Source organism: Diabrotica virgifera, chromosome 10 (genome assembly GCF_917563875.1).
Source record: "Diabrotica virgifera virgifera chromosome 10, PGI_DIABVI_V3a".
In the NCBI taxonomy this organism is placed as follows: Eukaryota; Metazoa; Arthropoda; class Insecta; order Coleoptera; family Chrysomelidae; genus Diabrotica; species Diabrotica virgifera.
The window spans coordinates 134,689,222-135,792,923 of NC_065452.1; the positions used below are offsets into that span (position 1 = coordinate 134,689,222).

The 1,103,702-nt window shown below is 33.3% G+C and overlaps 8 protein-coding genes and 2 long non-coding RNA genes across 33 annotated transcripts in view; 5 read left to right on the forward strand and 5 right to left on the reverse strand.

Annotated features, from left to right (window-relative positions):
* The window catches only part of LOC114342206 (twitchin), a 159,817-nt gene extending 102,443 nt beyond the window's left edge, over positions 1-57,374 (reverse strand). For 14 of the 20 annotated variants that reach the window (XM_050663418.1, XM_050663417.1, XM_050663420.1 and 11 more), the window contains exons 1-9: positions 57,161-57,374; positions 31,463-31,818; positions 28,018-28,039; positions 18,145-18,307; positions 3,177-3,318; positions 1,305-1,443; positions 979-1,182; positions 618-919; positions 171-394 (exon numbers count right to left, since the gene is read on the reverse strand). In XM_050663418.1, the coding sequence (XP_050519375.1) occupies positions 171-394; positions 618-919; positions 979-1,182; positions 1,305-1,443; positions 3,177-3,318; positions 18,145-18,307; positions 28,018-28,039; positions 31,463-31,775 (1,509 nt within the window). In that variant the 5' untranslated portion in view covers positions 31,776-31,818; positions 57,161-57,374. Of the gene's footprint in view, positions 1-170; positions 395-617; positions 920-978; positions 1,183-1,304; positions 1,444-3,176; positions 3,319-18,144; positions 18,308-28,017; positions 28,040-31,462; positions 31,819-55,965; positions 56,116-57,160 lie in introns of those variants that run through there. The other 6 variants (XM_050663424.1, XM_050663425.1, XM_050663413.1 and 3 more) reach the window with 3 other exon arrangements.
* A 136,013-nt stretch (positions 57,375-193,387) lies between these two features.
* Positions 193,388-409,788, forward strand: LOC114339289 (calcium/calmodulin-dependent protein kinase type 1). The gene is made up of 9 exons (XM_050663381.1): positions 193,388-193,774; positions 232,234-232,368; positions 356,468-356,542; positions 356,806-356,944; positions 367,895-368,018; positions 373,735-373,875; positions 385,876-386,002; positions 386,058-386,145; positions 389,761-409,788. Exons 1-9 carry the CDS (start codon positions 193,668-193,670, stop codon positions 389,911-389,913), a joined length of 1,089 nt encoding a protein of 362 aa, XP_050519338.1. The 5' UTR covers positions 193,388-193,667; the 3' UTR covers positions 389,914-409,788.
* An 8,882-nt stretch (positions 409,789-418,670) lies between these two features.
* On the reverse strand, positions 418,671-461,368 carry LOC114339286 (protein masquerade). The gene is made up of 9 exons (XM_028289912.2): positions 461,040-461,368; positions 451,402-451,661; positions 450,326-450,371; positions 449,550-449,935; positions 439,861-440,209; positions 439,588-439,770; positions 434,723-434,954; positions 434,389-434,666; positions 418,671-421,053 (listed from the first exon to the last, which is right to left on the reverse strand). The coding sequence occupies exons 1-9, from the start codon at positions 461,128-461,130 to the stop codon at positions 420,731-420,733; spliced, it is 2,148 nt and encodes a 715-aa protein (XP_028145713.2). The 5' UTR covers positions 461,131-461,368; the 3' UTR covers positions 418,671-420,730.
* Positions 421,652-422,975, reverse strand: LOC114339288 (uncharacterized). Its single transcript, XM_050663385.1, has 2 exons — positions 422,874-422,975; positions 421,652-422,558 (listed from the first exon to the last, which is right to left on the reverse strand). Exon 2 carries the CDS (start codon positions 422,446-422,448, stop codon positions 422,014-422,016), a length of 435 nt encoding a protein of 144 aa, XP_050519342.1. The 5' UTR covers positions 422,449-422,558; positions 422,874-422,975; the 3' UTR covers positions 421,652-422,013.
* Positions 461,369-490,919: 29,551 nt separating the features above from the next.
* On the forward strand, positions 490,920-508,828 carry LOC126893331 (uncharacterized). Its single transcript, XR_007701139.1, has 2 exons — positions 490,920-491,577; positions 508,494-508,828. It is a non-coding gene; the product is annotated as an uncharacterized LOC126893331 (long non-coding RNA).
* Positions 508,816-691,063, reverse strand: LOC114339285 (galactosylgalactosylxylosylprotein 3-beta-glucuronosyltransferase P). Of its 5 annotated transcripts, none has more exons than XM_050663384.1 (7): positions 690,874-691,059; positions 599,889-599,959; positions 556,351-556,524; positions 550,370-550,592; positions 527,911-528,071; positions 517,942-518,232; positions 508,816-513,917 (listed from the first exon to the last, which is right to left on the reverse strand). In XM_050663384.1, the coding sequence occupies exons 3-7, from the start codon at positions 556,501-556,503 to the stop codon at positions 513,810-513,812; spliced, it is 936 nt and encodes a 311-aa protein (XP_050519341.1). In that variant the 5' UTR covers positions 556,504-556,524; positions 599,889-599,959; positions 690,874-691,059; the 3' UTR covers positions 508,816-513,809. The 5 variants fall into 5 exon arrangements, with proteins under 5 accessions (XP_050519341.1, XP_050519339.1, XP_050519340.1 ...); XM_050663382.1 differs by lacking the exon at positions 690,874-691,059 and adding an exon at positions 640,225-640,383; XM_050663383.1 differs by lacking the exon at positions 599,889-599,959 and having other exon boundaries at positions 690,874-691,063.
* LOC126893330 (uncharacterized) lies at positions 528,958-531,674 on the forward strand. The gene is made up of 3 exons (XR_007701138.1): positions 528,958-529,479; positions 529,538-529,732; positions 531,493-531,674. It is a non-coding gene; the product is annotated as an uncharacterized LOC126893330 (long non-coding RNA).
* On the forward strand, positions 603,316-630,333 carry LOC126893153 (uncharacterized). Its single transcript, XM_050663104.1, has 3 exons — positions 603,316-604,752; positions 604,879-605,442; positions 630,322-630,333. The coding sequence occupies exons 1-3, from the start codon at positions 603,316-603,318 to the stop codon at positions 630,331-630,333; spliced, it is 2,013 nt and encodes a 670-aa protein (XP_050519061.1).
* Positions 691,064-816,019: 124,956 nt separating the features above from the next.
* On the reverse strand, positions 816,020-996,803 carry LOC126893328 (fez family zinc finger protein 2-like). Its single transcript, XM_050663380.1, has 2 exons — positions 996,544-996,803; positions 816,020-818,467 (listed from the first exon to the last, which is right to left on the reverse strand). Exon 2 carries the CDS (start codon positions 818,444-818,446, stop codon positions 817,337-817,339), a length of 1,110 nt encoding a protein of 369 aa, XP_050519337.1. The 5' UTR covers positions 818,447-818,467; positions 996,544-996,803; the 3' UTR covers positions 816,020-817,336.
* On the forward strand, positions 975,274-977,704 carry LOC126893154 (uncharacterized). The gene is made up of 2 exons (XM_050663106.1): positions 975,274-975,715; positions 977,688-977,704. Exons 1-2 carry the CDS (start codon positions 975,274-975,276, stop codon positions 977,702-977,704), a joined length of 459 nt encoding a protein of 152 aa, XP_050519063.1.
* Positions 996,804-1,103,702: the final 106,899 nt, after the last annotated feature.

Genomic DNA, 1,103,702 nt, shown 5'->3' on the forward strand with positions numbered 1-1,103,702 from the left:
ATTATTACCTAATAAATATTTTTTCTTTCGTTTTAAAAAAATTAAAAACTATTTTTAATGGCACCAAATAAGTATAACTTCTTACGTGCGTATATAAGTACACACACTCTTTTTTATTTAAAATTCCTTTCGTATTTGTTGTAAGTGTTAAAAATTAGTTTAGAACAAACCTTGATTTCTAAGGACAGTTCGAATTTGTCTTCTTCGAGATCAACGATCTGGATTTTAATTTTGGAAGATTCCTTGACGGCTGTGGTTCCGCGGAACCACGTGACGTCAGGTTTAGGTTTAGCTTTGCATTTACATTTCATAGTAATAAGAGTGCCACTCTCATTAGGTATGATTTTGGGTTTCTCAAGGAAAGAAGGCGCAAAGCCATCAGCGCTATCTCCACCTGTAACACAAATAAGTTAGGGAAGTTCTAAAACTAAGTGATGATATCAAAGGCCATGCTCATGCAAAATGACAGTAACACAGGTTCGAAGACAGAGTGTTGGTTGTGGCAAGACGGCACTGGAACAAAGTGGAAATGAGTAACGGAATTGGACGTTTCACAGACACATAATACAGATACATAGTAATTGTACAGATTGACCAGTCCTGGACTTGCAGCATACCTTGGAAATTCAATGCAATATTTGCATTGCTTTCACCAAATTCATTGAAAGCGTTACATCTATAATGTCCGCCATCTTCGCGAGTGGGATTTGCGATTTCTAAAGTGAGAAGATACGTGTCTTTACACGTGGTCTTTCGGAGCATGCGTACTCGCGTGCTGTCGGCGATGCTTTTCTCGCTCTGAAACCACGTTATGTCAGGGTCGGGGTGTGCCTCAAGAAGACACTCCATGATGAGGACATCGCCTTCTTGTCTGATGGTTGGCTTTTTGGGAAACCTCGGAGCCTTTCCGTCGGGTATTCTATAAGAGAGACAGAAATAATCGTATCTACGTATGAAATATGTAGGTGTTTGTCTTACTTGGGTTTTTCTATACCCTCGAAATTCAAGTTGATGGTAGCGACGCCTTGACCAAATCGATTTTTCGCAACGGCGCGGTACTCTCCACGATCATTCCTTTTGACGTTGGCAATTTGCAGTTGTGCCATGTAGTAGATCTTCTCATCCACCTCCATAGACATCGAATACCGACTATTCTGTTTGATCTCTTCCTTTCCGTGGAACCTAATGAAGTGTGGAACAAGAACATTTATGTAATGACGTAATTATAAGCGAATTCGTATTCGTATTATAATGGAAACTATTACTTAAAGGATTAGATGTTTAATTTGTTTTGATATACATACCATTGTATTTCTGGTTTAGGTTCACCGACGCAGCGGCACAGGAAGGTGATGGTGGACCCGTCTTCCGTCTGTCTGATGAGTGGTCTCTCCGTGAAGGTCGGCCTGATGCCCTCCTTTTCCGGCACAGGTGCCTCATCGCCTAGTGAGCAGAAACTCTCCTAAACTGGCTGTATCAAGACACAGGACAGCCAGCAACACTCGCGCAACTAACAATGCTTACCGAAAAATAAAAAGCTCAGCTTTTAATCATTCAATCGTGTTAAAGAGTGAAAGAGATATTTATTGATTTTTTTGTATTACAACTCTGAAAGAAAAGTGTCACATTTGCAAGAACATGGCCTTAGACTTAGTATTAAATGTTGTTAACGTTAACAAAACAAAAGTGTTGATGATGCGGGTGGTAGGTTCCTCATAGTTCTTAGTTTGGCCTAAAAAAACTGAAACGTTCAATCCAGCCACACTGTGTCTGCCAGGTACTTATTATTAGAGGGTAGCCAGTTCGCAAAAGTAGATTGCGAACAGTTACACTCATCTATTCTAAGCTTTAAGTCACACAAAACGAGATCCATATTTTTAATGTACATATTAATTAGAAATGATTTGTTAAAACTGCATATTAAAAGCTGAGCTGAGATTAAGCATCGGTTAGTCCATTGTACTGTGCACGAGTGGCTGACTTACTTGTCCGTAACTTGCTGCTTTTCGAGAGTTTAGTAGGGAAGAAATTGCTTGGGACTGTGTGTATTTATTAAAAAGATAGTGTAGGTGTTGTATGTGTATCTGTTGGATGCTTGTGAGGATTGTATGTTTTGCAAGCCGAAGAAGCTTTTACTATATCAAGATTAGACAAAATTAGGAAGAAAGGAACTACAACAACTATCAATTAGCTACTGCGGCTGTTGCTATAAATGCTGGTATCACATGTGTCTCTTATACTCATCATACTTTAGTGTAGAAACAGACGGGTCACTCTGTAGCGCCACACTGTAACTTTCACTGATTAGCCGTAAAGTCTTATGTATATTAAAAGTGCCAATCCAGACGAGCGACAGTGGCCCGTCACGGTCGCGATCAGTCGCCGGTTCCCGCTACTAGTGGCGTCCACAAGTCGCATGAACCTTTTTAGATGGGCCACTTTTGTAACTGTCGCAGTTTTTTACGAGAGTTTACACGGTGAGCACGTAAAATATCTTTTGATTTCAAAAGGTTTTTAATCGAGATCCGAAATATATGGGATACAAGAACCCAGGACTACAGCTCATGTTTGTATCGATTCTATCAATATGTTATTTAAAATAACTTTAAAGCTCTTCGAAGTATTTTTGGACATTCTACAGTAATTGAAGTCCTTTTTAGCGTCTGTTTTTAATTCATTCATTATTGATGTATGGTATTGTCCTGTTAATAATCTGTTCGATATAATCGGATGCATCCATAGTGATCGTTGTCTACGACGTTTACTTCGACACCGTGATAGAAGCACTAGAAGGATACATTCCTCGTCTGAATTCATCGTTGAACTGAACAAACTGACTTTTTTTCTAGCTGATTACATTAAACGCCAAACCCTTTCAGATGAGCCACTTCTCAACGTCAGTCGTCGGAGCTACAAAATCGCCTTCTAATCCACTTTGTGGCGCCACTCAGTAGCGCTGTAGGGTGGCTCGTGTGTTTCTACACTTAGTCTCTAAATTTAGATCTGACTACTTGATAGAATCCAATTGATCTGATCATGACTATGATTGTTAATTCTATGGTTATTCGCTTATTGCTATTGCTTATGGCTTCCAATTCTCAAAATCAGTACTGGACGGCTGAGGCTGACAAAAGGACACACAAAGCAGATACAAGAAGCGGAACAAAAACACTTACTGTCAAAGTTAAGGCTGATTGTGGCGTTACTTTCTCCCAAGTCATTTTTTGCGGTCACCTTGTATTTGCCAGCATCCTCTACCGTGACATCGATTATTTCAAGGGTCGCAAAATATGAATGGCCATCTTTATCTATCCTCAACTGAAATTCAATAACATATCTTTAGCCTTTTTACATTATAAAGATAAATATTTAGTTTCATATCAACAATTAATGTAAATATTAAAAAATTTTAAATGTGCATACTCATTTTATCTTTTTTAGTTATTAAAAACATTTAAAATATCATAAATTCGAATTTCTCAAGCACTTTCATCCAACCTATAGTTCATCGAATTTGTGTAGTTTGTTTGTGTTTGTAAAATTTGTTTGTAAATATTCTTGAATTTTTTCTTGTATACCCTATTATATTAATTATACAAAGCTAACTGATAAAGAAGTTAGAAGCCTTTAAACTCTGGCTAGAAGGATCTTGAAAATACCTTGGACAACCCACACCACCAACGAAAATGTCATGAGGAGAATAGGTACCGATAGGGAGCTGCTAAAGATCATCAAAGGTAGAACAGTTAGCTACCTAGGACACATAATGATAAACGAAAAGTACCGGGGGTGGAGGATTGAAGGAAAACGGGGCCCCCGTAGGCGCCAGATTTCATGGCTTAAAAATATCAAAGACTGAACCAGCTTTGATTCGACATCTTTGTTTGGATCCGCATTAGACAGAGAGAGATTTGCCAGCGTAGTTGATAACCTCCACTAAAGAAGACAGAACAACAAGAAGAAGAAGGTATAAAAGCTAAGTAAATCCCCTGGGACTGATAAGTGATAACATGACTCGACACACTCGAACGAGAGCAGCTGTATGCAGCATACAATCTATACCGAATAAGATATGTGAATCATATGGTTGCTAAATATAACTTACAATGTTCTATCAAATATCATGACAAGTGAAAACCCTTACCTATGCAAAAGAAAACATCGAAGACTATTATGTGTGTGGCTTTCGATCGAGAAGATCGATAGTAGATCAGATTTTTACTATTAGAAAACAGTCTTTAGTAAAATACTCCCAGAAATCGAAAGACTAGGCACATATACAGAGTGTGCCAGATAAAAGTGTCCACCTCGATATTTGGCAGTATTCATTAGATTTTAAGAACATGACGCAACAGGTCGATTTTTCATCTAAGGGGGACACATTTTTACGGTACACACATCTGTCATTTGTCAACCCCCTCCCTTCCACTTCCATCACCTCTTATTTTTAAATAGGGAATAGGGGTCGTGTGCTAGCTCATTTGAAAGGTTATTCAATTCTTTATTCAGTAATATTAACATTGGCATAATTATTTGTACAGGGTGTCCAAGAAAAATAATTTTAAATTAAATTAATTAACACAAAAAGAAGTATGAATGTAATTTATTTAACTCAAAATACATTCTACTGCTGACAGAAAACAGAAAAAATGTTTATTTGATAAATAAATATTGTTTGTTGCTTAAATTCAATAATCAACCTACCAAGAGGCAGATGGGTGGCAGCTTAAACATTGAAATTAAGCAAAAAGCAATGTTTATTTATCAAAAAACATTTTTTTCTGTTTTGTGATAGCAGTAGAATGTATTTTGAATGAAATAAATTACATACATTCTTCTTTTTGTATCAATTAATTTAATTAAAAAAAATTTTCTTGGACACCCTGTATAAAAAATTATGTTAATGTTTATATTACTGAATAGAGAATTGAATAATCTTTCAAAAGAGCTAGCACACATCCCCCATTCCCTATTGAAAAATAAGGGATGGGGGATGTGGAAAGGAGGGGGTTGACAAATGACAGATGTATGTACCTTAAAAATGTGTCCCCCTTAGATCAAAAATCGACCTGTTTCGTAATTTTCTTAAAATCTAATAAATACTGCCAAATATCGAGGTGGACACTTTTATTTGGCCCACTCTGTATAATAACAGTATAATACAGATATAATAAAGTACAAGAGATAAATATGCCAGATCCTCTACAAGATATACAAGCCAGACAGGCAAAGACTCATAAAGAGTTATGATGCCAAAAGTCGAAGAAGAATATTCCCTATTGATCTTCCTATTGTTCTTAACGTTTCTTGATGAGAAAGACGATTTTGTGTCCTTTGGAGGCAGAGAATATTTACCTATATAGAATATTGTAAGAAAGTATAACGAACAATTCTTATTTCAGATTCGCGGCAAAAACGTGCCAAAAAGTCCCTAGAAACACTCAAACAATCACGTATTTGCTATGACGTAAAGTTGATTACATTTTCATTCCTAATTTTTTATTAAAACGCTGATGACACATTCGCCATTTTATTTCATTATATATCACATATCAAATATTTATATCGTCTAATTAGTGGACTCTAAAATTGTATTACAGCATTCAACATTGTACTCATATTAAAATCTTATGAAATATCTTCTGTAATACATTTTAGACTTGGCAATGACAACTATTTTCTAATTTTGTGATAGCAACATGTGTGTCAGCTGTTGTTTTTTTAAACTAATATCTAGCTCGTGAAAATTCACTCTCCAACAAAAATAAAAATAAATGCCACACCTGTATTACCTTCAAAACACTACTCCCAAAAATTTGATATTGGAAAAGCAGACGAGACTATATACATTAGCAAATAAAAAAAGTTGCAGTACTATACATTCATTACTTAAAGAAGACTTTGAAAATGAGGTAAAACTTAGAGACCATAACATTACATAATAAATACAGAAGATAAAGTGACAAAGATAAGACTGTTTTGTTTTTCTTCGGCTTTTTCCATTATGAGTTCACCGTTTTCCTCCTTCACAACATTCTATTTTCACAGTTACCTTCTCTAAGGTCCTCTACCTATCAAAGCATTTCCTATGAACTTTTTCTATCTCATAGCAGGTTTTCATATACATATGTGTTATTCCCGGGGAGTCTCAGTCCAATATTTTGTTCGACCCCCTTTGCTCTGGCATTCTTTGTACGTGTCCGTAGCACTGCAGGGCTTTGTTTTTCAACTTTTTGTAATTGAGCATTCTACTTCCATTCTGTTTCATATTTCCCCTGTCCTTATTCTATCCTCTCTGGTAATCTGGTGTATCTGCTGCAGACATCTTCCCATAAAGTCCAAAATTCAACTGTGCCTTATTTTATTTTGTATTCTTGTTGCCGTTGAAAAATTCTCCCTTTTTCCTTATGATCGCATACTCATTCATTGCATATACTCCATTTGTTATTCTTCTTTTTTGTTCTTCTACAACCTCTGATATAAACACAGTTTTATCCCTTCTAGTATTATCTCTAAAATGAATCAATCCAAAAGACAACCGCACCTGCACGAGTGGTAATCTAAAATTATCCGGTGCCTCCTGCTACATAACAGACGAGGCTATGGCGACTGAGTATGAGCGGGATAACCATACAACATTTACAGGGAATCAAGGAAATGTGATCCCTACAACTCACCAACCCGCCTGGCCAGCGTGGTGTTTTAAGGCTATTTTCCCCAAACTAACAATGTCGAAATTACAAAAAAGCGGAAATGGACCCCAGGTGGGTAGGAGAAATCCGGAGTCCCACATCGGGAAACCGATCAGCCTCATGGATTCTGGGGGAGGCAAAAGCTCGACAAGAACGAATCAGAGAAAACGGAAAAAGAAGGAATGCAACAGAATACATATAGCGACATATAATATCAGATCCATGGCTCAAGATGAAAAGCTGTACGAACTCGAAGAGGAATTAATTAAAATCAAATGGGACATTGTAGGATTGTCAGAGGTCAAAAGAAGAGGAGTAATGTGTATAGACCTAGAATCAGGAAATCGCCTCTATTACAAAGGAAAGGAGGACGAAACATATGGAGGAATAGGATTTCTGATCAAACATTCTTAAACAAAACGTAATCGAGTATAAGAGCATATCAGATAGAGTAGGATATATCATACTAGAAATTAACAGGAAGACAAGAATGAAACTAATACAAGTATATGCTCCAACAACAACACATGAGGAGGAAGAAATTGATAACTTTTATAATGACATTACCACAGCAATGGAAGACAAAAATATAAAAACAACAATCGTTATGGGAGATTTTAACGCAAAAATCGGAAAGAAAATGGAAGATTCAGAAAACAACATAGGAAACTACGGACTTGGATCAAGGAATATTAGGGGTGAAAGACTACTAGAATATTTGGAACAACAAAACCTTCATGCAATAAATACATACTTCAATAAGAAGCCAAACCGAAAATGGACATAGGTCTCCCCAAATGGGGTGACCAAAAATGCAATAGACTACTTCCTCTGCCAAAATAAACAAATCTTCGAAGACGTAACTTCACTTTTAATAAATTCTCAACTGGGAGCGACCACCGCATACTACGAGCCAAAATAGAAATAAGCAAACTAGAGACGCAGAAATCTAGAAGAAAACCAACGGCTATTGACCATAGCAGAATAAGACAAAACGCAGAAGAATATAGACAGACTATAAACTAAAATATAAAATTTTAAGGGAAAACTATAAACAACAAGTAGCAAACGAAGAGTCAGAAATTAATAAGATTAATGAAGAAATGAAAGAAAAACTCTTGGAAGCGGGAATGAAAACTGCCAAAAAAACTAAGAACAAAAGAAAATAGATTAAGTAGCGGGACAGTTAAATTAATGGAAAGTAGACGAAAACTAATAAGCGAAAACAAAAGAAACACAGTAGAATACGTAGAACTAAACAAACTTATTAGGAGAAAAACCAGAGAGGATCTAAGAAAACACACTGAAAATTAAATCGAGAAAGTAATTGAGAGAAATAAGGGTCTAAAATGCTTACGACCAAATTTATGGAAACCACTACTCATTTCAATAAAGGATGAAACAGGACGGAAAGAGAGGAGAAAAGATAAGATATCAGAAGTAGAAAGGTTTTATAAAGAACTATACACCTCAAAGAAAGATGCAAACTTCAACACTCAGGAATATATCAAGAAAACAATCACGAATGTAAACTCAGAAACATTACCAAAAATAGAAAATTAAGAAATAGAAGCAGCACTATGACAATTAAAGAACTACAAAGCACCAGGACCAGATGGAATCTTTACTGAAATGTTGAAAGAAGGGAAAGAAGAAATCTTACAAACATTAAGAAATCTATTTAATCAGTGTCTACATAAAGGAGAAATACCCGACGAATGGAACGAAAGTCTTACAATCCTGCTATTTAAGAAAGGCGACAGAAAAGACATAAAAAAATTACAGACCCATCTCACTGCTGTCGCAAACGTATAAACTATTCATGAGGTTTATCAACAACAGGCTAACACACAAATTGGACTCGTATCAACCAGTAGAGCAGGCAGGATTCCGAAAGGGATATTGCACCGCTGACCATCTTCTAACAATTAGGACACTAATAGAAAAAGCTAACGAATACCATATAGATCTGCACTTAGCGTTCGTTGACTACGAAAAAGCATTTGACAGCGTGGAAATGTGGGCAATAGAAAAAGCTATAAACAACTGTAGAATAGATTCCAGATAAAGAATGCTAATACATAATATATATAAGAAAGCAACAATGACAGTACAATTGGAAGAAACCACAAAACCCATACCAATTAACAGAGCAGTGCGACAGGGAGATGTTATTTCTCCTAAACTATTTACATTAGCACTGGAAGATGTTTTCAAAACACTGGAATTTACAAACATGGGAATAAACATAAATGGAAAGAAACTAAACCACCTAAGATATGCAGACGATGTAGTAGTCATAGCATCAAGTTTTGAAGAACTACATACCATGATAACCGAACTAGCAAATGAATCCGAACAAATAGGTCTAAAAATGAATTTTGCCAAAACAAAAACAATGACAAACACACAAGATAATAGAAACGTAATACTAAACGACACCACAATAGAAGCGGTTAATGATTATATATATTTGGGACAGATGATAAAAATAAATAAGGAAAACCAAACAGCGGAGGTAAAAATAAGGGTCAGATTAGTCTGGGCAGGATTTGGAAAATTAAAATGGGTCCTAAAGAATAAAAAAATACAAAATACTTAAAAACAAGAGTGTTTGACCAGTGCATACTCCCAATTCTCACATACGCATGCCAAACATAGACCTTGACCAAGGCAAACATGGATAAAATAATGAAGACACAAAGAGCCATGGAGAGAGCAATGTTAGGAGTAAAATTGACAGACAAAAAGCAAAACAACTGGGTAAGAAATAAAACAAAAGTCAAAGACGCAGGACAACATATAGCCAGACTAAAATGGAGCTTCGCAGGTCATAACGCTAGACAAACGGACAATAGGTGGAATAGCACGATACAACAATGGAGACCATGGACAGGAAAGGGAGCAAGAGGACGACCCCAGATGAGATGGGGAGACGACATTAAAAAGATAGGAGGAACGCACTGGAAACAGAAATCACTAAACAGAAGCGAATGGAGGAAACTGGGGGAAGCCTATGTTCAAAATTGGACGAATTAAAGGGCAAAAAAAGAAGAAGAAGAAGAAGTATTATCTCTAGGAGTTTTTCGGAGAAGTGATGGGATCAGTTTTTCAGCTTTTTCTTCTTCTTCATGTGCCATCTCCTCTAAGAAGGTTGGCAACCATCATGGCAATTCGCACTTTAGATACCGCTGCTCTAAAGATATCAGAAGAAGTGCAGTTAAACCAAGCTCTCAAATTGTTTAACCAGGAGATGCGTCTTCTTGGAGATGCGATTCCAGGAGATGCGATTTTTTTAATATGTTATAGATTTATTCTTGAAGAATATCGATATAATAATATTGTTGCTAAACAGATAAGTGTAATTGTATACCGGGTGTAAAAAAGATAGTGTGTTTTTTCCTCAAAGTTTAGAAAACCCTGTGGAATATTCTAGCGTATATAAAATATTGAAATTAAAACTTAACTGTAGCCTTAGGATTTCTTAACTTTCTGATTTTTGATTCATTCGCTTACGTTGGATAATAAAAAAGTTAGATACTTTAACAACTAGCAACGTTTTTCATCAATACAGGGTGTTTCTAAATAAGTGCGACAAACTTTAAGGGGTAATTCTGCATGAAAAATAATGAATGTTTGCTTTATAAATATATATCCGAAAATGCTTCATTTTCGAGATACGGGATGTTTAAGGGGTAATTCTGCATGAAAAAATAATGACAATTTGCTTTATAAACATATGTCCGCAAATGCGTCGTTTCCGAGATAAAGGATGTTGAATTTTTTCTTACAAACTGACGATTTATTTATTGCTCTAAAACCGGTTGAGATATGCAAATGAAATTTGGTAGGTTTTAAAAGGTAGTTATTGCGCATTTTTTTACATACAATTAAGAAATTTATATTCACCATTGGCGTGAATACGGGTCTTATTACCCGGTCATATTTCCCGTATGCACACCAATGGTGAATATAGGATTCTTAATTTTATGCTAAAAAATGCGCAATAACTACCTCTTAAAACTTAGAAAATTTCATCTGCATATCTCAACCGGTATTAAAGAAATAAATAAATCGTCAGTTTGTAAGAAAAAATTCAACATCCCGTATCTCGGAATCGAAGCATTTGCGTTTGTTTATAAAGCAAACGGTCATTATGCTTTCATGCAGAATTACTGCTTAAAGTTTGTCGCACTTATTTAGAAACACCCTGTATTGATGAAGAACGTTGCTAGTTGTTAAAGTACCTAACTTTTTTGTTATCCAACATAAGCGAATGAATCAAAAAGCAAAATGTTAAGAAAGCCTAAGGCTACAATTGAGTTTTAATTTCAATATTTTTCAAAACACACTATCATTGTTACACCCGGTATACAATGACACTTATCTGTTTAGCAACAATATTATAACATCGATATTCTTGAATAAAGCTATAACATATTAAAAAAATTACTAAAATCGGACAACAGGAGTAGGAAATAGGAGACATCAAAAATGTCCCATTTTTAAGGTGGTGCGTTAATTTTGATGCTTGTGTATAAAACCATAAAAGACAATTGTGTATGGGTGATTTTATAGCTGTAGAAAAAAAAAACGAAAAATGAAGTAATCTGGACTAACACACGTGATTCCCAATATAACGTGAAAAATGATTCAAATGTTTCACATTTATCTATTTAGAGAGCATCCAAATTATTTATAGGAACTTTTGAAACAACAAAATGCCTCCATTGGATCCAGAGCCAAGTCAAAAAAAGCTGAGAATGTAAATAGGTTACATAACGAGTGGTCAAGTTCTGAAATCGTTTAAATTATATATGCTTTAAAAACACATTATACAGGGTGTAACAGAAAGGTAGGTCATACATTAAATCAACTGTTCTGGGACCAAAAATAGTTCGATTGAACCTAACTTACCTTAGTACAAATGTGCACATAAAAATAGTTACAGCCCTTTGAAGTTACAAAAAGATAATCGATTTGTCTAATACATCGAAAACTGTTAGATATTTTTTATGGAAAATGGACATGTGGCTTTCTCATGACAGGGACATTTAAAAAAATAACAGAAATTTGTGCACCCCATAAAAATTTTATGGGGGTTTTTGTTCCCTTAAACCCCCCAAATATTTGTATACGTTCCGATTAAATTATTATTGTGGTACTATTAGTAACACAATGTTTTTAAAATTGTTTGCCTCTTAGTACGTTTTCGATAAGCCAGTTTTTATCGAGATAGTTTGAACATTGTAATCCAACACATATTGTAAATGGTTAAGTGAGATTATACAGGGTGTCCAGAAACTCTAGCGACAAACGAATACAGGAGATTGCTCAGGTAATTTAAGACAATTTAGCCCAATTCATCTAGTCCGAAAATGCTTCCTAAAGGAGCTAGAGCTATTTGAAGATGGCGTCTGGTAATTGGTTTTTCTTAAATATCTCCAGAACGCTTATATTTATAAAAACGAAAATTGGTACACATACTTATCTTCAAGAGGTAAATCGATTCCATGCATTGCAAATTTCTAGTACCGGTCACAGGCGTCCGTTTTGGGTAGGGGAACAGTTATATTATCGCATAACTTTTTTCTTTTTAATTTTGAAGCATTTTTGAGTCTAGATTATTAAAATGTGAGGTATTATGGTACTAAAAGGTACTCTTAGTTTAAGTCGATAGAATACACCGTTTTCTAGAAAAATCGATTTAAAAATTTTTCATTGTTTTAATATCAATAAAAAATTTGAAAAAAAACTATTTAGAAAAAAAACTGGTAATTTTATTTAAATTCTACAGATGAATCGATTTCATTAATTGCGAATTGCTAGTACCGGTAATATGCGTCCGTTTTGGGTAGGTCAACGGTTATTTTATCGCATAACTTTTTTGTCTTCAATTTTTAAGAATTTTTGACACTAGACTATTAAATTATGAGGTATTCTAGTACTAAAAGTTACTCTCGGTTTAAGTTGGTAAAATACACCTTTTTTTTTTGAAAATTTGTTTCTATTTTTTTTTTAAGTTCAGGAAACCAAAAATTTTCAAATCGATTTTTCTAGAAAACGGTGTGTCCTATCGACTTAAAGCAAGAGCACCTTTTAGTACTAGAATACCTCACAATTTAATAATCTAGTATCAAAAATGCTTCAAAGTTAAAGACAAAAAAGTTATGCGATAAAATAAACGCTGCCCCACCCAAAACGGACGCCTATGACTGGTACTAGAAATTTACAATGGATCGAATCGATTTACCTCTGGAAGATAAATATGTTTACCAATTTTCGTTTTTCTAACTGGAAGCCTTCTGGAGGTATTCAAGAACAACTAATGACAAGACGCCATCTTCAAAGAGCTCTAGCTCCCGTAGGAAGCATTTTCGGACTAGGTGAATTTGTAAATTGTCTTAAAATTAGCTGAGGAATCTCCTGTCTTCGTTTATCGGTAGAGTTTCTGGACACCCTGGAGAGACTTGGTAATAATATGAAAACATATTACATTTTTATTATAATTTAAATTTTGTTAGGTGCTCAGAAATTTTGAAACATATTAAAAAAGAATCCGCATCTCGATAAAAACTGGCTTATCGAAAACGTACTAAGTGGCAAAATTTTTTAAAAATAGTGTGTTTAACTAATGGTGCACAATAATATTTTATTGGAACGGGCAAAAATATTTGGGGGTATAGATTTTGACAGGGGTAGAATTGTTGCCTATAGAGATACGGGTTTGTCGTATCGCGAAATTGGCCGTGTCATGTTAATTGTACGGCAATGACGCTTATGCGTGTGTGAGTAAACGAAGGTAGAGGAACACTAAGAAGACCAACTGGCCAACCGAGGCGTACCACTTTAGACTACTGGCTCTGCAAGACCGTTTTACTACTACGCGTCAAATCGCTGACCAATGGTTTGGAATAGCAGGTAGTCCTGTTACTATGCGTACACTTTACCGTCGCATTCGAGCCTTTGGACTGGTTTCATTCAACTCATGACTAGTGCTTCCTTTGACTACGGACCATAATCATCAACGTTTGAATTGGTGCAGAGAACGACAGCATTGGGTGGCAGAATGGCATAATGTAGGATTCATCGATTAATTGCGATTTTGCTTAGGAATGCATGATGGTCGCAGGATGGTAAGACGCCGCCGTGGAGAACGACGAGATATCGGGTTTGCTCTTGAGAAGCATATACACAGGACAGTTGGAGTACTGGTTTGGGAGGCAATTGCCTATACTATAGTATCCGATCACCAGTTGTATTTATTCGAGGCAGTATGACAGCTCTACGTTATGTTAATGACATCTTACAAACCACTTTACTGCATTATCTAGACGGTCGTTGACACGTCTGTTTTTCAGCAGGACAACACGTGTCCCCATATTGCTCGTCGAATTATGGACTTTCTCAAAGAAGCTGGCGTTAATGTTTTGCCGTGACCACTCCGTTCACCGGATTTAAATCCTATCGAACATGCATGGGATATGATGGGAAGGCGACTGTCCACTTTGCACAATCCTCCACAGATGCTGACACAGTTCATCCATGAAATTCAAGTTGCTTGGAACGAGGTGCCACAAGGAGACATCGATCATCTTATTTTGTCAATGCCTAGACGTTTACAGGAATGGATTCAGCTACGGGGTCGCCAAACACATTATTATTTTTTTTATTGCATGTTAATAAAAATTCTTTCCAACGTTGTCGTGTCATTCTTGATGTAAAGGATGTAAATGTTGTAATTCTTGACAAAATATACAGGATGTTCATTTAAAAAATTGTATATTTGCTGTAGCACGTAGTCATAGAATAAGGCATATTATCCAAGCCTGGAGAATATCATTGCTTACATTTTTTCTAAATATTTTTTTTGAGATTCTATACCATAATGCAGCAGAATTATTGACCAATGGTGTACTAAAAACTCACCCTGTATGTATAATTATTAGTTATTTTTTGGCTTTTTCAAAAACTCTCTATTTATTTACCTAGGATGCGTGCTGACGTACACATTGATGATATTAAAATAGACTATACACTGTTCTTAATAAAAATTTTATTTTTACATTTTTGAAATGACCTACTTCAAATCTACCTTTCAAGTTAGAAATGCGATCCACATGCTGGAATTTCTAAAAATAATTTTCTTTAAAAGAAAGCTTCTACATAAATATACAACACTATCTGGTTTAATTATAGCACATTTATTAAGACGTTGTATACAGTAGCAAGATAATTTAAGAGTTCCCAATGTTCACATTACTTGTCCCAATAAATTTGTAATATTGAAAACTTAGTTTCATAAAATATTGAAGAATATTACAGTTTACTAGAAACTACACAAAAATCTAAACAGACCACATTCACGTCTTTCGGTCCAGTCTCTGGTCAAAAACTATCTCTAAACAGAAATTAAAAGCAGGATGCGAAACGTGGCAACACACAAACAGTATGGAACAAAAACTCCTTGTTCTGCCAATGGATTTTTGGCGCAGATCAGCAGGTATATCCAGAATAATGCCGATAACAAATGGGAGAATAAGATAAATCATGGACAGAACAACCACCATCAAAGAAGAAATGCAGTAAAAACAGCTTATCTGGTACGGACATGTACCGGGTGTCCCAATAAGAATGGCTCTCGGCCATATCTCAGGAACCGTTTATAGTAGAGCTTTGAAATAAAAATTTTTATAACAAAAGTTGCCTCAGGAAAAGCCTGGAAATTATTTTCATAATTGTGGGTCCACCGCTAGAGGGCGTAATTGAATATCAAAAATAAAAAAATCTAAATTTTACAAAATTTTCCTAATGAAGGGGCACTAGAAATCCTATTATTGTATTCTTCATCAAATTCTGCGCATATTTGATTTAACAAGTTTAACTCTACCTTTGCAAAGAAGAGGTGGGGGTGAGTGGGAACCTTGTTATGAAAAAATGGCTCTAAGTCCGGTTCTGCTAAATCAAATTTTGAAAACTGGGTCTTGTTGAAGACAGATCTTTTTCTTCAATGTAAGCGTGATAATTTTGAACTATCCTAATAAGTAATAAGCCAGCTGGGAGGTTTTATTTAATTTTTTTCAGAAATCTAGTTTTCTTTGGAAAATATTAAATACAAGTATGCATTTTTAATCATACTTTATAAAATTAGATTAAATTAGCAATAGAATAGCGAAAACCGCATGTCGATACCTTTTTTCTATCTCAAGATATCTCGAGAAACGTGTAAATTTTATACATAACTGTTACTATCACCGGTAAACTAAGTTAATGAAAACTAGTGTGCTGTGGAAAAAAACAAAATAACATTTTCCAGATTGAGAAAAACATTTTTATAACAAAAGTTGTCTCGGGAAAAATCCTGGAAATTATTTTCATAATTGTAGGTTCACCGCTAGAGGGCGTAATTGAATATCAAAAATTAAAAAATCTTAATTTTACAAAATTTGCCTAATGAAAGTGCACTGGGAATCCGATCATCGTATTTTTTATAAAATTCTACGCATATTTGATTTCACAAGTTTAAGTCTACCTTTGCAAATAAGAGGTAGGGGTGAGTGGGAACCTTGTTATGAAAAAAATGGCTGTAAGTCCGGTTTTGCTAAATCAAATTTTGCAAACTTGGTCTTGTTGAAAACAAATCTTTTTCGTCAATGTAAGAGTTATAATTTCGAACCAGCCCAATAAGTAATATGCCAGCTAGGAGGCGTTATTTAATTTTTTTCAGAAATTTAGTTTTCTTTGGAAAATATTAATATGCATTTTTAATCCTGTATTATAAAAGTAGATTAAATTAGCAATAAAATAGCGAAAACCGCATGTCGATACCTTTTTTCTATCTCAAGATATCTCGAGAAACGTGTAAATTTTATACATAACTGTTACTATCACCGGTAAACTAAGTTAATGAAAACTAGTGTGCTGTGGAAAAAAACAAAATAACATTTTCCAGATGTCAACGTATAAAAATATAATTAATTAAAACAACAATATAAAGAGAAACAATACTATTAAAATTAAATAAAACACAGAACAAAAAGAACTACTTAGTGACGACATAAATATTCAAATTGTTACCCATCATACACTACTCTAGAATACATTATCCAGAGAATACTAAACGCCATTCAAAGCATATCGAGAGCACAAATTGAGACTGCTGTTCAATCTACTCTTGAAAGAGTAAATGTTTGCAACGAAAATGATGGGCAAAAATTTGAACGTTTATGTCATCACTAAATAGTTGTTTTTATTTCTTTGTAATAGGGCTTTTCAACGCTTTTCATTTGTTTCGAGCCTCTGTCATATGCCGTATAATCCGTGTATAATATTAATATACGAGGTATGAACGAGGCTCGAAACAAATGACAGCTGGAAAATGTTTCTTTGTTGTTTCCATAGCACACTACTTTTAATGAATTATTTCGTTTACCGGTGACAGTAACAGTTATGTTTTTAAATTTACACGTTTTGTAAGATATCTCGAGATAGAAAAAAGGTATTAACATGCGGTTTTCGCTATTCTGTTGCTAATTTTGTATAATTTTGTAATATGGTATTAAAAATGCATGTTTGTATTTAATATTTTCCAAGGAACACTAGATTTCTGAAAAAAATTAAATAACGCCTTCTAGCTGGCATATTACTCAGTAAGTTGGTTCGAAATCATAACTTTTACATTGACGAAAAAGATCTGTCTTCAACAAGACCAAGTTTGCAAAATTTGATTAAGCAGAACCGGACTCACAGCCAGTTTTTCATAACAAGGTTCCCACTCACCCCCACCTCTTATTTCCAAAGGTAGACCTAAAATTGTCAAATCAAATATGCGTAGAATTTTATGAAGAATACGATGATCGGATTTCCAGTGCCCCTTCATTAGGAAAATTTTGTAAAATTTAAATTTTTTAATTTTTGATATTCAATTACGCCCTCTAGCGGTGGTCCCACAATTATAAAAATAATTTCCAGGCTTTTTCTGAGGCAACTTTTGTTATAAAATTTTTTATTTCAAAGCTCTACTATAAACGGTTCCTGAGATATGGCCGAGAGCCATTCTTATTGGGACACCCGGTACAGAGAATGACAGACCATCGCCAACCAAAGTTAATATTAAATTGGCAGTCACCTGAGCGAAAAAAAAATGAGGAAGACAGAAAACAACATGGCTTGAAGGAGTCTAAAAGGCAGTGTCAGAAAGAGATTTATGACCAGGAGACTTGGCTAGACGTGAGTGGAGACTGGGAACCGAAACGCGCAGGACAGTATAAATCGGACTATAGACTTTCTCCAAGATGCTGGCTTTAATGTTTTGCCGTGGCCACCCCGTTCACCGGATTTAGATCCTACCGAAAATGTGTGGGATCTTAATTTTTTGTATATCCTATACCTCAACACACGTATAAGTTGTTTTGTTAAAACGTTAGATAAAAAAAAGTTTAATTTGTCATACCTTGTGACGTGGACCTTCGCTAACAGCGTTGCCATTGTGGGACCAACTGACGGTTGGACGGGGATCGGCCTGTATCCTACATTCGAATAATAATTTTTTGCCATCATCTTCTTGGCGAATAGCTGGTTTCTTCGCAAAAGTGGGTGCTAGGCCGTCTATTTGTCTATGTAAAAAATAATGAATTTTACACGAAAAAAATTTAAAATCCTGGAGAAATAGTAACACAACTGCTACAAAAGATTTAGTAAAAACTACAAATCTAATAAATGTTTAATAAAGGTGTAGATAAAGCCAGAGCCTATTTTACTTCAAATCAGGCCTGAGGCACTACATAATTTTCGGGCCTCTAAATATAATAATTTAATATTAACAATAATAACTTTCAAAATAAATGTATTCATTATTTAACAGAAATACCTATAGCTGCACCAGAAATTTAAATTTTTTAAACATGAGTAAAAATTGAATAAAGGAAAGTCAAACAAAAAGGAATGCACGAATTTCCCCCTTGTTGCCATATTCTAAATTTGAAAAAATATATAGGGAATAATCAGATTTTTTTGACATGCCATTCCTATTACAGCGAGCATTTCATTGGCTATAATTAGTGCCTAGTTTATATGACGTCATTATTACATTTGACGAGATTGGAAATTATAACTGATGTCTGTCATAATATTGGAGGTTAAGTAAAATGTCAAATTATTGTTGTCAAATTATAATCTGGGAAGACGAAATACAGATATATTATTGTTATAATACAATTCAATTAAAATATCCAACAATTTGAATCAAAATCAAATCGAGAAACTAAAGTAACAGGAGTGTGCAGACAGTTCCATAGGACAGTTTATGTTTTAACCAACTTCACATCTAAAAACAAAAATCTTACATAACCTTCTATAGGACAACATGAGTTTGACACTTAGTACAGAGTTATGTTTGTTTCATACTCTTAAATACAAAGAGAAACAGTATAGCCGGTAGATGCTGTGGTAAATAAATTATATGTTTATTATTTGGCAACAGCGCTATCCTGCTAAACTTGACAGTAGCGAAAAACTAATATACGAGGAAAATGTGTTGAATTTGTTTGTCGTCAAGTTTGTACCAGTGGGTTATGATGTCATTAAATCTATGACGTGTACGCCAAATTGTTTGAATTTGACTTTAGGTAACAAACTCAAATTACTCGTTTGTTGTCAGAGATACGAAAAAAAATTATTTAGGTAAAAGTTGGAGCACAGATAAGACAATAATTTAAAAGTATTTTCAAATATACAGGGCCACCCGTATTGACAGGGTGACAAACTTGTGTTTTTTTAATGGAACACCCTGTATATTTTTACAATTTTGGATTCTTCTCGATGTCTTCTTTCTTAAAATATAGGGTTTTGTAATATTATACGAGGTGGTATAAAAGATAATTACGTTTTTTTAATTTCGTAGCAACTTTCACACCCTGTAAAATTGTAGTGACGTGACATCAAAATTTATATTGATGTTCGGAATGATTTGTTTCGTAATTCGAAATGAGTATTTTCTGAGTTTTCTTAAATGGAACACCCTGCATTTTAGTATTGTATTGAAATTATATTTTATGGTACTTTTTTATTTCTTAAGCATTCCCTATACCTAACTGCTTTAGTTTTTGAGTTATTCGTGATTTTTTAAGCCAAACATTAATTGCAACAAAATTACGTGAAATTTTATTAGGTGGCCGTGAAAATATTAAATCAAAAATAATTCTTGGAAAAAAAACACATGCTAATCTAGACTGATCCTTAATTTATTAATATTGGATGAGATATCCAAATACCTACGTAGGTAGTTAAGATTGTTGGTGCGTAAAATATTAATAAAAACATACAATATCCTACCTAGTTGGCTATGACACCAAATTTGCTCAAACATTTGACATTATACTATTTTTTTATTAGTTCCAATTGCTTTGTTATTACTTATGTGAATTTTTCTAATAAAGAACTGATTAAAATGGTTTTTGTGATATGAGAGTATAAAAAAATGTGCTACTAGCAATAAGAATTTTTCATTAGCAATTCCCTGATAGACGAGAACCAAGAAGAGAAACTTTTGAAAGTATAATACAACAGACTAGACACCTAGGTTTCAACAGACTAGGACTAGACACTTAGATTATCACTCACTGTCACTGAGTGTCACACATTAGTGTCACTCAGTGACACTAATGATTACATTTAATCCATTTTATTCATTTACAATAGTTTTTGTTCGATCAGGTTTCTCGTAATTTAAGTATCCAGTCCGTTGAAAACATTCTCGTTTACTTTCAAAAGTTTCTTTCTCTTTTTGATTGTCGTCTATCAGGGAATTGCTGATGAAAAAATCTTATTGCTTGTAGCAAATTTTTGTTATACGCTCCTAGCACAGAAACCATTTTAATCAATTCCTCATTAGAAAAATTTATATAAGTAATGGTAACAAAGCAACTGAAACTATAAAAATAGTATATTGTCAAATGTTTTAGCAAAATTGTCATAGCCAACTAGGTATGTATGTTTTTATTAATATTTTACGCACCATCAATCTTAACTACGTAGGTTTTTGGATATCTCATCCAATATTAATAAACTAAGGATGAGTCTAGATTAATATTCTTTTTTTCGAACAATTATTTTTGTTTTTATATTTTCACGGCATGCCGCGGCACCCTAATACAATTTCGCGTAATTTTTGTTGCGATTAATGTTTGGCTTAATAAGTCACGAATAACTCAAAAACTAAAGCAGTTATGTATGCTTAAGAAATAAAAAAGTACCATAAAATATCATTTCATTACAATACTAAAATACAGGTTATTCCATTTAAGAAAACTCATAAAATACTTATTCCGAGTTTCGACCAACCCTGTATATTAAAATTAAACATTTGGCTATATTAATAATTTTTAACAAGAGTAAAATATATTAAAAATCCTTTGAGCATAAATAGAAACTTTTATGTTATATCACTACAATTCTACAGGGTGTGAATGTTGGTACGAAATTAACAAAAAACGTAATTATCTCTTAAACTACCTCGTATAATATTAGAAAACCTTATATTTTATGAAAGAAGACCTCGAGGAAAACCTAAAAATGTAAAAATATATAGGGTGTTCCATTTAAAAAAACATATGTTTGTGTCACCCTGTCTATACGGGTGACCATGTATATTTAAAAATATTTTTAAATTATGGTACTCCCTCTGTTCCAACTTTTACCTAAATACCTTTTTTTCGCATCTCTTACGACAAACGAGTAATTGGACTTTGTCACACTAATGCCCCACCCTGTATATAGTATAGTATTGGTATATACATTATAGATAATAATTAAAAAAATTTAAATTGTATAATATTATATCATTTTTCTATATATAGCCAAAGATGACAGACTTTGTTGATTTAGAGAATTTCCTAAATACAACTTTACTCTTTTCAGTAGGTACCGAGAAAGATCTTTCATCTGAAGCGTAGATATATACTGTACGTTGTCAAAATACTTCGCATCTTCTAAACAAGTTTCTGAAGCACTAATACCTACTAAATTTAAAGAATGACTGACGCAAAGTACATAATGAGCGTTTTTGGATTTTTTTTAATATTCGTCTGTACGTCATGATATTTTCCTGACATTTTGCATAATTTTTTGCTGATCTTTCCTTTCCCCATTAAAATGCGGGCCCGAGACAGGTGCCTCACGGGCCTAGTGGTAAAATAGGCCCTGGATAAAGCCATATACATCACAAATGAAGTTTCTTCCTACATGTCAATGTAATTGGGCAACCTATGTACCTATAATATTAAAGAGAAGAGTGAGATAGGGCTGTGTACTTTCACCCTTACTATTTAATATATACTCCGAAGAGTTATTTACACAAGCACTGTACAGAAGGGATCAAGACAACTGGTGAAAATATAAATAACATTCGTTATGCTAACGATACAGTCAATATCGCTGATACTGAGAAAGACCTGCAGACGCTACTAAACACAATTTGTGATACTAGGGAACAGTTTGGTTTAACAATAAACATAAGAAAAACAAAAACCATGGTTATGAGTAAGAGGGGTAAAGTAATAACAAGGATACAGATAAAAAATAAAGATATTGAATGAGTGGAAAAACTGAAATACTTAGGAGTCTAGATTACGAAAGATCTAAATCCGGAATCAGACATTCAACCAAGCAGCCTTTTTGAAGACGAGAAAATTTCTGAGTAAACAAAGACTCAATCTGCAAATCCGATATCTTATGGTAGCATATTATATCCACTCTATTTTTCTTTATGGTACCGAAGTTTAGACTGTTAATGTTGACTTAATGAGAACGCTGAAAGCTTTTGAGATATGGCTTTTTCGAAAAATGTTGAAAATGCCCTGGACCGATCATATAACCAACGAAATAATGTTGCACAGAATGGGAAGAGACAGAGAACTGTTGACCACCATTAAAAGGAGAAAGACAGCATATTTGGGACACATACTTAGAAATGATAAGTACGAGTTGTTGCAGCTGATTATGAAGGGTAAAATAAAATAAATTTGTCTCATATTGAAAAGCTCAGAAGAATAATAATTGAGTACAAAGTGAATCTGAACATTCTACTTTTGGCTCAGACAAATTGGTAGTTTTAGTTTAAGCCACTTTAGCGCTATGACGAATTTTCATTATAGTTTGTAGTAGTAAAAAAACAACAGGTTATTTTTAAATGTATAGTATTTTTGAGCCAATTATACATAATGAGTCGTTAGTTACACTCGTATGAGTAACTAATAATCGTCGCAATGTTTTGGCACTCTCGCCTGTTTTCTATGCATGGGTAAAAAATGTAGGGGCAAGGTTTTGGGACGTGCATCAATATCCGAAATGTGTCACCAACATCCCAAAATATAGAAATGAGTCGTTTAGGAATGTATTGGGAATATTTCTGTTGGCATGACTCAGAAAGTACTGATTACTTAACGAATGTCTATTCGCTTACTAATACTAGCTTAGTAATATTAGAAAATATATACAGAGAAGCTACATGTATTATTAAAATACATGTAAACCCAAAATCTCAAATGGGTATGAGTATGGATAAGAAATAGGCAGTGACCACTACCTACTGGAAACTATATTTAACAGCAAAGGAATAGAAATAAAAATCAGAGAAGATAAGAATAAGAAATACAAAGAAATAATTAAAATATAGAAACTAAGGGAAGAAGTAACAAAAATCTGATATAAGAAATTAGAGAAAGAAATGGACAAAGAAAGAGAAATGAGAGAAATAGTAGAAAAAGAATGGGTAAAATTTAAAAATGCTATGATAAATCTTGTAAAGCTTCTGTTTCATCCGTGTTCTCCTCTGATCTGCCAATTGCATTGTTTTCATTTTTCTTTGCTTTTACTTGCTCTCCTTTCAACAGTTGTTCGAAATGTTCTCTCCATTTTCACAAGATATAACAGGAAAGAGAAACGGACACCATAGTAGAATAGAGAGGTAAAAACCGAAATAACAGAAACGAAGAAATTGTTAAAAGAATACCTACAAGACAAACCGGAACAAAATATGAAAAATATAAAACACAGATAATAAAAGTTAAAAAAGCCAAAAATGAGAAAAAGAAAAGATAAGACAAAATCGGAGAAAAAATGGAAAGAAAATGTAAAATTGCTTTATAGAACACTGAAAAACCAATAAAGTAAAATAAATAAATAAAGTTTAAAGAAATAATGACCAAAAACGGACCAATATGAACCGATGATAATGAAAAGATGGAGAGAAAGAACATTTCAAACAGCTGTTAAACGGCGAACAATGAAAAGCAAAGGACAATGAAAACAACGTAATTGGCGGATCAGAGGAAAATACTGAGGAAACAGAAGCTATACAGGAAGAAGAACTAGAGGTAGCAATAGGAGAGATAAAGACCGGGAAAGCTCCTGAGGACAATGAAGTTAGTCCAGAAATATTGAAATATATAGGAGAAAAAGCAAAGAAAAGATTATTATTATACATTCTAAATCTAATATGGAAGAAAAAACTATTGCCTATAAAATGGTCAAATGCAATAAGTGTACTAGTGAACAAGAAAGGAAGCACAAGAGACTGTCAGAACTATAGAGGAACTAGAAAGAAAAATCAGCGTAGAAATAGAAGATAAACTAGAGGACGTACAAAGCGGATTCAGAAAAGGACATAACACGCAATACCATATATTCACTATGCAACAGGCAATAGAGAAAACCTTAAAGAAAATTAGAGGATACATAAATTTTATAGACATGGAAAAAAATTTGACTCAATCGAAAAGAAAACTATATGGGAGACCCTGTAAAAGAAACATACAGTGCGTCCATAAAGTAACGCATAAATTCATTATTTCGTAAACCGGCGATATTAAGGAAAAATCCCGAGACCGGTCGATTTTTATTTTTAAATTCCGATTTTTTGGCATATATATCATACTAGTGACGTCATCCATCTGGGCATGATGACGTAATCGATGATTTTTTTAAATGAGAATAGGGGTCATGTGATAGCTCATTTGAAAGGGTATTCAATTCTCTATTCACTAATATAAACATTAACATATTTATTTATACAAGGTGCTCAAAAAACATTTTTTTCATTAAAATAGTTAATACAAAAAGAAGAATGTATGTAATTTATTTCATTCAAAATACGTTTTACTGTTGTCAGAAAACAGGAAAAAAAATGTTTATTTGACAAATAAATATTGTTTTTCGCTTAAATTCAATGTTAAAGCTGCCACCCACCTGTCTCTTAGCAGTTTGAACATTTCGTTTAAACGAAAATCAATGTTTATTTGCCAAATAACATTTTTTTCTCTTTACTGACAGTAGTAAAATGCATTTTGATTTAAAATAAATTACATATATTCTTCTTTTTGTCTCACTTATTTTAATTAAAAAAATGTTTTTTGAACACCCTGTATAAATAATTATGTTAATGTTTATATTATTGGATAGAGAATTAAATACCCTTTCAAATGAGGTATTACATGACCCCTGTTCCATTTAAAAAATCATCGATTACGTCATCACGCCCAGATGGATGACGTCACGAGGATGACATATATGCCAAAAAATCGTCATTTAAAAATAAAAATCGACCTGTTTCGGGATTTTTCCTTAAAGTCGCCGGTTTACGAAATAACGAATTTATGCGTTACTTTATGGACGCACTGTATAAGAAAAGTTAATTTATTATAAAAACAATAAATATCTACAATAAGAACACAAAACATGAAATCGCAACCATTTGAAACAATGCAAGGTGTTAGGTAAAAAGGTAGTTTAAGCCCAGTACTTTATATAAATGTAATAGGTAAGTTAGTGAAATAATGTATAGGCGAAGCAATAAAGCACTAAATTCGGCCTTACCTCCGAAAAAAAAAAATGACAAGACGGATCTTAATAATTCTTTTTGCATTCGATTCGTGAATGCGCCAGGAAACTTTGTGACCCCAAGCCATGATATAATATTGAAAAACTGCATATAAAAAATGCATTTTTAAAGTGCATCTCAAACATACAATAAAAAAAAATTCAGAACTCGTCAATTATCGGCGGAAATGAGTTTAATTTTGTTACTCTGGGGTTCTTGGGGTCGCTGAAAACGAATATGACGTCGAAAGTGATTTCCGTAGTACCTGGTGCTCAGGGTACCTACTGTTTACCTAGTCTTGTGGAGTTTTCGTAAATTCATTAAAAAATTAGTCAAAAATCATTACTCGGGGGGTTTTTGGGGTCGCTAACGACGAATATGACATCGAAAGTGATTTCCGGAGTACCTGGTGCGCAGGGTACCTATTGTTTACATCGTCTTGTGGAGTTTTCGGCAAACAATTTATTAAAAAATTAGTCAAAAATAATTACTCCGGTGTTTTTGGGGTCACTAACGACGAATATGACATTAGAAGTGATCTAAGGAGTACCTGGTATCCAGGGTACCTACTGTTTACCTCGTTTTGTGGAGTTTTCGGCAAATTCATTAAAAAATGAGTCAAAAGTCAATAGTCACGAGATAAACATAGGTACCCTGGGCACCAGGTACTCCGGAGATAACTTCCGATGACATATTCATCGTCAGAGACACCAAAAACCCCCGAGTAATGAATTTTGACTAATTTTTTAATGAATTTGCCGAAAACTCCAGAAAACTAGGTAAACAGTAGGTATCCTGGGTACCAGGTACTCCGTAGATCACTTCCGATGTCATATTCGTCGTCAGCGACCCAACAACCCGCAAATAATGATTTGTTTCTAATTTTTTAATGTATTTTCCGAAAATTCCAGAAGTAGGTACCCTGGGCACCAGGTATGCTGGAGATCACTTCCGACGTCATTATCGTCGTTAGCCACCCCAAAAACCCCCCAAGTAATGATTTTTGACTAATTTTTTAATGAATTTGTCGAAAACTCCACAAGTCGAGGTAAACAGTAGGTACCCTGGGCACCAGGTACTCCGGATATCACTTTCGACGTCATATTCGTTTTCAGCGACCCCAAAATCCCCCGAGTAACAAAATTGAACTCATTTCCGCAGATACTTGACGAGCTTTGAGTTTTTTATTGCATGTTTGAGATGCACTTTAAGAATGCATTTTTTGTATGCAGTTTTTTAATGCTATATCATGGCTCGGGGTCACAAAGTTTCCTGTCGTATTCACGAATCGAGTGCAAAAAGAATTATTAAGATCCGTCTTGTCGTTTTCTTTTCGGAAGTTCCGTGCTTTATTGATTCGACTAGTAAGAAAACCTATAAAAAATACTCTATCTATAGGATGCAATAGAATGCAAATGATAAATGCAGAGATATGCGTATTTGCAGATGACATAGTATTATTCGCCAAAACAGCAGGAACACTGAAGCACAATTTAGAAAAATGGAAATCAGAAGCAAAAAAGTAGAACCTAAATGTAAATAAAGAGAATACATAGATAATGAAAATAACAAGGTAAAAGACACGGATGACCTAATCGAAGTGGTGATAGATCAGCAAAAAATAAAGCAAAGATATACAAATACCTGGGATTATTTTGTTGTTACAAGGGCCAGTATAAAAATAACTGCCTTTGTCAGTTAATGAGCCAAGATACACTATTTATACAGATTTTATGATGCTTATCATGTATGTCTTAAGATTAATCAAATGTCACACAACTGAAGTGTAAAATTCCTCCATTGAATTGGACCATAATGTTTGTAGCGTCAGTCTGTTCAGTCAGACTGATATGCCTCATAAACTTTAGATGTAGGCCCAATGCCAGATGAGTTTCTCAGTTGTATGTTACTATTTCTCTTACTAATAGAATATTTTGTGGACGAGGGTTATAGGTCTTGGGCCCACCATTTAAAAAAAGTATTACCCATGAGACTTTTTTTATTCAGTTATTCATGTCGAGTCGGACAATTTTTCTATTTCGGAAAATTTTCGAGAGGGGGGCTTTTCGTAAGTATTAAGGTGTCTACACTTTGGTGCGTCTGACAACTGGAGTACCCTTAAACATTTGTCGGACAATATTACTAGTTAAGTAGTTAATTGTAAATATGTTTATCAAACAATCCTGCAAAAATCAGCTGTAAGGGTATTAATTTTATGAATCTTTATGATACGTGCGCCCCCCTATGAGGAGCGCAATATAAAGTCATAAATAATGATTCTTTTGCAGGATTGTTTGATAAAAATACTTACAATTTACTGGTAATATTGTCCGACAAATTTTTAAGATGCTAATTTTTTTTAATGGTGGGCCCAATGACTATATATTTTAGGGTAAGAAGTAAGGTATTTCACACTAATGTAGATTATATTAGTCAAAAAGGAGCACTTACTTTTCTTTTGGTTCGTCCATGGCTGAAAAGAAAATTAATATTTAATCATTAATAAATGTTTCAAATTTAAAAAATATGGATAACAAAGAGGATAGAACTAAGAAAGGGGGACAACCGTCTCCAAGAAATGCAAAAGGTGTGTCCTTTATTCATAAGGGTTGATTAAAACTAAATATGAGGGACTATTAAACATTTTGTAAAAACACCAATTAATTGCCCAAAGTTAAATAATCCTGTGAAACAGAAACACTGGATAACAGATGAAGAAATCTTTGTAAAATATACGTACATAGTGAAAGGAAAGAGTTAGCTTGAGAAACCTCAACAAAGAAATAAAATGAAGACACAAGGCTGACAAACAGGAATACTATCACAATAATGTACTTGAAAGCCACTATCAACAAAATCAGTCGAAAGATCTATTTAGAAACATGTGATACTCAACAGGATACTTTAATGTCACAACTTAGGCCGCTGAAGAGCAAACAGGAATCCTAAGAACCAACAGAGAAGATTTAGGAGAGGCATGGAGATTATATTAATGGGATCTATACAAAGATCTATCAATATCAGGAACTTATCCACCAAAGCCCTGAAAAAATGGAAGAAGAATCTAATATACTCAAGAATGAAATAAGGCCAACTATCATTAACTCAAGTATAAAAATATGATAATATGATAACAGCAGAAATTCTTAAAGCCACAGAAAAAACCGAAATAAAATTGCTTCATGTGCTCTGTAGCAAAATATGGCATTTCGAGTTATGGTCTAACGACTGGACAAAATCTACAATAACGACAATACATAAAAAACAGCATCCATAAATACGACAACTCTAGAACCATTTCCATTATCTCACATGCCAGTAAAATAATGCTACACATAATCAATGAGAGGTTGAAAATATTCTTACAAAGAACTACCCTAAGAAAAAACTGGATTTACAAAAGGTAGAGGTACTCGAGAACACCTTCTGAATTTCGGTTAAACTGCTTGACACACTAAACGAATTCCATCCAGAACAAGGTATCAGGCAAGGATATGTACTGTCCCTCACAATTATTTAACATATATAGGGAGAATATTATGAAAAGAACGCTTGAAGGATGAGAAGGAGGCACCTCAATAAATGGCCGAAAAACAAACAACCTACGTTTTGCAGATGCCACAGCCCACAACCCTTCTTGCAAATAGTCATGAAGAGTTAATTGATGGTTAGAAATAGAACTGCACTCGTACGACTTGTTAAAAACTAAAGCCAAATAATTTGGTCTACAATTAAACGTATCAAAGACAACGATCACGGTAGTGGATATGTTACCGGCCAAACCCGATTTCAGGATAAACTAGTTTGGCCTAGGCGAAACTAGTTTGTCCTGAACGCGATAGGATAAACCAGTTTGGCCTAGGCCAAACTAGTTTGTCCTAAACGCGATAGGATAAACTAGTTTAGCCTAGGCCACATTAGTTTATCCTGATATTAATACGGACACTGCAGGATAAACTAGTACGGCCTAGTATAAACATTATAGTATACCTACAAAGCATAAATAAACAGATATTTAAACTAAATAAAACACTATGTAATACAAACAATCATGTTATTAAAAATAATCAGTATGTTTTTATAAAAGCAATAGTAGTTATTATACCTCAGTTATAAAAATTCTTATTATTTACTTTTCGATCGAATGCTTTGCTGTCACTTAGAATTGCGAAGTACCATTGCCTTCTTGCACTTGCATCTGTGGAATACTTTTTGTTGCAGCGCATTTGATAATTTTTTTTTCAGATCAGAATTCGACATTTGCCAAGAAACTTTTTGAGAGGAAGCAGATACATATATGTATAAACTAAGACTCTAAAATATCGTTAAAGTTTGAAGCTACGAGATATTCAGTTGGATCAGGAGAAGATTTTGTCAAATGCAGCTGGAACAAAAACTGTTCCACAAACGGATGCAAGTGCAAGACAATGATACTCCGCAATTCTAGAATTGCGGAGTATCATTGTCGAGGAAACCAGTGTCACCAAAGCATTACATGGGAAAATAAATCATAATTTTTATAATTGAGATATAATAATTGTTGCTTGTATAAATAAAAACATTGATTATTTTTTATAAAATTTGATTATATATTTGATTTGAGTATATTTGATTTTTTGTATTACCAACTGTCCATTAGTTTTAACGACGAATCATTATTATTTTAATAAAAAACATTATTTTCAAATTACAGAGTATTTTATCTATTTATTTTGGCTTTGTAGGTATATTATAATGTTTATACTAGGCCGTACTAGTTTATCCTGTATTAATATCAGGATAAACTAGTTTGTCCTAGGCCAAACTAGTTTGTCCTATCGCGTTCAGGAAAAACTAGTTTGTCCTAGGCCAAACTAGTCTACGCGTTCGGGACAGACTAGTTTGGCCTAGGCCAAGTGTATCTTGTATCTTGTGTTATATAGACTAGTTTATCCTGTATTAATATCAGGATAAACTAGTTTGTACTAGGCCAAAGTAGTTTATCCTATAACATTCAGGAAAAACTAGTTTGGCCTAGGCCACACTAGTTTATCCTAACGCGTTCAGGACAGACTAGTTTATCTAGACTAGTTTATCCTGAAATCGGGTTTGGCCGGTAACAGATAGACTACACATACTCTGTGTAGTCATAGGACTATATAAAATCCATAGGCGTAACCAGGATGATCCTAAGAGGGGGTTACAACTACTGGAAGGTCTCTGAGGGGTATGGTGTTAAGCGTATAGAGCTCAAAGTACATCCCAATGGGGGGGGGTTATAACCACCAAAACCCCCTGGTTACGCCTATGATAAAATCATCCACACATAACCTCGATTGACCGGTTTGAAGTTGTGAGCTCATGCTTATATCTGGGATTATTGATCACAAACACAGGGTCACTACAGAAATTAATAAATAGACGTGATCCAGCAAAAGTTGCCGTAAAAAGATAGCCAAAATATATAGTACCTTGGAGTAATACTAGCCCTGTAAGCCATGAGGCTTACTTAGAATCAGCAGATAGAAGGAATTAAAAATTTTAAAGAATATAATAGGTTGTAGTCAAAGAAAATTCTTGGTAAACGGTTTCTGGATATGAAATAATATGTTGTGTCGATCGGATATCCAAGAGGGCAGAAAGTCGTCCACGCATCACTTCGCTGTGATGTATGTGAGTTCAAATCCTGGCCCGGTAAACGGTAAACAAAAAGGCTAAAGAAGCAGTTTAAAATTCTACGTGTAATATATATGAATCTGAGGCTGACTGGAATACGCTGGTGTCTGATCGGCCTATGGGGGAGCATTACAAGGGATAAGGTCTCGCGGCTCAGTGATACTCGTCCATAGATCCCTACCGGAAGGGCATTGACGCCTAAATACGGGTGTGTATATATAAATAATATTTTGTTACTTACGGCTGAAGTTGAGATTGATGGAGGCTGCTATTTCCCCCATGGTATTTTTCGCTTTGACCTTGTAAAGGCCAGCGTCGGTTTCAATAACATCATCTAATTCGAGTACTACTAAAAATTTGTTGGTGCCTATGGATTGAATTTTAAAATTAGTTCTACTGTCTTCTGAAAGTGGTATATCGCTTCGAAACCATTCGATTTCCGGTTTCGGAGCAGCCAGTAACTGGCATTCGAAAATGAGTTTGTTTCCATCGTCCTCCTGCCTCAATTGAGGCTTTTGCGTGAAGCTGGGAGCGAAATCCTCTGCCACTCCCATGCTATTGCTCTTTTACTTCGATATAGAACACATGAAATCGGCCCTGGAACAAGAATACTAACTTTAATTTCCTATATCAACACTAGATCATATAAAAATAATAATAAACTTGAAGCTAAAATCAATTCAGGCCTCGGAAGCGTTGAAGATGACGTCAGAAAGGACGTCGAAAGGTCGGCTATGTGAATATTGACGTGGTTCAACCCGGAAGCCTGGCGAGTTTAGCTATTATTGGTTTTAGCTTCAAATTTAATTGTATTAACCACGGAAACCTTTGCAAACATATATATTTAAAAGGAGAAACTTCTGTTTTCATTTTGAAGCTAAAATTTATAAATATTTGATTAAAATTTCGAAAAAAAGCAGCACATTTTGTTTATTCGCAATTTTTTATTTAGTATTTTATTTTGCATAATGTGCAGAATGGCAAAATAATTCTTAAATAAATTAGTTTTTCTAATATAGCTAGTTTGTTTAATAGAATTATGGAATTAAGATAAAACAGTGGCGTATCTAGACATATGCCTTGAAGGGAGAACTTCCAATGGAACACCAACGTATGGTTAGGGTGCTTATGGCGCTCTCTGAACGAACTGAAATATAAGACGGCTCTTGTTTCGTTTTACAACGAAATGATTATTTATTTATATTAGTTTTGCTCCTAACTGAATATGCTTGACCATTATTTGTTGGAATTTTACCGCGCTGGACAGACGAGAAGTGAGATGCAACTTTTAGATCTCCCTTAGCCTTCTTTGCTCCAGCAATTCGTTGGATTGTAAATTTTAGAAACCACGAAAGTGTTACTAGAAAACTTGGTCCCAATAAAGTTTTATTTTTGATATTATTTTAATTTCATTAAAAGTAAAACTTTCGCTTTTTTTTAAGCAGATGTCGTCACGACATCCATATCATCATGTTATTTCGTTGTGAATCGATACTGGCAGCCCGAATTTTAGTTTGTTCAGAGATTACTATATACAGTGTGTCAATTTGAAAAGTTGCCACCCCCTATAATTTGGTCCCTATAGAAAATCTAAAAATATGCAAAAACACTTCAAATTTATTTGTGAGGGGGACATTTTGTAGACCAGTTTTCAACTAAATTACATCAACCCTATAGCGGGGACGGACACAACCTCCAAAATCTTTAATGGAAAGGGGGTTGAGTGATACCTCATTTTGAAGGTCATTAAATTACCTTTTAAAAAATACCACATGCCTTAAATTTATTTTCAGTACTTTTTAAAAAATCTTGGACTCAATTTTGGAGTTCTGAATTCTATACTTAATATCTTTACGGTTTTACTTGATTTTTTAAAAATTACTTCAAAAAAATACTCTAAACACTTCAACACCACCAAAAAAAATTCAATTTGGAGTTCAATACTCCAAAAAAATTTTTAGAGTTCTGAACTCGATATTTAATTAATAAAATTAATTATAAAAAAATTAAAATCACTGAAAATAAATATAATGTATGTGGTATTTTTGAAAAGGTAATCGAACGACCTTTAAAATGAGGTATCACTCAACCCCCCTTTCCATTAAAGATTTTGGGGGTTGTGTCCGCCCCCGCTAGAGGGTTAGTGTAATTTAGTTGAAAACTGGTCTATAAAATGTCCTCCTCACAAATAAATTTGACGTGCTTTTGTATATTTTTAGATTTTCTATAGGGACCAAATTATAGGGGTGGCAACTTTTTAAATTGACACCCTATATGTACTCTCTGATGATAACTTAATAAGGTTTGAAACCGGTTATGGTGCTTAGGGCGCTCTCTGAACGAACTAAAATATAAGACGGTTCTTGTTTCCTTTTACAACGAAATGATTAATTACTATAGATTGGTATGAAGTTACTATTCTCATATCAAGAATCTCATATAGGATTTTAATGATGTCGCGAATCATTGCATGCCATTTTACTTAAATCTGACAGTTGACGGAATATTTATATTAATATTTAACACCTTCAGTGCCACGGGTAGTTCACAAAATTTTCATTCTGGGCCAAAATGTTCTTTTGGACGAATAGAGTTTTTTTATGTTATTTTAGGGTGACTCAAGTAATTTTTTTTATTTATTTGCAGTTTATTTTCGTATTTTTCTATTTTTGTATGTTTACATGAATTTTTAGTTAAATACAACCTATCTTTTCATGTCTACGTGTCTAAGACCAAACCCAGTTATACCAGGAAATTGACTCAGGCCATAACATTATTCTCTACATATAAAAACTTAAGAAAGTGTGTACTTTTAGGAGACACAACCGATCGAACACAACGAGTCATGTGTATCTTTTTCGGTACACAGCGTTGAGGATAGTGTGTATTTAAAGGGATACACTGGCGCTGAGGATGTTAAGTATGCACGCCAATAAAAAGAGAAAGAAGAAGATATTTATATAAATATTTGCACGAATATTAATATTTAAAATATTTTAATGAAAAAACAAATCAATACAAAATAAAATTTTTACTATACAATGTAGAAAAACACTAATTTAGAATGGCAATTTTCATTTTAACCGTTGACATTGTGAAAGTATGCAACTACCCGTCAACGAATACATAATTTTCTGAGTTCTATGTATAGTAATAACGGACGTACCTTTTTTCTGTCACTTTCAACTTAATGCGTTAGAGAGAATTCGATAAACTATGACGCGCTTAAACTGAAACATGGAAGAGCGAAGGGGAGGCCTATGTCCAATATTGGATGCTGCAAGGCTGATAGATAGGTAACACACTCTGAAATAAGAATTTGGTTTGAACTATAACACCCTTTATGACCTACCCTAAGCGGCGGGGATATTAAACATTAGTTTTAAGATTTGTCCAGTTTATAATGTTGCTTAGAAATAACAATATAGCTAAAATTGAACGTTTTAGCTTAGTTATTTTGTTTAGTCTACCACATCTCCGAATAAAACATAAGCATACTGATTCAGTCTCCCGATTCTCGACAAATTATATCTCACCAGGTATATCAATAAACAATATGAGAAAATTTAGCAGACCGTCTCTGTGCCGTTTATTTTTAAAGTAAAAATGAACGGCTCTTGGTAATGCTAAATTTAGGCTTCACAAATATACAGTGAGTAGTTCATCCCAGGCAAACATGTTTATTTTATCTGTATATTTGATCACGTCAACAATTAGATCTGAGAAATATTTCAGATTAATAAATACTGTGAAGTGAAGAATTCAGAATTTTAAAAGGTTAAAACAACCAACAAAAATGATATTTAAGTACCAAATAAATCAATATCTTAATATATAAAACTTTAAAATAGCATTGATAGTACTTTTAAGATGAGTATTATAGACAAGCTATGCCACTATGTGTTAGGTTTTTATTCATACCACACATTCCATCATGTGTATCTGTAGAGTATATGGAGAGGGAATTAAGTCCTACAGCACTTAGGCTACATTTGACCCATTGTATATCCCCCAGGGAGCTGTCGGCTTTAGCTCATTGTCCATCCAGCCATCTCCAGGAAGGTGGATAAATCTCTAGGGGACATCTTCCTTATGTCGCCAGGTGTAGGTCAGGGCTCACCGAACGCTTACTCTCATATTGATGATCACTCCGGACATTCACATAGGACATGCTCGACAGTTTCGTCTTCTAGCTTACACTTCCTGCATAGAGGTCTGTCTACTAGCCCCCGTGTGTATTTGTTTAGTTGACAATGACCAGTTAAAAAACCAACTGTTACCAGAGGTTTGGCCTGGTTATTCCTAAGCATTTCTTTAATGCTGACTTTTTTAAGGTTCCCTAGTGTTACCCTGTCAAATCTACATCCTTGCCCTTCTTTCTACCTTTTCACGGCTTGCTTGTGCAAGTGATATTTGTATTTCACCAACCAAAAAGATCACCATGTCCTAAGAGTCTTAGGCCAACTATTTTACTAGCTAGTTGGTCAGAAATGCGATTGCCTTTATTCCCATTGTGTCTTTTAACCCACCTCAGGCTGATGCTATTACCATCCAAAGCTTGAGTTAGTCATCCATGGCACTCCATTGCTAATCCTGATATGGCACGTGGGCTATTCAAGGTCAGTAGAGTTTGTCTGCTGTCCGTGCAGATTATTATGGTTTTCCCGGCTAGACCTTTCGGAGTTATCTTTTTTGCGCCCATGGAGATACCAGCCAGTTCTGTCTGAACTGCGCTGGTATTTTGGTCCATACTCCACTTTAATCTTAGGCTCAATCATGTGGAGTATATCTCGCATACTGAGCCTGTTTCCATTTTGGAGCCACATTTAACACCCTATGTTATTTTGTTTCCATTTTGAATGGTTTGTCCAAAATAAGATTAGTTTTATTTAAGTCGCAGCTTGTCTGTAGTAGGGGTAGCGCATCAAGCTCTCCCAGCCAGAAACGACATTTCAATTCTTCTTTCAGACAAAATCTTCCCTATCAATCCTGTAGGCGGTTTACTTTTGCTTTTATGTCTACCTTTTTCTCCTGATTTAACCTTGATTGATCGAGTCATTGCATGACGCTTATAGAAGCCTGACCATGTATCTGTTTGTATGTAAGTATCCTGAGACAGTAAGCATTTAATTTAACATTTAGTTTTTCTTAAGACAGAAGGTAAAGATAGACAGACAAGTCTTAATAAATTTTACACTTAATTTTTGTCTCTGTCAAGATAAAAACTGACAGTAAGATAATTGCTGAAAAGTTATTAGTAATTACACGAAAAGAGGAATCATAATCTAATATCAATCTATTTGTACATCTATAGAAACTAATTTTGATATTTTTGATCATCTTTTTTTCATATTTTACTGGCCAGTTATATGTATTTTTGCTTAAGAGTTTCCTAAAAAAAAAAACAAATCTTAATAGAGCGGTTCAAACAATGAATGTACATTTTATTACTTTCAATTTCATTACTACGGGCTATAAAACAGAGAATAATAAAATTTTTATGAGTATTTCTTGCACATTAGAATACAATCAAAATGCAACGAGAAGTATATGAGACTTTTATCAGATTTATTGCTTCAGGTGCTAAAAATACGCTATAATGTAGGTACTGGCATGTGCTGTGCTATTTTTAGACCCTTTCAAACGGCTGTATGTTCTCAAATTATGTAGAGTATAAACGGTAACATTTTTGGGTGAAAAGTAAAAGCGAAATCGAAAAAGAAATTATAACCACCAATTATCACTCATTCACTACAATTATTGTGTTTTTACAGGCTAGATCAAGGAGTAAGACAGGGAGACAATATTTCACCAAAATTGTTCACGGCAGCTCTAGAGCCAATACTTAAGAACACTCAATGGCAAGATATGGGTATCAGTATAGATGGAGAAAGATTAAATCATCTGAGGTTTGCAGATGATTTAATCTTCACGTAATCAGGTTGCATTTTTCTTCTTCCTTACGTGCCATCTCCGCGACGAAGTTTGGCAATCATCCTTGCTATTCTAACTTTTGACACTACAGCCCGAAAGAGTTCAGTTGAGCTGCATCCAAACCATTCTCTGAGATTTCTCATCCAGGACATTTTTCTTCTACCTATGCTGCGCCTTCCTTGAATCTTTCCCTGCATAATTAATTTTAGGAGTTCATATCTGCCACCACGTTTTATATGCTCAAATATTGTAGTTTTCTTATTTTGATGGAATCCAGTACCTCCCTGCTGTTCTCTATTCTTCTTAGTAACTCTTCATTCGTTATTATGTCTGTCCAGGAGATTTGGACATTTGGATGTTGCATTAAACGCAGACAACTTACAAGATACAGTTTCTATGATGCATTTGCTTAAAACTCTGGTCTGAAAGAGCAGGATTAAAAATAAACTTTGAGAAAACTAAACATGACTAATCTCGTAATGAGTCGAAATAAAACTATTGACAATACTACCATAAAGCAAACAGACCCTTACAAATATCTCAAACACGAGATTAAAATAAGCAGATACAATCAAACACATGAAATACAGAGACCAATAATAGCCCTGACATGTGCAGCATTTGGCAAACTAAGCGTGATCCGTCAAAATAGCCCGGTCAAAACAGCTCCGTCAAAAAAGCCCCGTCAAAATAGCCCGAACACAAAATAGCCTCGACAAAATAGCCCGCAAACAAAATAGCCCCGACAAAATAGATCGCACACAAAATAGCCCCGGTCAAAACAGCCCCGGCTAAAATAGCCCCGGCTAAAACAGCCTCTTATAAACAATTACAGAATTATTTACACAAGGTGTCCAAAAACTTTTTTTTTAATTTAAATTATTTGACAAAAAGGAAGAATGTATTTAATTTATTTAATTTATAATGCATTTTACTGTTGCCCGAAAACAGAAAAAAATATTATATGATAAATAAACATTGATTTTCGCTTAACTTAAATGTGCAAACTTCCAAGAGGCAGGGAAGACAGAACTCGAGATCTCTGAAAAGACCATTTTTATTTAATGTGGTTAAGTTAAACATCTGAATAGAGGATAATTACCATTTCCGAAAAAATGTATTTTTAAGAAATTATTTCATGATGAATTCTGAAGGGAGCTTTTTTGTCGGGGCTATTTTGTCGGCGGACTATTATTCCGCGGCTATTTTGCCTGCAGGCTATTTTGTCGGAGCTATTTTGAGTGCGGGATATTATGTCGGGGCTATTTTGTCGGAGCTTTTTTGACGGGACTGTTTTGACGGAGTACCCAAACTAAGCCATATTCTAAGAAGTTCAATTCCCATGTGTTTCAAGAGAAAGGTTTTGAAAAGTTTTGCCCGTACAAACTTGAAACTACTCTAGTACTACTCTTAGTAGTATTTTGTATTTTGACAACGAAACCCGATTTGGGCTTCGAAACGTTAATAAAATCATTTTTTTGGTAAAATTGTGGCTTATTCCCATTAAAAATAGTTGATTATAAAAATGCCACAAGGAAATAGCTTCAGAACAACATACTAAATTTTCTTTCGTTTTCACCCCTGTAAATAAACATTCTAGAAGTTTTTAGGGACTTACGGCCCTCGATAATAATGTAATATTTTATTCTGCGTTTAAATTTTTCAAAAATTCCTATTAGTTTTCTCAGGATTAAAAAAATGCATTTAAAAAGCATCGGACCGAAATTTTGCGCAGGTGTTATACATTTTTGTAATCAGTATTTCAAATGATTTTAAAAGAGGTGTCACATGATGTACCGACTTTCCCATTTAAAAAAATCAAAGTTATGACTGTCACCTGAAGAGGGATCGCGTAAAATTCGAAACATTGATGCTATAATATACTATGATTATTTTAAAAATCAACCTGTCCGACCGTTTTGATTATGTGCTAAAAATAAATAAGTTAAGAGGGGGGGTCTCAGCTGAGCTCATCGTAATTTTTTTTTTACGTTTTATCCGTTTTTTTTTTTAATTTTGGTGTAATACCCCACTATTCTGCTATTCCTACTGCTTTTGCTAAAGTTTAGGAAAACGGATTTCTCATTTCTCGAAAATTATCAAGAGGTTTTTGAAAAAGTTGACGGGCGACCGTTAACTCTGCCATTTCAGATTGCAAAAGTCTTGGTGTTAGATCAATAAAGTTAAGTATTTTAGATTGAATAGTAATATTAACGATAAATTCAAAATTATTCATATGCTCTAATAATGCATTAGCCTCTAATTTTTCATCGTTTTTTAGATAGCAATGTTTTCGTTAAAGATTTCATTACTTGTCGGAAAGCTCGACGCAAAGCCATAACAGCATCATGTCTGGATGGCCACCGAGTTTCACCTTTTAAGTGTTGGCAAACGCGATGAATCCAAAGTTATATATATCCAATACATAGTACATACCATCTTTTAATACTTGCACTAAAAAAAACATAATCGTTTAATTATATCCTAAAAAAAACTCCTGTACACCATCAAAGGCATCATTCAACACTATGTAGGTTCAGATTATGGGATGCACAATGAACATAGGAAGCTGTTTTTTCAATGTCAGTTATGCACATTTGTATGCCTGAATATACACCACTCATAACGTCCCATCATAACCCTTTCCTCTACAGTTGTGTACGGAAAGGTGCTTTGATTGTTTAAATTTTAAAATTTAATTTACAAGACTTTCTGCAATTTGGTCTAATATGCGAATAAATCAAAAAACACTTTCAACAACTTCTGCTTTGGAAGGTAAATTATTTTCATCGCAACTTATTTTTACATACCGAAAAATAAACCTCAGCTGATCGTGTTTTGAAATATCTTGAGTGGTATCAAGAATTATTGAATAAAAACAACAAAATATGTTTTGGTTCCCAATTTAAAGAAAGTAGAAGTATTAAGCTTGAAGGCTTTAAGGGGCCCCTCCTCACGTCGGGGCCCCCCGCCTTGCGGGCCCTGCGGTCCTGTCAGCTACGCCACGTGTGCTATTATTGAGGAGTTCGTATAACTGGAAGATTTTTTTTTATTTTATGTTACAACTAAGTCACTAAATATCTTTCTGGGAGTCACAAGGCCTTGTAATGGAGGAAGAACTCTCCTTGCTTAGTCGTGGTTGCTAAGGATACCTTAACTCCAAATTTCAGGAGACATCCAGAGTGCATTCATTTTCCCCGACATACTGGGCTCTCTTTAGCTTCTAACAAGAATGGACTATGAAAAAGAAACAAAGTAGACAAGGAAGAAAACTACACAGCCTTAGTCATCTAAAAACTACGAAACTGGATTCAGGCTATACTTCCACAGATAAATATAAACTTCTACAAAGTGATCAGGAAAAACACGGATGAAGCTCATATTATATTAATACAGTTTCAATAATTTATTTTTTCCTTTTTGTTTAGCTCCCATTTTTCAGAGCCACAAGTGGTGATGCTTTGAAGAATTGCTTTGTGTCGGCTATATAGCTACTCAGCAATTTTGCATAGCAGTTTTGTTTTTCTAGAACAACAAGATCCAAAAGAAAACGTATTTAAAAAACTGATACAGAAGTAAAAACTTCAATTTGTATCTTGGTATAAAAATGTTTATTAAAACTTTTTAAAATGTCGTTAAAATGGATTAGGCAAAACGTTTTCGATCTGATTCAGATCATCCTCAGTGCATTCTGTTACGTACATGAAACTAGCATACTAATGAAAGTGGTGACATCGAAATATATGGTTTACATGTTATAATAAAATTGTATAAAGTAAAGCGACTCTAAGTCGATGTTAATGGATTTTATCCTAGTACTTAAAGAGCAACATGGTTCCCTGCTCTATTGGAACGCGTGGTTCTTGCTAGTTCAATAGACACAGACCAACTGAGTTTGTTGGTTAGAGTCGCTTTACTTTATACAATCATTATAACATGTAAACCATATATTTCAATGTCACCACTTTCATTAGTGTGCTAGTTTCATGTATATACGTAACAGAATGCGCTGAGGATGATCTGAATCAGATCGAAAACGTTTTGCTTAATCCATTTGGACGACATTTTAAAAAGATTTAATAAACGTGTTTATACCAAGATACAATTTTTTTTAATACAAAGATACAAAGAAGTTTTTACTTCTGCCCAAGTATAGCAGTCTCAATTATTATATTTAAAAAAAAGGCATTTAAATTTTTTGGTCACTTTGAGTTAATTGATATACTCAAAACGAAGTTTTTATTAGCGTCTTTTTGACAGTATTTACTCATTACATACTTTCTTATAATATGTTACAAAAATAACTATTTTGTTTTGGCTTCGAAAACATTTTTGACAACTTTATATTTGATTTTTGATGATTTTCTCCAAGTTGAACACCTTTAAGTAATGTGTCATGTTGATGTCAGAGTATTTGATGGCTTATTAGCTATTTTAAGTACCATTTATAATTTTAAACCTAGTTATACAACCAATATTTATTTTTGTTCTAAATTTTGATAGTAAACTGGAAATTTGACTCTGGTTGACCGTTTGCAGCGATTGATCGCACAAATCTCAATGATAGCAATAGAGATCTCATCAAAAAACCGATGGATATAATATAAATAAGCTTAGATTCTGTAAAAACAAACATTAGCAAATTCCAAATATCTGCGAATATTTTTGGAATATCGATTGACGTGATGCAAATATCGTTAAACACGAAAAGGAAGCAATCATTCCATTCAAAATTTCACGAAAAATCAAAGAGAGTTTATATTACGCAGATGTGAACTGTGGGCACTAAACGATTAATAAAAAAACTTGACATTACCTTAGTTTTACTCATCAGGAATCAAAATTTGTTGGATTTTTACCTAGATAAATTTACCTAAATAAATAAAATGCCGGGTTGTGGAATGCATATTTTAGATTCCTCCAGGTATATTTATTTATCGTGCGTTTGCCCTGTAAATTGTAGAAGGCTCGGATTCAGGTTGTCACCAGAATTTTGGTTTCAACGTTAGAAGTTTTAGATCTTCCGGTCATTAGACTTCTCGTTGTTTTAAAACTTGATATATTTGGGAGAATATACCAACCATGGACTAAAAGGTCCAAAAATTCTAATAGCTAGGAGTAATAAGTAAGTGGAAGAAATGTGAAAAATGTAAAAATAATGGAAAATGAGAGATAAGTGAGAAAACTAAGTATTGCTTAACGACGAGATAAGCCACAGAATGGAGCTAGAAGATATCATCAGATTCATATAAGCATGGTGATTTGGATAGATGGGGCACATAGAGCGAAAAAAACTTGCCTGATTGATTAAGAAAGATATCAAATCGAATTAAAAAACAGAAATACCTAAAGAGACAAGGGTCGTATTATCTATTATAAACATCAAAATCTTGAACATGAAAAACTGGAGATGTATAATAAAATAGAAATGAATAGAAAAATTTAACTAAAACTAGGGTACACAACATGTCAAAAAGAAAGAATTCAATTCGTTCAGAGGCGACCATCATCCTGTTACATACGTGCCGCCCTCTTTACTATAGAGCCTCTAGAGCCTCATAGAGCCTACAGAGCCTCATAGAGCCTCTCCGATGATCCCTAAATACGGTGTAATGTATGTAAGAGGCTTTACTCAGTACAGGGAACCAAACTGCACCGATTAAAATCCAAAGAGGTGAGACCAAGAGGCAATAGCTAACTTAAACTACTAGCTTTACAATGCTGAAAAAACTACCAGTTTTACGAATAATTATGAGTGCCTTTTAAAACATTTCTAAAGGTCATATACAAAGACAATCTATAGAAAAGAGTGTCTTTAAGAATAAAATCATACTTGTTGGCTGGAAGACAATACGGATTCTGCAAGAACACGTATTTTTTATAAATGTCCAAATAAGATCTATAACCCTGTCAAATCTTTGAAACTATGCCGAATTTGGAACAGGCCTAACAACTTTTCAAGCCAAAGCCAAAACAAAAAGAACTTACACAGTGGGGTATAGAAACTTTTATGAGGTGAATGCCCAAAATATTTTTTATAGATGTCCAAAATCCATTAAAAGTTTTATCAAATTAAAAAAGTTAGTACCTAAACATCACCAGAAAGATCTATAAACCTGTAAAAATCTTTGAAACTATGCCGAATTTGGAACAGGCTTTACAAATTTTCAAAGTTCAGAAACTTTTTTAAACATAAATTCTTATAGCCAATGACTTACTTCTAGTTAATTGATGAGACTCTGTTAGCAGGTTTATATAAACTATCTTCACAAAAGCTTTCTTGCTTATTGGAGCTTGGATCACCGACTAACTTTTGTAAAAGCAAGATTCTAGAATGACGACAGATCCAATTAGACGAATCTGACATGCTGGGTTGACGACGATGTTGTTTACTGCAATTTTGACATTTTTATAACTGCTTAAGAGCCTAGCTTAAATTAATTACACTGCAGAAACTTTTCTGGGTTAAATAATTAGCTAAAATAAACTGAAATATTACCAATCTGTGGCCAACAATGTCAACTCAAAATTTGCTCACAAACCATAAATTCTCCATGAATTATTGAGTAGTAAAGTCACTCATGCGTGACGCTGCGAGCTATTTTTTAATTTTGGAATCACTTCAACGACATTAGTGCCTGCCTGCAATTTGACATGGTTGTTTTGGCAATTTTCTAATAAAATTATTAGCAACATTTTTATCTACTACTGATAACTTTTTTCTGATTTTTCTAATGTTGACTTAATGAGAAAGCTGGAAGCTTTTGAGATGCGGCTTTTTAGGAGAATTTTGAAAATACCATGGACCGATCCAAACGAACGAAATGGTGTTGATTAGAATGGAAAAAACAGAGAACTTTTGAACAGCATTAAAAGGAGAAAGACAGCATATTCGGGGCACAATCTTAAAAATAATAAGTACGAGTTGTTACAGCTGATTTGAACAGTAAAATCGAAAGAAAATGGGACCTGGTTACACACACAGACGCTTTTTAAGAAAAGCAGAAGATAGAGTCGCAATTGCAATGGTTATAGCCAACCTTCATTAGTGGAGTAGGAACTAGAAGAATAAGAAGACTCATGATTTTGAGCTTCATATCTGGATTTAAATTTTTGAACGAGCAATTAGCAATGACTTGACTTGATTTATTGTTGTGTAGCTATTTTCTTGTGAAATGTTAATACAATTTACTATTTTTACTAGAAATAGGCCACAATTTCACTATAAGATAAGTTTATTTTGACGTTTCGGTCTCTACTTTGGATTTTGATTTTCGAAATGAAAATCTAAATGTTATTGGGGAACCGCAAAGTGGGCGACGTCTGGTGGCGAATTTGAAAAGCATCAACTCTAGGAGAACATTGACTTTGTCATTAATTTTTGTACATATTTGTTTTCAGTTTATGTTGTAATTAACAATGATTTCGACTTAAAAAAACTATTGCAGTGTTCCTCAGTATTCATTCCTATTATACTCTACGTAATGACGTAAACTAACCAATGCCAAATCACACTTTTTGTTAATTTAACGTTTGTATTAAACGTAGTATTTTTAAATGTTTAAGCGACAGCAAAATTAAATAAATAAATAAAATGTAGTATATATTCTGTACATAGAATGTACATTCTTATGCAAAATATTCCGACCACCTCATAATTTCCAAAACACAATTGAAGACATCAGTGGATAAAGGTCATATGTCACAAAATAATGTTATTGAGTAATGAGCATTTTAATGTCTTTTGTTCCAAGTTAATTATTTGTTTTATAAATTTGCATTACTATACTTTTTTAAGCCAAATTTAAATTTTGTGGACATATTACCTTTATCCAAATAGCAAATAGTAGAAAATTCTCCATATCTTCACATTTCACGTGGATAACGGTAATATGTCCAAACGTAATTTTGGACATAATACCTTTATCCACTACAATTCGAAATTCATAGTGTGACATATTGCTTTAATACCTTTCTGTTATTTTTATTTTGTTAAAAATAGGTAATTTTAAAATTTTAAAAGGTTAACAGCACATTAGAAGAACAAAAACCTAATAAAACAATTTTCTTAAAAAATGTGCCATATGACCTTTATCCACTTATCTCTTCAATTATTATAAAATAAATTCACCTACTTAGTTTGCAGTTTTTATTTAATTAAAAATTGTCATCTGTTAGTGTAAAATAAATTGTACTGTACCTATTAACTAAATTAAAAGAAAATTAGAAATTTTAAGATAGATTAATAATTTTTAAAACGGTGTGTGATTATCGGGGGGTCAGATTTTTTTATGAAAAAAAGTAAAAACAAATAAGTTAAGCATCAAATTTTAATGAATGTATACAGAAAAATTATAATTTTGAGTCGTCTTTAACCTGTAAGATGTCTTAGTGGCAAAACTTAGTGGTTACTTTGGCAAAACACTCGTGTAAATGATTTTAATTTAACGTGTTAGAACTGTGGGGTCAAATGACAAAATGAATTGTTTTCCTAGAGTTATCGACCATCTTTGAAATTTTGAGCGCCCTCTATCGGAATTTATTTTGCGAATATTAAACGTACCCAGTAAAAATTGTACTTGGCATTTGACATGCAATTGACATGACTTTGACAAAAGTGTTCGCTGAATCAATATATATATATATATATATATATATATATATATATATATATATATATATATATATATATGTATAGTAAAATGTGTTCAGAATTTACCATTGGCTTAAATTTCACAGCTATAAAATCCTAAGCAATAATGATTTTGAGATTATCCCGAAAAACTAATAGATTCTTCCAAATAAGTTCTCTGTTACAAAATCTAGTAATATTCCAACAAGCACATAGTACCAGGCTACCAGGGTTTGAATTCTTCTTTAATAATAACATTCGGTCGATTGATAGAAAAGCTATAAAATGTTCACCTTGATCCCCCGATTTAACCTATCTGGATGTAATATAATGTGCTGGAAGGAATTATCAGGTGCTTTATGCCAAAAATCTATGTGATTTTTCAAAAAGTTCTAGATTTTATTAGAGAACTGAAAGACTTTTCAAAAAGAGAATTTTTTCTACTATTTTCATACTAATTCTAGATATATATTTCTTGATATTATATATTTATGAGAATATCTTAGAATAAAGGACGCAGAAAGAGACCCACAGCTCTCGATTAGAGGTATAAAAAAATGTGAAGAATTTAAAAACCTAAGGACACACACAGCACACAATACAACAGGACCGAAATGTTGTTCTGAAGCTATTTCCTTGTGGCATTTTTATAATTAACTATTTAGATGGGAAATAAGCCACAATTAAATTGAAAAATAGTTATTTATGTACCAAGTCAGTAAAGTTACTCTTTATCGAACGAGTCTTGATATTACGAGCAGAGCGAGCATAGCGAGCGAGGCGAATAACAGACGAGTTCGATAAAGAATCTTTACTGACGTGGTGCATACAAAATTTTATCGCATTTGATATTGGTTTTAACATTTACTTACAATTTACAATTTAAGAACTTTTTAAATTTTAAACGTCATAATAATTTCATGACAGTGATGACAGATAACTTTTGCAAGATGGCTGCTTTCGATTTTTAATCGATAGTTATCAATATTGAATAATTACTAAATCGGTAAAATTTTAATTTATTTTATATGAATATAATTGCCAAATACTACATAATTTTAAAATCAATGGGAAAATCCCAATAGTTGGCTGTATACCATAGTTTAAAAAAACCTATACAGAAGTAAAAACTTCAAATTGTATTTTGGTATAAAATCGTTTATTTAAAAACTATCTAAAAGTCATCCACATGGATTGCAAAACGTTTTCGTTCTGAACAGAACATCTTCAGTGCATTCCGCAAAGTAGTTACTAGCACACCAATGAAGGTGGTAACTTCATAATATATGGCTTACATTATAAATTTTGATAAAATATTGTGACTACAAGTCGATGTTACAAGATTAAATTATGTATGTGCCTAAAGAGCAACATGCTTCCCTGCTCGAAAAAACTAGGTACTTGCCATTTTAATTACCACAGACCAACCAAGGTTGGTTTTTTAAACTTTTTTAAATGTATTATTTAATAGAAATATAGTTGCACAAGAAAATAAAATTTTTATTAACAATAAATAAAATTTATATTTAAACAATTAAACATTGTTTAAGGAGATAGGCGCAAACTTTCGACTTCAATGCTATTTAAATGCATTCGTTTTTTTCGAAGCATGAGAAAACTAATAAATATTTTTGAAAAATTAAGATTACGTTACTACCGAGGGCCGAAAGTCCCTGAACTTTTCAAAAATGTTTATTTTAATAAGTTACAGGAGCGAAAAAAAGAGAAAATTGAGTGTGATTTTTAATTTTTAATACATATCTTATTAAAAAAAAAACTTTTTATTTATTCTAAGGGACATTCGGCCCTCGGTAATAATGTAATCTTTCATTCTGCGTCTAAATTTTTTTAAAATATTTATTAGTTTTTTGAGGATTCGAAAAAATGAATGCATTTAAACAGCATTGAAGCCGAAAGCTTGTGCCTATCCACTTAATTATAACTCTTATGGTTATCATATTTATCATTGCCTGTTCGTAAAATGAAAGAATTTTGAAAATTTGTTTTGTTATTGTAACAAACATGTTTTGTTTGGTGATCTTTCCGGGCCCCATTCAAATACGGGCCCGAGGCAGGTGCCTCACGTGCCTAGTGGTAAAATAGGCCCTGTAGACATAGGGAATCTACAATAAGCATCCATATACAATAGGAATCCTCGGAACAGCCCATGGTGGGCTCTGAATCGCAACCAAATCTAACTGTCTAACTTATTAAGAAATAATTTGCAGAAGACAAATTTCTTTCTAAACAAACCTTTCTAAACAAACTCTGGCTACACGTAAATCTGAGCTTTCTTCAATTTAAAAGGCATACGGACGATAAATGGATAGACATGGGGAATCTATAATATGCATTCCACGACACGTCAATAGGGATGTTCACTAATTTTTAAATATAGTTAAATTCAATAGATTACAAAGTATATAAAAACGTAACAATCATAAAACTGTTTAAAAATGTATATTTTTTAAGATAAATGAGTTCATAACGTTGATTTTCTTGGAGGCTAGAAAAACGGTACCCTGCAGCGAGGCTACGGTCTGTGACGTCAGCAGTCGTAACGTCTTTGATCGACGACTAGTTTTGTATACTTATTTACGAAGTGTATTTGAATGTGCGCAGTTTTTTACGTATTTGATTATTAAAAATGAAGCCAAATAAGTGGTGTTTTGTTTCTGGGTGTGTAAATACATCAAAAAACAGTTCTGACAAGATGTTTATGACCGTTCCAGCCAATTTAAAAGAGAAAAAGAAATGGTTTGTTGCAGCTAGAACTTAAAATAACTAACTTAAAGAACTAACTTAATAAAATAAACATTATAGAAGTTTTCGGCCCTTGGTAATAATGTAATTGTTCTTTCTGCATTTACATTTTTCAAAAATACCTATTAGTTTTCTCAGAATTCGAAAAAAATTAATGAATTAAAATAGCATTAGACCAAGATTTTGCACCTACCCCCTTAAGGAGTAAATGAAAAAGTTTCGGGACCTCAAATTTGTATTCCTTAAACTGGGATATTCCTAAAAACGGGATTCTAATAATACATACAGTAAAAGTAAACCTTGAAATAACTACATGTGGATGTAGGTATGACTTTATATTACATTAAAATCATTAATAATTTAGTGAAAAGATTGGTTGAAATGAAAATGTATAATACCCAAGTTCAAAAATATTTTTACCGTGGATCTAGAGTTGAAAAGGACAGAGCAACATTTAACAACATGCATCAGAAATATTTTCACCCATTGCGACATAATATCTCTCTCACTAAAAATGCGGCTGCTAAAATGTTATTATTTCCGGTCTTGCTATATGGCGCAGAGGCCTGGACAATAATGGAAACATTAATGAAAAAGCTAGAGGCATTCGAGATGTGGGTGTACCCAAGTATCCTCAGAATATCCTGGCGACCCACACCAACGTACAGGTATTGCGTCGAATGGGAAAACAAAAAGAAATCTCTTTTACAATTAAGAAACGAAATCTTAAATATTTCGGTCATCTCATGGGGTATGATAAATATCGTATACTCCAACAGATAACGCAAAGTAAAATAGAGAGCAAACACGGACCCGGAAGAAAAGACACTCATGACTTAAAAACTTACGCCAATGATTTGGACAAAAATCGATCGCGTTATTCAGAAACGCCGCAATGAAATTAAAATTGCCATGATGATAGCCAACGTCCACAACGGACAAGGCACATGAAGAAGAATAAAAATATTTTTAATACACCTAACCAAGGTAAGGTAATAACCAGCCAATGTATGTATACAATATGCATGCATACAATGCATGCATACAACTTTCTCTATTTTTTTTGTGGAGTATTAAGCATCTATTTTTTAGCTTAAAGAAGACATGGAAAATTATATGGAATATACACTCAGTAAAGCTGTGGTAGATTTATTTTTTTACAAGATGCCAATAAATCATACACCATTGTTACACCTACACTACAGTCGGTAGTTGATACGAATCGGCTTTCTGAAAACCTTCTTCCATTTTATTTGTTTATTTTTGTACCACCCAAAACATGTCCTTACAAACAGTCTATCCACTTTAAACTAAACAAATTCACTATAAAACTCCACTTTAACCCTGATAAAACAAGAAGAGAACAAAATAAATTGACCAGAAACGTCAAACAGGTAAACAGTAACACTATGAGAATGGCGCGCGCTTGGGGTATGCAACTAGTGACGTCAGGCCAATAGAGAAGCGTTCTTGAAATTTAAAATAATGCTAGATTTCTAATAAAGATTTTTTATAGAAAGGCTTTTTCAATTTTGTTGAAATTTTGGACAATTATTCCTAGGGTGTTTCTTAATCGTTTTACATGTTTGAAATGACTTTTTAATTTTTTGTGAACATCCCTATTCATCTACGTAAAAATCCAACAAATCAAATAAAGTTATAAAAGATTGGCATGTCATTTAGAAGTTTTATAACACTATAAAACCAAGTAATTCAAGACGCTCTATTTCTCACCGCCCACAATTTTTGTCAAAAGATAAAAAACAGGTTGGCGCTCATGCTTTCAACCTCCCACAATTTCAGAAGTTAATTTTGTTTCGGTAAAAATAAGGTCACTGCTGTACCACTGTCACCAAAATGACACTGTGCATAACGCTTGGCACATGATGCGCGCAAAATTAGATCACCTATTTTACGTTAGGCGATCTTTTGCAAACATTAAAATTTTCAGCAGGTCATCAATACATTCTGAATTAACACACTTCTCCAAAAAATTAACGCACCACCTTAAAAATTGCTCATTTTTGATGTCTCGAATTTCCTAAACCTGTTGTAGCCTTATTTCTTAAGAATATCGCTGTAGTAACATTGATGCTAGACAGGTAAATTGTCATTGTATACCGGGTGTACCAATAAAAGTGTGTTTTTTTCTCAAAGTTCTCAACACCCTGTGGAATATTGTAGCGTTTACAAAAAACTGAAATTAAAACCCTACTATAGCCTCAGGTTTTCTTATCATTTTGTTTTTCGATTCATTCGCTTATGTTGTATAATAAAACAGTTAGGTACTTTAACAACTAGTCATGTTTTTCATCAATATATCCTCAATTTCTGCTTAGTTTAATAAACAAGCCTAAAGTTCTGAGGCAATGAGAAATTAACAATTTGATAAATGTCAAATTGGTAACAGTCAAAAAGTGTCTGGTTTGTTGTGAAAATTAGTAGATTTATTATGTAAAATTTCAATTATGTTCGTAACTTTTATTGTTGTTTGGTGGAAATGGAACGCGCTACAAGGAATTTGACCCGCGACGAGTGTGTTCAAGCATTGAACTTACATAGCGAAGTACCTAACTACCATGCTATCGGCTCCTTGTATTGGTAACAATGTTTTGTTAATGTACGATAATGCAAGACCTCACGTTGCAAGAACTGTAACTGAATATTCTCTTCGGTAAATCTTCGGACTTTAAATTGGCCATCGCATAGTACAGATCTTAACCCGATCGAACATTTGTGTGACATAATTGGCAGAAGACTACGACAGCGTTTGCCATCTTCTAGAATCTTACAAGAGATAGAAATAGTAGCTCTTGAGATTTGGAATGATCAAGACCAAATAGCAAACATCATTTGTAATATAAAAGTACATATATCTTATTATCGAACATAAGCGAATGCGAATTTAAGAAAGCCTAAGGCTATAATTAAACTTTGGGAAAAACACAGTATGATTGTTACACCCGGTATACAATGATATTTAACTCACTCACATATTAAACTGTCACATATTCAACTCACATTTAAAAAATCACTCAAATAGGATAACAGGTTTAGGAAATTCGAGACATCAAAAATGTCCCAATTTTAAGAGGGTGCGTTAATTTCTTGGAGAAGTGTAAGATTGATACTAGATAACTTTGAACTAAATGTGTGATGATTGCTGAGTTATGTTTGATGGTAATTGTTTTTTTAACTAACAATCATAATTTCTTTGATAGCTACCTTTTTATTAAACGCTTTTCTTTACTTCAATAGTTTGCACCAAATCTTTAGACGTTAATTTGACTGACTTTTCTTCAATGCAAATTAATGAAAATTTGCAGACATATGCATTCGCGGGAACAACACACGAATAGTCAATAAAAAAAATTTTTGTTTATTAATTGTTTTAAAAAAAACAATTTTAACGGAAAATGCTTAAATTCTCTTGTTTTTTACAATGAAGAAACTTGAAACTTTTACAGATTGTAGCTAATTATATGAACTATACATAATTTCACTGTTTACGTTAATTGTTTACGTTATGCTTCATAAATAAACAAAATGTTTCAATTTTTTTGCCGATTCCGACTACTTTTCATGTTTGTACATCATATTTTTTATACATATTTTAATAAACATGACGATATATTTTAATGTTTGAAAAGTGTAAGACTAAAAAGTAAAAAATAAAAAAAATTGAAAAAATCTAACACATTCGTTAAAGAAAAGCGTGGTGCGAAAACCGTTTATTCAATGAAGACGCGCTACGCTTTTCTTTAAAGAATCTGTTAAATTTTTTCAATTTTTTTTATTTTTTTGCTTTTTAGTTGATTTTTGTATAATATGTTTAATTTTAGTCACTCGTAACTAAAGAAAAGCGTTTCTTAAAAGTATTTTTTTCATATTTTTTTATTTCCTTTTCTCATCTAGTTGTTAACTAAAGTTTTTCTTTTTCTGTTCATCCTAAGAAATTTTTAGATCCCAGGCTCTTTGGATTTCGTTTTGCTTATTAAAACAAAATGATGATAAATCAACCACAATCCACAATAGTATACAAAAAGAGACATATATGAGAGCACATAGCATTATAGAGGAAGAGTGAATGAAGAGAAAATAATAACAAGACATAAACAAATAGAAAAATCACGTTTTTCCAAATATATTCTTTATTTGATGAAAAGGCCAAATTGTGCCAGAACGAACAGCAAAACTATTCCATGAAAGGGTGGCTCTGAGGAGTCCAAAACGATGAAACGTGCATAAGCGAATGGTGGTGGTATCTGTATCGAAACTAAATCTTAAACTGTTTTTTTTTACCTTCGTTTACTCACAAATTGAGCACTAGGAATAAAATTCGTTGGAGTTTTACTTAGATAAATTAACGTGTTCTGGAATGCAAGTTGTAGATTCCCAACGTCTATTCATTTATCGTCCGTTTGCTCTACAAAGTATATAATTCGCTGATTTAAGCTGTGACCAGTATTTGTTTTTCAACGTAAGAAATAATTATATTCGAACATATTATGAAATGATTAAAAACTTGAAGTATTTAAAATAATAACCACTTGTTTTTTTTTTCATTCATTCAACAGGCCAAATAATGTTGACAATGTCAAAAAGCACCGGATTCCTTCTGTAAGGTGATCCAGTTGCTAACAAGTAATAAAAGGGCCTTTACACGAGGTGCTAACAAGCCATAAAAGTATTTATTTCTGGTTGAAACAATCAGTAAAAATGAGTTATGGCTTTCAAATAAAAATTCACACCTTTTTGTTCAGACCTTTTTAACTCTTGGGCAAACAAATACATCTTGCATTTTAACTTCTGAATTTATGCACTGCTTAGTCATAAATCTTCTGGTAGTAGTCTTGTTTTAGTCAAGTCAAAGAAGGAAAATAATTTACCAATGTTAAAACATTTAGTAAATATTTTCATTTATTTGTTTGATTTGTTCAACCAAATTTGACTGCAGTTAAAGGACACCATACAGAAGATAATAAGAATGAATAATGATGGGACGTGGGCCAGTAGGAAGACAAAGGAGGAGGTGGATAGACGAACTGAGAACCGATGTTAAAGAGATAGAGGGTGAATAACTGGAGGAGAGCAGCCATGGACAGAGATTCTTGGAGGCGGATGCTGGAGGAGGGCGGGGTCTCACTTGAGCTGTAGAAGCGCCATATGAGAGAGGTACAAAAGATAATAAAAAGAAAGAGGTGAATAATTACCAATGTTAGGTTCAGGTTCAATACCAGTGGGTGCTTAACACTCTTCCTTGACCTCAGAGGTCTATTGTGGCCATGTTTTGTCAAACCAAAATGAGTTTTGTTTCTTTTTAAAAGATAGGTATTGAAGATTTTATAAACAGTTATTTTTGGCCTCTTTAAGTGGGTAAATGTATAATTAATATTATTATAAATTTTATAATATTTATTATAAAAGTTTTAAAAGTTAAAAGAAAAAAATACTGGGACCTTGGAAGAAGATCGTACTATCTCAAAAAAAGTAAAAAATGGCTGTTAGTGAGCAGATTTAAAATACTCTATGTTTTTTTGTGATAACATCATAAAGTTAGTTTATGTCTATAGCCGTCAGATGGAAGAAGTTATTCTAAAAGTTAATTCAACATTTGGCACAATATTGTCATTATTTCCAACCCAATAAGCTAATACAATACTTTCTGTGAAGAATAATGCATTATTTTGAGTTGTGTCAGTCTCGTAATGAAATTGAAGTTATGTTTAAAATGCGTTATAGTATTTTTTTGAGTTGTGTCAGTATTTTATAAAATATATTAGAACTTTTTTAATTTTTGAACCCAATTATCTACAAATTATTTCAACTTAGGACCTTCTTAAAAAAACCTAATTGTAGTTATTTCAGATGGTAAAAATATCTCAAAGATTTAGGGATAGACTCATGCTAAAGTTGACTTCTACCAAACAAAAAAAATCTGCAAAAGAATAATCCAAAAAAGGTTATAACAAGCATGTGTATATATTTATATTCAATGTCATATTCAGTGTATTTTCCTTTAAAGTATGTATGAAAATGTTTATTTATATATTTAAAAATATATTATCTTTATGATAAAGTAAGGTTATTTTGAATCTGACGTTGTCAAAAATATTTAAAAGACAATATATTTGAGCAAAAAGTGACATTTTGGAAAAATACGATTATAATGTACAAATATTTTATATAAAAATTGATTATCTCAAGCATACATATTTGCCAATTTATGTAATTGAACATGTTATCTAAATTTTAAATCTAAAATGAATTTTAAAATGTCTCAAAAAAACTAGTACATATTAAAAATGATTACTAATGTTTTGTATTTTGAGAACCATTTCCAAAATGGCAATCGAAACGTCAAATAAACTGAATTTAAAATAAAATTGTGGCTTATTCCAAATAAAAATATTAAAAACGTTTTGACAATAAATAATGGGTAAATGACAATGGTTTTTGTTTAGTTATATGGAGCTTCGATTTTTTTAATGGGATCCTAATAGTAGTGATATACATATTTGACGTTGTATAAAATAGTAAGAAACAAATTTTCATTTCTTGAACTCCGAAATATAAGACCATCCTATATATAAAATAATAAGATTACTAAGCTAAATCTTAAGTAAATCGAGTAAATCTCTTTTTGCTTTTTTCTTTAATATTTGTAAATTATTTCAAAAACTTATTTATGTTGTTCATATTATGTTGTTCATATGGACGTGGTCCAATAATTTTGACAGCTAAAACCCACTCTTACCTAAACATGGAAATTGTGGGTTATGTTATTGTAATTTAAGATATATTACTAATAATAAGATGCATATATTTCAAAATAAAAGCCAGAATGTAATTATTTAGTGCTTGCCTTTTTTAAATATAAAGGGTGTAACAAAAACGGGAATCATAAACTAAATCACATATTCTGGGACCAAAAATAGTTCGATTGATCCTAACTTATCCTAAATTTTTATGTAAACATATTAAAAAAGAAGCCGCATCTCGATAAAACTGGCTTATCGAAAAAGTACTAAGAGACAAAAAAGTTTATTGTGTTTTTAACTAATGGTACCACAATAATAATTTAATTGGCACGTACACAAACATTTGGGGCAATTTAAGGGAACAAAACCCTCATAAATATTTTACGGGTGTTTTTTAAAGATGTTTCTGCCATAAGAGAGCTACTTGTCCATTATATAAAATTTCTAACAGTTTTCGTTATATGTATTGGAAAAAATCGATTTTCATTTTGTAACTTCAAAGGGGTGTAACTTTTTTATGTGTACATTTGTACTAAGGTAAGTTAGGTTCAATCGAACTATTTTTGGTCCCAGAATATGCGATTTAATTTATGACCTACCTTTCTGTTACACCCTGTATAGAGCTGTGGTTAAAACAATGGAAAACAGAAATACCTCTCAGTTGTTCACTTTGTGATGGTTAGTATCAAACCAATAGCAGTTAATCGGACTGTTTTTCGTACTATTAGTAGAGTTATACGAAATCCATTGACCGCGTCAAAAGCGCTAAAGAGGTTAATGTAACATACGTCAGTTCACTTTTAGAACGTACTGGATGTCCTACAAAAACCGTTCAGTTGATTGGTTCAAGTTGATGCTACAGGCTTAAATGCGCATGTCTATATTATCAATTGCATATCAAATTTCCACAGTTTTCAAAATTAAAATTCCCCAAGTTTACTTCAAGCGCCATTGTCACTGCCAGCAAGTTTAACACTCTGCTTAATGATTTTATTACTAATAAATGTCCACAAATTTGGATCAGAGTATAATTCTAAATTTAGATTTGATCATTTTCACGATAATTTGAAAGAAAATGCAATACTTAGTTTTGAAAGTAAAATTCTTATTTAAAAAGTGACACAAAAGCACAACAGTATTATTTTGAATGAAAACTGAAAAGATTAAAAAATGAGGACTAGTAAACCATGACTGAAATCATTTTTTTATTGACTCAAGACTTGCAAGGACTTAAATGAAATACATACTTAGCTTTCAAACTAAAATTATTATTTAAAAAATGACACAAAAGCATAGTAGTTATATTTTAAATGAAAACTGAAACTATTTAAAAAATGAGAACTAGTAGACCATGACCGAAATAATTTTTTTTATTGACTTAAGACTTGCAAGGACTTAAATGAAATTCTTAGTTTTCAAACTAAAATTATTATTTAAAAAATGACACAATAGCGTAGCAGTTATATTTTGAATGAAAACTGAAACTACTAAAAAAATGAGAACTAGTAAACTGCGACTGAAATAATTTTTTTCTTGACTTAAGACTTGCAAGGACTTTATAACCTTTCATGCAACTTAAAAATGTTACTAAATGATAAATCATCGGAACGCAGGTCCATCAGCTGTAGACAATATTTCAATATTGGTTAACTGATGGCCAAAATGTTAGTTCTTACTTTGGAAAAATGTTGCATGAAGTTTTATAAGTCAATTGTAGGGTAAAAGTAAAAATCCAGATACGTCAGATCGGTGGTTTTAGTAGGACATCCTCAGTCCGCTGGTATCCAGGGGGTAGTTTCGCGAGAGCACAAGTGAACTGCACTTAAGGCACAAGTGAACACGCACTTACTTCTTAGAAGGGTTGAATTTTGAAGATTTTAGTAGCACTTCACTTCACTGCACACACAGAAAATGGCAAAATGGCGCGTGGTGTCGTATTGTGTATTTTTTTGTCGTGTGCGTCGCAGCGCGTCGTCGCGAGCGTCGTTCGTCTATCCTAGAAATTGCTTCGTGGCCTCTAAAGCACTGACTAAAGATGCCCCAGGTGCACTCTTCAATCTAATCTAGTGTGTGACGCATACCCCGCCATCCCGAGTGATCCCCACTCTTTATCAATTCGTATATTTTAAAAAAATTGTTATTCATATGTTCGGAAAAAATTCCACCCCCACCCATGTGCGCAATCTAAAGTCGGCGTCTACTCCTGTCATTATGACTAATAGGAAGAAAATTTTTGAGGTGGTTGTGGGATGTGGACATTTGAACGAGTTCTATTTCTAGTCATTTAAATACTCATTATTTTGTATATATCCCTAGCTCATTCTCGTCTTAATTATAACTAACCGTATCAGTCATTACCAGCGTTCGGCGCATCAACAAATAAAACAATGCATAAATGTATGAGCTCTTGGCCTAAAGCTATGCATTATTTTATAAAATATGCATAAAACAATGTATCATGACCATTATTGTTCTTAAAATATTGGCAAAAATATATATTTATTACAATTTCCGTATTAAATTCTATGTAATCTATAAACTATAACAATATTAACAGCGATAACAATATTAATCCCCTTCATAGGCCTGTCAGCAAAACATTACATGGTTCTACACAGAAATGAGGGAAAAATGTATATAACAGGTCTATTATTTCGTGCGAATTTAAAAAAACAAACACACGAAGTCAAACAATATTTATTTTAAATCAGTTTAGTAACAAATACATAACAATTAAATAAAACAATAAAGTATTTAAAAAACAAATTGAAACTAGTTCTTTAAAAGTCAATAGCATAAAAAATTTCAATGTAAAACGAAGAATGATTAAATTGTTTTTATTTTTTTTTTGTTTTTTTGGTAGGTAGTGTTATCACCTCTAATCCTTATGCAAGCTTCAGTTTGCGTGAGCACGCTCCTAATCAAATTATCAACATTTTGTTGTGGTAGGTTGCTTCATTCTTCTAGAGCAGCTTATACTAGCCGTGCGAGGTTTTGTGGATTTTCTCGGCGAGCTCTAATTTTTCTTTTAAGCATATCCCACAAATACTCTATAGGGTTAAGCTCGGGTGGGCAAGCAGGCCACTCCAAACAATGGATACCTTCTGCTTCAATTATGCCTCTAGTCACTCTAATGGTATGTGGAGGTCCATTATCATGCATGCAGATTAAATTTGTCTCCTGTTACACCTCTCCAGAGCCTAACTACAGGTTATAAACATACCTGTGAGCAGTTAAAGTTGATTGGATGAAAATTAATTGAGTTTTTTTTATGGATCACAATTCCTCTCCAGGACATTACACTTTCCCTTTTATATTGGTGAACAGATCTGACAGTTTTCGTTCTTGCTTGTCTTCCTCGACCTCTAAGTACACGATTTCGTGGGTCATCTGATTTTACACAAATCCTGACTTTTTCTGAAAATAGCACATTTTGTCAATTCCCAATGTTCCAGTTTTGGTGGTGAAGACACCAATTTAGGCGATCAATTTTGTACTGCCTGGATAACTCTGGAACCCATAACTGTCTCCTGCTGTATACTTCTCGGCACGAAGTCTTCTTCTTATCGTTTCAACTGAAGCAGTTATACCTGTAGCTTCCAAAAGCTGCCTTTGGAGCTGCTGGTGAGAAATGGTTGGGTGTCTTCCAGCTGATTGGACAATTAAACGATTGTGGCCAGCCGTTATTACCTTTTGGCGACTTTCCCTTGCTTTATTTTTGAGTTTTCATAGTTTCTGTTACTTAGCATAGGCTTTGGACACAACGCCCTGTGTTACGCCTGGCTCTACAGCTATGTCCCTCTGAGAACATTACTTGGTCCACAAGACCAATAATATTTTCTCGTCGTAAGTTCTATAACCCTACATGAGGCATATTTTCGATTTTGGACGCAAAAGTTAGTTTATTTATTTTCATTCAATTTGCAACTCAAGCAAATAACCCATACCGCACCGAGCTGTACTATCTGATCGTCTTATCGATATGTTTATTTTCAATAAAAACCTTCATTCTTCGCAACAGTGACAAGTTTATTCAAAAGAAATAAATATTGTTTTGAAATACATGGTGATTCCATATAAGTTTGGGTGTGTGTATAATATATTTGGGACAGATAATAAAAATAAATAAGGAAAACCAAAGAGCGGAGGTAAAAATAAGGGTCCGATTAGTCTGGGCAGGATTTGGGAAATTAAAATGGGTCTTAAAGAATAAAACAATACTTAAAAACAAGAGCGTTTAACCAGTGCATACTCCCAATTCTCACAAACGCATGCCAAACATGGACCTTGAACGAAGCAAACATGGATAAAATAATGAAGACACAAAGAGCCATGGAGAGAGAAATGTTAGGAGTAAAATTAACAGACAAAAAGCAAAACAACTGGGTAAGAAATAAAACAAAAGTCAAAGACGTAGGACAACATATAGCCAGGCTAAAATGGAGCTTCGCACTTCGCAGATCATAACGCCAGAAAAACGGACAATAGGTGGAATACCACGATACAACAATGGGGACCATGGACAGGAAAGAGAGCAAGAGTACCACCTCAGATGAGATGAGGAGACGACGTTAAAAAGATAGGAGGAACGCATTGGAAATAGAAATCACTAAACAGAAGCGAATGGAGGAAACTGGGGGAAGCCTATGTACAAAATTGGACGAATTAAAGGACAAAAAGAAGAAGAAATAAAAATAAAAAGAATTTTGTATGAAGAATAAAAAATCTTTCAGTCAAATTTGGACTTCAAAACACGCTTTGAAGTGGTCATAAAAAACCACCAAAGGGGTGAAGCAGTTGAACCGAAACTGGAAGAAGGTTCACTCGTATGTTATACCGATGGATCTAAGATAGATAAAAGGGTAGGAGTGGGAGTTACTGGCTCAATTTCAGGCTATCCAAATGTCCTGGAAACGCTCCAACTATCTTTCAGGCAGAAATACATGCCATAGGCATTAGTATCCAAGAATGTCTCAACCGAGACACTCGTGGGGCAAAAGTCTTTATTTTATTATACAGTAAAGCTGCCTTAAAGGCACTACAGTTATTAACTTGTGAGTCAAAGTTGGTTTGGGACTGTAAACAATTCTTTAAGAAGCTGGCGGAATGCAACAAAGTAACTTTGATGTGGGTGCCAGGTCACAAGGGAATTGCAGAAAATGAGGAAACTGATAGCCTCGTACAAGAAAGGACTAATTGCCCATTCCCAGGCACAGAACCCTTCTGTGGACTATTAAAAGCCACATCAGAGAGGAACTCCGGACCTGGGAACTCAATGAATTACAACTATACTGGCCTAACACACCAGTACAAAAGCAAGAAAAGGCTCATAAAAGGGTCGTCTACTGCTAAAGGCTTGCATGCACAAAAGATCTCTATAGTCGAAGTGCGGAGAGGCTGCATAGCCTTTTTGCTCTAATTCAATTTTTACTGTTTCAATGTTTGTTTAAAGACCAAAGTATTCCATATCAAATTATTTTCCCATAACTTGCCTTATTTGTATCTTCTTCTTCTTGATGTGCTGTCTCTATTAATGAAGATTAGCGACTACACTGGCAAATCTGTCTCTGTTGTCCAATGCGGTTCTAAACAAAGATATTTTTAAACCATGAAATCTGGTGCCTTTCGGGACCCCGTTTTCCTTCAATTTTCCCCTAGATGATCAGTTGCCTAAGGCGGTACTTTTCGTTTATCGTTATTGTGTCCCAGGTAGCCAACTTTTCTAATTTTGACAATCTTGAGCAGCTCCCTATCTGTACTTATTCTTCTCAGAACATTTTTGTTGGTAGTCTGGGTTGTCCAAGGTATTTTCAAGATTCTTCTATAAAGCCAGAGTTCAAAGGCTGCTTACTTATTCATCCGTGGCATGTTGAGCAACTAAGTTTCATACAAAAGTATTGACCATATTATAGCAATGCAGAAAACGACATCTAAGGCTGACATTAATGCTGCTGTTTGGTGTTTCACATATTATGTTTGAAGGGGCAAGCTGTTGGTGTCTCACATATTATATTATTCTTCTTCTTTTTGTATAAACATGACTCTGTCTGTTTTCTCAATGTGCCTCTAGTAAGTTGTCGTTCCATCGTTTTCGTGTTCTTCCCACTGATCGTCTTCCTATTGGGGAACCGTCTTTCGCTGTCCTGACTACTCTATTTGTTGTCATTCGGCTTATGTGGTCATTCCATTCTATTCTTCTGTTTCTTACCCAGTTATTAATGTTAAACACCTTGCATTTCCGTCGTATATCTGCACTTATAGCTATGTCCCATAAAGTCTTACCATCGATTTTTTGAAGGGTTTTCATCTCCGCTGTTTCGAGCAATCTTTTTGTCCTCTCTGTGTCGGGTTGTGTTTCTGCCGCGTATGTCATTATTGGTCTGATTACTGTTTTGTAAATTCTGCCTTTAATTTCTTTTCCTATATTTTTATTTCTCCATATTGTGTCATTCAGGCAGCCTGCCGTTCTGCTCTATTCACTTGATCTTCCACGTCTGTTTCGAGCCTTAGTGTGATGCCTAGGTATTTAAACTCCATCACTTGTTCTATTATCTGAACATATTATATTGGAAGGGGTACATTTTTTTTCTTTGATATTTTCACAACTGGATTTCACAGTATTGGTCTTCATCCCCATTTTTTCATAACTCTCAGTGACCCCATTTAACAGTATCTGGAGACTATGGTCCGAATCAGTCATTAAAACAGTGTCATCTGCATAGCGGATGTTATTTACTCTTTGTCCTTTATCCTGATATCATCTGAAGAGTGCGATAAAGCGTCCGCAAACATTACTTCCGAGTAGACGTTAAACATTATCGGTGATAGCACGCAACCCTGTCTGACACCTCGTTGTATTTCAATTGGCCTTGACGTGTTACCATTGGTATTTATGATTGCTGTCTGATTCTAATAAATAGCTTTTATAATTTTAGAATCTCTTTTGTCGACTTCGATGTCTTCAATCTTTCCATCAAGGTCCTGTGCTGCACCCGGCAAGGGCGGATCCAGGACCGATTTCCAGGAGGGGCCATAAACTTTTTTGGGGAGGGGTACTGGAGGGGTAATTTTTGAAAATTATGATTACACTAGTGAGTTTTAAGACACTTTTCTCACACTTTTGAGTACCATAGAGACAGACATTCAAACCTTATAGTAATTAAAGTATTATTAAAGTACCGATTCCTACACATTTATTCGGATCCATGTGCAGTTCTTTCAAGTTTAATACTATTTTTCCCAATGCTTCTACTGTCAGGCCTTGTTCTTCCCCTCTTTATAGATGATTTTCACTAATTATTTTTATATTCTCATAAGCGTCAATAAACTTGACAAAGTCCTCATGAATGTTGTTATTGTGTATGTATCTCAAATTTAGAGAAAGCTGTTCCACGTGTGATACGTCGGTCATTTCGTTAAATATGACAGAGTAATAATTTGCACTTTGAACCTGATTCATTATTTGTTCAATTATTTATTCACCACAACATGGTATCAACTGAATTTGCTACTAATGTATGTTGCTTGGAAAGATACTGTGTATAGGTGTTGTTTAAGAGTCTTATCTTCTGATACGAGTTTAAACATTAACAATTCCCCTCATTGCTAGGTCCAGCATCTTTGTCTAGAAGCAGAAGGCTATCATCACGATGACCTCTTAGAGAAATATTTTGTCGACCTAAGAACTCTATAGATTCTACTATTGGTCATAGTCTTTCTCTATTTTCTTGTATCTGTTTAGACCTCTGAGAGTCTATATGGTTAATCAAAACGGGAACTGGTGTGCCTATGTTTTCAAAAAAACTGATAGTGTGTAAATAAATTTATTAAACCAGCTCAGTACTTTCAGCATTTTAAATGCCATCATCAAAGCTATCGTCTCATAGTTGTAATACCTCAAACGAAGAGAAATCATTGAACAAACACATTCCAATTTTAAAAAGTGACCCAGGGATCAAACCACTGGTCAGGGTAAAAACCCTTAAAATATATATAAAATAATCACATTTAATGTGTTTTAAAAATGGCTACCATTTTACAATTAACAGCTGTTACTCTCTGGTTAATGACTGACTTTTGTTGCTTGCGATAACTTTGTAGAAAATCCAGCCCAACCTGAACGCACTCCTTGTGGTATGATGTTTTTATTGGTCTGTATGGCTCCGTCTTTGACCATGAGTTTGGTCAACATTTTAAAGGTTTCGTGATAAGGCTTTTGGCTATCATCCTTTTATTGTGACCATATTTTTCGTTAGAAAAATAGAACGCAATACTTGTCAAACAATCCCGTTTGACTGTGCGAAAGCACCAACCAACTCCTTTATTCTTGGAGTGCTGGTGACCCAAGTAATGCTTCATTTCTATAATATTCTTTATGTGTACAGAATATGGAAATTGATACGATTTTGATGGCTGCCAAGGTAGTTCTAAAAATTGGCACTTTGTAAAATTATCAACATTTTGATTTGCAAAACATCCTATGTCATCCTTGAAGCTTTCCTTACTGCTTTTGTTCAATTCTAGTCCAGAAATAGCTATTTGTATAACAAGGGAGGAAAGTGCTACTTTTCCTCCCGACAATGAAGTTTACTGCCCGACGCGTAGCGGAGGGCAGTAAACTAACTAAACTAAAACTAACAAGTAGGTACAATATAACTGTCAACTGTCAAATATAAGTCAAATTATTAATGTAAACATTGTTAAATCAGAATACCAATTTACTGTTTTTTACAATTCTGTAAAATAGAGAGTGTTTTTAAATAAACGTTAAAATGTATAGATACTTACGCAATAGTAAATAGATATTGTACAGGGCGTCAATAAGTTATATTTCATGAATGAAATACCATGAAGTCACTTTTACTTTTTCTCCCTAGGGAGGAAAAGTACAACTTTGCTCCCTACAATCAGGTCCGGAAAAGTATACTTTCGGCAGAGGTAGGTGGAAATAGCTATATGTATAACAAGGGAGGAAAGTGCTACTTTTCCTCCCGAGAATGAAGTTTACTGCCCGACGTGTAGCGGAGGGCAGTAATCATTCAAGGGAGGAAAAGGCACTTTACTCCCATGTTATACATATGGTTTTTCCGCCTTCCTCAAATTAATATCAAGTCATTTTTCATTTTTACTTAATTTATTTATGTAACTAACCAACAAACTTTATTAAAACTAAAACTAACAAGTAGGTACAATATAACTGTCAACTGTCAAATACAAGTCAAATTATTAATGTAAACATTGTTAAATCAAAATAACAATTTACTGTTTTTTACCATTCTGCAAAATACAGGGTGTTTTATAAATAAACGTTAAAATGTATAGATACTTACGTAATAGAAAATAGATATTGTACAGGGCGTCAATAAGTTATATTTCATGAATGAAATACCATGACGTCACTTTTACTTTTCCTCCTTAGGGAGGAAAAGTACAACTTTGCTCCCTACAATCAGGTCAGGAAAAGTATACTTTCGGTAGTGGTAGGTGGAAAACACATTTATCTCCTGTTTTATACATATATATTATGTGTTTGAAACTAAAAACATTTGAACTGCAAATTTTTAAATTCTCGGAGGGGGCCATGGCCCCCATAGCCCCCTCCCTGGATCCGCCATTGGCACCCGGTCGAACGCCTTTTCGAAATCTATAAAGCAGACAAAAAGGTCTGCTTATTTGTATAAAAACCAATTTTATTGACCATCTCTATGTTTATTCAAACGGTTAAACATATTTTATAAACTCAATATCTTAACTTTTGCCTCTTGTATAAATTCATTTAACTTATAATCAAAAATCAGAACTCGTTCATAAAGAAATTTTTATTGCAAATAAAAACACTAAGTACAATTTACTTTGTAGTAAACTTTATTACATTTTATGGTTTCACGCTTTAACAATGTTCGCAGAACTCATTGTTTTGACTCATAAAATTCTCAATGCGAACATTCGCGAGAATTAGGAAGTATAAATAGGCTATTATTTTAAATAAATCTATATTTATATTGTACGATACTGTTAAAAATTAATGAAAGGATGAATTTTTTTCAATGAATCAATCAATTCCTTTCACTTTTTTCCGTGCTTTGTTCGTTTTCCCTTTGTTAGTTACATCTTCTTCTTCTTCTTCTTCTTCTTCTTATTCTTCTTCTTCTTCTTCTTCTTCCTTACCTTCTTCCTTTTGAGGGGTCGCAGTTCCGTACTCACCACGCACTTCTTTCCAACGTATCTTCTTAACTGAACCTTTCTCCCCCTGTCACTCAGTCCTTCGATCTTCTCCTCAGTTCTCTTCTACCTCTCCTTCCATCAGCTTCTAACAACATCCTTCGTCCCACATAGTTTTTATTTCTACGTGTAAAACTTAAAAATAATGAAGCGATGGTATACCCACAGAGTGCTTAAAACATGGAGGAGAAGCGTTGTACAGTTCTATATACAAGCTAATTCAAGACATTTGGCGAGAAGAGACAATGCCAGATGAATGGAAAAAGGGGTTATTATACCAATCCACCAAAAAGGGAAACCAAAAACAATCTACTAACTACCGGAGAATAACACTCCTAAACACCACCTACAAAATCCTTGCAAACATCCTGCTAGAAAGAACCAAAACATACACAGAAGAAATAGTTGGCGATTTATCAATGCGGATTTAGAACGGGCCGCTCTACTATTGACCAGATATTCACAATAAAACAGATAATGGAAAAATGCTGGGAGTTTGATGGTGAACTTCATCAGATGTTCATAGATTTTAAACAAGCATTTGATAGAGTATGCAGGGCTAGACTGTGGACAGCGATGCAGGAACTTGGCTTTCCAAAAAAACTAGTCAGGTTGATACGGATGTGTATGGAACGGTTACGATGTAAGGTGAGAGTTGGACAACAATACTCGGATACACTTGAAATAAACAATGGACTAAAACAGGGAGATGCACTTTCACCACAACACTTCAACGTAACTCTGGAACACATAATCAGAAGTGCAAGAATCGAAAAACCGAATACAGTATTTCATCGAGAAGCACTAAACTTACTACTGGTATTTGCAGACGATATCGATCTAATAGGAAACGCACGATTAAGGACGAAGGAGACTTTCGTGAGGTTCGAGAAGGAAGCAGAGAAGATGGGGCTCCAAACATCACTATCGACGACTTTAACTTTGAGCGCGTTATAGAATTTAAGTATCTTGGAACAACACAAACTAAAGACAATAACGGATCACAAGAAATAAACAATAGGATACAGGCTGGCAACCGATGTCTTTTTGCCCTCCAAAACCTTATAAAATCGAAACAACTAACAAAACGTACGAAGATACAAGTGTATAAAACAATCATATGACTCGTTGTGATGTATTGAAGATAAACGTGGACGATAACAAAGGCAAACGAAGAGAGACTACGTGTTTGGAAAAGAAAAATGCTAAGGAAGATCTTTGGGCCTGTGCTGGACGAAGTAATAGGACAATATAGGATAAGAACTAACAAGGAGCTCAAAGAAATTTACCCAGACGCCAACATCATAAAAAAAAATAAAGTCCAGAAGACTCCAATAGGCAGGACACCTCAGAAGACATTCTGACCAAAAAACAGTAAGACTCGTGTGGAAGGAAGTCCCAACTGGAAGAAGACAACGCGGACGCCCTCGACTCCGGTGGCGAGATAAAACAGCAGAAGACCTGAACACTTTGGGCGTGGAAAATTGGATGGAAGTTGCTCAGGACAGAGAACAGTGGAGACATGTTGTCGAGTCGGCTAAAAATGGCAGTCTTTGCCCTTGAATCTTTTCTGAGGCTGTAGTAATCTTTCCCTAATCAAGTTGTTCCTAATCATGTCCCTTCTAGTCTTATCCAGCTTCCACCCTAAAATTTTCATTTCAGCTACCTCTATCTTCTTTTCCTGAATCTTCTTTATAGGCCAGACTTAACCGCAGTATACCAACGCAGGTCTCACCACACTCTTGTATATCTTTCCTTTTAGCCCTTCCTTGATTTTTCGATCACAGAATACCCTGCTCATTCACTTCTAGTTAACCAAACCAGCCTCTATCCTGTCGGAAATTTCTCGATCTAGTATCCTATTTTCCATTATGTAGCCAAGGTATTTAAATTTTCCCACTCGTCCTAATTTTTCTCCAAGCAATTCTGTCTTCAACGATTCCTGTTCCTCCTAACCATATATATTCCGTTCTGACCTGATAACCTTAAGTCCTCCCTTTTTAATAGTCCTTATGCAACCCTCTAACTGCTCCTCCAAAGTATCCTTGCTCTCCTCTGCTTTAACACGATATCATCAGCAAAGATACCAAGGAGACTCCTCCCTTGCTTTCTCTGTCAGTACGTCCTTAACAAGATTAAACAGATAAGGACTCAATGAAGAGTCTTGATGCAAACCAACAGTCACTGGAAAAGTTTCGGTGAATCCGACACAAGTGCTTACTTTGCTGTACGCTCCTTCATAAATATTCTTCACGAGTATTAGTTATGTCTACTTGACTCAAATTACTTTCGACTTTTTTTTACCCATCTTGTCTTTAGTCAAATCCTCCATCTTCTAATGGGCTTCCCATGCAATACTATCTTGGACATTATCGCCCCTGACATTTATTGAATACACCCTATTATTTCCGAACAGAAAAAATTTAAACTATCTTAGATTCGCAGATGATATACTTCTTTCCAGCCCTACTACAGCAGAGCATCGTCCTGTTACATCATAATCATTATGATCACCACCATTATCATCGAAATCATCAACATTATTATCAGATAGCACTATAATCCCTCGGGAGCCTCACTCAAAACGTCATTCCCTGTCAAATTCCTGTCTTCTTCATCCCCTCACTCCAATCTCTTTTAAATGTTACCCCCCATCTTCCAGATATTTAAACTAGGTTGTCCGCTTCGTCTCCAGGTAGTTTAATTTGTTGGTTAATGTCGTCTGCAGCACCACAAAGTGAATGGAATTCAAAATTATATCATCTTCTCCATAGATAACTCCACCATATATTATCATGCTGCTCCTCATTTATTGAACCCTTATCAGGGCGTGATGATACTCTAAATATTGTTAGCTTGCTGTCACCATTTGCGGCGATTCTGTGCCAGATGGACGGCTTCATGTAGGGATTTTCCCACCAGAGTCTTTATTTGGTCTACCCATCGTAGTGGAGATCTTCTTCTTGGACTTGGTCTTCTATATTTCCTTCTACTACCAATAATTCCGTGGTTCCCATTCTTCCCCAAGGCTTCGATATGTAGCAGGATTTTGCTTGCATGAAGAATAAGGTTAATGGTTCTGCATACGGTTAGTGATCCATGTTTATTGATAGGGAAAAAGATTGATTCGCACCACTCATCATCCCATTCACCGGTGACCTGTGATTCTTTGGTCTATATCATGTTTCACATATCCAGTATTACATCTATGCCAATCTGGCTCATTGCTTTTAGAGGCTGGTACGCCACCTATCTCTGGTTTTTTTGTTTCTTAATTGGTTGAGAACCGTCTCTACATCTGCTCGTAAAATAATTGGTTCTGCCTCTCTGATTAAACGTTTTTTGTGTTCTGAAACTGATGCATATTTTGAAGTGTCTTTGTATAATTCTGAGCAGTAATTTTTTAAGGTCTCTGCAATGCTCACTTACAAAAAAGTTGGAGAGTAGAGTCCTGCAGTGACACAAGCATGTACAAAGAATGTCAGGACATCTTGGATATTAGTGCACCCTAAGGCAAGCCGCACATCAAAGAAACATGAAACGTAAATTACGTTTCATGGAAATAAACCAATGCTAAACAAATATATGTGCGGCCATTTATTAAACTCTCCGAAAATAAAAATGTGTCATGAGCATGATTCACACTCGTTTCATTGGTAGGCGGACTTTGAGATTTGTTTAGCAGTGTTTTCTTTTCATGAAACATGTTTTTCGTTTCATGTTTCATGTTTTTCGCTTCATGTTTCTTTGGTGTGCGGCTTGGCTTATATGTCTGTGTAGATTTTGTCATTGGATCCGACCATCACTTGTAACACCGTTGCCGTATCCTCTATTTTTTCATACTATCACGTTACAATTTTTTGTGATATTATATTATACGAGCGGGACACCATCAAAAAAGCACTTAGTTTTCGAGATACTGACCACGGAGATGTGAATGGCTAATTTTATTCATACTTTATATTTTCGAGGGCGCTGAAAACGAAAATGAGGTTTATTTTGAATTTTATGTGGGGGAACATTGTCAAAATCGCAATTTAAACCTAAAAATAAAAAAAAATTAAATCACGTTTTTTGCGTTTACCTCGCTACAACTCTGTTCCATTTTAATATTTTTTCTGAAATTTTTACAGTACATAGCTCTAACATTTCTGAAGACAGAGGTACCTGCTTCAAGTTTTTATTCTTATTATGATAAAGTTTATAAATTTTTCAAAGAAAAAGGTGCGAATTTGTGCATTGCAAAGTTTAATCGCAAAAGTTGTGTGACGAAGTTTAAAATTTAGCTTCTTAATCACGTTTATTTGAAAGTAGAGAGTACAAAGAAGTTTTCTGGTAAGTTTTAGAAAAAAATAGTGCAACTTTTAATGTCGACATTAGAAATCCCCAAGATAACGCTTATTTTTTAAGGGACAGACAATCTAGGTCTAATTTCTCACCTTTAGTACTATCTTTGGACTATAAGCTTTCATTTGACACCTCATTTGTCATTCTACCTATTGTTTGTTTTTTAACCAAAAGGAGTGATTTAAATTTACCGCGCCGTAATGCTTGTTTCTAATTGGTCCAACCGCAGGCAAGTTTACTCCACTGTTATTAAATTTTGACACTAATGACATTTATGAAATTTTGGCACTTCTGTCATTTTATAGGTTAATTAAGTATATGGGTGATTTTTTGTATTTTCTGCATTATTCCTTTAATCTTTAGATTCTTAGTCTACTTTTATATAAAAACAGTTGTTTTTAGAACTCTTTAGCGATGTGTTAGTATAATATAATATGTATGAATTATCATCGAAAGCTGATATGATCAACGAAAAAAGAAGATAAATTTGGTGACTTTTCTAGTCTTGGGTGTGAATCTGTCTTTTTAGTTTACTCCTCTTGGTAAAAAAATCAACTATAGTATAATGACAGAGAAGTAAACGTTCTTATTCTATTATTCTTGCAGGTACATTTAACATTGATTGAAATTATGAAAGAAATGGCATGGCAACACTGTGACGCACAATCATAAGATTCAGCTGTGCGTTACATAGGGTGCACTAATATCCAAGATGTCCGAATGTCAGGGAGCGTAGGTGGCCGGTAAGAAAACTGGTCTGAGACTCGCCTGGAAGAAGATGGAGAGAAAGACCTGCTAAAAATGAAAATCGTAAATAGGAAATGCTATGATAGATGCAGACCTCAGAGCAGGTGACTGGGAGAATAGAGTACTGTGGAAGACGAAAACGGCGAACTCATAATGGGAAAAAACCGAAGAAGAAGAAGAAGGTTCTCTTTCAATATACAGCACCAAACACTTTTACGTATCGACTTGTATAAATTCCGGAGAAATAATCAATCATTAAGGTAGCTTTGATCTGTTACCAAAATAAATTTAACTACCATGGCACGTGCTTTGATATTAGATTCAATTTTTATTTGATACCTGTTGATGTAGAGTGTTACCCGAAATATTTCAAAGAGATTTATTACCACGTGCAATTCACCTCTGGATTTGTCACATCTAAATTCAATTATATTTAGGTTATAACTGTTATTACAGCGATAAAAAACTTTTTTGATGGTATGACTTTATGGTTTTGCGTGCGCTGCTTCCGATATACACTTCTACAAGAAATTAACGCACCACATTAAAAATGGGTAATTTTTGGTGTCTCGAATTTCCTAAACCTGTTGTCCCATTTAAGTGATTTTTTTTAACATGTTATAGCCCTATTATTTAACAATATCGCTGTAATAATATTGTTGCTGGACAGGTAAACTGTCATTGTATACCGGGTGTACCAATCAAACTGTGATTTTTTCTCAAAATTCGCGTCACCCTGTGGAATATTCTAGCATATAAAATACTGAAATGAAAACCAAACTATAGCCTCATGTTTTCTTAACATTCTCTTTTTTGATTCATTCGCTTATGTTGAATAATAAATAAAAAAGTAGGTATTTTAACCACTAGCATTGTTTTTCATCAATACAGGATGTTTTTAAATAAGTATGGCAAACTTTAAAGGGTGATTCTTCATGAAAAAATAATGACAGGTTGCTTTATAAAAGTATGTCCGCAAACGCTTCGTTTACAAAATAGAAGGTGTTGAAATTTTTCTTCCAAACTGACGAATTATTTATTGCTCTAAAACCGGTTAAGATATGCAAATAAAATTTATTGGGTTTTAAGAGGTAGTTATTCCGCATTTTTTGATATACAATTAGGAATATGACTCTTATGTGCGCCAATGGTAAACATAAAATTCTTAATTGTATGTCAAAAAATGCACAATAACTACTTCTTAAAACCCACCAAATTTCATTTGCATATCTCAACCGGTTTTAGAGCAATAAATAAATCGTCAGTGTGTAAGAAAAATTTCAACACCCCTATCTCGGAAACGAAGCATTTGCGGGCATACATTTATAAAGCAAACTGTAATTATTATTTTTTCATGCAGAATTACCCATTAAAATTTGCTATCCTTATTAAAAAATACCCTGTATTTATGAAAAACAAGGCTAGTTGTTATAGTACCTAATTTTTTTATTATCCAACATAAGCGAATCAATCAAAAAACAGAATGTTAAGGAAACATGAGGCTATAGTTGGGCTTTAATTTTATTATTTTATAAAATGCTTGCATATTCCACAGGGTCACGCGCACTTTGACTGGTATACAATGACAATTTACCTGACTAGCAACAATATTATTACAGCGATATTGTTAAAGAATAAGGCTATAACATGTTAAAAAAAATCACTTAAATCGGACATCAGATTTAGGACTGGGAGATGTGTATTTAGGTTATAACTGTTATTACAGCGATAAACAAACTTTTTTAATGGTATGACTTAATTTATATGGTTTTGGGCGCGCTGATTCCGAAATATAAAAGAAAAAGTCGCAGCACCCATTCAGTCGTTCAAATTTGGCTTTAAACTGATCCTTAAAAATTATTTCTTAACACATAATAATAATAATAATAATAATAATAATAATAAAATTACTTAATAATTAATAAAATTAATTATATATTAAAATAAATAATAATAAAAACGCCTGTGGGAGTTTTTTGTCAGTTCTTCTATCAGGCGCGGCCCCCTGCGAATGGGGGATGCTTTCTGGGTATTCGTAGCGCCAATACCCAGAGAGTAGCAGGGATACTTGCCGTGGAACAAAAACTGACACCTGGCAGTAGGTATAAAATGCACACCCATTAATATGGAGAATTATGGTTTATGTTTAGGATCGCTGCCTGGGGATCGCCAGGGCACGTCTGGAGCCGGCGCTGGACGTGACAGCATGCGGGACGTCGGTGGCAGGGTGTTGAGGAGGCGGGCCCCTGTCATACAATCAGCTACAGCCCAACTACAACCACAACCACAAGCGAGCCAAACAACAACAAGAGCTCCACCCGCTGAAGGTGCTGCGCTGGATCATCAGCCGGCGCTCACTCAAGCGGGACGACCGAGGCAGCGCATGAAATGGACTGTGTCCATCAATGAGAACATTTTGCGCTTCTACTACAAGGTGACAAACCTCGGTCAAGAAACAATCGGGTACCGACAACAGCTGTATGCCGAATTTTGCAGGACGTACCCAGATATTCAAGTATCGGAGCAACGAGTATCAGACCAATACCGGGTAATTATAAGAAACAACCTTATCCCAGAGACTAGACGCAGTATCATCAGAAGCGAAGTCGAACGGGAGATTCATAACGATGTTGTAATTGAAGATCAAGTCCCAAATGAAGTGCATGAGCAGATTCCTGAGCTTGCCATACAAGAAACTCAACCTGACAATACAGAGCAGGAAAATAACGAGCTACATGATAACCTAGTAAGCGAAATGGCACGTGCTGTACAAGAGTTTAATGGAACAAATCCACTTAGCAGACCACCGCTACCACGAATAAACTCTTGTAAGAGACTAGGTGTGCTGTTACAAATTGTGAACACTGAAATCCTACCCAATTATGTCGTAGAAGCCCACACATTAGAGTATCTGCACATGCTAATCTACTGTGCAGCAACAGCAATTGCTAATGTAATGGGCATTAAGATCAAAACACGACAGGGTACTAATAACGGAAGGACTGGTAGCAGAATTGCACCCTGGGAAAAAAGACTGCTCGGAAAGATTGAATTGCTGCGTAGGGATATTGGTCAAGTCACAGAATATATACGAGGTGTAAGAAGTACAAGAGTCATCAGGAGAGCTGAAGAAATAATACGGAATACTGCAAGACACTCAAGATACGATCCAGAAAACAACACAGCCCAACAGTGCCTAGATACATTAAAACAAAGACTCTCAGTTTATTCAGGACGACTAAGAAGGTACAAAGTGAGTAACAACCGAAAATCCGACAATGCCCTTTTTGAGACTGCTGAGAAGGCGTTCTATCGAAAACTCAATTCCACCGTAGAAAATCTCGATAAGTCTTATCCAAGCCAAGAAGAAATTCATGAGTTTTGGGGAAATCAACTAACCACACCAGCTGCTCTTAACAACAATGCTGGATGGATAGAAGATACGGCACAGAACTGCCAACACTACACCACTACTCTCTACGAACCCTTCACCACTGAAGAAGTCTCAAATATCATCAAAGAGCTTCATAACTGGAAATCTCCTGGACCAGACGGAGTTCAAAACTTTTGGCTCAAGAAGTTTTGGAGTGCTCATGAATGCTTATCGACACTAATTAATTATGTTATTTCTAATCCGCAGGATATACCATCATTCCTAACTCAGGGAACCACTTATTTAATACCGAAGGATCAAAATAACACCCAAGATCCAGCAAAATACCGCCCAATTACTTGTCTTCCAACTTTGTATAAATTGGTCACATCCTGTGTAGCCCGGCGTATCTACCAACACTGTGCTCTGAACAATATCATAGAGCCTCAACAGAAAGGATGCGCTAAGGGTTCCATGGGTTGCAAAGAACAACTTATCATCGACTCAGTCATTTCTAATCAAGCATATTCCAAAAAGAGGAACCTATTTACTGCTTTTATTGATTACAAGAAGGCCTTTGATTCAGTGCCGCATGAATGGCTTATAGATATATTGAGAATATATAAAGTCGATGATAATATAGTGACCTTTTTACAACATATAATGACAGAGTGGAAAACTAGAATTCACCTTCAAATACCTGGTGAAAATAACATCGAAACTGAAAATATCGCAATCAGCCGGGGCCTGTTTCAAGGAGATTCGTTGAGTCCTCTGTGGTTCTGTCTAGCTATGAACCCACTATCTCAGCTATTGAACTCCACAGATGCAGGTTTTAGCATTAAAAATAACAACAATGTGGTGGCGAAGCTTAATCATTTATTGTACATGGATGATTTGAAATTAATGGCTTCCACTCGAAACCAACTCGATGAGATGCTAAAAACTGTAGAAACTTTTTCTAATGATATTAGTATGCACTTCGGACTAGACAAGTGCCGTATTTTAAATATAGTCAGAGGAAAAGTACAGCCCGGAGGATTCGATATGCAAAATGGCCAGAACATCGAGGCCATGGGTGAAAACGATATGTATAAATATCTTGGAGTAAAGCAAGCGCGGAAAATTGACCATAAACAAATGAAAACAGAGATAACTACTGAGTTTATACGAAGGGTAAAACAGCTGCTTCGTTCACACCTTAACAGTAGAAATTTGTTTAAGGCACTAAACACCTACGCATGTTCCGCGCTTAGCTACTCATTTGGTATTGTTAAGTGGACAAAAACAGATATAGAAGCTCTACAGCGAAAAGTACGAACACACCTCACAAAAGCACAAAAACACCATCCTAAAAGTGCAGTAGAAAGAACAACATTACCACGGAATCTAGGAGGAAGAGGCCTTATGGATATAGGTGAGCAATTAGATAAACAAATTGCTAATTTAAGAACTTATTTTCAGATGCAGGCTGAGACATCTACTCTACATCGCGCTATCTGCGCAGTAGATGACACAACACCGATCAAACTGAGGGAACCAGAAATGCGCATAAATCACCTTACTAAGGACGAAAAAGTGCGCGCCTGGATGGGTAAACCTCTGCACGGGCGACATCCCAATGAGGTCAGCCAAGATTATGTCGACAATATAGCGTCGAACTACTGGTTGACATCAGGAAAGATGTTCCCTGAAACGGAGGGGTCATTACTGGCCATTCAGGATCAGGTTATACCAACCAGAAATTACCTGAAATATATCATCAAAGACCCTCAGGTTCAAAACGACAGATGCCGATATGGATGTCAAGCCCAAGAAACCATCCAACATCTTACAGGGGGCTGCCAGGCATTTGCTGCAACTGAATACAAGGAACGGCATGATGCAGTGGGAAAAATCCTTCATCAAGAGATAGCTATCAAGCTGGGACTTCTCCAAACAGACCATCTCCCGTATTATCAATACGTTCCTGAGAGTATGCTTGAGGATGGCAACTACAAGCTATACTGGGACCGCACTGTGCTCACAGACCAAACAGTGGCACATAATAGACCAGATCTCGTACTAGTTAATAAATTAACAAGACAAACAACACTAATTGATGTGGCGATACCTAACAACAATAATCTACGTAGTAAATTTACTGAAAAGATCGCCAAATACAGAGATCTAGAAATTCAAATACGAAGGCAATGGAGAATGCAAAGTACCCAGACGATACCGATTATTATTTCTACTACTGGAGTCATTCCGAAGACCCTCCTCGAAAGCATAAAAAAGCTGGGTCTGAATGAACATCTTTATAAGACCATGCAGAAAGCTGTACTACTCGCGACGGCCAGATGCGTACGAAAATTTCTGGGAGATACACCTGCATTCCAAGTCACCTAGGGCTCGATAACACGGAAAGAGTCCCACCAGAGCTCAATCCTTTTGATACCGTAGGTATCTGGGATGAGTCAATTTTCCCCTTAGAGGGAGTGTGAGCCGTATGGCTAAATCTGGGGATAATAATAATAATAACACTACCTACTATTTACTAGAAAAGATCGCCAAGTACAGAGATCTGGAAATTCAAATACGAAGACAATGGAGAATGCAAAGTACCCAGACGATACCTATTATTATGTCTACCACTGGAGTCGTTCCGAAGAACCTTCTCGAAAACATAAAAAAGCTGGGTCTAAATGAACATCTTTACAAGACCATACAGAAAGCTGTACTACTCGCAACGGCCAGATGTGTACGAAAATTTTTGAGAGATACACCTGCATACCAAGTCACCTAGTAGAGGGCTCGATAACACGGAAAGAGTCCCACTAGAGCTCAATCCTTTTGATACCGTAGGTATCTGGGATGAGTCAATTTTCCCCTTAGAAGGAGTGGGAACCATATCGCTAAATCAGAATAATAATAATAAGCTGAGGGCGCTAAGTGCTCCATGGGTTGCAAAGAACAACTTATTATCGACTCAGTCATAATCAGACATGACATACAGCATAAAAGGAACCTTTTTACTGCCTTCGGCAACAATGTGGTGGCGAAGCTTAATCATCTGTTCTGTATCGATGATTTGAAATTAATGGCTTCCACTTGGAACCAACTAGATCAGATGATAAAAACTGTAGAATGCTTTTCTAATGATATTAGTAGGCACTTCGGACTAGACAAGCCGTGACTTCAGCCATGTTTAATATATAGTCAGTGAAAGGTACAGTCCGGAGGATTCGATATGTAAAATTGTCAGAACATCGAAGCCATGGGTAAAAACGATATGTATAAACATCTCGGAGTAAAACAAACGCGGAAAATTGACCATAAGCAAATGAAAACTGAGATAACTAAAGAGTTTATACGAAGGGTAAAACAACTGATTCGTTGTTTAAGGCACTATTTAACACCTACGCATATTCCGCGCTTAGGCATTCATTTGGCATTGTTAAGTGGACAAAAACAGATACAGAAAATGTTTAAGCGAAAAGTACGAACACACCTCAAAAAGGCACAAAAACACCATCCGCTAAGCTAAGTGTAGTAGAAACAACGACATTCCCGCAGAATTTAGGAGGAACTGGTCTTATGGGTATATAGGTGAGCAATTAGATAAACAGATTTTTGCACTATTTGCGCAGTAGATGACACAACACCGATCAAACTGAGGGAACAAGAAATGCGCATAAACCATCTTGCAAAGGAGGAAAAAATACGCGCCTGGATGGGTAAACCTCTGCACGAGCGATATCCCAATGAGGTCAGCCAAGAATATCTCGACAATACAGCGTTGAACTATTGGTTGACATCAGGAAAGATGTTCTCTGAAACGTAAGGTTCATTACCCGCCATTCGGGATAAGATTATATCAACCAAAATTGCCTGAAGTCAAAGACCCTCAAGTCCAAAACGACAAATTCCAATATGGATGTTAAGCACAAGAAACCATGAAACATCTTACTGGGGGCTGCCAGGTATTTGCTGCAACTGAATACAAGGAACCGCATGACTCAGTAGGAAAGATCCTACATCAAGATATAGCTATCAAACTGGGACTTCTCCAAACGGACCATCTCCCATATTATCAATACGTTCCTGAGAGTACGCTTGAGAATGACAACTACAAGCTATACTGTGCTCACAGACCAAACAGCAGCACATAATATACCAGTTTTCGTATTGGTTAATAAATTAACTAGTCAAACAACATTCATTGATGTGGCGATACCTAACAACAAAAGATCGCTAAGTACAGAGATTTGGAAATTCAAATACGAAGACAATGGAGAATACAAAGTACCCAAACAATACCTATTATTCTCTCTACTACTGGAGTCATTCCGAAGAACCTCCTAGAAAGCATAAAAAAGCTGGATTTGAATGAACATCTCTATAAGACCATGCCAAACTGTACTAATCTCGAAGGCCAGATGTGTACGAAAATTTTTGGGAGATACTCCAGCATACCAAGTCACCTAGGGCTCGGTAACATGGAAAGAGTCCCACCAGAGCTCAATCCTTTTGATACCGTGGGTATCTGGGATGAGTAAATTTTTCCCTTAGAGAGAGTGAGAGTCGTATGGCTAAATCTGGATACTTAACAACAATAATCTGCGTGTTAAATACAACGAAAAGATCGCCATATACACAGATCTAGAAATGGAGACAATGGAGAAATCCGTGAGCAGAATGTAGTAGGCTTTAGTTGCCAATTCTAAAAGAAGTTAACAAGAATATACAGGCCATGGATTTTGCCGCGCTGGGCGAGATCCACGACCGCCCCCCCTCTTCCATCACTTGGTTGACAAAAGTTGGCTGTCCTCTAAATTTTGCCGCCTCTAAAACATTGTCACTCTGGTCCGCCGCCCGGTTCGCCCACCCCTGGGGCCGGCCTAGAATACACCAAAAATAGCTGAGTAAAGGAAGTCGGAGAATGAGTCTGCTACAAACTCATACACAATACATATGCAACACAATACACAAACACAAATCTATTAAAAAACTTAAGCTACAGAATCACATCTACGATACAGATTACATAAACAAATGAACAGAAAATAACACACAAAAACAATCAAAATTTAGTATCTCTCGATAATATGATCTCTGTATTTGATTATCTCCCTTTTTAGTTGACTGTTTATGTCTCTTCTTGCTCTTAATTCTTTTTTTTTATTGCATTTTAAGCTCCTTATGCGAGTCCAGAATTGTACGTTACTTATTGTATATCATTCGTTCAAGCTACCTAGAGTCTTTCTCAGCTTTTTCCTTTTGCCATTTTGACTGCTCAGTTTGCGAGGTTTCTCTTTGTAATATATTCCTTATTATCACTTTCTATGGATGTTTGATTGTATTTCGTCCAGACATTATTCTTTTCCTTTATTAATATTTTGATTTATTCCATCTGCCACCATGCTACCATTCTTCATCATACTGCCCTCTTAAAATGTTTATTAAATTTTCTTATTCCCCATACTTCTTCCGCATTATGGGTTATTATTCTTTTGAATATTTTCTACTTTTCTTCAGATTTCTTTGGATTTCGTCACTTTCTAATCTTTGGAGCACTTCGTCTGTTTTAAGTTTGTATTTTTCGTGTATTTTTCTCTACTTTAGTTTGTATATTGCAATTTTTCTGTACTTAGTTTTATCATCTTTTCCTTCCTGCTTTTACAAATGCATTCTGCTACGATCTTATAGTAGCCTATGATATGATCCTATTTCTAATTATCTTCTTGTTTCTCAATTTTTTGTATTACCTTTGTTAACCCCTTCTTATGTACTATATAATCTATTAAACTTTTAGCATTTCTTTCTTCTGCCACAAACATGTACTTATCTTCTATTCGTTGGTTCCAACTGCAGAATTTGATCTGCTGGTTGCAGAATTTGATAATCCTTAATTCATCTCTTTTTATGGTTTCTTCTCCATATATTCACATACAGCCCATCACTCTGTTATGATCTCTGCCCACTCTAACGTTCCAATCACCCATTATCAGTGCTTCGTATTCTTCTCTAGCTTCATCTAGTTCATTTTGTAATCCGTTGTAAAATTCTATTACTTTTTCTTCTGTTCTTCCTTGCACTGGGCCCCCTATATTTTTATTATATAACTTTTTTCAACTAATTGTAGTCCCGGCGTAGTTACTATGTATTGAATTAACTGTTTTTACTTTTGTTATTCTTTCTCTTATGCTTTCTGTTATTATTTTCCCCACTCCTTCTTTTACCCCATTTCACGATTTTACTATTGAAAAGGCTCAAGGTCGATTTTAGTGTTAACCGCTAGAAGAAAACCAGCAATTACAGCATCTGAATTGGTTATGGTTAGCGACTTGCAGCGGACACATCAGTCAACTGTAGGCCGTGATACTGTATATAAGAAATCGTCTCCATGAAGCCAATATCTACATACAATCGAAAGCCATTGAGATGTCCACCTATCTTTAGAGGTAATCGAGCTGTAAGATTAGAGTGGTGTCAAGAATATCAAAACAGGGATGCAAATGATTGGGCTTCAGTGTTATTCTCCGACGAATTTAGATTTGGATTTCATCCAGATTCTCGTTAAGTAAGAGTGTGGTGATGATCTGAAAATGTAGAACGCTTAAAACATGCCCAGGACGTTTACACATACAGAGGTAGTATAGTAATGGTATGGAGTGGAATAATACTCGTTGGCAGAACGGACCTTGTTTTTCCAAACCGCTTCCTTACAGCTCAGCAGAACCTCGACACCATTCTACAACCTATCGTTCGTCCGTTTGCTGGTGCGGTTGGTAAAAACTTCCACCTCATGCATGATAATGCTCGTCCACATGTCTCACAACCAGTGACAGACTGGCTTACCAACGAAGGTATTGATACTTCAACGAAGAAGTACTCCACATATGAGTAACATATACATGCCGTTTCGTTTCCGAGAGTGTCTCCTAGAAGAATGGGCAAACGTACCTCAACAGGGTATCGACAATCTAATTTTATCTATGAATGACAGATGTAGAGCTGTTATAAACCAGGATGGACGCCATACCTTGTATTAATTTTGCTTTTGGTTTTATTACTACCATATGTTGTGATGACCTATTTTTTTTTAATTGTACTTCTCAATCCAGAAGAAACAGAAATCCAGTTAAGGCTGACCAAGATTAATAGATGCGCTGGGACTATGAACAAAATAATTAAGGCTAAAGAAATATCAGGAGATACTCCAGACAATATACGGAGATGAAAACTACATTAAACCAAACAGAATACGATGGGCGGGTCACGTACTAAGATCAAGTGACGAAAGAGATCTAAAGGCCACATTCTGGGAAAGGCCCGATGGAAAAAGGTCAGTTGGTCGCCCATGAAAGAGATGGAAGGACGCAGTAGCCAGTGATCTACGCAAAATGGGAGTACAGCAATGGGAAATAGCTGCCCAGGACCGACAACAATGGAGGGAAATAGTAAACGCGGCCAAGACTCACATAGAGTTGTAGAGCCAAATGATGATGATGATGATGAAAGAAATATCACGTAATACAAAAATAACGGTGTCGGAAAGTTGGTCAAGAACACTTCGTCGACAACATTTGGTCGACAAACAGTTGGTCGAATGCACAATTCATCGAATGTACAATTCGTCGACGAACAATTGATCGAATGGATTTTTCGTCGACAAAGACCCAAAGGGAATAATACATGGCGGAAACAAGCCAATATATAAAGTTAGTTTCTTTGTACCATACCTATCAAAAAAAATTATTTTATAGATTGCTAGTCCTAAGCCTTGGAAAAAGTGTGAAGGGAAGTTTATTCTCACGATTTCTTTACTTTTTTATTGATATTGACAGATTATTGCAGTCGAAAACGTTGTACGGAAATGCCTCGATTCCTTAACAATTTATTTACCACAGTATCTCGCATATTTCGTCTTGTCCGCAAGTGACCCAAGATTTGACTTGTCTGGAAATGCTCCGTTCGCAAGTGCGCCGACACCAAAAAGAAGAACGGTCTTCTTCTTCTTCTTATGCCACTCCTATCGGAGATTGGAAATCATCAAGGCTACCCTGACCTTGTTTACAGCTGACCTAAAAAGTTCATTAGTGGGGCAGCCAAACCACTCTCTCAAATTCCGCAACCATGACATTCTTCTACGGCCTGGATTCCGTTTTCCTTCTATTTTTCCTTGCATTATATTTTGAAGTAATGCGTATTTATGACCTCTCATCAGGTGACCCAAATACTTGAGTTTTCTTCGTTTTATCGTTAACAAAATTTCTGGGTCTCTTCCTATCCTTCGTATTACTCAAAGATTTGTGATTCTGTCATCCCAACTCATCTTCAGCATTCGACGGTAGCACCACATCTCGAAACTTTCAATATTTTTTATGTTGTTCTGTTTGAGAGTCCAGGCCTCTACACCGTATAATAGCGTGTTAAATACGTAGCCTCTTAGCATTCTTAATCGTAGAGGGATGCTTATATCTCTGTTGCAGAAGAATTTTCTCATCTTTATGAAGGTGGCCCTGGCAATTTCACGGAATGTCCTAAGAAGAACGGTACAACATCACTAATTAAAATATGTATCGGTTTATATTTGCTGTCTACTCTCCCACCGCAGCCAATTTTTTCATTAAATTTAAAAATAAAGATTTAGAAAAAAAATTAACAAAACCCAAAAAAAAAATAAATTCAGATATTAATACAATATTCTAGTTACAAATTAAAAACCAATAATCCGTCGTTTGTCACCATTAATCACTTTATCCTAAAGATAAATCGCAGTTTGTCGACGAAAAATACATTCGAACAAAAAATGTTCGTCGACGAATTCTACATTCGATGAATTGTGCATTCGACCAACTAACTGTTTGTCGACCAAATGTTGTCGACTAATTTTCCGTCGACGAAGTGTTCTCGACCAACTTTCCTAGACCCCAAAAATAAGAGTACCTATACAAAACGATAATTAGACCTCCAATGCTATACGAGCCGAGACGTGGATTATGAATAAAACCATGTACCCCAGGCTGTGGGTGAAAAATAGGTCGATTTCAGGATATATTTCAGGAATTTTTGAAACCTATCAGGTGTTGTAAAGGACGATGCCAGGAATAACTTTACTAAAATGTAACCAAAAATATTGTGCGCTTTTTTTATTGCGGTTTTCATTTGTAAAATTTGAAATTTTTAATGATTTAATTTTGCAGCTTAGGATATTGAGTTTAGAGAAAAACTTTTTAATAGAAAGTTGTAGTAAATTAAAAAATCTACTATTTGGGGTACGGTAAGTTTAATTTGGTTAATTGGTTATTGCAAAACAGCCTGCGAAAGGTCCAAAATGGCCGTTTTTTACAATTGCATTATTTATTGTACAAATATTTTTTTAAAGCTTTAAAATAAAGATCTTTTAATTCCAAACATAAAAAAAATTGTAAAGCCAGATTAACGAATTTGTTGCTTAGATATTATAAATTGTTTATCCCAAGAGGTCAAATGTCGAAGGCTATAACTTTTTGAAAAAAAATCGTAGAAAGTTGGTGAAACATCTAATCTCCTTCTAAAGAGTTATATTTTGATAGTCTGATGTAAATAAATGCGTAAAACATTTTTACACCTCTAATTTTTGGGTTTGAAAATAAGGGGGCAAATTTCGTTATAAACATTTAGAGCTGAAGCGGCCCTGTACATCCTATGAGTTTTTAACTTACAGATTTTTGTTGCTGAAGATGAAACGAAGATTTATAAAAAAAAATTAAAAATTTCTACGACCAACTGAAGCCGAGATAATTTTTGGGTTTGAAAATAAGGGGTCTATTTCGTTATAAACATTTAGAGCTGAAGCGGCCCTGTACATCCTATGAGTTTCTAATTTACAGATTATTGTTGCTGAAGACAAACCGAAGATTTATAAAAAAATAAAAATTTTCTACAACCAACGTAAGCCGAGATAATTGTTTTTTTTTTCTTAAGTCGTAGTGCCTTTATTTATAAAAATTAAGAAAATATTTTACAGTCATTGACTAAAGAAAGACTTATATTATCTTAAAATAAAAATTATTATAAGATATAATTACATTTAATTATTAAAAATTATTTTTAAATTCGGTGCTTTTGCGAGCGCCCGAATTTTGCGAATCGCCCGGCTCGCTTCAAATCCGCGCGGTCGGAAAATTTTTACGTAACTTGTATTAAATTTTGACAGAAAACAATTTAATAATATTACCATTATAATATACAGTCTATTTACCACTGTATTTGTTTTTCTTGATAAACTTTTATATGTATGTGAAATTTAATTTCTGAAGAAATAATATTAGAAAAATGATACATATATATGAAATATATAACTATATTTTTAATTTTTTCATTGTTATATAAATATAATAATAATAATGTTACTTCTTACTATAATATACAATATAAAACTTTTTCTTCTTGTAGTGACCATTCTTTTTGGATTTCACATATAAAAGTTTATCAAGAAAAACAAATACAGTGGTAAATAGACTGTATATTATAATGGTAATATTATTAAATTGTTTTCTGTCAAAATTTAATACAAGTTACGTAAAAATTTTCCGAGCGCGCGGATTTGAAGCGAGCCGGACGATTTGCCAAATTCGGCCGCTTGCAAAAGCACCGATTTAAAAAATAATTTTTAATAATTAAATGTAATTATATTTAATAATAATTTTTATTTTAAGCTAATATAAGTCTTTCTTTAGTCAATGACTGTAAAATAATTTCTTAATTGTTATAAATAAAGGCGCTACGATTTAAGAAAAAAAAAACAATTATCTCGGCTTCAGTTGGTTGTAGAAAATTTTAATTTTTTTATAAATATTCGTTTCGTCTTCAGCAACAATAATCTGTAAGTTAGAAACTCATAGGATATACAGGGCCGCTTCAGATCTAAATGTTTATAACGAAATTTGCCCCCTTATTTCCAAACCCAAAAATTATCTCAGCTTCAGTTGGTCGTAGAAATTTTTAATGTTTTTATAAATCTTCGTTTCATCTTCAGCAACAATAATCTGTAAGTTAAAAACTCATAGGATGTACAGGCCGCTTCAGCTCTAAATGTTTATAACGAAATTTGCCCCCTTATTTTCAAACCCAAAAATTAGAGGTTTAAAAATGTTTTACGCATTTATTTACATCATAATATGAAAATATAACTCTTTAGAAGGAGATTGGATGTTTCATCAACTCTCTACGATTTTTTTTTCAAAAAGTTATAGCCTTCGACATTTGACCTCTTGGGATAAACAATTTATAATATCTAAGCAACAAATTCGTTAATCTGGCTTTACAATTTTTTTATGTTTGGAATTGAAAGGTCTTCATTTTAAAGCTTTAAAAAATAAAAAAAAATATTTGTACAATAAATAATGCAATTGAAAAAAACGGCAATTTTGGACTTTTCGCAGGCTGTTTTGCAATAACCAATTAACGAAATTAAACTTACCATAGCTGAAATTGTAGGTTTTTTAATTTACTACAACTTTGTATTAAAAAGTTTTTCTCTAAAATCAATATCCTAAGCTACAAAAATAAAAATCATTAAAAATTGCAAATTTAACAAATGAAAATCGCAATAAAAAAAGCGCACAATATTTTTGGTTACATTTTAGTAGAAGTTATTCCTGGCATCGTCCTTTTCAACACCTGATAGGTTTCAAAAATTCCTGAATTATATCACGTTTTTTCACCCACAGCCTGGGGTAATGGGAAATGGTAGAAGCCTGGGAAAGAAAGATACTTCGCAGAATTTTTGGCGGAAAAGTAGTTGAGGGAAAATGGAGACGAACTAACGAAGAAGTGTACCGACTCTATGCTAACCCGCTGATATCAAAAATAGTGAGAAAACGCAGACTAGGATGGCTCGGTCATCTAGAAAGAATGCAGGAAGGCAGACAAGTCAAGAATATTGGGTGGAGAGCACCGGAGGGCAAAAAAGAGAGGAAGACCAAGAAGGAAATGGAGAGATGCAGTAATGTAAGATGTCAGTGAGTTGGGAATCAGAGATTGAAAGCAGACAGAACAGAAAACGATAGAAATTATCCATCCAGCAATGGGCCTAAAAGGACTGTTAACGCTATACCTACATATTCTCGATATTTTTGACATTTCTGGAAGGCATTCTCGTTTTTTGGCCTTTGGGTTTTGGTTGTATTCAGATATCCCTACTAGACCAGGACGCATCTGTAAAAATATTAGTAGGTACATTTGGACGTTGAGAGGTGACTCAAACTTTTTGCAGAAATTGCTTGAAAATAACTCAAATAATAATATTTGAGTTATCCTCCCTCTCAAAAAGGTCCGAAACATTGTTTAAATAATCAAAATGTCAAAAAATGAAGAAAACATTCGATTTTTTTCTTCGTTTTTTGCTTATAACTTTAAAAGTATTCATTTTCGAGAAAAGTTGTACTAACATAAAAGTTGCGTAATTAAATTTCCTATAATATAGAATTAGACATAAATTTAAAAAGTAGTCAACCTTGTTGCAAAATAGCAATAATTGCTAAAAAAACTATACAAAAACAAGTATTCGCATTTTACGTTTTTCAACTATTTAAGCTAAACGTAGGACCTTCATATTTTACCCAGAAAAACTATATGATATAGTAAAACAACACTGTAAATTTCATTAAGATCGATTTAATAGATTTTGCAAAATAAATTTTTCAATTCAGCTTTTGCAAAAAAAATTTATTTTTTCAAAATGTTACAGGACTGAAAATAAAGCAGATAGCAAGTTGAAATTCTTTTTGCGTATATAATTGTACTGTACCTTTCATTTGCAATTTGCAAAATTAAAATCGATTAACTACCACGGCGTCAGGAATTTTTTTAAATAAACATTAATTATTGGTGCTACGCGCAGGACAGCGGATAGTTTGCTCTGATTGGGCATTCCAATGACCTTTGATAATGATTGATACATTTTAATTTTTATTACATTTCGATATAAATAAATAAATTTGTTTATTGCAAAATAAAAGCACATACTCTATCCTTTGAAATAACACTTTTTTTAGCAAAAACTTTCTTTGTTCATATATTTTAACTTAGAGAATAAAAGTTTAATATTTTTAAACATATTCAATTGTTTAAACAATATTTCACAAACAATAATAAAATTAGTTTAATTTTTGTAGAATTAAAATATTAAAATACAACAAAATATAGAGTAAGAAAATAGTATATTAGATAAAGATTGGAAGAAATTTTGGTGGAAATCAACTTGTGTGAATCGAACACGGCTGTCCTGCGCGTAGCACCAAAAATGAATGTTTATTTAAAAAATTTCTTGACGCCGTGGTAATTAATCGATTTTAATTTTGCAAATTGCAAATGTAAGGTACAGTACACTTCTATAAGCAAAAAAGAATTCAACTTACTATCTGCTTTATTTTCCGTCCTGCAACATTTTTAAAAAATGAATTTTTTTTGCCAAAGCTGAATTGCAAAATTTATTTTACAAAATCTATTAAACCGATCTTAATGAAATTTACAGTGTTGTTTTACTATTTCATAAAGTTTTTCTGGGTAAAATATGAAGGTCCAAAGTTTAGCTTAAATAGTTGAAAAACGTAAAATGCCAATACTTGTTTTTGTATGGTTTTTTCGCAATTATTTCTATTTTGCAACAAGGGTGACTATTTTTTAAATTTTCAACCAACTCTATATTGTAGAAAATTTAATTACACAACTTTTATGTTAGTACAACTTTTCTCAGAAATGAAGAGTTTTAAAGTTATAATCAAAAAACCAAAAAAAAAATCGAATTTTTCCTTCATATTTTGACATTTTGATGATTTAAACAATGTTCCGGACCATTTTGAGTGGGAGGATAACTCAAATATTATTATTTGAGTTATTTTCAAGCAATTTCTGCAAAAAAAATTGAATCACCTCTCAACGTCCATCTCAAAACAGATGCGCCCTGGACTATTTATACCTGATCATTTTTAATAAGAATAAAATGCATAAGTGCGGTTCTGTTTACAATTTAAAATACAAAGGCTGACAAATCGTGCTCCTGTGACATATACTATCATAAATACATATAGGTATATTGGTTATTGGGTCAGTATGATTAATTGATTAATCACTTCATGGCTAAACAAGAAAATGTCGCCTTTTAGAAGTTTTACAGGAAAATCATTTCTTGTTTAAAAATATTATCGATGACATATTGTATGGTCATCTTAAATGATACATAAAAACTGGCACCAAATACGGATTCATCTCACAAAAATTCATTATGACTAAGATGTATTTGTTTAAAAAGTTCTTACAAACAACTTTTTGTTGGCCTGTGTTATGAATAGGTATTGGTATCGTTGATCTGTTTGTTTTTGTATTTGTATTGTGTCATTCATCTATTTCTACTTACTTATACTCTATTATTAGTTGCCAATTATTTGCCCAATTTAAAATAGGCTTTCAAATTATTTATTTCGGTTTTTCTAAAACCAATCAGTTGAAACAGAATCATATACTAAGTTTAAACATTAGTGTACAAATCCAATAAACAGTTTATAAATTTAATTATTATTATTTTTACATTAAACATATTTTTGGTTTTTTATAAAAAAATAGTATTCCCTCCAAAAAAGTATATAAAAAATAATAATTATCCATAAAAAATAAAAATTATATTTTGCATAAATAGAAATTGTGCCCTAATAAGTCGTATAACCACCATTGGCATCAATTATCGCTTGACTTCCACATGGCATACTAAATTATCAAGAGATTCTTGAGCAATCTCTCCCCTTATAGTTTAGTCGCAACATAGGGCCTCCCGTGGACACTTTTAGTTCGCCGCGATTTGATGGAGGTATTATAGGTTTTTTGGGTCGCTGAATCCAATGGAAGTGGTCTGGAAGCCCAAATGTGGTGCGTTTAATTGTTATTAACAAATTATGGTAAAATTAGGTGTTTTTCAGGAATTATTAGAAGCCCTGTAAATAAATTGATATTGTTCAGGTCTTTTCTGGTGTATTTTGGTCACTGAATCGAATGCGACTAGTCGCAATTACTCAAAATGTGTTCTTATTTTGTTAATAACAAAATAATTGTTTATTCTCCGAAAAGCTCGAAATGCGTTATCTACAGCAAGTTTGTAGTCTTTTTCATAGTATTTTTACACGCTAAATCGATTATCACTAGTCGTTTATAGTACGTTTACTCACGGTTTTTGCTCTAAATTTTAAAAAACCACTTGGAATGACATGAAATTTGGTATACACGTAGCTAACATGTCAAACAAAACAAGTGATATTGTGCCGATGTCTGCTTTTATCCTGGGGGTGAGTTTCACCCCGTTTCGGGGGAGAAAAAAGAAACCTTTAAAATAAGTCCGGAAGTGGATAAATTGATTAATTCTAAGCAACGTTTGTTCTATACAGTTTTTTCACTAAGTCAATACTTTTCGAGTTATTTGGTTTTTTTGTTGAAAAATGAACATATTCACCATTGGCATCAATTATCGCTTGACTTCCACATGGCATACTAAATTATCAAGAGATTCTTGAGCAATCTCTTCCTTATAGTCTAGTCGCAACATACGGGGTCCCGTGGACACTTTTAGTTCGCCGCGATTTGATGGAGGTATTATAGGTTTTTTGGGTCGCTGAATCCAATGGAAGTAGTCTGGAAGCCCAAATGTGGTGCGTTTAATTGTTATTAACAAATTATGGTAAAATTAGGTGTTTTTCAGGAATTATTAGAAGCCCTGTAAACAAATTGATAGTGTTAAGGTCTTTTCTGGTGTATTTTTGCGAGTTATTTGCGAGTGAATATGTTCATTTTTCAACAAAAAAACCAAATAACTAGAAAAGTTTTGACTTAGTGAAAAAACTGTATAGAACAAAAGTTGCTTAGAATTAATCAGTTTATCCACTTCCGGACTTATTTTAAAGGTTTCTTTTTTCTCCCCCGAAACGGGGTGAAACTCACCCCCAGGGAAAAAGCAGACATCGGCACAATATCACCTGTTTTGTTTGACATGTTAGCTACGTGTATACCAAATTTCATGTCATTCCAAGTGGTTTTTTAAAATTTAGAGCAAAAACAGTGAGTAAACGTACTATAAACCGTTATTTTTGCAATAATTTATTAATAACAAAGTCGGAACTTGGTTTAAGCTATCACGACTAGTGATAATCGATTTAGCGTGTAAAAATACTATGAAAAAGACTACAAACTTGCTGTAGATAACGCATTTCGAGCTTTTCGGAGAATAAACAATTATTTTGTTATTAACAAAATAAGAACACATTTTGAGTAATCGCGACTAGTCGTATTCGATTCAGCGACCAAAAATACTCCAGATAAGACCTTAACACTATCAATTTATTTACAGGGCTTCTAATAATTCCCGAAAAACACCTAATTTTACCATAATTTGTTAATAACAATTAAACGCACCACATTTGGGCTTCTAGACCACTTTCATTGGATTTAGCGACCCAAAAAACCTATAATACCACCATCAAATCGAGGCGAAGTAAAAGGGTCCACGGGACCCTCTATGTTGCGACTAGACTATTAACCGTGTGTCTGACTCCCTGAAGTGTCTGCGGAGGGGGTACGTGATCTGTAAGCCTTCTTTGTAGAATGTCCAAGCATGTTCAAAGGGATTGAGGTCTGGAGAGCGCGGGGGTAATGCCAAATAAGGAATTACGTGCAAATCTCTACTTTCTTCGACAACCTGAGATGTATGTAGTCTCAGTCCATAAACTGGTCGTCAATGGCTGTATGAAAATTAACAATATTATACTCAATAATGTTCCGTCTGTACATCTCACCATTCATAGTGTCCTGGCAAAGGTAGAGATCTGTTCTTCCACTGAAACAGATTCCAGCCCAAACCATAATATCACCATCTCCAAATGGATGAACTATCTGGAAATGTCTTTGATTTATTGGTAATCTTGGTCGTGACCATACATGTACTCGACGGCTATCTAAAAATCGGCAACATCTGGACTCATCTCATTGAGTCAATGTGATTCATGTCTCCAATTTAAATATGATTTAGCATTCTAGCTCAATCTATTCTTTGACGTTAATATCGTAAGGTCAATGGTACACGCCTCAAAGGACGCTTAGATACCAAACCAAATGTTTTTAAACGTCTTCGAATAGTTCAAGTGGAAACAAGGATACCAGTGGTAACTTAAAGGCTCTGTGACAGTGTTCATGTAGTAAAATCGGCTCCCTTTGCGCAGTTAGTGTAACATATCGGTCATCACGAGCCGTGTTAGGTTCTAGGCCGACCTGTTCTTTGTCATTCAGCAAAATTTCCGGTGTTCCAAAATCTAGGCGCCAGAGGGACAGTAGAACCACTCTCCAAAAAATTGGAAGTAAAATCTGTAGTCGCGCATGGCGACCGCGCAATGTTATTAGTCGCTTTTGCCCCACTCTCGCATTGCTAGTCGCATAGAAACGTACGGATTTTAACAGGGAAAACCCGCATCCACCACTGGTGAATTACCAATTGCGTACTGCCGGCTGCCGGTATTACTTCTTGAGATTAAAGCGCCGACAGAGGAGTGGTTTTAGTGTGGAACCTCTATATACTGTGGCGCCAGTCTAGAAGTAACACTATACTTAACCTTGAAAATATTGGCAACTTCGACTTGTACGTAGGGCACGATGTTGAAGTATCCCCACAGCTCTGTTGGCTTCATCTTAAGTTCAGCTTAAATCAGTTTTAAAAATTCTCTTAATATGAATAATAAATTCCCTTATTAAATCTACATGATCTCAAGACTATTGTGTCATATAAAGCTTATAAAAACAAAATCAGAAATTCTCCGCCGTGGTGGAATACAAATTGTGATAACATTATCAAGGAAAGAGAAGAAGCACTTTCAAATTATAAACAAAACCGTAACTTGGAAAATTACTTAAAATGCCAAGAGAGCATGGCTAAAAGTAAAAAAAAATTAAAAACAATAGCTAAAGAAATTTGGAAAAACTTTGTCTCAGACTTAAACAAAAACACTTCTTCCTCAGCATTATGGAATCAAGCTAGAAAGATCAATAGAAAACCAATCACTAATCCAAGATTTCTTAATGATACATTAGTCGACGAAATTTTTGATCAAGTTGCTTCTCCATCAGTCCAATTACCAAAAAACTACAGCTATGCTTCAAATGAACAAAATATTTTTTTGCTAGGACCGTTCAACATTACAGAATTAGAATATGCTCTTAAAAATCGGAATAACCCAAGTCCAGGTTTGGATAATATTAAATATCCCATGATACAATACCTTCCAAAAATAGCTAAACTCTTGCTGTTGGAAATATTCAATGAGATGGTCAAGAATGGAAGTTTAGTTCTTCAATTTCAAGATGTCCAATACTGAAACCAGGTAAAAATCGCACCTTGGCACAATCATATAGACCTATATCTCTTATGCCATGCCTTCTTAAAACAGTCGAATGAATGATAAAACAGAGATTGGAATGGTGGTTAGAACAAAAGAAATTACTCTCCAACTTTCAATTTGGGTACAGAAAAGGAAGAAGTACGTTAGACGCCTTTTCAACATTAGTGGTAGATATACAAAACACATTTACAGACAACAATTATTTACCTGAAATATGTATGGACATCATAGAGGGTGCATATGATAGAGTCTGTGTAGATATTTTAGTTGAAAAATTAGTCAAAAATTTTCAAATACCAGCCCAACTAGCAGAAACAATATATAATTTTTACTCATGTAGAAAGATATTATATTTCAGAGCACATAACAGTGGTCTCATAGGTCCACGATACAATAACTTGGGGCTGCCCCAAGGATCAGTATTAAGCCCTTTGTTATTTAATCTGTACACTGCTGATCTCCATAATAGCAATAGCCAAATTGAAAACTGCACTTTAAAGATTATACAATATGCTGACGATTTTCTTGTATACTCTTTTTCAAAAAAATATGACAATTGTATACAAACATTAGGTAAAATGCACAACTTGTCAAACAATTGGTTCCAACAAAATAGATTTGAAATTTCCACCAACAAATCGAGTGTTTGTATTTTCCCACGACACAACTTACTAAATATTAATAAATTACAATTACACGACACAACATACTAAATATTGATAAATTACAATTAACCAATCACGAGTATAGTTTCCAAACTTCTATAAAATATTTGGGGATGATACTTGACCGAAAACTAACATGGAAATCACATATTGAGTTTATGCTAAACAAATGTAATCAAGGAATAAATTTTTTAAAAGCAATTTCAAAAACGTGGTGGCGAGCAGATGTTGATACATTACTTTTCTACAAAGCTTATATACGATCAATCATAGATTATGGTTGTATACTATATGGTTCTGCATCTGATCGGGTCCTAAGCAGAATCGACGTAATACAAAATACAGTTCTAAGGATGTGTTTCGGTGCTATGAAATCAACTCTAATTAATGCGTTACATGTCGAAGCTTTAGAAATGCCACTGAAATATAGAAGAGAATATCTAAGTAAAAAATTATTATGAAATAACAACATAAAAATCCTTCCCTTCATATAAAAATAAGCAAATTGAATGAAGCGGATTTGACGAATAAATATTGGAAACAAGAATTCACCTCCACTTTGTGAAGCTTTTCGCAGTATGTTAAACTTTGATGTTAGTTTAAATCCAGACGAAATCTTAGAGTTTGAAGATTTTCCTTCTTTATTAGATTTGGCAAAAGTAATTATGCCAAGTTATCATGAAAATGCAGCTATCAGTCATAACATCTTAAGAAGTATCTTGGACGTTTTTCCGGAGTCTATAATTATCTTACAGATGCGTCAAAGTCAACGTTTGGCACTGGATGTTCCTTTTATGTTCCATCAAACAATACAGAAAAAATGTATGAAATAAATAATGCTTTCTCAATATTCAGCGCTGAAGCAATTGCAATTCATGTAGCCTTATTATATTTTATGAATACAGAAAATAAGTCTGCAGTAATTGAATCTGACTCACTTTCCATATTGACAGCTATTCAAACAATAATATTTCAAGTCATAATTATTTAAACAACAATATCTTTCAAATTAAAAAAAATACTTTATGAAATCTATAAAAAACGAAGAGGAAGTGCATTTTCTATGGGTTAAAGCACACATAGGTATCACCTGTAATGAACATGTTGATTTATTAGCAAAAAAAGCCATCACACATGGATCGTTAACCGAACATAAACCTTCTAATCCAGACATATGTGCAATCGTTAAAAATGATGTTAATGAGCAATGGAGACGAGCTTGGAACGAATCTAGCAAACATAGTTCCTCTCAATATGCGATGATTCCACCTAAAGTGCCTACTAAGTACTGGTTTAAAAATTATTCTGTTCCCCGTAGATATATAACTTCCATTATTAGAATAAAATTTGGGCACGCCTGTTATCCTTTTCATTTGGCAAAAATTAACATTTTATCTACAAATCTATGTTCAGACTGTCAAAAGGAGGGAGACTTAAATCATATATTTTTTGAGTGCTTAAAGTTTACTCAACAAACTAATAAACTAATCGAAAATGTATTAAAATATAATATATTTTCACCTTATAATTTATGTTACCTACTTTCTCTAAATGGGAAAAAATATGACTGCTTAATATAATTTATTTGTAAAAGTAAAATCAACCTTTAAGCATTATCCACAAATAATTATTTACCTTTGTTTTATCCCATTTGTATTTACCTCCTATCCGCGACCTAGTCTAGTTATGTCTAAACGAAATGTCTTGAAGGGTCCCTAGACGAGAAGAAGCAAGTGACCCTGTCTTTTCCTACCTTAACTCCTGAATACAATAATTGCAATATTAACAACCACCTTTATGGTAACGTTTCCTTATTTACTGTACAGGTTTTACTGTAGATATTAAAATAACAAATATCTTACTTTTTTCATTGCTTGTTATTGCTTGTTATCGAATCCGTTGCAATGTTCCGTGCAAAACTGTTGTAACTCTGTTACATTAGAGTTACCACAGTTTTGCACGGAACTTATGTTCAAAAACGCAAAATAGTTAAACTGTTGTTGTTGTAATATTTAGCCCATTAACCATTTGAAAGTTACTAAAGTTTTACAGGGGATAGATATGCATGTTTACAATCGAATTCCATGATTACTTCATTTTCATAAAATTTTGAGTTACTGCAGTCTTGCACTGAGGGTGCGATATATCAATATAACAACTGAGGTAAGTAAAAATATAACTAGTACATTTTTTATTAATAATACCGGTTTTAATACCGGTATCCCGATATTACAAATTTCAAAAACCAAATACCGGTATTCAGATTTTAGTTCGGTATTGTAAGCCCTAGGCCTATAGGCATTTAAAAATGTCTATAATAGATGGTCTCACCGGCGCTGGGTTTCGAATCCCAGTCTACCTGCGTGGAAGTCAGGCATACTACCGCCTGAGCTATTCGGGCTCTAACTTAAAGGCATAAATATGATTTATTTTAACAAACAGAACATCAAAATTAACAACTAGTTTCTTACAGTTTCCAATCACACCTGAGCAGTGTGGAATTGTCAACCGGTTGGAAATTTGTGTGTACGAACAAACCTATTATTTGTTCTTAAATAGCAGCTCTTCATTTTTTGCAATCAAGAATATGAAATATTCTTTATCGCCAGCCGTCACTAAAGTCATTCATTATTGTACTCATTTGCCCTCATTTGCGGCAGTAAAGTAACACTTTATTGTACCGAAAGAAGAATTTTACTTTACCTGCCGCGATTAATCAAATTAACCCAGATTGAATGTAAGTGGTTGATGGCAGTAATCGAATGGCGAGAATTTGAGTGAACTTAAAATGTATTTACTTTAATTATTAAAAATATTGTACACAATTTGCGTTATTATCAATTAAATTTATGCCAAAAAGTGAAATTCTGTAGTATGTATTTTGTAAATATATTCATATAAAATAAATTAAAACTGTACCGATTTAGTAGTTACTCAATATTGATAACCATCGATTAAAAATCGACAGCGGCCATCTTGCAAAAGTTATCTGTCATCACTGTCATGAAATTATGACGTCTAAAATTTAAAAAGTTCTTAAATTGTAAATTGCAAGTAGGTAAGTGTTAAAACCAATATCACATTATTGTAGAAAGTGAAATTGTAGATAAAATATATTTTGGCATTATCCAAGCTGTCAGGCTTTCAGTACATACTTCATTTTCCAGTTTTTCATTCAGGGAATATTAAAATTAAAGATGATTAATTTTATGAAATAATGGACATAATCAAATTAAAAAAAATGTGTAATAAGGAGATTTTAAAGAAGTTAAATAAACGACAGATTTTTATTCAATTTATTTTATAAATTTTATATTATTTTTAAATAATTACAGAGCCCAAACTCGTACGTAGACAACTTTAAGGTGCGAATCATTGGAATGCAAATTCAAAGTTGATTTCCAATCAAATTATGTTGGCGATAAAATTTTGTATGCACCGCGTCAGTAAAGACTCTTTATCGAACTCGTCTGTTACTCGCTTCGCTCGCTACGCTCGCTCTTCTCGTAATATCAAGACTCGTTCGATAAAGAGTCACTTTACTGACTTGGTACATAAATACCTATTATCTTTTGGAGTTTCGAGTACTCTGTTTGAATCAATTTAATGTCGTAAAGCCTCGAAATTACAGAAGGTGGCGTGCCTTAGCAGTAATCTGTACACCAGGTGCTCCAGGGTCGGTTCTAATGATTTTTTCCTGTTCGGCTACCCCAAAAATCCCTGAGCAACAATATCTGTCGCTAACATACCGATTTTTGCTATGATGTTTTTGGGTCATTCCATTTCAAATCACTAAATTTTTGGAGCAAAAAAAATTTTGGACCTCCGATTTGCCTGAAAATTGGTATATAGCTTCTGCGGGACGTAAAAATAAGATATTTAAGGTCAAAAAATCTTCTTCTTCTTTTTTTTCTCAAAATGTTATTTTATGCGATTTTACAGTGATTTGGTGTTTATTTATACAAATTTGCATTTTCTATCGTAAAGTATCAATGGAAAACATAATATTTTAATAGAGGGGGCTCAAAAATGTCATTAAATGGCATTATAACAAGTTACTTTGATTCAAAACAAGCTTTTGATTAAATTTTATAGTGTAGAAAACGTTAAAATACCGTTTTTTACATTTTCTCCATTCCCAAAATACATCATAATCGATTTGCCTGAAAATTTCCCCACAGATAGACAAAACAAAGGACTTTAAGTGGTGAGAAGGATTTGAATTATATTACAATACCAAAAAAGTTACATGCAATATTATAGTCAAAAATATAGGCGTCTACTGTAAGTAAAATTAACTCGAAAATATCGACCTCACGACAAAAATTGTTAAAAAAAATTGTAATAATTGTAAATACGATTTATTTGGAACAATTTCAGTTCCTACCATTTTTGTCGAAAAGTTAAAAATGGAGGAGATATTGAGCAAAAAAGGTTCTCCTTTAAAATCAAGATGGCGGCTAACGTAACGGAGGAATTCATTCGTGATTTTAAATTTAGGCTACTATTGACTCCCCTAAAGATCAAAAAAATAAAATTTTGGGCAGCTCGGCATTTAAGGTCAAATGCTATCCCGACTGGACTAATATATACTTTTGAGTCTGATATTACTGCATGTAACTTTTTTGGTATTGAAATATAATTTAAATCCTTCTAACCACTTAAAGTCCTATCTTTTGGCTCTCTGTGGGCAAATTTTCAGCCAAATCGATGATAATGTATTTTGGGAATGGAGGAAAATGTAAAAAACGGTATTTTAACGTTTTTTACACTATAAAATTTGATCAAAAACTTGTTTTGATTCAAAATAACTTGTTATAATGCCATATAATGGCATTTTTGAGTTCTTTCTATTAAAATATTATGTTTTTCATTGATACTTTACGACAGAAAATGCAAATTTGTTTAAATAAACACCAAATCACTGTAAAATCGCATAAAATAACATTTCGAGAAAAAAAGAAGAAGAAGATTTTTTGACTTTAAATATCTTATTTTTACGTCCCGCAGAAGCTATATACCAATTTTCAGACAAATCGGAGATCCAAAATTTTTTGCCTGAGTGATTTGACATGGAATGTACCTTTTACTTTTGGGTGCATTTTATGCACTGTAAATGCAATTTTGCATTTCCACCCATTTTTCTGTTGTAGACTTTTTTCCTGACGTCATCCCGAACACAATGCAAAAAATTGCAAGTCGATACCTAGGTGATGTATTTAAAAATCGATTTATTCCGGTGTTTGTTCTAAATTCCATGGTCAAAAAGAACAATCATATGATTCCGAGTTTTCTAGTGATTTATTAATCATCCATTCAAAAATACCGTTACTCCATTAACCAAAGTACGAGGTGGTGGCTTTATGTTATACTCAACCTTCTTTCGTGAACATTAAGTTGAAAATAACGTAACTAACCTATTTTCGGTTATTTCAAGGTGGCACTGAAATGCAGCAAATATACACCATCAAAAACCCAAACGGTGTATAGAGCCCATAAAACAGCTACCGATTAGATAAATAGAGGAAATTATTATAAATATCTAATTAAAAAACTGTATACAATTGTACAAAAATAACCGTGGGTTGGGCTATATTTAGCAGACACCAAAGCAAAAGCGATGTAATTTTATCCACGGGATAGAATCATGCCAAGCCTTATAGGGCGGCACAGCACTGGCATCGTTCGGCGCTGGCCTCACTTTTCCCGTTGGAGAAACGACGACGAACAGCAAGCCACGTACGTTGCTCCTGAACCTGCATCGCTATCCTTTACATAAGTCCAAATTTTTGGAAAACTACATTTTTTTAAAATTTTTCTCTTTAAAAATTTCAGGAAAATAACACTGATCTTTGAAACACAGTCGAATCATGTGAATCTATAATATATGACCATACACAGGGTGGCCCAACAAAAACGAAAGCGAGACATTATCAGGAACTACAACATTTTTGAAAAACCTAGCGATAGGAGGTAAATTTTTGATTAAAGGATAGGGCATTTTCCGGTATTTTCGATTCACATTTTACATTCACCCCTAAGCGAGTGTAAGAATCACCCCAATATTTTGTCATATGAAAAAACATATGAGTATGGAATTGATACTCACCATTTGTGGATTTTAGATGTGCGTACGACAGTGTTGACAGAAACGCACTATACAAAGCCATGGTAGAATTTAATATCCCAATACACTTAGCGAAATTGGTGAAAGCAACTCTCTCTCAACAAACGAGTGTAAGGTTAGAGTTCAGAACGGAGTATCAAGAATTTTCCAGACACAAACAAGACTTCGACAGGGAAATAGCCCATTGTGCCTTCTACTCAACATTGCCCTAGAAAAAGCTGTTAGAGAATCTGTAATAGCAACAAGAAGGACCATTATTAATATGAGTGTACAAATACTAACGTATGCAGACGACATTGATATCACAGCAAGAAGAAAGACGGACCTGATTCAATTGTTCACAGCATTGGAAGCAGCAGCAAAGAGAATGCGGTTACACGTTAATACTAATAAAACTAAGTATATGAAGGTTACAAATAATAATCAAGTGGCAAATCCCAAATATCTGGCGGTTGGAACATTATACTCTCGAAGGAGTACGAGAGTTTGTATATCTAGGCTCACAAATCAACCAAAGTAATACAATAACTGCAGAAATTCACAGACGTATATAAGATATAGCAGAGAGAGCGAACTATGGATTAAACAAACTTTTAACGTCAAGCATAGTCGCACCGACCACTGCACCATAAGCCTGATGTTTAATGTTTTTAAAGTTCATTAAGAACACTTAAAATGTTTTTAAAGATCATTCATAAACGCATTTACCAAACACTTATGGATATTGAAGAAACCCAATTTGGATTTCGTAGAGGCGTAGGTACCCGTGAAGCTCTCTTTGCATTCAACGTACTAATCCAGAGATGCTTGGACGCGAACCAGGATATGTACGTCTGTTTCATAGATTACAATAAGGCTGTCGATAAAGTCCGCCACAAACAGCTAATGGACGTCCTCAAAGCAAAACAATTACAATACAATGACCTTCGAAATATAACAAATCTATATTATAAACAGCAAGCACACATACGCATTAACGAACACACATCAGAAGAGTTCGAAATTAAAAGAGTAGTGCGACAGGGGTGTGTATTGTCACCACTACTATTCAATGCATACTCTGAAGAAATTATGAAAAGAGCTCTTGAGGGAGAAACAGCAGGAATAAAGGTAAATGGAACGCCAATTAACAACATTAGATATGCGGACGACACTATCATAATAGCAGACAACCTCAAAGACCTCCAAAAACTAATGAACAAGATAGTTGAGTATGGAGAAGAATATGGATTATCAATAAACATCAAGAAAACTAAATTTATGATGATATCAAAAACCCAAAATAATGATGACAGCCTGTCAATTAAAGGTAAAACTTTAGAAAAAGTAGAAAACTACAACTGTCTTGGCACAATAATTAATCACACAAACGATTACTCCAAAGAAATCAAAGTTCGAATAGAGAAAGCAAGAACAAACTTCAATAAAATGAGAAAGGTACTTTGTGCAAGAGAACTGAAATTAGACTTGAGAGTTAGGCTGGCAAGGCATTATATTTTCTCAACTCCGATTTACGGGATAGTTGGAAGCATTTGAACTGTGTATGACAGCCCTGGGCACTAAGGCTATCTTCTCCCGGTGAGGGTGGTTATCCCTTATCCGAGGGGTGGAATAATTGATACGCTTTTACTTGTTGAGTTGTTATATTTACACTCGCATTAGTATAAGCTGGTAGCACCGCACCCAAAGAACATCTCGTGTAGAAAGAGACACTATCTTTAATGTGGAAATATTACGTCTGATCACCAAAATAGAATGACGAATGTCTGATATAATAATAAAGAATTCCCTTGTTATAGTTTAACTGTTTATATATTTAGAAATGCCTATTCAGCATCGACCATGAAAAGTGTTTATAATTGACTCTGCAATTATTAGTGAATCGTGATCTTGGCTAACAATATTTATATAATCGAATGAAGGTTGTAATATTGTTATGATGACATAAATAACTGAAAGTAATTATCGTAGATAATTACAGGGTGTTTTTAAGATATATCTACTGAGTACAGATGAATTCTTGTACACCTTCCCTTTTTAGGAATTTTCCGACTACGGGGAGGGAAATTTGCAAGTCGTGCTACCAACCCATACTGTGTTGTAATCAATACAAAAATTTATTTTATATACAAACTTCCTAAGCCTACGCAAATACATAAATAATATAAAATGTTCGTTTAACAACATTGTTTCGTAACACTTGTCACTCACTGTGTTTTCGGATTGTAAGCATATAATCTATTCTTATGTATTTCCTTGATTTTATTGTTTTCTATTCTGATTTTACAATTAACGTTATTTACTTCTGTTATCGTGAAAGGACCTACATAAAGACTATCAAACTTACCATTCTCTTCCCTTTTTACAAGGACTAGGTCTCCTATTTTAAAGTGTTGTGGTGTTGCTGTGAGCTTATTCTTTTCTTGCCGCTCTTTTTTGTGTTTTAATAAGAAGGTTCTGGCTCTCTCGTGTGCGCTTTGTAGTTTGTATCGTAACTCATTGTAGTAGGCATCTATATTGTAACATGGTTGAATCTCCTGTGTAAGGTCTTCCGGTAGGTTAACCTTCCTGCCATATAACAGTTCGAACGGTGTGTATCCATGATACGCGTTAGGGGTTGTATTGTAGCAGTATGTGAACATTCTGCAACACACATCCCAATTTTCTCTGTCTTCGTCTATGAATGCTCTTACGTACTCGTTCAACGTTCTGTGTAGTTTTTCACAACTTCCAATGGACTGTGGGTGGTATGCCGTTGGAAAGTTGTGTTCTATTTTTAATAGCTTTGTTAATTCCTGCATTACTTCGTTCTTATACTCTGTGCCTTGGTCTGTTCTTATTTGCTTCATGAGTCCGTATGTTGGTATGAAATGATCAAAGATTCCTCTTGCTATTGTCTCTGCTTCTTTATTGCACACTGGTATGCTGACCGCGTATTTTGTCAGTTCGCACAACATTGTGATACAGTATTTATTACCTTCATTACTTCTCGTGAATGGACCTATTGTATCTATGTACACTATGTCCCATGGTTTGGAAGATGTGTCCGATATCACGAACTCTTCGACATGTGTTCTTTTCGGTTTGTTAATTTGATATTTGTGGCATTGTTTTACGTATTTTCTTACGTCTTTTTCCAAATTTTTCCATCGGAATCTTGCCTTTAGCTTCTTAATTAGTCTGTTATTCCCTACGTGTCCTCCGAACATCGGGTGATTATGGTATTCTTCTATTAATCTGTGTTTTTCTTTGTCATCTTTTATTGTTTCTGGTACTTCACATATGTATATTTCTATATTCTTCAATTTTTTATTTCCTTCTTTAATAAATTCATCAATTGTGCACATTTTAAAAATAATATCATTTACGTATATTTTTACTTTACGTACTGCATTCTCTACCGCCAGCTTATCAAGCTGTACCAACGCTTGGTTTAAATCGAAATGATTCAATCCTGTGGCTATGCTTTTGCTGCATTTTATTTTGTTTTTGGCCCTAATGCTCAGTCTTGGTGAGATTAGTTCTGCTCCAAAGGACAAAATTGGTAGTCTATGCGCCTCTAAATTATTTAGTACCTTCCTTACTGTCTGTTTGGTGGCTTCTGGCTGTAGTGCGAGTTCACTTTCAGCCTTTGTTTGTCTTGCTTCTTTCTCCTTTTCTTTTGCTTGAGCTCTTGTTATGGCTAGTATATGGGCGTTGTCTATGTATAGGTTTTTTAGTTGATGCAATGTTATTCTTGAAAGGCTGTCTGCGTAGTTACTTTTCCCTGTTATATACTCTATTTCGAAGTCATATTCTTCTAGGTCTAATCTGATCCTCGTGAGTTTTGAGGTTGGTTCTTTCATTGCAAATAGGTGTGTCAAAGGTTTATGGTCTGTTTTTACTTTGAATGTTGGTGCTCCATATAGATAACATTTAAAATAATTAATTCCCCAATGAATCGCTAGTAATTCCTTAACGATTATAGGTTTATTACATTCCCCTTTACTAAAACTTCTTGATGCATATGCTATAGGTAGGTCAATTCCGTTATAATCTTGACTTAGGATTGCTGAACAACTCTCATTGGATGCGTCTGTTGTTAAGATAAACTGTTTGTTGAAATCAGGATATTTTAAAATTGGTGGTTTCGTCAGAGATGCTTTAAGCTTTTTGAATGCTTTTTCACACTCCTCGGTGCACGAAAATTCTACTCCTTTCCTCGATAATTTGTTGAGTGGTCTGCATATTTCCGCAAAATTTTTAATAAAACGTCTGTAATAGTTGCAAAATGCTACAAATCTCTTTGTTTCTTCCGCTGTCTTAGGTGTCGGATATTGTTCAATTACTGCATACTTCGCTTTGTCCGGTGATACTCCCTCTTGAGAAAGATCATGTCCTAAATATGTTACTTCCCTTCTAAAGAATTGACATTTTCCTGGGTTAAGTTTCAAATTGAATTTTCGACATGTCTCAAATGTCTTTTTCAGGTTGTCTAAGTGATGTTTTTCGGATATTCCAATTACTACGATATCGTCCATGTAAAGAAATGCTTTGTCTGGTGTTAATCCTGAAAATGCTATTGACATCATTCTTGAAAAGCTATTTGGGCTTACATTTAATCCAAAAGGTAATCTGGTAAATTGAAATGCTCCATTTTCTGTGCTGAACGATGTGTATTTTCTCGATGATTTTTCTAATGGTATCTGGTGAAAGCCTGACATTAAGTTTATAACTGAAAACCATTTTGCTCTTCCTAGTTGATCTAATATCGAATCTATTCTTGGTAATGGAAATTTGTCTGTAACTATCTTCTTGTTCAGTTGTCTAAAATCTATGCATAATCTCCATGCTTTTCCTCCATCTATAGCTTTTTTCGGTACCAGTACTACTGGACTGTTGTACTCGGATGTAGATGGTTCTATGATTCCTTGGTCTCTTAGGTTTTGTACTTGTCGATTTAATTCCTCTGTTTGCGCATGAGGTGTCCTATAATTCTTGATATATACCGGAGTTTGGTCTTTAACTCTTAGTTTTTGTTCGTAGAAATTGTTACAGGTTAACATATCATGCCTTAGGGCGAATATGTCCGAATATTCCTCGCATAACGATACTAAGTTGTCTCGTATGTATTCTGGTATGTCTAATTTCAGTGATTCTCGTAATTCTTTTTTTCTGTCCTTGCTGTCGTTGACTAGCCTATATATATTGAATAGTTTAATATCCAACGTCCTGATTGTGCTTGCGTCTACATTTACTGTTTCGTACGTTGTGTTCAAAATTTTGATGTATGGATTATTACTTGAAATGATGGTACAATGATCTCAGGTACAATTCGACCAACACCGAACTATTGGCTTCCCATTCTGAGTCACATTCCACCGCCTAAACTAAGAAGAAGTCATTCTCTTCTCAGAGAATATCGAAAAATCGAGGCTAACCATCAACTACCCATCCACCATGATAAGCTTGATATCGAAATGAAAAGACTGCGCTCCAGATATCCCCCATTGTTAAGGGCCACCTCCCTACATCAGGAACATTTCGACCTCACCAACGCTTGGAGAAGACAATGGGAGAGCGACTCACCACAGGAATCACACCAAATGGCCTGTATCGATCAGAAACCGCCAGGCTTTGAACTGCCCCGCAATACATGGACGGCGCTGAACAGAATAAGGACAGGGACCGGTAGATGTGCTGACAGCTTGCATAGATGGGGAAAGGCCCTTACTCCTGAGTGTGATTGTGGTGCGCAACGGCAGACCATCCGCCACATTATTGAGGAATGCCCCCGAAGGCGATACCCTGGAGTTTTCGATGAGTTCCTGAATGCGACCGAAAATGTTTTACAGTATATTAATACATTAGATGTTCGTTTGTGATACTTCATGTAGTGTTTTATATACTTTTTTTTAAAATTATGTGTTCTTGTTGTATCTATGCCATACGATAAATAAATAAATAAATAAATACTTGAAATAATTGCTCTTGCTATGAATATTCCTGGTTGTATTTCTTGCTGTTCCACTATCCTGTCTTTCTTTAACGTTTGAAAAATTTTTACGATTCTGTAAATTTCACATCTAGGCGGTATTATTATGGTGTCATTGTCTATATTATCCAGAATTTTCGTACTAATGTAACAATCGTTGTCCTCTTTAATGTGCATTTTAAGGTTTGCGTAATCTAGTATACATTGAAAGTTAGAAATAAAGTCTCTCCCAATGATTCCGTCTGTTGGAATTGGAAAGTTAGGTTCTACCAATTGAAAGATGTGTTCGAATCGAGTTCCTTTTACTTCGAGTGTTGTCTCAACTTCTCCCATTGTTTGCAACTCTCCTTTAGTGACTCCTTTTATTTTCGCCTTTGTGTTTGGTTTTACCTGTTCCTTCATAAAATCTTGTGAACATTTTAGTATTGAAATGTCAGCTCCTGTGTCTATGATAAAATTGCTTGTTTTTTCAAGAATTCCTGTTTTCATTCGTACAAAGTTCGTTAGGTTTAGGTCGAAGTTGTAAATGTTATATTTTATTTCTGCCTGTGTGCTTCCAACTTCTTGTTCATTCAAAACCCCAACTGCTGGTTTTCTTGCTCTTCTTGACTGTCCTCTATTTCTAGTAACCTTACGTTCCTGTTACGTCCGCCTCTCTGGTTTCCTCTGTATGTTTGATTGTTAAATTGTCTGTATCCTCTGTTCGAATAATTTCGTTGATTGTCCGTTGCTTCTCCTTCGTTCCGTTGTCCGAAGTTATTTCTTCTTCCTCTGTCATATTTGTTATGGTATCCTCTTCTGTATTGCTGCTGTCCTCTCCTATTCTCGTAGTTTGTCCTATAATTTAAGACTCTTCCTTGTGCATTTTCTTCAGTCGTACCGATCGACAAAAATTTAGATACTACTTCCTGCGGTGATGTAAAGTTACCTGCTTCCAGTATTATCTTAGCTTTCTCTGCATTAGCGTTTCGTTTCATTGTTGTTACTACTGCTTCCGTCGTATATTTCTTTGCTAAGTCAAGTGGCATTCCTTCCGCTATGTATGCTACTTTTAATTGTTCTGCTAACTCTTCCACTTCAGATGCGTACACTGCTGCATCTCTATGCCCTTGCCTTTTTTTTGCTAATTTGGCTATTAAATTCTTCGGATTATCACCTTTTAATTCTTTCTTTAGTGCTTCAGCTATCCGTGGAATTGTATCTTCTGTGGTTATTAGGTTCCTAGCCTTATTGGTGAGTCGCGTTTTTATTAGCGTTACAGCTGTGTCTTCATGACCTTCTGCCAATTTTCCAAGTAGTTCTAATGCGTCTAAAAATGGTTGTAATTTCCCTGCGCTTCCATCGAACTCGTTGGGCAATATCTTGCTTGCGATATTCAAAAATTCATTGATTGTCAAAGCCATGTTTAATATTGTTATATCTTGTTTTATGTCACCTTTTTCCTCTTTTATTTCGTCGTTAATTATTTCTTCTTCTACTTCCTCGTCGCTTTTTCCTTCTTCTGCTTCCTCGTCGCTTTGTTCCTCTTCAACTTCCTCGTCGATTGGTTGATGTATTGAATTTGGAACCACTGTTCTTACATTTACTGCTTGAAATGAGCGTATAACTTTGTCTCTGATTTTTCCAAAATATTTGTTGCACGATTCCCTTTGTTTGTCCGAAAGTGCTTCCCAGTTTTTCCTAGTCAATTGTGTGAACTTGTTATAAGCTTTAATTAGCTGTGTCGTCACTTCTTCCTTTATGTCCTTAGATTTCGGAACTTTTTCTTTAAGACTCTTCTGCTTTGCCTGTCTATTTCTTGTGCAATTTCCTCAACTATTTTGACAAAATCTTCCCAAGTAACTTTGTTGCTACTCATTTATACATAATTTTTTTTCTTTTTTTCAGCTTCTGCACTTCTTAGCGAAAATATAAATTCGATAGTCTTACGGTGTATATAGATATGTAGTATATAGATATATAGTAAAAAAATATAGAGATAAAATAATACGTCAATATATGGTAAAAATATGTAAAAATTGCAGTGGTAATAAAAATTCAAAAATAAATAACGTTATATTAACCCTTGTAAATAATTAGTTAGAATAATAATTTAAATGTATTATGCATATAGCGTATATTTGTTATATCGTATATTTATTTTGATAGGTATATTTACGATAGCAAATATTAAGATCATAAAAAATTGCAAAAATGTACTAAAAATCAGTAGTCAAATAATAAATGAATAAAAGTCAGCAATGATAAGGTATACGTTGATAAATATGTAAAAATCATATAAAATTGTATCATTGCGTCCTATAATAACTTAATATGAGGGTAAAAAAAATCTTTTTATATTGATAAATATTGGTAATAGAATAGAATAATTAAGTAAAAATAGGTAAACTTGAAACATATATTAATGTAATTAAGGTAGCACATAATGTTTATACTTTATACTTTATATTAATCAGGAAATACCATAAAAATAGCTAATATGGACTTACCACTTTTACGCGTCTTTGTTCGTATCACAAGTCCTCGCTGCACGTTCCATAGCATTGTCCATTTTCCATTGTCCCACGATGTTCCATCTCCATACTATTCCATTTTCAGCTCCGCGTCGGCCTGATGTCTCCATCCATTTTACATATACCACACTGTTGTCTAAGGTGGTCTAGGTGCCTGAACATTGACGTGTTTCTTCATACCTGTCCTGTTTACCAGTCCTGAGTTCTTCCCTGGTTCTGGATCGCCATATGGCAGCCCTGGGCACTAAGGCTATCTTCTCCCGGTGAGGGTGGTTATCCCTTATCCGAGGGGTGGAATAATTGATACGCTTTTACTTGTTGAGTTGTTATATTTACACTCGCATTAGTATAAGCTGGTAGCACCGCACCCAAAGAACATCTCGTGTAGAAAGAGACACTATCTTTAATGTGGAAATATTACGTCTGATCACCAAAATAGAATGACGAATGTCTGATATAATAATAAAGAATTCCCTTGTTATAGTTTAACTGTTTATATATTTAGAAATGCCTATTCAGCATCGACCATGAAAAGTGTTTATAATTGACTCTGCAATTATTAGTGAATCGTGATCTTGGCTAACAATATTTATATAATCGAATGAAGGTTGTAATATTGTTATGATGACATAAATAACTGAAAGTAATTATCGTAGATAATTACAGGGTGTTTTTAAGATATATCTACTGAGTACAGATGAATTCTTGTACATTTGAACTGTCGGTGTATAGAAGAATCCTGAAGATATCATGGACCGAGCATATAACAAACAACGAAGTCATGAGAAGAGTCAATAAAAGACTGGAAATATTGGAAACCATCAAGACACGAAAGCTGTAGTACCTGAGGCATGTTATGCGTAATGACAGATACAACATACTTCAGTTGATTATACAGGGGAAAATCCAGGGCAAGAAAAGTGTAGGAAGGAGACGAATCTCGTGGTTGCGTAACTTGAGGGAATGGTACGAATTCACATTAACCGAACTATTCAGAGCAGCAGCATCTAAGATCAGAATAGCCATGATGATTGCCAACCTCCGTCGCGGAGATGGCACGTGAAGAAGAAGAAGATAGTCTCAAAGGGAACAAAAATATTGATATATAGAACTCTAACCAAGCCTGTCCTCACTTACGCTTCAGAAACGTGAACGATAACAAAAAGTGATGAAGAACGGTTAGGCTGTTTTGAACGTAAAATCTTCAGACATATGTATAAAGGCGTGCAGGCAAACGGATTATGGCGTAGATACTATAATTTTGAGCTTTACCGCCCTTATAGTGAACCTAGTGTTGGTAGGTCTATCAAAATAAGCAGGCTGCGGTGGCCAGGCCACTTGGAGACAATGAATGAGATGGAACTGTCGAAACACATTTATAATCGGATGGAGTGAGAAGAAGAGGCAGGAGGCAGGCCCAGAGCACGAGTTAAGAAACAGATGGAAGATGACTTACGAGTAAAAAAAATTGTACGAAATTGTAAAACCAATCATGTAACAATAAAACACTGAAAACTTTTGTTGTCAATACTTCCACAAAATTTATTATAAATTAACGTTACTACAGCTGTTTCTACAGAGTGAGTTTCTCAAGTGATCTGTTTTAATATGTGTGTCTGCACTTTAAAGCAGTAGCGTAACTAGTCTGGCTACGCCTCAATGCAAGTATTCCCCGTGTGCCCCTATTCGAATTTATATTTTCCAGAATAGCAATTTTTTGTGCCCCTTTAAGGGCTGCGCCCCAGTGCACCGCATTGGTTGCATTGGCGTTAGTTACGCTACTGCTTTAAATTCTCTAACTGAATAGGTTGAGGAGTGAGGAGCTGTTTGTCTCAAGTTGATAAGGCAGAAATGTATCAGACTTTTTAAATTTATTAATTCCCATATTTTTTTAATCCTAATAATACTAATCTCTCAAAGTTAAAATAATTTACAACGTATGTTGCACTAATTTAATATAACCGCCAGAAAATTTAACATGTTAATTACCCCTAAAAAGAAAAAGTCAAACAGCAAATCCATTAAGATGTAAATAAGAGCTGGAAGGTCAGATAGTAGAACAAGTGATGGAGTTTAAATATCTACGCATCACACTACCTAGTTACGGAAAGCTGAATAGAGCAAGTGAATAAAGCAAACAGAGCCGCATGTTGCCTGAATGACACAATATAGAGAAATAAAAATATCAGAAAAGAAATGAAAGGCAGAATTTGCAAAACAGACAGGACAAAAATAATGCTAGAAACAGCAGAGATGAAAGTCCTTCGAAAAATCCATGATAACACGCTATAGGATAGAGCTTGTACAGATATACGAAGGAAATGCAAGGTGAAGGACATTAATAACTCTATTCGCGCAGGACACCCTGAACGTACCCAGAGGGAGAATGCCTGCGCATTACAAAATTGAGTGTTCGCGGAGGTCGAATTTTTCCCTCGGAACACCGTCCGGATTTTTAATTCGGTGTTCGCGCAGTACAGAAAAAAGATCCTGAACGTGTCCGGGATACCCTCTCTACGTACGAGGATTTTTTTTCGGATTTTAAGTTCACACATGCGCACAAAATATTTTGGGAAGAATTTCTTGACATTCTCATTCTGTTCTTATTCCGTCCAATTCTTAACCTAAAATATTGTTAAACAATGAGTTGATGAGTAGATGTAGATTCTGGTTTTTAAAGTTTTGAAATTATGTAAAGTATTGTATCATGTAAATATTCTTCAAACACATTTTAATATTTTTTGTATTAAATCTTTTTTAGTTGTTTTTGTCAGTGTTTTCCATGTATGTTTATAAATAAGTAGGTACCTATTCTAATATTTTTATCTTATTACTTTTCATTCAATATTCGATAATTATCTATTGCGTACTCTGTTTTTACTTAATTTCTTCTACCTAGATGAGCTTATAAGTAGGTAACCTACATCCCACATAACAATGATGTTCGCATCATGTTCAAAGCATATACTACCAACATTCGTCGGAGTATATTCTTTTTAGTATATGCGTAGTACATGCATAGCATTTACCTTAAAAAACATTCTAAATTTCATGTTCTTTGCATATACTTCAAAGAATATTCTCGTATCGAATATACTGAGCATATTCGTGTACGTAGTATCTCGGAATATTCGTAAAAGTTTATTCTTAGAATATACCTTTATGGAATATTCTTTAAAAGTATATTTGAGGATATTCTTAACACATACTTATAAGTACTTTTAAAATAACTTAAACATATTATATAATTATGTTAGCTTTATCGATTATTAACTTCCTTATTTCTCGAATAATTGATAAAATTTATGTATGTAATTATATTGAACGAATTAATTTTTAAAAATTGTTTTAATTGTGTGGTAAAAAAGTTTAAACATGAATTGTATTAACGAAACAAAAATGTTCGTTTTCATAATTGAAATGAATTTATATTATTACTAATGAAATAAAAAATTTTAGTAGTTCCAAAATGACACAAAATCTAGGCATCGGATAAAAAAGTTTATTTGAAGAAAGTGTATTTTTTTGTTCTTCTTAATGGCGGTACAGGCTCGTTTTTTAATATTGTATTTAATTGCAGAGTAATTTCCACATATTAATATATTTTTCAAATTGGGCTCTGCACCGCCATTCTTTATTATATTACGAATACGTGTGCCAAATATCTCGAAAAAATATTCAAAATTACAGCGGCAATCTTGGAACGCGTTTTCGCTACCTGTTGATCGCTACTGTTTCCTCTTAATGTTTTCAATGTAAATTTAGATATAATATTGCAACAACTTACTAATAGGTGTGTCGGATTAAGATACAGGTATAATAGGTTTTCATGCCTATTCCCAAAAATCTATTAACACTAACTAATGAAGACTTATTAAAGAAAGGCCAAATATTGTCATTTACACATATTTTAGTAATTATACTGTTATTAGTTGTCGTTATGTTTATAATACTGGGGCCCACAAAAATTGTCGCGGGGGGCCCCGCAATCTTCAGCTACGCCACTGGTCTGAACCGAAATGAAACAAGCTGCTTTTTTTAATTTTTAATAAAACATCTATTTTAATTGATTACCTTGAAAAAGGTAAACTATCAATAACCAATATTATTGTGTGTTATTAGCTTAGCTGAAGAAGGAACTCAGAAGTGAGAAATGGCTCCATATGCAGAAGAAAAGAGTGTTTTTCCTGCAAGACAATGTACAAGAGCGTTTTGACAATGGCAAAAATTCATGAGTTGGGCTTCATGTTGCTTTGTCATGCAGCTTATTCTCCTGATTTGGTCCCCTCCGATTATTATGTGTTCCCATATCTAAAAACATGATACGTAAATCAAAAATTCAGCTCGAATGAAGAGATAATTGACGAAACAAACATCTATTTTGCAGAGCATCCAGAATCGTATTATTAGGACAGCATAAAGAAGTTGGAAAATCGCAGTTTTCCATCAACACCTGATGACGTTCGCTCTATAGTTTCCCACTTCGCAAATCAATCTGCAATCAAACACTATTTCAATCAAAGAGGGGAAAGGATTGGATACGATTGGCTAAAATTAATTTTGTCCAGAAATACTGATTTGTCACTGAGAAAATAGGAAGGCGTTTCACTTAATCCCGTTGACCCAATGAATCGCGACGAGGAAAACAAGTATTTCGAATTGTTATCAAAATATTTGGAATATTAATGAATTCCATATTCATAACAAGCGGTTTTAACATGGAGAAATCAGGGCTACAACTAAATACTTTTCCAGGAATTGTGTTAACTGTGAAAGGTTCAAAAATGTGTCCAACACATTAGATATTACACTCATCTTCTTCTTGACGTGCCTATCCGTGACGAATGTTTCGAACATCGTAGCAGCACATAATAATATTTGTGCTAAACCAGGTTCTGCGATTCTTTAACCAGGATTTTCTTCTTCCTGGACCCCGCTTTCCAAATATTTTTTCTTGCTGCATGCTTGTAGGTACACTCATAGCTTGTTGTAATGTGGAAAGAAATTTTTGTAACCAGCCTGCGCTCTACATGCTCCGATAAAATCAGCATACAAGAATAACATCATTTTTCTGGATTGGCTAAAAGATCATTTTCTTCCAAGGAAACCTGATGGCAAACTCCTTTTTGCTATTGGACGGCCACGCTTCCCATTCAAGGTCAATTAAAATGCCTGAATTGGAGAGTCAACATGAAATTATTTTGCGGAGCCTTCTGAATAGCACAACCCATTACCTCCATACCTTCTATATAGCCAACAATAATGCAAAAATGTATGGGGATATATAGTGATTTTGTCCAATGTTCAAGGCATTTACCTATCTCCCACACTCTTTGACAAATTTGATGTATTATATCCACTCTAACCTTATCTAGGCCATGTAGTTGGGATCTAGGCCATGTAGTTCTGGTCAGGCCATGTAGTTAAGGTGTTCCCATTGTTAAAATGGCGTGCACGCTATACTCCATGCTATGGCATGCTGGACGAGTCATACAGTCTGTAGTCAACACCCCGAAGTATGAGTGGGAATACAAGGTGTATCAATACTCATACGATTATGAAACGCACCTGGCGGATCATAAGGGCCTTCACATTTTGCTCTTTTTCAACTTGTCTTGAGTGAAATGTCTTTAATCTTTCCTATCAGCCTCTCTTGGCTAACACTTGTTTCTTCCGATCCCGAATGGCGATTAGGTTTCCGAAGGCAGACGGGTCACTATATTTCTTTCTACTACATACTCTGCACCTAAAGATTACCTGTATAAGCAATCCCCCACTTATTGACCAACAGCTTCGAGCGGATGAGTTGGTATGTGGTAGGGCACCCTTTTGTCCTGAGGTTGTGAAATCTGCCCCGAAGGCGGATGAACCAAATATTTGGTCAACGGTATAAGGATGGGGAAGCACAAGTAGGGCAAACACCCCATTAATGATCCAGAGCGATACGCCCTAGTCAATCAATCATGGTAATGCTCAACACTAAAATAAATTTCGGAGTAAGTCCTCCGATCGGGTCTCCGGGAAGGACAGTTTTGAGTTCACCACAAGATAATAAATTGAAGTGCAGAAAGAATATCATGGAATTTGACATGGAATGTCAAAACCTTATATAAAGCAGGAAAAATCCACAATGCAATACAAGAGATGAAGAGAATGCATATTAAAATCATGGGAATAGCAGAAATGAGATGGCCAGATTCTGGGGAAATACAAGTGGAAAATCACAAGGTATACGACTCGGGAAAAGTGATGGATCAAATGAATATGGAGTCGGATTTATCGTATCACCCAAAGTTGCCAAATGCGTTACTAACTTTACGCCAATATCAGAGAGAGTGATGTTACTACAAGTACAAGCCAACCCCGTCAATATAAACATTATCCAAGTTTATGATCCCACGGCAGACAAAGAAGAGGAAGAAGCTATTGAGTTTTATGAGAACATTAACAGAATTATAGACAAAATTCCACGACAGGAAGTTCTTATCATTATGGGAGACTTTAATGCCAAGATTGGATCTGGAAATAAGACGCAGTACATCGGCGCACATGGACTTGGAGTCAGAAACGACAGAGGAGACCTCCTAGAAACATTCGCAGAAGACTCAGAACTCGTTGTCGCCAACACATTTTTCCAATTACCACCTCGAAAGCTGTACACATGGAAATCCCCTCAAGACAAACCCGGGAGAATTATTAGAAATCGAATAGATTACATTTTAGTAAACAAAAGATTCCGAAACAGCTTTACATCTGTCAAGACTTATCCTGGAGCAGAGTTAGAGTCGGACCACGCTCCACTGGTGGGAGTATTTCGCGTCAAACTCAAAATAGTGCAGAAAAAGAAATCACAATCATACGACCTACGTATGCTAAAAGACCCTGACATGAAAATGAGGGTCCAAGCCACGTTAAACGAGCAAGTGACTGCAATTAGAGACGAATCGAACGAAGAACAAATGATCAAACAGATGACCGAAATAGTTCAAAATGTAAAGGATAAACACTTAAAGGCAGATAAATTAACCAAGAAGAAATCATGGATGACAGATGAGATCCTGAAACTAATGGACGAAAGAAGAAATGCCAAAAATGACCCCGACACATATAAAACAATCAATATATCAATAAGAAGGAAAATTAGAGAAGCGCAAGAAGAAGAAGCAATGGAGAGATGCCAAGAAATTGAGACTCTACAGTCAAAGTACGATAGTCACAATGTACATAAGAATGTTAAAGAACTCACAGGTGGACTAAGACGGAGACAGAGAGGAAATCTAACTGATTCTGACGGAAACATCATCTTAAACAAACAGAGTAAAATTAGAACGTGGAAAGAATATCTATAAAAACTATTTGAAGACCAAAGAGATAACACCTTTGAGTTAGAAGAAGAGGTAAATGATGAACCAAGAATATTACAGCAGGAAGTTTATTCTGCTATAACACAGCTAAAGGATGGCAAAGCAGCAGATCCCGATAATATACAAGCAGAACTACTTAAACTGATGGACAACGAATTAATAGAAATAATCACAAAGATATTCAACAACATATACAACTCTGGAGAAATACCAACAGAATGGCTGAAGTCTGAGTTTATTGCACTTCCAAAAAAACCAGGAGCCAAAAAATGCGAAGAATACCATACGATAAGCCTGATGAGTCATCTCCTAAAACTGTTCCTAAAGGTAATCCATACGAGAATTTACAAGCTATGTGAAAGTCAAATTTAGCCCAACCAGTTCAGGTTCATAAATGCTGTTGGTACGAGAGAGGCTTTGTTTTCAATACAAGTCTTATTCCAGAGATGCAGAGACGTCAATTGCGACGTATACGCGTGTCTAGTTGATTACGAGAAGGCGTTTGATCGAGTACAACACGCCAAGATGATGCAAATACTAAAAGAAGCAGGAATTAACAACCAAGATCTGAAAATAATTAGAAACCTTTACTGGAATCAGAGTGCATACCTCAGAGTTGACACACCGAATATGTGAAAATCATGCATGGAGTGAGGCAGGGCTGCATTTTGTCCCCCCTAATTTTCAATCTTTACTCTGAAAGAATATTTATCGAAGCTTTGCACGAAACTGAAAAAGGTATTCTACTAAACGGGTACCGGCTAAATAACATCAGGTATGCAGATGACACCATAGTATTTGCGGACAACCTAAAAGTCCTACAAGTCCTCATGAACAAAATCACGTATTATAGTCAACAATATGGACTCAATATAAACGTAAAGAAAACAAAGCCTATGATCGTCAGCAAGAAAAAGATAACAGAAGGTCAACTCTATATCAACCAAACCCCTGTAGAAAAAATTAGGCACTACAACTACCTCGGCACCATAATAAATGAAGAATGGACCAACAACCAAGAGATAAGAGCGCGCATCGGAAAAGCTAGATCAATCTTCAACCGTATGGGCGCGTTTTTCAAGAGCCATAACCTTTCTCTTGATATAAAAGTAAGAATGTTGAGATGTTACGTCTTCTCTGTCCTTTTTTATGGTGTTGAATCATGGAACTTGAACGAGGATATGTGCCGGAAGTTGGAAGCATTTGAGATGTGACTATATGGGAGAATTCTTAAAATCCCATGGACTGATCGGGTCACAAATGAGGAGGTCCTTAGAAAAATGGGGAAGAACCGAGAAGTACTGACCACCATCAAATCTCGAAAGTTGGAATACTTTGGACACATTATGCCAAATGAATCCAGATATGCCCTTCTACAAGCCATCCTGCAAGGAAAAATATTTGGAAAGCGAGGTCCAGGAAGAAGAAGAACATCCTGGTTAAAGAACCTCAGAACCTGGTTCAACACAGCATCTGTGCAGCTTTTCCGCGTTGCTGCAGATAAAGTGAAGATTGCCATGATGATCGCCAACATTCGTCACTGAGGCACATCAAGAAGAAGAACCTCATCTAGGGCCCAAATCATTTTAATAGGTATGTTATCTGGACCAGCAGCTTTATGACTTTTAATGTCTCAATTTCCCTTTTGAGTACGCCTGGTTCCGTCTCAAAACTGGTACCTTCTTGTTGTGATGGATCTCCATTATCTTTTTCTTCATTGCGGAGGTCGGCAATCATCATAGCTATTCGGACTTTAGAGACTGTTTCTCTGAAAAGTTTATTGATGTAAATTCATACCATTCTCTCAGGTTGCGCAGCCATGATATTTGACGTCTCCCTATGCTTCTTTTTCCTTTGATCTTTCCCTGCATAATGGGTTGGAGCAAGTTTTATCTCTCTCCACGGATTATATTTTCAGAATTTTTGATTCCAGTTTTTTCCAGAAACAAAGTCGAGAAATCTCAAGTACAGAGCTCCCTTCTCTCGCTGTTTCTCATGCTATGACCGACGTATTCGATTTTGGCTGTCTTTATTGCGATTAACAGATCTGATTAGTAAAGTGGTCGGTATATATCTTCAGGATTCGACGATAAAGCCACATTTTGAAAGCCTCAATTTTCTTGCAGATGGCGTCTGTGAGTGTCCACGACTCAACTCCGTACAACAGTATAGAAAATATATAACATCGTAGTAGCCTGATTTTTATGGGTATTGATTAATCATGATATTTGAATAGCTTAGCCATTTTTTTAAATGCAGATCTTGCTTTCTCTATCCTACATTTGATTTCGAGGGAATGGTTCCAATTTTCAATGTCGTTCGTATCAAGGTAGGTCTATGTTTTTATTCTTTCTATTTATTGAAGATTTACAATTATTCGTCCAAATTTAGACGAGTATATATTAGTTTAAGCAAAGTATTTTCCTTTTTTTATTAATAATAAACCTATTGTGTTACTAGTACAATAACATCATCCTCTTCAGAGAATTTATCATGCATGCTTTCGAATATTTATTCAGAAATATTTTTAAATTGACGAAAGCCAACTGTTAAACAAACAACAATTTTCTAGAAATAACAAATGCATTCAAGAGAAAATATTTTTAGGATATATCTTTAGGTCAATCTGGCTTGGCAGCCAAAATTTGTAATCGGCGATACACACAACAGGAGAACAGTACCGGCGTTAACGCTAAAACATTAGCGGCTTTGTAACGAAAATAGAAAAAGATTTTTTTTATATGTTCGAAAATATTAAGTGTTAATAGAGGCTGGGCTATGTAGGCGAGCGTATTCAATGAATATGTAACAGCTGATAAAATTATGAGCAAGTCTCAGTTAATTTGGCAATACTTCTTTTTAAATTATATATGAACGTTTTATATTATGTTGTATCCAAGATTATATACACACTATAATCACTATTTATTATCTAACTTTATAAACTTAAAAATGTTAGTTTCCAGTTGCTGTTAATTTATTTTGAGGCAATAATATATGCTTTGAGAAAAACAACAAAGTGTTAAAGTGCAGTTTCTATGCTCTATCAAAAATTACTTCAGAATTTATAAGACTGTCATCAGACGTACAGTAACATACGCATGCGAAACATGGATGCTGAAAAAGTCAGAAACGGACCTTTTAGAAAGATGGGAGAGAAAAATGTAAAGAGCAATATATGGAGGTGTGAAAATAGAAGGTCAGTGGAGAAAAAGCACCAATAAAGAATTGGAAGAACTATATAAAGATCCGACGATCACGACGACGATCAAAGCACAGAGATTACGATATTTGGGGCACATCGAGACAATCGAAGTAAAAGAATGCCAAAAATGGTACTCTCGCGAAGACCAATACAAAAGAGAAGGAAAGGCATGCCAAGAAAAAGATGGAAGGACAGTGTGTACGAAGATCTGAAAAAAGTAACATTGAGAGATGGAAAGAACTAGCATTAGACAGAAGGAGATGGAGGGAGATGGTGAATGAGTGTATAAAAAGACTGAAGTGTAATTAAATAAAATTTATAAGGCTGAAATAAAATGTAATCAGAAATGTAAATATTTTAGCCCTAGGCGCCTACATGGCCTGTTGAGTTTAATAAATAAATAAAAATTATTTGAAAATTTATAGATATAAGCAGAAATTGTAGAAGATAAAGTAGAGGAATGTATAAGAGGATATGGTCTGGAAAACAAAAACGAAAGAGGCTTATCGAATTTTGCCAAAGCAATAATTTTGTTATGGCGAATACATTGTTTAAACTGCCAAAAAAAGATTATACACGTGGAAGTCACCAGCAGATCAAGAAGAGAAAATTGTTAGAAATGAAAAATAAACTATGTACTTCATTATACTATGTATACATTACTATGTACTAAGTATACATTAGACAAAGATATAGGAACGCAATTATATCACATATCAGCAAAAATATATCCATGTGCCGACATAGGATCAGATTACAAACCAGTAGTGATCAAAATTGCGCTCAAAATTAAAATAATAAAACGAATAACAACAGATGTATAAATCGATACAATGACCCCACTTATAAGACAACGTCTGACAGATGAAATCAACAAACGATTAATGAATGTTAAAGAAAAAATTCTGCAAAATACTGAAACGTATATAACATGGTTACTCATTATCAAGGCTTTTCATTCCGGATGAAATGTTTGCAGAGTTTAAGCATGCATTTTCTTTCACAAAAATTTAAATATTTGATCTTTAATAACTCAAAAAGTATTGATTTATTTTAATAACATTATATAACAAATTTTGCTTAGAATTTGTCCCACTATCGATTTGTGGAGTTATTTTTTATAACTTTTTCACCCCCGAAAAGGGGTGACATATACCCCAGGCTAAAACCGCAAATTGTTATTGTTAATTTTGTTTCTTGAGGTATCTTCTATCCGCTCACCAATTTTCGTGAAAATGAATGGAGATTTACCGAAATCGAAGGTCATAGTTGATTTTTACCTTTAGTAACTGCACTATAGAAAGAAAATTGTAATTCAATAATTGAGATACGTATATTTTGCGAGCTCATGAATTATTAAACGATATGTAGCCGCCAAATAATTAATTTAAATTATTTTAAGTACAACTCTCTCTTAAGCCGGAAATATGGGATGGTTTTCTTGCGAAGGGGTTGTAGCTCAATAATCGAAATGCGCACGATTTAAGAGTTTACTCTTAGAATATATATATATATATATATATATATATATATATATATATATATATATATATATATATATATATATGTTATATTTCTATTTGATATGAAAATTAAATTTTAATAATTATAAACAAAATTCAATTTAATATAAAATATTTTCAATTTTCTCAACCACGGGCATATAAATTTAGAACTACCTGTATACAACAAATTGTTATATTTAATTTTAAGAAGTGATTAAACGAAACTCGGGAAAATGCGCTTAGAATAAACAAAGTGAATGGCGTACCATTATCGTTGTTCGCGGAAGGTTCGATCATTAGCCTATGCTAAATAAAACTCAAGTGAAATCGATAATAGGTCATTATCGTAGTTCGTGGAAGGTTCGATCATTAGCTTATGCTAAATAAGACTAATTTGAAGTAGATAATAGATCATTAAATTTTGTAATTAGTAGAAAGTAATTTTAGAATGGGAATTAACTATTTTTCTTTTGAAATCCATTAAGCATATTTAGAAAGATTAAAAATTGGTTTTGAGGAATACTGCGAATGAGAGTTGGTGGTGGAAGTTTGATGTGTGAATCTGGAAGGGATATTTAGAAAGTAGGGGAATGAATGACAAATAGAGATCAGAATGTTTTGAGCTGTCGAGAAGTGAAGTCGAGTAGTAGACGGTAGTGTACGGAGAGTGAGAAAGCCGGTGTAGTTCCGTGAGTGTGGAGTATCTATCGTGGAACGAGAGGTAGGCCAGGTTGAGAGTAAAAGAACCTTCTTGAGCCAAGAGTTCCCGGTAGCTGATTGCAGTTTCGAAAAAGGTAGAACACAGCATCACGACAGAAGCAGGAAACGAGAGCTATACGAGCTAGTTTCAAAGGAGAGCATTACTGGAAGCCAGGACGAGGTTTTGATTGCAGCCAAGGATAGCAGGAAACGGGTCTTGTGTGAAGACATTCTCAGTTCACCAGAAAAAGGTCAGTCTCATTTGTTTGGACATGAATGTATGGGTTTTTCGTATTAAATACCACATTTAAAATTGAAGAAACATAATCAATAATATCAGAAAAGCTTCATCAAACTTAAATAGAATTGTTGCTAATAAATCATAATAGTTAAATGTTAATAAAAACTTTCAATTGGAAACCAAAAGGAAATAAGATTCCCATGTGTAAATGTTATGTATAAGAATAATAAGATATAGCAAATATTAAGCAGTGATTGCAATTTAAATAAAATAAACAATATTTTGATTACAATTGTAACCTATATGTGTTATTATTTTACTTTTTTCTTTCCTATCCCGATTAGGAACCATTGAGAAATACTTAGAAGCCACGTAAGTAAGTAATTAATTTTATAAAAAGCCCTGAGATTGAAAACATATTGATATGTGATCTGGTAAATTAATTAGATTATTATTAATGCATTGATTAAATTAAATGACATATAAAAATATTATCTCATATCAATAATCAAGATCACAACAACTGTCGTCCAACGTGGAAAGCATTGTAAAGTATTTCTAGTGGCAAATTTGAAGGATAGAAAGAGTAAAGCCGGTATTTGAAAATTTATATGCCTGTGGTAAAAAGTGAGATACTTACATTTGATAACATAAAATTTTAGATCCTTTTAGGTACAAATTTTACATAACTGATTTAATATTTTATTTTTACGATATTTACATTTGATATATTTATTGACAATTTATAATATTTGGGTGAGAAAAAGTCGTCTTGGTAACATACTAGTAAAATTTCATATTTGGCGGGGACAGTACTTCTTGAAAACAAATGTCTGTGACAAGAAGCCAAAGCAAAGACAACAAAAAACAAAAAGAACATTCAAATCAAGAGAATAATTCAGACCAAGAAGATATTTTAGACACGACAATCATGGCATCAGAACAGCAAGAATTATCAGGTATAGATAAATTATTACAAATGATGCAACTCCAGGCACAAAGAATGGAACAGAAAATGGATGAAACACAACAAAAATGGATGAAACACAACAAAAAATGGATGAAACACAACAAAAAGTGGATCAAAAAATGGATGAAACACAACAAAAATTGGATCAAAAAATGGATGAAACACAACAAAAAATTAAACAAGCAATAGAAGAGAACAACAAGAAAATGGAGGAACGCATAGGAAAGTATGAAAAGGAAGTAAAAGGATGTTTGACAATGATCAAGAACGATATGGGACAACAAGAGACAGAGATTAAAGAAATCAAAAGCAAAATAAAGGAAATAACGAATTGCCAGAAAAAGGAAATAGAAAATTTGGAAAATAAGTTGGAAAATGCTATTCAAGTAGACAGAGAAGAAGTGGAAAAAAGAATTACAGAAATAGAAAAACAAGTCACCGAAAACCGGACGCAACAAAATGTAGGAGAAAGAAGAGAAATGGTTATACATAGCACAGATGACGTGAAGATAAGGTTTGGCGGGGATGTAAGAAGATTACACCCAGTGCCGTTTATAAATAGCCTGAAAAAGAAAATACAACACATCGGAAATTTCGAAACAGCAAAAGAAACTATCAGAAACCATCTCAAATATGAAGCAAGCCTATGGTTCGATAGTAAAGAAGAAGAATTCGGCAATTGGCAACAATTTGAACAAAAATTTTTGAATTATTTCTGGGGAAAGGTCCAACAATTGGAAATTAACAAGGAATTGCAAAATGGGAAATACAATGATAGGATGGGTGTATCAGAAAGGACATATGCTTTGCAGATTTACAATAATGCAAAACATTTACAATATAATTACTCATCGGAACAATTAGTCGAACTGATTGCAAGACATTTCGAGGAAACGCTGGAAGACCATATCACATTGCAAAATTACAAAGACATAGATAGTTTATGCCAATTCCTACAAATAAGAGAATCACGTCTAAGAGAAAGAAAATCAAGAAGGTCGCGAGAAGATTACAGGCCCCGAGAAACACAAGATTACAGAGATAGAAATCAAAACAGGAGGAAGCTTTCGAAACATTAAAACGAGAATTCGCAAAAGGAACGAAAATATACCACCCTATTTACAATTTACCTTTTATACTCCGAACTGATGCGTCCATACAAAAATTTGCAGGAGTTCTGTCTCAAATACAAAACGACCAAGAAGTGCCGATATGTTTTATATCTCGAGTGACTAAAACACATGAGAGAAAATATAGTGTTACAGAATTGGAGTTTGCCAGTGTACTATATTGCGTAAACAAATTGAGGTTTACTTATTGGGAGCAAAATTCACAATCGAAACAGACCATGCAGCTTTAGTACATATCATGAAGAATAGATTAGTAAATAATAGAATACATAGAGGCATTCTATTATTACAGGAGTATGATTTTGAGTTCAGATATATAAAAGGAAAAGACAACATAATAGCCGACGCTCTAACACGGGATGAGGACACCGGAAAAAAGGAAACAATTACTCTACAGGTGGGACTAAATAGATTAATACAAGAAGAAGGGATATATTCATTAAATGAGATAAGGACAAACCAGGAAGACCTAGAGGAAAGAGAGAAAAGAAGAGCGGAGGTAGAAAATAACATATATTTTAAGAGAATAGACGGAAAGGAACTATATTTAGTGACACAGACATTGGCCGAAAAGATAATAAAGAAATTACATGAGGACAATGGGCATATCGGTAGCAGAAAAGTTTGGCTCGTTTTTAGGGAAAATTACATCAGCCGACAGGATTACCGCATTGCAAAGGAAATTACCCAGAAGTGCGATGTATGTCAAAAATATAAGAGTCGGAATTTCAAAAACGAAAATGTTGCCAAAAATATTGAAGCCCGAAACAAACTAGACATTGTAGCAATAGATATGTTAAGCGATCTAATTATGACCACTAAAAGGAACAAACATATTCTGGTAATGGTGGATGTGTTTTCAAAATACGTAAAATTATATAGTTGCCGCACCACAAAGGGGGAAGAAATATTAAGAAAAATCGACAATTTTATAGCCTTAGTAGGAACACCAAAAAAGATTCTACTGGACAATGCAACGTATTTCCGAAATGATCGTTTCAAGGGACAACTTCGAGAACGAGGAATAGAGACAAATTTTGTCAGCATCAGGCATCCACAGAGTAATCCGTCGGAACGATTCATACAGGAAGTGACGAAACTTCTTCGCATTGCAACAGATGGTCAACATCGCCACTGGGACAGGAAAATGGCGGAAATAGAAAGGTATCTAAATACAATTCCGAGCACAGTAACAAAAGAGACCCCAGAATACATCATGAAGGGTGTACTGCCGATAAGGCCATGGGAAGACCAAGAGCCAAAAGAATATCAACAGGTGATTGAAACCGTACAGAGAAGGTTACGGCGAAGCAACGAAAAATATATCCAAAGACAGGAACAAAATAGAAAAAGAAGACCAGTGACTTTCCAAAAGGGTGAAAAAGTACTCGTGAGGGCATTACGAGTATCAAATCTTCCTGGGGGCATTTGCGCAAAGTTGATGCCTGTTTTAGAAGGCCCGTACATCGTAAATAATGAAAATGGGATAAATAGTTATGAGTTGAGGCACAGGAACTCGGAAAAGACCCGAGGAATTTATAATATTCACGATATATACAAATATCACGAATAAAAGACAGAATTACATGAAGTAGATAGTAAGTTAGGATATAAGACGTAGATTAAAGTAAGGAAATATACAGGGAGTTGGTTTTGCCTCGAGAAAATTTATTTAAAAATGCAGATAAATTTTATCGAATACAAGGCGGGGATTTGTTATATTTCTATTTGATATGAAAATTAAATTTTAATAATTATAAACAAAATTCAATTTAATATAAAATATTTTCAATTTTCTCAACCACGGGCATATAAATTTAGAACAACCTGTATACAACAAATTGTTATATTTAATTTAAAGAAGTGATTAAACGAAACTCGGGAAAATGCGCTTAGAATAAACAAAGTGAATGGCGTACCATTATCGTTGTTCGCGGAAGGTTCGATCATTAGCCTATGCTAAATAAAACTCAAGTGAAATCGATAATAGGTCATTATCGTAGGTCGTGGTAGGTTCGATCATTAGCTTATGCTAAATAAGACTCATTTGAAGTAGATAATAGATCATTAAATTTTGTAATTAGTAGAAAGTAATTTTAGAATGGGAATTAACTATTTTTCTTTTGAAATCCATTAAGCATATTTAGAAAGATTAAAAATTGGTTTTGAGGAATACTGCGAATGAGAGTTGGTGGTGGAAGTTTGATGTGTGAATCTGGAAGGGATATTTAGAAAGTAGGGGAATGAATCACAAATAGAGATCAGAATGTTTTGAGCTGTCGAGAAGTGAAGTCGAGTAGTAGACGGTAGTGTACGGAGAGTGAGAAAGCCGGTGTAGTTCCGTGAGTGTGGAGTATCTATCGTGGAACGAGAGGTAGGCCAGGTTGAGAGTAAAAGAACCTTCTTGAGCCAAGAGTTCCCGGTAGCTGATTGCAGTTTCGAAAAAGGTAGAACACAGCATCACGACAGAAGCAGGAAACGAGAGCTATACGAGCTAGTTTCAAAGGAGAGCATTACTGGAAGCCAGGACGAGGTTTTGATTGCAGCCAAGGATAGCAGGAAACGGGTCTTGTGTGAAGACATTCTCAGTTCACCAGAAAAAGGTCAGTCTCATTTGTTTGGACATGAATGTATGGGTTTTTCGTATTAAATACCACATTTAAAATTGAAGAAACATAATCAATAATATCAGAAAAGCTTCATCAAACTTAAATAGAATTGTTGCTAATAAATCATAATAGTTAAATGTTAATAAAAACTTTCAATTGGAAACCAAAAGGAAATAAGATTCCCATGTGTAAATGTTATGTATAAGAATAATAAGATATAGCAAATATTAAGCAGTGATTGCAATTTAAATAAAATAAACAATATTTTGATTACAATTGTAACCTATATGTGTTATTATTTTACTTTTTTCTTTCCTATCCCGATTAGGAACCATTGAGAAATACTTAGAAGCCACGTAAGTAAGTAATTAATTTTATAAAAAGCCCTGAGATTGAAAACATATTGATATGTGATCTGGTAAATTAATTAGATTATTATTAATGCATTGATTAAATTAAATGACATATAAAAATATTATCTCATATCAATAATCAAGATCACAACAATATATATATATATATATATATATATATATATATATATATATATATATATATATATATATATTGTTATATTTCTATTTGATATGAAAATTAAATTTTGATAATTAAAAACAGAATTCAATTTAATATAAAATATTTTCAATTTTCTCAACCACGGGCATATAAATTTAGAACAACCTGTATACAACAAATTGTTATATTTAATTTTAAGAAGTGATTAAACGAAACTCGGGACAATGCGTTTAGAACAAACAAAGTGAATGGAGCGTACCATTATCGTTGTTCGCGGAAGGTTCGATCATTAGCCTATGCTAAATAAAACTCAAGTGAAATCGATAATAGGACATTATCGTTGTTCGCGGAAGGTTCGATCATTAGCCTATGCTAAATAAAACTCAAGTGAAATCGATAATAGGTCATTATCGTTGTTCGCGGAAGGTTCGATCATTAGCTTATGCTAAATAAGACTCAGTTGAAGTAGATAATAGATCATTAAATTTTGTAATTAGTAGAAAGTAATTTTAGAATGGGAATTAACTATTTTTCTTTTGAAATCCATTAAGCATATTTAGAAAGATTAAAAATTGGTTTTGAGGAATACTGCGAATGAGAGTTGGTGGTGGAAGTTTGATTTGTGAATCTGGAAGGGATATTTAGAAAGTAGGGGAATGAATGACAAATAGAGATCAGAATGTTTTGAGCTGTCGAGAAGTGAAGTCCAGTGGTAGACGGTAGTGTCCGGAGAGTGAGAAAGCCGGTGTAGTTCCGTGAGTGTGGAGTATCTATCGTGGAACGAGAGGTAGGCCAGGTTGAGAGTAAAAGAACCTCCTTGAGCCAAGAGTTCCCGGTAGCTGATTGCAGTTTCGAAAAAGGTAGAACACAGCATCACGACAGAAGCAGGAAACGAGAGCTATACGAGCTAGTTTCAGAGGAGAACATTACTGGAAGCCAGGACGAGGTTTTGAGTGCAGCCAAGGATAGCAGGAAACGGGTTTTGTGTGAAGACATTCTCAGTTCACCAGAAAAAGGTCAGTCTCATTTGTTTGGACATGAATGTATGGGTTTTTCGTATTAAATACCACATTTAAAATAGAATTGTTGCTAATAAATCATAATAGTTAAATGTTAATAAAAACTTTCAATTGGAAACCAAAAGGAAATAAGATTCCCATGTGTAAATGTTATGTTTAAGAATAATAAGATATAGCAAATATTAAGCAGTGATTGCCATTTAAAAAATAAACAATATTTTGATTACAAGTGTAACCCATATGTGTTATTATTTTACTCTTTTCTTTCCTATCCCGATTAGGAACCATTGAGAAATACTTAGAAGCCACGTAAGTAAGTAATTAATTTTATAAAAAGCCCTGAGATTGAAAACATATTGATATGTGATCTGGTAAATTATTTAGATTATTATTAATGCATTGATTAAATTAAATGACATATAAAAATATTATCTCATATCAATAATCAAGATCACATCAATATATATATATATATATATATATATATATATATATATATATATATATATATATAATCAGATTGCGCTAGTCCCATAAGGACTGCATGGCTGTCTTACGGCCTCGGGTATACGGAAGAAATATTCTGCATCTTCGTCTGTTCTGAGAGCTTGGCTGATGAGCTGTAGACAGCGAAAACGTTCCCAAGATGGCAGCACAAACGAAGGTAGAATATTTATTTCCCGTGTAATATTTTACATATATATATATATATATATAATATGTATAATGTATATATATATTGTTATATTTCTATTTGATATGAAAATTAAATTTTGATAATTATAAACAGAATTCAATTTAATATAAAATATTTTCAATTTTCTCAACCACGGGCATATAAATTTAGAACAACCTGTATACAACAAATTGTTATATTTAATTTTAAGAAGTGATTAGAAAAAGCTTACGGAACTCGGGAAAATGCGCCGAGAATAAACAAAGTGAATGGCGCGTACCATTATCGTTGTTCGCGGAAGGTTCGATCATTAGCCTATGCTAAATAAGACTCAGTTGAAAGAGATAATAGGTCATTATCGTTGTTCGCGGAAGGTTCGATCATTAGCCTACGCTAAATAAGACTCAGTTGAAGTAGATAATAGGTCATTAAATTTTGTAAATAGTAGAAAGTAATTTTAGAATGGGAATTAACTATATTTTTTTGAAATCCATTAAGCATATTTAGAAAGATTAAAAATTGGTTTTTGAGGAATACTGCGAATGAGAGTTGGTGGTGGAAGGTTGATTTGTGAATCTGGAAGGGATATTTAGAAAGTAGGTGAATGACTGAAAAGAGAGATCAGAATGTTTTGAGCTGTCGAGAAGTGAAGTCCAGTAGTAGACGGTAGTGTACGGAGAGTGAGAAAGCCGGTGTAGTTCCGTGAGTGTGGAGATCTATCGTGGAACGAGAGGTAGGCCAGGTTGAGAGTAAAGAACCTCCTTGAGCCAAGAGTGTCCCGGTAGCTGATTGCAGTTTCGAAAAAGGTAGAACACAGCATCACGACAGAAGCAGGAACGAGAGCTATACGAGCTAATCTTCAAAGGAGAACATTACTGAAAGCCAGGACGAGGTTTTGATCGCAGCCAAGGATAGCAGGAAACGGGTCGTGTGTGAAGACATTCTCAGTTCACCAGAAAAAGGTCAGTCTCATTTGTTTGGACATGAATCTATGGGTTTTTCGTATTAAATACCACATTATAAATTGAAGAACATAATCAATAATATCAGAAAAGCTTCATCAAACTTAAATAGAATTGTTGCTAATAAATCCTAATAGTTAAATGTTAATAAAAACTTTCAATTGGAAACCAAAAGGAAATAAGATTCCCATTTGTAAATGTTATGTTTAAGAATAATAAGATCTAGCACATATTAAGCAGTGATTGCCATTTAAATAAAATAAACAATATTTTGATTATAATTGTAACCCATATGTGTTATTATTTTACTCTTTTCTTTCCTATCCCGATTAGGAACCATTGAGAAATACTGAGAAGCCACGTAAGTAAGTAATTAATTTTATAATTCGCCCTGAGATTGAAAACATATTGATATGTGATCTGGTTAATTAATGAAATTATTATTAATGCATTGATTAAATTAAATAACAAATAAGAATATCATCTCTTATCAATAATAAGAAGATCACATCAACTGTCGTCCAACGTGGAAAGCATGGAAAAGTATTTCTAGTGGCAAATTTGAAGGATAGAAAGAGTAAAGCCGGTATTTGAAAATTTATATGCCTGTGGTAAAAAGTGAGATACTTACATTTGATAACATAAAATTTTAGATCTCTTTAGGTACAAATTTTACATAACTGATTTAATATTTTATTTTTACGATATTTACATTTGATATATTTATTGACAATTTATAATATTTGGGTGAGAAAAAGTCGTCTTGGTAACATACTAGTAAAATTTCATATTTGGCGGGGACAGTACTTCTTGAAAACAAATGTCTGTGACAAGAAGCCAAAGCAAAGACAATAAAAAACAAAAAGAACATTCAAATCAAGAGGATAATTCAGACAAAGAAGATATTTTAGACACAACAATCATGGAAACAGGAAAAAAAGAATTGTCAGAATTAGAAAAGATATTACAACTTATGCAACTCCAATCACAAAAAATGGATGAAGCAAAAAGGACAATGGATAAAAATCAGGAGGAAACAAAACAAGCAATGGATAAAAATCAGGAAGAAACATCAAAGAAAATGGATAAAGTGGATCAAAAAATGGATGAAACACAACAAAAAATGGATGAAACACAACAAAAATTGGATCAAAAAATGGATGAAACAAAAAGAATAATGCAAGAAAATCAGAAGGAAACAAAACAAGCCATAGAAGAGAACAACAAGAAAATGGAGGAACGCATAGAAAAGTATGAAATGAAAATTCAAGATAAAATAAAGGAGTTAACGAATGGCCAGAAAAAGGAACTAGAAAATTTGGAAAATAAGTTGGAAAATGCTATTCAAGTAGATAGAGAAGAAGTGGAAAAAAGAATCACAGAAATAGAAAAACAAGTCACCGAAAACCGGACGCAACAAAATGTAGGAGAAAGAAGAGAAATGGTTATACATAGCACAGATGACGTGAAGATAAGGTTTGGCGGGGATGTAAGAAGATTACACCCAGTGCCGTTCATAAATAGCCTGAAAAAGAAAATACAACACATCGGAAATTTCGAAACAGCAAAAGAAACTATAAGAATTCGGCAATTGGCAACAATTTGAACAAAAATTTTTGAATTATTTCTGGGGAAAGGTCCAACAATGGGAAATTAACAAGGAATTGCAAAATGGGAAATACAATGATAGGATGGGTGTATCAGAAAGGACATATGCTTTGCAAATTTACAATAATGCAAAACATTTGCAATATAATTACTCATCGGAACAATTAGTCGAACTGATTGCAAGACATTTCGAGGAAACACTGGAAGACCATATCACATTGCAAAATTACAAAGACATAGATAGTTTATGCCAATTCCTACAAATAAGAGAATCACGTCTAAGAGAAAGAAAATCAAGAAGGTCGCGAGAAGATTACAGGCCCCGAGAAACACAAGATTACAGAGATAGAAATCAAAATAGGAGGGACTATACAAGACGAGATTTTAATCCCAGAAGGGAAAACGAAAATAGAGACAACGGAAGAGGAAATTATGAACAAAGAAATAGGCAATGGAATGAGGACAGAAATCGAGAATACCAGAATAGAAACACCACACGCTCAAATCAAGAAAACAGAAATAATGGTAGACAAAATGAACAGGGATATCGAGAAAACCGAAACAGATCCGACAGACCAAGAGAAAATAGAAGAGAAGTAAATAATACCCAGACAGATGAATATGACGGAGAGAGACATTATGACGAAAATATAAACAACGATGAGCAACCGGCGTCTTTTCACGACGGTGCTCACTAAAAACCAAAAATCAAACAGGAATCTTTTGTCACCCCAAGGAGTTTATTAAATTGGCAGGAAACAACGAAAAGAAAAATGGAGTTAATTTAAAATTTGTGGATGGATTTATCAACGAGAAACCAATTAAAATTATGATAGACACTGGATCTGAAATAACATTGGTCAACAGAAAACTAATAGAAGAAGTTAACTTAACAAATTTAATTTACAAAATACCTAGGGTAAATTTAGTGGGCGCAAACAAACGGACATTGGCAACTATAAATGAAGGCATACGAGTAATGGTACGACTGGGTAAGAAAATGTATGCACTACAATGTGTAATAATGCCAAACATGTCACATGACATGATAGTAGGAGTTGACGAATTGGCAGAAAAACATGTAGTGATAGATTTTAAAAATAATACGATGAAACTAACAGAAGAAAAAGAACAGGACAAGGAACATGAGAAACAAAATACGGACGAATCAGGTAAAGAACAAACAGTGGAAATGAATTTGGCAGCGAAGCAAGGACAAAGAAAAAAAAGGAGAAAAGGTCAGAAAAAGATAAAAGAAAATGAAACCTGTGGCGCCTCAAAAGAAGAGTTGAGCCCAGAAGAAGAAAAATTGAGAGTATCAGAAACAACGGAAACCTGGGATTCCTCAAAAGAAGAGACGAGCTCAGGAGAAGAAGAAATAAAGCTAAAAAATGAAAGTGAAAAGAATATGATTGAAACAGTAGTATTTGAAGAGGAGGTATATGCAAACGAGGATGCAGAATGCACGGTAAACATGTGTGAAGAGTCTGAGAAAAAAGACAGAAAATTGATATGTGGAGAAGGGAAAGAAAAAGAATTGCGGTTGATGTTAAGAAACTACGAAAATTTGATCAATGAGGAAAACAGAGTGGCTAAAAAGTACGAACATTCATTTGAGGTGAAAAACTTGGGAAATTTTCGATCAAAGACTTACCCGATTCCATACAAGTATCGACAAGAGGTGAAAGAAGAAATAAATAAAATGTTAGAAGATCAAATCATCGAAAGATGTGATTCACCGTATGTTAACCCGATTGTGATAGTAAAGAAAAGCAATGGAGAATTGAGATTATGTTTAGATGCCAGGAATATCAACCAGCACACTGTATCACAATATGAATCACCTCTAAACATCGAGGCCATTTTTGGAAGAATCACCGGGTCACACATATTTTCGAAAATTGACTTAAAACACAGTTTTTGGTTGATACCGTTAGCTGAAAAGTGTAGAAACTACACCGCTTTTTCTATTGATGGTATTGTCTACCGGTTTAAGGTAGTGCCATTTGGATTGCAGAGTGCTTGTGCTGCACTCGTCCGAGCTCTACATACCATTTTGAATCGCCATGAAGATTTCATAGTTCATTATATCGATGATTTATTAATTTTTTCACAAGATACTCAGAGTCATCTGGAACACATAGAAATAATTCTGGAAGAATTGGACACAGCGGGATTGAAATTAAACATTGAAAAATGTCAATTTTTTCAAAAAGAAGTCATTTATTTGGGTTTTCAATTGGACACCAAAACAGTAAGATTAGCCGAAGACAGAATCAAGCTCATAGATGAATACCCAAGACCAACGAATTTGAAAACATTGAGAGGTTTTCTTGGCACGATTAATTATTTTAAAAAACTGATTCCCGATTTGAGCCAAAAGGAAATCCCTCTGATAAAATTGCTTAAAAAAGGAATAAAATGGAATTGGAAAGAAGAACAGGAGGAAGCTTTCGAAACATTAAAACGAGAATTCGCAAAAGGAACGAAAATATACCACCCCATTTACAATTTACCTTTTATACTCCGAACTGATGCGTCCATACAAAAATTTGCAGGAGTTCTGTCTCAAATACAAAACGACCAAGAAGTGCCGATATGTTTTATATCTCGAGTGACTAAAACACATGAGAGAAAATATAGTGTTACAGAATTGGAGTTTGCCAGTGTACTATATTGCGTAAACAAATTGAGGTTTTACTTATTGGGAGCAAAATTCACAATCGAAACAGACCATGCAGCTTTAGTACATATCATGAAGAATAGATTAGTAAATAATAGAATACATAGAGGCATTCTATTATTACAGGAGTATGATTTTGAGTTCCGATATATAAAAGGAAAAGACAACATAATAGCCGACGCTCTAACACGGGATGAGGACACCGGAAAAAAGGAAACAATTACTCTACAGGTGGGACTAAATAGATTAATACAAGAAGAAGGGATATATTCGTTAAATGAGATAAGAACAAACCAAGAAGACCTAGAGGAAAGAGAGAAAAGAAGAGCGGAAGTAGAAAATAACATATATTTTAAGAGAATAGACGGAAAGGAACTATATTTAGTGACACAGACATTGGCTGAAAAGATAATAAAGAAATTACATGAGGACAATGGGCATATCGGTAGCAGAAAAGTTTGGCTCGTTTTTAGGGAAAATTACATCAGCCGACAGGATTACCGCATTGCAAAGGAAATTACCCAGAAGTGCGATGTATGTCAAAAATATAAGAGTCGGAATTTCAAAAACGAAAATGTTGCCAAAAATATTGAAGCCCGAAACAAACTAGACATTGTAGCAATAGATATGTTAAGCGAGCTAATTATGACCACTAAAAGGAACAAACATATTCTGGTAATGGTGGATGTGTTTTCAAAATACGTAAGATTATATAGTTGCCGCACCACAAAGGGGGAAGAAATATTAAGAAAAATCGACAATTTTATAGCCATAGTAGGAACACCAAAAAAGATTCTATTGGACAATGCAACGTATTTCCGAAATGATCGTTTCAAGGGACAACTTCGAGAACGAGGAATAGAGACAAATTTTGTCAGCATCAGGCATCCACAGAGTAATCCGTCGGAACGATTCATACAGGAAGTGACGAAATTTCTTCGCATTGCAACAGATGGTCAACATCGCCACTGGGACAGGAAAATGGCGGAAATAGAAAGGTATCTAAATACAATTCCGAGCACAGTAACAAAAGAGACCCCAGAATACATCATGAAGGGTGTACTGCCGATAAGGCCATGGGAAGACCAAGAGCCAAAAGAATATCAACAGGTGATTGAAACCGTACAGAGAAGATTACGGCGAAGCAACGAAAAATATATCCAAAGACAGGAACAAAATAGAAAAAGAAGACCAGTGACTTTCCAAAAGGGTGAAAAAGTACTCGTGAGGGCATTACGAGTATCAAATCTTCCTGGGGGCATTTGCGCAAGGTTGATGCCTGTTTTCGAAGGCCCGTACATCGTGAATAATGAAAATGGGATAAATAGTTATGAGTTGAGGCACAGGAACTCGGAAAAGATCCGAGGAATTTATAATATTCACGATGTATACAAATATCACCAATAAAAGACAGATACATGAAGTAGATAGTAAGTTAGGATATAAGACGTAGATTAAAGTAAGGAAATATACAGGGAGTTGGTTTTGCCTCGAGAAAATTTATTTAAAAATGCAGATAAATTTTATCGAATACAAGGCGGGGATTTGTTATATTTCTATTTGATATGAAAATTAAATTTTGATAATTATAAACAGAATTCAATTTAATATAAAATATTTTAAATTTTCTCAACCACGGGCATATAAATTTAGGTCAAACCGGCAAACAGGTGTATGTTCTCAAAGAAATTGAAAGTGTGTAAAAAAAAACTTTTAATAATCAGCTAAGTACTTTCAGCACATAACGTGCCATCATCAGAGCTTCCTAAAAGGACATTTAAGATAAGAGATTTTTTATAAACAAAAGATTGAAAAAACTTACGTCCTCTTATAAATCCTTCATAGAAGAGTAATTGTTAAAACTCACATGATAAATCATGGATACTGGGCAAAAGCCACAGATATTGGGTATAAAACCCTTAAAATTAAAAGTTATCACATCTAAATTCTTTTTTTATTTTAAAATTACAACATGGCTGCGTCAAACCGTTGTGAGTTCACGTGAACAGCTGAGCGCTGTCATTCATTCAAATGATAAAGAAGGAACCACTAATTTATGCGCCCTCTATATTGGTATGTAAATAAAAATTAATTAAATTGAAAATGGCTAAAAGGCCATGTGTTGGTTAAATTAATTCTAAGTGAAGATACTAAATTTTTTTTATAAAGTTAAATTTTCAAAATTACAAATATTAATATTGAAGTGAAATGTTAACGTGTACGTAAGTTATCAAAAATTCTTTTAAAAAACAAACCGTTATGGTTTGACCAAGTGTAGAAAAGAAGTTAGATGAAAACAAACCAAGGAGAAGTCTCATTTGTCAAGTTCAGAGTTCAAAAGCTGTTATTTTATAAAATTAACAAATTTACCAAAAGATTAAGTCAAATCTCAAATATTCTACTTATATGTAATCAATGAAAGAAAACTCAAGAATACCGAAAAAGTAATGTTCAAAATACCTACAGCAATTGTTGGGTATACTGTATACTAAACCAAAATTATTATTATTAAAGAAATTTCTTAAGTTTAGTATACAGTATACCCAACAATTGCTGTAGGTATTTTGAACATTACTTTTTCGGTATTCTTGAGTTTTCTTTCATTGATTACATATAAGTAGAATATTTGAGATTTGACTTAATCTTTTGGTAAATTTGTTAATTTTATAAAATAACAGCTTTTGAACTCTGAACTTGACAAATGAGACTTCTCCTTGGTTTGTTTTCATCTAACTTCTTTTCTACACTTGGTCAAACCATAACGGTTTGTTTTTTAAAAGAATTTTTGATAACTTACGTACACGTTAACATTTCACTTCAATATTAATATTTGTAATTTTGAAAATTTAACTTTATAAAAAAAATTTAGTATCTTCACTTAGAATTAATTTAACCAACACATGGCCTTTTAGCCATTTTCAATTTAATTAATTTTTATTTACATACCAATATAGAGGGCGCATAAATTAGTGGTTCCTTCTTTATCATTTGAATGAATGACAGCGCTCAGCTGTTCACGTGAACTCACAACGGTTTGACGCAGCCATGTTGTAATTTTAAAATAAAAAAAAAGAATTTAGATGTGATAACTTTTAATTTTAAGGGTTTTATACCCAATATCTGTGGCTTTTGCCCAGTATCCATGATTTATCATGTGAGTTTTAACAATTACTCTTCTATGAAGGATTTATAAGAGGGCGTAAGTTTTTTCAATCTTTTGTTTATAAAAAATCTCTTATCTTAAATGTCCTTTTAGGAAGCTCTGATGATGGCACGTTATGTGCTGAAAGTACTTAGCTGATTATTAAAAGTTTTTTTTTTTTACACACTTTCAATTTCTTTGAGAACATACACCTGTTTGCCGGTTTGACCTTTTTTAGAAGTGTGTACAAGTCATACAGTCTGTTTCAATTAATATAAATTTAGAACAACCTGTATACAACAAATTGTTATATTTAATTTTAAGAAGTGATTAGAAAAAGCTTACGGGACTCGGGACAATGCGCCGAGAATAAACAAAGTGAATGGCGCGTACCATTATCGTTGTTCGCGGAAGGTTCGATCATTAGCCTATGCTAAATAAGACTCAGTTGAAAGAGATAATAGGTCATTATCGTTGTTCGCGGAAGGTTCGATCATTAGCCTATGCTAAATAAGACTCAGTTGAAGTAGATAATAGGTCATTAAATTTTGTAAATAGTAGAAAGTAATTTTAGAATGGGAATTAACTATATTTTTTTGAAATCCATTAAGCATATTTAGAAAGATTAAAAATTGGTTTTTGAGGAATACTGCGAATGAGAGTTGGTGCTGGAAGGTTGATTTGTGAATCTGGAAGGGATATTTAGAAAGTAGGTGAATGACTGAAAAGAGAGATCAGAATATTTTGAGCTGTCGAGAAGTGAAGTCCAGTAGTAGACGGTAGTGTACGGAGAGTGAGAAAGCCGGTGTAGTTCCGTGAGTGTGGAGATCTATCGTGGAACGAGAGGTAGGCCAGGTTGAGAGTAAAGAACCTCCTTGAGCCAAGAGTGTCCCGGTAGCTGATTGCAGTTTCCAAAAAGGTAGAACACAGCATCACGACAGAAGCAGGAACGAGAGCTATACGAGCTAATCTTCAAAGGAGAACATTACTGAAAGCCAGGACGAGGTTTTGATCGCAGCCAAGGATAGCAGGAAACGGGTCGTGTGTGAAGACATTCTCAGTTCACCAGAAAAAGGTCAGTCTCATTTGTTTGGACATGAATGTATGGGTTTTTCGTATTAAATACCACATTATAAATTGAAGAACATAATCAATAATATCAGAAAAGCTTCATCAAACTTAAATAGAATTGTTGCTAATAAATCCTAATAGTTAAATGTTAATAAAAACTTTCAATTGGAAACCAAAAGGAAATAAGATTCCCATTTGTAAATGTTATGTTTAAGAATAATAAGATCTAGCACATATTAAGCAGTGATTGCCATTTAAATAAAATAAACAATATTTTGATTATAATTGTAACCCATATGTGTGTATTATTTTACTCTTTTCTTTCCTATCCCGATTAGGAACCATTGAGAAATACTGAGAAGCCACGTAAGTAAGTAATTAATTTTATAATTCGCCCTGAGATTGAAAACATATTGATATGTGATCTGGTTAATTAATTAAATTATTATTAATGCATTGATTAAATTAAATAACAAATAAGAATATCATCTCATATCAATAATAAGAAGATCACATCAATATATATATATATATATATATATATATATATATATATATATATATATACAAGAAATACTGGATATTAGTGACTGTCGATATAAACAAACAACTAGTTTATTAGGGTTGCAGTCAGAACGGGTTACGTTTTAGTAATTAGGGTTATTACGGGTAATTACGTAGTATTAGGGTAATTACGTTATTAGGGTTACGTTTAGTAACTTCATCAACAATGTTAAAGTTCCGAATAATTATATATTGATTAGTTTAGATGTTGTGTCACTGTTTACAAACTTACCACTAGATGCTATCCTTAACAGCATCAAAAACAACTGGAACAGCATTTCTCTGCATACCAAGATCAGTTTAGAGGATTTCATAAGAATCTTAACGTTCATATTTGACTCCAACATCTTTTTGTTCAATGGTAATTTTTTTAAACAAATCTTTGGCACTCCAATGGGTAGCAAAATATCCCCCATCCTATGTAACTTTGTTTTGGATGAACTTATAACAACTTGTAAAGAAAAGATACCGTTTCACATACCTTTTATTAAGCGATATGTAGATGATTTGATTTTGTCGGTCCCTGAAAACAAAGTATCTGATGTTTTAAACACCTTCAATGCCCAATGTGAACACCTAAAGTTTACAGTTGAGAGGGAGGCTGATAATATGATTCCTTTTTTGGACATGCTTATTCATCGTGGCAGTGATGGCATTCTGAGGACGGAGTGGTATCGTAAGCCTTGTTTTAGTAACCGTTTCATAAATTTTCATTCTCAACATCCATCTAGGATGAAAACAAACTTGGTTTTGGCCTTAAAAAGTAGGGTTACAAACTTGTCGCACATTGATTTCAGGGACAAGGGACTAAAAAAGTTGAGATCTATACTACTAGAGAACTCATATCCCATAGGGCTTTTAAATAAACTCATTTTCGGTTCTCCTTTTCCTTCTCAATTTTCTGGTAAACAAAATTTTCATAATAATGAGGTCCGACAATTGACATTGACAGACAGCGACAACACATCAGTAATACCACCTAAAATAACTTTTGGTTCCTTGCCCTACATTCCAGTTCTGACACCTAAGCTAATTAACATTTTCAGAAATGTTAATGGCTTAAAAATTTCAACTAGGAACGTGAAAACGGTATCTAAGTTATACTCAAAAACAAAGGATCCCTTCACAAGACAAGAGTCTTCGAATGTTGTTTATTCCATACCGTGTTCCAATTGTAACAACGTATACATCGGGGAAACATCTCGCAATTTCCACAGTAGGGTGATCTCACATCGTAGTGATATAAAAACCAATAAAATAAATGCATGTGCACTTACAGAACATGCATTAACTTTGAAACATGAGTTTAATTTCGAAGATTCATGTATTTTGGCCAAAGAAACAAACCATTCAAAACGTGTTTTCTTGGAAATGTGTTTGATAAAATCCAGGAAGTCTTGCATAAATAAAAAGTCTGACATAGATAAACTGAGCAATATTTATTGTTACTTACTGGAAAAACATCAAAAATAAAATAAATATTTCTTATACATATGCACTACACAATACATCTGTGTGCATAACAGGTTGCATACCATTAAGACAGATTTAAAAATAAAAATTACCCAGTATGGGCCTATTGGTTTTTTGAAAATAAATACAATATTAAAAACACCTAATTACATTTGAATCTGACTGTTTTTTCTTTCTGTTCTCTATGTATCAGAGTTAAAACACACCATCAAAAGATGTCATAGAATAAATATAAAAATTTACCATCCTTACCAAATTTTAGAATGTATTTTGTCCATTATTTTCTGTATTCTATGTTTGTGTTAGTATTGTTGAGGGTCATAAAGCTTTTAAATAATCTCAACGACTAGTAAGTTGAACTGACGAATTGTGATATTTTATAAAAATTTACATATTTCTTTTTATCTATATTACAGAGTCTTGAAAAAGGAATAAAACCATTCCGAAAGCTAGACAAAAAGTCAAAAGAGTGTTTCTTTAACATCCTGGCCAACCTTCTGACTGCAACCCTAATAAACTAGTTGTTTGTATATATATATATATATATATATATATAATATGTATATATATATATATATAATATGTATATATATATATATATATATAATATGTATATATATATATATGCTTTCTGTTGTTTTCCGGGTTTGACTCCGCGTTGAATAAGTTTGGTTTTGAGAAAAACCATTATTTTGACGACGTTTCGGCAAGATCTCACTTGCCATTGTCAAGTCAGGTAGTTCCGCTTCTCGCTGTTGCTTGAAGTAGACTGAATTTTTATTCACGATACCGTAACTTATATAGTTGATCCTGATGTGTTTGTTTGACCTGCGCGTCTCTTGAATCTTGTGATTGGTCCAGTATATGTTGGGGGGTCTGGAAGGGTGACACGCGTAGATGTCGCTGCTTGATTTATTTTGGTCTTTTTCTTCAGTACCGTTTTCCATGTTGTAGGAAGCCGTTGCGCATCATCTCTTTGGTTTAGACCGTTGGGATTTCTTTCGATTTATATCGATTCTCTGATTTCACGTTTTCTTTTTATTTCTATGTTAGCTAACATCGTTGTTTGATTCAGGTTTATTGTATGTCCTGTATTTGCGACATGTTGTGCAAGGGATGACGTGATTTCTCCCCTTTCGATGGCATTTCGGTGTTCTTCTCGTCTTACATGGATTCTTCGGTTGGTCTGTCCAATGTACGACTTTCCACAATCCCCACACGGAATCTCGTATACTCCTTGACTTTCTAACGATATTTTGGTTTTTGGTGTTGGTAGAATAGTTGAGATCTTTCTGTCGGTGTTAAATATCGTTTCTATGTTATGTTTTCTCAGCACTCTACCTATTTTCTCTGTTGTACCCTTAACATATGGCAGAATGGTTTTGCCGATCGGTTTCTCGTCTTCTGTTGGGTCCTTTATTCTTCTTCGAGCATTTTGAGCCTTTTCGATGGTGTATGTTGAGAACCCGTTTTCTCTTAACGCTGTTTTCACATTATGCATTTCTTCATTTTGATGTTCTTGGTCTGTCAGTCTTTCAGATCTTGTAATCAAGGTTTTGATGACTGAATCTAATTGTGCAGGATAGTGGTGTGAAGCAGCATTTATATATCTATCGGTATGTGTCGGTTTCCGATACACTGTATGGCCTATGTGTCCGTCTTGTTTCTTTATTATTAACACATCTAGGAATGGTATTTGATCGTTTTCTTCCAGTTCCATAGTAAACTGAATTTTATGGTGGATATTGTTGATGTGTTCTAAAAATGCCTTTAGTTTTTCTTCTCCGTGCGTCCAGATGATAAAAGTGTCATCCACGTATCTAAGCCAAAGTTTAGGTTTGTATTCAGCTGTTTCTATTGCCCGCTGTTCTATCCTTCATAAACAAGTTCGCTATTACTGGTGACAGTGGGGAACCCATCGGTGCTCCCTCAACTTGTTTATATCTTTGCTCCTTATAGATGAAATATGTGTTATTTAAACAGTGTTTGGTTAGGTTTAGAGTATCCGGTGATATTGGGTACTTTTTGCTTATGATGTCCAGTGATTCATCTATAGGAACATTCGTGAAAAGTGAGACTACATCGAAGCTGACTAGTAAATGTCCCGGCTCAAGAGTCACACCTTTTATACGCTCAATGAAGTGGCTTAAAATTGAAAGCCGCCCCCTTCCCAGCGCAAACTACACTCGCCCGCTGTCTACCAAACACAGAATTGCGTCTTGAAAACCATAACGACCCGGAGCACTTATCGTCAGACATTGTCCTAAGGAAAGCCGCCCTAGAGACAATACACACCAATTACCCAGCGCATGAGTAGCTCCACATCTACTGCGATGGCTCCTCGATGCCGGACTCGGGAAGAACAGGAGCTGGATATGTCTCAACGTTCTCCAAAGGCTCCATAGCTGTGGGTGCCCCTCTCACCAACTATGATGGCGAAATTGCTGCTATACACGAAGCCGCTAAAAGTCTCGAGAATTTCCAACATCCCCAAAAAGTTGCCTTCTTCATCGACTGCCAAGCCGCAATCCTCGCCCTGTCGACAAATCGATATACCGACTGTGCCCAAACAATATCTTGCCGCGTCCAACTATCGAACTTGCTGGAAAAAGGGTGGCTGATTACTTTACAATGGATCCCTAGTCATGTCGGTGTTGAAGGGAATGAAGCGGCGGATGAACTTGCAAAAAAGGCACTACTCTTCCACAGCCCCCTAGCCTCCAATCGTACACATCAGCAAAGTCCACCATTAAAAGAGGAATCAAAGCGAAGATAAAAGACCAGCAAATACAAGCCGGTGCTGGAAAATCTTGGGCCCACCTAATAGAGTCACCAATCCCTCACAACTTGCCGAGACCCATCAGTGTAGCCGCGTTTAGAACAACTACGGGGCATGACTACCTGGCCTCCCATCTACATCGCATCGGCGTCCGTGAAAATGACAACTGTCCACTATGTAATCAGCCCCAGATGGATGCTGCTCACCTCCCAGAGTGCCCAGCCCTGATAACAGACATGAAGATCGCCTACGAGAAACGGCTCGTCTATACTGGTCAGCGCGCCGCCAAATGGCTAACATGCCAAGGGTGGGCGTTGGCTAGTAAGTAAGTAAGTAAGTAAGGTATGTAAGAATTAAACAATAACAAGTTCTTTTAAAATCCGCAAAAATATACAGGGTGTCCCATTTAAATTAAATAAGTTAAGGGCATTTCCGGTGAAACCGGAAATTTAATAGTAACAAAAAATATGGCAACGGATGCTTTTTGCGTCACTGTACTTGCATGCAAAGTTTTATAAATATTGTTCTTTTCGAAATAGGTTTCAATCCTAATAGTAAATTATTAATATTGAAAATATTAAAAATATTACTAAAAGATTTTTAAATTGAAAACTTATTGGTACACTTTCCTGGTGACACCTCCAAGACTTCTACAATTTGCAAGTCAAATGGATGCTGCAGTGAAGACGAGAGGGAATGAATTCTAAACTATGCAATTCACATCCCCCGTCTGCAACTGGTAAAGTTCCAACGGAAAAATGCACCTAGTTACTCTACGGAGTAATACGACTATAAAATCAAAATGTATACCATTTTTATTCAGTTGCAATGCGAAGGCAAAACAATCTTACTTTTCAATTAGAATACGGAGTGCAGTCCAGTCCCATGAATCGCGATTTTGGGCTCTTATTGGAGCCTTCATCGGAAAGAACGTAGGCACTGTTCTCCATATTTTAACTGATTCGTATCGAGAGGTTTTTCCACCCATTGCATCTGAAGTGATGATAGTAGGTGGCTAGCGCCATCTGGCATTGAAAGACGAAATAGTTTTCAATCCTAATAGTAAATTATTAATATTGAAAATATTAAATGGAGAACAGTGCCTACGTTCTTTCCGATGAAGGCTCCAATAAGAGCCGAAAATCGCGATTCAAGGGACTGGACTGCACTCCGTATTCTAATTGAAAAGTAAGATTGTTTTGCCTTCGCATTGCAACTGAATAAAAATGGTATACATTTTTATGGTTCTTTTCGTTTCGAAGATATTTGCTTGGTTCCATACGTTATCCCAACCCAGTATATTCCTCTTCTAGTTTTCTCATCATAAAAATGAGGTCATCTTCGTCTTGTGCGATCACTATTTGATCGTCAGCAAAACTTAGTGTATAAAGGTATTCGTTTCGTACTGGTATACTCATTGTTTCGCATTTTCTGTTACAGGGTTTTTTCCGTGAATATTTTGAACAAACAGGGTAGGAGATGTGGAGCAGCTCTGTATAGTAGACCCTTTGGCATCTTAACTGGACTGCATATTCTACTGCCCGTTTTGATGGCTACTTTGTTATTCTTGTAGAGTACTTGTAATGCTTTTATTAATATAACTTCGATGCCTTCCATTGCTTCCCATAGCTTGGTTCTAGATATTGAGGCATATTCTTTCTTAAGATCTACAAAAACCAGATGGACGGATCTATTTTTGGTCATTATTTTTTCTATTAGTTGTTCGACCGTGTAAATGTGATCTAAGCATTGTTTCCTCGTTGTGAAACCTGCCTAGTCTTCTCCGATTTTCTCTTTTATATAGATTTCTAATTTTTCCTTTATGGTCTTTCCATACAATCTGCATATAGACGATATAATGCTGATTCCTCGATAGTTTTCGTAGTCGAGGAAATGAAGCATTTTGGCTCTCAATTTTTTCGTCCAGCATGGATTTACTTGAAATTTTTACAGAAGGTAGGGAATAGTCCAAAGATCATTTTCTATACCATGCCTCTGTACGCTAAAACCTTGGGGGTGGTTGCCACCCCATCTCGGGGGTGGGAATATTTTATTACATTTTAACCATGAATATCGATGTAAAATGTAATTCTAAGAAAAAAATGTATTTTACATTTTCTTCGTAAAACTAATATTTTTCGAGTTATTCGCGCTTGAAGTAACAGTTTTTCGTCGAAAAAATCGACTTTTTTAGAGGGTTTTTTGAGAATAACTCGAAAAATATGCATTTAATCAAAAATACTGTAGATAACCAAATTGTATCTTTTAGTAAGACAAACTAAATTCTTTTCCTATAATATCTTTAATACCAATACAAACCGAGAGACGGCATGTTAAATGTTAGCTTTTCTCGTCAAATGCATAATTTGAAATATTCAAAGCCAAATAACGGGAAAACTGTACATTTTTCGGTGAAACTTAAATCATCTTTTTTAAGTATTTAATGAAACCTTTCAAATAATAATAATAAAAGATTTCTAACATGAAAATAGAGCCACTTATGATCAAAAAAAGGTCGGTACTTGCTTTTCCCTACGAAAAAATCAGTGAAAATAACACCCTAACTACCCTTCTAATTAAAAATTGGTCTTATTTTTTCTGTTATTCCTTGTATATTTGTATTGTCAATACATCCAAGAAGTTTGACCTATTTAAAAGGCCTAATTTTAGAAAAATTTGAGTTTAAAGGAAAAAAGATTTTTTGCAATTTGGTATTTTTCACCTTTACTTCAAAATATCTCCGAAAATACTCGAGATGCGAAAAAATGATAAACTACTAAATTGTAGCTTTTTTAATAACTAAAATTATATTGTGCATATATTTTCATTACAGTGAACCATTAGTGAGATATAGCTATTTAAAGCCTTTATTTACGAGCAAACACCCCCTTGTTCGAGTCCTTTAAACCCACTTCAATTAAAAACTAAGGGATTTAACGGAATTTAATTTACACAGTCTTATAGCCCTTTAAAAATCCTACAAAATTATTTTTGAAAAACTTTTTATCGTCAAAAATAAAGGAACTATGTTTATAAAACGAATTTTTTTTCGAAATATTCGAATAATTCGCTTATGGAACATTTTCAATGCATGTATAATACCACAGAACTGGTTCGTATACTGGAAGACGACTTAAGAACTATTTATATTTGTAATTCTACATATTCGTAAATTCGTATTTTTGTGTAAATAAATGTTTTTGTAATTTTTTAATTCTACGTTTTTTCTCTATAGATCTATTAAATTATCTACTTATAAAAATTGTAATGTTCTTAAGGTTGGTTTTTAAAGGTCGAAATATTATGATATTATATACTAAAGCATAAAACAATAATTATTTTTAGCCAATCAAAACCAAATTTTACCCATATTGTCTACAATGTTTTTATATAATTTTTGACAATAAGGGGTATTGTACACCCCTAAAAATAATCGACGCCAGTGAGCATGTTATAGAATATGAAGTACAGCGTGAGATGATTCTAATCCCAAATTTTTATGTAAATCCATGCAAGCCGAAATTATTCTTTTAGGATAAGTAATTTTTTATATCTAGCTCCAACAAGGGTGGTTTCAAGGGTTGAAATATTATGATAGTATATCTTAAAGCATAAAACAATCATTATGTAACTAATAAGAACCAAATGTTGACAATATTAAAGTTTAAAATGTTACTTTATAATTTTTTACTATTAGGGGTAGTTTCCACCCTTAAAAAACCAAAAGCGTACAACGGCTCAATATAGAAAATGAACTAGAGGGTGACGTGAGACTAATCCCAAATTTTTGTTTGTGTATCATGCGGAATAGCTTTTCCGATCCGTTTTTTATCAATTTATTTGGTATTCCGCCGGGGCCTTCTGCTTTTTTGTTCTTTAGAGCTTTGATCGTTCTTTTTACTTCAGCTAGGCTTAATTCGATTTCATCATGTGTATAGATTTTTATTTGATTTTTATTTGGTCGATAATAATTTAATAAAATCCTTTTAGTTTGAAAGTTACATGAGTTGTAATAAAGTTACGTGATTTCGAATAATTCCTCGGTATATCATAACTTAAACTTGGCAGTGACACAAGTGACGTCAAACATACCTTTTCACACAATGATAAAAAATAGAATCCCAACTTTATTATAGAAGATCTGTTCATTTTTTAGTTCTGCTAACAGTCATATGATATCTTATATGTACTTTCAAAATTTGTTTTCTTAATTGCACAAACCTTTAAATATTTCATAAAAATCGAAAGAGTTTAGGGGTTCTAAGTTGAAGATGCAAACGATAACTACAAATCATAAAAATAATAAATTATACTAAATGTAACATCATCGTGTGTCCTTGTTCTATTTTCTGAGATAAATTATAAAGGCCATCTCAAAGTATTTGGCGCTGGTGTCAAGCTTTTTGATTTTAATCTTTTAGTTTCAAACATAACCATACGTTTTATTTATTTATTTATCCATTTTCATATTTTTAATTGCACAATTATAATTTCAATAAATCTTTAGTCGATGTCTTATAGATCCATTCTACATTTCTCGAAGAAATTAACATACCCCTTAAAAGTTTGTCATATTTAATGTCTCGAATATCCTAAACCTGTTGTCCGATTTAAGTGATTTTTGAGCATGTTATAGCCTTATGCTTTAACATTATCGCTGTAATAATATTGTTGCTAGACAGGTAAATTGTCATTGCATATATCGGGTGTAAAAAATTTAAAGAATTTAAAATTTGATGAAGTTAGTTTTCAATCCTAATAGCAAAATTAATAATATTGAAAATATTAAAAATATTACTAAAAGATTTTTAAATTGAAAACTTATTGGTACATTTCCCTGGTGACACCTCCAAGGCTTCTACAATTTGCAAGCCAAATGGATGCTGCAGTGAAGACAAAGGGAAGGAATTCTACACTATGCAATTCACAACCCCCGTCTGCAGTTTGGTAAAGTTCCAACGGAAAATGCACCTGGTTACTCTACGGAGTAATACGACTATAAAATAAAAATGTATACCATTTTTATTCAGTTGCAATGCGAAGGCAAAACAATCTTACTTTTCAATTAGAATACGGAGCGCAGTCCAGTCCTCTGAATCGCGATTTTCGGCTCTTATTGGAGCCTCATCGGAAAGAACATAGGCACTGTTCTCCATACCCTAATTGACTAGCGTCGAGAGGTTTTCCCACCCATTGCAACCGAAGTGAAGGTATTAGGTGACTAGCGCCATCTGGCAATTGAAAGATGAAGTTAGTTTTCAATCCTAATAGCAAAATTAATGATATTGAAAATATTAAAAATATTACTAAAAGATTTTTAAATTGAAAACTTATTGGTACATTTCCCTGGTGACATCTCCAAGGCTTCTACAATTTGCAAGCCAAATGGATGCTGCAGTGAAGACAAAGGGAAGGAATTCTACACTATGCAATTCACAACCCCCGTCTGCAGTTTGGTAAAGTTCCAACGGAAAATGCACCTGGTTACTCTACGGAGTAATACGACTATAAAATAAAAATGTATACCATTTTTATTCAGTTGCAATGCGAAGGCAGAACAATCTTACTTTTCAATTAGAATACGGAGCGCAGTCCAGTCCTCTGAATCGCGATTTTCGGCTCTTATTGGAGCCTCATCGGAAAGAACGTAGGCACTGTTCTCCATACCCTAATTGACTAGCGTCGGTTGCAATGGGTGGGAAAACCTCTCGACGCTAGTCAATTAGGGTATGGAGAACAGTGCCTACGTGCTTTCCGATGAGGCTCCAATAAGAGTCGAAAATCGCGATTCAGAGGACTGGACTGCGCTCCGTATTCTAATTTAAAAGTAAGATTGTTTTGCCTTCGCATTGCAACTGAATAAAAATCGTATACATTTTTATTTTATAGTCGTATTACTCCGTAGAGTAACCAGGTGCATTTTCCGTTGGAACTTTACCGAGCTGCAGACGGGGGTTGTGAATTGCATAGTGTAGAATTCCTTCCCTTTGTCTTCACTGCAGCATCCATTTGGCTTGCAAATTGTAGAAGCCTTGGAGGTGTCACCAGGGAAATGTATCAATAAGTTTGCAATTTAAAAATCTTTTAGTAACAATATTTTCAATATTATTAATTTTGTTATTAGGATTGAGAACTAACTTCATCTTTCAATTGCCAGATGACGCTAGTCACCTAATACCTTCATTTCGGTTGCAATGGGTGGGAAAACCTCTCGACGCTAGTCAATTAGGTTATGGAGAACAGTGCCTACGTTCTTTCCGATGAGGCTCCAATAAGAGCCGAAAATCGCGATTCAGAGGACTGGACTGCGCTCCGTATTCTAATTGAAAAGTAAGATTGTTTTGCCTTCGCATTGCAACTGAATAAAAATGGTATACATTTTTATTTTTTAATTTAAAATTTAGTGGCTACGACTACGCATTAAAACTCTTCCATTAAATATTTGGGAATGATTTTGGATCGTAAATTGACTTGGAAATTACATATTGACTTTATGATAAATCGATGTAATAAGGGTCTAAATGTTCTTAAAGCAATTTCAAGGACTTGGTGGGGAGCTGATGTTGAAACTTCCTTGCTTGTCTATCGATCATATTTATATTAGATCTATAATTGATTATGGATGTATTCTATATGGCTCAGCTTCTAAACATATTTTAAACAAAGTAGACGTTGTACAGAACTTAGGACTCCGTATCTGTTTGGGAGCTATGAAATCAACTCCAAATAAAGCTTTACATGTAGAAGCTTTAAAAATTCCACTCAATTATAGACGGAAATATCTCAGCCAGAAACTTTTAATGAAAATTCGTTACCTAAATATCGGTCTTTACCAAAATGTTAACAAGCTGAATGTAGTGGATTTAACTAATAAATACTGGAACCTAAGGCTACGGCTCCACGGGCGAGAAATTGACGCTAGCAGTAGCAGTAAAATGAACTTAAAGTTCCGCAGAACGGAATGGGAATAGCCGAACTGAACCGACTACGCACAAGTCCTGTAGTCGGTACAGTTCGGCTACTCCTGTTCCGTTCCGCAGAACCTTAAGTTCATTTTACTGCTACTGCTAGCGTCAATTTCTCGCCCGTGGAGCCGTAGCCTAAAGAACTCGCCTCCACTTTGCGAAGCATTTCGAGACCTGTCAAATTTTGACTGTGATTATAACGTGATTGATGGCTTTGGACTTGAAGATTTTCACTCTTTGTTACATACAGTTAAATTAGTAAAACCAAGTTACCATGAAAACAGTGATATTAGCTCTAACATCTTAAGAACATTCTTAGAGAATTGGCCAGACCCTGTAAATATATATACACATGCATCTAAGACGTTAGTTGGCACTGGATGTGCCTTTTATATACCTGCTACTAAAACAGAAAACATGTTTAAGTTAGGCCACGATTTTTCTATCTTCAGTGCTGAAGCCATAGCAATTTATGAAGCCCTGCAATATTTTAAAGAATCAGAAGATATATCTGCAAAATTATTTTCGATTCACTCTCTGTTCTTCTTGCTATTCAAACTATAGATTTTCGCAATAACACTTCAAATATTTATATCTTACTAATTAAGAAAATCCTTTTTGGAATTCATAAAAATAAAAGAAGAGTGAACTTTGTATGGGTTAAGGCTCATATAGGACTAACGCATAATGAATATGTTGATAGTTTGGCTATAAAAGCTATTGAGTATGGTACTTCAAATAATCGTTTTGCATATCGGATTTAGTTAACACTATTAAGCATCGAGTTAAAAATCAGTGGAGTCAATCATGGCGAGATCTTTGTAAACAATCCAAATCTCAGTATTCACTGATTCAACATTCTGTTCCAAATATAATATATATTGGTTTAAAAATTATGTAGTACCTCGAAGATATATAACAACATTAATCAGAATGAAGTTTGGACATGCATGTTTCCCTCTACATCTAGCAAGAATTAAAATTTTTGATTCTAATCTTTGTACTGAATGTCAGAAGGTGGGTGATTTGAATCACACTTTCTTTGAGTGCACAAAATACATTCCATACACCTATAATTTAATCGAAGATTTAATAAAATGTAATGTTTTTCCACCTTTCAATATAACCTATCTATTGTCTCTGAACAGCAAAAATATATATGATTGTTTAATGAAATTCATCTGTGAAACTAAAATGAACCTCTAAATTTATTAATCCTGATAATTTGATATATTATGTATATATGAAAAAATAAGAAGAATAAAATGTATAATGGAAAAATGTGGTGAGCAACTTGGATAGTCCATAGCGGCCAGCTGCAGCTTTTGAACTGAGTAGAGAGCTGTGGAAGAGTTTGCTATGGAACTCTAAGGACCTAATTGCCTTCTTTATGTATGAATAGAAAACAAAAAGACTGGCTAATTGACACCCAAGTCTATGCCATAAAACAAAAAAATACCCGGTGTACCAATCAAACTGTGATTTTTCTCAAAGTTCGCGTCACCCTGTGGAATGTTCTAGCATTTATAAAATACTGAAATTAAAATCCAACTATAGCCTCATGTTTTCTTAACATTCTGTTTTTTGCTTTATTCGCTTATGTTGGATAATAAAAAAGTTAGGTACTTTAACAACTAGCCTTGTTTTTCATCAATACGGGGTGTTTTTAAATAAGTATGAAAAACTTTAAGGGGTAATTATACATGAAAAAATAATGACAGTTTGCTTTATAAACGTATGCTGGCAAATGCTTTTTTCCAAGATAGGGGGTGTTGAAATTTCTCTTGAAATGCTAGAATATTCCACAGGGTGTGGTGAACTTTGAGAAAAAAAAAACACAGTTTTATTGGTACACCCGGTATAGAATGAAAATTTACCGGTCTCGCAACAATATTATTACAGTGATATTGTCAAAGAATAAGGCTATAACATGTTAAAAAAATCACGTAAATTGGACAACAGGTTAAGGAAATTCGAGATATTAAAAATGACCAATTTTTAAGGTAGTGCGTTAATTTCTTGGAGAAGTGTATATACAAAAAAAATTAAAATTCATTAAATCCGTTTCATCCACTTGAATTAGGGGGAGTCCATTTATATTTTAGGGGTTTTTCTGATAAATTATCAATTTTATAGGTCCATCATCTAATTGCAGCTTTAAAATCATTTTTCATCACGTGCGAGAATATCTTTAAGGAAATTAATCATGAAATAAACTTTACCGTCGACTAAAAGGGTGAATATAAAACTACCACAGTAATATTGCCAATAAAGTTAAATTAGCTTTTCCAATTACTAGATGGCTATTGCTAACGCCAGTTAAAAGATTCAGAGTTTTCTTTCTTGTGTTGAGTTTATTAGGCCACTAGACAATTTGTTTGAGTGTGATTTGACTCATTTCTAGATTTATTTTCTTTCTTCCGTCTACCAGACAGTTATAGCTTGGCGGTCTTTAAAAGCTTCATCGTCTGCATCTTTTACTGCATTTTCTTTCTTGTCAGTTTATTAGGCTACTTGATAGGTTTGCTTGGGTGTGATTTTATTCGTTTTCGATAAAAACATCGATCAATAAAATCTTAATAAATTAATCTTCTTGATAATATATTATGTAATAGTAGAGGATCCGATAAGAACAACCTTCACCGATATGTTTAATGGATAACCATTATTTGATATGTAATTTGATATGTTAAAAATTATAAAAAACAAGGGGTGCCCGATATAATTTTTATATAAATTCTACTAAATTTTTTTCAGCCCAGGCAGATATTATTTTAGATTTTTTGGACCATTCGAAACAAAAAGAGTCTTTCAAACTGAAAAAAGAACGAAAAACAAGGCTTAAAAACACAAGTAAAAAAATATTTTTTTTGTAATCATCCAGTACCTAAATTCAAGTTCAAACCTTCTTCTACCAGGTCTCGATAATAATTTTTGCCATATTTTATTCTAAAATATATTTATTTAATTGTTAATGAGGAAGGTTCCTTATGGGAAGACGGGCGATCGGCATTAACAACTAAAAAACAATGTTTTAAAATTAAATAAGCCCGAAATACTCATCAAAAACTGATAGAATAAGGTTTGAACTTCATACTTCGTAATTTTAAAAATTATTTTTTTTTACTTATGAAGATCTGTCCTATATGCTCCAAAAATTGGAAGAGAAATACACAAAAAATGGACTGGAAATAAACCTAGAAAAGACCGAATACTTAACAACACAACAAGAACCAGTGAGAAACTTGAAAATGGACGATGATAGGGAAATTACCGGCACTGAAAAATTCAAATATATATATATATATATATATATATATATATATATATATATATATATATATATATATATATATATATATATATATATAATGGATTTCTACGGCTGCCGCCGCCTCTCCATACCCAGCTTCCAATTTTTTCTATCGTAACACGTATCTTCATCTAATTGCCTCGAATCCATTGCGTCCTGAATATTGTCCCTCCAGCTTCTCCGTGGTCGTCCCCTTCTTCTTCTCTCCGGTGGGACCCACTCTAATATTTTTCTCGGCCAGCGAGTCTCATTCATTCTTTTAACGTGCCCGAACCATGTCAGCTGTCTCTTTTCAATATCGTCCATTATAGTTTTTTCCACCTTCATACGTTCTCTAATTGTTTCATTTCTTACATGTTCTAATCTGGAAACCTGACAACTTCTCCTCAAGAAGTCCATTTCTGTACTAAGTAGCTTCTTTTTATTTCTTGCACTTATGTCCCAAACTTCTGCACCGTAGATTGTAGCGCTCTTCATTATACTTTCATATATTCTTTTCTTTGTTTACTTCCTGATATCTTTGTCCCATAAAATTGAATTGAGGGATCTAGTGATGCTTCTACCTTTATTGATCCTGTGTTGTATTTCATCTACACTATTTCCTTGTTTGTTAAATATAGCTCCCAAATATTTGCATTGTTTCACACCAACAATATGTCCTTGTTCCAATGGTAGGTTTTCAATGTCTTCGTTTCCCACTATGAAGTATTCTGACTTATCCATATTTATTACTAATCCTGCCTGTTGGTAATGCTCATTTAGCTTCCGTATCATATAGCTTAAGTCATCTTGATCTTGGGCTATTACAACTTGGTCGTCCGCAAACTATAATGTAAATAGGGAGTCATCTCCCACTTTCAGTCCCATCGGTTTTACTGCTTTTGTCCACCTCTGTAAGGATTGGTCAAGGTATATTTTAAAGAGAGTGGGAGATAGACAACATCCTTGTCGGATGCCTTTTGAAGTATTAAATGCCTCAGTGAAATTTTTGCCGTTTTTGATTCTGGTGTTAGTGGTCTCATACAACATTCTAGTTGCTTGTATGAGTTTTCCATCGATACCGATGTCTTTCATTGAATTCCATAGTTCTATAATGGGGACACTATCATAGGCTTTTTCTAGGTCGATAAGAGCAATGTGGGTTTCCTGATTTCTTTGTATTCTTTTTTCTAGTGCTATTTTTAAAGTGAAGAGATTGTCTACCGTTGAACGTCCCGCACGAAAACCAGCTTGTTCTTCAGCTTGCTTTCCTTGAATTTCTTGTTCTATTTCATTTCTTAATAGCCTGGAGTATAATCTTCCAATGGTGCTGATGACTGCAATTCCCCTATAGTTTTTGGGGTTATTTTTAGGTCCCTCCTTATGTATGGGAGTAATATGTGATGTTAGCCATTCATCTGGTACTTTTTCTCCATTCAGGCATCTTTCGAAAAGATTTTTAAGCATATCCCATAGTTTGGGTGGTCCATATTTTATTAATTCAGGATTAATTCCTCCAGCTCCAGGTGCTTTCCGGGATTTCATATTTTTAATAGCTTCTTCCACTTTGGTTTTATCTAGTTGTATTTCGTGTTCACTCTGTATATCATTCTCTTTTTCTTGTATTCTTGTTATGTATTGTGGTCGTTTTTCTACCAATAATTCCTTAAAATGTTGTTCCCATTCGGCATCAGATATACTCTTAATTGTGTGTCCACCTTTATGTGATGTTCTGACATTCTTTATCATCTTCCATGCTTCTGAACTCCTAGTTCCTCCTAATTGTTGATCTATGTATTCACATTTTTTGATCCAGGTTGCGTTTTTTCTTTTAATCACTTCTCTTTTTACTTCTCTATTTAGGTCCGTGTATTGTTGTTGAATCTCAACGTTTTCCTGATTTTGTAGACGTTGTAGGTGAAGTTGTTTTTTCTTCTCTATTTTCTCTTCGATATCTTTATCCCACCATTCTGGTTTCTTTCCGTCTTCTAAGTTTCCTAGTGCTTCTTGTGCTGCTTGTTTTATGCATGCTTTTATGTGATTATATTCTTCTTCGGTTGTTCTTTGTTCTTGACTTAGTTTCTGTTCAAGTCTGTTACGGTACAGATATTGTGTACTTTCATGTTGTAAGCTATTAATATTATATTTTTCTATTTCTGGATCATATGAATTCCTTTTGTGTTCTTTTTCTTCGGAGTTATTTTGTTTTGGTATAAATGGAACATAAATTTTACCGATTACTAAGCAGTGGTCTGATCCGCAATCAGCCCCTCTGAAAGCTCTAACATCCTGGATTCTAAATTTTGCATTTTGTCTCGAGATTAGATAGTCAATGATTGACTTAAGTCCACGTGTATGTTGGTACCAAGTAAATTTATGGATGTCCTTATGTTCAAAGAATGTGTTGTATATTTTAAGTTCATACTCCGTGCATAGATTGATCAACCTTATCCCATTGTCGTTAATTCTTTCTTCTCCATATTTTCTTACTACATTACTGTGGTCTTGTTTGCCTACTCTGGAATTTAAATCTCCTGCTATAATCATGATATAATCATGCCATAATGGTGAATATAAAATTCTTAATTGTATGTCAAAAAATGCTCAATAACTACCTCTTAAAACCTAATAAATTTTATTTGCATATCTCAACCGGTTTTAGAGCAATAAATAAATCGCCAGTTTGTAAGAAAAAATTCAACATCCCGTATCTCGGAAACGAAACATTTGCGGAAATATGTTTATAAAGCAAATAGTCATTATTTTTTCATGCAGAATTGCCCCTTAAAGTTTGTCGCACTTATATGGAAACACCCCGTATTGATGAATAACAGGGATAGTTGTTAAAGTACCTAATTTATTTATTATCTCACATAAGCGAATTAATCGAAAAGCAAAATATTAAGAAAGCCTAAAGCTACAGTTAAGTTTTTCTTTCAATATTTTATATACTCTAGAATATTCCACAGGGTGTTCCAAACTTTGGGGAAAAACACACTATCATTGTTACACCCGGTATACAATGACACTTACCTGTTTAGCAATAATATTATTACATCGATATTCTTGAACAAAGCTATACTATACTAAAAAAATCACTCAAATCGGACAACAGGTTTAGGAAATACGAGACATCAAAAATGTCCCATTTTTAAGGTGGTGCGTTAATTTTGATGCTTAGTGTAGATAAGAAATTGCTTATAACTCGAAAACGATCAACTTAAGAGAAAAGTTACAAAAGTCCTTTTTTGTTTCCAATGATCCAAAAAATTTGAAATAATATCTGCCTGGCAGATATTATTATTAAAAGAAAAAGTAACTACAAAGTGGTATATATAAACTGACAAGGTGACTGTCTAAAAACTTACATCGGTCAAACTGGCAGAACCTTTGACAAACACATAGCAGAACACAAAAGGGCTTTCAATAATAGAAAAACAGATTCTACGTACGCACTTCGGCTTCTAGATCATAATAATTCTTTTAATGAACACTATCAAATTCTTCATATTCAAAATAAAGGCCTTAAGCTATCTTTATTCGAATCTACGGAGATTAATAAATTAAAAAATACAGATATATTCTGACCAACTGACATATTCGTTTCTGATTTCTTCGTTTCTGATTTTGTCTCGCAGAGTTATTCCTAATCAGAAACGAAGAAATCAGAAGAACAAAGGTGACTGACGTCATCGAGAGGATAGCCAGGTTGAAGTGGATATGGGCAGGACACATAACCAGAATGACAGATGGGCGATGGACGAAGAGGTTATTAGAATGGAGGCCAAGAGAAGCGTCGGTCGACCGCCTACAAGCTGGACTGACGACTTAAGAAAGGTAAATAAAAACTGGATGAGAGCGGCGCAGGATAGATGGGGTTGGAAACGAGGGGAGGAGGCCTATGTTCAGCAGTGGATTTTTGAGGCTGGATGATGAACTTGAGACAAACAGCTCCTCACTGCTCAACCTCTTCAATTAGGGACTTTAAAAGTGTAGACGCATGGTAAAAACACATCACTGGAGAAAGTCACTCTGCCGAAACCGCTGTAAAGACATTAATTTATAATTAATTTTGTGGAAGTATTGAAAAACAAAAGTTTTCAGTGCTTTATTGTTAGAATTGTCTTATCAATTAAGTTCGTCCTAAACTTTAATATTTCCATAAATTAATGATTTTCAAAGATCTTTTGAGTTAATTTGACCTTTATCTGTAAATATGTTCTTTATTTTACTAAAAACTCTTCGAAAAAAAGGATACAACGGCGCCAAAAGGCGTGGGTTATGTTGTTTGAGACATTTTTTGTGAAAAAGTGGATCATGAAAATAGAATATCTGCTTTACGAAAGTCTTGCAAACTGGGCGAATGTCGAAATATATCTCGCAAATATCTGTGTGAAATGAGATCGAAAAATTCCCGGTCCTTGGCATAAGAATATACTGTTAGTCCAGTTAAAATAGATATTTTAGTTAAGTCAAAAATTTATATATTATGTGTTAAACAAACTACACTTCTCCAAGAAATTAACGCACCACCTTAAAAATTGTTCATTTTTAATGTCTCGAATTTCCTAAACTTGATATCCGATTTAAGTGATTTTTTAACATGTTATAGCCTTATTATTTAACAATATCGCTGTAATAATATTGTTGCTAAACAGGTAAATTGTCATTTTATACCGGGTTGTACCAATCAAACTGATCTTTTCTCAAAGTTCGCGTCACCCTGTGGAATATTCTACCATATATAAAATACTGAAATTAAAACCCAACTATAGTCTCACGTTTTCTTAAGTTTCTGTTTGTTAATTAATTCGCTTATGTTGGATAATAAAAAAGTTAGGTACTTTAACAACTAGAGTTGTTTTTCATCAATACAGGGTGTTTTTAAATAAGTATGGCAAACTTTAAAGGGTAATTCTGCAAATGACAGTTTGTTTTATAACGTATGCCCACAAATGCTTCGTTTCTGAGATAAAGGATGTTGAAATTTTTCTTACAAACTCACGATTTATTTATTGCTCTCAAACCGGTTGAGATATGCAAATTAAATTTGGTGGATTGTAAGAGGTGCATTAGGTTATTGTGCATTTTTTGACAATTAAAAATTTTATGTTCACCATTGGCACACATAAGGGTCACATTACCCATCAAGTGGGACTTGACTCGCCCTGCGTACTCAACAGATAGAGATACCCCTTAAAGTTTGCCACACTTATTTAAAAACACCCTGTATTGACGAAAAACAAGGCTTGTTGTTAAAATACCTAATTTTTTTATTATCCAACATAAGCTCATGAATCAAAAAAACTGATTGTTAAGAAAACATGAGGCTATAGTTGGGTTTTAATCTCAATATTTTATAAATACTAGAATAATCCACAGGGCCACGCGAACTTTGAAAAAAATCACAGTTTGATTGGTACACCCGGTATACAATGACAATTTACCTGTCTAGCAACCATATTATTACAGCGATATTCTTAAAGAATAAGGCTATAACATATTAAAAAATCACTTAAATCGGACCACAGGTTTGGGAAATTCGAGACATCAAAATGACTAATTTTTAAGATGTTGCGTTAATTTCTTAGAGAAGTGTAATTAAATGTTAAAAATTTTAATCCTTCCTCCTTCATTTTAAAATAGTTATTTTTCTACAACCACTATTCAAAGTGCACTTTTCTGCACGGTTTTATGTTAGCAAACTTGATATTTTCTCACAGTATAAGATATTTGACATTAGTGTGCAGAAAAGTGACGTTTCTGTGCCGCAAAGTGACGTTTCTGTGCCGCAAAGTTCTTTTCTGCACAGTTGACTACCTCATTCTGAGTAACGTTATATTCTGTTTACATCCGTGGACTACCGCATTCTGAGTAACGTTATATTCTGTTTACATCCGTGGTTAAATTTTAGACAAATATATAACCTATAAGACAATTATTATATTTAACTATAGCATAGAAACTAAATTATGGATGTTACAACTGTTTTATTTTACAATTTTATTCTTATTAAACATTTTATAATTATCAAATAACCAATAAGGATTTAGCAACCTGTGCAAGAGACGTCGAATGAAGTAGGTTTTGTGTAAATCCGTGACTGCATAAATATAATGTCAATAATGTGTAATAATTGTTTAAATTTAAACAAATTAAGGCAGTGCATTAATTTTTTAACTGATTTCTGTGCAATTTATATGGTATAAGGAATTTAAATTGATTAGTAGGTATTAATTAAATACAGTTTAAAATTTATCACATAGGTACCTATTATAATTAATCGTCGTTTGGAAATTGTGATTTTTATTTTTAGGAAAAACTGTGCTTGTAGAAAAAGTATAGTGTGAAACACGTGCAGAAAGGTAATTTCTCACTCGTTTGAATTGCGGCACTCGCTTGCGCTCGTACCGCAACTTTTCAAACTCGTGAGAAATTAGTACCTTTCTGCACTTGTTGCACAATATACTATTTCCTAACAAGTGCAGAAAGTCATACTTTTCCGCACGCGACTGAAGTTTGCCGAACGACACGAAGCGGGAGTTCGGCAAGCAGTCGAGTGCGGAAAAGAGACTTTCTTCAAGCGTTAGGGACAATATTTTTTCTACAAATCTTTAAAAAATGACCAAATCTTAATCAATTAATTAAGTTAATATAAAAATAAATACACAAAATAATTCTTTGACAAGGTTTTCAAAACCAAATTTTTAGCATAATTGGTTAGCATGACGACGATTTTGGTTTCCATGACGACGATTCAAAACCACTGTTATTGTCTAGTGATTTGACTTTCGAATATTATGTCAAAATTATTTTATTTCATCGAATTCTCGCGTTAATTTCATTAAAACATGAACACAATAAGATATATTTGAAATAAATTAGTAAATAATATCTAAATATTAGTTTATTGCATGTATTATAATTACTTTAAGGCCATATTAACATATCTAAATTAACACGCGTGCGGAAAAGTAAAACGCGCGCGGAAAAGTAAAACGCGTGCGGAAAAGTAACACGCGTGCGGAAAAGCCAAACTTTCTAAACTAAAACGCGTGCGCGAAAGTAGACATTTTTGCACGCTCGTAGAAAAATTATATTATCAGTTTTTTTATTATTTTTCTTTTAAACGGTAAAAGGTATAAAAATAGGCCAGATAACATTGTAAATCTTGTCGTTGTTTACTTAATATTCAGAGTGATCAAACGTTGTGACAAAGTCTCTTATTATAGGAGGTACCTATATGCTATATATGTTATTATAGAAGTAGACCAGGACATTTAGCACAAAATCAATCGATTTTTAAATACAGCTCCTAGAGACTTGCAACTTTTTGCATTATGTACAGCAGAGGTTCTCAAAGTGGGTCACGCGGCACCCTGGGGTGGCTCAAGCATTTGCCAAAGGTGACGTGGAACATTTAAGAAAAGTCGAACAACTGGCCGCTGCACCACTGTGTAGTGCAAAGATATTTGAATATCAAATGCACTGTATTTTATTGATCTGAAATAAAGTTTATATTGAAATCAAATGAGCCTCAAAATTGTATTTTTTTCATCTTTTGTCGTTTTCCAAATCGCTTCAAGGTTTGGTGTGCCTCGAAATATTTTTAGCCCTACAAGGGTGCCGCGACTAAAAAAATTTGAGAACCGCTGATGTACAGGACGATATCAGGAAAATAGTCTACTATAGAAAAATAAGTGTAAATGCACAGTTGCATTTTAAAGAGCACAAAATGCATCCAAAAGTGCATAAATATGTGAAAATAAGTGTATTAAGGGCCAGATTTTGTTACTCCGGAATTCTTGGGGGCGCTGAAGAGGAATACGTCATCAGAACCGACCACCGGAGTACCCGGTGCCCAAGTTTACCACTAAGACACGTCATCGGAAGTTTCGCGGGTTCTCGGCATTAAATTGATGCAAACAGATTACTCGGATGTTTTTGGGGTCGCTGAATAAGAACACGCCATCAGAACCGACCCTCGATGCACCAGGTGCCCAAAAATCCTCCCAACTCCAGAAGATAACATGCCTTAGCAATGACCTTGGGCACCAAGTGGTCCAGGGGTCTGTTCTGATGGCGTATTCGTATTCAGCCACCCCAAAAACCTTTTAATAATCTATTTGCATGCATTCAGTGCCAAAAACCTTCGAAACTTCAGAAGATGACGTGCCTTAGCAGTGACCGTAGGCACCAGGTGCTCCAAAGGACAGTTATGATAGCGTATTCGTATTCAGTAACCCCAAAAACCCCTCGTGTAATCTGTCTGCATCAATTTAGTGCCGAAATCCCTCAAAACTCCAGTAGATGACGTGACCCTAGACACCAGGTGCTCCGGATGTCGGTTCTGATGGCGTATTCGATAACAGCAACCCCAAAAACCTCCCGAGTAATCGATTTATATCAATTTAGTTCCGATAGCCCTCGAACCTCCAGAGGACGTGCCTTAAAAGAGACCCTGGGTACCACGTGCTCCGGGGGGTTGATTCTGATGAATCAGCGACCGGTGCACCGGGGTCGTGTTCAGCGACCCCACAAACCCCCAAGTAATAAAATCTGTCTCTTAATACACTTATTTTGACATGTTTATGCACTTTTGGATGCTTTTTATGCACTTTAAAATGCAACTATGCATTTCCACACATTTTTCTATAGTAGACTTTTTTCCTGATATCATCCTGAACACAATGTAAAAAGTTGTAAGTCGTTAGGTGCTGTATTTAAGACTCGATTTATTTCGGTGTTTTTAGTGCTAAATACCCTGGTCTAAAGATATCTATGCAAAAACTGAAAGAAGCAGGAATTAAAAACCAAAATCTGAAAATAATTAGAAACCTTTACTGGAATCAGACTGCAAACCTCAGAGTTGAAAGTGAACACTCCGAATATGTAAAAATCATGCATAGATTGAGGCAAGGCTGTACTTTGTCTCCTATAATCTGTAACCTCTGCTCTAAAAGAATATTTATCGAAGCTTTGCATGAAACTAAAAAAGGTATTCTACTAAACAGGTAACGGCTAAACAACATCAGGTATGCAGATGACACCACAGTATTTGCGAACAACCTAGAAGACCTACAAGTCCTTATGAATAAAATCACGAATTAGGTACAGTCAACAACATGGACTCAATATAAATGTAAAGGAGACAAAGCTTATAAACATTAGCAAGAAAAACTCTATATCAACCAAATCCTGGAAAAAGAGTGACCAATTGCAACTACCTCGGCACCACAATAAATGAAAAATGGACCAGCCAAGAGATAATAGCGCGCATCGAAAAAGCTAGATCCACCTTCTTCTTCTTATTATTATTTTTGTATAGACATGACTCTGTCTGTTTTTTCAATGTGCCTCTAGAAGTTGTCGTTCCATCATTTTCGTGGTCTTCCCACTGATCGTCTTCCTATTGGGAACCGACTTTCGCTGTCCTGACTACCTTATTTGTTGCCATTCGGCTTAGGTGGTCATTCCATTCTATTCTTCTTTTTCTTACCCAGTTATTAATGTTATCCACTTTGCATCTCCGTCGTATATCTGTACTTCTAGCTCTGTCCCATAGAGTCTTACCATCGATTTTTCGAAGGGTTTTCATCTCCGCTGTTTTGAGCAATCTTTTTGTCCTCTCTGTGTCGGGTCGTGTTTCTGCCGCGTATGTCATTATTGGTCTGATGACTTTTTTGTAAATTCTGCCTTTCATTTCTTTTCCGATATTTTGTTTCTCCATATTGTGTCATTCAGGCAACCTGCGGCTCTGTTTGCTCTATTCACTTGATCTTCCACTTCTGTTTCGAGCCTTCCGTAGCTAGATAGTGTGATGCCTAGGTATTTAAACTCCATCACTTGTTCTATTATCTGACCTTCCAGCTCCAATTTACATCTTATTGAATCTGCGGTTATAACCATGCATTTTGTCTTTTTTGAGGAAATTAACATGTTAAATTTTCTGTGATGCAATACGTTGTAAATCATTTTCACTTTGAGAGATTAGTATTGCATCGTCCGCATAGCAGATTATTTTAAGTTGTTTTTCTCCCATTTGGTATCCTTTTTTAGTTCTTACTTTTTTTTTATTTCGTCCATGATCAGGTTGAACAATAAAGGACTCAAGGAATCCCCCTGTCTTATCCCATTGCCGGCTTTAATTGGGTCAGTTAGATCATCTTCCACTTTTACTTTTATTCTGTTGTTCTGGTAGATGCTTTCTATCATTTTAATTATTCCCAGAGGTACCTCTCTCGAGTATAACAAGTGGATAACGTCTTTTAATGTGACCCTGTCAAATGCTTTCTTAAGGTCCACGAAACATAAATATGCCGGTTTGTTGTATTCCAACGATTTCTCTTGAACTTGCCTCATTATAAATATAGCGTAAGTGCATGACCTTCCCGACCTAAGACCTTGTTGTTCTTCTGCTAATGTTATAATTTCATTCAATTTGTTTGTTATCACTTTCGTTGTTAATTTTAATGTTGTGTTTAATAAGTTCATCCCTCTGTAATTCGCCGGGTCTGATTTGTCTCCTTTTTGGAAGAGGGGTATTAGGATGCTTGATCTCCATTCCTGTGGTAATCTGTTTTGTTCTATTACTTTTTGTATTAGCATTAATAGTTGTTTAGTTAGATCTTGTCCTCCGTACTTTAGGAGTTCGTTCGATATTCTGTCCTCTCCTGGAGATTTTCTATTTTTTAATTTTCTTAATGCTTCCTTTACCTCTCCCTCCTCGATGTTTATTTCTTCGTTTGTGGTAACTTCAGGTGTTGGTGGTTCATTATCGTTGCCTTTAGCAAATAGAGATCGGAAGTAGTCTGCCCATGTTTCCTTCTGAATGTGTTTCGCTTTTATTAATTCGTTTATCTCCTTTCTTTGCCTTCTGATCATTCTCCATACTTCTTTTTGTGTTCCGTAGAAGTCGTGTTCCAACTGTTTTGAGAAACTCTGCCAGTGCTCCCTTTTTATTTGCCTCACTAAAGTATTTGTTTCGTTTCTGATTCGTTTGTAGTGGTTGTATGCCTGTTGTGTTTGTTTTGTTCTGTATTGTAAAAAGGCTTTCTTCTTTTCTTCGCATTTTATCTTAACCTCCTCTCTAAACCACGGGGTTTTCTTCTTTAATATGTGAGTATTCGTTACTTTGCTCTCTCCAAGTAATTCTGTTGCAGCGTCGATTATGTTATCTTTGAGCTTTTGCCAGCTTTCATCGATGTTATCGTTTTCTAATATTCCATTCTCAGCAATCTTCTCTGATATTCCACCTAGTGTAACAATATGGAACAAAGCTTTAAACAAATTGGGGATAAACATGAAGAAGGAGAAATAAAAAATGTTGTTGGTCATAACAAAATACAGAGAGGATATTAGAGTCCAGATTCATCATCATCATCATCAACCCGTGCGCGTCCACTGCTGGACATAGGTCTCCCTCAGCTCCTTCCATCTGCCTCTGTATTGTGCGGCTTGCATCCAGTTACCAATAACCCGCTTCAGATCGTCGGCCCATCTGGTCAGTGGGCGTGCTCCGTAGTGCTTCTTCCGTGGCCTCCACTCAACAATACGTTTTGTCCATCGGTTGTCTGACAATCTGGCGACGTGTCCTGTCCAATTCTGCTTTAGCGAAGCTATTTTTTCGATAGCGTCTTTTGTTTTTGTTCTACGACATATTTCTTCGTTTGGGACTCGGTCCCTTAAGGCGCGTTTTCACGGGTCGATCTGGATTGAATGATTTAGATCGATTATTAAATCGAAAGCAAATTGAATATGTAAACCATAAATCGACTTGGCCGTTCGGCGGAGTTAGTCGATTCGACGGAAGTAGAAAGACTGTCTACTTTTGATAGGCGATTGTCGCCGAATCGATGTCGAACGACTGGAATCGAATGTGTAAACACCTCGTCGAACAGAAACACAACGTGCCGAAAGCTGAGTAGAGTACTTCTAGCGTGCAATTTTTTCTAAAAGTTCTTTAAAATGTGCATTATCCATTCTTAGATGATTTCTATTAGCCTCTGGATCTTCCACAACCATTTCTTGGAGCAGGCTTTGTGATGCACCATGAGTATTTCGTCTTAAAATCCACGGTCGCGGGTCCACCACCTTCGTTTATTTTTCTTTTTGTTTGATTTGGCGATTTCTTCTCGAATTGCATAACAAATTAATTGCACACCTACATTAAGAATTTCACGTGACGCCATTTTGTACTACAATTAATTCAACATTCATCGCCTGTCGTGTAAACTTTTTTGCTTCCGGCACAGATCGAATTAAGGTCGAACGATCCAAATCGTTCAACCCAGATCGACCCGTGAAAACGCGCCCCAACATCTGGCGCTCCTAGCGCTCTATCCATAGCCCTCTGAGTGATGCGAATCTTGTTCACTAGCTTTTTGTGAGTGTTAATGTTTCCGCTCCATAAGTCAGTACGAGTACAGGCAACACACACTGGTCAAAGATTTTCCTTTTCAGGCATATGGGTAAGTCCGATGTAAATAAATGGTTCTGTTTACCAAACGCTGCCCAGGCTAATCCTATGCGACGTGGGAGCTCGCACGTCTGGTTATCTCTTCCCAACCGAATTTCATGTCCCAAGTACTTATAAGATGCAGTCTGTTCAATGTCCATTCCATGGAAAAGTCCAGATTAAAGGAACAGAAATTAAATAGGTGAAAAAGAAAGTAAAAGTAAACAAACTAAAGATAGAACGTGTGCGAGAACTTTACAAGAAGGAAAGCAATAAAAGATTGAGGCAGATTGAGAGTACCAAAAAGAAACATGGACAATGGAAGAAAGATGGAAAACTTACAGGGAAGTATTAAAGAAGCAGCTGAGTCAAAAAATGTAATAATCAATTGAAAAGGACAAGGTGGTGGAATAAAGAAGTGAAAACAGAAAAAAAAAGAAAATGGCATGGAAAGAATACATCGAAACGGGATTAGAAGAAGATAAAGAAGAATATTACAGGCATAGACGATTGGTAAAAAAGACAGTCACACAAGCAAAAGCAAAATCATGGAAAGAATTTGGAGAAGAACTACAAGAAGGGTATATAACAAATAATATAGACTTTTGGACGAAAATACGACACATGAAGGGGGGAAACCGAAAGGAGATAAATGCAGAAGAGATATCTCAATGCAAATTCAAATAAACCCAGAACAAATAGCTAGGGTATGGAAAGAATATTATGAGGAAAATTTTGATACCGAAGTAATACAGGTAGACAATGTAATAAATGAAGGCCAAGAAAACACAGAGATAAACCAAATAAGTAGAGAAGAAGTAATAGAAGGAATATCAAACATAAAAATAGGCAAGGCAAGAGGAGATGATGAAATTGAACCAGAAATGGTAAAATGCATGGGAGAAGAGGGAATAAACTGGCTATGGACAATATATAAAGGGGCGTGTGAAAAACAAGCAATCCCTAGAGACTGGCAGAATAACATCATCGTACCAATATACCAAAAAGGAGAACATATAAACTGCGAAAACTACAGAGCTATATGTCTGTCATCGGTATGCTTTAAAATGTATACGAAAATAATAGAGAAGAGACTAAGGCAAGAAGTAGAAATGAAATTTGGAGATGAACAAGCGGTCTTTGGACCAGGAAGTCAAACAAATGACAATATATTATATCATCAGGAACCTAATCGAAAGATGCTTAGATACGGGGGAAAACTGGTATTAGCATTCATAGACCTAAGAGCAGCATTTGACACGATAGAAAGACAAATTATAGGGGGATGCTTGAGGAAAATAAATGTACCACACAGATTGATAAAAATTATAGAAAGTACTTACAAAGAGGTAAAAGGAAGAGTACAAATAACAGGGGAACGATCAGAAGAATTTAATTGGAATAGAGGTACATATTAAACAAGGAGATAGTCTCAGCCCTTATTCATAATCGTAATGAACGAATTAATAAGAAAAACTAGAGCAAGAACCAACCAACTACAGACAATAATAGGATACCATAGATTACAACCGGTAACAATAGAGTCCTTAATATATGCGGACGACATAGTACTAGTAGCAGATTCCGAGAACAAAATGCAGAAACTAATGGATAAATGGGTAGAGGAAATAGAAGAGCTAAAAATGGAAATAAACGAGGAAAAAAAAGTAAGATAATGATAATCAACGGCAAAGAAGATAATGAAATAAAGATAAAATGCAAAAACTCAGAACTGGGATAGATTACAACCGGTAACAATAGAGTCCTTAATATATGCGGACGACATAGTACTAGTAGCAGATTCCGAGAACAAAATGCAGAAACTAATGGATAAATGGGTAGAGGAAATAGAAGAGCTAAAAATGGAAATAAACGAGGAAAAAAAAGTAAGATAATGATAATCAACGGCAAAGAAGATAATGAAATAAAGATAAAATGCAAAAACTCAGAACTGGAAACAGTTAAAACTTACGAATACCTGGGAAGTATCATTACTAACGACGGAAAGATAGACTGGGAAATAACAAATAGAGCAAAGAAATCAAACAAGTTATACTATGCCTTAGCCCCAATACTGGGAAAAAGAAAACTTGCAAGAGAGACAAAAATAAACATATAACACAATAGTGATATCGACTGTGCTCTATGCAAGTGAAAACTGGACCATTCTGAAAAAACATAAGAGCAGAATAAATGCAATGGAGATGAGACATTTAAGAAGGATAGTTGGAAAGACAAAATGAAACAACCAATAATGAATAAACTAAAAAAGAGACAAATGAATTGGTATGGGCATTTGATGAGGATGCAACCCAACAGAATTACGAGAAAAGTCCACGAAGCAAAGAACATTGTAAAAAGAAGAAGAGGCAGACCAAGAAAAAATGGATAGAGCAAATAGTAGAGGCGGGAAAAGTTAAAGGAAAATCACTCGAGGAATTAAAAATAATGGCAGAAAACAGAAAAGAATGGAACAGATGGATGAATGTAAATTAAAATAGCGATCCCAAATCCGACACCCTGATAGGGTACAAGGAAGGGGAGAAAGAAAGAAAGAAAGAAAGAAAACTTTTGATTACTTAAGAGTGAAAATTGAGAAAACTGTAAAGTAAAATGCAGGTGGCAGAGATGAGATATTTATGAAGGGTACAGTGAATGACTAGAAGAGATCTGGTAAGAAACAATGTTATCAGAGATGACTTAGAAATAGAGTTGATGGTAGAGTATGTTCAAAAAAGTCCGTTAAGTTGGTGGGGTCATCTGCAATGATTAAAAAATTAAATACCGGTCAAAAAGTTACGGTAAATGAAACCACAAGGGAAAAAGACGGGAGGAAGACCTAGGGAAATCAACTTAACAAAAAAAAAATTACATGGAGAGAAGCAAAGGTGATGGCACAAGATAGGAAGATCGGTCAGTAAGAACAAGATTGAAAACGAAACAATCTACGTTAAAGGAAAAGCTTTAGAGAAAGTACCCAGATACAATTATTTGGGGTGTGAGCTAAATAAACTAAGGGACCGCAGCCTTGAAAATAAATCGACGCAATGAGATGACCAAAAGCGCTTTCAATAAGATGAAAGCAGTAATATGCAATGGAAGACTAGGAATAGAAATTAGAACTAGGGTAATGAGATGCTACGTTTTCTATGTCCTTTTATATGGAGTTGAAGCCTTGCTACTTACGGACGCAACTGAAAAAACACTTACCAGCTTTGAGATGTGGTTTTATCGAAGCATGTGGAAAATATCATAGACACAACACGTAACAAACACGAAAATATGAAAAAAAGAGAAATACTGAACACTATGAAGGAAATAACAATGAGCTACTTTTGTCTCTTACTAAGAAATGAAAAATATGGTTCGATGCCATTGGTTACACAAGCGAAAGTGAAAGGAAAAAGTGGACTATGGAGACAACGCATGTCCTGGTTGAAAATGTAAAGCAGTGGAGTAGAAAAACAACAATAGAAATTATCAAAATCGCTGCAAAGGGAGTAAAATGGGCAGTGATTAATTATCGCCAAATGTCAGAAGAAATAGAAACTCTTCGGGTCGTAAGACAGGGCTGTGTATTGTAACCACTGCTGTTTAATATATACAGGGTGTTTCATTAATAATTGTCCATATAGTAACTGGAGAAACCTTAGTACAAAATACGAAGATTTAACCTAAAACACTTAAATGTGGTTCCTTACTGAGTTGCAGGATGTTTTATCTAAAAATTTAAAAATTATTTTTGCTCAGCATTTTAAAACTATTCGACGTAGCCCTTTCATACTTGGCAGGAAGTATAGGTACTGTACAAACTACTAAATTATGTTAAACAAACGTTTCTGACTATTACCAGAGGCGTACGACGGGGGAAAGTGAATGGTTGACCCTTTCCAAATTCTACGCCACTGGCGGAATTGCTATTTTAGTCCAATATTTGGACACCGGTATTAGACACCGTCATATTTACTTCAACTATACAAAGTCTGACAAACATACTGGAACGGCTGAACGAAAAGTGTACCATGTATGATATTAAAATGAACTTAAAGAAAACAAAATTCATGGTCATTACAAAACATTGAAAAGACAACGAGGCACTCCATATTAATAATATCCAGATAAAAACGGTAGACAAATGCAAATATCTAGGAACATTGGTTAGTGAAAACGTAGAACACACACAAGAGATTGACCTTTATTTTGCAATAAGATAAGACAGAAAATAATAAAGACTCTATAAATAATAAAGAATAGGGCAATTCTGAGTATACCATGTGAAAGCAGAAGAGTGATCGTATCAAAATGTATTAAAAAAAGATAAAAAATAATTAATATATGTAGTCAAAAATCCTAATGCCAAATTTTTGTAATTCTGTAGTTTAAAAACATTTAGAATAACTTTAAAAATGTTGTCCGTAGAAATAATATTTTTATATATTCGAAAAGATAGTATTTTAACAAGAATTTTCAAAAAAAAAATTAGCCTGGGTTGATTTGGGACAAAGTTAGCCATATGTTTTTTTTTTAAATCACAGCTAATTTGTTTACACTAATTAAGGAATCTCATTAATACCATTTTAAAGAATGGGATTTTTATTTTTTCTTAAAAAAATTACACAAACATTGTATTTTCACAGCACCCTGTAAGATTTTTCAAAAATATAGTTCAAACGATTAGCTAGGGGGAATCTACAAATCCACCGAGTTAAAATACCGAAAAAGCAATTTCAAACGAATATAATTTTCTGTATCTTCGGATCAACTCAATGGATTTTGATCTTTCTTTTTTAATTTGTATGTAATTTCTACGTACATTACAAATATGCAATTTGTTTATAAATTTATTAATTAATAAACAGTCTAATTTGTTTAAACAATTCTTGAACAATATTTTTTTACAAAAATCTATTTTTTTAATCATAGTACCTATTATTAATGATCATAGAAAAAGTTAAAATACACTTTAATAAATAAATGATTTTTATTAGATAATTATTTATTGAAGATAATTTTTATTTATTAAAGTATACCTTAACTTTTTCTATGATTAATAACGATAGTATGATTAAAATCATGGATTTTTGGGAAAACATTATTTTTTCAAAAATTGTTTAAACAAATTAGACTGTTTATTAATTAATAAATGTCTAGACAAATTGTATATTTATAATGTACAGAAAAAATACATACAAATTAAAAAAAGAAGGATTAAAATATATTCAGTAGATCCCGGGATATAGAAAATGATAGTAGTTTTAAGTTGCCTTTTTTAGTTTTTGAACTCGTGCATTTGTCGGCTCCCAGCTCCCCCTTCACTTACCACGACTAATAGTCACCAATTGAACTACATTTTTAAAAATTCGTGTAAAATACCAGCTTTTCTAATATGAAAATGATTTTTTCTACGGACAATATTTTTAAAGTTATTCTAAGTGTTTATAAACTACAAAATTTCACAAATTTGGCATTAGGATTTTTGACTATATTAGATAATTTTTTTATCTCTTATTAGTACATTTTGATAGCATCAGTTTTCTACTTTCATTTGGCATACGCAGAATTGCCCCATCTTCATTATTTTCTGTCTTCTGTTATTGCAAAATAAAGGTCTCTAGGATAAACAATTAAAATAACTCTTCAACTAATTAATAGATCGGTCTCAAATTTTGAGGGTTTGTTAAGTACCCCAATACCCAACTATGGGTGAAACACTAAAGTTCTAATGTAGTTTTAGTAAAAGTTATTAAGAAATAACGATTTTCGCTTATTTTGCAGTTCGCGTAGCAACAAATTAACTTTTTAACTTTCAAAAATCGGCAATTTGAAGGTTTTTTAATGTTCTAAAAAAATTAAATTTTGTAATTTTATGTCAACTAATTAGCTTTTGAATGGGGTGCAAAAAATCGAAAAAATCGCGATTTTTTGCACTAAATTGTTAATAATTAAAAAACGGACGCGGCGAACTCTAGGCAGGAACCAGGTAGGTTTTCTTCCTATAGGTCTACAATAACTAAAAAAGTAGTCCGCTCGCTACCTGGATCTTTGAGTGTCCCGAACATGGTCTATTTCTATCTTATTACCCTGGAGTATTAGAGCTGATGTAAGTAAAATAGGAATTATCATGTTGATATCCAACCTTAGATAGAACATGGAACCTTAAGAAGATATCTGATAAAATAAGAAGAAAGCTTTTGAAGACGGTCCTGATCTTTTTTATTATCATTTTTCTATTTTTGAGTTAGATACACTAAGTAGAGATTGCTTATTTTTATGTCATGTTTAACCAAAATTAGAGAATGACAGATGGGTGTTATACAAAGTAAAACCATCGATAAAAAGTGTAGGGGAAGGTATTATGTCTGCCAAAAACAATTTGCGGGCCGCTACGGTGTTATGACCAATTCTAATTATACATTTTTATCATATGACAAGTGTAGGATGTATTTATTGCAGTTTTTTTGGCACAATCCGAAATATTTTTCAGTAGGTATAATAATTTATTATTCAGTACAATCATAAGCAAATCTCCACAATAAATCTATCGAAACTAATACATTAACGCAAAGTTAATCAGCCATGAAGGTATCGGGTTACTTTTGAGATATTTTTGCGTTTTGCTGGAATAGTTGTAGCAAATTTGTATACGAGAATCTTGCCAAAAACAAGATTCCCACAAAAATCTGGAACATCTACGAACACTTAAAATTATTTGTTTCAGCGGTGTCAAAGGCAATCTCGATAAATTTCTAATGCCAAAATAAACGTATTACATATTATTTTGCACAGTTTGACAAACTAAACACATACGCACAATGAATGTTTTAAAAATGTAGATAGAGATGAAAGAGTAGATGTTTTATGTATTCTATTGATTACTTGAATATGTTTGATCGTGTACCTCAGCGTTTCCCAAAGTTTTTTGGTCGAGGAGCACTATTCAGGACAGAAATTCTGTAGGGAGCACTTATCATATTGCACTTGTATATTTGCCATTAATCGCAAACATAAGAAACTTAATTTCATATAACGAATAACAAAAATAAAATGAACACACAGATCCTATTTCTAAAATCTTAAAAAACGTAATGTCTTTATTTTAATGTGAGGAATGAGGCTGCCTTGAGTTGCACAGGTTAGTAATATCCGGTTGAATTTGGGATAACTGCAATCGAATGTCAGGTTCTGCTTTCAGTCTAGATCTATATTTTGTTTTAGTGGCCGCATAGTCTAGAGAAGAATAATTTTCGCTTTATCTGACAGAATTTTAAATTCGTCTTTGAGTTGACACCAAAAATCTACTAGCGATTTACTTTCAAAATGTTTTTTTATCGCAGAATCCGATGTCAAATCCGATGTCAAACCCAGAAGTTTTCTTTAATTTTGTCGTGGAATTCCTCAGGAAAATAATTATAGAAGTTTTCAAGTAAATTTAGCAGATGCGTGTGGAACTCGTTAAAGACAGCTTCAGGTATGTCTGATTCCAGTTCTTCTCTCAATTCTCTGATTAGTGGAAAGCACAAATTTTTATTTTTCACCGATTCTGCCCAAAAAATTAATTTTCTTCTATATGCTTGTATTTTATCATTGGCGTTAAAGACAGTTATTGTCTTTCCCTAAAGTGAGAGACTAACTTCATTGACCTTGTTAAAATTATCTGTTAAATATGCCAATTTAATTAACCAATGCCATGTCAAACCAGTATTTTAATTTTGAAACTCTTATCTATTTTTTTTCTAATGTTTAACCGTTTATTATCGCCATATAGCGGTGCACCTGTGGATGCTTCGTGGAGCACTCGGTGCTCCGCGGAACACAGTTTGGGAAACGCTGGTATACCTAATACACTCACTGGCACAATTAACCGCCAACCTTGTATTTCTTTCAATTTGCAGAAATTCTCAATCTTAGATCACATTTTATAAAAACTACCTTTGACAAAAAAAAAAACAATAAAATTATTGAAAAAAGGTTGTTTATCAAGGGATGCTTAGCAAAAATCCAATGTTTAAAAATCTTCAACAAAAATTCAGACCAACATATTTTTGAAAATCATAGTCTGATTTAAAAAATATGAGTATTAATAATAATAGATGTTACCGCCTCTGGCCCTTAGGATTTCTTTGAGCCGGTTCGGCGATCCATTCATGATATCCTGGATATCCGATTTGGTACCTCAATGCCTCAATGATATGTGTACCTCATTAAATTACTCAAGGGTGAACCTTGTGGTATGACAATGTGGAATGTCATACATTAATCTAAAGTTTTCACCAATTAACGGTGCGAAAGGCGATGGTCTTGGAGAACTTCTTCCAGGTTTCTTTGAGCATTCACACTGCCTTTATCGAACACAACAAGATCAGTACGAGCTTCGTAAGAGATTCCTCCCCAAAGCATTAATGATCCTCTATCCTCCTCGGTAAGCCACTGTTTCGGTTATAGTGCATGGAGCAAACGTTTCATTTTGACACCAGTAGACACGCTGACGTCCATCTGAACCTCTTAGGCCTATTCTGTTCTCATCTAAGAACAGTATGTTCTTCCAATCCGCCAATGCCGGATTTAGAGTACTTGGGCCCTAGGCCAAATTACCCCGAGCGGCCTCAGATAACTTCACGATTATTATAATATAATAATGATAATTAAAATGTTTATTTTAATTTTACTTTTTAAAATTCGTAATATAAAGTATAACATAAATGAATAGACATGCCTCTAATCTTCTATTTGAATACGGACATAAATAGGTTAAGTTAAAATGTATTCACTAATTAAATAATCTTGGTTTGCAAATTTGGCTAAAACCCCAAAACAGCTCTAGCAGTAATTTCTATATTTATAGAAATTTCGAAAAAGAAAATTTATAGAAAGAATTCTATATTTATAGAAGCCTTTGAGATGTTGGTTTTTCGAAGGATGCTGAAGATCTCTTGGATAAATCACGTGACCAACAACGAAGTACTGAGAAGAATGGTGACTGAGAAGGAACTCCTAAATATTGTAAAAAACAGAAAAACGAGTTATCTAGAACATAATTTACAGAGGAGAAAGATACAACTTTTTACGACTCATAATGGAAGGGTAAGTGTAAGGAAGAAGAGATTCAGGAAGCAGAAAATGCTCCTGGCTGAAGAACGTAAGAGACTTAACAGGCATGGACACACATTCGATACTAAGAACCGCTCGAGATAGAGAGCAATTTGCTGTAGTTATAGCCAACCTTCAGTAATGGAGAAGGCACCTGGCACCTTAAGAAGAAGATTGAAAATATATTATTCAAAATGTTAGCAAACAGCAGTTATTTGTAAAATTATTAATATTGCTAAAATTATTATATTATAAATTAGTATTGTAGTTAATTGTTAAAATTAAATACCATTTTGTTTCATTCGTAGGGAAAAGTACAGATGACAACAAAAGACTAAAAAAGCCGAGTTGAAAAGACATAAGTGAAAGAACAAGCAAAATAATACGAACTATACTAGTAAAAGGCTACGGTACTGAAAAATCAAAATATTTAATAATACAGCAAATAAACTTCTAGATCGTTCAATTCATTATTCATTATTCTCTTATACTGAAAAACGTCAATGTCATGTTCTTAATTTGGATAAAGTTGGATTAATGATTAACATTGAAAATCACTCCACTCCATACTCATAATAAATATCATATCTAAACTCTAAACACTAACTTTTCTAGCTTTTTTGACTGCAAAATCTTTAATCAAATTTTTAAAGTCTAAGGCTCGAAAAAGCTCAGCATTTGAAACAAAACTAGCAAAACTAGACAATCTAGAATCTTCGTCAGAAGTCGAGTTCCTCAAGTACAGTAGAGTCCGCGAGTCTTTACCCGTGCGTCATCATTTAAAGCATACGAAATAAGTCGGAAATGTACTAAACGCAATAGCAAGTGACAGAAAGTGGGTATTATTCCGATCACGGGTTATAGTATAAAATTTGATTTTATCAAATAAATGGAATGTTAACTTTAAGTTTTGCTTTAAAATTTTGGTGCATAATTACAGCTACATTCGAAGTAGCTTAATAAATTATTTTATTATTATTGATTAATAAATAAATAAACAATTTATAAAAAAATTCAATAACATATTTTCTTTTTGTTATTTTATTCACTTTGGCGGAACATTAAACACAAGCATTTCTTGTACGTTGTCAAAATTTATCGTAAAAAAAAATATGAAAAAAAAAATTTTTAGGAAACGCTTTTCTTTAGTTCCGAGTGACTAAAATTATGAGTATTAAAAAATCAACTAAAAAGCAAAAAATAAAAAAAATTGAAAATATCCAACACATTCGTCAAAAAAAAGCGTGGCGTGTCTTCATCGAATAAACGGTTTTCGCCCCACGCTTTTTTTTAACGAATGTGTTCGATTTTTTCAATTTTTTTTATTTTTTGCTTTTTAGTTGATTTTTTAATACTTATAATTTTAGTCACTCGGAACTAAAGAAAAGCGTTTCCTAAAAAAAATTTTTTTAATATTTTTTTATTTTTTACTTTTTAGTCTTACACTTTTCAAACATTAAAATATATCAAACATAAAAACATGAAAAGTAGTCGGAATCGGCTAAAAAATTGAAACTTTATAAATTTATTTATGAAGCATAACGTAAACAGTGAAATTATGTATAGTTTATATAATTAGCTACAATCTGTAAAAGTTTCAAGTTTCTTCATTGAAAAAGCAAGAGAATTTAAGCATTTTTCGTTAAAATCGTTTTTTTATTTAAACAATTAATAAACATAAAAAAATGTTATTGACTCTTCGTGTATTGTTCCCGCGAATGCATATGTCTGCAAATTTTTAGTAATTTGCATTAAATAAAAGGTAGTCAAATTAACGTCCAAAGATTTGACCCAAACGATTGAACTAAAGAAAAGCATTTAATTAATACGCCAAAACGAATTCTAATGTTAATTATAGCACAACACGTCTTTACCGGTGGTTTTTCTAAGACTACGATAAAAACACGAATTTTTTGAATTCGAGTTTTGGTTGAAGTTTTGTTTCGTATCGTATTGAAATTTGACACGAATAAGCGCCGATTTTTATTAAACAAATATATGAGCGTTTAAAATTTGAAACTTTATTGTTTATTTATGAAGCATAACGTAAACAATTAACGTAAAAAGTGAAATTATGTATAGTTCATATCATTAGCTACAATCCGTAAAAATTTCAAGTTTCTACATTGTAAAAAACAAGAGAATTTAAGCATTTTCCATTAAAATCGTTTTTTTTATTTAAATAATAAACATAAACAAATTTTTTTATTGACTATTCGTGTATTGTTCCCGCTAATGCATATGTCTGCAAATTTTCATTCATTTGCATTGAAGAAAAGGCAGTCAAATTAACCTCTAAAGATTTGACGCAAACTATTGAACTAAAGACAAGCGTTTAATAACATAAACGTAATTATCATAAAATTTCTAACTCCAATATAAAATTAGTTGTGAAAACAACTGATTCTATATTATAAAAAACTTCAAAATGCAAAAATTCGACAAAATAACAGCAAAAAATTCAACAAACTGACAGCCACAAAAGTAAACAAACCAAAACGTCAGAAATTGTACTTAAAAATGTGAAAACATCCCCAGTCGTCTTTCTTTGTATCTATCTATTTTCAATGCACTGAGTCTAAATCGTTCATAAAAATAACATGTGTTTTTACTTAATAACATGCGGCAGCTGGTTTGTCATTAGATTCATGCGTGGAAGAGAATGATGCTAGATAAAAAGTATGTGTTTTATCTCGCCAGGTATTAATGACGCACGGGTAAAGACTCGCGGACTCAACTGTAGTTTTTGATTCTTTTCAACACGCCGAATGAATGATCTTTCTCCAGATGCATTAGATATCATCATGCATAGTAGAATGCGCAAAGCCATGTCCATATTCGGAAATAATGTTGTTAATTATTTTTCATGAAGGATTTTCAGATACTCCAAAAGTGTATTTCTTGGAGGCTTGGTAATCTTGTTGTCATGAGGTTCTCTTTCTTCATCAAATATACCTTCAACAATACCTTTGAACTGTACACACTCTTCTCCAAGGTCACCATCTATGTCGATTCGATACTTTTAGTCAAAATAGATACTTTTAGTCAAAATAGAAACTTTTACCCTGATTTCTTCATTGGAAATTGACGATAAGTTGTTTAAAAATTTAAATTCCTCATTAAGAGTGAAATAAACTTAGGACCGGCATGTGTTATGAAACAGCAAACAAAAATCAACTAAAAAAACTGGATATCATTCAAACCACATCTCTACGACTAATCTTTGGAGCCTTTAGAACTACTCCAATAAGAAGCCTTCAAGTTCTAGCAGGAGAAATACCATTATACCTCAGAAGACAATACCTGTCACTATGCTACTTTCTCGCAAGTTTAGTATCGGAAGAACCACCAGAACAATACACAAATTACACCACCAAGGCAATACCATTTTACGAACGCATTAAACGATTACCGTATAGCATCAATCAAAACACCTTAGCATCCATAAAAAAATATCAGACACCTCCCTGGACAGTTTCTTTACCAACAGTAGACCTCTCCTTACATAATTCTAACAAACATTCACACACCACTGCTGAGAGCAGGCTTCAATATCATACAAATTTACTCAAATACTCTTCTTACAAACTTTTCTTTACCGATGCCTCCAAAAGTTGCAACGGAATAGCTGCTGCTACTGTATCAGAAAACGTAATTTCCGCCACTAGATTATCTGATGGCTGCAGTATTTATACCGCAGAACTTCAAGGAATACTTGACGCACTAAATCATTGTAAAAATACAAATGAAAATCAAATACTAATATTATCAGATTCACTAAGTTCTTTACAAGCCATCAAACATGTTTATCCTACCCACATCAATCTATTTCTAATTAAAGAAGCGTTGCATCAGCTCCAATTTTCTGGGAAAACCATCTCATTTATGTGGGTCCCATCCCATGTAGGAATAACTGGTAATGAGTTAGCAGACAAAACAGCGTTCGAAGCGATAAACAATGTGAGCATTCCGACTACAGCAGGCATACCAATCTCTGACACTAAACCTTTATTTAAGACTCATGTAAACAAAATCTGGCAAGAAATATGGGATCAAACAAACACAAATCTGAAAACCATTAAACCAGGCGTATCTTTAAAAAATCTTCATATGCCACCAAAAAGAAAAGACCAGGTAATTATCAGCAGACTCCGGCTTGGACACACACGACTTACCCACTGCTACGTAATCTCCAAGGAACCGCCACCAATGTGCCAAAGATGCCAAACACCTCTCACAGTTAACCATATAATAATAGAATGTCCAGAGTATACTTCAGCGAAAACGATATTCAAGATACCCAACAGCCTGAAAGAAGCACTGGTCACAAAATTCAATGAAGTTATATCTTTTGTAAATCATTGTAAACTGTATAACAAATTATGATTCATTTTTTTTTCTTTGTAAACTCTAAATAATTTCCATATTTTTGTCATCCATATATTCTAAAAATGTATCTTTTGCTCTATCTATTTGGTATTATAAATGTACCGCTAATAACCCGAGTGGTTGATGCGGATAAATAAAAATAAAAAAAAACTTAGGACCTTTCATTTATTTCTGAATGAAGCGTGTCAATTACAACATTGAATGTATTAATCTTTAAGCGCCGGACTTCACTTGCGATTTGTAGGCGCGCGATTGTTTTGTCGCGAAGATTGAACACATTGTTTCAAATACGAGTCAATCCATTTGCGACTAAATAATCGTGGATTGACTTGTATTTGAAACAATGTATTCAATCTTGGTGACAAAATAATCGCGCGACTAGAAAATCGCAAGTGGAGTCCGGCGCTAAGTCTTCTTTGACATTAAAGTGGAGTTCAGTTGATTCATCTTCTTTGTCTTAGCCTGGGAGAGCTTTTCTTTTCGGGCGTCTTTTTATTTCAAGAATATAGGTTTCAATTTTAGACAACTCTTTTCCTCTTTTTCATAGGAATCAAAGTTGTCTCTCAGACTCAATGCGTACTCCTTTAGAGATTTGTATGTTCAAGTTCAAGTCACATTCAAGTCTGTAGCAGTTTTTGCAATGTTTTGCTACTCTTGTCAAAACGTTGTAAAATGTCGTAAGTACCACGGAGTTAGTAGAATGGCAATTCTCTTAATTGAAATTTTTTTTAATGATTTCATTTCAAGTAGTAAAAGACCTTTTACCAAAGAAGTTTTTATTAACAAAACGCTGCGGCCCCTTTTTGCTTGCGACCCTAGGCCGTGGCCCTAGTCGGCCTAGTGGTAAATCCCTTAGAATATAAAATAAACCAGGAAGGAGTACAATGCGAAATGACTTCGAGCCAGGAAGGAGGTTGCAAATGGCGATCAGCTGTCAGATTTGCTTTCTATCTCCAGTGACGTACCTTTGAAAGAGGGAAGAAAAGAAATTCTTAACGATTTTATTACATCTTTGATGTTAAACAAACAGCTATAGATCAAGAGAAAATACGTATTAATATAATATTTTGTTGAAAAGTCAGTTAAATAACATTTTATTATACTAATAACTTCAGTTAATTGATTGCATATACAGGAGATTTACCAGATGGTACGCCTATGCACACAGCTGATCCAATACACAAACACCTTCTACCTCGTTGACAAAAACTTATGAGTCATCCACAGACGTTCAAGATGGCCAGTTCCGCTAGAAATTTAAGGTGTTGTTGATATATGACAGACTCCTTCCTGTTTATTTTATATTCTAAGGTAAATCCGGCACTGCAATCCGCCACAGTCCAGTCAGAATATTCTCGCACAAAACCAAGTCTAGCTTTACGGTGTTGTGGGAGCAGTTGTGTGGCGCGATCTAGACGGAAAACCCCCAAATTTCTTTCTGCTAGTGTTCTAATACTACGTTCAATTACACTAACATTTTTCACCTCAAAAAGACGCGTACGAGCTTCAGGACGCTGCAAAAGCGATTTCTCAACACGTTGCTGACAATGAAGTGGTCATCTCGAATTGTAGTGCATCGATGTCGGCCTTGATCTGGCCTGCGGGTGTATGAATCTGTCTCCCAAAATCGTCTGATAGCATTCTGTAGCATAGTTCATCTCCTACATCCTTCGGAGAGCGCAGAATATCATGAATGGATTGCCGAACCGCCTCCAAGAAGTCCTACAGGTCAAAGGCGGCAACACCCATTATTAATACTCCTATTTTTTTAAGTAATTAAACTAAGTATGATTTTGAAAATTATTTTTGTTTGAATTTTTTTCGAAGATTTTTAAAGAATGGATTTTTGCTGCGAATCCCTTGATAAACAACTTTTTTTTCAAAGTAAGTTATCAATCGAAGTAGCACAGAAAATGACAATAAATATCGTTTCCATATCACCAGATTGACAACAGGTGGAATACTTTCTTTGGTTACACCTCCTGAGATTTTCAAAATTTATAAATCATACAGGATGCCGAGGAAATTAAGATGAGAGAATTTTAAATAATTCACAACTCATCTGCTCAGCGTGGTAAAAGCTCCAACAAGAAAGATTCCTTAATACTCAAACAAAAGAGTAAATGAATTAAAAATGTATAAACATTCTCAATTTCTTTGCAACACGAAAATGCAGCAGCTGCATAATACTATGATCAAATCTGAGAGTGCAGGAAGAGTCTATACCAGTTTCGGGGGTTGTTTCCGCCTCATCTGGGACTACTGATGAGGGGGAAACAGAAACAACCCTCGAAACCGGTATAGACTCTTCCTGAACTCTCAATTTGACCATAGTATTATGCAGCTGCTGCATTTTCGTGTTGCAAAGAAATTGAGAATGTCTATACATTTTTAATTCATTTACTCTTTTGTTTGAGTATTAAGGAATCTTTCTTGTTGGAGCTTTTACCACGCTGAGCAGATGAGTTGTGAATTACAGTCGAACCCGCTTATTAGAATACCGGTTATAGGAATATCCAGGTTTAATAGCAATTTGAGGTCCCGAAACATTTCTACTGACCACAAATGATCGGTTGTAGAATATCCCGGTTATAGGAATAATTTTGATTGGTACGAAGGCTATTCCAATAATCGGGTTCGACTGTATTTAAAATTCTCTCATCTTAATTTCCTCGGCATCCTGAATGATTTATAAATTTTGAAAATCTCAGGAGGTGTAACCAAAGAAAGTATTCCAGACAACAGAGAAAAGTGTCCACCAAAAATAGCCGAGATTAGAACAGCAGTAGACAAATTAAAGAACAATAAATCACCGGGATCGGATCAAATAGCATCGGAATTACTGAAGGAAGGAGGAGACGCACTACAGAAAACAATACATGTATTGATAACAAAGGATATGGTCAAATAAACAGCTACCAGCGGAGTGGAATAGTGGTATTATTGTACCATTACATAAAAAAGGGAATCAGTTAGAATGTGGAAACTACCGTGGAATCACGCTGCTGAATGCAGCATACAAAATAATGTCCAACGTTATTTATGAAAGACTTAGACCACACGCTGAAAAAATAGTTGGCAGGTACCAAAGTGGCTTCTGTAGACAGAAGTCAACAATAGACCAGATATTTGTTCTGCGACAGATCCTTGAAAAAACAAGTGAACATAACATCGACACACATCATCTCTTCATAGACTTCGAAAGCGCATATGACAATATAAACCGAGAATTCTTAATAAAAGCAATGAAAGAATTTAATATACCAACACAACTAATAGAACTGATAAAACTGATAAAAGAAGAAGAAGATAAAAAGAATAAAAGAAAGAAGGGACTACGCCAGGGAGACGCTCTATCATGCATCTTGTTCAACATTGTACTCGAGAAAATAATGAGGGACACAACAGTCAATACTCGAGGAACAATATAATTAATAAAAGCGTGCAAATACTAGCATTTGCAGATGATGTTGACATAATCGCAAGATCAAGAAGAGAAATGATAGAGGCATTCAATCAAATAGAACGAGCTGCACAAAATAGTGGCCTGAAAATCAACCAGAACAAAACAAAATATATGCAGGTAAGTAAAAACACAGAAGGCAGCCACAAAATATAACAATAGGAGAATACAACATTGAGGGGGTAAAAAACTTTACATACTTGGGATCCCTAGTCACATCTGATAATAACGTAGCAGAGGAAGTGAAGAGGCGAATATTTATTGCCAATAAAAGTTATCATGGCTTAATTCGGCAACTAAGATCAGACAACGTCGCAAGGAAAACAAAATGCCAAATATACAAAACCCTAATAAGACCGGTACTCACATACGGCTCAGAAACCTGGACACTCACTAAAAGAGAGGAAACATTGCTAGCCACCTTTGAAAGAAAAATCTTGCGACACATATATAAGGGCACAAAAGAAAATGGAATTTGGCGAAGAAGGTACAACTTTGAACTATACGAAATATACCAGGATCCAGATATCATAACATTCATTAAAATAGGACGGCTGCGTTGGATGGGACATGTAGAAAGAATGGAAGAAGGCGAAATACCAAACAAAATATTCAAACAGATGCCAGTAGGAAAAAGAACAAGAGGAAGACCGAAGCTGAGATATTTAGAACAAATAGAAAATGATATAAAAACCTTAAAAATAAAAAACTGGAGAAAAAAAGCACGAAACAGATCAGAGTGGAGAAGAATCCTGGAACAGGCCAAGACCCAGAAAGGGCTGTCGAGCCAATGATGATGATGATGATGATGATGATGATTTTGAAAATTATTTTTGTTTGAATTTTTTTCGAAGATTTTTAAAGAATGGATTTTTGCTGCGAATCCCTTGATAAACAACTTTTTTTTTCAAACTAAGCTATCAATCGAAGTAGCGCAGAAAACGACAATAAATATCGCCTCCGCACCACCAGATTGACAACAGGTGGAATACTTTCTTTGGTTACACCTCCTGAGATTTTCAAAATGTATAAATCATACAGGATGCCGAGGAAATTAAGATGAGAGAATTTTAAATAGTTCACAACTCATCTGCTCAGCGTGGTAAAAGCTCCAACAAGAAAGATTCCTTAATACTCAAACAAAAGAGTAAATGAATTAAAAATGTATAAACATTCTCAATTTCTTTGCAACACGAAAATGCAGCAGCTGCATAATACTATGGTCAAATCTGAGAGTGCAGGAAGAGTCTATACCGGTTTCGGGGGTTGTTTCCGCCTCATCTGGGACTACTGATGAGGGGGAAAGAGAAACAACCCCCGAAACCGGTATAGACTCTTCCTGAACTCTCAGATTTGACCATAGTATTATGTAGCTGCTGCATTTTCGTGTTGCAAAGAAATTGAGAATGTTTATACATTTTTAATTCATTTACTCTTTTGATTGAGTATTAAGGAATCTTTCTTGTTGGAGCTTTTACCACGCTGAGCAGATGAGTTGTGAATTACAGTCGAACCCGCTTATTAGAATACCGGTTATAGGAATATCCAGGTTTAATAGCAATTTGAGGTCCCGAAACATTTCTACTGGCCGCAAATGATCGGTTGTTAGAATATCCCGGTTATAGGAATAATTTTGATTGGTACGAAGGCTCTTCCAATAAGCGGGTTCGACTGTATTTAAAATTCTCTCATCTTAATTTCCTCGGCATCCTGTATGATTGATAAATTTTGAAAATCTCAGGAGGTGTAACCAAAGAAAGTATTCCACCTGTTGTCAATCTGGTGGTATGGAGACGATATTTATTGTCGTTTTCTGTGGTACTTCGATTGATAACTTACTTTGTTTTTCGGTAAATGGCCCTAGTTCATCCGTGACATTTCTTTCTTTGCAATTCGGAAAGGCCTAAAATGTGGTACGTGGAAGAATCTGAGAGAAGAGGATATGGGACTACTGATGAGGGGGAAACAACCCCCGAAACCGGTAGAGACTCTTCCTGCACTCTCAGATTTGACCATCGTATTATGCAGCTGCTGCATTTTCGTGTTGCAAAGAAATTGAGAATGTTTATACATTTTTAACTTTTTTTTCTTTGCCTCGATCGAAGGTAGTTTTCACCGCATCTTTCATAAAATGTAGTCCAAGATTGACAATTTCTGCAAATTGAAAGAAATACAAGATGGGCGGTTCGTTGTGTCAGTGGGTCCATAGGTATATCATAAAGTCATAAACTAAAGGAATCATTAATGACAACAATTCAATAACGGGCATAAAATTGAAAATTTTCAAATCAGGTCGCTAGAAAACGCTAAATAACAATATAAGTATTATAAAATACTATCAATTAAAAAAATTACTATCAATTTGAGGAAATACTTCAAGAAAATAAACATATTTCTTTAAAACTTTTGCGATACCATAGATTGTACAGAATTGTACAGAACGATCGAAAGGAGTTAATATTCTAGAGAAATTAAGGTTTTTCTCAGGACACTAAATTATCCAGGTAGCCAAAAACTTTTTTAGTTATTGTAAACCTATAGAAAGAAAACCTACCTGTTTCCTGCCTAGAGTTCGCGTCCGTTTTTTAATTATTAACAATTTAGTGCAAATAACGCGATTTTTTTCGATTTTTTGCACTCCATTAAAAAGCTAAATAGTTGACATAAAATTACAAAATTTGAATGTTTAGAATATTGGTAAGCTTCAAAGTGTTTTTTTGAAAACACTTTGAAGCGATTTTTGAAAGTTAAAAAGTCAATTTGTTGCTTCGAAAATTGCAAGATAAGTGAAAATCGTTATTTATTAATAGCTTTTACTAAAACTAACGCGAACTTTGATGTTTCACCCAAAGTTGTGCATTGGGGTATTTAACAAACCCTCAAAATTTGAGACCGATCCATTAATTCGTTTAAAAGTTATTTTGTTTATCCCAGAGACCTATTTTTTGAGGATGTCAAGTGAAATTAGAAATCTTATATACTATCAATACCTATGTATCTATTAAAAAAGATAAAAAAGTTATTTATTATAGTAAAAAATCCTAATACCAAATTTTTAAAATTTCCTAGTTTATAAACATTTAGAATAACTTTAAAAATATTGTTCATGGAAAAAATCTTTTTACATTAGCACTAACAAAAGAAAGATTAAAATCCATTGAGTAGATCCCCAGATATAGAAAATTATAATATATTAGTTTTTAAGTTGTGTGTTTAGTTTTTGAATTCGTGGATTGTGCAAAAGAAACACGAATCAATGATAAACGCGACCGAGATGAAATACATGAGAAGAATAGCTGGAGGTACGCAGTTTGATAGATTCAGAAATGAAGGTATAAGAAGAGAGCTGGAACAAGAACCGATAATGAGGAAGATCGAAAACAAACAATTAAGCTGGTTTAGATACATACAACGAATGGAGCAAAAGAGACTAACATAGAAGGTACATGAAGCCAAAATGGGAAACAACAGAAAAAAGGGAAGGCCGAGGAAGACATGGATGGACCAGATCCAGGATATAGATGAAAGCAGACACAGACATGAGTATGAGGGATATGAAGAACCTGGCTCCCAATAGAAGCGCTTGGAAGGAATGGATAAAAGGCGGAACCCGACATCCGACGCCTTAAATGGCACTAAGGATTATGAGAAAGAAGAAGAAGAATTCGTGGATTTGTAGGCTCCCGGCTCCCCCTTCACTTACCACGACTAGTCACTATTTGAACTAATTTTTGAAAATTGATGTAAAATACCAGCTTTTCGAATATGTAAAAAGATTTTTTCTACGGACAATATTTTTAAAGTTATTCTAAATGTTTATAAACTAAAAAGTTCTAAAATTTTGCATTAAGATTCTTGACTATAATAAATAATTTTTTATCTTTTTTTAATACATTTTGATAATACAACTCTTCTACTTTCATTTGGCATACGCAAAATTGCCCTATCTTCATTATTCTCTGTCTTATGTAATTGCAAAATAAAGGTCTCTGAAATAAACAAATATAATAACTTTTAAACTACTTAATGGATGGGTCTCAAATTTTGAGAGTTTGTTAAGTACCCCAATACCCAACTTTAGATGAAGCACCATAGTTCTAAGTTAGTTTTAATAAAAGTTGTTAACAAATAACGATTTTCACTTATTTTGCAGTTTGCCAAGCAACGAATTGTCTTTTTTCCTTTCAAAAATGCCCGTCAAAACAATTGAAAGTAGAAACAAACGCATGCATATGTCAAAATTAGATAGCGCAAAGCCCTTTGCACTATGCCAAACCTATATTTGGTTTGATGAAAATAAAAACAAATGGAATAGAATTTTTGAGAAAACTAAACCCAGAATTTTAGTAGGTAGGTTCATGATTTCTTCGCGATTTCTTAAAATTGAAATATAACAAAAGATTTCAGTTCTTAGCAAGGGCGGATCCAGGGAGGGGGCCATGAGGGCCATGGCCCCCTCCGAGAATTTAAAAAAATATAAATTTAAATATTTGCAGTTCAAATTTTAGATTCAAACACATGTATTTGTACAAAACAGGAGGTAAATGTAAATATGTTGTCTAGAATAGAATCGAACAAAAGCATTAACAAAATTCTTGAAGAATGACACAGGATGTTTTGCAAATCAAAATGTTAATAATTTTACAAAGTGCTAATTTTTAGAACGACCTTGGCAGCCATCAAAATCGTATCAATTTCCATATTGTGTACACACAAAGAAAAGAAAAGAAAAGAAATGAAGCATTACTTGGGTCACCAGCACTTAGAACAGAGAAGTTGGTTGGTACAGTCTTTCGCACAGTCAAAAGGGATTGTTTATCAAGTATTGCGTTTTATTTTTCTAACGAAAAATATGGTCACAATAAAGGGATGATAGCCCAAAGTCTTGTCACGAAACATTTAACATCTTTCGCCAAAGTCATGGTCAAAGACAAAGCCATACAAACCCATGAAAAAACATCATACCACAAGGAGTGAGTTCAGGTTGGGCTGGATTATCTACAAAGTTATCGCAACCCGCAAAAGTCAGTCATTAACCAGATATACTCTCAGAGGTTTAAATATGTACAAGAAAATAGAGAAAGACTACAACTAATAGTAGAACCTATAGTGTTCTTAAGTCGACAAAATACCCTTTAAGAAGCCACCGTGATGATAGCTTTCTGCTTCTGGATGAAGATGCTGGACCTAACAATGAGGGGAATTGTTAAGGTTCAAAATCGCATCAGGAGATAAGACTCTTAAACAACACCTATCCATAGCATCTTCCCGAGCAACATACATTAGTAGCACCAGTCAAAATCAATTGATAACATGTTGTGATGAAGACATAATTGAACAAATAATGGAACAGCTTTCTCTAAATTTAAGATACATACTTACACAATAACAACATTCGTGAAAACTTTGTTAAGGTCATTGACGCTTATGGGAACATAAAAATAATTACTGAAAATCAGAAAGAGGGAAAGAACAAGGCCTGACAGCATTGGGGAAGCATTGAGAAAAATAGTATTAAATTTGTTGAAAGAACTGCACTTGGATGCGAAGAAATATGTAGGAATCTTTACTGACTTTAATACTTTAATAACCATAAGTTTTGAATGTCTTTATGGCACTCAAAAGTGTGTGAAAAGTGCCTTAAATCTCATCATTGAAACCCAAATTTTTTAAAAAATTATCCCAAGACCGTCCGGTAAGCCTCTCCAAAAAAAAAGTTCATGGCCCCTCCCGAAAATCGGTCCTGGATCCGCCCTTGGTTCTTAGAATATTATTTGTTACAATCACACCGCTTTATTAAATTATTCTTCTTTTAAATGTTACTATTGACGAATTTGATTATTTATCATATCAAGTTCTCAGTTTGCTGAATATATAAAATTCTCTTCTCTTTTGTTTTTTGGTACGAATAGACCAGGGCATTTAGCATTAAAAACGTTGGAATAAATCGATATTTAAATAGAGCACCAAGTAGAGACTTACAACTTTTTGCATTGTGTTCAGGATGATGTCAGGAAAAAAGTCTGCTATAAAAAATGGGTGGAAATGCATAATTTCATTTTAAACTGCATAATATGCATCCAAAAGTGCATAAACATATTAAAATAAGCATATCAAGCGCCAGATTTTGTTAATCGAGGGTTTTTGGACCCTCTGAACACGACTACGCAATCAGAACCGACCCCCGGAGCACCTTGTGCCCGCGGTGACTTCAAGGCACGTCATCTGGAGGTAGTAGCGTACTGATAGATCCGCGGGCTCTGGTTCCAGTTGGGATGCGGGCCCTCCGCCCAATAAAAACACACATTGTATATTAAACGTTTTTAATAAACATTAAAAATAAATCATCATATATTTATAAAAACTCAAGCTAATTTAAAACAGTAAATTAATATTAATCCTATCGTTTTTCATACTGACATAATTGATGACTTTACTCCAACCGTTTTTATAAATAAATAATGAAAATCAAAAATTCTCTACATATAAATCTCCAATCATAATTAAAAACCTTAATATCGAAAAACTAAAACAGCTTTTAAAAAATGAATATTAGAATGCAAATTACATCAACAAAATAAATATATTCTCAAATTGCATATACATATTTACATTGCATACCTATATCTTTATAAATAAGTTAAATAATTACATACAAACCTCTAGGAGGGAGATAAAACGCTTAAATAAAAAAATAGCAAAAATAAAACCTTGGATAACTGTGGGGTTTAAATCTAATCAAACGACGAGATTCTCTAAAAAAAAATGAATAAAGCAACTTTCGCCAACACCTAAACGAATAGGCGCAAATTTGGGCTCCAATGCATTTTAAAATCATTCATTTTTTTTAATCCTGAGAAAATTAGGAAGTATTTTTTAAAAATTTAAACATGGATATTCCTAAAATATTTGCGCCTTCTTGCGCCTACGCTCTTAATGTTGATTACAAAAACTATAGAAATAAGCTTAATAGTTTGTTAAAAAAACAAGAATGTGTGTGTACTTTGTACGCACGTAAGAAGTTATACTTCTATTATATGATTATATGATTATAAACGAAATTAATATACTTTTTATTTATATTTTACTTAAATATTAAACTAATTTTACTTACTACTTCTCACACATTTTTATTAAAACAGTGCCAAAAATTAAAATAATAAAAGAATAAAACACACACAAACACATTAAAAATGCCACAAATGATTTCTGAACATTAATTGTCGGAAAAATTTTTAACTAAATACGTATTTTCTGAAAATAAAATTATATAATAAATATACTTACAATCATAAAATGTATAAAAAAAATAAAAAAATAAAAGTTTCTATTGGGATTCGAACCAACTTACCACGCGGCTGGTATTTGCGTTGTATTGGGGTTCACTCGCATTAAAAGCTTCGCCATAGAGACAGTTTGTCATTATGTGCAAAGATCGACTAACTAAACGGATTAAACTTTTGACATTTTTAACTTATGTAAATCAAATTATTTTGATTTTGAATTGAAATGATTTAGAATTGAAAAAATACAACAAAACATAGAGTAAGAAAACAATATATTCGGTGAATATTGATAGAAATTTTGATGGTAATCAAATTATGTAAATAAAAGTATTACATACTACTTATGTATTTTGGTAGGTTCAAATAGGTAGGTATCGGAGCCCGTATAACGACTAATAAATTTCGCAATCACTTGCATCGTGCAAAGTGGCTATGTTCAAAAATCATAACAAAATTTGATCAACTATTTATAAAACACTTACCAGTGTAAGATTCTTTAGCTTTGAATAAGCGAGATCTGCGGCACTCATACTCATACTAGTCACAGTTTGATGGGCTTTCACATTGGCATGCAACAATCATCTCTTCTATGTAAATAAGTCCAAAAATATAATATGAAAACTATTTAAAAAGGCAGTATAACCATTAACTAACTTTTTGTTTGTTGTTTCTCTTCCTACAAATTTTAAAACGCAACAACCATACATTAGGTATAACCAAACCACAGTCCCACAGCTGTGCCACAGCTGTCATATTGGATAATTTTTGTCATGTCATTTGAACATCCAATCAGAACAAAGTTATAATGCGCATGCGCCCGGTCGCTAGGTTTCACCATATAAAAATTCACCGTCATTACGCCCGTAAAGAAGTATAACTTCAAAAACAAAAACGACTTATATCAAAATAAAATCCATGAAGCTGGTACAAACACAAAAAAAATGTGGAATGGTATAGATAATATCTCTGGTCGGAAGCAAACGTCTAAAATATTGAACATTATATCAATGATCAGAGTAAAGTTTAAATAAATATTGGTATTATAATTTTACTATCAAGGTATTTAAATCCAAAGTGGTTACCGTATAACGTCGGTTGTGAGTTTATTGTCCTGGGATTACTTTTATAACAGACATATTTTCAAATTTTTACAACTTTCTAGTTTACAACTAATCCATGAAACGTGCTGATATATATAAGTTTTTGAGTTAGAAGGTACAGGCGGTAATTTTTTACATGTGTTGAAACCAGGGCTTCGGTTTTAGCAGGTAGCTAGTAAATCAAGTACAGAACCTTACAAAAGTTTTCAATGTGTCTATTAATAAATTTTGTTTTTAAATTTTTTGATAAATAGGTATTCTTCGTTTTTATTTATAAGTACCTACCTACACAAAAATAAAAATTTATTAAGAAGTTACATTTCCTATTGTGTACTTGTGTAGTGCAAAATGTCCCCATTAAATTAGAAAAAAAGCAAAGAGCGCGCAAGAAGGGGCCCCGCAGGGGCGGTTCCGCGGAACCATGCTCAGTACGCCACTGTCTGGAGGTGCGAAGGTTTTTGGCACTGAATACATGCAAGTAGATTACTAGGCGGTTTTGGGGTCACTGAATACGAATACGCCATCCGAATTGGCCCCCAACCACCTGGTGCCCAAGGTGACCGCTAAGGCATGTTATCTTCTGGAGTTTGGAGGGTTTTTGGGCATCAGGTGCACCGGGGGGTCGGTTTTGATGGCGTATTCTTGTTCAGCGACTCCAAGAACCACCCGAGTAATCTGTTTGCATCAATTTAGTGCCGAAAACCCTCGAAACTCCAGATGACTACTTAAGTCGTTTTCTAACACTGCTTTGTCTGATATACATATTTAGCATCTCATTTATATAGTTTATTTTATCTTTTTTGGCTTGTTTTTTTACTTCTGCCTTTTTTGCTTTGTATTTCCTTTAACCCTTATCCGGACAACACATTTTACTTACGTAACCGGGCAACTCCGTTGGGCCCACCACTGTGCTTTAATGTACTATTCATATTTACCCATTTATTATATCTAATATTCATTTTTGATTTTATATTAAAGTTAAATTTAAATTCTCTAGATTAAAAAAAGTGCTACTATAGTACCTATGCGGTCTACCTAGAGGATGCGATCTACCTGAAAGATTTGGACAAAATAATTAAATGCAAAAAAACTTTTGTAGAAAAAATATTTATTTACAAGTAATAAAGATTTGGAGCCAAAGAAGACTTAATTAATAAATAAATAAAATCTTTTGTAAATCTAATAGGCCATTTTATTTGAAAAGAGGGATTGGTATTTACGCATACCCTGGAAAAAGATTACGGTGTTGTTGCCTTTCATTATTGTGTGAAAACCCTTCTTAGAAAAGAGTATAAAAGAGAAAATATAGTAGGGCCATAAAACTTACTCCAAAGTATATCTACATTATGATTGTTGACACTCAGGTGCCCTGCAGTTAGTAGGAGTCCAATAAAGGCATATATCTCTGTAGAGTCGCAATATGTCCAGTTCTCTATCCCCAGGACTTTTTCGGCTTCTTTATTTATACGCTTCACTATTTCGTTCACATTTTTTTCGTCCACAAACAAACAAAAGTAATCAACAGGATCATCCACACTTTGACCAGGGGCTATTACTTTGTGCACTTTGCTTTTTATTATGTCGCAGGATCGCATACGTCCTGTCGGTTGTGGTTGACTCTTCCAGTTAGTTCCATCCTTAGTTTCAAAAATTACACACTCTGAAATCTGGGAACTGGTAGCTACACATTCTTCTTTATTATCACTCAATACTACTTGCTGATCATCCTCTTCACTTGCTTCCGAAAGTTCATCTTCAATTTAAGAGCAACTTTCAATGCCAACTACTTCAGGAGATTCTTCATCATCGGAATCCCATAAATTATTAGCAATATCTTGAAGTTCTACAGCTGATAATGGTTTTCGGGACATTTTATTCGCACTATCTACTTTCACTGTAATTAAATATAATTTTACTGGCTTAGTAGTTGTCGACACTAACATCGGTATCAAACGACTGATAGCAGATGCATTATTTATTTCAAAATATGTATAGGTACCTACCTAAAAATACTATTACATTCCAACAATAATTATCAGTTTTTACAATTCATTTAGAATGGATATAACACCTATTGTAAGCATCTCTTTGATGTTCACATCAAAGAGATGTTTAAATTGTTTGTTGTACGTTTTGACTTTATTATTAGATTTCTGGAATCATAAAAGTCTTTTACATAATCCACAAAAACATTACCTGACTGCCAGTTTAACTTCTGTAACAAAGATTTAGACTTTAGGTATAAATACAAGTAGTGCCCGACAGGCCCGTATTGCCCCTTTACGTGACAAAATTCTTTCGACGCAATAAATTTCAAAAATGATAATGAATATTTTGAATAGCTCATGACTATGTTGAAGGAAACACATTTCTAAACAAATTCAGTGATGCATAAAATTCAATAAAATTTTTTTTATCAGTTTATGATAAAAGAATTGGCTCGGGCCCGCCGGGCCCACCTTGCCCGGATAAGGGTTAAAGTGCCCTCTCTTCTTCTGATCCTTCCTTTTGCAAAATTTCTTCTTTGATGTTCCTCCTTTCTTCAGTTGATCAGTTGTAGAGTACTTAACTTTAGTTGTCCATATTTTATTTTCTCTTCTTTTCAATTTATTTTTTACACTTTCTTGTTTTAGAGCATGGACGTTGTATTTTTCTGGTTTTTATCTCTGGCTATTGGCTAAATCAGCGGTCCCAACCTTTTTGGGGGCACACTAACTTAAAAACTCGTTCAGCCACGGCACACTTGTGTAAATAATCTATATAATGAATATAATCATAATGTATTGTTGTGTGAATTTCGCGGCACACCTACAGGAACTTCAGCAGAGCACACCAGTGTGCCGCGGCACACTGGTTGGGAACCTCTGGGCTAAATTGATTCTTAGACACAGTAGCGACACCTATTGTGATTGAATCTATCTACTTCAAAATAGGATAGCCGTTCTAAATTTGCTATATACGTTGCATGTAGATGGCGCTACCCGCTTGAAATTTGACGAATATTATCAAAAATATTCAATTGAATTAATTTTGAAATAACTATATTTTAAAATATAAAATAATTCTAAGAATCTATTATTTTAGTATTATGTTTATATGGGATTGAGCTACAATTATTGATGGAACGAAAATTACATTTTTAATTAACTACTCGTTTGACATTTCCTTCCACTTCATGGTGTATTGTGTGTTGCATATGTATTGGGTATGAGATTTCCGAGTGGAGGTCGGAACGTCAAACAGTAGTTAATTACACAATAATTGTGGCTCAATCCATACTAAATTAAACATGTCATTAAAACAATTTCAGACCCAATCTATGTTTAAAAATTAAAAGTTTTCTCACAGTTTTGAGGCCTGTCAATCCTGACATATTCAATATTTTATTTTGTTCCGTGTCAACGGCTGTCAACTGCTGCATAGCTGTCAGTCTGGAGTCTGGAGGTCGTTTTCAGTTCAGTATTTCAATATTTCAACTTCAACTTAGAACAATATTTGGCGACTGGCGGAGTGGAAGAACAAGCTGTCGAGTTTATGTCGATCGCTAGTAAACGTGAAAAGTGTTAAAATATATTATATGGGTTAAAACATAATATACTTTTGTTTTGCTGTATTTCGTGAAAAGTTTAAATCACAATCATCAACTCCTAGTAATGTTATGCTTGCAAATAAGTGTTTAGATTAGTAGTGCATATATGTTAGGAAGTAACAAATTGAGAAAAACATAAAGAAAATGCCTTTATTTGGTGGTAAGGAAAAGAAACAGAAGAAAGATGGGCGAGATAGCGACAAGCAGCCGTCTTTGGAAGACAAATATTACTTGAAGGAACTCCTTGGGACGTAAGTAACATAAAATGTTTTCTTCTCAGTTAGACTTTTGTAATTCTTGTATGTATATTTCACATTTCCTCTCAATCTCGGTCATGTCTCTTCTGTTGTAACCTGGTTCTATCTATGCATTTTAAGGATATTCCCTGCTTCTGCTTCCCATGTTTCTAAGATATAATATATATATAACATATTATGTTCATTATGAGTCCCTTTCTTACATAGTTTAATTTGTGGAAATATATTTATTATTTATAAAATGAGAAAAGTATTTTTATAATTGTGGTGAATACTTTCACCACAATAACTGATAAAAGTTGTGCATTATTTTTTTAACCATTCCTAATGAGAAGACCAGATTATATATTGTAATAGATAAGGAACCCAGTCCAGAAAGTAAAATCAGGAGAAGAGTTAGGCAGGGATACATTATGTCTCTGTTTTACTATTTAATATATCGAGTGGTTCGAGCGAAAACCCGATAAATGCCAAAATTATGAATTCCGGTATTTTTATTTCTGCGGTATTAAAAACACGTCTCCTACCACTGATAAATGTTATTATTTGATATTAACATTTTTAAGCACAATAACTTATAAAAATCAAACATGGTAAAAACCCTTAACTGGTATTTTTAAATATCAGTAAACCGATATATAACTTTACTAATATAAATACTTTGTTGTAAACATATTTATAATATGATATTCCAGTAATAGCCATTTGTATAACAAGGGAGGAAAGTGCTACTTTTCCTCCCGAGAATGAAGTTTACTGCCCGACGTGTAGTGGAGGGCAGTAATCATTCAAGGGAGGAAAAGGCACTTTACTCCCATGTTATACATATGGTTTTTCCATCTTCCTCAAATAACAAGTCATTTTTTCATTTTTACTGAATTTATTTATGTAACTACCCAACAAAATGTATAAACACTAAAACTAACAAGTAGGTACAATATAACTGTCAACTGTCAAATATAAGTCAAATTATTAATGTAAACATTGTTAAATCAAAATAAAAATTTACTGTTTTTTACCATTCTGCAAAATAAAGGGTGTTTTATAAATAAATGTTAAACTGTATAGTAGTAGATACTTACGTAATAGAAAATAGATATTGTACAGGGCGTCAATAAGTTATATTTCATGAATGAAATACCATGACGTCACTTTTACTTTTCCTCTCTAGGGAGGAAAAGTACAACTTTGCTCCCTACAATCAGGTCCGGAAAAGTATACTTTCGGTAGAGGTAGGTGGAAAAATAATTTATTTTCTTTTTCCTGTGTAAAGTTACTAATTTTATTAGAAATATTTCTGAGTTAAAAACTGATAATTAATTTTATCGGAGGTAATGATTACAAAATTGTCAATTTTGAAAAACTATATTCATGCGAAAACCCAATAAATAATTTTAGACTATGATAGTTTATTAAATTTCAGTACACATTTTTCCTGCGAAAACCCAATAAAACATGGCGTAAATTGGAAATTTATTATTAAGAACAAAAAGACGGTTAGAATGGGGCCCATATTTATAACGAAAAACAAAATCAGAGCTTCCAAGGTACCACAGCAAATCAATAGTAGTAAATTTAAATTTAATTGTACTAAAAAGTTGTCTGAAGACTATAGACACAAACTCTGAAGAAATTACTGGAGTCTAGAAATAGTATACGCTAGAAAATGTTTTATTTTGTACAATATAACTGTCAATATGAGAAGATATTGGTTTGAAATAAAAATGTGTGTGTACCATTTTTATTTATTCGGCTGCAATACGAAGGAAAAACAATCTTACTTTTTAATTAGAATAAGGAGTGCAGCCAGTCCCTTTAACTGCAGTTTTCTGCTCTTATTGGAGCGTCATCAGAAGGAACGTAGGCACTGTTCTCCTTTTACATGGGGATGTACCAGTAAGTTTTCAATTTAAAAATCTTTTAGTAATTTTTGATATTTTTCAATATTAATTATTTGCTATTAGGATTGAAAACTTGCTTCGTCTCTATATTGGTTTGAATTAAAAAAAACTACTCTGCGCCATAAAAGAAAAAAACAAATCAAATTTATTGGATATCAAATTTAAAAACCAGTAATAAGATCGTAGATCGAATTCCAGACTTAGTGATGGGAGAACAATTGGAAGAAGAAGACATTTTACCTTTTTATTTTCTAAAAAGAATGTAGATTCATTTTTTTTGTTGGAGTAACATACAGTTAAATCTTATTTTATAATTAAAAAAATTAAAAATAAAAACCAATAAAACCAAATACAGTGGAACCTCGATTATCCGTCTCTCCATTAACCGTCACCTCTGTTAAATGTCAGGGTACATACAGAAGTAGTATTGACCACATAAGCAAAAATTTTAATCTAAAAAAATAAAAAAAAGTTAATTTGATTTGTGATGAAAACACAAACGGCTATCCATTGCTGACAGATAAAGAAATCGTTGAAATGGCAACAAAGGCGGACCAGACAAATTCAGAAGCTGACACAGACTTGGAATTTGACTGTAGCTGTGTTGATGGACCTATGAGAGTTGTACTATGAGTTTTTAATTTTTTTAATGTTCTGTTAACCGTCTTTTCGATTATCCCTTGGTCCGGTGCCCTGACGGATAATCGAGGTTCTACTGTATTATACTCATTCAACGAGGTAAAACCCGATAAATATCACGTTTTATTATTTTTTGTAAATACGTTTTTATAAATTAAACTTACAATAAATTATTCTAACTAAACATTAAATTCTCTACCATTTGGCTATAACAAATGTTTGATTAAACTTCCTATGATGATTTGAAATATTCTTCAAACTTCCTAAAATCTTTAATCGCGATTATCTCAAAACAATGTTTTTGTTAGTTATCGGGTTTTCGCTCGAACCCCTCGATATATAGTGAAGTCGTTTTTGAAGAAGCATTACTATCTCAAAGTGAAGTGAAGGAATAATAATTAACCGAAGATCTATTAACAACATAAGATTATGCAGATGACACCATTATTATGGCAAGCTCTGCTGAACAACTCCAATTACTACTAAACAAAGCAAACAGTTTCTGTGAAAAATATGAACTAAAAATGAATATATAAAAGACCAAATACATGATAATAGGTAACTAAGAAAACAAATACACAAACAAATATCCATTTGGGAAATGTAGAGATAGAAAGGGTTAATAAATACAAATATGGTCGAAGTGGAAATCGGTGGGAATGCACATTTTATCAACGAAATTAGATATGTGTAAGACATTGCAGAAGCCGCTAACGATAATATAATTTAACATCTCATTAATCATTGTAAATTAGTAGATAGATATTAGTACAGTGAAAATAATTAACACGAGAACTGGATGATAATGATCATAAAGAGTAAATTTAAAGTTTTTTCTACGTTAATGACAAAAAAGCAAGCTCATAATCAGAAACCAATTCAAAATTATTTTGCACATCATATTTGAAACATTATTTGGTTGAAACATCTAATTTTTATTGGCAAAAAAATATTTTAATTTGTCTGGACTAAATTACAGTTCTGTTTATCTTCTGTTACTATCAACATTCACACAGTGTTGCCAAACTGAATTTTGTTATTTTCGGCATACATTTTCCCACCAATCTCCGAGGGTACAATACCTAGGAACCTGGATGTCGGACAGTAATGATCAAACAACAGAATTAATAGCGAAAAATGTGTTGTAAAAAGGAAACAGTTCTCTGCAACAAAAACCTTAGATTAGAACTGAGAGTAAGAGCTCTGAGATGCTACGTGTTTTCTATACTGCAATATGGACTTGAAAGCTGGACATTGAAGCAAGAAGCAAGAACACATAAATAAGCTACAGTCATTTGAAATGTGGTGTTACAGGAGGATGCTTAGAATAGCATAGAAACAGAAGAAAACAAACATAGAAGTATTGCAAGTGGGCAAAGATAGCGATGTAAGAAAAGAATATTCTCGAGAAAATTCTCGGTCAGAATATTCTCGTTCTCGAGAATATTCTCTTGAGAGTTGCTGCGTTCTTAATCGTGCTAAGACGATACATAAAAAAGAGAAATGAAAAACGAAAAATGTGGATATGGCTTTTCTAAGTAAACGTGAAACAATGAGTAATTTAACTACAGTAGAACCCCGATCAACCAAAATTGGGTTAACCAGAACCTGGGTCAACCGGAACGTCTACTGACGTCCTTCTAATTAAAAGATGGCGGAACATCGCCGCTCGAAAACGATGTGAAGGACTTACGAAAAAACCAACAAAAATTACTGACTTCTGTATTAAGTAATGTACAATGCTGTAGTAACTTAAGTTGTTCAGTTTATACACTACATACTCTAGTAGCCTACTAGGTATTTACCAATCCATTATTGTATTTTAAATATTTTGTATAGCTGTAATAAAATACTGTATTACTGTACTGTACATACTACAGTATAGACATTGTTTGTAAATTCATTTTCCCTATAAGCCGTGTTATTAGGCTATTTTTAGCATATGCCGGCTAAACCGAAAAATTGGTTATCTGAAACGGCTCTCCCCCCTTTATTTCGGTTAACCGGGGTTCTACTGTATGGGAATAATGCTAGAAAATTATTTGTTTAAGAATTTTACAAGAATGTCAAAAAGTGATTTCGATATGATAGGGCCAAGAATAGAGAAGAAAGATCAAACATGAGAAACACAATACCAATCTCAACAAGATTAGCAATTGTTATTTATATATACTAAAAGTTTTAGTTTAATGTATTTATTCAGGGTGCACTACTCTTCCATTTGTCTCATAGTTCCAGAAGTATGCCAAGTTCCACAACTCTGGACGTAAATGTACTGCATTAATAAACCTTATTGTGATTTCATTTCACCACGTATTCATCTTTTCTTTGTATGTTTTGACATAACCAAATTAAATTTCAACAGAGTACAGGAAATAAAGAGGAAATACAGAGCAACATGCAAAATTTTCCACAGCAGTTCGACTTTATTGGCAACGCATCAGGCACTGCAATAGTGTTCAAATACCAGTAAGATTTCGGCACTGCGATATTTTCATTAGAAGGCTGCAGGGTTGGCAAAAACCAAGATTTTTTCGAAAAAACCAGGTTTTTTGGTTTAAACCAGGTTTATTTGGTTTAAACCAGGTTTTTTTGATACAAAGTATAATGAGTCTAAAAACTTTAAAAATGAATAAATTATTTTATAAAACTAACTAATAAACAATGAAAAAAATGATTAAGACAACTTTTATTTTTATTTACACACACAAAAAATTAATATAACAAAAAAAACATCATCAAACGTTATAATATTCAAAATAACTAAGTTCAAAAGTAAAAAAATAGAAATTATTTATCTTAATTTTCTTCATTTGCGGCAGCTGTAGTAAAAACTTCAAATAAAAACGCCAGTTTGGAGGCTCAGTAAAAAAATAAAAATAAAAAAACCAGATTTAAACTAACTCGTTTTTTAAGAAAAAACCAGTTGGTTTAAACCAAGATTTTAAGCATGTTGGCTTAAACCTGCCAACCCTGGATGGCTGTAATGTTGCCAGAAACATACCAAATATATATTTTCGGCAACATATTGCTTCAAAAACTAGCCCGTCTAAATGCCCCTTTAAAAGTAGACCAATCCAAGACTGAGCTGATGACTCGGTAAAAATAAAATCCTACAACTTCTCATCAGCACATTGAAAAAATGCAGAATGTAGATGACCAGGTTGAGCTAATGATAGAAATAGATTCTGAACCTGAGGCCTCTTGTTTTTCTGATTAAATCACCACCGCATTATTTGTTGTTAAGAAGAAACTTTCATTTTGTTATCAAATAAATTTTGTGTTCTCTGTTGTTTTTATATTTTGTTTACATATAAAGAACACTGTTGTTTAGTCTCATAATTTTGTATATAATTTCATGATTTTTAATACCCTCTTTCATCTTCAACAATATCCCAAGTGCGTTATAGGGTTCATTCTCAGAAAATTCTCCATATCGAGAATATTCTCGAGAATATTCTCTGATTTTTCATTCTCGAGAATTTTCCAACACTAGGCAAAGAATACGAAATAATTAACACATTAAAAATAAGAAAGTTTCAATATCTGAGACACGTAATGAGGGGACAGCGATATGAAATGCTAAGACTGATAATACAGGGGAATATAAGAGCAGGAAGGAGTATAGGAAGAAGGAGAGTGTCATGGTTGAAGAATTTAAGGGACTGGTTTAAATGCAGTTCTGTAGAACTCTTCAGAACAGCAGTAGATAGATAGTTGAGGATAGTGACCATGATGTCCAACCTCCGATTTGGAGACAGCACTTAAAGAAGAAGAATGAGAAGACCACAAGCAGACAGTTAAAACAGCAACCGAACATCCAAATTCAATTAGGTACCTTATGTATTATTAGTTGCTTTCTAGTTAAAATATAGATGATATATTTTATGCAGGGGTGGCCAAGCTCCTTGATAGCCAGAGCCACTTTTCACAAGTTAAAATTTTTCGCGAGCCGCAATTAAAAACGTATTCAAAAAGTATGTAAAGAAGGTATGTACAATGTTTTATAACAGAACTTTTATTTATTGAAAACAGAAATAAAATTACGAAATATTAAAACTTAATTACATTTGTTTTCCTTATTCTTCTCGTTGCCCTTATTCCCAATAAGAGAGTCAAACTTTGCTACCACCTATCCATCTTTTACCCATATCTTCCACGCCTTCGGGTCTTCTTCCCATTTCCTTTATCTGTTGCGCTGTTTTCCGTCTCTTGGTTCCGATTTCCTGGATTTGTTCCATGCACCCCTTTCTTTCTAGGTCTGCCCCTTCTTTTTTTCCCTGTCTCTTGGCATCTGTCACCCTCTTTACTAGTCTGTTCTCGTTCATTCTAGTTATATGTATGTCCAAACCAGTTCAGGTTTCTTTTTTCAATTTTTTTCTCTATTGGTCCCTGTCTTAGCATGTTTCCAATGTTTTCGTTCCTTTCCCTGTCCAACACTTGTTTTCCTTCTTTTGGTAATTTTTTAAAATTTGGTGAATAATTTGTGGTAGCACTTCTCAGTAATTCTTTCAGATGCTGCGCTGGTTAGTTAATACTGATAGGTATGTGTTAGGATTTCACGAATTTTAAAATGGAATGAAATGGTCCATATACAAGTACGTTGTTTCTAATATGGAAATAATTCGACAAGCATCCTTTTTTAATTTAGAGCATGTACTTCGATTTTGGTACAGATGTACAAAATTCGATAATCGGCGTCGACTTATAGTTTTATTTTCGAGCTTGATCTTCTTGCGTCTCTATTAATTTTAATTCTCCAGATGTTGTTTGGGTCATATTATGATAATAAAAAATTCACCTTATGAACCATGTTTATTTCAAAATAATTCAGAAAAAAATGAAGAGATGATTTAAAATATTTTAAGTCTTAAAATAAATTTTGGACTTCGGTCAATACTCCTTCTGGCTTTTTTATTTACTCGTTAAGTTTTTCTAGTTTAATATTGTAACAAATTTTTTTAAGTCGAGTAAAATGACTAAATATACAAATCGGTCTGGAGTGGGCTGATTACTGACTTTTTTGTGTCGCGCCACTCTTAATATTCTTATGACTGTAGTCATATCACTCTTAGCTTGGATGGAAAGGGAATCTGTTATAAAGTTCCATTTGGTCTTTCATATTTGTTGTCAGTAATTTAAAAAACATTCTGAAACACACATGTAACGATAATAATTTTTTAAATAATAACACAAAATTGAAAAGGATCTCCGGTACATTTATTGAGAGCCACAAGGAATTCTTCAAAGAGCCGCATGTGGCTCGCGAGCCACAGTTTGGCCACCCCTGTATTTTATGTATAAGATCAACTTGCTAATCTGCCAGATGATTTTAATGCATATGCCAATGTAAGAGGGAATCTAAAACGGGATGTTAACAATTGAGTTAACCAAGTGTCCAAAAATCTTGAAAAGATCTTGGAGTAGAGATGTACAAGCACAGTTGCAAGATCGTAAATAGAAGAGCTCTTGCTTTAATATCGAAATATCAATATTATGCCTTAAATGAAATACTGTAGATGGCAAAGGTACTAGGAGAAAAATGAGCTGATATATAATTCCACTAAAGCTAAAGATAAATGAAAAAGAACGTATAATTAGGACAATTGTATATTGTAAATGAGAAAAACAAAATAATAGTAAACAAGAGTACAAAAAAATAAACTGCGCGTCATAGAAAACGGGCACCCTAAAAAATGGGTCATTTTTGATGTCGCGTATCTCCTAAACCTGTTGTCCGATTTAAATTATTTTTTGAATATGTTATAGCCCTATTCTTTGTCAATATCCCTGTAATAATATTTTTGCTAAACAGGTAAATTTTCATTGTATACCGGGTGTACGAATCAAACTGTGTTTTTTTCTCAAAGTTCGCAACACCCTGTGGAATATTCTAGCATTTGTAAAATACTGAAATTAAAACCCAACTATAGCCTCAGGTTTTCTTAACATTCTGTTTTTTGATTCATTCGCTTATGTTGGATAATACAAAAGTTATGTACTTTAACAACTAGCCATGTTCTTCATCAGTACAGGGTGTTTTAGGGACTAAAGTCTAAAGGGTTTTAGGGACTAAATAAGTTCGACAAACTTTAAGGGGTTAAGGGGTAATTCTGCATTAAAAATAATGACAGTTTGCTTTATAATCATATATCCGCAAAAACTTCGTTTCCGAGATACGGGATGTTAAATTTTTTCTTACAAACTGATGATTTATTTATTGCTTTAAAACCGGTTGAGATATGCAAATGAAATTTGGTAGGTTTTAAGAGATGGTTATTGGGCATTTTTTGACTAACTAAGAATTTTATATTCACTATTGGAGCGCATACGGGTAATATGACCGATCATATTATTCGTATGCACGCCAATGGTGAATAAAAAATTCTTAATTGTATGTCAAAAAATGTTCAAAAATTACGTCTTAAAACCCACCACATTTCATTTGCATATCTCAACCGGTTTTAGGGCAATAAATAAATCGTCAGTTTGTAAGAAAAAATTCAACATCCTGTATGTCGGAAACGAAGCATTTGCGGACATATGTTTGTAAAGCAACCGGTCATTATGTTTTCATGCAGAATTACTCCTTAAAGTTTGTCGTACTTCTTTAGAAACACCCTGTACTGATAAAGAGCATGCCTAGTTGTTAAAGTACATAACTTTTGTATTATCCAACATAAGCGAATGAATAAAAAACAGAATGTTCAGAAAATCTGAGGCTATAGTTGGGTTTTAATTTCAGTATTTTATAAATGCTAGAATATTCCACAGGGTGTTGCGAACTTTGAGAAAAAAACACAGTTTGATTCGTACACCCGGTATACAATGAAAATTTACCTGTTTTGCAAAAATATTATTACAGGGATATTGACAAAGAATAGGGCTATAATATATTCAAAAAATCACTTAAATCGGACAACAGGTTTAGGAGATACGCGACATCAAAAATGACCCATTTTTTAGGGTGCCCGTTTTCTATGACGCGCAGTGTATATAGTTAAATGAAAAACCTGAAAATCCTATTCTAGCTGAACTTTAGAAATAAATGTAACAATAAATTAACTTACAAACTTACAGATATGTTGACTAGTCCGTGACATAAACTTACTAAAATAAAACGGAAAAAAAGTTCGTCTTTAAATCACAAAGGGTGTGGAGGGTGAGGTTGTCCAATCTGAGAATTTTCAGTATAATTCTTGGAGTATCTGGAGTCAGGTGGTTCCTTTCCGTATTGTGTTATCTTGAGAACAAAAAACTTGAAGAAACGAAGTATTGCTTCTTATCAGTAAAGAACTATTATTTTACATAAAGTACTATGTAAAACTTGGAGAGAAACAAAGTATTGTTTCTTGTGAGTGAAAACTTTTAGAAACAACGTATTTCTTCAAGAGAAAAAATTCATCTAACTTTTTTCTGATTTTCTGACTTTTCTTGCTTGAAGTTTTTTGTGACAGTTGAACAGCACGGTGAATTGTTTTCATTTTCTTACACATTGTCACTTATTGCTAATCTTAAAATCTACATACAAATATATTATAGTGACAAATTGACATTAAGGAAAATGGAACTTGACGAAATATGTTAAATTATTTCGTATGTTTAAATGAAATTTAAACACGGGATATGAAGCTATACATAGAGGACTAGGTTTTGGAAGTATAACTAAGTATGAAGATGATAAACTTAAACTAGTATTAGTACTTAGTCTGGTGATTGTTGTCCCAAAAAGAGTAAACTGACCAAAAGAGAAAAAACTTACCATTTACAAATAAAATCTGATAAAATACATCTGAACTGTAGTACAGCAATGTAGTTACTTGTAGTAAACTGACAGTAATTCTACTAGGCTTCAAACTAAGAGATGCCGTCAAAAATAAATTAAAAGATAAAGACAAAGATTATGATCAAAGGATTCCAGGGACCTTCTTTGTCATGCATGATTGAAAAATGTTTCATAATTACTCATAAAGAATGCTAAAAGGTCCTTTTGTTTGTTTTCTCATTTTGTGAATAAAATCTGCTCCTTCAAAATTATTTTGCTCTGCTTACAATATTTTTCTCTAAATTTTGTTTAATATATTATTTAATATTGTTTTTTATTCTCCTCTTTTTAGTATGTTTTATATGAATTCTTTTAAGATCTTGTAATCTAAATGAGTGATGGATTCGACTGTTACTTGAAGGAAGTTTACTTATGTAACAATAAAACATTGAAAACTTTTGTTTTCATCACAAAATTTTTAACAATTTATTATCACTACTAACTGCTGTTTCAACCGGAGTAACCTAGTTGAGTCCCAGAATCTATAATCCGTATTTCTAATAGCCGAGTTGAGTCCCGAAGATGGGTAAAATGAGTCCCGTGTCTACGTGGGGCTTAGTCGGTGTACGTAATGATTTCTAGGAATTTAAAAACAATAATTTATTTTAGAGCATATAATTTTATTACAAAAATGTATACCTACAATATTTACAAAAAGCAATATAAGCTAGAATTACATGCTAATTCATTTATTTAACTATTCTAAATTTTTCACCTACACTTTTGAGGTAATCAAATTTTGATATTAATCTATTATTTAATTTTAAAATTTGTTCATCTACAAATTTTTTTGATGTAAGGGTTTGTGCAGAATAAATTTTTTTTACTTTTTTTTTGTACACTTCTAATTTTAACACTTTGAAAGTCTATTAAAACTGTTAAAAATTGAAAAATATGAGGATGAGCAAAATAAAATGACGAGTTAAACCTGGAATGAAAACTCTCACATGCGTTCGTTGTCCGTTGTAAACTGCTTGACATCTCCGCCCATATTTCTGGCGGAAACTTAGCCGATTCTGAGACATAATTATCGACCAGATAGTCCGAAAATTCTACTATACTATGATTTTGTGGCTGTATTGATGATAAAGCTTCAACAAAACAATCTCCTACATCTTCTGGGTTGAGAAATGGCATTCCAAAGCAGTATGTTAAATATTTTCCTACATCACTCTCTTTGTCTTTATATAAGGATGTTAAACCTAGTGCCTGAATTTTGCGCCACCTGAAAAAAGAAAAAAAACATCATTAGAATTACAACAGTATGACATATGGAAAATAAGTAAAAAACACCGGAAAACAAAAAGCATATATACACATCATCATCATCAAAAATACAATTCAAATACTCGTATGTTAAATATGACTACTTATCAGAACCAGGAAAATTACAACAACGTGGCATATGGGAAATCAGTAAAAAACACCAAAAACGAAAAAGTTTACATACACATCATTATCATAATCATCAAAAAAAAGATTCAAATATGTCAAATATGACTACTTATCAGGACCAGGAAAATTACAACAGCGTGGCATATGGGAAATCAGTACAAAAAAAAACCAAAAAACAAAAAGCACACATACACATCATCATCATTCAAAAAAGGATTCAAATATGACTACTTACCAGGATTGTCCTAAATAGAATCGGCAGCCCTTCAATGAAACATTAGTCCAAACTTCAGTGACACTTTGCTGAATTGCTTCTTCAAAATCTGCAAATACCGTTCTTAAAGCGAGTTTTTTATTGCATTTCTCAACTTGTTCTGTTAGGTATTTAAGTGCCAGTGTATATGTATGTTTTTGTTTATTTGGCAATAAGAAGAAAACCAAAGGTATATAATGATCTTCTTTTAGACCATGGATGGAAAACATTTGCTTAAAAAACTTTGGGCAATATTCAAAAGTTCCATCTATATAAATGGTGTCCAAATCTGCTAAAAATTCTAAATTGCTGCTACAGGAAAACATAATAATTTGGTTTTCTATGTCGTTCACCATTAGAAAATCCTCGTTTTTGTTGGTTTTCACTGGAAATGTTTTTAATATATCATGAGTTTCCTCCATACTTTTTGGTAATTTAGGCAGAAGAGATCGTCGGGCGTTATACATATTTTTTCGAACCAATGCCACGTCTTTGGTAGTCAAGGTACTAATATCTCCATTTTGTAATTCCTTTTGCAAAATTTTCATAGGTCTTTCACCGATGTCTTCTACGGCCTTTCGTTTTAAGGAGCTACTTAACATTTGACGGTTAAGTGCATCTTCGTTTAATTCGCTATGGTTCTGTTCATCCCGAATTTCCGTCACTTGGGTTTTTAAAAATGCTTTACATTTTTCTCTCGTCTGCGCACAACACATCCAACGCTTGTCGTTATTCTTTAAAGATTTGTGAAAAGGATATTTGAAGCCATTTAACACAATCAATTGTTTTCCTTTTTCACTAAGAACAATTTTCACTGAACTCTTTTTGGCAATCAACTTAACACCGTATCGTATACAGATAGATCGCACCATACTAAATATTTTGTAGGATATTGCTTTTTTATATTTGATTACCATAAATGCATAACCAATAAAATCATTTCATTCCTAATAGAAAGCTATTAAAAGGTAATTAGAAGGATTACGATGCCCGGGACTCAATTCGACCATCTAAATATTTTGACCCTTCTTAATTCAGGTATATGGGACTCAATTTACCTATGCCCGTTTCAACAGAGTGACTTTCTCAAGTGATGTATTTTTACCATGCATCTATACTTTATAGTCTTTAATTGATTAAGTTGAGGAGATAAGAGCTGTTTGTGTCAATAAACATTCTTCTAATGACCAATTTCAAATTCTCTATATTCAAAATAAAGGTATCTTTAGTAAAATCTACGGAAATTAATAAATTAAAAAATACAGAATACTTCTAAATGACCAACTTGAGACAAACAGCTCTCCCTCCCTCAACCTATTCAGTTAAAGACTATAAAGCAGGGGTGGGCCAAAGCCGGCCCGCGGGCCGGATCCGGCCCTTTTGCTTACTTTATCCGGCCCCTTGAGAAATCCCGCAAGCATTTTTTATAGAGCGTAATGCATTAATTTTTTTCGAATCCTGAGAAAACTAAGTATTTTTGAAAAATTTAAACGCGGAATAAAATATTATATTATTACCGAGGGCCGAAAGTCCCCTGAAAACTTCTATGAGGTGAAACAAAAATAGAAAATTTAGTGTGATTTTTAATTTCAAATTATGTCTTTCTCCTTTTAATGATGGTCAAAAGGTCTATGTTCCTTTTCTATTCTATGCAACACCATTTCGTTCGTAATATGATCGGTCCATGGTATTTTCATAATTCCCCTAAAAAGCCACATATCAAAACCTTGCAGGTTTTTCATTAAGTCAGTATTAACAATCCAATAAAGAAGAAGATAGTGGACATAACATTTTTATTATTATCCCGGTTTTTTATAGTGTTCTCCGTCTTCCAGTTGCTAGTTTCCAGCTTCGTCCGTCGTTGCATTCGTCAGGGTGAAGGTTCCTTTCCGAAATTGCCTTCTGAATGCCGCCTATAGCCAGGACTGTTTCGGTGTTCCTCTCTTCCTTCTTTCCCTTGGCGTCCATTTTAAAATTTGTTTAGGCAGCCTGTCGTCGTCCATGGACGTCGTACATGACCATACCAGATCAGTCATCTCCTTTGAATTTCGTCTCTCATGGTTGACTTGACATAACATTTTACCATCCGATATTACATTTTCAGATTGAATCTTTGGTTACTCAGAAATTTCCTCATCTTCAAAAAGGCTGCTCTTAGATCAGACCGTATTAAAAATTTCGTAATTTTACTGGGAACAAATTGTTCGCATGTACACACCAGAAAGACAGTTGATTATTATTAACAGTCAAATGTCTTTCTCCAAATGCTTTAAAATGATACTTGTAGTATTTTTTTCAAAAAAATTTCTTGGTCAGAGAAAAGCCTCCACCAAACATTAGCGTACATACTGGGTATAGTCCTCCGGCCCGGGAGACATTTTGAAAATTTCATTTTGGCCCGCGCTTAAAAGTATTTGCCCATCCCTGCTATAAAGTATACATTCGTAGTAAAAATACATCACTTGAGAAAAGCACTCTGCTAAAACAGCTATAGTGATAATAAATTTTATGGAAGTGTTGGAAACAAAAGTTTGCAGTATTTTATTGTTAGCTATCTAAATTAACAGTGTATGTGCTACTGCCTCTTTCTTTTGGCCTTTTTCCAGGGTTGCAAAAAACGTGTTTTTTAATTTTACACAAAACACATGTTTTTTTTGTTTCAAACGTTTTTTTTTCTCGTTTTAAACATGTTTTATTTTGTTTTTAAATATTATGTTTTAAACAAATAAAACATGTTTAAAACACGTGTTTTTTTAAACATTTTTTTTTGTTTTAAACATGGGTTTTTTGATTTTAAATTTTATGTTTTAAACAAATAAAATGTAGAAAAAACACTGTTTAAATCATATTTTCCTAAACATAATACAGTGAAACTTGGATAATTCGAATCTCAGGGGACCGTTAAAAAATTCGAATTATCCAAAAATTCGAATTAAAAAATAAATTTACAAAAACAAGGATTACCTACAAAAACATCTGCAAATGATAAATATTAGTAGTTGATCAGCAAAAAAACAGTAGTTGATCATTTTTATCGCTTGGAGATGTTTTTGTTCCTAATCTTGCCCGAGTTTTGTCAACCTAAAAAAATTGGCTAACAAAATTCGGCAAAAAATACCAATTAAAACATTTGCAAGCTATAAAAAAGACCGACTTTATTTTTTTTTCCAAAGAGATCTGAAATTTTTAGCTGCTTTTTAGAATTTAGCTTCTCAGTAATTACAAAAGATTTTAAGATATTCAGAAAATATAGCAGAAAAGTTCAAATGATCCAAAATATAATTCGAATTATTCACGACTTTTTACCATTACTTATATAGGAAATGCTAAGGACCAGAATAAAAATTCGAATTAAAGAAGATTTCGAATTATGGAAGTTCGAATTAAGCTGGTTCCACTGTATTAATAACTTTGATTTTAGCTTTTCTTTAACCTAATAGAGATAGAAAACCAATTGCAATTAGGAGCTATTGCCTGGGGAACTCCAGACTATTTATTATTTATAAATTATCATTGCAAGTTGTCTATTGTAATAACGCCTACTGTAAGTTATTTTATGGTGTTGAGTGTTTTTTTAAAACATGCAAATGGCAAATTTGCTTGATAAGCGCTTTAGTGGAAATAAACCTAAAATCCATCTATTTATAAATTATCATCCAGGAGCATTGCCAATTATTATTAATTACCAGGCAAAGTGTGTACTGTTTAAACCATATACGTTTTCTAAACATTTAATTTAGAATATAATACCACAGACATGGTGGCGTTCTATGAAAAATATAAATGCTACAGCATTGAAACTTGCTCAACAGCTCTCCACAGCTTATAATTCATCGTCAGCCAACATAGAAAGACTCTTCTCAACACACGGTTTACCATTCCAAACTACGTAATCGGCTAGGCAATGTCAAAGCTACTAAGTTGGTTTTAATTTTTAAAGAGCTTAATTGCATCAGTGATGACGTGATATCAGATTGATAATTTTAGATTACAAGATTACTATGAGACTGGAACAGTTTTGAGAAATTTATTAACTCTTGTATGCAAAATGTTTTAAGTTTTTTAATCTTTGTCAAGTTTCCGTTATTAATAAATAAATAATATGTATGTATGTTAAAAAGTTTTTATAATGTATTTGAATTTTTTTCATATTTATTTATTATTTTAACCTGGGAGCAGTCCCGCCGTTAGAAAAAATCTCACATTTTATTCTTTTCTGTGATAACTCGATGAAAAATTTTGCAACATAATTTTCCACTCGTAAGTGTCTCGAGAAAGATTGTACTAATGCGTGGGAATTTTTTTTAATTTCTTTTTATTTTTTTTGTGCTGAATTTATGGTTTTGACGAAAACCAATTAGCTTTAAAATTGTTAGAAATAGACATTTTTAACATAACAAGTAAATAAAAATAGTATAAAATAGAAATTTGTTTTAAATTCGTATTTGAGATTTTTTCTCTACGTGCGAATACTTACGTGACAGAACTGAGCGCGACTGCTCCCGGGTTAATGAAGAAAATGAAAAAAAAACGCTTGTTTAACTTAAACGTTTTAAACGTGTTTTAAACAAAAACTGTTTTAAACATAGAGATATGTTTAAAACAGTTGTTTAAAACAAAATGTTTAAAACGAAACAACCCTGCCTTTTTCCATCTAGTTCTTTATATATAGTACTTTTTAGAGCATGTAGTAAAACATAAGATATTTTTTGATATAGAGAATATACGTTTTTTCCAAATATACTTTTAATACTCTGTATTTACTGCTTCTTTTGCTAATCTTATTTTCTTCTTCTAATGCCTCATTCTTGCATTTGTCTTGTAGCTCACAATCTGATATCAGATTTTGTAGATCTGTTGCTATTTTATTCTCTTCTTTTCCATATTTTTCCTTTTGGTTTTCTCTCCTGTGTTTTGTGGTTATCCATGCTCACAACATGACCAGTCCATCAAAATCTCTATACTCTAGCATGTTTTGAGATAGGTGTTTATTTGAACAGTTATTAATACAGATCATGGTGTATCTGGATTTTTAGGACATCTTGGATTTTAAAGCACCCTAAAATATGTCTGTGTAGATATTGGCATTGAATCCGACCCGGGCCGACCGTCACATGTAACACCGTTGCCGTATCCTCTATTTTTTCATACTATCACGTTACAATTTTTTGTGATATTATATTTGTGTGTGAAATGTATCATTTTTGTGTATTTTAGGTATGTTCTAATATGTTATGTATATATATATATAGGTTTTTACTTGATTATTTTAAATCATTGTGACGTTTAACTTGCTGGAAACCTTGTAATATTGTGTACCTAATGTGTTAAAAGTAAGTAGTTTTGAAACACCAATTAAGTAAAGTTTATTATGTTGTTGTTTTCACCAATTTTGAAAAAATGTGAAAACATTGAATTGTCCACGTCCGTCTGTCCGTCCGTCCGTCTTGTCTGTATGTTTGCAAACTCAACTCCTTCGTCATTATACCAGGTAGAATGACAAATGAGGTGTCAAATGAAAGCTTATCCAAGGAAGGTACTAAAGGTGAGAAATTTAACCTAGGCTGTCTGTCCGTCTGTCTGTCCGACCGCGTATATGATTCCTCCGTCACTGTACCAGGTAGAATGACAAATGAGATGTCAAATGAAAGCCTATAATCCAAGGATGGTACTAAAGATGAGAAGTTTGACATATGCTGTCTGTCCGCCTGTCCGTCCGACCTGGTATAGTGACGGAGGAGTTATATTCGCGGACAGACAGACAGACGGACAGACAACCTAGGTCTAATTTCTCACCTTTAGTGCCATCCTTGGATAAGCTTTCATTTGACACCTCATTTGTCATTCTACCTGGTATAGTGACGAAGGAGTTATATTCGCGGTCGGACGGACAGACAGCCTATGTCAAATTTCTCACCTTTAGTACGATCCTTGTATTATAAGCATTTGACACCTCATTTGTCATTCTAGCTGCTATAGTGACGGATGAGTTATATTCGTGGTTGGACGGACAGGCGGACAGACAGTTTATGTCAAATTTCTCACCTTTAGTACCATCCTTGTATTATAAGCTTTCATTTGACACCTCATTTGTCATTCTACCTGCTATAGTGACGGATGAGTTATATTCGTGGTTGGACGGACAGGCGGACAGACAGCCTATGTCAAATTTCTAACCTTTAGTACGATCCTTGTATTTTCAGCTTTCATTTGACACCTCATTTGTCATTCTACCTGCTATAGTGACGGATGAGTTATATTCGTGGTTGGACGGACAGGCGGACAGACAGCCTATGTCAAATTTCTCACCTTTAGTACCATCCTTGTATTATAAGCTTTCATTTGACACCTCATTTGTCATTCTACCTGCTATAGTGACGGATGAGTTATATTCGTGGTTAGACAGACAGACGGACAGACAACCTAGGTCTAATTTCTTACCTTTAGTATTATCCTTGGATTATAAGCTTTAATTTTACACCTCATTTATCATTATACCTAGTATAATGACGGAGAAGTAAATGTTGTTATTCTATTATTCTTGTAGGTATATTTAACATTGAAATTATGAAAGAAATATATAGAAAACAGCATGGCAACACTGTGATGCACAAACATAAAAATGCAGCCACATTCAGCTGTGCCAGCTGTGCGTTACATAGGGTGCTTTAAAATCCAAGATGTCCGATTTTTATATCTAATTTGTGTGTGTGTTTTTTTTGGAAGCTGTGTATTATAACTTGGTTGTAGTTCAGAGTTTCCTTACTGCACATCTTCCATTAATTTGTGATACTCATTCCAGCATTCTCGAACCCTGTAACAGCTTGTAGAGGTCTGAATGATGGATACCATGCTTTGAATTCACCTGGTAGTCTCCAGCAAAAAGTGCTTCGCAGTCATGTACAAGATGATTGGCTGTTTTAGGCTTTCTGCTACGTAGTGTGCAGCTTCAGTTTCAATGAAACAGTCCCATTGTATGCAGGTGTCATTGTGTTCAGCATGTCCAATAAGGAAACCCTGGTTTTGTACTCATTTTGTTTGTTTGACCTCTCAAGAAGCTAAGGTACCATATTCCTTCAAATTTACTTCTTTGGTTACCTGGTTATCTCACCTTCTTGGGGCCTGGTCCTACGGCCCAGTTTTTCAGTGACAGGTTAAAATTTTGGTTAGCTAACCTAGTTTAAATTTTAATCGGTTCGGAATCTGTATTTAGTTCGTAATGTCTACCTCGGTTTCATAACAGAATATATCATTACAATTACTGGAACGATTTAGACTTTTTTTGCCGATTTCGTTTGTCAAAGACCACGGTGTTATCACTATTAGAACGGACACGCGCCAACTCGTAACTCTTAATGACAAACTTTTTTAAATCAAAATGTACACCGGCCAATTCGTAACTTTTCTACCTGACCAACTCGCAACTTTATACAGGTGAATTCGAAACCATTGTTTAATAGTTGTTAGGTTAAAAGGTAAGAAATAAATTTGAACAGTAACGGATTAAGCCAACACGGGGCATATAGAATATTATTATGTAAGCCAATGGTTCTTGGTTTGCTTAAACACATGTTGTGTATTATATGTACCTACCTATAAAAAAATAATAATAATTGACTTATGCTCCTTCTCAAATATGCCCGGAACATTAATAAAAAAATTAAAATATTTAAAAATTTCGAAAAACAATATTTTTTTTTCTACATTATTTTCTTATAACTTTAAAACGATTCATTTTGGAGCAAAGTCGTAGCAAATTAAAATAAAGATAATTGAATTTTTTCTGATATACGTATAGTTAAAAATGTCTTAAATTATTACCCTTTCTGCAAAATAGCAATAAATACAAAATAAGGGGGCAAAATAAGCCTCTTTTTATTCAGTGTTTTTCATCAACTTTGGTTGCACTTAGAACCTTCGTAATTTGCATAGAAAATCCTTATAACATACTTAAATCGTCCACCAAATTTCATTAAAATCGACCTGATAAATTTTGCATAATAATTTTGCAATCTAAATTTTTTTAAAAAAGTTCAAATTTTTTAAAAACTTTCTGAACAGAAAGTAGACCATTTAGAGGTTTGCTAATTTTTTCCAATATAAAGAGGCTCTCTGCCTATCTAATACACTTTACAGAATTAAAATTGGATTATCTAAGAGGCCTCAGGACTGTTTTAAAGTTATAAACAATTTTTTGGCTTATAAACAAATACAGTGAGGACGTTTGAGTTGGAATAAATTCATTTTCTCGAGAATGGGCGTCTCTGGAGATAAATCCCGAAATAAGTCGATTTTTATTTTTAAATTCTAATTTTTTGGTATACATATCATACCAGTGACGTCATCCATCTGGGCGTGATGACTCAATCGATGATTTTTTAAAATGAAAATAGAGGCCGTGTGATAGCAGGCCGTATGATTCCGTCAGTATAACAGGTTGCCTTGCAACCAGATGCAGAACAGTACCATAAATGTTTTCCACTTTTTAGCACTTTCTTTAATTGAAATTTAAAATTATTTACCACCGATAACTTACACCCACGTGCACTCATTACGAAATCTGTTATCTGTTACAAGAATTTCAGTCATTTTCACAAAATGTATTTGGATTTTCTCTAGTAACTGTTCCAAGAGACAATACATAAATGATGGATACCTTTTACACCACCTTCAAAGAGAGTAATTTTTACAGGTACATACCTGGAATACCGGTATTCAATTATCAACATTACTTAAAAATGAAAGTTACTAATTCACCGGTAGTTAGTGGGTTATCGAAGAATTACCTGCGCGCCAGAGTTACGAGTTGGCCTGTAATTAGGATGGGGGGTTAAAATAGTTACGAATTCACCGAGACCCATTAGAACAGATTGACCAGAATAAGAAGTCAAACTGTTATAATGGTTTTGCCGTGTAGACAAATATATAATTATTATCTGTTTAAAATATTACTAGGAATCATGCATTGAATCCTGTTACTGTATGTGTAAACATAGGTACCCGTTACAGTTGTTATAATATATTTAAATATATTTCCTTATAATTCCTTCCTAACGATAATAATATATAATAATTTCTTTATAATAATAAGGAGGTACATATTTTAGAATACTTCCCGGGATATAAACAAAATAAAAATAACATAACCCAACTAATCTCTTCTGTCAGGCAATATTCAAAATAAACATAATTTGACTTTGATGCATTCACTGCACCCATGCGCAAGCGTTAACCACAAAATTCGGAGTTAAACCATCTAACGAGAATCGGTTAAAATCTTGGTTAACTTAAACGGGTTTAAGCTCTAACCCAGTGGCGGCTCGTGGCCTTAGAGACAGGGTCGGCAAGGTTTTTTTGTCTCCTCATATAGCTATACCATCAAACTAAAAGGCTTAAATCATCATAAGAGATTTTGTTGCTCTTTGTTTTTTTTTTATTTGATGTACTTGACATTCTCTCTTGTTTCATGGTGTTACGACAATACGTGTTGATTCTTTTGAGACAAGATAAATTCTGTTTATTTGAGGCAGAAATTGGTGATAATAAGAAAATTGATGAACAATTTGTTGTAATGAATTGCAGTACTTACTACATAGAATTATACATACATATTTTGTAACTTATCCCACTTTCTGAAAATATTTGGATCGGCATAATTTTTAAGCAGGTACTTAACTTGTAATAATAAGTAAATATCTTGGAAATTCTTTGGCGAAGGTAACTTTTAAATTTTGAATCGTCAAAGAAGTCAAAAATTTGCAAATCTTCAAAATTCGAAAAACGAGTATATATTTGCATATAATAGTAGGTATCCAAAATGTCAAGATATACCTACTCGTTTTTCGACATATGTATCATGTCATTGTCTTTTTGGGATGATTCGGAAATATCAAGAGAATCCAAAACGTCACTGCGTACCTATATATTGGAAACTACTATCATTACGAAAATCTCTGAGATTTTGCACCAGCTTTCTTATTCTATTTTTGGAATAAATAATGTCAGTTGACTGATTTTGAACAACAATGAATATTTTGGGCAAACTCTGTCTTAAAAATATTTAAAAGAATAATAAAAGAGTAATTATTTAATAAAGTTCTCAAACCGATTGCTTCACGGATCGAGGTATCGCCACTTTCAAAATCGTCGCCTTCGATAATAAAATCAAAAACTTCCAAAAGCTGTTCACGAAAATCTGCTACAAATACTAAAACTAAAAGAGATAATCTGCTTAGATAAAACTAACCGAGATTTAAAATTTCATCGCGTCTGACAAACTGTTTGCTTTTTTTCGAAACAAATTTGTTCTAAAGCAGTAGTCGTTTAGGTGAGCTAAACTGGCAAGAAAAGACCATATTCTTTATTTTTTTACACGTATCATGCAAAACTAAATTCATTATATGCGCATAATAGTGAGTAAATAAAGCTTGTGATGCAATAGTTTTAACTTATGCCTGGAGACCATTCAATTCGCCACATATCACAGCAACGCCGTCATAAGATTTCCCCAGTTTGCCGTACCAATTTATTTTTGATATCAAACAATTTTAATCTGTTCTTTAAAACACCAAAAATATATTCTGCCTTATTGCTTTTACTCACGTCTCTAAAACCTAAAAACGTCTCATAAATATTACCACGTAACGTGTATCGAACAACAATAATTGATAATTATTGTGAATGACATGATAATTAGAAGTTTCATCTACTTCCAGCAAAAGGCAAATAGTTTTCTAAATCTCAGATTCAATAACGTTATTCAAAATGAAACTAGGTACCTATTTGATTATATGTATTAGTTCATTCTGTATTACGAATACACTTCGAATCAGAAAGTAAATATTTCTAAAACAATTTTATTAATTCACTATAATTACCTACTTTGATTTTTATCAAATGCTTCGATCCATCGTGTCCACTAAATGATAATTCCTGACAACCTAAAAAAATTACAATATCAATTAAACGACGTAAAACGGCGTGATTATTTTTGACAATTTCTGCCGATGCGCGATGCTTCCAAATGAAACACCGACCGGCAGATTTAAATATGCCGTACCTGCCGCTTATGCCTACGGAGAGAATGTATGTTCGCTTGCTCATCGACTTGTTATTTCGTTGAGTTTTACGTGTAAGGCCGATGTCAGATTATGCGTTTCCGCCGCATCCGGTGAAAACGCATAGTGTGACAGATCGGTCCGGTTGCGTTGGAAACGGATGCGTTTTGAGTCATCGGTACGCGCTTACTAACTGCACCAGACTAAACGCATAGTGTGACAGGTCGGTCCGGTTGCGTTGGAAACGGATGCGTTTTCACCGCATCCGGTCAAAACGCTTAATGTGGCATCGGCCTAAATCGTCAAGCTACGGATGAGTTGCTAGCCGAAAAGTCAGATGAATGGCTCGGATCATTCATTTTTTGAGAAGTCTGTTATGCGCAGGGATCACTTAACGCTCGGATTGATCAACTCCTTTTAAAAACCATGAATAAAATTTAGTCTGTATTATCTGACAGATTTTTTTTACTTCACGGATACAAATATTAAAAAAATCTATATGTATAAATGTGTGGGTCGGCACTGCCGACCCTGACCGGCCGCCACTGCTCTAACCTAGTACTAAAAAACTGATTAACCATGAATATTTCGGTGACCTAAAAATAAATAGGTTAACCCAGCACTGAAAAACCGGCCCTTAGTTTCTTCACAGTGTAATGCTAAAGAATCAGTTAATTCACTCTCGAATTTGGATGGTTCCAATTTTGTCCTGAGACAAAATTTTGAATGCGTGATGATAACTACCAATCACAGCAAACGTCGCTGTCATTCATCTGCGCGAAGGATTAAAATATTTGATGCGCTGTCACCAAAATGGAACATAGAAAACAAAGGATTTTCGCAGAATGACTACTGATTCTTTAGCATTATGCTGTGGTTTTTATATGAATGTGTTTGTTTAGGCAATACGTAAAGTATCCTTAACAATAGTAACCTATACTTATTGTACGGTTATAGAGTATATTCCCATAGGTAAGCTGGTTAAGAGTAGATAACGATTTTTCATATGTAATTTAAAGTATTATCTGCATAAATGGCACAAAGAATATTTGCTACGAGAGGTATATGGTTCAAAATGCATACAGTATCACGACTAATAAGTTATGTTCACATACATGTAGAGTACTTACAGTTTTATTCCTTGATGACGTGTCACATCAGAGCTCTGATTGAATTCCATAATCCATTTGGTTCATTTGTAAGGCACTCACTAATACGCTAAATAAATCATCGTCGATAATACTGAGCAGATTGAATTATCTGAGCGGTATAAAACGATAGCAAAAAAAGCCGGTAAAATGCGGCCTTTTTACGAATAGCGGGAGCGTCGATAGATTAGAGATGATTCTCGTTAGGAAGCTTTTGACGATCTGCCCCGGCGAGGGGTTCAAATGCGAGTCTCAACAATAACCTGGAGTTTCCAGAAAGGTTACATAAATACTACTTGAATTTTAAGTAATCAGTAGTACAGGGGCGTAACTAATTATTTTAGTGAGCCGTGTATAATATATTTATTGTACATATTGCCGGGGGCGACAGGCGAGAGAGATGGCCTATATCACCTCGAAGAGAGGGGATTGGCAAAGATGTGCACAACGATAAGAAATGTTTGAAGAAATTAGAGTTTATATACACAAGGGGTAACAACGATAAAATGGAGGAAAACGATAAGTTTTCCCCCTAGGGATAGATTTTAATCTTCCAGGGGAATCACAGCGATTTTCGTAATACCACGAAGAAAATCACCGTGAGTAGTGTGAATCTTGACAGTACGAACTAGACCATCCTTACCAGGCAATACATCTATTACCCTGGCAGTTGGCCATAAGAGTGGAGGAGTACCATCCTCCTTCAACAGAACCAAATCCCCGATCTTGACAGGGTCAGTAGGGTCGGTCCATTTATTTCTTTGCTGCAGGAGGCAAAGATAGTCTTTTTTCCACAATTTCCAAAATTGCTGTTGAATTTTACTAATACGCTGAAAAAGATTCAACCTATTTTCAGGTATCTCTGAAACACTTGGTTCAGGGGGCGCGGTTAAACTTCTTTGAACTAAGAAGTGAGCTGGAGATAGGAAAGCGAAGTCATTGGCGTCAGACGACATCCTAGTGATGGGTCTCGAATTTAGAATAGCCTCGATTTGGCATAATACTGTGTTAAACACTTCAAAGGTGAAGTGGGAATTTCCTATAATTCGATAGAGGTGATACTTCACACTCTTTATTCCTACCTCATGGAGGCCGAATTGATGGGGGTTGCGGGGAACACCCATCTTGAAAGTTATGGAGTTTTGAGTACAGAATTCCTTAATCTGTTCCGAATTATTTTGATTTAAGAAAAAATCATAGAATTCGCGCATTTCATTTTTTGCCCCATGGAAATTTGTGGCATTGTCGCTCCAAATAATACTGGGCGTGGATCTTCTGGCAATAAACCTTTTCAGAGTAAGAATATAGGCTTCTGCGCTTAATCCTGTGACGAGTTCGATATGAACACATTTAGTGCTCATGCAAATGAAATAGGCTACGTATGCTTTGTAAAGCGGTGCCTTCCTCAAATGTGAGGACTTAATTAAGAAGAACCCCCCATAGTCCACTGAGACGACTTGGAAGGGTCTAGTGGGGAGTACACGATCGGGATGCATATCTGCCATCTGTTGAACAGAATTGGGTGTCATGAATCGGAAACAGTTTACACACTTACGAATTAAGCGTTTAATCTGTCTTAATCCGTCAATTGGCCAGTACTTCATTTTGACATACGAAAGTACTGTTTGCGCGCCTGAATGTAATAACTTATGATGAGCTTGAGTCAAGATTAGTTCTACAACTCGACATTTAGAAGGAAGTAGAATGGGGTGTTTTTGATTATACGATATGGGGGCGTGTCGGAGACGTCCTCCCACACGAATCAGCCCATCATTATGTTGTAGGAAGGGGTTGAGTTTACGAATGGCTTTATTGGTCACGAGTTTAGCATTTTTCAATTCAAGAATCTCTTTTTTAAAGTAGATACTTTGGATATACCTGATGATCGCGTGATCAGCGATCTCCATTTCGGGTGGCGTCAATATATCCGTATCTCGTGGAGAGTTATTTATTTTCTTTTTAATATTACTGATGAATCTAAAAAGATAAGCGACAATTCTTTGAATTTTACGAAAAGAAGAAGATTTAGCGAATAGATTTTCAAAGGTGTCGTTGAGTTCGTGATTTGTTGCTATGTTTGAGACAACTAACTTCCTTAATTCAGGAAGATTATCCTGAAAATGAGGAATTTGATGAAGAGAAAAATCGATGGGATTGTCTCTAATAAAGCTAGGTCCGCATAACCAGTCTTCGGTGGTCTGGGGATTATCAAAGACATTTATCCCTCTGGAAGCGGGGTCAGCGATGTTTTCGTGACTTCTGACGAAATGGAAATCACAAGGAAAAGTTTCCAACAAGGAATTGACCTTTTGAATTCTGTTTTGTACAAAAATGTTCCAAATGTGTTTTTTAGAAAGTATCCAAGACAAGGCAATTGTAGAGTCAGCAAAGAGATGAGATGAAGATATACTCAAATTTTTCTTGAAGATGTGAAAAAGTCTATGAGCCAGAGTGACTCCCAACACTATTCCACAAAGTTCCAATTTGGGGATGGTGAGTTTATTTTTTAGCGGAGAAATTTTGTTTTTAGAAGCGATAAGCCGCGACGATACAGAAAAGTCTGAGTATGTCGCTTTGAGATACACACAAGTGCTGTATATTTTTTCCGATGCGTCGGTGAAAATAATTAATTGAACATCAACAACTTTCTTTTGTAAAAGTAAGCATCGAGGTACCTTGACCTCTTCTATAGTTTTGAATGTCGATAAGAGGTTTTGCCAATTTTTCATAATGATGGGTGAGTCAATGGGTTGATCCCAGTCCAATTTCTGGGACCATATTTCCTGTATCAAGAGCTTAGCGTTCACAAGGACAGGGGATAACCATCCTAGCGGGTCATACAAAGTAGCAATGTAGGAGAGAATAGTACGTTTAGTAACAACATTAGCCAATTTGAAGATAGGAGTTTTAAACGAAAAGTGGTCGTGTTCTGAATCCCAGAATATGCCTAAGACTTTATCAGATCCCGTGAAGTTAAGACTGACTTCAGAGACGGGATTTAAATTGTGTTGAGACAGAAATTCTGAAGAACTGCAGTTCCACTTGTGGAGGAGGAAACCATGGGTTTCTAGCAAAGAAGTTAATTGTTCGAAAAGACAATTTAATTCATGAAGACTGTCAGCACCGCTGATCAGGTCATCCATATAGATAGATTCTTGCAGAACACTAGTAGCAAGTTCGTGGGTATGTTTGTTGTTGTCAGCGATGTGCTTGATAACTCTTTGAGCGATAAATGGGCTACTTGGGAGCCCGAAGGGTAATCTTTGAAATTGATAGCACCGTAAAGACTGCTGAACTTTGTCCCTAAAGAGAAAATTTAACAGAAATGTTTCAGTGGGACAAATGGCGGTTTGTAGGAACATAGCCTTGATGTCGCCTACTAGTGCGAATTTAAACTGACGAAACTTAGCGAGAATGTCAAAAAGTTCATGTTGGACGATATAACCTTTGTCTATCACGTCACTGAGGGAGATTCCCGTAGACGATTTATTGTTTGGATCGAAAACTATACGAGTGGAAGTAGTAGAGTTGGATTTGAAAACGGGAAAGTGAGGGAGAAAGTAATTAGGTTTACCTGAGTCATTTAGCATTTTTAACGGCACTTGAATTATTTGTCCGTTATTGAGATATTCCGATATAATGTCCTGATACTTTTCCAATAAATCAGGGTTGAGTTGAAAACGTTTCTCGAGACTTAGAAAACGTCTTTTTGCCGAGAGAAACGAATTTCCCATGTCTATATCTTCGATAGGGAGTTTGAGATTGAGTGTGGACTCATATCGTCCATTGGGGAGAACATTAACATGTTTTACAAAATTAATTTCAGCGGGGTGATCATTAATGAGATCGGTGTTCTGAGGAGCGGCTTCTTCCAGTTCCCAGAATTTTTGTAAATGATCGGATAGTTCCTCGTTGGACACTACCGGCTCATTTAAGGCGGAAGGAGTGTTATGAGAACAACAAGTAACGAGAGAGTTTGAATAAAATTCCAAAGCCTTTTTAGTATTTTTCGACTTGAGAGCAAAGTCTGGAACTGACCCTGATATCGTGTACCCGAGTAGAGTGCGTTGAAGAACGGGAAGACCTTTTCCCAAACGAATTATTTCAGGTTGAATGATATCGTTATACAGGTCTGCACCGAGCAGGATACCAATTGGGGATGTTACATGGAACATCGGATCACCTAATGGTATCTCTGAGGGTATGTTTAGTTTGCTCGCCGAAATAGAAATTTGAGGAAGCGGATTTGTTATCTTTGGGAGTATAGAGCACGAGATGTCAAAAGGAACGTCGTTAGCGACAGCGAAAATTGTTGTATCTACAATAGATTGAGACGAGGATGAGGTGGAGTTAATTGCGTTGATCCGTAATTTTCCATCTCTAGCGGTGAGTGACAGTTCCTTTACGAGGTCAGCACTGATAAATGAAACCTGTGAGGCCGAGTCTAAAAGTGCCTTTGCGAAGACCCTCTTGCCGCTAGGAGCGACAAGATAGACCTGGAGTGTGCTTAGTAACACCAAATGATTATCAAGCGAGGCTGCAGATAGAGCCATTGAATGTGGAGTCGAATTTTGAAGATTAACTTCCGTTTCAGGAGCTCTAACATGTGAGGGCCCCTGTTGTGAATTACCCTGTATATGGGAGTTATTTGAGATAGCGGTTTTATTATGATTATTTGAGTTGTGTTGGCCAACAGCCGCGGAAGGGTTACTATGACCCGTTTTGTCGAAATGGAGCAACGTGTGATGACGAGATTTACAAACTATGCAAGAGAATTTGGATTTACACTGATCGAGCATGTGAGACCCAAGACAATTAATACAAAATTTATTTTGTTTGACAAAACTAAAACGTTCTTTAGAATTCAACTGCTTGAACTGAGGACAAGAGTAGATCGAGTGAGAGTCGTTGCAATAGGAACATTTCTTAGGACCTAAGCGAGGCGAAAGGTTACTGGTAGAAGTGTCTGAGGCTAGGTGTAAAGAGTGTCTGGAAGTAGTAGTCGATTTTGGTTTCGATTGAGAGTGAATATTCTCAAGATGAACAACGCGTGTCTCGATTTCCCCTAGAAAATGGACAAAATCAGGGGTAGCTTGGCTACCACCGGATTGGAACTCAAGAGCCCTAATGGTAGGTGCGTCGAGCTTCTGAGTAGCGATATGTATGAGAAGTAAATGCAAGAGATCTGAAGGGGGCCTATTCAAGTTCAATAGGGCCTTGAAATTATTTGACATGACCGTATGAAAATTTCTTAATTGTGAGTGATTTGCGTTTCCAGAAATAGGAGGCGCATCAAGAATTTGAGAGATGAGAGTTTTGATAAGCGATTTAGAGTTGGCGTACCTTTGTGTCAGGTTATCCCGGGCTATTTTGTAATTGTCACCTATGAGTGGGATATGCTCGAGAAGCGTCAAAGGCTCGGAAGTTAGAAAACTTTTGAGGTAAATGAGTTTTTCCAGATCACTTAATGTAGTATCAGATCCTATTATTGTATCAAAAGTCTCAATGAATGAATTGTATTCAGTAACTAAGCCACTAAATGGTTTTAACTGAATACGAGGGAGGTTTACTGTTCGTTGCCTAGCCATAGACTGTGAGGTTAGAGAAGAATTAGGGTCAACTTGGAGGGAGGGGGTAGCAGTCACATTAGAACTTTCAATGACCTCTAATCTTTCTTCCAATAGAGAAATTGTATCCAAATATTTATCAAAAATCACAGAGGAATCAGTAGAGGGGGTAGGTTCCTCGGGGATCGTCTCCAGCACATTTTGAGCATCGCGGAAAAGTCCGTAAGAATGTTTGAGTTGTGAAATTATTTCACGAATTTTATATTTGTTTAGAGAATTAAGAGTTGTGGGAACCGAATCAGCCAACTTGGTTATATCAAGTTTTGCGGTGAGCCTCTGTCGGTTATATTTTGATCGGTCAGCCATGTTGCGAGAATGTGAGATTAGATAGATTATTTGCAAATTTCTAAACCTATAAATCGATGCGAAAATGAGAGAATATGTACAATATATTATATATTACACGTTTAATAGTGTGAGATTGGCTTAATAGTATCACCCTGTATGAGTGCAGATTAGTATATGTAATGCAAAACTATAAAATTTCAAAATATATGCAATTTTTCAAAATGGGTATTTTTCAGCAAGTGTGAGACACCCTTAACAAGTATTTAAATTAATTAAATTGAAGGAAAAAACAATTATTTATTTTCTATAGTTTTCTAGAAGTGTAAAATGAGCTTAAGCGAAGCTAAATGTAGCAAAAACTTACAATTTATGCAAGAAAACAAAATTATTTTTAATAATTTTTGTAACCTGTGAACCAGGCTTAATCGGATTCAAAATTATAAATTTAATTTAAATCAAAAGGTTGAACAAACAATGTTAAAATTATAACACCCGTACTATCAGCCAAGAAATGAGTACACTTTTTGTATACTATAAACAGAAAAATATATTTACGAAAATAAAATAATGTAATATATGCAAATATTTTTTCATACAAACAAAACGACTCCTTTATTTGAACAAAGCAAGTAGTTTCTGAAATTGCACGTGTAGACCGGGCTTAACAACCTACCAGCTATTGTAGAGACGTGCTGGGTTAAATACTGAGAATTTGAGTGCAGAAAGAGAGGAATATTTTATTTTTGTGCCGGGGCGGCGTGGCTTGGAAATTTCCAAATGCAACAGAAAGACACTATAAATGAAAAACCGTTATTCTCAGAATAGAGATTATCAAAATATGCAAATACGAAGGACCTTGAGGATTTAATTAATAAATAATTAATATGATACGGCTCGATGGAACAGAAATGTTTAGGCAATACGTAAAGTATCCTTAACAATAGTAACCTATACTTATTGTACGGTTATAGAGTATATTCCCATAGGTAAGCTGGTTAAGAGTAGATAACGATTTTTCATATGTAATTTAAAGTATTATCTGCATAAATGGCACAAAGAATATTTGCTACGAGAGGTATATGGTTCAAAATGCATACAGTATCACGACTAATAAGTTATGTTCACATACATGTAGAGTACTTACAGTTTTATTCCTTGATGACGTGTCACATCAGAGCTCTGATTGAATTCCATAATCCATTTGGTTCATTTGTAAGGCACTCACTAATACGCTAAATAAATCATCGTCGATAATACTGAGCAGATTGAATTATCTGAGCGGTATAAAACGATAGCAAAAAAAGCCGGTAAAATGCGGCCTTTTTACGAATAGCGGGAGCGTCGATAGATTAGAGATGATTCTCGTTAGGAAGCTTTTGACGATCTGCCCCGGCGAGGGGTTCAAATGCGAGTCTCAACAATAACCTGGAGTTTCCAGAAAGGTTACATAAATACTACTTGAATTTTAAGTAATCAGTAGTACAGGGGCGTAACTAATTATTTTAGTGAGCCGTGTATAATATATTTATTGTACAGTGTTCCCGGTTTGCATCCTTTTTCTATTTGAGATGCTTCTGTGTTTCTCTGAGATAATAAAATTACTTAAAGATTATTAGTGCAGTCATTGAAGCTTTTTAGCTCAGAAATTTTTTACTATGAACCGATCTACATGAAATTTTGGAATTAGGCTTATCCTACCCTTAACTTCAAAAGTGATATTGACAGGAACTCCGTTTTCACCCTGGGGCGGTTGCCACCTCTTTTCGGTGGTGGAATTTTTTTTTTCAAAATAACCTCGGATATAGATAGAAGACCTAATTTTAAGCAACAAATGTTGTATAAAGTTAATGTTGTTCTGAAGCTATTTCCTTGTGGCATTTTTATAATGAACTATTTTAAATGGGAAATAAGCCACAATTTTATCAAAAAAATGAATTTATTAACGTTTCGACGCCCAAGTCGGGTGTCGTTGTCAAAATACATTGACAACTAGGACAATACTAAATATATCAGCTATAATGGAGTTATTGACATTATGTACTAATAATACCTATTTTCAACTAAATAATGAATTCTATAAACAAAATTTTGGTCTAGCAATGGGCTCTTCTTTATCTCCATTATTGGCTAATATATTTATGGAGGATTTCGAAACTAACATCATTTCTAAACAAAATTTAAAACCCATAATATGGTGGAGACATGTAGATGATGTGTTTTCAATATGGCCTCATAGATCAGAATTGCTGGATACATTCCTAAATATTATAAACGATCAAGAAGAGACAATAAAATTTACAATGGAAAAGGAATATAATAACAATCTGCCTTTCCTCGATGTTTTAGTCTCAAAGAAGGATACTGGATATGAGACTCAAGTGTATAGGAAACCAACACACACCAACAGATATCTAAATTACAAATCAAATCACAACATCAACGTTAAAAAGGGAATCATTAAATCCTTATACAAAATTACTTGTTCTAACGAAAATTCATTTTTAGAAGAAAAACATTTGTTAACATCTGTTTTATTAAAAAATGATTATCCTTTATCGTTTATAAATAAGGAATTGTCAAGATTGGATCGAATGGAACAGAACAACGTAGAACGGGATCCTATAACATCCACAAGAAATAATACGAGGAAAATATCAATACCATATATAAAAGGACTATCCGAGAAACTTAAAACAATAGGAAATAAATTCAACATTTCAACAACATTCAAAACAACAAACACATTGAGATCTATTCTATCTAAAACTAAACCTAACAATGAACAAGAAAGAACAAATAATTGTATTTATAAAATACCTTGTGAATGCGAACAATTTTATTTAGGTGAAACATCAAGACCATTAGACGTTAGAATAAGTGAACATCAGTCTTATATTAAAAATAGAGAATTTGATAGATCTCAAATATGTCAACACGCATGGGATAATGAACATAGAGTCCAGTGGAGAGATTCAAGTATAATCCTGAAAGAAACAGATAGTAAAAAGAGAAAAATCAAAGAATCGGCTCTAATTATGCTAAATGAAAACAATTGTGTCGCAAATTCCTCGGTAGAATGCAGTAGGATGTGGTTACCCATACTAAAAGAGAGTACTATTTTGTATTTTGACAACGACACCCGATTTGGGCGTCGAAACGTTAATAAATTCATTTTTTTGATAAATTTGTGGCTTATTTCCCATTTAAAATAGTTCATTGTATAAAGTTTTTTCAAAAACCCAATACTTTTCAAGTTATTGGCAATTGAAAATTCGGAATTTTCTCACGATTTTCAACAGTTTTTTGCAAATATCTCCAAAAATATGCATTTTAACGATATTATTATAATGAACAAAATTGTAGCAGGTAAAAAAATGAATAAATTGGTTTTTTAAAGAGTGTTCCAAGTGCAATATTAAGCGAGATATTAAAGATCAAAGCCGTTTTTTATTTTGTGTGAAATTTAATCGATGTATTCCATGCCATCTAGCGGAGAGCGAATAGATTTTATGCATGCTAATGAGAAAGGATTTTATAGTGCTTAAAATAAACTTTAAAAAGAGCACTGTTAAAAGTCTTGTACGTAAAATGAGTAAGCTGTAATGAAAAAAAGAAGAACATCTAATGGTTCTTTTTTAAATCAATGGATTTCATAAGTGTCATTTCCACCAAAATTAAAATTAATGGTATTCCGTCTAGAATCAACTTTAATATAAAGAGTTTGATGGATTCTAGCAGTTTCGCTGCTGTGGAACACATGTTTTTTGAAAAAATCACGATTTTAAGAAAAAAAAATTTCGAATTTAAAAAAACTACCTTCTTTTCATAATATCTCAAAAATAATGAAAGATACGTAAAAAAGTGTAATAATAAAAAAATAGTTTTTTTTTGACAAAATTTTGGTTTGTTTGTTTTTCCTCTCACACAAAAATTGACGAAGATATGATTGATTAAGGAGCTCGCGGTAGCGCAACCACAGTCTCTCTCGAGCCCTTTAACCCTTCACCGTTTCAAAATAAAAGGTTTTTCACTACATATTATACAGAAAAAAGTTGTAGCTCTTTTAATTACCTTCAAAATGGTTTTTTATATATAATATATGACAGTGTTTCCCAAACTTATCTAAAGCGCGACCCCTTTTTGTTAAAAAAATTGTTCACGACCCCCTACTCATCACCCAAACCAAAATAGCGACAAAAATAGCGTGCCTAATTTACAACTGATGGTTTCTCAAATTTTATTTTACTTTACTGTTTAAATTCAAACTAAATACATTTAAAAAATTCAACAATTATTTTAATAATTGCGATCTGTCCCACTAGTACACTAGTAGTACTTCTGCCAGACTAGCATTTACAATAAAAATAAATAATAAAAAGTCGACTGCACATTGTACACCGCGACATCTTTGTGTCTACATCGCAATACTTTTCCATGATATTCGCGAAGGCTCTACTCCTTACTTCGCTACTAGATGGCACTATGGAACGTTCTCGTAGCCTCTTTTTGGCTTTATATAAGCGGCGATGTGCAATGAGACCTCAGTTCGAAACAGCACGTTGTGGCGAATGCAGCGGTATTAAGTAATGAGTAAATATTTTGCGACTTACGTATTCCCGTTTACGTATTTACGTCTACGATAAATTACAAATTATGGATCAGTTTTTAAAAAGAAGTGCAGAACCATCTACGTCTGAAAGTGGCAGTAATAAAAAGAAAAACAGACTTTACAGTGATGAATATCTTAAATATGGTTTTACCATTATTTCCAATAAAACACAATGTGTTATTTGTGGAGAATTATTGTCAAACGAAAGCATGAAGCCATCAAAGTTACTTCGACATTTAAATAGCAAACATCCAGATAAAAAAGACAAACCCGTAGAATTCTTTGAAAGAAAGCTGAAACGTCCTTCACAAACAGCAAGATACTTTTCAATTGGCAACCACTACTAACGAAAAAGCATTATTAGCAAGTTATAAAGTTGCTTATCGCGTTGCCAAAACTAGTAATCCGCACACAATTGCTGAAAATCTGATTTTGCCAACAGCTGTTGAAATGGTACATATAATGATTGGTGAAAAAGAGTCTGCAAAGTTAAAAACAATACCTCTGTCAAATAATACTATCCAAAGAAGAATTAGTGATATGGCAGAAGATATTCAAGCGCAAGTTGTGGAAAATCTTAATAAATGCACGTACTTCTCTCTTCAAATGGACGAATCCACGGATATATCTAACTGTGCCCAATTTATTACGTTTGTAAGATATGATACAAATAATGGCATTCAAGAAGATATTTTATTTTGTTCCCCATTGGAGACCAATACCACTGGAAAATGTTTATTCGACAGTTTTGTGAAACGCACAAGTAAATATGTTATTGACTGGGGAAAATGTATTGCTATATGCACAGATGGCGCTAAAGCTATGACAGGACATCAATCTGGTCTTGTCGTCAGATTACAAGAAATAATGCCTAATGCCACATGGAGACATTGTTTTTTACATCGAGAAGCTCTGGCGTCAAAAGCTTTACCTCCTGAAATGGACTGTGTTATGAAATCCATCATTAAAGTTGTAAATTCCATTAAAGGAAAAGCTTTACAGACCCGTATTTTTCGAAAAATCTGCGAAGACATGGGTGCTATATTTCAAAATCTTCTTTATCACACCGAAGTAAGGTGGCTTTCAAGGGGCAACGTCTTAAAAAGAGTATTTGACTTAAGAGCAGAGCTTTTAATGTATTTGAAAGATGAGAAGTCCCCATATGAAAATCAATTTTCCGATCCTATTTGGCTTTTGAAACTAGGTTTCCTTGCTGATATATTCGAACAATTAAATATTTTGAACAGTAATTTGCAAGGTCGCGACATTAATATAATTACAGCCACAGATAAAATTAAGGGGTTTATAAGAATAATCGATTTATGGTCAACTTCACTTGGCAAAAAGCAGCTCGATTCATTCCAGTGCGTTCAGGAAATTATAGAAAATGTATGTTACAGTGCTACAAATTTTGAACAAGTTTATGCAGGCCTGCAAGTTACTTTGCTTAATTTAAAACAACAGCTCTGTGATTATTTCCCCGAAGAAATTCAAAACAGTTACGACAGTTGCAGATGGATACTGAATCCGTTTTTAACCGATTCCTTTCAACATGCTGAAATACCAATAAACATGAAAGAACAACTTATTGAAATATCAAGTGATGGAATGTTGAAGCTCCAATTTTTTTCCCAGAACCCGGACGAATTTTGGACCAAAAAGATGCAGGAATACCCTCAGTTGGCGAATGAAGCTGTAAAATGTTTGGTTCCATTTGTAACATCATATTTATGTGAGTTAAGTTTCTCGTCTATGATTGCCATTAAAACAAAAGTGAGAAATCGTCTCGTACTTGAAAACGATATAATTGTGTGTGTCTCAAATACACAGCCTAGATTTGAAAGACTAGTTTCAAAAAAACAGGCGCATGGGTCTCATTAACATTGTAATATTTGACTTTATTTTTTTCTTTTACTTTTAAGGACTTTTAATATTTAGTTTTATGTTTCGTTTGATAATTAATTGTTAATTTTTATTTACGGCTTTATTAAAATAAAAATACATGATTTAACAAAGTAGTGTTTTTGTCTTATTTTGGAAATTTCCGGCGACCCCCTAGTACCTCATTGCGACCCCCCAGGGGGTCGCGACCCACACTTTGGGAAACACTTATATATGATATTGAATATATAATATTGAAGTAGTTAGAGCCCAAATTGGTTTTTTGGTTTATCATACATATTCAATGTTTTAATTTAGGGGTAGTTTTAAGGGTTAAAGAACTTGAACATATGATTTTTCAGCATAGTTTTTTCGATAACGTGGACGATATTTAAATCCTTTTTAGTTTATCAAAAGAAATTTTTTATACAATTTTTAATCGAGGGGTTGATTTTAAGGGTTGAAAGGGGTTAACAATTAAATAATTAAGATAGAGAACGTAAAATATTATTTACTCTATATTTAAGTCTTCTTGTCAAACCAAATTAATTTTTTGTAAATTTTTTCTATTTAGGGGTTTTTTAAGGGTTGAAAGGAGGTTGACAATATGATAAATAAGATAGAGAACGTAAAATATCATTTTTACTATATATTTAAATCTTTTTATGTCGTACTGAATTAATTTTTTGTAAATTTTTTCAATTTAGGGGTTGTTTGCAAGGGTTGTACGGTTTTCAAGGGGATGAAAATGAGTTTAACATGAGGTTATTGTGTTAGAAAATACTTCACAATGTCACTCGTTATTACTAAACACGTTTTCTAGCGATAAAATGGCTCAATGTCAGTTTTTCCATTAAGGGGTTGTTTTCATCCCTTAAAAATAAAAACGGAGTTCGGGTCAATATCACTGAAGTTAAGGGTAAGATAAGCCTAATTCCAAAATCTCATGTAAATCGGTTCATAGTAAAAAATTTCGGAGGTAAAAACCTATTTTTCCACCTACCTCTACCGAAAGTATACTTTTCCGGACCTGATTGTAGGGAGCAAAGTTGTACTTTTCCTCCCTAGGGAGGAAAAGTAAAAGTGACGTCATGGTATTTCATTCATGAAATGTAACTTATTGACGCCTTGTACAATATCTATTTTCTATTACGTAAGTTTCTATACATTTTAACGTTTATTTATAAAACACTCTGTATTTTGCAGAATGGTAAAAAACAGTAAATTGTTATTTTGATTTAACAATGTTTACATTCTTAATTTGACTTATATTTGACAGTTGACAGTTATATTGTACGTACTTGTTAGTTTTAGTTCTAATACATTTTGTTGGTTAGTTACATAAATAAATTAAGTAAAAATGAAAAAATGACTTGTTATTTGAGGAAGGTGGAAAAACCATATGTATAACATGGGAGTAAAGTGCCTTTTCCTCCCTTGAATGATTACTGCCCTCCGCTACGCGTCGGGCAGTAAACTTCATTCTCAGGAGGAAAAGTAGCACTTTCCTCCCTTGTTATACAAATAGCTATTACGCTTCAATGACTGCACTGTATGTTTCCTCTTCTGTTTCTTATCATTTTTTTTTGCATTCAACCCATTTTACCTGGATTATGTCGTGTTTGTTTAAAATCTGTGATCAATATCTTATTCTATTTTCCATATATTTCATGTATGTTTCTTTTCTCTCTTTTATGGTCCCTCTATTTTTGTTTTTTCTTGTCTATTGTCCTTTGTTGTTGCGTTTAGTACTTTTGTCTTTAATTATTGTTCTGCTTATCAGTGTTTTGGTTATGTTCCATCTCTTTATCATAATTTAAATATTTCCAGGGGAGCTTTCTCTGTCGTCAGACTTGCTGAAAGTAAGGATAATCCTGGTATTATGCACGCTGTGAAAATTATTGACAAAAAGGCGCTGAAGGGCAAGGAAGACTCACTGGAAAATGAAATAAAGGTGCTTCGCCGGTAAGTTTTTCTTCTACTTACACTTAAGTTTATTTTTTAACATTATAATTATTGTTTTAATTTGCAAAAACATTTATTCACTTTTTAAAAATTTGAAGTGTCTCCAAAATTTGGAAAGTATTTAGATAATAACAAGGCAGATATTGGTTGATTCAGGAGAACCTTTATTTTTTATATCTGGTTAATAGACAATTTTCTTAAATGGGGAGGGGGTATGGTTTAAAATTTTTTAAATTTCCGGTTTTTTGTTTATTATATATTATTCTATATTATTTTAAATGAAAGTATCTAACTTTAAGAATACTTTCTGAAAATTTCAAATTGATCGAAGCAAAATTACCGTAAATACAGCATGTTGAATATCACTATTTTCGACTCAGGTTGCAGAAGCTTCGCGCCAACCCGGTTGAGCGTAGTGAGAACAATCAAGAACTGTTCTCCGTCTTTTTTGTAAATTACTCCGCGATTCAAAAATATATTTCGGTGTGCATCACTTTACGATTTGACATACAAAAAGAAATTGAAAATAAAAGTTGTCAAAACTTTAGACGCGTTTTTCTCAAAACTGCTTTTGCCAAAGGCGGTGGACATTGTAACTCAAAAACTACTTGACCGATTCCTGAAATTCTGCATAGAGTTTCTTTAGACATTTGGTGAGGTAACGCTGTCGAGATATTTTTTGTTTTATCATTATTACCGCCCTGAACTTGGCACCCTTAATGATAGCACCCTTCCAAATTCTGAGCTCTTTTTGAAGAGTTCTATAGTTCTCGCCGGGGTGCAGAAAGAGTTCTGCAGTTTAAATGCCGTTTTTTTTTAAAACAAATTTTGGGGTGCCAATTTCAGGCCGCACCCCTTTTGTGCGGAAAGGTAGTTCCAGGTGCACAATTTGGAAGAAAATAAAGAGTTCTAGAATTCTCAATAGTTTTTTTAAGAGTTCCGTCATAGTACGCGAGTTAGGGGCATTTGAAAAAAAAGCGAGGATTTGCCGCCGCATGCGTATTGAACGATACTTGAGAATTATTATAGTTTAATATTATTATAGTATAATATTATTATAGACTAAAAATAGCTTTTCATGGAGCAAATCGAATCAAAAGGAGCAAAAAAATTTGTAAGACAATATTAACATTTAAACAATCGATGCATATTCCCTTTTTTTATCAAAGTGTACTAAACATTTAATGTATATTGAATCTCGAATTAGTAATTATTTACATAAGAATTTTTGTCTTTAATTATACAAGTTTATGAATAATTTATTCATAATTCATAAACAATAAATTAGAGTTTTTATATTTTTGTTAACCGCCCTGAGCTTGGCACCCTTAATGATAGCACCCTTCATGAATCAAAGGATTATTATTAACCATTAAACTATATCTGCATATGTGGTTCATCTTTCTTAAAGAAATTAAACTATATCTGCATATGTGGTTCATCTTTCTTAAAGAAAAAATATTTTTTGCCTCCTTTTTATCTTTCTTAAAGAAAAAATATTTTTTGCCTCCTTTTTATTTATTAAATAAAAAGGAGGCAAAAAATATTTTTTCTTTAAGAAAGATGAACCACATATGCAGATATAGTTTAATGGTTAATAATAATCCTTTGATTCATGAAGGGTGCTATCATTAAGGGTGCCAAGCTCAGGGCGGTTAACAAAAATATAACAACTCTAATTTATTGTTTATGAATTATGAATAAATTATTCATAAACTTGTATAATTAAAGACAAAAATTCTTATGTAAATAATTACTAATTCGAGATTCAATATACATTAAATTTTTAGTACACTTTGATAAAAAAAGGGAATATGCATCGATTGTTTAAATGTTAATATTGTCTTACAAATTTTTTTGCTCCTTTTGATTCGATTTGCTCCATGAAAAGCTATTTTTAGTCTATAATAATATTATACTATAATAATATTAAACTATAATAATTCTCAAGTATCGTTCAATACGCATGCGGCGGCAAATCCTCGCTTTTTTTTTCAAATGCCCCTAACTCGCGTACTATGACGGAACTCTTAAAAAAAAACTATTGAGAACTCTAGAACTCTTTATTTTCTTCCAAATTGTGCACCTGGAACTACCCTTCCGCACAAAAGGGGTGCGGCCTGAAATTGGCACCCCAAAATTTGTTTTAAAAAAAACGGCATTTAAACTGCAGAACTCTTTCTGCACCCCGGCGAGAACTATAGAACTCTTCAAAAAGAGCTCAGAACTCTAAAAATTTGGAAGGGTGCTATCATTAAGGGTGCCAAGTTCAGGGCGGTATCATTATTTCTTTATTTAACAATAAGTAATAAATATGTTGATTTTCACCCTTGTTTTACAGAAAATTTCGTTATATTAACTGCTGAAGCGTCATTTAGACACAGCGATAAGTCACAGCAACTAGTTGTGATGACAAGTTGCTGTGATTTGTTGATGATTGAAACGCTGTTTAGACACTGCGATAAGTTGATGTGATTTATCGCGATGTGGTTGACCACAACAAGTTGAAGAGGGGAGTATTGTGTACACTTTACACCCTTCAATAAATGATAACGAGTTTTCATGCTAACAAATAGATCCTCTTACCTTCTTCATAACAAAAATATAAAGGTTGGGTATGTTATACAGGGTATTTACAAAGTTATAACCAATTTTATATGAAAATCGTAAAGTTCAACTCACTGTATAAATAAAAATAAGCACAACGGCAATGGTTTATTGGTGCCATATTTTTTTATTTATTGTCAAAATTTTTAAAAATGATTGATATTGCTAATTTACTTTATATCTAATACAGGGTGAGTTAAAACTCAAGTACATTATTTTCTCAGTAAAATTTAAATGGGATACCTTGTATTTTATATCACTATTGAAAAGTACCATTACCGTACTTTAATTTGTATACAACATTCCCTATGTCTAAATTTATTAGTTTTCAAGATATTTTCATTTTTCAATGGACCAGTAGCGTGGCTACCCAGATCACCAGAATTTAATAAACTGGACTGATTTTTTGGGGTTACTTTTAGAATAGAATGAAGGTTATAAAATGCCTCCATCAACAAGAGATGATATGAAAAATAGAATAAATAGTCTATTTCGAAGTGTTAATTTACAAATGCTCCGTAGTGTAAGTAACTCGTTCAATGACCGTTTTTAGACATGTATAAAATGTGTTAGGCGGTCATTTTGAACAAGTTACATAAATATTTAAAATATTTTAATTTTTTCAAAAATGTTGTGTTTTGTGTTCATGTCTTTTTTGTAAAATTTTTTACTGATAAATTATTTTTCGTTCTTTATTTGTTACATTGGTACATTTACATACAAAAGTAGTTTTTATTTGCTTTCACAGAATGTTTGTTTTGTGTTTGTTTTTTTTTGCAAAATTTATAATTAATACATTATTTTTCTTCTTGTTTATTACACTTACACACAAAAGTAGTTTTTAATTGTTTCAAAAATTGTGTATGTTGTGGTTGTATTTTTTTTGTAAAATTTCTTTATTTCTACATTGTTACATTTATTACCAGATTGATAATCAGTACTTAATCGTAAATTGTCAGTTTTAGACAATTTAGTCATGGCTTACTCAAAATTTGGAACGTTTTAGACCCATAATTAATAATCTCTGAAAATGAAAACATCTCGAAACCTAATAAATTTAGACATAGGGAATGTTTTATAAAAATTAAAGTACGGTAATGATACTTTTCGATAGAGATATAAAATACAGGGTGTTCCATTTAAAATTACTGAGAAAATAATGTAGGTACTTGCGTTTTGACTCACCCTGTATTCAATATAAAGAAAATTAGCAATATCAATAATTTATGATATTGATATACGAACGAACTCCTAAAGTACGGAGAACAAGATCTAACTAAACAACTATTAAAACTAATACAAAACATAATAGAACAAAACAGAAGAATAGAGATCAAGCATCCACAAGAATGGAGATCAAGCATTCTAATACCTCCCTTCAAAAAAGGAGACAAATCGGACCCGGAGAATTATAGAGGAATTAACTTATTAAACACAACATTAAAATTAACAACCAAAGTGATAACAAACAAATTGACTGAAATTATACCATTAGCAGAACAACAAGGTTTTAGGTCGGGAAGGTCATGCACTGACGCTGTATTTATAATGAGGTAAGTCCAAGAGAAATCGTTGGAATACAACAAACCGGCATATTTATGTTTCGTGGACCTTAAGAAAGCATTTGACATGGTCAAATTAAAGGATGTTATCCATTTGTTATACTCGAGAGAGGTACCTCTAGGAATCATTAAAACGATCGAAAAAATCATCTACCAGAACCACACAATAAAAGTAAAAGTGGAAGATGAACTAACCGACCTAATTGAAGCCGCCAATGGGATAAGACAGGTGGATTCATTGAGTCCTTTATTGTTCAACCTGATCATGGACGAAATAATAAAAAAAGTAAGAACTAAAAAAGGATACCAAATGGGAGACAAACAACTCAAAATAATCTTCTATGCATACGGTGCAATACTAATCTCTCAAAATGAAGATGATTTACAACATATTCTGCACCAATTTAACATAACCGCCAGAAAATTTAACATGTTAATTTCCCAAAAAAAAAACAAAACGCATGGTTATAACAGCAGATAAAATAAGATTTAAATTGGAGCTGGAAGGTCAGGTAATAGAAGAAGTGATGGAGTTTAAATACCTAGACATCACACTATCTAGCTACGGAAGGCTCGAAACAGAAGTGGAAGATCTAGTTAATAGAGCAAACAGAGCCGCAGGTTGCCTGAATGACACAATATGGAGAAATAAAAATATCGGAAAAGATATGAAAGGCAGAATTTACAAAACAGTCATCAGAACAATAATGACATACGCGGCAGAAACACGACCCGACACAGAGAGGACAAAAAGATTGCTCGAAACAGCGGAGATGAAAACCCTTGAAAAATCGATGGTATGACTCTATGGGACAGAGCTAGAAGTGCAGATATACCAGAGAAGACAGGGTAAGAAACAGAAGAATAGAATGGAATGACCACATAAGCCGAATAACAACAAATAGGGTGGTCAGGACAGCCATAGACGGTTTCCCAATAGGAAGACGATCAGTGGTAAGACCACGAAAACGATGGAACGACAACTTACTAGAGGCACATTGAAAAAACAGACAGTCATGTTTATACACAAAGAAGAAGAAGAATAATAATTTATGAAAATTTTGATAATAAATAAAAAAATATGGCATGAATGATCCATTGCTTTTGTGCTTATTTTTATTTATACAATGAGTTAACTTGTTACAATTTGTCATATAAAATTGGTTATAACTTTGTAAAATACCCTGTATAACATAACAATCCTTTTAGGCCAGGGTAATAAGGCAAAAATATACCCTGTTCGTGACACTCGAGCAGCCAGGGCACTGAAGCGTTTTTTCGACAGGTAATACCTATGAGAACAAATTGTAACTATTTCCTGCGTAGGGATCTGGCGGCCAATTTTATTTATAAACAATTTAATGTCGAAAAACGGCATTTTTTCCGTTTTTTCTCAAATCGATGGAAAACAGTGTACCTTGTGGTTACATTAGTACAAACATCTTCGTGAGCATGGAAAAAGCTTTAAAATCACGTATTACACAGATTGATATATTTATTTATTGTTAATATAATTGAGAAAAAAGGTCTAAATTGCAAAAAAATTAATTTTGCAATAACTATTGTAAAAATTTGTGTACAGCTTTGAAATTTTTGTCAAATGAGGGTTCTGTAGTGCGTAATATGTGAAAAAAATTTCAAAGCGATTTATTCAATTATTTATATTTTATTCAAATTGTTTATCCCAGAGAGCTTTTTTTGCAATAAAATAAGTCAGAAAAACAGAATGTTAGAACCATTCTGCAGATGTCAAATAAAAGAGGATAAGCTAAACTTTCAAACTTGTTTAAAAAAAGTTAATAAAAAGGCATTTATTAGTAATAAATAATTATGCAAAAGTCTCGTCAATTTTTCCTTATAAACAATTTGAATAGCTTTTTTATTATGGCCAGTAAAATCATATTTTTACATATTCTACAAGGTGGTATTTTTACACGAACTTAAAAAAAATAATTTAGCCTAGGTCAATTAGGGCCAAAGTTAGCAACATTTTTTAAAAAATTTACAGCTAATTTGTTTATAATAAATAAGTATCGAAAATAACGCTTTTTCACTTTTAAAGACACGAAGTATTCATAAAAAATTTTTGGCTCTATTTGCTTTTCAAGGGAGTGAAGTGAGTCGTCAATAAAGCTTCAGAAATGAAGTATGTAAATCCATGCGACCTAAAATTGAAATATTAACTTCAAAATCCTACAGTTTTTTGTATCTTGGGAACCAACCAATGGATTTTAATGTTTTTTTAATTTGTATGTACTTTTAGCGTACTTTACAAGTATGGAGTCAGTTGATTCATAAATTATAATAACCAATTTAATTTATTTAAACAAAAAAAAAACAGTTTATTGACTTTATTACCGTGTTTTAGGTGCACAACTACCAAGTAATGTTATGTTTATAATAATTGATAAAAAATTGTTATGAATATAATATATACAGGGAGGGGCTAAATTATGGAAAATATTAATTTTCTCTAAAATGGAGGATTGTGGAGAAATCCCGAAACAGGTCGATTTTTATTTTTAAATTACAATGTTTTGGCATATATTTCATATTAGTGACGTCATCCACCAGAGCGTGATGACGTAATCGATGATTTTTTAAATAGGAATAGGGGTCGAGTGACACCCCATTTTAAAGGGTGTTCAATTCTCTATTCAGTAATATAAACATTAATATCATTATTTATACAGGGTGGCCAAAAAAATAATTTTTGGATTAAATTAATTGACGAAAAAAGTAGAATGTATACAGTTTATTTATCTCAAAATACTTTCTATCGCTGTCAGAAAATTGAAAACAATGTTTATTTGGCAAATAAACTTTGATTTTCGCTCAAATTAAATGTTAAAACTGCAAAGAGGTTGTTTGTGATTTAATTTAAGCGAAAAGAAATGTTTATTTGTGAAATATATTTTTTTATTTATTTACTGACAGCAGTACAATGTATTTTGAGTTAAATAAATTACATACATTCTTCTTTTTGCGTCAATTAATTTAATTCAAAAATTATTACTTTGGTCACCCTGTATAAATAAGGATATTATTGTTTATATTACTGAATAGACAATTGAACACCCTTTCAAATGAGGTGCCACATGACCCCTATTCCCATTTAAAAAATCATCGATTACGTCATCACGCTCAGATGGATGACGACACTAGTATAAAATATATGCCAAAAAAATTGTAATTTAAAAATAAAAATCGACCTGTTTCGGGATTTTTCTTCAAAGTCGTCGATTTTAGAGAAAATGAATTTATTCCATAATTTAGCCCCTCTCTGTATATATGATATAATAAAAGAAAAATTTCTATAAAAGTGCGACTTTTACTCTACAAGTTTGCTTACAGTTGCAGTAATTTGAATTTTGTGATTCATTGTTTATCAAATCATTTTTATGTCTCAGATTTTATATTTATATGAATAAAAAATATAAAGTTTTTTTCAATTACAAATCTAAGAAGATTTTTTAAAATGTACCTATAGAGTAACTATTTATACGAATTTTCTATTAAAAAACAATCCATGTGAGAAGAACTCATTTGGAAAGTATGTACAACAGATACTATTAAGTGGAGACATTTTTTACTATTTTGTAAAAAGTACATCTATTTGTAAGCTAATTTTTGAAGTATCCGAAATCTCTTTTCTTGTAAGAGCTGTAAATAAAAACACTGCTTTGAAGGTTTATTTAATTAAAAATATCAAGCGCACTAAAATTAAAAAAAAAACAAAACAAAATTAAGAACAAAACGAAACAATTCAATTGTGAGTATGTCCATCTCTTGCAGCAACGACTTCTCGCAATCTGTTTGGCATCGAATAAAGGTGTGTTAATATTGCCTGGGGAATAGTCCGATATTCCTCTACCAAGGCCATAACTGTACCAAATTTTCTGGAGGCCTGGGATAACGGCGAATAGATCTTTTTAATTCATCCCATAAATGCTTAACAGGATTGAGATCTGGGCTGCATGGGGGCCATTCTAATCTTATCAATCCAACCTCTATTTTATGAGTCAATCAGTGTTTTATTTACAAAAAATGATACAGCTCTTATAATAGACTAAGAGCCGCTATAGGTGAAATTTCTTAATCATTTTAGGCACGATGGGACCCTATAACTTAAATAGTAGAACCTAAAAGAAAACGTTTGAGCACTGTGCCGTCACTTTTCAGTGGCACATGCGTCTACAGTGGCGCATCAAACTTTCCACTTATGGACGGGATACATAAATTAAAAAATACCCTCACTCATTACCAGAATTTGATTTTTTTCATTTTTTTAAGTTCTATGATTAAGACATAAGATTGTAATTTTAGCCCACCACCCCCTTCTCCCTGCCCCCACCATTAAAAACTTTATTTTTCGATTTTATTTTTTTTTGGTGGGATGCAATCAATTTTAAAATTTCAAAAAATTCACACGCATAGTTAAGACTTTTATAAAACACGTCTATTTTTTATAGCCCTGTAGGTTGAGTGTACATAACCTCAAAAAATTTAAAAAAAATTTTTTTTGAAAAAAGTATGTAACTTTTTTTTGGGGATATCTGCAGATCTAATTTTTTCTCAGTCTTGTGTATTTTATCAAACACTATATTTCTAATTTTTTTCAGATTTTTCTGTAACGCTGGTCACCTTCAAAAATCCAAAAAACTGTTTTTTAAGGGGGTTTTGGGGGTTTTGAACGTGTTTTCTGATTTTTAAATATTCTAAAGGACTCAGTTACTTCAAGTTACATATAACCTATAAAAACAAAATTGATTTGATATATTATGAAGAATATAAAATGGGAAAATCCCCAAAACCCCCCAAAAAACAGTTTTTCGGATTTTTGAAGGTGGGGAGACTTACAGAAAAATCTGAAAAAATTTAAAAATATAGTGTTTGATAAAACACACAAGATTAAGAAAAAATTAGACCTGCAGCTATTCCTAAAAAAAAGTTATACGCTTTTTTGAAAAAAAAAAATTCTTTTAATTTTTTGAGGTTATGTACACTCTACCTATGGGTCTATAAAAATAGGCATATTTTATAAAAGCCTCAGCTATGCCTGTGATTTTTTTGAAATTTTAAAATTGATTGCATCCCACCAAAAAAAAATTAAAAACCAAAAATGAAGTTTTTGATGGTGGGGGCAGGGGGAAGGGGGTGGTGGGTTAAAATCACGCTGAATCCTATGTGTTAATCACATAGAACTAAAAAAAATTAAAAAAATTAATTCTGTTAGTAAGTTCTGTTAACTTTTAATTTATTTATCCCGTCCATAAGTGGAAAGTTTGATGCGCCACTGTCGACGCATGTGCCACTGAAATGTGACGGCACAGTGTTCAAACGTTTTCTTTTAGGTTCTACTATTTAAGTTATAGGGTCCCATCGTGCCTAAAATGATTAAGAAATTTCACCTATAGCGGCTGTTAGTCTATTACAAGAAAAGAGATATTCGGATAATTAAAAAAAAAAAAAACAAAATTTTAGTGATGTCTCTGGGATAATATGACAGGACTATGACACAAAATGTGCCCTTCCGTTTTTCCACAGATTTTTTTAATGTTAATAGAAAATATAACGCTTCCATTCACCCATGTATAATGCCATGCAAGCAAAGTTTTTTTTGTTACCGGAAAAATACGAAACGATATCAATATATGTATCTACAAATTGGTGTAAGAATCTTAAAAATCGGAGCACAAATAATAAAGTTATAAACTATTAAACTTAATCAAAAATTTTGGGTGGCCGAATTTTGTGCCGGTGAGTGTAGTAATAATATATTTATTACAATTTTTTATCAATTATTACATACATAACATTGTAGTTGTTCACCTAAAATACGGTAAAAAAATTTTTTTTTGAAAAAAATTAAATTGTTTATTAAATAATTTATAAATCAACAGACACCATATTTGTAAAGTACGCTAAAAGTACATACAAATTAAAAAAAAACATTAAAATCCATTGGTTGGTTCCCAAGTTACAAAAAATTGTAGGATTTTGAAGTTGATATTTCAATTTTAGGTCGCACGGATTTTATGCTTCTACTTCGTCGGTAGCAAGCGGGTCGCGTTTGTACTTCATTTTATTGAAGCTTTATTGACGACTCCCTTAAAGAGCAAATAAATCCAAAAATTTTTCTGAATACTTCGTGTCTTTGAAAGTGGAAGAGCGCTATTTTCGATTCTTATTTATCATAAACAAATTAGCTGTGGATTTTAAAAAAAATGTTGCTAACTTTGGCCCTAATTGACCTAGGCTAACTTATTTTTTCCTAAGTTCGTATAAAAATGCCATCTTTTAGAATGTGCAAAAAAATGCTTGTACCGGCCATAACAACAAAGTTATTCAAATTGTTTATAAGAAAAAATTGACGAGACTTTTGCATAATTATTTATTACTAATAAATGCACTCTTTATTAACATTTTTTAAACAGGGTTGAAAGTTTAGCTTATGCTCCTACATTTGACACCTGGAGAATGGTTCTAACATTCTGTTTCTCTGACTTATGTTATTGCAAAAAAAAGCTCTCTGGGATAAACAATTTGAATAAAATATAAACAATTAAATGAATCGCTGCGAAATTTTTGTCACGTGTTAAGCACTAATGAACCCTCATTTAACAAAAATTTCAAAGTTGTACACTAATTTTTACAATGCTTATTGCAAAATTAATTTTTTTGAAATTTAGACCTTTTTTCTCAATTATATTAACAATAAATAAGTGTATCAACCTTTTTAATACGTCATTTTAAAGGTTTTTACATGCTCTCGAAGATTTTTGTACTAATGTAACCACAAGGTACACTGTTTTCCATTGATTTGAAAAAAAAAAAACGAAAAAAATGCCGTTTTTCGACAATAAATTGTTTATAAATAAAAATGGCCGCCAGATCCTACGCAGGAAATAGTTACAATTTGTTCTCATAGGTATTACCTGTCGAAAAAACGCTTCAGTACCCTGGCTGCTCGAGTGTCATGGAAAAAACCTTATTACCCTGGACTATTTATACTTTTGTAATGGCAAAGTTAAGAAGATTTTGAATATAAAATAAAATACAGGGTGTTCCATTTAAAAAAACATGTTTGGTCTGCCACTATGTTATCGAACACCCTATAACATTCTAATTAATTTTGAAATGTGAATCTCAAAGTTGGCTACAATTTTTGTTAACTTTTATTGCTATCTTTTATTATAACGGATCTACGGAGCTTAACCCCACTAATCAATCACCCTGTACATATTATAATTCTTATAGTTGATAAATTATATTATTAAAAATGAATAACCATTTTTAATTTCGTTGCAAAGCCAAAATACAGCCGCATCATATTCTAGTCCAATCAGAGAGTGCAGCAAGCACCTCTACCGGTTTCGAAACTTATTAGTCTCTCATCAGGAGGCACATATGCTGCTCTCTCTGATCCAACCAAAACAAACCCCGGCATGCAGTCACGGATTGCAACGAACGAAATGGCATAAATGCCCTAGCGGCAACTGCTAGCAAAAGACTAAGTTTTCAAACTAATGGCGTATAAAACAACATAATGCTATTCTACATCCCACCAGACTAAAAACAATGGGAACCTTCTCTGGTTACACCTCGGAGGCTTCTACAATTTGCAAGCCATAACGGATGCTGAGACTAAGGAAGATGAGGGAATTTTACAATTTATAATTCACGTCCCATCTGCTCAGCGCGGCATCCGTTATGGCTTGCAAATTGTAGAAGCCTCAGAGGTGTTACCAGAGAAGGTTCCCATTGTTTTCAGTCTGGTGGGATGTAGAATAGCATTATGTTGTTTTATATGCCATTGGATTGAAAACTTAGTCTCTTGCTAGCAGTTGCCGCTAGGGCATCTATGCCATTTCGTTCGTTGTAATCCGTGACTGCACGCCGGGGTTTGTTTTGGTTGGATCAGAGAGAGCAGCATATGTGCCTCCTGATGAGAGACTAATAAGTTTCGAAACCGGTAGAGGTGCTTGCTGTACTCTCTGATTGGACTAGAATATGATGCGGCTGTATTTTCGCTTTGCAACGAAATTAAAAATGGTTATTCATTTTTGATTTACATGTTTACTCTGATTGAAGTACGAAGGGAACCATTCTCGTTGGAACTTTACCGCGCTGAGCAGATGGGACGTGAATTATAAATTGTAAAATTCCCTCATCTTCCTTAGTCTCAGCATCCGTTATGGCTTGCAAATTTTAGAAGCCTCGGAGGTGTAACCAGAGAAGGTTCCCATTGTTTGCAGTCTGGTGGGGTGTAGAGTAACATTATGTTGTTTTATATGCCATTAGATTGAAAACTTAGTCTTTTTTTTTATATATTTATATGTTTATTATGGAATAAATTAATTTTTTCGAGAATAGGCGACTCTGGACGCAAAATAGGTCGATTTTTATTTGTAAATTATGATTTTTTGGCATAGCGACGTTATCCATTTGGGCGTGACGACGTAATCGATGATTTTTTTAAATGAGAATAGGGGTCGTGTGCTATCTCATTTGAAAAATTAGTTTTGACTCTTTTGAAATCATGTACGTGTTAAAAACCCAGTATCTATTATATCATATGCATCGTCAGTCTATGTTTTTAAAACCGCTTTATGTCGTTCTCTGAATTTACGTACAGTGCACATCAAAATTGTCTCCAATTAGTATTATATTATTAATTTATGGTTATATCAAAAGAATTAATGGCTTGAAAAAAATGTTATTATAAACACTATAATATTATAATACCCATTATATCACATTATATTATATTATATCATATATTATTATCGCATTATAACAATCCAGTAATAACAAAACATTAAACACTCAATTTACCGCAATAAACGCTGGAGTTTTTTCCAAGCTATTTTTGTTTTGTATATTTCGTGTTAATTGAGTAATAGTTTTTAAAAAAAATAGGGGCAACGGTTTTAATTAATTCATGTTTTTTAACAGGTGATTCATTATATCGCAAAGGAAGCATGTTTGATTTCTTATGAAAGTATATATTTAAATTATCATCAGTTTCTAGGTCAGTGGATACGTAGTTTTTTATTAAAATATTTCGGACAGTGTCGTAGAAAATATGATTTATAAATTGTTGCAAAATGTTGACCAATAGTCCAGGGAACTAAGATTTTTCTCAGGACTTATTCAGATATCTGACAGCTTTTTTTAATTATTGTAGACCTATAGAAAGAAAACCTACCTATTCCTGCCAAGAGTTCTGAGCCGTTTTTTGATTATTAACAATTTAGTGCAAAAAACGCGATTTTTTAGATTTTTTAAAAAGCTAAATAGTTGACATAAAATTACAAAATTTGATTGTTTAGATATAATATTTAAAAAGCTTTTAAGTGCCGATTTTTGAAAGTTAAAAAGTCGATTTGTTGATTAGCAAATAGCAAAATAAGTGATTTTTATTTCAATTTTTGCACCTCAAAAAAGCTAAATACATAGTTGACAAACATTTACAATACATATTTGATTTTTTATAACATTGAAAAAGTTTCAAAATGGCGATTTTTGAAAGTAAAGTCAATTTGTTGCTTCGCAAACTGGAAAATAAAGAAAATGGTTATTTGTTAATAACTATTATTAAAATTAACCTAGAACTTTGGTATTTCACCCGAAGTTGGGTGTTGGGATAGTTAACAAACCATCAAAATTTAAGACCGATCCATCAAGTTTTTAGAATAGAATTTATTTAATCAAATATACAAAATTTCTTTTGTTTTTGACAAGTCAAAAGAATACATACATTACAAAATTTTGACAAAATTTAAAATTTTAAATAGGTACTTGTTATAAATTATAATGAAGAGATATACAAACAGGTACTAGCAAATTAAGACAATTTAATACACTATGTAAAAACGCAAAGACGTGAAATAAACATAAAAACATGAAATATCGCCATAATCGGCAAAAACCCTGACCAACTAGTACTATTACAGGGTGTTTAGTAAAGAATGGGCCATAGAATGGGACCTTAGATTCGTGAGGTTAAAATAGGTCGATTTAAGCTAACTTAGCTTAGTACAAAAGTTGATAATCACCGAAATACAGGGTGTCAAAGTTAAACTTTTATTTTATTTATTTTTGAATACTTCCTGACCGGCATGGGGCAACAACACGAAATTTGGTAAGTGGTGCTGGTATTGTACAATCTACTAAATTATGTTAAACAAACGTTTCTGGCTATTACCACGTACGAAGGGGGGTCGTGAAAGGTTGACTCTTCCCAAATTCTACGCCACTAACGGAATTGCCATTTTAGTGCAAGTTTTTGATTGTCCAATACTTACAAATAATGTAAAAAACATAATCTTCATTCGTAACGATAAAGCCATTAGTTTTCGAGATATTTGAAGCTAAAACCGAAGGAGCGTAATACATTAATCAAAATAAGTGTGCCTTTTCATTTTTAACTTCAAGTATCTCGAAAACTAATGACTTTATCGTTACGAACGAAGAGTATATTATTTGCATAGAAAGTATGGGAGAATCTAAAAATGATGCTAAATAGCAGTTTCATCAGTGGCGTAGAATTTGGGAAGGGTCAACCATTCACTTTCCCCTGTCGTACGCCTCTGGTAGTAGCCAGAAACGATTATTATTTAACATAATTTAGTAGGGTGTACAGTGCCTACACTTCCTGCCAAGTATCACACGGATATGTCCAATTATTTTAAAGTATTATTTTTTTTAAATAATTTATTCTTTATTTAAAACTGTAAGAACTATGTGTGTCCGGTACTATAAAACTATTTGACATATCCTTATGGTACGTGGCAGAAAGTGTAGGTACTGTACACCCTACTAAATTATGTTAAATAATCGTTTGTCGTTAATACCAGAGGCGTATGACAGGGGAAAGTGAATGGTTGACCCTTCCCAAATTCTACGCCACTGATGAAACTGCTATTTTATCATAATTTTTAGATTCTCCATTACTTTCTATGCAAATAATATACTCTTCATTCGTAACGATAAAGTCGTTAGTTTTCGAGATATTTGAAGTTAAAAATGAAAAGACACACTTATTTTGATTAATGCATTATGCTCTCCTTCGTTTTTAGCTTCAGATATCTCGAAAACTAATGGCTTTTTCGTTACGAATGAAGAGTATGTTTTTTACATAGAAAGTATTGGAGTATCAAAAAATTGCACTAAAATAGCAATTCCTCCAGTGGCGCAGAATTTGGGAAGGGTCAACCATTCACGTTCCCCCGTCGTACGCCTCTGTTAGTAGCCAGAAACGTATGTTTAACATAATTAAGTAGATTGTACAATACCAGCGCCACTTACCAAATTTCGTGTTGTTGCCCCATGTCTGTCAGGAAATATTCAATAATAAATAAAATAAAAGTTTAACTTTGACACCCTATATTTCGGTTATTATCAACTTTCGTACTAAGGTAAGTTAGCTTAAATCGACCTATTTTAACCTCAGGAATCTAAAGGTAAGCTATGGCCCATTCTTTACCAAACACCCTGTATATACAAGTATCTAATAAGTACTCTGTTTTTGTGTAAAAACAATATCTTAAAAAGTCTGATTTTATTTTAACCTTAAACGACTGTAAATTAATACTTTTTACTTCATCTGGCAAAAAATTGTACAAACCATCAGTTGAATTTTTTATACTTTTTGTCAACCTACAGCGTTGTGCTCTAATAGTATCTCTAGATCTTGTATGGTGATCATAGAAGTTGGAGTTTATGTTACACTTACTTTTGTTGGAATGAATTTCAATCTGCGTCTCATACAATATAAAGTGATGGTAGTGACATAATAGGGCTTTTCATCGATTGTCATTTGTTTCGAGCTTCTGTCATATGTTATATAATCTGTGTATAATATTAATATACACGGATTATACGACATATGACAGAAGCTCGAAACAAATGACTGTGAATGAAAAGCCCTATACCTAACTCCTGAAATAAAGGTTTACAGTGTTCCCCATATTCTGCTCCTGCAAGTATCCTCACTAATTTCTTTCGTAGTTTAAAAATTTTGTCTGCGCGACAAGAGCCACCCCAAACAGTTATTCCGTACTTTAAATGGCTATGGAACAGTGCAAAGTAGATCACTCTAAGGGTACTTTTAGGAATCATAAAAACTAAGTTGCGTATCAGAAATATGGCTGTAGAAAGTTTAGAACTTAAGTAGTCGGTATGAGCACTCCAGTCCAAATTATCATCTAGAAAAATTTCTAAGAGTTTAACACTATTTCCTAAGACATACTTCCGATGGGAACTAAACATCAAATTCTGATTTTTGTCTTCATTTAGCTTCAGACCATTATGCAAAAACAAGTTGTTTGCTTTCTGTGTATCACTATCTATTTTAGTTTTCAAATTATCTTGATTAATGTCAGTAGTTATGAGAGTGGCATCATCTGCAAAGTCCACACATTTTATGGGAAAAGTGTAGTGAAATAGATCTTTCAGTTAAATAAGAAACTGAGTGGGTCCTAGTATCGAACCTTGATGAACCCCATATTCGACCGTGTTCAAATCAGAATAGCTATTATTAAGAAAAACTGCCTGTTTTCTATTTGTTAAATCAGATCTAAATAGATTGAGAGTGGTTCCGATACCATATTTATGCATTTTTTCCAACAGTAATTTATGCGAAACACAGTTAAAAGCTTTGGATAAATCAGACAATGTCAAAGACACGAAATGACCTTCCTCCAAGCCGTCGACTATATCTCTCACAATTTTCTGTATAGCTTGTGTAGTGCTGCACTTTTTTCTAAAGCCATATTGATTACAGTGAAGCATTTTGTGTTTATCTAGATATTCTATCAAACGAATATCAAGAATGCTTTCAAAAATTTTAGCGAAAATGGGAATGATAGAGATGGGACGATAATTTCCAAAATTTCATCTAAAGACCCCTTTTTGAATAGTGGTAACACCTTTGTTACTTTTAGTCTAGTTTAGTCTTTTAGTTTAAAGGTTATTCTCTTTATTTATCCCAGAGACCCGCAGGTGCCAAATGAAAGTAGAAAACGTATACATCATTCTCTTTGCCTTATCCCTATGCGGGGTCGGCTTCCCTAATTGCATTTCTCCACACAATTCTATCTTGGGTCATATCAATGTTATTACCCTTTACCAACATGTCCTGCCTTATCGCCTCCCCCAGGTCTTCTTTGGTCTTCCTCTCCTACTCCTTCCAGGAACCTGCACTTCAGCTATTCTTCGTATTGGGTTATTAACGTCTCGACGTTGAACATGACCAAACCATCTTAACCTATGCTCTCTCATTTTGGCATCAATTGGTGCCACACCTAGACTTCCCCTAATATACTCATTTTTAATTTTATCCTTCTTTGTCACTCCACTCATCCATCTAAGCATTCTCATTTCCGCCACATGCATTCGTTGTTCCTCTTTCTTTTTCACTGCCCAACATTCAGTTCCGTACATCATAGCCGGTCTTATGGCTGTTTTATAGAATTTTCCCTTCAGCTTCATTGGAATTTTTCTGTCACACAACACACCACTCGCTTCTTTCCACTTCATCATCCAGCCCTAATTCTACTGCATGGATCTCCATATATTTCTCCATTACTCTGTAATACCGATCCTAGGTACTTAAAACTATTGCTTTTCACAATCATTTCACCATCCAAAGATACCATTTTATTTGTAGTAGCTCCATCTTTAAATGAACATTCCAAATACTCTGTTTTTGTCCTACTAAGTTTTAAACCTTTTTCCTCCAGAGCTTGTCTCCACTGTTCCAGTTTTTGTTCTAAGTCTCTTTCACTATTTCCTACTAACACGACATCATCAGCATACATTAAGCACCATGGAATGTTACCCTGTAGTTTCGCTGTTATCTCGTCCAAAACTAATGAGAATAAATACGGACTAAGCACAGAGCCTTGGTGCAATCCTACTTTCACATGAAATTTATCAGTCTCTCCCACACCTGTCCTAACACTAGTTGTTACTCCCTCATACATATCCCTCACAATCTTTACATATTCACCAGGGACTCCTTTCTTATTGAGTGCCCACCACAGAATCTCTCGAGGAACTCTATCATATGCTTTCTCAAGATCAATGAATACCATATGAGCGTTTGTTTCTTTACTCCTGTATTTTTCCATCAACTGCCTTATAATGAAAATTGCATCTGTTGTTGATCTACCCTGCATAAAGCCAAATTGATTCTCGGATATTTCGGTCTCTTCACGTATCCGTCTGTCAATTACTCTTTGCCATATTTTCATGGTGTGGCTAAGCAGTTTTATAGCCCTGTAGTTTGTACATTGTTGTATATCTCCCTTGTTTTTGTAAAACAGGTACCAGTATACTGCTTCTCCATTCGTCTGGCATTTGTCCGAAAGTAGAAAACGTATACATACTATCAATATACAATACATACAAAAAAAGTACATAAATCATTTTAGTCGAAAATCCTAAGGCATTATTGACATGACTTTCAATTCTTTATTTTCTTTATTTCTATCTTCATTATTTTCTGTCTTATATTATTGCAAAAAAAATGTGTCTGAGATAAGAAACATTTTAAAATAGAACTTTTAAACTAATGTATGAATTTTTCTGAAATTGTGAGGGTTTGTTAAGTACCCCAATACCCAACTTTGGATGAGACACCAAAGTTCTACGTTAGTTTTAATTAAAGTTATTAACAAATAACGATTTTGCCTTATTTTGCAGTTTGCCAGGCAACAAATTGACTTTTTAAGTTTCAAAAATCGCTATTTTGATGCTTTTTCAATGTTCCCAAAAATCAAATATTGTAACTGTATGTCAACGATTTAGCTTCCTAATGGGGTGCAAAAAATTGAGAAAAATCGAGTATTTTGCACTAAATTGTTAATTAAAAAACGGCTCCGAACTACTGGTAGGAAACCGGTAGGTTTTCTTCCTATAAGTGTACAATAACTAAAAAAGTCACGTCAGATACCTGGATTATTTAAATTCTCGAACAGGGTCTTTTTTGCTTGTTTCCGTGGATTATAATATCATTATTATTTATCAATGTCGTTTCGATTTACATATTTTTAACGATTTTTTTTAAGCAATAACGTGTATTTTTTACCGACTTAACGACGATTGTACTGCTCAGTGAGGAACAGTAGATTATGGACGAACAGAAGAGTATAAAGAAAATATCATGGAGGACCTAAATAAAATGAAAAAATAGGAAAATAACTGGATCTGCAGACAAACGGGAAGAGGATCAGTAAATATGCAAATAATACTAAAAATTTACATCAAATTCAGAATTTTTTTGAGAATTTGTACGTCGGTAAAAATCGAAAAGTGTATAGATCAAAACTTTAAAAATTACTAAAACACAGCCCACAAGTATTCCGGGATTTAATGCTATATTTTGTATTCTATAAAGGACATGACTGGACCACCGGAGTAGACACATGCACACATTAGTAACATTACAAAAAAGGAGGTAGAAAAAATTGTTCAAACTACAGGGTGTACTCGATAGTATAAGTACCACTTTCAATGCTCTAAGTAGCAAAATGGAAAAAAATGACTAAAAAACATAATATATACACCGTTATTAGGCGTTAACGCCCTTCGGTAGGGATCTATAGAGGAGTATCATCAAGCCGCAAGCCCTTATCCCTTGCCGTACCTCTCCTCCATAGGCCGATCAGACACCAGTTTATTCCAGGCATAAAAAAACATACATTGACAAAATAACCGGACACTAACATACACTTCTCCAAGAAATTAACGCAAATTTCCCTTAATCTTCGGACGACCAAGGGGGGTAAATTTTGACCCCAATGTATGTTTTTATTTAATAAATTCAGAAATATTTTCAATTTTAGACTCATTATTTTTTTATTTAACTTTAATATCATTCTAGATACCCTCATATAAAACATAAATACAGCTTACTGAAGGTAATCCTTCAAGGTAAAGTATTCGGAAAGCGAGGAATTGGGAGAAGAAGAATATCATGGTTAAAGAACCTGAGGAAATGGTTCTCCACAACAACTAATCTATTTAAAGCATCAGTTAATAAAATAATTATAGCCAGAATGATCGCCAATATTCGAAACGAATAGGCACTAAAAGAAGAAGAAGAAGATACCCTCATCTTCTTCTTCTTTAAGTACCGTGCCCAAATTTTTAGGCGTGGGTAACTTCCATAACAATTTGCCGATATCGTTCTCGATCTTGTGCGGCATGTAACAATTGATCTGCTGATAAGCCAGTCCATTGACGAAGGTTTCGGAGCCATGAATATTTCTTTCGACCAATTCCTCTTTTTCCGTCGATCTTTCCATTGAGTATTAACTGCAGCATCCTGTATCTGCTACCTCTCATTATATGCCCCAGATATTCAAGTTTTCTCTTTTTTATCATCTTCATTAAGTCACCTTCGCCTTGACCTACTCTGTTTAAGACTTCTCTGCTTGAAATGCGTTGAACCCAAGATATTCTGAGCATTCTACGATACGACCACATTTCAGAGGCTTCTAATTTGTTCATCATGTTAACCTTCATGATCCAGGTTTCACATCCATATAGTAATAAAGGATACACATAACATTTTAGGAACTTGATTCTTAGCTGTAAGTTCAGCTGAGAGTTGCTCAGAATAGATCTAAGTTTCATAAATGCTCCTCTTGCAATTTCTATACGAGTTTTAATTTCTTCATCCGGATTTAGTGTCTCGTTTATCCAACATCCTAGGTATTTAAAATGGTTAACTTTTGTTATTGATTCATCATTGACAATTAGTTGCATAGGGCCGACGTCTTGTTTACTAACCACAAGTAACTTTGTCTTTGTTGCATTTATGTTAAGTCCGTTATTGGAGCATTCTCTAGTGACTCGATCTATAAGGAATTGAAGATCTTCGATATTTTCAGCCATGATCGCGGTGTCGTCTGCATATCTGATGTTGTTAATAGTTTCTCCCCCGATTCGAACTCCACATTGTCCTTCCAAGGCTTCATTAAAAATTATTTCTGAGTATACGTTAAACATAGTTGGGGATAACACACAACCCTGTCTGACACCTCTTTGAATGCAAATTTTGTCTGTTTCTTTGCCGTCTACCAGAATAGAAGCTTCTTGATTCCAATATAGATGTTGTAAAAGTCTCAGATCTTTATCGTCTATTCCAATCATTTCTAGATATTCAAACAACCTATTATGTTGAACTCTATCAAACGCCTTCTCAAAATCTATAAAGCAGACGTAAATTGGTTTCTGTACTTCCCAATCCTTCTCTGAAACCGAATTGTTTGTTTCCCATTGTCTCTTCACATTTCTGCTTGATTCTATTAAGAATTATCTTAAGAAGTAGCTTGAGAGAGTGGCTCATGAGACTAATTAGTCTAAAGTCTTTATATGATGATGTATTAGACTTTTTTGGGAGTGGAATAAATGTAGACTCTAACCATATCTGTGGCATCATGCCAGTCTCGTATATATGGTTATAAATGTTTGTTAGTTGTGAGACATTGTCGTCATCCAGAAGTTTGAGCCAGTCTGATGGTATTTGGTCAGGGCCTGGAGATTTCCCATTTTTGCTCTGTTTGATGGCTTTCTCTACTTCCGCTTTTAAAATACTAGGACCAGTATTCGTATACTTTGTGGTGTTAGTGGTGGCCTCGTATCCAGGAAGAGCTCTTTTATATAGTTAGTCCATTCTTCCTTTTTTTCATCCAAGTCGAGAATTATTTTACCTTTGGAGTTTCTCATAAAGTGAGGAGTTCTTTTTCTCTGAGTGTAGGTAATTTCTTTAAGCTTTTTATGTATATTAAACTCGTCATGTTTTCTTTGTAGTTCTTCCATTTCACGACATCTTTGTTCCATCCAGTCCTCTTTTGCTCGCTTAACCTCGTATCTTATTTGTCGATATATCTCTCTATACCGAATCTCGTCTTTGTTTTTCCAATTTCTTCTTTGTTGAATAAGGTCTAGTATTTTATCGGTCATCCAATCCTTTTACCCTCATATTTTGTAATAAAAAAAATTCACTATATTTTACGAAAATTTTTTTTTTCTGAATTTGGGGTCAAAGACGAACTCCCTTGGCCTTCCATGTTCCAATTTTATATTAAGTAAATACCGTCTATTATGTGGAATTGTTTGTAAGAAACATTCCAATATTGAAAAAAAGTTGTTTGTTAAACCTGTAGCGATGTAAATTAGTGTATATTTCAAAATTTCTTTAGTTCTATGTTCAGAATGATGACTCATGTTTTGGTTCAGTTGTGATTGAAATATGTTTTACTTCTTTTTCTTCTTGCAGTACCGTCTCCTATCGGAGGTTGGCTACCATCACAGCAATGTTAACTTTGTTGGCTGCAGCTCTGAACAACTGTATTGAACTGCACCCATACCACTCCCTTAAATTTCGCAAACAGGAAATCCTCCTACGTCCCACATTTCTCTTTCCCGAGATTTTTCCTTGGATTATGAGTCTTAACAGAGAGTACTTTTCTCCTCTCATTATGTGGCCTAGATACCAGTTTTTTCGTTTGTATGGTTTTTCTTCGCATTCCTTCCCCATCTTCAGCAAAACATCTTGATTTGTTACTCTTTCTGTCCATGATATTTTCCGCATTCTCCTGTAAAACCACATCTCGAATGCCTCAATGTTTTTGAGGTTTATCTTTTTCAGTGTCCAAGCTTCCATGCCGTACAGCAGAACGGAGAAAACATAGCATCTTAACATTCTCGTTCTTAAGTTTATATTTATGTCCCGGCTGCATAGGAACTTTTTCATTTTGACAAACGATTGTCTCGCTATCTCAATTCGCCTCTTCATTCGCCTCTTGTTTTACTAATGTTTATTTATCATCTATTGATACAATACTAATATTAAAATTACAAATACATTATTTTTTTTAAACAACTTATTTCTTTTGTCAATTGTCATTTTTGACGTGGGGTCATTTTTTACCCCCGTTGGTCATCCGTGTATCAAAAAAAGGTTGGTCATCGGAAGGTTAATATGTTATAGCCTTATTCTTTAAGAATGTCGCGGTAATAATGTTGTTGCTAGACAGGTAAATTGTCATTGTATACTGGGTGTACCAATAAAACTTTTTTTTCTTAAAATGTTCGCAACAGTCGGTGGAATATTCTAGCATTTATAAAATACTGATATTAAAACCCAACTATAGCCTCATGCCTTCTCGACATTTTTTTTATTCATTCGCTTATGTTGGATAATAAAAAAGTTAGGCACTTTAACAACTAACCATGTTTTTCATCAATATGTCCTCGTTTTCTGCTTAGTTTAATAAACAAGCCTAAAGCAGGCTATGAGAAATTAACGATTTGATAAATGTCAAATTGTTAACTGTCAAAAAATGTCTGTTCTGTTGTGAAAATTAGTAGATTAAATTTATTATTTTTTAAAGTTTCAATTAAGTCCGTAATTTTTTTTGTTAGGTGGAAATGAAACCGGTCCGTAAAAATGGGTCCGTAATTTGTACAGAATTCCTAAAACTTATCGATGAATAGGGAATAAAATGGATAACAACTGTATTTAACAAAATATAATATTGCATTTTATGTAACTATACATATTATGTAACTGGAAAAATACCTCAAAGCTGTTTAAAGTCGACCAGAAGTTAAAGTTCGTAACTATATCAAAAAAAAAATGAAATGCAAAAACATGAGAGGACTACAGAACAATTTAGCCTAATGAGCCACTTGCTTAAAACGTTTTTAAAAGTGATCTTCTTCCAGTGGCGTGCTGGAACTTTTCAAGCGGCCCGGTGATTTTATAGAAAAGCGGCCTCCCATCCTCATTTTACCTTCTATTATCAGGATGTTTTATTCGGTATTTAAAAAAAACAAAAAATATAAATTATTTTTGAGTCAAACATAAAAATTTGAATTCAATGATTTTTTTCTTAATTTGCTATATTTTTCATTTAAGAATAATAAATCTTACAAATAATAATTGGCATGTATGACAATATTGTATGCAGTAAGGGAGAAACCATAATTTCCTAAATCAATATAACATGAATTTGATGTAATTAAGGCAAAATAAAATTGAGAATTTTTCAATTATGTAATATGTAATAAGTTGCATTTTAGTAAATAAATTATACAAGAGAGTACAAATACAAGTACAGTGCAAACACTTTAATTTAACAATATTTAAAATGTTAATACAACGCAATAATCTAAAAATTCTTTTGCAATTATTTTATAAAATAATTACTTAACTCTCGATCAATAATTTCCGCATTAAAATAGATTTTTGAGCAAATTCGTCGATTATTTCATTATTTTTAAGCTCATACAAAGCTTCTTTTTCTATAGCCATTAGCATAAAAGTGATCTTGTGTTAAAGTACTTCTTAACCGATTTTTTATGTATTTCAATGTTGAAAAGCTTTTTTCGCAAGATACTTGTGTCACTGAAAGAGTTAATAAATGCTTTATATTATACTATTTAAATTTGGATAAGCATGCACTGATATAAGTTGTACTTATGCAAAACAAACAGCGTAACAGCAAGCTATACAATCTTTACACTTTTTAGTACCACACGGAGGTGAGGTTTTCACGATATCAACATTGTCATTTGTTACTTCATGTTCATTATCACTTGGATTAATAATATCATCCTTCATATTTTCTGTAGGCTGAACATATTCATCATTAACTCCATCTTATATAATCTCAGTATTTTGCAAAATCCTATTTTAATAGGTACAATCCATTTATCAGCAAAATCCATGAGTTCTTCTCTAATTGCAATCGCAGATATGGTAGGATAAAACTTTCTTAATTGGTCAGTAAATGATTTAAATGCCATCAAACGTATACCATTTTTTTATTGTATCAAAATTTCTAGGATGTAGAGTGCTTATATCATCATAAAACGATTTGATTTGGCTTGATCAAATTGTTTTTAGATACTTTCAATAATTCGGTCAAAAATGAGCAAGACGTTTTTCCATTTTTTAATTCTGCAGAGTACATACATGTTTGAAGAAAATTGGAAAACCATAAATATGCTTGTATGTATGAAAATAAATAATATTATCTGTAGCAATCTATTTATGTATATAGACTATCGAGTCTTACTCATTTACTTAAACTGTATTTCACAATCAAAAGAAATTTGATTTTTTTAAATGTTTTATTAATATTATTAGCAAAATTAACATCCGATTAGAAATTAAAATAATATTTTTAGTAGATAAGTAAGGCCGGTTCCCGCTCACCGTGGGAAAAAAGTGAGCCAGAATCGGTATGCCGGTTCCCGCTCACCGTGGGAAAAAAGTGAGCCAGAATCGGTATGCCGGTTCCCGCTCACCGTGGGAAAAAAGTGAGCCAGAATCGGTATGCCGGTTCCCGCTCACCGTGGGAAAAAGTGAGCCAGAATCGGTATGCCGATTCCCGCTCACCGTGGGAAAAGTGAGCCAGAATCGGTATGCCGATTCCCGCTCACCGTGGGAGAAGTGAGCCAGAATCGGTATGCCGATTCCCGCTCACCGTGGGAAAAAAGTGAGCCAGAATCGGTATGCCGATTCCCGCTCACCGTATGCAATATAATCATTATCATCATCATGACAATGGATCATTCTAGGGGGGTAACAATGGGCCATGCTTAACATATATAAAAATGCAATATAATCATCATCATGACAATGAACCATTCTAGGGGGGGTAACAATGGACCATGCTTAACATGTATAAAAATGCAATATAATCATCATCATCATCATCATGACAATGGACCATTCTGGGATGAAGAGCATGACAATGGACCATTCTGGGGGGGTGACAATGGGCCATTCTTGGATGAAGAGCATGACAATGGGTCATTCTGAACATGTATAAAAATGCGAAATGCTATACGATTATCATATATAGGGCTGAAAATATAATATTTGTACAAATTATGAAAAATCGAATAATTTGAAATATTTACAAAAATATTTTAAGTTGTTTATCAACATTCCGGATGTGGATGGTTGATAAGGAAAGAGTGCAGACGTTATTTTTGCAACAACAGGAATCCGTTAAAGATATGACAAACCACAATGCTAAAAGGCCGGATGGAGTCGGATGATAACATGTAACCACAGTTGTTATTTGTGTAAATGTTATCGCATATTTTTAAACCCACAAGGTCTTGTTTTTGCAAAACATGGAAATCTTATCTCTGAAATGAACAACGTAACCGTGAGAATGTAAACATGTGATCACGTTCGTGTTGCGTGGGGGTAACGAGCTGCGGAATCCTTTAAAAAACAAATCATTGACATTGCCAAAACGGCATTACAACATATCTTCTTTGCTAATGATCCGATTTTGACGTATGAGGTATCAAATGAAAGCGGTGGCGACACAGATGGCAACTATCAATTCTTCTTCTGTCAACGTTCAACATTAATTGCCAATTCTTCTTCTTCTTTTCCGTATAGTGCCTAACAGAACGTGACAGTGCCTAACAGAACGTGATGTGCATAACGTCACGTGAATCACGCGACGTAAATAACGTGACGAGAATAACGTGACCTGATGGTTTCTAATGGCCTCTAATGGTCTCTGCTACACTCTATTCCCTAATGGCATAGACTATTTATCTTTAAACCATCCTAACAGTGTACCTCTTTAACGTGACATTTTACCGTGAATAACGTAACGTGAACGACGTTCGACGCAGGAGATGTGCTCCAAAGTTGGAATTTATTGAGACATTTCACGCAGAACATGATCAGTACTAGTATGAATCCCATCGAGTACATACATAGGGTAATGGAGTTTCAAAGTAAACTCAGCCTGTTAAATAAAGATATTAAATCATATGAGGATTTAAAACAAATTAATAGCCAATTCAATAGTCTGCATATTGAGGGGCAAACGTGGAGGTCTGAAGAGCAGCAGCAGCAAGGTCTTTACGCCTTTAGAAAACTACCACAAGCTACATATCCGTTAAGACGTATTCAGCCTACACCATGGGAGCCACCAACAGCGAGAATATGAAAAGTGAAATAGACAATGTCTTGTGTAATATTAGCATCTGTATTTATTTTATTTTTGAAATTGTAAAAAGAAAATTTCAATCTTCATGTAATATAAGACTTGATCAATAAATAAGGTGTTTAAATAAAAAAACCAACATAATCTCCAACATATTTATTAATACATAGAAAAAAATTACAACGGTATTACAGTAGAAGAAAACCAGTGTCGTAGACGATCCACATTTCTTTCGGTGCATGAAAATAGACCAACAGCGTGGCAGGGGTTTGTAGCAGGACCAACGTTTCCAGTAGCAAGAGGCGTACCATCAAACTTGCAAACATCAATAAGAAGGGGAAAAACTCCAAAAATGTGGCATTTCTTGCTTAAAAATTCGGCCTTTTGTTCTCCTCGGACATATATGTAATCAGCGGCATACAACAACTTGGTTTCAAGTATTTCATTTAGTTTGGACAATTCTACATCTCCATCAGAATATCGAATACCAAGCAGTTTTTTCTCCACGTATGATGCCGTCTTCTTATCCTCATTACTTAGCGCATTGAATGGTTTCGGAGGTAAAAATATGTAATGGCTTCGTTTAAAACCTATTTCGATGGTAAGTTCTTTGGGAACAAACCACCCGTCCACATCGAATCCCTGAATATCTATGAATGCTACTCTCATGATGACTGCTCGTGTACTACTGACACCTCATGCGTCTAAGTTAGACTTTTTACAATTTCGGTGAGAGGGAAGTACTCCATTACACAGTCGTGAATAATAATACAATAGACCTTGGTGTTGGCGGGAAAGCCAGTAGACGCTTCAATATCGAGTTTTACGTCAACGGTGGATGCTTTCATGCTTTCTTCTTGTTTCGAGCAATCGATAACGAACAACGCATGATGCTGGAAAGCTAAGAAATCAAGTAGAGGTCGTTTTTGTTGGGAATGTATGTAGCTTGGGTAAAATTCGGTATAGTTGAAATAGGCCTCGTTGTAGTCAGTTTTGTTAAAATCCAACTGCATTCTCTCGTTTGGCCAGTATTCTCCATTTAACGATAATCTAATACTTTGGATGCTGACATTGTCAAATAATGTGGGATCAGATGTGATTGTGTTACGTTTGCCTGTTTGAAAGAAAACAATGACATAACGTGGTCTTTCAACGGATGTGCTAGTTTTAACAGCCCAAACTTCACGCCTAGCACCTTTGGTAATGGCAGGCAATTCGTGCAATTCCCACTTTCTAAATGGAATAACTATAGGCTGATCTTGTTGAATGGATTTCATGAGTTCCAATTTAATTTCATCATTTGGAAATATGTGCTTCACTCTGAGTTCAATGTTGGTAATTTTAATCTTGGCGGTTGTAACAGTTGTAGTTTTGTCAGCGTTTTGTTTTTCTTTAATGACAATGCAATCGTTGTCGTTTCGAGCTCGAACTAGTCTTATTGTTTGACGACCACACGTAATCATTGGATAATCGTTGAAAATGTTAAAAATGTGCTTAAGAGGCATCTGTATGTTGAATGAAGTATCGTTAAGAATTGGGTCCTTAGGGTAATTCCATCCAGCCATAACCATATAATTAGAATCTTCTTGAGTATAACATGTCATGGCACGTACAGCACTTACGATGCCAGGATCCCGCACTGTTTCCATCTCCCTTGCGCTTTCGCTGTACGTACACGAATCGAAAAGGAAGGCACCCACATTATTTGCTAGTTTGACATCGCCATTTCCAGTTATTTCAAGTGATCCTTTAATGCATAACAGGGTTTCGCTCATGGCAAAAAACGAGTCAACTTGATTAATGCTAAATTCAACAATATCATTGCAGTTGAATGATTTGATGAATGGTGCATAAGTTCGGTATTCAGCCTTTCGAATTGATTCATCAAAGATTGGCTTACGATAAATATCAAATATTGGAGGCATTACTACGCTGTCTGAACGTGCTCGTTTTCCATACATTGTTGTCATTTTTGTAGTTTAAAACCAAGTGATTGTAAAAACAATTTGTTTGCGAACGTAAGATGTTGCCGCTTAGACTGCTGCACAACTAATGACGTTCTTGGAGCAGTAGATGGCCTTATTACTAGGCCCATTTCCCTCGTGATCTAAGTTCCAAAACCAACGTGCTCTCTTCTCCTCTAAAGTTTACAGGTCGTCCTTCTTGATCGAGAGCCAAGACAGTGATATTGGTAAGTTCACGCTGTGGCACAACGGGTAAATACAACAAATTGTGAGGAGTTTCGTCAATTGCGTACCCAGGATTCGATTGTATGACAAATTCATAGATCGTGTGACCAGGTCTGTTACCGTCGAAGGCTCCGGTACTAATGTTGCATTCAAAGCGTATGCTAGATACTTTAATAATCCTAACAGGTAGATCCGAAGAATATGTTTTGCCGGGAGGAAGTATTGCCGGAGAAAATCCCAATACTGTACCAAGACTATCTGGTTGCTTAAACGAAATCTTATATTTGCTAAATATTTGGCACTGTAACGTGTTGTGGTTAGGTTTTAGACTAAATATCGTTTCCGGTCGAAGCTCATTGCCAGCACCCAGTTTCTTTTGTATGTATTCTTCAATATCGACAATTTCATAACATCCATCGGGAAAATCAAATTTTGTCAATTGGTTTTTGTCATTGTAGTAATAAAACTTGTTATTTTCAATGTTTGGTATACTGTTGTAGGAATGAAAGGCACGAAGAGCTATTTCATAATCTTTGTTCGGATCCAACACGATTGGTGTGAAAGGTTGAAATGAAAATGTATAATTGGTACTAACTACTCTCAACAACTGCGACATGATGACTGATTCATACCAATAGATTAATAGGTTATATAGCGGAATAAAAATCAATTTTATGTTCGCATATTTTTTATTTGTTCCAAAGCAAGTTTACATAAATGGCAAGATGCTTGAGAATTGGCTGGTCCATCCCAGTGAGTCCTCCAATCTGGCCTGTTGTAATGTACGAAGCACGGAAGTAGTATCTGCAAGTTCCATTCTCCTCGATATTCTCCCGGCAATTTATGCCATATATATAACAATTCTATAGGTTCTACAGTTCGTATAATATAATCTAGCGGTATTAATTGTAGTTCTTCTTTACTGAATTCCTCAAAACGTTTTTTGTGAAACATGTGATCCATAAGCAGTTCCATGCCTTTAATATGCTCCATTATATAAAAACTTTAAGCATAAATGTCCACAAATGATTTGATTATAAGTTTGATACTGATGATTATTGTAGAAAATTCTGGCACGTGCACCCAAATATTTCACAAGTTCTTTGGTCGGCTTCAGATTACCAAATGAATCGAAATACTCTACGTCATCGTTTGTCTTTCTATATGCTACCCAATGTGTTCCGTTATGTGTGGACACATCCAAGTTAACTATTGCACATTCTCGCTGTCGAGGACCGTCTCTAGGCAGAGTGTCATTCATGAAAACTCCTCGAAAATGCGGTATTTTAAGCATTTTTGCGTAATGTGCAATGTCCAAGTCGTACAGCGGACGATTGGGTAGCTTTATTGGAAGTTTTTTTTCAAATACAAGCCAAATCCACCTCTGGGTTTCTTACGCAGGTACAGACCTGATCCGATGTGTTCCATCGCCTTGTTATGACGTATGTCTTCATCCAATTTCTTTTGGGCATTCTTTGCGTCAACCACAGTCTTCGCCACCCCTGCTGCACCGCCGGCTAAAGCCCCCAAAGCAGAAAGACCTGCAAATAGAGGTATGAGGGGTAGGAAACCTCCAGATTTTAGTGGCAATACTCGTGGGACATCAATTTCTTTGCGACCGCCAAGTCTTTTAATTACCGATTTTGCTATTCGTACAGCCGTCAAAGCAGTATCTTGTAACGATGCTCCTCTCTTCATGGACTTTGTGATTTGTGAGACAACATCTCGATTGAAAGAATAACGTCCCTTTCTTCCACGACGAAGTCCCATTCCCAACTTTCTTTTGGTTTTCATTCCACCGGTTACAATTAAAGCAGCACTTTTTTCACCAAAGCTAGCGTCCTTAGACTTGAATCGCTCCCAGGCTCTATTTTCCAATTCTTTATCGGCCTTGTGGCGTTCTTCGAGAGATGTATGATGCGAATAAGCGATATCGTGCTGTTTACACGCTGCGTCTAATGGATTAATTCCTGGATCTCCGCGTGCAAGACGTTTTTTTAGTTTTGTTCCAGGTCCACAATACTGATAACCACCAGGAATATGAAGCTCAATCGGCAGTTTATTAATGAGAGTGTTCACGAGACCGCCTCCTTCGAAGACCAACATTGGACTGATGACATGCAAGTGGCGACATCTATAATATATTGCCGTACTTATTTACTACACATGTCACACGATGAAGGTCGTTCAACAAGAGCAGACGCTGCCAATTGATAATCTAGACATTGTCCAGAAAGTGACAACCAGTAAACATGGAAAATTATTACCAAACTCATTCAGGGCCATTATTTGCGGTCCAAGTGGATGCGGAAAAACTAATGTCATGCTATCACTTTTATTTAATCCAAATGGCGCCAAATTCAAAAATGTATATGTTTATTCGAAATCCCTCTTTCAACCGAAATACCAACTACTGCAAGATGTAATAGCGCAAGTTAAAGGTGTTGGGTATTTTCCATTCAAAGACAATGAAGAAATTATCGGTCCAGACGAAGCTCAAGCAAACTCAGTGTTCTTATTTGACGATGTTGCATGTGATGGACAGCAGAAGATTCGCGAGTATTATTCCATGTGCAGACATAAAGATATCGATGCCGCTTATTTATGCCAAACATATTCAAAAATACCGAAGCAGCTAATAAGAGACAATTGTAACATGATTGTATTATTCAAGCAAGACGAGATAAATTTAAAACATATATTTGATGAACACGTATCACCAGACGTGTCATTTGATCAATTTAAAAAAATGTGTTCAGAATGTTGGCGTGACAGGTATGGCACGCTGGTAATTATGAAAGATTTTGCCCTCAACAATGGTCGATACCGCAAAGGATTTGATAAATATATAAAATTGTAAGCTAATTGTTTAGTCGTCAACAAAATGTCAGATGATACGGTTGCCATTGCCATGCGCAAGAAGAAAGTCGCCGAGTTGGCTAGAGCAATTCGCAAGAAATATTTGGCATTGAAATTAGGCAAGACTGAACGAGATGAGTCACTAAATAAACTTTTTAAACCAATCTCGACACCTCTCAAGGATATTGCTCAATCATCAAAAACGTTACATCATGCTATCGATAACAAGTTTAGACAAGTTAAAAAAGAAGAGGTGAAAAAGGAGGAGCAGGATGAGGAGGATGTATTTCTTGATGCACCCGATATAGCGACACCTGATGAAAACATTATTCAAGAGCCACTCTCCGGTTCTAACGAGATTCCGATGGATGCCACAGAAGAATTTATCGGCCGCTATCCTCCACTAAGTCACAAGCACATAAAAGAATATTTGAGAAAAGATGACAAAATCGATAGAAACTATGGTCCATTTTATGATACTATTAGTGGATGGATATTGGGAAAACGTCGAATAAACTTTGACAAAACCAATGGAGACATAGTAATAATTGGAGAACGTGATTTTGAAGAACGTAGGTTAGGTGGTACGCCAGGCCTATACCACCTGTTATTTTATGCCAGCCCAGAACAGTATAATGAAGACGATTTACAAAAGTATAAAACACTGTTGATTAACACAGAAATTCATCTGGATGCCTTAGGACGTCTTAAAGGGTCCAGCGGAGAAAAATACCATGCAATTATTAAACCTCTATTCAAACCATCTGAGACAACAATGAAAAAGCATGCAACTCGATCACAAAAAGAACTTGAACCCAGAACGAAAACAGCTCGGTCAGCATCTTCATCTACGGTCACAGGAACGGGGTTGGATGACTCTCGTTTAACATACAACGCTGCACCCTTAGAGTATATTTATTGGGATGATGTCAATGAGTTAGTTGATCGGCTGAAACTCTTGGTGGCTTCAAAAGACGCCGGCAACACATCTCACGACAACGAAATCGTGGCTATCATCAATGAACTAAAAGAAGCTAATATAATAGAGTAACTGGGAATGACAACATCATTTCCATTATGAGCGTCGACAAATTCGGTCATCATTCTCGTGGTGGTGGTGGTAGCGCCCAAAAGGTGATGCGAGTTACATTTCCACATACTTCTGACGGTAATATTAATGCCGAACATGTAAAAATTTGTAATGTTAAGGACCCATCGGAAAATGGTGATGCTGCAACGAAAAAATACGTTGATGCTCAAATAATGGAGTTGCGTAACGTACACCTGCCATTAATTCAAGCACATGGTGTGATATTGGAGCAAAAAACTGATGATATACATAATTTAGCTATCGGCCTTAATGAAGTAAGAAAAGAGCTTCATAAAACCACAGTCCCACTTCTCGAGCAAAAGCTGCAAAAAATAATCAAAGATGATTTAAATACAGTAAAAAAGGATACGGAGAATAATGTAAATAAGTTGTTGCAGCAAAAAACTAATGATATACAGGATTTAACCATCGGCCTTAATGAAGTAAGAAAAGAGCTTCATAAAACTACAATTCCCATTCTACAGACACATGACGCTTCGATGCAAATTAAAATAAACGAAATTAATGGTACTCTTGCTACAATTAAACAAGACATCATCAACAATTCGGATGACATAGATAAAAACGTTAGCATGGCTGCAGATAAAGTTGCAAAAAATTCGTTGAAAGTAGACCGGATGGAGAAGACGATAAAAGAAATGAACGCAGCATTACAGGGTGTAGTAGACAATCTTCATTCGATGAATATAGATACTCGCCTAAAAGCAATTGAAAGTCGTATATAAGAATGTCTAAAGAACAGGTGGTGAACGAATTGCATAAACATGCACGCAAAAACTATCCTCGTCGACGAACAATAATCAAAGGACTCGATGACTTGTGGCAAATGGATTTGGCTGAAATGCGTCCTTATGCGCACCAGAATAAAAATTATAAATTAATACTAGTTGTAATTGATTGTTTTTCAAAATTTGTATGGACACGTCCTCTAAAGACTAAGGCAGGTGAGGAAATTACTCGGGCATTTTCGGACATTCTCGCCCATACTCAACGAGTGCCGAAGAACCTACAATCCGATCAGGGAACGGAATTTTACAACAAAAAATTTCAAAATTTAATGAAAAAACACGAAATTAATCATTACAGCACCTACACGATTAAAAAGGCTGCCATTTGTGAAAGAGTTATTAGAACGTTGAAAGCAAAGTTGTACAAGTATTTCAGTTTACATGGATCATACAAATGGTTAGACGCCCTACCTGTAATCACCGAGGAATACAATAATACGAAACATAGTAAAACAGGATACAAACCTTCTCAGGTCAACAAATCCAACGAAAAAGCTATTTTGCACAAAAGTTATAGTCACTTAAAGATTGCCGGCCCGCGAAAATTTAAAGTTGGCGACATTGTACGTGTATCAAAGGCAAAACATTTCTTTGAAAAGGCCTTCACGCCCAATTGGACTACAGAATTATTTAGAATTGTACAAGTAAAGATAACAAATCCCATAACGTATTTGCTAGAAGACATGCAAGGTGCGCCGATTAGCGGTGGGTTTTACGAAGAAGAATTGCAGAAAACGAAAAATCCCGACATTTACTTGGTTGAAAAAGTACTTAGACGAAAAGGCACCAAGATGTATGTTAAATGGCTAGGACTGGATAGCAAACACAACAGTTGGATCAATAGTTCAGATGTAGTTTAAGGATCTACCTTTTAATCCGCCGCGTAGCAATACATTTTTTGGAAAAGGATTGCCCGCAAGAGTGGGGGAAGGGAACAGTATAAATTCTCTCAACAACGAACCGGCATACGTAGTTCCAACAGACCTGATGAGTTCTCCTGACAGTGGCATATTCAGTTACAACACCATGTGTTCTCAAGATAGCGGCTACGATAGTCAATCATTTAGTGTAGAATATGATGATGATGATGATGACAGTCAGCCACCCAGTCCTGACGCCGAATTAGATCGAGTATTGGCAAAATTTGAAGAAGCTGCCACAAATGAACCATATTATTTATTAGAATCTACCTATCCAATGAGCTCTTTCAACATCAAAATTGGATTATCTCCAGCTCGAGATTTTTCACCATCCATCATGCTGTATCGTCATGGTACTTGTAACAAAATCAGTTTACACACAAACGAGTGGGCAACCATAATTGAGTGGCTTAAAGAAAGACTGGTTGATTTTTTCCAAGCAGACCTACCTACTTTTGCCGATGAGTATGACCCCATCGAATTAAAGTGCGGTGATTTCTACACACTACGACAATTGGTGATGGAGAATGTAAAGTTAGTAACCATTGAGAAATTTGGAGTCGAATATTATTTATGGGAAGGAGAGGTCAATCAAATTCTAGAAGCAGACCAGAGCATGATGTCCCATAAAGTGATGCTGTTGAAGAGTTTACAATTTCGCGAATACTATATAAACCTTTCAACTTTCATTAAGAAAAATTTGTATGTCAAAGACTCTTTGTATGGACCAGTTGAAGCCTTTAACGCATATTGCGCTATTTGTCCAGATACTTTGTTAAGTTTAGCTTTAAGAGAATATGTATTTTATTATAAAATTAGACTTGTAAATGATTTAACAGATTGTATGTAAAAAATAAATGGTATTATTAAATATGTTGTCTTTTATTTTTATTAAATACAACCAAAACCTGGAAAAACATAATTTTTGCGGTTAACGAATACTGATAACAGTTTATAATACTAATATCTGTGGTTACATGTTATCATCTGACTACATCCGGTGCTGGTAACAAACACTTTGTTTAAACATATTTTTATTTAAAATATTTATATAAAAATAATTCCAAGTCTTTGATTATTAGTTTTGTACAAATATGATATATTTTTTTAAAACATTCATTTTATGTTGGTGACGTTCGGCCTAGGATATACGAAGAAGCATTTACAGTTCAACCAAGTTATCCCTTAGGCCGTTATGGCAATGTACCATGTATCTTTGGAATGGATAATCAGAAATCAATGTGTGACCCATCAAATTAAAGGATTTTGAATGATGAATTACGTTGTGGTGTCTGCTTTAACACCATGTCATGTATAACGCCCTTTTGACACATTATCGTTTATTATTAGCATTGTAAGGTGACTCTCATCGTATGGCACCTCAAATTACAGGATTTTGAATGACAAATTACGTTGTGATGTTTGTTTTAACAACATGTCACGTATAACGCCTCTTTGACCCTCTATCTTATATTATTCGCATTATATGTCAAATCTTATCATGTAGCACCTCACATTACAGGATTTTGAATGGCAAATTACGTTATGATGTCTGTTTTAACAGCATGTTATGTATAAGGTCTCTTTGGCACTCTATCATATGTTTTATGGGATTATATATAAATTGATGCTTACACAAATATAGGTTAGTCTATTTTTGTATGTAAACAATGATGGAGGTGTTTTTCATGTGTATGCTACTCCTGCGTTTTATAGCAGCAACCGACGCCTTTTCCGAAGACGATGCTATGAGGTTTTTTCATCAGTATGGGTATATAGAAAATGGTTCTCTAGCAGATTTCAATACAACGCTCCTACATTTCCAAGAACGATATAATTTATATGTTGATGGTACATTAAACGATGAAACCATAGCATTAATGCAAAAACCTCGATGCCAAACTGGTGAAAACGATTACTCTCTTACTGGAAAATGGTATAAACATAATCTACGATGGTATTTTCCTCAGGCTGATCGAGCGCACCATATAATTCAAATAGTTGAACGAGCCTTTAAAATGTGGGAAGATGTTTCAAATTTGCATTTTAGCAGAGTAACTCTTCCTGTTCCGACACCAGATATCACTATAACAGCCGTTAAAGGAAAGCATTATTTTCGCTCCAACTGTATGGGTAACCGAGAGTGTGGACAGCAGTTTGATGGTCGTGGTGGAAAATTAGCACATGCATATTTTCCCCTCATTAATGATACTTGCGTAGAAATACATATAGACTTGGATGAAAAATGGAGTTATAATGTGAACGATACAGATTATGATTCTGCCAATCTCTTTATGGTTATTCTTCACGAAATTGGTCACAGTTTAGGTTTATCGCATAGTAACGATAAGAATGATGTAATGTATCCCTGGTATTCACATAAATTACTCACTATTACTCAGGATGATATTAACGGTATGGAGGCTTTATACGGACGCAAAAGTACATATATTACTACGCAGCAAACTAGTGCATCAACCCAGGCAACACCGAGAAAAAGTACATCTTATATTCCTACACAGGCTAGTACATCAACTCGATCGCATAAATCGAGGGTGCATACTACAAGACCCCGTCCTATACCAACCGAGATTATACCTCACCAAACAACGAAAACTGCACCGCCTTTTTGTGCTATTGAATATCCTAATATTCTCTTTCTGGCATATGATCCTCAGTTTAAGAACCATCATATGTATATAATACATGATGGATTTGTATGGAAGAATGATCTAAATGGTCACATGGTACCGAATAATCCCGACCATTTGAGTACTTATTTACCTAAACAAATAAGAAATATTTCGTATGTGTTTCAGAATACGGCTGGTAACTTAATTGTTACATCAAATAATACTATGTACTCAGTATCATTTCCCAGCATAACTATTTCAAGAGATATACCTCTGTTTATATTACCACCCCATGCCGAGATAAACGTTGTATTTCAGACTCATACAGGAAAGACGTATATATGGTATGACAATACAGCATTCATTGAATATGACGACATAATAGACCTAGTCATTAGCAGAGGACTTATAAAGGACATATTCCCTGGAGTACCGACCACCGTTAAATCGGTATTTAAATATATAGATGGACATTTATACTTTCTAGATGGCAGCACGTATTACAAATATAATGAATTTACAAAGAAGATCATCGAAATTGGCAGATTTAATTGGAACTTATTCGGAATTCCTTGTCCAGATGACAGCCTGATTACACAGTTGAAATATTTACTGAATAAAGTTGGCTCTTTTTATACATAACTTTGTAATATATAACATGAAATAAAAACTTATGGAGATGTAGAATTGTCCAAACTAAATGAAATACTTGAAACCAAGTTGTTGTATGCCGCTGATTACATATATGTCCGAGGAGAACAAAAGGCCGAATTTTTAAGCAAGAAATGCCACATTTTTGGAGTTTTTCCCCTTCTTATTGATGTTTGCAAGTTTGATGGTACGCCTCTTGCTACTGGAAACGTTGGTCCTGCTACAAACCCCTGCCACGCTGTTGGTCTATTTTCATGCACCGAAAGAAATGTGGATCGTCTACGACACTGGTTTTCTTCTACTGTAATACCGTTGTAATTTTTTTCTATGTATTAATAAATATGTTGGAGATTATGTTGGTTTTTTTATTTAAACACCTTATTTATTGATCAAGTCTTATATTACATGAAGATTGAAATTTTCTTTTTACAATTTCAAAAATAAAATAAATACAGATGCTAATATTACACAAGACATTGTCTATTTCACTTTTCATATTCTCGCTGTTGGTGGCTCCCATGGTGTAGGCTGAATACGTCTTAACGGATATGTAGCTTGTGGTAGTTTTCTAAAGGCGTAAAGACCTTGCTGCTGCTGCTCTTCAGACCTCCACGTTTGCCCCTCAATATGCAGACTATTGAATTGGCTATTAATTTGTTTTAAATCCTCATATGATTTAATATCTTTATTTAACAGGCTGAGTTTACTTTGAAACTCCATTACCCTATGTATGTACTCGATGGGATTCATACTAGTACTGATCATGTTCTGCGTGAAATGTCTCAATAAATTCCAACTTTGGAGCACATCTCCTGCGTCGAACGTCGTTCACGTTACGTTATTCACGGTAAAATGTCACGTTAAAGAGGTACACTGTTAGGATGGTTTAAAGATAAATAGTCTATGCCATTAGGGAATAGAGTGTAGCAGAGACCATTAGAGGCCATTAGAAACCATCAGGTCACGTTATTCTCGTCACGTTATTTACGTCGCGTGATTCACGTGACGTTATGCACATCACGTTCTGTTAGGCACTGTCACGTTCTGTTAGGCACTATACGGAAAAGAAGAAGAAGAATTGGCAATTAATGTTGAACGTTGACAGAAGAAGAATTGATAGTTGCCATCTGTGTCGCCACCGCTTTCATTTGATACCTCATACGTCAAAATCGGATCATTAGCAAAGAAGATATGTTGTAATGCCGTTTTGGCAATGTCAATGATTTGTTTTTTAAAGGATTCCGCAGCTCGTTACCCCCACGCAACACGAACGTGATCACATGTTTACATTCTCACGGTTACGTTGTTCATTTCAGAGATAAGATTTCCATGTTTTGCAAAAACAAGACCTTGTGGGTTTAAAAATATGCGATAACATTTACACAAATAACAACTGTGGTTACATGTTATCATCCGACTCCATCCGGCCTTTTAGCATTGTGGTTTGTCATATCTTTAACGGATTCCTGTTGTTGCAAAAATAACGTCTGCACTCTTTCCTTATCAACCATCCACATCCGGAATGTTGATAAACAACTTAAAATATTTTTGTAAATATTTCAAATTATTCGATTTTTCATAATTTGTACAAATATTATATTTTCAGCCCTATATATGATAATCGTATAGCATTTCGCATTTTTATACATGTTCAGAATGACCCATTGTCATGCTCTTCATCCAAGAATGGCCCATTGTCACCCCCCCAGAATGGTCCATTGTCATGCTCTTCATCCCAGAATGGTCCATTGTCATGATGATGATGATGATGATTATATTGCATTTTTATACATGTTAAGCATGGTCCATTGTTACCCCCCCTAGAATGGTTCATTGTCATGATGATGATTATATTGCATTTTTATATATGTTAAGCATGGCCCATTGTTACCCCCCTAGAATGATCCATTGTCATGATGATGATAATGATTATATTGCATACGGTGAGCGGGAATCGGCATACCGATTCTGGCTCACTTTTTTCCCACGGTGAGCGGGAATCGGCATACCGATTCTGGCTCACTTTTCCCACGGTGAGCGGGAATCGGCATACCGATTCTGGCTCACTTTTCCCACGGTGAGCGGGAATCGGCATACCGATTCTGGCTCACTTTTTCCCACGGTGAGCGGGAACCGGCATACCGATTCTGGCTCACTTTTTTCCCACGGTGAGCGGGAACCGGCATACCGATTCTGGCTCACTTTTTTCCCACGGTGAGCGGGAACCGGCATACCGATTCTGGCTCACTTTTTTCCCACGGTGAGCGGGAACCGGCCTTACTTATCTACTATTTTTTTGTTACATCTAAAATTTTTTGTGAAAACCTATTTGACCGGCCTCAAGAGGCTGCGGCCTCTCGGTGATTGCACCAATTCATTTATATGGCCAGCACGCCCCTGCCTTCTTCTTCACGTGCCATTAAATTATAAATTATCCTGCATTTGATATCTGAGTCCATTCACGAATGTTTTTTAACCAAGAAACCTGTTTTATTCCTAGACCTCTACTGCCCTCTATTTGGCCTTTAAGGATCAGTTGTAATATTTTATATCGACTTCCCGTGACTATATGTCCCAGATAAGACATTTTTCGATGTTTAACAGTCTTTAGCAGTTCTCTGTTGTCAAACTTAAAGGAGATGAAGAAAAACGAATAGGTACCTGGAATGTGCGTAGCATGTTTGAAGCAGGAAAGGTACACAATACCATCAAGGAAATGAAGAGGCTAAAAATTTCAATCTTAGGCATCAGCGAAATGCGTTGGCCTCGACAGGGTGAATGCGCAATAGATGAACATCGTGTTTACTACTCTGGAGAAGACAGCAACAATCATAGGCACGGAGTAGGGATCATTATTACTAAAGATGTTAGCAAATCACTCATGGATTGGATACCAATATCAGAGAGAATTATAGTGATGCGATTCCATTCGACACCAATAAAAATCAATTTAATTCAAGTGTATGCGCCAACATCGATGTGTGATGAAGAAGAGATAGAGACATTCTACACAGACTTAGACAAGGCTATAAAACAGATAAAGAACAATGAGATCACTATCCTAATGGGAGACTTAAATGCCAAAGTAGGCAGTGGAGAAGAAGAAGACACTGTAGGGAAGTATGGTCTAGGCAACAGGAATGATAGAGGAGAGCGTTTCGTAGAGTTCTGTACCGAAAACAAGTTATGTATAATGAATACTTTCTTCAAATTACCTAAGCGTCGCCTATATACGTGGAAAGCGCCAGCAGATGCAGTTGGTAATATTGTCCGTAACCAGATAGACTACATAGCGGTCAATCAACGATTCAGAAATACTATAACGTCAGTCAAAACCTATCCAGGCGCGGATGTGCCATCAGATCACAATTTACTCTTGGCTAAGATGACTGTAAGATTAAAACACATATTTAGGAAAAAGCCAAAACCTAAAATGAATGTAGAAGCGCTTAAAGAGCCAAACGTTAAGCATATATTTGCAACAGACTTGGAAAGAGAAATGGAAAACATCGAAAGTATCACTGAAGTATCACCGGAAGATCGAATCGAAAAAATATGGACAAATATAAGAGATACCATTCAGACTCATATAAAAGGGAAATTGGAGACGGTGAAAGCTGAACCAAAACAAAGATGGATGACGCAGGAAATTCTCGATTTGATGGAAAGAAGAAGACTACACAGAAATCGCAATGAAGACCAATATAAGTTATTGTACACTGAAATAAGAAGGAAAATAAGGAGTGCTAAAGCGCAATGGTTCTCCCAAGAATGTAGCGAAATCGAGGAGTATGAAAGAAAATATGATTCTTTCAACATGCATAAGAAGGTAAAAGAATTAGCAAAGTGTGAAAATATAAGTAGTCGTGCGATAGCTGATTCAAATGGAAATTTATTGTTTGACACCAAACAAAAACTGCACCGATGGAGGAAATACATTGGGGATCTTTTTCAGGATGATCGACCAATACAACATAACATAACGGACGCGAATAGTGGACCACCTATAACTAAAAGCGAAGTGGAAGATGCTATACGCTTGTCAAAATCAAAGAAGGCCATGGGACCTGATGAAATACCCACAGAGGTTCTAAAACTACTAGGAGATTGCGGAAGTAAAGTATTGGTTGACTTGTTTAATGCTATATATAATCATTGTTACTTACCACATGATTGGCTGAAATCTACTTTTATACCAATTCCCAAGAAAGCGAAGGCAAAAGAATGTCATGATCATCGAACCATTAGCCTAATGAGCCACGTACTTAAGGTCTTTCTGCGTGTGATTCATGCGAGAATATATAAAAGAATCGAAGAACATTTGGGCGAAACTCAATTTGGCTTTAGAAATGGACTAGGTACACGAGAGGCCCTGTTTGGGTTGCAGGTATTAGTACAAAGGAGTAGAGATGTAAATGCTGATGTGTACCTATGCTTTCTTGATTTCGAAAAAGCATTTGACAAAGTATCACATACTAAGATGTTAGATGTTCTAAGGTCAACTAATATTGACGATAAAGATCTAAAAATCATTGCTAACTTGTACTGAAATTAAAAAGCCACAGTTAGAGTAGACGGTGATCACTGATCACACAGAAGATTCAAATTCAACGTGGAGTAAGACAGGGATGTATTCTTTCACCATTAATTTTTAACATTTATTCAGAAAAGATGTTTGAAGAGGCACTCAGTACTACACAAGGTAGAGTTGTGATAAACGGGAAACTGATAAATAATCTCCGATATGCAGACGACACTGTACTGATTGCCAGTAGTGATACCGAATTACAATATCTATTGGATTCTGTGGTAGCACAGTGCAGTAATTATGGTCTCCACCTTAACATAAAAAAAAACAAAATATATGGTCGTCAGTAAGGATAATGTCATCGATGCTGGAATTCACGTTAATGATGTACAACTTAAGAGAGTTGAAGCTATAACATACTTGGGAAGCAGAATCACTGATAATTGGGATCCATCCACCGAAATACGTTGCAGAATTGCTCAAGCCAAATCAGCATTTTTCCGTTACAAGAAAATTCTATGCGGTCATGACATAAATTTGAGTCTTAGGACAAGAATTTTAAAGTGTTACGTGTTTTCCGTTCTTCTCTACGGAGTTGAGTCATGGACCTTAACAGGAAGAATGCTTAAGATCGTTGAATCCTTTGAATTATGGTGCTATCGAAGAATGCTGAGAGTAAGCTGGATGGACAGGGTGCGTAATGATATTATTCTGAGCAGGATGAAGAAAGGCAGAGAACTGGTAAAAATGATAAAGTCTAGAAAACTCGAGTATTTTGCGCATGTTTGTAGACATCCGGAAAAATATAGTATTCTACATCTAAAGTTATGCAGGGTAAAATATTAGGCAGAAGAAGTCGAGGAAGAAAAAGAACATCTTGGTTAAGAAATTTGAGGCAATGGTTTGGTCACACTTCGGAATCGCTCTTCAGATCTGCTGTGAATAAAGTTATGATAGCCAACATGATCGCTACCGTGCGATAAACGGACATAGCAACCGAAGAAGAGGCAGTTCTCTATCTTTGTTGACCTTCCTTAGTACTTCTTCATTAGTTTTTCTTGCTGTCCAGGGTATCTTCAGCATCCTTCTATGAATCCACATTTCTAATGCTTCAATTCTGTTCATGATCGATACTTTTAGCGTCCACACTTCTGCACTATACAAAAGTACGGACCAAACATAGCACTTAACCATTCTTTGTCTTAGTTCTAAACTGAGACGATTATTGCAAATAAATGACTTCATTTTCATAAAAGTAGTTTTAGTCATTGCTATTCTACGTTTTATTTCTATGTCTGGATCTAGTTGGTCCGTTATCACAGTTCCCAGATATGTCATTTTGTGAACTTTCTCAACTTAGACTCCGTTTAATTGAAGCTTTGCATCGGGATGTGGGTCACGACTAAACACTAAAAATTTGGTTTTGTTTGAGTTTATTTTAATGCCCATTTCCTCTCCTACTTCGTGAATACGATCAAGCAGAATTTGGAGACCTTCAATATTATCTGACAGAATTACTGTATCGTCTTCATATCTAATCACATTAAAAGTGATACATAGTGGAATATATAAAAAATGTGAAGAACAAGTATCATGGACACAGTTTGGATTCTTCGATTCCTAGGCACCCGAGAGGCTCTATTCGCTGTCCAAGTGCTTATGCCGAGGTGCAGGGATGTCAACTGTGACGTATATATTTGTTTTATCTAGAAAATCTGAAAGTTGAATCTAGAATTAGATATGGAATACTTGGGTGGGGCGGTGTACAAAAAACTTATTTAAAGAAAGTCAACATCTTACAAAAAAAAAATATTGAAAATAATAATTAACAAAAAAATGACATACCCGTCTCATTTATTATTCTGTGATACTAACGTAATGGATACGAGGCAACTTTATATGTATTCCCTGGTATTATACACATTTACACATACAACCATAAACATATCCTGCATACATTACCTCATCACTATGAGACTCGCACTAAAACCAACCAACACGTGCAATTGGGAAATATTAAAAAATCAATAGGACAGAGATCTGCCATGTATCTTGCTCCAAAAGTATTTAATCACTTGCCGAACATATTATACAAGATATATATCAATACTCTTAATTCATTAAGTATGGTAAAATCTATATTCAAAAAGTTTGTGTTGAACCTTGATCGTAATATTGTACATAAGTTATTTGATTGACTTAACAAGTGAATGAAATTAAAAAAAAAATAAAAAAAAAAAATAAAAAAAAGAATGTTTGCAATACAGTGGTTTGTTAAATTTACCCAGTTCCTTTATTTATAATATAAAAAAATAAAAGAAAATAAATAAATAGATGTAAGATAATAGAATGTTTGTACCTTGACATTTAGTATACACATACTATATTCAATAACTAAACATTGTCACACACTATCCCCGTCTTCGACCAATAGGTTTTAACGGGTAGTGAGTAAATGTTTCTTTATTTTCCAGGATTAACATGTAAAATCAAAAAGTAGAATGTAATAATGTAAAACGTAGAATATAAAGTTAAAATGTATGTATTTAATTCTTGTACTGTGAAATTAATAAACATTATCCAGATTTAGCCATACGGCTCACACTCCCTCTAAGGGGAAAATTGACTCATCCCAGATACCTACGGTATCAAAAGGATTGAGCTCTGGTGGGACTCTTTCCGTGTTATCGAGCCCTAGGTGACTTGGTATGCAGGTGTATCTCCCAAAAATTTTCGTACACATCTGGCCGTTGCGAGTAGTACTGCTTTCTGCATGGTCTTATAAAGATGTTCATTAAGACCCAGCTTTTCGAGGAGGGTCTTCGGAATGACTCCAGTAGTAGACATAATAATCGGTATCGTCTGGGTACTTTGCATTCTCCATTGTCTCCGTATTTGAATTTCCAGATCTCTGTACTTGGCGATCTTTTCAGTAAATTTAGTACGTAGATTATTGTTGTTAGGAATCGCCACATCAATGAGGGTTGTTTGTCTCGTTAATTTATTGACTAATACGAGATCTGGTCTATTATGCGCCACTGTTTGGTCTGTGAGCACAGTGCGGTCCCAGTATAGCTTGTAGTTGCCATCCTCAAGCATACTCTCAGGGACGTATTGATAATATGGGAGATGGTCGGTTTGGGGAAGTCCCCCAGTTTAAGCAAATGCCTGGAAGCCCCCTGTAAGATGTTGGATGGTTTCTTGGGCTTGACATCCATATCGGCATCTGTCGTTTTGAACATGAGGGTCTTTGATGATATATTTCAGGTAATTTCTGGTTGGTATAACCTGATCCTGAATGGCCAGTAATGAACCCTCCGTTTCAGGGAACATCTTTCCTGATGTCAACCAGTAGTTCGACGCTATATTGTCGACATAATCTTGGCTGACCTCATTGGGATGTCGCCCGTGCAGAGGTTTACCCATCCAGGCGCGCACTTTTTCGTCTTTAGTAAGGTGGTTTATGCGCAGTTCTGCTTCCCTCAGTTTTATCGGTGTTGAGTCATCTACTGCGCAGATAGCGCGATGTAGAGTAGATGTTTCAGCCTGCATCTGAAAATAAGATCTTAAATTAGCAATTTGTTTGTCTAATTGCTCACCTATATCCATAAGTCCTCTTCCTCCTAAATTCCGTGGTAATGTCGTTCTTTCTACTGCACTTTTTGGATGGTGTTTTTGTGCCTTTGTGAGGTGCGTTCTTACTTTTCGCTGAAGATTTTCTATGTCCGTTTTTGTCCACTTAACAATGCCAAATGAATAGCTAAGCGCGGAACATGCGTAGGTGTTTAGTGCCTTAAACAAATTTCTACTATTAAGGTGTGAGCGAAGCAGCTGTTTTACTCTTCGTATAAACTCAGTAGTTATCTCTGTTTTCATTTGTTTATGGTCAATTCTCCGCGCTTGCTTTACTCCAAGATATTTATACATATCGTTTTCACCCATGGCCTCGATGTTCTGGCCATTTTGCATATCGAATCCTCCGGGCTGTACTTTTCCTCTGACTATATTTAAAATACGGCACTTGTCTAGTCCGAAGTGCATGCTAATATCATTGGAAAAAGTTTCTACAGTTTTTAGCATCTCATCGAGTTGGTTTCGAGTGGAAGCCATTAATTTCAAATCATCCATATACAATAAATGATTAAGCTTCGCCACCACATTGTTGTTATTTTTGATGCTAAAACCTGCGTCTGTGGAGTTCAATAGCTGAGATAGTGGGTTCATAGCTAGACAGAACCACAGTGGACTCAACGAATCTCCTTGAAACAGGCCCCGGCTGATTGCGATATTTTCAGTTTCGATGTTATTTTCACCAGGTATTTGAAGGTGAATTCTAGTCTTCCACTCCGTCATTATATGCTCTGAAAAGGTCATTATTATTATTATTACACATTATTATTATACACATTATTATTACATCCAGATTTAGCCATACGGCTCACACTCCCTCTAAGGGGAAAATTGACTCATCCCAGATACCTACGGTATCAAAAGGATTGAGCTCTGGTGGGACTCTTTCCGTGTTATCGAGCCCTAGGTGACTTGGTATGCAGGTGTATCTCCCAAAAATTTTCGTATACATCTGGCCGTTGCGAGTAGTACTGCTTTCTGCATGGTCTTATAAAGATGTTCATTAAGACCCAGCTTTTTTATGCTTTCGAGGAGGGTCTTCGGAATGACTCCAGTAGTAGACAATAATCGGTATCGTCTGGGTACTTTGCATTCTCCATTGTCTCCGTATTTGAATTTCCAGATCTCTGTACTTTGCGATCTTTTCATTAAATTTAGTACGTAGATTATTGTTGTTAGGAATCGCCACATCAATGAGGGTTGTTTGTCTCGTTAATTTATTGACTAATACGAGATCTGGTCTATTATGCGCCACTGTTTGGTCTGTGAGCACAGTGCGGCCCCAGTATAGCTTGTAGTTGCCATCCTCAAGCATACTCTCAGGGACGTATTGATAATATGGGAGATGGTCGGTTTGGAGAAGTCCCAGCTTGATAGCTATCTCCTGATGAAGGATTTTTCCCACTGCGTCATGCCGTTCCTTGTACTTAGTTGCAGCAAATGCCTGGCAGCCCCCTGTAGGATGTTGGATGGTTTCTTGGGCTTGACATCCATATCGGCATCTGTCGTTTTGAACATGAGGGTCTTTGATGATAATATATTATTCTCAATATATCTATAAGCTATTATTATTATTATCAGATTTAGCCATACGGCTCACACTCCCTCTAAGGGGAAAATTGACTCATCCCAGATACCTACGGTATCAAAAGGATTGAGCTCTGGTTTATTATTATTATTATTATTATTATTATTTATCGACTACAAAAAGGCATTTGGTAGAGTAAAACATGATAAGCTCATAGCCTTCTTGAAAGAAGCGGGATAAATATAATTTATACTACAACCAAACTGCCCACATTAATGTAAATAAAATTAATAGAGGCAGTGTCCATAGATAGAGGAGTGAGACAAGGATGCATTGTGTCCCCGGTGTTATTTACTCTGAACATATCGTTGAGCAAGCACTGGGAGAATATTCCTCCGATATTTGATTAAAATACGTTAATATATTCGTTTCTTACCACTCTATCCCTCCTCCAACCATTATAACTTCGGTCGAACTTATACACAATTCAGTGTATAGTATATAAATTACTAATATATCGCCGTAGCGACGAACGGTCGCAAATTCAATGTTTCTTCCCCACCCAAAAAGAATTGCTATACCTGTATTATATAGGGTGAGGCAGATAACTGGCCTATTAGAAATATTTAGAGAACTAAAGGCAACAGAATCATGAAAATTGGAATGAAGGGGTTTTGAAGGGTGATCTATTTAATGAAAATATTTTCATCAATTTGCCACTTCCGGTTATACCGGAAGTTGCTTATAACTTCGTTTTTTTTAATGGGACACCCTGTATATTTTTACATTTTTAGATTCTACTCGATGTCTTCTTTCTTAAAATATGCGGTTTTGTAATATTATACAGGGTAGTTTAAAAGCTAATTACGTTTTTTTTATTAATTTGGTAGCAACTTTCACACCCTGTAGAATTGTAGTAGTTGGATATCAAAAACTCTATTTATCTTAAAATGATTTTTAATATAGTCTACTATTATTAAAAATTATTAGTATAGCTAAATGTTAAATTTTAGTATACAGGGTTGGTCGAAACTCGGAATGAGGATTTTCTGAATTTTCTTAAATGGAACACCCTGTATTTTAGTATTGCAATGAAAAGACATTTATGGTACTTTTTTATTTCTTAAGCATTCCCTATACCTAAATGCTTTAATTTGTGCTTAATTGTTAATCGCGCCAAGAATGTTAACTACGTAGGTATTTTGATAGCTCAACCATTATTGGCAATTTTAAAGATCAGTCTAGATTAATATGTATTTATTTCCGAAAAATTATTTGGGATTGAATATTTTCACGGCCAACCTAATAAAAATTCACGTATTTTTTGTTGAAATTAATGTTTGGCTTGAATCACGAATAACTCGCAAATTAAAGCAGTTAGGTATAGGGAATACTTAAGAAAAAAAAAGTAGCATAAAATATCATTTCATTACAATAATAAAATATAGGGTGTTACATTTAAGAAAACTAAGAAAATACTCTTTCTGAGTTTCGACCAACCCTGTATAGTACAATTCAACATTTAGCTATACTAACAATTTTTAACAATAGTAGACTATATTAAAAATCATTTGAACATAAATAGAGTTTTTGATGTCAAACTACTACAATTCTACAGGGTGTGAATGTTGCTAGGAAATTAAGAAAAAAAACGTGATTGTCTTTTAAACTACCCTGTATAAAATTACAAAACCTTATATTTTAAGAAAGAAGACATCCAGGAGAATCCATAAATGTAAAAATATATAGGATGTTCCATTAAAAAAAAAACGAAGTTATAAGCCACTTCCGGTATAACCGGAAGTAGCAAATCGATGAAAATATTTTCATTAAAGAGATGACTCTTCAAAACCCCTTCATTCCAATTTTCATGTTTCTGTTTCCTTTAGTTCTCGAGATATTTCTAATAGGACTTTTATCTGCCTCACCCTGTATACATACCTACACATAATATATTTATATACGTACAGACTTTATTTCGGCGATGCGATGACGGTCGCTAATGCAATGCTTTTTTCCCATCCAAAAAGTGTACAACGTCGCTAAAGAAGTTTTCACTTCAAAAATCTTGATTATTTTACAGCCGGTACTATACAGTGATGAACGAGCTAATAACCGGCAAAATAGCACAAAAGATGGAAAACGTGTATTAAGTTGTGAGATAAAAAGAAATGAAACTAATCGAGTTGGGAAATTTAGCGACATTAACCTATAAATTTACATTATATTGATTGTTTCCCACCTTTAGACGTATCGCACGAGTTTAGCAACTACCACTGTCATAGTGACAGTTTTAGTTGACATACTCCTCTGATATGGGTAAAGGTGGGAAACAATCAATATAATGTAAATTTGTTGGTTAATATTGCTAGATTTCCCAAGTCGACTAGTTTCATTTCTTTTTATCTCACAACTTAATACACGTTTTCCATCTTTTGTGCTATTTTGCCGGTTATTAGTGCGCTCATCACTGTATATTGTCACATTTATATACCAAAGCTTGTTAAAACGACTGTAAAAATAATCAAGTAGCATGAGAAAACTCAAGTAATAAAACTTTGACCTCTTCATTGCTGCGATTATTTTACGAGAGTTAAATGAAAGACTTTGGTTGGACATAAAAGTTTCTTTACGATTATATATGATGTTTGTTTAATGAGTGCTATTAAAATAATTAAACAGATTAAGAAACGAAATCACTAAATAGTGGGAACACTTTATAATAGATGACCAAAAAAACGCAATATTATCTGTAAGTACTTTACTAGTTTAATACTTTAATAATAATTTTATTAGCCTAAAGTAAGACTTAAATTTTTATTTTTATTAAAGTTAAAGAACATTGAATATATTGAAATAAATATTGAAATACAGCGAGGTTTCAGACAGGGTTGTGTGCTAGCACCGATACTTTTTAACGTCTACTCGGAGGTAATATTAGCGAACGGTTTATCGCACTCTTCAGGAGGTATCAGAATAAACGGACAAAGAGTAAAAAACATCCGCTATGCAGATGACTCTGTTTTAAAGACTGATTCGGACCATAGTCTCCAGTTACTGTTAAATAGAGTCATTGAGAGTTGTGAAAAAATGGGGATGAAGATCAATACTGCGAAACCCACAATTATGAAAATATCAAAGAACAAAAAATTAACCCTTCCAGTATATAGGTTTCAGACAGGGTTGTGTGCTATCACCGATACTTTTTAACGTCTACTCGGAGGTAATATTTCGAACCGTTTATCGCATTCTTCAGAAGGTATCAGAATAAACGGACAAAGAGTAAATAACATCCGCTATGCAGATGACACTGTTTTAATGACTAATTCGGACCATAGTCTCCAGTTAATGTTAAATAGAGTCACGGAGAGTTATGAAAAAAATGGGGATGAAGATCAATACTCGAAAACCAAAGTTATGAAAATATCAAAGAACAAAAAATTAACCTTTCCAATATATGTGAACGACCAATAACTTAAATACGTAGACAAATACAAATATCTTGGATGCTGGTTCAACAATCAACTTGGTTATAAACAAGAAGTAAGAGCGAGAATAGAGGTAGTCCGACAAGGCTTTATCAAAATGAAAAGCTTATTTTGTGACAGTAGCATTAATTCATGGTGAGATGTCGTTTTCTGCACTGTTATGTATGGTCAATACTACTGTATGGAACGGAGGCCTGGACGCTCAACATAATGCTGATGAACAAGTTAGAAGCCTTTGAACTCTAGCTTTAGAGAAGAATTTTGAAAATACTTTGAACAACCCACACCACCAACGAAAATGTTCTGAGGAGAATAGGTACAGATAGGGGGCTGCTGAAGATCATCAAAGTTAGAAAAGATAGCTACTTGGGACTAGTGTTGCCCAAATGCAAGACCAAGACGAGACTTAGACAGTCTTGGTCTTGCAAAAGTACACCTGGTCTTGGTATTGCACTCCCGGTCTTGGTCTTGGTCTTGCAGCAAGAGTCTTGCAAGTCTCGCGGTTGCCCATTAGCCTATTGCATATCTTAGAACGACGTAACAAATAGGTACATTTTAAGCTTGAATATCATAGCCATAGTAAAGACTAGCCAAAATAATAAAATTTTTAACAACTGACACCGGGTGGGGTTTGAACCCACGATCTAAGTCGTCCCTGCCTATGTTCTAACTAACTAAAGCCTCTTAAAACCCACAAAATTTCATTTGCATATCTCGACCGGTTTTAGAGCAATAAATAAATCGTCAGTTTGTAAGAAAAATTTCAACTCCCCCTATTTGGTAAACAAAGCATTTATAAAGTAAACGTTTATCAAGCAAACTGTCATTAGTTTTTCATGCAGAATTACCCATTAAAGTTTGCCATACTTATTTAAAAACATTCTGTATTGATGAAAAACATGGCTAGTTAAAAAAGTACCTAACTTTTTTATTATCCAATATAAGTGAATGAATAAAAAAACATAATGTTAAGAAAATGTGAGGCTATAGTTGGGCTTTAATTTCAGTATGCTATTGCATGCTAGAATATTCCACAGAGTGAGAAAAAACACAGTTTGATTGGTACACCCGGTATACATTGACAATAATTGACCTGTCTAGCAACAATATCTATTATTACATACTGCGATATTTATAAAGAATAAGACGAAATATTAAAAAAATCACTTAAATTGGACAACAGGTTTAGGAAATTTGAGACATTAAAAATTACCCGTTTTTAAGATGGTGCGTTAATTTCTTGGAGAAATGTATATCGTTGAAATAATATTTCGGTATTGTGTTTACACGATATCCGGCATTATCTCTATACTTTTGTCTGGTTATGATACTTAATATAGCCGCACTGTTCCGGCAAATTTTGTTTAGGCGAGTGACCTCATAATAGGACACAGTCAGCAAAAACAATACATAGTAGTCTTACTATAATAATGTATACTGATAAAATTTCTGGTGTTTAAATTCTTAGAAAACTAATAATAAAAAAAAAATTATGTAAATTTATATAAGTGCTAAGGTGACATATTTTTAAAATTTTGGAAACGATATTCGATATTACTGTAGGCGTCGCAACGCAGGAATGTTGTGTTATATGAATATGATTAGAAGACCAAGGATCAAGAGTTTGATATGAAGATATCAAAACAAGGATAATTAATTTCAGAGCAAAGAAGTCGGCTGCTGAGAAAAATGTACTAAAAAATTTTGTTTTTACATTATAATAATGACCTCTGAGTACATGTCAAATGTGTCGAGTGCTCATTTAATCGATATTTTGATTCGCTATGTATGTTTATCGTATTGTTAGCAATGCGCATAAGTCAAATTTTCAAAATTTTTGTTACAATTGTTTTGTTTCTCATAGAGTATCTAAGAATATAGCCGAACTTATATACTCCCTAAAACGACCCTCAGTTCTAACTGCAAGACGCAAGAGTCTCGCAGGCTTAGTCTTGTTCTTGCTCAAGTCTTGCACGGTAAGTCTTGGTCTTGGTCTTGCTAAAATTAGGCGGTCTTGGTCTTGGTCTTGCGAAAACGCAAGAACAAGACCAAGACCGATTTTGGGCAACACTACTTGGGACACATAATGAGAAACTAAAAGTACCACTTGGCGCAACTGATCATCCAGGGGAAGATTGAAGGAAAACGGGGTGCATTTTTACAGATGCTAGCGTGTTTAGACACCAAGGTGTTGAAATCAGTTAGGGTTTGGAAAAACAGTACATTTACAAATATTAACAGATTTGTCACCTGGCGCAACTGATCATCCAGGGGAAGATTGAAGGAAAACGGGGTGCATATTTACAGATGCTAGCGTGTTTAGACACCAAGGTGTTGAAATCAGTTAGGGTTTGGAAAAACAGTACATTTACAAATATTAACAGATTTGGACACCAGAGTGTTGAAACTTTTTTAGTGGCTATACATGCATACAGTCCGTCTAATTTACTTACCGTTGCACGTCATATCTACTCCAGAGATCTAACTTGACATAGTTGCCAAAGTATAAAAAAATCCTGAATCCATTTTAAATCAAATATATCACATAATTATTGTAAACGTGGATTATACAACAAAACAAATTAATATTCAATGTAAATAAATAAAAACTTTAGAAATCAAGAATTAAGAATCTTACGTTAAAGTTTTTTTTTATTTAAACAATATAAATACACCTAATCTACAAGATTAATCAGTATTTTTTCTTTAACCTAATTTCCCTAAAAATGTTTGTAAACTAGATGTCACCTGGTCCATCCTACCCTTTTTTTTACATGAAATGTCCACTTCTTTGTTGTGGCTACACAGCACAGCACTGACTCTGCTTTTCACTAATTGCTCACGTCTTTGTTGTGGCTACAATACAATGCACAACACTAACTAAGCCCGGCACAACTTCACACATTACACGAGCTCGAACGGTTTAGTCCTATTGAGCCTTCGCATCTGGGGTTCGTTGACAAGATAAGAAGCTGAAGTGCTTCATGGTTGGGATGCTTATGGAGCCTCTCTTCATGTCTCCTGGCGACTTTCTTAATTTCATTTGGAATAGATTCGATTTTAAGATCTCCACGCAAATCGTCATTCCGAACATACCAAGGAGAACATACAATATTCCTTAATATTCGATTCTGGAGCGTTTCTAAATTTCGATAATTACTTTTTTTGGTACAGCCTCATAATTGTAGGCCATAGGTCCACACCGGTTTCAATATCTGTTGGTAAATTAGTACTTTGTTCTGGATGGAAAGTTGAGAGTACCTACCTATTAGCCAATACATATTTTTGTACTTTATCTTCAACTGTTCAGTTTTCTTTTTAACGTGCTCCTTCCATTTTAGTTTGACGTCGAGCTTTAAACCCAGGTATTTCGCTGTTTTTTTATTAGGAACAAACGTTGTTGTTTAGGATAATTGGAAGATTATTGATTTTCTTGTTAGTGAAGTTAATATGAACTGATTTCTGTTCATTAAACTTTATACGCCATTTTTTGGACCAGCCTTCTATGCCATTAATTGCATTTTGTAAGTTAATCATAGATTCCTCTATAGTTGCTCCTATTGTCATGACTGCTGTATCATCAGCAAATGTAGCCAGTTGGATGTTTTCCCTCTCCGGAATGTCAGATGTGTACAAAAGGTATAGTATTGGTCCAAGAACGCTACCTTGTGGAACCCCTGCATTTATTTGCTTTAACTCAGAGTACTCGTTTTTCATTTTAACTCTAAATGTTCGCTGGTGTAGGTATGACTGCAATATTTCAACGAGTTGCATAGGAAATGTTTTCTTTAGCTACATTAACAGACCGTCGTGCCATACTTTGTCAAATGCTTTTGGGATATCCAGGAATACTGCTGAACAAATTTTGTCCCCTTCCAGTGCTTTCTCTATTTCAGTTACTATTCGATGGATCTGGTCAATTGTGGAGTGTTTATCACGAAATCCAAATTGGTGTGTTGGAATAATATTTTTTTGTTCAATTATATGGTTCATTCTTCGTAGTAGTAATTTTTCAAACACCTTTGAGATTATGGATAGTAAGGAGATTGGCCTATATGATGTTAATTCATGGACATCTTGTCCTACTTTGGGTATCATTATAACCTCTGCAGTTTTCCAAAGGATGGGAATATATCTAAGCCTAAAGGATGCAGTTATTAGTGTAGTAAGCTTTACTATGGCTTTTCTAGGTAATTTTTTTAGTATCTCACCATTGATCAGGTCAAACCCAGGCGCTTTTTTTGTATTGATGTTCTTGATTAATTTTTGAACTTCTTTTGTAGTAGTCAGTTGTATGTTAACAGAATCAGTAGCTACTCGTTCATCGTCTACATGAGTTTCCCCAGGGTTTGGTTGAAATATGTTTTCTAAATAATCAGCGAACGCATCCACTTTCTCTTTGGGATTTCTTGCCCATGTTATGTTTTCTTTTCGTAAAGGAGGTATATGCTGAACTGGCTTATTTATCTTTTTGGCTGCATTCCAAAGGGAGTAATCGGTGCATTCATCATCAGTTAGTTCTCTCAGGTACTTATTGATTGATTCGTTTTTAATTTTCGAGATTTCCCTTTGCAGCTGTTGTGTGAGCCTATTTAGCTTATTTTTATTTTCTGTAATTCGAGTTCTTTGCCATATCTTCCGAGCCTTTCTTTTTTCCTGTATCAAGTCTCTAATTTCTTTGGGGTAATTGTTTCCTACTGTTTTTCTTTGGATTATAGGTGTGTTGTTCCACGCTGCCTGCTGGATGTTTATCATAAATAGCTCGGTTTCTTGTTCCAGTTGTTCTATCGTTTGAATAAATCCATTGAACTCAATTTTCTCATTCATTTCTGATTGGAAGTTTACCCAGTCCGTAAACTTATTGGTCAACGCGGGTTTCATTTCAGTGGTAACAGTTTGCTCACTAATTGTTAGTAGAATTGGAGAGTGGTCAGATATAAGCGCCTCTACATCCTCTACTTTTATAAAATTTGTTGCTACACCTCTGGATATGAAAAAATCTAGGAGGTCTGGCATTCTGTTTGCATCACTTGGCCAGTAAGTGGGTTTTCCAGTAGAGTGCCATCTACAATTGTGTCCGGTCACAACATGCTGCAATTCTTTACCTTTAGGTGTTGAGAGTCTGGAGCCATAACAGGTATTTTTTGCATTAAAGTCTGCGCCAATTATGTATTTTTCACCCAAGGTTGACAAGAAGTTAGCATAGTCTTCTCTTTTGAGGTTATGTCTAGGAGGGAAATATGCAGCTGCAATGTTAAGTGTGTATTTCTTAGTTTTAACACTGATAGAGGCACATTGTATTTCTTCAGCAATTTTTTCACGCTCCCAGTAGAGAATACTATTTTTAACAGCGAGAGCAGCTCCGCCTCTGGCTGAATTTTGTGGATGTATGGCATGATAGATTTGATAACCTTGCAGCTTAATAAATTATTGTCTAGTTAGATGTGTTTCTGCAATTAGGCATATGTCTACTTTTTGTGTTTGTAGGGTTACTAATAACTCTTGCTGGTGTTGTAAGAGTCCATTTGTATTCCATTGGAGTATCTTAAGGTCCGGGGGCATTATAGTCTTATTATGATCGGCTTCTGATATTTTCAAGTCTGTCCAGCCTTGCAAGTACTTTTTTGTTAAATTCTTCGTGTTTGCTAATTTTCTCCATTATTTTTGCAGCATTTCAGTTACTGTGTCTGTATTATTTTCTGTTTCTGGTTGTGCTACTTGAGTAGCTACGTTAAAGTAAATAATAAAAACAGTAAATATAATAAAACAAATAATACTTACAGTAAAGAATATAAACAAATATGAAGTGTCATCACCGCAACTGTCAAATAAATGTTACCAATTTATTCTAAAATGTCACCTTCGTTCGATTACAGTTACAGTGTGATCCGAGCAAATGTGCTTCATAAAAACGCTTTATAATCCATTTATACAAATTAAATGAAACATATTATTGTGTATTTCTTTAGGTTAACATTAATAGAAATCTTCAAATATTATTTCTACGCGTATATAATAAAATATGTCTAGTGGCTGTAATCCCAGTGTACTAGGCAAAATGATTCTAAAAAAGAACACACCTTCTGCCTAAATATTTCGTGGTGGTATCATGTGACGTCACAGGCTATGACGCGGATGACGTGCAACGGTAAGTAGATTAGACGAAGTATAGATGCTAACAGCTATTGACATTGATTTTAAACAGTATGGTGCAAATGTCTGGAATAAATTTATTATTTCGGAAGCTAGCGACTTTAAGGAAAAATCCTGAAACAGGTCGATTTTTAATTTTAAATTATGACTTTTTGACATATATATCAAACTAGTGACGTCATCCATCTGAGAGTGATGACGTAAGCGATGATTTTTTTTAGATAAGAATAGGGGTCGTGTGCTAGCCCATTTGAAATGTTATTCAGTTCTCTATTCAGTAATATAAATGTTAACCTAATTATTTATACAGAGTGTCCAAGAAAAAATTTTTTGAATTAAATTAATTGACACAAAAAGAAGAATGTATGTAATTTATTTAATTCAAAATACACTCTACTGCTGTCAGAAAACAGAAAAAAAATCCACAAGGAAAAATTCCTGTAGCTGGCTGCATACCATTAATTACAAGTAAAATTTAATAAAAAATGTTTGTCCTGGTAAAAGGTATATTAGTTTAAAAAGCCTCTATAGGGCTCCAAACATATAAACAAAACGTTTTCGCTCTGTAACAAGATCATCATCAGTGTTACCTAAAATAAGTATAACCGTATTAATTAAAGCAAAATGTTAAAGTTAAAATGATGACCAAGGTAAAAGCAAAGTTTGGTTATACTTACAAGCACATGGTGAGCCACCCAAAAATACAAAGGTTGAAACCTTTTACAAATATACTAAAAGTCTTATATAAATATAAACATCCTAAAATCCAAAGGATGGATAAAATTCCTATGGATGTGGCTTTAGGGCAACATATGACTCCCACAGGTGGTAAGTGGGTTAATAATGAGGGTATTACGTGATAAGAGGTGACAGGCAACTAATAGCAGATGAGATTTCAAAGCGAATCTGTCTGATGTCAGGACGACAATTGTCAATGAAACTTATAGTTCTATGAAATGTTCTAGAAAAAAAAGTTTTTGATAAATAAACATTGCTTTTTGTTTAATTTTAATGTTCAAGCTGCCACCCATCTGTCTATTGGAAGTTTGAACATTGAATTTAAGCGAAAAGCAATGTTTATTTATAAAATAAACATTTTTTCTGTTTTCTGACAGCAATAATAATAATAATAATAACACTGTTTATTTACTTCTCATTATGGCTGACATATAACAAATAAATAGTTAGTAAATAAACAAAAAAGCAGAAATTCCCTGATGAACCAGAGGTTGTGCTCAGGGATTACATTATTCAAAATATCAAATATTAGCAATACATAACGCATTATTTTTTAATGTTAGGTTATCTGGCTTGTTCATAAATTTTGTATATAGTTAATTTTTTTATTAATCGATTTTACTAAAACATCAGTCATCCAGATATTCCTCTTAATCTCACATCTTCTTTTCTTTATTTCTTTTATATTTTTATTGATTATTGAAATGTGTCTAAAAACTGCCTCACAAAAATTTAGGATTTTCTCTTTTGCTTCCGAGTATTAGCTCTTTCTTTAGTACCTGAAAAAGAATTTTGTCTTGATTTTGTCTTTTTTCCTTGTTCGTGTTCATCTTCGTTTTTGTTCTTTTCCACTCCTCTTAGTAATTCTTTATGTTCTGTGATATTTTTCTTTTCCGATATCTTATTTTTTGATTTACCGTTATCAGTATTTGATTCGTTCGTTAGTTTTTCAGTCAGTTTTATCATGTTAAGTTTTTGTTGTTGGGTAGCCTCTTTTTCCTGTAATAAATTTTTGGGCGTAATTAAGGCAAATTGTGAGAGGCTGTCTTCGAAAAATGTTATAGAACTTAGTGTTGTTGATGTTTCTAGTACACTGTGTTTAGGTTTTTCTGATTGAAGATCATCTTTATTTTCATCCTTTTCTATATTTCTCAAGTCTTTGGCCGAATATTTTTTATTATTGATGAGTAAATGTCTGCCACTAATTTTAGCATACATTTTCTTTTCTCTTGCTAGTTTAAGATGTGTATTAAGAAGTTTCTGATCTTGTCTATCCTCGTAGCATAGGTCGTGATTTATATAAATACTGGTATTGCGTAATTTACTACAGTTTTTTAGTATTATATTTTTCTTAAGATAAGATACAAATTCAACTTTTACTGCATTTTTAGTCCCTATTTTTGTTTGATAAATATTGCTTATTTCATAAATTGACACTTCAACTTTAAGCACCTCATTAAACAAGTTAAGTATTTCCGCAATTACGTCTCCGTTTTCAGTTTTTTCTATTCCATATATCAATATATTATTTTTTCTAATTTGCCTGTCTAACTGTATACATCTATTTAGCACTTTATTATGTTTTTCTTCAAGATTTTTTATTTCGTTGTTTATGTTGTTTGCCAGTGTTCGTGTTTCATCTCTGATTTCTTTTAATATAGATTTTTTTAAGTCTGCAGATTGTTTACTGATTTCTTCTCTAAGTTTATCTAATAAGACTATGTTTGAAATGTCACTGTCGGAAGTACCTATTAATTTGGATTTTTGATTACTGAAAGTTTTTGCTGGTTTTTAAAGTATTTATTTTCGTTAAAATCGCTTTATCTACTCGGAATTCACTAATAACAACCTAATACGACATGGCAGTTGATCGATGAAAATCCTTATTTCACTTTATTTTACTGGGTTTTAGTTCGATTTTAATTTTTCATATTTGATCGGTTAGTTTAATAAATAATTAGTTATCCAATTCACTTAATTGTTTTACAATTTTAACATAATCGAACACTTTTGTTACTTTCTAAAATCGTTAATATTCAATATTTTTTGAGAGAATGTTTTAAATTTCTGCTTTTCAATTTTGAAGCAATTTTTATAATTTTAAAGCAATAGAATGTATTTTGAATTAAATACATAAAATACAATAAATTACATATTATATTGTTCTTCTTTTTGTGTAAATTAGTTTAATTCAAAATAATTTTTCTAGGACATCCTGTATAAATAATTATGTCAATGTTTATATTACTGAATAGAGAATTGAATAACTTTTCAAATGAGCTAGCACACGACCCCTATTCTCATTTAAAAAAACATCGATTGCGTCATCACTCCCAGATGGATGACGTCACTAGTATGATATATATGTCAAAAAGTCATAATTTAAAATTAAAAATGAACCTGTTTCAGGATTTTTCCTTAAAAGTCAGTGGCTTCCGAAATAATGAATTTATTCCAGACATATGCAGTGTACTGTATAAAATCAATGTCAATAATAGCCGTTAGCATCAATGCATGTATAGCCACTAAAAAAGCTAGCTGGTTTCAACACTCTGGTGTCCAAATCTGTTAGTATTTGTAAATGTACTGTTTTTCCAAACCGTAACTCATTTCAACACCCTGGTGTCAACACACGCTAGCATCTGTAAATGTACTGTTTTTCAAAACCCTAACCGATTTCAACACCCTGGTGTCTACACACGCTAGCATCTGTAAATGTACTGTTTTTCCAAACCCTAACTGATTTCAACACCCTGGCGTCTACACGCGCTAGCATCTGTAAATGTACTGTTTTCCAAACCCTAACTGATTTCAACACCCTGGTTTCTACACACGCTAGCATCTGTAAATATGCAAACGGGGTTCCGGTAGGCGCCAGATTTCATGGCTAGAAATATCAGACTGGACCGGCCTTGATTCAATATATTTGTTTAGAGCCGCATTGGACAGAGACAGATTTGTCAGTGTAGTCACTATACATATGTTATAGTCAAAGCCCGAATTTCAGGCACTCCTAGGTTTGACTAGGCAATCCTCAGGTCTGACTGACGGTCTTAGTCAAAGCCCGAAATAAATTACAGTTTCGGCCTTTGACTAGTCAAACCTAGGAGAGACTACGTTGTTTAGGCAAAGGTCGAAATTTAATTTTATGAAATCGGGGTTTGACTAGTCAAACCCCGATCAGCTATTAAAATGTCGTAATTTGTTAGATTAGGTTTAATAGAACGTCATTTTTTAATTGTAATGTTTATTATTCTTATATTGTCGTAATTAAAATAAAAAAAAATAGTGTTTATTCTCGTATGTTGAGGCATTATGGCATTTAGAGTTGCACAATACGTTAGACCTTTTACACTTACATGGTTTTGAAGAGCACTTCTTATTGCAGTGGTATTTTATAAATCCTTGTCCTCCAAATTTAGAATCTTTTGTATTAATTTTTCTTAGAGACAGCTTAACGTCTGGAACATCTTCGAAATTAGGAAAATTATCTTTGCATTCTCTAATTTGATTTCTTGAAAAAAGTGTGTTTATTGTTGCGTATTTTGTATTAACTCTATATAAACCGTTAATTATTGTTTTATCTTGTATGATACCCAAAATATTTCGATCATTTCCTTTCATGCGTTCGAGCATGCGTTGTGCTCAGACAGAAAAGATTAAAATAAATAAAGGAAATGCGATTGAAGTTCTTCATGCCCAGGCTAATGCTATGAAACAATTAGGTGCAAAAAAATGTCCTCCAATTTCGACCGGAAAAACTGTAACAATCCCTATCCCCAGCTTTGATAGAGCCAAAGAGGATGTTCGAAATATTTTGAGTAGCATAAAAAAGATAAACAATTGACGGTTTATATAGAGTTGGTACGAAATACGGACCAATAAACAGACTTTTTTCAAGAAATCGAATAAGAGAATGCAAAGAGAAATTTCCTAATTTCGAAGATGTTCCAGACGTTAATCTGTCTCTGTCTCTAAGAGAAATTAGTACAAAATATTCTAAATTTGGAGGACAAAGATTTATAAAATGCTACTGCAATAAGAAATGCTCTTTCAAATTACGTATGTGTAAAAGGTCTAACGTATTGTGCAACTCTAAATTCCATAATCAATGCCTCAACATGGTAGAATAAACACAATTTTTTTTATTTTCATTACGACAATATAAAAATAATAAACATTAAAATCAAAAAATGACGTTTTATTAAACCTAATCTAACAAATTACGACATTTTAATAGCTGATCGGGGTTTGACTAGTCAAACCCCGATTTCATAAAATTAAATTTCGACCTTTGCCTGACCAACTTAGTCTCTCCTAGGTTTGACTAGTCAAAGGCCGAAACTTTAAATTATTTCGGGCTTTGACTAAGACCGTCAGTCAGACCTGAGGATTGCCTAGTCAAACCTAGGAGTGCCTGAAATTCGGGCTTTGACTATAACACATACACTATATGGTGTATTCCACGAATATACGACTGTTTTGGATTATCGCGACAACGAATATTTTAGTCTGAAACATAAGAAGTACGAAAGTATTTCGCTCTAATAATTACTCCAATAAACAACAATATAATTTGCAATTTACTTTCGTTCTTCATATTTTGCGCAGTAAAATATTCGTTGTCGCGATAATCCAAGAGGGTCATATATTCGTGGAATGGGGTATACGTAGTGAGACCAACTTCAATTTAGTCGAATTCGGGACAAGACTGAAAAAACTACCTAAAATCCGGGACTTTTCAGTGAAAATCGGGCCATTTTTTTTATGTTGACAAAAAATTTTTTGGTGGAATGGGTTGTAATGATAATTACATTTTTGTTTTTTGACTTTTTTTGTTTTTGACGTTTCGACTTTCAACCCGGATATCGTTCTCAAAAAACGGAAAATTAGAAAATCAACTAATTTTGGATTTCCATGTAAATTGAACCTTGGGTTAAAATATAATTATCATTATTTGATATTCATGTTTTTAAATCGTCTTTTCAGAAGACGATAATTAAAATACAGAATCCGGAAAACCTCCAGGATTAGAGTTTTGTAGAACTATAATACGACGATATAAAATACATGCGTTTTGGATGTGGTATTAGTATAACAGTGTAGAAATTGTCGACTTTTTTTCGTCCCACCAATTCAATTTTATGTGAATTCTTAGAAGAATGATGTATTAAAAATTTCAATATGGAATTTTACCAAAACGTTGAAAATTCGGATGGCCCGGAAGCCTTGTCCGGGACGCCGGGACACGACTTCGTAATTCGGGCCATGTCCCGGATTTTTCGGGCTAGTTGGTCACACTAGGTATACGGTATACTTGACTATTTATACTCTACTAAAGGAGACAGTACCACAAGAAGAAGAAAGTTACAACAGGTACAAATGCTAAGCTCTGGAATGAAGAATGTTTTGAAAAAACCGTTGTATTTTGTCTCAATTTACGTAAAGATAAGATTACACACTGTAGTGTATTTAAACGTTTTTTGTTAATTTATTTCCTTGTTAGAAATTATGGATAAACGTTGTGCTAAACAAGTAGTGATTTAGCAATATTGAATATCTTGAAAACAGTTATTATTGTGAAGGTCACACAATTATTTTAACTTTTTAAAAAATGATAAGACTTTACATATAAAACATGCATATTATAAATTAATGAGTGACAAAACATTTGTATGTAGCTGATTTCTTCCGTGATATACAGGGTGTCCCGGAAAATAGTGCGTTCCTTAAAGGTATAGGTAGAAGGCACCATGTAGAACAAAAAACTCTTATAACATTTTTTTCTAAATGCAACCGTTTGACCAAAAAATTAAAATGTATTTTGGTATCCAAATTTAAATCTGACAACTATGTGCGGTACGCAAATTTAAGCATAGACAGTCCCATGTAAATAGATAGATGATAGTAACAGATAGTTTTAAAGAATCCTGTTTAGTGTCAATGCCGAAAATGTTTTCGAATAGTGAGTGTATTACCTATTATGTTATTACCTATGAATGGTGTTTGTGAAAGGTTACTTGAAACATCTATTCGGTATATTAATTATTTTCAAGTAAGTACAACTTAGTTATTTCAGTTCACAAGTAAACAAATTACTGAGACATTATCTGGTGTATTTAAGTTCCACTGTAAACTATTAAAACTATGTAATTCAGTTTAAAGCCCTCAGCAATACTCAGCATTCAATTCAACCCATTTAAACCTTACTAAATACATAATAGTAGTTTAGTTAAAAGATGTGTTTTTATGTTAAAAGATGTGTAATTCGTTTAAAATTATGCAATAGGTATTTCAATACATTTCAAAAGAAAATAATTTTAGTAAACAAATAGTAAATACATAAGTATTACCTACTATTAGGTTGGATTATTTTAAATACTGTTAATCACAATCACAAACGAGTTCTTATTATGTTATTATGCAGTAGTGCGTACGATGTTGCCAGTTTATTAAAATTTCCAAACATTAAAATACAGGTATATGGAAAACAATGTTAACTTTTTTTTGGAAACGGTTAAATTTAGAAAAAAATGGTATAGGACTTTTTTGTTCCAAATTGTGTATTCTCTCCATACCTTAAAGGAACGCACTATTTTCCGGGACACCCTGTATATGTCATATGTGACGATATCTAGAAGGAAGTTTTCTTATATTATATAAAAATGTTATTCTAGTCTGTCTTCTTCTGCTGTTTTCCAATGGGAGGTTGGATATCATCATCACTATCTTTCTATTTCACTAGTTCACATTCAACTACAGCAGAAGCTATATCCTACACTAAGAGAGAAAAGAATCATGCAACCACATATCCAAACAAATAATACTCAACAAATACAACCTGATTTAACCTATGCTCAAATAGTCAACAAAAATCAACCACAGTGTACCTATAACAACCAAACAATAACAGGACCTAATCAAACTAACAACTTAGCCAAGCTGGAAGAAATGATGCAAAAACTCATGGAGCAAATGGGCGCAATGCTCAATTTGCTTACTACTGTCATCAATAAGATCGCTTAATGGCTTCACAACCAAAATATAAAATAGTAGTCTGGAACGCAAATGTCCTTTATCAACGGGCCAAAGAACTCAAAACATTCATACTTAATCAAAATATTGATATAATATTAATTTCTGAACTCACTTTACAGAAAAACACTATATGCGGATTCCCAGCTACAAATTGTATCATACAAAACACCCAGACGGTAGAGCTCACGGTGGAAGCGCCATGATTATACGTGATTCTATTAAACACTCCGAAATGGAAAAATATAACAAAGACTACCTGCACCTGCAAGCAACCAGCTTAACAATTGAGGAAGCACACGGCCCAATAATAATATCTGCCTTATACTGCCCACCTAAACATGTCGTTAAAAAAGAACAATTCCTAGAATATTTCAACACTCTAGGGAACAGATTCATTGCAGGTGGAGATTATAATTCAAAACATCCGATGTGGGGTTCTAGACTAACAACACCAAGTGGCACAGAATTAGCTAAAGCAATGGTAGAAAATAACCTGCAACAAATCTACTGGCGAATTAACTTATTGGCCGTCTGACTTAAACAAAATACCTGATGCCGTTGATTTCTGCATCACAACAGGCATCGATACCAAAAAATGTAAAGCTGAATCATGCTTCGATTTATCATCAGACCACTCACCGTTTATAATAACAATCTTCGAAAAAATCTTAAACAAAGTACATCAACCAACTTTGCATAACACCAAGACTAACTGGTCCCAACTTAGAGAAAAACTAGACAGCCTGATCTCACTAAATCTGTCCTTGAAAAATGAACTCCAACTAGAGTCAGCTGTAGATAACCCAACAAAAAGCATCCAGTTGCTGCATGGTACGCGACTCCCGGCTACGAACCATCTCCAAACAGAACTAATGTGTCTCCCACAATTAAACAAAAATTTTTAGAAAAGCGACAATTACAACAGCGACAAATTGGCAACAGTCAAGAAATGCAGAAAATAAGAAAAAACTTAACAAAGGAATTAATCCATGAAGAAGAAAACCATGCAATACAAGAATATTTAGAAAATTTAACACCAACTCAAGCTACAGATTACTCACTCTGGAAAGCCACGAAAAACTCAAACGGCCCCAACAGCATAACCCACCAATCAAAGATGAGGCAAACACCTGGAACGACAAAGAAAAAGCTGATCTTTTTGGCAAGCACCTTCAAAAAGTATTCACGCCATACCCTTCTACAGTATCTACAGAGGAAGAAACAGAACTAACCAGATTGCTAACAGCACCGTTTCAAATGGATCTGCCCCATAGGAAATTTACAGTCAACCAAGTAAAACAAACAATAATAAATGAAATCAACATCAAAAAAGCCCCTGGATTTGACCTAATATCTGGCAAGATTCTAAAAGAAGTCTCGGATAAGTGCATAAAACTAATCACCTTTATATTGAATGCAATTCTGCGCCTAAACTACTTCCCTAGTTTATGGAAAGTGGCACAAATCCTAATGATACTTAAACACGGAAAAAGACCGGAAAATGCATCTTCATACCGGCCTATAAGCCTTTTGTCTATGATTAGCAAAGTCTTTGAAAAAATGTACGTAAAAAGGTTGAAAACGATAATAGACGAACATAAAATAATTCCAGAACATCAGTTCGGTTTCCGAGACAAACACGAAATCATAGAACAAGTGCATAGGCTAGTAAACCAAATAAACAAGGATTTTAACGCCAAAAGATACTGTTCTGTTGCTTTCCTTGACATATCTCAGGCTTTTGACAAGGTATGGCACATAGGACTACAAATAAAATTAAAGAAGCTCCTACCCTATCCTCACTTCCAGCTCTTAAAATCCTACATAGAAAATAGACACTTTCTTGTGAAGCACGGTACCGAGCACACTAAGATATATCCTATTCACTCAGGCATCCCACAAGGCAGCGTTCTGGGCCCAATTCTATATCTTATATACACAGCGGACATTCCAACATCTAGTACAACTACAGTTGCAACGTATGCAGATGACACTGCTATCCTGCCATCCCACACAGATCCATCAACAGCATCAAGGAATCTTCAATCAAATCTAAATAGAATTCAGCAATGGATGAAAGTATGGCGCATCAAATCCAATGGAACTAAATCATTACATATAACATTTATGCTGCGTAGAGAAACATGCCCCCCTGTATATATTGATAATTGTCTAATTCCTCAATCCGAGGACGCTAAATATCTTGGCATGCACTTGGACCGCCATCTAACTTGGAAAAAACATATTTTTACCAAACGAAAACAGCTTGGACTTAAATTGAGAAATATGTATTGGCTCATTGGACGCAATTCCAAACTATCTCTGGATAACAAAATTTTACTCTACAAGTCCATCCTCAAGCCCATATGGACTTATGGGATTCAGCTATGGGGCACTGCTAGCGTCTCCAATACAAACTAGGGATGGCGGTTTTTGACAAAACACCGGTTTTCGGTTATACCGTTTTTTTTTCTTACGGTTTAACCTGGCAGTTATAACCGGCCAAAAAACCGGTTTTTTTCAAAAACCGGTTTTTGGTTTTTTTAATCCAATAGGTTACAATGTTACATTTACAATGCACTTTAGTTTGCGATACTCCACTCGACTCGATACTCGATATCAATATGATCAAAGGACTCGATATCAATATGATCATTAGTACTATCGAAAGAACATCAATATCAATATAAATAAAACACAATTTTTAATAAAACCATTTTATTCTATTAATTATTATATTTATTTATTATTTTATTATTATTATATTATATTTAATGATTATTTTAAATATAATATAGCGTAAGATTAATATATACATATTGCAATAATATACAATTTAACCCAACCATTTCAACTTATAAAAAATTTCCCAGACTCTTTCAAATGGGATTTAAAAAGAATAATATCAACATAAATATTTAAATAAAAATAAATTGGATAAATGCAATTTATCTCTTATTTTTACTACCATCAAAAAAAATGTATCATGTATTTCTTTTAACACGTTTGTATATTTGTATAATAGGTACATTTTAACTCATTTAATACTTCCTGTATGGGTGTATCGTTTTGAAAACGTAGGGAAATCCTTGGAGATTCGTATTCGTAATCGATAATTCGATATTCATAGTCAGAACATTATTTTTGGTAATCAGAAAAAGTCACTCGCCCACTTTCAATGTCACGAGTCAAGTGTGAAAAATAGATGATGTTTGGGTCTAATTCAACCAGATCACTTCTTATGTAAATATTATGATTACAAATACCTTTTCAACGAAATATAATAAAACTTAATTGTTTCTGGCAGATGTGAGTTTGCACTTTCAGTTTGCTTCTGTATTTATAAAATAAAATTTGAATTATGGTTTTGTTTGGAATAATTACTTGAGAATAATAATTATAATTGGAATCCAAAATAATACCTAACCTAATCCTAATCACCGTAAAAACCGAATAACCGGTTTTTACTGTAAAAAGAAAAAACCGGTTATACCGGGACAAAAAAACAACCGGTAAAACCGGTTATTGCGAATTAAAAAACCGGTTTTAGGTTAAAACCGGTAGGTGTTTCCCATCCCTAATACAAACATTTTACAGAGATTTCAAAACAAGGTGCTGCGTGCCATAGTCAATGCGCCATACTATGTATCCAACGAGGTGATTCAACACGACATCCCCCTAGAATCCGTGAAAGAAGCCATACAATGTTTTAGTGTTAAATACTGTGAACGAGTGTTATGCATCCTAATGCGTTTGCCAGACAACTAAATGTGCGGGACGTCTTTTAAGTGTGTAGACTAAAACGGCAACTGCCGTCCGACTTGACCAACTGAATGTAATTTAGACTGATAAAATTTTAATTTTAGAATTGTATAGGTTACTCACTGGAGTAACTATCTACATGTCTGTATTTTTTTTACCATAACAAATGCTTAATGCCCAATGGGCAGATTGTTGTACTCAATGGAGTTAATAAAACAAATCTTTCTATTTACCCCTGCTCTGAGGAGTTCTATAGAACTGCATTTAAACCAGTCCCTTAAATTATTCAACTATGACACTCTCCTTCTTCCTATACTCCTTCCTCCTCTTATCTTTCCCTGTATTATCACTCTTTCCCTGTATTATCGCTGTCCCCTTATTAGATATATGTACCCATCCCAGATATACCTAAATTCAAGTTCAAACCTAATTTTATCAGTTCGCGATGAGTATTTTGGGCATATGTATTTCATTTTAAAACATTGTTTTTTGATTATTAATGCAGCCCGATCGCCCGTCTTCCCATAAGGAACCTTCTTGATTAACAATTAAAAAAATATATTTTAGAATGAAACATGGCAAAAATTCTCATCTAGACCTGATTGGTAGAAGAAGGTTTGAACTTTAAGTACTTAATGATTACAAAAATAATAGTTTTTACTTGTGTTTTTGAGTCTTGAAAATCGTCATTTTTCGTTCTTTTTTCAGTTTTAAATGGTTTATAACTCGAAAACGATCATCTTAAGAGGAAAATTACTACAACCTTTTTGATTCGAATGATCCAAAAAATCTAAAATAATATCTGCCCGGCCGAAAAATTTTTAGTAGAATTTATAAAAAAGTCATTTTTTAATTATTAATTAATTATAGTTATGGACAAAATTATATCGGGCACCCCTTGTTTTTTTATAATTTTTAACATCCTAAATTACATATCAAATAATTTTTATCCATTAAACAGGTCGGTGAAGGTCGTTCTTATATAGGATCTTAGACTATAGTATGATATATAAGTATGTACATAATATCGCTCACGGAGTTCTATAGTGGCACATTTTCAGAAAATGGTGTTTTGTGATAACCACTACCTAAAAATCACGAAATTTCACCTTATAATTGAAAGAAACCGGCATAAAGGTAGCTTGCATAGAATCCCCTAGATAGAGTTGTACCACGTGCATATTTCCCTCCATTTCGCTCGAGCGGCAGCACTATACCGTCACATATTTAATATGACGTTGACTTTAGGTGTGTTTGTGTTGCTTCTACGTGGAATACCGGCACATTTTCATAAAACTAATGTTATGCCACTTTTTAATTTTTATAACCTTCAATAAAAATATCTTATTTTTTAGTCTATACCAGCACATTAAAAGTTGTGCTAGTATGGAATGAATTTTTTGGCAAAAACATACTCTTTGTGTCACCAAAATATAAGGTTGTGTCGGTATAGAATTTACTTTAATTTAAATACTTTACTTTATGCCATGAAAAAACAAAGTTGTGTCAGTATAGGTCTACTTTTTCTTATATTTCACTCAGAATGTAACAAGAAGAAGAATGTAAGAAGTGGATACAAAACAGAATTAAAGGGCTCTGAAACTCTTATCAAATGTAGAATGTACAACAGGAAGATAGACGTTCCAGCCAGACCAGTTAAAGATCCGTGTGACATCACAAAATGTAGGCAAACATGTACCGGATATGCACAGAAGAAGAGAGACGAGCGTTTTTAAGTTATACTGGGATTTGGGAGACATTTCCAATCAGCTAAACATTATAATTGCATTGATGGAACAGGTTAATGTAGCAAAGAGTGGTGGAAGAACCAATAACAATGCTATTTATTTTGTTAAACAAGGCCCAAAAGTAAGGGTGTGCAAAGTGTTTTTCATTTCGACTTTATGTATTAGATACTTTAGGTCTTTAGGGAAAAGTCTTTGTTAAGTGATGTTTCAATACTGGAAATCGAAAAGGATAATCATAGCATTTTCCTGTATAAAACTTCCTTTAACCTTTAACTACACGCGCTGGCGTATTTTGTACGCCAGATATAAGAATTCTACTGCAAATATATTTAAAAATTTAATTTTTGACCTTGTTTATCTCTCTAACCTATCACTGGAATGTGCTTTACAATTTGGTTTTAGTTTCGTTATAATCGGCGTTCTGGGAAGATCGGAATTTACAGTTTATTATTTGTTGTTTCCGGTGGTGGACAATATACGCCACGATTATATTAACATAAGTAGTAATATAAGTACATATTTCAATTGTTTTTTAGTCATTATGTCACAAAATATATTTTTCTTTATAAACAATACTTTTTGACCTGTAGAAAATCATATTTCAAAAAAATTTTAATAGTAATTTTATTTATCATGGAATCCAGTTATTCCATGATTCCAGTTATAAATCCCAATTGGCTTACTGAGAATGAACTCCAAGTATTCACTGACGCCGAATAAGGTTTATAACAAACAGCTAAGTATATTTTTTCAAAAAAAAAAAAAATAAACAGATCCGCTGTTTTTAAGTGTATTTTCTTGTGGCGTATAAAGTACGCCACGCGTGTAGTTATGTAATAACTTGATGCGCGGGTAGTTAAAGGTTAATGAATTTTATTTTAAAATGGTCAACTTATTCAAAGAAATACGAACCATAAATCCTAACAAAATATTCTCTTTTAAAGACATTGAAATTAATAGGGTCTATCAAAATAAAATTCCAATTTCCAGAAAAAAGTATGAAGATCTAAAGTATCTTATTCGATATAATGCAATAATTAATAAAAGTCAACGTGAATTTTACATCAACTTACATTCCACGTTTTTATTCTTGTTTTTATAGACAAAGTTTTTCTATAACTGATAATCATTTTAAAAATTTGTTTATAATTATTAGTAAGAAAAATATTGTTGTGTTCATATAGTATATCTTTATTTCGAATAAAAACATGATTAACAAATTAAAAAATAAAAACGTTTATTTTATGAACTTTTTATGCCACTACTTACGACCGACCATCTTTGCCAAAACACTATAAAACTTGAATTCAATACTGGCATATGTATATCAAAGTTCTCGAAATTCATACAATGGAAAAAACAGTAATATGTAAACCATTCATTGACAAGTATTTGGTTTCTTCTGTCGACCTCTTATCCATAAATTATAATTTTGAATGGTATTTTATGATGTCACGAAACTTCATGGTAAATTATCTCAGAACTTCATTTTTGCGGTTGTGCCACTATAGAAATCAGTGAGCGATATGTCAAAAAATCATAATAAAAAAATTTACATTTTTCGGAATTTGTGTTCAAAATCGCTTATTCTCAAAAAAAAATGAATATATTCCAGAATTTTGCCTCTCTCTGTATATCTAGCTTTATCAAAAATACCACTTTTAAACTGGTATGACAAAAATATTTGATTTCAAATTAAAAATATATTTTATTGACTAATTTTAACACCACGTCGATCAGACAGAATTTTTTTTCTGACGTACAGCTTTAATTTGTCCCGTTGATTGTAAAGAAATAAATAGCTTTTGATGAATCACGATCTTAATTATGTAGTGACCGTAAGTCCGTAGAAAAATGTGCCGATGTGCATTAAACATATGGCAAATCAAATATCGATTATGCTTTGGCTTTGCAGCGAAACCTTCATAAAAAATTCATTTTTTTAATTGAACCACTCATAAGACCCTGTTCGCACGACAAGCACTTAACGCGCGTTTTGATAACGCGCAATTACAACTACATACATTTTACATGCATTTGATATAGATCGCGCGTTAGCATGTAAACGGCCTCAAAAAATATATGTAGTTATAACCGCGCGTTATTAAAACGCGCGTTAAGCGGTTGTCATGTGAACCTGGCCTAAAGCATTTTTCAATAGACTTTCTGTTACAGTCGACTCGCGTTAATTCAAACCTGCGATAATTCGAATCTCTCTAGTCTATAATTCAAAGTTATCACGAGTTCCCTACAAAATCTCTTTATATTTCGAACTAAATCAATATATTTTTATACACTTGGTAATTCTAACTAAAAATATCATTGCTACAAACAAAACGACGCGTTAATTCGAACTGATCGGCGTCCAACACTCGACAATTCAAAGTTACAGAGATTGTCACAAGTAGCTAACTGCAAATATCACGGTTCTGACAGCTATTTTATTGATTGATAAAGCATGAAGAGGTGTTAACACTCGATAACTATTCTCAACTGCTTAAAAAAATCCGGTTTCTTAAAAGAAGATCAAGAAGATCTTCCACTACTTATGGATGATGAAGAACCAGCAATAGAACCATTAGTTGACATCAGCGGTGTGAGTTTTTCTGACTTTGTTCAAGTGGATGAAGATAATAATAATAATGTTTATTTAGATGTTCTTCATGTACCATGTCCTTTCAGAACGTTGGTTACCATCATAGCTATCTTAATTTTATTCACTGCCACCCTAAATAGCATGCTTGTATCAACACCATACCAATCTCGCAAGTTCTTCAACCATGAGGTTCGTCTTCGTCCTGGACTGCGTTTGCCTGCTATTTTTCCTTGCATAATATTTTGTAGCAACCTATATTTGGGACCTCTCATTACATGTCCGAAGTACTCCAGCTTTCTCTGCTTGATGCTTTTTATTATCTCAGTAGTCTTGCTGAGACGTTCTAGTATTGTGGAGTTTCGAATCTTCTCCATCCAGGAAACTTTGAAAATTATTCTATAGCACCACATTTCGAAAGCCTCAAGGCGATTTAGATCGATTTTATTCACAGTCCAGGACTTGACACCATAAAGTAAGACCGAGAACACGTAGCAGCGAAGTAGGCGGATCCTCAATGCCAATTTTAGGTCTCTGTTACATAACACCTTGGACATCCTTCTAAAAGCGGCTCTAGCCTGCTCTATCCTAGATGTAATTTCGCCGTGACTTTCTGCGTTACAATTTAGTTGCTGTCCAAGGTACACGATTTTATCAACTTGCTCAAGTTTGGTATTATTTACATATATAGACGGTTTTATATGAAGCTGTTTACTTATTACGAGTATTTTGGTTTTCCGTATGTTCAGATCCAGACCTGCCTCCCTACAACTCTCAACGACACTATCGAGTAGTGTTTGCAGATCTTCTTGACTAGAAGCTAGGAGTACTGTTCCGCATATCGCAAATTATTGATGACTTCACCGTTCACAAGTATTCCTTCTTGTTTTTCAGAAAGAGCTTTTTTGAAAATTCTTTCTGAGTAAACGTTAAAAAGCAGTGGTGACAAGAGGCATCCCTGCCGTACTCCTCTTTTAATATTAAGAGCCTGTGATTCCACACCATCTACTAAAACTGATGTTGTTTGATTCCAATATAAATTTGCAATTATTCGAACATCTCAGCAGTCCAATCCTATGTCTTTTAGAGCTTCGATCAATATAGAGTGCTTAACACGATCAAATGCCTTTTGGAAGTCAATAAAACAACAGTATATGTCTACAGATATATCTCGACATCTTTGAGCAAGTACGTTCATTCCAAACAATGCCTCTCTCGTTCCAAACCCGTTACGGAAACCAAACTGTGTCATCCAGGTATTCCTCGCATTTATTGTAGATACGACCATGTATTACCTAAGATGTTGCTGTCTCAGTTTCACTAACCGATGGCGAAATTTTATGTGCGACAGATACGAATGGAAAAAGTAACGATGAAGATGAGTGCGATACATCAGAACCTTTGGCAGAGGTGTCAGTTAAGAAAGCAAGATCCTCATTCGATACCTTACAAACCTTCTGTCTACAAAACGAAAGTGATGAAAAAACATTTCAGGCACTTTTTCTCTTAAAAAAAATTATTGAGCAGTCTGAGCAGCAGCAATGTGCTTTGAAGCAAACCAGTGTAATACAGTTCTTTCCAAAGATTGATTAATTCACATTAGGAATACATACATGTATGTATGTACACGAATGTACCTCTAAACTTTTGTCATCGTCATAGAATATGTAGCAGTTAATAAATAATCAACACTTAATAATTCGAAGTTTTATTTCGAACACATTTCGAACCATTTGATATTTCAAACACTCAATAATTCGTAATATTTTAAGAGCCCCTGGAGTTTCGAATTAACGAGAGTCGACTGTATATACTTTCCCGATAATATTCTAGAGTGTCACTGGTTTATTAATGAGAAGATGTATAATAGCTGCAATTTAACAGCCAAGGCCAAAGCGAAAAACTCCATGGTTTTGTACAGAAGTGGAAGGAAAAATGTAAAGAAATGAAAAAAGCTTATCTAAAATACATGTAAACCAAGACACAAGAGGCATACATACGATAATTATAGGAGAATAAGAAACGAAACACATTCACTCGTAGGAAGAATGAAAAATGATCACTGGGAACGTTTTTCGAAAGAAATTGAACATTATTTTTATGGTCGCCAAAAGATATGGCGCTTTATAAGAGGTCAAAGAACGGAGGTAAAAGAACTAATAGAACCAAAACACATAGAAAAGTATACATGGATTGACTATCTAAAAAAGTTCTATGCGGAGGAAGAGCAAATGAAGCTAGAACCGGAAACACCAGAAATTCCCACAAATTAAGAAGTTAATATAAGCACACAGAAAGTTCGAAAAATACTTAAAAAGTCGAAGAATAGAAAAGCTGCAGATAAAGACGGAATACCAAACGAATTACTGAAATATTGTGGAGCAGCAATGACAGAACAATTAACAACACAAATTACTGAGAAATATAGAGTATAATAGATCAGGATTTCTATGTCTGATTGACTTGAAGAAAGCATTTGACAGAGTAAGACTCAAATATGTAATCCATCTTTTCTATTCTGTATAATAGAGAAGTTCCCCTATATATCATAAATACTGTTGAAAACATCTACAAAACAAAATGGAAGTCAGAATGGATGGCCAATTTACAGAATCTGTAGACATAGTCCGGAATAAGACAGGGGATGAAATCATCAAAAGCGTCAACAAAAGAAAAGGATACAGAACGGGAAACAAAGAAGTAAAAATACTCCGTTAGGCAGATAGCCCAAGATGAAGATAGTCTGCAAAGACTATTCCACAGATTTAACATAAGAACAGAAGAATTCAATATGACAATGTCATCTTGAACACTAAAAAAATAGTAATCGTAATAGAATAGTAATAGAATGTTTTTGTAATCTTTATACAGTAAAACCTGTCAGTAACGGCCACTAAAAATGAAAGAACCATTGGCCGATATGGAAAGGTGGCCGGTATTGCCAGTTTTTGTAGTCTACTTATACTTGGTTTGGGGATTTTTTAAACTGGCCGTTAGTACAGGTGGCCGATTTTGGCAGGGGGCCGGTAACACAGGTTTTACTGTATTATAATTAAAAAAAAATAAATCACTTGGGTTGAGAGGGGGGCCGATCGCCCCCATCGCCCCCCCCTGGATCCGCCACTGATATGGTGCAACAAAAAAGGATGACTAATTTATTTTAAGATAAAATGCGAAGTATGTATATTTTAACCCCTCATCCACCAGATTTAAATGCATCGTTTTACTTCTACAATACCTTTTACTATAGTGTTATTTCTATGTTCAACAAGTTGGACGGGTTTAAAATGTATGGTTTTTGAAAAAAATAAAATCAAATTATAGAGAGCATTTTTAAATTTTTTTTTAAATCTTCCTTTTTCTTTATGTAACTCGAAAATGATAATGAGATACAGTAATGAAAGAAAAATAAAATTGTTATCTAAAAGAAAACCTACATTTTTGTAAGGTCTCTTACCAGAGACCTCTCTTTACAGGTCTCTCTTTGTAAGGTATCTCTTATCATTTTCGAATTACATGGAGAAAAAGGAAGATTTTTAAGAAAATTTAAAAATGCGCTCTATAATTTAATCTTATTCTTTCCAAAAACCATTCATTTTAAAGCCGTCCAACTTTTTGAATATAGAAATAACACTATATATAGTAGAATGTATTCTAAAAGACGAACGATGCATTTAAATGCTGGTGGATGAGGGGTTAAATATACTTCTCATTTTTCCTTAAAATACATTAGTCATAAGTTTTTTTGCACCATATCTCGCTGAGTTTGAATGTAACCGACATTTAACAGTTCTCGTTTTAAAGGTCTTTTCAAGCACTACAAAAGGTATATGTAGAATTATACCCCTAAAATCGACAATTTCTCTGTTATTTTAAGTTGAATACACCGATTTGAGCATGCACCAAAAAAAATCTTGTTTCACCTACCTAACATCTCTTTTTTATTAAAACTAGAAGATTTATGAAAAAAAAATATCTCTGATTTTTCATAATCTACAAAAATGTTTTATATAGTTTTTTTCGTTAGATGCACAATTTTTATGGTATTCCCCAAAAAACAGTCTCCGAAAAGTGTAATTTTTCAATGAAAATGGCAAATTTTTAACCACGAGTAACTCAAAAAGTATTGAGTTTTCAAAAAAATTTATAAAACAGTTATTGCTTAGAATTAGGTTCTCTGGCCACTTCCGGTGTTAGTTTAATAAAAAAAAATCCACCCCGGAGAACGGGTGGGAACAGTGCCGGATTTACCACTAGGCCAATTAGGCCGCGGCCTAGGGCCGCAAGCAAAAGAAGGCCGCAGCGTCTTGTAAAAAAAATTTAATTTTTATTTTCCAAAATTAATTAATAATTACCGCTACTGTATATCGAGAACATTACTTTTGTGTATAAACAATACAATCTAATTAAAATAGCCAACGTTCATATCAAAAAGAAATATTAACGCTTGCCAGGGTATAAAAGGCTACATATTGGAGGTGGATTGTGGAAAGTTCTAGGAATGTGATGAATTGATGTACATACAAGCAAATACAACAATTTATTATTGATGAACAATTTTTCAAATTTGAGAATGCTATTCTAGTAAACATGTGGTACGATAGTTTACCACGTTTTGACAAGAGTAGTAGAACATTGCAAAAAACTGCTACAGACTTGAATGTGACTTGCAACATATAAAGGATTACCTACGCATTGAGTCTGAGAGAGAACTTTGATTCCTATGAAAAAAGAGTTGTCTAAAATTGAAACCTTTATTATTAAAATTAAAAGACTCCCGAAAATAAACGCTCTCCCTGGCGAAGACAAAGCTGAATCCACTGAACCCCACTTTAATCGCAAAGAAGACAAATATTACAATATTTTAATTAACAAGCTTTATTCAGAATTGAATGAAAGGTCCCAAGTTTATTTCAGTGTTAATGAACAATTTGAATTTTTAATCAACTTATCGTCAATTTCCAATAAAGAAATCAGTGCAAAAAGCTTCTATTTTGGCTAAAAAGTATCGAATCGACATAGATGATGACTTTGGAGAAGAGTGTGTACAGTTCAAAGGCTCTGTTAAAGGTATATTTGATGAAGAAAAAGAACCTCATGATAACAAGATTACCAAGCCTCAGAGGAATAGACTCTTGGATTATCTGAAACTCATTTGTGAAAAACAGTTACCATTATTTCCGAATATGGACACAACTTTGCGCATTCTACTATCCATGATGATATCTAATGCATCTGGAGAAAGATCATTCAGCGTGTTGAAAAGAATCAAAAACTACTTGAGGAACTCGACTTCTGACGAAGATTATAGATTGTCTAGTTTGGCTAGATTTGTTTCAAATGCTGAGCTTTCTCAAGCCTTAGATTTTAACGATTTGTCTCTGCGGAAAAGTCTACTTTTCCGCACGCGTTTTAGTTTGGAAAGTTTTACTTTTCCGCAATGAATTTACATACATATTGTGCTTTTAGTGCCCAATTGCTTCGCATGTATTAGTTGATGAGAATAGATGGGGGTAATTTTTCGTCACTTGATGTGTGGAAATTTTAAAGTGTGTGACGTGCTTTTTGACAATAATTGCTTTGTTTGACATCGTTGCTATGACTTTAAAATATTAAAACCTGTATTGATATACACCATTCATTACTGCATAACAGGTATTTAGGCACCGCATTGACTTTAATTCGGGATTCTTCTAACTTATTAGCGTTATTGTTTAATTCAATTAATTGATTAAGATTTGGTCATTTTTTAAACGCTCGTAGAAGAAATATTGTTCCTAACTCTTGCGGAAAGTCTCTTTTTCGCACTCGACTGCTTGCCGAACTCCGCTTCGCGTCGTTCGCCAAACTGCAATCGCGTGCAGAAAAGTATGACTTTCCGCACTAGTTAGGAAAATAACTATTGCAGACGAAACAGCTAGAAAAGTGAGTGTTTAGAGTTTAGATATGAGATTTATTACGAGATGGAGTGGGGTATCAATGTTCATCACTAATCCAACTTTTTCCAAATTAAGGACATGACATTTAACTTTTTTAGTATAAGAGAAGAATGTGAGAATTGAACGATCCAGAAGTTTATTTGTTGTATTCTTAATATTTTTCAGCAACGTAGCCTATTACTATTACAGTTCATATTATATGGCTTGTTCTTTTACAATGTTTTTTCAACTCAGTTTTTTTTAGTCTTTTGTTGTCACCTGTACTTTTCCCCCGAACGAAACAAATATTTAATTTTAAGAATTAACTGCAATGCTAATTTATGATACATATAATAATTTTAGCCATATTAATAATTTTACAAATAACTGCTATTAGCTAACTTTTTGAATTATGTTTATAGATATTGTTATATTTATAGATATTGTTATATATTTACTGTTGTTAGAGCTATTTTGAGGATTTAGCCAAATTTGCAAACCAAGATTATTATTTAATTAGTGAATACAACATTTCAACCTATATATGTACCGTATTGAAATAGATTATTGGTATTGGCATACTGGTAAACATTATACTGGCATTTCTATTCATTTATGTTTACGCCAGGGCAGATAAATAAAATGAGGGATTTCAGGGTAAAAATCAATACAGGTATTTGAAGGTGCTAAATCGTAGGGGGACATAGTTAATTAAAAATACATACAGAGGTACTCGCAAATCAATCTCAGTTTTTTATAAAAAAAGGCTAAAGTCAGAAAATATTGTTTTTTGCCTGTAGCATTTTTTGTATCATGTTTACAGCAAAAGTTGTATTATGAAAGTTGTGTATCATAAGAAAACGATTAATTTTAATTTTTATTAGTTAACATTGATAAATAATTAACCGAGATAATTGCAAAAACCACATTTTTTGCACTATTTTGTAAATGTTAATAACTTTTAGTAAATATGCCCTAAGGAACATATTGCATCTTGATTATGAGGGTATTATGTGCCTTTATTAGAGTGCAAAGTATCAAGAAGATCGTTTCGTTAGTTTACGAGTTACGTTAATTGTTTATCCAAAACATTGAATGTTTAAACATCTATTGTTGCCCAAGGAGTATTTTCAGAGCTTTTTAGCAAAGCGAAATGAGTTCTTAAAGACTCAAACTACCAAGAAATTAAAAAAACGATACATTTATTATTTAAATGTTCTTAAACATGTCGTTTAATAAATAGTGAGTTTTTTCCTTATAAACAATTACAATAACTTTGTTATTTTTCACGACAAGTAATTATAATTAGTTGTATCAGAAAAGTGGTAAAAAAACACACATTTAAAACTAAAAATAAACTTTCTATGACCAATAATACCCAAGTTATACTTTTTTTTTGAAAAATCATATCTGTATTGTTTATAAATATTAAGAGTCGAAATTTGCACAGAATCATAATAGACATCTATATTTTACATTGCAGTTAATAACTACAGTATATATTCTATTTAAAATGAGTAATAATAACCCTTTAAAATGAAGGTACTCGAGCTGACTTAACTGGGACCGTGTGATGGGAGAAGGATCTCTGAGTCCGCTTTCGCGCGTCGAGATTTTGATATTGAAAGTTCAAATTGGAGCGCTTGAAAAATTTTACAATAACTCCGCTTTCAGAGAACGTAGAGCCTTCATTTTTTTTAAATTGGGGTAACTCGTCGAAATAATAACGACTAGCTAATTTTCATTCACCGGAAAATTCTGGAAAATGGACTTTTTGATTCAACATTCATTTACAACGTTAACACTAATATATTTAAATAAATATTTTCATAAGATATTATAAATTTGTAAATAAATAATAGAATGTATAGTATATATATCTTTATAGATATATATATATATATATATATATATATATATATATATATATATATATATATATATATATATATATATATATATATATATATATATATATATATATATATATATATATATATATACAGGGTGGTTCATCGTATTTGCCTCGGTCTCAGTACGGAAACGACTTGATATTTAAAAAAAATTCTTCACACTAATTTACAGGGCCATTAACACTACAATTTAAAACTAATGATAATTATACAGGGTGCTTCAAAAAAGAGGGGTATATTAAAGTTATATTTTCTCTTATGGAACACCCTACACGTGAGCCATTTTTGAATTTTCCGTAAAAAAGAAGCTATATTTTTATAAGGGTTTCCTACACCTAAATACAGGGTGTTTTGATTTATTTCGATTTTTATAAGAATGTAAGGTTTTAGAAAAAAAAAACATTAATATCTACGAATCTAAGAATCGGTGACAAATTTTTTCTTGGATCTTTATAATAGACTATTCAGCATATTGGAACAGATATTTATTGTAATAAAATTTATAATTATTTAATCGTACATTTTTAGATTTAAAAATTAACCCTTAAACGCCCAAGGGTGGGTAAAAAATGTCCACCTAATGCGTATTCCCTTGTAACATATTTATTACGTGTTTAAAAATTTTTCAAAAATTATTTATTGTTAAAAATACAGCCCTTTATCGAATGCTAATTTGGTTTTACCGATATTTTTGAAAATAAAAGTAATATCTTGAGTTAAATATGGGTGGGCATAAAAAGTACACCCTTGGTAAAACTTGTTACTAAAGGTTTCTCTATAATTTCTCGTTGGTAGGAACATAATCCATATAATTATCGACGTATAATTACATTATCGATATAATTATCCGCCAATGAGGAGGCTAAAAGGAAGAATGTGGAGAAAATCGGCAAATCTTAATTAATGGCTTTTACTGGTATGTTAATTTTGATGTACATTGTAATTTTATTTTAAAGGTTTGTAAAGGTTTGTAAATTGTTTATATTAATATTTTAGAAGATGCTGTGTTTATTAGGCATAAGATTTTTAAGTTTAATCCATTTTCAACAACTCTCAATAAATATATTAGCTATTTTCGAGGTGGACATTTTTTACCCACCCTTGGGCGTACATGGAACCTAAAAAAGGTTGGGCGTTTAAGGGTTAATCAAAAACAAAAACATTCAACAAAACTGAAAACATAAACAAAAACATACCTCATTATAGGGCCAAAACTAGTTTTAATGTGTATCTACAAAAACACATAATATGTGTTTTTGTGTTTTGTGTTTCTCCACAATACACCAGGGTAGAAAAATAAATTTGAGCGATTTCAGGGTAAAAATCAATACAGGTATTTGAAGGTGCTAAATCGTAGGGGGATATAGTTTATTAATAATACATACAGAGGTACTCGTAAATCGACCTCATTTTTTTATAAACAAAGACCAAAGTCAAAAAATATTGTTTTTTGCCTATAGCATTCTTAGTATCATATTTACAGCAAAAGTTGTATTACAAAAGTTGTGTATCATAGAAAAACGATTAATTCGAATTTTTATAAGTTAAAATCCATAAAGAATTAACCGAGATAATTGCAAAAAACCACATTTTTTGCACTATTTTGTAAATGTTAAGCGTAAATTGTTATTAGCGTACAAAATGTCAAAAAGATCTGTTTGTTAGTTTACGAGTTATGTTAAATGTTTATCCCAGACATTGGATGTTTAAACAATCATTGTTGCCCAAGGAGTATTTTCAGAACTTTTTGGTAAAGTGCAATAAGTTCTTAAAAAGTCAAATTACTAACAAAGTAAAAAAAAGAATATATTTGTTTTTTAAATGTTGTTAAACAAGTCGATAAAAAAATGGTGAGTTTTTTCCTTATAAACAATTAGAATATCTTTGTCATTTCTCATGATCACTGATTATAACTGGTTGTATCAAAAGCTGGTAAAAAAAGACATACTAAAAAAGAAAAAAAACTTTCTAGGACCAATAATAACCAAGTTATACTTTTTCTTAAAATCACATCTCTTGTTTATAAATATTAAGAGTTGAAATTTTTACAGAATGATAATAAATATCTATATTTTATATTACAATTGATAAGTACGAAATATCTTCTATTTAAAACGAGTAATAACCCTTTAAAGTCAAGTTACTCACGCTGACTGAGCTGGGACCGTGTGATATCGAAGAATGTCGGAGTCCAGTTTCTCGCGTTGAGATTTTGCTATAGAAAGTTCAATTTGAAGCGCTTGAAAAATTTTTCAATATCTCGGCTTCCAGAGAACGTAGAGCCTTCAGTTTTTTTTGGGTAACCCGACGAAAGAATAACAACTAGCTAATTTTCATTTGCCGAAAAAATAGGAAAATTCTGGAAAATGGAATTTTTTATTCAACATTCATTTACAACGTTAACACTAATATATTTTGATAAATATTTTCATAAAATATTATAAATTTATGAATAAATATTAAAATATAATTATAGTATGTATACAGGGTTGTTCATTTTATTCGCCTCGGTGTCTGTACGGAAAAGACTTGATTTAAAAAAAATTCTTCGTAGAAATATAATGGGCCATTAACACTACAATCTAAAAATAATATGAATTATACAGGGTGCCTCAAAAAAGAGTGGTATATCAAAGATATATTTTTTATGGAACACCCTACACCTGATGAAATTTTTGAATTTGCACTTAAACAATAAGCTAGACTATACCTAAGTACGGGGTGTTTTGATTTATTTCAATTTAAAAAAAATGTACAGTTTTAGAAAAAACAATAAATAGGTATTTACGAATCTAAGAATCGGTGACAAATTTTTTTTTGGATCTTCATAATAGACTATTTAGCATATTTAAACAGATTGTAACAAAATTTATAATTACATAATCGTACAATTTCAGATTTAAAAATTAATTCAAAACAAAAACGTTCTCAAATTGAAAAAAAATATGTATAGATTATAATTCTTGATCTTCGTTAATTCTACACAGTTTTTGTACAGGTTCATCAATTTCTTCCACAATTTCTGTGGAAATAAATCAATTGTACCGAGCTTTGCATAAATTGCAAAGATGATACTGACGAAAAAAGATGCTACAACCTTTTGACAGTTATTATAGATGACAAAAGTGAAGTTGAAGAAGATTTGTTTAAAAAAATTAGGGATAATGTTGAAGAAATTAATAAATCTGTACATAAACTGTGTAGAATTAACGAAGATCAATAATTATAATCTATACATACATTTTTTTTTAATTTGAGAATGTTTTTGTTTCCAGTTAGTTTTTAAATCTAAAAATGTACGATTAAGTAATTATAAATTTTGTTACAATAAACATCTGTTTAAATATGATAAACAGTCTATTATAAAGATCCAAGAAAAAATTTGTCACCGATTCTTATATTCGTAAATATTTATTTTTTTCTAAAATTTTACATTTTTCTAAAAATTTAAATAAATCAAAACACCCTGTACTTAGGGATAGTCTAGCTAGCAGCTAGCATATTGTTTAAGAGCAATTCAAAAATTTCATCAGGTGTAAGTATAGGTTTCATAATTCATATTATTTTTAGATTGTAGTGTTAATGGCTTTGTATATTTTTATGAAGAATTTTTTTTAAATCACGTCGTTTTCCGTACAGACACTGAGGCGAATAAAATGAACAACCCTGTATATAAATAAATATATACATACTATAATTATATTTTATTATTTATTCACAAATTTATATTTTATAAAAATATTTATCAAAATATATTAGTGTTAACTTTGTAAATGAATGTTGAATTAAAAAATCCATTTTCCAGAATTTTCCGATTTTTCCGGTCAATGAAAATAAGCTAGTTGTTATTCTTTCGTCGAGTTACTCCAATTTAAAAAAAAAATTGAAGGCTCTACGTTCTCTGGAAGCTGAGATATTATAAAATTTTTCAAGCGCTCCAAATTGATCTTTCTATAGCAAAATCTTGACTAGAGAAACTGGACTCCGACATTCTTCCATATCACACGGTCCCAGCTCAGTCAGCGTGAGTAACTTGACTTTAAAGGGTTAGGAAAAATAGAAGATATTTCGTACTTATCAATTGTCATATAAAATATAGATATTTATTACCATGCTGTGAAAATTTCAACTCTTAATATTTATAAACAATAGAGATGTTATTTTTCAAAAAAAAAAAAAGTATAACTTGGCTATTATTGGTCCTAGAAAGTTTTTTTTTCATTTTAATGTGCATTTTTTTACCAGATTTTTGACACAATCAATTATAATTATTTATCAGAAAAAATAACAAAGATATTCTAATTGTTTATAAGGAAAAAACTTACCATTTTTTTATCGACTTGTTTAACAACATTTAAAAAACAAATATATTATTATTTTTAACTTTCTTAGTACTTTGAGTCTTTAAGTAGTCATTGCACTTTACCAGAAAGCTCTGAAGACACTCCTTGGGCAACAATGATTGTTTAAACATTCGATGTCTGGGATAAACATTTAACATAACTTGTAAACTAACAAACAGATCTGCTTGAGATTTTGTAAACTAATAAAGGCACTTAATTACGTCATGATCAAGGTATAATAAGTTCCTTACGGTCTATTTGGTAAAAGTTATTAACATTTCCAAAATAGTGCAAAAAACGTGGTTTTTTGCAATTATCTCGGTTAATTCTTTATGGATTTTAACTTGTAAAAATTCAAATTAATCGTTTTTTTTTTGTGGTACACAACTTTCATAACACAACTTTTGTTGTAAATATGATACTAAAAATGCTATAGGCAAAAAACAATATTTTCTGACTTTGGCATTTTTTTATAAAAAAAATGAGGTCGATTTACGAGTACCTCTGTATGTATTTTTAATTAACTATATCCTCCCTACGATTTAGCTCCTTCAAATACCTGTATTGATTTTTTTCCCGTTTTTATTTTTCTACCCTGGTCTAGTTATGCTTTGTATGTTGTACCAATTTTAAAAAGTAAACTTAAAATAAACATTATGAATTAATATAAAATGTGCTTTATGCTTTAATTACCTAATCGTGAAGTTATCGGGGGCCGGGGGCCGCTCGGGGTAATTTGGCCTAGGGCCGCAAGTATCCTAAATCTGGCACTGGGTGGGAACCACCCCTAAGTTAAAAGCGTCATAGGATATAGTCTAGATTTTGTTTCTTAAGCTATTCCCTACTTACAGTGAAAATATCAAGTATATTGATGCAGTAGGATGGAATTCGGAGCCAAATACCCTTACTGACTGCACTAATAGATACCACAAGAAAACTTTGTCAATGTAGCTCAAAGACTAAACCATACTAAAACTGCAGATGTTGGGAGCGGGTACAATTATTAACACACCACTTGAAGGTACAGAGATGGCTTTCTAGGAATTTTTTATAGAACAAGTTTTACAACAAAATATATTTGAGCAATATTTTTACTTTTTCGAAAATTTTGGGGGGAGGTCTACCGGTTTTCCCCAAATTTTAGTATGTTATTGTCTTACATACAAAAAGACACTCTGAATTTTTTCAGATTTTTTTAAGCCCTGGCGGCCATTTTGTGAGCCTTAAAAGATCAAGATTTTAACGCTTTTATGAAAATTTTTTTTCTCGGCTCTCTCTTCACAGAAAATAATTTTGAGAACGTCATATTATAGCTATTGATGTCTGCTTTTAAAGTGAATTTTTTAAACTTTTGGCAAATATCAATGCGCCTTTTTGGCAAACATTAAAATAGGTCCACTTTTTACCAAAAATGGCCATATTCAAACAGCAATAAAATAACTTTTAAGTACTGGATCCATATTTAGCTAGTAACAAATTAAAAGATCTCTAGAAGATCTTCAATTTGACATGTAAAGTTTTTTTTAGACTGTACAACTTTTTGAGCTATGGACGTTTGAAAAATGGCTGTTTTACAAAAAACGCGTTTTTTCGCATTTTCAAAGAGGTGGAACTTTTTTCTGCCAACTTCGAATTGCACAAAAAATTTTTTGAAATTAGTTTTTTATGTATACTACAGGTTCCCAAAGGATTTTGTTTGGCTATTTGCTTTTCAACCTCTCATCTGAACCCCCAAAAATCGAGAAATTGTGATTCTTTCGTTAGCTAATGTACCTTGCCTTGTTGACCTTCCTCGCTAAAGCAGGGGCTATGTAGCCCTTTTATACATTATAAATTGTGAAAGTAGAAAAGAATACCTTTAATTTAAGCTCTGAAAGAAGTCCATAGCGTTTACGGAACCAAAGTTATGACAATTTTAACATTTAAGTGAATTGAAGGTACCAAATCTGTGAGAGCGCGTTTTAGCGGATTTCAGTTTTTTTCTTAAAATTTCAATATCATCGATCCTGCAGTTCACCAATTTTTTTTTTCAAAATACTAAATTGAAGATAAAAGCGTTTTGGAAAACATTCATAATATGTAATTAAAATCCTTTTTTAGAAAAACTACTGTATGGAAAGAGCTTTAATTGACGATTTATATAATTGTGTTTGTGTTTGTTATTGTTTTTTATGACTCTTTGTAAGCTTTGTCTATAAAATTGTACAATTTTCCATGACAAAAATCATATTTCTAGTCAATCGATAAAACTAATTCTCATTCAATAACAAAGGGCGCGATGTACCTTTTCCTGGGGCGAAAAAATGTGGGAAATTGTAAAAAAATTTCAAACGCATTTTTGCAAAAAAATGCTTAATAAAAAACTTTTTGGAGAAGTAACTTATCAGTACAAAGTATTTTGGACATATTTATAATTTAGTCTTACTGATAAAAAAGATGGAAATAAAGAAATTTCGAAAAAAGAATTGAAGGCACGCTGCAGATTCAAAAGTAATAAATTATTTTTATACTAGATGGCGCGCATCAGTGATTCTGTCCAAATTACAAACTCTACAGTAAGTACATATAGTATGGTATAACTAGACCCAAACCAAACATAAAAAAATTATAGAGCCCGATTGGTAAACTTGTTGCTTAGATATGATAACTTGTTTATCCCAAGGGGTTAAATGTCGAAAGCTATATCATTTTGAAAAAAAGAATCGTAGAGTTAATCCAAGATCCATTCTCCTTCTAAAGACTTATATTTTCATATTCTGATGTAAATATGATGTAAAAATTATGAGGGAGATCTATGTCCAGCAGTGGACAAGCGAAGACTGAATGATGAGCCGTATGGCTAAATATGGATAATAAAATTAATTCGTTAAACCGTTTTTATTAAAATTTTCATCTTTGAGGGAGTGTGAGCCGTATGGCTAAATCTGGACAAGTGCTAGATAAGTACTGGATAAGTACTAAATCTGTATAAGAAGAAAAAAAAGTAAATACTCTAACTTATATTTAAAAAAATATATTCGTACTGTGTAATCTAAAATACAGCAGTGTAAAGATTAAAATTACCTTTAAGAAAAAATAAGCCTCCATAGATTTATTTGGTACCTTTAATTCACTTAAATGTTAAAATTGTCATACCTTTGGTTCCGTAAACGCTATGGACTTCTTTCGGAGCTTAAATTAAAGGTATTCTTTTCTACTTTCACAATTTATAATGTATAAAAGGGCTACATAGGCCCCTGCTTTAGCGAGGAAGGTCAACAGGGCAAGGTACATTAGCTCACGAAAGAATCACAATTTCTCGATTTTTGGGGGTTCAGATGAGAGGTTGAAAAGCAAATAGCGAAACAAAATCCTTTGGGAACCTGTAGTATACATAAAAAACTAATTCCAAAAAATTTTTTGTGCAGTTCGAAGTTGGCAGAAAAAAGTTCCACCTCTTTGAAAATGCGAAAAAACGCGTTTTTTGTAAAACGGTCATTTTTCAAACGTCCATAGCTCAAAAAGTTGTAAAGTCTAAAAAAATTTTACACGTCAAATTGAAGATCTTTTAGAGATCTTTTAATCTGTTACTTGGTAAATATGGATGCAGTACTTAAAAGTTATTTTATTGCTGTTTGAATATGGCCATTTTTGGTAAAAAGTGGACCTATTTTAATGTTTGCCAAAAAGGCGCATTGATATTTGCCAAAAGTTTAAAAAATTCACGTCAAAAGTAGACATCAATGGCTATAATATGTCGTTCTCAAAATTATTTTCTGTGAAGAGGGAGCCGAGAAAAAATTTTTTCAAAAAAGCGTTAAAAAGGGCTATGTCTTGACTTTTTAAGGCTCACAAAATGGCCGCGAAGGCTTAGAAAAATCTGAAAAAATTCAGAGTGTCTTTTTGTATGTAGTACAATAACATACTAAAATTTGAGGAAAATCGGTAGACCTCCCCCCAAAATTTTCGAAAAAGTAAAAATATTGCTCATTTATATTCGGCGCGGTATAGCATACCGCATGTCAGTGGTTAAGGGTTAAAAAGCCTTTACAAAGAATGGTTTTCTTCGCCTGTACGACTTGTTCTAACGTTTTAAAGATGTCACTTTATATAGAAATCACAACATTCATTTCATTTCTTGATTTACATTTACTACATCAAAACATAGTCGTTGATATAAATGTTTATATGACGTCACTTTTAACACATGTTAATGATTGACTAAGTTATACACTATAAGGGAAATTGTTGTTTAAACAATTCTCAATATAACCTTCACGATACTTTAGTTATCTGTCTTATTTAAGTAATAAAAGATACCGCTTTTGTTCAAAGTTATAAATGATGCGTTATTTATTCAATGGAAGTATGAATATTCATTCAATATAAATAAATACTTTGGCAAAAAACCATGTTTTTGCAAATTAAAGGACACCGCATACATCTTATGGAAAAAATAATGTCACTCAAATACAATAAAATTTACGTTAATAGATTCGTCTCACAGTTACAATGAGTTTGTATCATTGCGCCAACTCTGAGTTTTAATTAACAAGGACGTAAATTGTAATTAAAGTTTTTTGAAGTTCATAAAACTGTCATTCATAAATACTATTATTGTTCTGAAGCTATTTTCTTGTGGCATTTTTGTAATTATCTAGTTTTGATGGGAAATAAGCCACAATTTTACTAAAAAAATGATTTTATTAACGTTTAGACGTCCAAATCGGATGCGGTTGTCAAAATACAAAAAATATTAATGAATTAAACAAAAATATTGTTGCTTAGTAAACAATTCTTCTAATAATTATTTATTTAATCTGACTCATTTATATCGGCAATTCAGACATATTATATTATACATTTTAAAGTAGAAGACTTTAAAATGATATTGCAAATATTCATGAGTTGCGTTCCTGGGACGACTTTACTGAAAGATAGTTCATTCGATTACATGAAATCAACCTCAACTCAAGAATATCCGTCACAAAAAATTATAACATGTGATCTGTCTTTAAAAAGACAACCACATGCAACGGTGACAGTAAAATATGAAAGGACTATCCGAGAAACTTAAAACAATAGGAAATAAATTCAACATTTCAACAACATTCAAAACAACAAACACGTTGAGATCTATTATATCTAAAACTAAACCTAACAGTGAAGAAGAAAGAACAAAGAATTGTATTTATAAAATACCTTGTGAATGCGAACAATTTTATTTAGGTGAAACATCAATACCATTAAACGTTACGTGGGATAATGAACATAGAGTTCAGTGGAGAGATTCAAGTATAGTCCTGAAAGAATCAGATAGTAAAAAGAGAAAAATCAAAGAAGCGGCTCTAATTATGCTAAATGAAACCAATTGTGTCGCAAATTCCTCGGTAGAATGCAATAGGATGTGGTTACCCAAACTAAAAGAGGAAGTCAATAGAAAGAAAATACCACGATTAGTATGTCAATAGGTTCGAGTTTGGCAAGCGAGGCGAGAGGTCGTGTGGCAGGTGTATTGGCGATAAGGTAATTTCGAATTCGAAACCTATCACAATAAAAACACCGGTTTTTAAAAGACCTATCGTTATCGATAATCGTTAAACTTAAAAAGCGTTCTTGTGCGAAATAAAAATAAACTTCTAAGTGTATAATAATAATATTTATATTAGTGCTGAGGTTAACATTTAATTTAAAATGGCCAGTGGCGGAACAGGAACAATCCGAAAGGAAACCTATAGAAAGAATGAAGAACTATCTGATAGTGGCGACGAAGAATCTAAGAAGAAAAAATATAAAGAAGATAAATTATATTTTGAAAAGAGTAACCTGACGAGACGAACACCGAATAAAAGCAACGACACAAATGAAGAGATGATAAAAATGATGCGGGAAGTTATGTGGAAAAATGATGAAATGATGGCAGAAATAAGAACCATACGGAAAGACCAAAAAGAAACGATGGAATATATTAAGGAGCTGAAAGAAAAAAACGAAAAATTGGAAGAAGGTTTAAAAATGGCAAACAATAGAATAGAACAATTGGAAAAAGATAGACGGAGAAATAATATAGTATTAAAAGGCCTAACACTAGATGCTACCGACGGAAAGCCTGTAAAGGAGTCAGTAGAACACTTCATAGGAAGAAATCTGAAATTAGAGGTCAGACTGAGAGGAGCGGTGAAGATCGGCGACCAAATCTTTGTAGCAGAAATGGAAAACCTAACGGATAAGATGAGTGTACTAAAAAACAAAGGAAAACTGAAAAATCTACAGGGACAAAAGGTGTATATAGAATCAGATTTAACAAGAAAGGAAAGGGAAATACAAGCAAAAATTAGGAAAATGGCAAAAGAAGAAAAAGACAAAGGTAATACTACGAAGATAGGATATATGAAACTGGAGATTAATGGAAAGGAGTGGAAATGGGACCATAATAAAGAGAAACTTATACTAACTCACAGAAATATCGGGGAAGGGACTTCAAAAAACTAAAAGAAAATAATGAGACCGGACCCACAACAATGACAACCAAGGCAATGAATGGGAAAAGCGATAGGGAAAAAGATGATGCAAAGGTAAACAAGGATGAAAATAGGAAAAAGGGGAAAGCTAGATTGCAGAAAAAAGGAGAGATAAAAATGGGAACATGGAATGTGAGAAGCATCAATGGAAAAGAGGAAGAACTGGTAGAAGATATGATAAGACAAAAAATAGAAATACTAGGAATAACAGAAACGAAGATGAAAGGAAAAGGTCTTAAGAAAATACACAAAGGATATTGGTTACTTTGGGTAGGAGCGGATACAAAAGAGAGAGCAAAAGAAGGAGTCGGGATAATAATTGCACCGAATAGACTACAACACGTTATAGAAGAAACATATGTTAACCAGAGAATATTATCGGTGAAAATTAAACTGATGGACGAGGAAATATGGACAATAATAACAGCCTACGGAGTAAATGAAGATGCAAGAAAGGAAGAGAAAGATAAATTTTTCGAGGAGCTCCAAATGCAAATTGATAATGGGGAAGAAAACATAATTGTAATGGGAGATCTAAACGGTAGAGTCGGAAACAACAACAGCGGAATAGAGGAGTGCATGGGAAAAGAAGGAGAAGAAATGCTAAACAGAAATGGTGAAAGAATAATAGAAATATGTATGGAGAATAAACTAGTTATAACAAATACAAAATTTAAACATAAAGAAGTACACAAATACACGAGAGTACAAGACAGCAGAAACGAAAAATCAATCATAGATTACTTTTTGGTAAGCAGCAACAAATGGAAAAGAGTACAGGATACGAAAGTGAAAAGAGGCTCGGAGATTGGCAGTGACCACCATCTAGTAATAATGAGAATGAGAACAACAGAGGAAAAAGAAGAAAAGAGAAGAAAGGTAGTAAATGAAAAAATAAAAAGTTACAAATTAAAAGAGGAAATATATAAGAAGAAATTCCAAGAAAACTTAGATAATACTTTGAAAGGTAGGGCAAAAAATACAAATATAGAAAAAAAATGGGAATATCTAAAAACCAGCATAATCAAAGCAGCTGAGGAAACTTGCGGGAAAGCAAAAATAGCAAACACTAACATGAGGAGAACAGAATGGTGGACGGAAGAAATACGAGAGAAAATAAAGAACAAAAAAGACAAATGGAAAAGATACCTAAGCACAAAACACCCGGAAGATTACGAAGCATATAAAGAAAAAAGGAAAGAGGTTAAAATAGCGGTGAAAGCAGGAAAGGAAAGGTCATGGGAGATATTTGGACAAAAAATGACAAAAAATTATAGGGAAAACCAAAAACTCTTCTACGGCGCATTAAAACAACTCAGACAAAAGAAAGAGCACACGATGCCGAATATAAAAGACAAGAATGGAAACGTACTAACAGAAGAAAAACAAATAATGGAAAGATGGAGAGAACATTTCAAAGAGCTAACTCATGTAGACAAGGACAACATAGGGGAGATACAAGAAAGGAATGAAGAACAACAAGTGGAATCCATAACAAGAGAGGAATTAGAGAAAGCAATAGAAAGAGTAAAACTGGGCAAAGCACCAGGCAAGGATCATATCACCCCGGAAATGATAAAATTCATGGGGACAGAGGGAATGGATAGCATGAAAGAACTAATGAATGATATCATAAATAGAGCAGAATTACCAAAGGACTGGAAGAAAGACATTATATTACCAATACACAAAAAGGGAGACAAGAGAAACTGTAATAATTACCGAGGTATCACCATATCAAGTATCCCTGGGAAGGTATTAGCAAGAATACTAGAGACAAGAATAAAAACACAAATAGAAACAACTATGGAAGACACACAGTGTGGATTCAGGAAGGACAGAAGCACGCAAGACCTAATATTCACATTAAGACAAGTAAGTGAGAAGGTAATCAAGAAAAATAGAGAGATACATATGTGCTTCATTGACCTGGAAAAGGCGTTTGACAGAATCCGAAGAAAGGACGTTTGGAAGACACTAACAGAAAGGGGAGTCGACAGACACATAATAGAAGTAATAAAGGATATGTACAAAAATAATACAAATACAGTAAGAACCAATAACGAGGAATCCAGAGAATTTTCTACAAGTCAAGGCGTCAAACAGGGATGCGTGCTGAGTCCACTGCTATTCTCAGTGGTACTGGATGAAGCGATAAAGAAAGCCAAGAGAAGAATGAGAAAACTAACATTAGGATACTGGCAAATGAAACAGACTCAACTATCGGAGCTACTATTTGCAGACGACATGGTATTGATAGCAGAAAACAGAGAAGACTTACAGAACAATCTTGAAATCCTAGAAGAAGAACTATCAAACATAAATATGAAAATTAATACAGAGAAAACAAAAACAATGATAATTTCAAATACGAGGAAGACACACGCAATAGAATTAGACGGGAAACAACTAGAGCAAGTGGAATATTTTAAATACCTAGGAGTAATAATCGAATCAAATGGTAAACAAGACATGGAAATAAACGAGAGAATGGGACGAACAGGAAGCTTATTTAACACTATGAAAACAACATTTTTTGGGAAAAAAGGGATACCGGAAAAAGTAAAAACGGCAGTCGTTAAATCAGTAGTTAGACCAACAATCATGTATAGCAGCGAGACATGGACATTGACGGGGAGACAAAAATCCAGAGTCAATGCTATGGAAATGAGGTTCCTGAGGAAAATAGCAAACAGAAAAAGGACAGACAAAATACGAAACGAAACAATTAGACAAAACCTAAAACTAGAACCAATCAATGAAAAAATAGTAGAAGGACAACTTAGATGGTTCGGGCACGTGTGTAGAATGTCGAACGAGAGGCTAACAAAACGAGTGTTCGAAACGAGAGTGCAGGGGAAAAACAAAAGAGGGAGACCAAGAGTTATGTGGGTAGATGAAATCAGGAAAGAAGTCGAGAAGAAGGGATTGACATTGGAAAGTGCAAGAAACCTAGCGCAAGATCGGAAAGCATGGAGACTACAATGCCAAACTCAACTCCACCAGCCTTACACCTAAAGGTAGAAAGGCTTAGGACTAAGTAAGTAAGTAAGTATGTCAATAACATATCGAGTTAGTACATATTTTATATTTTGGTATTATTTATATATCTATGTAATAATAATATTATTTATAATTTAAAATAACATAATATGTACATATTAAGGTCAGAATTTGGTATTAGTTTTGAGAGTAAACAAAAGTAAGACCTAATACTCACGATGTCGGGATAGTATCACGAGGTTTTTTCCTGGTTTTTCCTCGTGATTTACTATGGAATCTCTAACGCGAGAATTGTATTGTCACCGTTGCATGTGGTTGTCTTTTTAAAGACAGATCACATTGTCTGTTATAATTTTTTGTGACGGATATTCTTGAGTTGGGGTTGATTTCATGTAATCGAATGAACTATCTTTCAGTAAAGTCGTCCCAGGAACGCAACTTATAAATATTGGCAACACCATTTTAAAGTCTTCTACTTTAAAATGTGTAATATATGTCTGAATTGCCGATATAAATGAGTCAGATTATATAAATTATTAGAAGAATTTTTTACTAAGCAACAATATTTTTGTTTAATTCGTTAATATTTTTTGTATTTTGGCAACGGCATCCGATTTGGACGTCGAAACGTTAATAAAATAATTTTGTTAGTAAAATTGTGGCTTATTTCCCATCAAAACAAGTTAATTATAAATACTATTAGTCTAATGGCTATTGAAAATAGTTTCCCAGTGTTAGCTAAGCCGATTAGACGAACAATATACTTTTGTGCTACTTATATGCGAATTATACCTACTTTATTATCGATAAGAATTGAATTGATATCTTGAAGAAAGATTTACGAACTGGTGATTTACATATTTTCTCTCTCTTTGACTCACGTATACTCCCATTTGATTTTAGATTTATTTATATCAATTTAAGCCATAATTAAGCAAAATTCAGAGTTAGCGCAATAATATGAAATTACTATAATTTCGAGACGAATTTATTCATGTACATTTTATTTCATTTGAATGATATATTTTCTAAGATATGTGCGGTGTCCTTTCAGATTTAATATGTTCTTTCTACATGATCTTGTGTATAAGATATTTCATAGATGAATGAAATCTTTATTGAACTAAGAAACCCTAATATTTTACAAGTAATACATTATGTGGACGTTAACCTAAGATTAAGATTAAGTGATCTAAGGTTTGCAGATACCGTTGTATTAAGCCCTGAAATTAGTCCTTCCACCACCAGTGAAAAAACGTAGTACCTTCTGCTCAATTACATATACAAGCAAGATATCAACAAAAATAGCCAAACACATAAAAGATACAGGAATAACACCATCTTTCACAAAAAACAACAACCTAAATAAATATATTAAGAACGACAAGAGCCAAAAGAAATTACAGAGTGATGTATACAAACTGACATGTGGTGACTATCCAAAAACTTACATGGGCCAAACTGGTAGAACCTTTAATAAACGTATAGCAGAACACAAAAGGGCTTTCAATAATAGAAAGCGTACGCTACGTACGCACTTCTAGGTCATAATCATTCTTTTGGTGGAAAGTTTAAAATTCTTCACATTAAAAATAAATGCCTTATGCAATCTTTATTAGAATCTATAGAAATGAATATTTTATAAAAAATACGGATTGAATGACCAACTTAAGACATTACCGCGAGAGACGGTTCCCCAATAGGAAGACGATCAGTGGGAAGACCACGAAAACGATGGAACGACAACTTTTTTTTAACTCCTTTATTCTGCAATCTATCAGTAATGACAATAAGCGTCTTTGTTGATAAATGATTATGACATGTACCGGGTGTCCCAATAAGAATGGCTCTCGGCCATATCTCAGGAACCGTTTATACTACAGCTTTGGGAAAAAAAATTTTATAACAAAAGTTGCCCCGAGAAAAGCCTGGAAATTATTTTCATAATTGTAAGTCCACCGCTAGAGGGCGTAATTGAATATCAAAAATTAAAAAATCGAAATTTTACAAAATTTGCCTAATGAAAGGGCACTGTAAATCCAATCATCGTATTCTTCATACAATTCTGTGCATATTTTATTTCACAAGTCGACCTGTGCAAATAAGAGGTGGGGGTGAGTGGGAACCTTGTTATGAAAAAATCGCTGTAAGTCCGGTTCTGCTGAATCGATTTTTACAAACTTGGTCTTGTTGAAAACAGCTCTTTTTCAATATAATAGTTATAATTTGGAAACAGCCTATTACGTAATATGCCGGCTAGAAGGCGCTATTTATTTTTTTTAGAAATATAGTTTTCTTTGGAAAATATTAAACATAAGTATGTATTTTTTTCCTGTATTACAAAATTAGAATACCGAAAACCGCATGTCGATACCTTTTTTCTATCTCGAGATATCTTAAGAAACGTGTAAATTTTAAACATAACTGTTGCTGTCATATAAGTAGAAATATATAGAAGCACGTAGTGTGCTATGGAAAAAAACAAAGGAACATTGTCCAGATGTCACCGTATATAATGAATCAAAACAACAATAAGACAAATAACACTATAAAATATAACAAAAAAAGAGTGTGTGTACTTTGTACGCGAGTAAGAAGTTATACTTCTATTATTATGATTTTAACGAAATAAATATATTTTAAACAGTTTAATTTTATTTTTATTTAAATATTACACTAATTTTAACACTTAAAATAATACCAAAAAAATAGCGTTAATATGTAAATTTTTATGAATTGTTGCCTCTGCGCATTTGCTGTTCTCTCGATGAATCGTAGAAAGTGTAAAAACGTCAGATTTTCTACACAAATTTTTAATTTTTATTTCATTATATTTTAATATCAATTATCCTATTCCCAACTAAGATAAATACATAACTGTTATTGTCACCGGTAAACTAATAATGAAGTCAAAGTGGTATGCTATGAAGTAGTGTGCTATGGAAAAAAATAGAACTATTAGAAGTATTAACTTCAAAAAGTCATCATGTGTCAAATTATGTGTCAAATCAGTAAAACAAAAATTTGTTCATTGATGGTTTGTTGCGGTTTGTTTCTATTAAATTTTATATAAAATTTATACAGAGTGAAATTCAAGATGATTCTTACAAACGAAGAAGCATTTGACATGATAGCCACATTCTCTGAATGCATAAGAAATGCAACTGTTGCGGCTAGAATATATGCAATGAAATATCCCCAAAGACGTCACCCCAGTAGTAGAGTTTTTCATATTTTGTTTTGATTTATTATATACGGTGACATCTGCAAAATGTTTCTTTGTTTTTTTCCATAGCACACTACTTGCTTCTATATATTTCCACTTATATGACAGCAACAGTTATGTTTAAAATTTACACGTTTCTTAAGATATCTCTAGATAGAAAAAAGGTATCGATATGCGGTTTTCGGTATTCTGTTGCTAATTTGGTCTAATTTTGTAATACAGGAAAAAAAATACATACTTCTATTTAATATTTTCCAAAGAAAACTAGATTTCTAAAAAGAAAATAAATAGCGCCTCCTAGCCGGCATATTCTGTAATAGACTGTTTCCAAATTATAACTATTACATTGATGAAAAAGAGCTGTTTTCAACAAGACCAAGTTTGCAAAAATCGATTAAGCAGAACCGGACTTACAGCGATTTTTCCTTAACAAGGTTCCCACTCACCCCCACCTCTTATTTGCACAGGTAGACTTAAACTTTGAAATAAAATATGCGCAGAATTTTATGAAGAATACGATAATCGGATTTCCAGTGCCCTTTCATTAGGCAAATTTTGTAAAATTTCGATTTTTTAATTTTTGATATTCAATTACGCTCTCTAGCGGTGGACTTACAATTATAAAAATAATTTCCAGGCTTTTCTCGAGGCAACTTTTGTTATAAATTTTTTTTTCCCAAAGCTGTACTATAAACGGTTCCTGAGATATGCCCGAGCGCCATTCTTATTGGGACACCCGGTACAGGATGCTCCATAAAGCACCCTGTTTTATAATGTAGCTATTGCTAACTTTGTGGCATTACCTCTACTATTTACAATATTTTACTATTTACAAAAATATGTATATGTATTACAAATTACTTAAACCTATTAATTAAGTCACTTGGTTTGAATTTTTTTTAATCTTCTTTTTTCATGTTCATGTAAGTCTTCAAACAACCACTTGGCTAACTCGTTAGGATGTACAGACACTCTTTCGCGATATGTTGCACTATATTCACTTATCACTTATATACGGAGCATCAAGAATCAGCCTTATCGTCTTGTTTTGGAACCTTTGTATTATATTTATGTTGCTATTAGAAGCTGCTCCCCAGAGCTGGATACAGTAGGTCCAAATGGGCTTTATAATGGCTTTGTAGACCAGTAGTTTGTTTTCTAGAGACAACTTACAGTTTCTGCCGATAATCCAGTATAGACGGCTTAGCTTTAGTCCTAACTGTTTGCATTTAATGAAAATATGTTTTCGCCATGTTAGTCTTCTGTCTAGGTGGATTCCCAAGAATTTTACACATCTTCGGCTTGAGGTAAATTGTTGTTGTTAAGTTGTACTGGTGGGCAAATTTCTTTACGGAGTGTAAATGTTACATGTGTAGATTTTAGTTCATTTGCTTTCATGCGCCATTTAGACAGCCATTTTTGTATCTTGTTAAGGCAGATTTGAAGTTGTATTGATGCCATCTTTGAGTCTTCGTGTGAAGAGAGAGCAGCTGTATCGTCCGCAAATGTGGTTATTGTAACCATCGGTGCAGTAGGAAGATCACTTGTGTACAACCGTTGATTGAGGTATTGAGGGGTATTTCAATCAACGGTACAACAAATACAGGATAGGTCCGAGTACACTGCCCTGTGGCACCCCTGGTTTTATGACGTTCAGACAAGAGTATTCTTGGTTTTGTCTGACAAGGAAGTGTCTATTGGTTAGGTATGATTTTAGTAACAGGAAGTGGGGATATGGAAGTAGCTTCTTAATTTTGTAGAAGAGTCCAATATGCCAAACTTTATCGAATGCTTGTGACATATCAATAAATGCAGCAGAACAATAACGTTTTTGTTGGAAGTCATCGTTAATCTTGTTAACTATTCTATGTACTTGTTCGATGGTGTCATGTTTGTTTCGGAATCCAAATTGGTAGTCTGGAATTAAGTGCATCATTTCTGTTATCAACTTCAGATTTTTGACGTATATTTTCTCGAAAATTTTGGAGATAGTTGGTAGCAAGCTAATAGGTCGATAAGAGGTAACTTCTTCTAATTTTTTGCCTGGTTTGGGGATCATTATTATTTGTGCTACTTTCCAGATCTTTGGATAGTACCCTAGTTTGAGGACGGCATTGAAGATATATGTTAGTAATTTAAATGTCAATATTGATAAATAAACGAATTATGAATTTTTAAACTGGGAAAAGCTATCTCGTCCAAAAATGCTTCTAGAAAATTTTTATTCCTTTGTGGATATGTCAAAAATTACCAGGAATACGAATATCGAAAAATAGTTTCAAAATTTTTAATCCCGGCGATGTTAATAAAAAAATAAATTTTAAACAAATTACAACAATTTTCAAAGGCAATTTTGGAGGGCTGCTTAATTAAAATTTTGATTTGTCAATACATTTATCAAAAATATACATAAAAGCAAAACAAATGAGGTGTTAAAAACTTATATACTTTATCGGCAACAACCGCGTTTTTGCAATTGAAAAAATGGTAATTTTTTATAAACAAATTAAATATCTCATAAACTACTCAATATTTTTATCAACCAATTTTTTTGTCAGTTTATATAGTGATATCATAGTGCAACTTTTTCTGCAAAACAAATTATTTTGTAGTGCTTATTTATATTGCAAATAATATTTTTTTGGAAATTTGTTTTTCACTTTTGATTTACAATTATTTAACTAAATTATAGTTCAAATTTAATTTAGTAAGTCTCATATAAAAAACTGTTTCTTCACATTTGCAGAAAGAAATTGTAAAATCCTTAATAAAGACACGAATTACCGCAGCAGTTAAAAAAGTAAATTTTGTGCAAAAATTACCCATTTTTAATTATTTAAAAAATGATCCCCTCATATGAATCACATCCTTTCTTGTAAATATCTTTTGTTTGGGCCTAAACTTTGATAAAAAATTTATTCCAACCTGTACGGAATTACATTTTGATTTACATGTATTGTAATTTTATTTGATCGGTCGGTTTTCTAGGAATCTTTTATGAAACAAGTTATAATAAATTTTGTGTTTTGTGAAAGTATTGAAAACAAGAGTTTTCCAGTGTTGTATGGTTAAATAAATCTACATTATTCCCTAATGATGTTTTTTCTGGATTACTCGATATTTTAAACTGTTGCATGCACATAATCGGTGAAAGTTTGCAATATTTCGCACGCTATATCGCTCGTTACTCTGATTTGCTCATAAAACCAGATTACTTTAAGAAATACGCGAAAATAAATTGAAAAATTTCGTAAAAATCTATTAACGATTTTGTAATTTCAGTTAACAATAAAACTATTGTAAACACACGCCGAGAATATACATAGGTATTACTCAGCGCTTGGCAAAACCGTTAAATAGAATCAACAATAATTCAACATACAAAACCCATAAAAACCTTCCGGGGAACTTTGGGCGACAAATAACATAAAACACCACATTCTTGGTATTATACAAATATTTGCATTGACCCGTCAGTGAATAAGTCCCGTGCCTAACTGATAAAACAACATTTTTTGCAATAATGATTCTTAATTTTAACTATTTATAATGGGAAATTAGCCACAATATTATTAAAAATTGATTTTTATTAACGTTTCGACGCCCAAATCGGGTGCCGTTGTCAAAATACAAAATACTATTAATATAAACAAAAATGTTGTTGCTTAGTAAAAAAATTCTTCTAATAATTTATTTAATTTGACTCATTTATATCGGCAATTCAGATACATATGATACATTTTAAAGTAGAAGACTTTAAAATGATATTGCCAATATTTATGAGTTGCGTTCCTGGGACGACTTTACTGAAAGATAGTTCATTCGATTACATGAAATCAACTCCAACTCAAGTATATCCGTCACAAAAAAATCATAGCATGTGATCTGTCTTTAAAAAGACAACCACATGCAACGGTGACATTAAAATTCTCGCGTTAGAGATCTCATAGTAAATCACGAGGGAAAACCAGGAAAAACCTCGTGATACTATCCCGACATCGTAAGTATTTGGTCTTACATTTAATTTACTCTCAAAATTATTACATTTATTAAATTATTAAATTTACACAATTACATCAAAAAAAATCACATGCTATGATTTTTTTGTGACGGATATTCTTGAGTTGGAGTTGATTTCATGTAATCGAATGAACTATCTTTCAGTAAAATCGTCCCAGGAACGCAACTCATAAATATTGGCAATATTCTTCTATTTTAAAATGTATAATATATGTCTGAATTGCCGATATAAATGAGTCAAATTAAATAAATTATTAGAAGAATTTTTTTACTAAGCAACAACATTTTTGTTTATATTAATAGTATTTTGTATTTTGACAACGGCACCCGATTTGGGCGTCGAAACGTTAATAAAAATTATTTTTTAATAATATTGTGGCTAATTTCTCATTATAAATAGTTAAAATTGTAAAAATGCCACAAGAAAATAGCTTCAGAACAACATTAATGATTCTTAAATTATCAAAATATTCTCCTTTAGGCCCAAACCAGACGGGCCACTCTGCAGCGCTACTCTGTGGATCCACAGAGTGTCTGACGATGATTTACCGTGGGTTCTTATGTAGAGTGGCCGTCGCACCGCAGACGAGCGAGTGTAGCCGGCCACAGTCGCCGAGCGTCACTGCTAGTGGCGTCCACTAGTGGCAAACCCAATTCAGACGGACCACTTTTGTAGCTGCCGCAGATGTTTACGAGAATTTATAGGGTGAGCACCTAAAATAAATTTCTATTCGGAACTGTTTTTGATTGAAGTGCAAAACAGACCGAATATAATATGTAATACAAGAACCCGAGGGCATTAAAGGGAAAACCGTGGGACGTCATCTTTGAATTATTTGTTTCTGATTTTAAAGAAGGTAGCCCTATCGAAAAGAATAAATCCCATAAGCAATGTTTTCTCTATATACATTTACATTTTATTATATGAATACATTGGATGCATTTGAACTGAACAAAACAAATAGGTACTCACAATCTTGTTTGTTTATTTATGTTAAATAGTGGGGTCCCATTCTAGGTCAAAAAAGGGGACACGCGCCAACTCGTAACTTTTAATGACAACAATTTTCAAATCAAAATGTACACCGGCCAATTCGTAACTTTTTTTACGTGACCTGCCAACCCGAAACTTTCTTCAAGTGAATTCGAAACCATTGATTAAATCTAATACCTTAAATCTAAACCGAATGTTTCTTGGTTTGCTTAAAAACATTATATTTGTACTATATGTACCTATAAAAAATAGCAAAAATTGAAATATCTTAATAAAATAATTGAAACAATATTATAGTGTTTCATTAACACGTGTTAAAATATTATTTCCATCAAGTATAGCTCTACACGAGCTTGGCTTTTATCAAATAATTGTAAATTTAATATTTTTTAGATGTTTAGCAATGATAAATTATTTAAATCCATCTGATAATTTAAAAGCAAAGAGATTTTCCATATGTTTATTTCAAGTCTAAAAGATTATACCTTTATTTAGTTACGAATTCACCGGTAGTTGATCAGTTACCGAAAAATTACCTGAGAGGGTCAGAGTTACCAATTGGCCTGTAATTAGGATGGGGGATTAAAATAGTTACGAATTCACCGGGACCCAAAAAAGGTTTTATTGTTTGTTATTGAAAACAAAACGATAAGATATCAGTCAAAAGGGGGTTGCAAGCTAACATGTTTTTCACTTTCACTCAGTTGTCAGGTTGTATCAAACTATTCAGACGGACCACTTCACACCATTCAGACGGACCACTTTTCTAGCTGCCGCAGATGTTTACGAAAATTTATAGGGTGAGCACCTAAAATGAATTTTGATTCGGAACGGTTTTTGATTGAAGAGCAAAACAGGCCGGATATAATAATATGTGATACAAGATACAAGAACCCGAGGGCATATTTATAGGGCATTAAAAGGAAAACCGTGGGACGCCATCTTTGAATTATTTGTTTCTGATTTTAAAGAAGGTAGTCCTATCGAAAAGAATAAATCCCATAAGCAATGTTTTCTCTATTTATATTTACATTTTATCATACATTGGATGCATTTGAACTGAACAAAACAAATATGTACTGACAATCTTGTTTGTTAATTATGTTAAATAGCGGAGTCCCATCCTAGGTCAAAAAAGGTTTTAATTGTTTGTTGTTGAAAACAAAACGATAAGCTATCAGTCAAAAGGGGGTTGCAAGCTAACATGTTTTTCACTTTCACTCAGTTGTCAGGTTGTATCAAACTGTTTTACGCCTGTAGGATACCAGATGTACTGTTATGTGCTTCTTTCTGTGATATAGCTGTTTTTGTCTGGTTTTTCTTAATTCCATTTATGGAGTTTTTTGGTATTTTTTCAAAAGCGTTGAAATTTTATAAAATATTTAAAACTATGGACATTACAAACACTGATTTTGACGAACACACTTTTTTAAAAAAATATTAGCCGGCAAGTTTTTAATCATTTGATTAAACTTATGGTTTTTTCTCACCCATTACATTAAACGCCGCACCCTTCCAAACGATCCACTTCGCAGCGTAGTCGCCGGCGCTAGAAAATCGCCTGTTTAAGCCACTCTGTGGATCCACAGAGTAGCGCTGCAGAGTGGCCCGTCTGGTTTGGCCCTTAAGCGGGCTACTCGCACGCCTGCCGCAGGAGCAACCTAGGGCGCACGGCTGATGGGGCAATCTAGGAAGCTTACTACACACGTCCCTGGATGTTTTTTTAGTTTACTGTTCAGGTTCAGTGTGCAAGTGAGTGTGAGTTGTGTCACGCTAAATCAATAAGATGGCGCCAATATAGTGTAGCATTAACTCTTTCCGTTGTTCTACCAAAAAAAGGAGATATTGGGTGAATGGGTGACTACAGAAAAGAAAAGATTTGTGCCACATGAACGTCATGCTACAATTGGAAGTAGATGATCTTAAGAACTTTTTGCGAATGGACATAGATTCCTTTGAACAGCTCCTTGATATGGTGACACTAATAATAAAAAAATAAAATTCATTGATGCGGAAGGCCACAAGTGCTCTAGAACGACTAACTGCTATTCTACGATTTTTAGTAAGCGGACAAAGCTTTATACACTTCAATCACCCGCGTCCAAACTTAATGCTCTTTATTTTCCATTATGCTCGAAATTAGTTACAAAAAAAAAAAACAATACCACGCGCTTCTTTGGTTATGTACGAACTCAAATTGGCCCAATCACACCATACACGTGTGAAGTGGCAGGGCATTAGGGTCTGATCTAGGGAGCTAGGAAGGTTCGGAGCCCTGCCGCCCTGTCTAGGAGACGCTTTAAAAAATTGCTCCTGCTTGCCTGCACACATCACATTTAAGGAAGCAATTAAGGACCACAACTCTAGATCAGGGGTCACCAACTGGCGGACCGCGTCCGCATCCGGATCGTAGGCTAGTTTTGTGCAGGCCTCAATTAAATTGAGAATAGTGTTTTGCAATTTTGAAAATGTTTGGCCATGAAATTGTGTACTATATTTGGCTCAATGTATATGTGCGAAGCCGCTTTTTCAAGAATGAACTTTATTAAAAATCGGTACAGATCTCATCTAACAGATGAATATCTCATCTTCCCAATGAAAATCAGTTGCACTAAACTCATTCCAAACTTCAGACAGGTTGTACATTTTTTGTACATGGGAAATTTTTTTTCAACAAATTCAAAATGAACCTTTTGCCCCGAAAAATGTATTTTTAAGTATTTTTGGGCGATTTTAAACAAAATAGGTCTCTGGTCATTTTTCTCAAAAGTTGATAGTTTTCGAGTTGTAAGCGATTTAAAATCTGAAAAATGCGAAAATATGCATACGCATTTTTGAGGCTTATTTGTTATTATTTAGGTTGATAAGTGCCTAAATTGAAGCTTATTCAATTTCAAGATTCTAACGAATAATCGGGGCTTGTTTCAATATAGACCGTTATTTTTTAATTGTTAATCGTAGCGCGTCGCACTTTATGGTGCGTCTCTGTCGCACGTATATAGGGCGAGGCAGATAAAGGGCCTATTAGAAATATCTCGAGAACTAAAGGCAACTGAATTATGAAAATTGGAAGAAAGGGGTTTTTGAAGAGTGATCTATTTAATGAAAATATTTTCATCTATTTGGTACTTCCGATTATACCGGAAGTTGCTGTTAACTTCGTTTTTTAAATGAGACCCCTGTATATTTTTACATTTTCCGATTCTCCTTGGTTTCTTCTTTTTTAAAATATGAGGTTTTGTAATATTATACAGGGTAGTTTAAAAGATAATTACGTTTTTTTATTCATTTCGTAGCAACTTTCACACCCTGTAGAATTATAGTAGTTTTACATCAAAGTCTCTATTTACATTCAAATGATTTCTAATATAGTCTACTATTGTTAACAGTTATTAGTATAGCTAAATTTTTAATTTTAGCATACAGGGTGGGTCGAAACTCGGAATGAGTGTTTTCTGAGTTTTCTTAAATGGAACACCCTATATTTTAGTATTTTAATGAAATGATATTTTATGGTACTTTTTTATTTCTTAAGCATTCCCTATACCCAACTACTTTAATTTGAGCTTAATTGTTAATCGCACTAACAATCGTAACTACGTAGGTATTTTGATAGCTCAACCATTATTGGCAATTTTAAGTATCAGTCTAGATTAATATGTATTTATTTCCGAAAAATTATTTGTGATTGAATATTTTCACGGCCAACCTAATAAAATTTCACGTATTTTGTGTTGAAATTAATGTTTGGCTTGAATCACCAATAACTCAGAAATTAAAGCAGTTAGGTATAGGGAATGCTTAAGAAATTAAAAAGTACCATAAAATATCATTTCATTACAATACTAAAATACAGGGTGTTCCATTTAAGAAAACTGAGAAAATTCTCATTCCGAGTTTCGAACAACCCTGTATACTACAACGAAAAATTTAACAATACGAATAATCCTTAACAATAGTAGACTATATTAAAAATCATTTTAACATAAATAGAGTTTATTATGTCAAACTACTACAATTCCACAGGGTGTGAATATTGCTACGAAATTAATAAAAAAAACGTAATTATCTTTTAATCAACCCTGTATAATATTACAAAACCTTATATTTTAAGAAAGAAGAAATTGAGGAGAATCCAAAAATGTAAAAACATACAGGGTGTCCAATTTAAAAAAACGAAGTAACAATCAACTTCCGGTATAACCGGAAGTAGCAAAGAGACGAAAATATTTTGATTAAATAGTTCACACCTCAAAACCCCTGTATTCCAATTTTCATAATTTTCTTACCTTTAGTTCTCGAGATATTTCTAATAGGCCCTTTATCTGCCTCACCCTGTATATGTATTACTCGTACTTATGCGAAAAATTTCCAACAAATACTTGACATTTCTTAATATTTGATTATATGTATATTATTAACGTAGTTTTTTTAAAATTATTTATTTATTCAATTAATTATTGCCAATGTGCTAATTAAATACGCCATTCATATAGTGCGCTACGCACCATATAGTGCAACGCGCCGCCGCAGCGGCTTAAGGGTCGAGTGGACGCGCATAATTAACAATTAAAAACAACTTCAATTTAGGCACTTGACAATCTCAAAAATAATAATTTACACACGAGTTTTCAAGCTTCGAAAATGTTGATTTCGCATTTTTCAGATTTTATATCGCCTAAAACTCAAAATCTATCAACTTTTGAGAAAAATTACAAAATATCTTTTTTGTTTAAGATGGCCCAAAAATGCTAAAAACATTTTCGGGGACAAAAAAGGTGATGCTTTGAATTTGTTAAAAAAAAATTGTTAAACAATTTCCGCCCAAAAATTTCGCACAGGTCCCTTCTGATTTGTTTCTAGGGGATATTTTTTAACAAAAATCCTCAAAGAAACCGAATCAGAATAACGAAGACACAGGTGGCATTAAATCCGGACCCCGGAAGTTTTCGAAACGGACCCTCGGAAAACATAATTGTAGTGATGTTGATTATAGTTACTTTCGAGTATTCGTTACAAATAGTTACTTTTGTATAAAGTAATCATTTACAGTATTCGTTACTTTGATTACTATGATTACTTTTGTATCCTTCACCCATCTGTTTAAGGGATAAAAATGATTTGATTACTATTTGATTACAAATCGTTACTTTTGTATAAAGTAATCATTTAAGTATTCGTTACTTTGATTACTATTATTACTTTTGTATTTGAGTACCGATTATCATATCGAGAATCGTACTTCTCAGTAGGTAGGTATTTTGTATAGGTATTCCTATATAACAACGACCTTCACCGATCTGTTTAAGGGATAAAAATGATTTGATTACTATGATTATCTTTGTTGCTTTTATATTTGAGTACCGGTAATCATATCGAGAATCGTATTTCTCAGTAGGTAGGTATTTTGCATAGAGGTATTCCGATATAATAACGACCTTCACCGATCTGTTTAAGGGATAAAAATGATTTTATTACTATGATTACTTTTGTTACTTTTGTATTTGAGTACCGCTAATCATATCGAGAATCGTATTTCTCAGTCCTCACCCTCACACCCTTAAAACGCTTCATACCGATAACGATATTCGATAACACTCGTAAAATACCGATCCCGTCCGTTACTCGCTGGGATACGATTGGTAGAAAGTAATCAAGTGTACTGGTTGTAGATGCAATAGTCGTTACTCGCTCTGATACGATTGGTACGAAGTAATCAAAGTAGATACAATAGTCATTACTCGCTCTGATACAATTAGTACAAAGTAACGAAGTAATCAGAGTAATCAAAGTAATCAAAGTAACGAGTTGCCTCTCTGTATAGTAATCGTTACTTTCGGTATTCGTAAGTAACGAGTACTTTGGAACGAATACATACTTTTTCAACATCTCTACATAATTGGTGACCCCTGCTCTAGATTGTCCCTGCGCCAGGCGTGCGAGTAGCCCGCTTTAGTGAAAAGCAGAATGTGGGCATTGCATGTCAAAAAAAGCTAGGATGGACCAAGTGACAGATAGATTACAAGCAATTTTATGAAAATTAGGTTAAAGAAAAAATGCTAATTAATCTTGTAAATTGGTTGTATTCTTATTGTTTAAAAAAATCGCTAATGCGTGAGAAAAACGTAGCGCCCTTTGTTTGCGTATTTCCTAAGATTTGCCATCAATGTGATGAAAACGAACTATATTTTTCTGTCTTTTAGAAAAGTAGAATATACTTTGTAGGTTTTATTTTGTAAGAAAATTGAATAGTATTGCGTAAACTTCTATTTCTGAAAATAATTGATACTTTTATCAAAATCGATTCTTATCGGAGACTGTGGAGGGATAATAAAGTACAATTTATGCTAACTTTGAAAATGCTTTAACGTCGATTATAGTAAATTATTTGTACACTGTCGGAGCTTCCAATATGAAGATTTTCAAAGAGAATTTAATTTAAAATTTCAAAGCTCATTTAAATTTTCTTTATTACTCATACCTCCCCATTTTTCATTTTGGTAAACTACCTATTTGGCATTTTATAATAGGTATTATAGTGAACACACCGTTTTATGTACCGGGTGTCCCAATAAGAATGGCTCTCGGCCATATCTCAGGAACCGTTTATAGTACAGCTTTGAGAAAAACGTTAAGGAAAAGTAGTGTGCTATGGAAAAAACAAATAAACATTTTCCAGATGTAAACGTATATAATTAATTAAAACAACAATAAGACTAACAACATTATAAAATATAACAAAGAAATAAAAGCAACTACTTACTTAGTCTTAGTGACTGCCTAAATGTTCAAATTGTTGCTTATCATTTTCGATGCAAGCATTTACTCTTTTAAGAGTAGATTGAATAGCGACATATTTAACTGTTTTAGACTTTTATTTATGGGGACGGATTAAATACCTTGTTTTTGCCGCTAGGCCCACTACTCGAGAAAACATGATCTAGAATCTAGAGAATACGAAACGCCATTCAAAGCATTGCGAAAGCAGAAATTGAGACTGCTGTTCAATCTACTCTTGACAGAGTAAATACTTGCATCGAAAATGATGGGCAACAATTTAAACATTTGGGTCGTCACTAAGTAAGTATGTAGTTGCTTTTATTTCTTTGTTATATTTTATAGTGTTGTTTGTCTTATTGTTGTTTTAATTAATTATATACGTTTACATCTGGAAAATGTTTCTTTGTTTTTTCCATAGCACACTACTTTTCCTTAACTTCGTTTACCGGTGACATTAACAGTTGTTTAAAATTTACACGTTTCTTAAGATATTTCGAGATAGAAAAAAGTTATCGACATGCGGTTTTCGGTATTATATTGTTAATTTGGCCTAATTTTGTAATACAGGATTAAAAATACATACTTGTATTTAATATTCTCTAAAGAAAACTAGATTTCCGAAAATAAGACTCTTACATTGACGAAAAAAAACTGTTTTCAACAAGACCAAGTAGGCAAAATTCGATTTAGCAGAACCGGACTTACAGCCATTTTTTCATAAGAAGGTTCCCACTCACCCCCACCTCTTATTTGCAAAGGTAGACTTAAACTTGTGAAATCAAATGCGCAGAATTTTATGAAGAATACGATGCATGATTGGATTTCCAGTGCCATTTCATTAGGTAAATTTTGTAAAATTTTGATTTTTTCATTTTTGATATTCAATTACGCCTTCTAGCGGTAGAGCTACAATTATGAAAATAATTTCCAGGCTTTTCCCGAGGCAACTTTTGTTATAAATATTTTTTTCTCAAAGCTGTACTATAAGCGGTTCCTGAGATATGGCTCTCCGCAATATCTCAGGAACCGTTTATAGTACAGCTTTGAGAAAAACATTTTTATAACAAAAGTTGTCTCGGGAAAAATCCTGGAAATTATTTTCATAATTGTAGGTTCACCGCTAGAGGGCGTAATTGAATATCAAAAATTAAAAAATCTTAATTTTACAAAATTTGCCTAATGAAAGTGCACTGGGAATCCGATCATCGTATTCTTTATAAAATTCTACGCATATTTGATTTCACAAGTTTAAGTCTACCTTTGCAAATAAGAGGTAGGGGTGAGTGGGAACCTTGTTATGAAAAAAATGGCTGTAAGTCCGGTTTTGCTAAATCAAATTTTGCAAACTTGGTCTTGTTGAAAACAAATCTTTTTCGTCAATGTAAGAGTTATAATTTCGAACCAGCCCAATAAGTAATATGCCAGCTAGGAGGCGTTATTTAATTTTTTTCAGAAATTTAGTTTTCTTTGGAAAATATTCATATGCATTTTTAATCCTGTATTATAAAAGTAGATTAAATTAGCAATAAAATAGCGAAAACCGCATGTCGATACATTTTTTCTATCTCAAGATATCTTAAGAAACGTGTAAATTTTAAACATAACTGTTACCGTCACCGGTAAGTTAAGGAAAAGTAGTGTGCTATGGGAAATACAAAGAAACATTTTCCAGGTGTTAACGTATATAAATATAATTAATAAAAACAACAATAAGACAAACAACACAAAATATCACAAAGAAATAAACACAGCTACTTAGTGACGACCTGAATGTTCAAATTGTTGCCCATCATTTTCGATGCAAACATTTACTACATTACTGGAGAATACATTTCGAGAGCAGAAATTGAGACTGCTGTTCAAGCTACTCTAGAAAGAGTAAATGCTTGCATCGAAAATGATGGGCAACAATTTGAACATTTAGGTCATCACTAAATAGTTGTTTTTATTTCTTTGTTATATTTTATAGTGTTGTTTGTCTTATTGTTGCTTTTATTAATAGGGCTTTTCAGCGCTTCTCATTTGTTTCGAGCCTCTGTCATAATATCGTATAATTCGTGTATAATGTTAATGTACCACATATGACAGAGGTTCGAAAGAAATTAGAAGCGCTGGAAAGCCCTATTATATACGTTGATATCTAGAAAATGTTCCTTTGTTTTTTCCATAGCACACTACTTTTCCTTAACTTCATTTACCGGTGACAGTAACAGTTACGTTTTTTAAATTTACATGTTTCGTAAGATATCTCGAGATAGAAAATAGGTATCAACATGCGGTTTTCCCTATCTTGTTGCTAATTTGGTCTAATTTTGTAATATAGGATTAAAAATGCATACTTGTATTTAATATTTTACACAGAAAACTAGATTTCTGAAAAAAAAAATTAAATAGCGCCTCCTAGCTGGCATATTACTTAGTAAGCTGGTTCGAAATTATAACTTTTAGCCCGGCCGCACATCAAAGAAACATGAAACGTAAATTACGTTTCATGGAAATAAACCACTGCTAAACAAATATATATCCGGCCATTTATGAGACTCTCCGAAAATAAAAATGTGTCATGAGCATGAATCACACTCGTTTCATTAGTAGGCGGACTTTGAGATTTTTTTAGCAGTGTTTTCTTTTCATGAAACATGTTTTTCGTTTCATGTTTCTTTGGTGTGCGGCTTAGCTTACATTGACGAAAAAGAGCTGTTTTCAACAAGGCAAGTTTGCAAAATTTGATTTAGCAGATAATTGGGATAAAGTTTTATTCTTTATTTTTAACAATTTACGATTTTCTTTTATATATTTATGTTAAGTATTTGATATGCCGTGATGCCATTTATGTTAAGGTTGCTGAAATAGACACATTTCAACGCTTTAATCTCTACCCATCTATGCAAAATCTCCTCGTACGGAATCAATTAATTTCCGGAAAGCGTTAATGATTCTAAACGCCACATGTTCGACATAAACCAATTTTAACAGTAAATAATGACATCGACATCTCCTAACTGTCTAATTCGACGCAAAGAGTAAACTGTCTATGGATTATGATATTGCAATTTCCTAGTTTATAATATGTAGATGCAGTTAAAAAGCTATATAAAGACTTTAAGCTGTTACTGGATCCAAACAAAATCGTTATCACACACTTGCCTATGTAAATCGGAAAATAATGTCTACTAGAAAGTTTACACAACCAATTAAAGATAACGAGTGGATATCATCCATTGCAAATCGTACACCAAGGCTCGTACAACAAGGTTAAGATGTCAAATCCTTAGATTGAAAACACAAACAGCAGTTTTATATACTGTTTTTTTTTAAATCAGTGTAAGCTTGGATAAACTCATTTATTCTGTTAAAAGTGAGAACGAAAAGGTTTTGATAAATGCTACATGTTGTTTTTAATGACAACAATAATTGTTGGATAGGAATGACGAAGACTACTCAACACAGATGAGGAAATTACTTCTAGTCTGGGTATGTCCCAATGGTTGACGAAAATAAAGAATATACTCCACGACAGAAGAATACACACTCTCTTTCTCTTTCTTTACGTACCATGTCCTTTCAGAACGTTGGTTACCATCATAGCTATCTTAATTTTATTCACTGCCACCCTAAATAGCATGTTTGTATTAATACCAATCTCGGATGTACTTCAACCATGAAGTTTTTCCTCGTCCTGAACTACGTTTTCCTGATATTTTCCCTTGCATAATAACATATTAGACGGACTTATGCGAAAAATTCCCAACAAATACGTGACATTTACTGACTCAATAAAAGTTTTATTTTAATATTATTTTTGATTTTATTCGCGTACGCACGACCTGTATCGCGTTATTTTGCTGTAATTCGGTACTAGCAGTCAGATTTGTTTTAGTTAATTCAGAGAAAGTTATTACCGGCCAAACCCGATTTCAGGACAAACTAGTTTGGCCTAGAAAAAACTAGTTTGTCCTAAGCGCGTTCGGATAAACTAGTATGGCCTAGGCCAAACTAGTTTGTCCTATCGCGCGTGGGTCAAACTAGTTTGTCCTAGGCCAAACTAGTTTAGCCAGATATAATAAAGACTCACACTTCAGGATAAACTAGTACGGCCTAGTCTAAACCAATTTAGCCGAGTCGAAAGTAATTTAGCGAACATGTAAGGACTTTTACATGCGGGGAATTTCCAAATCACGTCCCGACAGGGATGGCAAAAAAATTATACATCGATATATTGTATCATATGATACATGACAATGAAAATATTGATACATGCTATAAATCAATATATTCTTGTATAATTAAATAGTATAAAAAATAAATAAAAGGATGAAGTTTTCTCCAATAATTAAAAGAAAAGATACACTTACGAATAAAATCGAGTACGAATTAATATTGTTTTCAACAATTTTGAAACAATGTGGAAACGTTGAATTATCCACGTCCGTCTGTCCGTCCATCTGTCTGTCTGTCCGTGAACTTAACTCCTCCGTCATTATACCAGGTTGAATGACAAATGAGGTGTCAAATGAAAGCTTATAATCCAAGGATGGTACTAAAGGTGAGAAATTTGACCTAGGCTGTCTGTCCGTCCGACCGCGAATATAACTCAATATTATTGTTTGTTTGTTACGAATAATTATATCTTTAATAAAAATGATTATTTTTCCAAGAAGACAGTATTTTATTCACTTTATTATTTATATTAAGCCGTACAGGTTCGGTGAATTACTTTCTTCTTCTTGGCTTTTTCCCATTATGAGTTTGCCGTTTTCGTCTTCCATAGCACTCTATTCTCCCAGTCGCCATCTCTGAGGTCTCTATCACATTTCCTATGTGAGTTTTCCATCTCACTGCAGGTCTTCCTTTCCGTCTTCCTCTCCGCTTGTCTCAATCCAGTAATCTTTTCGGCCACCTGTGCTCCGGCATTCTTTGTACATGCCCGTACCATTTCAGGGCTTCACTTTTACTACCACAACTTTTTGTAATTGCGCATTCTACTTCTATTCTATTTCATATTTAATCTGTTCTTATTCTATCCTACCTGGTAATTTGTAGACATCTTCTCATAAACTCCAATTCAACTGTTCGTATTTTATTTCGTATTATTGTTGTCACTGGCCATTGTCTTGTAGGGTAATATTCAGCACTGTGCCCTGAAAAATTCTTTTTTGTTTTCTTTAGTTAGAGTGTTCTTTCATATCACTCCATAGAGTGCTTTTGTGGCTTGTTTTCCCCGTACTATTTTCATTTCTACAGGGTGTCTGCGTAACTTGGAACCATATGGGAAACTTTTTTAATATAAATTTTACGAAAAAAAGTTATTCTTTATAAAATGCTCTGCATAGCCTAAAACCTAAGACGCAATCATCAGATATCAAATTCTATTAACAGTATACGAGGTATGTCAAAAATATGAATTTCACGCAAGATTAAAGTGCCTTTATATTTCAAAATATCGAAAATTGTCATTGAGAAAAGTTGTTTGTAATTAAAAATTATGTTATAATCTGCATTTACACACCTCTAAGAGAAAAATTTCACCTTTAAGTGAAAAAAAAAAACGCGTCCTAAGCGCGTTTATCCTAACGCGCTTAGGACAAACTAGTTTGGCCTAGGCCAAACTAGTTTGTCCTGAAATCGGGTTTGGCCGGTAACATATACACTCTCTTATGATAAACATTATGGCATTCTCTGGATGAATTAAAATATAAGACGTCTCTAGTTTTCGTTTTACAGCAAAATTATTATTTCTATTAGTTTACTCCTAATAGAGTATGTGGGACCAAATTTTCGTTGGAATTTTTGCCACGCTGAGTAGGCAGCAATTGAGATGCAATTCATAGATCTCTCCTAGCCTTCTTTGCCTCAGTATTCGTATGGTTTGCAAATTATAGAAACCGCGAAGGCGTTACCAGAAAATTATTATCGATAAAAGTTTTATTCTAATCACCATCGAAACTCTAGAAGATGACGTCCCTTGTAGTGGCCCTGGACACCACGTCCTCCGGAGGTCAATTCTGATGGCATATTCGTGTTTAGCGATCCCAAAAGCCCATGAGTAATCTGTTTATATCAATTTAATGCCGAAAAGCCTCCAAACTCTAGAAGATGACGTCCGTTGAAGGTCAAGGTCAAAGTAAAGGTCGCCATTGGGATAGCCAGGAAAAAATCCTAGGTTACTAGCACTCTTCCTTGATCCAAACTTCTACATGTTGCCAGATAACCAGTAACTCAGGGAATTGGAATACCCAGTAAATCTTATAATTTTCCGAGTTTGTGCCTCTATATCTTAAAAATCCTTCATACGATTGAGTTGTGCCCATGAGAACTTTTTATCAGGATGCTTCAAAGAGTATTTTCCCAAAGTATAAACGAAATCCACTGGGACCTAATTTCCATAAGGTTTGTGCGGGGTACTTTCTCTTTGTTCTGAGCTTGATCATTCGTTGTTGTGTGTTTCCAATCTCTGATGTTCCGGAGCCAGGATTTTGTGTTTCTTCCTATACCCTATACCCCTTTTACTTTCGATTTTGCCTTCTAATATTACCTGGAGCTGCTCAAATTCTCTATGGCGCATTATGTGTCCTAGATATATGACGTCTTTCTAATTTTGATTATATTGACCAAATGAGGACGTGTGTTCAGTATTTCCAGTACTTTTTTATTCGTAGTTCTGCTGGTCCAGCTTATTCTTAGCATTCGGCGGTACATCCACATTTCGAATGAGTTCAGTTTGTTGACGTCATACTGTTTTAATGTCCAGGTCCATAGCCACCTTTACTTTACAAGCCATGAAGAGAAAAAGGCAACGTCGCAATTGATGACGTCCGTAGTCCGACTTTCGGACTACCGCTTTCGAAACTACGATTTTAAAGTACAAATTCTGGTAAAATTTATAGTATTTTTTGAGTCGAATAAGAAAATATTATTAATTAGAAGTTTGTACAAAATAATATTAAAAGTAATTCCTTGTAAGTAACGTTTATTATACAAAAAAAGCAATAACAAGAATATAAACGGGATTCATTTTTTTCGAATCCTAAGAAAACTAATAAGTATTTTTGAAAAATTTAAACGCAGAATGAAAGATTACGTTAGGACCGAGGGCCGAAAGTCCCTGAAAACTTCTATGTTTATTTTAATAAGTTACAGGGGTGAAAAATTAAGAAAATTTAATGTGATTTTTAGTTTCAAATATGTCATTAAAAAAACATTTTATTCATTCTAAGGGACTTTCTGCCCTCGGCAATAAAGTAATCTTTCATTCTGCGTTTAAATTTTTCAAAAATACTTATTAGTTTTCTCAGGATTCGAAAAAAATGATTACATTTAAAATACAGGCGTCAAAATTTTACATTTTGTTCCTTTCCACTTAAAGTTTGTCGCACTTATTTAGAAACACCCTGAATTGATAAAGAACAAATCTAGTTGTTAAACATAAGCGAATTAATCAAAAAAACACAATGTTAAGAAAACCGGAGTCTATAGTTGGGTTTTAATTTCAGTATTTTATAAATGCCCGGTACACCATAAAAATTTAACTGGTTAGCAACAATATTATTACAGCGGTATTGTAAAAGAATTAGGCTATAACATATTAAAAAATCACTTAAATCTGCCAACAGATTTAGGAAATATAAGACATTAAAAATGACAAAATTTTTAAGTGGACGGATTTCTATATGCACGCAAGTTTATATAAAAATATATTATATTGAACTAAAATCATCTTAATAACATACCTTTAAATGTTCTTTATAATTTAGAGCACGAAATATTGTAAAATATTTCAGTTTCTCTGTAAATACAGTGAAAATTATTTAAAAACAAATGAGAACTGTCAGAATTAATCGGTCTACCAATAGATGTTGCCAAATTTCAACTTCATGGCTTGTTAAGTAAAGGTGGCTATGCCAGGTCTCACAGCCATATAGTAATAGAGACCACACATAACACTTTGGTGTTCTCAATCTTATTGTGACTGACAGCTTGGGGTTACAGAGCATTTTACGCATGTTCGTGAAACCAGACCTTGCTATTTCAATGCGTCTTATAATTTCTTTTGATAGCTTTAAAATTGAGGTTTTGAGGGTTAAAAGTTTTACTTCAATAAAATTAAAAATAATATTAGAATAAAACTTTTATAAATATAAAATATAAATATAAAATATAAAAACTTTTATAAAATATAAAATAAAGAAAGGAAAAGCAGTCGGAGCAGATGATATTCCTGGGGAAGTATGGAGAGCATTGGGAGAGACAGGAATAAGTTGGCTAGTAGGTATATTTAATAGAATTATGGAAGTTGGACAAATGCCAGACGAATGGAGAAGCAGTATATTAGTACCTGTCTACAAAAACAAGGGAGACATACAACAATGTACAAACTACAGGGCTATAAAACTACTTAGCCACACCATGAAAATATGGGAGAGAGTAATTGATAGACGGATACGTGAAGAAACTGAAGTATCCGATAATCAATTTGGCTTTATGCAGGGCAGATCAACAACAGATGCAATTTTCAAAGGCAACTGATGGAAAAATACAGGAATAAAGAGACCAACGCTCATATGGTATTCATTGATCTTGAGAAAGCATATGATATAGTTCCTCGAGAGATTCTGTTGTGGGCACTCAATAAGAAAGGAGTCCCTGGCGAATATGTAAAGATTGTGAGAGATATGTATGAGGGAGTAACGACTAGTGTTAGGACAGGGTGGGAGAGACTGATAAATTTCAGGTGAAAGTAGGATTGCAAAAAGGCTCGGTGCTTAGTCCTTACTTATTCTCATTAGTTTTGGACCAGATAACAGCGAAACTACAGGGTAGCATTCCATGGTGCCTAATGTATGCTGATGTAGTGTTAATAAGAAATAGTGAAAGAAACTTAGAACAAAAACTGGAACAGTGGAGACAAGCTCTGGAGAAAAAAGGTTTAAAACTTAGGTAGTAAGTTAGGTAAAGTAGGACAAAACAGATTATTTAGAATGTTCATTTAAAGGTGGAGTTACTACAAATAAAATGGTATCTTTGGATGGTGAAATGATTGTGAAAAGCAATAGGTTTAAGTACCTAGGATCGGTATTACAGAGTAATAGAGAAATAGATGGAGATGCATGCAGCAGAATTAGGGCTGGATGGATGAAGTGGAAAGAAGCGAGTGGCGTGTTGTGTGACAGAAAAGTTCCAATGAAGCTGAAGGGAAAATTCTATAAAACAGCCATAAGACCGGCTATGATGTACGGAACTTAATGTTGGACAGTGAAAAAGAAAGAGGAACAACGAATGCATGTGGAGGAAATGAGAATGCTTAGATGGATGAGTGGAGTGACAAAAAAGGATAAAATTAGAAAGGAGTATATTAGGGGAAGTCTAGGTGTGGCACCAATTAATGCCAAAATGAGAGAGCATAGGTTAAGATGTTTTGGTCATGTTCAACGTCGAGACGTTAATCACCCAATACGAAGAATAGCTGAAGTGCAGATTCCTGGAAGGAGTAGGAGAGGAAGACCAAAGAAGACCTGGGGGGAGACGATAAGGCAGGACATGTTGGTAAAGGAGATTAACATTAATATGATCCAAGATAGAATTGTGTGGAGAAATGCAATTAGGGAAGCCTACCCCGTATAGGGATAAGGCAAAGATAATGATGATGATTAGAATAAAATTGTCATTGAGAAAAGTTGTTTGTAATTAAAAATTATGTTATAATCTGCATTTACACACCTCTAAGAGAAAAATTTCACCTTTAAGTGAAAAAAAAAAACGCGTCCTAAGCGCGTTTATCCTAACGCGCTTAGGACAAACTAGTTTGACCTAGGCCAAACTAGTTTGTCCTGAAATCGGGTTTGGCCGGTAACATATACACTCTCTTATGATAAACATTATGGCATTCTCTGGATGAATTAAAATATAAGACGTCTCTAGTTTTCGTTTTACAGCAAAATTATTATTTCTATTAGTTTACTCCTAACAGAGTATGTGGGACCAAATTTTCGTTGGAATTTTTGCCACGCTGAGTAGGCAGGAATTGAGATGCAATTCATAGATCTCTCCTAGCCTTCTTTGCCTCAGTATTCGTATGGTTTGCAAATTATAGAAACCGCGAAGGCGTTACCAGAAAATTATTATCGATAAAAGTTTTATTCTAATCACCATCGAAACTCTAGAAGATGACGTCCCTTGCAGTAGCTCTGGCCACCACGTCATCCGGAGGGCAATTCTGATGGCATACTCGTGCTTAGCGATCCCAAAAACCCATGAGTAATTTGTTTATATCAATTTAATGCCGAAAACCCTCGAAACTCTAGAAGATGAAGTCCGTTGAAGATCAAGGTCAAAGTAAAGGTCACCATTGGATAGCCAGGAAAAAATCCTAGACTACTAGCACTTTTCCTTGATCCAAACTTCTACATGTTGCCAGATAACCAGTAACTCAGGGAATTGGAATACCCAGTAAATCTTATAATTTTCCGAGTTTGTGCCTCTATATCTTGAAAATCTTTAATACGATTGAGTTGTGCCCATGAGAACATTTTATCAGGATGCTTCAAAGAGTATTTTCCCAAAGTATGAACGAAATCCACTGGGACCTAATTTCCATAAGGTTTGTGCGGGGTACTTTCTCTTTGTTCTGAGCTTTGCCATATTGATCGCCAACCTCAATAGAGAAGGCACTTAGGAGAAGGAGGATGTCTCGAACAGGAAAACTATCAAAAAGAGATATTTTTTAAAAAATCCACAAGGAAAAGAAAAGTTTTTCCTGTAGTTGACTGTATACCATCAATCACAAAATTGAAAAAATCCTTTGTAAAAGGTATAAAATTTTTATTAAAATCCCTTTAAAGGGCTGCATCACAACAAAACGTTTTCGATTTTTATAAAAAAATCATCATCAGTGTTAGATAAACTGGATGCTAGCTGAACCACAAAAGAAAAATATTCGGGTAAAAACCCTTTAAATATAACATAGATGCGTTAAAAGTGCATACTTTAATAAAATGCCTTATGATGGTCACATGGCAACTAGGATAATGCCCTAAGGTAATGTAATGAATTTCCCAACACGTGGGATCCAAATTGAGTTGTTTACATTCCAATGACATTGGTCATTGCCATTAAGTCATTAAGTCATTGGAATGTAAACAACTTAATTTGGATCCCACGTGTTGGGAAATTCATTACATTACCTTAGGGCATTGTCCTAGTTGCCATGTGACCAATATAAGGCATTTTATTAAAGTATGCACTTTTAACGCATCTATGTTATATTTAAAGGGTTTTTACCCGAATATTTTTCTTTTGTGGCTCAGCTAGCATCCAGTTTATCTAACACTGATGATGATTTTTTATAAAAATCGAAAACGTTTTGTTGTGATGTAGCCCTTTAAAGGGATAAAATTTTTATACCTTTTACAAAGGATTTTTCCAATTTTTTTTTAGATATTTTTTATTTAGAATGGTCCAAAAAATAAAAAAAATGTTTTCAGGAGCAGAAAAAGATGAATTTTGGAATGTGTTTAAAATATTTGCTTAAACAATATCTACCCAAAAATTTCGCGCGGTATCCTTCAGAATTGTTGAAAGGGGACATTTTTAACAGGTATCATTATATTTAACATATATATACTATTATATTTATTATATTTAACAGGCAAAGAACCCGAATCAGAAACATTTTTAATTACTAAAGATTTTAATTTAATTATTACATACTAAAGAGAAATAATTAATAAAGTCGTATAAATAGATAGCATATAAATAAAAGCAATAAATAAATAATCAACCATAACAAATAACAAAAAATATACAACAAACCAGCAAAATTCGTGTTATTAAATGAACCTTCAACTATTAATGGCGTTTAAATGACTGATACTAGATTATTTATTATTATAGCAATGTTTCTTTAGAAAAAAAATAGATAATAATGTACAAGTCAAGATATTTACTCTGGTAATTACAGTATAGTAGAAAACTTTTATTCTACAGGGTGTGGTGCGACAAGCTTTTATTAAAAATAATGGACGGTTACAGTTTTTGTAACAAGAATACACCTAATCTACAAGATTAATCAGATTGTTTTTTTAACCTTATTTTCATAAAATTGTTTGTAATTTAGATGTCACCTGGTTCATCCACGTTTATCCTACCTTTTTTTGACATGAAATGCCCACTTCTTTGTTGTGGCTACACATCGCAGCACTGACTCTGCTTTCCACTAACTGCTCACGACCTAGTTGTGGCTACAATCTACAATGCACAACACTAACTAAGCCTTTCACAACTTCTCAAATTATTACAGAAGCTCGAACGGTTTAGTCCTCTTGAGTCTTCGCATCTGTGGTTGGTTGGCAAGAAGCTGAAGTACTAACTGCATGGTTGGGATGTTTATGGAATCTGTCGATGTCTCCTGGCGACTTTCTTAATTTCATTTGGAATAAATTCGACTTTAAGGTCTCTACGTAAATCGTCCTTTCGAATATACCAAGGAGCACCTACAATATTCCTTAGTATTCGGTTCTGGAGCGTTTCTAGATGTCTATAATTGTTTTTTTTTTTAGTACAGCCCCATAATTGTAGGCCATACGTCCACACCGGTTTCAATATCTGTTTGTAAATCAGTACTTTGTTCTCGATGGAAATTTGAGAGTACCTACCTATCAGCCAATACATATTTTTGTACTTTATCTTCAACTGTTTAGTGTTCTTTTTAACATGTTCCTTCCATTTGAGTTTGACGTCAAGATTTAAACCTAGGTATTTCGCTGTTTTCTTATTAGGAACAATGGTGTTGTTTAAGATAATTGGGAGATAATTGATTTTCTTGTCAGTAAAGTTAATATATTATACTGATTTCTGTTCATTAAACTTTATACGCCATTTTTTGATCAGCGTTCTATGCCATTAATTATTAGATTTTATAGGTTTACCGAATATTCTTCTATAGTTGCTCCTATTGTCAGAACTGGACTGCTGTATCATCATCAAATGTGGCTAGTTGTATGTTTTCTCTCTCCGAAATGTCATCATATGTATACAAAAGGTATAGTACTGGTCCAAGAACGCTATCTTGTGTAACACCTGCGTTTATTGACTTTAACTCAGAGTACTTGTTTTCCATTTTAACTCTAAATGTTCGCTGGTGTAGGTATGACTGCAATATTTCAACGAGTTGCATAGGAAATATTTTCTTTAGCTTAATCAACAGGCCGTCGTGCCATACTTTGTCAAATGCTTTTACGATATCCAGGAATACTGCTAAACAAATTTTATCTCCTTCGAATGCTTTCTCTATTTAAGTTATTATTCAGTGGATCTGGTCAATTGTGGAGTGTTTATCACGAAATCCAAATTGGTGTGTCGGAATAATATTTTTTTGTTCAATTATATGGTTCATTCTTCGTAGTTGTAATTTTTCAAAAAGGAGATTGGCCTGTATGATATTAACTCATGGTCATCTTGTCCTAATTTGGGTATCATTATGACCTCTGCAGTTTTACAGTTCAAGTTATGTTAAAAATCTGGAGTAAGCTGTAGGTTTTGGATGACGTTGAGTTGAAATAGAATGTTTCCCTAGATGTGGTATTTGATTGTGGAAGACGTCAACTTTGATCTTAAATAGTACCTAATATTTTTTATCTTGTTTTTGAATTCTACATGAAAATTTAAATAAAATTTCCACAATGACCTATACCAAAAATGAAGTACATACTTTCAATATACTTCCATTTTTTTTAATTTTGAAAAAGGAAAGGAAAAATCGAGTAGCATCAAATCTGGATACCGAGGAGACCAAAAAATTTCAGAAACTCGATGTATATATTATTAGTAAATTACAATTTATTGTTGTGTTAACTCTCTTTTTTTTTTGTTGCAGGTTAAAACACCCAAATATCGTGCAACTTTTAGAGACCTTTGAAGATAAATCAAAGGTGTACCTAATTATGGAATTGTAAGTATACTTAATTTTAGTTCATTTATATTCCACGTTAATAATTCTAGAATACAATTTGCATGTTCCATTTTTTTTCTCTTCTTTTGCTAATATTTAACTAGTCCATTTGTATTGATACAGGTAATTGCCATATTGATTATTTAATATATTTTCGTGTCTCTTTAACTTGTTGCACTACATGGATGACCTAACTACTTGCTCCATTTTATGCAAGAACTAGAAGTGTTCGTGTTTCATATAATTACAAAGTTTACTTTCAGGGTCACTGGTGGAGAACTCTTTGACAGAATTGTAGAGAAAGGTTCCTATACAGAAAAAGATGCGGCTGATTTAATAAGACAAGTTTTGGAAGCAGTAGACTATATGCACGAACAAGGAGTTGTACACCGTGATCTTAAGGTATTTATATATTTATTACATAAGTATTATTGCTTGAGAAAAACTCTACATTGGAATTTTTAACCTAATTTTTCTTTTTCACGTCTAACATAGTACAGTTACGAGCAAAAAAATTGACTCACTCGATGAATTGTAGTTTATGCTTGGTAATTTCATGTTGCGTTCTTTAAATTAGGTAAAACAACTAACGCAAACAAATATTTTACAACGTGTTGTAAAATTTGCCTACTTCTGTATGGCATAGGGAATTCAGCAAACATTGTAACGGGCCTGTTCTACGCAATGTAGACCTCTATCAATTTTCCAGTAGTGGTCTCAGTCACTTTTCAAACGTTGACGTGTGTGTACACTTCGAAGTGCAGTAAATGAATATTTTACAAATGGATAATTCACCAGTGAAGGCGGCCCAGGTAATTGCATAATTACAAGAAGGCTATAATTAGAGGACTGTCGCCCGTCGCCTCCTTATGGCGCAGTTTGCAGTTTCAATGACAGAGGGATGAACAATTCATTGTCTTGAGTGCTTTGCGGATTCGGCACCCTACAGGAGTTGAGCTTCAACAACCTTGAGGAATGTTCGAGGTGTCACCGTCACTCAGTGGATAGTTAGAAGACTTAAGGCTGCCACTTTTACTCCTAGATGAGTTAACCCAGAGCACAATTTGAACGTACGTCAGAAACAAGCTCGACTTCAGTTTGCTCGAGAACACATCAATTGGGACCTTGGTCAATGGAACAGAGTTTTATTCTCTGATGAGAGTCGAATGTGCTTATAAAGCAATGACAGAAGACGACGCGTCTATCGGAGATTGCAGTTTCGAAGCAGTGAGCTATGGAGCTGGGTCGTGTATATTTTGGGGTGGTATATCTTTAGATATTTATCTCCCTACAACTCACCAACCTGCCTGGCCAGCGTGGTGTTTTATGGCTATTTTCCCCAAACTAGCAATGTCGAACTTACAACAAAGCGGAAATGGTCCCCAGGTGGGTAGGAGAAATCCGGAGTCCCACATCGGGAAACCGATCAGCCTCATGGATTCTGGGGGAGGCAAAAGCTCGACAAGAACGAATCAGAGAAAACGGAAAAAGAAGGAATGCAACAAAATACATATAGCGACATATAATATCAGATCCATGGCTCAAGATGAAAAGTTGTACGAACTCGAAGAGGAATTAACTAAAATCAAATGGGACATTGTAGGATTGTCAGAGGTCAAAAGAAGAGGAGAAATGTGTATAGACCTAGAATCAGGAAATCGCCTCTATTACAAAGGAAAGGAGGACGAAACATATGGAGGAATAGGATTTCTGATCAAACAGAAAATTAAACAAAACGTAATCGAGTATAAGAGCATATCAGATAGAGTAGGATATATCATACTAGAAATTAACAGGAAGACAAGAATGAAACTAATACAAGTATATGCTCCAACAACAACACATGATGAGGAAGAAATTGATAACTTTTATGATGACATCACCACAGCAATGGAAGACAAAAATATAAAAACAACAATCGTTATGGGAGATTTTAACGCAAAAATCGGAAAGAAAATGGAAGACTCAGAAAACAAAATAGGAAACTACGGACTTGGATCAAGGAATATTAGGGGCGAAAGACTACTAGAATATTTGGAACAACAAAACCTTCATGCAATAAATACATACTTTAATAAGAAGCCAAACCGAAAATGGACATGGGTCTCCCCAAATGGGGTGACAAGAAATGAAATATCCTCTGCCAAAATAAACAAATCTTCGAAGACGTAACTGCACTTAATAAATTCTCAACTGGCAGCGACCACCGCATACTACGAGCCAAAATAGAAATAAGCAAACTAGAGACGCAGAAATCTAGAAGAAAACCAACGGCTATTGACCATAGCAGAATAAGACAAAACGCAGAAGAATATAGACAGACTTTAAGGGAAAACTATAAACAACAAGTAGCAAACCAAGAGTCAGAAATCAATAAGATTAATGAAGAAATGAAAGAAAAACTATTGGAAGCGGGAATGAAAACTGCCAAAAAACTAACAACAAAAGAAAATAGATTAAGTAGCGGGACAGTTAAATTAATGGAAAGTAGACGAAAACTAATAAGCGAAAACAAAAGAAACACATTAGAATACGTAGAACTAAACAAACTTATTAGAAGAAAAACCAGAAAGGATCTAAGAAAACACACTGAAAATGAAATCGAGAAAGTAATTGAGAGAAATAAGGGCCTAAAATGCTTACGACCAAATTTAGGGAAACCACTACTTATTTCAATAAAGGATGAAACAGGACGGGAAGAGAGGAGAAAAGATAAGATATCAGAAGAAGTAGAAAGGTTTTATAAAGAACTATACACCTCAAAGAAAGACGCAAACTTCAACACTCAGGAATATATCAAGAATACAATCACGAATGTAAACTCAGAAACACTACCAAAAATAGAAAATTATGAAATAGAAGCAGCACTATCACAATTAAAGAACAACAAAGCACCAGGACCAGATGGAATCCTTGCTGAAATGTTGAAAGAAGGGAAAGAAGAAATCTTACAAACATTAAGAAATCTGTTTAATCAGTGTCTCCATAAAGGAGAAATACCCGACGAATGGAACGAAAGTCTTACAATCTTGCTATTTAAGAAAGCCGACAGAAAGGACATAAAAAATTACAGACCCATCTCACTGCTGTCGCAAACGTATAAACTATTCATGAGGATTATCAACAACAGACTAACACACAAATTGGACTCGTATCAACCAGTAGAGCAGGCAGGATTCCGAAAGGGATATAGCACCACTGACCATCTTCTAACAATTAGGACACTAATAGAAAAGCTAACGAATACCATATAGATCTGCACTTAGCGTTCGTTGACTACGAAAAAGCATTTGACAGCGTGGAAATGTGGGCAATAGAAAAAGCTATAAACAACTGTCGAATAGATTCCAAATACAGAATGCTAATACATAATATATATAAGAAAGCAACAATGACAGTACAATTGGAAGAAACCACAAAACCCATACCAATTAACAGAGGAGTGCGACATGGAGATGTTATTTCTCCTAAACTATTTACATTAGCACTGGAAGATGTTTTCAAAACAATGGAATGGACAAACATGGGAATAAACATAAATGGAAAGAAACTAAACCACCTAAGATATGCAGACGATGTAGTAGTCATAGCATCAAGTTTTGAAGAACTACAAACCATGCTAACCGAACTAGCAAATGAATCCGAACAAATAGGTCTAAAAATGAATTTTGCCAAAACAAAAACAATGACAAACACACAAGACAATAGAAACGTAACACTAAACGACACCACAATAGAAGCGGTTAATGATTATATATATTTGGGACAGATTATAAAAATAAATAAGGAAAACCAAACAGCGGAGGTAAAAAGAAGGGTCAGATTAGCCTGGGCAGGATTTGGAAAATTAAAATGGGTCCTAAAGAATAAAAAAATACAATACTTAAAAACAAAGAGTGTTTGACCAGTGCATACTCCCAATTCTCACATACGCATGCCAAACATGGACCTTGACCAAGGCAAACATGGATAAAATAATAAAGACACAAAGAGCCATGGAGAGAGCAATATTAGGAGTAAAATTGACAGACAAAAAGCAAAACAACTGGGTCAGAAATAGAACAAAAGTCAAAGACGCAGGCCAACATATAACCAGGCTAAAATGGAGCTTCGCAGGTCATAACGCTAGACAAACGGACAATAGGTGGAATAGCACGATACAACAATGGAGACCATGGACAGGAAAGAGAGCAAGAGGACGACCCCAGATGAGATGGGAAGACGACATTAAAAAGATAGGAGGAACGCACTGGAAACAGAAAGCACTAAACAGAAGCGAATGGAGGAAACTGGGGGAAGCCTATGTTCAGAATTGGACGAATTAAAGGACAAAAGAAGAAAAAGAAGAAGATATCTTTAGAAGGAAAAACAGAGCTTGTGTTCGTTTGTCAGCGGATCGTCACATTACGGGTATTTTAGAAGACCATGTTGTTCCTTACGCCGCGCCGGCGTTACCTGGCCAACGCCAATATAACAACAATGGACTGGCCTCCATTGTCCGGATATGAATCCCATCGAGCACCTATGGGATGAGCCTAAACGCATGGTTCACGTCCGTGATCGAGCACCAGCGACACTGGCGGAGCTAAAAACTACATTAGATGAAGAGTGGGAAACGATTCTTAGGAATCAGTCAAAAACCTAATAAGATCCTTAAGATCTCGCTTGGAAAGTGTAATACAAGGATACTCAGTATTAATTTTGATTTTTTTATGTTGATTTACTTTATATTCATTAAATAATGACTTTCATTCATAACATGGTTTCTCAAATATAATATTAAGTTATCTTTGTTATGTTCTTTAATTACTAACTTTATAAATATTGGTGTCATTGCAATAATAGTCTAGTCGCAACATAGGGGGTCCCGTGGGCACTTTTAGGTCGCCGCGATTTGATGGTGGTATTATAGGTTTTTTGGGTCGCTGAATCCAATGGAAGTGGTCTGGAAGCCCAAATGTGGTGCGTTTAATTGTTAACAGATTATGGTAAAATTAGGTGTTTTTCAGGAATTATTAGAAGCCCTGTAAATAAATTGATAGTGTTAAGGTCTTCTCTGTTGTATTTTTGTTCGCTGAATCGAATGCGACCAGTCGCGATTACTCAAAATGTGTTCTTATTTTGTTAATAACAAAATAATTGTTTATTCGCCGAAAAGCTCGAAATGCGGTATCTAAAGCAAGTTTGAGGTCTTTTTCATAGTATTTTTATACGCTAAATCGATTGTCACTAGTCGTGATAGCTTAAACCACGTTCCGACTTTGTTATTAATAAATTATTGCAAAAATAACGTGTTTATAGTACGTTTACTCACGGTTTTTGCTCTAAATTTAAAAAATCACTTGGAATGACATGAAATTTGGCATGCACGTAGCTAACATGTCAAACAAGACAAATGATATTGTGCCGAAGTGTGCTTTTATACTGGGGGTGAATTTCACCCCGTTTCGGGGGTGAAAAAAGAGACCTTTAAAATAAGTCCAGAATTGGATAAACTGATTAATTCTAAGCAACTTTTGTTCTATACAGTTTTTTCACTAATAGACTAAGAGCCGCTATAGGTGAAAATTCTGAATCATTTTAGGCACGACGGGACCCTATAACTTAAATAGTAGAACCTAAAAGAAAACGTTTGAACACTGTGCCGTCACTTTTCAGTGGCACATGCGTCTACAGTGGCGCATCAAACTTTCCACTTATGGACGGGATACATAAATTAAAAAATACCCTCCCTAATTACCAGAATTTAATTTTTTTCATTTTTTTAAGTTTTATGTGATTAAGACATAAGATTCATCGTAATTTTAACCCACCACCCCCTTCTCCCTGCCCCCACCATCAAAAACTTTATTTTTCGATTTTATTTTTTTTTTGGTGCGATGCAATCAATTTTAAAATTTTAAAAAATTTACACGCATAGTTAAGGGTTTTATAAAACACGTCTATTTTTTATAGACCTGTAGGTTGAGTGAACATAACCTCAATAAAATTTTAAATTTTTTTTTTTTTGAAAAAAAGTATATTACTTTTTTTTGGGGATAGCTGCAGATCTAATTTTTTCTTAGTCTTGTGTATTTTATCAAACACTATATTTCTAATTTTTTTCAGATTTTTCTGTAACGTTGGTCAACTTCAAAAATCCAAAAAACTGTTTTTTTAAGGGGGTTTTGGGGGGTTTGAACGTGTTTTTCTGATTTTTAAATATTCTAAATAACTCGGTTACTTCAAGTTACATATAACCTATAAAAACAAAATTGATTTGATATATTATGAAGTCTATAAAATAGGGAAAATCCCCCAAAACCCCCCAAAAAACAGTTTTTCGGATTTTTGAAGGTGGGGAGACTTACGGAAAAATCTGAAAAAAATTTAAAATACAGTGTTTGATAAAACACACAAGATTAAGAAAAAATTAGACCGGCAGCTATTCCTCAAAAAAAGTTATACGCTTTTTTGAAAAAAAATTTCTTTTAATTTTTTGAGGTTATGTACACTCTACCTATGGGTCTATAAAAAATAGGCATGTTTTATAAAAGCCCCAACTATGTGTGTGAATTTTTTGAAATTTTAAAATTGATTGCATCCCACCAAAAAAAAATAAAAACGAAAAATGAAGTTTTTGATGGTGGGGGCAGGGGGAAGGGGGTGGTGGGTTAAAATCACAATGAATCCTATGTGTTAATCACATAGAACTTAAAAAAATAAAAAAAATTTAATTCTGTTAGTAAGTTCTGTTAACTTTTAATTTATTTATCCCGTCCATAAGTGAAAAGTTTGATGCGCCACTGTCGACGCATGTGCCACTGAAAAGTGACGGCACAGTGTTCAAACGTTTTCTTTTAGGTTCTACTATTTAAGTTATAGGGTCCCATCGTGCCTAAAATGATTAAGAAATTTCACCTATAGCGGCTCTTAGTCTATAAGTCAATACTTTTCGAGTTATTTGCGAGTGAATATGTTCATTTTTCAACAAAAAAACCAAATAACTCGAAAAGTATTGACTTAGTGAAAAAACTGTATAGAACAAAAGTGGCTTAGAATTAATCAGTTTATTCACTTCCGGACTTATTTTAAAGGTTTCTTTTTTCAACCCCCAAAAAGGGGTGAAACTCACCTTCAGGGTAAAAGCAGACATCGGCACAATACCACTTGTTTTGTTTGACATGTTAGCTACGTGTATGACAAATTTCATGTCAATCCAAGTGGTTTTTTAAAATTAGATCAAAAACCGTGAGTGAAAGTACTATAAACCGTTATTTTTGTCACGACTAGTGGCAATCGATTTAGCGTATAAAAATACTAAGAAAATGACTACAAACTTGCTGTAAATAGCGCATTTCGAGCTTCTCGGCGAATAAACAATTATTTTGTTATTAACAAAATAAGAACATAATTTGAGTAATCGCGACTAGTCGCATTCGATTCAGCGATTAAAAATACACCAGAGGAGTGGCGGCCCGTGAGGTAGTGCCATAGAGCCATGGCACTACCTTGCTAACTATGCAGAAACATATTTTTTATCTTAAAAACATTTTAATGCCTGTTTATTTTTTTTTGTGAATATTTCTCTTTATTTTTATAAATTATATCAAATCTGGCAACTGTGTAGCGCAATGCAAATCTACCGACTCTGGCCACCCACAGCTGACCGGATAAAGGATGAAAATCATAAAAATCTCAGTGCCGAACGGCATAGTGGCTCGTGAGAAAAGAGAAAGATTGTGTGAGCATCCTGTGTAAGTGACAGAGAGAGAGAGAGCGGTATTGCACTTTTAACATACGTTTAAATTGGAGTCTCCGTGCCAGGCTCGAAATCTCGAAAAGGAAGTTAGTGGATCTTAAGATACAATGTTTTAGATCTACATATTTCTAGTTTCTTTACGCGTTCGCTTGATGCTATTGTGTTTATTGTCTACTACTGTATTGTATATTTGTATTTATACTCTACTATATTTTTTAATTTGTAATTATTAGTTAGTGCGTTGTGATCGTGGGTGTCGTAGGTATAAAAATAATATTTTGAATATTTTCTACGTTTAATTTATTTATTGACAATGAATCAAATTAGTATATTAAAAAACTCTTTTGGTGGTTTTTCGTTAGAAAAAAAAACTACAAATTAAAGAACTCGGTCGGCCTTTACCCGATTTAAAAATTGAAAAACAAAGTGGAAATGGACAAAAACTTCGCTGTCGTAAGTTTAATAAAATTATTTATGATAAAAATAGCTGGTTGTGTGGTTGCGAACAAACTAATAAACTCTTCTGTTTTGTATGCGTTTTATTTGGAGGTGACGAGACTTGGTCAAACAAAGGCACCGATGATCTTGTACATATATGGGAGAAATTGAAATCCCATGAAAAATCTAAAGTGCACATGAATAACGTTTTTAGCTTTTCAATGCTTGGTAAGTTAAATATAAAAACCCAATTAAATTCAGCTTATCGTGAGACTCTATTTATATTTTATATCCTTTTTGACCATATCGTAAAACCGCCACAAAAAATTTAGGCAGCTGCCCGGATTCTGGCACTACCTTCCTAAAGTTATACGAGCCGCCACTGCACCAGAGAAGACCTTAACACTATCAATTTATTTACAGGGCTTCTAATAATTCCTGAAAAATACCTAATTTTACCATAATTTGTTAATAACAATTAAACGCACCACATTTGGGCTTCCAGACCACTTCCATTTTATTCAGCGACCTAAATGTTCCCACGTTACCCCCTATGTTGCGACTAGACTATAAGAAATATTTGTGTTCACAATATTTTACTTCTTATTTTATAATATATTATGTGGATAGACACTTGCCAAACAGCGTAGTCACAATATACCTAACTTATTTTACTTTTGAGTCCATTTTTTTTGCTCGAAAGTAGTTGTTTTAATAATTTTGTATATTTATCTTCCATAAATACGATAAAAATGACCCGTATGTTCGCAGTCCATTAGATTATATATTATGTATGTAAATTAGTATTCACACCAATCATGGAGTTATTATCGTCGTATTTATATTTGTGGAATTTTCCCAACAACATGGTTGTTCTATAAATGAATCGCTTGTCACTGTGGTTGAACACGCGGGTTTACTACAACAAACATTTTTTACAACAAGTATTTATACATATTGTATAAGGTTAATATATTAAAACTTTGATATTTCACCTACGAGGTACGTGCGAAAAGTAAGCACAAGTCATTTTAAGAGTAGCAAAATATTCTTTACTTTGGATATAATGTGTTTTACTTTAAAAAAAATGGAACAAACCTTTCTTCCCTTCCTTATACCCTTTCAGGTATCGGATTTGGGTTTAGTTATGATCCATATTCACCCATTTCCTCCATTCACTTCTATCCTGTGCTGTTATTTTCATTTTGTCAAGCGTTTTCTGTTTAATCTTTCCCGCATCTATTATGATGTATGTAGATACCCATTTTTTCATCGGTCTGCCATTTTTCTTTTTTGTGATATTTCCTGTTTCGTGAATTTTTCTCGTTAGTCTACTGTTCATACCAGTTTAATTGTATCTTCGTTGTTTTGTTCATTACTGGTTCCCATTTCTCATTCTATCTTATTTGGTATTTCAGACTATAGCTCGTAGATATCTCATCTCCAACATGCTGTCAAAATTAAATCAATATGGCGGCTGGGAGGTAAACATAAATGTTATATCAGTTCTTAATATGTTTTAGATCATTTTAGTTGCGTTTCTTTGTAATTTTGTTTTGTATAAGGATTAATTTAACATTTCCACTGGAAGAATTAATTTAAAAAGATCATATGCCTCAGTTTTAAGGCATTTTAAGAACATTTTAAGCATAAAACAACTAAATAAGTTATCATCTGAGAGACAAGAACATAAAACAACTAAATAAGTTATTATCTGAGAGACAAAAACAATGGTTAAATGCTATAAAAGTGGACCTTTATTATTTATTTTCCAAACTTTTGCTTGTACCTACTAGCAACATTTGTATTGTCTACCAACAACTTTATATGCACTCATGTTTATTTATTCACTGCTTAAAACTAAATAAAGTCGTTCAAGCACTTCTATAACTAAAAACTACACAAAATCTACAACAAAATGTTCGGAAAATACAACTAAAAAACTGTTAACGGTAAAAAACTTAGAAACAATGTGGTACAAATAATATAAACAAACACAAGGTTTGACAGTCTCCCTCCCAACGGTTTCCTAAACGTCAAAGTCTTGGAATATCCTATTGCATTTATCCTATTTTGTATTATGCTTTTTCTGCAAAGTCAAATTTTCACTCGTACCTTCATACATCGTCGGTATCATAATAGGTATATATTTTCATTTTTGTTTCTTGGAACAATTCTTTTTTTCTCAGAACTGGCACTAGTGTGTAGTACAGTTTGTTCAATTTTTTTCATTTTCTTTATTTTCGCTGATGACCATTATTTTACTTTTCTCGATGTTAATTTCCATATATAGTTTCTCTATTTCCTCTCCATAAATTGATAAGTTTTTGCATTTTGGTCACGGAATCCGCTATAGGGACTATGTCAGCGACATACTATGAGGCTTCTGTTTTTACTGGCTGTAATCTTTGGTATCCTATTATTTTTCGTATTTTGTTGGTTCTTTCTCCAGTATTTTTAATCAACTCGTTCATAACGATTATGAATAGTAGCGGGCTAAGACTGTCTCCTTGTTTGATACCTCTTTCCCAATTGAATTCTTCAGATCTTTCTCCTGCTATTTGTACACGTCCTTTTACTATTCTGTAAATACTTTCAATTATTTTTATCAGTGTATTGGTACTTTCATTTTCTGCAAACATTGCCATATAATTTTTCTTTCTATAGAGTCGGAACGCTGCTCTTAGATCTATGAATGCCAGAATGAGCTTTCCCCCGAGTCAATACTTATTTCTATTATATTTCTAATGATGCAAATGTTATCGTTTGTCTGTCTTTCTAGTTTAAACGCTGCTTGTTCTTCTCCCAGTTCTTTTTCTACCTCTTGTCTTAGCCTCTTCTCTACTATTTTCGTGTATATTTTAAAACATACCGGTGACAAACATATTGCTCTATAATTTTCGCAGTCGACGTGGTCTCTCTTTTTGTATATTGGCTTTATAAGGTTACTTTGCCAGTCTTTTGGGATTTGTTGCTTTTTCTATGCTTCTTACAATATTTTCTCTTACAACGACAAAAACTGAAATTTTTCTTATTAGAAAAACTGATAAATTAAAAAAAGTCCGTTTTGAACTCTCCGTTTATAAACGGGTTATTAAATAATTAGCTAGGTAAATAATTAATGCATCGTTAGTTCCAGTAATGTTATTGATTTAAGTATATTAATATTTCAGCCGGAGAATTTGCTTTACTACAGCCCAGATGAAGACAGTAAAATAATGATTAGTGATTTTGGGTTATCAAAAATGGAGGATTCTGGCATAATGGCTACAGCATGTGGAACTCCAGGCTATGTTGGTGAGTCTGTTTAATTCTTAAATAGGTTTTAAAGTGTTTCATTGCTCAAAGGTACTTCATAGTGTATTCAGTCATTAATGTTAATAAAAAAGGAATATTATCTATCATTGTATACAGTTAGAGTTGGTACCTAATCTTTCGATCTTTCGATTTCAGAAAATATTTTTCTCATAAACCAATCAAACATATACCATGTTATAAACATTTTCAATTTCTTTGCTACACGAAAATGCAGCAGCTGCATAATACTCTGGTTAAATCGGAGAGTGCAGGAAGAGTCTATACCGGTTTCGGAGGCCTTTTCTCCCTCATCAATAGTCCCATATCCTCTTCTCTCCGACTTTCCAAGGTATCATACTTTGGGCCTTTCTGATTTGCAAAGAAAGAAATGTCACGGATGAACTATAGCCATCTACCGAACGACAAAGTAAGTTATCAATCGAAGTAGCACAGAAAACGACAATAAATATCGTTCCCATACCACCAGATTGACAACAGGTGGAATACTTTCTTTGGTTACACCCCTGCGATCTTCAAAATTTATAAATCATACAGGATGCCGAGGAAATTAAGATGAGAGAATTTTAAATAATTCACAATCATCTGCTCAGCGTGGTAAAAGTTCCAACAAGAAAGATTCCTTAATCCTCCTACAAGAGAGTAAATGAATTAAAAATGTATAAACATTTTCAATTTCTTTGCAACACGAAAATGCAGCAGCTGCATAACTTATTTTGTCTTTCGGTATATGGCTCTAGTTCATCCGTGACATTTCTTTCTTTGCAATTCGGAAAGGCCCAAAGTATGATACCTGGGAAAGTCGGAGAGGCCAGAGGCGGCTCTAGCCCATGTAGCGCCCGTGTGCAGTCGATGCTCTGGCGCCCTTTGGTAGACGCGCAGTCAAAATGGAATAGTCGAATAGGTACCTACCTATTCCTAGTACTAGTACATAGGGTATTAGGTACACATATTGTAAACAAAAATCCAGATGTAAATAGTCCAATATTAAATGATGTCGGGAGCCAATAGGTATTCACGGCGTCAGAACAACCTACCCAAAAGAGCCCCGCAGACTGCAGACTTTATATCGGCAGATAGTTTGCCTTCAAACTAATTTTTCGGCCAAATATCGGCCGACAGTTTAATCAGTGTGAGCTAACTAGGACTTACGCACACACGACGATTGTTTATCTGTCGATAGTTCAATTCTCTCCTAGTAGTCCGTTCTTTAACGGTAAAATATTGCAAGACCTCTAAATTTTAAAGAACCTCTTGAATTGACATGAAATTTGGCATACACATAGCTAACAAGTCAAAGAAAAAAAGTGGTATTGTGCCGATATGTGCTTTTGCCCCGCGGGTGGTTTTCACCCCCTCTATTCGTCCAAAGTAAGTCCGGAAATTGATAAACTGACTAATTCTAAGTAACTTTTGTTCTATAGAGTTTTTTCACTAAGTCAATATTTTTCGAGTTATTTGCCAGTAAATATGTTCATTTTTTCAACAAAATAACCACGCTTTTAGACGGTTTTTTGCAAATAACTCAAATAGTAAGTATTTTGTCGAAAAAACATTCTTAACAATATTATAGCATGTAAAAAATTTAAAAAAATGGTGTATATATCACCTCTGTATACCTAGTAGAAGCAGAGTTATAGCTAATTAAAAATAGGTTCATATTCGTAAAATTCCAAATCGAATATTTTAACGTGTAATAACCAAAAATGAAGCACATTTCGGGGAACACTTATTACAACTTATTTAAAGTGTTTAAAAATAGCTTCATTTTTGTTTTATAAAAAAAATTTGTAGCATCAAAAGTAAACAAGTTACGCTCAAAATAAAGTTAGTCCCTTTTTTTTGTAAAAAAAATCGGAAAAATCACCCCCTAATTAGTATCTCAAATGAACTTAATCGTTACGACTTCACAAGTTTCTTGACTCGTGTATGTATTGTTTATATGATCTGTAAGTTTCATCGGTTCAAAGTCCTTATTTTTGAAAGGGCTGTAGTTAAATGGGTTTTAACGAGTCACTGATCACGAATGTATGCAAATTTAGAAACACCAAATCTTAATCAATTTTTGTCTAACAGAAAAACAAAAAAATATATGATATTCAGAAAAGCAATGCTGATTTTTTTTTTGTTTTCGAGATTTTTGGTATCTCTAACAATTTTTAAGTTATTTTGAAAAAAATCATATTTTTCAAAATTAAAATTTTTAAAAATTTCACTTTAAAACCAAATTTTTTCAAAAATAAGCACTTTGAATCGATGAAACTTACAGATCATATAAACACAACATAAGTAAAATAATTTGTGGAGCGCTAACGAATTATTTCATTTAAGTTGCTAATTAGGGGGTGGTCTTCCCGATTTTTTTTTGCCAAAACAAAAGTGACCAACTTTATTTTGAGCGTAACTTGCTTAAATTTAATGATAAAAACTTTTTATAAAAAAGATATAAAGCTCTTTTTAAACACTTTAAATAAGCTATAATGGATTTTCCCCAAAAAGTGCCTAATTTTTTGGATATTTCACTTCGAAGTATTCTGTTTGAAATTTGGTGAATATGAATCTATTTTTCATTGGCTATAACTCTGGTTTTACGAGATCCAGAGGCTTAACGCGTACACCATTTTTTTTACTTTTTTACAGGCCATATTTTTGCTAAGAACGTTTTTTCGACAAAATACTTATTTTTTGAGTTATTTGCGAACAACCGTCAAAAAATGTAGTTATTTTGTTAATCTTTACATATTCACCACGGACTCCTTTCTTATTGAGTGCCCACCACAGAATCTCTGCAGGAACTCTATCATATGCTTTCTCAAGATCAATGATTACCATATGAGCGTTTGTTTCTTTACTCCTGTATTTTTCCATCAATTGTCTTATAATGAAAATTGCATCTGTTGTTGATCTGCCCTTCATAAAGCCAAATTGTTTCTCGGATATTTCGGTCTCTTCACGTATCCGTCTATCAATTACTCTTTCCGATATTTTCATGGTGTGGCTAAGCAGTTTTATAGCCCTGTAGTTTGTACATTGTTGTATATCTCCCTTGTTTTTGTAAACAGGTACTAGTATATACTGCTTCTCCATTCGTCTGGCATTTGTCCAACTTCCATAATTCTATTAAATAAACCTGCTAGCCACCTTGTTTCTGTCTCTCCTAATGTTCTCCATACTTCCCCAGGAATATCATCTGTGGTCCTGCCGCTTTTCCTTTGTTTATTTTTTGAAGCGCTTGAGCCACTTCCTCGTTTGTTATTTTGGTGACCATTGCTGTTACTGTCTCCGTTGACTCTACAGGCTGTCTGTCAAATTCTTCATTTAATAAGCTGTCAAAGTACTTTCTCCATCTCTTTTTGACATCCCTTTCGTGAACTAGTATTTTATTATTTTCATCTCGGATACATCTAATCTGATTAAAATCTTTTGCTTTCTTTGCTCTCTGTTTTACTATTTTATATATCTTCGTTTCGCCTTCCCTGGTATCAAGTTGATCGTATAGGTTTGAATACGCTTCTGCTTTGGCTTTTGCTCCTGCTACTTTCGCTTCCTTTTTCGCCACCATATAGTTTTGAAAATCTGTGTCGGATCTGGTTTCTTGCCACTTTTTATATAATTTTCCCTTCTCTTTTATTTTTCCTTGTACTTAGTTTGACCACCACCAAGTCTCTTTATCCTCAGACTTTTTTCCTGACGTTTTCCCAAGTATTTCAATAGCAGTCTCTCTAATACTTCTGGTCATTTTTCTCCAAATTGTATTAAGGCTTCCTTTCATGTTCCAACATATTTTTTCTACTATTCTTCTCCTGAATAGACCTTCTTTCTCATCTTTTAGCATCCACCACTTGATTTTTTGTGGTCCTCTCCGATATTTTTGTTTAGTTTCGCTTTTTACTTCGATGTCCAGAACAAGCAGCTTATGTTGTTGGCTTACTGTCTCACTAACTATTACCTTGCAGTCCTTGCATTCACGTATATCTTCTTTCCTTATCATGAAGTAGTCTATTTGGGATTGATGTTATCCACTTTTGTAGGTAATAAGTTGAGTTTCTCTCTTTTTAAAGAATGTGTTAACAATCGCCATATTTAATGCTGTTGCTAATTCAAGCATGTCATCTACAGCTTCATTTCTAGTTCCAAAGCCTAATCCCCCATGTATTGCTTCGTATCCTGCCTTGGCTTGGCCCACATGTGCATTGAAATCACCTCCTATTATAACTTTCTCCTCTGACGGAATATCACTCAGGACGTCTCCTAATTGGTCATAGAAAGCTCTTCTTTCATTATCACCCAGACCTTTTTGAGGAGCAGACACACACACACAACATTCAATACCTCTTTATCAATTACAAATTTCACTGACATCATTCTATCACTCGTTCTTACAACTTCCACTACGTTATCTTTCATTTCACTATCAACAATTATACCAACACCATTTCTAGTGTTACTACTCCCTGCATACCACAATTTGTAACCTTCACCTAGTTCTTTCGCCCTTTGACGTTTCCACCTAGTTTCTTGAATGCAAGCAATTTGAACTCTCCTTCGTTTGAGCGCATCCACTAACTCCAAACTGTTACCTGTAAGACTAGCGAGATTCCACGACCCTATCCTGATTTTTCTAATCTGCAATGGTGTTCCCCATGAGATAGTCCTCACCCGGAAATCCGAACGGAGGCTCATTTTACTTCCGGCATATTTTACCTCAGGAGATGCCCTCATTTTAGTATAACTTTTTATATCATTGGAGAAGGTCTTTTCATTATTATGGCCTGAAAAGATTTTGTTTGGATATTTGATGCCTGAATGCCTTTTCTATCAGCACCATACCCTGCCCTGCACGTTTAGCCAATACACCACCAATGCAACCAAAGTGCTGTATTACCCCACACCCGCCTGCATTTTTCTGTATAGGCCAGGATCCCTACTGTAAGGACTGCCCTATAAATAAGCCAATGTATTGTTGCCCGTATCCTATATACTAGGAGGCACGTACTTTATTCGGGATACATTTAAAAAACGTATCACAGCATGAATTTCACATTGGTGTAACAGCGACTGTGACCTCCATCTTCGAAGGCTGTTAGGCCGACACTGAGCAATGCACCGAGGCGAAAGTGGTGGGGTAAGAGAGAGGGAGAGTTGATGTGTACGGCAGTGATGCCAGATTTCTCCCAGAACCTTATTTTACGAATGACTCTACCACTTCGTTTAAATTTTTATCATTCTGCCGAAACCAAATCTATTCTTGCTTCAGCTTGATTATAAGCATAAAACCTGTTCTTTTCAGAATATTACGAATAGATGCATGTTCAATACAGTTTTTCGAATTAACTCAAAAAATGTTCCGCAAAATGTTTTGTATATGTCAAAAGTTTTTCTATCATAATGTGCGGTTTCCGTTGAATCGTTTAAGAAAGGTTTAGTTGAACCTACTTCTTTAAAACGAAGATCTTCCAAATTACAGATTTAGTGGTTACCTGCACACATACTTTCACATCATAACTTCTTTTAAGGTCAGAGTAACTTCTCATCAGAATCTTCAATATTTCCTGTTCAAGTGAAATACACAGTGTGACAAAAGTATCATCATTAACACCATTGATAACAATGCCATCATTTGACGTGTATGTTTAAATAAAACATTAACGAAATATTATTCAGTGTTTCTAATATGTGTTATGTTTGGTATATTTAGCTCCAGAAGTACTTGCTCAGAAACCATACGGTAAAGCAGTGGATGTCTGGAGCATAGGCGTAATATCCTATATTTTATTATGCGGATATCCTCCGTTCTATGATGAAAACGATGCTAACCTGTTTGCCCAAATTCTTAAAGGTAAGATCTTAAATACCTTCAATATTTTGTCATTGCAATGTTGAAAATATATATGTACGATGTTTCATACTAAATCCGTCTGCAGTTAGCATCGATTAGCATAGAGAAACTAAATACTATACTTCATTTCACGTTAAGGACGGAACCATGGTACAATAAAGTTTCATGGTACAATTTTGCGCATGACATTTGACAGCTGAGGTCAAGTGTGTGACGTAGCAAAGATCCCTGTGAGCCATTATTTATAATGGTAGTTACTATTATGTGGATTATTTTGCAAAATTCTTATAATTATATCGTTTTTAGCGATTCTTTTTAGTTTTTTGGATGGTATGTACAGAGTGTTTCATTAATAATTGTCCATATAGTAACTGGAGAAACCTTAACACAAAATACGAAGATTTAACCTAAAACACTTAAATAAAATGTGGTTCCTTACTGAGTTACAGGGTGTTTTATCTAAAAATTTAAAAACTATTTTTGCTCGGCATTTTAAACCTGTTTGACGTATCCTTTTCATACTTGGCAGAAAATGCGACTACTATACACCCTACTAAATTATGATAAACAAACGTTTCTAGCTACTGCCAGAGGCGTACGACAGGGGATAGTGAATGGTTGACCCTTCTTAAATTCTACGCCACTGGAGGAATTACTATTTTAGATAGTGGCATTTTTAGATTCTCCAATACTTTCTACGTAAATAATATACTCTTCATTAGTAACGATAAAGTCATTAATTTTCGAGATATTTGAAGTTAAATATGAAACGGCACAGTTATTTTGATTAATTTATGATATGATTCATATGATTAAAATTTAAAAATTATCTGTACCCAGTACTTTAAAACTATTGGCTTATCCTTATCATACTTGGCAGAAAGTGTTGCTACTGTACACCCTACTAAATTAAGATAAATAAACGTTTCTAGCTACTACCAGAGGCGTACGACAGGGGATAGTGGCTGGTTGACCCTTCCCAAATTCTACGCAACTGACGAAATTGCTATTGTATTGTAATTTTTTGATTTTCCAAAACTTTTTATGGAAATAATATACTCTTCATTCTTAACGATAAAATTATTAGTTTTCGAAATATTTGAAATTAAAAATGAAGCGAAACAATACATTAATCAAAATAACTGTGTGGTTTCATTTTTAACTTCAAATATCTCGAAAACTAATGACTTTATCGTTACAAATGAAGAGTATATTATTTTCATAGAAAGTATTGGAGAATCCAAAAATTGAACTAAAATAGCAATTCCGCCAGTAGCGTAGAATTTGGAAAGGGTCAACCATTCACTTTCCCCCGTCGTACGCCGCTGGTAATAACCAGAAGCGTTTGTTGTAACATAATTTAGTAGTTTGTACAGTACCTATACTTCTTGCCAAGTACGAAAAGGATACGTCGAATAGTTTTAAAATGCTGAGCAAAAATAATTTTTAGATAAAACACCCTGTAAATCAGTAAGGAACCACATTTTATTTAAGTGTTTTAGTTTAAATCTTCGTATTTTGTGCTAAGGTTTCTCCAGTTACTATATGGACAATTATTAATGAAATACCCTGTATGTGTTATAGTTTGTATAGACTAATTTAAGAACATTTACTCGTTAGTGTCTATATAGTTTTATTTGCTTTCGTGTATTTGTTTGTTTTTGTGTTTGGTGTTTGTACTCAAGTCTGGACTCAAGTGTAGCTACAGATTTTGAGTACCTAAATTACAAAGTGAACATCAACAAATTAAGAAGTGGGATACCCTGTATATTTGAAAATAATTTTAAAATTTGTAGCGACCCATTTTTATGTGGATATTACTTTTTTTGTATCTTTAAACAACTGAAATATCGAACTCTGGAGTACCACTTGATCAACCTGTATGTATAATAAACAAATAATAATTAAAAAATGCTTTATAATGGATATCTGTGTTAACAAAATATAAAAGTTTCTAAAATATCAGTTTCAAAACCACGCTAAAATAACTACCCGAAAATCAACAAAATTAAATTAGCAACAAAATATTTTTTATTATTAAATATTATAACACAACTTTATCATTTCTTTATAATCACTATAATTAAATTAGCCAAATTATATTAAAAATTTAAAATTAAAATGTCTTTCCTATTCAAATATTGCTTGAAGAAGGATCTTTACTACGTCATGCGCGAAAGCGACCGATTTTGGAACATTACGTGCCATACCTTGGGACGGAACGTTTGGCTTACGCAGATTAGTGTTGCCAAAACTCTCAGGAACGTGTCGCTACTAGACTGCCGATGTTTGCTCCGAGCGTCTCCCCTCTATTTGCAGTCACGTGACACGCTGCCATATTTTGTAAGGACGTTTTAACATTGACTCTTAGAGCCAAACCACACGGACCACGCTGCAGCGCTACTCTGTGGATCCACAGAGTGGCTGACGAAGATTTACCGTGGGCTCTTATGTAGAGTGGCCGGCGCACCCCACACGAGCGAGTGTAGCCAGCCACAGACGCTCGCATAAGAACCCACGGTAAACTACTTTTGTGGATCCACAGCGTAGCGCTGCAGCGTGGTCCGTGTGGTTTGAGGGTTATGGGGTTATTTTGATAAAATTGAATATTTTATTTTGTAGTGATAATAACCGAATACAATTTTTAGAATTCATTAGTTATTAATTTATAGTGCAACAAAAATATTTTCTTTTTCGTTAATAAAGATTTATTGACATAAACTGCGATAGTGAGGTTATGTATACATAATCAAAGTGATAATCAATATTAGAAAGTGAAGAATTTATATCAGATTAAGTGCGTTTTTATTTTCTGTTTAAATTAATACATAATATCACTAGCGTGACACGGCATTTTTTTTAAATGTCCCATTTAAACATACCCAAAGCGTCCTTACAAACTTTCAAAAAACCGCCACCACGAGCAGGTCGGTCCATTTTGCTTTGGCACTTTGTTAACGCTCGGAGCGAATACGATTCATTCTAATCATGCGGCATGGCATCGGCGCGCTTCTATCGTCCTTAAGAAATACATAGGCCTATCTACGCCACGCTCCGTTTTTAATGTGAAACGCTCTATAGAACAAATACTGTCTTTTCTATTTGGTCTGATTTGAGACATTTAACTAAAATAATAATAAACAAACTGGAACATGAAGTAAAAACCACTTCTATGTAAAAGGTATATTTACTAAAAATTTTTAGAATCCCAATGGATTCAATAAAATGAGTTCATCAGAACGTTTTCAAACCTATCGGTCCATCATCAGTGATTTGAATACTTGCAAAATAGCCCCAGAACCAAACAATGGTTGTGATTATAAATAAATCTACATTATGTTGAAATAAATTTAAAATGGCTAAACGCCGATGTTAAAGGATTAAACCTCTGGGAACATGGTGAAACTCTACCCGAGGACCCAATCAACCATCTTCGGTCAACGATGACTACTAAGACTTAGTAGTCATCGTTGACCGAAGATGGTTGATTGGGTCCTCGGGTAGAGTTTCACCATGTTCCCAGAGGTTTAATCCTTTAACATCGGCGTTTAGCCATTTTAAATTTATTTCAACATAATGTAGATTTATTTATAATCACAACCATTGTTTGGTTCTGGGGCTATTTTGCAAGTATTCAAATCACTGATGATGGACCGATAGGTTTGAAAACGTTCTGATGAACTCATTTTATTGAATCCATTGGGATTCTAAAAATTTTTAGTAAATATACCTTTTACATAGAAGTGGTTTTTACTTCATGTTCCAGTTTGTTTAACTATAAGGTATACAGCCAATCCAGGGAACTACCCCCTTTTTAGTTTTTAGAAAATAATAATAGTCTAAGATACGATATAAGGTCGATCTGCACCGATATGTTTAATGGATAAAAATTATTGGATATGTAATTTAGCATGTTAACAATTACAAAAAATACTCCAGGGAAATAAGGTTTTTTTGAATACTATATACCTAATACATTCTAAATACAAAAATACCCGTCACAGTTCGGACGAGAAACTTAGTTATTAACAAATAAGGGTCAAAAATGGCAGTTTTTTCGTTTAAATAGCTACAGGTAAAAATAGGGTAATTATATATATTATTTAAGGTAATCGTATTTTAGTAGATCAGCCAAGGTTTAAAATGGCACTTTTTGAATTTTGATCCGATTATTTTTTGCTTCGGAAATTGCAATATAAGATTAAAATTTCAAAAATAAAAAATGTGCTATAACTTTTGCGAAAATGGCCTTAAAACTTTCATATTGCAAGAAAAGTTGAGTCAAACATTCCATATAACGTACAAAAATGTTTAAGACGATTCGTCAATTAGTTTAAATTTTATTCAATGAATAGTTATATTTTCAACGTGTTGAAAAAAAATCATTAAAAAGTCGTTTTTATCACTCCAAAAAAAGTTTAGTAAAATAGTCATTTTTCGCTTATAAACAATTTGAATAGCTTTGTTAATATTGACTATAGAGTAAATCTACTTTAGGATTTAAAAAGCTGGTATTTTTACACGAATTTTTAGAGAAAAACTTTTTGCCTAGGTTAATTAGGCTCAAGGGGAAGAAGCACTGATAACGCGAATATGTAGCCTGTTGACGAAAATCTGGGAGCGAGAGCAAATGCCGGAAGTATGGAGAGAGGCCATAGTATGTCCCATTCATAAGAAGGGAGATAGAGCAGTGTGTGAAAACTATAGGGGTATCACTCTCCTAGACGTAACATATAAGGTACTCGCCAGAGTCGTAAGAAGCAGACTGGAAAGGCACTTAAACGAGCAGGTGGGTGAATACCAGGGAGGATTCAAAAAGAGCAGATCCACCATTGATCAAATATTCGTATTGAAAATGATTCAAAGCAGTACATACGAGCAACAGTTAAAGTTAAACCTCCTCTTTATATATTTCAAACTAGCTTACGATTCTGTGATAAGAAGGCGTTTGTACCAGGCCCTAAGAGTATTTGGAATTCCGGAAAAGATGATCAGACTCGTAAAAATGACCTTAGTGAAGACCGACAACAGAGTAAGGATAGAAGGAAGCCTATCAGGAAAATTTGAAGTTAAAAGGGGATTAAAGCAGGGAGATCCGCTATCCACAGTACTTTTCAATTTCTTGTTGGAGGCAATATTGAGAGAGAGTGGAATACGAAGGAAAGGTATGATCTTTGACAACAGAAACCAGGTTCTGGCCTTTGCGGACGATATAGTGCTAATGGCAAGAACGGAAAGGGAACTGCTGAGGATTTTCAAACTCTTTGAAGTAAAGGCTAAGCAGTATGGACTGAGAATTAATGAGCAAAAAACAAAGTATATGGAAATGGGACAGACCTCAAATGAAGACACACAACTGAAAACTACCACAAACAATGAGAATAAAGAGTATTGCTTCAAAAAGGTGACGGAGTTTGAGTATCTAGGAGTAACGCTAACAAGTAAAGGGGAAGAAAGCCAGGAAATCGAAAAAAGAATCTCGAGAGGAAGAAAGACAGTCGGAGCCCTACACAAACTACTAAGAGCCAAAAACATCTCCAGAGAGGCAAAATTAAGACTTTATCGAACAGTGATCCAGCCCACAGTTCTTTACGGGATCGAAACATGGGTCATGAACAAAAACCAAGAAAATATGCTGAACATCTGGGAGCGGAGTGTCCTAAGGAAGATATTCGGGGGAGTAAAAAACGATGAAGACATTTGGAGGAGACGAACAAATGCAGAGATCAGAGAGCTGTACCGGAAACCAGAAATAAGCCAGATGGTCAGAACAAAGAGACTAAGTTGGTTAGGTCATCTTGCGAGAATGGCTGACGGAAGGTGGGCAAAGGACTCGCTGCTGAGAGGGGAAGGAAAGAGGAGAAGAAGACGACCCAGGAAAAAGTGGCTAGAAGCATGTAAGGAAGACCTGCAAACAATCGGGATATCAAATTGGAGAACTGCGGCTATGGACAGGAGAAAATGGAGAAAAACCGTGGAGAAATTCCAAGCCATGGGCCTTTAAGGCCTGTTGAGCTATATTATATATATAATTAGGCTCAAATTTAGTCACCTTTATTATTTAATTCGTACTTACTTCTATATAGGCTTCTATATAGCTTAAGGCTATACCAGGACATAAAGGCAGACCCCGTTCTAGGAATGCCTGTAGACCGAATGGTTACGAGGTATAGCTTTAACAAAAATTTTCAAGTCACAATACCAAAAAGAGAGGACTGGGAAGCTGGTCCGCCGATAACGGCAAACTCAATATGGTATACGGACGGCTCCAAAACCGATATAGGTACAGGGGCTGGAATATATGGCTTAAAACCAAGGACGGAAGTCCGGGTATGTCTAGGGACATATGCGACCGTATTTCAAGCCGAAGTAGCTGCTATACAAAGGTGCGCTATGGAACTAATCAGTCGGAATCTAGATAACGACTCCATCGTTATCTATTCGGATAGTCAAGCGGCTCTGAAGGCTCTCAGTTCGGTACAGGTCGATTCATGGCTGGTATGGAACTGTTTGAGTGTCCTCTCTCAGGTGGGAAGTCGAAACAGATTGACACTTGCCTGGGTGCCGGGACATAAGGGTTATCGTGGCAACGAGAAGGCCGATGAATTGGCCCGAGAAGGCGCATCTACGCCACTGGTTGGTCCGGAACCCGTCTTTGGAATCGCAAATACGATAAAAAGAGCAGCTATACAAAAATGGGCGCAACAGAGGTCTCTTGAATGGTGGAACAACTCCCCAGGACAGAGGCAGGCCAAACAGTTCATCAAAGGACATTCGGCTAAATTTACAACAGACTTACTTTCGCGCAGTCGAAGCACTGTCAGAATGATAGTGGGTCTGCTGACTGGACACTGTAGACTCAATAGACACTTGAGTCTCATAGGCCTGACAGAAGAGGACACCTGTCGGTTCTGTCTGGAAGAAGAGGAAACCGCTCTACACGTTCTGTGTCATTGCGAAGGTCTCGCACGAGTGCGGTTTCTAGAACTCGGTGAGGAAAAACCGGAAGCACCAGGCTACATGAAAAGGCCACTATCAAGGCTGTTAAGTCTCATTAAGAGGACTAAGCTAGATGAAGTGCTTTAAAAGAAAGGGGAAACACAATAGATCTACTAAGGTCGCAGTGTATCAGGCTCTATTGGCCGCCCCATTTTCTACATTCTACATTCTTCTACTTCTATATACATCAAATTCTCCTGTAACAGTGTTAGTTACCATACTACTCCGAAACGGCTTGGCCGATTTTTATGAAATTTTACACTTATATCCTATAGGACGGAGAAGAGGTTTTAATCTATTTTTTATACCCATAAGTTATAAGGGGGGTTGCTCCCCTGACATTTTTTTAGACAAAATTATCTACTTTAATTTTATATGATATAGAATTAAAAAATACATACAACCCTTAATTTTCACTCTTTTATCACCAACCCCTATTTGTTAACAGCCATCTATATATTTACATCTATAAAATTCTCCTGTCATAGTGTTACTTTCCATACTCCTCCGAGACCGCTTGACCGATTTTTATGAAATTATATATGTATATTCGGTAGGTCTTAGAATCGGTCGTAATCTATTTTCATATCCCTGAGTGAAAAGGGGAGTTCCCCCTAACATTTTGTAATGTTAGGTGGGGATGTGTGTACATAACGTACTCTATAAGACTACGAGTACACACAAATTAAAAAAATTATGATGAAAATCCATCAACAAGCTCCGGCGATATTAATCGCAGCATATGTTTGCAGAATCAGTTTCATTTTTTCAGTGCACGGATTTTTATAATTCCCCTCCACCGACCACGAATTAATTCCGTTCAAACGCCATTTTTAAAACTTTATTAACCACTCTGTTGAGGTTCAAAGTTTACTCAAACTTTTACACATAAACTATATATCTTCAACTTCAAAATAGCTCTAGTTAATTTGCTTAATTGTTATAAACAAAGTAGCCGTCAATTAAATAAAAAAAGTGGCTAACTCTGACCGTAATTAACCTAGGCGAAAAGTTTTCCTTTGAAAATTCGTATAAAAATACCAGTTTTTTAAATCCCATTGTAATTTAGCCTATAGTCAATATTAACAAAGTTATTCAAATTGTTTATAAGCCAAAAATGACTCTATTTTAGTAAAATGTTTTCTGAGTGATAAAAATGACTTTTTAATGATTTTTTTAAATGCGTTGAAAATATGACTATTCTACTTTCACGTTGTTTACACAGAATTGCTATATCATTATTATTTTCTGAACAATAATATTGCAAAAAAAAGTTTTTTGCGATAAACAAATTGAATAAAATTTAAACTAATTGACTAATCGTCTTGAAATTTTTTGTGCATTGTTTGACTCAACTTTTCGTGCAATATGAAAGTCTTAAATTCATTCTCGCAAAAGTTATAGCAAATTTTTTATTTTAGAAATTTTAGTTTTATTTTGCAATATCCGAAGCAACAAATGATCGGACCAAAATTCAAAAAGCGCTATTTTAAACCTTGGGTCATCTACTAAAAGAAAAATACTATAAATCTCTTCTTCTTTCCCGAAACTCCTTATGCCCCTCCAAAAATATTAATATTAATAAAGAATATTATAAATAAGATATTTAATTACCCTATTTTTACCTGTAGCGATTTAAACGAAAAAACTTCCATTTTTGACCCTTATTTGTTAATAACTAAATTTCTCGTCCAAACTGTGACGGACATTTTTGTATTTATGATGTATTAGGTATATAGTACCCAAAAAACCCATTTGCAACCTGGCTGCTCAAGTGTTCCGAACATGGTATATTTTTGCCTTATTTCCCTGGTGTAAAATAAGTGTTGCCCGATCTAATCTTGTTCTAACTATAATTAATTAATAATTAAAAAATTTTTTTTATAAATTTAAAAAAAAATCGACCCGGCCAGATATTTTTTCAGATTGTTTAGAATCATTCTAAACAAAAAAGGTCTTTTGTAATTTTTCTCTAGAGTTGATCGTTTTCTAGTTATAAACAATTTAAAACCAGAAAAAAACGAAAGATGACGATTTTCAAGGCTCAAAAACATAGATATAAAATATCATTTTTGAAATTACGAAGTACCAAAATTCAAGTTCAAACCTTATACTATCAGTTCTTGATAAGTCTTATTTCATTATGACACATTGTTTTTTAGTTGTTAATGCCCGTCTCCCCATAAGAAACCTTTCTCAGTAACAATTAAAAAATATGTTTTATAATAAAAATGGCTAAAATTCTTATCGAGACCTGATAGAAAAAGGTTAGAACTTGAATTTATGTACATACTTGATGATTACAAAGATGATATTTTTTACTTGTGTTTTTAATATTTGAAAATTGCCATCTTTCGTTCTTTTTTCAGTTTTAAATTGTTTATAACTCGAAAACGATCAACATTAGAGAAAAATTACAAAAGACTTTTTTTTAGAATGATCCAAAAAATCTGAAATAATATCTGCCGGGTCGAAATTTTTTTTAATATATAAAAAAACGTCATTTTTTAATTATTAATTAATTATAGTTAGAACAAGATTAGATCGGGCAACCCTTGTTTTTGTCGGAGTAACCTAGTTGAGTCCCAGAATTTATAATCCGTATTTCTAATAGCCGAGTTGAGTCCCGAAGATGGGTAAATTGAGTCCCGTGTCTACCTGGGGCTTAGTCGGTGTACGTAATGATTTCTAGGAATTTAAAAACAATAATTTATTTTAGAGCGTATAATTTTATTACAAAAATGTATACCTACAGTATTTACAAAAAGCAATATAAGCTAGAATTACATGCTAATTCATTTATTTAACTATTCTAAATTTTTCACCTACACTTTTGAGGTAATCAAATTTTGATATTAATCTATTATTTAATTTTAAAATTTGTTCATCTACAAATTTTTTTGATGCAAGGGTTTGTGCAGAATAATTTTTTTTTTTTACTTTTTTTTGTACACTTCTAATATTAACATACGTTTCACTTTGAAAGTCTATTAAAACTGTTAAAAATTGAAAATATGAGGATGAGCAAAATAAAATGACGAGTTAAACCTGGAATGAAAACTCTCACATGCGTTCGTCGTCCGTTGTAAACTGCTTGACATCTCCGCCCATGTTTCTGGCGGAAACTTAGCCGATTCTGAGACATAATTATCGACCAGATAGTCCGCAAATTCTACTGTTCTATGATTTTGTGGCTGTATTGATGATAAAGCTTCAACAAAACAATCTCCTACATCTTCTGGGTTGAGAAATGGCATTCCAAAGCAGTATGTTAAATATTTTCCTACATCACTCTCTTTGTCTTTGTATAAGTATATTAAACCTAGTGCTTGAATTTTGCGCCACCTGAAAAAAGAAAAAAACATCATTAGAATTACAACAGTATGACATATGGAAAATAAGTAAAAAACACCGGAAACAAAAAGCATATATACACATCATCATCATCAAAAATACAATTCAAATACTCGTATGTTAAATATGACTACTTATCAGAACCAGGAAAATTACAACAACGTGGCATATGGGAAATCAGTAAAAAACACCAAAAAACAAAAAGTTTACATACACATCATCATCATCAAAAAAAAGATTCAAATATGTCAAATATGACTACTTATCAGGACCAGGAAAATTACAACAGCGTGGCATATGGGAAATCAGTACAAAAAAAAAACAAAAACAAAAAGCACACATACACATCATCATCATTCAAAAAAGGATTCAAATATGACTACTTACCAAGATTGTCCTAAATGGAATCGGCAGCCCTTCAATGAAACATTAGTCCAAACTTCAGTAACACTTTGCTGAATTGCTTCTTCAAAATCTGCAAATACCGTTCTTAAAGCGAGTTTTTTATTGCATTTCTCAACTTGTTCTGTTAGGTATTTAAGTGCCAGTGTATATGTATGTTTTTGTTTATTTGGCAATAAGAAGAAAACCAAAGGTATATAATGATCTTCTTTTAGACCATAGATGGAGAACATTTGCTTAAAAAACTTTGGGCAATATTCAAAAGTTCCATCTATATAAATGGTGTCCAAATCTGCTAAAAATCCTCGTTTTTGTTGGTTTTCACTGGAAATGTTTTTAATATATCATGAGTTTCCTCCATACTTTTTGGTAATTTAGGCAGAAGAGATCGTCGGGCGTTATACATATTTTTTCGAACCAATGCCTCGTCTTTGGTAGTCAAGGTACTAATATCTCCATTTCCTAATTCCTTTTGCAAAATTTTCATAGGTCTTTCACCGATGTCTTCTACGGCCTTTCGTTTTAAGGAGTTACTTAACATTTGACGGTTAAGTGCATCTTCGTTTAATTCGCTATGGTTGTGTTCATCCCGAATTTCTGTCACTACGTTGTCACCTTGGGTTTTTAAAAATGCTTTACATTTTTCTCTCGTCTGCTAACAGCACATCCAACGGTTGTCGTTATTCTTTAAAGATTTGTGAAAACGATATTTGAAGCCATTTAACACAATCAATTGTTTTCCTTTTTCACTAAGAACAATTTTCACTGAACTCATTTTGGCAATCAACTTAACACCGTATCGTATACAGATACCATACTAAATATTTTGTAGGATATTGCTTTTGTATATTTGATTACCATAAATGCATAACCAATAAAATCATTTCATTCCTCTATTGTTATTCCAGGTAATAACAATATTTCTAAACATGCTTAAGTACAAATTAGAAAGTACTTACAAATTAGAAAGCTATTAAAAGGTAATTAGAAGGATTACGATGCCCGGGACTCAATTCGACCATCTAAATATTTTGACCCTTCTTAATTCAGGACTCAATTTACCTATGCCCGTTTTTGTAATTGTTAACATACTACATAAATTATATATCCAATAATTTTTATCCATTTAACAGATCGGTGTAGATCGACCTTATTATATCGGATCCTCTACTATAATGATTTTGCGACGGAATTGGTAGCGAAAAATGATTACAAATAAAGCAACTTAACGCATATAATTTACAGGTGAATTCGAATTCGATTCTCCATATTGGGACGAAATAAGTGATTCTGCGAAAGATTTTATAAGGAATTTAATGTGCGTCAATGTTGAAAAAAGATATACTTGTCGTCAGGCGCTAGGGCATCCATGGTATGTTAAAATATCACTCTTAAAAATTTATATTTTTATTTGAAATTCCTTTCAGGATTTCCGGTAACGCTGCTAGTAATAAAAACATTCACGGCACTGTATCAGAACAACTTAAAAAGAATTTTGCAAAATCTCGTTGGAAGGTAAGTCTTTGAGCAGTTACCTATTTGCAGTTTTAATGATCTTATTGATGCAAAAAGTACTGTAGTGTACATGGACATCTTTGAAAAAAAAGTACTGAGGCGAAAACTAATGGCGCGTCCGCATTGGTAAAAATTTGCGTCGAACAAGCTGGTCGTCGCAAATATTTGCGTGCTTGAAGTAAATGGTGCTAGTGTTGACGTGTTCGTCGCATAAATCGGACGCAAGAATTTTCGACGCACACAACGCACAAGCTCCATCGGTTATCGTTTATCGGTTATCTCACTGGTAAAAATTTGCGACGCAAATTCTTGCGACGAAACATGAGTTCAATACGCACGAAAAATTTACCAATGCGGACGCGCCATAAGACATACAAAAGAGAGAACAGGTGGCGAATCAGATACAATTATGAAATATAAAAGAAAACTATGTGGCTATAAGAAGATAATATGTTCAAAGAATTTGCAGAAAGGAGAAAAAGAGCAGCTACAAAAGCAATTGAAAACATAGAAGAAGCCTACAAAAGCAAAGAGGTAAACAATTTCTACAGGTAAATAGGGAGAAGTGTACTTTTGAAGTGTGTAAATTAAATACTTCCTAGCTGAGCGCTTTCGGCTTATAAAGCCATCTTCAGAGCTATGGTCAAAAGGTTCAAAATACCACTATGAAGAGAGATGGATCCCATGTATGATATAAAAATACTTCTATTTTTTTATGCAGTTTTTTAATTGATGGAAAAAATTGGGAAAAAACCTTGTCTGATTGTTGAAAAATGCTCAACCCAGTTATTGTTTTATGGTCGGAAAAGTTAAAAACATCTATTACAAGCACAAAGGACTTTCACACGACAAATTACATTATATAAAACGAATATTTGATCATGGTAAGGTCAAGAAACCTTACCATCTGAAGTCTACGGTGTCAGCATGCAGCACCGTACTTAGATGCACCGTAGACTTCAGATGGTAAGGTTTCTTGACCTTACCATGATCAAATATTCGTTTTATGTAATGTAAGTTTTCGTGTGAAAGTCCTTTGTGCTTGTAATAGATGTTTTTAACTTTTCCGACCATAAAACAATAACTGGGTTGAGCATTTTTCAACAATCAGACAAGGTTTTTTGCCAAGTTTTTCCATCAATTAAAAAACTGCATAAAAAAATAGAAACATTAGTGAAAGTTAAACATTAGTCAGATTTATTTCTTTCGTATATTATGTAACTTGATCTCCTGCATATTATCGATTTGGTTTTACGACCACCATCCAAAATCGTTGTGAAGTGCTTTTACCAACTCGCGGTTAGAGAAAACATAATACTTTAGCTGGCGAGCTTCAAGACAATTGACAGTCTAGTCAGGATTTGGCAGGCAATATTTGAAAAGCATATTTAAAATAAATATAATATTTAAGACAGTAAATAAAAGGTCTCATTCGCTTGTTCGATTATTTATATAAATGAAATTCAAAATATGCTGTATGGTATGTTTTACAGTAAATGGTTGAGTTCAATTAGTTACCACTATAAACATCCTGGATTAACCGATAATAGTATAAAAAGGCCCGGTTTCAGGTAAAATTTATTTCAGGCCTTATTATGGGAGTACCGTCTAGTCAGTGTTAATTGCAAAAGACCAACTCTGTCTACCTCGGTGGCTTATCGCTCCGGGTGGGTCTTAACAATGGGCCAGGTCAGATAAATTTAATAATATTTACGGCCGCACTAATTGAATTCAACCATTTACTGTTGAACAAACTCTACCTAATACCTAATTGTAAAGCATTAGCAATATTTTAAATAAAAAACATCAATAATATGTATTAGTTATATCACAATGGGAATGTAGCAATTTTACAGCATTGTTTTGAATTTCTTTAATAGAAGGTTTGTTCAAACGCCAATTTTGAGTTTTTTCTTAACCTAACTTCCTTTGTTTAGTAATATTTTTATTGCGCGGAATATTTCTATTTTCCTCTAGTACTATTATTGATGGGCTTCCTTCTGCATTTAGCACAGCTTCAATGAACGGTTAAACGTTTTGTTTCATTTAATTCTGTCATTGAGGAAATTAGATCAATGTGAGCACATATCAAGCCAGTTTTTTAAATGTAATTTTTCTTTGTCTAACTTGGCATCATGCATTATCACCATCTTCAGTTTCCTTAATATGTTAACTAAATCCAGTAGGTATTTTGAATTTCTCTATAAAATAATTAACCCTAGGAAAGTTATAAATTATAGTAAAATAACCATATAAAAGTTATATCATTACCACATTAAAGAACAGTCCAAAGGAAAATAGAAATATTCCACATAATAAAAATGTTCTTAAACGAAAGTGATTGTTTTTAGTTAATAAGAGAAAACATAAAAGGGAAAATTATTGTTTAAACAAACCTTCTGTTAGAGAAATTGAAAATACTCGTGTAAAATTGCTAAGTCCCCAATAACTATAACCTATAGCATAGGTATCGTATACATAACGATGTTTTTTTATTTAAAATATTGCTAATACTATATAATTAGATTAATAAATATATTTTGAATTTCATTTATATAGATAATCGACCAAGCGAAGTGAGGTCTTTCATTTATTACTATGTTAAACTTAATGATATGTTTTAAGTGTATAATATATGCTTTTCAAATTGCCCGCCAAACCAGAAGCTCGCCAGCAAAGTATTAGTGTTCTCTAGCCGCAAGTCTTTTACCATATGCCCAATGCCCATGCCTGGCATTCTCTCATAACATCTTAGAGAAACACGATGTGCATTTTTTTTAATTTTTAAAATATTACGTGTATTGTATGTATATAAAATATGTTTGTTAACAGTGTACATAATGTTTAATAATTAAAAGTGCTTATTGAAAATGGCAAACAGCCGAAACGTCTAAGCAAAATCAAGTGTTTTATTTATAACAGACCACAAACCCAGGAATTAAAAACCAACTATTTAACAAAATAGAAGTATTTTTATATCATACATGGGATCCATCTCTCTTCATAGTGGTATTTTGAACCTTTTGACCATAGCTCTGAAGATGGCTTTATAAGCCGAAAGCGCTCAGCTAGGAAGTATTTAATTTACACACTTCAAAAGTACACTTCTCCCTACTTACCTGTATTCATAAGTGTGTACAAAACTATTTCCGTCTTTACATTTGTAAACAATTTCTGCCAAGAAATTGAGACATCCAGAGAAACAAGGAAGGTTTAAATAAATCTCTTAAATACAGAGCAACAAGAGAAACTAGACGTAAATGATAATTAGGAAGAAGATGAAGGTACAAGAAACAGACTGTTGTGTTTTGATTCAATTCGAGTCTTCAATTGAAACTGCGTATCTGTTATCTGTAACGTAACTTAAAACTGCTGGCAATTGGTGCACATATATGCATACAGACTCTTTACTGTAGTTGAGAATCTGATTCTAATGGTTACTGGGTCCACATTATGTACCAAAAAGGTTCCTAGAAGCAGTTCTGTAAAGAGAAGAAGGTTTTATGAAGCATTCTCAGTCATATTTGTGAATATCAACAATTCTACTGATGTCCCTGATTACTTCTTGGAAAATCTCGTTTTGCTTTTACTTAATTGTATCTTATACTATTCTAGCAAGCTTATCATGCAACAACGGTGATAAGACAAATGCAAAAGATGGCTTTGAGTAGTGGTAGCGGAGGGAAAAGTCCAACCCCCCAACGCAGCATGTCATCTCAGTCCGGTGGAACTCCTTGCGGAAGTCTAAATGGTGCCCAGGACAAGTAAATCCAGCTAACAATTAAGAAAAACTAGTTCACTTGCGTCTTAATACTGCGCTTTCAAAAAATTAAAGTCATGTTCTTAAAGCCTAGGGGAAAATATACATAGATTTACTGAGCCCTTGCAACCTCTCACATTAAAATAAGTGGCTGAATGAACTTTTAGGTGTAGAGGTCTCCAAGTATATTAAATATTTTCATTTAACAGCACATCTTGTTGCCTATTTTTGAAATAGGCGATAAGATAATGCAGAATTTGTAAGGAGCAGTAGAGTATTCAAATCTGCTGTTATTACAATATCAGTTGTGTTCAGTGCTTTATGTGAAATATAACTGAGATTCAATAGGTAAAAGAAAAGTACAATTGGTTTTATTATAACCTGTCGACCAGTTTCGGACTCTTCAATTTCCGCCCATCTTCAGTTCCCTGATAAAAAGTTCAGCTCAATAAACTCTTTGTGGGTCTTAGATTGCTCTGTGATTTTCCACCATTCTGCTCTGTTCCTTGCTTTATTTTTCCAATAGTCTTGGATTTTTTCGTTCAAATGTAGCTAGTTCAAATCTTCTGTGGTTAGATTCTGTAAGTTTCCCATTCCTGTTGATTGGTTGAAACCAATCTTTCTTTTTTTTCTTCTTTCTTTAATTTTTTTAGTGAGTATTACTGTCCCTGTTGGTCTTTTGTGTTATTTTCTTGTTATAAAAATGAAGTGAATATACACAATACTCACATAAAAATGTGCTACGGGTACTATTCTCTACATATTTCCTTAATCCACTGTCCTTCTATGTATGAGCAGGAATTTGGCACCTTCTTTTTCGGAGGTTCGTGTATAAAAGTCTTCGAATGTTTGAGACCCGTTTTTTCGTACCAGTGGTACCAGGTTACGATTTAACGGTTCCACTCGGTTTTCTGGCTGTGCTTCCTGCTATGCCAACGAAAGGTACTGGGTCAATGAATGTTTCTTTTGTCCCTTATCTGGTCCGCTTTTTCGTTCCACTATAATAAAATAAAACCAAGTGTGAGTAAGTATTTCTCTTTTTCTTTTACACATTGAAAATGAACTCACATTAGCAAACACGTCATCATTATAACTGATATTATTATTTTGGCACTAGGTGTCTTTACCGTTTAGAATTAAAAAAAACTATAAAAAGATTTATCTGTAGCTTTACCTATTTTATCTATATTGGCTTCTAATTTAAATAGAAAAGTAAATACGGTTGTTCTATAATTCAAATATATTCACAACGATTCAAATCAGAGAGGCTTATATATCACTGTATGTACATAGTTCTGGTCATTTCTTTTAGAAGCTGATATAGTAATATTGATTTTTTTAAGAAACTAAATTCCCAGACAATATCTGTCTGACAAGTCACTTTTTTCAACACATTTTGAATTTGTAGAGTTTCAGCTTGTATGTGCTCTTGTAAATAATTCCCCTGCTCATGTCTTTGAGTGTGGAATTGATCCAATACCAGCTTTTTGAAACGCCATTCTTTTGTTCCATATTTTCGCAAGATTCCTAGGTATTTATTTGGAATCATTTGAAAAAGGGATTTGATTAATTGTATATACTGGTGACCACTTTTTGTGTGTGCAGTGTGCACCGGTTTGGTACTTGCTTTATTTGGAATCTTTGTGTAGGCTCTTTGCAGCATCCTCATGTCTTCTTCAAATGACAAAGATGCACGTCTGTATTGTCACTCTACCTACTTCTTTCTTCTAGTTTTTTTATAGTTTTTGATTATTTAGTGATTCCATAACCTAAGTGTTTGTTTCATACATACTGTTTGGTTTTAAATTAGATATACGGCCTGGAAATGGCAACACTGTTTCCCCGCTGCCCACCTAATGCACTTGACTAGCGCCGATTCATTCGTCATTCTACAGTGGCAATGCAACTCACTCCCATAAGCAATGTTGCCGATTTTAGTGCTTCCTTCAGTCGCGTATATCCAATCGAAAACTAAACGTGTTGTATGATGAAAAACAGATTTTTAGAAGTGGTAATTTTGAACTTTCTCTGCAATTATTTTTGTTTATGGTGTGTTTTCTGAATAATATTCATAAAAACACTTACTGTGATTTCTTTTATTGAGACATCCACTGTGGCTATTGTCTGCATAATAGTGCTCATCAATTTCGTTTTCTAAGGTATCTTTAAAATAGAAGAACATATTTTATCTAGAATATCGATACTTAATAATATCATATATCATCAGAGCTTATTTTTGCTTCACAAATATTATTTTTGTAAGTGTAAATATACGAGAGCTTTTATACTTAGAATTAGGCAGAGAAAATCTGCCAGTGTAGTGTAACCAAATATACATTCCAAAGAAGGATCTGCGAAGTATTTGGCACTTACTTAATTTTGAATGTTAACCAAAAATGTGTAAAGGGAAATGTACAATGAAATGAAAGTGAGAGACATCTTATATTTCAGTTCGTTCAGAGAGGACCATAAACCCCTTACGTACGTTTTATCCTTATTAGAGATCATCGGAGGGGTATATATGGTTACCGGGTATACAGTATGTCCCTGTAAGTTGGAACCATATGGAAAACTTTTTTATTATTAATTTTACGAAAAAAAGTTGTTCTTCATAAAAAGCTCTGCATGGTCTAAAACCTAAGATTCAAATATCAAATTTTATGAATATTATACGAGGTATGTCGAAAAATATGAATTTCGCTCAAGAGTAAAGTAGTTTTATTTTTCACAATATTGAAAATTGTTATTACGAAAAGTTTTTTGGAATTAAGAATTATATTCTAATATGCAATTACATCCTTCTAATCAAAGAAAAAAATCAAATGGATAATCAACATTATTTTCAGTTATTTCAATTATGATAACTCTATTATTAATTTTACGAAAAGAAAGTTATTCTTTGTAAAATGTTCTGCATGGCCTAAAACCTAAAATACAACCATCTTATAAAAATTTATCAATTTTATACGAGGTATGTCAAAAAATATAAATTTCGAACAAGAGCAAATAAAAAAACATTTGTTTTTCACAATATCGAAAATTGTGGTTATAAAAAGTTGTTTAGAATTAAAATCTATGTTCCAATATGTACAGTAAAACCTCTGTTAACCGAAATAATTGGGGGGAGACCGTTTAGGATAACAAGAATTTCGGTTAAAAATAACATTGTTTTTTGTATTCTTCTTGTATCAAATTACATGGTATTGGAGATATATAGCTGCAAAACATCGTTGTCAAAGGAAAATACAAAAGAAAATAGAAGATTTCTTAAAAAAACACTCTAAACATGTTGATTTTCCTTAATTTTATTGCTACATTTTATCCTTAATTTGAAATTTACATTTTATTGACAAAATTATTGAAACTGTCAGCCATTTCGGTTAAACGATGTTTCGGTTAACGGAGGTTTTACTGTAATTACATCCTTCCAATTGAAATATTCTGAACTATAAAGGTAATTTACTCTTGATGGAAATTCATCTTTTTTTACATACCTCGTATAGAATTTGATATAAGATAGTTGTATTTTAGGTTTTAGTCCATGCAGAATTTTTTATGAAACAAACCTTTTTCCGTTAAATTAATAATACAAGAGTTATCATAATTGAAATAACTGACAATAATGTTATCCACAATTATTTAAGAAAAATTTTCAATTTTTTTTTTTAATTAGAAGGATGTAATTACATATTAGAATATAGTTTTTAATTCCAAACAACTTTTCATAATAACAATTTTCAATATTCTGAAAAATAAAGCTTGCTTACTATTGAGCGAAATTAATATTTTTCGACGTACCTCGTATAATATTCATAAAATTTAATATTTGATGGTTGAAGGCTTAGGTTTTAGACCATGCAGAGCTTTTTATGAAGAATAACTTTTTTTTTTCGTAAAATTAATAATAAAGAAGTGTTCCATATGGTTCCAACTTACAGGGACATACTGTATATGGAAATGTATATTTTTATAGATTACTCTACACGACATGAGTCATTGTAACCTTAAGTTCGTTTAAGGCCTTATTTTTGAATAAATTGTCCATTCTCTCATGTCTGTTGTACATAAGCAGAAAAAAACAGAAGTTTTATCTTTGGAATAAATTTAAAAGCATTTCTAAATCTTCTTATTTCCAAGCAGTAACAGTCTTCATCCTCTTAGAATACCTCCGTTAAAATTTAGTATGATTCGAATTAAAGATAATACTAATAAGCTAAGACTTCCTTCTATACAATATATCAGTTTTATTTCTTGAATATTTGATAGTTGTTTAAGAGCATGATTTTAAAACGTTTCTATTCAGTTTGTAAGAGACTTTAAAGGAAAGACTTCCAAACAAACTAATCATGTGATGTTTCTTTTTTATGCAAAACGTACAGTATGTAATATATGTAGATGGGCCTGTTATTACGGTGCTGATCATATTTTGACACGTCAGCAACTATTTATAGTGCTCTTATAATGCCTTTTTCTTTACTCCTATTTCAGAAAATATTATTTTGTTAAAAGTACATCAGAAGTAGATGGTCAAGCTTACCAAATAATTCACTGTTTCTGTAAAATATTTTTTGCAGACAAAACATTTTTTGCAAAATATTCTCGAAACGAAGTAATTTTGTATGTACCTATATTTTAATAATTTCCCAAGGTATTTTTTCTTTTTCAAAAATAACGAGCGATCCACAATTATTTTCATCAAAGCTATCCGAGCAAAAAATGACGTATGTCTTGTTTTAATCTGAATTTGTATCATTGGTTTATAAATTAATTTTGTTAACATTGCAAAACATAAAAAAATCAGCCAAAACCTTTAACACAGAACTTTAATCAAAAATCAAAAAAATTAACAAAATTTTAAGTAACAATAATAAATAAGATCAAAGAAGATGCTGTATATGTCCACCAACATTTGTACATAACGTAACTCTTCTTCTAATTGAGACTATCACATTGTTCAGGACTCACGGACGGAGTAATATTTAATTCTTCAATATGATTCTCTATTCCTTGTCTAAGATCTTCCAAATCCGCTACAGGAGTTTTAAAAATCGATTTTTTTAAATGTTGCCACAGAAAGACATCATAGGGAGTATTTAAACTTAATACCTACCCTATTGTCGAAAAAGTCCATAATAAAATTAATAGTTTGTAGCGTTGTATGAATTCGAGCCCCTTCTTGCTGAAAATATCCTTCTCTTAATTCATCATCCATCAATTGATGGAGTTAAAATTTCTTGACGGTATCTTTCAGCATTTAGAATCCGTTCGAAAAATATGGATCCTACAATAGGTCGCTTGCTTATATAGCAGCCCAAACTCAAACAAGTTTCTGTGGATATATAGGTGTTTGCACTACACATCCTCATATTTTGAGAATTTGTGTAGCCAGAAAGATGAAACAACATTCTTCAGTAAAAAAGGTTTTGCCTAATACATTATCATTATTATCGAGATTGTTCAGAATCCCTTTAGGGATAGTCGTTTAGGGCGATTTCAAGGAAGGCTTGTAAACGATACGGATAAAAATGTAAATCTTGCTTAAGAATACGCTGTCAAATTCCATATGAAAGATCTACCTATTGATGTAACTGCCGAATTGATGTAGGTGGTTGATCTACAATAACTATTCTGACCAGTTCGACGTTTTCTTCAGTTTGCACTTTATGCCTGCCCCTGGCTTGTGAGTTAAGCTTACCGTTTCTCTATAAATATCTACAAAGCGACGAATATTTCTGCAAAAGACGTCATAATGAACCGCAACATTGAGAAATTCTTCAACAAAATGTTCAAAAGCATCTCGGCTGGAGTCAACGCATTCTCTTAATTCTTTGGCCATTTCTAAAATACGTTTCGAACATAGATCGGTTTTGTTCATCCGTGAAAACCATTTTTAATAATAATTTTGTTTACTAAAACTTGAAAAGTCAAAGTTGACGTAAACTGACAAGTATATCTGAAATAATGATACACATGCGCTGTATAGCTATCTATACCTTCAGAGACCACTATGATGACAATAATTTTGGATCAGTGGATAGTTTTGTGCGTACATTTTAATTCTTCAGGTAAAGCAACGCCATCTGTTGTGAGTAACTGATACTTTGCTATGAATTTAATACGGGGGAACCTAGTTAGATTTGTGAATAAGAATCTGTCGTTATAAGTCAAAATATGAAAAGCACAATATATGAATTTGCTTGAGCGATTTCATAAATCGTTGTAATTTGTAATACTTATTTTCTAATTAGCTATTATAAAAATTCGTTTTTAAAATGCTTGAGGTTACTTAATTAGTTTTATTATTAAATATTATTTACTTAAAAAGTAATCAAATACATGACAGTTGTTGCGACAAACTATCACTCCTCAGTTGTTCTCCAGAAGGAACAATTTAACGGTGGAAATCGTATTTGATAATTTTTTTAGGTTTAATGCACAAACCATCATTGTTTAACACAACAGTAAACGAAGAAATTAAAGAATCTCTTTTAATTTTAGTTAAAATGTCTGAATTTGTTTTATTTTGTATATTATATCTAAGCAATATTAAATGTTGACATGTAGATGTATTAAACTAACTAAAAAGTGGCACTTTACTTCACTTGCTTCAAGAAAATAGCGAGTATGTATCTGTAATCTTCTATTTTATGTATATATCGTGTTCAAAGTACTCCATTTTAGATTTTATTTTTATATGTGGACAAAATATGTAACTGAACAAGATTTTTGTTTCTTTTTATGTTCAATTCATTATACGCTTTACTGTGATACATAGATCTGATTTTTTATGTTGTTATGAATCTCAACTTTTTAGTTTGGCAAACATTAAGCTCAAAAAAATGTGTAATATGCGTTTCTGATTGCTACTTAAAAAGTTACTAAGTTTGTTTATAAAATACGGTCTCTAATCTAGCGGTGAGACCATTTCTTTGGTAATAATGTAATGATGGCTCTTGCTACGCCCCTTCTCGGCGTTCGGAGACATTTTACGGATATCCTGACGTCACGAGAGTTCCAGAAACGTTGCGAAGAAAGAACAGAACTATATAGGGTGAGGCAGATAAAGGGCCTATTAGAAATATCTCGAGAACTAAAGGTAACTGAATTATGAAAATTGGAATAAGGTGGTTTTGAAGACTGGTCTATTTAATGAAAATATTTTCATCTACTTGGTACTTCCGGTTATACCGGAAGTTGCTTATAACTTCGATTTTTTAAATGGGACACCCTGTATATTTTGACATTTTTGAATTCTCCTCGATCTCGTCTTTCTTAAAATATAATGTTTTGTAACCTTATACAGGGTACGTTAAATGATAATTACGTTTTCTTATTAATTTCGTAGCAATATTCACACCCTGTAGGATTGTAGTAGTTTGACATAATGAACTCTATTTATGTTCAAATGATTTTTAATATAGTCTGCTATTGCTAACAATTATTAGTATAGCTAAATTTTTAATTTTAGTATACAGGGTGGGTCTAAACTCGGAATGAGTATTTTCTGAGTTTTCTTAAATGGAACACCCTATATTTTAGTATCGTAATGGAATGATATTTCATGGTACTTTTTTATTTCTTAAGCATTCCCTATACCTAACTGCTTTAATTTGTGCTTAATTGTTAACCGCATAAATAATCTTAACTTCGATGGTATTTTGACAGTTCAACCATTATTGGCAATTTTAAGTACCAGTCTAGATTAATATGTATTTATTTTCAAAAAATTATTTGTGATTGAATATTTTCACGGCCAACCTAATACAATTTCACATATTTTGTGTTGCAATTAATGTTTTGCTTGAATCACCAATAACTCACAAATTAAAGCAGTTAGGTATAGGGAGTGCTTAAGTAATTAAAATGTACTATAAAACAACATTTCACTACAATACTAAAATACAGGGTGTTCCATTTAAGAAAACTCAGAAAATACTCATTCCGAGTTTCGACCAACCTTGTATACTAAAACGAAAAATTTAACTATACCAATAATTCCTAACAATAGTAGACTATATTAAAAATCATTTGAACATAAATAGAGTTTATTATGTCAAACTACTACAAGCCTGCAGGGTGTGAATTTTGCTGCGAAATTAATAAGAAAACGTAATTATCTTTTAACCTACCCTATGTAATATTACAAAACTTTATATTTAAAGAAAGGAGAAATCAAGGAAAATCCAAAAATGTAAAAATATACAAGGTGTCCCATTTAAAAAACGAAGTTACAGTCAACTTCCGGTATAACCGGAAGTAGCAAAGAGACCAAAATATTTTCATTAAGTAGTTCACACCCCAAAACCCCTTTATAACAATTTTCATGATTTTCTTACCTTTAGTTCTCGAGATATTTCTAATAGGCCCTTTATCTGCCTCACCCTGTATATAGTTTCTGGAACTCTTGTGACGTCAGGACATCCGTAAACTTTTTCAGAACGCCTAGAAGGGGCGTAGCGTGGGCTTGACAATATTCAACTTACATTTTGCCTATATGTGATGATCTTGTTTCTTTTTTTTTTTTGTGAAATAGAAGGTACTGATTCCAATTCTAATGAAAATGATTTTAAACAGTATTTCAATTTGAGATTATTCAGTAGTCTAAAATTTGCCATTTTGATATTATCCGTCCGGTGTGTTGTATTATTTATATTTGTTTGCTTTTGCCAAATTTTGTGCCATCCAGAACTATTTCACGATCTAAGAGAATAACGAAAATCGCCTTAATGCTTTGAACTTGATATATAATGAATTAAAAGTTGACAAAATGTGATATGTATAAAATAAACTTTCAATCTTTGAAGTTTGCGCAAGGTATTGTCTTTTTTGTGCATTGTTTACAGATTTTTCGTTCTGCTTTATTCTGTAGGATGTACTTTTAGTCGCATTGTGGTTATCTGAATATGTACTTTTGATATAACACTCAGCCATAGGAACCTAACGTATCATAACCTCAAAATATTGTTCAGAAGTTAATTAAAATCAGTTTCTATGTAATTTCAGACTGTTTAAAACTATTTTGAGTACAAATTCAGATTATCGTGCTTCAAGCAAAACAACAATTACATATTAGAAAGCAAAATTAGTAAAAATTTCCATTTGTGATACAAAATGACCAGTTCATGTGGTTATATTTATTCAGTAATATTTGATATGTAAGATGTTACTTTGCTTTAAGGTTTTATATGAGATTTGCTGGTATCCTGCGTTACCGGATTATAGAGCGTTATAGAGGATAACCGATTGTTGCATTCAGTGTTGTTTTAGCAAAGAGAGAGTGATCAGATTTCAGATGTTTCGGCTGTGATAAATGAGAAAGGTAGATCTGTATTTACTGGTACAACTCAAGATTATCTGAAACAGTTTGTGATAGTTTTTGTTTTCATACATTCCATACATTAGTTTTAAAACAGTTAAAACTTCTTTCAGTAATTTTGTAGCCCTATATATATTAAACTTATATCCTACCAGTAGATACGTAGATGAAGAAGCAAAATGGTATTGGAATTTGATCTTTTCTCCAATAATTAATATTCCTGTTAATACTAGAGTTTTAGAAACATTTTAACAGAAGTTTTTTTAGTTGCTTGAGAACTATTTTTATAAATTTATCTATTTTTATAAAAGGTAATGTTTGTGCACTACCAAATGGTTTTGTATTTTGCATTTTTGGTACACCTAAAAATTTAGATTAAAAAATATGAAGATTAAATAAATTTTTAATACACTGATTTTTGACAGAACACACAGTTGTCCAAATCTAAAATTTTACAAACTTCAATGGAATATACTTTAATTTTTCGTATTAACGTATCAGGGGTTGCGTCAATTATTTGTCTATCGATTGAAAATTCCGTCCATATGTACATAAAAGTGTCATCTGTTTCGTTAACCACTCGCTCAAACTATGAGTTGGTTTTAAAAACAAATAAAACAGTAGTTCCTATCTGACTTTCTCTCAGTACTTTATATTTCTTTCTACTATTTCTGCCATACGTTTTTAGAGTCGTTACCGATATCAGCTAATAGAATGTCCAACCCTAACCTAACTTACATATGTACCCGGGTGGATTGATATAAAACTAGTCTTTGATAGAAAAAACAAGTTTTTGAAGTTATACTTTACGATCGAGAGTGAAATTTTATATTTCCCTGGCGCATGCGCACACAGACAGTATGTAGTTTGTTGCTAATCTTTCAAGATAGGTATGTATATATCAGCGTAAATAAGTCATTAAAAGAATATATTAGTGTTTTTAGTAAATGTATTTTTTTTTATAATTTTTGTGTCTTTGGATTTGTATTCCTCGGTAGTAAGATAATAAAATATCTAGGTAAAACATTTTTATACTTCACTTGATCTATTTGTCACCGTGTTGTGTAATTATATCCGAGACGTCACTTACAAGGGGCTCGATAGCTTGGTTAGTAGAGCATTGGACCAGAGATCGAGAGGTCCCGGGTTCCAATCCCGGATGATTCATTTTTTTGTTTTTAATTTTTGGTTTTAATAAAAAAAATTTTGAAAGTGGTAGGTAAGAAAGTTATATTTAAATAATATTTAAATAAAATACAACTAACCTGTTAATTATATTATTTATTTCGTTAAAATTAATATAATAGAAGCAGTGGCGGCCGGTGAGGTAGTGCCATGGAGCCATGGCACTACCTTTTTTTGATGCAGAAACATATTTTTTTATCTTTAAACCGTTTTAATGCCCGTTCATTTTTTGTGCGTATTTCTTTTCTCTTTACAAATTATATAAAATCTGGCAACTGTGCAGTGTAGTACAACCCACGCCACTCACAGCGGACGGGATGATCGCATCGTGCCAGTGCCAAAAGCTTAGATGGTCAGCTGAAAAGAGAAAGATTTTACGGGCATTCTATGTAAGTGACAGAGATAGAGCTATATTGCACTTTTAATACACGTTTAAATGAGACTATTCGTGCCTGGCTCGACAAGGAAGATCTAATATTTTTTACTATGATCATAGCGTTATCATAGTGAATAGTCGATCGTAGATGCAAAAAGATTCTTGTACTACAGGGTAGTACATTATATTTTCGAGTTTCTTTACGCGCTCGTTTTTGTATTTATAATTATTACATTTTTAATGATTAAACTTTTTATTATAAACTATTATATTTTTAAGTAATTTAAAATTTTTTAATTTTTAATAAAACCCGATCTTCAGCTTATCGTGATAGTCTAATTAAACACAATGAAGAAGTGGATAAAGAATCGATATGTTTTGAATCAAATTAAAAATTATATCTATATGGTTTTGTGGAGTTAGTTTTGAGAAATAACGACGAAAAGGAAAATTCAGAAAATAGAATTATCTTTATGGAACTGTTCAATGTTAGCCGAATTAGACAACGACTTAGGTTCATATTCAAAGTTCCAAATCTTTAAAAGCATGTACCTCAAAACAACACAAAATGAACTCCTTCAGTGCATCGTAGATGAAATGACAGACGTCTCGTCGCTGGTGAATTTCAGTTGGTTATAGTTTCCCGATATTTGTGTAAAGGGCGATAAGTTGAGAGATTTTGGATTTTACTTGTTGGACGGACATGATGTCAAATCAATCACTGAATGCGTTTTAAATGTTTAAATTTCTTGATACCCTAGAAATGGTGTTCTGAAGCTATTTTCTTGTGGCATTTTTATAATCAAGTATATTCAAATGGGAAATAAGCCACAATTTTACCTAAAAATGATTTTATTAACGTTTCGACGCCCAAGTCGGGTGTCGTTGTCAAAATACAAAATAATATTAAATAAACAAAAATGTTGCTTAGTAAAAAATTCTTCTAATAATTTATTTAATCTGACTCATTTATATCGGCAATTCAGACACGTATTATACATTTTAAAGTAGACGACTTTAAAAATGATATTGCCAATATTGATGAGTTGCGTTCCTGGGACGACTTTACTAAAAGATAGTTCATTCGATTACATGAAATCAATCCCAACTCAAGAATAGCCGCCACAAAAAATCATAGCATGTGATCTGTCTTTAAAAAGACAACCAAATGCAACGGTGGTACTGAAATTCTCGCGTTAGAGATTCCATAGTAAATCACGAGGGAAAACCAGGAAAAACCTCGTGATACTATCCCGACATCGCAAGTATTTGGGTTTACATTTAGTTACTCTCAAAACTAATACCAAATTCTGACTTGATATTTTAAATTTTAAATAATACTAAAATACTAAATATGTACTAACTCGATATGTTACTGATTTACTAATTGTGGTATTTTCTTTCTATTGACTTCCTCCTTTAGTATGGGTAACCACATCCTACTGCATTCTACCGAGGAATTTGCGACACAATTGGTTTCATTTAGCATAATTAGAGCCGCTTCTTTGATTTTTCTCTTTTTACTATCTGCTTCTTTTAGGACTATACTTGAATCTCTCCACTGAACTCGTATGTTCATTATCCCATGCGTGTTGACATATTTGAGATCTATCAAATTCTCTATTTTTTATATAAGACTGTTATAATTATATAACTTTTATATTCTTATATAAAAAATAGAGAATTTGATAGATCTCAAATATGTCAACACGCATGGGATAATGAACATAGAGTTCAGTGGAGAGATTCAAGTATAGTCCTAAAAGAAGCAGATAGTAAAAAGAGAAAAATCAAAGAAGCGGCTCTAATTATGCTAAATGAAACCAATTGTGTCGCAAATTCCTCGGTAGAATGCAGTAGGATGTGGTTACCCATACTAAAGGAGGAAGTCAATAGAAAGAAAATACCACAATTAGTAAATCAGTAACATATCGAGTTAGTACATATTTAGTATTTTAGTATTATTTAAAATTTAAATTTAAAATATCAAGTCAGAATTTGGTATTAGTTTTGAGAGTAAACTAAATGTAAACCCAAATACTTGCGATGTCGGGATAGTATCACGAGGTTTTTCCTGGTTTTCCCTCGTGATTTACTATGGAATCTCTAACGCGAGAATTTCGGTACCACCGTTGCATTTGGTTGTCTTTTTAAAGACAGATCACATGCTATGATTTTTTGTGGCGGCTATTCTTGAGTTGGGATTGATTTCATGTAATCGAATGAACTATCTTTTAGTAAAGTCGTCCCAGGAACGCAACTCATCAATATTGGCAATATCATTTTTAAAGTCGTCTACTTTAAAATGTATAATACGTGTCTGAATTGCCGATATAAATGAGTCAGATTAAATAAATTATTAGAAGAATTTTTTACTAAGCAACAACATTTTTGTTTATTTAATATTATTTTGTATTTTGACAACGACACCCGACTTGGGCGTCGAAACGTTAATAAAATCATTTTTAGGTAAAATTGTGGCTTATTTCCTAGAAATGGTATATACCTACATAATGTAAAAGTATCCGTACCTATTTTTTTAAATTTCTATTTTATACCTTTTTTGACAATATCGTGAACCCGTCACTAAAAATTTAGGCAGCTGCCCGAATTCTGGCACTACCTATTTAAAGTGATACGAGCCGCCACTGAATAGAAGTATAACTTTTTACGTGCGTACAAAGTACACACACATTCTTTTTTTTAGGATTAAATCAATTTATTTCTCAACATAGTACCCTTTTAGCTCGATACACTTAGTAAGACGACGTTCCAATTTTTTTATCCCATCCGAATAGTACTTTTGCTCGAGCTCTTCAAAGAAGTTTCCGAAGTGTCAGCGACGCGCGATGACTTCATCATTTGTTGCGAAACGGCGTCCTCAGAGCCATTTTTTTAGGTTTGGAAACAGGAGAAAGTCGTTGTCGGCAAGATCTGAGGAATACGGTGGGTGTTCAACCGATTCATAGCCCAATTCGTGTAATTTTACCATGGCGAAGGCCGCCCAGCGAGCCGGTGCGTTGTCTTGGTGAAAGAGCACTTTTTTGCGTGCCAAACCGGGGTGTTTTCAACGCGATTCGGCATCGAATCGATCCAATAATGCTGCATAGTACTCGCCATTGATTGTTTTTCCTTTTTACAAGTAGTCGATGTGGATGATGCCCTTCGCATCCCAGAAAACAGTCGGCGATCCCTTTTGTCGGCCGAATGTGCACTTTTTACCTTCTTCGGCGGGCCTTCGTCGCGTTTACGCCACTGTTTAGACTGTTCTTTGGTTTCCGGTGTGTAATAAAGCACCCAGGTTTCATCAACGGTGATAAATCGACGAGCCGTATCATCGTCAAAAGCGTCTCCGAAGTGGTAACACGTTTTCGCATTTGGTCGATTGTCAGCGCGGGATAGCATTTCATGTCCAAATGATGATGAATGACGTTGTGTACGCGTTCGTAGAAAATGTTTAGGACCTCTACTAACACGCGGAGCTTGATTTGACGATCTGCGGATCTGCTATAATCATATCATGGACTTTGTTGATCATTTCCGACGTGGTGACTTCATTTGGCCTCCCGGGACGGTCATCATCAAAAACACGTACGACCACGCACAAATTCAGCTTTCCAAAATTTTACTGTTGCTAACGAAGGTACAGCCTTGATTTGCACATTCGGTTTCCCCTTTTTGTGGAGGAACTTGATCACCGAACGATACTCGATTTTTTCCATTTTTCCGAAAACACAAAAGTTGTTTGCTTCTGACGGCTGTAAAAACCAAACTAATAGCTTTTTGGCTTAAAATTTTGATAGACATTTCATGAATGGCAAATGTCAAAACCGGGAGCAATTCGGTATCAAGTAACGCCATCTATCAAAGGCTAGTTTTATATCAATCTATCCTCGTACTAATTGAACAAAAATCTGTTTTTTAACCGATCACAACATCAACAATAAATTTTTACTGCCAAAAATTTCCAATAAATCTACCGATTTGCAATTATTATTTACCTACACACGCCCCCTTGTAATAAAATCTATAATGTGTACATTAATTTCAGCTAAAACTTTCGTCCATATTTAATTTTAGATTCAGACAACCTTAGTACGAGCTATATACCTAACGAATAATTTTTAATCTAAAAAAGTAACAATACACATCAGATCTGTGCCAAAATAGAAATTACCTAATTTTGCCCTTTTCATTTTTTAATGTTGCAGATTTTTTATTGCAAAGTTTCATATACTTTTAAGGCAAGATGATAATCATATTTTATCGGTCAAAACTAAATTTACCGAATTAGGCAGCAACACACACACACATACATACACACATATACACAGACTGTTGAGTTTTCAATTAGATATACGGACTATAAATGGCAACACTGCTTTCCCGCCTAATGCACCAGATTCGCGGCGATTCATTCAGTCATTCTTCATTCTACAGTGGCAATGCAACTCATTTTCATAAGCAATGTTGCCGATTTTAACGCTTTCTTCATTTTGGTATATCTAATCAAACACTAAACAGCCTGTATATATATAAAGACTATGTGCTCCACAACGTACTAACTTCTTGCTGATGTTTGTTCTGGGCGGCTGATCACTGCAGCTAGGAGAATTTAAAACTGGTTTCGCTCAAAAATGTTTCTGTACCTACAGTGTCATAAACTGTAGATTAACTTTATTTCACGAATTTTTAGAGTTCAAATCCTCGTTTCAAAATCATGTTGCCTACCAATTAAATGACTTTTGACGTTTACATCTTGTAGTAGACGTTCTTCTGCAGCCTTCAGTGTCCCTATATTAATATTTTGAGTACTATAATGTGTGTGGACCGTTTCTGAATCCAAATTCTCTTTTTTCTTTTTCCAAGTGGCTTGTAAAATTTTATAACAAATGTTCAAGCTATTGTTACACTTAGTATTTTCCGCTGAACCAAAAAACATTAGAGAAGTACTGCATTGGAAGGAGAAGACATTACACTAAACATCTGTCAGTCGCTGACACTTTGCGCATGCGTACTTCCTCTGTAGAAACGTTTAACATGAGAAGTTGGAATGTTGTGAGTACACTGGTCTCAAACCACTCTTGCATTATAATATAATGCAGCGTTTCAGTGAATGTTTAGTAGTATACAAGTGTACAATGTTTTTAACAATAATTTGTACACTTTTCGGTGCATTTATTTCGCTGAAATCGACTGTATGATTTACCTTTTTTACATTCCTTTATTTTACATTCATTTATATAGAGAATACATATGTAATGAACATCGATATGAATTTTTTTCATCTTTTTTTGTAATCTTCACAATATTTACTCAGTGACTTCTCTCTAGTTATCGCTTTCACTTGTAAAATATTTGTTATTCAGTAACAGTTAAACGATTATTTGATTTAATTTTTTTAGAGAAAATTAGAAATATGGATGTGTAAATTGACAATCAGTTTTAAGACATTATTGTAATATTTGGTTTTAATAAAATTTTTAATCAATAATTTATAAGACACTCTCTAAATATATTTATACAACTGATTTAAACAGATTTTGAAACGAAAATGACAACACAAAAACCACTTGGGTTTAAATCTGGAGGTCTTAGTGGTTTATAATTTATTTTTAGTGTTAAGTATCTTTCTCTGATTCTTCTACTATATATGGCATCTTCGTTTTGTAGCCTTATGACAAGTGGTATTTTTTATTTTGTACTCAAATCAAAACTGTTCACATGCAAATATTATTGCAAGTGATAGTTTGAATAACCTAACAGTTAACCAGAGACATAAAAAGGTATCTGCTATCGTGATAATTTCAATTTGATTTTGGATACAGCATTTTTGTACAGATATGTGTTTCACTAAATAGAAGTGTTTGGTCTGCAGATACCTTTTATGTGCATTTTATATTCACCACCACAATTAACCACCCACCTTGTATTTCTTTGAATTTGCAGAAATTGTCAATCTTAGATCCCATTTTATGAAAGATACTGTGAAAACTACCTTTAAGGAAAAGAAAACAATAACATTTTTGAAAATAAAAGTTATCAAGGGATAGAGATGGGAAAAACCTACCGGTTATAACCTAAATCCGGTTTTTTACTTCGCTATAACCGGTTTTACCGTTGTTTTTTTTGTCCCGGTTATAACCGGTTTTTTCTTTTTAAAGAAATAACCGGTGAAAAACCGGAGAAGTTATACCTCTGAAAAAAATAATGAAATATTAAATATGTAGTTGAATAGTTTTGTGTATCTTGTGTAAAAAGGAATTAATTTTTTAACGAAATTTAACAAATTTGACAAAAAAATTATAGGTCTGGATCCCGCGTACAAAAAAAGTTGATTAATATCAATCTGAAAATTTGTTAATAACTTAACGGTGTCTAGTCGGACAAACTTTGATGTATGAGAACACTGGAACAGGGTAAGTTTTAAGTTTGGAACGTGGTTTTAATTGTGGAACGTGTCATCCTGACAAGTTTATGATTGTGAAAACTAGCAGGTTGTTTTTAAGTTTATTCGATAGAAAAATATAATATATTTTTCTATCGAATAGTTTATATAATATATGAAAAAATGTTTGTCCGACAAATATGTTGGGTATTTTAATAAGTCCGACACGTAGAACATGTCAAATGACAGGAATTATATTGGTGGTAAATAGCAGTCTGATTTTTGTATGAGTTTATTGAAAGGGTAACAAATCAATCGGAAGTTCTGTCCGACAAAATACATGGGACGTTTTTCGTAGTCTGACCTTTAAAAACTGTAACCTGTTCTACAATTAAAATTTCCCCTGTTCCCGTACATCTAAGTTTGTCCGACTAGACACTGTTAAGCTATTAATAAATTTTCAGCTTACTATTAATAAACGTTTTTTTGGTACGTGGGATCCAGGCCTATTAGGACAATAGGTCTAGTTCAGAATTACAATGATTCATTGTTTGTTTTATAAGTTTGACTATTTTTAATGTTTCATTTTTGTTTTTATAATCCGTATACATGCATATATTATACGTTATAAGCCTAATTTACTTCATATTACTTTTATATTCTTATGAATAGGTATATAAATAACTTCACTACCTTTTGTATTTTTCAATTAATTGGTTTATTTGGACCCAAAATGTTCATTGCGTTAGTTTATTATATTATTTGACCTCTAACATTTGTTTTACAAACTAATTTCTCCGCTTATATTGGGAACTGGCATCCGGTTTTAAAAATAGCTGCTAACATCCGAGTACCGAAACCGAGTACCTTAGCTAGTCTCTCTAATCAGCCCTAAATATCCATCCTTGGATATAGGCCTCCTCTTCCTTCCTCTGTGCCTCTCTTGGACATTTTGCATCCATTTTGACCTGCCGTGTTTCTTCAGGGCATCTGACCATCGCATTTGTGGCCTTTCCCTTTTTTTGATTCCACATTCTCTAATGTATAATCATCTTAGTCCATCTTTCAATCTTCTGACTTAGGGTATGTCGTATGTTCTGCGAACTTCTGATGACTGATTTCTATTTTCGATCCCAATTGGCTAGTTCGAACTTTCAGTTCCACTTTCCCTATCCCACTGCGCAATATCTAATACACGCCGACGCCGTTTATCGATTATATTGGTATCGATATCGATAGTATCTGTATGGATAATATTGATATTGATTCGAATGGAGTGTCGCAACCTTAAATGCAATTTAATGTAACGTTGTAACCTATTGGGTATTGCAAAAAACCGAAAAGCGGTTTTTGGAACAACCGGTTTTTTTGACCGGTTATAACCGTTAGATTAAACCGTAAATAAAAAAACTGGTATAACCGAAAACCGGTGTTTTGTCAATAACCACCATCCCTATCAAGGAACGTTTAGCAAAAATCCAATGTTTAAAAATCTTCGATGAAAATTCAAACAAGCAAACATAATTTTGAAAATCATAGACTAATAAACAAATACTAGTGTTAATGATGGGTGTTGCCACCTCCTCTGGCTCTTAGGATTTCTTGGAGCCGGTTCGGCAATCCATTCATGATATCCTGGATATCCGATTGGGAAATATTGTGCCATTCCTCTACCGCAGCCGTCTTAGCTCTCCAAATTATGTACTGGCTAGTACTCTTGCTCTTACCCGGTTTTTGAGTTGTCCCAAACGGATTCAATTGGGTTAAGATCGGGATTGCGTGCCGGCCATTGTCGTGATTAGATTGACTTTCTTTTCAATAATTTTATTATTTTCTTTTCCTCAGAGTAATAACCGGTAAAACCGGTTTTTTACTTCGCAATAACCGGTTATTGCGAAGTAAAAAACCGGTTATTGCGAAGTAAAAAACCGGTTTTAGGTTATAACCGGTAGGTTTTTCCCATCTCTATCCCTTGATAACTTTTATTTTCAAAAATGTTACTCTTATCTTTTCCTCGAAGGTAGTTTTCACCCTATCTTTTATAAAATGGAGTCCAATATTGACAATTTCTACAAATTGAAAGAAATACAAGGCGGGCAGTTAATTGTGCCCGTGAGTTTATATTCATGACATGTATATACAAACATTTTAAGCAATTGTATATGACCTCTAAAATGTGGTGTAGTTTTTCGGAAAGAATAGATTTTTATAATTTTATAATTGGTTCCGAGAACTTGGATTCATTATCTTTTTGTACTACAAGAAACCTAACGCAATTGAAAAGATAAGGCTTGGATTCACTTTCAACTCAGTTAAAGTACCATTGGAATTGTACTGTAGATGGTTAAGTTATGAAATTGCAACGTTCAAGATGTTTTTTTTCTTGAAAATCAATAGCCATACGTTTACGATTAATATACAGAGGAAAAAGGGTGCTTCCTAAGCCTCCTGTTCAATTTTCTTGTAATCTTAGAAATGTGTTTTTGTTGAAATGAGGTAAAGTTATTTAGGAACACAGTGTTCAACAATTTCGATTTTAATTACTGTTACTGTTTATTTTGTTCATCATATATATTTTGTAATATTTTATTGTTAAATACATAATGGGTTCAAAAATGTGTTCTCGTTTTATTATACACTCTTGGCCAAAATTAACCGGGCCACCTTAAAAATGGGTCATTTTTGATGTCTTATCTCTCCTAAACCTGTTGTCCGATTTAAGTGATTTTTTTAATATGTTATAGCCTTATTCCTTGACAATATCGTTATAATAATATTGTTGCTAAACAGGTAAATTTTCATGTATACCGGGTGTACGAATCAAACTGTGTTTTTTTTCTTAAAGTTTGCATCACCCTGTGGACTATTCTAGCATTTGTAGGATACTGAAATTAAAACCTAACTATAATGACTCAAAATTTTGTTTTTTGATTTATTGGCTTATGTTGGATAATAAAAAAGGTAGGTGCTTTAACAACTAGACATGGTTTTTATCAATACATGGTGTTTTTTAAAAATTTTGGCACAGTTTAAGGGGTAATTCTGCATGAAAAAATAATGACAGTTTGCTTTATAAACGTATGTCCTCAAATGCTTCGTTTCCGAGATAGGGGGTGTTGAAATTTTTCTGACAAACTGACGATTTATTTATTGCTTTAAAACCGGTTAAAATATGCAAATTCAATTTGGTGGGTTTTATGACGTAGTTATTGCATATTTTTTGACATACAATTAAGAATTTAATATTCACCATTGGCGCACATACGGGTAATCTTTACCCGTATGCGCGCCAATGGTGAATATTAAATGCTTAATTGTATACCAAAAAATGTGCAATAACTACGTCTTAAAGCTCACCAAATTTCATTTGAATATCTCAACCGGTTTTAAGGCAATAAATAAATCGCCAGTTTGGCAGAAACACCCCATATCTCGGAAACGAAGCATTTGCGGACATAAGTTTATAAAGCAAACTGTCATGATTTTTCAATTATCCCTTAAACTTTGCCAAATTTTTTTAAAAACACCCTGTATTAATAAAAAACATGTCTGGTTGTTAAAGCACCTAACTTTTTTATTATCCAACATAAGTGAATCAATCAAAAAACAAAATGTTGAGAAGGCATGAGGCTATAGTTGGGTTTTAATTTCAGTATCGTACAAATGCTAGAATATTCCACATGGTGATGCAAACTTAAAGAAAAAACACAGTTTGATTCGTACACCCGGTATACAATGAAAATTCACCTGTTTAACAACAATATTATAACGATATTGTCAAGGAATAAGGCTATAACATATTAAAAAATCACTTAAATCGGACAACAGGTTTAGGAGATATAAGACATCAAAAATGACCCATTTTTAAGGTGGCCGGTTAATTTTGGCCCAGAGTGTAGATTCACATCCTTCAAAAACGTTCTTCCATCACGTTTCTTAGTAATGCGATGGACATTAATCCATTAGAGGGGGTCCATATCTTAGTTAAACTCTTTTAGTGATGCTCTGTAAAACATCTGGACCTAGAGCCTAATAAACAACAAAAAATCAGCGAGTAAATACATCATTCTTCAGTATTACAGGAAGAATACATCAGACAAAACAGATAAAGGTAAATAATGTAGAAGAATTCCAGATAAAACTGATACACATGGAAAAATCAGTAATATTAGAAGACATAATTAAACATCATCATCAACAGCTATTCCATCCATCGTTGGATGTAAGCCTCCCTAAGGCTAAGGCTCCACGGGCGACAAATTTACGCAAGCAGTAGCCGTAAAACGAACTTAAGGTTCCGCGGAACGGAATAGGAATAGCCGAACTGAACCGACTACAGGACTTGTGCGTAGTTGGTTCAGTTTTCCTATTCCGTTCCGCGGAACCTTAAGTTCGTTTAGAGCCTTAGCCTTAGGTGTGTCCATTCATATCTGTTTGCTGTTTTTTGCATCCATTCATAGCCAGTCATTCGCTTGACGTCATCAGTCCATGTTGTTTGAGGTCTGCCTCTACTTCTTTTGCTTGCCCTTGTGAATATAACTCTGGACAACAATAATATAGAAAAGGTTGAGTCGTATAAATACGTAGGACAAAAAATAGAACTGTCAAAGCTTAACCTATGGGCAACATTTGGTCGATTACAAGCAGTATTCAAATCAAACTTACCAAATACTTTAAAAGCAAAAACTTTCGATCAGGGGCCTGATTCTAATTCATTTCGATGTCGCAATTTAATTTCGACTCGGCCATGATGGTCGCAATTTATATATTCATTTCGATATTACCTAGTTACAACTGGGGATCATGCCCCGCGCACTCTAATAAAAAAATGTAATCGTATTTATTTTCCTTCCAATTTGTCAGAGGCGCTGATGTCGGCATCGTGATTGGTGGAACATGACTTTTGACAAATCCTGCGCTATCTCGCCAATAGTATTTGATCTCGCTATCTGTGTTCAGTCATTATATGGTCGGTTATGTGTTTGTGTCACCATAAAAAGCTGATATTCAGTCGTGTTTTTTGATATTTTTGTAATTTAGTAATCGAGTACCTTTTTAAAGGTAAGTTTTTCTGATTGTAAGGTAGAGATTTTTTGATTGTAGGTACTGTTTATCCAACAGGTTTAAAATACACATTTTATTTCGCGTTTTGTTGTTAGGTCTAATGGCTCCCATCAGGTGTTGTGTGCAGACGGTGGAAAAATTCAACAAGTAAACATATATTTAATCCAAATTAAATACTCATATTTCTATGTAAAATGTCACATTATTGTATAAATTAATAATTAAGAAACAAAAGTTGTTTGTGTTGTACCTTTATTGTCCACTTGAATAAAATATTAAATATTGGAAGTACCCTATGGAGGCTATGATGTACCTAGCATGGAGGCTAGATTACGCCACTCTTCCTATCCAATGAACAACAAGAACGTTTAAAATTTCACACCTATCATGTCGAAGATACAGACCACTTACGTGGAGGCCAGATTTGTAGTATCCTTCCAATTAGGGAATCCAACGATCTGTCAAACTATTCCAATATCTCTGGCGGATGGCATGCAGTACATAGGGCTTTTCATTCACAGTCATTTGTTTCGAGCTTCTGTCATGTGTCACATAATATTAATATATCTACGTCATACGTTATTGGTATATAACAATGATACAAACCAAAGACGTATGGCGTAGATATATTAATATTATGTGACACATGACAGAAGCTCGAAACAAATGACAATCGATGAAAAGCCCTATTGAAGGCATATGATAGTAGAGTGTTATTTTCGTATTTTATGTCCGTGTAAGTATTGCTAAATACTTCTGTGACATAGTAAAAAATATTGCTTACGTCAATAAACTTTAATAAGTAGTTAAAAAGTTTTAACTAAGTAATTTGGAAGATTGAAGAAAGCTAGGTTAACAAATTTTATGTTTTATAAGTTTAATAAAAAATAATATTGAGCATCCCTAAAATAGATTTTAGGTAAAATCATCGGGGTAATATATATTTTATTATTTTAGGTAGCTAGTAATACCACATTGTATCTTAAATTTGAAATTTTAATTTAAATAAAGTATCCAATAAAATCGCTTGTGTGCAATGTTGCCAGAGAAATTTTTGTAAATGCACCGGAATGACTGGAATAGTGACACAAAGTACTAAACCAACACATTTTGTACAAAAACTTTAAAAAACGTCGTTTAATATTATTTGAAGCAAATTTCTTATGTCACAAAATTTTAGGTTTTTACTTTAGGAGACTTTAGTATCAAAAGTTTGGTTGTTAATTGTATCAAATTGCTACAATTGTAACAACTCTGGCAACGCTGAATTGCCTGCCATACGTCCTGTCATTAAAAATCACGTGGTTTGGATTGCCTAATTAATCAGGTGCTGAAATACGTGACAAATTTTTGGAAGAGTAAAGGCCGCGTCTCACCATCAAATAATTTGATCAAACAGTTTGAGCAAACTCCGGAAGTACGTCAAAGTGACGTCACAATTGCAGTTTTTTTGAAATTCTAAAAATCTGTGCTCTCACTATCAGTCTAGTTTGATCAAATTTTTTGTATTGAGTTGTCTAACTTGTTTGTACTTTATTTAAAATTAAAATTTTTCATTATTATCCACAATGAACACTCAGGATGTGACGTCACTGTCACTTTCAGTTTGCTCAAACCAGTTTGATCAAATTATTTGATGGTGGGACGCGGCCTTAAGATCGCATTCTACCCAATCACACAACACTTTTTTCTATGCTGGGGATATAACCGTTATCATTTTGACACTGCTCAGAATTTGGGTTGGTCCTCCTGTTTATTGGATTTATTGGCTATGCAACCACCGCAACGTTTGTTGATAATCTAGGCAAATTATCGAAAAAATGTAATTTTGGGAAAAATTATTTACCAGCTATTTTATTGCTAAAATCTAATCTTAAGATTTTTTTTTCAATTAGTGCTCTGTAACTCTTAAGATTTTTCCTTTAACCAAAAAGACTCAAATAAAAATTCACCGCAATTTAGTTCTGCACAAAGTTATTTGTTTTCCGATTTTCTTCGACAAAAATTTTACTCGGAAAATCCGAGTTTTCCCAAAAAAATCTGCAATTTTCAATTAAAATTTCAGGAAAGTAATTATTTATCAATAATTAAATAAATTGGTGACATTAAGTAAAGATTTTTTCTAGTAGATTATATATCAGGAGGCCGGCGACAATCTAACCAATAGTTTAGCAATAATTAAAATGTTAATTAAAAAATTTCGGTGGAAATAATAACCAGAAAGATTATGATACACCAGAATAACTATGATTTTCGTATAAAAAAGCACTATACCTATTCAACGTACCTTACAAAATTGAAATTGGACTATTTGAGCGGTCCCAAGAATGTTATAAAGAAACAATTTTTTGGCTTATAAACAAATGGAACCCCTCAGAAAATATCAGATTAAATTAAATTAAGTTCACGCTGTTGAAAAGGCTTCTTCTTCGAAGAAAAAAAAATCGAAATTGAGTGGTTCCACGTATAACCGGTCAAATTTGACCGACATTTGCGGCAGAGTTATAAACAACAGGATTTCAATCTTTGAACCATTACCTTTTTATTCCGGTCCTCTTTGTACATACAAATTTTCATATCTTCAAGACACTCAACAAAAAAGAATTATGTCACCAAGTTATTTAATTATTGATAAATAATTACTTCCCTAAAATTTTAGTTGAAAAGTAAAGATTTTGTTTGGAAAACCCGAATTTTCCGAGGAAAATTTCCGCCGAAGGAAATCAAACAAAAATATCTATGTGCAGAATTAAATTACAGTGAATTTTTATGTGAGTGTTTTTGGTTTAACGTTAAAATCTTTTGAGTTACAGAGCAATAATTGAAAAAAATATTTCGGAGCGCTGATTTCTTTATAAACCAAATAGCACATTTTCTGCGGACTTTGCGGAGTTGATAATTCACGTTGTGAACATTCTCAATCATTATATTTCTAATTTAATACTATTCTATCTAATTCCTCCAAAACCAGCAAATTTCCATAAAACCCAGCCATATTAATACCTTTTGCTTTAGTTTTCCTCGAAAGAAACAAACAAAAACCTCCTAAATTAAACCTAACCTCGCTTTCGGGCATTCATTCATGTCCGTGTCACAATTATTTCGACTCGAAATTATAATATCAACCACTTTTTTGGAGTCTCAATTAATTTCGATAAGTCGCTATTTGATGACATCATGTCGTTAGTTTAACTAAAATCCACAAGGCTCGCACAGTCGCATTTCAACGTCGCCATATTGATTGCGATTTGTTTTGAGTCGAAATTTGAATTAGAATCGGGGCCCGGTACGTGTTGACAGTTCTGACATACGGAACTGAAACATGGGCTTTTAGCAACAGCCTAGTCCACAAACTTCAAGAGAGCTATGGAACGGAGAATGCTCAACATTAAGCTCAGTGATCGCAAGTCCAATGAAGACATAAGAAGGCGATCAAAAGTAACAGATGTTATCCAGAAGATTGCCATGTTAAAATAGAACTGGGCAGGAGACATAGGAAGAATGGAAGAAAACCGTTGGACAAACCGAATTCTCGAGTGGCGACCAAGGGCGAGAAAAAATAAAACATGGAATGAAATAAACAGCAACATTCAAGCAACACTCAAGAAATAGAGGAGCTAAGCAGGAAAGAACCATATAAGTAACGTGTGTCTAGAACTGGATCAACATCTAAATTACCATGAAAATCATTTTGGCCCGAGAATTCAAGCCATTTAAGACCATAATGGAGAAATACAAACCGACATAGAGAGCATTGCAGAGATCTGAAAAAATTACTGCTCAGAATTGAGGGGGTTAGGCAGTGGCGTGCGGTGACTTTTTCTAAAGGGGAAGCGATTCAATAAGGATATAAAAATATTTTCTTAAGGGTCGAGGGTCGAGCCACTTCCCACCTGATAACACTCTGATGCGCTATAGGGGCTCTCTATCAGCAAAGTGCTTATGTGAGACGTCCTGGGTACAAGGAGTCACACACTAAATCTTACCCCGATCAATGCGTGTGGCACTCTATTGCCGCTATTTCTAGTGACTATAGTGACCTATCATTGATCTGTATTGCTTGCTCGGGCCTTAAGTCCTCGCTCCGGGCTTCGTTTCCTAAAGAAGAGATCTATTTAAATGTTTTTTTTTTTAATTCCGAGGCATTTTCCACAACACACAACTTTCAACAATATGACACTTATTTATACTTGAGCTCTATTCTTCTATCAACTTCTGATAATTGTTGAATTCGGTCTTTTTCAATGGACTTGTAAAGTCTGTCTTCGCTTGTTGAATTTCTTGTAAAACTTTTAATGCATTTTAATACTGAAAAACTTCGTTCAACTGATGCACTTGTGACTGGGATAGTTTGTAGTAGGTAATTCACACAACACAACACTTCACACAGAGACTTTTTTAAACCAGTAGTTATAAGAAATACCCAGGTTTCTGAGTATATCTTTATCACTAATGTGAGTTGTTTCATAAACAACACTTAACTTATAATGCAAAGCTGGCATATCAAAATATTTTCATTATTTAATCGTAGTGAAATAAATTCCTCTGTGGGAAATTTTGATGAATTATAATTAGAAATATTAAATAAGAATATATTATACTTATAATTCTACAAATTTTAATTCGTTAAAGTTTTGAAAGCGAAAATTCATTTTTTGTGGAATGTTATCAAAAGGTCTCTCTGTTGTTGACATTATCAATCTTCATTCTTTTTCTTTCTTGTTCAAACCCCATATTTTCAGTTTTATCCGAAATATTTTTAAACTGCTCTCGGTTTTTAATTATCGTATTAATAAAGTCATCAATTTGTCTTATACAAAATGCAATGTCAATTGACTTCATCTGTAAAATGTCAAATAAAAGATCAGTAAAAGGAAAAATCTCTGCAAAAAATTTAAATCGAAATATTCTTTAAGCGAATGTATGTACCTAAGCACCCCTTAGAAGCAGTAACAGTCAGAGCATCCCACTCTTGGAAGGCGATCGAACGATCGCTTCTGCAGGGTACCAATATTCGCGCGACTAGTGGGTGCCGTCATTGAACCCTGACCAATTTTTATATGGGACAACTGCATGACAAGCGGCGATTTTGAGATGCGCTTCTGTCAGGGGTGGACCGAGTAGTTGAATTGTGTGCATAGTGCATATTGAGTTCCTTCCTATGCGATTAATTTTTAATATTTTTCAATGCCTATTGCCTAGGTAATAATATGTAGATTACTGGGATTGGGGAAAATTTTTGATAATTAAATATTAGTTAATAATGTATTTTGTTATATCGAAGTATATAATAGGGAAGCGGCGCTTCCCCCGCTTCCATGGACCGCACGCCTCTGGTTAGAAGTAAAAGCGTTTAAGTGCACTTTTTTAAAATTTTACTCTAAGTATAGATTCCCATACTTAAATGGTATTAGAGCTTGATGGTAAAACGATTTAAGCATATTTCTCCATCTATCGCCATTACATCTAGTTCACTGAAAACAATTGCAGTTTGTTTTGGTAGTAAACAGGTTTAACCGTGCGCTTGAACCGTTTTACCGCAAAACAATTTTTAGTATTCTGTAAAAAAAAATAGTAATAAACGGGTTTAAGTGCGCTTGAACCATTTTACCACAAAACTATTTTTAGTATTCTGTAATGTGTAAACACATGTTAATACAGGATTAATTTCAAGTAAATAAATATTAGATTTGTGACCAATTTTGAAGACTAATTAAGTATTATGCAACGTGCCAGTTGTAGTTAAAATGTGGATAACAGCTGGGACAAAAATGATTAGTAATTATGTAGTTAAAATCTGCCCTTGAACCGTTTTACCCGTAAAATTTATCAACACCATGTACCGATTCAAGTACATTTTTTTAATAATTGAAAAAGGAAGGAAATAGTCAGAGTAATAATAATAATATACCCTTTAATTTTTATCATTTTATAGTACATTATACACTGGACATATTTTAGTTTAATGACTTCTAGAATTTATAAAACTCAAACAACTTTGAAGATTTATCTCAGAACTATCAAAACTGCACTTAAACCCTTTTACGTCTGGTCCCCTCAATTATACAGATACACTTCAAAAGAGGCATCAGTCTCAAAACACAAGAAACATACAGAGAGGGAGGACCAATCATTTTACAACTAAGAAACAAAAAGACTCAGGGATTGGCGTAGGAAAGGACCAACAGGCGAGATTGGCGTAGATGTAATATTGAATATGTGCAACATGATATGGATTTGACAAGAGCTCAAGAAATGAGGAGGAACCCTAAGAACAAGGCAACCTTTACATTGTGAAAACTGCCGTAAGAGCAGCTATCCTTTATACTGCTCAAAGGTTTTATCTCGGCTGGTCTTAAAATACTTTTGGTTCTATTTCTATTCTCTCTGGTTTGAATAACGTTCGTGAGGATATCGGAAGAGACAAAAATCATAATCATTAAGAAATTAATATATTATTGCCATACAAAAATTTATTATAACAATACTTATTTGGTAACAATTTCTAAAATTAATTTTAAATTTTATAGTTACTATTTACAAGTATTATTCCACTCGTTTCGATATACACTGAGCAGCAAAATTAACGCACTACCTTAAAAATGGGAAATTTTTGATGTCTCGAATTTCCTAAACTTGTCCGACTTGAGTGATTTTTTTAGTATGTTATAGCTTTGTTCTTCAAGAATATCGATGTAATAATATTGTTACTAAACCGGTAAGTATCATTGTATACTGGGTGTAACAATGATATTGTGGTTTTTCCTTAAAGTTCGGAACCACCTGTGGAATATTCTAGCGTATATAAAATCTTGAAATTAAAACTCAACTGTAGCCTTCGCCTTTCTTAACATTTTGCGTTTTGATTTATTCTCTTGCGTTGGATAATAAAAAAGTTAGTTACTTTAACAACTAGCAAGGTTCTTCATCAATACAGGGTGTTTCTAAATAAGTGCGACAAACTTTAAATGGTAATTCTGCATGAAAAAATAATGAACGTTTGCTTTATAAACATATGTCCAAAAATGCTTCGTTTCCGAGATATGGGATGTAGAATTTTTTTTACAAACTGATGATTTATTTATTGCTCTAAACCCAGTTAAGAGATGCAAATGAAATTTAGTAGGTTAGGTATAGGAAGTAGTTATTGCGCATTTTTTGACATACAATTAAGAATTTTATATTCGTTATTAATTGCATGTCAATAAATGCGCAATAACTATCTCTGAAAACCTACCAAATTTCATTTGCATATCTCAACCGGTTTTAGAGCAATAAATAAATTGTCAATTTGTAAGAAAATAAACAGCTCATATCTCGGAAACGAAGCATTTGCGGACATATGTTTATAAAGCAAACGGTCATTATTTTTCATGCAGAATGACCCCTTAAAGTTTGTCGCACTTATTTAGAAACACCCTGTATTGAAGAAGAACGTTGCTAGTTGTTAAAGTACCTAACTTTTTTATTATCCAACATAAGTGAATGAATCAAAAAGCAGAATGTTAAGAAAGCCTAAGGCTACAGTTGAGTTTTAATTTCAATATTTTATATACGCTAAAATATTTCACAGGGTGTTTCCGAGATATGGGATGTAGAAGTTTTTCTTACAAACTGACGATTTATTTATTGCGCTAAAACCAGTTGAGAGATGCAAATGAAATTTAGTAGATTATAGGAAGTAGTTATTGCGCATTTTTTGACATACAATTAAGAATTTTATATTCGCCATTGGCGTACATACGAGTCATATTACCCGTATGCACGCCAATGGTGAATAAAAAATTCTTAATTGCATGTCAATAAATGCGCAATAACTATCTCTGAAAACCTACCAAATTTCATTTGCATATCTCAACCGGTTTTAGAGCAATAAATAAATTGTCAATTTGTAAGAAAATAAACAGCTCATATCTCGGAAACGAAGCATTTGCGGACATATGTTTATAAAGCAAACGGTCATTATTTTTCATGCAGAATGACCCCTTAAAGTTTGTCGCACTTATTTAGAAACACCCTGTATTGAAGAAGAACGTTGCTAGTTGTTAAAGTACCTAACTTTTTTATTATCCAACATAAGTGAATGAATCAGAAAGCAGAATGTTAAGAAAGCCTAAGGCTACAGTTGAGTTTTAATTTCAATATTTTATATACGCTAAAATATTTCACAGGGTGTTCCGAACTTTGAGGAGAAAACACTAAAAACTCACTCAAATCGGACAACAGGTTTAGGAAATTCGAGACAGTAAATATGTTCCGTTTTTAAGGTGGTGCGTTAATTTTGGTGTTTAGTGTATGTTTAATATCGTATGCATCGTGACATATACAAACATCACTCCGTTTTTTAAACTAGATCGTATCAATTACACAATTAGTTCAAAATTACGAAGAAAACAATGTTCAAGGGACACTGTCAGTCAAACTGTTCGAGTGAAATATATCTAAAACAAAATATATCTCGACGAATATTTTTGGTTCAGTTTCTATTAATAAGAATTATAAATTATTAACACTAATGATTTGATTAACCCAACCAATAAATGAAGAAACTTTAACATATACACCTGGAACATCGAGTCTTCCACAACCAAATCCCCATGAAACGAGTCCTGCTAATTCATAGAACCCGTCGTCTTGACATACTAACGGCCCCCCACCATCACCTTGACACGCGTCATTTCCTTCTTCGCCTCCCGCGCAAAAACTACTTGCCGGGAGAATAAAAATTTTCTCTGTTACGGCATTTATCTTCCTTATGCATTCTGCATCGCTCACGATCGGAATTTCTGCTTCTCTCACTTTCAGTGGAATTGGACCAGCTAAAAGGAAATAACTTCGTTAATACATATATGTGATAACAAAACACCAGAATAATAAGAGTCGAAGATAGCTAAGCAAAAATTAAGTCTAATGTTGTTCTGAAGCTATTTTCTTGTGGCATTTTTGTAATTAACTATTTTTAATGGGAAATGAGCCACAATTTTACTAAAAAAATGATTTAATTAACGTTTCGACGTCCAAATCGGATGCCGTTGTTAAAATACAAAAGATATTAATGAATTAAAGACAAATGTTGTTGCTTAGTAAAAAATTCTTCTAATAATTTATTTAATCTGACCCATTTATATCAGCAATTCAGACATATATAAGTACATACATTTTAACCCTTAACTTGGCAAAACAAGAAATACGCAAAATAAAAATTATTTCTGACGTTATTTTTTGAAGTGGGTCGTCAATTAATACATTTTCACTAATAAACTTTTTTTTTAACAAATTTTGACTTTGATTTGTACGTGTGTATCTGAATGCACAACGCCAAGAAACCCTAAAACAATATGTGTGTATTACAATACACATTACCAATTTGAGTACTTGTTTTCGAAATTAAAATTAGGTGGAAAAATGAAAGAACACCCAGGGTTGTACTGATTTATTTTACTAACAAAAATATTACAATGATTACTTGCTCATATGGAAATCGTAAAAACAATTTCGTTTTGACACAAAACAAAGACGTACATCACATTTCGTACATTTTATATGTGTTTGGATATTTACACAATTGCGACATCGGCCCTTTGTGGAAAATTGTGGAAGGTGTCCGAAATTATCAAATCTTATATCACCTTCTGGCCGGGGTTGAAATATGATTCTTATTCTTTTTTTGGAACAGCGATGACCTCATTTGAAGGTCTTCCAAGTTTTTTATTTTTACGGAGCAAGCTGTCGATTATGGAAAAAAGAAATTGTTTTAAAGTTTTTGTTCTTTTATATCATCAAAAATTTATATCATCAAAAAACATTTTAAAGTAATCAATTGGAGATAAAATCTCGTCTGGAACTTGAAAATTATCCTCTTCAATATCTACCGGGTAGCTAAAAGGTTCCTCTGTCCAGCTGTATATTTTCGTTTTCTTGGTTTTGTTTTTCTTTTGAACTTTTTGTTGTTGTTTTTTATTTTTTAAATTGAGAGGTTTATGATCAAGCTCATCTGCTAAGGTTTCATCTACAACATACCCAATACGCTCATCTAGCTCGTTGTTTTTAGCACCTTCTGCATTTTCTACCTTTTCATTGTTTTCTTCGTTTTCCAAGATCTCCTCGTTTTCGAGCAATATATTCGATAAAATACTAAACTTAGATGAATTTTCTAATTCATCGTCATCAACACCCTCTATTACAGGATATGCTAAAGGGGCGGACGGTAACATAATATATTCTTCATTATCACGTTCAATATCGGAGTCAATATTTCTATTGGGAACTAAAATATTATACTCACAAACCTATATATTCTCTTTGTTCTGTTGGAAGCCATAATCTGAAACAAAGACGAACTTGAAACTAATACCCAGCGCCCATTACTAAAACTTATTGGAATACATTTAAATAAAATCACAAAATATATTAATTTTATACAGTTAACAATTCAACGAGTACTACCCTGGACACCTATTACTAGTCGTTCTTATTTGAATGGTCTAAAACGAGCAGTGTGTATTTAAATTCACATTTATTGTTGTTCGTGTTATTGGCGATGTGAATTTAAATACACATGTTTTTTAGACGAAGCTCACATTTTATCAAACTTCTAAATTACGAAACTATTGACATATTACTAAAGGACAATGCTTACCTTATTCGATTTTATTCACAGAATTAAAATAACTTTACAAATCGCCACGAAAACTACCGTTATCTTGGGAAAAGTTGGTAAATTGAACCCGGCCAACGGTCGTCACAGAACTAACCTATGAAAAGTTGACAAATTTATTCCCGCCAAATATAAAAATTGGAACAGTGTAGTTACCTGTACAAAGAACAGGGGTGTATCGAAATACACATTACAATATCTACGCAGATTTGGAGGGTTAAACTTTGTAAAAAAAAATCTAAAATAGGTGTGTATTAAGATACACATTGTCAAGTTAAGGGTTAAAGTAGAAGACTTTAAAATTATTTTGCCAATATTTATGAGTTGCGTTCCTGGGACGACTTTACTGAAAGATAGTTCATTCGATTACATGAAATCAACCCCAACCCAGGAATATCCGTCACAAAAAAATCATAGCATGTGATATGTCTTTAAAAAGACAACCACATTCAACGGTGACAGTAAAATTACTCATAAATAACATATGTACATGTTAAGGTCAGAATGTGGATGTCTTTTTAAAGATATATTACAAACTATGATTTTTTTGTGACGTATATTCTTGGGTTGGGGTTGATTTCATGTAATCGAATTAACTATGTTTCAGTAAAGTCGTCACAGGAACGCAACTCATAATAAATATTGGCAATATCATTTTAAAGTCCTCTACTTTAAAATGTATGTACTTATAATATATGTCTGAATTGCCGGTATAAATGAGTCAGATTAAATAAATTATTAGAAGAGTTTTTTACTAAGCAACAACATTTTTGTTTAATTCATTAATATTTTTTGTATTTCGACAACGGCATCCGATTTGGACGTCGAAACGTTAATAAAATCATTTTTTAGTAAAATTGTGGCTTATTTCCCATTAACCCTTAAACGCCCAAGGGTGGGTACAAAATGTCCACCTAATGCGTATTCTCTTGTAACATATTTATTACGTGTTTAAAAAATTAAAAAAAAAATATTTATTATTAAAAAGATAGCCCTTTATCGAATGTTAATTTGGTTCTACCGATATTTTTGAAAATAAATATTGAGTTAAATATGGGTGGGCATAAAAAGTAATCCCTTGGTAAAACTTGTTACTATAGGTTTCTATATAATTTCTCGTTGCTAGGAAGATAACCCCATAGATTTATCGACGTATAATTACATAATCTACATAATTATCCGCCAATGAGGAGGTTGAAAGGAAGAATGTGGAGAAAATCGACAAATCTGAATTACTGGCTTTTACAGGTATGTTAATTTTGATGTACCGGGTGTCCCAATAAGAATGGCTCTCGGCCATATCTCAGGAACCGTTTATAGTAGAGCTTCGAAATAAAAAATTTTATAACAAAATTTGCCTCAGGAAAAGCCTGGAAATTATTTTCATAATTGTGGGACCACCGCTAGAGGGCGTAATTGAATATCAAAAATTCAAAAATCTAAATTTTACAAAATTTTCCTAATGAAGGGGCACTGGAAATCCGATCGTCGTATTCTTCATAAAATTCTACGCATATTTGATTTGACAAGTTTAGGTCTACCTTTGGAAATAAGAGGTGGGGGTGAGTGGGAACCTTGTTATGAAAAACTGGCTGTGAGTCCGGTTCTGCTTAATCAAATTTTGCAAACTTGGTCTTGTTGAAGACAGATCTTTTTCGTCAATGTAAAAGTTATGATTTCGAACCAACTTACTGAGTAATATGCCAGCTAGAAGGCGTTATTTAATTTTTTTCAGAAATCTAGTGTTCTTTGGAAAATATTAAATACAAACATGCATTTTTAATACCATATTACAAAATTAGACAAAATTAGCAACAGAATAGCGAAAACCGCATGTTAATACCTTTTTTCTATCTCGAGATATCTTACAAAACGTGTAAATTTAAAAACATAACTGTTACTGTCACCGGTAAACGAAATAATTCATTAAAAGTAGTGTGCTATGGAGACAACAAAGAAACATTTTCCAGCTGTCAACGTATATTAGGTCTTTTCAACGCTTCTCATTTGTTTCGAGCCTCGTTCATATCTCGTATATTAATATTATACACGGATTATACGGCATATGACAGAGGCTCGAAACAAATGAGAAGCGTTGAAAAGCCCTATTACAAAGAAATAAAAACAACTATTTAGTGATGACATAAACGTTCAAATTTTTGCCCATCATATTCGTTGCAAACATTTACTCTTTCAAGAGTAGATTGAACAGCAGTCTCAATTTCTGCTCTCGATATGCTTTGAATGGCGTTTAGTATTCTCTGGATAATGTATTCTAGAGTAGTGTATGATGGGCAACAATTTGAATATTTAGGTCGTCACTAAGTAGTTCTTTTTGTTCTGTGTTATATTTAATTTTAATAGTATTGTTTCTCTTTATATTGTTGTTTTAATTAATTATATTTTTATACGTTGACATCTGAAAAATGTTATTTTGTTTTTTTTTTCCACAGCACACTACTTTTCATTAACTTAGTTTACGGATGATAGTAACAGTTATGTATAAAATTTACACGTTTCTCGAGATATCTTGAGATAGACAAAAGGTATCGACATGCGGTTTTCGCTATTCTATTGCTAATTTAATCTAATTTTATAAAGTATGATTAAAAATGCATACTTGTATTTAATATTTTCCAAAGAAAACTAGATTTCTGAAAAAAATTAAATAACGCCTCCCAGCTGGCTTATTACGTATTAGGATGGTTCAAAATTATCACGCTTACATTGAAGAAAAAGATCTGTCTTCAACAAGACCCAGTTTTCAAAATTTGATTTAGCAGAACCGGACTTACAGCCATTTTTTCATAACAAGGTTCCCACTCACCCCCACCTCTTATTTGCAAAGGTAGAGTTAAACTTGTTAAATCAAATATGCGCAGAATTTGATGAAGAATACAATAATCGGATTTCCAGTGCCCCTTCATTAGGAAAATTTTGTAAAATTTAGATTTTTTTATTTTTGATATTCAATTACGCCCTCTAGCGGTGGACTCACAATTATGAAAATAATTTCCAAGCTTTTCCTGAGGCAACTTTTGTTATAAAATTTTTTATTTCAAAGCTCTACTATAAACCGTTCCTGAGATTTGGCCGAGAGCCATTCTTATTGGGACACCCGGTACATTGTAATTTAGTTGTAAGGTTTGTAAATTGTTTATATTAATATTTTAGAATATGCTATGTTTATTAAGCACAAGGTTCTTAAGTTTAATTCATTTTCAACAACTCTCAATAAATATATTAGCTATTTTCGAGGTGAACATTTTTTACCCACCCTTGGGCGTACATGGAACCTAAAAAAGGTTGGGCGTTTAAGGATTAATAGTTATTTATGTACCAAGTCAGTAAAGTTACTCTTTATCGAACGAGTCTGATATTATGAGCAGAGCGAGCGTTAGCGAGCGAGGCGAATAACAGACGAGTTCGATAAAGAGTCTTTACTGACGTGGTGCATACAAAGTTTTATCGCCAATCATAAAAAACATTAACACTTACTTAATTACATCCTAATGAAAAAAGAGTGTGTGTACTTGGTACGCACGTAAGACGTTATACTTATATTATTATAATTTTAACGAAATAAATATATTTTTAACAGTTTAATTGTATTTTTATTTAAATATTAAACCAATTTTAACACTTAAAATAAAATACCAAAAATTATAAATACCGTTAATAGCTACGTTATTGTTTATGAAGTTGTAGCCTTCCGCGTGCATTTGCTTTTCTCTTGATGAATAGTAGAAATTCTAAATAAATATATTTGCTAACAAATTATCACTAATATCTATCACCGTCCTATATATTATAATCGAATTAACAAAAACACAATTTCATAATATATTTGCATTAATACAAAACTTAAAAGATTTAAGAATTTTATTAATTTTAGACGAAATAAAAATTTTATATGGCAGTAATGACGATGACAGAATGCTTTTGCATGATGGCCGATTTCGATGTTAAATCGATAGTTGTTCAAGTAATCAATATTGAATAAGTACCGAATTACTAAATCTGTAAAGTTTTGATTTATGTTTTATGAATATAATTGCAAAATACTACAGAATTTCACTTTCTGACATAAATTTAATTAATAATAAAGTAAATTTTGTACAATATTTTTAATAATTAAAGTAAATAAATTTTAAGTTCACTCAAATAAATAATCGATTACTGCCATCGACCGCTTACATTCAATCTCAGTTAATTTGATTAATCGCGACAGGTAACGTTAAAAATTCTTCTTTCAGTACAATAAAGTGTTACTTTACTGCCGCAAATGGCGTCAAATGAGTACAATAATGAATTACTTTAGTGACGGTTGGCGATAAAAATAGTTAATTAAGTCTAATATCTTCAGCCTCAGTTTTGTACAGAAGAACAGAAGTGAAGGAAAAATGTAAAGAAAAGAAAAAAGCTTACTTAAAATACATGTCAACCAAGACACACGAGGCATAACATAATTGTTATAAGACAATAAGAAACGAAACACATTACCTCATAAGAAGAATAAAAAATGATCACTGGGAACGTTTTTCAAAAAAAAAAAAAAAATTTCAAAACATGGTGTTTATGGTCTGCAAAAGGAAATATGGCGCTTTATAAGAGGTCAAAGAACGGAGGTAAAGGGATTAATAGAACCAAAACACATAAAAAGGGATACCTACATGGATTGACTATCTAAAAAAGCTCTATGCAAAGGAAGAACAAATGACGCTAGAACCGGAAACATCAGAAATTACCACAAATGAAGAAGTTAATATAAATACACAGGAAGTTCGAAAAACACTTGAAAAGCTGAAGAACAGAAAAGCTGCAGATAAAGACGGAATACCAAACGAATTACTGAAATACTATGGAGCAGCAATGACAGAACAGTTAACAACATTAATTAACAAAATCATAAAACACAAAAAATGCCGGAAGATAGGAGAACGAGCGAACTAATTTTACTATTCAAAAAAGGAGATAAAAACAGCGAGAAAACTATAGAGGTATCAACTTGTTAAACACTACCATAAAATTCACAACTAAAATTTTACAGGAACTGATGAATCAGAGGATACTCCAGGGTAAAGGCGGGTTGACACTACTAGTGAATAACGAACGTGGCTCACGCTTACGTATTTTGCCCGTGCTATTGTTAGATATTTTATTATGTATTTTAAAACTCGAGCAGTACATTTGTATTTATGCAATGCATAGATACAAATGTACTGTTCGAGTTTGAAAATAGATAATAAAATATGTAACAATGGCACGGGCAAAATACGTAAGCGTGAGCCACGTTCGTTATTCACTAGTAATGTCAACCCGCCTTAATAAACTAGAAATAGACCATGTTCGGGACACTCAAAGATCCAGTAAGCTGACTACTTTTTTAGTTATTGTAGACCTATAGGAAGAAAACCTACCTGTTTCCTGCCTAGAGTTCGCGTCCGTTTTTTAATTATTAACAATTTAGTGTAAAAATCGCGATTTTTTCGATTTTCTGCACCCCATTCAAATCTAAATAGTTGACATAAAATTAAAAAATTAAATTTTTAAGAACATTAAAAAACCTTCAAAATGCCGATTTTTGAAACTTAAAAAGTTAATTTGTTGCTACGCAAACTGCAAAATAAGTGAAAATCGTTATTTGTTAATAACTTTTATTAAAACTGCCTTAAAACTTTAGTGTTTCACCCAAAGTTGGGTATTGGGGTACTTAACAAAATTTGAGACCGATCCATTAATTAGTTTAAGAGTTATTCTAATTGTTTATCCCAGAGACCTTTATTTTGCAATAACATAAGACAGAAAATAATGAAGATAGGTCAATGCTGCGTATGCCAAATGAAAGTAGATATTGATGCTATCAAAATGTACTAAAAAAAGATACAAAAATTATCTAATATAGTCAAAAATCCTAATGCCAAATTTGTGATATTTTGTAGTTTATAAACATTTAGAATAACTTTAAAAATATTGTCCGTAGAAAAAATCAATTTACATATTAGAAAAGCTGGTATTTTACACGAGTTTTTAAAAATGTAGTTCAATTGGTGACTAATCGTGGTAATTAAAGGGGAGCTGGGAGCCAACAAATGCACGAGTTCAAAAACTAAAAAAGGCAACTTAAAACTACTATCATTTTCTATATCTCAGGATCTACTGAATATATTTTGATCGTTCTTTTTTTTAATTTTTATGAAATTTTTCTGTACATTACAAATATGCAATGTGTGTAGACATGTATTAATTAATAAACAGTCTAATTTGTTTAAACAATTTTTGAAAAAATAATTTTTTCCCAAAAATCCATGATTTTAATCATACTATCGTTATTAATCATAGAAAAAGTTAATGTATACTTTAATAAATAAATTATCTTCAATAAATAATTATCTAATAAAAATCATTTATTTATTAAAGTGTACTTTACCTTTTTCTGTGATCATTATTGATACTATGATTAAAACAATAGATTTTTGTAAAAAAATATTTTTTCAAGAATTGTTTAAACAAATTAGACTGTTTACTAATTAATAAATTTATAAACAAATTGCATATTTGTAATGTACGTAGAAATTACATGCAAATTAAAAAAAGAAAGATCAAAATCCATTGAGTTGATCCGGAGATACAGAAAAGTATATTCGTTTGAAATTGCTTTTTCGGTATTTTAACTCGGTAGATTTGTAGGTTCCCCCTAGTAATCGTTTGAACTACATTTTTGAAAAATCGTAGAGGTTCTGTGAAGGTACAATGATTGTGCAAATTTTTTAAGAAAAAATACAAATCCCCTTCTTTAAAAATGGCATTGATGAGATTCCTTAATTATTATAAACAAATTAGCTGCGAATTAAAAAAAAACATATGGCTAACTTTGTCCAAATGAACCCAGGTTAAATTTTTTATTTGAAAATTCGTGTTAAAATAAATACTATCTTTTCGAATATATAAAAAGATTGTTTCTACGAAAGTTATTCTAAATGTTTATAAACTACAAAGTTTCAAAAATTTGGCATTAGAATTTTTTAATACATTTTGATACTATCACTCTTCTACTTTCATTTGGCATATGCAGAATTGCCCTATCTTCATTATTTTCTGTCTTATCTTATTGCGAAATAAAGGTCTCTGTGATAAACAAATAGAATAACTCTTAAACTAATTAATGGATCGGTCTCAAATTTTAAAGGTTTGTTAAGTACGCCAATACCCAACTTTGGGTGAAACAATAAAGTTCTAAGGTAGTTTTAGTAAAAGTTATTAACAAATAACGATTTTCACTTATTTTACAGTTTGCGTAGCAACAAATTAACTTTTTAACTTTCAAAACTCGGCATTTTGAAGGGTTTTCAATGTTCTAAAGAACTGAATTTTGTAATTTTATGTTAACTATTTAGCTATTGAATGGAGTGCAAAAATAGAAAAAATCGCGATTTTTGCACAAAATTGTTAATAATTAAAAAACGGACGCGAACTCTAGGCAGGAAACAGGTAGGTTTTCTTCCTATAGGTCTACAATAACTAAAAAAGTAGTCAGCTACCTGGATCTTTGAGTGTCCCGAGAAAATCCTTATTACTCTGGACTAGGATAAGTTTAGCAAAATGAACAACAGGGTTTTCGTACTGAAAGATCGTGTACAGATGCAATATGCGTCATAAAGCAAATTACTGAGAAATCAATAGAGTATAATAGACCAGCATTTATATGTATGCATGACTGACTTAAAGAAAGCATTTGAGAGAGTAAGACTCAAAGATGTAATCAATCTTCTGTATAATAGAGAGTTCCCCTAGATATCATAAAAACTATTGAAAACATTTACCAAAACAACAAAATATGGACTATAAGGGCTGGACTAAAATATTTTTTGAAATGATATTGTTTATAAATTAAGTATTAAGAATATTAAGGATCTTAAGACAAGTAGAATATAATGCTAAAGGGTGAAGAAACGAATAACAAATGAAAGAAATATCAACAACTTAATATTTTTATATTGGTCTTTACTCCTTTGAGCAACTAGGAGTAGAATATAATGCTAAAGTGTGAAGAAACGAATAACAAATGAAAGAAATATCAACAACTTAATATTTTTATATTGGTTTTTACTCCTTTGAGTAACTAGGTCCATTTTCCGTTGGAATTTACCAGCTGAACAGACGGGGTCATGAATTGTAAGTGTTTGAATTCCCTCTTGTCTTCTTCGCTTTAGCATCCATCTGGCTTGCAATTTTTAGAAGCCATGGAGGTGTTACCAGGGAAATTGACCAATAAGTTTTCAATTAAAAAGCTTTTAGTAATATTTTTAATACTTTTCAATATTATTAATGTTTCTATTAGGTTGAAAATTTTGCCTTTCAGTTGCCAGATGACGCTAGTCACCTACTCCATAAACGTCAGTTGCAATGCGGGGATAAGCTTTCGCAGTTTTGTCAGTGACGGTTTAAGGCATCATGGGGCCCTAGGCGGCCATAAGAAGTAGGCCCCTTTATATCGACCATTTACTTCAAACAAATTTACAGATATTTATGTTGTTTTGGGAAGTAGTTATGCTTTTTCTCATGAGCATCTTTCAGTGCGTCACAGTTTTTCGATTTCATTCTAACGCATAAGATTGTATGTGACAGAAAAAACGCACCTCCAAAAATAAATTACGGCAATGGGTGCGTTCGGACGACCACAGCGGCTGGACAGCTGAGCCAGCAGTAGCTGTCAGACGTCACCGCTGGAAGCCAGCCGCTGAGAGATTTACTAAGCTTTCCCTATCACGGCTGGATACAACCACTCAGCCGATTTCTGCTGACAGCCAGCCGCTATGGTCGTCCGAACGCACCCAATGTAAAAAAGATCATTTTTCTTTTTTTTACATTTCGCAACAACTTCTCATTAATATTCCATAGCTAATATGCCAAAGAAAAAAGGGATATTGTGTCGATATGTGATTTTGCCCTGGGTACGAGTGCCACCCACTCGGGGGTGAAAAAACATACATTCAAAATAATGGATAACTGATTAATTCTAAGTAACTTTTGTTCTATCGAGTTTTTCCACTCAATCAAAATTTTTTGAGTTATTTGCGAGTGAATATGTTCATTTTTCAACAAAAAAACACCTTCTTTTTAGACGGTTTTTCGTAAATAACTCCAAAATTAAGTATTTTATCGAAAAAATATTCTTGGAAAAAATATACCGTATACAAAATTAAAAAAAAAAATGGTGTATGTATGTAGTATGTAGACCCAGTATAAGCAGAACTGGAGCCAATGAAAAGTAGATTCTTATTCGACAAATTCCAAATCAAATATTTCAACGTAAATTACCAAAAAATGAAGCACTTTTCGGTGAAAAATCATCACAACTTTTTTAAAGTGTTAAAAAAGTTTTATTTTTGTTTTTTTTTAAACAAGACACACACTACCCACTACACTAGGTACCTGATTGGAAAAATCCAATGTACCATGCCAATGGCCATTAGATGTCGAGGCATTAAGCTAAATAAAAAAAAATTGCATACACTCTTGATTAGTGACTTGTTCAAGCCCTTTCTACTACAGCCCTTTTATAAATATGCACTTTATACCGATAAAACTTACAGAGCATATAAACAATACTTAAGTAAATTAGCTTGTGAAGCGGTAAGGATTAATTTCATTTGGGATGCTAATTAGGGGGTTATTTTCACCAGTTTTTTTTACCCAAAAAATGGCATCAACTTTATTCTGAGCGTATCTTGCTTACTTTTTATGATAGAAATTTTTTTAAAAAACAAGAATAATGCTTTTTTAAAACATTTAAACAAGTTATGATGAGTTTTCCATGAAAAGTGCTTCATTTTTTGATTATTTCACGTTGAAATATTCGATTTGGAATTTGACGAATAAGAACCTACTTTTCATTAGCTACAACTCTGCTTCTACTGGGTCTACAGTACACATACACCATTTTTTTCAATTTTTTAAAACCTATCTTTTTGCTAAGAATATTTTTTGATAAAATACTTACTTTTTGAGTTATTTGCGAAAACCCGTCTAAAAACGTGTTATTTTTTGTTGAAAAATGAAGATATTCACTTGCAAATAACTCGAAAAGTATTGACTTGAAGAAAAAACTCTATTGAACAAAAGTTGCTTAGAATTAGTCAGTTTATCCACTTCCGGACGTATTTTGATGGTATATTTTTTCACCCCCGAGAAGGGGTGGACTCAACCGTAGAGCAGAAACACACATTGGCACAATGTCACTTTTTTATTTGACATGTTAGCTATGCTTATACCAAATTTCATGTCAATCCAAGCTCTTGTTTCAAATCCAAAGGTTCTTTAAAATCCGGAGGTTTTGCAATATTTTACCGTGAGTGAATGGACTATAAGGCCCATCGGTTGGTAGAAATTGAAAAAAAAAACGTACCATACCAAAATAATTACCAGCTTGTATCAAAATTTGCTTGCAAAATTGATTACCAAATTGAGGGAATGATTAGAACATGGAATATAAAAATGCCTTTGAAGATAATTGCTTAATTTGTCTTGAAGTCGGTTTTATTTTTCTGATATTTGACAAAAGACAAAGCAAAAAACTGAGTTTGATTGGAAATCATAAATTAACCATTTTCTTTTTTTTTTTGTCTCAGTTAGCCCTATTTGATTTTTTTAACATTTTAATTTTTTTTAAATAACTGCTTAAATAATTAAATATTAATTAATGCATTTGTGTGGGATACGGGCCCCATCAAGTGCCCAGGCCCTAGGCGCCCACCTATGTTAATCCGGCACTGAGTTTTGTCACTTCGGGCAGAGAGCAGCAAACCTACGCCTCTCTGATAATGACTTCAAATAGAGTCGAAAATCGTCGATTTAGAGTTCTGGTTTGCGCTCCCTGTTCTAAGTGAAAAATAAGACGGTTTTGCTTTCGCATTGCAACTGAATAAAAATGGAATTTTTATTTTATTTTTATATTGGCCTTTACTCCTTTGAGTAACTAGGTCCATTTTCCGGTGGAATTTACCAGCTGCACAGACGAGGTCGTAAATTGTAAGTTTTTTGAATTCCCTCTTGTCTTCTTCGCTTCAGCATCCATCTCGCTTGCAATTTTTAGAAGCCATGGAGGTGTTACCAGGGAAATGGGCCAATAAGTTTTCAATTAAAAATCTTTTAGTAATATTTTTAATATTTTTCAATATTATTAATGTTTCTATTAGGTTGAAAACTTTGCCTTTCAGTTGCCAGATGACGCTAGTCACCTACTCCATAAACGTCAGTTGCAATGCGGTGATAAGCTTTCGTAGTTTTGTCACTTCGGGCAGAGAGCAGCAAACTTACGCCTCTCTGATGATGACTCCAAATAGAGTCGAAAATAGTCGATTTGGAGTACTGGTTTGCGCTTCCTTATCTAAGTGAAAAATAAGACGGTTTTACCTTCGCATTGCAACTGAATAAAAATGGAATTTTTATTTTATTTTTAATATTTTTTGTTTGAAAATTGTGGGAAATTACTTACCTTCTCCCATATAGCCATATCCCGTAACTGTGCATCTCTTTCCAGCAGCATGGCTTACTCCTCTAGCTGGTAAGCATACCAAACATACGCCTTCTTTTAACTCTGCTTGTCCATGAAGCTTCAAAAGGGCTATATCGTTGTCCAAAGTTTGGCTATTATGATTGTGGTGAATGTATGTTGTTGCCACTCGCAGGGTTTGCGCCTCAGAATTACCATACTTTCTAGTTAGATCATGATCGCCCACTCGAACATATATTGCATCACCTGACCGAACAATGCTAGAAATAAAACAATTAATAACAGAAATAGAATATACTGGCTGTAATCGCCTTACTTTGTGACACAATGGGCGGCTGTTAATACCCACTGAGTTCCAATCAATGCAGCTCCGCATAAGTACTGATTCAAGGAATTTATCAACGCTACTTGCCAACACCATTCGCCTTGTTCTCCGTCTTCACCACCTACTACTCTTCCAACACGAGCAGTACCTTTTACGCCGCAAACATATTTGCTGTATACTGGAGATTTGGAGGTTGTAGATTGCATTCTGGTCATTTCAGTTGCTAAAATTAATTTAAAAGTATATTTATATTATTTATTAAGCGCAACAGGCCTTGTAGGCCTAGGGCTAAAATGTTTACATTTCTGATTACATAAATAATAAATAACTTAATATAACTTACATAACTTATAAATTTTATTTAATTATACTTCAGTTTTTTTATACACTCCTTCACCACCTCCCTCCATCTCCTTCTGTCCAATGCTAGTTCTTTGCATCTATCAATGTTACTTTTCTTCAAGTCTTCATACACACTGCCCTTCCATCTTTTCCTTGGTCTGCCTTTCCTCCTCTTTTGTATTGGTCTTCGTGGGAGTACCATTTTTGGCATTCGTTTACTTCCCATTCTCTCGATGTCCCCAAGTATCGTATTCTCTGTGCTTTGATCGTCGTCGTGATCTTTGGCTCTTGATATAGTTCTTCCAATTTTTTATTGGTTCTTCTTCTCCATTGACCTTCTATTTTCACACCTCCATATATTGCTCTTTGCATTCTCTCCCATCTTTCTAAAAGTCTGTTTCTGACTTTTTGAGCACCCATGTTTCGCATGCAAATGTTACTGTAGGTCTGATAACAGTCTTATAAATTCTTATTTTTGTTTTTCTTGATACGTATTTGGATTTCAATAATGTGCGTAATGCTCCATATTTTTTATTTCCTTTAGCTATTCTTGCCTTTATCTCCCCTTCTTCTTGACCATTTTCATCTATTTTGGCTCCCAGGTAAATAATTTCTTTGGCTCTTTTGAACGAGTATGTTTTTTCTCCATCTATTTGAACTATGATGTTATTCTCTTTTTCTTTTTGGACCTCTCCCATTATCATATACTTTGTCTCTTCTTCATTTATTTTAAGTTCGAATTTTTTGGCTTCTGTTATTATCTTTTTCATTAACTTTTGTAGTTCTTTTTTGCTTGTTGCTAATAGCGTCAGATCATCTGCTATGCATTGGTGGCCGTTTTCAAATATCGTTTCTTGCATGTTTATTCTGCTTTTCCTGATTATTCCTTCCAATGTTAGATTGAATGCAGTTGTTGATAGTGGGTCTCCTTGTCGTAATCCTTCCTTGGTTTCAAACTTTTGTGGATGTATACCCTTTGCAAGCTATTTCGTTTGTTGTGCTTTCCATCGTTATCTTTACCATCCTGACAATTTTACTTGGTATCCCCAATTCTTTCATCAGTTCGTACATCTGCTGTCTGTTTACTGTGTCGTAGGCCTGCTTAAAGTCGATGAACAAATCATATAGTACTGTTTTATGTTCGTAACAGGTAGTCTGTATTTCTTTTAAGGCAAATATTTGGTCAGTCGTTGATCTGTTGTTTCTAAAACCTGCCTGGTATTCTCCCAGTATTTTTCCGAATATTGACTTAGCCTTTTTCTTATACTTTGTGCCAAGATTTTGTAAACTATTTCTAGTAGTGCGATGCCTCTGTAGTTTTCGCATAGCATTCTATCACATTTTTTATGTATAGGGCATATCCTTGCTATGGTCCACTCTTCTGTCATTTTTTCTACTTCCCATATTCTTTTTATCAGGCCATATATCTCTTTCTGTAGTCTTTTATCTCCTGATTTTATCATTTCGGCCGATATTTCTGTGATTCCTGAGCTTTTGTTATTTTTCAAGCTCTTTATTTCGTTCTCTATTTCTTGTTCTGTGGGTATTTCTATTGCTATCTGATCATCTTCAATTTCATGGTTTGTTTCCTTTTGTACTTCGCTCTTATTTAGCAGTTCTGTGAAATAGTTTTGCCAGTTTCCCATTATTTTTTCCGGCTCATTTAGCAACATCCCTTTATCATCTCTCATATATGGGTTGTTTTTCTGATATCCTCTTTCCATTTTTTTTTGCTTTCTGGTAGAATGATCTTATTTCTTTTTTTTTTAATTTTTCTTCTATTTCTTTCAGTTTGTTCTCGTTGTATTTCCTCTTTTTGCTTCTACATTTTCTTTTCATGATTTTTCTCAATTCTCTGTATTCTTCTCTATTGCTATCTTTCTTATTGCTTCTGCTACTTCTTGATATTCTTCATCATACCAATCTTTTGTTTTGTGTTTTCGTTTGGTTTTCGCTAGGGTTACTTTACTTGTGTTCAAGATTGCTTCTTTTATATTTTCCCATTGTTTGACTGGGTGTGACGTTTCTTGTTCCCTGATTAGTCTGTTGGTTATTCCCTGTTCATACTTCTCCTGTGTGTTATTATCTTTTAATAGTCCTATATTGAATTGTTTTCCTATTTCTTGTTTTGCTTTGTTGTTTTTCTTTATGTTATACTCGATTTTGTATTCTGCTCTCACCAAGTAGTGGTCCGAGTTACAGAGTCCGCTCCTCTCATGCTCTGTACATTTATTACATTGTTTGCATGTTTCTTCTCTATTAAAATATGGTCTATCTTATTTACTGTCTTTTTATCAGGGAAAATCCACGTTCCTTTATATATATCTTTTCGGCGTAATTGTGTGCTTCTTATCACCATTTGCCTTTCTGTTGCAAAGCCTATTATTCTTTGGCCATTATCGTTCGACACCTTTAAATTATTAAAAATTTCGAATTTAAAAGTATGTATGAGCAAAATGTATCCAAAATCATTTTAAAAACAACAGTTATCCACGAATGGAAATGATTATCCATGAATGGAATGTAAAGGAAAGCAAGTATAGGACACTATCAAGTAAAGTGGTGGAAGTTAAGAATAAGGATTTGGCAAGATTGTTTACAGTAGAGTGCTGGAAGAGGAAGCCAACAGCAAAGTTTTACTAGGGGCAAAGAAACTTGCGGTGGAATGATGAAGTGTATTAGAATCAGAAGGCAAGAGAGAAAGAGACTAGAAAAGGGTATGACAGGTCTAAAACGGACGAAGCTAAGGAGATATACAAGTAATACAAGTTAGCAAAGAGAGAAGCAAAGGTCATACAGCATTGCCAAGACAAGGGACAATACATCAAAGGACTTAACTGACGGCAGATATTAAGAGTGCAGATGAAAGGATGTTAAGAAGCGATGTTAATACACTAAGCATCAAAATTAACGCACCCCCTTAAAAATGGGACATTTTTGATGTCTTGTATTTCCTAAACCTGTTGTCCGATTTTAGAGATTTTTTTAGTATATTATAGCTTTGTTCTTCAAGAATATCGATGTAGTAATATTATTGCTATACATGTAAGTGTCATTGTATACCGGGTATAAAAATGATAGTGTGTTTTTTGCTCGAAGTTTGGAACACCCTGTGGAATATTCTAGCGTATATAAAATATTGAAATTAACACTTAACTGCAGCCTTGGCTTTCTTAACATTATGCTTTTTGATTCATTCGCTTATTTTGGGATAATAGAAAAGTTAGGTACTTCAACAACTGACAACTAGTAACAACTAGCCATGTTATTTATCAATACAGGGTGTTTCTAAATAAGTGCGACAAACTTTAAGGGGTAATTCTGCATGAAATAATAATGACCGTTTGCTTTATAAACATATGTCCACAAATTCTTCCTTTCCGAGATACGGGATGTTGAACTTTATCTTACAAACTGACGATTTATTTATTGCTCTAAAACCGGTTGAGATATGCAAATGAAATTTAGTAGGTTATAAGAGGTGGTTATTGCGCATTTTTTGACATACAACTAAGAATTTTATATTCACCATTGGCGTGCTGACACGGGATGTATCTAAAATGTTTATACCCTTATGTACAATGGTGAATATAAAATTCTTAATTGTATGCCAAAAAATGCTCAATAACTACCTCTTAAAACCTACCAAATTTCCATTGAATATCTCAACCGGTTTTAGAGCAATAAATAAATCGTCAGTTTGTAAGAAAAAATTCAACATCCCGTATCTCGGAAACAAAGCATTTGCGGACATATGTTTATAAAGCAAAGTATCATTAATTTTTCATGCAGAATTACCCCTTAAAGTTTGTCGCACTTATTTAGAAACACCCTGTATTGATGAATAACATTTCTAGTTGTTAAAGTACCTGCCGTTTTTATTATCCAACACAAGCGAATAAGTCAAAAAGCAAAATGTTAAGAAAGCCTAAGGCTACAGTTTAGTTTTAATTTCAATATTTTATATAACCTAGAATATTCCACAGGGTGTTCCAAACTTTGAGGAAAAAACACACTTATCATTTTTACACCCGGTATACAATGACACTTACTTGTTTAGCAATAATATTATTACATCGACATTTTTGAAGAATAAAGTTATATTATACTAAAAAAATCACTAAAATCGGACAACAGGTTTAGGAAACACGGGACATCAACAATGTCCCATTTTTAACGTAGTGCGTTAATTTTGATGCTTAGTGTATAAAGCAAATATGGAATGATTACTTTAGAATATTGCTAAACGAAGAACACCAGAGACAGAGGATACAAGATCCCAAATGACGATGTAATACCGGAGATAGGATGAAGAATGGTAATAAAGTAGGACCTGTGGAAGTTTGGAAGGCTCTATCTAAATGAGTGGCGAAGAATAGTAACAAACAGCCCCTGAAAAGGGAAAGAGTGAGGAGGAAAAAGAAGAAGTTATCCACGAATGGATGAAACAAAAATTAGTAACTTTGTTTTATAAGAATATTAACAATATACTCATTGAAAAAACAAATACTTACTAGCAAAATGAGTAGGATTTGCCGATGATATTGTTGTGTAAGACATGCTTAAAGATTGTATAGTACTTTCCTCGAAAGGCACATCATCCTTCTGGCCTAAAGCATCTTTAATGAGCGATTTCGGTGCACAGCATTTCGTTCCAGCCTTTTTACATTTGAATATTTCTGTCATTTCAGCATTTCCTAAAAATAATAAATGAAGTACCTATTAGTTTGGATCAAATTTAAAGTGATATATAATAGTTTACGTCTTGTATATAAAAGTATACATACTGAAACAAGTGAAGCTCAAGTATGAGACTATACAAGAACCTGGACACTCTGGTCTGGAATCCACAGTGGTTGTTGTGGTTGGAACTGAATAGTGAGGTTTAGGTTTGGGCTTAGTAGCAGAAGTCATTGCTCTGGTGTTATCGCAACACACAGACCCTCTTTTGCAGTTTGATGTATGAGGAATTAAAACTGACGGTCTCTCACAAAAAGCTGCCATTATATTGAGCAGACAAAATCCTGGGCAGATCGGTCCTGGATCACGTATTACTGGTCTGGTAGTTGTAGGGGGTAAAGGTGGTCTCATTGTAGGGGGTGATACCGACTTCTCAGGCTCAGATTCGTTGTTTGACTAAAAATATACATCAATATTATCATAAGTATATGCTTTCTAGAATTGTACTTAGACATAAATGAACAAATAGGTAGTAACAATATTAAATACAGTAGACTCCCGTAAGTTCGGTCTCGGTTAGTTCTGTCTCCGCTTAGTCCGGCCGGCTCTCTGATTGTTACGGCCACCAAAATTAAATTAAAATTAAATTTTAAACTTCTGCCCAGAAAAACCTCTATTGCCACCCCGTAAGAAACATCTGCTGCGGGGTTTAAAGTCAGCAAAGAGATGATAACGGTCGCCTTGTGTTCAAATGATTCGGGGATCCACAATGACCCCTATTTGTCATTGGCGCAACAGCAAAACACAGAGCGTTTATGAACATAAACGTGGAAACTCTCCCAGTGTATTATCGGTCGCAGAAATAAGCGTGGATGGACACATATTTGTTCAGAGAATAGATTGTTTACGAATTTGTTCCCAAAGTGAAAAGACATATGACAAAATTAAAACTGCCCATCAAACACTTCTACTTCCTGACAACGCGCTTACTTACCAGGAAGATATTCAGTGTGACGATGAAAAATAAATTAAACTGCTGTTCCCAGTCTTCAACAGCCGATGGACCAAGGAGCCATTGAGTGCTTCAAGAGGAAGTATCACAATAGGAAGTTTGGCCGAATATAGAAGATAAGATTGACCAAGCAAACACAACAGCAGATGAGCCAAACAACATTCTTGTTAACGAACTTGATGACAATGCAGCTCTATTTCACGACCTTCAGCAACTACCGAACTGTTGTCCCATTATTGAAGAAGATGTTCTGGAGTGGATCAACTTTGAAAAGCAGCTACACAACGAACGAGGTTTTGAACAACGACGAAATCGCCGAGTGTGTCATTCGCCAGGAACATGAGAAGGATAAAGACGCAGAGAAGAGGAAGATGAAGAAAATAAAATAAGCCACGCTGAAGGCAAAGCAGCTTTGCAACTGGCAGCTACCTATATCGAACAGCAAAAAGAGGCAACTGCCATCGATTATTAAAAAGTGACTTTGCTCATAAAAAATCATTAGAAAAAAAAATAGCAGATTTTTAAGTGTTTACGAAGCCAAACCACCAATGTACAGTAATATTTTTAAATTTTATTAGGCATAGGTACTTACAGTACGGTACGGTTCATTAACATCGATCCGAATGTACACACGTATTTTACATTGCTTCCTTAATAAAATTAAGTTTATAGGGAAATAGTGCATTAAAAATTTTGATTTTTGGGTTGTATCATCTATACAAGTGAATATATACATACATCTAGTTATTTTTAAAAAAATCCTATTGGTTTCTGCATAATTTATGTGTAAAGTGCGAATCGTTTGCAAATAAAAAGGTATTAATACTTTTTCGATAAGATAGTAAAAAGTGATCGTTAAAATTTAAAACATCATTAGTACGGGTACTTACTGTGAAAGTTTACAATGGAGTGTGTTATTTGTAATAATTCAAATGGAGATGTTACAATAAACTGTGATAGCTGCACCAGGACGACACATAGGGAGTGTTCCGGACTGAATGCCAGAGAACTACAAGTTATGGATCTCAAAGGTAAGCGATCACTTAAATTTTATTGTGAGGATTGTCAGAATGGGATAAAGCTTATCCCTAAATTGCTTGCGAAAATTGATCATATGGAGCTAGAAATCAAACATTTAAAAAATATATCAGATTCTGTTGGCATTAATGACCCTGACACTAGGGAAGATAAAGAAGAAATAATATGTGAGATGATTGAGAGGCAGAGTCGGGCTTCTAACATAATAGTCTGTATTTAAAACATTTCAGTTGCGTGATAATTATTGGTGCAAAGTAATAAAAGTTGATTTTAAATCCATGGTCTACTTGGTGGGATGTTTATACCATTCACCATCCAGTTCTGATGCTCAATTCATTGAAGATTTGGAAGAAATATGTGATGCTTCATTTACTACAAACTATCGTTGTGTGTTAGTTGGCGATTTTAATATAGACTTGTTAGCTAGTAATTTTTATGGGGAAAAGATAAAAAAAATGTTTTCGGCTTATGGAATACAACAGTGTATTAGTTATCCTACTCGTACTCGTATTACTAACACTAGCAAAACTTTGGTTGATTATGTGCTTTCTAATCAAAATAATATAAGTGCTTGTGTTCACGACTGTCCAAAAATTACTGATCATTCCGTTATTTCCGTAAATATCTCTAATAATAATAGTTATAATATATCTGATGGTAATATATCCAAGTTTAGAAATTTATGTAATCAAAACTTGGATAAAATCAAAACTAGTCTTATCATGTGTCACGTTAATTTGGATTCTGTTGATGTTAATATCATTTACCAGGAAATTTTGCAAAATTGTGAAAATGTAATCAATGGCATAATACCAATTGTAACATGTCAGTTTCAATCTAAATTACCTTGGTTTGATTATGAGGTATTTTTTAAACAAATTAAACAGCGTGACAGGGCTTATAAAGATTTTAAAAAATGTATTGACGTTATTGAAAAAGAACATAAATGGCAAGTTTTTAAGAGACATAGAAATGAGGTAGTAAATATGTTAAAGCTTAAAAAAGAGCGATTCTATTTTAACAAAATAGACAGGTATAGAAACAATCCAAAACAAATGTGGAAAACTTTAAAAAAATTAATCAATGATAATAGCCGAGAGATGCCAAACTCTGTAATCTTTGAAACTGCTACAGGCCCAAAACGGTTAACAAACAACTTAGAAATAGCTGTTTTAATGAGTATTTTGTTGAAAGCATTGAAGGGATTGTTCAAAGTATTAAGAATTCTGAAACATGGTGTAATGTAAATAATAATCTATATTTAAATTTTGATAAATTTGAAGAGCTTTCCATACAGGATTTGAGAAAAATTGTTGGCAATTTGGATAATAAATTCTCACTGCACGAAACGTTAAATTGCAGAATGGTAAAGGAAGTTTTTGAAACCATTGGGCACGTTATGTTAAATTTAATCAATACATCTCTTGCTACGGGTAAAATTCCTGAAGTATTAAAAATAAGTACTATCACCCCTATACAAAAAATACCTAATACTACTAATACTACAAAAGCTGAAGAATTTCGTCCAATCAATACTTTACCTCCTATAGAAAAACTATTAGAAATTGCTGTTTATGAACAATTATTGGAACATGTAACAAAAAATAAAATTTTAATTAATAATCAATCAGGGTTTCGTAAACAATTCTCTTGTGAATCAGCATTACAAGTTACATTATGTCACATAAAGAGTAATTTAGATAAAAATAAGTACGTAGTCGGCGTATTTCTAGATTTAAAAAGAGCTTTTGAGACAATCGACAGGACAATATTGATATCAAAACTTAAACAGTATGGTATAGGAGGTGCAGTAATTGAGTGGTTAGAAAATTATTTAGAACATCGCAAACAGAAAGTACGTTTTAAAGACCAATTATCATCTGAAATGGATAGTAATACAGGTATTCCTCAAGGCAGTGTATTAGGCCCTCTTTTATTTATTCTGTACATTAACGATATCGATATTTTTGTAAATTGTGAGTTTATTAACCTTTTTGCCGATGATACTCTAATCTGTTGTAGTGATGAAATTTTGATATAACCATTCAAAAAATTAATACTATTTTAGATATGGTTAACAAATACTTGATAATTAATAAACTTAAGTTGAATGTTAAAAAAACAAATGCAATGGTTTTCACTACTAAACATAAATATAGCTTGCTCGATTCTGAGAACATAAATTTAAATATTAATAATGAAAAAATTGAAGTGGTTACAACAGCTAAATATTTGGGATTCCAACTTGACAATATACTGAATTTTGACAGTCATTTCGAGTATGTTCATAAAAAAATATCAAAAAAACTATACATTCTGAGCAGAATATCTCAAAATTTGTCAATGGAGTCAAAAATTACAGTTTATAACACAATTATTCAACCTCATTTTGACTATTGCTCATCAATCTTATATTTATTTAATCTTAATAAACTTAACATGCTACAAAAATCACAAAACCGTGGAATGAGAATAATTCTTAAAACAAATCGTCGTACTCCAATTAGGACGATGTTAAATACCCTAAACTGGTTCTCTTTTGAAAATAGATTGTTTTTATTTCACCATGATTTTGGTCTTCAAAATAGTAAATGGCTTATCACCTGAATATTTTCAAGAATTCATTTCTTTTAACAAAGATATTCATTCTTATAATACCAGAGGTTTAGATGACATATATATATATATATATATATATATATATATATATATATATATATATATATATATATATATATATATATACCTAGAACTATTTATAAAAGTACGATGAATTCGCTCTTTTTTAAAAGCTTTCTTAAGTTTAATCAGTTACCTGCAGCTGTAAAAAAATGTACTAGTCTCAATAATTTCAAAATATTGCTTAAACAACATATCAAAAATTTATAGTGTACTTTCTTTTCTTTATATTGTATGTATATTAGGTTTTCTATTTAAATAAAGATCTATCTATCTATCTATCTACAGTTCTATAAGTATTAGATATTTTGTAGTGTTTTGTAACCTTCGGTCCTTTCATATGTGTTAAATATATGTATGTCAGAGTATCTCTCTGTGTTGTATTTTACATAGTGTGCAAGTGTTTTGTGTTTGCTAGATCCTTACAAACAATAAATGGGCATTTTTTAGGTAGGCATCGGTTAATTCGGCCTAGGGTCCAGTCCCGAGGTGGCCGAACTTACGAGAGTCTACTGTATTATTAAATTTACAGTCCATTTATGATTACAAAGTGATAGCTACAGGCCTGCTCCTCATCCCCTACCCTGTTCAAAATATTCCTGGAAAAAATCCTGAAATCATGGAAAAGAAAGTGCGAAACAATGGTTATACCGGTAAGAAACGAATACGTATATACACTGCAAGTTTTGCTGACGACCATATAGTGATCGTACAAGACGAAGATGACCTCAGTTTTATGATGAGAAAACTGGAACAGAAATACAGAATAGAATAGAATAGAAATATGCTTTATTGCCATGAAAAATTTTACAATTTTATCGACAAAGCTTATAAATAGTCAAAAAACAAAACAGTAACAATCCAATTTACTAAAATTACATAAATCGTCAATATATTTAAATAATAATAATAATAATGAAGTTAAAACAGAAATAATCAATTGCAAAAATTTAAATAAATTGCAAATGCATAGTCTACCTAATAATTAATAAAAAAGGTGTAAAAGTTAAAACGTTAAGTTGCTGCATATGACACCCAAATATAGATAAAAAAATAATAAATACTACTTGTGCAAAGGGTACTGTAATGTCTTAGTTATTGACTAATAAAATCTTCTAAGTACTGAATAATATGGTCTTTCAGATAGGTAGGCTTTTGTCAGTTTACGGAATTTGGGGAAAGATGGTGCAGATTTTAGTTGTAGGGGGAGATGGTTGTACATTTTTTTTGCGGAATATAATATCGATTTCTTTACTAACTCCGAGGACGGGGTCGGCAAATAGACATCAAACGTAGAATTTCTCGTGAAGTAGTCATGATTAGGTCTTGGTGGAAAGACATGTAGATGTTTACGAATTAAGCAAACAGTTTCTAAAATATACAAAGATGGAAGGGTTAAAATTCCGTGATCTTTGAAATAACTTCTGCAATGTGTTGTTCTTCTGAGGCCAAGCAGATATCTTATTGCTCTTTTTTGTAATTTGAAAATAACATCGAATTGGGCAGCTGTACCAGAACCCCAAAAAGGAAGACCATAACGAAGATGTGACTCGAACAAAGAAAAATATGTTATTTTGGAAGATGCTAAATTGAGTTCATTCGAAACAGATCTTATAGCATAGCAAGCTGAAGAGAGTTTCTTCCGTAACAAATCGATATGGAGGGACCATTTAAGGTTGCTGTCTAAAAAAATACCAAGAAATTTTACAGAATCAACGGTACTGATCTGGTTGTTATTAAGAGGTAAGGGTTGAAGAGCTCCTTTATAAGACAATGCTACTGTTTTATCTACGTTAAACGAGAGTAAATTTGAGTCAGACCAGGTTTTTATTGTAAGTAGATCAGAAGTTATAGTAGCATGAAGAGTTGCAATATTTGAGTTGCTCCAAATGATACTGGTATCATCAGCAAAAAGAAAGATTTTTCCATCGATTTTTAAATTAGTGATGTCATTAATAAAGATAAGTAAAAAGTAGAGGATCCAATACTGAACCTTGAGGTACCCCACATACAATGTTTTTGAGACTAGAGTCTGTATCATTTGCTCTAACCAGTTGTTTCCTATCATCCAAGTAAGATTGGAACCAATCTAAAGAAATGCCTCGAATTCCGTAGAAATTTAGTTTTTTTTATCAAAATGTTGTGATTTACACAATCAAAAGCTTTGGCTTAGTCACAAAAAACGGTGGCAGTGTGAAGATTATTGTTCAGTGCTTGATAAACCTCATGTAGTACAGAAAACATGGCATCAGTGGTGCATTTATTATTTAAAAAGCCGAACTGATTTTGTGATAAAATGTTGTTTTCAACTAGAAATGACGTAAGTCGGGATTTTATGAGTCTCTCAATAATTTTGGACAGTACCGGTAGTAGTGCAATAGGTCTATAATTGCAGGTATTAGATATTTCACCACCCTTATGAAGAGGAATAATGATGGCTGTCTTCAGGCACTCTGGAAATTTTCCTTTCTCAAAAGAATCATTAATTAGTGAGATGAGGACTTTAACACATTTTCTGGAAGATTAGAAAAAATTTTTATCGATAGACCATCAGTACTACAGGAAGATTTGCTTTTGATACTATTGATTGTTTGGATCAGTTCAGATTTACCGACTGGTTTTATAAAGAATGAATTCGAGACCTTTCTTGAATTAGGGAGATAGGAAATGGGATCTTGTTGTGGCAAAATAGTTGATGTAATATTTTTACTCACATTAACAAAGTATTCATTTAGATTTTCAGGGTCTGGAAGGGAAAATGTTTAAGCAGTGTGGGTTTTATTTCGAAGATCGTTTATTATGGACCAAGTTTCTTTTGCAACACTTTTGGAGCTTCTCAGACGGTTCTGGTAGTAGACTTTTTTAGCTGATTTTATAAGTTTAAGATAGGTTGCCCTGTACTTGGTGATATATTCAGTGATAGAGACGTTGGTAGTAGATTTCCTGATATAGAGAAGAGAACGCATATTCTTGGAAGATATTCGGATACCTTTAGTAGTCCAGGGTTTGTGATGTTTTGGCTTAATTGCAATTAAAGGAAATGCTTTATTGAAGATACAGATAAGCTTATCTAAGAATTCACTAAAATGAAAGAAAGAATGGGATGGAAATAAACCTAAAGTAAACTGAATATCTAACAGCGGAGAATACAGAAATAAAACAGCTGGAAATAGACGAAGGTAAACTAATCAAAGGAACAGACTAGTACAAGTATTTAAGTTTCATAATATCAAACAAAGGAACAACTGAAGAAGATAGAAAAAATAGACTTGGACAAACAAGAGACTGCATACGAAAAGTGAACCCGGTACTGTGGGATAAAAACATCAGTATAAAAACAAAAAAAGAAGAATATAATGACAATAAGTATCCTCACGTATGGAAAATTGTGTAAGGAATAAGAAAACCAAACCAAAACAAACAAAAAAACAAAATAAGAGCAACAGAGATGGGATTCCTAAAGCGAACCTGCAGAGTAACAAGAAGAGATAGAATAAATAACATAGAGATTAAGAAAAGAGTGGGAATGAACTCAGATATAATAGACCATATAGAACAGAAGATATTAACCTGATAAGGACATGTCAGAAGAGCAGACCAAAAACGTTGGATGAACAGAATAACAGAGTAATACAAAAACAGGGGAGATATGCAACCATGTACAAACTACAGGACCTTAACACTTCTTTAGTCACACAATGAAAATAGGGTAGAGTGTAGAGAGTAATTGATAGGCGGATACGTGAAGAAAGCGAAACAGGATAGTCAGTTGATGGAAAAACACAGGATTAAAGAAACACACGCTCATATGATATTCATTGATATTGAGAAATCTTATGATAGAGTACCTTGAGAGATTCTGTAGTGAGCACTCAATGAAAAAGGAGTCGCCGGTAAATATCCCAGGCAACCAAGTGACGTCATATAACGTCGAGGAAACGTCAGCTTTGGTTGAGTATATACATGTGTTTGAACATTAATTCATATAGACGTCTTTTATAGGTGATTTTAAATACGTAAGATTAATGACGTTAAAATACGTTTAAAAAACGTTTTAATTTCAGACAGCCAAGTCTGACATCACAAAATTGGGAGGGGCTTAAAAAGCTTGTTTGTATTGACTCCAAACAATTTCGTTTATAACGTTGTTCATAAGAAATTTTTCATTTATTGTTTACGTGTTTTGTGTCTTGTGTGATAAAATAATATTTTTCATTTAGATATTTAGTTGAAGAAACGTGTTAATTGAGAGATTTTTATTCGTTTTTGCTCAGTGAGTTAGTTTAATGCAGTAATTCTTGTCAACTATTTGAGGTTATCTTTATTTGTTTTTGATGTATATTTTCTGTTAATGAACTAATTATGTGTTATCGAGTTTAATTAAATTAATTTTTAGCCTACATTTTCATGTTACCTATTTTTTATACTATTTTGAAACATCTGAAAGAGGTCACTTTTTGAAAGTATTAAAGACTTGATTTTACCGACGGCGACGTGTAAAAGTCGTCATTTTTTGACGTTTGAAAATCGTCACAATCTCGACGTGAAAAAAACGTAGGTACAATGACGTTTTAAAATCGTCACAATCATGATGTCAAATCGATGAGACAAATACACGTGATTTTCAACGTCAGTACTACGTTATAGAAACACGTCAATTGGTCATTTTTATGACGTGTTATCTACGTTATAAAAACGTCGTTTGGTTGCCTGGGATGTAAAGGTACAGGAGACGTAGGCATTATTGCATAGACAGAAAAGCAAGATTTAGGTCACAGAAATGAAATATGAAAAATAAAATATTCAGTCGTCACAAAAAACCGATTAACAAGTTCTCAAATTAGAGTAGACCTTAATGTAGAATCTATTTCAGAATTCACAGAGAAGAGAAGTGATGAAATTCTAGGGTAGCTTTAAGCCAAAGAGAATACATCCACAATAGATAATATATGTATATCCCTTCAAAAATGTGGCATACGTTAAGTCACGTTAATAAAAAAGTTTTCTAAATCTAATTTGCTTAATTAAGTTAGTTCTTAACAAAGTAAGATAAAATGCTTATATTACCACAGGTTCCGTAATGCAACAACTAGCTCCATTTTCACAGTCTGCATCAGAGTCAATATCATCACAAAACAGAGCAAACAACCCACTGACACATTCTCCATTACACTCTTTTAAAGTTACTGGCTGCGACACGGTTGTTTTCTTCACTGGGTAAGTCGTGGAACTGTGTGGTCTATGGGTTGTCCTCGTTTCAATTCTCGTATAGTTCGTTTTTGTTTTGTTTGGGTAGATTAAATTGGAAGGTAGCTTATCACCAAATGTGACGCTTGACACGCAGCATCTTAACCCTGGTGTGCAGAGGTCATTTGTGTTCAGAATCGCTTCGCAGTAGTTGGCAATGTTTTCCGCTACACAGACTCCTTTGAATTCAGTACTGTTGCATGATCCTAAGGGCATAAACACAAAAATTAAAGCACCAAAAATCATTTATACCAGGTTCACAATTATAGTGACTAGACTTAGGCTTAAAGTATATTCGATTGAATTTTACCTAGATAATTAAACTGGTTGTGGAATGCAATCTTAGATTCCCCTAGTCTTCTTCTTATTTATCGTTCGTTTCCTTACAAAGCAAATTATTGTTTATAATTTTGCTTAGTGAGACAGTTCGTTTTCTTTTTGGTTGAGAGCAGACCTTAGTCTCCTCTGAAGAGCTCAAAAGAGTGAAATTTTTATTCCTTTTACTATCATTTTTAAGAGACCAGATAATGAAGGCACTATATTTGTGAACCTTTTATACCTAAATCTAAAATGCATGTATGTTTTTCAAAACTTACCTGGCTCATTAAGATCTGTGATATTATGTTTTTTCTCTACGCTTATCTGAAAGGTATAAATTGAATAAAAAAATACTTTCTCGTTAACACGTTCGGTTCCCATGACGCACGAGTAGCGTCACGAATGATTTATCTAAGGTGCCGATGACGTATAAGTGGCGTCAGTAGTACCTACTGTGTTACTAACTGAACGATTTAAGTACGTGGTACCAGCCAAGCGGCACTTGTTCAAGATGAGCACAGAACGTGTTAAGGAAGGAAGGAACTTTTGGAGTGGACTATTCGACCAGAACATGAATAAATGTGAGTATAGTTGCCAAAAAATTATTGCAGAAACCTTACCTTAAGCTTATTACAGAGTCATTTGTATTTGAGTGGTATCGTTAAATTCTAAGAGGTAAACATATTGAATAGCAGGTATAATAATTAAATCTACAATAAAATAACATTTTTAATACTTTTTACCTGTCCCGGAAACTTAACCTTCACCACTCAAATAAAAATGACTTTTTAATAAGTTTAAGATTAAGGTGTCTGCAATAACTTGATGGCAACTATACTTGCAGCTGACATGCACTTTGTCGGAGTGTTACAGCATTTTTCATTACACAAGCAGTTAAGCCTCAGACCCAGAAAGCAGAGTATACTTTTCCGAAGGTTTTTGGTGTGATATACGAATCTCAGCTACAAATTACCGAATCGACTCAGTTTCTGAGATATCGTCACCTAAAAGTGCAAAAATAACGGTTTTTGCAACGAAAAAATAAGGAATATCTGAACAAAATAAATAATCTTGAGTAAACTTCAAGATGTTTTAACAGTTTCTGGGTGGAAGAAAGGTTAGGTATACTAAGATGCTACATAACCTCACAAACGCCCAAAAGCCGCTATTTTTGCGCTTTTAGTTTAGGATATCTCAGTTACCAGAGCCAATTTGGAGCCCATATTCGGACTCAGCGCCCAAAAAGCTTCTGAAAAGTATAATCTGATCTGTGGGTCCGAATATTTGTCAAATTTTGTCGGTCTATGTTCTTAATCTAGTCGAAAAGTACACATTTTTGCACATAATATATTACCATAGTAGAGGTAGTCGCTGGTAGTAGAGTTGTAGGTGTCGATGTAGTGATTGTTGTCATAAGAGATGTTGTTTCGGACTTCGTAACTGATTCTATAGTTGTAGCATTTGGCATTGGAGAATCTATACAACATTTCATCGATGGTGAAGGGCATGACACATCATGTAAGACGCCATAACAAATAATCGTTGCTAAAGCATGAACACACACACCAGGACAGTCTTTTGAATCTGCAGTACTAGTGATTGTATCTAAAAGTCCTAAAACCAGAATTCGATTTAACTATCAAAAAATTAACATGCTAGCATTGTTTTAACGCCTTTTTCAGTGGTCCAAAGATGTGAAAATAATCACAAGGCGATAAATCGGGACTAGGTATAGGGTGGATGTTCTAATATCCTCTATATCTTTCGTTGTATATTTTCTTTCACTACTTTTGCAACATAAGGCCAAATATTGTGCAAAAGAATGACACCATGTGAGAGCTTCTTGAACGCTTTCGTCTTTTATTGCTTGATGGAGCTTGTTTAAAGTTTCATTATACAGGTTTGCGTTGATATGGACTCTGTTGATATGGACTCAATAAATGGCCTACCCATATGTGAAATTAGATACGCCGATGACACAATACTAATAGCAGAAACTATTACAGATCTACAAAGAATTTTAGATAAGGTTGTTGCAACGAGTGAAGAATTTGGTGTGTCACTAAACATAAAGAAAACGAAATTCATGGTTATGCCAAAGAAAAATATTAGAAACATAAATCTACACGTAAATAATACGACGATAGAACGAGTTCAGAATTATAACTATTTAGGGACAAACATTAGTGAAACAAGCGATTATAGCAAATAAATCCGAATTAGAATAGAAAAGGCTAGAAGTGCATTCACTAATATGAAACAAATATTATAATGTAGTAGGGACCTCAGCCTAAATCTTAGAAAGCGAGTACTAAAATGTTATGTATTTTCTGTTCTTTTGTATGGTGTGGAGACATGGACTCTCAATAAACAATGCCTCAATAGATTGGAAGCATTTGAGATGTGGACGTATCGAAGAATGCTGAGAATCTCCTGGACAGACAGAATAACCAATGAGGAAGTACTATAAGGAGAATAGAGAACAGCAGGGAGATACTGGATTCCATCAAAATAAGAAAACTTCAATACTTGGGTCATATAACACGTGGTGACAGATATGAAATCCTAAAATTAATTATGCAGGGAAAGATTCAAGGAAGGAGCAGCATAGGTAGGAGAAAAATGTCCTGGCTGAGAAATCTCAGAGAATGGTTTGGATGCAGCTCAACTGAACTCTTTCGGGCTGTAGTGTCAAAAGTGAGAATAGCAATGATGATTGCCAACCTTCGTCGCGAAGGCGAAGATGGCACGTAAAGAAGAAGAAGAAGGACTCTGTTCTGTAAACTCTATGAGCAAAGATCCTTCATGGTCGAAAACAATTTTTTACTGCACTTTGATTTATTTTTTTTACGTTTACAAACACAACTAACATTGTAGAACGTCAATTCATTGATTAACATTCTTTCCGAGGCTTTTCCAAGTGACACAAATAGTTTGTTATAAAATGTTCCATGTTCTCTGCCACAGTGTCTGCAGTTTAAGTCTCCATAAAAGAATTCCATTGTAAAGTAAATATTATTTGTGCAAAGTTTTATTGGCTCCATGATAGCTGATACATTCAGTTTTATTTTTGTTGTCAATGTATCATTCCTATCTAATTTGATTCTTATTTTTAAAGTTATCTCCAATAAAGAATAACCAAAGGAAAACAAGTTATAGGTACATTGAATTCAGTAAGATGGCAAAAAAATATAAGACCGGAAACGAAAAAAAGAATATATAATACCATGTTAAAACCAGTAATCGTCAATGGCTCAGAAGTGTGGCAGTTATCACAAAAACTTAAAGGTAACCTATTGGCAGTTGAAATGGATTTTTGGAGGAGAGCAGCTGGAAAGTATAGATTAGAACATGTGAGAAATGAGTACATAAGGAGACAAATGAAAGTACAAAGATCAATTATAGAAGACATCGAATAACAACAACTAATATGGTACGGACATGTTAGAAGTATGGGGGAAGAAAGACTACCAAAAAAAATTAGAATGGGTACCACCAGAGAAAAGAAAACCAGGACGACCACCAACAACATGGATCCAATAAATCTCAAAAACAATGTCAGCAAAAAATATATCTGAAGAAGACTGGCAGAATAGACAGGCTTGGCGAACGGGAACCCAAAGGCGTATTAGGCTGTGAACGGGATATATTATATATTATATATTATATATATCCAATGGCACATTAGTGAAAAGACTGTTGATACCAAAACTGACTATAGTTTTTGACCATATCGGCCTTCGAAGGTAATCAAAAAATCTTATATTACACGAATACGTCATTAAAGAGTTCTAAAAACAACTGTTTTTTTTTTATAAAAAAAGCCAACTGAAAAGCTAAAAGTTAAAAGAATAACGCAGGAAACACAAAAAACCGCTGATATAACTTAATTAACCTATAAAAGTCCAGAAGTGTCAAAATTTCATAAATGTCATTAGCGTCAAAATTACAAACAGTGGTGTACACTTTCCTGGGGATGGGCCAATTACAAACAAGACTTACGGCGCGGTAAATTTGAATTACTCCTCCTGGTTTAAAAACAAACCATAGCATATTTTTGGAGTTGTAATCTATTTTTTGCTAGTTTTTGCAAGAATTGTGAATTTTGTATAAATGTTTTTGTGTTGTGTTCTACAGTATGTCTAGGAGGAACTTTGACAGTCTACTGCAAGGAGAACCCTTCTTCTTCTTGTAGTCTCTTCTCCCATCGGAGGTTAGCTATCATCACAGCTATCCATACCTTATTGGCAGCTACTCTGAAAAGATCTACTGAGCTGCAATTATACCCCTTTTTAGGTTTCTCAGCCAGAAAATTTTTCGTCTTCCTATGGATCTTTTACCCTTAATTTTATCTTGCATTATGAGCCTTATGAGCATTATGAGACTTGGGGCACATTGAGAGAATAAGAAGTAAACGAATGCCAAAAATGGTACTCTCACGAAGACCAATACAAAAGAGGAGGAAAGGCAGGCCAAGGAAAAGATGGAAGGACAGTGTGTATGAAGACTTGAAGAAAACTAACTTTGAGAGATGGAAAGAACTAGCATTGGACAGTAGGAGATGGAGAGAGGTGGTGAAGGAGTGTATAAAAAGACTGAAGTGTAATTAAATAAAATGTATAAGTTTTATAAGTTATGTAAGTTATATTATGTTATTTATTATATTATTTATGTAATCAGAAATGTAAACATTTTAGCAATAGGCCTACAAGGCCTGTTGCGCTTAATAAATTTATGAGCCTTAATATTTCATATTTCGCACCTCTGGTAATGTGGTCTTAATATTCTAGCTTCCTTGTTTTGATGTTCTTTATCACCTCGCGACCTCGCAATCCTTTTGCAGCCTTCTTAACACTTCTGCATTTGTAACTCGTTGGATCCATGGTATTTTCAAAATCCCTCTATAAAACAACATCTCAAATGCTTCCAACTTTTTTGTATTATCCACTTTTAGTGTCCAGCTTTCCATTTCACACAATAAAGCCGCGAATACGTAGCATCTTAAGGCTCTTATCCTCAGCTCCAGAGGGAGGTCCTGATTAACAAACCTTTTTTTCATTTTTATAAATGCTTGTCTTGCAATTTCAATGCGTGTCCTGATTTCTCTACTTTGGTCATTGTTTTCATTTGCCCATGTTCCCAGATATTTGTAGCTCTTTACTCTTTCTAGTTGTGCTCCCTCCATATCTAGCCTTCCTACTGTATGTTGTTTAGAAATAATCATGAACTTGGTTTTCTTAACAATCACTTATAGTCCATATTTTGTACTTAATTGATGTAATCTATTTACTAATCGTTGCCCTGCTTCTAGAAGGAGAACCCATGCTGTTGCAAATTTGTCTGAAGGGTAGGTACATTTTATTTGTGAATTCTTGGGACTCAGTATAGATGTGGTGTCCTGCTGTAGTGTGATGTTAGTGTTCTTCTTTGGTAGTCTGTCAAGTATTCCTTCACTTTGTGTAGTGTTTCATATTTTTTGTTTTCCATTGATTTTTTGGATCTTTTTTAGTTTTGCGTAAGGTCCATTTGTGATTAATTGTTGGATTTTCTCCTGATATTGACCTTTTCCCATAATTACGTTTTGTGCATGAATAAATCAATAATAAAATATAAAACGACTAACAGAATTATGTTATTAAGAAAAAATATAATATACAGACAGCCAAACTTATATGGAATCACTTGAGAAAGGCACTCTGCCGAAACAGCTGTAGTCACGTAGTTGTAATAAATTTTGTGGAAGTATAGAAAACAAACGTTTTCAGTGTTTTATTGTTAGATTATATGGAATCATCTGATATTTCTTATTATTTCTTGCAGATTTAAAAAAACGAACACACGAAGTCAAACAATATTTATTTTAAAGCAAATGAATAACAAATACATAACAATTAAAGAAAACAATGTAAATATAAAGTATTTAAATTTAAAGTATTTAAACAACAGATTGAAACTAGTTGTTTTAAAGTCGATACCATAAAAAGTTTCAATGCAAAACGAATAATGTTTAAACTGTTTTTATTTATTTTTTTTGTTTTTTTTTGGTAGTCAGTGTTATCACCTCTAGTCCGTATGCAAGCTTCAGTTTGCGTTGTCATGCTCCTAATCAAATTATCGACACCTTGCTGTGGTAGGTTGCTCCATTTTAGCTTCTTCAAGAGCAGCTTGTACCAGCCAAGCGGTGTTTTGTAGATTTTCCCGGCGAGCTCTAATTTTTCAGCATATCACACAAATACTGTATAGGGCAAAGCTCGGGTGAGCAAGCAGACCACTCCAAACAAGGGATACATTCTGCTTCAATGATGTCTCTAGTCACTCTAATGGTACCTGGAGGTCCATTATCATGCATGAAAAATAAATTTTCTCCTGTTGCACCTCTCCAGAGCCTAACTACAGGTTATTAACATACCTATGAGCAGTTAAAGTTAACTGGATGAAAATTAAAGGAGTTTTTTTATGGATCACAATTCTTCTCCAGAACATTATACTTCCCCTTTTATATTTGTGAACAGATCTGACATTTTTTGTTCTTGCTTGTCTTCCTCGATCTCTAAGTACATGATTTCGTGGGTTATCTGATCTTACACAAATCCTGACTTTTTCTGAAAATAGCACATTTTGTCAATTCCCAATGTTCCAGTTTTGGTGGTGAAGACACCAATTTAGGCGATCAATCTTGTGCTGCCTGGATAATTCGGGAACCCATAACTGTCTCCTGCTGTATAATTCTTGGTACGAACTCTTCTTCTTATCGTTTCAACTGAAACAGTTAAACACATAGCTTCCAAAAGCTGCCTTTGAAGCAGCTAGTGAGAAATGGTTAGGTGTCTTCCAGCTGATTGGACAATTAAACGACCGTGGCGAGCCGTTTTTACTTTTTGGCGACTTTCCCTTGCTTTATTTTTGAGCTTTCCTAGCTCCTGTTACCTAGCATAGGTTTTGGACAGAACGCCCTCTGTTACGCCTATCTCTGCAGCTGTGTCCCTCTGAGAACATTACTATCTCCACAAAACCAATAATCTTCCTCCGTTGTAAGTTCTATATAGTCCAGGGTAATAAGCTAGAATTAGACCATGTTCGGGACACTCAAAGATCCAGGTAGCTGACTACTTTTTTAGTTATTGTAGACCTATAGGAAAAAAACCTACCTGTTTCCTGCCTAGAGTTCGCGTCCGTTTTTTAATTATTAACAATTTAGTGCAAAAATTGCGATTTTTTCGATTTTTTGCACCTCGTTCAAAATCTAAACAGTATACATAAAACTACAAAATTAAATTTTTTAGAACATTGAAAAACCTTCAAAATGCCGATTTTTTAAAGTTAAAAAGTTAATTTGTTGCTACGCAAACTGCAAAATAAGTGAAAAACGTTATTTGTTAATAACTTTTACTAAAACTACTTTAGAACTTCACTGTTTCTCCCAAAGTTGTGTATTAGGGTACTTAACAAACCCTCAAAATTTGATACTAAACCATTAATTAGTTTAAAAGTTATTCTATTTGTTTATCCCAGAGACCTTTATTTTGCAATAACATAAGACAGAAAATAATGAAGATAAGGCAATTCTGCGTATGTTAAATGAAAGTAGAAAAGGGATACTATCAAAATGTACTAAAAAAGATAAAAAAATTATCTAATATGGTCAAAAATACTAATGTCAAATTTTTGATATTTTGTAGTTTATAAACATTTAGAACAACTTTAAAAATATTGTCCGTAGAAAAAATCATTTTTCCACCTACCTCTATCGAAAGTATACTTTTCCGGACCTGATTGTAGGGAGCAAAGTTGTACTTTTCCTCCCTAGGGAGGAAAAGTAAAAGTGACGTCATGGTATTTCATTCATGAAATATAACTTATTGACGCCCTGTACAATATCTATTTTCTATTACGTAAGTATCTATACATTTTAACGTTTATTTAAAAACACTCTGTATTTTGTAGAATGGTAAAAAGCAGTAAATTGTTATTCTGATTTAACAATGTTTACATTAATAATTTGACTTATATTTGACAGTTGACCTACTTTATATTGTACCTACTTGTTAGTTCTAGTTCTAATAAATTTTGTTGGTTAGTTACATAAATAAATTAAGTAAAAATGAAAAAATTACTTGTTATTTGAGGAAGGTGGAAAAACCATATGTATAACATGGGAGTAAAGTGCCTTTTCCTCCCTTGAATGATTACTGCCCTCCGCTACGCGTCCGGCAGTAAACTTCATTCTCGGGAGGAAAAGTAGCACTTTCCTCCCTTGTTATACAAATAGTTATTACATATTCTAAAAGTTGGTATTTTACACGAATTTTTAAAAATGTTGTTCAGTTGGTGACTAGTCGTGGTAAGTGAAGGGGGAGCTGGGAGCCGACAAATGCACGAGTTCAAAAACTAAAAAAGGCAACTTAAAACTACTATCATTTTCTATATCTCGGGATCTACTGAATATATTTTAATCTTTCTTTTTTTAATTTGTATGTAATTTCTCTGTACATTACAAATATGTAATTTGTCTATTTGCAATTTGACATTTATTAATTAATAAAAAGTTTAATTTGTTTAAACAATTTTTGAAAAAATGATTTTTTCCCAAAAATCCATGTTTTTAATCAGACTATCATTATTAATCATACAAAAAGTTAAGATATACTTTAATAAATAAATTATCTTCAATAAATAGTTATCTAATAAAAATAATTTATTTATGAAAGTGAACTTTAACTTTTTGTATGATCATTAATGATACTATGATTAAAAAAATATTTTTTCAAGAATTGTTTAAACAAATTAGACTGATTATTAATTAATAAATTTATAAACAAATTGCATATTTGTAATGTACGTAGAAATTACATACAAATTAAAAAAGGAAAGATGAAAATCCATTGAGTTGATCTGGAAATACAGAAAATTGTATTAGTTTGAAATTGATTTTTCGGTATTTTAACTCGGTGAATTCGTAGGTTCCCCCTAGTAACCGTTTGAACTACAATTTTGAAAAATCGTAGAGGGTGCTGTAAAGATACAATGTTTATGAAAATTTTTTAACAAAAAAATACAAATCCCATTATTTAAAATGGCATCAATGAAATTCCCTAATTATTATAAACAAATTAGCAGTGAATTAAAAAAAACACATGACTAACTTTGTCCCGAATGAACCCAGGCTAAATTTTTTTATTTGAAAATTCGTGTTAAAATACTAGCTTTTCAAATATATAAAAAGATTGTTCCTACGGATAACATTTGTAAAGTTATTATAAATGTTTATAAACTACAAAATTTCAAAAAGTTGGGATTAGAATTTTTGATTATATTGATTAATTTTTTTATCTTTTGTTAATACATTTTGACACTATCACTCTTCTACTTTCATTTAGCATACTCAGAATTGCCCTATCTTCATTATTTTCTGTCTTATGTTATTGCAAAATAAAGGTCTCTGGGATAAACAAATAGAATAACTCTTAAACTAATTAATGGATCGGTCTCAAATTTTAAAGTTTTGTTAAGTACCCCAATACCCAACTTTGAGTGAAAAACTAAAGTTATAAGGTAGTTTTAGTAATAGTTATTAACAAATAACAATTCTCACTCATTTTGTAGTTTGCGTAGAAACAAATTAACTTTTTAACATTAAAAAATCGGCATTTTAAAGGTTTTTCAATGTTCTAAAAAATTGAATTTTGTAATTTTATGTCAACTATTTAGCTTTTAAATAGGGTGCAAAAAATCTAAAAAAATCGCGGTTTTTGCACTAAATTGTTAATAGTTAAAAAACGGACGCGAACTCTAGGCAGGAAACAGGTAGGTTTTCTTCCTATAGGTCTACAATAACTAAAAAAGTAGTCAGCTACCTGGATCTTTAAGTGTCCCGAGAAAATCCTTATTACCCTGGACTAATAACCCCACATGATGCATATTTTCGTCTTTGGACGCAAAAGTTAGTTTATTTATTTTCGTTCAATTTGCAACTCAAGAAAATAACCTATACCGTACCGAGCTGTACTATCTGATTGTCTTATCGAATTATTTATTTTCAATAAAAACCTTTATTCTTCACGACAAAAACAACTTTTTTCAAAAGAAATAAGTATTGTTTTGAAATACATGGTGATTCGATATAAGTTTGGGTGTGTATTTTCAATAAATCTACCAGTATTTTAAATCAATATTTTAAAAGAATTACTTCTACGATGAATTAAACACAACCCCAGCTTATTAAAAAAATTAAAATCAGTATTGTTAACAAACCTTATTAGACAGTATCTATATAAACGCCGAAATAATAATAAGAATAAAAAACATAAAAAAATATAGATATAATCGATTTGTCAGGTAAAAACAGAGAATATAAACGTAAAAAATGGAAGGAAAAAAATGAATTTTGTCAAAAAGAAGAAAACATATCTAGAAGTTACGTAGAAGATGACTATGATCAGGAAAGCATCATGGCAAAAAGGGACGCAAATAGATACTTTTTCCTTTCAAATTGCTACGGCTCAAGAAATATGCCCCTTTTGATAAAATTTGCATTAATTTGTGTTTACCCCTAATACAGGTTTTCAATTTTCCTCTAATTATTGTAAGACATTAATTAATTAGATCAATTTAAAAAATGTGTACCTAAATGAGGCCAAAATATATTAAGAATGATCGAATTGAAGTAAATAATCATTGCAAAAATAATTAATTCCGAACACAGCTTCACCTACTTTAACTGCCCCATTTAAAAGTTCGTTAAAACCGTTTTTTTTAAATAATAATGAATGAACAAAGTACGAAATCAAATCGTTAATAAATAATCGAGTTAAAATAAATACTCAATTAATCCAAAAATCCATGTTATGAACGAAAACTTGTTGAAAGAAAGTCGTCATGCCATGTAACAGTAAATAATAGAGCACCGTTGCGTTGGTCACCGTACGCGATTAAAAATCAGATTGGGCACAAATTAAATTGGAGTTAAATGAAAAATAAATGTATTTAACTTACCGGAAAGGAAACTTCCTGCGAGAGAGTCATCTTGGGCTTGAACCCCTAGGAAGAAGACGAGAATGAAAAATCCCCGGGTCCTATACAACATTTTTGTATACCGACCGAATGACACACTATCTACACTATCAACAACCGCTCATTGTCCACACTACTCCATTGCACAACTAATTAACTCAGGTGCAATACGGAATTGACTTCCGGAATTTACCGCTACTTTCAAACTTTTCAAGTAATTGCTTCTTGTTGTTAATAATACTAACAGAATATGTGTAGGAGTACCAGCACCAGTGTCAGTTTTGCTGGTACCCGCACTGGTACTGCACGGTTATCTTGATTCATCCACATCGAGGCCCTGGCCTTGACATGGTGGTCATCGACCCCCCGCATTTCTTGCGTTTCTGCAGCTCATCCTCAACACACCTACGCAGTGCAGTTCACTTAATAAAAGATTTCATTCATTGATTATTTTAAGTAATTATCGATAATCTTTTATTACATACTATAAAAGTTAATCGAAAAGTCAAGAAATTTAACTACGCTTAGTCGAGTTAACAGTGCCGGATTAACCAATAGGCAAAGTAGGCAGTTGTCTAGGGGCCTCGGCCCAAAGTGGGCCTCGCAGGGCCTAAAATGAAAAAACAATCATTAGATTTAAATAAAAATTATAAATGATATTATGTTGAAAAATTCAAATATCGCTCAATACCATAAAATTGATGGTGGACGCAGGGCCTATTTTACCACTAGGTCCTTGAGGCCCCTGTCTCGGGCCCGCATTTTAATGGGGCCCGAAAAGATCAGAAAAAGGTTTTTATTGAAAAAAACAAAATTAATTTTAAAAATTAATTCATTTTACGAACAGAAAATGATAAATGATAACATGTATATTTATAAATCATAAAACTGCAATAATTAAAAAGGTAGAATCCCTTGTCGGCATCAATGGTCAAAGCAAAATTTAGACAGCACTCCGAAGGATTAACAAGAAGTAGGATTAACAAGAGGTATTGTGTCGTATTGTATTCAAAACGCACTATTAAATTTAATATTGCTTGTGTACATATTAGTTTTCAGTTCTGTGCTTTTTAAGTTAGTTCAAGTAATCTATTCATTAATCATGTCGTTTTATTAAATATCTTAAAACAATTATTTTTCTTAACTAAGTAATCGTTTTGTTATTATCATGAGTTACAAACATTTAAGTGGCAGTGAAAAACGAAAAAAGCAAAAATTAAGAAAACAGGAACGGCAGGCACAAAAATATGTAATATTATCACATTTTATACACCACAACAGTGCGCAAAAAGGACGTTCGTCCTTCCATCCTGTTCTTCTTCTTCTTCTTCTACGGCACTACAGTCCAAATTGAGCCACGGCCTAATTTATTTTTTGCCTCCACCCTTGTTTATCTGTCGCTGCTCTTTTCCATACACGGACTCCTAAAAATGCTTGTGCATCGCCGCTTACTGTGTCTTCCCAGCGCTTTCTTGGCTTTCCAACCGGTCTCTTTCCCTGCATCCTAGCGTTCATTGCTCTTTTTGGTAGCCTATCCTCTCCCATTCTTATCACGTGTACGGCCCATTGCAATCTTTGTATTCTAATGAAGTCTGACAGGGGTGTTTCCTTATAAAGTTGATAAAGCTCGTTGTTGTATCGAATTCTGAAGATTTTGTTTTCCCTCATAGATCTTAGTATTCTCCTCAGTACTTTCCTTTCGAATGTGTCGAGTTTATTTTTGGATGTTTCTTTTAGGACCCATGCTTCACTGCCATAGCATGCTATTGGTCGAATTAAGGTTTTATATATTCTCATCTTTGTATTTCGGTGGACACTTTTAGACCGAAATATATGGGAAAGGGAAAAATAAGCTATGTTTGCCTGCGTTAGACTTTTCCGTATTTCTCCATCGTCTGATCCGTCGGCATATATTTCTAGTCCCAGGTATGTAAACTGTCCAACCGGATCAATGACATCTTCATGCCTAATGTTTTGTGGGACTATATTTGTATATTTCTTCTCGTGTGTATCATTATTTTTGTTTTTTCTCTGTTAATTTCCAGACCCGGTCTTTTCCTGTTTCCTGTGATCCTGTTGATGTTCTACTCATAATATTAATACCATCAGCATGAGCGGCCAGTTGAATGTTTCTGCTGGTTCTGTTAGGTTTCCTCGTCCAGTTTTCATTTGCTTAACCGCATAATCCAGTGCCAGGTTAAAGGTTAAATAGTGTCGTGTATCTCCCAAAAATTTTCGTACACATCTGGCCGTTGCGACTAGTACAGCTTTCTGCATGGTCTTATAAAGGTGTTCATTTAGACCCAGCTTTTTTATGTTTTCGAGGAGGTTCTTCGGAATATCTCCAGTAGTAGACATAATAATCGGTATTGTTTGGGTACTTTGCATTCTCCATTGTCTTCGTATTTGAATTTCCAGATGTTCTTACTTGGCGATCTTTTCAGTAAATTTATTACGTAATGTTGTTTGTCTTGATAATTTATTAACTAGTACGAGATCTGGTCTATTATGTGCCACTGTTTGATCTGTGAGTACAGTGTGGCCCCAGTATAGCTTGTAGTTGTCATTCTTAAGCATACTCTCAGGGACGTATTGATAATATGGAAGATGGTCCGCTTGCAGAAGTCCCAGCTTGATAGCAATCTCTTGGTGAAGGATCTTTCCCTCTGAGTCATGCCGTTTCTTGTATTCAATTGCAGCAAATGACTGGCAGCCCCCTATAAGATGTTGGATGGTTTCTTGGGCTTGACATCCATATCGGTATTTGTCATTTTGGACCTGAGGGTCTTTGACGATATATTTCAGGTAATTATTGATTGGTATAACCTGATCCTGAATGGCCAGTAATGATCCTTCTGTTTCGGGGAACATCTTTCCTGATGTCAACCAATAGTTTGACGCTATATTGTCGACATAGTCTTGGCTGACCTCATTGGGATGTCGGTCGTGCAGAGATTTACCCATCCAGTTCAGCATTTGTTTTAAAGTTTTTAAAAAAGTCATTATTATTATTATTACTATTAAATTTTTGTTAGGGGCCCGAAAATTATGTAGTGCCTCGGGCTTGATTTGAAGTAAAATAGGCTCTGGGTGGACGTATAAAATTACATTACAATGCATACTTTTGTTCACATAGAAAGCTTATGTTGTGAGAATAAGTCGCTAATGAATGCCGTTTGGTAGAAGGAACAGTACTGCCTATCAGTCTGCACGGTTTCTTAGAAAAGTATGAAGAGCAAGAGCAACAAATAAGTCAGTGCCCCCTTGCTACCCTCTACTTCATTACTAGTGTGACCAACTCCAATGCAGTCGAATTCGGGACAAGGCTGAAAAAATATACCTAAAATCCGGGACTTTTCAATGAAAATCGGGCTATTTTTATTAAACGCTTTTTTAAACGCTTTTATTTAGTTCAATAGATTGCGTCAAATCTTTGGATGTTAATTTGACTACCTTTTCTTCCATGCAAATGAATGAAAATTTGCAGACATATGCATTCGCGGGAACAATACACGAATAGACAACAAAAATTTTTTTTTTTATGTTTATTAATTGTTTAAATAGAAAAAAAACGATTTGAATGGAAAAAGGCCTAAATTCTCTTGTTTTTTACAATGTAGAAACTTGAAACTTTTACGGATTGTAGCTAATGATATAACCTATACATAATTTCACTTTTTACGTTAATTGTTTACGTTATGCGTCATAAATAAACAATAAAGTTTTAAATTTTGAACACTCATATATTTGTTTATACAGAACGATGCACATGAAAGGAAAAAATTCGTTACTTCGTAAAAAGGCTACTTTAGGGAAAAATCCCGAAAGAGGTAGATTTTATATTTTTAAATTACGATATTTTGGCATATATGTCATACTAGTGACGTCATCCATCTGGGCGCGATGACGTAATCGATGATTTTTTTTTAAATGAGAATAGGGGGCATGCGATAGCTCATTTGAAAGGTCATTCAATTCTTTATTCAGAAATATAAAAATTTATATAATTATTTGTACAGGGTGTCCAAAAATAATTTTTTAATTAAATTATTTGACAAAAAAGAAGAATGTATGTAATTTAAAAAAAAAAAAATAAAAATCAATGGGAAAATCCCAATAGTTGGCTGTATACCATAGTTTAAAAAACCATTTAATTTATTTAATTTATTTAACTCAGAATACATTTTACAGTTGCCCGTAAACAGAAAGAATGTGTATTTCAGAAATAAACATTGCTTTTCGATTAAATTATATTTTCAAGCCAGCTTCCGCCAGCCACCTGCCTCTTGGAAGTTTTAACATTCAATTTAAGCGAAAAGCAATGATTATTTGTGATATAAACATTTTTGTCTGGTTTCTGACAGCAGTAAAATGTATTTTAATTTAAATTTAATAAGTTACACACATTCTTCTTGTTTTAAACGCTTTTCTTTAGTTCAATAGTTTGCGTCAAATCTTTAGAGGTTAATTTGCCTGCCTTTTATTCAATGAAAATGAATGAAAATTTGCAGACATATGCACTCGCGGGAACAATACACGAATAGTCAATAAAAAAAATTTGTTTATGTTTAATAATTGTTTAAATAAAAAAAAACAATTTTAATGGAAAATGCTTAAATTCTCTTGTTTTTTACAATGTAGAAATTTGAAATTTTTACGGATTGTAGCTAATGATATGAACTATAGGTACATAATATCACTTTTTACGTTAATTGTTTACGTTTTGCTTCACAAATAAACAGTGAAGTTTCAAATTTTTTACCGATTCCGACTACTTTTTATGTTTGTACCGGGTGTCCCAATAAGAATGGCTCTCGGCCATATCTCAGGAACCGTTTATAGTAGAGCTTTGAAATAAAAAATTTTATAACAAAAGTTGCCTCAGGAAAAGCCTGGAAATTATTTTCATAATTGTGGGACCACCGCTAGAGGGCGTAATTGAATATCAAAAATTAAAAAATCTAAATTTTACAAAATTTTCCTAATGAAGGGGCACTGGAAATTCGATCGTCGTATTCTTCATAAAATTCTACGCATATTTGATTTGACAAGTTTAGGTCTACCTTTGGAAATAAGAGGTGGGGGTGAGTGGGAACCTTGTTATGAAAAACTGGCTGTGAGTCCGGTTCTGCTTAATCAAATTTTGCAAACTTGGTCTTGTTGAAGACAGATCTTTTTCGTCAATGTAAAAGTTATGATTTCGAACCAACTTACTGAGTAATATGCCAGCTAGAAGGCGTTATTTAATTTTTTTCAGAAATCTAGTGTTCCTTGGAAAATATTAAATACAAACATGCATTTTTAATACCATATTACAAAATTAGACAAAATTAGCAACAGAATAGCGAAAACCGCATGTTAATAACTTTTTTCTATCTCGAGATATCTTACAAAACGTGTAAAATTAAAAACATAACTGTTACTGACACCGGTAAACGAAATAATTCATTAAAAGTAGGTTGCTATGGAAACAACAAAGAAACATTTTCCAGCTGTCAACGTATATTAGGTCTTTTCAACACTTCTCATTTGTTTCGAGCCTCGTTCATATCTCGTATATTAATATTATACACGGACTATACGGCATATGACAGAGGCTCGAAACAAATGAGAAGCGTTGAAAAGCCCTATTACAAAGAAATAAAAACAACTATTTAGTGATGACATAAACGTTCAAATTTTTGCCCATCATTTTCATTGCAAACATTTACTCTTTCAAGAGTAGATTGAACAGCAGTCTCAATTTCTGCTCTCGATATGCTTTGAATGGCGTTTAGTATTCTCTGGATAATGTATTCTAGAGTAGTGTATGATGGGCAACAATTTGAATATTTAGGTCGTCACGAAGTAGTTCTTTTTGTTCTGTGTTATATTTAATTTTAATAGTATTGTTTCTCTTTATATTGTTGTTTTAATTAATTATATTTTTATACGTTGACATCTGGAAAATGTTATTTTGTTTTTTTCCACAGCACACTACTTTTCATTAACTTAGTTTACCGGTGATAGTAACAGTTATGTATAAAATTTACACGTTTCTCCAGATATCTTGAGATAGACAAAAGGTATCGACATGCGGTTTTCGCTATTCTATTGCTAATTTAATCTAATTTTATAAAGTATGATTAAAAATGCATACTTGTATTTAATATTTTCCAAAGAAAACTAGATTTCTGAAAAAAATTAAATAACGCCTCCCAGCTGGCTTATTACTTATTAGGATGGTTCAAAATTATCACGCTTACATTGAAGAAAAAGATCTGTCTTCAACAAGACCCAGTTTTCAAAATTTGATTTAGCAGAACCGGACTTACAGCCATTTTTTCATAACAAGGTTCCCACTCACCCCCACCTCTTATTTGCAAAGGTAGAGTTAAACTTGTTAAATCAAATATGCGCAGAATTTGATGAAGAATACAATAATCGGATTTCCAGTGCCCCTTCATTAGGAAAATTTTGTAAAATTTAGATTTTTTTATTTTTGATATTCAATTACGGCCTCTAGCGGTGGACCCACAATAATGAAAATAATTTCCAGGCTTTTCCTGAGGCAACTTTTGTTATAAAATTTTTTATTTCAAAGCTCTACTATAAACCGTTCCTGAGATATGGCCGAGAGCCATTCTTATTGGGACACCCGGTACATTATGTTTTATATACATATTTTAATAAACATGACGATATATTTTAATGTTTGAAAAGTGTAAGACTAAAAAGTAAAAAATAAAAAAATGAAAAAAAAAATTTAGGAAACGCTTTTCTTTAGTTCCGAGTGACTAAAATTAAAAATATTAAAAAATCAACTAAAAAGCAAAAAATAAAAAAAATTGAAAAATCCAACACATTTGTTAAAGAAAAGCGTGGGGCGAAAACCGTTTATTCGATGAAGAAGCGCCACGCTTTTCTTTGACGAATGTGTTGGATTTTTTCAATTTTTTTTATTTTTTGCTTTTTAGTTGATTTTTTAATATTTTTAATTTTAGTCACTCGGAACTAAAGAAAAGCGTTTCCTAAAAATTTTTTTCATTTTTTTATTTTAAATATATCTACATACAGCTTTAATATCATCATTGTATTGATTATTTAACACGTTCGGTGCCCATCTAGAACAAACGCCACTTGGCTGGTACCACGTACCTAAATAGTGTTCATTTAGTAACGCAGTACAGTCAACATTTTTATGTTGACAAATTTTTTTTTGATGTGATGGGTTGTAATGATAATTACATTTTTGTTAATTTTTGACGTTTCGACTTCCAATGCGGAAATCGTTCTCAAAAAAGGAAAAAAATAACTGATGTTTGATTTCCATGTAAATAGAACCTTAGGTTAATATAAAAATATAATTATCATTTTTTAATATCCATGTTTTTGAATCGTCTTTTCAGAAGACGATAATTAAAATACAGAAACGGGACGGACAAGTCCATAATTTGAGTTTTCGTAGAACTTTAATACCACGATATAAAATGTGGACGTTTTGGATGCGGTATTAGTATTACACGCTAGAAATTGTCGACTTTTTTTCGTCCCACCAATTCAATTTGATGTGAATTCTTAGAAGAATAACGTATTCAAAATTTCAAAATAGAATTTTACCAAAACGTTGAAAATTCAGATGGCCCGGAAGCCTTGTCCGGGACGCCGGGATACGACTTCGTAATTCGGGCCATGTCCCGGATTTTTCGGGCTAGTTGGTCACACTATTCATTACCCATGCCTTTCGCTACATGCCAGGCAAATACAATGGTCTCCAGGCTCATTTATCTAAGATTAACAAACTTTTAATTTAAAAGCAATTTACATTTTTTGTGCCGCACACTCGCTTTGGTCGGAGTAAGTGCTGCTAAAACTTGCGTTGGACCCGTTGCACAGTAGTCCAAAAACCCGAAAATATGGCCAAAATGTGAAAGCGTTTTTTGATTGGCATGAAATTAGGCATCCAGGGGTTTTTGAGGTCGCTAATTACGAATCCAAAATCTAAATTGCAAAAAACAAAATGGCGGATGTAATATGGCGGGTTTATGTATTTTAAATATATGTAATACCGTCGAAATTTGACATCCGGGGGTTTTTGAGGTTGTTGATTAGGAATCGGAAATAGAAATTTCAAAAAACAAAATGGCGGATGCAGTCCGCCAATTTTTTATTCCTACGTTAAATTCGATTATTAATCTTATGAAAGTTAAAACTAATTTTTACTTTCTTTTTCAACAATACTGGACCTGATCCTTTTATCTACGATTTTATCCTACGATACTGAAATAACTAAAGATCTACAGTCATAACAACTACCTGAATGCTGCGGCATGATCTGTTTATTCTGCGTTGTTAACGATTCATATTGAAACTCATAGCGCAGAGCGCTTGTACAAAAAATTCTCACAAAACCAAAGAAGCAGATAGTAGCAGCTAATTTTTTTTAATCTTAAAGAGAGAAATATAAGCTAAAAGATGATTGAAGTAACATCTTGGATTCGATGGAATACATAACTATTTGGCTATCTGAAAATTTAATTTTTTCAAAATATATACTTTCTTATTACTTAACTTCAACTTAAAATCTACTGAATATAACACATATAAAAATATTTTAATATTATCGGCTTTTATTAAAGATGGCTCCACGAATATCCTCCATTTTGCAGAATTGAATTTGCGCACTTCGTTTTCGAGATACACGTACAAGACTGTGCGTATACAATATTCATTATTCTTAACTGCGCTTCTGTTCCGTACGAAGGTCAACTTTGAACTGAACTGGAAATTCAGATATAGGAGGTATAACTCTAGGGTTACCAACACTGGATAGGGAATTTAATTCTCTTTTAGAAAATGTAATAATATTCTCGAAACGTTAAATTTTTTTTTACTTTTGGCCAGCTTTTAAGGATTTTGGACCACTGTGCGTTGGAGCAATATCGTATTTTGGGTTTTGTTCAGTCCGTGTACAACGTTTTTTCAGCATCTACCCACCGTTGGGAAGCTACGATCAAATACTTAAATGAACCTCAACTAAGCGATCCCATTCGCCACGATCTAAACCTTGTCCTTAAAAGAACAAGCAGAACTAGATTAGATGGACTGCAAGGGCTGATGCAACCAGAGCTTTATCTAAAGGTTACAACGCCTTCAAATCTGATCTTCATACTCTTGCTGAAGACCCTAATCAGAAAGCTGAAACAGTTCGTGAGGCTAAGTGTTTGTTGAAAGAAATATCAAAACAGAAACATTCATAATGAATGAGTTTTGGGCAACAATTTTAGAACTCATCAACGCTGTCAGTAAATCATTACATGGAGAAGAGATTGAACTTGAAACTGTATTCAGCTTCTAAAATTACTTTTGGAGATCTTAAAATCCCAAAGAGATAATTTTGCTTTTACTACGAGCAGAAGGTCTGCGATCTACAGTACTCTGAATATACCGACGAGAGTAAACAAACGCGAGCAAGAAAACTATATTTTGATGATGCTAATTCCAATGTAGTTTTTCTACAGGGTGAAGAAAAGTTAAAGCTTGAAACGAATCTACCAAAATTTCGGATAAGCTAATTATTGAGCTAAGTCGTCAGTAGAAAGCATACGAGTCAATAACTCAGTATTTGGTATTTTGTGTGTTTTTCCAAAACTGAGTGATAGTCAAACAAAGGAGTGTGCTACAAAACTACATGAAAACTATACTGATGATTAGGGAGCGGATTTATATGCGATCAATTTTGATGAAATATGCGCATATATATGCAGTAAAAAATTACGAAATATGCGCAAGATATGCACAAAAATTCAAAAAATACGCATGTCGAGAAACCCCAAATTTTCTGTTCTATTCTATTCTAGTGGGTTCTTTTAAATGGGGGGGGGGGGCGGCAATCTTATTTATTATCTTTCAAATAAATTCATTATTTTTTATATATGCAATTTATTCACATTTTTTACAAAAACTGATACCAGTAGTTACCTATTTAAAATAAAACAACAACATCACTATTATATCTTCGATTATAATTCACTACAATGCGTTAATCCAATTTTTTACGAGGAAACATTTTCTTTGATCAGATAAAATATTTTTATAACTAGAAAAACTCCTTTCAACATCAACAGAAGTAATTGGGGCGTATTTAAAATAACTTGTTAAAGCCGAAAATTCTGCACCAAAATTAATTTCAAAATTTCCATTAAAAATTTCACATATTATGTCCTCCAAAGTTTTAAAGCCGTTTAAAGGCGGGATCTAATCTAAAGCATGAATATTTCAATTTCCGTTAGAAAATCGTAAAACTATCGTTAAAGGTGTAAATTCTCTAACAATAGGGGATTTAAAAGAATCACCAGAATTAGCATCCTTCATCATTTTAACATCCTACCATAATTTTATAACGGCGTACCATAAGCACTATAAGTACTTTGTGTAAAGATCGGGTATTTTCTAAGAAAAAATGAAGAGGTAGTGAATGAGCCGTCTCTCTTCAGGTAGTTTTCGAATTAATAGATAGGACGACAGCCTGTGCGGGGAAATATTTTGTGTCTAATTAAACAAATTTTTTTTGACTTAAATGTTTTTAAATAGGCACAAAATATGCATGATTCTTTAAAAATATGCAAAATTTAGTAAAGTTCTCAAATATGCGAAATATGCATGCAATATGCATTTAGCATAAAATCCGCTCCCTACTGATGATATTGAACCTGAAATTTAAGATGAACTACTGCAGTTCAAATATTTTATAGTCCATCTTCAGGATGTGTAGCGAAAACAATATATTCCTACTTCATAGTCTCTTTGGGTTATTTTGATGAGAACAAATTTAACTCGAATTTTCGAAATTTGTCAGTAGCTTGTAAGATTTTTTATCTTACGCTAATGATTACAAATGCAACAGGCGAACGGTCATTTTCAAAAATGAAAATTATTAAAAACTGTTACCGTTAGACAGTGGCACAAAATAGACTAGCATTTCCCTCAATTATGGCTATTATAAAAAGAGAATGATTTGCTCGAAAATTTGGAACTAAAAATTATTTATAGTTACAGTTATGTAATAAGTAGACTTAGGCAAATATGCAAATAAAAAAGTATGAAATATGCGCATAAATATGCAGTATTTTATGCAAAAATATGCAGTATTTTATGCAAAATATGCATATTTATCTAGAAAATATGCATGTAATAAAAACTATTTACAATATTTTTTTATTTACAAAAATACTTACAATATTATAAACACATAACATAATATACATTTATTTTAACATATAAATAATATTTTGAATTGTGGTAAAAATAGATGATCAAATGATGTTCAAAATTTACTAATAAAAACTTATGGCTTCTATCTGAATACATATATTTGTAAATAGAAAAACTTCTTTCGACATCAAATTCGACATTTTTTAAATTTACTGGTTAGTTGGTTCTAAATTAAGTGGTTCGGAAAATGTCCCAGCTAGTACTTGAACCACTTCAGAAAGAACCTGGTAACCACTATTTTTTTCCACGGTTACTTTAAATTATTGAAAAATTTCCTTTCCAATAGTACCTTTAACGTTTTGACACAATGACTCAAATTCTTTTATTAAAACTGTACTCTCTAACAATGATAATTTGGAGGATTCTAATTGAGTTATAGTTTTCTGAAAAAACTATAATTTGATTTTATGAATGACAGTTGCTGTTGGAGGATTTTATTTTGAAGGCTTGCTTAGCTTCCAATAAAGATTGACTGAAAGCACTTGGACACTGAAGGTTGATATTTTTCACTTGATGTGGTTTTTACTTTTTTAGTAGCTAAATATTTCGCGGTTCTGATATGCTGATCTATTTGATTTTTTTTTTCAGATGAAATCTAAAAAAAGAATATAAATATTCTATAGTTCTACCCATTTTTAAAATCTAAGATTGCAGAAATAAACTAAAAATGAACCGTTTTTGCATAACAATTAAAATATTTAAATTAAATTAAATAAAAATCGGTGTAGTAATCTTGAAAATATCAAGAAATGACTGTGCAAGAAGGAAGAACCCCCAAATATTTACAAGAGGCTCTTGGTCTTTTCTGTTTACATTTAAAGAAAAAATACTGTGAGCATAAATTAAAAGCACTTAATTAATTAAGTCTAATATATGATATGTTTTTGTTTTTAGCAAAATTAAAGCAAACTATGCTATTGTTAAAAAAATGTTAGCGACCTTTCAGTAGACTATTGAAGGATTTTAATTTTAAATAGGTATCCTATTTTTATCGCAAGGAGTTTAAAAATGCTTGAAAAAAGAAAAAATACATCGATTTATTGCGAACTAGCCTTGTGTCGGTACTTTTCTTAAACAAAATCTCCAATTTTAAAATCTTTGTTTGTACCACCGTGTAAATTTTTAAAATAAAATAAAAAATAATACGTATGTACTTACGGTTCTGCCACAACATGAGCAATAAACTTTATCCATATCCATAGATCCTGTGTAAGGTTTTATCCAAGTTGAAACATTGCATATTTTCGGCATTTTCAAAGCATAATAATTATTCACAATTAGAAATACACGTTGTTTACGCCTCCAATTTTACAACAAAAGTGAAACCAAGTGAAACTGATCGTCAAAATAAAAAATTTTACCTAGAGACATAAACTGGCAAACACAAACCCTTAATTCCAGGACAAAACGTGACAAAACTATAAGCCGCTGTCTTTTATTAGTTACTATACCAAGAATTTGAATACCAAGTGATTATAAAACAAAATTAAATATTGGCATTTTCATGCTATCTGTAAGTTTGAATATAAAAATATATAGTTAACACCAAATTTTCAAATTATATGCACTTTATGCTCAGTTTTATAAAAATATGCAAAATTTGACATTTTTGCATTTTTTATGCATTATATGCAAAATATGCAATTTGCATATTTGCCTAAGTCTAGTAATAAGTAATAGTACCTATATTATTCAACGAGCATGTAATGATGGGTATTACTCACGATGATGAAGTTTGCGACACGAGCCGAAGGCGAGTGTCGTTATTCATTAGAGTGAGTAATAGCCATTACATGTGAGTAGAATACTATGCTTTTTCTACGACTTTTTTTTTTTTTTTTTTTTTTTTTTTTTAGAAAAATTATAACTATAACAAAAAAAACTAAAATATTATTTTATTGCAAAATTTAATCAAAATTATAGAAATAGTTTCTTGACTATTTCTTTTTTTATTTCTTTAAACAACACATTTTACAAAATGAAACAAAAATTTTAAATTTAAATCTACAAAATGTCTACTAATATTAATATGTATATCAAAACGATGCCGTTCGGAGATGGAGGGCTTATTAGGTGGTTTTGGAGGGAAAAGATAAAAGTTTCTTGAGGAGCCTCCAAGCTTGGGTTGCCTAGGTGCCTCAAGATTCTTAATCCGGGACTGCCAATAGGCAAAGTAGGCAGTTACTTAGGGGCCTCGGCCCCAAAAATACAAAAAATTATAATTAGATTTAAATAAAAATTCTTCTTCTTCTCGTTGTCTTTATGCCCTATAAGAGCGTTGGACTTTGATATCACCTTTCCATCTTTGACCCATTTCTTCCACGCCTTCCGGTCTCCTGCCATTTCCTTCATCTGTTGCACTGTTTTCCCTCTCTTTGTCCCGATTTCCTCGATTTGTTCCATCCACCCCTTTCTAGGTCTGCCCCTTCTTCTTTTCCCCTGTCATTTGGTATCTATCACCTTCTTTACTAATTTGTTCTCGTTCATCCTAGTTATATGTCCAAACCAATTGAGTTTTCTTTTTTCAATTTTTCTCTCTATTGGTTCCTGACTTAGCACGTTTCTGATGTTTTAGTTCCTTTCCCTGTCCAATGCTAAGGCAGACATTGTTGGCCCAAGATTGTTGGTTAAAGTTTTTGATTAGGGTTTCACCATTTTCCCAGAGGTTATTTACTAACATCGGCGTTTAGCCTTTTCAATTTCACAACATAAGAATGTAGATTGAATTATAATTACAACCATTGTTTGGTTCTGGGGCTAGTTGCAAGTATACGAGTTCACTGATGATGGACTGATAGGTCCGAAAACGTTCTGAACATATTTTATTCAATCCATTGGGATTTTTTAAAATTTAGTAAATTATATATATTGTACATAGAAGTGGTTTTACTTCAATGTTAGAGTTTGTTTCTCTTTTTTTTCTTTCCTTACTAGTTCTTTCACTATGTTTCTGTGTTTTTAGTATTCTTTTTTATCTTGTTCCTCTCTTGTACTATTGTATTTTTTCCATTGCCTTTTTCTTTTTCCTCACATCTTCCGTAGTCAAGTCCAGAAACTGAACTACGGTTAGTCCAGTTCACTTAAGTACTACACTGCGAGGCAGTTAGGGATATAGAAAATTATGCTCATTTTTCATAGTTGATTTTGTCGTGAACAGGTTTTTACACGGTTGTGCAAAGATTTACTCAAACTTCTTTTTTGTACTTATACCGGGTGGAAGAAAAGAGATGTTTTTCTTATGTTAAATTTGAGATACCCTATAGGGAGGACAAGGTACAAATGCGAGTGTACATCGGAATCGTATTGTAGTCTTATGTTTTGTGAACATTTTGTTTTTTGAATGTCTCTGATATCTCTAGAAACAAAGAAAATAGACGGTTTTGTGGTTAAAAAAAAGGTACAAAGGGTATACATCGATATTATGGTGTAGTCTCATATTTTGTGAACATTTTAGTTTTTTAATTTCTCTGATATAACAAAGACCCTAGACGGTTTTACTCTTTAATATGTGCTTTAACTGACGACATGCGATACGTGAGGAGGCTATGTCTTATCATACCACTAACATGAAATTATTTCCTATATATAGTGCGAAAGGAACAGAGTGTTCAAAGAAAAAAATATGTGTAATGTACCTCTCGCTATTTAAAGAGCCTCAATGTAGACACAAAATCCGTACTTACTCTTAAAGAAATCCTACCCCAAAACATCACAGAGCCTCCATTAAATAATCTCGTCTCTCTTATGTTGCGCTATGCATACCGCTTACCTGGTCGACAAATAACTCTTATAGGTGTCGATAAGAACTATTTACATTATGTGCCTTTTTGTTTTTAAAGTTTTGTTAGTTTTTAAAGTTTTAAACTGTTCTTTTTTATTGTTAATTTAGTTTTGTTTCTGTTAAAATGCATGCTAAAGAGAGTTGTTATCTAATAGTCGTCATGTAGAGACACATCTACTTGCTTTGCAACCCACGTGATGGGAGAGTCATGCTGTGTCCAAGGGCATAATTCTTCATAAATATTATATATATATATATCCTATGGAATTTTAACCAAATATGCGATTAAAACATGTTTTTATACCATTTAAAGGGTTCGCATCCTGGTATTTCTTTGGTGGCTCAGCTTGCAACTAACCAGTTCGGAACACTGATGATGATTTTGTTAAAAATCGAAAACGTTCGATGATGTAGCCCTTAAAGGGATTTTAATAAAAAAAAATTATACCTTTTACAAAGGATTTTTCATCAAATTTTTGTGATTGATGGTATACAGCCAGTTAGAGAAAAACCTCTGATTTTCCTTGTGGATTTTTAGAATATATTATTACATTCACTACTGTTCTCCGATGACCAAGTCATTTTTACACAAGACAAGGAAAGGAGGACATGGAATATTAGATAAGGAAATTAAAGGAAGAGTATGAGCTATGCGGACTCACGAAAAATATGTGTAAGACCGAATAATTATGTAATGGATTTGAGGTTGCAGATTTGAACTTAAATTTGAGGAGATTATTAAGAGTTGTTAGACTTTTAGATCATGCAAAGCACAACCGTACAATTGGCCCCAGTCCGTGGCAGACCTTAGATGGTCAGGGGGTGCTAAGAATCCCCGCGAAGAAAGCTAGGACCCACCCGAAAGTGGAAAGAGTTAAAAATAGACTAACAATACAAATTGGAACCTGGAATGTCAACAGTATGTTTGAAGCCGGCAAAATCCACAACACCACCCAAGAAATTAATAGACTTGACATTAGTATTCTTGGCATCAGTGAGATGAGGTGGCCTAATTCAGGAACAATGAAAATTGACAACAAGACAATATACTACTCAGGTAACAATCAAAGACAGCACTGGAATGGCGTTGGTATCATAGTAAGCCAAGGTATAGAAAAATGCATTAAAAATGTGATCTACCACTCGGATAGTATGCTACTTCTACAATTACATGGAAGTCCAATCGACATCAATATCATACAGGTATATGCTCCAACAACTTATAAACCCGACACTGAAATAGAATAGTTCTACGGAGACCTACAAGGATTGATGCAGCTTACAAAAAAGCACGAAATAACTGTAATAATGGGAGACCTCAATGCGAAAGTCGGAAAAGGTAGATCTGAGAATATCATTGGAGAACATGGATTAGGTCAGCGAAATGAAAGAGGCGATAGGCTGTTTCAATTTTGTCAAGAACAGAATATTACTATTATGAATACATGGTTCAAATTACCTGCGCGCAGACTATACACATGGAAATCGCCACATGACAATGATAAAAATTGTGTCAGAAACCAAATAGATTACATCATGATCAACCAGAGATACCGAAATAGCATACAAAGCGCAAAAACTTACCCCGGTGCAGATGTCCCTTCCGACCATACCTTGCTTGTCGCTAAATTTAAAAGAAGAGAGAACAGACATCAGACATGAGCTTACTCAAGAACGTAGAAACAAAACAGAAGATATCACAAGAACTTAACCACGAATGTCGAGAACTTAAAAACAGACAAAAGAAAATTGATTTATCAGAAGAATCCGACGGCTTAAACCAAATATGGAGAGAACTTAAGACTATTTCTAAAAGCTGAAGACCACCTTAAACCCACAAATCAAAGAGACAAGAAACCATGGATAACTAATGAAATATTAGAATGATGAATGTGAGACGACAACACAACAACAAAGACTGGAATAAATATAAAGAAATACAAAGATTAATAAGAAAAATGATAGTGGAAGCAAAAGAAAAGTTGCTTGCAGAAACTTGCGAAGAGATAGAAGACCTACAGAATAAACATGATGATAGACTTCTCCATAAGAAAATTAAAGAAATGTCTGGGATCAGAAACGCTCGGCAGACTGGCACAATAACAAGCACGGATGATATAGTCCTGACCACAACAGAAGAAATAAGCGCGAACATACATACAAAACCTATTCTCAGACAATAGAACAATAAATATTGTTAGACAAACAAACATCGAAAATAACGACTTGCCCATCTTAACATCAGAAATAAAATACGCCTTAAAAAATATGAAAACCGGAAAAGCCTCTGGACCTGACTACGTCCATAGTGAAATTATACATCTTTTGGAAGAAGACAATTTAGAACTATTGTCAAGACTCTTCAATAGTATATACAAGACTGGTACAATTCCACAAGAATGGTTAACGTCTACGTTTGTACCTATACCTAAATCAAACTACGCAAAACAATGTAGCGACTTTCGATTAATAAGTCTCATGCCCCATATTCTGAAACTATTTCTAAAAATTATCCATAACAGAATTTACAAAAAATGCGAAGAAGATATGGGTCCGGAACAATTTGGCTTACGAAACGGTATGGGCACTCGAGAGGCTTTGTTTAGTTTCATTGTTCTCATGCAAAAGTGTCGGGATCAACAAAAAGATGTCTACTTGTGATTTATAGACTATGAAAAGGCTTTTGACAAAGTCAAACATGATCAGCTAATGGGATGCTTGCAAAAAAAAGAACCTGGATTCAAACGACATTAGTACAATACGTGAACTCTACTGGAATCAAAACGCCTCTGTTAGAACCGAAATGGGTGATACTGAAACCATAAGCATTAAAAGAGGAGTTAGACAAGGTTGTATATTATCACCATTATTATTCAACTTGTACTCAGAGGAAATTTTTGCACGAGCTCTAGATGAAGCACAAGAAGGCATAAAAGTCAATGGAAAAATGTTGTGAACAACATCAGGTACGCCGATGATACAGTACTGATTGCTGGCAGTGCAGAAGAACTACAAATTCTGTTAACCAAAGTAGTGCGAGAAGGAGAACTATATGGTCTCAAGGTGAATGTAAAAAAAACTAAAACAATGGTAATTTCAAAAAAGCACACACCAGTTATAAACATCCTAGTCAACAACAATCTCGTTGAACAAGTGAAAAAGTTTAAGTACTTAGGATGATGGATACATGAAACCTTAGACCAAGAACAAAAGATTAAATGTAGAATAGAACAGGCAAGAAACACCTTCTTAAAGATGCGACAGTTACTCACTGCCCGCAATCTTGATCTGTCCCTACGATACCGCATGATAATGTGTTATGTGTATAGTGTACTGTTGCACGGCGTGGAAGCTTGGACATTAACAGTCAGCTCGTTACGACGTTTAGAGAGCTTTTAGATGTGGGTATTTCGTCCTATGCTGAAAATTCCATTGACCGACCGCGCTAGAAATGAAGAAGTTTTAAGGCGTATGAGTAGAGAACGTGAACTCACAGAAATTGTCAAGAGACGTAAAACATCTTATCTTGGACACATATTTAGACACGACAGGTATAACTTCCTTCAACTTATTATATATATATATATATATATATATATATATATATATATATATATAGTGGTTTGAAGTTTCAGCAATTCGGTCATGTGAAATAAAAGTCTATTTGTTATTTCTCAATATTTCGTCACACTTTTGTGACTTCTTCAGCAGAAAACTGTAAATTTATTAAGATTAGAAATTAACAAAAGCTAAATATTTAATTACTTACAACTATAAGAGTATTAATTTAGATTTTTTTAACATATCGTAAGGGACATTGACTTAATTTTGATTTTGACATTTATTATTTCGGAGTTATGGTAACTGCAATAAATTTTATATTCATAGAATATTGTCTGATATTTAAAATTCTTTTTTTAATAATAAATAGGTCAAATATTCGTCCTATGCTGAAAATTCCATGGACTGAAAATGAATAAAAAATTTAAATATCAGACAATATTCTATGAATATAAAATTTATTGCAGTTACCATAACTCCGAAATAATAAATGTCAAAATCAAAATTAAGTCAATGTCCCTTACGATATGTTAAAAAAATCTAAATTAATACTCTTATAGTTGTAAGTAATTAAATATTTAGCTTTTGTTAATTTCTAATCTTAATAAATTTACAGTTTTCTCCTGAAGAAGTCACAAAAGTGTGACGAAATATTGAGAAATAACAAATAGACTTTTATTTCACATGACCGAATTGCTGAAACTTCAAACCACTATAACACAGTACGGTCGAAAATATTTGTACAAATATATATATATATATATATATATATATATATATATATATATATATATATATATATATATATATATAATCAAATTCCCTTCTACCTATTGGTGTCGGGACTTCAACTTATTATGGAAGGGAAAATGGAAGGAAGACGCGGTCCGGGTAGACGACAAATGACTTGGCTGCGCAACATCAAAGAATGGACAGGATTAGACTTTCAAAGTCTAATAAGAAAAGCCCAAAATAGAGAAGACTTTGCAGAAGTCATCGCCAACCTTCGCTAAGAAGACGGCACCCAAAGAAGAAGAAGACTTTTAAGTATTTGGAATCAATAATAAGCCGTGATGGTAATTACATAAAAGATATAGAATTGAAAATAGCACGGGGAAAACAAGTCACGAAAGCACTCCATGGAGTGATATGGGACAACACTCTAACCAAAGAAAACAAAAAACGATCTTATATCATAGCAGTGGCGTACTGGCGCGGAACCCGCGGAACCAGGGCCCGGGCCCCGCAGGGGCCCGCTCTAATACGCATTTTATTTATTTTTTAATTTAAACGCTTTTCTTTACTTCAATAGTTTGCATCAAATTTTTAGACGTTAATTTGGCTGACTTTTCTTCAATGCAAATGAATGAAAATTTGCAGACATATGCATTTGCGGGAACAATTCACGAATAGTAAATACATTTTTGAAGCGAAAAGTTCTTTAGGGACTTTGTGCACTTTTTGGATAGGGGAAAAAGCATTGAATTCGCGACCGTCATTGCGACCGTAATCGCAGTTTTTGGATGGGATAAAAGCGTTGAATTCGCGACCGTCATTACGACCCTCATTACGACCGTCATCGCGACCGTCATTGCGACCGTCATCGCGACCGTCATCGCTTCGGCGAAATAAATATTGTACGTATATATTACAAATATGTATATACAGTGCTAGTCAAAAGTCCGTACCCCCCCTCGTATCTTATGTTTGAGTTTAAGCTAATTTTGATGAACAAATAAAATAAATATAAGATTGTAATTTCGCATTTAATTAATAAAAATTCAAAATTTCGCCTATGATTACTTTTCAAACAGGTTGACGTCGACGTAAAAACTACTAGAGAATTAAAAAACGTCAACTTTTTTGCCAAAAAATTCATAGGCGGACATTTGAATTTTTATTAATTAAATTCGAAACTAAAATTTTATATTTATTTAATTTATTCACCAAAATCAAAATCAACCTAAACTCAAAAAAATTAGTATGACTGAATAGGTATTCTAAATACCTTTCAAACGAGGTATCACTTACCATAAGGTCCTATTTAAAATTATCGGTCACAGTGGCTCTGTAACGTCATCTGTCACTATTACGTCACCTGTCATAACTAGTTAAGAAGCTTACGTCCGTTTATTTCCTTCCTCCAAATTTCACTGTTATAGGTATAACCGTTCAAAAGATACGAGGGGGGTACGGACTTTTGACTAGCACTGTATACAAATTGTGTAGAAGTATTTAAATTTATAAATGTAAAACCTATTTCGAATGGGGAAAATTATTGATTTGGCGACCGTCATCGCTTCGGCAAAATAAATATTGTACGTATACATATATTATAATGTATGTGAATATAAATTGTGTAGAAGTATTTAAATTTAAAATAAATTTAAAACCTATTTTTGGATGGTGAAAAAGGATTTATTTCGCGACCGTCATCTCTTCGGCGAAATAAATTTTGTACGTTTATTGAAGTGAAAACTTCTTTAGGGACGTTGTGCGATTTTTGGATAGGGGAAAAAGCATTGAATTCGCTACCGTCATTGCGACCGTCATCACTTATGCTATATATATTATTTGTATGTATATATAAATTGTATAGAAGTATTTAAATTTAAAATAAATGTAAAACCTATTTTAGGATGGGGAAAAAAGATTTATTTCGCGACCGTCATAGCGACCGTCATCTCTTCGACGAAATAAATTTTGTACGTATCTATATTATGTGTCTATACATAAATTGTATAGAAGTATTTAAATTTAAAATAAATGTAAAACTTATTTTTAGAAAGGTAAAAAGGATTTATTTCGCGACCGTCATCGCGACCGTCATGTCTTCGGCGAAATAAATTTTGTACGTATATGTACGTATATGAAGTGAAAACTTCTTTAGGGACGTTGTGCACTTTTTGGATGGGAAAAAGTATTAAATTGGCGACCGTCATCGCCTCGAAGAAATAAATTTTAGAAGTGAAACTTCTTGATGGTCGTTGTGCACTTTTTGGATGGGGAAAAAGTATTAAATTAGCGACCGTGATCGTTTCGACGAAATAAATTTTTGAAGTGAAAACTTCTTTTGGGGACGTTGTGCACTTTTTAGATGGGGAAGAAGTATTGAATTAGCGACCGTCATCGCTTCGGCGAAATAAATTTTTGAAGTGAAAACTTCTTTAGGGACGTTGTGCACTTTTTGGATGGGAAAAAATTATTAAATTTGGATGGAGAGAAAGTAATAAATAAGCGACCGTCATCGCTTCGACGAAATAAATATTTGAAGTGAAAACTTCTTTAGGGACGTTGTGCTCTTTTTGGATGGAAAAAAGTATTAAATTATCGACCGTCATCGCGACCGTCATAGCTTCGATGAAATAAATTTGTAAAGTGAAAACTTCTTGAGGGACGTTGTGCACTTTTTGGATGGGGGAAAATTATTGAATTAGGGACCGTCATCGCTTCGACGAAATAAATATTTGAAGTGAAATTTCTTTAGGGACGTTGTGCACTTTTTCGATGGAAAAAAGTATTAAATTAGCGATCGTCATCGTTTCGATGAAATCAATTTTTGAAGTGGAAACTTCTTGAGGGACGTAGTGCACTTTTTGGATGAGGAAAAATATTAAATTAGCGACCTTTATCGCTTCGACGAAATAAATTTTTGAAGTCAAAAATTTCTTTAGGGACGTTGTCCTCTTTTTGGATGGGGATAAATTACTAAATTAGAGACCTTCATCGCTTCGACGAAATAAATATTTGAAGTGAAACTTCTTTAGGGACGTTGTGCACATTTTGGATGGGGGAAAAGTATTGAATTAGGGACTGTCATCCATCGCTTCTACGAAATAAATATTTGAAGTGAAACTTCTTTAGGGACGTTGTGCACTTTTTCGATGGATAAAAGTATTAAATTAGCGACCGTCATCGCTTTGATGAAATCAATTTTTGAAGTGGAAAGTTCTTGAGGGACATTGTGTACTTTTTGGATGGGGAAAATATTATATTAGCGAACCTTCATCGCTTCGACGAAATAAATAGGTATTTGAAGTTAAAACTTCTTGAGGGACGTTGTGCACTTTTTGGATGGGGAAAATTATTAAATTAGCGACCGTTGTCGCTTCGACGAAATAAATTTTTTAATTGAAAATTCCTTTAGGGACGTTGTGCACTTCTTGGATGGGAAAAAGTATTGAATTTGCGACCGTCATCACTTCGCTGAAATAAATTTTGTACATATATAAATTATGTGTATGTGTGCATAAATAGCATAGGGCATACGCATCGCGTATATCGTATATGATATAGGTATAGCACTTCTTTTAGGATGGGGTAAAAGCATTGAGCTCGTAATTTATATACTATAAGAAGTTTTCACTTCTGTCGGCACTCCCACGAGTGCCTTCAATTTTTTATTTTTTATGTTTATTAATTGTTTAAATAAAAAACGATTTTCATGGAAAATGCTTAAATTCTCTTGTTTTTTACAATGTAGAAACTTGAAATTTTTACGGATTGTAGCTAATGATATGAACTATACATAATTTCACTTTTTACGTTAATTGTTTACGTTAGGCTTCATAAATAAACAATAAAGTTTCAAATTTTGAACGCTCATATATTTGTTTATACATAAATCGGCGTTTATTCGTGTCAAATTTCGATACGATACGAAACAAAACTTCAACCAAAGCTCGATTTAAAAAAATTCGTGTTTTTATAGTAGTCTTAGAAAAACCACCGGTAGAGAAGTTTTGTGGTACAATTAACATTAGAATTCTTTTTGGCGTATTAATTATTAATTAAACGCTTTTCTTTAGTTCAATCGTTTGGGTCAAATCATTGGACGTTAATTTGACTGCCTTTTCTTCAATTCAAATGACTAAAAATTTGCAGACATATGCATTCGCGGGAACAATACAGGAATAGTCAATAAAACATTTTTTTGTTTATTAATTGTTTAAATAAAAAACGATTTTAATGGAAAATGCTTAAATTCTCTTGTTTTTCACAAAGAAGAAACTTGAAACTTTTACAGATTGTAGCTAATTATATGAACTATAATACATAATTTCACTTTTTACGTTAATTGTTTACTTTATGCTTCATAAATAAACAATAAAGTTTCAATTTTTTTGCCGATTCCGACTACTTTTCATGTTTGTATGTCACATGTTTTATACATATTTTAATAAACATGACGATATATTTTATTGTTTGAAAAGTGTAAGACTAAAAAGTAAAAAATAAAAAAATATGAAAAAAATATTTTTAAGAAACGCTTTTCTTTAGTTACGAGTGACTAAAATTGAACATATAAAAAAATCAACTAAAAAGCAAAAAATAAAAAAAAAAAAAATGAAAAAATCTAACACATTCGTTAAAGAAAAGCGTGGCACGTCTTCATCGAATAAACGGTTTTCGCACCACGTTTTTCTTTAACGAATATGTTAGATTTTTTCAAATTTTTTTAATTTCTTGCTTTTTGGTTGATTTTTTTATATGTTTAATTTTAGTGACTCGTAACTAAAAAAAGCGTTTCTTAAAAATATTTTTTTCATATTTTTTTATTTTTTACTTTTTATTTATAATTTGATGGGGACATTTTGAACTACACAAGTACACACTGGAACATCTAACTGCTTAATAAATTTTCATTTTTGTGTAGGTACCTAATTATAAATAAAAACAAATAAGACCTATTTATCAAAGAAATTGAAAACAAAATTTATTAACGCTCGGTTTCATAATCAGTTAAAGTGGACTTTAAATTTTAAGTTGTACCTTTATCAATGCAATTCATATGGGTAAATGTCAACTTTAAAGTGAACTTTAGTTAATGTTCACTTTAAGTTGATTATGAAACCGGGCGTAAGAAACATAGGTGTCAGGTTCTGTATTCTCTTTTTGCCTGCTTAAGCCGAAGCCATGGTTTCAACAATTGTTTAAAGAATAACCGCCTGTACTTACTAACCGAAACACTTGTATTTATATCAGCATGATCCATGAATAGTTGTTGTAAACTACAAAGTTTTAGAAATTTAGAATTTCAAGACAATAAATTAGACGCTCGATGCTGCTTTTGTTCGTATTTATAGCACCTTCATTCTTCAGCTTTTTACCTACTTTTAGGTAATTTTATTCTTATAAAATAACTGAAATTAAATTCTAAATATAAACAAAAATGAGGACAACCAGAAATTTCGCCCTTCATATGTGGAAGCAATCACTGCAGTTAGTAAGTTTAATCAGTACAGTTACAGTTTGAAATATCTAAGAGCTAGATCTAAGGCTGTGGTCTCCAATACACGCTGTACGGCGTCTATTGGATACCACCGGCTATCTTATTACCGCCAGCTTATTACCGAGGGCCGAAAGTCCCTTAGAATAAATAAAAAGTTTCTTTTGAATGAGATATTTGAAATTAAAAATCACACTCAATTTTCTCTTTTTATTTTCACCCCATTTAAAATAAACTTTATAGAAGTTTTCAGGGACTTTCGGCCCTCAGTAATAACGTAATCTTTCATTCTGAGTTTAATTTTTTTAAAAATACCTATTAGTTTTCTCGGGATTCGAAAAAAATTAATGCATGTAAAATACACTGGAGCCAAAATTTGCACCTATCCCTAAGTGTTGGCAATAATTGCTTTATTAATCTCTTTTTAAGAAAATCTCGTCGTTTGATTAAATATATCTACCCCACCGTTATCCAAGGTTTTATTTTCTATTTAAGCGTTTTATCTCCCTACTCCTAGAGGTTTAGAGTAAGAGCCGCTATAGGTGAAATTTCTTAATCATTTTAGGCACGATGGGACCCTATAACTTAAATAGTAGAACCTAAAAGAAAACGTTTGAACACTGTGCCGTCACTTTTCAGTGGCACAAGCGTCGACAGTAGCGCATCAAACTTTCCTCTTATGGACGGGATAAATAAATTTAAAGTTACCCTCCCTACTAACAGATTTAATTTTTTTTTATTTTTTTAAGTTCTATGTGATTAACACATAGGATTCAGCGTAATTTTAACCCACCACCCCCTTCCCGCTGCCCCCACCATCAAAAACTTCATTTTTCGTTTCTATTTTTTATCTTTGGATACAATCAATTTTAAAATTTCAAAAAATTCATACGCATAGCTGAGGCTTTTATAAAACATGCCTATTTTTTTTAGACCCATAGGTAGAGTGTACAATGTACAGTGTTATGTCATAACCTCAAAAAATTAAAAGAAATTTTTTTTTTTTCAAAAAAGCGTATAACTTTTTTTGAGGAATAGCTGCAGGTCTAATTTCTTCTTAATCTTGTGTGTTTTATCAAACACTATATTTTTAATTTTTTTCAGATTTTTCCTTAAGGCTCCCCACCTTCAAAAATCCGAAAAACTGTTTTTTGGGGGGTTTTGGGGGATTTTCCCTATTTTATAGACTTCATAATATATCAAATCAATTTTGTTTTTATAGGTTATATGTAACTTGAAGTAACTGAGTCCTTTAGAATATTTCAAAATCAGAAAAACACGTTCAAACCCCCCAAAACCCCCTCAAAACAGTTTTTTTGGACTTTTTAAGGTGACCAGCGTAACAGAAAAATCTGAAAAAAATTAGAAATATATTGTTTGATAAAATACACAAGACTAAGAAAAAACTAGTTTGTGTTTTTTTTTATATATTTTATTATATAAAAACAACTTTGTTTGTGTTTTATTATATGTTGTATGTTCAATTTTGCAATTTACAGTAATTTTGCAATATATTGGTTTTGTTTTTTACTTCACTTTTTTAACTTGTTTATATTTTTTTATTGACGATTTATCTAATTTCATAAAATTGTATTTGTTATTGTTATGTATATCTTTTTTGTGACTCTATGTTGCTTTGTCCATAAAATTGTATAATTTTCAGTGACAACAAAACATATTTCTATTCTATTCTAGCTATCCCCAAACAAAAGTTATATACTTTTTTCCAAAAAAAAAAAAAAAATTAAAATTTTTTTGAGGTTATGTACACTCAACCTACAGGTCTATAAATAATAGACGTGTTTTATAAAAGCCTTAACTATGCTTGTGAATTTTTTGAAATTTTAAAATTGATTGCATCCCACCAAAAAAAATCGAAAAATAATGTTTTTGATGGTGGGGGCAGGGAGAAGGGGGTGGTGGGTTAAAATTACGATGAATCTTATATCTTAATCGCATAGAATTTAAAAAAGTTAAATTCTGGTAATGAAGGAGGGTATTTTTTAATTTATGTATCCCGTCCATAAGTGGAAAGTTTGATGCGCCACTGTAGACGCATGTGCCACTGAAAAGTGACGGCACAGTGCTCAAACGTTTTCTTTTAGGTTCTACTATTTAAGTTATAGGGTCCCGTCGTGCCTAAAATGATTAAGAAATTTCACCTATAGCGGCTCTTAGTCTAGTTTGTTTGTAATTATTTAACTTATTTATAAATGTATCATACATATGATATTGTGTTAACTTATTTATAAAACGGCTGGAGTAAAGTGATCAGTTATGTCAGTATGAAAAACGATAGGATTAATATTATTTTACTGTTTTAAATTAGCTTAAGTTTTTATACGTTGATTTATGTTTAATGTTTATTAAAAACTTTTGATATACAATGTGTGCTTTTATTGGGAGGGGGCCCGCTGATTTATCAGCGGAAGTATGGAAGCGGAAGTATGGCCATAATGACAACAAAAATTCGCAATAAATAAGAACATTTGAATTGGACTTTTTGAGAAGATGTCTACAAATCACCAGAGAGGATAGAATAAGAACACAGGAAATATGGAACAGAATGGAAGTAGAATGCTCAATTACAAAAAAGTTGGAAAACAGAGCCCTGAAGTGGTATGGGCATGTACAAAGGATGTCAGAACACAGGTGGCCGAAAAGAATATTGGACTGGGACCTGCTGGGAAGAAAATGGAGAGGAAAACCTGCTATGGGATGGAAAACTTACATAGGGAATGCTATGATAGATAGAACCTCAAAGAATGTGACTGGGAGAATAGAGTGCTGTGGAGGATGAAAACGGCGAACTTATAATGGGAAAAATCTGAAGAAGAAGAAGAAGAAGAGCGTTAGTTGCTCTAACCATAGACTCTTAGTTTTATTATTAATTTCTATTGATTTTTATATAGGTAAAGGGTTTCGCGTTTCCTTGAGCACAAATTAAAAAACGCTGGACGGAAGGGCCGCCCGAGAACTTTATCGTACCCATCTATTATCGTTATCGTACTAGATACTGGCATTCTATAAAAATAGCAAAGTTACTCGTTATTTTGATATTTTAGAAACACCTTGTATACTTGAAAATATTTTATGGTTCTACGCATCATTAATTCCTACAGTTGAGAAAATGTTCGATGCCATATTTCGGGGACACACTATAGATGTATAGATTATTGCATAAATCAGTAGAATATTATAGTCATACTTTCATTTCAAATTAGTTCATTTTTCTGAGAAATTAATAGTTTACAATATTTGCATTTCATTCTATTTCTATTACGCCAGTCAATGCGCGAGATTAAGAACAATATATTACCTCCGAATTCTATCCTACTGCATGGATTTTAATGAAATTTTGGGAGTAACCCAATCTCCTGATTCAAAGTCTATCCCTATCCTATATACTATAGCGCTTTTATCATGGGGGCGGTTCCCACTACTTCTCGGGGGTGGAACATTTTTATTTTCGAATTACATGGAGAAAAAGAAGATTTTCAAGAAAATTTAAAAATGCATTCTATAATTTAATCACATTTTTTACAAAAACCATTCATTTTAAACCAGTTCAACTGTTTGAAAGTAGAAATAACACTATATTAAAAGGTATTGCAGAAGAAACACAATGCATTTAAATTCTGGTGGATGAGGGGTTAAATGTATGTACTTTTCATTTTTCCTTTAAGTACATTAGTCATATATTTTTTTGCACCATATCTCGCTTAGTTTGAATGTAACCGGCATTTAATGGTGCTCATTTTAAAGGCCTTTTCAAACACTACAAAAGACGTTGGTAGCATTTTACACCTAAACCTACCGATCCTTTGTTATTTCAAGTTGAATACACCAATTTGAACATGCACCAAAAAACAAACTCTTTTCACCTACCATATCTCTTTTAGTATTATAAATAGCACATTTACGAAGGAACGAATCTCTTTGTTATTTATAATCTAAAAAATGTTTTATATAGTGTTTTTAGTTCGATGCATAGTTTTTAAGGTATTCACAAAAAACCGTCCGAAGAGGTGTCACTTTTCAATGAAAATGCCAATTTTCAACTACGCATAACTCAAAAAGTATTGAGTTCTCAAAAAAAAGTATGGACCAGTTTTTGTTTAGAAATAGGTTCTCTAGCCACTTCCGTGCTTATTTTGACCAACAAATTTTCCACCCCCTTGAAGGTGTGGGAGCCGCCCCAAGATAAAAGCGCCATAGTATATAGGGTAGATTTTGTTTCTTGAGCTATTCCCTACTTACTGTGAAAATATCAAGTAGATCGATGTAGTAGGATGGAATTCGGAGCCAAATACCCTCATTGACTGCTCTATAATAATATTCTGCTGTGATCTCGTGAGAGAGAACACACACAAGATTATAGCAAAATTTCTATTTACTGTAACTTTTCGAGTTTTTGAGCTATAGCAACAAGTTTTATATCATTTGAAAGGTAATTTTGCATTATTTCAAAATATGTAAAAATATATAGGGAGTATTTGAAAAACTTAAGATTTTTTTTCATTTCCGGTTCAACCGGAAGCCACATTTTGGGTAGAATTTATTGTGATAATAGATAATAAAGTACCATATATGTCTGCAAAATTTCAAATTTTAGTTTCTATTACAAAGGAAGTTACGGGCACTCCAATATTTTTAATAGAAAATTCATACCTCCCCTCCTATGGTGAGTTAAGAAATCTGACTAATGTCATTCAATTTACCGATAGGATATCAAAAATATATCAAAAAATAAACAAATTCCTTGAAGCCATTTTTGAGAAAATCTGGTTCAAAATATGTCAAATTTTGACCCCTTAAATATAGGCAACCCATAACTTTTTCTGAAAAACGATAATATTCTTCTTATAGCCCATCTTTAGGCTATATAACGACTTTTTCAAATTAAACTTATCTTAAACAAGTTTTTAGATCGGTAGGGAAATGTGTCGGGTGGGCGGTCGGCCATGTTGGCCGCCATTTTGAATTTGGAAACGTCAAATTCCGTATTTGTATTTACCTATAGATGAGCTAACTTTGAGTTAAATTCCATTCGTTTCGGTTAAAATTTGCAAAAATGGGCCCTAAATAACCCCCCTATTTCGGCCCCCCTTTGAGAGGTTTTTTTTAAAGCTTAGTTTCTCGACAAAATTCTCTTAAACTTACTCATACCGAATTTCATCGAAATCGGTCCGGTAGTTTTTGCTGGGCAGTGGCGACATACGTACGTGCGTACATACGTACGTACGCATGATACACTGTGTTATTGTATCATGGTACGTACATACTTCCGACATGTTTTTTTTATTTGCTTTTTAGACTCAGGGGGACTCAAAACGTCGAAAAAAAGTGAAATCTGAAAAAAAAATTTTTGCACGATCCTATAATTTTATCTATTATACTATACTACGTATATAGTACGATAAAGTAAAAATTGCAGGTAATGTTACACAAGATCAGTATAGCCCATGGCATTTCGTCAGCTGAAATTAACATTGACCGTTGTAGCCTCCGGCAGAGTATTATAAATATATTCAAGAATACACCTTTACCTTTCCCACATATTGTAACGGTTTTATATTATTGAAACGTATGTGGCCAGGCGATCAAAGTGTTTAGGTGATATTATGTTCATTTACGACTAGTTATAGTATAGACCTGTAGTCCACAGATGGCATTGTACTATTACTCTCAAATAGGTATGTATAAAATTTACATAATTTATTAAATTAATTGTACAAATTATTTTTTTAATTTCAAGCCTGCAAATTTGAAGACTGTAAATACTATTTTGAATGGAAATCCATTCCCTTTTTCTCTAAAATTGTAGAAATCTTTATGAACTTACAGATTTCTGGAACAAAAAAGGCGTTTTAAATGAATAGTTATGAAATCTGTTTGTTAATCTGACTCTGATAAAACTTATAAAAATGAATTATATATCTAATTATAAAATAATTACAGCCGACATTACAAATTGTGTAATCATAACATTTTTTATTAAATCTTCTGCTTCTTCCTTTATATCAGTAATTTTGTCCCGATAAGGCCGATACTTGTTCTACCACTTCCCAGATAGCACAAGTACGTTTTATGGACATCCAATGCACGTACATCTGTGTACATTGGAACGTCCAATGGACGTCCCGCTAAGGTACAATGGACATCCGATGGACGCCCAACGAACGTCCAGAGTTCACAAAATTGGACGTCCATAGAACGTCCGCTACAAACGTACAGTGTACGTTGTTGAAGCTTTCAGTGTACATCTTATGTACATTCAATGTACATCTGATGTACATTCAATGTACGTCTTATGGACATTTTTGTTGGGCACTTTTCAGAAAGAAATCTAGTGTTCATAATTTTTTGAATACATACATAGCAAAAAGCCTTTAGGTATCGGAAATAGTTCCTATAATACGAAACTTATACTTTAAAATATTACACAAAATACCTTTTTTATTTCTCTTTATTATAACTTTATTATGTATACTTTATTATAGGAATTTCATTAATGCACGACTGCACTTGCACGATAAACAGCAAACACAAAGATATCACAGAATGTATTATATTGTATGTCATAACTTAATAAAGACAAAATTCAGATAATGGCGCCCTATGAAGCATGCACATTAAAAGAGGTTTATTTCTGTTCTGTTCCTTCCTTATTTCTTAGAACTTTAGAGTCAGTACGGTTGTATATTGCAAGCGGGTTTGCCATTCTGTGAATTATCATAAATAAATCCTCCTTCAGTATTCCACAACAATTAACAGCGATAATCCCCTAAAAGTACCTGCCTAATACTACCTTTTACGACCGATAGCTTGAAGAGCGACAACGTTGTCAACAAGATTCTCATTTAATTTGGCGGGAAATTTAACAGTTACAAAATGCACATTTAAGATTTAAATTGGTAGTGTCTAATTATTGTAAGTTCTATAATTACCGATGCGCGATGTAGCTCCGTTATTCTGAAAAAGTTTACCATCGTTTTATCATCATCTAATATTATATAGGTTTAATTAAAATAATTTTAGTGGTTCAGTGTTTTAATCCAATGATGAAAATATTAAATTAAATCCAAATATTGCTTTGATTAAAACAAGAAGCTACATATAATTACTCATAATAATAGTCACGTTTTGTGTAAAATCTCCATGGACCACAAATGGATGTCCAATGTACGTTGAAATCAAACGTCCAATGAACGTACATAGTACGTCCAGTTTTGGTCCATGGACGTTTGGACTTTAAATGTACGTTATATGGACGTCCATCGGACGTTGTGTGGTATATGGGTTGGTGATTTGTTCCATACTATTTTAACCACTATTGTGTCCTCCATTCCATTCCAACCATAGTTAGGAGAATTAAGGGAACTTAATGCATATAAGTTATGACTTATGTCTTTTATGTAGTTTGTAGTTTGGGTTTATATTTTTTATGTCTTTTGGTCAGTCTTTCATTGGAAGTCTCCCCCACCAAGGCAAATGTATAAATCCACCAATGATACAAGAGATGTATTACATCTGTCAAATGCCTTCTTGATGTCGATCATACATATGAATGCAGGTCTATTGTATTCTAATGCTTTATCTGTAATCCGTTTTATGACGATTATTGCATCTGTACACGATAATCTCATACGGAAACCTTGTTGCTCAAGTTTATGAGCGATTTATTCGTTCTTGTAAAATTTTATTTGTTAGCAGTTTTCTATAGTTTTCTAACCTTTACTCAGAGTTTCTATTTAAATAGGCACTGGAGGATTCCAAGAATGGAGTAAAGGAGAATAACGTCATTATCAACAGCATCAGATACGCCGATGGCCGATGATACGGTGTTGATTACGGATTCCAACTTGGGTCTACAACGACTCATCGACAAAACCAACTCGGTCTGTGAACAATTTGATATGAAAATAAACATTAAGAAAACCAAAGCGATGTCAATCCGAAAAAACCAAAATATACCTCGACTTTGCACAATAAACGGGCACATTTTAGAACAGGTCAATAGATTTAAGAACCTTGTAACGATATGATACCACGACAAGCGATGAGCTGGTCTACCAGAGACGACCGTAGGAGTGTCCGTGTTGGCGCATTCCTTCTTCATAACACCCCTGGGGGAAACTGAAGGAGAAGTGTCATCGAGAGCATATTTAAGACGAGCCAGGAGAATGAGAAAATCAGTTGTTGCTAACGTGTTGAATTAGCAATAGCTCGATTGGCAGAGATGCACCGTATTTGAGTGGAACTGTGCCTAGGCGGACGCCACCGTAGTGACGTGGCGTCCACCATAACCGTTACCGCAGTAGGCGGTAGTAGCGAGGAACGAGTTACTGAAAACGAGTGACCAGGCCAGAAAATCTTTCGAAGAAATCAAAAGACTGCTAAGTATGTGATTCTCAATTAATAAAACTCGAAAATCGACTACGTTTATCAAAATGCTACATCTGGTCGACTCTACTTTATGTAGTTAAGACGTGAACCCTTAAAACATCAACCGTAAATAAATTGGAGGCCTTTGAAATGTGGATCTACCGGAGAATCTTCAAAGTTTCATGGACATCGCATACCTCAAACGAAGAAGTACTGTATAGAATAGGCAAGAATCGAGAACTTTTCAACACAGTGAAAGTTAGAAAAAACATCAGGGCTAAATTTTGAACAGGTGAAGACAGAAAAAAATTTGCAGAGTTAGCCAACCTCCATTGAGGAGAGGACACTTTAAGAAGAAGAGTTTTCTCTTTGTTTCTTGGAGCTCCTTTTAATAACCTGATATTACGACTATATGCAATTTTAGTAATAATTACTTATTCTCATGCGAAAAGTTGAATAATTATTGTTTTTTCCGTAGATTTTGATAGAAGTTTATAATAGAACTCAAAGATAATTCATAATTCTCTATATTATCTGCTATTCTAAAAATCTGGCAACACTCCAAAAATCACGTCAAACGATTTCACGAAAAATTGACCAATAACAACTATTTATTAACAATCATAAACCTAATATAGTATTTGATGACGTATTGTGCATTTTTATTTTTTATTTCTATTAAAACAAATAAATATATTAAACTTTTCTTTAATCTCACTTTATTGAAATTTAATTTAAAATATAATTTTAATTGAAGCCAGTCATGAGCCTTTATTGTGTTCTAGGAATTACACAACCTGTCTAGCGTTCTATGCGCATGGTAGAAAAATTAGAAGACGCGTTTTGACAGTTCGTAAAATATAAAAATGTTTGGTAAGCGGCGGTTTCTTTTAATTTTTCAATAAAATATGGAATAATGTGAGTTTAGTAGTTAATTATAAGTGCAAACAAACATCTAATGGTACCTATATTTGAGGTATGTTTGATATGTTAACTTAATAAAGTTTAGATTACTTTAATATTAATTCTAAATTTGAAAGAATTAATATAGTGATTTTTGAATTTTGGTATTTTCAAGTAGATTTTTACTGGTTTATATAATATAATAACATTTAAGTAATTAAAATTAGATAGGTATTGATTATAACATTTTCATACAAAATTTTATAGTAAACCTAATAATTTTTTTTGAAAAATTTGCATATAAAAAGTCATGGTTTGAGTAGCTACTTCACAATAATTGTTGTCTACTATTAGGTACGTATTTAGGTATCTCTGGTATGTATTACTTATTCCATTTAATAGTTGTATTTATATACCGAGATCCGAGATTGCCATCATTTTAATCATAATGTTCAAAATTATTTCCATATTTTTCATTTCTTTTAATTAATCTGACAGTTGGCATATTTATGTACATAAAAATCCTTTACGAGTTTTTATATCACTGACGTTAGCGTTTGGGCATATAATCCAGTAGTGGTTCAAGCCCACACTCGATATATATCTCTTTTTGTTTTTTTTTGGTTTTGTATTTGAAGAAATAGATAACTCAGAAAAATATAGATCATCGTGTAGTGGCATTATATAATTAGTGGCTCGAATTACGGTAAGCGGTAAGTGAGGATGTTGCACATTAATTTGTGGTGATTGAATAATACACTCGGGTGCAAAAAAATCGATCCACCTAAAATTTGGTAATTTTTGGTGTCTCGAATTTCCTAAACCTGTTGTCCGATTTAAGTGATTTTTTACTATGTTATAGCCTTATTCATTAAAAATATCGCTTTAATAATATTGTTGCTAGACAGGTAAATTGTCATTGTATACCGGGTGTACCAATCAAACTGTGTTTTTTCTCAAATTTCGCATCACCCTGCGAACTATTTTAGCATTTATAAAATTTTAAACCCAACTATAGCCTCAAGTTTTCTTAACATTCTGTTTTTAGATTCATTCGCTTATGTTAGATAATAAAAAAGTTAGGTACTTTAACAACTGACCATGTTCGTCATCAGTATAGGGTGTTCGCCTAAAGAAGTGCGACAAACTTTAAGGGGTAATTTTACATGAGAAAATAATGACAGTTTGCTTTATAATCATACAGGGTGGGGTATTAGTGTGACAAAGTCCAATTACTCGTTTGTCGTAAGAGATACGAAAAAAAGTTATTTACGTAAAAGTTGGGGCACTAATAGGACCATAATTTAAAAATATTTTCTAATATACAGGGTCACCCGTATTGACAGGGTGACACAAACTTATGTTTTTTTAAATGGAACACCCTATACCTTTTTACATTTTTGGATTCTCCTCGATGTCTTCTTTCTCAAGATATAGGGTTTTGTAATGTTATACGAGGTAGGTTAAAAGATAATTACGTTTTATTGTTAATTTCCTAGCAAAATTCACACCCTGTAGAATTGTCGTGATTTGACATCAAAGTTTCGATTTATGGCCAAACGATTTTTAATATAGTCTACTATTGTTAAACATTAATAATATAGCGAAAAGTTTAATATTAATATACAGGGTTGGTCAAAACTAGGAATGAATATTTTCTGAGTTTTCTTAAATGGAACATCCTGTATTTTAGTATTCTAATGAAATTATATTTTATGGTACTTTCTTATTTCTTAAGCATTCCCTATACCTATCTGCTTTAGTTTTTGAGTTATTCATGATTCATTAATCCAAACATTAATTGCAACAAAAATTACGTGAAATTTTATTAGGTGGCTGTGCAAATATTCAATCAAAAATAATTTTTCGAAAATAAGTAGATATTAATCTAGACTGATCCTTAATTTATTAATTTTGGATGAGATATCCAAATACCTACGTAGTTGCTTTGTTACCATTACTAATATTAATTTATTTAATGAGTAACTGATGAGTAACTGATCAAAACGGTTTTTGTGCTAGAAGAGTATAACAAAAATGTGCTACTAGCAATAAGAATTTTTCATCAGCAATTCCCTGATAGACGAAAACCAAGAAGAGAATCTTTTGAAAGCACACTAAAACGATTTCAACAGTTTAGGTCTAGATAGTAAGATTATAAGAACGTTCTTCCCAATATGCAGATCCTCAGTTACACTAAGGATTACATTTAATTAATTTTATTCATTTACAATAGTTTCATTCGATCAGGTTTCTCATATCTTAAGTATCCAGTCCATTGAAACCGTTTTAGTATACTTTCAAAAGTTTCTCTTCTTGGTTTTCGTTTATCAGGGAATTGCTGATGAAAAATTCATATTGCTAGTAGCAGTAGCACATTTTTGTTATACTCTTCTACACAAAAACCATTTTAATCAATTACTTATCATTAACTTATTAAAAAAATTAATATTAGTAATGGTAACAAAGCAACTAGAATTATAAAAATAGTATAATATCAAATGTTTTAGCAAGTTTATTGTCATAGCCAACTAGGTAGAATTTTGTATGTTTTTATTCATATTTTACGCACCAACAATCTTAACTACGTAGGTATTTGGATATCTCATCCAAAATTAATAAATTAAGGATCAGTCTAGATTAATATCTACTTTTTTTCGAAAAATTATTTTGGATGGAATATTTGCACAGCCACCTAATAAAATTTTACGTAATTTTTGTTGCAATTAATGTTTGGATTAAAGAATCACGCATAACTCAAAAATTAAAGCAGATAGATATAGGGAATGCTTAAGAAATAAAAAAGTACCATAAAATATCATTTCATTAGAATACTAAAATACAGGGTGTTCCATTTAACAAAACTCAGAAAATATTCATTCCTAGTTTTGACCAACCATGTATATTAATATTAAACTTTTCGCTATATTATTAATGTTTAACAATAGTAGACTATATTAAAAATCGTTTGACTATAAATAGAAACTTTGATGTCAAATCACTACAATTCTACAGGGTGTGAATGTTGCTACGAAATGAATAATAAAACGTAATTATCTTTTAATCTACCTCGTATAATATTACAAAACCCTATATTTTCAGAAAGAAGACATCGAGGAAAATCCAAAAATGTAAAAAGATACAGGGTGTTCCATTTAAAAAAACATAAATTTGTGTCATCCTGTCAATACAGGTGACCCTGTATATCTGAAAATATTTTTAAATTATGGTCCCATCCGTGCCCCAACTTTTACCTAAATAACTTTTTTTGTATCTTTTACGACAAACGAGTAATTGGACTTTATCATACTAATGCCCCACCCTGTATGTGCGCAAACGCTTCGTTTCTGAGATACGGGATGTTCAATTTTATGTTACAAACTGACGAGTTATTTATTGCTTTAAAACCAGTTGAGATATGCAAATCAAGTTTAGTGGGTTTTAAGACATAGTTATTGCACATTTTTTGACATACAATTCAGAATTTTATATTCACCATTTCACCAACGAATATTATGACCGAACATATTACCCGTATGCACGCCAATGGTGAATATAAAACTCTGAATTGTATGTCAAAAAATGTGCAATAACTACGTCTTAAAACCCACCAAATTTGATTTGCATATCTCAACTGGTTTTGAAGCAATAAATAAATCGTCAGTTTGTAAAAGAAAATTGAACATCCCGTATCTCGGAAGCGTTTGCGGACATATGATTATAAAGCAAACTATCATTATTTTTTCATGTAAAATTACTTTTTTGTAGCACTTATTTAGAAAAAACCTGTACTGATGACGAACATGGCCAGTTGTTAAAGTACCTAACTTTTTTATTATCCAACATAAGCGAATGAATCTAAAAACAGAATGTTAAGAAAACCTGAGGCTATAGTTGGGCTTTAATTTCAGTATTTTATAAATGCTAGAATAGTCCACAGGATGATGCGAACTTTGAGAAAAAAACACAGTTTGATTCGTACACCCGGTATACGATGGTGTTAACAGCTATATCCTGCGGTACAGCTACATTGTTAACGAATAAGGCTATAACATGGTAAAAAATTACTTAAATCGGACAACAGGTTTAGGAAATTCGAGACATCAAAAATTACCAAAATTTAAATGGATCGATTTTTTTGCACCTGAGTGTATATTATAGAGGCTTCCGTTCTTCTGCAGAAAACTACAGTACTAAATTTTAAGTTGCATGTATGTTTTTGCTATATTTATGATTTATTTTATTATTTATACCTAAGTATTATTGAAACAAAAATGTATATACAGAGAGGTTTAAAATTATGAAATAAATTCTTATTTTCGAGAATAGGCCAATTTGGAGAAAACCCCGAGACAGGACGATTTTTATTTTTAAATTATGATTTTTTGGCGTATTATACAGGGTTTTTAATTAAGAATTGTCCATATAGTTACTGGAGAAACCTTAGCACAAAATACGAAGCCTTAACCTAAAAGACTAAAATGAAATATTCCTCCTTAACGAGTAGACCAGGACGCATCTATAAAAATATTAGTACATTTGGATGTTGAGAGGTGACTCATATTTTTTTGCAGAAATTGCTTGAAAATAACTCATATAATAATATTTGAGTTATCCTCCCACTCAAAAAGGTCCGGAACATTGTTTAAATAATCAAAATGTCAAAAAATTAAGGAAAAATTCGATTTTTCTCTTGGTTTTTTGATTATAACTTTAAAAGGATTCATTTTCGAGAAAAGTTGCACTGACATAAAAGTTGCATAATTAAATTTCCTACATTAGATTAGTTAAAAATTTTAAAAATTGTCACCCTTGTTGCAAAATAGCAATAATTGCGAAAAAAAAAAAAACATAAAAACAAGTATTCGCATTTTACGTGTTTCAACCATTTATGCTACCTTCGTATTTCATACAGAAAAACTTTAGGATATATAAAAACAATACTGTAAATTTCATTAAGATCGGTTCAATAGATTTTGTAAAATAAATTTTGCAATCCAGCTTTCGCAAAAAAAATTCATTTTTTCAAAATATTACTGGACTGAAAATAAAGCAGACAGCAAGTGGAATGTTTTTTACATATACACTCACCGGCAGAGAAAACGGGCACCCCAAAAAATGGGTCATTTTTAATGTCTTGTATTTCCTAAACCTGATGTCCGATTTAAGTATTTTTTTTAATATGTTATAGCCTTATTCTTTATCAATATCGCTGTAATAATATTGTTGCTAGACAGGTACATTGTCATTGTATACAGGGTGTACGAATCAAACTGTGTTTTTTTCTCAAACTTTGGAACACCCTGTGGAATGTTCTAGCTTTTATAAAATACTAAAATTAAAACCCAACTATAGCCACAGATTTTCTTAACATTCTGTTTTTTTTATTCATTCGCTTATGTTGAATAATAAAAAAGTTAGGCACTTTAACAACTACCCCTGTTTTTCGTCAATACAGGGTGTTTTTCAATAAGTACGGCAAGCTTTAAGGGGTAATTCTGCATGATAAAATAATGACAGTTTCTTTTATAAACTTATGCCCGCAAATACTTCGTTTCTGAGATAGGGGGTGTTGAAATTGTTCTTACAAACTGACGATTTATTTATTGCTCTAAAACGGTTTGTGATATGCAAATGAAATTTGGTAGATTTTAAGAGCTAGTTATTGATCATTTTTTGGCATACAATTGAGAATTTTATATTCACCATTGGCGTGCAAACGGGATATATCTAAAATATTTATACCCGTATGCACGCCAATGGTGAATATAAAATTCTTAATTGTACGCCAAAAAATGCGCAATAACTACTTCTTAAAATCTACCAAATTTCATTTGCATATCACAAACCGTTTTAGAGAAATAAATAAATCGTCAGTTTGTACGAACAATTTCAACACCCCCTATCTCGGAAACGAAGCATTTGCGGTCATACGTTGATAAAGCAAACTGTCATTATTTTATCATGCAGAATTACCCCTTAAAGGGGTATTGTCTGGCCCTGTATTAACGAAAAACAGGGGTAGTTGTTAAAGTGCTTAACTTGTTTATTATCCAACATAAGCGAATGAATCAAAAAACAGAATGGTAAGAAAACCTGAGGCTATAGTTTGGTTATAATTTCAGTATTTTATAAAAGCTGGAACATTCCACAGGGTGTTCCAAAGTTTGAGAAAAAAACACAGTTTGATTCGTACACCCTGTATACAATGACAATGTACCTGTCTAGCAACAATATTATTACAGCGATATTGATAAAGAATAAGGCTATAACATATTAAAAATATTACGTAAATCGGACATCAGGTTTAGGAAATACAAGACATTAAAAATGACCTATTTTTGGGGTGCCCGTTTTCTCTGCCGGTGAGTGTAGAAGAATACAGTACCTTTCGTTTGCAATCTGAAAAATTAAAATCGGTGAACTACCACAGCGTCAGGAATTTTTTTAAATAAACAATAATTTTTGGTGCTACGCGCATGACAGCGGATACGTTTGCTCTGATTGGGCATTCCAATGACCTTTGATAATGATTGATAAATTTTAATTTTTAGTACATTTAGATATAAATAAATAAATTTGTTTATTGCAAAATAAAAACACATACTCTGCCTTTGACATCACACTTTTTTAGCAAAAACTTTCTTTGTGCATATATTAGAGAATAAAAGTTTATTATTTTTAAACATATGCAATTGTTTAAACAATATTTCACAAACAATAATCAAATTAGTCTGATTTTTGTGGAATTAAAATATTAAAATACAACAAAATATAGAGCAAAATAATATATTAGATAAAGATTGGAAGAAATTTTGGTGGAAATCAACTTGTGTGAATCGAACGCCGCTGTCCTGCGCGTAGCACCAAAAATTAATGTTTATTTAAAAAAAATCCTGACGCCGTGGTAGTTAACCGATTTTAATTTTGCAGATTGCTAATGAAAGGTACAGTATTCTTCTATATGTAAGAAAAAATTCAACTTGCTATCTGCTTTATTTTCAGTCCTGTAATATTTTGAAAAAATTAATTTTTTTTGCGAAAGTTGGATTGCAAAATTTATTTTACAAAATCTATTACACCCATCTTAATTAAATTTACAGTATTGTTTTATTATATCATAGAGTTTTTATGGGTAAAATATGAAGGTACTAAGTGTAGCATAAATGGTTGAAAAATGTAAAATGGGAATACTTCTAACTAATCCTATGGTGTAGGAAATTTAAATACGCAACTTTTATGTTTGTGCAACTTTTCTCGAAAATGAATACTTTTAATGTTTTAATCAAAAAACAAATAAAAATATCGAATTTTTCCTTAATTTTTTGACATTTTGATTATTTAACCGATGTTCCGGACCTTTTTGAGTAGGAGGATAACTCAATTATTATTATATGAATTAATTTCAAGCAATTTCTGCAAAAAATATGTCACCTCTCAACGTCCATCTCAAAACAGATGCGCCCTGGACTAGAGATACAGAGTGTTTTATTACAAATATTCTAAAATGATTTTAACCCATTGTTTTAACACCTTCCAATATTTTTTGTTCAAACTTGACCACCAGTTTACACATGTTAGGATACTTTAACTAGTGTTAAAAGATAGTTTTCCGCTGTTACCAGAGGCGTGCTGTAGGGATTTTCTTTTCCCTCTTTTTCCCCTCACAATCTACGCCACTCTCGTAATAATCATTTCGGTATGTTTTTTGATTCTTCGTGGCGTTTTACATAGATATCATGTATTATCCTTTTGTCTCAATGCTATAGAGTAAGCAGTTGCCCAAGTTATTTACATTTAAAGGTAATGGATTCAATAAGATTATGTCATATTTTAAACACATAATCTTATTGAATGTTGTTTAAAATACAATAATCTTATTGCATCCATTATCTTTAAACGCAAATAACTTTAAAACTACTACTTACTCTATCGCTTTGAGACAACAGGATGCTATTTACGTAAAACTAACGAAGAATCAAAAACGCTGGACGGAAGGGTCGCCCGAGAACTTTATCGTACCGATCTATTTTCGTTATGGTACTATGTACTGACATTCTATAAAAATAACAAAGTTACTCGTTATTTTGATATTTTAGAAACACCTTCTGTACTTGAAAGTATTTTATGGTTCTACGCATCATTAATTCCTGCATTTGAGAAAATGTTCGATGCCATATTTCGGGGACACACTATAGATGTATAGATTATTGCATAAATCAATAGAATATTATAGTCATACCTTCATTTCAAATTAGTTCATTTTTCTGGGCAATTAATAGTTTACAATATTTGCATTTCATTTTATTTCGATTACGCCAGTCAATGCGCGAGATTAAGAACAACATATTATCTCCGAATTCTATCCTACTGCATGGATTTTAATGAAATTTTGGGAGTATATAGTATGGCGCTTTTATCATGGGGGCGGTTCCCACCACTTCTCAGGGGTGAACTATTTTTATTTTAGAATTACATGGAGAAAAAGGAAGATTTTTAAGAAAATTTAAAAATTCATTCTATAATATGATCACATTTTTTACAAAAACCATTTATTTTAAACTCGTTCAACTTTTTGAAAGTAGAAATAACACTATATTAAAAGGTATTGCAAAAGAAAAACAATGCATTTAAATTATGGTGGATGGGGAGTTAAATGTATATACTTTTCATTTTTCCTTAAAGTACATTAGTCATATATTTTTTTGCACCATATCTCGCTTAATTTGTATGTAACCGACATTTAACGGTACTCGTTTTAAAGGCCTTTTCAAACACTACAGAAGGTGTTGGTAGTATTATACACCTAAAACCTACCGTTCCTCTGTTATTTCAAGTTGAATACACCAATTTGAGCATGCCACAAAAACAAACTATTTTCATCTACTATATCTCTTTTTGTATTATAAATAGAACATTTACGAAGGAACGAATCTCTTTATTATTTATAATCTAAAAAATGTTTTATATAGTGTTTTTAGTTGGATGCATAGTTTTTAAGGTATTCACAAAAAAACCGTCCGAAAAGGTGTTATTTTTCATTGAAAATGGCCAATTTTCAACTACGCATAACTCAAAAAGTATCGAGTTCTCAAAAAAAAGTATAGACCCGTTTTTGCTTAGAAATAGGTTCTTTAGCCACTTCCGTGCTTATTTTTACCTACAAATTTTCCACCCCCTTGAAGAAGTGGGAACCACCCCAAGATAAAAGCGCCATAGTATATAGGGTAGATTTTGTTTCTTGAGCTATTCCCTACTTACTGTGAAAATATCAAGTACATCAATGTAGTAGGATGGAATTCGGAGCCAAATACCCTCATTGACTGCCCTACAATAATGCTCTGCTATGATCGCGTGAGAGAGGACACACATAAGATTATAGCAAAATTTCTATTTACCGTAACTTGTCGACTTTTTGAGCTACAGTAATGAATTTTATGTCATTGGAAAGGTAATTTTGCATTCTTTCAAAATGTGTAAAAATATACAGGGCGTATCTAAAAAAATTAAGATTTTTTATTCATTTCCGGTTCAACCGGAAGCCACATTTTTGGTAAAATTTATTGTGATAATAGACAATAAAGTACCATATATGTCTGCAAAATTTCAAATTTTAGTTTCTATTAAAAAGGAAGTTACGGGCACTCGAATTTTTTTTATAGAAAATTCATAACTCCCCTCCTATGGGGAGTTAAGAAATCTGACTAATGTCATTCAATTTATCGACAGGATATCAAAAATATATCAAAAAATAAAAAAATCCTTGGAGCCATTTTTGAGAAAATCTAGTTCAAATTTATGTCAAATTTTGACCCCTTAATATAGGCAACCCTAACTTTTTCTGAAAAACGATAACATCCTTTTTATAGCCCCATATTTAGGCTATATAATGACTTTTTCAAATTAAACTTATCTTAAACAAGTTTTTAGATAGGTAGGGAAATGTGTCGGGTGGGCGGTCGGTTATGTTGGCCGCCATTTTGAATTTGGAAATGTCAAATTCCGTATTTTTATTTACCTATCGATGAGCTTACTTTGAGTTGAATTTCATTCATTTCGGTCAAAATTTGCAAAAATGGGCCCTAAATAACCCCCATATTTCGGCCCCCCTTTGAGAGGTTTTTTTTTAAAAGCTTAGTTTCTCGACAAAATTCTCTTAAACTTACTCATACCAAATTTCATCAAAATCGGTCCAGTAGTTTTTGCTAGGCAGTGGCGACATACGTACGTACATACGTATGTACGTACATACGTACGTACGTACGTACATATTTACTTCCGACATGTTTTTTTATTTGCTTTTTAGACTCAGGGAGACTCAAAACGTCGAAAAAAAGTGAAATCTAAAAAATTTTGTTTTGTTTTGCACGATCCTATAACTTTATCTATTATACTATACTACGTATATAGTACGATAAAGTAAAAAACATGCTGAAATGATTATTACGACAATAGCGTAGATTGTGAGGGAGGAAAAGGAAGTATATATCCCTACAGCACGTCTCTGGTAACAGCGGAAATCTTTTAACACTCTTTAAAGTACATATCCTAACAAGTTATAAACTGTTTGTCAAGTTTGAACAAAAAATATTGGGAGGTGTTAAAACAATGGGCTAACATCATTTTAGAATATTTGTAATAAAACACTCTTTATTTTATCGAGATTGGTCTGGAGCGCGAGGTGATGTACGGATTTGAGTGAGCAGCAAGGTTTGCTGTGTTGTCTGCATACAGCGCCGGATAAAGAGGCGCCCGCCCGGGGCGCCAAATTTTGAGGGGCGCCAAATTTTGAAGGAGGTCGATATAAAAATATATTTTTTTCATTCATTATTTTTTTTTACATATTAACTTTGAACATTTTTCCTATGACATTGTTTAAATAATTCTAATATTATTTATAAGCAATATATTTCTATCTATAGTCAGAATTCACAACTCAAAAAAAAAGATTAATAGACTAAAACCAAAGCTCACTAATAAATATCATGCAACCTAAGGATTGTTATGGTTTTTATCACCCATACAAAATTAATGCAGACAATTTTTTTTTAGGATCTAAAAAGATTGTTTATTTTTTGGGTCATTTGTCACGTAGGTATCACGTATGTCAACAATCTACTTTAAAAATGAACGAAGATCAAATTTTAAATTATCAACAAAATTATGAATAGTCAGTGATACTAGGTATATACTCATATACCTACTGGCGCTTATGTCATAAATCTCTTTGGTTAAATAATTTTGTTTTCTGTAAATTTGCATTAACACTGGCGCGTGTGCTTTAAAGTGGAATAAAAAAAGTTTTGTAAAAAATATTGGTTGTGGAATTAATAAATTTTTATTATTTTTCCGCTACATAAATTTCGGTAAGTAGCGATCCACGTAATAAAAAAAATGAATAATTACATTTTGGTAAGAAATCCTAATATTAACTTATTGCACATGAGGTCATGAGATAAACGACGAGAATTTTGAACATTTGAAGTGAATTTTTAAATTTATTATTCTCATCGGTCTTAGTACATAATTAAATTTATCTATTCTTTCATTGTAAAGTGATTTATTTCTTCTTTTAAGATTTTTTTCTACCAACCTGGGTATGTATGAATTAGGAATGACAAATTCTTCATATGAATGTATAGAAACCTATTTCGAATACTTTGTAAGCGTTAAGATGTTTTATTTTTTCATATAAAACGGCACATTGTGTGAAAAAAGGGTAAATTTTTTGTCACAAATTGAACGAGGAATTCCAAAGTGATTTTTTATTTTAAACATCATTAAATCATCAGTTTGTTAAAAAAATAACAACACCTCGTTTCTCGGAAACATAATATTTGCGGACATACGTATATAGAGCAAACTGCCATCATTTTTTCATGTATAGGTAATTATCCCTCAAAGTTTGTCGCAATTATTTAAAAACACCCTGTATCCTTTCTAATGTCCACAGTTTTCAGTGTATTCCTTCACTCAACCGTTCTCTCCAGTTCTTTCTGTTTTGTCCGTCCCCTTCCTGCAGATTTCTTCTTTCCATTGCTTCGTTCACTTCACCTCTGAAAGATCTTCGGGTCTGCCTTTCTTTCTTCTTCCTATCGGGCTCCACTCTGTTATTCTGTTGATCCAACGGTTTTTTGTCTGCTTTTCTTCTTGCCCGTACCAGGTTAATTCCTTCTGTTCTATGTAGTGTATTATTATCTGAGTTCATTTCCATTCTTTTTTAATCTCTTTGTTATTTATTCTATCTCTTTTTGTTGCTCTTAGCTTTAGCTGTTACTCACAGCTTTTCCTTAGTAATTCCATCTGTGTTGCTCTTATTTTGTTTTTGGTTTTCTTATTTATTATATAATTTTCACACCCATAAGTCAGGATACTTCTTGTCATGGTGTGTTTTTATACTGATGTTCTTGTCCAACAATACCGGATTAATTTTCAAAATTTTCATATGCAGTCTTTTGTTTGTCCTAGTCTATGTTTTATATTATCTTCTTCAGTTGTTCCTTTGTTTGATATTATGAATCCTAAATACTTGTACTTGTCTGTTCCTTTGCTTTATTTACCTTCGTCTATTTCCAGCCTATTCTTTTGTTACTGGTATACCCATTCCTTCGCACTTTCTTCTCCATGATTTTAGGGTTTTTTCCAGGAATATTTAAAATAGGATAAGAAATATGGAACAGCCCTGTAGCAGTCCATTTTTCGTCTTAAATGGACTGCCTATTCTATTGCCCGTTTTGATAGCTACTTTGTTCTTCTTGTATAGTACCTATACTGCTTTTATTAATATCCGTTGAACTTCGAGGTCTTCCATTGTTTCCCATAGCCTTAGTTCTAGGTGTCGAGGCATAGGCCTACTCATTATATAATAAAACAATGAATGATTTTCAATTGAATTTAGATGACTCTAGAGGCCAAGGATATGACAACGGTTCTAACATGAAGGGAAGAAATAAAGGTGTAAAAGCTCATGTTTGCAAAGAATATCCTCCTTATTTTTTATGCTATGTGGATTCTACTCCCTCAATTATTAGTCATTGGGGATGCAGATTGTGCGCTTGCAGTGCGGATACCATTTTTTGGTATTGTAAAAGTACAACGTTATACGTTTTTTCTGTTTGTTCGCAATGTGCATTTATCTTTATCTTTTGTTCTTCGTTGCTTGAATTTCAAATACTCTCGTTATGCTACGCCATATATGTTGCATCAGATATAAATAATAACTGACTATTGTACTATTTTTTGATTGAATATATTGTTACATAGTTCTTTATAATGAAATTTTGTTTTTTTGCCTTTTTTTACTATTTTTTTATATTTGCAGTATATAATATTTCGTATGAAAGGACGCCAAATTTTGTTTTTCCCGGGGCGCTCAAAAACCTAGAACCGGCCCTGTCTGCATATGTGGCTGTGATGATATTTTGACTTGTAAGAAGATCTGCTGTGTAGAGAACAGGTTCAAGGACACTACCCTGAGGTACTCCAATTTTAACTGGATATGGTTAGTGCACTGATGGTTTACTTTTACAAGGAAATGGCGGTCGGAAAGATAGGATTTGAGGATTAGAAAGTAGTTAAGTTGCTTAGTTCGTGGATGGCATTGTTTGCTGCATCTTGGTAGGAGAATGTATAAAAATAAAATATAAATGCAACAAATATATCTATTTAATATCTACATGATTGTGTAAATGGCATTTACCTTAAAACTAATATAGGTATAAAAATCATCCACAGCCCCATTCTTGAAAAATAAAACTTAAAGTATTGGGATATGGTACTTATATGCACAATAAATATTGTATTGATATAAATATATTGAATATCACGATTGCGTTTTTATGATATGAACATATAATTGTATGATCAAAACAATCAAAACAATTTATAAATAAATAGTAACAAAAAATCACTGTAATTTTTACGTTTCATATTTTATTGAAACAAAATTTTTACTAACGGCATATTGAACTTATTATAAATAAACTTTGTAGTTTTTTCTTTAAAAAAACTTGTTTTATGTTTAGTTATACTTTTTTGAGAGCTCTATATGTGTGACATATATAGGGTTTTTGGTAAAAAATGGGCCATAGCTTAACTTTAGATTCCTAAGGTTAAAATAGGTCACTTTAAGCTAACTTACCTTAGTATAAAAGTTGATAATAACCGAAATACATGGTGTCAAAGTTAAACTTTTATTTTATTTATTCTTGAATATTTTCTGACAGGCATAAGATAACAACACGAAATTTGGTAAGAGAGGGTTTTTCGAGATGATAAATCTAAATTCGCTACCAGAAATGATGTATTGCCCAGAGGGCGCCACATAAGTCTTTCAGTGCTCATTTAATACGTTCAGTTTTTATTATCCCCCACTCTACATACTTTTTTAATCAAAATTTTTATTCTCTTAATATTTTTACACTACATTCATCTCGTTAAACTTAACTGTTTTCGAGATAAACGCATTTTAAATATGCGATACAACATAATTTTGTAGTTAGAGCCGAACATTGTAGTTAGACCCGAAAAATAAACTCGAAACCATAATAATTGTGCCAGTTCTCATATTTATGTCATTTCATCGCAAATTCCATTTGAAGAAATTTGCGACACATTTTTGTAAATTTTTATGGTCTTAAGTTATTTTTCGGGTGTAACTACAATGATAATATGCAAAAACTTTAGCGTTGAGTTTAGCGAGATGAATGTAGTATACCTTTTTTAAGTAAAATATTAAGAGAATAAAAGTTTTGATTCAAGAAGTATGTAGAGTGGGTAATAAAAAAATTGAGCCTATTTAATTAGCGATGAAAGGCGTATGTGGCGCCCACTCGGTAATACATCATTTTTGGTAGTGAATTGAGATATCTCATCCCAAAAAGTCTCCGCCTACCAAATTTCGTGTTATTATCCCATGCCTGTCACGAAATATTCAAGAATAAATAAAATAAAAGTTTAACTTTGACACCCTGTATGTCGGCTATTATCAACTTTTGTACTAAGGTAAGTTAGCTTAAATCGACCTATTTTAACCTCAGGAATCTATGGTTAAGCTATGGCCCATTCTTTACCAAACACCCTGTATATGCACTTCTGGGTATTTATCACAAGTGATTTCACATAATATACCGAAACTATTTTAATAATTTTAACAAATTATTAATTGAGTTATGTTTATATCCTTTTTTTCCTAAGGAAATTGATTAGAATTATATGCGACAAATAAATTCAGTGAAACAAGCTAAAAAGGGGGATCAAAACTGTTCAAAAGCAGTTTTAGATATGTAAATATTTTGAAAATTAGAAAACTACAGTGAAAGTACATACTAGATAGAAAGAATGAAAAAAAAACAAGAAAATGAAATAGAATAAAAAAGCAATATACAGTTATAAAAAAGTACAGTCAAATCCCGATTATCCGCGAGCGGATGATCCGCAAAGGGGATGATCCGCAGAGCGCGACAATCCGCAAAATTGAAAATGGTGCTTCCCGTAAACTTCTTAAGATTGTGATTTGCTAGAGCAGAATTCTCTCACACTCAAAATACTACGTGTACTAGAGTGCCGGAGTGATAAAAAGCAGAGCGCCCGACTTAAATTAAAGAAATGAGACTTTAGAATTAAGCAAAGTAATCATCTTTCTCTCTCCTAAATCACTACAGCCCAAGTCTGACCCTGGCCTCCCCCAGCATCTGCCTTTAAGTATCTCTGTCCTGGCTGCACTCGTCCAGTTATCTAGCTTCAATATTTCTTTAGTATTGGTTCTCTTTTCGTCTATCCACCTCTTCGTTGGTCTTTCTCCTGGACGACGTCCCACCATAGTTCCGCTAAGCGTTTTACTAGGTGTTCTGCCATTATCCATTCTTATAAGATGTCCTGCCCAGCGCAATCTTTGTATTTTTGCATAATTTGCTATAGAGAGTTCTTTGTAATATTAGTACAACTCGTGGTCGAACCTTATTCTCCATATACCATTGTCGCAAATGGGTCCCAATATCCTCCTTATTATCTTTATTTCAAAAGTATTAATAAGGTTTATTGTCTTTTCTGTTATGATCCATGTTTCTAAGTGTCTACGCCAAATGTTGGTATTGGTCGTATGATGGTTTTATATATATTATAAACTTTCGGAATGGGACGTTTCATCGCCGCCGGTTCATCGCCGCCGGTTCATCGCCGCCAGTTCATCGCCGTCCATTTCATCGCCGTCCATTTCATCGCCGTCCGATTCATCGCCGTCCGTTCCATCGCCAGTTAGTCAGTTGATTTTGTATTATGGGAGATGACACGACACGACGTTAAATTCAGTTCAAAACAGAATTAAATTAATTTTATCGCCAACCGTCAGTAAAGTCATTCATTATTGTACTCATTTGCCGCCATTTGCGGCAGTAAAGTAACACTTTATTGTACTGAAAGAAGGATTTTTAACGTTACCTGTCGCGATTAATCAAATTAACTGAGATTGAATGTAAGTGGTCGATGGCAGTAATCGATTATTGATTTGAGTGACCTTAAAATTTATTTACTTTAATTATTAAAAATATTGTATAAAATTTACGTTATTATTAATTAAATATAATATGTCAGAAAATGAAATTGTGTAGTATTTTGCAATTATATTTATAAAACATAAATCAAAACTTTACAGATTTAGTAATTAGGTATTCAATATTGATACCTAACAACTATCGATTTAACATCGAAATCGGTCATCATACAAGAGCCTTCTGCCTTCTGTCATTACTGTCATACGAAATTTTTATTTCGTGTCAAAGTAAAAGAATTCTTAAACCTTTTAAATTTCGTATTAATGCAAATATAGTATGAAATGGTGTTTTTGTTAATTAGATTACTTATATATAGGACGGTGATAAATATGTAGGTACTGATAATTTGTTAGCGAATATATTTATTTAGATGTTCTACTATTCATCACTGGAAAAGCAACTTCGCTGAGGGAAGCTACACTTCATCAACAATGACGTAACTATTAACGGTATTTTTAATTTTTGGTATTTTACTTTAATAATAATAATAGTAGTATATTATTTAAATATAAATACGATAAAACTGTATAAAATATATTTATTTCGTTGAAATCATGATAATAGAAATATAACTTCTTTCGTGCGTACAAAGTACACACACCCTTTTTTCATTAGAAGGATGTAATTAAGTAAGTGTTAATGTTTTTTATGAATGGCGATAAAATTTTGTATGCACCACGTCAGTAAAGACTCTTTATCGAACTCGTCTGTTATTCGCCTTGCTCGCTACGCTCGCTCGGCTCATAATATCAAACTCGTTCGATAAAGAGTCACTTTACTGACTTGGTACATAAATAACTATTAAATAATCAATTTTAAACAATTAAAAAGATAAAAAATATTATTATAATAATTTACTGTTCTATTTCTACTTCCCCTAAATTTGATACTAAATAGTATTAAATTTGTAGAGTTAAATGGCCTTGTAGAAATATATATGTTCAAATTTATGTAGTGTCAGGTTAGGTTAGGTTAGGTCATTTCCTAGAATTCCTAATAATTAATATTAAAAATAAATAATAAATGTAACTGTAGCAAATTTGTCGGAAATTTGGAAATAAATCAGTTAGCGGTTAATTAACTGGCGATGAATCGGTCGGCGATGAATCGGCCGGCGATGAACTGGCGGCGATGGATTTTCTTCAAGCTCCACATAAAGTTCTACGATGTCTCTTGCGCTTCTTCCCATTAAGATTATATCATAAAGCGCAAATCAAAGTAATCACTCATATCTTAACCACTAAGTAATTATTGCTTCTTCTTTTTAAGGTACCTTCTCCAGTACTGACGGTTGACTATAACTACAGCAAATTGTTCTCTATCTTGAGCTGTTCGTAGTATTGAATGTGTGTCCATGCCTGTCAGTCTCTTACATGCTTCAGCCAGGAGCATTTTCTTCTTCCTGGACCTCTTCTTCCTTCCACTTTTCCTTCCATTATGAGTCGTAAAAAGTTGTATCTTTCTCTTCTGTAAATATGTCCTAGAATTTTTTCCGTTTTTCTGTTTTTTACAATATTTAGGAGTTCTCTCTGTCCCCATTCTTCTCAGCATCTCGTTGTTGGTCACATGTTCTTTGCAAGAGATCTTCAGCATCCTTCGAAAAACCCACACCTCGAAGGCTTCTATACGCCTCATACTTGTAATTTCGAGAGTCCATGTTTCCACTCCTTATAGCAATATGAAATAATTATGGCTACTTTGAATATGATATATTGAAATGTGTCATAGTTTACGATTAGTTTAAGTGGCTTATTTAAAATTTTGAAACATATAAATAGTGAAGTTTGTGCAAATAATAATTTTTGCACATTTCGTGAAAGCTTTTGACTGAGTTCGTTCGTTAATAAAAAATATTGCTTCAATAATGTATTGTAAAGGTGCACAACGTCTAAAACAACTAACTTGCGCCATTACGTTCTTTTGTCACCGTAATGAACATAAAAATAATTTTTCTTATAAAAAAATAAATTACTTTATGCACTATGTACAATTCAAATGGACTTTCCAAACAATTTGCCATTAAATAGCGTGAAATTTTCGTAAGTAAATAACCTGCGCAATATTTTAAAAATATAAACAATGCCAGATTAGACTAGAATTTTTTTGAGCATTACGAGGTTTGAATTATTATATTTAACCATATCTAGAGGCAGCGACGGTTCATTCTTCTTTGCCTGTGTATGCCATACCAAGATCTAAAACAAAAAGTTAATTAGAATATACTGAAATATAAGCGAAGCAATAAATAGCCCGATCAAATAAAATTACAATACATGTTAAAACAAAATGTAATTCCGTACAGGTTGGAATACATTTTTGAAGTGAAAACTTCTTTAGGGACGTTGGGCGATTTTTGGATAGGGGAAAAAGTATTGAATTCGCGACCGTCATCGCAACCGTCATCTCTTCGGCGAAATAAATTTTTTACGTATATTTATTGAAGTGAAAACATTATTTAGGGACGTTTTTCATTTTTTGGATGGAAAAAGGATTAAATTGGCGACCGTCATCGCTTCGAAGAAATAAATTTTTGAAATGAAAACTTCTTGAGTGATGTTGTGTACTTTTTGGATGGGGAAAAAGTATTAAATTAGCGACCGGCACCGCTTCGACGAAATACATTTTTGAACTGAAAATTTCCTTAGGGACTTTGTTCACTTTTTAGATCGGGAAAAAGTATTGTATTAGCGACCGTCATCGCTTCGGCGAAATAAATTTTTGAAGTGAAAACTTATTTTGGGGACGTTGTGCACTTTTTAGATGGGGAAAAGTATTGAATTAGCGACCGTCATCGCTTCGGCGAAATAAATTTTTGAAGTGAAAACTTCTTTAGGGACGTTGTGCACTTTTTGGATGGGGAAAAATTATTAAATTAGCGACCGTTATCATTTCGATGAAATAAATTTTTAAAGTGAAAACTTCCTTAGGGACGTTGTGCACTTTTTGACTGGGAAAAGTAATAAATTAGCGACCGTCATCGCTTCGACGAAATAAATATTTGAAGTGAAAATTTCTTTAGGGACGTTGTGCACTTTTTGGATGAAAAAAAGTATTAAATTAGCGACCGCCATCACTTCGAAGAACTAAATTTTTGAAGTGAAAACTTCTTGAGTGATGTTGTGCTCTTTTTGGATGAGGAAAAAGTATTAAATTAGCGACCGTCATCGCTTCAACGAAATAAATGTTTGAAGTGAAAATTTCTTTAGGGACGTTGTGCACTTTTTGGATGGGAAAAAGTAATAAATTAGCGACCGTCATCGCTTCGACGAACCAAATATTTAAGCGAAAACTTTTTTAGGGACGTAGTGCACTTTTTGTATGGAAAAAAGTATTAAATTGGCGACCGTCATCTCTTCGAAGAAATAAATTTTTGAATTGAAAACTTCTTGAGTGATGTTGTGCACTTTTTGGATGGGGAAAAAGTAATAAATTAGCGACCGTCATCGCTTCGACGAAATAAATATTTGAATTGAAAATTTCTTTAGGGACGTTGTGCACTTCTTGGATGGGGAAAAATATTGCATTTTCGACCGTCATCACTTCGCTGAAATAAATTTTGTGCGTATATAAATTATGTGTATGTATACATAAATAGCATAGGGCATACGCATTGCGTATATGATATAGGTATAGCACTTCTTTTTGTATGGGGAAAAAGCATTGAGTTCGTAATTTATTTACTATAAGAAGTTTTCACTTCTGTCGGCACTCCCACGAGTGCCTTCAATTTTTTTATTAAACTTTAGGTCAAGACAAAAGATATTTTCAAGAAAGTATATGATTCATATGAGGGGATCATTGTTTAAATAATTAAAAATGGGTAATTTTTGCACAAAATTTACTTTTTTAACTGCTGCGGCAATTCATGTTTTTATTAAGGTTTTTACAATTTTGTTCTGCAAAGCTGAAGAAACAGTATTTTATATAAGACTTACTAAATTAAATTATAACCTTAATGTATGTAAATAATTGTAAATTAAAATTAAAAAACTAATTTCTAAAAAATAATTATTTGCATTATAAATAAGCACTATAAAACATTTTGTTTTACACAAAAAGTTGCGAGATAGTAGGTACCAGTATAAAGTAAAAAAAATGGTGATAAATATTGAGCAGTTTATGAGATATTTAACTTGTTTATTAAAAATTACCATTTTTTCAATTGCAAAAACGCGGTTGTTGCCAATAGAGTATACAAGTTTTTAAGGTCTCATTTTTATTGCTTTTAAATATATTTTCGATAAATGCGTTTTAAAATTGTTGTAATTTGTTTAAAACTTGTTTTTTTTAATAACATCGCCTCTATTAAAAATTTGGAAATGATTTTTCGATACTCGTGTTCCTGGTAATTTTTCACACATTTACAGAAGAAAAATTTTTTTCTGTAAAAAAAATTGTTTTTTGCTGAGTTAGCTTTTCCAACTTTAAAAATTACTAATTTGTTTATTTATCAATATTAACATTTAAAAGTGCGTAAGTACATCTATCAACCCTACTACTCAACAATTCCATTTATACATAAAGTAAAAATTGTTATAAAAAAATAATGATTTTCGTAGCGACCTTAAATAAAAACTTTTTGCCTGAAAATTGGCGGAGGAGTAATTTGCAATATCTCCGTTAATAATGGGTCAATGTCTTTTTGAATTTGGGGTATCATATCAAAATCTACATGACCTTTTTTGCAATAAATATTCATTAATTTGTTATAAGCAACTTTTTTTCAATTTTTTTCTCTAATATAAAGTGATAAATAAAAGTTGGCACCAAAGATAACCACAAAACAGTATTCAAACAAATTTTAAAAATTTAAAAAAATTAAACTTTTGGTACAGAAACATAAAAACTTTATTCTTTGTACAAATCATTGGCAAAAATTCGCAAATTAAATGTAGAATACATATGTATATATTTTATTATTATACAAAGAAAAAGTTTCTTCTTACGTTTCTTTAACAAATTTAATGCTAATTCTGTATTATAATTTTTTATAAAAAAAGTTTATTTTAATACTATTTATGGGTTATCTTTTGTGCCAATTTTTATTTAAGTATCACGTCTAGAGAATTTTTTTTAAATTGTTTATAACAATTTAATAATTGAAGAATATTTATTGTAAAAAAAGGTTCATTTAGATGTTACTATTTTTATATGCTACTCTAAACTAAAAAAATATTGAAATTTGCCCATTATTAACGAAGATATTGCAAACAATTACTGTACTATACATGCAAAAAGTTTTCATTTAAGGTCGCTACGAAAATCATTATTTTCAAAACATTCTACAATTTTTACTCTATAGGTATATATAAATGGCATTGTTGAGTAGTATGGATGATAGATGTACTTACGCACTTTTAAATGTTAATATTGATAAATAAACAAATTACAAATTTTTAAACTTAAAAAATCTCGGTAAAAACGGTTCTAGAATTTTCTTTTCTTTTGTGAATGTGTTAAAATCTACCAGTAACACGAATATCGAAAAATTATTTCAAAATTTTTAATCCCGGTGATGTTATTAAAAAAACAAATTTTAAACAAATTACAACAATTTTCAAACGCCATTTTGAAGGGTAGTTTAATCGAAATTTTGATTTGACAATGCATTTATCGAAAATATACATAAAAGCCAAAACAGTGAGACCTTAAAAACTTGTATACTCTATCGGCAACAACCGCGTTTTTGCAATTGTAACAATGATAATTTTTAATAAACAAATTAAATATTTCATGAACTACTTAATATTTATCAACCAATTTTTTATACCTACTTTATACTGATACTACAGGGCAATTTTTTGTGTAAAACAAAATGTTTTATAGTGCTTATTTTTAATGCAAATATTTTTTTTTTGGAAATTTGTTTTTCAATTTTGATTTAGAATTTTTAAACCCAATTTTTTTTTCAAAACTGAGCACTTTGAACCAATGAAACTTATAGATAATATAAACAATACATAAGAAAAGTAACTTGTAAAGCAGTAACGATTAATTTTATTTGAGAAGCTAATTAAGGGGTGATTTTCGCCATTTTTTAACAAAAAAATAAAAGGGACCAACAATATTTTGAGCGTAACTCACTTACTTTTAATGTTAGAAGTTTTTTTAAAAAACAAAAATAAACCTTTTTTTAAACACTTTAAAAAAGTTGTAATGAATTTTCCCCGAAAAGTGCTGATCGGGCTATAGGTATAAAATGACAAAACGCTGACTCACCTTTGTACAGTTAGACGCAAGTAACTCAACGTCAGCGGGCTCGAAAGGAGACAGACTTTTTAAAAATCCGTCTTCTTCAAATCCTGGCTTGAAAGGCATTTTAGCTTTAGGGCGTTTGTGCAGAAACTCTACAGAAACTGCAAAACCAGCCATATCCACAGCAAATTTCCTACCACCTATCCATCCGTCGTAAAAACCAGTAAAAACTCCATGTTTAACAATAGGAGAACTCACTCCTGCTTTCGTTATTAAGCCAACAGGAAACATAGAAACTCTTTTTGTATATCGTATCTGGAATAAAAATATAAGGTGATTAAATTGAAAGGCAGCTTATGTTTCATTACGGTTCAGAGATGATCAATCATCCCCTTACGTACATTTCAGTCTTCCCAGACCTCATCAGAGGGGCTATATGATCAGCTCTGAACCGAAATAAAACCAAACTCTGACGCTGTAGCGGCATCTATTAACGAAATGAGAAGTCCCGGATACGTAAATCTGAAAACCTCTACCGTGGAAACAACTTCTGGGTACATCCTTAATCTCTACCTTTTACAAAAACGCAAGCAGACGACGAATACAAGACACGAAAGGGATTCAGAAAGGTCTTCTTCTTCTTCTTCCTACTTCTATGTAGGCTTTAAATCTTGTTTCTTCTTCAATATTAGCCTCCTAAATTGTTTAAGTTATCCCACCATCTTTTTCTTGGTCTGCCAATACTTCTTCGTCCATTTGGTGACTTATCTCGTGCTATTCGTACTATCCTATCCTCTGCCATTCTACTAATGTGTTCGTTCCACTCCTGTTTCTGTTTTGTCACCTATCCAAATATGTCTTCTACATTGCATGATCTTCTTATGTTTTCGCTTCTCTCCCTATCCAACAGACTTTTCCCTGCTATTCGTCTGAGTATTTTCATCTCTGTTGTTTCTAGTAGTAGTCTCGTTTTAGATGTGTCAGGTCTTATCTCCGCCGTGTATGTCAATATAAGTCTAATTGCTGCTTTATAGATTCTTGCTTTTGTGTCTTGTCTTAGGTGTTTGTTCTTCCAGATTGTGTCATTAAGAGACCCCGCAGCTTTACTTGCTTTTAAGCTTTGTTGTCGTACTTTCTCTTCAACATCTCCGTAACTGGTTATATCTATTCTCAGATATCTAAACCTTGCTTTCTGCTTTATTACACTAAGCGCCAAAATTAACGCACCACCTTAAAAATGAGACATTTTTGAAGTCTCGTATTTTCTAAACCTGTTGTCCGATTTTAGTGATTTTTTTAGTATGTGCATACGGGTCATATTACCCGGTCATAATCCCCGTATGCATGCCAATGGTGAATATAAAATTCTTAGTTGTAAGCCAAAAAATGCGCAATCACCACCTCTTAAAACCTACCAAGTTTCATTTGCATATCGCAACTGGTTTGAGAGCAGTAAATAAATCGCCAGTTTGTAAGAAAAAATTCAACATCCCGTATCTCGGAAACGAAGCATTTGCGGACATATGTTTATAAATCAAACGGTCATTATTTTTCATGCAGAATTACCCCTTAAAGTTTGTCGCACTTATTTAGAAACACCTTGTATTGATGAATTACGTTACTATGTAGTTGTTAAAGTACCTAACTTTTTTATTACGCAACATAAGCGAATGAATCAAAAAGCAAAATGTTAAGAAAGTCTAAGGATAAAGTTTAGTTTTAATTTCAATATTTTATATACCCTAGAATATTCCACAGGGTGTTTCGAACTTTGAGGAAAAAACACACTATCATTTTTACACTCGGTATACAATGACACTTACATGTTTAGCAACAATATTTTACAACGATATTCTTGAAGAATAAAGCTATAAGATACTAAAAACATCACTAAAATCGGACGACAGGTTTAGAAAATACGTGACTTCAAAAATGTCCCATTTTTAAGGTGGTGCGTTAATTTTGGCGCTTAGTGTATTTTCCCATCAATTTCGATTTTACATCGTAGTGGGTTTTTAGATGTTATCATACATTCGTTTTTTTCTGCTGATATTATCATACTGTAGTTCTTGGCTGTTGTATTGAAGATGTGTGTTAATCTTTGGAGATCGTCTTGTGTCTCAGCGATGCGGCGCGCGGCGTCGTCTACATAACAATATTTGGATTTCTTTGTTCCCCATTCTGTAACCATGACCTTTACGTACTGCTTCTATTATTTCGTCCATTATTATATTAAAGAGCAGTGGGCTTAACGAGTCACCTTGTCTGACTCCGCTTTGTACTGGTATAGACTGCGTTAGTTTTCCATTTATCTTTGCCTGTATTCGATTATGAAAGTAGATGTTTTCGATGGTTTGTATAATATTCATTGGCATATTTCTTCTATACAGTAAATGTAAGACGTCTTCGACTTGGATGCGATCGAAAGCCTTTGTCAGGTCTATAAAACATAGATATGCTGGTTTATTGTACTCAATGGCCCTTTCTGTAATTTGTCTTAGTACAAATACGGCGTCTACGCAGGATCTTCCGGTTCTGAATCCTTCTTGTCCGTCTGATAAAGTTGTCAGTTTATTGATTTGGTTGGTTAGGACTTTTGTGGTTAGCTTAAGTGCGGTGTTCTGTAGATTTATACCTCTATAATTGTTGGGGTCTTCTTTGTCTCCTTTCTTGCTCAGAACTGCTTAACTCTGCCTGGGGGTTATGAGCGCGAAGACCGAGTGGATTGGGTTTCTCAGAAGCCGCGTTCACACTCACAGCCGGTCCCAAGTAATATAAATAGGAGGGTTGATGGGCCAGGTTAGCATCCTACCAATTGTAAAAGAAAATAAGGTTCAAAGATCCGATATAAAGCCTCAGAAAGGTCTAGGAAAAAACTTAAACGAAAGTTGGTTCCGTGTACTCACAATATGAGTAAACTGAGATACTGGATGACAGCTTATGTTTCATTTCGGTTCAGAGATGATGCCACTCCTCTACCGCAGCCGTCTTAAGCTCTTCGAAGGATTAGGGACTGGTCCTCTTGCTCTTACCCGTTTTTTCAGATTATCCCAACATGTGCGCAATTGGGTTAAGATCGGGACTGCGTGCCGGCCATGGTAAAACTTGAATCCCGATCTCATTAAGGTACGTAGGGGTGAATTTTCCGGTATGGCAACGTGCAGTGTCATGCATTAATCTAAAGTTTTCTACAATGAAGGGTGCGACAGTCATGACATGGTCTTGCAGAACTTCTTCCACGTATCTTTGCACATTCACACTGCCTTTATCGAACACAACAAGATCAGTACAAGTTTCGTAAGAGATACCTTCCTAAATCATTATTGACCCTCCTCGGAAAGCCACTGTTTCGGTTATAGTGCATGAAGCAAACCTTTTCATTCGACGTCTGTAAGCATGCTGACGTCCATCTAGACCTTTTCTGCTGTTATCTGAGGACAGTATGTTCTTCCATTCCGCCACAGTCCAGTCAGCATATTCTCGCGCAAAACCAAGTCTAGCTCTACGGTGTTATGGGAGCAGTTGTGAGGCGCGAGCTGGATGGAAATCCCTCAAATTTCTTTCTGCCAGTCTTCTTTTAATGGTACGTTCACTCACATCAACATTTCTCATCCTAAAAAGACACGTACGAGCTTCAGGACCGGTGCAAAAGCGATTTCTCAACACGTTGCTGACAATGAAGCGGTCAATCTCGATTTGCAGTGCAGGCCAGCACGCAGTCCCGTTCGCATATTTACAGATGCTAGCGGTGTAGACACCAGGGTGTTGAAATCAGTTAGGGTTTCGAAAAACGGTACATTTACAGATGCTAGCTTGTGTTGACACCATGGTGTTTTGTAGGGCTATTAACACTGCTTTTAAATGCTACTAACATGGCGGCTGTCGCGTTGCTGGTTTGCGAAAAAAATATTGGGAGAATATATATACAGTTTACGTAAATGAGTATAAAGAATTAAACTTTTATCATTATTATTTAACTTTGTTATCCAGATTTAGCCATACGGCTCACACTCCCTCTAAGGGGAAAATTGACTCATCCCAGATACCTACGGTATCAAAAGGATTGAGCTCTGGTGGGACTCTTTCCGTGTTATCGAGCCCTAGGTGACTTGGTATGCTGGAGTATCTCCCAGAAATTTTCGTACACATCTGGCCGTCGCGAGTAGTACAGCTTTCTGCATGGTCTTATAAAAGTGTTCATTTAGACCCAGCTTTTTTATATTTTCGAGGAGGTTCTTCGGAATGACTCCAGTAGTAGACATAATAATAGGTATCGTCTGGATACTTTGCATTCTCCATTGTCTTCGTATTTGAATTTCCAGATCTCTGTACTCGGCGATCTTTTCAGTAAATTTACTACGTAGATTATTGTTGTTAGGTATCGCCACATCAATCAGTGTTGTTTGTCTTGTTAATTTATTAACAAGTACGAGATCTGGTCTATTATGTGCCACTGTTTGGTCTGTGAGCACAGTACGGTCCCAGTATAGCTTGTAGTTGCCATCCTCAAGCATACTCTCAGGGACGTATTGATAATATGGAAGATGGTCCGTTTGGAGAAGTCTCAGCTTGATAGCTATCTCTTGATGAAGGATTTTTCCCACTGCGTCATGCGGTTCCTTGTATTCAGTTGAAGCAAATGCCTGGCAACCCCCTGTAAGATGTTGGATGGTTTCATGGGTTCGGCATCCATATCGGCATTTGTCGTTCTGGATCTGAGGGTCTTTGACGATATGTTTCAGGTAATTTTTAGTTGGTATAACCTGATCCTGAATGACTAGTAATGAACCTTCTGTTTCAGGGAACATCTTTCCCGATGTCAACCAATAGTTCGACGCTGTATTGTCGACATAGTCTTGGCTGACCTCATTGGGATGCCGCCCGTGCAGAGGTTTGCCCAACCAGGTGCGCAGTTTTTCTTCATTAGTAAGGTGGTTTATGCGCATTTCTGGTTTCCTCAGTTTGATCGGTGTTGTGTCACCTACTGTCACGTCCAGCGTCGGCTCCAGACGTGCCCTGGCGATCCCCAGGCAGCGATCCTAAACATAAATCATAATTCTTCATATTAATGGGTTTGCATTTTATACCTACTGCCAGGTGTCAGTTTTTGTTCCACGGCAAGTATCCCTGATACTCTCTGGGTACTGGCGCTACGAATACCCAGAAAGCATCCTCCATTCGCAGAGGGCCGCGCCTGATAGAATAACTGACAAAAAACTCCCACAGGACTTTGTTATTATTAATAGTATATTATTCAACGAGCATGTAATGATGGCTACTACTCACGATGAAGAAGTTTGCGATACGAGCCGAAGACGAGTGTTGTAATTGATCAGAGTGAGTAATAGCCATTACATGAGAGTAGAATACTATACTTTTTCTACGACCTGTTTTATTTTAATTGGTAAAAAAAATAATATTAGCAACTACTCAAGATTAAAATTATAATATACAAAAATAAATGTTGCCTTATAAAATTAAAATAAACAGCAAATGCTGTCTTATGTATTGTAAAAATACAACAAGAAATAGTTAATTTAAGTTCTATTCGTTTCCGAAAATTTTAAGCACAAATTTGTACATATTATTGTCAATGTAATAAATAGGACATGACTATTATTGGTGGACGTATTTTATAAACGTTTTAATGTACGTTTTTAAATTTAACTACATAATAAAATATATAACTATATGTTATAATACCTATGTATTTAACACAGTATAACTTTATTAAATAAACACAATAAGTATAAGTTATAAATTCCAATGAACACAGCAAGTGCGATAATTTCACTTTCACTATAAATGATAAACGTCAAAATTTATACATTATATTAAACAAGGTATAAACGTAAAAGTATACTGACCCATTGTTACAGTTAAAAATCCTTTTTGAAGTTAACTATTGATATAAATTACAATAATTATTGTATTAAATAAACCTGTTTGTAATATACAACTAATATAGGTACTAAAAGTGGCATGCACTACTTGAACCCTTGTATATAAATCGCAGATAAAATTACTTAAACGTGTTTATTTAATACAATAATGATTGTAATTTATATCAATAATTTACTTCAAAAATAATTTTTAACTGTTACAATGGATCAGTATACATTTACGTTTATACCTTGTTTAATATGTATGAATTTTGACGTTTATCATTTTTTGTGACAGTGACATTAGCGCATTTGCTGTGTTTATTGGAATTTATAACTTATATTATGTATACTTATTGTGTTTATTTAATAAAGTTATATTGTGTTAAATATATTATAACATATAGTTATAGTATTTTTACTACAAAAGCGATATTACGTAGGTCAAAATTTTTGACGTAAGAGAACTGTCAAAACATTAGAATGTGACTTTTCATTATTGCCATGTTTATAATAAACATGGCAATAATGAAAAGTCACATTCTAATGTTTTGACAGTTCTCTTACGTCAAAAATTTTGACCTACGTAATATCGCTTTTGTAGTAAAAATACTATATATTATTATTTTACTTATATTATGTAGTTAAATTTAAAAACGTACATTACAGCTTTAAAAATTACGTCCACCGATAATAACCATTTCCTATTTATTACATTGATAATATGTAAAAATTTGTGCTTAAAATTTTCGGAAACGACTTGAATTGACTACTTATAGTTGTATTTTTGCAATAAATAAGACAGCATTTGCTGTTTACTTTAATTTTATAAGGCAACATTTATTTTTGAATATTATAATTTTAATCTCGAGTAGTTGATAATGTTATTATTTTTTAATTAAAATAAAACAGGTCGTAGAAAAAGTATAGCCTTCTACTCTCATGTAATGGCTATTACTCACTCTGATCAATTACGATTACGACACTCGCTTTCGGCTCGTATCGCAAACTTCATCATCGTGAGTAGTAGCCATCATTATAATGAATGCTCGTTGAATAATATACTATTAATAATAACAAAATTAAGTAACAATGATAAAAGTGTAAATATTTTATCTCGCTTATTGATTAATGTAATTAATCTTGTTTATTAACTAATTCTTCATACTCATTTATGTAAACTGTTTATTTTATATATTCTCTAGTCTCCCAATATTTGTTTGCAAACCAACAACGCGACAGCCGCCATGCCAGTAGCATTTAAAAGCAGTGTCAATAGCCCTACAAAAGCTAGCTGGTTTCAACACCCTGGTGTCCTAATCTGTTAGTATTTGTAAATGTACTGTTTTTCCAAACACTAACTGATTGCAACACCCTGGTGTCAACGCACGCTAGCATCTGTAAATGTACTGTTTTTCCAAACGCTAACCGATTTCAACACCCAGGTGACTACACACGCTTTAACTGTAAATGTACTGTTTTTCCAAACCCTAACTGATTTCATCACCCTGGTGTCTACACACGCTAGCATCTGTAAATATGCGTCCCGATCTTAACACATCTGGTACACATCAAAAAACGGGTAAGAGCAAGAGTACTAAGTACTAGCCCCTACGGGCGGAGGTAAATTCTTCACCAACCAGTAAAAACATATAATCCGACAGGTATTTTCCTCACCAAATTTAAAGGTTCCTATTAATCCGGTAGGTATTTTCCTCACCAACTCACTCAGGTAATAAAATAAAAATATAGGTTTAATTTAAGAATTTCTATTATATGAAAGCATCCGAAACCCGAATACAAGACATTAATTTCTTTACATTATAATAATAGTTTATAATATAGATAATATGCAAGACGTATACATTATTATTTAATATTTACTATAATAAGACAGACACTTTACAAAATCCATTCTAGTCATTTGATTAGACTGATATCTTATTAATAAATTTACAACATTTTTCAATTTCAGTTTAACTTGTTTATCTCTGATAGGTTTTGCAATATGCAAACTTTAAATTTTAACATAAGTAACTACCTGAAATTCTTTAATTTTTTCAAAGAAAATATATATGGATGGATGCGTATTACAAAACGATAAATTAAAATGCGAATGAAAAGATTCGCAAGCATTCGTAATACGAATAACAGAAGAATTTGCCTCTGTCCACAAATATGGGGAGAATATGGCATTTTCGTCTATATAAGTTTCAACTAAATAATCAACATATCTATCTTAAATTTCATTTCCTGGTTTGCATGGCATTAAATCAAACACAAAACAATCTGATACGTCTTCTGGTTTTATATGTAAGGCCAAAAGTATGTTTGAGCCACTTGCCTCTTTCAGAATCATTTTTATATTCTGATATTAAATCAAGAGACCAAGATATTTCTATACCAAGCTTAGTGTAGGTGAAATTTACAATCATGTATTTTAGTGTTCGGACACATTTCAAGTATTGCATTCCTTTTCAAAATCTTCAAAAATTTTACTAACATTAAACTCAATTTTGAGAGCTTTAAAAATTTCTGATTTTAACAAATAAAAAATATTGTTGTAAATTTCTGTTTTTTTTTTGTTTGGCAGTAAACAGTATAATAAAGAAATATAATGCCCATTAATTAGCCCATGAATAATGAATAATTGCAGTGTGCCATCCATATAATAAAATTAAATGTGGCTAAAAGTCTTATATTTGTTTCACAACTAAATACAATTATCCTACTTTTGACACATTTTATAAAAAGAAAATTTTCCCTCTTAGTTGTTTTTTGAGCACACCCCGTCAAAAATTCTTGAACCTCATCAATATTGGAAGGAAGTCGACCAGGCATCATTTTTCGTCGATAATTGTATATTTTTTCTTATGTAATTGACAACAATCGTAGTAATTGTTTCAGACAAATTAGCTGCAAGTGCTTGGCGTATAATTCTTGCTGGTTTTTCAATTCTCTTCTGCTTTACGTTTACAATAGTTAGAAACAATTTTTCGATCTAACTTCTGACAATCTGGTTCATGATTATGTTGTCGGCTACTTCTAGATATTGTAAAAGTTGCATCAATAGTAAAAAATTTCGCACTACAAGTTGTTTTATCCTCCAGAACACTTCTTCACTTTTTAAAACTTTCACTTTATAAAAAATAAAATTTTCAAATACCAATACCGCGTCAGGTTTACCGCGATCACTTTCTATTAAACATGCCATTTTTGTCAAAATTCCAATTGTGACTAAAAATAAAATACTATAATTAATTAATTAATTATTATAATTATAGGTACTGTAATTTAATAGTAGATAAATAATTCAATTGAATGCCTTTTAGTAAAAGCTACCTGAAATAACTGAAATAACCATTTTGGTCTTGGTGAGGAAAATACCTGTGGGATTATGACATACCCTTATAAACGCAGGCAAAAGATTATTTTGGTGAGGAAATTACACCCGCCGGCCCCTACATCGTTCGGAGACCGCTACGTTAGAAGAGTGGCACTTTATCCCCCAATCGAATATCCAGGATATCATGAATGGATTGCCGAACCGGCTCCAAGAAGTCCTAAAGGCCAGAGGCGGCAACACTCATTAATATAATATTCATATATTTTTTAAATTAATCTGTGATTTTCAAAATTATGTTTATTTGAGTTTTTTTCGAAGATATTTTGCTAAGTATCTCTTTTTAAACGACTTTTTTTTTTCAATAATTTTATTGTTTTTTGTTCTCAAAGGTAGTTTTCACCATTATATATTTCATAAAATGTGGTCCAAGATTGACAATTTCTGCAAATTGAAAGATATACAAGGTGGGTGGTTAATTATGCCGATGAGTGTAAATAAAAAAAAATTTATTTTATTTTTAAAGAGATTATATTATATATTTGTCCTTGAACCTTCAGTAAAAATTATAAATTGCTCATATGAAATCGACACAATACGTTACTGACTCATAGGATATTATCCTGATTAAAAGTTATTGATAAGCCAAGCTAGTAAAGCTGATGACCGATTATGAGTATTAAATCTTTTGAAATGTATCTTAGCACAACTTAGAGAATATTATCTTTGCAATTTTATTACTCATAAATTTCAAGATTATGTACTTACTTCGTTGAATAACTCTAGATCATATGTATTGTCATCATCAGCAAAATAAAGAACTCCAGTTTTTGTATTTTTCCTTATCCACTCGATACCTTTGTTTCTATTTGATACTCCCCTGGGCTTTGCGATTTTGGTTTTATTTTTAAATTCTGCAGGCATCGGCGCTAAAAAAGTATAATATGCTTAAACTAGACATTGTAATTTTAATTGTTAACATATTCTTTTAAATGAAGATACAGACTGTTTGGTTTTCAATTAGATATACATACATACGTACTATAAATGGCAACACTGCTTTCCTGCTGCCCACGTAAAACCGTCTACACACGTCCTGACAAAAGTATCTGACAAAACGTAAAATTATTATTTTACTTACATTTTGTCTAAACATAATGTGTATAAGCCCAAAAAACGTCATAATTGGGAGTACAAAAAGTACAACGTTTTAAAATATACAGCTCCAAGTAGTAAATTTTCATAGTTAACACGTCATTTGTGTATAAATACATCATTAACGAATACGGGAAGAACGAAATAAACAAAGACCAAAATCATAACAAATACAGATGAGGACATAGACCGGGCAGTATCGTCGCCCCCGCTAGCGAAATTATTCCGATTCGATTTTTTTGCACAAACTTACTCTAAAAGAGGTCCTTATAACATATCCACAGGGTGCCGGGCGGTGCCGTGGTCGAAAAATTGTTTAAACTATTTTTTTTAAACAAATTCACAAAAATAATTTTTTCATTTCGAACAAAATTTTTTAAGATAAATTGGCTTATTCTGAGCAAAAAAGGTTTCTTGTCATTTTTTTCTAAAATTGATTGTTGTCGAGTTATATGCGATTAAATATTTGAAAAATGCGAAAATGGCCATTTTCAAGGCTTAATAACTCGATTAAACATTATTACTATGAAATTCAAAAAGTGATCAAATCAAGTTTCAAACCCCTTCTTCAAGGTTCTGAAGAGATTTTTGTCATTATTTTATTACAAAGCTGCTATTTTTAATTATTAACAATTAGCGCTATAGTCCAACTGTATCGTCGCCCCCGTTAGCGAAACAAGAATCTACAGGTCGAGCAAGTCTCGTAAATTTCACGATTGTGCGAGCCATGCTTCACGCAACCGTGTTTGCGTACTTGTGTTTCGAGTTGCGTGGTCGTGCGGAGTTATATTTACCAAATTTAAATCCCTTCCAACATGCTGTCAAAATTAAATCAATATGTCAATATGGCTACTGGGTGTAAAAGATAAATCTTATTCTATCTGTTCTTAATGAGTTTTAGATAATTTTAGTTGTATTTCTTTGTAATTTTGTGTTGTACAAAGATTAATTTAACATTTTCTCTGGAAGTGTTAATTTAGGAAGATAATATGCTTCATTGGTGTTGTGTTTTGAAGTGTGAAATGCAAAGTAATTGTGATAAAGTCAAGATAAAGTTCACTTTTAAACTGAACTAAATAAGGTATCTGCGAGACAACAATGGTTAAATGCAATACAATGTACAGGTTTTACTAGCGAAACGAAAATTTTCCTGTCCTGTCTGCTGTAATCATTTTATATCTGGTAAGTTACAATTACAACAGTAACGATTTTTGAAGATGTTAACATTTTAATCTTATAGGAAAACCAGCCGACTTAATCGATAATAACAATCTCCAGATTGGGTTCCTTCAATAAATATGGGCTATAAACACAATGAAATAAGTTCCCCAAAATCTAAAATGGAGTGGTATCAAAGGAGAATTAAAGGAAAAAATATTCATATTGAAATTATTTATAAGGCACTGGACTGTCTTAAATTCTACAATAATACTAGGTGGGTAAATGATTTTAGACATTTTTCATTAAGAGTAGATTAAGATTAAGTAGATTTTCATTCAGTAGATTTAAGACTTGTTTACACAGGTAGAGTAATGATGCAAGTACTTGATAGAGTAGAGTAACTCTACCTGTAAAAATGCTCAGCACAGTAGAATAGCTGGTAGAGTGTATAGTTGGAGTTAAAGTAGAGTGACTAGCAACCTATGGCAAAGTAACTACTCTATGACCACCACTACTGCCAAAATGTCTACTCGGCTGCACACTCTACCCATGGAACACGCTCAATTATGGCAGAATAGAGTAGGTAGGAGAGTACATGGGGGCGCTGTCATTCTGGCTGGAATTGTGTTTTGTGTAAATAGTGAAAATGAAGTTCACCGAAGATGAAACTTTAAAACTTGTAGAGCTGTAATACAGCGAATACCAGTGTTTATGGAATTTAGGTAGTGTATACTACAGAAATAAAAGTTTGCAGCAAGCTGCGGAGGATGAAATCGTCGAAAGAATGGCAAAGGGGGCTTTGGAGTAAACGAGCTTAAGCAAAAAATTAAGAATTTAAGGTGCACTTATAATCAAGAGTGTTTAAAAATACAAAAATCGGTTTCACTATACTAGCATCAGTACTATACTTGTACTCTCCTCATGTGAATGGTATCAAGCCATTTTTGGTAGAATACTACCGCTACTCTACTCTCCTCAAAACTCTACCCATGTAAACAAGTCTTTAGAAACAGTGGAAAATGAGGTAGCTAGTAGAGTAGTAGTAGAGTAAAATATACTGGTTTAGCAAATTACAATGTTTTAAGGTAATACAGTAGCGATAAACAGGTAGCCAAAACGTGTTCCAAGATTGTCACTGTAATTTTGAATATTTTTTCGAGGCATTTGGCACACGTATTCGTAAAATAATAAAGAATGGCGGTACAGAGCCCAATTTGAAAAATATATTAATATGTGGAAATTACTCTGTAATTATACAATATTTAAAAAACGAGCCTGTACCGCCATTAAGAAGAACAAAAAAATACACTTTCTTCAAATAAACTTTTTTATCCGATGCCTAGATTTTGTGTAATTTTGGAACTACTAATGAAATAAAAAATTTTAGTAGTTCCAAAATAACACAAAATCTGATAAAAAAGTTGTATTTGAAGAAAGTGTATTTTTTTGTTCTTCTTAATGGCGGTACAAGCTCGTGTTTTTATATTGTATTTAATTACAGAGTAATTTCCACATAATAATATATTTTTCAAATTGGGCTCTGTACCGCCATTCTTTATTATATTACGAATATGTGTGCCAAATATCTTGAAAAATATTCAAAATTACAGCCGCAATCTTGGAACACATTTTCGCTACCTGTTGATCGATACTGTTTCCTCTTAAGATAGTTTTAATAGTTATTTATGATATAAGTATTAAAAGTACAATTTTAAGACACGCATGTGAAAGTTAACTTGAAAAAATAATTTTATTAATGTTTTGACTTCCAAATATTTATTATTATTAGGTTTGTTCTAGCAAACAGTCAAACTAGTCAAAAACCATCAGCAAACAGTTGGTCAGTAAAAGAACATAATACAGTCACCAGTGCGATCCCCTCTACTCGCGCTGGTCCACTATTCGCTGATGGTTTCAAACTGATGCTAGAACAAACCTATTATTATTATGCATATCATTATCTGTAAATAATATTTCTTCTGATTGTTAATTGTAAAGGATAGAAAAATTACCATTTATTTCATTTTTTTTTAGAATCAGCTGAGAGAAGTGGTCTACAAAAAACCAGGAAGGAAACGGAATATGTGGCTACGAAAGGCAAAAGAAAGGTTTACAAAGCAAATGTGACACATTTTTTTGAAATATTTAGGAATATCAGTAAATTGCATTAAAAGAATGTATGAAAAGATTTTGTTCAATAAAAATGTTTATATTTATCAAGGATGTATTATTTGGTATGGCCACATATCGTCAGTGATGTAATAATACATCCTATCTGTTTTTTCATGAGTTTTGTAAGAGAGACTAAAAACTTGTCTTAGGGTCACCTCCTGTTTTCATATGATATTTTTTGACTTGTTTTGTAGTAAATAAAACTATCTATGAACTACAAAACAAGTCAAAACTTACATATGAACACAGGAGGTGACCTTAAAACATGTTTTTCCATCTCTCATACAAAACTCATGAAAAAACAGATAGGAGGTATTGCCACATCAGCAAGGATGTACAGTGATAAGTGCCCTAATAACCGGCAAAATATGGCAACATATTTAGTTGTGAGATAAAAAGAAATGAAACTAGTTGAGCTGGGAAATTTAGCGAAATTAACCTTTAAATTTACGTTATATTGATCCCACCTTTACACATATCGGAGGAGTATGTCAACTAAAACTGTCACTGTGACAGTGGTAGTTTCCAAACTCGTCTGATACATCTGAAGGTGGTACACAATCAATACAATCTAAATGTATAAGTTAATATCGCTAAATTTCCCAGCTCAACTAGTTTCATGTCTTTTTATCTCACTACTTAATACATCTTTTGTGCTATTTTGCCGGTTATTAGAGCGCTCATCACTGTATTTCTGGTATATCCAGGGAATGCCTACAAAATATATTTTGAATGTCCAGAGAACATTCGTGGACATTCATGGAATGTTCCAATAAGACATTCAGGTAATGTTTAAAATGCTGACACAGGATTTTCCTGGGATGTTCAGGGAACATGTTTTCGGGGATATTCCAGGAATTTTTCAATGTCTGTACCTTCTATGGACCTATATGGAATATTTTGGTGTTATTACCGCCGCACTCCACTTGCGATTTGTAATCAGGAAGATTGAACACATTGTTTCAAATACAAGTCAATCCATTTGTGACTAAATAATCATGGATTGACTTCTATTTGAAAGAATGTGTTCAATCTTCACAACTACAAATCGCAAGTGGAGTCCGGAGCTTAGGGCTACTTCCTCTTCGGTATTATGTATTATACTACAGAAATCAGGAACTTTCCTTCTAAATATATGTATGCATCTTGGTCATCAAACATATTCTTCCAAACATTTTTTTAAGGGGTTACATAGGTCTTGTGGGTAAAAAAAGTGACTTTTTAAAAAAATTATATCTCGAAAACTAAAATTTATTTTTATTTATAATTGGAACATGTAAAAGTATAGTACTTAAGGTAGTCTCAAAAAAAGTTTCAGCCAAAAATATTCATTTTTGTAGAGTTTAAGTTTTTTTGCGTTGGCAGCATAACTAGTCTCATCTGAAATCAAAAAGTTTCTTGTAGTTTATACCTCTGGCTAGAATATGAACGAAGGAATTAAAAAAAATGAGATTTGAAGATTTTACATAAGTTTAAACACATTTTTGACCCCAATTTTTCTCATTTTTAAAGTAGTTTTTTTTATAAAACAAAAATGACCTCATCTAATAAAAAATCCTTTGTTCATTCACTAGCCAGAGGTATAAACTACAAGAAACTTTGATTTCAGATGAGACTGGACTTGTTATGCTGCTCACTGCAAAAAAGGGCTGTTGTCGAAAAATTGCAGTCAACTCTACAAAAATGAATATTTTTGGCTGAAATTTTTTTGAGAGTACTATACTTTTACATGTTTCAATTATAAATAAAAATAATTTTTAGTTTCCAAGATATAATTTTTTTAAAAAGTCACTTTTTTACCTGCAAGACAACAACTTAACAAATTGTTGATTTCAAATTGTAACAATTGTTTTGCAAAGTATGCTGCCCTCTTGTATTTTCTGTGTTATCTTCATCATACAATTACTTCATCTAAAAACTTTCTGCGATATATTCGCAACAACAAAAACAAACAAAACAAAAAAAATAAAACAAAAGTTTAACCACCTTCACACCACAGAATCAAGCAATCAAAAATTTTCATTTTCAAACACCTCAACTGACACAGCGTCTCAAGTACGATTGCGCGAATTGGTAAATATAACTCCGCACGACCACGCAACTCGAAACACAAGTACGCAAACACGGTTGCGTGAAACGTGGCTCGCAATCGTGAAATTTACAAGACTTGCTCGACCTGTAGATTCTTGTGTTAGCGAAACTATTTCGATTATATTTTTTTTGCACAAACTTACTCAAAAAGAGGTCCTGATAACACATTCACAGGGTGCCAGGCGGTGCCGTGGTCGAAAAATTGTTTAAACAATTTTTTTTAAATAAATTCCCAAAAATAATTTTTTCACTTCGAACAAAATTTTTTTAGATAAATTGGCTTATTCTGAGCAAAAAAGGTCTGTTGTCATTTTTTTCTAAAATTGTTTGTTGTCGAGTTATATGCGAATAAAAATTTGAAAAATGCGAAAATAGCCATTTTTAAAAGGGCCAAACCACACGGACCACGCTGCAGCGCTACTCTGTGGATCCACAGAGTGGCTGAAACAGGCGATTTTCTAGCGCCGGCGACTACGCTGCGAAGTGGATCCTTTGGAAGGGTGCGGCGGGTAATGTAATGGGTGAGAAAAAAAAGTTTGTTCAAATGATTAAAAACTTGCCGGCTAATATATTTTTTTAAAAAGTGTGTTCGTCAAAATCAGTGTTTGTAATGTCCACAGTTTTAAACATTTTATAAAATTTCATACTTAAATAACTTTAAGGCCCACCACATACGGTGAAACGCAAATGTAACGAAACTGAAACTGTCGGTTACTTTTGAATTTCATTTGAGTTTATGCAGTAGACGCCTATGAGAGACCACACATGATGAAACCATATGGACCATTTCAGACCGGCCGTTTGAAACGCATATATTTCAGTTTCATTGAACCCGGTGTGCAGGAAACTTGTGTTTTTATCGGGTTTCGTATTTTTGTGTCGTAGTGGGTACTTTAAAAAAACGGCCAAACCCGATTTCGGCCAAACTAGTTTGTCCTAACCGCCTTAGGATAAACTAGTATGGCCAAGGCCAAACTAGTTTATCCTATCGCGCGTAGGCCAAACTAGTTTATCCTGATATAAATAAACACACTTCAGGCCAAACTAGTTTATCCTGATATAAGAAAGATTCACACTTCAGGATAAACTAGTACGGCCTTCTTCTTCTTCTTCTTGTAGTGCCTATCCATTTCGGATGTTGGCGACCATCATGGCAATCTCTACTTTTCACACCGCTGCTCTAAAAAGAGCCTTTTTTAGATGCGTCTGTAAATACGATATGATGATTATTAAAATAATTTTCTGTCTGAATTAAACATAATATTTCTCGCGCGCAAACCGCGCAAAACGCGCGCATAAGGTGCGCAGAACGCGCACGTAAGGCGCTCAATACGCGCATAAAGTGCCCAAAACGCGCGCATAAAGAGCGCAAAACGCGCATAAAGTGCGCAAAACGCGCGCGTAATGTGCGCAAAACGCGCGCATAAAGTTCGCAAAACGCACGTAAGGCGCGCATAATGTGCGCATAAGGCGCGCATAAAGTGCGCAAAACGCGCGCGTAAAGTGCGCGAAACGCGCGCATAAAGTTCGCAAAAGGCGCACGTAATGCGCGCATAAAGTGCGCATAACGCGCGCGTAAAGTTCGCATAACGTGCACGTAAAGCACGCATAAAGTGCGCAAAACGCGCATAAAGTGCGCAAAACGTGCGCGTAATGTGCGCAAAACGCGCGCATAAAGTTCGCAAAACGCGCACTTAAAGCGCGCATAAAGTGCGAAAATGGCGCGCATAAATCGCGCAAGACGCGCATAAGGCGCGCCTGACACGCGCGTTGTTGGTGCATTATGCGCGTGTTTCGCGCGCGAGAAATATGTTTAATTCAGACATAGAAAATTATTTTAAAAATCATCATATCTTATTTACAGACGCATCTAAAAAATATCTAGAAAAATCTACGTACGTGGTTCAACACAACCACTACAAGTCTTTTCAGAGCAGCAGTGTGAAAAGTAGATAATGCCATGATGGTCGCCAACATCCGAAACGGATAGGCACTACAAGAAGAAGAAGAAGAAGGCCGTACTAGTTTATCCTGAAGTGTGAATCTTTATTATATCAGGATAAACTAGTTTGGCCTGAAGTGTGTTTATTTATATCAGGATAAACTAGTTTGGCCTACGCGCGATAGGATAAACTAGTTTGGCCTAGGCCATACTAGTTTATCCTAAGGCGGTTAGGGCGGTGAAATCGGGTTTGGCCGGTAACAGATACATCCCTACATAGTACATTGAGAAGAATATCAATTATATGTCTGTGGCTCCAATCAATGCAACTGATCTGTATGCGTTTCAAATCGTCGGTTTGAAACGGTCAAAATGGTTTCATCATATGTGGTTTCTCATAGACGTCTATGGCATAAACTCAAAAGTAACTGAGGGTTGCAGTTTCGTTACATTTGCGTTTCACCGTATGTGCTGGCCCTTATTTGTTTTGTTCAGTTCAAATGCATCCAATGTATAATAAAATGTAGGTAAATATAAATATGTAATAGAGAAAACATTGCTTATGGGATTTATTCTTTTCGATAGGACCTTCTTTAAAATCAGAAACAAATAATTCAAAGATGACGTCCCACGGTTTTCCTTTTAATGACCTATAAATATGCCCTCGGGTTCTTGTATCACATATTATATCCTGTTTTGCACTTCAATCAAAAACCGTTCCGAATCGAAATTCATTTTAGGTGCTCACCCTATAACCTCTCGTAAACATCTGTACCGGCTACAAAAGTGGTCCGTCTGAATTGGGTTTGCCACTAGTGGACGCCACTAGCGTCTGTGGCTGGCGACCGTGGCCGGCTACACTCGCTCGTGTGGGGTACGCCGGCCACTCTACATAAGAACCCACGGTAAATCTTCGTCAGCCACTCTGTGGATCCACAGAGTAGCGCTGCAGCGTAGTCCGTGTGGTTTGGACCTTAATAACTCGACTTCACTTCTAACAATATTTTTTTAGATAATTTGGGACATTCTATTTCATACGGGATTTAAAATTTGAAAAATGCGAAAATGGCCATATAACTCGACAACAATCAATTTTAGAGAAAAATCACAAGAGACCTTTTTTGCTCAGAATAACCCAAATTATCTAAAAAAAATCGTTCGCAATAAAAAAAATATTTTTGTGAATTTGTTGAAAAAAAATTTTTTAAACAATTTTTAGACCACGGCACCGATCGGCACCCTGTGGATATGTTATAAGGACCTCGTTTTGAGTAAGTTTCTGCAAAAAAATGGAATCGGAATAATTTCACTAACGGGGGCGACGATGCATCCTGGACTATAGCGCTAATTGTTAATGATTAAAAATAACAGCTTTCTAATAAAATAATGACAAAAAAATCTCTTCAGGACCTTGAAGAAGGGATTTGAAACTTGAGACTTTTTGAATTTCATAATAATAATGTTTAATCGAGTTATTAAGCCTTGAAAATGTCCATTTTCGCATTTTTCAAATTTTTAATCGCATATAACTCGACAACAAACAATTTTAGAAAAAAATGACAAGAGACCTTTTTTGCTCCGAATAAGCCAATTTATCTAAAAAAATTTTGTTCGAAATGAAAAAATTATTTTTGTGAATTTGTTTAAAAAAAATTGTTTAAACAATTTTTCGACCACGGCACCGCCCGGCACCCTGTGGATATGTTATAAGGACTTCTTTTTAAGTAAGTTTGTGCAAAAAAATCGAATCGGAATAATTTCGCTAGCGGGGGTGACGATACTGCCCGGTCTAACATCACAATGAGGATCGGACAAGATGAAATAGAACAATTTTACGAGTACATAATATATCTGGGTCAAATTATAGAACTTATACCCCAGTTAATAGGCAAAAAACATGAAAAAATGTTAAGCAGTGTTTTGAAGGTGCTAAACGGTAGATGAGAGATAACTGATGATAATTCCGTGAAGACGTACAGCTAATTTTTCTTCTTCTTTTTTTTTTAACATGTACAAAGAATGAAAAACTCAGTTTTTGACTATAAAACGTTTCTTGTTAATTTTAGAGAAAAATGTTTTAAATAAGTGTTGTATATCTTAAAAAGTTCTTTAATTTGATAGTACTTATATTAATATACATAAACAATTGACCTAGATAATTGCAAACAACCCTCATTTTTGCACTAATTTTTAAATATTAATAACTTTACTTTTTACATAATGATATAAAATTTAACTACTTTAAATTATGCCATCTAATGGTTTATTTAAGTGTACTAAATTTCAACCAGATTGACCGAACAGTTTATAAGTTATTCAATTTGTTTATCCCAGAGAGCAATTGTTTATACAACTGTTCTTGCCCTAACAGTGAATCTAGAGATATTTAGCAAATCGCAATCAATTATTCGAGACTCTACTTTTAAGATGCATTAAGAAAAAATTAACATTTTATTAAAATTGTTATTAAAAAACCTGTTTGAAAAAGACCCTACTTTCTAGGTTATAAACAATTTGAATAACTTTGACAGTTTTAATGTCACACGCTTGCATGCAGGCTCACTGAAAATCTGGTGAAAAAATACATATTAAAAAAGAAAAAATAATTTTATATGACAAATAGGAATCAAGTTAGTATTTTTTTTATAAATCAAATTTTGCATTGTTTATAAACATTAAGAGCTGAAAATTCAACATATTGTATATATGGAAATCTATATTTTACGATCCAGTTTATAGATTGCATATGCAGTGAAATAATAAAAACTTATGACCTGTTAAACTGATGGTACTCGTGAAACACCACCAACGAAATTGAAGGTGGGAACTGTTCGAGCTTCGCTTCCTTTTTTGGAAAAAAACTGCAATATATTATCACCTTCCATAGCTCGCAAAACCTTCTTTTTTAACTGGAGTAGCTCAAGAAAATACTGAAAATTGTACAAATTTATTTCACTTTGCACAATTGGAAAATTGGAAAATCCCGTGAAAATCAATTGATTCAATTTTACTATAAAAGTTATTGAATTTTACAAGTAGGTATTTCTTAAAAATTCTTTAAATTATTAAGTAAAGTATATTTTTAATATGAATATAAAATAATTATAAATTAGTACAATACATTATTTTTTTTTATTTGAAATAATTAAAAAGTATTTAAAAGTCCTTAACAGTTTTTAAAAAACTAATTTTTGTTTTATTTTGTTTTTGAATTGTTATGAAATGTATAATTTAATGAAGCTATTAATATCTTGTTTAGTTTTATCATTTGCTTGTATGGTTCTGTCGCAAATTATGCAAATAAGAGGATCCTCTAAAAAATGGGAAGATAGTCCGTTGTCTTGATTCATTTTGAATTCTGGAATATATAGAAATCGTTAATAATAATAATAAATATAAAATCAGCAAACACTGTGCTCTAAACAATATCATAAAGCCTGAACAGAAAGGATGCGCTAAGGGTTCCATGGGTTGCAAAGAACAATTTATCATCGACTCTGGTCATTTCTAATCAGGAATTCACCAAAAAAGGAACCTCTTTAATGCCTTTGTTGACTACAAAAAGGCGTTTGATTCAGTACCACATGAATGGCTTATAGTTATATTGAGAATATACAAAGTCGATGATAACATAGTGACCTTTTTAAGGCATATAATGACAGATTGGAAGACTAAAATTCACCTCAAAATACCTGGTAAAAACAATATCTGTTTCAAGGAGACTCGTTGAGTCCATTGTGGTTCTGTTTATCTTTGAACCCCCTTTCCCAGCTATTAAACTCCACTGACTCCGGTTTTAGCATTAAAAACAATAATACTGTGGTAGCGAAGCTCAATCATCTGTGGTATATGGATGATTTGAAATTAATGGCATCCACTCGAGAACACCTAGTACAGATGCTAAAAACTGAAGAAACATTCTCTAATGATATTAGTATGCAGTTCGGCCTAGACAAGTGCCGTGTTTTGAATATAGTTAGAAGAAAGGTGCAGCCCGGTGGATTCGATATGCAAAATGGCCAGAACAACGAGGCCATGGGCGAAAACGATATGTACAAATATCTTGGAGTAAAGCAGGCACGCTAAATTGACCATAATCAAATGAAAACTAAGATAACTACTGAATTTATACGAAGGGTCAAACAACTGCTTCGTTCACAGGAAAGATGTTCCCTGAAACAGAAGGTTCATTATTGGACATTCAGGATCAGGTTATACCAACTAAAAACTACCTGAAATATATCGTCAAAGACCCTCAGATGCAGAACGACAAATACCGATATGGATGCCGAACCCAAGAAACCATCCAACATCTTACAGGGGGCTGTTAGGTATTTGCTGCAACTGAATACAAGGAACGGCATGACTCAGTAGGAAATATCCTTCATCAGGAGATAGCTGTCAAGCTGTGCCTTCTTCAGACGGACCATCTCCCATATTATCAATACCTCCTTCAGAGTGTGCTTGAGAATGACAACTACAAGCTATACTGGGATCGCACTGTACTCACAGATCAAACAGTGGCACATAATAGACCAGATCTCGTACTGGTTAATAAATTAACAAGACAAATAACACTAATTGATGTGGCAATACCTAACAACAATAATCTCCGTACTAAATTTACTGAAAAGATCGTTACATACAGAGATCTGGAAATTCAAATACGAAGACAATGGAGAATGCAAAGTACCCAGACCTATTATTAGTACCCAGACCTATTATTATATCTAGTATTAGTATAAGTATATTATTATAAGTACCCAGACCTATTATTATGTCTACTACTGGAGCCATTCCGAAGAACCTCCTCGAAAACGTAAAAAGCTGGGTCTAAAATAACACCTTTATAGGACCATGCAGAAAGCTGTACTACTCGCGACCTAGTCACCTACGGCTCGATAACACGGAATGAGTCCAACCAGAGCTCAATCCTTTTGATACTGTAGGTATCTGGGATGAGTCAATTTTCCCCTTAGAGGGAGTGTGAGCCGTATGGCTAAATTTATATAAATCAGCAAAACTTGAATTAATAAAATCAAAACAATATATCTTTAAAATTATTTCAAAAATCCCATGACGAAAATTTTACATTCTCCTATTATAGAAAATTATAAACTATTACCTTGTCTAAAAAATATAAAATTATGTCCGCTCTTATTTAGGAAATCCTTCTATCTGTACGAAATCAGTCCTTACTAAGAAATGTCCAAAGTAAAATATAAATAAATACCGTAAAACGGGGTTACTTTGCACTGAGCAGGGTAACTTTGCACCGAACATGTAAAAGTATATTTTGTGTAAATCTACGCTCAATTTTCTTTAGATATTTGTACTACCTTTAGAACACATAGTCCCTGCGGTCGTTGGTCGTTAGTTATTCATCAGCAACGATTCGAATATCAACCTTAAAAATTTATTATTTTCTGGCTTTGCAAAATCATACAGTACAGACAGTCACAGCGGTCAAAAATTGGTAAGTACACATCTAATGATATATACCATAACCGATTGCGATTTTTAGTTGTTAAAATAACGGTTTTAAACGAGGATAGCAATAACAAAAAAAACATTGTTAACATGTGCACTTAAGACGTGAAATTGGGTATACTTTGCACCGCCAACTTGCAAGTGGTGCAAAGTATCTCCAGGAGTAAAAGTTAAATAGAAAAATTGTTTTAGGAAATGCCCAGACATTATAAAAGGAAACTGGGATCTCGCAAATATGCAGACTACACAGAAGAAGATCTGAAGGCATGTTTGTCAGCCATAAAAGATGGCATGAGCACAAGAGTTGCAGTTGAAACCTTTAAAATCCCAAGGAGAACTATATTTTATAAATTAAAAGGAGTACACGCTGGAAAACCAGGATACCCAACAATATTCTCGTACGAAGAGGCTTCGTACAATGTATTCAGTGCCTTAGTGATGCTGGTTTTCCTGTTACTGGGATGGAATTGCGGCAAATAATAAAGAGCTATTTAAATCGCCAAGGAAAAAATATTACTCGCTTTAAGGATAATACTCCAGGTATTGATTGGGTCAAATCATTTTTAAGTCGTCATAAGGACCTTACTGCAAGGATAGCCTCAAACATTAAACGAAGCAGAGCAGCACTCAATGCAGACCAAATGACTGAATACATTGAAAATTTAAGACAAACTATAACTGGTGTGGAGCCACATGCTATTTTTAATTATGATGAGACTAACTTAACAGATGATCCCGGAAAAAAAAGGGATTAACTAAACGTGGAGTTAAATATCCTGAACGAATTTGTAACACTTCAAAAAGTAGCATTTCTCTTATGATGTGTGGAAATGCAGCTGGTGAGCTACTACCTCCTTATGTCGTGTACAAATCCAAGCATTTGTGGGACACCTGGACTGAAAATGGCCCCCCTGGTACACGTTATGCAAATACTGCCTCTGGTTGGTTCGAATCACAGACATTTGCAAACTGGTTTAACACCATTGTATTGCCCAGGCTTAAAAAAATTCAGGGAAAGAAGGTTCCTTTTATTAGACAATTTGTATTCTCATATTAATGTTGAAGTCCTGGATTTGTGTCGAAAACACGACATTCATTTTATATGTTTGCCTCCGAATAGCACCCCCGTTACACAACCGTTAGATGTTACATTCTTTGCTCCAATGAAAAAGGCCTGGAGGGAAATTTTATCTCAATATAAGGAAACTCATGTAGGCAGTAGATCAAATGTACTTGAGAAACAGCATTTTCCAACGCTTTTACGGTCATTAATCGAAAAAATACAAAAGAATGGCGATCAGATATTAAAGTCCGGATTTAAGAAATGCGGTATCGTTCCTTGTGATGTAACACCACTCTTGGAGCGGTTAAAAACAACTAAGCGATCTAATGTGATAACTGATAGTGATTCAACAAATAATAAATCAAGTTCGTCGGATATCGAAAACACTTTCATTCAGTATTTAGAAGATAAAAGAAAGGAAGCCACAAAACTTAAGACACAAGGGAAGAAAAAGAAAATAACTGTTCCGGCAGGACAAAGTATTGCCCATTCTGAAATTAGTGTAAAAGATCTAACTGAAGCATCTACTTCCACACCTCATAAAGCTGTTGAGCCAGAAATCGTAGATGATTCAGAGGAGAACAATGTTTTGGACGACCACTTTCCAGTAGGCAGAGATTCATCAGACGATGAAATAAATGAGGTGCAAGAGATGGAAGAAGAAAGCGAATTTAATGAAAAACTCGTCATTGGTGCCATAAAACCTCCCAAAAAAATTTCCAGACGAGGATTGTACATTGTTCCAGAATGCGACAAATTGTGGTGGGATTAGTTTCAAACTTCGTATTTTCACTATTGCCGTTATAATAAAGTTTATTCATTTAAAATGTAGCAATGTTTTTCCTTTTATGCTTCTTTCATAAATGTAGGTAGGTTTAAATTTAAAAAATTGGCCAATGAACATTTTTTTGCATTTAATTGGTGCAAAGTTTAAAATCCGGTAGGATTACTATGCACCAACCAGTAAGCATATTGTAGCCAAATATTATTAAAATATCGAGTGGTGCAAAGTATGACTCTTCTAGGGTATACTTTGCACCACTAATAAAACTAGGTTTTTCTTTTAATTATGCAATATACCTAAAAAATAGCTAAAATAAAAGCTATATTACGAACTGTTCAATAGATGTATATAATAAAAAGTTCAGATCTTCTTTCAAGTAACTTTATATCCACTCTAAGAAAAAAAATAATAATAAATGGTGCAAAGTAACCCCGTTTTACGGTAGTAAAGTTATATTAAAATTTTTTCTAGTTAATTATTAAATATATAAATTATTACAATTACGTATCAAAATATAATAAAAGAAGTATAAACTACTAACTTACTTATTTTTTATGAAATTATAACACTCTTTGCACTATAATTTTCTGCTACTGTCATACTCTAAGTATTATGTCAAATACAATTTCAATACATTTATCATAATGGCCTTCGTTACGATACATGATTTTCATTATGATGACAGATTTTTAACCAATAGAATCGGGAGATGATGACGTTCTGTATCGGATGTGTCAAATTCGCAATATTTAAAGAAACTGACAAATTTTAAGATTAAATATTTCTCAGAAGACGTCTAAAGAAGACAAGGATATTGAAAACTGAACCTCAAATTCATTTTAGCAATTGTAATATTTATAATATAAATGTATCAATATCATAATTAATTTAATCATACAACTACTTAATTTGTTTGTGTTACCAGATCAATCAATTTGAATATATATTTTTTGTTATGAATGATCAGAGGAAAATCATGTATCACAACTTGCATAAACCTTTTTTGTGAAGTAGCTACAAAAAATCTTTTTAAAATTTATTTAGAAAGTGGGAATAGAAAATTTAAAAAAGTAATGAAGTAGTTACTAATTTTAATTTAAATAAACGAATAAAAACATTGTTTATACTAATTAGATACCTACCTAGACAAATATTAATAGTTTCATTAAATGAAATTATAATAGAATTAAACTTACCTTTTTAAATATTATCAAATTAAAAATAATATATTGGATTAATTTACAATTATTATTGTATATTGTATATAAATAATATACTTTAATTAGCAAAATATAAGTAATTTTTACGAAATTATTGCAAAATTAAAGTAAGTAATAGCAAACTACAAATTGTTTCAACGTGTTTCAAATTGGGATTTCATTCTAAAAAATAAAACGAAGCTATTCTCACCTTCAGATTCGTTGGCGGTGTTTTACGAGTACCATCAGTTTAACGGATCATCACATTTTATTTTTTCACTGCATTTGCAATCTATGAAGTGGATCATAAAATATAGATTTTTTTAAACAACTTATTCAATTTTCAGCTCTTAATGTTCATAAACAAAGGAATTATGATTTATTGAAAAAAAAATCTAACTTGATTTCTATTGGTCATATAAAATCCTTTTTACTATTTTAATATGTATTTTTTCACCAGCTTTTCAGTGAGCCTACATACAAGCGTGTAACATAAAAACTGTCAAAGTTATTCTAATTGTTTATAACCTAAAAAGTAGGGTCTTTTTTAAACGGTTTTTTTAATAACAATTTTGATAAAATTTTAAAACGTTTTCAATACATCCTAAAATTAAAGTCTCAAATAATTGATTGCAATTTGTAAAATATCTCTAGAGTCACTGTTAGGGCAAGAACAGTTGTTTAAACAATTGCTCTCTGGGATAAACAAATTGAATAACTTAAAAAATATTTGGTCGATCTGGTTGAAATTTAGCACACACTGAAATAACCCATTAATTGGAATAATTTAAAGTAACTAAATTAAATATCGTTGTGCATAAAATACAGTTATTAATATTTATAAATTAGTGCAAAAATGAGAGTTTTTTACAATTATCTCGGTCAATTGTTTATATATTTCAATATGTGTCCCACCAAATTGAAGAACTTTTTAAGGTCTACAATATTTATTTGGAACATTTTTCTCTAAAATGGATAAGAAACGTTTTATAGCCAAAAAAAGAATGTGTGTACTTTGTACGCACGTAAGAAGTTACACTTCTATTATATGATTTCAACGAAATCAATATACTTTAAACAGTTTCTCTACTACTTTCCAAAAATTTTTATTAAAACAATACCAAAAATTAAAAAAATAAAAGAATAAAACACACACAAACACATTGAAAAATGCCACAAATGATTTCTGAACAATAATTGTTGCCAAAAATTTTAATTAAATACGTATTTTCTGAAAAAATTATATAATAATATACTTACAATCATAAAATCTATAAAAAAAAATAAAAAAAAATGATATAACTTGCATTGGGCTTGAACCTACTTCCCGTGTATCCCGCCGTACGAGAGTCGAAGCGATTTCAAACTGCACCACCTTCGCGTATACGTCATGTGGGAATATACACAAACTGAACAACTTTTTGACATTTTGTTTATATGAATTTTTATTAGTTTGATTTTTGTCGAATTAAAATACAGCAATATATAGAGTAAGAAAACGATACATTAGATGAAAATTTGTAGAAAGTTTGTTCGTAATCAGATTATGTAAATTAAAGCATTGCCTACTAGGGGTATAGCATAGCAAGTACTAGGTAAGTACATTATTTTTTTTACATTTTCCAAATAGGTATGAAGATAATTTTTTATTGGAATGCAACTGAAACATTTAGAATTACGTACCTGTGGCTTTTCAAAACTATTTAAAAAGTCACTATAATTATAAATTTGATTTTATTTCTGTCCTCACAACAATAAAAACTAATATATTATACAACATTTTTGTTTACCGATAACCTCCATATTGAACAATTATTGACAGATCATTTCAACACCCAATCAGAGCCCGTATAAAGACTAATACCAAACTGTCGGTGTGCGCATGCGCGCAGATCAATATAAATTCACCCCCAATCTCAATCGCGCCTAAAGAAGTATAACTTCAAAAACTTACTTTTTCATTCTTTGTAACTGTTTAAAAAAAAGAAGAAGAAAAATTAGCTGTACGTCTTCACGGAATTATCATCATTTATACCTCATATATCGCTTAAAACCTTCAAAACCCTGCGTGAATTTTTACGTGAAATCGATGATTTTTTTCCCTATTAACTGGTGTATTAGGAAAACCAAACAGCAGAGATCAAAAGACGAGTTAGACTGGCATGGGCGGCATTTGGTAAACTAAGCTACATTCTTCCATGCAGTATACAATCAATGCGTACTCCCTATTCTCACTTATGGTTCCCAAACGTAGACGTTTACAAAAGCCAACATGGACAAAATCAACGCAAAGAGCAATGAAAAGACAAATTTTGCACATACGACTAATGGATAAAAAGAGAAACGAGTGGATAACAGAGAAAACAAAAGTTAAGGATGTTAGACAAGAAGTTGTAAAACTGAAATAGAGATTTGCCAGACACAACATAAGACACTATGAAGACCGATGGACCAAAATTCTTATAAATTGGAGACCGTGAGAATATAAACGAAGCAGAGGAATGCCCCAAATGAGATGGACAGATGATATCAAGAAGCATGTGGGCTCTAGGTGGATGACTATACTGACAGACAGGGAAGAATGGAAAAGTAATGGGAGGCCTATGTCCAAAGACATAGTCGTGTCTGTTTTAGCTTGCGTGAAGGGGGAGTTCTGAATTGAGTAGGGTCTCTTATGTACTTCACGGAAGACAAATGGGCGGGGGAGTCCTCAACCTCGACACGACACGTCCCAATGGCTGATAGGGAACGTTCCTATAGATATATAGGACAGGTGTGAATAAGGTCTTACCAAATTAGCACCCGCGGATCAACTGAGGATATGGCATAGGGCAGCAGCTATGTCATTAGTGATTCAAGGCTGAAGGAAAATATCCTTCTCTCAGGTTTGACATCACATATTCACAGGCGGCAATCAAATAATGATTTAACCGGCTGTTGATACTGCGGTGCAGAAGGCAAGAGGAAACCACTGCACTATTCCTTCCTAAGAGAATTGCCTGTGTATATGAGTGATAGACGGAATAGATGTGAGCAGTCAGGCGATCCGATTGACAATCGGCGTTATCCCACGTCCGGGGTGGGAGATGTGAAATGTGCTACCGGGCACAATGCGATAGGGGACCAGGTCGCAAGTGCGAAATATGCTACTGGAACATCCAATTATAACAAGATGTTTTTCCGAAAGACCCACAAAATAGGAACCTGGAACATACAAGGTTTAGTACAGCATCCTGGAAAACTACATATAGTCGAGAAAGAAATGAAAGATCATGGCGTTTCGATTCTTGGTATAAGTGAAAGCCACTGGAAGGGGACAGGACACTTTCGTAGCATTTCCGGAAACGTCGTATATTTCTCGGGTAATGAAAATGAAAGCAAAAATGGTGTCGCAATAATAGTTTCCTCAAAACTCCAAAACTCTGTTTGTGGATACGATACAATTAATGATAGAATCATTCACCTTAGGATTCTAGGTTCAACTTGTGTCTTACACATTATACAAGTATATGCCCCTACATCAACAGCAGACGACATAACTGTGGAAAATTTTTACACAACTTTGGAGACAACACTCGACAAAATATCAAACAAAGACATTGTAATGATAATAGGCGACTTCAATGCCAAAATTGGTAGAACTCAGCTTGATCATCATATGAGATTCACCTTGGGTCCTTTTGGTCTTGGGGAAAGAAATGAACGAGGCGATAGATTAATAGAGTTCTGTGGCCAAAGAAAATTGTCTGTAATGAATACCTACTTCCAACACCACCCACGAAGACTCTACACTTGGAAATCCCCGGGCGACAGAACAAGAAATCAGATAGATTTCATAATGATCAATTCAAGGTGGAAGTCCTCAGTTACCAACGCAAAAACTTATCCAGGTGCAGATTGTGGAAGTGACCACCAACTCCTTGTAGCTGTATTCCGAATACGTTTTAGAAACAAACACAAGCCCACTCCTAGAACTCCCGGGTTTACAGAGACTGAACTTTTAAATTTCAAAGAAAGAATAAACCCAGTGTTAACTGGGACAAGTACTACCCCCATAGATGATATCGAGACTTTCTGGGGAGGTTTTAAAAGAGATATATTAGATACAGCTAAGCAAAGTCACCAACCCATAAAAAACAACAGTCGTAAACCATGGATCAGTGACAAAACATGGCAAATTATAGAACAAAGAAGGCAACTTAAAGTTGGCAGTTTTGATTTAAACGACTATCGAAGCTTATCAAGAGAAATCCAAAGAAATTGCCGGAAAGATAAAGACAAATATGTGTCTAACATTTGCCAGGAAGTAGAAATCCACTTACATCGAAATGAAACAAGAGATCTCTTTCAGAAAGTAAAGTTACTGGCTCGGGAATTCAAACCCAGAAATTACGCTATAGTATAGAGGATGAGACAGGTAATATGGTAAGCGATATGGATGCAATTCTGGAGACTTTGAAGAAATACTGCACAGAACTCTATAAAGCTGAAACCTCTAACATTAATCATATAACAGCACTGCAAGTCTCAACAACAACCCTAGAACCAGATATTCTAAGGTCTAAAGTCGATGAAGCCATAAAACACCTTAAAAGAAATAAATCACCTGGTTGCGATGACATCACGGCAGAAATTTTACAGAACATGGGTGAACATGGTCTCCAATTAATGTGGAGACTGTGCAATCACGTATGGAGAATCGGCAAATGGCCTAGTGATTGGTGTACCGCACTATTTACTCCCATTCATAAGAAAGGCGTAACCACAAAATGTAGTACCTACCGAACCATCTCACTAATTTCACACCCAAGTAAAATTCTGTTGAGAATCATCAAGTGTCGCATGCAGACATACCTGGATAGACAAATACCACAAGGGAGCAAATTCTTATTATGCGACAACTCATTGAGAAAGCACGAGAATTCAAAATTCCGATGATCATCTGCTTTCTGGATTATCAGAAGGCATTTGACTGTGTAGACTGGACAGTTTTGTGGAAAGTTCTACATGAGATGGGGGTTCCTGGTCATCTGTCAGCTCTGGTGAAAAGCCTATATGAGAACAGTGAAACCAGAATAAGAATTAAAAACCATAAGTCCGATCCTTTTAAAATAGGTAGAGGAGTCCGACAAGGATGTATTCTATCTCCAAGTCTTTTTAATTTCTATGGGGAATATATAATGAGAAAAGCACTCGACAAATGGAATGGCGGTATTTCTATCGCAGGAAAGAAGATCTCAAATCTCAGATATGCAGATGATACAACATTAATAACTGCATCCGAAGAAGAAATGTCCAGCCTGCTACAGCTAGTGGAAGCCGAAAGCAATAGATGTGGTCTCAAGATCAATAAACAAAAAACAAAAATTATGATAGTAGATTATTCAAATTCACTTCAGACAACAGGAGCCTTAGACCAGTTTGAAGTGGTTAATGATTTCAATTATCTAGGATCCTACATCAGTAATACAGGATCTTGTGAAACAGAAATACGTAGGAGAATAGGCATGGCCAAAAACGCTATGAGTCGATTATCGAAAATCTGGAAAGATCGCTCCTTGTCGAGAAACACCAAAATAAGATTAGTACGTGCCTTAATTTTTCCCATATTTAATTACGGATCCGAAACATGGACAATGAAATCGGACGACAGAAAAAGGATTGACGCCTTTGAAATGTGGTGCTGGAGAAGAATGCTTCGGATCTCATGGACGGAACACAGAACAAATCACTCAATCCTCCAAGAGCTTGATATTCAGACTCGACTTTCCTCTATTTGCCTCTCCACCGTCTTAAAATTTTTCGGCCATATTGCAAGAAGAAGTGATGATAATCTTGAGAGACTTATAATTTCGGGAAACGTTGAAGGGCACAGAAGTAGAGGTCGCTCACCTACTCGATGGACGGACCAAGTACAGAAAGCCAGTGGAAAAACATTCTCTGAATCCATGAGGGAAGCTCAGGACAGAAGCCGATGGAAAGAGATAGTTGCTGGACCGAAGAAGGCTAATTAGATAGATAGATAGACGTACCGAAGCAAGAAGAAACGAAGAGTTAACCAGTCAAAACAGCAGAAACAGTTGCCGTATGGTATTCATGAATACTTTGTTACTCTATTGGACTGATCAGAATACAGTTTATAGCAATGGTTATTATAATATTATATTTACCAATCATGTAATGATATTTTATTCCCGACTTTTGCAAGACTTCATTGATCAAGCCGTTGGTTTTGTGGGCATCTTCGATCACTAACCACGTCAGATTCGGCACTAACATAAGAGTATGAGATAGCCTAGTTAATTCAGCTATTTGTTCAGGTCTCCTGTAAGTAGGAGTAATGATATAGAGGGGTGGTAACTCAGACCCATCAGTTGTTGCTAAAATATAACACTGAAAAACAAAAAATTGTATTAGGAAATGAGAATTTGAGATGGTACAGCTACGTAAATATACCGGGTGTCCACTTATATTTTCCCCCATTTTAACTGCCTATAACTTCTAAACGGCTCAAGATAGAAATATGCGGTTTTCGCTGAAATGTTTTATTTTAGTAAAAGTTTTGTCTGAATAGATTGAATTTTTTATATCGCTTTCAAATACGAAAAAAATGGCGGATTTTTGAAAAAAAACATTGTTGACTTTTTTTTAAAGGAACACCCAGTATAAGTTTTTTGTAAATTGAAAGAAAGGTCATTCACCTATCCAGCGATATAAAGTTTTTCAAAATCGGTTGTCAAATCACTGAGTAATTAATTTTTAAAATGAGAGGTGCAACGTGGATATCACATACCTAAATAACATAACTAAGCAAATTGATATTATGTTACGTGATTTCCACATTGCATCTCTCATTTTAAAAATTAATTGCTCACTCATTTGACAACCGATTTTAAAAAAATTCATATCGCTGGATAGGTAAATGATCGTTTTTTCAAGTTATTAGGTAAATGACCATTTTCTTTTATACCGCTTATAAATAAAAAATGGCGGATTTTTGAAAAAAAAACGTTGTTGACTTTTTTATTAAAACACCTAGTATATTTTTTTGTAGCTTGAAAAAACGGTCATATACCTATCCAGCGATATAAAATTTTTTAAAATTGTTGTCAAATGAGTGAGCAATTAATTTTTAAAATGAGAAGTGCAATGTGGAAATCACGTAACATAATATCAATTTGCTTAGTTATGTTATTTAGGTATGTGATATCCACGTTGCACCTCTCATTTTAAAAATTAATTACTCAGTGATTTGACAACCGATTTTGAAAAACTTTATATCGCTGGATAGGTAAATGGCCTTTCTTTCAATTTACAAAAAAATATACTGGGTGTTCCATTAAAAAAAAGTCAACAAAGTTTTTTTTAAATCCGCCATTTTTTCGTATTTGAAAGCGATATAAAAAAATTAATCCATTCAGACAAAACTTTTACTAAAATAAAACATTTCAGCGAAAACCGCATATTTCTATCTGGAGCCGTTTAGAAGTTATAGGCAGTTAAAATGGGGGAAAATATAAGTGGACACCCGGTATTATATTAACTATAATTTGTATCGAGCGGTTCGCGTGCGTACCTTTTTGCTGCGAGCCGCTCGATACAAATTATAGTTAATATAATACCGGGTGTCCACTTATATTTTCCCCCATTTTAACTGCCTATAACTTCTAAACGGCTGCAGATAGAAATATGCGGTTTTCGCTGAAATGTTTTATTTTAGTAAAAGTTTTGTCTGAATGGATTAAATTTCTTATATCGCTTTCAAATACGAAAAAAAAATGGCGGATTTAAAAAAAAACGTTGTTGACTTTTTTTAATAGAACACCCAGTATATTTTTTTGTAAATTGAAAGAAAGGCCATTCACCTATCCAGCGATATAAAGTTTTTCAAAATCGGTTGTCAAATCACTCAGTAATTAATTTTTAAAATGAGAGGTGCAACGTGGATATCACATACCTAAATAACATAACTAAGCAAATTGATATTATGTTACGTGATTTCCACATTGCATCTCTCATTTTAAAAATTAATTACTCACTCATTTGACAACAATTTTAAAAAATTTTATACCGCTGGATAGGTATATGACCGTTTTTTCAAGTTACAAAAAAATATATTAGGTGTTTTAATAAAAAAGTCAACAACGTTTTTTTAAAAAATCCGCCAATTTTTTTTCGTATTTGAAAGCGATATAAAAAATTTAATCCATTCAGACAAAACTTTTACTAAAATAAAACATTTCAGCGAAAACCGCATATTTCTATCTGGAGCCGTTTAGAAGTTATAGGCAGTTAAAATGGGGGAAAATATAAGTGGACACCCGGTATTATATTAACTATAATTTGTATCGAGCGGTTCGCGCGCGTACCTTTTTGCTGCGAGCCGATCTTGTGCTTTAGGGCGCTGTATTAAAATATCGATATCTTATCCAAAAATAAACCTACGAACATTTTTCCAATGTCAAAATGTTCCATTTGAGTTCTTATATCATTAATGTGAATTCAAGTTAAATTTTTATCGCTCAAATTTGCTTAAAACCCTTATAAACAAATTAATTTACAAATTTTTTAAGAAAATTACAACTTCAAATGGGTATAAGTTTAAAACAAATACAGATAAACTAATTTAATAACTTTGGTTGTAAAGTTTATCTACAGGGTGATTGATTAGTAGGCTCAATAGCTCCGCTATAGTAATAGATAGTAATAAAAGTTAATAACAAAAATTTTACCCACCTTTGAGCTTCACTATATTTTATTTTAAATTTGAAATCCTGTTAACTTCTCCATCACAAAAATATAAAGGTTTGTTATGTTATACAGGGTATTTACAAAGTTATAACCAATTTTATATGAAAATCGTAACAAGTTCAACTCCCTGTATAAATAGAAATAAGCAAAACAACAATGGTTTATTAATGCCATATTTTTTAACGTATTGTCAAAATTTTCAAGAATGGTCGATATTGCTAATTTTCTTTATATCAAATACAGGGTGAGTCAAAACGCAAGTACATTATTTTCTCAGTCATTTTAAACTGAACACCCTGTATTTTATATCACTATTGAAAAGTACCATTACCGTACTTTTTAGATAATTTTTAGATTACATTTCCTATGTCTAAATTTATTAGTTTTCGAGATATTTTCATTTTTCAATGGACCAGTAGCGTGGCCACCCAAATCACCAGAATTTAATAAACTGGACTGATTCTTTTGGGGTTATGTTAATAATGAAGTTTAGAAAATACCTCCAACAACAAGGGAGGAGATGAAAAATACAATACAAAATGTATTTCGATGTGTTAATTTACAAATGCTCCGTAGAGTAAGTAGCTCCTTCAATGATCGTTTTTAGGCGTACATAAATGTCTTAGGAGATAATTTTGAACACCTTATGTAATTAAATATTAAAGATATTTTATTAAAAGTAGCTTCTAATTTTTTCAAAAATGTTTTTTTGCAAAATGTATTACTGATAAATTATGTTTCGTTCTTTATTTGTTACATTGTTACATTTACATAAAAAAGTAGTGTTTAATTGTCTTCACAAAATATTGTATTTTGTGTTTGTGTGTTTTTTTGTAAAATTTATTACTAATTTTCTTTGTTTATTTGTTGCATTTACATAAAAAGATAGTTTATAATTGTTTCAAAAATGTTGCATGTAGTGGTTGTGTTTTTGTTTGTAAAATGTATTACTAATAAATTATTTTTATTTCTTTATTTGCTACAGTGTTACATTGATTACCGGATTGATAATCGGTAAACTTCAATTGTCAATTCAGTCATGGCTTACTTAAAATTTAGATAAATTTAAACACCTAAAATAATTTGCTCTGAAAAATGAAAATATCTCGAAAACTAATAAATTTGGGCATAGGGTGCCCAAAAAAGTATATAAAAATTAAAGTACGTTAATGTTACTTTTCAATAATGATATAAAATATAGGGTGTTCCATTTAACATTACTGAGAAAATAATGTACTTGCGTTTTGACTCACCCTGTATTTGATATAAAGAAAATTAGCAATATCAATAATTCTTAAACATTTTGACAATAAATAAAAAACATGGCATTAATAAACCATTGTTGTTGTGCTTATTTTTATTTATACAGGGAGTTGAACTTGTTACGATTTTCATAAAAATTGGTTATAACTTTGTAAATACCCTGTATAACATTACAAACCTTTCTATTTTCGTGATGGAGAAGTTAACAGGATTTCGAATATAAAATAAAATATAGGGTGTTCCATTTAAAAAAACATAAGTTAGGTCTGCCACTGTGTTATCGAACACCCTGACTAATTTTGTAATGTGAAGCTCAAAGGTGGCTAACATTTTTGTTATTAACTTTTATTGCTATCTATTACAATAGCGGAGCTATTGAGCTTTACCCTACTAATCAATCACCCTGTATACTGTAAATGATGCTTTAAAATGAGACTTTGTAAAGCTAATTTAGATGCGTCAAAACCGAGTTACAACTGAAAATGCTTTGAGAATTACTTATTTTTTAACCATTTTGTACTAATTTTACATCTCGAGTTTTAATTATTGGATTAAAGTTTAGTGAACGCTATTTTCTTTAATTTTATTCAAGGAACACATTTTATTTGAAAAAATTTTGTTATCCCTTTTAGTTTACGAGCTAGGGTCTTATAAACAATTTATAAATAATTAAATTGTTTTTAACAAAATTGTTTGACCACTATAATATAGTCCTTTTTAGGGTATTCATTGATCTTAAATCTGAAGAAAGCATATGATAGAGTTCCTAAACAGATTCTGTGGTGGGCTCAACCTTCTCAATAAGAAAGAAGTTCCTGGTGAATATGCAAAGATTGTGAGAGATATGTATGAGAGAGTACCGACTAGTGTTAGGACAGGTGTGGAAGATAAATTCCATGTGAAAGTAGGATTGCATCAAGGCTCGGTGCTTAGTCCTTATTTATTCTCATTAGTTTTGGACCAGATAACAGCGAGACTATAGGGTAACGTTCCATGGTGCTTGATGTAGTGTTAGTAGGAAATAGTGAAAGAAACTTAGAACAAAAACTGTAACAGTGGAAACAAACTCTGGAGGAGAAAATTTAAAACTTAGTAGGAAAAAAACAGAGTATTTGGAATGTTCATTTAAAGCTGGAGTTACTACAAATAAAATGATATCTTTGGATGACGAAATGATTGTGAAAATCAATAGTTTTCAGTACTTGGGATCGGTATTACATAGTAATAGATGGAGATGCATGCAGTAGAGTTAGGGCTGGATTGATGAAGTAGAAGGAAGCGAGTGGTGTGTTGTGTGACAGATAAATTAAAATGAAGCTGAAGGAAAATTTTTATAAAACATCCATAAGGGAGCGTTCAAGTATTACGTAACGCAATTTTTGAAGATTTTTGACCCCCCCCTCCTCATGTAACGCACTGTAACGTTTTTCTGTACCCCTTCCCCTGCCTAAACGTTACGTATTACCCAAGTTTCCATTTGAACCTAAATGAAGGTACAATCCAGGGGTTCACCGTAAAGAATAAAAGAAAGTTGGGAGATTTTGATTCCGTAGATTTTTTATTAAAGTTAAAAAACAATGCACCGTAACGTTTTACAAGACCCCCTCCCCCTAACTGCGTTACGTAATACTTGAACGCCTCCTAAGACCGGCTATGATATATGGAACTGAATGTTGGGCAGGGAAAATAAAGAGGAACAACGAATGCATGTGGCGGAAAGGAGAATGCTTAGATAGATGAGTGGAGTGATAAAAAATGATAAAACTAAAAACGAGTATATTAGGGGAAGTCTAGGTGTGGCAACAATTGATGCCAAAATGAGGGAGAAAAAATTAAGATGATTTGGTCATGTTCAACGTCAAGACGTTTATCACCCAACACTGAGAATTGCGGAAGTGCAGATTCCTGGAAGGAGTAGGAGAGGAAGCCCAAAGAAGACCTGGGGGAGACGTTTAGGCAGGACATGTTGGTAAAAGGAATTAATGATTAATATTGATATGATCCCGGATATAATTGTATGGAGAAATGCAATTAGGGAAGCCGACCTCGCATAGGGATAAGGCAAAGATAATGGTGATGTGGATTTTTTTAGATTTACGACTTTATAGAAAATATTCGTAAGGAGTTCGATACTTACCGGCACTTGTGACTTTTTAGCAATAACTTCTTGTCGTAATTCGTCATTACTGTTAAGAGTAGGTATCACCCAAGGATTGTAGATATGATATTGTACTAATATGATGAATGTGCACATAAATACTATAAGGTAAAGTTTAGTAGTTATCCTCATAGTTTTACGAACCGACTTTTACTGAAACAAAAAAAAAACAAGTCAAATAAGGATATTTTATACAGATTCTGCCACATTTCTGCAGAATCTGTATATGATAGCACTCGTAGTAGGTATTATATATTGACATTCATGCAAACTTTTATGGTTTAATGCATTGGCTATAAATTTTCTGCCGTCCTGGCCATACTTGGTTTTATTTGATATTGTGTAAACTGTTACCACATTGTTTTACAATTTTTTAATCAAAAATTAATTAAATCTATTATTTGTTATGAATATTATATGTTTTTAATGACCACTAAAATGTAAAGATAAATATAACGAGTCGTACACATGAAATTTTTAGTAGCATTTTCAAAGTATTCTAGTTTTTATCAAACGAAAATAATTTAGAAATACTTGACAGTATGGTTGAGAAAACATCAACAAAAATTTATAAAATCATGAAAGACTAATGTGGTGTGAATGTTATATCTGCTAAACCACACAAGCAACGAATGAAGAAATTGTATTTTTTTAACAAATTATTGATGTAGTGGAAGGTTGGTGAATTTTATTTCAAGCAACGGACTTACACTGACGACAATTGTACAATTCTCTAAAAATCTCTCCCTTGTGTTAGTTTTCGTGGGTAACACATCTGTCTCAGTTCAACCTTTCTCTAGTTTCAAGTAGTAACGCGAATCACTCTCTGGGTTCCATTATCGCTGAACAAACTCTTTTACTCTATCTGTAATAGTGTAGACAATAATCCGATATAATATAACCGTTAATCCGCTAAAAACAATTAAAACTCATGCAAGAGATAGTTAAACCGCGTGTGAAACCGGTATATGTGACGTGATAGAATCGCGAATGGTGAAATAGCGATTTGGTAAGACTTTTTATTAACTTACAATATTGTCTGTATTATCATAATCCCTCTGTACATTCAACTTGAACCAGTCACCAAAAAAAAAACGTACAGTCCACAACTGAAATTATATTAATAATTTCTTATATGTACATGTTTTAATTGTACCGGGTGTCCCAATAAGAATGGCTCTCGGTCATATCTCAGGAACCGTTTATAGTACAGCTTTGAGAAAAAAATATTTATAACAAAAGTTGCCTCGGGAAAAGCCTGGAAATTATTTCCATAATTGTTGTTCCACTGCTAAAGGGCGTAATTGAATATCAAAAATGAAAATATCAAAATTTTACAAAATTTACCTAATGAAATTGCACTGGAAATCCACTCATCGTGAGTGGGTGAGTGGGAACCTTCTTATGAAAAAAAGGCTGTAAGCCCGGTTCTGCTCAATCGAATTTTGCATACTTGGTCTTGTTGAAAATAGCTCTTTTTCGTCAATGTAAGTGTCTTATTTTTGAAATAGCCCAATAAGTAATATGCAAGCTAGGAGGCGTTATTAAACTATTTTCAGAAATCTAGTTTTCTTTGGAAAATATTAAATAAAAGTAATTAGACCAAATTAGAAACATAATACCGAAAACCGCATGTCGATACCTTTTCTATGTCGAGATATCTTAAGAAATGTGTAAATTTTAAACATAACTGTTTCTGTCACCGGTAAACGAGGTTAAGGAAAAGTAGTGTGCTATGGAAAAAACAAATAAACATTTTCCAGATGTAAACGTATATAATTAATTCAAACAACAATAAGACAAACAACACTATAAAATATAACAAAGAAATAAAAGCAACTACATAGTGACGACCTAAATGTTCAAATTGTTGCCCATTTTTTTGGATGCAAGCATTTACTCTTTCAAGATTAGCAACAAATTTAACTGTTTTAGACTTTTATTTATGGGGACGGATTAAAGATCTTGTTTTTGCCGCTAGGCCCACTAATCAATTAAACATGATCTAGAATCTAGAGAATACGAAACGCCATTCAAAGCATTGCGAAAGCAGAAATTGAGACTGCTGTTCAATCTACTCTTGAAAGAGTAAATGCTTGCATCAAAATGATGTGCAACAATTTGAAGATTTAGGTCGTCACTCGTCACTAAGTAGTTGCTTTTATTTCTTTGTTAAAATTTCTAGTGTTGTTTGTCTTATTGTTGTTTTAATTAATTATATTCGTTTACATCTGGAAAATGTTTCTTTGTTTTTCCATAGCACACTACATTTTTTTAACTTCGTTTACCGGTGACATTAACAGTTGTTTAAAATTTACGCGTTTATTAAGATATCTCGAGATAGAAAAAGGTATCGACATGCGGTTTTCGGTATTATGTGGCTAATTTGATCTAATTTTGTAATACAGGATTAAAAATGCATACTTGTATTTAATATTCTCCAAAGAAAACTAGATTTCCGAAAATAATTAAATAACGACTACTAGCTGGCATATTACTTATTAGGCTATTTCTAAAATAAGACTCTTACATTGACGAAAAAAGTTGTTTTCAACAAGACCAAGTATGCAAAATTCGATTTAGCAGAACCGGACTACAGCCATTTTTTCATAAGAAGGTTCCCACTCACCCCCACCTCTTATTTGTAAAGGTAGACTTAAACTTGTGAAATCAAATATGCACAGAATTTTATGAAGAATATGATGATTGGATTTCCAGTGCCCTTTCATTAGGTACATTTTGTAAAATTTTGATTTTTTAATTTTTGATATTCAATTACGCCCTCTAGCGGTGGACCTACAATTATGAAAATAATTTCCAGGCTTTTCCCGATGCAATTTTTGTTATAAATATTTTTTTCTCAAAGCTGTACTATAAACGGTTTCTGAGATATGGCCGAGATCCATATCTTATTGGGACACCAGGTACAATAATTTTAAGCGAAATCTACACTCAAAGACAAGAAGCAAATAATGTAATACCAAAGAACTGGCCTTAGAACAATATCCAGGTATTGTTTTGAAAAAACGGTCACAGAAATTGTTGGGGATATAGAATTGCTTGGAGAAGAACTAGGACGAATGGAAGAATTTAAATACCTTGGCTCTTATTTAACGGAAAATGGGACACTGGGACACTAGATCGGGAAATTGCCCACAGGATACAGGCTGGTTGGTTTAACTGGAAGGGATTGAGCAGAGTACTCTGTGATTGAAAAATCCAGGAACGGCTGAAATGAAGATATACAAGAGTGTGGTGAGACCTGCCGACCTGCGTTGGTGTACGGCGGTGAAGTGTACAAGATTTAGTGGAAGAAGATGGAGGTAGCTGAAACGAAAATGTTACAGTGGATGCTAGGTAACACTAGAAAAGACAGCAACTTGATTGGGGAAAGACTATAGTTTCAGAAAAGATTCAAGAACAAAGACTGCAATGGTTTGGTCACGATAGACGTGGAAATAAAACTTATGAGAGACGAAGGATGAACCTGTTAGAAGTTGTCGGAAGGGGAGATAGAGGAAATCCAAAAAGAAGGTGGGAGGACTGTGTGGTAGAGAACTTGGGAGAGAAAGACTTAGGTGAAAAATAGCGATCCTAAAAAGAGAAAAGCTGACCATAAATAAGAAAAAGAAGTTATGAAGAAACGGTCATAGTGCATTAAAAGCGGAAGAGGTGCTTCTTGGAAGAGGTGTGTACTACAATTGAGGTTCTAGTGGTCAAACGACTACGATTTTAATTAGGAAGTGATCTTTAAGTTTTGATTATAACTAGTAATTGGAATTTCAAAACAGTTATTCCAAAACACTGAAACGGTAGTCAATGTTCATTGGTATCATAACCCTATAGGCTACTGATTATGTCCAAAAAAGAGGGCTAAAAGGAAATACAACTTTAAAGGGGTTTATTATTTCATATGGTCAGTGGACCCCCAAATGTGTAAAAACCCGCGAAGTACTACCATTTAAAATGGTGCATTTTTGGGAAAGGTGTGAATTAGTCCATTTTCAGTTTTTTACTTTTAACTCAAATTCTATGCACTTTTCGTACTTACATAACTACAGAAAAATTGTTTAAAATTAAATTTATGTCAGACTAAGTCAAAAATAATCTTTTTGACAAATATATATATAGTCTAGGGCGGATTTGTTTTGAGATGGACGTTGAGAGATGACTCTAATTTTTTTGGATAAATTGCTTGGAATTAACCCATATAATAATAATTGAGTTATCCTCCCACTCAAAAAGTCCGGAACATTGTTTAAATAATCAAAATGTGAAAAAATGAAGGAAAAATTCGATTTTTTTCTTCGTTTTTTGATTATAACTTTAAAAGTATTCACTTCCAAGAAAAGCTGCACTAAAATAAAAGTTGCATAATTAAATTTCATACAATATAAGTTTGGTTAAAATTTTTTAAAATTGTTACCCTTGTCGCACAATAGCAATAATTGCGAAAAAAAACATAAAAAACAAGTATTCGTATTTTACGTTTTTCAACCATTTCTGCTAGACTAGAACCATCATATTTCACCCAGAAAGACTGTATGATACGATAAACTAATACTTTAAATTTAGTTAAGATCGGTTCAATAGATTTTGCAAAATAAATTTTGCAATCCAGCTTTCGCAAAAAAAATTCATTTTTTCAAAATATTGCAGGACTAAAAATAAAGCAACTATTTTCAATGGGAAATAAGCCACAATTTTACCAAAAAACTGATTTTATTAACGTTTCGACGCCCAAGTCGGGTGTCGTTGTCAAAATACAAAATAATACTTTTTATTTATTTTATTTCAGTATTATTTTGTATTTTAACAACGACACCCGACTTGGGCGTCGAAACGTTAATAAAATCATTTTTTTTGGTAAAATTGTAGCTTATTTCCCATTGAAAATAGTTGATTATAAAAATGCCACAAGAAAATAGCTTCAGAACAACATTAAAAATAAAGTAGATAGCAAGTTAAAATTTTTCTTACAAATAGAAGAACACTGTACCTTTCATTTGCAATTTGCAAAATTAAAATCGGTTAACTACCACGGCGTCAGAAATTTTTTTAAATAAATATTAATTTTTGGTGCTGCGCGCAGGACAGCGGTGTTCGATTCACACAAGTTGATTTCCACCAAAATTTCTTCCAATCTTTATCTAATATATTATTTTCTTACTCTATATTTTGTTGTATATTCAAATTTTAATTCTACAAAAATCAAACTAATTTGATTATTGTTGTGAAAAATTGTTTAAACAATTGCATATGTTTAAAAATAATACACGTTTATAAGTTAAAATATATGAACAAAGAAAGTTTTTGCAAAAAAGTGTTATTTCAAAGGACAGCGTATGTGTTTTTGTTGTGCAATAAACAAATTTATTTATTTATTTCGAAATGTACTAAAAATTAAAATTTATCAATCTTTATCAAAGGTCATTGGAATGCCCAATCAGAGCGAACCTATCCGCTGTCCTGCGCGTAGCACCAAAAATTAATATTTATTTAAAAAAATTCCTGAGTTAGGTGTCCTACCTACCCGTGGTAGTTAACCTATTTTAATTTTGCAAATTGCAAATGAAAGGTACAGTATTGTTTTATATGCAAAACAAAATTCAACTTACTGTCTGCTTTATTTTCAGTGCTGCAACATTTTGAAAAAATGAATTTTTTTTGCGAAAGCTGGATTTCAAAATTTATTTTGCAAAATGTATTAAACCGATCTTAATGAAATTTACAGTGTTGTTTTATCATATCATATAGTTTTTCTGGGTGAAATATGAAGGTCCTAAGTGTAGTATAAATTGTTAAAAAACGTAAAATGCAACTACTTCTTTTTTATGGCTTTTTCGAAATTATTGCAATGTTGCAACAAGGGTGACAATTTTTAAAATTTTCAATTAATGCTATATTGTAGGAAATTTAATTACGCAACTTTTATGTTAGTGCAACTTTCCTCGAAAATGAATACTTTTAAAGTTATAATAAAAAACCATGAAAAAATCTAATTTTTCCTTCATTTTTTGACATTTTGATTATTTAAACAATGTTCCGGACCTTTTTGAGTAGGAGAATAACTCAAATATTATTATATGAGTTATTTTCAAGCAATTTCTGCAAAAAGATATGAGTCTAACATCCAAATGTACTAATATTTTTACAGAGGCGCCCTGGTCTAATATTCAAAAAACGAAGCAACAACGACACGAAAAAACGCCATTTTTTGTTTTTCTCGGGGGTATAGGGTATAAGCATTGCCTCACAGAAAAGAAAAACTTCTGTCCTTCCTCTTCACAGTGGTGTTTGGTAGAAGTCTTTAAGATTCATATTAACTACATCTATTAACATCTAAGGATAGAAGTTTTTTTGTGTGAAGCAATGCCTACACCTACAACCCCGTGAAAAAATGATGGGGCAAAAAAGAAAAATTGCATTTGTTCGTTGTTTTTTGCTTGGATTTTTGTATATATTTTTGTTAAGAAAAATTATTTTTGACTATAATAGAGGGCTTAGAGGGTGACATTTGATAGAAAATTTAATTTTGAACAACTTTTCTATTGATGTATATGTACCAAAAATGCATAGAATTCGAGTTAAAAATAAAAAACTGAAAATGGACAAATTCACCCCTTTCTTAAAAATACACACCTGTAAATGGTAGCACTCTTTTTTCACTTTTTCACATTTGGAGGTCCATTGATCATATGAAACAATAAAACCCCTTTAACATTGTAAAGTAAGTACATAATCAATAGTAGTATCAGAAATAATTTTTCATAATAATCTCTTCTGTTTCAATTTACTGCCAACATAAAATAAGCTGAAACAGTCCGAGCAGGATGCAGCAAATACTTTAAGAGCAATATTTGCTACATCAGCAAAGAACAATTTTAGAACAGTTTAGAAAAATATTTCTTATTATACATTTTTGTTAGGTGGTTAAGTGTTCCTGTGTGTGTGTATACTGTGAGCTCCGTGCCTATTTCCTTATATTTTTTTTTTATAAAATTCTCATGTGCGTCAATCATCTACCCGCTTAGTTTTCAATTTAAACAAATCTTAAATTCAAATTTTGATTGCTTACCCCTTTTTTTACACCACTAATTTCGACATCAAACTAAGTCACTTATCCAAAAAAAAAAAACAGTTCAAATCGCGAAGGACTTGTTCTAATCACTTTACTACTCACTCGTACGGTCATTCCAGTCTAAAATAGAATTGAAACATCCGATAAAAATGAATAAAAATAATACTATATCCTTAATATTACTTATCGTTTTGCTTCCCGTCTCACTGTGATCGTTATAACTCGTAAACGGACAACATGTAACTAAAAATCACTTTCATTGATGCGGAGGAAGTACTCGTTATTTGGCAGTTTGCAAAATACACCAATAAAAATTAACGCAGTTTTAACTGCAGTTTGTTATATTTCATATATAGTAGTGCATCCAGTCCTAATTGAACATGCTTTATAGCGTACCGCTGCCCGTGTTTTGTTCAGTGGTGTCGATAACTTTTTATAGTATTATTGTTGGAAACTTTGGTTAAAACTACTAAATAAATACGAGTTTTTTATTTTAAACAATAAAAATACACCTAATCCACAATATCCATCAGCATTTTTTCTTTAACCTATTTTCCTAAAATTGTTTGCAATCTAGATGTCACCTCGTCCATCCTAACTTCTTTTGACAAGAAATGCCCACTTCTTAGTTGTGGCTACACAACACAGCACAGACTCTGTTTTTCACTAACAGCTCACGTCCTTGTTGTGGCTACAATGCCCAACACTACCTAAGCCTTGCACAATGCACAAGTACAGTGGAACTTCGTTAACTCGGATTAATCGGGACCGCGGCCGATCCGGGTTATCGAAAATCCGGGTTAGCCGGAGAAAATAGTAAAAATTAATAAAATACAGTATACTTACAGATAAACTCCGTTATAATTGAAATAACGTGAAATATATATGCACAGTACACATCTATGTAAATTACGTATCAGTTACGCCTTGATCAATTCTACCTAATGCTTCTAGTTTCTTTTCCATTGTCACTAAAACATTTTTAAGTTTTGTTGCCATTCTTCTTCTTTCTTATTTTGCCCTTTAATTCGTCCAATTTTGAACATAGGCTTCCCCCAGTTTCCTCCATTCGCTTATGTTTAGTGCTTTCAGTTTCCAGTGCGTTCCTCCTATCTTTTTAATGTCGTCTCCCCATCTCATCTGGGGTCGTCCTCTTGCTCTCTTTCCTGTCCATGGTCTCCATTGTTTTATCGTGCTATTCCACCTATTGTCCGTTTGTCTAGCGTTATGACCTGCGAAGCTCCATTTTAGCCTGGCTATATGTTGGCCTGCGTCTTTAACTTTTGTTCTATTTCTGACCCAGTTGTTTTGCTTTTTGTTTGTCAATTTTACTCCTAACATTGCTCTCTCCATGGCTCTTTGTGTCTTCATTATTTTATCCATGTTTGCCTTGGTCAAGGTCCATGTTTGGCATGCGTATGTGAGAATTGGGAGTATGCACTGGTCAAACACTCTTGTTTTTAAGTATTGTTGTATTTGTTTATTCTTTAGGACCCATTTTAATTTTCAAAATCCTGCCCAGGCCAATCTGACCCTTCTTTTTACCTCCGCTGTTTGGTTTTCCTTATTTATTTTTATCATCTGTCCCAAATATATATAATCATTAACCGCTTCTATTGTGGTGTCGTTTAGTATTACGTTTCTATTGTCTTGTATGTTTGTTATTGTTTTTGTTTTGGCAAAATTCATTTTTAGACCTATATGTTCTGGTTCATTTGCTAGTTCGGTTAGCATGGTTTGTAGTTCTTCAAAACTTGATGCTATGACTACTACATCGTCTGCATATCTTAGGTGGTTTAGTTTATTTCCATTTATGTTTATTCCCATGTTTGTCCATTCCATTGTTTTGAAAACATCTTCCAGTGCTAATGTAAATAATAAAATAATAAATAAATGATGGTTTTGCTTGTTTTAGATTCAGAGGGATGCACACCCGCTGGACAGGCTGTTTCTACCATTGCAGGCGTCATCAGCAGCGTTCGTTAGCGTGCACTCCTCTGAATCGAAAAATAGCCGGACCATCAATTTAAAGGGAATCTGAAAGATAATTCAAAATCCCCATTAGGACGCGATACAGCGACATCTCTTAACAAATTGAAGAGTCTCAGATGCAGAATCCACCAAAAATGGTAAATAGTTATTTAAATCTGAGACTATTCGTGTTGAAAGTTCTTTCTGGTACATCCTTAATCTGCGACTTTTTCAATTAATTAGACCGCAGACGTCGAATATAGAAAACGAAAAGGAAACTATCACATTCCGTTTTCATTCCAGGATGTACCAGAAAGAACTTTCAACACGAATAGTCTCAGATTTAAATAACTATTTACCATTTTTGGTGGTTCTGCATCTGAGACTCTTCAATTTATTAAGAGATGTTGCTGTATCGCGTCCTAATGGGGATTTTGAATTATCTTTCAGATTCCCTTTAAATTGATGGTCCGGCTATTTTTCGATTCAGAGGAGTGCACGCTAACGAACGCTGCTGATGACGCCTGCAATAGTAGAAACAGCCTGTCCAACGGGTGTGCATCCCTCTGAATCGAAAACAAGCAAAACCATCATTTATTATTTTTCTATCTTTACTCGGATTTGAGTACTGAAAGTTCCTCTTCTGTCCTTTTTTCCTAGACGAATGAAAGCGGAATGTGATCGTTTCCGTTTCGTTTTCTATATTCGTCGTCTGCGGTCTTATTAATTAAAAAAGTTGCAGATTAAGGATGTACCAGAAAGAACTTTCAACACGAATAGTCTCAGATTTAAATAACTATTTACCATTTTTGGTGGATTCTGCATCTGAGACTCTTCAATTTGTCTAATGTAAATAGTTTAGGAGAAATAACATCTCCCTGTCGCACTCCTCTGTTAATTGGTATGGGTTTTGTGGTTTCTTCCAATTGTACTGTCATTGTTGCTTTCTTATATATATATATATATATTATGTATTAGCATTCTGTATCTGGAATCTATTCTACAGTTGTTTATAGCTTTTTCTATTGCCCACATTTCCACGCTGTCAAATGCTTTTTCGTAGTAAACGAACGCTAAGTGCAGATCTGCATTAGCCATTACGTAGACAAAAAACACGTAAACACAAAATCTGAATAGATTAACTAACGATTACAGAACGGAAGCGAACAACACGCAATACGGTCTCAATCGCAACGATGTTATGTTATTTAATAACAGTGAAGACTAAGACCATTGTTTAAAAAATAATTGTTTAATAGTCTTTTAGTCTTTTTTAAACAACGCTAAGACAGTTTGAAATAAATAAAGGATACTGCAGGTGCCTGTTGTTTCCGATAACACGACAATGAACGTCTTGTGCCATGAGTCATTTTTACTATCGTATAATATGTAGTTCAAATTACACAAATACCCATTATCTCTCAAATATTATATTACATACATTTTTATTGTTGAAATGTTTGTCTGGTAAAAATCGGTCCGGGTTATCGGGGGCCGACTTATCGGGGTTCCACTGTACTCACATTACACAAGCTCGAACGGTTTAGTCCTCGTGGGGTTTCGCATCTGGGGTTCGTTGACAATAAGCTGAAGTACCTACTTCATGGTCGGGATGCTTATGGAGCCTCTCTTCATGTCTCCTGGCGACTTTCTTTATTTCATTTGGAATAGATTTGACTTTAAGGTCTCTACGTAAATCGTCATTCCGAACATACCAAGGATCACCTACAATATTCCTTAATATTTGGTTCTGGAGTGTTTTTAAATTTCTATAATTGCTTTTTTTGGTATAGTCCCATAATTGAAGGCCGTAGGTCCCCACCGGCTTCAATATCTGCTTGTAAATCATTACTTTGTTCTGGATGGAAAGTTGAAAGTACCTACCTATCAGCCAATACATATGCTTGTACTTTATCTCCAACTGTTCAGTTCTCTTTTTAACATGTTCCTTCCATGTGAGATTGACTTCCAGATTCAAACCCAGGTATTTCGCTGTTTTCTTATTGAGAACAATGCTGTTGTTTAAGATAATTGGGAGATAATTGATTTTCTTGCTAGTAAAGTTAATATGTTCATTAAACTTTTTACACCATTTTTTTGATCAGCATTCTATGCCATTAACTGCATTTTGTGGGCTTACTGTAGATTCTTCTATAGTTGCTCCTATTGTCAGGACCTAGGGCTACAATATAATTAATGTAATACTCATATATTACAAAACTTGTATTAAATTGGGTAGCTTCTTGACCAATTATACTCCTTGCCCACTAAATTGACTTACTATATTCTCCTCCACTCATCCCTGTTTGTTGCTCTTTCTTTCCAACCATAAATTCTCTCTTTTCTTAGATCTTCCTGTACGCTATCAAACCATCTTTTTCTGGGCTGTCATTTCCTTCTTTCGTGATTGGGCCACGTTTTAGGATCATATTTGGCATAATTTTCCTTTCCATTCTCATCAGGTGCCCCGTCCATCTCAATCTCTGTGTCTTTATGGAGTGACCAATGCTTGGTTCATGATAAAGTTCTTCGAGGTTTTTGTTTGTTCGTCGTACCCAAACTTCGACCGTGTTTTTGCCTCCATATCTAGCTTTGAGTGTTTTCCTTTTCCATCTTTTCGATTTCTCTATTTTTCCTTTTTTCATTGTTCGTACTTCACTACTATACGTCACTGTGGGCCTTATTACCATTTTATACAGGGTGTTAGTAAATCAGTATGAAAAATTTTAAGGGCTAATTCTACATGTAATATTAATGCCGGTTTGCTCTATAAACATATGTCCGCAAATGCTTAGTTTACGAGATACGGGGTGTTGAAATTTTTATTTCAAGCTGCCAATTTATTTATTGCTCTAAGACCAGTCATTACGCATTTTTTGACATACAATTAAGAACTTTGTATTCATCATTGGCGCGCCTACGGGTAATGGTCTGAATTTTTTTAAAAAAATAGTACGCCACTGAGATATTTCGAATTAAAAATTATTTTTAAATTCCACGTCTAATTTATGATAAAAAACCTTTGCCTTTTTTTCATATAATTGCACCGTTTTTATGTAGAAAAATACATCTTGACGCGTATTTTTCATTTTTTTAATACATTATTATCAATAAATTTATATCCAATCTAATAATACTAAACTGGAGCAATAACAGAAAATATTACTAATAAGATTTTAACTAGGTGCAGAGCTACAACAAATGTTAAAATGACCTCCTTTAGAGGTTATAGAAGAATTTTATATTCATCATTGGCGCGCGTACGGGTAATAGTCTGAATTTTTTTAAGAGAAAAATAGTACGCCACTGAGATATGTCAAATTAAATATCATTTTTAAATTGCTGGTTCAATTTACGATAAAAAAATCTTTCTTGCCTTTTTTTTTGCGGCGCCGTTTTTATGTAAAAAAATAAAACATCTTAACGTTTACAAAATATTTGTACTAAGTTTCGATGCATATGGAAACTACCTTAAATACTTTGTAAGCGTTAAGATGTTTTATTTTTTTGTATAAAAACGGCGCCTCGTATGAAAAAAAGGTAAAAAAGATTTTTGTCGTAAATTGAACGAGGAATTCAAAAATGATTTTTAGTTTGACATATCTCAGTGGCCTACTATTTTTTCTTCAAAAAATTCAGACCATTACCCGTACGCGCGTCAATGATGAATATAAAATTCTTGTTACCTGTAAAGGAGACCATTTTAAACATTTTCTTGCAGCTTTGCACCTAGTTGAAATGTTATTAGTAATATTTTCTGTTATTGTTCTAGTTTAGTATTATTATATTGGATAATAAATTCTTGATGATGTATTAAGAAATGAAAAAATGGCAAGAAAGGTTTTTTACCAAAAATTAAACGTGGAATTTAAAAATAATTTTTAATTTGAAATATCTCAATGGCGTACTATTTTTTTTTAATTCAGACTATTACCCGTATGCGCGCCAATAATGAATACAACATTTTTAATTGTATGTCAAAAATGCGCAGTAACTACATCCTAAAACGCACCAAATTTTATTTTCATAGCTTAACTGGTCTTAAAGCAATAAATAAATTGGCAGTTTGAAATAAAACTTTCAACACCCCGTATCTCGCAAACGAAGCATTTGCGGACATATGTTTATAGAGCAAACCGTCATTATTTTTTCATGTAGAATTAGCCCTTAAAGTTTTTCATACTTATTTACTAACACCTTGTATATCCTCAACATTATTTTTCGCGATAAATATTTGGATGTCATCAGGGGTCTTAGGCTTCCCATCTTTTTATTTCCCTTTGCTAATGCTAATCTGGCATTCAGTTTCCATTCTTCCTGACCTTTCTCTTCTATAATAACTTTCCCTTGTACAGTGGAACCTCGATTATCCGTCTCTCCATTAACCGTCACCTCTGTTAACCGTCAGGGTCCATACATAAGTTGTATTGACTACATAAGCAAACATTGAGTCATCAATTCATTTTGTTTGAACATTTGACAGTGGCGATGTCAATGATGCTATTGTAACTGACAAAGATTTGCTTAAAGAAGCTAGAGAAGCTGTATCGCTCATGCAACAATTCATCGAGTGGTATTCTCTACAAAAAGAAGCCAATAAAGTAGGTTGCATGATCTTACGCCGATTGAGAAATTCAACTGTTGCAGAATTTGAAGCAACAGTAAAACAAACAAAAATTTCATAATATTTTAAACCAAATTGATTCGATTGTCCCTCTTGTATTTCCAAACAAAACATACCAATAAAATTTGAGAGTTGTACTATGAATTTTTATTTTTTTTTAATGTTCTGTTAACCGTCTTTTCGATTATCAGTCATACCATTGGTCCGGTGCCCTGACGGATAATCGAGGTTCCACTGTATAACCAATCGCATCAAATCATATTGTTCGTTTCTTAGTATGTGACCAAAATAGCTCATTTTTCTTTCCTTCATAGTGTTGCGTATTTCTTTTTCTTTTTTCATCTTTCTTAAGGTTCTCGCGTTAGTTACGTGTTGTGTCCATGATATTTTCCATATTCCTCGACAACACCATATCTCAAAGCTGGTAAGTATTTTTTCAGTTGCGTTCGTAATTGTCCAGGCTTCACCTCCATACAAAAGGACTGACAATACGTAACATCTCAATACTCTAGTTTTAATTTCTACTCGCAGTTTTCCACTTCATAATTTAAAGCACTTCTGGCCATCTCAATGCGTCGTTTTATTCCAAGGCTGCGGTTCCATTGTTCATTTAGCTCACATCCCAAATAATTGTATCTGGGTACTTTCTCTAAAGCTTTTCCTTCAACGTAGATTGTTTCGTCTTTAATCTTGATCTTACGGCCAATCATGATTTTTGTTTTTTTTTTGTGTTCAGAGCCATTCCATACCTCTCGCAGTACTGCGTGGTGCGATCAACCCAAATTTGCAGCCCCTCTTTACTGTCTGCAAGGAGTATTGTATCGTCTGTATATCTGAGATTATTCACTAGTGATCCGTTAATAGGGATGTTCACAAAAAATTAAAAAGTCATTTCAAACATGTAAAACGATTAAGAAACACCCTAGGAATAATTGTCCAAAATTTCAACAAAATTGAAAAAGCCTTTCTATAAAAAATCTTTATTAGAAATCTAGCATTATTTTAAATTTCAAGAACGCTTCTTTATTGGCCTGACGTCACTAGTTGCATACCCCAAGCGCGCGCCATTCTCATAGTGTTACTGTTTACCTGTTTGACGTTTCAGGTCATTTTATTTTGTTCTCTTCTTGTTTTATCAGGGTTAAAGTGGAGTTTTATAGTGAATTTGTTTAGTTTAAAGTGGATAGACTGTTTGTAAGGACATATTTTGGGTTTTACAAAAATAAACAAATAAAATGGAAGAAGGTTTTCACAAAGCCGATTCGTATAAACTACCGACTGTAGTGTAGATGTAACAATGGTGTATGATTTATTGGCATCTTGTAAAAAAATAAATCTACCACAGCTTTACTGAGTGTATATTCCATATAATTTTCCATGTCTTCTTTAAGCTAAAAAAATAAATGCTTAATACTCCACAAAAAAAAAATAGAGAAAGTTGTATGCATGCATTGTACGCATGCATATTGTATACATACATTGGCTGGTTATTACTTTACCTTGGTTAGGTGTATTAAAAATATTTTTAATCTTCTTCATGTGCCTTGTCCGTTGTGGACGTTGGCTGTCATAATGGCAATTTTAATTTCATTTGAGGCGTTTCTGAATAACTCGATCGATTTTTGTCCAAATCATTGGCGTAAGCTTTTAAGTCATGAGTGTCTTTTCTTCCGGGTCCGCGTTTGCTCTCTATTTTACCTTGCGTTATCAGTTGGAGTATACGATATTTATCATGCCTCATGATATGACCGAAATATTTTAGATTTCGTTTCTTAATTGTAAAAGAGATTTCTTTTTGTTTTCCCATTCGACGCAATACCTGTACGTTGGTGTGGGTCGCCCAGGATATTTTGAGGATACGTGGGTACACCCACATCTCGAATGCCTCTAGCTTTTTCAATAATGTTTCCATTATTGTCCAGGCCTCTGCGCCATATCGGAAGACCGGAAATAATAACATTTTAGCAGTCGCATTTTTAGTGGGAGAGATATTATGTCGCAATGGGTGAAAATATTTCTCATGCATGTTGTTAAATGTTGCTATGTCCATTTCAACTCTAGATCTTATTTCGGTTGTTTCGTATTTCGAGTTGACAACTGTTCCAAGGTAAAAAATATTTTTGAACTTGGGTATTATACATTTTCATTTCAACCAATCTTTTCACTAAATTATTAATGATTTTAATATAATATAAAGTCATACCTACATCCACATGTAGTTATTTCAAGGTTTACTTTTACTGTATGTATTATTAGAATCCCGTTTTTAGGAATATCCCAGTTTAAGAAATACAAATTTGAGGTCCCGAAACTTTTTCATTTACTCTTTAAGGGGGTAGGTGCAAAATCTTGGTCCAATGCTATTTAAATTCATTCATTTTTTTCGAATCCTGAGCAAACTAATAATTACATTATTACCAAGGACCGAAAGTCTCTGAAAAACTTCTATAATGTTTATTTTATTAAGTTAGTTCTTTAAGTTAGTTATTTTAAGTTCTAGCTGCAACAAACCATTTCTTTTTCTGTTTTAAATTGGCTGAAACGGTAATAAAAATCTTGTCAGAACTGTTTTTTGATGTATTTACACACCCAGGAACAAAACACCACTTATTTGCTTTATTTTTAATAATTAAATACGTAAAAAACTGCGCACATTCAAATACACTGAGTAAATAAGTATACAAAACTAGTCGTCGATCAAAGAGGTTACGGCTGCTAACGTCACAGACCGTAGCCTCGCTGCAGGGTACCGTTTTTCTAGCCTCCAAGAAAATCAACATTATGAACTCATTTATCTTAAAAAATATACATTTTTAAACAGTTTTATGATTGTTACGTTTTTATATATGTACCTACCTTGTAATCTATTGAATTTAACTATATTTAAAAATTAGTGAACATCCCTATTGATATGCCTTTGTGAATGTTTTCTAGTGCCTTTTTAAATATCTCTTCTGAGCACATATTAAAAAGTAGAGGGGATAGTATACTTCCTTGTCGTACTCCTTTTCTTATTGGAATCTCTTTAGATTTTTGTTGGTTTACTTGAATTATGGCTTTCTGTGGCTAATAATAGTTTGTGTGGGTAATATAGTTTGCTATTCAGTGCCGGTTTAACCTAACTTCGGGCCCTGGGCGCTGGAGGTTTAGGGGCCCCCTTTCATTGCTATTCGTTGGCAGTTTTTTAACAAGTAAGAAGAATAGCAAACGTAAAATGTAATCCAAAAAATACATTTAAAGACATAAAAAAGAATGTGTGTGTACTTTGTACGCACGTAAGAAGTTATACAGCGTGTGTCAGCCAAATGGAATAAATTCAATAGTTCAAATAATAATTGCTTTTTTGAAAAATGCTGAGACCTGTCGAATAGTATCTCAAATCTAAATTTTTTACATACAATAATAATGTATACAGGGTGTCCCTATTTAGAGATATGACGTCATTGTTAATTTTCTTAAATGGCAACACTGTTATTTTAATGGCTATTTAGATAGAGCGTGTAAAGTTATACGTATCTGCAAAATATCAAATTTTTATTTTCTAACATTTACAAGATAATAAAAAATAAAGTTATGTCTGTAATGTGGAATAAACTAATAGTTCAAATAATAATTGTTTTTTTTTAAAACGTTCAGACCTGTCGATTAGTATTTCAAATCGAAATTTTTTACATACAAAATAATGTATACCGGGTGTCCCAAATAAAAATTTAATATTTTGTAGTTATGTATAACTTTACACATCCTATCAAAATAGCTATCAAAATGACAGTGTTGCCATTTAAGAAAATTAACGATGACGTTATTTCTCTAAATTGGAACACCCTGTATACATGATTATTGTATGAAAAAAATTTCCATGTGAAATACTAATCGACAGGTCTAATCATTTTTTAAAAAAACAATTATTATTTGAACTATTGAATTTATTAAAAATTACAGACATAACTTTGTTATTTTTTATTTTCTTGTAAACGGAAAGGAATAAAAATTTGATATTTTTAAGTTATGTACAACTTTACACACCCTTTCAAAATAGCTATCAAAATGATAGTGTTGCCATTTAAGAAAATCAACGATGACGTCATATCTCTAAATTGGGACACCCTGTATACATGATTATTGTATGAAAAAAATGTCCATTTGAAATACTAATCGACAGGCTTAAGCATTTTTCAAAAAAACAATTAGTATTTGAACTATTGAATTTATTCCATTTGGCTGACACACGCTGTAATTATATTATCTATTTAATTTCAACGAAATAAATATACTTAACAGGTTATTTGTATTTTATTTAAATATTAAAATAACTTTCTTACCTACCACTTTTAAAAATTTTTATGAAAACGATACCAAAAAGTAAAAAAAAAAGAATATGAATCGTCCGGGATTTGAACCCGGGACCTCTAGATCTTTGGTCCAATGCTCTACCAACCAAGCTATCAAGCTCCTTGTAAGTGACGTCTCGGATATAATTACACATCACGGTGACAAATAGATTAAGTGAAGTACAAAAATGTTATAATAGATATTTTATTTACTAATGAAGTAAAAACCTCACATGTAGGTAGGTGGTATATAATTTATTAAAAAAATTTTTTCTAAAAATGATCCAAGATGGATAAAATCACAAACGTTTTCTGACCAATCAGTCCATCATCAGGTGGTAGAAACTTCAGATCCAAAGTAGTTGGAACTAGCTACATATTTAGGTCAAAAGACCTTAATGTAATAATAATTATGCCATTTAGGCTACAAAAATGTCGACAATAAGTCGATGTCACAAGAAATTAAGTCTGTCAGTTTGAGGCCAAGATGAAGACCACTTTGTAATACCGTTGCAATTTAATTTCTTGTGACATCGACTTATTGTCGACATTTTTGTAGCCTAAATGGCATAATTATTATTACATTAAGGTCTTTTGACCTAAATATGTAGCTAGTTCCAACTACTTTGGATCTGAAGTTTCTACCACCTGATGATGGACTGATTGGTCCGAAAACGTTTGTGATTTTATCCATCTTGGATCATTTTTAGAAAAAAATTTTTTAATAAATTATATACCACCTACCTACATGTGAGGTTTTTACTTCATTAGTAAGTTTTTATTATGGTATACAGCCAATGAGAGGAATCTTTTCCTTTATAAGATATTTTATTATCTTACTTCCGAGGAAGACAAATCCAAAGACATAAAAATTATAATAAATAATAAATTTACTAAAAACACTAATATATCCTTTTAATGACTTATTTGCGCTGACAGCGCTGATACATACATATCTTAAAAGATTAGCAACGAACTACATACTGTCTGTGTGCGCATGCGCACGGGATTATAAAATTTCACTCTCGATCGTAAAGAAGTATAACTTCAATAGAAAAACCGAAAGTTCCACAAAACAACACATGATAAACAAAAAAACATATTATACATAAAGACAAAAATTAGATCGATTTTTTTCTTGACTTGACATTCGCAAACTGCCATTCTAATATTATCGCAATTCAGTTTCTCCAGTTCTTCATTCTCTAGGTTTTCTTGACCCAAATTTGACCTTAAATATGTTTTTATTCTTTTTAAAGCCGAAAAAGACCGCTCGCCTGATGCATTAGAAATTGGTATCGTCAAATTTTGCAGTAAAGTTTATATATTGGGAAAAGTTGCCTTTACATTCTGGATGACATCAAATTTTTCATAAATTGTATGTTTATTCAAATTTTGGCATAACGTTAGAAAATGGGTATCTAATTTCATTATGCAAGTTCTCTTTGGTTTCATCAACATCTTTTTTATATTTCTCGCATAGAATATTAATTGACGTCTTGACTTCTTTTTTATCTAGTGTAAAAAAGCATCTAAAAGGTGATGTTACATCCTTGTAGCATTCAATTCTCTTTAAAAGATCTTGAGTAATATTGTCGCACATAACATTAAATACTTCAATTCTGAATGTCTCTTGTCCCTTTAAAATTGTTTCACGTTCAACTACTTCATCGAAAAATATTGTTGTTTTCTTTGTTCTTTGACGGCCAGCTATATAGTAGATGTTTGAGATATCCTCGCCTTCGCAAAGGAAAGTTTTCGCTTCTTTTTCAATTTCACTAAATTTATTTCTTACGTCTCCAACAAATCTCAAAAGAGATGCCATTAATTCTACTCAAATTGACACGTTCAAGTCCACAGTTTCTAACGCTTTGCTTGTTGCATTCACTCGTTCCAGAATTCTTGTCCAAATCAGTGTCAATAGAGCTGTCTCAAAGGTATCCATTTTATTGTGCAGTGCCTTGGCTTCATTTCTAATTGCTGATTTTTCATCTCTATTATTGCTTAACTGGAAAAAATATGTTTGTTGGATCCGTAATTTTTAATTTTCGAGTATAATCTATTCTTTATCTATAAATTAGATTTATGTACCTACTTATATCTATTTTTGTCTTTCGTTTAATATCCAATTATAATCCTATTTTAAAAGAACTTATTTGAAAGCCGAAAAGTGAGATAGATTATTATTTAAGCCCCACAATTCAAAATGAAATTATTAGTTTACTTGGAAGGTACTGCAGTTAGGGAAACAATTCTATCAGAAACTAAAAAAACTCCGTTTCCACGATTATTTTGGATACAGTTCGAGACGTTCCTAATCTGACAACTTTCTGTAGTTTTTGGAAAAGGGCCCCTCCACCAACATTGACACGAGGCCTTTTTGGGGGTAGGCTACGCCACTGTGTATAGGCGTGAAGAGATGATGTAACAATAGGCTATTTCAGGATTTTGACGTTTATGTCACCTCCCAATAAGTGTATTCGCAGAGACATTTAGGGACTAGTCGAGGACAAGCGGAGCATGCCATGACTACGGCTCCACGGGCGAGAAATTGACGCTAGCAGTAGCCGTAAAACGAACTTAAGGTTCCGCGGAACGGAATAGGAATAGCCGAACTTTACCGACTACAGGACTTGTGCGTAGTCGGTTCAGTTCGGCTATTCCTATTCCGTTCTGTGGAACCTTAAGTTCGTTTTACGGCTACTGCTAGCGTCAATTTCTCGCCCGTGGAGCCGTTCGCTAAAAGTCCGCGTCAGGCTCCGCGAATGAACGTATTTTATTGTTTATATTTTTTGACATTGTCTTTCTTAAATTTTTTACTACTTTAATAGTTTTCTAGTTGTATTTTGAGAACATTTTGTTGATTTTGCCTAGTTTTTAGTTGTAGAAGTACTTGAACGACTTTATTTAGTTTTAAAGAGTAAATAAATAAAGATATTGTTTGTAGGTACCCTAGTTACTTATTTAGCATTGTTATAGGAAATTTTATAGCTTTATTATTAAATTGAACCATTTTTTTTAACCTCAGATTATAACTTATTTAGTATTTAGTTCAGTTGGTTTTCTGCCTAAAATGTAGCACTGATGGTAACCAATAAAACTAAACTTTATCACGATTATTTCGCATTACACACTTCAAAACACAACAGAAATGAAGCATATTATCGATTATTTCAGTAAAAATGTTAAATTAATGCTTGTACAAAACAAAATTACAAATAAATGCAACTAAAATGATCTAACACACGTTTAAGAACTGATAGAATAAATTTATGTCCCCCTCCACCACTCTACCCCCAAAGCCGCCATATTGACATAATCTTGACAGCATGTTGGAATGGTCTATAGAACATAGGCGTTTTGCAGTGTATTAGCGTATCTGCGTATGAGATTATTTTCGGAAAAAATGTAGATTATTTAGCGACTTTATTTTTTATAATTCAAAGGAACGGGCCCCTCCGGGGCCAGTGCCCCTGGGCGCCCACCGTGGATAAACCGGCACTGTTGCTATTATATGGTTATCTTCGTTTTTTATCTTCATGTAATCATTCAAAAAAGTAAAAAATTAAAATCAAAAATTGAAACGAATTATGCAAAAACAACGTGGTCCGAAGTTGAAAGAAACATCAAGACATCCGTCTCTATTACCCAGGGCCTATTTAACCACTAGGCCCATGAGGCCCCTGCCTCGAGCCCGCATTTTAGTGGGGCCCGAAAAGATCACTAAAAGAAAATTTTTATTGAAAAAACAAAATAAATTTTCAAACTAATTTCTTTTCACGGACAGGAAATGATAAATGATAACAAATTAGGTTAAAGTTATATAACCATAAACCGTTTTTATCATAAAATTGCAATGAGAGTAGGTAGGTAGACTACCTTGTCGGCATCAATACAATAAGCAAAATTTAGACACCACTCCGAAGGATTAACAAGAGGTAGGATTACCAAGAACTATTGTCACGTATTGTAATTGTATTTATTCACAATGCACTTTTAAATTTAATATAATTTATTCTGAAGTTTGATGCCGTTTTCTGCAAAGATAATGTATTGCTTGCTTGTAATATTCAGTCCTGTGCTTTTGTTAGTTAGTTCAACTAATCTATTCATTAATCATTAGTCGTTTTATTAAATCTCTTTAAACACTTCTTTTTCTTAACTATGTAATCTTTTCGTTATTATCATGAGTTACAAACATTTAAGTGGCAGTGAAATACGAAAAAAAAAACAAAAAATAAGAGAACAGAAACGGCAGGCACAAAAAGATGCAATATTATCATATTTTACATCTCAAAAAAGTGCACAAAAAGGAAGTTCGTCCTCCCTTCCTGTTCTTCTTCTTCTTCTACGGCAGTACAGCCCAAATTGAGCCTTGGCCTCCTTTATTTTTTTCCTCCACCCTTGTTTATCTGTGGCTGCTTTTCTCCATACACGGACGCCTAAAAATGCTTGTGCATCGCTGCTTATTGTGTCTTCCCAGCGCTTTCTTGGCTTTCCAACCGGCTTCTTTCCCCACATCCTAGCGTTCATTGCTCTTTTTGGTAGCGTATCCTCTCCCATTCTTATCACATGTCCGGCCCATTGCAATATTTGTATTCTAATGAAGTCTGACAGGAGTGTTTCCTTATAAAAATTGTTGTTGTATCGAATTGTGAAGATTCCGTTTTCCCTCTCAGGTCCTAGTATTCTCATCAGTACTTTCCTTTCCAATGTGTCGAGTTTGTTTTTGGATGTTTCTTTCAGGGCCCATGTTTTACTTCCATAGCATGATATTCGTCGAATTAAGGTTTTATAGATTCTCATCTTTGTATTTCGTTGGACATTTTTAGACCGAAATTATGGCAGAGGGCATAATAAACTCTGTTTGCCTGCGTTATTCTCTTCCGTATTTCTCTATTTTCTGATCTGTCTTCATATATTTCTACTCCCAGGTAGATAAACTTTCCAACCGTTTCAATACCATGTTCATGTATAATGTTTTGTGGGACTATATTTCTTCTCGTCTGTATCATTATTTTTGGTTTTTCTGTGTTAATTTTCAGACCTAGTCTTTTCGTTTGCATTTTTAACTCTACGTATGTTTCCTGTGCTTCTGTTGATGTTCTACTCATAATATTAATATCATCGGCATAAGCGGGCAGTTGAACGGTTCTGTTGGTCAATAGGTTTTCTCGTCCAGTTTGCATTTGCCTAACCGTATACTCCAGTGCCAGGTTAAACAATGTTGGGGCCAGCCCATCTTCCTGCTTCAATCCCTGCAAGATTTTGAAAAAGTCTGTCCGGTGGTTTTGTACTCGTACAGATGCTTGAGTTTCATCTTCATCTATCATTCATTGTGGCTTTAATGAGTCTAATTAGCTTTTGTGGTATTGCCAATTAAGCCAATATCTAGTATAGTCTCTTCCTTTTGACTGAGTTGTATGCCTGTTTGAAGTCTACAAACACGTTGTGAACATCAATCTCGTGCTTCCACGATTTGCTCAAGACTTGCTTGACTGTAAATATTTGGTCCATTGTCGATCTTCCCCAGCTGAAGCCCGTCTGATACTCTCTAATAATATTTTCTGCTAGTGGTTGGAGCCGCTGGTTTACAATATACTTACGTGAGGACTTTATAATGCTGTACATAGAATTTCTACGGTAGTTTTTGCACTTTAAACAATTAAACAATGTTTAATTATTTAACTATAAATTTTATTAATTGTTAGTAAACATTTAAATCTCTGGTGCAACTATATTTTTATTAAATAATAATTAATACATTTAAAAAAGTTATTATTATTATTACTATTAAATTTTTGTTAGGGGCCCGAAAATTATGTAGTGCCTCAGGCCTGATTTGAAGTAAAAAAGGCTCTGTTACTATAATATGGTTATCTTCGTTTTTTATCTTCATGTTTGTAATCATTCAAAGAAGTAAAAAATTAAAATCAAAAATTGAAACGAATTATGCAAAAACAACGTGGTCCGAAGTTGAAAGGAACATCAAAACATCCGTCTCTGTTACCTTTAATAATGGTACAGATTTATCGTTAAAAGGCAGTGCACCAACAAGAAAATTAGGAGTCCTACAAGTACTGCACGCATTTATTTAAATTTATAATTTGACGACAATTTAACACTTAATAAAGGCAGCAAGGTCAGTAATAAAGATATCACTGGTAATGGATATTCACGGTAATAAGAAATAACGTTACGAGGGCACCCAAGAGACGAGATTATACAGAGAGGGGCTAAATTATGGAATAAATTAATTTTATCTAAAATGGACCACTTTGGAGAAAAATCACGAAACAGGTCGATTTTTATTTTTAAATTACAATTTTTTTGCATATATTTCATACTAGTGACGTCATCCATCTGGGCGTGATGACGTAATCAATGATTTTTTTAAATGGGAATAGGGGTCGTGTGGCACCTCATTTGAAACGGTGTTCAATTCTCTATTCAGTAATATAAATAAGAATATCATTATTTATAGAGGGTGGCCAAAAAAATAATTTTTGAATTAAATTAATTGACGCAAAAAGAAGAATGTATGTAATTTATTTAACTAAAAATACATTGTATTGCTGTCAGTAAATAGAAAAAAAAATACTTATTTCACAAATAAACATTTCTTTTCGCTTAAATTAAATCACAAACAGCCTCCCACCTACCACTTGGCAGTTTGAACATTTAATTTAAGCGAAAAGCAATGTTTATTTGCCAAATAAACATTATTTCCTATTTTCTGAAAGTGATAGAATGTATTTTGAGTTAAATAAATTGCATACATTCTTCTTTTTTCGTCAATTAATTTAATTCAAAAATTTATTTTTTGGCCACCCTGTATAAATAATGATATTAATGTTTATATTATTGAATATAGAATTGAACACCCTTTCAAATGAGCTGCCACACGGCACCTATTCTCATTTAAAAAATTCATCGATTACGCCATCACGCCCAGATGAATGACGTCACTAGTATGAAATATATGCCAAAAAATTGTAATTTAAAAATCAAAATCGACCTGTTTCGGGATTTTTCTCTAAAGTCGTCCATTTTAGAGAAAATTAATTTATTCCATAATTTAGCCCTTCTCTGTATATTACATATATTGCAAACAGCTATAAAGAACACTATTACAACTACGCATTTAACAAGGTAATCTTTTTATAAGCCAACAATGAGCGTATTGAGATATTGCACTTCTAAACATTTTGTAAGTAGACAATCTGAACCTTATCTAAAGAATTATTGATCTAAAACTTTTGAATAAGGATTCCTTGACCCCGTAACTAAATGCGTTTTAAATCCAAATTTAATTTTTTTAAAGCAAACCCTAGAAATGAAAGTAATTCTTTCCGAAAGAAAAGTGAAAAGTCCCAGATACAAAATTCATTATTAAAATAATAATAAATAAAAAATCAATGGGAAAATCCCAATAGTTGGCTGTATACAATAGTTTAAAAAACTCATACAGAAGTAAAAACTTCGATATGTATTCTGGTATAAAATCGTTTATTTAAAAACTATTTAAAATGTCATGGATTGCAAAACGTTTTCGTTCTATATAGAACATCTTCAGTGCCTAGAATGAAGTATTTCCACGTTAGTTTAAAGCAAAAGGTTAAAATTGTGACTGTTAGAATGAAAAAATTTGGGAATACTTACATCCTGCCGAGTAGTTTGAAACTAGCACACTGTATATAGTGTTAACCCCATCATATATGGTTTACATAATATAATATATTAAAATTTTATGACTACAAGTCGATATTAATAGATATAGTGGAACACATGCTAAAAGGTTGCCATGGTTCCCTGCTCGAAGATGCTAGGTACTTGCCAATTCAATGGGCACAGACCAACTGAGAAATTAGGAAGTGGATATACAATTTGACAAGAGTGACATGACATGACAAGATAAAGCCAATTTTTTTGGTTAAAGCTTAATTTGATTTAGGATTTTTTAGTAAAATGCAAAGGTTGTTAATAAATGTCTGAAAATGTAATTAAATTATTTGAATAATAAAATCTACTGTAAAGTTTAAATTAGCAACTCTCTATTCCAGAATAACTTATAGATTTATTAAAATAACTACAATAACTACATAAAATTTAATAAATTTATAAGTTATTCTGGAATAGAGAGTTGCTAATTTAAACTTTACAGTAGATTACATTTTCAGACATTTATTAACAACCTTTGCATTTTACTAAAAAATCCAAAATCAAATTAAGCTTTAACCAAAAAAATTGGCTTTATCTTGTCATGTCATGTCACTCTTGTCAAATTGTATATCCACTTCCTAATTTCTCAGTTGATCTGTGCCCATTAAATTGGCAAGTACCTAGCATCTTCGAGCAGGGAACCATGGCACCCTTTTAGCATGTGTTCCACTATATCTATTAACATCGACTTGTAGTCATAAAATTTTAATATATTATATTATGTAAACCATATATGATGGGGTTAACACTATATACAGTGTGCTAGTTTCAAACTACTCGGCAGGATGTAAGTATTCCCACATTTTTTCATTCTAACAGTCACAATTTTAACCTTTTGCTTTAAACTAACGTGGAAATACTTCATTCTAGGCACTGAAGATGTTCTGTATAGAACGAAAACGTTTTGCAATCCATGACATTTTAAATAGTTTTTAAATAAACGATTTTATACCAGAATACATCTCGAAGTTTTTACTTCTGTATGAGTTTTTTAATAATAAATAATTATTAAAATCTGAAAACTATTCTTATTGGGACCTCTTTCTGGTAACATCCCAGGCAACCAAGTGACGTCATATAACGTTGAGGAAACGTCAGTTTTTGGTTGAATATAACACGTGTTTGAACATTACGTCATATAGACGTCTTTTCTAGGTGATTTTAAATACGTAAGATTAATGACGTTAAAATTACGTTTAAAAAACGTTTTAATTTCAGACAGCCTAAGTCTGACGTCACAAAATTGGGAGGAGCTTGCTTGTTTGTATTGACTCTAAACAATTTCGTTTAGGTATAAATGACGCCAAATGTTCATAAGAAATCACTCATTTATTGTTTACGTGGTTTGTGTCTTGTGTGATAAAATAAGACTTTTCATTTAGATATTTAGTTGAAGAAACGTGTAAATTAAGAGATTTTTATGTGTTTTTGCTCAGTGAGTTAGTTTAATGCAGTAATTCTTCTTGACAACTATTTGAGGTTATGTTTATTTGTTTTTAATTAAGCGTTAAATGAAGATATTAAGACAGCGTTAAATTAAGATATTTGTATGTTGGATAATTTGTTAATAAATTATTTATTAGTTTCATATATATGTTGTTTCAGTTTTGACACAGTAAGTAGGTATATATAACTAGTGAAAATTCTAAAATGTGAGGGCTGGTACAATCATGCAGAATTAATTATGCTTCTAGCCTAGCGCACAAGCGATTTTAAACAAGTGGTAGTACTTATATCTTCGACACATGGGACGTAGGCCTATAGGTTTCATGTTATGTACCTATTTTTTATACTATTTTGAAACATCTGAAAGAGGTCACTTTTTGAAAGTATTAAAGACGTGATTTTACCGACGTGAAAAAAACGTAGATACGATTACGTTTTAAAATAGTCACAATTATGACGTCAAATCGATGAGACAAATACACGTGATTTTCAGCGTCAGTACTACGTCATAGAAACACGTCAATTGGTCATTTTTATGACGTGTTATCTACGTTATAAAAACGTCGTTTGGTTGCCTGGGATCCTTAATCTCTGACTTTTACAATTTATAAGACAAGAGACAACGAATAAAGAAAGCGAAAAGGACTCTACAATATGCAGTCACATTCCGCTTTCATTCGTCTAGGAAAAAAGGTCCGAAAGAAAGTTCCTAATACTCAAAATCTGAGTAAAGATAACAGTGAAAATGAAAGCCTGTATCTTTTTCTTGAAATGAAAGGCTTTTCTTTCCGGATGGAATATTTGCCTCTCGTACTAAGGACCAAACCAGACGGGCCACTCTGCAGCGCCACTCTCTGGGTCCACAGAGTGGCTGAAACAGGCGATTTTCTAGCGCCGGCGACTACGCTGCGAAGTGGATCGTTTGGAAGGGTGCGGCGTTTAATGTAATGGGTGAGAAAAAACCATAAGTTTAATCAAATGATTAAAAACTGGCCGGCTAATATTTTTTTAAAAAAGTGTGTTCGTCAAAATCAGTGTTTGTAATGTCCATAGTTTTAAATATTTTATAAAATTTCAACGCTTTTGAAAATAGACCAATAAACTCCATAAATGGAATTAAGAAGAACCAGACAAAAACAGCTATATCACAGAAAGAAGCACATAAAAAATCAACCAGTACATCTGGTATCCTACAGGCGTAAAATAGTTTGATACAACATGACAACTGAGTGAAAGTGAAAAACATGTTAGCTTGCAACCCCCTTTTAACTGATATCTTATCGTTTTGTTTTCAACAACAAACAATAAAACCTTTTTTGACCTAGGATGGGACCCCACTATTTAACATAAATAAACAAACAAGATTGTGAGTACATATTTGTTTTGGTCAGTTCAAATGCATCCAATGTATAATAAAATGTAAATAGAAATAGAGAAAACATTGCTTACGGGATTTATTATTTTCGATAGGGCTACCTTCTTTAAAATCAGAAACAAATAATTCAAAGATGACGTCCACCGCTTTTCCTTTTAATGTCCTATAAATATGCCCTCGGGTTCTTGTATCACATATATCCGGTCTGTCTTGCACTTCAATCAAAAACCGTTCCGAATCGAAATTCATTTTAGGTGCTCACCCTATAAATTCTCGTAAACATCTGCGGCAGCTACAAAAGTGGTCCGTCTAAATGGCGTTTGCCATTAGTGGACGCCACTAGCAGTGAGGCTCGGCGACTGTGGCTGACCACAGTCGTTCGTCTGGGGTGCAACGTCAACTTCACATAAGAACCCACGGTATTATCGGAAGCTGCTTTGTGGATCCACAGAGTAGCTCTGCAGAGTGGCCCGTCTGGTTTGGGCCTTTAGAGTTTTCCGATTCGCTTATTGCGGTCAATCACTCCGCATTCTTCTTGTTTGTTGTCAAAGTTTGTTGTATGACTTGGCTTTCATTACAAATTTCTTCCACTCATTTCGATATGTGCATAGTTCCCTCCAGTTTCTCACTTTCAGGATTTTAATGTCCCTCATGACCTGGTCCTCCCATCTCTCTCTGGGTCTTCCCCTTGGTATTTCAGTTCTGGCTTCCATCTGGTGACTGGTGACCTTCTTAATCATCATCATTATGGCATCTACACTCCTAGCGGAGTGATTGTCGCCCTCTTTGGGCTCTTCCGATTCGTTTGTCGCGGTGAATCAATCCGCATTAACATTTTGGTTTTACAATTGGTTGTGTGACTTGGCATCTTCTACAATTTTCCTCCATTCGTTCCTGTTTTTGCTTCTGGTTACCCATTCTCTGACTCCCATCTTCTTAAGGTCCTCCACTATCTGGTTCTCCCATCTAGTTTTCGGTCTTCCTCGTGGTCTGCCTGATACAGATCTCCATTTGGAAATTTTCTTGATAACGGCTTCTGGATTCCTCCTTTCTATATGTCCCATCCATCTGAGTCTTTGTGTCTTGATAAATCTGATGATGTCTTCTCCTTTCAGAAGTTCTCTTACTTCGTGGTTCATGAGTTTTCTAAATTCATTATTACCTAAGTTTAGTGGTCCTGCTATCCTCCGAATTATTTTCCTTTCTAGGATCCTCAATCTTTCTTCCTTTTTCTGTGTCAGACACATTACTTCAGCACCATATGTGATTACTGGTCTAATTGCTGCTTTGTAAATTTTCAGTTTTGTATTCTGAGTAAGCTTCTTATCTTTGAGGAAGTTACTGTATTTGCAGTAGGTTCTGTTTCCTGCCTAGATTCTTTCATTAATTTCGATACGTCTATCATTAGTTCCATTAACTGAGACTCCAAGATATTTAAAATGTTCTACCTTTTCAAATTCATATTCACCAACCAATATTTAAGCTTATCATATTAACTGGGTTTTTTCTTGAGCATATTAAGTATTTGTATTTTGTTTTGTTTTGATTTATTTCTAAACCCCTTTTGGATGCTTCTTTGCATAACTTCATAAATTCTTCCTTTAAACTGTTTAGGTTTCTGCTAATTAATGCTATGTCGTCAGCATACGCCACAAGTTGCGACGTCGATGTTATAATCGTAATACCTTTTATTTCTGTAGCTCTTATTGTTCCTTCTATTGCGACGGCTCCACGGGCGAGAAATTGACGCTAGCAGTAGCAGTAAAATGAACTTAAGGTTCCGCGGAACGGAATAGGAATAGCCGAACTGTACCGATTACAGGACTTGTGCGTAGTCGGTACAGTTCGGCTATTCCCATTCCGTTCCGCGGAGCCTTAAGTTCATTTTACTGCTACTGCTAGCGTCAATTTCTCGCCCGTGGAGCCGTACGGAGTGACGTTGATAGAGAGTCGCCTTGTCGTACTCCACTTGCTATTTCTACAGAGTGTTTCATCTTATTCGCCTCGGTCTCTGTACGGAAAACCACTTGATATTTAAAAAAAATTCTTCACAGAAATATACAGGGCCTTTAATACTATAACTTAAAAATATTGTGAATTATACAGGGTGTTCCAAAAAGAGAGTGGTATATCAAAGTTATATTTTTTCTTATGGAATGCCCTATATCTGATGACATTATTGAATTGACCTTAAAAAATAATCTATACTTTCATAAGGGTTCCCTATACCTAAATATAGGGTGTTTTGATTTATTTCGATTTTTATAAAAATTTAAGGTTTTAGAAAAAAATAAATATCTACGAATCTAAGAAGCAGTAACAAATTCTTTCTTGGATCTTAATAATAGACTATTTAGCATATTTAAACAGGTGCTTATTGCAACAAAATTTCTTAAAGGGTAGTAAAAATATGTGATTGTTCCATAGACAAATTCAAGCTGTAACAACTTCCTTATTTTAAATGGAACACCCTGTATCTTACTAGTCTATCGCGTAGAAAATTTACTTAGGTTTCAATTTGTATTAGGGTTTCCTATACCTATCTTTTTAGAGGGTGGTCAAAATATTAGATTGTTCTATTAACAAATTCAAGCTGTAATAACTTACTTATTTTAAATGGAACACCCTGTATCTTACTAGTCTATCGCGTAGAAAATTTACTTAGCTTTCAATTCTTATTAGGGTTTCCTAAACCTATCTCCCTTCATTTTTTAAATATTTAAAGATTTCCTAATTTGTACTTAATTAGAATTAAGTACCTATGTCGTGGTTATGTACAACACATATCAATATACTTAAACAAGATACTGTCATTAATAAAATTTTCATTGTTATCATATAATGTTATCATAAACACAGAGTGTTGTATTATTTTAGTTGATTTTGGCCTACATGTAACATTTAATAATATGTTTATAATAAACTGCATACCCTATATTAGATGCCGTATTCTGGAAGATATTTAAATTATATTTTATTCCGTATAAGTATTTTCCATATCTTAACTTAACGGTTATTAAGTAAATTTAAGAACACCATTTTTTGTTTAAATCTTTGAATCACAATTACAAACAATTAAATGCAATGGCTACTTTGACGAAAACAAGCCTATTGTACAAAAATATGTAAAAATGGGTATTTACGGAATAACATGGGAATTTATATTTACAGAATAACATGTGTATTGAGAATGTTTACATGGAATTGAAGAGATTTTAAATATCTTCCATTATAAAGAATAGAATATCGAGTATGTCGTTTAAAATAAGAACACTCTGTGTGATTAAATGATAAAAATGTGAATTTTATTAATGAAAGTATCTTGACTAAGATATTTAAGTATATTTCCGGTGTTGGTGATGTGTTGTACATAACCACGACATAGGTAGGTACTTAATTCTAATTCTTAAAGCTTACAAATTAGGAAATCTTTAAATATTTAAAAAATGAAGGGAGATAGGTATAGGAAACCCTAATACGAATTGAAAGCTAAGTAAATTTTATACGCGATAGACTAGTAAGATACAGGGTGTTCCATTTAAAATAAGTAAGTTATTACGGCTTGAATTTGTTAATAGAAAAATCTAATATTTTGAACACCCTGTAAAAAGATAGGTATAGGAAACCCTAATACAAATTGAAAGCTAAGTAAATTTTCTACGCGATAGACTAGTAAGATACAGGGTGTTCCATTTAAAATAAGTATGATATTACAGCTTGAATTTGTTAATAGAACAATCTCATATTTTGACCACCCTGTAAGAAATTGTGTTGCAATAAGCATCTGTTTAAGTATGCTAAATAGTCTATTATTAAGATGTAAGAAAGAATTTGTTACTGGAACCCTTATAGATTATACTGGAGGTATATGGAACCCTTATAGATTATTTTTTAAGGTCAATTCAATAATGTCATCAGATATAGGGCATTCCATAAGAAAAAATATAACTTTGATATACCACTCTTTTTTGGAACACCCTGTATAATTCACATTATTTTTAAGTTATAGTATTAAAGGCCCTGTATTAAAGGCCCTGTATATATAGAAATAGTAAACGCGGCCAAGACTCACATAGAGTTGTAGGGCCAAATGATGATGATGATGATGTGAGCCCGAACCACTTCCGTAGATTTTGGATCCCCGAGTGTCTTCTCCTGCCAGTGTTCTTATTTGAGTTTTTAAGACAGCCGTTTGTTAGCTACATAAGTACTTTGATAGACCATGATACCATCTATTTGCAATTATGATACCCCTTTCTATTCCCCTGGATGTTTTATTGCTGGTGTTAACCGATGTCCGGTTTAGAAGTTTTGGTCATTAGCAATTAGATCTGAGTCAACATTTCCAGCTATCGTATTTGTGTTAGTCGGCGTGTACTTGGTTTTATTTTAATCTATATCTAATCACATTGCCAGCATATGCTACGTCTTCCTACCTTAACCCCCAATATATTTCAAGTAGTATTGGCCAGTCGTTCTGAATTTACTGATGATAACATCGTGATAATTGTCGCATTTATCATGCATATGAGTTTTTTTTTAAATTCCCATTCATAGCGTTGTAAAGACTTATAGTCTTATGCCACTGTCATAGGCCGCTATAAAATCGACAAACAGATGGTACACATATTGCCGTCCCGGAAGAACATTGACGTAACTGCAAAAAGCAAAATTGTTCAGGCGAGCAAAAAAAACGATTTTTAAATATTTAAAATATCGATTAAATGAGGAGTAATCGCCCTGGAGTATTGGTATGGCGTTTATTTTTACAACGCTGACTTTTATTTTCATCCCTATTTGTTCGAATTTCATTATTTTAATTTAATCCCCTATTTTCAACCCTATCTGCAGTTGCGTCACAACTAACAGTTTTGTCGTTGTTTGTATCATCTGTCCAACGGTATTTTAGTCGCAATAAACAGGAATTAGTTAAGGGGCTATCCTAGTGTAAAAGTACGAAATTCATATACTTTTTTTGGGAATTTCTAAAATAAAACGTACTGTACCAATTGTTTTGAAAATTGGCATGAGCATTTATTGGATAAAGAAGTATCTATAAAACAATTTCATAACAAAATATTGAAAATTAAACGATTTAGGCGTCATCTACTGGCACCATGAAAATAAAAACATAGCTCCACTGCTGCAGTGATTGGGAGTAATAGAGATCCTGAAACAAAAAATTTCAAAGTTATTATTGAAATATAAGTATTTTCTATACCATCAACTAGAGGTTTTTTGATCGGATAAAAAACGTCAATTTGGCGGTTTTTGAAACTAAAAATGTTTTAGCTAATTTAAAAAAAAAATTCAACACCTCGTCATTTTTCCAAATTTTAATAGTTTTTAAAAATCCTAGTTGATGGTATAGGAAATAACTTATACTTCAATAATCACTTTGACACTTTATGTTTCAGGATCTCTGTTAGTCCCAATCACTGCAGCATTGGGGCCATGTTATTATTTTCAGGGTGTTAGTAGATGGCGCATAAACCGTTTAATTTTCGATATTTTTTTATGAACATTATTTTGCGTGTACTTCTTTTTATAATCAATGTTCGTGCAAATTTTCAAAAAAATTGGTATAGTACTTTGTATTTTAAAAATTCCCAAAAAAAGTATATGAATTTCTTATTTTTACACTAGGATAGCCCCTTAATGACGCAATAAACAGGAATTGAAAAAATTTGCAGTAACGTCATTGTTCTTCCGGGACGGCGATATATATTTTTGGCATTGCTATCTTATCTTTGTCGTTTATACCATATAACTTAACTAATTTCTTGTGTTCTTTCCAAATATGCAAACGGATTTTGAAAATTTAATATAGAGGAAAGGCACCAAATTTGAGACAGGCGCCTAATTTGAGACACAGTCGTATATTTGTGTACGATGGGTTGACATCTAGTGAAAATATTGAAAACTGATCATTCTGTGAAGTTAGTGGTAGATCTGCTTTTAGTTGGCGCTTAGAAGTGACCGTTGTTGTTTTGTCGACGTTAATTTTATTTACACGATACACAAAGTTTTTTCAGAATTTATAAAAACTTACAATACATCAAGGTAAGATGATATCATTTACTCCAGTTATTTTTTTTTTTGGTAGTTTAATATTAGTTAATACGTTTTATGCAAATTAAACGATAATTGTGTGGCATATATAACCAACAAAAATTCGTTTTATTTTTAACGGAAAAATCCTAATTTGAGACACCTGTAGGTTCCAAATTTGAGAGTGTCTCAAATTAGGACCCCGTGTAAAATTTTTATTCTTATATATTTTTTTTGTTTGTAGATGCCGCCAAAAAATAAAACATGGAATGCAAATGATATGATACGGGCTGTAAATACAGTAAGAAATAGAGAGATGGGCTATTTGAAGGCCTCAAAAGTTTTTGGAGTACCAAAAGGTACCTTAAAACGATATGTGAAATCAGACAAGACTCCAGAAGAACTCGTCGAGTTCTGCCCTAACTATGGAGCAAAGTTATTTCGGGCTAAGAGCGCGTGATATAAAACGACTAGCATTTCAACTTGCAATACGAAACTCAATACCACATCGATTTAGCGGAGTCAAAAAATCAGCCGGAAAGAAATGGTTAAGACTCTTTCTGAAAAGTCATCCGATGCTTTCAATGCGTACCTACTCCTCAGGGAATGTCAGCTGCTCGAGTAAAATCGTTTACTCCTGAAAATGTATCCAAGTTCTTTGACCTCTATGAACCAGAATATCTTAAGCTTACTAACCCTGCACAACGTATATTCAATGTTTACCAAACAGGTATTACAATTGTTCAGTACAAACATAGCAAAGTCATTTCTATGAGAGGGAAGAAGCAGGTTTCGTCACTTATTTCAGCAGAAAGGGACAAGCTGATTACTATTATTACATGTATGAATGCTGCAGGAGTTTTCGTACCACCATTATTAATCTTCCCTAGAAAAAAATATGAAAACAGAGTTGATGCTAGGAGCTCCCACTGGAACAGTCGTAGAATAGTAGAATGCCATGTGTCAGGTTGGGTACAGGCCGATATTTTCACTAGATGGCTACAACACTTCATAAAATTCACTAAACCTTCAGCTGCAGACCCCGTTCTTCTCGTCCTTGATGGCCACTATTCTCATAAGAGAAACGTTGCTCTAATAGATTTGGCCAAACAGAATCATGTGACGATTATTTGCCTCCCACCACATTCTACACATAAAATGCAACCGTTGGATGTTGCTTTTATGGCACCGTTGAAAACTTACTACGCACAAGAAATAGAAAACTGGCTTAGAGAAAATCAGTTGAGTGTTGTGTCGCCTTATGCCATTGCCAGTATTTTTTGTAAAGCGTATAACAAATCTGCGACGATGGAAATATCTTGCAATGGTTTCCGAAAAACTGGACTGGTCCCTATTTGCCGCCATATTTTTAGGGACTTTGAATTTGGAATTCAAGAGCACTTGGAGACACAAAACGAAAGGGACGAACAAATAATAGAACCAAACCATGAACATGCAAATCATCCAATGCGAGAACATAGAACTCCTAGTCCACCACTACCTCATCAACAACTTGTGTCTCCGAAAGACATCTGTCCGATCCCTACATACAAGAGAGACATCACTAAAAAGCCACATGCCAGATCAGGAAAGGCTTCAGTAATTACTCTAACACCCTACAAAGAAGAATTAGAGCAAAGTTTGCAGAAGAAAAAAGCAAAAAACTAGTACCCCAGCTAAACTTGGATTGTGTAACAGCAACGTCCGAAGAAGAAATAGCAGTACACGAAGACGTAGGTCAACCTTCTACATCAAAAGGCAAAACATCAAGAAGGAAACGGAAAGTTTCTTCGAGTTCAAGTTCAGATAGCAGCGAAGACTTTTCATTAACTGATTCATCATCCGACGAAAGTGGGGAAAACGACACGGAATGCATGTCTATTTTGCACCGGAAAATTTTCCGACGATAAATATGGAGAACGATGGGCAAAGTGTAACCAATGTGGCAGGTGGGCACATGAAGACTGTGGAGAAATAAAGTCCAGCACATTTATTTGCCTTTTCTGCGAAGGAAAGGGCTTTTTTGAATAGTATCTCAAATTGGAGTACCTGTCTCAAATTTGGATACCTGTCTCAAATTTGGATACCTGTCTATCCCAAATTAGGCGACCTTTTATTTTTAATATTAAATGTCGCAAAAAATTAAACGTATTTTTTTTGCAAAAATATACGTCTAATTCGCTTTATTTATTTTTTGTTGTGTTGTAGAAACATTAAATTTAAGTTTTCGAAATAAATGTTTTAAAAACTTTTGACTATTCTGTTTTATATTTGTTTTTCAAAAAAAGTGTCTCAAAGGGCCTAGCCGGGTAAGATGGTGAAAAGTGCCCCCAACCCAATTTAAATTCCATATAGGCCACTTTTTAGCACATATAGAGGAACTCACTTTCTGAAATTTTTAGCCCCCTAGGTGGTCACGTGACCCCCCTAGAGCCTAATTAGGCTTTTTATGTTTTTATTTTTTCTCTCAGCCGCATCAAGAGCTAGCCAAAAACTTTATTTAAAAAAGTTGTAAGCTTCAAAAAGATCTAGATGAAAATTTTTTTTTATTTTTTTTTTGGCGGGAAATTCGAATTTTTAGAACAATTTTAAATTTTAAATACCTCTGAAAAAAATACTAAGACACTCGTTTTTACGAAAATTAATTATAATGTGTATTTTTGAACAATCTTTCATCCTTAATTTTTTCAGATTTTTAAAATTGGTGAAACGTACCTTTAAAAATAAAAAACCGCATTTTTTCGGTTTTTTTTTGTTTTTTGATACAATTTTATACATATTTTTCAAAAAATTTAACACCGTCACTAGAATAGGTAAAAAACTGAAAAATAATTGGGATTTGCCTAATAAAAATTTTTTGTAACGATATCCATTTTCAAGATACAGGGCGTTGAAGAAAACAAAATTTTACATATTTTTTACGATTTTGCCGAAACTACTGGCAACATTGTAATAAAACTTGGCGGGTTTTAAGAGGTAGTTATTTTGCATGTTTTGACATACAACTAAGGATTTGATATTCATCATTGGCGCGCATAGGGGTAATGGTCTGAACTTTTCAAAGAAAAAAAGATAGTACGCCACTGACATATTTCAAATTAACAATCATTTTTGAATTCCTCGTTCAATTTTCAATAAAAAATCTATCTTCTCATTTTTTCATACGACGCGCCGTTTTGCTGCAAAAAATAAAATATCTTAACGCTTCCAAAGTATTCGAATTAATTTTGATAATAATGGATGTACGAGGTTATTATGTAGATGTAGAAAGTACTAAAAGTTCGAACACTTTGTAAGGGTTAAGATCTTTTATTTTTTGAATAAAAATGGCGCGTCGGATGAAAAAATAAGAAGATACATTTTTTGTCACAAATTGAACGAGAAATTCAAAAACCATTGTTAATTTGAAATATGTCAGTGGCGTACTATCTTTATTCTTTAAAAAGTTCAGACCATTACCCCTATGCGCGCCAATAATGAATATCAAATCCTTAATTGTATGTCAAAACATGCATAATAACTACCTCTTAAATCCCGCCACGTTTTATTACAATGTTGCCAGTAGTTTCAGCAAAATCGTAAAAAATGTGTAAAATTTTGTTTTCTTCAACACCCTGTATCTTGAAAATCGATGGCGTTACAAAAAATTTTTATTAAGCAAACCCCAATTATTTTTCAGTTTTTACCTATTCTAGTGACAGTGTTACCTTTTTTGAAAAATATGTATAAAATTGTATCAAAAAACGAAAAAAAAAACCGAAACAACGCGGTTTTTTACTTTTAAAGGTACGTTTCACCAATTTTAAAAATCTGAAAAAATTCAGCGTGAAAGATTGTGCAAAAATACACATTATAATTGATTTTCGTAAAAACGAGTGTCTTAGTTTTTTTTTCAGAGTTATTTAAAAGCTTAAATTTGTTCTAAAAATTCGAATTTCCCGCCAAAAAATAAAAAAAAAAAATTTTCATATAGATATTTTTGAAACTTACAACTTTTTTAAATAAAGTTTTTGGCTAGATCTTGATGCGGCTGAGATAAAAAATAAAAACATAAAATGCCTAATTAGGCTCTAGGGGGGTCGCGTGACCACCTAGGGGGCTAAAAATTTCAGAAAGTGAGTTCCTCTATATGTGCTAAAAAGTGGCTTATATGGAATTTAAATCGAGCTGGGGGCACTTTTCACCATCTTACCCGGCTAGGCCCTTTGGTGCCTTTCCTCTACAAAAACGTGGCAACGCAGCATGCACGTGTAAATGTCTGAAAGTGAGCTCCGATATTTTGAATCAATTTACTAATTTAATGTTCACAAAAACTGTTACTAAGTCACATTATACCGTCATTAGTGTCTAAAGTTTAGGTGGGTATAATTCAGTGTTGGAAAAAACATCATCTAGTATCTACCTACGAACATCTTGAAAAATGGATAAAGGAACCCGTAGCCGAAGCATATCTTTGCCCGATGATAGAACGTTGGAAATGCTAATTGAAGAGGTATGCAGCAAAATTGTTAAAGATCTTAATGAAAGGCTTATTAAAGTTGATGAGACATTGGTTTGCCTAAAAACTACTGTAGATAAAATTGACAGTAGGGTTGTTAGTAATGACAATAGGATTATAAAAAATGAAGCCTATTTGGATGGTATTATGCAGGTTAGACGGAATAATACTCTCAGAATATATGGGTTACCAGAACAGGAACAGGAGAATTTGCCTAGGGTGGTTAAAGAATTAATCCATTCAACAATGAAAGTCGAGAACTTAAGTGAAAATGATATCAATAATGTGTATCGACTGGGTAAGAGAGAGGTTGATAATAATAAACCAAGAATTGTTTTACTCGAAATGGTATCCTATCTAAAGAAGAAAGAAATTTTGATTTCAAAAAAGTTGTTAAACGGTACCCACATATTTATTAGTGAAAACCTTACGAAGCCGCAATATCACCTACTGAATGCAGCAAAACAAACATACGGTAAACAAAATGCATGGTCCAGGGATGGCAAAATCTTTATTAAGGACGGAGGTATCAAAAATATTACGTTGCACCAAGATCTTTAAATCAGCTACTAATTGGTAAACGTGGCAACGTTACAAGATGGAGGTTTGGTCATTATCTGCGTAGTATCTAGTATTTATCTTTCCACTTTTTATGGTAGACATGTTTTTTATTTTAATCTAATTTAGATACTAATATTTAGTTGTTTAATGTATTTGAGAACTCCTCATTTTGTTAATGATTGATCAGTACCTATAATTATTGCTTTCTTTATTTTTAATTATGGTATTATGGTTTATACGGAAATAAGTAGTTTTCATGCGCTATTATTAATAGGTATTTAATTATATTGTTCTATTTTGCGTTAGAATGGTAACAACTTGTTATTTAATTAGGTTATTTGTTTAAGTTTTTCGTCCAAGGATATTAAATTAAGTAATTATTTTATATAAGTTGTATAATCAATTATGGAGCTCCAGAGTTTTTTAATGAAAATTAGCGCTTATTACCAAAATTCGAGAGGTTTAAGGATGAAAACGACATATTTTTACCAAAGTTTGTTGCTAGAAACCTTTGATATTATTGCTTTGACGGAAACCTGGTTAAGTAATGACATTAATGATTCTGAATTGTTTGACGAAAGGTATGTGGTTTATAGAAACGATAGGGACCTTGTAAGGACTCGTAAGGCAAGAGGCGGAGGTGTTCTGATTGCAGTTCATAAAAAATATAAATCTAAACAAATCTTAGTAAATGCTGAATTAGAGGTACTATTCGTTGAATTGGATGTATTTGGAAATAAATTAATTCTTAGTAACGTATATTTGCCCCCCCCCCCCCCAGTCGAGCAATAACGATTATATAGCTTTTGTTGATCTTTTTTCGTACATAGATAATCTATTTTAGTTTTTGGAGACTTTAATTTACCTTGTGTAACCGGTGTTGACTATAAATTTGAAAACAACACTTCTCTCAAATATTTGTCAATTCATGAATTAATTAGTATACATAACTTTCAGTCTTTCAATAACATTGTGAATGAGGATGTGCGAACCTTAGATCTAATTTTGAGTAATATTGATATTTTAGTTGGTAAAAATAACTATCCATTTACAAATGAGGATAAGAAACATCCAGTTTTGAGTATAGAATTTAACATGATAAAGACAGGAACAATCAATCATCATGAGATGAATAATCTAACTAACCAATTTAATTTAAAAAAAGCCAATTTTCCTATGTTGTGTGATTTATTGAGGAACTGTAGTTGGGATAATTTAGGATGTATACAAGATACTGACATTGCAGTTGACTATTTTCATCATAAAATTTATGAAATATTTGAGGTGTGTGTACCTAGATTTCGAACTAAGAGTAGAATAAACAAATTTCCTGTGTGGTTTACTCCAGACATTATTCGTTTGCAAAGGGAGAAAGAGTTTCATAATAGGGGTATGCAAAATGTAGCGGTTTATCATGTAACTGAATATAAAAGACTGCGAGCACTTTTAAAAAATAGGATCAGGGAAGCGCATGAGTCATACATACATAATGCCGAAAACAGTATCAATACTAGCCCTAACTTATTTTGGAATTTGGTAAATAGAAACAAGAAAGCGAGTATTGACACTGAAAATATAATTAATGGAAACAATGAAATAATTTCTGACAGTAAAACAATTTCCCAAGAGTTTGCTGATTATTTTAAGTCTATATATGACCATAAATCTTCTACTTACGATTTAAATTTTATTAATTCTAGTCACAATAATTCTTTTTTGCTCAGTTTCACTAAAGTTACAGTGCGTGATATACATAACGCATTTTCAAAATTAAAACCAAAGTTTTCTTCGGGACCTGATGGTATTCCGGGGTATATATTTAAAGCATGTCGCGACTACCTTACATATCCTCTAATAATTATCTTCCAAAAAATAGTAGATAATAATTATTTTCCGAAATTGTTTAAAATGACTAAGGTAACTCCTATCCATAAAAAAGGTTCACGAAATGATTGCAAAAATTAGAGACCTATTGCAATTTTGAATTGTATAGCAAAAATTTTTGAACACATCTTACATGAAAAAATGTATGCACATGTACAGAAAATGATATGCCCACAACAATATGGATTTTGTAAAAATAAATCTATTGAAGCTAATTTATTATTATGTACTAATTATATTAATGATGTAATAGTCAACAAGAACCAGATAGACGTGGTATACACTGATTTCGCCAAAGCCTTCGATAAGGTCAACCATGATATTCTATTAGAAAAATTATTGTACTTTGGGCTAAGCAATTCATTGCTAGAACTTTTTGTAACATACTTGACAGATAGATGGCAATTTGTATCATATAAAGGAGATAAATCGGAGGTTTTCCTGGTGGAATCAGGTATACCACAAGGTTCAAATTTAGGACCGCTATTATTTTTACTGTTTGTGAATGAATTACCTTCTTTAATTACATCTCGGTGCCTTTTATATGCGGATGATTTAAAAATATTTAGAGAAATTAAAGATTTCAATGATTATTTTCAATTACAGTACGATTTAAACGAGATTTATGATTGGTCAATAGGTAATAAACTGTATTTTAATTTGAACAAATGTACGATCATGACATATAGTCGTCAGGCAAACCCTAGTTATTTTATGTACAATATGGGAAATAATAACTTACATAGGGTCAATGAAGTGACGGATCTTGGTATTACGTTTGTAAATAATTTAAGTTTCAACTTAGATGTGCAAAATATTATGTCTCAGTCATACAAAATGATGGGACTTATTAAACGTGTAACATATAAATTTCATAATATGTATCGACTCAATTAAACGGCTCTTTAATTCATTTGTTAGAAGCAAATTAGAATTTGGGAGTATTGTCTGGAGTACCTTAATAAATAGTGGTCACATGCGCCAAATTGAATCAATTCAAAACAAGTTTATTAAATCTTTATTTTACAAAAAGCATAAAATATCGCCAGAATATGATTCGTATCAACCATTAAGAAAAGAATTTAATATAAAAAAATTAGAGCAAAGAAGACTTCAACGTTGTTTAATTTTTCTCTATAAACTATGTAATCACTTAATAGACTCGCCTGATCTTTTGGGGCAAATAGAATTTTATATCCCGGATCACAAAACCCGTCCAAGAAACATATTATTTTTTGTAAATACTTCTAGCCCACTTAATAAAATGTGCCAAATTTACAACGATTTAACAACAACCACTTGTCTGGAATTATTTGGAATAAACTTGCAATTATTTAAACGTCTATTGCATGAATAATATAAAGAGAGGTTTTTTTTATTATTATTTTTAACGTTTTTGCTGGTAAACATCTGTCGTGTTTGTCTCTATTACCTCGAATTATTACATTATGTGCATGTTGTACTAAACTGTTGTCATTGTAGATACGGATACATGTAAGTAGGTAAACCTGTTTGTATCTGTTATTAATAAATAAATATACAGGGTATTATTTCAAGGTCACAATTAATTTATAAATTTTAAGTCTTGACCTGGGTTTTTCTTGTGATTCGTAGTTGGGTGGTTTGGGCTTTAAATGAGACATATACATATTATGTACCTTATCAAAAAAATATGCAAGGTGGTTCTAAAGTTATGGGTCCAGAAAGAAATGGGCAAAATTGATAAAACACCCTGTAACTCGGTTATAAAAATCGGTGAGGCAATAAATGTAGTATATCTAGAACCGTCTCAGTGACCTCTACTCACCATACAAATATTTCCGTTTCCCAGTGAAACACCCTGTAGTTTAAAGACCTAAAGACCTTAACAGGATAACTATTGAAGAACCAGCTATCAATATATTAAAATTGTTGTGTAATAAGTGTCTAAATTTATGTCTAAACACAGAAACCAATCAAGACTTGTCACATACCTTAGATATGTAAAGGTTCTCATAGTGTCCTGGTTGTAGACAGCCTCGTTGTAGCTCGAATGAAGATATGTCTAGAAATAATAATTCTTGGAAAAGATCATTTTGTTTTCAGACTTCAGAATAAATTATTGATATTATTGATGTTAGTCCCATACCAATGAGTGTAGAATGAAATCAAGTATGCTTAAAAAATGTTACGATTACGAAATAACTTCAAAAAGTGTTGGTTAAGTCGTTCCTAAGGGCCAAAATTTTGGTACAAATAACACTGCATAGTCTCAAGCAGTCAAGGTATATTATTGCAGAAAACCTTATCTTAATCTTATTACAAAAGTCATTTGTATTTGAGTAGTGTCGTTAAGTTTCCGGCACAGGTAGTAGAAAGTAATAATACACCAGGGAAATAAGGCAAAAATATACCATGTCCGGGACACTTGAGCAGCCAAGTTGCAAATAATGCATAGTTGCATATAAAAAAATTTGCTATAACTTTTGTGAAAATGAATTTAGGACTTTCATATTGCACGAAAATTTGAGTCAAACAGTCCATACAATGCACAAAAAATTTTAAGACGATGCATCAATTAGTTTAAGTTTTATTCAATTTGTTTATCCCAATGAGCTTTTTTTTTGCAATGTTATTGTTCAGAAAATAATGATGATACAGCAATTCTGTAAAACAACGTGAAAGAAGAATAGTCATATTTTCAAAGCATTTAAAAAAATCATTAAAAAGTCATTTTTATCACTCAAAAAACATTTTATTAAAATAGAGTCATTTTTGGCTTATAAACAATTTGAATAACTTTGTTAATATTGACTGTAGGCTAAAACTACAATAGAATTTGAAAACTGGTATTTTTATACGAATTTTCAAAGAAAAACTTTTCGCCTAGGTTAATTACGGTCAAAGTTAGCCACTTTTTTTATTTAATTGACGGCTACTTTGTTTATAACAATTAAGCAACCTAACTAGAGCCATTTTGAAGTTGAAGATATATAGGTTATGTGTAAAAGTTTGAGTAAACTTTGAACCTCAACAGAGTGGTTAACAAAGCTTTAAAAATGGCGTGCGAACGGAATTAATTCATGGTCGGTGGAGGGGAATTACTAAAATACGTGCACTCAAAAAATGAAACTGATTCTGCAAACATATGCTGCGATTAATATCGCTGGAACTTGTTGATGGATATTGATCATAATTTTTTTAATTTGTATGTACTCGTAGTCTTATAGAGTACGTTATGTACACACAACCCCACCTAACATTACAAAATGTTAGGGGGAACTCCCCTTATCACTCAGGGATATGAAAAATAGATTACGACCGATTCTAACACCTACCGAATATACATATATAATTTCATAAAAATCGGTCAAGCGGTCTCGGAGGAGTATGGAAACTAACACTGTGACAGGAGAATTTTATAGATGTAAATATATAGATGGCTATTAACAAATAGGGGTTGGTGATAGAAGAGTGAAAATTAAGGGTTGTATGTATTTTTTAATTCTACATCATATAAAATTAAGGTAGATAATTTTGTCCAAAAAAAATAAAAAAAAATGTCAGGGGGGCAACCCCCCTTATAACTTATGGGTATAAAAAATAGTACTAACCATGAGTGACAGAATTATTAAAAAACAAAGTAACCCCACATTAACAAATAAATGGACGGATTGGGTAAGTTTTAAGCTGAGCCTTGAAGAGAGAATAAATCTAAGTGTACCAATACAAAACGCAGAGCAATTAGATAAAGAAGCAGAATTGTTAGTGAACAATATCCAGCAAGCAGCATGGGAAAACACTCCTACACTGAAACCTAGGCTAAAAGGAAACAATTATCCAAAGGAAATAAGGAACATGATAATTGAAAAAAGGAAAACTGAGAAGAATTTGACAACAAACAAGGTCTCCTCAAGATAAGACTAAACTAAATCGTGCAAGTCAACAACTCAAAAGAACTATCCTACAATTAAAGAATGACTCGATTAATTCTTACTTACAGGAGCTAACAGATGACGGTAGTATAGATTATTCCTTATAGAAAGCTACTAAAAGACTGAAAAGACCTATTATGCACTCTCCTCCTATTAAACTAGAAAATGGTAACTGGTCCAGAAGTAGTGCACAAAAAACAGAGCTATTTGCCATACATCTTGAAAATACATTCAAACCAAATGAACCCCAAGGGGATGAAGAAAGATGGGAGGAACCTGTTCAATTAGAGGAAGAAATTTGGCTAACTTCACCAAAGAAAGTGCTTGAAGAAATTGTTGTGAAAACAACAGTTATTTACATTAATTTGCTTTTATAAAAATATCTCTCTGTAAATCTGTTGGGACAATCTGTATTGTGTTTAAAATATTTAATTCTCTGAAAAACTTGAGTGTAGCGTTGTGTGTTTCATAAAATATACATCTGCATTTTTTATAGTTTCGGGGTAAAAGCAGGTCATTTTGCCAAAGAAGTGTAACATGTGTTTGGCCCTTTTCAGGGCGAATGGTGTAAACTAAACTATCAAAGATAATAGTGCAGAGATTTGAATAGAATTTCAGCAGTCTCTTTCTGCTCTCCGAGTTGAACACTTTGTTCGCTTGTGCGTCTCTCTTCGCCGTAAAAATACTCTCTCCGCAATAATTAATAGATTAAAAAGACTCTTACTCTCTCTCGTTCGCTATTAAGAATATCATTTATCGTTAAGCCGCTTATTTGTCAAAATCGTTGTTGTTAATAAATGTTTTGTTCGCCGAATACCCTTATTTATCGCTAATACACAACCCTTTCTATCGTATTAATTAGCACCTTTAAAACCAGACCAAATCAAATTATTCGAACCAGTTCTCCTAAAAGTTCACTATTTTGTTTATATCGAAGGACGGGACATACGGGTGTGGTCCTAAAATATTCACCTATGTCCAATTAGGCAAAAGGTAATAATTAAACCATTTTTGCCACGGTGGGGTGAGATTGAATAAAAACTCACACCATTTGATGGTCTACATCGACCCGGATTTTGGTTTGGTTTTCGTGTTTGTGCCGCTTTTTCGGACATTTTTGTGTGTAATACCTCTACAAGACTTGTTAGTTCGCGTCGCGATAAACTCTAAGTAAAAGAAAGTGAAGTTATTGTGTGTGGTTAGTAGCTGCCACCTGTTGCTTTATCAATTGGACTAATTTGGTGAGATTTTTCCATTTTTTAAAACTTTTATTGCTGATCCAAGGTAAACTCTGCTCAAAGACATTTTACGGTCAAAAACACTTTTGTAGACATTTAACGTAGACGCTGTATCTCTCTGTGAAACTTAGACTCTTATTCTCTCGCCGCGCTTGTTAATTGACAAAAAACTCTCCAGTGTAATTTAGATTTTGCCGCGTATCGATAGACTCTCTCTCGCCGTGTGTTCAATCGAATTCGAGATAGAAATGGAAGACCTCAAGAAAAAAAGGACGCCTTTGAAGGCTAAAATTACAAGAATCGAAAACTGGCTCTCACAAAAGGCTAGTACGGAAAAGGATGCGCTACAATTTCAATTTCGGCAAACAGAATTAAAAACCTGTTTTTTAAAATATGAAGAAATAATGGATCAGATAGACGAGATTGATGAAGCCGGTACTGAAGCAGAAGACAGGGTAACAACTGAGCAAAAATATTTCTCTATTCTCGCGGGCCTACAGCGTAAGATGGACGAGTTATTGTTGGGCCCCCCTCCTCTCAGATCAAATAGCACTCAGTCAACTGTGGCCACTGCTAAGGTTAGGCTTCCGGAGATCACCATGCAAACGTTCTGCGGGTCATTCTCTGAGTTCAACTCGTTCTACCAGCTCTTCGAGACGCTAATAGTGAACAATGAAGAACTCAATAATGTGCAACGATTTATTTACCTTAAATCGTTCCTGCGAAATGAACCCCTCCAGTTGATCGACAACATCGAAGTTATCGACGAAAATTTCGATATAGCTGTAAAAACTCTCAAAGATCGTTACGAAAACAAATCGCGAGTGATTAGCTTACACATTCAAAAATTGTTAAAGGCTCCATCTCTAGTTAAAAGTAATTCAAAGGCGTTACGCGAATTTTTAACTCTAGCTCAGCAGACGCTGCTCGCTTTGAAAAATATGTCCGTACCAATTGAGCATTGGGATTTACTATTAATTGAAATATTTTTACAAAAATTAGATTTTTCTACACATAGGGCCTTTGAATATGATATTGGGACAAAGACCTTACCTACCCTTTCACAGTTTTTTAAATTTCTCGAGAAAAAGTGTGATATTCAGGAAAAATTAAATGTTTCAGATCATGATAAAAAGGTTAATAACAGGTCTCAATCAAAAACATCTTTCTTCTCATCAGTTGACCAACCATCACACTCTTTCTCTGATAATAATTGTACTTTTTGCAGAAGTAATGCTCATAAGGTTTATCAGTGTAATGATTTTAAATGCCTCTCTTTACAGGAAAAATTTAATTTTGTAAAAGGTAAGAAACTGTGTTTTAATTGTTTGGGTAGTAAACATTTCTCTCAAGATTGCGGCTCTACTCGATCATGTACTTTGTGTGGGGGTCATCATCACTCATCCCTCCATGGAACCTCTGAAAATGTCTCTTCCTCTAGGAACATCAATAGGCAAGCTCTCTCTCGTGAGCGCAATGCTCAAACTCCTCAAAATTCTCAAGGTGCTTCTCGTGTTGTCGCTCCCATATCTACTCAGCATTCTTTTAATAATCGCAGCCAAAATGAAGCTTCTACTAGCTCATTCAGACCTCCTCTAGATATGCAAAACTCTCCAGATTCTCAGGCAGCCACGTCTCTCTCCGCTTTATCAGTGAAAACTGATGTATTGTTGGCTACCGCTTTAGTAACCGTTTATTCGAAAGACGGCAGACCCATGCATGCCAGAGCGCTCCTAGATAATGGGAGCCAACATTCGTTTATCTCTCGTGATTTGGTTGAGAAGTTAAAACTCATCCCTTATTTTAAACAGCTACAGATATCAACCATATCCGAAAACACCTCACTCTCAAACGAAATGTTAAACTTAGAATTTTTCCCCTATAATGTAAAGGACAGAAGTTTTAAAACTTCTTTCGCTGTACTCGATAGTATAACTTGTAGGCTTCCTAGAGCTACTATAGATAGAAGTAAAATAAAAGTCCCACAGGATCTCACTCTCGCAGATCCCTCGTATTCTGTTCCGGGTAAAATTGATTTGCTTCTGGCTGGTGATATCTATAGTGAATTATTGACGGATGGATTTATACGGTTAGGAAAAAATCTTCCCATTCTTCAGAATACTCACTTAGGCTATGTTATTTTTGGTACAATTAATCCTCAGGTTTTTCACCGTAATTCACATTTGGCTATCTCTCAATCAAATGTTTCTCTCTTTGTTCAATCCGAACCCGAAGAAAATCAGTTGGATAAGTTGCTTCAACAATTTTTCGAAATTGAAGAAGTTCCCCTCGTTAGTAAATTAACTCCCGATGAAGAATTAGCGGAACAAATATTTAGCAAAACTACTCTTGTATTACCTTCAGGCCGCTTTCAAGTAAATCTTCCATTTGTCTCTGAAAACGCTAATAAAATGTTAGGTGAATCCTTTAAAATGGCCTTTAAAAGATTTATGAATTTAGAACATAGGCTCTTAAAAAACGAAAGTACATACGCTCAATATAAATCTTTCATTAATGAATATCTTCTTCTCGAACATGCGAAAATAGTGCCTCTCTCTCTAACCAACGAAAAGTTAGAAAATAAATATTTTCTACCGCATCACTGTGTGTTTAAGGAAGAATCCTTAACAACAAAGCTTAGGGTTGTTTTTGATGGTTCGATGAAAAGCTCTAGTGGTTATTCGCTCAATGATATTTTACTCAAAGGTCCTACTCTTCAACCGGAACTTTTTGACATTTTGCTACGGTTTAGATTGTATTCCTTCGTTTTTACAACGGATATACAAAAAATGTATAGACAAGTTAGAATAAATCCTGCTCAAACCTCTCTTTTAAATATTCTGTGGCGTGACTCCCCTGAAAAAGACATTGCGTGTCTTGAATTGCAAACCGTCACGTATGGAACTAAAAGCGCTAGCTTTCAGAGTACTCGCTGTTTAATGGAACTGGCACAAACTCATCAGATTGAGTATCCTCTGGCCAGTGATGCTCTTCAAAATAGTTGTTACATTGATGACATTTTCTATGGCGCTAATGATGTACAGACTCTCCTTAAAGCTCATAAGGAAATAACTAGTTTGCTTGGAACCGCTTGTATCTCTCTCCATAAATGGTGTTCTAACTCAGACTTGTTTTTAAAAAATATCTCTTCTCTCTCTTCGAACACTACTTATGTAATAGCTCCAGATAATGGCTCCAATAAGGTTTTAGGTTTATGTTGGAATCCTATTCTTGACACCTTCTCAATCTCTCTCCCAAATTTTACCCTAAAGGACTCATACACCAAGAGAGAAGTACTGTCAATGATTGCCCAAATATTTGATCCTCAAGGCCTAATTAACCCAGTTACAGTTGTCGCTAAATTAATTATGCAAAAAATTTGGATTTCCAAAATTAATTGGAACGATAGCATAGATGCAGATACGTTGCATGAGTGGCTAAATTTTGTTCGCAGTCTCTCTCATTTTAAGGATTTAAATATACCTCGGTGTCTCTTCTTAAGTCAAGAAATCACCAGTGTTGAGATTCACTCATTCTCGGATGCAAGTTTAAAGGCTTATGGAGCTTGCATCTACCTACGTGTGATTTATAGATCTGAACAAGTATCTTGTTCACTTTTAGCATCTAAGAGTCGTGTCGCTCCGCTAAAACCCTTGACTCTCCCAAGATTGGAACTCATGGGTGCGCTATTGTGTAGTAAGCTCACAGCAAGGATTGCTAATATTATTGAAGAAAAACTCTCTCGCTTAGACTCTATAAATATGTGGTCGGATTCAGAAATTGTTCTCGCTTGGCTTCGTTCGCATCCCTCTCGTTGGACTCAATTTGTAGCAAATAGGGTTGCACAAATTTTAGATAATTCTCCTAACGCTCATTGGAGGCACGTACGATCCAAAGAGAATCCTGCCGACATACTCTCCCGAGGAATGCTACCCGCTGAAATACTTAAATCTTCTTTGTGGTTTCATGGTCCTCAATTTTTGAATCAATCTCGGTTGGATTTGTTGAAATACAATCCAAAAGTTTATACCTCCAAGTTACCCGAAGAAAGGAAAGTAACTCTTCACATTCGAAATGATCAAATAGATTTTTTCACCTCTCTTTCTGATAGGTTCTCTAATTTTTCAAGGTTTGTAAGAACTTTAGCATTTATATTCAGGTTGCCAATAATGCCAAATCGCCTTCTCATAAGTTATCAAATTCTCTTGAAGTAAGCGAACTTCAAAACGCTGAACTGAAGATTGTTAAGATGCTTCAGTATTCTTCCTTCTCGCTTGAGATTTCTGAGATTAAAAAAGGTAAAACTCTATCCAATAAGTCTCTTTTACGTTTAAACCCCTTTTTGGATGAAAATGAAATGCTGCGTGTAGGAGGTCGCCTTGGTAACTCAGACGTCACATTTGATCAAAAATATCCTCTTCTCCTTCCCTCAAAAAATCGTGTAGTACGTCTCATTCTTCAGAGAGAACATATCAGACTTTGTCACTCTGCTCCTCAAAATACTTTATCTCAAATTCGACTTAAATATTGGCCTTTAAATGGACTACGTGAAGTTAAAAAGGTCATACACCAATGTATGGTTTGTTTTAGATTTAATGCCAAACCCGCTATTCAGATTATGGCAGATTTACCAAAGGAACGTTTGCAATCCTCTCGAGTATTCGCTCATGTCGGATTAGATTTTGGTGGCCCCTTTCAGATTAAAGCTTCCAAACTCCGCAAAGCTCCCTTGATAAAATCTTATATTGCTCTTTTCGTTTGTCTATCGACTCGAGCTGTTCACATTGAAGTCGTGTCAGGCCTTTCTACAGAGACGTTTCTTCTCGCTCTAAAACGTTTTATTAGCCGTAGAGGCCTCCCTCAGACTATATTCAGTGACAACGCCACGAACTTTTTGGGAGCTCGTAATCAGTTGTTTGAACTTTATAAGTTTTTAAAAGAAAAAGAAAACTCTCGCTCTATTAATGATTTTTTGGCATCATCGCATATTCGCTGGAAAACCATAGTTCCTCGAGCCCCTCATCATGGTGGCATCTGGGAAAGCGCTATAAAGAGCGCAAAGCATCATATCCGTAGACTCATGGGTGATATTAAGCTCACTTTTGAAGAATTTACCACTGTTCTCACTCAAATTGAAGCTGTGCTCAACTCTCGACCGCTTTGCTCCCTCTCAAATGATCCCTCTGATCTAACCTATCTGACCCCTGGACATTTCTTGATTGGACAATCTCTTACGTCATTTCCTGAAAGGGATGTAATCCACATTCCCGAAAATAGATTAAGTTTATGGCAACATCTCTCTAAACTCCAGCAAATGTTTTGGAAAAAATGGTCAATTGACTACTTGAACAGACTCCAAAATCGCCCTAAATGGTTTCTTCCTCATAAGAACCTAGAGCCCAACGATCTCGTCTTGTTGATTGAAGATAACACTCCTCCTCTTTACTGGGCTCTAGCAAGAGTGATTGATGTCTTTCCCGGAAAGGGTGGCCGAGTAAGAGTTGCATCGGTCAAAACTAAAGATGGAGTCTTCAAGCGCTCTATTAATAAATTGTGTCCTCTACCAAATGACTGTTAAATTTAAGTTAAGTTTAGTGTTTTCGCTTAAGAACGTTGTAAGTTGATTTATGTTAGGTTAGGTTTATGTTAAAGCCAGTGCTTCAACGCGGGGGAGTATGTTGTGAAAACAACAGTTATTTACATTAATTTGCTTTTATAAAAATATCTCTCTGTAAATCTGTTGGGACAATCTGTATTGTGTTTAAAATATTTAATTCTCTGAAAAACTTGAGTGTAGCGTTGTGTGTTTCATAAAATATACATCTGCATTTTTTATAGTTTCGGGGTAAAAGCAGGTCATTTTGCCAAAGAAGTGTAACATGTGTTTGGCCCTTTTCAGGGCGAATGGTGTAAACTAAACTATCAAAGATAATAGTGCAGAGATTTGAATAGAATTTCAGCAGTCTCTTTCTGATGTCAGAGATGAACACTTTGTTCGCTTGTGCGTCTCTTTTCGCCGTAAAAATACTCTCTCCGCAATAATTAATAGATTAGAAAGACTCTTACGTTCTCTCGTTCGCTATTAAGACTATAATTTATCGTTAAGCCGCTTATTTGTCAAAATCGTTGTTGTTAATAAATGTTTTGTTCGCCGAATACCCTTATTTATCGCTAATACACAACCCTTTCTATCGTATTAATTAGCACCTTTAAAACCAGACCAAATTAAATCTTAGAACCAGTTCTCCTAAAAGTTCACTATTTTGTTTATATCGAAGGACGGGACATACGGGTGTGGTCCTAAAATATTCACCTATGTCCAATTAGGCAAAAGGTAATAATTAAACCATTTTTGCCACGGTGGGGTGAGATTGAATAAAAACTCACACCAGAAATAAAGGAAAATATTAATCCGAAGAAAGCTTCGGGCTATGATCTAATTACGGGCGAGCTGTTGAAAAATCTTCCCCGAAGAGCTATCATAAAATTAACAAACCTCTTTAACGGTGCATTCAGATTAAAATATGTACCAATGATATGGAAGATGGCGGAAGTCATTATGATTCCTAAACCAGGAAAACCAGCACATGAGGTTTCGTCATACAGACCGATATCTCTGCTTCCTGTAATATCGAAGCTGTTTGAGAAACTGCTCCTCAAGAGAATAAAACCAATTATTGAAGCAAGAAATTTGATACCGACACATCAATTCAGATTTAGAAATAAGCATTCAACAATTGACTAGGTGCACAGAATCACAAATATTATCGAAAGATCCCTAGAAGAAAAGAAAGTCTGTTCAACTGTATTCCTTGATGCTGCACAGGCTTTTGATAAAGTCTGGCATGAAGGTTTAACATACAAACTAAAATGTTTTTTACCTATACAGTATTCAAAACTTTTACAATAATACATAAAAGAACGACATTTTAGAATTAAGCAAGAAGACTGTTTTTCAGACTTAAAAGAAATTAGAGCAGGTGTTCCACAAGGCAGTGTGTTGGGTCCGGTCCTATACCTACTATACACGTGTGATATACCTGTACTGGAAGACAACACAGTTGCCACCTTTGCTGATGATACAGCTATTCAAGCAGTAGGGACGACAAGTGAAGAGGCGACCAACAAGGTCCAAATAGCAGTTAACCAAATACATAAATGGACACAAAAATGGAGAATCAGGCTGAATGAAGCTAAATCTGTCCATGTTAATTTCACCAACAAAAAAATACAATATATACCAGTTGTAATCAACAATATCCAAGTATCATATGCAGATACTGCTAAGTATTTGGGTATAACATTAGATACAAAACTACGCTGGAAGGTGCACGTGAAGAAAAAAAGGGAAGAACTAAATATAAGATATAAAAAAATGTATTGGCTAATTGGAAGAAACTCCACATTGTCGATGCATAATAAGTTACTAATTTACAAACAAATATTGAGACCTGCATGGACTTATGAATGCCCACTATGGGGGTGTACTAGACCAAGTAATATAACAGTAATACAAAGACTCCAGAACAAAATACTAAGAAATATTGTAGATGCTCCTTGGTATGTGACAAACAGTGATCTCCATAAGGACCTAGGAATGGAAACTGTGGATATAATCATCAAGAAGATGGCAGGAAGTCACGAGCAACGACTTCATATGCACGAGAATATTGAGGCAATCCAGCTCCTCGATACCACTGGGCAAGTTAGAAGACTGAAGAGGACAAAGCCCTATGAACTAGTTTAAGTGATAGGTGATAGTGAAAAGCAGAGCATAGTGCTTGTGCGCGTTAGTGGGTATGCTAGAATAGTGCACTATCTTGTTAGGTTAGATAAGAGACGCTATGGGGCAAGCTCTTAATTTTAAGGTACAGTAATAATTTAGGTTAGATTAAAATTGCTCATTGGTCAAGTATGACCAGATTGTAATTGTAATAATCATCATCGTAATGATGATTATGGAAAAAAATAGATTAAAACCTCTTCAACGTCCTACAGGATAAACGTGTAAAATTTTATAAAAATCGGCCAAGCCGTTTCGGAGTAGTATGGTAACTAAAACTGTTACAGGAGAATTTGATGTATATAAAAGTAACTGCGAATTAAATAATAAAAGTGGCTAACTTTGAACCTAATTAACCTAGGCAAAAAGTTTTTTTTCTGAAAATTCGTATAAAAATACCAGCTTTTGAAATCCTATAGTAGATTGACTTTATAGTCAATATTAACAAAGTTATTCAAATTGTTTAGAAGCCAAAAATGACTCTATTTTACTAAACTTTTTTGGGAGTGATAAGAACGACTTTTTATGATTTTTTTCAATACTTTTAACATATAACTATTATTCTTGCATGTGGTTTCCACAGAATTGCTATGTCATTATTATTTTCTGAACAATAACATTGCGAAAAAACAGCTCTTTGTAATAAACAAATTGAATAACATTTAAACTAATTGACGAATCTTAAAAAATTTTGTGCATTATATGGAATGTTTTACTCAACTTTTCGTGCAATATGAAAGTCTTAAGGCCATTTTCGCAAAAGTTATAGCACATTTTTTATTTTTAAAATTTTAGTCTTATTTTGCACTTTCCGAAACAAAAAAGGATCGGACTAAAATTCACAAAGTGCAATTTTAAACCTTGGCTCATCTACAAAAAGAAGAATATTATAAATAAGATAATTAATTACCGTATTTTTACCTGTAGCGATTTAAACGAAAAAACTGCCATTTTTGACCCTTATTTGTTAATAACTAAGTTTCTCGTGCGAATTGTGACGGGAATTTTTGTATTTATAATGTATTAGGTATATAGTACCCAAAAAATCCATCCCTCAAATACAAATCATTTTGTATTAAGCTTAAGATAAGGTTTTCTGTAATAATTGTTTGGCAACTATAAAGGATTGGTTATTACACATAGGCCTGCAGTTCACATCCCTGTTTAACACGTAACCGATTCAATTTTGTATTAAATATTAATTATTATTTATTGTTAAATAAAGTGGAGCAATAATTACATACATACATAATCGATTGCTTCTTTTACCATTAGGTGTCGAGAATTCCTCCTTTATATAATACTCTCTGCAAATTTACGCCACTTTTTCCTATCTGCTGCTAAAACTTTTGCTTCTTGCCACGATGTTCCTCTTTTCTTAAGTATTTCGTTTACACTAGTGTTCCAGCTTTGCCTTGGCCTGCCCCTCATGCTTTTACCCACTGCTTTGGCCTCCCATGTCATTTTCACTTGTCTGTCGCCACTCATTCTTATCATGTGTCCAGCCCATTTTAACTTCTTTTCTTCAACTTTTCCGTTGAGCGATTTTACCTGTAATTCATGTCTTATATCTTCGTTTCTTCTTTTGTCTAATCTTCTTGCTCCCACCACTTTTCTTAAGTATCTCATTTCTGTAGCTTGTAATCTTTTTCTCTGTCTGTCATTGAGTACCCAGTTTTCTGCCCCATATATTGTAATTGGCATATATACGGTTTTATATACTGTCATTTTGGTTTTTCTCGATATTTCTTTTTTGTTTAGGAAATTTTTATACAGTGAATAATAAGTTCTCGTTGCCAATTTTATTCTGTTTCCAATTTCATCTTCTTGTGTACCTTTGTTGTTTAACATTATTTCCAAATACTTAAAGAGGTCTACTTGCTCGATGTTTTGCCCTTCGATTTCAATATTTACAGTTGCTTCTTTGTTGGCTATTGCCATTACTTTAGTTTTCTCCATATTTATTTTTAAGTTGTAGTTTTTTAGTTCTTCTGCCTAGATTCTTATGTTATCAGCGAGAGCCTTTTCAGTTCTTGCAACTAATACAATGTCATCAGTAAATGCACAGGCTTCAATTTTTATTTTAGTTTTTTTTACATTTTTTAGTTTTTTTCCAACACTTTTTAATAACTTCATCCATAACAGAAATAAATAACAGTGGGCTCAGCACTCCACCTTGTCTAACCCCGTCGTTGTTAGAAAATTCGCCTGAGATTAAGTTACTTGTCCTGACCAGGTTTTTTGTGTTGACATACAAACTCTTTATTACACTTACAAGTTCTTCATCTACTTCCTTGTTTATCAGGCTTTGCCATATTCCTTTTCTATTGACCATATCAAACGCCTTTTTCATATCTAAAAACGCCAGGTACAATGTTTTGATTAATAATTATTAGATATATTTATTTAAGATTTGGCAACGATGTCTTGGTAATCGATGATACACATTTGATTTTATCTTGTACTGGGTGGTCCAATAAGCCGATCTCTCGGCTATAATATATCAGAAACTATTCGTGTTATAACTTTAGGAGAAAAAATTCCTTAGTAAAAGTGGCCAAGAGAAATCGCTGGAAATAACTTTCAAGTTTCTGGGTTAACCGCTAGGGGGCGTAACCTGTGAAGAAAAATTTGAAAACCAGTGTTTTGTGAAATATGCCCAATTATACCAAGTGGTAAATAAGTAAACTAGAAAGAGGCCTAAATTCTGCACAAAGTTGTTCAAGTACTTTTTTTTAATTTTTTCAAATAAAGGGTGGGGGAGAGTGGGAAAGTATTTGTGGATAAATACCTATAACTTTGGTTTGGATCAACCTATTTTAACGAAATTAGTGTCATTAGAAAGAGTGTGGATGATTTAATTTATATAAATCTACTATAATACAATTGCATTTAGTTTTAATTGCCATGGGTAGAGGGTACTTTCGAATAGAAAACATTAAAATTTGTTTTTCTTTAAAATGTTTAATGGAAACATCTATTTATTGCAAATTATAATGGAACTGGATTAAATTCATAACAAAATGGCGCAAACCGCATGTTGATAGCTTTTGTCGAATTCGAGATATGAATAAAAACGCATAAACATAAGTAAGTATAGTATTGACTCACCTTTTATTATAACTTAAAATTAAATATGTGAAAGAAGGATCATACAAATATCTCGATCATTAAAACTTAATGTCCAATTAAATGTTCAAATTGTTTTCCATCGTTGTCCACACAAAGATGTAATCTTTCGCGCGTAGACATAACATCTGCTTCAATCTCAGCTGTTGATATAATATTTATTACGTTTATAATGCGCTGTTTCATGTCGTCTCGCGTGGTTGGTCGAGTTTGGTACACTAAGTCCTTCAATCTTCCCCACTGATAAAAGTCCAGACATGTTAAGTCTGGAGATCTAGCTGGCCATGAATATATACTTCCCCTTCCAATCCATTTATTTGGATAACTTGCATACAAATAATCTCGAACTCGTCTGGAAAAGTGCGCAGGACACCTGTCATGTTGTAATATCATATCTCTTATTGTTTGTAAGGAAATATCTTCCAATAAAACAGGCAACTGATTTTCCAGAAAATCCAAATATGTTTCGCCATTTAAAATTCTATCAAAGAAATATGGACCTACGATCTTTCTATCAACTATACCACACCTAACATTAAGAATCCATCTACCTTGAAGCTGCACCTCCTGTATCCAATGTGGATTTTCTTCAGCCCAATAATGCATATTATGCAGATTAACACCACCCGCACTATTAAACGTAGCCTCGTCTGTCCACAAAATCTTTGACATGATATGCGGTTGTTCTTCTAGCAGACCTAACATCCAATTGCAGTAATCCAGCCTTGCATCCAAATCTCTCTCATGTAAAGCTTGGTGGAGAACTACATGATAAGGATGCAGTGTAAAAAACAGAACAATAAATATTGGTGAAAAAGAAACCACTATATTTACTAAAACTCAAAAAATCTTGAAAAATCCACAATTGTTTCACAAGATAAATCGTGCATAAGTATTTTTAAGAAACGGAGAAAAGCGCCGTTTTGCCTTTTTTTATCGGAATATTAAAATAACAGTTGAATCTAAAGTTTAAAGGGAATTCCAAGTTTCTGACCTAAACGTTCACTTTATAATATGAAAAACCAACCTGTGATGTTTTAAAATCCTTAGAAGAGTAGTTTTGGGTATGTTTAATTCTATAGAGATTTGCCGACTACTTAAATGTGGGTTCTGTTGAATTAAAGCAAAAACATTGATTGAATTATCTTCGGTCATACCTCTACTACGTCGTTTAAAACAAGGACGATGAAAATTACCAGTTTCTCTTAATCTTCTTGCCTTTTTTTCAAATACTTGTTTGCCATAATGTCTCCTGTCAGGATATCTTACAGAATATATACGTGAGGCAATAGCGGCATTTTGGTGACATTCGAAATAAACTCCAATCTGAAATTCTGCATTTGATATACTCATCACGAATTATTAGTACTGATAATTAATTACTAATATTACCAATATTAATATCTATTGAAAAAAGTGCAATCTTCAATTCGAATTATAATATAACACTTCTTAACAATGTTTTGACTGCCGTCAATAAATTAAACAATATGAACTCCCCGTCAAATTTATTGTCGTAGCCTACTTAGTTTCGAAAAAACTATTTTTAATCGTATGAAATAACAATAGTCAAAATAGGTATTAACATTAAGATTCTTCTGCTAAAAAAAATTGATAGTACCTACTGACTTATTTTTTAATTTAATTTATAATACAGGGTGGGTCAATACTATACTTACTTATGTTTATGCATTTTTATTCATATCTCGAGTTCGACAAAAGCTATCAACATGCGGTTTGCGCCATTTTGTTACGAATTCAATCCAGTTTCATTATAATTTACAATAAGTAGGTGTTTCTATTAAACATTTTGAAGAAAAACAAATTTTAATTTTTTCTATTCGAAAGTACCCTCTACCTATGACAATTAAAACTAAATGCAATTATTTTATATTATATGTAAATTAATTCATCCACACTCTTTCTAATGACACTAATTTCGTTCAAATCGGTTGATCCAAACCAAAGTTATAGGTATTTATCCACAAATACTTTCCCACTCTCCCCCACCCTTTATTTGAAAAAATAAAAAAAAGTACTTGAACAACTTTGTGCAGAATTTAGGCCTCTTTCTAGTTTTTCTCATTTAACACTTGGTATAATTGGGCATATTTCACAAAAAACTGGTTTTCAAATTTTTCTTCACAGGTTACGCCCCCTAGCGGTTAATCCAGAAACTTGAAAGTTATTTCCAGCCATTTCTCTTGGCCAATTTTACTAAGGAATTTTTTCTCCTAAAGTTATAACATGAATAGTTTCTGATATATAGCCGAGAGATCGGCTTATTGGACCACCCGGTACATAAACAATGAATATTGTGCAGTAAACAAAGTTTTAAATTCAAATAATCTAAATAGAACAAATTTAAGGATTAACTATTGACTTGAAAATAAAAACAACAATAAAATAAAAGTTAACTAAAAAAATATTTAAAAAAATGGTAAGTCATAAAACCACAAGTAGGTTAGCTGATAAGAGCGAGATAACATTCAAATAGAACTACCGGACGAATGAAAAATTTTTGTTGCCGGAATTAAAAAATATAACGCGAAGAGGGGAGAATACAAAATATTCGACAAAAACTCGAAGAAATTAACGGAAAAAAGAAATAACTATCAAAAATTTTAAAAAATTAGAGAATTTTGTAGACATCCGCCTAAACCTAAAAGTAAGTGAAAATGCGCACAAAATAGGTGATATATACTGTCATATAAAATTACTCAATGATAACAAGAGACTGTTTCTAATAAGAAATAGTCTTTCTAGTAACCAATAATTGAAGCATTGGAAATGTGGATTCATAGACGGATGCTAAAGATACCTTGGACAGCAAGAAAAACTAATGAAGTAGTCCCAAGGAGGATCAACAAAGATAGAGAACTGCTAAAGACTGTTAAACACCGGAAAATGTCTTATCTGGGACATATAGTGAGAGGAAGTCGATATAAAATATTACAACTGATCCTTAAAGGCAAAATAGAGGGTCGTAGAGGTGAAGGAAGAAACCAAGTTTCTTGGTTAAAAAACATTCGTGAATGGACTCAGACATCAAATGCAGGCCAGGGGTGTAACAGAGGCCCCCGCAGCATGAAGCTTGCGGGGGGCCCCAATATGTCAGGAACCCCATCTTGACGTCTAATAAATATATGTAAAAATGTGTTATTGTTGTACAGGGTGAGTCATGAGGAACTGTACATACTCCTACCTCATATAGAGACCCCTATGGGGAATAACAAATGACCATTAAAAAGTGTCTGCTCCCATTGTTTAATAATATACGCATTTTGACAGAAATTTTCATTCGTCATAATTTTTGAACGGTCAGATCGATGTGTCTCTTATTTTGGTCAATCGTTACACTATTGCCACCTAATCAACTGATTTATTCAAACTAGAAAAAAATCAGGTCCGGCTTTAAAAAAATTAGTTCGTTTTGGTCTTAGAAAAAATTTCACCCTGTATAAGCTTTTTGAAAACTCTAATATGAATTTTACAAATTAGACAAATAGAAAATTAAAATAACATATTTATTTTTTTCCGCACACGATTGCTTAATTTTTTATAAAAAAATCAAATTTGATTATGAATTAAAAGTTTGGTAAAGTGAACCACAGATTTAACAAAATTAACTTTTATTACCAAAATTAATTTTTTTTGAACAAATATTTAATTTATGTTGCCACCAATCAACTGATTTATTCAAACAAGAAAAAAATCAGGCCCGGATTTAAAAAATAAGTTCGTTTTGGTCTTAGAAAAAATTTCACCCTGTATACGCTTTTTCAAAACTCTAATAGGATTTTTACAAATTAGACAAATAGGCAATTAAAATGGCCTATTTATTTTTTCCCTACACGATTACTTAATTTTTTATAAAAAAAAAATCAAATTTGACTATGAATAATTAAAAGTTTGGTAAAGTGAACCATAGATTAAAATAAAAATAACTTGTATTACAAAAATGAATTTTTTTTAACAAATATTTAATTTATGTTATCACCCAATCAACTGATTTATTCAAACTAGAATTTAAAAAATTAGTTTGTTTGGGTCTTAGGAAAAACTTCACCTTGTATACGTTTTTTGAAAACTCTAATATGAATTTTACAAATAAGACAACTAGGCAATTAAAATGGCATATTTATTTTCCCCACACGATTACTTATTTTTTTATTAAAAAATCAAATTTGACTATGCATAAATGGGTTTGGCAAAGTTTTTGCATAGATTTAAAAAAATTAACTTTTTTTACAAAAATTAATTTACAAAAACAACGTTTTTCTGAAAATTAAAAGTTTTACCATTTTTTTTTTCTATAACACGTCTACATCTAAAACTTCCCATAACACTTCTTTTGGACTCTATAGTTTAACATAGACGTGATCAAATTGATAAATTTTAAATATTTCCACCTAATTTTTGCGATTTACAAGTTTGCAACTTTTACAAGAAGAAGACTGAAAGTCTACAACAATTTTCGTAGTCTTCACAATAGTAAGAGGTATGTGCTTTAAAAATTTCAGAAAAAAATATTAAAATGGAACAGAGTTGTAGCGAGTTAAACCGTGAGTTCATTTTTTTTTTTTTCATTTTTAGGTTAAAATTCCTATTTTGACAAATTTGATTTTTTATTAAAAATTAAGTAATCGTGTGGGGAAAAAATAAATATGCCATTTTAATTGCCTATTTGTCTTATTTGTAAAATTCATATTAGAGTTTTCAAAAAGCGTATACAGGGTGAAATTTTTTCTAAGGCCAAAACGAACTAATTTTTTAAATCCGGACCTGATTTTTCTCTAGTTTGAATAAATCAGTTGATTGGATGGTAACATAAGTTACTTATTTGTGCAAAAAAAATTAATTTTTCTAATAAAAGTTATTTTTTTTAAATACATGGTTCACTTTACCAAACTTTTAATTCATAGTGAAATTTGATTTTTTTATAAAAAATTAAGTAATCGTGTGCGGAAAAAAATAAATATGCCATTTTGATTGCCTATTTGTCTAATTTGTATAATTCAAAAGAGTTCAATTAGAGTTTTCAAAAAGCGTATACAGGGTGAAATTTTTTCTAAGACCCAAACGAACTAATTTTTTTAAAGCCGGACCTGATTTTTTTCTAGTTTGAATAAATTAGTTGATTAGGTGGTAATAGTGTAACGATTGGCCAAAATAAGAGACACATCGATCTGACCGTTCAAAAATTATGACGAATACAAATTTCTATCAAAATGCGAAACTCGCCCTGTATATTATTAAACAATGGGAGCAGACACTTTTTAATGGTCATTTCTTATTCCCCATAGGAGCCTCTATACGAGGTAGGAGTATGTACAGTTCCTCATGACTCACCCTGTATTATTGAAAATGTATAATGAATCAATTACAGTACTGAAAACGAAGTTGCCCATCAGATAGATACAATGTATCGTATGTATGTATTGTATGTATTAATAAAATTGTAGATATATTCGCTGATAGTAGTGCACGAAGAAAATTGTTCATCTCATAGAATAATACTATGTAATAATGTAGTCGTTTAGTAATGTTCTTTCTATTTTATTCTATACCAATAAAGATGAAAAATGTAAGTTGTCCTAAACAGTGCATGAATACACTAATAGCCGAGTAAATGCCTGTTTTGGGGTGTAATTATCAGCGTCACGACGTATTTGCCAGACAATTTGGTTTAGATTCTACTTATCCTCCACTTCAAAGTTGGAGTTGTGCCGTTGGTTGCTTTTACTTGGGGGGTGAAAAATATACGTTTAAATTAAGTCCGTAAATGGATAAATTGACTAATTATGAGCAGCTTTTGTTCTATAGAGCTTCTTTATCTAAGTCAATTCTTTTTAAGTGTCTTGCGAGTGCAAATGTTTATTTTTCAACAAAAAACCACGTATTCAGGCGGTTTTTCGCAAATAACTCAAAAAATAATTATTTCGTCGAATTAAATATTATCGAAAAATTATCGAAAAATATTTTTAGCAAAAATGCATCTTATAAAAAACAAAAAAAAAATGGTGTAGCTATTCATGAAGTCTATCGACACAGTAAAAGGAAAGTTGTAGCTCATGAAAATATTCGTTCAATTTCAAATCACATATTTCAACGTGAAATAACCAACAAACGAATCCCTTTTCGGGGAAAACTCATTGAAACTTTTTTTAATGTTTAAAAATGAGCTTTATTTCTATCTTTATAGCATTTGTATCGCATTTTATAGCAAGCTTCTAGCATCAAAACTAAGCGAGTTACGCTCAAAGTTCGAGGGGGGCTCTTTACAATAGAATTTACAATAATATAAAATTAAAATTTGCAGTTCAAATGTTTTTGTTTTAAACACATATTTCGCTTCCTACGAGAAGTCTTGGATCCGCCCTGTATTAGTGATACGAAAAACCTCAAAGAGTAAAGAAATGTAGGTTTTGCTCTTTTATAAATATTTTACTTTTATTTTGTTTTTCTGGAAAACAAAAATTGTTTAAGATATGGCTGTTCACAATTTGCATACACTCGTAATTAGTGATTCGTTAGAGCCCTTTTAAATAAAACCCATTCAAAAATAAGCACTTTGAACCGGTGAAACTTACAGGTCATTGATTAGTCAATGATTAGTTTCATTTGAGGTGCTAAATAGGGAGAAATTTTCACAATTTTTGTTTACCAAAAAAAGACTTTAACTGTATTTTGAGCGTACCTAATCGCTTAGTTTTGATGATGAAATTTGATGAAATTTTTATAAAAAGTAAAAATACCTAAAACTTATTTTAAACACTAAAAAAATTTAATGAGTTTTCCCCGAAAAGTGCTCCATTTTTTGGTTATTTCATGTTGAAATATTTGATTTGGAATTTGACAAATAAGAACAATTCTTCATGAGCTACAAATTTGCAATTACTTGGTCGATAGACTTCATTTTTGTGTAAGCTACATGTTTGCTGCTACTTACTTACGAATAGGTAACTACTTTTTGAGTTATATGCGAAAACCCGCCTGGTGGGTTTTGTGGTTTTTTGTTGAACAATGTTGAACATTGTTGAACACTTTCACTCATAAATAACTCGAAAAGTAGTATTGACTGGACCACTTAGGTGTTGACATTGAAAATTACACGATATCGCCTTATTTATAAGTTTTTGTGACACATGTCGCATTTAGTAATTTTTCAAGGGGGCCCCATTTCTAATTCTGCGGGGGGGGGGCCGACAGATTTTGTTACGCCACTGTGCAGGACAGTTATTATTCCATATTGAAGAAGCTTATCAAGAGAAATCCAAAGAAATTGCCGGAAAGATAAAGACAAATATGTGTCTAACATTTACCAGGAAGTAGAAATCCACTTACATCGAAATGAAACAAGAGATCTCTTTCAGAAAGTAAAGTTACTGGCTCGGGAATTCAAACCCAGAAATTACGCTATAGAGGATGAGACAGGTAATATGGTAAGCGATATGGATGCGGTTCTGGAGACTTGGAAGAAATACTGCACTTCTTCTTCTTAAAGTTCCCTCTCCTATCGGAGGTTGGATATCATAATGGCTATGGTCACTTTGTTGGCTGCTGCTCTGAATAGTTGTAATGAACTACAGTTAAACCATTCTCTAAGGTTCCTCAGCCAGGAGATGCGTCTTCTTCCTATGCTTCTTCTTCCTTGGATCCTTCCTTGCATAATAATTCTCAGCAACTCATATTTTTCTCCTCTGGTAATGTGACCCAAATATTCCAGTCTTCTAGTTTTTATACTTTTCATAATTTCTAACTCCTTATTTAAACGTCGTAGAACTTCAACATAGGTAATCCTTTGAACCCACTGAATTTTCAATATTCTTTCGCTTAACAGCACATTTCGAACGCTTCTATTCTTCTAATGTGTTGTCTCTTCAATGTCCAAGCTTCCATTTCGTATAGCAATATAGAAAATATGTAGCATCTTAGAGCCCTCAATCTCAGAGGCAACTGAAGGTCTTTGTTTGTAAGCAGTGTCTTCATTTTTATAAATGCTTGCCTTGCAGTTTCAATTCGGACTTTAATTTATTTGCTTTGGTCATTTTTGTCATCAACCCAAGTTCCCAGATATTTGTATGTCTTAACTTTTTCTATTTGGGTTTGCTCTATCATTAACCTTTCATTTCCATGATCTGTTTTTGAGACAATCATAAATTTAGTTTTTTTCTTGTTTATTTTTAGTTCGTATCGAATGCAATAATCGTTAATTCTATTTAGCAATTCTTGTAGCGATTCCAGGGTGTCTGCCATTATAACGGTGTCATCAGCGAATCTTATGTTATTTACTATTCTTTCGTTTATAGAGATTCCATCACTTAGTTCCGCTATCGCTTCCTGAAATATGGCTTCACTGTACAGGTTAAACAGTAGCGGCGACAGAACACACCCCTGTCTTACTCCTCTCTTTATATCAATATTCTCGGATTCTTGTTCTTCTATCTTTATATTGGCCTTTTGATTCCAATACAGATTGATGATAATTCGTAAATCTCGTCTGTCTATATCTCTGTTTTTCAATAATTCTATTAGTTTTTCATGTCGGACCCTGTCGAACGCTTTTTCGAAGTCGATGAGACAGGAATAAATATCCAGGTTCATATCTAAGCATCTTTGAGAGAGGACATTAAACGCAAACAATGCCTCTCTTGTTCCAAGTCCTTTGCGGAACCCAAATTGGGTATCATCCATATCATATTCTAGCTTTCTGTATAATCTTCCATGAATCACCTTTAGAAATATTTTAACCACAAAATACTGCACAGAACTCTATAAAGCTGAAACCTCTAACATTAATCATATAACAGCACTGCAAGTCTCAACAACAACCCTAGAACCAGATATTCTAAGGTCTGAAGTCGATGAAGCCATAAAACACCTTAAAAGAAATAAATCACCTGGCTGCGATGACATTACGGCAGAATTTTTACAGAACATGGGTGAACATGGTCTCCAATTAATGTGGAGACTGTGAAATCATGTATAAAGAATCGGCAAATGGCCCAGTGATTGGTGTACCGCACTATTTACTCCCATTGGTAAGAAAGGCGTAACGACAAAATGTAGTAACTACCGAACCATCTCACTAATTTCACACCCAAGTAAAATTCTGTTGAGAATCATCAAGTGTCGCATGCAGACATACCTGGATAGACAAACACCACAAGAACAGGCAGGCTTCGTGAAGGGTAAAGGCACAAGGGAGCAAATTCTTAATATGCGAAAACTCATTGAGAAAGCACGAGAATTCAAAATTCCGATGATCATCTGCTTTCTGGATTATCAGAAGGTATTTGACTGTGTAGACTGGACAGTTTTGTGGAAAGTTCTACATGAGATGGGGGTTCCTGATCATCTGTCAGCTCTGGTGAAAAACCTATATGAGAACAGTGAAACCAGAATAAGAATTGAAAACCATAAGTCCAATCCTTTTAAAATAGGTAGAGGAGTCCGACAAGGATGTATTCTATCTCCAAGTCTTTTTAATTTCTATGGGGAATATATAATGAGAAAATCACTCGACAAATGGAATGGCGGTATTTCTATCTCAGGAAAGAAGATCTCAAATCTCAGATATGCAGATGATACAACATTAATAACTGAATCCGAAGAAGAAATGTCCAGCCTGCTGCAGCTAGTGGAAGCCGAAAGCAATAGATGTGGTCTCAAGATCAATAAACAAAAAACAAAAATTATGATAGTAGAATATTCAAATTCACTTCAGACAACAGGAGCCTTAGACCAGTTTGAAGTGGTTAACGAGTTCAATTATCTAGGATCCTACATCAGTAATACAGGATCTTGTGAAACAGAAATACGTAGGAGAATAGGCATGGCCAAAAACGCTATTAGTCGATTATCGAAAATCTGGAAAGATCGCTCCTTGTCGAACAACACCAAAATAAGATTAGTACGTGCCTTAATTTTTCCCATATTTAATTACGGATCCGAAACATGGACAATGAAATCGGACGACAGAAAAGGGATTGACGCATTTGAAATGTGGTGCTGGAGAAGAATGCTTCGGATCTCATGGACAGAACACAGAACAAATCACTCAATCCTCCAAGAGCTTAATATTCAGACTCGACTTTCCTCTATTTGCCTCTCCAGCGTCTTAAAATTGTTCGGCCATATTGCAAGAAGAAGTGATGATAATCTTGAGAGACCTATAATTTCGGGAAACGTTGAAGGGCGCAGAAGTAGAGGTCGCTCACCTACTCGATAGACGGATCAAGTACAGAAAGCCAGTGGAAAAACATTCTCTGAATCCATGAGGGAAGCTCAGGACAAAAGCCGATGGAAAGAGATAGTTGCTCGTATTATAGGGAATCACGACACTCAGCAATGAGGAAACGACTGAGAAGGAGGAGGAGGAGGATTGAAGAAGATCGAGAAGCCTTCGCAATGGTGATCACCAACGCCAACGTCGGATAATCCTGATATGACACGTGAACAAGAAGTAACTAAGAAAGAATTCAAAAAGAACTATAGGATGAAACAAATGAGGAAATGGTAAAGATATGGGTATAAAAAACAAATACAGAAGAAGAACGAAGACATTAATAATTACCAAGCAAACAAAAATGGCACAACAACTGGAATAGACTAGAAAAAAACAGATCACAATAGAAAGTTGCGAGTAATAAAACTAGAAATACAGCCACTGGCAACATCAAAACGATGCTAACAATAGGAAAACGGGAGGAAGTAGCAAAAGAATTGATTATAATATAGATTTCTTAGATAATATACACTGCGCGTCATAGAAAACGGGCACCCTAAAAAATGTGTAATTTTTGAGGTCGCGTATCTACTAAACCTGTTGTCCGATTTAAGTGATTTTTTGAATACAGTCTAGCCTTATTCTTTGTCAATATCTTGTAATAATATTTTTGCTAAACAGGTAAATTTTCATTGTATACCGGGTGTTCGAATCAAACTGTGTTTTTTCTCAAAGTTCGCAATATCCTGTGGAATTTCCTAGCATTTATAAAATACTGAAATTAAAACCCAACTATAGCCTCAGGTTTTCTCAACATTCTGTTTTTTGATTCATTCGCTTATGTTGGATAATACCAAAGTTAGCTACTTTAACAACTAGCCTAGCCATGTTCTTTTTCAGTACAGGGTGTTTCTAAACAAGTGCGACAAACTTTAAGGAATAATTCTACATTAAAAAATAATGACAGTTTGCTTTATAATCGTACATCCGCAAATGCTTCATTTGCGAGATAAGGGATGTTGAATTTTTTCTTACAAACTGACGATTTATTTATTGCTTTAAAACCGGTTGAGATATGCAAATGAAATTTGGTGCGTTTTAAGACGTAGTTGTCGCACATTTTTTGACATATAATTAAGAATTTTATATTCACCATTGACGTGCATACGGGTAATAAGATCGGTCATATTACCGGTATGAACGCCAATAGTGAATATAAAATTCTTAATTCCAAGTCAAAACATTCGCAATAACTATCTCTTAAAATCTACCAAATTTCATTTACATATCTCAACCGGTTTTTGGGCAATACCGTTTTTTCATGCAGAATTGCCCTTTAAAGTTTATCGCACTTATTTACAAACAACTTATACTGATGAAGAACATGACTAGTTGTTAAAGTACATAACTTTTGTATTATCCAACATAAGCGAATGAATCAAAAAACAGAATGTTACGAAAACCTGGAGGCTATAGTTTGGTTTTAATTTCTGTATTTTATAAATGCTAGAATATTCCACAGGGTGTTGCGAACTTTGAGAGAAAAACACAGTTTGATTTGTACACCCGGTATATAATGAAAATTTACCTGTTTAGCAAAACTCTTATTACAGGGATATTGACAAAGAATAAGGCTATAACATATTCAAAAAACCACTTAAATCGGACAAGAGGTTTAGGAGATACGCGACATCAAAAATGACCCATTTTTTAGGGTGCCCGTTTTCTACGACGCGCAGTGTAGATAGAACAGGTGGACACTTTTCTACGATTTCGGTAGAGAATAGGTCTACTTCAGGGAAGCGACTTTGCTCATGCGAGCCATGCGTTACTCTTAATTCCTTCCTGAGAGAAATCATGTCCCAGTCCTTTATGCTTCCAAAATCTAGTTAGCTTTTTCCTATCCTTCCCTGATGAAGGGCAGCAGCGATTATCAGTATCAGCTCCAGGGCAGAGAAAATGATCTTGAAAGTGGACTACCACGCATGACTGGGGCAGTTTAAATGCTCGTGGTACTGCGATGGGGAAGACAATGGAAAACCACCACCCCATATTATTCCCTAGTTCATTCTAATGGCACTGACATATGACAAGATCCGACAGGAGAAGACAAGCACACATGGCTTCCCAGACCGTTATCCAGCGAAATACTTGTGGCAATAGAAAGAAAATAAGGATAAAATCAGGCATAAAAATAGGCACATGGAATGTGAAAGTCTCTACGATCCCAGTAAGACAAAAAACGCCAAAGTGAGATGATTAGTCTCACCTACTAGTTCTTGTGATAAGCGAGAGGCTCTGGCTAGGGACTGGTAAATATACCATAGACGACTACGACATATTCTATTCCGAAGAAGAAGGCAATAAGCACCGGAATGGCGTGGCATTCATTCATCATCATTATCACGTAGCGCTACAGCCCTGGGTGGGACCTGGCTAACTGTACAACTTTTTTCCAATTTGTTCTGTCTTCCATCAACCAAGGGTCAAATGGAATGTTCATTTTCCGGAGATCTGTTTGGATGTTATCTCTCCATCGCATTCTGGAGCGTCCGAGTGGTCTTTTGTCCTTAGGAATCTCCTCCCATACCAGTTTTACAAGTCTCTCGTTATGAAGTCTGTGCACGTGGCCTACCCATCTTAGTCGCTGTGATTTAATTTCTTGGACAATATCGGTGTCATCGTGCTTTTAATTCGATATAAGTTCTGAGCCTATACTGGTTTGAGTTATTGTCGTGGTGAGGTCCGAAAATCTTTCTAAGTATTTTTTGTTTAAAACGTCTGAGCGATTCTTCGTTTGCTTTGGTCATGGTCCACGTTTCGCATCCATATGTTATTACAGGTCTGACGATGGATTTATGGATTTTGATCTTGGAACTTCTCGTAAGATTTTTGATTTTATAAGCTTAACCCAGTGCAAATAGAAAGCGATTTGCCGATTGGATTCTGTCTTTTATTTCTTCAGTAACATCGTTGTCAGCTGTGATTACGGCCCCCAGATACTTAAAACGTTGTACTCTTTCGAAATTGAAGATGTTGACCGTCACATTTTGTTCTATCCTGTCTCTTCGTGTCGTTCTATTTAAACACATATATTTCGTCTTCTCTTCATTAATCTTCAGCCCTACTTCACTTGTTGCTCCTTCCAACTTGTTGAAAATGTCTTTTATGGATAGGATGGAGTCTCCAATGTCATCTGTGTATGCTAGTAATAGCTTGGGACCTTGAAATGATGGCAGTTCTGTTTCTATTTCGGCCGACCTCATGGCTTTCTCTAATACAAGGTTCAAAAGTAGTGGAGATAACGCATCACCGTGTTTGAGTCCACTGTTGATTTCAAAGTTGCCAGACAGTTTATTATTTGCACGTACTTTATATATTTCGCCCTCCATACAGGCATTTGGTTATCCGAATGAGTTTCTTTGGTATTGAGAACTCCGCCATGGCATTCCATAATTGGCTTCTTTCTATGCTATCGAATGCCTGTCGAAAGTCTACGAAGAGAAGGAAAATCTGTGATGCAAAAGAAAAATGGTACAGCAGTAAATGTCTTGAAATAGAAGAAAAGCAGAAAGAGAATGACACGTTTGAGATGTACAAAAAGGTGCAAGAAATAACTGGACCATATACTTGATATACAAAGAAATACTATAGACAATGAACAAAACAAACTGGATAGGTGAACGAAATATATTGAGGAACAACTGTATAATGATGGAAGAACAGAAATTCAATATGTGACCTATAAGGTACGATGGATATGTATAATACTGGACACGCGCCAACTCGTAACTCTTAATGACAAACTTCATTTTTCATTAACTTTTTTCGAATCCTGAGAAAACTAATAAGTATTTTTGAAAAATTTAAACGCAGAATGAAAGATTACGTTATTGGCGAGGGCCGAAAGTCCCTGAGAACTTCTATAATGTTTATTTTAATAAGTTACAGGGGGAAAAACTAAGAGAAAATTTAGTGTGATATTTAATTTAAAATATCTCATTCAAAATAAACTTTTTATTTATTCCAAGGGACTTTCGGCCCTCGGTAATAATATAGTCTTCCATTCTGCGTTTAAATTTTTCAAAAATATTTATTGGTTTTTTCAGGATTCGAAAAAAATTAACACAACGTCCGTGGTAATATTTCCAAATCTATCTTTGTCATACAACGCACTCAGTCGAATAGAATATTATCAGCATACTGTCAGTCAGACAGTGACAATCAGTGACAATTTTAAATATTTGACATGGCATCGGGAATATTTTGAGTTGTTGATTAAATAATATTGATATAGTGTATTTGATACATAATTGATTTAAGACGTGAACTTAATAAAAAGTTATTTATTGTGTATTATTTGTGGAAGATCCAAGCAGAGAATATATCAGGATAATATATTCTGTGATCCAAGTATTTTGTTGTTAAAGATGCTTGTAAGCGTTCCATAGTAACAATATATTATTAAAAAATCACTTTAACACTTTTCCTCTTTTCTCGATTGAGTATTAGTTTTTGTTGTACCTATAAATTATTACAGTCACTGAATACATAGGTACTTAGTGAAAAAATTATCACATTTATCAACTGAATTAATAATTTGCAATTATAAAAATAACAGTTATCCAAGAACATTAAAAAGCAATCTCTTTAAATTAATGATGACATTTTCAAAAAATGTCATTCTAGTCATGTTTACATATCCATACCAGTGTGAATTTTACTACACGTCAATATCATTCTAGTCATGTTTACATATCCATACCAGTGTGAATTTTACTACACGTAATTTGCCGTGTAAAGACAGAAAAAGTAGGGGTAGCCGTAAAATATTTGTGAATTATGTACCGATAGGCTTAATAAAATAATTGAAACAATATCGTATGTATAGACCAGGGCGGATTTGTAAAAAAAGTCTATTTGCGGATATGCGAGGTGGCATTCGGATTTTTGCAGATAAAGTTACGTGACAACTTCAATAATAATAGTTGACTTATGCTCCTTCTCAAATATGCCCGGAACATTAATAAAAAAAAATTAAAATGTTTGAAAATTTCGAAAAACATTGATTTTTTTCTATTTTCTTTGCTTATAACTTTAAAATGATTCATTTTGGAGCAAAGTCGTAGGGAAATAAAATAAAGATAATTAAATTTTGTATGATATACGACTAGTTAAAAATGTCTTAAATTATTACCCTTTCTGTAAAATAGCAATAAATACAAAATAAGGGGGCAAAATAAGCCTCTTTTTATTCAGTGTTTTTCAGCAACTTTGGTTGCACTTAAAACCTTCGTAATGCGCATAGAAATTCCTTATATCACATACTTAAATATAACATACTTAAATCGTCCAACAAATTTCATTAAAATCGACCTGATAGATTTTGAATAATAATTTTGCAATCTAAATTTTTTAAAAATGTTCAAATTTTTTAAAAACTTTCTGAACAAAAAGTAGACCATTTAGAAGTTTGCTAATTTTTTCGCATATAAAGAGGCTCTCTATCTATCTAATACACTTTACAGAATTAAAATCGGATTATCTAAGCGGCCTCAGCACTGTTTTAAAGTTATAAACAATTTTTTGGCTTATAAACAAATACAGTGAGGACGTTTGAGTTGGAATAAATTCATTTTCTGGAGAATGGGCGTCTCTGGAGTTAAATCCCGAAATAGGTCGATTTTTATTTTTAAATTCTAATTTTTTGGTATACATATCATACTAGTGACGTCATCCATCTGGGCGTGATGACGCAATCGATGATTTTTTTTAATGAGAATAGGGGCCGTGTGATAGCTCATTCGAAAGGCTATTCAATTTTGTATTCACTGATATAAACATTAACATAATTATTTATACAGGGTGCCCAAAAAAATTTTTTGAATTAATTTAATTAAGACAAAAAAAGAATGTAGGTAACCTATTTAATGCAAAATACATTTTACTGCAGTCAGAAAACCGAAAACAATGTGGATTTGAAAAATAAACATTGCTTTTCGCTTAAATTAAATGTTAAAACTGCTAAGAGGCTGGTAGGTGGCAACTAATATTGAATTAAGTGAAAAGCAATAGTTGTTTATCAAATAAAACATTTTTTTTCTGTTTTAGGATTCGACCTAAACAGACCGATTATTCGACCGATACCTACATTCTTCTTTTGTCTCAATTTAATTAAAAAAAATATTTCGACTTTCTCATGTAACTCATCCAAGAGACAATACATAAATGATGAATAACTTTTACACCACCTTTAAAGAGGGTAATTTATACAAGTACATACCTGGAATACCGTATTAGATTATCAACATCGTTAGTAATTACTTAGAAAAGAAAGTTACAAATTCACCGGTATTTGATGGGTTACCGAAAAATTACCTGCGCGTCAGAGTTACCAGTTGGCCTGTAATTAGGATGGCGGATTAAAATAGTTACGAATTCACCGGGACCCATAGTACTACAGTGTATCTAAGAGACTAATTAATATTCAGCTTAGCTGGGTTCTATTGTTCGAGTAGTAAAATTCTATAAACAAGGAATCTACCTGTTTTATACAATGATCCCTTGTTTATGTGAGTACACATTTCGAACAATAGCACCCCGGGCTGACTATTAATGAGTCTCTTAGATCGATTGTGTATAATATATAATAATAGCTAAAACAGTATACGTGAAGGTAGAAATTGCTTGTGATCAAATTATTAATTTTAGCGGTGTAGACCTTCAAAATTTTATTAGCTAGCAGAGGTAATGTTGTAATGATGCTATTTTTCATTAACTTCTTTATAGCAAATTTAATTATACCACTAAAACAATAAAATTATTTAATTTTCAATTTGAGTTATCAATATTCTCTGTGTTTATACGTAATATTTAATTATTTTCCATTATTAGTGTATATTATTGTAATTTATAAACATCAAACTAATTAAATTAAGATGTGGAATTAGACAAGGAGACACAATATCACAAAAATTGTTCAACTAATTGTTGAATAAATAAAGTAATCGCCGAGGTAAACAGTACCGACAAATAACATTGTAATTATTTTTTAATTTACATGTAGGGGTCTTAAATAAAAACATATAAAACGGCAATACGGCCAATAGTGACATATACTGCTTTCCCAGATTAATACACTGTTACATATCTAACCACAAAATCACGGTAAAAGGCAAAAGTCAATTTGCAACACCCTTCACTTCTACAGGAGTACCACAAGGTTCCGTCTTTGCACCCATAGGTACTATACACAATACATATATTATAATAGTGACTTCCCCAAATCACGTAATAGAAACACACGAACACTACTTGACGCAGATGACACTGCTTTCGGAGCAACATAATGACATGCAGAAGTCCTCATAGGGTTTGCTCAAAATCACGTCGATAGGTGGTGCGAAAGTTGGAGAAAAAATAAAAGAAAGCACACAGTTATTTAGACCAAAATTGACGATATGCAAAGACAAAGATAGAGAACTACTAACAGAAAGCAAAAAATTAAAAAGAGATGGAAAGACTACTTCTAAGAAAACCTAAATGCAGACAATGAAAATGAACAAGACAAGACAATATACAGGGTGATTCATCTTATTCGCCTCGTTGTCTGTATGGAAAACCACTTGATATTTTAAAAAAATTTCTTCAACAGAAATATACAGGGCTTTTAATACTACAATCTAAAAATAATCTGAATTATACAGGGTGCTCCAAAAAAGAGTGGTATATCAAAGTTATGTTTTTTCTTATGGAATGCCGTATATCTGATGACATTATTGAATTGACCTTAAAAAATAAGCTATACCTTGATAAGGGTTCCCTATACCTAAATATAGGGTGTTTTGATTTATTTCGATTTTTATAAAAATGTAAGGTTTTAGAAAAAAATAAATATCTACGAATCTAAGAATCAGTACCAAATTCTTTCTTGAATCTTAATAATAGACTATTTATTATACTTAAACAGATGCTTATTGCAACACAATTTCTTACAGGGTGGTCAAAATATAAGATTGTTCTATTAACAAATTTAAGCTGTAATAACTTACTTATTTTAAATGGAACACCCTGTATCTGACTAGTCTATCGTGTAGAAAATTTACTTAGCATTCAATTTGTATTAGAGTTTCCTAGATCTATCTTTTTACAGGGTGGTAAAAATATTAGATTGTTCTATTAACAAATTCAAGCTGGAATAACTTACTTATTTTAAATGGAACACCCTGTATCTTACTAGTCTATAGCGTAGAAAATTTTCTTAGCTTTCAATTCTTATCAGGGTTTCCTATACCTATCTCCCTTCATTTTTTAAATATTTAAAGATTTCCTAATCTGTAAGCTTTAAAAATTAGAATTAAGTACCTATGTCGTGCTTATGTACAACACATCACCAACACCGACAATATACTTAGACAAGATACTTTCATTAATAAAATTTTCATTGTTATAATGTAATCACACAGAGTGTTGTATTATTTTAGTTGATTTTGGCCTACATGTGACATTGAATAATATGTTTATATTAAACTGCATACCCTATATTAGATGCCGTATTCTGGAAGATATTTAAATTATATTTCATACCGTATAAGTATTGTCCATATCTTAACCCAACGGTTATTAAATAAATTTAAGAACACCACTTTTTGTTTGCATCTTTGAATCGCAATTACAAACAATTAAATACAATGGCTATTTTGACGACAACGATCATATTGTACAAAAATATGTAAAAATGGGTATTTACAGAATAACATGTGTATTGAGAATGTTTACATGGAATTGAAGAGATTTTAAATATCTTCCATTGTAAAGAATAGAATATCGAGTATGTATGTCATTTAAAAGAACACTCTGTGTGATTAAATGATGAAAATGTGAATTTTATTAATGAAAGTGATTAAGATATTTAATTATATTGCCGGTGTTGGTGATGTGTTGTACATAACCACGACATAGGTACTTAATTCTAATTTTTAAAGCTTACAAATTAAGCAATATTTAAAAAATGAAGGGAGATAGGTATAGGAAATTCTAATAAAAATTGAAAGCTAAGTAAATTTTCTACGCGATAGACTAGTAAGATGCAGGGTGTTCCCTTTAAAATAAGTAAGTTATTACAGCTTGAATTTGTTAATAGAACAATCTGATATTTTGACCACCCTCTAAAAAGATAGGTATAGAAAACCCTAATACAAATTGAAAGCTAAGTAAATTTTCTACGTGATAGACTAGTAAGATACAGGGTATTCCATTTAAAATAAGTAACTTATTACAGCTTGAATTTGTTAATAGAACAATCTCATATTTTGACCACCTTGTATGAAATATTGTTGCAATAAGCATCTGTTTAAGTATGCTAAATAGTCTATTATTATTATCCAAGAAAGAATTTGTTACTGATTCTTAGATTCGTATATATTTTTTTTTCTAAAACCTTACATTTTTATAAAAATCGAAATAAATCAAACCACCCTTTATTTAGGTATAGCTTATTTTTTAAGGTCAATTCAATAATGTCATCAGATATAGGGCATTCCATAAGAAAAAATATAACTTTGATATACCACTCTTTTTTGGAGCACCCTGTATAATTCAGATTATTTTTAGATTGTAGTATTAAAGGCCCTGTATATTTCTTTGAAGAAATTTTTTTAAATATCAAGTGGTTTTCCGTACAGAGACCGAGGCGAATAAGATGAACCATCCTGTATATTATACAGCAAAGCAGCGTATTGAAAATCCGTGTTATGAAGAAGTGGTTGAGATAATAAAGTAACTAAAAGACAATAAAGCGCCAGGGATGGACGGAACTTTGTCAGAATTATTAAAACATGGAGGATCTGAACTTTGGGGAAGAATCCATCATCTAATAATATTAATATAGACCAGGGAGCAAATTCCGGAGGAATGGGCAGTTGGCCTTATAGCCAATATATACAGGGTGTAACAAAAATACAGGTCATAAACTTAGTCACATATTCTGGGACCAAAAATAGTTCGATTGAACCTAACTTACTTTAGTACAAATGTGCACATAAAAAAAGTTACAGCCCTTTGAAGTTACAAAATGAAAATCGATTTTTTCCAATATATCGAAAACTATTCGATATCTTTTATTGAAAATAGACATGTGACATTCTTATGGCAGTAGTATCTTAAGAAAAAATTATAGTGAAATTTGGACACCCCATAAAGATTTTATGGGGGTTTTGCTCCTTTAAACCCCCCCAAACTTTTGTGTACGTTCCAATTTAATTATTATTGTAGTACCATTAGTTAAACACAATATTTTAAAAACTTTTTTGCCTCTTAGTACTTTATCGAAAAGTCAGTATTTATCGAGATATTTTGAATATTTTTCAAATCCACCACAATATTTTTGTATATGGCAAAGTACGATTATGGAGACTTGGTAATACATAATATAAAAATTTATTTATGATTTACATTTTTAGGTATATTTTGAACCATATTAAAAAAGAAGCAATATCTCGATAAAAAGTGCCTTCTCGAAAAAATACAAAGAGGCAAAAAAGTTTTAAAAACACTGTGTTTAACTAACGGTACCGCAGTAAAAGTTTTTTATTGGAACATACACAAACATTTGGAGGGTTTAAAGGAACAAAACCCCCATAAAATTTTTATGTAAACATATTAAAAAAGAAGCCGCAACTCGATAAAAACTGCCTTATCAAAAAAATACTAAGAGGCAAAAAAGTTTTAGAAATATTGAATTTAACTAATGGTACCACAATAATAATTTAATTGAAACGTACACAAAAGTTTGGGGGGGTTTAAGGGAACAAAACCCCCATAAATTTTTTATGGGGTGAACAAATTTCACTATAATTCTGTATTAAGATGTTCCTGCCATAAGAATTATACATGTCCATTTTCAATAACAAATCTCTAATAGTTTTCGATATATTCGAAAAAATCGATTTCCATTTTGTAACTTCAAAGGGCTGTAACTTTCTTTATGTGCATATTTGTACTAAGGTAAATTAGGTTCATTCGAACTATTTTTGGTCTCAGAATATGCGATTAAATTTGTGACCTGTATTTTCGTTACACCCTGTATAATACACACAACTAAACTTATAGAACATGACACTTCCTCCTTTATATCTGTGAACAGATCTGGCAGTTTTCGTTCTTGCTTATCTTCATCGATCTCTAAGACTGCTTAAATTTAGAAAAAGACGAATTTAGACTGCTTAAATGGTGCCGAATTATCAAAACAATGGAAATTATCTATTATGTCAACCATCCACAAAAAGGGCAGCAATGATAAGTGTGAAAATTACAGAAGAATTGCGGTAAACAGCACAATAAGTAGGATGTATGGGAAACTTATTAAGAACAAAATAGAAAATGACTTTAGAGATTAAGAAGCAGAGGAGCAAGCTGGCTTTAGATCTGAGCGGTTCACAGTAGACCACCTGTACTCTGTTACACAAGTTATTGAGAAAAAACGCTGGACGGAAGGGTCGCCCGAGAACTTTATCGTACCGATCTATTATCGTTATCGTACTAGATACTGGCATTCTATAAAAATAACAAAGTTACTCGTTATTTTGATATTTTAGAAACACCTTCTGTACTTGAAAGTATTTTATGGTTCTACGCATCATTAATTCCTGCATTTGAGAAAATGTTCGATGCCATATTTCGGGGACACACTATAGATGTATAGATTATTGCATAAATTAATAGAATATTATAGTCATACTTTCATTTCAAGTTAGTTCATTTTTCTGAGAAATTAATAGTTTACAATATTTGCATTTCATTCTATTTCGATTACGCCAGTCAATGCGCGAGATTAAGAACAAGATATTATCTCCGAATTCTATCCTACTGCATGGATTTTAATGAAATTTTGAGAGTAGCCCAATCTCATAATTCAAAGTCTATCCTATATACTATGGCGCTTTTATCATGGGGGCGGTTCCCACCACTTCTCAGGGGTGAAATATTTTTATTTTCGAATTACATGGAGAAAAAGAAAGATTTTTAAGAAAATTTAAAAATTCGTTCTATAATTTGATCACATTTTTTACAAAAACCATTCATTTTAAACTCGTTCAACTTTTTGAAAGTAGAAATAACACTATATTAAAAGGTATTGCAAAAGAAAAACAATGCCTTTAAATTATGGTGGATGGAGAGTTAAATGTATCTACTTTTCATTTTTCCTTAAAGTACATTAGTCATATATTTTTTTGCACCATATCTCGCTTAATTTGTATGTAACCGACATTTAACGGTGCTCGTTTTAAAGGCCTTTTCAAACACTATAAAAGGTGTTGGTAGTATTATACACCTAAAGCCTACCGTTCCTCCGTTATTTCAAGTTGAATACACCAATTTGAGCATGCACCAAAAAACAAACTATTTTCACCTACCATATCTCTTTTTGTATTATAAATAGAACATTTACGAAGGAACGAATCTCTTTATTATTTATAATCTAAAAAATGTTTTATATAGTGTTTTTAGGTCGATGCATAGTTTTTAAGGTATTCACAAAAAATCCGTCCGAAAAGGTGTCATTTTTCAATGAAAATGGTAAATTTTAAAATAAACCAGTTTTTGCTTAGAAATAGGTTCTTAAGCCACTTCCGTGCTTATTTTGACCAACAAATTTTCCACCCCCTTGAAGAAGTGGGAACCGCCCCAAGATAAAAGCGCCATAGTATATAGGGTAGATTTTGTTTCTTGAGCTATTCCCTACTTACTGTGAAAATATCAAGTATATCAATGTAGTAGGATGGAATTCGGAGCCAAATACCCTCATTGACTGCCCTACAATAATGCCCTGCTATGATCACGTGAGAGAGGACACACATAAGATTATAGCAAAATTTCTATTTACCGTATCTTTTCGAGTTTTTGAGCTACAGCAATGAATTTTATGTCATTGGAAAGGTAATTTTTCATTCTTTTAAAATATGTAAAAATATATAGGGCGTATCTAAAAAATTAAGATTTTTTATTCCTTTCCGGTTCAATCGGAAGCGATATTTTTATTAAAATTTATTTTGATAATAGATAATAAAGTACCATATATGTCTGCAAAATTTCAAATTTTAGTTTCTATTAAGAAGGAAGTTACGGGTACTCGAATATTTTTTTATAAAAAACTCATAACTCCCCTCCTATGGGGAGTTAAGAAATCTGACTAATGTCATTCAATTTACCGATAGGATATCAAAAATATATCAAAAAATAAGAAAATTCCTTGCAGCCATTTTTGAGAAAATCTAGTTCAAATTTATGTCAAATTTTGACCCCTTAAATATAGGCAACCCCGTAAATTTTTCTGAAAAACGATAACATCCTTCTTATAGCCCCATCTTTAGGCTATATAACGACTTTTTTAAATTAAACTTATCTTAAACAAATTTTTAGATAGGTAGGGAAATGTGTCGGGTGGGCGGTCGGCCATGTTGGCCGCCATTTTGAATTTGGAAATGTCAAATTCCGTATTTTTATTTACGCATCGATGAGCTTACTTTGAGTTGAATTTCATTCATTTCGGTCAAAATTTGCAAAAATGGGCCCTAAATAACCCCCCTATTTCGGCCCCCCTTTGAGAGGTTTTTTTTAAAAGCTTAGTTTCTCGACAAAATTCTCTTAAACTTACTTATACCGAATTTCATCAAAATCGGTCCGGTAGTTTTTGCTGGGCGGTGGCGACATACGTACGTACATACGTACGTAGGTACGTACATACTTCCGACATGTTTTTTTATTTGCTTTTTAGACTCAGGGGGACTTTAGACTAAACGTCGAAAAAAAGTGAAATCTAAAAAATTTTTTTTGCACGATCCTATAACTTTATCTATTATACTATACTACGTATATAGTACGATAAAGTAAAACAGCCGTCAATAAAGAACATAAAAAACAGCCGTCAAACTGGTGTACATAGAGTTATAAAAAGCATATGAGAGTGTGCCCCTCAGCAAACTATGGTCAACCCTACAGCAAACCAACATTAAACATGCTATTATCAAAGCAGTCCAAAGTCTGTATGTTGGAACGACTGCAAAAATTAAAACTGGATCAGGGATGTCTGAATGATTTAATGTCACGAAAGGATTGAAGCAGGGTTGCTGCATTTCGCCTACCCTTTTCAAAATTTATCTAGAACAAACCGCACCCTCAGTAATATAGAGGCACAATTCAAAAAAGTAGATTTTTGCGAAATCGCGTTTAAAGATTCTGGTTTCCAAAATTATAGCTATTTTTTCAAATAACATGCTTATTATTTAAGTTATAAATGTGAAATTTGGCAGATTTGTTATTTGATAATTGCACTATAAATAGCAATGAGAAAAACAATAATATAAATAAATTCCATTATTTACATGTAATTGAAAACAAAATACTTTCAAGTTAGTCCCATATAGTACAAAAAACATAACAGAAATAGGGAACTGTTTAAGTTTGATCCCTTATATTATTAATGCCCTGTCACTGTTTATGCAAAATAACGATCTATTATGAATTAAACCCATTTATTTACTATATTTTGCATAATATAACGGCTCAACTAAAAACTATTCTATATAATACAGAATGTTAAAACACAAACTAACCAGGATTTTCGTCATAGAAAGACATGTTACTGATTGCTCCCTTGTAGCAGTAAAAACCAGAGGTGGCCGGGGAGAGTGTGAGAGAGGCATAAATATATTTACCCAACCATTCATGTTCTTTTTCTCCCTCTGTCAATGCTAACCGGTAGAGAATTTCATTTTGTGCCCATATCATTCAAAATCACAATTAACACAAATTTTGAGTTGAGCCCTTATATTACTGAGGGTGCGAAACACTCAAACTGTGGAAAAGAATGTAATGGCATGGAAATCCCTCTCAATGACGAGACAATACTATACACTTTATGATTCTCTGATGACCAAAATCTGATTGATCCAGGATTATGACGACTTGAGTTACATGACGTGAAAGCTAGTAGAAGAATATAGCAAATGGGGTCTCGAAGTCAACATTAAGAAAACTGAAGCCATGTGTATTGGAGGGACAAAGCCGTCCATTACATTAGACGATGGGGTAGAAATTAAACACTGTGATGAATACAAGTACCTGTGCATGAAGATAACTCAATATGGAACACTCGATGCTGCTATAAAAGACAGAAACATACAGGGTAGAAAAGCCATATCCATGATGAACGACATTCTATGGGACCAAACAATATCTAAAGCGAACAAACAGCTCATATAAAATACCGTACTTAAAAGTGTAATCACATATTGCAGTGAAGTTTGGCCACTGAAACAATGAACAGAGAAAATGTTACTAGTAACAGAAATGGACTTCTGGAGAAGAGCATGAGGCAAATCAAGAAGAGATCGGATACCAAATGAGAAAATACGAGAAATGATGGGAGTCACACATACAATAATTAATGCCATAAACATAAAACAACTAATATGGTACGGCCATGTACAGTTGTACAGAGAATGCTAGATGACTAGGATCCCTAAACAGATTTTGGCGTGGACACCACAAGGGGAGAAGGAAAAGAGGAAGGCCGAGAAGAAGCTGGAGGGAGGGAATTGAAAAAGAACTAGAGGAAAGAGAAATCCCTCCAGGTCTATGTTTAAACAGGAAGATGTTAGGACTCGGAGGGCGTCGGAGAACGCTGTAAACCGATAGTAGTAGTAGTAGTAGTAGTAGTAGTAGTAATATTATTATACAGACATATTTCAATCAAATTCTAAGGACAAATTTGTCTTGCATCGATAAACGACAACCAACTTTGTTTACTCTGTAAATTTTTTAACTATATGTATGCTAATTTTTTTGGCAGTTTACACATAATAGTCTAGACAAATCTAAGAATAATCCTAGCATGTACTCATTACCTTCTGACGTTACTAGCATGAGGTGTTTGACTTTGTGCCGATCTATTTTTTATAGTTAATTGTAAATAGCTAATTATATCACTCGAAATAATCAAATACATAAACTTACAGCACATGCTCATTTGAAACATTTAGCAGGAATCACCATTTGTCACTATCACTCTAGGATTAGCTTAATTCTCACTACAGCACACTACAGCAAGAATATCAGTTTTATTTCGGGTTAACTTCAAACATTTTATAAAATGTAAATCATTCTGACGGTTTTTTATTAAATGTCAACTTTTAAAACTTCAACAATGATAATTAAATCCAAGATAAACTCTTCTTTAGATAAGGATCAAAATGTTTTTTAAATACAATATTTAAGGAAAACAGTGGCGTAGCATGGAGGATCTATACTAAATTTACATTTTACAATCAAGATACAGTAGAAATAAACAAACCAAGACACGTTAAATGCTACTATATAGGAGCACTCCCGAATCATAATTTACAATGTACCTACACTTAGGGCTTACAATACCGGGATTCCGGGATCCCGAATACCGGAATCCCGGACGATTTTTGTCCGGTATTCGATACCGGTATTTATAATAAAAATACCGCTATTTCGGTACATATTAGCTTAATTTATAAAAAGTGAATTGATGCACAATAAACTTTCTTCTCAAATATTTTTTGCTATTACAAGAAATTATTTTTGAAGATAAACAACCAATATCATTGTAAAAAATATTTATTAAACACGTTTATTACACATAAAAGTCATTAATTTAAGGCGAAGGGTTATATCAGTTTCTACAACCAAATTATTAAATCTAGAATATACAAATATGTATGTACATAAAATGAGTTATATAAAAATTCTTAAATTTTTAAAAAGCTGTAAGATTTATCAATCAGAATTGTTTTTACATTTTTAGATCTATTTTTCTTTTTTTTGTGTATTGTGGTGTATGAATTAGGCTCACTTATTTTCTGAATTATTTATAATAATTGAAAATATTACTTACTTACTTATTCCTCTTCACTCCAGCGGAGCATAGGGCGTCAACTGTCTGCCTACATTCTGTCTTATCTTTTGCACTGATCTTTATTTCTGCCCAGGTTTTCCCCAATAGCATTAATTTCTTTTCAACACTTCTTTTCTACGTTTCTACGGTTAGTTCTTTTCCATAGGTTCCTGGTTAGTTGTTGTCCATAGCTCTTGGTTTGATATACGGTTTGGCCAGTAAATGTTAAGAATCTTCCTTAGGCACTTATTTATGGATACCTGCATCTGTCCGATACATTTTCTTGACACTTTCCAAGTTTCTGCTCCATATAGTAACACAGTCTTCACGTTGCTGTTGAATAGCCTTATCTTGGTATTAATTGTCATCTGACGTGAAGACCACATTTTCCTTAGCATATTGAATGTGTTTTGAGCTATTCCTATTCTCCGTTTTACGTCCTCCTCCGTCCCTCCTTTGTTTTAAAGTTAAATTAATTTACAAATAGCAAATTTCATAAGTAAAAGTGCTATCCTATTATATGAAAAATTTATCCTAGAATCAAATATATAGTTTTTCTATTTCCACATTTTTTGTATCTATGTATTCCTACTCTCTATCTAATACTTATATAAACATCTACTCATTTGAAAACAAAATTTAATAGGTTTCATATATTATTTAATGACAAGTCGATATAACAACTGAGGATAGTATAAATATAACGTGTATATATTTTTTCATAATACCTGTTTTAATACCGGAATCCCGGTATTTGAAATTTTAAATACCAAATACCGGTATTGTGATTTTGGCTCGGTAGTGTAAGCCATACCTACACTAAACGCAAAAAGTATCGCATAATTTTTGAAACAGAAAAAAATTTTAAAAATAATTTTCAATTTTTAGCAGAATTTTATAATACCCGTCTATCGTCTTCTTAGGTGTCTACAAACCCATAAAATTTCAAGTTGAAGCACGTTTTTGCCGAAAAAAAAAAACAAGAAACAAAACGTTGTTAAAGAAGAATATTTATGTTGGACATTTGTGTTCGAGATTTTGATCTGTGCTTTATGTCTGCTTGAGTTTTCAATGAGGAGGTGCGTTCTTACAAAAAATGAGTAATATAAGGTCAGAACAAGCAGCCCAAATTGTAGGTTTAATTGGAGATGGCCGATCGCAGCAATATCTTGCTGAAGTTATGGAAATCCACCAATTCAGCGTTTCAAGAGCTTTAAGAACGTATAGAGAAAGTGGTGGATACACAAAAATACCAGTTCCAGGACTTTCCAGGTGCACGAACCCAGCAGATGAATGTTATTTACATCTGCGGAGTTTGCGTACACATCATGTTACAGCTAGACAACTGCAAAATGATCTTTCCACAGCCCGTGGCCCGTAATGTTCGGTTCTTCTTCTTCTTATTCTTCAAGTGCCGTCTCCTAATCGGAGGTTGGATATCATCATCACTATCTTTACTCTATCCACCGCTGCTCGAAAGAATTCTATGGAACTGCATCTAAACCAGCCCTTTAAATTCTTTAACCATGACACTCTCCTTCTTCCTATACTGCTTCCGCCTCTTATCTTTCCCTGTATTATCAGTCTTAGCATTTCATATCGTGGTCCCCTCATTACATGTCCCAGATATTGTAACTTTCTTATTTTTATTGTGTTAATTATTTCACATTGTTTACCCATTTCCCGCAATACTTCCGTGTTCGTTTTCTTCTGTGTCCATGCTATTCTAAGCATCCTGCTCTAACACCACATTTCAAATGACTGTAGCTTATTTATGTGTTCTTGCTTTAATGTCCAGCTTTCAAGTCCATATTGTAGTATCGAGAACACGTAGCAGCTCAAAGCTCTTACTCTCAGTTCTAAGCTAAGGTCTTTGTTGCAGAGAACTGTTTTCATTTATACAAACGCATTTCTTGCTATTTCTATCTTGGTCCTTATTTCTGTTGTTTGATCATTTTTCTCTGAAATCAGGGTTCCTAGGTATTTGTATTTATCAACCTTTTCTATCGGTACATTTCCCAAATGTATGCTTGTTTGTATGTTTGCTTTCCTAGTTTTATATTCATTTTTAGTCCATATTCTTCACAGAAATTGTTTGTTTTGTTTAGTAGTAGTTGAAGCTGTTCAGCAGAGCTTGCCATAATCACGGTGTCATCTGCATATCTTATGTTGTTAATAGATCTTCCGTTAATTAGTATTCCTTCACTTTGAGATAGCAATGCTTCTTCAAAAATGGCTTCACTATATGCATTAAAGAGTAATGGAGACATAATACATCCCTGCCGAACTCCTCTCCTGATTTAAATTTCTGGACTGGGTTCGTTATCTATTACAATTTGTGCTCTTTGATTCCAGTAAAGGTTTGTTATTATTCGTAAGTCCTTTTTGTCTATGCTTTTTGTCTTTAGAATTTGGACTAATTTTTCATGTCTTACTTGGTCAAAAGCTTTCTCAAAATCAACGTAACAAACATGCACATCCACATTCATGTCCATGCATCTTTGAGCTAACACATTAAAAGCAAATAACGCCTCTCTGGTTCCTAGTCCGTTTCTGAACCCAAACTGACTATCATTTATTCCTTCTTCTAGTTTTTTATTTATACGACCATGTATTATTTTCAAGAATAATTTGAGAATGTGACTTATTAATGATATTGTTCTGTATTCACTGCAATCTTTAGCGTTAATGTTCGGTTCGTGAAGTGCCAATTCGGTTAGAAACAGATTAAGGGAATTTGAAATCAGAGTCAGAACGTCTGCTTTGCTCCACTGTTAACGAAGACACACCGTATGGCACGTTTAAATTTTGCACCAGAACATGTCGATTGGGATATTAGTGACTGGACTAATATTCTTTTTGCTGAGGGGTCAAAATGAGCACTTTATGGATCTAGTAGAGGATACGATATAAGGTCGAACTGCACCGATCTGTTTAATGAAAAAAAATTATTTTATATGTAAATTAGTATGTTCAACATTATAAAAAACAAGGGGTGCCTGATATAATCCTGTTCTGACTATAATTAATTAATAATTAAAAAAGGATTTTTTTTTTATAAATTTGACTGACGTGTTTAACAAAAAAAATTAACACTATCGGTAAGTGCAAAGCCTATAGGATATGTAAAAATAGGGGTGCCTGTAAAAAGCCTGTTCTAAATTGGGGTTGCCTAATTTTTTAAAATTTTACAGCGTCTACTTATGGATAATAATTGAGCATGTGTAAAACTTTGTTATTACTAATTTTACGAAAAAAAGTTATTATTTATAAAAAGTTTTGCATGATGTAAATACTATGATTCAACCATCAGATGTCAAATTTTGTCAATTTTATACGAGTTATGTCAAAAAATGTTAATTTCGTCCAAGAGTGACTTCGGCCTTTCGAAAATTGTTATTATAAAACGGTATTAATAATCAAAAAATATGTTTTAGTGCGGAATTACATCATTATAATTAAAAAAAAATGCAAATTTTTCTGAAATTAAATTCTAAACTTCATTTTTATTTCTTACAAGTAGGATAACTCTTTTATTATCAATTTTGCGAAAAAAAAAGCAATTGTTCATAAATAGCTTTGAATTGTCTAAAACCTTTTATATGCGATTTTATATATTATAATATTTTATATATTATAATGCAGCCATCATCAATTTTATATACTTTATACGAGGTATATAAAAAAATTTTGAATTTCGCTCCGGAGAAAAGATATTCAGTATTAAATATATGTTGCAATATAGAAGAATATCCTTATAATTTGAAATATTCTGAAATATATAAAGATATAAAAAATCTCTTAAGCGAAATTCATTGGCAAAATCGGCCAACTTGGCAAAATTGGCAAAAAGGGAAAATCACTGCCAAAAACTCGCAATATATGTATACAGTGATGAGCGTGCTAATAACCGGCAAAATAGCGCAAAAGATGGAGAACATATTAAATTGTGAGATAAAAGGGAACAAAACTAGTAGAGTTGTTAAATTTAGCGATAGTAACTTATAGATTGACATTATATTGATTTTTTCCCACCTTTAGACGTATCAGAGGAGTATGTCAACTAAAACTGTCACTGTGACAGTGGCATTTCTCAAACTCGTCCGATACGTCTAAAGGTGGAAAACAATCAATATAATGTCAATCTATAACTTACTATCGCTAAATTTAACATCTCCACTAGGTTCATCTCTTTTTATATTACAACTTAATATGTTTTCCATCTTTTGCGTTATTTGGCCGGTTATAAGTGCGCTCATATATTATTCATTATAAATAAAGCATTTAAATATCGTTTTTGCACGATTGATCATTTTTGACTGTTTACCGTGACAGATTTTACGTCAGTAGGTGACATTTACTAGCAACTCGACAGTAAGTAATCCAACTCGACGGTAAGTACTCCAACTCGACGGTAAGTAATTCACTTACCGTCGAGTTAAAAAATCTCTTTATTTTAATTTATTTTTTGAAAGAATAAAGAAAACTAATGAATTATTTATTAATATTAAAACTTATGGTACAATTTGTTAAATTATTTCTCTTCAAATACGCGATCAAAGTTGAAAACTTGGAAATATCAATGCCATCATAAAGAAAAACGGTGGATTTAATCATTGAATATTCTGCCCAGAGGCTTCCAGGAGCTTTCAACTGCATATGTCTTTGAACGAAATATGCCAATTTTCTTCGATTCTTAAATTCTTGCCTTCGCACCATTTTTTAAAACTTTGGTAGGTATTTTGATAACGGATTTTGGATTTTTCGGAAATAATTGCGGAACACCCTTCTTCCCAAGCCCGTTCAATTTCTTCAAATTCACTTTCGCTCATATTTTAATTTATAATAATCAAAATTGTACTTAAAATTATTGACAACTAAATAAAAACTCAATTCTCCATTGTTGTTATGCACCCTAGTTACTACTTAACAACCAAAGTATCTATCTTGATAAAATGAATGAAACTAGTCAATATGACGAAAATGTTTAATTTTATAATTTATAATGGTATCAATCGTGCAAAAAAACGTTATAAGCATGTCGAACGTTAAGGGTAACCGATCTCAGACAATTGTCTTCGATCGGTATAAAACCCTCACCGTTCTCCATACTTAATATACTATATAAATTGTAACCAGAAAGCAACACATAGTTACTTGAAACGTTTATCTTTTTCAAGGATGTAAATATAAATGAACAATGTCAGTTGTCAAAAATTTCAAATTAAAAAATAAAAAATAATTATTAAAGATATTTTATTCAGTACAAGAATTTTATTATTCAAAACCGTAAGTTATGGACCATGGACGTTAAATGTGGAGACAATGAGACGACTTAACGCCTTTGAAATGTGGACCTATAGAAGAATTGTGAGGGTTTCCAGGGTAGATAGAGTTACGGACAATGAAGTACTGAGAAGAATAGGTAAAGAGAAGTAAGTTGAACTTACAATTAAAGAAAGAAGGCTACAGTAAGTCGGAAATGTGATGATTTTATTTCAATTTGTGCATATAATATACCTAAAAGCACCTAAACTATTAAATTTTGAAGTTTGAACTCTTGACAAAACCGCATCCATGGAAAAAGTACAGTGTACAACACATGAGAAAATTACATATTTCTCCCTCGCTTGATTTGCGGCCCTCGCCTAGTTCCTCGGCTCGTGCCAACAAATATCTGCGCTCGTGAGAAATATGTCGTTTTTTCTTATTTGTTGTACAGTATACCTTACAGGAAATTCCTGTAAGGAAATAAGATTTCCATACAGATATTTTTCGTTTCCAGGCAACAGCTAAATATATGGAAATATCAAACGTTCCTTTCAAAAAAGTTGTCAAAAATGTCTAAATTCCTGACCGATTTTAGGATTTGTATTGAAAAATATATTATAATATATTTTAATATTTAATGTTTACAGTTTTTTTTAATTAATCTAATGTAAATATATTTCCAAATTATTGGATACTTCATAGTACTTGTAATTATATAAGTACCTACATATATTGCGAGCTTTTGCCAGTGATTTTCCTTTTTTTGCCAATTTTGCCAATGAATTTCGCTCAAGAGTTGTTTCATACTTTTATATTTCAGAATATTCCAATTTTAAGGATATAATTCTATATTGCAACATACTTTTAATGCTGAATAACTTTTTTCCCGAGCGAAATTCATATTTTTTGACATACCCCGTATAAAATTTATAAAATTGATGATGGCTGCACCTTAGGTTTTAGACAATTCAAAGCTTTTTATGAACAATTGCTTTTTTTCGCAAAATTGATAATAAAAGAGTTATCCTACTTGTAAGAAATAAAAATGAAGTTTAGAATCTAATTTCGGAAAAATTTGCAAATTTTTTTTTAATTATAATGATGTAATTGCGCACTAATACATATTTTTTGATTATTAATACCGTTTCATAATAACAATTTTCGAAAGGTCGAAGTCACTCTTGACCGAAATTTACATTTTTTGATATAACTCGTATAAGATTGACAACATTTGACATCTGATGGTTGAATCATAGGATTTACATCATGCAGAACTTTTTATAAAGAATAACTTTTTTTCGTAAAATTAGTAATAACAAAATTTTACACATGTTCAATTATTCATAAGTAGAAATTTTAAAAATTAGGCAACCCCCATTTAGAACAGGCTTTTTACAGGCACCCCTATTTTTACATATCCTATAGGCTTTGCACTTACCGATAGTGTTAATTTTTTTTTGTTAAACACGTCAGTCAAATTTATAAAAAAAATCGTTTTTTAATTATTAATTAATTATAGTCAGAACAGGATTATATCAGGCACCCCTTGTTTTTTATAATGTTTAACATACTAATTTACATATAAAATAATTTTTTTCCATTAAACAGATCGGTGCAGTTCGACCTTATATCGGATCTTAGACTAATCCGACAGTGCAAAGTGTCTATCGGATCCAAAAAGTGTAAATTTTGACTCGTCAATAAAAAGAATATTAGTCCAGTCGTTAATTAATATCCCAATTGACATGTTTTGGTGCAAAACTTTAACGTGACATATGGTGTGCCCTCGTTAAAGGCGGGTTGACATTACTAGTGAATAACGAACGTGGCTCACGCTTACGTATTTTGCCCGTGCTATTGTTAGATATTTTATTATCTATTTTCAAACTCGAGCAGTATATTTGTATTTATACAATGCATAGATACAAATTTACTGCTCGAGTTTGAAAATAGATAATAAAATATCTAACAATATATGGACCGTTCACTCTTGTTAGAGTATAGGTCGCTCAAATACTATGAGCTCTTTTAATCCATTTCACGCGGTGTTTTTTGCCTTCTTTACTATCTTCTTCCACTCTCTCCGGTCCTGAATCTTCTCTCTCCAGTTTGCAATTTCTATCTTTGATATATCATCTAGCAGTTGATCTTTCTATCTTATTTTTGGTCTTCCTCATGGTCTATTTTTTACTGGTTTCCAGTTCATTATCTTCCTGATCAGTTCTTCTACCGCTCTTCTTTGTGTGTGCCCAAACCATCTGAGCCTTTGTGCTTTAATGAATTTTACTATATCTTCTCCTTCAGTTATATTTATTATTTCATGGTTCATCAGCTTTCTATATTCCCCTGTTTCTGTCTTTACTGGGCCATGTATTCTTCTCATAATTTTTCTCTCAATTATTCTTAACTTTTCTTAACTTTCTATTCTTAACTTAACTAAGATGTATGAATGGCGAAGTCATACCAAAAGAATGGCAATTGTCTGTAATTTCTACAATACACAAGAAAGGCAGTAAAAATATATGCGATAATTACCGGGGAATATCTGTCACAAGCACCATCAGCAGAGTTTACGGAAAAATTATCAAAAATAAAATAGAAGAAGAATACAAGGACTTAGAGGCCGAAGAGCAAGCCGGTTTCCGCGCTGGCAGATCCACCACTGACCACCTATATTGTGTAACACAGTTAATAGACAAACAAATAGCCTACAATCAAGAACTGCATTTAGTGTACATAGACTTAAAAAAAGCATACGATACTGTACCACAAAGTAAACTTTGGGAAGCCCTCGAAAAAACTAACATCAGTCTGAACCTCATTAAAGCTGTAAAAAATCTATACCAACATAATATAGCAAAAGTTAAGCTAGGCAAGGAAATCTCGTCAGGATTTGAAGTGAATAAGGGTCTTAAACAGGGCTGCTGTCTATCGCCGACACTATTTAAAATATATTTAGAGCAAGTTTTGAAATCCTGGAAAAGGAATTGTAAGAATATGGGTATACCGCTAAATGATGATAACATGCTATACACTCTATGTTTTGCGGATGATCAGATTCTTATGGCCCAGGACTATCACGATATTGAATATATGACCCGAAAAATCATAGAAGAGTACCGGGACTGGGGTTTAGAAGTGAATACCAAGAAAACGGAATATATGTGCGTTGGAGGTATACAGCAGGATCTAGCGTTGGAAAATGAAATAACTATTAATCACTGTCAGGAATATAAATACTTGGGTCTTACAATTACACAAGATGGAACGCTGGACAAGAATATCCAAGAAAGGTGCACACAAGGAAGGAAAGCTATCGCATTATTGAACAAAATCCTATGGGACCAAAGTATCTCCAAAGAAAATAAATGTAACATCTATAACAGCATTGTTAAGAGCATTATAACATACAGCAGCGAAGTTTGGCCACTTAAAGAAAAATCCGAAAATATGCTCAGAACAACTGAAATGGACTTCTGGAGAAGATCTGCTGGTATATCAAGAATACAAAAAATCAGAAATACAAGAATATTGGAGATAATGGATGTAAAGCATACAATAATGGACGATATAAAAACAAAGCAACTAAGATGGTTTGGCCACGTACAACGTATGGAAGAAGACAGATTACCCAAGCAAGTGCTACGATGGGCACCAAAAGGACGGCGGAAGAGAGGAAGACCTAGGAAAAGCTGGATAGAAGGAATCCATAGGGAAATCGGAGAAAGAGGCTTGAACGAAGACATGTGCTACGATCGAGAGCAATGGCGATTGGGAATCGGAAGACGTCGTAGAACGTTATGAACCGATTATATATATATATATATATATATATATATATATATATATATATATATATAGACTTTAGTTTTTTATTGAGGTTGCAGTCATTTATTTCTAAGGGGCAGGGTAAGAGAAACTCTGTGTTATAATCAAGCTTTCGCAAAATTTATTTGCTTCGTCAGGATTAGCTAAAATTATTATATAGTTATAAATAAATACAACGAAATGAAAGAACATTGCATAAAAATTAGTACAAAAACTTACAACGTGAGGCTTGTTCCTTAATTTGACATTTTTACAAAAACATAAAATATCTAAAAAAATCTTTATCCTAATGGTTTTCAAGTTATTATTATTATTATTAGGATAAAGATTTTTTTAGATATTTTATGTTTTTGTAGAAATGTCAAATTAAGGAACAAGCCTCACGTTGTAAGTTTTTGTACTAATTTTTATGCAATGTTCTTTCATTTCGTTGTATTTATTTATAACTATATAATAATTTTAGCTAATCCTGACGAAGCAAATAAATTTTGCGAAAGCTTGATTATAACACAGAGTTTCTCTTACCCTGCCCCTTAGAAATAAATGACTGCAACCTCAATAAAAAACTAAAGTCTACATATTGTCAGTCAATAATACCAAACTTCTTTATATATATATATATATATATATATATATATATATATATATTCTTAACTTTTCTTCGTCTTTTTTCGTAAGGCACATTACTTCTGCTCCATAGGCTATCACTGGTCTAATTGCTGCTGTATATATTTTTGATTTTGTTTTTTTTTGCTCAGGTTTTTGTCCTTGAGTAGTTGGTGATATTTCCAATATACTCTGTTACCTGCTTTAATTCTTTCGTTTATCTCTATACTCCTTCCGTTTTTGCCGTCCGCCATCACCCCCAGGTATTTGAAGCAATCTACTCTCTGGAATGTATTTTCACCTATATTTATTTCTGTTATTCTGTTTACATTGTCTCTTGTGCCAATAAGGTATTTTGTTTTATTCTGATTGATTATTAATCCTCTCGTCTTTGCTTCTCTTACCAGGGTTAAAAGTGCCTCTTCTAGTATTTTTTTACCTCGTGCTACCAGTCCCAGGTCATCTGCATATTGTATGATCTGTGCTGAGCTTTGAATAATTGTCCTTTTCAGTCTTGTGTCCCTAATTACTCCTTCTAGAGCGATACTAAATAGTGTCGTTGACAGACTGTCTCCTTGTCTTACCCCAACTCCATCTAACAATAGCATAGGCAAAATACGTAAGCGTGAGCAAAATACATGTACTGCTCGAAGTTTGAAAAATACATAATAAAATATCTAACAATAGCACGGGCGAAATACGTAAGCGGGAGCCACGTTCGTTATTCACTAGTAATGTCAACCCGCCTTTACAGTGGAGCAATAGCAGTCATTCTGACTCTGATTCCAAATTCCCTTAATCTGTTTCTAACCGAATTGGCACTTTACGAACCGAACACTACGGGCCACGGGCTGTTGAAAGATCATTTTGCAGTTGTCTAGCTGTAACATGATGTGTACGCAAAGTCGCAAAGTCTGCAGATGTAAATAACTTTCATCTGCTGGGTTCGTGTACCTGGAAAGACCTGGAACTGGTCTTTTTGTGTATCCTCCACTTTCTCTATACCTTCTTAAAGCTTTTGAGACGCTGAATTGGTGGATTCCCATAACTTCAGCAAGGTATTGCTGCGATCGGTCACAACGGCGTAACCAGGATGATACTAAGGGGAGGGGAGGGTACAACTTCAACATGGCTTGATTTGTCAACAACACGTAATGGTGTTAAGCGTAAAGAGCTCAAAGTAGATCCCAATGGGGGTTATAACCCCCAAACTCCCCATGGTTACGCCTATGATCGGCCATCTCCAATTAAACCTACAATTTGGGCTGCTTGTTCTGATGTTATATTACTCATTTTTTATAAGAACGCACCTCCTCATTGAAAACTCAAGCAGACATAAAGCATAGATCAAATTCTCGAACACAAATCGTCGGGCTAGTAGGTACTTATTTGTTCCATATGTAAAATTCTCGTTTTGAGATATTTACATTTAAATATTTTGGTAATATTTACTCGTTTACTTTAAAACTCATGAAAATGATGTTAATTCTAAAAAAAATATTTCAAATGGTGTGCTGGATTATGACTTCAAATTTTTACTGACTCTTTTTAAATTTGAAAGAAAAAATAAAAACCTTTGCTTATGGAACAAAAAGTAAAATTAGTACAGGAATTTGCACATTTGTTCCATATTATAATATTATGCAATGAAGTACTAAACTGAATTATTTTATAACGTTTTAAGTAAAATATTTTAGTTTGCGTTTCTATATATCTTGTGTATCATTCTACAGTTAGATCACAGTTTATTACATTATTTCTAATCTTATATTACTGCACCTTAAAAAAATACAGGGGCACATCAAAAAGAAAACTGCTTTTTGTTTTCAAAACTTATTAAGAATTAAAATATGTTTATGTGAAACAAAAAGTAAAAGTTTTACATTCTTCGCGGTAGGTACACGTCATGTAACTGAAATAAATGAATAATTATTGTAATTAAAAGAAAGAACATTATATTATTACTGCACCTTTTTTTATACAAGGGTACGTCAAAAAGGAAACTCCTTTTTGCTTTTAAAATTTATTAATAATCAAAACAAGTGTATGTGAAGCAAACAGTAAATAAAAGTTTAATATTCTTCGCGGTAGGTACCTACTCATAACGTAATTGAAATAAATTGCAGTTTGAAGAAATAAAATTATTTATTTAGTGAAGAAAATATTGTTCTGTACCGGGTGTCCCAATAAGAATGGCTCTCGGCCATATCTCAGGAACCGTTTATAGTAGAGCTTTGAAATAAAAAATTTTATAACAAAAATTACCTCAGGAAAAGCCTGGAAATTATTTTCATAATTGTGGGTCCACCGCTAGAGGGCGTAATTGATTATCAAAAATAAAAAAATCTAAATTTTACAAAATTTTCCTAATGAAGGGGCATGGGAAATCCGATTATTGTATTCTTCATCAAATTTTGCGCATATTTGATTTAACAAGTTTAACTCTACCTTTGCAAATAAGAGGTGGGGGTGAGTGGGAACCTTGTTATGAAAAATGGCTGTAAGTCCGGTTCTGCTAAATCAAATTTTGAAAACTGGGTCTTGTTGAAGACAGATCTTTTTCTTCAATGTAAGCGTGATAATTTTGAACCATCCTAATAAGTAATAAGCCAGCTGGGAGGCGTTATTTAATTTTTTTCAGAAATCTAGTTTTCTTTGGAAAATATTAAATACAAGTATGCATTTTTAATCATACTTTATAAAATTAGATTAAATTAGCAATAGAATAGCGAAAACCGCATGTCGATACCTTTTGTCTATCTCAAGATATCTCGAGAAACGTGTAAATTTTATACATAACTGTTACTATCACCGGTAAACTAAGTTAATGAAAAGTAGTGTGCTGTGGAAAAAAACAAAATAACATTTTCTAGATGTCAACCTATAGAAATATAATTAATTAAAACAACAATATAAAGAGAAACAATACTATTAAAATTAAATATAACACAGAACAAAAAGAACTACTTAGTAACGACCTAAATATTCAAATTGTTGCCCATCATACACTACTCTAGAATACATTATCCAGAGAATACTAAACGCCATTCAAATCATATCGAGAGCAGAAATTGAGACTGCTGTTCAATCTACTCTTGAAAGAGTAAATGTTTGCAACGAAAATGATGGGCAAAAATTTGAACGTTTATGTCATCACTAAATAGTTGTTTTTATTTCTTTGTAATAGGGCTTTTCAACGCTTCTCATTTGTTTCGAGCCTCTGTCATATGCCGTATAATCCGTGTATAATATTAATATACGAGATATGAACGAGGCTCGAAACAAATGAGAAGCGTTGAAAAGACCTAATATACGTTGAGAGCTGGAAAATTTTTCTTTGTTGTTTCCATAGCACACTACTTTTAATGAATTATTTCGTTTACCGGTGACAGTAACAGTTATGTTTTTTAAATTTACACGTTTTGTAAGATATCTCGAGATAGAAAAAAGGTATTAACATGCGGTTTTCGCTATTCTGTTGCTAATTTTGTCTAATTTTGTAATATGGTATTAAAATGCATGTTTGTATTTAATATTTTCCAAGGAACACTAGATTTCTGAAAAAAATTAAATAACGCCTTCTAGCTGGCATATTACTCAGTAAGTTGGTTCGAAATCATAACTTTTACATTGTTGAAAAAGATCTATCTTCAACAAGACCAAGTTTGCAAAATTTGATTAAGCAGAACCGGACTCACAGCCAGTTTTTTATAACAAGGTTCCCACTCACCCCCACCTCTTATTTCCCAAGGTAGACCTAAACTTGTCAAATCAAGTATGCGTAGAATTTTATGAAGAATACGACGATCGGATTTCCAGTGCCCCTTCATTAAGAAAATTTTGTAAAATTTAGATTTTTTAATTTTTGATATTCAATTAGGCCCTCTAACGGTGGTCCCACAATTATGAAAATAATTTCCAGGCTTTTCCTGAGGCAACTTTTGTTATAAAATTTTTTATTTCAAAGCTCTACTATAAACGGTTCCTGAGATATAGCCGAGAGCCATTCTTATTGGGACACCCGGTACAATATTTTGTCAACCGCAGGCATGTAGGCAAAAATATACTCGATATGCTTTATTTTTTTAGCATCGACTGTAGGTTTTTCGGTAATAACCTTTACCATGGAAAAGTTAATAATAATATTATTATGATCGTTTTTGCCCTGTTTTTTAGCAGAGCCGCGTGTCTCATGTTATTAAGTCTAATACAAGTAACATTGTCATTATTTTTATTAAAATCACATTTAAAACTAATATACAAGGGGTCATCTTTTTTATAGTTAATTTGTTTAACTTTAGTAAAAGGCAGATCTTTAAAATTTAGAGTTTGGCTTACTGTTTGAAAATTTAAAAAATCTTCTTTTTTAGTTGCAGCACCTTGAGAGGTGCTTTACCGGGGGGTCTTAAGAGTGAAACAGGGCTGTATATTTCCCTATGTTTCAAATACTTTTCTATTTTACTGTGAACAGATTCGATTTCTTGAGCTAAACTGTGTCCGGGCTCTGAAAATTTTTGTTCAACTCTATTAACGCGATTATTAATATGTAAGAAATACTTTATAGCAAGGCCATGTGTGAATTGCGGTTTTGGGGGACACAAGAATCCGACCATAATATAAACTTATTTAAATTAGGATTTGTTTCTGAAATTTTGTTTAATAGTTTTATAAGAGCACTGGCAATGTGATTACCATTACGGCCTGAAATAGCTTCATGCCATAGAGCACAGTAGGTAATTTTATCTGTGGAGCAGTGAACAGTTAAATTATATACTGAAAACTTTTTTTATAAAAAAATTTTGACACCTCAGCTTTTGGTAGAGCAAAAACATTTTGCATATCCAAGCATAAAACAGCAGCAGACTGGTCAAATTTGTAGGCGTTTCTATCAGACTCTTTCTATTTTTCCTTCGATTTTATTTTTTATGTGAAAATCATAATGTTTTTTATTTTCTTCAGTTTTATTTTCAATTAATTTGTATTTCTCGCAGGTATCACATCCTTTTTTGGTAGAAGAAAACCAAAATTATATTCTCTTGTAAAAATTTCTCTATACTTATGTAATTTAACAGGAAAAAAAAGTAAAGTGAAGGAAAAAGTAAGACACGTTAACCTCAACTCACTGCATAACACTGACATGGCACAAACAAGCACCGAAGCACCGAAGCACCGAATGCGCGTGTGAAATACTGGCATCCTATTGGCCTTTGCATATGGAACACTTAAGCACTGAAATAACCCATAAAATAATCATATGGCACAAAGTTACAAACGTATTACAGACAAGTCTTGGCTGTTAGAGTTATCAGGGCTAAATTACATACATTATTATGTTGGCAATGTTTCATTACAGCTTCTAACCCGAAAAAGTAGAAAATGTGGTATGGAACAAATAAGCACTAACCGGACGAAATGTCCAACATAAATATGCTGCTTTAACAACGTTTTGTTTCTCGTTTTTTTTTTCGGAAAAAACGCGCTTTAACTTAAAATGTTATGGGTTTGTAGACACCTAAAGAAGACGATAGACGGGTATTATAACATTCTGCTAAAAATTAAAAATTATTTTTATACTTTTTTTCTGTTTCAAAAATTATGCGATACTTTTTGCATTTAGTGTATATGTTACAGTTCAAGTTGATTATCCAGTTGGAGTTGAATTTTACTAGTTCGAGTCAACTCTAAACGGCTGGTTTCAGTAAAAGTTGATTATAAATATAAAATGAAGATTTATATTCAACATTTACTAGTAAAAGTAGACTCCAACTAGGAAAAGTATACTCTTCCCAATGCCATTTAGTAAAAGTTGATTCTGATTCACACAAACAGCCGATTTTAGAAATTAAATGTTACTGAAGATGTTCAAATTAGTCTAGGCTATATCGTCGCCCCCGTTAGGTAAATTACTCCGATTCGATTTTTTTGCACAAACTTACTCAAAAAGAGGTCCTTATAACAAATCTACTGGGTGCCAGGCAGTACCTTGATCGATAAATTGTTTAAACAATTTTTTTTTAGACAAATTCACAAAAATAATTTTTTCACTTCGAATATTTTTTTTAGATCATTTGGGTTATTCTGAGCAAAAAAAGGTATTTTGTGATTTTTCTCTATAATTGATTGTTGTCGAGTTATACGCGATTTAAAATTTGAAAAATGCGAATATAGCCATTTTCAAGGCTTAATAACTCGGTTAAAATCCATTATTATGAAAGTCAGAAAGTGACCTAATCAAATTTTACAGCCCCCTCTACAAGATCCAGCAGAAATTTTTGTCACTATTTTATTACTAAGCTGTTATCTTTAATTATTAACAATAAGCGCTAAGTGCGTATTAGGCGGCCGTCAATGGTGAGTGCTAAAGAGATGCACCATTCCGGCCGTCCAATGGTGAATCTCACTCGCACTCACATTGACGGCCTCCTCAATACACGCTTAGCGCTCATTGTTGATAATTAAAAATAATATCTTATTAATGAAATAATGACAAAAATTTCTTCAGGATCTTATAGAGGTAGCTTTAATCTTTGATTTTTTTAGTTTCTGACTTTCATAATATATAATATCGTATGGCATTTTGCCTTTCGGACAGTTCCGGCGCCAATTACATCTTTAACCCTGTTTCAAGTAACTAGTGTCGATGTACACTAACCCAGGGGGACCGACGGCTTAACGTGCTCTCCGAGGCACGGTGAGACGGCTCGTGTCATTATTGGAAATGAAAATGGTTTGTCTTTGGCAGGGCTCGAACCCACGTGCACTGGCGTATGAGGCCAGCGATTATGAAGTTACTCCAGGGCCGCTCGCTCGACTTTCACAATAATTATCTTTAACCGAGTTATTAAACCTTGAAAATGGTTATTTTGGCGTTTTTCAAATTTTAAGTCGCTAATAACTCGACAACAGTAAATTTTAGAGAAAAAAGGCCCAAAGGATCTAAAAAAAATTTGTACGAAGTGAAAAAATTATTTTTGCGAATTTGTTTAAAGTCATTGTTTATCGCCAAACGTCACTAAAATCATTCATTATTGTACTCATTTGCCCTCATTTTCGGCAGTAAAGTAACACTTTGTTGTATTGAAAGAAGAATGTTACTTTACCTGCCGCGATTATTAATCAAATTAACCGATATTGAATGTAAGTGGTCAATGGCAGCAATCGATTATTTATTTGAGTCCAATTAAAATTTATTTAAGTACTTTAATTATTAAAAATATTGTACAAAATTTACCTTATTATTAATAAAATTTATGTCAAAAAGTAAAATTCTGTAGTGTTTCGCCATTATATTCATACAAAATAAATCAAAACTTTACAGATTTAGTAATTAGGTAGGTATACAATATTGATAAAACTATCGATTAAATATCAAAACCGGCCATCATGCAAAAGTCATCTGTGATTACTGTCATTACTGTCACACGGATTTTTTATTTCGTCTAAAAAAAAATTGCTCAAAGTTGTAAGTAAGTGTTAATGTTTTTTATGATTGACGATACAATTTTGTACGTACCACCTCAATACTCTTTATCGAACGCGTCTGTTGCTCGCTTCGCTTTCTCTGCTCGTAATATCAGACTCGTTCGATAAAGAGCCACTTTACTGACTTTGTACATAAATAACTATTAAACAATTTTTCGAACGCGGTACCGCGTGACACCCTGTGTATTTGTTAGAAGGATTGTTATACGGATGTATTTCTTTGAGTAAGTTTGTGCAAAAAATCGAATCAGAATAATTTACCTAACGGGGGCGACGTTAGAGACTACACTAATAAGTAGTTGAAACGGTCAAAACAAAGAAACGCACACTCATCAAAAATGCACTGAGATTCTCGTATAATCAACATTTACTGAATCGATCCAGGCAGAGTCAACTCCAACTAGTAAAAGTTGATTTAAATTTTTAAAATCAACTTTTACTGCTCGTTTCAGTTGGACTTGACTCCAACTAGTTGGAGTCAACTCTAACTGAGAATCAACTTGAACTGTAACATATATACATTGTAAATCCCAAATCATGATTTCCAAAGTTTATAAATTGTAAATTATGATTTTAAAGATTACGTAAAGAAATCCGAAAAATAATTTAAGTTGCAAAAGAACGATGGCTACAAGAATCCTGTTTAGAAATTGAGAAACTGGAGCAACAACACGGCAGCTTCCACTTGCATAAAAAACTAAAAGAATTTAAACTTAAAAACATTAAAAGAAACTTGCATAAGGAACTAAGGAAAAATCGGAATTTATAGGCGAAGTATACTGAAAGATTCTGGTGGTTGAATTATACACTAAGCACCAAAATTAACGCACCACCTTAAAAATGGGACATTTTTGATGTCTTGTATTTCCGAAACCTGTTGTCCGATTTTAGTGATTTTTTTAATGTGTTATAGCTTTATTCTTCAAGAATATCGATGTAATAACATTGTTGCTAAACAGATAAGTGTCATGTTATACCGAGTGTAATAATGATAATGTGTTTTTCCCTCAAAGTTTGGAACACCCTGTGGAATATTCTGGCGTATATAAAATATTGATATTAAAACTCAACTGTAGCCTTATACTTTCTTAACATTATCCTTTTTGATTAATTAGCTTATGTTGGATAATAAAAAAATTAGGTACTTTAACAACTAGCCATGTTCTTCATCAATACAGGGTGTTTCTAAATAAGTGCAACAAACTTTAAGGGGTAATTCTGCATAAAAAATAATGACCATTTGCTTTATGAACATATGTCCGCAAATGCTTCGTTTCCGAGATACGGGATGTTGAATTTTTTCTTACAAACTGACGATTTATTTATTGCTCTAAAACCGCGGTTGAGATATGCAAATGAAATTTGGTAGGTTTTAAGAGGTAGTTATTGCGCATTTTTTGGCATACAACGAAGAATTTTATATTCATCATTGGCGTGCATACGGGTCATATTACCCGGTCATATTTTTAAAACCTACCAAATTTCATTTGCATATCGCAACCGGTTTTAGAACAATAAATATATCGTCAGTTTGTAAGAAAAAATTCAACATCCCGTATCTCGGAAAAGAAGCATTTGCAGACATACGTTCATAAAGCAAACGGTCATTATTTTTTCATGCAGAATTACTCCTTAAAGTTTGTCGCACTTATTTAGAAACACCCTGTATTGATGAAGAACGTTGCTAGTTGTTAAAGTACCTAACTTTTTTATTATCCAACACAAGCTAATGAATCAAAAAGCATAATGTTAAGAAAGCATAAGGCTACAGTTGAGTTTCATTTTTAGTATTTTATATACCCCAGAATATTCCACAGGGTGTTCCAAACCTTGAGGAAAAAACACACTATCATTGTTACACCCGGTATACAATGACACTTTTCTGTTTAGCAACGATATTATTACATCGATATTCTTGAAGAATAAAGCTATACCATATTAAAAAAATCACTAAAATCGGACGACAGGTTTAGGAAATACAAGACATCAAAAATGTCCCATTTTTAAGGTGGTGCGTTAATTTTGGTGCTTAGTGTATTATACAGGGTGTCCAGAAACTCTACCGACAAACGAATACAGGAGATTCCTTAGATAATTTTGAGATATTTTAACCGAATTCATCTACTCCGAAAATGCTTCCTAAGGGAGCTAGAGCTCTTTGAAGATGGCGTCTTGTAATTAGTTTTTCTTAAATAACTCCGGAACGCTTCTATTGAGAAAAACGAAAATTGGTATATAGATTTATCTTCCAGAGATAAATCAATTCCATGCATTGCCAATTTCTACTACCGGTCATAGGCGTCCGTTTTGGGTAGAGCAACTTTTTTATTTTTAATTTTCAAGCATTTTTGACTCTGGATTATTAAATTTTAAGGTATTCTACATATAAAAGGTACTCTTGTTTTAAGTCGATAGGATACACCGTTTTCTAAAAAAATCGATTTGAAAATTTTACTATTTGAATTTCCAAAAAAAATTTCAAAAAAACTGTTTAGAAATCTGAAAACTGGTACGTTTATTTATATTTCAAATATGAATCGATTTCATTAATTGCGAATTTCTAGTACGGGTCATATACGTCTGTTTTGGGTAGGTCAACGGTTATTTTATCGCATAACATTTTTGTCTTTAATTTTTAAGCATTTTTGACTCTAGATTACTAAGTTATGAGGTATTCTAGTACTAAAAGTTACTCTTGCTTTAAGTTGGTAAAATAAACTGTTTTTTTTTTGAAAAATTTTGAAAAAATTTTTTTCAAATTCAAATAACGAAAAATTTTTAAATCGATTTTTCTAGAAAACGGTGTATCCTACTAACTTAAAAGAAGAGTACCTTTTAGTACTAGAATACCTCACAATTTAATATTCCAGTGCAGTGTCAAAAATGCTTAAAAGTTAAAGACAAAAAAGTTATGTGATAAAATAACCGTTGCTCTACCCAAAACGGACGTCTATGATAGGTACTAGAAAATCGCAATGGATGGAATCGATTTATCTCTGGAAGATCAATATACGTACCGATTTTCGTTTTTCTAAATTGAAGGGTTCTGGAGGTATGTAAGAAAAACGAATTACAAGACGCCATCTTCAAAGAGCTCTAGCTCCCTTAGGAAGCATTTTCAGACTAGGTGAATTGAGCTAAATTGTCTTAAAATTATCTGAGGAATCTCGTGTATTCGTTTGGCGGTAGAGTTTCTGGACACCCTGTATAATATACATATAAGTATATTATATTTATATATATATATATATATATATATATATATATATATATATATATATATATATATATATATTTCCTCGTGGATTTTTTACTTAAATTTACTATTTTAATAATTAGGAATAAGCCACAATTTAATTTTAAAATTAAGTTTATTTGGTATTTCAACTTCCGACTTCCGAAATCGTTATCAAAATTCAAAACATTAATAAATTAAACAAATTTTGATTTTGTTGCTTGGTAAAAAATTCTTCTAATTTAATATTATCTGACTCATTCAATTGGCAATTCAGATAAGTATATGTATATTATATATTTTACAGTAGATGACTTTAAAATAATATTGCCAATATGTATTTATTTATGAGTTGCATTCCTGGGACGACTTTATTGGAAGTCAAGTTTATAGTTCATTCGATTACATACCCGTCAGAAAAATCATAGCATGTGATTTGTCTTTAAAAAGACAACCACATAGTGGTGCAACCACGAGGAAAAAACCAGGAAAAAACCTCATGATACTATCCAACATCATAAGTATTTGGTCTTACTCTCAAAATTAACACCAAAATCTGATTTTATGTGTATGTTATTTAAAAATATAAATGATGTAAATATATAAATATGATAGTGGTATTTTCTTTCTATTGACTTTCCCTTTTAACACTGGTACTTAACCACATACTACTTAGTCGAGGCATTGAAGGATTGAAGTGTCGATTTTTTTTTGCAGTAAGACGGATTTTAATGCGGATTGATGCGTTGGATTCGTGAGAATGTCAGGAAATTTTGTGAACTAATGTAATGAATAAGAAATCTCAAATTGCATTTGTGCATAAGAAAAATGCATTTCAAAAATGCATTTCGGTAAATAGTGGGAAAAATTGACTCAATTTTCTTACGCGGGGGTTTTTGGGGTCTCTGAAAACGAATATGAGGTCGGCGAGACTGTGTAAACTACCTGGTGTCTGCAGCGGGTGTAATAAACGTCTTCCTCTGGAGTATTATGGTAATTTGTTAAATAATTGGCCCAAACTTGTAACTCGGGGGTTTTTGGGGTCGCTGAAAATGAATATGAGGTCGGCGAGAGTGTGAAAAGTACCTGGTACCTGCAGCGGGTGTAATACACGTCTTACTATGGAGTATTATGATAATGTATAATATAACTTGTTACTCGGGGGTTTTTACGGTAATCTATTTTCTTCGATGTAACTATAGTGATCGAAAAGGGTGGTATTTTTATTATAAATAAACATAAATTTTTATTATTATAATATATTTATGGTTAAAAAAGTTCATTATACAAAATTTATCGTAATTTATCTTTAAAATTCATTTTCTTCATCATTATCATCTTCTTCTTCATTATTGCCTTCCTCTCTCGAGTCCAATGCAATATTTGTGCAATCAGAGCCTACACAATTTTTGCAGGCTAAATTACAAACTAACCCATGCTTCCTGCACCCGCATGAGTTGCCGCAGTCTGACTTACAACTCATCATCATTCTCTTTGCCTTATCCCTATGCGGGGTCGGCTTCCCTAATTGCATTTCTCCACACAATTCTATCCTGGGTCATATCAATATTAATCCCATTTACCAACACGTCCTACCTAATCGTCTCCCCCACGTCTTCTTTGGTCTTCCTCTCCTACTCCTTCCAGGAATCTGCACTTTAGCTACTCTTTGTATTGGATGATTAACGTCTCGACGTTGAACATGACCAAATTATCTCAACCTATGCTCTCTCATTTTGGCATTAATTGGTGCCACATCTAGACTTCCCCTAATATACTCATTTTTAATTTTATCCTTTCTTGTCACTCCACTCATCCATCTAAGCATTCTCATCTCCGCCACGTGCATTCGTTGTTCCTCTTTCTTTTTCACTGCCCAGAAGTTGACTTACAACTACAGAATATTATATTTAAAATGTTTGGAGGACCAGGTGGCTGCGTCATTCTAACTGGAATTAATACATTATTTTGTTATTCCCATCCCCAATCGGTTGGGTTCATGTTACTGTCCTCTCCATGCAGCCAAATTTGTGTTTGTAAATATACCCTTCTTAAATGCTGGGTAAATGCATCAACAGATGAAAGAATTTTTCCAATGACAATCTTTTTATTTTTGGCAATAGCCATTAAGTACATTCTGTATCTAGTAATTTTCTCTCAAGGCAAAACCACATCATCCACTTGCAACTTAATTCAATCTGCTTTAAATGATATGAAATTAGAATTAAGTCGTTGCGATATTTATTTTTAGTGACCCCAAAGACGCCCGAGTAACAAGTTTGGCCCAATTATTTAACAAATTACCATAATAGTCCCGATGAAGACGTTTATTACACCTGCTGCAGACATCAGGTAGTTTGCACACTCTCGCCGACTTCATATTCATTTTCAGCGACCCCAAAAACCCTCTAGTAATGAGTTTAAGCCAATTATATGATAAATTATCACAATACTCCAGAGGAAGACGTTTATTACACCCGCTGTAGGCACCAGGTAGTTTGCACACTCTCGGTGACCTCATATTCGTTTTCAGCGACCCCAAAAACCCCCGAGTAAGAAAATTGAGTCAATTTTTCCCACTATTTACCGAAATGCATTTTTGAAATGCATTTTTCTTATGCTCAAATGCAATTTGAGTTTTCTTATTCATTACATTAGTTCACAAAATTTCCTGACATTCTCACGAATCCAACGCAACAAACTGCATTAAAATCCGCCTTACTGCGCCAAAAATCGACAGTAAGGCTACGGCTCCACGGGCTGGAAATTGACGCTAGCAGTAGCCGCAAAACGAACTTAAGGTTCCACGGAACGGAATAGGAATAGCCGAACTGAACCGACTACGCACAAGTCCTGTAGTCGGTACAGTTCGGCTATTCCTATTCCGTTCTGCGGAACCTTAAGTTCGTTTTGCGGCTACTGCTAGCGTCAATTTCCAGCCCGTGGAGCCGTAGCCTAAGGCTTTTTTTTTGTGCTTCAATGCCTCGACTAACTGCATTCTGCCGAGGAATTTGTGGCACAATTCGTTTCATTTAACATAATTAGAGCTGCTTCTTTGATTTTTTTCTTTTTACCATGTTTCTTTTAGGATTATAGGTACTTACTTGAATCTTTCCATAAGATTGATGTTCACTTATTCTACCGTTTAATGGTCTTGATGTTTCAATCTTAATGTGATAAAGTGAATATTATATACAATTATATCCTAGAAGTTGTTTACTTCATTATAAGTAATTAGCCGCATGTAACAGAATAATTTTCCTTTTCTCTTATCTCTATTTTTTGCATCGAATCATTCCTTTTCCTGGTTAACATTATTATTTTTATTATTCGTTGCATAGATAAACCTAATGATGTTTACCTTCCTTAAAATTATCTCTACAATTATTTGTATAGTAATTAATACTAACGAACTAATAAGGTACTAACGAATAGGTATCCAAAACTACAAAGTCCTATATACAGGGTGTTTCATTGGAAAAGTAACATACGTTAACTGTAGAAAGAGGACACTTAGCCGGTCTCAAAAATACCATACTTAATGGATCTTAATTCATTAATAACAAAGATACTGGGTGTTTTATCTATTTTGCCATTTTCTTATTTGGTTCATAACTTTTTAACCACACTGTATATTTATTTTATATTTGGCACGCAATTATTCTTTAAGGTGTACAATCAATTAATTTATTTACAATTGTAAAAAATCCAGGTCCGGATCAAAAAATATTGGAAAAATATTCCGACCCAAAAACAACACCCTGTACATTAAATTTTTTTAAAAATGGATTTTGCATTTGAAAAGAGGATGAAAAACTAAATTTAGTGGTATACTTTGAATTTTCGGCAAAATGATTTTTCTGGTAAATTTTGAATTTTAATTTTGAAATTATGAGAATTGTGAGAGCTCTAAGTAGAAAAAAATTGAAATACGACTTACAACTTGTTAACCACATTGTATATTTATTTTATATTTAACACTGAATATTCTTTAAGGTGTCCAATCATTTAATTTATTTACAATTATAAAAAATTCAGGGCCGGATTAAAAAATATTGAAAAAATGTTCCGACCCAAAAAACACACTGTGCATTAAATTATTTTAAAATGGATTTTGCATTTGAAAAGGGGGTGAAAAACTAAATTTAGTGGTATAATTTGAATTTTCGGCAAAAAAATTTAGAGTAAAATTTTGAATTTGAATTCTGAAATTATGTGAATTGCGAGAGCTCGAAGTAAAAAAAATTAAAATATAACTTAATTTTAATTATTATATTATAATATTTTAATTAGAAGGATGTAATTGAACACTCAAACAAATTTTTTAATTCCAAACAACTTTTCTTAATAACACTTTTCGATGTTGTGAAATGTAAAGGTACTTTACTCTTGAGTGAAATTCATATTTTTTGACATACCTCGTATAAAATTAATTAAATTTGATATTTGATGATTGCATCTTAGATTATATACGATGCAGAGTATTTTAGAAAGAATAACTTTTTTTCGTAAAACTGATAATAAAAAAGTTATCAATAGGTTCCAAGTTACGCAGACATACTGTATAAGAGCTAAAAAAATTTTTTTTTACTGAAGATTTATTATTGTTGAAGCTTATTATTAAATGTATTTTAGGTAAGTTTTACAGAAAAAAGTTTTGATCACTTTGTATAAACATTTTTTTAGCTGGTAATTTTCGGTTTTTGTATTACATTTTTGTTAACTTTCTTAATTTTCTCAAAAAGAAATAGTTTATTTCATTTCTAAAGTAAAGTAATTCAGTTCATTTTAAAGATTACATCCTAAGCTTTAAAAAAGTACTTATAAAACTGTAATAGATCTGTTCAAACTTGAGTAATACCGTCTTAAAGTGGTGGTAATTCTATACAACTACGAAGATGTCAAAAATTACGTTTTTTGAGACGTCATATCATTTGAATTAAATTTTTGAGATTTTTTTTGAATGAAACATCATTAAGTAAGATGCTTGAAAGGTAAGTTGTGCAAAATTGAGAGTTTTATAAGAAAAATTGTATTAGTTACACATTTTTAAATAATTTTTAAACAAAATTCATGTAAGGCTCACTTTTCGCCCACACCGTACTTATGACCATACATTTTATTTCTTTCTATTATAACCGTAAGATAGCTTAATTATTCTTCTTTCGTGTTCAATTTGTAAAATTTCATTTGATCCATTAGTTAAAGAATTACATTAAAATAACTCAACCATGCACTTCGCCGTACGCTAGTTTACAGTTCGCCAATGTTTGTGAGAAGGGTGACTTTAGCGTTATAAATAAAAAATTATAGAAGATACAGATTTAATTTTAGAAAATTCTTTATAAAGGTTTTTTTTGTAAAATTTTCTGAATTTTTCAATGGTCAAGTCAGTTTTTTGTAAAATTTATATTTTCGGATTTATTTAAAAAAACATCTAATTTCGCAGTTCATTTGTTTAATAAAAATGAAGCACCCACTTCTCGAGTAGAACTTTTTGATATGTTGTTTATTAAACATTTCTTAATGAAATTACAAAAAGTTCTATCTTGTTTGATTTTTTCCGAAGTGAAAATCGATATGCACTCCCCTAATACACAAATTAATTCTTTGACAAGGTTGTCAAAACCAAACTTTCAATATACAGGGTGGGGCATTAGTGTGACAAAGTCCAATTACTCGTTTGTCGTAAGAGATACGAAAAACAGTTATTTAGGTAAAAGTTGGGGCACACACAGTACCATAATTTAAAAATATTTTCAAATATATAGGGTCGTCCGTATTGACAGGGTGACACAAACTTACGTTTTTTTTAATGGAACACCCTGTATATTTGTACATTTTTGGATTCTCCTCGATGTTTCCTTTCTTAAAATATATGGTTTTGTAATATTATACGAGGTAGTTTAAAAGTTAATTACGTTTTTTTGTTAATTTCGTAGCAAAATCTACACCCTGTAGAATTTTAGTGATTGGACATCAAATTTTTATTTTATGTTCAAACGATTTTTAATATAGTCTACTATTGTTAAACATTAACAGTATAGCGAGATGTTTAATTTTAGTATACCGGGTGGGTCGAAACTCGGAATGAGTATTTTCTGAGTTTTCTTAAATGGAACGCCCTGTATTTAAGTATTGTAATGAAATGATATTTTATGGTACTTTTTTATTTCTTAAGCATTCCCTATACCTAAGTGCTTTAATATGTAAGTTATTCGTGATTCTTTAAGCCACACATTAATTGTAAGAAAAATTACGTGAAATTTTATTAGGTGGCTGTGAAAATATTTAATCAGAAATAATTTTTGGAAAAGAAAATACATCATAATCTAGTCTGATCCTAAATTTATTACTATTGGATGAAATATCCAAATAAATTCGTGGTTAAGTTTGTTGGTGTGCAAAATATTAATAAAAACATACAATATTCTACCTTGTCGGCTATGACAATAAATTTCCTTAAAAATTTGACATTATACTATTTTTATAGATCCAGTTGCTTTGTTACCATTACTAATATGTATTTTTCTTATGAGAAACTGACTAATAAGATTTTGGTGCTAGTGGAATATAACAAAAATGTGCTACTAGCAATAAGAATTTTTCATTAGAAATTCCCTGATAGACGACAACTAAGAAGAGAAACGTTTAAAAATATACTAGAACGGTTTCAATGGACTGATCACTTAGATTATGATAAATCTGCTCAAATAAAAACTATTGTAAGTGAAGAAAACAGCAATTATATGTAATCCTTAGTGTCACTGAGGATCTGCATATTAGTACAATCGTTCTTACAATCTAAGTATCTAGTCTGTTGAAACCGTTTTAGTATACTTTCAAAAGTTTCTCTTTTTGGTTGTCGTCTATCAGGGAACTGCTGATGATAAATTTTTATTGCTAGTAGCTCATTTTTGTTTTACTCTCCTAGCACAGAGCAATTTTAATCCGTCCCTCATCAGAAAAATTAATATTAGTAATGGTATCAAATCAACTGAAACTATATAAATAGTATAATGTCAAATGTTTAAGCAAATTTTGTGTCATAGTCAACTAGGCAGAATGTTGTATGTTTGATTCATATTTTAAGCACCAACAACCTTAACTACGAATGTATTTGGATATCTCATCCAATATTAATAAATTAAGGATCAGGCTAGATTATTATGTATTTTTTTTTCGAAAAATTACTTTTGATTGGGTATTTTCACGGCTACCTAATGAAATTTTACGTAATTTTTGTTGCAATTAATGTTTGCTTAAAGAATGACGAATAACTTACAAACTAAAGCACTTAGGTATAGGGAATGCTTAAGAAATAAAAAAGTACCATAAAATATAATTTCAGTACAATACTAAAATACAGGGTGTTCCATTTAAGAAAACTCAGAAAATACTCATTCCGAGTTTCGACCCACCCTGTATACTAAAATTGAACATTTAGCTATACTATTAATGATTAACAGTAGTAGACTATACTAAAAATCGTTTGAACACAATATAAAAATTTGATGTCAAATCACTAAAATTCTACAGGGTGTAGATTTTGCTACGAAATTAACAAAAAAACGTAATTAACTAATAAACTACCTCGTATAATATTACAAAACCATATATTTTAAGAAAGGAAACATCGAGGAGAATCCAAACATGTAAAAATATACAGGGTGTTCCATTAAAAAAAACATAAGTTTGTGTCACCCTGTCAATAAGGACGACCCTGTATATTTGAAAATATTTTTAGATTATGGTACTATGTGTGCCCCAACTTTTACCTAAATAATTTTTTTTCGTATCTCTTACGACAAACGAGTAATTGGACTTTGTCACACTAATGCCCCACCCTGTATGTAATTAGTTAGCATGACGACTATCTTGGTTTCCATGACGATGATTCAAAACGACTGTTATTGTCTTCCCATTTGACTTTCGAATATTATGTCAAAATAATTTTATTTCATCGAATTGTCGCGTCAATTTCATTTCAACAGGAACACAATAAGATACATTTGAAATAAAATAGTAAATAATATCTAAATATTAGTTTATGTATTATATTGTATTATATGTATTATAATGTATTATTATAATCATGTATTATCATGTATTATAATTGTTTTAAGGCCATATTAAAATATCTACACGCGTGCGGAAAAGTAAAACGCGTGCGGAAAAGTGAAACTTTCTAAACTAAAACGCGTGCGCGAAAGTGGACATTTTTGCACGCTCGTAGAAAAAATCTTTAATCAAAACTTTAAGGTGATGGGTACGTAGTTTCGGCTCTAATGCTATTTAAATGGGATTCATTTTTTTTTTTCAAATCTTGAGAAAACTAATAAGTATTTTTGAAAAATTTAAACGCAGAATGAAAGATTACGTTCTTACCGAGAGCCGAAAGTCCCTGAAAGCTTCTGTAATGTTTATTTTACTAAGTTACAGGGGTGAAAAACTAAGAGAAAATGTAGTGTGATTTTTAATTTCAAATATCTCGTTCAAAAGAAACTTTTTATTTATTCTAAGGGACTTTCGGCCCTCGATAATAATTTAGTCTTTCATTCTGCGTTTAAATTTTTTAAAAATATTTATTAGTTTTTTCAGGATTTGAAAAAAATGGACACCATGTCCGTGGTGATATTTTCCAAATCGAACATTTGCTATGTTTGTCATACAACGCACTGAGTCAAATAGAATATGATGACAAGACAGAGACAATTTTAAATATTTGACATGGCATCGGGAATATTTTGAGTTGTTGATTAAATAATATTGATAGTGTATTTGATAAATAATTGATTCAAGACGTGAACTTAATAAAAAGTGAATTGTTTGTTATTTATGGACGATCCAAGCAGAGAATTGACCACTATATATTCTGTGATCCAAGTATTTTGTTGTTAAAGATGTTCAAAATTGTAAGCGTTCCATAGTAACAATATATTATTAAAAATCACTTTACACTTTTTCTCTTTTCTCGATTGAGTATTAGTTTTTGTTGTACTGATTGAAATGTTTACTTATCATCACCTTAGTGATAGGTGTTTTTTACGTATTAAATAAGGGTTTTATCTCTCCATCCATGCAAGTTGTTATAATTACTGCTGGTAGTATCAGTAAACATAATATTTGGAAAAATGTGCTTCATTGTTTACGTTATACAATAATCGTCAACAAAAATTTTCCGAACTGATCATTAATTAATAACATCACCTTAGCAACATAATATGTGAGTCATTTTTATTAAGTTTAAAGACCGGGCTGTATCGTCCCCCTTGCCAGCGAAATTATTCCGATTCGATTTTTTTGCACAAACTTACTCAAAAAGAGGTTCTTATAACATATCCACATGGTGCCGGGCGGTGCCGTGGTCGAAAAATTATTTAAACAATTTTTTTTAAACAAATTCACAAAATTAATTTTTTTATTTCGAACAATTTTTTTTAGATAATTTGGGTCATTCTGGGCAAAAAAGATCTCTTGTCATTTTTTTCTAAAGTTGATTGTGGTCGAGTTATATGCGATTAAAAATTTGAAAAATGCGAAAATGGCCATTTTCAAAGCTTAATAACTCAATTAAAAAATATTATTATGAAATTCAAAAAGTGACCAAATCAAGTCTAAAACCCCTTCTTCAAGGCACTGAAGAGATTTTTGTCATTGTTTTATTACAAAACTGTTATTTTTAATCATTAACAATTAGCGCTATAGTACAGATGTATCGTCGCCCCCGTTAGTGAAATTATTCTGATTCGATTTTTTTGCACAAACTTACTCAAAAAGAGGTCCTTATAACATATCCACAGGATGGCGGGCAGTGCCGTGGTCGAAAAATTGTTTAAACAATTTTTTTAAAACAAATTCACAAAAATAATTTTTTCACATCGAACAATATTTTTTACATAATTTGGGACATTCTGAGCAAAAAAGATCTCTTGTGATTTTTCTCTTAAAATTGATTGTTGTCGAGTTATACGCGATTTAAAATTTGAAAAATGCGAAAATGGCCATATAACTCGACAACAATCAATTTTAGAGAAAAATCATAAGAGACCTTTTTTGCTCAGAATAACCCAAATGATCTAAAAAAAGAAATCGTTCTCAATGAAAAAATTATTTTTGTAAATTTGTTTTAAAAAAATTGTTTAAACAATTTTTTGTTACCAAACCACCTGTTAGTAAACCACCTGTGGAGGTGTCATAAGGACCTCTTTTTGAGTAAGTTTGTGCAAAAAAATCGAATCGGAATAATTTCTCTAGCGGGGCCGACGATACAGCCCGGTCTATTACTTTGTTTTAAATACATAGTTAAATTAAGTTTAATGAAAAATAAAAAAATAGCCGTTAAAGTTAGTAAAAATCGTTAGAAGTAGAAAACTTTTAAGAACAATGTCTTGCTTAGAAATAGTCATAGAACCATGTTAATAGAACATTTTAAAGGTAGAATTGATTTTCCTAGTCTAACTGATTTTTATTTCTGCTAATTGTAGAAATACACCAGGGAAATAAGGCAAAAATATACCATGTTCGGGAAACTTGAGCAGCCAGGTTGCAAATGGGTTTTTTGGGTACTATATACCTAATACATTATAAATACAAAAATGCCCGTCACAGTTTGGACGAGAAATTTAGTTATTAACAAATAAGGGTCAAAAATGAGAGTTTTTTCGTTTAAACCGCTACAGGTAAAAATAGGGTAATTCAATGTCTTATTTATAATATTTCTCTTTTAGTAGATGAGCCAAGGTTTAAAATAGCTTTTTTGAATTTTGGTCCGATTATTTGTTGCTTCGGATATTGCAAAATAAAACTAAAATTTCGAAAATAAAAAATTTGCTATAACTTTTGTGAAAATGAATTTAGGACTTTCATATTGCACGAAAAGTTGAGTCAAAACAATGCTCAAAAAATTTTAAGACGATGCATCAACTAGTTTCAATTTAGCATCAATTTTATTCAACTTGTTTATCCCAAAGAGCTTTTTTTTCGCAATGTTATTGTTCAGAAAATAATAATGATACAGCAATTCTGTGAAAACAACATGAAAGAAGAATAGTCATACTTTCAACGCATTTTAAAAAATTGGTAAAAAGTCATTTTACTAAAATAGAGTCATTTTTGGCTTATAAACAATTTGAATAACTTTGTTAATATTAACTGTAGGCTAAAACTACAATGGAATTTAAAAAACTGGTATTTTTAAACGAATTTTTAAAGAAAAACTTTTCACCTAGGTTAATTACGGTCAAAGTTAGCCACTTTTTTTATTTAATTGACGGCTACTTTGTTTAGAACAATTAAGCAACCTAACTAGAGCCATTTTAAAGTTGAAGATATATAGGTTATGTCTAAAAGTTTGAGTAAACTTTGAACCTCAACAGAGTGGTTAATAAAGCTTTAAAAATGGCGTCCGAACAGAATTAATTCGTGGTCGGTGGAGGGGAATTACTAAAATACGTGCACTCAAAAAATGAGACTGATTCTGCAAACATATGCTGCGATCTGCGATTAATATCGCTGGAACTTGTTGATGGATTTTGATCATCATTTTTTTAATTTGGATGTACTTGTAGTCTTATGTACACACAACCCTACCTAACATTACAAAATGTTAGGGGGAACTCCCCTTATCACTCAGGGATATGAAAAATAGATTACGACCGATTATAAGACCTACCGAATATACATATATAATTTAATAAAAATCGGTCAAGCGGTCTCGGAGGAGTATGGAAACTAACACTGTGACAGGAGAATTTTATAGATGTAAATATATAAATGGCTATTAACAAATAGGGGTTGGTGATAGAAGAGTGAAAATTAAAGGTTGTGTGTATTTTTTAGTTCTACATCATATAAAATTAAGGTAGATAATTTTGTCCAAAAAAATAAAAAAAAATGTCAGGGGGCAACCCCCCTATAACTTATGGGTATAAAAAATAGATTAAAACCTCTTCAACGTCCTACAGGATAAACGTGTAAAATTTCATAAAAATCAGCCAAGCAATTTCGGAGTAGTATGGTAACTAACACTGTTACAGGAGAATTTGATGTATATAGAAGTTACTGCGAATTAAATAATTAAAGTGGCTAACTTTGAACCTAATTAACCTAGGCAAAAAGTTTTTTCTGAAAATTCGTACAAAAATACTAGCTTTTAAAATCCTAAAGTAGATTTGCTCTATAGTCAATATTAACAAAGTTATTCAAATTGTTTGGAAGCCAAAAATGACTCTATTTTACTAAACTTTTTTCGGAGTGATAAAAACGACTTTTTAATGATTTTTTCAATACTTTAAAAATATAACTTTTATTCTTGCATGTGGTTTCCACAGAATTGCTGTCATTATTATTTTCTGAACAATAACATTGCGAAAAAAAAAGCTCTTTGCGATAAACAAATTGAATAAAATTTAAACTAATTGACGCATCGTCTTAAAATTCTTTGTGCACTATATGGAATGTTTGACTCAACTTTTCGTGCAATATGAAAGTCTTAAGGCCATTTTCACAAAAGTTATAGCACATTTTTTATTTTTGAAATTTTAGTCTTATTTTGCACTTTCCGAAACAAAAAAGGATCGGACCAAAATTCAAAAAGTGCCATTTTAAACCTTGGCTCATCTACAAAAAGAAGAATATTATAAATAAGATGTTTAATTAGCCTATTTTTACCTGTAGCGATTTAAACGAAAAAACTGCCATTTTTGACCCTTATTTGTTAATAACTAAATTTCTCGTCAAAACTGTGACGGGCATTTTTGTATTTATAATGTATTAGGTATATAGTACCCAAAAAACCCATTTGCAACCTGGCTGCTCAAGTGTCCCGACAAAAACCTTATTTCTCTGGACTAAAAAGCTAATAATACCTAAAACTGCGTAGAGTAAAGTTATGGAACAATGTTTGCGAAAAAATAGGAAAAATGGCCCAAAAATGGTGTGATTTTGAAAAACCGTATCTCGGACACTATAAGTCCTAAACACTTCTACCAAACGTCATCTTAAAAAAATAGTAGAAGGTTTTTTTGTGAAGAAATTCCCGTACCTGTAACCATGTGGAAAAAAGTGCTGGGCCAAAATATAGATCGAACAATTTTAGTATACCTATATTATGTACGTTTAACATTTTTTTTCATCTTTGTAAGAAATTTATTGGCAAAGAAAAATCAAGCAGACAGTGTAATTGGCATCTGCTTAAAGCAAAATTTACAGGTATTACTAATGACGTCACTCTATCGACCAACATCTAAAAATATCTACTGTATTAAAAATTAGTGAACATAATTGAAAATGACACAATGTGGTACCTACATATTATAAGGTTTTATAAAACTCATTGGAGTTACTACATAGAAAATGCGTTAGGCTCAAATAGATAAATACATGCAGAGGGTGTTTCAAAAAAAGGTAACACTCTCTCTAGGATAGGTAAAAAACTGAAAAATAATTGGAGTTTGTTTAATAAAAAATTTTTGTAACGCCATCCGTTTTCAAGAAAAGGGCGTTGCAGAAAAAAAATACACACTTTTTATGATTTTCTCGAAACTACTGGCAACATTGTAACGAAATTTTTTACGAATGAGTTTTGGAAGCTGATACATCCCATGAATTTGTTTTTATATCTGACTCTCATAGAGGGCGCTAGTTACAAGGTTGGTGCGTATTAAGTATTATTCAATATTTTTATTCAACTTTTTAATATAGGGGTATATTTTTAAAGGGTAGAATTAGTAATCAAAATTCCAAGTGAACATCATTATAAAATTTTACACCAAAAATAGGTTATGTTTGTATTTGTATCGTCGATCGTCGTTTCATTTCATTGTTTGATGTCGTATTTTCTATTTTGGAATTTTGTATTCATTTGGATTTTGTTGGCTGTTTTTTTGTGTATTTTTTAAAACTTTTTTTTGTCATTTGTGAATTTTATAAATTTACCACAATGCACAGTGATTATTTAAGGAAATTATTATTGGAAACTCCAAATGTTGGAGGAAAAGGTAGGCGAAACAATTTTTATTTACTGTTCATTTTCCCTGATATTTATCAATAATGATGAATTTTGCAAGCAATAACATTATTTCCTTTATTGTTTTAGATATTCATATTGAAGCTGAAAATAATTGGAGATTTAGATCCATATACAATTAAGTCATCATATCTGGTAGAGTCTCACAGTTACTACTTTAAGCAGCAGATGAAAGCATACAAAAGCCTTTAGGCACATAAAAGCCTTCACAACTGGATTTGTTTTGAAAGTTGGAGTAAAAATTGTTAATGATTTCTATATTATAGTTGGAAAGGTATGCCTTTATTTTATCTATTCACCATGAAGAAATATAATAACAGTATTAGTGTCTTTTGTATAAATTGGTTTTAAATATTAGATTTATTTACGTTTATTTATCTGTATGAAACCAGACATATTGTCGTCCTAATTTGTAAACTGTGTAACTCCATATTTCTCTGAAAATGAGTTATTACTGCCATTTATTTGAAAAAATCCCTACTCGTTTAAAAAAAGGATGCACATGCATATTTGTACCAGAAGATTAAATAGTGACCTCTTCATATACACCATATCTCACTTGCGGCAAATTTATTACGAAAAATATGTTTGTCATACCACACGACTGACCTCACTGTTTAGAAAATTATATTTTCAAGAAAAAGTTGGTGGTAAGTAATATTAAATACTCATTAAACAATATACAAATGTTAGTAATATGTGTATCTATAAAATATTCCATTTTAGGATCCTATCTTTTAAAATTTAGTAGTATTCACATTACTCATATTTAGAGAAATAGTTTTTTGTGTCTCCTGTAAAATTTGGATAAATGGAGTTACACAGTTTATAGATTAGGTCGACGACATGTAATTGCTATAATAGAAAAGATAATAATAAACAGTCATGATTGTTTGTTCTAAAATTATATTATATGAATGTCTAATTTTAATTTCTCGATCATTGTAAAGAATGCAAATACTCTAATAAAAATAAATTTGTGTAGTTGAAGCATTCCCACAAAGATAAAATATTTTTTTTAGGTGAAGCATTCCCAAAAAGCTAATGCTAAACCACTAGATGCTTGGGTGATAGCCAGTTCCAATGGCATAGCAAATGCACATTGTATGTGTATGGCCGGTAATAGTGAAGTTTGCAGCCATATTGCAGCAATCTTATTTGCAGATGAGTATGCCCACAGCAAGACAGAAGACGAAGAACCCAATGCATGTACAGATGTTATAGCTATGTACATTCTCTGATGAAAAACTAATGAGTTTTGAAACTGTTTGCTCAGAGTGCTTGTTGCGCTCTCTAAACCAACTGAAATATAAGACGGCCTTGGCTTCATGTTGCAGCTATATGAAAATGGTAATTCATTTTTAATTATAATGTACTTCTTCATCATGAGTATTTATGTATTAGACTTTTAAGTGTGTATTATCAGATATCACGTGTGAATTGTTTTTATCATTTTAATTTGGTCATTACAGTCCCTTAATCAAAAAATATATTTTTCAGGTGTCTGTAGATCTTTTTGTATGCAAAAATGTGTAATAATTATTTGAAATCAATTTGAGGATTATAAGAGTATAGAAATATATGTGAGAACACAGACTATTATAGTTTTGTCCTATTTTTTATCATTCAATCGTCTTCCTTAAAATTTATAAATATAAAGCAGATAGTTTTCATTGAAATTCAATATATTGGGACTAAAGGTACGATTCGTACCTTTGATTCGTAATTGATGTTTGCAATTGCAAACATCAGTTGCAGTTGTCAGCGTTACGGACGTTATTATAATACTTTAAAGTATAAAAGTATACTTTGCACTATTTATTTGTATGAGACTGATTCCGACATCTGACTGCAACTCCTGTCCGGCAGAATGTCAGTTGCTATTAATTATGCAAATTAATAGTGCAAAATAATGACGTCTGTCATGGTGACAACTGTAACTGCCATCTGCAGTCGTTGTCGGAATCGTACCTTTAAAGTGTGTGGTATAATTATATATATTATATAACTTAAATGGTTTAAACTTAAGTTTGTTATTAAATTGTGACTTAAATGTTAAATTTGTTAATAAATGATTTATTAGTTTATATGTCGTTTCAGTTTTGACACAGTAAATATAATATAAAAAGTGAAAATTCTATGTAAGTTATATATGTTGCATTGAGGATATTGTAATTCTATGCATTTTAACGAGCCTTCCATTTGGTTTTACTTAAATGGAAAAATTGCAATACCAACAAGGCCCATACGAATAATTGAATGGGTCTGCCAAATAATGTTGTAAGCGCCACATGGTTTGTTTTTGAGAAGTCAAAGAAAAAATTTTAATATTGTGATAATGGTGAGCATATACATTTTAAGGGTTAGTAATACAGTTTTCAAATACAAAATACAAACTGTATTACTCACCTTTAAAATGTATAAACTCACCATTATCACAATATTAAAACTTTTTCTTTTACCATGTGGCGCTTACAACGTTATTCGGCGGACCCATTCAATTGTTGTGTATTTCTAAAGCCATGAAATGAAAAATAAATCTAAAAAACGACGCAAAATCGACGTAAAAACTACGTTTTTCATATCACGTATTTAAAACGTGATAAAAATGACGTGGGTTTTGGTGGGACATATTCACGTGATTTTCGACGTCGAAAAAACGTGATAAACTGACGTCGTTTGGTGATAATTATGACGTTTTTTCAACGTTTTGTAAACGTTATTTGGTTGCCTGGGGCATGTACCGTGAGTGGCCGGCTTTAGGCGAGTGTTTAGGAAACTCTAGTGTAGCTTTTACGAGTTATCCAGAAAAGTTTTCTAAAAGTAATTTTCCAAGTAAAAAAACATTTAAAGCCGTTGAACGACGTTGTCTAGAAACTGGGAATGTGAGACCATTTAAAATCAATTCTGGTAGATCAAGAACAACAAGAACAATTAACAAAAAAAAATAATATTTACTTGATCAATAAAAAATAATTTACTTGATCAAGATCCAACAGTTAGCGTAAGTAATATGGCAAGACAAACAAATAGGACTTCTTCAAGTACTTGGCGGATACTTAAAGAGCAGCAGCTACAATCCTTAACATTACAGACAAGTCCAAGAGCTGTTAGAGAGTACCAACAGAGAGTTAACCAAGAGAGAACCAAGAGTGCCGGTTAGAGTGATAAAAAAAATAAATCAGGCCAAGTACCCTCATTAACACTTTTGTTATAGTGCGCCACTGGTTTATTTAAGTACTAAGAGCAAACAAATTTTGGCTATTCATAATATAACAAGAAACAAGCTAATAAATGAGGAATGTTATAAATTCTTTTCTGCACGATTAAAAAATGTATTTATTGACGATTATAGAGAACACAATCATTTACTTAGCGTATAGACATTCGTCATCGTTGAATAGATTACAATAATTTGTTTATCATAAATCGCTGAAAATCAGGAAAAAAACAACCGGATATATTGTCACGATAATGTAAATTTACATGGTGCATTGGAAAAACATTTTTTTATTTGAATAAGAAAACCATTTCCTGTTGAAACAAAAATATGTAAATATCTCAAGGAGATGCTATAATATTAAAAAAATAACACATTTGGAAAATGTGTTATTGTTATTCCAAAAATTTAGAAAAAATTTCCAGCAACGTATTTTAAATTATACAAATTTTAATGCAAATCTTTTAATATTCATAAAGTTGTTATCAAGCCGTATTTTGAAACAGTCTATCTGTGTCTGTAGCTACATTCATCCTAGAACCTACGTGCTTCTTGATATTATCTACCCATCTCATTTGGGACCTTCCTCTGCTTCGTTTATATTTCCACGGTCTCAAATTTATAAGAATGGTGTTCCATCGCTCTTCTTTTTGTCTTCTTTTTGTGTTCGGCAAACCTCCATTTCAATTTTGCAACTTCTTGTCTAACATCCCTAGGTTTTGTTTTCTCTCTTATCCACTCGTTTCTCTTCTTATGCATTAGTCTTATGTGCAGGGCCGGATTTAAGGGACGGCAGGCTGGGCAGCTGCCCGGGGCCCCCACATTTCGGGGGCCCCCACAAAGTCCCAAACATAAGAGATTTATTTAAACAGATATTGGCAGGAGATACAAGAACAATAATGTATGACAAGTATAAAATGAAGGAGCGAAGGAGTGATAATATTGCTTTGTTCATGGTTATGTTTTTGACCTTCCACCGGGTGAGTGTATTGCTTCGTTTGTAAATTATTATCAAGTGATGAGAAGAGAATTTTGTGATAGGAAACATGCAGATGCAGATAGTAGGGTTATGGATCACGAAATGTCTAAAGCACACGAAAGAATTGGGCGTATTGATACTGAAGTAGCAAAACAGGCCGAAGAAATAAAGAATTATTGGAATATGGTAACTCAAAGACTAATTTTAGTGTTATAAAGTTTATTTGTGAAGGAGATTTAGCATTTCTCAGCGAAAAGGAGTTGTCGAGTTCATCACAAAATGAAAATTATTTGAAAATACTCCAGTTATTAGCTGAATATGATCAATTTTTGAAGCACCATATTTTAATAAATATTCAAATCCTGGAAGCGGACATGTCAACTATCTTTCATTCATCAACCATATATGTGAGAAAATTGTACATCTGATGGGTCAAAAAGTATTAAATGAAGTAGTTTCAAGGATTAAGAAGTCAAAATATTATTCAGTTCATACAAATCAATTAACTGTGATATTTCGTTACATAGAACGTTTCACTCCTGTTGAAAGGTTTACCATATTTTTGCCAAATCGCCGTCATAAAGCAGAAGATATTTAATTATCTAATGACATTTTTGCAAGAACATGATATCGATCTGAAAAACTGCAGGAGACCGTCCTACGTTAATGCGTCAGATATCAGTGGAAAATACAATGGTGTTCAGGCTGAAATTATAGAACAAAAAGGTACATATCCATACGTGGGTGCTCCGTGCTCGGTGTAGCTGCTTAAATGGATACGGCATGCGCTCCCCTACATATAAACAGCAAACCGGTTAAATCACTGGTTGGCGATCACCAACGTATCCACTATGTGGAGCTGCTACACCGGGCACGGAGCACCCACGTATGGATACGCACCTTAATATCTTGGAGTTGTGGATTCCTTGTGTCGCCCACTCTCTAAATTTAGTTTCAAAAGCTGCAACTGAGTGTTATCATGCATTATAGTGATGTAACGAATATCATTTTTTGAACATTCGCGAATACGAATGCGAATGCGATTATCTGCTACCGACATTCGCGAATGCGGATGCGAATGCGAATATTCAGTTTTTTTTAATTTGTTTCTGATTTTGTATTGTTTTCCAAATTTATAATGAGAAGTTAATTGATATTTAGTGTAAATCAATCTGAATCTTAAGCTTTATTACATAATACCAAATAATAAAATAACGTGAAGGCTGATAACATGATTATGTTAGGTTAAGTTACCTTTTCTTAATAAAAAAAAAGATGAGAAATGAATACATTTTGATTTAATTAACCTAATATTATCTTCAAATTATTATTTTTTTCTGATATTCATATTCGCAAAACATTCGCACAAATTTCGCGAATTCGAAGGCTAATGCGAATATGCAGAAATATGCGGATATTCGCAAATGCGAATGCGAATACGAATATTCGCAACATCACTAATGCATTAGCATAGCACCGCATTCTTTAATTTCTTAGAAAAACTAGCTTATATGTATTTTTCACTTCCTCTACATATAGATACAACTTAACAGAATGTTTAAAAGCTGCGTCTTAAAGGGACAGCAATACAGACCGTGCCAAAAATATTATTGTTCCTAAAAGAGCAAATACTACTAGATGGTCATGGAGGTAATGCCGCAAAATAACTAGTTAAAGGTTATAATCAGATTAAAGGAGCATTATCCAAAATTTCGGAAGACTATGAGCAACAATTTAAAACTCATTGAAAATTGTTTGTTGTACGTATAATCGAATGTGTTTACTGGAAACAGAGAGGATATCAGGGAGGACAAACAGCACAAGTCGTATTCTTCAAGATCCAAATATTGACCTTAATTCAGGAGTGGCAGCACTTAGATCACTTATACAAATTTTACAGTCAAGACGTGACAATTTCGAAAGATATGAGAACATCGGGGAAGTTTAGAACTCAAAATTTTATCGCTATTATAGATTACGTCTAAGTCAGAGGCTTTCTGCATATTATGATTCCATCCATTCCAATTTTGAATTTTTACATAATTTTGGAAAATTGAAAAATTTAACTCTGAATGAAATTGAAGCTCACTCACTAAAGCTTACCAACATTTATAGCAATGACTTAGAAGAAAACTTATGTGTCCATCTGGTACAGTTTATAAGATTCTTTAATTCATTCAATTCAATTCATGAATGATGCTTTTCCAAATGTTGAGGTGACACTGTGAGGTTAATATTTAGTTCTGATGCTAACTAACTGCAGTGGTTAGAGATCATTCTTAAAATTTAAGTTAATTAAAAATCGACTTCGGTCTATGATGGGCCAAGAGTGTTTCACTCATCTCTCTACAATGAGCATTGGCCACGATGTCTAAATGCAACTTATGTCCCACATAATCAAGAAATTTTCAATTAAAATATCTCGAAAAGTTCCCGGACTTTAACCATACATCTTACTATTATTTTTAATATTTTATTGTAACAAGTTACAGCTCTTGTACTTTTTATTATTTAAAATTATATTTATAAAAGTAGATCAATGTTTTTTTAATGGTAGGAGGCAGGGCCCCCACACCAATTCTGCCCAGGAGCCCCGACAGGCTTAAATCCGGCTCCGCTTATGTGCAACATTTGTCTTTCCACTTCCCTTTGCGTTTTTATGATTTGGTCCATGTTTGCTTTTGTAAACCATAAGTCAGAACAGGGAGTAGGCATTGATTATATAGGTACCTTGGATGTTGTGGATATCTTTTGTTTTCAAGGATGTAGCTTAGTTTGCGAAATGCCGCCCATGCCAGTCGAACTCGTCTTTTGATCTCTGCTGTTTGGTTTTCCTTGACACTTTGACCCAGATATTATATAATCGTGAACTTATTCTATTTCATCTTGTCAGATCCTCATCTGTCTTTGTTATGATTTTGGTCTTGCTGTAATTAATATTAAGGCCTATCTTTCCAGATTCTATGCCCAGAAGTGAAACAGCCTAATAGCCCAATAAAATAAAATAAAATCAAAATGTAATTCCGTACAGGTTGGAATAATTTTTTTATTAAAGTTGAGGTCAAGACAAAAGACATTTTCAAGAAAGTATATGATTCATATGAGCGGATCATTGTTTAAATAATTAAAAATTGGTAATTTTTGCAGAAAATTTACTTTTTTAACTGCGGCGGCAATTCTTGTTTTTATTAAGGATTTTACAATTTTTTTCTGCAAAGATGAAGAAACAGTATTTTTTCTACAACCACTATTCAAAGTGCACTTTTCTGCACGGTTTTATGTTAGCAAACTTGATATTTTCTCACAGTATAAGATATTTGACATTAGTGTGCAGAAAAGTGACGTTTCTGTGCCGCAAAGTGACGTTTCTGTGCCGCAAAGTTCTTTTCTGCACAGTTGACTACCTCATTCTGAGTAACGTTATATTCTGTTTACATCCGTGGACTATTCTTGTTCTCATGATCATTTTTCAGTGCGTCATTAATTATGACGTCATATACTGTATTGGGTGTGTCGAGACTTATTTCATGTAATTATTGACGAATCTGACAGATGCCAGAATCGTACTTTAGATGAAAAGCTTGTGGAATTAAACTAATTAGTAATTTAGTAGATTTGATTTTTACACAATATGTTAACATGTAGGTATTTTTTATAAAGGAGAATAAAATTAAAAGGTAAACAATATTGTTCATTAAATTTTTAAATATGGAAACATTAAAAAATGACACAAAACTATCCATACACTGTGTTTTTATCTTCTTCTCTAGGTGCTGTCTCCGCTTAAAAAGTTGGTAATCATCAGAGCGATCTTTATTTCTGAAACCGCGGCTCTAAATAATTCATTGTTATTACATCCAAACCAGTTCCTAAGGTTCTTCAGCCATGAGTTACTTCTCCTTACTATGGATATTTTTCTTGCATAATGACCTGGAGTATAAACTAACTTCTAACGAATTAAATTCTAAACCAAAATACAAAACTAACTTTTAACGAACTAAATTCTAAACCAAAACACAAAATAATGCACAAAAAAGTTGTGAAACACAAGGGAAGTCGAATTCGAAATTTCAAAATGACAGGTACACAAAATACTGACCTGAATAATAACCGTCACTTGACTCTTTGACACTTCTAAAAAATGGCCAAAATGGACGAAGTTTTCGTCAAATGTTCGTAATACGTGTATTTGATTGGCTAGAAAAAACGCGCGTTGTAAATATCAACGAATCAAACGTAGGTTAGGAATAGACATCTTATGTATATAACCATTGTAATGCTGCATTATTTTTGTGTTTAATCACGGAGCTACCGCTTTTTCCGTCTTATCAAACTTAATGCATTATTAGAAATCGAAAAACTGTGACGCACTGAAAAATGATCATGAGAACAAGAATACCGCATTCTGAGTAACGTTATATTCTGTTTACATCCGTGGTTAAACTTTAGACAAATATATAACCTTTAAGACAATTATTATATTTAACTATAGCATAGAAACTAAATTATGGATGTTACAACTGTTTTATTTTACAATTTTATTCTTATTAAACATTTTATAATTATCAAATAACCTATAAGGATTTATAAACCTGTGCAAGAGACGTCGAATGAAGTAGGTTTTGTGTAAATCCGTGACTGCATAAATATAATGTCAATAATGTGTAATAATTGTTTAAATTTAAACAAATTAAGGCAGTGCATTAATTTTTTAACTGATTTCTGTGCAATTTATTTAGGTATAAGGAATTTAAATTGATTAGTAGGTATTAATTAAATACAGTTTAAAATTTATCACATAGGTACCTATTATAATTAATCGTCGTTTGGAAATTGTGATTTTTATTTTTAGGAAAAACTGTGCTTGTAGAAAAAGTATAGTGTGAAACACGTGCAGAAAGGTAATTTCTCACTCGTTTGAATTGCGGCACTCGCTTGCGCTCGTACCGCAACTTTTCAAACTCGTGAGAAATTAGTACCTTTCTGCACTTGTTGCACAATATACTATTATATGAGACTTCCTAATTTAAATTTGACCCGTAATTTATTTAAATAATTTTAAATCAAAATTGAAAAACAAATTTCCAAAAAAATATTATTTACCATATAAATAAGCACTATAAAATATTTTGTTTTGCAGAAAAAGTTGCGCTATAATATCACTATAAATTGACAAAAAAATTGGTAGATAAATATTGAGTAGTTTATGAGAGATTTCATTTGTTTATAAAAATTGCCATTTTTTCATTTGCAAAAACGCGGTTGTTGCCGATAGAGTATACCAGTTTTTAGGGTCTCATTTTTTTTGCTTTAATGTATATTTTCGATAAATGTATTGACAAATTAAAATTTTAATTAAATACCCCTTCAAAATGGCGTTTCAAAATTGGTGTAATTTATTTAAAACTTGCTTTTTAAGAAAATTACCGGGATTAAAAATTTTGAATATTTTTTTCGATAATCGTGTTTCTGGTAGATTTTGACACACTTACAAAAGAAAAAAAATTCTAGATCCATTTTTTGCCGAGATAGCTTTTCCAAGTTCAAAAATCATAATTTGTTTATTTATCAATATTAACGTTTTAAAGTTCATGAGTACATCTATCAACCCTACTACTTAACAATGTCATTTATACATAGAGTTAAAATTTTAGAATATTTAAAAAAATAATGATTTTCGTAGCGACCTTAACTGAAAACATTTTGCTTGAAGAGTGGTGCAGTAGTACTTTGCAATATCTTCGTTAATAATGGGCCAATTTCAATGTTTCTTTTTATTTTATGGTAGCTCATAAAAATGGTAACATATATGTAAATTACGTATTTTTTATGGGAAATAAGCCACAATTTTACTAAAAAATGAATTTATTAACGTTTATTAATTTATTAATTTAATATTATATTATTTAATATTATTATATTAATTTATTAGTTTATTTATTAATCATTTTTTAGTAAAATTGTGGCTTATTTCCCATAAAAAATACGTAATTATAAAAATGCCACAAGGAAATAGCTTCAGAACAACATCTATGTAAATGACACTTTTAACAATAAATATTCGTCAATTTGTTATAAATATTTTGTTCATTTTTTTTCTCTAGATGTTATAAATAAAATTGACACAAAACATTTTTTATAAAATATTAACAAAATAATACTGAATTAGCATTAAAAATTTCTTAAATACTTTTTGCTTTGTACAATATTAAAATATACAATGAGCACGTAAAGGTAGGAATAAATTAATTTTCTCGAGAATGGACGATTTTGGAAAAAAATCCGAAACAGGTCAATTTTTATTTTTAAATTACGACTTCTTGGCATATATATCATACTAGTGACGTCACCCACCTGTCCGTGATGACGTCATCGATGATTTTTTAAATGTGAATAGGTGTCGTGTGATAGCTCATTTGAAAGGCAATTAAATTCTCTATTCAGTAGTATAAACACTAACATAATTATTTATACAGGGCGTCCAAAAAAATATTTTTGAAATATATTTATTGACATAAAAGGAGGAATGTATGTAATTTATTTAATTCAAAATACATTTTACTGCTCTCAGAAAACAGAAAATAATGTTTATTTAACAAATAAATATTGTTTTTTGCTTAAATTCAATATTAATGCAGCCACCCACCTTCCTCTTGACAGTTTGAACATTTAATTTAAGCGAAAGCGATGATTATTTTTATGATAAATATACATTTTTTTCTGTTTTCTGAGAGGAGTAAAATGTATTTTGAATTAAATAAATTACATACATTCTTCTTTTTATGTCAATAAATTTAGTACGTAAAATTTTTTTTGACACCCTGTATAAATAATTATGTTAATGTTAAAAATACTGAATAGAGGATTGAATTACATTTCTAATGAGCTATCACATGAACCCCATTCTGATTTAAAAAAATCATCGATGACGTCATCACGCCCAGATGGGAGACGTCACTAGTATGATATATATGCCAAAGAGTCGTAATTGAAAAATAAAAATTGAAATGTTTCGGGATTTTTTTTTCCAAAATTATCTAGTCTCGAGAAAATTAATTCCAACCTTTACGTGCTCACTTTATATGTATTTTACATTTAATTTTATAATCTTTTTAACAGGCAATACACTAAAAATTGTGTATATATTTGTTAATTTTTATTCACTTATATAGGTACTATATTTATATAGAGGTTGTCCTCCATTTTTTATATATTATATTTTGTATTCACATTATCTTTTCGAGATTTTGCCAATGATTTGTACAAAGAAAAAAGTTTTTATGATTTTTTAAGAAAAATTTACTATTTTCTTAAATTTTTAAAACAAAAATTTGTTTTAATACTCTTTTGTGATTATCTTTGGTGCCAACTTTTGTTTATCACAATACTAGAGAAAAAAATTGTTTATAACGAATTATTGATTATTTATGACAAAAAGGGTCATGCAGATGCTATTATTTTTATATGCTACCCCAAATTAAAAGAAAACATTGAAATTGGCCCATTATTAACAAATATATGTATTGGAAAGTACTCCTCCGCCAATTTTCAGACAAAAATTTTCATTTAGGTGCTACGAAAATCATCATTTTTCAAATGATGATTTTTCATCATTCTACAATTTTGATTATGTGTATAAATGACATTGTTAAGTAGTAGGGTTGATAGATGTACTCACGAACTTTAAAATGTCAATACTGATAAATAAACAAATTATGAATTTTCAAACTGGGAAAAGCTATCTCGGCCAAAAATGCTTCTAGAAAATTTTTATTCTTTTATGGATATATGTCAAAAATTACCAAGAATGCGAATATCGAAAAATAATTTCAAGATTTTTAATCCCGGCGATGTTATTAAAAAAATTAATTTTAAACAAATTACACCAATTTTCAAACGCCATTTTGGAAGGGTGTCTAATTGAAATTTTGATTTGTCAATACATTTATCGAAAACATAAATAAAAGCAAAACGAATGAGACCTTAAAAACTTGTATACTCTATCGGCAACAACCGCGTTTTTGCAAATGAAAAAATGATAATTTTTTATAAACAAATTAAATATCTCATAAACTACTCAATATTTATCGACCAATTTTTTTGTTGATTTATAGTGATATTATAGCGCAACTTTCTCTGTAAAACAAAATATTTTATAGAGCTTATCTATATTGCAAATAATATTTTTTTGGAAATTTGTTTTTCAATTTTGATCTACAATTATTTAAATAAATTAAGGGTCAAATTTAATTTAGTAAGTCTCATATAAAAGACTGTTTCTTTATCTTTGCAGAAAAAAGTTGTAAAATCCTTAATAAAAACAGGAATTACCGCAGCAGTTAAAAAAGTAAATTTTGTGCAAAAATTACCAATTTTTAATTATTTAAACAATGATCCCCTGATATGAATCATATACTTTCTTGAAAATATCTTTTATTTGGACCTAAACTTTTATAAAAAATATATTCCAACCTGTACGGAATTACATTTTGATTTACATGTATTGTAATTTTATTTGATCGGTCTATAATAAGTAAAATATCATCTGAGCTGATAGGGGGATTTGCGAATCGAGGATCAAAACTATGGACATCCTAAGTCTTGACGTCACAAAATTGGGAGGAGCTTATATTTGACTATTTGACTCCAAATAGTTTTGTTTATAATGTTAAACACTCATAAGGAATTTTTAATTTATTGTTTACGTGGTTTGTGCGACAAAATAAGACTTTTTATTTATTTATTTAGTTAAAGAAACGTGTCAATTAAGAGATTTTTATTCGTTTTTGCCCACGTGAGTTAATTTATTAATGCAATGATTAGAACGTAAACGGTTTTGAGGTTATGTTTATTTTCAGCCATTAAGGAATAAAAACCACCTGAGCAAAAACGAATAAAAATCTCTTAATTAACACGTTTCTTTAACGAAATACCTAAATGAAGTCTTATTTTGCCACACAAAGCACATAAATGAAAAATTCCTTTTGACTATTTAACCTTACAAACAAAATTGTTTGGAGTCAATATAAGCTCCTCCCAATTTTGTGACATTTGTGACGTCAGACTTAGGCTGTCCACTGATGACCTCTGCTGATGATCTAGATATTTTCAGAACTCTAGGAAGAAACAGGTAGTCTGGGCCTTCGAATAAATGAAGAGAAGACGAAATACATGTTCGTAACCAAAAATCCAAGACCAAGAGCTAGTCAGAACATAACTATTAATGACCACAACTTCGAAGTAGTAAAAGAAAAGAGTTTAAATACCTCGGGGCGGTAATCACAGATGATAACCACATAGAAAAAGAGGACTCAGAAAGGATAGCTGCGGGGAATAGAGCATTATACTGCGTACCATCATTCTTAAGATCTAAGCTGCTAAAAAGAATATCTAAATTAAGATTGTACATGTCAATTATTCGCCCAGTTGTTACATATGGTAGTGAAACATATGGACTCTACCTCAGAGGGAAATAAGTAATCTGCTGGTATTTAAAAGGGAGGTTTTCAGGATGATATTTGGCCCTCAAAGAGGTGAATTGGCATGAGGGTGGAGAAGGAGCGGCAATGCTGGATTGCTGGAAAACATCGTCAGAAGATGGGCAAGTCATGTGGTAAGATCAGAGGAAGACGGTGTTAAGGACAGCATTTTTTGATAGACCAGACGGTAGAAGATCAGTAGGCCGTCCCAGAAAAAGATGGAAGGATGATGTTGAAGCCGATTTATGTAGGATTGGGGTACAACAACGGGAAATGGAAGCGCAAGATCATAGAAGATGGAAGGCCATAAAGGATGAAAAAGACTGGCCAAAACCAGTCAAGAAGAAGATACAGGGATAAAACGTGCTGTATCTTAGTTATTGAGTAAGTAAGATATATTAAGTATAGCCTTTTTGCAATCCTCTACCTTATCCGCTCTATTTGCGGTTAAGGGTGAAAATCAACATATTTATTACTGTTAAACAAAAAATAAGCATAAACACAAATATACCTCGACAGCGTTACCCCACGAAATTTCTAAAGAAAATGTACGCAAAGTTTCACGTGGATCGAGCAAGTAGTTTTTGAGTTATAATGTCCACCGCCTTCGAAAAAGCAGTTTTGAGAAAAACGCGTTTAAAATTTTGACAACTTTGTCTTTGTCTTCTTTTTTGCCTGTCAAATTCTAAAACGTGATGCACACCGAAATATGTTTTTGAATTGCGGAGTAATCTACAAAAGAGAAGGGGAACAGTTGCTGAACGTTTCTCACTACGCTCAAGCGTGTTGGCGCGTAACCGCGTCAAAGCGAAGGTAGGGATATTCTACATGCTGTATATCTGGTAATACTCCGTTCAATAAGTTTTCAGAGATTATTCTCGAAGTTATGCACTGTCATTTAAAATAAAAAAAATTAAAAATTTCAAACCATTACTCCCCCTCCCCTCCTTAACGTAGCACAAATTTAGTATTCATTGCAGATATTTTCATTCATTGCGTTCTTATCGTAGAAATACATCTGGATTTTTTTAAGGGGCAAAACACAGTCCTTGTTCTATTTTCGTAAAATTTGATTGAATATTATATGGCATAGATTTTTAATCCCTAGTGTTTATGGGTTGTCATGGTAATATGAAAAGCGTGATACGGACCGCAGGGTTACAGAAAGGGGGAGGAATAATCACCGTCATGCAATGCATTACCTAGTAGCAATTATCATTAAAATTTATGGTCTTTGAATACTTTATCTAATCAGAATCTTATTATTTATATTGATTTCAGTAATTACATTGTATATTGTATTTGAAAATCGGATCCAATTAGCTAATACACAAACTTCGACCGGTTATTGAAAAAAAAATTGGAAACGATTATTGCAAATGTAAAACAATAAAATAGTTCACAGGGTTGAATGTTGGTTAATACATTTTATTTCTAATTAAATGCCAGAATGATTTGCAATTGAAATCTTCTAGGATTTAGCAGATATAAAAGCTTAAACTGGATATATTGATCACATATAGGAATTGGCATGTTGCGCCAAAAATCCCCCGGTAATACATTAATTAAAAACTGCTAAAGGGGACACACATAAAAACACTACCGATACTTACCTTGATTTGAAGTATTCTTTTGAATTTTCTCCAAATCCATCAAACATTATTAATAATCGTTTATTAATAATAATGTTGTAATAGTTAAATGATAATTACCATTGAGCTAGCTGTCATAGTTTTTAAACGTTAAGTGACTTGAAATTTGATTGATCGCTTGTCTGGAGTTTCATGTTTTACTTGCCACTAACTATTGAATCGGGTTTTCAACCATACTCTAGATTCACCCTATGCGGCAAGTAGGGCTGTCATCCCTTGTTTTATAACGAACACTGCCATCTATACGGCAAAACCATGACTATCATGGAACGTAAAATACTTTCCTGTATGACTGTCAACGTAAAACTGCATGGATTTTCTGCTGCGTAGAATATTGAATTTCACTAGATGGGGCTATTTGGCATGAGGTACATAAATGTGCCAGAGATGTCTCTCAAAGCTAAACTTTTTAAAACATTTTTTATTTGCTTGTTGGCATGTATGAATGCATATTAAAATTGGCATGTAGGCATGCATAGGTATTAAAATGTGTGGAAGTGAACCACACATTACACATTTTAAAATAATATAATCTTTATTTGATTTTAATAATTTTGACATAATAATTTCGAAACGGATCCTCAGGGAACATAATTGGTGACATGGTTTATCCATTCGGCAATATAGGCAGTTGCCTAGGGCGGCAAATTATGAGAGGGCGGCAAAAATACTGTACAAATAATATTTGTGTATAAAAATTGAAATCGAATAACATTTAAGTACATCGTACATCCATCAATGGAATATAAGTGAGCATTTATTTCTAGAAAACAAATTGCATTTTCTTAACACTATTTATTCAAAAAGGACAGAAGTTGTAAATTTAGGGATTATTGGGCCGTCGGCAGCACCACAAAGGCGGTGGGCGCACTGTTCTATAATTTTTTTAAACTCAATCCTTTTGGGTTATTCGTGGTTGAAAATTTTCCATTTTCATTGAAAAATGTCTCCTTTTCGGACGGTTTTTTGCGAATACCTTAAAAATTATGCATCTAACGAAAAAAACTATATCAAACATTTTTGTAGCTTACGAAAAATCAAAGAGATTCGTTCCTTCATAAATCTTCTAGTGATAACATAAAAGGAGATATGGTAGGTGAACAGACATTTTTGTTGTGCATGCTCAAATCGGTGTGTTCAACTTAATAACAGACAAATGGTCGATTTTAAGATAATGCTATCAATATCTTTTGTAAGTACATACTGCCTGAAAAGACCTTTAAAACGACCGCAAGGTTAAATTTCGATTACATATATTCAAACCAAGCGAGATATCATACAACAAAAAAGGATGACTAATTTATTCTAAGATTAAATGTGAAGTATGTATATTTTAACCCCTCATCCACCAGATTTAAATGCATCGTTTTGCTTCTAAAATACCTTTTACTATAGTGTTATTTCTATGTTCAACAAGTTGGACGTGTTTAAAATGTATGATTTTTGAAAAAAATAAGATTAAATTATAGAGAGCATTTTTAAAATTTTTTAAAAATCTTCCTTTTTCTCCATGTAACTCGAAAATGATAATGAGATACAGTAATGAAAGAAAAATAAAATTGTTATCTAAAAGAAAACCTGCATTTATCACTTTAGAAATACATGGAGAAAAGGAAGATTTTTAAGGAAATTTAAAAATGTGCTCTATAATTTGATCATATTCTTTTCAAAAACCATTCATTTAACTCCAAACCATTTCAACTTTTTGAATATAGAAATAATACTATAGTAGAAGGTATTGTAGAAGGAAAACGATGCATTTCAATTCTGGTGGATGAGGGGTTAAATATACTTTTTTTCCTATATTTATATATATCTACTATTTCTTATTTTATACTCATTTTTCCTTAAAATACATTAGTCATAAGTTTTTTTGCACCATATCTCGCTTAGTTTGAATGTAACTGACATTTAACAGTTCTCGTTTTAAAGGTCTTTTCAAGCACTACAAAAGGTATTCGTAGCATTATACCCCTAAAATCGACAATTTCTCTGTTATTTTAAGTTGAATATACCGATTTGAGCATGCACCAAAAAAAATCTTTTTTCACCTACCATCTCTTTTTTTATTAAAACTGGAAGATTTATGAAGAACTGACTCTCTCTGATTTTTTATAAACTACAAAAATGGTTTATATAATTTTTTTCGTTAGATACACAATTTTTATAGTATATATTCCCAAAAACAGTCTCCAAAAAGTGTCATTTTTTAATGAAAATGGCTAATTTTTAACCACGAATAACTCAAAAAGTATTGAGTTTTCAAAAAGAATGTATAAAACAGTTTTTGCTGAGAATTAGGTTATATGGTCACTTCCGCTGTTAGTTTGATAAAAAAAATTCCACCCGCGAGAATGGGTGGGAACCACCCTTAAGTTAAAAGCGCCATAGGATGTAGAGTAGACTTTGTTTCTTGAGCTATTACCTACTTACAGTGAAAATATCAAGTAAATTGATGCAGTAGGATGGAATTCGGAGCTAAATACCATCACTGACTGCACTAATAGATACCTACATCATTCATAATCATAATACATGAATACATTCACTTAAAGGGTCATTTGGATACCACAATAAAATCACCAATATTTTCCCTAATTTTGATATTGCTTTGCGCATTTATTTGTGCCTCCCAGTTGCCAACCAACGTGTCCGCTGAAGCTGAAAAGTCGTTTGGAGAAAATGTCAAGAATTGAAAATAGTCATGAAAATAATTGCCGATCAAGTATGGCACAAGAACTTCTTAACAATTTGTCGATTTTGTCCCTAGAAAGTGACGTCACAAAGGCGATAAATTATGACGACACATTATAGATGATTTTTCCAAAGAAAAATCAAGAAAGAAATCTGATGTGATCGAACTGGAATGACAATTTTTATGTATTCTTTTTTAAATAAAAAAATCTGCTTGCAATTTTTTTTCGCAAAATTGGTACATACTTGAAGGGCGGCTACTAGAGAATTGCCTAGGGCGTCAATTGACCTAAACGCGGCCCTGATTGGTGGGGAGCGTTCAAGTAAATATTACGTAACGAACGCGATTTTTGACCCCTCCCCTCCCCCTACGTAACGCACTCTAATGGGCGTTTAACTATTGCGTAACGCAATTTTTGAAGATCCCCCCCCCCCCAACCTTCGTTACGTAATACTTGAACGGCCCCTGACCGATACTGATGGCCAAAAAAATGCAACACCTAGAAGGACAAATATTTTTTTATATTCATTTATGGAACTAAACATTATAATATTCTTATTATTTTTTGATAAGATTTGCAACGTCATTTTCGTCCTCCTGCTTGATTTTCTATACACTCAGTTACTCTATGGCTCTATGGGGCATTGATCGCATTGTGCCTGGATCCCACGTAACAAAAAAAGTTGATTATAGCAACCTGAAAATTTGTTAATAGCTTAACGGTGTGTAGTCGGACAAACTTTGATGGACGGGAACACTGGAACAGGGGAAGTTTTAATTGTGGAACAGGTTAAAAATTTGGAACGTCAGACCACGAAAGCGTCCCATGTATTTTGTCTGACAGAACTTCCAATTGATTTGTTACCCTTTCATTAAACTCTCATGCAAAAATCAGACTGCTATTTTTTATCACCAACATAATTCCTGTCATTTGACATGTTCTACGTGTTGGACTTATTAAAATACTCAGTTGGTGATCAGAGCCTATTTTACTTCAAATCAGGCCCGAGGCACTACACAATTTTCGGGCCCCTAAATATGATTTAATAATATTAATAACTTTTTTAAATGAATTAATTATTTAATAGAAATATGGTTGCACCAGAAATTTAAAATTATTAACAATAAATAAAAATTATATGTAAACAATTAAACATTGTTTAAATACAGTGTGTCCCATTTAAGATGAAGACAGCTCTATATTTCGGCTATTAAAATAAATACAGATTTGAAGTTTTGCATAGTCATACAGGTTGAAAGTTCCCATTTTTCAGATACTCAACTGAAATTTAAATTTTAATCGCGGCTTACTATTCGAATCCACAAACAGGGTAAATTTTCTATATTTTGCTTCGCGTTAGAGATATCGGAAAAACTTTTTTTTAAAAAGTACTTCCAAATCTTATTTTAACCCCACATAAAAAATTACATGACAAAATTCGCACTTTTAGATTTTTCAGTATTTGTAGTCAGGATCCTAAAATTCATCTCAGCTGTCCCGAGATGCAACTCGGGCCAGCCAATTTTAAGTTTTAGGGTCGTGACTACAAATAATGAAAAAACTAAAAGTGCGAATTTTGTCATGAAAGGGCCCCGCAGAAACCTTATGGAAAATGACTCTCTGTCAAATAGTCAAATGCTCTGAAACTTTGGATTCTGGTAGTCCTTGATGTGTGATAGATAGAATAAAAGACTCACTACCACTACAGTGAGGACGTTTGAGTTAGAATAAATTAATTTTCTAGAGAATGGGCGACTCTGGAGATAAATTACGATTCAGGTCGATTTTTATTTTTAAATTATAATTTTTGGCATATATATCATACTAGTGACGTCATCCATCTGGGCGCGATGAGGCAATTGATGATTTTTTTAAATAAGAATAGGGGTCGTGTGATAGCTCAATTGAAAGGTTGTTCAATTCTATATTCACTAATATAAACATTAACATAATTATTTATACAGGGTGCCCAAAAACTTTTTTTTATTAAATTAATTGAGACAAAAAGAAGATTGTACATATATAATTTATTTAATTCGAAATACATTTTACTGTTGTCCAAAAACCGGAAAAAATGTTTATTTGATAAATAAATATTGTTTTTCTCTTAAATCAATAATAAAGCTGCCATCCACCTGCCTCTTAGCAGTTTGAACATTTAATTTAAGCGAAAAACAATGTTTATTTTTTAAATTAACATTTTTGTTTTGTTTTTTGACAGTAGTAAAATGAAAATGTATTTCGAATTAAATAAATTATATTATACATTCTTCTTTTTGACTCAATTAATTTATTGCAAAACAATTTTCGGGCACCCTGTATAAATAATTATGTTAATTTGTATATTAGTAAATAGAGAATTAAACAACCTTTCAAATGAGCTATCACATGACACCTATTCTTATTTAAAAAAAAATCATCAGTAACGTCATCACGACCAGATGGATGACGTCACTAGTATGATATATGTATATGCCAAAAAATTATAATTTAAAATTAAAAATCGATTTGATTCGTAATTTATCTCCTTCTTCTTGATGTGCCTATCCGTGACGAATGTTGGCGAGCATCTTGGTAATCTTCACTTTATCTGCAGCAACACGAAAAAGCTGCACATATGTTGTGTTGAACCAGGTTCTGAGGTTCTTTAACCAAGATGTTCTTCTTCTTCCTGGACCTCGCTTTCCAAATATTTTTCCTTGCAGGATGGCTTGTAGGAGGGCATATGTGGATTCATTTCGCATAATCTGTCCAAAGTATTCCAACTTTCGAGATTTGATGGTGGTTAGTACTTCTCGGTTCTTCCCCATTCTTCTAAGAACCTCTCCATTTGTGACCCGATCAGTCCATGGGATTTTAAGAATTCTCCGATATAGCCACATCTCAAATGCTTCCAATTTTCGGCACATATCCTCGTTCAAGGTCCATGATTCAATACCATAAAAAAGGACAGAGAAGACGTAACATCTCAGCATTCTTACTTTTATACCAAGAGAAAAGTTGTGGCTCTTGAAAAACGCCCCCATACGGTTGAAGATTGATCTAGCTTTTCCGATGCGCGCTCTTATTTCTTGGTTGTTGGTCCATTCTTCATTTATTATGGTGCCGAGGTAGTTGTAGTGCCTCACTCTTTCTACATGGGTTTGGTTGATATAGAGGTGACCTTCTGTTATCTTTTTCTTGCTGACGATCATAAGTTTTGTTTCCTTTACGTTTATGTTGAGTCCATATTGTTGACTGTAATACGTGATTTTGTCCATGAGGACTTGTAGGTCTTCTAGGTTGTCCGCAAATACTATGGTGTCATCTGCATACCTGATATTATTTAGCCGGTACCCGTTTAGTAGAATACCTTTTTCAGTTTCGTGCAAAGCTTCGATAAATATTTTTTCAGAGTAAAGATTGAAAATTAGGGGGGACAAAATGCAGCCTTGCCTCACTCCACGCATGATTTTGAAATATTCGGTGAGTTCACCGTCAACTCTGAGGTTTGCAGTCCGATTCCAGTAAAGGTTTCTAATTAATTTCAAATCTTGGTTGTTAATTCAGGCTTATTTTAGTATCGCCAGATTATTTAATACCTAATTTATCTCCAGAGTCGCCCATGCTCAAGAAAATGAATTTATTTTAACTCAAACGTCCTCATTGTACCTATAACTTCAGAGGCTTATATCTTAAAAGTTAAAACCATGAGTTTTTGGAGCTACGCGCCCATTGAGTCTTTTGTTCTACACATCAAGGACTACCAGAATCCAAATTTTCAGAGCATTTGACAGAAAGCCATTTCCCATAAGGTTTCTGCGGGGTCCTTTGGTAGGTAGGGTTAGAATAATGTTTGGAACAACTTTTTCAAATAACTTTTTTCGATATCTCGAACGCGAAGCAAAATATTGAAAATTTTTCTGGTTTGTGGATAGTGTTGCCCAAATGCAAGACCAAGACGAGACTTGGAGAGTCTTGGTCTGATCTTGCACCAATACACCTGGTCTTGTTCTTGGTCTTGGTATTGCACTCCCGGTCTTGGTCTTGCAGCAAGAGTCTTGCAAGTCTCGCAGTTACGTAACGCGGTTTTTGAAGATTTTTGACCCCCCTCCCCCCCACGTAACGCACCTTAATGGGAGATTCACGTATTACGTAACGCAATTTTTGAAGATTTTTAACCCCCCCGCCCCCAAATTTGCGTTACCTAATACTTCAACGGCCCCTTACTTTAGATCTTAGAACAACGTAACAGTATACGTACATTTTCAGCTTGACTTAACATACAGGTTGAGGCAGACAAACTTCCTATTAGAAACATCTCGAGAACTAAAGACAACAGAATCATGAAAAATGGAATAAAGGGGTTTTGAAGAGTGATCTATTTATGAAAATATTTTTATCTATTTCCTACTTCCAGCTATACCGGAAGTTGTTTATAACTTCGTTTTTTAAAATGGGACACCCTGCATATTTTTACATTTCTGAATTCTCTTCCATGTCTTCTGTCTAAAATATGAGGTTTTGTAATGTTATATATAGGGTAGTTTAAAAGATAATTACGTTTTCTTATTAATTTTGTAGCAATTTTCACACCCTGTAGAATTGTAGTTATTTGAGATCAAACACTTTATTTATGTTCAAGTGATTTTTAATATAGTCAACTATTGTTAAAAATTTTTAGTATAGCTAAATGTTGAATTTGATGTACAGGGTTGGTCGAAACTCAGAACGAGTATTTTCTGAGTTTTCTTAAATAGAACACCCTGTATTTTAGTATTGTAATAAAATGATATTTTATGGTAATTTTTTATTTCTTAAGCATTTCCTATACCTAACTGCCTTAATTTGTGCTTAATTGTTAATCGCACCAACAATCTTAACTACGTAGGTATTTTGATAGCTCTACTGTAATTAATATTTGGCTTGAATCACCAATAACTCACAAACTCAAGCAGTTAGGTATAGGGAATGCTTAAGAAATAAAAAATTACCATAACATATAATTTCATTACAATGCTAAAATATAGGGTGTTCCATTTAAGAAAATACTCATTCCGAGTTTCGACCAACCCTTTATTCTAAAATTAAAAATTTATCTATACTAACAATTTTCTTAACAATAGTAGACTATATTAAAAATCATTTGAACATAAATAGAGTTTTTGATGTCAAACTACTACAATATTCTACAGGGTGTGAATTACGAAATTAAGAGAAAAAAATGTAATTCTCTTATAAACTACCCTATATAACATTACAAAACATTATATTTTAACAAGGCAGACATCGAGGAGAATTTAAAAATGTAAAAATATACAGGGTGTCCCATTCAAAAAAACGAAGTTGTAAGCAACATCCGGTATAACCGGAAGTAGGAAATACATAGATGAAAATATTTTCACTAAATAGATCACTCTTTATGTAAAACCCCATCGTTCCAATTTTCATGATTTTGCTGCCTTTAGTTCTCGAGATATTTCTAATAGGCCATTTATCTGCCTCACCCTGTAGACATAGTAAAAACCAACCAAATTAATAAATGTCTAAACAACTCACATCGGGTGGGGTTTGAACCCACGATCTAAACTATCCCTGCCTATACTCTCACTAACTGAACTATCTACCATATACCACGGGAGTCAGTCTGTTTCTTTAAACATTTGCATTTAATAACCTTTATTACATGTGCTAAAACATGGTTAAAACACAAAAAACCAAATAAATGACATAAACTTGAACCTTCAATTAAAGAACATTCTCTGTCTAGAAAAAAATTTTGTTTGACCCATTGATATAATAATTATTGCACACTCTGCAGAAAGTTTACAAGTACGATGGAAAAGTCTTTGCGATGTGGTATTTAGAATCCTACTCACTGATAAGGAAAAACAATTGAGTGGGTGTCGTATTATATTTTTTATTAGCTTAGGCGACATATCTTTAAAAAGTTTCATTAGGATATTACTGTCGGCGTCAAAACACAAGATTATTTTACGAAAGGACAGCTTTTCTCAAAATCTAGACAATTACAATTAATTTCAGAGCGAAGGCGTCGTCTGCTAGGAAAGAATGTATTTAACAAAATATTTTATTTTTACATTGTAATAATTTATTATAACCTCTGAGTACGTGTCAAATAAATATATAAGTGTCCTTTTAATGAATATTTTGATTCGCTATGTATGTTTATTGAATTGTTCATAATCCGCATAAGTCCAATTTTCCAAATTTTTGTTACATATTTTTTTGCTTCCTCATAGTCTCTAAGCATATACCCGAATTACTATATTCCCTAAAACGACACTCAATCCTAACTGCAAGACGCAAGAGTCTCGCAGGCTTAGTCTTGTTCTTGCTCAAGTCTTGCACGGTCAGTCTTGGTCTTGTTAAAATAAAGCGGTCTTGGTCTTGCGAAAACGCAAGAACAAGACCAAGACTGCAAGACCAAGACCGATTTTGGGCAACACTATTTGTGGAGTGACAGTAGGCTGCGTTTAACATTTAAATTTCAGCTGAGCATCATAAAAAATGTGAACATGCAATCTGTATCACTGTGCAAAACTTCAAATCTGTATTTATTTTGATAGCCAAAATATAGGGCTGTCTTCTTCTTAAATGCGACACCCGACACACTATATATATTTTGTCATTTCCTTTTTTAAATAATTTAGTTGTTGAACCATAAAAGGATAGACCGCTCTTTGACAAATATTTAATAGTTGATATTATTCGCTAAATAACGTTTCTCCAATGTTCCTTTTCTTCTAAATAACGTTTTTCCATTAATGTTACAATTTGTCCTGCTGTACTTCTCTTGACTAACGTACCAATTGATGAAATTTGTTCATGAGTCGCTCATGTTGAATAACTGTCCTATTGATATTTTTCCAGTCATTATACCCATCGAAAGTTAGAAGAACAATAATTTTCGTGGAAATCAGTGTACAAACGTAACAATAAACACGGCTACATTTAGGACTGTACACTAACCACTCGCGAAGAATTTTCCCCATTAGATTTCATTTTATAAAAACTCGTACAGTAAAACTTCGATATAACGGACCTCTATTTAACGGACTTCGGATATAACGGACAAAAAATCCGGTCAAATGTAAAAAAATTAAAAACGTCCTGTTAATATTATACATACTTAACTCGGCCCATACCAAGATACATTGCATAACAACGGGGTCCCGTGGATCTCAAACGCTATATTTTGCAAAGAACTTCAATAAACTTTTATTATAGCATACCTAATGAGGACACATTTCTAAATAGTCTGATTTATTTTATACCTATTTTTATATAACGGACTTTCGGCTTTAACGGACACCCCGTTCCCTCAATTAGTCCGTTATATCGAGGTTTTACTGTACTTTGCAAATGTCTGGTTTTATTATTATCCAGTTGTGTAACACATGCACTCATTTTATAAATATATTGATTCGGTCGATTATTTATAAAATATTGTTGAAATTCCAGATTTAAATGTTTTGGCTAATCTCCTATATCGGTAGGAAAAGAGTTATTGACATTGTCATTTTCTATAGGAGATGACGGAGATGTAATTGCGACATGTGAAATCGCTTGAAAATCAACTGAGGAGTCATCATTTATCATTTCCTGTTCGTAGAATGAAAGAATTTTGAAAATTTATTTTGTTACTGCAATAAAAATTTTTTTTGGTGAGCTTTTCGGGCCCCAATAATATGCGGGCGCGAGGCAGGAGCCTCACGGGCCTAGTGGTAAAATAAGTTGGTGATAAATACCAGTCTGATTTTGGCATAAGAGTTTAATGAAAGGGTAACAAATCAATTGGAGGTTCTGTCCGACAAAATACATGGGATGTTTGCGTAGTCTGACGTTCCAAACTTTTAACCTGTTCCACAATTAACTTACCCTGCTCCAGTGTTCTCATACGTTTGTCCGACTAGACACCGTTAAGCTATTAACAAATTTTCAGCTTGGTATTAATCAACTTTTTTGGTACGCGGGATCCAGGCCTATATATCATATTGCGGAATACTTATCCAGATTCTTCTTGTGGCATGCCACAGGCTTCTAAGTTTGCTGGAGGACGTGACAACCAATTTAGGTTTCAACCTACTATATCCCACACTAGTGTTGCCCAAAATCGGTCTTGGTCTTGCAGTCTTGGTCTTGTTCTTGCGTTTTCGCAAGACCAAGACCGCTTTATTTTAACAAGACCAAGACTGACCGTGCAAGACTTGAGCAAGAACAAGACTAAGCCTGCGAGACTCTTGCGTCTTGCAGTTAGGATTGAGTGTCGTTTTAGGGAATATAGTAATTCGGGTATATGCTTAGAGACTATGAGGAAGCAAAAAATATGTAACAAAAATTTGGAAAATTGGACTTATGCGGATTATGAAAAATTCAATAAACATACATAGCGAATCAAAATATTCATTAACAGGACACTTGATATATTTATTTGACACGTACTCAGAGGTTATAATAAATTATTACAATGTAAAAATAAAATATTTTGTTGAATACATTCTTTCCTAGCAGACGACGCCTTCGCTGTGAAATTAATTGTAATTGTCTAGATTTTGAGAAAAGCTGTCCTTTCATAAAATAATCTTGTGTTGTGACGCCGACAGTAATATCCTATTGAAACTTTTTAAAGATATGTCGCCTAAGCTAATAAAAAATATAATACGACACCCACTCAATTGTTTTTCCTTATCAGTGAGTAGGATTCTAAATACCACATCGCAAAGACTTTTCCATCGTACTTGTAAACTTTCTGCAGAGTGTGCAATAATTATTATATCAATGGGTCAAACAAAATTTTTTTCTAGACAGAGAATGTTCTTTAATTGAAGGTTCAAGTTTATGTCATTTATTTGGTTTTTTGTGTTTTAACCATGTTTTAGCACATGTAATAAAGGCTATTAAATGCAAATGTTTAAAGAAACAGACTGACTCCCGTGGGATATGGTAGATAGTTCAGTTAGTGAGAGTATAGGCAGGGATAGTTTAGATCGTGGGTTCAAACCCCACCCGATGTGAGTTGTTTAGACATTTATTAATTTGGTTGGTTTTTACTATGTCTACAGGGTGAGGCAGATAAATGGCCTATTAGAAATATCTCGAGAACTAAAGGCAGCAGAATCATGAAAATTGGAACGATTTTTCATAAAGAGTGATCTATTTAGTGAAAATACTTTCATCTATGTATTTCCTACTTCCGGTTATACCGGATGTTGCTTATAACTTCGTTTTTTTGAATGGGACACCCTGTATATTTTTACATTTTTAAATTCTCCTCGATGTCTGCCTTGTTAAAATATAATGTTTTGTAATGTTATATAGGGTAGTTTATAAGAGAATTACATTTTTTTTCTTAATTTCGTAATTCACACCCTATAGAATATTGTAGTAGTTTGACATTAAAAACTCTATTTATGTTCAAATGATTTTTAATATAGTCTACTATTGTTAAGAAAATTGTTAGTATAGATCAATTTTTAATTTTAGAATAAAGGGTTGGTCGAAACTCGGAATGAGTATTTTCTTAAATGGAACACCCTATATTTTAGTATTGTAATGAAATTATATGTTATGGTACTTTTTTATTTCTTAAGCATTCCCTATACCTAACTGCTTTAGTTTGTGAGTTATTGGTGATTCAAGCCAAATATTAATTGCAACAAAAAATACGTGAAATTTTATTAGCTTGGCCGTGAACATATTCAATCGCAAATAATTTTCGGAAATAGATACATATTAATCTAAACTGATCCTAAAAATTACCAATAATGGTAGAGCTATCAAAATACCTACGTAGTTAAGATTGTTGGTGCGATTAACAATTAAGCACAAATTAAGGCAGTTAGGTATAGGGAATGCTTAAGAAATAAAAAATTACCATAAAATATCATTTTATTACAATACTAAAATACAGGGTGTTCTACTTAAGAAAACTCAGAAAATACTCGTTCTGAGTTTCGACCAACCCTGTATATCAAATTCAACATTTAGCTATACTAAAAATTTTTAACAATAGTTGACTATATTAAAAATCACTTGAACATAAATAAAGTCTTTGATCTCAAATAACTACAATTCTACAGGGTGTGAAAATTGCTACAAAATTAATAAGAAAACGTAATTATCTTTTAAACTACCCTATATGTAATATTACAAAACCTCATATTTTAGACAGAAGACATGGAAGAGAATTCAGAAATGTAAAAATATACAGGGTGTCCCATTTTAAAAAACGAAGTTATAAACAACTTCCGGTATAGCTGGAAGTAGGAAATAGATAAAAATATTTTCATAAATAGATCACTCTTCAAAACCCCTTTATTCCATTTTTTCATGATTTGTTGTCTTTAGTTCTCGAGATGTTTCTAATAGGAAGTTTGTCTGCCTCAACCTGTATGTTAAGTCAAGCTGAAAATGTACCTATACTGTTATGTTGTTCTAAGATCTAAAGTAAGGGGCCGTTGAAGTATTAGGTAACGCAAGTTGGGGGGGGGGGTTAAAAATCTTCAAAAATTGCGTTACGTAATACGTGAACGTCCCATTAAGGTGCGTTACGTAGGGGGGAGGGGGGTCAAAAATCTTCAAAAACCGCGTTACGTAATACTTGAACGCTCCCTAACATTTCATAAATAGCAATATTCTAGTGGGTAACTGCGAGACTTGCAAGACTCTTGCTTCAAGACCAAGACCGGGAGTGCAATACCAAGACCAAGAACAAGACCAGGTGTATTGGTGCAAGACCAAGACCAAGACTCTCCAAGTCTCGTCTTGGTCTTGCATTTGGGCAACACTATCCCAGACATGTTCAATGGGTGACAAATCAGCTGATCTTGATGGCGACTTCAAAGTGTCTATACCAGATTTTCGTTTGAACTTCATGGTTTCACGGGAAATATGAGGTCTTGCGTTATCCTGTTGATAGATCACATGTGGAATGGTTTGTAGATAGGGATGTAGAACCGGTTGCAGTACTTCACCAATATATCGTCAAGCTATCAAAGTGCCGTTAATAAGAACTAGAGGTGATCTGCCTCCCAAACATATAGTACCCCGTACCATAATACCGTTGATTGAAATATAATACTTAGTTGTCTTACTGTATAACGTTGAACGGCCAAGTCTATATTTCGTCTCTCACATCGAAAAATTTTTACCCTTGTGCGCCTATTAGAGCAACCCAAACAAAACCTAGATTCATCACAGAAGCAGACAATGGTAGGTCGAAACCTAAATCGACTGCTACGTCCTCCAGCAAACTTAGAAAACCTGTTGCTTGCCATAAGAAGATTCTGGATGAGTATTTCCCAGTATGGTATAGACCACTTAATTCGACTATAGAGTAACTGAGTATGTAATACCTATATAGAAAATCAAGGAGGAGCCTCTCATTATTAATTATTGTTAGACGAAAATGACGTGACAAAGGGCCTAGCCGGGTAAGATGATGAAAAATGCCTCCAACTCGATTTGAATTCTATATAGATCACCGTTTAGCACTTTAGAGAAACTCACTTTCTAAAATTTTTAGCTCCCTAGGTGGTCACGTGACCTACCTAGAGCCTAATTAGAGCCTAATAGAAAGGAGTGGCGATTAGGAACGGAAAGGCGTAGAACGCTATAAAACTGATATAATATATATATATATATATATATATATATATATATATATATATATATATATATATATATATTGTTGTGATCTTGATTATTGATATGAGATAATATTTTTATGTCATTTAATTTAATCAATGCATTAATAATAATCTAATTAATTTACCAGATCACATATCAATATGTTTTCAATCTCAGGGCTTTTTATAAAATTAATTACTTACTTACGTGGCTTCTAAGTATTTCTCAATGGTTCCTAATCGGGATAGGGAAGAAAAGAGTAAAATAATAACACATATGGGTTACAATTGTAATCAAAATATTGTTTATTTTATTTAAATGGCAATCACTGCTTAATATTTGCTATATCTTATGATTCTTAAACATAACATTTACACATGGGAATCTTATTTCCTTTTGGTTTCCAATTGACAGTTTTTATTAACATTTAACTATTATGATTTATTAGCAACAATTCTATTTAAGTTTGATGAAGCTTTTCTGATATTATTGATTATGTTTCTTCAATTTTAAATGTGGTATTTAATACGAAAAACCCATACATTCATGTCCAAACAAATGAGACTGACCTTTTTCTGGTGAACTGAGAATGTCTTCACACAAGACCCGTTTCCTGCTATCCTTGGCTGCAATCAAAACCTCGTCCTGGCTTCCAGTAATGTTCTCCTTTGAAACTAGCTCGTATAGCTCTCGTTTCCTGCTTCTGTCGTGATGCTGTGTTCTACCTTTTTCGAAACTGCAATCAGCTACCGGGAACTCTTGGCTCAATGAGGTTCTTTTACTCTCAACCTGGCCTACCTCTCGTTCCACGATAGATACTCCACACTCACGGAACTACACCGGCTTTCTCACTCTCCGTACACTACCGTCTACTACTCGACTTCACTTCTCGACAGCTCAAAACATTCTGATCTCACTTTGTCATCCATTCCCCTACTTTCTAAATATCCCTTCCAGATTCACAAATCAATCTTCCACCACCAACTCTCATTCGTAATATTCCTCAAAACCAATTTTTAATCTTTCTAAATATGCTTAATGGATTTCAAAAGAAAATATTTAATTCCCATTCTAAAATACTTTCTAACTATTTACAAATTTTAATGACCTATTCTCTCTTTCAAATGAGTCTTATTTAGCATAGGCTAATGATCGAAACCTTCCGCGAAAAACGATAATGAACTATCATCTATTTCACTGAGTTTTATTTAGCATAGGCTAATGATCGACCTTCCGAGAAGAACGATAATGGTACGCGTCATTCACTTTGTTTATCTAAGCACATTGTTCCGAGTTTCGTACGCTTATTCTAATCACTTCTTAAAATTAAATATAACAATTTGTTGTATACAGGTTGTTTTAAATTTATATGCCCGTGGTTGAGAAAATTGAAAATATTTTATATTAAATTGAATTCTGTTTATAATTATCACAATTTAATTTTCATATCAAATAGAAATATAACAAATCCCCGCCTTGTATTCGATAAAATTTATCTGCATTTTTAAATAAATTTTCTCGAGGCAAAACCAACTCCCTGTATATTTCCTTACTTTAATCTACGTCTTATACCCCTTCTTCTTGTATTACTCTAATTAGTCCCACCTGTAGAGTAATTGTTTCCTTATTTTCAGTGTCCTCATCCTGTGTTAGAGTGTCGGCTATTATGTTGTCTTTCCCTTTTTCCCATATCAATATTCTGTCTTTTTCCTCAGATTTTTCACATACTTTTACCGTGTATTCTGCATCCTCGTTTTCATATGCCTCCTCTTCAAATGCCACTGTTTCGATTATATCTTTTTCGCTTTCATTTGTTAGCTTTATTTCTTCTTCTCCTGAGCTCATCTCTTCTTTTGAGGAATCCCAGTTTTCTTTTGCTTTTGATACTCTCAATTTTTCTTCTTCTGGGCTCAACTCTTCTTTTGAGGAGCCACAGGTTTCATTTTCTTTTGTCTTTTTCTGACTTTTTCTCCCTTTTCTTCTTTGTCCTTGCTTCGTTGCCAAATTCATTTCCACTGTTTGTTCTTTACCTGATTCGTCCGTATTTTGTTTCTCCTGTTCCTTGTCCTGTTCTTCTTCTTTTTCTTCTGTTAGATTCATCGTATTATTTTTAAAATCTATCACTACATGTTTTTCTGCCAATTCGTCAACTCCTACTATCATGTCATGTGACATGTTTGGCATTATTACACATTGTAGTGCATACATCTTCTTACCCAGTCGTACTATTACTCGTATGCCTTCATTTATAGTTGCCAATGTCCGTTTGTTTGCGCCCACTAAATTTACCCTAGGTATTTTGTAAATTAAATTTGTTAAGTTAACTTCTTCTATTAGTTTTCTGTTGACCAATGTTATTTCAGATCCAGTGTCGTATCATAATTTTAATTGGTTTCTCGTTGATAAATCCATCCACAAATTTTAAATTAACTCCATTTTTCTTTTCGTTGTTTCCTGCCAATTTAATAAACTCCTTGGGGTTACAAAAGATTCCTGTTTGATTTTTGGTTTTTAGTGAGCGCCGTCGTGAAAAAACGCCGGTTGCTCATCGTTGTTTATATTTTCGTCATAATGTCTCTCTCCGTCATATTCATCTGTCTGGGTATTATTTACTTCTCTTCTATTTTCTCTTGGTCTGTCGGATCTGTTTCTGTTTTCTCGATATCCCTGTTCATTTTGTCTACCATTATTTCTGTTTTCTTGATTTGAGCGTGTGGTGTTTCTATTCTGGTATTCTCGATTTCTGTCCTCATTCCATTGCCTATTTCTTTGTTCATAATTTCCTCTTCCGTTGTCTCTATTTTCGTTTTCCCTTCTGGGATTCAAATCTCGTCTTGTATAGTCCCTCCTATTTTGATTTCTATCTCTGTAATCTTGTGTTTCTCGGGGCCTGTAATCTTCTCGCGACCTTCTTGATTTTCTTTCTCTTATACGTGATTCTCTTATTTGTAGGAATTGGCATAAACTATCTATGTCTTTGTAGTTTTGCAATGTGATATGGTCTTCCAGCGTTTCTTCGAAATGTCTTGCAATCAGTTCGACTAATTGTTCCGATGAGTAATTATATTGTAAATGTTTTGCGTTATAGTAAATTTGTAATGCATATGTCCTTTCTGATATACCCATCCTATCATTGTATTTCCCATTTTGCAATTCCTTGTTAATTTCCAATTGTTGGACTTTTCCCCAGAAATAATTCAAAAATTTTTGTTCAAATTGTTGCCAACTGTCAAATTCTTCTTCTTTGCAATCGAACCATAGGCTTGCTTCATATTTTAGATGGTTTCTGATAGTTTCTTTTGCTGTTTCGAAATTTCCGATGTGCTGTATTTTCTTTTTCAGGCTATTTATGAACGGCACTGGGTGTAATCTTCTTACATCCCCGCCAAACCTTATCTTCACGTCATCTGTGCTATGTATAACCATTTCTCTTCTTTCTCCGACATTCTGTTGAGTATTGATTTCCGCAATCTTTCTTTCCACTTCTTCTATGTCTGCTTGAATAGCGTTTTGCAACTTGTTTTCCAAACTTTCCATTTCTTTTTTCTGGCAATTCGTTAACTCCTTCATTTTATTTTGAATTTTCATTTCTTGTTCTTTCATGTGGTCCTTCATTCTCATTTCTTGTTTTTGCATGTGATCTTTAATTTTCATTTCATACTTTTCTATCCGTTCCTCTATTTTCTTATTGTTCTCTTCTATCGCTTGTTTTGTTTCCTGTTGATTGTCATCTATTTTTTGCTCCACTTTATCCATTGTTCGTTTTGCTTCATCCATTTTTTGTGACTGGATTTGCATAAGTTGTAATATCTTTTCTATTCCTGATAATTCTTGCTGTTCTGATGCCATGATTGTCGTGTCTAAAATATCTTCTTGGTCTGAATGTTCTTTTTGTTTCTTGTTGTCTTTGCTTTGGCTTCTTGTCACAGACATTTGTTTTCAAGAAATACTGTCCCCGCCAAATATGAAATTTTACTAGTATGTTACCAAGACGACTTTTTCTCACCCAAATATTATAAATTGTCAATAAATATATCAAATGTAAATATCGTAAAAATAAAATATTAAATCAGTTATGTAAAATTTGTACCTAAAGAGATCTAAAATTTTATGTTATCAAATGTAAGTATCTCACTTTTTACCACAGGCATATAAATTTTCAAATACCGGCTTTACTCTTTCTATCCTTCAAATTTGCCACTAGAAATACTTTACAATGCTCCACGTTGGGCGCCAGTTGTTGTGATCTTGATTATTGATATGAGATAATATTTTTATATGTCATTTAATTTAATCAATGCATTAATAATAATCTAATTAATTTACCAGATCACATATCAATATGTTTTCAATCTCAGGGCTTTTTATAAAATTAATTACTTACTTACGTGGCTTCTAAGTATTTCTCAATGGTTCCTAATCGGGATAGGGAAGAAAAGAGTAAAATAATAACACATATGGGTTACAATTGTAATCAAAATATTGTTTATTTTATTTAAATGGCAATCACTGCTTAATATTTGCTATATCTTATGATTCTTAAACATAACATTTACACATGGGAATCTTATTTCCTTTTGGTTTCCAATTGACAGTTTTTATTAACATTTAACTATTATGATTTATTAGCAACAATTCTATTTAAGTTTGATGAAGCTTTTCTGATATTATTGATTATGTTTCTTCAATTTTAAATGTGGTATTTAATACGAAAAACCCATACATTCATGTCCAAACAAATGAGACTGACCTTTTTCTGGTGAACTGAGAATGTCTTCACACAAGACCCGTTTCCTGCTATCCTTGGCTGCAATCAAAACCTCGTCCTGGCTTCCAGTAATGTTCTCCTTTGAAACTAGCTCGTATAGCTCTCGTTTCCTGCTTCTGTCGTGATGCTGTGTTCTACCTTTTTCGAAACTGCAATCAGCTACCGGGAACTCTTGGCTCAATGAGGTTCTTTTACTCTCAACCTGGCCTACCTCTCGTTCCACGATAGATACTCCACACTCACGGAACTACACCGGCTTTCTCACTCTCCGTACACTACCGTCTACTACTCGACTTCACTTCTCGACAGCTCAAAACATTCTGATCTCACTTTGTCATCCATTCCCCTACTTTCTAAATATCCCTTCCAGATTCACAAATCAATCTTCCACCACCAACTCTCATTCGTAATATTCCTCAAAACCAATTTTTAATCTTTCTAAATATGCTTAATGGATTTCAAAAGAAAATATTTAATTCCCATTCTAAAATACTTTCTAACTATTTACAAATTTTAATGACCTATTCTCTCTTTCAAATGAGTCTTATTTAGCATAGGCTAATGATCGAAACCTTCCGCGAAAAACGATAATGAACTATCATCTATTTCACTGAGTTTTATTTAGCATAGGCTAATGATCGACCTTCCGAGAAGAACGATAATGGTACGCGTCATTCACTTTGTTTATCTAAGCACATTGTTCCGAGTTTCGTACGCTTATTCTAATCACTTCTTAAAATTAAATATAACAATTTGTTGTATACAGGTTGTTTTAAATTTATATGCCCGTGGTTGAGAAAATTGAAAATATTTTATATTAAATTGAATTCTGTTTATAATTATCACAATTTAATTTTCATATCAAATAGAAATATAACAAAGGAAATATGAGGTCTTGCGTTATCCTGTTGATAGATCACATGTGGAATGGTTTGTAGATAGGGATGTAGAACCGGTTGCAGTACTTCACCAATATATCGTCAAGCTATCAAAGTGCCGTTAATAAGAACTAGAGGTGATCTGCCTCCCAAACATATAGTACCCCGTACCATAATACCGTTGATTGAAATATAATACTTAGTTTTCTTACTGTATAACGTTGAACGGCCAAGTCTATATTTCGTCTCTCACATCGAAAAATTTTTACCCTTGTGCGCCTATTAGAGCAACCCAAACAAAACCTAGATTCATCACAGAAGCAGACAATGGTAGGTCGAAACCTAAATCGACTGCTACGTCCTCCAGCAAACTTAGAAAACCTGTTGCTTGCCATAAGAAGATTCTGGATGAGTATTTCCCAGTATGGTATAGACCACTTAATTCGACTATAGAGTAACTGAGTATGTAATACCTATATAGAAAATCAAGGAGGAGCCTCTCATTATTAATTATTGTTAGACGAAAATGACGTGACAAAGGGCCTAGCCGGGTAAGATGATGAAAAATGCCTCCAACTCGATTTGAATTCTATATAGATCACCGTTTAGCACTTTAGAGAAACTCACTTTCTAAAATTTTTAGCTCCCTAGGTGGTCACGTGACCTACCTAGAGCCTAATTAGAGCCTAATAGAAAGGAGTGGCGATTAGGAACGGAAAGGCGTAGAACGCTATAAAACTGATATAATATATATATATATATATATATATATATATATATATATATATATATATATATATATATATATATATATAAATGGGGTTGAGGTTTATATATATATATATATATATATATATATATATATAATATTTACAAAGTATTGGAAGTTTTTATATGGATGTACGAGTTAGGGATCATCCATAAACTACGTCGTAAAATGTTTGGACTTTTTAATACCCTCCCCCCCTTCCGTCGTAAATCATCGTTTATAGTTGACCCCCCCCTCATAAAGACGTCGCAATTGCAACTCATGACCTCCCTTTTTAGTGATTTTTTTTAAATTCCATGTTATTTCTGGATTTTTTAAAGTTAGCTATCAAAGTTACGAATTGTATCCGACAATTTACGAATGTATCCAAATTAGAATTACTATGTAGCTCATTAATATCCGCGTATTTAAGTATAAATACAATGTACTAACTAAATATTTTATTTCTATAGAATATTTTATTTCTATTCATTCTTGTACAATTGTTTCACACAGAGTATTCAGTAAATAAATGAATAGTTTAATATTTATTGCTTCCAGACGTTGTTCTGTATAGAACAATGTTTTATTGTTTGGTATTCTGTACAAAACTGCTAGCAATATTATTAAAGCTGTGAGTGATAAAAACGAAATAAAAGTAATGCGATAAAAGTAATATACCTACTAATTCTTTTTAATTCTAAAATAGGGTATATTTTTTACATTTGTGAACATCAAACGACGTCGGATGTGCACTTATGGCCCCCTCCCCCCTGTCGTATACCGTCGTAATAAGCAAAGACCCCCCTCCCCCTTTTCAACGACGTAGTTTATGGATGTCCCCTTACGAGTATAATGTAGTGTAGATTGTAGATGTACAGAAACTTAACATAGTAGTTCGAATACTTTGTAAGGGTTAAGAGGTTTTATTTCTTGCATAAAAATGGCGCGTCGTATGAAAAAATGGGAAGATAGATTTTTTGTCACAAATGGAACGAGGAATTCAAAAATGATTGTTAATTTGAAATATGTCAGTGGCGTACTATCTTTTTTCCTTTAAGAATTTCAGACCATTACCCGAATGCGCGCCAATGATGAATATAAAATTCCTAATTGTATGTCAAAAAATGCACAATAACTACCTCTTAAAACCTGCCAAATTTTATTACAATGTTGCCAGTGGTTTCGGCAAAATTGTAAAAAATGTGTAAAATTTTGTTTTCTTCAACGCCCGTATCTTGAAAATGGATGGCATTACAAAAATTTTTTATTCAGCAAACCCCAATTATTTTTTAGTTTTTAATCAATCCTAGTGACGGTGTTACCTTTTTTAAACACCATGTATAAAATTGTATCAAAAAGCGAAAAAAAAAAAACAAAAAAAAATGCGGTTTTTTATTTTTAAAACTACGTTTCACCAGTTTTAAAAATCTGAAAATATTCAGGGTGAAACATTATGCAAAAACACACGTTATAAATTTTTTTCTCGAAAACGAATATCTGAGTTATTTTTTTATACCTTTTTAAAATTTTAAAATCGTCCTAAAATTTAAATTTCCCGCCAAAAAAAAATTTCGGATAAAACTTTTTTAAACTTACATCTTTTTTATTTAAAGTTTTTCGTTATCTCTCGATGCGGCTGAGATAAAAAATATAAACATAAAAAGCCTAATTAGGCTCTAGGTGGACCACGTGACCACCTGGGGGGCTAAAAATTTCAGAAAATTAGTTTCTCTATATGTGCTAAACGGTGACCTATATGGAATTCGAACCGAGTTGGGGGCATTTTTCATCATCTTACCCGGCTAGGCGCTAGGCCCTTTGTTATAATATTATAAAATAATATATAAAAATATTAGGTTTAATGTATACTTCCATAAATAAATATTTAACAAAACATTTGCCCTTTTAGGTGTTGCATTTTTTTGGCCATCAGTATAATATAAACCTTTATATTATTTGAAAATATGTAGGTAATAGCCAAAGGAAAAGAAATAGCCAAAGAACTAAAAAAAATAAGAATATTGATATCTTTACACTTCAAGAGACAAAGAAAAAGGGAAAAGGCCAAATTGTGTAAATTATAATAATATTATAATAAATTATAAAAATATTAAATTATTATTAGGTAACTACTTAATGTGCGATCACAAACAAATTAACATGCAAAGCTGGAGGGGATGATGACATAGAATAGACCCGGAAATGGTAAAATACTTGGGGGAAGAAGGGATAATACTGGCTATTAAAAATATACACAGAGGCATGTAAAGAGCAACAAATCCCAAAAGATTGGCAAAAGAACCAAATAGATGCAAAAAAGGAGAACTCGTCAACTGCGAAAATTATAGAGCAATATGTTTGTTATCGGTATGTTTTAAACTATACATGAAAATAGTAGAGAAGAGGTTAAGATAAGAGATAGAAAAAGAACTGGGAGAAGAACAAGCAGCGTTTTCACTAGAAGAACAGACAAACGATAACATTTACGTAGTAAAAGAACATTTACATATAGCAGGAGAAAGGTCTGAAGAATTCAATTGAGAAAGAGGTACCAAACAAGGAGACAGTCTTAGCCCGCTGCTATTCATAATAGTCATGAACGAATTAGTTAGAAATACTGGAGAAATAACCAACCAAATCCGGATAATAATAGGATACCAAAAAATTTTACAGCCGGTAAAAATATAAGACTTATTGTATGCGGATGACACATATGAGGCCCCCAGAACACAAGGGGTGTAAGTGACAATTTTTAGGAAATTGGGTTAAATACAAAAATGGACTTCCAAACACAGAAAACATGGTGACTTCAAAGTTTCTACATAAACTAACAATAACATGATCAAAAATGACATGTTATTGAAAACATGCTAAGTAGTAAGTATTACCTACCTACCTAGATTTTTAAATTTGTCTAAAACTTTTAACAAAGTTTTTTAAAAACTTTAGAAAAATGCAAAAACTTATAAGCATATGGACAGAGGAAATAGAGAAACTAAGAATGGAAATTAACATCGATAAAAGTAAAATAATGGTCATCGGCGAAAATGAAGAAAATTAAATAAATATAAAATGCAAAAATACTCAACTGGGAATAGTTAGCTCATATAATTATCTTCGAAGTATAATTACCAATGATGAAAAAATAGACATCGAAGTAAAAAACAGAACAAAGAATCGAATAAACTGTAGTACGCACTAGCTAGCGCCAGTTCTGAGAAAAAAGAATTGCCCCAAGAAACAAAAATAAAAGTAGGTACATATAATACGATTGTGATACCGACGATATTACTTATATGCGAGTGAAAATTGGACTTAAAAAGCATAATAGTAAGACCAACGCAATGGAGATGTGACATCTACGAACTATAGTCGGAAAGAGCAAATGAGATAGAATAAGAAATGAGACAATAAGAGGTATAACCAAACAGAAACGAATAATTAACAAAATAATAAAGAGACATTAAACTGGTACGGACATCTGATGAGAATGAAACCCAGTAGACTGGGTAACCGAGAAAAATTCACAAAACAAAAAATATCACAAAAAAGGAAAAAGGCGGACCGAGGAAAAAATGGATATCTATGTTACGGTCAATGATGTAAATTGGACATTGACGTTAATGGCCGGGCATTGTCGTGAATGTCCCTTTTTCCTTGGTTATTAACGACAATGCCCGGCCATTAACGACAATAACCTTAAATATTGGCCAATGTTGTAAAAACTTAACGTAAAATTAGATTTTTCATCAATAACCGGTCAATAACGACAGTGGACAGAAGCAAATGGCCAATGTTGATAAATCGATGCCTCAGAAGCCAATCGTTGTAAGTCAATAAGTGTTTAAAATGAGATACTAAATGTTTCTGAAAGTAATAAGAAGTAGGTAGTTATTAAAAACAAATAAAACGTCTTTATTTATCATAATATGGGTAACATATTTATAAATACAAACAAGGAAATAATAATATTTTTATATATTTCTTCTTCCTCATGTACCATGTCAATTCTCTATTCAGTAACATAAACACTTACATAATTAATTATAAAAGTGTCCAAAAAAATGTTTGTTTAATTAAATTATTTAACAAAAAAAAAAATTGAAAAAAATTTTTTTAGGAAACGCTTTTCTTTAGTTACGAGTGACTAAAATTAAGAATATAAAAAAATCAACTAAAAAGCAAAAAATAAAAAAAAAATTGAAAAAATCTAACACATTCGTCAAGGAAAAGCGTGGCGCGTCTTCATCTAATAAACGGTTTTCGCTCCACGCTTTTCTTTAACGAATGTGTTAGATTTTTTCAATTTTTTTTATTTTTTGCTTTTTAGTTGATTTTTTTATATTCTTAATTTTAGTCACTCGTAACTAAAAAAAAGCGTTTCCTAAAAAATTTTTTTTCAAATTTTTTTACTTTTTACTTTTTAGTCTTACACTTTTTAAACATTAAAATATATCGTCACGTTTATTAAAATATGTATAAAACAAATGATGTACTAACATGAAATGTAGTCGGAATCGGCAAAAAATTTGAAACTTTATTGTTTATTTATGAAGCATAACGTAAACAATTAACGTAAAAAGTGAAATTATGTATAGTTCATATCATTAGCTACAATCCGTAAAAGTTTCAAGTTTTTACATTGTAAAAAGCAAGAGAATTTAAACATTTTCCATTAAAATCGTTTTTTTTTATTTAAACAATTAATAAACATAAAAAAAATTTATTGACTATTCGTGTATCTGCAAATTTTCATTCATTTGCATTGAAGAGAAGGCAGTCAAATTAACGTCAGAAGATTTGACGCAAACTATTGAACTAAATAAAAGCGTTTAAAAAAAAGAAGAATATATGTAATTTATTTAATTCAAAATACATTTTACTGCTGTCATGAATCAGAAAAAATGTTTATTTCACAAATAAACAATGGTTTTTCGCTTAAATTAATGTTTAAACTTCCAAGAGACAGGTGGCTGGGGAGAGCTGGCTTGATCATTGAATTTCATTCTATAGTGCTTTGTTGTTTTTTTAGCACCCGGTGTTCTCAAAATATTTTTCGCTTCTTTAATTTCACCTATTCGGCTATTGTATTCGTCACAGTTTAAAAATGATTTATTGTTATCACGTTTTGACTTGACTATTAAGTTTATCTAATTATTAAAACGAGTGCGCACATCGTTGATGTCCATGATTCATGATAACACTTATTAAATAAATTTACGAGTAATTTCAGCACGAAAACAATACACAATATACACACATGAAGTAAACAATAGTAAACCTACACATAACCTATCTTTTAGTCAAAATTTCAACATTGACCGATTAACAACGGGCATTGTCGACATTGGCCGGGCAATGATAGCAATGTTATCAAGAATTTAAAATTATCATCAATGTCCAGTTTCTATGGACAATAACGTTAATATCCGGCCATTGTCGACAATGACCAATTCAACCGGCCATTGTCGATATTGGCCGGCCAATAACGTTATTGGCGGGATTTACGTCATTGTCCGTAACATCTACATCAAATAGTAGATGCGAGAAAGAATAAACAGAAAGCGCTTGATAAAATGAAAGTAATAGACAAGAAAAGAATGGAGGAGATGGGTGAATATGTAGCATAACTAATCGCAAATCGTACACCTGAATGGGTATAAGGACGGGGAGAAAGAAAGACAGTTTTAGTCTAATAAAAAATTCGGTTTAAACTATCTTCTCATTTTTTATTATTAAACGCTTTTCTTTACTTCAATAGTTTGCATCAAATCTTTAGACGTTAATTTGACTGACTTTTCTTCAATGCAAATGAATGAAAATTTGCAGACATATGCATTTACGGGAACAATACACCAATAGTCAATAAAAAAGTTTTATGTTTATTAATTGTTTAAATAAAAAAAAAACGATTTTATTGCAAAATGCTTAAATTCTCTTGTTTTTACAATGTAGAAACTTGAAACTTTTACGGATTGTAGCTAATGATATGAACTATACATAATTTCACTTTTTACGTTAATTGTTTACGTTATGCTTCATATATAAACAATACAGTTTCAAATTTTGAACGCTCATATATTTGTTTATATATAAATCGGCGTTTATTCGTGTCAAATTTCAATACGATACGAAACAAAACTTCAACCAAAACTCGAATTAAAAAAATTCGTGTTTTTATCGTAGTCTTAGAAAAACCACCGGTAGAGACGTTTTGTGCTACTATTAACATTAGAATTCGTTTTGTCGTATTAATTAATTAAACGCTTTTCTTTAGTTCAATCGTTTGGGTCAACTCTTTGGACGTTAATTTGACTGCCTTTTTTTCAATGCAAATGACTAAAAATTTGCAGACATATGCATTCGCGGGAACAATACACGAATAGTCAATAAAATTTTTTTTTGTTTATTAATTGTTTAAATAAAAAAACGATTTTAACGGAAAATGCTTAAATTCTCTTGTTTTTTACAATGAAGAAACTTGAAACTTTTACAGATTGTAGCTAATTATATGAACTATACATAATTTCACTTTTTACGTTAATTGTTTATGTTATGCTTCATAAATTTACAATAAAGTTTCAAATTTTTTGTTGATTCCGACTACTTTTCATGTTTGTACATCATATTTTTTATACATATTTTAATAAACAAGACGATATACTTTAATGTTTGAAAAGCGTAAGAATAAAAAGTAAAAAATAAAAAAATATGAAAAAAATATTTTTAAGAAACGCTTTTCTTTAGTTACGGGTGACTAAAATTAAACATTATAAAAAAATCAACTAAAACACAAAAAATTAAAAAAAAAATTGCAAAAATCTAACATATTCATTAAAGAAAAGCGTTTTGCGAAAACCGTTTATTCGATGAAGACGCGCCACGCTTTTCTTTGACGAATGTGTTAGATTTTTTTCAATTTTTTTTATTTTTTGCTTTTTAGTTGATTTTTTTATATGTTTAATTTTAGTCACTCGTAACTAAAGAAAAGCGTTTCTTAAAAATATTTTTTTCATATTTTTTTATTTTGTCAATAAATTGAAGAAACTAACAACAATTTCCATAAATTTTATGTTTCCCTTATTTGCAACTGCCACTGAAGTTCGAATTTAAGGAAGAATGAGCGCCATGCACACAAATAGATAATCCCTGTTTGGACTGACAGTCAGTCGTCCCCAGATTGCTTATGAATGCCAAAGGTGTCGATCCGAATAAAGGGGAGATGAGCAATTAATGAACTTTCAACTTCACTTATCCTTACCCCGATGCTGATGATCATCTGTGAACACTCAGGCTCACTTCCCACCTTAATTTCCAATCTACCCTGCTAATTTGTTACTTCTTAATTGAACTCACCTTACGATATGAGGCGTATCGACCTTTAGCAAAAATCTGTAGTTGAACATTAATTATTATTGAATTGAAGACCTAAGTGGAGGAAGGGGGTATGTTACCTACCTACCTTTTGAAATATGCGCAGTTAAGGTACTAGTACACTTTAGAAGACCAAAAATAAGCATTTATGAAGATTTTTTTTCTTAGAACCTTTATTAAAAATTAACATAAAACTTTTTACATATTAATATTTAACTCTTAGAGAATACAAAAAATATATCTCTTTCCATTTATCCACGTACACTAATATTGCAGAGGGCGCCAAAGTCAAGGCCTCGAAAAAAAGTAGTTTCGATGGCGGACAGTTAATCTCAAGATTGGGATCTCTGAATCAAAAAAATCGTACGGCATTTGAAAAATGAAGGTTTCTTACAGGGCCGCCGCTATCATGTGTGCTAAGTGTGCATCGCACACAGGCGGCCAACATTAAGGGCGGCCAAAAGCAGGCCACTGATGATAATACTTTTTTAAAAACTAGAATAAATTCAAATAATTAAATAGCAATGATTTAGATAATTCTGTAAACTCTATTCCAAACAATAATTATTACTACCTGATAATACTAAAATGCGTTTCATTTATCATTTATAGTTCTTTTTTTTTTTCATCTTAATCTAAAGAAAAATGTCAGAAAATATTGTTTATTGTATGAGCTGCCCTTTTGCAGCTATGGTCATAAAGCAGTTACGGGAATAGAAACTACTTTTTCAATGAAAGCGGCTGGGGGCTTTCGGACATTGAGATGTTTTTCTCTATGTGGTCATGTGGTCGATATGCGATATGTTTTCAAATTTCAGATTTTTACTGACAACTGATTCAAATAAATTAATTGGAGGTAGAGGCAAGGAAAACTGGTTTAAGAGTAAATGAAGAGAAAACTAAATACATGTGCACCAACAGACAAAAGGGACGAGATTTAAATAGGGCAAAATGTTACGATAGACTCATATAACTTTGAAAGTACATATTTATCTTTTTACAAATTATCATTGTTACGCATCCTCTACATATTTCTTTATATACTATACTCATACTCTATTCTTAAGCGAGGAGGAGTAAACTCAAAAGACAGATTCATACACAATAATGTCACGAGAAAAGTCACTAGATACATGTTCTTTTTTGGTTGATCCTGTTGACCTTCGAAAGTAATCCATACCTAAATATTATATTATACTAAAACGTCCCTAAAGAGTTCTAAAAACAACTTTTTGAAGTTATACTTCTTTAGGCGCGATTGAGGGTGAAATTTTATTAACCTGCGCGCATGCGCACACAGACAGTATGGAGTTCGTTACTAAATGTTTTAATTTATGTATGTATCAGTCCAGAAAAGGTGTGGAAAGGATATATTAGTGTTTTTATATATATTTTTCTATAAACGTGTTAAAAATGCAATTTATAACACTCCATAGGAGCGTTAAAAATGCTACTTTAAAGCACCAGTGCTTTAATTTTAAGGCACTGCAGTTAAAAGTAAGTTGTCAAATTGTGAAACGTCAAAATATTTATATTTCATTTATTAACAATAATATTAATAATAGAACTTGCGCAATTTGAAAAAGGTGGTTTAAAAGGTTTTTTAATTTAATTTAAACTGTATTATTGCGTTTTTAACACGTTTGTAGAAAAAAACTATTAAAATTTGTTAGAATATACAAAAATAAAAGTAGATGTTATTCTATAGTTGTTATGATTTACGTATTGACAGTATAGGCAGTTTTGATGTAATGTCACGAAAAATATAAAAATGGAATGTCAGTCAAGTTCAAGTAAAAGTTTTTGTAGGTATTGTCCTGTAATTGAGAATGAATAAATTATAATTGTTGATATACAAGACGTTTGTAGAAAAAATATTGTATGATATAGGTGTTAAAAAGTACATTTTTAAGGCACTCATGTGAATTGCAGAATGAGCAAAGCGAATCTTTCACATACGTGCCTTAAAATTGTGCTTTTAACATGTATATCATAAATAACTATTATTATAATTTTTGTGTGTTTGGACTTGTCTACCTCGGGAATAAGATAATAAGTAATATTTAAAGTATTTTATAATTCACTTCGTATGTTTGTCACTATGTCTGAGAAATCTTGTAGCTTGTATAAACAAAAGGGTATAGCTCAGTGGTAGAGCGTTGGGCTGGAGATCAAGAGGTCCCCGGTTCAAATCCTGGTGTTTTCTAATCTTTTTCTAATTTTTGATATTGTTTTAATAAAATTTTTTGGAAAGTAGTAAGTAAAAATTAATTTAATCTTTAAATAAAATACAAATAAACTCTCTGAAAGTATATTTATTTCATTGAAATCATATTTAGAAGTATAACTTCTTATGTGCGTACAAAGTACACACACATTCTTTTTTGTATAAAAGCAGACTAAAAATCTAAAAATTAAAGGAGTAACGCGGAAACACAAAAAATCGCTAATTTGACTTAATTAATCTATTGATTTTAAATGTCAATAGTGTCAAAATTTCATAAATTTCAATCGTGTCAAAACTTCATAACAGTGGAGTAAACTTGCCTGAGGTTGGACCAATTACAAACAAGCATTACGGCGCGGTAAATTTGAATTACTCCTCCTAGCTTCAAAACAGGGTGCAATATGTACATATTTTTAAATTGTTGGAAAAGGGGCGGCAAATATTAAGTTGCACACGGGCGGCCAACACCGTAGCTTTGGACCTGGTTTCTAACGTGACAATTTACCACCGTTAGTGAAAAATTCCGAAAAAAAAAAGATTTTACGGAAATTTGAAAAAATTTTGTGAAAAAATTGCTCGTTTTTCTTCAGTTTTTCATGTTTAAAAAATATTCATTTTTTATTTTTTTGATCAAATTGTGGTAAATTGTCACGGAAGAAACCTTCCTTTTTCAAATGCAGTACGATTTTTTTGTTTCAGATATCCCAATCCTGAGATTAACTCTCCGAAATATAAAGATATATATTTTGTACTCTCTAAGAGTTAGATATTAATATGTAAAAAGTTTGTTCATTTTTAATAAAGGTTCTGGGAAAAAAATTCTTGAAAAAAATGATTATTTTTGGTCTTCTAAAGTGTACTAATACCTATTATTAGTTCATTATTATCTCGGTTATAGCGTTCTTCGCCTTCCGGTTCCCAGTTTCCAGCTTCGCCGGTCGTTCCATTCTCCAGGGTGAAGATTCCTTTCCGACATTGCCTTCTGGCAATTAATACCTTAAAGTTTTTAGTCATCTACTTTTACCTTGAAAATATTGTTTGTGTTATTGGGCTTTATTTATATTGCTATAAGCATTCCTTTACATATCGTCGCTGATTTGCAAAAAGGTGCCAAGTGACATTTTATTCAAAAGAGGGGTTATATGCAAAAATGATAGGTACGAAGGTTCTACCTATTCTGCAAAAATGGGTTAAGTGTATTACTTATTGTTGTTGAGATAGTCTCATAATTTTTTGGTGCCAAGTAACACTTTTTTTAAACTGGTTGTGTAAAAAGGAGCTAAGTTCCGCTTAGTAAAAATATAAAAATGTTACTTGGCCCCTTTTTGCAAATCAGCGACGATATAGTGTTGATGATAATTTGTTTTTATTTCTAGTATTTTTTTCTAAAAATAAATAAAAACTGTACATGCCCCTTCTTTCATTAATTTTAGTTTGTATAACTATCATTTATCTGAATGGATGAAGGGGGTATGTTGCATGATATAATTAGTCTATAGTCAGTTTTACAGAAATTTATGTAATTGAACACAAAATAATCTTCTTCATGTGCCGTGCTCGATTCATCGAGCGTTGGCTATAGTAATTTTGTTGACTGCAGCTCGGAAAAGGGATGCAGATGAGGATCTGTTAAACCATACTCTCAGGTTTCTAAGCCATGACGTTCTTTTTCGACCTGGCCTTCTTCTTCCGTCTACCTTGCCTTGTATTATTAAATTGAGTATATTATACTTATTTCCCTAGGTGGCGCATAACATGGCCAAATTATTCAAATTTGCAATTTTTAACTGTTCTGCATGATTCATGACGACTTCCGTAATTTTTCCCATCCGATGCAAAACAGATGGCAAAGCAGCATGTCCCGATAATATACAAGCAGAACTACTCAAACTGATGGACAACGAATCAATAGCAATAATTACAAAGATATTCAACAACATATACAACTCTGGACAAATACCAACAGAATGGCTGAAGTCTGAGTTTATTGCACTTCCAAAAAAACCAGGAGCCAAAAAGTGCGAAGAATACCGTACGATAAGCCTGATGAGTCATCTCCTAAAATTGTTCCTAAAGGTAATCCATACGAGAATTTACAAGCTATGTGAAAGTCAAATTTCGCCCAACCAGTTCGGGTTCATAATGCTGTTGGTACGACAGAGGCTTTGTTTTCAATACAAGTCTTATTCCAGAGATGCAGAGACGTAAATTGCGACGTATACGCATGTCTCGTTGATAACGAGAAGGCGTTTGATCGAGTACAACACGCCAGGATGATGCAAATACTAAAAGAAGCAGGAATTAACAACCAAGATCTGAAAATAATTAGAAACATTTACTGGAATCAGACTGCAAACCTCAGAGTTGACGGTGAACTCACCGAATATTTCAAAATCATGCGTGGAGTGATTCAAGGCTGCATTTTGTCCCCCTAATTTTCAATCTTTACTCTGAAAAAATATTTATCGAAGCTTTGCACGAAACTGAAAAAGGTATTCTACTAAACGGGTACCGGCTAAATAATATCAGGTATGCAGATGACACCATAGTATTTGCGGACAACCTAGAAGACCTACAAGTCCTCAATGACAAAATCACGTATTACAGTCAACAATATGGACTCAATATAAACGTAAAGAAAACAAAGCTTATGATCGTCAGCAAGAAAAAGATAACAGAAGGTCAACTCTATATCAACCAAACCCCTGTAGAAAGAGTGCGGCACTACAACTACCTCGGCACCATAATAAATGAAGAATGGACCAACAACCAAGAAATAAGAGCGCGCATCGGAAAAGCTAGATCAATCTTCAACCGTATGGGGGCGTTTTTCAAGAGCCACAACCTTTCTCTTGGTATAAAAGTAAGAATGCTGAGATGTTACGTCTTCTCTGTACTTTTTATGGTGTTGAATCATGGACCTTGAACGAGGATATGTGCCGAAAATTGGAAGCATTTGAGATGTGGCTATATCGGAGAATTCTTAAAATCCCATGGACTGATCGGGTCACAAATGAGGAGGTTCTTAAAAGAATGGGGAAGAACCGAGAAGTACTAACCACCATCAAATCTCGAAAGTTGGAATACTTTGGACACATTATGCGAAATGAATCCAGATATGCCCTCCTACAAGCCATCCTGCAAGGAAAAATATTTGGAAAGCGAGGTCCAGGAAGAAGAAGAACATCCTGGTTAAAGAACCTCAGAACCTGGTTCAACACAACATCTGTGCAGCTTTTCCGCGTTGCTGCAGATAAAGTGAAGATTGCCATGATGATCGCCAACATTCGTCACGGATAGGCACATCAAGAAGAAGATGCAAAACAACTTCGTTACGAACTAATAAAAAAACATATAACAAAGTAATACAGCTACCATAATGTAGACCTCAAAAAATACTTAATATTAACGTTTGTGGACAAGATTATGTTCTAGAATGAAGGTCAGCTGATCCAGAAGATTCTCAACTTTGGATTGTTTCAAAACACCTGTATTACCCTCATAATCTTGCTATGGAAATTATTCCATTAAGAGCAGGAGTTTCATTTAATTTTTGAAAAATATTCACTTTCTGGAAGGAAGTGAACTCATCTGCAGTTGGTTTGAAGACATAAGAGCCATATTCTTCTACTCATATCCATTTTATATTGTCCCTAAAAAGTACCTTGTTTTTCATCACATCTTTCTTTCTATTGCAAAGTTTCATAATCTGCTCAAGAGATCCAGTTTCTCTGAAATTTAGTGTCATGTGTCTATAATTTTGTTTTTCCTACACAAACTTCAGATAATATCTCTGGACTCTGCACGGGAGTAAATATTTTGGTGTTTGCGTAAGTTTTTTGTATGCTCCAAAAATTCTAATCCGAGTATGTGGCCTATTTCTGGGAATTTATGGTCAAACACTTTAATAGGCCTTTTTGAATGAGGTACTGGTATAAAAAAACCAAAAGAAAATTTTTATTTTGGCCTGCATACGAGTCCTACCATATGACAAGATGATCTTTATGTTGTACAGTTGCTTCCAACTTCCAACACTAAAACCATAAGAAGACATCTAAATATCGCAGAGCTGCCTATTTCCGCCTGATAGAATAGAATAATGTCCGTCTAATTGAATCCGTCCAAGAATAGAATACCTACTGCATTATCGTCTTATTTGGTTAAAATATGGGTCTTAAAATTGTACATCCAGAGTTGTCTTAGGTAAAACGCTTTAGAGGTGCTTAACCGACACAAAGGCATAGTTTGCTGAATGTCCATTGTTAAATAAACTAAGCTGTCAAAATTTTTTGCTTTCTTTCTATCAGTTTTAAGATCATCATCTTATTCATGGTAATTTTGGATATGTTCTGCATTTGATTCTCCAGAGTCGCAAGGCTGCACGTGTCACTCTTCTGGTAACCAAAGGAAAAATTGAACTCAGACACAAAAATATTTCTGTAAATTCTGTATATACATTCTTTCACGTAAAATGTCGCATCAACATTATCAAATGCACCATTTCAAGGTAAAGCTTATGTATTTTTGTAATAGACAGCAATGGGCAAAGATATTTTTTGTTTGTTCGTGAATAGTGTGACTCTTTAGCGAGAAACTGTGATCTATGCTGCTTAACATAATCTAGAATTTGATTATTTATCTTAGGGGGTCTGTTGTTGTTTGTTTCTTTGGTCCTAATTAGGTGCTGAGAGCCGCTGCTTTATAGACTTTAATAGTCTATCAATATTTTTTTACTAATACAAATAATATTTGCAAAAGCGTTTTTGCAAACAAAAGTCTGCTTTCCATTGCAAGTTATTACGTACTTAAAAGATGCATACTTATGATTCATATTGTTTTAACACGCCAAAACTAACATCTGGTCAAACCAGTTGTCAGCAGTCAAAACAGCTGACTAGTGGATGAAGGTGGTATGTCGTATGTCACAAACTTTAAGCACCCATGAGTGGAAGATGGTGGTAGGGATGGGAAAAACCTATCGGTATTAACCTAAAACCGGTTTTTTTTAGTTCGCAATAACCGGTTTTGCCGGTTGTTTTTTTGTCCCGGTTATAACCGGTTTTTTATTTTTAAAGTAAAAACCGGTTATTACGTTTTTACGGTGATTAGGATTAGGTTAGGTATTGTTTTGGATCCCAATTATAATTATTATTCTCAAGTAATTATTCCAAACAAAACCATCATTCAAATTTTATTTTATAAATACAGAAGCAAACTGAAAGTGCAAACTCACAGCAGCCAGAAACAATTAGGATTTATTATAATATTTCGTTGAAAAGGTATTTGTAATCATAATATTTACATAAGAAGTGATCTGCTTGAAGTAGACGCAAACATAATCTATTTTTCACACTTGACTCTTGATATTGAAAGTGGGTGAATGACTTTTTCTGATTACCAAAAATAATGTTCTGGCTATGAATATCGAATTACCGATTACGAATACGAATCTCCAAGGATTTCCCTACGTTTTCAAAACGATACACCCATACAGGAAGTATTAAATGAGTTAAAATGTACCTATTATACAAATATACAAACGTGTTAAAAGAAATATATGATAAATTTTTTTTGATGGTAGTAATTAATGATAAATAAATGATAAATTGCATTATCCAATTTATTTTTAAGTAAAATATTTATGTTGATATTATTTTTTTTAAATCCCATTTGAAAGAGTCTGGGAAATTTTTTATAAGTTGAAATGGTTGGGTTAAATTGTATATTATTGCAATATGTATCTTACGCTATATTATATTTAATAATAGTCAATAAATATATAACAATAATAAAATAATAAATAAATATAATAATTAATAGAATAAAATGGTTTTATTAAAAATTGTGTTTGATTTATATTGATATTGATGTTCTTTCGATAGTACTAATTTTGATCATATTGATATTGAGTATCGAGTCGAGTGGATTATCTCAAACTAAAGTGCATTGTAAATGTAACATTGTAACCTATTGGATTAAAAAAACCGAAAATCGGTTTTTGGTTTGGAAAAACCGTTTTTTTTTTGGCTGGTTATAACAGCCAGGTTAAACCGTAAGCAAAAAAACCGGTATAACCGAAAACCGGTGTTTTGTCAAAAACCGCCATCCCTAGATGTTGGTATGTACACATATCAGTTTCATGCCTCCTTCTTCCATTGAAGAATCGTATTTTACATGTTACATACCACCTTCATCCACCAGAATATCTCTTATTAAGCTTTTTGGAGGTACAGTATTAGTGTCATATGATAGTGAAGTTACATACCACTTTGAAAATGAGACATAACCCCTTCTTCCACTTAGGTCTTCAATTGTTTTGAGCAAAAACAGAAATCATAAAAATTAAGTGTGTTTTTTTTTCGAGAAAGGAGCCTAACTAAATTACAATAAGATATCTAGTAAAATTAGAAATTAACAAATCAATCACAAATCTTAAATTGCGTCTTCTGATCTCTTTCTTCTAAAAGATGCCACACACACACACTACGATACTCCATTTATTTGTCACACTGTCCCTGCAAGGACCATATAACCTGCAGGCTTTTGCGTTCCCATACTAATAGTTTATTGAATTCTTTCCTTCTCAATGTCCATGTTTCACCTCCGTATATCACTGCTTGTCGTATTATGGTTTTGCACATTTGGATTTTGGTACATCTGCAGAGAAGCTTTGGCCTCATTAGATGTTGAACAGCAAATTTATTTTCAACTTCCCGTTCTCCTGTGTTGTCACTGGTAATTGTTGTTCCTAGGTATTTGAATTCTTTGACCACCTCAAAATTATGATCGTTTATGGTAAGGTTTTGTCTTGTTCTCTGTTATTCCTTTCTCGACACGACCATGTATTTAGTTTTTTCTTCGTTTATTTTCATGCCTATGTTTAGTGTTGCTTCTTCCAAGTTCAAAACTATATCCTGAACTTCCAGTGTTGTCTGTGCTACTGCATCTACGTCATCTGCAAATGCGAGAACAATCTTTGCTCCTCTGGCATTTATGTCTGGTTTGGCTCTGGTATAAATTTTTCGCATTGCATATTCCAATGCTAGATTAAACAGTAATGGGGACAGCGGGTCTCCCTGTCTGAGTCCGGTGTTTACGCTGCACGACTTTGAAGTTTTGCCTCCTATTATAATTTGTACAAAGAAATTGTTTACACACATTCGCGCAACCATGGTCAGCTACTTTGCTACGCCTAGCTCCACAGTTTTAAACGATCTATGGAATCATATTCTTGTTTGAAGTCTATGAAGATCAGAAGTACATCTTTATACAATCTAGCAATACTTTTCTAGCATTTGTCTGATAGTAAATATTTGGTCGATTAATGATCTTCCAGGCCTAAACCCGTACTGGTAATCGCCAATGATTTCCTCTGTATATGGCAGCAATCGTTTAAGTAACACTGAAGCCAATATCTTATACAGGGTGTTTCAAAAAAAGGTAACCCCGCCTCTAGGGTAGGTAGAAAACTGAAAAATAATTGGGGTTTGCTTAGTAAAAATTTTTTGTAACGCCATCCGTTTTCAAGATACAGGGCGTTGAAGAAAAAAAAAATTTACGCATTTTTGAAAATTGAAATATTGAAACAAGGTTTTAAAACTCTAATTATTGTTGATTTATCGTCATAACAATCAATAAATGTCAGATTTCCATGGCACACTTGAAGAAAATAGAGGTATACCTATTAGAACTTTATCATTAATACCAGCATCAATTATTACTTCATAATTTTCAAATCAAAATATTCCGAAAACGGTACACAGTATCGAGTTTTACCAAGAGTACCTTCTTCGTGTAAAATTGAATGATGTTTAAGTTTACTTGAAATTTTGATTAATAATTATACTCCTAAAAAAGTTATATTGACTAATACTTAGTACGATCCGTGTAACTAGCGCCCTCTGTGAGAATCAGATATAAAAACAAATTCATGGGATGTATCAGCTTCCAAAACATATTCGTATAAAATTTCATTACAATGTTGCCAGTAGTTTCAGCAAAATCGTAAAAAATGCGTAAAAATTTGTTTTCTTCAACGCCCTGTATCTTGAAAACGGATGGCGTTACAAAAATTTTTTACTAAGCAAACCCCAATTATTTTTCAGTTTTTTACCTACCCTAGAGACGGGGTTACCTTTTTTTGAAACACCCTGTATATGTAGTACTTATTAGTGAAATTATTCTACGTATTCCTAAATAGTAGTAGTTTAAATGTTTATTAGTACTTAGCAATAAATATTTTGCCTACAAAAGTACCTTTCATTATCGTGTGCAAACCCTTCTGAGAATAGATTACGGTACTTAGCCGCACATGTATACAGTACCGACAAAAACATTCTTTACAAAGTGAATAAAACGTATAAGTTAGAAGAATTATTTTAATTTTACATTTTAATACTTTGTCATATAAATTTACGATTTTGGTATCTAAGCCAATTTTGTGGCTTATTCCCAACTACATGAAATAGCAAATTGAGATAAATTTGCAAATGAAATAGACAAATTATATTATTATTATTAAGTACTAATTTGTAAAAGTAACATGACATGCGTTTTACTCACTTTGTAAAGATTTTTTGTCGCCATTGTAATTATAGCTTATACACCGCATCCCACTGTAGACCGCAATATTTAGTAGAAACGCGACGGTAGACCGCACATGATAGTAGCACCAAAAAATTTCTTTCGAATATATTGAAAAAAGCTTCATCCTAATTTCTAAATATATTTTGAAAACATGAATGAGTGTAAATTCTGCAAACTCCCACAGCTGTCAAAAGGAATTTGTTCATCCTTTAGGATATTTCACTTGTGCAACTAGTCATAGAAAAATGTTGGGCGGTTAAGCCACTTAAAGCGATCGTACAATGCCCAGCGGATCCAGATCATCACTGTAAAGATCTCGCCGACCTAGGTAAATGCCGTATTTAATAAAGCTGTTAACCCAAGAAAATTTGGTTTAAGCTAGAATAAAGTCGAGTCACATCATATATACAGGGTGTTTCTACATAAGTATGAAAAACTTTAAGGGGTAATTCTACATGAAAAAATAATGACAGTTTGCTCTATAAACATATGTCCGTAAAAGCTTCGTTTCCGAGATACGGGGTGTTTCGGATGGTGTAAAGGAGAAGAAAGCCAATACATTGAAAAGTGAATTTCGAAAGGAAACTTCTTGAAACTGACTTGAAGAAAACATCTTCAGAGAGGCCAAAGTGAGACTATACCGAACAGTGATCCAGCCCGCAGTCCTTTATGGAAGCAAAACATTGATTATGAACAAAATTCAAGGAAATATGCTGAAAATCTGGGAGCGGAGAATCCTCCCGATCCAGATGATCTAGTCATAATAGCAAAGACGAAGATGGAGCAATTGAGAAATTAGATAAGGGAGCAAAGAGAATAGGACTAGAGATAAACCAGCACAAAATATGATACATGATGATAAGGAAAGATGACACAACTCAGACATATCTAATACCACAGAACCATATTATTTGAAACAGATAATGTGAAAGAATCGTGAAAGCCAAAAAACATATGGAATGAATAGAAATCTGTTGAAAAGCAAGACTCTAAGAGAACAACGATAAATCTATATATCTATAATAAGACCTGTTGTTACAATTATATGGGATGGAAACAAGGACGATTAACAAGAAAGAGGAAGATAGCCTTCTGAAATTTGAAAGAAAAATAATGAGAACGATACTGGGCCACAAGCCACAATGTAACAAGAGTGGGAGAAATAAGAATCACCTGAAATATAGTCTGATACATAAAATCTCTTCGCTTAGAATGGATAGGACTTGTAATACAGGGACGTCCACACTCATATGTTGAGAAGGATAACTAACTGGACCCAGTTGTAGAGGAAGGCCTAGAAAAAGATGGATAGATGATGTAGAAGAAGATATAAGAGCAACGAAGAGAGTCACGACAACAGGAAACACACACAGCAAGCTATAAATGTCATAGAGGAGTAATCCACCTCACCCCACCCAAGAATAGGATTTTGAACGCCATGGCGTTAGCTATAATCTCTAGGAATTGTAAGTCTTAACCCTTAACTGGAGAGGCCTCATTTTAGCACACGAACGGAAACATGCCGTGACAGACTATCGTTTTTTTACGGAGATAATGACCTCGTAAATCAATTTTTTAAATTTATCTATTAATACAGTAGGTGCCATAACATATTTATGTTGATTTTTCTTCTTCTTGATGTGCATATCCGTGACGAATGTTGGCGATCATCATGGAAATCTTCACTTTATCTACAGCAACGCGGAAAAGCTGCACAGACGTTGTGTTGAACCAGGTTCTGAGGTTATTTAACCAGGATGTTCTTCTTCTTCCTGGACCTCGCTTTCCAAATATTTTTCCTTGCAGGACGGCTTGTGGGAGGGCATATCTGGTTCCATTTCGCATAATGTGTTCAAAGTATTCCAACTTTCTACATTTGATGGTGGTTACTACCTCTCGGTTCTTCATAAACGGATGTACAGTAAATAAATTTAAAATATATTTAAAAGTGGAAAGATTATTGACGTAACTCATATAAGCGCTTAAGCGAACGGCTCCGCGGGCGACAAATTTACGCTAGCAGTAGCAGTAAAATGAAGCTAGGACAAATATTCCCCACAAATTATCCCTGGACAAAAAATCCCCGGACAAATAATCCCCGGACAAAAAATCCCCACAAAAAATCCCGAACAAATAATCCCCACAAAATTTTTTGGACAAAATATCCCCACAAAAAATCCCCAAGAAATATTTGCTGTCGCTGTCGAATAGTTGTCTAAAAGTTTTCCTGAAATTTTAGCAAATTTCGAATTCCAATTCCATGCTGAAAACTTTAAATTATACATGACAAAAAAGTGCGAGTTTTTTTAAAAATCGTGGAAAATATGTGGAATAAACTAAGGCCCCGTTTTCATGACAGGCGCTTAACGCTCATTTGATAACGCGCGATTACAACTACATACATTTTACTTGAGACCGTTCACATGCCAACGCGCGTCTTAATGACCTTAAACGCACGTTAGCATGTGAACGGTCTTCAGTAAACTGTATGTAGTTTTAACCGCGCGTTCTCAAAACGCGCATTAAGCGCCTGTCATGAAAACTAGACCTTAGCTCGTTCCCCATATCTTCCACGATTTTTGAAAAAACTCAGGCCTATTTCATACTTTACGACTTCGATCGTCACGACAAATGGTCGTAACGACAGTTAGTCGTACAATCCATTAGTCCAATACAGCAATGTACGGAGCCTTTCACACAGGACAACCACGACTAACGTCGTGCCCTTGCTCCTCGCCTGTCGTTCAATGTCACTGCAATGGACGACGGTCGTGTCGTGCCGTGCTATCAGAGAACCTATCTATCAGCGAGGTTCCTACAGCCTCTGCCGCTTCTCGCATTTCGACCGCCATCGTTTTCTGTCCATCCATTCGTCTTCTTTGATCGCTCTATCTTTCATGATGTGCCGTACATTTTCTTCCCAGGCAACTGAAGGTCTTCCCCTTCTTCTTCTTTGATGTGGTATGTAATTTAAAGCTTTCTTTGGCCATCTATCTTCATTCATTCGTTTCACGTGACCATACCACACTAGTTGTCTAGTTTCAATTTTATCTACACTGGAATATACAGTATGTGTCCTCCTTCTAATATCTTCATTCCTGATGTGATCTTTTTTAGATATACCACACGCTCTCCTTAGATAATCCATTTCTACTACTTCTATTCTTTTCCTATCTTTTTTTGTCATCTGCCAAACTTCTGCCCCATAAGTCATAATAGGCTCTACCAAGGTACGATAGATTGTCAATTTCGTTTCTTGCCTTATATCTTTGGACCACAGTAGAGAGCTCAGAATGTTTACCGCTTTTTTGCCCTGCTGCGTTCTCTTTTCGATGTCTCTTTTGGTAGTGCCTTCTTTAGATATTATAGATCCGAGATATTTATATTCATTACATCTTTTCGTGGTTCTAATTTCTAACTCTGGATCTTCTTCATCATCCCCTATTTTAAGATACTCTGTCTTTGACATATTCATATATTCCCCATTTGCCCCATTTTGCCCCATTTTTCATATTCTTTCTTTAGTTTTCTAAACATGTAGTCCATGTCTTCCTCATCATTCGCTACGACTACCTGATCATCTGCAAAAAACAAAGTTGTTAGACATTTACCACTGCCTATGTCTATTCCCATTCCGGATACTTGTTTCCTCCACTGCTCTAGCGATGATTGAATATATATTTTAAATAAAGTCGGAGACAGACAACATCCTTGTTTAATCCCCTTTGATATAGGGAATGATTCAGATATAAAGTTTCCTTCTTTAACGACACTTCTTGCATTTTTGTATATATTTGCGATAGCATCCACATACTCTCTACTGAGACCTACCTTCGTCAATGTTTGAAACAGTTTTTTCAAAGGTACCGTATCGTATGCCTTCTCCAAATCTACAAACAATAGGTGGGTAGATAGATTCCTTGCCTTCCGTTTTTCTATTACCTGCTGCAGAACGAATATATTATCAGTGCACGATCTTCCTGCACGAAATCCACTTTGTTCTTCCATGTCTTCGTATTCTGATTCTATTCTATTCTTTTCTTTATTATTCGACCGTACAACCTCCCTACTGAGCTGGTAACAGTTATTCCTCTATAATTAGAGCATATGCGTTTATCCCCTTTCTTGAATACTGAACTGATGTATCCAACATTCCAATCATCAGGGATATTTTGTCCTTTTAAGCATTTATTAAATAGTTGAACCAACATCTCATGTAATATGTTTGGTCCGTACTTTACCAACTCAATTGGGATGTCTCCAGGTCCTGCTGCTTTACCGTTTTTAGATCTTTTGAGGGCTTCGCTTAACTCTCCGGTTGTTATCTCAACTATTTGTGTATGTTCGGCTAATTCTTCCATTTCGATCTCTTGGAATTTACATCTATCTTCTGTCAGTAAAATCTCATAATGGTGTTTCCACTGTTTAAGATCTATTAACTTTATGTTAGATTTTTCCTTTCCTTCCCTCTGGAGAGACTTTATTACCTTCCACGCTTGCCCAACTCTTGTTCCACCCATATACCTATCCACTTCTGCGCATTTTCGGTCCCACATCTCATTTTTACTTTTCACTACTTCTCTTTTTACATCTCGATTTAATGCTGCATATCTCTTGTGATCTTCCTCCTTTCTTGTTGACATCCATTTCTGATAAGCAGTTTTCTTCTTTTTTACTAACGTTTGCATATTCTCCGACCACCATTCTGTATTTTTTATTTCATGTTTGTATTTATACCCCAAAGCTTCACTTGCAGCCTCATGAATGTTTTTTTTAATTTGCTGGTATAATTCTTCCGCTGTTATATTTTCTCGTCCCACATTTTGTAATTTTGTGGCCAGTCGTAATCAGTGAACCACGGGCATAAATTAGTGCTTCCATACTTAACGACAGTTAGTCGTGTAGTACCACTGAATCCAGTGGCACGTACATAATGGCAGACAATATAGATGGGGAATTTTTAATTGCACTGGTACAAAGTAGACTAGTGTTGTGGGACAAAATTTTGGATGTGTATAAAGGCATAAATGCGACAAGGAATGCATGGCGTGAAGTTTTAGTGGAGGTTAACCCTGATTTGAAAAACTTAGAGGACCAGGAGAAAACTAAGTTTGGTAAATTGTACTTACTTTATTTTACATTTAAAGTATACTCGTAGATTACAAACCTGAATTTTTTAGCCCATTAATTTCCTACATTTTATTTAAAACATAACATAAAGTACAAATCTAATAAAATATTTTGAAATAATTATGGCATGTTATGTAATATGCATACAGATAAAGACAAGAAGAGAAGAAGTATTTTGAAATTAACGATTTCCGAAGTGAAAATCGAAACGTCAAATAAACTTAATCATAAAATAAAATTGTCGCTTATTCCCAACTAAAATAGTAAATTTCATGAGAGACCACAAGAAAATAGCTTCAGAACAATTATTATTTTTTATGTTATTTAATTACAAAAGATTATAATTAGGATTTTTAGTAAAAATGTTTATTTTAAAGATATGTTGCTTATCTTTGTTTATTTTACTTCTTATGATAAACTATAGTGAAATTTCATGTTACTTCCTGTCTTAAGCAAAATTTTATGAAGTATACAGAGCTATAATAAAACTCTAATAATTTAATAAATTATTGTGTGAATAATACAGACTAGTAAAAAGTGAATTCTTGTGATAACTTTTCAAGAAATGAATATTTCTCCTTTCAAATCAGGCGACTGCTTAACAACCAATAGTATTAGGAATATATGAAGCGTGATGCCGATGGGTAGAGTTGTTCGCAATAATCTTCGGAATATGATTGTGCAATAGTCAGTCAGACGGTACGTCTCCGGTTAACGGTTAATGATGATGATTTATTTTAGAAGTTTATTCGAATTTGACTGGACTAAACGGTGAGCAATGAACTGTAATAGGTGAGCGGGATCCTGTTGTTAGAACGAAGGACTGCAAGAAATTCGGATATGGACGTACGCAACTTAGAATCAGGGATGTAATCTGCTTAAGGATATTAACGGAGACCGCCGTTGTGAATGAGCATTGGAGAGGAATAAGATATCTAATCTCACTGACACAAATGCTCTGTTTTGTGTCCTGCTGCTTTACACATGTTCCAGTTTGGTCGATTTTACTTTCAACAAAATACTCACGATAGTAGAAAGCTTGGCCTTTTGCTGATAAACCTTCTCAGCTGGCCCTTGCGCTTATTTTTATTGAAAATCCCCGACCATTCACACTGTCTACTTTTGTGTGATTTGCATTTTTTATAATAATAATAATAATAATATTCGAAAATGGAAAAGATTTGGCAGAAGTTGTTAAATAAGACAATTTCAAAATTAAATGAATGGGAAAAGTAAAGTATTTATGTGTGTTAAGGTTTCTGCACAATCTATTGTCCATGGGAGCGTTCAAGTATTACGTAACGCGATTTTTGAAGATTTTTGACCCCCTCCTCCCCTACGTAATGCACTCTTATGGGAGTTTAACTATTGCGTAACGCAATTTTTGAAGATTTTTGACCCCCCCTCTCCAACCTGCGTTACGTAATACTTAAACGGTCCCTGTTGCAAAATTTAAATAAATTGCAAATTGCATAATACAACCGTAGGAACTAATAAGTTTAAGCTGCGGTATATGACACCCAAATAATATATTTATTTATAATAAAAATACTTTAGTTACTTCGTTACTTGTACCGGGTGTCCCAATAAGAATGGCTCTCGGCCATATCTCAGGAACCGTTTATAGTAGAGCTTTGAAATAAAAAATTTTATAACAAAAGTTGCCTCAGGAAAAGCCTGGAAATTATTTTCATAATTGTGGGTCCACCGCTAGAGGGCGTAATTGAATATCAAAAATAAAAAAATCTAAATTTTACAAAATTTTCCTAATGAAGGGGCACTGGAAATCAGATTATTGTATTCTTCATCAAATTCTGCGCATATTTGATTTAACAAGTTTAACTCTACCTTTGCAAATAAGAGGTGGGGGTGAGTGGGAACCTTGTTATGAAAAAATGGCTGTAAGTCCGGTTCTGCTACATCAAATTTTGAAAACTGGGTCTTGTTGAAGACAGATCTTTTTCTTCAATGTAAGCGTGATAATTTTGAACCATCTTAATAAGTAATAAGCCAGCTGGGAGGCGTTATTTAATTTTTTTCAGAAATCTAGTGTTCCTTGGAAAATATTAAATACAAACATGCATTTTTAATACCATATTACAAAATTAGACAAAATTAGCAACAGAATAGTGAAAACCGCATGTTAATACCTTTTTTTATCTCTAGATATCTTACAAAACGTGTAAATTTAAAAACATAACTGTTACTGTCACCGGTAAACGAAATTCATTAAAAGTAGTGTGCTATGGAAACAACAAAGAAACATTTTCCAGCTGTCAACGTATATTAGGTCTTTTCAACGCTTCTCATTTGTTTCGAGCCTCGTTCATATCTCGTATATTAATATTATACACGGATTATACGGCATATGACAGAGGCTCGAAACAAATGAGAAGCGTTGAAAAGCCCTATTACAAAGAAATAAAAACAACTATTTAGTGATGACATAAACGTTCAAATTTTTGCCCATCATTTTCGTTGCAAACATTTACTCTTTCAAGACTAGATTGAACAGCAGTCTCAATTTCTGCTCTCGATATGCTTTGAATGAAGTTTAGTATTCTCTGGATAATGTATTCTAGAGTAGTGTATGATGGGCAACAATTTGAATATTTAGGTCGTCACTAAGTAGTTCTTTTTGTTCTGTGTTTTATTTAATTTTAATAGTATTGTTTCTCTTTATATTGTTGTTTTAATTAATTATATTTTTATACGTTGACATCTGGAAAATGTTATTTTGTTTTTTTTCCACAGCACACTACTTTTCATTAACTTAGTTTACCGGTGATAGTAACAGTTATGTATAAAATTTACACGTTTCTCGAGATATCTTGAGATAGAAAAAAGGTATCGACATCCGGTTTTCGCTATTCTATTGCTAATTTAATCTAATTTTATAAAGTATGATTAAAAATGCATACTTGTATTTAATATTTTCCAAAGAAAACTAGATTTCTGATAAAAATTAAATAACGCCTCCCAGCTGGCTTATTACTTATTAAGATGGTTCAAAATTATCACGCTTACATTGAAGAAAAATATCTGTCTTCAACAAGACCCAGTTTTCAAAATTTGATGTAGCAGAACCGGACTTACAGCCATTTTTTCATAACAAGGTTCCCACTCACCCCCACCTCTTATTTGCAAAGGTAGAGTTAAACTTTTTAAATCAAATATGCGCAGAATTTGATGAAGAATACAATAATCGGATTTCCAGTGCCCCTTCATTAGGAAAATTTTGTAAAATTTAGATTTTTTTATTTTTGATATTCAATTACGCCCTCTAGCGGTGGACCCACAATTATGAAAATAATTTCCAGGCTTTTCCTGAGGCAACTTTTGTTACAAAATTTTTTATTTCAAAGCTCTACTATAAACGGTTCCTGAGATATGGCCGAGAGCCATTCTTATTGGGACACCCGGTACATAAAGGTACTGTACTTTAGTTATTCATTAAAATACTCTTGTATTGAATAATATGGTCTTTGATAGAAAAGCTTTTGTCATTTTACGTAACTTATGGAACGATGTTGCAGATTTAAGTTGTAAAGGGAGATGGTTGTATGGATTGCTTGCAGAATATAATATAGATTTCTTTACTAACTATACAGGGTGAGACAAATAAAGGGCCTATTAGAAATATCTCGAGAACTAAAGGCAACAGAATCATGAAAATTTTAATTAAGGGGGTTTAAAGAGTCATCTATTTAATGAAAATATTTTCATCTATTTGCTACTTCCAGTTATACTGGAAGTTGCTTATAACTTCATTTTTTATGGGACACCCTGTATATTTTTACATTTTTGGATTCTCTTCGATGTCTTCTTTCTTAAAATATGAGGTTTTGTAATGTTATACAGGGTATTTTAAAAGATAGTTACGTTTTTTTATTAAATTCGTAGCAACATTCACACCCTGTAGAATTGTAGTAGTTTGACACCTAAAACTCTACTTACGTTCAAATGATTTTTAATATAGTCTACTATTGTTAAGAATTATTAGTATAGCTAAATTTTTAATTTTAGTATACAGGGTTGGTCGAAATTCGGAATGAGTATTTTCTGAGTTTTCTTAAATGGAACACCCTATATTTTAGTATTGTAATGAAATGATATTTTATGGTACTTTTTTATTTCCTATACATTTCCTATACCTAACTGCTTTAATTTCTGCTTAATTGTTAATCGCACCAACAATCTTAACTACGTAGGTATTTTGATAGCTAAACCATTATTGGTAATTTTAAGGATCAGTCTGGATTAATATGTATTTATTTCTGAAAAATTATTTGTGATTGAATTTTTTCACGACCAACCTAATAAAATTTTACGTATTTTTGTTGCAATTAATGTTTAGCTTGAATCACCAATACCTCACAAACTAAAGCAAATAGGTATATGGAATACTTGTAAAATAAAAAGTACCATGAAATATCATTTCATTACAATACCAAAATACAGGGTGTTCCATTTAAGAAAACTCAGAAAATATTCAATCCGAGCTTCGACCAACCCTGTATACTAAAATTTCAAAATTAGCTATACTAATTATTCTTAACAATAGTAGACTATATTAAAAATCACTTGAACGTAAGTAGAGTTTTAGATGTCAAACTACTACAATTCTACAGGGTGTGAATGTTGCTACGAAATTAATAAAAAAACGTAATTATCTTTTAAAATACCCTGTATAACATGACAAAACCTCATATTTTAAGAAAGAAGACATCGAAGAGAATCCAAAAATGTAAAAATATATAGGGTGTCCCATTTAAAAAAACGAAGTTATAAGCAACTTCCGGTATAACCGGAAGTTGCAAAGAGATGAAAATATTTTCATTTAATAGATCATCCTTCAAAACCCCTACATTTCAATTTTCATAATTCTGTTGCCTTTAGCTCTCGAGATATTTCTAATAGGCCAGTTATCTGTCTTTCCCTAAATATTCTAAGGGAACCCTCCGACTAACGGTGTTCCCGTAAGGCTAGAAATTTGTATAGTGATAATTCATAGCACACCAAGGCTAAAAGCCATGACCTGGCAGGCACCATGCACGTGCATCTACCAGGTGAATCGAAAAGTGCATAGTTTAGGGGTAAAATAAATGAAGGTTATACCTCATGTAAGGTTTAAATTTAAGTATGTGTTTGAGTAAGTCATTTAGAAGAAATGTGTACAATGACAGGCGATTCTGAACAGCATAAGACCTTGCCAGGCGAGGGGAAAGATTAGGGTTTTTTCCTAAAATTATTATTTTTGCATCAAACAAAGCTTTTTAAGTTTTTTTAATCATTCCAAACAGAAAAAGTTTTTAGTGACTTTTCTCTTAGGTTAATAGTTTTTGACATATAAGCGATTAAAAAATTTAAAAATTGCGAAATCGGCTATTTTTAACCCTGAATCGGACATTTAACTGAAAATTTCAATGTTGCCAAGGTAGGTAGATATTCTTTAAACATCGATTGATGAAATCCCGAAGAGTTTTTTGCAATAAAATATCGAAAACCCCTTTGTATTTTAATTGCTAATCAAGCGGGCGCGACACTGTAGTATAAGTGAGGACGTTTAAGTTTGCATAAATTCATTATCTCGAGAATGGGCAAATTTGAAGAGATATCCTCAGACAGGTCGATTTCTATTTTTAAATTATGACTTTTTGGCGTATATATAATACTAAGGACGTCATCCATCTGGGCGTGATGACGTAATCGACGATTTTTTTGAATGGGAGTAGGGGTCGTGTGACAGCTCATTTGAAAGATTATTTAATTCTCTATTTAGTAATAGAAACGTTAATATAATTATTTATACAGGGTGTGCAGAAAATTTTTCTTTTTTTTGTAAATTAATTAAAATAAATTTTTTTGTACACACTGTACAAATTGTAATTATGTTAATGTTTGAGTTACTAAATAGAGAATTAAATAGCCTTTCAAATGAGCTATCACACAACCCCTACTCTCATTTAAAAAAATCATCGATTACGTCATCACGCCCAGATGGATGAAGTCACTAGTATTATATATATGCCAAAAGTCCTAATTTAAAAATAAAAATCGACCTGTCTGAGGATTTCTCTTCGAATTCGCCCATTCTCGAGATAATGAATTTATGCAAACTCAAACGTGCTCACTTTAGTGTCGCGCCCGCTTGATTAGCAGTTAAAAAACAAAGCGGTTTTCGATATTGTATTGCAAAAAACTCTTTGGGATTTCATTAATCGATGTTTAAAGAATATCTACCTACCTTGGCAACATTGAAATTTTTAGTTAAATGTCCGATTCAGGGTTAAAAATGGTCGATTTCGCAATTTTAAAATTTTTTAATCGCTTATATGTCAAAAACTATTAACCTAAGAGAAAAGTCACGAAAGACCTTTTCTGTTTGAAATGATTCAAAAAAACCTAAAAAAAACTTGGTTCCATGCAAAAAAAATATTTTAGGAAAAAACCCTAATCTTTCCCCTCGCCTGGCAAGGTCTTATGCTGTTCAGAATCGCCTGTCGTTGTACACATTTCTTCTAAATGACTTGCTCAAACACATACTTAAATTTAAACCTTACATGAGGTATAACCTTAATTTATTTTACCCCTAAACTGTGCACTTTTCGATTCACCTGGTAGATACACGTGCAGGGCTGATGCCTGCCAGGTCATAGTTTTTAGCCTTGGTGTGCTATGAATTATCACTATCCATACAAATTTCTAGCCTTACAGGAAGACTGTTAGTCGGAGGGTTCACTAGCTCTTAGACCAATAGTTTCTTCTATAAGTTTACTAACTCAGTGGACGGGATCGGTAAATAAACATCAAATGTGAATTTTTGGTGGAGTAGTGATGATTAGGTCTTGATGGAAAGACATGTAGGTGTTTACGAATTAAGCAAACATTTTCTAAAACATATAATGAAGGAAGCGTTAAAATACCGTGATCTTTGAAGTAGCTTCTGTAATGTGTTATTTAAACAGATATCTTATTGCTCTTTTTTGTATTTTAAAAATATCATCGGATTAGGCAGCTGTACCAGAACCCCAAAAAGGAAGACCATATTGAAGATGAGACTCGAACAAAGAAAAATACCTTATTATGGAGGATGCTAAATTGATTTCCTTCGAAACAGATCTTATTGCGTATCCAGCTGAGCCGAGTTTATTACTTAACAAATCGATATGAAGGGACCATTTACGGTTGCTATCTAAAAAAATATCAAGAAATTTTACAGAATCAACGGTACTGATTTGGCAGTTATTCAGAAGCAAGAGTTAGAGACTAGAGAGCTCATTTATAATAGGCTAATGCTACTGTCTTATCCGCGTTAAAAGAGAGTAAATTAGAATCGAACCAGGTTTTTATTATAAGTAGATCAGAAGTTATGGTTGCTTGAAGAGTTGCAACATTTGAGTTATTCCCAGTGATGTCATCAGCAAAAAGAAATAATTTGCCATCGATTTTTAAATTAATGATGTCATTTATAAAGATAAGGAAAAGTAAAGGACCCAATTACTGAACCTTGTGGTACGGTACCCCACATACAATCTAGACTACAGTCAGTATCATTTGCTCTAACCAGTTGTTTGGTATTATACAAGTAAGATTGGGAGCAATTCAAAGAAATACCTCGAAATACCTCAAAAGCTTTGGCATAGTTACAAAAAGAGTGGAAGTGTCAAGATTATTGTTCGGTGCTTGGTAAACCTCATATAGTACAGACAACCTGACATTAGTGGTACATTTATTATTTAAAAATCCAAGCTGATTTTGGATAAAATGTTGTTTTCAACGAGAAAGGACATACGTCAGGCTTTTATCAGTCTGTCAATAATTTTTAAGAGTACTGGTAGTAAGGCAATACGTCTGTAGTTGCAGGCATTAGGACGATCTGTTAATTAGTCTGCCTTTATACATATATACCTAAATAATAATAGTGTAACTTACCTGATTATGTTATTCTCTACTGTAAGAGGTACTCAGAGTACTCAGGTACTGTACTCAGAGATTTATTGTTGTCCTCTTTCGGCAATAGAACTCACATGCAAAGCCACCAAATAGTTTTTAAGATTATAATGATCAAGTATAATGTGATTATATGTATAACTTATCATTTAATTCGTTACAGATTTTGTTGTTTATTTACTCCACTTAGGTACTCAATGTTATTAAAGTATATGGGAAATTCATAATCCAAAATTATCATAGTCGTTCCCTCATCGATTTCTTTGAATCAGTTGTTTTTTAAAGCCAATATTTGTTTATTTTAAATAAAAATTAAAATTAAAAGATAAAATCTAGAAAAATGATAAAAAAGATATTTCGCAATTTGTTAAAATAAAAATAGGTTACATCATTTTATTGCAAATGCAAATACACAATTTAAGGATTATTTTCATCTACTACCCCAGGCAACGAAGCTGAAAAAGTACTTCAAAATTTGAAAAATTACTGTGCGCTATTTTTCAACTGGAATATTTAGGAAAAGTAAATAGAAAAGAGGTACCATTTCGTGCGTATTGAAACCATTTTGGGTTTGGTTTTACAATTTCTGGTGTGACTTCGCTGTTTATACTACTTTTCTCCAATCTTCTCTCTCTTTTATTGTCCTTCCTATCTTTTGAATTTCCATACTCCTTAAATCTTCTTTCGACTTGTTGTCTCCATATCAGTTTAGTTCTGCCTCTGGTTCCTTTACCTGGTGGTATTCCATTATAAATATTAAGGATTGCTCTTCTCTCTTCTCATTATGTGTCCATACCATCTAATTATATGTGCTTTTATTGCTAATATGTTCTATTGAACCATACATTCTTGTATTTCGTGATTTATCCATTGCCTTTTATCTTCTTCGTTTTCCCTCTTTGGTCCCAGTATTTTAATTATGCACGCCAATGGTGAATATAAAATTCTTAATTGTATGTCAAAAAATGTGCAATAACTACGTCTTAAAACCCACCAAATGTGGTTTGCATATCTTAACTGGTTTTAAAGTAATAAATAAATCGTCAGTGTGTAAAAAAAATCAACATCCCGTATCTCGGAAACGAAGCATTTGCGGACATTATATACATCAAGCAAACTGTCATTATTTTCTCATGTAAAATTACCCCTTAAAGTTTGTTGCACTTATTTAGAAACACCCTGTACTGATGACGAACATGGTCAGTTGTTAAATGTTAAAGTACCTAAATGTTTTATTATCCAACATAAGCGAATGAATCTAAAAACAGAATGTTAAGAAAACCTGAGGCTATAGTTTGGTTTTAATTTCAGTATTTTATAAATGCTAGAATAGTCCACAGGGTGTTGCGAACTTCGAGAAAAAAACACAGTTTGATTCGTACACCCGGTATACAATGACAGTTTACCTATCTATCAACAATATTATTACAGCGATATTGTTAATGAATAAGGCTATAACATGGTAAAAAAATCACTTAAATCGGACAACAGGTTTAGGAAATTCGAGACATCAAAAATGACCAAATTTTCAGTGGATCGATTTTTTTTTCACCCGAGTGTATATACCTAAATAATAATAGTGTAGCTTACATGATTATGTTATTATCTACTGTGAGAGGTACTCAGAGTACTCAGGTACTGTACTCAGAGATTTATTGTTGTCCTCTTCCGGCAATAGAACTCACATGCAAATCTACCAAATAGTTTTTAAGATTATAATGATCAAGTATACAAAATGTGATTATGTATAATGTATACCTTATCATTTAATTCGTTACAGATTTTGATGTTTATTTACTCCACTTAGGTACTAGTCCAGGGCGCATCTATTTTAAGATGGACGTTAAGAGGTGACTTAAATTTTTTTGCAGAAATTGCTTGAAAATAACTTAAATAATAATATTTGAGTTATCGTCCCTCTCAGACAGGTCCGGAACATTGTTTAAATAATCAAAATGTCAAAAAATGAAGGAAAAATTCGATTGTTTTCTTCCTTTTTTGATTATAACTTTAAAAGTATTCATTTTCGAGAAAAGTCGAACTGACATAAAAGTTGCCTAATTAAATTTCCTACAATATAGAATTGGTTAAAAATTTTAAAAATAATCACCGTTGTTGCAAAATAGCAATAATTGCGAAAAAAAAACATACAAAAACAAGTATTAGCATTTTACGTTTTTCAACCATTTATGCTACACTTAGGACCTTCATATTTTACTCAAAAAAACTTTATGATATTGTAAAACAACACTGTAAATTTCATTAAGATCGGTTTAATAGATTTTGCAAAATAAATTTAAGTCAGCTTTCGCAAAAAAGTTCATTTTTTTTTAAATGTCGCAGGACTGAAAATAAAGCAGATAACAAGTTGAATTTTTTTTGCTTATAGAAGTGTATTGTACCTTTCATTTGCAATTTTCAAAATTAACATCGATTAATTACCACGGCGTCAGGAAATTTTTTAAATAAACATTAATTTTTAGTGCTACGCGCAGGACAGCGGTGTTCAATTCACACAAGTTGATTTTCACCAAAATTTCTTCCAATCTTTATCTAATATATTATTTTCTTACTCTACATTTTGTTGTATTTTAATATTTTAATTCCACAAAAATCAAACTAATTTTATTATTGTTTGTGAAATATTGTTTAAACAATTGCATATGTTTAAAAATAATAAACTTTTATTCTCTAAGTCAAAATACATGAACAAAGAAAGTTTTTGCTAAAAAAAGTGTTATTTCAAGGGATAGAGTATGTGTTTTTATTTTGCAATAAACAAATTTATTTATTTATATCGAAATGTAATAAAAATTAAAATGTATCAATTATTATCAAAGGTCACAGAGCAAACTATCCGCTGTCCTGCGCGTAGCACCAATAATTAATGTTTATTTAAAAAAATTCCTGACGCCGTGGTAGTTAATCGATTTTAGTTTTTCAAATTGCAAATGAAATGTACAGTACACTTCTATAAGCAAAACAAATTTTAACTTGCTATCTACTTTATTTTCAGTCCTGTAACATTTTGAAAAATTTTTTTTGCGAAAGCTGGATTGCAAAATTTATTTTGCAAAATCTATTGAACCGATCTTAATGAAATTTACAGTATTGTTTTACTGTATCATAAAGTTTTGCTGGGTGAAGTATGAAGGTCCTAAGTGTAGCATAAATGGTTGAAAAACGTAAAATGCGAATACTTATTTTTATATGGTTTTTTCGCAATTTTTGCTATTTTGCAACAAGGGTGACTATTTTTTTAATTTTTAACTAATTCTATATTGTAGGAAATTTAATTACGCAATTTTTATGTCGGTACAACTTTTCTCGAAAATGAATACTTTTAAAGTTATAATCAAAAAACGAAGAAAAAAATCGAATTTTTCCTTCATTTTTTGACATTTTGATTATTTAAACAATGTTCCGGACCTTTTTGAGAGGGAGGATAACTCAAATATTATTATTTGAGTTATTTTCAAGCAATTTCTGCAAAAAAATTTGAGTCACCTCTCAACGTCCAAATGTACTAATATTTTTACAGATGCGCCCTGGTCTATACTCAATTTTATTAAAGTATATGGGAATTTCATTATCCAAAATGTCATAGTCATAGTCATTCTCTCATCGATTTCGTTGAATCAGTTGATATTTAAAGTCAGTATTTGTTTATTTTGTTATTAAAATTAAAATTAAAAGATAAAATCTAGAAAAATGATAAAAAAGATATTTCGCAATTTTTAAAGTAAAAATTGGTTATATCATTTTATAGCAAACTCAAATACACAATTAAAGGATTATTTTTATCTATTTCCCCAGGAAACGAAGCTGAAAAAGTACTTCAAATTTTGAAAAATTACTGTGCGCTATTTTTCAACTGGAATATTTAGGGAAAATCAATAGAAAAGAGGTACCATTTCGTGGGTATTGAAACCATTTTGGATTTGGTTTTACAGTTTCTGGTGTGACTTCGCTGTTTATACTACTTTTCTCCAATCTTCTCTCTTTTTGATTGTCCTTCCTATATTTTGAATTTCCATACTCCTTAAGTCTTCTTTCGACTTGTTGTCTCCATATCAGTTTAGTTCTGCCTCTGGTTCATTTACATGGTGGTATCCATTCCATTATAAATCTTAAAGTATTGCTCTTCTCTCTTCTCATTATGTGTCCATACCATCTAATTCTCTGTGCTTTTATTGCTAATATGTTCTATTGAACCATCCATTCTTTTATTTCGTGATTTATCCATTGTCTTTTATCTTCTTCGTTTTCCCTCTTTGGTCCCAGTATTTTTCCTTAATCTTCCTCACAAAAATGTTCAGTTGCTCTTCTTCTCTTTTTGTTAACGTAAGTGTCTCTGAAGCATATAACACTATTGGTCGTATGGTCGTTTTGTAGATTTTCATTTTTGTGTTTCGGTTTATCTTCTTATCTCTAAACATTTTTTTTATCTTTAGAACGCTTTCTTTCCCGTTTAAATTCTTCTTTTTATATCTCCACGTTCCTTTCTTCTGTTGACTAATGCTCCCAAATATTCGAATCTTTCAACCCCTTCGAAGCTGTGTGGGTCTATTGTCAGTTCTGTCATTTGCGTCTTCTTTTTCTTGCTGGTGTTAATGTATTTTGTTTTATTTTCATTTATGTCTTCAGTTTCTATTTATTGGAAGGTTTTCTTTAATGCTCTTTTATATGTTGCTACTATGGTTATATCGTCCGCATATCCTATTATTCCATATTATCATCCGATTCCGCATTATCTTGTCCAGTGATAGAGTAATAATACCGTTGAGAGCGCATCTCCTTGTCTTACTCCATTTTTTATTTCTATTGTTTCTGTTCTTTCTCTTCCAGTATCTATTGTTACTCGGAAATCTCGCATTGTCATTTCTCTCATTCCAGTGGCGCACTCAGGGTGGGGAGGTGGGTTTGGGGGGTTAAAACCCCTCCCAGGGCATTTAAAAAATATATAAAGAACAGTAGGAAGATGTAAACTTGTCTTTCACACGCAATACAAAAAAATTGTGGGGCCCAAGCAAACCCCCCCCAGAAGAAAATTCTAGGTGCGCCACTGTACCATTCTTATAAGTTTATTTGGTATTTTACTCTCTTGTAAGTCTTGGATCATTTTTCTTCTATTTAGTTTGTCAAACACGTGTTTAAAGTGTAGGAAAAGTATATGTGTTACTTCGTAGTACTCATAATATGTTTTCTCTGTAATTTGTTTTAGCGTGTACATAGCACCTATCGTCGATCTTCTTTTTTGTGAAACCGTACTGGTAATCTCCTAAACTTTGTTCTATGTATATTGTTAGAATGTCTCTAATTATACCAGTCATTACTTTCTATGTTACATTCCGTAAATTAATTGCTTGGCAGTTTTTACATATTCTGTAGTCTCCTTGTTTTTACACCAAGGAAATAAGGCAAAAATATACCATGTTCGGGACACTTGAGCAGCCAGGTTGCAAATGGGTTTTTTGGGTACTATATACCTAATACATTATAAATATAAAAATTCCCGTCACAGTTTGGACGAGAAATTTAGTTATTAACAAATAAGGGTCAAAAATGAGAGTTTTTTCGTTTAAATCGCTACAGGTAAAAATAGGGTAATTCAATGTCTTATTTATAATATTTTTCTTTTAGTAGATGAGCCAAGGTTTAAAATAGCGTTTTTTAAATTTTGGTTCAATTATTTGTTGCTTCGGATATTGCAAAATAAAACTAAAATTTCGAAAATAAAAAAGTTGCTATAACTTTTGCGAAAATGAATTTAGGACTTTCATATTGCACGAAAAGTTGAGTCAAACAGTCCATACAATGCACAAAAAATTTTAAGACGATGCGTCAATTAGTTTAAATTTTATTCAATTTGTTTATCCCAAAGAGCTTTTTCTTCGCAATGTTATTGTTCAGAAAATAATAATGATACAGCAATTCTGTGAAAACAAGATGAAAGAAGAATAGTCATGTTGTCAAAGTATTTAAAAAAATCATTAAAAAGATATTTTTATGACTCAAAAAACATTTTACTAAAATAAAGTAATTTTTGGCTTATAAACAATTTGAATAACTATTAATATTGACTGTAGGCTAAAACTACAATCGAATTTAAAAAACTGGTATTTTTATACGAATTTTCAAAGAAAAACTTTTCACCTAGGTTAATTACAGTCAAAGTTAGCCACCTTTATTTATTTAATTGACGGCTACTTTGTTTATAACAATAAAGCAACCTAACTAGAGCCATTTTGAAGTTGAAGATATATAGGTTATGTGTAAAAGTTTGAGTAAACTTTGAACCTCAACAGACTGGTTAATAAAGCTTTAAAAATGGCGTCCGAATGGAATTAATTCGTGGTGGGTGGAGGGGAATTACTAAAATACGTGCACACAAAAAATTAAACTGATTCTGCAAACATATGCTGCGATTAATATCGCTGGAACTTGTTGATGGATTTTGATCATAATTTTTTTAATTTGTATGTACTCGTAGTCTTATAGAGTACGTTCTGTACACACAACCCCACCTAACATTACAAAATGTTAGGGGGAACTCCCCTTATCACTCAGGGATATGAAAATAGATTACGACCGATTCTAAGACCTACCGAATATACATATATAATTTCATAAAAATCGGTCAAGCGGTCTCGGAGGAGTATTGAAACTAACACTGTGATACGAGAATTTTATAGATGTAAATATATAGATGGCTATTAACAAATAGGGGTTGGTGACAAAGAGTGAAAATTCAGGGTTGTATGTATTTTTTAATTCTACATCATATAAAATTAAAGTAGATAATTTTGTCCAAAAAAATAAAAAAAAAATGTCAGGGGGCAACCCCCTTATAACTTATGGGTATAAAAAATAGATTAAATCCTCTTCAACATCCTACAGGATAAACGTGTATAATTTCATAAAAATCGGCCAAGCCGTTTCGGAGTAGTATGGTAACTAATACTGTTACAGGAGAATTTGATGTATATAGAAGTAACTGCGAATTTAATAATAAAAGTGGCTAACATACTAACATTGAACCTAATTAACCTAGGCAAAAAGTTTTTTTTCTGAAAATTCGTATAAAAATACCAGCTTTTGAAATCCTAAAGTAGATTTACTCTATAGCTATAGTCAATATTAACAAAGTTATTCAAATTGTTTAGAAGCCAAAAATGATTCTATTTTACTAAACTTTTTCGAAGTGATAAAAACGACTTTTTAATGATTTTTTTAATACTTTAAAAATATAACTATTATTCTTGCATGTGGTTTCCACAGAACTGCTATGTCATTATTATTTTCTGAACAATAACATTGCGAAAAAAAAGCTCTTTGCGATAAACAGATTGAATAAAATTTAAACTAATTGACGAATTATCTTAACATTTTTTGTACATTATATGGAATGTTTGACTCAACTTTTCGTGCAACATGAAAGTCTTAAGGCCATTTTCGCAAAAGTTATAGCACATTTTTTATTTTTGAAAGTTTAGTCTTATTTTGCACTTTCCGAAACAAAAAAGGATCAAACCAAAATTCAAAAAGTGCCATTTTAAACCTTGGCTCATCTACAAAAAAAAAGGATATTATAAATAAGATATTTAATTTCCCTATTTTTACCTGTAGCGATTTAAACGAAAAAACTGGCATTTTTGACCCTTATTTGTTAATAACTAAGTTTATCGTCCGAACTGTGACGGGCATTTTTGTATTTATAATGTATTAGGTATATAGTACCCAAAAAATCCATTTGCAACCTGGCTGCTCAAGTGTCCCGACAAAAACCTTATTTCTCTGGACTATTTGGGATTGCCACTATAATTCCATTCTTCGGGCATTGTTTCCTTACTCCATATATTCTGGATTAAGTAGTTCATTAATGTATTAATGTGTAAAAAAAATCTGCCCTATTTATTAGAACAAATCCCTTAAAGCTCCTCAGCTCTTTTGCACAAAGGCTAAGTAATGCTCACTAAAAATTACGTGAACGGCGTCTTTGAACTTTTTGTCCAAAGGTGTCGGTTCACACCTTTCTACCAGCATTACATTATTGATGAATATATTTAAACTTCCCACTTACGAAATATAAAAGTCTTAAAACCCATTTCCTATAATCCCATTATAAATGTACAATAATTACGAGACCCCTTGCTTGTAGACCGCAATCTGTGAATGGACATGCGGTTAGTGTATTAGTATTAGTAAAAATCAGTAGCCACAATAATTCTTTGCTCCATTCATGCAAATATTTTCTTTGAATAAAACCGAAAACCGAATGCGAGATGTAGCGGTAGCAGTGATCCATTGGAGGGCGGTCAACTCCTCTTAAGGTTTCGGCATTTGTGCTTGGGTAAACATCAAACAAGGTAATTGAAGGTATATAATAGGAAATATTGTTAATAAATTGTATGCTGCGCTGGTTTCCTGGTCTGCCCACTGCCCACGAATCAATAAAGATCAACGTCAAATTAGAGAGAAAAGGGATTTTGTTTATAAAAATTTAAAACATTAATAATCATATTCTTCTTCTTCTTCCTACTTTATAAATAGGCTCAATCAGGGCCGCGTTTAGGTCAAATGACGCCCTAGGCAATTCTCTAGTAGCCGCCATTCAAACATTTACCATTTTTGCGAAAAAAAAATGCAAGCAGAATTTTTATTTAAATAAGAATGTTAGGTTCTTCAAATAATGTTTGGAAATGTGTTAAAAATATTCTTTATTTTACATCAGGCGTAATGTTACATATTACTATTATAAGTATGTTTGAGCATTTTGACTTGTGTCCAATGCATGCGTTTTAATGCATGATACGTAGAAATTGCCTGTTTGTAGGCGCGCCTACTCGTTCGATTTTAAATGAGAGATGCATTGAAAACATTACTCAAGCACTATGTGTTTATAGCTTTGTTTAACAATAAAGAAAAATTTTAGCAATGCAAATAATCAAAACCGGTATAATTTGACATGAACTTTCAAATGCGGTAAGCAGAATTGCTATTTTATTTTTTAATCAAAAGTTATTCGGGTTCAAAAATTGCAATTTTTCGATATTTTGAAAGTTCAATAGCGTTTATCTCGAAAACTATGTTTTTAAATCCTACGAAAAAACTTGTAACAACATTATTTGCTTAGAATGACCCAAAAAAATAGCAAAAAAGGTTTGTTTTGCTAAGAATCGCTGTTATGTAATTCCTCAAGTTCTTTATTTATAGCAATCTTATCGACATCCGGATCAACTGTTATCCAAAAAATTCGTGTTCTACGGGACAACATACATAAAAAACTTTGGTAAGTTGAATAAAGTAGGCCGTTATACCCCCCCCCCTAAATGCCCATATTTTTTTTGGCTTTTTATTATAACTTTAAGATAGCCTTAATATTTTTCTTTCATTTCCAATTTGACAAATTTAGATTGATCAATTAGTTAAAAAATTATGGTAAATTAATTTAAGCGCGCGTTTCGCAGAACGCTGTAATATTTTTGCGCCAATGTTTGTGAGAGGGGCGACTTGAGCGTTATAAAAGCTGTAGTTTTAATTTTAGAAAAATCTTTATACAAGGTTTCTTGTGTAAAATTGTATGAATTTTTCAATAGCTAAAATATTGTTCCATAGAACAAAAATCACAGTATGAATTCACTTTTTAAATACCAGTGAACACAGAATGTTTTACAAACTATGCACTAATAATGAAAAATTATGATTATGAATAATTTGCATTGGTATAAGATAGGGATGTGTTGTGATAGCAGAAGCCGTTATTTTTTAACTGTTATTTCACTGATGTAGACCTATAGGAAGAAAACCAACCCATTTCCTGTCTAGAGTTCACGTTCGTTTTTTAATTATTAACAATTATTTAATTTGTATGTAATCTTTTTTAAATTTTTATGTAATTTCTACATACATTAAAAATATGCAATTTTATTATAAATGTATTAATTATATAATAAAGGGTCTAATTTGTTTAGACATTCCTTGAAAAAATATTTTTTTTCCAAAAATCTATTTTTTTAATCATATTATTAATGATCACAGAAAAAGTTAAAGTATATTTGAATAAATAAATTATTTTATTAAATAATTATTTATTGAACATAATTTATTTATTAAAGTATACCTTAACTTTTTCTATTAGATAATAATGATAGTATGAGTACAAAAAATGGATTTTTGAGAAAAAATTATTTTTTCAAAAATTGTTTAAAAAAATTAGACTGTTTATTAATTAATAAATGTCTAGCCAAATTGCATATTTGTAATGTACACAAAAGTACATACAAATTAAAAGAAGAAAGATCAAAATCCATTGAGTAGATCCCAAGATATAGAAAATGATGGTAGTTTTAAGTTGCTTTTTTAGTTTTTGGCTCATTGCTCTATAGGATGAAAACCTACATGTTTCCTGCCTAGAATTCGCGTCCGTTTTTTAATTATTAACAATTTAATGCAATCAAAGCAGTAGCTCCCCCTTTACTTACCATGATTAGTCACCATTTGAACTACATTTTTAAAAATTCGAGTAAAATATCACCTTTTCGAATATGTAAAAAGATGTTTTCTACGGGCAATATTTTAAAGTTATTCTAAATGTTTATAAACTAGGATTTTTTACTATATTAGATAATTTTTTATCTTTTATTAATACATTTTGATAGTATCACTTTTCTACTTTCATTTGGCATACGCAGAATTGTCCTATCTTCATTATTTTCTGTCATTTGTTATTGCAAAACAAAGGTCTCTGGAATAAACAAATAGAATAACTTTTAATAGCTATTTGTATAACAAGGGAGGAAAGTGCTACTTTTCCTCCCGAGAATGAAGTTTACTGCCCGACGCGTAGCGGAGGGCAGTAATCATTCAAGGGAGGAAAAGGTACTTTACTCCCATGTTATACATATGGTTTTTCCACCTTCCTCAAATAACAAGTCATTTTTTTCATTTTTACTTAATTTATTTATGTAACTAACCAACAAAATTTATTAGAACTAAAACAAACAAGTAGGTACAATATAACTGTCAACTGTCAAATATAAGTCAATTATTAATGTAAACATTGTTAAATCAGAATAACAATTTACTGTTTTTTACCATTCTGCAAAATACAGAGTGTTTTTAAATAAACGTTAAAATATATAGATACTTACGTAATAAAAAATAGATATCGTACAGGGCGTCAATAAGTTATATTTCATGAATGAAACACCATGACCTCACTTTTACTTTTCCTCCCTAGGGAGGAAAAATATTTTCCTCCCTAGGGAGGAAAAGTACAGCTTTGCTCCCTACAATCAGGTCCGGAAAAGTATACTTTCGGTAGAGGTAGGTGGAAAACTAATTAATGGATCGGTTTCAAATTTTGAGGGTTTGTTATGTATCCCAATACCCAACTTTGAGTGAAACACTACAACAGTTCTAAGTTAGTTTTAGTAAAAGTTATTAATAAATAACGATTTTCAGTTATTTTGCAGTTTACGAAGCAACAAATTAACTTTTCGACTTTCAAAAATCGTCAATTTGAAGGTTTTTCAATGTTCTAAAAACATACATTTTGTAATTTTATGTCAACTATTTAGCTTTTTAATTGAGTTCAAAAAATGGAAAAAATCGCGTTTATTGCACTAAATTGTTAATAATTAAAAAACGGACGGAACTCTAGGCAGGAAACATGTAGGTTTTCATCCTATAGGTCAACAGTCAACAATAACTAAAAAAGTAGTCAGCTACCTCCATATTTCAGTGTCCCGAACATGGTCTATTTCTTGCTTATTTCCCTGGAGTATATCTGTGCGACGACACGAAACTTATCTACTTGTAATAATACAGTTTGAAAATCCCAACTCTAACTCGATGTCCTACTGTAGACAAGTCAAATCTTTAGTTTCTGCAAAATGTGCAATATTGAAGTGTTCAATGGCCCACCGCCTTTGCCCTAATACCCGCTTTGCCGGCGGCCTAATAATCACTAAATGTATGACTTCCGTACTTTTTGAATGAATAGTGTTAAGATAACAGAATGCTATGTTTGTTTTATTTTTGTTATGAATGTAATTTGTTTTATTCTATTTAGAAATGAATGCCCACTTCTATTTCATTGATGGATGAACATTGAACATACATACTTGTTATTCGATTTTAATTTTTATATATAAATATTTTTTTTACAGTATTTTTGCCGCCCTCTCACAATTTGCCGCCCTAGGCAACTGCCTATATTGCCTAATGGATAAAGCAGCCCTGGGCTCAATGTCTGTTTTACTTCGATTTTTAGCCTCAATTGACATTGTCTGACCATCTTTTCCTCGGTCGTCCCAATGATCTTCTTCCATTTGGCGATTTGTCTCTTGCTATTCGTACTATTTTATTTTCTGTTATTCTTTCTATGTGTTGATTCCATTCTATTTTTCTTCTTTTGGTCCACATTTTTATTTCTTCTATACCACATCTCGCTCGTATTTCCTCACTTCTTACTCTCTCTCTCTCTCTTCTCTCTCTCTCTTTCTCTCTCTCTCTCTCTCTCTCTCTCTCTCTTTCTCTCTCTCTCTCTTTCTCTCTCTCTCTCTCTCTCTCTCTCTCTCTTGGAGTTTGGTTTGTTATTTTTCGTAAGATTTTAATTTCTGCTGTACGTCATTATCGGTCTTATTGTTGGTGGTCTTATATCCTGGTTTTCGTTTCCATTGTGACGTATTTGTTTCTCCAGATTGTGTTGTTGAGACATCCTGCTACTCTGTTCGCCATGTTCACTTGTTTTTGTACTTCTTCTTCCACTTTTTCGTAGCTTGACAGTTTTATTCCCAAGTATTCCGTTTCCATCACTTTTTCTATTATTTTGTTATTTACGACCAGTTTACATCGTCTCGGTTCCGCTGATATTACTATCGATTTAGTTTTCTCTGTTGATATCACACCATTTACCATGTTGTATATGAGAGCCGCGCGCCGCCGTGTCTTCGAATTCTTTAATTAATCTTTGTAGGTCATCTTCATTTTCGGCTGTTATTATGGCATCGTCGGTGTAGCAGATTATCTTTATTTCCTTTTCTCCCATTCTATATCCTCTTAACCTTTAACTTTCCTTTTAACCTTCTTTATGATTTCATCCATTATCAGATTAAATATGAATGGGCTCAGCGAATCTCCTTGTCCAATGCCAGTTTCATACTGGATATGTTGCGATAGTTTTCCCTTACCTCCTACCATAGCTATGTTATGTTTATACAGGGTGTCCAGAAACTCTACCGACAAACGAAGACAGGACATTCCTCAGATAATTTTAAGACATTTTAACCCAATTCACCTAGTTCGAAAATGCCTTGAAAATGCTTTCTAAAGGAGCTAGAGCTCTTTGAAGATGGCGTCTTGTAAGTAGTTTTTCTTAAATAACTCCAGAACGCTTCTATTGAGAAAAACGAAAATTGGTACACATATTTATCTTCCACAGATAAATCGACTCCGACTCCATGCATTGCGAATTTCTAGTACCGGTCATAGGCGTCCGTTTTGGGTAGGGCAACAATTATTTTATCGCATAACTTTTTATCTTTAATTTTTAAGCATTTTTGACTCTGGATTATTAAATTGTGAGATATTCAACAACTTAAAGGTACTTTGTTTTAGGTCGATAAGATACACCGTTTTCTAGAAAAATCGATTTGAAAATTTTTCTTTTTTTAAATTTCCAAAAAAATTTTTAAATAAAAATTATTTAGAAATCTGAAAGCTGGTACGTTTATTAATATTTCAGAGATGAATCGATTTCATTAACTGCGAATTTCTAGTACGGGTCATATGCATCCGTTTTGGGTACGTCAACGGTTATTTTATCGCATAACATTTTTGTCTTTCATTTTTAAGCATTTTTGACTCTAGATTATTAAGTTATGAGGTATTCAAGTAGTAAAAGTTACTCTTGCTTTAAGTTGATAAAATACACCTTTTTTTTGAAAATTTTTATTCAAATTCAAAAAACGAAAAATTTTCAATTCGATTTTTCTAGAAAACCGTGTGTCCTACGGACTTAAACCAAGAGTACCTTTTAGTATTAAAATACCTGACAATTTAATAAACCAGTGTCAAAAATGCTTAAACGTTAAAGACAAAAAAGTTATGTGATAAAACAACCGTTGCCCTACCCAAAACGGACGCCTATGATCGGTACTAGAAATTGGCAATGGATGGAATCGATTTATCTCTGCAAGATAAATATACGTACCGATTTTCGTTTTTCTAAATTGAAACGTTCTGGAGGTATTTAAGAAAAACTAATTACAAGAAGCCATCTTCAAAGAGCTCTAGCTCCTTTAGGAAGCATTTTCGGACTAGACGAATTGAGCTAAATTGTCTTAAAATTATCTGAAGAATCTCTTGTCTTCGTTTGTCGGTAGAGTTTCTGGACACCCTGTATATGTTCTCAATGGTTTTTATTAAATCCAGTGATATTCCCTTTTCGTATAATAAACGTATCGCGTCCCGAATTCTCACTCTATCAAACGCTTTCTTCAAATCTATCAGGCACATATGCAGGCTTGTTGTATTCCAGCGACTTTTCTTTTATTTGTCTTATTACAAAAACTGCATCAATGCATGATCTTCCTGTCCGAAATCCTTACTGTTCCTCTTGCAGAGTTATTCGTTCGTTTATTTTTGTCGCTATAATTCTTGTTGTCAATTTGAGTGTTGTATTTAAAAGATATAATGCTCGATAATTACTGGGGTCTTTCTTATCTCCTTTCTTGAAGAACATCAGCATGCTTGCTTTCCTCCATTCATCTGGTATTCTGTTCGTGGTGATTATTTTATGAATAAGAAGTTTTAGTTGTTGTACAAGGTGATCACCTCCATATTTTAAGAGTTCATTTGGTATTTGATCTTCCTCTGGTGACTTTCTATTTTTTAATTTGTTTATTCCTTGTTTCACATATATTTGGGAGATTTCGGTATTTTCATCAGTTATTATATTTGGCGTTTCTGATAAAGATTCTTCGTTTTCTTTTTTAAACATTTCTGTCATGGAAGGCCACCCATGTATTCTCTTACATTTGTTATATTTCAACTAGTTCTTTTATTTCACTTTTAATAATCATATTAAAAATATAAATGAAATTGAATGGATACTATTACGTTGAATAGAAATGAAGTAAACTGCTCGTCAAAAATTAAGGATATTGGTATCATTCAAATTAAACTTTTTATTAGTAAAAGTAGTAGTAGTAGAAGTAAACAGTCCCATTAAATCCTTTTTTATTCACAAAAAAGTATCAGTACAGTCTCTGAACTGTACAGAATTCTAAACAATCCTTAGCACTTCAAAGTTTTTTAGTATGGAAAATAGGAAGATAAGTGTTGTAAAGGCAAATACAGTTGAACTCCGATAAGTCGGCCTCCGATAACCCGGAAGTCCGGCTGACCCGGATCGATTTTCATCAGACAAAACAAACATTTTTTCACCTGTACGTAATTTAGATGTACTGTGCATATGTATTTCATGTTTTTGCAATTATAATGGAGTTTATCTGTAAGTATACCGTGTTTTATTAATTTTTACCATATTCTCCGGCTAACCCGGATTGGCCGCGGTCCCGATTAATCCGACTTATCGAGGTTCCACTGTATGGCTATTGGTAGGATCCAGGCAAGGGCAAATGGATGTAGGTGAAAGTTTTAATGTATCGCAAAGTGTAGTTTCTGGGTTTGTCAATCGTTTCAACGAAACTGGAAATGGTGCTGCAGGGCTCAGAACTGGAAGGCCGAGAGTTACTATGCCCACCCGTTATATTATTTCATCAGCTCAAAGAACGCCACTCGATACTTGTAGGATCCTGAATAGAAGGTTTTTTAATGCGACGAGAAATGCGATTTCAGTATCAATTCTACGTCGAAAGCTCTCTGAAGTCAAATTAAGATCAAGGAGCCTTTTAAGAAGAGTTCCACTCACCGCAGAGCACAGACGTAAAAGACTAGCTTAAGCTCTAGCTAGAACATCTAAATTGGTAGAAAGAATGGAAATCTGTACTCTACCAACGAGTCTCGCTATGAAAGGTATTCTTATGGTGGCCGCTTATATGTTTGGACCAATCCGTTAGTGCCGAGAAATCGACGACCTGTCCAGGAAATTCGTCCATTTCGAGGAGGTACTGTTACAGTGTGGGGTGGAATTCCTTTTGGTCGGACAAACCTATTAGTTTTGAACAGGAATATGACCAATGTGATTTATAGAGTATTTTGTTCCAATATCCGAGAGAATCATGCTCATTCAATTGGATTTATTCCCAGCAAAAACCAACATAATCCAAATATACGCACCCACAGCAGACAAATCAGACGAAGTAATAGAGGCTTTTTATTACGATTTAAGGAAAGTCCTAAGTAAGTTAAAAACCAATGAAGTAACGCTAGTTATCGGTGACTTTAATGCCAAAATCGGTAAGGGTAGTTAGGGTGAAGTAGTAGGTTCATGGGGTTTGGGTGAGCGAAATGAGAGAGGAGAACGTCTACTCACATTTCCTACGGAAGAAGAGTTGGTAATCACCAATAGACTCTTCAAATTACCATACAGAAGGTTGTACACATGGCGCTCACCCGGTGACACGCCAGAAAATCTCATAAGAAACCAGATTGACTATATTTTAATAAATAAAAGATTCAAAAACTCAATAACATCAGTGAAAACCTACCCTGGTGCAGATATAAAGTCAGACCATAACCCACTTTTCGGTAAGTTTCGTCTGAAATTTAAAAAAATCCACAAACCTAATCCTATAAGATACGATCTCAAACAACTAAGAGATGATGACATAAAGCAAGAAGTACGGGAATATCTGAAGAACAACATATCTAAGTCAGAAGTAGTTAATGATGTTGACACAGAAATAAACCACTTAGAAAACATTGGGAAGGAAATACTAGACCAAAACCTGCGACCGAAAAAGACAGAAAAGAAAAAACCATGGATGCCCGACGGTATATTACAGATGATGGACAGAAGAAGAGAATCCAAGCAGAAATACTACGTTGCATATCAGTTTCTAGACAAAGAGATAAAAAAGCTGTCAGAGAAGCTAAAAACAGAAATCTGGAAGAACAGTGTGAAGAAATCGAGATATTGGAACGTAAACACGATTCCTTCAACTTCCACAAAAAGATCAAAGAAGCAGCAGGCATCTATAAATCAAAAAGGCCGGGACACTTAACAGATGCTCAAGGAAATCCAATAGTTGATATTGAAGAAACAAAAACAACATGGATGAACTATGTGACAACAACATTTGAAGACGATAGGAATGTCACCATCACACAAAATAAAAATGACGATACCGGACCACCTATTCTCGAAGCTGAAGTAGAAGCTGCTATAAACAACATTAAGGAGGGAAAAGCTGCAGGACCAGACGAGTTCTGCTCAGAATTTTTGAAAATTATGGATCAAGACGAAGTAAAAAGACTTACCTTGATCTTCAACAATATATACCAAAGTAGAAAAATACCCCAACAGTGGCTAAGATCAACTTTTATAACAATCCCTAAAAAACCAAATGCCAAAAAATGTGAAGATTATCGAATAATAAGCCTTATGAGCCATCTCCTGAAAACTTTTTTAAAAATTATACATAAAAGAATATATAAAAAATGTGAAGAACACATGACAAACACACAGGGATGTGTGTTCGGCTTCAGGGATGCATTTGGTACTCGAAAGGCACTTTTTGCAATACATGTTCTCTTTCAAAGATGTAGAGACGTGAATTGTGATATATATGTGTGTTTTGTTGATTACCAGAAAGCGTTCGATAGAATAAAACATGACGAACTGATGAAAATATTAAATTCAATTGGTCTAGACAGCAGAGATCGCCGTATAATAAACAATATCTATTACGAACAAACTGCAGCTGTTAGAGTAGGGGATCAGTTAACAGACGACATAAAGATAAAAAGAGGTGTGCGACACGGATGTATATTGTCCCCATTATTGTTCAATACATATTCAGAGCACATTATGAACCTAGCGCTAACGGACATAGACGAGGGAATACTTATAATCGGAGAACGATTAAACAACATAAGATACGCTGATGATACTGTCATTTTTGCAGACAGTCTTGACGGTCTGCAGACACTTGTCTTCAGGGTGGCAGAAGCAAATAGCAGGTTTGGGCTTGATTTTAACATCAAAAAAAACCAAATACATGGTTATAAGCAAAAATAGGATACCACCTGGTCAATTACTAGTTAACCAACAACCTATAACACAAATCACCAACTTTTGTTATTTGGGTGCAAACTTAAATGAACAGTGGGACCAATCGACGGAAATTAAGATAAGGATCGAGACGGCAAGATCAGCTTTCGTCAAAATGAAAAAAAAATCTTTAACAGCCACGATATAAAATTGGAAATAAAAGTTCGTTTACTAAAATGCTACGTATTCTCCGTTCTTTTATATGGCGTGGAGTCATGGACCTTAACTGAAGCATCACTGAAGAGACTCGAAGCATTTGAGATGTGGTGCTATAGACGCATGTTGAGGATTTCCTGGATAGACAGAGTTACCAACGAAGAAGTTCTACATAGAATGGGTAAAGAGCGCGAACTAGTCGTAACCATAAAACGTCGCAAACTGGAATACCTAAGCCATATAATGCGCAATGAACAACGATATGACCTACTTCGGACCATACTTTAAGGTAAAGTGCATGGGAAAAGAGGTCCAGGACGAAGAAGAATATCCTGGCTGCATAACCTGCGAAAATGGTTTAACTTAACCACTACCGGACTTTTCAGGGCAGCAGACAACAAAGTCAGAATAGCCATGTTAGTGTCCAACATCCGTAACGGATAGGCACCATAAGAAGAAGAAGATTTATAGAGATGAAGTCATCAATAATATTATTCCACATTTTCACGCCGCTATTGGTCAAGACTTCCTTCTTCTTGATGATAATGCAACTCCTCACCGGGCTGCCACTGTAGTTGAAGCTCGAGAAAATCAAGGTATTCCTCATTTGCCATTATCTCCGAGATATCCTGATCTCAACTGCATTGAACGTGCTTGGGATCAACTCCAGAGAGCATTAGATGCGCACGAGCAATGCCCTGAAGGCACGTATCCATTACGTTGGTGCTCCGTGTAACTGATCCACATAGTGGATAGGTTGGTGCTCCTGTACCGGCGCTCACCCTCGATGATCCAATCGGTGGCGGATTATTACGTAGAGGAGCGCATGCCGTATCCATTGGAGCTGTTACACGGAGCACCAACGTAATAGATACGTGCCTTGAAACTCTTCAGCAATTAAGAAACCTATTGCCACAACTTTGGATGCAAATCAGGCAAGATGTGCTTAACAATGTAGTGGAAAGTATGCCAATACGTTGCCAAACAGTATTGAGGTTCGTGTAGGACAAACAATTTAATTTTTTGTTTGATTTTGAAAATGATTCGGATGTTACCTCATGATGAAATTTTGTCAATAATTTTAGTTTTTTGTTTTTTTTTTAAAGATACATATACAGGGTATTCAGAAACTCTACTGACAAACGAAGGCAGGAGATTTCCCAATTTAACCCAATTCACCTAGTCCGAAAATGCTTCCTAAGGTAGCTACAGCTCTTTGAAGATGGCGTCTTGTAATTAGTTTTTGTTAAATACCTCCAAAACGCTTCTAGTTAGAAAAACGAAAATTGGCATGCATATTTATCTTCCAGAGATGAAGCGATTCCATCCATTGCGAATTTCTAGTACTTGTCATAGGCGTCCGTTTTTGGGTAGGGCAACGGTTATTTTATCGCCTAACTTTTTTGCCTTTAACTATTAAGCATTTTTGTCTTTGTATTATTAAATTGTGGAGTATTCTAGCACCAAAAGGTACTCTTACTTTAAGTCGGTAGGGTACACCGTTTTCTAGAAAAATCGATTTGAAAATTTTTCCTTTTTTGAATTTGAAAAAAAAATGAAAACAATTTTCAAAAAAAAACGGTGTACTTTACTAACTTAAAGCAAGAGTAAGTTTTAGTACTAGAGCACCTCATAATTTAATAATCTATTGTCAAAAATACTTAAAAATTAAAGACAAAAATGTTATGCGATAAAATAACCGTTGACCTAGCCAAAACGAACGCGTATGACCGGTACTAGAAATTTGCAATTATTGAAATCGATTTATCTCTGGAATATAAATAAACGTACCAGTTTTCGTTTTTCTAAATAGTTTTTTTTTCGAATTTTTTTTGGAATTCAAAAAACGAAAAAATTTCAAATCAATTTTTCTAGAAAACGGTGTATCCAATCGACTTAAATTAAGAGTACCTTTTAGTACTAGAATACCTTACAATTTAATAATCCATAGACAAAAATGCCTAAAAATTAAAGACAAAAAAGTTAACGACAAAATAACCCGTGCCCTACCCAAAACGGACGCTTATGACCCGTACTAGAAATTTGCAATGGATGGAATCGATTTAACTCTGGAAAATAAATAGGCGTACCAATTTTCATTTTTCTAAATAAAAGCGTTCTGGAGGAATTTAAGAAAAACTAATTACAAGACGCCATCTTCAAATAGTTCTAGCTCCCTTAGGAAGCATTTTCGGACTAGGTGAATTGGATTAAATTGTCTTAAAATTATCTTAGGAATATCCTGTCTTCGTTTTTTGATAGAGTTTCTGGACACCCTGTATATACAATATAGAGCGGGCCAAAGAAAACAGTCTACCTCGATATTTGGCTGTATTTATTAGATTTTAAGGAAATGAAGAAACAGGTCGATTTTTGATCTAAGGGGGCACATTTTTACGGTACATACATCTGTCATTTGTCAACCCCCTCCCTTCCACTCCCCCACCCCTTATTTTTAAGTAGGGAATAGGGGTCGTGTGCTAGCTCATTTTAAAGCTTATTCAATTCTTTATTCAATAATACTAACATTGACATAATTATTTATACAGGGTGTCCAAGAAAAATTATTTTGGATTAAATTAATTGGCACAAAAAAAATAATGTATGTAACTCAAAATACATTCTAATGCTGACAGAAAACATAAAAAAATGTTTATTTGATAAATAAACATTGTTGCTTAAATTCAATATTCAACCTACCAAGAGGCAGATGGATGGGTGGCAGCTTGAACATTGAAATTAAGCAAATGTTTATTTATCAAAAAACATTTTTTTCTGTTTTGTGACAGCAGTAGAATGTATTTTGAATTAAATAAATTACATACATTCTTCTTTTTGTGTCAATTAATTTAATTAAAATATTTTTTTCTTGGACACCCTATATAAATAATGATGTTAATGTTTATATTACTGAATGGAGAATTAAATAACCTTTCAAATGAGCTAGCACACGACCCCTATTCCCTATTTAAAAATAAGGTGTGGGGAAAGTGAAAGGGAGGGGGTTGACAAATGACAGATGTATGTACCGTAAAAATGTGTCCCGATTAGATCAAAAATCGACATGTTTCTTTATTTCCTTAAAATCTAATAAATACTGCCAAATATCGAGGTGGACTGTTTTCTTTGGCGCACTGTATACTATATTATATATAATATATATAATTATTATATATTATATTCTTTCTTTTTTATCTAATTTTCCCCTATTTGAATACAATTGATGCTATAATATTGTGGGTGAAATGTAAAAATATATTACTATTAACTCAAAAATTCGTTTCCAATCTAATTTACTTGTTTGGTTTGTACAATTTTTGTTTATAAACTTGAGGTAATATGATTGGAACCCCTAATGACATAAACTCGCCGAACCTAATAATCCTACATAGAAAGTTTAAGCCACTGTTAATAAAATATGTTGAAATCCTAAAGGACATAGTATAGGGCGTGATGCGATATCTGTTATGAATGAGATGATGCGAATATTTCATACTTTACGCATTTGCTGAACTGTGAAAATATTGTTAGGGGGTGTCGATGTGGAAACTGAACGTCAATGCCGTTGTCCTGATATTAAGCCATAATTCTCCGTACACCTACTTCCCCCTCCCCTTTCCCCTCCCTCGAAGAAAATATGCAGGTGTTCACAGAACTTTGTCCCCTCGTTTCACTTAAGCGCTGGAAATATAATTTCTTTTTAATTTTCCAGTCCTTTTCAATACACCAAACTTTGACTTGTCTGTACTAATAACATTTTAAATAAAAGCGTGAATTTCTTGGAAGAAATATTTAACTCATTCATTGTTTATTGAACTGGGTATTTATTTCTGATTACTTAGTCCCAATAAGCTTTCATTGGAAAAGGGGATCTAGAAACGTAAAAACTCATTGTATTTTTGAATTTAGCTCAACAGGCCTTAAAACAAAAAAATTTCTTAAACATTATAAAAATTAAAAAAAAAGGAATAAAAACAGAACAAAAAAAGGAACCAAAAACTGAACTTGATCTTCTGAACAGGGGTAATAAGCCCACCTTCAGGACATCAAGAGCAGAATCACTAATCGACCTAAGCCTATGCTCTATGGGGATTGGGAACATAATATCTGACTGGCATGTGTCGGATGCGTTATCCTTATCGGATCATGCATACATATGCTTTGAGATAAACTCAGTCAAACCGGAACCAAGGTTCTATAGCGACCCTAAGGTGACCGATTGGGAATCCTTTAAGAGGGATCTTGGAACAAGGGTACGGAATTATCCTAAAAGGCCAAAAAACAATGTTGAGGTTGAGATGGCAGTAGACTGGTTGCAGCATGCAATAGTCGTCTCATATGAGGAAAACTGCCTGTTAAAAGAAAGTCACCCTCCCAGGCAAGTAACTTGGTGGAATAAGGAGCTGTCTGATCTCAAAAGAGAAACAAGACGGCTCTTCAATAGAGCGAAGAAATCAGGTGATTGGGAAGCATATAAGGCTAAACTGAAAACCTATAATAAGAAAATCCAATCCGCTAAGGAAAGATCCTGAAGAGAATTCTGTGAAAACATTGAAAGTGTACCTGAAAGCGCCAGGGTTAACAGAATCCTCAAAAGAGATAACATTAACAAACCCAAGTCAATGAAATTGCCCAATGGGAAGTATACGGACACAGAGAAGGAGGCTGTAGAGCATCTTTTAAGTGTTCACTTTCCAGGGTCGACGCAATTGACTGCTAATAACAATCATCAAGCAAACAATAGCCCAACCAAAAGGGACTGGCTGACCTCTGACGAGATCTTTGGTTCTCACAAGGTCAGATGGGCTATTGAAACTTTTGAACCTTATAAAACTGCGGGACCGGATGGTATATTTCCTAAGCTTCTCCAGGAGGGTCTGGAAATAATCATGGGTCCCCTGATCACAATATTTAGAGCTAGCCATGCTCTGGGATACATTCCCAAAGCTTGGAGAAGGGCAAGGGTGGCGTTTATTCCCAAACCAGGAAAAACAGATTACACCTTAGCAAAATCCTACAGGCCTATAAGTCTGACCTCATTCATGTTAAAAACCATGGAAAAAATCTTGAACGAACACATCAAGAAAAACAATTTAAATGAAAATCCACTGCACCAACGGCAATGGGCGTATCAGGCAGGGAAATCAGGTGAAGCCGCCCTGCACAATCTAGTGTCGGAACTCGAAAGGAGTCTGCATCAGAAAGAAGTCGCCCTTGCTGCATTTTTAGATATAGAAGGTGCATTTGATAATACCTCAATCGAGTCTATACAAAGCGCACTGGTGAGGAAGAAAATCAACAACACAACATGCAAGTCGATTATTCAGATGCTTCAGAGCAGAATAATATCCACAGATACGCATGAAGATACCATAAATCTGAGGGCAACTAAGGGATGCCCTCAAGGCGGTGTATTGTCACCGTCATTATGGAACATAGTTGTCGATGATCTGATTCATGGGCTAAGCGCCCAAGGAATCTGGGTCCAGGGTTTCGCAGATGATATCGTGATAGTAACTAGGGGAAAATTTCCCAGCACTGTTGCGTATCAGATGCGATATGCCCTTCACTACATAGAGAACTGGTGTCTGAAAGAGAACCTCTCCGTGAACCCTTCTAAAACTAAACTGGTAGCCTTTACAAATAAGAGGAAGCTTACTGGACTGAGTGAGCTGAAATTATTTGGAGAGGTACTGGAAAGAACCAATGAGGTTAAGTATCTAGGGGTAACCCTGGATTCGAAACTCAATTGGAATACTCATATTACCAATATAACCAATAGGGCTAAGCGACTCTTCTGGAACTGCAGACGAGTTGTAGGTAAAACCTGGGGATTGAAACCAAAGGTGATATGTTGGTTGTACACATCAGTGATACGACCGACAGTTACTTATGGGTCAGTACTCTGGTGGAGAAAGACGTCTTTGCAATCTTGTGTGACCACTCTCACCACCCTCACCCACTCTCACCACAAAGACAAGCGCTTCTAAATATAACAGGAGCCTTGAATAGTACAGGAACGGCTTCATTAGAGGCTATCACAGGTCTCCCTCCGCTGGAATTGTATATTTCGGCGGTAGCCTTTATGACCATCCTGAGGCTCAAAGCAAACAATACTTGGAGGCCAAATTATGTATTGAATAGCCACACAAACATTACTGGGACTATACTTGAGGAATACATCTTTATGATGAACTTAGATATGATGACACCAGAACTAATCTTCACTGAGAAGATTAACACAATTATACCATCTAGAGAACAAAAAGTCCCAAACATTAATGGAGACTTAATATGGTTCACTGATGGATCTAAAACGGCCCATGGTACTGGATCAGGAGTCTTTGGGCAAACATGTAACTATAATAAATCTTACAGCCTAGGTCAACATACAACGGTGTTCCAGGCTGAAGTTTTTGCTTTGGTGGCCTGCATTGGTGAAATAATTGATGAGGACCCTAAAGCTAAGAGAATCAACATTTACACAGATAGCCAATCGGCTATTCTGGCTGTAAAGAACCCTCTCACCAAATCAAAACTGGTGAGAAACTGCAAAGATCTCCTCAATAACCTGGCAAAAGACAACAAAGTGTCTTTAATATGGGTGCCGGGTCATGAAGGGGTGCATGGGAACGAACGAGCAGATATGTTAGCGAAACAAGGCTCGAGAAAAACTTTTGAAGGCCCAGAACCTTTCTGTGGCATCACTAAAGGTGCTATGAAAAACGAGGTTCAGAAATGGCTGATAAAGAATCATCAAAATAAATGGAGAACCACTCAAGGGCAAATCCAGACTAAAAAAATAATCAAGAATATTGATAAAAAACTCTCGAACAGTTTGATGAACCTCAATAAAAGAGAGATCAAAACGGTCACTGAAATGGTGACTGGACATTGACGTTTAAGAAATCACCTATACAAACTAGGTAAGGTGAATGAACCATGGTGCAGAAAGTGCGAAATGGAAGAAGAAACTGCCATACACATACTATGCTATTGCAGTGTGCTAGGTGATGTAAGGCAGAACTTCACTGGTCAAATGAGGTTTGAACCAGAAGAGATCTTAAAACTACCAATAAGAAAACTGTTGGCCTTCGTTGAGGCCACAGGACTTATTAAAGTTTAAGGAGAAGAACAGGGTTTGGTACAAAGGTCTTATGACCAAGTGCCAGAGACTAACGAGTCTCGCCTGAGTTAAGAAGAAGAAGAAGAAGAAGGAACCAAAAAAGAAAGGATTAACACCAGATTTCAGAACAAATAAACTAAGAGCTAGAGCCGAAAAATCATCGTCATAAGTAATATGGAGTTTGTCCTGTGAAATGCGTCCATTGAATATTGATAATTATGATCCCTTTCAGGCTGACACCTCAGTGGATACAGGAAGTAGCAATAAGGAATGAAAAGGGAAAATTAATGCAGTCACTAAAGTTTCCACCTCCGATTTCGTTGAACCTCCATCGATTTGCATGAAAATTGATGAGCAGTTAGAGCATAGCTCAAGAAACAAAAGTGACATGGTGCCAACTTGCGCTTTTACCCTGGGAGTGGATGCCACCCCTTCTCGGGGGTGAAAATTATTTTATTAAAAATAACCAAATCGATAGAGAGACAAATTTTATTAAAAATAACCAAATCGATAGAGACAAATTTTAAGCAAATTTTGTAATATCAAGTTATTAAAATAAATCAATACTTTCTGAGTTATTAAAGATCAAACATTTGAATTTTTCATACAAAAATGCATGGTGTAAAGCGGTTTCTCATAAATAATTCAAAACCTAAAAGATTTATCAAAATATTTATGATAACCAAAATTGAAGATATAAAATAATTGAATAGATTCCTTACTTGAAAAACCTGTTAGAATTAATTAAAAGTGATTAATTATACATTATAGGTGATTGAATGTATATTTTTTTCGGATAGTACTCAAATCTAAGTATTCAAGATTAAATGACGAGAAAACGATGCATTTTATAAAATATACTTACTAAACACTTGTCAAAGTACTCAAGAATACCTATCAAATGAGCTCCAGATGAAATTGATAGCATTAAAACTAAGAAAGTCATGATGAAAATAAGATAACCCTTTCGAATGTTTTATGAAATAGAGACTTTCTTTATTTCAGCATAAGTAATAACCTCAAAAATTTTACCGGAAAGCCTATTTTTGAAAAAAAATTATTTAAAAAAATAATTTGTCAAATTCTCGTAAATTTCATTTTTTTTATAATAGCTCCAAAAATAATCGATATGATTATAAAAAATGATATAAAACCAAATTTTACTTTTTTTAGCAAATATTTTACTTTGTCTATTATTTTTGTAGGACAAAAAATAACCGAGATAGAAACGTTTAAAACATAAATTTTACTGCGAGAACTTGTAGCAGGGGCCCGTTAACCTTTTATCTTAAAAAAATAAGGAATATGAAAGATTAAGTTTAATATTATTTTATAGCCCTTGAAACTACCTTTTAAACGATTTCTAGTTAAACCTAATTAATGGAGGTATTCTACAAAAAATAATTTTTTTGGAAAAATTTTGGAGCAGAAATTATTGTTATAAAAAGTTATTGATATTAAAATTGAAGCTGATAAAAAATCGAACAAATTTCTTACTTGAAAACTCTTTTGACATGACTTTAAACTGAGTTATGCATAGGTAATTGAATGTATATGTTTTCGGCGAGTACTCAAATCTAAGTAATCAAGCTTAAATAACGGGAAAACGATGCATTTTATGACATATACTTACTAAACACTTGTTAAAGTACTCAGAAATATCTATTAAATGAGCTCCCGGCGAAGTTAATAGCATTAAAATTTATGCTCCAAAAATTTTTTCAAAAAAATGTTTTTTTAATAACACTTATTTTTATGATATCAGGTTTAACTAAAAACCGTTTAAAAGATAGTTTCAAGGGATATAAAATAGTATTAAACGTAATCTTTTATATCCCTTATTTTTTTAAAGATAAAAGGTTAACGGGCCCCGGTTTTCTTGGTTCTCGCAGTAAAATTGATGTTTTAAACGTTTCTATATCTGTTAATTTTTGCCCCACAAAAAAAGTAAAATATTTAAAGAAAAAATAAAATTTGATTTTGTATAATTTTTTACGTACATCGATTATTATTGGAGTTATTATCAAAAGAAAATGATATTTACGAAAATTTGAAAAATTATGATTTTTTTAATCATTTTTTTTTAAATATGCTTTCTAAACCGGTCAAAATTTTTGAGGTTATTACTTATGTTAAAATAAAGAAAGTCTTATAGGGACTATCATAAATTTTAATTTTGGTGGAAATAGTGTGTTTTATTTTTCACTTTTTCCTAAAACAATAGAAAGGGTTCTCTTATTTTCATGATAAATCGCTTAGCTTTGATGCTATCAGCTTCATCTGGAGCTCAGTTGACAGGTATTCTTGAGTACTTCGACAAGTGTTTAGTAAGTATATTTTATAAAATGCATCATTTTCCCGTTTTAATCTTGAATACCTACTTAGATTTGAGTACTATCCGAAAGAAATATACATTCAAACACCTATAGCTCACTATTCATTAATTCTAAAAGGTTTTTCAAGTAAGGAATCCATTCAAATTTTTATTATCTTCAATTTTGGTAATTATAACTATTTTGATAAATCTTATAGTTTTTGAATTATTTATAAAAACCGCTTTACACCATGCATTTTTTTTCACGAAAAATTCAAATCTTTGATCTTTAATAACTCAAAAAGCATTGATTTATTTTAATAATTTGATATAACAAATTTCGCTTAAGATTTGTCCCTCTATATATTTGTGGGGTTATTTTTAATAAAATAATTTTCACCCCCGAGACGGGGTGGCATCCACACCCAGGGTAAAAGAGCAAGTTGGCACCATGTCACTTTTGTTTCTTGAGGTATGCTCTAACTGCTCATCAATTTTCATGCAAATCAAGAAATATATTGATTGCACTATTTTTCCCTTTCACCCCTTATTGCTACTTCCTGTATCCACTGAGGTGTCAGCCAGAAAGGGATCATAATTATCAATATCCAACGGACGCATTTCACAGGACAAACTCCATATACTTATGACGATGATTTTTCGGCTATAGCTCTCCATCTAAAACAACAACTTAAGCAAATAAATTAAGAATAATAAGAGCCAAAAGAAAAAAGCAATTACAGAGTATTGTATACAAACTGACATAATGTGGTGACTGTCCAAAAACTTGCATCGGTCAAACTGACAGAACCAGTAGCGTACTGATAGATCCGCGGGCCCTGGTTGCAGTTGAGATGCGAGGCCCCCGCCCCCCGCTCAATAAAAACACACATTGTATATCAAAAGTTTTTAATAAACATTAAATATAAATATAAATATATTTATAAAAACTCAAACTAATTTAAAACAATTAATTGGCCAACTAAGTTGGCCACTGAAGTTCAATATGTGTGGTTTTAATCCTCAAATTTCAACCACGTGGGAAGAGTCTTGTGTTGCCCTGGGTAATATCCAGGTATATTTGCAACATCATTGAGTATTTTTATTAATATTTAGTATAACACAACAACTGTAAACATTTAAAGGGTTTTTACCCAATACATTTTGGTGGCTCAGGCATGCTATTTTTTGGCTTTTAGTAACACTGATGATGGATTTATGAATCCGAAAACGTTCTGTAATTTAATGTAACCCTTATTAGGGAATTTTAAATATACCTTTTACAAAGGATCTCGTATTTTTATTTTTAAAAGATTTAACCGCAGAATTAAAGATTATCTACGTTATTGCCGAGGGCCTGAAAGTCTCTGAAAACTTCTTTAATGTTTATTTTAATAAGTTACAGGGGTGAATAAAAAAGAGAAAATTTAGTGTGATTTTTATTTCAAATGTCTCATTAAAAGAAATTTTTTTTTTATTTTTTAAGGAACTTTCAGCCCTCGGTAATAGTGTTGTAGTCTTTCATTCTGCGTTAAATTTTTCAAAAATATTAACTAGTTTGTTCAGGATTCGAAAAAAATGGACACCATGGTGATATTTTCCAAATCGAACATTCGCTATCTTTGTCATACAACGCACTCAGTTGAACAGAATGTGGTGACAAGACAGTGACAAACAAAGTTACATACTAAATATTTGACACTGACACGGCTTCAGTAATATTTGGGTTATTTATTAAATAATATTTTTTATTGATGGTGTATTATTTGATAAATAATTGATTTAATACGTGAAATTAATAAAAAGTTATTTATTGTTTATTATTTATGGAAGAGCCAAGCAGAGAATACACCAGGATAAATTCTGTGATCCAAGTATTTTGTTGTTCAAAATTTATCTAAGCGTACCATAGTAACAGTATACCTATTACTGAAAAAATCAGTTTTACTCTTATCTCGATTATTAGTTTTTATTGTATAGTATATAAATTATTGTAATCACTGAATACATAGTTGGTGAAAAAATAATCATACTACTTAACTGAATTAATAATTTAATATCGGTTATCCAAGAACATTCAAAAGCCATCTCTAAGTTAATCATGACAATGCCATTGTCAACCAATGTTTACATCTCTATACTAGTGAGAATTTTACTACACGTAATTTGCTGTGTAAAGAAAGAAAAAGTAGGGATATCCGTAAGTATTTGCGCCTACGCTCTTAATGTTGATTATAAAAACTATAGAAATAAGCTTAATAGTTTATTAAAAAAAAAACAAAAACGACTTATATCAAAATAAAATTCATGAAGTTGGTGCAAACACAAAAAAATGTGGAATACTATAAATGATATATCTGGTCGTAAGCAAACGTCTAAAAATATTATTATACATCTAATAAAATTATATCAATAATCAGAGTAAAGTTTACATAAATATTGGTATTATAATATGGATTACCGTCGAAAGCCGACATGATCAACCAAAACGGAAGATGTATTTGGTGATTTTTCTAGTGATCTTCTTGGGTGTGAATATGTCTTTTAAATTTACTTCTCCTGGTTTAAAAACAAAGCATAGTGTCTATCGGTCTAAAGGATTAAAGCAAGGTTGCTGTATTTGGCCTACCCTTTTCAAAATTTATCTGGACCAAGCACTCAAGCTGTGGAAAAGAAAATGTAACGGAATGGGAATCCCTCTCAATGACGAGACAACATTATACACTTTATGTTTCCCTGATGACCAAATTCTGATTGCTCAGGATCATGACGACATGAGTTACATGATGCGGAAGCGGAAGAAGAATATAACAAATAGGGACTCGAAGTCAACATTAAGAAAACTGAAGTCATGTGCATTGGAGGAACAAAGCAGTCCATTACGTTAGACGATGGGGTAGAAATTAAACACTGTGATGAATATAAATATATGAGCATGAAGATAACTCAATATGGAACACTCCTTGCTGCTATAAAAGACAGAAACATACAGGGTAGGAAAACCATATCCACGATGAACGGCATTCTATGGGACCAAATAATGTCTAAAGCTAACAAACAGCTCATATACAATAGGTTTGTTCTAGCATCAGTTTCAAACGGTTTGAAACTATCAGAAGCATGCGCATTTGTGTGATGGCGTTCAAGCACACAAATTACTAGTTTGAAACTAATAGTCGAGCTTTCTAACGAAAAAAAAAAAAAAATTTGGTTTGAAAACTAGCTTCAAACGGTCAAAAGAGTTTGCGGATTTTGTTCGGATTTTCAGTATGTGACTTGCGCAGTGAAAATATTTGTTTGAGGTTTATAAATTTTAAATAAAATAATATGCTTTGACTATATTACTTACCATTATTTACGTTTATAACATTAATTTCCAATATTTAGCATAAATCTTTAAATTTGGATACTTATAAGACAAGTGTATTTCTAATCTAACCTCAAAATTATAAATAAAAAAAATATATGAAAAAAACATTTTTAGGAAACGCTTTTCTTTAATTCCGAGTGTCTTAAATTAAAATTATTAAAAAATCAACTAAAAAGCAAAAAATAAAAAAAAAATTGAAAAAATCCAACACATTCGTCAAAGAAAAGCGTGGCGCGTCTTCATCGAATAAACGGTTTTCGCCCCATGCTTTTCTTTAACAAATTGTGATGGATTTTTTCAATTTTTTTGTATTTCTTTGCTTTTTAGTGTCACTCGGAACTAAAAAAAAGCGTTTCCCAAAATTTTTTTTTCATATTTTTTATTTTTTACTTTTTATATCTTACATTTTTCAAACATTAAAACGTCGCCTTTTGCTTTATTATAATTATTACTGTTTGTCTAGTTTGTATTTTTTTTTTTGAAAAAAAAGCAATAAAGTCATTATCCAGATTTAGCCATGCGGCTCACACTCCCTCTAAGGGGAAAATTGACTCATCCCAGATACCTACGGTATCAAAAGGATTGAGCTATTAGTTATTAGTTATCCAGATTTAGCCATACGGCTCACACTCCCTCTAAGGGGAAAATTGACTCATCCCAGATACCTACGGTATCAAAAGGATAAAGTATAAGGAAGATAAGATAATAAAGATAAAGGAAGCAATAAAGTCATTATTATTATTATTATTATTATAAAATATATCGTCATGTTTATTAAAATGTGTATAAAACATATTATGATGTACAAACATGAAAAGTAGTCGGATTTGAAACTCTATTGTTTATTTATGAAGCATAACGTAAACAATTAACGTAAAAAGTGAAATTATGTATATTTCATATAATTAGCTACAATCTGTAACAGTTTCAAATTTCTTCATTGTAAAAAATAAGAGAATTTAAGCATTTTCCGTTAAATTCGTTTTTTTATTTAAACAATTTAAAAACATAAAAAAAGTTTTATTGACTATTCGTGTATTGTTCCCGCGAATGCATATGTCTGCAAATTTTTAGTCATTTGCATTGAAGAAAAGGCAGTCAAATTAACGTCCAAAGATTTGACCCAAGCGATTGAACTAATGAAAAGCGTTTAATTAATACGCCAAAACGAATTCTAATGTTAATTGTAGCACAAAAGTCTTTGGATTGGAGAATCTAAATATTGCGCTCAAATAACCGGTGGTTTTTCTAAGACTACGATAAAAACACGAATTGTTGAATTCGAGTTTTGGTTGAAGTTTTGCTTCGAATCGTATTGAAATTTCACACGAATAAGCGCCGATTTTTATATAAACAAATATATGAGCGTTCAAAAATTTAAAACTGTATTGTTTATCTATGAAGCATAACGTAAACAATTAACGTAAAAAGTGAAATTATGTTTAGTTCATATCATTAACTACAGTCCGTAAAATTTTCAAGTTTCTACATTGATTTAGATCAATGTAGAAACAGATATACAGATAACAGAAACAAAAAACAAGATAATTTAAGCATTTTCTATTAAAATCGTTTTTTTATTTAAACAATTAATAAACATAAAAAATCTTTTATTGACTATTCGTGTATTGTTCCCGCGAATGCATATGTCTGCAAATTTTCATTCATTTGCATTGAAGAAAAGGCAGTCAAATTAACGTCTAAAGATTTGATGCAAACTATTGAACTAAAGAAAAGCGTTTAACAAACAATTTATATCGTTGGTATTTACTCCGATAAAAAAGCGTTCTAGCAAGAAACAGTTTGTTGTCAGTTTGTGTATTAAACATGCGCAGTAAAGCAGTACAATAATCTGGTGTCAAACCATACAAAACTACATGCTAGAACAAACCTAATACCATCCTTAAAAGTTTGCAACCTTCAAAAATATTTTTTGCGAATGCTCAACATAAAATAAACATATTTCTGTAACAAATTTTAAAATAAAATACCACTAATAAAATATTTAGATATTTATTTTCAAAAGTTCATTAGAATACCTATACCTACTCTAAAGCAAAAATTGAGCTCCCCGTCGCTGTCTCTCATAAAGTTGTATAATCAGCTCTAACCCTGACATGGGTTATCAACGTCCAGACCATTATATTCTTTAAGGGTTATTCGGTTTCTACCGACCTTATCATGTTAATCACTAAAATGCTTTTCACGCTTAAATGGAAATTTATACTGAACACGTTTCCATCATAATTCCCATCTAATCGATCTTATTAATAATAGATCAATTTTCCCCTTAAAATTTCTGCTTTAGATTGTCACTTGAGCGATGCTGGTTCTTGCTCTTGGCGTGGAATGGGATTAGGCCATGTAAAGTGTTTGACGTCATTTACAACTTTCCTCGAACGTTTGAGGAAAAATAAAAATACATAAACATTGGAATATTTAAATTACATACAGGGTGAGGCTAAGTGCCAAAAAATCTATATACTAATTCAAATTGGGGCGTTTTTGTAGCTCCGGAAGTACGAAGTGGAGGGATTTGTGTTTTTTGGGTTAAGCTTTTTGAATTTTTCGATGATTTTTGGTGGGGATTTGGATTCGATCAGGGGCGTGCTTTCGGATTTTTTAAGGGGTGCGAGTTTTGCTTAGGGGTGGGGGGTGAGATTGTCTAAGGCGAAAAAATTTCATCGGGTTTTAAAGCTAAGGGTTAGGAATAAGTGTCACTTTTGACCCGGTGACGCTAGCTCATACAGGGGCGTCAAAAAAAAATCGCGAACTTGCGGGTTGAAGAAAAAAAGGGTAAAAAATTTGAAAAAAATATTCAGATGGACGTAAATCGGGTGTTTTTGACCGGGGAGGTTTGTGTGTTTGAACTTAAGCTTTCTAAATTTTTTGCAATTTTTTGGTGGGATGTTTATTCCTCCCATAGGCGTACTTTCTTTTTTTCTAAGAGGAGCGAGTTTTTTATAGGGGTGGGGGATGGGTTGGTCGTATGTGATATAATTTTAGCGAATTTTGACGCTAATTGTTAGGAATAAATGTGATTTTCGACTGGTGTCGCTAGATCGAACAGGGGCGGCACAAAAAATTCGTAAAGGGGAAATTTTGATGAAATGGCCAAAAATGACGATGTCGTCCCTCGTGTGCCCAGAGTTTTCAAAATTTTGTAAGATTTCCACCATAGCCCAAATATTTCACAGTTCCCATACTTACGAAAACTTCTCTTTTTTTTCCCACCCCTACGGTAAGGGTGGGGGTGGCTACCAAAATGGGGTCAACTTTTTGACTTTACGTCTTTGTTGCGCTATTACGGCGAAACGTATCGAATCGCACGATACATCAAAATTTGCGTATCGACGAGACGAAAAATACACGTTTTATAAAATTTTCAATTTTTGGTGGGAAATGTCAAAAAAAAATTACAAATTAAAAAAATAAAAAAAAAACAGAAAAAATGATATAGCTCCGCCTCTACGGCTTCGATTTCGGTCAAATTTTTACCGTTGTAAATGTTTTGACGTAGCGGATACGAAAAATCAAGTTTCGATCAGTGGCGCATCCATGGGGAGAAAAAAGGGGGGTAAATGGCGATAATTTCAACAAAATTGCAAAATGAGATTGGTGCTTTTGGACTTAGGTTAATTGAATTTTTTGCGAATTTTTCGTGTCGATTTTAACTCGGTCAGTGGCGTGGTTGCGGATTTTTTAGGGGTGCGAATTTTGCATAGGCGTGAAATTTAGAAAAAAATCACAAAATGAGATTTGTGCTTTTGGACAAGCTTTTTGAATTTTTTGCGAATTTTTCGTGCCGGTTTAAACCCTGTCAGTGGCGTCGTTACGGATTTTTTTAGGGGAGCTACTTTTGTATAGGTGTGTAAGTAGCAATATGAGGTATGTGCTTCTCAACTTAAGCTTTTTGAATTTTTTGAGAATTTTTCATGTCAATTTTAACTCTGTCAGTGGCGTGGTTACGGATTTTTTAGGGGTGCGAGTTTTGCATAGGCTTGAGATTAAAAACAAAATAAAAAATGGTATTTGTGCTTGTCGAAAAGCTTTTTGATTTTTTTGCGAATTTTTCGGGCCCGGTTTGACCCGGTCAGTGGCGTCGTTTCGGATTTTTTAAGGGGTGCGAGTTTTGTATTGGTGTGTAAGTAGCAATATGAGATTTGTGCTTCTGGACTTGGGCTTTTAAAATTCTTCGAGAATTTTTTGTGCCGATTTTAGCCATGTCATGGGCGTACTTTCGTTTTTTTAAGGGGGTGCGTGGTTTTGAATAGATATGGGGATGGTAATATGAGGTTTGTGCTTTTGGGCTTAAACTTTTTCAATTTTTTTGCGAATTTTTCGTGCCCGTTTTAACCCTGTCAGTGACGTCGTTTCGGATTTTTTAAGGGGCACGGGTTTTGTATAGGTGTGTAAGTAGCAATATGAGGTCGGTGCTTCTGGACTTAGGCTTTTAAAATTCTTCGAGAATTTTTTATGCCGATTTTAGCCCTTTCATGGGCGTACTTTCGTATTTTTTAAGGGGTGCGAGTTTTGAATAGGTGTGGGGATGGTAATATGAGGTTAGTACTTTTGGTCTTAGGCTTTTTGAATTTTTTGCGAATTTTTTGTGTCGATTTTAACCCTGACAGCGGCGTGGTTTCGGATTTTTTAAGGGGTGCGAGTTATGGATACGCCTGGGAGGGCAATATGAGGTTTGCATTTTTGGACTTAATCTTTATGAATTTTTTGCAATTTGATTTTGCTAATCTCGACCCTGTCAGTGGCGTATTTTCATATTTTTAAGGGATGAGAGTTTGGTATAGGCGTGGGAGGGCAATATGAGGTTTGAGTTTTTTGAATTTTTTGCGATTTGTTTTTGCCGATTTCGACTGTCAGTGGCGTACTTTCGTATTTGTTTAAAGGTACGAGTTTGTACGGAAAACGAGAGAATTTTGACCTCAAAAATAAGGTTTTTGAGTAGTAAACAGAAGTACCGATTTAAACTAACTAAAATAGTTTAAGCGATATATTATTCGACGTGACTTAGAAAATCATTTCTGGTTAAAAAGTTCTAAATAAAAGTGCCGTAGTATAGTATAGTATAGTATATTAATAGTATTAGTATAAAATTATACTATTCTATGGATTTAGTACGGCCTAACTAGTCTATATACTAATTCAAATTGGGGCGTTTTTGTAGCTCCGGAAGTACGAGGTGGAGAGATTTGCGGTTTTTGGGGTTAAGCTTTTTAAATTTTTCGATGATTTTTGATGGGGATTTGGGTTCGGTCAGGGGCGTGCTTTCGGATTTTTTAAGGGGTACGAGTTTTGCTTAGGGGTTTGGGGTGAGATTGTCTAATTCGAAAAAATTTCTTTGGGTTTTAAAGCCAAGGGTTGGGAATAAGTGTCACTTTTGACCCGGTGACGCTAGCTCGAACAGGGGCGTCACACAAAATTATCAAACTTGCGGTTTGAAGAAAAAAAGGGTAAAAAAGTTGAAAAAAAAATTCAGATGGACGTAAATCGGGTGGATTTAAAAGAAGAATGTTGTGTTTTTGAACTTAAGCTTTCTAAATTTTTTGCGATTTTTTGATGGAATATTTATCCCTCCCAGGGGCGTACTTTCCTTTTTTTTAAGGGGAGCGAGTTTTTTATAGGGGTGGGGGATGGGGTGGTCTAACGCGATAAAATTTTAGCGCGTTTTGACGCTAAGCATTAGGAATAAGTGTGATTTTAGACTGGAGCGGCTAGATTGAACAGGGGCGGCACAAAAAATTTGCAAAGGGGAAATTTTGATGAAATGACCAAAAATGACAAACTCATCCCTCGAAGTACCCGGAGTTTTTAAGTGTTTGCAAAATTTTCGAAATGACCAAAATATTCCACAGTTCTTACGTACCAGGCAACTGCGAATGATGTTCCCACCACTACGGTAAGGGTGGGGCGGCTACCAAAGGGGCGTCATTTTTTTGACTTCACGCCCCAGTAGCGCCCTTATGTCAAAACGTATCGAATCGCGCGAGGTATCAAAATTTGCGCGTCGACGAGGCGAAAAATGTGTGTTTTTCAAAATTTTTAATTTTTGACAGGAAATGTCAAAAAAATAAAAAATTAAAAAAAAATTAAAAAAAAAGAAAAAATGACATAGCTCCGCCCCTATAGCTTCAATTTTGACCAAACTTTTATTGTTGTAAATGGTTTGATGTGGCGGATTCGAAAAACCTAGATTCAATCAGTGGCGCATCCATGGGGAGAAAAAAAGGGGGGAAATGGCGATATTTTCAATAAAACCTCAAAATGAGACTGGTGTTTTTGGACTTAACATTTTTGAATTTTTTGCGAATTTTTCATGTCGAATTTAACTCTGTCAGTGGCGTGGTTGCGGATTTTTTTAGGGGTGCGAGTTTTGCATAGGCGTGAAATTAAAAAAAAAACATAAAATGAGATATAACAGCCTTTGGACAAGTTTTTTGAATTTTTTGCGAATTTTTCGTGCCAGTTTTAAATCTGTCAGTGGCGTCGTCTAGGTTTTTTAAGGGGAGTGAGTTTTGTATAGGTGTGTAAGTAGCAATATGAGGTAGGTGCTTTTGGAATTAGGCTTTTAAAAAATTTTGAAAATTTTTTGTGCCGATTTCAACCTTATCATGGGCGTACTTTCGTTTTTTTAAGGGGTGCGAGTTTTGAATAGATATGGGAATGGTAATATGAGGTTTGTGCTTTTAGACTTAGACTTTTTCAATTTTTTGCGAATTTTTCGTGTCCGTTCCAATCCTGTCAGTGGCGTCGTTTCGTATTTTTTAAGGGGTGCGGGTTTTGTATAGGTGTTTAAGTAGCAATATGAGATCTGTGCTTCTGGACTTAGCCTTTTAAAAAATTTTAAGAATTTTTTGTGTCTATTCCAAGAGTGTCATGGGCGTGCTTTCGAATTTTTTAAAGGGTGCGAGTCTTGTATACGTGTGTAAGTAGTAATATAAGGTTTGCGCTTCTGGACTTAAGTTTTTAAAAAATTTTGACAGTTTTTTGTGCCGATTTTAGAATTTTCATGGGCGTACTTTTGTATTTTTTAAGGGGTGCGAGTTTTGAATAGGTGTGGGGATTGCAATATGAGGTTTTTACTTTTGGTTTTAATCTTTTTCAATTTTTTATTTTTTGTGTCGATTTTAACCCTGACAGTGGCGTTGTTGTGGATTTTTTTAGGGGTGCGAGTTTTGCATAGGCGTGTAAGTAGCAATATGAGGTACGTGCTTCTGGAATTAAGCTTTTAAAAAATTTTGAGAATTTTTTGTGCGGATTTGAACCTTGTTATGGGCGTACTTTCGTTTTTTTAAGGGGTACGAATTTTGAATAGATATGGGGATGGTAATATGTAGTTTGTGCTGTTGGACTTAAGCTTTTCAATTTTTTGCGAATTTTTCGTGCCCGTTTTAACGCTGTCAGTGGCGTCGTTTCGGATTTTTTAAGGGATGCGAGTTTTGTATAGGTGTGTAAGTAGCAATATTAGGTTTCTGCTTCTGGACTTAGGCTTTAAAATTTTTTGTGCCGATTTTAACACTTGTCATGAGCGTACTTTCGTATTTTTTGAAGGGTGCGAGTTTTATATAGGTGTGTAAGTAGTAATATGAGGTTTGTGCTGTTGGACTTAAGTTTTAAAAATTTTGGAGAATTTTTTGTGCCGATTTTAGCCCTTTCGTGGGCGTACTTTTGTATTTTTAAAGGGGTGCGAGTTTTGAATAGGTGTGGGGATGGCAATATGAGGTTTGTACTTTTGGCCTTAAGCTTTTTGAATTTTTTGCGAATTTTTTGTGTCGATTTTAACCCTGACAGTGGCGTGGTTTCGGATGTTTTAAGGGGTGCGAGTTTTGGATACGCGTGGGAGGGCAATATGAGGTTTGCACTTTTGGACTTAATCTTTATTTTTTTTGCGATTTTATTTTGGCGATTTCGACCCTGTCGGGGACGTATTTTCGTATTTTTTATAAGTGCAAGTTTGGTATAGGCGTGGGAGGGCGATATGAGCTTTGAGGTTTTTGAATTTTTTGCGATTTGTTTTTCCCGATTTCGAATCTGTCGGTGGCGTACATTCGTATTTGTTTATAGGTACGAGTTTGTAAGGAAAAAATGAGAATTTTGACCTCAAAAATAAGGTTTTTGAGTAGTAAATAGAAGTACCGTTTTAAACTCAATAAAATAGTAAAAGCGATATATTATTCGACGTGACTTAGAAAATTATTTCTGGTTCAAAAGTTCTAAACAAAAGTGCCGTAGTATAGTATAGTATAGTATATTAGAGTATAGTATTAGTATAAAATTATAGTATTCTATGGATTTAGTACGGCCTAACTAGTCTAATACCTAACTCATTTGTTGTAAGAAATAAGAAAAAAGTTGTGGGGGTAAAAGTTAAAGCGTTAGAGCATACATAGGAATATAATGCTCTAAAAATATTTTCAAATATACAGGGTGATTCGATAAGAATGTCCAATCTCTGAGTTGTAGATTCTAGGCTTCAAAATATTAGGATTTAACCCAAATGACGTAAGATAAAATGTGACTCGTTACTGAGTGTTTTATTTAAAAATTTTATTAAATATTTTTAACAAGTACTTTAAAACTATTTGACATATCCTTGTCATACTTTGCAAAACGTGTAGTTACCGTACTCCCTACCAAATTATGATAAACGTTTCTAGCTACTACCAGAGGCGTACGACAGGGTACAGTGAATGGTTTACCCTTCCCAAATTCTACGCCACTGGCGGAATTGCTATTTTAGCACAATATTTCGATTCTCCAATAATTTCTAGGTAAATAATGTACTACTTATTCATAACAATAAAGTCATTAGTTTTCGAGATATTTGAAGTTGAAAATGAAACGGCACAGCTATTTTGATTAATGTATTGCGCTCTTTCATTTTTAACTTCAAATAGCTCGAAAACTACTAATGATTTTATCGTTACGAATGAAGAGTATATTATTTACATAGAAAGTATTGGAGAATGTAAAAATTATGCTAAAATAGCAATTCTATCAGTGGCGTAGAATTTGAGACGGGTCAACCATTCACTTTCCCCTGTACGCCTCTGGTAGTAGCCAGAAACGTTTATTTAACATAAATTAGTAGAGTGTACAGTATCTACACTTTTTGACAAGTATGATAAGGATATTTCAAATACTTTTAAAGGATTAGGTACAATTTTTTTTAATTTTTAAATCAAACATCCCTATTAGGTAAATATTAATTATTTATATCCAGTGCGAAAGCGAATGGTTGACCCTTCCCACATTCTACGCCACTGGCGGAATTACTATTTTAGTGCAATTTTTCGATTTTCCAATACATCCTTTGTAAATAATATAGTCTTCATTCGTACGGATAAAATCATTACTTCTCGAGATATTTGAAGTTAAAAATGAAGGTGCACAATACATTAATCAAAATAGCTGTGCCGTTTCATTTTCAACTTCAAATATCTCGAAAACTAATGACTTTAACGTTACGAATGAAGAGTGTATTATTTACATAGAAAGGATTGGAAAATCGAAATATTGCGCTAAAATAGCAATGCCGCCAGTGGTGTGGAATGTGGGAAGGGTAAACCATTCACTGACCCCTGTCGTACGCCTTTGGTAGTAGCCAGAAACGTTTATTTATCATAATTTAGTAGCACGTGCAGTACCTACATATTTTTCCAAGAATGACAAGGATATGTTAAATGGTTTTAAAGCACTGGGTAAAAATAGTTATTAAATTTTTAAATAAAACACCCTATAACTCAGTAAGGACTAAGGAGCCATATTTTATTTAAGTGATTTGTGTTAAATCTTAATATTTTGAGGTCTAGAATCTACAACTCAGAGATTGGACATTCTTAATGAATCACCCTGTATAGGTCCAACCATATTGGCAGGGTCGAACAAACTTCTTTTTAATTGAACACCCTGTATATTTTTACATTTTTTAACTTGATGATAAAAAAGTTGTAAGTTTCAAAAAGTTCTGTCCGAATTTTTTTTTTAATTTTTGGCGGGAAATTTAAATTTTAGGGCGATTTTAAGATTTTAAATGAGTATAAAAAAATAACTAAGAGATTCGTTTTTACGAAAAAAATTTATAACATGTATTTTTACATAATGTTTCATCCTGAATTTTTTCACATTTTTAAAATTGGTGAAACGTACTTTTAAAAATTAAAAACCGTATTTTTTGTTTTTTTTTCCTTTTTTGATACAATTTTATACATGGTGTTTAAAAAAAAGGTAACACCGTTACTAGGATAGATAAGAAACTGAAAAACAATTGGGGCTTGCTTAATAAAAGAAATTTGTAATGCCATCCATTTTCAAGATACAGGGCGTTGAAGAAAACAAAATTTTACACATTTTTTATGATTTTGCCGAAACTACTGGCAACATTGTAATAAAATTTAGCAGGTTTTAAGAGGTAGTTATTGTGCATGTTTTGACATACAATTAAGAATTTTATATTCATCATTCGCGCGCATAAGGGTAATGGTCTGAACTTTTTAAAGAAAAGAAGATAGTACGCCACTGACATATTTCAAATTACCAGTCAGTTTTGAAATCCTCGTTCCATTTGTGTCGAAAAATCTATCTGCTCATTTTTTCATACGACGTGCCATATTTATGCAAGAAATAAAACATCAACCCTTACAAAGTATTCGATGTTAAGTTTCTATACAATCTACATTATAATCGTACATCCATAAAAACTTAATTCCAATACTTTGGAAGTATTAAGATATTTTATAGAAGATAGATTTTTTGTCACAAATGCAACGAAGAATTAAAAAATGATTGTTAATTTGAAATATGTCAGTGGCGTACTATCTTTTATGCTTTAAAAAGTTCAGACCATTACCCGTATGCGCGCCAATAATGAATATAAAATTCTTAATTGTATGTCAAAAAATGCACAATAACTACCTCTTAAAATCTGCCATATTGTATTACAATGTTGCCAGTAGTTTCGGCAAAATCGTAAAAAATGTGTAAAATCTTGTTTTCTTCAACGCCCTATACATACATATCTTGAAAATGGATGGCATTACAAAAAAATTTTTATTAAGCAAACCCCAATTGTTTTTCAGTTTTTTATCTATCCTAGTGACGGTGTTACCTTTTTTTAAACACAATGTATAAAATTGTATCAAAAACAAAAAAAAAAACCAAAAAAATGCGAGTTTTAATTTTTAAAAGTACGTTTCACCAATTTTAAAAATCTGAAAAAATTCAGGGTAAAACATTATGCAAAAACACACGTTATAAAATTTTTTTCGTAAAAACGAATGTCAGTTATTTTTTATACTCATTTAAAATTTTAAAATCGTCCTAAAATTTAAATTTCCCGCCAAAAATAAAAAAAAAATCGGACAGAACTTTTTGAAACTTACAACTTTTTTATTTAAAGTTTTTAGCTAGCTCTCGATGCGGCTGAGATAAAAAAATAAAAACATAAAAAGCCTAATTAGGCTCTAGGTGGATCATGTGACCACCTAGGGGGCTAAAAATTTCAGAAAGTGAGTTTCTCTATATGTGCTAAACGGTGACCTATATAGAATTCGAATCGAGTTATGGAAATTTCTCATCATCTTACCTGGCCAGGCCTTTTATTTTGAAAATCATGGTTCTTTTCGAAATACGTGTCGAGCACTACTTTCATTTTATGATCAACATAATCGTCCATCAGAGCAATTAATTCGATTAACCATGGAAAGTTTTCGTACAACGTTTACTGTAAATGATAATACGCATCTACAGAGACGTCGTACAGTGCGTACCCGTACAGAATAAGTTATTGCTCCTGTAATGTGTAGCATGAAGCTAACTTTTGGTTGAATGGCTACGTCAATAAACAAAACTGCCGTATTTGAAGAGAATATAATCCTCAAATGTATGTTGAGAGTTGAGACACCATTACATCCAGAAAAACTGACTGTTTGGTGTGCTTTATGGGCTGGTGGAATCATTAGTCTGTATTTCTTCAAAAACGATACTGACCAGAACGTTATAGTCAATAGTGACCGCTATGGAGCATGGGGCCATGATTACTGACTTTTTTTATTTCTCAATTGAACAACCATGATGTGTAGGAGCTGTAGTTTCAACACGACGGTGCAACATGTCACACAGCTCGTGTCACAATTGATTTATTGAAGGAAACGTATGGTAACCACGTAGTTTCACGTTTAGGACTCGTGAATTGGCCTCCAAGATCGTGCGATTTAACACTGCTAGACTATCTTCTGTGGGGTTATGTGAAGTCCGCAGGCTAGTATGCCTGCAACGATTGACCACTTGGAGGACAACATTCGCCGCGTTATTGCCGATATATGACCACAAATGTTGGAAAAAGTCATCGAAAATTGGGCGTCCACATTAGACACGTCAGACCCAGCCAGGCGCGGATACAGTGGGGGGGGGTCAATGGGTCCATGGACCCCCTATTGTATTTAGTCCTATAAGTATTTTTTTATTATTTATTATTTTTTTCTGTTAACTCTAAACTTTAAGCCATCAGTACAACACTAAATTTCACGACAACCGCTTCCAAAGAATTGAAAGAAGCCATAAAATCTAAAAAACACCTATCTCTGAAAAATAATCTGCAGCCGCATTTGTTTGGGTACCGGTGGAACCATAAACAACGGAAATATTTTTCTCAATTCAAAGAATAACAAAAATGATATTTTAAAATGCAAATACATTACACTGGGTATAAACCTTATCTCATGAAAAGTCACGTTTCAAATTTGCGATACAATAAAGATATTTATAAAAATTTGTATTTGACTAGATAATCCATGCGTACATACCCATTAATGGTAGAAAGGTTAATCTTTATGGTAAAGAACGACCAGTGAGATTAATAGTCGTGAATTGTCTATCAATCCTTTTGATACCGTAGGTATCTGGGATTATATAGTGATAGTGTATTGTATCCTTAGAGTAAGTGTGAGTCGTATGGCTAAATCTGGAAAATATAATATTTGAATTTGAGGTAAGTCTGGCCACCCCCTATTATGATTTTCTAGATCCGCGCCTGGAGCCAGCCGTGAGGCTCATACGCCAGAAATCATATTGAATTATAATGCCAAAAGATTATTTTTCGAATAAGTCAATATCGTATCGCAATTTTTCGAATAAGTCAGTTTTCAATTTAAAAAATCATCTTTGTTTTATTCCATTTTAAAGTTCGGTACCTCTAAAAAATACAATTTATAAATAAAAATTGTAATATTAGTCCGGTCCTGACCAAAGCTCCAGAATGTCTAGTACGAAATTATCAGTAGGTGAAATCCCATTGTATGGGCAAACCCAAATGTGTTTGGTTGAGCAAGCAAACATCCGCCTTCAGATATTTACTACTGTTAGTGCTGCCCCTTGCCATTCATCTCTCAAGTATCTTACACAGGATTAATGATCGATACTACAAACTATTAAATAATACAAATTGGAGATTATCTTCATGCCGGTATATGTCGGTTGCTACTTTATATTTATTTTGTTTGCACACCAGGTAGTTACCTTGTTTGGATAAGTGTTTTGCTTTAAGATATGACCTAAAAGAGGCACTCTTTATAAATATATCAAGTCTATATTTTGAACTTTTGACTACCGAAACTCGTAACTAAATAAAGAAAAGACAAATTTCTAGTAAGTATATTACCAACGCTTTTTTTATTTTAAACAATAAAAATACACCTAATCTACCTAATCTACAAGATTAATCAGCATATTCTCTTAAACATAATTTTCCTAAATTGTTTGTACCTAATCTAGATGTCACCTGGTCTATCCCAGCTTTTTTGACATGGAATGCCCACTTCTTTGTTGTAGCTACACATCACAGCACTGACTCTGCTTTTTACCAACTGCTCACGTCCTTGTTGTGGCTACAATGCACAACACTAACTAAGCCTTGCACAGCTTCTCACAAGCTTGAACGGTTTAGTCCTCTTGAGGCTTCGCATCTGGGGTTGGTTGACAAGAATCTGAAGTACTTCATGGTTGGGATGCTTCTGGAGCCTCTCTTCGTAAATCCTCATTCCGAACATACCAAGGAGCACCCAGAAAATGTGCTACCTACTTACCTACCTATCAACCAATACATATTTTTGTACTTTATCTTCAAGTGTGCAGTTTTCTTTTTAACATGTTCTTGAGTGTGACGTCCAGATTTAAACCCAGGTATTTCGCTGATTTCTTATTAGTAACATTGCTGCTGTTTAAGATAATTGACTTTCTTGTTAATAAAGTTAATATGAACTGATTTCTATTCATTAAACTTTATGCGCCATTTTTTTTACCAGCGTTCTATGCCATTCATTATTACATTTTGTAGGTTTACTGTATATGGTAGTTGCTCCTATTGTCAGGACTGCTGTATCATTAGGAAATATGGTTAGTTGAATTTTTTCTCTCTCCGGTATGTCAGATGTATAGAAAAGATATAGTACTGGTCCAAGAAAGCTACCTTGTGGAACCGCTACGTTTATTGGCTTTAACTGAGAGTACTTGTTTTCCATTTTAATTCAGCTTACAACTAAAACAGCTTAAAAATAAAGATCAAATCAAAGTTAACTCTTCTAATAAGAAGAGAATCCAGATTCAAGAACCACACCTAGATCTGTGACATTAGGTATTGACCCTCTCAATCAAAATATCCTCTAAATTGTAATTAAAAACCATAAGCTCAAGAATTCCGTAAAACTGGATCACCTAACATTTTGCATTATTATGTCATCTGCGCACTTATGCTACGTCTTCTCTGCCCTTTTTTAAGGTGTTGAATCATGGACCTTGAACGAAGATATGTGCCTAAAATTGGAAACATTTGAGATGTGGCTATATCGCAGAATTCTTAAAATCCCATGGACTAATCGGGTCACAAATGAGCAGGTCCTTAGAAGAATGGGGAAGAACCGAGAGGTACTAACGACCATCAAATCTCGAAAGTTGGAATACTTTGGACACAGTATGCGAAATGAATCCAGATATGCCCTCCTACAAGCCATTCTGCAAGGAAAAATATTAGGAAAGCGAGGTCCAGAAAGAAGAAGAACATCCTGGTTAAAGAACCTAAGAACCTGGTTCAACACAACATCTGTGCAGCTTTTCCGCGTTGCTGCAGATAAAGTGAAGATTGTCATGATGATCGCCAACATTCGTCACGGATAGGTACATAAAAAAAAAGAAGATGCTAAGACTTCACAGTCAGCCAAGGATCTAATAGCATCGTCAACAAAAACTGCAAAGAGCAGAGGTCCTAAATGGGCACTTTGGGGCGCTCCAGAGTTTGGAAAGTATTCAGTTGAAGTAAAGCCTTTCAGTTTAATACACAAAAACCAGTCTTGCAAATTACTTTTCAATCAGTAAAGAAGTTCGACAGACTCACCAAAAAATTCCTGTTTACAATGATCTATTGTGATTCTTCTTTCTTTTAACTACGCAACATTCAATACCATATTATATACAATAGTTGGTGTGAATGCAATTTTGTAGAATTTTTTTGGCTTCATTGGAATCTTTCAGGCACAAAACACATCATTCGCCTTCTTCAATTTAATCCATCCCATCTTTAACTCCATATTTAATTTACATTCTACAAACTGTGTTTTAATCTAAGTTCTAAACATTTTTCTTTCAGAACTAGTCTCCCCTGCTCCACTATTTGGTTTAAAGCTTTCAGTAATTTCCTACCAACACCACATCATAGCTTAGAGTAAGCCCCAGGGAATGTTATACCGTAGTTTCTCTGTTTTCTGATCCAACACGAATGAGAATAATTAAATAGTAAGCAGTGAGCCCTTAATGCAATTAGATTTGTTGGTCTCCACTCTCCACACCTGTCCTTAACATTATACCGTTATAGTCTTACGTATAATAAATAAAGTGAGAAATTAAAATAGATTTCTTATAAAGAAATGCAGTTTTCACCTTTCCAGGCCATTGTACCTATCACATATTTAATTGTTCCCTTCAAACTGGTGTTTTTCCAGATTACTGGAAAGAAAGTTTTCCTATATTTAAAGATGGGGGTAAATCTCTTGTTAATAATTATCGTCCTATTAGCGTTCTTGGTGTGATACCCAATGTGTTTGAGAGTCTGGTTTGTGACTTTTTAACTCCTTTACTCAAGCCTAAACTTATTAATCAACAATTTGGGTTTAGACCCCATAGATCTACTGGGCTTGAACACGCAGTTCAAACATTTGCCCTTCCAGACCCTGAAAATCTAAACGAATACTTCGTTAATGTGAGTAAAAATATAACTTCTACTATTTTGCTGCAAAAAGATTCCATTTCCTATCTCCCTAATTCAGGAGTATTCTCGAATTCATTATTTATAAGACCAATCGATAAATCTGAACTGATCCAAACGATCAATAGTATCAAAAGCAAATCATCCTGTAGTACTGATGGACTATCCATAAAAATCTTCTCAAATCTCACAGAAAATGTATTGGAAATCCTCGTCTCACTAATTAATGATTCCTTTGAAAGAGGCAAATTCCCAGAGTGCCTAAAGATAGCCATTACTATTCCTCTTCATAAGGGTGGTGAAAAATCTAATGCTTGCAACTATAGACCTATTGCCTTACTACCGGTACTCTCCAAAATTATTGAGAGACTCATAAAAACCCGACTTATGTCCTTTCTCATTGATAACAACATCTTATCCCAAAATCAGTTCGGCTTTTTAACTAATAAATGTACCACTGATGCCATGTTTTCTGTGCTTCATGAGGTCTACCAAGCACTAAACAATAATCTTTGTACTGTCACTGTTTTCTGTGACTATGCCAAAACTTTTGATTGTGTAAATCACGACATTTTGATTAAAAAACTAAATTTCTATGGAATTCGAGGTATTTCTTCGAATTGGTTCCAGTCTTACCTGAATAATAGGAAACAACTAGTTAGAGCAAATGATACTGACTCTAGTCTCAAAACATTGTATCTGGAGTACCACAAGGTTCAGTATTGGGTCCTATACTGTTCCTTATCTTTATAAATGACATCACTAATTTAAAAATCGATGGAAAAATCTTTCTTTTTGCTGATGATACCAGTATCACTCGGAGCAACTCAACTATTGCATCTCTTCATGCAACTATAACTTCTGATTTACTTACGATAAAAACCTGGTCTGACTCTAATTTACTCTCTTTTAACGTGGATAAGACAGTAGCATTATCTTATAAAAGTGCTCTTCAACCCCTACTTGTTAATAACAGCCAGATCTCTACCGTTGATTCTGTAAAATTTCTTGGTATTTTTTTAGACAGCAACCTCAAATGGTCCCTTCATATCGATTTGTTAAGTAAGAAACTCGCCTCAGCCTGCTATGCTATAAGATCTGTTTCGAAAGAACTTAATTTAGCATCCTCTAAACTAACATATTTTTCCTTGTTCGAGTCTCATCTTCGATATGGTCTTCCTTTTTGGGGTTCTAGTACAGCTGCCCAATTAGATGTTATTTTTAAATTACAAAAAAGAGCAATAAGGTATCTGTTTGGCCTCAGAAGAACAACACATTGCAGAAGTTACTTCAAAGATCACGGAATTTTATCCCTTCCATCTTTATATATTTTAGAAACTGTTTGCTTAATTCGTGCAACACGTGTTTGCTTAACACATACATGTCTTTCCAGCTAGGCGTCTTCATGACTACTCCACCAGAAATGCAACTTTTGATGTCTATTTACCGATCCCGTCCTCTGAGTTAGTAAAGAAATCTATGTTATATTCCGCAAAAAAACTATACAACCATCTTCCTTTACAACTCAAATCTGCAACATCTTTCCCCAAGTTCCGTAAAATGACAAAAGCATATCTATTTAAAAGACCATATTATTCACGGCGGGTGTAATTTCTTCACCAAAATAATCTTTTGCCTACGTTTGGAAGGGTATGTCATAATCCCACAGGTATTTTCCTCACCAAAATCGAAGTGGTTATTTCAGGTAGTTTTTACTAAAAGGCATGCAAGGGAATTATTTATCCACCTACTATAAAATTACAGTAGGTACCTATAATAACTAATTAATTAATTATAGTATTTTTTTTTTAGTCACAATTGGAATTTTTGACAAAATGGAATGTTTAATAGAAAGTAATCGCGATAAACCTTTACTGGTATTTGAAAATTTATTTTTTATAAAGTGAAAGTTTTAAAAAGTAAAGAAGTGTTCTGGAGGTGTAATAAATTAACTTGTAGTGCAAAATTATTTACTTTTTATAATATCTAGAAGTAGCCTACAACATAATCATGAACCAGATCGTCAGAAGATAGATCGGAAAATTGTTTCTAACTTTTGTAAACGTAAAGCCGAAGAGAATATTACTGAAAAACCAGCAAAAATTATACGCCAAGAGCTTGCAGCTAATTTGCCTGAAACAAATCTACGATTAATGTCAGTTACATAAGAAAAAATATATTTATATAATTATCGACGAAAATGATGCCTGGTCGACTTCCTTCCAATATTGATAAGGTTCAAGAATTTGTGAAGAAGTGTGCTTAAAAAACAACCAAGGGGGAAAATTTTCTCTTTATAAACTGTATCAAAAGTAAGATAATTGTGAAACAAATATAAGACTTTTAGCCACATTGAATTTTATTTATTATATGGATGGTACATTTTCTTACTGCACCAGATATTATTTGCAATTATTCACTATTCATGGGCTAATTAATGGGCATTATATTTCTTTATTATACTGTTTACTGCCAAACAAAAAAAAAACAGAAACTTACAACAATCGTTTTTATTTGTTAAAATCAGAAATTGTTAAAGCTCTCAAAATTGAGTTTAATCCTAGTAAAATTTTTGTAGATTTTGAAAAAGTCCATACAGGGTGTCCAGAGACTCTACCGACAAACGAAAACAGGAGATTCTTCAGATAATTTTAAGACAATTTAGCTCAATTCACCTTGTCCGAAAATGCTTCCTAAGGGAACTGGAGCTCTTTGAAAATGGAGTATTGTAATTAGTTTTTCTTAAATACCTCCAGAACGCTTTAATTTAGAAAAACGAAAATCGGTACGTATATTTATCTTCCAGAGATAAATCGATTCTATCCATTGCAAATTTCTAGTACCGATCATAGGCGTGCGTTTTGGACAGGGCAACGGTTATTTTATCACATAACTTTTTTGTCTTTAACTTTTATGCATTTTTGACACTGGCTTATTAAATTGTGAGGTATTCTAGTACTAAAAGGTACTCTTGCTTTAAGTCGGTAGGACAAACGGATTTCTAGAAAAATCGATTTGAAAAATTTTCGTTTTTAGAATTTAAAAAAATTTTTTTTCAAAAAAACCGGTGTATTTTCCAAACTTATAGCAAGAGTAACTTTTAGTACCAGAATACCTCATAACTTAATAATCTAGAGTCAAAAATGCTTAAAAATTAAAGACAAAAATGTTATGCGATAAAATAACCGTTGACCTACCCAAAACGGACTCATGTGACCCGTACTAGAAATTTGCAATAAATGAAATCGAGTCATCTCTGAAATATAAATAAACATACCAGTTTTCGGATTTCTAAATAGTTTTTTTTGTTTTTTTTTTTGGAAATTAAAAAAAAAGAAAAATTTTCAAATCGATTTGTCTAGAAAACTGTGTATCCTATCGACTTAAAACAAGAGTACCTTTTAGTTGTAAAATATCTCACAATTTAATAATCCAGAGTCAAAAATGCTTAAAAATTAGAGATAAAAAAGTTATGCGATAAAATAACTGTTGCCCTACCCAAAGCGGACGCCTATGACCGATACTAGAAATTCGCAATGCATGGAATCGATTTATCTCTGGATAAATATGTGTTCCAATTTTCGTTTTTCTTAATGGAAGCGTTCTGGAGTTATTCAAGAAAAACTAATTACAAGACGCCGCCTTCAAAGAGCTCTAGCTCCCTTAGGAAGCATTTTCGGACTAGGTGATTTGGGTTAAATTCTCTTAAAATTATCTGAGTCTTCGTTTGTCGGTAGAGTTTCTGGACACCCTGTATAATGCAATCATTCAAATATGTCCGAACACTGAAATACATGGTTGTAGATTTCACCTACACCAAGCTTGTATTATGTGGTATAGAAAAATTCAGTCTCTTAACATCAGAATATACGAATGATTCTGAAGTAGGCAATTAGCTCAAACATACTTTTGGCCTTGCATATATAAAACCAGAAGACGTATCAGATTGTCTTGTGTTTGATTTAATGTCATGCCAACCAGAAAATGAAATTTTAGATAGATACTCTGAGTATTTAGTTGAAACTTATACAGACGAAGACGAAAATGCCATATTCTCCCCATATTTGTGGGCAGAGGCAAGTTCTTCTGTTATTCCTATTACGAATGCTTGCGAATCTTTTCATTCGCGTTTCAATTCCTCGTTTTATAATACGCATCCATCCATATTATATTTCCTTAGAAAAAGTTAAAGAATATCAAGTAGATAAGTGTATGTTAAAATTTAAAATTTGCATATTGCAAAACCTATCAACAATAAACAAGTAAAACTGAAATTGAAAAATTTAGAAAATTTAATAATACGGTATCAATCTAATCAAATGACCAGAATGGATTTTCTAAAGTGTGTCTCTTATTATAAGTAGTAAATATTAAATAAAAATTTATACGTTTTACATATTTATTATCTATATTATAAACTATTATTATAATGTAAGGAAATTATTGTCTTGTATTCGGATTTCGGATGCTTTCATAATAAACATTCTTAAATTACTTACATCTATATTTTTATTTTATTATATACCTCAGTGAGTTGGTGAGGAAAATACCTACCAGATTAATACGAACCCTTAAATTTGGTGAGGAAAATACCTGTCGGATTATATGGTTTTACTTGTTGGTGAGGAATTTACCTCCGCCCATTATTCAGTAGAAGAGTTTCTTAATGACTAACTAAGAAATTACAGTAATGTACAAGTACCTAACCAAACTTATCTATATTTGGGTGTCACATGCAGCAGCTTAATATTAGTTCCTATTTATGTCTATAGTTTACTTTGTTGTATTTTCACTTTGCAATTTCTATTAATTGTTGCAATATATCGATTTTGTTTTTTTTTCTTTTCTTTACTTTATTAACTTATATTTTGTATTTTTGTTTTTTTTTTATATTGACGATTTATCAAATTTCAGAAAATTGTATTTGTTTTTTCTGACTTTATATTAAGCTTTGTCCATAAAATTTGTATAATTTTCAGTGACAATAAAGCATATTTCTATTCTATTCTATAACCTATTAACTTATGTAGATTTTTTGTTTGACTCCCTGGAGAAAGAGTATCAAGTTGATACAATTTACACAGATTTCTCCAAGGCGTTCGACAAGGTGTCTCATGGTATGTTGGTACATAAGCTCGGAATGATTGGTGTTGATGAACCAAGGATTTCTTGGTTTAGCAGCTACAGACCGTAAAAATTGGTAATTTTCTTTCCAAAACAATTCTTGTTCCTTCAGGAGTTCCTCAAGGCTCACATCTTGGGTCTCTTCTGTTTAACATTTTTATAAATAATATTCACGAATGTTTTACCTCTTCCCTTTTTTTGCTGTTTGCTGATGGCTTAAAGTTGAGCTGTCTGATTAAACCTTCCAATGACTGATAAATTTCAATATCAGCTAATCAACTTGTTGGATTGGTGTACAAGAAATGGGATGAGTCTGAATCCATCTAAAGCTATTACGTTTTCTCGGTCCAGATCCCCAATCAAATTTAAATACAAGATTTTCCAGCATTGCCTTGATTGATAATGTACCTTTCGTCAAGGATCTAAGTGTCACTTTGGATGCAACTGTAGAACTTTCCGATCATTTAAATAATGTAATAAACTAGGCATTTCATATGCTTGGCTTTATCAATCATGACCACAGGATTTTACTGGGATTACTGCCTTAGGCTAGGGCTCCACGGGCTGGAAATTGACGCTAGCAGTAGCCGCAAAACGAACTTAAGGCTAAGGCTCCACGGGCGGGAAATTGACGCTAGCAGTAGCAGTAAAATGAACTTAAGGTTCCGCGGAACGGAATAGGGATAGCCGAACTGTACCGACTACAAGACTTGTGCGTAGTCGGTTCAGTTCGGCTATTCCCATTCCGTTCCGCGGAACTTTAAGTTCATTTTACTGCTACTGCTAGCGTCAATTTCCCGCCCGTGGAGCCGTAGCCTAAGGTTCCGCAGAACGGAATAGGAATAGCCGAACTGTACCGACTACAGGACTTGTGAGTAGTCGGTACAGTTCGGCTATTCCTATTCCGTTCTGCGGAACCTTAAGTTCGTTTTGCGGCTACTGCTAGCGTCAATTTCCAGCCCGTGGAGCCGTAGCCTTATAAACTCTTTATTACTCTCTTGTCCGTTCCCATCTTGAGTATGCGTCCTGTATACGGTCACCTTTTTATGGTGTGCATATTGAGACTTTGTGTCATATTGAACATACATTTCTAAAACAGATTGCTTTCAAATTAAACATTTTTGACAACTACAATGATTCAGATTTACTTGCTATATTAAATATCATAAAGAAACTCAATAAAACATCACGAACTGGAAAGATATACAGAAAATCACCTACAAGCCACTACCATTGCAATAGAAGGAGTTACTGGAATCACCAAAATGTCTGCTGTATACTGCCCTCCCAAGCACAAAAATAAAAGAGACTACTATGAGATTTTCTTCAAAACGCTTGGAAACAAATTTATAGCGGGTGGAGATTACAACGCTAAAAACACAGTATGGGGTGCCAGAGTTACAACTACTAAGGGTCGTGAACTACTAACTGCAATGCATTGCAATAATCTAAACTACCTGTCAACAGGAGAACCCACATATTATCCGTCGGACCCTTATAAAATACCAGATCTTCTTGATTTCTATATCACAAAAGGAATTGACAGCAAACTAGTCACAGCAACATCCAGCTTAGACATGTCTTCGGATCACACTCCAGTCCTTATGACCATGTACTCCGATATAACTCTAAATCCAAATCCACCCGCTCTGTGAATAAGAAGACCAATTGGGATACTTTTCAAGAAGTATTAGATGAGCCAATAGATTTAAAAAATACCATTAAAAACACCTGCAGATGTTGAATGGGCGATAACTAACCTCATAAAAAACATACAGAAAGCTTCATGGGCAGCAATTCCAAACAACAAACAGTCAACAAGAAAAGAATCCTGCCCTCCAACTATAAAAGAAAAAATTTCAGAGAAAAGAAGGCTAAGAAGAAATTGGCAACAAAACAAAACAAAACAGTGAGCAATAAAAATAAATTTAATAAGCAGCAAGGGAACTAAAAAAATAATACTTGAAGTAAAAAATGATTCTATACAAAGATATTTAGAAGAGCTTACACCAACAGAAGCCACCGACTACTCACTATGGAAAGCCACAAGGAAACTAAAAAGTCCTCAGACACCAATACCACCAATAAGAAAAAACAATGGCAAATGGGCAAGAAATAACATGGAGAATGCAGATGCCTTTGGTGGCTATTTCTCACAAGTCTTTCAACTAAACAGCTTGGAATCAACACCTGAACAATTGGAGGAAATAAATAGAGTACTAAATGAACCTTACCAAATGGAGCTGCCCATACCAAAAATTTAAGTACATACAATGAAGTTAAGGATGTAATAATGAAAGAAATTAATCCTAAAAAGCTCCTGGTTATGATCTGATAACGGGTAGGATACTACAAAAATTAACAAAGAAAGGAATAACGGCAATATTACAAATTTTTTAATGCAATAATAAGATTAAATTATTTTCCGCAACAACTGAAAATGGCAGTTATAATTATGATCCCAAAACCAGGAAAAAAACTAGAGGAATTAACATCATAATCATATAGTCAATAAGTTTACTGCCTGTGCTTTCCAAAGTGCTGGAAAAATTAATAATGAAAAGCATCAAGCCAATACTAGATAGCAAAAATCTAATACTAGAACACCAGTTTGGGTTTAGACAAGAATATGGAACCATAGAGCAAGTCCATAGATTAGTAAAACATATCAGCAACGACTTTGAAAATAAGCGATATTGCTCAGCAGCGTTTCTTGACATAAGCCAAGCGTTCGATAAAGTCTGGCACAAAGGTCTAATCTATAAACTAAAAAACCTATTGCCTCATCCGTATTATGAACTTCTAAAGTCTTACTTATCTGACAGATCCTTTTCAGTTAAATACCATTCAGAATATTCAGAATTATACCAAATAAAATCAGGAGTACCGCAAGGCAGCGTGTTAGGACCAATGTTGTACCAGCTTTTTACTGCAGATCTACCAACTTCAAGAACTACAATAACAGCAACCTTCGCAGATGACACTGCAATACTCGCTTCACATCATGATCCAGTAACTGCCTCAAGAAACTTACAAGCCAGTCTTAATAATATCCAAGCATGGTTAAAAAATGGAAAATTCGAGTTAATGAGACCAAATCAATCCATGTTACCTTTACACTAAGAAGAGGTATATGCCCAGCAGTGTTATTAAATAATCAAATGATTACTCAGAGAAATGAAGTCAAATATTTAGGTTTACATCTTGACAGAAGATTATGGAGAACACAATACATATATTTACAAAACGAATACAATTGGGTCTCAAACTAAGACAACTTTACTGGCTTATTGGCAGGAAATCACAATTAAATCTCACAAATAAGATCTTAATATATAAAGCCTACTGAAGCCAATATGGACGTATGGAATTCAATTATGGGGTTCTGCTAGCAATTCAATCCTAGAAATCCTACAAAGATTCCAGAACAAAGTTCTTCGAATTATAACCAATGCTCCGTGGTAAAAGGCTCAGTGGTTTTATGTTTCGAACAACATAATAATAGAAAAAGACCTCCAAGTTCAATCCATAAAAACTGAAGTCACAAAGTACAGTGAAAAATACAAAAACAAAACTAGTGCGCACTCTAATAGTTCAGGGTAATAAGGTTTTTTCCATGACACTCGAGCAGCCAGTGTACTGAAGCGTTTTTTCGACAAGTAATACCTATAAGAGCAAATTGTAACTATATCCTGCGTAGGATCTGGCGGCCATTTTTATTTATAAACAATTAAGTGTGAAAAAATGGCATTTTTCCCTTTTTTTTTTCAAATCAATGGAAAACAGTGAAACCTATGGTTTTTTTAGAACAAATGTCTTTGAGAATATGGAAAAAGCTTTAAAATGACGTATTACAAAGTTTGATATACTCATTTATTGTTAATATAATTGCGAAAAAAGTCGGAATTGCAATAAAAATTAATTTCGCAATATCTATTGTAAAAATTAGTGTACAGCTTTGAAATTTTTGTCATATAAGGGTTCTTTGGTGCTTAATATGTGATAAAAATTTCAAAGCGATTCATTCAATTGTTTAAATTTTATTCAAATTGTTTATCCCAGAGAGCATTTTTTTTACAATAACATAAGTCAGAAAAAAAATGACGTTGGAACCATTCCACACGTGTCAAATGAAAGAGTATGAGCTATATTTTCAACTTGGTTTAAAAAAAGCGAATAAAAAATGCATTTATTAGTAATAAATAATTATGCAAAAGTATCGTAAATCTTTCCTTATAAACTTTTTATTTTGTTATATAAGAAATTATATATATTTATTACAATTTTTTATCAATGATGATATAAATAACATTACTTGGTAGTTGTGCACTTAAAACAGGGTAAAAAAGTTAATTTTTCTGGAAAAAGTTATTCAAAAAGTTTATAAGGAAAGATTTACGATACTTTTGCACAATTATTTATTACTAATAAATGCATTTTTTATTCCCTTTTTTTAAACCAAGTTGAAAATATAGTTCATGCTCTTCCATTTGACACCTGTGGAATGGTTCTAACGTCATTTTTTTCTGACTTATGTTGGTGCAAAAAAAATGCTCACTGAGATAAACAATTCGAATAAAATTTAAACAATTGAATGAATCGCTTTTAAATTTTTATCACATATTAAGCACCAAAGAACCCTCATTTGACAAAAATTTCAAACCTGTACATTAAGTTTTACAGCAGTTATTGCGAAAATAATTTTTTTTGCAATTCCGACCTTTTTTCGCAATTATATTAACAATAAATGAGTATATAAAACTTTGTAATATGTCATTTTAAAGCTTTTTCCATAATCTCAAAGATATTTGTACTAAAAAAATCATAAGTTTCACTGTTTTCCATTGATTTGAAAAAAAAGGGAAAAATGCCATTTTTTGACAGTTAATTGTTTATAAATAAAAATGGCCGCCAGATCCCACGCAGGAAATAGTTACAATTTGTTCCTATAGGTATTACTTGTCGAAAAAACGCTTCAGTACCCTGGCTGCTCGAGTGTCACGAACAGGGTATATTTTTGTCTTATTACCCTGGCCTATAATGACTTAGTGCGCGAACTGTTTAATGTCAACGATGATGTGCGTCGACTAAAGCGTTTTAAGCCTACAGACTTAATAAACAGATTTAAATAAAATTAATTAACATTTACCACTACATTATTAATTTTGTTTGTTAATTATATGTTAAAGGAAGAATCTCACTGGACAGAATTCCTGCAAGTCATTTTTTCTTCTAATAATTGTCATAAAATTTACTTATTGTTACGAGCAGGACCGTGCGGTACTATGATGCGGTGAGGCAGTCGCATCAGGCGGCATCACAAGGGGGCGGCATAATCAGTAAAATGAAAATACATCAAAATAATCATAGGAATAATAAAGGGTGTGCAAAATAGAACATTTGAAAAATATCCGATGGTGTGTCACTCGAGTTTAAGGCTAAGGCCAGACAAGCGATAATTTACGTCGCCGTAAGAGCAGTAAAATGGAGCGCGAAAAATGGGTACTATCCTATGTTGCTGCGCGATATTTCACAGCTCGTCTGGCCATCCACTTCTCTCACCGTGGGACCCATTTTGGCGCTTCATTTTACTGCTCTTACGGCGCCGTAAATGATCGCTTTTCTGACCTTAGGCTAAAGCATGCCACTCTGTAAACTTAGTTTTAAAAGTGAAATCGTCTTCTTCTACAGAAACAATACCCTTTTTTTTATATTATTTTTGTATTTTTGTACACTTTTTTTTTCTGGTTCTACAAAGCGTTGGGAAGCTCTGAAAAAACATGTTTCACAACTAACTTTAAAACCATTAAGCGATACTAGTATATGGTCAAGTCGAATAGATGCATTGAAACCTTTAAGATTTTGTGAAATAATATGATGCCTTATTCGAAATAATAGAAGAAGTCAACAAAGATACAGAAACTAAATCAAAGCACAAGGATTAGCAAAAAATATTAAAAATTATAAATTTATATGCGGTGTAGTTCTTTGGCATGATATTTTATTTCATATAAATTCGGTCTCAGTCTTGAAGATGTTGCAACATGTAACTATAAATTTGTCAGATTGTGCAAAAAGTTTGTAAGAAACAATAAAAAAATTAATAGCTACAGATAATCTGGCTATGACTAAACGAAAATTACTGCTAATGAAATTGCAGAAAATCTTGATATAAGCTCCAAATTTCCAGCGAAAAATGAAATTCGAGCTAGGAGAAAAAAGCGTCAGTTTAATGACGAAATATCTATGGATGAGCTCTTAACAGAAGAAGATAAATTTAAAATAATGTTTTTCATCTATATTTTAGACATTGTCATTAATTCTTTGATTGTTCGATTTTCGCTTCTAGAAATTCATAAATAAATGTTTGATGATATTTTTAAATTGGGGAAAATAAATGATAAAGCACTAAAAAAATATTGTATGAACCTTCATTCAATACTTTCAATAAAAAAAGAATCGGATATACAGGCAAATGATCTTCTAGAACAATTTTGTGATATATCCCAAATGATAACATAATATGTAGTCCATGAAACCGTTAGAAGTTTTGAACTATTTCTGTACCAAATGTAGTTGTATCGCTAACAATTTTATTAACACTTTCTGTCTAGGTAGTGAGTGAGGAAAGAAGTTTTTCAAAATTAAAAATTATTAAAAACTGTTTACGAAGCTCCATAAGACAAACAAAACTAAAAAAAATAGCACTCATTGCAATAGAGTCCTCACTGGCTGCTACTTTAGACTACACCAATCTGATTGACGAATTTGCCAAAATTAAAGCCAGAAGGGTAAAATTGTAATTTTTGTAAATGTTATTTAATGTTAATACGTATTTCATTTAATTTAAATTATGTTTTCTTTTTAAAATAAAAGTGTGTTCATTTTGTGCAGTTGCATTTAATAAAAATAAAAGTTAAGTTATATTTAAGGGGCGGCATTTCGAAGACTTGCATCATATTGAAAAAATGTACCGCACGGCTCTGGTTACGAGTGATAACAGATTGTAAATTAAATGGAGCTAAATAAAAAAAATATTAAATATGCGACCCATTTCTACATAATAAGAGAGATCTTATTTCAAAGAATTTTACAATATTCTGCATGGTAGAGCTGCTGCTTCTTCTTTGCTCAATAAAATTAATATACATGTTCCATCTAGACCTACCAGATTTACTGCTTGTTTTCATTTCCCGTAAACATCGCACTAACTATGGATTTAACAACTTCACATCAAGAACTGCCAGACTAGTCAATCAATACTATAACACAGATTTCTTTGCAACCTTGATCAGTAAGTGGGGTAAAGTCGTAACAAGGATCCATATAAATAATGGATCATAAAATAAAATACTTAGGAGTCTGGATTACGGAAGATTAAATACGAAATCAGAAATTCGATCAAGATTCGAGCAATCAAGATCAGCCTTTTTGAAGATGAGGAAATTTCTGAGTAACCAAAGACTCAATCTGCAAATCCGATATCGCATGGTAAAATGTTATATCTACTCTATTCTTCTTTATGGTGTCGAAGCTTGGACTGTTAATGTTGACTTAATGAGCAAGCTGGAAGCTTTTGAGATGTGACGTTTTAAGAGAATATTGAAAATACCGTGGACCAATTATATTACGAACGAAATGGTGTTGCACAGAATGGGAAGAGACAGAGAACTTTTGACCACCATTAAAAAGAGAAAAACAGCATACTTGTGCACATACTTAGAAATGATAAGTACGAGTTATTACAGCTGATTATGTAGGGTACAATTGAAGGAAAAGGGGTCCTGGTAGGCGACAAATAATATCCTGGCTGAAAAACATTCGCTACTGGACCGGATTAAACACACAGACACTTTTCAGAAAAGCAGAAGATAGAAAGGAATTTGCAATGGTTATAGCCAAGCTTCGAACCTTCATTAGTGGAGTCGGCACTAGGAGAAGAAGAAGAAGTAATTGTATAGTCAGATAACCTTTTGTATTGTAACCGTAGATATAGATATATATATATATATATATATATATATATATATATATATATATATATATATATATATATATTGTTATATTTCTATTTGATATGAAAATTAAATTTTGATAATTATAAACAGAATTCCATTTAATATAAAATATTTTCAATTTTCTCAACCACGGGCATATAAATTTAGAACAACCTGTATACAACAAATTGTTATATTTAATTTTAAGAAGTGATTAGAAGAAGCATACGAAACTCGGGACAATGCGCTTAGAATAAACAAAGTGAATGGCGCGTACCATTATCGTTGTTCGCGGAAGGTTCGATCATTAGCCTATGCTAAATAAGACTCAGTTGAAATAGATAATAGTTCATTATCGTTGTTCGCGGAAGGTTCGATCATTAGCCTATGCTAAATAAAACTCAGTTGAAGTAGATAATAGGTCATTAAATTTTGTAAATAGTAGAAAGTAATTTTAGAATGGGAATTAACTATTTTTTTTTTTGAAATCCATTAAGCATATTTAGAAAGATTAAAAATTGGTTTTGAGGAATACTGCGAATGAGAGTTGGTGGTGGAAGGTTGATTTGTGAATCTGGAAGGGATATTTAGAAAGTAGGGGAATGAATGAAAAATAGAGATCAGAATGTTTTGAGCTGTCGAGAAGTGAAGTCCAGTAGTAGACGGTAGTGTACGGAGAGTGAGAAAGCCGGTGTAGTTCCGTGAGTGTGGAGTATTTATCGTGGAACGAGAGGTAGGCCAGGTTGAGAGTAAAGAACCTCCTTGAGCCAAGAGTGTCCCGGTAGCTGATTGCAGTTTCGAAAAAGGTAAAACACAGCATCACGACAGAAGCAGGAACGAGAGCTATACGAGCTAGTTTTCAAAGGAGAACATTACTGAAAGCCAGGACGAGGTTTTGATCGCAGCCAAGGATAGCAGGAAACGGGTCTTGTGTGAAGACATTCTCAGTTCACCAGAAAAAGGTCAGTCTCATTTGTTTGGACATGAATGCATGGGTTTTTCGTATTAAATACCACATTATAAATTGAAGAACATAAACAATAATATCAGAAAAGCTTCATCAAACTTAAATAGAATTGTTGCTAATAAATCCTAATAGTTAAATGTTAATAAAAACTTTCAATTGGAAACCAAAAGGAAATAAGATTCCCATTTGTAAATGTTATGTTTAAGAATAATAAGATCTAGCAAATATTAAGCAGTGATTGCCATTTAAATAACATAAACAATACTTTGATTATAATTGTAACCCATATGTGTGTATTATTTTACTCTTTTCTTTCCTATCCCGATTAGGAACCATTGAGAAATACTTAGAAGCCACGTAAGTAAGTAATTAATTTATAATTCGCCCTGAGATTGAAAACATATTGATATGTGATCAGGTTAATTAATTAGATTATTATTAATGCATTGATTAAATTAAATGACATATAAGAATATTATCTCATATCAATAATCAAGATCACAACAATATATATATATATATATATATATATATATATATATATATATATATATATATATATATATATATATATATACACCGTTTTTTAGGCGTCAACGCCCTTCCGGTAGGGATCTATGATATAGATACTGTTATGAATTTATAGTTTAACATTAATTGTAACTGGGCTTGCCCGTTGATAAATAAAATTAAAAAATCAATGGCAAAAAGAACGAACTCCGTTGGAGTATGAAATAATTTCCTCCTCCTCTCCTAAATTGCCCCCAATAACTGGCGTACGTCTCAATAAATACATGCTTAAACACAATTTATCTATGGGGGTTTTTTAATTTTACTTCCGGATTATTGCGAAGGCGGGCAATAACTTAATACAGATGCAGCTTCAATCAAAAGTTGATTAGTGAATATCCGTTTAAAAAAGATACTATTAACTCGTAATAGCACACGCACCCTAAGCCAGTTTAAACCAGGAACAAGCAAGGGGCAACGCCGAGATGCTTCAAGAGGCCACTTATGATAATTTAATATCCTGATTGAAAACATCATATACCAGTTAGATGATTAATATTCAAATGTATCCCTTTTTATTATGTTGGGAAATGTTTGTTATTTTCTAGTGATTGTATGTTCGGCCACTCAATTAATTCGTCGTTATATCCAGAATTATCTGTCCCTGATATTAAAGGTCACTTTAATTCTCTTGGGCATATACATAGACCGATCAAAGAACAATCTGACCCCAAAAAAAAAATAAAGGAAGGATGAAAATTTGGGAATAGGTAGTTGAAATTGTCTATTATTATATAAGAAAAAGTTTACAATTCTACATCCCCTCCATTTTACAACAATTGGGAAATACGAGGTGAAAAACATTTTCTCGGGGGTGAAAAAATATACATTCAAAATAAGTCCAGAATTGGATAAAATGACTAATTTTAATCAACTTTTGTTCTATAGAGTTTATTCACTAAATCAATATTGTTCGAGTTATTTGCGAGTGAATATGTTCATTTTTAACAAAAAAAAAAACGTGTTTTTGGAAGGTTTTTCGCAAAAAACTCAAAAAGTAAGTATTTTATCGAAAAAAAATTTTCTTAGCAAAAATATAGCTTATAAAAAAGTGAAAAAAATGGTGTACGTTTTAGCTAATCAAAGGTAGGTTCTTAGTCGTGCAATTCCAAATCGAATATTTCAACGTGAAATAACCAACAAACGCAACACTTTCCGGGGAAAACTCATTACAACTTTTCTAAAGTGTTTAAAAATGATTTATTTTTGTTTTTTAAAAAAACTTCTAACATTAAAAATAAGTAAGTTACGCTCAAAATATTGTTGGTCCCTTTTATTTTTTGGTAAAAAGAATCGCGAAAATCACCCCCTAATTAGCATCCTAAATAAATAGCCAAGAGTGTGTCGGTTATTTATTGCTTCACAAGTTACTTTGCTTATGTATTCTTTATATTTATGATCTGTAAGTTTTACCGGTTCAAAGTGCTTATTTTTGAAAAGGCTGTGGTTAAAATAACTTGAACGAGTAACTAATCACGAGTTTATACAAATTTTGAACAGCCATGGCATAACCAATTTTTGTCTAACAAGAAAACAAAAAATCCAGAATACCTATTCATAAAAGCAAAACGTACATTTTATTACTCTTTGAGATTATTTCTATTGCTAATAATTTTTAAGTTATTTAAAAAAATGGATTTTTTTTCAAAATTAAAAAAAATTAATAACCATTTTCAGTTTCGTTGCAAAACGAAAATACAGCCGCACCATATTCTAGTCCAATCAGAGAGTGCAGCAAGCACCTCCACCGGTTTCGAAACTTATTAGTCTCTCATCAGTAGGCACGTATGTTGTTCTCTCTGATCCAGTGGCGGCGCGTGACTTTCTCTAAAGTGTTACCAAAACCAGATGCAAAAAACCTTATTTAAAAAAATTTAGATATGGCTAAATGTATTATATAAGCTTCAATAATATCATTTTGTATATCACTTGAAACTCTCGAAAAAACAGTTGATGTTTCTAGATGTTGGCAAAATTTTTGATCTTTTTTGGCAGTTAATGTTAACAGTTCCCTGTAATTGCCTCGATTGTCAGAGTCGTTGCCCTCAAAATGACCATGAAACGCTAATTCTTGTTTGGCCAAAAAACATACGGTATCTATTACCTATAGTGTACTAAGGATATACCTATCTATTTTTTTAACAAACTTATGTTTAGTAATATTTGCTTTAAAAGCTTGGTTAGGAACTTTCAATTCTTATTTTGCCAGACTGAATCAAATTGGGTATACATCTTACATATAGGTAAGGGAGAAATTTCATGTCTCCTTTTTAAAACTCTAAAACTATTTAAATCATCAACCTGGTCCACCCATTTTTTCTGTGGAAACCAGAAGACATGGCCACAAATACAGTCTATTTTTCTTGCAACCACATAACCAATGATTTTCACTGTACCAACTAAATTTAAAATATCGAGCTACTTTTTTTGATTCCTTTTTTAAATTGTTTAAAATAGGTCTTTCATTTTTATTAATCTCATTTTTTTCTTCAAAATTATATAAGGAGAATAATTACTTTTCAAGTATTTGATCGATTACGCAGCGACACTCATCCATGATTAACTGCACGCACAATTTTTATAGGTACTGTAACCAAATTTAAATCTGGTAACAGGGCTACTGATATACACAGCGCGCTTACGCCGTCGTTCCTTCAAAATTTTCAGACACTAGCCGGTCCCGAGAGATAGCGATGATGTAACGGTTACATTGTAACCATTGTAACCACAAATGAAACTGGTAACAGAGTATAATAAAGTGCAACTGAGTCACATAAACTCGCCAATATTTTCGCGTGTCTACGAGTAGTTGGCTATTTACTGAATTAGGTAGGTACTATTAACACATAATATAATAATATATTTTTATTGGCAAAAATATAGGTAAATGGAGTTATTCATCGTCATAAAATATTTATTTGCAAGATTTGTAACTGTTACCAATGGTAACAGTGGTTACATGGACGCTTCGCCAGTGCTCTGATCCAACCAAAACAAACCCCGGCGTGCAGTCCCGGATTGCAACGAACGAAATGGCATAGATACCCTAGCGGCAACTGCTCAAAATTAAAAAAAAAATACTTTAAAACCAATTTTTTTCAAAAGTTAACACTTTGAATCAATGAAACCAAACATAACATACAAAACCATACAAAAGTAAAGTAACTTGTGAAGCGATAACGATTAATTTTATTTGGGAAGCTTATTAGGGGGTGATTTTCGAGATTCTTTTTACCAAAAAATAAAAGGGACCAACAATATTTTGAGCTTAACTCACTTACTTTTAATGTTAGAAGTTTTTTTAAAAACCAAAAATAAACCTTTTTTAACACTTTAAAAAATTTGTAATGAGTTTCCCCGAAAAGTGCTCCGTTATTTGGTTATTTCACGTTGAAATATTAGATTTGTAATTTGACGAAGAAGAACCTACTTGTCACTAGCTACAACTCTGCTTCTACTGGGTCTACAGACTTCACGCATACACCATTTTTTAAACTTTTTTATAAGCTATAGTTTTGCTAAAAATATTTTTTTCGATAAAATACTTACTTTTTGAGTTATCTGCGAAAAACCGTCCAAAAACATGTTTTTTTTTTGTTAAAAATGAACATATTCACTCGCAAATAACTCGAAAAGTATTGACTTAGGGAAAAAACTCTATAGAACAAAAGTTGCTTAGAATTAGTCATTTTATCCAATTCCGGACTTATTTTGAATGTATATTTTTCACCGTTGAGAGGGGGGTATTCTCCTCCATTTTTGTAAAATGGAGGGTTGTAAACTTTTTCTTATATAATAATAGACAATTTCAACTACCTATTCCCAAATTTTCATCCTTCCTTTATTTTTTTTTTTGAGGTTTTCGTAAAGTTTTGTGTTCTTTGATCGAGCTAATATTGCAAGCCAAGAGTGTCAGTTGTTTATTGCAACATTTTCTCTTCTTCTATATTCCAGTTAACCTGTCTCTGGTCGTGGTTCAATACTTAGGAACAATGCTCCAGCCACTACTAGCGTTTCTTAAACTGTGTTCCGCGGAACCCCAGGGTTCCGTGAAGATCATTCAGGGTATCTGAGTTCAATTGCGGAAAAGCTTATTACACCTTCTTGTATAGAGATTGGAAAATGTGTGTTAGGTGAAAAATCTGCAAAAGAGATGTCTAAGATTCCTCTTTTGAATTACTTGAAAAGAAAAACTTAGACATGAGGGACATCAGGACGATTAGCACTATATATTACAATCACATCGCTGTGGTAAAAGAAAAAAACGTCTTTTCAAATGAAATACAGATTGAGAGGGGAGTCAGGCAGGGCTGTGTCCTGTCTCCTACCTTGTTCAATTTGTATTCAGAGGAAATAATCTAGGAAGCACTAGAAGAAATAACTACGGGAATAAAAGTAAATGGTCGACCAATCAAAATACGGTTTGCCGACGACACTGTTTTATTAGCGGAATGTCTTGAAGCTTTGCAACAAATATTTGAAAGAGTGGTAGAAGTCAGAGAAGAAAACGGTGTCCCTAAACACAAAAAATACACAATTTATGGTGAAAACAAAAGCCCAACAGCGTCAAGAAAGCATAACAATACATGGAGAACAAATTAAAAAAGTTGAGAAATATAAATATCTGGGTACAATAATTAATGAAAATAATGAATACACAGAAGAGATTAAAGCAAGAATAGGACAGGCAAAAAGTGCTTTCAACAAAGTGAAAAAAGTATTCTGTAGCAGGGACATTACAATTTATTTAAAGATAAGACTTCTGAGATGCTACGTTTTGTCCATATTATTTTATGGGTTGGATGTCACGAATGTTTTATGGGTTAGATGGGTTGGTGGATAGAGTCACGAATATCGAGGTGTTGAGAAGAATGGGAAAAGAAAGAGAGGTTTTAAATACAATTAAAGTTAGAAAACTGCAATATCTGGGAGATGTCATGGAGGGGAGCCTTATAACTTGTTGCAATTAATCATCATCATCATCACACAACCAAATTTGTCCACTGTCGACATAGGCCTCTTCAAGATGTCTCCACCCTTCTCTGTCCTGGGCAGCTGCAATCTAGTTTGTCGCTATTCTCTTAATATCGTCGGTCCATCTAGTAGGTGGTCTTCCACGACTTCGTTTGTCCGCCCTTGGCGGCCGCCACTCTAAGATCTTCCTTGTCCATCTGTTGTCTCTCTGTCTTGCAACGTGTCCTGACCATTTCCACTTCAACTTCGTAATGCGCTTTATGATGTCTTCCACTCCAGTTCTTTGCCGTAACTCATCATTTCGTATTCTGTCTCTTAAAGTTAGGCCAAGAATGGATCTTTCCATTTTTCGTTGTGCTACTTGTAATTTTCTTATTGATGTTTTAGTCAATGTCAGTGTTTCAGCTCCATAAGTAAGCACCGGAAGTACGCACTGGTTAAATGCTTTTCTTTTTTAGCTTTATTGGGATGTTTTCCTTGAACACGTCTCTTAGTTTGCCATACGCTGCCCATCCTAAAGCTATTCTTCTAGATAGTTCGCATTTTTGGTTGTCTCTACTTATTTGAATTTCGTGGCCCAGATAGATGTATTTGTGAACTGTTTCGATATGGCAGTTTTCTAGTGTCAGTGGTCCGCTAGGTACTAAATTGGTCATTTTCCAACCCTACTTTTTGAGAAACTCGTTGTAGTTCTTGCAGCATTTCGTGGGCTTCCTTTAAGTCGTCGGTTATTAAAACTATATTATCTGCAAATCGTAGGTGGTTCAGCCTTTCGCCATCGACATTCAAACCTCTGTTTTCCTATTCTAACATCTGGAATGCATGCTGCATTACGGCAATGAATAGTTTTGGTGACATGTTGTCTCCTTGTCTAACTCCCCTTTTTAGTTTTATTTTTTGAGTTTGGGTATGGAGGTTTATTTCTGTTGTGGCATTTGCATATATATGTTGAATAATGTTGGAATATCGGTAGTCGATTCTACAATCTCTCAAACCTCTTAAGATGGCTACCATTTCGATAGTGTCAAAGGCAAGTTACAATTAATATTACAAGGAAAAATACAGAGTAGAAAAAATTGTTGGGAGAAGACGCATTTCCTGGTTAAACAATCTGAGAGCTTGGTTTAACTGCACTTTTGCTGATCTCTTTACTTTAGAGCATCGGTATCGAAAGTGCGAATTTCCATGATGGTTGCCGACTTCTCAGAGGAGATAACACATGAAGAAGAAGATTGAAAAACCAGGGGTTTCACAATAAAAGTAACTACTAAAAAAGGTTCCATTTATCAAAAAGATTAAGAAACCCTTCAGTCTAAGGAATTGGCCATCGTCCTACAAATTATATTAGGGCTTCCTTTCATGTTCCAACACATTTTTCTAGTATTTTTGCCCTGAATAGACCTTTTTTTCATCTTTTAACATCCACCACTTGATTTTTTGTGGTCCTCTCTGATATTTTGGGTCAATTTCAAATATCATTTGGGTCAAATTTGTCGTGGGCATGTTTTTGGTGAGAGTAAAACTAAATTGAAATGAAACACTTTTTAATTTTTATTAAATAACATTCATTTGATTATATTACTAGATACTAAATACATATTTTTACAACGTATACCTAAGCAATAAGAGATTTTAGACGCGTAGATCATATAGTTGGTATTTTTAGATATTGCACATCAAAAAGAGATCAAAACATTCTCAAGAGAGAGTCCAATCAGATTATCACCACACTTTTAATGTTTGTGTTTTTCACTAGGTTATTTGTACATTCATAGTTTAATCAAAGAAATAATAATTTTATAGTCGTATAATCCTAGAAACAGACGAGCCACTCTGAAGCGCTGCTGAGTGGAGCCACAATGTGGCTAAGACAGGCGATTTTGTAGCGCCAATGATTTTGTAATGGACGCCACTATCAGCGAGGATCGGGCGACAGTGGCTCTCGTCTGGAATGACACATATAATTTACATAAGAATTTACGGCTAATCATCGAAAGCTACTTTGTGGCGCCACAGAATACTGCTGCAGAGTGATTCGTCTGTTTCTTCGCTTAGTCAGAGATAAAACAATCATACCAACAAGCTGAATGTTGCTAAATTTTGCTGAAAAGTTGCAAAAAAGTTTGCCACTTCTATCCCGCACTTCCCCTAAAACACCACTCATATAGAGGGAACGGAAAACATTGACCAAGAATCTGTATGTCATAGAAAAAAGGTTTCAAATAAAAAATGCAGCTGAGTTAATTTTGAAAAAAAAATGTTTATTAGCACTTTTTGTGGAGAATGAACCGTTGTCTCAGAAACAATGCTTGAAGCGACTGGCGACTTTGACTGACCAACGTGTCAAAGTGTCCTATCAACAAAATTCAAAATGAGTTTTAAAGCGAGGAGTGTAGATTTCCTATACAATTTTTGTATTTTGCCACAAATGAAGTCAGTTTTTAGAAAGCGGTTAAATCAATAAATGTTTCGCGATCTTTGCCATTATTTACGATTCTCATAATATCAATCAAATTTAGGACTTCCATTTACGTAGAATTTCCATCGCAAGAGTCTGATCTTCAATACCTTTAACATATGCCTAAAAACCGCTGAATTTAAACTTTCACATTATAAACGATCTAAAGCTAAAGCATTTAAAACTGAGCCTTTTCGATGTCATTAGTAGGCACATTTTTCGAAACTACACAACTTCAGCTACAAATTCCACCAAATGTCTTCTTTAAAACTCAAAATCAACATTTCATGTTATAGGCTTTGAATATTAAGCTCTAACAATGGAAATTCCATAGCTATCGGTCAATGGAAGTGATAAATTTTATTGATTTCACGTGAATCGTAAAAATAGCAAAACTCACGCTTTAAACGTTTATTTATTTAAGAGCTTTATAGTAATTGACTTCATTTGCGACAAAGCTGCACTCTTCACCAGGGTCGTAACTACCATTGGGGCAGTACCCCTGGGCCCCCGGACAAAAGGGCCCCCGTTTGGTTGGCCGCGCATAGATTGTAACGAGGTCAAATAAACTTTTTAAAGTTCTTTCAGTCAAGTTCTACTTCGAGTTGGCCGATTGTAATAAGTAAACGGCATATTAATTCTAACAACTTCAATGATCGATTTTAACCTATTTCACCTGCGCCATTATAAAAAATTTTGTCTCAAAATCTCTCCATGAAGTCACCTCATTTTCTTTGCTTTCAAACCACAAGTCTTTTAAATGGCTTCTTATAATTTCTTTGCAGTTTTTAAAGTTCTGCATATGTTGGAATTTGTTTTTTAAGATTTTAATGAAAAGTACCGGATGACATGTTCTAATATCCCCGCCAAATTGGATTCTGCTCTCATTACAGTTGTAAGGTACTTGACCGAAATAAGGTCCGGTTCCAAATAAAGCCCATCGATTGTTTTTACTAAAAAAAATCGAATATTTCTCAAGGTGACGTTTGTCTCTGGACGATACTGGCATCTATTGGCTAAATCTGAACTTAAATCGAGGTTAAGTGTGACTACGCCATGTTGATGTCAGTTGCTTGTCGAGTTGCTTGTCCAGACACGCTAGGCGCACATCAAATTACTATTTTCAGGTATTTATGAATTTATTGATAAGTTTTGAAATAAAAGTGATAAATAATTTTGTTATATATATGATCTGATAGCTTATACTTTATATAATAGACAACATGTAAAATAACGTAGTGTAACGTTTGAGTATTTATAGTTTTTCATAAAAATACAGGACAAGACACGGGTAAAGAAGCTGTCCCTATTAAGGCCCACCGGTAGAGTTCTAAACAAGGCCCGCGAGCCTTATTTGGTGCCTGTATATTTTCAGCAATGTTTATTTATTTAAAGCCTGTTTTTAAAACGTCACCCAGAGGTCGCAAAAAGAAAAACACAAAACATGAACCCTGGAAGAATAGCCAAACTTAATAAGTTTATAGTAAACGACTATTATAACAAGTTAAAAGAGGTGCTGTCTAAATTGAACATTTTTGATAAACCGCATTTGATCTTTAATATAGATGAGAAAGGATGTCGACTTTCTCTACATAAATAACAATCAGTCTATGCTAAAAAAGGATCAAAAAGGGTACATATAGGGTACTCCTAAACATGGTGAAAATGTTATTATAGTTTCATGTGAAAACGCTCTGGGCCAAGTTATACCTCAAATGATTCTCTTCAAAGGAAAAAGAATGCAGCCAGAATGGCAAGATAATCTTCCAGCTGGTTCGACCATTGAAATGACAGAGAAAGGATCAATGACAACATCAACCTTTATAAAATGGGTACACCACTTTGCAAAGTTTAAATCACAAGGTCCCGTTTTACTTATTTTCGATGGAGCAGTCTCACTTAGACGCAGGTATTGTTGATGCAGCTGGCTTCCATGGCATTACACTTTTTTGTATTCCTAGCAACACTACACACGAGCTACAGTAGATGGACAAATCTGTATTTGCGCCTTTTGAAGAATATTGGGACCAAGAGGTTTTGTTGTACTGGACCATCACAAAAACTGACGAAGGTCGTACGATTAATAAAAGAATTTTCGGAAAAATATTTTCCAAAGTCTGGCCAAGAGCTGCTACACCTCATAATGTTTCAATTGGGTTTCGTGCCACAGGCATATATTTGTTTGACCCTAATGTTATCCCGGAACAAGCATTTGCTTCATCTGAACTGTCGAGGCGAGATAACGTAAATGAAGAAGATACTCCATCGCTTACACAATCGAGGACCGATGACAGCCAGGCACCAATGATACAAGAACGAGAGCCCTCTAAGAAAAAGTGTCAGAAAAGAAAGATTTATTCTTCGCCAGATTCAAGTACAATTTCAGTTTCCGACATCTTATCTTTTCACGATGATTCCAGTAATGACGAAGTTATTTTGGAGACTTCCTTTCAGGAAATTTTTCATACACCTGAAATAAAAAAGAAAATTGTCCAGCCCCGAGCAAAGTCACTTAATTATAGAGCGATTACAGTAAGTAAAGCTTTATTTACTGAAAAGGATAAAAATCAAGACAAAAAACCTATTAGTGATAAAGGGAAACAGACGAAACCAAAAAAAGAACATAATATAAAACTAAAATCCCTCAATGAAAAGAAAGATAAAGGAAAAATTCAACATTCCTTAAAAGATATTCTTGAAGCAGGTCCAAGTGGATTGCAGTCTAAGGTTTCAAACTCATGAGAAAAAGAAGAGAGCTGGTTTTGCTACTTGTGTCAAGAGGACAGAATAGCAGATATGAGACTGTGCACCAAATGCCTTAAATACGTACACGAAGAAGGTTTAGGATTAACAAGCAGAGACAAAACACTTACATTTTTTTGTCCAAAGTGTGATTTCTAGACTGCGGATTATTATAAAACTGTAAAATTGCTTAAATGTGAATAAACGTATGTTTCTGATTTAATAAATGCCTTTATTTAATGGATATCTTGCAATAAAACACCCCCAAAAATAGTTAACAGTATCTAATTTTATTAACATCTAAAATCATGTATTAAATTAATGAACAAAATAAAATAATAATAAAAAAAAGGTGGGCCTTATTTGGATCAACTGATGGGCCTTTTTGGAACTACTGTACCCAATAAGGCCCACAACACTGATTTTGAAAAAACCGTTATAACTTTAAAAGTATTAAAATTTGATAAACTGTACCATAGTAAAATGAAAGAGCATAAACCTTTCATTCGCTTTTAATTGCTTTGAGAAATTAACTCGAATATTTAATATTTATTTAAACATAATTAAATAAGACGGGCCTTATTTGGGTCAGATACCTTATACAGTTACTTCCCGACGGTCTCCTCCTTTTTGACATTTTCCTATCTCCTTCAATTTGTCTTCCAATTTTTCCATATCGAATTTTAATGCATTCTCGAATGATTCTTCCACCTTTTCAATTTTTTGAATCTTCGCAATCTGGTTTACCTCTTCCTGCATTTTGTCTAAATAAACCTTCATATCTTCATATTTTTCCAACTCCCACTGAAAAGTCTTCATACCAATCTCAAAGATATTCCTCAAAAGTGACTCTAAAACCCCTCAATCCAACACGCTGGGCTGGAAGATTTGATGCAGTCAATACATTGAAACACATATTTTGCCATTTTTTAAAGTGCCTTTCAAGTCTAGTTCTGACAAGTAACAAAAGAAATGAAAGAGACGAAGCAGCACAACTGAAAAAAGAAACTAGAATCATTCAAATTTGTTTTGTTACTAGTTGTGTAAAATAAAATCCTTGAAACCTTCAACATAGTCTCGAAAACACTGCAATCAAAATCTTTGGACCTTTTAACTGCTTACAGTTTACTTGAAGAGAGCCTCTAATTGAAATGAGAGGGCAATTTGAAACCTTCTTTAAAATGCCTTCAAATATGTGTCAACGTTGGGGAATACCAGTAGGGTTCGCTCCAAAAAGAATGCAAAAGACGCTCAAAAAAGAATGCAAAAGAAAAACCATTTCGATGAACTTTGCGAAGATGAAAGATTTCAAGATACCAAGTCATGATTTAGAGTAACCGTGTTTTACTCAATGATCGACACATTATGCCATCAGCTAGACACTCGCTTTCAAGGAATGAAAGCAGTGTTAGATACGTACAGAATTTTTCAACGTGATTTTATTTTAAATGCAAACGAACAACGAACAAGACCTTCAAAACGAAGCAATCAACTTCGTAAAACATTTTCCAGATGAGGGATGGGGGTTTACCCCCCCCCCTTCCTCTGGGGGTAAACCCATGAGAGCCACCGTTAGGGCCCCACATCAGGTTTGCCCCGGGGCCCCCAACATCGTACTTACGGCCCTGCTCTTCACCTTTAAAGTGTCGATTTTTGCTGATTTGATACTCTGATAAAAAATAACGAATTGTTACTGTCGAGTTTAAAAAAAAATTATTTAAAAAATTGATTTCGCGCGCGCAACTGACATTCAAAATCGATGGTCGCTTTAAGCGTTGTTTCTGAGAGAACGGTTCATTCTACACAAAAAGTGTTAATAAACATTTTTTTTTCAAAATTATCTCAGCTACATTTCTTGGTAAATCCAGATCTTCACATTCTTGGTGAATCGATGTTTTGGACTTTTTTGAATCTTTTTTGGGGCCATAGTTAAATTTGGTCTTGATGGTTTTCTTAATTGTGCATAATTACAGAAGCAAACGTTAAATTGCGCATATAAAAATTTTTCTTTTCATGTTTTACTAAATGTACAAATATACTTGTGAAAAAACGCAAACTTTAAAATTACAAAATATTCTATGACGTATTTTATAAATATTGTACATACACTTAATATGAAGGTCACAATAATTTTGATGAATATACAGGGACAGTCATAGGAGGCCGGATGAAGGGACTGATGAAGTGATGAATATTCCTATCAGCTGAATACGAAGTATTTGTTGGTCCTTGTGAAGTGCTCGATATACAATCCGATTCAATACAATTTCCACTATTTTCATGCAGTTTCCTCATGTGCTTTTTTAAATCGAAATTTCGGCAAAAGCCTTTCCCACAGACTCTGCAAGTGAAAGGCTTCTTATCATTGTGCGTGTGCATATGAAAAGTGAGGTTGTAAATTTGGTGAAAGGCTTTGGAACATACAGAACATTTATAAGCTTTTTCTCCACTATGCGTGAGTTTATGGTTCTTGTAGTTTCCTTTTTGATGGAAACCCTTTCCACAAAACTCACAGATGAAAGGTTTGTATCCAGCATGTATACGCGCATGCGTGTTAAGTGTTGAAGACCTATTAAAGGCTTTTCCACATGTATGACATTTGTGAGGTTTCTCAGATGTGTGGATAATTTTGTGCCTACAGAGTGTGGATGCCTGCCTAAAACCTTTCCCGCAAATCTTACAGACGAAAGGTCTAGCTCCTGTATGGACCGGCATATGCCTAGTAAGGTTGTAATGAGCATTGAAGACTTTCCCACATTCTCCACATTCAAAACTTTTCTGCTTCGGTGTTAACACGGGTGAACTCACATTCGAAGAGGACGTAGTTTTTGACTGTACTGCAACAGGACTTGTTTTAACTTGGTTAAAGTGGAGGGATAAAGGATTCACTGAAGGACTGCTACCAGTTTGTTCGGAAGGTTCTGGGACTACTGACGAACTGTACACAGATACTGATCCTAACATCAGTTGACTAGGGTGATAATAGACTAAAGGGTAATTCTGTAGAAAATCTGGGGAACGAAGTACATTGGGAACATATTTTTTAAAGGCTGATTCGAATGCCGAGCTCTGGGGTAGATTAAGTATATTATCCTTTCCTCGTTCGGGATCCGATTTTCTTAATTTAGTATCCGGTTCCATGATTTTTGCTATTGAAAAATTTAACGTCCTTGCTGGTGAAGATGGAGGCTTCTGCTGTGGCAGACAAATGTTGGTGGATATTTCGGCCATCGTAAAATATTTTATGATTTCCTGCAACAAAAAATTAATAATTAATCAAATACTGTAGATTTAAAGTATACTTATTTATTAATACTATATAGACTTTAGAAGAGATAAAAGATCATTAGAATACAACAAACCGGCATATTTGTATTTCATGGACCTTAAGAAGGCGTTTGACAGAGAAAAATTAAAGGACGTTTTCCTTTTATTGTACGCAAGAGAGGTACTTCTAGGAATAATTAAAAAGATCGAAAATATCTACCAGAACAACACAATACAAGTAAAAGTAGAAGAAGAACTGACTGACCCAATGGAAGCTGGCAACGGTATAAGACAGGGAGACTACCTAAATCCTCTATTGTTCAATCTGATCACGGATGAAATAATAAAAAAAATAAGAACTAAAAAGGATACCAAATGCGAGGAAAACAACTCAAAATAATTTACCATGCAGACGATGCAATACTAATCTCTCAAAGTGAAGAAGATTTACAGCGTATGCAGCACCAATTTAATATAAGCGCCAGAAAATTTAACTTGTTAATTTCCCCACAAAAGATGTAAATTAGAGCTGGAGGATCAGATCAGATAATAGAACAGGTGATAGAATTTAAGTATTTAAGCCCCACACTATCTAGCTACGGAAAGCTCGAAAAAGAAGTTGAAGATCAAATGAATGGACCAAACAGAGCCGCAGGTTGCCTAAATGAAACAATATGGAGAAATAAAATATCGGGAAAGAAATGAAAAGCAGAATTTACAAAACAGTCATCAGACCATTAATGACATACGCAGCAGAAACAATGCTTCAATTATGTTCATGCTTGATACTTTTAGTGTCCAAACTTCTACACCATACAAAAGTACAGATAAAAGTACAATACAGACAAAAGTACAGATCCTTTACTCTATAAGCAGAATCTAAAACCTAAGTGGATGTTATGAAAAAAAATTTTTGAATAAACGCTTTTCTTTAGTTACGATTGACTAAAATTAAAATTATTATAAAAAAATCAACCAAAAAGCAAAAAATTGAAAAAATCTAACACATTCGTCAAAGAAAAGCGTGGCGCGTCTTCAACGAATAAACGGTTTTCGCCCCACGCTTTTCTTTAACGAACGTGATTTTTTAAATTTTTTTTATTTTTTGCTTTTTAGTTGATTTCTGTATAATATTTTTAATTTTAGTCACTCGTAACTAAAGAAAAGCGTTTATTAAATTTTTTTTTCATATTTTTTTATTTTTTACTTTTTAGTCTTACACTTTTCAAACATTAAAATATATCGTCATGTTTATTAAAATATCTATAAAACATATGATGTACAAACATGAAAAGTAGTCGGCATCGTCAAAAAATTTGAAACTTTATTGTTTATTTATGAAGCATAACGTAAAAAGTGAAATTATGTATAGTTCATATAATTAGCTACAACCTGTAAAAGTTTCAAGTTTCTTCATTGTAAAAAACAAGAGAATTTAAGAATTTTCCGTTAAAATCGTTTTTTTATTTAAACAATTAATAAACATAAAAAAATTATAAACTATTCGTGTATTGTTCCCGCGAATGCATATGTCTGCAAATTTTCATTCATTTACATTGAAGAAAAGGCAGTCAAATTAACGTCTAAAGATTTGGCTCAAACTATTGAACTAAAGAAAAGCGTTTAATAATAATTCAAACTTTCCAAAATAAAGTATCCACAGATACCTAGGGGTGGGATATATAGTTATTGCGCATTTTTTGACATACAATTAAGAATTTTATATTCACCATTGGCGTGCATACGGGTCATAATACCCATGAAAATGAATGGTTGACCCTTACCAAATTTTACGCCACTAGTGGAATTGCTATTTTAGTACAATTTTTCGATTTTCCCATACTTTCTATGTAAATAATATACTCTTTATTCGTAACGATAAAGTCATTATTTTTCGATATATTTGATATAAAGCGGCACAGAAAAAATTGATAACCTTATTGAGGTAAGCATATTGAGGGCATCACATTGAATATTTCGTCGCCTTAATACTATAACTTGATAACTCGAAATTTGTAGTTCTGAGATAAACGGGTTTAAAGATTTTAAAGATATTTATGCTACTACCATGATGTTGGTAATTACGGAATTCACTCTGCAGCTCCAAAATACTGTTCCTTAAATTTTTGACTACTGATCTATTTAGGAATAAGATGCAAATTTGTTTTCCAATATGGAAAATAACATGAAAAAGTAAATTTCAACTTTTAGCACTATCATAATGTTAACATTTGGTAATGTCGCATGTCGTGCCAAGTTGCATCTAGTGAACTTTTTAACAAAACTAATATTTTAAGCATTATTTTGGTGAAAATTAGCGCTCCGCCATGGAGGTTGCCAGATTTGCTAACAATTCTCGAATTTTTACGTTAACATGAACCGAATCAACAGATAACAATTACGTGATAGGCTCAATGGTTTCAGAAAAACACGTGCTACCACTAGATAACTAGAGTTAGCTAGTTGTAGCATTCAGTGTCAGGCGCGGATCCAAGGGGGGTCAATGGGGTCAATTGCCCCCTCCTTGAGACTTCGCATGGTGTCGCCTTTTTTTAAGAAAGAGATAATTACGATTGAAAATAAATAGTGAGTTTTGTGTACTGTTGACAACTGAATAACGGAATGAAACATAAAACAGAATTCCTTCTCCAAAGTACGTGTTCTCGGTCTTACTGTATGATGTCGAGTCATGGACTGTGAATAAAATCGATCTACTTACCTAAATCGCCCTGAGGCTTTCGAAATGTGGTTCTATAGAAGAAAAAGTATCTTGGGTGAAGAAGATTCGAAACTCACAGTACTAGAACGTCTCATCAAGACTACTGAGATTATAGTATATAGAGTATAGAGCATCAAGAAGAGAAAAGTGGAGTATTTTGGACATGTAATGAGAAGTTTCAAATATAGGTTGCTACAAAATATTATGCAAGTGAAAATAGAAGGCAAACGCAGTCCAGTACGAAAAAGCACTTCGTGGTTGATTTAGGGTGGCAGTGAATAAAATTAAGATAGCTATGATAGTAACCAGTGGCGGTTGGTATATAAGTGCTGCGGAGCTGCAGAACCACCAAAATAATCCAAACAAAATTACTTTGAAAATTAAATAAAAAATATCACTACTTATAAAATCTAAATTCATTTAGATGGTTTTCGTGCATGGCCGCCTTTATTTTAATCTGTCGTCCGTCGCATCTCATGGCGATAGCAAGTCCCACTTATTTGACCGGACCGGTGCTACTCCGAGCTGTGAACTGTTAAAGATATCCCCGATAACACCCGCTCAACCCTCGCCTACACTTTTCAGGCGACGACTGAAAGCAATATTTGAGCTGCATTTGTCGCAGTTCGAACTAGTGTGTAGAAACCTACGTTTATTGTAATTTTAAATAATCGGTGATCGCGACGCGACGACTGTTAAAATAAGTTGTCCTGCACGTAATTCGGTATTTATATTAAGTATATGAGAATAAAAGTGCTGTTCAGGATGGATGTTATTTATAATTTGATTAATGTTAAGAGATTCTTTAAATATTCTTATGACGAAAAACTAGAATTAAAATGCAAAGGACGTCCTTTGCCGGATATTAAAATCGAAAAAGAAGGATCAAGCCGAGGGAAAAATTACAAACGACAATTTAATTGCGATATTTATACGAGAAATAGTTGGATATGTGGCTGCAACAGAAAAAACGCTCTTTTCTGTTTTCCTTGTGTACTCTTTGGAGGTGATAAGTCATGGACGCAAGTTGGTGTAACAGACTTAGTACATTTAAGTGATAAAATAAAAAAGCACGAAACTTCTAAGCATCATTTGCACAATCAAATGGAATATGCTTTATTAGGCTCCGTGAATATTAAAGAACAGTTAGATTCTGCATACTGGATAAATATTCAAAAATTCAATGAAGCTGTAACAAAAAATAGGTATGTTCTCTCAAAAATTATAGACTGCATAAAATTTTGTAGTGTTTTCGAATTGGCGCTTCGGGGACACGACGTGACACAAACATCCGACAATCCTGGAATTTTTCGCGGCCTCATAAATTTTACTGCTGAATTGGATAGAACTTTAGCACAACACTTGGAAGAATCGACGGTTTTTAAGGGCATTTCTAAAGAAATTCAAAATGATATTTTGGACTGCATGTTGGAATTATGCCAGGATAAAATTTTGGAGGAAATTCGGGAATCTCCATATCTAGCTGTCATGGCCGACGAGACTACAGACATTTCAGCAAAATCACAAATGGTTTTAGTATTTAGATATTGTCGAAATGGAGCACCGGTAGAACGATTTTGGACATATTTGGACCTTCAAAATTAAATGCAGATACTTTAAGCAAAAACATTTTCAGTGTTTTGGATCCTATCCTGGAAAACTCAAATAATAAACTAATTGCTCAGAGTTATGATGGGGCAGCGGTCATGTGTGGACAGCACGCAGGAGTTCAAGCCAGAATCAAAGAAAAATATCCATTTGCTCATTTTGTACACTGTTACGCGCATCAATTAAATTTAATAATGTCTAAGGCTTGTTCCGAAAACTCTCAAGTTAGACTTTTTTTTGGAAATTTAAATGAAATCCCTACCTTTTTTAAAAATTCGCCACAACGAGTGGCAGTTTTAGATAAAATCGTCCAAAAGAAAATTCCTCATGGCGCTCCAACTCGCTGGAACTTCAATATTCGAACTGTTAATGTTGTGTTTGAACATCGATCTTCTTTTATCGAATGTATGGAAGAAATAGAAGAATCGTTTGACAAGGCAGCTGTCTGTAGTTCAGCGTCTTCCATTCGAAGAATACTAGTGGATCAAAATTTTGTTTTTTGGTTAACATTTTTCCATCGCATAATGCCACAAGTAGACGTTTTGTATAATGCCCTTCAAAAGACTAAAACGGATCCTTTGGAAATCAATAAAAAGGTGACAGATTTCGAAAGATACATGAATTCAGTTAGAAATTCAATAGATGATACCATTGACCAAGGTTCTAGTTTATGCGTTGAACCATTACCAACTAAAAGGTTACGGAAGGATAACAGTCCAGTAGATCATCGGAGAGCATCTATCGAAGTTTGTGATATAATCATAAATTGTGCAAATGATAGATTTGCTTTTAAAAATCACCTACTTGCAACTTCATTGCTTTATCCTGAGCAATTTGATAATTATTGTGCTAATTTCCCAGATGATAATTTAAGCCTGACTTGCGCGTCATATCCAAATTTAGATAGGGAGCGCTTGAAGACTGAATTATCTGTTATTTATTTTAGAAGAGACTGTAGAGACATTAATGGGGCAATACCTTTTTTAAAATTTTTAATTGAAAATAATTTAACAGAGCCTTTTCAAGAAACTGTAAAACTGCTTCAAATTCTAATTACAGTGCCCATGAGTACGGCAGAAGCTGAAAGGTGCTTTTCGAGTTTAAAACGGATTAAAACATTCTTGAGAAATTCCATGACTGAAGACCGACTTGTAGCATTAACCATGTTGTCAGTAGAAAAAAACACTTATAAAAGAAATACCAAACTTTAATGAAAAAGTTATAGACAAGTTTGCTTTAAAAAAAAATCGAAGAATCGAGCTTATTTATAAAAAAAAATATATTTGGCTCTGTGTGTAGTTAGTTCGTAAGACCCTATAATGCAATTATTGTTGTGGCGATTTTGTTTGTAGTGTTTTTTCGTTTGCATTCCTAGTTTCGCGTATTTATCGATAAAATTCTACTAAAAACATAAACTATAAAACAATTACTAGTGTGCCATAATGTACCATTGCTATTTTTGATATAATTGGATTTATCTTCAATTTGAAAAGAAGAAAATCGGTAAGTTCTTTATTATTTTTTAATAGATATATAATGAATAAATATATGGTGTAAAATATCAAACTAAAAGCCTCGTTGTAAAATACAACGATTAAAAGATATTGAATTAAAAAAAACCAAAAAATACTGCAGAACTACCAAATTTTTGAGTCACCAGCCGCCACTGATAGTAACCAACGTTCTGAAAGGACATGGTACATGAAAAAAAAAATAAAGTAACAGCCCATACCGAAAGAGAATCCTGCGTACGCGAGTGACGAGAAAATTTTTATTTCATTGCCGCCTCCTTGCAAGGTTGCTGGATCCGCCGTTGTTCAGTGTACATCTCATTCACGATTATGTATTTTGATTAAACAATAGTTTGACAACTCATCGTGTCAAATTTTAGCACTGAATATTAGGGGCATTTGAGTTTTATCAACTTTCGTCAATTATAAATAAATACTTAACCCGTTTGAAGTGAGTTATCAAGTTTTTACACAATATGGAGGAAAATAAAATACACCTTGTGAACTATTTATCTCAAAAACGTTAGTTTTGGACCTATCAAGTTATAGTACTAACCCTTTCGTGACCGGCTGACACGATCGTGAGCTCATGTTTATGTGGGTATCAATATCAAAATTATTTTGACTAGGAAAGATGATATCAATATGTTGTGTCTATCGTGTATTATCAGAGTAACTGAAATTATTTAACGAATTCGCGCTTAGTTTGCAATAGAATACCCTATAAAGAAGGCTGTGTATTTTGATGACAAAGCCGGTAAAGGTAAGTAAAAGATATCTTGTTTTTTATAAGTGTTTATGTTATTGTAACGGGGTTGTGGTATAGATAAAGTTTCAACTTCAAGATAATAAACAAGATTTAAGAAATTATTGGTTTGTTTGTAGAGATCTTGTCCCGTAATATTTGAATATCACGATAGTGAGTTGCGGTCACACATTCAATTTTCATTAGCAGGAAATTAAAATATTAAATATTTACTGGTTTGAGTTTTTATTAATTTTTCTCTATTTTAATGATAAAAATATTTTTTCTAATTATTACAGGTGTGCCTCTCACCCACGATTTTGCTCTAGAGGTGTTAAATGATGGTAACTAGTCCGAAATAGAAGATTTAGATGGCGAAAATGATGTTGCTTTTGACGTTCAAATGTTTAAAAATAACACCGATGACAAGGATATTGAAGAAACTGTATTAGATGAAGAACCTGTATTGGATGAAGAACCTGTTCCTTCAACGAGCTCTTCTTCATCAAAGAGGCAATGGAAAGACATGACATTTCAGCAAAAAAAATTTGTTCTATTTTAGTTAGTATGTAATAGCATATTAAACAATTATAAAAATAATTTTTATTTGGCCCTAATGGTGTTTTACGTTTAATAAAAATGAATTTTTTCATACACTTACGATCCTGCATTCATAGAACATAAGCCGAAAGTGCACGAACGTGACATGTCATTTGTGACAGATTCAAACAATGAATTTTTTTTCTGCATTTTTTACACCTTTTTTAGATACCGTATATCGCATTTATTCAAAGGGAAACTTCATTTTCACTCAAAAAAAATTCAGGCCTGAATAGAGTTTCACGATATTCGATAAAAATATCGATATTGTATTGATATCGTATCGAAAACCAATACGATACCGATACAATACATACCTTAGCAATATTAATGTCGATACGATACTCATTATCTGAAATCAATACAAAATAGTCTTGTATTGTCGATACGCTTGCCTCGATATTATTGAAAATATCGATATCGAGAAAAAAATAAAACGCCACAGTTGTTTAATTAAATTTTGTGGAATGGGTATTTATATCATAATTATTTATTACATAAAAGTATAAGTGATCTGCAACCCAGGCATCAGCTGTTATAATATTTTACACTTGAGTGCATGAATTTGAAATTCTTGAGAGTGAGTACATGTCTGTTATGATTACACTGTTTATATCATGTGGCATTTAGTAAGTATTTGTCGACTTTGAAAGAAGCATTCAGCCATATTCAATCTTTATAAGAATATACATACTCGCATAAGTTATAAGCAATATTCGTAATATTTTTAGAATAATGTCCATTTGTCAAACATGCAAAAGTGGGCATAAAGGGCCTACACAGCTCAGATGTATAATCCTTTTTATGTCAATATTTTATCGAGTATTGTATCGATATTGTATCGAAATAAATATCAATACGATATTTTTATAAGAAAGTTATTGCCGATATCGATACTCGATACGATACTTCATTGGCATAACCAATACAATACTCTGTACTTAAAAAGTATCGATATTGTATCGTATCGTGAAGCTCTAGGCCTGAAAGGGCTAAGGCGACGATTTGTTATAAAAGATTTAGTTAAAATGTGTGTTTTGATATTTTCGTATTATTAAATTGTTCTCTTATTAAAAGTTCTTGTTTATGTACCTATTATTTACACGTTTTAGTATCCATTTTAGCCTCTTTGGCTTACGTGGAAACTTAATTCATCCAGAAATGTGTGCACACGAAACAGTGCAATTTGTAGGTCGAGGTGGTAGCTAAAAACTTAGTTAAGTTGAAATAAAGTTGATAGCCTTCCTCGTTGCATGGTCTATCGAATTCAAGAGGTGATTTTAATCTCGCGCCTCTACCATTTGCGAATTGAGGGGCGTCGATTGTGGCAGTCGTTTTCAACTGTAAAGTTAGCTCTGCCTTTCACGATCTCAATCAATGCATCACGAAAACGTTTTTTAAAAGATTCATGCGAAACGCGAAGGGGTGGGAACGCCTTTCAACCGAGTTTACCGTTGAAGCTTTGCTTCTTTGCATCATAGCCAGAATGCACATTGAAAAGGTTAATATTATTCACTCAATTTCACATATTTTACATAAATATGCTCTGGCGCTTGTTCGAGAATAGAGCCGAAAGGAGGTTTTTTACATAATATGAGAAAAGTCAAATAAGGCGTTTGAAAATGTAACTTTTTCATACATTCTTTGTACCATGGAAGAAATATTTTAATACAGGGTGTAACAAAAAGGAAGGTCATAACTCAAATCAGATATTGTGGGACCAAAAATAATTCGATTTAAACCAACTTACCTTAACACAAATGTGCACATAAAAAATTACAGTCCTTTTATAGACTACAGGCCCATGTCAAAAATGGATGGGTCATATGAACCACCAGGTGACGTATATAGGACGATATAAGAGCATAAAATAATAAAATTCAGCACTATGCCGTCACTTGTAAGCAGTCCAACTGAGTTCTGGTGAGAATTCAAAAGTGCAGGTAGAATGGGTACATTTTGGTCATATATTTTTGTACGGCATTTTTACCATCGATAGATCCATGAAAAATATTAAGAAAGCGCCCAGTGCCGTAAAAAAATGGTGAGCCACAAAGTTGGTAATTTTTTTTTTTATTTTCTGACATTTTCCAGGGTAAATTTGGTCATTTCATTCTGTACGGCATCAATTTCATACTGTTTCAATACAACTTCTAATCCATTATTCCGCAATGCCGTACAAAAATCATGCGACAAGGGGAAAAAATCGAGGGTTGCAAACCCCTCTCGTTCCGTGGTCCGAGGGGTGATTTGAAAAAGTACGGCTTCGGTTCCAAAACATTATCTAGCACTCAAAAGTACTATTAAAAATAATGCCGTCAAAAAAGTATTGTTCATTTGAATGTATATTAATAATTATGTTAATTTCATGGTATACTTGATTTATAAAGCTAAAAAAATCATTTGACTCTGTACGGCAACTTTTTTTTAACATGATATTGTAAAATAAAATTGTTATATAGTATTGCCGTTTAAAAAAACTGTTCTAAAAAAATTATAGAGAAATACAAAAACAGAATTTTTTAAAATTATTGCAAAAGTTTAAATATTCATAGATTAATAAAATAGAGCAATTTCCTACATTTATCCTTTGTTTTAAATAGTACTAAGATAAATAAATTAGGAAAAAATGATGCCGTACATTATAATGCAGACCATATCTTTTAGGCTGATGAAAATGACGCTACCATTTTAAAGGTGTAGTACTTTAGGGTCATTTGATACTGTACGGTATTTTTTTAAACATATTTTTGAAGAGAACAATTATTGATAATATGATAAAATCATTATGCCTATGACGTGTAACTGAAGTTAAAGGGTGTGTAGGTATATAATATCCAAGAATTGAAACTGTAAATCCCAGTATCAACAATTTTGTATACTCTTTGGTTTAATATATACTTCAAACATTATTGATACATGTATATAATTGATTTGGTTCATTTTAATGATGTGAATAAATAAAACAACTATTTTTTAGAAAAATTACTACTAGAAAACGACTACTTACCACACAGTACAGTATTATAGGCAGGTGTAGATATATGCCTACAAATGCTAAACGTCGTAACAGAACGTTGCTCGTTAAGCGATATAATATAATGTAAATTATATTTATTTAATATTTTTATTACTTTTTATCAATATGAATTTTCAGATTTGTACGTCGCGGCGTTACCTTTTTATAAATTATTGCATTAAGTACAAATGAACTATCTAAATGCCGTATAAAAAAATATCGTTATAAATTTCACCTTACATTTCGTTTTATGGATTTTTCTTACATTTCATTCTGTGGATTTTTCCTTGAGCTTTTTTTTCCTAAAAACCTTTGGACCAACGAAAATGTACGGCATGTAAAATAATGTTATCTGTGCATAAAATACTTTCAAAATAAATTAATTTTATGTTGTTTCAAATCACCCCCCGGACCAAGGAAAGAGAGGGGATTGCAACCCTCGATTTTTCCCCTTGTCGCATGATTTTTGTACGGCGTTGCGGAATAATGGATTAAAAGTTGTATTGAAACAGTATGAAATTGATGCCGTACAGAATGAAATGACCAAATTTACCCTGGAAATTGTCAGTAAATCAAAAAAATTTACCAACTTTGTGGCTCACCATTTTTTTACGGCACTGCGCGCTTTCTTATTATTTTTCATGGATCTATCGATGGTAAAAATGCCGTACAAAAATATATGACCAAAATGTACCCACTCTACCTGCACTTTTTAATTCTCACCAGCACTCAGTTGGACTGCTTACAAGTGACGGCATAGTGCTGAATCTTATTATTTTATGCTCTTATATCGTCCTATATACCAGGGGTCACCAATTAGTTTCCCTGAGGGTCCGTTTCGAAAACCTATGACACTTCCGGGGTCCAGATTTATGCTGCCTGTGTCTGACTGTTCTGATTCGGTTTCTTTGTGGATTCTCTCTAAAAAAATATCCCCTATAAACAAATCAGAAGGGTGACGGGCGAAATTTTTGGGCAGAAATTGTTTTACCATTTTTTTAACAAATTCAAAACATCACCTTTTTGCCCGCGAAAATATGTTTTTAGCATTTTTGGGCCATCTTAAATAAAAAAGATCTGTCATTTTATTAAAACTCATGAGTTTTCAAGCATCGCAAATGCATATGTTCGCATTTTTCAGATTTTAAATCGCTTATAACTCGAAAACTTTTCAGAAATATGACAAGAGACTTTTATTGTTTATAATTACCCAAGAAACCTAAAAATACATTTTTCGAGGCAAAAAAGTAATTTTGAATTTACTTAAAAATTGTTTCGCCCGGCACCCTTCTGATTTGTTTAAAGGGGACATTTTTAAACAGGAATCCGCAATGAAATCGAGTCAGAAACATTTTTCATACTAAAGTGGCCTCACACATGGACTAATATGGAAAGGAAAACTAATAATATCTGATTGTTTTTTGGTTACTGTATACTTTTCTTTAAGTTTTCCTGATACAATAAATAAAATATAAATTCATTGTGTATTGTTTTGATGTTATTATCAGTATATTTTGAAAACAGCAGTATTGTAAATTGTTACTGAGAATATTTTAAAAATTAGGAATTTATATTTTGAATGCTAATGAAGTTTTTAGACATCTTCAATTTTGTAGAAAGGAAACTGAGGAATTTAAAATAAATAATCATAGTACAAAATGCTAATTAACATGTTATCTTTTCTAAATTAGTGTTAATGCAAGGTGTTTGTTGCAAACTTATTAAATCTGAAAATAATTTTAATTAAACATGCACATCTGAAAAGTACTCCTATGTTAATTCTTGATAAAGCGGCTTCGCACACGTAAGTTGAGCCAAACATAGTACACAATTTCATATCCAAACATTTTCAAAATTCCCAAACACTAGGTATATTCTGAATTTATTGACGGTCCGCACAAAAGTAGCTCACGGTCCGGATGCGGACCGCGGTCCGCTAATTGGTGACCCCTGCTATATACGTCACCTGGTGGTTCATATGACCCATCCATTTTTGACATGGGCCTGTAGTCTATTAAGTTACAAAATGAAAATCAATTTTTGTATATCGAAAATTGTTAGAGATTTTATATTGAAAATGGACATGTGGCGTTCTTATGGCAGGAACATCTTAAAAAAAAACAGTGAGATTTGTAAACACAATAAATATTTTATGGGGGTTTTGTTCCCTTAACTACTATGTGTAGCATCAAAAGTATACGAAACCATAATAAAAAGGAAAATCAGAAAAGAAATAGAACCTAAATTAGAGGACGTACAAAGTGGATTCAGGAAACGACACAACACACAAGACCATATATTCACCATGCAACAAGTAATAGAAAAAGCATTAAAGAAAAATAGAGAAATATATCTGAGCTTTATATACATGGAAAAAGCATTCGACTCAGTCAAAACAAAAGATATATGGGAAAGCTCAAAGAAGAAGCAAGTAAGTGAAGAACTGATAGAAGCAACAAAGAGTATATACATGAAAACAACAAATACAGTAAGAATGTTAAATATACAGTCAGAACCATTTGAAACAACTCAAGGAGTTAGACAAGGGGGAAGTCTCAGCCCAGTGCTATTCATAAATGTAATAGATGAGATAGTGAAAGAATGTAAGAAAACTTTCAAGAAATACTGCATCGGTTGGAACAGAATGCAAATGTGCAAAGTGTGCATCGCACACGGGCGGCCGATTATAGGGGCGGCCAAAAGCAGGCCACTGATGATAATACTTTTTTTAAAACGAAAATAAATTCAAAAAATTAAATAGTAATGATTCAGATATTTCTATAAACTCTAATATTCCAAACAGTCTAAACAAAAATGCCAGAAAATGTTATTTATTATATGAACTGCCCTTTTGCAGCTGTAGTCATAAAGTAGTTCCGGGAATGCTTTTTAGTTCAAAGTGGCTGGCGGATTTCGGACTATAAGATATTTGTATCTACGTGGCCCATATGCGATTTTTTCAAATTCTGAACATTTATGATTTGTTAAGAGAGTACGATACGACAATAGGATACTTTCCGAGAATTTAGATAAGTGCTTGTTAAGTTGCTCTCATTGAGTAATAAAAAGTCTTTTTTATTACTAGATGGTTTAAAAAAAATTTTTTATTACTTGACGGTTGCTGTTATGATATTGTTCCTTTATGCTTATGTATTGTTATGGATAGGGTTATAGTTCAGTCTAAGTTGAGAATTTGATGATTTTAGACACGCTTTTCTTTTGCACACTACTGTATTTCAAATTGGCCTGGGTCCCGCGTACCAAAAAAAAGTTGATTAATAGCAAGCTGAAAACTTGTTAATAGCTTAACGGTGTCTAGTCGGGCAAACTTTGATGTACCGGAACACTAGAACAGGGAAAGTTTTAATTGTGGAACAGTTTAAAAATTTGGAACGTCAGATTACGAAAACGTCCCCTGTATTTTGTCGAACAGAGCATCCAATTGATTTGTTACCCTTTCATTAAACTCTCATGCAAAAATCAGACTGATATTACTAACCAACATGATTCCTGTCATTTGACATGTTCTTCGTGTTCCACTCATTAAAATGCCCAGTTGGTGATAAACACCAGTCTGATTTCTGCATGAGAGTTTAATGAAATGGTAACAAATCAATTGGAAGTTATGTCCGACAAAATACATGGAACGTTTTCGTAGTCTGACGTTCCAAATTTTTAACCTGTTCCACAATTAAAACTTCCCCTGTTCCAGTGTTCTCATACATCAAAGTTTGTCCGAATAGACACCGTTAAGCTATTAACAATTTTTCAGCTTGCTATTAATCAACTTTTTTTGGTACGCAGGATCCTGGCCTATATATTTAAATATAGTAACGTCGAGATCAGAGCAATTATTATTCATATATGCGTTATGGTGTCCTGCATATTTCTTTAAATACTAGTACCTACGTTGAAACGACTAAAGTGTTGGAAGGGGGCGGCAAATATTAAGTTGCACACGGGCGGCCAACACTTTAGCGGCGGCCCTGAATACAACTTAGAGAAATGGAACCTAGAAGCAAGCAAATACAACTTAAACGTAAACAAAGAGAAGACTTAGCTAATGAAAATATCAAGGAAACAAGGGACGGAAGATCAAATAGAAGTAATGATAGACCAACAAAAAATAATACAGACAAATTCATACAAATACTTAGGAACAGTAACCAACAACAAAGGAGACATCGAAAACGATCTTAACAACAGAATGGAAAACACAGGAAAACTATTCCAAGCACTAAATATAGGATTCCTTAATAACAAATAAATATCAACAAAGACCAAGATGACAATATACAAGACAATATATAGACCTACGGTGACATATGGAGCAGAAAATTGGATATTAAACAAAAGACATCAGAGCAGAATTCAGGCAGCAGAGATGAAATACCTCAGAAGAACGATCAGAGTAAAAAAGAACTGATAGAATCAGAAATGAAGAAATAAGAGAAAGACTCAAAATCAAACCGATACTCGACTCAATCAAGGAGAAAAAATTGGCATGGTTCGGACATCTAACCCAGATGGATAATAATAGACAAGTAAAAAGAGTGTGGGACGCCAAACCAATAGGGAAGAACAGAAGAGGAAGACCCATTAAAGAATGGAACAGTGACATTTTGCAGATACTGCAGAGTAAGGATAAGACTTGACAGGAAGCAACACAGATGGCATCCAATAGGAAGGAATGGAGAAAATTCGTTAAGAGCTAGGACAACTCAGAAGATTGTAAAATATTGTAATTTAATGAATTGTATTATAAACGGCCCAACACAGAAAGGTACAAATGGGTCTACTGATTAAGTAAAGTAAAGTTGTTCCCTTAAACCCCTCCAAATGTTTGTGTACGTTCCAATTAAATTATTATTGGGGTACCCAAAATAGATGACGGCAACTGTTGAGTTGCCATTTTGTGCATCCATGTTTAACTTCACAAATATAATCTAGGTTTCCATGACCTATCAACTTTAAAGGGTTTTTACCCGTATATTTTTTTATTTTGGTGGTTAGCATGTCTGCATCGTGCCAGCACTGATGATGATCGATCATCCGATCGAAAACTAGTTCTGTGATGTAGCCCTATATTTTTAACTACAGTAAAACTTTTTCCTCGTGTATTTTTAAATAAAAAAGTTTCATGAGGTAGGTAATACATTTTTATTTTAAATGGTGGCTTTGGCCTGCTGGTTGGCTATTTAAACCAAGAGTTTGATTTCCTTGATTTTAATATTAAGATTATTTTAGCTGCTTTAAATTGTCAGAGTCTATATTTCAGACACGTCTTCACCACTTTTATCATGCAGTTGTAGGTCTTTAGATATTATTTATTTATATTTCCCTTTTTTCGAAAAATATGTGAAAGAGAATGTAAATAGAGAACAGTTACCATTGAAAGGGTTTCAAGTGAACGCACCAACCTCTAGAACAACCACCCTAAATCCGTTGTTGGATTCTTCACATCGGAGTTAATAGAGATTTCGTACCAATTACGTTCTCACATTCCCCCATTCAATTCGGAAAATGTCGGATGCAACGGAAATAGATTTGTGGAATATTTTTACAAATATCAATTATAATCCTGAAATTAATTGACCAAATGTCACTCGAAATGATGTTCGTGTAATCACAAAAATAAACTACTTCATGCATTGAATTACATTGCCATTTGTTCGGGATTACGACCCTAATCAATAATGTCCGATGCACTTACACGTTTCTCTTTATAGATCTATATAATATGTATATATATATATATATATATATATATATATATATATATATATATATATATATATATATATATATTGTTATGATCTGCTTCTTATTACTTTGATATTACAGTCGAAACCGCTTATTAGAATACCGCTTAAAAGAATATCCCGGGTTTAAGGAATAGAAATTGGAGTCCCGAAACGATTTTACCAGCCACCAATGATCGGTTATTAGAATATCCCGGTTATAGGAATACTTCTGCTTGGCACGAAGGCTATTCCAATAACCGGGTTCGACTGTAATTATTATTTATTTGATCAATTATTTAATTAACGCAAATCATACATAAAAATTATTAAGAAAAAATTTCAGGGTGCCTTTTGTCAAAAAAAATTAATTAAATTCTCTTAGGTTATACTTATCCTTTTTCGTGGCTTCAGTGTCTCTTAGTTGATCCTTATCGGGATAAAATAGGAAAAGGAAAAAATAGAAAAATCATAAATAAATTTTTAATTAAATCCTGTGGGCATAACTGTCCAAAAGAAACTTTTACCATATAAATTAATCTAATTCAAACAAATATTTATCGCTTTGTTCTTGATACTATTAATAAAACAAGCTAAACAAACAAATTTGGTATTCCCAAATTACTTATACTTCCTAATAAATTTTTGAAATGTTGGAATCTTAAATGCATATGCTTTTACGTAACAAATTTTAACTTCTGATTATAAAAAAAATCTATCACATAGGTTATTGACTGACCTTTTTGATTCACATACAATGATGTCTCCTCTTGACCCAAACAGCTCCTCCTTGTTGATTATGTTAGGCTACCAATCAAAGCCCTCTCCGGTCTCAGCAAACAATCCAGCAGGATACCAGCAACTATTTCTCCAAAACACAAGCCAGGCCTCTTTTTTTGCCAGTACTCGTTCAATAAACTCCAAAACTCTCTCCTCGCTTTCTCTCAACAACAATCTCCGGAGACCAAGTATCTTTTTTACTTGGTGTCACAAATAATTTTAATAATGATAATTCTTGTAACTTACTCTCTTGGACTTTACAGAATCAAAGAGGTATTTCTTCTCGATTTGATTTGTCTCTCGGACCACTTTTCGGCTACTCCCACTATCAAAACAAAACACTAGTACTTGCTTCTGAACTACTCACGAAAACTTTTGACTGCTCCTCTCGGCTGCCGGTAACATACTAATCTTTTCTTTTCCAAACTGTCTCAACATTCAAACAAAACTTTCCCCATTCCAAATTGCCAAGCCAATCAGAAACATTTCTCTCTCCACTCTTCCTCTGTTTCATTCGAAAAAATCCAGTCATTCTATCAAACAATACTTCTACTCAAAACTTATGACTTTTCGGAAATTATCTAAATATTCCTATCATTAAACAAACATATTTAAAATTCCAATTCTCTTTACCTCTATTTTTCTAAAAACTAATAATTACATCTACCTGAGGTTTGACCTTTCCCGTAATAAACAATCGATTTAAAATAATAATCCTAAATAACTTTCACTTCACTTTTGTTTACAAAAATGTTTTTAATATTCTTCATGGAAAAATTCATTAAGGAGAAACTACCTTGCGTTGAAAGCTAACTTCTAATAAATATTTACAAATCAATATACAGGGTGTATCAAATTTATGTGCCCGCGTTATATTAAAAAAATAAAAAAATTTATTCTATCTTTGATTGATAAATTGAAACACAGTAATATATATATATATATATATATATATATATATATATATATATATATATATATATATATATATATACGAAAAAATAATGACAGTTTGGTCCATAAACGTATATTTTTGTTCATGCTTCGTTTACGAGATAGGTACGGGGTGTTGCAATTTTTCTTACAAACTAACGATTTATTTATTGCTCTAAAACCGGTTGAGAGATGCAAATGAAATTTGGTAGGTTTTAAGAGGTAGTTATTGCGCATTTTTTGACATACAATTGAGTGGTCGTTTGCCAAAAGCTGATATGTCCATTTTTGCTACTTTTCAGGAGAGCAAATTCAAATTTCTACGACGTTCATCAAATCACAGTTTTAGAAATATCAATATTTGGTTTTGAGTTTAATTTTCTTACAGCTATCCATATGAGTTTACACATAATCTAGCTACAAATTTCATAAACATTTTCTGTTAATTTTGCAAAATGCAAAAAATTTACGGATCTAAGTGCACATATCAGCTTTTGGCCCACGTTTTTTAAATAAACCACTGGCAACATTGTAATAGAATTTGGTGGGTTTTAAGAGGTAGTTATTGCGCATTTTTTAACATACAACTAACAATTTTTTATTCACCATTGGCGCGCATATGGGTAATGGTCTAAATTTGTTTAAATAAGAAAAAGTACGCTACTGAGATATTTTAAATTAAAAATAATTTTTGAATTTTCCCTTCAATTTGCAACAAAACATTTAACTTCCCTTTTTTCATACGATGTGCCGATTTTATGCAAAAAATAAAATATATTAACGTTTACCAGTATTCGAAATAAGTTTCTATACAAATTCATAATAATACACAGGGTTTTTCTAAATACGTATGACAAACTTTGAGGGGTAATTTTACATGAAAAAATAATGACAGTTTGCTCTATAATCATATGTCTGCAAATACTTCGTTTACGAGATACGGGGTGCTGAAATTTTTCTTACAAACTGACTATTTATCTATTGCTCTAAAACCGGTTGGGATATTCAAATGAAATTTGGTGGGTTATAAGAGATAGTTATTGTGCATTTTTGACATACAACTAAGAATTTTATATTGGCCATTGGCGCGCATGCGGGTAATGATATGAAATTTTCTAAAGAAAAAAATAGTACGCCACTGAGATATTCCAAATTAAAAATCATTTTTAAATTAATCGTTCAATTTGTGACAAAAAATATTTTTTTATACGACTCGCCGTTTTTATCCAAAAAATATCTTAACGCTTACAAAGTATAAGTTTCTATAAATTCGTATAGAAAATTACGCCGAATATTTTGTTAGCGTTAAGATATTTTATTTCTACACGAAAACGGCGCATCGCATGAAAAAAAGGGAAGATATGTTTTTTGTCACAAATTGAACGAGAATGTGTCATTACCCGTATGCGCGCCAATGGTGAATATAAAATTCTTAATTGTATGTCAAAAAATGCGCAATAATTACCGCCTAAAACGTACCAAGTTGTATTTGCATATCTCAATCGGTTTTAGAACAATAAGTAATAAGTAAATCATCAGTTTGTAAGAAATATTTCAACAACTCATATCTCAGAAACTAAGCATTTACGGACATTTCATAAATTAAACCATCATTATTTTTTCATGTAGAATTACCCCTTAAAGTTTGTCATACTTATTTAGAAACACCCTGTAGAAACTTGTCGAACACTTAAGTATTAAATCTATCTAAGCAGTAAATCTATATTATAATGTAAGCTTAAATAGAAAAATATTGACAACATAAGAGAGTTAAATATTTTTAAAACAAAATCTTTATAGAAAATAAAAAAACTGCTCCTAAAGAAACAAAATAAGTTCAAGAAATATAGAAAAAAATGTCTGCCAAAAGCTGATAAATACACTTCAAGTGTACATATCTGCTTTTGGCATGCGCAATATTTTATGACTTACAACACTGACAAGGGTACATATCAGCTTTTGGCAAACGTGGATTTGGTCATGTGGACATATCCAGATGTAAAAGTGGAGGGTAAACTACATTTCGCAGTATACTAACATATCTGCTTTGGGCAGATGGAGCATATAGTCACATACTATCAATATCAACTGGCATGAAAAAGTGCAAATCACAAAAACTGGACATATCAGCTTTTGGCAAACGGTCACAGAATTAAGATTTTTATATTCATCATCATTGGCGAGTATACGGGTAATGGTCTGAATTTATTAAAGAAAAAAAATAATATGCCACTGAGTTATTTCTAATTAAAAATCGTTTTTAAATTTCTCGTACAATTAGTGACAAAAAAATCAATATTTCCATTTTTTCATACGAGGCGCCGTTTTGATGCAACATTAAAACATCTTAAAGGCACGTATCCATTACGTTGGTGCTCCGTGCTCCGTGTAACTGCTCCAATTGATACGGCATGCGCTCCTCTACATATAAACCGCTACCGATTGGATCGCCGAGAGTGAGCGCCGAGCGGGAGCACCAACGTATCCACTATGTGGAGCAGCTACACGGAGCACCAACGTAGTGGATACGTACCTTGAGGATTAAAAACTATTAAGTTTTTATATGAACTAATAAAATAGAAATAAAGCACCCAAAATGATTGCAGGAAAATAGACCGGAGTATATCTCATAAGATCGTGTGTCAATAATAACTTAGAAAGACGAAATCACAGAGGAAGATATAACTAAAGCACTAAAGAAAGCCAAAAACAACAAAGCACCAGCAGTCCCGGTTTAAGAATCTTGTGGCCCCTAGGCAACCCAAGCAATGAGACCTTTTAAGAAACCTCCGCCTTCTCCCTCCAAAACCTCGAATAACCCCTCCATCTCCGTGCGATATTTCTTAGATATATTAGTGGAGATTTTGTGGAGAACCTAAATTATTGTTTAATTTTGTAAAACGTTTTGCTTGAAGAAATAAAACAAAGAAAACTAGTCAAGAAACTATTTATTTATACAGTGAGTACGTAAAGGTTGAAATAAATTCATTTTTTCGTGAATAGGCGATTTTGGAAATAAATCCCGAAACCAGTTGGTTTTTATTTCTAAATTTTGATTTTTTTGGCATATATATATTTTATTAGTGACGTCATCCATCTGGGCGTGATAACGTAATCGATGATTTTTTAAATGAGGAGAGGAGTCGTGTGCTAGCTCATTTGAAAGGGTATTCAATTCTGTATTCAGTAATATAAACATAAACATAGTTATTTACAGAGGATGTCCAAAAATGTTTTATTAAATTAATTGAGACAAAAAGAAAAACATTTTACTGCTGCCAGAAAACAAATATTTATTTATTTGACAAATAAATATTGTTTTTCGTTTTTAGTCTAAAAAAGCTACTGATAGATTTGGAAACGTCAATTTCTCATAAATAACCCAAAATGATTGTAGCAGGAATAAATTGTTTTCCCTGAAAGTCTTGAAGCTGGGCTATAAAATATTTGAACTATACTAGTTCATCTTCAATTTCAGGTTCAATATCATCAGGATAGTTTTCATGTAGTTTTGAAACACTCCTTTATTTGAGTATCACTCAGTTTTGCGAAAACACACAAAACACCAAATACTGAGTTCACTGACACGTAGGTACTCTGTCAACCTTTGACCAGCTCAGTAATTATCTTATCGAAAATTGGTAGATACGTTTCAACCGTTAACTTTTCTCCACCCTGTAGAAAAACTTCATTGGAATTAGCATCATCAAAATGTCGTTTTCTTGTTCGCTTTCGTTTACTCTCATCGGAATATTCAGACTATTCAGAGTATTGATGATGATGTAGATTGCAAGCCTTCTGTTCGTAGTAAGCAAATGATCTCTTTGGAATTCTAAGAACTCCAAAAGTGAATTAAGAAGCTGAAATGCAGTTTGAAGTTCAATCTCTTCCCTCTGTGATAATTTACTGACAACGTTGATGCGTTCTAAAATTATTACCCAAAACTTATTCACTATGAACTTTCTTTTTTTGACATTCCTTTTAACAAACACTGCATCATGAACTGTTTAGCTTTGCGATTAGTGTCTTCAGCAAGAGTATGAAGAACAGATTTGAAGGCATTGTAACCTTCAGACAAAACTCTTGTTGCATCATCTCTTGCACTCCATCTAGTGCTGCTTGTTCTTTTAAAGATTAGATCGTGGTGAATGGAATCGCTTAGTAGAGTTTCATTTAAGCAATTGATCATAACTTCCCAACGGTGGGTAGAGGCTGAAAAAAAGAAAGTTGTACACGGACTTAACAAAACCAAAATGCGATATTGCTCCAACTCAACTTTCAGCAGCACTTACTCCAACTAAATTAAGCGAGTGTGAGACACAAGGAATGTAAATTGCAAGTTTGTTAATCTTTGATAAAAGACCATTGTATTTGCTTGTTGATTATTGTATTTTGTGCGATATTTGAATTTTTCAACATAATATTATTTATAATTTTTATTTAGTTCTAATTATTATTTTTTCGTTTTGGGAACTGCAAAGCCCCCTTTGGGGCTGAGGCCCCTAGGCAACTGCCTACTTTGCCTAACGGTTAATCCGGCACTGAGCACCAGGACCAAGGAACATAAAAATAGAACTCCTGAAATTTGGAGGCGCAAGGATCGTATTTTTTATACGAGTGTTGTTAAATAATATTTAAGTAGGGGAGGCGATTACAAATGAGTGCCATTTATCATACATGCCCTTCATTAAAAAAAAAGGTGACAAAAGGTCAACAAAATAACTATAGAGGGATCAGTATAGACGACCATCAATAGCACATGGACCATTATGGCGAAGGACAAGGACAAGCCAGATTCCGAAAAGCCAGATCATGTCTAGATAATAGTATATTCATCAAGACCTTTATCGACTTGAAGAAAGCATACGATAGCGTGCCCAGGATACAACTATGGGAAGCAATGAGAAAAATGCATGTTAAAGAAAAATGAGCGAATAAAACTAATACTGTATATTATAGAAGCACATTAGATTCAAATAAAGTTAGGCAATGAAACAACAAAAACAATCACTGCGATAGAATGCCTCAAGCAGGGATATGGTCTATCACTTACATTTCTTAACATATACAGGGTGTCCCCGAAAATAGTGCGTTCCTTAAAGGTATAGGTAGAAGGCACAATGTTGATCAAAAAAGTCTTATAACATTTTTTTTCTAAATTCAGCCGATTGACCAAAAAAACGAAAATACATTTTGATATGCAAATTGAAGTCTGGCAGCAACATGTAATTCAAAGACAGTTACAATAGTAGGTTTGTAGGTCAGTAGTTGTATCTGGTAGGGGGCGTTCAAGTATTACGTAACGCATGTTGGGGGGGGGGGGGTTAAAAATCTTCAAAAATTGCATTACGTAATACGTGAACGCCCCATGAAGGTGCATTACGTAGGGGGAGGAGGGGTCAAAAATCTTCAAAAACCACGTTACGTAATACTTGAACGCTCCCTAGGTAAAATAATGTAAATATCAACCAAACCTTCTGCAGGGGTCTAGTTTTTACATTTTTTCACCCTGTCCGTGGTCGTCCCCTCACATCAAACAAACCAAGAATTTAGTTTGTTTGATGTTATTAACATTTAATATTTGGCATAATTGGTTATCTAGTTTTATTCTGTACCAAGAGAATGAGTATTTCTTATTTGTTAACAAGTAGGTATTTTGAGAATTAAACAAATATTAGATTCATTACTTTGTAAAGGATACAGAATGGGTAAAGTGTGTAATATTTTATATTTTATGAATTACCCAAACACTAAATGGAGAGGCTTATAATTTTCTTGTAAAATGTTTTACCCATACTTCTTGAAGTGCCTTTGCAAACCCGATGTGAAATGTGGTTTCGTCACGACGCGACGGAGCCCCAGAGCTGTGAAAAATCTTCTGGATCCCACGTTTAAAATTATTCCATATTTCAATCGATTTCAGAAAAACATTACGTAGGTACAAATAATTTTTCCTAGGTGCATTTACGATTTAGGAATTAAACCATAGTTACTTAAGTAAAAGTTTAATTTATGTAAAATTTCGAGCCCTAATTATAAACCTTAATTAATTCAGCTAATATTAAAAATGCCACATTATTAAAGCAAGAAATAATTATTTGGCAGTTAGGTACCTACCGATGTCAACAACCTGAAAAATCACACCTCAAATAGTAAATAAACAAGGGGTTCCATTAGGTTAAATTTTCAACAGTCACAACAAGTTCTTCTACGCCACGTTGCCATGTCATTTAAATTCATGAAAATTAAAATTCACTCATATGGACAACAATGTAATTTTTTTCTTGGAAACGGTTAACTTAAGAAAAAAATGTTATAGGACTTTTTTGTTCTAAATTGTGTATTATATCCGTACCTTAAAGGAACGCACTATTTTCGTGGACACCCTGTATAGAGATCAAGCCCTAAAAAGATCTACTTCTGGCAGATGACCAAGTCATTTTTGCACAAACCAGTTAGGATATGGAATATATTGATAAAGAAATTGAAGGAAGAATATGAGCTATAGACACTCAACATAATAAATATGTGTAAGACCCAATACTTATGTATTGGATCCAAGGTTGCAAATTTGAAACGTGAAAAGCCGAAGAAGAAGAAACATTACGTACAGAATTGATAGTTTTGTACTAATAGCGACAAAAAGCAAAATTAAAAGTGTAATTTAAAATTTAACAATGTTTTTGTATAGTTTTAATATTCTAAATTATTGATATTAAAATCTCAAATACACTGCACATAATAATTATTACAAATAACCATTTAGTCATTTGCATATAAGTAAAACAGAATTCAGATAAACAAATTTGTCAAAAACCAACAACTGTCACAAGGCAGCAAATCAAGCTTCAGTGTCTTAGATGTCAGCTGTAATAGAATACGGTATAAAAAATGTCATAGTAATTGCTGCTGCGTATTTTCTATTAAGTGTTAATTAGTTTTCTTGAACTAAGCGCACAAGTTACCCCTATACATAGTCATCCATAATCTCCTAAGAAGCACGATCAGAAGTAATCAGTGATTATAAGTGTCAGCAGCTCCAAATAGGCGACAATAGATGTCTGCTAGGGCGGTGTAGAGGTGTTGCTGCAGACGGTTCTCACTTATTAAGGCGATTAGGGGCATATAAACATGAAAATGAGTGTCATTGCCGATGAGAGATGGGACTATTCAAAAACCAATCTGTGCGCATCATATTACTAACCACTAATGTCAGTGAGGGCTCGCATTGGGAACTAGAAAATTTAAATATCCAAAAAAATTGATTAATAAATTATACAAATATATAAACTGCTCGTCAAAAGTTAGGGATATAGAAAATTCTGCTGAATTTTTATAGTAGATTTTTTCGTGAACAGATTAACGGATTCCGCTAATTTTTTTTATTATTTTAGACTTTTCTTTAGTATTTAAACAGTTATGCAAAGGTCTACTCAAACTCTTTTTTTGTACTTATACCGGGTGGAAGAAAAGAAATGTTTTTCTTATGTTAAGTTTGAGACGACCTGTAGGGAGGACGAGGTACAAATGGGAGTATATATCGAAATCGTATAGTAGTCTTATGTTTTGTGAACATTTTGTTTTTTGAATGCCGCTGTTATCTTTAGAAATAAAAAAGATAGACGGTCTTGTAATTTAACATGTGTTTTAACCGAAACAAAAGTTTGAGACATCTTGTAGGGAGAAAAAGGCACAAAGGTGAGTATATAATTATATATTGGCAACATGGCGGAGATCGAGGAAGTTAAGAAAGAATTGAACAAATTGAATAAAAGTGATCTAATAAGGATAATAATTGAAAAGAAAGTGCCTTTGGACATAAAATCAAGTGATAAAGTGGTTAAGTATGTGGAAAGTGATGAAAATACCAAGTTTCCTGATGTAACTACTGAAATATCTGATAATAGTTCAACTGACAACGCCCATGCGGTAAGTCACTTAACATTAAAATATGACCTCAAAGTCGCAAATAGAGATGCATCAAGTCAAACTAGTTTGATTTTATTCAACAAACTTGACTTGACTTGAAAATCAAACTTTTTTTGTAAAAAAGTTTGACTTGACTTGATTTCGATATCTTTAGGTTTGACTTGAAATCAAACTTCTTCAAACAGTTTGAAGTTTGAATGTCATATTGGCAATGTGTTTATTTCCAATTCTAATTGAGAGCGTACGGATTTTGTTGTGACTTATTTGGATAGGTCTGAATCTGTATTCTGCTACTCCGCAAATTAGTTTGTAGTTCATATTTAGACGTCCATATTTGGCTTGTTTATTACGTTCGTTTTGAAGTGTGTGGCTTTGGGAGATAATATCTGAATGTGGATATTTTTCGGTTCAGATAAAGTACCAGAACAAATTGAGTCTGATATTGAAGGTATTCCCACTGCAAAAATTAAGAGAAACAATCTGTAGTCGAAGCAGTATTAATTAAGAATAATAAATATACTGATTAATTTGATGTTGCTGCAGGTAATTTCAAAACAATGAAAATTGCAAAGTGCATACATACTTCTATTATGTAAAAATAAAGAACAGCGTTATAAAATCACAAACAGTGAACTAATTCTAAAGGACAGCGTTATGCATAACTCGACCAAGCGCTATTTCTTTAAAATCGAGATAACAGCGGATTTTGGTGACACATAGCTAAAACTATCTTGGAAAAATCCCTGTTATTAAGAAAACAAAAATAAACCAAGCGACATTCTGTCTATTAAGGGTTTTTAGTTTTGCATAACAAGACTATATTCATAACTGCCATTCTTAACTGCCATTCATAACCGCCATATATCCATAACTGCCATTCATAACAGTTTCGCAATTGTAGACTAAGCGCGACTTTGGTCTGTTTATGCTAAACTAAGCGTTTGGCCAGAATAACAGTTTTGTCCCCATTAATGTACCGGGTGTCCCAATAAGAATGTCTCTCGGCCATATCTCAGGAACCGTTTATAGTAGAGCTTTGAAATAAAAAATTTTATAACAAAAGTTGCCTCAGGAAAAGCCTGGAAATTATTTTCATAATTGTGGAACCACCGCTAGAGGGCGTAATTGAATATCAAAAATTAAAAAATCTAAATTTTACAAAATTTTCCTAATGAAGGGGCACTGGAAATTCGATCGTCGTATTCTTCATAAAATTCTACGCATATTTTATTTTACAAGTTTAGGTCTACCTTTGGAAACAAGAGGTGGGGGTGAGTGGGAACCTTGTTATGAAAAACTGGCTGTGAGTCCGGTTCTGCTTAATCAAATTTTGCAAACTTGGTCTTGTTAAAGACAGTTCTTTTTCGTCAATGTAAAAGTTATGATTTCGAACCAACTTACTGAGTAATATGCCAGCTAGAAGGCGTTATTTAATTTTTTTCAGAAATCTAGTTTTCTTTGGAAAATATTGAATACAAACATGCATTTTTAATACCATATTACAAAATTAGACAAAATTAGCAACAGAATAGCGAAAACCGCATGTTAATACCTTTTTTCTATCTCGAGATATCTTACAAAACGTGTAAATTTAAAAACATAACTATTACTGTCACCGGTAAGCGAAGTTTAGGAAAAGTAGTGTGCTATGAAAACAACAAAGAAACATTTTCCAGCTGTCAACGTATATTGTCTTTTCAACGCTTCTCATTTGTTTCGAGCCTCGTTCATATCTCGTATATTAATATTATACACGGATTATACGGCATATGACAGAGGCTCGAAACAAATGAGAAGCGTTGAAAAGCCCTATTACAAAGAAATAAAAACAACTATTTAGTGATGACATAAATGTTCAAATTTTTGCCCATCATTTTCGTTGCAAACATTTACTCTTTCAAGAGTAGATTGAACAGCAGTCTCAATTTCTGCTCTCGATATGCTTTGAATGGCGTTTAGTATTCTCTGTTTAATGTATTCTAGAGTAGTGTATGATGGGCAACAATTTGAATATTTCGGTCGTCACTAAGTAGTTCTTTTTGTTCTTTGTTATATTTAATTTTAATAGTATTGTTTCTCTTTATATTGTTGTTTTAATTAATTATATTTTTATACGTTGACATCTGGAAAATGTTATTTTGTTTTTTTCCACAGCACACTACTTTTCATTAACTTAGTTTACCGGTGATAGTAACAGTTATGTATAAAATTTACACGTTTCTCGAGATATCTTGAGATATAAAAAAGGTATCGACATGTGGTTTTCGCTATTCTATTGCTAATTTAATCTAATTTTATAAAGTATGATTAAAATGCATACTTGTATTTAATATTTTCCAAAGAAAACCAGATTTCTGAACAAAATTAAATAACTCCTCCCAGCTGGCTTATTACTTATTAGTATGGTCAAAATTATCACGCTTACATTGAAGAAAAAGATCTGTCTTCAACAAGACCCAGTTTTCAAAATTTGATTTAGCAGAACCGGACTTAGAGCCATTTTTTCATAACAAGGTTCCCACTCACCCCCACCTTTTATTTGCAAAAGTAGACTTAAACTTGTTAAATCAAATATGCGCAGAATTTTATGAAGAATACAATAATCGGATTTCCAGTGCCCCTTCATTAGGAAAATTTTGTAAAATTTAGATTTTTTAATTTTTGATATTTAATTACGCCCTCTAGCGGTGGACCCACAATTATGAAAATAATTTCCAGGCTTTTCCTGAGGCAACTTTTGTTATAAAATTTTTTATTTCAAAGCTCTACTCTAAACGGTTGCTGAGATATGGCCGAGAGCCATTCTTATTGGGACACCCGGTACATATTAATTTCGAAGTTTCCGTCAAAAAATGATGGAATTTTTTTAAAGTGAAAATGTTGTGTTTATATACATATATAATTAAATTGAAAAATACAATAATAATCTTTATAAAATCTTTTTATTATGTCTAACGTGCTATGTATTACTAAGAATGTAGTATAGTATAAGTCATAAAATGGACCTTTCGGGATTCTTCTATATTTTTAATTTTGAATGTTTATTAATCATTTCTGTACTAAGAGTATAAATCAATAGCCTGTTTTTCATGTATAAATATTAATTTTGTTCCAACAGTACAACTTTTAATTTCAAAAGTCTGCTTTGTAAGGTACAGGTCAACTTCTACTGTTAGTACCTTCTGCTTTCACTTACGCAGCTTGACTTATACTTTTAGTACACACCAAATGTTGAGATTCTGGGCCATTTGTATTGAAAAAATGTAGATAATCCAAATTTGACCATAAAATTTCAAGGAATTAACATCCTTAAAAAGGGGTTGGTACGGAAACAGATTTTTGAGGTTCTTTGTTTTCTTCCTTTTTAACTTTCCTGAACCTTTTTTTATGACTTTCGTTCTGTCGTTGAAGACGGTGCCGATGTTTATTGTTATCGGTTATAAAAGCAGAAAATTATAACTGTTCATTTATTATTTTTTTATTTAAGTAATTTTGTTTTGCGTGCTAAAAAATAGTTTACTGTGAAAGTGTCAGTGTTCTTTTGTACATGATTTTTAAAAATAAGTAGAGGGAAACAAATACTAAAATTATTGGAACTAAAGGATGATTTATATGGCACTCAATGTATTATTAAATTTCTTATCTTAATTGGCAACTGACATGTCTATCTCAATAAAAAAGTATATAAAAAATTTAAAAAAAAAATACAGGATCCTTTGTAAAAAGTATATTTAAAAGACCCTAATAATGGTTACATCACAAAACAAAACGTTTTCGGATTAACAAGTAATCCATCATCAGTGTTAAGCCAATAACATGCATGCGTGAGCCACCAAAAAGTTATGGGTAAAAACCCTTTAAAAGATATAGTTGACACTCAATTTTCAATATGTGAGGTTCATCCCTTTCATATCACATCCACGTGGGTTAGAGTCCTGTGTTGCCTTGGGTAATATCCAGGAATATTTGCAACATCTAACTATTTTAAACATAATATGTAGTATAGTATAATATAAGATCTTATACCTTTTAAAGGGTTTTTACCCATAACTTTTTGGTGGCTCACGCATGCATGTTATTGGCTTAACACTGATGATGGATTACTTGTTAAACAGAAAACGTTTTGTTTTGTGATGATGCAACCCTTATTAGGGTCTTTTAAATATACCTTTTACGAAGGATCCTGTATTTTTGTGATTTATGGTATACAGCCAGCTACAGGAATTTTATTTTCCTCGTGGATTGTTAAAAATGTTTATCTACGAAATAAATTATTTTTCAAACTCTTTCAAACTAGTTTAACAAACAGTTTGAATTTTCAAACCTGTACGATTGACCAGTTTGACTTGACTTGAATTATTTGTCAGAAGGATTGACTTGAGTTTTACTTGAAATTAAGTCAAACTCAAGTCAAATTCAAACATTTAAGTCAAACTTGTGCAACTCTAGTCGCAAACATCCAGCTAGAAGCTTCAACACGTATTATCAAAGAACTTGAACGAACGATTAGTAATCAAGATTATATTATAAATTTGCTACAAAACCCAGCAAATTTGCAGGTTAACCATGTGCCAAATACAAACAAACAAAGCGGTGTTGCCGGTCATCCTCCAGATTCCGTCGCTAAAGCTGAAGGAAAGAAAACCAAGGGCATACACGAGACACGTGAGAATATAACAATTACAAACCAGCAATTCTCAAGCGCCCTAACGCAGGCTCAACAAAGTTTGAAAATGAATGATATCCACAGTCTTGGTCAAAACCAAAACAAAACTCGGTCCGATGCAAAAGTTGTGGGCAATAACAGCGAGAGTGAAGAGCTTGCAACAAAAGACAAGGTGTGGATTTATGCAGCAAAGTATAAACAATCTTATAGTACACAAAAATTGGAAACATACCTACAAACAAAGTTTCCCGGGCATGAGTTCTCGTGCACTTTATACGAGAATAAGGTAAATGGATCCAATTCTTTCAGGATTACGGCAGATGCAGAATTGAAGGATATTCTTTTTCAACCACAGACATGGCCAAAGGGAATAGAGGTGAGTGAATATTTTTTTCGCAGAAAATATTCCGTCAATAAACCTCCTAACCAAGGTAGATACTTTAACAGGAAAAGACAACAGTGAAAGTGTTATTTTAAAAAACTCTGTACCATTTTATAATAAACAAAATTCGTTAGCAAACTCTGACCAAGTTAGCCTAGTTAGTATTTTTCATGTAAACATCCAAAGTTTAATAAACAAAATAGATCAGCTTAATGTTTTTTTGAAAAATAAAAGATACAATATATTATGTTTCTCTGAACATTGGCTCAGAGAAAACGAATTAACAACATTAAAGTTTGATGGGTACTTTTTGTCAACTTTTTTCTGTCGGAAGGTAAGAGAACATGGAGGTGTTGCAATTTTTAGCGATAATAAATTTTCTACACGACCAGTTTGTTTGAATGATATATCATGTGAATATAAGGGTGAATTTTGTGCATTAGAAATTACAGATATTAAAACTATTCTAGTAACAGTGTATAGAACCGGAAATGGGAATTTTAAAATATTTCTAGACCTTTTTGAAAAGTTATTGGTGTTTTGCTCTGCTAATTTTTTGGAAATAATAATAATTGGGGATTTCAACATTGATTTTAAAAAATCTTCTAATGAACTCAGAAATTTCCGTGATCTAATTTCTACTTTTGGCTTAACAATAAATATTAATGAATATACTAGAATAACAACTAGATCAGCAACTTGTTTAGATAACATCTTAACAAACATAAACAGTGGGATAGTTGGTTGTGGAATTGTGGACCCATGTATCTCTGATCATCTTGCTCAATTTATTAACTTAAAAATAAAATCTGAAAAAAATCATAGTGCAAATACATACACAAGACGTATAACGAGTAATGGCATACTGAAGTTGAAACATTCGTTAAATAACGTTGATTGGTCTTTAGCTATTTCTCTCAAAACAGCAACAGAATTAGCTCAATTTTTTACTGAAATATATCAAAAGTTAACTGAAATCAATTTTCCATTAAAAAAATTGCGAAGTCAGAATAAAGCTCCAATTTCTTGGTTTGATGATGAATTAAAACTTATGCGAGAAAATCTTTCCACAGTCAAGGTAATTGCTGACGTTACAAAAAATTATAGTGAATATAATAAGTTTAAGAAGCATTATAGATCAACAATATCATTAAAGAAAAAACTAGCTTATGGGTATTTCTTTTCAAATTCTGAAAATATATCTCGTGACAGTTGGAAAGTTATAAACTATCACAGAAATAAAGGTCAAAATAAAAAAGTTAGTCCTAGTACGATCTCATCAAACGATTTCAATAATTACTTTACTTCAGTAGCTAAAAATATTAGAGGTTCTTTCAGTTCTACAAATGAAAATGTAGCTATAGATATTTTGAAAGATGTACACTCTCCTTGCCACTCTTTATTTTTACTACCTGTTACTGATATTGAAATCAGAAATGTTTTGCGTGGCTTGAAAAATTCACATTGTACATATTTTTATTTCTTAAACAAAAAAATAATTGTCGAAACTATTGATATTGTTATTGACAAATTAGTTTTACTTTATAATAATTGCCTTACTGAGGGGATTTTCCCTGATGTACTAAAAGTAACAAAAGTGTTGCCACTATTCAAAAAAGGGTCTTTAGATGAAATTGGAAATTACCGTACCATCTCTATCATTCCCATTTTCGGTAAAATTTTTGAAAGCATTCTTAATACTCGTTTGATAGAATATCTAGATAAACACAAAATACTTCACTGTAATCAATATGGCTTTAGAAAAAAGTGCAGCACTACACAAGTTATACAGAAAGTTGTGAGAGATATAGTCGACGGCATGGAGGAAGGTCATTTCGTGTCTTTGACATTGTGTGATTTATCCAAAGCTTTTGACTGTGTTTCGCATAAATTAATGTTGGAAAAAATGCATAAATATGGTATAAGGGGAACCACTCTCAATCTATTTAGATCTTATTTAACAAATGGAAAACAGGCAGTTTTTCTTAATAATAGCTATTCTGATTTGAACACGGTCGAATACGGGGTTCCTCAAGGTTCAATACTAGGACCCACTGTGTTTCTTATTTATCTGAACGATCTATTTCACTACACTTTTCCCATAAAATGTGTGTGCTTTGCAGATGATACCACTCTCATAAATACTGACATTAATCATCATAATTTGAAAATTAAAATAGATAGTGATACTCAGAAAGCAAAAAACTGGTTTTTGCATAATGGTCTGAAGCTAAATGAAGACAAAAATCAGAATTTGATGTTTAGTTCTGACCGAAAGTATGTCTTAGGAAATAGTGTTAAACTCTTAGGAATCTTCCTAGATGATAATTTGGACTGGAGTGCTCATACAGACTACTTAAGTTCTAAACTTGCTACAACTATATTTTTGATACGCAACTTAGTTTTTATTATCCCTAAAAGTACCCTTAAAATGATCTACTTTGCACTGTTCCATAGCCATTTAAAGTACGGAATAACTGTTTGGGGTGGCTTCTGTCACGCAGACAGAATTTTTAAGTTACAAAAGAAAGTAGTGAGGATACTTGCAGGAGCAGAGTATAGGGAACACTGTAAACCTTTATTTCAGAAGTTAGGTATTATGTCACTACCTTCACTCTATATATATGAGACGCTGATTGAAATTCATTCCAACAAAAGTAAGTTTAACATAAACTCCAACTTCCATGATCACCATACAAGATCGAGCGATGCTATTAGAGCACAACGTTTTAGGTTGACGAAAAGTATAAAAAACTCAACTGATGTTAGTTTGTACAATTTTTTGCCAGATGAAGTAAAAAGTCTTCATTTACAGTCGTTTAAAAATAAAATAAAATCACACTTTTTAAAATATTGTTTTTACACAAAGACAGAGTACTTAGGTACCGCTTATAATACATTATAATAAGTACACTAGTTTGGTCAGGGTTCTTTTGCCGATTATGACGATATTTTATGTTTTTAAGTTTATTTCATGTCTTTACGTTTTTACATAGTGTGTTACATTGTTTCAATTTGTTAGTACCTGTTTGTATATCTGTTCATTATAATTTATAATATTTATCTTTTAAATTTTGTCAAAATTTTATAATGTAGGTACGTAGATACTCTTTTGACTTGTCAAAAACAAAAGAAATTTTGTATATTTGATGAAATAAATTCTATTCTATTCTATTCTATTCTACCTCGATATTTTGTTGTAGTCTCATATTTTGTGAATATTTTATTTTTTTAATTTCTCTGATATCTTTAATAACAAAGAAACTAGACGATATTACTCTTTAATATGTGTTTTAACTGACGACATGCGTCACATCACACATGTGAAACATAGAAAAACATATTAAGGAGTAATACCGTCTAGTTTCTTTGTTATTAAAGATATCAGAGAAATTAAAAAAATAAAATATTCAAAAAATATGAGACTACAACATAATATCGGGGTATACTCACCTTTGTGCCTTTTTCTCACTGCAAGGTGTCTCAAACTTTTGTTTCGGTTAAAACACATGTTAAATTACAAAACCGTCTATTTCTTTTGTTTCTAAAGATATCAGGGACATTCAAACAACAGCATGTTCACAAAACATAAGACAACAATATTATTCTGATGTATACTCACATTTGTACCTCGTTCTCCCTACAGGGTGTCTCAAACTTAACACAAGAAAAACATATTTTTTTTTCTTCCACCCGGTATAAGTACAAAAAATAAGTTTGAGTAAACCTTTGCACAACTGTGTAAATACTAAAGAAAAGGCTAAAATAAAAAAAATAGCGGAATCCGTCTGTTCGCGAAAAAATCAACTATGAAAATCAGCAGAATTTTCTATATCCCTAACTTTTGACGAGCAGTTTACTTATTTATATACCTTATTTATATACTGCGATGGCCAAAAAATGCAACACTTTGTAACTTTGTATACGAAAAAATTAAAAGTCCAGATGCAAAATTATTAAAAAATTTTGTCAACGAATAAAAAAAAGATTTTTATTCGTCGTCTCTTGTCTTAAAAATTGTAAATGTCGGAGATTACCAAAAAAAAAGTTCCATGAAAAGTTTTCAGATTTAAATTATTATTTATTTTTAATAAATTTTGCATCTGGATTTTCATCTTTTCTTTATGAGATGCCGCTACAGCGTCCTAAAAGTGAATTATAATCTTATTTTTATAATTCTGTTTAAATACGCAGTTTTGTTTCGTTTCGATTCAGAGGTGTTCACGTAGCCTCACTGAAGACGTCTAGAGACAGAAACAGCTGACTGGGGATGGTGAACCTCCTCTGAATCGAGAGGAAACAAACTATCTTTCACTTTGTATATGGTTATTTACAGAGTCAGGCAAATATTCAATAGTGCATATGCATATGCATTTGCATATTTTTGTAGTTTCTTTTGAATTTTGCATATACTGGTATATTTAAAAATAAAGTGCATATAATAGGTTTTCAAAGTAGATTTATTTGTATATTCATGGTTCAAATACCTTCGTACTTGACCCGTGTTGAGCTGCCCCCCCCCCCCCCACTTGCAAAAATCCAAAAACAAATAGCCCTGATTTATGAGCTATTTATGAGCTCTCATATTCCGCAAACTAAAAATTTTGAGCTCGTTCCACTGAGCAGGAATTTTATACTTTGGTGGGGGGGGGGCTGAGTCAGCCCACCCCCCACTACTTAAAAATAGGAATATTGAATCGGTTTTTGCGGCAGAATTACGAGCTATTTATGAGCTCTTCAAATTATATAGTTTAGATTTTTAAGCTCATCCCCTTCACCCCCAAACAACCCTTTAATTGATTTAACTTAATAGAAAAATGCTGAGAAAACTTAAAATATATCGTATTGCGGATATAATTCCTATAGCTTATATACTCTAAGAATAAACTATTAAACCACGTGCATTTCGATTATTGAGCTACAACCCCTTCGCAAGAAAACCACCCTATCTTCCCGGCTTAAGAGAAAGTTGTACTTAAAATGCATTAAACTAATTATTTGGCGACTACATATCATTGAATAATTTATAAGCTTCCAAATTACGCGCATTTAGATCAGTAAATTGCAATTTATTTTGTATAGTGCAGTCACTGAAGGTAAAAATCAACGATTACCTTCAATTTCGGTGAATCTTCATCGATTTTCACGAAAATTGGTCAGTGGTTAGAGGATACGTCAAGAAACAAAGGTGACATGGTACCACCTTGCGCCTTTACCCTGAGGGTGGATACCGCCCCTTCTCGGGGTGAAAATTATTTTATTAAAAATAACTGCACAAATCAATAAAGGAACAAATTAAAAGCAAAATTTAATATACAAAGTTAATAAAATAAGTCAATAATTAAGTATTTTCTATGGGAAATAAGCCACAATTTTACTAAAAAATGAATTTATTAACGTTTCGAAGCCCAAATCGGGTTTCGTTGTCAAAATATAAAATACATTAAAATAAATTATTGAATTAAAATAAATTGTCAAAATAGAAAATACTTAATTATAAAAATGCCACAAGGAAATAGCTTCAGAATAACAATAAGTCAATACTTTTTAAGTTATTAAAGATCAAAGATTTTAATTATTAGTGAAAAAAATGCATGTTATGAAGCGGTTTTTCGTAAATCACTGAAAAATTGTAAGTTTTTACAAAAAAGTTAATAGTAGTTTAATTCGTATAGCTTATATTCTAAGAATAAACTCTTAAATCACGCGCCTTTCGATTATAGAGCTACAACCCCTTCGTAAGAAAACCATCCCATATTCCCGGCTTAAGAGAGAGTTGTACTTAAAATAATTTAAATTAATTATTTGGCGACTACATATCGTTTATTAATTTATGAGCTTGCAAAATATACGCATCTCAATTATTGAATTGCCATTTTCTTTTTATAGTGCAGTCACTGAAGGTAAAAATCAACTATGACCTTCGATTTCGGTAAATCTCCATTCATTTCCAAGAATTACTTCGAAAATGAATTAATTCATTTCCGAAAATTACTTTATTAAAAATAACCCCACAAATCGAGAGAGGGACAAATTGTAAGCAAAATTTGTTATATAATGTTATTAAAATAAATCAATACTTTTTGAGTTATTAAAGATCAAATATTTTAATTTTTGTGAAAGAAAATGCATGCTTTAAAGCGATTTTTCATAAATAACTCAAAAACTGTAAGTTTTTACAAAAAAGTGTTCATCACTAAAATTGAAGCTAATAAGAAATATAATAAATTGCTTACTTAAAAAACCCTTTAGTGTTAATTTAAAGTAAGTTATTGGTAATTAAATGTATATTGTTTCTGCGACTATTCAAATCTAAGGATTCAAGCTGAAATAACGGGAAAGAGATGCATTTTATAACACTTAGGTACTAAATACCTGTCAAAGTACTTAGAAATACCTATCAAAAATGAGCTCCAGAAAAAGTTGATAGCATCAAAATCCGCTCACCAATTTTCGTGAAAATGAATGGAGATTTACCGAAATCGAAGGTCATAGTTGATTTTTACCTTCAGTGACTGCACTATAGAAAGAAAATGGCAATTCAATAATTGAGATGCGTATATTTTGCAAGCTCATAAATTATTAAACGATATGTAGTCGCCAAATAATTAATTTAAATTATTTTAAGTACAACTCTCTCTTAAGCCGGGAATATGGGATGGTTTTCTTACAAAGGGGTTGTAGCTCTATAATCGAAAGGCGCGTGATTTAAGAGTTTATTCTTAGAATATAAGCTATACCAATTAAACTACTATTAACTTTTTTGTAAAAACTTACAGTTTTTCAGTGATTTACGAAAAACCGCTTCATAACATGCATTTTTTTCACGAATAGTTAAAATCTTTGATCTCTAGTAACTTAAAAAGTATTGACTTATTTTATTAACTTTATATAATAAATTTTGCTTTTAATTTGTTCTTTTATTGATTTGTGCAGTTATTTTTAATAAAACAATTTTCACCCCCGAGAAGGGGCGGTATCCACCCTCGGGGTAAAGGCGCAAGGTGGTACCATGTCACCTTTGTTTCTTAACGTATCCTCTAACCACTGACCAATTTTCGTGAAAATCGATGAAGGTTCACCGAAATTGAAGGTAATCGTTGATTTTTACCTTCAGTGACTGCACTATACAAAATAAATTGCAATTTACTGATCTAAATGCGCGTAATTTGGAAGCTTATAAATTATTCAATGATATGTAGTCGCCAAATAATTAGTTTAATGCATTTTAAGTACAACTTTCTCTTAAGCCGGGAAGATAGGGTGGTTTTCTTGCGAAGGGGTTGTAGCTCAATAATCGAAATGCACGTGGTTTAATAGTTTATTCTTAGAGTATATATGAGCTATAGGAATTATATCCGCAATACGATATATTTTAAGTTTTCTCAGCATTTTTCTCTTAAGTTAAATCAATTAAAGGGTTGTTTGGGGGTGAAGGGGATGATCTCAAAAATCTAAACTAAAAAGTATCAAATTCCTGCTCAGTGGAACGAGCTCAAAATTTTTAGTTTGCGGAATATGAGAGCTCATAAATAGCTCATAAATCAGGGCTATTTGTTTTTTGATTTTTGCAAGTGGGGGGGGGCAGCTCAACACGGGTTCGTACCTGATATTTCTGTCTGGATCAAGGCATCCAAAATTAGCCATTGATATGGGAAAATTATTATGCTCAGCATGCATTAAGTAAATACAAAGTACACCTAAATATTTTAAATTGCATAAAAATAGCAGAAAACCAAAAAATTCACATTTTTAATTTAAAATGCTTTAAATAATCCCCGATCTAAAAATTATTTAGTTTACTGTAGGAATTTTTTGCATATTCCATGCGAAAAAAATTCCAAATAGTCGAGCATTGCAAAACTGCTTTACACACCGGTAAAAACAAATTAGAATCGGGAGAGAAAAAGACAAGATTCGATATCTATCTAGGTGCTTAAATTCAACTAATCGGAAATCAAGTGAGCAAGAGACATTTAACCATGATTTGTTCGGAGCATTGTTAAGCTAAAATATATGTTTTTTCAAATTATCAAACGAAAATTTGCGAATGTTTCTTGGAAAATGCTGCAAATTAAATATTCCAAGTGAAAAAAGCTTAAGAAGAAACGAGGTCGATTCTGTAGGTATATTCTGTTGTACTGAGTAAAATAAAATTAGATATAGGAGACAATTATTTTTATGTATGTGTGGATGAAACAATTTTGATTCTTCTGGACGTTACATCGCACATTTATTAATCGGATCTCTTAAAAATGAGCAAGCTTGTAAATCTCATTTAATTGCTTCCAAGCAGTTGAATAAAACCAACGCACTAGGTAACAGTTTTAAGGTTTTTGCAAGACAGTTTAGCAATTTTTTTCTTCCTTTAGCTGTTCCCAACTAAAATGTTTTCTTTTTCTTTCAGATCCTGCACCTTACATGGTTAAAGTAGGAAACAATTTGAAAATTTTTTATCCACGTTTAGTACATACAACTTGCTAGCACATAGTTTAAATGGGGTCGCAGAAGAAATTAGAAATAAATTTCCTATTGTTAGTAATTTAATTTCAAATATGAACAAAATATTATTTAAGGCACCTATAAGATATCAGTTGTATAAAGAACATTTGCTGAATCTTCCTCTTCCACCAAAACTTATTGTTACTAGATGAGAACTTGATTAGCGGCTGCAATGTTTTATGCAGAAATTTTTGCTGAATTGAAGCTAGTAGATTCTTCCGAACCACTTATACTTTTCAAAGAATTGGTGAAAAATAAAATAGTAGCATAGCAACTTTCATAATTAAAATATTATGTACATACATGCATATTTAACACAAATAATACATGCATATACATGCATATTTGACATAAATAAATGCATATACATGCATATTTGACACAAATAATATGCATATATATGCGCATATATCTCCCTTTTCAGCCTGCATATTTACGTGACTTTGGTTATTTATTTGGATCAAAAGTATTTCTTTGTAAGTCTTATCTAAAAATATAGATATATGTGATAAAGTTTTCACCTCACTATCTTTTCTTTAACTGAAGTTTTTTTCTTTTTTTTTTTCTTAAAAACAAGGAACATAAGAAAGTTTATTTCTGTGTATTTTTAGTATAACTGTAATTTTTAGTCATTTTGGATTGTTTTTGATTTAACCAAAAAATTAAAAATGCCAAGAGTTAACGGTCGTTGGCAATTTCGTCATTTTAGCGACTTCCAAAAAGGACGCATTAATAGAGAGTTTTTAAGCCCCTTATTTCATTAACGTTAAACGTTATACGTTATGCTGCTCATGCGCATTAACAGAAAAATAACGTATTACTTTATTAGCGGATAAGGTATCCCCTTATTTAGGTAGAAATAAGGTTCACGTTATTAAGGGATCACGTATTTATAAGATTGCCAAATGTCATATATCTAAATCATAAAAAACGAAAAAAAAGTCATATGAGCTGAACCAAAGACAACTAGAATAAAAAATATAGTAACGATGTATAAAATTGTAATCAAAACTTGTTTTTCTTAAAAACTATCAGGCAATAAACATATAATATAATTTAATATAATCTGCTTGGCAACCCTGGTAGAACAATTCTAAATTACACCGTTTCTTGAAAAATCTGACACTTGACTTTGACTGAATTGTCTTGTTAAACTTAGGATGGATGTTTTGTGTTCTTAAAGTATAAAAAAAATAGTAAATTGTCTTTGGTGAACGTCTTAATATATTTTCTTCCATTATGGCAAATTATTCAATAAAATAGGTCATAGCACACAACTGCCGTTTTATAGGTTAAGTACGTTTGCAAATGTCAATTAACGTTAACCTGTGTGCGTATTTTCTGAAAGGATTCAAAAACTATTTTAAGTAAACACGTTATCCCTTATTCATTACTCAATGCGCTTGACAAGTATAACGTTTTACGTTTAACGTACGTCAAAAACTAGAAGGTCTAAAAACTCTCTGTTGGCATGAAAAAGGCCGGTTTTGGATTACGGGAAATTTAACGAAGAACGGTGTGGGACAGACTGATAAATTTCATGTGAAAGTAGGATTGCACCAAGGCTCGGTGATTAGTCCGTATTTATTCTCATTAGTTTTGGACCAGATAACAGCGAAACTACAGGGTAACATTCCATGGTGCTTAATGTATGCTGATGATGTGTTAGTAGGAAATAGTGAAAGAGACTTAGAACAAAAACTGGAACAGTGGACACGAGCTCTGGAGGAAAAAGGTTTGAAACTTAGTAGGACAAAGACAGAGTATTTGCAATGTTCATTTAAAGATGGAGTTACTACAAATAAAATGGTATCTTTGGATGGTGAACTGATTGTAAAAAGCAATAGTTTTAAGTACCTGGGATCGGTATTACAGAGTAATGGAGAAATAGATGGAGATGCATGCAGTAGAATTAGGGCTGGATGGATGAAGTGGAAGGAAACGAGTGGTGTGCTGTGTGTCAGGAAAATTCCAATGAAGTTGAAGGGAAAATTCTATAAAACAGCCATAAGACCGGCTATGATGTACGGAACTGAATGCTGGGCAGTGAAAAAGAAAGAGGAACAACGAATGCATGTGGCGGAATGAGAATGCTTACATAGATGAGTGGAGTGGCAAAAAAAGGATAAAATTAAAAATGAGTATATTAGAGGAAGTCTAGATGTGGCACCAATTAATGCCAAAATGAGAGAGCATAGGTTGAGATGGTTTGGTCATGTTCAACGTCGAGACGCTAATCACCCAATACGAAGAATTGCTGAAGTGCAGATTCCTGGAAGGAGTAGGAGAGGAAGACCAAAGAAGACGGGGGGAGACGATTAGGCAGGACATGTTGGTAAAGATGGAAGTGTATGGAGAAATGCAATTAGGGAAGCCGACCCCGCATAGGGGTAAGGCAAAGAGAATGATGATGATTAACGAAGAATTAAGGCTAATCCATCAACGCTGTTAAGAGTTTGAAGAAGGTGGTCCAATGATGAGACTGGTCGGCATCGTGGAGAATCTGGACATCCTAGAATATTGCAAGGCCATGATTTGCACCATCTTAGGCTTCTTGCTCTCAGTAATAGACGGAACAGGGTACATCAAGTAAGAGATGATTTAGTTGCAAATAGATGAAGGGCAGTGTCAAGAAGAATAGTTAATCAAAGATTACTTGGAATCAATGGGACTGAGAGCTAATCGTATGCTTTTGGAGTTATCTTTGACACTACAACATAAGGCTCGACTCTTAGAATGGTGGAAAGCTCGGCAAAACTGGAATTACCAATGGAATTTTATCTGCTTCAGTGATGAATTTAGGTTTTGTTTGGGTGGCTCTTATGGGCGCATAAGGGTAAGACGGTTTCAAGGTGAGGGACGAAATGTAGACTTGTCTGTTACAAGTCATACTGCAAGACCACAAAGCATTATTGTATGGGATGCTATGTTTGGGAAGCAGATCACCTCTAGTTATCATTGACGGTTAACCCATAATCAATTGGATTTATTTCCAGCAAAAACCAACATAATCAGATGAACAAAACATGAAGAACTGATAGAAATACTAGAAACATATACATATAGATACTTGTTGGGGGAATAGAAAAAGAGGACCAGGAAGAAAGGGTCTGGCTTCATAATCTTCGAAATTGGTTAAACTTGATCACTACCGGACATTTTAGGGCAGCAGTCAACAAAGTCAAAAAGCCATGTTAGTGTCCAACTCCATAGCGGATAGGCACCATAAAAAAAGAAGATTTGCCCTTTTAATCAGTTTAAGTAAATTTTGAGTTTAATTTTACTTTTTAGTTTGTAGTTACATGAAAAATTTCAAAATGCTTAACTTGTTTTTCTTATTCTTTTTCTTCAGGTGCCATCTCCGCTACGGAGGTTGGCAACCATCACAGCTATTTTAGTTTTTGAGGCAGTAGCTCTAAGTAGTTGTTTTGAGCTGCATCCGAACCATTCTCTCAGGTTCTTCAGCCATGAAATTCATTTTCTTCCGATGCTTCTTCTGCCATCTATCTTTCCTTGCATTATGAGTCGGAGGATGCCATACTTCTCGCCCCGCATCACATGTCCGAGATACTGTAGCTTTCGTTCTTTAATTGTTAGTTCAACTTCCTTCTCTTTACCTATTCTTCTCAGTACTTCATTGTTCGTAACTCTATCTACCCAGGAAACCTTCATAATTCTTCTATAGGTACACATTTCAAAGGCGTTAAGTCGTCTCATTGTCTCTACATTTAACGTCCATGATTCCACTCCATAGTATAGTACACTGTAGACGTAACATTTTGTTAGGCGTACTTTAAGAGCTAATGTTAAATCTTTGCTACATAGGACCTTTTTCATTTTTATAAAATTAGAACGTGCTTTTTCGATTCTGACTTTTATTTCTGCAGTGTAGTCATTATTTGCTGTTATAAGTGTTCCTAGGTAAGTGTACTTTTTTACTCTTTCGATCTGCTGGCCCTCTACTATCAAGATTTCGTTAGTATTATGGTTGTTTTTACTAATTTTCATAAACTTCGTCTTTTTGATGTTGAGAGATAGTCCGTACTCCCTACTACACCTTACTATTTTACTCATGAGTATTTCCAGGTCTTATAAAATATGGGCAATTATTACTGTAACTGTATCATCTGCATTGCTGATGTTGTTAACTAAAACTCCATTTACTCTTGTTTTTATTGACATTGATTAATTATTGTTGTTAGTGTCAAATGTCACGTAGTAAATTCAGAATTAAAAAACTTTACAACTAAGGGATCAGTTGTCTGTCAACTTGGGGGGTTTGGGGTCGCTAACGACGAATATGACATCGTAAGGGATTTTCGGAGTACCTGATGCCCAGGGTACGTACTGTTTACCTCGTCTTGTGGGGTTTTCTCGTCAAATTCGTTAAAAAATTAGTCAAAAATCATTACTCGGGGGGTTTTTGGGGCCGCTGATGACGAATATGACATCGAAAGTGATTTTAGGAGTATCTGGCACCTAGGGTACCACTGTTTACCTCGTCTTCTGGAGTTTTTGGCAAATTCATTAAAAATTAGTCAAAATGCATTACTCGGGGTTTTTGGCGTCTCCGAAGACGAATATGACATCTCAGGGCCGTGCGGTGCTATGATGCGGTGAGGCAGTCGCATCAGGCGGCATCACAAGGGGGCGGCATAATCAGTAAAATGACAATACATCAAAATAATCATAGGAATAAGAAAGGGTGTGCAAAATAGAACATTTGAAAAATATCCGATGGTGTGTCACTCGAGTTTAAGGCTAAGGCTAGACAAGCGATAATTTACGTCGCCGTAAGAGCAGTAAAATGGAGCGCGAAAAATGGGTACTATCCTATGTTGCTGCGCGATATTTTACAGCTCGTCTGGCTATCCACTACTCTCACCGTGGGACCCATTTTCGCGCTTCATTTTACTGCTCTTACGGCGCCGTAAACGATCGCTTGTCTGACCTTAGGCTAAAGCATGCCACTCTGTAAACTTAGTTTTAAAAGTGAAATCGTCTTCTTCTACAGAAACAATACCCTCTTTTTATATTATTTTTGTATTTCTGTACACTTTTTTTTTCTGGTTCTACAAAGCGTTGGGAACTCTGAAAAAACATGTTTCACAACTAACTTTAAAACCATTAAGCGATACTAGTATATGGTAAAGTCGAATAGATGCATTGAAACCTTTAAGATTTTGTGAAATAATATGATGCCTTAGTCGAAATAATAGAAGAAGTCAACAAAGATACAGAAACTAAAGTCAATGCACGAGGATTAGCAAAAAATATTAAAAATTATAAATTTATATGCGGTGTAGTTCTTTGGCATGATATTTTATTTCATATAAATTCGGTCTCAGTCTTGAAGATGTTGCAGCATGTAACTATAAATTTGTCAGATTATGCAAAAAGGTTGTCAGAAACAATTAAAAAAATTAAAAGTTACAGACAATCTGGCTATGACTAAACGAAAATTACTGCTAATGAAATTGCAGAAAATCTTGATATAAGCTCCGAATTTCCAGCGAAAAATGAAATTCGAGCTAGGAGAAAAAAGCGTCAGTTTAATGACGAAATATCTATGGATGAGCTCTTAACAGAAGAAGATAAATTTAAAATAATTTTTTTCATCTATATTTTAGACATTGTCATTAATTCTTTGATTGTTCGATTTTCGCTTCTAGAAATTCATAAATAAATAAAAATAAGAAATGGTTGATTTTAAAATTCATAAATAAATGTTTGATGATATTTTTAAATTGGGGAAAATAAATGATAAAACACTAAAAAAATATTGTATGAACATTCATTCAATACTTTCAATAAAAAAAGAATCGGATATACAGGAAAATGATCTTCTAGAAGAATTGTGTGATATATTCCAAATGATAACATAATATGTAGTCCATGAAACCGTTAGAAGTTTTGAACTATTTCTGTACCAAATGTAGTTGTATCGCTAACAATTTTATTAACACTTTCTGTCTAGGTAGTGAGTGAGGAAAGAAGTTTTTCAAAATTAAAAATTATTAAAAACTGTTTACGAAGCTCCATAAGACAAACAAAACTAAAAAAAATAGCACTCATTTCAATAGAGTCCTCACTGGCTGCTACTTTAGACTACACCAATCTGATTGACGAATTTGCCAAAATTAAAGCCAGAAGGGTAAAATTGTAATTTTTGTAAATGTCATTTAATGTTAATACGTATTTCATTTAATTTAAATTATATTTTCTTTTTAAAATAAAAGTGTGTTCATTTTGTGCAGTTGCATTTAATAAAAATAAAAGTTAAGTTATATTTAAGGGGCGGCGTTTCGAAGACTTGCATCATATTGAAAAAATGTACCGCGCGGCTCTGTGACATCTCAAGTGATCTCCGGAGTACCTGGCGCCCAGGGTACCTACTTTTTACCTCATCTGGAGTTTTCGGCAAATTCATTAAAAAATTAGTTAAAAATCATTACTCGGGGGGTTTTTGCCGTCGCTGACGACGAATATGGCATCAAAAGTGAATATGTTGCATCAAAAAATAATCAAAAATCAATACTCGGTGGGTTTTTGAGTACTTGGTACCCAGAGTACCTATTGTTTACCTCGTCTTCTGGAGTTTTCGGCAAATTAATTAAAAAATTAGTCAAAATTCATTACTCGGGGGTTTTTGGCGTCTGTGACGACGAAGATGACATCGGAAGTGATCTACGGAGTACCTGGTACCCAGGATACCTACTGTTTACTTCGTCTTCTGGAGTTTTCGGCAAATTCATTAAAAAAATAGTCAAAAATCATTACGCGGTGGTTTTTGGGGTCGCTGACGACGAATATGACATCGGGAGTGGTTTCCGGAGTACCTGGTGCCCAGGGTACCTAGTTTATATCGTGACTAATGATTTTTGGTTAATTTCTTCATGAATTTGCCGAAAACTCCAGAAGACGAGATAAACAGTAGGTACCCTGGGCACCAGGAACTCCGGAGATCACTTCTAATTTCATATTCGTCGTCAACGACCCCAAAAACCCCCTGAGTAATGATTTTTGACTAATGTTTTAATGAATTTGCCGAAAACTCCACAAGACGAGGTAAACAATAGGTACCCTGGGCACCAGGTACTCCGGAGATCGCTTACGACGTTATATTCGTTTTCAGCGACCCCAAAAACTCCCAAGTACCAAAATTGAACTCATTTCGGCCGATAATTGACGAGTTCTGAATTTTTTTATTGTCTGTTTGAGATGCACTTTAAGAATGCTTTTTTGTATGCAGTTTTTCAATATTATCTCATGGCTAGGGGTCACAAAGTTTCCTGGCACATTCACAAATCGAATGCAAAAATAATTATTAAGATCCGTCTTGTCGTTTTTTTTTTTGGAAGTAAGGCCGATTTTAGTGCTTTATTGCTTCGCCTATGAGCTTAATGTTGAGCATTCTCCGTTTCATAGCTCTCCAAGCCACTTGAAGTTTGTGAACTATGCTGTTGTTAAGAGTCCATGTTTCAGCTCCATATGTTAGAACCGACAATACGTACTGATCGAAGGTTTTTGCCTTTAAAGTATTTGGTAAGTTTCATTTGAATACTGTTTGTAATCGACCAAATGCTGCCCATGCTAAAGAACATCTTCTACCTAAATCAGCCTGTAAGTTAAGCTTTACAGTTCGATTTTGTCCTAAGTATCTATATAAGACTCAACCTTTTTTATATTATTATTTCCAGAGTTATATTCTCAGTTATATTTACAGGTTCGTTGGTTTGGTTAGATAATTACTGTTTGCTAGATTTATTTTTAAATAGTTGCCTTTAAAATTAGATTATATGCCTTTAGACGTTCTTAAGGCCCCGTCTCACCATCAAATAATTGACAGTTATTTGATCAAACTTGACAGTTAGTGACACAAAGTGACAGTTAGTATGTATAGTTTGTGTCACTAACTGTCAAGTTTGATCAAATAACTGTCAATTATTTGATGGTGAGACGGGGCCTTTACTGTCTAAATATCAACTCACCTATTCAAGATGCTGATTGCAAACAAGCTCAACAACATAATTTCTGCAAAGCTTAGACAGTAAATAACACTACCCTTAAAAGACGACACCACTGTAATAAATGACAATTGGGCTCACGCGCATTGTTATCTCCTCCTCTCCTTTGTGGCCTACAACAATTTGATCCCGGACTAAAGCCAGGCAACATAAAATTGCCATGGTCAATTAGGAAGTACACTGTGGATTGGTTTTGACAGTTGTACAACGGAAGATGTCAGACGGTAGCCTTAAATTCATATTTAATCATTTACAGACATGATTTGCGAGGGCTCAAATAAAAAGTATTATTCGAACGGATTTTATGTTTTATAGTATTAGGACTGGATTAGCATATATTATTTAAAAAATAAGAATAAAAAACGAGAAATTAAAAAAATATAAATCAATAAAAACGACATAGTGTTTACAAAAACAGACAAAGGTAACTGTACTTATTGCTATCGATAAAACATATAATGACAGAACAATAAAATTTTTGAAAACCCAAAATTATAACAATCAAGCCTATTCTGTAACTCATTTCGATGATAGAAGTCAGTAAAATCGAATAGAAGTGGTTAAGTCGAATAGAAATAGTCCAAATCCGTATTCCATAACTACTTCGGAATCTCTACAATCGTAATGTGAATAGAAATCATTTCGACAGCATTTACCCTGTCGAGATGAGATTTCGATTATCGGAATTGTGGTTGACGCAAGCGCATTTTGTTTTGATTTGACGTTTATTTTATATATAAAAATAATTGATTACTACTTATTTATAATTAGTTACAGTATTTCTACCTTTTTTTTTTTAGCTGCTTCATTTTTAGTCTGTGGTTTTATTTGTTTAGATAATTATATATTTAATTTAGACATGTTGTAGGAGTATGAATTGGACCTCCTAACCTTATTTATTTGCTATGTGACATCTGAATGTTTGCCGCTCGCAGTGTTGCCATACTTTTTTGCTTTTATTTCTTGTACAATTTCAATCAATAGACTTCTTATGCGTTGATTGATAAATATATATATTTGTATATTATACCAGTATACCTACTTGTATATTTATCAGTTAACGCTCATAGTCTGAACAAATTATAGAAAAGCTGCCATTTTTGGGAAAAGTTGTTTAGCAGTTATTTCAGCTGGAGTCGAATCTTAAAGATTGCATATTATTAGTAATATCAATTTTAAATAATTTATTAATAATTATGAATTAATATCATCAACTTAAATATCTTTGATTTAAAATGCCCGGTTTCATAATCAACTTAAAGTGAACATTAACTAAAGTTCACTTTAAAGTTGACATTTACCAGTATGAATTGCATTGATAAAGGTACCAACTTAAAATTTAAAGTCCACTTTAACTGATTATGAAACCGAGCGTTAAAAGCATTTATACTTCTTATATTCACTTTCCCTTATCTTTTTATTTATCAGTTTATCTTCTTTTTTATATCAATTTTAATTAACTCTAATTTAAAACCATTTATCCTCTTTTGAGCTTTTTGCATCCAGTACTTACACTAATATTTTATTTACTTTTCAAAACTTGAGGATAGTATGAAGAAAGTATGAAAACATTGAGGATATGGCAACTGTGTCATATTTCGAGTAACAAACAGGTCACAGAACACTGGTTAATGCGCGGTTGCCGTCTCCTCAGAACCGCGTGAAATAGAAGTCAGAGATTTCGATTACGATATGAGTTACAGAATACCAATCCAAACACAAAAATGACGCCATAGATATCAAGCATTCCGATTTTGGGTAATTACGATTCGACTTGGTCATTTCTATTCGATTTGTTAAAAGTTACAGAATAGGGCTGAATACCGGACAACAAAGATCCCACGGAAAAGTTACAAAACAACAAACAATTAACAAAATTTTAAACCAAAAACTGCATAAGATAGCCCTGAAATTACTCTTCCCACCACCACAGAAAAAACTCAATACCTTCTGCTCTACCACACACACAGGCAATATATCAACAAACATAGCCAAACACATAAAAAGAAAGGAATAACACCAGCTTTCAGAACAAACAACAACTTAATCAAATACAATCAGAACATTAAGAGCCAAAAAATTAAGAATTACAGCTTGGTGTATATGTTATAGTCAAAGCCCGAACTTCAGGCACTCCTAGGTTTGACTAGGCAATCCTCAGGTCTGACTGACGATCTTAGTCAAAGCCTGAAATAAATTACAATTTCGGCCTTTGACTAGTCAAACCTAGGAGAGACTAAGTTGGTGAGGCAAAGGTAGAAATTTAATTTTATGAAATCGGGGTTTGCCTAGTCAAACCCCCGATCAGCTATTAAAATGTCGTAATTTGTTAGATTAGGTTTAATAAAACGTCATTTTTTAATTTTAATGTTTATTATTTTTATATTGTCGTAATTAAAATAAAAAAAATAGTGTTTATTCTCACATGTTGAGGCATTAAGGCATTTAGAGTTGCACAATACGTTAGACCTTTTTTACACTTACCTAATTTTGAAGAGCATTTCTTATTGCAGCAGCATTTTATAAAGCCTTGTCCTCCAAATTTAGAATCTTTTGTACTAATTTCTCTTAGAGACAGCCTAACGTCTGGAACATCTTCGAAATTAAGAAAATTCTCTTTTCATTCTCTTATTTGATTTCTTGAAAAAATAATGTTTATTGTTCCGTATTTCGTACCAACTCTATATAAATCCTTTCCGATACCCAAAATATTTCGAGCATATCCTTTGGTTATATCAAAGCTGGGAATAGGTATTGTTACACAGACAGAAAAGATTAAAATATATATAGGAAAGGCGATTGAAGGTCTTCATGCTCAGGCTAATGCTATGAAACAATTAAGTGAAAAAAAATGTCCTCCAATTTCGATCGGAAAAACTGTAACAATACCTATTCCCAGCTTTGATAGAGCCAAAGGAGATGCTCGAAATATTTTGAGTATCACACAAGATAAAACAGTTGACGGTTTATATAGAGTTGGTACGAAATACGGAACAATAAACTTGTTTTAAGAAATCAAATAATAGAATGCAAAGAGAATTTTCTTAATTTCGAAGATGTTCCAGACGTTAAGCTGTCTCTAAGAGAAATTAGTACAAAAGATTCTAAATTTGGAGGACAAGGCTTTCTAAATTGCTACTGCAATGAGAAATGCTTTTCAAAAATGTAAAAAGTCTAACGTATTGTGCAAAACTCTAAATGCCATAATGCCTAAACATTTGGGAATACACACTATTTTTTTATTTTAACGATAATATAAAAATAATAAACCAAAAATTAAAAAATGACGTTTTATTAAACATAATCGAACAAATTACATTTTAATAGCTGATCGGGTTTTGACTAGTCAAACCCCGATTTCATAAAATTTAATTTCGACCTTTGTCTGACCAACTTAGTCTCTCCTAGGTTTGACTAGTCAAAGGCCGAAACTGTAATTTATAGAGTTGCACAAGTTTGACTTGAATGTTTGAACTTGACTTGAGTTTGACTTAATTTCAAGTCAAACTCAAGTCAATCCTTCTGACAAATATTTCAAGTCAAGTCAAACTGGTCAATCGTACAGGTTTGAAAATTCAAAATGTTTGTCAAACTAGTTTGAAAGAGTTTGAAAAATAATTTATTTAGTAGATATAATTTTTTGTCGAGATAGACATGTTAGTTGCCAATTAAGATAAGAAAATTAATAATACAATGAGTGCCACATAAAAGTCAAAATTTTCAATGTGTTTTAATTTAAAACTTTTAAATGTAGATATTGATTTTTTTCGAATCCTGAGAAAACTAATAAGTATTTTTTAAAAATTTAAACGCAGAATGAAAGATTGCATTATTACCGTGGGCCGAAAGTCTCTTAGAATAAATAAAAAGTTTGTTTTGAATGAAATATTTGGTATTAATAACAACACTAAATTTTCCTTTTTATGTTCACCAATGTAACTTATTAAAATAAACATTATAGAAGTTTTCAGGGATGTTCGTCCCTCAGAAATAATGTAATCTTTTTTTTTATTTACAATTTGCTTCAACCACAAAGGGTTATTAGCAATGAACTGTATTGACATCAAATTAAAAGTTTTACAAAGTATTAAATTTGGTTAATGAGTCCTATAGTACGTAAAAAAATTGAGTGAAAAAAATGTAATCTTTCATGCTGCGTTTAAATTTTTTTTTAATTCGTATTAGTTTTATCAGGATTTGAAAAAAAATAATACATTTAAAACACATTGAACATTTTGATAAGCGACATGTTACGCCTATGGGCTTAAGGGTTACATTAAAATAAGACTATTTGGTTTTTCAATGGACAGCTCAAAATAAAATTATTTGGAATTATTATGACTTTCTTTTATTAAAAAAGGCATTTATTTATCTTGGGGCCAGTTCGAAAAACATGTGGTACCAAGCTGCTAGTTCACTCGAAAATATGTACCACAATACAAAAGTTAGTATTGCTGTATATTCGTTGGTATTTCTTTAAAATTCAAAACTAACCATAGGGTTATTAGACCTAGATCCCGCGTTCCAAAAAAAGTTGATTAATAGCAAGCTGAAAATTTGTTAATATCTTAACGGTGTCTAGTCGGACAAACTTTGATGTACGGGAACACTGGAAGAGGGGAAGTTTTAATTGTGGAACAGTTTAAAAACTTGGACAGTTTGGACTTGGAACGTCAGATTACGAAAACGTCCCATGTATTTGGCGGTCAGAACATCCAATTGATTTGTTACCCTTTCATTAAACTCTCATGTAAAAATCAGACTGCTATTACTAACCAACATGATTCCTGTCATTTGACATGTTCTTCGTGTTACACTCATTAAAATGCCCAGTTGGTGATAAACACCAGCCTGATTTTTGCATGAGAGTTTAATAAAATGGTAACAAATCAATTGGAAGTTCTGTCCGACAAAATACATGGAACGTGTACGTAGTCTGACGTTCCAAATTTTTAACCTGTTCCACAATTAAAACTTCTTCTGTTCCAGTGTTCCCATACATCAAAGTTTGTCTGACTAGACACTGTTAAGCTATTAACGAATTTTCAGCTTGCTATTAATCAACTTTTTTTTGGTACGCGGGATCCAGCTCTATATGGTTTTATATCTACAATTTAAATTTTTTTCGGATACAGGCTACAAATGTTGGGTTTAAATTTAAAAAAAATTAATGTATAAATATGCATTAAGCTTTCTTAATAATTATCCTAACTGGCGCGTTTATTAGGTTTTATTTGTCTGTCTGCGGTTTAAATATCGTATCAGCCAATACATTTCTGTGTTTATTGAAATTTGTCAAAAAAAATTTTTGGACTCTGTTGGGAGGGGGGAATTTCCCCTACTCCTCCCCCACCCCCCGTTGATCCACCAGTGAACAAATAAAGCCGTAGGCGGTCTCATTTAAAATTGAAAGTAAACACGTTGCGTAATATTCAAATTTTTCAAACTGTTTGATGTTGTTTGAATTCAAGTCAAACCTAAAAATATCGAAATCAAGTCAAGTCAAATTTTTTTATACAAAAAGTTTGATTTTCAAGTCAAGTCAAGTTTGTCAAGTAAAATCAAACTAGTTTGACTTGATGCATCTCTAGTAATTTATTTCGGGCTTTGACTAAGATCGTGAGTCAGACCTGAGGATTGCCTAGTCAAACCTAGGAGTGCCTGAAATTCGGGCTTTGACTATAACATACACATTGACATGCGGTGACTGTTCAAAAACTTACATCGGTCAAACTGGCAGAACCTTTGACAAACGTACCTATAGCAGAACACAAAAGGGCTGTAAATAATAGAAAAACAGATTCTATGTACGTCCTTCACCTTCTACAGGGTGTTTCATTAATAATTGTCCATATAGGAACTGGAGAAACCTTAGCACAAAACACGAAGATTTAACCTAAAACACTTAAATAAAATGTGTTTCCTTAGTGAGTTACAGGGTGTTTTATCTAAAAATTTAAAAATTATTTTTGCTCAGCATTTTAAAACTATTCGACGTATACTTTTTATACTTGGCAGGAAGAATAGGTACTGTACAAACTACTAAATTATGTTAAATAAACGTTTCTGTCTATTACCAGAGGCGTACGACGGTGGAAAGTGAATGGTTGACCCTTTCCAAATTCTACGCCACTGGCGGAATTGTTATTTTAGTTAAATTTTTGGATTCTCCAATACTTTCGTTGAAAATAATATGCTCTTCATTCGTAACGATAAAGTCATTAGTTTTCGAGATCTTTGAAGTTAAAAATTAAACGACACCGTTATTTTGATTAATGTATTGTGTCGCTTCATTTTTAATTTCAAATATCTCGAAAACTAATCATTGTATCGTTACGAATGAAGAGTATATTATTTACAAAAAAAGTTTTGAAAAATCAAGAAATTACACAAAAATAGCAATTTCGTCAGTGAAGTAGAATTTGGGAACGGTCAACCAGTCACTATTCCCTGTCGTACGCCTCTGGTAGTAGCTAGAAACGTTTATTTAGCTTAATTTAGTAGGGTGTACAGTACTTACACTTTCTGCCAAGTATGATAAGGATACGCTAAATAGTTTTAAAGTACTGGGTACAAATATTTTTTAAATTTTAATCATAAGCATCATATCATAAATTAATCAAAATAACTGTGCCGTTTCATATTTAACTTCCAATATCTCGAAAACTAATGACTTTATCGTTACTAATGAGGAGTATATTATTTACGTAGAAAGTATTGGAGAATCTAAAAATGGCACTAAAACTGTAATTCCACCAGTGGCGTAGAATTTGAGAAGGTTCAACCATTCACTATCCCCTGTCGGACGCCTCTGGTAGTAGCTAGAAACGTTTGTTTATAATAATTTAGTAGGGTGTATAGTAGTCGCATTTTCTGCCAAGTATGAACAGGATACGTCGAATAGTTTTAAAATGCTGAGCAAAAATACTTTTTAAATTTTGACCGACCAAGTGAAGATCATGCGAGGAGTAAGGCAGGGCTGTGTGCTCTCGCCGACTCTTTTCAATATATACTCTGAGGAAATTTTTACTGAAGCCCTCACAGACCTAGAGATGGGAATCCGAGTGAACGGTGAATACATCAATAATATCCGCTACGCCGATGACACTGTATTACTAGCAACCAGCCTAAATGATCTACAGGCCTTACTAGACCGTGTGAGAACTGTGAGCGTAACATACGGACTGAACCTTAATATTAAGAAAACTAAATTCATGGTTGTCAGCCGTGTAAATTTAGATCCCGGGGCACTAATGGCAGATAGCGAAGAGATCCACAGGGTCGACAGATTCACTTACCTCGGAACTACCCTCAACTCACAATGGGACCACGCTCAAGAGATTAGATCCAGGATTGAAATGGCACGGTCTAAATTTATCAAGCTGAGATCCTTGCTGTGCTGCGGTGATCTCAGTTTGGGAACCAAGATGCGGATAGTGAGGTGCTACGTTCTTCCAGTGCTACTGTATGAAGTTGAAGCCTGGACACTGACGCAAGCCACTGAAAAGCGGATTGAAGCTTTTGAGATGTGGATCTACAGGAGGATACTAAAAATATCTTATGTGGACCATGTCACCAACATTGAGGTTTTACAGCGCATGACAAAAGAAAAAGAAGTGCTTAATTTAGTAAAACAACGTAAGCTTGAGTAACTTGGCCACGTGATGCGGAACGAAGAAAAATATCGAGTTCTTCAACTCGTCATGCAGGGCAAAATATTTGGCAGGAGAGGACCGGGACGCCGTCGTATCTAGTGGTTGAAAAACCTCCGACAATGGTTTGGGATAACCTCCGCGGAGCTGTTTCGCAGAGCAGTCAACAAAACAATGATAGCCTTGATGATCGCCAACATCCGAACCGGATAAGGCACTGAAGGAGAAGAAGAAGAACAACAAAGCATCCGGGCCGGAGAATATACCAGCAGAACTTCTAAAACACGGAACACCAAAACTAATAAGAATAAGGTATCTTAAAGTGCTATTCACAAGATACTTGAATGGGGAAGAAATCCCGAATAGTTGGAAAGAAGCATGGATTACTCCAATTCACAAAAAGGTCCAAAAGATATCTGTGGAAACTACAGGTGTATCTCGGTCACTAGTACCTGTAGCAGGCTGTTTGGTAAAATATTAAAAAACATGATTGAGCAGGAATAACAACCTCATGAAATTGAACAACAAGCAGGTTTTAAAGCTGGAAGATCTTGCGTAGACCACATATTTACCCTAACACAACTTAATGAAAAGAAAGTTGCAAGAAGCCAGGAAATACATCTTTTATTTGTGGATCTCACAAAAGCATATGACATGATTCATGTGAGAAAGCTGTGGCAGTCTCTTGAACGATCTTCCTTAAAAAACACGATCATCGCCGCGGACAAACAACTATACAATAAAGCCACATCAAAAATCAAACTAAACAACACCTTATCAGAAGAATTTCCAGTAACAAAAGGATTACGACAACGATGCTGCCTCTCCCCAGTACTATTTAAGATCTATTTAAATGAAGCACTAAAACACTGGAGACGATCTTGTTTAGGGATGGGAATTCAACTTGACGAAGATAGTAAGTCGTAGTAGCAGCGGATAAGGAAGATATGGAATTCATGAAGAGACGGTTATTTCAAACATATGAAGAGTGGGGCCTTTCTGTAAATAGAAACAAAACGCAATACTTATGCATCGGGACTGAAGTAGAAGATCCAATAGTTAACGAACAAGAAACAATCAAGAACTGTGAGGAATATATATATTTGGGAACAACAATCAACAAGAGTGGGCGCACCGAAACAGAGATAGAGCAAAAGGGTGATTGGATACCTAAACCCGATACTATGGTCAAAAGAACTATCTAATCAAAGAAAACATCTTATCTTTAACTCCATCTTTAAAAGTATAGTGCTCTTTGGATGCGAAACATGGTCACTATGATGCGAAACTTACTAAATCCATGGAACGACGCCTACTTGCATTGGAAATGGACTTCTGGAGAAGATCGGCTAGAAAATCAAGGCTTGAAAGAATACAAAATGACCAAATCAGAAATATAATGGGAGTCAAGTCAACCATCATAGAATTCAAAGGAGACAACTGATCTGATATGGCCATGTAGAAAGAATGGACGACGACAGACTGTCAAAACAAATTCTAAAATGGACGCCAAGGGAAAGAAGGAAGAGAGGAAGGCCGAAACAATCCTGGCTATGCGGCATTCAGAAGGCAATGTCGGAAAGGAATCTTCATCCTGGCGAATGGAACGACCGACGAAGGTGGAAACGGAACCGGAAGGCGAGGAACGCTATAAATTACCGGGATAATAATAATTAAAAACAAACAAAGCAGATGATATATGCTTACTCTTGCAGAACCGGCAACATATGCAGGAAAAGATAGAAGCGCTAGAAACAGAGGCAAACAAAGTCGGTTTAAAAATAAATAAGGGAAACACCAAATCGATGAGCTTGAATACGACACAAAATATACAACTAGGAGTAAGAGATGGAATTATAGAAGAAATAGACGAGTTTAACTACCTAGGAAGTACTATGTCGAAAAAGAATGGAGTACATACTCAGAGACGTACGTACGTACGTACGTATGTCGCCACCACCCAGCAAAAACTACTGGACCGATTTCGATGAAATTCGGTATGAGTAAGTTTAAGAGAATTTTGTCGAGAAACTAAGCTTTTGAAAAAACCTCTCAAAGGGGTTCCGAAATAGGGGGGTTATTTGGGGCCCATTTTTGCAAATTTTGACCGAAACGAATGAAATTTAACTTAAAGTTAGCTCATAGATAGGTAAATAGAAATACGGAATTTGACATTTCCAAATCCAAAATGGCGGCCAGCATGGCCGACCGCCCACCCGATACCAATCTTAAAATTTGTTTAAGATAAATTTAATTTGAAAAAACATTTATATAGCCTAAAGATGGGGCTATAACAAGAATATTATCGTTTTTCAGAAAAAGTTATGGGTTGCCTATATTTAAGGGGTCAAAATTTGACATAACTTTGAACTAGATTTTCTCAAAAATGGCTCCAAGGAATTTGTTTATTTTTTGATATAATTTTTATATCCTATCGGTAAATTGAATAACATTAGTCAGATTTCTTAACTCCTCATAGAAGGGAAGTTATGAATTTTTTATAAAAAAATATTCGAGTCCCCGTAACTTCCTCTGTAATAGAAACTAAAATTTGAAATTTGGCAGACATATATATAGTCTAAGAGCTAGTGAACCCTCCGACTAACGGTCGTCCTGTAAGGCTAAAAATCTTTCTAGTGATAATTCATAGCACACCAAGGCTAAAAACCATGACCTGGCAGGCCTCAGCGGTGCACGTGTATCTACCAGGTGAATCGAAAAGTGCAAATTTAGGGGGTAAAATAAACTTTCTCCTGTAAGGTTTAAATTTAAGTATGTGTTTAAGTAAGTCATTCAGAAGAAATGTGTACAATGACAGGCGATTCTGAAGAGCATAAGACCTTGCCAGGCGAGGGGAAAAATTAGGGGTTTTTCCTAAAATTATTCTATTTGCATCGAATAAATTTTTTTTAGGTTTTTTGAATCGTTCCAAATAGAAAATGTCTTTAGTGATTTTTCTCTTAAGTTAATAGTTTCTGTTATATAAGCGATTGAAAATTTTGAAAATTGCGAAATCGGCCATTTTTAACCCTAAATCGGACATTTATCTACAAATTTCAATGTTGCCAAGATACGTAGATATTCTTTAAACATTGATTGATGAAATCCCGAAGAGCTTTTTGCAATAAAATATCGAAAACCCCTTTGTTTTTTTAATTGCTAATCAAGCAGGTGCGACACTGTAGTATAAGTGAGGACGTTTGAGTTTGCATAAATTCATTATCTCAAGAATGGGCAAATTTCAAGAGAAATCCTCAGACAGGTCGATTTTTATTTTTAAATTAGGACTTTTTGGCATATATATAATACTAGTGACGTCATCCATCTGAGCGTGATGACGTAATCGATGATTTTTTTAAATGAGAGTAGGGGTTGTGTGATAGCTCATTTGAAAGGTTATTGAATTTTCTATTCACTAATATTAACATTAACATAATTATTTATACAGGGTGTACAAAAAATTTTTTTTTATTAAATTAACTTTGATTAAATTTGACAAATAGAAGAAAATTTTTTTTTGTACACCCTGTATAAATAATTAGTTTAATTTTTATATCACTGAATAGAGAATTAAATAACCTTTCAAATGAGCTATCACACAACCCCTACTCTTATTTAAAAAAATCATCGATTACGTCATCACGCCCAGATGGATGACGTCACTAGTATTATATATATGCCAAAAAGTCCTAACTCAAAAATAAAAATCGACCTATCTGAGGATTTCTCTTGAAATTTGCCCATTCTCGAGATAATGAATTTATGCAAACTCAAACGTCCTCACTTATACTATAGTGTCGCACACGCTTGATTAGCAATTAAAAAACAAAGGCGTTTTCGATATTTTATTGCAAAAAACTCTTAGGGATTTCATCAACCAATGTTTAAAGGATATCTACGTACCTTGGAGACATTGAAATTTTTAGATAAATGTCCTATTTAGGGTTAAAAATGGCCGATTTCTCAATTTTCAAAATTTTCAATCGCTCATATAACAAAAACTATTAACTTAAGAGAAAAATCACTAAAGACGTTTTCTGTTTGAAATTATTCAAAAAACCTAAAAAAAATTAGTTCGATGCAAAAAGAATAATTTTAGGAAAAACGCCTAATCTTTCCCCTCGCCTGGCAAGGTCTTATGCTCTTCAGAATCGCCTGTCCTTGTACACATTTCTTCTAAATGACTTACTCAAACACATACTTAAATTTAAACCTTACAGGAGAAAGTTTATTTTACCCCCTAAATTTGCACTTTTCGATTCACCTGGTAGATACACGTGCACCGCTGAGGCCTGCCAGGTCATGGTTTTTAGCCTTGGTGTGCTATGAATTATCACTAGAAAGATTTTTAGCCTTACAGGACGACCGTTAGTCGGAGGGTTCACTAGCTCTTAGACTAATAGTACTTTATTATCTATTAGCACAATAAATTTTACCTACAATATGGCTTCCGGTTGAACCGGAAATGAAAAAAAATCTTAATTTTTTAGATATGTATATTTTTATATATTTTGAAAGAATGTAAAATTACCTTTCCAATGACATAAAACTCGTTGCTGTAACTCGAAATCTCGAAAAGTTACAGAAAATAGAAATTTTGCTAGAATCTTGTGTGTGTCCCCTCTCACGGGATCATAGCAGAGCATTATTATAGGGCAGTCAATGAGGGTATTTGGCTCCGAATTCCATCCTACTACATCGATGTACTTGATATTTTCACAGTAAGTAGGGAATAGCTCAAGAAACAAAACCTACCCTATATACTATGGCGGTTTTGTCTTGGGGCAATTCCCACCCTTCCAAGGGGCTGAAAAATTTGTTGGTCAAAATAAGCATGGAAGTGGCTAGAGAACCTATTTTTAAGCAAAAACTGATCTATACTTTTTTTTGAGAACTCAATACTTTTTGAGTTATGCGTAGTTTAAAATTGGCCATTTTCATTTAAAAATGACACGTTTTCGGACGGTTTTTTGTGAATACCTTAAAAACTATGCATCAAACTAAAAACACTATATAAAATTTTTTTTAGATTATAAATAACAAAGAGATTCGTTCCTTCGTAAATTTTCTATTTATAATACAAACAGAGAAATGGTAGGCAAAAAGAGTTTGTTTTTTGTGCTCATGCTTTTGTAGTGTTTGAAAAGGCCTTTAAAACGAGCACCGTTAAATATCGGTTACATTCAAACTAAGCGAGATATGGTGCAAAAAAATATATGACTAATGTACTTTAAGGAAAAATGAGAAGTACATACATTTAACCCCTCATCCACCAGAATTTAAATGCATTGTTTTTCTTTTGCAATACCTCTTAACTATTTCTACTTTCAAAAAGTTGGACGGGTGAAAAAAATAAGATCAAATTATAGAGCGCATTTTTAAATTTTCTTAAAATTCTTCCTTTTGCTCCATGCAATTCGAAAATAAAAATGTTCTATCCCGAGAAGTGGTGGGAACCGCCCCCATGATAAAAGCGCCATACTATATAGTATATAGTATATAGGATAGACTTTGAATTAGGAGATTGGGCTTTGGGCTACTCAAAAAATTTCATTAAAATCCATGCAGTAAAATGCAAATATTGTAAACTATTAATTTCTCAGAAAAATGAACTAATTTGAAATGAAAGTATGATTAATATTCTATTGATTTATGCAATAATCTATAGTGTGTCCCCGAACATTTTCTCAAATGCAGGAATTAATGATGCGTAGAACCATAAAATATTTTCAAGTATACAAGGTGTTTCTAAAATATTAAAATAACGAGTAGGTAACTTTGTTATTTTTATAGAATGTCAGTATCTAGTACGATAACGATAATAGATGGGTACGATAAAGTTCTCGGGCGGCCCTTCCGTCCAGCGTTTTTTTTTAACTATATGGTCTATATATGTTTTTTCCAGAGAAGCTGTCTATCCAGAGTAATACCCAAATATTTAACATAACATTCTGAACTTTAATTTAGACAAATCTCTTTTTTGTAATTTGTAGAAGCAGTTTATAATATATTTCTTTCCCTTAATGCCAAATTATTTATTACGTGTTGGTCTATCTCTATTGTATTCATTCACCCATCTGCTCAAACTAAAAAAGTTATCAGGCGTGTGCCGTGTGCCTCTACCTCAAAGTAGGCAGAACCAGCAGTCAAATGAGCTATTGAATTTTCATAAACGATCCTCCAGATGCAACCAACTCGCGGAAGTGTAATAAGATATTAGTCGTGCGACATGAACCCCGAACCGGTACTCCATCGAAAATTATGTGTAAAACAAAACTTAACATTCCCTTATGGAATTCCGAGGACTATTGTCCTACGCGCGTGTTCGCTGTATCTCGAAGATTAACAAAAGACCTAGCGGAAGAAGGCCACGGCCGGAAGACGGCACATATGCCAAGAGTTTTGTGTAAGACGCGAAGGCTTTTATTGAGATTTTAAATAAAGAACGCCCATGATTGTCGTGAGGAATGTCTGGGTTCATTATGACAATTTGATTGTATGTTTGGCGTACTGTAAAGGTGTTAGTTGGTCAAGCTGCAGAAAGGTTAGGGTTGACGGCAGACTGCTAATCAAAGCAGCCGGTTTATGCACTCGATTTTAGGGGTTAAGAAGTTCAAAGAAATTCTACACTATTAAGACGTTTCAAACATATTTACGATTATACATAATATTTAAAACTAATAATTTTTTTCGTTCAATGTGTTTCGTTTTTCTAGCAGCTTTTTTCAATCTGGGAAATTAAATCTACTAGATTAGATTCTACAGAGTATTTTTATTGCTTTTAATTTTTTCTTACTGTCTCTTCAACAAAAACCTTTCTATCATATTATTATAGTGTAAGATTTAATTTACTCTTTCTTAACAAATTTCTTCCATTCTTGGTGGTTTCGTCTCAACATAGGTATTTGCATCTATGTCACTCCTCTTTTCTCCAATATCTTTGAGATTACTTCTTCCCATGTCTGTGTTGGTCTTCCTCTTTTTTGTTTTTCGATATCTTTGCTTCCTATACCCTTCTCACTAGTATGGTATCTTTCATCCTGTGTAAATTATCCTACCACCTCAGTTGTCTCTGTTCTATAAGCTCCAATGAGGATTGTATTTTCAGTTCGTTCTTTATATCTGTGTTTCGCATTTTATCCATTATCTTAAAGACTTCATTTCTATAGCCTGTGTCTTGCTCTTTTGGCGTTCCGTTAGTACCCATAATTCGCTGACATAACAGGTCTATAAGCTGCTTTGAAAACTTTAATTTTTATATTCCGTGGTATTTATTTTCGGCATATAAATTTTTTTTTCAATCTATAATACAGTTTTTTTCTACTCATCATCATCAATGGTGCTACAGCCCTATGAACGAGCCTCGACCTTCCCAAGTCTATTACGCCAGTCAGTCCTATCCATTGCCAACCGTTGCCAGTTTGCTGCGCCTATTTTTCTCCCATCCTCATCCACACTATCCTTCCATCTGAGTTTTGGCCTACCCCTATTTCTACTTCCCACAGGTTGTGACCTAAGGATTCTTCTAGGAGGGTTGTTCTGCTGTGATCTTGCTAGATGTCCTGCCCGTCTTAGTCTTCCTATTCTTATAAGAGATACTACGTCTTTACCACCAAATATATGTTTATATCTGTGGTATACCTCGTAGTTGTACCTCCTCCTCCAAATACCATTTTCACAGATGCCACCGAATATTCCTCTCAGAATCCTTCGTTCAAATATAAGCAGAAGGTTTTCATCTACCTTGGAGATGGTCCATGTCTCCGATCCATATGTCAACACTGGTTATGTAAGGGTTTTGTATATGGTTATTTTTGTTTTTTTTTGGCTTAAGTTTCTGTTTCTCATATGTCTACTCAGTCCAAAATAGCATTTGTTCGCTAGGATTATCCTTCGCTTGATTTCTTCCATCATGACGTTCTCCTTGGTGATCAGGGAGCCTAAGTATGTGAATTTGTCCACCACTTCAAAGGTAGAGTTATCAACAGTGAATTCGTGACCGATGTTACTGGCTCTATTGTTGAGTGTTGATGCCATCATCTTAGTTTTCTCCTCGTTTACTTTCAGGCCCATATCTTTTTAGGCATTTGAGAAGGTGGTATATATTTCTTCTAGTTTGCGTGTTGTGCGGGAAACTAGGTCCACGTCATCTGCATATGCCAAAATTTGGGATGATTTATTAAAAATATTTCCTCTGTTGTCTATTCGGGCATCACTGACCGCCTTTTCCAGATATATGTTGAAGAGGAGACATGCCAGCGCATCTCCCTGTCGCAGTCCAACATTCGTTTCAAACGCCTGTGATTGTTCGCCCTGTATTTCGACTTTGCAAACGACTTTACGCATTGTAGCCTTAACCAATCTTATCAGTTTATCAGGGATGTGGAATTCATCCTGGCTTCATACAATTTATTTCTTAGGACACTATCATAGGCCGATTTAAAATCTACGAAAAGATGGTATGTGTCGATATTGAATTCATTGGTTTTTTCCAGTATTTGCCTTAGCACAAAGATCTGGTCTGTTGTTGATCGACCAGGCCTAAAACCACTTTGATATTCTCCAAGAAGCTCCTCTGAATGTTCACTTAGGCGACCATATAAGATACTCGAAAATATTTTGTAAGCTGTATTAAGGAGGGTTATTCCCCTATAGTTTCTACATTCCAATTGATCACCCTTTTTGTGTAGCGGGCAAACGATTCCAACACACCACTCTTCCGGGATTTGTTCCTCATTCCAGGCTCTCAGTATTATTTTATATATTTGACTAGTCAGAGTAGCACCTCCATATTTAATAAGTTTCGCGGATGTACCATCACTTTCTGGAGATTTATTATTTTTAGGTGTTTTATTGCATCCCGTACTTCTTGAATTGATGGAGGCTCTAATGGTGTATTGTTGGTTGCTATTGGGTTTGGTTGATTTGGATCTTCTACTTCGATTGTAAGTAGTTCTTTATAGTGTTCCACACACCTTTTCAATATTTCTTCTTTTGTATTGAGTATATGTGCCCCTCCTTATCCTTACATAGTCTTAACCTTGGTTTGAATTCCTTTCGTACATTATTCAGAGTTTCATAGAATTTTCTTCTTTGATTTTCCTGTTTTAATGCCTCAAGTTCTTCTAGTATTCTATTTTCATAAATTCTCTTTTTTCTACTATGAACGCGCTTCTCTTCTCTTCTAAGGTCTTTATATTTTTGTTGTTTTTCTCGGGTTCTTATTTGCTGCATCTGTTTATATGCATCGTTCTTTCTTCTTGTAATGTCCTCACACTCAGCATCGAACCAGTCATTGCGTGATGGTGGTTTTTCTGGCCCTAGAATATTATTTGCTGCGTCTTTAATATTACTTTTACACATTTCCCCTTGTTCGCTGGTTGTTAGATTCTCATTAATTATGCAGTTAGTTTCGATATAGTTTTGAAACCTTTCTACCATTTGCGGATTTTTGAGGAGTTCAATATTAAGGCGCGTTGTTTTGGTACTTCTCTCCTTCTTCGCGTTTGAGATTCTAGCTCGAATTCTTGTGCCAACTATAAAGTGATCTGAATCAATATTGGCGCCTCGATAGGGTCGGACATCCATCAAGTTTGAGAAGTGTCTAGCATCTATGATCACATGATCAATTTGGTTGTTTGTTAATCCATCGGGCGAGGTCCAAGTTCCCATATGTATTTTTTTGTGTAGAAAACATGTGCTTCCTACGATCATGTTCTTTGCGGCTGCGAAGGTGACTGCTCGGTGTCCATTCGAAATACTCTGCTTCTAGAAATCCTGTTTCTTCTACAAGTAGTTTGATTATTGAGCTGGGAATTTCATCTGGACCAGGGGCTTTCCTTTGCTGTGATAGTTTTATAGCTCTTTCCATTTCATCGAAGGTTATGTTTGGAGCAATCAATATATTTTCGATTTGAATTTCTGTTTTTTTGCCATCAAACAGTTCCTCAATATATTCCCTTTACCTCAGTTTGTTTTGTTCATTGCTATAATATTTCCTTGTTTATCAAGTAAACTACTTGCAGTTGACCTACATGGTCCAGTTATTTCTTTCACCTTTTTGTATATATTAAATGTGTCACCCTTTTTCTGCAGTTCTTCTATTTCAAAATATATGCTGATGTACCATTTTTGTTTTGCATCCCGGATTTTCCTTCTGAGTTATTTATTGATGTTGTTGTATTCTTCAGTGTTTCCATTTTTCTGTTTTCGTCTTCTTTCCATTAGCCTCAATAATTTAAGAGTTATCCATTTTTGTTTGCGTTTATTAATAGTATTATACTTTTTGGTTGTGTGTGTGTGTGTCATCGAATTTCCTGACTGTGGACTTAATCCATTAGCCGAACTTATTTTTGCTCTACAGATATTTATCTCACATATTACTATTAAAATAAGATTTTGTATTTTAAAGATATACCTAGATTCTATAACAATAAATGGATAATTTAATCTTTAGCTACAATCATACAATATTACACATTTATATACGTATATCTATATCATAAATATATTCTAGTATTATTCAATATTATTCTTTATTATGTTTTTTTTTATTATTATTATTTTTTTTTTTTTTTTTTTTTTTTTTTTTTTTTATATATATTTTTTTTCTTTCTTTTTTTTCTTTCTTTTTTTTTTTCTTTCTTTTTTTTTTCTTTTTTTTTATTATTATTTTTTTTTGTTTTTTTTTTTTAATTGTATTATAAGGAATGTCAACAAGGAGTACTTCTGCTCAGGGGTCTTTCAGAGCAATGCACACACACAAGACTAGACCACGGAAAGGTAGGTAGACAAATGGGATAAACACAGGTATTATAGTTTACAATTTTAATTTTATACTAAGTATGTGTTTAATTAGGATCTCATATACACGTTCGTCTAAACTAGATAATATTGTTATTAGATTAAAAGGTCTTGTAATATTGGTTTCTCTATATACTTGATTCATGAAATGATTTATTTCGATTATCTTTAGTCTACAGTTTAGTATCATGTGTTCTGCAGATCCTAACTCACCACATTCACAAAGATTACTATCACTAAGACCTATTTTAAATTTGTGTTCTGGAATTAGACAGTGTCCAAATCTAAGTCTGCATATATATGAAACAACGATTTTTTCGCCGTGATAATGATTAAACCAGGATTTAGCTGGAATATTTAATTGTATGTTTTTATAGAATAGCCCTTTTGTTGAGTTGTTATACCATTGTTGCCAGGTTTTGGTTTTATTGCTAGTAATATTAGCGTAAATATCATTTAATGTTAATTTATATTCACTTTCAATTTCTTGTTCGGTAGCCTTCTTAGCTAAAGTATCTACTATTTCATTGTGTTTAAGGTTAGAGTGGGCTTTTACCCAACAAAATGATATTTGTTTGCCCTTATCCTTAAGTGCGATATATGCCTTAATAATATCAATATATATGTAGTTTGATATGTCCTTCAAACTTTCCAGTTTAAGTAAAGCACTTTTGCTGTCTGTAAGGATTAGGAATTTCTCTTCATTATTGTTTATACTGCTTATATACTGCAATGCTCTCAGTATTGCAATAAGTTCTGCTGAAAATGTTGTAAAATTTTCATTAAGTCGTATACCCTCTTTATACCTTGTCCTAGGGTCCCACACGGCAGCGGCCACCCTCGAATTCATTTTTGAGGCATCGGTATAAATTTGGTAATGTCCCGGAAATAAAGTTTCTATATCCACATTAAACATGGCATTCCTTAAGTACACTGGAAATTTCGAGTAATCTCTCATGTAGGTTGGTTGTATGTTTGGTATATTGTTTAGATTTATCTGAAACATAGATGGCAGAGTTGATGTATGTAGTTTATTTTTAAATTGTCTTAATCTATTGTAACTTTCAGCAAGTAGTAATGTTGTCTTTTTCCTCCAGTATTCTGTGGTTAGGTCATTTATACAAAGTTTGTGGCAGTTGTTACATATTATGCTTTCTTTAGTTATCATTTTAGTTATAAATTTTTCACACAGAATTTTCCTTCTTAACCATAACGGTGGTTCATTACATTCTACGCTTAGGTTTGATATTGGAGTACTCATCAAAGCTCCTATACATAATCTGAGACATTTATTTGAAAGGATGTCTATTTTTTGAAGATGGGTTTTGGCGGCTTGATTGTAAAAGTAACATCCGTAATCTAATATTGACCTTATATATGACCTATACATTAGTAATGCTATGTTGGGATCTGCTCCCCAGGTTGTATAGTTTACTGCTCGTAACGCATTGTACCCTTTGTCAGCTCTTGCTACGATATACTCAATATGATCTTTCCAAATCATTTTCCTATCCAGTATAATACCCAAATATTTAACTTTAGGTTGAACTTTAAACGAGACATTTTGCAACTCCACTACTTCTGGAATGTTTCGTTTTCGGGAGAATATACAAGCTTGTGTTTTTTTTGTTGATATGTTTAATGCTATTTGATCTAGGTCTTCTTGTAGATGTTTAAATACTGTATTTATTTTTCTACTGCCTTGTTCTATTTCCAATTGGTCTACATATATGCATATATCATCTGCGAATTGTAATATTTTACCTTGTTTGCTAGTAATTATGCTTTGACCTATATGCGCTGTATAAATAGTGTATAATATTGGACTTAAGATGCTCCCTTGGGGTAACCCGATGTTTGAAACTCTGGGTCCTATTAGTTTGTTATTGATTTGAAGATAAAGAGTTCTATTGATGTAAAGTTGATGAAGTTTCCAGCAGAGTGTATCTGGCAGTCCTATTTCCTTCATTTTGTGGTATAGAAGTTGTAGGTTCACATTGTCATATGCGTTTTCTATGTCTATGAATGTAGCAAATACCGACTTGTTGGCGGAAAATGAGTTATATATATCCAGTATTAAGTGCGTTAAATTTTCCATCGTAGAACATGATTTTCTAAAGCCGAATTGTGTTGCAGGTATTTTAGAATTTTTTTCTAACCATAATTCTAGTCTACATTTAATCATTCTTTCCATTGTTTTTAACACACATGATGATAGTGAAATGCCTCTATACGAATCCGGACAGTTTGGTGATTTGTGTGGCTTAAGAATTGGAACTATGATGTACTCTTTCCATGCACGTGGTATATCCATACTCATCCAGATATTGTTTATTACGTTTAGTAGTTGAACTTTCTTATGTATGGGTAAATTATACAACATACTATAGTGTATACCATCTAATCCTGGAGCTGAATTATTATGTCTTTTTAGGCAGTTCTTTATTTCTTCCAGACTAAATGCTTCAGTGAGAAACATGTTGTCTTCGTTTGCTTCGTCATTGTCATGTCTATTATCCGTTGGGTTCCTGTGATTAATTTCTCCTTCTATAACCCAAGGTCTAGCAATTTTATTAAAAAATATATCTGTCCACTCATTTTCAACTATCGGATTATTGGGAGGATTATAAACGTTTTTTAATTTTCTGATTTCATTCCATATTTTGCTAATAGGTGTATTTTTATTTAAACTACTACAAAAGTTTTTCCAAGAAGCTCTTTTGCTGCCTAAAATAATTCTTTTTTTATAAGCTTCTGCTTGTTGATATTTTAAGTAATTATCGTAATTAGATAGTCTTTTAAACTGCAAAAAAGCTTCTTTTTGTTGTCTTATAGCGTCCCTACAATCATCATTCCACCATGGTTTATTAAATTTTGCATTGGGCCCTCTCTTCCTCTCTGGAATAGAGCTTTTACTAGCTAAATTGATTGAGTCACAAAATGTGGAATATTCTTGCTCTGAACCATCTGATATATTATTATTCTTTTCATTGTTTAAGAGATAGGTAAAGAAAGCCCAGTCTGCCTTTTTAATATCCCATGTAATTCTAGATCTAGATATATCATTAGTGTCAATGACAGCATTACTATTAGTAACGTTACTATCAGTATTATGGTTAAATTCTATTACTATTGGATAGTGATCAGAACCCAGACTCAAAGTTTCTGTGTGCCAATCAAATTTGTAATAAATATCCCTAGAGCAAATTGTTAAGTCTATAGCAGATCTATTTAAATGCATAGGTTTACGAATTAATGTTTCTGACCCATCATTTAGGAAATTAAGTCCACATTGCTCCATAGCCTCAAAAAGATAAATACCTTCTTGATCGGTGACATCACACCCCCACATTTTATTATGGCAGTTGAAATCTCCCCCTATTAAAAAAGGTTTGTGTAAACTACTGAAAAATTTAACCCATTCGTTTTTTGACACACATAATTTGGGTTTTGCATAAATGGAATATAAGTTTAAGTTTTTATTATTTATCTTAATCTGTACTGCAACGCACATGACATTATTTATTTTATAAAAATTTAAATTGTTCTGAAAATTGATATTTTTTCTTAATAATATCGCTACTCCTGCATAACCATCTGATCTATCTTCACGGAAGATGTTATATTGGGAAAAGCTTATCTTTGAATTTGGTTTTAACCAAGTTTCACTTAAAAGAATAGCTAAGAATTTATTTTCGAAAATGTACTTTTCAAAATGGCCTTTATTGTTCACTATTGATCGTGAATTCCATTGTAAAATCTTATTATTTACTAGGGCCATTTAAAACTTTTTCTATATTACTTTTAATGTCGTCTAAAATTTGTTTGTTTGCTATTGGAATTAAGTTTTTGTCTAAGAAATTTTTAAATATTGTTACTATATTATCAGTAATTTGTTTACTAGTTAGTGAGTTTTGTTGGACTATTTTTGTTTGATTTTGATATAATGGGTTGTTTATAACTGGTAGCGACGGGTAAGCAGAAGCGCTTGCAGTGTCCAGTATATTTTCGTGTTCTTTTGAATAAGGATAAACTGATTTATTTTGAGCTCCTTCGCTCCATTTTCTTTTGGTTGTCACTGTGTACCTATTTCCTGTGTTTGTTGAATTTAGGACTGTTCTATAGCTACTGCTGTATTTTAATTTTGCTTCTTCAAAAGGTAAATTTTCATTTGCCATTATATATTTAATACCCTTTTGTTTTTCAAACTCAGCGCATTTGTTTCGATCTAATGCTGAATGGTTTCCAAAACATAATATACAAGTGGGATCTGTTAAATCACATACATCTGAATCATGTTCCTGTCCGCACTTGCTGCATCTTTTCTTACCACGACATTGTGACGTAACGTGCCCGTACCTAATGCAATTAAGGCATTGTATTACTCTTGGAACATAAGGTTCCACTTGGTATATCATTCGCTCAATGATTACTTGTTTTGGAATCATTTGGCCTCTGAAAGACACCACTATCGTACCCGTCTCCACCAGTTGATCATTTTCTTTTCGCTTTATTCTTTTAACGTTTATTACTTTAAAATTGCCGTATCTTGGAACAATAATACCTTTTAATTCGTTTTCTGAAATATTTTTGTCTACCCCTTTAATTACCCCACTCTTTTGAGTAAAAAAATTTGGAATATATAAATCGTAATTTCTTTCTATTAACTTTTTACATTCCACTAAAATATTAGCGCTTTTATATGTGTTACATTCAATTTTAATTTTATTTTTTCCTATAATATTAATATTAACAATATTATCTTTAATTGCAGGTACTGCACCTAAAATTAACCGAGCTGTCGCGATACGATGCAATCGGCCGCTGTTCCCTTCCTTATTCTGCATAAAAACAAAATAAGGACCTTGGTCACCTTGACTGTATTTATTTTTCACCTCTGACATTATGGACTGGCCTATATTATTATTTGTTTTATTGCTTACCTGATAATCTGGTAAAAAGTTTTTTGGATTTGTTATCGGTACCTGTTTTGATTGTGTATTAATATTAATATTTATAATTTCCTCAGACTGTTTTTGTTTTTCATTAACTTCATAATCCATATTACTAGCAACATCGTCAATCCTTCCTCTGTCAGGTGGATTTCCTCTGCCATCTGAATTTAATTCCATTTTTTGGTAAAAACAACAACAACTCTAATAATTAGCACTTCGATCACACAGAGAACTATTCGCTTCCGCTGCTACAATCGAACTGTGTACTTTTTGGTTGTTTCTTGCATTTGTCTACATTAAAGTCCTGATTTTTAAGAGGCAGCGATTGTTAACACACGCTTTCAAAAGAAAGAAGCAACTATTATGTACAAAAGTGAATAACATCAATGTTAAGAGAAGTAAGGACTGTATACTGTATGGTAATGGCGTTGATTGAAATATTAATATGGGCAATAATTGATAATTAAATAATAATGAATATACCCATATTAATATTTCAATCAACGATAAGAGTTAGTGAGACAGTAGATCAATAACATAAATTGTTTGTGTTGGAAATCGAATAAAAAATGCGAAACTAAACATCCCTGGCACGAAGAAAAAGATAATCAGTAACGTATTTCCTAAAAGTTTTGGCACAAAATTAATTGGCTTTAACCCTCGCAGGACCAACCTTTTTTTTAGTAGAAACAACGAGGACCATGGAGGGTCAATAAATGTCCACACATAAATTAATCAAAAACGTGCTTTTTTATTTAAACTAATTTAAAAATAACACTTTTATATTATTCCTAGACGTTAATGAAACAGTTAAAAGATACGAATTTATAATTTTCCGGGAGTCTTCGGCTTCAGTGGAATTGGCATCATCGTAGAATACAGAAACATTTTTGACTTCTTGCTGTGCTTACCGCATACATAATTGCATTTTGAACAAACTATGGTTGTTTTTGTCCACTTATTGGCCTTTTTTCTTTTAGGTTTTGCTAATTTGACACATGAATGATATCGTCCCTCTCTATTTTGGGATGGTGTTGAAGGTATTCAAGAGGATTATTTATAGTCCACTGTCAAGTTTTTATAAAAGTATGAGGAAATGAATTAAATTATAGAAATGCTAATTATGCCTTCTAATAGGACAGTAGTACGCCGACAGCTACCTACTAATTATTCGAGATTTTTAGGAACAAAGGTATTTAGAAAATCGGATGTAATGCAATGTTGTGGATACTTTTTAACCCTCCTTGGTCCTTGTAGGGTTAATTTTAACAAAAACAAAATAATATCAAAATCCACAAGGAAAATAAAATTTTTCCTATAGTTGGCTGTATACCATCAATCATAAAAATTGGAAAAAATCCTTTGTAAAAGGTATAAAATTTTATTAAAATCCCTTTAACGGGCTACATCACAACAAAACGTTTTCGATTTTATAAAAAAATCATCATCAGTGTTAGACCTAAAAGTAAGTATAACCGATTTAATGAATGTAAAGTTGATATTTAAATTTTGGCTAAGGTTATAGCAAGTTGGTTATACTTACAGATTGGATGCTAGCTGAGCCACCAAAGAAAATTATTCGGATAAAAACCCTTTAAATATAACATAGATGCAATAAAGGTGCATACTTAAATAAAATGCCTTATGATGGATACATGGCAACAAGGATAATGCCCTTAGGTAATGTATTGACGTACCAGTCCGACTGTAACGTGTAATTGATTACTCTTAGGTTTTTAACTCCAGAAGATAGCCTGTCTTAGGCACCAGGTGCTCCTGTGTCTGTGCTGATAACGCATTCGTGTTCAGCAACCCCAAAAACCTATAACTAATCCGTTTGCATTAATGTAGTACCAAAGACCCTCGAAACTCCAGGAGCGCCTTTCATTGAGCTTGGACTCCAGGTGCTCCGGGCAGGGCTGCTTTATCCATTAGGCAATATAGGCAGTTGCCTAGGGTATCAAATTATGAGAGGGCGGCAAAAATATTTGTATATAAAAATTAAAATCGAATAACATTTAAGTACATCGTACATTGTTAGAAAACAAATTGCATTTTCTTAACAATATTCATTCAAAAAGGACAGAAGTCGTAAATTTAGGGATTATTGGGCCTTCGGCAGCACCGCAAAGGCGGCGGACGCACTGTTCTATATTTTTTTTTAAACTGAATCCTTTTGAGTTATTCGTGGTTGAAAATTTGCCATTTTCATTGAAAAATGTCGCCTTTTCGGACGATTTTTTGCGAATACCTTAAAAATTAGGCATCTAACGAAAAAACTATATAAAACATTTTTGTAGCTTATGAAAAATCAAAGAGATTCGTTCCTTCATAAGTTTTCTAGTGATAACATAGAAAGAGATATGGTAGGTGAAAAGAATTTTTTTTGTGCATACTCAAATGGGTGTGTTCAACTTAATAACAGAGAAATGGTCGATTTTAAGGGTATAATGCTATCAATATCTTTTGTAAGTACCTACTGCCTGAAAAGACCTTTAAAACGACCGCACTGTTAAATTTCGATTACATTCAAACTAAGCGAGATATGCTGCAACAAAAAAGGAAGACTAATGTATTTTAAGATAAAATGCGAAGTATGTATATTTTAACCCCTCATCCACCAGATTTAAATGCGTCGTTTTGCTTCTACAATACCTTTTACTATAGTGTTATTTCTATGTTTAACAAGTTGGACGGGTTTAAAATGTATGGTTTTTGAAAAAAATAAGATCAAATTATAGAGAGCATTTTTTAATTTTTTTTAATCTTCCTTTTTCTCCATCCAACTCGAAAACGATAATTAGATACAGTAATGAAAGAAAAAGAAAATTGTTATCTAAAAGAAAACCTACATTTTGGTAAGGTATTTTTTTACGTATCTCTTATCACTTTCGAATTACATGGAGAAAAAGGAAGATTTTTAAAAAAAATTAAAAATGCACTCTATAATTTGATCTTATTCTTTTCAAAAACCATTCATTTTAAATCCGTCCAACTTTTTGAATATAGAAATAACACTATAGTAGAAGGTATTCTAGAAGAAAAACGATGCATTTAAATTCTGGTGGATGAGGGTTAAATAGGTATACTTATCATTTTTCCTTAAAATACATTAGTCATAAGTTTTTTTGCACCATATCTCGCTTAGTTTGAATGTAACCGACATTTACCAGTTCTCGTTTTAAAGGTCTTTTCAAGCACTACAAAAGGTATTCGTAGCATTATACCCCTAAAAGACCTAAAATCGACATTTCTCTGTTATTTTAAGTTGAATACACCGATTTGAGCATGCACCAAAAAAATATTTTTTCACCTACCATCTCTTTTTTTATTAAAACTAGAAGATTTATGAAAAATGAATCTCTCTGATTTTTCATAAACTACAAAAATGTTTTATATAGTTTTTTTCGTTAGATGCACAATTTTTATGGTATTCCCAAAAAACAGTCTCCGAAAAGTGTCATTTTTCAATGAAAATGGCAAATTTTTAACCACGAATATCTCAAAAAGTATTGACTTTTCAAAAAAATTTATAAAACAGTTACTGCTCAGAATTAGGTTCTCTGGCCACTTCCGGTGTTGATAAAAAAAATTTCCACCCCCGAGAACGCGTGGGAACCACCCCTAAGTTAAAAGCGTCGTAGCATAGACTTTGTTTCTTGAGCTATTCCCTACTTACAGTGAAAATATCAAGTAAATTGATGCAGTAGGATGGAATTCGGAGCCAAATACCCTCACTGACTGCACTAATAGATACCTACATCATTCATACATGAATGCATTCACTTAAAGGTTCATTTGGATACCACAATAAAATCACCAATCACCAATAATTGACATATCTAAGTATTTAAAGAAGAGTGGATTGAGAGATATTTTCCCTAATTTTGCTATTGCTTTGCGCATTTATTTGTGCCTCCCAGTTCCAACCAACTTGTCCGCTGAAAGGTCATTTTCGAAAATGTCAAGAATTTAAAATAGACATGAAAATAATTTCCGATCAAGTATGACGCAAGAACGTCTTAACAATTTGTCGATTTTGTCCATAGAAAGTGCGTAACAAAGGCGATAAATTATAACGACAATATAGATGATTTTTCCAAAGAAAAATCAAGAAAGAAATCTGATATGTTCGAACTGGAATGACAATTTTTATGTGCTTATTCTTATTTAATTAAAAAAATCTGCTTGCATTTTTTTGCAAAAATGGTACATGCTTGAAGGGCGGCTACTAGAGAATTGCCTAGGGCGTCAATTGACCTAAACGCGGCCCTGGCTCCGGGAGTCGGTTCTGGTGGCATATTCGTGTTTAGCGACCTCAAAAAACCCTCCAGTAATTCATTTGCATCAATTAAATGCCGAAAACCATCGAAACTCTAGAAGATGACGTCCCTTGTAGTAGCCCTGGCCACCACGTCCTTCGGAGGTCAATTCTGATTTCATATTCGTGTTAAGCGATCCCAAAAACCCATGAGTAATTTGTTTATATCAATTTAATGCCGAAAACCCTCGAAAAAACTAGAAGATGACGTCCATTGAAGGTCAAGGTCAAAGTAAAGGTCGCCATTGGATAGCCAGGAAAAAATCCTAGACTACCAGTACATTTCCTTGATCCAAACTTCTACATGTTGCCAGATAACCAGTAACTCAGGAAATTGGAATACCCAGTAAATCTTATAATTTTCCGAGTTTGTGCCTCTATATCTTGAAAATCCTTCATACGATTGAGGTGTGCCCATGAGAACTTTTTATCAGGATGCTTCAGAGTATTTTCCCGAAGTATGAACAAAATTCACTGGGACCTAATTTCCATAAGGTTTGTGCGGGGTGTTTTGTGGAGAAGAATGGGCCACTCCTCATAATTTGATAGTATAGTTTAGTGTGGTTTAGTTAAGCATCGATTTATAATTTATGATAATTAGTAAGTGTTAAATTTCTTCATTAACAACAAAATTCGATAAATATTTTGTGCCAAGACTTTTAGAACATACGTTATTTTAATCTCAGTGTTTTTAGATTTGATTAAATTTATAATCCAATAAATTTAATAAAAATCGAATTTGTAAATAGTGCAAAGAAACTACTTAATTTATAATAAAAATAAGTGAAAACAAACAGAGACAAACAAAAAAATGAAATCAAACAATTCGCTATGATCGCGAACAATCAAAGGCCGCGTCGCATTTGGCTTAATTAAAGAAAAGCGGGTGAATACGAGTCCAAGTGCCGGAAAAGAATCGCTAAGCCAAACAATAAAAAACAGCTGGGGTGGATTTAGAGGTCCATAATTACGACATATGTCAGAAAATTCAAGAAAACCGCAGGGGAGAGCCGCTGCGGCTGTGTGGCTGTACAACTTTTCGTTCTACGTTCGACATTCACAATGAATAATTATTATTCACTGCTAAATTATAGTACCGATGTTTGAAATCACAGCTTTGTAGATGACAACTTCAGAGGCGTGCTAACACAGGCCTTGTGTGGTAAATACCTAATGTTAGAGGTTGGCATTTAAACTACCTTTTGGTTCTTAGTTAAATAAATTCATAGACAACGTCTTCAGTTCAACAATATTATATTTATAATATAAAACGATGGCGACCCACAACTATAAACAAATAACAGTACTGGTCTACATATCTAACAATATTTCAACATCTCACCTCTACTAACAAATACGAATGCCTTACACCTGATTATGGTTAATGTTTTATACACATAAAAACATTGCAACAGCACGTACATTTCACGGACTAGTATTGTTTTATGTCTACTTATAGTCAGTAACTTTGGATAAGATTAATAACATTTTTATTTAGAATTAGACGTAAAACATATTTTATATTAATCGTATTAAAGGTGGTTTATACTACACTAGACATCTTGCAATTATTTTGTAAAATTCTCGATCGTATTCTTATTTCGTCAAACTATTCGGTGGAAATGTAGCTATTTAAATCTATATCAGGACATCTACAAGGAGAGCCCTTATCACCGTTGCTATTCAATCTGGCCTTAAAAGATGCAATAAGTAAAATATCGTCTAAGCTGACATGGGGATTTGCGAATCGAAGATCAAACCTATTGTTGGCCTTTGCTGATGATCTAGATGCAGTCGCTCATTCTACAAGACACCTGAGAGGTGTTTTCACAACTCGAGGAGGGAAACAGATAATCTGTGTCTCGAATAAATGAAGAGAAGACGAAATACATGCTAATAACCAAAAATCCAATACCGAGACTTAGGCAGAACATAACTACAGTGGAACCCCGATAAGTCGGCCCCCGATAACCCGGAAGTCCGGCTAACCCGGACCGATTTTCATCAGACAAACATTTCAACAATAAAAATGTACTACCCGTTGCAAAATCATTCGGATGGAATTCCCCAGATTATTCTGGGCTTGATATCGGCCCAGTCTCTTAATCTGGGGAATTCCATCCGAATTATCTTGCAAGGGATAGTATGTAATATAATATTTGAGAGTTAATGTGTATTTGTGTAATTTGAACTATGTATACGGTAGTAAAAATGACTCATGGCATACGGCGGCGGCAGAGCGACGGTCATTGTCTCGGATTTATCGGAAACAACAGGGACCTGTTATTCCTTTATTTATTTCAAACTGTCTTAGCATTGTTTAAAAAAGACTAAAAGACCATTTAAAAAATTCTTTTTTAAACAATGGTCATAGTTTTCACTGTTCATAACATCGCACAAAAACCACCAGGCTTTGACTTACCACGCAACACATGGTCTATGCTGAACCGAATCAGAACCCAACACGGCAGATGTGGTTACATGATGCACAAATGGGGTAAACGACCATCCCCACTCTGTGACTGTGGACAACCACAAACCATCTATCACATCACAGAACAGAGTCCCACAAGATCATATTATGGCAAGTCAGAGGATTTCCTGATGGCGACTGCTGAGTCGATAGACTATGTAAATAAGTTAGATGTACGTTTGTGAACCTATGTATTGTCTTATACAAAATATATGTAAATGTAAATGTGTAAGGTGCCATACGCTAAATAAATAAAATAACATCGTTCCGATTGTGACTGTATTGTGTGTAGTACAGTCTTGTATTGTTTGCTTCCGTTTACTTAGGTTTGTGTTTGCGTATTTTTAATAATTTAGATGTGTAATGTGTAGGTACTGTGCATATACACTGTGTCCGTAAAGTATGGAACAAATTCTTTTTTAGCTAAACAGAGCATTTTAAGAAATAATCCTGAAACACGTCGATTTTTGATTTTAATTTACGGTGTTTTAAAATAATATTCTGATATACAGGGTGAATTACTTTCGAGTAATGACGTCACCGTCATTTTTTTTAAATGGAACACCCCCATTTTGTCTCAATTTTCGGATTACTCTAGCTGAGCTGATTCCAAAAATGTATCACATATTGATTCAAATTGGTACAGGGTGGACAAAAATACAATAGTTTTGTGTATGCTCATATTATTAAAGTTTAATTAATTTTTGATATTAAATTAAAATATTCAACTAAACAATATCAAAAATTAATTAAAATTAAAATATAATTAAAATATCAAAAATAAAATAAGTATTTTTGAAAATATTGTTAATTTAACTAACGCGTTACTGTATGAACACACACAAATCTATTATATTTTTGTCCACCCTGTACCAATTTGAATCAACATGTGATACATTTTTGGAATCAGCTCAGCTAGAGTAATCCGAAAATTGAGACAAAATGGGGTGTTCCATTAAAAAAAAATGACGGTGACGTCATTACTCGAAAGTAATTCACCCTGTATATTAGAATATTGTTTTAAAATACGGTAAATTAAAATCAAAAATCGACGTGTTTCAGGATTATTTCTTAAAATGCTCTCATCATCATCCAGCCTCAAAAGTCCACTGCTGAACATAGGCTTCCTCCCCTCGTTTCCAACCCCATCTATCCTGCGCCGCCCTCATCCAGTTTTTATTTACCTTTCTTAAGTCGTCAGTCCATCTTGTAGGCGGTCGACCGACGCTTCTCTTGTCTTCTCTTGGCCTCCATTCCAATAACCTCTTCGTCCATCGCCCATCTGTCATTCTGGCTACGTGTCCTGCCCATCTCCACTTCAACCTGGCTATCCTCTCGATGACGTCAGTCACCTTTGTTCTTCTCCTGATTTCTTCGTTTCTGATTTTGTCTCGCAGAGTTATTCCTAACATTGACCGCTCCATTCTTCTCTGCGTGACTCTTAGTTTGGTAGCCGAGGCTTTAAAATGCTCTGTTTAGCTAAAAAAGAATTTGTTCCATACTTTACGGACACAGTGTATATATTTCATGTTATTTCAATTATAACGGAGTTTATCTGTAAGTATACCATATTTTATTAATTTTTACCATATTCTCCGACTAACCCGGATATTCGATAACCCGGATCGGCCGCGGTCCCGATTAATCCGAGTTATCGAAGTTCCACTGTATTAATGACCTCAATTTAGAAGTAGTAAAAGAGTTTAAATATCTGGGGGCAGTAATCATAGATGACAACCACATAGAAAAGGGGGCCTCAGCAATTATAGCTGCGGGGAATACGGCATGATGCTCCCTGTCATCATTATTAATATCTAAGCTGGTAAAAACACAATCTAAATTAACACTGTACATGTACAATAATAGAGATGAATTTACAGGAGAATGGAGAGGCCACCGCAATGCTGAATTGGTGACTGCGTGGTACTGAAAACATCGTCAGACATATAAAAACTAACCGGATAAGATATGCAGGTCATGTGGTAATATTAGAGGAAGAGGTTTTTTGAGATATCTGAGGGCAGAAGATCAGTGGGCGGTCCGAGAAAAAGATGGAAGGATAATGTTGAAGCAGATTTATCTAGGATTGGGTACAATAATGGGAAATGGAAGCGCACGATTGTAGAAGATGGAGGGCCAAGGTGAATGCGGCAAATACTCATCCCGAGTTGAAAAGCCAGTCAAAAAGAGGAAACAAAATTTTTCCGGATGATGATTCTTCGAATAGAACTGTTTCGTCCCAACATTATCGCTGGTAATATGGAGAAAAACTCCATTTAACTTAAAACCCATCTACTATTTTACTTTATGGAAACATTATCCTTACAAGAACGCCCACGTATTTAGTTCCAACGTGACGGTGCTTCGTACCACAGTCAATTAAATGTTAATTCATAAAAATAGTGATGCACAAATACTAAGATATTTGATGGCCTATTAGATCCTCTGAATTAACCCCACTGGATTATTTCTAGAGATACTTAGAATATAGATAACATAATCTAAATTTTAAGCGTTTAAGCAAGTCTTCAGTTGGTCGAGAACCAAAGATATGACAGTTTTAATTTTAACTTTAATCTGACATGACGTATCAAATACGTCAGCGCTAGTACCTACTGCTAGTAATATAAAGCGACAAACTATGCGTCACTGCATAAAGTTACCTCCGGAGAGTTAAATAACTTCTTCTCCTTCTTCTTCCTTCTTGTATGTAGGCTCTAAAGCCTGTTTCTTCTTCAATATTAGCCTCCTAAATTATTTAAGTTATCGCACCATCTTTTTCTTGGTCTGCCAATACTTCTTCGTCCATTTGGTAACTTATCTCGTGCTATTCGTACTATCCTATCCTCTGCCATTCTACTAATGTGTTCGTTCCACTCCTGTTTCCGTTTTGTCACCCATCCATTTATGTCTTCTACATTGCATGATCTTCTTATGTTTTCGCTTCTCTCCCTATCCAACAGACTTTTCCCTGATATTCGTCGGAGTATTTTCATCTCTGTTGTTTCTAGTAGTCGTCTCGTTTTAGATCTATCAGGTCTTGTCTCCGGCGTGTATGTCAATATAGGTCTAATTGCTGCTTTATAGATTCTTGCTCTTGTGTCTTGTCTTAGGTGTTTGTTCTTCCAGATTGCCGCTTTACTTGCTTTTAAGCTTTTCTTGTCGTACTTCCTCTTCAACATCTCCGTAACTGGTTATATCTATTCGCAGATATCCTTGCTTCCTGCTTTATTATTTTCCCATCAATTTCGATTTTACATCGTAGTGGGTATTTAGATGTCATACATTTGGTTTTTTCTGCTGATATTATCATATTGTATTTTTTGGCTGTTGTATTGAAGATGTGTGTTAATCTTTGGAGATCGTCTTCTGTCTCGGCGATTATTGCGACGTCATCTGCATAACATAATATTTGGATTTCTTTGTTCCCCATTCTGTAACCATTAACTCATTCTGTATCTCTTGTAATATTTTTCTTTGTCTGTCATTAAGTACCCAGTTTTCTGTTCCATATATTGTAATTGGCATATATACCTACAATTTTATATACTGTCATTTTGGTTTTTCTCGATATTTCTTTTTTGTTTAGGAAATTTTTATACAGTGAAAAATAAGTTCCCGTTGCCAATTTTTTTCTGTTTCCAATTTCATCTTGTTGTGTACCTTTGTTGTTTAAGATTATTCCCAAATACATACTTAAAGAGGTCTACTTGCTCGATTTTTTGCCCTTCGATTTCAATATTTACAGTTGCTTCTTTGTTGGCTATTGTCATTACTTTAGTTTTCTCCATATTTATTATTAAGTTGTAGTTTTTAGTTCTTCAGCCCAGATTCTAATGTTATCTGCGAGTCTTTTCAGTTCTTGCAACTAATACAATGTCATCAGCAAATGCACAGGCTTCAATTTTTATTTGCTGCAGATTTCTATAACCTATAGCGCATGTTTTAGTTTTTTTCCAACACTTTTTAATAACTTCATCTATAACAGAAATAAATAACAGTGGGCTCAGCAACTCACCTTGTCTAACCCCGTCGTTGTTAGAAAATTCGCCTGAGATTAAGTTACTTGTCCTGACCTGGTTTTTTGTGTTGACATACAAACTCTTTATTACACTTACAAGTTCTTCATCTAATTCCTTGTTTATCAGGCTTTGCCATATCCCTTCTCTATTGACAATGTCAAACGCCTTCTTCATATCTAAAAACGCCAGGTACAGTGCATCGTTTTTTAACAGTGTTTTTTCAGTAATTTGCTGTAGTGTGAATATATGAGCTTGTACGCTGTGTGATGGTTTAAATCCACTTTGTATATCTGCCAGTCGAGGCTCAACTATTTCTCGTAGTTTCTTTTCTAGAATGATTTCGTAGATTTTCAACGCTGAGCAGAAAAGTGATATACCCCTATACTTACTGCACTCTTTAGTGTCTCCCTTTTTGTGTATAGGCAGTATTATTAAAATGTTCCAATCCTCTGGGATTTTTTTGTTTATCCACGCTAAATTTAGTAGGTCATGTAAGTAATTCTTGCTTACCCTGTTTTCCAAGATATTTCAATAATTCAGCATCTATTCCGTCGATCCCTGTTGCTTTACCAACTTTTAGTTTTTCTAGTGCATATTCAACTTCTTCCATCTTTATTTTAGTTTCATGAACTTCTTCTTGCCCTCTTTCAGGTGTTTCATCTGCTATCTGTGTGCGATTCTCTGCTGTTGTATTTTAATTGTTTAAAAGTTCCTTGAAATATTCTCTCCACTTTTCTATGATGGGCTCATCCTCAGTTATTATATTTCCGTTTCTATCTTTTATCTGCTGTAGTTTAATTTCCGTTTTACTTCTCATATTCACATTTTGGGTACTATTTTCTTCCATAGTTCTTCCAAATTCTTCCCAGGCATTCTGCTTTTCTTGTTTTATCCTTACTTTAACTTTGTTTCGCTGTTCCTTGTATTTATCGTATGCCTCTCGATTTCTTTTTGTATGTACATTTTCCATAGCCTTTTCTTTTCTCTGACTTCTTTCTTAATATCGTTGTTCCACCAGCTTGTCTGCTTTTTATGATTATTTCTTCTGGTATACCCGCAAACTTGCCCTGCTATTTCTAATAGCAGGGCAAGTTTACGGGTGGTCTGTAATTGCCTTAAATCTGATCCATTTTTCTTCCACATTTCTACTTTGTCTTCTCTTTTCAATCCTTGCAATCTGTTTTTCCTTTTTCTCTATATACTCATTTCTTGTTTACAAGTTTCTCAGCTTATAGGTTCTTATTCTTCCGCTATAGTTTTGTTTTGTATCTGCTTACGGTCCTCGACTTTGTTGTTATTCTTGAATACTCCTTCTAGTAGGTAATGGTCACTACCTATCTCATAGCTTCTTTTCACTCTGACATCTTTAACTTTACTTCTTTTTTCTCGAGGAACAATTATGAAGTCTATTATTGACTTTTCATTTCGCTGGGGCATTGCTCTTGTTATCTTGTGTATTTCTTTGTGCTCAAAGAAAGTGTTGGCTATAACTAAATCATTATCTATACAAAACTCTAGCAATCTTTTCCCGTTTTTATTAATTGTGTTCTCCGTGCCTACCTATAGCTCCTTGCCATTTCATGTTTTCGTTTCACACTCTAGCGTTGAAGTCTCCCAATATTATAAGTGTTCCCTCATAATCTTCTACTGTCTGCTGTAGTTGTTCCCAAAATTGATTTTTGTCGTTAGCTTTGTCACTTTCTCCAGGTGCGTATATTACAATCAAAGTTATAATATCGCTTTTACTACAAGTCATTGATACTTTCAACAGTCTCTCATTGATGAACTCCCAGTTTCTTATACTTTTTACTTTATCTTTGGGTATCAAACAGGCTACTCCTGCACTGGCCCATTCAGTTTCCTTTACACCACTGTATATTAATAGATTTCCATCTCCTATTATTTGTGTCCCAGCTCCCTTTTTTTGTCTCAGTGATGGCTATTGCAGCATAGTTTATGTTGCTAAGGGTTTCTACTAATTCTAACTCTTTTCCACTTATTCCTCTAACATTCCATGTCGCTCTTCTCCATACCTCTCCTTTTTGATCTATAACTTTCAGTTCTATTTCTTTTTCCGTTTTCATTGCCGAATTTGTCATCATTTTGTCCGCCATTTATACCATTTATATGATACAATAAAACATCGCATTCGGAAAAGAAACCCTATTTCTACGATACTGGGGACAGCACAAAAAATTTTATTTCCCACGTTAATTTCCGTTAATTTCGAAAAATGCAATATTTTTGTCCGTGAGTGTATATAATTTCATTCATAAAGTAAAACTCAATTATCTAGGAAGTTAGCCCCAGTCGTTGTGCGAGAACTCCTTACGTCACGGCCCTGGGCAAGTTCGCCAACTAGCAGGATCTCACTGTCATTTCCATAGTCACCCCGTTGCCACCATTGTTAGGACACGTCGCAGAGCTTTTATGTTATCCAACAGAATGACGTAAAAGTGAAAATAATAATCCGCGAAACAAATCCTCCATTTGAACTTCTCAACTTCTCGTACTTTTAAATAATGGCCGATAGCAATGCTTTTTTAACTTGACTTTTGTCTGACAACTTAATTGGATATTGGAACGGGAAGGAAATCTGAAATAATAAAAAATTGAGATTTTCATAACCAGCTCTTACGGTTATTGGAGGGAAAAATATATTTGGACTGAAGTGTTTTTTATAATGTTGTTTTTTGCTTTATTGGAAGATATTTTCTTTAATTCATGTTGTGTCCCGAATAAAGTACGTGCCTCCTAGCGGCGGGATACGGGCAACAATAAATTGGCTTATAGGGCAGTCCTTACAGTAGGGATCCTGGCCTATACAGAAAAATGCAGGCGGGTGTGGGGTAATACTGCACTTTGTCTGCATTGGTGGTGTATTGGCTAAACGTGCAGAGCAGGGTATGGTGCTGATAGAAAAGGCATTCAGGCATCAAATATCCAAACAAAATCTTTTCAGGCCATAATAATGGAAAGACCTTCTCCAATGATATAAAAAACTTATACTGAAATGATGGCATCTCCTGAGGTAAAATGTGCCGCAAGTAATATGAGCCTCCGTTCGGATTTCCGGGTGAGGACTATCTCAGGGGGAACACCATTGCAGGTTAGAAAAATCAGGATAGGGTCGTGGAATCTTGGTAGTCTTACAGGTAAGAGTCTGGAGTTAGTGGATGCGCTCAAACGAAGGAGAGTTCAAATTGCTTGCATTCAAGAAACTAGGTGGAAAAACCAAAGGGCAAAAGAACTAGGTGAAGGATACAAATTGTGGTATGCAGGGAGTAGTAACACTAGAAATGGAGTTGGTATAATTGCTGATAGTGAAATGAAAAATAACGTAGTGGAAGTTGTAAGAACGAGTGATAGAATGATGTCAGTGAAATTTGTAATGGATAAAGAGGTATTGAATGTTGTGTGTGGATGCTCCTCAAACAGGTCTGGGTGAGAATGAAAGAAGAGCTTTCTATGACCAATTAGGAGACGTACTGAGTGATATTCCAGCAGAGGAGAAAGTTATAATAGGAGGTGATTTCAATGCACATGTGGGCCAAGCCAAGACAGGATATGAAACAATACATGGGGGATTAGGCTTTGGAACTAAAAATGAAGCTGGAGATGACATGCTAGAATTAGCAACAGCATTGGATATGGCGATTGTTAACACATTCTTTAAAAAGAGAGAAACTCAACTTATTACGTACAAAAGTGGACAACATCAATCCCAAATAGACTATTTCATGATAAGGAGAGAAGACATACGTGAATGCAAGGACTGCAAGGTAATAGTTAGTGAGACAGTAATCCAACAACATAAGCTGCTTGTTCTGGACATCGAAGTAAAAAGTGAAACTAAACCAAAATATCGGAGAGGACCACAAAAAATCAAGTGGTGGATGCTAAAAGATGAGAAAAAAGGTCTTTCAGGGAAAGAATAGTAGAGAAAATATGTTGGAACATGAAAGGAAGCCCTGCTACAATTTGGAGAAAAATGTCCGGTAGTATTAGAGAGACTGCTATTGAAATACTGGGGAAAACGTCAGTAAAAAAGTTTGAGGATAAAGAGACTTGGTGGTGGTCAAACGAAGTTCAAGGAAAAATAAAAAAGAAGGGAAAATTATATAAAAAGTGGCAAGAAACCAGATCCAACACAGATCTTCAAAACTATATAGTCGCGAAAAAGGAAGCGAGGAAGTAGAAAGTAGATTACCAGGGAAGGCGAAACAAAGATATATAAAATAGCCAAACAGAGAGCAAAGAAAGCAAAAGATTTTAATCAGATTAGATGTATCCGAGATGAAAATAATAAAATACTAGTTCACGAAAAGGATGTCAAAAAGAGATGGAGAAAGTACTTTGACAGCTTATTAAATGAAGAATTTGACAGACAGCCTGTGGAGTCAGAGCCGCGCCTAGGCTTTAAAGCGCCCCGGGGCAAGAACTTTTAGGCGCCCCTTTCCTCCTCTATTTGTAAGTAGTTTTTTGCAACTTAGTGAATCGGTATACCGTATTCGCTCCGTGCGTGACTATGGTGGGGTACCTTGAAACGATGCCAACGTGAATAGTGGCGAAATATGACAATATTGGAGCTATCTTTGTAATGTCATTGTCATTGTTTGTATAAAAATTTTTGTCAAAAATGGTATATAACTGTTACCTATTTATCATATGCTTAACGTCAAATTGTGAGATCCAAAAACGTCAGATGAAGGCGCTAGGTGCCGCGTCAGTCATGCACAAAGCGAAAACCTACAAACTATTTGTTTCATCGTTATTCCTGTCTTTATCTCTATGCGGGGTCACCTTCAGTAATTTTTGCATTTCTCCATAAGTTTCTGTCTTGGATCATATAGATATTAATCCCCTTTACCGACACGTCCTGCCTAAGCGTCTCACACCAGGTCTTCTTTGGTGTTCCTCTCTTACTCCTTCCAGGAATCTGCAGTTCAAGAATTCTTCGTATTGGGTGACTGATGTCTCGACGTTGAACACGACCAAACTATCTTAACATATGCTCTCTCATTTTGGCATCTATTGGTGTCACCCTTAGACTTCCTCTAATATACTCATTCCCAATCTTATCCTTCTTTGTCACTCCAGTAATCCATCTAAGCATTCCTATTTTCGCAACAGCAACATGCATTCATTGTTCTTCTTTCTTTTTAAGTGTCCAACATTCAGTTTCGTACATCATAGCTGGCCTTATAGCTGTTTTATAGAATCTTCCCTTCAGCTTCATTGGAATTTTTCTGTCACGCAACAAACCACTTGCTTCATTCCACTTCATCCATCCCACTCTAATTCCACTACATGCATCTCCATATATTTCCCCATTACTCTATAATACCGATAGTAGGTAGTACTATTACTATTTAAAAAGTTTTAAACTCTTTTCTAGCTTGTCTCCCTTGTTCCAGTTTTTGTTATAAGTTGCTTTTACCATTTCATACTAACACAACATCAACAGCATACATTGAGAACCAGGAAATTTTACCCTGTAGCTTCGCTGTTATCTGATCCAAAACTAATAAGAACAAATAAAGACTAAGCACTGAGTCTTGGTACACATGAAATCCTACTTTCACATGAAATTTATCAGTCTCTTCCATACCTGCCCTAACACTAGTTGTTGCTCCCTCATACATATCCCTCACAATATTTACATATTCATCCGGAACTCCTTTGTTATTGAGTGCCCACCACAGAATCTTTCGAGAAATTCTATCATCATATGCTTTCTCAAGATTTAGCATATAAGCGTTTGTTTCTTTACTCCTGTATTTTTCCATCAGCTGCCTTATAATGAAAATTGCATCTGTTGTAGATCTGCCCTGCATAAACTCAAATTGATTATCGCATATTTCGGTTTCTGAACGTATCCGTCTATCAACTACTCTCTCCCATATTTTCATGGTGTGACTAAGTAGTTTTATGGCCCTGTAGTTTGTACATTGTTATTGTTGTATCTTCCATGTTTTTGTAAACAGGTACTAATATACTGTCTATAGGTCTCTCGTAATGCTCCCCACACTTCCCCAGAAATATCATTTTTTATAACTGCTTCTCCTTTCTTTATTCTTGAAGTGCTTGAACCACTTCTTGGTTATTTACAAAAAACGACGATTACACTATTACAGAACAAACATATTATAGTTCAGATTAATGAGATAAATAAGGTTTCGTACACTTATGGGACCAAAGTAACACTCAAAAAAATTTAGTTCGTAATATTGATTAACAGTGATTATTGAATAGTATTTCGTTGTAACAACTATTTAATTTGTTGTTTCAACGAACTTTTAGACATTGACGAATGTACTTGGTTATTGTCACAATGATTGAATAATAATTGTGAGAATAACTAGAGTACATTAATCAATAACACTCAATTTATTCAGCCAATAACTTAGTTTCGTATATTTAATAAATACTGTTAATTGTGGCAGCAACTCACGTTCTTGATTTCGTAGATGACAAGCAATTACCTTGGTTTATCGTGACAACGTACAGATTTCATTAAAACAATGTACAAATGTTGTTAATATAGAGTAATATATGATTATTGAATAGATGTACACTGATTGTTGTGCCAACGAATGCATTAATTAATCTACTACTGCCTTTAATTCCCACAATCAATGCGTTAATTGTGACAATAATCGTGGTTGTTGAGACAATAAATGTTTTGCTTGACCATTTGAAATGTAACGGCTTTTCCTTGAAAGTGCCGAATAATAATTGCATTTTGTTTCCAAGTGTAGTCCGTAGTAGAAGGAAGATAAGGATAAGATATTACTTATTTTTTATATTTGAATAAAAGTAAGTTTTTTCTGATAAGGTAAATACGGGAGAACATTCTAATTAAAAATAAACTTGTCAGTGTCTTATGTTTGTAAGTGTTTACTTTTAATATTGTCTTGTGATGTTATTTATAAGATGAACTGAAAATGAATTTTCGAATCCTGAATGAAAAAAAGAATTAGTATTTTTGAAAATTTAAACGCAGAATAAAATATTACAGTATTATCGAGGGTCTGACGTCCCTGAGAACTTCTATAATGATTATTTTAATAAGTCACAGGGGTGAAAAAGAGAAAATTTAGTATGATTTTTTTATTTCAAATATACTATTCAAAAGAAACTTTTTGTTTATTCTAAGGGACTTTCAGCCCTCAGTAATAATGTAGTCTTTTATTCTGCGGTTAAATTTTTCAAAAATACTTATTAGTTTTCTCAGGATTCCAAAAAAATGAATGCGTTTAAAAATAATTCGATCGAAATTTTGCCCCTGGGCTCATGCATTCAGTAATTATTAATATAAAATACGTTCATAGTAGGAATGAACGAAACTGATTGTAAGAATGAATAGAATTGCTTGTAAGAATAACCGTATTTATTGTGCCAATGAACGGAATTAATTGTAACAATAAACGGAAATAATTGTAGAAATAAACGAAATACGTTAGGAGAAATAACACTGTTATTGGCACAACGAATGGTCTTCGTCGGTCAATTAACGACGTTGTTGTTTCAATAAATAGTGTTCGTTGACTCAATGAACAGAGTTCGTAATATCAATAAAGTGAGATTATGGTATACATAATGAAAGTTCATTGTTTCAATAAATAGTGTTCGTTGACTCAATGAACTGAGTTCGTAATATCAATAAAGTGATATTATGGTATACATAATGAATGTTCGTCCATTCAATAAACGTAATACATTGGCTCAACTAACGAAAATAATGAATTGATGAACATCGCTTTGTTGTTACAATAAAACCAAAAATTGGACAAATTTTAAGAATTGCGTTTGTTGTCTGAATTAACATTTTTATTGATATTACGTACCTTTTTCGTTGAGTGAATATTAGCTGCTATTTTTATTTACCTAAGATTGGGAAGTTTTCAATTTTACAATAAAATATTGTTAATATTTCTGGTTTAATTTCACCAGTGGGTAAAATCCTTCTTGTCCTTAGTCGATGTCATTACTTTTGTTTATTGTTTCTGGTAATAAAAAAAAGTCTGGTAATTTCGGTATTGCCAAAAAAATTTTTTCGGCACCTACCGGCGCCTTTTCAATACGGCGCCGGGGGGCACCGCCCCCCTTCGCCCTTATGGACGGCGCGGCCCTGTGTGGAGTCAACGGAGACAATAGCAGCAATGGTCACCAAAATAACAAACGAGGAAGGGCTCAAGCGCTTCAAAAAATAAAGAAAAGAAAAGCGGTAGGATTAGATGATATTCCGGGGGAAGTATGGAAAGCATTGGGAGAGACAGGGTGGCTAGCAGGTTTATTTAATAGAATTATGGAAGTTGGACAAATGTCAGACGAATGGAGAAGCAGTATAGTAGTACCTGTCTAAAAAAACAAGGGAGATATACAGCAGTGTACAAACTACAGGGCTATAAAACTGCTTAGCCACACCATGAAAATATGGGAGAGAGTAATTGACAGACGGATACGTGAAGAGACCGACATATCCGAGAATCAATTTGGCTTTATGCAGGACAGATCAGCAACAGACGCAATTTTCATTATAAAGCAGTTGATGGAAAAATACAGGAGTAAAGAAACAAACGCTCATATGGTATTCATTGATCTTGAGAAAGCATATGATAGAGTTCCTCGACAGATTCTGTGGTGGGCACTCAATAAAAAAGAAGTCCCTGGTGCATATGGGATAACCTAGATTTGCGCAAAATATTAGACTCACAGGAACAGTCACTGCGCAATATGAACGTGCGCATATTGGGAATAAAAGCTGAAAATGGTGAAGATCTTCGTTCTAAAGTAATTAACTTATTTAATAGTAAATTAAAAAAATAAACATTCAAAATAGCGATCTAAAAAGTGCTATCGTGTTAATGATAAGAATCCAGGTAATAAGCCGGCTGCAGTGTTGGTGAGGTTTGCTTCGGACACAGCTCGTCTATCTGTGTTAAAGAACAAAAAACATCTGAAAAACTCGGGCATATCTATTAAAGAAGATTTGACAAAATCGAGGTTGTTACTACTTAATCAAGCCATTAAGGCTTTTTCATTTAAAAGTGCGTGGGTGATTAATGGAAATTTTATGTTGAATTGTGAAAATGTCGTTCATAGAATTTCGGATGAATCCGATATTAATCGATTAAAAAAATAGTTCAATCTTGTTTACTGGTCAAAACTGTAAGTAATACCTAATGGATTTTCCTTTTTATATAGACCATGTTTTGATAATTTACTACTAATGTGGTTCAACATCCAGTTATTTATCTTTTTGTTTGTTTATAATCTTATTTAATTTTCATTATAAGCTGTTCTAGCAATGTGACACATGTGTTTCATATTAGCTAATAAAAAGCATATTTAGAGCCAATATAGTTAAACGTAGGTTTTAAGCTATTTTTGTCACTTATAAAATAAATACCATCATAGTAATTAGTATATAATGGCAATAAATAATTTCAGAATTGGTCATTTAAATGTTCGCTCTTTATTTTCCAATTTTAATGAATTTAAAAACTTAATTGAAGAGAAAGATTTGGATATTATATTGTTATCGGAGACTTGGTTAAATGCTATGGATAATACAGCTGTTTTTAATATTCCTAACTATCACTTTATTAGAAAAGATCGTCTAGGTAGGGGCGGAGGTGTGGCGGCTTACATTAAAACACAGTATTTCGTGGAAATTCTAAATTTCGATTTTTCTATTAATGCGCAACTTGAGTTTTTGGTATTTAAATTAAAAATATTGAATAACACTTATGGAATATGTGTCTTTTACAAGCCACCTAAGCTTAATTTTAATAGTTTAATTCCTGATTTTGACAACATTTTTTCATATCTTTATCCAGTTGTTGACGACATTTTTTGTTTGGGTGATTTCAATATTAATCTCTTCAATCTTCAAAATCCATTGATACCTCTTTTTGAAAATTATAATTTTGAGCAGATCATTGATGAACCTACACGCATCTCTGGAACAGTGAGCACACTGTTAGATCCAATTTTCTTAACTAATACATCGTTAGTCGTTAAATCTGGAGTATTTTCGGCAGATACTATTTCTGATCATAAACTAACCTATTGTGACCTAAGCTTGCATAAAATAACTAAAACACCCAAAATTATAAAACATCGTTCTTTTAAGCACTTTAGACTGGACAACTTTTTACTCGATTTACAACAATTGCCATGGGATGATATAATTTATGAAAATAATATTGAAAAGAAAGTTGAAATTTTTAACAATTTAATTATAAGTTTATTTGATGTTTATGCACCTTTTAAAGACTCATTAGTAACCAAACCCAAAGCTCTATGGCTAACGGAAAACATAAAAATGATTTTAAAACAAAAAGAACGAGCACTGCAAAAATTTAAAAACTCCAAACTTCAATTGGACTGGATAGAGTACAAGCGTTTGAGAAATTTGGCGGTTGCCGCAGTCAGACGAGAAAAGAAGAAGTACATACATAGACTCTTTTACGGGTAATACAAAGCAGCAGTGGAAAGCTTTAAAAAAATCTTAGCATATGTCCCAATAAAAATAATGAAATACCTTCTAGTCTATCTGAACCTAATGACATCAACCAGTTTTTTGCGACGTTCTTACAACAAAAATCCAACTGTACTGAAAAAATTAACTTTTATGACAATAATACTTATGAAGACAATTTAAAATTTTCATTTAAAATGGTGACTGTACATAAAGTTAATAAAGTTCTTAATCCAATACAAAGCAATGCAACCGGTATGGATGAAATTTCACCTCTTATGTTAAAATACTGTAGTCCATTTATTGATAAATACATAACACATATTATAAACTGTTGCATCGAGATAAGCTATTTTCCAGACCAATGGAAAATTTCTGTAGGAAGGCCACTCCCAAAGTCATCCAACCCAACAAGTTATAATGACATTAGAGTTATAAGTATTCTCCCTGCTCTGTCAAAAATATTTGAGAAGGTACTTTATGAACAAATGTATGACTATGTTACTATGAACAACATAATTCCAAACCCACAATGTAAACATTTCGTAAAGGTTTTGGAACATCAGTAGCACTAACGAATGTTTTGGATGATATCTTTAGAGCATATGACAATAAAATGTGTTCTGCTTTGGTACTTTTGGATTTTTCTAAAGCGTTTGATACTATTAACCATGAGTTGCTGGTAGCTAAACTTAAATACTATGGATTTTGCGAAGAATCATTTTTGCTCATTGCATCTTATTTAAGCAATAGATTTCAGTCAATTTTCTCTAATAATAAGTATTCTAATAGAGCAGAAATACTTGCTGGCGTTCCTCAGGGTTCGATATTGGGTCCTTTGCTATTTCTTATTTACACGTCTGATATATTGAAATCTATAAAATTTTGCAAACTGCAAGCGTTTGCCGACGATACCCAGATTTATGTATGTTTTGAATTAGAGCACTATAAAGAATTTCAGGAGTGCCTTAATCAGGATGTTCAGACGATTTATAAACTTTCTTTGGATCATAATTTAAAGCTAAACCCTGACAAATCGTGTGTTATGATTTTTGGTAATAAAAGTAAAACAGAGTTTCTTAAAAAAAATTTAAGTATTTTAATTAATAATTCCAAACTAAACTTTGTAGAGAAAAACAAAAACCTGGGCGTTATTTTAGATGAACAGCTTAGATTTAAAGAACATGTAAAAAAATTAGTTTCAAAAATCATTTTGTTCTCTAAAAATATTATATAATAATAGACATGTCCTAAACAAAAAATTAAGCAAAAATTTATGTGAAGCTCTCGTCTTATCTAATTTTAATTACTGTGATTTTATTTATGGTTTTTGTTTAGACAGTGACAGTAAAAACCGTATACAGAAAGTCCAGAATGCGTGTATCAGGCTTGTTTATAGTTTGCGCAAATTTGATCATATATCACGTTTATATAAGGATGTTAATTGGCTTAAAATGAATGACCGAAGGACTCTTCATTTTGCTACCTTTTTATTAAATATAATAAATAATCCTACTTCACCAACTACGATTAGGGAACGCCTTATATTTCGTAACGATATACATAACCTTAATATCAGAAACAGGATTAAACTAACAATGCCTCAACATAGCACCGCTATATTTCAGAGATCTTTCTCATATAATGCTGTTAAAATTTTTAATTAAAAAAATACCTGTTAAATATGTCATAATAAGTAAACAGTTCTTAAATCTTAAAAAACCAACTAAATTATTAAATTTTAATTTATTAGCGAATTTGTAGACCAAATAAAATATTTATTCAATGTTATTATTAATTGTCAATCCGTAATTTTCTTTTATCAGTATAAATTAAGATAAAAGCCTTTGTGTAACGTTATCTTATAAGTGACAAAAAAAAATATAAATGTATTAGGGTTCTGGTTTGGTTCAGTTGAGTAGCCTTGAGCTAGACTTGCGCCAAACCAGGACATGATAGGGAACATTTTTTTTTTATTATTGTAACTGACTGTAATTTTTTTCCCTTAAATAAAGTCCTTTATTATTATATATATATTATTATATATATGTAAAGATTGTGAGGGAAATGTATGAGGGAGTAACGACCAGTGTTAGGACAGGTGTGGGAGAGACTGATAAATTTCATGTGAAAGTAGGATTGCACCAAGGCTCGGTGCTTAGTCCGTATTTATTCTCATTAGTTTTGGACCAGATAACAGCGAAACTACAGGGTAACATTCCATGGAGCTTAATGTATGCTGATGATGTGGTGTTAGTAGGAAATAGTGAAAGAGACTTAGAACAAAAACTGAAACAGTGGACACGAGCTCTGGAGGAAAAAGGTTTAAAACTTAGTAGGACAGACAGAGTATTTGGAATGTTCATTTAAAGATGGAGTTACTACTAATAAAATGGTATCTTTGGATGGTAAACTGATTGTAACAAGCAATAGTTTTAAGTACCTGGGATCGGTATTACAGAGTAATGGAGAAATAGATGAAGATGCATGTAGTAGAATTAGAGTTGGATGGATGAAGTGGAAGGAAGTGAGTTGTGTGCTGTTTGGCAGAAAAATACCCAATGAAGCTGAAGAGAAAATTCTATAAAACAGAATAAGACTAGTTATGATGTATGGAACTGAATATTGGGCAGGTAAAAAAAGAGAAACAACGAATACATGCGACATGTAGTGACAAAAAGTATAAACTTAAGAATGATTATATTAGGGAAAGTCTAGGATTCTGGAAGCATTAGAAGAGGACCAGAAAAGACCTCTGGGAGGGGGTTAGGCAGGACATGTCGGTAAATGATGATGATTAATAGTAGTTAATACAAAAATCGAAAATATCGAGCAGATTAAAGACAGATTTAGACTAGTGTTGTGGGGTGTAAAAAATGATAATATTGCATTTTTTTTGCCTGCCGTTCCTGTTCTCTTAATTTTTGCTTTTTTCGTTTTTCTCTACCACTTAATGTTTGTATTTAACTTATGATAATAACGAAACGATTAGTTAAGAAAAATATGTAAATGTTTAAAGAAATTAATAGATTGGTTGTTAATTAATAATTAAATAAATAGTTAATAGAAGAATAGGTTAGTTGAACTTAAGAAGCACAGGACTGAAAACTAATACAAGCAAGCAAGACCTTGCAGAAATCGGCATCAAACTAAATATTAAATTTAGTGCATTTTAAATAAAAAATTTACTTTTAAATAAAAAGGGCGTAGTATATTTGTTACTTCTCTTGTTAAATCTACCTCTTGTTAATCCTTTGAAGTGGTGTCTAAAAATTTTTTTATTGCTATTGATGCCGACAAGGCAATCTACTCTTATTGTTAATTATTTATCATTTGCTGTTCGTGAAATGAGAAAATTTTGAAAATTCATTTTGTTATTGCAAGAAAAATTTTTTTGGTGATCTTTTCGGGCCTCATTAAAATGCGGGCCCGAGGCAGGTGCCTCACGGGCCTAGTGGTAAAATGGGCCCCGATTTAGACGAAATACTTGAAGTCAACAACTGATTATTACTGTTTTCTTTATCTGTTGATAATTTGATAAGTGTAACAAAATGTATTTTTGCTCTGGAAGCATTAGGAGAGGACCAAAGAAGACCTGCGGGAGACGGTTAGGCAGGACATGTCGGTAAATGATGAATATTAAAAGAAGTTAATACAAAAATCGAAAATATCGAGCAGGTTAAAGACAGATTTGGACAAAATGCTTGAAGTCAACAACTGATTATTACTGTTTTCTTTATCTGTTGATAATTTGATAAGTGTAACAAAAATTTATTTTTGTAATAACATAATATGTAATAATAATTATGTAATAAATCATAAAAGTCTTGTGAAAGAAAAGTTTCCGAAAATATTTTCTCAGCAAAGCATACTTTAAAATACAATAAAAATGGAAATTTTAGTGAATGTTATCAAAAATTTTAGATTGTAATTTGCAGCTTGCCCCTTTAATGAATAATTCGAGTGCAGTTTCTATTGTGGCCAATATCTTTTTCCGGTACAATGTCAAAGAGCGGTTAAACTATATTATATGGTAAATAGCATGCAAGCTTCCAAATGCGCACGTGTCCGGATGTGAATGCGAAAACTCGAGGTGCTACAACACACAAACTTTTAGATCATGTCAGCGTTCCAGTATTATTGAGGGTGTGTCTATATTTTGTAGATTATGTGCCATACACGTGGACGAGAGTACATCAAGGATTGTTTATTTGGTCGTTACACGCTAGAGACATCATCAATTTGCTAGTGTTCATGATTCTTGTAATCGTACGTAACAGGGTGACATTTCAAATAAATTGGTGGTAATAAATATATGACATACCTTGAGGGTATGCTAAGAATTTAAATAAAACATAGTTAATGAAATTTTGAACACACTGGTACAAGAATGGAATTTAATTACACAAAAGTATAAAATATATAATTAATATCACAATAAAACACTGATATATTGCCCCAATATATTATATATTAATGTCACTAAAGATGTTTCGGCAGAACGCCTTTCCCAAGTGATATGTTTTTACTATGGGTCTATACTTTAAAGTCTGTAAGTGAATAGATGGAGGAGTGGGGAGCTGTTTCTGAATTTTATCTGTATTTTTTATAATCAACTATTTTTAATGGGAATAAGCCACAATTTTACCAAAAAAATGATTTTATTAACGTTTCGAAGCCCAAATCGGGTTTCGTTGTCAAAATACAAAATACTACTAAAATAAACAAAAATGTTGCTAAGTAAAAAAATTCTTTTAATAATTTATTTAATCTGACTCATTTATATTGGCAATTCAGACGTATATTATACATTTTAAAGTAGAAGACTTTAAAATGATATCGCCAATATTTAAATTAAAATGAACCGTTAATAAAATTATTTTTTTGGTAAAATTGTGGCTTATTCCCATTAAAAATAGTTGATTATAAAAAATGCCACAAGGAAATAGCTTCAGAACAACTGTATTTTTTATTTTATTCTAGATATTCTAATAAAGATAACTTAAGGCAGGGCCGTAACTACCATTGGGGCAACCGGGGCAGTGCCCCGGGGCCCCCGACCAAGGGGGGGCCCCGTGCATAGATTTTAACGAGGAAAATAAAAATATGTGTTTTTAAAGCCGATCCCAACGAAATATTTTCAAATGACACACTTTTAAAAAGACCGCAACATATAGGTCTGGATCCCGCGTATGAAAAAAAAGTTGATTAATAGCAAGCTGAAAACTTGATAATAGCTTAAGGGTGTCTAGTCAGATAAACTTTGATATATGGGAACACTGGAACAGGGGCAGTTTTAATTGTGGAACAGGTTATAAACTTGGAACGGTCAGACCACGAAAACGGCGTATTTATTTCCGACAGAGTAGACTTAAACTCTCCGAACAGAGATTAAACTCTCTTGCAAAAATCAGGCTGCTATTTATCACCTGTCATAATTCCTGTCATATGACATATTCTACATGTTCCACTCATTAAAACGCCCATTTGGTGATAAAAAGCAGTCTGATTTTTGCATGCGAGTTTAATCTCTGTTCGGGGAGTTTAAGTCTGTTCTGTCGGACAAAATACATGTGCCGTTTTCGTGGTCTGGCCGTTTTAACCTGTTCCACAATTAAAACTTCTCCTGTTCCAGTGTTCCCAGAAATCAAAGTTTGTCCGACTAGACACCCTTAAGCTGTTAACAAATTTTCAGCTTGCTATTAATCAACTTTTTTTTCATACGCGGGATCCAGTCCTAATAGTTTTAATTTTTCAGCGGGGAAATTAGTCTTTTAGAATAAAATGCATTTGCAACAGAACAGGGCCCCTGAGGCCTGAGCTAAGCTGGGACCCCCGAGACCTTAACATAAAAATTTAAATTATTACTTAAGAAATTAGTTATTTCGGCGTAATGAAACCTAAAATGCCATTGGAAGAGGGGGGCGCGGGCTAAGCTGGGGCCCCGAGACCTTTCGTAAACATATAAATTGTGACAGGAGATTAGTTATTTTGGCGAAATAAAAACTAAAATGCAACCGGAATAGGGACCCCAGGTCCCAGCTACTTTGTCTTAATCAATTTACCCCAGACCACATCTTGGTACGTGAAAGGACCACATATTGAAAAGAAAGGTATACATGAAATAAAATGAGCACATTAGCATCAGTCCCACCAGTATACTGACCAGCTTCACTGAGTGTGCCTGGCTAAAACTGCAGTACCTTAAGGCACCTTAAAGTGCATCAAAGTGAACACGAACGAAGGAACGAATTCGTAGGTGTTCGCTTGGTTACTCGATCGGTACAAAGTAAGACCATTTACATTTTAGCGAACGAACGCATTCGTTGATAATCCGTCCGCAATGTCAGATACAGATGAACCATGAATAATAATAGTTATTGCAGGACATGCTGAAAAAAAAAGAAAGAAGAGAGTGTGGTATTCCCATAGGAGGGAAAATGCGCTTTCAAGGGGTTAAATATCAAACATTTTTCCGGACCCCCCTTGCGCTGGGGGTAAATTCACCAGACCTCCCGGTAGGGGCCCCCAGATCACATTTGCCCCGGGGCCCCCAACATCGTAGTTACGGCCCTGACTTAAGGCCTTTATTTTAAGTAAGAAGAATTTGATACTGTTCATTAAAATAATGACTATACTATGATCTAGAAGGTGAAGTTCGTACGTATAGAATCTGTTTTTATATTATTGAAAGACCTTTTGTGTTCCGCTATGCGTTTGTCAAAGGTTCTGCCAGTTTGACCAATGTAAGTTTTGTCTATCACATATACCTACAGACAAGATATCAACAAAAATAGGATAGCCAAACACATAAAAAAGAAAGGAATAGCACCAGCTTTCAGAACTAATAACAGCTTAAGCAAATACAATAAGAACAATAAGAGCCAAAAGAAAAAGCCATTACAAAGCGGTGTATACAAACTGACATAATATGCTAACTGTCCAAAAACTTAGCACTCATAACTAAAGCTCGGATTATAGGCAAAATGCCTTTTTTGCCTATTTTGCCTATTATAATTGTTTTTTGCACTTTTTGCCTTTTTTCGTAAATTCCGCCTATTTGTGCCTTTTTTAAAATTTCATGGTACATACTACCCATGATATTATTCTATTACTAAACCATTCTATAATAAAATTTTGGGTCAATAATAAAATATCAATGGTTTGTTTATATAACAGATTTCTAGCTGATTGAGACTTGAGGGTTAACTATTTGAAAATCCCTAAGCTGTATTAGTTTATTATCAGTTGTACAGTCGGTTACTGTATCAGAGTTTAGTCACAAATTGTTATATCCTAGTTTAGTTTTGTTGCGTATACCGAAAAGCAAAGAACACGTTTTAAAACGTTTTAGACATTTGTGTGAAAAGATGACATCTAAATTGAGGCTATGGATCGCACCTTATTCGGAACTTTCTCTAGAAGGAGATGGAGCATTTTGTAAACCATGCGGCAAATTGGTAAGTTTTATTTTTTCTCGTCCCACAACATAACTAAATTCTAAAGCGGTTTTAGAATTCTAATTATTTTTTTTTAATTCTCAGATTTCAAGTAGAAAAAAGTACTTTATTGACCAGCATTGTGGAACCCCACTTCATAAACGTAATTTGGAAAAATTAAATTCCTCTAAGTTAGCCCAAATATCTCTGCGGGATAGTTTAAGCAGTTCAAAAAAAAGGAGGAAGACGCATTTAATTTTGATTTATGCCAGATGATGATTGCACCCAACATTCCTCTATACAGGGTGTTTCATTGGCAAACGGAAATACTTTAATGGTGAATAGACGTCACCGAGTCGGTTCTAGATATAGTACATTTTTTGCCCTACCGACTTTTATAACCGAGTTACAGGGTGTTTTATCGATTTTGCCCATTTTTTTCCTAAGCCATAACTTTAGAACCACCCTGTATATTTTTTTGATATTTGGTACACATATGTCTCATTCAAAACCCAAACGACCGACATACTAACCATAAGAAAAATCCAGGTCCGGATTAACAAAAAATTATAAAGTAATTGTGACTTTAAAACAACACCCTGTATATTCAAATTTTGAAAATCTGTTTGCATATTTGAAAAGAGAACAAAAAAGTAAGTTTAATGGTTCTCTTCAATTTTTCGGCCAGACAATTTTATGACTTTAATTTTGAAATTATATTGAATTTTTTAAGAACTTTGACATTAAAAAGCAGATATTATTAACTTTTTGTTATAAATTATTAAAGTTAATGAATAAATACTCATTTTAAAAATAATCAATACTTATTTACCACATTGGAACGACCCAATTACTAATGACAAGAAAAATCCAGGTCCGGATTAAGAAAAAAATACAAAGTAATTGTGACCTTGAACCAACACCCTGTATATTGAAATTTTAAAAATTTGTTTGCGCATTTCAAAAGAGCATGAAAAACTGTGATTAAAGGCTTATTTTAATTTTTTCGCCGTTGATTTAATTACATCAATTTTGAAATTATATTGAAATTTTAAAGAACTCTGAGATTAAAAACCAGGTATTGTTAACTTTTAATAATAATTTAATGTTAATGAATCAATACTTATTTTAAAAATACTTAATACTTATTTACTACGCTTTACTGGCTTCATAGATTCTCTGTATTTGTAGCTATATGCACATCATTAAAAATTAGAATTACGAGAATTGGGATATTTTAATGATTTAGTAAAGAATTAAAAAACTGCTATATCTAATAAAACAAAAATTCGTTACAATTCAAAAATTTAACATAAATTAAAAATATTTGAACTATAACAGTTGCTCAAAATGTCCGCCATTTTGTTAGATGCATTTCCTTGCTCGTTTTAAAATATTTCGAATCGATTTTCTAAGTACATTGGGATTATCCTTCATTTTTCTCGTAGTTTCTTGTGACCTTGACAGAATTAATCAATATGATTTCAAAATTGCCGTAATTAAATTATCTGCGCAAAAATTTGACATGCATCTTTTAACGCAGTTTTTTATGCTCTTTTAAAATACACAAACAAATTTTCAAAATTTCAACATACAGGGTGTTGTTTCAAGGTCACAATTACTTTATAATTTTTTCTTAATCCGGACCTGGATTTTTCTTGTAACTTGTAATTAGTAACTGCGTCGTTCCAATGTGGTAAATTATTATTATTATCCCGGTTATTTATAGCGTTCTTCGCCTTCCGGTTCCCAGTTTCCAGCTTCGTCGGTCGTTCCATTCGCCAGGCTAAAGATTCCTTTCCGACATTGCCTTCTGAATGCCGCCTAGCCAGGATTGTTTTGGCCTTCCTCTCTTCCTTCTTTCCCTTGGCGTCCATTTTAGAATCAATACTTATTTATCACATTTTTTTTCATTTTTTCTAAAAAATGTGGTAAATAAGTATTGATTATTTTTCAAATTAGTATTTATTCATTAGCTTTAATAATTTATAACTAAAATTTAATAATATCTGCTTTTTAATGTCAAAGTTATTAAAAAATTCAATTTAATTTCAAAATGAAAGTCATAAAATTGTCTGGCCGAAAAATTGAAGCGCGCCATTAAACTTATTTTTTGTGCTCTTTTCAAATATGCAAACAGATTTTCAAAATTTCAATATATAGGGTGTTGTTTTAAGGTCACAATTACTTTATAATTTTTTGTTAATCCGGACCTGGATTTTTCTTATGGTTAGTATGTCGGTCGTTTGGGTTTTTAATGAGACATATGTGTACCAAATATCAAAAAAATATACAGGGTGGTTCCAAAGTTATGGCTTAGGAAAGAAATGGGCAAAATCGATAAAACACCCTGTAACTCGGTTATAAAAGTCGGTAGGGCAAAAAATGTAGTATATCTAGAACCGGCTCGGTGACCTCTATTCATCATTAAAATATTTCCGTTTCCCAATGAAACACCCTGTATAAAGTTAATAACCCTAGTTTTAAATGCTTTTTCGAAAAATATCTTAATAAATCCTTACCGGACGAGAGTACATTGAGAAAACATACTGTGGAAAAATGTTATGTGGAATGTATTTCAAAAATTAAGCGGGAGTTAGAGGGCAATTTTTTGTATATTATCGTGGATGAAACGACAGATGTATGCGGCAGGTATATAGCTAATTTAATGATTGGAATTTTGAACGAAAACTTTGCGAGAAAACCTTATTTAGTTGCCGTTAAAGAATTGGAAAAAACAAACAATTTAACAATAAGTCGATTTATACAAGATAGTTTAACAAACCTCTTTTTACCCAACCCTATACCAGTGAATAAAATAGTTTTAATGCTTTCAGATGCTGCGGCATATATGTTAAAACCTGCTGTTAATTTAAAGATTTTTTATCCTAATTTAATTCATTGCACTTGTGTAGCGCACGGGGTAAATAGAATTACTGAAGAAATAAGAAATCTGTTTCTGTTGGTAAATAATTTTATAAATTTTATGAAAAAAGTTTTTGTAAAGGCTCCGTTGAGGGTGCAAATATATAAAGAAAGACTTCCCGGTGTCCCTTTGCCACCTAAACCAGTAATTACAAGGTGGGGAACCTGGCTCGAAGCAGTTTTTTGTTACTTTGAACACTGCAATGAAATAGAATTAGTTATGTCAGAATTTGATGATGATATTTCCGAAGCCATTCGAGAAGCAAAAAAATAGTAAAAAATCACAAATTGAAACAGGAACTCGCTTATATCAATAACAATTATAAATTAATAGTTACCACAATTACCTTATTAGAAAAACAAGAGATAAATTTATGTGAGTCAGTAAAATTAATAGATAATTTAAAGACGAAAATTAAATCGGCACCTGGAAGTAACGGTCAATTAATTTAAAAAAAAAATGAAATACCTATATGTTTTCGACAAGAATGAAGGTTTTTCGTTTTTATCTAATGTTGCTAAAGTTTTGAATGGGACATTTTCCGAGGAATTACAAATTATGCCAGATTTATTATCCGCTCTGAAATATGCCCCAATTACATCTGTCGATATCGAACGTTCGTTTTCAATGTACAAATTAATTTTAAGTGATCGAAGACATAGTTTAAGACCGAAAATATTGAAAAACATTTAGTTGTTTCTATTAATGATAAAATTTTAAGTGGTTATAAATAATAAGTTATATTCCTTTATTGCCTATATTTTGCCTAAATGTTAATATTCCTGCCTTTTTTAATAAAAATCTTTGCCTATATAGGCCTTTTTCTTCAATTTTTGTTGTCTATAAATCCGAGCTTTACTCCATACGTCGTATCAAGGCATGCAGTTCCTTTAGAGTTACATTCTGATCAAGGGCGAAATTTTTAATCAGAATTATTCTTCTTCTTCTTTTGGTGCCTATTCGTTTCGAATATTGGCGATCAATCTGGCTATACTTATTTTATTAACTGATGCTTTAAATAGATTAGTTGTTGTTATGGAGAACCATTTCCTCAGGTTCTTTAACCTTGATATTCTTCTTCTGTGTGTGAATAATGATCCGGTGGATGTGTGTGAACCGGCTACTTTACGGAAAAATCCCGAAACAGGTCGATTTTTATTTTTAAATTATGATATTTTGGCATATATGTCATACTAGTGACGTCATCCATCTGGGCGTGATGACGTAATCGACGATTTTTTAGAATGATAATAGGGGTCGTGTGCTAGCATATTTGCAAGGTTATTCAATTCTCTATTCAGTAATATACACATTTACATAATTTTAACTATTTATAATGGGAAATAAGCCACAATATTATTAAAAAATGATTTTTATTAACGTTTCGACGCCCAAATCGGGTGCCGTTGTCAAAATACAAAATACTATTAACATAAACAAAAATGTTGTTGCTTAGTAAAAAAATTCTTCTAATAATTTATTTAATTTGACTCATTTATATCGGCAATTCAGATACATATGATACATTTTAAAATAGAAGACTTTAAAATGATATTGCCAATATTTATGAGTTGCGTTCCTGAGACGACTTTACTGAAAGATAGTTCATTCGATTACATGAAATCAACCCCAACTCAAGAATATCCGGCACAAAAAAAAATCATAGCATGTGATCTGTCTTTAAAAAGACAACCACGTGCAAGGGTGACATTAAAATTCTCGCGTTAGAGATCTCATAGTAAATCACGAGGGAAAACCAGGAAAAACCTCGTGATACTATCCCGATATCGTAAGTATTTGGTTTTACATTTAATTTACTCTCAAAATTAATACCAAATTCTGACTTTACTATAATTTTGTTTAAATTATAAATAATATCAATAATACATGGATATATAAGTAATACTAAAATATAAAATATGTACTAACTCGACTATTGACTTACTAATTGTGGTATTTTCTTTCTATTGACTTCCTCTTTCAGTATGGGTATCCACATCCTACTGCATTCCACCGAGGAATTTGCGACACAATTGGTTTCGTTTAGCATAATTAGAGCCGCTTCTTTGATTTTTCTCTTTTTACTATCTGTTTCTTTCAGGACTATACTTGAATCTCTCCACTGAACTCTATGTTCATTATCCCACGCGTGTTGACATATTTGAGATCTATCAAATTCTCTATTTTTAATATAAGATTGATGTTCACTTATTCTAACGTTTAATGGTCTTGATGTTTTTTTTTCTTATTTTTTTTCCTGGTTTTCCCTCGTGATTTACTATGAGATCTCTAACGCGAGAATTTTAATGTCACCCTTGCACGTGGTTGTCTTTTTAAAGACAGATCACATGCTATGATTTTTTTTTTGTGACGGATATTCTTGAGTTGGGGTTGATTTCATGTAATCGAATGAACTATCTTTCAGTAAAGTCGTCCCAGGAACGCAACTCATAAATATTGGCAATATCCTTTTAAAGTCTTCTACTTTAAAATGTATCATATGTATCTGAATTGCCGATATAAATGAGTCAAATTAAATAAATTATTAGAAGAATTTTTTTACTAAGCAACAACATTTTTGTTTATGTTAATAGTATTTTGTATTTTGACAACGGCACCTGATTTAGGCGTCGAAACGTTAATAAAAATCATTTTTTAATAATATTGTGGCTTATTTCCCATTATAAATAGTTAAAATTGTAAAAATGCCACAAGAACATAGCTTCAGAACAACATTTACATAATTATTTATATAGAGTGATACAAAATTTTTAAATAAATTATTTGACAAAAAAAAGAAGAATGTGTGTAATTTATTTAATTCAAAATACATTTTACTGTTGCCCGAAAACAGAAAAAAATGTTTATTTCACAAATAAATATTGGTTTTCGATTAAATTCAATGTTCAAGTCATCTTCCGCCAGCCACCTGCCTCTTGGAAGTTTGAACATTTAATTTAAGCGAAAAGCAATGTTTATTTGTGAAATAAACATTTTTTTCTGTTTTCTGAGAATAGTAAAATGTATTTTGAATTAAATAAATTAAATAGATTCTTCTTCTTCGTGTCAATTATTTTAATTTAAAAAATATTTTTTTGGACACCCTGTATAAATAATTATGTTAATGTTTAGATTATTGAATAGAAAATTGAATATTCTTTCAAATGAGCTAGCACACGACCCCTATTCTTATTTAAAAAAATCATCGATTACGTCATCACGCCCAGATGGATGACGTCACTAATATGACATTTATGCCAAAATATCATAATTTAAAAATAAAAATCGACCATTTTCGGGATTTTTCCTTAAAGTAGCCGGTTTACGAAATAACGAATTTATTCCTTTCTTTGCACCATAATGTATTAATACAGGAAGTTAACAGTTTAAATTTACGTAACAGTAGTTGAAGTTGATAGTTGTCAATGAATTAAAATACTGTAAAACTGTTGGGGTTTCAATAAAATTAATTGACCTATCTTACGTCGTATTTTGTGTACCTACATATATACATAAAAGATCTTTCAATGGAAATTATTCATTTTTAATTTAGGTTTAAACGTTGCATATTGAAAATACTTCTCATTTCCTGGAAGAGGATATTGCAAACCTATTTTATAAAGATATCTCTACTTTCTGAAAATATTTGCTGGCTCAGAAATGCAATAAGCGAATATTAGAATCAAGGTATTTTCAGGTAATAATATGAGAAAAAGTACTCCCGTTCAGCTTTTAGCGCAATCAAAAAATTTAATATACTTCTCAAAAAGTTCTTACTTCCATTAGGAAGCCTGAAAAAGATTAAAAATTACGTCCTCAACGGCAGCGGGTGAAAAGCGGCGGTCCAGGGTATATATAGGTATAGCTATAGACATAGCAGTAAAGGCAGCGGTGGCGGTGGATATAGGCATATGATGGTTCGTTTAAAGCCGATCTAAATAGTTAAAAGGTAAATGCAGAGTAAATATTTGACAAAGATAATTACAACCGCGCCTGATAGGCGTGCCCTGACGCAGGGTTGAAATGTGTATCTAGAAATAACAGAGCCGGCTCAGAGTTTGGAAACTCTATATTTCCATCCCCGATAAGAAATCGTATTTTTCTACATGTCGGTTTATCATGGTACAATAAACTTATAGGGAGTTTATTGTACCATGTCGGTTTATCAGTGGCGGCTCGTCAGGGTCGGCAGGGTCGGCAGTGCCGACCCACACATTTATGATTTATGATTTATAGATTTTTTTAAATATATAAGTTAATCAGAGTTGATAATATTCGTTTCTGTGAAATAAAAAAAAATATCTGTGAGATAATACAGACTAAGTTTTATTCATTGTTTTTAAAAGAATTCGATCGATCCGATAAGTTAAGTGATCCCTGTGCTCTGTGCGTAAGAGACTTTTCAAATTAATGATCCCAGCCAGCCATACACCCGACTGCGATTGTGTGAATTCAAGGCCCGCTTCGGCAAGCCGTACCCAGATTGACCATTTGCTTGTAATAAGAAGCTATGGAATATTAGCCGATAGGCAACCAATTATACATTCCCCGTATTTATTTGAATGACAAGTACGGCAGAAAAACAATCTGCCCAGCGCAGCGGTGATCTGCAAACGGCAACAAGACACGTACTTATAGACCAAGGCGCATCTGTAAAAATATTAGTAACATTAATTTGGACGTTGGGAGGTGACTCATATTTGTTTGCAGAAATTGCTTGAAAATAACTTATATAATAATATGTGAGTTATCCTCCCACTCGAAAAGGTCCGTAACATTGTTTAAATAATCAAAATGTCAAAAAATGAAGGAAAAATTCGATTTTTTTCTTCATTTTTTGATTATTACTTTAAAAGTATTCATTTTCGAGAAAAGTTGCACTGACATAAAAGTTGCGTAATTAAATTTCCTACAACATAGGATTAGCTAAATATTTTAAAAATTGTCACCCTTGTTGCAAAATAGCAATAAATGCGAAAAAATCATAAAAAACAAGTATTCGCATTTTACGTTTTTCAACCGTTTATGCTACACTTAGGACCTTCATAATTTTACCCAGAAAAACTATATCATATAATAAAACAATACTGTGAATTTCATTAAGATCGGTTCAATAGATTTTGCAAGATAAATTTTGCAATACAGATTTCGCAAAAAAATTCATTTTTTCAAAATGTTGCAGGACTGAAAATAAAGCAGACAGCAAGTTGAATTTATTTTTACGTATAGAAGAATACTGTACCTTTCTTCTATATGTAAAAAAAATTTAACTTGCTATCTGCTTTATTGTCAGTAGGTACTGCAACATTTTGAAAAAATAATTTTTTTTTGCAAAAGCTGGATTGCAAAATTTATTTTGCAAAATGTATTGAATCGATCTTAATGAAATTTGTAGTATTGTTTTATTATATCATAAAGGTTTTCTGGTTAAAATATGAAGGTCGTAAGTGTAGCATAAATGGTTGAAAAACGTAAAATGCAAATACTTATTTTTTATGTTTTTTTTTCGCAATTATTGCTGTTTTGCAACAAGGATGACACTTTTTAAAAATTTTAACCAATCCTATATTGTAGGAAATTTAATTACCCAACTTTTATGTCGGTGTAACTTTTCTCAGAAGTGAACACTTTGAAAGTTAAAATCAAAAAACGAAGAAAAAAAAGTTTTTCTTCAATTTTTGACATTTTGATTATTTAAACAATGTTCCGGACCTTTTTGAGTGGAAGGATAACTCAATTATTATTTCTAAAGAATTTTCAAAATATCTATTAGACAAGTTCATTAAAAATTATCCATCATTCTTTAATCAAATAAAATAAGAAAATGGATTAACAGTGTTATATGCTGATCTAAATATTTTCGGAAGGTGGGATAAGTTACAAAATATGTTTAATTTTATATATACAGCAATTCATTAGGTATAACAAACTGTTCCCAAATTTAATAAATTATTGTGCTCAAATGTGGGCAAATTCTGCCTCAAATGAAGGGGATTTCTCTTGTCTCAAAAGAGTCAAAACGTATTGTCGAAACACCATGAAATAATATAATGTCAAACTTGTCTCAAATGTCAATAGAAAAAAACTTTTAAAACCTCTTCAAAACAATAATAAATTTTACAATGACGTTATAACCCATTTTGCTACTTCGAAACAACATAGACTAGAGTTAATTTATAAACAGGTTTACAAAAAAAAACAAAAAAAATAAAAAAAACAAAAATCAAAAATCTGAGGAGACAAAACCTTGCCGACCCTGTCCCTAAAGCCACGAGCCGTCACTGCGGTTTATAACGTTCTCAGCCGTTTTCCGACTTTCAATCGCCACTTCTTTCTGTTGGTCCACAGGTCCTATTCTATGTGTCTTTCTCTGAGCTCTTTGTCTATTCCTTTGCTCCAACTTTTTTTCGGTCTACCTCGTTTTCTCTCTCCTTCTACTTGCCATTTTAGTATATCCTTTGGTTTTCGTTGTTCATCCATTCTTTGTATATGTTAGAACCAGATAAGTTGTTTTGTTGATAAGTCATCCGTGATTGCTCGTTTGATTCCCAATATCTAACTCTAACTAATACGTTCATTGGTAATCCTTTCTCTTCTAGATCTTCCTATATATATAGTGTGACACTTTTCAGTATCACATCATAGGATTCGTCCTATAAAATACTGTTTAACATTGTGATGGCTTTTCTACCTGACGTAATTCTTTCTTTTATGGCCTTGTCTAATGCTTTATCGTGCGAAATATTGATACCTAGATATCTGTAGACAGGTGCGGATACAGGGGGGTCACCGGGTCCATGGACCCCCTATTGTATTTAGTCTATGAGTATTTTTTATTATTTATTATTTTTTTCTGTTAACTCTAAACTTTAAGCCATCAGTACAACACTAAATTACACGACAACCGCTTCCAAAGAATTGAAAGAAGCCATAGTCATACAATCTAATAAAACACCCTTTTCTGAAAAATAATCTGCAGCCGCATTTGTTTGGGTACCGGTGGAACCATAAACAACGGAAATACTTTTCTCAATTCAAAGAATAACAAAAATGATATTTTAAAATGCAAATACATTACACTGGGTATAAACATTATCTCATGAAAAGTCACGTTTCAAATTTTCGATAAAGATATAAAAAATTTGTATTTTACTAGATAATCCATGCGTACCTACCCATTATTGGTAGAAAGGTTAATATTTATGGTAAAGAACGACCAGTGAGATTAATAGTCGTGAATTGTCTATCAATCCTTTTGATACCATAGGTATCTGAGATTATATGTATAGTGTATTTTATCCTTAGAGTAAGTGTAAGTCGTATGACTAAATCTGGAAAATATAATATTTGAGCAGTGTTGCCACAGGTCTTGGACAAAATTTCGGGAGACTGCTCTTATTTTTTCGGTAGAAATCGTCAAATTTCATCACATTTTTGCTATCACCTTGCAAAAAAATGATACTTTAGGTATGAGTATTTAAAAATAAACTACATTCATCATATAATGATCGATAATCACCATTCATCATAAAAATCATTCAAAGTTCAAAATCGATTTACCTTAAAAAAATGTATTTTCTCGGCTTTCTAGGTATTATACTTATTATAGAGCAATTTTCTTAATTTTTTTAATCCAAAGTAACTCGAGTAGAGCCGTATAACTAACGCAATACTAAATATCAAGGATACTTTAGTTTTGTTATAAGGAATTAATTTATTTATAATACTGTGTACCTATACGTGTACCTATTAACGTTCAAAATACAAATATTCTTATTTGAAAGCTGTATAATTGTTTAAACAAGTTAAACTTTTTTTATAATAAATAATAGTTATAAGTTATTAACATTTATAAATTACTTCAAAAATAAGGGTTTTTTGCAATTATCTCCAATTGTTTATGTATTTCAAATTAGAAACTATTAAGATCTAGAATATTTATTTGAAACATTTTCCTCTAAAATCTACAAGGAATGTTATAGGCAAAAACATGATTTTTTTCACTTTATAATCGTTTAAAAACAAAAAAATGTCGGATATTGAAGCAATTGAGAACGAGAAAAATTTTTAATGTTCTTTAGTTACGTCGAAATACTGTAAATTAAAAAGGTGCAAAATAAATTTCTCCTGTTTTAAGATTTTAATATAAATACTATTTTTAGTTTGGAATTATTTTCTATATCAAAATAAGCCACAATCCTTCAGTATTCACTATTCAGATTCAGGTAGATACATTTTACTCCCAAAATCATAATATAAAAGGACAAAGGACTGGTCATAAAATTGATATCGGTAAATCCGTATCTGCTTGTTCGCACATTGTGTCACAAGCTAGTAAAAGCAATTCAAGAATTCTTGAAAATTGACTAAATTCTGTTGCCAAATCTATCCGCTAAAAAAAATTTTCTAATAATTTTGATTTTACGGTAGAAAAAAAATCGGCAGATTAATTTGAAAATTAAGAATTTTGATTTTTCGGTAGAAAAAAAGGAGAATTAGGCAGATCGATAGATTTGACAGGTATTCGGTAGATCTACCGAAAAAGCGGATCTACAGCGGTAGCTGTGGCATCACTGTATTTGAGGTAAGTCTGGCCCCCCTATTATGAATTTCTAGATCCGCGCCTGTGTAGTCGTAGCATTGCTTTATCGTGATCACGTCGTCAGATATGAGATATTTTTGTACTCCTCCAATGCACAAGTATTCGGTATTCTTTTATTTACTTCTTGACCCCATATATCATACTCTTTGATTAATTTTCGGGTCATATAGTTTAAATCCTTATAATCTTGAGCCATTATTACTTCTTCTTCTTCATGTACCATGTCCTTTCAGAACGTTGGTTACCATCATAGCTATCTTAATTTTATTCACTGCCACCCTAAATAGCATGCTTGTATCGACACCATACCAATCTCGCAAGTTCCTCAACCATGAGGTTCTTCTTCGTCCTGGACTCCGTTTGCCTGCTATTTTTCCTTGCATAATATTTTGTATCAACCTATATTTGGGACCTCTCATTACATGTCCGAAGTACTCCAGCTTTCTCTGCTTGATGCTTTTTATTATCTCAGTAGTCTTGCTGAGACGTTCTAGTATTGTGGAGTTTCGAATCTTCTCCACCCAGGAAACTTTTAAAATTCTTCTATAGCACCACATTTCGAAAGCCTCAAGGCGATTTAGATCGATTTTATTCACAGTCCAGTCCATTATTACTTGGTCGCCTGCAAAATTGAGCGTAGTATATACCATAGTGTTGGTGAGTGGTATTCCCATTGTTCTACATTTTTGTTTCCATATTTTTAAAGCACTTTCGAGGGATATTTTAAAAAAACATGGGGACAGGGGACAGGCAACATCCACAATAACCAAAGTGATAACAAACAAACTGAATGAAACTATAATATTAGCAGAAGAACAACAAGGTTTTAGGTCGGGAAGATCATACACCGTCGCTATATTTATAAAAAAGCAAGTTCAAAAGAAGTCATTAGAGTATAACAAACCGGCATATTTATAAGTATTACGTGGACCTTAAGAAGACATCTGACAGGGTCAAATTAAAGGAGGTTATCCACTTATTGTACGTAAGAGAGGTACCTCTAAGAATAATTAAAACGGTCGAAAATATCTACCTATCTATTTTCAAAAAAGGAGATAAAAAGCAGCCAGAAAACTACAGAGGTATCAACTTGTTAAAAACTACCCTAAAACTTACAACTAAAATGTTACAAGACGTAATGAATCAGAGGAAAGCAGATGAACAACAGGATTTTCGTACTGGAAGATCGTGTATAGATGCAATATTCGTCATAAAGCAAATTACTGAGAAATCACTAGAGTATAATAGACCAGCATTTCTATGTCTAATTGACTTAAAGAAAGCATTTGGCAGAGTAAGACTCAAAGATGTAATTCATCTTCTGTATAATAGAGAAGTCCCTCTAGATATCATAAAAACTATTAAGAACATCTACCAAAACAACAAAATGGAAGTCAGAATAGATGGAAAACTTACAGAACCTATAGATATAGACAGCGGAATAAGACAGGGAGACTCATTGAGCCCTATGCTTTTCAATCTAATCATGGATGAAATCGTCAAAAACGTCAACAAAGGAAGAGGATATAGAATAGGAAACAAAGAAGTAAAAATACTCTGCTACGCAGACGACGCAATATTGATAGCCCAAGAGGAAGATAGTCTGCAAAGATTAGTCCACAGATTTAATAAGAGCAAAAGAATTCAATATGACAATTTCATCTCAGAAAACCAAAACAATAATAATCAGTAAAGAACCAATCAGATGCAAAATAGAAATTGATGGTATCAGTATTGAACAAGTAATGGAAGTAAAATACCTTGGAATTACATTGTCAAGTTACGGACACCTAGACAAAGAAGTGAGAAATCAAGTACAAAAAGTAAATAGATTGGCAGGATGCCTTAATAACACTATATGGAGAAACCGACATATTAACACTGAGATGAAGTCAAGAATTTATAAAGACAGTGTAAGACCAATAATGACATATGCATCAGAAACAAGACCCGATACAGCCACAACACAAAGACTACTGGAAACGGCAGAGATGAGAGTACTGAGAAGAATTATAGGAAATACACTGAGTACTGAGAGATCGAAAGAGGAGCGAAGATATTAGAAGACAATGTAACGTACAGTGTATAGACGAATGGACACTAAATAGAAAAAAAGAATGGAACAACCACATAACCAGAATGGGGGAGACACGTGTGGTCAAAATAGCACGAGATAAATCACCAATCGGTAGAAGAAGTATCGGCCGACCGCGCAAAAGATGGAGTGACAACCTTCCATAGAGGTCAATCCGCCAATGAACAAGCAGAATTGCTTATAAAGAGGAAGAAGAAGAAGAAGAAGAAGAAGAAGAAGAAGAAGAAGAAGAAAATATCTACCAAAACAACATAAAAGTAAAAGTAGAAGAAGAACTAACTGGCCCAATTGAAGCTGGCAATGGGATAAGAGAAAAGGATTCCCCGAGTTCTTGATTGTTCAACCTGATCTTGGATGAAATAATAAAAAATAAGAACTAAAAAGGATACCAAATAAGAGAAAAACAACTTAAAGTAATCTGCTATTCAAAAGACAAAATGCATGGTTAGAACAGCAAATCTACTCAGATGTAAATTAGAACTGAAGGATCAGATAACAGAACAAGTGATGGAGTTTAAATATATCTAGGCATCACACTATATAGCTACGGAAAACCCGAAACAGAAGTGGAAGATCAAGGGAATAGGGCAAATAGAGCCGCAGGTTCCCTGAATGAAACAATATAGAGAAGTAAAAATATCGGAAAATCATCATCAGACCAATAATGATATATGCGGCAGAAACACGGCCAGACACAGAGAGGACAAAAATAATGCTAGAAACAGTAGATATGAAAACCCTTCGAAAAATTGATGGTAAGACACTATGGTGGAGAGCATTAATAACTGGGTAAGAAGCAGAAGAGTAGAATGGGAATGGAACGACCACATAAGCCGGATAACAACAAATAGAGTAAGGACGGCGAGAGACGGTTCCCCAATAGGAAGATGATCAGTAGTAAGACCACGAAAATGATGGAACGACACCTTATTGAAGGCACATTGAAAAAACAGGCACAAGATTTTATGTCTTGATTTAAAAACAAATACAGTTACAATCAATATTGCAAAACAACGAGAGCATTAAAAAAATCTTGCAGATAGGTGTGAGTCAGCAACAAGTCAGAAGAAAACATAAATGAATACGAAAGACCGAAAGACTGAATACGAAACAAAACCATTGGAATTAACTTGACAGACATATATATGTATATTTCTTATAGTAATAAACATATACTCTTAAAGAATGCTAATCAAAGAGCAGTGTAATAAATACACAAGTGAAAAAGTGGACATGTCAAACATTGGTATAAAAGGTGGTGGCTATTGATATAAAATTCTTTAAAAAGGTGTAATAAACCTTTTCGTTAGTTCCCCTAGTGGCAATAATTTAACTGTCGAGAAGCCACCTTAAAACGGTCCTGCGGATATTCCAATAGCTCATCGAGTCTGCCAACAGTGAGCTGGGGAAGGCGGTCCCTGGAGGTTAAATCGACTGCCGCCTCCAAGCGCTATCTGTTTGCTGATGCCTACATCTGTCTTTCTCTCTCCCTCCCTTTAACTCCATCGAGTTCTTACTGGAACGTCCCAGCGAGAGGTCTCTTACAATTTTTTGCTTCATGCCTCACAGGGCAACACTCAATCTAAAAATAACGATACACATATCCCCCCTTGTTTAATTTGAATTTATGGTATTAGATGGATGAGTACGTATAGTTCGGATAAAGATATTTATTCAAGAAATTGATATTTGGAATATTTGCTCACAAATTGTTTTGTTACTTTAATTGTTTGTGCATTTACTTCCTACATTCAACATCCAAATGATATCATCTGGCATTGATTTTAGGTAATGTTCAAACAATGTAAGATTTCTTTTGATATAAAAAAGTTGCCTCTTCTCTTTGCCATATCTGTCCATTACCTCACCTCCATTACTTTTAAATGTTCCTCCATGCCCTGTAGTTTTCGCTTCCTCGGTTTTCCTCGGTCTTTCCATCCTTTTGTACACAAGTATCCAATCCAATCTAGTCTTCTTAACTATAAAAGCTAATCTTTTTTCATTCTAAGTATTCTCATTTTCGCAGCATGCACTCCATACCTTAGTTCTTTATAACAGCGAAATAGTCAGTGTCTTAGTACAGAAAAGGAAAAACCAATTAAAAAAGACGACCAAAAATTATTTTACAGAACCCTGAAGATACAAAGAATACATAGAAACATAATATACTAGCTGAACCGGCAGACTTCGTACTGCCTCAATAGATAAAAACAAACTTTTGTATACAATAAACTTAAAATAAACAAAAGGAATTCGTAATTAATAAACAAAAAATGCTCGATGTGAATGAGGTTTTATTATTATTTTTAATTAATTACACATGATGTTTGAATTAATAAAGTTTAGTTAGAAGTAACAAAATAAAGTTTGTAGTGCAACAGTTACAATCTTAAATTTGTGTATCTTATAATGAATATAACAGCTTTATTATATCTACATTCAAAACAACCCTCTATTTATGATTGGGTTCGGGGAGATTCCAAGTCTATAGGTGTTGATTAAATAAAATTAAATTCAATTAAAATTAAATAAAAAAGTAAATGAAGTAAATTAAAATTAAACGAAATTGAATAAACGTAAATAAAAATAACGAAAAGTGAATAAAATTAAATACAAATAAATAAAATCATATTAACTTAAATACAATTAAATAAAGCTAAAGAAATTAAATAAAAATAATAAATAAATTAAAAAATAATAATAAAATTAAATAAAAGAAAATATAGTCTAATAAAAATAAATAAAATTTAATAAAATGAAATAAAATAAAATAAACGAAAATAAATAAAATTCTTAAATTAAATAAAATTAAATTAAATTAAATAAAATTAAATTAAATTAAACAAAATGAATTAAAATTTAATAAAATTTTATAATTTGCTGCTTGTTCTTTTCGTGTGCTCAGAATTTTTCTCCTGCTTACGGTTCCGTTTAGAGATATTTTTTGAAAATTTCGCAAGATTAAAAAATTCATATTTTGCCAATTTGAGTCCCAAAGTTAAACTGTTCCACTTCTCTTCTATGAAATTTGTCGCTCGTTCTTCTTCTGTCCTCAGAATATTGCTACGGCTTGAGATATTGTATTTTGGACACCGATTGCGCTAGAGAAACAATTTTAGTGCCGTTTTGCTCCGAAGGCAAGGAGTCCACCTACTTAATTTCATATTTTTCACGTCATTATTGTGAGAGTTACGGCGTCATGGGCAACCCCCTAATGACGTACGGGTATGAAATATAGACAGCAACCTACTCCCAGTCCAGTCCAATATACCTGCAAAATTTCATAAAAATCGGTAACTTCGTTTCGGAGGAGTATGGTAACAAACACTGCGACCGGAGAATTTTTATATAGATGTACGATATTTAAATGGCTATTAAAAAATAACGGTCCGAGATAGAAAATTGAAAATTTAGGATTGTATGTATCTTTTGCTTCTACATCTCATAAAAATATTAACAAACGGTTTTTCCAAAAATTAAAAAAATATATCAGGGGGGCAACCCCCCTTATGACGTACGCGTATGAAACTCCATATTATCCTATTCCCAGTCCGCTCGAATATACGTGTAAAATTTCATAAAAATCTGTTTAGTCGTTCTCGAGTTATAAATGGTGTAACTAACATAACCTCGACTTTCTTTTATATATATATATATATATATATATATATATATATATATATATATATATATATATATAGATGTAAAATATTTAAATGGCTATTAAAAAATAACGGTCCGAGATAGAAAATTGAAAATTTAGGATTATATGTATCTTTTGCTTCTACATCTCATAAAAATAGTAAAAAACGGTTTTTCCAAAAATTAAAAAAATATATCAGGGGGGTAACCCCCCTTATGACGTACGCGTATGAAACTCCATATTATCCTATTCCCAGTCCGCTCAAATATACGTGTAAAATTTCATAAAAATCTGTTCAGTCGTTCTCGAGTTATAAATGGTGTAACTAACATAACCACGACTTTCTTTTATATATATTGTTATATTTCTATTTGATATGAAAATTAAATTTTGATAATTATAAACAAAATTCACTTTAATATAAAATATTTTTAATTTTCTCAACCTCGGGCATATAAATTTAGAACAACCTGTATACAACAAATTGTTATATTTAATTTTAAGAAGTGATTAGAATAAGCGTACGAAACTCGGAACAATGTGCTTAGATAAACAAAGTGAATGACGCGTACCATTATCGTTCTTCTCAAAAGGTCGATCATTAGCCTATGCTAAATAAAACTCAGTGAAATAGATGATAGTTCATTATCGTTTTTCGCGGAAGGTTTCGATCATTAGCCTATGCTAAATAAGACTCATTTGAAAGAGAGAATAGGTCATTAAAATTTGTAAATAGTTAGAAAGTATTTTAGAATGGGAATTAAATATTTTCTTTTGAAATCCATTAAGCATATTTAGAAAGATTAAAAATTGGTTTTGAGGAATATTACGAATGAGAGTTGGTGGTGGAAGATTGATTTGTGAATCTGGAAGGGATATTTAGAAAGTAGGGGAATGGATGAGAAAGTGAGATCAGAATGTTTTGAGCTGTCGAGAAGTGAAGTCGAGTAGTAGACGGTAGTGTACGGAGAGTGAGAAAGCCGATGTAGTTCCGTGAGTGTGGAGTATCTATCGTGGAACGAGAAGTAGGCCAGGTCGAGAGTAAAAGAACCTCCTTGAGCCAAGAGTGTCCCGGTAGCTGATAGCAGTTTCGAGAAAGGTAGAACACAGCATCACGACAGACGCAGGAACGAGAGCTATACGAGCTAGTTTTTCAAAGGAGAACATTACTGGAAGCCAGGACGAGGTTTGATCGCAGCCAAGGATAGCAGGAAACGGGTCTTGTGTGAGGACATTTTCAGTTCACCAGGAAAAGGTCAGTCTCATTTGTTTGGACATGAATGTATGGGTTTTTCGTATTAAATTCCACATAAAAAATTGAATAACATAATCAATAATATCAGAAAAGCTTCATCAAACTTAAATAGAGTTGTTCCTAATAACTCCTAATAGTTAAATGTTAATAAAAACTTTCAATTGAAAACCAAAAGGAAATAAGATTCCCATTTGTAAATGTTATGTTTAAGAATAATAAGAAATAGCAAATATTAAGCATTGATTGCCTTTTAAATAAAATGAAAAATATTTTGATTATAATTGTAACCCATATGTGTATTTTTTTTACTCTTTTCTTTTCTATCCCGATTAGGAACCATTAAGAAAGATTTAGAAGCCACGAAAGTAAGTAATTAATTTATAATTCGCCCTGAGATTGAAAACATATTGATATGTGATCTGGTTAATTAATTAGATTAGTATTAATACATTGATTAAATTAAGTGACATATAAGAATATTATCTCATATCAATAATCAAGATCACATCAACTGTCGTCCAACGTGGAAAGCATTGTAAAGTATTTCTAGTGGCAAATTTGAAGGATAGAAAGAGTAAAGCCGGTATTTGAAAATTTATATGCCTGTGGTAAAAAGTGAGATACTTACATTTGATAACATAAAATTTTAGATCTCTTTAGGTACAAATTTTACATAACTGATTTAATATTTTATTTTACGATATTTACATTTGATATATTTATTGACAATTTATAATATTTGGGTGAGAAAAAGTCGTCTTGGTAACATACTAGTAAAATTTCATATTTGGCGGGGACAGTACTTCTTGAAAACAAATGTCTGTGACAAGAAGCCAAAGCAAAGACAACAAAAAACAAAAAGAACATTCAAATCAAGAGAATAATTCAGACCAAGAAGATATTTTAGACAAGACAATCATGGCATCAGAACAGCAAGAATTATCAGGAATAGATAAATTATTACAAATGATGCAACTCCAGTCACAAAGAATGGAACAGAAAATGGATGAAACACAACAAAAACTGGATGACAATCAAAGAGAAACAAAACAAACAATGGAGAAAAATCAGGAAGAAACATCAAAGAAAATGGATAAAGTGGATCAAAAAATGGAGGAAACACAACGAAAAATGGATGAACACAACAAAAATTGGATCAAAAATGGATGAAACAAAAAGAATAATGCAAGAAAATCAGAAGGAAACAAAACAAGCCATAGAAGAGAACAACAAGAAAATGGAGGAACGCATAGAAAAGTATGAAATGAAAATTCAAGATAAAATAAAGGAGTTAACGAATGGCCAGAAAAAGAAACTAGAAAATTTGGAAAATAAGTTGGAAAATGCTATTCAAGTAGACAGAGAAGAAGTGGAAAAAAGAATCACAGAAATAGAAAAACAAGTCACCGAAAACCGGACGCAACAAAATGTCGGAGAAAGAAGAGAAATGGTTATACATAGCACAGATGACGTGAAGATAAGGTTTGGCGGGGATGTAAGAAGATTACACCCAGTGCCGTTCATAAATAGCCTGAAAAAGAAAATACAACACATCGGAAATTTCGATACAGCAAAAGAAACTATCAGAAACCATCTCAAATATGAAGCAAGCCTATGGTTCGATAGTAAAGAAGAAGAATTCGGCAATTGGCAACAATTTGAACAAAAATTTTTGAATTATTTCTGGGGAAAGGTCCAACAATTGGAAATTAACAAGGAATTGCAAAATGGGAAATACAATGATAGGATGGGTGTATCAGAAAGGACATATGCTTTGCAAATTTACAATAATGCAAAACATTTACAATATAATTACTCATCGGAACAATTAGTCGAACTGATTGCAAGACATTTCGAGGAAACGCTGGAAGACCATATCACATTGCAAAATTACAAAGACATAGATAGTTTATGCCAATTCCTACAAATAAGAGAATCACGTCTAAGAGAAAGAAAATCAAGAAGGTCGCGAGAAGATTACAGGCCCCGAGAAACACAAGATTACAGAGATAGAAATCAAAATAGGAGGGACTATACAAGACGAGATTTTAATCCCAGAAGGGAAAACGAAAATAGAGACAACGGAAGAGGAAATTATGAACAAAGAAATAGGCAATGGAATGAGGACAGAAATCGAGAATACCAGAATAGAAACACCACACGCTCAAATCAAGAAAACAGAAATAATGGTAGACAAAATGAACAGGTATATCGAGAAAACCGAAACAGATCCGACAGACCAAGAGAAAATAGAAGAGAAGTAAATAATACCCAGACAGATGAATATGACGGAGAGAGACATTATGACGAAAATATAAACAACGATGAGCAACCGGCGTCTTTTCACGACGGCGCTCACTAAAAACCAAAAAGCAAACAGGAATCTTTTGTCACCCCAAGGAGTTTATTAAATTGGCAGGAAACAACGAAAAGAAAAATGGAATTAATTTAAAATTTGTGGATGGATTTATCAACGAGAAACCAATTAAAATTATGATAGACACTGGATCTGAAATAACATTGGTCAACAGAAAACTAATAGAAGAAGTTAACTTAACAAATTTAATTTATAAAATACCTAGGGTAAATTTAGTGGGCGCAAACAAACGGACATTGGCAACTATAAATGAAGGCATACGAGTAATGGTACGACTGGGCAAGAATATGTATGCACTACAATGTGTAATAATGCCAAACATGTCACATGACATGATAGTAGGAGTGGACGAATTGGCAGAAAAATATGTAGTGATAGATTTTAAAAATAATACGATGAAACTAACAGAAGAAAAAGAAAAAGAACAGGACAAGGAACATGAGAAACAAAATACGGACGAATCAGGTAAAGAACAAACAGTGGAAATGAATTTGGCAGCGAAGCAAGGACAAAGAAGAAAAAGGAGAAAAGGTCAGAAAAAGATAAAAGAAAATGAAACCTGTGGCTCCTCAAAAGAAGAGTTGAGCCCAGAAGAAGAAAATTTGAGAGTATCAGAAACAAAGGAAACCTGGGATTCCTCAAAAGAAGAGACGGGCTCAGGAGAAGAAGAAATAAAGCTAAAAAATGAAAGTGAAAAGAATATGATTGAAACAGTGGTATTTGAAGAGGAGGTATATGCAAACGAGGATGCAGAATGCACGGTAAACTTGTGTGAAGAATCTGAGAAAAAAGACAGAAAATTGATATGTGGAGAAGGGAAAGAAAAAGAATTGCGGTTGATGTTAAGAAACTACGAAAATTTGATCAATGAGGAAAACAGAGTGGCTAAAAAGTACGAACATTCATTTGAGGTGAAAAATTTGGGAAATTTTCGATCAAAGACTTACCCGATTCCATACAAGTATCGACAAGAGGTGAAAGAAGAAATAAATAAAATGTTGGAAGATCAAATCATCGAAAGATGTGATTCACCGTATGTTAACCCGATTGTGATAGTAAAGAAAAGCAGTGGAGAATTGAGATTATGTTTAGATGCCAGGAATATCAACCAGCACACAGTATCACAATATGAATCACCTCTAAACATCGAGGCCATTTTTGGAAGAATCACCGGGTCACACATATTTTCGAAAATTGACTTAAAACACAGTTTTTGGTTGATACCGTTAGCTGAAAAGTGTAGAAACTACACCGCTTTTTCTATTGATGGTATTGTCTACCGGTTTAAGGTAGTGCCGTTTGGATTGCAGAGTGCTTGTGCTGCACTCGTCCGAGCTCTACATACCATTTTGAATCGCCACGAAGATTTCATAGTTCATTATATCGATGATTTATTAATTTTTTCACAAGATACTCAGAGTCATCTGAAACACATAGAAATAATTCTGGAAGAATTGGACACAGCGGGATTGAAATTAAACATTGAAAAATGTCAATTTTTTCAAAAAGAAGTCATTTATTTGGGTTTTTAATTGGACACCAAAACAGTAAGATTATCCGAAGACAGAGTCAAGCTCATAGATGAATACCCAAGACCAACGAATTTGAAAACATTGAGAGGTTTTCTTGGCACGATTAATTATTTTAAATAACTGATTCCCGATTTGAGCCAAAAGGAAATCCCTCTGATAAAGTTGCTTAAAAAAGGAATAAAATGGAATTGGAAAGAAGAACAGGAGGAAGCTTTCGAAACATTAAAACGAGAATTCGCAAAAGGAACGAAAATATACCACCCCATTTACAATTTACCTTTTATACTCCGAACTGATGCGTCCATACAAAAATTTGCAGGAGTTCTGTCTCAAATACAAAACGACCAAGAAGTGCCGATATGTTTTATATCTCGAGTGACTAAAACACATGAGAGAAAATATAGTGTTACAGAATTGGAGTTTGCCAGTGTACTATATTGCGTAAACAAATTGAGGTTTTACTTATTGGGAGCAAAATTCACAATCGAAACAGACCATGCAGCTTTAGTACATATCATGAAGAATAGATTAGTAAATAATAGAATACATAGAGGCATTCTATTATTACAGGAGTATGATTTTGAGTTCCGATATATAAAAGGAAAAGAAGGTGGGACTAAATAGATTAATACAAGAAGAAGGGATATATTCGTTAAATGAGATAAGGACAAACCAAGAAGACCTAGAGGAAAGAGAGAAAAGAAGAGCGGAAATAGAAAATGACATATATTTTAAGAGAATAGACGGAAAGGAACTATATTTAGTGACACAGACATTGGCCGAAAAGATAATAAAGAAATTACATGAGGACAATGGGCATATCGGTAGCAGAAAAGTTTGGCTCGTTTTTAGGGAAAATTACATCAGCCGACAGGATTACCGCATTGCAAAGGAAATTACCCAGAAGTGCGATGTATGTCAAAAATATAAGAGTCGGAATTTCAAAAACGAAAATGTTGCCAAAAATATTGAAGCCCGAAACAAACTAGACATTGTAGCAATAGATATGTTAAGCGATCTAATTATGACCACTAAAAGGAACAAACATATTCTGGTAATGGTGGATGTGTTTTCAAAATACGTAAAATTATATAGTTGCCGCACCACAAAGGGGCAGGAAATATTAAGAAAAATCGACGATTTTATAGCCATAGTAGGAACACCAAAAAAGATTCTACTGGACAATGCAACGTATTTCCGAAATGATCGTTTCAAGGGACAACTTCGAGAACGAGGAATAGAGACAAATTTTGTCAGCATCAGGCATCCACAGAGTAATCCTTCGGAACGATTCATACAGGAAGTGACGAAATTTCTTCGCATTGCAACAGATGGTCAACATCGCCACTGGGACAGGAAAATGGCGGAAATAGAAAGGTATCTAAATACAATTCCGAGCACAGTAACAAAAGAGACCCCAGAATACATCATGAAGGGTGTACTGCCGATAAGGCCATGGGAAGACCAAGAGCCAAAAGAATATCAACAGGTGATTGAAACCGTACAGAGAAGATTACGGCGAAGCAACGAAAAATATATCCAAAGACAGGAACAAAATAGAAAAAGAAGACCAGTGACTTTCCAAAAGGGTGAAAAAGTACTCGTGAGGGCATTACGAGTATCAAATCTTCCTGGGGGCATTTGCGCAAAGTTGATGCCTGTTTTCGAAGGCCCGTACATCGTGAATAATGAAAATGGGATAAATAGTTATGAGTTGAGGCACAGGAACTCGGAAAAGATCCGAGGAATTTATAATATTCACGATGTATACAAATATCACGAATAAAAGACAGAATTACATGAAGTAGATAGTAAGTTAGGATATAAGACGTAGATTAAAGTAAGGAAATATACAGGGAGTTGGTTTTGCCTCGAGAAAATTTATTTAAAAATGCAGATAAATTTTATCGAATACAAGGCGGGGATTTGTTATATTTCTATTTGATATGAAAATTAAATTTTGATAATTATAAACAAAATTCACTTTAATATAAAATATTTTTAATTTTCTCAACCTCGGGCATATAAATTTAGAACAACCTGTATACAACAAATTGTTATATTTAATTTTAAGAAGTGATTAGAATAAGCGTACGAAACTCGGAACAATGTGCTTAGATAAACAAAGTGAATGACGCGTACCATTATCGTTCTTCTCGGAAGGTCGATCATTAGCCTATGCTAAATAAAACTCAGTGAAATAGATGATAGTTCATTATCGTTTTTCGCGGAAGGTTTCGATCATTAGCCTATGCTAAATAAGACTCATTTGAAAGAGAGAATAGGTCATTAAAATTTGTAAATAGTTAGAAAACGCTACGACTGTATCATACAATGACCAACGAAGTTATATCCAGGGAAGAAATAGGTATCACGGAATACAAAAATGAAAATTTTCAAAGCAGTTTATAACCCTGGTCTGACTTTGATTAGGAATCATGGGTATTAACAGAACGGCAAAAGAGTAAGATAAAGGTTATAGAGGTGAAGTTTTAAGAAGAGTTAAAGGTGCTACCAAAATGGATAGAATAAGGAACACATATATAAGGAACGAACTGAAAATACAATCCACATTGAAGTTTATAGAACAGAGACAGCAGAGTTGGTTGGGTCATTTACACAGAATAAAAGATACCATACCAGACCAGCGAGAAGATTGTGGGAACCAAATATATTTAAAAAACAAAAAAGTAGAAAGAGGCAGGTTTTTGCTTATTAATATAAATATTCAAGAAGAATAACCAGGGAAACAGGGTTTGATGATGTAGAGGAGGATCAGAATCTGTGAATATCAGATAATGGAGAAAGAAATAGCCGATGAGGTAGAATACAAAATTACTGTTGAGCAGGTTGTACCGCCAAGAGAAGAAGACTTACCACTTTGATGGATATATGTAAATCAAGGGGGCAAGTTAGTTTGAAATAGAAAATGAATATATAACACAATTCTTCGAAAATTATAAAATATATAAAGAAACATTCTTATATACAGGGTGTTTCATTAATAATTGTCCATATAGTAACTGGAGAAACCTTAGCACAAAATATGAAGATTTAACCTAAAACACTTAAATAAAATGTTGTTCCTTACTGAGTTACAGGGTGTTTTATCGAAAAATGTAAAAATTATTTTTGCTCAGCATTTTAAAACTATTCGACGTATCCTTTTCATACTTGGCAGAAAGTGCGACTACTAGACACCCTACTGAATTATGATAAACAAACGTTTCTAGCTACTACCAGAGGCGTACGACAGGGGATGGTGGATGGTTGACCCTTCTCAAATTCTACGCCAATGGAGGAATTACTGTTTTAGTGCCATTTTTAGATTCTACAATGCTTTCTACGTAAATAATATACTCTTCATTGACACCGATAAAGTCATTAGTTTTCGAGATATTTGAAGTTAAATATGAAACGGCACAGTTATTTTGATTAATTTGTGATATGATTCATATGATTAAAATTTAAAAATTATTTGTACCCAGTACTTTAAAGCTATTTAGCGTATCCTTATCATACTTGGCAGACAGTGTAGGTACTATACACCCTACTAAATTAATATAAATAAACGTTTCTAGCTACTACCAGCGGCGTACAACAGGGGATAGTGACTGGTTGACTTTTCCCAAATTCTACGCCACTGACGAAATTGCTATTTTAGTGTAATTTTTTGGTTTTGCAATACTTTTTATGTAAATAATATACTCTTCATTCGTAACGATAAAATGATTAATTTTCGAGATATTTGAAATTAAAATTGAAGCGACACAATACACTGATCAAAATAACCGTGTCGTTTCATATTTAACTTCAAATATTTCGGAAACTAATGACTTTATCGTTACGAATGAAGAATATATTATTTTCATAGAAAGTATTGTAGAATCCAAAAATTGAACTAATATAGCAATTTCGCCAGTGGCGTAGAATTTGGGAAGGGTCAACCATTCACTTTCCCCCGTCGTACGCCTCTGGTAATCGCCATAAACGTTTGTTTAACATAATTTAGTAGCTTGTATAGTACCTATACTTCCTGCCAAGTATAAAAAGGATACGTCGAATAGTTTTAAAATACTGAGCAAAAATAATTTTTTAAATTTTTAGATAAAACACCCTGTAACTCAGTAAGGAACGACATTTTATTTAAGTGTTTTACGTTAAATCTTCGTATTTTGTGCTAAGGTTTCTCCAGTTACTACATGGACAATTATTAATGAAACACCCTGTATACTAAGGATGTCCACAGTTTTCACTGTATTCCTTCACTCAACCGCTCTCTCCAGTTTTCTGTTTTGCCAGTCCCCTTCCAGCAGATTTCTTTTTTGCATTGCATCGTCCACTTCATCTCTGAAGGATCTTCGGGATCTGCCTTTCTTCGTCCTTCGGTCTTCACCCTGTTTTTCTGTTTATCCAATATTTTTGATCTGCTCTTCTGACATGTCCGTACCAGGTTAATCTCGTCTGTTCTATGTAGTCTATTATATCTGAGTTCATTCTCATTATTTTCTTAATCTCTATGTTATTATTTATTCTACCTCTTCTTGTTACTGTGCAGTTTCTTTAGGAATTCCATCTCTCTTGCTTTTATTTTATTTTTGGTTTTCTTATTTATTATCCAATTTTCACACCTATAAGTGAGGATACTTCTTGTCATGGTGTTATATATTCTTCTTTTTGTCTTTATACTGATGTTCTTATCCCACAGTACCGGGTTCAATTTTTGTCGTATGCAGTCTCTTATTTGTCCTAGTCTATATTTTATATCTTCTTCAGTTGCTACTTTGTTTGATATTACGAAACCTAAATACTTGTACTTGTCTGTTCCTTTGAGTTGATTACCTTCGTCTATTTTCAGCTGTTCTATTTCTGTATTCTTCGTTGTTAGGTATTAAGTTTTCTTTATGTTTATTCCCATCCCATTCTTTGTATATTCCTGTTTTCTCATCACAAAACAGAGGTCATCTTCGTCTTGTGCAATCACTATTTGGTCGTTAGCAAACCTTAGGGTATATTAATCTTTGTTTTTTACTTGTATGCTCACTCCTTAGTACTTTATTTTCCATAGTTTCAGGGTTTTTTCCAGGAATATTTTTAACAGGGTAGGGGATGTGGAGTAGCACTGTAGCAGTTTCTTTGTCGTCTTAAATGGACTGCATATTCTGTTGCCCAGGCGTGGATACAGAGGGGGGTCAACGGATCCATGGAGCCCCCTATTCTATTTAGTCTATAAGCATTTTTTTATTATTTATTATTTTTTTCTGTCAACTCTTATTTTCAAACGATCAGTAAGTAAGTGTGGGCCCTCCTATTATGAATTTCTAGATCCGTGCCTGCTGTTGCCCGTTTTGGTAGGTACTTTGTTATTCTTGTACTTTTGAGTGCTTTTACTGCTTTTATTAATATTCGTGGAACTTCGATGTCTTCCATTGCTTCCCATAGCTTGATTCTAGGTATCGAGTCATAGACCTTCTTCAGATCTACAAAAGCCGGATGGACGGATCTCTTTTTGTCCATTTTTTTTTCTATTAGTTGTTCGACCGTGTAATATTACGGAATAAATTTAATGGAAAGAAATATTTTCCTTTCCATAAAATTCCTTTGTTATTGCCAATAATAGATCCAAAAATAGCAAGCATACACAGTTAACACTCTTGGAACAGTCTTTTAAGGTTAAGAGTTCACAGATGACCACAAAAGCATGGAATAAATTAGTCAACCCTCAGAGATAGTTAACTTTCACTCCCGAACATGACACGCAAGAGTAACGGTGAGCATGACTTAAAATATGCAGGCAAGTGGAGCGCCAGTCAAACCATCATCCACGTCCGGTTGGACATTTATCTTCTTGATATAAATTAGTCGATGTTTATAGAACAGTAAAGCTTTAAGCTTTGGCAAAATTTTTACTAGACGAATATTTTCTCTCTGGTCAAAAGGAGTTGTGAGCAGATGGAAACTTTTTTTGTTCGTTGATAACCATAAGTCCGGAATTTACTGGAACGGTCTTAAATTTCCTGCCTCTATTTTTTACATAATAATATACGTGGGAAGTCCGATAAGTCCTTAGATTCTCCGTCCGATGGCGCCACTATCGTAAGAGAAATCTACTGTCGTATAATACATTCTTGATGGCCTATGTTCAAATATCAGCCGAATCAGAGTCGTAGTTTTGTTTTCCCATGATTTAAAAAAAAACTATCGGCCGGTGATTCGATTCTTGTTTTTGGAAGGGAAACCGTACGGTGAAATCAAAGAGCGCTTGAATATTGTGTACGGTGACTCTTCTCCTTCGATGGCGACAGACAAAAATTGGTTTATCGAGTTTCATCGTAGTCGCACGTCGGTTGTTGATAAGTCATGCCCAGGTGCCCTGAAAACGACTACCATGGAGGATAACGTGAAAAAAATCCACGATCTCCTATTGGCAGACCATCAGCTGAAGGTTTGCAAGATATCTGAGGGTTCTGAAACACATCGTGAAACTGGTGGATACCTGGACTAAAAGCCATGAACTAATTATATCTCCAGAAAAATCTGCCATCATGATATTTACGAGACATAGGATACGTACACCTGATAATTTAAACCTGTCAGGATATTGATATACCTGTTGTCAATGAGTATAAATATCTTGGTATGATCTTAAACCCTAAATTACTAGGGTCCAAACACGTCCAATATGTAAAAAAAGGTGTGAAAAAGGTATAAATCTTCTAAAATGTGTTACTGGTAGAAAATGGGGTGCCGATCCTAAAGTTGCATTGATGTTCTACATTCTACAGGACCTACGTGCGATCAATTCTGGATTACGGATGTATATTATATGGGCCAGCAAGCAATACGCATCTACTAAAAATAGATCGTATTCAGTTTAAAAGTTTGAGAATAAATTTGGGTGCTATGAAATCTACTCCATGTCCACTGCTGCTTGCTGAAAGTAATGAACTGCCTTTAGAAAATCGTAGAAATTTATTGGCAACCCAATATGTTCTAGAATTGAGAGCAAGAACAAGTGACTTACTGAGTATGCTGTATGAATTATCTATTCAAAATTTAGTAAACAATTACTGGAGAATTAAAAATTCTCCACCGTTAGCGGATACTTCTCTGGAAACCAATAAATTACCGGTTATATTAGCAAGAAACTTTGTCAAGCCACTTTATAAATTAGATTTTGGCACGATTTACAAAAAACTAAATATTATATTTCCGAAATATTCAGGATCACCTAAAATAAATAACACTTTATTGAAATCCATATTGAGTGATGATACACCTTTTTCTTTTTATAGGAATGGCAGTATTTTAGAATACATAATAAACAACATTTTCTATGGTATTTTTACATTTGTATGGTCCTGGCTCATTATTTTTGTTTAAACATTTCATTTAGTTCTTGGATATTACCTGGTATTAAAACTATGTCATCTGCAAATCTTAAATGGTTTAAGTCTGATTCGTCGATGTTTATACCCTTGTTGTTTCATTCTATTTTGTTAAAAATGTCTTCTAGCGCAGGAGTAAATAGTTTGGAAGAAATGGTGCCTCCTTGTCTCACTCCTCGTTGTAGTTTTATGAGATTCGCTTTTGTGCTTTCATCCAGCTTTATTTGCATGATGGCATTTTCATATAAAATGTTTTCAATTACATCTAGACTACACAGGCCAAAGTTTTTTTGGTTCCCAGATCCTTGTACGCATTAACATATTCTATTTTGTTTTTCTGTATCATTAATTTTTCCACTGCAAAATAATTTATTTTATCGAAAACCGTCACTAAAATCATTCATTATTGTAGGTACTCATTTGCCCTCATTTGCAGCAGTAAAGTAACACTTTATTGTACTGAAAGAAGAATTTTACTTTACCTGCCGCGATTAATCAAATTAACCGAAATTGAATGTAGGTGGTCGATGGCAGTAATCGAAAGGCGAGTATATGAGTGAACTTACAATATATTTATTTTAATTATTAATAAAAAAATATGAAAAAAAATTTTTTTAAGAAACGCTTTTCTTTAGTTACGAGTGACTAAAATTAAAAATATTATAAAAAAATCAACTAAAAAGCAAAAAATAAAAAAAAATTGAAAAAATCTAACACATCCGTGAAAGAAAAGCGTGGCGCGTGTTCATCGAATAAAAGGTATTCGCCCCACGCTTTTCTTTAACGAATGTGTTAGATTTTTTCAATTTTTTTTTATTTTTTGCTTTTTAGTTGATTTTTTTATAATATTTTTAATTTTAGTCACTCGTAACTAAAGAAAAGCGTTTCTCAAAAAATTTTTTTTTCATATTTTTTTATTTTTTACTTTTTAGTCTTACACTTTTCAAACATTAAAATATATCGTCATGTTTATTAAAATATGTATAAAGCATATGATATACTAACATGAAAAATAGTCGGAATGGTCAAAAAAATTTGAAACTTTATTGTTTATTAATGAAGCATAACGTAAACAATTAACGTAAAAAGTGAAATTATGTATTGTTCATATCATTAGCTATACAATCCGTAAAAGTTTCAAGTTTTTACATTGTAAAAAACAACGAGAATTTAAGCGTTTTCCATTAAAATCGTTTTTTTTTTTATTTAAACAATTAATAAACATAAAAAAAATTTTTGATTGACTATTCGTGTATTGTTCCCGCGAATGCATATGTCTGCAAATTTTCATTCATTTGCATTGAAGAAAAGTCAGTCAAATTAACGTCTAAAGATTTGACGCAAACTATTGAACTAAATAAAAGCGTTTAAAAATATTGTACCCAATTTGCGATATTATCAATTAAATTTATGTCACAAAGTGAAATTATGTAGTATTTTGCAATTATAGATATTCATATAAAAGAAATTAATACTTTACCGATTTAGTAATTATTCAATATTGATAACTATCGATTAAAAATCGAAAGCGGCCATCTTGCAAAAGTTATCTGTACTGTCATGAAATTATTATGACGTCTAAAATTAAAAAATTTCTTAAATTATAGATTGCAAGTAAGTGTTAAAACTAATATTAAATTATGTTGGCGATAAAATTTTGTATGCACTACGTCAATAAAGACTCTTTATCGAACTCGTCTGTTATTCGCCTCGCTCGCTACATTCGCTCTGCTCATAATATCAGACTCGTTCGATAAAGAGTAACTTTACTGACATGGTAGGTACATAAATAACTATTATTTTACAACTTTACTTCACTGTTCATGTAAACCATTGATTTTTATTATAATTTCTTAGTTGGTGATATTTTAATTTTCTACCATGACTTTACTATTTTTGACCGTATAATAGGCAGTAAAATTGGCAGGAAAATCGTCTGAATCTAACTGAAATGCGACGTAACCTTAATCACGCTATAAACATGTAAATTTATCACTATCACATGACTAACAATTCAGCCAGATAATAATAATCTACCCCAGACGAATGAATGTAAACTTAAATTTAAGCCATTGGACGATTTATGTGGACTCCACATTTTATGTATATCTATACATTATTATAAACTTTTGAGGAGGAAATAATTGGGTAAACAGCTGATACAATGTGTATTCTTTATACTATATCCAATATATTTCGCCTATTTTCATAGGCATCATCAGGGAAAGCTACAATGATGGTTATTAGGTATTTTTACATATATGAATTAGTAGTATACATACTATGTGAGAATATTTGTAAAGATGTTCGAATTTTGAAGCAATATAAATTAAAATAATAAAAAGGAACTAAGATAAAGAAATTACATAACTTTTGACGTGCATAAATTAAAACTATTTTTTAAAATTATATGATGTTAAATAAAAAGTACAATTTTATATTTGACACAATGAATTGAAGTAAGGTCTGACATTACCTATTTTAAATTTTTTTTGTTTTGTTGTAATCAAGTCAATTTTTTGGTCGTTATTATATTAAATTAAGCATTTTATATAGTTAAAGAGCAATCAACATTATTAAATTATATACAATAATATTATTGTATACATTATTAAATTATATAAGTATAAAGAATGTTGAGTAAGCGAGTACAACTATAAATATAGAAAAGGAAACTCATTGGCAAAAAAACTAACAATGTGAATGTGCATACAAAACTAAAATCTAAGTATGTATAAGAAAGATGGAATGCAACCGTAGACACGTGTTTCTGACTCATTGGCCGTCATCAGTACGGTATAGCCAAGTTAGAAAAGGAGCAATTTAACTTGGTAAAGGATCACTACAGGAGCAATGTTACCATTTGTGACAACAATTTCAGAAAACTCTGCTTTTCAAGGCAACGACTAACACAGTCACGGAGGTAAAGCTACCTGATGAAAGCTAAAACGTTATGAAATAAAGGATGTTGAGTAAGTGAGTACAACTATAAATATAGAAAAGGAAACTCATTGGCAAAAACCTCACAATTGGAATGTGCATACAAAACTAAAATATACAAAAAAGATGGAATGCAGCCGCAGACACGTGTTTTTGACTCATTAGTCGTCATCAGTACGGTGTAGCCAAGTTAGAAAAGGGAGCAATTTAACTTGGTAAAGGATCACTACAGGAGCAATGTTACCGTGACAACAATGTCAGAAGTATGTTTTGGAGTTAGTAAAAAAATTTCAGGAAGCTGAGAATGTATGTAATAATAAACGAGAAATTGAAGGACCTGTAGTTAATAAACCTAGTGACGACATGTTCACCTAGGTCCCATGTTAAGTACGATGCAAGTAGCAGCTGTATATGAAATCAACTGAACTGGAAGCAATTTTGAAGAAAACAAATTTCATAGTAAAGTACATACTCTCAACGGCGTAACCAGGATGACCCTAAGGGGGGGGGGTTACAACTAGTGGAAGGTCTCTGGCGGGTATGGTGTTAAGCGTATAGAGTATAGAGCTCAAAGTACATCCCAATGGAGGGGTTATAACCCTCAAAACCCCCCTAGTTACGCCTTTGAGTACTCTTAGTGTAGGAACGTAATGGGGATGATTATTAGCGCCGGGCCGTTTACAGTTTTTGACACCCTTTATGATATAGTTATAAAAATGTTGGTTATGTGTATTAGATGTACCGGCGATTTAAAATTTAGATTTTCGACGTTGCTAAATGTACAGTTTCTGAGATATACGGATAATATGCGTATTTTTAAATGTGACCACCCAGGGCCGGACTTAAGGGGTGGCAGGCTGGGCAGCTGCCCATAGCCCCAAACATAAGAGGTTCATTTAAACTTAAACAGATAGTGGCAGGAGATACAGGAACTCGACAATGTATGACAAGTATAAAATGAAGGAGCGTAGGAGTAATAATACAGGGTGTCCCGAAAAGATTGGTCATAAATTATACTACAGATTCTGGGGTCAAAAATAGGTTGACTGGACCTCACTTACCTATATACAATAGTGCACACAAAAAAAGTTACAGCCCTTTGAAGTTACAAAATGAAAATCGATTTTTTTTCATATCTCGAAAATTCTCAGAGATTTTTTATTGAAAATGGGCATGTGGCATTTTTATGGCAGTAAAATCTTAAAAAAAAATTAAAGTGAAATTTGTGCACCCCATAAAAATTTTATGGGGGTATTGTTCCTTTAAACCACCCCAAACTTTTGTGTACGTTCCAATTAAATTATTATTAAGTTAAACACAATGTTTTTCAAACTTTTTTGCGTCTTAGTACTTTTTCGATAAGCCAGTGTTTATCGAGATATTTTGAATATTTGTCGAATCCACTACATATTTGTATATTGTTAAGTACGATTATAGATACCTATTAATAATATGAAATTTTTTTTAAAATTTACATTTTTAGAAATATTTTGAAAAAGAAGCTACATCTCGATAAAAGGTGACTTGTGAGAAAAATACTAAGAGGCAAAAGTTTTAAAAACACTGTGTTTAACTAATGGTACCACAATAATAGTTTAATTGGAACGTACACAAACATTTGGGGGGTTTAAAGGAACAAAACCCTCATAAAATTTTTACGTAAATATATTGAAAAAGAAGCCGCATCTCGATAAAAACTGGCTTATCGAAAAAATACTAGGAGGCAAAAAAGTTTTAAAAACGTTGTGTTTAACTAATGGTACCACAATAATGAATTAACTGGAATGTACACAAAAGTGTGGGGGGGTTTAAGGGAACAAAATCCCCATAAACTTTTTATGGAGTGGACAAATTTCACTATAATTTTGTTTTAAGATATTCCTGCCATAAAAATGATACATGTCCATTTTCAATAAAAAATCTCTAATGGTTTTCGATATATTTAAAAAAATCGATTTTCATTTTGTAACTTCAAAGGGCTGTAACTTTTTTTATGAGCACATTTGTACTAAGGTAAGTTAGGCGCAATCGAACTATTTTTAACCCCAGAATGTGTGGGATAATTTATGACCATTCTTTTCGGGACACCCTGTGTAATACATTGTTCTGTTCATGGTTATGTTTTTCACCTTCCACCGGACGAGTGTATTGCTTCCTTTGTAAATTAGTATCTAGTGTTCTTACACATTTTAGCCACAGAGGATTTTGTGATTGGAAACATGCAGATAGTAGGCTTATAGATCACGAAATGTCTAAAGCACACGAAAGAATTGGGCGTATTGATACTGAAGTAGCAAAACAGGCCGAAGAAATAAAGAATTATTGGAAAATGGTAACTCAAAGACTAATTTTAGTGTTATAAAGTTTATTTGTGAACAAGATTTAGCATTTCGCAACGAAAATGAGTTGTCGAATGTCGAATCCATCACAAAATGAAAATTATTTGGGAATACTTCTGTTATCAGCTGAATATGATTAATTTTTGAAACACCATTAATATTCAAATCCTGGAAGCGGACATGTCAACTATCTTTCATCAACTATATGGGAGGAAATTGTACATCCGATGGGTCAAAACGTATTAAATGAAATAGTTTCAAGGATTAAGAAGTCAAAATATTATTCAGTTCATATCAATCAATTAACAATCAATTTCTTAGAATAATTTCTTAGAATTTCTTGTATTTTTCACTTTCTATACATATAGATACAACTTAACAGACTGTTTAAAAGCTGCGTCTTTAAGCGACAGCAACGCAGACCGTGGCAAAAATATTATTGATTTTAAAAGAGCAAATACTACTAGATGATCATGGAGGTAATGCCTCAAAAAGACTAGTTAAAGGTTATAATCAGATTAAAGGAGCATTATCCAAAATTTCGGAAGACTATGAGCAACAATTTAAAACTCGTAGCATTGCAAATGGTTTGTACCTATAATCGAATGTGTTTACTGGAAACAGAGAGAATATAGGGAGGACCAACAGCACAAGTCGTATTCTTCAAGATCCAAATATTGAACTTAATTCAGGAGTGGTAGCACTTAGATCACTTAAATAAATTATACAGTCAAGACGTGACAATTTCGAATGAGAACATCAGAGAAGTTTAGAACTCAAAATTTCAGTCAAAGTTTCATTACCCCTTTAAGTCATAGGCTTTCTGCATATGAATCCATTCATTCCAATTTTGGATTTTTACATTATTTGGGAAAATTGGAAAATTTAACTCTCAATGAAATTGAAGCTCCCTCACCAACATTATCATCGACTTGACAACATTTATAGCAATGATTTAGATGAAAACTTAAGTGTCCATCTGGTACAGTTTGTAAGATTCTTCAATTCATTTAAAGAGGAAATCAGCTCATCAAATATATGCAAAGAACTTCAAATGTACCAACTGCTAAAAGAAAAGAATATGAATGATGCTTTTCCAAATGTTGAGGTGGCACTTTGTTTATATTCAGTTGTGATGCTAACTGCAGTGCTTAGAGATCATTCTCAAAATTTAAGTTACCTAACTAAAAAATCGACTTCCGTCTATGATGGGCCAAGAGTGTTTGAATGATCTCTCTATAATGAGCATTGGCCACGATGTCTTAATGCAACTAGATATGTCCCACATAATCAAGAAATTTTCAATTAAAATATCTCGAAAAGTTCCCGGACTTTAAAACAATACATCTTACTATCATTTTTAATATTTTACTGTAACAAGTTACAGCTCTTGTACTTTTTATTATTTAAAATTATATTTATAAAAGTAGATCAACATTTTTTAATGGTAGGAGGAAGGGCCCCCACACCAATTTTGCCCGGGGTCCCCCACTGCCTTAAATCCGGCTCTGTGGCCACCTGTATATTTTACAATCTTCTGTTACAGTTTTTATTTCCGATACAGCATAATATATCCTCTTAATGGCCAATATTGATCGTTAATATGCAGAAATTAATAAAAATATTTTTATTTTGCAATTAATATTGCTGTATAAACAGAAAGCACCTAAATAAAAATATTAAAGGTGGTGTTCAGTATGATTACCTTGTCGATGGAAAAATAAATATATTGTAAAATAAAATTCATCTAAGACATTTATAATCGTTGTAGCCCATTTACATATACTTTGCTTTTTAAACAACCCCATAAAAAATAATCTTGAGGAGTAAAATCTGGGGATCTTGCTGGCTATTCGATAGCTCCTCTTCTTCCAAGCCAACCATTGAAAATATATTGTCGAGAAAGTCACGAACGCCTCGAAGATATGAGGAGTAGTGATGTTGATTATAGTTACTTTCGAGTATTCGTTACAAATCGTTACTTTTGTATAAAGTAATCATTTATAGTATTCGTTACTTTGATTACTTTGATCACTTTTGTTACTTTTGTATTTGAGTAACAGTAATCATATCGAGAATCGCATTTCTCAGTATTTCGTATAAGTATAAGATCCGATAATATAACAACGACCTTCACCGATCTATTTAATGGATAGAAATTCTGGATAATGGATATATTATGTTAAAAATTATTAAAAACAAGGGGTGCCCGACATAATTTTGTCCAGACTAATTAATAATTAAAAATGATTTTTTTATAGATTCTACTATTTTTTTTTTTTGGCCCGGGCAGATATTATTTTAGATTATTGGATCATAACAATGAAATACACAGACCAATACATTTAGGAAAAAATAAATTATTTTTAGGGAAATAGTGAAACAGGAAAAAGTTTTCAATAGAAAAATGGGTGGAAATGCAAATAAGAATAGTGTGTATTTATTATTAAAATCTAATGAGTTGCATTTTTATTTTCAAAGGAACGATCTGTGAAATTGTGTGAATTATCTACCTCGACAAATCGTATGTATAGACATCTGTTTCTGGGTGCATGCTTTGTTAAATGATATACCTCCCTCTGTTTCAGCTACTTCTCAGCGCCCTGTAAGCCTGTAAAACTCTTCATAGCCTTCGCCCTTCATAGATAAAATTTTAGTTAACTGTACTGATACCGAACACTCGTGGAATACCGGTCCGATTCCGATATCAACCGATTGTAGATACAATACTCAAAATAGGTACTCGCTCTGAGACTATTGGTACGAAGTAACGAAGTAATCAGAGTAATCAAAGTAATCAAAGTAATCAAAGTAACGATTTGCTTGTCTGTATAGTAATCGTTACTTTCGGTATTCTAATGTAACGAGTACTTTGTAACGAATAATTACTTTTTCAACATCCCTAATGAGGAGGTGCTCCATCTTTCAGGAGGTGTCACAGATATCTTTATGTTTCCACATTTGCGTACTACACGCGCACTGTAAGTATATTGTAAATGAGAAGGGACATGGCGAATAAATGTACTAGTATAGAACCTCGTGTTTAAAAAGCGTGACCACCCCTTTTAACAAAGTTATTATTGAATTTTTTACGTAACTGCTTTCAACAGGCATACTTTGTATGCACATGCATACGGTCTATCATAATATTGTCTAGTAGCGATTTTCATGAGAACGCAAATAAAGTTATTACGTCCGGTTATTGCAATATTTAAAAGTTATAACTTCCTGTATTATGGAAATAAGTCATGGAAGGATATAAAACATATTCATGGCAATAAATCAAACTGATAATAAACTGGCTTTCAGAACTCATCCACTTTATTTTCCCGCTTTAAATTACCACCGCCCACAACTTAATTTTATTGCGTTCACGTTAAGGGTTGCCCATAGTTAACTGCTATCATTTTGCACCACTTCACCCTTCTCTATAATTCTGTTGCGTGATCGCTACGTTGTAATCAAATGTAAATGTATGATTTTGAGCAAATTGTGGGAATATTTTCTAGTAGGTGTAAAACTAACGTGTTCTTCATACCTATGCGGTCTTTAAAATTAACCCTTGGAGGATTATGTACATACGGTAGAGCTAAAAAGGACAAATATTTTTTTAAATATTTATTTATGGAAGTATACATTATAATATTCTTATTATTTGATAAAATTGTAAACAAATTTATCATTTTCGTCAAAAAATTAATAATGAGTGGCTCCCACTCAACGAAAAAGGTACGTAGTATTAATAAAAATGTTAATTCAGACAACAAAAGTAATACTTAAAATTTGTCCAATTCTTGGTTTTATTGAAACAACAAAGTGATGTTCACCAATTCATTATTTTCGTTAGTTGATCCAATGTATTACGTTTATTGAATGGATGAACAATGAACATCCATTTATTAATATATAATATTTTCATTATGTATAACATAATATCACTTTATTGATATTACGAACACTGTTCACTGAGTCAACGAACACTATTCATTGAAACAACAACGTTGTTAACTGACCGACGAAGACTATTCGTTTTGTCAATAACAGTGTTATTTCTCCTAACGTATACTGCTTCATGCATTCAATCAATTTCGTTTATTTCTACAATTATTTCCGTTTATTCTTACAATTAATTCCGTTCATTCCCACAATAAATACGGTTATTCTTACAAGCAATTCTATTCATTCCTATAATCAGTTTCGTTCATTCCTACTAGGAACGTATTTTATATTAATTACTGAATGCATTAGATCAATGTATGATATTAATTGATTAATAATAATTTTGCAAATCCCCCTTTTCTTTTTGGAATCTTGAGAAAACTAATAAGTATTTTTGAAAAATGTAAACTCAGAATAAAAAATTACAATATTACCGAGGGCTGAAAGTATATTTGAAATTAAAAATCATACTAAATTTTCTCTTTTTCACCCTTGTAACTTATTAAAATAATCATTATAGAAGTTCTCAGGGACTTCAGACCCTCGATAATACTGTAACTGTAATGTTTTATTCTGTTTTTAAATTTTTCAAAAATACTAATAACTTTTCTCAGGATTCGAAAAAAATGAATACGATAATAGACACACGAAAACTTCTTTCCAGTACGGAATACACTTGGAAACGAAATGAAATTATTCGGCACTTCGGCAGAGGTAACAGCTTTGTTTAGCAAATAATTATTTTTTAAACAATGGCAACACAGAGAAGCTCGGGGTATCACTATAAGGAAAAGCCGTTACATTTCAAATGGTCAAGCAAAACATTTTTCAACCTTTGTTTATTTTTTCAACAACTGCGTTTATTGTTACCATTATTGCATTGATTGTGGTTATTAAACGTGGTAGTAGATTGATTAATGCATTCGTTGTCACAACAATCAGTTTACGTATATAGAATAATAAAATATTACTCTATATTAACAACATTTGTACCTTGTTTTAATGAAATCTGTACTTTGTCACGATAAACCAAGGTAATTGCTTATCATCTACGAAATCAAGAAAGTGTTTTGCTGCCAGAATTACAATTATTTATTAAAAATACGAAACTAACTTATTGGCTGAATAAATTGAGTGTTATTGATTAATGTACTCTAGTTATTTGCACAATTATTATTAAATCATTGTGACAATAACCAAATACATTGATCAATGTCTAAAAGTTCGTTGAAACAAAAAATTAAATTGTTGTTACAACGAAATACTATTCAATAATCACTATTAATCAATATTACGAACTAAATTTTTTTGAGTGCATCCTTGATTTTCTATACACTAAGTTACTCTATCGGGCACTGATCGAATTAGGTGGGCTATATCATATTGCTGAATACTCATCCAGATTCTTCTTATGTTATGCCATAGATTTTCTAAATTTGCTGGAGCACGTGACAATTGGTTTCGACCTACCATGTCCCACACATTTTCGATGGGTGACAAATCGGCGGATCTTGAAGGCCACTCCAAAGTCTACATACCAGATTCTTTAGTACCCCATTCCATAATTCTCGGTTGTCTTGTTATATGACGTTCACCAGCATGTATACAGTGTGTGTCAGCCGTCAGCCAAATGAAATAAATTCAGTAGTTCAAATACTAATTGTTTTTTTGAAAAATGCTCAGACCTGTCGATTAGTATTTCAAATCTAATTTTTTTACATACAATAATGTTAACAGGGTGTCCCAATTTAGAAATATGACGTCATCGTTAATTTTCTTAAATGGCAACACTGTTATTTTAATGACTATTTAGATAGAGCGTGTAAAGTTATACATAACTGCAAAATATCAAATTTTTATTTTCTAACATTTACAAGATACATAATAGTTGTGTCTGTAATGTGGAATAAACTTAATAGTTAAAATAATAATTTTTTTTTGAAAAATGCTCATACCTATCGATTATTATTTCAAATCAAAATTTTTTACATACAATAATAATGTATACAGGGTGTCCCAATTTAAAGATTTAATGTTATTTTTTATTATCTTGTAAATGGTAAGGAATAAAAATTTGATATTTTATAGTTATGTATAACTTTACACACCCTATCAAAATGGCTATCAAAATGACAGTGTTGCCATTTAAGAAAATCAACGATTTTATATTTTATACACAATTAGCCTATGGGTTTATTGGTTGGGGTGGAGCCTACAATGCTCACCTTAAAAATCTAAACATTATACAAAATTGGATTATTAGAGTAATATATAGAAGGGGTATAAGGTCTTCAGTGGAGCAGTTATTTACTGACAGTCATTTCATGGATCTAAACCAGTTGTACTCTTACAAATCTTTATTGTATTTACACAACGAGAAATCATTTCTGGATTGTACCCACTATACATACCAAACCAGAAATAGAAATTTAACAACATTAGTGCCAAAAAAAGAAAAAACAATCGGCCAACGTTGCATTGATTTTTTGGGACCAAAAATTTTCAATAACCTACCGTCTACCATTAAAGTAATATACAATTATAAAAAAATTAAAAAAGAGTTAAAAAAGTGGATCCATGGTAACAGACATAAATTACGTGAATTAGTGAATAGGTAGTAATGAGCTGAAATTAGATAAATAATTTTGTGTTTTATTAGTTTTAATCTGTCAAAAGATTCCATATTTATATTTTAATGTTGTAAAATTGTTGAAATTTAATTGTTGTATGTTGTAAAAAGTAAAAAAGTAAGGAACTGAAATGTTAGATAAGTAATTCGTTTTTTCTACTAATTTTAATTTAGTTTATCAGAAGTTTCCATATTTCTATTTTAAATTTGTAAAATTGTTGTAAAAATATTAGAATTTGTACTTAGAACAGTGTTAAAAAACTCAAACCTCACGTACAAGTTGTAGTCCATGTGGCTCACAACTTCGGTGAGAAACTGGGTTTATTTATATATTGTTATATATCTTTTGTATTGTAAAATTTTTTTGCTATAAATAAACTCTATATTATTATTATTATTATTATTATATTTTATATTATATCTCTAAATTGTATACATTATTATTGTATGAAAAAAATTTCCATTTGAAATACTAATCGACAGGTCTAACCATTTTTCAAAAAAACAATTAGAATTTGAACTATTGAATTTATTCCAAATTAGACATAACTTTGTTATTTTTTATTATCTTGTAAATGGTAAGGAATAAAATTTAATATTTTGCAGTTATGTATAACTTTACACACCCTATTAAAATAGCTATCAAAATGACAGTGTTGCCATTTAAGAAAATCAACAATGACGTCATATCTCTAAATTGGGTCACCTTGTATATATTATTATTATATGAAAAAAATTTCCATTTGAAATACTAATCGACAGGCTTAAGCATTTTTCAAAAAAATAATTAGTATTTGAGCTATTGAATTTATTCAATTTGGCTGACACACAGTGTATATTTCGTCTCTCACCTCGAAAACGTCTTACCTGTATGCGTCCATCAGAGCCACCCAAACAAAACCTAGCTTTATTACTGAAGCAGACAATATTCCATTGACTATTCCAGTTTGTCGAGCTCTGCAACATTCTAAGCGTCGACTTTTATGTTGTGGTGTCAAAGCTGACACCAAAAGCGGACGATAGGCTCTCAGTCCCATTCCAAGTAATCTTTGATTATTGATACTACCTTTCATCTATCTGCACCTAAATCATCCTTTACTTGATGTACACTGTCCAGTCTATTTCTGCATGAGAGCAAGAAATCTAAGATGGCGCAAATCACGGCCTTGAAATATTCTAAGGCGTCTATATATTAGACGCCGATATTATTTCCTTCATTCATTCTTTCTCCTGCTATCTGTACACGTCCTTTTACTACTCTGTAAATACTTTCGATTATTTTTATCAGTGTAATTGGTACTTTCATTTTCTGGATGCATTGCCATATCATTTTTCTTTCTATAGAGTCGAACGCTCCTCTTAGATCTATGAATGCCAGAATGAGCTTTCTCCCCTAGTGAATACTTCTTTCTATTATACAGGGTGTAACAAAAATACAGGTCATAAATTTAATCACATATTCTGGGATCAAAAATAGTTCGATTGAACCTAACTTACCTTAGTACAAATGTGCACATAAAAAAAGTTACAGCCCTTTGAATTTACAAAATGAAAATCGATTTTTTCCAATATATCGAAAACTATAAGATACTTTTTATTGAAAATTGACATGTGGTATTCTTATGGCAGTAGTATCTTAAGAAAAAATTATAGTGAAATTTTGACACCCCTTAAAAATTTTATGGGGGTTTTATTCCTTTAAACCCCCCCAAACTTTTGTGTACGTTCCAATTTAATTATTATTGTAGTACCATTAGTTAAACACAATATTTTAAAAACTTTTTTGCCTCTTAGTACTTTTTCGATAAGTTAGTTTTTATCGAGATATTTTGAATATTTGTCAAATCCACCACATATTTGTATATGGTTAAGTACGATTATGGAGACTTGGTAAAAATATGAAAATTTATTTATGATTTACATTTTTAGGTATATTTTGAACCATATTAAAAAAAAGCCACATCTGGATAAAAGGTTACTTATCGAAAAAATACAGAGGCAAAAAAGTTTTAAAAACACTGTGTTTAACTAATGGTATCGCTGTAATAGTTTAATGGGAACTTACACAAACATTTGGGGGGTTTAAAGGCACAAAACCCCCATAATTTTTTTATGTAAGGGTCATTCCATTTCAAATCACTCAATTTTGGAGCAAAAAAAATTTTGGACCTCCGATTTGTCTGAAAATTGGTATATAGCTTCTGCGGGACGTAAAAATAAGATATTTAAGGTCAAAAAATCTTCTTCTTTTTTTCTCAAAATGTTATTTTATGCGATTTTACAGTGATTTGGTGTTTATTTATACAAATTTGCATTTTCTATCGTAAAGTATCAATGGAAAACATAATATTTTAATAGAAGGGACTCAAAAATGTCATTATATGGCATTATAACAAGTTACTTTGATTCAAAATAAGCTTTTGATCAAATTTTAGTGTAGAAAACGTTAAAATACCGTTTTTTACATTTTTCTCCATTCCCAAAATACATCATAATCGATTTGGCTGAAAATTTGCCCACAGATAGACAATACATAGTACTTTAAGTGGTGAGAAGGATTTGAATTAGATTACAATACCAAAAAAGTTACATGCAATATTATAGTCAAAAATATAGGCGTCTACTGTAAGTACAATTAACTCGAAAATATCGACCTCACGACAAAAATTGTTAAAAAGAAATTGTAATAATTGTAAATACGATTTATTTGGAACAATTTCAGTTCCTACCATTTTTGTCGAAAAGGTAAAAATGGCGGAGATATTGAGCAAAACAGGTTCTCCTTTAAAATCAAGATGGCGACAAACGTAACGGAGGAATTCATTCGTGATTTTAAATTTAGGCTACTATTGACTCCCCTAAAGATCAAAAAAATAAAATTTTGGGCAGCTCGGCATTCAAGGTCAAATGCTATCCCGACTGGACTAATATATACTTTTGAGTCTGATATTACTGCATGTAACTTTTTTGGTAGGTATTGTAATATAATTCAAATCCTTCTAACCACTTAAAGTCCTATCTTTTGGCTATCTGTGGGCAAATTTTCAGCCAAATCGATGACGATGTATTTTGGGAATGGAGGAAAATGTAAAAAACGGTATTTTATCGTTTTTTACACTATAAAATTTGATCAAGAACTTGTTTTGATTCAAAATAACTTGTTATAATGCCATATAATGACATTTTTGAGTCCTTTCTATTAAAATATTATGTTTTTCATTGATACTTTACGACAGAAAATGCAAATTTGTTTAAATAAACACCAAATCACTGTAAAATCGCATAAAATAACATTTTGAGAAAAAAAGAAGAAGAAGATTTTTTGACCTTAAATATCTTATTTTTACGTCCCGCAGAAGCTATATTATACCAATTTTCAGACAAATCGGAGATCCAAAATTTTTTGCCTGAGTGATTTGACATGGAATGTACCGTAAACATATTCAAAAAGAAGCCGCATCTCGATAAAAACTGCCTTATCGAAAAAATATTAAGAGGCAAAAAAGTTTTGAAAATATTGAATTTAACTAATGGTACCACAATAATAATTTCATTGGCACGTACACAAAAGTTTGGGGGGGTTTAAGGGAACAAAACCCCATAACATTTTTAGGGGGTGCACAAATTTCACTGTAATTTTTTCTTAAGATACTACTGCCATAAGAATGCTACATGTCAATTTTCAATAAAAAAATATCTAATAGTTTTCGATATATTCGAGAAAATCGATTTTCATTTTGTAACTTCAAAGGGCTATAACTTTATTTATGTGCATATTTGTACTAAGGTAAGTTAGGTTCGTTCGAACTATTTTTGGTCCCAGAATATGTACTTTAATTTATGACCTGTATTTTTGTTACACCCTGTATTTCTAATACCTAATGTAACTGTTATCGTTTGTCTGTCTTTTTGATCTAAACGCCAGTTGTTCTTCTTCCAGTTCTTTTTCTACCTCTTGTCTTAGCCTCTTCTTTACTATTTTCATGTACCTAAGTATATTTTAAAACATACCGATGACAAACATATTGCTCTATAATTTTTGCAGTTGGCGTGTTCTCCCTTTTTGTACATTGGCACTATTTTTAGGTTATTTCGCCAGTCTTTTGGCATTTGTTTCTTTTTCCATGCCTCTTTGTATATTTTCCATAGCCAGTTTAGCCCTTCTTCTCCCTTGTATTTTACCATTTCCAGGTCTATGTCATCATCCACTCCAGCTTTGACTGTTGTATTTGATATTTTTTGTATTACTTCTTCTCTACTTATTTGCTTTACCTATTTCTATGTTCTCGTCATATTGATATGTTTCATTTCTATGCTACTATATTTTCGAAGTAATCTTTCCATATTTTAGCTATCTTTTCTGCATTTGTCTGGATTTGGTTTGCTGTATCCTTTACTGCTGTTATTTCTTTATGTTTTCCTTTCTTCATACATACACTGGGGTGCAAAATTAACCGGACACTTACTTAAAAATACAGTAGAACCTCGCAAATCCGAACCCCGCTAATCGAAACGTTCGGCAAATCCGAACCAACGCAAAGTGAAAAAAATTAAAAAATTCAAGACAAAAACTTAAAAACATGTTTATTATACAGAGTAAACCCAGAAAATTAAACAATGTAGGATTAATAAGACTTTGACATTTAAAATTTTCTTAAAAATAAATACGTACTTTAATTATACATATAGTGCTTATAAAGGTCAAACATAAACTTATTTCGGTTCTCTCGTAGTCAACTTGAGTCCAAAAATATTGTCCACACTCTTGCGAGAACATTTTGGGACTCAAAATCAACGACAATGAAAGCTTTGAACTACTAGTTATGTCTAACTTTCGGATAATCCGAACTTTTCGGAATCCGAACAGGCTCTGTCCCCCCAATTAGTTCGGATTTTCGGGATTTTACTATAGGTCATTTTTGATGTCGCGAATTTCCTAAACCTGTTGTCCGATTTAAGTGATTTTTTTAATATTATAGCCTTGTTCTTTAGCAATACCGCTGTAACAGAATTGTTGCCAAACAGTTCAATTTTCATTGTATACCGGGTGTACCAATCAAATTGTGTTTTTTTATCAAAGTTCGCATCACCTTGTGGAATATTTTAACATTTATAAAATACTGAAATTAAAATTCAACTATAGCCTCATGTTTTCTCAACATTTTGTTTCTTGATTCTATCGCTTACAATAGACCATAAAAAAGTTACGTACTTTAACAACTAGACATGTTTTTCATCAATACAGGGTGTTTTTAAATAAGTATGGCAAACTTTAAGGGGAAATTCTGCATGAAAAAATAATGACAGTTTGCTTTATAAACGGTATGACAACAAATGTTTGGTTTTCGAGATAGGGGCTGTTGAAATTTTTCTTACAAACTGACGATTGATTTATTGCTTTAAAACCGGTTGAGATATGGAAATGAAATTTGGTGGGTTGTAAATCGTAGTTATTGCACATTTTCTGACATATATTTAAGAATTTAATCTTCAACATTTGCGTGGATACGGGTAATATGACGGCTCATATTACCCGTATGCGCGCCAATGATGAATATTAAATTCTTACTTACATGTCAAAAAATGTACAATAATTACGTCTTAAAACCCACCAAATTTCATTTGCATATATCAACCGGTTTTAAAGCAATAAATAAATCGTCAGTTTGTAAGAAAAATTTCAACAGCCCCTATCTCGAAAACCAAACATTTGTTGACATACCGTTTATAAAGCAAACTGTCATTATTTTTTCATGCAGAATTTCCCTTTAAAGTTTTCCATACTTATTTAAAAACACCATGTATTGATGAAAAGCATGGCTAATTGTTAAAGTAGGTACCTAACTTTTTTATGGTCCAACATAAGCGAATGAATCGAAAAACAGAATGTTCAGAAGACATGAGGCTATGGCAGTTGAGTTTTAGTCTGAGTATTTTATAAATGCTAGAATATTCCACAGGGTGATGCGAACTTTGAGACGAAAAAACAGTTTCATTGGTACACCCGGTATACAATGAAAATTTACCTGTTTGGCAACAATATTATTACAGCGATACTGCTAAAGACTAAGGCTATAGCATATTAAAAAATAACTTCGAGACATCAAAAATGAGCCCTTTTTAAGGTGTCCGGTTAATTTTGCACCCCAGTGTATTATGTCTGATTGTTGTCCAAAAGACAACTTGACTTTTAAACTTTAAATATTTACTTGCGTTATTGATTACAAATTAGGTGATTTCGTACGCCAATGATTTATATTCTAATTTCTTTCTTCGCCCAGTTTTTGTTTTTTTGGCACATTTGTCACACCATGTAAAATCAAATATGATATAAGTACAAACGTAAACAACATTAAATTAAAGAATTCTCTTTTGAATACCATTTGCATCTAAGCATTAATTTGTAAAAATTAATAAATATATATAATTTAAATCATATTTAAAAAGTGCTCTATATAATATAAAAACATTTAATTTAGTTTCATCTCCAATATGAAATACCTTTCAATTCATCCGACCGAAAACAATTCTTTTTAAAACAATGGACCTCTCGAAAAGCAATATAGTGCGTGCATTATTAGGAAAGTAAATATTGATTAGTTAGAAAACGCTAGCACTTGATAAATAAAGGTCTGGAAAGAATTGAAAAAGCCTCCACAACCCCGATTTACTTTTGTTTTTGATATCGAGCGCACTTAAACTTTCTTTAGCTTCAGACGCTTCAGCTGTTTTAGGGGGATGTTTACCATACAGGAAAATCTGAGTTGTTTGAGTGGCCAAGTTTATAGATATATTCTTTTGTGTGTATTATACAACAGTAACTTATTTTTGAAGTTATGAAGTTTGATGAATGGTCGTTTCTCAAAAATGGCAGTCGAGAAAATACGGTTAACTGAATAAAAGAAGGTGAAACGAAATGCACACTTTTTGTTAACAAAGTGTCGTTTTTTATTAATATTTTTAGGCTATTTTTGCTTTGAAAACAATACAAAATTGTAAAATTCATACAATACAATCCATTCTTGAACAGAAGACTGGAATATTTTTGAAGTTATACTTCTTTACCGGCGATAGAGGGTAAATTTTTATATGGGAAAACCTAGCGACCGGGCGAATGCGCATTATAACTTTGTTCTGATTGGATGTTCAAATGACATGTCAAAAATTATTCAATATGGCGGATGTGGCACAGCTGTAAGATTATATATGGTTGTTGCGTTTTAAAATTTGTGTGAAAAGAAACAACAAACAAAAGTTAGTTAATAGTTATACTGCCTTTTTAAATAGTTTTCATATACCTATATTTTTGGACTATTTTGGACAAGGAAAACTCATTCTAATTTGGTAAGTAGTTATTATTATAATCATATTGTAATTATACATTTGGATTAGGTTGAAATACATACATTTATTTTCTCAAGAATGCGGATTTTAGAGAGAAATCCCAAATTAGGTTCGATTTTTATTTTTAAATTATGATTTTTTGGCGTAGATTTATTTATCTAGTAGGTATGTAATGCTTTGATTTACATACTTAATTTGATTACCAACAAAAGTTCTACCAATCTTCATCTAATATATTGTTTTCTTACTGTTTTGTTATATTTTTATATTTTCTTCCACAAAATTTAAAATACATAATTTAATTTCCAAAACAACTACGAGGTCATCACTATAAATTGAAAAAGGAACCTTTTAAAACTACTGTAAGGCAAAACTTTTTGGTAAATCGTGTTTTTGATAAATGGAACAGTTTAAGTGATGACATCGTAGGGGCTATTAGCTTAAACAGTTTCAAAAACAGATTTGATGAGAACTAACTGGACATTGTATGTGTAATGTTAGCAATTTTTGTTAAAATAGTTGTTGTAAAATATAAGGATATATTTTATGTTTTTTTTATGAGAAAAAAATTTGTAATTTTTAGGTATACTTACTTTCTAATTTTTGTATCTTTTTTAATTTTCTATTGTTGTAACAACTTTTATGAAAACCAATTCTTTTGAATATTTACTTTAATTTAATTTTTATTTTGTAAGAATTTGTTTTATGTTATATTATTTAGTTTAAGACCTACAATTATTTTTGTACTTTGAGCCATATAAGCTCTGCTTTGGCTCGATATTATTGTATAATAATAATAATAATAATAAAATAATAATAACTGTCACACAGTAAAACGTTCAGTTACCGTATTTTCCCAGCTGTTATATCTATGATTTTTCCACGTGATAAATAATGTGGGATTGGACGAGTGAGTCTACGCTTCGATTACGAGTCAAAGCGGCACGAAATTCACGGGTTCGATTCCCGATGCAAGTTTTTATTTTTTTATGCATGTTATGATTGTAAGTATATTTGTTATATAATTTTTTTTTTCAGAAAATGCGTATTTAAAATTTTTGCCAACAATTATTATCGTTCAGAAATCATTTTTTCTTTGTGGCATTTTTCAATGTGTTTGTGTGCGTTTTATTCTTTTATTTTTTTAAATTTTTGGTATTGTCTTAAAAATCACATAATATGTAGTAGAAGTATAACTTCTTACGTGCGTACAAAGTACACACACATTCTTTTTTTTATACATTTTCTCTTCTTCTTCCTCTTTATAAGCAATTCTGCTTGTTCATTGGCTCTATGGAAGGTTGTCATCCCATCTTTTGCGCGGTCGGTCGACCTATACTTCTTCTACCGATTGATCATTTATCTCTTGCTATTTTGACCAAGAAGAAATACTATTACTAATGGATGAACGACGACGACACAAGAATGACCCAGGTGGCAGCAATATGTAAAAAACATTAACAGGCAAATAAAAGCAAAGATAAGAATAGCAAAAAATGAATGGCTTAAGCAACAATATATCGATCTAGAACATTTACAACGACAGCACGACGATCGGAATTTACATAAAAAGCTTAAGGAGACTGCTGGAATATACAAAAAACGAAGACCAACTATTATAGTTAATCAGGATAACCAGGTAGTGCTAGGTGAAAAAGAGAAAATTCATATATGGGAAAACTATATCCAGGAGCTCTTTCATGACGAAAGACCCATGAGTGAAGTTTATACAGACGACCAGCTGACTGGCCCTTCAATCACTAAAGAGGAATTAGAAAAGGCAATATTATATTCAAAAAACAATAAGGCACCTGGACCTGATGAAATCCCTTCAAAAATACTCAAACTACTAGATGAAAGGGGAATTTCAGCACTACATAAAATATTTAATTTTATTTATGAAACTGGTTGCTATCCTCAGCAGTGGTTGCTCTCTACATTTATTCCCCTACCCAACAAAGTCAATGTAAAAAGGTGTGAGGATCACAGACTCATTAGCCTGATCAGTCACACTTTGGAATATTCTTAAAAATATTACATCAAAGATTATACAAAAAATGTGAATGGGACATCAGTGATTCTCAGTTTGGGCTTGGGCAAGGTTTGGGAAAAAGAGAAGCAATAGTAGCAACACAGGTGTTGGTCCAAAATTGTTACGATCAGAGGACGGACGTATTCCTGTGCTTTTTAGACTACCAGAAAGCGTTTGATCGTGTCCAACATCACAAGTTAATGCAGATCCTCAAGAAGCTTGATATAGACCAAAAAGACATAAGATGCATTGAAAACTTGTACTGGTATCAGGCAGCACAATTAAAAATAGACAATTCTATATCCAAATCCATACATATAAGAAGGGGTGTTCGGCAGGGATGTGTGCTTTCCCCTCTTTTATTTAACATTTATTCGGAAGCCATATTTCAAGAGTCTTGGAAGATGCAGAGATGGGAATCAAAGTGAATGGAGTATTGATCAACAACATACGATACGCTGATGATGCTGTCTTAATTTGCGACAACATAGCAGATCTTCAACAACTTGTCACTATAATCGAAGAATACAGTAAGCGAATGGGATTAGAGATTAATACCAAAAAGACCAAATTCATGATCATCTCCAGAAACTTGGATGCATTTGAAAACTCCACCATAACACTGAATACTAAGTCCAATGAGAGAGTGAGCAAATCCAAATACCTAGGAACGTGGCTTTTTTAAGACTGGGCATCGGACAAGGAAGTAAAATGTCGCATTGAGCACGCTCGACAAGCTTTCGTAAAATTCAGGAAGGTACTGACCTGCTCAGAGTTCGACCTTACACTGAGACTAAGGTTTACTAAATGCTACGTGTGGTCGGTGCTGCTATATGGCATAGAGGGCTGGACACTCAAAACGAGGGATATAAACAGATTAGAAGCCTTCGAAATGTGGCTTTATCGCCGTATCCTAAAGATACCATGGACGGCGAAAGTCACAAACGTGGATGTCCTTAAAAGAATCAACCAAGAACGTCAGCTTTTCGAAAACATCAAGAAAAGAAAAACGGCGTATTTGGGTCACATCATGCGAAACGAAAAATACCAGTTCCTTCAACTTATAATCCAGGGTAAAATTGAAGGCAAGAGAGGAATAGGACGCAAGAAAATGTCCTGGCTCCGAAACATAAGGCAATGGACAAGGATTAACGACATACAATCTCTGATACACATTGCAAGAAACAGAGAGTTAATGGAAAATGTGATCGCCAACATCCATTAGTGGATTTGCATTTGAAGAAGAAGAAGATTTTTACCACACGTGTCTCCCCCATTCTGCTTATGTGGTTATTTCATTCTTTTTTCTATTTAGTGTCCATTCGGTTATGCATTGTACGTTACATATTCTTCTACTTCACTTTCGATCTCTCAGCGTATTTCATGTAATTCTTCTCAGTAAGTACTCTCATCTCTGCCGTTTCCAGTAGTCTTTGTGTTGTGGCTGTATCCGGTCTTGTCTCTGATGCTGATGCATATGTCATTATTGGTCTTACACTGGCTTTCTGAATTTTTCACTTCACTACTACTACTATCGGTTTACAGCGTTCTCCGACGCCTTCCGACTCCTAACCGCCATTCTTCTCTGTTTAACCATAGACCTGGAGGGATTTCTCTTTCCTCTAGTTCTTTTTCAATTCCCTCCCTCCAGCTTCTTCTCGGCCTTCCTCTTTTTCTTCTCCCTTGTGGTGTCCATGCCAAAATCTGTTTAGGGATCCTGTCATCTGGCATTCTCTGTACATGGCCGTACCATAAAAGTTGTTTTTTTTATGTCATCAATTATTGTATGTGTTACTCCCATCATTTCTCGTATTCTCTCGTTCGCTATCCGATCTCTTCTTGATTTGCCTGCTGCTCTTCTCCAGAAGTCCATTTCTGTTACTAGTAACATTTTCTGAGCTCTTTGTTTCAGTGGCCAAACTTCACTGCCATATATGATTATACTTTTAAGTATGCTATTGTATATGAGCTGTTTGTTCGCTTTAGATATTGACTGGTCCCACAGAATGCCGTTCATCATGGATATGGCTTTTCTACCCTGTATGTTTCTGTCTTTTATAGCAGCGTCGAGTGTTCCATCTTGAGTTATCTTCATGCCCAGGTACTTGTATTCATCGCAGTGTTTAATTGCTACCCCATCGTCTAATATAATGGACTGCTTTGTTCCTCCAATACACATGGCATTTTTTTCTTTTCACTTCTTTTTTCACTTCATCTCAGTATTAATATGTCGGTTTCGCCATACAGTGTTTAAGGCATCCTGCTAGTCTACACTCAAAAAAATTTAGTTCGCAATATTGATTACCAGTGATTATTGAATAGTATTTCGTTGTAACAACAATTTAATTTTTTGTTTCAACGAACTTTTAGACATTGACGAATGTATTTGGTTATTGTCACAATGATTGAATAATAATTGTGAAAATAACTAAGGTACATTAATAAATAACACTCAATTTATTCAGCCAATAACTTAGTTTCGTATATTTAATAAATAATGTTAATTCTGGCAGCAACTCACTTTCTTGATTTCGTATATGACAAGCAATTACCTTGGTTTATCGTGACAACGTACAGATTTCATTAAAACAATGTACAAATGTTGTTAATATAGAGTAATATATGATTATTGTATAGATGTAAACTGATTGTTGTGACAACGAATGCATTAATCAATCTACTACTGCGTTTAATAACCACAATCAATGCGTCCATGGTGACAATAAACGTAGTTGTTGAGACAATAAATGTTTTGCTTGACCATTTGAAATGTAACGGCTTTCTCTTATCGTGTTACCCCTAGCTTCTCTGTGTTACCATTGTTTAAAAAATAATTATTTGTTAAACAATGCTGTTACCTCTGCCGAAGTGCCGAATAATAATTTCATTTCATTTCCAAGTGTAGTCCGTAGTAGAAGGAAGTTTTCGTGTGTCTATTATCGTGAAATTTCGGTCAATTTCTTTTTAAATTTTTTTCGAATTCTGAGAAAACTAATTAGTATTTTTGAAAATGTAAACGCAGAATAAAATATTACAGTATTATCGAGGGTCTGAAGTCCCTGAGAACTTCTATAATGATTATTTTAATAAGTCACAGGGGTGAAAAAGAAAATTTAGTATGATTTTTAATTTCAAATATACCATTCAAAAGAAACTTTTTGTTTATTCTAAGGGACTTTCAACTCTCGGTAATAATGTAATCTTTTATTCTGCGTTTAAATTTTTCAAAAATACTTATTAGTTTTCTCATAATTCCAAAAAAAATGAATGCGTTTAAAAAGAATTCGATCGAAATTTTGCACCTGCGTTCTCAAAAAGGATTAAAGTGTTATACATTTTTGGAATCACTATTTCAAACGCTTTTAAATGAGCTGTCACATGATGTACATTCCCATTTAAAAAAATCAAAGTTATGCCTGTCACCTGAAGAGGGATCGTGTAAAGTTCGAAACATTGATGTTATAATATACTTTGATTATTTTAAAAATCGACCTGTCCGAGCGTTTTGCTTATGTGCTAAAAATAAATAGTAAAGTTAATAATGGGGGGGGGGGAGTGTAACATTTATTCCAGCGCACTGTATAAGTGAAATCATAATATGATTTCTCATATTATGAGAAATCACACAGTGTAAAGTCCATTAGTTTTAGGACAAAAAAGGGGGATTTAAAAAATTATTATTAATCAATATCATACATTGGGCTAATGCATTCAGTAATTATTAATATAAAATACGTTCATAGTAGGAATGAACGAAACTGATTTTAAGATTGAATAGAATTCCTTGGAAGAATAACCGTATTTATTGTGGGAATGAACGGAATTAATTGTAAGAATAAACGGAAATAATTGTAGAAATAAACAAAATACGTTAGGAGAAAAAACACTGTTATTGACACAACGAATATTCTTCGTCGGTCAATTAACGACGTTGTTGTTTCAATGAATAGTGTTAAAAAAATAAAAACCTTATTTTGTAAAAGGTATATGTATTTAAAATCTCTAAAAAGGGCTGTATCACAAAACGTTTTCGGAATCAATATTCTATCATCAGTGTTATCACAGGTTTACATGCTTTAAGCCACCAAAATGTACAGGTAAAAACCCTTAAATTCATTTTAAACAGTTGGTTTCATCAACCAATATGGTTGATGTCATGTGATGCCAGGGGTTAATCTGGAAATATTTTAAACATCTTTCAAAATTAGATAATATAATGTAACCCCAACTGTTTAAAATCAATTTAAGGGTTTTTACCCGTACATTTTGGTGGCTTAAAGCATGTAAACCTGTGATAACACTGATGATGGAATATTGATTCCGAAAACGTTTTGTGATACAGCCCTTTTTAGGGATTTTAAATACATATACATCATATACCTTTTACAAAATAACGTATTTATTTTTTGTGATTTATGGTATACAGCCAGTACAGGAATTTTTCCTTTTGATACGAATAGTGTCCGTTGACTCAATGAACAGAGTTCGTAATATCAATAAAGTGATAATGAATGTTCATCCATCATTCAATAAACGTAATACATTGGCTCAACTAACGAAAATATGAATTGATAAACATCGCTTTGTTCCAATAAAACCATGAATTGGACAAATTTTAAATATTGCGTTTGTTGTATGAATTAACATTTTTATTGATATTACGTACCTTTTTCGTTGAGTGTACTTGCTTTTTGTACTTGATTTCTCAATTCTTTGTCCAGGTCTCCTTAGCTGGACAATGTAATTCCAAGGTATTTTATTTTCATTTCTTGTTTAATACTGATGAGATCAATTTCTATTTTACATTTGATTGGTTCTTTACTGATTACTATTGTTTTAGTTTTCTGAGATAAAATTGTCATATTGAATTCTTTTGTTCTCATGTCAAATCTGTGGACTAATTTTTGCAGAGGACATACAGTAATCCCTCATTATCCGCGGACTCATCAACCGCGGTTTCACTTATCCGCGGTTACGATATCTGTTGAATCTTTAATGAGAATATTTTATTATTTTTATGTTTTTTATAATTTGATCAGTCGCGTTAAATTACTCATGATACGCCACTGGCGCTTGTTCTTTGTAGTAAGACTACGGCAATTAGTTTATAGTTCGGAAGGTTTAAAATACCAGACGCTGATCTCAGTGTCTTTATTTTTGTTGATATGATAATACTATTTCACAGATATGCAATTTCATCATATTTCTTTCCATGTACATTTTAATATACGTATCCAATTTGGGATTATATGTCATATTCTTCTTTGGATCGTGGATCCCTCGCCAACCACGGTTTCACCAACCACACCTTTCTCTTCGGAACGTAATCCCCGCGGTTGAAGAGGGATTACTGTACCTTCATCTTCAACACCACGTCGTCTGCGTAACAGAGTATTTTTACTTCTTTGTTTCCCATTCTGTATCCTTTTCCTTTGTTTGCGATTTTCTCGGGAGTGAAAAAATATACCTACGTTCAAACTAGGCCCGGAATTAGATAAAATGACTAATTCTAAGAAACTTTTGATCTATAGAGTTTTTTCACTAAGTCAATACTTTTCGATTTATTTGCGAGTGAATATGTTCATTTTTAATAAAAAAAAAACATGATTTTGGGCGGTTTTTCGCAGATAACTCAAAAAGTAAGTATTTTAGCGAAAAAAATATTCTTAGTAAAAATATAGCTTATAAAAAATTAGGTATAAGGTATATTTTTGATAAGAATATTTTTTTTTGCTCAAATACTTACTTTTTGAGTTATCTCCGAAAAACCGTCCAAAGCCCTGTTTTTTCTGTTAAAAATGAACATATTCACTTGCAAATAACTCGAAAAGTATTGACTTAGGGAAAAAACTCTATAGAGCAAAAGTTGCTTAGAATTAGTCATTTGATCCAATTCCGGACTTATTTTGAATGTATATTTTTCACCGTTGAGAGGGGGTATTCCCCTCCATTTTTGTAAAATGGAGGGTTGTAAACTTTTTCTTATATAATAATAGACAATTTCAACTACCTATTCCCAAATTTTCATCTTTCCTTTATTTTTTTTGGGGTCAGATTGTTCTTTGATCGGGCTATTACTCGTTGAGTCTTACTCTGCCAAGTGCTTTCTTCAAGTCAATCAGACAGAAATAATTCTGGTCTATTATACTCTAGTGATTTCTCAGTGATTTGTTTTATGCAGAAAGCCCTGTTGCTCATTTCCTCAACTTATCCTCTGATTTATTACCTCTTGTAAAATTTTAGTTGTAAGTTTTAGGGTAGTATTTAACAAGTTGATACCTCTGTAGTTTTCTGGCTACAGAGGTATCAACTTGTTAAATACTACCCTAAAACTTACAACTAAAATTTTACAAGAGCTAATAAATCAGAGGATAAGTTGAGGAAATGAGCAACAGGGCTTTCTGCATAAAACAAATCACTTGATGTAAAATGCAATGATTGTAAAAAGCAATAGTTTTAAGTACCTAGGATCGGTATTACAGAGTAATGGAGAAATAGATGGAGATGCATGCAGTAGAATTAGGGCTGGATGGATGAAGTGGAAAGAAGCGAGTGGTGTGTTGTGTGACAGAAAAATTCCAATGAAGCTGAAGGGAAAATTCTATAAAACAGCCATAAGACCAGCTATGATGTACGGAACTGAATGTTGGGCAGTGAAAAAGAAAGAGGAACAGCGAATGCATGTGGCGGAAATGAGAATGCTTAGATGGATGAGTGGAGTGACAAAGAAGGATAAAATTAGAAATGAGTATATTAGGGGAAGTCTAGGTGTGGCACCAATTGATGCCAAAATGAGAGAGCATAGGTTAAGATGGTTTGGTCATGTTCAACGTCGAGACGTTAACCACCCAATACGAAGAATAGCTGAAGTGCAGATTCCAGGAAGGAGTATGAGAGGAAGACCAAAGAAGACATGGGGGGAGACGATAAGGCAGGACATGTTGGTAAAGGGGATTAACATTGATATGGCTCAAGATAGAATTGTGTGGAGAAATGCAATTAGGGAAGCCGATCCCGCATAGGGATAAGGCAAAGAGAATGATGATGATGATGATACCTCTGTAGTTTTCTGGCTGTTTTCTATCTCCTTTTTTGAATAGTAGTTCGCTCGTTTTCCATTCTTCCGGTATTTTATTGTGTTTTAAAATTTTGTTAATTAATACTGTAAATTATTGTTCTGTCATTGCTGCTCCACAATATTTCAGTAATTCGTTTGGTATTTCGTCTTTACCTGCAGCTTTTCTGTTATTCAGTTCTTCAGCTTTTTAAGTGTTTTTCTAACTCCCTGTGTACTATACATATATACATTGTAAACCATAAACTTAAAGCCTTCGAGATGTGGCTATACAGGCGAATCCTAAGGATATCATGGACGGACAAGATAACCAACGAGACCGTATTACGAAGAGTGGGCAAAGAAAGAGAGGTGGCGTATACCATTAAAAGGAGAAAGTTAGAATATCTCGGACACATAATGAGAAACGGCACTAAATACAGATTACTGAAGGTAATCTTTCAAGGTAAACTATTCGGAAAGCGACGAATTGGGAGAAGAAGAATATCATGGTTAAAGAACCTGAGGAAATGGTTCTCCACACAAACAACTAATCTATTTAAAGCATCATAAAATAATTATAGCCAGAATGATCGCCAATATTCGAAACGAATAGGCACTAAAAAAAGAAAACATAAAACTTTAAAAAGAGTACATACTACAGACAGTAGTAATAAAAAAAATCATTGCATTAAAATATGAGAGTTTATCTCCAATAATATGCAGATTCATTTTGAAATCGAAAACAAGCTGTAAAATTTTTTCCCTCTTTTAACATACTTACAAACCACCCCTCGTTTTTCAAAAAGTCTATCTATCTAATTGCTGTTTCATTGCCAAATCTTTTTTTTTTCTCCTTTTAATATGAAATAGAAGTTAATCTTTTTGGTAAGCTTCTAACTTCTCTTTCTTTCACTCTTTCGTCACGTTCTAACATCCAGCCAATTTATATATTCGCCAAATTATTAAATTTATTAATAATATATTAAGGGCCGGTTGTTCGAAAGCTAATCAACAATGATCATTATCAAATATTTAATTACTGTCACCAACTGTCAATGTCAACTTTATTTGGGTTGCTGAAAACATAATATGAAATTACTTAATCAATTATGTTAATAATTGTTATGTTAATTGATTAACTAATCTCATAATTTTAATCAATTATGTTTTCAGCAACCCAATAAAAGTTGACATTGACAGTTGTGGTGACAGTAATTAAATATTTGATAGTGATCATTGTTGATTAGCGTTCGAACAACCGGCCCTAAATGTTGTTCTGAAGCTATTTCCTTGTGGCATTTTTATGATTAACTCTATTTATATGGGAAATAAGCCACAATTAAATTGAAAAAATAATTTTATTAACGTTTCGACGCCCAAATCGGGTGTCGTTGTCAAAATACAAAATATGTACTACTATATGAAACAAAAATGTTGTTGTTAAGTAAAATATTCTTCTAATAATTTATTTTATCGCCAACCACCACTAAAGTCATTAATTATTGTACTCATTTGACTCCATTTGCGGCAGTAAAGTAACACTTTATTGTACTGAAAGAAGAATTTTACTTGACCTGCCGCGATTAATCAAATTAACCGAGATTGAATGTAAGTGGTCGATGGTAGTAATCAATTATTTATTTGAGTGAACTTAAAATTTATTTACTTTAATTATTGAAAATATTGTACACAATTTACGTTATTATTAATTAAATTTATGCCAAAATGTGAAATTCTGTAGTATTTTGCAATTATACTCATATAAAATTAATCAAAATTTTACCGATTTAGTAATTATGCAGTATTGATAACTACCTATCTATCAATTAAAAATCGAAAGCGGCATGCAGAAGTCACCTGTCATCTGTCATCACTGTCATATTTAAAAAGTTTAAATTGAAAATTGTATTTATTGTAATTAAAGTGTTAAAACGAATATCAAATAATTATAGTACAGTAGTGCTGCTTTGGAAATGGAAGAAATTACATGAACGCCACCTGAAATACGCAAGAAATCGTTAAGTCTGTTTTAGACTACTTATTACATAAAATGATACAAGAAAATGGTATAACAAAAACTTACATGAAATGATTGTGTACAATATTAATACAAGAAGTTTTGTATATTACATATTACATTGTCACATTTTGGTATCAAAATATATTATGTGATTCTGCGCATTACATGCTAAAAAAGTACTTTTTTATATTTTTGTGATGGTACATGTACAAGACATGTACTGTTAACCTCAATTTTCTTCTTCTTATTTTCTTTTAAGAATATTTTAACCTCATTTTTCTCAACATTTAAGTAGTTAGTTTTATCTTTGATATTTTATATTACAAAGATATATTTTATATGATGGATAAGAAAACTCTATTATTATCAGCTGCTTCCATTGCAACATTTCTCAAAAGAAAAGTTAACCTTAAAAGAACCAATGTGACAGTATAACGAAAATAACCTAACTGCGCATGCCTGTGTACTAAAAATTGTTATCAAATAGGACATGTTCTAATTTGTATAACATTTTCTGTTAACAGATTTTGTTTCCTGTTTTACATTGTGACAAGATTTAGTATACTTACCATTTTCTTATATCATTTTATGTTATAGTCTAAAACAGACTTTAGAGGCAGTTTCAGAGCTTCTCCCAGCAAAATCCATCGAAAAATACAATAGACAATATGACATATTTGAAGCATGGCGTGAAAAAAATTGTATTGCAATTTCAAATTATAGTGAAAGTGTTTTACTAGCATATTTCTTTGAATTGCCTACTAAAGAATATTCTCCATCGACTATGTGGTCCTATTATTCAATGCTAAAGGCAACTTTGACCACAAATAAAGACATACTTAGATATAAGCAATTATAAAAGACTTACAGCTTTTTTGAAACAAAAAGGAAGGAATTACATTCTCAAAAAATCAAAAACCCTGCCGCAAGAAGAAGTGCTAAATTTCGTATTAAATGCACCTGATAACGATTATTTTTAATGATGAAGGTAATTCAACAAAAATAAAATTACTATTACATATTATATTGTACGTAAAGTTCTTTTTCATATCCTTGAATCTACCATGATTTATGTATACCTAATGTCTTTTCATTTAATGTCAATTATTTTCTTTACATTTTTTACTTGCCTATTTGTTCTTTTTATAATTAATATCGGCCATGTCTAGCAAGTGGTTGCGTAGGCTAGCGGTATGCGTATCTAGTTACGGACGTGTCAGTACTTGGTTCGAATCCCCCGTAAGGAAAAATTTTTTGTTTAATATTAATGGTTATTGACATATTTCGACTATTATAAGGACTTAAGTACACACACTCTTTTTTCATTAGAAGGATGTAATTAAGTAAGTGTTAAGTAAGTGTTAATGTTTTTTATGATTGGCGATAAAATGTTGTATGCACCACGTCAGTAAAGACTCTTTATCGAACTCGTCTGTTATTCGAGTCACTTTACTGACTTGGTACATAAATAACTATAATCTGACTCATTTATATTGGCCATTCAGACATATTATACATTTTAAAGAAGACTTTAAAATGATATTGCTAATATTTATTAGTTGCGTTCCTGGGACCGGCGTTATCGAAATGCCTCCCACTTTTTCAGGTAAATATTTTCATACATGAAATGCCTCCCAGGTACAATCGAAATGCCTCCGTTTCGTTAATTATTTAGGCTGATATTTTGTCTATTTAATCTCTGTATAATGACAGAATGTTGTCAAATCATAATTTAAATAGGTAGTATCTATTTATTTTGATTTTTCTAATTCTTATTGCAGTGTACCTACATAAAATTTGTTTCACATAAATATTTCACAGTACGACATACACATTTCTTTTTAGAAAAGAAAGTTGTTTCCCGACAATCTAATATCCAGCTTTTCTGGGTAATTCCAATTCCGATTCTAATCTGTTCCATATTTATAATTGCATTTTATAATTCCATAAATAGGTACTTTTACCTTAATCTTTTTGTTTGTTTATATTCTCTGGGTATTTTCTGGGTAATTCCAATTGCGATTCTAATCTCTTCTTAACGATTCCATGAATAGGTACTTTTACCTTAATCTTTTTAAATGTTGGCCAAATATACAGTAAAACGGTGGACATGTACTAAAAAAACCTGCAAAGCATTTTTGTGAAAACACAAGGATGTGAAAATACGATAATTGAATCAATATTAAATCATAACCACGAGAAGTTGTCTGCCGAAGTTTACAATAGAAAAGCCGTAAGCAATTCAATAAAAAGAGCAGCCGTGGAAGATCTCAGCGAAAAACCAATGAAGCTCATCTATCAAGAACTTAAGAAGACAAATATAGAGACATTTACTATCAATGATATCAATAGGGTGAGACAAAATTTATATTATGCTAGAACAACAAATTCTTTAATTAAACTTCCCAAAAATATATCTGAATTTCATAAAGCTCTCGATTCATCTTCTATTATTACAAATAAAAATGAAAATTTTGTAATTAAAAATGACAAAGATTATTTCATTTATACGAGATTCTGACCAATGGAAAGCTACAGAAATCTGAATTAAATCGATCATTTTTGATAATTGCCTGTTGTTAAGTATATTACGTCATATGCCTTTCGTTGCTATGAACAAATATATTCAGTGACATTAATGACAATTAATGTTTTAAAAATTATAAAAGTGATGACTTTCAATCGTCAAATATTTATAAAAACTTGGTGTTTAATTGTATTAATTTGTACTTACATAAATAAATTACAATAAAATTTTGGTTTTGTACAGTTTTATTCATGAAATAACCGCAACAAATTGCACTCGAACTCTAAAATTAATATAGAATTTTAGAGCTCTTGTGCAATTACTACTGATAATCATATTGTTATATTAACATGTTTTTTAAATCTTCGTTTTCTTTCGACTGTTTTCAATTGATATGTTGACGGAACATTTGAATACTGTCCTCGTTTTTTCACTCAATTGTTTAGTATACATGGCTTGAAAAATGGACATTATATTCCTCTTGTCTTTTGTTTACTTCAAGATAAAAAGTCATCTTCATATTATCTCGCCTTTAAATATATCATAGAAGAATGTTTTAAAATTAATTGTCCTGTATCCCCTAAAGTAGTAACTTCAGACTTTGAAATTTCCATTCATAATGGTATTCGTATGGGATTTCCTGAAGCAGATCTTCATGGATGTCGTTTTCATTTAGGCCAGGCATGGTATAGAAAGGTTCAAGCACTGGGATTAGCTCCAGAATACCAGAAAGAAGGTGTTGACTCAACCGAAATTACGCATTTTCTTATTTATATTTTTGGTCTTTCATTCTTACATCCCAAAGATGGTAGCGATTTTTTTTTATATAGATTTGGCAGAAATTAAACCAGTCGATGAAAGCGTCACCCAGTTTTGTGATTATCTTGTTAATAATTACATATCTGAAAATTCGACATTTTCTCCACATCTTTGGGCTGAGCACTCTTCATCCTTACAAAGAACCACAAACCAATGCGAAAGTTTTCATTCCAAATATAATTCTTCTTTCTACTGCCCTCATCCTAACATTAATAATTTTATTGATGTAATTTTACAATTTCAAATAAATACCTACATTAAAATGAATTCTGTTTCGACACCAAAAAAAAATTGTTGCGGAAAGTACAGCAAAAATAAATTTTCGAAATGAAAAAATTTTAGAATTAAGAGAATGTAAAATAAATAGATTAGAATTTGACAAAGTAGTATCATATTTTAGGAAAAATATTTTGTAATTTTATATTTCAATACACATTTTGTATTATTTTCCAAATAAGTTTTTTTTGTTATGCTATTTTTAATAAATCTATAAAATATGTTTTTGTATTTTTTGTTAAATTATTAATTATAAAAAGTAATGGTTATAATAAATTATATATTATAATGGTTATAAAACTAGTTATATATGTATAAGTTAGTTAAAATTTATAAATACCGCCTAGTGTCAATAATGTTTAATGCATAAAGGTTGAAAATAAAATAAATTAAATAACAAAATGCCAATTTTGACAAAAATTTACAAAGGGACGAAGATGCGGCAACGTCTCACCTTCACATAAAGATTAGAACCATGTCATTTATTTAAACCTTGGGAGGCAATTCGTATGTGACCATTTTAGCGACAAGTAAGAAATCCTATTTCGGGAGGCATTTCATATGCGGCCCCTGGGATGACTTTACTGAAACGTTAATAAATTTTTTTTTCAATTTAATTGTGGCTTATTTCCCATATAAATAGTTAATCATAATATATTAAAAAATATTTAAGAATTTGCTTTAGAAGTGACCAGTGGGCAGTGGCGCACCCAAGGGGGGTTTTGGGGGTTAAAACCCCTCCCATAGCATATAAAAAATAGTAGTAGGCGAGGAAATAAAGCACTAAAATCGCCTAATTTTTTTTCTAAAACATCTAACTTTTTTAAAGTAAGACCGATCGTTATGAAACCTTTTGTATTCGATTCGACAGAGCTTCAGAAAAATTCTTGAACACTTGGCATGAGGGACATAGGCAAATTGTATTCTTGTATGCGGAAAATGCATTTTCCCAAGTGCATCTCAAAGTGTTCACAAAATAAAAATTCACAACTCGGAAAGTAATCATGGGAATGAGTTCAATTTTCATATTCAGGGGGTTTTTGAGGTCGCTGAACAGGAATATAGGGTCGGCGAAGCTGTAAGAGGTACCTGGTGCCTGGTATCCCAGTATACATGTCGACTCCTGGAATTTTATGGAAAATCGTTGAAACTTGTTATCCCTAGATTTTTGGTCGAGGTCGCTGAACACTTCGGCGATGCTGTACGAGGTACCTGGTGCCCGGTAACTACGTCATCTCCTCTAGCTTTATGGAAATTTGTTATAAAAATAGTTGAAATTTATTATCTTGGGGTTTTGATATCGTGGAACACGAATCGTGCAACGAAGATGCTGTAGGAGGTACCTGGTGCGCTGTATCTACGTCGTCTCCGGGAATTTTATGAAAATTCGTAATAAAATTTGTTGAAACTTGTTATTCCGGGTTTTTAAGGCAACTGGCAGTTTTAATCATATACTCGAGGTTCTGACATCTTTTTATCTAAAAAAATTATTATTGACGCTGAAAAAAATTTCAAATTATTTCTTTTTTCATAATTTGCGCTCTAATTTAAAATAATTTACTGTTATTGTTACTCACTGTTGAATTTCACACGAATTTCCATAAAACTCCAAGAAACGACGTGGATACGGGGCACCAGGTACCTCGTTCAGCATCTTCCATGCAATATTCGTGTTCAGCGGCCTCGAAAATCTCGAGATCATAAATTTCAACTATTTTTATAACGAATTTTTATAGAACTCCAGCCAGGAGATGACGTAGATACGGGGGCACTAGGTACCTAAAACAGCATCTTCGATGCAATATTTGTGTTCAGCGACCTCAAAAACCGCGAGATAATAAATTTCAACTATTTTCATAACGAGTTTCCATGAAACTCTAGGAGACGTTGAAGCTACCAGGCACCTGGTACCTAATAAAGCTTCGCCGAAGCAATATTCGTATTCAGCGACCTCAATAACCCCGGAAAAACAAGTTTCAACGATTTTCATAAAATTAATTTCCATAAAACTCCAGGAGACGACGTGCCTACCGGGATACCGGGCACCAGGTACTTCTTACAGCTTCGCCGACCCCATATTCCTGTTCAGCGATCTCAAAACTCCCGTGTATAAAAATTGCACTTATTTCCATGATTAGGTATTTTCCCAGTTGTGAATTTTTATTTTTTGAACACTTTGAAAAATGCATTTTCCGCTTACAACAATGCAATTTTCATTTGTGTCTCATGCCAAGTGTTCAAGAATTTTTCTAAAACTCTCCCGAATTGAATGCAAAAGGTTTTATAACGATCCGTCTTACTTTAAAAAAGTTAGAAGTGTAATGCTTTATTTCCTAATGTTGTTCTGAAGATATTTCCTTGCCTATAGGATAGTGTAACTTGTTTTTCACAGACAATACAAAAAAATTTTGGTACCTGAGCCAACCCCACCCAGAGGAAAATTCTAGGTGCGCCACTGGAAGTGACTAACTTACTGTCTTTGTGGCCAATGTTTGATAAAATGAACACAACAATTATTAAGAATTTTCTTGATTATATAAAGGCATTCGATACAGTACATCATGATAAGTTAATTAATATATTAAAAGATTTTTGCGACGTCAGCATCATTGAAAATCAACTATTCGTGTTAATAAGAAGTTGACATAAGAGTGTAAGTTTCTAAAGGGAGTCAGGCAGAGTTGTATGTTGTCCCTACTGTTGTTTAATTTTTGTTCAGATAGAATCTTTAAACATGCGTTGCACATTGTGTAAAATACTTAAAATAAGATGTAAATATTAATGAAAAACCGATAAATACTATCAGATACGCAGATTACACAGTTATATTGAGCGATGTCATCTGCAAATGTGCATAGATATATTCTATCCTATAGGTATGGGAGCGTTCAAGTATTACGTAACGCGGTTTTTGAAGATTTTCGACCCCCTCCCCCCTCCCTACGTAACGCACTGTAATGGGCGTTTAACTATTACGTAACGCAATTTTTGAAGATTTTTGACTCCCCCCCAATCTGTGTTACGTAATACTTGAACGGTCCCTATAGTATTTTTTAAAAGTTTTCTTACATTCTTTCACTTTCTCATCTATTACATTTTTATAAAAAGTACTATCACTTTTAGGTGCTTCTGTCACTGTCTGTCAGGTCTTTGCTCTTTGCTTACTTGTTTCTTTTTCAGGCTCTCCTATATAGTTTTCTTTTCGATTGTATACTTTTCAAACCTATGTATACTTCTTTCTTGTGCACTGGTACAAATATTGCATTTGACCATTCTCTCTTCATCTTAAGGTGCCGATACCGCTTGTCGATCGTTGGCTCTCATGTTGCCAGCATATTAACAATCATTGTCTTCACTGACCATTCTCTAGGCAATGTTTGTTGTCCATAATAGAATTAGGATGTATAATAATCTTTTCTATGCTTTTCTCATATACACTCACCGGCACAAAATTCCGCCACCCAAAATTATTGATTAAGTTTGACAATCTAAGTATAACTTTCTTATTTGTACTCCGATTTTCGAGATTCTTGCATCACTTTGTAGGTACATGTATTAATGTCATTTGTTATTATTCCGGTAACAAACATTTTTTGTTTAGATGGCATTATACGAGGGTCAATGGAAGCGTTGCATTTTCTCCTAATTTTAAAAGATTCTGTTCAAAAATTGGAAGGCTTATATTGTTTCATACTCCTTTTGTATTATCCTGGAGGTATTACTAAGGTTTTGTTTTTTGAATTATCCAAATATCTCTTTTTTTTTGTAAGAGCTGTAAATAAAAACACTGCTCTGATGTTTTTTTTTTTTTATTAAAAATATCGAACACACTAAAATTAACAAAACAAAACAAAATTAACAATAAAACAAAACAATTCAATAGCGGGTGTGTCCACCTCTTGCAGCAACGACTTCTCGCATTCTGTTTGGCATCGAATAAAGGTGTGTTATCCTGGCCTGGGGAATAGCCCGATATTCCTCTATCAGGGCCATAACTGTACCAAATTTTCTGGAGGCATAGGATGACGGCGAATAGCTTTTTCTTAATTCATCCCATAAATGCTCAATAGCATGGAGATCTGGGCTTATCAATCCAACCTTTATTTTATGAGTCCTTCAGTGCTTTTATTTACAAAAAAATAGTACAGCCCGTGCCGGTTTATCCACTGGGCGCTTGGGGCGGGCGCCCAAGGGCCCGGGCCCCGGCCTTTTAAATATAAAAAAATAAAGTCGCTAAATAATTTACATATTCTCCTAAAAAAATTTCATACGCAGATACGCCAATACACTGCAAACGCCTTTGTTCTATTGTTACATCTCTTCACGCCTGTACACAGCGCCGTAGCCTAGCCCCACAGGGGCCCCGTGTCAGTGTTTGTGGCGGGGCCCTTTTCCAAAAACTACCGAAAGTTGTCAGATTTCGTCATGTCATTGATTAAAAACTACCCAGGTACCAAAATAATCTCACAAACGGCGTTTTTTTTATCAAAAATGAATAACCATTTTCAATTTCGTTACAACACGAAACTACAGCCGCATCATTATTCCAGTTCAATCAAATAGTGCAGCAAGCACCTCTACCGGTTTCGAAACTTTTAGTCTCTCATCAGGATGCACATATGCTGCTCTCTCTGACCCAATTAGGACAAATCCCGGCGTGCAGTCACGGATTGCAACGAACGAAATGGCAGGGATGCCCTAGCGGCAACTGGTAGCAAAAAACTAAGTTTTCAATCTAATAGCACATAAAACAATATCCAACAATGTTATTCTACATCCTACCAGACTGAAAACAATGGGAACCTTCTCTGGTAACACCTCCGAGGCTTCTACAATTTGCAAGCTATAACGGATGCTGAGACTAAGGAAGATTAGAGAAGATGAGGGAATTTTACAATTTATAATTCACGTCCCATCTACTCAGCGCGGTAAAGTTCCAACGAGTTTTTTGGAGTTTTTTTAGTTTCTAATAATTTCATTTTGAACTGTGGGGCTTAAATAATAATTTATCTCACTTTTCGGCTTTACAATAAGTCCTTTTAAAATAGGAACAAAATAAGTCCTTTAAAATAGTTAGACGAAAGACAAAAATATATATACATACATCTAATTTATAGATTATTCTCGAAAATGCCAGTACCCAAACAATAGGTACACAATTTTTCAAACATTCAAAAGTAAAGCGATTACAAAAATTGCAATTTGGCATTATACAGTGGCCTCTAAGGCTAGCACTCCACTTGTGATTTGTAGTCGCAGAGACAAAAAAATCGCTGTCGCAGAAAATCTAGAGTCTAGAAAATGAGTCGTTGTTTTCAGAATCGCGAATTGAATGCTACAAGGATGTAACATCAGCTTTTAGATGTTTTTTTTTTAATTTAGGATAAAAAAGAAGTCAAGACGTCAATTAATTCTTTATGCGAGAAATATAAAAAAGATGTTGATGAAACCAAAGAGAACTTGCATAATGAAATTACCCATTTTGTAACGTTATGCCAAAATTTGAATAAACATCATACAATTTATGAAAAATTTGATTCTTCCAGGATGTAAAAGCAACTTTTCCCAATATTTTAACTTTACTACAGATTTATTTGACGATACCAATTTCTAATGCGTCAGGCGAGCGGTCTTTTTCGGCTTTAAAAAGTATAAAAACATATTTAAATTCAAATTTGGGCCAAGAAAACCTAGACGCATTATCACTATTGTATATAGATAATGAAGAACTATTATATGGCAGTTTGCGCATACCAAGTCAAGAAAAAAAGTGATGAAATTTAAGTCTTCATGTTTTTTTAGAATGTTTTTTTGCTTGTCATGTGTTGTTTTGTGGAACTTTCTGTTTTTTTATTTATGTTTTTTAAATGTATTTTTTGATTATTTTTTACGTTTACTACGAGTATTCTTCTTGCTTGTTTAAAAAATATTTTATGGATTTTACAATAAACCTTTATAGTAAATGCATGTGTGCCGAATAACTGACAACGAATAGCAATGAAGGGGGCCCCTAAACCTCCAGCGCCCAGGGCCCGAAGTTAGGTTAAACCGGCACTGGGTACAGCTCTTACAAGAAAAGAGATATTCGGATAATCCAAAAAACGAAATTTTAGTGATACCTCCGGGATAATATGACAGGACTATGAAACAAAATCAACTCTTCCATTTGTCCACAGAATTTTTTAAAGTTAGGAGAAAATACAACGCTTCCATTCATCCCTGTATAATGCCATGCAAGCAAAATGTTTGTGTTACCAGAATAATACCAAACGATATCAGTACATGACGTACCTACAAACTGGTGGAAGCATCTTGAAAATCGGAGCACAAATAATAAAGTTATAAATTGTCAAACTTAATCAAAAATTTTGGGTGGCGGAATTTTGTGCCGGTGAGTGTATATTTCAACATTTCTGGACTAACTTCGTCGCACCCAGGAGCTTTCCCAGTCTATACCTTTCTTATTGCTTCCTTTAGTTTTTCTTCCTATAAGTACAGTTTCTGTTTCATCAGTGTTTGCCTCGGATCCGCCAATTATATTTTCATTTTCCTTTGCTTTTCCTTGCTCTCCTTCCACAGTTGTCCAAAATGTTCCCTCCATCTTTCCATTATATTCTTGACGTCGGTGAATATTTTTCCGTTTTTGGTAATTATTTGTCTTAGCTTAATTTCTGTGTTACTTCAAAGGTTTTTCAGTATTCTGTAAAACAATTTTACATTTTCTTTACTGTTTTCTTTCATTTTTTCCGAACTCTTTCCAGCTTTTTTCATTTTTGACTATTTCTTTAACTTTTATTCCCCGTAGTTTACATCTTTCATATTTTTGCGTTTTGTCTTGTACTTATGTATTCTTTCAAAAATTTCTCCTTTTCTTTCATTTCGATTTTTACCTCTTCATTCCATTATATTATGGTGTCCGTTTCCATTTTTTATTATTTCTTGTGGCCTCACATACTAGTTTACTGTATTTATCATAGCATTTCTAAATTTTCCCCATTCTTCTTCTACTGTTTCTATCATTTCTCCTTCTTTCTCCATTTCCTGCTCTAACTCATCCTTGTATCTGATTTTCCTTGTTTCGTCCCTTACTTTATGTATTTTAATTATTTCCTTGTATTTCTTATTCTTTCTTCTCTCTCCTTCTTTCTCCATTTCCTTCTCTAAGTCATCCTTGTAGGTATCTGATTTTCATTGTGTCTTCCCTTAGTTTATGTATTTTAATTATTTCCTTGTGTTTCTTTTTATTGTCCCCAACCAATAGATATTAGTGTGATTTATTCAACCCCTGTCCATAAAAATGTTCAGCACGAAAATTAATAAATGCTAAACATGTTGACATTTTTCTGTTTGCCTTTTCTGATCGCATGTTACAATTTTAACGCCATAAAATATTAGGAATTCCTACCCCTATATCACATGTTATATCACGATTATCGTTGTCAACAGACATTAGTACCATAATTTCAAAATATTTGGAATATTTCGTTATAATATTTATGTTTTTAGACCACTTGTGGAACAAAATTATTTTTGGTGTATTTTTTATATGAGTTGAATCTCCAGAAGAGGTTTATATAGATAGTAATAAATTACTTATCATTATCATTACACTGCATGCTGGGTCCACTGCTGATCATAAGCCTCTCTTAAAATTAGCCATTCTCTTCTGCATTTAACTATCTGGATGTACAAATAACTAAGTGAACGATACAAATTGTGGTATGGAAGAAAAATAACACTACATAGGAATGGAATCGTATTAAGCTCTTACAATATTTTTAATTTCTCTATTTTTGTCGTACCCTTTTTCTTTGCTTTTCGTTCCTTAATAAATACTTAACTGTATTGTACACGACCAATATCTTGAAATTTTCTTAATTAAGTTAATCACCCAATACGAACAATAGGGAACTTGCACTAAATTTTTTTTTGCATAAAATTGTTAATTTATGTTTTAAAATGTTATATTCAAATTATTACGTCTTAACAATGAATAGTGTACGTACAACATCTGATCAAAGTTCCGCGCCTAAAATTTCCGTTTCAAACAACTTCAAAAGCGAGAGCTGGGGTCTGACGTCATAGGCCACTCGTATCGTTTGCCCGTTCGGTGGGCTATTGCATTTAATGCAGTTTACCCATAGATAAATAATATAGTTGAAATATTTTGTTTTACTCTGTGGCAGAAATGATTTTTTCTGTGACAGGCAAAATATTAACATTTTATCTCTGTTGACATGTATCAAAAAGTTCTTTTTTATGAAATTACTTTTGTCGTTTCTTGTGTTGAAGAACAAAGAAGAAACAAGTAACTTAAAAATAAACAAAACTTTTAGTAATAAAAGTAAGAGTAACTAAAAAGTGCTACTATAGTATGCGGTCTACAGTCGGGTTCTACTATAGCTTGCGGTCTACCGAGGGATGCGGTGTAAGTATAAGCTGAGATGATAAAGATATTAACTTGTAAAATTACAATAATGATTCATCTTATTTATGCGTATTATTAACTTTGTAAAGAAGGATTTTGTTGGCTATGTACACGTTCTATCGGTACGTCTGCTAATCACCATAATCTTTTCTCAGAAGGCTTTGAACACAATAATGAAAGGCTCCAGTAGGTACTAATAAACATTACAATAAAATATAATCTTTATTATAATGCAAATTACACCGTAATATTTTCCAGGATATACGAAATCCTTCGATTAGAGGTAGGTAGATCAAACCCACGGTGTAAACCGTATACTATAATATAATGGTACCAAACTATTGTTATAAACGGTTTAAACATGCTTATTAATAACTCTTACTTATTTGCCTTGACACCTCGCATTTCTCCAATAGAATAGTTCTTCTAGTTCTACTACTTTTTATAAAAGTTGCCACCATGAAGACATCAACGGTAGGTAAGTTGTCAGACTTACCCTCGTCCGTCATATTATGCATTTTAAACTCTTTACAAAGTAGAACTCAACTTTATCAATTTCAGTTTAAAACTAAGCTGACTGGGGAACTACTTATTACAATATATAAGATAAACATAAATAATACCTAGGAATTTTTCATTAAAGACGATTCAAATGTATAATATACCTACCCGTGATACCTACCCTAATCGCGTTGTTTTCGACTGCTAAGCCCGGTTGACCGTGGCCCGTGACGTCTAACCAATAAAAGGACGTTCAAGGGCCTCCTAAGATATTTGAATTTTATAGCATTTTCAAAGCGTCGTAGTTAGCGTACGGGTTAAAAATATTTGTTTTTCTCGCATGCAAGCGTTTTAAGATCATGTTACCTTATGTTTTTTAATATCATTTTAATATTTAAACATTTATGCAAGTTCCCTATTGTTGATCTTCGAGTTTCTAGGAGTAGGAGACTAAGACCAAAGAAGACCTGGGGGAGACGCTAGACATACGGGCACTACCCAAGATGGAAGAAGATTCGTATGAAGAAATATGATTGAGGAAGTCGATACCATAGAAATAAAGGCAAAGATAATGATAATGATCTAATATGTTCATATTTTATTCAAATCATATTATGCCTAAAGTGTAAGTGGCCTTCCTCTACCTCTATATCTTTCTTTTGTAAGATCTATAGTCACTGTATCTTGTTAGTCACTATTCCAATATCTTCTTCGTCCACTTACCATAATGCATTCTGGCCACATAAACATATCTGGATATGTTCCTGTTTCAGGTGCTTTAAGCATGTTTTTTCCTCCGTTCTGTTATCTGAGATTAAAACAACACAAACGATAAAATTTACCTCCACATATATTTATTCACATTTTAGCCCAGAAACAGACGAGCCACTCTGCAGCGCTACTTTGTGGCGACACAAAGTGGCCTAAACAGGCGATTTTGAAGCACCAGCGGTCTTGTAGTGGACACCACTAGAAACGAGGATCGGTGACAGTGGCTGGCCACTGGCCACTGTGTCTCGTCTGGAATGGCACGTTTAATTTACATAAGAATTTACGGCTAATCATCGGAAGCTACTTTGTGGCGCCACAGAGTAGCGCTGCAGAGTTGTTCGTCTGTTTCTGTGCCTCCGTCAAGTGTCGTCAGATCGGCAGAACATGTTCCAGGCTGAGTGTGAACAGGTTTGGTGACATGGTGTAGCTTTTCCTGATACCTCTTCGGATATTTAGTGCTTTCTATCAGAATTTAGGGCTTGAATTTGTATCAGAATCAAAACAAATTCAGAAATCAAAGAGACCTTGAACAAATGAAAAATAATCGAACCCCAGGCGAAGATGGAATTGTATCAAAAGCACTAAAAATTGGAGTTATTTAAGCGAGTAATAGAAGTTAAACTAATGGAAGGAAAATTAGAGACTTATCAACCAAGAAAATAGGCAGGATTGTGAAAAAGTTACGGAACTAATGACCATCTACAAAGTATAAAAACTCTAATAGAGAAATTAGTGGAATGCAATAAACTTCTAGTGCTAATATTTATCGATTTTCACAAATCCTTTTAGTTAAGTTAAGCAAAATACTACAGGCGCTTAAAGAATGCAAACTAGATTATAAATATACAAAATTATTATACAATATATAGGTACTTATAGGCAATAACCACTGTCAAATTACATACTAATAGTAAACGCAAAAAAATAGAGCGGGGGTTAGACAAGGAGGCCCTTACCACTGGTCTAATTACTGTTTTGTAGATTCTAAACTTAGACTCACGATTCAGTAACTTACTTTTCATTGAGTCTTTGTATGCATAAAAACACTTATTACCGCTAAGAATCCGTGCTTGTATTTCTTGACTGATGTTGTTGTTGTCGTTTATTATTGAGCCTAGGAAGGGAAAATTGGAGACATATTCATAGGTATGGTTGTCTACCCTCAGATTCTCATGTTGATTCGACTTTGTGCACTCCATATATTTTGTTTTACTTTCATTTATATATAGACCAAACGTAGCAGCTTCCCGCGCGTTTCAGCTCCAGCTATAGCTTTTTCGCTTAATACCCTTTTGTTGCCACTTATTATGGCAACATCATCCGCATATGCGCAATGCGCATATTTGCACAGATCTTGTATTAATAGAGCCGTTCATATCCAATTTTCTAAAGAACAACAGATTCTATAGTTAGATTAAAAAGTGTTGTTGATAAGGCACCACCTTGGATAACTCCATTGTCAATATGAAATGGCTGTGTCGTATCTCCATCTATTCTCACCATATTTTTAACTATTTAGAATGGGAAATAAGCCACAATATTATTAAAAAATGATTTTTATTAACGTTTCGACGCCCAAATCGGGTGCCGTTGTCAAAATACAAAATACTATTATATTTTTTGTATTTTGTATTTTGTATTTTGTATTTTGTATATTTAGTATTTTGTATTTTGACAACGGCACCCGATTTGGGCGTCGAAACGTTAATAAAAATCATTTTTTAATAATATTGTGGCTTATTTCCCATTCTAAATAGTTAAAATTGTAAAAATGCCACAAGAAAATAGCTTCAGAACAACATTCTCACCATAGTTTTGGAACCCCCCAAAATCATTCGTATAAGTTTAACTAACTTATTGGGTATCCCTAACATAGATACCTAGTTGCTTTAATATCTTTTGTCGATCTACTCCATCAAATGCCCGTTTGAATTCGATATATGTACCTACAAGTTGTAAATTGGTATGTTATATTCAACACATTTTTCATGTAGGTATACCTCTTAACATACCTATGTATTTGGTCTATAATTGACCTCTTTGGTCTGAAACCACATTGGTATTGGTATTTACACACTATTAGAGGACATAATTAGCAATAGGTACCTACCTACTCAATTCGGGTTTAAGAGTAGCTTGAGTACAAGACAAGCCGTATTTACTATCGAAGTACTTATACAGAGATGCAGAGATATAACTCAAAATGTGTACATTTGAGCAATCGATTTTAAAAAGGCTTTTGACAAGGTCCTACATATCTAACAAATTGAACGATAAAGAGCTGGGTTGACCGATAAAGAGCTGGATTGGGCGATAAAGATTTACGAATAATTACAAATCTATAATGGCATTACTTAAGTGACGAGAATAAAAGTTGAACAAGAACTACCTGATGAGATACATATAAAAAGAGGAGTGAGACAAGGCTCTTTACTTTTTAACTTGTATTAGGACGAAATATTTAAGGAAGCCTTAATGGAGACAACCGAACGTATTAGATACTGTGAATGGAGTAACCGTGAACAATATTAGGAATGCCGACGATACCTTAGTGCTAGCTAATTGAGAAGACCTTCAAAATCTAATGAACAAAATAAAACAGACTTATGATCAATACATAGGGATTAAAACTGAATGTTGATACAACTAAAAACCTATTGAAAAAAACAAATAAACAAAATATTCGTAGATAATAAATTGTTTTAACTATTATCCGTTTTTGTGTTTGTGTTATCAGTTCTCTTCTAGTGTTTCGTATCGTAAAATTAAAAATTATAAATATCGAAAAGCCTCATAGTGAAAAATTATGAATATATTTTTATATTCTGCATGATACCTAGTACTCCAGGGAAATAAGGCGAAAATATACCATGTTCGGGACACTTGAGCAGCCAGGTTGCAAATGGGTTTTTTGGGTACTATATACCTAATACATTATACATACAAAAATGCCCTTCACAGTTCGGACGAGAAATTTAGTTATTAACAAATAAGTGTCAAAAATGGAAGTTTTTTCGTTTAAATCGCTACGGGTAAAAATAGGGTAATTAAATATCTTATTTATACTGTTATTCTTTTAGTCGATGAGCCAAGGTTTAAAATGGCAGTTTTTGAATTTCGGTTCGATCATTCGTTGCTTCAGAAATTGCAAAATAAGACTAAAATTTCGAAAATAAAATAACTGCTATAACTTTTGTGCAAATAACCTTAAGACTTTCATATTGCACAAAAAGTTGAGACAAACAGTCCGTATAATGCACAAAAAATTTTAAGACGATTTGTTAATGAGTTTAAATTTTATTCAATTTGTTTATCCCAATGAGCTTTTTCTTCGCAATAAGTATTGTTGTTCAGAAAATAGTAATGCAATAGCAATTCTGTGAAAACCACATGAAAGAAGAAAAGTCATGTTTTCAAAGTATTTTAAAAAAATCATTAAAAAGTCATTTTTATCTTTCCGAAAACATTTTACTAAAGTAGGGTCATTTTTAGTTCATAATCAATTTGAATAACTTTGTTAATATTGACTGTAGATTAAAACTACTTTAGGATGTGAAAAGCTGGTATTTTTATATGAATTTTAAAAAAAACACTTTTTGCCTAGGTTAATTACAGTCAAAGTTAGCCACTTTTTTTATTTACTTGACAGCTACTTTGTTTATAACAATTAAGCAACCCAGCTAGCGCCGTTTCGAAGTTAAAGGTATATAGTTTATGTGTAAAAGTTTGAGTAAACTTTAAACTTCAACAGAGTTGTTAATAAAGCTTTAAAAATAACGTTCTAACGAAATCGATTTGTGGTCGGTGGAAATGAATTATTAAAATCCGTGCACTCAAAAAAATGAAACTGATCCTTCAAACGTATGCTGCGATTAATATCTACAGACCTTGTTGATGGATTTTGATCATAATTTTTTTAAATTGTATGTACTCGTAGTCTTGTAGAGTACGTTATGTACGTAAATCCCCACCTAACATTTCAAAATGTTAGGGGGATCCCCTTATCACTCAGGGATATGAAAAACAGATTACGACCGATTCTAAGACCTACCGAATATACATATATAATTTCATAAAAATCGGTCAAGCAGTCTCGGAGGAGTATAACAACTAACACTGTGACAGGAGAATTTTATAGATGTAAATATATAGATGGGTATTAACAAATGGGGGTTGGTGATGGAAAAGTCTAAATTAAGGGTTGCATGTATTTTTTAATCCTACATCATATAAAACAAAGATAGACAATTTTGTCCAAAAAAATTAAAAACAATGTCAGGGGGCAACCCCCCTTATAACTTATGGGTATGAAAAATAGATTAAAACCTATTCCCAGTCCCAAAGGATATACTTGTAAAATTTCATAAAAATCGGCCAAGCCGTTTCGGAGTAGTATGGTAACTAACACTGTTACAGTAGAATTTTATGTATATTGAAGTAACTGTGAATTAAATAATAAAAGTGGCTGACTTTGACCGTAATTAACATAGGCAAAAAGTTTTTTTTGAAAATTTGTGTAAAAATACCAGCTTTTGAAATTCCAAGGTAAATTTACTCTACAGTCAATATTAACAAAGCTATTCCAATTGTTTTCAAGCCAAAAATGACTCTACTTAGTAAAATGTTTGCGTAGTGACAAAAATTACTTTTTAATGATTTTCTTCAATAATTTAAAAACAAGACTATTGTTCTTTCACGTGGTTTTCACAGAATTTCTATATAATTATTATTTTCTGAACAATAACATTACAAAAAAAAAGATCTTTGGGATAAACAAATTGAATAAAATTTAAACTAATTGACGAATCGTCTTAAAAATTTTTGTGCAGTATATGGACTCTTTGTTGTAAATTTTAGTTTTATTTTGCAATTTTCGAAGCAACAAATGATCGGACCAAAATTAAAAAACTGCCGTTTTAAACATTGGCTCATCTACTAAAAGAAGAATACTATAAATAAGATATTTAATTATCCTATTTTTACCTGTAGCGATTTAAACGAAAAAACTGCCATTTTTGACCCTTATTTGTTAATAACTAAAATTCTCGTCCGAACTGTGACGGGCATTTTTGTATGTATAATGTATTAGGTATATAGTACCCAAAAACCCATTTGCAACCTGGCTGCTCAAGTGTCCAGACAAAAACCTTATTTCCCTGGAGTATAGATGTAGATAATAGATAGATAGGTACATTAATTTGCAAGGGATACTAAGAATATTATATATTTATTCTAGTAGAAAGTTGTCACCATGGAAATTAAAGACAACTATATTAGACATCAATAATTACCAAATATTATTTACCTTAAGCGTTAAACTCCTGAATTCTCTAGGCTTGTTGGGTAGGAAAGATGCATAATCTCTCAAAAAGTTCACTAAATAGCACAGTCACAAGTACAAACAAAACGTAAAATAACACAACGCCATGAACACTAAAAACTTTTTTCTACAATAACAATTAAAGTCCAGAGAGGTTTTCCGGCGCTTGGAAAAGGGCTTCAAAGGGCTAACTGTTAGCTAGCAGTTTGGCAGTCGATGGTAACGTGAACTTTGCCCCCTTTAAATTTGGAAAAAGCGCAAGCAAGACAGTGCCTGATGGTGGCAGCAGAAGGTGAGCAGATAGAAGCAGAAGATTTGCATAATTTGTGGACCAAGGATGAGGACTATGTAAAGAGGCTGTGTAAGGACATGACCTCCGCCAATGGCACGAGCCCCGGTCGACCGTGGCCAATAAGAACCGTTTCGAGGCGTGGTGAGAGGAGTGGCCAACTCAGTTGTTCCCAATTCCCCTGCTATGCTCACAGTTCCCCAGGGATCGGCAGCTGTTCTCTTGTTTATCGTGGTGCAGAACGCAGCAGGCATGCGCTCGCTGTGTTAACGGGGGAAACCACTTCAACCACTTCTTCACCCGCGGATCAGGGCGGCCATACAGCCAACTTTGTTTAGTCACTTTACAGCTATACATTCTGAGTGTTTATACACTGTCTGTACAATTTTTTTTACTGATTCCAACATTACTTAATTTGCTTTGTTATATAAGACGCATGGGTTTCAGGTGTGAAAATAGCGTCTGGAACTTTCTAATTCGGCCCTACATTTCATTAAATCGTATTTACAATATACAGGGGACAGTCACAAAGTTATTATACTTACATACATTCAAATGTATAAATATATTTATTTTGTTAAATTACGTTCTTAAATACACCGAATAGTTTATCACTCAAAAGAATTAAAAGCGACACACAAATTGTAATATACAGAGAAAATCAAAAGTTCTCCGTTTCGGCCAATATGAAGACATCGTCAGCGAATGCTTCTTCTGAAATGTCTACTCTTCTTAAATTTCTATAACCCAAATGCCTGTTTTTCACTTTTACGTTACATTGTTTAATTATGTCATCCATGTAAACTAAAAATGGTGTTGGACTTAATCCCACTCCTTGTATCAAACCCTCGTTTATAGTAAATGATTTTCATGTTCTGTTATCATTTTGTTACTAATACCTCTCTTCTCTAATATGCAAGGCTGGTTTATCCATTAGGCAATATAGGCAGTTGCCTAGGGCGGCACATTATAAGAGGCGGCAAAAATACTGTACAAAAAATATTTGTATATAAAAATTATGGATCTGGCTTCTGCCATTAAAGAGTAGATTTTCAGTCTCTTTCAAATTACTTTACCGCAAGGAAGCCAAAAAATTATGCCCAAATAACACATATAAAAAAATAAGAAAGAGAAAAAGAAAAATAAATAAGCATTAGAGTGAAAACTTAGTATTTTTAGAAAAAGAAAAATTCAATTTGACGAGGGGGCCGGTGCCGATGATGAACTAAACTTTTCAGCTAGTGATGAGATGAAAATCCACACATTCTATATTATAATCGACACTCTGATAAGAGACCTGAATAAACGTTTGGAATCTTATCGACTTATTTATCAACAATTTCGTGTTATTAACAGATTTGCCAAAATTAAGCAATGAAGAAATTATTAAATAAGCTGAAAATCTGATACAAAATAAAGACCACCACGATACATCATTCATAAATGAATGCATTCACGTAAAGTGTCATTTGAATACCACAATAAAATTATCAATTGACATATCTTAATATTTAAAGAATAGTTAGTCCAGTCACTGAAGGTGGAAGGTCACTATTACCTTCGATTTCGTTGAACCGACACCGATTTGCATGAAAATTGGTGAGTGGTTAGAGGATATCTCAAGAAACAAAGGTGAAATTGTGTCAACGTGCGCGGAGGTGGATGCCACCCCTTCTCAGGGGAGAAAATTATTTTATTAAAAATATCCCCAGAATTCGATAGAGGGACAAATTCTAAGTAAAATGTGTTACATAAAGTTGTTAAAATAAATCAAAACTGTTTGAGTTATTATAAAGATCAAAGATTTTAATTTTTCGTTAGAAAAATGCATGTTTTTAACCGGTTTTTCATAAATAACTCAAAAATTATAAGATTTTACAAAAAAGTTATTATTGCCAAAATTAAAGCTAATAAAAAATGAAACAAACTCCTTACTGGGAAAATCTTTTAATGTTAACTAAAAGTGAGTTATAGGTAATTGAATGTATATTTTTTTCGACGAGTACACAAATCTCACAAGTATTCAAGTTTAAATAACGGGAAAATTATACATTTTATAACATAACCTTATTAAACATTAAATTAAACATTAAACTTTTGACAAATTTTGTCAAAGTACTAGAAATATCTATCAAATAAGCCCCCGAACAAGTTGATAGCATTAAAATATATGCACCAAATATTTTTCAAAATTTATCTTTTAAAAATTTTTCCAAAAAAGTTATTGTTTTTTTTTAATAACGTTAATTTTTACGACATATCAGGTTTGTCTAAACACTATTTCAAATGGCCCCGGTTACGTGGTTCTCGCAGCAAAATTTAAGCGTTAAACGTTTCTATCTCGGTTATTTTTTACCCTACAGAAATAGTCAAAAGGTAAAATATTTGATACAGAAAAAACTAAAATTTGGTTATACATACCTATACATAACTTTTTACGTATATTGAGTATTTTTAAAGTTATTATCAAAAGAAAATGAAAATTAAGATAATTTTAAAAATTCTGATTTTTTTAAATTCAATCTTTTTTTCAAAAATATGCATTCTAAACAGGTCAAAATTGTTGAAGTAATTACTTATGCTAATATAAAGAAAATCTTCTAAGGACTGCTATAAATTTAAATTTTTGTGGAAATGGCGTATGTTTTATTTTTCACTTTTTCCTCAAAGTTCTAAAGGGTTCTCTTATTTTTATCATAACTTGCTTAATTGTGATGCTATTAACTTCTGCTGGAACTCATTTGATAGGTACTTCGAAGTACTTTGACAAGTGCTTAGCAGGTATATTTTATAAAATGCATCGTTTTCCCGTTATTTAAGCTTGAATACTTAGATTTGAGTGCTCGTCGAAAAAAATATACATTCAATTACCCATAACTTAATTAACATAAGTTTAGTTCTTTAATGAGGAGTGTATTCAGTTTTTTATTATCTTCAATTGGTAATAATAACTTTTTTGAAAAAGATTATAGTTTTTGAGTTATACTTGGAAAACAGTATGTAAAACATGCAGTTTTTTAAGAAAAAATAAAATCTTTATACATATAACACATTTTGCTTAGAATTTGTCTCTATCGATTTATAGTATGTATTATTAAAAAAAATAATTTTCACCCCCGAGAAGGGGTGGCATCCACCACCACAGTAAAATCGCAAGTTGACATCATGTCACCTTTGTTCCTTGAGGTATCCTCTAACTGCTCACCAATTTTCATGAAAATCGATGGAGGTTTAACGGAATCGGAGGTGAAAACCTTCAGTGACTGCACGAAGTGGATTGAAAGATATTTTCCCTAATTTTGACATTGCTTTGCACATTTATTTGTGCATCCCAGTTGCCAACGTGTCCGCTGAAAGGTCATTTTTGAAAATGTCAAGAATTAAAAATAATTCCCCATCAAGTATGACGCACGAACGTGTTAACAATTTGTCGATTTTGTCAAGAAAATTTTTTTTAAGTCTTGTTTTGAAAAGAAGTCTCTGATGTGATCAAACTGGAATGACAATGTTTTCTGTTATAGGTATATAAACATCGTAGTTTAAATCCATTTATAATGTATTCTTATTTAAATAAAAAACTCTGCAATTTTTTTCGCAAAATTGGTACATGTTTAAAGGGCGGCTACTAGAGAATTGCCTAGGGCGTCAATTGACCTAAACGCGGCCCTGCTAATATGTCCCATAATTTTTGCATTGGTACCGTCTCAAAAGCCTCTTCAAGGTCTATGTACGCCATATACCTACATCTATTTTTGTAAATACCTATGTGATCATAGGTGCTTCTGATTATTTTTCAATTTTTCTGATTATTCTTTTGTTCAGTATTTTTTCGTATATTTTAATGGCAGTGCTTAAGAGTGTTATATCTCTGTAGTTGATTCAATCCGTTCTATCGCCCTTTTTATAAATCGGTACTATCTGAGCCTTCTGCCAGTTCATCGGTATCTGTTCTTCTCTCCATATGTCATTAAATATCTTTATAACTCCGTTGCATTTGTCCCATTTTTTTCATCATTTCACTGGTTATTCTGTCATACCCTGGTACTTTTCCGTTTTTCATTTCTGCAAGGCTTCTTGCAGTTCATTTATGGATATAGGATCTACATTTTCATCTTAGGTATATTCTTTGGTTCACCATGTTCTTTTCTTCGTGATATCATTGAGTTCGTAGCATCTCATGGAAATATTCTCTCCATCTGTTCATTATTGCATTTTCTTTTGTTCGCCAATGTTCGCCAGAATTTCGCCAATATTATTTTTTATGTTTTCTATGTCTTCAATTTTTTCTTTTCTCATTGGTTTTAAGACTCCATAGAACAGTGTCTAATGGTCTTTACTGTTTGTTTCCATATTTTCCCCAAATTCTGTCCATTTGTTCTTTTTGGTTTTGTAACCTATTCTTTTATTAATTTCCTGTGTTTTTATATTCTTCATAGTTTTCTGGTCTTTTGTTTTGTAAGTACCTATGGGAGCGTTCAAGTATTACGTAACGCAATTTTTGAGGATTTTTGACCCCCCTCCCCCCCATGTAACGCACCGTAACATTTTTTTGTACCCCCCTCCCCCTACCTAAACGTTACGTAACACCCAAGTGGCCATTTGAACCTAAATGGAAAACGAGGTTGCGAAAAGTACCGGAAACTCGGTAAAAGAATTTTGTTATTATTTTAATGGCATTTGAGGTAATAATAAAAACTTACAATCATCATTTAGCCTTAAATGTCCACTGCTGAACATAGGCCTCCTTCCCTCGTTTCCAACCACGTCTATCCTGCGCCGCTCTCATCCAGTTTTTATTTAGCTTTCTTAAGTCGTCAGTCCATCTTGTAGGCGGTCGACCGACGTCTCTCTTGTTTCTCGCTTGACCTCCATTCCAATAACCTTTTTGTCCATCTCCCATCTGTCATTCTGGAAATGTGTCCTGCCCATCTCCACTTCAACCTGGTTAGCCTTTCGATGACGTCAGTCACCTTTGTTCTTCTCCTGATTTCTTCATTTTTGATTTTGTCTTGCAGAGTTATTCCTAACATTGAGCGCTCTATTCTTCTCTGCGTTACTCTTAGTTTGGTAGCCGAGGCTTTAGTATGGGTAAGTGTTTCTGATCCGTACGTCAAGACTGGGAGGACGCACTGATCAAATACCTTTCTCTTTAGGCATGTGGGCAACTCACTTTTAAAAGTTTCTCTCAGTTTTCCAAATGCTGCCCACCCAAGAACGATTCTTCTATTCAGTTCATGTGTCTGGTTATCCCTGCCACTCGTAATTTCATGTCCCATGATATGAAATATGTTCAAAACTTACAATAATAATCTTTTATTATTAATTTCACATTTACATTTAATTTACATTTACATTTTCCCTACTTGGCCCCATCCTTACATACATTTTTGGTTTCATTCTTTATTGTTCTTCTCATGCATTTTTCTATTTTATCTTTTTTAATAAAAGCTTAAAATAAAATAACATATTTATAATTTCAACATTTTATTTTGCTTAGTAAAAATTTTTGTATAACGAATAATATACGATGTTACCAGTAGTTTCGGAAAAATGGTGAAAAAAATGTGTAAAACTTTTTGTTCTTCAACGCCCTGTATCGTGAAACCAAAATTATTTAGTAAGCAAACCCCAATTATTTTTTAATTTTTCACCTATCCTAGAGATCGTGTTACCTTTTTCTGAAACACCTTGTATATATATAAGAAGGCACTTATGGAATAAAATTATTTCTGTCCTTGTTTTAAATAATTTTAAAAAACGCTGGAACCCGTAGATTTTCATATATAAAAATGTGTGCTTTTTAAACATAAATTTAAATGTACAGGGTGATTCATGCAAGCCTAGCGTAGTCCATTATCTTTAATTTTAATTAAACACCCTGTATATTTTTGTTTTTAGAAGCTGCTTAACAATCTCATCTCAAAAATGTATATTATGTAGGGTCTATTATGAATAATGCAAGGTGAAATTTTGAAATTATGTATAATTTTCGTCAAGATGTTAATCACATAAAACTTTGAAATTAATAATTCAGGAATCACACTTTAAATAAGGGTATTATTTTTTAAAATATCTAACACTTTTCTAAACTAAGTATCAATATAGTGGGTTTTGTATTTAATGCTTTTTATTTAAAGACATTTTTAAATTTTTTTTTTTTTTTTTTTTATTTAAACAATATAAATACACCTAATCTACAAGATTAATCAGTATTTTTTCTTTAACCTAATTTCCCTAAAAAATGTTTGTAAACTAGATGTCACCTGGTCCATCCTAGCTTTTTTTTACATGAAATGTCCACTTCTTTGTTGTGGCTACACAGCACAGCACTGACTCTGCTTTTCACTAATTGCTCACGTATTTGTTGTGGCTACAATACAATGCACAACACTAACTAAGCCCGGCACAACTTCACACATTACACGAGCTCGAACGGTTTAGTCCTCTTGAGCCTTCGCATCTGGGGTTCGTTGACAAGAAGCTGAAGTGCTTCATGGTTGGGATGCTTATGGAGCCTGTCTTCATGTCTCCTGGCGACTTTCTTGATTTCATTTGGAATAGATTCGATTTTAAGATCTCTACGCAAATCGTCGTTCCGAACATACCAAGGAGCACATACAAAGTAGTAGTTATATTATCATAATATTAATAATAGGTATTGTTGTATATATTTAAGGTACTGTTGTATACTTATTATTATTATTATTATTATGTTTATCCAGATTTAGCCATACGCAGGGCCGCGCCAAGGCTTTTAAGCGCCCCGGGGCAAGTAATTTTAGGCGCCCCTTTCCTCCTTCCTTTGTAAGTAGCTTTTGTAGCTTAGTGAATCGTTATACGGGATACCTACAAACTATTTTTTATGTGTTGGGAAAGTATCATCATCATCATAATCTAGCCGTTCTCGTCCACTGCTGACCATAGGCCTCATCTAAATTTCTCCACATGTTTCCCTATCTTGAGTTAACCGCTATCCAGTTCCCGGCAGTTCTCTTTACATTGTCACTCCAGCGCGTTGGTGGTCGATTTCTGCTTCGTTTATCCGATTGTCCCCCGCGGTCGCTATTCCAATAATCTTCTAGTCTAGCTGTTGTTCGGTGTTCTTGCCACATGACCTGCACATCTCCATTTATTTTTTACTACATGTTCTATTATGTCTTTGATTTTTGTTCTTTGCCTGATATTAGGTATTTGGTATTCTGTCTCCTTGTGATTCTTAACATGGCCCTCTGGCTAACCTTTATTTTTTGCTCTTAGATTTTCAGCAGCAGGAAAGTAATACACTGATAAGTTATTATGAATACTATAAATATTTACAAAAAACAACGATTACATTATCAGAGAAGAAATAAATATATAATTATTATTATATTCCATTTTCTCATGGCTTTTGCTCCGTATTTTAAAGAACCGCTTGGATTGACATGAAATTTGGCATATGCATGGATAATTTATATCAAAGAAAAAATTGATATTCCGTGCGGCACCGACAAACTACGACCGTAACACTACGATGAATTACGTCAGATTACGGTGAAAAATTCAAGGTTCTTCACTGCGGCAATGAAATGTGCAAACTCAGCAAGCGGTGGCTTCCAACGCATCCTTGGAAACCACCGCTATTATTTTGCGTGGTACAGTTTTTTATGACGTCATTCATCGCAGTGTTACGCTCGCAGTTTGTCGGTGCGGCTTTCGAGGAAACCGAGGCGTTAGTCAATATTTTTCGAGTTATTTGCGAGTGAATATGTTCATTTTTCAACATAAAACCACGGTTTTAGACAAATTTTTCGCAAATAACACAAAAAGTGTGTATTTTATTGAAAACAATTTTCTTAGCAAAAATATAGCTTATAAAAAAATTTAAAAAACTTGTGTGCGCAGGAAGTCGGTAGACCTAGTAGAGGAAGAATTGTAGCTCGAGAAAAGTGGGTTCTTATTCGTCAAATTCTAAATCGAACATTTCAACGTGAAATAACCAAAAAATGAAGAACTTTTCGGGCAAAACTCATTATAACTTTTTTAAAGTCTTTAGAAAAAGCTTTATTTGTGTTTTTAAAAAAGTTCCTAGCAGCAATAGTAAGCCAGTAATACTGAAAATAAAGTTGGTCCCATTTTTTGGTAAAAAACATCGTAAAAATATCCGCATAATTAGCATCCCAAATGAAATTAATCGGCATCCCAAATGAAATTAAACAGCTTTACAATTTACTTTACTTATGTACCTATATGTATTTATATGATCTATAAGTTTCACCATTTTAAAGTGCTTATTTTTGAAAAAAATTGGTTTTAAATTAAAAATTTAAATTTTGAAGGAAATGTCTTTTTTTCACAATATTTCCTAAGAGTATATTTTTGATAAAATACTTACTTTTTGACTGATTTTTGAGTTATTTACGAAAAAACGTCTAAAAAACGTTTTTTTGTTGAAAAATGAACATATTTACTCGCAAATAATTCGAGAAGTAGATATTGACTTAAGTAATAAAAAAACTTTAAAGAACAACTTAACTTTATAACTTATAGTTACTTACAATTCGTCAGTTTATCGACTTCCGGACTTATTTTGAACGTATATTTTTTCACCCCCGTGAAGGGGTGGTACTCCCCTATGGCAAAAGCACACGTCGAAACAATATCAATTTTCTTCGACATGTTAGCTATGTGTATGCCAAGTTTCATGTTAATCCAAACTATTCTTTAAAATTCAGAGGTTTTGCAATATTTTACCGTGAGTGAATGGATTAATAGTTCAGTCTAATGAGAGAAATAATGGTCCGTACACTTAGGGCCGGTTGTTCGAAAGCTAATCAACAATGATCATTATCAAATATTTAATTACTGCCACCAACTGTCAATGTCAACTTTGTTTGGGTTCCTGAAAACATAATATGAAATTACTTAATCAATTATGTTAATAATTGTTATGTTAATTGATTAACTAATCTCATAATTTTAATCAATTATGTTTTCAGCAACCCAATAAAAGTTGACATTGACAGTTTTGGTGACAGTAATTAAATATTTGATAGTGATCATTGTTGATTAGCGTTCGAACAACCGGCCCTTGTATACCTATAGTATATAGTAGTATAGGTATATAGTATAGGTGATCAAAGTAATAATAACTGCTATTTTTATATCTACTTACGATTGGTAAATTTTCAATTTTACAAGGTATTACTAATATACAAGGTATTACTAATATATTACTAATATTTCTGGTAATTTAGATATTGTCAAATCTTTTTTTCGGCACCTGCCGGCGCCTTTTTGGTTTGGCGCCGGGGGGCACCGCCCCTCTTCGCCCTTATGGACGGCGCGGCCCTGCATACAATATTCCTTAATATTCGGTTCTGGAGCGTTTCTAAATTTCGGTAATTACTTTTTTTGGTACAGCCCCATAATTGTAGGCCATAGGTCCACACCGGTTTCAATATCTGTTTGTAAATTAGTACTTTGTTCTGGATGGAAAGTTGAGAGTACCTACCTATTAGCCAATACATATTTTTGTACTTTATCTTCATCTGTTCAGTTTTCTTTTTAACGTGCTCCTTCCATTTTAGTTTGACGTCGAGATTTAAACCCAGGTATTTCGCTGTTTTTTTATTAGGAACAACGTTGTTGTTTAGGATAATTGGAAGATTATTTATTTTCTTGTTAGTGAAGTTAATATGAACTGACTTCTGTTCATTAAACTTTATACGCCATTTTTTGGACCAGCCTTCTATGCCATTAATTGCATTTTGTAAGTTAATCGTAGATTCCTCTATAGTTGCTCCTATTGTCATGACTGCTGTATCATCAGCAAATGTGGCCAGTTGGATGTTTTCCCTCTCCGGAATGTCAGATGTGTACAAAAGGTATAGTATTGGTCCAAGAACGCTACCTTGTGGAACCCCTGCATTTATTTGCTTTAACTCAGAGTACTCGTTTTCCATTTTAACTCTAAATGTTCGCTGGTGTAGGTATGACTTCAATATTTCAACGAGTTTCATAGGAAATATTTTCTTTAGCTTCATTAACAGACCGTCGTGCCATACTTTGTCAAATGCTTTTGCGATATCCAGGAATACTGCCGAACAAATTTTGTCCCCTTCCAGTGCTTTTTCTATTTCAGTTACTATTCGATGGATCTGGTCAATTGTGGAGTGTTTATCACGAAATCCAAATTGATGAGTTGGAATAATATTTTTTTGTTCAATTATATGGTTCATTCTTCGTAGTAGTAATTTTTCAAACACCTTTGAGATTATGGATAGTAAGGAGATTGTCCTGTATGATGTTAATTCATGGTTATCTTGTCCTACTTTTGGTATCATTATAACCTCTGCAGTTTTCCAAAGGATGGGAACATATCTAAGCCTAAAGGATGCATTTATTAGTGTAGTAAGCTTTACTATGGCTTTTCTAGGTAATTTTTTTAGTATCTCACCATTGATCAGGTCAAACCCAGGCGCTTTTTTTGTATTGATGTTTTTGATTAATTTTTGAACTTCTTTTGTAGTAGTCAGTTGTATGTTAACAGAATCAAAAGCTACTGGTTCATCAAAGACATTTTTAAATAATTTGAAAATTTGCGTACATATTTAAAACATTAATGAATACCTACCTACTGCTGAAAACGATACTGCATGTTATGGACTTAAATTACCCATTTCATTTTTACCAAAATATAAAGTACCTATCTATTCATCAGATAAACCCATAAATAACTCCGAGGCAACAGTTCCGGATAGTGGAAACATATGGTCTTTTGAAAACAAAACAATTCTCAACGAAAGAATCCCTTTAGTTAGGCACTTGACATCATTTTGACTTGACCCTGAAAATCCTATGTCGCTAAACCATCAAAAATATCATTTAGGTGAAGTGAAACGAAAGAAGATTATGCGCTGTTGGATGTTGGACTTTGGGTTGTATAATATAAATGAGAAATGGTTTACAGTTGATCAATGAATTTTTTTTAGAGTTTTCGGTTGATTTTATACAGTTTTCAGTAGATCGGAGTTCAAATCAGTAGGTCTACTGAAAAATCAGTAGACAAATCATAATACAATTCAGGGGTCTATGTAAAACATAAAAGAAATTATGTAATTTTTTATTTAAGTTAAAAAAGAATGTTACGTAACGCGCTGTTCGAACCCACCTCCCCCCATGTAACGCGCCGTAACGTTTTACAAAACCCCCCTCCCCCCAAACTGCGTTACGTAATACTTGAACGCTCCCTATATTTTCCAAGCAATTTTCTTTCTCTTAATTTGTTGTTTTATTTCGTCATTCCACCATGCAGTTTGCTTTCTTTTATTGCTCTTCTTACTTGTTTCACATACTTCTGTCGCTGTATTTAGTATTATCTCTTAGAAGTAGTTCCATAATTTTTCAACGTTTTGACCGTTTTGACCCTCTCTACTTCTCAGTATTCTCTTTACTTTATTTCTCAATATATATGACCTAATACTCCTAATAGTTTCATATTCTTGTTTCTTTTCTTGCAGTTTGTTAGTGTTGCTATTATCTGCTGACTTATTTTGTTTTATTTTTATTACTAATAGTGATCACTTCCTATTTCTGGACCTCTTCTAAGTTTTTTGTCTATTGCGTTTTTCCTGTTATCTTTTCTACCAACATGCAATCAATTAATGTCAATTATTGAGTGTTTATACACTGTCTTTACAATGTTTTTGCTGATTCAAACATTACTTAATTTGCTTTGTTACGTTACATAAGACGCATATGTGTTTCGTTTCAGGAATGAAAATAGCGTCCAGAACTTTCTAATTCGGCCCTACATTTCATTAAATCGTATTTACAATATTCAGGAGACAGTCACAAATTTATTATACACGCATTCAAATGTAGAAATTTATCTATTTATTTTGTTAAATTACGTTCATAGACAAAATGTATAATTGTTTATCACTCAAAAGATCGTAATATACAGGGAAAATCAAAAGTAGAGATGAAGTTGGTATAAATTTATTAATGTTGGAGAAATGAAAGAAAGTGTGATAAAAATTATAAAAGCGATTGAAAACGTCAGTCGTCAATTTATGTACTTTATCTTCTTCTTCTTTATGTCCCGTTTCCCAATTGGAGGTTGGATAGCATCATCACTATCTTTACTCTATCGACCGCTAGTCTAACGAGTTCTATGGAATTGCATTTAAGCCAATCCCTTAAATCAGCGTTTCTCAACCTGTGGGGCGCGCCCTCCTAGGGGGCGCGCTTTTAGTAATGGGGGGCGTGAGCATATAAGAAAATACACTAACATCATTAACTAATTTACTAAAATCGAAGCAAAACAAAACTCTGACAAAATAAAAAATAAAATACACATGAACACTGAATAGGAGTTATAATCATAAAGAGCACTCAATACTAAAAAGTAAGATTTTACTGTTTTTTGTCAAAATTATTGAACGAGGGGGGCGCGGCGAAAATAATTATGGAAGATTGGGTCGCAAAGGGTAAAAGGTTGAGAAACGCTGCCTTAAATTTTTAAACCATGATAATCTCCTTCTTCCTATGCTCCTTCATCATTATCTTTCCCTCATAGGCACCCATACATACGGGCAGGGGGGGCCGTGCCCCCTAGCTTTTCGGGTGCTTTAAATTATACAGGGTGGGCCAAAGAAAAGAGTCCACTGTATTGGCATCCAAAGTATACAAAATGTAATGTGCAACATCTTCACGTCTGCCCCCCCTAAAAATTTTTATATGGACGCCCATGCTTTCCCTGTATTAGTAATCTTAGCATTTCATATCACTGTCCTCTCATTACATGTCCCAAATATTGTAACTTTCTCATTTTTAATGTGTCTATTATTTCGTATTCTTCACCTGGATAGTACCTATACACATGGAGAGAGATAGGTACAACGTACAACTTGCTCCAACTAATTATGCAAGTAAATATTCAAAGAAAAAGAAGCATAAGAAGACGTAGAATATCATGACTGCTCTGCTCAAACTGAGATAATGGTACGGATTACGGATGTACATCAAATGAACTTTTCAGAGCAGCCGTCTCTAAAGTCTAAATAGCTATCATGATTGCCGACCTCCGTCGCGGATATGTCACTTGAAGAAGAAGATTATTTCTCCATTTCTTCAATACTTCCATGTTCGTTTTCTTCTGTGTCCATCAAAATGATCCGACGTAGGCGATCACCATTGCGAAGGCTTCTCGATCTTCTGCAGCATGGAATAAATGTCCCGAATTTGATATCTAACTTAATAATAATATGAAGATATCCTAACTTAAAATAATCTGCTATGCGGACGATGCAATACTAATCTCTTAACCCATTTGCTGCCGATCACGCGCCAGCGCGTGATGTGGTTACTTCAGTCAGGTGCCGTTCACGCGCCAGCTAGTGACACGGTTACTTCAGTTAGGTGCCTTTTAACAAACTGGCTCCTCGCCAAGTTCCATCCTCTTCGATCGGCAGCGAATGGGTTAAAGTGAAAATAATTTACAACGTATGCTGCACCAATTCAACAGAATCGCCAGAAAATTTAACATGTTAATTTCCTCACAAAAGACAAAATGCATGGTTATAACAGCAGATCCAATAAGATGTAAATTAGAGCTGGAAGGTCAGATACAGGGCCGTGCGGTGCTATGATGCGGCGAGGCAGTCGCATCAGGCGGCACCACAAGGGGGGCGGCATAAACAGTAAAATAAAAAAAATTGTTAGATTATGTAAGGATGTTGTCAGAAACTATAGAAAAAATGAAAAGTTACAGACAATATGGCTAATGACCAAATGAAAATTTAATGAAATTGCAGAAAATTTTGTTCCGATTTTCCAGCTGAAAGTGAAATTCGATCCAGGAGAAAAAAGCGTTTATTTGACTACAAAAAATCTGTGGACGAGCTCTTAACAGATGAAGCTAAATTTGAAATAAATTTGTTCATCTTTATTTTAGACATTGCCGTTACTGCTTTGATTGATTGATTTTCACTTCTAGAAACTCATAAAATTTTAAATTTTTATAAATGATATTTTTGAATTGAGGGAAATAGATGATGAAACACTAGAAAAATATTGTACAAATCTTCATTAAATAATTTCATTAGAAAAAAAAATCTGATAATATAATGATCTTCTAAAAGAATTGCGTGATATATTTCAAATGATACCATACATACTCCATGAAAACTTTAGAGGTTTTGAACTATTTGTGCCAAAATGACCTAATTTAAATCTAGTTGTAAACTAATAATTACTCCCTGTCTCGGTAGCTAGTGGGGAAAGAAGTTTTTCAAAATTAAAAACTATGTACGAAGCTCCATAAGACAAACAAAACTAAAAAATTTAGCACTTATTTCAATAGAGTTCTCACTAGCTGCTACACCTACAGTAGGAAAAATGAAAGAATACCCATGAACGAACATATAAAACATGCTGTATTTTCCTGTCACCTTGTCACAAAGAAAATTGTCCAGTGCAAGTACATGTAATAATTATTGTTACATGTACTTGCGCTGGACAATTTTCTTTGTGACAAGGTGACAGGAAAATACAGCGTGTTTTATATGTTCGTTCATAGGTATTCTTTCATTTTTCCGACTGTATCTATCCCCACTAGACTACACCAATCTGATTGACGAGTTTGCCAAAATTAAAGTCATAAGGATAAAATATAATTTTTGTAAATGTTACTTAAGAGCATAAACGCAAAATTTGCTTGCAATGCTTTTTAAATGCATTCATTTTTTTTCGAATCCTCAAAAAACTAATAAATATTTTTGAAAAATTTAAACGCTGATTGAAAGAATACAATTATTAACGAGGACTGAAAGTCCCTTAGAACAAACAAAAGGTTTCTTTTGAATAAGATATTTGAAATTAAAAATTACACTCAATTATCTTTGTTTTACCCTGTAACTGTAACCTATTCAAATAGACATTATAGAGATTTTCAGGGACTTTCGCCCCTCGGTAATAATGTAATCTTTTATTCTGCATTAATATTTTTCAAAAATACTAATTAGTTTTCTCAGGATACGAAAAAAAAATGAATGCATTTAAAAAGCATTGCAAGAAAATTTTGCGCCTACCCACTTAATGTAGTGTTAATACATATTATATTTCATTTAATTTAAAGTATGTTTTTTAAAATAAAAATTTTCGTTCATTTTGTGTAGGTTCTTTTAATAAAAATAAAAGTTAAATTTCAATACTATTTAAGGGGCGGCATTTCGAAGACTTGCATCATATTGAAAAGATGTACCGCACGGCTCTGGTCAGATAATAGAACAAGTGATGGAGTTTAAATACCTAGGCATCACACTATCTAGCCAGAGCCTATTTTACTTCAAATCAGGCCCGAGGCACTACACAATTTTCGGGCCCCTAAATATAATTTAATAATAACTTTTTTAAATGTATTAATTATTTAATAGAAAAATATAGTTGCACAAGACAATAAAATTTTTATTAACAATAAATAAAATTTATATTTAAACAATTAACCATTGTTTAAGGGGATAGGCGCAAACTTTCGGCTTCAATGCTATTTAAATGCATTCGTTTTTTTCGAAGCCTGAGAAAACTAATAAGTATTTTTGAAAAATTTAAACGCAGAATGAAAGATTACGTTACTACCAAGGGCCGAAAGTCCCTGAATTCTTCGATAATGTTTATTTTATTAATTTACAGTGGTGAAAAAAAGAGAAAATTGAGTGTGATTTTTAATTTTAAATATGTAGGTGTCGTATTCAAAAGAAACTTTTTAGTTATTCTAAGGGACATTCGGCCCTCGGTAATAATGTAATCTTTCATTCTGCGTCTAAATTTTTTAAAATATTTATTAGTTTTTTGAGGATTCGAAAAAAATTAATGCATTTAAAGAGCATTGAAGCCGAAAGTTTGCGCCTATCCACTTAATTATAACTCTTATGGTTATCATTTATCATTGCCTGTTCGTAAAATGAAAGAATTTTGAAAATTTGTTTTGTTATTGTAATAAACATGTTTTTGTTTGGTGATCTTTTCGGGCCCCATTCAAATACGGGCCCGAGGCAGGTGCCTCATGGGCCTAGTGGTAAAATAGGCCCTGTATCTAGCTACGGAAGGCTCGAAACAGAAGTGGAAGATCAAGTGAATAGGGCAAACATAGCCCCAGGTTGCCTGAATGACACAATATGGAGAAATAAAAATATGGGAAAAGAAATGAAAGGCAGAATTTACAAAACAGTCATCAGACCAATAATGCAGAGGCGGCTTTACCTATTGTGCAGGGTGTGCGGTGCACACGGGCGCCGAGATGTTGGGGGCGCCAAGCGCCAAAGAGCGGGTCTTGGGTCCTTTACTTTGTTTCAACATAAAATTATAAAATATGAATTTTTTTTAATTATGAGGCGGAAGATGAATTAGTAACTGACTCCAAAATACATTAGCAAACTTTTACTATTAATAATACTTATAATACCTATTACATACCGCAATTACTAAGTTTGACGAACGCTTCGAACTTTTAAAGCAAAATAGTGACACTTTTTCGTTCTTTCAAAAATTAAAAGACAAAAAGACTGGAAGGATTTAGAGTTAGATACAAAAAGAGCATATTGTTCTAATTTAGAAAATAAATTGTGTCATGTTGGCTCTTTAGACGTAGATAGGTTTGAGCTCTTTAATGAAATACAATTATATTACAAATCTTTATCGATGATTCTACTACACGTTTGGATATTTTAAATTCTTCTTCTCTAAGTGCCATCTCCGCGACGGTGGTCGGCAACCATAATAGCTATTCGGATTTTAGAGACGGATGCTCTGAAAAGTTCATTTGATGTACATCCGCACCATTCTCGATATTCTGCGTCTTCCTGTGCTTCTTTTTCCTTGAATCTAGAGTTGCACAAGTTTGCCTTGAATGTTTGAACTTGACTTGAGTTTGACTTAATTTCAAGTCAAACTCAAGTCAATCCTTCTGACAAATAATTCAAGTCAAGTCAAACTGGTCAATCGTACAGATTTGAAAATTCAAACTATTTGTCAAACTAATTTGAAAGAGTTTGAATTTATTTCGTAGATATACTTTTTTAACAATCCACGAGGAAAATAAAATTCCTGTAGCTGGCTGTATATCATAAATCACAAAAAATACAGGATCCTTCGTAAAAGGTATATTTAAAAGACCCTAATAACTGTTACATCATATTAACAAAACGTTTTCGGATTAACAAGTAATCCATCATCAGTGTTAAGCCAATAACATGCATGCGTGAGCCACCAAAAAGTTATGGGTAAAAACCCTTTAAAAGGTATAAGATCTTATATTATACTACATATTATGTTTAAAATAGTTAGATGTTGCAAATATTCCTGGATGTTACCCAGGGCAACACAGGACTAACCCACGTGGATGTGATATGAAAGGGATGAACCTCACATATTGAAAATTGAGTGTCAACTATATCTTTTAAAGGGTTTTTACCCATAACTTTTTGGTGGCTTACGCATGCATGTTATTGGCTTAACACTGATGATGGATTACTTGTTAATCCGAAAACGTTTTGTTTTATGATCTAACCTTTATTAGGGTATTTTAAATATACCTTTTACAAAGGATCCTGTATTTTATTTTTTTTTTTTTATTTTTTTATATACTTTTTGTTGAGATAGACATGTCAGTTGCCAATTAAGATAAGGAATTTAATAATACATTGAGTGCCATATAAATCATCCTTTAGTTCCAATAATTTTAGTATTTGTTTCCCTCTACTCATTTTTAAAAATCATGTACAATAGAACACTGACACTTTCACAGTAAACTATTTTTACCACGCACAACAAAATTAAATAAAAAAATACCAAATGAACAGTTGTTGGTTTAAATGGGATCTAGCTATTTTTATAATTTTCTGCTTTTATAACCGATAACAATAAACACCGGCACCGTCTTCAACGACAGAACGAAAGTCATAAAAAAAGGTTTAGGAAAGTTAAAAAGGATGAAAACAAAGAACCTCAAAAATCTGTTTCCGTACCAACCCCTTTTTAAGGATGTTAATTCCTTGAAATTTTATGGTCAAATTTGGATTATCTACATTTTTTCAATACAAGCGCCCCAGAATCTCATAACATGTGGTGTGTACTAAAAGTATAAGTCAAGCTGCGTAAGTGAAAGCAGAAGGTACTAACAGTAGAAGTTGACCTGTACCTTACAAAGCAGACTTTTGAAATTAAAAGTTGTACTGTTGGAATAAAATCAGTATTTATACATAAAAAAGAGGCTATTGATTTATACTCTTAGTACAGAAATGATTAATAAACATTCAAAATTTAAAATATAGAAGAATCCCGAAAGGTCCATTTTATGACTTATACTGTATTCTTAGTATATAGCACGTTAGACATAATATAAAGATGTTATATAGATTATTTGTATTTTTCAATTTAATTACATAATATATATAAACACAACATTTTCACTTTAAAAAAATTCCATCATTTTTTTACGGAAACTTCAAAATTAATGTGTACATTAATGGGGACAAACAAAACTGTTATTCTGGCCAAACGCTTAGTTTAGCATAAACAGACCAAAGTCGGCGCTTAGTCTACAAAATTGCGAAACTGTTATGAATGGCAGTTATGGATATATGGCAGTTATGAAGGGCAGTTAAGAATGGCAGTTATGAATATAGTCTTGTTATGCAAAACTAAAAACCCTTAATAGATAGAATGTCGCTTGGTTTATTTTTGTTTTTATTAGTAGGTAACTGTTAACGTGACAATAACAGGGATTTTTCCAAGATAGTTTTAGCTATTTGTCACCAAAATCCGCTGTTATCTCGATTTTAAAGAAATGGCGCTTGGTCGAGTTATGTATAACGCTGTCCTTTTAAAGAATTAGTTTACTGTTTGTGGTTTTATAACGCTGTTCTTTATTTTTACATAATAGAAGTATGTATGCACTTTGCAATTTTCATTGTTTTGAAATCACTTGCCGCAACATCAAATAAATCAGTATATTTATTTTTCTTAATTAATACTGCTTCGACTACAGATTGTTTCTCTTAATTTTTGCAGTGGAAATACCTTCAATATCAGACTCAATTTGTTCTGGTACTTATTCTGAACCGAAAAATATCCACATTCAGATATTATCTCCCAAAGCCACACACTTCAAAACGAACGTAATAAACAAGCCAAACATGGACGTATAAATATGAACTACAAACTAATTTGCGGAGTAGCAGAATACATATTCAGACCTATCCAAATAAGTCACAACAAATTCCGTACGCTCTCAATTAGAATTGGAAATAAACACGTTGCCAATATGACATTCAAACTTCAAACTGTTTGAAGAAGTTTGATTTCAAGTCAAACCTAAAGATATCGAAATCAAGTCAAGTCAAACTTTTTTACAAAAAAGTATGATTTTCAAGTCAAGTCAAGTTTGTTGAATAAAATCAGACTAGTTTGACTTGATGCATCTCTACTTGAATCTTTACTTGCATAATCAATTGGAGCAAGTTGTATCTCTCCCCACGTGTAATATGACCGAGATATTCCAATTTTCTTGTTTTGATGGTATTTAAGACTTCCATTTCTTTATTCATCTTTCTCAGAACCTCTTTGTTTGTGACGTGTTCTGTCCACGATATTTTCAGAATTCTTCTGTACACCCACAGCTCGAATGATTCTAGTTTTTCATTGGTGCAGCATTCAAGGTCCAGCTTCATTTTAAATTACTTGTATATGTTACAGTTCAAGTTGATTATCCAGTTGGAGTTGACTCCAACTAGTTGGAGTCAACTCTAACGGCTGGTTTCAGTAAAAGTTGAATATAAATATAAAATGAAGATTTATATTCAACATTTACTAGTAAAAGTAGACTTAAGTAGACTCCAACTAGGAAAAGTATACTCTTCCCAATGCCATTTAGTAAAAGTTGATTCTGATTCACACAAACAGCCGATTCTAGAAATTAAATGTTACTGAATATGAATGTTCAAATTAGTCTAGGCTGTATCGTCGCCCCCGTTAGGTAAATTACTCCAATTCGAATTTTTTGCACAAACTTACTCAAAAAGAGGTCCTTATAACAAATCTACTGGGTGCCAGGCAGTACCCTGATCGATAAATTGTTTAAACAATTCTTTTTAGACAAATTCACAAAAATAATTTTTTCACTTCGAACATTTTTTTTTAGATCATTTGGGTTATTCTGAGGAAAAAAAGGTATTTTGTGATTTTTCTCTAAAATTGATTGTTGTCGAGTTATACGCGATTTAAAATTTGAAAAATGCGAAAATAGCCATTTTCAAGGCTTAATAACTCGGTTAAAATTCATTATTATGAAAGTCAGAAAGTGACCAAATCAAAGTTTATAGCCCCCTCTACAAGATCCAGCAGAAATTTTTGTCACTATTTTATTACTAAGCTTTATCTTTAATTATTAACAATGAGCGCTAAGTGCGTATTAGGCGGCCGTCAATGGTGAGTGCTAAAGAGATGCACCATTCCAGCCGTCCAATGTCGAATCTCACTCGCACTCACATTGACGGCCGCCCTCAATACACGGTTAGCGCTCATTGTTGATAATTAGAAATAATATCTTATTAATGAAATAATGACAAAAATTTCTTCAGGATCTTATACTCGTAGAGGTAGCTTTAATCTTTGATTTTTTTTTAGTTTCTGACTTTCATAATAATAATATCGTATCGCATTTTTGCCTTTCGGACAGTTCCGGTGCCAATTACATCTTTAACCCTGTTTCAAGTAACTAGTGTCGATGTACACTAGCCCAGGGGGACCGACGGCTTAACGTGCTCTCCGAGGCACGGTGAGACGGCTCGTGTCATTATTGGAAATGAAAATGGTTTGTCTTTAGCAGGGCTCGAACCCACGTGCACTGGCTTATGAGGTCAGCGATTATGCCGTTACTCCACGGCCGCTCGCTCGACTTTCACAATAATTATCTTTAACCGAGTTATTTAACCTCGAAAATGGTTATTTTGGCGTTTTTCAAACTTTTAAGTAGCTAATAACTCGACAACAGTCAATTTTAGAGAAAAAAAAGGCCCAACGGATCTAAAAAAAAATTGTACGAAGTGAAAAAATTACACACACCGGCAAAATTAGCCGAACACCTTAAAAATGGGACATGTTTGATGCCTCGAATTTCCTAAACCTGTTGTCCGATTTAAGTGATTCTTTTAGTAAGTTATAGCCTTATTAGTTAAGAATATCGGTGTAATAATATTGTTGCTAGACAGGTACATGTCATTTTATACCGGGTATTACAATCATACTGTCTTTTTTTCTTAAAGTTCGGAACACCCTGTGGAATATTCTAGTATATATAATATTTTAAAATTAGAACTCGACTGTAGGCTTTCTTAACATTTTCTTTTTTGATTCATTTGCTTATGTTGGAAAATAAAAAAGTTATGTGCTTTAACAACTAGCAATGTTTTTTATCAATAAATCCTCATAGTAGGGGTGGAAAGTATGCTAAATTTGCAGTTTGTACAGATGTCTCCTATTTAAGATTTTAAAGTAAAGTAAAGTTCGTATTTAAAATTTTTAATTTACCCCCTCCCCTCTCCGTGGGGTGTAACGAACCCCCACGGAGGTGGGGTGGGGGATTTAATTTAAAATCCCAAATAGGAACCCCCAATTTTTATTGCAGATTTGGATTCTTCACGTAAAAATAAGCAACTTTTATTCGACACATTTTTGAAGTGAAAACTTCTTTAGGGACGTTGTGCGATTTTTGGATAGGGGAAAAAGCATTGAATTCGCGACCGTCATCGCGACCGTCATTGCGACCGTCATCGCTTATGTTATATATTATTTGTATGTATATATAAATTGTATAGAAGTATTTAAATTTAAAATAAATGTAAAACCTATTTTAGGATAGGGAAAAAAGATTTATTTCGCGACCGTCATAGCGACCGTCATCTCTTCGAGGAAATAAATTTTGTACGTATTTATATTATGTGTATCTATACATAAATTGTATAGAAGTATTTAAATTTAAAATAAATGTAAAACCTATTTTTCGATAGGGAAAAAGGATTTATTTCGCGACCGTCGTCATCGCGACCGTCATCTCTTCAGCGAAATAAATTTTGTACGTATATGTATTGAAGTGAAAACTTCTTTAGGGACGTTGTGCACTTTTTGGATGGGAAAAATTATTAAATTGGCGACCATCATCGCTTCGAAGAAATAAATTTTTGAAGTGAAAACTTCTTGAGGGTCGTTGTGCACTTTTTGGATGGGGAAAAAGTATTAAATTAGTGACCGTCATCGTTTCGACGAAATAAATTTTTGAAGTGAAAATTTCTTTAGGGACGTTGTGCAATTTTTGGATAGGGAAAAAGTATTGAATTAGCGAACGTCATCGCGACCGTCATCGCTTCGGCAAAATAAATTTTTAAAGTGAAAACTTCTTTTGGGGACGTTGTGCACTTTTTAGATGGGAAAGAAATATTAAATTAGCGACCGTCATCGCTTCGGCGAAATAAATTTTTGAAGTGAAAACTTCTTTAGGGACGTTGTGCACTTTTTGGATGGGGAAAAATTATTAAATTTGGATGGGGATAAAGTAATAAATAAGCGACCGTCATCGCTTCGACGAAATAAACATTTGAAGTAAAAACTTCTTTAGGGACGTTGAGCTCTTTTTGAATGGAAAAAAGTATTAAATTATCGACCGTCATCGCTTCGATGAAATAAAGTCGTGAAGTAAAAATTTCTTGAGGGACGTTGTGCACTTTTTGGATGGGGAAAAGTATTGAATTATGGACCGTCATCGCTTCGACGAAATAAATATTTGAAGTGAAACTTCTTTAGGGACGTTGTGCACTTTTTCGATGGAAAAAAAGCATTAAATTAGCGACCGTCATCGCTTCGACGAAATAAATTTTTGAAGTGAAAACTTCTTTAGGGACGTTGTGCACTTTTTGGATGGAGAAAAATTATTAAATTAGCGACCGTCATCGCTTCGACGAAACACATTTTTGAAGTGAAAACTTCTTTAGGAACGTTGTGCACTTTTTGAATGGGGATAAAGTATTGAATTAGGGACCGTCATCGCTTCGACGAAATAAATATTTGAAGTGAAATTTATTTATGGACGTTGTGCACTTTTTCGATGTAAAAAAGTATTAAATTAGCGACCCCCATCGCTTCGATGAAATCAATTTTTGAAGTTGAACCTTCTTGAGGGACGTTGTGCACTTTTTGGATGGGGAAAATATTATATTAGCGAACCTTCATCGCTTCGACGAAATAAATTTTTTGAAGTAAAAACTTCTTGAGGGACGTTGTGCACTTTTTGGATAAGGAAAAATTATTAAATTAGCAACCGTCATCACTTCGACGAAATAATTTTTTTAAGTGAAAACTTTTGTAGCGACGTTGTGCACTTTTTGTATGGAGGAAAAGTATTGAATTAGGGTCGTAATCGCTTCGGCGAAATAAATATTTGAAGTGAAACTTATTTGGGGACGTTGTGCACTTTTTCGATGTAAAAAAGTATTAATTTATCGACCATAATCGCTTTGACGAAATAAATATTTGAAGTGAAAACTTCTTGAGGGACGTTGTGCACTTTTTGGATGGGGAAAAAGTAGTAAATTAGTGACCGTTATCGCTTCGACGAAATAAATTTTTGAATTGAAAATTTCTTTAGGGACGTTGTGCACTTCTTGGATGGGGAAAAAGTATTGAATTTGCGACCGTCGTCACTTCGCTGAAATAAATTTTGTATATATATAAATTATGTGTATGTATACATAAATAGCATAGGGTATACGCATCGCGTAATCGTATATGATATAGATATAGCACTTCTTTTAGGATGGGGTAAAAGCATTGAGCTCGTAATTTATATACTATAAGTAGTTTTCACTTCTGTCGGCACTCTCACGAGTGCTTTTAATTTTTTTCTAATTATGGATAGATAGCGCTATAATCGGAGATAAATGATTGTTTCAAATGGAAAATTAAATTAAAAAATGAGAAGTCCCCCATTTTATGGAAAATTTAACTTAAGCTTTTTCTGATTTTAGCACATACTCTTCACAATCCAATAGGTTCCCATAAAGCTCGAGTAACTGCAAATTTATTATACTTTCCTCCCCTACTATGAGGATTTATTGATGAAAAACATGGATAGTTGTTAACGCACATAACTTTTTTATTATCACACATAAGTAAATGAATAAAAATAAAAATGTTAAGAAAGCCTAAATCTACAATCGAGTGTTAATTTTAATATTTTACATGTGCTAGAATATTCCACAGGGTGTTCCAAACTTTAAGAAAAAACACTGCATGATTTGTACACCCGGTATAAAATGATATTTACCTGTCTAGCAACAATATTATTACAACGATATTCTTAAATAATAAGGCTATAACATACTAAACATACTAAAAGAATCATCCAAATCGGATCAGTGGTTTAGGAAACCCGAGACATCAAACATGTCCCATTTTTAAGGTGTTCGGCTAATTTTGCCGGTGTGTGTATTTTTGCGAATTTGTTTAAAATCTTTGTTTATCGCCAAACGTCACTAAAATCATTCATTATTTTACTCATTTGCCCTCATTTTCGACAGTAAAGTAACACTTTGTTGTATTGAAAGAAGAATGTTACTTTACCTGCCGCGATAATTAATCAAATTAACCGAGATTGAATGTAAGTGGTCAATGGCAGCAATCGATTATTTATTTGAGTGAAATTAAAATTTATTTACTTTAATTATTAAAAATATTGTACAAAATTTATCTTATTATTGATAAAATTTATGTCAAAAAGTAAAATTCTGTAGTGTTTCGCAATTATATTCATACAAAATAAATCAAAACTTTACAGATTTAGTAATTAGGTAGGTATACAATATTGATAAAACTATCGATTAAACATCAAAACCGGCCATCATGCAAAAGTCATCTGTGATTACTGTCATACGAATTTTTTATTTCGTCTAAAATTAAAAAAATTTCCTCAAAGTTGTAAGTAAGTGTTAATGTTTTTTATGATTGACGATACAATTTTGTACGCACCACCTCAATACTCTTTATCGAACGCGTCTGTTCCTCTGCTCGTAATATCAGACTCGTTCGATAAAGTGTCACTTTACTGACTGACTTTACTGAAATTGGTTAAACAATTTCTCGACCGCGGTACCGCGTGACACCCTGTGTATTTGTTATAAGGATTGTTATACGGATGTATCTCTTTGAGTAAGTTTGTGCAAAAAATCGAATCAAAATAATTTACCTAACGGGGGCGACGTTACAGACTATACTAATAAGTAGTTGAAACGGTCAAAACAAAGAAACGTACACTCATTAAAAATGCACTTGAGATTCTCGTATAATCAACATTTACTGAATCGATCCAGGAAGAGTCAACTCCAACTAGTAAAAGTTGATTTAAATTTTTAAAATCAACTTTTACTGCTCGTTTCAGTTGGAGTTAACTCCAACTAGTTGGAGTCAACTCTAACTGAGAATCAACTTGAACTGTAACATGTACAATTAAATAATTACATTATTACATTCAGTGTTCCCAAATTTGTTCACTGCTCTTAGAATTTACCTCACATTGACAGTGACAGTAGCGCACAGTGAAAGATCATTTTCCAAATTAAAAATAATTCAAAATTATCTAAGGTCAACATTGTCTTAAAGTCGATTGACAAATTTATCACTAGTAAGTATTGAACATGAAGTAAAAATTAAAGTAAGTGATATTATTTCAAGATTTTGCTAATTCAAAAGCACGAAAAGTATCTTTTTTATAATTATAATTATTATATGTTGTAGTAAGAGCTTATGTGCGTCCTTTAATAATTATTAATTATTATTTTTTTAAATAATCACAAAGTTGTTCTTTTTTATTCATCTAACCAATTCCTTCCTAAAAGTACTATTTACTCGTGTATACTACCTCATACTTTTCCTGTATACTACCTCATAGATAAAAAAGTTCATTTTTAATTAAATATTTTTAACAGATTTGCGTAGGTTGTTCTGACGCCGTGAATACCTATTGGCTCCCGACATAATTTAATATTGCACTATTTGCATCTGGATTTTTGTTTATCAAATTAAATCAAATCAAATCAAATCAAATTTATTTAGTCCTTTTACGCTGTAAACATACAGATTGGACGTGTCAAAATATATAATACGTATATAATAATAAGTAATGAGTTAAGTTAAAACTAAGAATAATTACAATTACATGTACATATAAAATAGTGTGTTAGCATACATAACATACACATAGTCAAAACACAGATAACAATACAAAAACACACATAACACAAAAAACAGTGATTATAAATAAAAATAAATTACACTACACGTAGTTCATAAGGCTGTCTTTAAATTCCTGAATGGAATAAAAACATCCATTTACCAGTAATCTTTTAAGTTTTTTCTGAAACAGAGTTGTTGAGTTTGAGCTCTTTAATTGTTCTGGTAGCATATTATATAACGAGATACCTGAGTATAAAGGTGATTTTTTTGAAAAATTGTCGTATATTTTATTCAAAATAAAATTGTCTTTATGCCTGGTATTGTATGAATGTAGATCCGAAAATTTCAACAAATTATATCTCTTCTTAAACACATATGAAACTAATTTATAGATGTAAATAGATGGGACTGTTAAGATTTTAAAACGTCTAAAAGTATCTCGGCATGAAGTTCGGAATGGTAAGTCGAATATTAGTCGAATCAGCCGTTTTTGAAGAACAAAAACTCGCTGAACATCGCTAGATTGGCCCCATACTATTACATTATATGAAATACCGGAATATGCATAAGAGTAATAAATGGATAATAATGTATTCCTATCCTATGTAATGTATTTACATTATAAGCGTACCTAATACCCTCTAATACTATATGTACTATTAGTACAGGTACTAGGTATTATAGGTACCTATTCGACTATTCCATTTTAACTGCGCGTCAAGCAAAGGGCGCCAGGGCATTGATTGCACACGGGCACTAAATGGGCTAGAGCCGCCTCTGCAATAATGACATACGCGGCAGAAACACGACCGGACACAGAGAGGACAAAAAGATTGCTCGAAACAGCGGAGATGAAAACCCTTCGAAAAATCGATATTAAGACTCTATGGGACAGAGCTAGAAGTACAGATATACGACGGAGATGCAAGGTTTATAACATTAATAACTGGGTAAGAAACAGAAGAATAGAATGGAATGACCGCATAAGCCGAATGACAACAAATAGGGTAGTCAGGACAGCGAGAGACGGTTCCCTAATAGGTAGACGATCAGTGGGAAGACCACGAAAACGATGGAACGACAACTTACTAGAGGCACATTGAAAAAACAGACAGAGTCATGTCTATACAAAAAGAAGAAGAAGAAGAAGAAGAAGAATTTGATATCTGAGCCTTTTTACACTTCTACGGCCCTCTATTTTGCCTTTAGGATCAGTTGTGGTGTGGTATTCTGTATCGATTTCCACTCATTGTATGTTCCAAATAAGACATGTTCTGGTGTTTCAGTCTTTAGTAGTTTTTTTTGTTGACCCTCCTCAGTACTTCCTCATTAGTTTTTATTGCTGTCCAAGGTATCTTCAGCATCTGTCTATAAATCCACATTTCCAATGTTTCAACTCTGTTCATGGTCGATTGGTCGATACTTTTAGTATCCACACTTCTGCACCATACAAAAGTACAGACCATAGCTATCATGATAGCTCTTAACCATTCTTTGTCTTAGTTCAACTGAGATGATTATCTATTGCAAAGAAATGACTTCATTTTCATAAAAGTAGTGGATCTAGTTGTCCCGAATACAGTTCCCAAATAAGTCATTTTGTAAACTTTTTCTACTTGAACTTCATTTAATGGAAGCTCTGCATCTGGATGTGTGTTATAGTAATTTTCATGACCATTTTTCAGTGCGTAACAGTTTTTCGATTTCTCTCTAACGCATTAAATTGTATGTGACAGACAGGGCCCCCGCTACCATATGTGCAAAGTGTGCAATGCACACGGGCGCCATTCTTTAGGGGCGCCAAAACTCAGGCGTCAAAAATTTAAAAATAATTTGCAAAAAAAATAAAAATTAATTTTAAAACAAAAGTTGAGAAATTAAATAGGATTAGGTATACATACCTACTAAATACACACGAAACATATTTAAATTAAGTGACAGCGATCTTTTAAAACGTTGTTTTGTTCTTGAAGAATGACTGACAGATCAGGATAATAAGGATAGGTATAGACTCCAATGATTTGTTTAATGAAATTAAAAAGTTACTTTCATTACCTGATGATACTGACCCCTTAACTATTTTACAATATATATTTGAAAACAATTTAATCTTCAACCTTCCAAACGTAAGCATTTCACTAAGAATTCTTTTGACATTACCTGTATCTTTAGCTGCTGACAAGCGATCTTTTTCAAAGTTAAAAATCATTTGGACAATGCTTCAAGAACGATTGCTTGGTCTAGCAATATTAGCAATTGAACAAGAAATTTTTGATGGTATAAATGTTGGAGATGTAAATGATGAATTTGCAACAGCAAAGTCTCAGAAAATATCGCTACTAAAACAGCTATTTTTTATTTTTCCGTTGTACCTATAGCCCAGTAAATGGACGTGTAATACGGCGATACCGTGTAATTTTCAGAGTGACGAATTACACGAAAATTTGGATGTAGGTTCTACCCTTACCCTCCACTTCAAAGTTGAACTTGTGTCGTTGGTTGCTTTTGCTTGGGGGTGAATATTACCCCTTCTCGGTGGTGAAAAAATATAGGTTTAAAATAAGTCCAGAAATGGATAAACTGACTAATTCTAAGCAACTTTTGTTCTATAGAGATTTGTAACTGAATCAATACTTCTTGAGTCATTTGCGAGTAAAAATGTTTATTTTTCTACAATAAAAAACATGTTTTTAGACGGTTTTTCGTAAATAATTCAAAAACTAAGTATTTTATCGAAAAATATTATTATCAAAAATGTAGCTTATAGAAAAACGAAAAAAATGGTGTATTCATGAAGTCTATCGACCTAGTAAAAGCAAAATTGGAGCTCATGAGAAAAACTTTCTTATTCGTCAAATTCCAAATCGAATATTTCAACGTGAAATAACCAAAAAAATGAAGCACTTTTCGGGGAAAACTCATTAAAACTTATTATGACTTCTAAACTTCAGTTTTTTTGCTTTATTTCAAGAACCTACCTATCAACCTACCTTCTAAAAGATCAATAAATAAACATGAACCAAAATGCCTAAGGGGCGCCAAAATCCTTTTTTGCACACAGGCGCCAGCAGCCCTTACGGGGGCCCTGGTGACAGAAAAAAAGGCACGTCGGTGATTACTTTGGTAATTATTCTAGTTCGGTGATTATTCTAGTTGTCGATAGATGGCACCATAATCAAAAAATAATTATTTATTAAATAAAATAATAATATTATCAATATAATCTGTACAATTTATAAGACTATACAAATCAAAGAAAATACCATTTTATAAATGCAATAGACACAATTGATTTGTTTTTATTCCAAATTGAAAATAAAATGTGACAACTGTCAGATTTAACTAAAATGTCATGTTAGAATAAATGTCATAAATGTGTCTTATCACGGACTTACCTTTTTTTCTATAATTTGTAATGCACTGAAAAATGGTCATGAAAAGGAGAATACCAGTAAAGACTAAAAATATTTTGTTTTGTTTGAGTTTATTTTAATGCTCATTTCCTCTCCTTTTTCATGAATACGATCAAGCAGGATTTGGAAACCTGCAATATTTTCTGACAGAATTACTGTTGTATCATCGGCGTATCTAATTACATTAAGTAGTTCCTTGTTGATTTTTATTCCATATATGGCTGTCTCTCAATTGCCTGTTTAAATAACTGGTCCGAGTAAACATTGAACAATGTTGGGGGCAAAATGCAACCTTGTCTGACTCTTCTTTGCATGGAGATTTCATCGGTGTAGTTATCTCCAATTTTTACGATAGCAGTTTGATTCCAGTACAAATAATAACACGAATAGATATCTTTGTCATCTATTCCTATATGCTTTAGCATCTGCATGTCTGCATTAATTTTACTTGCTGTACTTTATCGAATGCCTTTTTGAAGTCTACGAAGCATGCAAATACATATTTTCTTTGATCACGCCATTTTTGTAATAGGATATTTAGCGCAAAAAGTGCCTCTCTGCTTCCCATAGCATTTCTAAAACCAAATTGGTATCTTCGAAATCTTCGCATTGGCATCTAATTATGTTGTGAAGTATTCTTAGGAAAATCCTAGAATGTGACTCATTAAGCTAATTAATCGATATTCTGACCATTTTCTAGCATTGTGTTTTTTAGGTATTGCGACAAAGATGGACTTGAGCAGAGCAGGTCTGTGTCTGTGGGAATCACGTCAGTGTTATACAGAGAGGATCTAAATTATGGAATAAATTCATTTTCTCTAAAATGGACGACTTTTGAGAAAAATTCTGAAACAGGTCGATTTTTATTTTTAAATTAAAATTATTTGACATATATTACATACTAGTGACGTCATCCATCTGAGCGAGATGACGTAATCAATTATTTTTTAAATGGGAATAGGGGTCGTATGGCACCTCATTTGAAAGGGTGTTAAATTCTCTATAGAGTAATATAAACGATAATATTATTATTTATACAGGGTGACCAAAAAATAATTTTTGAATTAAATTAATTGACGCAAAAAGAAGAATGTATGTAATTTATTTAACTCAAAATACATTGTACGGCTGTCAGTAAATAGAAAAAATGTTTATTTCACAAATAAACATTTCTTTTCGCTTAAATTAAATCACAAACAGCCTCCCACCTACCTCTTGGCAGTTTGAACATTTAATTTAAGCGAAAAGCAATGTTTATTTGCCAAATAAACATTTTTTTCTATTTTCTGACGGCGATAGAATGTATTTTAAGTTAAATAACTTGCATACATTCTTAACTATTTATAATGGGAAATAAGCCACAATATTATTAAAAAATGATTTTTATTAACGTTTCGACGCCCAAATCAGGTGCCGTTTTGAAAACCCGTGTTGAGCTTCCACCCCTCCCACTTGCAAAAATCAAAAAACAAATAGCCCTGATTTAAGAGCTATTTATGAGCTCTCATATTCCGCAAACTAAAAATTTTGAGCTCGTTCCACTGAGCAGGAATTTGATACTTTAGTGGGGGGGCTGACTCAGCCCCCCCCCACTTAAAAATAGGAATATTGAATCGGTTTTTGCGGCAGAATTACGAGCTATTTATGAGCTCTTGAAATTATATAGTTTCGATTTTTGAGCTCATCCCCTTCACCCCCAAACAACCCTTTAATTGATTTAACTTAAGAGAAAAATGCTGAGAAAACCTAAAATATATAGTATTGCGGATATAATTCCTATAACTTATCTACTCTAAGAATAAACTATTAAATCACGTGCATTTCGATTATTGAGCTACAACCCCTTCGCAAGAAAACCACCCTATCTTCCCGGCTTAAGAGAAAGTTGTACTTAAAATGCATTAAACTAATTATTTGGCGACTACATATCATTGAATTATTTATAAGCTTCCAAATTACGCGCATTTAGATCAGTAAATTTCAATTTATTTTGTATAGTGCAGTCACTGAAGGTAAAAATCAACGATTACCTTCAATTTCGGTGAACCTTCATCGATTTTCACGAAAATTGGTCAGTGGTTAGAGGATACGTCAAGAAACAAAGGTGACATGGTACCTACCACCTTGCGTTTTTACCCTGAGGGTGGATACCGCCCCCTCTCGGGGGTGAAAATTATTTTATTAAAAATACTTGCACAAATCAATAAAAGAACAAATTAAAAGCAAAATTTATTATTTAAAGTTAATAAAATAAGTCAATACTTTTTAAGTTATTAAAGATCAAAGATTTTAATTATTCGTGAAAAAAATTCATGTTATGAAGCGGTTTTTCGTAAATCACTGAAAAACTGTAAGTTTTTACAAAAAAGTTAATAGTAGTTTAATTCGTTTCTAAGAATAAACTCTTAAATCACGCGCCTTTCGATTATAGAGCTACAACCCCTTCGCAAGAAAACCATCCCATATTCCCGGCTTAAGAGAGAGTTGTACTTAAAATAATTTAAATTAATTATTTGGCGACTACATATCGTTTAATAATTTATGAGCTTGCAAAATATACGCATCTCAATTAATGAATTGCCATTTTCTTCCTATAGGGCAGTCACTGAAGGTAAAAATCAACTATGACCTTCGATTTCGGTAAATCTCCATTCATCTTCACGAATTAACAATAACAACTTGGGGTTTTAACTTGGGGTATATGTCACCCCTTCTCGGGGGTGAAAATTACTTTATTAAAAATAACCCCACAAATCGAGAGAGGGACAAATTGTAAGCAAAATTTGTTATATAATGTGATTAAAATAAATCAATACTTCTTGAGTTATTAAAGATCAAATATTTTAATTTTTGTGAAAGAAAATGCATGCTTTAAAGCGATTTTTCATAAATAACTCAAAAACTGTAAGTTTTTACAAAAAAGTGTTCATCACTAAAATTGAAGCTAATAAAAAATATAATAAATTGATTACTTGAAAAACCCTTAAATGTCAATTTAAAGTAAGTTATTGGTAATTAAATGTATAATTTTTTCTGCGACTTTTCAAATCTAAGGATTCAAGCTTAAATAACGGGAAAGATATGCATTTTATAACACTTAGGTACTAAATACTTGTCAAAGTACTTAGAAATACCTATCAAAAATGAGCAATTTCATTCAATTTTTTTATTCAAATTTTCGTGAAAATGAATGCAGATTTACCGAAATCGAAGGTCATAGTTGATTTTTACCTTCAGTGACTGCACTATAGGAAAAAAATGGCAATTCAATAATTGAGATGCGTATATTTTGCGAGCTCATAAATTACTAAACGATATCTAGTCGACAAATAATTAATTTAAATTATTTTAAGTACAACTCTCTCTTAAGCCGGGAATATGGGATGGTTTTCTTACGAAGGGGTTGTAGCTCTATAATCGAAAGGTGCGTGATTTAAGAGTTTATTCTTAGAATATAAGCTATACGAATAAAACTACTAATAACTTTTTTGTAAAAACTTACAGTTTTTCAGTGATTTACAAAAAACCGCTTCAAAACATGCATTTTTTTCACGAATAATTAAAATTTTTGATCTTTAATAACTTAATAAGTATTGACTTATTTTAATAACTTTATATAATAAATTTTGCTTATAATTTGTTCTTTTATAGATGTGTGCAGTTATTTTTTTATAAAATAATTTTTCACCCCCAGGGTATCCACCCCCAGTATCCACCCTCAGGGTAAAGGCGCAAGGTGGTACCATGTCACCTTTGTTTCTTGAGGTATCCTCTAATCACTGACCAATTTTCGTAAAAATCGATGAAGGTTCACCGAAATTGAAGATAATCGTTGATTTTTTACTTTCAGTGACTGCACTATATAAAATAAATTGCAATTTACTGATTTAAATGCACGTAATTTGAAAGCTTATAAATTATTAAATGAATGTAGTCGCCAAATAGTTAATTTAATGCATTTTAAGTACAACTTCCTCTTAAGGCGGGAAGATAGGGTGGTTTTCTTGCGAAGGGGTTGTAGCTCAATAATCGAAATGCACGTGATTTAATAGTTTATTCTTAGAGTATATACGCTGTAGGAATTAAATCCGCAATACGATATATTTTAAGTTTTCTCAGCATTTTTCTCTTAAGTTAAATCAATTAAAGGGTTATTTGGGGGTGAAGGGGATGAGCTCAAAAATCGAAACTATATAATTTCAAGAGCTCATAAATAGCTCGTAATTCTGTCGCAAAAACCGATTCAATATTCCTATTTTTAAGTATTGGGGGGCTGACTCAGCCCCCCCCCCCCACTAAAGTATTAAATTCCTGCTCAGTGGAACGAGCTCAAAATTTTTAGTTTGCGGAATATGAGAGCTCATAAATAGCTCATAAATCAGGACTATTAGTTTTTAATTTTTGCAAGTGGGGGGGGGGGCAGCTCAACACGGGTGTTTTGAAAAAATTTACAAGAAATAATACGAGGAAAATATCAATACCATACATAAAAGGACTATCCGAGAAACTTAAAACAATAGGAAATAAATTCAACATTTCAACAACATTCAAAACAACCAACACATTGAGATCTATTCTATCTAAAACTAAACCTAACAATGAACAAGAAAGGATAAAGAATTGTATTTATAAAATACCTTGTGAATGCGAACAGTTTTATATAGGTGAAACATCAAGACCATTAAACGTTAGAATAAGTGAACATCAATCTTATATTAAAAATAGAGAATTTGATAGATCTCAAGTATGTCAACACGCATGGGATAATGAACATAGAGTTCAGTGGAGAGATTCAAGTATAGTCCTGAAAGAAACAGATAGTAAAAAGAGAAAAATCAAAGAAGCGGCTCTAATTATGCTAAACGAAACCAATTGTGTCGCAAATTCCTCGGTGGAATGCAGTAGGATGTGGATACCCATACTGAAAGAGGAAGTCAATAGAAAGAAAATACCACAATTAGTAAGTCAATAGTCGAGTTAGTACATATTTTATATTTTAGTATTACTTATATATCCATGTATTATTGATATTATTTATAATTTAAACAAAATTATAGTAAAGTCAGAATTTGGTATTAATTTTGAGAGTAAATTAAATGTAAGAACAAATACTTACGATGTCGGGATAGTATCACGAGGTTTTTCCTGGTTTTCCCTCGTGATTTAATATGAGATCTCTAACGCGAGAATTTTAATGTCACCGTTGCATGTGGTTGTCTTTTTAAAGACAGATCACATGCTATGATTTTTTTGTGATGGATATTCTTGAGTTGGGGTTGATTTCATGTAATCGAATGAACTATCTTTCAGTAAAGTCGTCCCAGGAACGCAACTCATAAATATTGGCAATATCATTTTAAAGTCTTCTACTTTAAAATGTATTATATGTACCTATCTGAATTGCCGATATAAATGAGTCAAATTAAATAAATTATTAAAAGTATTTTTTTAGTAAGCAACAACATTTTTGTTTATGTTAGTAGTATTTTGTATTTTGACAACGGCACCCGATTTGGGCGTCGAAACGTTAATAAAAAACATTTTTTAATAATATTGTGGCATATTTCCCATTATAAATAGTTAAAATTGTAAAAATGCCACAAGAAAATAGCTTCAGAACAACATTGCATACATTCCTCTTTTTTCGTCAATTAATTAATTCAAAAATTATTATTTTGCCCACCCTGTATAAATAATGATATTAATGTTTATATTACTCTATAGAGAATTGAACACCCTTTCAAATGAGGTGCCACAGGACCCCTATTCCTATTGAAAAAAATCATCGATTACGTCACCAGGCTCAGATGGATGACGTCACTAGTATGAAATATATGCCAAAAAATTGTAATTTGAAAATAAAAATCTACCTGTTTCGGGATTTTTCTCTAAAGTCGTCCATTTTAGAGAAAATTAATTTATTCCATAATTTAGATCCTCTCTGTATATTGCATTAAAAAGTTTTACTACTTTATGTTATCTTCATCTATTTTATAGTCTAAGAGCTAGAGCCGAAAAACCATCGTCATAAGTAATATGGAGTTTGGCATGTGAAATATGTCTATTGTATACGGATAATTATGACCCCTTTCAGGCTGACACCTCAGTGGATACAGGAAGTAGCAATAAGGGATGAAAGGGGAAAGTTAGTGTAGTCTTTAAAGGTTTTCACCTCCTATTTTGTTAAACCTCCATCGATTTGCATGAAAATTGGTGACTAGTTAGAGCATACATAAGAAATAAAAATGAGTTGGTACCAACTTGCACTTTTACCCTGGGGATGGATACCACCCCTTCTCGGGGGTGAAAACTATTTTATTAAAAATAACCCCACAAATCGATAGAGGGACAAATTATAAGTAAAATTTGTTATATCATGTTATTAAAATAAATCAATACTTTTTGAGTTATTAAAGATCAAAGATTTGTCTGTTTAAGAGCACATGCGTGAAGTTACGGATCATAAAAAAAAGAAGTTATTAATTAATCGTATGTTACTAAAATATTATTTTTATATTATTTCGATATTATAAATTTAGCAAAAGTGTATTCGAATATGTCAAATTTATCCATTATTGGACACCCCCAGTTTCTGGACATATTCAGTTTATATTGATAGAAAAAATTCAGTAATATCGAAATAATATAAAAATAACATTTTACTAACATACAATTAATTAATATGTTCTTTTTATCATCCGTAACTTCACGTATATGCTCTTAAATAGACAAATCTTTGAGCTTTAATAACTCAAAAAGTATTGATTTATTTTAATAACATGATATAACAAATTTTACTTAAAATTTGTCCCTCTATCGATTTGTGGGGTTATTTTTAATTAAATTGTTTTCACCCGCGGGAAGGAGTGGTATTCACCACCAGGGTAAAAGTACAAGTTGGCACCAAATCAGTTTTATTTCTTGAGGTATGCTCTAACTAGTCACCAATTTTCATACAAATCGATGTTTAACAACATAGGAGGTGAAAACCTTTAATGACTGCACTAACTTTACCTTTCATCCCTTATTGCTACTTCCTGTATCCACTGAGGTGTCAGCGTGAAAGAGGTCATAATTGTCAATATACAATGGACACATTTCACAGGAAAAACTCCATATTACTTATGACGAAGGGTTTTTCGGCTCTAGCTCTCCGCCTATTAGCTGTAGCAACTTAATTGGTGTATCATAATATGTACCTACCAACCACAAGCTCTAAATGACGCTCTAGCCTAGCGCGTCAATTTTTTTCTTTTCAAAAGTATTTTTCATGTCATTCCACTGTGGAATGCCTGTGTAATTTAAAAACACCCTATATAATAAATATAAAATAATAATAATAATAATAAAGTATCTATAATATAAAAATAACCATATATAACCATAATAACTTTAACGATGAAATTCTTCTTTATAAATGAATACCTATATCGAGTATCAAGATCCTTTTCTATAGATATATAATATTAATTGTGATCACTTCATCTTTCTCAATATAATTGGTTCGATATTCTGAATTGTCATTTGATATACCTATTAGCGGATCGAGTGGACAGTCGGTGCTTTTCAGCAAAGAGATAACGACGTTAGACGTCGCTTGTCACCATTCAGATCAAAGTTCCGAAGTCTAAGAGCTATAAACAGCCCGTTGCCATTGAAAAACCCCTCGTTCCAGACGCTAATACGCGATTCTCGGTCTTATCGACCCCTAGAAAAGACTCTTTGTCGAAGGAAAAGGATTTTCCAGGAATTTTTTTTCATCGTAGGTACATGTTCTTCTGCTGGTATTACGGAATTCAAAGTTTTTCGAGTGAAAATCAAAAGTTGGTTTACATTACAAGGGTCGAACTCAATCTGGCTTCTGGCTAGCCTGTGATAGCAAATTAAATTGCAGTAAATTCATTATAACTATCAAACATTAATAAAAAATAAAATAAAACTGAAAGTTTCACTATACATATTAATTAAAAACTTTTATCTGCGACTTCTGAATTTTTCTATCTTATTCTGGGATGGATGATAGATAGATAGATAGATACCTACGTTTATTGACAATTTTTACATAGTAAACACTAAATGTCATGTCACAATATAAATAAGTCACTTTTGTATAGGTACATAGGAAATAACTAAGAAATAATACAAGAACACATAAAATAACATATACAGTGAAAAATAGAAATATAAAAATATAAAAAAAATCAATTCAGTTAGGTGTAATGTAGTTTTCATAAAAATGATCACACTAGGAGCTCAAACAAACAAATTCCTGTATTCTATGGAAACAGTGTTCCAGCAGGAAGTGTTTTGCTAATTTATAAAATTGTTTAGAAGTAATTGCCTTAATATCAATATTTTTATTTAGGTTTAAAAAACAATTATACAGATTATAATCTATTGTATTAAGTTGCATAATACACAATCTGAAATATGGTATAATGATATGACTTTTGTTTCTTGTATTGTACTGATGTTGATCAGCATGTGTTTTTACATATTTTATATTATTATGAACACTTAACAAAGTTTCAAATATATTGTTGAGGTTTCCATATTTTTCAAAAATAAAACAGAAAATATTACGACAAAAATCAAATCACCGACCAACAGAAATCGCAACACCCTGTATATTATGCTATTTAAGCATTAGATTTAGGAAGTGTTTTTCGGAATTAGTGAATCGTGTTCGGTTTAAAGACATTCTCCGAAGAGAATGAAACAATATATTGGTTTTTCTACCGTTTAGTTAGATAAGACATTTGTAAACATTCGACGTTAAACTTTCTATTGTACGGCATACCACGAAACAATGAAAAGAATAGGTTTAGTAAATAGTCGTGGAGAATAGGTAATTATCCTTTTTTTCCGTAGAAATTGAAAATGTTAATTTGTCTTTATTAAGAATTGCTTACGAATTATTTGATGGTAAAAAGTTGGGTTTTTGAGAGGACAGTAAAAGTGGTGTGAATAGAGATAACTGCTGACTGGGTGAGAGAAAAAACGAAGTGGGAGATTTGAGGTTGATAGAGTTTTGCCATGAGAGAGAAAGATCATTGTGAATTGAATACCGGAGGAGTTCACTACAGGGTCTGCGGAGACGACGACGGTGCTAAATTACCAAGTTTTGAAAAAAGTATACGTTGTGAAAAGTTGTATTGGTGTGTGGTGGAAGGAGTTACAACTGTGGTAGCAGATAGAAGAAATAACGGACATGCTGTAAGTAATAAACAGATGTATCGTTTTATACTGGACCCAGTCGATTAGTTGAGATATCCTTGTGGCTGGAGAGAAAGGGGTTTATTCATGTAGTCAAGATTTGGAGCAGAGGAATTGGCAGGGGTATTCGTTATTGGTTTTATTGAGAATTAAAATAAATGATAATTTATTGAGAAGCACTAAAATTAAGATATCTTTAATTTGGATATAAGTTTAATTAATTTGAATTGATAATTTTGGATGTATGATTTGATGGATGTTTGAAATTTTATTATGCTAATCATTGTATATAGGGTACATGTTTATCCAAAATTTTTACTTTTGATTGAGTTTAAAATATAACTTTTGCTTTATAGTTTCATAAATTTGTTGTAAATTTATTTTCCTATTGTCTATCCCTTTTCCTCAAAGGCAACTAGCAAAAAATACTTTGGAGCCACGTTGATTTTGCCCTGAGATATCATATTAATTTCTTTAATTGATTTCTTTAATTTGATTTTAACTTTATTTAATTTCTTACATTTGAGCAAACAACAACAATATATACTGAAGTTAAAGGAAGACTGCCATACTTTTAAACAAGGGTTTACAGCTGGAGCGATATTCTGCTGAGTCAATAATTCGGATTGCTGCTTTTTGCAAAGTGAAAACTTTATATGCATAGGACGAGTTTCCCCAAAGAAGTATGCAATATGTCAGGATACTATGAACCATTCCAAAATAAACTGACCTAAGAATATCTCGATGAATCTTCTTATCTTTTTTCTTTCAACTTGGAACAGTCCGAGCTGAATTTGCGGAAGATTTTTCCTCTTCTTTGACAATCTTGTTTTTATAATGATTTTTTATATTAACAATAACAAAATATAGATTTGCAACAAAGAATACCTAGAAAATGGTCTGAAACTGGTCATTAGCAATAAAGAACTGGGTAAATAATCCCCAGAAATAAGTTCTAAGTATTACAAGAGGAAAAACTTAATTTCTTTGTGATGATGTGCGTCTGTCAATTATTCAAAGTGTGTCTTCATCCACAATACAAATGTATTTGGTGCAGACTCGATAAACTTGTGGTAATAATATGATTATGATTATGATGCAATATTACACACATTGATGGAACACTATATGTTTTCCTTAGAGTACTCTGCTTTTCTCTTATACATCATATAAAATGTATCAAGTATCGGCATCCATTAGAAACCATATATCAAATATATTGTGTTATGTTCGTGTAAAACTTCCTTAACCATGAATGTAGGTTGGTACTACTGTCATCTGAACGACAGCGGTCATATACTTAATACTTTGATAATAAAAGGAAACCATGTGCATAACTTTCTAAAATAAAGCATTTTACATCGAGTATTACTTCATTACAAATACTTACGTCCTTTAAGTACAAAGGACTTGACATATGGAGACGAGGGTAATGGATACAAATACTACAGACACTACATCAACTACAACGCTTCCAACTACAGCCGGTACAGCAACGAGTTCCTCGACTACAACTGCAACGATAGGTGCACCTGCTCTGCTACAGCTCCAATAATGTCTACACAAGTTTCTACATTCCAGTTTTCCGTTGAACCTTTTAACCAGACAGCTACAAAATGGTCCAGGTGGGTAAAACGGTTGGAAGGAGCATACAAAGTTTTTAAAATTCCAGAGGAAATGAAACTGCCCTATTTACTACATTACATGGGGTCGGAAGCATACGATACACTGTGTGATAAATTAGCTCCAGAGGTCCCTGAAGACAAGTCATATGAGGATACAGTTAAGTTAATGTATAATTTTTACAACCCTGCACCACTTGAAATTGCTGAAATATTTAGGTTTCAATCAAAAAGACAGGCAGAAGGCGAAAGTATACAAGAATACCTACATTCTCTACAGAAACTTGCCATAAACTGCGCAAAATAAATAAAAATAAATAAATAGATAAAAGTTCAAAATGTACATAAACAAAACGCTCGGACAGGTCGATTTTTAAATTAATTAAAGTACCTATATTATAGCATTAATGTTTCGAAATTTACGCGATCCCTCTTCAGGTGACAGGCATAACTTTGATTTTTTTAAATGGGAAAGTACATTATGTTGACACCTCATTTAAAAGCATTTGAAATACTGATTATAAAAATATATAATACTTTAATCATTTTTGAGAGCGTAGGCGCAAAATTTCGGACGAACTCTTTTTAAACGTATTTATTTTGTTCGAATCCTGATAAAATTAATAAGTTTTTTTGAAAAATTTAAACGCAGAATGATAGACTACATTATTACCGAGAGCTGACAGTCCCTTAGAATAAACAAAAAGTTTCTTTTGAATCAGACTAAATTTTCTCTTTTTTTCACCCCTGTGACTTATTAAAATAAACATTATAGGAGTTCTCATAGGGACTTTCCATTATTTATCGAAAATAATAGAATATTTCATTCTGCGTTTAAATTTTTCAAAAATAGTTATTAGTTTTTTCAGGATTCGAATAAAATTATTGCATTTAAAAATAATTCGACCGAAATTTTGCGCCTACGCTCTCAAACAGAAAAAAGTATTATAAATGTTTGTAATCAGTATTTCAAAAGCTTTTAAATGAGGTATTACATGATGTACTTTCCCATTTAAAAAAATCAAAGTTATGCCTGTCACCTGAAGAGGGATCGCGTAAAGTTCGAAACATTGATACTATAATTTTCTATGATTATTTTAAAAATCGACAAAGGGACCAACTTATTTTCAGCATTACTGGCTTACTTTTGCTGCTAGATACTTAAAAAAAACAAAAATAAAGCTTTTTCTAAAGACTTTAAAAAAGTTATAGTTTTGCCCGAAAAGTGCTTCATTTTTTGGTTATTTCACGTTGAAATATTCGATTTGGAATTTGACGAATAGGAACCCACTTTTCTCGAGCTACAACTCAGTCAAAGAGGATTCAAGCCAGGCTATTAGAAACAAAGGGATTGGACTTGGACCGAGCCGTAGAAATTGCAGCAAGCATGGAAACTTCAGAAAAGGATATTAATCAATTTTCTCACAACAATAATTACAATCAGGCTAGTATAAATGTTTTAAATGTGAAAGCAAAAAGTTCTCATAAAAATACAAACACTAGTAGAAATGATAATAATACAGTAACTAATCATAGTAGCCCTCCTAATAATACTTATACAATGTCAAATAACCGTAATAGGGCTTGTTATAGATGCGGAGACACTTCGCATTTAGCCGATAAATGTAATAAAAAGCATTTAATTTGTAACTTTTGTAAAAACATCGGACACATTCAAAAACTTTGTTTAAAGGCACAAAAAAAATCATACAGGCAAGTAAATTCAATAAACTCTGCTCAAGAGGTTTTAGAAGTAAATGCTGGAAATTGCAAAGATAAATTTTTTATAAATTTAAAAGTGAATGGTAACATTTTAAATTTTGAAATTGATTCTGGCGCTGCTGTTACAATCATAAATAAAAATATATTTGAAAACTATTTTCCTGCATTACAATTACAAAAATCGGATGTTAAATTAACTACATACTGCAAAAATAATTTAAATGTTTTAGTTTTAGTTTCAGGGGAGGTTGAGCACCAGGAATTAAAGCACACTCTAAAGTTGTATGTGGTGGATGGTGATGGCTACTCACTGGTTGGTCGGGAGTGGATACATGCTCTGGAAATCAATTTACATCAGGTAAATACAATTCTACATGAAAATTTTGAAATTGCAACTTTGTTAGATAAATATAAACATTTATTTGAAAAGTCAGTTGGTGAAATAAAAGGGCTGAAATTCATCTAAAACCTGGTACTAAAGCAAAATTTTGTAAGGCCCGTCCTGTAGCTTTTGCATTACGCCCTAAAGTTGAGGCAGAATTAGAGTCCTTAGTAAATCAGGGAGTCTTAAAGAAAGTAGCATTTTTGGACTGGGCAACTCCTATTGTTCCTGTAGTTAAACAAAATGGGGACATACGCATTTGTGGTGATTTTAAAATCACATTAAACCCTTGCATTGAAGTGGATGAATACCCTTTACCCACATCAGATGACCTACTTTCCCAATTAGCCGGTGGGGACAAATATACAAAAATAGATATTACGAAAGCTTACTTACACTTGCCAATAAAAGATGAAATGAAACATTTACTTACATTAAACACCCATAAAGGTTTATTTCAACCAAATCAATTAATGTTTGGAATTGCTAGTGCTCCTGCCAAATGGCAACGTTTAATGGAGCAAATGCTACAAGGAATAGATGGTATTTCAATATTTCAGGATGATATAAGAATTACAGCTCCAAATAATACCTTACATTTACAAAGACTTGAACAAGTTTTAAAGAAATTATCTGAACATAATTTACATATAAATTTGGATAAAAGCGAATTTTTCAAAGACGAGACTGACTACTGTGGATATAAGATGAGTAAAGCGGGGGTGTTTACTAGTGCAGATAAGGTAACTGCAATTGCAAATGCTCCAATACCTACAAACAGAACTCAAGTTCGGAGTTTCTGTGGCCTAATTAATTATTACAGACGTTTTTTAAAAGATACTTCTACAATTTTACAACCATTAAATAATTTACTTAAAAAGAATGTCAATTTTAAATGGTCGAATACTTGTCAAACTGCGTTTGACAAAGCAAAAAAACTCATTTGTTCTAGAAATGTTTTATGTCACTATGACTCAAATTTACCATTAGTCCTAGCAACTGATGCATCACCCTATGGGGTAGGTGCAGTACTTTGACATATTTTTCCAGATGGTACATAGAGACCCTTACAGTTTGCTTCTCAAACTCTTACTACTACACAGCAAAGGTACTCACAAATAGACAAAGAAGCTTACAGCATAATTTTTACTTTTTACTTCGCTCCTAAATTTACTTTGCTCATTGATCATAAACCGTTAGTTCAAATTTTTGCACCTGATAAAAGCCTACCAGTTTTAAGTGCAACAAGAATACAACATTATGCAATTTTCTTACAAGGTTTGAATTATGACATTCGTTACAAAAATACAGATTATTATCTCAATGCTGACGCACTTTCACGTCTACCTATAAAATCAGAACAAAATTTCACACATCATGATGAACCAGATATTTTTGGAATAAATCAAATTGAAACTTTGCCTACAAATATTAGAGATTTTTCATACTTTTTTATACAAAAAATGATCATACCTTAAAAAAATTACTTGCTGGGTTAAAAACAGGAAAACCTGTTGATAAACGATTTAGCTTCAATATAAATCAAGCTGAATTTTCATTACAATCTGATGTTATTATGAGAGGACAAAGAGTAGTTATACCTACTAAATTGAGAAATAAAATTTTGACAGAATTACATACTGCACATTTTGAAATAGAATGAAATCTTTAGCTCGTAGTTATTGCTGGTGGCCTCACATAGACCAGGATATTGAGTCACTTTGTAAAAATTGTTTAGAGTGCAATAAGCACAAGAACAACCCAATTAAAGATAATTCTCATATATAGGACCCACCAAAATTTTGTTTTGAACGAGTGCATGCTGATTACGCTGGACCTTTCAATGGAGGTTATTATTTTATATTAGTAGATTCCTTCAGTAAATGGCCTGAAATTCATTTTACAAAAAATACTACTACAAAAACTACTATTGAAATTTGCCGAAAAATTTTTGCAACTTTTGGTATTCCTAAAGTTTTTGTTACGGACAATGGTAGACAATTTGACTCTCATGAGTTTAGAACTTTTATGAAAGATAATGGAATTACACAAAAATTTACTGCACCCTACCATCCTGCAACTAATGGACAGGGAGAGAGATATGTCCAAATACTGAAAAAATTTTTAAGGGCTATGCGAAGTGAGGGAAATGACAGGGAGTTTGAATTATGTAAGCTACTTATGCAATACCGCAGAAGCTCACATACAGTTACAGGTAAAAGTCCCTCAGAACTTATGTTAGGAAGACAAATAAGGAATAGATTAGATTTACTTAAACCTTCGTGTAGTGATAGAGTTACCTATACTGATACGAGTCTAAGAAACTTTGATATAGGAACTCGGTTTTCCGTGAGGGATTATTTTCATTCTAAATGGCAATTTGGCATTATTGTACTCAGATTAGGGTTATTACATTATTTAATTCAGTTAGATGATGGTAGAACATGGAAACGTCATGTAGACCAAATACGGCAAATTGGGGAATATACTCCATCTCAAAATAATCCGACATGTTACATTCCGGATACCATTACTCACAATTTGGTTGCGAGGGAGGCATCAATTCCAGAGCACAGTGTCTCACCACCACCTACCGAAGTGATTACTGATGAATCAGAAATTTCAAACAATATGGAAAGTTGTATCTTTTATCTACTAGATCTACAGACTTCATGCGTGCACAAGTTTTTTTAATTTTTTATAAGTTATATTTTTACTAAGAACATTTTTTTCAATAAAATACACACTTTTTGTGTTATTTGCGAAAAACCGTATAAAGCAGCGATTCTCAATCTGTGGTACATGTACCACTGGTGGTACAGTTCATTACTTGCGGTGGTACACAAAACACAAAAAAAATTAAAATAGTAGTAATAGTAGTAAGTCTTCATAATACACTCTAAAAATACAAACAAAAATACAGGTCATAAATTAAATCACATAATCTGGAACCAAAAATAGTTCGATTGAACCTAACTTACCCTAGTACAAATATGCACACAAAAAAAAGTTACAGCCCTTTGAAATTACAAAATAAAAATCGATTTTTTCCAATATATCGAAAACTATTTGAGTTTTCTTATTGAAAACGGACATGTAGCATTATTATGACAGCAAAATATTAAAAAAAATTCTGCACCTCATAAAAATTTTATGGGGGTTTTGTTCCTTTAAACCCCCCAAACTTTTGTGTACGTTCCAATTAAATTATCACTGTGGCACCATTAGTTAAACACAATGTTTTTAAAACTTTTTTGCCTCTTAGTAATTTTTCTAACTAGTTTTTATCGAAATATTTTGAATATTTGTCAAATCCACCACATATTTGTATACTGTTAAGTACGATTATAGAGACCCTATAATAATATGAAAATTTATTTATAAATTACAGATTTTATAAGTATATTTTGAACCATATTAAAAAAGAAGCCATATCTCGATAAAAGGTGCCTTATCGGAAAAATACTAAGAGGCAAAAAAGTTTTAAAGACACTGTTTTCAACTAATGGTACCGCAATAATAGTTTAATTGGAACATACTCAAACATTTGGGGGGTGTAAAGGCACAAAATCTCCATAAAATTGTTATGTTAACATTTTAAAAAAGAAGCTGCATCTCGATTAAAACTGGTATATCTAAAAAATACTAAGAGGCAAAAAAGTTTCAAAAACATTGTGTTTAACTAACGGTACCACAATAATAATTTAATTGGAACGTACATAAAAGTTTGGGGGGGGGTTTAAGGGAACAAAATCCCCATAAAATTTTTATGGGGTGCACAAATTTCACTATAATTTCTTTTTCAGATGTTCCTGCCATAGTCATGCCACATGTCCATTTTCAGTAAAAATCTCCAATAGTTCGATATATCGGAAAAAATCGAGTTTCATTTTGTAACTTCAGAGGGCTGTAACTTTTTTTGTGTGCATATTTTTACTAGGGTAAGTTAGGTTCAATCGAACTATTTTTGGTTCCAGAATATGTGATTTAATTTATGAGCTGTATTTTTGTTAGAACCTGTATATGTGGTACCAAAAATAATAAAAAGAACTGTAGGTGGTACATGACTCAAAAAGTTTGAGAACCGCTGGTCTAAAGCCTTGGTTTTTATGTTGAAAAATGAACATATTCACTCGCAAATAACTCGAAAAATATTGACTTAGTGAAAAAAATTGTATATGAAACAAAAGTTGCTTAAAATTAGTCAGTTTATCCACTTCCGGACTTATTTTGAAGGTATATTTTTTTATCTCCGACGACGCAATATGTATTAATTTTTTTCTTTGTTATAAATTAGCTATGCGTATATCAAATTTCATGTCAATCCAAGCGGCTCTTTAAAATACGGAACAAAAATCTAAAAGCAGAAAATAAGGGTTACCCAGAGGGCCATGCTAAGAATCACAAGGAGACATAATACCACATAATATCAGGGAAAGAACAAAAATCAAAGACATAGTAGAACCTGTAGCAAAAAAGAAATGGAGATGTGCAGGTCATGTGGCAAGAACACCGAAAAACAGCTAGACTAGAAGATTATTGGAATTACGACCGCGGGCGGACAATCGAATAAACGAAGCAGAGATCGACCACCAACGCGCTGGAGTGACGATGTAAAGAGAACTGCCGGGAACTGGATAGCTGATAGCTCAAGATACGGAGACATGGAGAAACTTAGAGGAGGCCTATGTTCAGCAGTGGACGATAATGGTTAGATTATGATGATGATGATACTTTCTAACACATTAAAAATAGTTTGTAGGTATACCGTATAACGATTCACTAAGCTAAAAAAAAACTACTTACAAAGGAAGGAGGAAAGGGGCGCCTAAAATGACTTGCCTCGGGGCACTTGAAAGCCTTGGCGTGGCCCTGGATGCAATACTAAACCGCTAGAAAATTTTAACATGTTAATTTCTCCAAGAAAGATCAAATGCATGGTTATAACAGCAAATCTACTAAGATGTAAATTGGAGCTGAAGGATCAGATAACAGAACAAGTGATGTAGTTTAAATATATCTAGACATCACACTATATATAGCTACGGTAAGTCCGAAACAGAAGTGGAAGATCAGGGGAATAGGGCAAACATAGCCGCAGGTTCCCTGAATGAAACAATATGGAGAAATAAAAATATCGGAAAATCATCATCAAACCAATAATGACATATGCGGCAGAAGCACGACCAGACGCAGAGAGGACAAAAATAATGCTAGAAACAGTAGAGATAAAAACCCTTCAAAAAATTGATGGTAAGACGCTATGGGACAGACAAAAGTACAGATATACAACATAGATGAAAGGTGGAGAACATTAATAACTGGGTAAGAAGCAGAAGAGTAGAATGGAACGACCACATAAGCCGAATAACAACAAATAGACTAAGGACGACGAGAGACGGTTCCCAAAAGGAAGACGATCAGTGGGAAGACCACGAAAACAATGGAACGACAACTTACTGGAGGCACATTGAAACAAACAGACAGAGTTATGCCTACACAAAAAAAGAAGAAGAAGAAGAGGTAATGATGCAGCTAGCATGTTATGTAAGTCATCAGGTTTGCGGTTTAAGACGTGTGATATGCAGGGACACAAATTTTCGTAAGGTCTCCACCGATTTTTCCTCGATTTTTAGTCAACCACTCATCTCCCTTAATTTCAGCATCAGGTTCTTCTCAATTTTGTATTTTTGAAATTTTGTGTTGATATGCAGCATCGTGGAAAGTGAGGCTGACATATTTCCTGTTAAATACTTTCTTCTTCTTCTAATGGCGTCTCCACTAATGAAGGTTGGCTCTAACCATTGCAAATTCGTCTTTATCTTCTGCTTTTTTCTGTGTTTAACCCGGTCTAGTCGCGAATGTTTTTCAGCCAGGATTTGTCGTCAACCTTATTTTACTTATCATTTCTAAGTATAGTATAGTATATGGCTTAACACCCCACGTGGGGTTTCGCCGCTTTCGCTTTCTAGATCCATTTTACGGGGTGGATCAGTCCCCATGATCATTGTATTTGTTCACTAATATGTCTCCATTTCGTCCGGTATATTGCCTTCTCTTTCCATTTAGTAATTCCTGACCCTCTTAGGCCCTCCTCTACTTCAGTTAACCATTTCGATCTGGGTCGACCACGTCTCCTTTTTCATCATTTCTAGGTATGTGCTCCAAATATGCATGTCTTTCTCATTTTAATGGTGGTCAAAAGTTCTCTGTCTCTTCCCATTCTGTGCAACACCATTCCGATAGTAATATGGTCGGTCCATGGTATTTTCAAAATTCTCGTAAAAAGCCACATCTCAAAAGCTTCCAGCTTTCTCATTAAGTCAACATTAACAGTCCAAGCTTCGACACCATAAAGAAGAATAGATGGATATAACATTTTACCATCCGATATTGGATTTGCAAATTAAGTCTTTGGTTACTCAGAAATTTCCTCATCTTCAAAAAGGCTGCTCTTGAATCCCAGGCAACCAAGTGACGTCATATAACGTTGAGGAAACGTCAGTTTTTGGTTGAATATAACACGTGTTTAAACATAACGTCATATAGACGTCTTTTGTAGGTGATTATAAATACGTAAGATTAATGACGTTAAAATTACGTTTAAAAAACGTTTTAATTTCAGACAGCCTAAGTCTGACGTCACAAAATTGGGAGGAGCTTGCTTGTTTGTATTGACTCCAAACCATTTCGTTTAGGTATAACGCTAAAATGTTCATAAGAAATTTCTCATTTATTGTTTACGCGGTTGTGTCTTGTGTGATAAAATAAGACATTTCATTTAGATATTTAGTTGAAGAAACGTGTTAATTAAGAGATTTTTATGCGTTTTTGCTCAGTGAGTTAGTTTAATGCAGTAATTCTTCTTGACAACTATTTGAGGTTATGTTTATTTGTTTTTAATTAAGCGTTAAATGAAGATATTAAGACAGCGTTAAATTAAGATATTAAGTATGCTGGATAATTTGTTAATAAATTATTTATTAGTTTGATATATATGTTGTTTCAGTTTTGACACAGTAAATAGGTATATATAACTAGTGAAAATTCTATAATGTGAGGGTTGGTACAATCATGCAGAATCAATGTTGCTTCTAGCGCACAAGCGATCTTAAACAAGTGGTAGTATATCTTCGACACATGGGAAGTAGAGGCCTATAGGTTTCATGTTAGCTATTTTTTATACTATTTTGAAAAATCTGAAAGAGTTCACTTTTTGAAAGTATTAAAGACGTGATTTTAACGACGTATAAAGGTCGTCATCTTTTTAACGTTTAAAAATCGTCACGATCTCGACGTCAAAAAAACGTAGATACGATTACGTTTTAAAATCGTCACAATTATAACGTCAAATCGATGAGACAAATACACGTGATTTTCAAAGTCAGTACTACGTCATAGAAACACGTCAATTGGTCATTTTTATGACGTGTTATCTACGTTATAAAAACGTCGTTTGGTTGCCTGGGATGCTCTATTCTTGATCGAATTTCTGATTTCGGATTTAGATCTTCCGTTAAATACCTAATTTCTATAATTGTTTACAATTAGATTGTTATCAGCTATTACAAATCAGTGGCGGCCCGGCCGGTCAGGGTCGGCAGGATCGGCAGTGCCGACCCACACATTTATAGATATAGATTTTATTTGTATCTGTGAAGTAAAAAAAATCTGTCAGATAATACAGACTAAATTTTATTCATGGTTTTTAAAAGGATTTGATCAATCCGAGCGTTAAGTGATCCCTGCGCATAACAGACTTCTGAAAAAATGAATGATCCGAGCCATTCATCTGACTTTTCGGCTAGCCGTACCCAACTCATCCGTAGCTTGACGATTTACACGTAAAACTCAAAGAAATAACAAGTCGATGAGCAAGCGAACATACATTCTCTCCGTAGGCATAAGCGGCAGGTACGGCACATTTTAAGTCTGCCGGTCGGTGTTTCATTTGGAATCATCGGCAGAAATTGTCAAAAATAATCACGCCGTTTTACGTCGTTTAATTGATATTGTAATTTTTTTAAGTTGTCAGTTACATTTTGAATAACGTTATTGAATCTGAGATTTAGAAAACCATTTGCTTTTCGCTGGAAGTAGATGAAACTTCTGATTATCATGTCATTCACAATTATCAATTATTGTTGTTCGGTACGCGTTACGTGTAGGGATTGCAATCCGGTATGGTTTCGAATCCGGCCGGATCCGGTCGGATTTACGATAATCCGGCCGGATCCGGTCGGATCCGACCGGATTGGCAGTATACCTGATTATATTTGCAATTTGCGGTATTGCCATTGGCACTGGCAAGATACACTAAGTAAAGTATTATATATGATTTAAAACATAAAAACATAAATAAAACATTAATTTTTGCATAAGAACATAAACTTTTTATACTTTAACTATAATTAATAAACAAAAACAAACACATAATTAAAAAAAGTCAATTTGATTTTTGCGTTTGAAAATATGAACGAAGGAAACATATTGTATTAATTGTGTCGTCTCCTAACCTACTTCTTAAAGAAGTACAAATATACCCTGCAGCCGAGAAGGCCCTTTCTGCCTCAACACTAGTTGGCTTAATGGTCAATAAATAGTTATATAGAAGGGTTAAATCATCATCATCAATGGTGCTACAGCCCTATGAAAGAGCCTCGACCTTCCCAAGTCTATTACGCCAGTCAGTCCTATCCATTGCCAGCCGTTGCCAGTTTGCTGCGCCTATTTTTCTCCCATCCTCATCTACACCATCTTTCCATCTAAGTTTTGGCCTACCCCTATTTCTACTTCCCACAGGTTGTGACAAGGATTCTTCTAGGAGGGTTGTTATGCTGTGATCTTGCTAAATGTCCTGCATATCTTAGTCGTCCTATTCTTATAAGAGATACTACGTCTTTTCCACCAAATATATGTTTATATCTGTGGTATACCTCGTAGTTGTACTTCCTCCTCCAAATACCATTTTCACAGATGCCACCGAATATGGCATAAAGGGTTATGGCGAATAAGGGTTAAATACGTTCCTTTTATTCCATCTAATTCGTAACATGTCATTTCCCTTTGTAATATTTTTTCAAAATCGAGGGCTGTTTTGTAATTTGTTTGCTTGCCGTATTTGTAATATTTCATTTCGTGATTGATTTGATTTTCTAATTCTTCTTTTAATGTTAAATTAGTTTTCACCAATTCGGAATCTGAATCAGAGCTGCCATCTTCTTCTTCCGAAGTTTTTACATTTTCCTCATCATTTGTTGTAAGTCTCTTTAAAATTTCTGTCATTTTATGTCGCATGAAAGTTTTCTTTGGCATGAAAAATGTATCATCAGATTGTTTTGAATATTCATTATACTTTGCTGGATTTTGTAAATAAATTAATATACCGGTCATAAAAGTCGGGCGTTGTTTTATTTTTTCACGTAATGTGTCTGCTAATTCGCCACTGAAGGTCGTGCCTTGTTTGTTTAATTGTTCTAAAATAAATTTTAAGGTTGTATCTGCAGTCAGAAGGGTAGACTCTCGTCTGCTTAATGCTTCTACAGCCAGTTTACATGGCTGCAGACTGTCAATTAAACCTTTAATTGATGACCATTCATGGTCCGTAAATTTGATACTGGATTTTATGTCAATTAAAGATTTTTCGATACACTGTTTAAGCTTATACGATTCCAAAATATAACGATTCCAAAATACAGTTTGATTTCGAGACCATATTCAAAATTCTATAGGAAAATAACTCTCTCCGTAGTTACCGGACCGGATCCGGCAAAATTTGCCGGATCCGGTAGTGGTGAAAAAATACCGGATCCGCCGGATTACCGGATCCGCCGGACCGGATTGCAATCCCTAGTTACGTGGTAATATTTATGAGAGGTTTTTAGGTTTTAGAGACGTGAGTAAAAGCAATAAGGCAGAATAGATTTTTGGTGTTTTAAAGAACAGATTAAAATTTTTTGATATCAAAAATAAATTGGTAGGGCAAACTGGGGCAATCTTATGACGGCGTTGCTGTGATGTGTGGTGAATTGAATGGTCTCCAGGAAAAGTTAAAACTATTGCATCACAAGCTTTATTTACTCACTATTATGGGCATATAATGAATTTAGTTTTGCATGATACCATGCATCGTCTTTTCTTGCCAGTTTAGCTCACCTAAACGGATTACTGCTTTAGAACAAATTTGTTTCGAAAAAAAAGCGAACAGTTTATCAGACGCGATGAAATTTTAAATCTCGGTTAGTTTTATCTAAGCAGATTATCTCATATCTCTGGTAGTTTTAGTATCTGTAGCAGATTTTTGTGAACAGCTTTTGGAAATTTTTGATTTTATTATCGAAGGCGACGATTTTGAAAGTGGCGATACCTCGATCCGTGAAGCAATCCTTGAGAACTTTATTAAATAAGTACTCTTTTAATAAGTATTCTTTTAAATATTTTTAAGACAGAGTTTGCTTAAGGTATTCATTGTTGTTCAAAATCAGTCAACTGACATTATTAATTCCAAAAATAGAATACGAAAGCTGGTGCAAAATCTCAGAGATTTTCGTAATGATAGTAGTTTCCAATATATACGCAGTGACGTTTTGGATTCGCTTGATATTTCCGAACCATCCCAAAAAGACAACGACATGATACATATCTCGAAAAACGAGTAGGTATATCTTGAAATTTTGGATACCTACTATTATATACAAATATATACTCGTTTTTCGAATTTTGAAGATTTGCAAATTTTTGACCTCTTTGACGATTCAAAATTTAAAAGTTACCTTCGCCAAAGAATTTTCAAGATATTTATTATTACAAGTTAGGTACTTAAAAATTATGCCGATCTAAATATTTTCAGAGAGTGGGATAAGTTACAAAATATGTATGTATAATTCTATGTAGTAAGTACTGCAATTCATTACATCAAACTGTTCATCAATTTTCTTATTATCACCAATTTCTGACTCAAATAAACGGGATTTATCTTGTCTCAAAAGAATCAACACGTATTGTCGAAACACCATGAAACAAGAGAGAATGTCAAGTACATCAAATAAAAAAAAACAACAAAATCTCCTATGATGATTTAAGCCTTTTAGTTTGATGGTATACCTATATGAGGAGACAAAAAAACCTTGCCGACCCTGTCTCCAAGGCCACGAGCCGCCACTGTTACAAATTGACTTTTAAGCTCACTGACATTATCACCAATGAACTGGCAACTTTTAAAATAATCTTGTTCTTACAGTCCCATATTCTTAAAGATGTTGGCCATTACATTTGCCCATTTAATCTTATTTGCAGCGGCCGTGAATAGTTCTATGGAGGTCATACGAGTATTCCTCCATTTTCGTAAGTAGGTTTTTAAGCCAAGACTTGCGTCTTCTTCCTGGTCCCCTTTTGCTATTGATTTTGCCTTCGATTATAAGTTGGAGCAGTTTTTACTTTTGATTTCTTACGATGTGACCAAAATATTGTGTTTTCCGTTCTTTCATTATAAGCATAAGCTCTCTTTCCTTGTTCATTCTCCGCAAGACCTCCGCATTTGTCGTATGGCTCATGTAGGATATTCTGAGCATTTTACCAAGAATTTGGATGCTTGGATTTTTTCTGTTGCTTCTATCATTGTCCAGGCTTCAACACCATAGACCAAGGTGGGGAAAACATAGCACTTAAGTATTCTAGTTCTCACTGAGATATCCAGCTGGCGCAGGGCAGTTGCATAGAACTTTATGCATTTTGTATAAAATACTATACGTGCCTTTTCCAGATGTGTTCTTGAAAACTTAAGTGTTAGTGTTGTGTTAGGGTACAAAAGATAACGGACATATGGTCGCTGCTTTGGCGTCTTCGGTGGTCAAGGGTATAAACATGTGTGGATGCCATGAATACGCTCTTGTTAAGTGACATTCTTACCCTTAAACAAAATATTGCAGTTTTAGAATAAAAACAGAGTAGTCTCTACCCAGCTTCTCTAGGCGAGGTGTCAGTGGGTGTTTCTCTTCTCGTGGTGAAAATACGTTACGCTGTCGCAATACTTACTCCGCTCGCGGAAATTTGTATAATAAACTCTTTCTCTCTCTTTCGCTATTAAGCCAATAATTTATCGATAATTCCGCATATTTGTTAAACTCGTTGTTGTTAATAAATGTTTTGTTCGCTTATCACTTTTATTTCTCGTGTGCACAATCCTTCATATCGTGTTAATTAGTAACTATAAAACCAGACCAAATTAAATCTTAGAACCAGTTCTCCTAATAGTTCACTGTTTTGTATAATCGAAGGACTCTATGACTTGGGACAAAAAAGGTGTGGTCCTAAAATATTCACCTATGTCTAATTAGGCAAAAGGTAATAATTAAACCCTTTTTGCCACGGTGGGGTGAGATTCAATAAAAACTCACACCAATCAAGATTACTTCCAAGGTACGTTATTCTTGTTACTTTTTCCAGATCTGTTCAGTTGACATTGACCTTCATCCTTCTTTTTTTGGTGCTTGCTGATGAGTGGTGACCGTCGTTTTTGTCTTCTTTGTATTCAATTTCATTCCAAATTCTCTACAGGCTGTCGTTACTCGGTCCATTAGGCGCTGCAGTACTTCCTGCATTATCTGCCAGAATGACCGTGTCATCAGCCTATCGGGTATCGCAGGTTATTTATACATTGCCCGTTTATAATTATACCATCCGAGATGCCTTCCAAAGCTTTCTCAAATATCTTCTCAGAGTAAAATGTATATTTTCTTTCTTAAATATTTTTAAAACATAAATATGTTAAAAAATAGGAAATAGTTTTAATTAAAAAATATCTAATACAAGAAAATGCGTGTTTTGAAAATACAGAATAGTTTCAGATAACATTACCCCTTCAGTTCGGCCCTTACTAACTCTGCATACTCTATAAATTGAACAAAGTATTAGGTTCCCTTTTACAAACCAAACGTCAAACGAACATGGACAGCTTTCGAAGAATTCGTTCAATTTTTTTGCTTTGATATGCAAAACGTAATTAACAAGTCTCTGATCTTCATTCAAGTGCCATCTTTTGTAAAACACCGCACACTAATGCGAATCTGGTGCATAATTAATAAAAAACAATTAATCTTCTCACAAAGGAAGTGGATGCAATTTTTTATATCGCATGATAATATTGACATCGGGAAGAATAATTGGGTGCATCTATCCCTATATTAATTAATACAGATATATGTTAAATTCATTCATTAATTTCATTCATTACGGATTTGTTATTAAATCTATAAAATAAAATAAATAACAAAACGAATTTTAAAAAAATGCAACACCTAGAAGGACCAGTTTATTTTTTAAATATTTATTTATAGAAGTATGTATTATAAACACGATGCAATAATAAAAATGCTACACAATGCTAATATTGATGAAAAAGACATAAGTTATCCAGAGTTATTCAGAATCTCTATTATAGAGGCTGAACAAATCAACGAACACAGGAATTTGAAATTTTAAGAAGGGTGCGACAGAGGTGTATTTTGTCTCCTGTGCTGTTTGATCTCTATGTGAAGAATGTATTTGCAGAGGCGTTTGAAGACACTGACTGTGGTATAAAAGTCAACGGATACCCGATAAAATTCATTACGCTGACGACCAGTGGCGGATCCAGGGGAGGTCGATGGGAAACGGAAATACTTTAATGGTGAATAGAGGTCACCGAGGAGCCGGTTCTAGATATACTACATTTTTGCCCTTTCGACTTTTATAACCGAGTTACAGGGTGTTTTATCGATTTTGCCCATTTATTTCCTAAGCCATAACTTTAGAACCACGCTGTATATTTTTTTGATATTTGGTACACATATGTCTCATTAAAAACTCAAACGACCGACATACTAACCATAAGAAAAATCCAGGTCCGGATTAACAAAAAATTATAAAGTAATTGTGACCTTAAAACAACACCCTGTATATTCCAATTTTGAAAATCTGTTTGCATATTTGAAAAGAGCACAAGAAAGTAAGTTTAATGGTTCGCTTCAATTTTTCGGCCAGACAATTTTATGACTTTAATTTTGAAATTATATTGAATTTTTTAAGAACTCTGTATTAACAACTTTTAGTTATAAATTAGTAAAGTTAATGAATAAATACTCATTTTAAAAATAATCAATAATTATTTATCACATTGGAGCGACCCAATTACTAATGACAAGAAAAATCCAGGTCCGGATTAACAAAAAATATAAAGTAATTGTGACCTTGAACCGACACCCTGTATATTGAAATTTTTAAAATTTGTCTGCGTTTTTAAAAGAGCATAAAAAACTGTGATTAAAGGTTCATTTTAATTTTTTGCACCGTTGATTTAATTACATCAATTTTGAAATTATATTGAAATTTTAAAGAACTCTGAGATTAAAAACCAGGTATTATTAACTTTTAATAATTTAATGTTAATGAGTCAATACTTATTTTAAAATTACTAAATACTTATTTACTACGCTGGCTTCATGGATTCTCTGGATTTGTAGCTGTATGTACATTATTAAAAATTAGAATTGCGAGAATTGGGATATTTTAATGATTTAGTAAGGAATTATAAAAAACAGTTATCTAACAATAAAACACTGAAAACGTTAGTTTTCTATACTTCCACAAAATTTATTACAACTAAGTGACTACAGCTGTTTCGGCAGAGTGCCTTTCTCAAGTGATATAGTTTACAATGTGTTTGCCTTTTTAAGTCTTTAACTGAAGAGGTTGAGGAGTGGGGAGCTGTTTGTCGCGAGTTGGTCATTCAGAATTATATCCGTATTTTTCAATTTATTAATTTCCATAGAAAAAATAGTAAATCCTTTATAAAAGGTATATATTTAAAATCCCTAAAAAGGGCTACATCACAATCACATAACTAGTTTTCGACTGGTTTACCAGTCATCATCAGTGCTTACCTAAAATGAATATAACCTGATAAAATAATGCAAAGATTGAAATTTTGACTAAGGTTAAAAAAGCTGTCAGTTATATTCACGTGAAGTTTACATGCTAACCACTAAGATATAGTTTAACAAAAATATGTGCAATATGTGGGTCAAAGCCCTGTATAAGTGGTCCATTAAGGAAACATCAGTTTAAAATGCCAATTAGAGCATGGATGTTTAAACTATTTTAAAATAATGCCCCAGGTAATATCTGAGCTGTGGTGTGACTAGATTACATGGTGAAATTCTGGTAGCAAATGACAATGAAATAGGTGGAGACCTCAGAACGATGACAAGACAGACAGAAATGACAGTTCCACAGGAAGTTGAAAAATCAGCCTGTCATATTTAAAGACTATGGTTTACAATTTGTTAAAATTAGAAATTATGTAACAACACACTCCATTGTGAAAATTATCATTTGAATTTCAGTAAACAAAATGTTAAAAATGTATACGCGTATACTGTTAGTGGAGATGGATAGGCAATCCACATTACACAAATGTTAATACATATTCGATAACTGAACTCAGTAATAAAATATTTTTGGCAAAAAACCTAAGATTTAGAAAAGCAATTTTGTGTTAATGTAAAGTTATTGAATTTATTTAACTTATTGACAGCAGTTGGGATTTGTGTAAATTTAAAAGGAATCACAATGGGGATGGCTCAGGTGTAAAAATGTCTTAAATAATCTAGGGGGATGTATCATTGGAAAGCACAAGCTCAAACTAAGGCGACTAATTCCTGAAGACTTCGCAGGCTGCCCGGATCCCTAAGGGTCCAAAAACCAAAACCGTCGAAAGATGATGACAATAGGGGCTGGGAATGTGAAACGTCTTTGGGGAAGGTAATGAGAAAAGAACATGAACGGGACCTAGAAAGAAAATTGGGCTATTGATTTGGTTTTACTATCAAAAATACCTCTTTGTATCACAGATTTGCCTACAAAGCCACGTTATTCGGTACACATTCTTCAATTACGGAGAAACCGTGAAATGAAAGAAACGGCGATTGCATTTTATTTCACTCTGACCACCACCGATATCCTACACGACGTGTTTCGTGGTCATGTCAACCGCTCGTCAGGGACATCTAGGTGGATGGTCAAAGTGTAACAAAATGCATTGGGCCTTCCTGGTAATAATAAAATAACCAGACTTCAGTACACTAGGTACGACATCTATATGAACTAAACAAAAAGATTTCTCTGGTATACAGAAGAAATCTTCTCCGGTAGCGGACGTGAAAATGTAAATTCAAAGTCTTGATAAAAGACGATGAACGGCAAAAGATACGTCTTTTGTATCACAGATTTGCCTACAAAGCCACGTTATTCGCTACACATTCTTCAATTACGGAGAAACCGCGAAATGAAAGAAACGGCGATTGCATTTTATTTCACTCTGACCACCACCGATATCCTACACGACGTGTTTCGTGGTCATGTCAACCGCTCGTCAGGGACATCTAGGTGGATGGTCAAAGCGTAACAAAATGCATTGGGCCTTCCTGGTAATAATAAAATACCCAGACTTCAGTACACTAGGTACGACATCTATATGAACTAAACGAAAAGATTTCTCTGGTATACAGAAGAAATCTTCTCCGGTAGCGATTGCATTTTATTTCTGTGCTGTGATACAAAGAGGTATCTTTTGCCGTTCATCGTCTTTTATCAAGACTTTGAATTTACATTTTCACGTCCGCTACCGGAGAAGATTTCTTCTGTATACCAGAGAAATCTTTTCGTTTAGTTCATATAGATGTCGTACCTAGTGTACTGAAGTCTGGTTATTTTATTATTACCAGGAAGGCCCAATGCATTTTGTTACGCTTTGACCATCCACCTAGATGTCCCTGACGAGCGGTTGACATGACCACTAAACGGACATTGGCAACAATAAATGAAGGCATACGAATAAAGGTACCATTGGGTAAGAGATTTTATGCACTACAATGTGTAATAATGCCAAATATGTCGCATGACATGATCGTCGGAGTAGACGAATTGACAGAAAAACATGTAGTAATTGATTTCAAAAATAACAAAATGAAAATCACAGCGGAAAAAGAAGAAGAACAGGACAAGGAACAGTGGAAATGAATTTGGCAACGAAGCAAGGGCAAAGAAGAAAAAGGAGAAATGGTCAGAAAAATTTAAAAGAAGTTAAAACCTGGGATTCCTCAAAAGAAGAGATGAGCTCACGGGAAGAAGAAGAAAGAATATTAACAACAAAAGAAAGTGAAATTTGGGATTCCTCTAAAGAAGAGATGAGCCCAAAAGAAGAAGAAGAAATAAAGTTAACAAATGAAAACGAAAAGGATATAATTGAAACAATGGTATTTGAAGAGGATGCAGAATGCACGATAAACATGTGTGAAGAATCTGAGGAAAAAGACAGAAAATTGATATGTGGAGAAGGAAAAGAAAATGAATTACGATTGATGTTAAGTAACTATAAAACTTTGAAAAATGAGGAAAACAGAGTGGCTAAAAAGTACGAACATTCGTTTGAGGTTAAAAACTTTCGATCGAAGACTTACTCAATTCCATATAAATATCGACAAGAGGTGAAAGAAGAAATTAATAAAAGGTTGGAAGATCAAATCATCGAAAGATGTGACTCACCGTATATTAACCCAATTGTGATAGGAAAGAAAAGCAATGGAGAATTGAGATTATGTTTAGATGCCAGGAATATCAACCAGCACACTGTATCACAATATGAATCACCTCTAAACATCGAGGCCATTTTTGGAAGAATTACGGGGTCACACATATTTTCTAAAATTGATTTAAAGCACAGTTTTTGGTTGATACCCTTAGCTGAAAAGTGTAGAAACTATACCGCTTTCTCAATTGATGGTATTGTCTACCGGTTTAAGGTAGTAAGTACCGTAAGTACCATTTGGATTGCAGAGCGCTTGTGCAGCACTCGTACGAGCTCTACATACCATTTTAAATCGCCATGAAGATTTCATAGTTCATTACATCGATGATTTATTAATTTTTTCACAAGATATGCAGAGTCATTTGGAACACATAAAAATAATTCTGGAAGAATTGGACACAGCGGGATTAAAATTAACCATTGAAAAATGTCAATTTTTTCAAAAAGAAGTAATTTATTTAGGTTTTAAATTGGACACCAAAACAGTAAGCTTAGCCGAAGACAGAGTCAAGCTAATACTCGTAGATGAATACCCAAGGCCAACAAATTTAAAAACATTGAGAGGTTTTCTTGGCACGATCAATTATTTTAAAAAACTGATTCCCGATTTGAGCCAAAAGGAAATTCCTCTAATAGAATTGTTAAAGAAAGGTATAAAATGGAATTGGAAAGAAGAACAGGAGGAAGCTTTCAAAATATTAAAACAAGAATTCGCAAAAGGAACGAAAATATATCACCCCATTTACAATCTACCTTTTATACTCCGAACTGATGCGTCCATACAAAAATTTGCAGGAGTTTTGTCACAAATACAAAACGACCAAGAAGTTCCGATATGTTTTATCTCTCGGATGACAAAAACACATGAACGAAAATATAGTGTGACAGAACTAGAGTTTGCCAGCATACTATTTTGTGTAAACAAATTAAGATTTTATCTGCTAGGGGCTAAATTCACAATCGAGACGGATCATGCAGCGTTGGTCCACATCATGAAGAATCGATTGGTGAATAACCGAATACACCGAGGCATCTTGTTATTACAGGAATACGATTTTGAGTTCCTATATATTAAGGGGAAAGATAATATTATCGCCGACGCTCTCACACGAGATGAAGACACAGGAAAAAAGGAAGCAATCACTTACATGAGGATTAAACATCTTAACACAAGAAGAAGGTGTGTTTTCTTTAAATGAAATACGAATGAATCAAGAAGAACTGGCCGAGAGAAAAAACGAAGAGCAGAGAGGGAAAACGACCTGTTTTTCAAGAGAATAGACGGGAAGGAACTTTATTTGTTGACGCAAACATTGGCAGAGAAAATTATAAAAAAATTACATGAGGACAATGGACATATCGACAGCAGGAAAGTTTGGCTGGTTTTTCGAGAAAACTATATCTGCCGACAGGACTACCGTATTGCCAAGGAGGTTACGCAAAGATGTGAGACGTGTCAAGTGTCAAAGATACAAAAGTCGGAATTTCAAGAATGAAAATATCACAAAAAATATTATATCCCATGGAAAATTGGAAATTGTAGCAATAGATATGTTAAGTGATTTGATCATGACGACCCAAAGGAATAAACATGTTTTGGTGATGGTGGATGTCTTTTCAAAATATGTAAAATTATACAGTTGCCCCACCACAAAAGGAGAAGAAATAATGAGAAAGATCGACAATTTTATTGCTACAGTAGGAACACCGAGAAACATTCTCCTGGACAATGCAACGTATTTGCGAAATGATCGTTTCAAAGGACAGCTGCGAGAAAGAGGAATTGAGACAGAATTTGTTAGCATCAGACACCCTCAGAGCAATCCTTCTGAACGTTTTATACAGGAAGTGACAAAATTTCTCCGTATTGCGACGAATGGACAACATCGACGATGGGATAGGAAAATAGCGGAAATTGAAAAGTATCTAAACACCATCCCAAGTACAGTAACCAAAGAGACACCGGAATACATAATGAAAGGTGTTATGCCGATAAGACCATGGGAAGATCCAGAGCCAAGAATATACCAACAGGTGGTGGAAACGGTACAGAGGAGGCTGCGACGAAGTAATGAGAAATATGTTCAAAGACAAAATCAAAATAGAAGAAGAAGACCAGTGACGTTCCAGAGGGGCGAAAAAGTGCTTGTAAGAGCTTTAAGAGTGTCAAATCTCACTAGCGATATTTGTGCGAAGTTAATGCCTGTTTTCGAGGGTCCTTATATAGTAGTTAACAAAAATGGGGTAAATAGCTATGTTTTGAGACCTATTGATTCGGAAAAGATCAGAGGAATTTATAATATTCACGATGTGTACAAATATCATGAGTAAAGGAAGGAAGGACGCATAGGAAATAGTTAAGGTAGGAAATAGGAAATAAATTAGGATAATGAAATAGGTATACCGGAAAATTGTTTTGCCTCGAGAAAATCGGTTGCAGATACAAAGAATTTTATCGAATTCAAAGGCAGGGATTTGTTGTAGAATTGTTTTTTTTTAATTCAAAAAAAAATTATAGTTCATCATTTAAAAAGAAAATTAAATTTATATCAAAGACCATTAGATCATAGATTCTCATCCCAATCTAATTTAGCTATTAGACAGTGTTTCGGGAGAGTGAAAACGATTAGTGATAATGATTCGACGAAATGAATTGGTACACTAACAAACAACTCGGGATTAGAAAGTGGACATATCGTTTGGCGAGAACAATAATGTTTCTAAAATGTTTCCGGGAAGAGTTAATGATGGTAAACATATTGTTTTAGTTTTTAGAAGTAAAAGTAGTATCTAGCAAAAATCTAAATATGATATTTCTTAAAATTTGACAAATTGGAAAGTTATATAGAAAAATATTTGGTTCTTAAGAAATGGGTAGGAAAGTTTAAGAGAGAGGCTTGTTTTTGATTGGGTGAAAAAGATTGGTAGAAGGGATAAGAAAGTTGGAGTCTGGATTTGCGAGAGAAGAGAGGGTCACTGTATAATGGTTATCTGATGAGAGCAGTCCAATTTTCAAAAGTGAGAAATCAGTGTATAGTGTTGGGATCGGCCTTTGCGAGCAGAATCCAGTTGAAACCAAATCGTCGACCGGTTGACAAGTTAATATTCCTGGTCCGAGGGAGGTTCCTTTGTTTTGTCTAGAACGAGTAGCTGGTTGATATCTATTTGCACAAGATATCGAGCAAGGAGAAAATTGAGTAAGAGAATTCGAGCAAGTCCTGTGTGTTATTGTGGAAGCAGTTTGGCCGAGAGGGACCTTTTCGCAACATCCAGAGAGTACGTTAGGAGCATCGAGGACCACGCAATCCGGAAAATGAGGAAGTGAAGAAACAAAAAGGTTAGTCAAATCATTTGTCAGAAGGGAGAGAATTTGTTGATCTGCTTTCTATTACTTTTATTTTAATTGAGTATTTATTTACTTAATTATTGAATTGACGCAAATCATACATAAACAATTAATAAAAATTCTCAGGGTGCCTTTTTGTCATAAAAATTAACTAAAATTATCTTAGGTTATACTTATCTTTTCTCGTGGCTTCAGTATCTCTTAGTTGATCCTTATCGGGATAAAATAGGAAAAGGAAATAAATAGAAAAATCATAAATAAGCAATACAAATACCTTTATTATCAAAAGCAATGCTCTGAAAATCTATCAATTAAATCCTTATACCATACCATATTATACTATATATATTTACCATATATAGTGTATATATACTATATTTACCATATATAGTGTATATATACTATATTTACCATATAATTAATCTAATTTAAACAAATATTTATCGCTTTGGTCCTGATACCATTTATAAAATAAACTAAACAAAACAAATTTAGGTATTTGCAAAACTACTTATACTTCCTATTAAATTATTGAAATGTTGGAACCTTAACTCATATGCTTTTACGCAAATATTTTACCTTCTGATTATAAAAAACATCTATCACATAAGTTATTGACTGACCTTTTTGATTCACACACAATGATGTCTCCTCTTGACCCAAACAGCTCTTCCGTGTTGATTATGTTAGGCTACCAATCAAAGCCCTCTCCGTTTTCAGCATCAATCCAGCAGCATACTATCAACTATTTCTCCAAAACACAAGCCAGGCCGCTTTTGACCAGTATTCGTTCAATAAACTCCAAAACTCTCTCCTCTCTTTCTCTCAATAATAATCTCCTGAGACCCAAGTATCTTTTTTTACTTGGTGTCATAAATAATTTTAATAACTATAGTTCTTGTAACTTACTCTCTTGGACTTTACAGAATCAAAGAGGTTTTTCTTCTCAATTTGATTTGTCTCTCGTTCCACTTTTCAGCTACTCTCCACTATCAAACAACCGCTAGAAGTTGCTTCTGAACTATACGCGAAAACTTTCGACTGCCTTTCTCGGATACCGACCACACAATCCTCTTTCTTTTCCAAACTGTCTGAACATTCAAAACCTCTCTTTCCCCCTTCCAAATTGCCAAGCCAATCAGAAACATTTCTCTTTTCCATTCGAAAAACCCAGGCATTCTTTCAAACAATACTTCTACTCAAACTAATCACTTTTCGGAAATTATACAAAATTCTTGTGTTTAAACAAACAGCCTTAAAATTCCAAATCTCTCTACCTTTATTTTTCTAAAAACTAATAATTAAAGTTACCTGTGGATTTTACCTTTCCCGTAACAAACAATCTTTTTAAAATTATAATCCGAAATAAATTGTCTTTCACTTCACTTATTTACAAATGTCTTTAATTCTTCAGGGGAAAACTCATTAAGGAGAAACCCACTGCGTAAAAGCTACCTTCTAATAACTAGTTACAAATCAATATACAGGGTGTATCAAATTTATGTGCCCGCGTTAAATTAAAAAAACAAATTTTTATTCTATCTTTGATTGATAAAGTGATACATAATAATATATAATATACCTATATAATGTTTCACTACTAATCAGCCCAAAACACATTGACTGCATTCCCCAAAATTATTCGTTTTATATAAATATAAAGGGTAATTTATAATCAGGAAAGTATTAATCAAAAATGGCACCGAATGCAAGCACTTCAATAATTTAACCTTATGTGATGAATACGGCGAAACAGCGTCGCCTTTTATCCACTGTTTAATCAGACTTTGATACTTTGTGACACGCACACCCCGATGCTACTCCGAATTCAAAACAGTCGTATCTTTTTACGGAACGGCGCCTTTCAGTTCAGAAGCTTAATGGACATTACACCAGACAAAACGCTTCATCTTATATAATTTGAGTTGAATTGAAAAGTCCGCTCTGCTCGCCTTATTTCAATGATGTGGGGTTAACCCCATAAAAGTTTGTTTGCTGATAAGGATTCGAGAGGGTAATTTAATCTGAAAAAGTTTCTCATTTAATAAATTAATGCCCCAACTACATTTTTGTATTAGGTGTACAAAAATGTTAGTTTTAGTAAACAAAATATTAGATATTTATTTAATAGATACATACTAGTAAAACATATCTATCTATGTAAGAATTCTTACAGCTGTCGCCACCTTCCTTCTTTCAACCAACGTCTCCAGTCGTTTCTGTTCATTTCTTCATCCCTCCATGATCTTCGGGGTCTACCTCTTCTTCTCTTTCCTATTGGGCTCCAATCCGAAATCTTGGATATCCATCTTCTACGATCTGCTCTTCTCACATGTCCATACCAAATTAAACGTTTTTCTTCGATGTAGCTGAGTATGTCTTGTTCGACTATCTCCTCATTTCTAATGCGATCTATTCGTGTTGCTCTGCAGCTTCTTCTCATGAACTCCAATTCTCTGCTCCATAAGTCATTATACTACATACCAAGGTGTTATACATAGTTATATTGTCTGCTTTGTATTTCTGGTAATCTGTCTATTCCACAATACCCCGTTCGTTTGTTTAATACATGTTCTTGTCTGTGCTAATCTGCTGGTTATCTCTTGCTCGGTGGTTCCATTCTTCGAGAGTATGAATCCTTTGAAGTATTTGAATTTTTCAGTGTCGTTAATTTCCCTATCATCGTCCATTTCCAAGTTTCTCACTGGTTCTTGTTCTGTTGCAGTGGCGTACTGGCCATTAAATAAATGAATCGGTGCAAAATAGGTTTCACAAACATTTTTAGATGTAACAAAAAAATATTTTTTTAATTTCTAATCGGATGTTAATTTTGCTAATAATAATAATAAAACATTTAAAAAAATCAAAGTTTTTTTATTGTGAAATACAGTTTAAGTAAATGAGTAAGACTCTATAGTCTATATACATAAATTGATTGCTACAGATAATATTATTTATTTTCATACATACAAGTAGGTATAGTTTTCCAATTTCCTTCAAACATGTATGTACTCTGCAGAATTAAAAAATTGAAAAACGTCTTGCTCATTTTTGACCGAATTATTGAAAGAATCTAAAAACGATTTGATCAAGACAAATCAAATCGTTTTATGATGATATAAGCACTCTACATCCTAGAAATTTTGATACAATAAAAAAATGGTATACCTTTGATGGCATTTAAATCATTTACTGAACCTGAAGAACTGAAAGAAAGTTTTATCCTACCATATCTGCGACTGCAATTAGAGAAGAACTCATGAATTTTGCTGATAAATGGATTGTATTAAAATGGGATTTTGCAAAATACTGAGATTATACAAGATGGAGTTAATGATGAATATGTTCAACCTACAGAAAATATGAAGGATGATATTATTAGATAATCCAAGTGATAATGAATATGAAGTAACAAATGACAATGTTGATATCGTGAAAACCTCACCTCCGTGTGGTACTAAAAAGTGTAAAGATTGTATAGCTTGCTGTTACGCTATTTTGCATATGTAAGTAGGTACAACTTATATCAGTGCGTGCTTATCCAAATTTAAATAGTATAATATAAAGCATTTATTAACTCTTTCAGTGACACAAGTATCTTGCGAAAAAAGCTTTTCAACATTGAAATACATAAGAAAACGGTTAAGAAGTACTTTAACACAAGATCACTTTTATGCTAATGGCTATAGAAAACGAAGTTTTGTATGAGCTTAAGAATGATGAAGTAATCGACGAATTTGCTCAAAAATCTATTTTAATGCGGAAATTATTGATCGAGAGTTAAGTAATTATTTTATAAAATAATTATTGCAAAAGACTATTTAGATTATTGCGATGTATTAACATTTTAAATACTGTTAAATTAAAGTATTTGCTCTGTACTTGTATTTGTACTCTCTTGTATAATTGATTTACTAAAATGCAAATGCAAATATAGCAAATTAAAAAAAAATCATTGAATTTAAACTTTTATGTTTGATTCAAAAATAATTTATATTTTTTTTTTTTTGTTTTTTTAAATACCTAATAAAAGATCCTGATAACAGAAGGTAAAATAAGGATGGGAGGCCGCTTTTCTATAAAATCACCGGGCCGCTTGAAAAGTTCCAGCAAGCCACTGTTCTGTTGTTATATTCGGTCTTTTCTAGGTTTATTTCCAGTCCATTTTTTGTGTATTCCTCTTCTAATTTTCGGAGCATATAGGACAGATCTTCTTCATCTTGAGCCGTTACCACTTGGTCATCTGCAAAACTTAATGTGTACAAGAACTTGTCCCGGATTTGAATTCCCATCCATTAAGTAAACATAGGCACTTAAATATAAATACAGAGTGTTACTCTGTTTGAGCATTAATGTTTGATCGTATAGAGCTCTAGTTAATTTGATGAGTTTGGCTTAGTTACTGGTTGGGTTATTTGAAATAATTATTGAGTTAAAATTAAGTAAAAAGAAGTCTAAGTTGATGGCAATAGCAGATGATGAAGACGTGCGAAACAAGTAAGCAGACAATTAGACGTTTATCAATCAACAGTTGACAGACTATTAAGAAATAATAATATACATCCTTATTAAATCAAACAAGTCTAGTGATTTCGTCTAAGAAATGAAATCCCACAATTACAATTTGCAAGGTGGATTGCGAACAATATGCGCTTACAGTGACGGCTCGTGATCTCAGTATGCGGGTAGGCGACACATATACCTTTATATATACTCTATACCAGGGGTGGGCAAAGTGCGGCCCTCGGGCCGCATGCGGCCCTTTATACATTTTTTTGCGGTCCGAGAAAAGAAGTGGATTATTTTCATTTAAAGATTTTTTTAATTATTGCTAATATTAATAAATAAATATAGATAATGAAGCTATTAATTAACACTTTCGCAGCGGTGATTTTTCCGCAAATTTTCAACATAACGCGGTCAATTATTTGGGTTTCCGGCAGAGTTTTGTCGGCTTCCTGAATAAAATCCACGAAATTTCAACAAATGGAAACGATATTTTTGAAGTAGTCTGGAACTGTTTGGAAAATTTTAAATTAACGCTGTAACCACCTAGTAAGTGTAACAACTGACGGAGCACCAAATTTAAGAGGAGCAAATATTGTAATGTTGAGAAAACTTTACGTCCATGAACGTCCATGAACAATTTTCAGAACATGTTATTATTTTTCACTGCTTAATCCATGAGCAGGTATTGTGCAAAAATGTTTTACAAGTAGTCAACGCCAACGTCATTTCAATTATAACAATATTGTTAATTATTCGTTCAATAGGATTAAATCATCGTGCATATTTTTATATTATTTAATTCTTTCAAAGAAAACAAAAACAATGAAGGGAATCTAAGATTTTTCAAATTTATAACTTTGTTTATTTTGATTTAAATGACGCGTGTTGCATATTACGTATGATGCGTGTTTACATCTATTTAAGCACGGAATTTCCCTTTAATAAATATTTAAGTAACTAATAGCAATGTGAAAATAGAATTTACTATTTTATTTGGATAATATAAGCCACAATTTAAGTTTGAAATTAAATTTATTTTACGTTTCCATTTCCACTTCGAAAATCGTTATCAAAATACGAAACATTAATAAATTAAACTAATTAAGTAAATGCTTAATTTATTGATGTTTTGTATTTTGATAACGATTTCCGAAGTGGAAATCGAAACGTCAAATAAATTTAATTTCAAACTTAAATTGTGGCTTATTCCCAAATAAAATAGTAAATCGCATTAGATGTCACAAATCAAATGTTCATAGATAAAATAAAAATAAATAAATATATAAATACACATATATTTAAGGGAAATACCATGCTTAATTAAGTGCGAATGCTGTTTAGGGGAGAGGGGTACGGTTTGAAAAATTTGAATGTTTTATTTTTTTATTATTTTAAACGAAAGTACATACCTATATTTATTTTAAACTTTATTTTAAGTGAAAGTACATAAATAAACTTCAAGAATACTCTCTGAAATTTTCAGCTTGACCGGAGTAAAATTACCGGAAGTAAACCATGTTTAATATCCCTACCTTCGACTCGCTTTGCAGTAGCATGAGCGTAGTGAGATACGTTCAACAGCTGCTCCCGTCTCTTTTGTAAATTACTCTGCGATTCAAAAACATATTCCGGCGTGCATCACTTTACGATTTGACAGACCAAAAATAGATTGAAATAAAAGTTGCCAAACCAAACGCGTTTTCCCGAAACTGATTTTTTAAAAGGCAGTGGACATTGTAACTTAAAAACTATCTACTTGACAGATCCACCTGAAATTTTTCATATATTTTCTTTAGACATTTCGTGAGGTAACTCTGTCGAGATATGTTTTGGTTAACAATAATAAATATGTTGATTTTCACCCTTTTTTACAAAAATTTCGTTATTTTGACTTGTATTTTGAGTTATATCAAAAACTCAAAAATCGTTAAAACTAAAAAACTCAACAGCGTTACCTCGAGAAACTCATAAACTAATAAAATATTTTTGAATTTTGTGTTTCATATGATCCATTGACGAGTTCTACTGCTAAATCCATTTTTTTGGAGCTGCCTCTAAAAATTTGCCACCGTTTGCTTATTTTTCCATATTTGGTCTTGAATTTTTCAGCGAAAACATTTCGTATATAAATTCGCAAAAGTGTATGTTATTGCGTTGACGCTCCTGCAACACTCAGATCAGATTTATCGATGGATTCTTATGTAGTTTTTTCTTCTGAATCCAGATCTGAAAACGGCATTTCGATATTTCTAACCGTCTTCGAGATAATCGACCTCAAAGTTTAAAATGTGACGTCACAATCGTTTTATTTTCTTCCGACACACTACACATCCAGCTGTAATCGTTGCTACTAAGTAGGCTAGTTTTTTAATCTCGATTTGTTAAGCAAAGCATAGGTTATTTACATTTGAGTTTGACACTTCGTGAATGTCAAACTAAATTTTAAATTAAGTATTAATAAAATATCAATGACATTTGATAGTGAATTTAATTATTATATAAAATAAATAAGATGTTCAAAAATACAATTTGAGTATATTTTAAAAGCAATAATTGATTAACAGCTTTAAAAAGGTTTATTCGAGTATACGGCCTCCCCTTTATGATAAATGGACTGTTCCATTTGCTATGAAATTAACATGTAGTCGGTTCGCTAAACTCGACACAACTGGCTAGTGATTTTAGTAGGTAATTTTTTTGTTTTTGCGAATTTTGCCAAAATTGACAAAATTACTAATTATTTAGTAATTATTAACTAATTAGTAATTATTTTTTTGCCAAATTGGCAAAATTATTGACTAAAATCACCAACCAGTTGTGTCTGAGTTTATCGAACCGACAGTATACTATGAAATAATATTGTTTGGTATAAAAAAAATATGGTCTGATATGTGCAATTACATCCTTCTAATGGAAAAAAATATTTGAAGATTTTTCTCAAATTATGGATACCAACAACATTTTCATTTATAACTCTTTTATTTTTAATTTGACGAAGAAAAGTTATTCTTCATAAAAAGTTCTTCATGTTCTAAGATTTATGATGCAACCCATCATATGTAAAATTTTAATAATTTTATACGAGGTATGTATATAAAAAATATGAATTTCGATCAAGAGTAAACTACCTTTATAGTTCATAACATTTAAATTAGAATGATATAATTTGCACATTAAAACATAATTATTAATTCTAAACTACTTTTCATAATAGTAATTTTCCATATTATGAATTAAAATACGCAAATAAACAAAGTTTTCGTTATGATAATGCTCGCATTTTCAGTTTGTTTTGAATAATCTTTGGATTGTACTGAATATATTTATTTAATTTAAAAATAAAATAATTCTACCATAATTGCAAACAAAATGCAAGAAAAAGTGCTTGAAATGTTGATTTCAAACCATGCCCTCCCTTAAACAAAATTAGTAAAAAGCTAAAAATTCGAACATGTTAAGGTAACAAAAATTGAGGCCCTTGGTAATAGACCAAAAATATTTTGTGGCCCTTACTAAAAGAAGTTTGCCGACCCCTGCTCTATACTCTACTATACTCTAAATATTATATACTCGTTTAACTTATAAACACAGTGTGTCGCATTTAAGATGAAGACAACCCTATATTGCGGCTATCAAAATAAATACCTACAAATTTAAAATTTTGCAGTCAAGCAAGTATGATGGTTGACATTTTTTAAGATAGTCATAGTCAACCCAAATTTAAATTTTAAACGCTATCTACTGCGAATCTACAAACGGCGAATTTTCGATTTTTTGCTTCGCGTTAGGGATAGCATAAAAAGTTATTTGGAAAAGTTGTTCCAAATATTATTCTAACCCCACGTACCAAATTTCATGACAAAATTCGCACTTTTAATTTTTTCAGTATCTCTAGTCAGGATCCTAAAACGTACAATTGGCTATCCCGAGATGCAGCTCGGGACAACTATTGTCGAAGGCGTAGAAATGTAGACTAACCTAGCCCCAAAAAGTTCCCGGAAATTCTCGTCCACTACGGCTGGACAAGCCACAGTTAAAGCGCTGTGCTTAACGCAAATAATGAGAGACGCATATCGTTCTGTTCTGTTCTTTAGGCGGATTTGAAAAGTGCCTGACTATAGAGTAGTGCTAGTGCCACAGTATAAAGAGGGACAGTAGAACCACTCTCCGAAAAATTGGAAGTAAAATCTGTAGTCGCGCATGGCGACCGCGCAATGTTCGTAGTCGCTTTTGCCCCACTCTCGTATTGCTAGTCGCATAGAAACATATGGATTTTAACAGGGAAAACCCGCATCCACCACTGGTGAATTACCAATTGCGTACTGCCGGTATTACTTCTTGAGATCAAAGCGCCGGCAGAGGAGTGATTTTACTGTGGAACCTCTATTTCCGCATTTATACTCAGTCCTCTTGGACAGGGAATTGGGCAGGGAAGTGGACAGGGAAGTGGGCAGCGTGAATGTGTAAATAGCTCACTCGCGCTGCTGCTCGTCATGCTACTGCCATTGCACAGTCATACCCAAAGAGTCAGTTTTTGTGGCGGAAGTCAAAGGAAAGTCAGCGCGAATACGAGTGGGTATTCACATTCAGCTACTCTCTCTCTCGCACTTGCCGCCGGCAAAGCGGCGGCAAGTGAGTAAGGGAGCAAGACGATGCTGTTGTCACATTTCTTTCTTGTGAGTCGTTCGGTAATGAGTTGTGAGGACATTGGCGAGGAACTGATGTGAACACCTCACTCGCGTCGATATCATTTATTTCGGGGAATATTTCCGCCAACGGCAGTAGCAGTGGCAATAGCTGAGTATAAATCCGGCATATACTGTGGTAGTTCCATAATAGAAGCATTGAAGTGAGTAGCACTACTACGAGGAGCGTACAATAATTACAACTTCGAAGAGAAATTAAAAAGTAGTTATTTTAGACACTTACGTATTGTGTCAAAATTTATAAATTACAATTTTAAAATAAATAATCTATTATTGTATTGTACATTTGAAGAGGTTAGGCGGCGCCTACCTTGCCTACCCCGGCGGGCCGCCCCTGTGCGCTTATAGTATAGGGCCCTATTTACTGATAAAACTCAAGAATACCCAAAAAAGAAAAGAACCCAGAATACAAGAATCTGGTATAGAGACTTTGGAGTGGCCGCCAAGATCAGCAGACTTGTCACCCATCGAACATGTGTGGGAAATGGCAGGTCGAAACCTAAATCGATTGCCACGTCCTCTAGTAAACTTAGAAGACCTGTGGTATGCCATAAGAACAATATAGATGAGTATTCCGCAATATGGTATGGACCGCTTAATTCGATCAATACCCCATAAAGTAACAGTGTATAAAAAATCAATAAGCAGCTACTCATTATTAATATTAAGAAACATATTATTACAAATAATGAGAATATTATAATGTACCTATACTTCCATAAATAAATATTTTGAGATTTTGAGGAAGTACTGAATGTAGAGAATAAGAGAATACATCTGTATCTGTATCTGATTATCATATCAAAGAAAACATAAAAGACGAGATAATTGTCCACCCCCACCCACCGATAGTTAGAAGAATTGCAAATAGATGGAAGGAATATTTTGAGGAAGGAAGTACTAAATGTAGACATTGCATCCACACATGGGCGCCAGCAGCGGGGTGAAAAGGGGTGCAATTGCACGCCCTGTCCGGAGAGAAAGTACATAGCTTATACATGTATATGTAGGTATAGTTCTATATTTAATAATAATAGTCTCCCGTTTTATACCGCTAACGCAGCTTTGGGATTATATTAGGGTAGTCTGCTATATCTAGGGCCTACAGTATCATACAAGGAAAGTAACAGGACCAGTGCTACGCTTCAACCGCCTATGATTTCCTCTGGTTTTATCCAAGGTAGGTACTACTTTTTATTCAGGCTGTCGACCTGGGGCCTATAGACATTTTAAAAATGTCTAGATGTTCTCCTCATCGGCGCTGGGTTTCGAACCTAGGCCTACCTGCGTGGAAGTCAGACATGCTACCGCCTGAGCTATCCTGGCCCTAGTTCTATATTTTATATAGGTTAATAGTATGTATATAGATTCAGATGCACCCTCCTGAAATTCAGATGCACCCCTCTGAAAATAATCCTGGCAACGCCCATGCATCTACATATGAGTATCATACCTAGTGTGACCAACTAGCCCGAAAAATCTGGGACATGGCCTGAATTACGAAGTCGTGTCCCGGCGTCCCGGACAAGGCTTCCGGGCCATCCGAATTTTCAACGTTTTGGTAAAATTGTATTTTGAAATGTTGAATACATTATTCTTCTAAGAATTCACATCAAATTGAATTGATGGAACGAAAAAAAGTCGACAATTTCTAGAGTGTACCTACTACATCCAAAACGCATGCATTTTATTTCGTGGTATTATAGTTCTACATGGTCGTCTCAAAACAAGAACGACGGCGATTAAGGGCTGCACTCCACTTGCGATTTTAGTCGCGGCGACTAAAAAATCGCTGTCGCAGAAAATCTGATGGGAGTGGTGGGTGCCTCCACTTGCGATTTTTAAGTCGCAGAATTACATCAGTTTTGCAATGGATAACATAGAAACTACTTGTGTTATCGCTCTTTTGCTTCGGGAGAGAAGTAAACGGTAAACATTAATATAATTATTTATACAGGGTGTCCAAAAAATGTTTTTTAAAATTAAATTAATTGGTACAAAAAGATGCATGTATGTAATTTGTTTAATTCTAAATATATTTTATTCGTGCGAGAAAACATAAAAATGTTTTATTTAAAAAATAAACATTGATTTTCGCTTAAGCGTAATGTTAAACTTCCAAGAGGCAGGTGGGTGGCAGCTCTAACATTTAATTTAAGCCAAAAGCAATATTATTATTTGTCAAATAAACATGCACATGTATTCCTGTTTTCTGACAAAAGTAAAACGAATTTTGAATGAAATAAGTTACATACATTCTTCTTTTTGTCTCAATTAATTGAATTAAAAAAGTATTTTTGGACACCCTCTACAAATAATTATGTTATTGTTTGTATTAATAAATAGAGAATTACATACCCTTGCAAATGAGCTATCACAAGACCGCTATTCTCATTTAAAAAATTCATCGATTACGTTATCAAGCCCAGATGGATGACGTCACTAGTATGATATATAATATATATGCCAAAATATTGTAATTTAAAAATAAAAATCGACCTGTTTCGGAATTTTTCCTTAAAGTCGTCGGTTTAGGAAATAATGAATTTGTCCGTTACTTTATGGACGCACTGTACATTTAAAACACATTCAAAATTTTGACAGGCGACATTTTGCTCCTTTCCCCTGAGTGAATAGAACAATTTTTTAGTCAAAATGCATTAATTTTGGAATAAAAATTTTTAAAATTACATTTTTTTTATTTATACGCCGAATCCAATTATTAAAAAATTCACGGACATTTGTCTCGTTTGCGAGATCGTATACATTTGTATCTAGTTCCAAAAATTGTAGAATTGCTGAATTTATCTGAACTCATCCAACAAGTCTGGACAAAATATTTATATTAACAATATCATGTAACAGTGTTTCTATGAATCAACTGCCACTTCCGCTGATTATAAGTTAACTGGCAACTGGTATATGGTATATTATATAAATAGGTATATGAAATAATAATTGTGATGCATGCATATGCTGGCCGGTATGATCCATTTCGATCGAGCGGCAATCGCGTCGAGGTAAAAAGCGTTTTTTTAATCGCTGTGATTATTTAGTCGCAAATCGATTGACTCGTATTTGAAACAATGTGTTCAATATTCGCGACAAAACAATCGCGCGACTAAAATCGCAAGTGGAGTGCAGCCCTAAGGCAAAACATTACTATAAACGATCATAACTTCGAAGTGGTTAAAGAATTTAAATATCTAGGAGCAACAATCACAAATAACAACAAAATAGAGCGAGAAGTTGAAACACAAATAATGGCAGGAAACAGATCTTTATTTGCAAAGCAACATCTAATGAAGTCAAAATTTCTTTCACGAGATACAAAAATTGCTGGTGTGGGAACGTAAAATACTTGGAATTATATATGGCCCTTGCAGAGACAGCGTGACAAACGAATGGAGGCGCAGATACAATAACGAGAATCTCTATTCGGAAAGGAAAATCTAGTCAGATATATAAAGGCCAATAGACTCAGATGGGCAGGGCTGTGATGGTACACGACAACCCTCACGGAATTTTCCTAATTTATTTGTTATAAAAATAAGGTCATAATATTATAATTGCAATTTGCATAATTTATTACGATAGTAGCAAAGTTCAAAGTATTGAACTCATTTGAAAGACTGCAAAGAAAGCACACGTCATTATTGAAATACGTATAGAACCTAACCATATATTGTAATACATATTGTCACTGTTTTTAACTATAACAGATATAAATAGGAGGGTCGAGTACCTGAGACATCTTTTGTTGTCGTTGCACAGTTGCACTCTGTCGCGCTAGTCAGGGGATCTAGTTACCGAGAAATGGGTTATCCGCGACTTATCTCAAAGTCAGCATAATGTAATTGTACATTTAATTATATAAGAATAAAGTTTCTGAAAAATTTTAAGTTTGTTGTTCGGGGTAGTGTCTTCGTCCAGCAACCCCCAACTTCACATGGCGACCCGGCCTTAAGTTAAAGAATGGAGTTTTCTGGTTCGCATATAGATTGAGGTATGCAGCTCTACACTTAAGATAGGAAACAACCAGAACAAAGAAAAAGAGGAACAGATCTTCATAAACCAAGCAGGCAACAACGGAGGTGTGACAGCTGAAACCGGCAAAAACGAGAAGCTATCAATCCCTGGAATTTTGGGAATTGTATCGTTCAGCCTGGCCCTAAGCATCGTTGGATGGATACTGTATCGACTATGGAAGAAGCAGCTTCGACGCCACATCCGACAGGAGATATCTAAGTCAATGGAGATGCTGAGGTTAGACGCCCAGAATCCAGTACCAAACGCATAGACACATGTGTCCATATTCGTGAGTAATTTTTCTTTTTAATACAATACAGCTTAACTGCTTATGAAGTAAGTTTGATGACTATTTTTTTTTAATTTTCATATTGAAATTTTGATTTTTTTTTAATTAAATAATTACTCACTTACTAATTTACTGACATTTTAAATATTAACAGTTATCCAATATTATTGATTATTTTATTTTACTTACATTTATATTTTATTATAATATTTTATATGTTATATTTTGTTATATTTGATATACTTAACGGCAATTATAAGATTTGCGAAGTAATTGCAACTTCGAGACACTAGGCCATATACTATCGAGTAACATAGTCAGGCCAAGCCGAATTTATGTTCGAGGAAATATTTCAACGTATTCTGGATAACTATATTAAATAGGAATCTCACAAAAGACACTATAGAACGAAGGAAAAATAAGCTAATCACAGATAAATGGGTGGAAAAACTTGGGACTATCACGGAACAGTTTAGGACGGTGCATAAAGTATACAAAGTTGACAGCTGTAAGGCAGCAGAAGACAAATTTATTGCAGATATTATTGCAAAAATTGGAGAAAAAATCGAAAAGGTCCAAACAGAACTAGGGAAAAGACAAGTTGAACATAACAACGAAAAGATGGGAGAGAAATTCGAACTGAAAACAGCAGGGAACCTGATCCCTCACATAGAGAACACTGAAGAATCAATTAGAGCATTCATAGACGCAATTGAACTGTACGATGAATTTTTAGATAATGAGGGAAAACCGCAACTAACAAAGTACCTGCTGAAGGTGAAACTAACGCAAGCAGCAAAATTACGACTGAAAACTAGTTACAATTCAAACGCTGCACTAATAACAGATATTAAAGAAAAGTTTCTAGTAAAACAATCTATCCCTGTTCTGTCAGCGGAGATCAACTCAGCGAAACAAGCGAATAGGTCAATAGAAAAATTTGGAAGAAGTTTAGAGGACCTCATGGCAAAATTAACAATAGCACAAGCAGATGGAAACAGAGATGCAGAAGAAGTGCTGGCCAAAGTAAACGAAAAAATTGCAATAAGCGTGTTTACTAACGGTTTAAAAAATGACGAGATAAAGACAATTTTGAAAGCCAAGAACTTTAGCACCTTAGCGGAAGCGATCACAAGCGCAAAGAACGAAGAATCGCTAACTCGAACGGAAACTGCAGGAATGTACCACATGAATAAAACCTATAGAGGCGGAAGAAGAAATACAACAAACGGATACAAAAATAGTTTTGACAGAAGAAAAGAAGGTAACAAGACATATAATAATAGGAATACAAATGGAAACGAAATAAGACAATATCATAACAGAGGTAGGTTTCAAAGAAACAGAGGAACAGGACATGTTCAACGAGGGAGAAATAATAATAATTGGTCGCAAGGTAGAAACCCCAGCAACAGAAATTCACCAGGAGCATATTTCGCAACACAGGAGCAGCCCCACCAGGAGTAGCCACACACAAGCACAATACAAGAAGTAGATTTTTTTCGTGGCCCATCGAATGGAGGCAGATAATTCCACAGCAAGTGGATTAAATTATATTAATGTTTATTACATAGGAAAACGCAAAAAACTATTAATTGACACTGGCGCAACAGTCAGCGTTTTATTTGAAGAATGTTTAGATAAAAACTACACCGACATCAACAAAAACAGACGTATTAGCTTGCGAGGCGTTACGGGAAAAACTGTATTTACAAGCGGAACTTTATTGTGTGACCTAGAAATATTATATGACTTAGAGAATATAACATTGACACAGGAATTTGCAATTATGAAAAGTTTCACAAATAAAGTCGATTGGCAGCGATTTTTTTATCCCAATATTTTGCTACAATAAATTACGAAACTTTAAAATTATCGTTGCATGTAGAAGGAATGAGAAGAGATTTGGAAATGCTATCTATGGGAGAAATTTACACGATAATAATACCTAGGAGATGTGAAAAATTATTTTATTTTGAAATCGGGACACACTACGGAGATTTTGTAACTATACCACAGGAGATAGCGGAAGGAATTTTCTCGGCAGGAACAGTCTCAAAACCAGTCGACGGAAAAATACCCGTAAGGATATTAAATATCAATGATAGAGAAATAATTGTTAAGAATTTTAGACCGAAGGTCGAAAGATTAGACAAGTTCGACGTTTTCCATATGGGAGAATCAAAACAATCGGTGAGTCGTGCGGAAAGACTTTTGAATATAATAAACACGACAGATTTATCGCTAGAGGAAAAAAGAGCAATAGAAAAAATATGTGTAAAATATTCCGATGTGTTTTTCTTAGAAAACGATCCATGCACAACGACGGACGTATACAAAGCAAAAATAAAATTGCAAAAAGGAGTATCACCTGCTTATACAAAACCGTATAGATTACCACATGGACAAAAAAACGGAAATTAATAGACAAGTAGACAAAATGTTAAAAGACGGGATTATTGAAAATGCAGTATCAGAATTCTCATCTCCACTGCTTATAGTACCAAAGAAAACGATGAAAATGGAAACAAGAAATGGAGAGTTGTGATAGATTACAGACAACTAAACAACAAAATTGAGAATAACAGATTTCCATTACCATGCATAGAAGAAATCCTAGGCGCTTTATCAGGAGCAACATATTTTTCACATTTAGATTTATACCAAGGATATTACCAAATAGAACTCGATTCTAAGTCCAGACCTTACACAGCATTCGCAACCGATAGAGGTCAATATCAAATGACAGGACTTCCGATGGGGTTAAAGACAAGCCCTGGATGTTTCTCACGAGCCATGACTATGGCAATGTCAGGTTTAAATTATGAAAACATGTTTATATATCTTGATGATTTAATAGTCTTTGGCAACAGTCTACAACAGCATAATCAAAATTTAGTGAAGGTATTAGAGAGACTAAGGAAAGTAAATCTGAAATTAAATCCAATTAAATGCGAGTTTATGAAAAAAGAACTATTATATTTAGGACACAAGATTTCGAATAAAGGTATAGCACCAGATCCGGAAAAGATCACCGCATTGGAACAATATCCAATACCACAAAATGCAAAAGAAGCAAGAAGATTCGTAGCCTTTGCAAATTATTACAGAAAACCAGGCACGTAGCCAGGAAATGTGCTTGAGGAAGGTCCAAACACAACTGAAATTTTGACGCTCTCTGAACTAACTAAAATAAGACTGCTTTTGTTTCAATTCACAACGACATGAGTATTCATTATTTTTATTAGTTCTACTCCTATTCTGAGGAACTAATCTTTGTTTGAATTGTGCCGTGCTGGACAGGCGGGTAGTGAGATGCAACTTGATAGATCTCCCTCTTTACTCCGGCCATTCTTTGGCTTGCAAATTTTCGAAACCACGAATGGTGTAACCAGAAGATTAGTTCTAATAAAGTGTTATTTTTAATATTGTTAATATTAGAAGTAAAACTTTCGTTCGTCTTAAGCAGATGCCACAACGGCATTCATATCAGCATAATCTTTCGTGTGTGGGTAGAGGCTGACAGCCAGAATTTTAGTGGTTCAAAAAGAATCAAATATGTGTTCTCTGAAAAGACTCTAACAAGAATCGAAACTATTTAGAGCACTTTTGGTGCTCTCTGAACTAACTAAAATATGACTGCTCTTGTTTCGATTCACAACGAAATGATTATTTATTAGGTACAACTCAATTTTTTTGTTAGATTAGACGGTCAAATTTTCAAATTTCACCTAATTTCACAATTGTATCTTTAATATCATTTTAGCGTCTCTTATGATGTTAGTCATCACATATAACAGGGTTAAAGTGGAGATTTGCGGGTCACAATGCGAGACAGGAAGATAAAAGATCGAATGCTACAATACAAAACTGGAGGCCGTGATAGGAAGAAGAGGAAGAGGAAGACGTCAGATGCGATGAAAGGACGATATTGTATAAGCTATAGGAACTTACTGGAAAAGCGCAGCCAAGGACAGATTATATGGAAAGATTTGGTGAAGACCTATGTCTAAATCTGGATAGAAATGGGCTAAAGAAGAAGATGATCATGTTAGAGACTACTATGTATAACGAAATATAGGATTCCATAGAAAAGGGTACATCTGGTCTTCTATTCATTTGTCGACCCAGTAATTTTTGGTTATTTGATAAAAAATGTACTTGGCTTTAACTCAATATTCCAATGAACGGACCAAAGAGCCAATAAAATGAGTATTTTGCTTTCGGAAATAAATTATCCTACGATAGAAAAAGAACTACTGGCAATAGTATGGAGCATCGCTAAATGGAGACATTACCTTCTACAGAAAGACTTTATTATTTTGACAGACCACCGACCATTGGCGTACCTATTTGGTATGACAAACCCTTCCAGCAGATTAACCAAATTTAGATTGAAACTAGAAGAACAACTTTACAATTAGATACGTGAAAGGAGCTGAAAATGTAACTAAGGACGCCTTATCACGAATAGAAGTTACATCAGAAGAACTAAAGCAACTAAATAAGGACACAGAGAAAAGTATATTAGTGATGACGAGAGCACAAACGAAAAATCAGGAGGAAATCGCCAATTCGAAGAACGAATGGACTGATCAACCAGACGTAGTCGCATTGTTGAAATTCCCGAAAAGTGCGGTAGAGGTAAAACTGATAGACAAGAACGATTGCAAAGCAATGAAGCTAAATTCTGCTGAAGTAAATACAGATAGTAGTATATTGTATAACGAAGAAGATGACATTATTTATCTGATTCGAGATTTTCGATCAACGTCTGCACTACGAGAGTCGTTGAGAAACTCGACATATCAAGAACCTCGATCAACGTCTGCGCTACGAGCATCGTTGAGAGCCTTGATTCAAATGTGCGCACAAAAGAATATAAAGGAACTAGTACTAGTAAAGAATAATAAGAATCAGCCAATTATTGAAGAGATAAGAAAGGATCCTAAAATATTTAAAGAAAAAGATATCAAAATATGTATAGTACAAGACAAACAGAACATAGCAGATGAAAAATTAAGAAGAATTATAATTAATGATTTTCACATGTTACCAACAGGAGGGCATGCTGGAATAAATAGAATGTACAAAAATATAAGGAAATATTATTTTTGGAACAGTTTACGAAAAGATATCGAGGAATTTGTGAAGAGATGCGACGATTGTCAAAGGCATAAGCACTCTATCATAACCAAACAACCTCTAACTATCACATCGACTGCCACCTGCGCATTCGACACAATAGTTATAGATCTAGTAGGACCATTCGAGATGGATGACAGTGGGAATAGATATATATTGACACTGCAATGTGAGCTAAGTAAATACATAGAAGGATATGTAATAAAGAACAAAGAAGCCGAAACAGTAGCCAAGGCATTGGTAGAAAATTATATTCTGAGGTATGGAGTACCCAGAAGAATAGTCACAGACCAAGGCTCAGAGTTTATGGCAAGAGTATTTAAGGAAACATGCTCATTATTGCAAATAGAGAAACTAAACTCAACAGCATATCACCACGAAACAATAGGAGCTTTAGAAAATACTCATAAGCATTTAAATGCGTATCTTAGGATACAACTATCAAAATTCCCTACAAATTGGAGTACATGGGTGCAATATTTCTGTTTTTCATATAACATTTCAGTACACTCAGCAACGGGTTATACACCGTTCGAATTAGTGTTCGGAAAACCTGTAGACTGCCGACAAATGTTCAAAACGAAATAGAACCTTTGTATAATTTTGACGACTATCCCATGGAACTGAAATACAGACTACAAGTAGCTGCAAAGGAGGCCAGAGAAACACTAACACAGACAAAACACAGCAGAAAAAAAGTATATGATGCCAAAACGAGTAAAATAACTTACAAACCAGGAGATAAGGTATTAATAAAAAATGAGCCAAACTCAAAACTTAACTCTTTGTTTTCGGGTCCATATACCGTAATTAAAGATGAAATACCTAACGTAATTATTGAGAAAAAGAGTAAACCAGTAGTCCTACATAATAATAACGTTAAGCTGTATAATATTTAAAAAGAATAAGTACTGAAAAGTGTTATAGTGTAAAAGTGTAATAATAGTCCACCATAAGACTTTTACTAGTACATACTTAAGATTCAGTGTAAATATTTATATATCTCATTTTTTTCTTTTCTCATTTTCTTTTCATATGTTTGTTTAATTTTATTATAATGGAGAGACGTCAGTCAACATAAATAATATAAAATACAGATGAAAGGAAATTGTTGCTGAAATTCCCTTTCATCTTCTCCCCGCCCAGAGAGATGTGATAGTACACGACAACCCTCACGGAATTTTCCTAATTTATTTGTTATAAAAATAAGGTCATAATATTATAATTGCAATTTGCATAATTTATTACGATAGTAGCAAAGTTCAAAGTATTGAACTCATTTGAAAGACTGCAAAGAAAGCACACGTCATTATTGAAATACGTATAGAACCTAACCATATATGGTAATACATATTGGCACTGTTTTTAACTATAACAGATATAAATAGGAAGGTCGAGTACCTGAGACATCTAGTCAGGGGATCTAGTTACCGAGAAATGGGTTATCCGCGACCTATCTCAAAGTCAACATAATGTAATTGTACATTTAATTATACAGGGTGTCCCGAAAAGATTGGTCATAAATTATACCACACATTCTGGGGTCAAGAATAGTTCGATTGAACCTAACTAACCTTAATACAAATGTGCTCACAAAAAAAGTTACAGCCCTTTGAAGTTACAAAATGAAAATCTATTTTTTTCAATATATCGAAAACTATTAGAGATTTTTTGTTGAAAATGGACATGTATCATTACTATGGCAGGAACATCTTAAAACAAAATTATAGTAAAATTTTTCCACCCCATAAAAATTTTATGGGGGTTTTGTTCCCTTAAATCCCCCCAAACACAACATTTTTAAAACTGTTTTGCCTCTTAGTATTTTTTTGATACGTCACCTTTTATCGAGATGTGGCTTCTTTTTCAAAATATACCTAAAAATGTAAATTATAAATAAATTTTCAGATTATTACCAGGTCGCTACAATCGTACTTAACCATATACAAATATATGGTGGATTCGACAAATATTCAAAATATCTCGATAAACACTGGCTTATCAAAAAAGTACTAAGAGGCAAAAAAGTTTTAAAAATATTGTGTTTAACTAATGGTGCCACAATAATAATTTAATTGGAACGTACTCAAAAGTTTGGGGGGGTTTAAGGGAACAAAACCCCCATAAAATTTTTATGGGGTGCACAAATTTAACTTTAATTTTTTTTTTAAGATGCTGCCACTATAAGAGTACCACATGTCCATTTTCAATAAAAAATCTCTAAGAGTTTTCGATATATGAAAAAAAATCGATTTACATTTTGTAACTTCAAAGGGCTGTAACTTTTTTTGTGTGCACTATTATATAAGGTAAGTGAGGTTCAATCAACCTAGTTTTGACCCCAGAATCTGTGGTATAATTTATGACCAATCTTTTCGGGACACCTTTTCGGTATAAGAATAAAGTTTCTGAAAAAGTTTAAGTTTGTTTGTTCGGGGTAGTGTCTTCGTCCAGCAACCCCCAACTTCACAGGGCATGTGATACGCAGTAACGACAATCGCCTTATAAACAATCTCTTCTGGGGAAGGCCAGATGGAAGGTCTCTAGGACGGCCTAGAAAAATGTGGAAATATGCAGTCAAAGAAGATCTGGAGAAAATGGGAATGCATGGTACAATAAATTTCCCAGGTATGGCACGTAATGTTCCAAAATCGGTCGCTTTCGCGCATGACGTGGTAAAGATCCTTCTTCACGCAGTATTTGAATGTAGTTTTATAGGAAAGACTTTGTAATTTTAAATTTTTAATATAATTTGGCTAATTTAATTATAGTAATTATAAAGAAATGATAAAGTTGTGTTATTATAATATTTAATAATAAAAAATATTTTGTAGCTAATTTAATTTTGTTGAGTTTCGGGTAGTTATTTTAGCGAGGTTTTGAAACTGATATTTTAAAAACTTGTTATTTTGTTAACACAGATATCCATTATAAAGCATTTTTTAATTATTATTTGTTTATTATACATATAGGTTGATCAAGTGGTACTCCAGAGTTCGATATTTAAGTTGTTTAAAAATACAAAAAAAGTAATATCCACATAAAAATGTTTCGCTACAAATTTTAAAATGATTTTCAAATATACTCATACTGTACTCAGAATTTATAGCTACACTTGAATCCAGACTTGAGTACAAATACCAAACACAAAAACAAAACAAATACACGAAAGCAAATAAAACTATATAGACACTAACGAGTAAATTAGTCTATACAAAACTATAATACATAATATATACTATCCAAAAGAACTGAAAAAAAAATCGCTAAAAACGGTTAATTATAAGAATTTTGCAAAATAATCCACATAATAGAAACTACCATTACAAATAATAGCTCACAGGGATCTTTGCTACGTCACACGTTTGACCTCAGCTGTCAAATATCATGCGCAAAATTGTACCATGAAACTTTATTGTACCATGATGGGAATGAGACAATGAGAATTAGTGGCACTGGATTGACAAACATGGAAGGTAATAGAACGGTAATAGTAAACGCGGCAAAGACTCACGAAAAGTTGTAACGCCATTGATGATGATGATGTTGATGATTACAGTTCTACAAAAACTAAAACAGAAGACTCTTTTCGTTTCTGTATTTTAATTATCTTCTTCTGAAAAAAAATGGCTCTATTGAAAAGTCCCGGAATTCAGGTATTGTTTTTCAGCCTCGTCCCGGATTCAACTGGATTGGAATTGGTCACACTAATTATACCAAGAAAAAGATGGATAGATGAAGCAGGAAAGGGCATAAAGAGAAAGGTGTTAGAAATTTAAGTAAGTTTAGATATTGAAGAGGCGAATGATCGAATCAAGGAAGCAATTCTCACATCATACCAGGAAAATGCCCAATCAAAACCAAGGCAAATAATAGACAAACACTTTGATAAAGCAGAAAACTGTAAAACCTAAAAAAGGGGGAAGCTATCTAAAGTTAAGAACAAATTCTGCAAAATACTAAAACGGATACAAAATGGTTATTAATAAGGACAGAGATAGAGAAAAGCCAGAAAGAAATTCTGACACCTACCAGATACAAAAAGAAACTATGAGTGACGGAAGAAATTTTAGATTTAGTAGAAGAAAGACGTCAACATAAAAATAAAGATAATCGCACTAATCAGATGTACAAAAAAGTGGATAAACAAATAAAATACAAAATTAAGCAAGTGAAAGCATAATGGGTAAAAGAATACTTTTTTGGGCCTTCTTCTCTGCCCAATGGGTCTATCAAGGACTATTTTTCTTAATGGATAATAGACAATTGTCTAACAGCAGAAATGTCAATAAAAGGAGGAGTTCGTCAGGGTTGTGTACTTTCTCCACTATTATTTAATATCAATATATTCCGAAAAGATCTTTCAAAATACCTCGAAGATATTGAAGAAGGAATAAAAATCAACGGAGAATACGTAAACAACTTAAAATACGCAGACGACACCGTTATTCTTGCGGACAGTGCTGAAGGTTTGCAACGACTTTTGAATGTCATAACATAACCAGAGAGGGAGATAGCTTGGGGCTGAATATAAACACAAATAAAACAAAAGTAATGGCTGTTATACGTGCACCAAATGCCGACATTAATATTCGTATCTATAACAAATAGTGTTGCCCAAAATCGGTCTTGGTCTTGCAGTCTTGGTCTTGTTCTTGCGTTTTAGCAAGACCAAGACCAAGACCGCCTTATTTTAGCAAGACCAAGACCAAGACTGACCGTGCAAGACTTGAGCAATAACAAGACTAAGCCTGCGAGACTCTTGCGTCTTGCAGTTTGAGTGTCGTTTTATGGAATAATATAGGGTGTAACAAAAATACAGGTCATAAATTTAGTCACATATTCTGGGACCAAAAATAGTTCGATTGAACCTAACTTACCTTAGTACAAATGTGCACATAAAAAAAGTTACAGCCCTTTGAAGTTACAAAATGAAAATCGATTTTTTCCAATATATCGAAAACTATTGGAGATTTTTTATTGAAAATGAACATGTGGCATTCTTACGGCATTAGTATCTTAAGAAAAAATTATAGTAAAATTTAGACACCCATAAAAATTTTATGGGGGTTTGGTTCCTTTAAACCCCCCCCCCCCCCAAACTTTTGTGTTCATTTCAATTTGATAATTGTAGTACCATTAGTTAAACACAATGCTTTAAAAACTTCTTTGCCTCTTGGTACTTTTTCGAAAAGTCAGTATTTGTCGAGATATTTTGCATATTATTTGTCAAATCCACCACATATTTGTATATGGCCACATATATTATGTTATGTTCATCTGTGATATAGCGATTATGGAGACTTGATAATAATAGGAAAATTTATTTATGATTTACATTTTTAGGTATATTTTGAACCATATTAAACAAGAAGTCACATCTCGATAAAATGTGCCTTATCGAAAAAATACAAAGCAAAAAAGTTTTTAAAACACTGTGTTTAACTAATGGTATCGCAGTAATAGTTTAATTGGAACGTACACAACCATTTGGGAGGTTTAAAGGAACAAAACCCCCATAAAATTTCTACGTAAACATATTAGAAAAGAAGCCGCAACTCGATAAAAACTGCCTTGTCGAAAAAATACTAAGAACCAAAAAAGTTTTAAAAATATTGAATGTAACTAATAGTATCACAATAATAATTTAATTGGAACGTACACAAAAGTTTAAGTGGGTTTAAGGGAATAAAACCCCCATATCATTTTTATGGGGTGCACAAATTTCACTATAATTTTTCTTTAAGATATTCCTGCCATAAAAATGCCACATGTCCATTTTCAATAAAAATCTCTAATAGTTTTCGATATATTGGAAAAAATCGATTTTCATTTTGTAACTTCAAAGGGCTGTAACTTTTTTTATGTGCATATTTGTACTAAGGTAAGTTAGGTTCATTCGAACTATTTTTGGTCCTAGAATAGGTGATTTAATTTATGACCTGTATTTTTGTTACACCTTGTATATTAGTTCGGGTATATGCTTAGAGACTATGAGATACAAAAAAATATGTAACAAAGATTTGGAAAATTGGATTTATCCGCATTATGAACAATACGATGAACACACATACCGAATTAAAAATATGAACACTTATTTATTGGATACGTACTCAGAGGTCATAATAAATTATTATACAATGTAAAAATAAAATATTTCATTCTTTCCTAATATCAGACGACGCCTTCGCTCCAAAATTAATTACAATTGAGCAATTGTCTAGATTTTGAGAATAGCAACCTTTCATAAAATAATCTTCTTGTGTTGTGTGACACGACACGACAGGATAATAATATCGCATTGATACTTTTAAAGAAGTATGTCGCCTATAAGGTGATAAAAATATAATACGAATACCATATGCACTGTTACGGACAACCACTCAATTGTTTTTCATTATCCATATCGTAAAGACTAAACGTCCCACTTATAAACTGTTTGCAGGGTGTGCAATTAGATATTAGATCAATCGGCCAAACAAAATTTTTTGCTGAAAAAGCACTAGATAAGATAATGCCTGGCTACCCTGTATAGTCCATTCACGCACGGTAAAATGTTACAAATCCTTCAAATTTCAAAAAAAGAGATATTTATTATTATATAAAAAGAGATATTGGCCGATGTGTGATTTTGCCATTGTTTTTTTTTTATTGTTAATGAAGAACTTATGAGAGGATGGGCGATCGGGCTGCATTAAAAACTAAAAAACAATGTTTTTTAAAATGAAATAAACAAATTACTTATCGACAACTGATAAATAAAGTTTAAACTTCAGTTTAGGCACTTCGAGATTTCGAAAATAATATTTTTTACTTGTGTTTTTGAGCCTTGAAAATCGTCATTTTTCGATTTTTTTCAGTTTTAAATTGTTTATAACTCGGAATCAAATAACTTTAGACGAAAACTACAAAATACCTTTTTTGTTCCATATGATTCAAAGAACCTAAAATAAGTCTGCCAGGGCTGAAACAATTGATTTTTATAATTTGTTTCATTTTTTTTTTAATAAATATAGAAATAACTCAGAAATTACGGCATTTCGGTATAGGAAATATTACATGAAAATAATTAGTAGTTATTATGGTTAAAAATGCAAAAATATACAGGGTGTTCTATTCAAAATACGAAAGTTCATTATATTTTCAAAAAAACGCAAGATCTGGCAACAATCTGTAATTACCACTATAATATCGGCTGCATTAGAAGACCTTTACCCACCAAATTCTATAAAAATCGTTCAAGTCGTTTCCGAGATATTTGAGGCGTTCCATACATAAAACTCACTCTGTATAAATGTTATTTAATTAAACTGCGTGTATTACTTTGTATTAATTCTTGTTAAAAAAAAGTCAATCTTAAAATTTTCAACTAATAGCAAACAAAAATTATCAACTAATAATAGTGTCAAAGCTATTGCGTACTGTGCTGTAATTTAATTTGTATTTTTTTTATTTTTTATTTGAATAAATGGCAAATTGTAGAACTCTTTTATTCCATTTCATTTCATATACCTAATGTGAGAATCCATCAATCCCTTTCTAGACAGATAATGTTCTTTAAAATACAGTCAAGTTTATGTCATTTGTTTGTTTTTTTTTGTGTTTTCACCATGTTTTAGCACATGTCAGGTTATTAATTGCAAACGTTTATTAAGAACCAGACTGACTCCCGTGGGACATGGTAGTAATGGTGAGTTGTTTATTAATAAATAGCAATATGCTAGTGGGTAACTGCGAGACTTGCAAGACTCTTGCTGCAAGACCAAGACCAAGACCAAGACTGGGAGTGCAATACCAAGACCAAGACCAAGACCAGGTGTACTGGTGCAAGACCAAGACCAAGACTGTCCAAGTCTCGTCTTGGTCTTGCATTTGGGCAACACTAATAACAAACAGATAGAACCCGTACAAAGTTTCCAGTATCTTGGTTGCTTCATAACAAACGATCTTGACCACGAGGTCGAAATACGTGCTCGTATATTGAGTATGCTAGGTCCGCTTTTCAAAGAATCAACAAATGCCTAATAGACTCTACCTTATCGTTTACTACCAATTTGTCATTTATTACATATTGCTATACGGAGTGGAAACACGGACTTTAGGAGTTACAAGTATGAGGCTTATAGAAGCCTTTGAGATGTGGGTTTTTCGAAGGATGCTGAAGATCTCTTGGACAGAGCACGTGACCAACAACGAGGTGCTGAGAAGAATGAGGACTGAGAGAGAACTCCTAAATATTGTAAAAAACATTAAAAACGAGTTATCTACTAGGACTTATTTACAGAGGAGAAAGATATAACTTTTTACGACTCATAATGGAAGGAAAAGTGGAAGGAAGAAGAGGTCCAGGATGAAGAAAATGCTCCTAGCTGAATGTGGGTCCAGGCATGGACACACATTCGATACTAAGAACCGCTCAAGATAGAGAGCTATTGGCTGTAGTTATACCCAACCTTCAGTAATGGAGAAGGCACCTGTGATGTATCTAGCTATCGGATTATCAAATCACGATATTAACCGCGTAGTGCGCGCGCCGAAAAATTATTTACACACATGAGCGAACTATCTTTCAGATTAGGACATTCATCCTCGCTATTATTGTTTACATGTAATTAGTTATATTTACGTAATATGTACCTACGCTTAAATAAACGGGTAGTAATTCCAAATTACTGTTGTATTAATTAGATATTATGTCAACCCAGACTCGTACTTTAAATTGGCGACGAAGATAAATGGGATTTAAGTGCTTTGTTCTTTGTTCATCCCGGAGATAAATAATAAGACAAAGTTAGTAAAGATGGCAGCTTACGGACACATAGAAAATTTCAGTATTAGTGAGCCAAAAAAATTGGGACTCCTACGTCGAACGAATGGATTTCTTCTTCACGGCCAATAATATTACGGACCCAGAGAAGAAAAGAGCCACATTTCTGAGTCTGTGTGGGGCAAGTACTTATGAATATAAGGTCTTTGGTTGCACCAGCAAAAGTTAGTGATTCGAGCTACGAACAGATCACTGCGGAGTTGAAAAAACATTTTGCTCCGAAAACATTTGAAATTGTCTGCAGATTCTAATTTTATAGGCGAAATCAGCAAACGGGTGAAACAATTTCTGTGTATCTAAAAGAATTGCGAAAATTGGCAGAACCATGTGGTTTCGGAACTGCCCTGGACACAATGCTACGAGATAGATTAATCTGTGGGATTTTTGATGAGACCTTACAGCAAAAGTTGCTCGCCACGGAAAAGTTAAAACTTAAAGACGCACAAGACATGAGCCTGGCACACGAAGTGGCTGTTCAAAGTTTGCAGGTGCTACGAGAAAGTGAGTTGAACACAGAGGTGAACGCAGTAGGTTTTCGTAGAAATCAGCCAGGACAATAAAAACAAGAATCAGCTGATCGCGAACGAAAAAAGTGTTTTCGGTGCGAAAAGGAACATTCTCCTGAACATTGTAAACACATTAAATCAACCTGTACATTTTGCAGGAAAATTTTACATATTGAAATAGCTTGTTTTGGTAAAAAGAAAGCCAAAATCGAAGACGCAAAGTGCATCAGACTTAGTGTTGCCCAAATGCAAGACCAAGACGAGACTTGGGCAGTCTTGGTCTTGGTCTTGCACCAGTACACCTGGTCTTGGTCTTGGTCTTGGTATTGCACTCCCAGTCTTGGTCTTGGTCTTGGTCTTGCAGCAAGAGTCTTGCAAGTCTCGCAGTTATCCACTAGCATATTGCGATTTATTAATAACCAACTCACATTAGGTTGGTTTGAACCCACGATCTAAACTATCCCTGCCTATACTCTAACTAACTGGGCTATCTACCATGTCCCACGGGAGTCAGTCTGGTTCTTAATAAACGTTTGCATTTAATAACCTGACATGTGCTAAAACATGGTGAAAACACAAAAAAAAAACAAACAAATGACATAAACTTGACTGTATTTTAAAGAACACTATCTGTCTAGAAAGGGATTGATGGATTCTCACATTAGGTATATGAAATGAAATGGAATAAAAGAGTTCTACAATTTGCCATTTATTCAAATAAAAAATAAAAAAAATACAAATTAAATTACAGCACAGTACGCAATAGCTTTGACACTATTATTAGTTGATAATTTTTGTTTGCTATTAGTTGAAAATTTTAAGATTGACTTTTTTTTAACAAGAATTAATACAAAGTAATACACGCAGTTTAATTAAATAACATTTATACAGAGTGAGTTTTATGTATGGAACGCCTCAAACATCTCGGAAACGACTTGAACGATTTTTATAGAATTTGGTGGGTAAAGGTCTTCTAATGCAGCCGATATTATAGTGGTAATTACAGATTGTTGCCAGATCTTGCGTTTTTTTTTTGAAAATATAATGAACTTTCGTATTTTGAATAGAACACCCTGTATATTTTTGCATTTTGAACCATAATAACTACTAATTATTTTCATGTATTATTTCCTATACCGAAATGCCGTAATTTCTATATTTATTTAAAAAAAAATTAAACAAATTATAAAAATCAATTGTTTCAGCCCTGGCAGACTTATTTTAGGTTCTTTGAATCATATGGAACAAAAAAAGTATTTTGTAGTTTTTGTCTAAAGTTATTTGTTTCCGAGTTATAAACAATTTAAAACTGAAAAAAATCGAAAAATGACGATTTTCAAGGCTCAAAAACACAAGTAAAAAATATTATTTTCAAAATCTCGAAGTGCTAAACTGAAGTTTAACTTTATTTATCAGTTGTCGATAAGTAATTTGTTTATTTCATTTTAAAAAACATTGTTTTTTAGTTTTTAATGCAGCCCGATCGCCCATCCTCTCATAAGTTCTTCATTAACAATAAAAAAAAACAATGGCAAAATCACACATCGGCCAATATCTCTTTTTATATAATAATAAATATCTCTTTTTTTGAAATTTGAAGGATTTGTAACATTTAACCGTGCGCGAATGGACTATACAGGGTAGCCAGGCATTATCTTATCTAGTGCTTTTTCAGCAAAAAATTTTGTTTGGCCGATTGATCTAATATCTAATTGCACACCCTGCAAACAGTTTATAAGTAGGACGTTTAGTCTTTACGATATGGATAATGAAAAACAATTGAGTGGTTGTCCGTAACAGTGCATATGGTATTCGTATTATATTTTTATCACCTTATAGGTGACATACTTCTTTAAAAGTTTCAATACGATATTATTATACTGTCGTGTCGTGTCACACAACACAAGAAGTTGATTATTTTATGAAAGGTTGCTATTCTCAAAATCTAGACAATTGCTCAATTGTAATTAATTTTGGAGCGAAGGCGTCGTCTGATATTAGGAAAGAATGAAATATTTTATTTTTACATTGTATAATAATTTATTATGACCTCTGAGTACGTATCCAATAAATAAGTGTTCATATTTTTAATTCGGTATGTGTGTTCATCGTATTGTTCATAATGCGGATAAATCCAATTTTCCAAATTTTTGTTACATGTTTTTTTGTATCTCATAGTCTCTAAGCATATACCCGAACTAATATACAAGGTGTAACAAAAATACAGGTCATAAATTAAATCACCTATTCTAGGACCAAAAATAGTTCGAATGAACCTAACTTACCTTAGTACAAATATGCACATAAAAAAAGTTACAGCCCTTTGAAGTTACAAAATTAAAATCGATTTTTTCCAATATATCGAAAACTATTAGAGATTTTTTATTGAAAATGGACATGTGGCATTTTTATGGCAGGAATATCTTAAAGAAAAATTATAGTGAAATTTGTGCACCCCATAAAAATGATATGGGGGTTTAATTCCCTTAAACCCACTTAAACTTTTGTGTACGTTCCAATTAAATTATTATTGTGATACTATTAGTTACATTCAATATTTTTAAAACTTTTTTGGTTCTTAGTATTTTTTCGACAAGGCAGTTTTTATCGAGTTGCGGCTTCTTTTCTAATATGTTTACGTAGAGATTTTATGGGGGTATTGTTCCTTTAAACCTCCCAAATAGTTGTGTACGTTCCAATTAAACTATTACTGCGATACCATTAGTTAAACACAGTGTTTTTAAAACTTTTTTGCTTTGTATTTTTTCGATAAGGCACATTTTATCGAGATGTGACTTATTGTTTAATATGGTTCAAAGTATACCTAAAAATGTAAATCATAAATAAATTTTCCTATTATTATCAAGTCTCCATAATCGCTATATCACAGATGAACATAACATAATATATGTGGCCATATACAAATATGTGGCGGATTTGACAAATAATATGCAAAACATCTCGACAAATACTGACTTTTCGAAAAAGTACCAAGAGGCAAAGAAGTTTTTAAAGCATTGTGTTTAACTAATGGTACTACAATTATAATCAAATTGAAACGTACACAAAAGTTTGGGGGGGGGGGGGTTTAAAGGAACCAAACCCCCATAAAATTTTTATGGGTGTCTAAATTTCACTATAATTTTTTCTTAAGATACTACCAGAGAACAATAACCACATGTGGTTATTGTTCTCTGATACTACTGCCATAAGAATGCCACATGTTCATTTTCAATAAAAAATCTCCAATAGTTTTCGATATATTGGAAAAAATCGATTTTCATTTTGTAACTTCAAAGGGCTGTAACTTTTTTTATGTGCACATTTGTACTAAGGTAAGTTAGGATATTGAGGAATGTGAGAGAAAGTACGATAGTTTCGGCATGCATAAGAAGATCAGAGAAATGACTGGTACAAAGAAGAAGACTCATAGTGGAATGGTGAATGATTCAGAAGGCAAGATTATAATAGATTTCAAACAAAAACTCACAAGATGGAAAGAATACGTAAAAGAACTTTTTGACGACGAAAGAGAATTAATAACAGTGAAACGAGAAGAAATGAAGGGTTTAAGGATACTTAAACAAGAACTGGAATATGCTTTAAAAAACACCAAGGATGGTACGACACCAGGGCCTGATGAAATACCGGTTGAAGTATTAAAACTTATTGATGGAGAAGTGATGAACATGATACTCGAGTTATTTAACAACATATATGATACTGGAATAATACCACAAGACTGGTTAAGGTCCACATTCATTTTAATACCTAAAAAATCAAATGTAAAAGAGTGCTCGGATTACAGAACGATTGCCTTGATGAGTCATATGCTTAAAGTTTTTCTAAAAATCATTCATAATAGAATTTTCCGCAAACTTGAAGAAGATATAAGTGAAACACAAATGGACTTCAGGAACGGCCTTGGTACGAGGGAAGCGCTCTTTGGTGTGGGCGTACTATTTCAACGGTGTTTGGATATCAATCAGGATGTATACGCCTGCTTTATAGACTTTGAGAAGGCCTTCGATAGAGTCCGACACGACCGACTGAGACAACTTCTAGTCGAAAAGAACATTGATGAAAAAGATATTAGAATAATAACTAATTTGTATTGGAATCAAACAGCACGAGTCAAGGTAGATGATGAAATGACTGAGGAGATCAAAATATGTAGAGGAGTAAGACAGGGGTGTATTCTGTCTCCTCTTTTGTTTAATTTTTATAGCGAAGTCATATTTAAAGAAGCTCTGTCGGACGTTAGTTGTGGTGTAGTGATCAACGGAAATACAATCAATAATTTGAGATACGCTGACGACACAGTGATATTAGCAGACAATCTTACAGATCTGCAACGACTGATGGAACGCACTAACCACTACTGCAACAGCTACGGACTTACATTAAACCTCAGAAAAACTAAATGGATGGTAATAACAAAAGATCCACACGCCAGGAATGATTTGGTTGTCAATAACACGGTTATAGAAAGGGTATCCTCCTATAAATACCTTGGAGCTTGCCTGGATCATACAGGCGATCAAACAAAAGAAATAAGAGCAAGAATAGAAATAGCTAGATCAGCATTTAACAAGATGAAAATATTTCTCTGTAGTCGTGACATAAATCTTGATCTGAGAGTGCGTATGCTGCGGTGTTATATCTTCTCCACTTTATTATACGGAGTTGAGTCATGGACCATCAAGATGGGCAGCATTAAAAACATTGAAGCTTTTGAGATGTGGTGTTACCGTAGAATGCTACTTGTATCTTGGGTGGACCACGTGACGAATGCCGAAATTTTACGTCGGATCGGAAAAGGATGTGAAGTTGTACTTACTGTTAAAAGAAGAAAGCTTGAATACTTTGGCCATGTTATGAGAGGTGACAAATACTCGCTGCTGAGACTGATCATTCAGGGTAAAATCAGGGGTAAGAGAAGTATCGGTAGGCGCAGAATATCTTGGTTAAGAAATCTGAGGGAATGGTTCGGCTGCAGTTCCATCGACCTATTTAGGGCAGCCGCCAGTAAAATAAGAATAGCTGTGATGATTTCCAACCTCCGATAGGAGACGGACTTGAAGAAGAAGAAGTTAGGTTCAATCGAACTATTTTTATTTTTGGTCCCAGAATATGTGATTAAATTTATGACCTGTATTTTTGTTACACCCTATATTATTCCATAAAACGACAAGCAAACTGCAAGACGCAAGAGTCTCGCAGGCTTAGTCTTGTTCTTGCTCAAGTCTTGCACGGTCAGTCTTGGTCTTGGTCTTGCTAAAATAAGGCGGTCTTGGTCTTGGTCTTGCTAAAACGCAAGAACAAGACCAAGACCGATTTTGGGCAACACTAATCAGACTACCGAGCCGGTTTCGGGAAATACTCAAAAGTGTTTGTTATCAAAGTAGCGACTATAATTTTTCGTTATTTAACGTGACGTCTGATAACATTACCGGTAAATATTTAGTAGACGTGCTACTCAATGACAAAAAGGTGGAAATGGAGGTTGATTCGGGCGCAAGTTTCTCAGTGATTAGCAAATCGACCTACCATAAAATGTTTAGTGAAAATCGACCTAAATTAAATCAATCCAGTGTTATTCTACGCGATTATCAAAACTCAGTGATACCCATACTGGGTGAGTGTCTAGTAGAGGTGAAAAGGGGTCAACGATCAGCGAATGTTTTCCTTATATACGGAAGGAAACCGCGCCAGTCTTCTGGGTAGAAACTGGTTTGAGAGGTTAGGATTAACCATAGCAGGGGTAAGTCAGATTTATTCCATTATTAATTATCCAGAAGAATACTCAGATGTATTTAACACGGATTTGGGATCTTACCGGGGTCCCCCAGTAAGTTTTTCGTTAGACAAAAATGTAAGGCCAATTATGCTTAAAGCGCGTAAGGTTCCCTTTGCACTAAAAGACAAGATTGAAGCTGAATTGGACAGGCTTATAGCGCAGGGTGTTTTAGAGCCGATTACACACCCAAAATGGTGCACCCCAATTATTGTGAGCGTTTGCAAAGAAAACGGAGAGGTTCGGATCTGCGGCGATTACAAATCTAGCGAATTTAGCGCTAAATCCAGAACCTTATTCAGTGCCAGCGGTACAGAACATTTTATCCACTCTCGCGGGCGGTAAAGTGTTTGCAAAACTAGACATGGCGCAAGCTTATCTGCAGTTAAGTGTCAACCGCGAAGCTGCGGAGGCACAAACAATTATTACGTATAAGGGAGCTTTTAAATGCAATCGTTTACAGTTCGGTATATCCGTGGCTCCACAAATTTTTCAAAAATTTATAGACACTAGATTAACGGGTATTTCGGGTGTACTACCGTATTATAATGACATTTTAATAGTAGGTAGGTACCTCAGAAATAGATTTAGACTCAAAAGTGCGCTCAATATTATCGCATTTGCGTAAGGAAAAGTATGTTTTTCGAACAAAGGCAATAGAGTTTCTCGGGTTTCAAATTAGTGAATACGGTTTACGTCCCACTAAAGACAAAATCGCGGCCATCACCAATGCTCCTGCTCCGACTAATAAAACCGAATTACAAGCTTGTCTTGGACTTTTAAATTTTTATCATGCTTTCCTAAAAGACAAGGCAACTATTGCAAATCCGTTACATGCACTGCTCTGAAAGAACGTTCCTTGGCAGTGGCGTTTCAAGGAACAAAAAGCTTTTGAATTATTAAAAGACATTTTGGCAAAAGAACCGGTGTTGGGACATTACAGTGAATGGAAGGATTTATTTTTGACGTGTGATGCTAGCTCTTACGGGGTAAGTTGTGTGCTTAGCCAGCGCGATGATGAGGGACGCGAATATCCAGTAGCGTACCATAGTCGTACTCTATCGTCTGCGGAACGAAACTTCGCCCAAATCGACAAAGAAGCACTGGCCATAATATCGGGCGTTAAAAAATTCCATGAATATGTATATGGCAGGAGAATAAGCATAAAAACGGACCATAAACCATTGCTGGTATTTTTAATCCAAAAAAAGGTATTCCAGAGATACTGTCACCCAGAATGCTTATATGGGCTCTTATGTTATCTGCGTATGATTACGAATTATGCTGCATACCGTGTGCAAAAATTCAGAATGCAGATGCTCTTAGCAGGTTGCCACAAAAGGTAAATGCGACAGAACCGCCAAACTCATATGACGTTTTGATGCTCGAGAACATCCCAGAAAAACTAATATGTGCCAAAGACATCGCTAATGAAACTAAGAAAGACCCAGTGTTATCTAAAGTTTTGCAGTGGGCATGGAAAGGCTGGCCTGAGGAGAAAATTAAATTTTCAGACGAATTTACTCCTTTTCTACAACGTAAACACGAAATTAGCTGTTATCAAGACTGCCTGTTATGGGGTACACGGGTAATAGTTCCACTTGGAGGGAGGAAAACAATACTGAATTTGCTACACTCAGCACACCCTGGAATCGTAAAAATGAAGTCACTGGCACGCTCATATGTTTGGTGGCCAAATCTGGACAAGCAAATTGAACACCTAGTAAATACATGCAGCGAGTGCCAGGAGTCTATAAATATGCCAAAAATGGCTCCAATCCATCCTTGGGAGTGGGCCAGAGCCCCATGGACAAGGATACACCTCGATTTTGCCGGTCCATTTAAAGGGAAAATGTTTCTGATAATCATAGACTCTTATTCAAGTGGTTGGAGGTAAAAATCGTTCCAAATACCTCTAGTGCTGTGACCATAGACATTTTACGCGGTTTATTTGCCACTCATGGCATCCCAGATTGTCGTATCGGATAACGGAACTAGTTTTACGTCGGCTGAGTTCCAAGATTTTTTAAAGAAAAACCTTATTAGACAAGCATTGGTTGCACCGTACCATCCAAGTAGTATTAGGCAAGCGGAACGCATGGTACAAAATGTAAAAAATGCACTTAAGAAAATGACAGATAGCAATGAACAAACCAACATACAAGTAGCATTGCACAGATATCTCCTTACTCAGCACATTACACCCCATTGTGCAACAGGGAGATGCCCATCAGAAATATTAATGGGGCGGAAGTTAGGATCACTTTTTGATCGTCTACAGCCTGATTTTAGGAACGAGATGCTATCCAAGCAAGAGACCAAATATCCTAATGAAGCAGGGCCCAGAGTTTTTCACGAAAACGAGACTGTATTTGCAAGGTCATTTACTCCTGGTCAAAAGTGGCTTCCTTCCAAAATAATTGAAACCACCGGACCATTAAGCTACAAGGTTCAAACACCTGATGGTAAAATTTTACGTCGTCATTCTAACCAAATAAGAACTCGTGTATGTGACCAGGAAACCACAGACGAAGTTACACCGTCAACCTCGATGGAAACAGGAATACGCGTAACTCCGCAACAGCTTTTTCTGCATCCTAACGATTTGGTAGATCCAGAACTAGAACTTGGAGAGCAGGTCTCTGAAGTCAAGAAGCCACCTGCTCGAATAAGAAAACCTCCAAAGTATTTGGAGGACTATGATGAGTAAATTCATCTAGGAGGGAGGAGTGTGATGTATCTAGCTCTCGAATTATCAAATCACGATATTAACCGCGTAGTGCGCGCGCCGAAGAATTATTTACACATATGTGCGAACTATCTTTCAGATTAGGACATTCATCCTCGCTATTATTGTTTACATGTAATTAGTTATATTTACGTAATATGTACCTACGCTTAAATAAACGGGTAGTAATTCCAAATTACTGTTGTATTAATTAGATATTATGTCAACCCAGACTCGTACTATTACTTTAAAGCACCTTAAGAAGGATAATAGGATTTAAGGATAATATTGACAATTAAACAGTGTAGCTAAAGGTTCATCCATAACTTGATAATTTCTCTCTGAAACGTGTCTAAAAGAGATACTGTTCATGAAATAGCATGTATAGCGTCTTAAAAGTGTTTTATCCACACAAATAAGATAAAAATTATGTTTAATGTATCTGTCTGTAGATATTCTTAATCTAATTCTTAATTCAGATACAATTCAATATATAAAATTTAAACCTCCCTCCCTAGAATAGAGCAAACTGTAATGTTGGTTGTCTACATTTCACCATCATTCACATTGTTGTCTACATTTCACTCAATCATTTAATTCATTCCCGTTAAAAATAAATAATATGTAATCTTAAATAAATAATATATTGCATAAAATTACTTAAATTTAACAATATTTAAAATGTTTTTATTATTTAAACATGTTTATACCACCATAGAACTACAATTTCAAAGTTGGTAATCGCTTTTCTCCTGTGCTGCCACATGTGTTGATTTATCGGAAGACATCATTTAATTTTTGTCCTATTTTACATTCTTTAGATATTTATTTAATAAATATTATATATCGTACAATATAAATACAATAACTTCAAATTCTGCATTGCAATTTAATAATTCTTTGCAACTCTCTTTGTACAAAATCAAAGGGCTACTTTTTAAACGCTTTTCTTTACTTCAATAGTTTGCATCAAATCTTTAGACGTTAATTTGACTGACTTTTCTTCAATGCAAATGAATGAAAAATTGCAGACATATTATATGCATTCGCGGGAACAATACACGAATAGTCAATCAAACAATTTTTTATGTTTATTTATTGTTTAAATAAAAAAAAAAACGATTTTAATGGAAAATGCTTAAATTCTCTTGTTTTTTACAATGAAGAAACTTGAAACTTTTAGATTGTAGCTAATTATATGAACTATACATAATTTCAGTTTTTACGTTAATTTTTTACGATATGCTTCATAAATAAAGTTTCAAATTTTTTGCGATTCCGACTACTTTTCATGTTTGTACATCATATGTTTTATACATATATATTTTAATAAACATGACGATATATTTTAATGTTTGAAAAGTGTAAGACTAAAAAGTAAAAAATAAAAAAATATGAAAAAAATATTTTTAAGAAACACTTTTCTTTAGTTACGAGTGACTAAAATTAAACATATTATAAAAAAATCAACTAAAAACCAAAAAAAATAAAAAAAAATTGAAAAAATCTAACACATTCGTTAAAGAAAAGCGTAGTGCGAAAACCGTTTATTCGATGAAGACGCGCCACGCTTTCCTTTAATAAACGTGTTAGAGTTCATCAATTTTTTTTATTTTTTGCTTTTTAGTTGATTTTTTTATATGTTTAATTTTAATCACTCGTAACTAAAGAAAAGCGTTTCTTAAAAATATTTTTTTCATATTTTTTTTATTTATATTACTTAATAATATTAATAATTATTTGACATACCTATTACTATAAAATATGTATTAAAAGTTTCGTAATTATATTCTAATATGTAATATGTAATTAAATAATTTAGATAATATTTTTGTGTATCTGAAAGTGTACCTAATTCTATATTAAATAATAGGCTTGTTCCAACACAGCGGAAACCGTCATGAAACGATCACGAAACTGCGCGCAGATAGCAAAATTATACGTTCCATGGGTTATTTTGTTTACTGTGCAGTTTCGTGATCGTTTCATGATGGTTTTTCGCACTGGCGAAGCGTCCATTTAACCACTGTTACCATTGGTAACAGTTAAAAATCTTGCAAATAAATATTTTATGACTACTGTGAAAAATTCCTTGTTGATTATAGTTTTCCCTTAAAGTCTGTCTATATTCTTCTGCGTTTTGTCTTATTCTGCTATGGTCAATAGCCGTTGGTTTTCTTCTAGATTTCTGCGTCGCTAGTTTGCTTATTTCTATTTTGGCTCGTAGTATGCGGTGGTCGCTGCCAGTTGAGAATTTATTAAGTGCAGTTACGTCTTCGAAGATTTGTTTATTTTGGCAGAGGAAGTAGTCTATTTCATTTTTTGTCACCCCATTTGGGGAGACCCATGTCCATTTTCGGTTTGGCTTCTTATTAAAGTATGTATTTATTGCATGAAGGTTTTGTTGTTCCAAATATTCTAGTAGTCTTTCGCCCCTAATATTCCTTGATCCAAGTCCGTAGATTCCTATTTTGTTTTCTGAGTCTTCCATTTTCTTTCCGATTTTTGCGTTAAAATCTCCCATAACGATTGTTGTTTTTATATTTTTGTTTTCCATTGCTGTGGTGATGTCATCATAAAAGTTATCAATTTCTTCCTCATCATGTGTTGTTGTTGGAGCATATACTTGTATTAGTTTCATTCTTGTCTTCCTGTTAATTTCTAGTATGATATATCCTACTCTATCTGATATGCTCTTATACTCGATTACGTTTTGTTTAATTTTCTCTTTGATCAGAAATCCTATTCCTCCATATGTTTCGTCCTCCTTTCCTTTGTAATAGAGGCGATTTCCTGATTCTAGGTCTATACACATTTCTCCTCTTCTTTTGACCTCTGACAATCCTACAATGTCCCATTTGATTTTAGTTAATTCCTCTTCGAGTTCGTACAACTTTTCATCTTGAGCCATGGATCTGATATTATATGTGGCTATATGTATTCTGTTGCATTCCTTCTTTTTCCGTTTTCTCTGATTCGTTCTTGTCGAGCTTTTGCCTCCCCCAGAATCCACGAGGCTGATCGGTTTCCCGATGTGGGACTCCGGATTTCTCCTACCCACCTGGGGTCCATTTCCGCTTTGTTGTAAGTTCGACATTGCTAGTTTGGGGAAAATAGCCATAAAACACCACGCTGGCCAGACGGGTTGGTGAGTTGTAGGGATCACATTTCCTTGACTCCCTGTAACTGTTGTATGGTTATCCCGCTCATACTCGGTCGCCAGAGCCTCGTCTGTTATGTAGCAGGAGGCACCAGGTAATTTTAGACTACCACTCGGGCAGGTGAGGTTGACTTTTGGATCGATTGATGTATTGTTGTTAAGTCCGATCCCTTACCTCCCCGGTATAATCAACAAGTAGCAAAGGAAGAGTCAGAAATTAATAAGATCAATGAGGAAATGAAAGAAAAACTCTTGGAAGCGGGAATGAAAACTGCCAAAAAACTAACAACAAAAGAAAATAGATTAAGTAGCGGGACAGTTAAATTAATGGAAAGTAGACGAAAACTAATAAGCGAAAACAAAAGAAACACAGTAGAATACGTAGAACTAAACAAACTTATTAGAAGAAAAACCAGAGAGGATCTAAGAAAACACACTGAAAATGAAATCGAGAAAGTAATTGAGAGAAATAAGGGCCTAAAATGCTTACGACCAAATTTAGGGAAACCACTACTCATTTCAATAAAGGATGAAACAGGACGGGAAGAGAGGAGAAAAGATAAGATATCAGAAGAAGTAGAAAGGTTTTATAAAGAACTGTACACCTCAAAGAAAGACGCAAACTTCAACACTCAGGAATATATCAAGAAAACAATCACGAATGTAAACTCAGAAACACTACCAAAAATAGAAAATTATTAAATAGAAGCAGCACTATCACAATTAAAGAACAACAAAGCACCAGGACCAGATGGAATCCTTGCTGAAATGTTGAAAGAAGGGAAAGAAGAAATCTTACAAACATTAAGAAATCTGTTTAATCAGTGTCTACATAAAGGAGAAATACCCGACGAATGGAACGAAAGTCTTACAATCGTGCTATTTAAGAAAAGCGACAGAAAGGACATAAAAAATTACAGACCCATCTCACTGCTGTCGCAAACGTATAAACTATTCATGAGGATTATCAACAACAGACTAACACAAAAACTGGACTCGTATCAACCCGTAGAGCAGGCAGGATTCCGAAAGGGATATAGCACCACTGACCATCTTCTAACAATTAGGACACTAATAGAAAAAGCTAACGAATACCATATAGATCTGCACTTAGCGTTCGTTGACTACGAAAAAGCATTTGACAGCGTGGAAATGTGGGCAATAGAAAAAGCTATAAACAACTGTCGAATAGATTCCAGATACAGAATGCTAATACATAATATATATAAGAAAGCAACAATGACAGTACAATTGGAAGAAACCACAAAACCCATACCAATTAACAGAGGAGTGCGACAGGGAGATGTTATTTCTCCTAAACTATTTACATTAGCACTGGAAGATGTTTTCAAAACAATGGAATGGACAAACATGGGAATAAACATAAATGGAAAGAAACTAAACCACCTAAGATATGCAGACGATGTAGTAGTCATAGCATCAAGTTTTGAAGAACTACAAACCATGCTAACCGAACTAGCAAATGAATCCGAACAAATAGGTCTAAAAATGAATTTTGCCAAAACAAAAACAATGACAAACACACAAGACAATAGAAACGTAATACTAAACGACACCACAATAGAAGCGGTTAATGATTATATATATTTGGGACAGATTATAAAAATAAATAAGGAAAACCAAACAGCGGAGGTAAAAAGAAGGGTCAGATTAGCCTGGGCAGGATTTGGAAAATTAAAATGGGTCCTAAAGAATAAAAAAATACAACAATACTTAAAAACAAGAGTGTTTGACCAGTGCATACTCCCAATTCTCACATACGCATGCCAAACATGGACCTTGACCAAGGCAAACATGGATAAAATAATAAAGACACAAAGAGCCATGGAGAGAGCAATGTTAGGAGTAAAATTGACAGACAAAAAGCAAAACAACTGGGTCAGAAATAGAACAAAAGTCAAAGACGCAGGTCAACATATAACCAGGCTAAAATGGAGCTTCGCAGGTCATAACGCTAGACAAACGGACAATAGGTGGAATAGCACGATACAACAATGGAGACCATGGACAGGAAAGAGAGCAAGAGGACGACCCCAGATGAGATGGGGAGACGACATTAAAAAGATAGGAGGAACGCACTGGAAACAGAAAGCACTAAACAGAAGCGAATGGAGGAAACTGGGGGAAGCCTATGTTCAGAATTGGACGAATTAAAGGGCAAAAGAAGTGAAAAATTCCATTATATTTTTACCAATAGAAATATATTATATGTGTTAATAGTACATACTTAATTCAGTAAATAGCCAACTACTCGTAGACACACGAAAATATTAACGAGTTTATGTGACTCAGTTGCACTTTATTATACGTTGTTACCACTTTCGATTGTGGTTGCATGTGGTGATCCTCGCTGTCGGTCGGGACCGGCTAATAGCTGAAACTTTTGAAGGAGCGACGGCGTGGGTGCTCTGTGTATATCAGTAGGCCTGTTAGTTCACCAAATATAGCTGAAAGTGTGAAATTCCCATTGTCTGTGCTAAGAATGAAGTGAGAACGCACATACAAACGGTCTGGACCGTCAGTGCGAGTGAGAGTTCCGCCGTAAGACGAATGCGCATCATGGGCGTGGTTATTTTCACACTTTCAGCTATATTTGGTGAACTGTACCAGTTTTTGATTTGCTTACAGTACCTATTACAGTGTGCGTGCAATTAACCATGGATGAGTGTCGCTGCGTAATCGATCAACTACTTGAAAAGTAATTCTTCTTGTATAATTTTGAAGAAAGAAATGAGATTATTGAAAATGGAAGACCTATTTTAAACAATTTAAAAAAGGAATCAAAAAAAGTAGTTCGATATTTTAAATTTAGTTGGTTATGTGGTTGCAAGAAAAATAGACTGTATTGTTTGCCATGTCTTCTTGTTTCTACAGGAAAAATAGGTGGACCAGCGGCGGAGTTCACGATTTAAATAGTTTTGGAGTTTTAAAAAGGAGACATGAAATTTCTCCGTTACCTACATGTAAGATGTATAGCCAATTTGATTCAGTTTGGCAAAACAAGAATCTAAAGTTCTCTTAACCAAGCTTTTAAAGCCAATATTGCTAAACATAATGAGTTTGTTAAAAAAATAGATAGGTATATCTTTAGCACACTTATAATAGATACCGTATGTTTTTTGGCCAAACAAGAATTAGCGTTTCGTAGTCATTTTGAGGGCGACGACTCTGACAATCAAGGCAATTACAACATCTAGAAACATCAACTGTTTTCTCGAGAGTTTCAAGTGATATACAAAATGATATTATTAAAGCCATACATACATTTAGCCAGAAAGAGTCACGCGTCGCTACTGGTTTTTCGTTGTAATCCATAAGGAAAAATTTCCTGTAACTGGCTGTATACCATTAATTGCAAAAATTGAAGAAAATTTTCTGTGTAAAGGTATATTTATTTAAAACCCCAATAAAGGGCTACATTAAAAAACAGAACGTTTTCGCTCTAAAGAGAGCATCATCAGTGTTCTAAGCAAGCTCTACATGCTAAGCCACCAAAAATACATGGGTTAAAACCCTTAAAACGTCGACCAGAAAATTTCACCCATCGCCAGG

Coding starts and splice junctions, on each gene's coding strand:
- LOC114339289 (XM_050663381.1), top strand. CDS start 193,668: ATGCCTTTATTTGGTGGTAAGGAAAAGAAACAGAAGAAAGATGGGCGA. Junction 373,876..385,875: donor GTTTGCCCAAATTCTTAAAG/GTAAGATCTTAA, acceptor TATAATTTACAG/GTGAATTCGAATTCGATTCT. Junction 386,146..389,760: donor TTGCAAAATCTCGTTGGAAG/GTAAGTCTTTGA, acceptor ATACTATTCTAG/CAAGCTTATCATGCAACAAC.
- LOC114339288 (XM_050663385.1), bottom strand. CDS start 422,448: ATGTTACCGTCCGCCCCTTTAGCATATCCTGTAATAGAGGGTGTTGAT.
- LOC114339286 (XM_028289912.2), bottom strand. CDS start 461,130: ATGTTGTATAGGACCCGGGGATTTTTCATTCTCGTCTTCTTCCTAGGG. Junction 434,667..434,722: donor GCCGCCCATTGTGTCACAAA/GTAAGGCGATTA, acceptor TTTTATTTCTAG/CATTGTTCGGTCAGGTGATG. Junction 421,054..434,388: donor ATATGGCTATATGGGAGAAG/GTAAGTAATTTC, acceptor ATTTCCTTTTAG/CTGGTCCAATTCCACTGAAA.
- LOC114339285 (XM_050663383.1), bottom strand. CDS start 556,503: ATGAGGATAACTACTAAACTTTACCTTATAGTATTTATGTGCACATTC. Junction 528,072..550,369: donor AAAATATCATTACATGATTG/GTAAATATAATA, acceptor ATACTTTTTTAG/CGCCGATGCCTGCAGAATTT. Junction 513,918..517,941: donor TTGCGTCTAACTGTACAAAG/GTGAGTCAGCGT, acceptor TTTTTGTTTTAG/ATCTTGGTATGGCATACACA.
- LOC126893153 (XM_050663104.1), top strand. CDS start 603,316: ATGGAAGACCTCAAGAAAAAAAGGACGCCTTTGAAGGCTAAAATTACA. Junction 604,753..604,878: donor TATTGTTGGCTACCGCTTTA/GTAACCGTTTAT, acceptor TATTTTAAACAG/CTACAGATATCAACCATATC.
- LOC126893328 (XM_050663380.1), bottom strand. CDS start 818,446: ATGGCCGAAATATCCACCAACATTTGTCTGCCACAGCAGAAGCCTCCA.
- LOC126893154 (XM_050663106.1), top strand. CDS start 975,274: ATGATTGTAAAAAGCAATAGTTTTAAGTACCTAGGATCGGTATTACAG.